The sequence below is a fragment of the Pseudopipra pipra genome, chromosome 3 (assembly GCF_036250125.1).
Source record: "Pseudopipra pipra isolate bDixPip1 chromosome 3, bDixPip1.hap1, whole genome shotgun sequence".
Lineage (NCBI taxonomy): Eukaryota > Metazoa > Chordata > Aves > Passeriformes > Pipridae > Pseudopipra > Pseudopipra pipra.
Window position 1 is genome coordinate 52,101,576 of NC_087551.1, and position 1,115,762 is coordinate 53,217,337.

Here is a 1,115,762-nt window from a genome sequence, read left to right on the forward strand (position 1 = left end):
ATGAGGCACCGGCCTCGGCCCCGAGCCTTGGCACCCCCGAAGTGCGCCCTGGCGAGTAGCCGAAATACTACTGAGAACGAGTGTATTGAGTTGTCGCTGCTAATTACTATTACCGGTAATATTACTATTATTATTGCTGCAATATATAGCGTGCTGTAGGGGCATTACCTTTGGTGTAGGCTCCAGAGCATCATCGCGCATAAGGCAGGGAGCTGCACAAGCAAACTGGGGCACCAGCTCTTACATAACAGCAGCAGGACAGAAATATTCGAAGGATCTAGCAAGACGGTCTGCCACTTTTGAGCTCAAACTACACTAGCCGTGCAACAGTGTTTATGCCACTAGTATAAAATGTGATTCTGCCTCTTCCAAAGACATTGCACAAACCCTATGACCTAATTGGGCTTTTTCCCTCCTTCATTTTGATTGTTACCATTAAGGCTAGCTTCATGCAGGAGATAGAAAGATATTTTTCTGCTTACGGGATGGATCATCTCTAATCTGTGTCATTGGGAAAGAAAAACACTCATTTTGTTGGGAGAAGCAGTGCCAATGAACCTCTTAGTTTTCATCTTTTCTGGCAGTGCTGCAGTGATTCTACAACATTAGCATGCAGGGTGTTTACTGAGTGGACGGATGGAATCTGATTTAGGCAGCAGAGATTACTCGGCATGATCCCATCCTTTAGCACTAGTCATGCTAACATTGGTGCTACCCTTGTGATATGAACACTTATACTTAAGGCACCTATCCTGACACTACGCAGTTGTGGATTACACACTTGGAGCCAGGATCCTGTATGGAAGAAGCAGACATACCAGGAGCTACAGCAAAGATTTGTGTGAAACTGGGATGTGCATATCTAGGTCACCTCCAGCCATCCACAAAAATTACCTCTTCCTGACAATGAGTGTAGCCAGGCATACTGGGCCTGAAATTTTCCTGCTTTTGAAGGGTTGAGGGGTTTTTAGTTTGTTCTGTTGGGGGTTTTTTGTGCAGGAGGGGAACTGCTTTTTCATCCATTTTCTTTCTTACCTCTTTGTCCTGCTTCTTTGCTCTACCCAACGCCAGTTGTAGCATCAAAGATGGCAAAGGAAGTGGATGCTGACATGCTTGAGTTTCCCCTTTCTACATATATCTTTTTGCTGAATAAATTCCTCACTTTGCTTTTTTATTTTATTTTTCTAGGTTAAGAGTATGAGTATTAACATGAGAGAGAGCATTTTCACTGCAAAAGCTTAGACTTCATGTAATAATACTACTATTGTTTGAAGCAGTTCAGCAAAGTCCTTGGTAGTGTAAGCTTCCTTAATTCTCTAAATTTCAGCACTATATGTTGCACTGTATGTTTTAAAAGCTCAACTAAAATCATTGACATATGTTCTGCCTATCAGTTGTAGCAGGAAAAATACAGAATCCTTACTGGTTTTCTGTGTAATTATTTTTCCTTTAATATGCAGAAAAGAAGATGTGGCTTATTTAAATATCTTCCTCTTCATAATTACGTAAGAATGTAATGACACTCCAGTTCATCCTATTTGTTCTTATACAAAATAATCAACTCCACCTGTGAGCAGAGCTGGTGTCTACCTTTTACTACAAAGTTCCTCCAAACTAAGATGGCAGCCATTGTAAGCTCCACGGCACTTTTCCAGATTCTTTTTTGTTAGGAATAAAAAATTGTCTTCGCTATCCTAGGGACAAGGCATTGCAGTTTATCATTAATACTTTTCTTATTTTGCTTTTAATTGTTAAAAAATCATGATCTGAAACTGCTGCCTCTAGGGTGTTTGCAAATAGCTCTTCTGGAAAGAAAGGGGATAGATTGGCTAATATATAGTGGTTCTACCAATGGGTTCCCTCACTTTCTGTGCATCCTCTGTCAACATGACTGGGAATTTTCAGAAAGCAAAAACAAGAAACATATTCAGTTATTTTTTATTCATTTAAAATGAATTAATTCCTTAGTGCAAAAGTGTACTTTCACTTTTATTTTAAGCATGCTTCATTTTAAATAGTCATAATAAATGAGGATTCTTTACTAGATGTTGGCATTGGTTAATTTGAAATGTAAATATTGCTTCCACCATAGAGACAAGAAAGAAAAGAAAAAGTAGTATAGTAACACAGGTCATTAAAGGGCTCTTGCCGTGATCAAAGCAAATTATTTAGTGCACAGCACACTTCCAAAAGCGCTCTGGTAAGATGGCCTCAGCTCAGGACAAGTGTCAGCCAGATGAACTGCCCTGGTGGCCAAGCACTGAAGGAAAGTGTCCCTCTTCTAAAAAACACATCTTCTGACTACTCACGTAGAACATTGCACACCACAAGGAAATACAGCAAATATCACCAACAATGGCTCTGTGCCAAGGGCAGCAGCACCCCTGAGGGCTGCTGCTTGTAGCTGAGACATGAATGAGGTCTTTGGCACTGAAGAATTTGAGACCCTCTTCCTCAAAAGAGAAATACTCCCTATAAAAGAGATACAGTGATGTTTCAGTTTGCCTCACTGTTGTATCACTCTCTACCTGATCCACTTTTGGTTGCTAGACTTAAAAAAAGATCTGCATCAGGTAGAGACAATCCAGAGGGCAGCTGTGGGAATTGTGGAAGGTCTAGAATGCTCAATCCAAAAGAAAAGACTGAAATAGCTGTTTAATCTAGGGATTAGAAAGTGGTGGGATATATAAAAGCGTTCAAAACCATAAATGAGCACTACAAAAGGAAGGAAATAATCACTTCTCAGTATCCACAGTGCGTAGAACAAGAAGTAATGTGCCTACCTTGCAGTAGGTGATACTGTCATATCAGAACCAAAATGTTTTGGAGGAAATAAAGCTTTGCACCACATACCACATAAGGAGGAAGTGAAATTTGAATCTTAAATGTGCATTTTAAAGCACAGTCTAGACAAGTGTCTTCCTGGAAGGCATTTTTAATTTTTGATTCTTTGTCAGGATGCAGAACAGGATATGTCTTTAAGTATCTTGGTCTCTTTTGAGTCCATTTGCTGCAACTGTGAATGGTGAGACTGGTCTGAGCAACAGAACATCCCCCTTCTTTCTGCAGGTTTTGCAGCAAGCAGTAGTTGCCACTTCCTTCCTGTCAAAAACTGCCACACAGTATCTGTGTGCAACCTTGAAGCATTGCCACACATCTCCTGAGAGATGTGTGCAGTTCTACATCTACTTCGCGTGTACTGTATCAAGCATAAATGTATAAACATTGTATAAACATAGAATCAAAGAATCATTTGGTCTGGACAAAGACTTGTAAAATCATCACGTCCAACTGTTAACCCAGCACTGCCAAGTCCACCACTACACTATGTCCCTAAGCATCACATCTACATGTCTTTTAAATACCTCCAGGGATGGGGACTCAACCACTTAGATGGGCAGTCAGTTCCAGGGCATGACAACCATTCCCATGAAGAAATTTTTCCTAATGTCCAATCTAAATATCCCCTGGAGCAACTTGAGGCCATTTGCTCTTGTACAATCACTTATTACTAGGCAGAAGAGACAGACCCTGCCTTGCTACAGCCTGCTTTCAGGCAGCTGTAGAGAGAAATAAGGTCTCCCCTGATCCTCCTTTTCTTCAAACTAAACAACCCCAGCTCCCTCAGCCGCTCCTCATAAGACCTATGCTCCAGACCCTTCATTAGCTGTGTTGGACACACTCCAGCACCTCAATGTCTTTCTTGTAGTCAGACACCCAAAACAGGATTCAAGGTATGTGCTCGCCAGTGCCAAGTACAGGGGGACAGTCACTGCCCTAATCCCACTGGCCACATTATTTCTGATAGAGGCCAAGATGCCACTGGCCTTCTTGGCCACCTGGGCACACTGCTGGCTCAAGTTCAGTGGCTGTGGACCAACACCTCCAGGTCCTTTTCCACTGGGCACTTTTCTAGCCACTCTGGCCCAAGCCTGTAGTGCTGCATGGGGTTGTAGTAACCCGAGTGCGGGACCTGACACTTTGCCTTGTTGAACCTCATACAATTGGCCTTGGGCCATCAATCCAACCTGTTCAGATCCCTCTTCAGAGCCTTCTTACCCTCCAGCAAATCAACACTCCTGCCCAACCAGGGCAAACTGTCTGAGGGTGCACTTGATCCCCTCATCCAGATCAGTGATAAAGATATTAAATAAAGAACTGGCCCCAGTACTGAGCCCTGGGGAACACCACCTGTGGAACACCACTTTTTTTTTCCCCAGGTTCAAGCCAAAGATCTCCGTTCGGCCAGGCCAGCCTTTCCTGCTAGCTCGTCTTTCTGCGCATGGGGACAGCCTGCTCCTGTGCATTTAAGATTTCCTTCCTGAAGAACATCCAGCCTTCCTGGACTCCTTTGCCCTCCAGGACTACCTCCCAAGGGACTCTGTCAACCAGTCTCCTAAACAGGCTGAAGTCTGCCCTCCAGAATTCCAAGGTAGTTGAAATATCTCCTTATTTCTCCAAGAATCAATAAGCTGTAAAACTGCACGATATTTTTCTGCATAAAGGTTTTATATGTTGTATGAAAACAGGTTTATATGTGTTCATGTTTTATATTTAATGTAAATCTGGGTGAGTAAACTTTGACAATAAATTAAAGATACAATTAGAAGCCAGAAATATATTCCCTCTAACATGAATTACACTGAATTACATGAAGTATATACAACAGACCATTTAACTTCCCTTGCATTGTGATGAAATAAATTAATATAATAACATGAGATTACACGAACTGATGTTTGTGGGAGTAGAAAAAAAAATCAGGAAAAAAATTATCTCCTAAACTAGTATATGATACCATGGTATATATGTTCTTGTAAGTGAAGTTATCAAAATTATAAAATCTTAGAGATGCCTAATTAGGATTTATATGTACTGAAAGAGCTCAGTCTAGCAGTTTAAAAATTCAGTCAAACATGATAAAAGTAACTTCATCATCTACCAGTAGTAAAAAGCAATCATGATCAGATTGTGCCACCATGTGGACTGTATCAAAATGATCTTTGCTTTGATGTTGGGCTAAAAAGATGCTGCAGGAACAGGCCAAGAAACTTTCAGGCATAAAACAAGTTATTTTGAATTTCCTTACATTCTATTAGAGACAAGATGTCTTTGTAAACTGTGCCTTTGAAGAGCATTGGGCAGATTTTCATTTGGCACCAATCTCAAACAAACATATATCAGGAAAAGTCATAAAACCTTGGTGAATTGTCTTCCTGTTATGTAACACTAGGCAGAATAATTGTATCTCTTTGCTTGCTTGGGGTTACATGTGTGAACAGAAAAACAATCAAGAAATCAAAATAATTACTTCTCTTAAATACAATAATACAGGCAAACAACAAATCTTTGTGGTAAAAACAATAAACAAGATTGAAACCGCAGAGTATGTCAGTGGCCACAGTAAAATGATGATCCGGAGACTAAAGTAGAAGACTAACCTGGTAGGAAGAGAGGGAAAGTTGGGGTTATTAGAAAATGTGGAACTGTCTTTTAAGGTCCAATCTGAAAGGGCACCTAAGCAGAAGTGGAGAACAATTCGTTTAGTAAGGGCTGAGAAGCTAGGTGTGTCACCCGAAGCAGCTACAGCACCTGACAGGAGCAAATCTGGTGTTGCCAAAATATGAGAAGGCAGATAAGATCACTCAGTGCTCCTTGAAAAAGGATTATTTTTCTAAGAAGAAATGGTTTTTGAACCTCTTTGCCTTACTTCATTTGTTCTAAGCAGCATATGAGTCTCGTGTGAAGCTTATCTCCCTGATCATACAATATAGTCCCATGATTTTTTATTACCTGTAGTCAACACATTTAGGATTCTTATCCATCACTGTCATTACTTGACTATTGACTGACTGACACTCAGTGGCTATTCTCCATCACTGTCATTATGCTTGAAGTTCCAAAGCTATGTTTCTGACTTCTATAGTGGTCTGGATACAACATATGAAAAAAACCCCAACCTATTAAAATTAAATATTTTAAATATGTTTAATATGTTAAATATTTTAAATGATAAAGCATGTATCTGAGCCACTGTACACTATGTGTGAGTGAAAGAATTTATACAAAGTCTTTCCTGACTTCATTTTGAGTATGTCTTAAGCTCATTAGGTAAGAGAAACTTGGTATTAATGAGAACTTCCATGGGCAGAAATCTGTCATCTCTGTGAAATAAATTTATCAGATATTATTTTGTACCTTTTGATGTTGACAGGTAGCACCAGAAATTCTTCCGAACAGCATCAGGATTCTTCTATGAGACATCCATGCTTTTTAGCATGTTCATTTTCATTCAGGAGTGAGAAGCTCTATGTCTTGTCAAATAGCATAAAATGAGTAGGCAGCATGTTGTTTGCTATGAAAACAGTTGGTGTTATTTAAAACAGTATTAAAACTTCTGTAAAAAATGCTGATTTTTTAGAATAAAAGTTGTAAGAGGAGTATAACATAATAAAGAGACAATGAAAAATGATGGTACACAAACCTCTCACATATAGAAAAAGGCAAGGATCTTACTAAGAACAAACACTTTTTGAACTGATAGATCAAACATAAGAATGAAATTATAAGATTTCTAATTGGCCAGTAGAAAGGCCAAACAATGTCGAGAGAATAAATTATCATGACTACAAAATGTTGGGGTTTTTTTTCCAAAATTACATGCTGTCCATCTCTTAGCTTTAACTGTGTCCACTGTTTCAGTGCTGTGCTTTATCCTGAAGGTGGCTACATTTCATGTGAGTCATTAATTCCTACAATGTCTGAATATTTTTTTCACTGGAAGTTTCCCATGTTCATCTGTGACTTCAAGTAAGTTAGGTAGTTTCAAGGCTACAGCTCTTCTGCATTGCAGTGTTTATTTCAGAAAAATACTGTGCCACAATATATATATGCCACAAAAATACAGAAAGTAGTATAAATTCATCCCAATAATTATTCAGTAAATATGCTCTTCCACTGACCCGGAAAGTCTCCAAGGGAACTCTTTCTTGCTACGTTACTGCATTGGGTGAATATATTTTCCTGTCTAGACCAAATCATTGCGAAATTATGTTCTTGGGAGGAAAAACAAGCTTTTGGAAGAGTTTGTCTCTTGTAAAAAATCTCTCCTAACTGTCTCTCTTTGACATCTAAAAATTAATTTTTATAGCTAAAAGAGAAGCTCAGACAGCACACTGGTGATTTATATCCTTACAGGGTTTTCCTTTAAATTGTCAGTATCACCTTTCCTCAAGCTGGTCCTCCGTGTTATGGGGACCACTATGCACTTTGATTTTGGTAGTGCTGTTTGCAGATGCTTGTTAGAGTCAGAGTAAAATTTGTGGTATTAAAGCGCAGCTTATTCTAGCTCCTCAGTGCTTATTTCTGGAGATTTCATAAATTTCTCTCCAGAGAGTGTTTTTGTTGTTGTTACAGACTTTTTATAAAATATTGTGTGAACAGAAAGGCCTAATTTTGTATTCATGTTGCATTGACGGATGTCACAGAATCATAGAATGTACCAAGCTGAAGGGACCCACAAGGATCACTGAGTCCAACTCCTGGCCCTGCACAGGCCCATTCCCAAGAGTCACACCCTGTGCCTGAGTATCATCCAAATGCTTCTTGAATTCTGTCAGGCTTGGTGCTGTGAACACTTCCCTGGGGAGCCTGTTCCAGTGCCCAACCACCCTCTGGGTGAAGAACCCTTTTCTAATATCCAACCTAAACCTCCCCTGACACAACTTCAGTCATTTCCCTTGGGTCCTGTCACTGGTCACCACAGAGAAGAGACCAGTGCCTGCCCCTCCTCTTCCCCTCATGAGGAAGTTGTAGACTGTGATGACATCTCCCCTCAGTCTCCTCTTCTCCAGGCTGAACAGATCAAGTGACCTCAGCCGCTCCTCACACGGCTTCCACTCAAGGCCCTTCACCATCTTCGTTGCCCTCCTTTGGATGTTCTCTAAGAGCTTAATATCTTATATTGTGGTGCCCAAACCCGCACACAGTATTCCAGGTGAGGCCGCACCAGTGCAGAGCAGAGCAGGAAAATCCCCTCCCTCGACCGGCTGGCAATGCTTTATCTGATACCCCCCATGACATGGTTGGCCCTCCTGGCTGCCAGGGCACTGCTGGCTGATATTCCACTTGTCATTGACCAGGACCCGGGGGTCTCTTTCCACTGCACTGCTTTTCAGCATCTCATTCCCTAGTCTGTACGAACAGCTAGGGTTGCCCCATCTCAGGTACAGAATATGACAGTTTCCCTTGTTGAACTTCATATGGTTTGTCAAGGTCTCTCTGCAGGGCCTCCATGCCTTTGAGGGAACCAACAGCCCCTCTGAGTTTTGTGTCATGACTATACTAGACGCTGTTTTGATTAGCACCTCTGACTTTGAAGTGCAGCACCCTAGAAATAAAAGGGCAACCTGCCACAGAGTTACCTAGACCACCAACACTCTGCAGAACAGACTTGCTAAGACTCATATCCTCTGGACAGGGAAAAGAGCAATACAGTCATTAGCAGCTTAATGGTGGAAGAATAAGGGTTATGTAGAGTTGACCATATCTGCCTTTTTCATTGAATTCTTTTGGGTTATTTTGTTTCTACCCAAGCTTTGGCAACTCAGGGCCACTCTGTGATTTTCCATTCTTCAATGTTTCAATATTATAAGCCACAAAGTTCCAGATATAATGTTTAAGAACCAAATGACATTGAGACATTTCTAATTAATTTTTATTATTTTGATTCAGGAGCTCTCCTTGCCTAGTTCCAAAATGGAATTTTTGGAGATATTATGAACAGTTTCTGGCAGAACATATTTAAGTACAAGGCTCTGAAACTATGTTACACTTTTAACCACAAATCAGATAATGTGCCCAGTGGTCCAATGATCTTGGATCCTCTGTAAGACCATAGATACCTCTGTTGATCCAGCTGAATCAGAACTGCCAGTCTTCAAAGAAAGGCAGAGCCTACCAAGTTCTTCTGTCTTCCAATCTATGCCCTAACTAGCAGCTTTAGAGATGAGCCACCTGATAATTTTCTGAGTAGACTAGGGAAAACACAGCATTGATTCCCTCTAGATCCTTGGGATTGTTTTTTTGTTTTCTGTTGTCTTCTGATGAAAACCGTATTAGATGCTTCCTGTTCTACTTCTCTTTTCTCATCTCAGAAGTCTCAGTCCAACTCCAGCCAGTTCAACACATCCCAAGAAAAATCCAAACAGACTTCTTTCTATTGCTGAGGAGTAGGTAGGTAAAGTCAGCCTGCTCATTTTATTGACTGTTCTTAAAAATAAGGAAGTAGCAAGAGATTAATCAGTCAATCAGAGGGTATTTTCTCTGATTTTATCTGAAGATCAGATGGAAGTTGTCATCACCATACAAAAATCTTTCAAATTATATTCCTGAGAGCTGGAAATACTTGTTATTTCAAAAGACGTGTGACTTATCTTTGTCTTCAAAATTGGAAAGTGGAAGCATTCTTGCTGACATTAATTCCCCTATTTCTGCTTCTCCTTACCATTTCTGATGGTTGTCTAGTTAAAGAAATCTCCACAGTATTGTCTATTTTTAAAATCAAATCCATGCCTGGTCAGCACAGTCTTACTTATGCCTTAGGACTGTTCCCTGATCAGTCCAGAGCTCTTTGGCTTAGATCAGGTGATCTTAACTGAAAGGGTTTGCAGTTATTTCTGGTGTATGCCCTTTAATTCCACATTTTAGTCTACTGTGCTTTCTTTCTTAAGTAGTCATTTTGCTGAATGCTTTGCTTTTGTGAGCTGTCTGTTTTCTAACATTTTCATCATCTCTCATTATTTTATTTCCTGGTCTTTTTAATTATTCATATCAAGATTGTAAGTCCATGTAATTCAATTTACTGATGCAGATTTCTGTATGCTGAAAGTCTGCTTCAGAATTCCTACATCTTGGATATGCTTGTCCCTCAAGTCTTTTGCAGAATAAATCAGGACTTATTCTAATGAAAGTTTCATCAGTGTAAAACTGAAAAGCATGCATGAAAGTGTACATACATTCTTTCAAGGAATACCAAGCTCTTTGTACTTACTGGTAAATGATTTTCTATATCTGGAGTTTCTGCAGTCACTCCACGCTTGGATGGCTGTGTCCACTACTCCTAGCCCTTACAGCACAAGACTTATTAAGCTTACTCTCCCTAGCAGCAAGCCATCTGAGAGCAGTAAAAATTAATGACCTGCAATAGAAAATGGTTAAATTAATTATTCACCAGTTTCCAAAGGACCATAATTGCATTTCCATTCTCTGTGGAGCTCTCCGATTAGCTTGCAGAGGGACTCGGGTGCTCAGCTGCGTGGAGGTTACAAGTACAGAAGTTTGTGTGGGTGCTCAGGAGAGAGGGAGTAGCAGGGATTGTTGGGTGGCTAGGATGGCTATATGGGTGAGGTTGGGGGCAAAGATTTTTATGTTTTATGGCTCTGGAGAGTGCTGGGATGACTGGATTTGCTGAAATAAGAAGGAAAAGGTATGTGGAAGGAATGATTACAGCAGTCTTCCATCAGAGCAAGATACTATAGTTAGTTTGGGACAGAAATTCTCTGGAACTCATGGGTATGCTGAAGGAAGCACAGCTTTCATGACATGACTTTTATCTTTTGCCCACCAAAATGTGATCAGGTGCCTAGTTTTGCTTTTGATTACTTCTCTACTTAAGGTGAGGTGAGACAGACAAACAGCTTGCTGCCACAATCTTCTCATTACAGCAGTAAGTAATGGGCCTGCTCTAATAAACTACATCTCAAGAAGCAAGGCAAAGATGACAGATCTGGCAAATATGCATCCTGTGAAATTAATCCTCAAATACTGCTCTCAGGGGAAGGTCAAAGAAAATCGTCAAAAGAAAAAATAACCATGACTGGAAGCTTGAACTTTTGCTTTTCAACATGATATTTTCCTGCAGAGTACAGGAGAAGATCATTTCCACAAAAAAGAAGAAATGCAGATCACCTAGTCTCACTGTAAGTTATTTGCATAGTGCTAAAGCACAGCAGAGTTGGGGTTGCCATACAGGCTGTCTCGGGGAAAATAAGAATAATTAATAATAAAAATGAGCAAGCTAAGTTGGCATACAAGGCATTGTCCATGGACTTTATAGTCCTCAAAGCCTTCACTTACAGTGTTATAAGATATTGTGACACTCTGTACTTTTCCAGATGGATAATCTCAGCTTTATATACTTAAGAACATTTTGACTTCATGTAAATTTGAATTTTCCTTTGGCAAATCAAAAGTACTGGAACAGAGGAATACAAGTCCACCTAAATTCCTCATGAGTTGCATTAGAAGTTTTTTGGATTTATATGAATAAATGGATACTCCATAATTATGGTATGATCCTATCAACCAGAGGAAGGGAACATTAAATATTCACGACTACTGAAAGGCAATTTCCTTCAATTGTTCATCATGCCTCCATTCTTAACCTTCCCCATAGGATTTCCTTTTGCTCTAAACTTCAGAAAAGGTTTTTTTCACTAGATTTTAATTGTACTAGTAAACTGATGAAGGGGGCCATAATTGTCAAATATTGCTTGTTTTATTGCTTCAGTTACACATATACCTATGGTGGGACTCAGAAAGCAGACTTTTACTGCAATAAGCCACTTGCCTAGAAAAATGAAAAAAGAATTTTTAATCTGTTCATCTATCGAACAAATGCAGTCATGAAAATTAAGCAGTATGCTCAGAGTAAACCTAACTAAATCAAACCAAAATGGTATCTGTGCTGGCATATAATTCCTCAAAGACTGTTTTTATATTACTAGCCCTGTAGACCAGATATAGATCTGGAGAAAAATAATTAAGTAATCATAGAATCATAGAATCAACTCACTTGGAAAAGACCTCTGAGATCATCAAGTCCAACCCTTGATCCAACACCACTGTGGTTACTAGACATGGCACTAAGTGCCACATCCAGTCTCACCTTAAAAACCTTCAGGGACGGTGAATCCACCACCTCCCTGGGCAGCCCATTCCAATGTCAGATTACTCTCGCTGTAAAAAATTTCTTGCTAAAATGCAATAATAGAGTTTTCAATACTCAGGGATGCAAAGAGGACCATCAAGAGCTGGCAATTTTGAGACATCTGCCAGCTGCTTATAGAATAATTCATCATCCTCATCATCCTAATTGGGTGGTCTATAACAGACTCTCACCAGGATGTTGGCCTTCCCCCTGATTCTGATCCACAGGCACTCAACCTTATCATTACTGACTTCAAGTTCTACAGAGCCAAGAGACTCTCTAACATACAGACCCGCCCCTCCATCTCCAGGCATAATACCTTAGAGTGGGAAAAATCCACTTATAAAGTGGCTCTGAATTATTTTATTTCTTTTTAGCTTTTTAGAAGCTTTGGAAACAGCCTTAAATAGAAACATATGGAGAGTAAAGATTTTGTTCTTACCATCATTCTATTCTCATTTTTGGAAAATATTTCAGATGTTCAGGAGATATAAACACCCTCTAAATTCTTATCTGCTCATTCCACAACTATTATGATATCTTATTATGTTTAGGGATATCTTCATCATAAAAATGTGTTTGGATTAGGCTCTTATCTAACACATATAATAGCTGCTGGGAACCGTTTTTCACTAGAATATATATAAAAATGGGTCTCAGAAACATACCTTGAATCCAGTGTGAAATATTTCTTGGTTAGACTAACTGTGTGAAAAAATGAAGACCGTGTCAAATGTAAGTCCTAGTTTACATCTCAGCAAAAGGATTACAGATGACAGTCTCTTCCCACCCACAGGCAGCAACACTGCAGAGACAGTGAACATCCACACAGGTTCACTGATACAAATGATAGTACACAGGAATATTTTTTCGTTTAATAAGGGAATGCTGCATGATAAGTCAAGTCCATTAAATTCTATGTGACAACTTGGGACAAATACAATTCTGCTTCTAAACAGTTCATGTGTTGTTCACATATACATGCTGCTCACACCAGCAAACTCATGTCTGTGAAAGAGAAGTGTCTCTCAGTGTGAACAAATACAGCTACATCTGTGAACATTATTTTTCAATGAAATTTTAAGTTTCAGACCATCCTAGGGAGTGAAAAAATGGATTACATTTCCTCGCACCTTTTTAACAGCAGATAGGATGGAATACAACAGCATGAGATGATTTTTTTATCCAATACTGGTAGCTGGATGAAAAATTTGCAGCTCATCTGTAGAACTCTATCAGCTACTACAAAAGTGTTAAAATACAATTTTGTTGTTGTGCTGAATTGTGTTTGGGTGTTGCTTCTTTCTGTCCCCTTACTTGGTCCCTTTCTTAGTGTAGAAAAAATAGGATGGTAATCTGAATTAAAGTCATGAGTTTACTAAATGTCATGCTTCAGCACTGCAGATCTCAGAATTTTCAGGAGAGCAGAAGTGGATAGAAAGATTCTGAGGTCTTGCTCAGAAGGTGGAAGGCAAGGAAATATTGTACCCTAAGAACATTATGGCAAACGACTTTCCTAGATTGTAAATTTGTATAATACTGGCAAATTTGTCCTTTGGATAAACATTTTCCACACTTTGGAAAACATATTGCTGGATTTCATTTTCATCTGCTGAATGGGAAGTGGTTCACAGGATGCATTTGTAGAACAGAGAAAGAAGAGGGATTTTTTGATTTGCTGACTCCAGTTCTCTGCCCCTCTGAGAAATCATGTCACATAATCTTCTTTAGTAATTTATCTATATTTATTCCTTCATTTTATCCAATTAATTCCATGTGAGAAAAGAAAACTTAGATAATGAGAGTACCTTGTTTTCTTCTCTTCTGGGGTGGTTACTCACAATTGAGTTTCCTGATAAAATACAAGTTCAAGTTTGGGGTTTTCAGCTTAGAGTCCAAATTGCTAGTATCATGTAGGCTGCTGCAAAATATCAAGCAATCTGCTAGATACAAAACAGTGAGAGAGGAAGTTTTTAACTCCCTGTTAGGCTCAAAAAGCTCATCTTTTTCCCTTCCCTCTTTCACCTCCTTGTGTCCCCAGAAATGATACCCATTACTGTGTTGTGCACCCCCACAAGATCCATCATGCCAACTCTCAGCACCATACTCCCTAACTATCTTTTGGCTGTGGGAATACAGTACCAAGATGCTAAAACTGTCTTTTCCCCACATGACTCACCACTAATTCTTCCAGCAGGACCCACTGCCCTGGACTGATTTTGAGATATATATTATTTGAGATATATAAACCTGGATCAAAAATACTTTTTTTTCCTGTTTGACTTTAACTAATGCAGAAATGCAGTAACATAAAATATATTTTCCTGTGTAGCCTCTCTTAATTCAGTCCCTCTTGCTTTTCCACACACACATAAATACACACAGTCTTCAATATCACAAATACCACATAAAAGATCAGAGTTCTGAGTTGAATATTGGATCTAGAAACATTGTATATGTTCCAGTAAACACAATGTATATTCAAATACTGCACAATGAACTGTCTTCTAAATCAGGTAATGGTACATAATTAACAATGAGAGATCTTCTTTTTATGTAATGTCCTTAGGATTTCTCATCTCCCAAAAATATCAAATCTCTGAAATTCTTATGTAATTCCTACCCATGATTCTTTCTCTGAAAAATCTGGAGAAAAATTATTAACAACTAATACACTCCTGGAAACTAATATCTTTTCTAAGATGTTGATGTTACTGCAACCATGCTTCTTTTCATTCATAGCAGGTATATCATATTGGAAGTTGTATTCTGATAGAGCCAGCATGTGTCAGTAGGCTATTTAACCTGTAGCAGGTAAACTGAAGAAATTTGCAGTCTGAACTTGACGTGAGTCATTAAAGGCAGCAAATTCAAGCTACAGTTTTTCTGTGTTCTGTCTCATTATGAGTAGCATATAACATTGATAGTTTGAGGGTAGACAGGAACATTTTTCATCACTGGTCAAAGAAAATGTATTCCTGAGTTTTTCTTCATGCATCCGGAGAGCTGTAAAACTAACCACAGACAAATATGAAGCTGCTGAAATATGAAACAATTAAAGGAAATCCCAGTCTAAATCATAATCTCCAGATGGAAAATGTAAGGAAAAAAAAAAAAGAAAAGGTTTCACTGGATGCTCAGTATAGTCTTTTTAATTTTCTATTTTTTTCAGTGAACTCTGCTTACATTTGAAATAAAAAGATTTTGTGGGTTCATGGATGAGAATTCAGCATATATACCTATGTTTCCTCAGGAACTGCAGTAACAGTAAGCAACAGAGTTTTCAGCAAGTTGTTATAAAATTCTGACATGGTGTTCCTTCTTCATTCCAATTACAGTGGTATGGCCCTTCTCTCTGGCAGTGATTGACAATAGTAAGGATCTGAATTCAATTTGTAGGACTTAGTGATCAGGCTCAAGCATCATTCCTTTGAGCCCTGGCCATCTGAAAAAATGTTTTCAACTAAATCAATCTCTATGCACTCAGTAAATTAACTCTATGGATCACTCCACTCTAAGTATTTTGTTAAACAGAAAATATTTAGCCAATCAGGGCTCTACTGGGAGGGCAAAGAAAAATAGAAGAATCCTAATATGTCAATAGAGAGAGCATAAATGCCTCAGAGAAAGCAGCTGCCCCCCTCAGAGCAGGCTGGCAATGGTGCTAATTCCTTCCTCCACAGCTACACATGTCCAAGGAAGCAGGTGACTATTCACATGCCAGCACTATTTTGTGTACCTACTGTTTGGTTGCCCATGTTTTTTCGAATACATGATGGTACCCATCACATTTATTTTCCAAGAAAGTTCTTCCTTTTCTTCAGGGTTAGGGCTAGTGCTGCTGTAAATTTAAAACACCTCCCCTAGTTAAATCAGCACATTAAAACCTTTAAGGAAAGAATCTAATTCCTCTTTTCAGGAAGTAAAAGACTGCTCACTTCATTGGAATTGGACTCACATCAGCAACATATTTGACAACTCATCATCTACATACCCCTATCTCCCATCAGTCAGAAGTGACAGTGGGTTATACTTGCCAGTACAGTAAATGATGATGAGCATTTTTACCATGAGGGTATCTTGAATTATGATGATTTTATTTTCAGGAAAAGATGCTTCTCAGTAGAGAAAAATGGAAGAACTAATGGGGTTACCAAGAAAATATATTCCTACAATACTCAGAAATAAAGTGAACAGAAACAAAATTAGTCTAATACTTAAAATAATAAATTAATAAGAGTTTATTATTTATCAACCTGCTTTAGCTTTTTGATGAAGAAGGTTCCACAGGTTGCCCAGAGAAGCTGTGATGCCCCAGCCCTGGAAGTGTTCCAGGCCTGGTTGGATGTGACTTTGAGCAATCTGATCTAGTGGAAGGTTCCAACCCTGCTGTGGCAGAGGGATTGGAACTAGATGATCTTTACATTCCCTTCAAGCCCAAACCATTCTATGATCCTATCTCAGGATGCTGTACCCATTTTACTTAAGTTCTGTTGCACAGACTTGCAATTCTTCCTTTTTCTTACAAGAGTAAACGGGAGAGTTTGAAACAGATCTGAGAAGCCTTCTTAGCAAGTCATTGTAAACCCACATTATCTTGATTCACTTAAACTATTTGCTGCAACTTGCTGATAGGCATTACAGGTGTATGGCCCAGGTAAGACTTCTGGTGGTCCAGCTTCTCTGATCTGCTGCTGAGAGTTGCCCATATAATCTGTTTGTTTCTGAGGAAAATGAGAGAACTCCCACCTTGGAATACCCTGTCCAGATAGGAACTGTCATATTTCTCACTGCTGCTGAACAGCTCTTCCTCACAGAGCATTAAAGTTCATATTTCATACACTTGATTATATGTAAGATGCAATTATCTGCACAAGTGTTCGTGTCTGAGCTCAGATGTTTTTCAACTAGATTAAGGTCAGTTTTTAATCCTTTTTACAATGTTCATCTCAATAGATGCATTCAGTAAATTAAAATCAATTAATTTCCTCATTTTAGAGTTTACAATAATTCAGTTTTATTGTATTTTCATATAGTCTTAGACCACAAATCTAACCCTAGTAATATAATAATTTAATTTGCATATTTTTATTATCTACTCTGGTGTCTATGTCCCAGCCAAACTAAATAATCCCATCATTTCTTATCAAGTTGTATCTTGTTCACAGACATCTGAAAATCAGGTCTTTTTCATTTAAGTTTTTAACTCAGTATTTCGATATGTAATTTTTAAGCAACAGCTTTGAAAGCCATCAGTCTTATATCAACCATCAGAGTATCTTTATTCAGTATTTTTTTTAAGTCTGTTTCATGCAAAAAAGTCCCAAACAAAACAAAACAAAACAAAATTCAGCATTAAAATTATGCCACATCCAAATCTTAAGTTTGAAATATTTCTAAATTTAGGGAATTCTAGATATTCACTGTGAAAAATAAGTGTAGCCAATTCCATTTTGTAGGGGTTTTTAACAAAGGGCAAGAAAACCCTCATACAATTCTTCAGAGAACAGGAGTACATTCACAGCAGAATGTTTATGGATATATATTATCTGAAATATATTTAAGAGGAAAATAGTTAAAACTCAGTTCTACAGAATTTATCACATGAATACAAAATTTTATATTTTGTTGATCCCCATACATTCTCCATTAATTCTGTCTCTGTGTCATTAAATATCTTGGCTATTTTCTTTTGTAGGGGTGCTACTATTGCTATATGTTAATAGCAGCAGTACCTGTAATTCCATCAGGGAATTAACACTGCATTATATTAAACCTGTCCAAACAAGAAGCTCAAAGCTGTTTGTGTTCCAGGGAATTCATATTTTAGAATGGGGTGTGGAAAGGAAAAAAAATTACAGTTATGCTGTCGGGCCCAGCTAGTTCCTCTAACCAGCTGAGGAAAAATGGCAAATACTTAACAATCCCCACACCCTAAATTAATATCCTAATGAATTGGTGTTTATTAAAAGCCTCTTGATACATTTCTTTCTTATTGAAAATTCCTACCAAATACAAGTGCTTTTGGATGTTTAAGGAAAGTCTTCAACATAGAATATTCTAAAAGGAAAGAGAAAGGAATTTTCATCTCTCTATCTCTGGGTTGAAAAAGTTTGAGAGAAGGAGGTGATTTGGTATTGTTCTGAGTCAGTTTGCTCTGGCCGAGGAAATGACGAGAAGGAAACTACTTCCCCATCTCAGGAACCATGTGGTGTTCCAAGATAAGGCAAGCACTTACTAATTCGAGTCCACAAGCAGGAAATGTGATACATCCATTTCCTTTCAGGCAAACAACACTGTTCCGTGGCAGCACAAAAGCTTTACTTCTAGTGCAAAATCTCAAACCTTCAGAAAACTATTGCTCCTCTGTGGACATACCATTCTATATTTGCTATTTGGATGTTATGGATAGAAACAGCACAAACCCTCCAAATGATAGCACATTGCCATCAAAATTTTGGGGTAAGGATTTTTTTCTAGAATATTGTTAAAGTACATATTGATATTTTTTGGTGATTGCCTTAAAAATACCTCTAGATACTTTCAAGCCTCATACTGGATGTAAAAATAATGAATAGATTTTGTATGTCTTGCAGTGAAAAGATTGTTTTTCAAACGTTTCTTCGACAAAGTTTTATCATGTCTTTAAACTAATCAAGACAGCAGGAGGTGCCAGGGCAGAATTGATTGTTTCATAAAGTTCATTACTGAAGTCAGTTGAAAAGGTGTCTATTGACTTCAGTATGTTTCAGATCAGGTTGACATTCTCAACCGCTTAATGGATGTACCTACACAGCAGACATGATCTGTTTCATCTTCTAATGAAAAAGAGATAACAAAAACTAAACATGTTGCAACCTTTGGAATAAAGCCTTATTCCTCCAAAACAAAAAGTTATTTGTAGTTTGTTGTGGTGCCTCACGATAGGGTTTTCCTTATTTTTTCCTCAATGTATATTTTGATTAGTATCTCTTACGACTGTTTTCTTTCATCCAAATCTGGGAATGGTTCATTAACTGAACTATATAGTGTGAGGTGGAAGCATATGTTATATCGACATTCATTCAAGGTAATTAGATTAATTGATTTGATCCTAAAGGATTCTCTGCATCTGCTCTGGAAAATCTTTCCCTCCAAAAAGCTCTATTGCTTGCTATGTTTGACATTAACATGTATTAGCAGTTAAGCATTAGAGTGAATCATATGATCTGGTTTTATCTATTATATTATTGCTATTGGCGATGATCCCTCCAAGAATCTGAACACTATTTAAAACCAAAAATAATATGCATTATCAAAATAGGACTTTGGTTGCATAGAAGTGCCTCAGGAAAAGATTGGGAAAAAAAGACAAGAGGATGGAAAGAGGTTCTTTTTTTTTTTTCTTAGCATAAGGAACAAGAATCTGCTGAATGCCATCTATGCTTCCTGCAGTGACACATGTATTTTCCTGCTGAGAGACCATGAGTAACCCACTTAATTTTTGTGTCTTGGGCTAAAGATTAGGGCAATGACACTTGACATCTTTGATAAATACTTACAGATTAACTGAAGAAAAATTACAGTTATTACTGTTTCAGAACCTCTTCTTGTCTAGAGGTTGTCTGCTGGACTCTGAAGAACAACAATCAATTTTATAAAGTGAAGACAGATGTAATTCTAAAATGGCTCTTTCAGAACAAAAATTTGCTGCATTTCACAACACCGAGCAGGACACAGAGGAGCTGTCTTATTGCTGAAAGGGCCAGCAGCTCCTTTCATTATCATTGCCCATCTGGCTTGCCAGGGACTGACATTGTACCCAGCCCTGATCACATCATGTTTGCTTTGACAGTAGATGAACCTCAGAGCTTGGATTTTTGTGAGGAGCTTGCATGATCCTTTGAAGGGAAGATGCCTCTTAGATTTTTCTTATTTTTCTGATAGATTTTAGAAGAGTGAATAGTGTTTTCTCTTCCTTTCCTGTAGGTATATGGTACATGGTAGACTAGGAAGGGTCACTGTATAGCCTCTGTCAGAGGACAATGGAGACAAAAGCTCACTGTGTGGAGACTTCACTTAATATTATAGAAGTGTATTTTCTGACATCCTGGAAATACATGAATTGAGTTAAAATAAAACTACACATAATAGATATAAATAAAATTTGGCTCTTTATTAAATGAGAATGCAGTACTTGAAACGTTGATTTTTTAGGACTTGGCTTACAGGCTATTTTCTAAGACACCCACCATGTAGTGCTGTGAGTGTTACTACCTTACCAAGATGCAGATATGTGACTTCTCAGCGTCTTCCATGGACTCAGCCGAAGCGTAAACTCCAACATGTGTGCAAAAGTTTGATGCGAGGGATTTGTAAGAAAAAATATCAGTGCTGTAAAAAAAGAAAAAGCACCTATTCATAATTACATTGAATTTCTTACACTTTTATAAATCATCTATTGTCCAACATCTAATTCCCTGTGCTGGAAAATAAACAGGCATCCTGTTTTCTAAAGCTGTCTAATTTCCAGTGGTATCTTCACACAATAGCATCTTAAAAGTGACTAAGAATTTCAGAACAATGAACAAACTAAACTGTCCTCTGCTTATTTATGTGTTACCACACATAAATCTTTTTACAATTGTTCCAGGCTAGTGGAAGTGTACGTGAATAAAGCTATGTAGATAAAACCGAGATATAAACACCTCTATATAAGTCATTTTGTGTGAGTTGTCTAAGTAGTATAGACCCTCTCTCTATACCCATGCAGAGACCTTAACAAATAATAATATTAAAAAATAATTAGTACATTTTTTTTTGCAAGCTCTGTATGCTATCAGTGACAGAGTGGAGAGCTGTAGATCTTGCAGGAATTAGCTGTAGATCTTGCAGGAATTCTTCTTTGAATTCATACATCACCATCATCAATCTTTAGTATTTTTGAAATGCTAAATTATGCAGCGAAGGAAAACAGAAGAAGCAAAAGAATAGTTTTCCTGGCCTATAATCAATTCTGCTTGGAAAAAAAATTAAAAAAGAATATTAAACTCCTTTTCTGGTTTAAATTCATGAGTTTTATGATAGAAGTCCTGGCCCTGTCAGCAAATATCCTCTGTGTAACATGTCATAAGCACAAAATCGGAATCCTGATTCTCATTTTGCTAGAGCTGTTCCCTACTACAGATGTTGTGTGAAATCTTTGTAGATATACATGCCTGTTTCAGATAAGTTGTCTGAGCTACTGCAAGGTTGCAGGAGTTCATTTCTTTCAGGTGTCAGCTTTTGTGAAGCTATTTAAGGAGAGTGCTGGTCACTCTCCTTTCAGTATGTACTTCCATAGTATGGTACTTTGGGAGATGTAAGAAGAGAAGCATTTAAAGCCAGTCTCTTCTGAACTTCATCACTGTTGATATCACATGGAACTGTAGACAGAGAGTCTGGATTATAATTTTTATTGCTAGTTTCAAAACAAGGTTTAACAATAACTGAGTGAGAAATTAAGATTTGATACCCATTCATCAAATAATAATCTCACTTTTTACTGTTTTAATATAGTCTTTATTGAGTTCTTCTTGATTTATAAGGTAACAGTAGGAGCAAAGATGTTTCCATTTAAACCAGGAGTGCATTTCTTGTAGTTCCTAAAAGCATTTTCAGTTGCACGCAAGTGAATACAGTAAATGTCTTCAAGACAATCCTGTTTCTTCAGTGCAAATAGTAATATAATTTTAGATCAAGAAATTCATATTAAATGGTAAATTTGATCAATATGAAAGCAGCAGAGAGAAAAAGTGTAAGCAGATTTTAATCAACACAAATTTAGATCCCCAGATAACATCTAAGGAGTCTTTCTGCTGTGCCTTTTGCAATCACATATGTCTGTCTCGTATTGGCCTCATTAGCCACCAGCGCGCTTGTAACAAATGTGGATAGAGCCTTCCTAAATCTTTGTTCACAAAGCCTAGCCATGAGATCCCCAGACTATCCTTCAGCCTAGTTTTACTCAAGTGCCTATTTAAAAATGCAATATTAGAATTTAATACCTTAAAAACATTGAGAACAATTTTTCTTTTCTTGAATCAGAATCCAGGGTGTTATTTGTTTGGTGTGCAGAAATAATGCCATATATCAGCTGCCTTCCAGCATTTTAAGATTGCAAACTGGTTGGCACATACTATAAGCATTATCATTTGAATTTATAAGCTACAAAGGCACCCATGTTTTTAAATATGTCAAATTTTGCCTTGTCCCTCCCTCAACACACTGGTTTTCTCCTCATTAAAATGTGTCTGTTTGTTTGAAAGAAGTCAGACTGCATAGTCTGCTGGAAATGATAGTCATTATGGATGAGCATATTCTAATGTCTGATGTCATGTTTAGCATGTTACTGGTGTAGCAATAATCATGGTTAAGGACTTTGTGTCATTGTCTATATGAACTGGAATAATACTTGTGAACGGCAGCACTGATTCAACCAGTAACACAGCTGTGAGAGACTGCAAAGCCCAACCTAGACAGCCATGGGACCAGATTTCTGGGATCCTTTGTGGGTGGTGGTCATGGAAGAGTAGAAGCACAAGCAACAGATCCAGTCTGGTTCTTTGCAAGTGACAAAAGTAGCATTTGTGCTGGCCTGTGTGGTGACCAGGTTAAGCATGTTGGCTTACACTCTGATGTCTGTGTCAGCACATTTCCATCATACCCACTGCATGGTCTGTCCTCATTCCCTTTGCTTCTGTTCATACACTTTGTACCCTTATTATTCAAACTTTAGCAGCAATAAATAAAGACTCTAGGAGCTGCCTCAGCTGTCCTGCTGGAAATGAGGACACAGAAAGACTACAATTTGGAGCCAGCTGTGGAGCGCTTGACAGCAGATGTGGCAGTGGTAGTTTCTACCAGGCCACTTCTCTTCGTAGAAGTTTGATGACTGGAAAAGACCAGTGTCTTCATACCTGAGTTCCCCAGAGGGCCTTTAACCTGGTAGACTTGGCATTGCTAATAGCTCAGAGGACTTCATTAAGCTGAAGGTGCAATTCCTTTGCTGGCAGAAAGGAGGAAGTGAAGGTGTGACATTAAACAGTTATAGTTGCTTTACACCACTGGAGATTTTTTCTGAGTAGAGAAAACCTTCAGGGTTGAAGTGGAAAAAAGAGAGAGGAAAACACAACAAAATTAGAGTTTTGGATTGAGGTGATCTATCAATCCCATGGATGTATTTTCTGAATTGCTATTTTTCTTCTCTTCCATTACATTTTCTCCCTTTTCAAATTTTCACTCTAGTGTGCGTTTACTTCCTGGTGTTTTAATTCATGACAATGAGACAAAAAAATAGAATAAGGTGATTGCAGACACTGCATCAACTGGACTTTTTACTTGCAGTTGGCCATTTTTTTGTCAATTCTCTGTTATCTGGAAAACCCCAGTGATTTTAAAAGTGAAATACTTGGCAGCATATCACACATCATGAGGAGCTTATAGCACAAGGAATAAATGTCTTTGCCTTTCTGCAGAGTCTTTAGGTTAGATCACTGACGCCTGCAAAAGTTTGGAAATGGGATGTGAACAAGTGAGCTTCTTGCTTTTGAAATTGTTCTGCTAGAGTCAGACAACTTCAGACTTTACAAGCTCCTGTTGTTGGAAGCAGCCCCAGTGGGAGAGCAGAGAGGGGGAAGAGTCAAAATTCTTTCTTCCGACCTCATAATGCAGTACTGTCCTGGTGTTTTAGAGAATAATTCCTTCCAGTCCTTATCCAAAATAATGGGACACTCCAAAATAATAGGTATTCTTCAGAAAACAGAGACCTAAAATGATGATAGAGCCTTTTAGAATGCAAATATGAGTATTGCCATAACAGAAAACACCACACTGTATTTTTTATGACTAACTAAGCAGTTCTCCATTCATACAGACTACTGGGGATAATTAGTGAATATTGCATTTCAGTGATAACTGACATTTCCAGTTTTTAATTTCTTTAACCTAATTGTCTTTTAGCATTTAGTTAAAACATTATACAAAGAACAGATAAAATTACCCAATAAAAATAAAAACTAAAGGAAGCCAAATTCATCAATATGTGGTGAACGAGAGGGAAAGGACCAGAATGGTCTAAGCAAATGTTATCAGAGGAAGGAATGATCCATATTGATTTGGTGAAGTCAAACATATCTGAAAGAATGTATCTGAGTTCTTTGGTCAGGAGCCTGTACTAAGACCTTTCCCATGTCACAGATAGCCATATATATATGTAAAATGCAGTCTTCACACTGAATCTGCAGCTCCCTATGGGGCATACACTGACAATATTTACAGCAACAACTTTCCTGATCACATTTCCCAGTGTGCTTTATCATGCAGTACCTTACAAGGCTGCTTAACAATTGAATTTCAGAGTCTGGCTTCTTTCTCATCAGGGACAGATCCACAGCTAAAGACTTACTTGCAACTCAGAGGTTTACCTCGTGGTCTATGATACTAAATGCCTCAAATCATTGAGCAGACATTGAGCAGTCCCCATCATAATGGAGTTCATAAGAGAGCCAATTGTGTGTGAACAAACCTTGCTTCCAACTCCTCACTTATCTTTTCCAAGTGACTACATGGCTCATACTTCCAAATTTGTTATTATAAATTTTCTAGATTCCTGCTAGTTCGTTACTGCTTACCTAATCTTCCATCTTCTGACTAATATTTTCTCCTTTACTCATTCACGCTGGAGCCTTTAAAAAAGGTAAAATTTGTATATCACCAGAGCTACCTTTCCGTACCCTTAAGACTTCTAATAAGAAAGAGCAGCTTGTCTTTCATTCCTATTTCACAGCCAGGTATATCTACTCATGGAAGAAAAAACCTTGTTTTGAAATGTTTATGATACAAATGCCCTCACTGATTTGTTCTAGTACCTGTCAGTGGCATGTGAACTTGGGAAACCCCATATAAAAGTAACCTAACATATAAAAAATATATAGGAAGGAGAGATGCATTTCCTAGTTTAGTCAGACAGCTCTCAGAATTCGCACCATGAAATGGCCAGGAAAAATGATTGAAAAATATAGCCTTGGAGTCTTTTCCCTTGGTCCTTAGACCAGAAGATATTGATCAAAGCAACTAATTAGAGCATTCTTCCTCTAAAATATGTGCAAAATGCTGTCTGTACTAGACAATTTGTGTGAATGGCGTGAGTGCATATTATATGGTATGGTGCAGAAAGAAGTAGAGAACTCCTAAGCCTCTTTGTGTCAGTCTGGTATGGACAGACTTGGGGCTGCAGATTTCCCCAATTCTGTCAAATAACGTATTTGCAAGCATACCTGGCTTAGTGGATGTGTAGCCATATTGACTACAGGCAGTGGCGAAATAAAGCCTCCTCACACTCTTGTAAGAAACCTGCTAACAATGTGCACAATTTTGTCAACTTCAGAATGTGTTCAGACTCCTGAGGCAGGGTTTCTAACATGGAGTAAAACACCTTGAGTTTTCCCAAATTCACTGAGAAACTAGAATTGTCTTATTTTCCCATGGTCAACTTGAACTTAGAGCCAGCTGGATTCCCTCAAAAATGTTTGTGGATATTAGCATACTAGAAGGCAGATTTTTAGCTGTGTTTCCAGAAGAGAAGGTAGACAGTTCCTCCGCATTTCAGGTCCCTATTTGAAAACCAGAGTGAACTTCCCTGTGCTGTTTCATAGGAATGTTCTCAAGAGAAAGATGATGAGGCAAAATGTGACATGCAATCAGATAGCAAGATATTTCTGGCTTTGCAAATGCTTCCTGTAAACACATCGAGTTTTTCAAATATCTCTGTCTGAGAAGCAGATGTACAACACAGATATAAACTATGATACATTTAAACAACACTGTGAGAGACAATGAGATCTTTATGGTGATGTTACATCCTTGAAATGTTTCCCTTCTTATTACCAGTGTAATAAGAATCTAGTGTACCTACACTAGATTCTAGTGTACCTACATGTTCTTTAAATCTAGTGTACCTACATGTTCTCCCTCTTGCTCCTCAGTGAAATATTACATAATAGTGAAACCGTATTTCCAGATTACTTAACAAAATACTTAACCTGAGTAACCTTGTTCATATGGATGACTAAAAATTGCAATGTATCTGCATGGTGAATTTTCAGGACTATGAAAATTCTGTACAGCTCAGCAGAGTTTTTAGGACAGGGGCCAGTTTTTTTTGTTACAAATACTACACATTGGGACCTTAGACCCTGAGAACACAGTACACAGGTAAAACCAAATAATGTCCACATCAGTAAAACTCAGCTTCACCTATATAAGAACTGAGACAGACTTTTTTTTCTTCACATATTAGAGAGGGCTGTAGGATTGTGCATCCTCACAGGCCCAGCAGCATCAGAGTAATTTTGCTGCATGGCTTCCAGAGTAATAGAGATTTCCTCTAACTAATGGCAATTGCTTTTTTTTCCACTTTAGGTGGAGACATAAAAAATGTCATATATAATATAAAAAACTATGTAACTTCTCAAGTGAACAAGTAGACAGAAGCTGATTTAAGTATTCCACATAATTTGGACAATGATCATGGTAGTCAGAAGACTGCTGAGGCAAGTGAGACCCACATATGCCACCTTTCCTCTGCCTGAACTTGTTAAGATCTCTGCAAGGAAGACATAACTGTCCTATCTATCAGGTCAAGGTCACTAAAAGATCTTCCACTTTCCACTTGCCTTGCACTGACTTGGGATGTGTCACAAGGCAGCAGCAGAACAGCCTGGGCCAGTGACTCAAACAGGACACAGCTGTCATACAAGTAGTGGTAATCAAGAGAGCAATGGCAACAAGGGTGTAGGTTTAACTGAAGGAAAATAAAAGATAGCATGTGATGGTGAGGCATTAGTAATGACAGCAAATGTGTTTGAACATCAGCCCTTCAGTGGGACTGATCTTCCCCCTCTCAGCTTCAGAAGAATCAGAACCATGTTTCTGTTCCCCCTCAGCTGTGTTTGAGAAGAGCTGATTTGTATGCAGCTCTTCAGCTGGACTTCTTATGCACGTCACAGTACTGTTTACTGAAGCTGTTTGCTGGAGCTGTTTGCTGTGTCCCTGTGCTTGATTACCTTCTGGTATCGCTACAGAGAGCCCGAAGCAGTCAGGCAAGAGATGCTCACTGCACATTCTAGTGCTACTTATGCTGGTACCAAACTATTGTAGGAAGCCAGCACTTCCTCAGTGGTCCATCAAGGACAGGAGTCAAGGTCATGTGTCAAATCCAAACATACTCTGCCCATGCTAATTTCTTCAGGAGACAGAATGGTGCCTTAGCCTTACACCGTGTTTTATTTTTCAGCTAGATTTTGCAGATACCATTTTGTATCAACTACTAGACTACCATTATTTAGTATAAATCCTACATAAAAGTTTATCAGATAAATCATATACTGTCTTCTGAAGGGCCAGAATTATCAAAATATCCCAAATTTAATATGACTATGCTTATTTTTCTATCAGTTAAGTAAAAGATTTGATGAGCACATTAAAGTTTTCACTTCCATTACTGAAGCAGAGAGGATTATGTCAATAGTCAGACCCTACATTTAGGAAGTTAATATGTAAATAGATTCCAAGATCTTATTGCAGGCCTGTCAGAGAGATAAAAGTGATATTAATGATGAACTTTTTTTCATTGCCTTTATTCTGGCAAGCCAAAAGAAAAGAATATTACTGTGGTTGGATGAAAGCAACAAACTATGTCATGAAGAGATCAGTCTTATTTTTCCACTCTGCCTATCAGAGCATGATTTCTTCCTTGTATATAAGTTATTCTTTTAAAGTGAGTCTCTCATCCTCAGGTTGTGTTTTGTTGCATCCTAATTAATGCTTTCCCACTTTCCCCACCCCCCCCATACAACCATTGATTGTCAAATACTTTACCATCTTTTGCAGGAAGGACACAAATCTGAGTTAGTACAAGGAAGAGGCAAAGTTTCTTCAGAGTATTATTTAAATATTAATCAACCATACAGCATACACACATTTTAACAATTACTACTACTGTAGTGACTGATTATATGGTTCTGCTTGTTGTCACATGAGCTACCAGAAGCATCGTTCTTTATCTACCAAATACAGAAATCTGGTCCTTAGGAAACAAAATATATTTCTTCTTCCAAGCACCACACCAGTGAATGTGTTGGCATGTGAAAGTGTCACATAGTAAAAGCATCTTTGTGCTGTGCTTTGTCCCCAAGACCAGCGCCCTGTAGCTGCAGGCTCAACTGCTGGAGCCTAACAGCGTTCATATTCACATCTGCTAATCTCAGCATATTGTGGGTGCAATGGTTCTGACTTAGTTCTTCTTGTAGACCTTGTTGAAGGAGACTGCTACATATTTATACACAATGTCCCATTTTACCATTGTAATTTGTTTATCCAGAAGTTAAATGAGTTTGTAATATTTGTTAAAATCTTAGTGAGCCAAATGAGTGTCTGGGAGTGGTACCATCTCCCTTATACAGAAGATGGAATGAGATGTCCAAAATCAAAAAAGAAGAGCACGAAGTCAAATCAAGACTCAAGACTGAACATTTTTTATTAGTAAGATTATCTTCATTTCATAACCCTATCCTTTTTCCTGGGGAAAAAAAATTAAAAAGAAAATCAGAAGAAAATACTATCAATAACAGTTATTACAGACAATGTAATTTTCCCCTGCTTTTCAAGGTAGAATCTTCACTTCCTATAGAAGCTTTAACCACATTTACTTATTCATATTTTGAAACCTATTGTATTGTACTCAAGTTTACACCAAGCAGTCCTAAATAAAATAATTTATTCCCTTCTACTTGAAGAGTTAGAAAAGAGACTAATGTGAACTTGATTTTCATATGTTGAAATTTGGACAATAGTAATTTAAGATTTATCTGTTAAATTACCCCAACCAAAAGTCCATCAACAATACAAAAATATACAACATTGTAATAAAATAACATCTAGGAAATTTTCAGTAAAATAAATGGGAGAGAAAAAAATAGTCAGTTCAGTGTAATGCGTAAACTCCTCTGGGCTCTAACAAATGTTTGCTGAGGAAAACAGCCATGGCAATTTCTGCTTTTCACCAGAGGGCTCTGCCTTGTCTCTCTGGCATCTTATATGCATAGGACAATTAATTGTTTTAGACATTTGAATTCACAATCCAGCATCTTAACACACACGTTTGACGTTTGACCATTTAACTGACATCTGTTAATTTTAAACCTTTCACTTTTAAAAAACTGTGTTATATTGATACCATCTCTCTGTCATCCAGGGTAATGGAAGAATGAATCAACCAAGCAGACATGTGGCTTCTGTGGAAAGTGCATGACTTATGCAGGCAGAGTATAAATAAAGAAGGAAGCCATCGATGGCTCTGTTACTTGAGAATTGTAGGAATCTCTGGGCAAGCAGAACCTGGCCCAGCCTGGTGCAAATATAGCCTCTCTGACAACACTGGCTCATGTGGGAAAAGCATCAATAGCCCACTTCATACTGAGTCTCCAGCCTGGATCATCTGTCCTGTGTCAACAAGAGTTGACTAATACCCCAGATCAGTGATTATTTCACTTAGAAATTATGCCAGCATTTATCAGCTCATGGTTGCACAGATTCTTATGACTACTACTTAATTGGGTCTCCTAACCCACACCAAAATAGATATTAATAGACATATTTGGTACAAGAGAAATCTCCTGAACATCAAACTGATTGATCGTCACCCAGGAAGTACTGGGACAATGAAAGATAAATTTCTGAACTTTAGGTAACTAATTGAATAGTACAGTACTACCACATATGAGCATACTTCTGTATTCTCAAAATACTCACTACTATACCCATTCCCAGAGGAAGACAAATATAACAGGAGATTTTTTTGCATTACTAGATGTAGCTCAGATATTACTGCAGTGACAAAAACACAGATCACTCTTCCTACTCCTTGAATACTTGTTTATGGGATACTTTAGAACAGTTTTCAGCAAAGTTCACAAACAACTTTCCATTCTTCAACTTCTTACAGCTTTTTAAATTTCCACCTGAAGATGTGTCTGGGTCAGGCACAGACAACAGAATTACTGTGGAGGGACTGAGGATGATTTCAATATATTCCTACCCCACAGTCTTCCCGGTAACCTCAAATTCTTGTGCTTTTTTCTAACTCTGGATGACTCCTGTTTTCTCAAATGTATCATATGTACTTTGGTATTTCTTCCTTAATTTTAGGAATTTTAGGAAATCCTGCTTAATTTTAAGATTTCACTCCAGTCACTCATGCTCTGTTCATACATGAAATTATTTATTCTCAGGTGTAAAATATTTTTATCAATAAAGTAATAACTATAATGTCATATTGCACTGTGGTAAACTGTGATTTAGTGTTTGATTTACGTTCATGCAGAGGCCATATAGCTTAGTTCTGGGTTTGTGAGGTAGGTAAGAATGCCTTGCCAGAGGATATTTTGCTGCACTTGGGGAAAAAATCAGAATTCTTTTACTACCCTTGTAATGCATTAGGATTCATAATGAAACAATATGGTAACAGAGTTTCTTTCTCTGTCTGCCTCAAGAAATCTTTGCTTTTTGCCATATAGTTTTGCCAAAGGTATTAAATTAAACATGCTGACATGTCTATCTTAGATTTTTCCTTCTGGTTGTTACAATTACTCCTTATTTATCATTCCAGTAAAAACCAACTGCCAGTAATATCAAGGAAACATCATTAACTCTGAGTTGATTTTTGGGATATTGAGATGGTATATTCCATTCTTCTGGCTTTTTATCACAATGAATTATGGTATTAGTAAACAAAGCAAATGTACTCTGCTGCAGGGAGATCATTCTGGACATTGCTGTGGATGGCAGAAAATATGACTTTAAAAACAGACTTAGCCTCGTGCCTTCATGAGCACAGAAAGCCACAAACTATTACTTTCTGCCACTTTGCAGAAACCCTCAAAACTACAGGCTTTACTTCTCTAAGCTTCTGAACACTTTTTCTGTGCCTCAGTCTACCTTACTTTCAAAACCTCAGCAAAATGCTAGTCTTAAGTGTTTATAGCAATCCACTTCAGAATTTTTCTTATTTTTGAGGCGCTATGAACGTCTCTGCAATCTTACATTGGGATGTTTTTTGCTGGCTTTTTCTGACACCCTATTTTACTAGAATGAAGGTGGTTTCTACATTGTTTAAATTTCCAGCATCAATTTCCAGCAGAGGGCAATCTTGTTCCTAGGTAGGTTGCTTGTTCGTGACATTAACCCTCTGATTAACAGCCGGCCCCTCCGCATTTAAAACATACAGTTAATCCAAAAGCGTGGACTGCATTTTTTTTTTAACTTGTCATTTAATTAATAATCTTTCAAATTTTTCAGATTTGAAGCCTATTAGCTTACCCAATCAATAAAAGTATTAGAAACTGCACGAAACGACGTTAGTATGGACCTTGAGCTGTCATCTGCTCTACCTTCTTTTTTCAAGACAGGATTGACTATATTTCAACTCTTGACTGATGTTGCTTTTTGAAATCTTTTATGGGGGTAGATGCACTACATACCTGGACTATCTATTCTAGTTCTTACCCATCCTTATATATAAAAACTTATTTTTTTTAATTTCCTTTGCTCTGTTTTAAACCCAGTATTTATTTTATTATCTGCTTTGGACACAAAACCCAACAGTTTAAGTATTAGCTGAAGTGGGAGAATTGCTCTCTGTTGCTGCAGAAAAGAATCTTGCAGTAGCACGGGCTGAATAAAACATCTCTTTAGCAAGCTGTGTCTGAATGCAGAGCTCTGATATTTCTGGCAGCACAACTGTCTCACTTATTTTGTTTATTAGTTCTCATGTCCTGCACAGTCTGCTTTTCTTTCAGCTATTTTTCCCCAACAGATTCTGTTTTCCAGATGCCCCCATCCCCACTGGTTCATTTTCTGGACATCACAACTTCCTGAACCACCTTGTGCCGTAGCCTGTCACTCTAAGTTGTCTCTCAAAAGTCATGTGTGAAGTTTCTTGAACTTTTGTCATGACTAACATCACAGCTGGTTGATATTATGCAGCAACTGATTCACCCACCAAACTGAATCATTGACTGCCTACAAATGATTAATGAAAGGCTGTTTTTCTAACACAATTAGTGACAATTGGGAAGATAGTAATGTCAACGCTTTTCATATAGTAAGAAATTGCTTTTTGAACTCAGCATGACAACATCAGTTGGCTACTCATACTAGCCCCAACTTTAAACCATTTTTTTGGAGTTCATAGAAATGGCATAAAATTTCAAGTAGTTCAAATCACTTCAAACCTTCTGTGGAGGGGAAAGTGGTGTCTCTTTTGGGTAGGGTATATTTCCTTTCCAAACTTGCTGCCTGGGATGCATGAGGAGCAATAGCAGCAGCCTGTAAAGCTTAGAGATGTGCATTTACTATTTTTGGGGAATACATGCAGTGCAGGTAGCTCGGTGCGCAGTTGCAGATCGAGCTGGATGTTGAGCTCTGGGGGGCAGGAGCCTGAGCCCAAGGCGAGAGGCCGTGAAATGCCGACTCTTTGCATAACAAAGAACCTGGGCCCATGTGGCCCAGCCAGGTGACAGGACACCCAGAGGCACAGCAGGAGCCGACGACCCCCAGACTTTCCTACCCTGAGACTGTAAGGGTATAAAAGCCTAGGGGTTCCTTTGTTTAGGGTCCCTCCTTGGAGACACACAGCTCGAGCTGTTATTTTGTTATTTTATTATTTAGTTATTGTGCCATGATTAAATTATTTTAAGGATCTAGATGTCTGAGACTCTTCTATGGGAAAGCAGGTGTCGAACCGGTAAGGAAATTGTGTGGGTGGGGTGTGTAGCTGCAAAGGGGCCTCGGTCCCAGCTCAGGTGGTACGAGTGTGACTGCCAGAATGGCTGCATGGTCAGACAGGGAAGTTTCCTTAGCACTATAGCTGTTAGGAAGAGTTTGTTGAAACTTTGATGGACCCTGGCTGCTCCTATCTTATTTTGCACAAAACAGACTGTGTTATTAACATCCCCTGATGTCTTACCTGAACCTCACTTGAAACCTGAGACACTGAGATTCCTGTAGTGTCTGAACCATTATTACTATCAGGTTAGTAGATTTGTCATTGTAAATGCAGTTCATGCTTTAATACACTAGCTGGTGCTCTATGCTAAGTTGTGCAGTGTTCAGGTATGAATTTCCATACTTGTTTGTATGGGTTTTATACCTGCTTTTGTCACTGAGCTTTCATGTTTGGAAAAATTCATTTTGGGAAAAAGCAGCTGAGATGATTTTTTCATGTTTGAGATGAAACCCTCTACTAGTTGTCAAGTTGTAAGAAGGAAAGAAATAAAATGGAAATAAATTTACGATCCTAAAATTTTGATTGAAAATATAAAAATTGCTCTTTTCCACTATATATAATGGTGATATGTTCTGATACTTCACATTGTTAACACAGATGAAATCAGTGAGCTTATATGTTCTACATAGAAGCTTGCTGGAGTCTCCATGGAATAAAGTTTTCATGTCAGATACACAATGTCTTGTTCTAGTTTTGGGCTGGTGGAAAAAAAGAAAAGTAGGAAAATTACTCTCAGATGTTCAAGTAAATGAACAGAACCTTGCCATAATATAATATGACTAAAACATCTCTATAGCAAGCTGTGTTAGAATGCTTAACAATGCCATTCTTGACTGACAAGCTACCTTACCACTTCTAATAATTTTAAAATAAAACTACTGTGGTTTTAGGGATGCCACTCCCCAGTTTAATGTCCCACGTCTCCCTGAGACTCTCCCAAATCAGATGCTGCTTGCTTGCTCCCCCTCCTTTTCTTTCTCCTTCCTACTCCAGGGATGGAGCTGAGAATTGGAGGCACAAAAACAAAAGAATTATGGGTTGAGATAAGAACAATTTACTGGAAACAGCAATGAGATAAGAGAACGAAGAGTAACAGTGAGAGTCCCTTCCTTCCACTACACCTGCTCCCCAGCAATTTATTAATGGTATAGAATAACAACCTAGACATAACCACGTGGCTCCAGGCTCCACCCCCTCACAGCTACTGCAGAAAAATTAGCTCTGTTCTGAATGAAACCAGGACAACTAGTTAATTATTTTCTTTGAATAAAACAATAACAACAAAAACTTGCATCTCCAAAATATAAAGAAGACTGCAATATTTGAAAGTCAGGTGCTAGAAATCAAATCAGATGTGTAGGTATCATATCACCCTATGGGTGTTTTCTGACATCTTGTGCTTAGCAATAGCATGAGCAGAATGGATGCTTGGAAAGCTGACTGGTTCTTTATTAGCTTTATTAGCTAATATTGGCAAAATTGCTGTTCAAATTTGTCATATGTGCACAGCCTGACAAAAAATGCTTTTCCATTTCCCTTTCCTTTGCATTCGGTACTTTGTCCTCTGTTCCTCTGCCCCATCCTGGTTGTTTCTCTGAGATGCTCTCATTGAAGCTGCTACTTACATGGTTTTGAAAGGTAGTACTATCCCTTCATATACTTGGCCAGCTGTAAAGTTTTCAAATGTATATATTTGTAAGCATGGAAGAAGGAAGACCCTATGCCCACCTTAACTTTACACCTTGGGAAACTTATCATAAAGGGATAGGAAACAGGCAAGTCAAAAGGATTTCCTGAGTTCAAGGAATAAAATGCTATTCCAGTTCATTGTAGCCAGAGCTGAGGGCAAGAGGAGATTCCTTAGGAAAATGAATCCCCAGTGCAAATGTATTTTGAAATCAAAGCGGTGGCTTGCTATCTGATGTGGTTCATACACCTGAAAGGAAAATGAAACTTTCACAGAAGTAAGAGATTGACGTAGTATGTCTGCAAGCAACCTGAAACCCTACATGATAGAAGCAAGATACTCCATCACAGAAAACAAATAAAGATTTTGGGTATTTCAGGAACTGAAAGTCTAGGTAGGGACTGTGTTGCTGTATTTTGGTGAGGTATACCCCAAAGTGAGGAATAATATAACATAACCCACTTCTGAGACTTAAAGATTAGTATGGGCCCTCTTCAGCTGGTCTTGCTTCAGATGTCCAGGCTAGATGGGAAGAACTTGCTTCATGCCAAGTGCTGGGAAAAACATCTTATCAGCCAGTCTATGATCTTTACTAATAACATGTCTAAATTCCTCCTGTGTGGGTTCTATAGAGTATTAAACACTTGCTAGAGGTTATTAATTCGATAGCATACAAGCTATCACTTCAAACATATAATTCATGGAAAGTTATGAAATCTTTAAAGAAAGCTGCAACAACCAAGGAAAAGCTTTGTACAAACCTGTAGCACTGCATTTGTTTAGCGCTGCATGCAAAAATGAGAGAGGAGGGAACAGAGAGTCTTTAGAAGGAATTGCCTAATATGGATAGATATTGGGCTGACAAACTTGCTGACTTGATGTTCTGGGGGTAACATTCAGATATTATTGGTGTTACTGTGGGTTCTGAATTTCAACTTTTTTTGCAGTCACATTAGGAGCACTGTAGACAGAAAGGTAAGGTAGCTAAGGTATCCAGTTTCTTTCTTTCCTTATCCTTTCATTTCTGGCTTTGTACCCAAATTTGATAAAAGCCTTTGTCCTTCACCTGAGCTGATGTTAGAGGTGAGAGTGGAGAATTGACTGAGGTAGAGTACCAAATCTTTTCAGTTATGACATAATCAAATAAAGCAGGCAGTGTGAGTAGCCTGAGAAACATACAGATCAAAACATATTTAGAGGACTAGCACCCGGGTAGTTTTGGTATTGACAGCATCCCTACCTTATCCCCAAATCTTTTTTTTTATTCTTTTCCTTAAAAGCAGAGCACAGAATGACATGCAGAGCTCCCAAGAAACTGTAAGATATTAATGGCCTCTTGGGGGACACTATGTGTCAGTATCATGCTGACTCTCCTGAAAGGCTGTTTCTGCTCCAGCCCTGCCCAGATTAAGAAAGAGAAAAACAACTCAGGGCTCCCGTCAAAATCCCAGGTGCAGCAAGTCCCACTCTGCATTTGATCTTTTTCTCTGTTTGATAGTATTTTCTCCAATGTACCTCAGGGCTGTGATTGCTGGACATTTTAAAGAGTAAATCAATGGGCACAGATTTACAACTCTTCAATGCAAGTTTTTAGAACTGAACTACATTTCAGTAAAATTCATCCTCTACAGGGAGTGAGCAAAGAGCAAGTTTGGCCTATTAGTGTGACCCATGGTTCCAATTGAAGTCAGTGAGATTTTGGAAAGAGAAAAAAATTAAATGTCTGTAACCATTGGGTCTAGTGATATTTCTATAATAAGAGTCAAAAGGATTAAATGTAGGTCCAAATGGAAAAGCAAGCATTTGGTGTCCTATATGGCAACCACAATAGTCAGTGTAAACTCAGCTGAGTTTCACGAGGAAATAATTTTATCCTCTATTGTGACATTCATATATAGAGATAGAAAAATAAAAGAACTAGAGAAGTAAAAGAAAATGAAGCCATTATCCAAAGGGATAATTGTCTGTTCTGTACCTTCAGCACAGGAGAACAGCACGTGGGCAGGACTGAAGAGCTGCACTCAATACATTTGTCAATTCCCTCATCTGCTTTTAACAGTGTGAAACTCTGGTTTGATTGTGCAGGTGGTGAAAATTATGGCTAGAGGGATGCAGGGACAAATCCTCACCATGGTGCATGGCAACCCCAGAGCCAGGTACACTTTTGTGTCTTGCTGTGCTTCCGCTTATGCTTGAGGCTGCTGAGCCCTGCGGAGATCCCCTTCACCAGCTGAGAGTCCAAAGAGTTGCAGGGATATCGGTGGCAGCACAGAGACCTGTGTCTGGGGGATTCCTTGGCAGCCTTGAATATAATAACCTAACTAGCATTCGAGCTGAAGTGCAAAAGAAATCAGCACAAGAAAGGATTAGTTCTTGCTCCACTTTCCCATAGCCACACAGGGGGAGCAGTAGGGGTGCTCAGACTGCAGCTCTAGTGCATGGGAAACACTGTCTTCAGGAATCCTGGGATTTATTCAGCTAGAGGTCACCAAGTCCTGGCTCTCCCTTCTCACCTTTGGGAATATGAGTAGGAACTTGCAGTAACAGAATGTATTAAATCCATTAAAATGTCATAATAAGCTATTCCTGACCAAAAGGGGCACAGTAAGTCCTGCTGTGTCTCTTAAGACATTTTATAAAGGGCAGAATCACACTGAGTTTGGGAGAGGAAGGCTACTCATGGTGATGGAGCTCTGATCTGCAGCCAAGAGTTGCACTGCAGGAGGCTGCCTGTGGGTTCTTGCAAAAAGCAGACGGGGCAATGACCCTTTGCCTTTAGTGTACCCAGTAAAGAGTTTCATAGTTATAAAATTGAGGGCTTAAAGCAAAATTGTATTTTTGGATCAAGTCTTATCCATGTCTGAATGAAAGCACAACAAAGTGTTCCTGAGAGGGAGAAGTTCTCTGCAACAATATCCAATGCATTATCCTTGCCAGTATTTATTTGAAAAGGATAACAGTTATAAGCCTATCTGAAAGAAGAGTTTACAAGCAAGGAACAGTAGGATTGTATAGCCTTCCAAGTATGAATCACATCACTAGCAATTTTTCACTGAAGGAAGAAAAGTAGGAAGGTAGATAAGGAAGATGGTAATGACTACTTCTTAAAGTACAGTTAACCAATAATCATTCACATCTCCCCTGTTATGAGCAAAGGAAATATTTCTTTCCCTGCTCCTGCAGTGACATGCCCTAAGTTTAAGGCTAACTTAAACAAAGGAATATGTTCCCAGGTGCCAGTACTGGGGTGCCTCTGTCTGCAAGTCAGTCCTGCTGGCCCTGCCCAGCACCTGTCCTCCTCTCTGCAGTGTGCTGACTGCTCTTCATAGACATCCCTCAGGCCACTAACTCTCTTCACCTCTTCGGCATCTGCTTTGGCCATGTCCCACAACTCAGATTCACTGTCATTATTTTCAGTATTGGGAATGACTATTTGCACATTACTATAAATTCAGGGGAAATTTTAACAGCTGCTACCTTGCAAGAAAATTCTGAACCTAGTCTCATCTTGCCTTGTTTGGGCTCTAATGCCTGCATTCCAGTCCTGGAGTTACTACCTTCTCTTATGGTGATCAACCAGGCACAGTGTCATCTGGCCTGTGCTTGGATGTGCTGAAGGAGTTACGCACCTTTCTCTATCCAATGAATATATTTTCCTTTTTAGCAGAAGTGCTTCACAAACATGATAGTACAGCATGGACAGAACAAACATGTTTCAAGTTGTCCCATGAATCATTTTTTGCTTATTCCATCTTTGCTCCACCAGTTGTCAACACAGTGTTCCTTCTTGTTTGAGATCCAAGCCCTTCTTGAATTTTAAGGGGATCTATAAAGGTTTTGCATTCATTCTAGGCCTTATCCAGGATTACAAATATATATCTGAACTTTTTAGACTAGCAATAAAACTGGTGTTCAGTTGCAAACTAAGTGAAGTTTTCTGAAGTAACTGTTGTCTTCTTAGAAAAATACAAGGAAAAATCATCCTGGGATGGTTTTCCATCCTGGGAAACCACATGGGAGAGAAAAAAATCCTAGCCATGGGGGTTTTATTGTTGCTGTTGTTGTTGTTTTTGTTTTCAGATCCCTTAATCCTTGAAAACATTTCTAAAAGAGCTAGAAATTTACTTTTCTGAATGGCAGATTAATACATCTTTAAATTGGGCATTGCAGGTAGGAAATATTCAAGAGACTTAGTATTACAAATGGTTATCTCTGACCATAATAATTTAGGATATAATCATTTACATTAATTATTATGAGGATTTAAACTATTCGTTACTCAGCAGTAAAAGACTAGGAAGTGTTCTCATTTTCTAATAAATACAGGGCTTACTCCACTAAGAACATGGCAGAAGGCACATCACTGTTTTAATAGGTGAATTTGTGAACATGTATACATAGAACATAAACATCTATAAACAGAAGGATAAGTCTGCATAAATCCACACCTCCTATTGCCCATAGGAGCAAATACTTGGCAGTTTTATAACACACTTTGGAGCTGGTGGGTGGCTGATTCTGGGAAAGGCTAAAGACTTTCCTTTCCTTGGTACAGAAACTGATATTAAATGTAGTGTTATTTTATGGGTGTTTTTGAATTATGCAAATGAAACAAGCAAGCAGACAAACCAAAAACCACACACACAGAACCCCACAAAACACCAAAATACTGTATAGTAAGAGCACTCTGAACTGCTGTGTTTGTGTTGTGAGGTTCATGCATTACACACAGAGGTCTAAGGGCTTGTTCATCTTTTAAGCAGGCTGTCATTTTCGATTCATTTTCTTGCAGGAATATCCTTCAGAGTTTATGAAGTAACTTTGATGTTCATTTTTGCTGTATTTCAGATGAGATAGTAATAGCCTTCACAGTGTCCATGGTGATTGGACTGGTGATTGGAGGGATCATCTGGGCATTGTTCACTTGCTTGTCCCGTCGCAGAGCTAGTGCCCACATTTCCCAGGGGAGCCCCTCAGCTTTCAGCCGTCGGTCCAGACCCTCCTCCCATGGCCACACTACCGGCAGGACTGGATTTTACCGCAATAGCAGCTGTGAACGTCGGAGCAACCTGAGCCTGGCCAGCCTCACCTTCCAGCGGCAAGCCTCCTTGGAGCAGGCCAACTCTTTCCCCAGGAAGTCAAGCTTTCGTGCGTCCACCTTCCACCCTTTTCTGCAGTGTCCTCCTCTCCCTGTGGAGACGAACAGTCAGCTGATCACCCTCACTCCCACAAATACCACCACAACACTTGTAGGAAGCACCACAAACAGCTTAAGTCGACCTGAATTCCACTGGTCTAACAACAGCCTCCGCATCTGCCACTCCACACAAACCCCACCTCCTGCCTATGAAACCATCATAAAAGCTTTCCCAGAATCCTGAGCTACGTCCTTGTTGCAAACACACCCGTGCATTTTAGGAGGAACCTCAACTATCTCAAGAATTTTTTGTGCATGATGAAGATCTCTGAGAAGTCTCCAGCTGCAGTTGCAGATGGGACGGACCTGTCAAGAGGGGGGTAGCAGTGATTTCTTGGAGCACAACATCCCACTGTCTGAGAGACCACTTGTCTTTGCACTGCTGGCTTTAATTTACTGCTCTGCTGTACGCTTGCATATTTATAGTGTTGTATCATCTTTAATTGCAGCCATTGTCTCTTTATTTTAGAGGGGAAAATGCTGCTGCATAAAAGCTAGATCATTTCTTGAAGAAACAGATAATGTTAGGTATTACTGATGCACAGTATATCAGTGCAAATTTCACTATTCCTTTTTTTTTTAAGAAGTTCTAGTTTCATGTTTTCCCAAGGATGTTACATTTTCAGAGAACACCGCCCATTACCCACCTTCTTCCTATAACCCCAGAAAAGCTTCTGTCTGAGGAACCTTAGATCCTGACTGTGATTATAGGCATCCTGTTCTGATGATTCTAAGTGAGCTGAAAAGACTCCATGTTAGAGCTGCTTCTGTAAAATTCCCCACACTGTGGGAAAAATTAGTGAAGTATATGAAGCTTCACATAGAAAGAAGTTTTGAACAACATATTAAATGCATGATAACAAAGAATTTTCTGCCTGCAGCCAGCAGAACAGGTAGTCCCATTTTAATACCCAATGAGGCTGTATGGGCAGAACTGCTCATGTTTCATTTTTCTAGTTCTGGTTATCCAGATAAGTGGCATGAATGACAACTATTTTTTAATTAAGTTTCCTGACTTGCTATGGGATTACTCATTTCCTTATTTCAAATTGTTTTTCTCAAATTGTACCAATGTTTAATTGTTTCTGACAAATTATTCACTGAAATCTCGTCTTTCACTAAAGCAAGATTTCAGACATCTGTGGTTGAATACTGGGATTATATAATGAATTGGAATATGAAGATAAAGATGAGGTATTTAGTTGAGGGTTGCATATATTCTTGACTTTTATATGTGTATCATGTCAAGCTAACCCCTGGCTTAGTAGAGACTAATTGCATTGATGTGACAGAACATTCAGGATTTGAAAATAGCACAGAAAAATGGGACCTGAAGTAGGTCTTATTGTATCAGTTTCCTGTTAAATATTTCATGTTCAAATAAAGAGTAAAGAATTTCCGCAAGTAGAGGAACAGTCCTACTTGTCACTTACAGATAAGCCAGTTGTTTCTAAAAGGCCTGGGCAACTACCATCCACAGGACTTCTGATTCTGAGGGGGCTTTTGTAGAAAGAACAAGTTCTCATCTGTCTTCTGGGAGGGACAAAGATTCATCAGCTTTTAAGAATGGGCAAAATGCATTAAATCTTACTTTTCAGGCTTTTGGAGACTGGCAGTGTGTATCCCTTTGCTGAGCTCAGCATCCCTAAGGAAGCACTGGAATCAATTTCTGAAACGCAGTATTCCAGCCCAATATCAAATCATTTGCAAATAATGCTAGAAACATTGAGCTTACAAGCAATATTTACCATAAAAAATATTCCTCATTGTAAAGGCTAATTATTTTGCATGTATTTACTGACTAGCTTTCATTGTTTTATTTTTAGTGTGCAACATTTTCCCTTCTGGAGAGATATATGTCATTGCTAGAGGAAGAATCATTTACAGAGTTTACAGAGCATTTCACTGCAGACACTGTGGGTTCTAGCACACCAAGTGATCAGACTGTAAAACTGCATTTGGCTGATGAGAGGCTACAGACTTAAAATAATAGTCATCTAGAGAAAAAAGATTGTGTTACTTCATTCTTTTTTTTTTTCATTTAGAGGTTTTCTGAGTCTGGTGAACTTCATTGCATGCACAAGTGTGTTCATCGTGTCCTTGCTACAGAATAGGTGATGCTGCCTATTCTGACCTGCCTATGAAAAGTAGAATTCCAGCCTGCTTCCTTTGCTTATTGGGTTTGATGGACTATGGAAGATACAACTTGGCCTACCAGGTGTGTACCCGGTGTGTACCCAGCTGGCCAAAACTGCTTGTTCCTTGAGAGTGAAATAATTTTAGATGAGTAAATTCTTACTTCTGAATTGTAAGTGCACATTTCATGACAGTAGAACTTTCCACAGTATAGTATTACTCGTATTACACTGTATTTAGTAAACAATGTAGAAAGGGAAGCTTAAATGTACTGTATTTCTTTTCCTCCTGAAATCTGTACCCAATATCAAAGCATTTTTGTGCTCCCTGAATTAGGGAGTTTAAAAACACAGATTCTTTGGTGCATAATCAGTCTGATTGTCAGATGCCTAAAACTTGTTTTCACAACATCTGAAATGAATGTTTTACAAGCATTCTGGAAGCTCCAGAATGTGAAATAAAGTTAGATGCTATAACCTCAAGCTCATGTTTTTTTCTTAAATATGTTGACTTGCATAAAATATCCTTTAAAAGGGAGAGTATTATTTTTAATTATGCCAGCTGATACAGTTAGAAGTGTGAATGAGGACTTGGTCCTTCCTCTGTTTCTGTGGGGAAACACTCCAAAACTGAAGATGTTATTTGAAGTCAGACTTGGAATTTGCCATATGAGAACACCTTCAAAGGATTACAAGTGAGAATGTCTCTCACAAATAAAAGTGCTTACAGGTATTAAATCCACTGGTTTATAAGTACTTAGGTTTCAATTCGCTGCGTGCTTGAGCAAATGCTTGCTTTAAGTGAAAGGGCAATCACTATAAGGTTCATGCTTAAATAGACTCATGCACATTTTATTGCATAGGACCAACGCACACTTCACAGGATCAACCTCCAAATCAAACTGCAGGACTCAGCAATCATTGGGTGTTTGATATGCAAAAAGATTATACTTGCTTAATGAAATCATCTTTTATTTAAATTTAAAATCCTGGAAAGAAGAGCTGAATTTAAAAAAAATGTATTACTGCAGATTTCAAGATGTCTAAGCATTCACAAGCATGAATTAAACTTCACAACAATTTTGCATGTAATACATTTTCACAGTGAGAAGCAGTGATAAAAACGGTGCTCCCAGAATCACACAGAGACTGATAGGCAGTGCTTTGGTCATCATCCACATATCCTGACCCCTTGTCCTGAATACACAGTGCTACTCCTTCTCTCCATTATCCTATTGTTGTCCTATTATATCACAATTGTCCTATTGTATCACTATCCCTTTATTGTCCAGGTCCACAAAAACAGTCACTCCAGTTATGGGTTCATATAGAAAGTGAAACTTGACAGATCTTTGTCTGAGAATAGTTATGTTCTATCATTTTTACGAAAGTAGCTCATGGTATATTCCTTGACCTTTCCCTACTGAAGAGCTGCTGATCACCTCTTCAGCTATTGAGTACCATACTGTAACACACAGAACATGCAGTATCTTTGCCAAATCACATTTTTAAATTTCACTTGTAATTTATAATTTATCATGAAGTTTTTGAGTCATCTCAACATCCATTCTTAAGTATAAACTACATTTACTGGAAAGATCCTCTCAGAGGTGAAATGATACGTGCCAGATCCCTGACCTATAGGCATTTGATAAAATTAGGTGATGTCTATGACGCAGTACAGCTTCTGGAAAAACAAAACAAAACAAAACAAAAACCCAAAAAACTCCAACCCAACCCAAAAAACCCACAACAACTAAAAAAAAAAAAGAAAATGGTAATTAGAAATTTCCCTCTGCCAAACCTGGAGCAGATAAACAAAAACAAAGTTGATATAACTTCAGAACACAGAGAATAGACTTTTAGAAACCGACCTTACAAAGTCCTAAAACTCTGGGAAAACACCTTATTCTTCATTTGGGTCTCTTAATTAAAGTGAGTTTTCAAAGGCCTCGAGTGTTCAGAGTTCCTGTATGACTTTATGAGGATATTTATCTTTTTGAATGCTAAAAAGGATGACAAGATCCTAATCCCTTTTTCAGTGTAATATTAATATAGACTACAATTGACTCGATGTTTTTCATCCAGCTGGGGTAGACAGTTTTGAGAAAACTATTGCAGTACTTAGGAGGTGAATTACTGCTGCCAGCAGCACACAGGGCAACAAAAAGGAGACTTTTCCATTTACATTTTCTGCCTCACAGTGTAGCAGAAGCAGCAGCAGTGACTCCACTGAGGATCAGCAGCTTCACTGTGCCAGGTGGGAGCTGTGCATTATTCCATGCTTTTGCCTTCGAATAGTTTGCAGGTTCAGGGAGCAACTTAAAAGATAAGTCTAGTTTTCAGGTCTTGTTTCTGCTTTCAACTTCTATGAAAGCTTTTGGCTTCCATCAGATTTGTGACGACACTACTGCACGAGTGTGGCAATGCCTGATGGGCGTGGACTGGATTGAGAAGCTATTTCAGTGAACGTTTCCTGTCTGCTTTCCCGGAGACATTCTGCATCAGAGACATATTTTCATCTATTTAGCAGCAGAATTAAGCAATTGTGTGCTGAAGGCTGTGAAGGACCAGTTGCCCTATTTTAGAGCAAGGACTTCTTTTAAACAAGAGTAGCTTAATCATGAAAGGGATTACGCATAGTGATGGAATTGAGATAGAAGGAAATTGGATTTACCGATTTAGGACATAACTGTCTGATGTTACCATGACTATTAAAAATATAGATAGGTACTGGAATGCAAAATTATTTCTATCTAGTTCACAGCAGACCTGTATCCATATCAATCCACTTTATTCAATAGCAGCATGTTGATGACTACAAAGGAAAGGTGATGCTGCTCGAGAAGAGCACAGATCACAGATGACAGTAATATGCATTTCTTTGGACATTTACAGAGAAGTTGCTGATGATTAGCTGTGCACTGAAATGGGATGAATCCCCTAAACTGACCAGTCTAGGGCTTGAGTTGAAGCACATTGGAGAGGAAGGAAGAGTTCCATTCTCTGTCCATGCTTTGTTCCTGTGCTGTATATCCTGGTGATCTTTTAAAGTTATTTTTTTACAGGAGGGAAGAATTTTCTTTAAACCTTTTCTAGACAGATTGTAGATTTATATTTTTGTCCTTTAGTTTATCTCTATTTAGTTCCGTAGTAAATTCCATCTCTCTCTGGGGATAAGTATGATTACAAAAATACACAAACCTTCACTCTATCCTATTCTTTTGTTGTTCTGCCAGAACTTTCTTACCCAGAAAATCACTTTGAGGAATTGATTGGGTTGTGTGTGATAAGCTCTCCAGCACTAGTTTGCCAGCATCAAAGCACTGATCTTTTTTTTCTTTCTCTAATCCCTTGGGCAAACGTCACAGAAAGATACAGACACCTTTTTGTCAGTACTAAATGGCAGACATCATTTAGCAAAATTGTGAATTGCCTTGCAAAAATCTCCTACCTCCACAATGCACTAATTCATGATGTAGATATTTTGGATCATTTTGGGTAACATAAAACTGACTCCACTAAAAATTCCTGCACTCACAAGAACATATTTTTGGGTGCTTGTATATACACTAAATCAAATCTTTCAAAACATCTAAATGCTTCTAGGCATTGAATCACTTCTGACAAGGAAATTGAACGTTAAATATGTTCCTACGTCATGTAATCCTGTTTGAAATGTATTAGCCTAAAAAGAAATTAAACTCTCTCTGAGACACCAAAGTTAAGCATTTTCAGATTTTTATCTCTTTCACCAGCCCAGGGAACCTGCTTAAGGCCAAAGATACTCCCAGTAAAACCAAAAATACATAGGAGAGAAACAGGAACTGTGAAAGCTCAGTGTAGGTTGACAGGATTCAAGTAATCCAAATAAATTGGAGAATGGCAGATTTACTATGACTTTGCAAACTAACTGAAGTGTAACAGCATTTAAAGTCCTGGCAGTGTTCCTGAAAGATGCTTGAAATGGTCTTTACTGATTAGGTCACCCCTAATCCATAATAACAAAGCATATGCATCTGCATGCCTTTTCACAGACATTTTACAGATACTGAAGGCTAGATGTCATCACATACCTTAAGTGCATTTACTCAATTCCCAGAAGAATAAATAGATGTACCCACTTCATTCAAAACCCCTGTAAGACATTAAATGGTTAGGTGATCTAAAAGCTGCTTCTGGTGCTAGGCATCACAAAGATTTAAAAATAAACCAAGAATGTTTCAGACAATCTTGTCACACTTGATGCTGTACTCAAAATCTGAGTCGTTAGTGATCAAAAACTGTCAAGGCTAACTGTTTCCTTATCAGTACAACAGAACAGTCATACTGGTTTTGCCTGTAGTAGAGTTAATTTTCTTTACAGTGGCTAATATGGGGCTGTTTTGGATTTGTGCTGAACGCAGGGTTGATAAGATAGAGATATTTTTATTATTGCTGAGCAAGGTTTACACAAAGCCAAGGCCTTTTCTGCTTTTCATACTGCCACACTGGTGACAATACTGGGGGTGTAAGGGAAACTGGGAGGAAACACCAGGACTGCAGACCTAAACTGACCAAAGGGATATTACACCATATGACATCATGCTCAATATATAAGGTGAGGGGAAGGAGGAAAGGCCAGATGTTTGGAGTGATGGCCTTTGTCTTCCCAAGTCACTGTTGCCTGAGATGGGGCCCGGCTCTCCTGCTCACCTGCCTGGCCATGGGAAGCAGTGAATGAATTCCTTGTTTTGCTTTCCTTGTGCGCATGGCTTTTACTTTCCCTATTAAACTGCTTTTATCTCAACCTATGAGTTTTCTTCTTTATGCCCTTCCAATTCTCTCCCTGATGTTGCTGGTAGGGTAGTGAGTGAGCAGCTATGTGGGGCTTGATTGCAGGCTGGGTGAAACCACAACAGTGAATGAAAAGAAAGTAAGAAATATACTGTATTATATATTGCTGTTCTTCAGGGGTAGATTTGCAAATGGGGTATGCTAGACACACAACTGAGGCTCTTGCTACATAAACCCAATCCAGCAAAACAGCTTGTTCACAATCTACCCTTAACCCTCCAAATGCTCTGGTTGACCACTGGTAGTTTTATCTATATTGCTTTATTATTGACTGCAGTGAGATTACTCATATCTTTAATAATTCTGTTGAATCAGAATATAATTTTATAAAGCACACCATTCTCATTTAAGAACTAGTTTAATACTAATTTAATAACAGAATTTGTATCTGTCAAATGATTTCTGTTTGTTGAAAGTTTCTTCTCTGTGAAAACACAGGACTCCTCTGCTTATCTCACCTGCCCAGTCTTTGAGCATGTTAAAAGATCTGTGAGGATATAAGGGTAATCCTTACATCCCTGTACATGAGGGGCTGACAACTGAGGTCATGGGGAATCAGTGCTTGACAATTCCTTTTTACTGTTTAACTTGAGAGAAGGTTTAGGAACTCCTGAATTACAGCTTTGTTTGAGTCTTGGCAGTTCTGTTGTTCGACAGAGGCTTTTTTGCATCATCTCTCCTCTCTGGATGATGTGCCTATGAAATAGGATAACAGTAGGAAAGACTAAAGAGAAGTTTTTGTAGTCTCACTCTGGTAAAGATCACTTCTGGGCACCATTTGGAGGGACATTTTAGATCTGGGTTTGAAAAGCAGAGCAGAGCAAAGAGTGCTAGTGCCAGATAGCCAGTCTCTCCTCTGGCTTTTGAGGCCAACATTACAGCAATCCTGCTTGTAATCATGACTATCTGAAGACAAACTGTCCCCAGCAGGACAGTCTCTCACAGACTTGTGAAAAGATTGTCTGTAATCTCTACTCCCTCTAGACAGCATGAGGAATTGTCAAAATGTGTTATTCTGATAGATCCTGAGAGATGTCACTTTGGGTTCAGCTTCCTCTGGAAGTGTCTGGAGGACAAGGAAAAAAGGGGTTTGGAATTCTTTTAGTAGCTCCAGTTTCTGGCTCATTTTCATGTTCTTAAATTAGTACATGATATGCATTTCTGAGTGACCCTTTAACCTTCTAACTATTAGGACACTTATATTTGGGTATCTTTTACTGTGTGCAAAAATTCAGCAAGAACAATTGTATGCAATCTTACTAGTACACACCGTTATTTAATGGGTAGTGTACATAGTAGGTAGCCAGAGTAAAATACGACTACACTGAATATTAATATGCTCTTCTTACAATAAGTAAGTTTTTCACAGTTAGCCAGTGGTAGTCAAGTTGGGAGATGCAGCCCTTGTTGCCGCTTGGGAGACGTTGATACTTGACCTTGCTCAGTCACAGACACCAGGACCACAGGCTGTGCTGAGGATGAGCTTTCTGAGTCATAAAACTCTAGATGGAGCATTGTACGTAAGGGAATATAGGCCAAGACAGGGCTATGGATTCATCTTCAGTTTATGCTACCCACTGCCTCAAAAAGCATAGCTATACTACTCAACACATTTCTTTCAAGATCTGAGAGAAGGGTAAACCCTCCTGAGCCAATTGTTGTTACCTTTTGACTCCAAAGCTCTTTGAACCCAAAATTACAGCACTCATTGAGTAATGTCAGTAGACAAGTCACGTTTGGATAATCTTCTAATCATTATGGAATATTCCCCCCCAAACGGATGCCACTGGAAGTAACTTGAGAGCATCTCCGAAAATAAGATCCAGGAAGAATACCTGCAACAAATGAACTTTGCTGCCCTTTCCACAGACAGTGTTGTGTGATATAATTTTCTGTTGTGACATTGTGTGATTACACATCTACGGAAATTTTTTCTTTTAAACCAGAAAATATTTCAAGTAAGAAGAAAAATTACCTGTGACTTGGACAGTTAGAAGTGTACTTAGAGCTTGCACAGAATAATTACCTACTACATGAAATACTATTTGAAAATCCTGTAGTTACATGCTGGAAAAGGGTTACAGTTATTTTTACTGTGCAGCTATTGATGTAACCACATGGTTGACACAGAGTCACCAGGAGCAAGATTTAAATCTAGATCAATAATTTATGAATTCATGCTTTGGTACAAGTTGAGCAGAAAGTTTAGCAAATTTCAAGGTGCTAAGGTCGGTAGCTTAGGTTCAACAGCAACATTTTAATATTGACATTCAGTAGTGCTGATGCTGGTGCTGAATGTTTCACTTGTTTCTGCAGAAAGCACTTTAATGAGTCTGTCAAATATACATATATGATGACAGCATATATGATGGCTATCAAAAGTATTGCTGCGCCTACTAATGTCTTTTATCTTTGTGATAATCTTCACTTCCCAAAATCTCTTCAAAACCTTATTAGTATTGGATCTATTCATGTGTACTTAATAAAGGGGAATATATTGACTATGGTGCCATGCTCATTGGAACATTCTTAATGCTTCGCGTAAGATGAAAAGGCTAATGAGCTATTGATGTATTACCCAAGAAGTCAAACAAAATGCAGGAGTTATCATTTGTTCTGTTTACCTGTGGAGTTAAACTAAATGATCAACTAGGTTGGAACTGTATCCCTTTCATCCATGAACGCTACAGAAATTATTTTGTGACTAATATTGAAAGCAGTAAAGTCTAAATAATATAATTTATTAAGGATGGTAAACTAACAGCTTGATACTTTCTGCTGTATTGTTTCTTCATGGCAACTAAATGTGGATGTAGATTTCCACAGCCATAATAATGTACATTAGGCTTAGAGTAGTGCTAAGAGACAGCACGTTACACTATGCCCTTTATACACATGGACAGTTTTAGAAAACCTCTCTCAGCTCTTTTTCCATGAAGACAATAGTGGTAATTGCCTGAGACTGAAGCATTTTTAGCTTGTTTCTGCTGTAGCTTTTAGATGGCTTCCTTTTTCAGCTTGGTAAATTAAGAACTTGTGATGATTAGGTCAGTTCAAGGGATAAAGTTATCCTGGCATAATTAGCATCTTAAGATGAGCCTTCCAGCCCAACTGACATGGTTTTTTTTTAATATCCTGAGATGATACGTCTGTTCTCACAAGCTTCCAGACAGTGCAATAGTAGCAGTATTCACTGGGGAACACAAAAAGAGTTTGGCCACACAGTCTAGAACCAGCATCTTGTACTATACACAGGGAAAAGGATCTGTGCAAAATTGGAGAAGTATACCAGTCCTTTCAGCACAGATGTTACAATTACAACCCATGAAAGATTCCTATCATACAGTTACAAATGTGTAAATGGACTAAATCCTCTGATACTTCATGGGATTTTCTGAAGTCGGGATAGGAAGTAAGTAGGTAAGGAGGCAAAGGGACTTTTAACAGCCCTCTTGCATCTGGAGATGTGCTCCTGGCCTTTAGCACCGTTGGTTTCCCAAGGAATCTTGGATTGCCCAAGCTTCCAATAAACTTGCAATCAAACTTCATAAGGTGTGTGTCAACAGTGAATCAGAGTGAGATAAGCTACCCGAGACAGGTTTGCTCTCAGACTTCCAAATTTTGAACTCCACTGTGGCACTGTTACTGGGTTTTAATTTTAACAGGCAATCTGAATGGACTCTAGAGGTTATTTCTATTCTGTATTCCTTTTGTGCAGGTAGAAGCAAAAGGACTCTTATAAGGTATCATATTGTACAGGTGACAGGCCTGAAAGCCTGGGGAAAATGTAGGGACATGGGTTTGAAAGATTGTTCTTAGTATCTGTTTAGATAATTAGATATTAGCTTAGAGAAACTTACACATGTCAGAATATAATGAAAAATAGTGATTTTTCACAGGTTCACCAGAGAAAATCCGGTTTTGTATACATAAAACCATGAAGCAAAGAGCTGGCTGAAAATGGGTGGGAAGTTCAGTCTGAAAGCTATGTCTTCTAAAAGACTTGACCTATACGAAAGTTGTTTCAGATTTGCAGAGAAGAATGTGAGCTCTTCTCAGAGAAGGGTTAGGTGAGCTGCAGGAGGAGAAACAAGTTTCTGGTGATGAAAGAAAGTATCATCTGATCCTTTGCTGAAGTTTGAACATTATAACTGTGGTGGTAGAAATAGGACACATTTCAGATAGCTTGTTAAAAACAAAGCTATTTGTAAAAACAAATAGCTTGACCAAACCAGAAACTACTCTGCTTCCCGATAAACTTTGGATTACTGTGTGATTTTCTGGGATTTAAGGTAAATGAAATTCTTTAAGCAATTTAGGTGGAACATTAGAAGGAAATTGCTCTAAAAGAAAACCAGAAATATTAAAGCTTCTATTTAAGATTGCGTAGTCACGGACCTTCCTGAGGTGTGACTGCAGAATACATGTGTCTGATATTTAAAGGGGGATGGCAAAAACATCACATCCATGCTAAAGAATGAGAAGAAATTTGGACCAACACTTCCAGGACACCTGCATACCATGAACCAGATGGACATGAAACAGTAGTTCATACACATACCGAAGAGCATAAACACCTGGAGAACAAAATGTCTACCCCAAACTGCTTTGGAGTCTTGGAAAGAAGCTGATTGCATTTTCGGGTGAGGGAGCAGGAGTGTGAAAACAGAACTAAACTACAAGCAATAGGAGTTTTCCCAGATAACAGCCCAGGCAAGGTGAAAAGATCCTTGGAAGTATCACCAGAGTCAACACCTCTCCTGCATGCCTTTTTCTTATCACTATATCCACTGGCCAAATCTTCGTTCGCGAAGCCTAGCCATGATGATGATATCCATTGGGAAGTTTCAAAAAATCAAGCACGTCTGTGTTGATGACATGCTAGGACATACTACTGCAAGAGATGGAAGAGTCGTTGGGAGGCATAGGCATAATCCAAATGTTCCAGTGATTTTGAAAACTGATTTTGAAAACTGTTAATCCACACAGAGTCATAATGCAAAACTACCACCTGCAATAGGACAGAATTGTTCAAGTGGTGTCCGTAGTATCATGTTTATTAAAATAATTTACATGCTGCAGGAGTTTACTTCAGTTAATGACTCTGCTGTGAGGATCCACACTTGTGACCTGAAAGCAGGGTTCAAAAAGTGTGAGAGAGAAAACAAAGGCTCCCCTGTTACACCTGTGCAACGCCCCCCACAGCCTGGGAAATTAAGAGACAAGCAATCTTCTGCTGAATTTTCTGCTGCAGAAGGCAAGTCATGTGTTTTCAACTGCAAAATATTTGTCTGTGTTTTATTCTGCTTGCCATCACGCTTCTGAGTCTGCAGAGCTGACTCAGGCTAAAGGTGTAGTAGAATGTGGACTGTGCTTTTGAAATATAACTTACCCAAAAGAACAAACTGATGGTTTTCTCCTTATTTCTTCTGAGAAGCATTCAGAGATAGGTGCAAAGAAAGTGAGGCTGTAACAAGTTTCATAATTTTCATTTCAGCATTCCATCCATTTTCTCAAACCAGGTGATATTGAGGAATATGGATGTTTATGTGAGAGTGGGACTCAGCCGTGCAACAGGGTGCTGAGAGCAGATATTGGAGATTATATGATTATACTAATCATGTCATTAAAGAGAGAAGGACAGGTTAGTTATCACTTTTTAGTTGTATTTTTTACTCTTCATATACCATTTCTTGACCTTTTGTCTCTTATCTTTTTTGTGGAAGTTGAAAAAGCTCTTCTGTTAGCTGCTGAATAGTAGTGCTCCATCAATCTGCTCTATAAGCTCTAAAAACTCATGGATCAATGTGATACGGCTATGGGATCAAAGGCAGAGTTTCTGAACTCATCTACAGGAAAATGAGCTGTAATGCACAAGGGACATTCTGCTAACCCGATGATTAGTAAGAGAGAGCTCATGAGTCAGTAGAAGTTTTGTTTTCCTGATATAATACACAAGTCCTAAAACAACTCAATATTTTTATCCTTTTTTTCTCCAAAACAATATTTCTATTTCTGATATAACTCTTTTCTTAAAATACAGTTACATGATAGATCTGGTAAATATTAAGCAGGTCCTTCATGGAACTAAGCAGATTTCTCTCATCTAAGGATTTGGCTTTAGGAGATTTTTAGCCCATCAATTTCAGAAAAGTTTTACATGCTAAAATTAGTAAACAAGTTTAACTAAAAAAACTAACAATTCCCAAATATCTTACCCCAGATGATGTAACTATTTTAGGTAATACTAGATTTATATATACATCACACAAGTTTGTATACAAGTGGTGAGAGAAACTTTCAGACAACTTCTGCTCTTTGCTCAATCTTTATGATTATAACCTTGTTGTTGTTAAGTGGAACAGTAAAGAATATAAAACAAAAGTGAAGGTAGCCAAAAGATATTTGATAATACATAGAACAAAGATAAAAGGTTCAGTAGGTGGTGAGCTGCTAAGCATAAGGATTCCTGCAACAATCACTGCAAAAAAATTAACTTCCATGGAGTTGCCTGTGTCTAATTATTATCCTGGAGAAGCTCTCAAGCACTTTTTTTTCCCAAGTGGCACTTTCCTGAAAGGGCAGAATTTCTGTCAGTAGAAGACAGTAGGAGTTACCTTCTAGAAAGAGTTTATCTGCCCAGATCCTTAGGACTCCTAGGGAGAAGGGTCTTTTCTCCATCTGAATGCTTACATAGTATTATTTTCCTTTCAATGCCTTGCTCTTATCAAAACATTTTTTGGATGTGGAAATAACAGTGTATTTAAGCTTGAGGGGGAAAAAATGGAAAAGATACAATTTGGATTGCCATCCCAAACCTTTCTCAGTCACCCCAAACAAACCTCAGTCACAAAAAATCCTCTTGAGAAATGTGAGGAATAAGGAGAAAGGGAGAGATGGCATTTCTTCTTCAGTTTCTTTTGATTCAAGAGGAGAAGATGGTGGGTTGCAAGAAGGTGTGGAAGGGAAATGCAGACAATTGTTATTGTGACTGCAGAGTGCTTGGGACATTTGGGGTCACTTCAAAGCTCCACTGGGGATTTCCTGAGTAAGCAAGGGGAACCCACTTGATCTCCCTATGACTCAGTCTCTTATGTATAGAATAGGGAAAATAAATGGTATTGTAAGATTAGATACACTACAAATTTCTCAGATCGTTAAGGGGGCTATAGAGTTTTCTTATCAATAGTCTTCTCTAGAGAGGTTCTGAGGGCATTTTAGCCAGACTTACAGCATATTGTGCAATCTAGTGTACTACCTGTGAAAAGGGGAACGAAGTTACAGCAAACCAGATTTACCAGATGTGGTATGGAACGGTGCAGTACAGTACATCACAGCATGGTATGGTACAGTATGGTAAGAAAGCACTGATTTGTCAGTGATTGTCAAATTTTTAGGCAGTCTATGTATGTCTCCTCACAATTTGCGGCCACCCATATTGTACATACATAGCAACTGACAGCAGACTTGTTTTTCACATATTCCTTAGACTGAATTGGATAATCCCCTCCTCCCTCCCAGGGACCGCAGACCGCAGGACTCCTGCGAGATCCCGCTCTTCAGGCTGCGCTAACTCAGGCGTTCTAGCGCTAGAAGGAAACTTCTTTCTTCTCCGCTTCCTGCTGCCAGCAGCGTTTGGGCTTTTCCCGCAGCGGCGCCCTCGGCGGGAGCGGGACTCAGAAGGAAGGGAGGGGCTGAGGAGCGGGCAGCCGCAGCGCTGCGGTACCCCCGAGCCCGGCCCTGGCCGCGGGGTGCCCCCGCCCTCCGTCCCGAGAGCCACCTCCCCTCCTCGCTCGCCGCTCCAGGCCAGGAGCCTGGGAACCCGAAGATTTCTCGGCGCCCCGGCGATGGAGATGGGTTTCTCCTCTTTCAAGCAGCTGGGTGAAGTCCACTGCACTTCCCCAAGTCGTGCATACAGCACAACGCCTATGCGCCCTAGCTGGGATATTTCTGAGGGGTGAGAGGAATACGGTGCCATTGATGCTCATCTCACCATTCCAGAGCAGAATAGCATCTTCGACCTCCAGTTATGTAGTAACAAGGGGAAATTTTCCTGAAATTAGACTACTGCAGGAACTCTGGTTTTAGTCACAGCTGTCATCCGAGAACCAAATTTCCAGGCATTTTTAATCTAATTCACTTATTCTTTATGTAACTGAATTAGAAAATACGATTAAGCATCGCAGAATCTTCGGCATTGAGCCTGCCTAACCTTTAGTGAAACATGGAACAGAGAAACTTAATAGAGGTAAGAAAAAATGGTGAAATCATCTGTATAGATTTGGTACAATCGTTACTGACTGAGTAGGAGGATTAGAGCACAAAAGCTCAAGAAAAAAAATTAAGAAAAAAGAAAAGAGGATAATGATCTTTTCAGCTGAAATTCTTCCGGGACTGTTTGGCAAATATGCCAGGGCAGGCACGGCGCGACACTGAAGAGGTGCTGCCGGCCTGCACGCGGGTCCCACGCCCACTTCCCCCGTGTTTCTTTCCCTGCTGCTCACAGATCTCTCCGAGGTAGGGAAAATTCGAAGGAGAAAATCAAAGACTTGAAACTGTCTGATTCTCCCTTACTCTGGCAGTGACTCCAGCCCCGAGGTTTGGGCTTAAGAACCCTAGAAAGAAGAACTGATTCCCCTCCTGCTCACGGGGGTTTAACACACTCTCCAGCCGCGCTCCCTGCGCGCCCATGCAGCATGTGCCGGCGCTGGGATCCGCGGAACGGTCACAAGCACCTGCGGTGCTTGGCTGCACCAAGCAGCGCTTGGATGTGGGGTTTAATCCGTTTTACACGAACACACACACAGTTTAAACGAAAAATCAAAGACTGGCAAACCCCCCGACATCTGCTAAAATCAAGCTAAAACCCGGAGAAAAAATTTAAGACCAGCTCTCTGCGCATCTCGGGCGGGAACCCCTGTCAAGGACGGGCATGTGCCAGGGACGGAGAGGGACCAGCCCAGCATGAAAACACCGGAGAAGAGTTAGGGAAAGAAGTAACCTCTAGAGAAGGGGACTGCGTAGGGAAGTACGGGGGCTATAGGGGTGGGGAGGGAGCGGAGGGCTCCGGGGAGTGCCGCCACCTCCCCTCCGGCTATACCGGGTGCGGGCAGGGGTGAGCGGTACGACGTGCCCACCGCAGCCCCCGACGGCCGCCTGGTCTCCTGCCTGGCGAGGAGGAATCACCCCGCCGACGGGGCTCCGCTTCCTGCAGAACTATGTCATTAATATAAATCAAATAAGGGCCGGGGGGGGCGAGGGGGAGGGAGAAGGTGGGGGAAGAGGTAGGGTGCGCTACTGCTCATGAGTTAAATATAAGTCTCTGACTGTCCTGAACAAAGCGACCGTCCCCTTGGGAAGGGTGACGTCTCTCCAGTAACGTGATTGCTTCTTTGGAAGCAGAAACGTGTAAACGCTATAAAACGCGGCGGCGCGGCGGGCAGCTCAGAGCGTGCGGCGAGACGGAGCTCTCCTCTTCATCCTCCTCCTCCTCACCCTCTGCCACCGCTCCGGCAGCCGCGCAGCCGGGCAGGGCGCACTCCTCCAGCACCGCCTCGCTCCGCGCCCGCACAGCCAGACCCACCGACGGACTCGCGGCTCCGTGAGTAACTTTCCCTCCGCCGCAGCGGCAACTTCCCAGCAGATGAGGAGAGTATCCCCGTCCCACACCCACGCTTCCCTTCTCCCCTCCCGGACCCGCAGGGAAGACGTCTCGGCCGTCGGGGGACTAGGGAGCGGTTCTGATGGCCCCGGGCAGCCGTGGAGGGACCCTTCCTTTTTGCCGCCTAAGTCGCTAAGCCCCGTGGGCCGCTGCCCCTCACAGCTGGCCGAGGGTCGCCTTCGGGGGTGCCAGCTCTCCCTGCCGGCAGCAGGGTCGCGGTGGCGGGGGAGCTGCCAGCGGCGTCTCTCGGGACCGGGACCGCGGTTGGGACGGGGCCGGGTGCCGGGGCAGTTGCGCGGCGGCTCAAGGCGAAGCCCCGGTACCTGGGCGCGGGGCCCGTCGCTGCGGGCGGGCCGGGTCGGTGCGTGACGGCTGCGCTCTTCCCTCCGCAGGTGGCGGCCATGGAGCACCGCGGCACCTCCCCGCTCCTCCTCGCCCTCGCCCTCCTCAGCGCGCTCTGCTGGCGGGCGCGGGCGCTGCCCCCGAGAGGCGCCGCCTTCCCTCCCGTGCCGCGGTAAGGGCCGCGCTCCGCGCCGCGCCCCGCCGGCCCGCACGGCCTGCCCGGCCCCGCCGGGAGCCGAGAGGGGCTGTGAAAGAGACAGTCCTCCGTTGCGCCCTTCTAACAAGCGCGCAGTGTCCTTCCAACAAACGTGCAGTGCGGCGCCTCCCGTCGGGGCGTCCGTCCGGGGACGGGAGGGTGCGCGGGGTCTTCAAGGCGAGGCTCCGGTCCCGGCCGATGCCCGCTGATCTCACCTGTAAAAGCCCCCGGGACATGGACTCACCTCCCGCGGCGGCTGCCCCACGGTCTGGGAAGCGGTGACCGCGGTATGTGCGGGAGGCGGAGGGGATGTAGGTTACGGTGTGCCCTGGGACGTGAGCGTGTCGGTCGGAACAGACCGGTGTGTAGGTTTTGTACCGCTAAGTGCTTTGGCTGGTTGAAGTTCCTATTAGTTGTTCAGCTAAGTTAAATCAGATGGTAGAAAGGTACTGTTTACATTTAGGTAAGAGGAATATAATGTGTATAAATACCAATGGTAAACAGAACGGCAAACCAGCACGGCGACTGACTTACAAAAGGTGTGACTTGAACTGGTTTATCTTATGCAGCAACTTAGCACGATTTTTTTACCAGACAGAAGTCTTACATGACTCAGATACATAAGCAGTGCCAATAGTGACCACAAAATTACAAGAGTGATAGCCTATCCTACTTTTAATGTGTGATTTCTGCACATCATCACATGCAGGAGGTTCCTACAGTGATGGGAGCCTATTGTCTGCCAGAGAACATAAGAGTAGCCAGAAGGAATGTCTGATATCATATCACTGCTATGCAGTCACACTGCCCTTGATAAAATAAGACACGTCATAGGAAACAGCAGTATATGAAAATGTGAAATAACTGTAAATCAGTTTATACAAAGCAATTGATGTGATAAACATTTTAAGAGATTAAATGTGAATATTTATGAGAGAATAAAAACACATAGAGATACATGACTGAACTTCATATATTTAATTTAAAGTTCTTGATGTATTTGTTTTCTTTGGAGAAGGCCTAAGAATTGTTTCATTATGCATTTCAGTGCATATCTTAAATCATAACTGGGAGGTTAGTACATCACAGGAACTGTTTTCACTTTGCAAGTGTAGTGGCTGTTAATTCCATCCGTCATTTATACAAAATATAGTTGTTAGAAAAAGTTTCGTGGTTGTCACTTGTGCTGTAATCACCACATATTATGCACTGTTCACTGAAATAAACTGCGTGCCATGACAACACATATCTAGAAAATATACATTTGAGAGAAGGATCTGTTAAGTCAATTAATCTACCATTCAGCATTGATTCTACCTGAAAGTGACTTTTATTTTATCTAGACTTATTTAAAATGCCTTACAGATTAAAGTAGGTAGATGTGCATTTTTGACACAAACCAAAATGTAAGCTACATTGAAGTGTTGCATGTCCTCAGCTAGCTGTACTTTATATGGTTTCTTTCTCCAACAGATTGGGAAACAGAATGCCATTTGATGGAGCCAGTGAACCTGACCATGCCCGTGGGTCATTAAAATCAGAATCAGACATTTTGCAGAACACACTACCTGAAAATGAGAAATTCTATTTTGATCTGTCCAGAATTATTGATACGTGAGTTTCTTCATTATCATAAATACAAATGATGATGGACTACTTGATTTATGCCATTCACATTTTCAAATTGAGAAACAGGAAAGGAAGATTCAATTACAGAAGAAAAACACACAGCCGCTGGTTGAGTACTGGTAGCAGTAGGGATGTTGGCAGAAATGTTGATTGCATTGCCATTCTGGCATGATGAATGCGTTCACTTTCCAGGAAGGGCTAAAAATTATATTGTGAAAATCTGGAAGCTGTTTTATGAAATTAGTTTAATTTAATATGTACAACAGATAAATTAAGGAAAGCAGTATGATTACAAAATGAACGTTATCAAAATGATATGAACCCAGGCTGTATTGTAGAGTTTATTTATTGTCCATTTCAGAAATGCAAGGCATGCTGATGGAATTTTCACCAGTGTCTACAGCCATCTTTTGGCTAAACTTGCTGTGAAGAGATATCTGCATTCGCTTATTAGAAAACGAGTTAGGTGAGGTGACACTTACATTAGGTAGATTTTTTTCCTAGCTGACTTCACTGGCATCTTTTCTCCCTTCTGTACCTAAGTTCTCCTTTTTGTGATTTAGAGATAATGAAAAAGAAGATGCTATAATTATGGAGGAGCTGAAAATCCTATATAAGTATTTAGTGATATTACTAAATGATTATGTTACTATTTATTCCTGATACAGTTGTGAGAGGTAGAGCAATAGACACTGTACAAAGCACGGAAAATATATTATAATGATTAGCATGGAAAATATATTATAATGATTAGCATGGTAATTTACTAATTCTTACATAACAACAAGGAATGCTCAATGAAATTAAGAAAAAGTTGGTTTATAGTGAAAATATAAAGGAGTTGTTTTTTCCAACTGTAGAACATATTGCCAGATGTTTGTGAGATCCATATTGCAGCAGGATTCAAAAAAGAAAGAGCAAAATTCATAGACAAGGGGTCTGGATGCAACTTCCAGACTGGGACATTCATAAACTAATGGTTGTGGGGTGCTGGGAAGGATCACTGTATACTTTTCTTGTTTTCATATCCCTAAGCAGCAGCTACTGGTTACTTTTGGGAATGTATTAGTAGAACGCTTTGGACTGATCCACTATGACAGTTCCATTGAGAGGCTACTCCATATGCTCAAAAGCTGAGTAAAAATTAGGTCCTCCATTTGTGTCAATGCTGCCTTTGTTCCAGAACATATAATTCCAGTTTCTCATATGTTATAAACTAACATAGATAATTTAAAACAGAACACACTGAGGCTTCCAAAGGTTGTGAATGAAAAATAGGCCTCCAGGTTTGGATTTCACAAGGTGTGTTTTTTTCTTCTGAAACCTTAGAACAAGTAATTAGAGCTACTTATGGGATGCTACACTTTTACTTTCCTCCGTGGCTGGCTCCGTCTTCACAGCATTCAATATGAACAGTGATGGGGTCCTTTAAGACTTACTGTGACTTAAACCAAGCTGCACCTTGGCATTGTACTAAAATTTTACACAGTTTGTACTAATATTTATAAAAATTACAGACATCAGAATAAAATCTGTTTATTTAAAATAGTAATCTGGGCTATGAGAACAGACAGGAGGGAGTAATGAATTCCACACTCAACCACTTGATCTTGCAGAATTCCTGAGACAAGTGATCTAGAAATCATTGAGTATGGATCCTAATTGCATGGGCCATGGCAAAGTTGAGTAGGAGAAAAAAATCAGTGGAAGGTGTGCCCAAAAAGACTGAATACTAATCTTTGGAATTTGATCCTTGTTATTAAAATACACAGTAAGCAATAAAAGCTGTGGCTTCTTTTCAACAGAAGAAAGATCCAAAGTGATAGTTGGAAATGAAAGCTGAAATGAAAATTTAATTTTATTTAGATAATCAGTATTGTAAAGTTTGTTTCACTCATTTAAAGGTGTCTACTTTTAACCAGATATTATCTATTAATTTTTTCTTCATAATTGTGTATTGCCAGCTCTCAGGACAGTCCTGTCAAACGCCATTCCGATGCTGTCTTCACTGACAACTACAGCCGCTTTCGAAAGCAGATGGCTGTGAAGAAATACTTAAACTCAGTTTTAACTGGAAAAAGAAGGTACTACAAGAAAGCAAATATATATTGTTTCCATACTTTTGTGGTATTAAGACAGAAAAGGTTTATATCCGTTTATGTATACAGAGAGGGCAAACAAGAGGCAATGAACATTAATGACTTGATAGCATAGTTTATAACATGGTTTTCAAATACAGACAACATTTTCTTCCTGACTGGAACAGACACTACAATCAAATTAGAATAAAAGAATAAAGAGGAGACTGCTTCTGGCAATTTTAAAAAGCTTCTGACAGATTCAAAAATGTTTTTATTTATGAAAAATCTTCTTAAGGAAAGAATCCACAGAGCTATGGAACATGAGAAACAATTTTATAAAGAAATTTATTGAAAATTTTCCTCTAAATAAACACATGAAATGAAAATTTAGAAGTCCATAGAGGGCCATATGTCCTAATCAGTATAGGTGAGAAGTGCGAGCATACATTTTTGTAGACCCTGTATTCTGTCTATGTATTCGCTCATTTAGACATCCGCTTTTAAATGGCTCTTCATCCATTAAACATACTATTTCACATTTTATAACACTTTGGTTTAAATGTAATAAAATGTGCAGAAGCTACAGTTAGAAGGCGGCTTTGCTTTCTTGTTTCCTTTTTCTTCTGAGAGCAATAAAACTTGTTTCTGATCCACAACAGCCAGGAAGAGCTAAACCCTGCTAAACTTCGAGATGAAGCAGAACTTCTTGAACCTTCCTTCTCAGAAAACTATGATTCTGTAGATGAGCTGTTGAGCCACCTCCCTCTGGTATGCCCAGATTTTCTTTCCTCTTGTTGTCTGTTACTTGACTCGACCCATAAAATGAGATTAATTGTATATGAAGTGTGATCTATTAGCAAATCAGAATCATCTAGGAAAGGGAGTCATGTTCCATTAAATGCTTATGTTATAGAGATTGTGTCTGAATAAAATAATAATTTTAATAATAAGATTTAAGGTATCCCATGAATGCTTTTATTGAAAATTCATAATTAAATGCCACTGTTAATAATGCACCTAACTCACTGGGGTGTTTCAACCAGTGTGCACTGTAGAATAAAACCAGAACTGACTCATTTTTAATTACAAAGACTATTATTTCTTCAGAAAACAAACTCAAGGATCTTTCTTTTAATTAAAAAAAAATGCTGCAGATTTTGTTTAACATCTATTTCATCAGAAAGGAGTTGCCCCCAGAACTAAGAGGATCACCAACATGAACTTTATGCATAAAGAAAGCACTTGACCCCTACCTAAGGGAGGATCATCTGACATGCAAATATTACAGTTGCTGTTTTCTATTTAGCTAACACTATTTTTTTTTCTAAAATCATTCACAAATGCGTTTCGTTGGTTTACTGAAATGGAAACCTTTCTCATCAACACTTACAGGAATATAACATTGAAAAGGTAACATAGAAACATAAAAGTTAATTGAGTTTGGTATTTTTAGAAGTGCATTATCAAACTGATGGTAGTATGGTTTTTGGCATTCAGCTATGTCTCAAATACAAGCAAGAAAAAAGATTAAAAGACTACTCTTGAGGATAACTTTTTTTGGGGGGAGGAGCTGGGGATGATACAAGAAAAGACATTTCTCCAAACTTTGTTTCCTTACTAGACTTAAAAAAAAAGAGAAAATATTCTTTTCCTTTCCAGTTCTTCTTAAGTTCCCAAATATTAGAAAGGACATAAACTGCTTATGCTTTGAGGATTGAAATAATTTGTAAGTGATGTGGTTCTGGAAAGAAATGTTCTTTCTAGATAGGTTTATCATGAAACATATCTGCTCCTGGATTTTGCACCTTCTAAAACTTCTGGCATTGACTAAATGAGAAAGAGTAGTAGTGCAGCACTTTTAAAGCATATTTCTCCTTTGCTTTTCAGGACCTCTGAAGGACACCTGGTAAAGTCTATGACAAGAACAAGCTATTTTTGAGTTCCACATAGTATTTCAAAGAGATGACTTTAGTCATCAAACCAGAACAAATATGTTGTGAAGTGACAGTTGTGATATATTTGTTTCTTATGTAATAAAAGTTGATATTTACATTGTAAATATTACTCTAGAGTTCTCTACTGAAAGCTGTACATATGGATGCCAGTTTAACTTATGAGAAGTCTGTGAGTCCATATGCTGTAAATCCTTTCCTTCAATAAATTCATTTGAAAATGAGTGTGCAGCTGAAAAGAGCCCATCTTGACTAATTAATTGGCTTATTTTAGATGTGGTACAACTTCAGACAAACATGTAGGATAATAGGAATACATCTCCAGATAGCTCCATAACCAGCATGTAAAAACATGAGGAGAAGAATGTGCAAACTGTGTAAAACTGCTTTACAAAGATCTCTGAAGGTTATTGCCAAGAAAAAGGCAAAGCTTTTCTAGCAGCTTACCAAGCAATTAGAGAAAATAAAAAAGCATTACAAATTTGACGTCCAGAAACATCTTCCCTTCCTGTTTGCATTTTTAATATTTCACAACATACAAATTATATTAAGACCAAAAATGTATCCTTTATTTTCAATTGTGTTTTGTATGTGGTGGAGCTGACAAAGCACTGAAAGAATGCAATCCCTTGATTCGTTTGATGCCTAAAGTCATCAGTTATTCTACACTTAATCATAGCTTTGATGATGAAATTATTGCTTATATATAAAATAGATCTGAAGACAGTTTACTATTTTTTTAGGATGAATGTAATTTACAGACATGCAGACAATAAATAATTTTATTATCATGGCAAACAATTGCTGGTTTGAATCAGTGCTATGGGTAACTGGAACAGTAGAGGTCCCAACAAGTCCTGTCTCTACTATAATAGTAGAGGAAGATAATATTTTTAACTGATTTATGCTATGTTATATTAGAAAGATGAGCCAATGAGCCTCCAGTTCCCATTTCTGTAGTTTCCTATCACTGTAGATGACTGTGGAACTAGAAATTTGCAGCTGTTTGATTCACAGCACTGTTGCTGTGAATCAAAATCTGGATGTATTTTATTAAGTTCGTGGATTTAATCAATTAGATCATTTTCTAAAGAATCATTTATTGTTGTAAGACTAATAGTTCCACTGCAATGAGGACAGTGCATGGTACTGCGTGCACAACATATGAAATCCATATTCTTGAGTGATACCAGCCATAATAATCTCGTGACTCCCCTTTTACCACCTAGAAAAAGATGAAATTTGAAGTAGGAAAACTTATCAGACCTACTTACAAGCTCAGTTTGGAATTTCATAGTTATAAATCATACATATGCACACATAGACAGTGATAAAACTGATTTGCAAGTTTCACTGACAAGTTTACTTTTCCCATTTAGAATGAAACTTCTAACATGATAAAATTTGAGATTTATGAAGACTAGTTCTCATAAATATGTAGCCTTCTGATTTGCAATTTTTTTGAATATTGGCAACTGCATGTAGAAAGAAAATCAGCTTGCACGGATCAGATGCTAATATTGCTATTTCTATCTAGCCTTGACAGAATCTATTTTAGTCTAAGCCAATGACTGGTCCACAGAAGTTAGATGCAATTTTGAAGTCTTCTCTTGAAAAGTGGTTTTCCACCCCCAATTCCTATCGTATTATGAACATTTCAGTGTAAAAACATCTTTGTAAATACTTGAAGGATACTAATGGACTAACGCTATAGTATTTAATTAGAATTTTTCTTCATTGTAGTTTGAACTATATTGGTATTTCTGGGATAAGTAGTCTTTGAAAAAAAGAAGTGAAAAAACCCAACTAGAAGCAAAGCTGCATGTGGTCTTTATACACAGAATTTTTTGTTTAAATATATGTGATCTTCATTCACTCAGTTTAAAGTAACAAAAATTGGAATGATCAAACTTTTGATTCTGCAATTCCAGAAATATTTTTTCTAAATGTTCCTTTTTTAATTTTTTTTTTCTGCTTACCAATAAGACATCTGATGGAAGAACTTGTCTTCCATGTCTAATATATTATCTCCCTGATATTTTGTTCTCCATAGAAAACCACAGAGCCTTGGAACATGCATTTTCTGTGTTACAATGAAGATGGAGTTGTTAGAAAGAAAAAAATGGACACGTATTAGAAATCATATATATATATATCTGTGTGTATATATATGTATTTTTTAAAATAAAAAACTAATAATTTTATTGTAATAATACCATGGTAGGTTCCTCTGAGAGTTAGCAAATAGAGACAGCCTAAAAGGCATGCTAAATTTTATGTACATTTTAGCAAAACCTAGCACTGACAGGAGAGATTTTAACCTCCAGAATACAATACCTGACTTGATATTTGTGTTAAAGGATGGGCTTTTAACTTGTCATAGCAACTTTTGGCATTCTATAGGAGATTTAAAGCCCAATTAATACACTGAGAGGAATTAATTGTGGAAGACGTAACACTGTTCACCTTAACTCCATAGGCAAGTGGTCATGATAAGGTTAAATGATAAAAATGAAGAGAAATTGCAGCATTTCGCTAAATGAGACAAATTTTCAGCCTGTCAATGAGCCTTGACACATGTCACCAATCTTACAGCCCACTTGCAAAATGTCATAAGTGTGGAATCAAAGCATTGCATTAATTAGGAGAATGGAAGGGGCAGCCGCAAAGGGAGTGTCAGGAGTACTGCTAGGAGGAAACAAATACCCAGGAGATTTTGAAGAGCGTCACTGACAGAGAATGCAATCACTAGAGAGGAAGGAATAAAAGAGTGAAGCGTTATTGGGGTATATGATAAAGAAACATCTCACCATGTTTTACCAGAATTTCACTTCTAATACATGTGATCTTACAGGATAGAACTAATTTGTTTTTGTTTTATTGAATGGGGTTTGCTTTTTAAAGCTACTGCTTGGAACTCTTTAAGAAAGGGAGAGAATCACCTTGGTACATCTTCACCAGGACTAGAAGAGCACATTTTCTGGTCGTAAAACTATGGAGAGGATTTGCATGCTTGGGTGCATCTGTACATTCATCACCCACTCAAGAACAACTCTCAGGATTGTGAATAAAATCATGAGAGTTGCAAATACTGACAAAACAATTTAAAATTACAGCCAGTAAAAGCACATTAAAAATGAACAAAACTCTAACAGCCCCTCTGATAATCTAAATGAGTTTGAGGGGCTATGAGTGTTTGTTCCACCTGAAAGTCTGAGAAAAAAAAATATGCTTAAAAATATGAAAATCGGTAACTTGGATCCAAAGCATAGGTGTAACTTCATGTATGGACATATTGAATTCTCCCCAGAGATGGACCTTTTTGGAAGAGATGTATGTATACAGGAATAATTTTTTTCCTTGCAAAGTATTCAGGGAAGGGAGATGGAAAAGACTGTCAACTGTCTCTTGTGCTTTCCACTACCTCTTTACTTTCCCTTGTTTTCTCTCTCCCTCCTTCACTTACCACAAGCTTTCCAGTCTTTAATAATTGCACCATTGCACTGCAAAGCTAGTATATACCTATGCTTTTGAGAGGAACACTTACAGGAGACCTTAAATTTATGGTGCAGCAATCTAACAACTGCCGGTCCTGGTTGATGGAGATGAGTATTGCAGAGAACCTGGCAAACCAGATTTGCAAGAGCAACTTGGGTTCTGCTCACCAACTACCCCTGACTTCTTATGAGAGATTTCCCACTTGCTATATGACTGGCACGGAAGTTTGACCTTTCCTTGGATACATCAAACAGAACTTATGTCCTCCTGGGGCTTGCACTGGCTCAGGCAACTACAATATTTTCAGTTTTTCTCATTTCTGCTCTAGATCAGTCACAGACAAATCACTTGCCAAGTTGCCAAGCTGGTTTGGAACTGGAGGTAGGAAACTAGACACTCAGCTTTTACATCAGTCTTTAAAAAAGTCCAAAGAATAATTTGATGTATCTTTTGCTTCTAAAATAAACAAACAGAAAAAGTGCTATTTCAGTTTTGTACGGATATGTATGCAGATCACTTAGTAGGGAGGGGAAAAAACAACTTTTCCTTGTGAGGATAAGTATTTTCAATAACTTAATTGATCAACTTTTGTAAATGAAAATATGACTGATTATTCAAAGATTAAACTCAACGTGACATAAATCATAATGATACAGTAAAAAAGATGAATATCTAAATATCAACATTACCATGGTGAGAACAGTATTTTCAGTACAGCTTTCTTTTGAGAAAGAATGGGGACTGTTTCTATAATGAGTTGAAAAAAGGAGAAAAAGAAACTTGTTGTTCCCCACTGAGTGAATTATTTAGTATTAGATGGAGTTTTGCATAGGATAATATGCTTAAAAGAGTGTACATGAGGATGGTGCATAAGACACATTTTCTGGATCTTTTTCTGGAACTGGTCTGGATGTTTAGAACCCCTATTTCACATTTCAAAGAGACCACAGCTTCTAAGAGCCTAACTTATTTCTAAATGTCATATATAAATGCTTTTAGTATGTAAATACAATTACTTAATAATAATTTGCTCTTATCTGACACATATCCTGGTTTTGGAATGGAGGGAAAGCAGAAACTAAAAAGAGTCTCTGTTGTTACATGGGATGTATCAGTGAAGACCTTTCTACTTAGGAAATGTACTCAGAGCAACAGTTTTTGTCAGTAGTTTATGAAATAGCCAAGCTATTAACTGGGAGGTGACACATCAGCTTTTTGATAGAGGAGAATTCATTTATATGGACCCTGGGAGGCTCCTAGTTGTTTACTTATTTTATATACTATTGAACTGCTTTTCACAGAAAGTGGTCACAAGTATATTTGACAGATGTCCTATCACCATTTGTTTCTATTCTAACACAGTTCTTCGTCTTTGTCTTTCAGAGAGTCCCTCTTCCCATAATCACAGCCAAAACATCTGCATATCTTTTAGTCAAGCAATTTTGCTTCTTATTAGGGAGTATAGAAAGCAAACTACTACGTTCTAGAAAGATTCTTCATGAAAAGGATAAATAATATATGCAGAAAGAGTGAGTCTTGGTTAAAAAGTAAGAAAAGTTTGAAAAATTCTAGACTTGGTGCTGATAGTTTCCCATCTGATGATTCCTTTCAGAGCAGTGCATGGTACTTAGTGTTCCAAAGCTGGTGTCAGAACTCTGGTCTTGAGAAGTGAAGTATGTAGTAAGAAAGAAGAAACTGGTAAATGTTGAGGTAGATGAAGACTGTGTCTTCAAAAAAGTACTTGGTGTTAAACATAATTTGTATATGGCCTTTTGTTCCCTGTAGATTTAAGACTCTTGCTTTGAGAAGAAATAGTCATCTCTTGCTGTCTGAGGGCCTCACATCATGGAAGTTCATTCATTAACTTAACAAGTTCCCTCAGGAGCACAGCTGAGTTGTTTGTCCCCTAATTCTGCTGCTGCACAGATCTAGTGGCTGTACTTGTTGGGAACCTTCTTTTTACTGGCAGTCATGTCACGTATATTAAAATATTATGCTAAAGTGTAGTACCGGTGACAATGAGGGGCTGAGGGTCTCCTTTCATCGAGAGCTGAAGGATTACAACAGGGATTACCTTCTGTATTATTAGTCCACTGCTGTGCAAGAATAAAGAAATCCAGCTGAGTGGACTACTTGGGTCACTGCTCTTTGATTTATGATTCATTCTTTGTTCAGTACAGGTGAGAATACAAGTGCTTAATGTACCCTACTTTCATAGAGAAGGGGGTTGATTCTGTAAAGACCAAACTTAATTGGTATTGTATTAATTAATTCTGTAGCTTTCAGGCCCCATTTAAATGTGTTTTCCCGAAGAATGGCTAATTCAAAATTTCATTTTCATGGTCTCAGCCCTCTTGAATAGCTTTTTCACATTTACAGCATTCTGAAGGGTTCTGGAATCGTATATGAGAGAATTAGCTTGCTTTTGGGTGTTGGAACAAACAGAACTTCACCTGGTAAAGTCAGAATAACCTTTCAGTGGGACTTTTCCTTGGCTATTCTTTATAAATGGATTTGCAGAATCTGATTAATAAGTAAGTGCATGGCCAGAAGACAATTTATCTCTGTAAAAAAGACTAATCCATATAAATGGTCTATGTTATATTTCTAATTGCTTACCTCTTAACAATTCCCTGAGAGATATTTATCAGAAATTCTGTTTCAAAGATGTACTGAGTTTTATACTAATTTTATGTTTGTTGAATGATAAACTTCTGTGTAAAACCAGCGTGCTACATGTTTATAATGCATACAGACTATTAAATTATTTTCTGGTAAAAAGTGAAGAAATCAATGAAGGAGAACCTCTCCTGCCCAGCTTTACTCTGTAACTGCAACAGCAGACCACAGTGAAAAAGATTATGGTTTCAAGGACTTCTACACTGGCTCTGGCAATATTTAAAGCAGATTTCAAGCTATTGTAATCTAGGCTGTTTGATTACATTTTGTAAGAGCTGTGCATCAATAGAGGAGCTCTGGCAGGCTCAGGAACTACAGTTCCAAATTCAGCCCATGACATAGGTACAGCATAAAGGGTGTTCTTTTCAGCTAACTCTGAACTGCCTGAGGACTTCTTTCTACTGTGGATTTCCCTGAGTACCCACTATTATTTTAGGCTTCTTTGTATTACTGGATATAAATAAAGGAGTTTGAAAGAGCATCTCATTGTGACTTATTTGCAGTACAAGAGACAACTTCGTGGAGTATTTTCCATTGTGGGAGAATCTGCTCTGGAAAAGAATAAGAACAATCCAAGTCCTCAGTAATTAATAAAATTTGAAACTTAATTTGAGAATTGTTATATTTTTTTCTAATTTCTACATTATCATCATCAGAAACAAAGACTTGGTCAGATCTAATTTTCTGAGATTTTCAACTCAAATGTTGCAAAAAACTTCCATTTTTTAAAGCTTAGATGCACTAGATACACTCAACCTCTTAGAGTAATTAGCCAGATCCAATAAACTAAGAGAAAAAACTAACTCATATTTTTAATTTTCTTTTTTGATCTATTTCTACTATTGCAGCTTTTCAGAAATGTATTGATTAAAGATCTTCATGGAGACAGTAATTTTAAGTAAATTATACAAATAAGTTACCAATGACATCTTGTCCTGCTGTCATTTTTCCTTTGCATTCTGCAGCTTTGATACAAGCTTAAACTAGTACATACTGATAATGTTTTGCACAAGGAAACTAAATAAAACCAAATAAAAGTAAATTAGAAAAGATCTTATGTTCTGTCTGTACTTCGTAGTGGTAGAAAGTTTTAAGCTGAACCATTCAAACACATACAAAAATTTATTTAGACTTCTTAAAGATGGTTGCACTGTAACCCAGGCAAATCAATGTTTTCAATCTTGTTTTTCTTTTACTAGTATTGACTGCCAGTGAACAATAATTCCAAGAGATTGGATTTTGAAGTGTATCTCAAATGACTTAATTTGCTTAGGAGACAATTTAATTAATGAACTGCTCATCTCCAGTTTAGAAAACATTTGGACAATGTGTGAAAGCAAAGTACTCTTCAGATACACCATTATCTTTCTATTTTGATGAGGAATCCTGCATAAATACATAGGAGAAAGAAAGCTATTTAAACAAAAAAGATAATACTTATGGGAAACAAGTTTTTGTAAATTAGCAAAGAATAAATTTAGGTGAGAAATGAGATTAAGTTTCTTGCTATCATAGAACTGAAATTATGGAAGCATGTTCCAGGCTCAATTTTAAGCTGATGCTTCATAAATTTAGCTCATTTATGAATCTGGTAATTTGATATGGTTCTCCTCTGATAATAAGGACTAGATCTTGAACATCCAAGGGATCTCAGTGTTATATTCCAAATAAACATACCAGTAAATAGTAAAGCTTTTCACTATGGTTTTCTGGTTTTTGGCAGGCTAATGGAGTTTCACATTGGCTGTTTTGTTGTATAGGTTTACAGATACAGAGAAACTGAGATGTTGGCAATATTGCAGATGCATTGATTTTGCTTTTTTAAAACTATCAGTGGATACAGACGTGTAAAGAATAATCAGTGTTTTGGGTCACAAAATACTTCCAGAGAAAGTAAAATCTCATACATATTAAAATATCACTCAAAACTAAGGAAGTCTACATTTTTAGGTAGAAAAATGTAACACATATTATTATTATTTTCAATGTTGCATTATAAATAAAATATCATTGCGAAAATATGTTTTGCTGCAAGTTTATTAATTCACTCAATGTACATAAAAATGAGCACATGCATATTCTTACACACACTTACATGTATAGTTGTTTTTCTAATTCTTGACAGGTCTTGAACTGTCTGGTGTAAATGACAATCAGAAGAAAACCCTGCAGCATAAAGCATAAATATGGTTGATATAAACTTTGTTTCCCATTACCTTCAGGTTCATTGTATCATTGAAGTGAATCACTTTATCTTTGAAGTTCAGCTTTCATCTCTCTTCAGAAAATTTCTTATAAAAAAATGTACTTTTTTTCCTGATTTTTTGGTTTTTTTTGTGTTCCACAGGAAGGGATGCAACAGTTGAGGCCTGGATTCTCTGTAGACTTAATAAGTCCTTGCAAAGTCACAGTTGCTTGTTGTTAAACAAAGAATATATGACTGTCTCTGCAGATCTACAAAAAACAAAGACATATCCTAATCACATATGATATTGTTCGTGTGCACCCAAAAACCTTCTGACACTTAGGAACTGGATATAGATACAGAGAGGGACTATACCACTGTTTTTACGGGTAAGACAAAGAAAGACCCATATAGGGAGAAAACCTGAACTGAATCTCATTCAAGACAATGAAAAATACTGTGGATTAGGAACCAAATGTGACATTTTGATATGCTGAGAGTCTTCTGTATAGTGCTACTCAAGTAATTTCCTGAACTAAGGTATTGAATTAGTATATTAAAGAGATACCAGTTTTAGTCACATGTTCGGCTTCTAATTGTATTTCTTTTTGCATATCACAACTTTGTCACAATCACAGGCATAAATAATGCATTGTGCCAAGTAACATCTTTCTCGAAACTCACATCATAATATGACATGGTACAAGAAAAATATTCAAATTGTATTTAATCATAGAAGTCAAGGTGTTATGATTATTGAAGTCCATTTTTAGAGCTCTCAGTTTAAATACATTTAATAGGAAAGAAAAGAATGATCAGGTAAGACAGTCATCTCAAATTATTTCTCATTTATAATGGTTTAAGATGTAGGACATGCTAATTAGTTTAGAATGAAAATTCCTGCCTAAGAGCTAGTTGTTAACACAGCCTCTGGCTGAACTGAAGTTCACAATAAATCCCTACCACAAGCTGAGAAATTATTCTGTATCTAAAACGGCCTCTTGACCTAGAGAAAGATCCCAACCACGTGTTTCTGGGATGATTCACATGCATAATTCAGAGGTGATTAGTTGTACTGGTTTCCATACTCCTCAAGGAATAGGAAAGAAATGGAGAAATTAAGAGAGGAAATGTAATTAATGAACAATGAGGACTGTTAGAAAGGTAGGTCTGATTGCAGCAAGCAACTGAGAAATCTATTAAGATCACAATTAAGTTATTATTTCATCCGATATGGAAGAGTTCAACTTGTTATAATGGCATTCCTGGACAAGAAATTATTTTGCGGGTGGTTTTATTACTTTAAATGTCAAGTTAAGCCCCTACACTAAAGTGAAAAAAGACCCAAATGCCCTTTCCTCAGGTGTTTTTTTTTTCAGATTCAATTCCTCCTTAATCTAAATCTTTTCAGAGCCCGAGAATATCTGCTAGCGTAAAAATGCCGCTCAACCACGCATACAGATGCTTCCTTTCCTGCTTGACAGGGATTTTCTTAGCAGGCAGGCAAAGCTAAATATCACCATGGCATTCCCTTAGGAACACTGCATTAGTGTGCATTACAAGATTTTAATGGAGACTGACTTGGATCAGAAGGGCTGCTCGCTTGCTCCGAGATCATAAAGTATAAGAGTTGTACTCTTTGAAGGTATAGAAGAAATTGCTACAACTCAGTTTTCACATAGAACATTACCTACTCCATGATAATTCTTTGCAGAAACAGCTTTTATTGAATAAACTCATCAACTAAAATTGCAGTGCAAGAAGGAGAAACCTTAAAAAAGAATCTGAAATATGGAACATGAAAAAAGAAAATAATGGAGCAGCATGTAATAGATTCAGCTTTTGCATTTTTCAACCTGCTCTATATTGCTTACATGTAAGATAGTGTTCAGGAAAAAAAATAGAAAGTTGACTTTTGCTACCTCTATTGAGCTGTTAGCTTTCCATCTGAGGTCTTCCCATCAGACTCAAAGTACAGGTCAATGATTTTTGCAATTTGCAAAGACAGATTGAAGAACACACTTCACTTCTATTGAAAATATACCTACTTTTACTTCACCCAGCCTAATAACAAGGGGAATTGACAAAGCAAAGTAGATACACCCATTTTCCCTTCCAATTTATAGCATGTAGTTTGAAGGAACATTATAGTATTCTCAGTGAAACTCTTTGTTTAAAGGTTTAAAATATTTGATGATACTAAAATACACTGATGATATTTCCTCTGATAATTGAATCCATTAACCATTCTTGCTACCTATAGTAACTTATTCAGATTTCACTGGCATTTTGTATGTAATACAAATGTGTTCTTACCTGCGCCAACATACTGGAGAGGACAGACAGAAAAAGTTTCAATCAATTGAAAAATAGAAAAAAATCCTTCCAAGCCTTCCACTTAACATCTGGCTCAGCACTGTGATGGAAATAAACATGTATTATAGACATTTGGCTAAATAAAGCCACACTACAGCTGTTATAAAAACTCTGTGGAAAAGATGTCATTGAAAATTGTCAGATCTCTGTGGCCAGAATCCAGGAATTTTGTATTCTCACAAAATGAGATTACAAGATGCCAAAAGTTTCTTAACTATTTCTGGTTCTTACTTTAAGAAAATCTTGAGTCTGAATACTTTTCCATATAAAGTGCAACAGCTGATCTATTAAATGGTATTGTTTCTCCTCACAAACCTGGCTTCTTTTACTTCCCTAGTCTGTTTTGGTTGTAACAGCCCTGTTACCAAGATACTACAGATGAGTTAACCAATGTGGCATGAGAAATCAAAATTTAAAATTAAATATTTTGAAAGATGCCTGTGAGATAAACCTGAGATATTTACTTACTGGAACTTCTGTAAAAAAGGACCAAGGATATTTGGAATGAAATACAGAGTTTATGGTTTGTTAAGCTGGGCAGCTATGGAAAGTCTACAGATTAACATTTCCCTTTCAGGTATCACAAAGCTGTAATTCAAAATGTATTTTATAATAGTGACTTCACTCGGTCACGTTCCTAGAAGGAGTATGACACTTCTGAATACTGTTCTACTATTAGAATATATTTTTAGCTCAGCAGCTGCTAAAAATGCAGGTTGTTGATGCACAGTGTTAATTGGTAAGTACTGGTGAAGAATACAGATCAAAAAATAAGCTTGCATGAGCTAATAAAGCTGTGTTTGTGTCTTGAAGTGAGGGGGGTTAAATAAGCAATTGCAGTAATGAAGGTGTCAGATGACTTAGAGAGAAATCATGACTTTTACTGTTTACAGTCTATCAAAACTGACTGTTTCCGACTGTGTCTGATTAGTTTTCTTACCAACAGTCGCTTTGCTGCAGGAGGCCTTCTAGCACTTATTCCTATCTTTTTCCTCCACCCTGTCTCAATACATTATTGCAATTAAAACTTTGGTACTCCAGTTTTATGCTTGTTTAACACCAGTGGTTTCACAGGAATTATACCTGTGTGAAACAGTGTTTGTGCTCCATTAAGCTAAGCATACCATAGGAACATTTTGAACTTATAGTATATGCATATCATAACAAGGAGTAAAGGGTTAGACCCTTGGCATGTCTTCCACAACTTCAGGATTTTTGATCTAATCAATCTCTTAAAAAGCTTGAAATAAACTTTATTAGTCTTAATTTAAAAGTTGCAGGTATCAAGAGGATGATGGAAAATTTCAGTCTTATACTGTTTTACTGTTTGTTTGTATTTTTGATTTTTTTTTTTTTTTGGTTTTGTTTGTTTTTCTTTCCAGGGCAAGGCAACATAATACAGTGAAAAGAATACAATTTGAAAGGACACAAACTACCATATATATAGTTGAAATGATGATCACAGTTTATGTCTTTCTGATATCCCAAATTTCAAATAGAGTTGTATACATATGATGGGATTCAGCTTTTTAATGCGTAGTCATCTGGGGAAGAAACCATGACACTTTTTACCTCTGCAACATCTGTCCCATAGTTTGGAATAATTATGGTAAAAAGCATGATTACTTTATTCATAACTAATTGGTTTTATACATTCAGCATGCTAGTGGTGTTTACACTGTAAGTGGAAGGTGTATTAAAAAGTCAAAGAACAAATAGGACTAGCACTATCGATAGCTGAACTCTGATGTTTAATTTGATATGGGAAATCTGTGTCAGTTTCAACTGGGGAAAAGGAATATATTTTAATACATTGAAACGTATTTCTTCTCTCTCAGTTTCATTAGAACTGAGATAAAGTTAGATGTATAAATGCCTCCTGAAATTTATATTTGATATAAGTTTTTTGTGTATATGATTTAGGTGGGTGGAGTATTTGTGTTTTAATATAAAGATGTTTACCACCTTAGTACAAAAATAACCTTCTATTCATAGAATCATAGAATTATAGAATAGTTTGGGTTGGAAGAGACCTTTAAAGTTCATCTTGTTCAACTCCCCTGCCTATTTAATCCTAGAAGAAAAGGTTTCGTAAGGTCATTCTTTTGCTTATATGTAAAATGAAGAATTGTTTGAATACGGTTGGTGTCTATACCACAGTGGAACCCTGAGGAGATGTTAATGTACCATCTTACATTAATTGTAAGTTATGCAAAAATATTTTGGTCTGAGTCATGGTGAGTTGTAACAAAAAAAATTGCCTGTTGCAATCCTATTTCACACCTTCAGAACTCCATTTTGCAACTGTACATCCTCTAGCATCTTCTCTGTCATGAGCTGTGTTTGTACAAAAAAGCTAGAGCTATTTGCATGGAAATAAGATTTGTCTCCAAGCGAGTGTTACCTGCTAACCACTAATAGTATGGAAGTGAATCTTATTAAACTTTACACAAGAGGTATTGTTAATTCCAGTTGCCAAAAATTTCTCAAAGCATGAGAGATTTTTCTTGTAAGAAACCTATTTCTCAGAATGTTGGCTGAGCACATCATATATATAGGCACACAAACAAGGAAATGAATGATGATATATAATATATCTTAATCACAAACCAGAGAGCCTTATTTCATGGAAGAAAAAACTGCAATTTTATTCCTTCAAAAGAGAAGAAATCTCAATCAAACCCTATTGTTTGTGGTGACTGGTGACAATTACTACAAAAGATTAGTGAGCTTGATGTAAACTGGTTCTTAGACTGATCACACATTGCAAGGAGATGTGCTCATGGCCAAGGGAATGTCAGTGATGGGGACATGGCCACTTTTATGGATCCTGCCAGGGCTGAATGTCTACAGCATTTATACTGTCCTACCCTCAGCAGCACAGGATCTCAGCAATCTAATGCTGGTGAGGATTACACACAATATGTGTTTGACAGGGTGTACTTCCATTATTTTCTACAGATATATGCATATGCTTTTGGAAAACAGAGAAGTGTGGTAGAGTGACAAAATCAAGATACAAAGGCAGCGTGTGTCAGCCTTACAATCCTTGGTCCTTCTCTTACACCTTCATGATAGATGCACCTCACCATCAACTATACAGCATGAAAAAATGTCGTGTCATAATAGTAACAAAAATCACTGAGTTGACTTTATAATGTTCAGTTACATTAGCTGAAAAGATTATAGATAATAATACTCTTAGATTCTCAATAAAAATAATTTTCTATTAAAAAGACTGACATCTGTTTCAGGAGAGGTCAGAGTAAGTCTCATAACTCATCTGCAGATCATGAACAACGAGAACCTGAGTCCTGCACTCTGGTTTATCGCAGAAAAGAAGCATTGCTGAGGGAACTGCAGGGCCACTGAGTCCTTCCCTGGTGGATGATGAAGGGATTTATTTGGAGCAGATATAGAGGTTCACTTGGAGCCAGGGAAACATGGAGAATGCTGCTGTCTCCACAAGGATGTTGGAGTTACATTTTTTTCCACCTTCTGAGGTCGGTGTTGTAAGCTCTGTGACTCTGAAGTGGTTTGTGATGTCAGGAGAGGTGATCACCATGCTCCATTTTCCCAGCAAAGCACTCCTTTTGCCAAACAAAGCCAACTGTTGTGTACCATTTTATTGTAGTACATAAATTGCCGGCTGGACTTTTTTCTGCCAGAGTGTCATATGCTGAATGACATAATATTAACTAAAAACAAACAATTAAATTATCAATAGGCACTGAAAGTCTGATGTGAAATTAATGCTTTTGCTGAAAGCAAGCTAAAATAAATAATGTCTTATGTTTTTCATTGTAACAGGGAAAAACAAGTGTAATGGGTTTAACCTGTGGCCAGGTTTTGGAGCAGAGGGGGGCTATAGGGTGACTTCTGTTGGAAGCTGCTAGAAGCTTTCACTGTCCTATGAGAAGCCAATGGCAGCCAGTTCCAGGAGGGATTTCCCATTGCTGGCCAAGGCTGAGCCAGTGAGAGGCGCTTCTATGATAACATATTTAAGAAGCAGAGGAAGAGAAGGTTGTTGCGCAGAAGAAATTCCAGTCCGGGAGAACAAGCAGTCATCAAGATCAGTGCAGCCGGAGGGGGAAGGGGAGGTCCTTCCCCCCCCCCTCCCAAAGCAGGGCAAAGACTTAGAGCTGAAGCCCCTGCAGCCCATAAAGAACCATTGGAGTGCAGGAAAATACATGAAGGAGGCTGTGACCCCTGTGGGAGGCCCAAAATCGAGCAAAGTCCTGCTGGAGACCTGTGGTCTGTGAAGAGGGAAGCCCATGCCGGAGCAGTTGTTTTCCAGGTAGGACTTTGTGGCTCCCCCCTGGGAGACCCACATCAATACAGTTCAACCCATGAAGGACTGCACCCCCTTGGGGCAGTCATCCTCGGGGTGACAGGCTGAAAAGAACTGTTGCCCAAGAGGTGGATGGACTCACGCTGGAGAGGTTCATCAAGGACTGTCTCCTGTCGGAGGGACCCCACGGAAGCAGGGTAAGGACTCGCACTTGTAGAGATCTCCCCTGTAGCCCGTGGTGAAGACCACAGTAACGCAGGTATCCCCCTATATAAGTCATTTAAAAAAACAAACAAAAGAGAGACATTAAAGAACCATTTCCACTCTTACCCAAAACTGAAGAAACCTTAAGACAAGGAGAGTAATCAAATCTTTATATTTTCTTGCATGTCTTAGGTTCTGATGCTGGAAGAGTCCCAAAGCCCCTCAGGTTGCAACAGATTTGATGCTCACATCTCATAAATATCCACAGGGTAGATGTGCTACTGCCTACCACATCTGGGTGTGTTGAGCTGCAGCTGTTGTCTGAACTCACCTACACATCCACATCCCAGTTTTAGTCCTGCATCCCCAATGAATGGTAAAATTCCTCCGTTGGCAACAACCTGGCAGTGTGAACACATAGAGGTCCTCAGATACTGACAGAGCAGGTTCAAGCTCAACTTTCTAGTAAATTGTAATAACCAGAGGGATTATGCATTTAGGCAATGGGCAGGGAAAATGAATGTTCTTGAGTCCTTCTGTTGAAAATACTTCATTATAAATGGGCTAATACCCCCTTCATGATGCCAGAGAAACAGCAAAACTGAATGAGGCTGGGAGAAGTGTAGACTCTTGCAAAATCTTTGTATTTATTTCATGGGTTTTGAGTTAAGGTACAGACTATAAGTTTTGTAAGAAAGGGAATAGTACAGGCATCTATATTCTGGAATATACAAAAAATAAACAAAATAAATCCTGATAGTGTTCAAAAAAGTGTCCTATCCCTTGAGATATCCTGCTGAATCAGGATGGCCTACATTAGGAACAGCACATTCAGGGTTTGCAGATACTCTGTTGAGAGTCCTACTGTGTACAGGGAGCACTGGCACTGATTGTCAGCAGTTTTTGGACAGCCAATTCCATATAATGTTGCTGAAAGCCTTGATTTTTCAGTCAAAGAGCAATGGTGAAGGCAGAAGACTTTCAGTACCCATCCAGTGGTGTGTCTACCACGGTAGGCATTAATTCAAAGCATGACAACACTGCTTTTCTTTCTGCGACTGTTTGTAACTCTAGCACTTCTGAAAGAGTATTAAGAAGGAGGACTTAACACAAGTGTGACAAGTAATTTTCTGAATTCTGAAGTTCAAGTTCATGGCAATCAAAACACCCTCAGCACTGCACTAGATGGCTGTTAGATGACAATGACTTTTGGCCAATCTGGATGTAACTTAGTCTCAAAGTGCGAATCCAAGGGAAGCTGCACAATCAGTTCCATTTTAAATCTGGAAGCAGTGAAAACTATACTAAGCAGACTTGCCTGAGTAAGTACTAAGAAGGCCTCAAGTGACATGAAGTTTTGTGAGAAGTATGAAATTCACTTTTCCTGTGTTGGAGTTGAACTTTTTTTTTGGTCAACACCACAGTGATGTTGCTTATTAAAAAGTGAATCTCTGATGACTAATGAGATCTCTGAAAGGAACAGACACTTTTTATCAGAACTGGTTTAGATAAGTACATAAAAATAAAGAGGAAAAAATCTTCAGTCAAAACCTCTTTTCTTCTAAGCAGGTACCAGTATAAAACTGTATTATCTGACATATAAGCTGCTAACAGATGACAAAAAATTCAATACACCATTAATCTTGTTGTTATTAACCTCTGGGATAGTCATTGTTTCTCAAGTCTAATCATATTTCACATTGATATTACAGTGCATAGGTAAGGAGCTCAGAACACTTTTAAGATATTAATTAAAGCTCACCAAGAACACTCCTGGGAAGCAGAGCTAGAATCATTAAAATCATCTGATAGAAGAGGAGAAACTAAGATGTAGAGAATATAAGCAACATATTTAATATCCCACAAGGCCAGAAATTAAATCCAATATACTCAGCTGTCAATTTGTTGTTGTAGTTCCTTGGTACGAACCTTTTACATCTAAAGCATATTAAAAGATGAACAATGTCCCCTGAAAAATCCAGCTCCCTTACTGCTTAAACTAGAATTACAAGTGGACTGAGCACTGCCTGGTGTCAATACATTGCTGAGCAGTGCCTGGTGTCTGGAGATGCATCCTGTGACCCAGCTCCACTCCTCTAGCAGGAACAAAAGATGAAAATAAGCCATAAAATGCCCATTCCTCAGAGTCAATGGGTGCAGCATGACTAGAAATGCTGGGCACCTTCCACTTACTAAAATACTGAATTTAGCCACCAACACATAAGGAAGGTTCACTTAGTGCTCACATGCTCAATGTATATTAAGGGAGCATGGATCATTTTCCATGTCTAAAGATGACTTAAAACTGCTACAGAAAAATCTTGACATTGATAAACTTTCTGAGTGGAAAGGATTGTGCAGTCATCTAATCAAAGCCTAATGGAATAATATATGAATCTTACATGATATTTAGAATGAAAAATTAAGTTCCCCAACATTACATTTTGGATAGTTCAATTAAGTAAAACCTGTACTTATTGTTGCTTATGTTTTCTGTTCAGGACTACACTTTTAATAAACTAAATTCAAATATCTGCAACTAGAAGTGATTAAAAGTCTACCAAAAATATATTTTGAAATCTGTAAGCCAGATTTACACCATTTCAGACTGGTATTCTGAATATAATCTTTATTTTGGTTTGTTTAAATGTTGCATTTTAAATGAGAATGTTTTTCCAGTAAACCACACAAAGAGAGCTACATAGCATTTCAGTATTTTAAAGCTCATTTTTATCACACATTTTTCATAATCACATAAATCATATCTGTATAATGCTATTAAAAATGTTTTTTCAAGTTAAAATATTTTTGATATTTTTTCTCCTGAAAATATTTCAAAAGTAATTTTTATCCTCAGTTAGGAATTTTTACTATCGCTTCGGTAAACGCAAGAGCTGACTGAATTCAGTCAGTTCTAACAGGAACCATCCTTACAAGTGTAAGTATTGTTTGAAGCAATTTGTAACAGAGATATTTAAAGTTTCCTTGGCTTTTATCTTTGTCTTTGTTGTTTTCACTGGAAACTGCTTTTTGGTGTAATGGTTTTGTGGAAAAGGGACCTCCTGTGCAGACTTTTTCAGTTTGCTGGCCATTGTTAAATTTAAACTAAGTGCTTATACATTACAGGCCAGACTTTCGACTGCCAATGTATTTTGTTTTATATTTTTTTTTTAGTATTCAGAAGATCATTTATGAATAGAAATGTTTTAATAATTATTTCTGTGCTGCCATTTTGTGGTCAAAAATGTAACTGAATCTAAACATCTGATGAACCTTGACTTTTCATTAACCAAAGAAAACCACTACAACTTTCTTCTGCAAAGTTGTTTGCAGCAGGTTATAAGGTGTCATAGGTGAAGGAGCAGAAATACTAAAATATTATGAATAATATTGAAAATAGAACATATATTTGTGAGCTATACACAAAGCACACCTGCCCGACTTAAAGAAAAGGGCACAACACTGTGTCTGTGCATGCTCACATAAAGACATCAATAGATGCTGTGTTTCCCAGTTTCTTTCTGTATATCAATGTAGTCCCCCCTGCTGAATGCATGGGGCAGTACACCAACTGATGTTATCTGGAAAATCATAGACTTCTTTTTAACTCTCTCCTCCTAGCTGTTCTCCATGGTTTTGTTTTATAAAGAATGTAGTAATATCCTGCATAGGATGGGCCAACTGAGCAAAGTTAGAATAGGCTGAAGAAGACAGCAAATGTTATTTAACTGATCACTCAAGACAGCTAAAATGATATGAAAAAACTACATCTGAAATCAGCATAATAGAATATCAGTGGATTATCTTCTGTCATACTTCTACAGCAAATAACTCATATATGTTTCATTGAAGTATAAGATACTGAGAAAACAACTTCAAGAGTAACAAACACCTGAGACTGTGCAAAGTGCAAATTATTTGGGAAAACACTGCAGTGATGATTTCAGATCAATGCTTACTGTTATGTCATTCCTTCATCTATGTATAACCCACCTCACTGAGTTTCATTACAGAGTCTTTCCTCTATATCTCAGTGAGACAATAAATAAATATAGAAATCATCATATAAATAAATTTCAACGTAATGGCCACCCTGATTTGGTTCTTGAATCTCTGTTCTTTTGAATCCTATATTTATATTATGCTTTCTTAGATCTTAAGAGCTGGAAATCTCTATATCTTACTACGTCTTGCTAAGTTAAAAAAAAAATCCGGGATGCAATTTATCTGTATCTGCTTCTATGTGAACTTTTATCAGCTCTAATTGCCTCTCTGCTTTGATGTACTTATAAAGTCTTTCAACGCTTCCATTCCCTTCCCTCCCACTTGGGAAAATATCCCAATCCTCAGAATCTGACCTTTGGCTTATTTCATGAAGACGAAAGCAGAGAATTTATTCAGGCTCAGAGCAATACTAACGTCATTAACTTACTTCCCACTTTCTGTATATCCCTCAGTGGCTTCACAGAATACTTGATTGGCTTTTTGCTTGTGTATTTAAATGACATAAGACCAGATTTTTGCTACAGAAGTATCTATTTCCTTTGATTATTTAATTGCATTTGTAGCTTTACCTTTTGCTGACATTTTTTAAATTATACATTTTTAAATACTCTTTTTTATTATCTGGCACTCTGCTTTCCAGACCAGCGTTGGCCATTTCCAAATCTTCTGAAGGTTTTCCCTCTGAAGTTAGTGCAAGATTTGGCTGCTGAAATTAACAGCACCAGGAAGGTGCTTTATGTAGCCTTGAGAAGGCCTTTACACTGATTTTTTTGTTTTGTTTTGTTACTATGAATTGGACAAATTACTTACTTCCGGGCAGTCCAGGGAGTTGCTATGCCATAGGACAGTAGGGGAAGGGTCCTGAGACATCAGCCACCATTCTGACTGAAGGAGGAGTTGTTTACATCAGTACTGTCCCTGACTGATGTTTGACTAACCAATGCCTTAAAATTTCCACTGATAGGAATTTCACAGCTTCCCTGGGAAGCATCTGCTGGTAGTCAACTATCCTAATTGATTGTTTCCCTGATAGCCAACCTCACCACAGTTTGCTGAAACTGAGGTATACTTTGTCTTACTCTCCTCAGTAGATGTGGGGAACAACTTACTGCATTTGAATTTTTCACAATCAGCATCTAAATATCGTAGATCATATTTCATAGATAGTATGTCACGCTTCGGTTTTCTCCATTCTTTCTGGTTTTCTGTGTCATTTATATTTTCAATATTCCTGATCACTCTTTTTGCTCTGGATTTTGTTTTGTGGAGATTACACATTCGATGCATCTTTCTTGACATATGGTAAAAATAATCCAAGTGGATTTTGGTAGATTTAAAAGACTACTTCACACATTTTTCATGCTGTATATTTTTACAGTTAAAATTCACTCCCTCTTATACATCACAATGTCATATGCTTTTTAAATTAAATCATCGTAATATCCAGAGCTTGTTCCTCTTAAATTACATACTCTTGATTTCAAACGTTTCCTCTAATCTGCCAAATTCATTTTTCATTCTTTTTTTTCCTTCCAAAGTACATGCAGCTCCTTTGCCTCTAATCCTATTTGAAATTAATAAGATTTTCTATCCCCTCCTTTCAGCCATTAAAGAGAACACCCCACACAATGTGTTTCTCCAATTAATGGGGCCATAGTGGTGATTCTACATCAGATACAGTTTTCTCCATGTACATGGAGCTTTCCTACTCCCAGTGTTTTTGTCCAAACTTGTATTTCCATAGTTTGTTTACAAAACTGTCATTGGGCGACAATGTCAAAGTCTTAACAAAGTCAACAGGTAGTGCTTTCCATATACCTCTTCCAGTTTGGTCTGTCATCGATAACTTTCTGTCCCTCAGAGCAGATGAACATGTCTGTAAGCAATATTTTTCTTTCCCCTCCCTTCATAGTTCCTTCCCATTCATGTTGTCTATGTAATAAAGGTTTGTAAGCAAATATTCCAGTATTTAATCACAATATTCTCTGTTACATCATTTAATATATAACTCTTATTTTGATCTAAAAGATTAGAGTCCTCTTTTGCACTCCATTATTTTTTCTCTCTATTCTTTCTTTGATCCTAATATGAATAATTGTGTCCCCTCCCCAATTGTACTACATCTTTCTTATATCCATATTGCTTATAGCCATCCTGATTTTTCTACCTTGAACATAAGGATTTCAAAATCTAACATTTGGATGCCTATACCACTGTTCAAGAATATCTCGTCAACTGGGGTACCAAATCCTGCTGCCCTGTGCATGGTATGTCCAACATGGAAATTCTCAGTATGTCTTGAAAATGTGGAAAGTAGTCTAACCTGTGACATAGGAAATATGTGAGACAATATGTTTTGGAGACAAGGCATAATCATCTGACACAATAGTTTTCAAACTGTTCTCTCCTCACATTTTTAGAGTATCTAGTAAACACAGAAGAAGATTGCATTTCCCACAGTGGTGTTTTTTCTACATTAACTTTTAATGACTCTGTAATGATTGTGTGGAATTACTGTCCTGCAGGTGGTTTAAAGGTAATTTCTCTATATCATTTTAATGGTTCAGAACAGATGTGCTTGCTAATCTTCTTGCCAGCTAGATGCTATTATGATGTCTGTACACTACAGTACTTTTGACCATGGTCTACTCTCCATTTCCAATTAACTCTGTGGGAACTCTTTACTTAAGCATGAGCAGGATCAGGCTCTTTGTTGTTGAAGAGGCTCTAGAGAAATGTGAATATCTTTTCACTGACAAAATCAAGAGAAGAATAAGTTCTATCCCACCAATGGAATCATTAGGAGGTTTCCTTAATTTGGCAAGATAAGAGCTTCTAGCTTTTAAGTGAGGGGTAGTGTTGCTATTGCAAGGCAGAGATAATGTATGGTTACTCCTTTAATAGTTTTAAAAAATTGAAGTTAAAAACACCAGTGGCAGAAATGTGGCATAATAAGAACAATTTCATGTAAGTTGTTTATATGGTTTATGTGTTACTTGGTTCAAACAGGGAGAGGGATTTTCGATGAACTTTCTGCTCTCTGTGTTTTCCTACATGTTGGGGTTCAGCAACTCCCTAATTATGCCTAAGGGCAGCCTGTGGCATTTTCCAGACCACTAGAACTTGGCAAGGGGGATGGAAATGGAGACGAAGTTATTACAGTGAGAAAAATAGGAAGCTGAACACTACATTTGATTTCCTGAGGGATAGAAAACCAAAAAATCAGTTTAAAAGACTAGACTATCTAAACTTATTAATTACAATTTTAATTATTTGGTATAAACAGTAAAGGTGTTTTTTGTGAAAAGTCGAAGTTCTGAGATTGGAGTTTTTGCGGAAGATTGGTGCTACAGTGGCATGCTCATCAGAGACAGCAGAGCAGAGGGCTAAAGTCTGTTCTTTACAGCAGCAGTTCAGTCCAGCCCAGGTCACCCTCAAAGTCTTGTTTTGGGGAAGAACAGTTCTGGAGGCAGTTACTCTCCTTCTGTATTCCACTCCTGGCAAAATTGTGGGGCTCAAATGTTTGATCTTCATAAAAACAAACAGAAAAGCACAATGCTTTACAGGATTCACATTAATATTTAAATTTGGAAGACCAAAGAAAATTTTAAAATATTTTCAGAATTTAAAAGGTAGGTTTTAATTAATGGTAATGTTTATGCTAGGTTCATAGTTAAACAACATACTGTATACTCAAGTCTAAATTGAAAAGTGTTTCAGATAATAATGTTGATTCATGTACTGAAGTCAATACTGCAGATACATCAGCCTTCTTCCAGTACTTTTTAATAAACAGTCATTTCCAAACAATTAAATAAATGACAAATGCTATCTTATTTAATTTCTGTGATTCACTTCAAAAGGAAGTGAGCAGACAGCTACTGTCAAGTCTTCATCACTTCCTAATACCATAATAATGCTGTTTTTAACTCAAACCAGCCACAGATATTCCAGAAGACTCAAAGCAGAAGATGAATTAGACTTGAAAGACTGAAAAATTCAAGTTAATGTGATGTTACTTCATCACTTCCTAATACCATAAGAACAATGTTTTTAACTTAAACCAGCCACAGATATTCCAGAAGACTCAGAGAAGATGAATTAGACCTGAAAGACCGAAAAATTCGTATGAATGTGATGTTAAAATCAAATGTATGGTCTGCGGCCAGATTACTATTGTTACTTCTGCTACTGAGAAGGTGCTCCGTGCACTCTAGCACATCCATTAAAACAGTGCTCTCCAAAGTGTGTGTGGGGTTGCATACTCCCTGGGGAGTGTGCAGGATAATCCTTTGGGGTGCACGAGGAAAATATTTTTTGTGACATTAATAAGTAAGATAGAATATTTTAAAAATTAAAAATAGTGTTTATTTAATCTTTATGTCATCCTTTCTTAAATTTCTATTCTTGTGTATGATTTAGAATGTGCATCATATGTAGTACAGTGTACATGCACATAATTCACAAATGAATAAATGTAGATATATTGGGAATGTGTACTCAAAAGATTTCCCTTGATCAAAAAACTTTGGAAACCACTGTACTAAAGGACTACTATGAATTCCAACCACAGGAATCTAAAAAACATTCAGTGCTATATTCATTCAACAAAAGAGATACATTTACTGGCTCCTGCAGCAGGAAATGTGCTTTTTTTAGTCTTTCTAATTCAGTGCTTGCCTCTATGGAGGGAATAAGAAAAGTGAACTAGAGGCACATGCAAAGGAGTAGTTAAGCTTTGCTCAGAGTGGCTTATTAGCCCAATCATTACATTTTAAATGTTTATTCTGCCTCAAAACCACCACTTAGACATGTAAAGCCTGGCCCAGCCCTTCTCCTTCAGTGGGGAAGACTTCAAAATGGGAAATATGGTTTGCCAATAAATATCAAGTCTTAAAGAGCTGTTTCAGCCTAATGTAATGGCACATTGGTTCTCTTCCTTCCTCCGCTGATGAGTGTTGTCCTGGGAACTGGCTCGGGCACAGGCAGCCTTTGCTCAGAGTGAGGGGTAGAGCTGTCTAGAAGACATTTGCATGGACCTGGGCTATCAGAAAGCAATCTTCACGGTGCCAAGCAGCCACTGGTAATAAAGGTGATAATTGAATTGTAACTGCCCTTTATTGTGCTGTGTTTTTTATAATAAAACACAATATACTAAAAGAGAATAGGATGAGAGAAAATCCTGGGCTAACTTAAATGGGTAGAAAAGTGTAGGGCAGAGTAAGTGTTAAGAAATGTTGATAGAAGAAAAAAAGCTGAACTTATCTGTTACTCAGCACTTTGTTGATGTTTAAACTCTGTTTTCAATATGCAACGTACATGGAATATATGAAGATTTGTGTTCCCTTGTCTGCAAGATCCAGATTTTTTTCTCCGTTTCCTTGCTTGCACTGCTCATCCATTTTCAACTTCCTTCGCTATCATATTAGGAACAAGCACTATAGCTGCAGGTTCTGACCTTGATGACTACACCAAGATATGCAGGAAAAGAATTGTTAAGATTAGGAGCCTTTTTTGATCTCAGGCTTCAATGATTTAAAGATGACAGCTAATCTCATTCCTGTCATATGAGGACTCTGGGGGTTTCTGAATGGGCACAGACACCCAGATTTGTCATTCACATGAGCTTAGGCTGTATTATGCAGCTTTTTTGACCACCATCTATTTGCTAAGTCCTTTAGAGATCCACTAAAACTACAGAAATTCAATGTCCTCTTTAAATTATTGACATCAGAAAACTGAAGGACCAGCATTAAAATTTGACATCTACTTGACTATTGCCAGTGTTTTGTTTTCTTTCAAGAGAAAGAAAAATGTATTTGATGGAAAATTATTATTCTAGCTATTGCTTTTGGTAAAGGACCTTCAAAAGAGGGTAACATTTAAACAAACTTAATGAACTCTTAAGGTTCTGGTTTGTTTCAGGGATTATGCATGAGAAATTGTGCATCTACCATATGATGCAAGACAATATCCCTTATCAATTAGCCTGAAAAAAAATATTTTTTACAGAATAAAAGTAGAAAAAACATCTTATAGTTCTAGACTCAGCACTGTGAAATTCAGGGACAAAACTTTTGCGGTGACCTTAAGCAGAGGAAAGGTGTTTAATGAAGTGCGATGTAAGAGTGGGAGGGGATTATTGTAAATTCAGCATTTGTCTTAAGCTAAAGAAGTTGGATTTGAAGATTGGGGTTTTTCAGAACTTTATATGAAAGAATTCCTATCACAGATTTATATTCATAGTAGATGAATTAGTTTGATTTAAATTCTCTGCCTGGAAATGTCACTGAAAAGTAGGTTAACCTAACACTACGATGTAGTGCTAACAATATGATCAAGAAGAAGGATGCAAGAAATTGTTAATCATTCAGGAAAGAAAGGCAGGAAAAGACCTCTGAGTTCACTGAGTCTAGCCATTAACCAAACACTGTCAAGTCCACCACTAAGACATGTCCCTAAGCACTACATCTTCACATTTTCTAAATACCTGTAGGGATATTGGTTCAACCACTTCACTGGGCAGCCTGTTCCAGTGGTTGACAACTCATTCAGTGAAGAAGTCTCTTAATATCCAGTCTAAACCTCCCCATGTGCAACTTGAGGCCATTTCCTCTTATTCTATCACTTTTCGTGTGGGAGAAAAGACTGATGACCCCCACCTTGCTACAATGTCCTTTCAGGTATTGTAGAGAACAATAAGATCTCTCATGAACTTCATTTTCCCCAGCCTAAACATCCTCAGCTCCCTCAGCCTCTCCTGAAGACTTGTGCTCCAGACCCTTCACCAGCTCCATTGCTCTTCTCTGGACGTGCTCCAACCCCTCAATGTCCTTCTTGCAGTGAGGGGCCCAGAATTGGACACAGGACTTGTGTGGCCTCACCAGTGCCAAGTACAGAGGGACAATCACTGCCCTCGTCCTGCTGACCACAACATTTTGATAGAGGCCAGGATGCCATTGGCCTTCCTGGCCACCTGGGCCCACTGCTGGCTCATGTTCAGTGGCTGTTGACCAGCACATCCAGTTCCTTTTCTGCCAGGTAGCTTTCCAGACACTTCTTCCGCAGCCAGTAGTGCTGCAGGGTTTGTTGAGACCCAAGCACATGACCCAGCACTTCAGCTTGTTAAACCTCATACAACTGGCCTTGGCCCATCAATCCAGCCTATTCAGATCCCTTGGCAGAACCTTCTTACCCTCCTCTGCAGAACCTTTCTACCCTCCAAGAGATCAACACGCCTGCACAACTTGGTGTCTTCTGGACACCGACTGAGGTTACATTTGTCCGGATCATTGATAAAGATATTAGACAGGACTGGCCCCGAGGGTGACCTGTTTGTTTCTCTGTAGGAGAAATAAGAGAAATAAAAAGAAGCAGGAAAGAGACAAAAGAGAATTGTGAGGATGCAGACAGAAACAGGAAAAAAGGAGAATAGAAACATCACAAAGTGTGGGGGGGGAGTGTGAACATAAACAAAAAATTAAAAGAAAAGATATCAGATTAAATACCAGGGAGACAGAGAAGACATCAAAGGGAATTGTCTGTGCTAGAAAAAGATATAGTTGGATAACAAGCAGAAGGCATCCAATAATATGGACAGTCATATGAGGTGGAAAAGTCATAAGCCTAACCAAATATTTGTATGAGAATGTTATTAGAGGTACTCTGGTTTGAAAAAGATGAATATGGTTGGCAGATAGACCAGGCACAAGTGGTTTGCACAGTCTGGTACAATAGAAAATGTCCCTGACGTGCACCTTGCTGAAAGGAGGAGTTGGCTGGCATGGTGCTCGTGAGCTGAACCTTCTAAGACATCTGCTCAGTCCCCAGGGCTTGCAGCAACCACCTGGCAATTCCATCAGGAGTAGCAAGTTTTTTTCTAATTTCAGAGTGAAGATTGAGACTCTCCTTGGTTAGGAATGAGACTTGTGACTACACCACCTCCAGGTTTGATTATTACAGTTGCCTCTGAGGTACATCCTAGACATCCCCTGCTGCTGAACAGCACAGCTGCTGACAACTGAGCTATGTTTCCTGATTGGCAAAAAATTTTTATGGATTATTAGCTGGGCTACACTTGGTCCTTTGGTTCCTCTGACAGTAAAAAGCAGCCAAGGAGATGGAGAACAATGGAGCTTTCCATTGCAAACACAATTTTGAAAGATAAGGCTTTCTGAGGATGAAATTGTCATTTTATGAAACAAATATGTTCTTTTTCATCTCTTATCATGCTGTGATAGCCTACGTGTCTCCTCTAGAGAACAGAATGGGTCTTGTTTTGAGTTAGAACAGCTGAGCTTACTGCACCCCATCTGAGGTTGCTGATTGACTTCTTGTGTGGGACTGAAAAAGGTAAAGCACAAGCACAGTGGGTTTTTTGTGGTTCTAAACTGGAAAAGACACTCTAAAATGTTTGCATTAGATTTACCATACTTACCAGATGTATAATAGGTAAACAGGAACAGAGCTGGTGCTACAACTCCTGCATCTCTGTCCAGAGGAGAATGCCACATATAATGTGACAAATTAGATAACGGTCATGTCTCTTCAGTAGAGAATTAAACTGACCTATGTTATTCCCTTATTTCCTTTGGAGCTTTTCTACAACTTAACCTCAATCTCAGTGCTCAACTACTGTTGCATTTATATCTGCACTTCTTCTTACTCAGGTTTTAGCAGCATATTAAAACTAATTTATACAACTTAAGGTTTACTTTCTGCTTTGTGATGATACTCTTCAATCACTCTGGGAAAGACTACTGTAAGATTATAAAGGATTGAAGGGTAAAAAAAGATTGCTCCAGAAAATATTTTTTGAGATAAATTTTGCCCCCCAAAACAACCTCTATTTCTACCTTATAGCTTTCTTCATGAACCACAAGGTAAGTGGTTAGAAAATGCAATGTATTTTCCATGATGTAGATGAAAATAGATGCAATATTGGTAAAAAGTCAACCGAAAACAGCAAGATCTTTAAAATCACAGCCACACTTGACTGAACAGTTACAAACATCCTTTTAGTCACCCTAAAGCTTCTTATTTCAAAGTTGCAAAAGAGATGTATTGACAGTTGCACAGAAATGAACTTTAAAGATACACAAAGGCAGCAGAGGTCAACCAAACTCTGAATAAATGTTAAAGTGCCAGAGGCTCATGAGGAAGTGCAAGAAATTCAGATGCTGCTGCTATCCCTGAGACCAAGAGAAAGAATTAACAGTATTCCTCATGCAGTACCCTTAAGTCAGAGCAAAGGGATTCCAAGCATTTTCTTGTCCCAGGAAAGGAAGAAAAGAAGTCAGTGCTACCCAGCTTCACCATTACTGCCCCAAGGGGACAGTCTGCCAAATCTTAGCTAGAAAGGGAAAGTCTACAAAACTTTTTCAAATCCCACCAGCCACCATCTTTTTCCAAAAGAGGGAAGGACTCTATTTTTATCCTTTTTCTTCATCTGTCTTTGTAATTATTTGCACCCTTATATGAATTTAATAAATGTATGTATATGTAAACAAAATATATGTATGAATCTTGGACACTACTTTTGCCTTTCAAGCTTTCTGAAACACACAAACCAAGCTGAGAGTTTCATCCTTCGTTTCTGCTGATGTCCTCTTACAGACATTTTCAGGAACAGAATTCAGGACTGTACTGATTATTTATCTATTGCCAAAATATTACCTTAGAATTCAATACCAGATAGGCTTCAGAGCATAACATTTTTGTTTCAGTTCAGAGCAATTTGCAGGAAGCTGAGTTGCACTATTAGAGCACAGTTTTCCCCCACCTCTTATTCTCTCCAACAGCAAAGACAGCCCTGTGTTTCGCAGTGCCCTCTCAGGACAGAGAGGCTGCTCTGCCAGCTGACCATGGAGCGGCTGCACAGCACATCTGCACACCTCATTTTCTGACATACACAGACATGCTCAGTGCCTGGCACCTGGGACTGCATGGACCACCATTTGACTTGGCAGCTACAATCCTGAGTGACATTTAGTTGTGGAAGGGATCTGCCAAGTAAGAGTGGCAGACTGTTTCCACAGCCTAATGCACATAATGTTTTATTTTCACTTGTTCTGAAGTTGCCCATATGTTTCCCAGATAGAGCTACAAAGGCAGATGGTGCCAATAAAATACGTAACGAGACTGTCTGTTCTTGTGAGAAGAGCCCATATCCTGCCATTAGGAATTGCTAACTATAAGTAGACATAGAGAAAGAGATAGGTGCCTGAAGGGATTAAGTTCAGTGCAACATCTGAAGCAGGGAGTTTCTACCCAGCCCCTTGGCATGTGGAACAGTCTCACTGAGCATGCTGAATGCCAGTATTAAGATACGTTTGCTGTGAAATTGTGAGGTTTGATTGCAATAATGCATATGGCTTATCATAAGAGCATGTCTTCACTGCAGCTGTAGGCTTGACTGCAGCACAAGAAGAGCACTGCCACATTAACCACACAGGTAACAGCGGTGCAAACTGGATGGGTTTGGAGAACTAGCGTCTGCATACTTCTTGCTATCTTCCACTGAAGCCTGTGATTCAGGGCACTGTTGTATTTCATACACATACTAACTAGACTGAAAATGGCTAATATGCTTTCTTATGCTGCACTCACACATTCCAGTTGCACAATGCACATATCTTAACATAACCATTAATTATCCTCAGTTGCGTGTCCTTCCTTCAGTTTTGACTATAGCGCTTCTGACAAAATACTAGCTCTGCACTTTCCACTTTTTATTTAATATGATTTAAAATTTGTAACTTAAATAAAATTTGTAACTTAAATAAAATTTGTAATTTAAATAAAATTTAAAATTTGTTGTTTTTAGGCATCATTACTTACAAAGAAACTCAGTTTAACAAAGACTAGTTTGACAGGGCAAGAAGGAGGACCTGGGAAACTACTGGCCAGTCATCCTCACCTCCCTCCCTGGAAAGGTGATGGAACAGGTCATTCTGGAGCTCATCACCAAACATGCAGAAGAAAGGGTCATCAGGAGTAGTCAGCATGGATTTATGAAGGGGAAATCATAATTGACTGGTGTAATAGCCTTCTATGATGACATGACTGGAGGGATCAATGAGGGCTGAGCAGTGGATGTTATCTACTTCGACTTCAGCAAGGCTTTTGACACTGTCTCCCATTCAGTGGGACCTTGGTAGGGTGGAGAACTGGGTGGAAACCTAATGAGGTTCAACGAGGGTAAGTGTAGGGTACTGCAACTGGGGAGGAATAACCTCAAGTATCAGTACAGGTTGAGGGTTGACTTACTAGAGAGCAGTTCTGCTGAGAAGGACCTGAGAGTCTTGGTGGATGACAAATTGACTATGAGCTGGCAGTGTGCCCTTGCAGCCAGGAGGGCCAATAGTACCCCGGGGTACATCAGGAATAGTGTGGCCAGCAGGTTGAGGGATGTGATCCTCCCCCTCTACTCAGCCCTATTAAGGCCACATTTGGAGTACTGTGTCCAGTTCCGGGCTCCTCAGTACAAGAAATACAAGGAGCTGTTGGAGAGGGTCCAGATGAGAGCCACAAAGATGATTTGGGGTCTGGAGCCTTTCTCTTATGAGGAGAGACTGTGGGAACTGGATCTGTTTAGCTTAGAGAAGACTGAGAGGGTATCTCATCAATACATATAAATATCTCAAAGGCAGGTGTCAAGAGGATGGTGACCAGCAACAGGATCAGTAGTAATGGCCGTAAACTAAAACATAAGAAGTTTCACCTCAACATGAGGAAAAACTTCTTTATATTGAGGGGTGAAGAGCACTGGAACAGGCTGCCCAGGGAGGTCATGGATTCTTCCTCTGTGGAGGAGAGAACCCACCTGGATGAGTTCCTGTGTAACCTATTCCAGGTGACTCTGCCTTGGCAGGAGGGTTGGACGAGAAGATCTCCAGAGGTCTCTTCCAACCCTAACAACTCTGTGGTTCTGTGATATGTGAAGTTTCAAAACCTAAGAATAGTTGCTAAAACTAATAATCATTATTATAAATTATTTGTTCTGTTTCTTTACCTTCTATGTTACTCATCAAACTTCTGATAAATTGAACTGGTACATTGCAAAATCTTGGGCTTAAGGGTAGGTTTGTGTGTTACAGAGATACATATGAAGCAAAAGAAATGGAATGTCTTTGGCAACCTCTCCACTTTGGAATGTGCAGGCTACAGCAGTTTAAGTTATATCACAGGGATTTCTCACAGGTAAAATGCTTTTAGAAATCGCTAGCTTCTACATTTTATTTCACTGTCTGTTCCCAGCTGTGCTAGTGAGTCTTCAGCCTATGTACCTGTGTTTAATATCAATTGCCATTAAGTCATTGCAGTTCATCTTACATTCCTACAGCACTCCAGAAATTTATGGAAGTGTTCATTTAGATTTGAAAATTCCATAATTTCTCACTCAGAACCCTTTTGAGAGGAAACAGTCTTTAATTTCTCGATAAGTTGGTTGTCCATGATTTGATTACAGATGTCTTGCAATTACCAACATCTGGACAAGAGCAGACAAGTAGTTCTTCCGGTGTTGTCAGTATGAGCACAGTGGATGAAGGGTGGCTGGAATGCTAATTGAAAACCATTCTTTTCTTGTGAGTCAGTTTTTTGTTATGTAGTTACACTTGTTCTTCACTCTTCAATATCAATCTTCTAGCACTTCAATACCAGAGTTCTAGCACTCTTCATCTGACTGGCCTATGGGGATCAGCTGTTCTATGGGCATTTGATAGGATGCTAACAGTTTGATATAGAAACAAATTTAGGAAATTTCTTAATTTAAGCATACTCTGAATAGTTGTTACATCATAGTGATGTGAAGAGCTGGCTCTGAGCCGTACAAGTAACCTTGCCCTCAGAACAAACTTGTTATATGTAATTTTTACACTGAGCAGATCTGAAAGAGGCTCCTACAACCACTGGGATGAGCAGACCTCAGTCGTGTAGAAATGATGTCTTGGGTCATCGTTTCCTGATCATTCGGGTGATGTCACAGGAGGATGTGAATGCTTTAGGAGGCAGGAAGGTCCACTTCCGTAATGTAAAATTAAACAGTTTTGTTTGAATTATTCTTACAAATGAGATAGCATTTTTGTAAATGAAATAACATAATTGAACAGAACAATCCAAGAATCCAAGATTATTCTTCAGACTAAGAATTTAGGGAAAGTTGTGCAAATGTCAGCAATTGCAAGAGAACTGAAGTCAAACCATTGGCAGCTAACTTGATGTTAGGAGAGGTGGAAAGACACTTTCTGTTAAAAATGCTTTGTCTGGGAATTATGTCATATTCAAATAAAAATGAAGAATTCATTTGGAATTATAAGATCAATAAAGTTTTTTCCTAGTTAACATGTCTGAGGCTTGCAGAGTTTCTTCATCCCTCAGTGCTCTCCAGCGATACTCCTTCTTAAGGTTATCTTGATTGGAAGACGGAGTCTAAAACTCTTTGTTAATCATACTGTTTACACTTCTTGCATTTTACACTCTAGTGACACATCTTTTCCTCAAATCATAATATCCAGCTGTGTATACTTGAACTACAAGATGTTATGGAATATTTTTAGGAGCTTCTGATTTCACACACAGAATAACCATTTGAGATGGGTTACACATTCAGAGTTTCTATCCTTGTTGCTAGTGCTCATTTAGTGGGACAGATATCAAGTTTAGTATCATTTCTGCTTTTGACCAACACTTGAGGAATAGTGCCCTAGTGTTCACCTTTTGTTTATGCAGACTGAGGAAAGGAAAGCAGAATTCAGTGTGAAGGATGGACCACTGACTTACTCTAAGTATCTTTATTAAAACACAAGAATCTCAGTTATAATTCTTTCCTAGTGAAGAAAAATATAAAAATTCAGTTTATTTATACAATAAATTAAACTAGTAATAAACAGAAATAGCTCCCAGCTATCTAGGTCCTAAGACAACATTCCTTTAAGTATTTCAATGGATCACAAGAGACATATTCTCATGCAACTAATGCTCTGATGACACATTATTTGGAATGCTATAAACATCTACAGAGAGCTCACAGAAAAAAAGATGTAGCTTTGAAGATATATAGAAACACAAAAGCTACAAAACTAAGCTTTTCTTGGAATATTAAGACATTTTTTCATAGTTAATATAAGGTTGTAAATACTTCCTGATGTCTCTGACAAGTTAAGTAAATTTGATAAATTTGTAAATAGATAAAACTTGAGACTACTGAGATATTCCAGTAACATGAGCAGAAAGGTCATCAGCGTGCACCAGGTAAAGTGTTTGAGAGATCACCAAAAAGTGGCAGTGCAATATGAACATTTATAGAGAATTATAAGTATGGTTAACACAGCCTCAGAATGTAATGGGCTGTACCATGGGGATATAGCTGGATTGTATCAGTACCAGTGCTTTGTAGGCTAAATTCTGTTGGAGCTTTTGAGTGTTTTCTGAATTAATGTAAGCTTTTACCCTCTGCAATACTTGGTATTAGAAGAATAAATTGTAGCATTGTAGCATTATGTATTTAATGTAAAATAACATTAGAAATTATTTCTCCTTCACATATCATTGAAAGTTACAAAGATCCTATCAAATGGGAAAAGCATCATATATAGGTAATTATGATATAATAGTTCTCGTGATATGTATTTTTTCCAGTATATATTTTAGGCATGCCAGGTAACCGGGAAATCAGCCTTATTCAGAATAGACTGGACAACCTCAACAGTCAAATGAAAGCAGAATTCACATTCAAGAGCATCAAAAAGAACTATGGTTGTGCGCCAGTGTTCAGAACAAAACTCAGTCGTGTCAATTATTTTATTTCCATACTATGTTTGAAAAGTACTTACTCAATTCTATGAAACTGTACTAGTAGCAATATATTATTGTTATCACTATGTTAACTAAATTTAACAACATATTTTTTCTAAATTTTATTTGAAGTGCTTCAATTTCTTTTCCCACTCTCCTTGTACATTGAAAGCACTTTTTTTTACAAGATTTCTTCCTGCGGTGGTTTAATCCCAGATGGCAACTAAGTACCATACAGCCACTTGCTCACTCCCCTCCACACCCCACCCCACTGGTATGAGTAGGAGAACTGTAAAAAGATGAAACACGTGAGTTGAGACGAGAAGAGTTTAATAATTGAAATAAAATGAGATGAAATAGTAATAATGACTAATAAAAGAAGAGAGAAAAGAATAAAACCCAAGAGAAATAAGTGATGCACAACAGAATTGCTCACCATCTGCTGATTGATGTCTAGCCTGTCACTAAGTAGTGATTGGCTCCTCCCAGTCAATAACCCACAGTTCACCTGCTGAACATGTTACTCTATGGTATGGAATATCCTTTTGGAAAGTCTGAATCAGCTGTCCTGGCCATGATCCCTCCTGGCTTTTTGTGCACCTCCTCACTGGCAGAGCATAGGAAACTAAAAAACGTCCTTGACTTAAGGTATGTACTGCTCAGGAACATCCAAAACATCACTGTGTTATTAACCTTATTATCATACTGAATCTAAACACACCATACTGTATCAGCTACAAGGAGGAAAAAATAACTTTATGCCAGTAAAAACCAGGACAGCGTCCACCTATTTTTCTACACCATTTAAGTCATGCCCAGGTCCCACAGTTTCTAATACATCCCAGTTTACCACCATTGCCTTTCCTGTCTTCTGATATATATGCACAGTTATCACTTCCTTAGTCTATGGGCCATCCCTATAAAATGTCCATTGAGTTTTTAATCCATCATTTTGGACACCATTGTTCTTAAAAGTTTTTCAGAGCAGGAAAAATGGTGTGTGGTGTTGGATTGTTGCATGCTGAAGCCCGTTCTGATTCCACCACCTCTGAGGTTGTGCGGTTCCATCAAAGTTAATTTTTCATTAATCTGAGTGACTTTTACTGTACTCTTGATAGTGCTATTGAAAGGGTTCAGATCCCCGTATTCAAAGTGGAGAAAGGCACCATGAGGGCTCCAAGTGCAATGACGGGCATACAGCCACCATATAAGTGATGATATACAGTGTTACATAAAAATTAATGTAATACATTTTCATTTGTTGGCTATTCTTACACAAAATCAAATCCCTTTGAGGCACACATCGAAGTTAACCATCCTCTTGTATTACCCACCAAGTACACCCAGGTTCCTAAGCAAAAGCAATCCCATGGATGAGGTTGCCTTTTCCTGAGGCAGGAATAACCCAGAGTTTTTTCCCTGGTGTATTTTTAATGTGCACTACAGAAACTTTACTCCCTTCTACAGTACATGAATGTTTTGATTGAGGAGGGCCAGTCTGACTGGCAGATCCTCTGGTGTTCACTAACCAGGTGGCTTTTGCTAACTTGGTATCCACATGTTTGAAGGTCCCACCACCTGTTGCTCTCAGTGTAGTCTTTAACAGTCCATTTGGATAATTCAATCTTTTCAGAGGCTGGTGCATGACAGAGGAAGTGATATTACTCTTCAGTGCCATGCTCTTTGGCCCAGGTATCTATAAGGTTGTTTTGGAAATGAGTCCTGTCGTATAATTCAATTATTTCTAGGTTGCCATGTTGCTGCAAGACTTGCTTTTCAAGGCCCGTATTAATGTTCTGCGCAGTGGCATGAGACACGGGATATGTTTTCAGCCATCCGGTGGTTGCTTCCACCATTGTAAGCACATAGTACTTACCTTGGCAGGTTTGTGGGACTGTAATAGAGTCAATCTGCCTACATTTATATTTCAGTCATTTTCCTCCACACCATATAAGCTTCAACTGCTTGGCTTGCTTAATTGCAGTGCAAGTTTCACATTTACATCAAGTCCATCCCTCAGCCATGAGCGTATCTGTATGTTGCACCTCTTCCTTGATCCATCAGTAAACAAGGCATATTGCTTCTCACTTTCTACTAATTTATTATTCACTGGGGCCTCTTCAGCATGCATCACCTGCACTGAACTATCTTCTGTCTGATTTGTTCAAAGGCTTGTCATTGCTCAGGGCCCCATTTGAAATCATTCTTCTTCCGGGTCACTTGATACAGAGGGTTGGCAATCAGACTGTCATTTGGAACTTGCAGTCTCCAAAAACCCGCACTGCTTAAGAAACCCTGTGTTTCCTTTTCACTAGTTGGTGAACATACAGCTTTATTTTGTTGATCATGTCCATTTGATGATGTCCATCTTGCCACTTTATTTCTGAAAATTAGATCTTCTGTTGGCCTTTTTTTTTTTTTTTCTTTTAATGTACAAAAGAGGTTTCATATGAATTTGGACTATTTGCTTCCTCCTTTCAAAAAAGTCTTCTGAATTCCCCCCCACAATGATATCATCAATGTATTGCAAGTGTTCTGGCGCTTCACCCTGAACCAGTTCAGTCTGGATCAGTCCACGGCAGACACTAGGACTGTGTTTCTATCCCTGGGGAAGTCATCTCCAGGTGTACTTTGTGCCATCCAAGTAAAAGCAAACTTCATTCAGCACTATATCGCCAAAGGGATTGAGAAAAATGCATTAGCAGTATCAATTGTGGCACCACTGCCTTTGACTCCAGCTCATATGGAAGTTGTAGCATGTACAGCACAGCAGCACTCAGCGGTACCACAATAATCTACTGCTAGTCTCCATTCTCCATTAGAATTTTTCACTGGCCATATGGGAATATCAGGAGTGAGTGAGTCCTGCTGAGCTCTCCTTGGCTCTCCAGTCAACACATCAGCTGAGGGATAGGAACGGGGGAGTTTTGGTTAGTGCGATATTGCCGCTGGTGCACCATTGTGGCAGTGATTATTAGCTGTTATTCCTCAACCCTCAGCAATCCCACATTAGAAGGTTCCTCTGGGAGATTGGATAAGGTAGACAGCTGCTTAATCTCCTCCACCTCCAAAGCAGCTACACTGAAAGCTCATTGGTACCCTTTTGGGTCCTTGAGATACCCTTTCCTGAGATAGCCTATGGAAACAAGACCCTGCAGAGATACCTCCACAAAATAGAGAGATGAGCAATCACCAACCATACGAACAAGGGCAAGCGTCAAATTCTGCACCTGACACATGGAAATTCTGATTATTTGTATGGACTAAGGAAAAAGAGGCTGGAGAGCAGAAAGGGACCTGGGGGTCCTGGTCAATGGCAAGTTGAATATGAGTCAGCAGTGCCCTGGCAGCCAGGAGGGTCAATTGTGTCCTGGAGAGAATCGGGTAAAGCATCACCAGCCAGCTAAGGGAGGGGATTGTCCAGCTCTGCTCTGCACTGGTGTGGCCTCACCTTGAATATTGTGTGCAGTTTTGGGGACCAAAATATAAAAAAAAAACATTAAGCTCTTAGAAAGCACCCAAAGGATGGCAATAAGAATGGTGAAAGGTGTGGAGGAGTGGCTGAGGTCACTTGGTCTGTTCAGCCTGGAGAAGAGGAGACTGAGGGGAGACCTCATGGCCATCTTCAACATCCTCACAAGGGGAAGCAGAGGGACAGAAACTGATCTCTTCTCTGACGTGACCAGTGATAGAAGTCAAGAAAACAGCATAAAGCTGAGTTGGGGGGGTTTAGATTAGATATCAGGAAAAGGTTTTTCACGGAGAGGATGGTTGGGCAGTGGAACATGCTCTCCAGGGAAGTGGTCACAGCACCAAGCCTAACAGAGATGAAGAAGCATTTGGACGATGCTCTCAGGTACATGGCATGATTCATGGGGTGTCCTGTGCAGGGTCAGAAGTCGGACTCAATGATCCCCGTGGGTCCCTTCCAACTCAGCATATTCTATGATTCTATGATTCTATGACTCTATGAACGGTGCACAGAGCCTCTTGGCCAGTCATCTGGGGGTTTTTTGCCCCTTATTCCCAGCCAGACTGATTTCAGCCTTCAATACCGTCAGCTGTTGGGTTCCCCTTGTCACTCCAGAGATACAAATGGGTTCTTCCTCTATATGATTTGATGGTATTAGGGTACACTGTGCACTGCTGTCTACTAGAGCCTTAGGCTCATGTGCGTCCAATGTGACAGGCTGTCTGATCCACATAGTTTAGTAAAACTTTTTCTTCCTCTCCTCCACCTGGCTGGAAGCAGGGCCCTTCTAGTCCTGGTCACAGGATTCTCCACTTAGTTCTTGTAAAATTGGATTAAAATTCAAATATCTCTCTCCAAAATATTTCTTCTAGAAATCCAAACCAGATAACTGTCTTTCACATTTTCTCATAAATTGTTTGATAAATTTATAATGAAAATAATGTAAAAATTCCAGAGTTTTCCTGGGAGTAAATTCATATTTTTGTATGGTTCTGTGGTGAAGAACAGAGAGCAAAACTGGAAGAATTGCAAGTATTCCACAGAAACACAAATAGATCATATTTACTTTGTGAATAGGTTTGCTACCTGCAAAAGTTAATGAAATTTTTTATTTAGGAATTATATCTGAGCATAGTTGTTGAAAGTACTAGATTAGTCCATTTAAGCCTTCTTAACGTATATATTTCCCTCTACCATTTCAGTATACTAAAATCTAGCATGAAATTAAAATTAAAGCAATAGTGTAAGAATGTTAAATTTTAAAACAAGTACATAAATTTACGGTCAGTCCAGTTAGGGAAAGGAATGTTTTCCAGAAGAAATGATAAGTCCTATCTCACTAAACCCCATACAAATCCAATCCAGACACTAATACTCTTCTTGGTTACAACTTTGTTTGATGAATTTGGCCAGTTGGGCTACATCTAGGTGGAAAGAATCTACCTGCATAAATCCAATTGTGAGACTCAGGTCTTTGTTATAATAGAAATCATCAAAAAGCATTGCATTTCAAAGGAAAAGAGAGTAAATCTGAGGCCAAAAAATTGATTTATGAGGAATTACTGAGCACATTAGATATCAGGTTAGAGATGATGGGCCACTGCGCTTGTCTTCAGACGAGAGGGCACTAAGTTTTCAGGCAGATGTATTCTTTTCTTCCTAGTCCACTGTGGATAAAATTAGTTTAGTTTTGCTTTTGAAGAGATCCATGCAATTCTAGTACATCGTGTTGTCATGATTACATTGTGTCATGTCTTTCCACAGTCATAGTTTAGTCATAGACCATTCAAGTAAGACTTGGACTCAATGATCCTTGCGGACAAAATATTCTGTGAACTAGTCTCCACTGCCTTTTTTACAAAGCTATCCTGGGGTCTTTTATCTGCAATCTGTATAAAGACATTATAAATGCCTGGACAGAGTGAAAACAATAGAAATTCAAATAATATATTTCTTACAAATGGCAAGTAAATTCATTTTTTAAAGCTGAAATTAAATAAAGGAATCAGTATAAATGTCCTTTATCTTTGAGAAAAGAGTATGAGAAGTAATAGTTAAGGAAAAAGAGCAAACATAAGTGATGAGATTTTCTCTTCCACCCTTTCAACATCAATGAATATTTTATTGTATTTTGGAAGGCATAAGGGAACATTTTTTTTTTATTCTAAGGAAGGGAATTTTCAATGGGATTTATATATTTATTCTAGAAGTAGAATTTATTACAACTGCTTTATTTTCTAGTAAAATTTGTTAAAGGCTACAAAACCAGATCCTTTTTTACGTTATAAAATGAAGGTGACTATTCTGTTCAGTGTCTCACTGTTGAGATACCTGCTCTGAAAGGGACACACCTTTGCCAGTATAACCATATTTTGCTAGCATTAGTTCCACTGAAATCAAAAGAAGGCATTGGGTAGCTCTAACTGATGACTAGATGAAGAGTTGTTTAGATTCTCATGCAGGACTCATGAAGACAGCAGAATTCAGATCTTGACATTACATCCTCTAAACTGTTGTGATTTTAAAGAATGAAAAAGAGTGACAACCGTGCTGAGAGCACACCTTTTTTTTAAATTATTTAAAGCTTGTACTTTTGATCATGCCATTTATTTCCTTGAAACAACCATTTGTTCTTGCACTAAATTCAACAAGGGCTCATGAGTCACTAAGTTTGAAATTGATTTGGCTTTCTGGAGCAAGTCCCTATGTATTTCTTCATTTGCTGAAAGGACACAGGCTCACAATATTTTCAGTGCTCCTGGTAGCCCAGGGGAGAGCTCTTTAATTGGTGAGTGTATTAAAAAAATAATAATTCCCTTGTAAGAAAAATCTCCTCTACAGATGCTAAGCTTTATTCTTTTATCTGGGTTGAGCCTGTAAGCTACAGAGTACCTCTAATTCCCTATTGAAAACTGTGGGGGCTGAATGTTCTTCACCATCAACTCATTTCAGAAGAAATTTGTGTAACTTGGAACTTCAGAGGGCCGAGCCCTTGTTGAACTGGTCAGCTGAGGTTCAGAGCAGAAGGTCCTTACTAGGGGAGATGCTGTCATAGCTGACCTTCCTCTGAGGAGAATGTTGGACTCTAGACCTCCTGAGATCCCTTCCATATTGAATTTTCCTGTCGTCCTAAAACGACTCTTGGTTTTAGAGAACAACATTGGAGTTCACCATCTGCTGGGTAGAATCCAGTCTATATCTAAAATTCTGGGATGGGTGAAACAAAATGAGTTTAATAGCCTTAGCTAAATATTAGAACTCCAAGTCATATTATTCTTTTGGGTTTTGTTTTAAATTTGTCCTCAGAATATTTTTTATCTCAGGAGGGAAAAGAAGAAAGGGCACATTAATGACCTTTATGTTTTGAAAGAGGTGAGAAAAAAGTTATTAAACTGCAGTCAGGTAAAGCTCTTTGCACAGCCAGATGGAGAAATATTTGCAGAGACTTCAGGGTGGGCTTTGGACAGGAAATGGTTTGGATTCATGAAAGTGGAAAAGCATTTAGCTAAATATTTACCTTGTATGTAGCTTGAAGTGGTCAAGTGAAAACAGAAGGTCATATATGACATTTGCAGATATCTCCAGATAATACTAAATATAGGCAGGAGTTTGCCTTTGGTGAAAGGGGCCTTTACACTGACATAATGTTAGTTTCACAATTTACTTCTGACTTCCACAACATACCTAATACAAGTGCTTTTTGTTGAAAGAATATAATCATGAGACAGCTATGGAAACATTGTAATTTGTATTTTGAAATAGCACCATGACAGTTAATGAGAATTTCTGAAATTACCAGGAAATATATTAACTCTTGAACTGGTGGATGGCACTAAAATGAGCAAAAAGCAGTTTTGCTGCAGTAATAATATCAGACTTGTGGAACACTAGGGTTCCTTTCTTGTCTTTTTTTTTTTTTTTTTCCGTTAGAACTATAAGAAGATTGAAAGTGTACTCTGACAATCTGAGTTTCTAAAGGAAATGAATTTGCATTCAGTCAATAATTATGATAATTATAAAACATTTAATATGGCTAACTTCACAATCTTTGATGCATTTATCCACAAAAAAAATCGTGTAGTGAAAAACATACAGTTATGTCTCGTCACATAAGTTGAAGACTTAATTTTGAATAGCATATAGTAGAATTTTAAAATTTTGAAGTGGTTTTGTGGGATTAAAATTAAGCCAAATCCACTCAAATATTTTATGCCACTAAGTAGCTTTATAAAATGGGTCAAACACTGAATACCTATGGCAATCCATAGATAATGCTGACATGCTAAAGTCAACATTTTAACTTAGCATTACAACCTAAGCTTTTACTTCCTACTGGAATTACCTTGCAGTACTGGAATTACCTTCCAGTACTGGAATTACTCTGACTGCTCAAAACTTAGAATGAATTAAATGTCTTCTCAAAGTCCTGAACAGGCTGACTAGACAAAAGTTGACTATTGCTGACTAGGAAACAGCTCAGGGCAGCCTCATGGAGGAGGATGCAAAATATCAAAAGATTTTACTTCATCACACTCTTCCTGTTCACTGTTGAGATCACTGATGAGATGGGGAAGCACCTTGTCTGTGGGGCCCACACTTGCTTCCTATAGATTCCCACGAGCTTTGAACCTTCTCACAGACTCAATCACTGCTTACATGTGTGTCTCCTGCTGCCTGCTCATCATTAGGCGTGGGATACTTCACAGTTCAGTTGATCATGCAGAGACGTCTAGAGCCACATGCCACCTAAGGCACTCACCTGGGCTGTCAGCTCCAGAGTAGGAGCTGTAGGCTACTTCAGAAATGGATCCTCTTCAAATTGAGAAATAATGCTGATGCTCTGAAGTGAAATTTTCAGCATGAACACTTCTCTGGAAGGGCCTCGTTTTCCCTGCTGACTTTAGGAGGAACATGGTTATTTCATACAGGTTCTAACAGTGGGATTCAGTTCAAAAAAACTAATTTATCTGACTTCATTTATGTGCCAAAAGGCCAGCTGGAGACCAGCTCTTCTGTCCATGTATAGACTTCCTTGCTATCATTTGAAATGTCTGTGGCACCCTATGCATCTGCACAGGACTGACAAATAAGTGCAGCAGGACCTAGGCGAGATATACACCTTTCGGAGCAGCGGACCGGGGCCAGGACTTACACATCAGAGTGCCTGTCATGCCACAAGGGTCTGGGGGATTGGCAGCTAAGCCAAGTCCATTGACTGGAAAGGGAGCAAGGACATCTAACACTCACTTAGACTCCTGCCAAATTTTTGTCACACCTTAACTTCAAACTGGATTCCAGCTCATACAAGAGTATAATATGAGAAGGTCATATGGCTGACATGACAAGAGAGGTTGGATTCAGTCGCCTAAAGAAAGGATTGGGCACCATTTTAGGCACTATGAGTTGTCTTATGTAGCTTCTATCCATCACTGATGAACCAATTCAAATGATACCAGTGCATCTCAAATCACAAGAAGATCCCTATGTTAATTGAATCCCATCTAAGATGTCATCCAAGTTCTATATCTAGAAAACATTCAATGTTTCAAAAGCAGTAGGGATAGAACCAGAATATTTTGTACCTTTTTTGCTAAAAGCAAAATGTCTTGGGAATCTGGAGAGATTTCAGCTGACTGGAAGCTGGCAAATGTCTCAATTTTCAAGAAGGGCAAGATGGACAACCCCAAAAACTACTGGCCTGTCAGTCTCACTTCAATGCCTGGTAAAATTATGGAGAAGATTATTCTGAGAGTTATTGAAAAACACCTGAAATACAACGAAGTCATTGGTCACAGCCAGCACAGCTTCATGAGAAGAAAGTCCTGCTTACCGAAACTGATTTCCGCCTATGACAAGGTAACCCACCTAGTTGATCAAGGGAAGCCAGTTGATGTAATCTTTTTGGATTTAAGTAAAGCTTTCGATACTGTCTCTCACAGGATCCTTCTGGACAAAATGTCCAGCACACAGCTGGATAAACACATCATGTGGTGGCTGAGCAATTGGCTCACGGGTCAAGCACAGAGGGTAATTGTAAATGGGGTAACATCAGACTGGTGACGTTACTAGTGGGGTTCCACAGGGCTCCATCTTAGGCCCTGTGCTCTTCAACATCTTCATAAATGACCTGGATGCAGGACTGGAAGGGATACTGAGCAAGTTTGCAGATGATACAAAACTCAGATGAGCTTTTGACTCCCTCAAAGGCAGGGAGGCCCTGCAGAGACCTCGAAAAATTAGAGAAATGAGCAATCACTAACTAGATGAACTTTATAAAGAGAAAATACTGGATTCTTCACCTGGGATAAGGCAATCCTGGGTGGATGTACAGACTGGGGAAAGAGATACTGAAAAGCAGTGCTCCAGAAAAAGGACCTGGGGGTCCTGGTCAACGGCAAGTTGAATGTGAGCCAGCAGTGCCCTGGCAGCCAGGAGGGCCAACCGTGTCCTGGGGGGCATCAGGCAAAGCATCTGCATCTGGTCAAGGGAGGGGATTGTTCTGCTCTGCTCTGCACTGGTGCGGCCTCATCTTGAGTTCTGTGTGCGGTTTTGGTCACCACAATGTAATAAAGATATAAAGCCATTAGAGAGAGTCTAAAGGAGGGCAACGAAGATGGTGAAAGGCTTTGAGTGGAAGCCGTGTGAGGAGTGGCTGAGGTCACTTGATTTGTTCAGCCTGGAGGAGATTGAGGGGAGACCTCATCGCAGTCTACAACTTCCTCACGAGGGGAAGAGGAGGGGCAGGCACTGATTTATTCTCTGTGGTGACCAGTGACAGGACCTGAGGGAATGGCCTGAAGCTGTGTCAGCAGAGGTTTAGGTTGGATATTAGAATAAGATTCTTCACTTAGAGGGTGGCTGGGTACTGGAAAAGGGTCCCCAGGGAAGTGGCCACAGCACTAAGCCTGACAGAATTCAAGAAGTGTTTGGATGATTCTCTCGGGCACGTGATGTGACTGCTGGGGATGGTCCTGTGCAGAGCTAAGGGTTGGACTCAATGATCCTTGTGGATCCCTTCCAAGTCAGCATATTCTATAGTTCTGTGAGGCTGTGAAAGCTGAGAGGAATGAGGGTGGAGAAGGAAAAGGGATGAAAAGAAGGAATGAAATCCCAAACCTTTTTTGTAATCTATGAGTATGCCTTCAAGATTTCAATGTTTATTTGCAGCAAATGTCCAAAGCTACTTAGCCAGATCTTGAAATTCCTATTGTGGGCAATCTTATTTTCCACTTCAACCTTCACAATGACTCTTAACTACTAGATAGATCTAATAGTGTCAACAGAGTGCTGTTACTACACTTGAAGTTATCAGTTGTAGAGATTTGCTGACCAGAAAGACTGCCTATACTCAAAGTTTTAGAAAAGAATAATTTTTTATTTACTTATGTAGTGATTGCTATTGATAATAATATAGCAATGTTGGTAGCAATCAAAAGACAGAGGAATAAAATAAATCCTTTTTAATATAAAAATGTTTAACAATTTATACTTTGAGATCGGTCTTTTTTATCCCTCTTCCTAATATTTCTTTGTGGATGTGCTGTATCTGCAGTAGTTCATTAATTGTCAGTAAATCTAATTATGCAATATTTACAATGTCTAATTTACCTTTACTTTCAGCTAATTGGCCAATTAGCCTGATCTGGGGAATAATCAGTTTACAGTGCTGAGCACATAAATGGAATTTTGAAAGGGAGAACAAAAGAACTGAGCAAATGGTAGCATACAGTTTTATTCCTAACCCTTCCTCTGAAGAAATGTAGTAGCACTCTCCCCACCCCTTGCCACCTTCCTTTCCATATATTACCTAGATTATGGAACACTGCTATAGGTCAAGTTAAATTTGGTAAGTATGCCAAGTTATGTCACGTTTTCATTCTTGGAACAGTCTGAAGCAATGTGGAGTTTGCCTATTGTGGTGACCAGTGACGGAACCTGAGGGAATGGCCTGAAGTTGTGTCAGGGGAGGTTTAAGTTGGGTATTAGAAAAAAGATTCTTTACCCAGAGGGTGGCTGGGCACTGAAACAGGCTCCCCAGGGCAATGACCACAGCACCAAGCCTGACAGAGTTCAAGAAGCATTTGGATGATACTCTTGGGCACATGGTGTGACTGCTGGGGATGGTCCTGTGCAGGGCCAGGAGCTGGACTTTGATGATCCAAGTAGGTCCCTTCCAAATCAGGATATTCTGTGATATTGTTTTTATACCAAAAACCAAAGGTGGAATACCTGAAAGCATCTGAATTTTCAGTGACTACAAGACGTTTAAGAGAAAGTAATTATCCAATTTATTTGATTCCACACTATACATATTCAGAGTTCCTACAAAGAAGTGCTATTAGACAAGCTCCTATTAAGACCATCAGCAAGAACTCAATTTTCTGCATTTTGAAAAATTTAGCTCTGTTTAAATCCAGGACAACTGAGTACTTTTCCTCTCTCTGTGTGATGCAGTTTTCCTCTCCCACACTCCTTGCAGAAAGAGAAACTGCAATTTGTTTGGGAAAATACTCTTGCAGGTTGCTGAAAGAGCTTCTCACTCTCTGAAAAAGTTTAATCAATGAATATTTTTATGATTGATTATACTTTTATTGACACCCCACTTCAATGACTGACTAGTTATTGTATAGATCATTATTATACTTAATAATTTAAGAAGTCAGTCATTTCACCACTGACTTTGCAAACAGTTTTTGCACAAACTGGTTTTTTTCATGATCTAGCTGCTGGTTAATAACCTTGTAGAACCGAAATTCTGTCTTAAGAGGGAAATTTTGTATTAAGGGAAATATTTTAAGAGATCCTGACATTAATGCTCTGGACACTTCAAGCCAATTTCTGGTGCTGCCTTAAGTTGATGACCAGTTTCAGGAAATAGATCAAATAAACCCCTTTTTCCTCCTCTGAAAAGGAATTCATGTAATCCAGAATTATTTTTCAATTCAGACCAGAAGCACCACCTAGCAGTGGAAGCAGTCTGTCTTCCCCTAATTGTATATATTATATGTCATCATTAGTGGCTGGATGGATAAACTGCTCTGTTTGGGCAGCTCCAGAGTTCCTACAGCCAGGCTGGCTAAAGTAAAGTAGTCTGTCCTGTTTTATGTTAGAAATCCACAGCATTTTAGAGACGGTGTTTGGACAGAGAAGTGACAGAAGTATATAGTTGCTGTTCTGTTTCAATCATATCAGTAATATGAGATAATTATACCATGAGCTGTGCATCATTAATTGTGTTATCTGCTGCAATAAAACTTGACTAAAAAATTGCCCTCAGATTACCAGTTTTGCTTCAGGTTTTCTCCTGTTTACTTAACTGCTGCCTTTTTTTTTTTTTTTTAATATTGGAATTGTTTGAAAATTCATTCTAATAAGAAACCGCTTCAACTTCAAAAGCCTGCCTCCCTAATGGCTTGAATGAATCCTTTTTAAGTAGGTGAGAGTCTTTCTAATCCTTTCAGTTGGAATTGGACTGTATCAGATGGTAGGGTATATGGTTTATTGCCCTCTCATTAATATGTTAATATTCTTTTAAAAAATGTATATGTCCAGTATTAACTCATCTGAATTCAGCACTAAAAAGTAATTTTCATACAAGTAATTTTATGTAGGATAAAGGGCATTGTTTTCGTCAGTTTATTCCTGAAGAGCGACTACTGTTCTCCTTTGAAGGACTTTTTCACTTGACAGAAATAATTGCAAGTTTTTCTTTCCATAATAATCAAAAATGAAAAAAGAAAACTGTCCTTCATCAGCCTTTTCAAAGCAAACATTATTACCACCACTTCTTTTATTTGTACATACAATCAAGTCATGACTGTAGATATCCATTGTGTCTAATCAAAATTCCCATCTTTTTGTTACAGATGATCATAATATTGCTGTTCTTTACAGAATGATATATTGTTAGTCTTTACATTTTATAAGACTGTTCTGCTAAGTGGTGACCGTCATCATACTAGGTGTTGTTCAGAAGTATATAGGATAAAAAGACACTCCTCAAACCCAGACAACACAGGTAATTTGATAAGCTAGTCAGCAAGGCTAATGGAAACACATATTGTGTGTTATAAATATTTGGTCTAAGGAAAGTAGAAAAGTCTAGCATGAAAGAACATTCCTTCTCAAACTCTCCATATTGTATATATAAACTATAACTGGACTGCTCCTGCTGTCCAAAATTTTTTGCTAAGGTAAGCCCCAAAAATATCTTTATTCTACAGCGGTCAACTTTCTGAGTAGTGAAGGGTCTGCTAGAACTTTGTATTTCTTCCACAAGAAATAAGGAATGGAAATGAACTGTAGGAAAACTCATTAAATGAATTCAAAACAAACTTCAGCTTATGGTTCTTCAAAAATAAAGGTGAGAATTCACAGCTGAAATGGGTTTGTATTCTAACCAAATTCTTCTGTTTTTCTATCTCCACATGTCATAAAATATCATTTTATGATATTGCATTTTTACATAATATGTGGAATCCTCAAAGATGAGATTAATTAAATGAAATGATTAATTAAATGAAAATTCTTTATCACCTGACTGAATTAATCTCATTCAAAGTACAGGAAAGTGTTTCAGGTTTCCTGTCTCCAGAATGGCTACACATTCATGCAAAGTTTTTTTAGCTACAGTAAGAATTAGACGACCCTGCTGTGAAGCTACTAGCAGAAAATACGTTCTACATTCTCCACTCATTTGTCAGCAGTGCAATGCATCTGAAGTATGGCCACCTTCCAAAGAAACAACAAAAATGGATTAAAGAGTCCAAATTTTATGAAATTGTACTGTGTCATTAGTACATCATTGCTGTAACAAATACTGGACAGAATGATCTTGCAATTATTAGAGCCATATTTTTAGTGAACATATGCAGATGTTCCAGTTTGAAACCTGCTAGCACAGCTTTGACTCATGGCTATAATTTCTGCTTTCCTTTACTATTCTGTGTGAGACAAGCACACAGAAATTTGACCATTCAATGCCATAAACTACAAAGTATAGTTTCCTTTATGAAAAGGTGTATCAGTTCAAATTATATTACTTGAAAAATAGCTTAGGTGTGCATATGTAAATCCTCTATGGATACATGCATTTAAATTTCAGGTTTTTTTACATCAATTAATTTTAAATAAAGAACTGAGCTAATGGACCTTCATATCTGTCATGTTTTGACTAGATTAAAAATATAGCAAAGAGCAGTATCATGTATGAAGTCATGGCATAAAGTAAAGCCTCTAGTTTGATTCTCTTAACTCTGACTAGAGATGTGGAGTTAAATTATGCGTTAGTAGTTTTTCTATATCTCTGGCACATTTTCCCACTTCTTGCATACCTAACATTAACTACATATTCTGAAGAAGTACCAGATTTTGTTTAACAGTGTTAAATGAAAACCAGGTTTTTTATTAGATTAAAAATAATGGGTCAGGTTGTTAAGACTGAGTGGAACGTGATGCCTAGCTCCTACCAGAAACAAACTGCACCCAGCAGGTACAGAGAGTAAAGAAAGAGATGTGACATGCTTTGAAGACCACAAAGCAATTTGCCACATCCTTGCACATGGTCACATTCTTTTTATGTGGTTCCAGGCTTGTGTTCATTGAGCTGGGGAGGCTGACCAGACTTTTCTCGAGGCGCTTAAGTTGTTCTGTTCTATTGTTTTCCCTTTCCCTACACCAAGTGCTAAAGTTGGTCTCCTGTCCAGAAGCCTGGTCCCTTTCTATGAGTTCCTCTGTGAGTGATGAGAATTGCTAGAAAAAAGCATTCAGAGTCTGCCTATTTCAAAGGAAAGATATGCACATTTGCTATTTCATTAGAAGTATTTGAAAAAAGAATCAATAAGAGCTGTTTGTTTTCTCCCTTACAGAGATATTTTTTCTAAGAAGATAATGATCTGTCTTACTTTAGGTATTTATCCAGAAGATCAAAGTTTGAGAAAACCACCTTTGAGTTAAAAACAAGTCACTCATTAGATAATTTGCTGTAAGCCAATTGGTTGCAGTTAAAATAAGTTTTCCATTACTTCATCACCCATTTCCAGAGCTACTTGTTAATCTAATTGACAACAGTATAATGACTACAATAATCACATTTCACTCACCACATTTCAACAGTTCAATTTTTATCTCGTGGTTCCCTTTCCTTTTTTCCCCTTGGGCTTATCTATTTTTTGACATGGGAAGATGTGCAGTCTTCTATTTTTCTTGAAGAGACAATCTTCAATATTCATTGAGGTAAAACAATATGTCATATCTTTCAATCCAGCAATATCATTCCTTGTTCTGGCTGCTCAAAATAAACTCTTTAATGATCCTGTTCTTACTGGCTCACAATATATAGTCAGTCATTTCAGAAAAGTGATGATCTTTTCACCAAGCTTTAAGTAGCTTGGCACAGACATCTTTTAGTGCATATACTCTAAAATGCCATGAAAAAAATAATCAGGTATACTCTTTACAGATGGAATTCTTGGCTATCTAAAATGTAATAAGTAATGCATTGGGAATAATTTTTAAGGGAGTTCAGCACCTTAAAGTGTCAGGCTATATGTTGGCAAATTTTTGTTATATAATGTTGTGATTAGGTAATATCATGAAAATAAAAACGGAGGTAATATTGAAAGAACCATAAGAAGATATAGGTTGTGCCTATTATAGATTAGTTAGCTCTTCTGTTTTCATTCCAGTCAATAAGCCTGACAAACAAAGAAAATGTTACTGGGCTTTTTGTAACTGTAATCAACAGGATCAATTAATAAGCTGCAAATGTAAAGATGAAATTCCTGTTAAAACTCAAATTTCTTTTCCTCAATTTCCATGAGGTTTAGGAGCAAAGTCTCCTAGTCTGATGCAGTAGCATTATATTTTTAGTTTAGCTTTCTTTTCCCATGTAAAACATCAGACTACAAGGAAAAGATAAGATCACTGCAATTTTTCAGACAAGGATGTCAATTATGTGCATTGCCTCCATCTTCCTCACTATCTGGTATTGAAAATGAGTCTGTCATAGCAGGTTTCTTTGCAGATAATAAGGGAAGTTAAAAATTAGCTGGTGCTCCTGGATTCACAGAGTCCAACCTTTGTCAAGCAGCAGTTTCCTCCATATTAATAGATTTGAAATTATTCAGGAAATTACTTGAAAATGACAGAGTCACTGAACATTATTTTAATGTCAAATGACTCAAATGATTCTGTTGGAGTCATACAGAACACAAAGGTCAATGCTGCACTGCAGCATGGCAGCTGGTCTACCTCAGGAGCTGAGGACAGTCAACTCCATCTTGAAAAAATTTATAACTGTCAAAGATAAAATGGACCACAGGAAGAAAATCTTCTCTTAAAAAGCTACAGTAATATCATGCTAGCATATTTTAAATGGCAATTCATATTCTGACCAGGTTCAAGTGTGGTAAAGCAGGGATAGATAGGTTTTCTGTCCTACAAAAAGAAAAAAAAAAAAGAAAAGAAAATAGAGGGAGAAAAAAAGGATGATTAGCCATCAAAATAAATTATTCAGTGATAATAATAATAATAATAATAATAATAATAATAACAACAAAATTTCTTGGCACAACACAGTTATATAAAATGCAGCTTTATATTTCAAATTTACTGATTCATAGTACCTTGGGCACCAGTTTGTCAACTTCAATATTAGTTTTAATTCTGCTATATGAATTGACCAGTAATTAACGCCAAAGAAGTAGGAAATGTAACAGCCTAATTTACCAACATATGGATTTCATCTTCTGAAAAACTTAATCCACTGTGACTGTTTTGCAATAAAGAATAACATAAATAGGAACTCAAAAAATGAATTCATAGATGGACCCGAGACTGTATGAATAGTATCACCCGTATTTCAAATCACTTTTCCTAAACTGGAAGAAAAATAATAAGCTTGTGTGGAATAAGAACCACATGCTTGTTGAGTTATATTTGATGAGGTAAAAATTATTTTATTTTCATTCTTACATTATTATATCTATCTTTCAAATTTTTTTACTTTACATAGATGATATCAGAGAAATCTTTTTATACAGCATATGTTTTCTGAGAAACCTGGCCATATAATTTGGGTAGTGTGCATAGCTCAGCCTCCATCATTTAAATCTAATAGCTAAATCATCAATATCTTGAAATTTTTTATCATTTCAGCAGATCACTTTAAACAGTAGAGTGGCAGCTGGATAATTGTTACAAAGATATCAGCATCAGAATGAAAATACATAGAATCCCATAGGCTTCTGTCACAGGAAGTAATTTACTTGTGGAAGTGAGCAGTCTCCCTAAACATGAGAGATAGATAGTAAATCCTGGAAATGTAGAGGAAATGGTATGATTTTTGACCACACTCAACTCATTGCTTTGTTCACAAGTGGAAGAGTTTCTTTTACTCTAATGTCTTTTACTAGCCTTGAGTTTGCCTTCAGAATAGGAAGTAAGTGAGGATGCAGTAGCCTCCTCTATGAAACATTGAAGCATTATTTGGCTTTGTCTAAAATTCTGCCTAGCTTTGGACACTCATTTTCAGTAGTCTGTAATTAAATAAAAAGTGTTTCTTGCAATGTATTATAACTGTATGATACCATGGTACATTTACATACCATTGTTTTACATATTATTTATAACGTACTCTGGTAATCAATTTGAATTCTTCATCTTCCTTTGCTCTCCTCCCAGTTGCTTTGCATGTTTAAAAATAAGCAGAGTGTGTACGTCTCAAGACAGCTGCTGAACTTAGGAAGACCAGGGCTACTACAATTGTCACATTCCAAGCAGATTCTGTATGCAGAGTGGAAGGAAAACAGAATGGGTTACTGGAATATATGAAAAATATCTATTACACACAGCACAGTATAAAAAAAATACCCTCACTTAGATTTGCAGCCTGTAAAAACTGGCATAAGATGAGGATTAGTCTGTCTTGTAGAATTTTTTTGTAGCATGATTTTGGATATTCAGTATGCTTGGTTTTTAAGCAACTGTTTTAAATATCACTTTTTTTTTTTTAAATACCAATTGCTGCTCACAGACTTGGATGATCCTAACAGGACTCAAGCAACATGCCTAAAAGCCGAAAGGATCCTTAGGGCAGGGACAACCTTACCAGTAACTCACCACTGGATACCTTGGTCAAGCTGCTTGTGATCAAGTTTACCCAGGTGGAAGACTGAGAACAAGAGAAAGGATAAGGACCTCAATTAACTTCTGTGTTGGAACTGAGCAATCAGTCTATAAAGCATAAATATTTGAATTTTTTCTATTTCTTTTGACTCGAAATAGAACTAAATGCAATCTATTTAAGTTGTTTTATTTGTGAATGGGCTTTATTGTCAGTTTGCCCTAACATGTTCTTTCTCCTTCCCCCACCACCTTTTTCAGTCAGAAGAATATGGAAGAAAACTGCATATACATAGCAATCACAGGAAAAATATTGCTGCTTCAGTTTCTTCAGAGTTGTGATGTTCCTTTAAGTCACTGAAACATTCACAAGGCAGAATTTACATGAGAAACAGGGTTTGATCTTTCAAAGTCAAGATAAAAATATACATTATATAAAAACAGCACCCTAAAATAGGTCTTGTATAAAAGACTGTAATTACTGGCCTGGGACAATATACTTGAAGATGCAATGTGGGCCAGGCTAAGACTTATTAAAAGTTAATACTGGCACTTCATGGTCAGAATTCACATGCCTATGCCACATTTCAGATGTGTAAACTTTGTGCCTTTTGTATCAATGGGAAATATCAAACAAAGCAGAAAGTAATAAACCCCCTCAAGATATGATTATCCATCTTCATACACTGTATTCTTGTATTTTAAGTAGTATTTGAGAAGGTATGATTTCTGTATTTATGCTTTAACACTGCCTATAAGGCCTAATCCAGAGTAAAGACTAATGTAAAACACTGGTAACTATGTGTTGCCATAACGAAGAAGGAGAAAAAAAAAGGCAGGGTGAAAAAAATCCTCAAGCTAAGCATTTTTACTTTTTAAGGCAAAAAAAGACCCAATTAAGTAAGCAGTCTGCTCCAAAAAACTAAACATTCATTACATTTTACCAAGGCTACATCAGATCAAGATTTTCCTCTGGTTATTCTCAGAAAACACACCATCCCTCCTGTTCACTGTTCATGTTCTCACAAAATGACAGATTCCTCTCCCAACACTGCATGTCTAGCAAAGCACACTGATACTGCTTGTATAGAAACAAATCCTAGTACCCCAGGGACTCTGGAAGAGATCTGAACAGAGCTCCTTCAATAGGAGATTGCATTGAGGATCTGAGACCTACTGATTTTCCTTCCCTAGGAGAACTTCCTCTCTTTCTCAGTTATAATATATGCTCATTTATGTCTAGTATTTTCCCCTTTACATGGTCCTTATTTTTAAATTCTTTCTACTGAGGCCTTCCACTAACATTAAGAAGTCAAATAAAGTCCAATTCATGTATAAAAGTCTGTAACACAAATCTGTCCTAGAGGTTTCTTACACTGAAGGTTTTCTTTCATTTTAAATTCTCTTGACATCTAATAGGAAACTCCAAGAGATGTCCTGATACTGCAGCAACAAGAATTTTACAGAAACATTAAAACTGCCACAGTTCCAGGTCAGAGTATATTATTTGTGCTTGCTTTAGTACAGATCAAGTCAATCACATTTTATATGAAACACAATCTATACTCTCAGTTTCAAGCATATCAGTAACTATGTAACCTTACACAGTTGAATGCCATATAGCAATGTGGCTACATTCAGCTTGCTGTTCAAATATTTTTAAAAACATCTGCTTCTTGGAGCAGGAGGAGAAAATTATCATGAGCTTAACAGCAAACATACACAGTATGTTAGATATAAGAAGCCAAGATACACAGCCTGAGTTTAACAGACACTGGAAACAGCCAGTGAAAGACAAAGAAAACCATCTTTCTTTTTTGGCAGCAACTGACTACATTATGTACATCTTCAAATACTTACAGATATTATTACTGAGTGATGTCACTGGTAACAGTTGATAGAGACAAAGGTCTGAAAAGCAGGTGACAACTTGCATTACATAGTTCACTGTATTCTATTTTTTCCATAAAAATTTGTATTTTCTACAATAAAATAATCTATTTACAACACTGGACAACCAAACTTCTATGATTGTCAGTATCTCTGCAACCAAAATCTCATTTTAGTCCTTTTACATATATGAAAGATTATGTTTTTGAGGAAAAAAAAAGTAAAAAAATATCAGAATCATAAACTCCAGAGAATGTACTTGTTGGCTCTTTCCACAAGTGAGCTGAAAGAGTTTTCTAAGCCAAAATACAGTGATTCTTTGAAGCCATCTATCAGGTCCTTTGTAAGGTACAGGTTGTGCCTGTATATTGCTAAACAAAATAGAGTCAGAGAAAGCATTTACGCATCCGACCTCTGTTTGTCCATATGGCTTGCTTCTTAATTTTTTTCTTCAGTATTTTATTTGTCTGTGTGCTTGTGTATCAAAAAATTCAAACACAGTCTGCCTTCATGGTAAGAAACAGCTGGAAAAGCTCTGAAAGCCATATTCTTGGTCTGAAAGCGCTGTGTAAACTTTTCAAGTTTGGCAGTGCAGCCTCCCAAATGCTAGACTCAAGAAAAACCACATGAGCTCGCTGGTGTTAAACCAGAGTGTTCCAACCTCATGGGCCTCTGTGTGCGTGTGACCCCATAGAGATATATACAGTACTGTGTGCTGACTGCTTAAAAGCTGAGGTTAAAAATCTGGGGGGTAGCAAGGAACAACTGAAAAATCAAACAAATTTATAAGTAAAGATAATGCATTTCAGGAAATGTATTTCTGTATATTTATTTAATTTTTTCATTGTTATATCACCTTGACCTCGGTATAAGTATGCATGAATATATAGATTCTGAATAATAATCTTAGCTACTCTTCAGAACCCTTTAAATCCAAGGCATACTTTTCCTAGTGATTGCATTGATATATTAACTTAAAAGAAATGTTATCAATGCGTTTGAAGAATATTACATGCTAAAACACTTTTCATTTATGAATAAATTGTAATGTCAAGCTAGGTTACAAAAAGAACAGCCGGACATAAAAAAAAATGTTTAAAGTGCTTTGTATTTTTGTATTTCAAACATTTCATATCAGTATTACTTTCCTCTGGTGTTTGTCTGCAATATAACTTTTCTGCACGAGAATGAGAATCTAGGAGAATTTTGTGGCTCTATTTCTAGTTCACTTTCTGTTCCGTCCCAAACAATGTTTGAATACTTTACAAGTTGGAGAAAAAGGAGAAAAAAAATATCAACATCTCCTAAACTTGTATCTTATCTTTCCTCCATTGTAACAGTAAAAGATTTTGATCTTTGGTTATTGAAATGAGCATCAAAATGAGATGAACTTCAGAGGTAGTCTGGTGGTAGTCTTTGCGGAAGTAAATTTTGTCATGGATCATGTATTTGGCTGCTCTGGCTGCTGCAGATGTGGGTCTTGGGATATCCCCAAACCAGGACCCAGGCTGTCATTAGCATGTTACAGATAGGATACTTAGCGGTTGTGCTTCAGTTTAGGAATTACCAAAGAACACTCACCAGACCTGTGTTTTAAAGTGCTTTGTTGTAAACAAGGCCAAGAAGTCTTCATGAGTTAGAAGTGACGGCCTTGGCAGGTTATAGATAACAAAAAAACCCCACTTCTCACCCCTTTTCCTCCCAGATCCTTAGAGAGCAAAATCCAAGACTTTTACCTTTGTCCAATAAAGGGTAGATGGAGAGCTTTTCACATGATTACCAGAGCTGAGATCTCTTTTCCAGTACGTGGAGTCACAGAGGGAATGAGTGAGCCCTTTGTTTGTTCTCTTGTACAGAGCTTCTCATGATACAATCCAATCTTCAAAGAAGATGGTAGGAAAATGTACAGATATAATAAAACCAATTACAAAGAAAAATGCAAGTATGATTTTAGCATATATTATTGTTCTCAACTCAGCAACTTTTCATGCAGAAAATATTATCAGTTTTGAAGAAAACGTTTGAGTGGAGAGGATCACAAATTGGTTTTAAATGGTTGCAAGAACAAAAGCTTCTGGGTGGCTGGCTCTTTTTTTTTTTTTTACTTACTGTGAATCACACAAGATCTAAAAATAAGAAAGATCTAGCTAAATGCAAAACACATAGTGTGTTCATGAGATGAATCTCAAAATGAAATACAATAAAATTATCAGCTTGTAATGAAATAAAGAAAAGAAATATAGATCTGTGCCTGCTGTTCATAACTCGAGAAATTGAATCATGACTGAGCTAAGTGAAACAAATATATCAAATTCCTTCAGAGGACACTATGTATAAACAGTTAAAGGAATGACATGTGCAGTGTTCTACTACACATTTTGCTAGATGAAAGTAGCACAGTATATATGTACTGTAATGCTATAGTACTGAGCGCAATTTGTGAACTAGCTCAGTATTTCTGATTTTGGACACAGCTAGCATAAAGTTTTGGCTTGCAAGTGAAAGAGTAAGAAACAGAAGAAGCATTTAACAATTTAAGGCCTTCGAGTGGTTCAAAATTCACTAGAACATATTCATGATAATAACACATTATTACCAACACACTGGCAAGTTTAAAACAGCACACTTCAGGAACCAAGGTTCCCCTGGGCTTTTGTTGAACTGCAGAATTTACTTTTGTCAAAGGCCTGATGAAGTGCTGAACATCTATAATTGGTACCAAAAAAGGGTATTGCTACCTGAGAAAATCCAGGACTGGAATTCTGCCACTCCTTCACTGAAGGGTTATACGGGGAAGTGTCACAGTCACAGATATATGGGGGTTTTATGCCTTTTGTTTATCTCAAGAGCACAGCAAGATAGGTGTAACCTCGATATCCTTGTTGTAGGTAACACTGCCTGATCACAGCAGAAAGGAGCTCCATGCAGCCAGTTCTGTTTCCTGCACCATAATGCAACAAAAACATGTGGCAATGACAAATACATCCAATAAACCAAATAGCATTTGATTTCAGAGTCTCAAAATCAGTTTCTGAAAAGCAAAAGTGTCGTTTATTATGCCCATCTATGTCTGGAGTGCATAAAGCAAAATTATTAAAATATCAATGGGCTTCATACTCAACCTGAAATCCAATATTTCCTGGCCAGTATCTCTAAGCTTTGTCCACCCAGTTACTTGCTTCCCTGCCTTTGTGAATCTGGTTGTAAACTGCTGCAGCCTTTCCCTTGCTCACAGTGTCTGTCAGCAAGTTTAAAACCTGCTCACTCTTACTTACACTTACCTCATCATCTGTAAGGTTTTAAAATTGGTTTTGATTCTAATTTCAGGGATGATGAGGCTGCAGACCACTAGCTTGTTTAGACACAGGCTGGTCTGCTTCTGATCCCTACAGTTCTCCAGTGCTACTCGAGGATAAATAGCAGCTCATCTTTGTTCTTTGAAGGACCTGGTGTTTGCAGTGGTTTTGTTTCCTTTCATTGACAGCTTCATCTAATTTTGCTCTGTGCATTCATGTTGGATAATAGTGCAACAATCTGAAGTCCGCATATTTATAGTAGGCAAAGCAGATATCTTCTTTATTCTGCAGAATATATAATAAACCAAATAAGTAATAGATGCCTAATTGCTTCTTGCATTTAAAACCTTTGGCAAGGCTTACTCAGATTTTTATCCAAGTAGGAGGAAAACGCTAAATGAAGTTTCATTTTGAAAATGGAGTTCATTCAGCTTATATGGGTCTGTGTTTTTCTGACCTGGTCATTTTCTTCAGAAAGCACATTTTCTATATCACTCACTAAGCAAATAAAATAAAGACTCTTGACCCCACACTCTTCTTCAGATGCCAGAAGGAAATGAAATCACACCTCCTCAGGTTTATGACTGGATTCTTCCCCTGAGAAAAGGACCTAGGTACTCTGATATCTCCTACTAATGTTACACATAAAAGAAAGGATGTTTTCATTACATCCGAGTCAGCATCCATAGAATTGTGTAGCTTGTTTTCTTTTTAGAAATTTTTTTGTATTTCTTTTAGTGATTAAATATCCCATTTTTTCAACAATCCTAGTAAGGGGGAACCAGGAAATGAAATGAAATAAAATAAAATAGTTTACTTATTACTACTAGCAAGGAGAGGATCATGGCTCAGATTGCTGCCACTATTTTTCTAGGTAAGCAAACAATGAATCATCAATAAAAAGATCAAATGAAAATGTGCTAAAAACTTAACTGAGAAACAGCATCCAAGTCAGAGAGAGCCTTGGCATTAATTGTAACAGAAACAAGTTCGAAGATGGTGAATTTCTATTGTGCCTTTCTTATAGGCTTCCTCCCCAATTGCCTTCATGACTGATCTAGGGCAAGACACTGAGGAAATGATAAAGACCTTAAAGCAAAGACCAAACCCTAGAATACTAGCACAATTTTCTGTTGTAGATGTCAAATCTTGGATGCTGAGACTGTAGAAAAATTACATGTATGCATAAACATCTCCGTGTTATTTTGTCTTTTAGAATGTGAAATAAGATATTGAAGGATGAGTTTTCTTGGGTTGTAGGGTTTCTAATTAGTCATCAAGAAGGCAAGCTGAACAAGGCAAACATCCCAGGTATGGTAAGGATTATAAGTCACTCAGTCACAAATGAAGATTTTTGAAGTTGCCTAAATTACAGTAACAAGATACAATGTGATGTTCAATCACCCAAATATGAACTTGACATCTACCCTAGGAAAGTGCTGATCAGGACGTTCCCATATTTGTATTTCTTGTCTAGATCTCAGACCTACTATTTTACCTTAAACTTTGCCTTGGCAAATGGACTCTTTTCTTTCTTCAGGTTAAGAGTATTATAGCAGTATCTCACAGAGACATAAACTGTGAACTGAATGGTATGGGATCCTTGTCGGTTCCTTCCAACTCATCATATTCTTTGATTCTATGACTTCCCATATACTTCTGTGTACCCACAGAGACTTTCATTCCCATATCACCTTTCTTTCCCAGCATGGCAAGACCTAGCTGGTAAGTTGACAAGGAAGGTAGCAAGAAAGAGAAAACCTACCATAAAACTTTTCAGGAAGAGCTTACGAAATTCAGAACTAGTTGTGAAAGGCAATACTAAATTTTGGATAGATAGATTTATGCTTGCTCTTGTGATGCTTTAGGGATTAGGCAAGTGGCGTGTTCTGTCCTGGGGTACTCATCTGTCCTCTCCATCTTTTAGAAATGAATAGAAGCAAAAACAAAAGGTAGCTTATTTGGGATGGACTTCTTAAAAAAAAAAAAAAAGAGAGAAATAACTTTTAAAGCTCCAAAACTGAGCCCTAGTTTTGAAGGTACTCTGTTTCTTATCACATTATACTACCCAGTATATTAATTAATTTGTCATCTCTGATGAGCATAGAGGATATGAACTCAGAAAAGATGCTGAAAAGTAATTGCTTGCAAATATGTTGTCTGTACTGAAGAGCGCAGATATCACAGCTGCTTCCCTCACTCTCCTTTTGTGCAGTGTCACAATGAGCTGACTACAGGACATGAGGTAAATGTAGAATATAAACTGCAACTCATTTTGGTGAAATATGGGGAACTACAATTTAATAAGAAATAGCTGGTAAGGGAGACCAGCTGCTGGTGAAGAATGATCATCCAAGCTCTAACTACCATTTGCCTCACTAAGTGACTCAACAACTACAAATATTAAGTACTAGTTGACCTATTATAGTGAATACCTTTAACAACAGTAGGGTTTCTATCTAAAAATAAAGCATCAGTTTCTCAGCTTTTCTAAAGTGTGTTTTACTATCCATCCAATTCTACACAGGAGGAAATAAATTGTTTGAAATAAGACCAGAATCTTGAAATATATGCCGAAAATCTGTTAGTGTCCAGTTGATAACAGTCACAGTTCATAATAAGATCCGTTCCCATTTTCTACTGTCTACAGTTAGATGAAAGGGGTCTGTTATGAGGCAGAAAAGGTGGAGGACTGAGAAAAGCTGGAGGTTGAGAAAATCCATATATTCATTGAACTTGCATTTTTATTTGTCATGAATTTCTAAATTGGGATTTCCCAAACATACTTTGTTCAGGTGCCTTAGAGAGAATGAGGACAGTAGCAGCCCCTCTGAGCTCTGTGATTAGCTGCCTGCACGGGCAGGAGAAGATGTATCTTGTGGCTGCTCTCCTGACTGGCTTTATTCTGCATAGCTCTCTAGGATAGCTTTTGCTGTACTGAGTCTCAAATTTGCTGCACAATGAAGCAGTTTGCAGAACTAAGCTTATTCTTTCTTCTCAATATCTTGATTCCTCTTGAATCCTCTGGGCATGTTATTGCCTCCACTTACCAGTGGAGGCAATAATCAGTGTTTACAGTTCAGTATATTGTAATTTCCCATGATGTTTGAAAGCCAGTTTTTGCTTTTTTCAAGCAATTAATGATGCTTTATCACCAGGATAAACTGATGCATTATAAGTAACTATAACTGAACTTCCCCAGGTAAAGATGGATATAGACACGACTTTGAATACTTTAGGGAATCAGGGATAACATGCCTATGAATGTTTATTTTAAAAATTAAATGAAAAAATAAATATAACTAGTTCAATGTCTGGGAACTGTGATTACAACAGTGGTTATTTAATTGCCAGAGGTTATCTAAACAGACTTTAAAAGGTCATCCTCCAAATCTTAGTGAATTTGGCAGCACATGGTTTCATTTCATAATTATGTATGGGTTTTGAGGAAGAGTTTTTCTTGAAAGATATAAAAATATATTTCATCTGTAAAAGCATGCTGGCTTGCTGAGCTTGTCTCTAGAGAAAATTTAAGATCTTCATGGTGAATTCTTCATGAAAACAACAGAGCATTTTTACATTACTTTCCCTTTACCTATTCTCCCTGCTGTCTTACTGGCTTGACACTATTAGGTCTTAATAAAAAACTGAGTTTAAGTTTCCACAGCTGAAAGTGACAAAGATATCAAGCTCAATCATACAAATTTAATTTATTTAATTATTTTTTGCCTTATATTAACATTTGTAGTATGCAGTAACTATACAGTATTATTACTGGGGTAGTTTTCAAATTAATTCTCTAATAGAGGTTGCCAGGTAAGTGTGTTGCACCAGTTTGACATATGGAAAGAGTTAAAAGAACCAGCCTGGATTAAAGGCCAAGTCTGGAAAGGAATGATCTTTACAAGGGTTTATGTTCATTTTCTTTTGATGTTGGTAGGCCGACATTGGCAAGTCGAATATATACTGGTCAAAAAATCCTTTCCAACCAGTCTTTCTGCTGATCTTAATATGTACTCATAACCTTTCTGCTACATGACATCAGCAGCAAAGGCCACAGTTAATTAGTGAGAGTTTACTTCTAAAGACTGAGAAACACTGACGGGTTCCTTGCATGGTTTCAATAAAAACGCCTTCTCACCTGCCAATATTGAGATGCTGTACTACACTTTTTCAGTGATCGGGTGAACCAAACCTGTATAGAGACAAACAATATATTGTATAAGAGAAATTTAGACCTCAGGAGCACCTCTACTCCAGACCTGTGCACTGAAGCAGCATCATATCTTCACAGAGGTTATAACAGAGTCTGTCAACTTTGGCAGAAGCCACTGATTCAATGTGTGCAACCAATAAGTGTCCACACATACCTTGCTGTCCATGGCAGGACTTCCACCAAATCTTTAGAAGACATGGACTGGAACCCATATCTGAGAAGGACCTTTTGTGTCTTGCCAGAGACTTGTCCCTTTTATACCCACAAGAGTTTTAGGTTTCCAGTTAAATTCATTCAGCTTTGCCACTGTGGCAAAGTGGATGCTTGAGGAACTGCCTGACAGCACAGGGTACTGCAGGAAATGGGGTCAACCATCAGCAAGACCCTTAGGCAGAAACTTAGAGTCTGAAAAATTTCAAATAAGTTTATTTTTTGCATGCACAATAAAAGTCAGCTTACCCACTTTCTTCATCTTACATCACTCCTCTGCTTTCCAACCCAATCCTCAAGTTTCACTTGATCAATCATTTCTTTGCAGTCAGTTTCCAAGAATGTAGCAATTATTTTGCCTGATGGATATAATGGTAGAACACTGGACTGTGTGAAATGGGCTGTCAGCAAGGCACTGCTCTAAAACACTAGAGACAAAAATATCAAGGAAACATATATACTCACACAGTAGATATGATTTAGAAATTAAATGAATACAATTAGCAACTGGAAGGAATAATCAAAATCAATATTACAGTCGACCTTATTTTTTTTGGTCAAAGGTTTAAGCTTTCTTTATCAAACTCAAAATTTGTAACATAAAAAATCACAGATTTGTGACTTCAAATACTTGTAGGCTTTAAATTACCAGTGTTTCCACAAGCGTACCTTCCCTAATATTTCAGGAAACAACAGTAAAGTAGAAGGGAAAAAAATGGAACCATTTTAATTTTTAAAAATGAAGAAAAAAGAACACCTGTGATTCCAGTAGGTTCAAGAATGTGTCCTAAGAAAGGAGTATATGGGCAGCAGAGTATAAGACAGTGTGCTTGTGCAGCCTGTGTCCTCTATGACTCAGAGAAATTGTAGACATTGATGCTCACAGAGAGGGGGCTTTTGTTTGTGTGGAGCTGCACTTGATACAACTGATACACAATTTCAGCAACTGGCCACCACCTCCTACCCTGCACAGCACACTGCATCTGGGAACCAGCTCTCTTTCCTTTGTGCAGCTCTGCATAATCAGTTCCAATATGCTATCGGGGAGTTAAAGTAAATGATTTGAAGCCTGTGAGAGTTCAGATTAGGGTGGATATGCAACCCTGACTGAAAAAAACATAACACAATAAAAGAAAAAGAGGAGAAGAAATAAAATAATTTCTTACTTTTAAGAAAAATTCATCTCTACCCAGCTTTGACAAACATCCATTTACATTTCTGTTACAATACCTATTTTAACTTGCTGCTCCAAATAAATAACACTGTATAAGGAAAACTGGCATACAACCAATCCACAAAAAGTTCCTCTCTTTTCCAACTTCATTGCAGTATTTTTCCTCACACATCTGTTTCACCAAAGATATTCCTTTTTTCTAAATATCTGAGTTCACTGACTGTAATTTAAATATCTCCAATCCTCATTAATTTGCAGATAGGAAATTAGGCCAGATCTGTATTTCTACTAATGTAAAAAAATTGCCTTCAGGAAAATCAAAAGAATTTTAATGACATGTCTTTACGTAAATAAAACAGTCATACAGTTCTTTTTTCCTGTTCTATTTTCATTGTGCTGTTGAAGGAGTGGGAATATACCCTTATAATCAAGTATGTTTTATATAATATGCTAATTCATAAGTGGTGGCTCATCATCCACAATGTGAACTTTGAGAACTCTGCAAAGAGTGCAATGAGGACAGGTTTTTCTCGTGGGTTTCCAGCACACTCCACAAAGAACTGTGTTTCACAAGTATTTGCAGAGACAATGTGTTGCCTCAGACACGCAAGGCTGGCTTTCTTGCCTATACTGACAGCAGTAGGTCTTATAATTTTATGGAATTTTTTTAAGTTCACATTTATAGTTCCAAGACCTATGGATATTTGGTCACAGTATTTTCATAATACCTCTTTTTCTGGTACAAAAGCAGTAGAAAAAAAAAAATTCATTTGTTGAGGAAAAAGAATACTTTAAACCCAAACAGAATATAGCAGGGAAGGACAGTTTTGTGCTGAGGACTGAGCAATTTAAGCTCAGTACTAAACAGCCTGATGCCTCCACTCTTTGTTTGTCAAAATGTAGAGGTGTCATTGCAAGAGAGTATAAAACAGGAAACAACTTTTAGGCAAATATATTCTGCCCCAGTCATGCAGTTCAAAGGAACATGGGGAGCATCTCACATTAAGTTGCACACCTGATGGCCAGCTGGATTGCTTTCTGTGCTCCACCAGTCATAGCCTGGTTCTGCATTGACTGCAGTGGGAAGTTGGGTACATATAGACATCATCTGGTAGAAACTTGGACTGCTGTGCCTTAATTCTGAGATTTTTCAAACCTTTTTGATGTGTTAAAGTGAGGCAACCTGGATCCCTCTGCTTTATTTTCCTTATCTATGAATGAAGACACCAAGGACTACTGTAAAGCAGTAGTTCAATTAATATTTGAAAGTCTAGTTCAATTAATATTTGAACTTCTCTCTGCAATAAATAATTTGGGTAAAACTGATGTTCTTCTCTGCAAAACCAGTCTCCCTTGGAGAAATTCCCTCAGTCTCCTACTGTGTAAATTAGTGTCTTGGTTGATGAGGAAAAGATGAGTTTCCCTTTTGGAGGATTAGGCTTACTGTCTTCTCCATGCTGTACACAGCTCTTTATACAAAGATTTTAAACTTAGCCAAACATCTTTTTCTATCCAGATTTTGAGTATTTTTATCACTGTAGTGAGAATTATTTTCTCATACTTCAATTTCCATTCTCGTTTTTGTTTTAAAATGCTTTAAAATTCTTTCCTGTTTAAGTGCAGCTATAATAATGAGAACGTTTTTGTCTTCACATTGCTTAGTAATAGAAAGAAAAGTTTTGTGGTTGTATCCAATGTCCTAAAAAGAAATATGACCAAAGAGTTATGACCAAGACAGAAAAACATAATGCTATGTTCCCTGTGTTGGTATCTTGCTAGAAAATTAATACACCACAGTTGAAATAATTACAGAATCTGTGTGTGATCTATCAAGACACAGTGATTTACAGGGTTTGTGATTGGAAAATTCCCATTTTCTTATTGCTTCTTCAATTTGTTTCCTAGTAGAAAGCTAAATAATTTACACAATTCAAAATTACCTTTTTTTTAGCTTTCTTTTCAGTAATGTACCATGTCAAGTGAGATGATTGGTACTCATCCCTCCAGATTAATCAAATTTCAGTGATCTCCAGGATGCTAAGATTTCATTTTCTTTGACTGGTAGATTCCAACTATCAAGAGATTCATCACTGCAAATTATGCAGTTGCAAATGAAACAAAACAAAACAGGATGAAAACCATTAATGATTTAAGATATCTCTGTCCCAAACAGATGTTCAAAAAACTAACAGCTTCATTCCCCACCCCTTTGTAATGCTGCCCACAGCTTTTATAGCATGTGTCTGACATGTTGGCTTCCTGTAACATGCTTTTTTAATGTATACTTGCTCTGGATGAAGCACAGAAGTTTGGCTCTGCCAAGGCAAAATACACAGGTAAACACAATGCTTCAGCAGACTCTAAAACCTTATGCTGGCCACACAAACCTCTCTTGTCTTGCTAAAGGTAGGCCATCGTGTCAGAGAGAGTTCAACATTATGGTGTTAAAAAGATGGGATAATCTCTACTGTTCACATGCATTAATAAGGGTGCCTGAATGTTTTTGGAGGCCTACAAGTCAAATTTTGGGAGCTTGTTTTTCCCCCTTTCTTGCTTCTGTTTACTCTCTGCTCTGAAGCTAAAATCTTAGAAGTTATAATGTTTCCCAGAGCAGCCAATACTTGCAATCGCTTTAAACTGAGCAGAAAAAAACTACAAAATTCTCACGTGTCAGTGAGTGCCATATTCTCACTCTCAAGTGTAATGAGAAAAATCTTGCTCTATGTGCATACAGTTTTAATGTTTCATCAGCTTAATTTTTGTCCCTCACGCTCAGCTTTATATTCCAAGCTGACACTATGAAGATACCAGTTTATCAAAATTTAGTTCAGATATTGCATTACAGTTTTTGATTGATGATAAATGGACAAATCCTCTTTCTCCATGTGGCTCATGCACATAGACATACACAGACAAGTGGAGGACGTTAAACTTTTAAAACAAGTTCCCACCTAAACTAACACAAAGCGTTGAAAATTTCTGCCCCTAAGGAATGTGATACAGTTATAGGCAAACAGGAGGAAAAGAACTGCATTGCAAAAGCAGAAATAGGCATCTCGCTTTAACCTGCAACACTCACTATGCTTGTCACTGCAGAGATCTCAAATGGAGTAAAGTAACAGGCCATTATATCTTAATCCTTACACATGCAAGTGTGTAAGGATTATAGAGTTCTGCTTACCATATTATGAAAAGTATCCTTCCTCCTCTAGATCTGTACTGCATTCAATGCTCTTGGGGAGTGTCAGGCAATTTGTAATTCCCAGATGTACTAGGCATAAGGTAGGTGCTGCAGTGCTCAAATTCAGAAAGATGGCAATGCTTCTAGGCAAAAAGAACAGCAGACTTTTCAGCATTTACGCATACTGATAAATTAAAACTTAGGCACTACAGCACGCCCAAGTGTGTTAGGCAGAAACTTGCAGTTCTATTAGTTCTGTTCTTGGCAGCCCTATATATCTTAAAATTTGCTTAAACCATTATTGTTTATCTCTTTAAAACTGACATGTTATGTATTATAAGCATCATGGAAGAATTTGTTAACACAAAATTGCATCTGATACTTAAGGCAAAAATCTGGCAACTACAGAAGCATAGGAAATTCCCCCATATTCTCCACCCCTTTAAAAACAACTAATACATTGAAATCCTTTATCCTCAAAGTAGTCAGCCACATACCATTGTCCATAGAGTTTTTCAGAGTACACAAAGCAATGTGTTTAAAAGGCATTACAGGTAAAGCAAACTCAGTGGGATGGTGTCTGTGCATTCTAAAAAATACAAGGATGTATGTACTGCACATACCTATGTGTATGTTGAGAGGCATTATCAGGCAGACTTGATCAACAGCTGAAGAGCTTGTCCAATGCAATGGCTGAAGTTCTTGTATTTGCAATTCAGCCTGGTCAGATGAGGAGACTATTCTTTTCCCAGAAGGGGTTTCCAACTTTAACCAAAATCCACTAAACTACTAAATTAGTTTTGTGAAACACAGGAAGACTGATGATTTTACAAGTTACAGGATCTACCCTAGAGGCCAGGAAGAGTTTTCAACACTGAGCACACCTTAGAATCAAGGAATCATGAAATCATTAAGGCTGAAAAAGACCTTTAAGATCATCAAGTCCAACTTTCAACCTAGCGACATCACCATGTTCACCATTAAACCTTCTTCACTTTCATACAAGACCTTCAAGACAAAAAACAGAGGAAAAAAGCTCAAAGAAAAAAATTCTTTCCTGTCCCCAAATACATGATTCAGGACCAAAAAAAATAGATATAGATGATGTAGATATAGATATAGATTAGATATGGATATAGATCTCAAGAGGGCCTCTTCAGTGAGTGGACATCAAAGTCAGATTTTGTATATGGAAAAAAATAGAATTTGTCTGAGGCAACCCAAGGTGCCATTATGAACAATTCCCTTTGTGTCAGCTCACTGGAAAGTATCCTGTGAACAAAGTTGCTTACTGAGCTGAAGAATAATATATGCACTCACTGTTACTTTTCACTGTAAAAAATTATGTGTGTTTTGGGTGTGTTTTCACCCAAAAACTTTTCCAGCGTAAAACCTCTGAAGTACTTATTATGCAAGTTTTGGCCAGATGCCTCATTTATCAATAAATATGAAAAATATAGAAAATTAAGGAGTGTATTTCCTAGAAGCAAGTTTTATAGATAAAAAAGAAGACAGAGTGTGGAACCTACAATTTATAGGAGGTGCAAACCCGTTATTTTATGATGAATCTTGATGTCAATGAAAAGAAATAGCCACATGATGGCAGCAGAATACATGACAAAAGGAAGAGACTGGTGCCCCTTTTCATGACCAAATAGGAGAATTTGAGGGAGCCAGCTTCAACCAGTTCATAAGGAGCATTCTCTAGTTGCCTAGTTTGAAACAGGAGTCACACCAAGAGGAAAGCTGTAACCATGAAGTCAGGAAACTACATTGTTTGATGTAGTAGTACACCAAGGATGCAGTTGTAGTTCATCAAGGACCAACAGATGTGAAAACTGGAGTGTCTGCAGGCAAGGAGTAGCATCTCCTGAACACTTTAGTGTGCATTTGGTTGTAAAGGAGTATTCTAATTAACCAAATGCTGTCCAGTTGTGAAACACATCAGAGCTTCCACTTCATGTTTCCAGATCCCTATTGGTACATCAAACAACAAATTCATATTATGTACTCTTGCATAATTAGGGTTACGTGGGTTACTAGTACATACACAGACTGCTTAAAAATGGGACTGAAAAGGTAGATTTATTAAATAAGGGACCAAAGAGACCCTCAGATTTCTACCCCTTTCTGTATGGGCATATGGGACAAAATATCTCAAATGTTATCATAAATGGATACACCTTATTCTATCATTGTTCTCATATTTTTTTCTTTTTCTTCTTCTTTTTATCTATGCTCAATAGCCTTAACTTTACTCCTTGTCCAGCTCCCCCATCTTGTTTCTTCTGAACCCTTACTCAAAAGGTTTGATTGCTTCAGTCTTTCACTTCTGCAGGCCTATCCTTCTAAGTGATAATGAACTTCGATTGCATCATGCATACATGTTATCTTCATAACAAGAAGTGCCAACGGACCAACAGACACTTGGACATTACCAAACTGCTGGATTGCAATAAGTTCAGTGATATGTGAGGTATCTGAAGTACTTTTGCCCTCTCTCCTTGTCAGTTTTCTCACCCTGTGCCCTCTGCACCCCCTTCACCTCTACTTCATCTGGTATTTCTGGGGGTCCAGGAGCTTTTCATTAGTAACTTCAGCTATTGATGGAGGTTCTCACACAAAGTGGCACTAGGGCTCTCTTGTCTTCCCCCTTTGTTGAGCAACTCTGCCATCTAATAATCTTATCTGGTATCACCTGCCACTGCAAATCGCAGCACTATTTCACATTATTCACCAGTCTTTTTTGCAGCTGCCCCGAAGTGCTGCACAAGTGCTACATTGCCAATTATCATGAATTTGCAAGACAGCTTTGGGAATGACAATTCCAAGCAGTAAGAAAGAGAGAATTTGTTACGTGATGTTCAAGTAAGGTGTCAAACTCTTTCCCATTGGATGCTTTGGAGGCTAAAATCTTACAGTAGGTTGAATATGTGAATGGCCAAATTAATGGAATAAATCTATCAGGACTATGAAATGCAAAAGTATCACCTGAGCTACTGGTTTCTGGAGAATAATCACTGTACAGTTACCCTGGTCTTAAAATTTATGAAGTCCTTAATAGCCAGTGTCAGAGAAAAGATAACAGGCTAGGTGGACCTGTGGTCTAACTCTGTTTTGTCATTCTTATTTATTTTCTTTCAGTTATATAAAATATTTGGTTTTTCTTTCCTCAGAAACCCAACTTTTGAAATTTCTGGGTTTGTTTTTTTTTATTGTAAGTTGTGATGATTGAAAAAAAAATACTTTAAAAGTGCTTGGAAACCTTGAGGCTACAAAAAAAAAGGAATTTAGGGGGTTTTGTTCCCCAATTTTCTGGTAAAGCTCATAACTGACACTGATGTTTTGTAACAAGAATCAGTGGTGTTAAACAGTGGCTTAGATGAGCAACCATGAACAAAGAATTAAAAGTAGTCTTCAATTCATTAACTAAAAATGCTTGCTGTGTTTAAAAATATCCGAATCAACATACCAACATAAATCTCTCTTATTTGCAAAAATAATATGTGCCCCCAATTTTCTCTCATACACATCTTACTTTCTTATGCAGGCTGATGTGATTTAAAGGTAGAAGCCTGGCTCACCAGCTTCGACCTCTTCTTCCCTATCAAAATGTATTTTAAGGATTATCTTTGAAGAAGAGATTTCAGAAAAAGAAAGTAATTTGTGTTTGGGGAGCAGGGGCCAGTGGTTAAAGAATCAGATATGACAATCTGAAAAACAATGGTTGACAGAATATTTTCTGCACTGAGTGTGTATTACGATATTTCCCAAGAGAGTGTGTGTGTTGAGGCAGTTCAGTCCCACCCAGCTGCACACTCACTCTTCTCCAGTTGGACCTGGGAGACAAGTGGAAGGGTAAAAGTGAGGAAACTTGGGTTGAGATGAAGACAATTTAATAGGTAACTCAAAAACCACATGCACAGGGAGCTCATTCACTGTTTGCCATTGGCAGGCAGATGTTCAGCCACCTCCCAGAAAGCAGGGCTCCATCATGAGTAGTGATGACGTGGGAAAACAGAAGGCATAACTTTGAAATTCCGCTTTCCCTTCCTCCTTCTTCCCCCAGCTTCTATTGCTGAGCACAATGTCATGTAATATGGGATATCCCTTGTGTCAGCTGGGGACAGCTGTCCCAGCTGTGTTCCCTCCCAACTCCTTATTCACCCACAGCCTGATCACTGATGGCACAGAGTGAGAAACAGAAAAAGCCTTGGCACTGTGCAAGCACTGCTCAGCAATAGCTAGAACAGCCCTACATTATCAACACTGGTTTGTCAGAAATCCAAAACATGGCACCATATGGGCTGCTATGAAGAAATTTAACCCTATCCCAGACAAACCCACTACAGAGCGACACTATTGTTCAATAGCATTGTTTTGATTTCTCATTTTTATTCTATGGACACAAGTTTACAGTAGGTGATTTTTTTTTTTCCTGGGCTGGAGCCATAATAGAGATGGTTTTCGCTTCCCCCCCCCCCCCCCCCCCCAGTAAATACATGGGTGTTTCAGAAGTTTTATTAATGAACTTCAGCAATTCCAGTGGAGTGAAAGCACCATGAATTTAAATGTTTATTGAGCCTGTTAAATTGCACTATATGTCTCCCAAAATACTGTATAAAATCTGCAAGTTATAGAGATGACTTATTGATGTAGCATACCTAATTAAATGTCTAAGAACCCATCTAAGGTGAAAAAAAAACAGATTAAGATCTATTTTGCTATAGATATGAAATGTTATATAGATGATATAAATGTTGCTGCTAGTTAGAGCAGTCAATTCATTTCTCCATGAAAGACAAGTTTGCAACATCAATATATGCAAGCAACACACACATAGATTTCCATTAGAAAAATAAGTTAGCTATTAAGTTCAGCTCTAGGCTCTTTATGAATACAGCGGATATTGTCTCAATACCTAAATATTTTCTTTTAATGAGGGACATTTTAGTTAAGAGGAAGGTTTTGAGTATATCCAATACAGAAGGGTTCAGATTGCTAATGCTTATAGTTTTCAAATGGTCTGTTCATATGTCTAAGTAGATAATTAATAAAAGATGAATAGCACAATATCAAAAGACATCTGTGTTAGCTGCAGAAATATAATGAAGGCAATTTAGTAAGTTTCAGAACAAAACCCGCAAATATTTTCTCAGTTCAAAAACCCAACTGAATCTTCAATAGGAATCTTAAGTCACTGCAGTGGTTTGTACATATGGTACTTTCTACTCACAAACTTCTTAAAATGCTCCGTAGGGACATAGATTGTACTACAGGTGTATTTTTAAATGTCGTCATAAAAACTAGGATAAACAGCTCATCAGTCAGCCAGAACAGTGAACAAAAGGGTCTTTAGTTCATAAAATGATCTAATCTCTAAGTGTTCTATTTGGCAAGAGGTTGTAGGACTCTATCTTTGGTTGTGAAAACACGTGAGTCCTTTATAAAATCAAGAAAAAGTGAGTAGTGACAGAGGTTGCCTGTGGTCATGATGTTGCAAAGCAGTAATGACAAGGGGCCCATCGTGGCATCTGTAAAACTTAGTGAAATCAAAATCCTTTGCTTACTCTTACAACGATCTGGATCAAGCCTAGTGTTTGACTAGAGGTCCATTGATTTTGGATTTTTTCTTAACAGTCTCTGATTTTTATCTGGCTTTCCAGCACTTTAAAGTCTTGCAGCAACTTGTCTGCACAGAATAACCTACCCATTGTTTTGTGACTTTTGTCTCCAAGTAGGTTCAGAAAAATAAAAAGGAGAGGGAAATGTTGAAACAAATTTAATTTAGGAAGTAATCAGCACTTGGAGACAATATTAATTAACATAAAATATTTGTGTAAAAGTATAAGAAACTGTATGTTATAAAGAATATCTTTCGGGAATTATTGTTCATCCTGAACCATAACACAAAAACAGAGAATTACACCATGAAATTAAGAAATAACACAATCAAAACCAATAAAAGTGAATACTTTTTAAAGATACCTATAATTGGTCTCCATGACTTATTGCCCAAGGAAGCAGAGAAGAAAAAAAAATAATAGTGAGAGATAGAAAGAAATTGCACATTTACACAGAGAGCAAAAATTCTGGAGTTATAAATGTTATTGCTAAAAATACATTCTGGAAGAAATATTAAAATATGCTTTGGGGCTCAAACCAATATCTCACAAGAAGATAAAGAACATGATGAAACTTAATGTGTGGAAGCTGATTATTCTTCTGAAATATCTAGAATATTCCTCTGTTATAAAAAATATAGAATAAAAGGACTTTAAGTTTTACTAAGGATGACAGTTGTCAAATAATCAAATGTAAGAACTGTTTGGAAACCAGGTCATTGCTTCGTAGTGACAGTTTTCCACAGGTGATATTTTGATATATATTTCTCCTAGCTACAAAGAAAGGAAAGAAGAATGAAATGTAACAATCTGTGGGAAATAGTCCAAGGTTAATCCAACTATAGTGTTACTTATTCATACCTTTAGGGATATGGGTCTTAGGACTGCGTGGGTGCCCTTTATAGAAATAGTCAGAGCTGCTGATTCACACTGTTGTTATGAGTCACAATATCATTGGCAAGGACTACTAATTAGTTAACTACATAAATTTTACACAAAGGCAATAAAAACATAATAAAATATATTCACGAAAATAGCATAAGCATACAAGTAGTGCTTTAATGCAAATGTGTTACCCTATACAATCAAATAGCATAAGATGATTTTAAAAAATTTGGCTTAGGCTGTTGTTCGCAGTGAATACAATCTGCTTGTTTGGTCTCAGTTTGGACTTTTTTAAGTTGGCAAATTTCCTTCTGGATGTAAGAGGGGTTTTTTTTGCAAATACTTCTGAAATAAAAATGGTTTGTTTTGGACATTTTGGACATTTTAAAGTACTTTTTGTTGTTGTTTTGCTGTTTGGTTGGTTTCTTTTTTTCTTTTTTTAATTTAAAAATTAACCTAAAAATGTAACCATTTTCCTTTATTTTTTGAATAACTAAGAGAACTAGATACAGCAGGGAGTCCAGTGTAAGTTTTAATAAGATGTAACATGATAAATGCATTTTCATTAGCTGGAGGTGAATTTAGAAACTCCTTAAAGAACATACGGTTACTAAAGAGAAAGCATCTGCAGTACCAGCAAATCATTCCTGCATAATCAGAGAAAGTTGGAATCATACTCAACCCACCTACTCTCAGTATTCAGAACTACTAAAATGGCATCAAAATCCCCAGCTCCCTAAGCTTATAATTTACTTTCTCATAAGTTTGTAGCTCAGTGGTCTTTAAAATTGTGGTTAGAACCTGATATTTAAACAAGGTTTATTACATGAATATAAATATATATTATAGACAGAAAGCTGGAACAATCTCAGATTCAGATTCATGTTTTACTGACTATTAAAGAGCAAATAATATGAATTTAATCTTATTTCATGCTAGTTATATTTCAGTCTCATGGAAGTACTATTAAAATCAGATTTGGATTTTAGTAGTCAGTGGAATATCTAAATATTGCCAAAAAAATAAACATTAATTGTGCAGTTAGGGCTTGAAAAGTGATTGGGGAGAAACTTAGAATGGTGATTGAGGCAATTCTGAAGTAAATGAGAAAATAGCAAAGGTAATACATTTAATTTATTTTCAAATCTAACTATAAAAGGAAGTATTGCCAAACAGAATTTCTTAATTAGACTCATATTGGCCCTCCAGACCAAAATACTTGAAACTGGAGGCAAGCTGAAAAGACATCTGACTAGATGGCTTCTGTGACCTCAGGTCAAAATGTTTGGCTTTGATTTATCTATTTATTTAAAAGAAAAAGTTAATCTTACTTCACCTGAGAAGAATAAGAAAAATAAAAAAGTAACATAATAAAAATATTTAAAGCATTTCTTTCTTTCAAAATGCAAACTCTTCTATCATCATCTATGCAATTAAATTCTCAAAATTGCTTTCTTTACTCCATTTCTGCAGTTTTGAGTCTTTGAGATTTCCTGTGTTTCATATGACTGCAGGGACATCAAAATATAATCCACAAAAGAGATCCTTACTGGTTCTAAACTTCAAGTTAGCTGTTTGGGGGATTTCAGCAGCTGGCTATTATGGCTGGCCAGATGACTGGTCCATCCTTTAGACTCTACATTAGGACATGCCATGAAACAGCATGCTATGCACACACCCCAAGGAGTTACTAGCATATAGACAAAATCAACTATCTGGGGAAAGGAAGGGGTAGTAATGCAAGGGAAGGCAAAGGAAATCAGCTGAAATTTGGTTTTTTGGGAAAAATGCATCAAAATTTTTAAAAGCTTGCAGAATATGGATAGTATTTCACCTTGTTTGAACCAATTAATAAGATTGTAGTATTATAATATGATTATTTGAATTAGAAATATGCAAACCCAGAACTCTGTCATGAGTACAAATTTGTATCATGACTGCATTATGAATATCAGTGTTATCACTTGATTTGCAGAAGTTCAGACAGGTTTCCTGCACAAGACTGTACTCTGGCACTTGCATGTGAGAACACATGCAGGTAAAGTGCTCCATCTTCAGCTTTTTTTTTTCTTTGATTATATTTTCTGTCATCAGAAGAGGAAGTAGAAATCATAACATATCCTGGGGTTAAGGAAAGAAGGAACTATAGACAAATTAAAATGAACATCTGTAGAGATAGTAATGTAGGAAATTACAGTCATATCTGTTTTTCTGCATTTCAGACAACAAAGACAAGTCAGCAAATAACTTGTTCATAAAAAGAATTTTCAAGACAATAGCCTCAGCAAATTACTGACAACAACTGAAAGTTGATGATCTGAAAAACCTGGAGAAGGGGATCTCGATATTGTTTGTGCAGCATATTAGGTGCATAATACAGCCATATTCTGAAGGAAAGCGATTTGTGTGAGGGAAAAACACCATCATGTGGCAAGAGAAATTTTTAATAGAGATAGCACAAGACAAATGGTTGCTTAGCCAAAGCCCTGATCCAACTTCCAGAAAAATGCTGGTCAGATAAATAAATAATTAAGCTGTTTTGCATTCATGTGGCAATTTCTGCCATGAAGAGATTGCTCTCTGTGCTGAGAGGGCTGTGTGGAGGTGATGTTGGATGCCATTCAACGTGACTTTAGACCACTGTGTTCTGGTATCCAGATTGGTGAGATATGGACTGAAGACATGGAAAACAAAGTGGGTGGAAAGTCGGCTGGTTTTCAAGGCAGTGATCAGTGGCACAAAGCCAGCTGACCACTGATTACTGAGGACATCCCTCAGGGAGCAAATACCCATCAATATTTTTAATTAATGGGCTTGCTGATGAGACGAACAGCACTTACAGCAAATTTCAGGATTTCAACCAAGCTGAAAGCAGTTAGGTCTCTATTCCTGCCTCTGGCCCCACATCCTGGATGGGTTTTAGTCTCATGCCACAGGTAATGGGTCTCCTGGAAGAGCCCCTTGGACATGTGCTGAGACCTGCCCTTGTCTGCTGCCCTTTCTCTGGCACCGTTCCCAGAACTGAAGTTCCTGGCTGGGCACAGACGCCCGTTCATTTTCTTGCTTGTCTGGGGCTGTCAAAGGACTTTTTATCTCAGCTTTTCTCCTTGTGTTTTGGATCTGCAATATAGTGCCCATGGGTGAGGTGACTGTTTGCCCACCTTTTGGCTCACCTGCCTGCTGAGAGCTGCTAGCCCTCCTTGTACCCTAACATGGAAAAAGGAAACCACCAGAAAGCAAATTCAAAAAGAAGGTAGCAGCAATTCAAACAAAGACCCACCTTTCTTTAGACAGTCTCTGAATAAACTATATGGTGATTTTTTTTAGGAACTCCATGAATCATGGTTCCTCAATGATGCATTAGCTCCTTGCACAGCTCTGGAAGAGGAGCAGGGTACATTTTGGAGCTCCCATTGTTGTATTTCCTACTGCTAGATTCAAATGAATTTCTCACAGTACAGACAATGTTTCATACAGGTAACCTGATAAGCAGAATGTCACCAAGTTGCAGCCATTAATAGCAAGCAGGAGAATGGGAGACAACTTAGAGCAACTTGGAAAATAAGTATGGGGAAAGCAATGGCTTTTTATCTCTTCTCACAAGTCGTGAACTTTGTAACATGTATGACAATATCCTAAACTGTCACATTTATGTTATTCCAGTTATAAGGGAGGAGAAAGAATAGACTAAAATTACCTCTAACGTTAATGATGTTTGAGTGAGAAAATTAAAATCAAAATTAGTTTAAAATTAAGGTTAATGTTCTTAATGTAATTTATCAAAACATATGCCTCTTGGAGAACAAAAATTATTTGAAAATCCTGGATTGAAATTAGGAAAGTTTGGATATTAAAAAAAAATATATCACATTTTTGCATAAATAGACATTGATGAATGCAGTAAATAAATAAAATAAATATTAATTTAGTATGTTTCCTTTTCAAAGATGAACAAGTTTAATAAATAAAGCAGGATCAAATAACAGAATATTTAATTTTAGAAATAATGAAGTCCCTGTTGTGTGCTGTTTGGTGGAGGGGTTGCTGAAAAAACCCCCCACAAATTAATAGTTGTTGATTTTTTTGTTTCTGTAGTAAATCAAAAGCAAAATTTCATAACTATCTATACAGTTCAGAAAAGGTGTTTCTATGATTAAATACAGCCTGTGAAGGCTCTTAAGTTACCCTTTTGAGTGTTTGATTAACTCTTCACAGTCCTCAATCAAGTTTATGACATTAATGCAAAATTAAGAAGACCCCTCTCTGTCGCAAATAAAACTGCAGAAACTGGAGAAATTAAAAGGAACATAACAAATAGTAAGAAGAAAAATAGTTTGGTACTTTGATTTATTATGTTACTTGTGGTTCCAAGTGACCAAAGAATTCTTAAAATTGATAAATTGAAATAAGTATTTTGCTGGCCAGAACTCAATGAGTGTTTTATTTTCAGTGTGAAAGGGAATGTGCCAACAGAACTGAAGGAAAGCAACATGAGTACAGGTTAATTTGGGAGTGATATGCTCAGATGGCTACAGGAGCTAAATTTGTTACTTCTTCTGACAGAATATAGAAAACAATCCAATCTTCACTTCCAGGCTGTTATAAGAGCAAAAGAAAACTCGTGATTTTTCAGTTTAGGAGACATTCTGAGCTATAGAAAGTGACACAAATTTTCATAACTAAAGATAAAAATCACTTTTACTGGATTTTGCAAAGTACCTTCTCAGAGCTGTTTCAAATCTTTTATGCTACAGTAAACAAAAATGGGTGTTCATTTTTTTGTAAGCTGCAGGACCAATAAAACCATTAACCTAGGGACCTAGATGACTCCTCTAGTCCTTGTTTTCTTCCACCAATATACTAAAGTGTGTAATTGTGCCCCATATCTTCCACTGGAGTAAGTGTATTAGCTTTAAGTCTCAACAGTGTTCTTGAAATGTCTCTACCTGTTCAAGTTGTAGCCTTAGTTTTTTTTACCAGCACATTCAATTTTCTCTGTAAGCTAACATTTTTCAGTTGCAGCCTTCTCTGAAACTTTTCCCCTTTCAGCCATGGCTCTCTCAAACCACCCACGCCCTCCTGGGTTTTCTATCCATACTTGATCTGTCAGAAGGGCATCAGCAGAGCTTCCTGTGGTGGGGGTTGACTGGTTGTCTCATATGAGTTACTGTCTGGCATTAGAGCCTCCTTTTCTCTGCAGCTAAGTCAGACAGAAGGGTTAGAACTGAGTTACAGTTATTTACTTTCACAGAAGTCAAAGGAATTGAATAGCTTTGAGATATCCATGCACTGTCAAATATATCTGAAAATGACCAAAAATTTATTTAAAAGTTACCAGGGAAAGAGGCGGGCAATATCTGACAACCTGAATTTAGTATATTCAACCACTAATTCAGAGTATGGAAAGAGAGTTGAAGTGTTACTGATCCCAGAGCTACAGACTTGCTGCCTTTAGCAAGCAATTAGAACAGCTACCAGGAAGAGTAAAACTTGCATGCTCAGACATGAAACAGAGATTTGCTGGAAATTGATTAATGTCATATCCTTCTAGTATTAAAGATAGATTACAAGCTTCTGGCTGCACTGCTTAAAATCCTGCCAAAGACAATGTTTGTTGTCCACAGAGCCACTACGCTTTGTGCAGAATAAAACAAAGAAAAAAACCCCTTCACATCTGACCAACAGGCCAATACGAGAGAAGCCTGCAAAATCATTCATATTATCTGTTCATGGTATTACAGAATGTATGTTGTTTTGTCTCTTTCTTGGGGCACAGCAGCGCTGTGATGCAGAGCTTCTTTGCTCTTCTCAGTTGAAGGCGGGAGCACTGTTCACTCGCAGAGCTCTGCCCAGCATCTCATTGAGCACCCAACGTGGTATCTTACGTAATTCATAGCGGAAAAAGACAAGTATGCAAGGGTTGCTAAGTGAATGAGGTAGGAAAAAAAAAAACAACAAAGGCAAGAGAGAAAATGATAAGTTGAGAGAAAACTCAGTTTATTATTTCCTGTAACATTTAATCTGATGTCTCAGACGTAGTAGTTTAGTAATCCACTGTGAGCAAAGAAAGCATGACATGGAAATGTGGCTATTCAAAGTTAATAAGCTGGATTTTTCAGTGAAATAGCTAGTCCATAACTATATGACTACATCTTTATATTGAAAAGTATGTCCAAGTTACAATAGATCTTAGATAGAAATACTTCTTTAAAAGTATGTCAAAAAGGAGTGAGCAGCTCAGGGATGAAGAATGGATTAGCCAGGCCACTGCTGCAGCTCCTCAGTCCCAGCTTACAAAGGTGGAGAAGTTTTTCAGTGTACAGCAGCATGCACTATGCATTGCTATGTAAAACTAATGCACTGAGAAATCAGAATTAGAAGTTCAAATAAGCACTTCATATGCTGAACTATCACTTATGGTAGCAGCTGATTTTATGTAGTCTCATTGTAAAATTATTTCCACTCAGTTGCCAACAGCCACAAGTCTCAAAGAAGGTGACGCATTTTAGCAAGAATCATAAAACATTTTCTATAAACTAAACTATGTTGGGATATAGCTAGCTATAATAAAATATTAGCTTTCATTATGTCCCTTTACAAAAAATGCAAATATATCTCAATATTGCTTTTTTTAATGTGAGAACAGCATGTATTTTCATATTTAGACCGAAAGTATTAAAAAATCCATACCATCATGCTGGCAACAAGAGCACTATAAAGGCAGTATGGTCATGCAGTCTAACAGGGGTTATATATTTATGGTCATTCTGAAAGTTCTGGTGATAAAAAATTAGGCTATTTCTTAATGCAGTAGTGATTAACAAAGATGAAAGGTCCACATCTTATCTACAGCTTTTGGCTTGGGAAGCAGACTCCAAAGGTTTTGTCATATTTTATGCAGGGCTATGTCATGGAGGAACTCTTCCAACTATATAAGCACCAGAGCGGTTTTACCCCAACAATAAAACATCATCCATTAATGGTCCTAATTTTAGAATAAACATCTGTTCCTTTATCCAACAGCAATATTTTAGGACCCTTGAAAAACCATATTCTGATGCTAAGGACAATTTTCCAAAGTCCAAAACATGTGGTTAACTGCTGGACACTTACAATTGTCTTATTTTATGACATATTCAAACAAAAGCGAGGGCTTTATATACCTTAATCAGCAAGATACTTGATCCCACAGAGAAACAGGTCTAATTTTAACTTAGCCATTGGTTGTCCAAGTTCATGTTCTTACTTAAATATGATTCTTTCCCCAGAAAAACTGGCTTTCTGTATATGCCTCTGTTTAATGATAGGAGATATACTGTGTATTCAGCTAATAAAATTAAGTATCATGCAAATTAACATCAAGGAAGTCCTCAAGTGAATTAGAGGGTGGACTGCATAATGAGGATCTGAGATCAAGGGCCTGAGCTGTAATGGTTTTCTTCTGAGGGCATATTTATGCTGTATCTGTGCAAAACAGTAGAGAATGTTATGCTAGAATAGATGGCTGTGATGTGGAAGAGGATCCTCACTGAGGAATCAGAGTACATTTTACTTATAATACAGAGATCTAAGGTTGCATGAAGTAATGTTCCACAGGGAGATGGAGAAATAAGGCTGGAGGTGCACGAGAAGATGAGAGTTGCACATAGAAACTGGGCATTCAGACTTCTTGGAATGGAATGTATTAGATAACGATTCGATATAAAGAAGGTTTTTAAAGAACAGCTATGAAAGAACTCTGCAGAGACTGCTATATGCATTCCTTTTCTGAAGCATTTGCATTTGTGTATGAAGAACAAAGCAGACTGGTACTGATTTTATTTCCTTTCAGTGTGTCAGGATAGAACATGGGTAGACTAAGAGCTTGCTTATGTTCCATTCTGAGATTTTGCCACAAGTGTAATATTTTTCATGGTCTAGACAGCTCTCCTCGGATAACAATGCAGCAACCATTTGGAGGTGGGACCAGTGAAGATTTATTTACCTTTACAGGTAGTTCAAGTATTTCACATGCTCTTTTACTAGTGATGTCTTTTCTTTAGTTTTTGTGACCTCAAATCTGAGCACTAACTTAGCTGTCCAGGTGTTCATGCCAATCCAGTTTTGGCATTGAACTCATTGTATAAAATACTTTCCCTTTTCCTTCTGGAAAACAATTCTGATTTTTATTTGGTCTTGTGGGCATAAAAAGTCAAACTTAGAATAGAACAGCTTGATATTAGAAAAATGAAAAATATTCTTTGAGCTGGAAAGACATCTTTCAAGAAGTATTCAGCTGGCAATTTATATACATATTTTTAAAGAGTTTTTATAATTTGCAAAGATCATTTGCCAAAACTGTGACACCTCTCCTTACTAAGGTCAGCAAAATCCATGTTTCCAATACTTAACCATGCTCTGAAACTTTAACAAACTATTTCCAAGAAACTATGAGAGAGCGAGAGTCAGCAGGTGAAAACTCACTCCAGAGAGGAAACAAGTCCATCAAGAAACAAGCCTGAGCAGAAGGACAATAGCAGTACTTGTCCATGGGCTGAGGGAGTAGAGCAGGCACCAGAGCTGCAACTGGAGGATACAGAAGAAACATCTGAGGTGACAAGGGACCCTGTCCCAGGAGATGTTATGACATGAGGAAGAGGGAGGACAAAAGGAACAAACCAGTCACACAGCAGCAGGCTGAGATTTGCTTAGGCTATGGTAGGGCACAAGGAAGCTTGCCTCTCTGCTTATTGCTGGTCTCATTACACCCCTGAGATGTATATTTACCCACATCCACATCTATCAGTTCATGGACATCCTTGTGCTTTCTAATTCATAACAAAAGTGTCACATAATGCTTACGAAACAGGGACTCTCATTGTTTACAGACCTTGAGTACAGAGATCATTGCATGCAGAAAAATATTTATTCCTATCACCTTCCTCAACAAGAAACAGACACTGAATCATTCTCATCCAAATGTCACTGAACTTCTCCTGATTTAGGCTGCTGGCAGTTCAGCTCTCAGAGCAGTGTCCAGGGACACACAAGTCTAATAAATTTGATGGAAATAACACTGCCACTTGATTGACGCAATGACAGCAGATATCAGACTTATGGTCCATAAGACTGCTTAGTGCAAGCTCAAATCCTCAAAAGCTAAATACTAACAGATTAAAGAAAGAAATCCTGTGCTTTTTACTGCTTTTACTGTTCATTTTGGTTAAGTCTGTGTCTTCTTTTTTAAAACAATTTATTGCTGGGACCAAATAATATATGCAATCTCCTTCTGACAGATTCTATCTTTCTAACTCCTCTGATATTGTGGAAAAAAACATGGAAGGCGTGGGCATTTCAGTTGTAGCTGTAACACATTACCAGTTTTCTTCTGGATAATACAATGAAGACTTAAACTTTTTTGAGCAACAAGCTGTCCCTGGGGCTTCTAGGTACTACACAATACTATGAGCCCTAGGACTCCATATAAAGATTTCTCTGAGCTGCAAAAAATTCCTTTGACAGTGTGTTAAAAACAAAATCTGCCTTTTGGGATTCAGAAGTGGTTGTCACATTCTTCCCACAAAGCCCATTAGAAAAGAGCTGAAACATTTTCAATCAACCCAAATCAACCGGGTTGCATGTCATATGTAGCTGAAGAATTTCAGTGCTTTTTCTGTTATTCTGGATTTTATACTTTTGGGTTTGTCAGTTTGCAAACACATGGTTCTTTATAAGCCATTGAAAGTGACCCCAAAATCCTAACACTACCCAGGAAGATCATTCATATCTTTCAGGAGATAAAAACACCTGTTTAGATGTCAAACACCTGGTTAGTATTTGTGGACAACATACGAAAATCTGTCTTTAGCATGGAGCTATCACTAGCTCGTTTGTTATAATAGTCCATTGGGTTTTGGAGGAGGGCAACTGAAATGATTCCACGGATCAGAACCAAAACTGAACACGTTTTGAACAAAATCTGATCTGTGCCTGTTTGAGCAGCCAGAATTCTTGCTGCTTATGACAGTATTTGGACAGGCTTTTAAGGAATTTTGTCAAAGCTAGTAACCAGGATGGACACTTGTGTGATTCTAAGGATCTGCTATCACAGTGATTTCTAGACAGCCAACCACAAGGTCTAGATGGGAGAACTATGAAGTGTTTTGGTAAATTGAGCCGGACTTCAGACCTGTAGCACCAACACTGCAATGTTTGACTTGTTGTTTTGACCTATAATGCTTTGGATGTCTGCAGTTCAAATATTTTTTCCTAGATTGTAAGGTTTGGGGGATATGATTTTGGTGGGCAGTAGGCAAAGAGGAGCTAACTAATGAATGATAAGAACCAGTGGTTCTCCCTCCTTATGCCTGGTAAATCTACATATAGAACTTCCTATTCTGTAACTGACTTTGAATCCTTTATAGTTGCTTCAAATAAAGAGGATTTTTCTCATTTGGTTTAAGAGAAATCTATCTATCTGACATTTAATATGTTTTTGTCTATCTACAGCTTGGACATCTATATCTGAGCTTCTGTCCTGGGATTCTTTAACTGGAGACATATATACATTTCCAAGGTATCTTAAGCAGATTTTTGAAACAAGTCAGTTTCCTTGAAAAGGTTTTTTCTTTCCAATGATTATGAAGAGAAAATAAAATTAATACATCAGACATGAATGTCTGGAACATTTTGGCTATCTAATGTTAAGGAAAAAGTCCACTCAGTCTGCCTCATATTCTTATCTGCAAAATTGCTGCTTCACATATTATGACTTATCTTGAAATGCTTGATCATTTAAGCTTAGTGGTCTGCATTTCTCTTTACTGAATTGCATCCAATTTATTTAAATGATTTCCCTAATTTGTCAAGATCTTTTTAAGTCTGTCCTCATGTATGTTTACAGACCCTCACAGCTTGATGTCATTGGAAATTTAATAAGCACACTACACTATTTAATCATTGACTACCTACTCAATGACTCAAGTCACTAATGAGAACATTGAGAAGAACCGGGCACAAGACTGATCTCTGCAGAACACTACTCAGTGCGTAATGCTAAACAACAAAAAAACATTAATAACTACTAAACATGGTTTTCTAACCATTTGGGTATCTGCCTGATAGTAATTTTGTGAAGATCTTACGTCTCCATTTAGTGTATGAAAATGTCACACAAAACAATTAAAAGACAGTAGTGAGGTCAAGATATACAATGTATACCATCCTACATACTCAGTACTTCCTATCAACAGAGAAGGAAATTCAGAGGGTATGATACTGAATATTTTTGACAAATTTATACTCATTCTCTCTCTATTTTTTGTGTGTTTACAAAAGTATTTGCTTTCATATTTCTATTATTGCATAAATTGAAGTTAACTAGTCATTAGTTTCCAATCTCTCCCCTCCCTCTTAAAAAGATAAACTTTATATTTGCCCTCTTTCCCTCAAGAACTTGCTCTAGATTAAGCAGCATTCTCTCTCTGAGTAGCCTTTATAGGCTCTTTTTCGTGGAAACAGACCCTGAGGAGAAAATAGAAATGAAACTTTTTGTTTATCTCCAAATCTAGCCCTGATGCAGAGATATGCAGCATGAAAATAAAGAGCAGTAATGTCAGTCTTGTGTAAAGATTACTATATGAGCCCTATCAGTAATGATTGGAAGAAAATTTTTATATCTCCAGAAAATTTTAAAAAGTTTAATTTGATTCAGTAGTCCCTACCCAGTTATTTTCTTTCATTCTCTGAGTTCTTGCCCCTTTATGAAAGGTCTCAGTTTTGCTTCATAAAACCACATATGGGTTATCCAAAGAAAGGGTTTTCATTTTGTAATGCCTATTAAGGTGCTGGTCATTAATCATTGTACAGAAATATGTTTATATATACAATGAGATTGATTTTAATTAATCCTGGGAAGGTAATGTAAACTCAGTGAAAATTCACACTAAATTCACTCTATATTAAGATATATAAGGCTCATGATGACTCTTTCTCAATTAAAATATGTTTAGCTCCATCCATTCTTTTCATAAATGAAACAAGTTTTATCATTTAGGGTATTTATAATATGATTATCTCTTTACTACTCATGGAATGGTGGTATCTTAACAATTGCAATGAAAAAATTTCTACTTGATGTATGAAAAATCCTTTATAGCACAGAATGTTATTCACAATGACTCTGTATGTGATAAATATCTCTAAAGTAATCTGAAATAGCTGCTAATAGAATATTTTCAAAAAGTTTTCCAGCGCCATTCAGATGCCATGAGGCTATGGGCATGATCAGGCCCTGGAACAGGTTGCCCAGTGAAGCCATGGATTCTCTGTCCTTGGATAAGCTCAGAATGTGCTAGGAGCTGCTCAGACCGGACACAGCTGAGCAGAGCCCTGAGCAACTTGCTTTCACTGGACCTGCTTTGAGCTTATCAAAGTCAAAGGAGAAATAAAGAACATTTTTTACAAAGTGAGGTTTACTAGCCAAACTTAGATTTGTTTCCAACTCTTCATGTCTGAATACTATTGCAAAGGTATGATTTTGTCAACAAATGACTGATCTGAACAAACAAAATTTAATAATATTCTAGGTTTGTACTTAACATCAAGGTGAGCTCTTGGTTTATTTCACAGAAAATTATTTTTCATTATTCTCAATTTGCTGCTGAAGCAGACATAGCACTGTATTCTGAAAGAATTGGTTTATACTTTTGATCTTGTGTTTTGTCTAATCAGTTGAAAGTATTTTTCATTTACACTTCTGTTGATTTTTCGAAGTGAATTGCTACTTACAGATATTAATATTGAACATTATAATTTCTAGAAGTATACGGTTACTTCCATTTACAAGAAACATTGCAGAAATGTTGAATCTGAATCATATTTCCTGAACATAATGAAAAAACAAGATATCATTTAAGTAATATTACATTTGAAGGAGAGAGGAAATAATACAGGAATAACAGGAAATTCTGCACTGCCGTTTCTAAAACACAAAATAATTTCCCGTACCAGTTGGAATCTACCTTTTAATAAATGAAGTCACTTTTTAGTATTTATCATGAAAAATTCTATAGAACTACTTCTTTTGTTGTTTTGCTTTGGGGTTTTTTGTTTTTTTTCTTCTTTTTTTTTTTTTTTTTTTTTTACCCTTTGGTATCACTCTTTGTACTCCTGGGAAAAATAATTTGACATTTATTTCAAAAACTGAATATGGAACAATCCGACAGATTTCTCTGGGAAGATCAGAGAAGATTCATTACATGAAGAAAACAGATAAAAAGCAGAGGTACTGAGTGAAGGGAAAGAAAATACAGGTGCCAATTACTCTGCAATTGCTTACATGACATTTTGTATCTAAAAAGTAAAGCTACGTACTGATCCACCCAATTTGTTGTCAGGTGTTTTTCTGAGATTCAATTACTTTAATAAATATGTACTTTTGATCACAGCTCCATCTACCTAATAAAGGGCAAGAAGATGATTAATTATCTACTAGTCTAGAGCAGCACTTCATGTGAAGTGAAAAAATTCTCTGATCTTTTACCTTTTGAGTAGGAGACATGTGAAGGATGATTTGCCTGTTCAGATCAGCTCACAGGATTCTCCTTAACTAATTGCTGTTTCAACCTTGTTGGCTGACCAATTTCCTTCTTTTTTTATGTGCTTGTGCCCATTAAATTCTGAAAGCAGCTATTGCCTCACCTTGTACAAGCAGGATCTTAATCAGAGAAAATAGTTCCAAAAAGTTTGGGGAAATCGGTTGTTAACCTTTATTGAGTCACAAAGCTGCACAGGAAGCAAGTGGGGTTTTGTGTTAATTTATTCACATTGCAGATTTTATAGTCGTTTATGACATCCCATCCAGACTATGGAATATAGTGAAGACACTTAAAAACCTGAAGACAGGATACCTGGAAACCATAAAAATAAGTGTCAGAATGGGTGCTGAGGACATTCAGTAGCTGGAAAATCTGACTGAAATGAACTGTTCAAAAAGGCCATTTTTGTTCTTGGGTTTTGAGAGGCAGACAGATCCCATATAGGAGAGTTTCCAAGAGAACAGCATAGAGGTACCTGCACAGCAGATGTGACTCAACGTGTCTGTTGCCAGAGAGGTGCCATTTAGCTCTGATTATGAAATCAATTCCTTATATTAGCAGCCTTACCAGAAAGCTGGCTGCACTCTCTTGAAGATAAATGCTCTCATCAGCTCAGCAGTCCCTGTAAGCAGCAAGGAAAGACCATGTACATGGGGGTTTCAAGGAAAACATAAGCAACATTGTATGGTCCAGTTTCAGTGTGATCAATGTTGACTTGGTTATGGCCAAATAAACACAAGGAAAGAGAGAGCTGGGTGTAACCTGTCCGTCTTGCCAGAGACAGTTCCCAAATGCACATTTGCAAACAAAGATTTATGTAACTTTTACCAGTTTTTTCCAAAACACTGCTAACCAAGATGAGTGTCTGTAAAGGGGAAAATATATATCACTTTTAATTTTTTCCTCTTTCTCTGTTTGTAACTTTTCATAACTTCTTTACCTTAGTGAAAGTTAGAAAGGAAAAAAGACCTTTACCACCATCTCTAATTTTCATCAAATCCCTCTAAAGACACTCTGCATACGTATGAAGAGAATTTCATCAAAACAAAGAATTTATAATTTAAAAAAACCCAACAAAACACAAAGAAAAAGTATGCAAGGTGAATGTCTTAGTTAAGAGTATAAATATCTAACTAAAATAAGTCAGTGTTATTCATCACAGCATAATAAAATCAGTCATTCTCAAATGAAGCATTACTCATATGATACAATGTATGATAAATTTTAAATATATACATAGTTTCTTTACCACTTTATAACTAAATGTTAGCGATTAAAGAACTCAACAGACAATTTCATAGCTATCAGTGTGAGTAAAACAAACTGAGACAAGTTTATTTGAAACATTAACAGTGACCTCTGTAACCAGTCCAAAGGTTGGTTGGTTAACTTTTGGAGAGCTAGGTTATGCTACTTCACATATTCTGGAGAAACATTTTAGAGCTTCAATTTCATAAATTAGGCAAACTTAGGTTTTGAGAAATAAACTATTATATGAGGGAGTTATTGGATTTCTCTAAAGGTTAATAATAAAACCCTGAAGTCTTGTCCTTCAGCTGCATGAAAAATAGCAGAGAGATTAAGAAGATGAGGCCCTACAAAGCAGGGAAAAGAAAAAGTGTCTCAAAAATAATTTAAATTGTAAAATAGTCAGGGAGATCCTCCAGTGTTCCAGATGACGGGCAGAACTTTAAAGTGGGCTTCTTTTCCCTAATTTTAGACACATAAAATTTAAGTACTAAGGCAAGTCATTCTGACTACTTCTATTCTCAGTGAAGAGACACATGCATATTGCAAAGCAGATTTATCAAATGGCTTTGATTCCATTATGGGGTGAATTTGATCCTTAAGCAATCTAACTTTTTTGTTAAAGAGAGTTGGCTAGATATATAGCTTTAACAAAATTAACAGCTCAAATGAGCAATCTAACTTTTAAATAAAGTCAGTTGAAAGATGCTCTGCTCACAGCTGAAACAACAGAACAAAATAAAGTGAGATAGTTTTCCTAAGCAAATGATTAAAAAATCAAAATAAGCAAACAACCAAAACCAAAATACTGCATTGTGCTGATCAGTTTGTCCTGATCACTAACATCTGTGTTAATAAGCAAATATTCCTTTTAATATATGTATATATGAAAGGAATGTAAATATCAGGTCTTTGTAAATTTAATATTGTCTTTCAAAATTGGTCATTAACAGAAGTATTAACTGAATAATCAAGGTCACTAACATATTTAGGGGCTTTTTATCATATAGATGCCTTTATAGTAAAAAGATTAAACATATAATGAAATCAATACAACTGAATTAAATTTGCAGATTTGTCTCAGAGAATGGGTTCTGAAAAAAATAGAACAGGCATTTAATATTTAGTTCCTTCAGATAGACCACATATATACACAGAGAAAATATTTTTATCATACCACGTTAGACATCATTGCTTGCTGAATATTCAGTCTCTAAGATTGACCCAGGACAGACAACTGATATGGATGACTAATTTCTCAATTCAAATTAAGTGTGAGATCTGAGCATGGAAATAAGAATCAATTCAACAAATCTGCACAAGGGTACAACCCTGTTTTATTCCCTTTTGCAATAGAAATCCTTATAGAGTCCTATAATGCTGAGCAAAGGACATTTTATGTAGATTTACAGCCTGGACTTGGAATCATAGAATCACAGAATATTCAGAGTTGGAAGGTACCCATCAGGATCATTGAGTCGAACTCCTGGCCGTGCACAGGACACCCCAAGAATCACTCCACGTGCCTGAAAATGTTGTCCAAACTGTCAGGCTTGATGCTGTGACCACTTCCCTGGGGAGTCTGTTCCAGTGCTCATCCACCCTTTGGGTGAAAAATATTTTCCTGAGATCTAACCTAAACCTCCCATGACTCAACTTCATGCTGTTTCCTCAAGTCCTGTCAGCTGTCACCACAGAGAAGAGATCAGTGCCTGCCTTTTCTCTTCCCCTCAAGAGGAAGTTGTAGACTTCTCCAGGCTGAACAAATCAAGTGACCTTAGCTGCTCCTCATATGGCTTCCCTTCCAGACCCCTCACCATCCTTGTGGTCCTCCTTTGGATAATCTGTACTACATTGTGGTGCCCCAAACTGCACACAATATTCCAGGTGAGGCTGCCCAAGTGCAGAGCAGAGCAGGACAATCCCCTCCCTCGACTGGCTGGTGATGTTTTGCCTGATTCACCCCAGGACATGTTTGGCCCTCCTGGCTGCCAGGGCACTGCTGACTCATATTCAATTTGCCACTGACCAGGACCCCCTGGTCCCTGTGGTACTGCTTTACAGCATCTCATTCCCCAGTCTGTACGTACATCCAGGGTTGCCCCATTCCAGGTGCAGAATCTGGCATATAATTACCCATCTCTCCAATTTTTGAGGGTCTCTCTGCAGGGCCTCTGCCCTCAAGGGAGTCAACAGCTCCTCCCAATTTAGTGTCATCAGCAAACTTATTATTCCTTCAAGTCCTGCATCCAAGTCATTAACAACTTGTCCAGGTTCTGTTCTAAATAGGACCTTATATCATACTCAACATTATCTAAATGTCTCACACACCTTTTAATTCACATTTGCAGCATTCAGGTGATATTAACGATTGCTTTTTTTCATGTGGAATTTCATCAATAATATGATTAATATTTACCTCAATTTTTCTGTCATACATTTGGAAAAGCTTGGTAGTGTTAATAAAAGAATTGTGTTATAGAAATCAAATATGAAGAGAGACATTAAACATAAACCTTAAGGAATTTAAGGTTCATGTTCAGTACCAGGCTTTGAAATTGAGATTTATAGAGACACACTAGCAGATTATTGACTATGGAAAACAAAGCAGAAATGACTGTTGAGAGGTTTCCTCCACTGTTTCCCGTTTCAGGAAAGGATAAACAGCAACTAAAGCAGGTATTTATTTCCTGTGGTACCCCAAGAGAAAGAAAAAAAGAAACAACTACAACAACAGCCAAAAAAACTTTGCCCTAACTAAACACTGTAATTAGTAAAAATTTAGTTAATAAAGCCCAGTTTTAAATATACAATTTCCCACCATTCAAGTATGGTTCTGCTGGTGGCCTGCAGATTGGATCCAGTCTGTGAAATTGTCTTCAGCAAACTCAGGAAACCTAACCTATGCTTTTGAACAATACAAGACGCTCTTGCCACCACCTCCTTTTAGAAAGCAGAAAATGAACCTGCAAATAACATAGTGTCAGCACAGCAATGGCCAACATGGAGTACAATCTGTCAACAAAACGTGATCAGACTCTAGAGGTTACAGAAGTTGAACTGTTTGGAGGTATAAGACCACTGTGTGAGGCACTGTTCAGAAAGATGGATCAGATCCAGGCTTTATTTTTTATTTCAACAGTCAGCACAATTGATGTGAAATCAACAGCTGTGTTTGGTGAAATCATTCTCTAAGTTTTTAGATACAAAATATGAAAGAGGAGTATCCACAAGTACTAATTGTTGCAATTTCTGATTCTTAACCTATCATCTTTGATATCGGTGAAAGAGTTCTACACTTGCCCAGGGCATATAATATCTGTAAAGTCTTTAGCAGCAATGTCTATACTTGCTTGGTACAGGAATATGTTTGCATACATACTTGCAGTTTTGTGTTAATGTTCAAGATCTCCGCTTTACTAATGTTGACTTAATCACAGCTACACATGGAATAAATGCCCGAGAATGTGAAGTTCTACACAGATATTATTGGAAAGTGGGGACTGTGGAATCAGTTGACAAAGACAGTTTGCCATACACTTTCCCCTGTGAAAAAAACGCCAGGGCAAATGCAGCAATTTTTCACTTGACAAGTTTTAAATCCAATTGTACTCTAAACTCTTAAATAGTCAGGAATCTTCTAATGTGTCCCTACAAACCTCAATTTCAGAGCCTGGTGCTGTACATGAATCTTAAATTCTTCACCATTTTATGTTTAGTGACTGTCTTCATATTTGATTTCTATAACAATGAAAAGCCTGAAGGACTTAAAAAATTACAGAGACAATGTTAAAACATAAACCAGAAACAGGGCATAACAATCAACCTTAACCAGAGAGTTCCAGTGAACTTTCAGGACATGTTAGTTCTAAACACAATTCCTTAAGAACTTCTATGGCTTGTGATTTGAATATTCTTTCAACGTCAGTATTGAACCTGTCAAAAGAAGAAAGGTAAAAACATTGAATCTAGTCAATTAAGTTTAAAAAATCCCCCAACAAACCATAACAAGGCATACAGAAACATTTTTGAGAAGCACGTAACGGAGAAAATAAAAATTAATAGTTAGGCTGGGTAGGAACATGAGAAGCAGTGTGCTAATCAGAGTTAGTGATCGAAATGCAAAAGATGAGCTCAAGAGAGATAACAGAAGGAAAGTCACAAAGATCTTTGCAAAGATATTCCTTATAGAGAGGAAATGCTTTCTACATCATAGGACTTCCATAAAGAATTGTCCCAATTTATATGTGAATACAAAAGATTTCAAAACAAAGTAATTTTTAAAATGTTCCTATGAACTGGAAAAATATGCTTTTTCAGAATTTGACACATTCACCTTTAAGTATTTTGAGTGGGGTCAGAAATAACTGGTTGGTTGTTCGTTTGTTATTTTCCACTGAATTCAATTGGACAATATATGAGAGATTTTTATTACTACATATACACTTGCACAAATAAAAAAAATTGCAGTTATGCAAAGGGAAATAACCATAAGAACAAGCCATGGTTCATGCCCTAATAGGAGGAAGTGTCTTTGCTTTAATGGTTAATGGAATAAATATACACTTGATGGAAAAATTAGAAAATAGAGGAGTGACTCAAAGCCTGGTAGAAATTAGAGAGCAAGTAATCTTAGAGCCCAGGGCTTCTAATCTCCTAGTCTAATTCCTAGTCACTCTTCCATCAAAAATCACTGTTCTCATTTCAGAGAGATTTAGGTAAGTGTCTATCTGTCCCCAGGATTGGAAAAAAAGTAGTTTCAAGAACCTCATATACACAATGGAAGTAAATTTGAAGAGGAAAAAGAAGATTGTATAATTTGAGGGTTAACTCCAGAACAAAGGTAAAAACAAAACAAAAAGCAGTATTAATGGTCTATCTCAGAGTAATATCTGCTGTTCTGGAAAGTATTATGCAGGGAAGTTACAGAGAATTCCAAGGAAGTGATTGATTGAGCATGTCTACAGACTGAGAGAACTGAAGTGTTTTCTTTTCATGCACAATCTATAACTGCTGTATACTGCAATTCCTGTTTTCCCTCGAGTTGCTATTGGCGTATACAAAAATTTACCAGCCCGGTCCCATATCTGTAGGTATAGAAACATTCCCATAATGTTTAGCTTCTAATCAGCAAAGTTTTATTACTCAAAATCACCCCTAACCCTGAAGAATGCATTCTTTGTTGCTTTAAAGGACAACTTGTGAACTCAAGCTCCCCTAGTCTCCATGACTGCCCATTGCTTTGTTACCTACTATATTAGCAAATTCCTTGCAAGCAATCTGTGAAGCCCAGGCTATGACCGGGGTTTTAACTCACTGGCAGATGTGATCACAGAAGGATATTATTATTATTTAGGACATCATGGTATTTTGAATAGGTATATTGAGAAAAGAGTACGTGATAATACACATATGTATCAGATCTCATAATTACTCAAAAGTAGCCAAAATTCAGTTTCTGATTTAATCCACTGTTAAGCATATTCATTACGTTTCTTTTTACTCAGCAATTCAGCTTCTCCAAAACATGAAGAAAAGTGGTACTATAGCAAGAACAAAATAAATCACAGCATTTGTAACTTCTGATCCTTTCTTCATTAGACAACTTGCCTTTAACCTGCTTACATTTTAGGCCGTATTTCTTCACCATTTGACCAGCTACAATAGTTGGAAAAACTGTATTTTTTGCACATAAATGGAATACAAGCATATTTTTTTGTCTAACCGTGTCTCTGACAGACCACAGGCACACTGGCTTATTTGTTTAAACTTCTCCAAGAAAATCTGTCCTAGTGCCAGATATAAGTGTTACGATTTCAGTCTTTCTCCATGAAGGTATAAAAAACACCTATTAAATATTCTTGAAGAAAGACATAGCAGAGGCTGCTGGTGTGGTTTTCTATTTCTCTTTATAAATCTCTGCTCTCTAATGACACCAACATCACTAGAGAGCTGGTGTGTGTTCCAGAACCTCTTCATCCCATTCTGGGGGAGTAAATAGAGGGCTGCACCGAGTGCAGACCCGCTCCTCCCTGCTGAGTCACATCCCAGTACAAACACTGTTGTACTAGAATTCCTCTGAATTCACACACTGCACCTCTGCTCCAGCACTTCCCGAAGAAGAAGGGATAGGCCTCACTTTTAAAAAGAGTGGAGGCAAAATGACACCACTTACATCCCTCTCTGTGATGTCCAGAGAGGTTGTGGAGTCTCCATCATTAGAAATATTTGAACTCTGGTTGCACATAACCCTTAATGACCTGGTGAAGGTGACCCTGCTTGAGCTGGGGATTGTACTGGACAATCTGCAGAGGTCCCTTCCCACCTCAGTTATTCTGCGAATTCTTTATGAAAGAAGACGCTTAATAAGTACAGCCTATTAGCAAGAAAATTATTGTCAAAATTTATTTTGATCTCTGGTTATCTAACCATTTACTTTAATGAGACAGCAGTAATGTTTTATCAAATTGTCAGAGGAAAGATGAAAGGTTAGTGTGTAGAAGTCACAAGGCTCAACTGATAGCTAAAGTCCCTGGTTGCAGCCAGGCTGTAGTACCCTAGATAGCAAATTTATACATGTGTACAAAAAGCATATAACTGCAAACCATATTGTGTTTAACACTTGGTGCATAATTCAACCTACCAGGTTGTTCAGAGACAGGGAGAAAGGAAAAATTAGGGTATCTCACATCTCATGTGCTCAAAAATCAAATTCAAACAGTGAGTGCTTCTTCACGTGAGTGTGTTAAGACACTACTTCATGCTTTTGCTACAGGCATGTGATGGTGACTTTTTGGCATTTTCTTTCAGCAAAGGCAACACCACCACACAGCAGGACCCAGAGTTCAAAGAAAAAAAAAAGAATCCATTATGAGGCAGTCTCTGCTGCAAAACCTTCAACCATTTTCCCTCCTTCCTGTCTGGTGATTCTGCAAAGACCATCTTTAGAGACACTTAAGACATTGAGGTGTTGAAGACCAGTGATTATCTGATAGCAATCAAGACTTATCTGATAGCAATCAAGACTCAGCAGAAATTCAGTTCCACAGTCACCAAATACACCACATTCTCCATTTTAGAAACCCAGATCTTCCAGCCTGCTCCTTGTCTGAAGAAACTACCATTTGCTGACAGCAGTGACTGATGTGCCTGTGTGGGCTGGGGAAACTTCTTCCTGCCAAGAAGTTAATAGTAGGTGGAAGACAAAACCAGAAACAAGCTACATCTATTCATGACTCTTAACACAGGAACTTAAAAAATAGGCTTCTATATTTACCGACTTGATCTTTTACATAGAGTTTTCCTTTTTAGAAAAGAAATATACTTGCTTTAATACTTTAATCCTGGCCTGAGATCTTGAAATATTCCATCCTTCTCTCTCCTACATATTGTCACTGTTAAAATAGTCATTACCACTGGCCAAATGTTAACAGCTCTGCAGTCCAGAAGTAGCATTTACATTGATTGTGTTGTATCGCAAATATACCTGTTAGTTATTTTCTTCACTTGGGTAGATAAACTGTTAGTTACATTGCAATTCAAATAAAACACAAGCTGGAGCTGACTTCCATGCTTGTTCAATTTGATGTGCTGCCTCTGAAGGTTATATAGGTGTGAAGAGCAGTTAAATTTATTCCATTTTCTGAGGATAGATAGTATGACGTAACTATGTTAGCAAGATGATGATTGAAAAAAAATAGTACCGCAGCATATTAGTTCTTATACAGCTGTTCTTCCCAGCAGATCTCAAGCAGTTTGAAATGACTGATCTGAAATGACTGCTCACTATGGTAGGGGGTTTTAAACAAGATGATCTTTAAGATCCCCTCCAACGCAAATCATTCTGTGATTCCATGATTTCCTTTTTACAGAAACTAAACTGAAGCATGTAGAAAGACAATGGCTTGTTTAAGGATACTGCAAAGTGGGTGGTAGGGGAGGCGTAAGAATCCAAATATTATGCATCCCAGATTGCTGTTGTTTCAAAAAGTAAACATTTTTTAAGTTCATAGGTACAAATATAACTTTACAAATCCAACAGAATAGAGTAACAGAGCTGTTTCTTACTAGATTCATCTTCAGTTTGATAAAAAGTATGTTTTAGTCTTTCCACAATTAATATGTACCTTTCCTGATTAGCAAATCCTCTGTATTCTTAGCATAATGTTCTATCTTTCTGTGTCTGTAATAGAACTTATCAACAGAAGGGAAGCCAGTTAAAGACTTTGTGCATACAACATAAGCAATGTACTGTAAATTACCATAATGCTGAATGCTATTGTAATGTTTTGATTTCATGTAGAATGACAATGTAGAAAAATGATGAAATGCAGAGATCAAGATTTGATTTTTATATTACAGAGAGAATTAGGTGTCACTGGTCAAACAGAAAATAGCGCTCTTGTCTGGATAAAAAGGTGGGGTTTGAGGACACATGGGGAGTAATTTGCAAACCCCTAGTTACACACAGTAGAGGCTAACTGAGAAAAAGAAGAAAATGAAAGAAAGTCAGTATTTCCTGAAATTTCAGCAATGTAGAGAACAGAAAGAAATGCTGACAGATGAAGTTCTTGGGGGAGGATTCCCGGGACAGAAATGGGCACAAAGACAGTGAAAGGACAGTGGGGACAAATGGGTGTCTAGCAACACAATTGAGAACAATTGTGTAAAGCTTGTCTTGGAGAGCTTTCATATAAAACCCATTGCCTTTCTGCCCACTACAGTAGCATCTGGCTCAGACTCAAGGCCAGACAGCTATCAATGGGCACATTCTACAGAAACCTAGAGGTTGAAGAGAAGCCTGGGTTTGATGGATTCTGGTACCACAAAGAAAGAAAAACACAGCGGATGGATACTAGACAAAGCCATAAGGGGACTATACAGTGAGTGGTGACAAAGTTTATGTAGAGGCTTGCAGCTTCTCAGCTCTTTGGAGCTGGAGCCTTAGAGCCAAGACGAAACAGAGGAAATGGAACAAAGACTAAGTGTATTTGAATTACTTTAACACAAATGGAAGATTAAAAGAGAAGAAGAATTAAACAAATGAGAAAAAACACCATTATTTTAATGTAACTAATTCTTTATATGAAACAGGAGGTAAAATATTAATTATTCATAAGAATCATGTCCATTACCTTACTAATACTAATACTAAATTAAATACTAAAGAATATGACATTAACACATTTAAAATGTTTATTTAATGAAAATGAAGCATGTGATGCATTAAGGAATGATTATTTAAAAATAGCAGCACTTTACGATGCAGTAAAAAGGCGGAATCTTAATAGCTGCTTTCATTTATATTTTATGGGCTAAACCCCAGCATAAAAACATTATAAGAGCCTGACTGTAACTTAAAGTTATTCAAAGTAATGATGGCTTCTTATTTTTTTAAAAAAATTACTCTCTTATGCTATGAAAGTAATAGCTGCAGGTGAGATCACTACACTGCAAATTTAAACATGGCTGATCTGTCACTTTATCACAGATTCACTCCTCAGCATAATGAGAGATTTTATGGTAACTTCACCTTAGCTTCTGTTGACTATTAGCAGAACCATGTGAGTTGATGTCCTGTGAAAACACAAATTTCTAACCTGGTATTTGTCTAAATACAGAGCTTCTGCTCTCCCTGTGACTCACGGACGGACACAGGCGGAGGACTTTACAGTTTAACCTTTGACAGTGCCTAACAGGAAGCTACGCAGAGAACAGTCAGGTGAGTCAAAGCATTGCCATGCCTGTGTCTTGCCTTAGCAAGGGCTTTCTAAAAAAAAAAAGTATGATGAAGGTTAGTCTGTAACTTCTTCAGCCAGATCTGACAGCATTATTGGAACTCTTTTCACTCTCAATGCTCCACCCAGAGAAAACTGCTCTACTGCATGAAAAGATTCCTATTCTGATACCAAGCTAAATAATAATTATAACAGAAAGTCAGAAAAAATGGGCCCTCTCCCCTAGTTTTGTCCATCTCTAATGCCATGAATTATTCTCTCTATGTGTTTTTATGCAATACATTTGTTGGTAATTAAGTGCCAGTGAAACAGATGAAGAAGGAGAGGTCACTATACTGTGCCTGCTCATGCATTTAGACTGCGATGTCTTGGTGATGCAGGGATTATCTTCTTTGTATGGCACATTGTAAGTTAATATGAACACTTAGAATGTTTAGAACAGAATAATGAACTGCATTACTTTCACTGTTAGGTGATGACATTTTTCTAAATTAACTAATACTCACAGAAATATCTTCTCCCTATTTTGAGTGAAACATGTTTAAATGAAGAGAAATAGCACAGAAGATCAGACATACACCCTGCAAATTAAAAAGGCATAAGTGTCACCCCACACACACACCGTATGCAACACAACAACATACACGAGCTTTTCTATTTGTTGGTGCTTATGACAAAGAAGAAGACCTGAACCTATGTCCTGTGTGCTCAATAGGCTGCATTATCTATGGATCACATTTAAAGTGGAACTAATATTTTTGAAGTAACTGTCATAACGGTGTGCACGTCAAATCCAGTGACATGCACCCAGGGATGTGATTTGCAAGAAGCACCAAAGACGCCAATAGTTCATGGTTCAAAAATAGCTGGTCTTAGACCTTCAATGGCTAAAAAACCTGACACTACTGAGTGAAATAGAAACAAGATAAGGAAACAGCTACATATGGAACTAACATTTATGCTTGACTAGAGGCAGTGGGGACATAATATAACTGGTTAGTTGACGAGAGACCCTACAGGAATTTTTCACAAAAACAGGCAAACAGCATTAAACTGACATTTACTCAGCAAGCCACCAACCAGAAGTGCTTGGGGGATCCCCTACACTGAAGCAAAATGCCAGAGCTGTATAATGATTAGACTTTGATAGATCCCACTGATGTCCCAAAGGCTGCTCTGTTTCTATTTTTTATTTCTTTCATCTGATCTTCATCCATAATTTGACAAACTATTTTTAAATGTCTATTTTCCTTGTAATTTATATATTCCAGGCTCCCCAAATTAATTCAATATTTCATCTGATCACTGACTACACTTATCTCTTGTTTAGCTGTTAAAGTGACGCTGTATTCTGAAACCCATCCTGTCAGAATTAATATCAAAATCTGATCACTTTAAAAATAGTGACAAACATATCCCTGTAGCCAAGATCCCCCCAGTTTGTGTGCTCCTAAAGTCACATTCTACCACTCTCATCTTCTGTTCTCTACATTAAACTCCAGTGACTGAAATAGGAAGAAACTCAGGGGGGGCAGGGGGGTGAAGTAACTTTGAAAGGTTTGTGTAGAATTCTTCAGAATGGTTTTCTGGGTTCTGGCCATGGAACAACAGGCAGTTGGCTGGTCTAAATGGTGTGTGTCCCCTCAGCCAGGGAAGCTAAGAGAGTGACCCAGACTCTGTCCAGATGATGTTTTGTAAATTACTGAGACTCACACATGCAAAAGCTCTTGTGTCTGCCTCCGGATAACAAGAAGAAGAATTCTCTGACAAAATGCCTTAATATTTGACTTCCAAGCTCCTCTGCTGCCTTTCACTTCTGTGGATGGTACACTGATAGTCCTTTATTTAATTGGAAGGGTATTTTTATTCAATTTGTAATTTATTTGTTGTCCAAGAGCATTATAGGCAAGTTACCAAGAGTATAGGCAAGTTTAGTTAACTTCTATGTACACTGAAGAGAGTCAAGTTAAACCTAAAATTGTTGGTGACCTACTTAGCATTCAAAAAGGTCTTGTGCTTTAGTCTGCTGCGCCCTCACCGCACTACGACTTCGAGCACCTCCAGAAGCAACAGTTTCGAACAAAATATCATCTAGTCCTAGCTGAATCACAGGCAAGGCATAAATTTGAAAACTCAGACTGCACCATTACTACCTGAGGAGAAAGATGGCCTCCCAAACAACCCAGGCCCAGGTCACTAGAAATTATTGCTGTGAAAAGTTTGAAGGTATCTCAGAATTTAATGTCAGTGAATGTTCCTCAATAGCAAAGGCAGAGAAAGAGCATGCTCCTCAAATGTAGATGATATCTGATTCAATGCTCACCAACACCATCATAAAGATCTTTCTTTAGTGGGATAGGACACCAGAGGAGAAAAGCTTTTGTGCAGTGCGTGTGCTGCATTGAAAGATGCGACCAGATGAAGAGAATAAAACATCTGGAAGTTGCCATTGATGAGGAAAGATTTTTGAGTATTTAGACCATTGGTTCAAAGAAGAAATGAATAAATGTTTTGGGGTTTCTATTTTTTTTAATCTTTTTTTTAATTTCTCTGAATAGCATAAGTAATGATTTAAATTGTAGCGGGAGAGAATTAGCTTTTTAATAGAATAGATAGTCTGTCGGTACTGCATCATCTCCATAATTTAAAGAATTAGAACAAATGTCCATCAGGAACAGTTTAAGTGCAGGTGAGTCTGCTTTGGGGACATGGAAACAAACCAGCTGAATTTCTGTTACTGTTAGTTTTTAATTCCATACTGCAAAAAGTAATTGTCAAAAATCATCTGAATGCTCAGAAACAAAATTAGTTTGTGGGAATCCTAAGTTAACACTGAGGTATAATCAGTGAGATACACATTTTTTTCTTCCATTAAAGAACAGTTTGAATTAATGAGTAGATTTTATCTGTCTGCACATGCAGTTGAGGCAGGATCCCACTATTCAGACATAGTAATTTAGTGCCTTTTCAACTACTCCACAATACTTCACGTGCTCTCTAGCTGCTTCTTCAGAATGGCACATATTTCCCATGGATCTGCCAACTCCATGCACACCTGAAATACTGATGATGTCTTAGAGAGAACCCCCTGCAGAAAGTAAGCCAAGAGCCAGCACAGCTTTATATAGTTACCCCCAGAGAGGCACTAGTACCCTTTGGCATGGCCTTATACATCCTCACGTCCCTTCAACAGCTGTGTGAGAAGGACATGGGTCTCCTCAAGGCCCTGAGTGAGATATCCTAGAATCTCACAAGTGGAACTAACACTTGTGTCCAGGCAAATGAATTGAGTTCCTGAAGTTTAATGCAAGTCTGGAGCTAAAAAATGCTGCCTGATACCTCTTGCTATATGTATGATGTATCTTGAAATCATGCTATTGTGACCACCTCTGAAAACTATGCAATAAGTTCTACTTCAAACAGTGACCAGGTCTGTTTTATAACAATTTGGATATGATTTTCCCAATTTCTGTGCCACTGCCATCATAGATTTTAATGGCTTTAATTTCCTTTCTGATAGACTTCAGTTGGCACAATAGACTATTAGGAAATATTTAGGATTATAAAATAAGTGGTAAATTTTTAAAGCTTAATAGAGATATGCTAGAGCAAACATACAACATGCAAAGAAAATAAGAAAAAATACGTTTGTAGGAAATTTCTGGAAGAAAACATATACTTTATGGGTTGCTATACCTATCAGTATTCAGAATCCTATTTTGTCTGCTAACCAGAGGAGAGGTGAGGAAAGATGAGAGGGGCATAGTACAAGACAAATACTAAAAAATTTTCCTTATTCTTTGTTATGATCACATTTGAACTTACAGGTCACTCCCTACTAAGGTTAACACAGATTTAACCCACTAAAATGGGGTCTCTTGCATTTTAGATAAAAATTTAAAAATCTATTCATTTCCAGACACTAGCCAGAAAGTTTATAAACCATTCTCTTTAATAAAACCATTTTTATTAACAGGGAAATCTTGAACATGATAGCTTTTTTATTCCTGTAACTTTCAGAATAAGAGCAGCAATAGTTCTCACTTAGCTCTCATTGGCTTCTTTTTAAACTGTTTATGATGATACTACTGATTAACCACAGGAAAAGCAAAACTATGTCAGTGTGTTGTTCTTTTTTTCATAATTACCAGATCCTGGCTGAAAAAAACTCCCGCACTAAACAAATAAAAATTTAAATATTCCACAAGTGAATATCTGAAAAGGTCTGAAAATCTGAAGGTCTGTATCTCTACATATTTGTACTTTTTATCAATCAGAATAAAGAGCTTCTAAATCTGAAGTGATAGTTTGAAAATATTAAGTAAAAAAAGAAGTTGCATCTCATAGATCTAATTTTTCATATGTCCTTTTTCAAATGTTTTCCAGTATTTTCTGAAAGTCTCAGGAATTTAAAATTTAACAATGAGCTGATCCTGAGATTATATAATCAAAACTATTCCCATAGTATAACAGAAATTTATTGTATCTCTTGAAGTTGAAAATACAATGAAATCTCATACAGCAGGGGTGTGCAGGCTGGCCACAGAGTCATGTACATTAGAAGGGAGCTCAGTTACTCCAATTTCTTACCCAAGGCAGGTCAGTGGAAGCAGATTTAATCCCATATGTCTGTATAAAAGGCAGCTATTTGAAAATATTCAAGCCTTGCAGTCATTCTACAAAAATATACCTCTTTAAAATAAAGTGTTTATGAATAGCAAAGCAAGAATATATTTTAACTAGAAAATAAAAGGTGATTTATCTTGTTCTAGAGGTTAATTTCATGCAGGAATAATCCTATGTACTATGCAGAAGGAACATGAAGGCAACAAGCACAGGAAGTAATAACTGAAGATTACAGCTTTTGTTACATTGGGCAGGTTAGAATGCACTTGTGCAGGTTCCAGTAATATAATTATAATTGCACTACACAAAGGTGTGAGAGCTGAAGTACCATTATGTAGTACTCTTTTGAGATGATGGATAATAGGCAACTAGCCTGTTTTAGCATCCTGTTTGAAGATTAAAGCTTGGATAATAGGAAATAATTCTTGTTTTCTCCCTATCTTACACTGGTGAAACACAATAAAGCTTTAATTATCAGAGAAATGTTCAGAAACCATGGTGATGATCATGGTACAAAGTGACTAATAAACTAGACAATCTGGTAAATTTCAGCTTCCAAACATCAGCAAAACTGTGGACACAAAGGGACAAAGAGGAATTTTCTGAGAGAAGTTCACATTATCAATTTACCTTCTAGTTGGGGAATAACTTCAAGGTTCCATTAAGGAAGCCATGCATCCATCAGTGAACTGAATTTATACCCTACCACTAGACCAGGTTGATCAATGCTCCATCCAACATGGCCTTGAACACTGCCAGGAATGGGGTACCGAGAACTTCTCTGGGCAATCTGTTCAAGTGCCTCACCACCCTCTCAATAAGGAATTTCTCCCACATATCTTACCTAAATTTCTCCTCTTTCAGTTTGAACTCATGGCTCCTTGTCCTATCACTACAGTTCATGATGAAGAGTCCCTCTCCACCTTCCTTGTAGGCCCACTTCAGATACTGGAAGGCTGCTATGAGGTCTCCACGCAACCTTCTCTTCTCCAAGAGAGTCAATGATGACTTCTACTGCCACGGCTCGGTGGGGAAGGGAATAGGGACGCGACACTGCACAGAAGGATCTGACAAGGTGGAAGGTCAGGGTGCAATGGCCAATTTATTAAGAGGAACGAGGACTTATATAGGGTTCAGGTGAGGGAGGTCTGATAACCAGGGCAGAGCATGGGACGGACATCTCAGGGTGCAAGAGGACTGGGGAGTAGGGAGAAGGAAGGAGGAACTTGGGAGGAATCAGGTGCTTGGGACCTATGGGAGCTCACTTCGCACTGTAGCATTTTTCAACCAATTGGTGTGGGATGAGCAGGAAAGCAGGGGAGAGTAAGGGAGTAAACAACTTTTGGCGGGAAATAACTGGGGACAAGTTCAGGCATGTCTGGAGCAATACAAATCAAGGGGATTAATACAAAGATGTATGTATGGGTACATTAAACTGTGTTCCAAACTGGGGTAAAAACAACAACATAAGTTGCTGTTTTCTTCAAGCACCATACAGGTCTCTGCAAGCTTGGAAACGCTGCCATTCTGATTCTTGATCCTCCACATTCTACAACAGAAGGAAAGATGATCACGTGGGCTTGTCCTGCCTGTTTTACGAGATTCCATTGCTTAGATGTGATTGTAGACATGGGATTTTCTTTACAGAAAGGGTAATCAGGCATTGGAATGGGCTGCCCAGGGAAGTGGTGGATTCTCTGTCCCTGGAGGTTTTTAAGATGAGACTGGATGTGGCACTTAGTCCCATGGTCTAGTAACCATTGCAGTAGTGGATCAAGGGTTGGACTTGATGATCTCTGAGGTCCCTTCCAACCCAGTTGATTCTATGATTCTATGATATTCCAATGTAGTAGTCCGCTATTACCCAGGAAGTGCTAGCACACAATTTTAAAGAAATCACAGAACAAAAAAAATATCTCCATTGAGAAGTGCACTGCTCAGGGCTAGGAGCTGAACTCGATACTAATGCGTTCCTTCCAACCCAACATATATGTGATTTGTTGATTCTAATATTAAAACCTTTTTTTTTTAATATATTAACTGCCCCGCAGATTTTGTTCTGAGGAAGATAACAGAAAGAGAAAAATTTGCTTTACTAATTAAAGAATACAAGACCGGCTCACTGAAGTTGTATTTCTGCTTCTCCAAGCACTGTAATAGGCTTTTGCTCCCTATAGAGAATTAAAAAAAAAAAAAAAAACAAAAACCCAAAAACATGGTCTTCACTTGAAAAGTCCTTTGAGAAAATCAGCTCTATGCAGACTCTACAATCAGGGGGAGGTTTTCTTCCTGAGTAACATATACATGGTTTATAAACAAATTGGAATTTAGCACAGACTGAAGACTTATTGAGGCAACAGGACAAGGGCAAGGTCCTTCCCCTGGGAAGGAAGACTGCCCTGCAATAGTGTCAGCTGGGCTTGTTGAGGAGAGCAGCTTTGTTGGAAAGATTCTGGGGTATCTTTTGGCAAACAGGAAGTGAACATGATCCAGCAGTGTGCCCTGGCAGCAAAGAGGAACAACAACATCCTGGGCTGTGTGACTAGAAAAGATGGAGCAAAGTAATCAATTCCTTTTACACAGCATTCCTTAGATTGCTTCTACATTATTGCACTCAATTTTGTGCTTTCCAATACAGGAAAGACATCAATAGAGTGGAGTCAGTGAAGTGCCACCATGATAGCACTCACTTCATGAGGGTAAACTGAGAAACCAAGGCTGGTTCAACCTGTAGCAGAGATTTTTTTTGTGTACCTTTCAGCAGCTCCCCAGCATCTCTGGGAAGATAAGTGAGAAGATGGACTCAGGCTCTTCACAGCAGAGCACACCAGGAAGATGATATCTAATGGCCGGAGAAAAGCCTGAGCAACCTGGTTTGAGCACATAAAAGACCCTGTCTTGAGCAAGAGGTTGTACTAGACACCCACACCTCAATGTCCCTTCCCACCTGATTCATCTCGTGATCCTATATGTTCCCAGAAAAGAACCTGAAGAGTAGAAAAGATCACAGCTAACATGAGTTACCAATGTTTTGCTGTTACCATAGCAGCAAAATCATCCTGGGATGAATAAAGTGGAGCAGACTTGCAAGACTCTTACAAAAAAATTAGTCTGCTCTTTGCTTCAGTCATGAGTAGGAATAACCTTAAATTGTAGCAAGAGATTCTACTGCCATGTGTTCCTCCTTTCAAATGATACTGCTTAGCCATTCACTCTTCTGGAGTATATATGAAGCCTCATTTATAGCTTTCTGTTTCTGTGTTATCTTTCTAGTATTTTCTGTCCTCATTACTGCTCCATACATTTGAGCTAATAACAATAAAGGTTTTTATTTTACTCTAAAACATTGGAGATGTGATAAACAGCAGATGAAGAAAAAAAGGGAGACTGAAATAGAGAATTCAAGCTTTGATTTTCCTTGGTGAGGAAAACTGTGGAGCTATTGTACCTTGGTACTGACAGAATATGCTTTAAATAATTTCAAAATTGCCTATAAAATTAATTACATCAAGATAGACACTTTGGTTATATTTAACATAATAACAGAAAATGAGGAGGAAGAAAATTATCGGTGGATCATCAAAAGAACTGTTTTTTCTTGCAAAATCAAGCATAAGCATTGCAGCTTCTAGGTTCAGGATCACAGTCATTGAATAAAGTCATAGCCATCAACAGGTTTAATCTCAGAGATGCTGATTTTGTCACTTGCACCTGAAGTCAATCTTTACTGGATTCTACCAGACTAGAGACGTTTAATAGGTGCTATGACTATTCTAGTCAACTTTCAAGATCATTCTCAGGCCAAATTTGTATTTCTGGAAAACAGAAGAACTAGCCATAATGCCTGTAGAGAAAAACCTGCTCTTGATAAATGGTCACTCTATGGAAATGAGGAAGATTTTTACTTATGATCTAATCTTACTTATCCTTTACTTCACGTGAAATCTCAGTGAACACCACTTTCAGACATACATGTTCTTGGCAAAGTTCTTAAAGGGTTTATCAACTGCTTTGCAACCTTTAGTTAAAGTTAGAAGGTGCATGAAGCCCAAAATTGAAATTGGCCAATGTCTTTTTTCAGTCATCTCAAAGAAAAAAGAAAAAGCTGCTCTTTGGGGATTTTTCTTTCACCATCCAGATCTGTCAACTCCCACCACACTGCCTGCACCAGGAAGGGGATGTGATTCTGCTCAGGATTGAAGAAAACTGCTCCCAGTCCCTTTCTGACTCTTTTGAGTTTCCCAAACTTTACCAGTCAATAACACAACCCTGAAAACCAGACCACCTGCTGTCCTAAAGAAAATCTGAGGGCAGAGCTGGTGCACAAAGGAAAGGTGTCTCTGAGGACCCAGCTAGGTGTACTACTGATAAGTCAAAGCTGGAAAAAGAAACCTCTGTTTCACCACTGAAATTCTAGAGGAAGGGAACTTTCTCCTGCAGAGAGGCAGATGTCATGCTGCAGAGGAAGCTCTCCTGCTGCAGGGAGAGTCCTTCCATTATTCTTTTCTATTTTCTACTAGATACTTAAGAAACAGTCAACCATCATCTGACAAATGCTCACACAGGTATCTTTAACAGTTAATTTCTGTGCATTTCTGACTTTAGAACTTGCTTTGCAATCACTTCTGCATATAAAATACCATTGTTTGCATGTTTGCTGCTGTCAGCATGAAGAAAGCAAAGATCCTTGCCAGGTTTGTGTATCTATATTACTGTAGATAAATCTGAAACTCTAAAAAAGGTTGGGTTTTGCTCCTTAACACTGGGCTTTTATTGAGTTTCTGTCTAATATTGAGCCAGACAAATTAGAGTGTATATAATTTAAAAGTGTTAAAGAAGAATGTCACCATATATACCATGAACTGTTATTTTAAAAATAAATTATGATGAAAACAACTACAAAAAAAGACACAGTGTTGCTTTGCAATATAAGTCCTAAATTCCCATTCACTTCTTCATAAGGAATGAGAGAAAAACGGGATTTCTGATTTTTTTTTCTAATTGACCTAAGTTGCGGTGTATAAAAATTGCACAACTGCATGTTTTCTTTAATTCTAATTTGCAATGAATCCCTTTATGCTTCCTACGTTGTCATCTGTCTCAACAACATTAAATTCCAATTTGTTGACATCTGGTCCAGTCCAAATCAAATCAAAGACATTTGACATTACAGAGCTGTGTTCAGCAAGCTTTCAGACAAACAGCAGAGGTCAGACAGAATTTTTCAAACACTACAGCAGATCTACCTCCCCCTCAGTATACACTGAAAACCAGTGTGAGAATCAAGTATCAGAAATGAAAGAATGAAGAACTAGAAAGGGATGTCTTGTTCTTTCCACATTTAGGTAACTGTAAACTAGAATAATTTCACTGAAGTCAGCAGAATTGTACCCTGAAAAAAACACAGAGAAATTACATTTTCTCACTTTGGACAAAAGCTGGTTGATTTTAAATAATTGTATGAGTATTCTGTAATATTCACAAATACGGCATTCTAGTCCCTTGTAATAAACTTCATCTCCCTCCACACAAAACATATCTACCTGAAATTTTGGCTTAAGTAATGAATAAAACTTTTCTCAGGAAATTTGATGCAATGTCAGTAAAACAACTCATAAAGTAGGAAATTATCTCATCTCTTGCAGATTTCCTTGGTTTCTTCTTTCTTACTAAAAATCTAAAATATATTGACTGGGTAATTTTTAAGCCCACAAGTCATTAAAATGACTGAAACTTTTGCTAGAGTTAGCGGGCATAGAGATGAACTATTTTCCACAATCAGAAGTTATTTTGTTAATTGCATCTTGATTCAAGCTTTGTACATAAACCTTTGGTGCCTTGATAACAGTGTTTTAGTCTCCAGCAAGGAGCAATTAAAATAAAGGGAATACAGCTGTATAATGAATGACCAAGATGAGGGTAGGAGTCAAGCATTCCTGCATTATAATCCTGTCTCTGGAAACAGTTAAAAGTGAGCTGTTGGCTAACTACAAATTCTTGACTGTCTCTCTTTATTTGTTAAATGCAAATAGATCATAAGTCTGTGAGAGTTAATATGATTATAATGTGCTTTAAAACTCCTGAACTTAATATTAATTCAGTATGTACCCATAAAAGAAATGTAGCAAGAACGATAATTGTACATGCAAGGCCTAGGAAGTGAAGGATTTAGCTGGCATCAATTATTTCATTCCTTCCAGTGCAGAGCTCATGAGGTAAAACATTTGTTATTATTTCAGTAATGCAACTGTCCCCTCTTGACTCTGCAGCCCCTCTTAGGTTATCCATGCCCGCGTCAACCACAGCACCACCTGGAATGATGCTGGTCCATTCTGGTTCCTTGCTTTATCCCCTGGGTTAGGTCTTGCAAGGGAATCAAGCACTGTAAGCTTTTCCAAGACAATTACAGAGGTTTAATAGGCAGCATCCAACGACTGTAGTGAGAGACATTTTCTTGTATTGTCGTTACACAATTTCACATGTAGTTTGAACTCATTTGTCATCATACGCAAACTAGTGACTGCAGCACTTCACCTTGAAAGATCCTTTTTGGTATATGAGTTTACATTAGTCCACGATACCAAAAATGTTTTGTTTGGGGTCATTTGGAATTTTATTCGTTGAAGATTTCTGTGTTAAATAATTAGCTTAGTAAATGTAAAGACTTCCCTGAAATGAAACAATGATAATAAAAATTTCAGCCTAGTGCTAAATACTGTCAACAGGAAAACTTGTGTCCTCACAAAAGCCAGCACCATTTATCAGTGTGTTGTGACAAAGTATGAGCACACCCTCCTCAGTCAGATATGGCTTAGTAATTGAAACCCAACTACCTCTCCTTTAAGAAATGTATCAGTTTTACCATCAAAAACAACTCCCAGGAGGATGTTAATGTTTTTCCCCAGCATCCCAAAGTGTGCTGAGTACTTCATAAAGAGAAAATGAACAGCACCTGCAGCAGTGGCAGCAGCAGCGAAGCACAGGGTCTACTAGGGAGGGAGGATGAAGATGGAATGAGATGATGAGCACCTACAGCTGCCAGTTAGTAATGTTAGGTATAATGTTAAGTTGGCATATAATTATTTTTACAAAAATTAAATATGAAGGGTAGAAAATGCAACCATATCAAAGAGGTTTGTGAAGAAGAGTGGGAAAGAGCACTGCCATAGAGACTCTGAGATTCAGAGGTACCACACACTGAAGCTATGGAACAGCCCTGTGTACCCCAGGCTTGTTAAAGTGCAGGTGCTATTCACTGGCCTCAGTTTCTAAACCTGAAATAAATAAAAAACCATAACACAATAATACCTAGCAAGAAGCACTTCACAGGAGTGTACTAATGGAAGGAAGCCATGTGAGACAGTTTCATGGTCTCTGAACAGCCACGGGCATCTGCTGGCTGAAGGCCTTTGTCAAGAGCAGAGCCTCTCTTCAGTCTGTTTTTCATTACAAAGAAGTGTAGGTATGATTCAGTGTCATACATCTCCCCACTCCCCCTCTCTACCTGTTGAAGAAAGTAGCTCATTCTATACTCCTCCACCTTCCTTGCCACCTCCAGCTGTTTTGAAAGAGCTGCCTGTCATATTTTGAAGCAGACCCCACCTATGGTGAATAAGAGCATTTATTAAAATTCTGGAGCACCAAATGTTACAGCTTGCCCTGAACCCCTGAGGCTACTGACACTCCTTCAGCTTGCCTGTGGTGGAAGGGTGAGTGACTTGGCCAAGCCAGCAGCTCCTGTGTCACAGGTGAGGGATGGGTGGCTACAGGTGAGCTTCAGGTGAGATCCTGATACCAAAGGTGGTCTTCTGTGGAAATATCACAGCTACCTTGGCTCCTTCAGTCACTGGAGGGAGTTACTGCTATGAGGAGAAAAGAGGAGTACAATAAGGAGGCAGTCCTGACAGCCTGCTTTTCTTCCCCAGCCTCCACGCTCCTAGTTTGGGCAGAACGGGCAAACCTGCTGCTTCTCCAGTTGCATGGTTCCCCAAAGCAGTGGGGAAGAGGACAGCTGGAAGCACAGCAGACTGCTGCAGCCTTCTGGAGTCACCTCTGAGTCACCACACCATCACAGTTTATCATTATCACAACTTAACATGCACGATGACCAATGCCTTCCACAAATGGCTAATGAATGTCTACTACTTCTATTTTAGCCTTTCGCTCTTCTTTTTATTGGATGTGACTTCTCATGCCAGCACTTCACAAACATCTTGGAAAACAACATTCAAAGTGTCTTCTCACAGGCTCTCAGTTATACATACTAAAGATGATTACATTTCAGACAGTAGCCCAAAATCCATCAGCACCAGGGCCATACCCCAAACGAGAGATGTGTCTCTGGGCTGGCTTGCTCCATAAACAAGTCTAAAATGTGGAGCACATGGAGGTGCAATACAGCACCTGCCTCATTTCCCACCTGCTCTCCCACAGTGACACAGTGACACACTTCCCCTCTTGTCTTGCTTAGCTGGGGGTCTTCTGGGTATATTGCTAGGACTACCCATGTTACTCGAATAACCACTCCTTTGAATCATAGAATCAGCTGGGTTGGAAGGGACCTTCGAGATCATCAAGTCCAACCCTTGATCCACTACCACTGCAGTTACCAGACCATGGCACTAAGTGCCACATCCAATCTCTTTTTGAAAATCTCCAGGGACGGAGAATCCACTACTTCCCTGGGCAGCCCATTCCAATGTCTGACCACCCTCTCTGTAAAGAAATTCTTTCTAAATTAAGAGACCATGGAGACTCAGGCAGGAGTATCCTGGAGTCTAGATACATTTTACATGGATTTAGCTGTAAATATTCAAATGAACTGTGCTACTCTAGAAAAGTTTTCTCCTTGTACAGACAGAAACACTAGCTGTTAACAGTACAACAGTTAAAAAAAGTACTCTGCAGGGAACACCATTTCCTAGCACTGTTGTTAAGGAAACATGTAATAAAAATCTTTCACAGATCTGATGACAACTCTTTGCTAAATTTTTCAAAACTATAACCTCTCAGCACATTTTCAAAAATATTGCACATGTTTACCTGCTTTTATTTTCTACTTTAAAAAAAGGCTTGTTGCTTTTAATATTCTCAATATTTTAACATCATCAATTAAATTGAATAAACGGTGTTTTTCTCTGGAAGAGTACTGAAAAGAAAGAATCAACTAAATTTATTGTGATTTAACCACAAATTTATTATATATTTAACACTATGACATGCTCAATTTAACATGATTATCATGGACATAAATATATGCCTTTTGAGTTTTGAACTTGACAATGACAGCAAGAAATGAAACATGACTTGGCATTTATGTCTTTGCAATAGACGTATTGGAGCTAATTCACTTCTCATTCAATGAAAAAATACTTTTATGTTCACTGCAGTTATTCCAAAATTATGCTTACAGAATTTTCAAAAAAACAGGGCCCAGAATCCTTCCCGTATAACAGAAATTATCTATACACAATTTGGACTGGAGCCTCATATGCTGTGAATCATGTAGGTGTTTTGATTTACAACAGCTGAAAAATCTGTCTCACCAAACATAAATTACAGGCTTCATCTGAGGAATAAATCCCTGGGAAGCTTCAGCTGACATGAAATCTATGTGCTGTTTTCCCATGCAGAGTCTGTGTACTATCGAACAAAATCTTTACTTGCTGAATATTGCAAGTCATACTCAGGCATAGGTAGTACAAGAAGTTCAGTAAGTCGAGCCATACTTTCAGCTCTCAGCCATCTCTTCTTCCTAAACTGTAGCAGAGATTTCAGAAAAGGGGCTTTCTTTCCACTTTCTTGATATTACTCAGGATTGGAAGCCTTTTCCACCTGCCCTCCCACTATGGTATACTACCTTCCTTTTCTCTCTGTTTCCGTCTTCCAGGACAGGATGAAGTTCTTTCTTTCCATGTGCCTGGGGCAAAGCAGAACAGAGTCCCTTTAATTTAGCTCTGTTATCTGAGAATGTGTATCATTACAGTGCTTTTCCTCCATGGCATTGACGGGGATCTACATCTTTCCTGAGGAGGGAGATTGATCTATTCATACACAGTAATTTATTCACTATAGTTGTTTATTAAGTTCCTGCAGTCCATCTATCTATCTGTCTGTCTCTCTCTGTCTCTCTTTCTCTCTCTCTCTCTCAATCAATCAATCAAATAAGTATACTATCCCTTGGAAAACTACAGAAATTGTGCACATTGCTTACAACATTAGGAATGTGCATTAAGCATTTTTACTTCTCTCTCAAACAGGATTCAGTCACTGGAAACAGAAATAAAATGAGGCAGTTTGCCACTCACTACCGGGAGATGTCTTGACATCCCAATCTGGCATTCTTTCCGTTGTCCTGCTTAGGTTCCAGGGATTTCCCTTAACTTTACCCCTTTGGTTAAAGATCTGAATGTGAGCCAATCGTTATCCAGCAAATTCTCTCTCTGCCATAAATGTAATTAAGAGCGTGGGTCAAAATTCAATCATCTTTAAAATCTCATAGATTCATTAAAAAATCATTCTGTATTCTAAAAACTCAACTGACAGTGTTATAGAAGTTTAGCTGGTCCACTGAGGCTGGCTCTATGCAAGCATATTATAAGTTACCTCAGAAGTTACCTGGGCATTGGAATACTCTGCCTTGTAGTGTTAGAGTTGTGCATTTAGTCTGTACCAACTAACTTTTTTCCAAATAATTGTTGGGTATGTTCAAAAGTTAACAGTACCACTGAATGGACATTTTCACAAAGAGGTCACATGCACACAGCCAACCTCTTTTGGAGGAGCAGAGGATTCATTAGCATAGATATAGACTGTTCTGTACTAGTTAGCCTCAGTTACTATAAACATTTCTGGACACTTTTTTTTTGCCAGCTTAAACAAGGGTTATAGCTGCATGTATGCCCTTAGCCCACTCACATAGCAAAGCAGAAAGAGATACTCTAAACACTACTGGATGACCTTTCAACCAAGGTGCACCATGAAAACCAGGACTAAGATTGAGTCCTGGGACTGTTACCAAACTCAGCAGATACCCAGTATTTTCTTAAGCCTCTGTAACATGCTCATACATTTGATGCCTAAAATATACCCTATGTTATGAATGTCTTTCAGTGTAATATATATTGCTGTTATGGTAACTACTATTCCATGACAAATTAAGAACATACTCTAATTAGAAAACCTAAGCTCTGAGAGTTACAACTAAAAACACGGCTCTGTTACATAACGCTTGAAAAGTATCTCCTTTTGAAGTAAAGGGATGAGTATGCATATGCAGTTTGTGTCTGCAATTAATAATATAGCAGTGCAGTCACGGACAATGGGATCAACAGATTAAAGCACCCCCAACCTCATTATAATTCAACACTGTAAGAGGAAAAAGTCATGACTATATTCAAGGGTTAAAATTAAGAGGAAAATTCATTAATTTTGAATCCAGCTCATCATGCCTGGAGGTCTGTATACTGGGCAATAGCTTTATATTCTTATCAAGACAGGAAGCACTAGAAGCTGAAAGACTTGAAAATAACTCCAGTAAAATTATATTTAAAAATAAACAGTATTGGCTGTAAACCAAAGTAGTAATCCAAAAAAATATTTGTGTTCTAAAAAGCACTCATGAATGCATCAACAAACAATAATAATTCAATTATAATAATAATTTCAATTATAATAATTTCAATTATAATAATAATTATTCAATTATATTATCTTATGTTAAACTGATATTTTTCTGAAATTACTTTTGGAAGTTAATGATAATCAACAATGTAGGAACACTGTGCTGAAATTTATGCCAATATAAGAATCAAAAACATTATGGGTAACAAATATCTAATGAAAGGTAAAAATCTCTGGTAGTCACTTTATTTTGTAACCTTTTGTTTGCCTTCCTCCTCTTTAGTAGAGAACCTTTACTTGAGATGTATGCATGGGTACTGGCATGTCTGCTGGCATCATGGAAAGATTAACATAATAGCAAACTTGAAATCAGGGCCAAGTTTAGTACCAAGGATGTAGGATGGCACCGATGACATGAGCTCTAATGCTTTTTACAGCAAACCTTGTAGCAGGAAAAAAAAGTACCACTGAGTTACTGTAATGATATCTGTAAGTTTGTATCAGTGAGAGCTTCCTTAGGAAGGACTATACAGGCATCATCTGAAATCACAGAGTACAAACTCTGCCCTGGACAAAGATCAAGAATTGTATGTGCATGTGCTTTCACCTGCTTGTTTTAAATCCCTTCAGAAAGCAGGTAAGAAGATGGCTCTGTCTTCTCTGCTCTGATGTTAAAGCACTAACTGGGCCTTAAAAAAAAAAAAAAAAGTGGAAAAGCTTATATCTACATTAGTATTTTAATCTAAAAAAGTGTATTTTCCAGCTGCTTCAGAAGATGGGGTGGATTCCATGGTTCCACTGGTGTGAATGTGGGTGGTTGCATTTCCTGTACTGCCAAGCAGAAAGTGGCCCGAGCAGGGAAGCACTGCTGAGGGAATGTTTATACCATGTTGCCCATAACGGCAATGGAAAACAGCACTGTTCCCTGCCAGCCTGCTCTCATCTGCCTTGGGCTGGCCAGAAATGGAGGAGTGCAAAAGTATTTACTATTTTCTTTAAAAACTCAACTCTTGCTTGCTCTGAACATGATTTGGTCTAAGAGGGGAACCAAGTCTTCCATCACTCGATGAGGCTAAAAATAAGGGATTTTCAGTGTTCCTGCTGCGAACTTTGTGTGGTAGAGTGATGTAAGCTGAGAGCAGGAGACTTACGTATGCAGTACCTGTATGTGTGAACAATGGGACAGGAGTGAAACACGGGGTGCACATGATACACGGGTCCATGGGCATCACTGTGGTCATACTAGTAAAGAGCTAAACCAAGCGGCAATTCTGAACTCAGCAGCATGAACTCAGGCTGGGGCTAACACAGTTGCATGCTGGGTTTTGGATAGGATCTGTCATGATACCTGCTGGTTCAGAGCACAGGCAGAGAAATTACAAGTTTCTCTGGAAAAATCAAAAGAGAAAAGCTCTACAAGCATATCCTCATTACATACGCATGCTGAAGGCAAAAGAGATATCTGAGGACTAGTTTTACATGCAAAAGAATCTCTTGGACAAGCACTTACTAGTTAAGGAGCCATCAGATCCTGACTCAGGCCTCCTTCAAGCTAGACAGTGTTTAATATCACGAGCATCTGTGATGTGGACATTACACTGACTGACACACAGTAGCAAATACCAAACTTCTCAATTGTAGCTTTCATTCCATTTCAGCATTTCTGCATTCTCTGGGGTGCAGAAAGGTTTACTAAATTTTTTCTCTGCTGTTGGAAATAAGTTTTTTCCTTTTGAGTTTTTCCCCAGTGGTTATTGTGTAAGAGGATCTTGTGAGAGGTTGAGTCTGCTGACTCAAGAGTCTTAGCTTGAAAGATAGTGAAATATTCTTGAAAGTATATAAATTTGTCATCATCATTGCAGGAGTAAGGTGATGGAAATCAAGAAATATTAAGCAGAAAACTATATTACAAATGCACAATGTTTTAAATCAACACATTTAAAATTACATAGTGCACATAAGGAAAACAAAAAAGCCTCAGTAAGGATATGTTCTCCACTGTCTGGACTAATATCTATGATTTCTGAGATTTACCAAATGATGTATTCTGTGTTCCTTTCATGTTGTTTCAATTTTAGCATGAATAAAACAACTGCATGCTACTACTACTCTGAATTCAAAATCAAGTGATGCTAACTGAGGTTTAATCCAAAAATGATTACAATTCTTTTTCATTCTCCTCAGAGTTAATGCTTATCACGGGCAAAACACATCCAGACTAGAATGACAGTGGAAATACGTTCAGTAGGGTTTTTTGTGGCAATTTTTGCAGCAGCTTCTAAGACAATACAGCAGCATGTCCAAACCAAATTAATACAGAGGACATATAGTTCCTATGAGTGTTCTGAGTTCACAAGCAGATGAAATCCATTTTTCAGTAACACAAATACTGGTTTAATTTACAAAGATTTATGGATCAATTTCTTGCCACCAGGCTGTGTATCACAGTCCCGCATTGAGCTCCTTTCTTACCCTTAAGGGCAAGCTTAAGTAGAAGCCTTTTAGATCACGTTTCCTGACATGTTAATTTTAAAAACCATGTGCTTTCTTTCTGTCTTTGAACAAGACTTAGAAATGGTAACCAAAAAAAATGCTTACTTCTTTTAATTTGTAATCCTTCAAACTTTTCCTAGCAGGTATATAACTTGCTACTAGCAAACTGTGATATTCATTGTGGCCTAAAACAGAACACTTTACTTTCACTTACACATCAGTTTCAAAATACCATTTTTTAAAGAAAATACCTTTTATCATACTGGATTAACACTTTCTCAAATATTTTAAGTTGCATAATAAATAATAACTACGTCTTTACTCTGTAGCATTAGGAGCTTGGATTACAAACTGAAAGCCAAATCACATTATTTCTAATTTGTATGTTTTTTTATTAGAAACAAAGACATGGCATATATATTTTATTTTTCATTCTTTCATTATTTGCTGTTCACAAGTTTATACAACAGACATTTTTTTGGCATAACGCCCACAGAAATGTCAGTTAAATTCTAATAAAAGTAGAGGACATATTGAACACAGAGCTGGCACATTTCCCTCTCCCTTTGAAAGGGTCTGAGGTAAAAGAAAAGTAAAAAAGGAGGCTAAACGCACATTCAAAAATGAAACTAATCAGATATATATATGCCTGCAGTCATCGTTCATGTTTTTAATATATTTTAATAAGGCTATAAATTAAAAATATGCTTTAATAAAATACACTTTAAATTATGAAAAAGGGAGCAAAAATATAAGTTTAAAAGTCTACGGAGACGTAGTTTCTATGTGTTACGTGTTTTGAAATTAACTAAATTTTCTGTGGATAATTACTGTAGTTAAGTGTACAGATAACTCTAAAATAGGGGAATTCTTTAACCTTATTCCCTGAATAAAAATTTAGTCAGTATATAAGAAAGAATTTCTGTTCTTATGGCAGTTAAAACATTCAGAAATATTTTTAACTTTACAATTTTATTTAATGATTTCTTTGAAAAAAACCTACTAATTTAAGATCAAAGGAACAGAAATAAATAGTAATATAGCTGATGGCTTTTTCTTTTTAGCTTATAATCCTTGTAAGCCTATAATAAATTATATATTTATTTTATTCAGGAAAGATAGAAAAGGAAAAGCTATATTTACTCCCTATATCTATTTACTCTCTACCATCCTCTCCACAATTAACACCGTTTAAACTTTGGAAGCCTAATCCGCTGGTCAAGTCACAGGTATTTCACTTGAGGGACAATGATTTCAGGTTTGTTGGCAGTGATAAATGTTTATCCTGGTTCTATACAGGAGCATAAATTTCTGGTTTTATCAGCTGTACAAGCAATGAATATCTGATGTAGACTTAGGACGGATGTACAAGCATACATCACTTATCTGCAGTAAGAAGTTGCTTCAAAAGGTAAATTCCAGCTCAGAAAGAAAAAGAAAGGTATTTGTTACCTCTGATCTTCACTTGGTCTTAAAAGTGTTTGAGGCATGAGCTCGGTCTGGTTTTATCATTTCACACAATCTCTTTTGCATATCTATATCTGTATCTGTATCTCTCTCTCTCTATTATTTCATGAATATGAGTAACCCATTTTCAAATGTTACCAAATTAAACCACTGATCTTTCTTAGGTAGACAACCCTTCACATTCCTAAAAGTTTCGTTGCTTGCTTGAGCACCAAGTATCACAAAATACAGATCTTGATTTACCTCTTCAATTACTATGGAAAACAGTATGGAGAGAAGAAGATGTAGTCCCAGCATCTTGGGATAGAAAGTCCAGGCTGTATTTATAACTAAACCACTGCATGATCATGGATAAAGCAATTCATATTCGTATTCATATTCACATTCATCTCTCTTTGCAAGTTACAGATAAGAAAATGACATGTGATTTAGGTATTGTTAATCATTCTCAGAATTATTTTTGAAAAATATTGTGTTGGTAATGCATTTGTTTTGCTTAGTATGAAGGCTCAGGAGGAAAATATTTCGTGAAGATCCAGGTTTACCGTCAAGGAAAGATCATGGAGTCCCTGAATATTGTTTTTTCCATGTCATGCATTGGCAAAAAATTGAAAAAATAAAAAACATTAAAACAAATCTTGCAGGTCAAAGAGCTACATCTCCTGGAAATCAAGATTGCCATTAGCTGTCTCTAATGTCAGAGTTTTTCAATAATATTAGTATTACTTAGTATATTGTAATACTTTCTTTGAGATTTCCAGAGAAAGGGCCACATATGCAATAAATTCTTAAAAGATGCACAACCAGTACCTTTGATTTTTGTCACCAGAACTTAAGATATTGATATGGAAAAAACAAATACAGGCATTTAATTTGCTTCAGTGTTGATATGTATGGATAGGGAATCTGAAAGCACTTTAATCGTATTCAAAAATGTCACGTAAATATAAAGCAGTATGATGAACTACCATCTACACCAGAAACTTTGTGAAAACCTTGCTATAGCGAGGATAAAGGTGTTCTTTGTGAACAGTGAAAACCTTGTTCTTGATTGAAACTCCAGGGAAAGAGAACATGTCTCCTGTTCTGATATGTAAAACAAAAGATGTGTTATCTTCATCTTGTTGAGAAAGTCAGCCTTTGGGGTACAACCTATTTACACGAGTGCTGAGAAGAATGAAGAATATTATGAGTACTGACAAGAGAATAACTACTATGAGTATTAACATGCTGAGAGTATAAACAGAAATACTAAAAATTGTCCTTGTTGCCTACTACATGGTTAATTCATAGTAGAACGGTGGGGCTGTGGTAGTGGTGTAGGACATTAAGACATTTAATGTATTTTACATTTGTATATAGTGTACAAATACTGAGAACATAATTGCTATTTAATAAAGGTGAGGAGGCTAGAACACATATGAACAGTTTACTTCTCCAAAACTATTTCTAAAATGTATACAGTGAGACTGGAAGTCCTGTGGTACTCCCACTGATTTACTTACCTTTAATATATGACAGCTTACATGGTTTTTTACCCTGCTAGAGAGGGTTCTTCCTACAGTTTAGCATCACATTTTGTTACACAGCCACAATGTGCCATAAAGAAAGAAAGGGACATGAAGGAAATCAATCTTTTTGGTTTCATACTGGCACCTAGATTTTTTTATCTATGAGTACATAAGTAAATGCATTGCAGAAAATAACTGTACTGTTATGGTACCTGTTGCAAGCATTTTTAAGGTAACACAGAGCTTTTTAATTTAAAAACATTATGTGTATTTTTACAAGCAGCTGGTGCTTAAAGTATGTTTGTAAGCAAATTGCAACTGATGTCTTCTCTACTAATTTGGTACCCGGGGGCAATCTTGAAAATTAGATCTACATATGACTAACTGAAATTTGTTGTACAATGTAATTAACGGAGTCGAGGTAGACCCTCATAAAATGACACTAAACATAAGAAGTGAGTCTCAGCGCTCTTGTGTCATCACTTTTGCATTATGATTCATGCATGAGCCAGCTCCAGTGGAGCCTCTGGAAGCAGCCTTCACCCCTGCTTAGCAGGAGCACTGCGCTCTCTGGTGGGCGCACAGCTGCCACAGGCAGAAAGCAAAGAGGAATTCTGGGAGGTAGCGGCCAGCACAGCTGTACCCATCCCAAGCCTCTGATGTGAAGCTGCAGCTTGTGTTAGCCCTGGAAGAGCCACACCTCCTCCTGAAACATGCAGGGGTATCTTCTGAGTCCAGTCCTTCTTCCCAGTGGTTGAGGGCTGCCTAAGCTTTATATGCCCACAGCAAATACTTTAGGTTGGAGACACCCACCCGTGACCCCTGTCATGCTCTCAGTATGGGTGTGACACTGTGGGCTGAGGAAGCCAGAGAGGCCTTTTAACCCAACACCAGCATTTACCATTACTATATTGGTCTGGCTGCAAGTTAATGTCAAAAGCCCATAGGCCTTTGGTTTTCAGCAAGCACACACACAAGAGACATGCTATGTTAGCTGTTGAAAAGCCATAGTCCTGGACAGAGACTGCCCCCTCATCCGAGGACTTACAGCCTTCTCAGCTGACATCCCCAACCTTTCCTCTATCCTGTACCGTGCCCCCGAGCAAACCCTGCTCCATCCAGTACCAGCCCTCCTGCTCCCCTGGCCAGGTACAGCTGTACCAACCAAGGGCAACAGTACTACTGCCACATCCCAAAAGCTAGCCTAGCACTTAGGAGATGGAAAATAGAGCAGTGGAGGGGCAGGGGTCCCTCCCTCTCTCCAGCCATGCACATTCTTGGCCAGAGGGCATCCTCAGTCTTTCATTGGGCTGTGGGCAGGCCCTGATACTGCAGCTGGCTGAGGACTGCAGTTCCCACAGAATTTAATCAAAACCTACAGACTAGTTAGTAAACTGCGTTGGTTTTGCATCTTTATTTCTCAGTATACCTCTCAGGCCCTTGGCTTGTTTGAGTGCAGGACTGAGGTACCATGAGGGCAGTTCTGAATGCAAAGGGTAGAGCAATATTAAACCTTAAAGGACAAACCCTCAGATGCTGATGAGACATCTCAGTGGCAACTACGAGAATGTTTCTTTGTTTGAACCTTGCAAGTATTTCTGCATGTGCCAGCAGAGTCAAAAAGACCCTAGCTGCTTTTATTTTGTGCTGGGAATATCAGAACCATGCTTTGCCTTGTATCCTTATGTTCCTCCTACTTCAGAGGAGAAACCATTGTGACAAGGTTATATAAAAATTGAGCAGACCTGGAAATTTGTACATCCTTAGGCAAAGAGCCACAATCCAGCAGTTGTCCATCTCTGTAACTCCTTATCCTCTAGTTCAAATTTCAAATATATTAGAAGGTGAATCTTTTCTATCATGGCAAGTGGCTTCCAAAATCAAGTATCTATCACAGTAATTGCCTGGTCCATCCTTGCATTCAGGTAATAGCATTTCAGTTCAAGACACCAACTCCTCCTAACTGCAATGTAGGCACTCTACAAGAAGTGACACATGAATGCTATACCTTTAGACATTTTGCAAGTCAGTACCATTAGCTTCTGTCACAAGGCATGTCAAGGTGACACCACAGCTGTTGTGCAGCTGAGGTGTTCACCAAACCTTTGTCAATCAGGAACACAATGTCCAACCCCAGGCAAAACTCTGTTCACTGCTTGCTCCAGACCTGCACCAGGGGCTTGATGGACAGCTTGCACCAACTGCTTTGGAGTGGTGACTTTGCTCTCCAGTTAAAAATACAGGTGCACAAGGTGGAGAAAATATAGGTCATGTTTAGAGCAGCCAATCACTCCTTAAAGGAGTCATATGCACTTAGCATCATGATAAAGCTTTTATGAAGGGCACCTGTACATTCTTAAGTTTAGCAAATACATACATATCCTACACAAATATGTTTGAAACAAATGTTAAAATCAGTATTTGAAGTCAAGGTTTGTGTTTTTATCTTTCAGTTGCAGATTTAATCTCATTCCCCATGGCCACAGTAACGATGTATAGCTACAGTCAGTGGAGGTGGAGGGAGTACACTCTCCATGAACACAGCAAAAGGAACTAAATGAATCTGGCTTCATACACTGAATGGGTCAAGAGCACCATCTCGTGGTTTTCCCTTTCCACAACAGATTTCGTTTAAAAAAATCTATGATACAGAATAAATTCCTCAAAGGGGTTGTCAGCCTTTGGCTTTGGGAGCTGGGGAGGAAACCTTGTCACAATCTTAATCTAGAATCCTTTTTTTTAAACTCTCCGAGTCAGTGCAGACCTTATCTTTTTAGGGCTAAATATTCAGAGCTTTTTTGAGAGTGGCCATTGACAGAGTTTTATTTATGTTTTACCTTTTTTTTTCTTTTTTAGTCAAACAAAATATTCAACATGCTAAAATGTTACCTCCTTGCAGTGAGACCCTTGGCTAGTGACAGCATATCTGACACATGCTGCAGTTTTGCCACATGCTAGAAATCAGGCTCTGCGAGGACAAGCTGTGCTAAGGTGCCAGCACTTACAGAGTTGAAGTAAGAGAGCTGTTTTTTCTTGTTTTGGTTCTGACATGTTCCATAGTCCTCAGAGCACAAAGGCTTTTGCTGGAGGATAAATTAAAATGCATACAAACTTGCCCTTGTTTGTGCAAGTGACTATATCATCACTATCTGGCACTTCTCTTCAGCTTCTCTGCTTGCTGTGGTGAGACTGCTGAAATAGCCTTTGATGACTTGCAGGAAAGTGTAAGCATCTTGAACAGCTCCTTGGATTTTTCAAGATAGTATCATAAGTGCAAGAAAGAGAAGCTGCAAAGCTCAATATTGATTTAAAAAATTCCTAAAAACCTGCTTCTGTCTGTCTCCCAGCTAGGGTCAGGATGAAGTTAAGGAAAAATCTGTTTCCATAGTTGTTCAAGCTGGGAGAAACAGCTGCTAGCCACAGCAATTTACAGAGCAGAGAAATGTCCCACCCTTCCTCATCATGGAGAGCCATTCCTAGAGATAAGTAACTGGAAGAAATCTGTACTTGCACCAGTCAGGCAGGAGACTCTGGCAGCCTGCAGGTATTTCTCACCTTCTGGAGATCTGAAAAGCATGTGCAATGTGGGTAAGAAGCTTTCACATTCCTGCAAAGTCACTGGGGCTGTTAAAGGTTGAGTTTGAGAGTAGTTTTTGACAACAGCTGTAGTACCTGGAGAGGACTCATCTCCATATGGCAAGTGTTATACTCTTGCCCTAGGTATGACTCTCACATTGATTACATATCAAAGGCAGGTCCAAGATAGGCTCAGCACAGACATTAACAACAATCTATTCCTACCTTTGGCACATAAATCACTCTCCTTAGCACCAGTTGGGGCACCCACTGATACTAATATCCAACACCCTCACTCTCTGAGGAACTGTTTTCTCTCTCAGCAGCAGATGCCAGCATGCCTGGGTGGGGACTGATTGTCCACATCTTTGAAGAGACCAACCATCACGTGGCTTTCAATCAGATGCACAGTTTTTATACAGGCCCAGTGCTCAGTGTTGTTGGGCAAGGTTTCAACTGCCAGGCCAGGTTACCATAAAGGAGGAAATAGCTGCATGGCCACCACAAATCCCCATGCTTTAGAAATTTTGCATAGGAAAATTGCAAGATCAAGGTCCTTAAGGAGCTGTCACCCACCTGATGAAGGCTGTAATCCTAAATGTCTATTTTAATTGTTAAAACTAAGCTGGTAGGAAAGGATCTAAGTATCATATAAAACAGTTGGGCGAGAGGAAAGAAACAGCCACAATGGTTTGCAGCAGATTCATCACAGCTTAGCTAAAGCCCCATTAAAAGTCAAATAATTTGACCTTTCCAACAAGGTTTCAGGTAGAAGGTAGGTGTCTCTTAGCACTCACAAATTGGTAAACAATGTCCGTTTCTTCATATTGTTCATCCCCAATTGTGACCACTGAAGCCATGTAGTCGAACTCTTCCCTCTTATCTAGAGGTAACACAGAATTTTTCTCAAAATTCTGCGTGAGCAGATAAATTTCTACAGCTAATGAAAAATGAAAAAAGAAAAAAAGAGTAGCTGTTCTCCACTTTCTCTGTGTACAAATTGTTAGGCCTACTAGAGAGTGCATTCCCCTTAGTAAGCTCAAAATCTGAAAAGGTAAACCTGTTAAGTTTGTAACAGCCACATTCAGCTCCTAAACAGACACACAAGTTTTAATTCAAAATGTATCATACGCTGCAACACCAGTTTAAGAGTGAATGTGTATCGGGACGAAGTTGGGATGTTATTTTTTGGTCTGTGTTTGGCCCTAGCCACCTGCAGTTAGTTTATGCTTTCTCCTGCCAAGTCTTCTGATAAAGCAGTTAACTTGGCCTTGGAGGGAGAGCTTCTGTGTGAACTGTTTTAATTGGTCTGTTGTGATTGGTCAATTGCTCGTCAGGGGCAGTTGGAGGACAAAGCGATGATGATAATGATGAAGTAAGCCCACGGACTCATTTGGGAAGACCCCCCCCCAAATCACCGCGCCTGCGTGGGGGACTTTCCAAGGTGCTCACGCACGCGCGGGAGGGGTGCACTTACATAGCAGAACGGGTGGGATTCAGAGCCCTGACGGGGCGGTGCTGGCCACACCTCTCCGGGGCAGGTGCTCTCAAAAAACTTTATAAAAAAGCAGAGACGCCTCTTGGGGGGGCCGGCTCTTCACAATGGACCAAGTTGCTTTCAGCGGGGACGCCTGCTTGAAGTGGGAGCCTGCCACCCCCCATGAACCCGCAGCTGCTGCAGAGAGACTTCATTATTGGTTAGGATGGGTAAGACTTGTTTACAGGTGATACCTTTGGTGAGTATGGGGGGGAAGCCTTCTTCCTAGGGTCTTTATGCACTTTTTCCTCCGCCCCAATCCTTTTCCCACAGGCGCCTGTATTGTTTTCTCCCTTTTTCCTTGTTTGCCACCTTTTCCTAATAAATAGCTATTATTGTTGCCAACTAGCAACGGTGTTTGGTTTATTCACGTACCAGAATCTCTCGAACCTGTGTTTTCCCCTTGGCTTAGTCCCTTCCCTGTTACAGAATGCCTGTGCCACATTTCTTTAAATCGTTGTAGGAAATAGCAGTTCTGTTCAGATCACATTATCTGTGTTCTTCAGGACAGAGGAATTTCAGTAGACACAGATGTAAATTTTATAACAAACTTTTGCTTATAATATTTCTTATTTATCAATGCCTAACAGACTCACTGTGGTTACATGCATATCAAGACGGTGCAGTCTAATTACCAGAATGAGGTATAATAGGATCACAGAATCACAGAATGGCGTGGGTTGGAAGGGACCTTAATGATCTAGTTAAAACTCCACTTCTAGGGAAAGGATAGGGAGTCCGCTTCTGTGGGCAATCTGTTCCAGTGCACAGTCACCACACTCACAGTAAAGAATTTTTTCCTAATACCCAATCTAAACCTACTATCTGTAAATTTGAAGCCATTCCTCCTTGTCCTGTCACTACATGCTCTTGTAAAAAGTCCGTCTCCATCTTTCTTGTAGGCTCTCTGTACGTACTGGAAGGCTGCAAGTAGGTCACCCTGAAGTCTTTTCTCCTCCAGGCTGAACAAACTCAACTCTCAAGCTTTTCCTCATAGGAGAGGTGCTCCAGCCCCCTAATCAACTTGGCAGCCTTCTACCCTTCATTCTTCAGTCTTCAGCATATGTTAAGTGGACTTGAATAGACAAAATATTTATGGAATCAAGCTGCAGAACACAGCATGAGAATGGATTCAGTACATTTTACACAAACCCAGAAGACTTGCACTTTGTCAAATCAATGTCTTTAAGAAGCACATACTAGAAACTTGAGAAAAGAGAAGTAATCTTCTAGGACGATAGATAGAAGTCCAACAAAGCCAATGAAGTCAAGATCAGCAATTTATTTTCACATTTACAAGACAAACATGAATAGTATTCACAAATATATACAAATACTAAAAGCAATATTATATTTTCAAAAAAAAAGAACATGTACTTTTTAGCAGTATAGCCAACATACAGTACTGTTTTTTTTTTAAGTTGGAAAAGGTATCACCTCAGTTCAAGGAAAACCTGAGCTTTCTGAATGAAGAAATGAAGGAAGAACAATTTAAGATTCACATGAGAGAAACCATCAGAAAAAATGGTATTATGAATGTTTGCATTTAAAAATCAAAGACAAAGCTTTGAAAAATCATAAAATCTAGACTCCGCCATAATTTGAAGTTAAAAAGGGCTTCACTCACCTCACTGGACAGCACTAGAAATGCTTTTAAAAGCCTTCTGAACAAGACTATTAAAGAGTACAGAGGAATAATAGAATGAACTTCTTTATTAATATAGAATAGCAGAAAACATTTTCTTTGTAGATGAATAAAAAAAAATTTATGGCACATCTGACAATTTGTATTGGGAGGGATGGATCACAATCTCTTTAGATTCTGTTTGCTTTTCTTAGTCCCAGGAAGTGGCCCTGGCATAGAGGTGGGTTTCACTGGTTTGCCGCTCATACAGTCACTGGAGCTGTGGTAGCTGCACATGCACTTTGTGCAAAAGTCAAAGCCACAACTTTCACGATTGCACACTGCTCTTTGAAGATAGGAGTCATACTTTGCAGGTGAACCACAGCGATGGCAGGCTTTAAAGCTTTCAGTGTTTTTCAAGGTCTTGGCAGCCTATTGGAAAAAGCATACACAGAAAATCAGGAGCAGAGGATAAGTAAACTCTCTAAAAATTTCCTAATGTTATCTAAGTGCCACAAAACGTATTATAATTTCTCTTACTCTAGAGAGATAAATTAAAAATTTAGCCTAATTTTTGTATCAAATTCTAGTGGAGACCAAAAAGTAATAATCAGACTATAACTTTCTATATACTTTTTTTGTATACTTTATACTGGAGTAGAGGTAGCCAATTTCAAATTCTTTAAATTTAAAATTTGACGGATAGGCTAAATCAAAGGCAGTAAGTAAAACAGCCCTCCTGAATCTTCCAAATCCCATCCAAGGATGGTGTTTTAACTTAATTTTTAAAAAGAAAAGAAAATAAATATTAATTCTATTTAAATCATTGACATTTTTGAAAACTGAGGAATGTGTTCAGAAATCTCAGCTGTGGAGCACTTAGCTTGAGATACAAAATGGAAGCAATCCCTTTTTCTTTCCAATTAATTAATTTTTGACACAAAAACGTCTGCTTTCAAAATGATTTAGCATTAGAAAATTATAGACCTGTATAACACCTTGTATCATTCAATTGTTAAAAGCAAAATGTTTATATAATCTGAATGTGTTGCGTATAGACATAAATGTCTTTTAGGAATGAAATTTTAGACAGCTTCTGAACAGAGTACTTTTACATTCCTAATGCTACAATGTCCTATATAGTAGTACTAGAGCATCCAGATCATACTTTCCAATGCCATTATGTCTTCTCTTATTGCACTAATTTGCAGGATAAGACTTTTGATCTTGAGCATAAAACCTTTTTCTAGTTAGGAAAATCTACTGCTTCTTAATAAACAACAACTTTCAATAAACATTTTTAAAAGTCTTATGAAGTACTTGCAACATAGACCTGCACCTATACGTGGGGGAAAAAAACAGCTTAAGAAAAATACAAGGTGAAGGGAAACAGGCTGTTTGCAGTTGTTGACAACTATAAATTTGTAGCTAAAAAAGTCATTTTAATGCCAGATAATTAGCTGGAAAAAAATCCAACAGAGAATGAACAGAAAAAGTATGCGTTGCTTATTTTTTTAAAAAATAGGAACTTTTTAGTCCTTGGTCCCCCCTTTTTTTCCTTTAAATTGTCCATCAGTTCTGAAGCAAAATTGACAGGTTTTGTGGGATTTAAAATAGTCATACTAAGCAAAAACTGGCAGCCATACTAATAAGAACTACAAGCACTTGAAACAGGAGATACTGCTTTCAGAAATATGCTTTACAAGCTGATCGTGTGCCAGACAACATGTGAGAAACTAAAGATGAATGGAAATCATCAGTTACCTCAGAAAACTCCACGAGCCTGCTGTGATTCTTAGATGCATTGGATCTGGTGGTTTTTTTGTTCAAGATTTTTGGTGGGGTTGCTTTCTGAATGGAAGCTAAAGACACTCTGTAGAGAACATACTCCCTTGTTGCAGCATGCTCTGGTGCCTTCGTGCTATTCTGATGAAAAGAAAAACAAGATTTAAATCAAGATTTAAATTTGAAAAGAGACTCACCTGATACTGGTTTTTTTGTTTAATAGAAGTCAACAACTACTTTTTGATCCTTCCTCCTGGTTTCCAATTAATAAAGCATCACACCAAGGAGTATGTTACCGATTTTACCTCAACTTTCTCAGTCACTTCTGTTATAAATGCATAGAACAGCTCTAGTTCAGACCATCAAAACAACAATCTATTATGTCATCCTACTTTCATATTAACTCAGTAAATATTTAGGCAGAGCACGTAACCTATTCATCACAATGTTTTATAGCACAAAACAGTATTTATAATTCTTTATGGTGAATAGGAATGCTTGAAGCTTTCATTGTGAGAAGTCAACTCCTCCCACCAATTTTCCAGGTTAAACAAAAAAAGCATACAATGGCAGGGAGGAAATCAAATTCTATGGGTTGAATGTTCAGTGGTGTCCAAATGTTTCACCCCAACAGGCTAGCACTGTAAAATACTACATAAAAACTCAAACTGGTTGACCACCTTATCCTGTGACAGATCTTAAGCCTTGTTTCATTGTCTCTCCATCTCATAAGAAAGACACTCATAGTGTTTTAAGAATCCTGACTTGATAAAGTGCAATGCCGTGTGGTTGGATCTAGTATGTTTTATTTCATAGGGCAAAGAGGCATTAGGAATAGCTCACAGTATAAAACACTTCTTAGTTTTCTGTAGCCAGCACATTGGAATTTGGAGACTGGTGCAAGAAAGTACGGAGACCCTGAGTTGCACAGTCAGCTGAGTGGTTTATTTCAGTCTCTTTCCCTTCTGGATCAGTGAGGATGATGAAGCAAGCAAGCTTTTACTGAGTCTCCAGGGCTATGCTGGAAGTGACCCTTTCCTTCCTGCCCTTCACTGTAACACAGGACATGTGGAAGCTCCTAAGAACATCTGCGTCTCTCCTTGGGTCACCTTCTCAGTCAGCCTTCCTTGGGGTCCCCAAAGACACTGATGTGACTAGCAACACTTGAGACAGGGCATCCTGACAGGACAAGCTCAGACACTCCAGTGACAGTTTTCAACCTAAGAAACTCTTCTGTGATCTCTTAAGACTAAGTCCTGAAATAGCAGAAAGATACTGGTGGTTCAGGCATAAATTATCTAAGAGATGCAGCAACTTACAGAGGGGTTTTTCACAGCTTTACTATACATTCGGAAAATCCATTTATCTTCTTGTAGAATCTTCCGCCATGTTGTGCTGACTTTGGCAAAACTGCAACGACAATACAAATATATCAGTTACCTCCTGGGAAAGGATTTATTTAATAGCAAGAATAACTGTAATCTTTTTCCTTCATGTAAATATAGAACATGTTCACAGTTGTAGTCTTTGCCTTCTTGGGAAAAGATATTCTCCACAGCTTACATTGTCAGTTCATGTTTTAACATACTAACACATAATACTAAACACTCAGTAAGTGTCACAAGCCCCATACTTAAATCATTAAGCCATATGACTAGGCTGTTTCCTTTCCCAATGAAATACAATGAAATCAATATACTTACTTGATTAAATCCACCTCGCCGAGATGCCTTAAAATGTTTGCTAATATATGCTTCAGGTTCTTTTGGAAGAGCTCGGCAAAAATGTCTATTTTATCTAGCCCCATTTTCTTTCCAATTAAGTTACAAAGTTCAACTTTTCCCCTAAAAACAATTCTGTCTATAGCAGCCCAAGACTTGAGACTTCTTTTACCATTTTTTTTCAAAGTTGAGCAAATCATGTCTTCATAATGGCTTACTGGCAGTAAAGTCTTCTTTGAAAACTGTTCTTGGTTTTGGTTCTTCCTGAGACAATGTTTTGGTGTGACAGAGAGATTCCCAGCCAAAGGTATACTATCCTCATGTTCTATTGTATCAGCATACTGAGTATTTAACATAGAGGAATAACCACTGTCCTCATTAAGTTTACTGTTTTCCAGTTCCTCCATTTCATAGATAACTTCATCAAGTCTCTGGGTTACTTGTTTGTTTTCTTTGTTATATATCGGTCTTTCTCCATCTTCAAGTTCTAGATTTCTGGTGGCTGCATGATGTGAGTCACTAGGGAATATTTTCTGATGCTCTTCTGCACAGCTTTTACAAAAGCCTTCCTTGTAATTCAAGGGGCAGGATTTTTCCAGTCTTGTTTTCTCCACAGCAGATTTCAGTGGTGCAAACCCAGCATGAAGAGAGGCACAGTCAAAATCATGTTTCATTTTGCAAGAGCGGTTAAGGTTTGATTTCATTTTGTTGTTTGTATCCTGCAAGAAACAACAAGGACAGTATTACAACACAGTGTAAACTACATCACAAATTATTCTTCTTATAAAGAATTGACCATGCCTTCCTTCTGCATTATGACTTTTATACTGTTATCTAACTCACTCTCTAGTGTCTGAAATACAACTAGTGGAACTATGGATTTGAAGAGCCACTATGTAATTCAATCTATGTAAGATCATCTCAAAACTAGAGTTTTATGCTGCATATAACTAGGGCTAGGAAACTGACTGGCTGATTTACTTTGTCACCATTCCACCAGAATAATTTACTTTTAGACACACCAATGCCTCCACTCGCTACCCTAAATGTAGCGACACGGGCAGGACACTTGCGGTCCCTGCAAGGGACACCAGTGGCAGAGGGTCCACGAGTGACAATCCAGACCAGAGAAGCCTAAAGTTTGCATCCAAGACCAGAGGCAATGCTGCTGCTGCAGACAGGTATCTGGCATTTTTAAAAAGGGAAGAGGATGGATGGCACACGAAAAACTCAAGTGCTCACATGGATGTGTAAATTACAAAGAAAAGAAGCCACCCCTAAACAATGGCCAGGGGGAAATAAAGGTTACTTACAAGCATGATTTTAAGAGAGTGAGAGGTCAATAGATATCATAGGGAAATTGAGCTTTCCTTGCCCTATTTCTTTCCCCTCCCCCCCAAAATACGGTGCTATTTATATTAACAATTGCAGGGGGATGGGCGAGGGCTGAAGGAAGCCATCGCTGCTCTGTTAAATCTAAAGGGGAAATAATTTTCAACATGCTTTGTAATCCATAGGAAATATAAGCTCCCCCATTTGAGCAAGAATTTTAAAGGATTTAAGCACTTTCAGCAATTTTGGAAAGAAGCATTAGAAAAATGTTTCATGAACGATTCAGAGAAAAAGTCTCTTCTTTGTACCTACGTTTAGTGAAAGAAAGGAGCAAATACGCTTATGGCTTTGAGTAGTGTGAGTTAGGTGAGAGATGTAAGCCTCGCTAAGCTTCCTCCTTCCCTTCCCCCCTTCCTTGGGAGCGAGTAGAGGAACTTTTGGGCTGAACTCCTAATGAATTGGAAAATGCCCCCCCATCAAGGCCGGCCCTGACCCTCCGGAGGAGCGGGCTCAGCCGCGGGCCCCCGCGGCGCTGTCAGGCTTCTCCCGCCCAGAGCTCAAGATGGCCCGAATCGGCGGCAGGTAGATCGGGTCCCGGCTCTACCGTGCCCCACGGCCCCGGGACCCTCACCCTACGCCTTCGGGGGTCTCCCCTTTCCCCAGCACTACAGGATTCCCCCTAAAATGCCGGTGGCGGGGCGAGCAGGAGCGCGCCGGGTGGATGCCCCCTCCGGCGGCGTGGCCCGGCGGGCGGGAGACAGTGCGGCGCGTCCCCGCCCGCGCTGCCCGCCGGCGGGAGCCGACCTGCGCTCCCCACCCCGGCTCGGACCCGGGCCCGGCCCCGCCGGTGCGCCGAGCAGCCCAGAGCACCCCACATGCGGCTCGTTGGCGGGATCGGGGCGCTCCGTGGCCGCCCGTGTGCCGCCGTCCCGTCCCGTCCCATCCTGTCCCGCCGGCGGGACAGCTGCGGGGCTAGGCTGCGGAGGGCAGCCGGACTGGGCCGCCGCCGGGGATCCCCCTCCCCAGCCCATCATGACAAGCCATGCATTCCCAGTCCCGTCGCTGCGTACGCCGGCAGCCCCCGCCACCCCGGTCACGGAGCCCTGACGGCGGAGCCCCGCTGGCCCGAGCCGGTCCAGCCGCGGAGCCCTGAGCGCGGAGCCCCACGGCCGCGGACCGGCTGGTGGACGGATGGCTCACCCTGGCGCGGCACTCACCTCTGATGCGGCGCCAGCGGGCAATGCGTGGTCCGCGCTCGCCGGGCGCTTTTTAAAAACTTTGAATTTGGTATCCAAAACCGCGCCGGCCAATCGCGCCGCGCCCTCGGGCGGGACGCGGCCAATGGGAGGCGGGCAGAAGGCGGGGGCCAATGCGGGGCGCGGGGGGCGGTGCCGGCCCGGCCCGGCGTTTTCCCTCCCTGGCGGCTCTAAGGGAGGCGGGCGGCGCGGCCGCGGCTCCCGCGCGGTGGCGGCTCCCGCCCGGCCGCGGGTCCCGCCCGCCCCTTCCTCCCGCCCTCCGGCACCCGCACGGCCTCGCGGCGCTCTCCCCAAAGAACTGCGGCCTTCCCCGCCCCGGGAGTGACGCGCCTACGCTCAGCCTGGCGCCCAGCTACATCTCCGTTTTTTTTTTAAATGGACGAGCCTGGGATTCTCCCATCATCCTGACACGCTCCCAATGTGCAAAGCTCCTCTGTCGGGGAAGGATTCTCTCCTTCACTGGAGATATTCAAGAACCGTCTGGACGCGATCCTGTGCCATGTGCTCTAGGATCATAGAATCATAGAATCACAGAATCACAGAATCAGCCGGGTTAGAAAGGACCTCTGAGATCATCAAGTCCAACAATCCTTGGTCCATTACCGCCGTGGTTACTAGACCACGGCACTAAGTGCCACATCCAGTCTCAAGGATCTCTCACGACCCTGCCTAAGCAGGGAGGTTGGATCAGATGACCCACTGTGGCTCCTTCCAACCTTAACCATTCTGTGGTTCTGTGATTTAAGTCTGGTGGTGGATCTTGCATCTGGGCTCCTTCCCATAAAAGAATTGTATTTATTTTAAAGCATGACCAATGCTATTAGCAGCTGAAGTGTGTGTGAGGAGAAGCACCACTGGAAGCTAGGCTGACTGGACACCAATGCAAGGATCCCTGCTGCTGCTGCTGCTGGAAATGCAATCTGCTCACAGCTCAGGGAAGTTGCATTTTCAGAGACAACATCCCTTGTGTTAAAATTAATATAGAGTAAGGCTGGCCATGATGAGCCAAGGACAGCAAAGTCCTGTCAGATGCCAGTTTTAGGATACCTCAGTCAGGCTCCTGCTAGAACCACATCATGTCTGGTTTTTCTCACACAGGTCAGAGGCTGGTCACTTGCAAGGCAACACCACCTCTAGTGTCTGTTGAAGAGCTACATGAGAACAGGGAGGGTGTGAGCCAGGCAGGATTTGGCCAGACAGGCTACAAGTTTATCTAAGTTTTTCATGCAGTAAGCCAGTGCTCAGACCCAGTTGATGTCTCTTATTTGTTTGGATGAATACGGAGCTGAAGTTAGAAAGAAATGCAAACTCCATCCATCACTGGATGTAAGAAAGCCTGGCTTTAAGTCAAGTCAGTAAGACTCTCGCAAGTGCTCTGTAGTCTTCCATTTGCAGTACTGATCTGGTAGGAACAAAGACTTCAGTCCTAGCTTCTGTGCCAATCGATACCTAATGAGTCAATGTTTCTTTTTACTTTTTTATGTGCCAATTGGGAGTTGTAAAACTATTAGTAAATGCAGACCTAGGTCTCATGTTTACCAACAGGATATATGTATGCCTTACCTTATGCATATAGATATTCCTACATCTGAAGTTAATGTGCGTGTCTTTAGTTAAAAGATTTGGAACTTAATCGTAGTTACCATGCAGTGTTTACTAAAAAACAAAGCTGATAAAGGTATGGAATGCCTTACAATGCTTTTAAATAGAAAGACAAAAACACTAAGATGTCTGTCACACCATGTAACTTTTAGAAAATCAATAAATTGGAGGGTCAATTAAAAGCATGAAGCAGAAACTAAAGGGAAGCCAAGTGGAGACTAAAGTATCAGCTGAACAATACTGTAACAATTCACTTTGGACACAAGAACAGAAACATTCTTTCAAAAATCAACTCATATGATTTGTCACTTGGCTTCCACAGCTTTTTTTTTTCTGGAAAAAGGGACATTCCTAGACTTCTGTTCTGAAGGGCATGAAAACATGATGAAGATACACTTAGACTCCCTCTCATGACATTTTAATTGATTAACAGATATGCATATAGGTAGAATCACTCAAAGAAATTAAGTTTTTTCTTGTTCTCTCAAGTAAGCTATTTGACACTGTACTGACGTTTAAGCTATTGTTTAAACGAAAACTGGAACTACAAATAGCTAATTTTTTAACGTGCGCATACCTTTCAAAAGTGGTGTATCAGTATCTTCTCAGTGGAGAAAACTAAAAACCGCAGCTCCTTCTGGCGCAGTCAAATTTACTTTTCAAATGGACTGCTGCAGCAATAATGTATCTCATATGAAGATAATAAAGTCTTTTACTCAGCAAGTAAGAAAACTGTTTATTAGTCATGAGGAAAGAAGTTGTGGTGTTTTTCATGACATGAAAAGCAGTTCCATTTTCTGGGTGGTATTCCAAGAAGCTTCCTCGCAGACCTTACAACATCTGTTCTAATGGGCTGATAAAGAGTAATGTTCAGGAGGAATTTTTTTTTTCATTTTCTGAAATAATTTCCATTAAAGATTCAAAATCAGCATATTCTCTCAGAGTTTGTATCATTTCATCTAGCATTTCTTCTCCTAGCATGAAAGATTCAACATGATGCACTGATCTGCTTATTCTGTGGTCTGTAATCCGGTCCTGTGGAAAGTTGTATGTTCTGATCTTCTCTGATCTTCCTTTAGTCCCAATCTATTGAACAAGAAGAATGAGTTTATCATCATCTTTTTATAAAAATTATGAAATATTGATTAAGCATCTAAAGTGAAAGGTTTCTTTTCCTCTCATGATTATCCAAAATTTGTTACAGTTACATATGACTCAGATCACTTCAGTGGCTGCAGTAATTGTTCTCAAACATATAAAAGAACAATTTTAATCCATCTTTTTCTAATACTATTCTGGTTCTTCATGCTGCAATCGAACATGCAGTTTGTTTCACTGGATCTCTAGAATTTATGTACCAGTGAATTTTTAAGTCTGGTTAATATACAACCTCTACTGCTGAAGTAAAATGTAATTTTGTTGTCCAGAGAAGCTGTGGACTCCACAACTTCTTGTTTTTCAGGGAAGTCTAGTGGAAGGTGTTCCTGTCCATCGCAGAGGGGCTGGAGCTAGGTGACCTTTAAAATCCCTCCCAACCCAAACCATTCTATGATTCTATGATTTTTTTTTTTCCTCATCTAAGTCCCTCCTGGGCTCCGGTTCCCCTGTATTTCCATTTACTATTTGCAGTTCAACACAGAAGTTACCCTAAGAACACATGCTTGTACAGAATGATATTGTTACTAAACAAAACTTACCTGAATCTTTCTAACACTGTTTCTCTTTTTAGTTTCTTCTTCTAGTTTGGCATTGTATAGTTTAGCACATAGCATTTGCATAGCTTTCTCTTTGTTTCTAATTTGAGATCTTTCTTGCTGACATTCAGACACGATCCCTGTCAAAAATATCATGACATTTAGCACTTAAGAGTAACACATACTAAAATAGTTTTGCAGTTTCTAGAAGTCTTCTATTATGTAACATTAAACTGTTTCTTTCTTCCATATTTATTTTGGACTGGGAATGTAGAAGTCCAGACTTACTAATGTCTAATAATACATTTTGGGAAAGAAGTGCAGGCTGAGTTGTACAGGTGTTTTAAGCCATATGACAAGAAATTTAATTCCACATGTTGGACAACAGGTGGATAATGAAATAAAAGATATGTAATGTGATCTGACTTACAGAAGACACCTTGAATACTTGTAATTTTTGGCCACAGTTCCAGGAAATGTAAGATTTAAGGAGCAGTAAAATACATGAGATAACGAGTGTATTGAATATGATCAGAATATAAAAAAGTGGGCACTATTTTATGAACAACAACAACAAAAAGTGTGTTTTCTCATCCCAAAACATATAATTCAAGACAAGAAATGAACAGCCCAAGAAAAGAGTAAAGAGAAAGAAATACAGGAAGAAAACAGCACAAGCTAAATTGTTATTTGGATCTATTTTAAGTAACTCTGGTAATATTAAAGTATGTTTTATAAGACTACATAGTATTACTTTATGAAGACTTATTTATAAACAACCTGCTGGATTGCAGTGAAGATTTAAACAATATTTAGGATGAGAGAAATAGAAGTAACAGGACAATTGTAAGGGAAGTGAGATCAGAGAAATGAAGAAGAGAATGGTGGAACAGGAAAAAGTGAAGAGATAAGGTGATATATAAATCCTCCTATTAGCCATATATAACCATGAAAATATTTGCAATACACTTTAACATTTCTATAATATACCCTAATATCTACATTCAGCAAAAACTAAGATCAACTGCTGGTTTTAGTTTGTTGTGTTTTTATCCAAACACGCAGGCAATTCAAAACTTTTTCAATCTGGAGTATCTTTTGTCACGACATAGTGATATATAGAATTTTATCCTCTCTACTGTTTATCTTCTACTTTATTAAGGTGATGCAACAAGTGCAGAATGGATCAATGTCTTAAACAAATACAAAGAGATCAGCGGCAAAAATCTGGATACGTGAAGATAAAGAGCACTTGGGATTACCCTGAGGCTGTAAAGCCTGAGTAATGTTTGTAGTAGAGAAGAGAAAAAGTTAAAATGCCATGAAAGTCAAGGCAGCTGTTGAAGATTGCTCAAAGGGAAGTAAAAGGGTTAGGAACGGCATAAAAAAAATATAGGATAGCTAAAATCAGGTAGCATTTGAGGGTGTACCATATCCCTCCTATGTTTCCTAACCTGAGCCAGAGGGATGGGCCTCCTAATTATCTGTGTCATCTATAGGAAAGGAGCCAGCAGACAAATGGAAGCTAGCATCCTGAATAGACTCTGCAATTAAAAGCAACATTTTCATATGGAAATAGAGCAATCTCTCTTTTGGAGACTAGTCAAGAAATGGCAAATCATCAGATTTCAACCTACTCCATTTTTCAGTATCATTTTCATTATTTGAAAGCTTAAATATAACTTTTTAACAGAAATTGATCTAGGTGCTTGTAGAGTGTCATGTTTAGTGGCAAATGGATGGCTTACCTACTGAAGCCAGTAGTCCTTACTATTAAAAATTGGAGTGGGCATAGGATGATGCATTTAGAGTACTATGAACAGACATGAAAACTATATGAAAACTCCGCTCTGCTGTTGTCCAGGTTTGAAAATACAACTATAGTTTCAAAAGAAATTCTGACAACAGTTTGGTAATGTAGATCTTGTAGTAAGGAAAAAATGAAGCACCTGTTGGAATATGAACTATCCTTACAGCACTATCTGTGGTATTGACATGCTGGCCTCCAGCTCCACTAGCTCGCTTTGTTTCTATCCGTAGATCTTTCGGATTAATTTGCAGCCTCATCTGTCATGAGATACCAAAAAAAAGAAAAACAAACAAAGAACGTATTTATATTGTTTCTTTCCATACAGGTATCAAATATGCACAGTCAGTTTATTTTATAAGGCACATTCATGCAAGATCAAACCTTTTAAAGATTATGAGTGGTAGCTCACATCTACGTGTAAACATATTAACAAATCCTCGTAGTCTGGACTGGACTTCCAACACAATGGAACCCAGGAAATCAGACAAATAGTAGCTTAACACATAACTATCCCTTAGCACTCATTTTCCCCTCTTCTGAAAGCCCTGCACCCTCTTCTTCCAGCAGAGTTAACCAATACTTGAACTTGATACCAGATGGTTTTTAGTTAAAATGGAAGATATTCCCTTTTCTGGTTCTGGAATGGAGCAGTAGGCTCTGTGAGAAAGGAGCGAGATAACTTCAAGAGAGTACAGGAAGGAGTAACATCTTTGACAATCTGCTAGTTCAACATGAAACAAAGATCAAAACAAAGCTTTATTTCTTAGCCAGTTTCTTTTAACCAAGCAAATATAGTGAGACTTGACATATACACTCTGGAAGGGGCAAGTGAGGACAGTACAAAAATGGAAAAGAGGAAGTGCTAAAAGAAGTATCTATGAGCCCTGTAAAATAAGTCAGTCTTAGGTTACTTTGTAGAAAATGTAGTTTTCCACAAAACATGCAAGACAGAGTAACAGTGAATTTTCGAGTTACAGTTAAGTGAACTGTCAGTGACTTTCTTGAGATCAGGATTACAAGGAAAGACGGAAATTCTTTATTTCACCCCTATTACAAAAAATAAAAATAAACAAATAAATATTACTTAGTTTAAAATTAAGAAGAAAAAAAAGTCATTAAATGAGAATAAAAAGAGAGACAAAACCACTCGGGTATCAAACATTGCTTGTGGTAAAGTCTGTTATACTAAAATATAAATATTACCTTAGTGGGTTGGGGTAATATTGCAACAGTCATTGTGCTGGTATGAATGCGTCCTTGTTTTTCTGTCTTTGGTACCCGCTGAACACGATGCACTCCTCCTTCAAATTTCATGTATTTGTAAGCCTCGAGACCTGCTATACTGGCTACTGCATGTCTTAGGCCACCTTAAATACAGAAAAAACACAACTGTAGACCCATAAGAATTGCTGGTGCTATGCTGTTATACTTCAAACAGTGTCTTTAGACATCACTGTCATTTGTTTCTTAAAATTATGAATTTACCATTTAAACACTTAGGCAGTATTACACCTGCAAGAGAAATCTTAAAGCCACACATGCATACTCACACACTATCGCAAGTAAAGGACTGTCAGATTCTTTTTATAGAGTCCAATTTAATTTTTTTATATACATAAAAAGAGTGCCTAAGATCAATGTACATACATGTATACATACAATCATAAAACACAATAGAACTCTAATACCAGTAGCAAGTTTACATAAAGATCAAATTTTGAAAGCTGCTTTCAGAAACATCGATTTTTTTATTGTTAGTTCAGAATCTATCATTCAATGGGAAAAAAAGAACCAGCCCCTTATGACTAAATGATGAGTATTATTCATACTCTTCTCATTATCCATTCTCCTCTATGCATCCTACCCATGTATCTTCACTTTTTTATTTCATTTTAATCTTTTGCTTCCTTGGAGTGAGTGGAACACCAACTCCTGCACCTCTTACCAATACCTCCAGTAAAATTTGACATCAGTGTCCTACAAGCACCGAACAGCTTGGAACTTGGAAGTAAAGCCTAATGCAATCATGGTTTCATGACAGAAAGAGTTTATTGCTCTACTAGTTTATGATATTCTTGCTTTTGCTTGTTTGCTTATGTGCAGTATAACTGAAGGATCAGAGAAGTGATGGCACTATAAATGGCACAGAGAAGTGATGGCACTACAATTTTTCACTCATTTTGGTTTCTAATGCAGCTCGATTTCCAAATCCCATTCTCAGCACAGTGGATGGTGTGCCAAGGGAATGACTGAAGAAGAGATAGGTGGCCTTGAAAGAATATTGCTGTTTAAGTCTTGCAACGTGAAACCAGAGCTGAGAAGTGGCACATACTTTGCAGAAATACAGTTTTAGGCCATCTTTCAGAGTGAGGAACTCAATCACAGGGACAAGATAGAAGCTTTTTAAAAAAGGAAAATAAAGACAACATAGAATCTGAAAATGCCCTGCAGAACAGCAAAAAGTCAGCAGCCAGAACACAGGCCAGTTCTTTCATCTCCATGGACAAGGTTTGCAAATGTTTTTACTCTAGAGAAATTTAACATTCCCTCTCAACTTTACTAAAATAAATTTCCTTTTACAGACATGTTTGTTGAAAATAGCCTAAACTGCCTCTTCCTTTCTATTCCATGTAATTTTTGTCCTTCTGACTTTTAAAATTTTTCTCCTACTTGTATAAAACTGTACCACCTTGATTCAAATACACTGTTCAACATACCTAGTGCTTCAGTGATGTAATTTATAGCCATTATCTACTATCAATTCTGTAAGATGAGTCTGTCATGTTTAGAATAAATCTGATAATAGAGAATGTTAACTGATGACAGAGCATGTAGTTTAACAAATATGATCTTTCAAAATCTTTAGTTTAGATCAGGAAGTTTAATTTCAACAAGTAGTGTGAAATCTTCCTACTTCTATGCAAACACTATTTGAATAAATGAAAGATCTCTTCTTTACTCTAAGAGAATCTTATGTAACCTAAAATAATGAATGTAGTTAAGTAATAAATCTTACTTACTCCTTTATATATGAAAGCAAGTACTAAAAAGATCATATGACACCTCTAGATTTGAGGAAGAAGCCAGGTTATGTCAGGAGTAAAAATAATGTGACTGTCCACAAGGTTACAGCACTGCTGACAAGTATTAATTATGTGATAAACAGTTCATTGCAAAAGCTAACTTACTGTCTTTTCTCTCTCACTTCTTCTGGCATTAATATTCATACCATGGGTATAGTCAGTCTGTCTGAGCTGCACCCATGTCTGTGACATATTCAGGAGAGTTTTAGTTTGTAGTAGTAACAGTGTGCCTGTGGCACTGTAGTGCTTAGCATAAGATGACCAAGAAACTGGTTCAAATGACAGGTATTTAGGTCATACTGCTTTGAATCAACCATTACCAACATGGGTTTAATACAAAACGCAGCCAAATCTAATAAAATTTCAACAAACCCTTTACCCTGGCAGACATGTTGTAGGCCTGTCAAATACAGTTAGGTCTTGCTAACTGTGTGCTAGCCCCTTTCATATTAAATGTCCCACTCTATCCTGAAATCTGATCTGCACAGAACAAGGGTGTTTGTACTCATTTTTTAATGGGGCATCTTATACCCAGATTGAGACAAAGTCCCACATCTGTGTCTCTGCCTTCCACTACAGAGTGAGAGGCACTGGATAAATAATGACGTGGGTTTGTTCTTTAATGTGTGCACTAAATTTTCAATGTGCTATTTTTGCACAGTGGCATCCCTTGGAGTATATCGATAAAGTAACTTAAGAGTAGACTGAAACCAACTTTTAACTGCAGCTTTATTTAGCATTCACCTCATTCACACATGCTCACATTCAGATTTCAGTCAAATTCAGGAGCTCTCAGAAATGAGGGAATTAGACATTTTAAGTGTAGGACCTTGCTCTTCCTAATGCAATTGATAAAAATGGAGCGAGGACAGGGTGCAACAGCCTAGTGCCACCAGCATCCTTAGCTCCACTCAGCACAGTGTAGACAATTTGAAACTGAGGGTTCAAACTTGCCTTTCATTGGCAGTGCCATGCATAGTGCCTCTACTTCCCAATTTCTTTCTAGCATCTGTTTTGATAATATATGGTCATGCAAGACCAAAAAATACACAAGAGGCTGATAAAAGCTAGGGCTGTCTTTATTTTTCCCAAAATTTACATCCTACTTTCCTAGACATTAATTTCAGTGCACAGGTAAGCTCTCAGCAAAACAGCAGATTTTTAAATAAATATATAGCCATTAAAAACCTAGCCCTTTAAAAGAGAAAATACAGGTAAATATATACTAGGTTAATATATCACTTCAATTTCCTATTTAAGGCATTAATGAGAATGCTTATGAGGTTATGGGCTCTTTGTCCAAGGACTTCATCAAAAGGGTAGCCAAACCCAACTCCCTTTCTCTTCCAACCATAGAACTCTGCAAGCTGAGTCCTGACTTAAAAACTATCCCATAACAGGGCTTTTAAGCCGAATCAGTGAACTGATCCAATTAGCACTGGGGCCTCAAAATTGCTAGAGCTGAGAGAGAAGAAAACATACAGCTGGCTAGAAGGTGAGACAGCCCTTGCTTAAGCTGACTGTGAAACTGTGCTCTGAAGGTGAAGCCTATGTGACTGCTGGGCTTTACCTGATCCAAGTCTTGCCTCAGTGAAAAGGGCAACACTCCTCTCGCCTTTATACATGATAAAAAGAAGACCCAGACCTTTCCCTCTTTCTATTTACACTGTTATAGATTAGGAAATCAGGGGAATTTTTCTTCCCCTGCCCCACTCCAAGGGAAAAAAACCGGAGTGAGCGGGGGAAGGGAGGTTATTAGCGTTACAAAAGATGTAGCCTGCCTAGGTTAATGGCCCATTTGGAGAGAGGAGAGAGGGAGGCGGGGACTGGTTCTGTTCGGGGAGGTGAGGGGCAGACTGCTCCCTGGGTGCAGACAGGCATTTTGGGGAGGGGGACCGGAGGTCTAGTTTTTCTTTTGGCTGTTCGTCCTGGTGAGCTCGACTTCTCATCCTGCTTCATCGGAGAGTTTGCTTGCCCACGGGAGAGGAGGAGGAGTTTTTGAGACACCACCACCTGAGACTGCGGTGAGTCCTCGCCACTTGAGATAGCGGTGAGTTCCCGTGGGAGTGTACTGCCTGCCTTCCTTTTTCGTCCCCACGGAGGGAAGGACCTCCCCATCTCCTTCTCAGCTTCCTCACGAGGTCCAAGACCGCTCTCTCCAGATGGGTGCGACAACACCCATCTCAGCTGTACAATGTTTATTCCGTTTACTTTCAAAAAAGAAAGTAAACAGATTCCTGTTGACTTTGAAGGCTGAACTGGCTCAGCTCCTGGCAAAGCACTTGCCTGGTCATAAATGGGGATGAATGTGACTTTGCTCTTTCAGCAACAAGATGTACTGTAATATGAAGCTTCTTGTCCCTACCTCCACTTGCACTGAGCAAACAGTTTACTTGGCAAATGACTTCCTGACAATACAAAAAGTTTATTAATAGTAACAAAGATAGATAATAGACAATACTGAATTCAAGTGTATTATTTGTGTGAAAAAAGTGTATTATTTGAATTGTCAGCAGTCACTCTAAAAGGGGATGCTGATACTGTGAAAACCTGAGTTCATGTTCATCAACTTGAAATAAGATACCTCCTAAGAACTCTAAAGAAAGTTATTCGGACATTTTACAGACATAACATTTTTTAAAATCAATTCAAATAAAGATTTTAAGAAACCAGAAGTGTAAGTGAAATCCACAGTATACAGACATAGGTATAGAAAAGGGCTTCCCTTTTTATGAAATGTGAATACAGACAACAAATCAATCCTAAACCCAGATTTTCAAGTTGTCAGTTTGTGACATCCAACTGCATTTCTTCCATGGAGCCCAATTTTTGATCCTTCTTTAGGGTACAGAAGGACCTTCATTAGAAGGGGAAAGTAGCTCACTGACATCAGAAGCTCAACTGGGAGAGTTGTGAATATTTATTTGCTGTGAATTTCTACACTGTTGAAACAGAAAGGTTCAAGATACTTGAAAATATCACTGAGTCCAAAATACGGTGTAAGTAAACAGAAGAAGTGTTAAAGGATGCTTCACATTTCTCAAAGCTTGCTAAAAACCTCTCTGCAATTATATTAAGTGTTGACTGAAAAAATATTAGAGTTTTTCTGACAGATTGCATATCCTAACATCCTAGCTTTTCTCATTTCTCAAAGTTTCACAAAAAAAAAATGATGAAAGTATGACTAGAGGTGAAGTTTCACAACCAATTTGAGCCAGGAGCAGTAAGCTGCACAAGTGCCCACCTACTGATCCACACCCACTAGGACATATGCATTACCTCCACAGCAATACCCAAATAAGCAAATTTGCTAGCTTTACTAATGACACCATGGATAACTAAGGCTGTAGATCTGTTAACACAGAGAGACTTAACAAATCTATCCTACTGAGAAATATGGCTAGCAATCTGTTAATCAAAACCCAAAAGCCCTGCCATGGCTGGCCATGTTTTGGATTGCAGTTTCATGGTGGGCTTTAGCTTGCTGAACCTCTTGCTGCTGGAAGACGGTCCTGTTTTCTCACTGCCACCACCAGGAGCCACACCCTTTGCCTCCAGCACCTCTGTGAACATTTCTCCTCTTCTCTTGTGCCAATTATCTGAAAACCAATTGATTTTTTTGTGTGTGTGCAATTTTTCAGGTGGACTGACTTGGTGATGAGACTCTACAAAGACGCACAATCACAAGTGTCAATGCAAAGCAGTCAGCAACAATGCAGAGACAGCAAGATGATCTTTGTGAAACAACTTTACACACTATTTGGATTAAGCTAAAATTAACTATTGTGCCACTGCCTCAGTCTGTTGTGTAAAACTACCAATCCCATTGTCTTCAAAGGCATTGCTCCTAAACCAAATTCACAGCTCATCAACACCAGAAGATCCAGTTTTTCCACCTCCTTGCATTCAGTCCCATGTTGCTGCTTATCCTAAGTTAGCTCCCAGGCTCATGAGAACTGGCTTAACACATTGACAAAGCAAAAAAAAAATAACCCAGTCATAAAAAGAAAAGTCTTTGCCAGTTTAAGTGAAAGGACATCAAAACAGACAGAAAAAAAATAGGTGGGACTGCTCAGACAGGCAGAGATGCAATAAGGAAAAAGGTAGAAAGGAGGAACATCTTTTACTGGCATCAAGCTGTAAGCTGATTACCTGTGACATTTTAGTTGAAGACTTTAAAAAATAATTAGATCTCTTATCTCTCCTCTCAAAGCCTCAACAATTCTCCCACTTTGCTCAGCCATTAGCTGTATTTAACATCAGATCATATTTCAAATAAATTCATGATGTTTTAGATGAAACTTTAAAAATTGTTTTAATAAAACTGATTCCCCTTTGCCAATCCATAATAATAAACAGACTTTCAAACTGCCACCAAACTGACCTATAAGCACTAAAACATTAACTAAGTAGAAGAGTGTATCCAAATAAAAAGTATATACAATCTGTATTTCTAAAAAATAAAAAAAATAAAGCTAAAACAACGTCATCACTTTCTGATTTTCCTTCTGCCAAGAACCTGTCTTTCAGTATTCTCAAAATGTAGAAATGAAACTACTGAAAGACAAGTTTTCTTTTTGGCACTTTAGTATTTTAATAGTACTTCTGAAATGGAATTTCATTCTCAAATACAGAAACTGAGGAAAATTGTACACAGACATTCAAACAATCTTCCACCTCTAAAATTAAGATAGTGCAAATTAGCTTCCTGTAGTTAGGAAATTAAAATGTCATATGAATGACTGTTTCAACTTCTATTAGGAAGTTACAGTATTTTCATTACTGACCTATTTCACTGGGAAAGTATTCTAATACTTCAAATTTCCATTTTTTATAGGCAGCATATCGTTGATACATATCAAATATCTCCGAAGTGAACAGCATGGCTTCCTGCCCTCCAACTCCAGCAGTTACTTCCATGACCAGATCACTTTCATCTGTTTCTTCTGAAGGAATCAAAAGCAACACTATCTGTAAATACAAAAACACCCAGCTAAGACTCCTCTCTGACACTATCCACAACTGAGACAGTACAAAACACCAAGACAAGTCTGTAACTGACCTAGGCTGTGTTCTCTGTACCTACCCCTGGGTTGCCCTGAGGATGGGCTTCTCATGCCTCCTGTAGTGAGGAAGCAGCAGCCAGCAAGAGGTGAGTGGGGGTGATGCTGCATTGCAGGAATGCTCCCCGTGTCTGTTCACAGTTACAGGAGCTACACTGGTCTCTCTCAAGACCCACAAGTTTCCACCCATTAGGAAAACTTCGAGGACATTTGTACACTGCAGGATTCACGCCACTTCTTGCAAGACAACTGAACATCTCCCCTCCCATCAGATTTCCTTTTAATCCCATCTCAACTGCAGAGCTAAGAAGGTATGGATGTTCAGAAGATAGTTCTTCAACAACAACTCAAATGTATTATTCATTTATTTATTTAAAAAGGAAGAGCCTGATCTGCAGCAGAAAGATACAACAGAAGTTAAAAAACTGTATCACAATTTTGCATGCTGGATCAAAACTCTGGCTGATTTGCAAATTCCTTTCAATCATCTTCCTGTACTAGCAATAGGTGATGTTTCTTTCTACAGATAATTATTTCTTTTGGCAAAATCATAAATATTTACAAAAATATTTATAAAGTGATTGTTGTATTGCTGTCAGAGGAATAAAGAATGTGACCACACCAGCTTCAACTTCACCACTAACATTAAGTTAAATAGATTTTTATTGTAAAGATCATGATCTTTTTTTTTCAAATAACACAGATACTCTGTAAAACCTGCATAAGGTAGCAACTAAAGTAGTTACATAGTATTAAAATATTTTTTTCCAAAACCACTAGTATGCCTGATACTATGTAAGTTTTGTTTCCAAGGGATAAAGTATTGGACATCCATAATCGTATATGGAGATAAGACAAACTATAGCACCAGCTTAAAAAGATACACTGATTAAAACATTTTCAGGTACAAATAGGCACTCGCTTACAGCCTGTCTCTGTAGCATCTCCTTTTTCCATTTCATTAGATAACAGACACTACTTGAGTATAAATAGCAAGGTGGGGAGGAAAAGAGTTTATCATATTCATACTGATGAGAATCATAGAACGGTTTGGGTTGGAAGAGACCTTAAATATCACCTAGTTCCAATGCTCCTAAGAAGACAATTTGGCCTTGTTAATTTAAGAATGACAAAGAAACAAGAGGCTTTATAAGGGGATCTCACCTGTTGTTTCAGTTCAGCTATCTCTTCTTCACAGGAGGCAATTTCCATTTCTGCAAGCTTCCGTAAATCTTCGCTCTCATCTGGAATATTTGAGTATGGTTAAACCTCAGACTTATATCAGTGCCAGTTTGAGAAAACCTTCTGAAAAATAACCATATGAAGAACTTACTCTAAAAAAAAACTCCCAAACCCAAAACCAACCTACCACAAAACTTGCCCCTCTCCCCCAACACACTAAACCTGCCAGAAAATCAAATTAATACTATGATCTGTAATGAAGGTACACAGTAGATATTAAGTGTGTTCTAATCCTGTGCAGGTATAAGACAAGGGAAAAATCTGAAACTCTAAAAACCAAAACAAACAAAATCCAACCTAACCAAAAAAAAAAAAAAAAAAAAAAAAAAGAAAATTTGCTGTGCCAGTGGTCAAACAGTGGCATAGGTTGCCCAGATTGGTTCTAAGTTTTCATCCTTGAAGATACTCAAATCCCAATTAGGTGAAACCCTGAGCAACCTGCTGTGGGTGATCCTGCTGAGCAGAAGGGTAGACTGGATGATCTCCAAAGGTCCCTTCTCACCTCAGCCATTCTGTGACTCTATGAAATTACTTTCTGTTTTTCAGTATGACAGGAACTTTAAGGATTTAAAGAGCACAGCAGCCCCACAATTGGCACTCTTTGTTAAAAGGACTATTATCCCTATAATTGTATGCAAAAATCTGACAACTGCAGTAGTAATTTCAAGTATTTTATATCTCTCAATTTATTCCAGAATAGCTGCAAAACTTCTAAAACACCACTAAAAACAAAGTTATGGGAGAACTCTTGCATAATAAGAGGAACTTGTAATTTTGAAGCATCACTTGATTGGTCAACACTAATGCTTTTCAATTAAGGCTTCTTTTTCTGTACTACAGTTTCAATATGTTAAAGTGTTTCTTTTTTTTTTTTTTGTCAATATCAAACTTCAAACAAAGGGATGAAATAATAATAATAAAAAAAAAATCAACATTTTAAGCAGCCTCTGATTGCCCAAAAAGGGAGAAAACGGTACATACAATGAAAAATGGGGAGCTGGGGCTAGACTTTTTTCTGTGTACAGCAAACTTTTAAATGTGCTCAGGAGCAGTCTTGCACTAGAGCCACACTTTTTCAGCACTGTGACTGCAAATAGTCACTAGCTCAACTATAAATGAAACTTTTTTTTACTTTATATTTTAGGTTTAATATTGGTGAATTAACTCCTCCATCACTTCTGTAAGAAGGAAATTAAGAAGACAATAATGCATAAACTGATTTAAACAACAAGCATGCTTTATCTACAGCTGGCTAAGAGAATGCATGGCTGACTATCTGACTAACTGTCACTCTTTGAACATGGAAACTTGATTATCTCCATCTACATTTCTTTACCATAACTGATCAAGAGCCAGTCATTAAGGCCAACAGAAGGAAGGATAAGAATTAAGGAATTAAAAATCTGTTAAGAGTCAAACCAGTTGTTGGTAACACAATTAAAAAATAATCTACCAATTAATAGTACTTGCATACTTTAAGATGCAGATGTAATACAGGCTTTAAAATCAGTTTAAAATAATACAAACAAATATTTGCAATTATTAATTGCAGAAGCGCTCAAAATTACTGACTAAGCCTTTGTGATCTCTTCACTTTGCTGAAATTCTAAGCCTGGCTTTGACAACACTAGCTTTTTCAGCAGGTTCTGAAAGGAGAAAAAAAAATCTTCCATTCCATTTCATTAAGTTAGTTTGGGTCAATTATTAGTTTGTTCAAAGGAAACATTTCTCTTTTTTCAAACTGAGGTGTAAGAGAATGAATAGTAAAAATACCAAAAAAACCCTATTGTTTTTGGACAGTGTTTGCCACCTTCATTAGTCAGAACAGCCACCTACAGTTAGCACTTTTTATTAATCAGTATTTAGTAGCAAGTATTAAATGATCTAGGGAATATTTCACAATCTAATGACTGTTTACTGACCTTAAAAGTACTCCTTTTCTGCATTTTTGTTTTCTAACTGCTATCAAAAGGAAGTTTGATTCTGGGTAAAATATATTATTTGGCAGCACTAAAAGTGCACAGTTACTGACACAATACAAAGTCAAATCACGTGTGGAGACAGCACAAACAGATGCTGATGTCTACGACTGTAAATGGAGATAGGAAGGCAGGCTGGGCTGTCTCGGCAGCAAAAGAAAAATGGATTAAAAAAACCTTCAGAAGTTTTCTATCCCCGATTAATTATCTTTATTTTAATTGGCCAGAGCACGGTGCTAGTAACACCAAGGTTGTGGGTTTGATCCCTGTACTGAACATTCACTTAAGAGCTGGACTCGATGATCCCCGTGGGTCCCTTCCAACTCAGAATATTCTGTGATTCTATGAGAGACAGCTGTCACCACGCTGCTCCCCCTTCCAGTATCAGCAGCTCCTACGCCGGTGGATGTGCTTTCCCCAGTCGCCCATACCCTTGATCTCTGCCCAGATGGTTTCACTACTTCCGGAAGGCCCGAGGAGACCTCCCCGGCCCCCCAGTGACAGATGTGTCACACCCTCTCTTCCCCCCCCCCCCCCGAGGTGACACGAGTGGCGCGTCCCCCGCGCGCGCAGCCCCCGCCGCGCCAGGTGCGCGGCGCCGCCCCCTCGGGGCTGCTCCGCCAATGGCGCCCGCACACGCACATGTCCCCGCGGCCCGCACCTTGCCGCGCCAGCTCGCGCGTGTCGCGCAGCTCGCGCTCCTTGTCGCGCAGCCGCCGCACCCTCGCCGCCAGCTGCGGCGCCGCCCCGCCCGCGCCCTGCGCCCGCGCCTCCAGCAGCCGGCGCAAGGACGGGGCGGCGAACAGCTCGTCCAGGCCGGGCCGGGCGCTCAGCCTGCGGCACGGCTGGGGCGGACATCTCCCCGCTGCGCTGCTCCCGGCCGGCGCTGCCCGGAAGCTCCGAGGGGGCAGCGCGGCGGCCCGGCAGCCCTGCGCCGCGCGGAGAGCTCGCGAGAGCAGCCGCATGTCCGGCTGAGGCGGGACCACGAGCACCCCCCTTCCCCGGGGCGTCACTGCCGTGCCGGAGACACCCGAACGCGCTCGGCCACCTCCCTTCCGGGTTTCCGGAAGCTGCCGAAGGAGCTCGGCTCTGGCTTCGGGCGTGGTCGGGGATTATCGGGGCTGCGCTGGCGGAAACGGACGAAGGCGTTCGGCTCCCTGCGGCGCGCGGGGCTCCGCCCTGGGCTGAGAGCGCCCTGATTGGCCAACGCTGTCAGGGCGGGGCGGGGGCGGTCCTGAGCGCCCCCTGCGGGCCCCGGAGGGGACGCCGGGGTGGGTTTTTGGGCCCTGACAGAAGCGGGGCTCCTGGGCGAGAGCCGCGAGGGGGTTCAGCGTTTTACTGCGGCGCTTTAGTGCAACCTGCAAGGCCGCATAGGTGAAAGGGGGAGGTTGGAGCTGTGGCTTTGGATATCCGGGTTACTCTTACAGACCTTCTCCTATCCCTTCAGGAGAAGTTTTCAGAATTAAAGTACCCTGAGGAGGAACATGCAAATACTTGTGGAAGGATGCCTCCACGGTGAAAGCACGTGCAAAATTAAGCACTTAGAGGAATTTTTAGAGGAAGAAAAAAAGGCAATTCAAAGTGCCTTCGCATCAGAAATTAGTGATGAGACTAAAAGACAACCTGTTCACAAAATAGAGATCTGGGCATAGTCTCATATGTCAAAGTTTTAAATGGGAAGGCAGTGAGGATGTAGTCATTTAGTAACTCTGATGTAATGGATGCTGTGGGATGATCTGGACAAATTCCTTCTGATATGCAGATTGAGTGGCATAGTAACCTTGTTTCAGATAACATCATTAATGAGATTCCTGGCTAAACTCAAAATAGTTTGGAGAATATACTTTATTATAAAAATGTGCAACTATCCATAGAACTTTATTAGGCAGTATTTTATATTACAATCATTAGAGGAGTCAGAGTTGTGTCCTTGCCTTTCTTCTGTCCTTGTTCATGTCTTAATAGAACTAGGTAATCATACCTTACAACTAAATTACACTGATGGAATAACTGTAACTTCCATATGATACATAGTAAATTGTTATTCTCATGAATGTAATATCAAAAGCAAGAGTAATGCTTGCACACGTAAGTAGTTTTGGTAGTCAGACATGAAAACTTGGAAGTTTTTGTTCCATGATGGAAATCCAAGGGCAGTACAGCCAACATGAGAATTTGTTATTCAGAATATTAAACATTTAAATGAATGGTTGGATAAAAGTATTTTCCTATGATTGTAAATGCACCATTTTGGACAAGGTTTATTGGCAAAATACACTGTAACAATAGTTTATAAGTAAAAATCACAGTCGGAGACCTTTGTGGAGAATGCAGTCTGTGTGACTAGTCTGGTGCTGATAAACAGCATTGCTTATGAAATCTCACCAACTGAAAGATTCCCTTGCACCCACTGCTGCCTGACCATGAAGCTCCTTGAAGCCTTTTTACAGAAGGGTAAAGGAAAAATGACCAAATTTGTGCATTTAATAAATGAAATATTTTAGTGTTCTGCGATAGTGAATCATAGAATAGAATCATAGAATCAACCACGTTGGAAAAGACCTCGAGATCTTCAAGTCCAACCCTCGATCCAACACCACTGTGGTTACTAGACCATGGCACTAAGCGCCAGATCCAGTCTCATCTTAAAAACCTCCAGGGACAGCAAATCCACCACCTCCCTGGGCAGCCCATTCCAAGGTCAGATTAGTCTCTCTGTAAAACATTTCTTCCTGATATCCAACCTAAGCCTCCCCTGGCATAGTTTAACACCATGCCCTCTTGTCCTACTGCTGGTTGCCTGGGAGAAGAGACCGACACCTACCTGGCTACAACCTCCTTTCAGGTAGTTGTAGAGAGCAATGAGGTCTCCCCTGAGCCTCCTCTTCTCCAGGCTAAACAACCCCAGCTCCCTCAGCCTCTCCTTACAGGACTTGTGCTCGAGTCCCTTTACCAGCCTTGTTGCTCTTCTCTGGACCTGCTCCAGCACCTCAATATCCTTCCTGAACTGAGGGGCCCAGAACTGGACACAGCACTCCAGGTGTGGCCTCACTGGTGCTGAGTACAGGGGAAGAATCACTTCCCTGGACCAGTTGGCCACACTGTTCCTGATCCAGGCCAGGATGCCATTGGCCTTCTTGTTCACCTGGACACATTGCTGAGGCATGTTCAGCTTCCTGTCAATCCAAACTTCCAGGTCCCTTTCTTCCTGGCTGCTCTCCAACCACTCTGTGCCCAGCCTGTAGTGCTGCAGGAGGTTGTTGTGGCCAAAGTGCAGGACCTGGCACTTGGCCTTTTTGAACCTCATCCTGTTGGAATCAGACCATCTCTCCAGCTTGTCCAGGTCTCTCTGAAGAACTGTTCTGCCTTCCAAGCAGATCAACACTCCCCCCAGATGACAGTTTTACTATTGTGTGAACCCAGCTTGTGAAGAGAAGTATGGAAAACTCAGGAAATTTAGAGTAAGGGGGGATTTAATGTAAAGCTTTTGAAAAGGAAAAAAAAGTCAATCACTGATGGTCAGCCTTTGAACTGTATCCCTGTTTTAAACTGGAAGGATGGATTTCCACAGTGTGAGTTCACGGACAAAGGAAGGGGCAAAATCTGGGTTTTGGTGTAATGTTAAATAATATGCAGACAATGTTTCTTTTAGGTTTTTGTCAGATGATTTTGGCACCATTATTGTTTTGTTCTTTCATCCCACAAACATCACTTCTACTGATGGTAGAAGTATTCAGGACATACATGAACAGGGCTGATGTTCTGTCATGGCAAATGTACTCAGGGTATTGGTGAGCAGGACTGCACCTTTGTCACTGCATCCAAGTCTCCGAATGTACTACCATGCTACCCTTCTCAAAAAACAACAGCATTATGGGCCGAGAACAAAACCTATTTTGAAGTTGGTAGTTAGACAAGGGTCAAGTTAACTTGGAGCAGACGTTGCAGCTGCCGATGTGCAACCTTAATTTTTTGCTTTGTTGGATTTGATAAGGACTGTTAAGGCTCTGTTGGCTGGGTTAATGATGCCAGGAGCAGGCTCACAGACATTGTGGAGGTGGGAGGTTTGCTCCTGGTGGTATAGGAAGTTGCTAAAGTTAGAGATTTTCTTGAATCAGCTTTGATTGCTTTTGAATTGGTATTGTGGAATGCTTATATTAAATGGCTTTCACAAGCACTTACTGCATACAGAAGATGCAGGTTCTTGAGCAGGCTCAGGCCGTGATCAGTCCAGCAAGCTGCACTTATTGAAAAAGCTCCCCACCTATTTTTAGATACTGGTTCCACAGACAAATGCTCCTTGTGATCAAATTTGCTGCCTAGGAAAGCAAATTTGGCATCGGGTGACAGCTTAAACCCTGGCTGTTTAAAGTAGAGTGTAGTTGTCCTTTAGTTGCTTGGTTTAGATCACAGACACTTTAGCATGCCTTTACCTTAAAACAGAGCTATTACTAGCTTAAATCTGGTTTGTGTCCACTCTCTGTTGTCCTGTGAATGGACCATGTGGACTCCACAGGTACTCAAGTGAGTTGTGGACAGGCTGTGGACCTGGAAGCACTATGGCCACACTTCCATGCTACTGAGCAGTCTGGAACTCGGTTAACCTGCAGCCCAGCCACCTGTGTCACTGGCCTGTCTTTTCTCCATCATACCTTTAGTCTCCTTAATACCATATGTGCCTTCAGTCTATTTGAATACTCATGATACTATCCGTGGGTTTTGCTTTATCCTGGGTATCCCAAACTACTTTCAGCTCAGTGAAAGCTCAGTTACGTAAACAGCTAGGTTGAACACATGCGTAACACAATATAGATTCATTTTTTTTTGAAACCTAAAGGTCAGGTGCTCTGCTTATTTGTGGCTATTTGGCATTAGGCTCTATTTGACAGAAATATTAAACACTGGGCAAAAGTGACAAAAACATAACTCACTTTCTGTAGTGCACTTGCTATATACATTCTCATGAAAAACTGAAATACAAGTTAAATACATACTTATTTTATTCCAGGCTATAGAATAAGTATATTTAGGCAGTTTTTCAAAGTGTATTGTACGCTGCATGCACAATAAATCAGTTTAATAGCTTGACTGTTTTACAATTTGTGTTCAAAGAACTGTATGATAGGCAATGAAATCATGTTACAGCATGAATTACTGTCCATTTGGACTACATCCATTTTGTTATAAAGAAATTTTGGGAAATCCAAACGGATAAATGAAATATATATTAAACATTTTAATATCAGCATTTGCTCCAAGAAAGAAACTTCACATACTATATTCAATTTTTAAATCCCTCCAAATAGAGGATTTTAGACAATAAATTTTGAACGTGATTTCATTGCAGTATTACACTGAAAATTGGTGTAATATTTTTCAAAATGATGTCACAGTTTCCAAATACAGATTTTGGAATTTTATGCTAGAAATCAAGATAATATTTCAGGGCCTGCACATCTAGCTTTAAAACTGTCTTGAAAGGATAACTTGTTCATGTTGACAAGAACTTCTACCTGTGTGAAATATCTTATAAAGATAGCTAATGACTAGCAGGTCACCATCAAATAGTAACATTGAGAATATTCAAGTCTACATTTGTAAAGACTTATGCATGCAGTTTTGTCTCTTACACATTGTTTAGATGTGTGGACTAAATGTATTGTGCCTCAAACACCAACAACTCAAAATTACACTATGTAAATATATACATATATGATGCTGTATATGTTTAGTACCACAGTAAATATAACTGTAATCAAATGATACTAGACATATGTAGGACCATAGTTAAATTCTAAGTAAGAAAAAAGTCAGAGAAATTCAGTATTTCACAGTAGAAGGAGGCAGTGCTTTCTCACTGAATTTTCCCCCCTCAGGACTTGTAAACATCATAGCTCTTATTCTATCAGTATAATAATTGAATATTTTATTCATAATGGTAAATAGCTAACCAACATGAATAAAGTTGTCAAAACACAGTAACACTTTCAGACAAAACAGGTATTTATTAAAAGAAACATTTATAAATATTTTGTCTTGCATTTTAAACTACATTTTCATAAATAACAATATTTAAAAGTGCTGAATATGGTAGGATAGTCAGCAACGCCACTGTAAACAGATTTGTTTTCCACTTTGCAGATTTTTTTTTCTAGATCCCATTTTGTCAAACACTACAACAGTTAAAATATTTGCATAGGGAATAGAGAATAGCCCTTTTAATCATCTCCTGAATTCTTTATAAATTACAAAACCAAATGAGTTTAAGAAACAGTTTGTTAAATTGTTCGTATATATATCCAAAAAAAGCACACAGGTTTCAAGTAAAAAGAATGACTAAAAAATTCCCCAAACTTGCTATTTGAAGCATGTTCAATAAATTAAGAAAATGAGAGGTAGTAAAACAAAGGGAAAAAAAGAAGCCCCAGAAGACAAACTAAGACCTGCATCCTCCCAGTTACTGTATCACTGCCTTGGCAGCAGCGGTTCCCGCCAAAGAGGGCATCAGAGGCTGCCCGAGGGGACTAACTGGGTGGTTGGAGCCAACTGTGCTTGGGCTAGATTCCACTCAAGGACACAACTGCCACATCTGCCAGTCCAATCAAAAGCAACAGGCTTATGCCATGTTTAGTCCTACGTAAGTGAGAAGAACCTTGCCTCTTAAGTCTTAGTATAGTATTAAATATATATATGTGTGTATATATATATATATACACACACATATGTACATATATGTATTTAGCAAGTATTCAAAGACATTTCTTGCTATATCTTTAGCAGTTTATGAGAGATGCTAATGCTCATTTTGCTTGTGTATGGTAGGTATGAGGATAGGTTTTTTGAAGTTCCAAGTCACTGTCTCTTTAAACATCAAAATGTGTCCTGAAATGGGACATTTTTTTGATAAAAAGGCCAAGCAAACACCTATTAAAAACACCATGGCAGCCAAGTGATGGGAGTACTATGGTGCCTTACCTCTGATTAAGGGCTCAGTACAGGATTCTTTACCCAGGAAAAACACCCATTGCATTTCCATAGGCATTTTGCTTGGGTAAGATCTGTAGGTTTAGGAGCCCTTGAAGTTTGGTTTAGTATTACTCTCCAAACCCCTTGTTTTCAAGGAGTTATTCAAAATCAATGAGGCTAGAAGCTAAGTCTTCTTTAACCCGCCACCTTGTAAAACATTACTTTGTTTAAAAACATTTTTTACCAGATTTAGCTTTCAAAAAAAAATCTTACAGGACAGATGCAATTCATCAAAAGGTTCTAAAATGCTCTAAAATGCTACATGTAGGCAATCTTTTATTAAATTTCTTTATTCAAAAAACTAAATTATCAAGCTCTTTGTGTTGTTTTTTTGTTTTGTTTTGTTTTTTGCTGAAGTACATACATTATACAACAGTGTTAGAACTGGATAGCCAGTCTTTAATAAATCAATTACAGTATCTGACATCTGAAATGTACATTGAAAATCTTTGTTCTTTTAACAATTTAACAATATCAGCGCATAGATTTTGTCACCCAGATATGGATCCCTTTAAGTAATTTGTGCTTTTTTTTCTTTTCTTTTTTTTTTTTTTTGACATTGCAAACTCTGTAATGAAAATGCCACAGTTTTGGCAGTGAACAAACAGAGAAATCCTCCACTTAATTTATTTTAAATAAACAGTGATAAATAGCTCTTTTTCTCTGTACAGAAATATTGGCTTCAAAAAGTCAGCGTATTGTACTCAGTAGAGGATGTTGAGTAATGCTACACCTTAAAAATTGGCTTTTTTCAGTTAGTGATGTTAAAAAATGCAAGCCTCTTTCTGGTTTGCTGCAATTGTATCTATGTACCATAGGACTGTATTGCACAAAAAAAGTCCTTAAATACAGATATAATTTATGTTATTGGATTAAATATTGCAACAACTAAGTGGTAAGTGAAGCAGTTTTACCTTGCACATGCAATGTGAGGATACACAAGGAGACTGTTCATAAAACTACAAATACATCATTGCAATCTTGACTGCAGTAGGGTGAAAGGAGTGTGAAACAAATGTATTTTGGCAAATCCATTCTTCCCCTCCCACGCCATCTTGAGCAAGGAGGACCTTGGTAAAAATGTAGACAGAGATCATAATATGTATTTGTTTTCTTCACAGTAGCCTGAGTAGTGCTAAACTGTAGTTCTCCAGGAACCCAGCTCCAGATGTTATTAAACTACTTTTCTTCCATCCCACCCACCCAAAAAAAATCAAGTTATTTTGTTTGAAAATTAAAACTAAGTTTCAGAAGTAGAGCCTGTAATACTTTCAACAAGAGACTTATAAATCTGAGAGTTCAAAAACCTTGGAAAAGAGTCTCTGTGCATTAGGGTGTATATCTGGAGCTGGGCATCTTCATACATGTGAGGGCTGGGATCCAACAAGTTTCTGTTGATCACTTCTCTCACCCGGGAATCAAGACTAACCTGAAGAAGATAAGAACAGAATAATATTAAACAACAATATTGGAAAAGCTGTAATATGTATCTTTTTTCCTCATGGCTCCGTTGAACATGCTGACTTTATCAGTTTATTTACGTGATGCTCTGTGCTTCTTTCAGAGCCATCACACAATTACTGTGTAATGCACTGAGACCATCAACCCTATTTCAGTTTTGACTTGATCTTAGCATCCATCTTAAAATCTGTGCAATGAAACACAGTTGTATAACAGATTAAATGCAGTGCAACTGAGCTCTGCAGTAACCTGAATTTTCCAAAATATGCTATTTTACCCTAAAAAAATAATTTTTATGTACTTAAAATTATTTCTCTGAAATTAATGTTGAATTACCCTCGTTCAGAGGGCTGAAATGCTTTTTTGTGGTTTTGTTTTTTTTCTTTTTTTTCCCTGAGCATTTGTGGTTAAGCTTTTAGAAGCTTTCTATCCATCATTCTCACCTGGCTGCCTACAGTTTTTTGCCATTTTTTTCAGGCACTACTCTTGTTCCTCACAAATTACTCAGAGTTTTTATAATTTTTAGTGTTAGTCTTCCCATTAATATTAACTATTTCAGGTTTATTTTCTTTTCAAGACTATTTAATATCTGGTAATTTATACTTTCAGGATATCATATGTCCATATTGAAGTTGTTAGCAAATTTCAGTTTTAGCTTCTCATTTACTTACAATTTGTAATGAACTGCTGTGTCTAGGCAAAAAAGGACATATTATGCTTGGGATGAATGCACAGATGATTTTAGCATAACATTTAGAAATTTGAGTGAATGTACAGCTTATCCACAAAATGCTCTAAAACCCAGCAAATTAATGCCTTCTGGATTAAATAAAATGACAGTAGCAGGAAAGCCCACTGGGACCAGCAAGGTTTACTCAGCTAAGAAGAAAAAGGCTAAAATACTGAGCAGAGAAAGGCCAAGCAGAGATCAGTTAAGCTATTGTGATTTACACCAAATTGCAATCTGGCCCTGCTACTCTGCAGCCATACAAAAAGACATTCATAGTGCCTGAAGGATTGAATTCAACCATGGAAAGCTCCATGTACTAAGATACCTTGACATATGAAGGACAGTAGCTAGGATGAAAACTGAGAACATGTTTGCAGGTGTGAGTTTGTGTGCTTTTATATGTGGTGAAGCAAAGTCTTTGAAACACACTGCTGTGGTGTGATATGGTATGGTACAGTATGGCACTGAGAAGTAAATATACATTTTCAGTATATCTTCAGTATCAACTGTAGAATCTGGCATTGTTGGTTTGTTGGCATATTGGAAGATGTTACTGACACAGCAGACAAGCTCTTTCTCTTCCAATATTTGCTGTTACTTGGTTATCAGTCACAAAGTACAACTATGATGCAAATGAACTGCAAGTAAGCTGTTACCTATTCATGCTAGGAAACTGTACCTATTACTCAAGTACACTATCTCTGCAGAACATTCATTACACCTGCCCTACACACGCTCTCCAAGCACTCATTGCTGCACCTGCAAGCAGCACCCCAGGATGCAGCAAGCGTCCCTCCTGTCCAGCTCTCAGATGGATGGGCAGCGAGCGGTGCTCTGTCAGTGGCTATGAACCTCTTCGCTTTCCCACCCTGCTGCTTCCACTCCTGGTTCTGGCACAGCAGCCCTACAGCTACATGAATTAAGGAATCTGAAAGTGGCATTTCTTTTTCGGGCTGTTTTCTGATTGAATTCACTGTTTAACTAAGGTATCTGTGCAAGCAGACTGGGCGGCACAGCAGGAACAAATGGACCAGTGGAATTGCTCAGCCAGTGACTGTGTGCAGGGATGTAGTGCTAAGGTAGTTTCAAGTGGCAGTGTTGCATCCATGCATCTTCAGAATTTATTTGAATAGATTTCAATCTCAGATCATTGCATTTCTGCAGCACAGAAATGACACACTAAGATTTAAGCAATTCTCCCCCACGCACAGGCACATGTATTTATATAAAAAAAAAGTTTGTGCAGGTAACTAAATGGCTATTCAATATCATATATAACAGTTTGGATTAAAAAAAAACAAACAAAACCTCAAATTTGACAGGTTGGTGGGGTTTGGGGCCATTGAGCATAGTAAAAGTTAATAGGACTTATAGAATGAAAAAAAAATAATTATGGAACATTAATTTGCATTGTATTTCTTCAGTGACTCACTAAAGCCAGATGGCAAAACTAGTTGGAGTTACTAAAGGTATTTTCTTGATAAACAGATGAATACAAGGTTGTCTGTTTAGACCACAAAGACCTTCTGCCTCAATAACTTCATCACTGAACGAGTGATGCTAAATATTTCAGCTCTTATGCCGAAAGGTAACATCTGGAATGGGATGCCTGGATGCAAAGAACTTTTCAGCTCCCATGCTGTTCTGAAGCATTGCAAACAGTTCTTGTTTGCCTCCTAAGATTTCCAGTATGGGCAGGAGAAACTGCATTGATGAGATCTGCACACACACAGAGTGCACCAAGTTAGTGCACCCTTAGTTAGTATTTGACTTTTAACTGCTGGTTGATCTTAGCTTAAAAAGACAGCTGAGCATTCATCACATGTATATGTAGTAAAGATATTGTATTAGAAGAAAGACTCATTATTAGCTTGCTGTATTGATAGTAGTATTTCGCTCAAGGCAAAAGTAGACACTATGGCACAACAGAAGATAATGGAGCTATAAATTGCTGTTGGCTTCATTCATATGAAGTTGCAAAGTATTCTTGAATGCAGTGCCAAAGTAAAATGTAGAAAGCAAGGTCCACAGTGAGCATAAATTAGCCATTGAGTAGGAAGTCAAATGCAATGCACAGAGACAAGGCAAATGTGATAAAGGTACATTATATGGCCTAAGAAAGACTCTTCCATAGTGCTTTTATATTTATGTATCTCTGTATTCCAAAACATTGTTTAATAGGGCATGCTTTTTCTTTACTCTGGGTGAAGATAATTTCAAAATGTCTATTTCAATTAAAGGGTTGAAGAAAATCTAATATAATTTCCTAGATATTATATGTTTCATTGGAGAAAGTATGTGGTCTTCATTTTTGGACTTTCACGTAGGAATAACAAGAGCAAATTTGGATTTTCTCCCAAACAGCTGTTGCAGCACATAACTCTATAAGGATTCTGATTTAAATTCCTTAATTTTGGTGCCTTTTCTCCAGAAATCCATTTGTATTACTTACCTCCTCTCTCTGGCAGATATGTGGCATTACTGAAGATGCATACCTATTTCTCAGCCTTCTCTTACTGGAGTTTCTTGAGTTTCTTCTTATAGAGAACTTAAATGTGTTGTGGTCAGTGATACTAAATGACCCAGCACCTGTGTCTCTACTTTTTCTGTCCCTTCCTTTCCTGATTTAATGTCCATACTAGGACTTTCATCTGACAGATCAGGCAGGCTTTCAGACTCCCATCCTGACAATTCAGGGTATAACATTTCTGCTCTGTAATAACAGAAAATACAAATGTAACATTTACAGATTTACCTCTTTTGGTGATAGTATAGAAATGTAATCTTCATATATAAGTCTTGCTTTTTCTTCAATAACTTTCTTGTTCTGTTCCTTCTTTAGATCTTCACATGCAAGCCAGAAAAGCAGGTTCTCCTCACTATACTCTGTTCTAAGAAACTCTCTGAAAAGGTTCCTCCCAGCTGGTGTTTTCATCATCTTGTCAAAATTCTGAGCCCAAGACAAAATTTCATCTGCAGTAGGGTTTTGGCTGCAAAAGCAAATATCATTACAAATATGCTTCTATTTTTGTAACAGTGTTTTCATACATTTGTCCAAAAATTCTCCTTTCAACTGCACTTTAGTCTAAAGTGAAAACTGGAAGCAACAAGGCTTCATCAGTGACGGGGGAATTTTGTTCACCCTTTACTTGTGCATTCATTATCTCAAAAGCCCACTAAACATGTTTTATGTTACGAGACATGCACTTGGCTTTCTACAAGTTTTCTGCTAGTGTTCTTAGCCATGCGACCCAAAGACAAAATCCCACAGCAGCACTGAATTCCTATCTCTGCAGATAAAGAAGATGTGATTGCAGGAAGATGGAAATAGACTCTCTTTCATGAGGGTTTTAGATGACACCTGATGTTCCTGCCTGCTTCTGACGGTGACTGGCCAAAATTTGGCTGCCACACAATTTGGTTTAGGAAGAAAAAGAAAAATAAAAGCCTCTTGGCAACCAAAAGCATACTAATGAGCCCCAACAAAATAGTAATTCAGAGAGCTTTTAAATTAGCATATTTCTCTGTGCTTGTGCCTAAGGGTTGCTAAGCTTCACTCTGTTTGGTGCTATTGACCTGAATGATGATCTATTGGCATGAGATGTGATGGATGTTGCTGGCACACTGGAAAGAGAAGAAATGGGAAAAAGTCCTTATTCCCATTTCCTGAAGGAAACTATTTGTGGCTTTTAACAGTGGATGCAGTGGATAAGTGATCAGAAGACTAACTTGCGTCACTAATCCATTAATGTACCACTGAATAGCTTGAGAAGGTAATAATCTGAATTACTTAACAATTAAATACAGTTTCAAACTTAATTCTGAGTGCCCACCCTTCCCTTCCTAATCCAACACAAGAGCTTTGTTAGCTGTTGTTAATAGTTTCTGTGTAATCATAATGCACAATAAGTGACATTTGTCTATATAATTTCTCTTCAAGTCCATTTATCAAGTCCTACTCTGCATGCAAGGCAGACTGGATGATGGGAAGTTATTTGTGATAAATGATAAATCAGAGAGAGTTTAACATTTAAACTATCCAGCAAAATAATTGTAACCTGAATGAAAAAGTTTAAACACAGATGTGAAGGTGAAAAATCTTCTCTCTGAGGAGAGTGCAAACAATCTGTCCAGGTGGATGTTGCTGACAAGCAACCTGTACTCCCTTACTGTCTGTTGGGAAGCTCTCTTCACTACAGTATTTTTTGGAAATTTATGACATTCTCCTCTCATAAAATACCATGATTAGCAATGAAGACAACGAGTTGTTTGGGTTGCTTTTACCATCAGATATGTCCTCTAAAGTTTTAATTTGCTTTTCCTGGGATTAGAGAACTCAGAGCCTCTGACAGTGTGTGTTCCACACACAACAAATATTGGCCCAAGCTTTAGACAGAAATAGAAGCTCAGACTTCCAGTGTGTTTAATCCAATTTTCAAGGTATGTGCCTTTTAGTTTATTTGAGTGAAACCATTGTCCAAGCTGTTTTATGAATGGCAGCCATGTTGAAAATCTGATTGTGAAGTGCACTTGCCCGTTAGTTTTTCTTCTTGTTTGGATAAACAGAAGAAAATGATCTGACAGGTAGCAGAGGCTTTTTATAGAGATCCACATATGGAACCATCCATGCACCTCCCATTCTTCCCCACAGTTCCTCCCCACAAATAAGAAACCATAAATAAACCTGACTTATGAATCAATGTCTCTGTTGCCATTTCATTGTCAGGACAGATTTTGCTTCTTTTTGCATAGATATTTTTGGAGGAAAAGCAATTAAAAGGACTTTCCCAAAGCACAAAACCCAAAGCAATTCTTGAAATTAGTTAAAGACAAATTAAAACATTTACTAGACGGCAGTTCGACCAACTTACCATTCTTCTATGACTTGGATACTCTCCAGTTTGGTCGTATGCGTTGGCCTTCCTGCATTGTCTCCTCTGTCTTCATTCCTAACAGTGAGGCTGCAATGTAGTACAACACTTTATTTTGTCTAGAGAAAGTTAATTTAAAACAATGACTATAGTAATGACAACTTTTAAAAGATATAAACCTATATAAAGTATCATTTTTCACTCTTGCCTCTAAACTTTTGGACAAAATTTTTTTATAATGACTTTTCTGCTGTGTTCTGATGAATATTAATTAACAGTTGCTATCAGCATGTGCATTTTTTTAGAAGCTCACAGTTTATCCGCTGAAAGGGAAAAACTTAGAGGTCACTTTTGGAGTGATTTCACTTAGTAAACTGAGAATATTAGTGACAATAAGGGTAGAGGGGGATAAGAATATCTGAATTGGACATTGATGGGGTTTTGGTGCCCCACCAGTTCTGGGTAGTTTTTCATTCTTCATGAACATTCCCTTTTTTGTCTCCAGGATATGGTAACAGTAGATGGCTCAGATACAGAACGTAGTATGCGGCAGCTCCTTATGATTTCCTCCTCTGACCTAAATTTGTTTTCCATTCCAAAAAGTAAAACTTACAAGCCTCTGAACAGAAAGGGATCCATTATCGTCATATTACCACAAGCAAGGAAAAGAAAGACTTCCTTTACTTGAGGACATTTTTAATGTTTTTTCTTCTTTTTCAAAGCTGCTAACTAGCATCACTTATTTTTCTGCAGATACCTTTTTAATCAGATTTGCTTAGTGGTAGCGGTATCCTCTGTGTGTGTTCTCTGTGAATGTTCTGGAACGTAGTATTGCCAGCACAACCACAATTCCTGATAACTATTGAAATAAAGTATGTTTTAAGTGGCATAGTTATTCATACAGGAAACCTGGTTCCAATAATTAAGCTTAAGAAGCAGAATGTAGTAAGGAGATGGAAATTTCCCCTTATCAGGTTTTCCCTATGTATCCAATTGAGAGAAAACAAGCAACCAAGCAAAAAATCCCCCTCCCAATCCCAAGAGAGCTCATCTTTTGAATATTGAGTATTCACCATACAATGATGCTCTCAGTCATCCTTGAGTGTTGCTACACAAAAATATGTTGGTAGCATAAAGCTTCTCCCTCTCCCACTAATCTGAAAAACTCAACACTCAGCTCTAAAAAGAAATCCGAGCTCTGAGACATTTTTAGTACAAAGAACCTTTCTTTCTAGACCCTCTGTATTTATGAGTCTCTTCAACACTTTTTTCAAGCATTTGGCAGACTTAATAGGTAATCTCAAACACTCTTCTGAAAACTGGAAGTTTAGGCTTCCAGGTAAAGCAGAGCACATATTAAGACTTAAACATTACAAAGACGTACACTTTCAAACGAAGCTCTTTGATACTGGTTGCTCCTTCACTTACCTGCCAAGACCTTAGTTCAGGCCCTTGGTCCTACTTCCCCTGTTACAGCGTAGGAATGCAGCTCCAGTGCTGCTAAGGTGTTAGGGTGTCATCAACTGCTGCAGGAGAAACAACACATCCTGAACTCTGGGGTTGGCAGGTAAAAAGCCTTTCTATCTCCTCTGACCTGTTCGTCAGTCTAAAGAGGGAGCACCCAGGAAAGACAACAGGAGTTCCGTATACAGGAGGAGAAAAAAAAAGGGACCATCCACTTTCTTCTGTCTTGTAATCTTTAAGTCCCCACATGTAACTGCTTAGGGTCACCTTGCATCTGGCCAGAGTACAAAGTTGGGGTGAGGGAGAAGCAGGGAAGGCACAAAGCTGCTCTCTCTCCCTGCCTCCTTCCCTCCTTTGCAGTCCACAGGTAGAGCAGCATTTATCTTCTCTGCTGGGTGCAGAGAACTGAATGTCCTTTAGTTCCATGGAAGAATAACACCACGGAAGGAGGAAACAGCTTGTGTACATTGCAAATGTAACAGGGTGTTCACCTAAGTCTGTCTAAAAGAGAATGAAGCTACTTGTTTTCCTTCACCACATGAGCAGCAGCTAAACTGTACTGATATAATTTACTTGTCAGGCAGTAGATGTCCAAGGATGTGGAGTCTTACTGGAAGTAGAAAGTGACTCATCTGAGAGCAGTCAGTCTACACTGGTAATTTAATTTATTGTCTGAGATCAAGTACTGTTTGTTTTGCTCACACAAAACCTTTGCTAGACTTAGGGAAACTATCATGAGTTGATGAAGGGGAAACAGTGAAGTAGTGAGTGGTGAGGAAAACGGACAAGAAAGCCATGTTAACTTCACTGCACTTTTTTTTTTTTTTTTTAATCAACAGGGTAACAGATAGGCATTATGCATTTTGATTTTCTACAGAACTACGTCTCAATAAAAAGTTCAGATGGTGGGTCTGGAACATAGTGTATCACTTTTCTGGTATCTAAACCAGAGTGACAATATAAGATACACGCTTGGCACTGATTCCTTCATCTCAGCATTCATATGTGGAGTTTAATGGCTGAATTTAGTCAGAGTTGCAAAATAGGGAAGACTACAGACAGAAGTGTTATACTGGGTTGGAACACTTTCTCACGTTTGGGTATTGCATTAAAAACTGTGCTAAATTTATAATGCATCTTGGCCTAAATTCTGCATTATGTTTCCAGTGACAACCACTAGCACTACATTTCAACTTTTATTTATCTACATCTGTCAAGGCAGATCCATTCCACTAAATACATTACTTTTGATATGTTTTTCCTGTGAATGAAACCATCATTTTTATACAGAAGTACATTCAATTCAGACATGTTCTGTTTTCACTCAAGGAACTGGTTCATATTCTCTGAGAAAAAAAAATTAAATATTTACACATTTGTGACTGCAAAGCTAACTTGAATGCAGGCTTTAAATAACTGATCACAATAACAGACTGCTACCTTTTAACTCAAAATGACTACACTGCACTGCTCTTTCCTGTGTTGCTATCTTTAGCTAGAAATACACTGTCTGTTCACATTTCTCTGTGGAATTTAAGCAGTCCACAGCAGAAAAGGCATCCTGCATACCTGATGTCCCTGATGCCTTAATCCATCATTGAAGCTAGCTGATTATGTCAGAAGAATTATGCTGTATAGTGTAAAACTAAACAGACTAAAAGTAACAGGCTAAAGATTAACAAAATGATCTTACTTAGTTAAGGCTTTAAGAAGAGGAAGTTGCTGATATACCTTATCAAAAATAGTTAGATGAAATGGAAGTGTTCTAGAGAGACATGTGATGTAAATTAACATCTATGATGCTACTATTATTTATTAGTTGGAATACACTCAGCAGATATCTTTAAAATTTAGAGATGCAAATCGATAGCACACATGATAAAAGCACAACAAAACTACTAATGCCTTAAAAAGAGAGAGTTTGGGATGCCTAATGACAGAGTTTAAATGGCAAGCATAGCACGTGTTTGTTTTCTGTTCCTGTGGAAGGTTTGTTCTGCCCACTTGTATGCTGATTTTATTGCTCTGGAGAGTACAGTTAAAAGTACTTCAGTGGCCTGAGCTTGATGTACCTTTCAAATATATCTTGGGTTCCTGACTGCTACAAAACCAATAAGTTTCTTTAACTACTGCAACAGTATTGTTATGAGAAATTTCTGTTTGGAGTCAGTGTATTTCCATTTTGCAACTTCACACACTTTATAAGTAAAAATTTTAATGATCAGGGACTACTTGAAGAAGTATACAAATTGAATAAACGAACACAAATAAGGTTAAACTGGTCCAGGTTCCTAGTTGATGTGTTTTTGGAGGAAATACTGGGATGCAGAAAACCAATCTTTATTTATTTAGCCACTATTATTTGGCTGTTAATATTCACGTTCAGCAATTAAATAATTGTTCTGTTGTGTAATTACTTAGCTAAATCAGTATTGCTGCACCCTGGTGCATGAGAAGGTAAAAAAGCCAAGCTAATTGGAAAAATCATCAGGAGAGTTGAACTAATTTAAGAGCAAACGTCTCACTGACTCTTCCTCCAGGTGTTTCCATCTGGTGGTTTTAGCTTTTTTGTAAGTCGCATCCCTACTGCTGCACTTGTCTTCTACTGCCATAAAGAAACTGAAAGTAAATTAGAACTTGGACCTGATCTTTCATTCTCTGTATATCCAGTAAACAAATGGTATTTAATTGCTTCTCAAGGGCCAGGTTCTTATGTACCATTAGCCTAAATCTGGTGAACCAGTGAAACAACTGTTACCAGTATGGCAAGAAAACCATGCCATTGTGACAGGTGCCAAGGTTAATCTGCTCATGCATGGCTGACACCAGTTACTACTCACTCAGGTATTTTCTCAGTTATGTGTATCATATGCAGTATATCACCACAGTATTTTGCAATTTTGTCTGGCATTGAAGACAATGTGACTATTAAAACCTCTTGCCTTAGTGGTGGTTTTTATTGCTGTCATGAAAATAAGGAGTAGAAATAAAACTGGGACACTGTGCACTAGTTTGGTAGGCTATTGGGTGGCCATTCAGGAGATCTGCACTCAGTTTCTACCTCTTGGCTGAAGTTTGTAGATGCTAGCCTCTGCTGGGTAGTGACTGCATTTGAGGCTGAATCTGTGTATGTCACTTAGTAGGGCCATGAGCCTTCAAGCCACCACTGTAACACAAAACCCATCCTTATTCCAGCAAAAAGGCCACATTAAGTCAATTGCACATACAATCTAAAGGCAGAATTTAGTTTTCAGATGAAAATCAATATTCAGTTAAGATTCTCTGGGTAACAGATGTTCTCACATGTTTCCTTCACTGATCTACCCTTTGAAAGAATATATCTCACTGGCACCACACTTCACCCTATCCTACTCCTAGGAATTTTTATAATCATCAGATCAAGAGACACAATATTTTTAGTTTTCTTAAAAAAAAAAAAAAACACAACTCTCCCCACCAAAAAATCCCAAGATGTAATTGTGATTTTAAAATTCCACTGAGTAGATGATATAAAATGACCATTCCCCAAAAGTGTTGACAAACACAAGTCAAATTTAGCAAACAGATTCAGATAGGAAATAATTTTTCATGACTGTTTGGAGGAGGAATATCTTTTAAACAAACATTATTGCACATGAAAACAAGAACATATGATTAGTGCATTTTCCTGAAGTATGGGGAAGGTGTTTTTGAAAACTCCAAGACAAAGATGGGCAACAACTCTTCATCTTTCACCAGCTGGGTAAATACCTTCACTCTTCCATTCAAAGTGACGGTGCTCTTGCTGATCTCCACGCTCTCTGATTCCTTTACTTTTATTACAAGTGACTGGCTTAAAACATGATATATGAACAGAAACTTATTTTTTCTGGGTCAAATTCAGATGCAGAAAAAGTGCACGCTAGTATCTTTTTCATTTTTGATTGTGGGCCAATCTGACCAGATTGTTTTTAATACTGTGGTTCAACAGTCAGTCATTGAAAAATCAATTGTTTGCACAGTTCTATTCAGAAGCTCACTCCTACATGCTGAAGCATGCTCTGGTAGATGTCAGAGATAGATGTGGTCCCCATATCCCATATGACAATGCAAAATACAACTATACTGGCACTGTTTAATTTCTTTTATGAAAACTTATTTATTTTACGACTCCAAGTTATTTTCTGACACCTTTTTTTTTTCTGACAGATGAAATATTTAAGCCCGGTGTCAATGAATACTAGTTAGGGCTGTGCTTGTTTGTTTGTTAACAGAGGAGAATGATGATTTTCCTATACTGTGCAAAGGAATAATATTGAAAAATAACTACAATATTATTTTGATCCATTCATAAAGAACAATACAGCTATGGTAATCTCAAATCACTTTGAGTCTAGTCAGTAATGCTGTCTTCTATCTCCCTTTTAATGTCACAAAAATAGGTATCCATGAGAATGAAATGTTACATGAACAATATTATCTAAGGATAACGTTTTGGGTTTTTTTCTAACCTGAGTAGAGGGTAAAAGACCTGCTTCTATCAAAGTTAGGAAAAGAATTAAATTTTTTTGTTACAGATATAATAATATCCAGAATAAAAATAAATAATATCCAGAATAATTATTATGAGAAAAACTAGAGCTAGAATCATTATTTTTATGAAGAAGCGATGCCTTGTACTAGACATTTTCATAGGCTCAGGAAAAACTTGCACTATATTTTTCAGGGCCCTGGCTGTATCAGAGGGAAAGAGGATGCATCTCTTATCTGACCTCAGAGAATTCATGTCCTTGTAAGAATAACAGGACAGACTAAAGCTCTACAACTGTTGTAATAATATCAGTATATGCAAAATACAGAAATGCAGAGCAAATCTGTGGTATTACATGAATTCTAGAGTGGAGACTTGGGTAGACTCCTGGCTGTCTGCAAGACAAACATAAGTGATGTGCAGGTCATCCACAGAAAGACGTAAAACAGTAAGAATTGCAAACTTGGTATTCTCATATGTCTGAACTGGTAGTCTGTGAGAGACTTTGGAGGGAAAAGGTGGTCAAGAGCCTTTGAAATCACTTGCTTGATTGGCAGTGGATTGGAATCTGGTTAACTCAGTTAGTAGAACATAATAATTTTTGTTACAAAGAAGAAACAAAGATCAAAAAAATGTGAAGGATTTTTTGTTGTTGTTAGTCTCCATTCTAGTTTTTTAAGAAGATATGATTTTCAGATCTTTACTGGATTCAGTAAAGAAATGTAGGATGCAAAATTTTATACTGAAAATGAGTTAGAATTTTAATGAAAAATAGCAACATCCTACTCTGAGTAAAAAATTGTCTTGTGCTTAAAACTAAATGATGGAGATTGTGTTTAGCAGACTGACATAGGAAAGCAGTCTGTTGAGGGAAAGCCAACAATTACCATAAGGTTATAATCAGCCTACTTGGCAGTGTCTACTGAAACTATAAACTCCTTTCAAAAAGTCCAGGTACCTGTGGTGCTAAGTCTCCTGCGTGCCAGAGTTACATTTGCCTTAGGTGATAAGATGGTGCAAGAGGCATGTATAATCCAAACTGTTTTTAAGAGAAAAAAACAAACAAACCTGGACTCAGTTGTTTTAGAGTGAAAAAAATTGTTTGCAAGGAGAATTTATAAACTTGACATCTGATTCTGCAAGTCTTACCTCATGTAACTAAAAACCTCAAACAATTTTTATTTTTAATAATGCAAGTATTTGCAAGTTTACCATCCTGGAGGTTTTGTATTACAACTAAAACCTCTCCAATATTTCAAAGCTTCAAGTGAGGGAAGGAATGCAGAGTCACAAACCTCCTAGCTTTTCATTCAGCTTACACTGTGGTCTCATTACTTTGACCTGTAACTATAGAGGCTGCCATGATAAGTGGCCTTTTTTTTCTCACAGGTCACAAAAAGTAAAATAAAATGGAATAAATGATAAAAACAGATGCTTTGTATCTTCCAATGGCTGGAAAACATACAATTTCTTCCTTTCCAATTTTTTTTGGTGGTATTTTCCCCTTTGATTCAGTTTGCTGTGTTGTAGTGTGGTGTAGTTCATATTTTTTCCCTTTTTTCCATCTCTTTGTTTGAAGAGCATACAGCTGAGAAACAGTCTGTAAGAGATAGTTCAGCACTTGTATGTGCTGTGAACACAATGGAAAAGCTTAGTGTCTGCTCAGGATCCAGTAACAGTAAATGCAGGCAGACTTCTGGCTCCCATGTGCACATTTCTGCACACCATAACTTCTGTGAGCAAAGAAGGAGCTCAAGATGTAAATTTTCTGGTCTGATTTTTGCTACCCATGATGGATGCAGAAGCTGTTTCACAGCCACTTCCACTGGGGTTTTATGGAGAATATTGCTGACTGGAACTGAATTTCTGTTTTGCACAGATTTGACAGTTAAAATTAATTTACTTCTAAATTGGATTTCTAACAAAACAGCATTTGTGGAAAAGTTTAATGAAATTAATTAAATTTCATAATTGGTTTTGATGGTTTTAAAAATAATTACCATTACATTTTAAAATTAAATAATCAATTGTCTTGGTTTTATTCATTGTTAGTTACCATTATTCTAACTAGTCTTTTGTGAGTAATTCTAGTTAGGGTAATAAAACAATAGCTTTAAATGAAATATTGTGCTGAGCTTCTTAAAGTTAAAATACATTTTTTCATAGGAGATGTTTTTTTTCCAGTAGGCTTTCTAATTAGAAGGAAAGAGATTTTCTGTTAAGAAAACAGCTCACTGGAAAATCCAGCAACTATAATTCTTAACTTCATGATATGTATTTATTAGAGCCTCATCTCTCAGAGTCCTGCAAACACCACCTCCACCTTTCACTCATAATGAGATTTATACTAAGAACTGTGGAGAGAAGCATGAAAAGCAATGCTTTACACATAAAAATCCTAAAGCACAGTAAAAACTGCATTTGTTTTTTGTATTTGAAGTATACTCACTTCCCTAAAACAGTCTTGAGATTTCTAGAAGAGTAGCATTGATGGTATGGCTGTGGAGTATGTGGACACTGGAATAAAGGGATGCAGTCAAACTTCTTGTGCCTATACACGAGTATCTTGGCCTGTTCACTGCTGTATTTCTGACACCGATGCTGTAGCAGCAACCCAGGAGTGACTGAAAGAATCACTGCCAATTCTCCTGTCTTTGTGCTATAGTGCTCCTCTTGCAGTGCTATTTAGACTTTTCTGTTGAAGGAGTAGCTTTTAGCCCTGTGAGATATTTAAGTGTTCAGAAGGAAATACACTTAAAAATATTATGGATTAATGGGGACCTTCCTTTCTTCTTTGTGAAAACCTGGACTAAGTTCTGTGAGTACTTTTTTTTAAAGGCTTATGATAAGGCCAGCTCATCCATGTTCAGAGTTGTGAACTCCCCCATGAAAAATAAGGAACTACTCAGTTCACGAGAGATTGTATCTTTCTGCCATACTTTGAAGGTGGGGGAGAGTGGCTTCAATTTCCTTCTGCTTTTCTATTGTAGTGCTTTCTTACTACTGTGTTGGATTCAGCGTAATTGGTCAGTCATTACAGATTCAACTATAAGCCATAAAAGAAAAAGGAGATTGGTGGAAATCAGGTTTATGATATCTGGAGCACCTCAGACTATTAAGGTCTAGTCAGTTAAGATGTTTAGCTCTGTCCCGATAGTCTTATGTTGTGCTAGTCCTCAGCTTGAGAATTAAACCCAAGTGATCTACTGCTTAAAAGTATAATCATCTCTCTGTTAATGGGAAGTCTTGGCCAAGATTTTGGAGTTTATGTAAGATCATTATGTAAGGTTATTAAATTGCATCCCACATGCCACCGTGAAGGTAGATCATCCTTACTGAAATATGAATGCTAAACTAAAGTAAGTCATAGAGGGATGTGCTTGGTAAAGCATGTACTTAAAAAGGTTTTAGCGAATCTGCAGTGTTTCACTCTCTTCCCTTTCCTGTGTATTTAATGATTTAAAATGGAATAGATCTAAAATCTGGTAACCTTTCTCTTCATAAGGGACAATCAGATTAACAGTCTCTTTCTAAAGCCATGAAGTTATATTCTCCTGCTGTATTTTCCATAGAAGTTGAATTCAGCATACGTTTGGCTGACAAGTTGTCAAATTTGTCCAAACACTACATTTTCCTTTGGGACATCATGAATAATTAGAAAGCAAAGCCTTGTCGAATCAGAAATCCACAAGTCAATACATCTTCCATCATAGATTGCTACTTGCAATGTGATCTTTGATGTATATTTTATACTGATTCTTTCTTCTTTTAGAACATGTTTAGAAGCGTATTCGTAGTGGAAAAGCTAACCTGCTGGAAAGCCCTTGAGAAAAGCAACATTCTTCTAAGATGCCCACAGATATATCCAGAACTGTTTTGCAAACATTTAAGATCTGAATTCAGTCTTTGCCAAGCTGAACACAGAATCACACAAATACAGAATCACAGAATGGCTGAGGCTGGAAGGGACAGAGGAGGTCATTTTGTCCACACTGCGCCCACATGCCCCTGTCCCACTCAAGGCAGAGCCACCTGGAGAAGGCTGCCTGGGATTGTGTCCAGACGGCTTTTGAATATCTCCAAGGATGGAGAGTCCACAGCCTCTCTGGGCAACCTGTGATGGTACTCACTAACCTTCTATGCTGGTTTCTGGGCAGGATAGATTTGAATTTTCCATAGTAGCTGTGAGGGGGTCCAGCCTGGAGCTGGAGGGGCATATCTAGGTTGTTATTCTATACCGCTCACAACATCTCCAGGGGGCGGAAGTAAGAACTCTCGCATCTGGGAAGAAGGTGGGTGTGGCTGCCAGTCCTGGGCAAGGGTGGTGGGTGTAGAGTCCATCTGCCACTGTTCATTTTCTTGGCTTAGTGAGCATTTTGCATGTAAATCATCCTCTCTTTAGTACACTGTTGTTATTAGTGTTTTTGCTGTTACTGTTTGTTTTCTTTCCTCACTGCTGTTTCCAGTAAATTGTTCTTATATCAACCCATAATCTCTGCCTTTGGTATCTCCCATGGGAGTGGGGAGGGGAGTGGTTTGTGGTTTTCTTTCTAGTGGAAGTACTAAACTGAGGAATACCACTCCTAAGCCAGGACATCTTCACACTTACAAAAGTGTTTCCTGATATTCAGAGGGAACCTCCTGTGTTACAGCTTGTGCCCCTTGCCCCTGGTCCTGTCACTGGGCACCACTGAAAAGAGCCTGGCTCCATCTTCTTTGCTCACTCCCTTCTGGTGTTTATACATATTGATAAGACCCCCCGAGCCTTCTTTTCTCCAGGTGGAACAGTGTCAGCTCTCTCAGCCTTTCCTCAGAGGACAGGTGCTCCAGTCCCCCAATCATTTTAGGGGCCCTTTGCTGTACTCTTCCAGCATATCCAGGACTCTTGCAATGAAGAGTGCAGAACTGGACATAGTGCTCCAGGGGCCACTAGTACCACAAACACCACATTTACTGCAATCATATTTAAAAAGAGACTGCAATTGAGGAATATTTGGGGGAGGCTACTTAAAAAATGCAATTATATTTACATTAAAGGATGACTCAAGGGTGAAGGAGAGAACTGTGGTCTCAAGGTCAACGCAGGCTAAACGTTATGTGAAAGGAGACTTAATGGGCAGCTTTGCTGAACTTGTTTTCTTCCTCTGTTCTTGTGCAACTGATTTCAACTACCTAGCTACAGATATTGCAGCTCAGCAGGCGTTCAGAGGCAGATGGAAATTACCAGTGTGTACTGTACTTGAACTTCTGAAATAAAGGACAGCATCTCCCTCAAACTTAGACTACCACTGAGCAAAAGTTGTAACTGTTCAAGAGTGGAAGGAACTAGTGATTTAAAGCAATCTGGCTTTCCTAAGCTCTTTCTTGCCTGTATCTTGTCTTTCTGAAAATCTGTAAGAAAATACACTTTCTGCTGGATTCTACTTTAAAGAGATTATACTGCTTTTACATAATGATAGCCACAACAGAAGCAATTACAACTTTTAGAAACTTTTAATCCTTTCTAGGCTATTTTTTTTGAGATTTTTGTTCTAAGATATGGAATGTAATTTCTGTATAGGTAAGAAATTCATGGGTTGCCAAAGTTTGCTTGCCAATGATTTCTAGGTACTCTAGCTTTGTTTCATTACTATATCATTGGTTTCTGCTTTAGGCAATATGCAACTCAAGGATTAATTTCTCTTGTCAGGTCACCCAACAGATCACTAGTCTGGCTGCCATCTTCATTCCTTCATTTAGAATAATATTACCATTCATATTCCATCTTGTATGATGAATACATTTAATTACTAGACACTCTGCAGTGTCCTTACTCCTGGCTACAGCTATTTCGCAAGCAATTCCTTCACATATTTGAGACAATTAAAAGTGGCAGTTCTGTAGTGTTCAAAGAAATGTAAATTGTATTCCTTGAAAGGGTAGCTAGATGAATAAAAGCCCTCCAAATCACTAGCAAGCAAGTCTAATGGTATCAATTAATTCTCATAAATGAGCCTAGTCTTAGTTTCTGTAGTGGCTTTTTTTATTATTCTTACTTTTCAGAAATCAAAAGAGCAGCAACAGTAAAGAAGTGAGCCTGCATAGAGTCATTCCTTTGATTCCACAGAATTGGATGTAGTTTCCAAATGGGAAGAGATGCCTGGAAACATTCATACTAAATTCACATTTTTCTTTTTCATAAGGTGTTCTGAAGTTCTCCAGTTAAAGAGTGTTTTAGGAATTTGTAAAGGATAATTCCTACCATGATGTTTATGAACACTATATTTCGTGAAATTAGCCTGGAGCAAACTAGTTTATGTTTACCCACATCACAGTCAAGTAAGATGGGGGATCTTCCACTTAACATTTGTCCAGATGACAAACAGGTTTGAGAACCTCTGTGCCAGTCTGTGTATATTACAGATATCTGTTTTGTTGGTGCTCGTTTCTAGACTCTCTGTCAGACAAGGCCCTCAGCTGGGAAGCACTTTCAACATGCGTGGCAACAAGAACTGAAGATATACATTCCTTCATAATGGGTGCTCAGCATCTGCCAGTATCAGGCCTTCAATCAGGCACTTCAGAAGAACCAGTTGACATCTAGACAAATATAAGTGCTATGGAATTACTAAGGGTGACTAGACAAGATTTGTGTGTCCTTTGCCTTTCTTCCTCGCATAACGAATATCTGACCCACTTTTCTAGTGAGAGGATCTCCACCTTGTAAGTGTTACCTACTAGGGGTCCAGGCTCATTTCCATGAAGCATTCTCTCATTTTTTTCTCTTATAAGCAGCAGACATTTATTCCTCTTTTAACTGACATTTTAAACCGATTTGGAATTATACATGGTTAAAAAATAAACCAAAGTAAAATGGAAATTCTGCTGCTAACAGACTTTAGTAGCCTAATTTTTTTCCCATTTGTTTTGGAACTACAAACTGCATTTATTCTTGCAGATAAAATGGTCTGGGAGAATTTTCTGGTCCTGAGGTTGACTGGCACCATGTAGCCAGTCCATGAAAGCCCATACCCCAAATCCAGGCTTTCTGCACCTGCAAGAGGCCATTGCCTGAGACTGTGCACTTTGGCAATGGCCTAATTTCTGCCAGGGAGTTAACATTTCCTAACAATTTAACTGTACAGGCTGACTGCAGACCATATTAGACCCTTGCCATGCTTAATTTACTGGTATAGACACAGCCAGTGTGCTTAATTTGGATAAGGGTATTTTGTTGTTGTTTTTGCATATGAAATATTTAAGTTTTTATTATTCCACAATGAATAAAGTTCAGAGGCTTTTCCAGGCCACCTTGGCACCTTTAAAATGTTGCCATCTATCAACATGCCTAACTTCAGCTTATATTTTGATCTCAGACCCATTTTGACCTTTCACATACTTCTCCATTTCTGCAGTTTTCCATGGACTCCTGAGTTAATGCATCTTTGTGTAAATATCTAATTGCAAATTTGTAATAAGAAAACACAAAAACAGCCTAAACTCTATCAGGGGAGATTTCAAGGGCTCCAAACTCCTAATATCTGAAAATCACAGCATAAGCTGGGCACAGGCATTCTCAGCACTCCTGATTTTTTTTTTTTCTTTTTTTCCACAGCAACAGTCAAGCTGTGTGCTGGTGACAGATAACCTGTCATGACATTATGAATCTTCCTTCAGCCACTGTTCCACAGACACCAAGTTGAATAGCATTTTGGCATAGGCAGGTGGGATATTGGTATGAGGGGTGAGGGAGAGCCAAGATGCTGATGCTCTGAAGCAATCCATCTCTTAAAGAGCCTCAGAGGAGGCACCAAGCTGCTTTTACCCAGTGGAAGTGATTCTGCCACTGCTTTCTCTCCCTCTAGTCTCCGCAAGAGCAGCTGTCCCTGAATACACTCTTGTGTGCTGTGCCAGGACAGAATCAAGATCCTTTTCTGAAGTTAACTAGATTTAGCCTGCTATCTCCTTCTAAGGAGCTACTGTCAGTATCTTTTGCAGCACTGAGTTAGAATAAGCCTTGTGTAATCCCAAATCCCCTCTGAGCATGTATTTATTCTTCAATTTAGAAGGATTGCAGTTCTGGATATTTTTTTTCACTGTAATTTTCTTTACAGAATTGTTTGCTTGAAATAGGACTATTTTCTGCAGTTAGACTGATGAGGTTTTTGTATCTTAGTAGTATTACACACAAAAGAATCTATGCATTTCATTTGTAAATCTTCAGAAACATTTATTTAAAATTTGCTAATCTATTATGTTTACAATCTACTCATCCTCTAACCTGCCTGTGTTATCACAGATGGGTAAAAATGTCAGTAAACACATGAGCCTCCATCTGTTCCTCAAAATGAAATGAACTTTCAAAGTTTAAATTATTAAGAATAAAATCCTGATACTAGGAAAGCTTGGCCCAGAAAGCCCAGGCCTGGTTTTGATGTTAATGGGGATTCTACCACTGCTTTGTGATCACTGTTAACAGACCAGCTGCATACGAAACTGTTGCTCTGCTCTTTGCCTTAGCCTTCTATTTTTATTATTTTATTATGGGGAGAAACAAGTTTACCTCATACCTTTGAAAATAGAAACATTTATGAGTTTACATGGAGTTAGACTCAGTTTATGGTGTTAAGGTTTTTCAGACCAGGGTTCTTGGTTGGAAATTAATTAAAAGTTAATTATATATGCTGAACATCTGTGTAGTGTCTTGTGCATCTCTGTGCTTTCACCATGAATTCACAGCAAACCAGCAGCGCCTTAGTGACTAGCCCTTTGCATCACTAGCCAAAATAAATGCAGTGTGTAGCTTACAGCTTCCTCCTAGAGATTTTGATTTACTTTACATGTCCTGCAAAGCAATGGCCTGCACCAAAGCTGGTTCTGCACAACAAATGGCCTGTGGAAACCCCTTGCTGCTGTGGGAGCTGGTGGCTCACAGTTCTTGCCCCTGCTCCAAGGCTGTGCAAGAGCTTGTGCTTCCATAGGAATTTGGAGGTAGGTAGCAGGAGGCTGAGAAGAAGAAAGGAGGAAGATATAAGGTGGTTCATGAGCTTGGATATAGGGATTTCTTGGCTGCTTTTTGATAAGGGGAGGTGAGATATATTTGATTAATTTAGAACAGTGACCAAGGAAGGCTCTCATGAGATTTAACAGGTTAACTTAGAGCTTCCTTCAGTTGTTTTTACATTAAATTTTGTTTTCTATAAATTTTATTTCAAAAGTCCTTTTGGTTTGCCAGGAACATTGTTTTCCTGCATTCATATCTTACTCCTTGGAAGCAGATGAAGGAAAATTATTAATTAGCAGCAGTTAGTATACCTGTGAGCTCATCTAGCATACCTTTACACCTTGTGTCATCATTTATGTAGAAGATATGTGCTTCCCCTCTTTTGAAAGGTAGTGTTTCACATCTGCTTCACAGGGAGGTGCAGGAAGTGGTCAAAGGTGCCTTTACTCACCACTTCTGGAGCTCTGGGATAAGCTGCATGTTGAATCATATACGAGGTATATTTGTGTTCTGGCTCAAGGAGAGAAGATTTCCAGGAATTTTTAGGCTAACACTGACAATCTGACCCAGTGTCACAGAAGGGCACAAGCCCGGAGGTTGGCAGGTCAGCCTGTGATGCCCTTGAAGAGTTGTGTAAACAAGCATGCACAGAGCCACCTGTCCCCAGCCTGCCCTGAGAACCTAAACTTCCATGAATTCCCAACAAAATCACTTGCCCTGTCTTAATTGTAAAGAAGAATGAGCCTATTAAATATCATACACATTAGGAAGACATGCTTCTCTGCTAGGATTTCTTTTTCACTTTATAGGTCATCCTTTTCTTTTGCTTGAAAGGGAAAAGAAATGCTTTATTTGGGTATTATTTAATAAGTACTATTAACTTACAGAAGAATGAAAAAAATACTGGAGAACCTATTTAATTTTAGAGTGTCTTCTGCTTATTTTTCCAAATGCTGAGAATTTCAATTTTTTATTTTAAGTAGTCCAGGGAACATTGAGATGTCCATTTCTGAGGACTAGGTATTTAGATCCTTAGCCCATACTTCACTCCATGGTGTATTCCAGTGACAAGAAGAATGTCTGCCAGCTTTCTCTCATGGACTCATCACTGAGGATATGTGGACTTAAAGACAAGGTGATTTAAGACTGATTTTCAGGAATATCACATTCAGTAGCTTGTGTGACAGGTCAGATAACAGATTTTATCCAGCTTTAAATACTACCAATTGGATGAACTGGTGCTCCTTTCCTAAGAAAGCACCAGTGCTGCCTATCACACTGTGATGATGGAGATGATACTGTCCCATAGACACACAAAGCATGAGTTCCTGTGCTAGCTAAGCCTACTATACCTCAGAATAAATTATTCTCCAGGAAGGAGTGGGAGTGTTTTCATCTTTGACCTCTGGAACAGCAAATGATAAAAATATAAAGATGTCTTGTGAATTTTTAAAGTATAAAAAGGCTCAGAATGGAACATCTTTTCCTGTTAAATATTTTTAAAAATATCACCGATTTCAATAAAATAGAGTACGGTACCCTGTAGTTCGGTATTCTGCACTAGAGTACATTAATTCTTGATGCACTTTCCACACTTGATTTTTCTCAGGTGTGATGTTTTGAAAAAGTAAAACACAGAGAATTGAGTACCTCTGTTTCAAATGTGTTGTCCTATGTGTTCAGGGAGGAAAAGAAGAATTAAAAATAAAACTAAAACCCCAAATATATTTTTCAAAATCAGCACTTTTGTTCCAAAGATAAGGATTTTATTTTCTTGTTAAAAGCTTAAACAAAATCCATATCCTTCTTCCCATGCCTGTCTGCAGCAGAACCTTTAGACTAGAAGCAGACTAGAGGTGGGCTGGTACAAAAAAGTCAGCCAGGTTCCAGCATTTTGTTATTCACATATTTCAGAATATGTGGCTATAATTCATCGCATTAAATTGTTTTTTTTTCCCATAATTTCTTTGCCTCCCTCTTCCCCAGACTTTCTACCATAGTTAAATAAGATAAAGCAGCCATGACTATGGCCCCTAGAGATTATCTTGTGTAGACTCATGCAAAGCTTAGACACAATTTTTCAATAGCAAACTAACATTGAATATGCCAGGAAAAATTTATTCCTCTCAAAGTACTAGAGTGGTGGGAAGTGCAAAAATAAAAAGTGGGGGGTTTTTTTGTTTTTTTTTTTCATTGTGCATTCCATGCACACTCTGTTTGTTATCAGTAAGATAACGTTGTAGAGAAAAGAATTAATGTAATTTAAACCTTTCCTTAGAACTGTTTCTGTCATCTCATATTCATGGCACCAGTGACAGAAACATCTTCTAGTAGGCCCAAGTAAATTGCTAAACCCATGCAAGGAAAATGTTCCTGTTAATAAAGAAAAAATATTTGTGTAAGGAGGTCATCAGGAAGAAGTTTCAGACATAAACTCACAGCAGTCATAGACAAGTTATAAGAACTGGAGGAGAGAGGTTTCTTGCCAAGAGTAACTCTTGTTCATTGCCAAGATGGCACATACCTTATCTTCCCTGGCATCTCTTGTATATGTTAAACTCTCTTCCACAAGTCTTAAGCAGTTGTTTTAATGGTTCCCTTTCAGGTAAAGGTTCGCTCATTTAAATCAAGCTACAAGGAAAGTTAAGCGATCATCTTCACTTATCCCCTGGAAGCCTTTTCATGTCCCCCAGACTGCCATACTGCTAAGGTCTCTTGCAGGGTAGATGTTAGATCCCTTGTGAGCCTTCTGTGTATAGTAAAAGCAGAGGGATTATTTGGCATCAGTGTCCCACCGTTTTCAGATTCACTGAGCACCTTATGAAAGGAAGAAAGGATAAAAAGATATGTCTCCTGCTTTGGGTGGGAGACAAAGGAGGAAGCAATATAAATTTGGCAGAAAAGTCAACCTCCTTGTGCTAGCATCTGGAGAGTTTTTTGAAGAATGTGATTTACAATTGTTTGCAAGAGAACAACTGGCTTCATGTCTGCTCAGGAAGCTGGAGTAATGGATTGCTAAATAAGGTTGGGGAGGTGAAATAGCAGGCTTACTACTCTTACCTTGCTAAGCTGAGCTCAAAACTATAAAGTCACAGTTCTAAATACACTGGAGCAACTCTCTGGAGAAAGTATAATTGAGGAAATTATAAACTGTCACGTTAGGAGTCTTACTGCAAATTTTGCAACTCTTAGGCTACTCAAGTCTTTGAAACTATACCTAGTAAGGAAGCACTCTCTTCTGTCCTCCATTGGAATGGAGTTTTGCAGAAAATTAAGACACAGGATTAGATTCAGTCCAGGACCTTGGCTACTTGACTGGTACTTAACTGTTAGCTTCTTTAATAAGGCAGTCTTCCTGAAGTGAGTGCCTAAGGTCTATATTTGGTCACTGAAGAGAGGAAGGTCCTATAGAAGATCTTCACAAGGATATATTATCTGCTTCTGGTGTAAGTGGACAAGTTTTTCCTGCTGGGAACTTCCAAAGCACTTTATTTTCTCCACTGAGGAGGACTGCTTCCTTCACTACTGATGCTCAGAAATAAGTTCAGAACTTAAGCTAGCTGGGCAATGTCCTGAGCATACCTATTAAAATAAAATGGCCATCTTAATAATCCTGTTTATCTCCATCTTTTCCAGTCTGAGCAAACCTTGGTAATCAGTATTGCTTTGTCCTTGTAAATTGAGCAATTTGCTGTCCTAACAATTATCAGTGCCAATAGATGTACCGGGTCTGGCTGGGATGGAGTTAATTTCCTTCATAGCAATCCATATGATGCTATGTTTAGGATTTGTGACCAAAACAGTTGGTAACACATCAATGTTTTAGCAGCTACTGGGCTGTGTTTGCACAGCGCTAAGGTTTTCTCAGTTTCTCATATTGCCTTGACAGCGAGCGGGCTGGGGGTGCACGAGAAGCTGGGAGGGGATGGAGCTGGGACAGCTGACTGCAACTGACCAAAGGGATATTCCACACCATGTGACATTGTGCTCAGCAATGAAATGACATGTAATTACATGCTTTCTCTAGTTCCAGAGGTCTTAGTATTTGAGTAACATGAATTTCTCAAGAGATACCTGTCTGGAACTGTTGCTGGATTGATTAGTGATCAAGACAATGCTTTAACTGTCAAAAATATTTTTAGAACTCTAATGATTTGTGTGGATATATGAACTATTGAACTAACTCTTCAAACAGGAAAAAGTGAAAATTTCTTACTAAAACCTGCACATTTCTATGAATGGTGAGGAAGTTGAGGCAATAAGGGGTTAGTGATGTAAGAGCCATCCTCAGTCACACACACAGCTGGAAAAGCAGAAGAAAATTCTTCTAATCTTCATATTGACAGTTAAAGCACTGTCTTCATCACTAATCATGTAATTACATTAGGTCCAGAGAACTTGTTACAATTGTTGATTAGGATTTCCTATTACAGAGAACTAACCTAGAGAATTAACTAGCTAGAATCCTCTATATATGAGAGAATAATAAAGTTTGCTACATTTTTTTTAATTCATTTTGTAGTTTTTAGAGTACACAACTGAGGCAAGAACAGTAATCTGTACTCTACCTGCACAGTTCAAATTTACTAAATGAATTTGGCACTACAACTAATGACTTCATCTCAAGTGAGATTATAAAGCATGTCATACAGCTTTTTTCAAAGTTTTGTCCCATCTCTCCTCTAATGGAGTTTACACTGCCAAATCATAGAAGATACAGCTGAAAAAGTTGTATTACCTTTTCTAGCTTTTTGATTTTTTGCAAGTGATGTAACTATCCCCTTTGACCAGTTCTTTGACTTAATTCCAGAAACTAGCTTAAATTGACAGGATTTTTTCCATGCTCAGTTTAATCTACTTTACAAAAAAAAAAAAAAACTTAAACCCTGAAAAACCTGAAAGACAGCAAAAACAATTACTAAAGCAGATGAAGATATATGTCATGTTTTAAACCAGCAATTGCTCTAATTTAGATTTATTATGCATAAGCTGTTCTCCATTCTAAGGAGTGGAGGCACTCCATGTATCACAAAGCTCATAAAACTTCAAAATATAGTTGTTAAATAAGATTTCTCGAGCTACAGCATGCTTACAAAATAAAACCAGTTGTCTTTAGGTTTTAGAAATTTGACTGATACTTTCATGGCTATTCATATTCTAGTATGCAAGGCAAAAGCCAACCCTAGCTATACATGCACAATGATGAGCTTTATTTCCATTCAGGAAGGAGATGTAGTCAGGGTGGAAAGTTCTATGAAAACATCTTTGGGGTTGTTAAAAAGCAAGCAGAGTGCTAGGAATTAGTAATAAAAGTCAAAAGCAAACACAAAACATGGTGCATCCATGTCTTGACTACTGCAAGATCTAGTCACAGACTTCAGACAGGAGATAGGGGAATAGGAGAGATACAGAGAGACATGAGGTAGGTGGGTATATAGGACAGATAATGATAAATCATGGTCTGGGTCAGTTTCTGTATCACAGAGATTAAAATAGAGAAGACTATGAAAGAAAAAAACAGCTGATGGGAGATATGAGAGAGCTCTATAAAATCTTGACCATCCTGGGAACAATTAGTCACTGTTGTTCACAATCATAAGAACAAGGAGGCATCAAATGAAAGTAGTATCTAGTAGAGTAAAACAAATAAAAGGGAGTAATACTTCATGGAGTGCACAGGCCTGTTGTAGAATTTATTGCTACAGGAAATCCTAGGTGCCAAAAGTTTAGATGAGGTCAAGAAGTTACTTCTGAAAATGGTTTGACAAATTAATGGAAGTTCAATCAAGGGCTATAAACCACACTGGTTAGAAATGGACTCTGGGCCAGAAATTCCCTAAGCTGCAGAGTACCAGAAGTTGTGAGGAGTTTTGCTGTGGGTAGGTTGAAGACGTGCATGTCTACTTGTTTTATCCTTTCTTTGTGGCATCCAATAAAGGTCACTTCCTGAAATAGGATACTGAGCTAAATGAACCTCTGGCCTGTTAAAGTATCACTAATCTTACATTGTGCCCTTGTCCCACAGCAGAGTAATGGCAAAACATTCTCTACTTCCTATTTAATACACTTCCACCTCTTTTGCAATATGGATTGAACATATTGCAAAGTAACTTAGTGAAAGCATGAGCTCTTTCTCATCCTTGCTCCAAATATCCTCTGCCTCTGGATGAAACTGGAAGTAACAGCCAAGGCAGGAACACCCTGCTACTGCTTCCAGGATGTGGCGTCCTGGAAAAAAGCTGCCCCATTTTGTACCTTGTGCATAAATGCTGGTATGTATTTTAAAATATTCTGGGGCAAATAGCCTCAGATTTTAGACTGGGGCCAGATGGCTGATTCAAGTGAAAATAACACAGATACACAGAAGAATGAGCAGTCCAGAAAAACTGAACTGTCTAGGCAATAGGATGCACAGGCTCTGAACAGTACTGCATGTCTGTAACTTTGCATTTCAATATTGTGTTCATAAAAGTAAGAAATAAAGACCTGATGCATCTCAAGAGACTGAGAATTTAAAGCTATTTTTGAAACTGACTTTAAATTTTTGACATTTCAAGTGAACTCTTTGTTTAAGAAGGGACAAGCAGCCACAATCTTTGAGCCTATTTTTTCTTCCACTAAAATTATGCTACACCATTTTAAAGTGGAATTTAAGGCTTGTATTTTCAGATTTATGGAAAATGTATTATTCAATAACTAAGTAGTATAACAGGATACCACATATTCACATTTATGACCATCTCCTTTTTATCCTTCTGAATGCAGAGAACTGCAATATCAAAAGTACAAGCAGAAAAAAAATATTTTGATGCAAACTATAAAATATTCAGTATCAAGTCTCTCATTCACACATAGGAATTTTACAACTGAAATTTCCTCATTCACTTATGGCTTAAGTAGGGTAAACATAGCTTGAACTTACTATTCTTTCCTTTTCCCCCTCAGAAGATGTCCAACCAAATTTGGGAATTTTTAAATCAAATTTTTAAGTAAAAAGTTAAATTGTGCCTCCTCTCCCACAAGTTTGCATGTTCCCAGTGCTTCACAGTTTCCATTCTCATTGTTTACCTGTGGTGGATATGAAACCAAATATACTACAGGACATACCATGAACAGCTGCAGCAACAGCACCAACAAAAGCAACATGTGTTGTTGGGCCTTTGGTTTCCAGGTGCTTGAGACACAGCTGATGTTCCTTCATTTTGTGACTGCTGCCTCTTTCTCATTTCAGCTACTTCAGTGCCCAAGTGGCTATAAGAACACAGACATAAGAGATGTACAGAATTACTACAGACCGTCATAAACGACATTCACATTTCTACAGCAATCTCTGATTCAGCTGATTTTTACAGCTCATGGCAACAAAAGCACATGACCATCAACTGAGCTGGCCAAGTAATAGTTCTACTGTGCTAAAGGCAGCTTCCAAAAGACCACATTTTAGTGAACACACTACTGTGTTGTTGAATCACGCCTATTCTTAACGCTTTGGCTGGGCTCAAAGGGCTGTTTATTATCACTGTTTTGAACAGCAAGGCACACAGCTTGTGTAGCACTTGGGAAAGACCGAGTTGTTCCTTACCATAAGACTATCACAGCTCTTTCCATTCTACTAAAAATACAGTGGGATGACTTTAAACATGAGCTGGAAACTGATCTTTTTTACTTTTTTACTTCTTTAGTCAGTGCTGGACCAAAGAAATTAATGTAAGTGATATTATATAGGCACTAATAGCTGTCTGTTAAGAGCCAAGATTGTTATAAGTGTCATAACTGAGAGGCTTGCTACTTCTTTGTAAATAAAATGAATGATAAATATGTATGTCTAAAATGCTTCTCCAACTTTGAGACAATTTTCTTGTCACAGATTTTCTCTTGCTCACTGCCAGTTTTTTCTATGTTTTATTAGGCCAAGATATTTTTCTTTCCGGTGACTGGAAGTAGTATACCATGCATTATCTAATTTTCAAAAGAAGTTAAAGATTTATTGCTAAGTTATGTTATTTAGGGAGGTTTAGATATCAGGATCCTTCTAATGGTTCACATATTTGTACAACAACTATAAGTTTCCCAGAGTAATGGCTAGTACAAACACATAAATTAGAACAAATTTAGTACTTTTGCCTTTGAAAAAGGAGAGGAGCCTGGTTTAAAACAGAAGTGGGTAGAAAACGGTCTGGTGTGAGCAGCATGCTCTGTGCTCCACACCTCCAGGGCATCCTGCTACAGCCGGGAGTGCTGGGGAAAGGCAAACTTGGTTGATTTGCCACCTGGGTACACCATGCACAGACAAACAAGGGATGTGCCACTCCACCTACATGCATTCAGGCAGCAGCTGTGAGAGTTTGCATTTACATGGTTGCTAAAACTCCTCAAGATTTTATTCTGTAATAGTGTCCTTCTAGACAGCTTTCACACAGCACGTAGCAAGGATACTAAGCCCCAGAACTCGAACTCATGCTTCAAAACTCAAGGTTGGTGGTTATTTCAGCTTAGTGCTGAAATTACTACTTTTCCCATTTACACTGTCATTGAGCAGAATCAAGTAATTTTTGGAGTGTTTGGTCAAATCAAACAATGAAGAACCATTTAACTATCCATGGTGGGTGCACCTGCTTATGCTATTGATACTACTTATGGTTTATAGCTGCTCTTACAGATTAAAATGACACACAAAAAACCCCCCACACCTTTTTTTCTTATCAGATGTAAACCTGTGTTGTTAACAAGGGATACTCTGACATAATTGGAAAACTGCCCATATTTTTACAACAGATTGGAAATAAGGAAAATGTGTTGCAGCATAATATGTAGCTCAGAGAGTGAGTGACAGTATGGAGTCACTTTCTCCAAATTACAGTACTGAACTTCTGCTGACTGTGCATGATGCAGTTAAATTATTTCATAGATAGCTGTGTCATGCCTGTGAATGATATTTGCTTCAGCAAGTGCAATGACTGCAAAGAAACAAAAGAACATTTGTTTCTTTTAATCAAGAAAGAGATTCTAGAAATATCTGTATAACCAAAAAAACACAATGAAATTTATTAGTTTCAGAAATGAGTCAAATTACCCATATTTAGGTATTTGTTGGGCTGTAAGCCCATTCATTCCACCCACATACCTGAAGTGAAGCGTTTTTTACACAGTTTTAGCTATATATTACAAATATACTATGGCTAGAATCTGTTGCACTATAAATAAAGGGGCCAGGATGAAAGTTATCCATTCAGACATGATGATGACAGTTGCTGACTTTGCTGTAGTTTCACAATAAGTTTAACACACCACAAGATGCTCCTGCCTCTGAAATACATACCTCTCTCCCTTTTCTCCTGCCCAGCTCACAGTCATTCATTCCCTCACCTGAGCTGTCCCCTTCTCTATGTTTGCAGTAGCGTTTGAGGAAGTACTTGGTGAATTGAATAAAAGAATAGGCATGATTTAAATTTAATCCAGAGGAGAAAGGAAAAAAAAAAATTAACTTGCTTCAAGTCCCTGTCTCGTTCACCTTGGGAAGATGTGACCACTTGGACTACAGCAAGGGAAGAAACAGTACATCAGGCAGGTAAGGAGAGTATGGGGACCACTTTCTTCCATTCTTGCTCATGCCATCAGCACATGATAGTGAAACAGATGGGAGTTGTGCAGCTGCAGAAAGGTAAAATCTGCAAATGCAATTCCCAACACACAGCACACGACAGAGGGGGTCAGAGTCAGAAGTGGCTTTTCACAGGAATGGTTCACATCCTCAATCTTGCCCAGCAACTCAACCACTGAAAATTCTCCAGCATTCATCTTGTGGACTGCCACGGCCAACTGTTTCAGAGGTTTTTAAGTCTGGCAGGACAGAGTTGTGAGGAAACATGACTCTTCATTGTAGAGCATTTCAGGAGAAATGGTTTCCTCCAAGGCTGCTCAGAGCACACAGGTTAGCCAGTCTTTAGAGTGGGACTGCTTGTTTTGCAATGCTGACTGCTCTGGAGTATGGGAAGGGACAGAATCCATCCCCTTTCTGACCATGCATTATTTAGAAAAGGAAGAGAGAAGTCCTTGATTGCATGTACAGTTATACTTATCTCTTTAAGTTGTATTTGAAAAAGAAAGAAAGATAGAAAAGAATCAGAGAATCAGAGAATGGCCTGGGTTGGAAGGGATCTTAAACATCATCTCGTTCCAATCCCCCTGACATGGACAGGAACACCTTTCACTAGACCAGGTTGCTCAATGCCCATTCAACTTAGTCTTGAACAACATCAGCGATAGGTCATCCAGAACTTCTCTGGGCAACCTGTTCCAGTGCCTCACTACCCTCACAGTACAGAATTTTTTCCCTAAGATTTGAGCAACTCCCCCAAATCCTGTATATACATCCAAGGAGAGTTTGCATTCTACCTCTAGTATAGTATCTATGATAAAGCATTAATTACAATGCCAGCAAAGTGCTGCAGTGGAGTATATTTTGAAACTAGTTGTAAACATGGATACTGTATACTAGGACTATCCTTAGCTTCCAAGCATAATGAGGAAAGATCTTACTGGCACAGTGGGAATAAGTTGTATTTACTCCATTTCAGGTTCTGTCCTTTCCACAGTTGACGTTGGTGTTCCCCCTAAACCTTGCTGTATCTCACAATGCAAATGTTGATTTCACTTGGCATGACTGATGCACTGATCAATAAAAGCATGAGGCTGAAAATCCAAGCAATGGGACAGCGTTCTCAGTGAATGCACATGTTCACTCCACTGGCTTAACCACTCGCTGAAGTCAAAGTTATCAGCACTGTTCTTCTGTTTGCTTTACATTCTCTCAGACAGCTTCTAAGCTGAAGTCTATAAGAAATGTGAAAAATCCACCCTGTGATGCAAAGCTATAATACGTTTACTGAGGATGAAGTAGGATGGCTGGAAACTTCAGTCTCATGCTTATTTTGGTTAGATTTCATGTTTCATGTTTTATTTGCAAATACCAGGTGTCATCTATGCAAAACAGTAATTGATTCCATTAGATTGTTTAGGTTGCAGAAGCAGGAATATCTTAATGCTTGGCTATACTTAGAGCATGAACTGTAGACACAGGGTTTATATTTGGTGCCTTGGTTCCAGGCACGAAAAAGAAATTTAGAATCTTTAATTCAGCAAGTAAATGATGAGATGAATTATTTTTCTGTACTTGAGTGTAAAAGTTAGTACATAATTGTGAAGGAGTAGAATGTTGTGAACTGATATTGAGTAGACCATCTAGGATACTACAAATAGTATGTACTGTCTCCAAGATTTCAGTTTGCCTTTTAGCTTTTTCATCATTTTCATTCTTCCTGACACCCTCTAGCTTGGCAAAAATGCTGGGTGGTGAAGGTGGGCCTTTGTCAAAAGGAACAGTTTTTCTCCTTGGTTCTCTATATATGGTCTTTCAGACTGTCACATCACAGGTATCAGTTCCTTCTGTCAGTTTTGCATCTAGTTCTTTGCCTCCATTTGGCATGGTTTACTAACAGTTTTATGATATCCATTTGTGCTGATGGGAAATAGGAATAGTATTCCAGCTTGCTTGTCTGACTCTTTCTCTTGGGGGTGGGTAGATATTATGGCCCTTTGAGCAATCCCATAATCACGAAGGACTTCATTTCACAGAACATCTGCTGTCCCTTCTCTGCAGCTGAGGAAAGGAACCCAGGAGTACCACAACTGTTTATTTTACCAGTTATGAGACAGGTAGCTCTTATAAGCCGCAGGGCAAGAAAGTCTGTGCAATCCTGTGTTTATCTTCAATCTTGTAGTGCTAGAAGAATATGATAACTAAAAACTCCTCTATTTCAAGTAAGGCTTCCTGTCAGTTTTGGAAATGATGGCACAAGGATCTATTTCTTTGTTCAGACAATCACCATTTATTCCCCTGGGTTCTTGGGGATAATTATTACAGAATCCCCTTGGGTACAGAGCACTGTCTTGGGAAGAGAGCTCAAAAGAAGTAACTCACAGAAGAATCATTTGGTTTATTACCTGGGCAGCCCTATTGAATACAGACTTCAGTCCTTTCAAATTCCATACAGTATCTCTACAAGATGAAAAGAAGGTAATTTCTGAAGGGTTGCACCTCCCTGCCTCTCCATCTCCTGCAGGACTTGTGCTAGGTTTTATCTAGGGTTTAGAGTGTTTTCCCTAGAAATTCCCAAGGAGCTGGACATAGCAAAAAACTGCTGCATCATTTCAATCATTTCATTTGATGTCTATCTTCTGATAAAGCAAGAGTAAGCTTTTTTTTTTCCCCCTTCTTTTTTTCCCCCCTAGCCTCAAAAGCCTGTTATTACAGTACTGCAAGTTATCAGAACTTTTGGCACTGTCCCATCCAGCTCTCGCTGCTCATTTTGGAGCTTCTCCTTGCACATGACCCTCCTGTAGGCATTTTTGTTCCCCTGTCAGGATTGTGAAGGCGTTCTCTGAAGAAGCTCATGCACTATGAAGTCAGCAAAACATCCTGAAACTACACTGGGGATTGAGAATTTTTTTATCATATCTTCTGGAACCATTATCTAATGGCTGTTTTGAAACAGAGATTATATAAGGGTGCAGATAAACACACACCATTCTATACAGCAAGGAAGTGGCATTTTGTCTTTTGTTGGAGATAGGACAAATAATGGCTTAGATTTCAGGACAGAAGTGGTGCAGAATCAGCTAGAGCAATCCATCTTTTTTTGAACTTCTGAAATAGGCAAGAAAGTTCACCTTGCATCAGAAAGGTGCAGTCAATGACTTAAGGATATAGAGGGTCATTTACTCTACAGGCAAGAAACTTAGCACTTAAAATATTTTTTTTTTTTTTTTTTGGTGATCTATCACATCAGTTCTTCCACATTACTTCTTTTGACTTTGACAATAAAGGACCAAAACCTTACATAAATTCATACCTTATACCAGCTTATTTCAGCCCTGGATGTGACTCTATAAATCTCTTAACCATACTTGATGTTTTCACTGTCTTAACTGGCATACATTTGGCACATGGATTTCTAACAAGAATTGTTTTTAAGTTTGGGGATTTTGAAAGCCTTCAAGCCCTAAGTACTAAGGTAGACACTATTCATTTAAGATCCCATCCAGGCTTCACTGTAAGAACCAAAATGCACACTGTGGAAAGCTTTGTATATTGTGGATTCCAGACTTTCAACTACCATTTTGGATTTCCCACATATTTGGAAAATGTCAACATTCATAAGAACAGTTACATTGGCACTTCCTTTAATTTTTTTAATGAGTTGTGTGGGCATAACTGGAGTGATCTTTACAAGAATTTGATTGGTTGCTTGGGTTTTAGTTTCCTAAAACAGTCAATGGGAGAGTGACAGAGACAACTCTGAAATACTGTTAGGTTATTTTTTCAGTCGGGTGCCTTATTGAATTTTTAATATACAAACCTCTTTTTAGCTTGAAATACTAAGCAGAAACCCTCAGAGAATGTGACTATGAGATGTTTAATGATCTGTGATATGCTATCTGTTTTAAATCTACAGTGTGATATGCTGTATGTCATAAATCCATAGTTTTTTAAAGAACAGACACACTAGATTAACAGAAGCATGCAACACAGTCTGGATGCAGCTGCCAGTTAAAGAATCTCACAGATGCATGTGCTGCACTTGCAATGCAAAGATAGCCCTAACACAACATTGATTTTTTATTTGTGCTGTCTTCATTCATCTGGAGGAGTGTTTAAAAGGTACCACAAGCTAAATGAAGATGGACCACAAGATATCTCTGAGCTAAAAAGATTTCCATACACTCCTTACAACGCTGAGTGAGTAGTGAAATCAAAACAGCAGAACCATGGGCACCCTTTTAAGTGCTGCTGACTGCTTATACAGCCATCATAGAGCAATGGCACTCATACTAGTCACTCTGCACGAGAGAAAGCACGACATGGGCACATTCCTTTTTGCCACAGAGTCCTGAAAGCCACTCAGTACTTCACAAATAAATTTGTATACAGTAATAGAGAAGAAGAAGTCTACCAAAAGAGGTGTAATTCTGTTACCCTGGGCTCCATTTACTTATTTAAATGTAACTGTAGTCTATCACAGAACAATCAGAAGCTATTGCCAACAATGAAACCTTACCTGTACCTTAATTGATTTAAATATAGTCTACATGGAAAATTGCAATTAATTGAAGCAGTATGGGAAGTTTGAAATGTTTGCATTTTAAGAATTTGTGTTTTGGAAGGCAAGATCAATACACAAGGCACTTTCTAAAAACTATTCTGGTTAACAGTAGTCATGTCAGAAGGTGAATTATAACTCAAATTTTAACAGATTTGCTTTTCTGGGTTCTTCAAAAACTTTACTTTGCACCATGTCTAGGTTAAAAAAAATTGTGAGGAGTAAGAAGGTCTGAATCAAGACAGAAGTTGACACACGTATTTGTAACTAGAACTTCATATCGCATACCCCATGCTGATGTGCCATATAGGCCAGTACACAGATTCTGTGTCTTACATGCTAAATTCAGCCCAGAAAAGGCATGCATATATTATAGTTTTTAATTTTAAAAGCTTAGCTGCTACATCAAGCTGTATGAACTGTTGATTTTAACTCTGATGGTCCCATACTGATTACCAAGGCAGAACCATGGAGCAAATGTCTTTCTCTTCGGTAGCTTGCAGTGTCCAAGACACCGCACAGCCCCCTTGCTGTCATTCTTCTTGTATTAATGGCAGGCCATCTTCAGATAGTAACTCTTGAAATTGTAAGTTTCGTATACTTGTTGGCTCAGAGAACAGGTTATTGCACCTACTGAATTTTGCTTTCAGAGAACTGAAGACTTGAGCATCTACAGTAAAACATCTTGCTCTTCTATTAGTTACTGCAACTCAGCAAAAAATCTGAAGACGTGCAGCACTGCTACATTACAGACATCTTTATCTTGTCAGGTCTTTTGATCTGGAGATGCCTGACTCTTTCTAAAGTCTTCCAAAACAAGCTCTGAGAAGGTCATAAAGTGGACATTTTATCCATTATAGAATTGAAATAAAAAGAAATTTTGTGGACTACTAGCAGAAAATATTTGGACATTAAGTGTTTTATTTAGGGTAGAACACTGCTATGCAAATATTCATTTAAATTGAAATTGTGCAATTTGGCTGAACACTATAAAATCCTTGTCTTTTTTACAGTAATATTCTTTTTATGACTTTACCAGACAGCTTCTGTACTCATAAAGGATGTCTGAGATTTCTTTTTATTATTTTATGGTGAACTTGGTATCCTGAGGAAACCTTGCTTAAATCTTTGCATCATCAAATAGATAGGAATTTGTACTTATGAATCAGACATTACTGCTCAGTAACAAAACGTTAAGCCTGACAGTAATGCATTATTGAAAAGATGGCTGCATGTGGTTTTTAAGAAGCTGCACTAAAATTATGATTAGGAGCACTTTACTGTCTTCAGGAACATTTTATAAAAAAGCACAATGTAAAACTCCTCAGGAAACCTTTTATCTTTTTTTAAGCATATTGTTTTTATTGGTAAGTGTTTGAAAAACACCTGAGAATGCTGTTTTACACTACATCTATATACCTATTCATTGCGGCCAGGATGGCTTCCACTGACTTAAGACACATGAAGCCACTACAGTTTAGAAAGCTGAAAAGATACTTTCCTCACAGTGGGGAAACACAGATGTTGACATATTGCTGGAAAGAAGTGTTTAGTCTCTGAGGAAAGTCTCTGACATTCCTCATAAAGAGGACACTAAGAAGACACTTGAGAACACAGAGAGCTTTACTGCTGGCATTAGCACTGTAATGTCTGAACAAATTTTTCTGTACTCAAAGCCATTTCTCTGTGTAAAATGCCAGATGTCATTTGGGGATCATGTGATCTGCACAGATTCTGTACAAATTTAAGCAGAAATTTAAGAAAAAATCCTAGGCCTAGCACAAAAACTTGTAGCTAACAGAGGGCAAACAGATTTGCAAGTGCAATCAAAGTATCAAACAAGCTTTAATGTTTTTTAACTACTTTTTCAGTAGATAAGACTCTTCTGGAAAATTTTCATCTGCAGAAATGGCAGCAGTTAATGAAATAAGTGTACACAACCTTTGTTTATAGTGCACATGCTACTATGGGCTGGAAGACAAAGGAAGGCATTAAGAAAATTATTTAAGTGTGAGAAGAGCTTTTCTGAAACCACATTGGACATGGTTCTAGTCTCTGAAATGACGGAATCTACAATTTCACTGTAAAATGAAGACCTGCATCCTCTTCTTCCAAAGCTCTTTATTTTTATTCAAATTCCTTCTTGAAATGGGAGTCTCAAATTTTAACAGAAGTAGCTTCAGAAAGGTTTCCTTAATATAGGCTTTTTGAAATAACTGGATATTTGGTAGTCATGTTGATTTTAGCTACACTGACTGACTTCTGAGGTATCCTCTGACATGATCTCTGTGTGTTTCAGCCCTCCTTTCCTCAGCCATCTTCACAAATAATAATAATAAAAAAAGTCTAATAAACAAAATCAAGAGATTAGTATGGTGGGGAGAAGGTATTTGGTTAACATGGTATAACTGAGAGAGAGAGGAGCAGAAGGTGGCATGAGGTAGAAACAGCCTTAAGGTCTTTCTGGATGGCTTGGAATAGTGAGAGAAGGTGAATCTAAGCAGTACATGCAGACAGGATTTTCCAGTATGAATTGGGGATTGCCCAGGTGGCCTTGTTGTGCTCACATTACAGAACATTCACATTCACATTATGAATTTCACGACCATAGAACTAAAGGAATATTTGCCCTTGGCAGAGACTTTCATGAGACCATCCACCTCCTCCTGATCTGAGCCAGTGTCCTAGCTCAGTTCCTTTTCCATTGCCTCTTTTCCTTCCCTCCCCTGAGGTCACTGTCTTTGCCTGGCTAAGATGTCTGTCAGCTCTGCTGTGAAACTGATAACCTGCAGAGCAATATTGCAGGGAGATATGTGTCTAATGCTGCTGCAGAAAGATTCACAACTTATCTCTCAATATCACTAGGCAGCACAGGAAACAAAGAGATTTGTGGAGAAAAAGAGAAATCTGACTTCCAGATTAAATCCCCTTGCCATTACAAGAGCTTTCTAGAACGTATTGTCTTTTCAGTGAGAGAAAGCAAGTTTCCTTTCCCCTGTCCTGGTTTTATCCCTTTCCTGGCTGGAATGATTCCCATGTAGAAAACTGTGTACCTCCTTCGTGTATCTCATCACTTAAGAATCTACTTCAGCTGCCTGAATTCCCACAGGTGTCTTGTTTGTTAGCTTGCCTGGAAGAATGGGTTTCTCCAGAGCTAATCACAGGTCACTTTCCAACTACCACAAATTTATGTGTCTGTTGGTACTTTATAACATCAGGTAGTGGACACCTGATGTCTCTCTCTCCTAAAGAGAGAGGTGTAATGCAAGTATGAAGCAAAAGAAAGCCATAAATGTCTAAATTATACAGAAAATGCCTGACAGTGAAAGTGGTATCTCTCAATCCATACAGACTCCCTAGGCAGAGGGCTTGAGGTGTTCTGAAACTAGAGTGAGAAGTCTCCAAAACTAGTTAGCATGTTGTGCATTGGAAGGGATGTATGAAGGTTCAAAGAAATAAAACAAAAACTACTACGATTTCTTCTCCTCTCTTTTCTCTTCCCATCGTCATTTTTTAATGTGTTGTCCTAGTTAGGACAGCTGAGACCAGTTCATCACTGGATGGGTGTAACCCAAAACTGTGTATTCTATAGCCTTCCATGCCATTTCCCAGAAACTGTTTTCAATGGACCATTTACACCATCTGCCCAGAGCAGCCTGACTCCTCAGGCTATAAACTGGGTGTTAAGAGGCCTGCGAGATAGGAGGATGCTCCTGTCCTCATACCCACTGTAGAACTCCCCACCCTGAGGAAGGTACTGGGCATTCCTGCCTGAACTGGAAGATATATAATCTTGGAGTCTTGGGACTTTTTTTAACCACTCGTGGGATCCAGAGGAAGACTGCAGACCACCACTCTCGACCAGAGTGCAATCACCACTCTTGACCGGACTGCAACAGCACTCTCACCAACAGGTTTTTTCCCCTCTCCTTTTACTTTGGACTCATGGGGCCCAATGAACACCACTCTGTTCATGCCTCAGGGTGCTGGGTTATACATTTGGGTTTTGTGGGTTAAAATCAACTGTTTGTCTGTATAATTGTATTTATTGTATTATTTTATTAAATTGTTATTCTGACTTATAATTTCTCCTTTGAGTTGAGTTCATTTCCCCTGCTGGTTTACCTTTAAACCAGCACATGTGTCAATTTTAAAAATAAAAATTTCCAACCATCCCAGTAAACAATTTTTTATAGCAAGCTGTGCATGTATTTTCATATTCACCAACAGAAAATAATAAATTATGTCTTCCTGCAGAATCTGACAGTTATTGCTGCATGGAAAACTTACATATTAAAAAACAATATACCAGTTTTTCTTCCTTTGTTTTTTATCTTTTAAATTCTATCAAGCATGTGAGTGAACTCTTCTAAAATGTCTACAAATGCTAAATAAAAATTTGCATAGAAAGAATCCAGCATTTTTCCTCCTTGGAAAGGACATTTTGCTTTGGAGGACAGACAATAATATTCCAGAAGTTAATTTGTTCCTCATTGTCTTTGTATGATGGTATACTTGAACCAATATGTGCTTAGGGAAGGCTGTGGTGCTACCGCATTTTTTCAAAGCTTAAGAAAGAAAAAAGAATTGTGAATTATTTGTTGCCCAGAAAAGAGCAAAATACATCCAAACCTCTTCAAGACCACTTATAAGTGAACTACAAAACAGACTTACATAAAAGGTCTACTTTTAACACTTCATTTTTTTAAAGTTTAAAGGATGGAACTTAAAACTACTTTCCCATAATATGAAGTTCACAATTTTTCTTAATCTATTTATGTACCAACATAAAAAAAAATCTGCTAAAACACAAGGGACTGAAAACATGTTGTGAAAACTTAAAACCTTTGAAATCTCTGAAAACATGCAAATTTTGGTATGAAAGTGTCATGCCTAGTCATATCCGTACATTTACAAGCTCTCTACTCTTACACTGACCATTAGCACAGGTTTGCAATCACCAACTATGTTACTGTAAAGTAGCTTTTCCACTTGAGTATGCAATGGGATAGGGTAAACCAACCTTATTTAGATAAATAGATCCCTGAAGATCAGCAGACAAGACCTCTTGAAACACCGCTGTGACATCACCGAGTGAAGCTTGATGTGAATGTCTGGTATAGCACCCCGTTCCAATATAAGCTGTGCTCACTGGCAGTACAGCCTGCTGTCCTCGTTTACTGCCACACAGATGACTGACTCCACAGAGGAGGTCCATAGGCATCCTTTTGTCCAGTATTTCATAATGTTAAAAAAAACTACAGAGCTTTGCAGAAAGATACATATATATCCTCCAGCAAGTAAAACAGGTAGGGGGGTTTTGCTGAATTTTAGAAACATTATGTCTATAATAATAAGAGGACAAGGTAATGTTTTGATTTAAAAGAACTGTGCAATAACTCTGGACAGCTTGTTGACTGTATGTTTAATGACAGCAAAAGTGGATTAAAACTCCACCTTCCCCACGATTTGCCCTTTCTGAGACATTCAGCTGTACCATGACTTGGACATTGAATCCTGTTCCAAACTGCCTTTGAAAGCAGGACCTTGCTGTGAGATCTGTAAGAGGATGGGGAACACAGGAAGCTTGGGAAGAAGCTTGAGTACAGCCTGGTTGTACTGCGAACTCACACACCAATTCCTTCCGAGGACCTTCTCAGTCACAGCAACTCTTGCAGCAGCTTGGGTTTATACCAACTCTGTTGGCCAGTAAAGCTTAAGCTTGCAGATCAAATATGAACAGGATGGGCCTGTTCAGCCTCAAGAAGAGACAACTGAGAGGGGACCTTGTCAATGTTTGTAAGTATCTGAAAGGACGGTGTCAAGAAGATGAAGCCAGGCTGTTCTTGGTGGTGCTGAGCAATAGGACAAGAGGCAATGGGCAGAAACAGATGCACAGAAAGTTCCACCTCAATATGGGGAATAACTTCTTTACTGTGTGGGTGACCACGCACTTGCACAGATTGCCCAGAGAGGTTGTGGAGTCTCCCTCACTGAAGGTGTTCAAGAACCATCTGGACGCAATCCTGTGCCACGTGCTCTGGGATGACCCTGTTTGAGCAGGGAGGCTGGACCAGATAACCCACTCTTGTGCCTTCCAATCTTACCCATTCTGTGACAATTCTATGATTCTGTGATTCTCTCCACAAGAGCTTTAGAAGGACCTCTCTCCTTCACTTGGCTGTTGGATTTTTTCCCAGGCACTTGGGTTAATTTTCTGCCTTTGAAATTTTCTTTGAAAGTTTGACCTGTCATTTGGTTGAAATTGAATGACATACATGAAGTTAGTGGAGAGAGGGTGACAGGAAGACACAGCAAGGTCTCATATGTATCATCAGCTTAGGAAACCAAAAGGAAAAGTCAGAAACCAGATGAATGTGAAGTATGGCCTGGCTGGAAAGCCAACCACTGAACAATAAATTCCTGTTTTTCCAGCCACAACTGTGAGCTACCTTCAGTCACTGAGGCAAAGGAGGAAGGGTGTTGCTGGGAAAGGATGTTGAAGAACAGTAGTGCTTGCTTTCTAGCCCCAGTATATTGAGTCTAGCAGAGCTAGACCCCTCTGTGGTTCTATTTTTTTTTTTTTTTTTAATGTCAGGAGTATTTAGGCTAGATTAAGTCCTGCCAACTGTGCAGCTTCATCACATGCTTTGGGGAGGAAAAACAAGTTATGCAATTAAACTAGAAAATATGGTTGAAGCTACCAAGCTTTGCATCAGGCTAAGGAGGAGGTTTAGTATCAGTGACTACTTCAGTCTGTTTTTAAAAAAGGCAACAATTAGAAACAAGGTTTCTTTAGAGGTGGTTTATGTTTTTTTTTACTCCCCTAAAACATAAAAATTCAAAATATTCCAGCTGAAGGGCCTTATCTAGCCCTCATTTCAGGTCAAAATTCTTATGTCCCATTTTTATTTGCCTCAGCTGATTCTATTGAGGCATAAGGTAGAGTACGTTATTCTATAATATTTATACATAATATGGAATCAGTTGCTTTAAAATCTCTATCCTACCTATTTCTAGTATCTTTTCTTCCAAACCCCTTTACAATAAAAGAATAATGAAGCCTTTTTTTTGAATGAGTGAACTGGAAATTAGGGCACAATACTACTAGCAAGCCATGATTTTATGGACTAAGGTCTGTCTTTCCTCTTATGGAAAGTACATGTTCTGTATGATGGGACTTTCAAAAACATCTGGTCATTATAATATGCTTTGTTCACTGAACCAACTCTTAAAAGTTTCTCCAATTTGAGGCAAAGTGAAGATGAGGCTCTCATTCTGAAGAAGCTGAAAAACTCTGAATATCCTCTTAAACCCCTTAGGTTTAAGAAATTTTGGAGACAGAATCTTTTAAAAAATGCATGTTACAGAAAACTGCATGGAAATATTTTTATTTACTGCAAAGATATCTATGCTTTAAGCATTAGGCATAAGGTTGTTTCATACTGTTGGTTTCCAAGGTTTCACGATGTGGATCAGAGATTCCTCTGACATTCTAGCTCTTTCATGAAGCAAAACCCATTACATTTACTACAGTTAAACAAATCTTTATCCTTTGAGGAAAAAGATTAATATTTTAACACAACTCTGCGGAGTCAGAGACCTACTTTATGTCTTTCCTTGTTGATACCTGAATGGTGTGCAACTAAAGGCAATGGTAAGTAGTAACAGAGGCTTTACAGAGGGACATTAAACACAGTGTTTAATATTTCTCAATATTTCAATAAAGAGATCAATGTTTTGTTTCAAGAGCTCTCAAACTACATGATGTTCTCATGTTATGTTTTATATTTGACACATGCATCTTGCAAAGTTTTGGCACATTCAGTGAACACACAACTGAAAAAAAACCTTAGCATTTCTTCCCAGCACACTCGATACGAGTCAGCATGCCTAATGTTAGTCTTACAGTCCTTGCTAGTTCTAATGCACATCTCTTGGAGTGGCTTCATTCCACATTACAGACAAGGAGAACAAAAAAAATCCCAGTAGAGTTACTCAGTTATGCTTGGAGACAACTGATGAAGAATTGCCCTGTGCTGCACAGAGGAGCTCATGGATGTAGAACAAATGAGGCTGATACAGCAGGCACACGTGCCACTCACAGAGCATGTGGAGGCAGAGGTCTTCAGACCACCATTCCACTGCAGGCCACCTGAAGCCTCTTCTGAAAGGAAAACAGCTTATAGACAAAAAAAGAAATATACAACAGATATTAGCCCTAATAGGAATACTTTCCCCAGCAGTACTGCAGGTGTTAGTTACCTTCTCGGTTTGTGGGGCAAAAGTCACCCAGAAACCTCTGTTTCTGTTACTTGTTAGTATCTGTAGCTGAGATACAGTCAGCACTTCCAGCACTGTACTAACTGTGCATTGGCATTCAACACTGGATAACTGAGCATTCCATATATTTGCAATTAATAATTCATTCCAGGGCTGTCTTGGACTGTATGGAAACATTCTTCTGTTCATTGAATTTCCCAAAATTTGCTAAGTCTTCCTAAGGGCAAATTCCAACACAATTCCTTTGTTTTTTCCACACTAGGCAGCCATGCTTATGTTGTTTGTAGGGTGTATGGTGAACTTTGAGTTCTGAATGCTGTTCTACTTCACGTCTGTTTCTAAGCGTGTTTTACGTTTGTCTTCATTTCCCACACTATTGATAAGAGTTAATTATGGATCTTTCAGTAGGCCAAGGGCTTTGCCTCAAATTGCAGTCCTCGTGTGGTTTTGTATCTAAATTCACCTTCCCAAAATTACCTTTGAAATGTAGACCAGTCGTTAACTCCATTTTTATTTGCATGTAATATCTTGCTAGAAAACATATTGTTTCTGGGGCTCATTTTTGTACATTGCTCCTAGTTCCAACATAGCATAGGTTGTTAAGCACCTCTTCTCGAGTTATCAAAAATAACAAAACCCAATGGATTCTTCAGTACCATCTACTTTCAGAAACATGAATGCTCCTGCCCACCTTCCTTTTCAAATAGCACTGACTACTGCCAAAATGAAAGAATGTCTGAAACTTCTCTATTAGCCTTTCCAATTTCCAGACTTCCAGCTCTTAGTGGAGGATGATCTGCTCTTTTCTTCCCCTAAAGCTGGGGTAACAGTTTCCATTACTACTTTTGTCATCTCTGGACTGGTGCCTGCCTGTGGTTGGTATCCCTTGCAAGGCCCTTGAATGTCCTCCCTCCCCCAAACCCAACATGTGGCTCTAGCCCTGTTTTCAGCCCACCTAAGGATGCTCTTCTGTGGAGGGAACTGCAGGAATAAGGTCCTCCAGTATGGGCTGAGACAACTCCATGAGCAATTCTTACTGAAGGAGGAAGGAACATGGCAACATGAGGGAGATTTTTTTCCCCTATTTTTATGTAAATATATCTGTCACCCTTCACTCCCATGACAAGGCAATGCTTTCAACCACAAGCAGGAAGTGGTTAAAGGCATGTTGCCAGGCAATTCTTTTCAAGTTAATTAATCATTACAGATAATTTGAATACAGTTAATGAAACTGATGAGAACCAAGAAGTTGTGTACTCCATGTGCTCTGACAGGAAAGCTAATTCAGTTGAACCAAAAAATGGCTTATGAAAAATTATGCAGATGATATTGCTTAACACTCCTGCTCAGGTTCTTGTGAAATCACCAGGTATCTTACTTTTGATTTATTTATCCATAAAAAAAACTTCCAAATTACTCAAAAATATTCACAACTATGACTGTACTTTTTTCCCAGAAAAAGACTCAAATTATAAGCTGCTGCTCATACCAGGTATTAGACAAGCCTTTCTAGTGATATTTCAAAGTTAGAGTTTTAAAAAATACAAAATATTCTGCAAAATCCAACAATTGTGTCTTGCTATAAATTACTGAACAACATTTAATGTGGTTCTGCCAAGGACTAATCAAAGTTTCCCTGTGACTGCTGGAAAACAGCATTTTTGCAACATTACAGGTTTCCAGGGGTGTGGTAGTGGTGGAAAGATTTTGTTGGTTATGTTTTAAGTTTCTTTTCGGGGGAAATCTCCCCTCTCCCTGTCTCCTTTCAAATTTGTTCAGTTCAGCATTAGATTGTTTCTGCCACTGATGCCATGATTCATCAATTTCCCTAATGCTGGGAGCACTCACTAGATTTATCTCCTCTGATGCACTGTTTTGCCTCATTGCCTAAAGCCCACCATGCATCACTGAAGTTGCATTACTGGAAGTGCAGCACAGGAAACAGTGGGTAGAGAACATCTTGATTCAATGGAAGGTGCTATTCTGCATGTAATGCCTGAAATACTTAGATGGAGTTGTTTTAATGATGCTTTGGTATTTCTAAATCAAAGTTCAGAAGCTTTGCAGAGTTATTTCAATCATTCGAAATGAACACAAATATTTAAGTAAGGCAGATTTCCATTGGATTGATAATCTCATTTTTGCCCAAGTTAATTGGCACTTCTATCAGCTCTGTGATCTTTTCAAATTCAAATTAATTCAGAAGAACAATTTTACCGGAGTGGGTCGTTTCCTATTCACATCACTCATCATTTTAATTGCCTGTATTGAAATTATCATTTGTATTAATGAATTGACACTTTAGTGACAAAAGGCCAAATTCTGATCTTCCTGTTTAGTGGTAAATGAGGCTACTCTGTTGACTCTATTGTAGGTGTTTCTTCCTTTGCAGAGGTGTGGTGAGCCTGAGTCTTCTTGCAGTAATCAGGAATGCCAGCCACTTCAGCATTTCTAATGATTCCTTCTCTGTCCCTGCCTACTTCTCAGTCAGCAGTTCAAGACCGTAGACTTCATTTCAGTTAGCCTTTTGGTAGGCTGAATTAAATCAAACTGGAGCTCAGTGAAGTAATTTAGTGTCACTACAACCCCTTCTTTCTTCCTCTGCCTTCCCATTCCTACTGGCACATACACACAGTCACAGAATCACCGAATGGTTGGGGTTGGAAGGGACTTCTGCAGTTCATCTAGTCCAACACCCTTGCTCAAGCAGGTTCACCTACAGCAGGCTGTAACAAGTATTTCCAGAGAAGACTCCACAACCTCTCTGGGCAGTCTGTTTCTGTGCTTGGTCACTCTCACAATAAAGAAGTTCTTCCTCATGTTCAGGTCACAGGAACTTCCTGTGTTTCAGCTTGTGCCTCTTGCTCCTTATCCTGTCACTGGGCACCAATGAAAAGACCCTGGACCCATCCTCTGGACACCTTCCCTTAAGATATTTGTTTACATAAGATGAGGCAAATTAAAAATGTAATCAATTTATGGGTGTTACAAGGGACTCCTGACATTCATGTCCTCTTCCACTCCTCAAGGCCTCAGAAAAGGAGAGTCATAAACCCCAGTATTCTCATTTACCTACTGAGGCTGAGAAAGTGATCTATTATCCTCTTGGTACATCCAAGGCTTTAATGTCAGCAAGGCCTATGGAAACAAGATTTTTTTTGTTGTTATGGTTGAAAGAACAAAACCTCTGCCATTACACTAAAAACCTGAGTATCTTCTATGTTTTTGTTTTATTGTTCCCTAAAATTCACACTGAAGAGTAGCTGCTACAGTGAACTAGTTATCTAGGTATCTCTGTCCATTTTGTCAGTTCTGCTCCAGAATTATACATAATGCATACCCTCTCAAGGAGAGTTTGTTTTTTTCTGAATGGAGAATTATTCACCACAGCTTCCAAGCATAATTTATTCAAACTCTCTTGAAATGTATCGATTAGGATGTTCAAAGTAAGTGATTTGTGGCAGTGAATAAATTCCCCCTGGGGAACAAAGGTGTCTGCTGAAGATGAGACTTGGAGAGTATCCCAAGGCATTCTCAAGCGCACAAGAAAAAGATTAATTATATCTGCCCCTAAAATGGCTGTGGCTAGAAGGACGGAATTGCACAAGGAGAGTGTAATCACTATTCTCCTGCTGTGCTTTAGCAAGGGGAAAAAAAAAAAAAAAAAGAGGATTTGATTTGGAGGAATAAAAAGGTTTTGAAATCTCTCCAGCATCTCATTTCCTCTCCCTAGGAGTGCAGAAATTCCAACTCATCCTACAGGTATGCAACTCTTTTGATACTGCTCTTATCATTGCACTTTTTCCACCTCCACAGGTATAGTTTCTGATGCAAGTACCACTGCTGTCTGTCTCAATGCACCTTACCACTGCCTGTGCTACAGAGGCAGCTGTGGTAGTAGCAGCAGCAATAAATATGGTGGGAGGTGCAACAGCAGCAAAGAATAACCACTTTTTTTTTCTTTAAAATTCAGCCTAAAAATGGGGAGATGCTTTACAAGCAGGTTTAATTCGTAATTGGCAAGGTAATTATTCTGTTAATGTATTTCAAGAGGAACATGAAGCTTTGCAACTGCGTGCATGTATATAGTTCTCTGTCACCCTGCAATTAGCAGAACATAAGCTTTCCACTGGGCATCAGTGTCAAAAAGGCTATTTCGTGGAGTAAAGAGAAATCTAGATTTTAATCTTTTTTTCACCAAAATGTGATATTGATGACACCCATTTCCTGTGAAATTTAATTTTTTAACCAGCACTATGAATGTTGATATAATGCTGCCATGTCCTGCAGAGAACATATTGATAATATACGGATGCTTTCCAGGGCAGGAAAACAGTCAGGGCATTAAGCAATCCCAGTTTGGCCATGCTAGTTCCCCTTGCCATCACAGCAAACAAAATCAGTAATGCTTTCTGCTCACTATGAGATTTTTCTGGGAAAGAACTTACCTTATATAGCATCACCTTAACTTTTATGCCCTCACTCCCCAGCTTGCTTTTCTTCTTTTGGCTACACAAATGTATTTCTTTTCAACAGTGTCCAGCTACTAGCCAACTCCCATGTCAATCTAGAATAGGCATGGTAAGGAATTTCTCAATTAAGCATTCTTTAGAAAAGTCTATGTTTGTCAAAACTGAGTGCTGAAATAATTGGTTTTGACAGATGTTCTCTTGCAAAAAATCTTTTATAGCAAGTTTGGAAGTTGCCAAAGTATCTCACTGAAGTGGTTTAGTTTTGCTTTTTTCTGTTTTGGTTTCATTTGGATCAATGGAGCCAGTTTTTCATTTAAAGAAGTCTTTGGGTTTAAATTAATCAATTTATATTGGGAATTGAAATAAAGGAATACCCAAACCCTTCTGTTTTAATTAATTCATCCTAATTTTCACATTTTCCTATGAATGAAGGATGGTTATGCTTAAAAGACTTTTTTCACTATTCAGGGGAGGAACAGTTTTGAAAATGCTAAAGAGCCTCCTGGGATAGGCCAAATCTTTCTGGCTCTAGAATTGTTCAGGATTCTGTGTCAACTCATTCCTAGAGATGCCAGCAAGTTAAAAGCAGAATACAATACTTCCACGATAATATCAATTTTCTACTTGCTTATAAACCACTAATTTTCTAGATTTAAAAGTTGCATTCTCCTCTGGAATCCAGTTTATCTTGTTTTCAAGCAGTTGTGCTGAAAAAACCCTGAGTGCTTCCTCATGAATAGTGAAAACTGCTGTGATCTGACTAAAAATAGAAAAACAATTCAGAGGAGAAATCAGACCTCAAGTTATAGAATTAATAAATAGTTGGTTAGGAAAAAAACCCCAAACCAATACTTAGCAAACACATTGAGAATTCTTCTTGTACCCAAATCATGTTTGCTTGTTTCTTAGGATGTGAACAAACACCTTAAATTTGGCTCTCATTAACTGATTGCTACTGATTCAGTTAAGGTTATTTTACAGCAGAAAACAGTGTTCCCTCATAGCGAGTTATGTATTTAACAAAGAGTAAATACTAACAAAAGCTTTTCAGGTTAACAAAGCTTTTCTACTTAATAAAACAATTATACTTGAATACGAATACAAAGCCAAATACATTGGCAGCAAGAAGTAACTTGGTTATTCTAAGTGTCTCGCAATAAGAAAAAAACCCAGAATATTTAGATTTTTTTGACAATTTAATCTCTTTTGTTACAGACATCTAGGCTACCTCTGCTAATTAGCTCAATCCCTTTTGAGTACACCAGTAGACAAGTAATGATTGAACTGAAGGAATGGGACTCTTTGGGAATAATGGAGAAGAAAAGATAGAACTTCACTCAGTCAAGTAGTGTCAATATTATAATAATATCTGATATCTTATAATAATTATCTGCTGTTTACTGTAAACTTGTGCAAAAAGAAATCTTATATGTGAGAACAATAATTACTCCTGTCCATGCATAAAGCGATCGAGTGACCACAATCAAGTTACTGTATATTATGACAAGGTCTCTAGTCCTGATTGCACCCCAGCACATGAACTGTGTGGAAGGTATCCTGTCAGGACAACTGAATGGATCAGGGATGCAAAACTGAGTGATATGCAGCGACTGCTGCCTGAAAAGTTCTGCTTCAAAGATTAAGAAATTACCCTGGTACTTCTTTCACAAGATGAGTATCTATTATTTGCATAGCTGCTTTCTAGAGTTGCTGAATCATAAATACATCTAGGAATTATTACTCACCATTTACCATCTCTTTACTCTTAAACTGGAAAAGCTATATAAACTGATATTTTAAAATGAGAAAGTGAATAGTGAACAAAAGCTTTACATGAGCTGTTGGAGAAGAGACATAATTTAAAGCGCAGCTGTAGTGTACATCAAGGAATAACCGTTTTATCCAGTGACCCAATAAATCTGCCTGGATATATTTCTGGCTTAACTCCATCTTAGCTATTGCAAAGACACAGTTTGGTAAGAAAGCAGCTTTATGCACTAGTATATAATTTTCATCAGATTCCAAACACCTGAGATATGCATCAGTTTCCGAAATAACTCTAGAAGGAAGAGGAGTTTTGGTTTTCTATAACAAACCATATGAACATAAAAGCAAGTGTATAAGGGATATTTTGCAGAGTTAGGCAAGAAATCATGAAGTAAGGATTTAGAACACAATGTTTTCTTGAATGCCCCAAATGTCGCCAGATAGAATTGAACATATTTCATTTTGGATACAGTTAAAGTTTTGGGTTTGTTTTTTTTTTCCTCTTTTCTTTTTAGGACCAGAGGAATGAGAGACAAAGTTCTTAACACAGAATGGATAGCCCTTGCACTTTTTATTCCTATGAAGAAAGAGGGAATAATATAGGACAGAGATTTTTGATTTATTTGCTTGACAGTAAAGAAGCTTGACACCGAGAACTGAGATGTCAAATTTTTATAGAACAAGCAGAAGCAAAATTACTATTTCTATCTAAACCCAAGTAATAGCTTGGATACACTGTGTCTCCTAAATGAGTCAGGATTACTCCTGGGCAAACGCAGAGGACAGTTTCCACTCCTTGCTCAAGAGGGTGACATAGGCCATGATGCAGGAGTTTGTAGATGTTCACCTTGTTCTCCTTTACTAAAGCAGTTCTGCCAGCTGTCAGCTTTTTCAGGTCCCTTTCTCTGTTCTTTGTCCTCCCTTGTTATCAGGGAGTGCTTATGCTTCAGCTGCAGAAATATCTACTGTAAAGCTCTTGTGACAGTTTATAGCCATTTGGCAAAAAGCAAGATGTTTCACGGTTTACAGTTTATCTTGTCAGGAAACTGTGATTTGAGTCAGTGAGGTTCAGCAGCCATGTAGTTGTAACAGACTGACCTCAGATTTCAGGAATAATCTCAGTCTAGTTGCCTGCTGTAGTATGCCTTTCTGGTAGCTTAGCTCTCAAAGTCCATTAGTTCAAGTGAGTTTATGGAGGATAAGCTGCAGTCAAGACAATACTACTTTGGTCTTTAGCATCATGTCATATTCAGTCACCAGAATGATATGAAAGAGATTCAGAGTTTTCTAGTCCATGCTAAATGGTATACAGTGTTCCTCACTCAAATTTTTCTTCAGTGAAAATTGCAATTTAATTGCCCACTTGCAGTTTACATGGGTTACTTTGGTATGCTTCCTTTGGAAAAGGTAGAAAAAAACCCCCAAGCCCCAATCCAGCAACACACCTCATATAGCATAGTTTCTTGAAAAGATGAATTTCTTTAAATTTGGAGTCACTAATCTATAACCTCCTAACTACCACTAACCCAGATGCAACCTAAACCCTAGCCTCCTTCAGATACAGAGGGTATTTTTTATCAAATGGGGGCAATGAATTACTTTTTTGATGTGATGCTGAAGACAGATGAAAGGAAATCAGAAACTGTAATAGATGGAGAAATTGAAGTAATATATAAACAATTACTCATTCTTTAGACATGCTTGGCAAATTTTCCTGGTAAGAATCACTTTGGAAGATAATTTAATAGACAGAGAGTACAGGAAAACCAGTTTGCTTCTAATGGCATTGCTACGGTGTAATGGGGCTGAGATGGCCATATTCAAGACAGATCCATTATTTGTTCTAGTTTTACCATAAGTGACACTATGATATTTCCAAAATCAAGCCTGAAAGCCCATTAAAAACATTTTGTTGGCTTGACTCATAATAAAATGTAAGAATTGGTTTTTTGAGTCCTGCTGAATGGAGAAGCTTTCAGAACACTCAGACCAATGACCCCTAGCTTTTACAGCAAAGTACAAGGCAAACTTAGTGGTCTAGTGATATGCTTTTATCGCCCTTTTTCTTTTAATGACGTGTCCTTTTCCATCTAAGTTATTGCAACAATGGATAGAAATGTTGCTTCCCCATTTACTCATTTATTCCCATTTCTGTGCATTTGTGTCACTTCCATGAGAGGCTTTAAAAATTTGGTCAGTCTGTTTGTTAGTCTTATACAAAGATACTTGCATGCTTTTTAACTGATGAAATAAGTTCTGAGCTACAGGTGAAATCCTGATAATTAAAGTTTAATTTAGCATAAAAACCCCTTTCTCTTACTGCACTTTGGTTATAACAGTGTTCCCTGCTGTTGTATTCCCCTAACAGACCACATATATTCTTTATTTGATTTGTCTTTCAGTGTTCATTTTCACTCATATCCTAAAATTTGACAATATATAAGCAAGATATTCCTTTCAAGAAAAAATACAAAAACAAACAACAGTACAGAGTTAATCTTTACATTAACTCATTAGAAAATCTAGCAATGGAGATGCAGACACTCTCTCAGTGTGTCCAACTTTACATAGAAGGCAGTGGAAAAATCTGCTATGATTCGCATTTGGCACTCTCTCTGTGACAGTTCACCACAACTGTAATAAATAGCTAACAAAGGAATTCCACTTGTGCCCAAGTCAGGCACCATATCAAACTGATCAGAGACAGTCAACAAACTGGAGAGGAAAGATGATCCAGTAGCTGAGGACTATCCTAAAAGTCTTTTACCTTTCAGTAGGAGTTGAAGACTAGAGGTTGTGAAATTATGTATTTCAGGTATTCATGTAAAACATAATTTTTCCATTTCATGAAACATTTATATGACTTTAAAATCTTTCCACGTTTGATCTGACTCCAGACTTCTCACTTGTGCACAGGTGCACAGGTTGCATCAAGAGGAATGTAACTGTTAGCAGATAAAAAGCTAACATGTAAGTACCTTTTCTGCTCATCATGAACTTAAACTTTGCTTTCTAAATCCAGGTGGAAGAATGAGTGAATGACTACTGGATGAGGAGAAAGGAATCTTTTCCTTTTGATTAGACAGTCAAAAAGTCAAGCTCAGACTTGAGAAGAAGATTTTTAAGCATTAAGATTTTTAAGCATTAATTGTCTGGAATTACCAAAACTGCTTTACATTTGCTTCAGTCCTATAATCACTTTTAAAAAACAGCTTCTATCATATATGACTCCTGTCATACTAATAATTTCATGGACTAGGGGAACAGTCTCTTAACTCTTCCATGGGTCTCTGGAACAGGGACTAACAGATAATTCAGAAATGTTAAGCGGAGTTTCCTAAATCCATCCACATTCTGCTTGCATCAGCATAGGTCCTGACCCCAGGAAGCTATTTCCTTACAGTCTTGTTTGATGTTGCTGTAGCATTTGAAAGATTAAAAACAAATGGTCTCTTTACAGAAGGCAACAATTTCAAAATTGTCTGACACAACTCCCAGAAGAGCTCATTTGTGCCCTGACCAAAAGCCGTGTCAGATGAAATGGTTAGAAAAGGTCTGCCTTCAGTGGGCCCTGAATCCAGGTTTGGTATCTTCACCTGGGTGAAGTTAAAGGAGACTTGATTATAGTATAACTTAGAAAACATAAAAGAGAAAGAAGTTTGGGATAATGGTTAAGGATAAACACAGAGCTACAGAAGTTCTACGCAAGGATAAATACCTTTTAGGATGTCCGGTTCTTTGAAGGGAACTTGGCAGGTGTTTGTTCTATGTAAGTTTGTTTACTGTAGGTTTAGTCTTTGCCTCAGGTAGGTATCTAGACTGTGTTGGTTTTAATGTGCTTCTAATGACATTTTTCTATTTGTTTGAACAACAGTTGGTAAGTTGAATCACCTTTTTTAGCTTTTGATTCAGTTATTTGTTAAATGTTAGTCCTATTGCATATGATCATATGTTTTGTAAGATAACAAAATACTAAACAAAAACATAACTGCAAGTTAAAAGTGGAGCCCAATAAAAACAGAACACCAGAAGAAAAAAAATCACAGTTCACATGGGCAGTATTACCAAAATGAGGAAATGAGAAAGCCAGCCTGATGCTCCTTCTGCTTCTACTGTGCACTGTAGGGACCACCGGGTTTCCCAAAGCTGTGCCTGCTCAGACCAGACACCTCTGGGTGCAGAGGCTATGAACCATTTGTTTTTAGGTTTTTTTGTGGGGTTTGGGGGCGGGTGGGTGGGTGTATTTTGTAGGGTTTTTGTTGGGTTTGTTTTTATTTTCCTTCTTCTAGGAAGAGAACAGCCTTGCGTGAAGGACCTGGGCATCTGCAATACCTTGACAACATGAGACATCTCAGAATGAATTCCCAAAAGTAGTATCCCAAGTATTAGGCTCCTTGGCAACTTTAGTCAGATTCAGTTCAAGGCATCAGTTCTTCGACTCCTGCTTCCTGGTTGATGTGTTTCTACCGTGTGGTAACACAAATCAAGTATGTTTTGTAGCAGAACACTAACTCCATAGAAACAAATGATTAGCTGTCAGGTGGATTAACTCTCTGAACTGATTCACTGTGGTCACTTAGGCAGGGAGAGAAGGGCAGGCAGTTCTGGCTTAGACTGGCATAAGACGCTGCACAAGTAGGAGAGAAGAACTGGTGACCAAGAGGGTGCTTTGCCCCTTCCCTTTCTGGGATTAAGAAATCTAGTCTGAACTGCAGAATGACTGAGATTTGCAGCCATGGCCCTCTCCTAGATTTAGGACCTTGAGTCATCCCTTTAAAAACACACATTAAGGACTAGAATATGCTTGAAAAATGAGACAGTGGATGTGCTTTCTTGCTTTTATTCAATTTTGCAAAGATTAAATAATGTGGCTCCCATAGTCTTTAGTGCTTAGAACAGGGCAGAAATCAAGGTGTTCCTATTATTCCAAGGTGAACATTGTAATGGTGGGTACTTTGCTCTCACTCTGGCTAATTGCTCTTTAATTGTTTGATGGGACTTTGGGTAGGTTCTTTTGCAAAGCAGCATAGTGTGAATGGGAATAGTGGAGACTGTTTCTCCCCTTGAATATCTTCAGGACACAAAACTGGTGATTTGGGAAGACTTTTTGTGATGCGGAAGAGAAGGTCTTAATTCCCTCATCTTCACATGGGATGAATCCAGGTGTATCACATCTTGGCTGAAGCTGTCCCTCCTGCTTTATGTTATGAAAGAAAAATTTAGAAAATGGCAACAGTTTTGGTGAGGGCAGGAGGGATGAAAAAACCACGAAGCTGACTTCTGACCAGCCTCCTTCTCTGGCTGTGTTCTGGAATGACAGTTCATTTGTGTCTTGTGTTTTGTGATGAGCTCAGCCTTTTTAGAAAATGAGAAGCGCACACTCAGCATGTCTTCTGGATCGAGCTCCTCTGGGATCTCTGGCAGACAACATGTCCTGTTGAGAGCTGGTTGTGACCTAGTTAGCCAGAAGCAGTTCCAAGCATGAGTAATAGGCACTCAGTGCACTTGACTGGGAAAATTTGGGTACCTAAAGGTGTGAGGGGAATGGGATATTGTGTACTCTTAGATACTCTTAGAGCACTGAAAGCCAGTTAAGTCCTGGGTCAAGGTACATACAGCAACTACTGTCATACCAGCTTGAGGAAAGAAGATAAACTCCTCCTTGCCTATCTCTATGCTAAGCCAGTTCTACCTATGCACGAATACCTAATCCTGGAAGGCTGCAGATAGGAAATGCATAAATTAAGTGAAATATTTTAACCACATTTTCTGTTTCTCTTCTAAAAACTATGTTTTCCTCAAGATGACAATTAGTCATCCCCCAAATTACAGAGTTCTTAGATTTGATCCCTGAATGTATATTCAGGCATTACTGAAATGGCCATTTTCTCTTTACCAGAGGGCTGAAACCCAGGACACCAGTGGTGCCAATAAGTATGCTACTCTAATATTTACAAATCTTCCATAAACAGAATTGATGAAAATAATATTAGGGAATATTAAGGAATAATATTAGGGAAATCTTGGATAGAAGAAAATTATTTTAAAAAACCCAAAACAATGACACTAAATTAGTTTTTAAATGCTAAGGGTACTGATCAGGATACAATGAGTTTTCAAATTATCTCCAACAGCAATAAAATCTTTGGGAGACTTGGAGTTCACTCAACAGCACCTACCTCGTTAGGACCTCGGTCTTGTAATAGAAAGCATGCCGTGGATAAGAAAGGCCTCCAGTAGATTTGCCACATAAAGTAAATAGCATGAACTTTCATTGCTATCAGAAGTTGTCTGTCTTCTTTCTCTTCATGTGCAGATCTCCACACACAATGAAAGCACAGCTTTGGGAAAGCTGATCTTTTTTCTTTCCAAGATTGTTTGCTCTTCCTTTGCCAGAGGTGTTTTGCTTGTTTTGACCATGGTGTAGGATCAGAAAGGAATAGCAGGAACAGAAGCATTATCTAAGTTTTAGTTCTTATCTCCGTTACCTCCAGATCATGGAAATTTTGTTGCATGGCAAATAGTTTTGAGTGTTTCAGGAGGAAATTCTAGTTGCAGATAGGAAAAGAAAACAACCTTGGTTTAGTGTGGTTTTGTTGTTGTTGTTCTAGTGTTGCCCATATACCATTATTTATTGCACACAGAATTATTATTTTATTTCTTAACACTTTTTTTTTTAAAGCAGGACTTGTGTAATATCTCAATAATCAAGCTGAACAAACTTCTTGTAAGATTGAATTCCTCAAATGCTACAAACATCCTCTAATAATCAAAGGCTATTAGAAATCAGCTTTTATTTTAAAAAGCAACTATAATACATTTCTTCTGTTCTTCTCAGTCCCTCCTATAAAGTTCTTCAGGATCTCCTGCTCTGTTTTCTAGCTCTTTAATGGTGGATTCCTTTTTCCCATAACACATTCCCCTACTGCTTAACTCTACACTGGCGCTCATGTCATCATTACTGTTGCTGGAATCTTCCTCTTTCCAGCCTCTCACTCATCAGTGAATGGCTTTCTTCTCCTTGATGATGCACTGAAAATTTATATTCATTGGATAGAGAAAAAACATCTTTATCTCCTTTCCAAATTTTCCTCTCTGTTGTGTACCATAATGTTTAAAATCAGGTGCCAAGCTGTTAAACTCAACATTTACCATCAACTCCCCTCTTCTTCATTTATCATCTCAACTGTTATGAAATACTGTTCATTTTTCTAAAATCCCTCTTTTCTCTCCATTTTAGTAGCAAAAACCCTCTCTCTGCCTCTGACCTTTACTTTTTCAGTGTCCTGCTCTCCTATTCCATACTTCCAAGACTTTATCACTGTAGCCATTTAATCCACCTGTTCTTTACTAACTTCCTTTTTTCTTCACCAACTAGCATCCAGACTCATCACTCAGTACCCTTCATTGCTATCTACCATTACAATCTCACTGTCTATTATGCCTGTTTCTTGCCCTTTCACACTTTAAAGGTCCCCTTTAACATCTCTGTGTTCTCTCAGTCTGTGCTGGTTATTACTTCTGCTCTTGAGATTTGTTCCTTTACCTGGAAGATCTGGATAACCAATTCTGCAGTGTACACACTCTCTAAAACTGTCTATTAGACCATCCCTGTCAATAATTTAGTCTTCTTGCTCCCCAAGTTCAGCAGTTCTTGCCTGAGGATGTAAGCAAGGAAACAGCTGGTGAGCCAGGGGCAAAAAGCCCACAATGAAAAAAAATGTGGCATAAAAAGTTCTTTATATCTTATGGAAAGGATGTATGGAAGGCAATGAAACAACACTTAGCATCTCAATAGAAGATTCATGCCACTTTGTGAATAGCATAAACTTCTGTTCTCTGTGGAGCTGACTCAAGCACTTCTTCCTTCGGGATTTTTTTTTTTTAGTTTTGTGGAAAGAACTAGTGAGAATTAAATTGAACCACCTGCATATCTGGTCACAAAGTAAGATTTTGCACATTTTTCTGCTAGGGTGAATGCCTGTGTTCATGTTTATCATTTCACTGTGGGGAAATGTAGGAAGGAGTTCTGCCTTGCAATTACTGATTTGGACTAACACGTTTCCTCACTGGGACAGACCTGTAGGCAAGTATTATGATACTTTCATGTAGAATATTTTTTATTACATCTTTTAGGAAGAAGTAGCACCAAGCAGTCTAAGAAAGTATATGTCTGCTCTTACTGACAGAAACCATCCCTAGCCACAGAGCCTCTATACCATTGTGGATCTATTTCTAACCTTCCTATTCTCATTAATATTCTGGAAAAAGTTATACATGCTTCTCAAAGACAATCTAATCATCTCAAAACTTCTGGAATTTTTTTATTGTGGCTTCACTTTAACTTATAGCTTTATTGCTATAATTGTGTCATGACCCATGACTTCTGGAGAAAGACTGATAAAGGTTAGAAATTCTTGCTAACAGTATTTCATCTAAAGCCACACCTGAAATTTTCATTTTGGGGAGTTGCAGGTTAGAATCCTAACAAGAATAAGCATATGCTGTAGAAACCTTCTGTCTATCTTTGAGAAGCTTTGCTTACAAGTGGAAAAAACCCAGAAGTCCCTGCCAGCTGTAAGCATGGCAAGTTCCCATGGCCAGTTCCCATCACTCTCCTGTGAACAAGATGACAAGATATCTTGTGCCTGTGTGGTGTAACAACAGCAGCAGAGGCAGGGAGGCTCAGGCACTCATATCTGGGTGGGATGTGCAGCGCCTGATGGAGGACCATCCACCGGACACTCAAAAGGTAAGTGCTTATCACTTCGGCAGCCAGGCCAACTCAGTGTTGTCCCCACATTTGTTGAGGCATCTGAGCTCCAGACTGGCCTTTAACAAATGGTGTGTGCATACCTTCCACTTTGGGGTAGTGGCTGCTTCTGATCAGGGGACAGGGGTTTGAGCACAGCCAAATTTTGTTTCCTAGTGATGTCCCTGTCCTGAGATAGTGCTATTTTTCATAGTGTATAGTAACATGTAGGATGATAACAAGTGGAATAAAGGATATGGCATGGTTATTGTCAGTTCAAACCTCTTCTTGGGTCTATAGACAACTTTTTATATGTGAATGCAAACCTCTCCTAAAGTAGGTTAAGTGACCTGAAGACATTCAAGTCTGCAAGTGGGTCAACACAACAGAACTAATAACAATCATCAACAATCACCAATTCATCCTAGTGGCCCGGACTCTTCATTTCCTTGACAAATGTTTAATTTTCACTTGTGATTTGACTTTTCTTTAGAAGGTGAGTCATGCAACAACAAATCAAAATTATGACATTTTTGTTTGCCCTGTGCAATCTCATGTAGGTGAACCAATGCATTTGCAACATAGTTATTATTGCAGAAGCCCTTCTCTTCTAGACTACTATATGTCTAGATTAATATTTTACATGTTTATTTAGTCCTACAAGATACCAAGATTGAGAAGCACTTATAAATAACATATAGAAGAGTTTCCTGAGAGTCATTTTGTCTGAAAAGAGAAATTATACTCATACTGAAGCTTTCCTGTATCCAAATCAACATGGAAATGTATTTTGATGATGGAGAACAACAACAAAAAAAAAGATCCTTTAGGCTCCCTCAAAGTTTATGGTGAATCATTTCTTACACATACAATCTCATGTGTTTTGCTGCCACTGTGCACGGCGAGGATTGTACTGCATCACAGCACTGAAATTCAAAGAGCACATTTCGAAGATTTCTTCAGGTATTAGCTGCTCCTTGAATACTCCTTAGCAAGGGATCCCCTTTAGGTAAACAGGAGTGAGAGAATGCTCATGGAGTAATCACACAGCCTACTGCATTCATACTCCAGGGAGCTCCACAGATGAAGGGAAAAGGCTGGAGGAGGGATTCTGTGGTTGGGAGTAGTGCTGTTGTCATGACATTTGAGCCACCTTGTTTCACAAGATACAGATTTTGCATTCTGAGTGTTCTCTTCATCTTCTGATGTCCATTTGATCTAAAGAGCATTTCTGAGGCAAATATTTAAAGGGGAGAGAGATGAGTATGCCAGGTGGACAAATGAAAGGGAGGGAGAACAATTTAATATGGATGATTGCACAAGAGCAAATGGAGAATAAGCTGTCTTTGAATGAATGTGGCTGGAAATGAGAAAAGGGTTTTCAGGAGCTCTGGAACAGCCTCTGGGTAAGAACTAATGTAAAAGAAACCCCAAAACAAAAAAATACCCAAAACAAAAATCAAACCAACTAACCAATCAACCAAACCAAAACATAAAAAAAAACCAAAACAAAAGAACTTCCTGCTTTTAATATCAACTTGATCCAAAGAAGGAAGTAAAGGTAAGAATTGGTTGATGGAAATAGACAGAGTTTGGGATTCAATTAACCAGGGTGTTCCCCCCAGCCTATGTTCCTATTTTCCAATGTTCCTAAAACTGCTACTAAGGTACCTGCTGGAATTGGCCATACTAATGAATAGCAGTTTAATCCAGAGCACTGCTGAGCACACACTGCCTGCCTGGTTCAATAGCGTTGATTTGCTTGGCACTCTGGATACACTCTGTACGTTAGAGGACAGGACTGTAGCACAATTTAAAACAGTCTCTCACCTAAATAGCTCAGGGTTTAATGCAGAAACAAACAAATAAAAAAGGCAGTCTGCTGTATGAAAGGTACCCAACTTGGGTAAAACATAAAATACTGTTTTAGATGATTTAGTACCCCACGGAATACAGTATAGTCAAAATCAAGGTGTCTTTGGCATTCAGTCCTTTGTTGCCTGTGATCTCACTGGCCAGCAGAACAGTTTCTACTTAGCAGAGCCTAAATAGAGCCTTGCAATCACATTTGAAATGTGACTGATGGCTAGCATTGCGTGTAAGAATAGCTGCTGTCGTAGAAGTCCATTCAATTTAATGGAAAAATGTCTGACACATTAATAGCAATTCAATTATTTGGAGTCTTAAAACCCCTATGAACCTTAAACCAACTGTCTCCCATCTGCAGCTGGATCTGCAATAAATTACACTTTCAGATAAATTTAGTCTTCTTACATTAAAGCTGCTTTGGACCATATTTTCTTGAATTCAAGGAGACCTTTCCTCCATCTTTTAAGGGACACACAGTAACTTCTTTTCATTACGAAATAAACTACATTGCATTTACTTGGGCCATCAGCATACTTCACAGTGAATTTACTGGAGGAGCTGGCTGGTGGCAACTTATGCCACAACCCACATATATCTTCTCTCACTGTGGTTTTAAAGAACTGATGAGCTGAATGTCAGGAGATATATGCAGAAGGTATCACGCTACTTGCTATATGCTTCCATTCTCTCCTTCTAATTTTTTTTTTAAATGTAGGGCTACAGTGCTCAACAATCAAATCTTCATGTTTTTGTAGACTTTTGCTTACTGAGGATTTTTTTTTTCTAACATGGCCCTAACTAATATTTTTATATTGATATTCAGGTTACATATTCAAAGGAGCAGTGTAATTACATTGGAGAGGTTTTACTCAGGTAATATTCAAATGAGTAAGAATATTTGATCAAAAAGATTGACTTCTGACTAAACTCCAAATTCCCTTTTTTGCCCTGGAGATTTTTTGCATCTGGAGATTTTCTGGATCTTATGCTCTCTCTGATGTTTTATATTGAGCATTACTTTGGTAAAAGGGAAGCTATCACTTGGAATAGGAGACAAGAATATTAATTTTGAGCCTTGAAATCAACAAGAAATTTTCCCTGCATATTTAATTTCTGCATCTCCCACTATTTTACTGTGGGATCTTGTAATAATTTAATTGATATGTATCTGTATTTCTTTTCTGTGAAACAGCAGTGCTGTTTTCTCAACATGCAAAGGTGATGTGGTTGTTTGAAAAGTGAGCTTGTAGAAAAGACAGCATGCTGGGACAATTATCTCAAAGCCCTTACTAGGTCTAAATGCCAAAAATCTGGAAGGACTGGAACAGCCTTTTCATAATGTGTTATTTATTTGTTCTCAGTGCTTACTAAATTGTTAGATTCTCAGGATGATAATAATAATATGAAGAGTAGTCCCCTCCTTTATTATTGTTTTGAACAATTGTATTCTCTACTTGCTTAAAAGTTCCTGCAATGTCACATTGCATAAAACCAGGTCAGAGTGTTTGTCACAGCATTATACGCCTGACCAAGAAAAATGCTCAGCAGAAGTCATACAAGGTTTACAATTTTCCTGTTACCTCGTGCACATTCAGATATAAGCCACTCACCTTTCCTAAACTTTACACTTTCTTTATGAATATGCTTGAACAATTCTCTCTCCTGTTCTGTATGAAAGAAATAAATGTTGAACATAAATCATAACCACCTCAACCCAGAGATTTGACAGAATATTATTAGTAAGAAACATATGGAGGACTTGAATGAACTTGATATAATTAAAGCCATTTGATATGAGTTACACTAAATATAATTTTTACAACTATATATTTTTGAGATCAGTATCAGAATGTTAAATTAATATTTTATATAAGATTGCCAATTTGATAGTATTGTCAATATAAATATGTTGACTTCTGTTAGTACACAAAACATTGGGCTTGTAGAATAAACATGATAACAATCAACATGATAAATATTAAATGTATTAAAAGCTGATAAATCTTGGTCTGAAATTAAAAATGAGAAATAATTATTAAGCAGGTGTGTTACTAGATCCTTCAGGAAAATGTTTATTTATACAACATGACAACCTTCCTCTCTGCTGTGAACAAAAGAGAAGCAACCATAAAAATTAATAGTGTTATTATTTGTGGTAGGTGAATATCAAAGGAACAACACGAGCTAACACAGACTTAAGATGATCTGGACCCATTGTTAAGTAAATCACCAGCAAATAGGAATTTACTTTGGCTAATATCATATGCCTAAGAAGAATGAATGCAGGCCAAAGGCAAAAGCCTTCCTGAAGAGATGTGATGTGCCTGTACTGGAAAGCTAAACAATTCCAGGGCTTGTTCTCTGGCCCTGAGGCTAAATAACCAATTTAGTTACATTCATACAATTAGATTGACCTGCTTTGGGTAACAGAACAGTCTCGTATCAGCGTTTTATTGGTAATGATCCCCAGAATGTGATAACTTTCCAGTCAGCTTTGGGACCATTCTAACAATTCAGTACACAAACGATCAAATTCTGGTGCAAAAACTCAGGCTTCTGTTAGTTTGCAGAGACATAACATGCGACTTTTAACAAAAACTGAGAGTCATTGCAACTAGAAGAAATACTCAGTGCAATCCTGTACCCACAAGAGTTGTGCTACCTTGCCTACATAAAGCCGAAATCTTAGACAGGTGAAAGCCATGTTACTTCTGTATTTTTCATTGACTGCTAGTAAAACAACAGTTGTGATGTCCTCAGATGAAGATGGTTATTCATCAATTAAAGAAGGTTTACAAAGAGCTAAGAGAGTGGTTGAAACAGTATGGGACACATTTCATGGTAAATGCCCTCAGGAGCTATTTATATTAAAAATAGAAAAAAATTCAGGAGTGTATTTCTCAGTTTCAGAGTAGTCTATAATGCAAGATGACACACAGACAGTAGAGGTAAAATATTGTAATTCTCTTGTACAGGGCTCAGTGCTGCTTTAACTAGATTTTTCAAGTGTTCAGCCTTTGTCAGATATCTCTATCCTAGATTGCAATTGGCAGTGGAGGCATCGGCTTTGAGACTAATAGTGCATACGGGATGGTCCTCTGGAAGGAGAGCTCAGGACAAATCCAATAAATAGTCATATTTCTGTATACTGAATCACTGACCAATGCACAGTGCTACAGGAGCTATCAGCTCAAAGCTGCCACATTCATAACTTCACAATTTATGAAGTAGCTGCATTCACTGGGTAGAGGTATTCCCTCTATCCTTTTCAAGATTCTCACCACACAAGTACTTAATTTTTTTGCGGTTGCTCTATGACTTAATTTTACATATCAAATAATCAAAGAATTTGAAAACATCCTTGTCTATTCTGGTCAGCACAGTGCTTATCATACCACTGAGACTTGAATTATTAATACCATCTGAGTTTTTTACATTGTGAGGGTCACTAATTACTTAAAAAAATATTTGGACAAATATAATGCCTATAATAGCGAAAAAAATGCTACACATTAGACTCCAGTTACTAGATTATCAGATATATCAAACTGTATCAATTAGATTACCAGACCTTTATATGACAACTGCATTACAAAAAACTAGATATATTTTTAAACCATTCTATGTGAATGATAAAAAAATAACTTCTACATCTCACTCCTCTCTTCCCAAACCCATCTTAAAAGCTAGGAAGTATCTGATTAATATTTTAGAACTTTGTAGTTTCTGAGGATAATAAGACTTGGAAATAAAAGTACCTTTTGGACACTGAGTAATTAGGATGACCCTTCCAACCTACATTCATTAAAACAAGGCTACTTGTGAAGTTCTTATATAGGAAGTTATTACTCGCTGTTCCCTATTTTCATATTATGCAAATCATTGACAGAGCAGCATCTACACCACCCAAAGGTCTGGTGCAATGTGAGTATCCGAAAGCATGTGCTGTCTGCAGTGCTGTCAGAGTAAGATTTGGTAAGAAATTCCTTATTTCAGAAGGTTGCTTTCATCACATAAATGATAAACAGTAACGATGGTACTAAAAATTTCCTATACGTTTCTTCACTATGAGGCTAGTGAGGCACCAAAATGAGTTACCAGAGAAAGTGGGGATGCCCCATCCCTGGAAGTGTTCAAGGTCAGGTTGGATGGGGCTTTGAGCAACCTGGTCTAGTGGAATGTGTCCCCATCTGTGGCGGGGGGTTGCAACTAAATTATATGTAGGGTCCCTTCTAGCCCAAACCATTCTATGATTTCCCTCTAATTTAAGCTCCTATGAGACCAGCACATATACAGTGACACTAAGCAGCCAGTGGTACTGTAAGAAATCTAAGGCATTCCATCCTTGCCATGGCTGAGATGTGCCTAGGAACATTGCCTCTTGCGGTGCTCAGTGTTTCGAGATCTCTCTCTTGAAAGCTGTTTGGACTACAGTATCAGAGAATCACAGAATCATGGAACAGTTTGGGTTGGAATGGACCTATCATCTAGTTCAAACCCGCCTGCCAGGTTGCTCAAAGCCCCATCCAACCTGGTGTTGGGAGCAGCATAAAAGTGCTGTGCTAAGGATACTACGACAGCCTTCACCCATGCTTCCTGGGGTTTAACTGCTTTCTCTAATAGGATTATTTTACTGTAACTGACATGAGCTGCTGATAAATTAAGACATTGTTACAGTATACCACAGCACAGCAAAACTGCCCAAATCATATTCAGCCTTCCTAAAACAAAATAAGACCAAGTCTTGCTTAGACTTGCACTTAGCTAAAATTACAGAGCAAGGTGGCATAATCAATTGACTTTACATCAGGGAGCTGAGACAGTGTGGCTGTCTCCTTTTAAAGACAGCCTTACTCTGATATACTTTCTACTAGTCCGTATGTACAGAGTTAGGCTATATAGTGGTCTAGCTTGTAATGTCTCCCATATTTCATCAAGCACAGAGCTGGCATTACTGGAGAGAGCGGCCAAACTGATTTAAATGAAACTGCTTCGGTAGCAGAAGGTACATAGCTGTGTTAATGCATCACTCTCTAATTTACCCCTTTCTTACTGAAGAACCTAGAATATATATCACTTGCTATTTTAGTATGGAGAAAGATTATGCAGCGCAGGTGTAGTGTTTAAGATGTGTGAGTGTCTTTAATGCTCGGCTGTAGGATTTAAGATTTTATTAAGTTTTCTTTCTGTTCTATCTCCCTACCTGTAATTCTCCACATACATTCTATCTAGAAATTTTCTGATTTCTTAGAACTTACAGGCATCTGCTTATAAAGTAAATAATGTATGAAAATTTTGGTTCTATGAAACGTAAGAAGCACTTAGTTTATATTTTATAAACAAGGAACTTAAAGACAAAGTTATCATTCAAAATTTTTATGAAGATATGATAGAATCAATATGAAATTGAATACAATACTTTTATTTAAGCACAGATTCACTAATATACCAGAACAGCACAAATTATTAAAAGCACAGAAGTCATTTAAATTGAGTTTACATCTATTTTGCATCACTGGAGCAGTGCAAAGCAGATAAAGCACACCAGGGAATCAAGCCCTTACTTTGGTTTGGTTGAGGCACAGGTTACACGGTGGCTGAGCAGATGCCAAGTTCATCTGTTTGTGTGCTTTAAGCATTCCCCCAGGTTCCTGCCACAGTTACACTGCTTGGCTGCTTCCTTTGTGCACGCTAGAGACAGCAGCAATGCCAAGGGACAGCTTTTGAGAACAAACACCCAACTTCAACTTGAGACACAGAATATTTGCAGAAAAGATTTCTCTGAAATGGTTAACTTTCTGGATAATTGAAGTGAGATGTGCATGCAGCTCCCTGTGTCAGACCCACTGTAACCAAGATGTGCAGAGGTGCCAAGCAGAAGGGCTGGGCTCCTTTGGAGGGTGCAGTAGACTCCCAGGAGTCAGCAGCAAAGCTATTCACACAGTTCTATTTACAGCCTGTATAGCCACAGCCATTAGCTTTAACCATGAATAGATAAACTTAATTACAACTTAATCTATTAATTTGTTTTTACACCCTATGCGCAAGCTTTTAATTAATTAACAGTATGAAAAGTTTGATTACATTATTTCATTATTAAGACTACTTAGAACAAAAAGTATGTCAACAGAAATGCTGAATTTCTTAAAGGATTTAATTTTTAACTCATTTTAGCTCAAGCCAATTAGCTCATGAATTTTATGTTCTTAGAAACCTCATCCTGTATTCACAGAATAAGCACTACAAGTATGGTAGGGAAATATTTTTCATTAAAAAAGCTGAAACCTAGGTGCAAATGCAAAACATATCCCTGACATCATGAAGACATGATCAGGAGGGTGCTAACGGAACTGTGATAAACATCTCTGTGAGAGCTAATATCATTTCACTTAGAACACTTCTGGCGTATTCATAAGAATCTCCATATGTTTCATACTTAAAGGCATGCATATAAAGCATATAAGTAAGAAAGTGCTATTTAAAGGTACTAGGATTGTAAAATTTATTTAAGATAATGTATTTTTAGTGAAGAAAAATGTATATACCATATATACCATATATATATATATATACCTAGTTCGCCATATATATATTCACACACACATATATACCACTTAAAAAGTGGAAAATCATTCTCACATTTAGTTTGAGACCGGCTAAAGTCCGAAATTGGCTGACATTCCTCCTACCCTGTTCCCATAACAGTACCACTCAGCTTCTTCTTTTAGTCTTTCAGGAGATGAGGATTAATGCATCTGAGGTTTCCAGCCTTTTATTTTTTGTGAAGAATTTCACAACTTGTGGGTTTCTACCCTTCTCCACTTAATCATGTTCTGCTGTGGACTGTATTGCTCCAGGTTGTGTCTGCTGCTGATTTCAAACTGTGAGAACTTCTGGATCTTTGTGTTCGGGTTATGCTTTTGTAGTTCTCTGGTCTGTTATTCCTCTTTTATTCTTGTGAGGAAACCAAAGTGGGGCTACCAGTAAGATCAGGGAAGTTTTCTGCAATGTTGGTCTGATTAATACCTCTTCAAGCAGGATTGGAATTCAGGAGTACTCGTGGGGAGAAGATCTTGCGTCACAGCTCCTTACAAATCAGTTAGATTTTATGGGACATTTAAACTTTACTTTTGAAACTATACATGTTGTTCAATATGCACATCCTTACAATGAACATTACACAAAAAAATTAGAAGTGATGCTAATTCAAATGTACAGAGTTCACAGCTATATGTCCCTTGACTTATAGCTTGCATGTGGTATACTTATTAAAAAAGAAGAATTGCAGTTAAGAATAAAACATTTCATCTTTTTTTCAAGGTAGGTAGAAAACTTGATTGGAATAGGGAATTTTTCACCAAGCTGTCAGTCAGATTTCAATTCAAATCAATAGTGCAGGGAGTTATTTTTCAGCAGACAGCTTTTCAGTAGCCTTCTCGAAATGAGTTCATGGGTTCAGGGCAATTCTTTGTGCATAAGTGTCCATGTTGCATAACAAGAAAAAGAATGACTATTCTTATCTGTAGATTTCAACATAAGGACCCAGGGCTGAATATAGGTTTACATCCCTAGGCAGACCTCTCAACTTGGTGTTAGGTAAAATGAAGGGACTTGATCTGTCAGTGCTGTGCCTGCTCTGGTGTGAGAGGACACTCCTAGCACCTTATACAGACAGAGTACGTACTGCTTGTCACATACAAAAGCTAAGGCAGCAGGTTCTTGAAAAGAATATCCGAAAGAGTATACCAGGAAAAGATCATTGTATGCAAATCCTGCTTCTTACGTTTTTCTCCCTTCAGCAACTGCTAATGACTGTAGTCAGAGCCAGGATATTGGACTAGATGTTCAACTCACTATAGCAATTTATTTGATCGCATGCTTTTAATCAAATTATGTTCTTATTTTGGCTACTTAAAAGGATCTGAGGACCTGATGGAGAAAGGCATTTAAATGCTTTAATGCTCACATTATTTCAGGGAGGCAAGTACTTGTGTGTATCACAGCATTCACGTCTCAGGCCATAAACTTACTGGGGTGGGGCTCATGTATCTTTTATTAGGACTTCACTTTTTCTGGGTATGAACTCAAATAAAAATACGTATTTGATAACAGTGATAACAGTGTGCAACACTGTTTCTCTACAAAGGTTAAATAGTTTGTTTGGCTAAATGGCTTGTGCTACAGGAAAATTCTCCAGTAATTTATGTAAGAATGATGAGACTAACGTTCACTGATGTGATAAAGAATCAACTTCTATTATAGAACTCCCCACAATTGCAATGCACAAATATTACATTTGTAGAAAGCTATTTTTCACCTGTTACCAGGATTGCCAGACAATATGTAACTTACATTTACCTAGCAGGGTATTTCAGATTTCATCCATTTTGCAAAACCATCTGTCCGCAAACCTATGACACACGTTGGTGAAAATCCAGACGCAGAAACGAAGAAGCCAAATACTGACAACCATACATTTTACCTCTGCCCTGTCGGTTCTAAGCCCTGACAGCGCGAGTAAGGTTTCCTTCTAAACCAACGAGAGGAGGTAGCGATGAATTGGTTGACAGCCGAGTAAGCGAGACAACCTCGGCTTTCTTAATTGCGGGCGGTTTCACCCCGAGGAGAGGCGCAGACCCGCAGGAGCAGCACAAGGCGGGTCTCGGGCGCTGGGCAGTGGTACCGCATCTCCCGCCGCACCGGGAGCCGCGGTAGCGGGTGTTTCCCCGGGCAGCGCAGGGAAGCCCCGCGCCGCTCGGGGCCGTGTGGCCGCACCCGCACTGTCCCGCGCTGCTCGGCGCCGGGGTACCGGGAGCATTCCCTGCCCCGCCGGCCGCGCCCGGCCACCTGCTCCTCCTGGGGCCCCCCGCCCGCCTCCCGCGACATATGCAAGGGAGGGGCGGGAAGGAGGCCAGGGCAGAGGGATGGCGGTGCCGCAGGGTTCGGCGGGCGGGGGAGGCTGGGTGCCGCCCGGCGCCGCGCAGGGCGGCGCGGCCGATGCCCGCGGGGGCCCCCCGGCCCCCGTCCGGCCCGGCCCGGGGGAGCAGCCGAGAAAGGGGGCCGGCGGAAGGAGGGATGGGAAAGCAACTCCTGATCTTAAAGCAACGACTCGCTTGTTCACTCTCACCTTCCGCCGGTTCCTCGGATTGAAATACAACAACGACGATAATAATAATAATTACACCGCCTCCCTCCGTGCCAAGCCGACCCACGTTATAAGGAGGGGAAGGTCAAGAGGAAAGGCAGCAGGAGCGCTGCCTCGCCTCCGAGCTGGCGGCTGTCACACCGCCCGCCCGTGCCCCCGGCTTCCCCGGGGGCGGCCCAGTCCCTCCCCCTCCCCGGGGTGGGCAGCATCGCCCGGCGCGGCGGATGCCCCGCGGCATCGCCCGGCAGAGCCGCGGCACCCCCAACGCAAACCGTGGCGCGACGGAGATAGGAGGCGCGGGCAGAGCCCAGCGGTACCTCTCCCCACCCCTTTGTGCATCGCGGGCAGGACACACACACTCACACCCCACCTTGCAGTCTCGGCGCCGCAACCGCCCCTTGTTACACACGCATGCTGACACGAAGCCAGTCCCCCTGCTAAATGCATTTTCTGTTGAACTCCACCGTCATCCATCCATCCATCCATCCATCCGTCCATCCGTCCATCCATCCATCCATCCATCCATCCTCTCGCCTACCCCCTTTCTCTTCCCCTCCCCCTCCACCCCCGGTCGATATAGTTTTTTCCCCACATACACACCCTTAGCATCACTATAAAGCAGACATTTTGATGCCGTTTATCACGGTACAGGCTGAAATAAGCGCGGAGCGCCTTACCCACCCCCGCCTGGCTGCGTGCAGTTGGCGCTGAGCGATCCCGGGAAGGACTAGTGCGGCTCGTCCCTAGCGCAGCTGGTTCGCTGCCATCCGCCCAACTTCAGCACCCAGCCGGCGGGGAGAGGGAGGGAGGCGGCGGCAGGCAGGCGGGGAGGCAGCAGGCAGGGAGGGAGGAAGGGAGGGAGGGAGGGAGAGGGAAGGCGGGAGGGTGCGAGGAGCGGCGCGGAGGCAGGAGCAGGAGCCCCCGCACATGCGCCCTGCCAGCGGCGGCGGAGCCCGGCGGCGGCGGGAGTTCCCCCGCTCGGCCCCGGCGGGGGAGTCACGGCCCGCCCCGGCTCGGCACCGGCGCTCGCTCGCTCGCCTGCCCGCCCCGAGGATGCTCGGCCGGGCTTTACCGCAGTTCGCAGCGAATAGCAATAGCGAGCGAGACTTCCCCGGCAGTCATGGGCGGGGGGGTCTCCGGAGGCGGTGGGGCCGGGGCGCGCCGGCCGGCGGAGAGGCAGCATCCGCGCTCCTGGGCTGGGAGTTTGAGACGGCGGGAGCCATACGCCGAGGTGGTAAGAAGTGAAAGGCTAGCGGTGCTGGGCTCCTGCCTTGTTTTAATTCTGGTCCCCACATCGATATATCCAAATGGATTAAAAAAAAAAAAAAAGAAAGTGTATGAACCAGTATCCAACTCTTCATTCTCCTCGTGCAGCCGAGGGAGAGGCAGAGATTTAGTGGCCAAGTAACTTTTTAATGTTGGGCACTTGAAGCACGATGCCTAGATGAAGAACCAGGGTGCATCTGCACAGATCTGTTGGTGACTACTGTGAAAATCAAGATCAGGATGCTCTGAAAATCTGGCTCTGAATCCTGAATCCCTCCAGGTCTTGCCAGTTAGGTTTTCCCATCTTTTCAGACTCCAGTTGCCAAATTTTGGCTCAATAGCGAACGTTATTTAGCTTCCCTACTGCAACTTAAAAATCTGGAGCCTGATATGCCTCAAGGCAACAGCATTGGAAAAATACGTATTTGGCATCTGGATCCTGTCAAATCATGCCATGAATCCAGAAATGTTAATGTCTCAAGAGAGAACACATTACTGCATTTACCACTCCACTAAAACAGACTGGCAAGATGGTACAAAAAGGCACAAGGTTGAATTAAGGTGGTCCTGTGGCTTGCCAACAATCGGTATTCTCTTTGAAGAAGTGGTAAACACAACTGTGTATCCCACCTAGAGCCCAACGTGGAGTGTTACAAAAACTAAAGCCAGAATCACACATATGGCTTGGGCTGAAATTAAAATGATTGAAAGCAGCCTAGAAGGGCTATCTTGCATGAGAGCTGTAAGAGCATAGGCACATCAAAACAATCCCAGCTCCTGGGAGTTTTTATTCAAAATTTAATTCAACAGCACAGCAGTAACAGCCATGATTGTGTGGCTTTTTGTCTTCTGGGATAGAAGCTTCCAATTCTGAATCACAAGGACCAAAGTCAGTGTTACCTCCCTGAAAGTCTCTCCTCATAAAACCATGACTTTTCTTTTCTTCTTATCTTGATCCTCCTGGAGAGTCTGAGAACTGAAAGACACAATTCTACTTGATACCAAAGGTTATTGGCATGGCAATTTGGAAGTCTTTGTGGAAATCTAGCTTACATTTCCAATTCTTAGAAATAGTACTCAAAGGAGTATGATAAAAGATAAAATGTGTCTGTGAAGCGTTAACAGTGTTTTTATTTGTTAATTGCAATGCTTCAAATATTACTTGGGTATTTTTCTACTGCTTTAAAGAGCACCAGTTCTATCCTAAGGCCCCAGTTAGGAAAAGCCTCCATACTTAGGAAATAATCTTAAGACTTGTTTAACTTTAAGCTCATATGTTGAAGTATATTGACTTCATATTGAAGACAGTGAGCCTTCGTACCTGCTTAATATGAAGACAGTTTTAGTCTGACAAAAGCTATGAAACAAATAAAAGCAAAGGTCTTCTACAGATTGAGTAGCTACACAGAGAGTATATGCAGATGTTCAACCTAAAAGGGAGACTAAGTAATGGGTAGGATTGAAAGAAAATAATTTTATCCATATATCAGAAAAACCCCCAAATTTTATAAGTTTGAAAAAGCTATGCTTAAAATGCTTACATTAATAAAATTCTTCATCTTTTTCTGACTTCGTTAATATTTCTCACAGCTCTGAGCAAGCCCAGCCATTCCTATTTACCATAGTTTCCTGCACTGAAGTCATTACTTGTTGTTGCTTGAACTCCTGTTTATAAATCCACTTCCTTTCAATAGCTGTTCAGCTGCTCTGTTCTGGCTGCTGCCTAATCCTTGTGCCTATTTTAGAGCCCTGCAAGTGCTTTCAATGGCTTTTTCTTCCAGGCCTTTCTATCCTCTTTCCCAGGTTTATGTGTCTTGTTCCATGCTTCTTTGCATTTCTTAACCCAAATGGTTTCCTTATTACCATGCATTAATTGTTTATTTTTTATTAAAGCCTGTTGTCATTGTTTTTCCAATGAATTGTCACTGTCTATTGATAAAAGATGTATTATAAAAAGGCTTGTGAAAGTCTAGAACACCATGTACGTGAGAAGGTACAAAGAGTCCATATAAATCTAATGAAATCATTTTACTTCAATATTGTGATCTTAAATGTCTGGATTCCTATTGAATTTAATGGACATGGAATTAGGTTCCTTATTTTCCAGTATTAAGTCTGCATAATTGTTGGTCGACTGTATAATTTCAGTCAACTTCATATTCTGCCTATAGAAATCAAGGCCTTTAAAACTTGTCATGGTCATGAACTCTTCAACATTACAGTTGGTTAATAGTATTCTCTGCCTATCTTCAACATAAGTCAAAGGCTATATATAAAAGAATTCAGTAGCTAAAGATGTAACATTGATCAGAAACTCATGATCTTTTGTGGCACAAGCATGGCTTCAATGTTATACAAAATGAAACATTTAAAATGTGTTTGAAACACAGATCACATACATATATTTTCTCTGTAAGCAGCAATATTGTAACACTTTAAAGACACTTGCATTTGTAGTGTCAACTAGGATATGGTCATAAAAATGTGCCACAGTTACAGAGATGACTGTATATTGAAAGTCTACTTCGTGCAAAATACTGATTTGAATCTTTCTTAGCTATATCTGTGCAATACCATGGTTCTTTTCTTTTACAGTCGTGACCTTTTATAACTACTAGAGTGTCTAATGTTATTTGACACTATTAAGAAGGATTTAAAGAATTAAATAGACTTTTCTATGCTGCTATACAGAAAACCATGAAAATTTAAAAAGCCTTGAACAACCACCAACCCCACAACTCTTTTTCTTTGTCCCAGAACAAATGAGTTGAAGAAGCAATCATCTTCAGTTGGCTGTTTGGATGAAAAGCTGTCTTGCAAAATATGAATAGAGCTACAGCATCTCCGTGTTAGAGACATTCGGTTTTGCAGTAGCAGCAAATCAAACAAACACAGAGTTTATTTCTGAGAGTCCATTTTCAGATTTCCCCAAGTGACATTTATAATTTGGCTTGTTTACATGCAGAAACAAAGGCTTCAGAAGTCCCCTTATTAAAGAACTGCTCTTTACAGATGGCAGTGCTCTTGTAGCTTACTCAGAGCAAGACCCAGAGATAATGACATCTTGTTTTGCAGCTGTTTCTGTTAACTTTGGCTGAGCAATCAGTGTTTCAAAGGCTACAGCCACCAAAACCCAAACGTCTGTTGACTCAGAAGAAAAATGTCACTGCCACTAAACTGGCAAAACCACACTGAACTATAGCTCTTGTGCTTGAGATAGCTTCCCATGGGCTTGAGCTGCCCTGATGGTCTCTTGATCCTAGCTCAGTAGGAAATTATCATTTTACCATTTCAACAAATATGTTCTTCTATCACAAGCTAGGCAAAGATTCCTAGCACTATTTCTAGAGCTAAATATATTTCACTCCCTTTCTTTAGCAGCTAGTGAATAGATTTTAAAATGATTCATTGAACAGAAGCAAAAGATGGAGATTTGCTTCAGTAACCAGGTGATCTGAGCACTCTGCAACAAAACATTTCTGGTCCTTAAGTTGAATGGAACTGAAAGGACCAATAGATGGTAAGTAAGTTTTCAAGACCAGTAGTCATAAAACTACTTATATCTCCCAAGAAATGACATTTGGGTGACAAGAAGTATTTGGAACACGTCTGTTTCTAGTGATTGATAATCCCAAGGTTATGAATCCTGATAAATTCATAATAAATTATCAAGATTAAGGTTCAAAAATGAAATACTAATTTTTACTTATCTTGCCGATCCAGAAACTCTTTAATGTTTCTTTCCAATGATGACATCCCTGATATCATCCCTACCCTCAAATGTCATGGGATATATCATAATGGCCTTTCCCTAAAACTTTGTTCTGTCTCAGTAAATAATTAGTAAAGTTTTAAGACTTTAAACACTTGCTTGTTCTCAGTACATGAGAATTATATATAGATTTCATAATAATACCATCCTTAAGAAGTTGTATAAGAATAGCACATACTTGATTACTTTCTCAAGTAGAAGTTTGTAATTTTTATTCTGTTTTACTTAGTTTATAATCTCATATAGTTTGCTGAAGTTAAAATGAAATCACAAAGACTTGTGTTTTATATATTGTTTCTACTTAGTTTGTCTACTTCATGTTTCCATGAAGATCTTAATTAAGCTGAAGCTCAAGGTCAGAGTGCAAATGATAGCAGGTAAAAAAGCCCCAAACCTCCTCCACCTCATAACACAGCAGTAGCTATAGGAGTTTACATTGTTGAAATTCAGAATGGTATGATTTGACTTAAAACCTCCAAGCATTTGAAACAAGAGAATGTAGGTGAATACCACCTTTTAAAATAGGCAAATATTTCAGGTGGAGAATTTTAAGTAAATATAGAACAAGGTAGATGTGTTGCAATACAACTGGGTATTTTATTTCATGGAAGAGTCTGGGTAGTATCTGTTCTCTATTGTCAGTACAAGCAATGTGTTCAGTATAATGTGAAGAAATGAATTAAATGAGCCCATTTCTTTTAATTGTTATTTTTGAAATGTATGTAAGTCCTCTGCCAGAGTTGGTAGTGGCAACAAGATTTGGGATTGAAAGCACATATAGGTGACCACCTGAAGTTTCTGAAAGAACAAACAAGAACTTTTTTCAAGGGAAAAAACCCCATGAAAAACCATAACAGTGATTTGTGTTATAGAAATAAAGGGTAGTGGTATATCTTTAGTAGTGGTTTAACATGTAGCTTTTGAAATTCATGTGGCTTTAATCCTGTATATTTCTACCTATGCTATGCAACTGGCGATAAGGTGGTGAGGGTCTGATTTGTGGCTGAGACCTTCCCTTTCCTCAGAACCCTGTAAGGGAGGTTTTACAGCTCTCAGCCTCAGAGATTTTATTATACAGCTGATGGAGCAGGGTGAGCAGCTTCCTGTGCTATGGGTGGTGTGTCGCCCTCTCATTCATTCCTCTAGGTTTGGCACGAGTTTATTAACTCAGCCTGGAGCCTACCAGCATCAGAGAGGCAACTTTCCTGCCTGGGTCTGGTGCCAGTCACAGGCTGGTTCCAGAGGTTTGTGTGTTCCCACCATCTCCAGACACATGGGGTAGCCTCAGTTCCAGGCAGCTAGGAAGTGTTCTGTGCCTGTAATCTGTAGCTGCACCCCTTAGCACCGCAAAAACGATTCAGCTCTGGTCCTTCTGCTGCCAGCCTTGTTAGCTTCAGCAGTAAATGCCATATCTCACTGCAAAGGCATTTTGCACTGCAGAGGCAATTTCTCTGTCCTTGATTGCCTCTTTGTCACTGCATATTGAAGAATCCTGTCAAAGTCATATGGGTTTTAATGGCTAGAAATCAGCATCTGATAGTAATTTGAAAAGATTCCTTACAGCAAACTAGACACCTTCTTCTTCTCTTCTTGAATCGACACCACAACCTCTAGTTGCGATTATGGTGGGTCCCATGACTAGTGGTTGGGAAAACCCTGGAAGACAGGCTTACATGAATGAATCTCTACCCATGCTCCCCTGTCTGTCACAGCACAGCTGTCCTCCCCATTGAAGCATCTGTTCATCTGGCTTTTGGATCAATGAGGATTCCAGATGAAAAAGTCTTTTCTGGCTGCCCTTCCTCTCATTCACCGAGAGATGGAGGCAGAGCTCTCCCTCTCCGGTGCCAGGCCACTGTGCTCTACCTGCCTATTGAAGAATCCTATCAAGGTCATCTGGGGCCCTTCATGTAGGGGGAAATAATTTAATTATATGATTCAACACAATAGATTACTCAGTATTTACGAAGACACTTCCCTTTAGAATATGCCTGGTCTTTCTAACGATATTTTTATTTGCACATAGACGACCATGTAGACACTGTTCTCTGGTTGGTTCTTGCTTTTTCCTCTTTGTGATGTAAAGCTGAAACTTTTTGAGGTATAGTGGTACACAGCCACGGAGAGTCCACGCAAGGCAACTTAGGTAAGTAATGCTAGCAGATGTAACCAAGAGAATATGCAAATGTCACTGAATTGTCCTTGTGAATGATGACTCAAGTATTCTGTAACATATTCTTTTGTGGTATCCCCTCTTCAAGCCAATAATAAATGGTAATATGAACTTAATTCTCTGTCTGGTAAGCAATTCTACAAATACTTTCAGATAATTTAGTGTGTTTAAAGAACTTGTCAATAAAGAGTGACAAAAGTGATTTGAGCGTTTTTACAAAATCAGAACAAGTGGCCGCAAAACGTACTGTAAGGGCTTAATTAGTCTGCCCACTATAAGAAAATTTGAAGCTGTTCTTGTATAATTTTCTTAACTAATTGCTTTTGGCTGTATCTGATCACTTGTCTGAATATTTGAAAAATAGTGTCATGTCAACATTTGTGTGTGATGCAAGAACAATGAACTGGATACTGTCCTGGTCAGAAAACCTTAGATTTGCATAATAAAAAAGTAATGTAATGCTTTCTATTTGAAAATAACCTTCTAATAAATGTTATGAAAACAAACTCCATCAGAACTTACAGACCAATGACTTCATCACCTTTAGATACAACTCACAAGTTAGCAAGCCAACAACAGGCTTTGTAAAAAGACACAGATTTGACCTTATGAGAGGTCACAGATAGAACAGAAATATGTTTTCTACCTATTTGAGAGAGAATATTTCAATAAATTTAATCCCTCTCCCCCGAAGGAATATACCATGTGCAAACACTGTGGCTTTTAAAAGCAGTTGTCTGCCAAAAAAAATCTTGGACCTGTATTTTTTCGATTGTTGTTCCTCCTTACTCACTTTTTACTTCTTTTTGCTTTGACTGAGAATAACTGGCAGTAAAGCCAATACAAAACAGTTTTTGTCAAACCTCCACTAAAATAACAGGGGGGTTGGAGGTTTTTTGTCTTTGTTTGTTTGTTTGTTTTTATTTGGGGTTTTTGTTTTGTTTGTTGTTGTTGTTGTTTAAATTAAAGTCTTCTGCAGGGTACTGGAAATTTAGTGGCAATTTCCTAACTTCTGAAATATTCTCCTGAAAATCAAGCGACAGTTTCCCTGATGGATTTTCCTGCATGATAAATTTAGCCTTTAGTCTCCAAATGGTTTATCCAAATGCTGAGAAATCAGGACATCTTTTACCTCAATGTCCTTCTCACAGAATAATAGAATGGTGTTGACCTGTGAGAGATATATAGAGAGAATAGTGATCAGAGGATGGTGGTTCTCAATCTTTACTATTAGACACCATCTAGAATCTTTTGAAAACATCCCTGTTCAGTGTTGCTACACTCAGCTCAAAATCAGCATAAATTCTGAATACTCTTATATAGCCTGCTTTTCCCCAATTTAGCTTCTTTTCTCGATTGCAGATGTTAGGATATGTAGGATGTGTTCCCTTTCCTTTTCCCTTAGAGTCATTTTCTGTGACAACCCCAAGCTGAGAAGCAGACTTATAGCAAGCTTTCCTCTCCCAGCATCACTGCTGTAAGATACCTGACGTTTAGACCAACAGCATCACTGATGCTTTTAGAGATTTGCAGCAGATGAAAAATAGCAAATGGGTGTAAATCCAGTGATTTGTAAAGCAGTAATTTGAAAATATGCTGGTTTGTACAAAATGGCTCTTTTATAGCTCCATTTGGACTTGTTTCGCTTTTTGTTTCTGTTATTACCCTTGCAATCTTACTGACCTCTGGCTTTATGACTCAATTTGGAAGACTGGGAACTGCACTTTCACTAACAAGAGGAGGTGGTGGTCCATTATTTCAGCTATGTATCATATTTAATGTATCCAAAGTCCTGAAGTGAAGACATAACAGCCACATTCAGCGACTTCTGCTAAGCAGTGACAACTGTAACAAGAGCAGCATTGAGATTGGCTCCTATGCTTTTAGACTTTTTTTTTTTTAAGACTATTTCATGCCCCAAACTTATAGTTCATTTAGAGGGTAAAGGAGAAAGGTAGTTACCTTACTTGCACAACTGAAAGCATTTACATTTGAGCATGCTGTAATTACATCAATCCAAATTAGAAGAAGACCCCTAAATTTGTCACTCAACTAGGCATCATGTTTTAATGAGCTGAACACCTGACTGGAAGCTAACAGGCTGCATATGGTTACTTTCATATATGGGTATTATGTACCTGTCAAAACTCACTTCCCTAAGTAGACTCCTGGATTAGAGTTTATTTATTTAAAGACTTTTAGACTAGTATATATTTATCTGAACATGATAAAGCAATTCCAAAGTTATACCCAGACAACCACATCAGCACATTATTTCATTTTTAGCCCCCCTCCCTCAAAAAATTTCCTGTATTTATCATCTTCTTCTGTCAGTCTTGTTTTGAATTCACGTGTCATTTCTCTCAAGTAAGACTTCATCTTTATTTTCTAACATATATGCCTTCAACTCATTAAAAAAGGGGGAAAGAGCTTGCTATTTTGTCAGTTGTTTAGTATTGTGCAGTTTGATGAATCTAATTCAGAAACATGACCCAATAATATTGTACAGAGAAATGTGAACTTACACTCTTTTTTTTTTTCCCAACAAGAATCACTGTGAATTCCTAAAATGAAATCAGCCAAAACCTTCTCTCCTTTTTGAAATTGTTGACTTGAACCTAATCTAGGCCATATTGCTGTAAATACTGAGAAACTCTATTTCATTTACCACATTCTAGAAAGATAGTGTGATAAATTAGATTTCACTATGTCTTCTATAATAAGATAATTGATAATCACTGAGAAATTTGTATTTCTATGAAACCAAAATCTGCTCACCAAGTTTCTTTTTCCTCCTCCCGATGAAACGCATCATCTTTTCAAATCTAGTTTGACTCAAAACTTAGAAGACAGAACTATAAACACGCTAGATAACACCACTGTTTGCAGTGAAAAATCAAGCTTTTTTGGATCAATCACTTGTTTGCTAGATCTCTCTGAATCTAATAACTCAAAAAATGTCATGTAGCTGATATTGCCCAGTAAAATACTTTGGACACAAGAAACAAGAGGAAACAGAGCCTTTTTGAGAATGATATAATTTTTTTTTGAGAGCACTTCAATTCTTGTCACCATCCAGAAGTCAACAGACTAGAACCTGAACAGCAAATTTAGCCTGAAAAATGAATGTTTAAAATTGGCACCTTCTAACGAAAAAGGCTTGTTCCCAAGATATAATCAGAGCTATAGTGGAGGGAAAGCATCTGGAAATTTAGTCATGCTGAGGAACACTACAAAGAATTCCTAACCACCACTTTATGAATCAAATCAAAGGACATAAAATGAAATAACATCAAAGCACGTTGAACTGTAGGTTCTCTTTTATACTGACCAACTGTTACTTATAAGATCCAGGTATTTCTCATGGCTGATGTGTTGTCAGAGGCAGATAGATAAAGTTGCCAACTTTATAATCAAATTTCAGAAATTATTTATTATTTTGGCTCAAAAACCAGAGACATCCCAAAGCCTCTCATTTTTAGAGAAAAGGCAGGGAAAAGGAGTGGTCTTCTCATGAGTTTCTTTAATGCTGAGCTGCTAGAAACATCTTAAACTAACCTAATTCACTTACCATTTCATAAAAATCATGGTCCCAGTTTGAGCTCAATTCTAAGGCTATAAATTAAAAAGACAACTTCTCCAAATTTAAGAGAATTAATTGAACAGTAGTGCTATGTTAGTTTAGATCAGCATGAAATTCACAGGACATTTAGATCCTGTAGTCAGTAATATGAAAACATTTCTTTTTCGTATAAATCCCTAATGGATAATCCAAGAGAGGTGCCTTGGATATACGACCTTAAAAAAAAAACCCAAAAAAATAAAACAATAATATAATCTTTTTTCTCTTAATAGTGAATTTGTGATATTGCCAATAGTAAGAAGAGAGGACTATGAGCATTGCCTATGTATTTTAAAAATTATTTTTGCTCTGTTTGTTGCAGTGTTACATGCAGTAGCAGCCTTTAAGAGGCACACATAATCACTGACTATAGGAGAAAATAATACAAATGGTATTGCATGTGCATGCACAGACACACAATCCCTTTGATGCTCTGGGCTTTCTATGAAAATATTTTAATTAAAAAAATTACTCAAGCAACCATTCTTTTAATAGCCCTTTATAAATTTAGGTCTTGGATAAAGTTGTCCTTTCAGTTACACAAGCTCACTCTGGAAGTCAGTCACCAAATTCAGTTCTGCTTCACAACTGAGTAGATGAAGATGTTCAGTTCCTTGGGATTGGGCAAACTGATTTATTGGTCTGCTTTTGTGTCTGAGATCTCCTCATATGGGAAACTGCGCCTTCCAGACCTCATCTGTTTAGTGACAAACCCCATATCGCCAGCTCTGACCAGGCTGGGAAGTGATTTCTTCAATAGCATCTCTTAGAGGCTGTTAGACCATATCCTATTGTGAAACTTAGTATAAGGAAAGGTGTCTGACTTTTCTGGTGATGCTGACAGCTATACTATCATTTGTAAGACTCTCTGCATCACCAGGTAACCTGCTTGTGCATACAGAAAGTGGCAAGGAAGTTAATTTAATTACCAAAGCACTTAAGCCCTGGCCCATCTATCAGTTTGCTGTGAGTCAAATCATAGAATCATGAGCTATAAGGGACCCTAAAGATCACGTAGTTCCAACTCCTACCATGGGCAGAGACAACTTCCAGTAGACTAGGTTGCTCAGAGCCCCACCCAATCTGACCTTGAGTTCCAGGAATGAAGTCTAAATATAGGAGAATATCAGAAAATCCTGACAGTTAAACCAATTACATATTGGATGTGATTCCTTTAAAAATTATGTGTGGAAAGTAAAGTAAATCTGGTATTTCATTCCTTACCCACTGGGAGTTCCCTTGGGTTTTGCCATAGAACTATTGTGTTGTAATTGGAAATGAAGTTTGTGTTTCAAAGTAAATAAAAAGGCAAGGGTTGAGAACATCCAATTTAAGAGAATAACAACATGATCAACACACAAGAAATGCAATTTTTGGGAGTGGGAAAATTTTGCTGATGAGAAGGAAAAAAAGGAGACGAAAAAAGGTGAGGGCCCAAGTTTGTTGATGGCAGAGAGCTTAACATTTCTGTGTAAAGGAGCTGCCAGCACAGACCATCAGGACAGACAGTTGTGCATGTCCATGTTTATCTTATGCAGAAAGAGCTGTAATTACTGAAGTCAGGATATCCAGCACTTATGAGTTCAGTGGTTAGCATTATCACCAAAACCAGGCCGAGTGCAGAGTGCATACCTGGAGAAAAGGCTGTTTTATTTCACTCTAGGAACTTTGTAACATCGCTGCTTTCTGACTAGGAAAGACAATGCCATTTCAGTAGTAATCAGATGTTAACCTGTGTTAAGTGTTCCAGCATTCTCCATGTTTAGTGCAGCAGTAAGATTATGTATGTCTGATGTGGTACTGTGCATTGGCCTGGAGTATGTCCTTCTGGTCTCTGCATTGTCTTCTCCTTATTGTGGGATGTTGGCCCTTCTACCCAAAAAATTTTTGCCTACAAACCAAACTCTGTGCAAGCACCGTATCAGTCAATAGATTCATAGAGACATTGAAATCACAGGATTAGTTAACACAGGATTAATAAACATCAGCAGAAGTTTTGGACCTGAAGATATATAAATCTAAGAATTGGGATGGATGGCTTGAATTGCAACAGATGGGATTTGTATCTGCATTGATATTGGTGGCCCTCAACATGAGCTGATGTTCCAGAGTTTCCCTGTCCTATGGATTACTGATTATCTTTTGTAATTTACTGGAAAAAATACAAACACCATCACCGTAAATTTCAAATTGTTAGATGTTCTTCACATTTATTTTTTTCTCTTCAGTGTATAATAATGACACTTTCCACTGTTAAGTCCACACTGTTAACCTTCCAGTCTTGACCCCAGTGTTCATTACTGAAAGCTTATAGTGAAGGAAAAATGGGTCTGAGATTTGAAAATCTGTTTCAAAAAACAGTATGTCAACAAACTAGAAGCCTTTCCAATTCTATTATAAAGCTCATTTATGTAAGCTTTTCTTTTCCAACAGGCAGTAAATAAGCATGTCTGGGTTTTTTTCCTTTTTTTATAGTATGCATTTACCTTTTTGTTTATGTAAATATCACAGCATCCCTCCTACAAAGCATTCACAAACCTTTTCTCTGTGGGGCAGGAATGGAGAGAAAATTTCACATGACAGACATTAGTCTTCTTTGTTTAGTCTTAATTTGGGAAAGTGCTCAGATGCTGTGATGAATGGCACAGCATGAGTAGGAAAGGACAACAGAGTAATTCTGCTTCTCATGCCACCCTCTTACACCCACAGAAGTCCATTGGACCTAACTGAGGGCAAAACTTGTCTGACAGTTCCTAAAATGAACTTCGATCTTTCTCATACTAGACTTCATTGGAGTAGGACTGTGACCTTCATTCTTTGTAGGATGTGTTGTAAGGAAATGAGGGTTGTTTCTGTTTTAAAAACATTAAGGTAAACGTTTAACCAAGAGTGCAGAGGTAACACTGCTCAAGTAAAGAACAGTAAGTGTGCTGAATCTTTTAAACAACAATATTTACAGTTTTTCTTCAATTCCACTATTAATTTAGAGTAGATTTCAATTTGTTTGTGAAATCCTGAGCTCCCAGGTATACCTGGAGTACACATTTTGCTAGATTTTAGCCACACTAACTTTAGGAAAAAAATACTAGATTCAACAGCTTGTTCCTTCAGTTTGGGTTTTATATCCTCCTCCTCCTCCTGTATACAGAGAAAAATGCCAGTGTGCTCTGACATGCTTTGCCCTTGAAAATCGTGTGTTGAGCTATACAACCTCTGCCAACTTTATGATAAAAATTGTAAAAACAAACTTTTTGATTATATAGAGCACACTGGGCAGTCTAAATCAAAATGGTTTATAACTTATTTAGGTTTGGTGTTGGTGTCAGATTTGCCATCTGCACCTTAGTCTTCTTGGACCATGAAAGTGAATACATGGGAGTCCCTTCAGTTTTGCTAATAGTGGTGTTCTTACAATATTTGCTGAAAGGCAATTGACATTTAATAGCTTCATCCTGCAAGGCACCAAGTGCCTCCTCCAGAGTCCTAAACTCCTTAAGCCCCTGCAGTAATTAGAGGGAATAAGGAGAGAAGCTGGGAAATAAACAGTTTCTTGGTTATTAAAGCTGACTTCTCCTAAGTATTATATAGTGGATGCTGCATTTGATGTAGTCCTTGCAGTGCTTCTAGAGTTTGTTGGAGCTAGTAAATTGCTGAAGCTCTAATATGATGAATTAGCAAAAAGTGAGGTGGGAGAAAAATGCACTCCCTATTAAAGCTTTGTCCCTGAAAGAGCCCCAGTACCTTCAGAAATCAAGCCAAAAAGCGACTGAGAAAAATGAGTGAAAGCAGCAGGAATTTAAAAAGCAAATGCTACATCAAAGGGACAGGAAGGAACTGCTATAACACTGCTGTGATTGCAACTGGGCACCGTCCCAGGAGGTTGGGGAACAAGCACCTCCAGCAAACAGAGCTGTTTCTGTACCAAGTAATACGAAGGCTTGGCGAAATATGAAAATATGCTCAGTAAAGGTGATGAGCATGCTGGTATTTCGCCTTCACAAGCATTTACTTATCAATCATCAGCAAATACAAAGCCCAATAAGGACACATCTTGCTACCAGCATATGAAGTCTCTGTGAACCCTAGTAAAAAGGATGCCCCCTGAAATCATCCTCTGAGAGCTAACCAGACAAAGGCATTCAGATGTGCCAAAAGGCCCTGTGTAAGAGCTCAGGGCTTTGAAATGGATTAGGGGGTAAAAAAATAAAAAAAGCACCAGGCTTTTTTGAACTTTATTTTAGTTTAATTCCTCCCAACTGAATGAAATAGCAAATCCAAGGGTAGTCACAGTGACCGTACAACACCAAGGCAAATTACTAATTAGCTATTCATTCTCTGCTGAGTACTCCAAGCAAAAGAGAGTATTTAATTCTGAGAGTCACTATCCAATCCTGCCTTGCACCCTGATGACCACAATACAAATAACCACTGTGACTTGGCATAAGTTACTTGTCCCACTGTAAGAGTTTCCAAACCTCAATCTGAGAAACAGAAGCACAGGAAGAAGTGCCTGCATTTCTCTTTTACTGTATAGGTATGTGCCTTGGCATGTAGACCACTCCTAAAAAGCATGGAAGAGAAATGTCTGATGGCTCTTTGGACGTCCACTTATATGGCTGCCCATCAGAAGCTATGGGCAGCCCTCTTTGGATTTATGATGTGCACACTGAAACCATGATTCTGCAAACAACTAGGCATCTGCTTTCTTTTATGCAAGTAGGTTATTTCATATAGTTAATTTTACATATATGAGTGGACCATCTGTGCCAATAAATTTTAAAATGTACAAAAGAGAAAGAAAGCACAGGATATCTGAGAAAGAAAGCATAGCAGATCCCAGAGGGTCACAATCAGTGACAACAAACAGTTGAAGGCTTGTCACCAGAAGTTCAGTACTGGGCCCAGTATTGCTTAACTTATTCATCAATGATTTGGATGAAGGGACAGAGTGCCTCCTCAGCAAGTTCACTCATGACACAAAACTGGCAAGGGGTGGCCAGTACCACAGAGGACTTTCCAGCCCTTCAGAAGGACCTCAGCAGGCTGGGGAGATGGGCAGAGAAGAACTGTCTGAAGTTCAACAAAGGCCAGTGCAGGGTCCTGCACCTGGGCAAGAATAACCCCCCACACCAGTACAGGCTGGGGACTGACCTGTTGGAAAGCAGCTCTGCGGAGAAGGACCTGGGGGTCCTGGTGGACGACAAGCTGTCCATGAGACAGCAGCGTGTCCTTGGGGCCAAGAAGGCCAATGATATCCTGGAGTGCACTAGGAAGAGCATTGACAGCAGACCTAGTGAGGCCACTTCTGCTGTGCTATGTCCAATTCTGGACTTGTCAGTACAAGAGACACATGGAGGTCCTGGAGGGGGTCCAGTGGGGGGCAGTGAAGATGATTAGGGAAGTGGAGCATCTCTCTTACAAAGATAGGCTGAGGCAGCTGGGCCTGTTCAGCCTGGAGAAGAGACAACTGAGAGGGCACCTCATCCCTGTCTATAAGTATCTGAAGGGAGGGTGTCAAGAGGATGGATCCAGACTCTTCTTGGTGATGCCAAGCAACAGGACCAGAGGCAGTGGCCAGAAACTGATGCATAGGAAGTTCCACCTAAATATGAGGAAGAACTGCTTTACTGTACAGATGACCGTGCACTGGAACAGGTTGCCCAGAGAGGTTGTGGAGTCTCCCTCACATTCAAGAACTGTTTGGATGCAGTGCAGTTCCATGTGCTCTAGGATGACCCTGTTGGAGCAAGGGAGTTGGACCAGATCTGTCCACTGTGATTCCTTTCAACCTTACCCATTCTGTGATTCTGTAATTGTGTTACAGCTTTCCCTATAGTCATAGAGAAACTAGGGCATCTCTTGAAAGGCATCGTTTGTATTTTAGCCACCAATTTTAGGACTGAATGATTGCCTTGCAGGGCATAGCATATCTTGTAGAGAGAATAAGGCAAAACAAGTTCAGTGTTGATTTTAAGCTTTAGCTACTCAAGTTTCCCATCTGTGAAGGAGATGGCAGAACTTTTTTGTCTCGCCAGAGGGAGCATGATAATCGAATACATATATAAGCACCATGGTAATGGAAGCAATATATAAGTATTTAACGGGCTGGAAAATGAGGTTGTGTGACCTAAAGCAAAGTGATGGTTTTAGGTATTCCTTGTATGGATACATATTTTTATGCCTCTTCAGCTGTTTTTTGATCAAATTAGAAAACAGTCAATGAAAGGTTTGTGTGGTAGCTTTTTGAATAGCCAATAGATAAAACTGATAAGAAACAGAAAATGCTTTTTCCCTTAGCAGCTCTTTGAGGCAGCCCTTTCAGAACCCTTGTTAGCCAAAGACATAAAGGAGTAATATAGTACCGCACAAGACTACTGACAAGTCAAAAAATAACATTCTCCTCTTTGATCTGTGCTCCAGATTTTTTATGTGCCATTTGGATATCAATCTACAGCACACCCTTCACTTATTTGCTGCAGAATATGCAATGTACTGGATTTGTGATGTTGATCAAAGGAATGACCTGATTGGGATGATTGAAGTAGGAAAGCAGACCCATGTGTTTCTCTTTTTCACAAGTATATCCAAGGGACAGAAATTAATCGGAACTATGTTAGGAGCTGAGGAAGCCACGTATCACCTACCCCCTTTGGTCTTCAGGACTGACTGTGAGCACAAAAAAGGCTCAGGAAAGAGCATGTATGTCTTAAACCATTCAGTTCTATTATCAGATGCAGTAAAAGACTTGCTATATGGCTCATGTTGAAGGCAAATACCTCCAGGTAGAAATCTTGTTTTGAGTTCCTTTGATGACGAGGTGTGTGACAAATCACAGCATCTTCCAGGAAGCTAGAATTACTGCAGAAATCTTTAGCTTTACACATCTCCTAATGTGTTTGTTCTATAGTTCTTCCTGAGAGATTTGATCTTCAGGACATTCTGCAAATTTTCCTCGGTCTCCTAAAGCTCTGGGAGCTCCTTGACATTTTAATCTCTGTTGTTTTTCACAGCAGCTAATAAGGTTTTTGGAAGCTGAAAGTGACCTTCCCCATCACTGAGCTCACTCCCGAAAGAGCAAAATCTACGGGAAGAACTGTATGTGGGCATCTCATATCCTAGTTCCTTACAATAATTTCTTGAAAATCAATTTCAGCTTTTTGTTTTTGTTGTTTGTTTGTTTGTTTGAAATGAAAATGTGCAACTAATTCAATTCAGTGGTGGAAACAACAGCCATAGCGAGAGCTACCAGTACTCAGCTTTGGTTTGCTTTCAGAGAGTACAACTTAAGTATTCTAGGCTTGCGCATGGTAAGATTTTTCTAAGACGAAGCTAGTCCGACAGGCACTTGTATAACTTATAGATGGTCTCTGCAATTCATATTAGGGGCAGAAAGACTGAAAGAAATACTGCTGGTCAGAGCAACTAACACTGATTTCATTGGTTGACTGAAAATGGAGCAAGCGTACTGGGGCTTTTAGCCACAGCATTATTAGAGTAATCCTGATTCTTCTCAATCACCAACATAGAGAAAAAAAAACCAGTTCCTCTCCGTGGATGGGCAAATGGGCTGCGTTTAGATGTAATTTTCAAGATGTTCTGCAATGGCTCCTGTCACTAGCATGTATTCATATTTGTTTTGCATGGAAATGAAGATATGTGAGTATGGGTGGGACTTAATGATGCCCAGATCAGGCTCCAATACAGGATGATAACAAGAAATGTGTCTGGATGTGGGAAATGGGAGGCAATTCTGGATACAGTAAGGCAAATGGGACTATATAGATCTAGAAATTCATGATATCTAGCTGGACTGCAGTTTAGGAGCACAGGAACATGTATGTAAAGCAAAGTCACACTCAATAAAAGGCTTCAATCTTTTACACATTTCTATCACTTTTGATAGAAGATCTCCAAATTCTTTAAGTAACTACGGAAGAGTTAAATTAACAGGAAAAATTAGGAAATGTTAGAACAAATTTGGAAGTCAATATTTTTTGCACACATAAAACGTTTCATTGCACGAGGTATTTCACAAGGCATTTCTGTAGTTTTCTTTTTCTGATGAAAAAAAAACCACAAGCTTTTCACAGTTGCATAAATCGTATTTTAAAGATGTACGATAGAAAGCATAGACATAAATGAATTTGTTTCATCATCTAGATTAAAATTGTGCAATTGTTTCTAATAATATACTATAGATCTCATTTTCCCCGTTGGATCATAGATTATTAATTTTCAAGTATTTTAGAAAAAAATCTAAAATTACTTTTTGAGATTTTTCTAGTTAAGTACTGTTGTTAGTAGATTATAAACTTAACAAACCCAAATGTATAAATCAGACACTTACCTAGTACATTAGATAAAAGCCCCCTAAGAATAAACAGGTCATAATTTGCAAGTTCTGCTTAACAACATGACATGACTTTGAATAACAGGTATATATTTTAAAGTGTTGTGTGCGAATTTATCTGACACGCAGAAAACTTTGCTAATTTGTTTAACTAATAGCATGTATTAATCAACAGGAATTTTCAGCTGTGTTTTGATCTTGTGAATATGTTGAATTTTTTTCCTAAAACTTATGGGATGTTTTTTCAGTGAAATGTGAATCTTTAATAGTGAATTTTAAGAAGAACATGGTATTCAGAGAGTTCTAAACCTCTTAAATCATAAGCAAAACAAGACAAAGAGTGTAATCCTTATTCTATCTACTGCACAAATGGAAAACTGTGTTACTGTATAAATTTAGGATTTAATACATTCTGATTGCAGTTTTCTTCTCTAATCCCATCGTTTAATGGAACAATCTTTCAGAAATTCAGCAGAGACAATATTATACAGCATGAGGCACCCACTTTTAAAATCAGATGGCTTGGAAAGCTCACTCATCCAAGCATGCTAATTGGTTGAACGCTCTTGAGTGCTTTATCACATTATTTTCAAGGACTGCCCTAAATACTAGGAAGCAACCCACGGTTCTGGCAATTAGTGCCAGAAAGCTGAATGTTAATTATTTCTGGGCTACTTTAGTATGGTGACTGATTATCTGTAACTAATTTCAGAAATAGACTATTGAAAGAACTAATTAAAATCTAATTATTTTTATTATGAATTTCTGATCAATTCAGCACAAAGGTTGATCACACATTCTTTTATAGTTATTCAGAAGAGCATGGAAAATTGTCAATTTACTAATAAGATTTTACCAATGGAATAGAAAATATTGTGATAATGACACTATATAGGACGGAAAAAAGAAATAAAAGACGTTAGTTTTATTTCTGTGGGAGAAGAAATTTCAGAACAAATTTTCTTCTCACTTGCCGAAAGATTAAGCTTCTTTGAAGGTTGACTTCACCTGATAAAAGCAATCTAAATATATTTCCAAATGTCTTCCTTTTAATTTGATTTTTACCTCTTTACAAAATAATTACTGCAAATTACTATATATATATATTGCCATATCTTTTCAACAATCTGCGACTAAATGTTAATTTTGAAAATGTATATGCCCTAAGATTGATTATCCACTAATATTATAATTACTATTATTCTTATAATTTACTTTATTTTATTTTATTGCAATTCTTAAACTGCTCGTTTCAATCCAACTTTTTTTTTTTTTTTTGATTCTTCCCATCCCACCTAGGGGAAATGTGAATGAGCAACTGCATGGCTCTTAATTGCCATTTGGGATTAAATCACGACACCAGAAACCTAGAAACCAGAAACTTTCAATAAAAGCAGGCTATTTTTAAGGAAGCAGATGGGGAAGAAGAAAGACATGGCAAATCTAATGGCTCTAGTGAAGTGTTTTCAGGTGAATATCTTCAAATAGAGTTTGAGAGATCCCATTTGAGGTTTTTACCTCTGAGCATTTTGAAAATTAATTGTAAGAGTCTTGAATGCTGTTGGTAGTCCAAAAAGAGAGATGTATTTGATACAGTTTTACCTATGAAGTCATTACAAACATAATCTGAGAGCCAAATTCCATATGTGGTCTTACATTTCAGCTAATTACAATCATAATTTCAGCTAATTACAGACATCTCTAGGGCTCTGTGCTATTGGACTATTGCTGAATTCTTCAAGTGAACAGGCAAAAAATTTTCAGAAAATTTTATTTTTTCATAAAATATTATTCCACCAAAACCAAAATCTCTTTAGAGATACTGGTTTTGGTAACATATTCAATGGAAAACTTCTTTGCAGTTCAGCATATAATCTCTAATCTGTTCCCAGGGGAAAGAAGAAAACTTGCATGAAAAAAGGAGCCTTTTGATCATAGACTCATAACTATGGTTCCTTTTTTTTATTAGTTTGTAAAATATCTGAAGGCTTTTCTTTCATGCTGATATAGTATGAACAAAACTTCTGAAGCCTCAAAAATTTTGCAGTAAGGGAGCTGTCAGTCTCAGACCACCATTAACCATTTCAAAAGAACATTAGTGGACTGAATGGCCTCCCCACAAACTCTGAATTCAAAGACCTGAATGGAAGTTCATGGAATCAAGGGCAGAAGCACTGACATGTTAACTGAGTGTGCTGAGCTTCTCCTTGCATTGGAGCTATGCACAATTTTACATGAATAACAATTTACTTTCTCTGTTTTCTGGATAGTTGCTTTATGAGAGAAGCACTGTGGCGAAGGGTTATGGGTGACCCATACGCCCTCTGTAAGGTGATGGTAACAGCATGCACCCACAAGATTTAAAATCAGCAGTGAAACTGCTTCTCTTAAGGCAATGTTATTCTCTCTCTGAGAGTACTTCTAATAATGATAGTAATCCAATTGACAATACCAGCACTTTTTTATTTGTTCCTTTATTTTTCTACAAGTTAATTAATGTGTCTTTTAATGCTAGCTCTAATGAGGTTATCAATGACAAGGACTCTCCTATGGTCCTCAGGCACTTTTTTCTGCAGTGCTATCAAGCATACTCAAAATGCAAATCTAATGAATAAGAACTTAGAGGGTGACCTTTGGTGTTTGTTATTCAGAAGCAGGACTGAGAAGACCAACAAGTTACTTAGAAGTGGGTTTAACTCCTACATGGAAGAAACAGGAATATTACACTGCACATCTGTCCAATAGGAGATTTGATAATTATGGACACTAGTTTCTTAGAGATAAGTAAAAAAATATGGTTCTTCATTAGATTGCACAAACATTTCTTTGTAGTATTGACCTGGATCATATCTTTGAGTTTTAGTAAACAAAGTTCATAAGCTTTATAGAATTCTAAACTTTTCTATAGTTTGACAAATAATTTAATGACAAGCTACTCTTACTGGAGAATCAGGCAATGCATATGTAAACATTGGTTGTTATTATTTGAGAAACAGAGTTTAGTATCACAGTTTCTATATACTTGATGTTGCCTGAGTTATTCAGATGGTTTAGTCATATTTTCAACAGTGATGTACGGTACTTCATTTACTAACTAGTAATAAGTACAGCATTATATCCCTGTCATATTAATGACTCTTGGAGACTTAAATTCCTTTGAAGATTAGAGTGTAAAGGACTTTGAAAATAGGATTTAGCCTTCTAAATGGATGGCACCTGCAATGATAAGAATAATGCCCAAATAAATTTAAAATAAAGATATATTTATTTATACATTTATAAAGATGATATTAATTGGTGAATTGCTCTATATGGTTTCAGCATAGGGATGACTATTGTGAAAAAGGGTGGTTTATCAATAAAATCAATCTGTTGTGCCAAAGGTGTCATTCAATAGATTAGACTGAATAGTCACCTACTACCTTCAGAGGAGTGTTTAGTGGGTCTAAATGGGGCCAATATTAGTGCTTTCATGTTAATTACTGTGCAAGCCTAAAGCAATATCAAACAATTGAAGATTTGAAGACAGAAGTTAGGATACAAATGTGTAGTATATAAATAGAAAGTGAAATACCTTTTATTTGGTTCCATCCTTCCTTTGTAATATAGTTTACTTTCTGAATAGACCTTAACCAGTTCTAGTTGAGATACTTTGGAAATTTTGTTGACTTAGTTGATAATACTAGTATAATGCCACCTTTCATAAGATGAAATTCAATGTCTATACTGTAACTAATATATTTTGAACTAGAACACATATCTTTTAGGGATAAATCACCTCTATTTGAATAATTTCAGTGACAACAGAATACAACTCCTCAGAAATTTTTTGATACCTTTCTGATTTTGCACATTTGTGAATTTCTCTATCTGCTTCTTCACCCAGTTACCAAGTTTTGCTATATCTCATTCTGCTGTTACAAATATCTATTGCCAAAATTATTTTAAGACGTTATTATCAGATGCCTATAGGTAATTTTACTCTGAGATAATATTGCATGTTCTAATTCAGTCTTTTCCTTATCCTTGATGAGAAAGCTTGTTTCCCAGTCCTTTAACCATCCTTGTGGATCTTCTATGTAGCAATATTCTCTCCTTGCACTGCAACTGCCAAAAAATGAGCACAGCAACTGTATTTCAACCACATCACCGCTAAATACAGAGATATTATAACCTCTCTAGTTCTATCCCCTTTTATTGGAAATTAACCAAAAAGTAGTATCTTTAGTGTACTATGGGCTGCTCATGAAAAGCACAGTTTCAGAAAATGCCCTTGGCTTTTCTTGGAAATGAACAAATCCACAGAAAAAGAGGAAAGTTTAGCAAGGAGAGAACAATGCATCTTTTGTCCATGCAATGCCAGAGGTCAATTGGCTGGTTTTGGCAGCTGTTTTTCTGGTCCTGGCTCACCCTGTAGGCTATTATGTTGGTGGGCCCCTGTCTTGCTGGGTGGAGGCTCCCAAAAGAACCCACCTCATCCTGGCGGGACCAGAAGGGTCACCTGAGCTCCTCAACACTGGGGAAGGGGAAGGAGGTGGCTGAAATGTGTTCCATGAATGTTGGTGTCGGGGTTCTTGCTGATCCATGGGTGATGTGAATTATGATCCAGTTTCTCTTTTTTTTTTTTTTTTTTAGTAGGATAAGTCCAATCTATCCATCTTCTTTCCACATTCCTTTTTTTCCATTTTTTTATTGCTAGAGGCTGTCCTAATATCAGCTGAGCTGTTTCTCATGTCTGCACTCAAAGAAAGGGTGAGCTTATAGACCCAAGATTCTGTAACATGGAGTGTTAGCCCTCCTGGTGACAGAGCTATTCTGAAGGCTCCTATTTATTTGATTTTTCTCCCTAAATCCCCAATCATTCCTTAAAAGTGCCACATCTGAATGTATGGATTATTTGCTCTATTGTCAGATAGGTCAATTCTCATTTGGCCCCATTAAATGTGTATTTTAAGTTTGCTTGAAGCCTTTGGAGACCATCTAGCTCACTCTTAGTTGAAGCTTCCCTAGACCATTAAGTTCACTTGCACAATTTTTTAGTAATGGTTCCATGTTTTCAACCAATTTACAGATAAAGATGTTAATTTCATTAATACCAAGATCTGGTCTCTGTAAAATATTGCTGGAAACACAAACTTCGAGACATAATTATCTATTGACATATTTCAAAATGTAACAGTTAAGTCAATCAAGTTTAATGAATTTAATGAATGCACGGTTTATTTTGTAGTCTACCTTAGTTTTATAAAATTAATAGAATGTCTTCCAGAAAATGAAATATATTCCATTGCCATCTACCAGTGTAATAAAAACTTGTAATTTTCCTTTTCTTTTTCTTTCTTTTTTTTTTGGATGAGCCTTGTGATTATTCTGCTGACCTTTTTTAATAACTGAGTCCAGCTTAAACAGTCCCATTATATTTTCATGAACAAAATCAGTCACTAGGTGGATAATTTCTATTTATACTTTCTAATTATTGACACAGCATTGTTTTTCTTCAAGATCCTTGGAACTTGCTTTTTTTCTAAGACCTACCAAAAAATCAGCATGTGTAATTATCAAGGTTCTGGGCCAGCTCTTTGAAAACTTCTAAAGACTACCATTCCAAAACTATTATAAAAGTAACTACATGCTAAGAGGGAAAATGTCTCTTTCCAGAGTTTCAGGCCATTTTCCTTGAGAATTATAAACCATTTTTTTTCTCATGTGACTCATATTGACTTAATTGCTGTCATCAGACAAGCAGAGAAATTCTTGCAATAAGTTTATTTTACAATTTTAGAAAAATAATTGTTTAGAGGAAAGTCATCTCTTTCAAGCTGCTTTTTGAAATTAATTGTCACAAAATGTGATGTTAATGTCACCAAACTTATGAAAATGACAGCATATTTCAATACATGAAACATTTATTCACAGAAATTAGTGGAAATTTATCTGTTAAAAAGCAAAACATCAGATTTTATGTGGGAAAAAATAATAAAAACTAAGACATTTACTCAGGTATTTAACAAAACTCCCATACAACGTAATACTAAACTGTGTAACACAACATATTCACAGACATTAACAATTGCCACAAAAACATAAGAATTCCTAATTTATCATCATTGAAAATGAAAATATTTGACTAAACCTACCATTTCTTAGCCAAAGTTGATACCGATAGGATCATCACATTTTTAACAAAAAAAGTGGTTGAATTAGAAAATATCTCTTAGAAACTACAACATGATCGTTTCTAACTGAATATGTTTCTTTAATTGAATGCGTAAATTAAAACTATTTCATGGAGCGTTTATAATTTGTAATGCTCCGCAAGCCAGTTAGCTATAAACAAAATGAAGACACTCTTGAAATCCAGCCTGGGTTACCCTACAGTAGTGCATCAAGATTGCTAAGTGCTCTTTATGTGGTCTCTTTCTGTTACTCTTAAATATCTGAAAAGTCTTTTAATGGGTCACAGAGAAGAACCTCTTAGATGTTAAGACCATAAAAATTAGCTTAATTCAGCAAGTGCAAGATGCTTGCTTGGCTCCTGAGTCAGTAGTTGTAATGACCAGAACTTACAAAGGTCTTCTTTTCCATAAGATGAAAAACTACTGTGGGAACTTAGAACTGTGGTTACCTGAGTATAATTGTCATTTATAGAAATATATACATGTGGCAAAGATTTCCTGGTATTCCACAATTAAATCTTCTAAGGATCATGACTAATGTAGTAACCTGATTTCCTAAAAATCAGCAATAGTTGCTTAGGAATTTTTAAATACTAAGTTAGAAGGCAGAAGATAGTAGGAGGATCCAGATTAGATAACTAATAAAAGTAACTAATGATTCAAGCTGAGCATTCGATGCTTATATTCTGCCCTTTTGAAAGAAAGTTCTTCAACTTAGGAAAATTCAGCTACTATGTGGGTTCACACATAGTATCTCAATATGAAAATACACTAGATGAAATGTCACTGTGCTAGTGCTGGAGCTCTCTCGAAATGGAGCTGCTATATAAAATCTGTATTATGTTATATACATATAATTATATATATTATGTATAGGTACATAATACTATATATTATGTAATGCCTCAAAGTGAATTCAATGACTGAGGAGGATGTGACCTTAAAGGAGTGATTAATCTCCATTTAATTGGAGATTAAATTAAACTTAAATTTAATCTAATTTGATTCTTCTTGGAAGAATTCCATGGGAGTAGGTCCTGCAGGGAAGAGGAGTGCAAGAGACCTGGTTGATATCCAAGGATCACTTTCTTTAGACTCAAGAATGTTGCATCCTGATGAGTAAGGAACACACAGGAGATGGAAGCAGGGTCAGGCCACTTGGAATGAATATGCAGAGGTTGTCAGAGTAAGAAATAAGACAAGGTAGGCCAAGGCCCATCTGGAATTAAATCTGGCCAAGGATGTCAAGGACAAATTGGACAGAAAACTTGAAAACTTGTATTTTTCAAATTCATCAAAAACGAAAGAAAAACAAAGGATAATGCGGGCCCATTACTAAATGTAGGGGGGACCCTACAGAGGATGCAGGGAAGGCAGAGTTATGGAATGCCTTCTTTGCATTGCTCTTCACTGATAAGAACAGCTCTCAGGAATCTCTAACCCAGGTACAAGGGTAAAGGAGTGTTTTAAGGAAGACTTTCCCTTGGTCAAGGAGGACTGAGTTAGAGAATACCTAGCCAAACTTGACATCCACAAGTCTATGGGCCCTGATGCATAGGAAGTTCCACCTAAACATGAGGAAGAACTTCTTTACTGTACAGGTGACCATGCACTGGAACAGGTTGCCCAGAGAGGTTGTGGAGTCTCCCTCACTGGAGATATTCAAGAACTGTTTGGATGCAGTGCAGTTCCATGTGCTCTAGGATGACCCTGTTTGAGTAAGGGAGTTGGACCAGATCTGTCCTCTGTGATTCCTTTCAACCTTACCCATTCTGTGATTCTGTGATTCTGTAATTGCTTTACAGCTTTCCCTATAGTCATAGAGAAACTAGGACATCTCTTGAAAGGCATCGTTTGTATTTTAGCCACCAATTTTAGGACTGAATAAGCACCTCTGCCTACCTCCTTCCATTGACTAGTGGACAACCAGTGGACAACAATTCAGACTAGGTTTCTGCATATATATGCCTAAAGTTAGGGGATATTAACTGCCTTGAACAGCCTGAACAGTGAAAGGTCAGCACACAAATAATTAAGCTTTTCATGTACGAAGAACACCAATTTCTGCAATAGAGACCCCCCAGACACCGGAGCAGGCTGCCCAGAGAAGCTGTGGATGCCCTATCCATGAAAGTCTTCCAGGTCAGGCTGCGTGGGGCTTTGGACATGGTCTAGTGGAGGGTGTCCCTGTCCATGGGAAGCAGGTTGGAACTTTAAGATCCCTTCAAACCCAAACCATTACATGATTCTATGATTCAATGGTAAACAAAGAAAAAAAGTGCAAAGACACTACTGCTACTCCCGTCCCAGGTTCCTCTAAACCTCGTATTCTATTCTCTTGGTGGAGGAATGCTCTGGATAGGTGAAACATAAATATTTCATACATAATTTTGTTGCAGGATGTCACAGAACGATGTTCTTCAGAAATATAGCTGATGATTACCATATACTTTGCTTTATGAAGGCAGACACAGGTAACTATTGCAGTGTTATCTATACCAGACTAAGCTGAAAAATTTATCTTTTTTACAGAATACTGTTTTCTACCATGCACAGTTTTCCAATAGAATAGCCTACAGCAATTATTTCCATGCGTGAGTTGTATTCCATGGAGATACATTTCTGTAAACCGTTTTTTCCTTCCTCTTTAGGAAAAATCAATTTTTCTTCCAAGGACAGATTAATAAACTATACCTGTTATAATGAATCCCTTTTACTGTTTCCCTCAGGGGCTTAAACACCTTCTAGAATGGTGTGAATTAAAGAGAGCCCAGATACTTTCCTGCTCTTTCCATCTACTGCTGTTTTCTTTATCTTTGTTTTCCCTTTGCTTTCTCCTATCCACTTGTTCAGCTTCTCTTACTCTGAACCTAAAGTCTCCTCCTGTTTTGCCACTGTGTCTGCATTTTTTGCCTCTGAATATCAACAATCAAAAAAGAACACAAGATAGAAGAATGGACTCTACCCAGGTGTAAAATATATTCTACATCTATTCTTTTGAATTCTGCTGTAGGAGTGTAGACTTGCTTTATGATTAAAGTATAGCATATATAGTTTTGTATCTCTTTTGATTACCATTTCACCTCACAGTTTTGGCTTTGGATGTTTCATTGTGACGCTTCCAGAAGATCTTTAAGAGCAACTCATTCTTCACAGTGCAAGCTTTTTTTTCAGATGTGCAAAATGCTACACCTGGATCCAAGCAATCTCAGGGATAAATACAGATTGGGCAGAGAAGTGATTGAGCATAGTCCTGGGAAGAAGGACTTGGGATGACGGTTGACAAAAATCTCAACATGAACCAGCAGTGTGCGCTTGCAGACTATAAAGCCAACTGTATTCTGGGCTGCATCAAAAGCAGTGTGGCAAGCAGGTCAATGGAGATGACTCTGCCCCTCTACTCTTCTGTCTTGAGATCCCTTCTGGTATCCAGATCCAGTTCTGGTGTCCCTAACATAACTATGACGTGAAACTGCTGGAGCGAGTCCAGAGAAGGGCCACAAAGTTGCTAAGAGGACTGGAGCACCTCCCCTGTGAAAACAGACTAAGTTGGGGCTATTCAGCCTGGAGAAGAGAAGGTTGCATGGAGACCTCACAGCAGCCTTCCAGTACCTGAGCAGGGCCTGCAGGGAAGATGGAGAGGGACTTTTCATTAGGAACTGTAGTGATAGGACAAGGAGGAATGGCATTATGCTGAATGAGAGTAGGTTTAGATTAGATGTGAGGAAGAGATTCTTTACTGTGAAGATGGTGAAGCACTGGAGCAGGTTGCCCAGAGAAGCTGTGGATGCCCTATCCCTGGAAGTGTTCCAGGCCAGGTTGGAGGGGCCTTGAGCAATGTGGTTTAGTGGGAAGTGTCCTTGCCTGTGGCAGGGGGAATGGAACTAGATGTTCTTTAAGGTCTCTTCCAACCCAGGTCATTCTATGATTCTATGATTAATCTGCTACTTGACATTATTGTGAATGACTGTATTATATTATTTCCCCTTTTTTTACCAGTTTATTATTCCTTAAGATGTGTACATTCTCATTCCTTCAGAGATTTAATTAGGTTTGGGATATGTTGAGGAAAGACTGACTTATACCTTTGTGTCAGCAGAGAGAATTATAATATGGAATAGTAACTGTCGTACTACTGTTCTGAAGGTAGTTTATTATATATTTATAGTAGCTAACTCAAAAACTTCTAGGAGATAGCAGTGCCCCACACATTATTCTGAATGCTATATTCACAGTGGCTTTTTTGAAAGAAAGAATAATAATAAGAGATTCTCTTCCTTCTCTCCTTTTAAAAATTTTTATTAAAAAGTCAGGCATAATTTGAACTTTGCAGAGAAAGGATTGAACCAGAATAAGACATTTAATTAAAGTAATTTTATATATCTCCGAGTTCTATGCTTTTCTGTTTTCTTTAGGGATCATTTCTTGATTGCCACATGTAACCATAAACCTACATCTGACCCTACTGACCTAAGTGTGCACATAGATCCAAAGCCATTTCTGAAACTGGTACTATATTTCACCTGTATAGGGATGTTTCTATAATGTAATATTTATACAGTTACTAAGTAACAGCATTCCTCTTCCAAAACCAGGAGTAGAGGTTATTTTGGTTATTTTGATAAAGATCCCACAGTCAGGAAATCTACTTTTATGCTGAATTGTCCTAGCAATTAGAGGACTTTTTCTTATGCCTAAGAATGACTTACTTTGCTCTAATTTCCACCCATTGCTTATTGTTCTAACTCCAGTGCACAGGAGGAACAGTGCACACCCTTCTTCTCCACAGACTGCCTGTTTCTCTCATAGAAGGGAGAACATTATTTGTTCTTTCAAAGTAATTAGCAAGTCAAATATGATGTTGGAAATCTTTGGCTTTTGAGCACATACTTATATTGCCCTCTGCTGGGTTGGAATATGCGATTTAACAGAGCACTCACTTATACCTAGGTCTGTATATAAATATATATATATATATACACAAGCTACTGATGACATATCTAAGAATGATCTTGGTCAATACTAAACAACAGAAGACACGTTATTTCTCTTCTGAATTTTTCTATGATTTTGTATAAAAATGCATCTGAAATTATAACTGCTTAATTTATCTTTGTGTTACTCTGAAAGTACTCTAAATATGTGTTGAGAACCAAAACTACAAATGAACTTCTTCCATTGAAACTTGTTAATACCGTGATTGTTTTAGGCCAGTTTTTTAAACCACTTGTTATCATAGTGGGAAACAGAACTGAAGAAATTGCTAAGAATACTGGTAGTGAAATGCATTGCCAGTAACTATGCCTTTATTTGGAGCAAGAAGAGAATTATTCTGTAAGAAACTGACTTTCCTCTTTCCATTTTACTGCAGAATAAAATAACTTGCTCCAAACTAACATTAGCTGATGTTGTGACCTGCAGAAAGTTGGCTCCGGGCTGAAGCATATTTCTTCATTTGGACAAAGGCACTCCCACAGTAATGACATTTTTTTTTCACACAGTGACCCAAATGGATTGGGAATTTCTTTGTTGTTGTTGTTGTTGTTGTTCCAAAGAGGCCTTAATGGATTAACTTGCTGGAGGCCTAGGAAAACTAGTGGCAGAATACTCTTGATGAAATAAGTGCAGCCTTTAAAAGCAGTTTCTTCATAAACATCTGAAATACGTCCTAAACTGGTAGAGAATTTAATAGTAATTAGATTTGGGAATGTGTATTAAGTCTTTTATGTCTATCCTCTGTGAATAAATTACTATCTCCTATGCAGGAAAATTTCAAGATATTTAATTTAGAGTCATTTTTGGTGGCTCTATAAAAATGGTTTCATTTTATTACACAAAACTGCAGTTCATTCCCTTTACTGATTTTAATGAAAAGATAAATGTTTTCTTGGCTAACTGAAATAATTTTTAAAAGGCCCCCAAACCCCTGACATTGTGTTTTTGCTTTTTAACTTCCTGTGCTCCTGGAAGGCTGTATGGAGGGAGGTTGCACTGTAGGACCCATTCAGTCTCATGGCTCAGCAGAAGAAATATTTCCAGCGCCTCCATCAACTGCACCTGTGCAAAGCCACAGAGGGGACATAATCTGAATGGTATAATCTTTATTGCTGGTGACAATGTGTAAAGTGGAAATAATCCAGCCTATACCTTAGCTCTCATGTTGAGTGTTCAGGGCTGACAGCTATCATCTTACTTGAGAATATAGGCCTATGAAATAATTGAGTCACAGTAATCTTCAACGTGTCAGTGTTACCAAGCTACTTTTCAAAATGCCACTGCACTCAAAATGATTCAAGAGCTGAGATTTCCTCTGGGATTTTCTTTGAACAAGTCTCAAAGATTAACAGACCATGCATTTGATCAATGTCTCCAGATGTCATATATATATTCTTTTCTATAATATCAGTCCATTATATTTTCCATTGTATTTCATGCAGTATGCAGCGCACTTACACTTCAGAAATATATGTTATCTTATCATCACTGTTTTTCCCTGCAACATATTTCAGAAGAAAATAGAAAATTCCATAATAAGAAAGACAGGAAGAAAAGTACTTTTGTAGGCTCTAAACAATTCTCAGTGACACTGTTGATGTGCAGCCTGAAAATTTCAAAATAAGTTACTAAAAGAATGAATTTTGTAATCTTACTTACCTTCCAGTTCTTAAGCCTTTTGAGCATATGCTTGAGTGAAATTTGACTGGATATTGCAACCCAGAAGGTAGGGATTTGAGGGAGTGATTGCTCTCATATTGCAAAGTAAGCATGAGTCTATAAAATTTTACCTTCTGTGCATTTCCAAGTTATCTAGACAGGTAAAAAGAAGATGAAGATAGAAGAACTTCACCCTTGTGTCCCTGCTCTGGGAGCAGGGAACTAGGTTGGGAGTTGTCATGGTTATACCTGAAGGAGAGGATGAAGTGCTGCATCCTGAGCCTACTGAGAGAGAGGGTGCTGTCCTTTTCATTTAGGAGCAATGCGATGTCATTGTACATTCAGCTCAGCTCCCCTTTTCTTAGTCCTTCTAACTCACTTTCAACTTCCTCCCCTCTCATGATTATATGGGTATGAGGTTTGCCTAAATTCTATTCATAAACATCACTGACCTGAATAGCCAGCTCACAACAAAGGGGGACTTTTCCATGTGACTGGATACAAGTCTGAGCAAGATACTTGTGGGGTCTGAGGGACTGACAGCAATTCTCATAGCTTCACACTATTCCAGGCATCACTTTTTTTCAGCTCAGACTATTTTAATATAAAAGTGGTTTGTTTGGGTTTTTTGAGCCACAGCTATTACAGTGGCTGCTGTCTGTGTTAAAATGCTTAAGGAAAAAATCTTTCTCTCTGAGAAATTTTAGTTTGCTATTGGGCATTGTTAGCAAAGAGCTGAAAAAATGCAGCAGGAGTTTACTCCTTTATTATGTTTGAGCAGGTTGAAATTCATCTCGAGGTTTCACTTACTTGCACTTCTAGGTATCAGCACAAGAAGGCACTAAAACACTACAGTTCTTCATCCATCAGTCTAACAGGCATGTTTGTAACCAATGTCTCTCTTGACAGACACACTGGACAAGTTAACACCAGCGAACAATAAACTGTTGTTTAAGCTATTATTCAGTGCATCATGCTTTTAGTTCTCATTTACATTTTTGCATGCATCCCTCATGTGCTGCTGTGTTTGGGAGTACAGGTTTTCCGTGTAGATTGATGGATTGATGAAAAAAGTCCAGCTGCAGGCAGCTGGTCCTGGATTTCCTTCCCTGATGGAGTAGAAAAGTAGTTGGATAATCTGATCAAAAAGGAAAACATCTGCTGCCATGAAAATTGAAGCAACGATATGGGGTCTCGAAAAGAACATAACAGAGTGATTCTTTTCTTGTGTATTATAAAGAAGTTTTAGAATTAAATACATGGAAGAGAGTGAGTCAAAAAGAAGTGGTGCATTTCAATATTACTTACATTCACAGGATCATTTCGGATTTCTATTTAGATAAAAAGTATGCAAATATGATCTTGAGATATTAATTTACCCATCAAACACATCTTTCATCAAAGTCTTATGTCATTATGCTCCCCATAAATCAAGAGAGGGTAAAGCAAGATGAGGCAAAGGAATGTATCTGCATGAGTTTAAGGGGATGATACTAATGATTTCATATTTAATGAAACCAGTGATAGCATTTGATTTCATGTTTCACTTGCTTTACTCTGATGCATAAGTGGTACAGGACACTGGAGAAAGAGTGGCTCTGTGTTGTATTGATGGCCACAATTTCTAAGTGCTAGCACTTTAAAGAGCAGCAGTCGCTAATGAGATCCCATCAAAGCAACCTCATTTACACAGACCAGCCTGCAGAGAGCACCTCAAATATACGGGTAGCGGGCAAGCACAGGCTAATCCACTCAGAAGGAAAATGAGATGTCAATGAAAGTCTGGCTTGGCCTTGCTACCAAGCTGGTGCTCAAGGGATGTGGGGGTGGAATCAATCTCCTCCTCTATCTAGTGCACTCAGTCCCAAGTGGCAAAAAACTTGGAAGAAACTTGCTCAAAGAGTTCTAAGAGTTTGGAGACAAATGAAATATTCTGAACATGTTTGGATGTATTTCAGACCCATGTTCTTTCTGCATAGTCATTTCAAGAAAAGGTGACACACCACAGGGACTCGAGAGAGGAAATGGTTCAAAGAGACAGGAGCTCTCAGTAGTACTTAGTTCAACATCTCTCCAGATAGAGAGATGTAACGGCACAAATTCTGCCAGAATAACTTATATGAGTAAGGAATTGGACCAGATGGAATTCAGAGGTCCCTTCAATCATAAATTGGCCTATGAATTTCAAAAGTTACACTAGATTCAGAAATTAATTTTGTCCAGTCCTCTACAAAATCAGATAAAAATCAGATGTTTTCTGTCTGGTTTACAAAACTGATTGTTCAACACAGGGTATTGAATGGGAGTAAGGACAAGAGATCCAAGACTGGGAGATGGAGGGGAAGAACAGGCCCTTCTTAAGTTGCCAAGTCAATTTATTGTGTAAATTGCACTATCAGAGACCAAGCTGGAATTCCAAGACTGGATCAGAAACTATGATCATCCTTGTCTGCCCTATCCTTGAACTTTTTCTGAAGGTTTCCAGTATGTGGTGTATCAGGAGACGGAAGACAATATGTTCCTCCTTTTCCTTATGGCAAAATTTGTTCCCTGGGCATTTTTTTTTCTAACTTCTGACAATGATAGACTGATGGCAATTATAAAGTACTGACCTGTGATATTGGCGTGAAATATCAGGGGTTTCTTTCTCAAACTATATTTTGTTTATGTGGAGGTTTTTTTTGTTTGGGTTAGTTTCTTTTCTTTTCTTTTCTTTTTTAATACGGATAATTTCAGACTTCCTAGATAACTTCTTTCTCTTTCAAGGACTATTTTAAAAGTTTTTAGAATTTGTTCTTTCTTAATCAATTGCCTTTGGATTTTTAGCAAAACCAGGCTTGCAACTCTTTGGCTATTGAACACTGAATTGCTGTAGCAAATTGCTCAATCTACTGTGTCTTTTAGATACCTCTATGTACATGTATATTCTCTGGATGATGTGTGCCTTTCATATCTGCTCCCCCTCTCCCTTCTATTGAGTGGTAGCATCATGTTAATGAAGACCCATAGTAATGTCTACAAAAACAGACTTGTGATAACTTTATTTCTCTGACTAAAAAGAAGACTTTAAGAATATCCATAGATATACAAGATTATCATGGACAGTCACCAAAATTATCAAGAATATATATATTTGTAATTTCAATTCAGAGATTCTCTGAAAATCAGTGGTGCCATCAGTGATGCAATAATGATATAATGCAAGTGATAGACTTTATTAGCCAGTCCTAGAAGAAATATATATTTCACACCAAACACATTTAAAACCCATGTTTACTGATATCCAGCAAATTACTTGATGCTTAGCTGTAAGTACTAAAATTCACATACTGAAAATTTAAAAAAACCCCTCTGTAAATGCAATTATTGTATTTGTTTGTTTATTTGTTTTTAAAGTAACCTGAAAAGATGACACAAAATAGTCACAGAGAAAATGTCTAAATTAAAAGTGTAGAACAACTTTGAGCAGTCACAAAAATTGCAGCTTCATTAGGAAGAAAATATGTGGCCCTAGTAACTTGCGTGTTGATGCCCACCATACCTGACCCACATAAATTTACAGGAATAAATGAACAAAATTCCTCTTAATGATGTAGCAGTGCTTTTTCTTTCTGCAGATTTCATAGCTTATATAGAATGCATACCTACACACACACAGATATATATCTAAACTTAGGTTTGAATCCTGTGGACCCTGTCAGTACTAGAAACTGGTTACTCTATGCCTTAAAAGAATCTGAGAGTTAGCCATTTTCAGTCACGCTAAGTCATAAATTACCTGATTTTAAGCCAAAATTGAACCAGGTCTAAAATTTAATGTATTTTATCCTCCATTCTTGGAGGTTTATCACCCTGTCCACTACCTGAATTACACCTCAATATAGCAGCTGAAGCAAAAAGATACATAAACTATAAATCTTTGCAGCCATCACAGTCACTATAGATTGCAAAAGAAAAAGAAAACAGCCAACAACCCTGTGACTAACATGACTGGTCACACTTAGCCAGAGACTCCTAGTAGAGGAGCTCCAGCAATCATTTTCTGTTTAAATTTTCACTGATTTTCCATGTGTCTGAGGGACCAGAAAAATAAAGCAAATTTTACTGCTATGTGAAAAATTATAAGGTACTGCTGAAACTTTGATATTTGGAGAAGAGTTTCAATTGGATATTCAGGGAATGCCTCAGTTTGGCCTTTGCCATTCAGCAGGTGAAGGAACTCCTGATCTCGAGTTGTAGGACTTGCTGACTGATTATGTGGCATCATGATTCAAGTAGAGACGTAGCAGTGGATGGTAACTGTGTCTGCATCCAGACAAAAAAGAACAAATTACGCTGCTGATTTTGCCTCGCTTCTGACTGCAGGTACTTAGCTTTGCCAACAGCCAAGCAACAGGTTCATGAGCTACTAGTTTCTATGCTTATGGTACTGTATGCTGTGATTAAGGAATACTTTTTGCTTCGGTAGTGAGCGAGTCAAATTTACCTCTTAATTCTGAAAATAGCATTAAAGTCAAGACTAGATTAATGAATTCAGGTTACTTGGATGACAGAGCAGTGAACTCAGAAGTGCTGATTTCAGGTCTTGACTTTGTTGACTTAGGCAACATCATTTCACTTCTCTTGTCACTTTTGCCACCGATAAACAGGAATGATACTGTTCTCTGTAATAACCTGATAAAAAGTCATGGAGGAAATTACTAGTTTTACCCTATCTATATCTATTCAAATTACTTCCTTAGCGTAGGTAAGTAATTTTGCTTTGCCATCTGGGATCTTTGACTTTTAACAGTTATCATCTGTAAGACACAAATAAATACTCAACTGTTGAAAAATAGTGTGCGGCACCCATCAAACAGACAGAATCACTAATTTTAAAAATCAAATACTTTCTGGTTTTATGTTTACTTTCCTGACATTGGAGTGATCCCAGATGCTTGACTGATTGAAAACACAATCTCTTCATGATGCTGATAATGACATAATAGAATTTCAATTACTTTTTTTTGACAAATGTCTGTGATTAATTAATTCTCTATTCAGTATAATCACGTTGATAATCCTTTTGAAACAAATGTCATCATCAGTTTCATACAATTGTTCATAGAAACAGTTATAGATGAGATAAAATATCAAACTGCATGTTCAATCATCCTGTTTCATCCTGAGGCCCCTTTCTCTCAGGGGCCTGTTTATTGTGAGTGGACAGATGCAGGGCGTCTGTGCTTAAGCCTGTAAAATCGAGGCTTAATGCTTTGCATTTCAGAAGCCATAGGTGGCCTTTCTCTCACTGGGGATGTGATACTGAACAGCTTTCTGACCTGCATCAACAACATGGTGAAAGTGTGACCACCCTATCCTATGCTGCTGGATGCGACTGGAGGGGGTCTAGGCTCCCTCAGTGAAATGGACTGTCCTGCTTCACCACTCTGTCCCTGCCAAAGCAATCCAGGGACATAGTCCTGCAGGAAATCCAAAAAGCTTCAGGAAGGGGATATTAAATGAACCGGCAGCTATCCTGAGGAGCAGGGGTGAATACCAGTCCTATTCAACCTTAGATGTACATGCACTCTTCAGACCACTTGTAGGCCTGAACCCGTTCATTCAAAAAAAACAAAATCCAGAATACATGAAGGACAGGGACAGTCCTTCTGTTTTCATGCATAGGGGAAGAGAATAGGAGTCCCCCTTCATTCCTTTCTCAGACAGTCGGATTCTGGGGTTCACTTCACTCAGCTACCCTTGAAGCCTGACTAAGCCCCATCTCCCATGAAAATGCCAGAAGTACTGGTCTATGGATTATTCCAAACTGGGGCAAATGCCAATCGCACACCTCAAACCTCTGTCACGTGAAACTTCTTGGGACTGCAACAGTCAAATATTTTATTTAGTGACGGTCTGATATATGTTGTATATTAGAAGAAATATTTGGAAGGAAGAATTTCTCGCTCCACAGACTCAGATAAATGCACCATTAAGCTATCTCCTTGGCAGTGAGAGTCACCTTGAAACTGAGAATGGGGTTGGATGCCAATCTTCCTTATGGCCTTCCTGTCAGTCTGTGAAGTGCTGCAATGAAAGAAAGATGCTGCTGTATATTGTACTTGCCTCATGAGATGTTATTCAAGAGTGCTGTCTTCAACATGACCCCTAGGGAAATATTGTGAAGAACACCTCCATTCTTGGTGGAACCAAGGGACTGAAAAAGTGCCAAGGTGTCTGCACTTCTGATGCAAAATGGGACAGATCTAGGAGTGCCTGGGAACTTTAGCTATGGTGGTGTCACAGAGTAGTGAAACAGATATACGAGGGTTTTGAGCACTGCAAATTCAAATTTAGTGTTAAGATTCTATCTAAACAAAATGTACATGTACAAATTTGGACCTGGAGCTTTGTCACCTCCTGAAGAGGTGGGAGCAGAACTTCTGACCTACAAGTACACTATTCTCTTTCAGGTTTATTTTAGATGTCCAGTTGACAGCTTGACAGCATTTTCTGAAATAGCCATTCAAAAGCCAGTAGTAATGCCTTTCATTTTAGAAAGCTATATCCGTTGTATGGAGTGATACCAAAAACTTTATACTCACTGACTCACTCTACCAGAGACTGGGATTGTTTAAGCTTCTTTCACATTCTATTTTTCAGTGTGTAACAAGGTGGGTGGAAAAAACTCATTAGTCTTCCCTATTTGAAAAATCCGGTATATTGAACCAAGGCAGCCCACAACTTTCTGGGTCATAGTTCTTTATACATCATGTAAAGTATTATAAGAAAGATAAGGAGATGTAAAGTGATATTAGGGTCAAGCAGAAAGCATGAGTCATTGTAATCTTGATATGAAAACAAAATAGAAATAGTAATGGTGGTTATGCAAAGCTTGAAAGGTAGGTAGCTTTTCTTTGTCTCCTCTCTTTCTTTCAGAAAACCAAACAGTAAGTCCATTTAAAGAGAGAGTACTGCTTCAGGAGCAATTATTTTTCATGCTCATACAGAGAGAACAGGGAGAATGAAGTAAATCGGTGCTTTCTCTTCCCTGTCAAAATCAGAGTAAGAATGTATCTTTTGACTGACTCACCTTTAGATTATTTTGTGCTATTATTATGATTAATTGTGTAGCCTGGATATATTTCAGTTGCACAATTATTTGATACTCTGAAACATGGAGTTATCAGCACTTTCATTAAGACATGCATAAATGTTTGCAAGCTTTGGATGACATGTTTGGAATTGAATCAACCAGCTACAATTCTAAATCTGCTTTTTACAGAAAGATTCTTTTGTGTTATCAGGCAATGGGTACGGCTTTCATGTTGTTTTAGAGGCCTTAGATAAATGCAAAGGTTATAGAGACCATCTTACTCTTGGAGTTCAAATGATTTGGTGTGTGTGCTTAAATGTATCACCTACAAGGCTCTTACTTGTTTAGGATCTGACATTAGAACACATCCTTACACCCAAAAATAATCAATGTCCAAAGCAAAATCATGCAGCCAAGGCTGAGGAAAGTCCAGCTTTGGAAAGCTCATTACATAGTCAAAGTCTTAGCTTCTGTTTCGATACTGCTCCTCTGTCTAGAGGAGTGTGCATCGTCCTTTAATTGCCTGTAGCCTGACATCATCTCACTTATCTCTGCAATGGAAATTGTGCCCATGGAGAGAGAACTAAATCTGTTACGAAGAGGTTTGTGATCAACTACAGCACCCAAAATATGAAATGAAAATAAATGAATTATTTATCAGCATGGGAAGATTTCAAGCCTGAGGCAGTAAAAAATCATTAGGCGTGAACTGGTATGAAACATCAAGGCACAAAGGCTGCACATGCTGATGTTTAAAGGTAATCTGAAAGGGTATGAAACAATGCTAATCTAGCTCCTGCCAGAGTGTGAATGCTGTTTGTATAGCAGAATGGGGCAGAAAACTGAAAGGTGGTATCTTTAATGAAGCTTTAAAAATGTGAAAGAAGATTAAAATAATTTTTCTGTGACTTATTTCTAAAAAAACTTTTTGTTTTGTTTTGTTTTCCTGTTTGTTTGTTTGTTTAACAAAACAAAATAAAAACATGTTTTGGATATTCCATGGATGACTGCACTGAACTAAAACTGGAATTCATCAGTGGTGAAATAAGATAGTTATTAGTTAAGGGAGATAAATCAGACTCTTGAGAAAAATGGGCTCAAGCACTGCTCAGGAATAACAAAAACAATCCCTGTATTATCCATACTATATTATAGTGTTATATAGTGTTATATAATTTATAATGTTATATTATAACTGTCTATTCCAACCAAAGCCAACACAGCATCTTTGGATACTCAAGATATCAGCACAGAGCTGTCAGATATGACCAGAAGAAAATTAGGCTCTTTTGGGGTCACACTGTGGGCCTGGCATGGTATCCCAGAAGGCACTAAAAGTCAGTAGATAGAAAATTGATATCCACCCTTTATTTTCATATTTAGACATTACTATTGCAAACATTTATACACATGGATGTGTATATATGTTAACAGAATTTTTTATTATCCTAAGAAGTCTCATTGATGTTAGGAAGAAAAAAGACTAAAATCTTAGACCTGGTTTTTAGGGCTGCTGAACTTTCCATCAGCAACAAAAAGAAAAAAAATTCAACAGCTGATGTCAATAAACTCAGAAAATTTAAAAAAGAGAATAGATGTTTGAATGAAAACACCATATATTTATCAGGCTGGACACAAGCTCTTGGTGAGTTTGTGAATCTGTTGGCCATGGTGGTTGCCAGCCCAGTGGATTAAGATACATGCATCAAAACTGGGATAAGCATAGAAAGTGAAACTGGGGACTCACCTGCTTTTGCCACAATTTGCCATCCATTTCCTTGCCTCTCATGCTCTCATGCAGTGTCATATGTTCCTCAAAGAGACACCATTGCTCTTGAGCATCACTTCGTGTCTTTTTATCCACTCATCCTTCATTTTTGTGGGAATGGAACTGACAAAAATAATCTGTTCTCTCCTGCCCATCATTAATATCCAATAGTCATTTTTTGAATACCAATGTAGAAACTCTGGTATACTTAGGAACACACGACAACACTGTTCTATTGCCCCAGTGCAGAAGTCCCTTCTTACCTTATATCCTACAAATGCCCTTGTAGAAGTCCTGAATTTCAAATCTTTACACTAGTTTTGGGCTGTTTCCTTGCACCCTCATGCTAGTCCAGTTCTTTGACAGGGAAGGTGCCTTACTTTGCCCTTCTTCATTGAGACTCCAGACCCTATTGAAGAGGCTGATGAAATGTTAAGAACAAAGAATTAAACTTAGAATGTTTTTTTTCTCTTCTGATTCCTTACTCCTGAAAATAGGACCTTTCTGTCTTCCTTTTCACTAACCTGGTTTTGGATTGCTCAAAGACTCCAAAGACAGGACACAACTTCAATTCACGATGAGTCTGTAACAATCAATGGCAATGGAGATTGCTCAGCCTCTGAGAGTTATTGGAGATGCTTTGGCAGATTAAAAAGTAGGCACAGTCAGTGCTGAGATAATTCATTAAAGTATGAATGCTGCCAGGTTGGTGTGGTACCAGCCGTCCTCAAGGTGTTTTATAAAATTTAACACTATTGAATATAAAGCCCAGTGAATTTATGTACATTTTTCACCTCCAGTATAAATAATGACCTTTCCCTTCACATTTTCATGCAACTGCAGCAGACCCTGAACAGCTGTTCAAGACAGACCATGCGATAAGTAAAAAAACACACAAAGAGTTTTAAATGCCATGATGTATAAAGAGGAACCATTGCAAAAGTGAAGCCTGTGATAAAAATATCTAAGTAGTCAGCACAGAAAGGATTTTGTTGTGGAGGTGTGTATGGGGCAAAAGGCATTTGAATCACAATATGGTACAGAGTCTCTATGACCCGTGTTAATTTGACAAGATTGTAAAAAGGCAAAAAAATGTGAAAGGTCTACTCTTTTAGTAAAAGAAACTCAACACAAAAAACTCCCCACAAAACACCAACAACAAAATGGTTGAAAGCAAGGTAGAAACCATAAAGATTTGCCATTAACAACTGACACGGAAAGCCAGTGAGTGTGCAGTTATTAATCCTGAGAAACAATCATTTAAGATCGATATTGCAAGAAGTGCTAAAAACCTGTAACAAAGGACTAGTTAATTTTTTAAAAAAATTTGGTTTAATATGAATTTAAAGATAAATCAACTGTATTTAGATTTGATATTAAGAATTAGTATATTTTTGAAACTTTCTCAACTGTGAAGCATAGAGAAAAAATGGTTTGTAATTATGACCCAAGGGTAGATCACAATGGCTGCACTCAAGAAATACATTCTATACAATAAGACACAAAAATATATACTGTGCCAACTGATCAAATTGTGTGGTGGTTGCTGAGTTACAGCTGATCTCACATTTGTGAGATATCATTCAGAAGTCAATAATAAGCTACTGCTGACTTATGCCAGGCAAGATACAGACTGGCATTCAGAAATGTCTGGAGTTAATTCCTTGGGAAAGCTGTCACTCATTTACAATTTCATGACAATACATTGAACACCCAAACCTTTTTTCTCCCTGACTGATCCTTTAACACCAGGAGATTTTTGATTCTCAAGTGTAGAGGCTACGATAAGTACCTATGGCTTTGTCTGATTCTCCTTTATTACTAATCTTGAATTTAGAATGGGAAAACAAAGCTGATCTTAAATTATTTTTTAATTCCTTGTATTCTGTAGAGAGAAGGCTGCTAAGCCTTGGGAGTGCATGAATAAGAACATTGCAATGAATATTCCAGTGTTTTCTCTTTACGTTTTCCATGAAGTAGGAAATCACCAGAGTGTACAGCATATCTGTCATGCCACTGAACTATGTCTTGTGCTCTGAGTTTTCCTCATGGCTCTTACAGATTTTTACTGTGGCCAGGGTACAGAAGAATACGCAGAGAATTATTTCTGGTCATTTTGCTAGCAGTGATGCACACCTTATTGCAAGAGAAGAGCAAACCAGTTGTACTTTTGAGAGTTTCCACAAAATACCTTCTTTTCACTTAAAATGCAGAATTAATCACAGAAGGGAAGTGCAACTAATCTTATCAAATTATTTGAATTTTCCTTCTCTACTCAGTCTCTTTCTCTTACTATGTTCTTTTATTTTGCAAAGACAGAATATCTGGACATCTTCATTTTGAATTGACAATATTCTAGAAATGAGATGTCTGACTTGCATTGCTTGGGTTAGGACATATGGCCATTTGTGTAAGGGATATATTAAATCACCAACTAGGAAAAACATGATTGCTAGCTCTGTTAATTCAGTGACACAGCCAAGCATTGTTCATGAGGGATTCAGATTACCCAGTTATAGGCTTCCGAAGTACTTCAGATGGTATCTCAAAACCCCACCGCCCAAACACCTCTTGTACATCTGATTACATTTTAAACAGATAACATTAAATTATATCTATACCTATACAGATATACAATACCATTCTATTTTTTCCTCAGAAAGTTTTCAGATGATATCGAGTTTGGTGGTGCAGTTGACACACCTGAAGGACAAGATGCCATCCATAGGCACCTGGACAGGCCCAAGAAGTGGGCCCATGGACACCTTAGGAGGTTTAAAAAGGTCAAGTGCAAGGTGCAAGGTTGGGGCAACTCCTGGTATCAAAGCAGGTTGAGAGATGAACAGATTAAGAGCGGCCCTGGGGAGAAGGACTTGGGGATGTTGGCGATGAGGTGCTGGACATGATCTGGCAATGTGTGCCTGCAGCCCAGAAAGCCAATCATGTAATAGGCTGCATTAAATGAAGTGCATCCTGCATGTAAAGGGAGGTGATTCTGCCCCTCTACTCCACTTTTGTGGGAACCAACCTGGAGTACTGTGTCCTTCTCTGAGGTCCTCAACATAAGAAGGACATGGACCTGTTTGTTGGACCAAGTCTAGAGGAATACCAGCAAGTTGATTAGAGGGATGGAGCACCTCTCCTGCAAGGAAACGCTGAGAGAGGTGGTGTTGTTCTGCCTGGAGAGGAGAAGGCTCTGACATGACCTTATTGTATCCTTTGAGCACCTGAAGGGGGCCTGCAGGAAAGCTGGAGATGGACTTTTTACAAGAGCATGCTGTGATAGGACAAGAGAGGATGGCTTCAAACTGAGAGTAGGTTCAGATTAGATATTAAGAAGAAATTCTTTACTATGACAATGGTGAGGCACTAGAGCAGGTTGCCCAGAGAAGTGGTGGATGCCCCACTCCTGGAAGTGTTCAAGGCCAAGTTGGATGGAGCTTTGAGCAACCTGGTTTAGTGGAAGGTGTCCCTGACCTTGTTGGTGAGGTTGGAACTAGATGATTTTTAAGGTCTGCTCCAATCCAAACCATTCTATGATTCTGTGATATAAATGTATAGAATAGCAAGTCTCAGTTCCCTGGGACAATACCAGCTAAACTTGAAATTCACAGCTTCTACTCATCATTTGCTTTTGCAAATTGTGTATAAATATTCTGATGATTTCCCCACTTTCTCTTCCTTTCTTCCTTTCTCTCTTTCTTCTCTCTTTCTTCCTTTCTTCCTTTCTTTCTGCCTTTCTTCCTTCCTTCCCGCCTTCCTTCCCTCCTTCCTTCCCTCCTTCCTTCCTGGCAAAGCAGCTCAATCTCAGTATTGCAAATATATACTGAACAGAATTCCAAAATCTTCATTTGCGAAGCCTAGCCATAGTCAGAATTACTTAATATAAAATAGATTTGAGATAAAGTGTGAGAATAGCTTAATCCAGGAAGAGAGGAAAAATGAACTTATTTAAATAAGCTATCTAACTGTAAATGCTGTCTGTAACCTGTTAAAACCAGAAAGGCACTAATGAATGATGTTGATGCAAATATGGAAGATACCATCAGTACATGACAATCAAAATTCTTTATAAAGGGAGCATTGGATGGCTATTAGAATTGGAGTAAAATAAACCTAATTCATTCAGTAATACAGTCTACAAGCTTTTGTGATGAACAAGAACATCTGTTGTAAAATGGAAATTTATCAACTGTTACGTGTTAGTCAAACACAGGTCAAATGTGGGCCACCAAGACAGCCCTAAAAGAGTCAAAGTACTATACATGCCAAAAGACATTTGGCACTGTATTAAGTGAATTTGGTATGAGTTATGCAATAAAAGGGTGAGAATAGGTACTGTCCTGCTAAGACATGGTAGTACATAAATCAATACTGCAGTAGAAGCACCTGAGGTCTACAACAATGAAGAAGAGAACAGAATAGCTGTTAATAAGAGCAGTTTTAAAGAGATCATATTGTTTTTCCTAGGGAAATGAAAACCGAGGTTCAGTTGTGATTACTGTTTCAGGGTCTTTTTCAAGGAGAGCAATTGCAGGTGAAGACGAAAGGAAGGGAAACACAACAGCAGGAAAGCCATATTTAATCCAAAGGACAGTGCTGAAATAAGAGATTCATAGATTACTATGAATTAGTTCATGGTGAGACTTAGAACATTAGAAAAAGGTTCTAGCAAAGTAATCAAAGTAATATAACCTGAAATAATTTTTTTTCAGTTAAAAACCCAATATGCCTTAAAATACGTTAGTGGAGGTGAACTCTTTCACAAAGAAGCCACTCACTGTGGGGTTGGGGTTTATAAGGCTTTTAGGAGGGTCATAGGGGGCCAATCACAAGTTCAGGGTCACACAGAAAAAAACATCAGGTAAAGGGTCAACAGCCAATAGGAAGGGGTTAACAAAGGACCAGTGAGAAACATCTCAGGACACCTTCCCAGGACATCTTGTGTGGGAGACAATAGCTTCACAGGGGGTGTCTGGAAGAGGGAGACAGTGACACTGCAGAAAATACACAAACATGTTGAAACATGTTTAAACTACAGTAAAAACTTCTGTTTCCTTAAGGTTAGAGCTGTTTTCCTCACCAGTCCATCTCTGACAGGACTTTTTCCATCCTGCATATGGCAAATCCATTGCCACAACTCACCAAACCTTATGCAACATAAGTTTCCCAAATCTTCAGCACCTTCTGGAAATTTATCTAGAAAGGCTTTGTGAGTAGTTGCTGATTTTTAGTTTGGCAATGAACTTTATTTTCAACTTTACTGAGGTAGTTTAACATTTCCTGATTCATCTTTCTTCATTGCACAGCTAGGCTCCTTTTGAAGCAAGGGACAACAGCTAAGGTGTTTGCTGAGACCAGGAGTACAGTAGTTCACTGTTAAAGGGCCTGTGACCTGGAAAATTATTATTATTTCCTTCTTTTTGTACTCATTTACTTTAGTTTGCAAGGACTCAAATGTAGAAATTTTGCGGATTTGTATTAGTCTAGTTAAAATACTTATCTTGGCAATATATAGATTGGGAACACGTAACTGCAATTGTGATATTATAAGTGCTAGGTCTTTTCTAAAACAACAGTTCTCCAAGGCAACATGCTTAGTCATAGGGGCCATCTGAGCCCTAGCATCAGGGAAGAAGTTTGATGGAACTGTTATAAACTTTTTTAGGCTACAGAGTGATGCAAGTCTCAATTAGCTGCTGATAATTGATTAACACAGAGGGTTGCATAGAAACGCAGGGGATGGATCTATCTATTGATGCAATTTCTTGTCTTAATGTCTTCATAAGTGGGAGTTAAATGGTCCCTTTTTTCCATGGTTCATTGTTGTTAGTAAAGGAGTTACAATTGCTTTCTGAAGAACATTCTGATTTCTCAGTTGATAAATTTATTTGTTTTTCTCACAGAACATTTTTTTTCTAAGGAACTGTTTGCATACAATTATTTCACTGAGTTACTTTGCTTTTGCTGCTGATTCTGAAATCTAGTTGTTGAACAAACCAGAGTAACTCAATTTTCTGTGTGTCATAGCTGTGGTAATTTTTAATGAAGTCTTTTACGTTTCATGGCAAGAAGATCACTAAAAGTTCAAGAACAACCAGGAAGCTCTGCATTTCACTGACATTTAAGTCCTTCCTAATTTTACACAGCTGTTGATTTCAAATGACTATTATTCTTCCTGATGAGAGGAAATCACATAGGGCTTTTTCCTGTGAGTCGCCACACATACAGTTCTTGGCACAGTGTTGTAGCATTTTGGCATTGCTAATTCTGATTGGATACTTTGCAAGCAAAATGAGACTCATTTGAATTCCTTCATTACGAGAAGAAAGCAGGGAACAAAGGGCTTTTTTGGCCCTTCAGGATCCAGGACCACTTCCGAAGTTCCATAGCCAAGGTCCCATGGTACTGTGGGCACCACACAAGCAAAACACGCAGGCAGGGCTGCGCTCTCTTCCTTCATTCTGCTTCTCAAAAACAAACAGTGGGTGCACAGCCTTTTAAGGAGACAGCAGGCCTCCCAGTAGGTCAAGCCTGGATGTGGCTTCTGGGGTCTACTACACGCCAGTAGCCTGGTAAATTAGTTTAAACCAGAATGTCTCAAAGACCTGGTCAGCTTTAAGGTGAGGGATGGGGCCCTTGGAAAGTGAAAAATAAGTTAGAGGCTTATTGTTATGCCTAAGAGTCATAACTAGGCAAGTCACTGAACAAGGTGCACCACAGAAACAGAGAAACTGAAGTGTGGACCACTTTTGTATCATGCGTTGACTTCAAATATTTCTTCAAATATTCTTTAGCAACAGCTTTGGCAAAGTAGATAAGACATTTTCTTCCTAAATGAAAGAGACAGAAAAAGAGTGATCAAGCATTTTAAGAAATATATTATTACTTCAGCAATTTAGTTTAAGGGAAGGAAAGGGAGAAGAGTACAGAGGTAGTGGTATGATTCTCTTTGATTGCAGTGATAGTGGCTATTCCCCAGATTCATTTAATGTCCTTTTGGAAAGGACAAATATATATGTCCTCTGTTATGGGACCTGATCACCTAAGGTGTGACACATCTTCCAAGACAGCTCTGGGTTCACTTGATTTTAGTTGCAATAAGGTACTTAGCAGACTTCCAAAATCAGAGTCCATTTCACTCTGTAGCTGCTTTTATTTCAAAATAAAACCTTGCATATATGCAGGTGTTACTAGAGGCAACATTATGACCATTTAATGAAGCTGTTCTGGTGTTGTGTTAAGTGATGGCAGGAGGTCATGTGCACAAGGTCAGCTGTTTGCTTTTGCTATGGTCATCTACTTTGGCATGTAATTTTAATGGTTTAGAGCCTGGAGCATGGCCAGCTTGGATATCAGATGTGCATATACTGAAGGAGCTCTAGGAAGATGCCTGTAATATTATAACAACGATAACATTGTTACTTTCAACAGGCCAGCAACATTCCAGCTTTTTCAGGTTTGTTGGTATCTCTCAAAAAATCAGATGTCATATGTGCATTTAACACTGAATAGCAATCCTATATAGGGCTTTCATCAAAGAAGGAGAACAGAATACACAGTGATAAATACACTCTGTATTTATTCTGCTAATTGAACAAAAGTAGCACTATATAAATTTGAATCCCTTTGTTCACAATTAAACTTCTGTCACCTCTTCACTGAATCATGTCATAGAATCATACTATGCAACTAGCTAAGATGAAAAATAACAAAGCTTTATTCGTGGAAGTTTTTGGAGAATTTAGATAGCTGGAACGTAGTTACCCAGTTTTTTTTCTTTCCAGGATGTCAGAGCCAGTAGATCTGTTATTGAATATTGTTTTGGCTAATTCTAATTGCCCATGGTCAAAAGCAGCATGGTGCAGTGGCCAAAGGGCCCTGGAGCACATTGTCCATCCAGCCTTCCTGTGTGAATACTACCTTCTACACTGTAAGTGTGGAATAGCTCACCTGATTCCACCAGGCATTTGGCTCCACATCAGCACATTTGTTTTACTCACAAGAGACAAAGCTTTCCTGCTGATACATAGTGTGTCTGAGACAAGGTGGACAGATTGGTCCAACGGCAACCGGGTTGCGCAGCCATGGGCTCTGCATCCCAGAGGGAGCCACTCTCACGAGGAGAAATTTTGTTCTTAATATGGAGGATTGTGTTTCACAGATGAGCCTTGCCTTAAAAAATACCAAGTAATGCTACGTTCTGTGCCAAAGTTAAGCCCATGCTATCATTTGTTAGTTTTCTGAGGAGGATTTGGCTGTATAAATCTCTGGTAAACACTACAGTTAATTAGATGCCTGCATCTGCACATTTAGTCAAATATGCAGGCAGATATTGATTCCAGCCACAAGACTCTTGTAAACAAAGTCATTGAAGATATGTGAAGTGTTTGGGTGAAAATCCTTATTTGAAAAGATTACACATCTAAAAACTCCAAAATTCTAAATTATCAAGAAAATCAACAGCAAGAAGTAAATTCCACCTAGACACCCATGACAAGCCAAAATGGTTATTACAAAATAAGAGCTTCACCCATTTTCCATCACTACCTATGCAAACACAGCACAAGTTCCTTTATTATTATGAAATATAAACTGTGTTTTCATGATCATTGTATGAATTGGTAATGACATCATACCACTAAAGCTAGTTACTGAAACACTTTTCAAAGTAGAATTTTACTGTTTATAATTGTGAGCAAAGGACAAAACAGCCTTTTTTCCCCCTAGAGTTTCTGTCCTGCTGTTATAGAATAATAACAAATTAATTGCTAAACTTAGCATTATGGCTTGGCATGCCTGCAGTTTTGAACATATCTAACTTCTGTCCTCACAGAATTTCAGGGGTGTACAGGCTTGTGTGTATGTGTGTAGGTACAGAGATCCTGTTGTACCCACATATGTTGCTATAGTCACAGCTGTGTTATCTTTTCAAATACTGACTCTTCTAGGACATGCAAAGAGGACAGAGGCAGTAAATCATTGTAGTGGGTTGGCTTTGGTTTTTTTGGCCTTCCTCACCAATAACACAGAATTGTAGCAATTTGGCTCACTCCAAGCCTGGACATTGTGGACTGCATTCTTTAAACCTCATCAGAATATTTGCCCGAGCATTAGTTGGAACGTTTCAAAACATGTTACTTTTGACAATTTATAGCAAAATGTAACAACCATGTTTTTACTAGAAAAATTTTTTTATCACAGTTTTAAAGATGAAAAAGGACAAAAATAATTAAATAATAATGATAATAATTAAAAAAAGGCAAATCTAATCTGATAACAGACTAACATTCTAATGACTACATTCCTGTATGTTACTTTTTTTTTCCCAGCATTTTTGGTGGATTAAGGAATCTCAAAATTATGTCACAATGAAAGGTATTAAACAGTACTGTCATGGATCAAAAGTGGCTTTTCAATGGACTGCAGGGAATTTTCCTCATCTTACATTCAATTCCATTGATGTTCTCAATCTGGCACAATGGCTTCTCAGAAATGACTTGCCTAGGACCAGTCAATTGCTAAGACACACTTAATGTATGATATCAGGCATTTAAGACAGAATCTGCCAAGATTGTTGGTGAGAATATTGCTAGCTTTGTCCCACACATCAGTCAAATCTGAAATATCAGAATAGGGCAAAGGTGTCATCAGGCTGGATAATATTTTTGTGCCCTAAAATCAGACAGATAAGAGACTCTGATGATTAAGAAGTGGATCACAGAGAGTCAAAGCCTGTTTATGACAAATATGAGCCATTACATTTGTTTGTATGACAGGTTAATGGGCTTATTGTAATACTGTTGTTTGGATGCATCAGGAGAAGGAATTTTCATTCTTCTCCATGTTGACTTACATGTTTATTTGTCTTCCTGAATTATTTGACCTTATATGTTTGAACAAGTCTTATCAAGTTCTGCAAGTGCATTGGCGCAGCTCAAAACAGCCATACTCATCCTTTTGGCCTGCAGTTATTTGCAAACATTTTTCTCACTTCAGTTGCTGAGAGGGGGTAAGAAGACACGGTGAAGAAGTTCTTTCTGTGATAACTACACACTTGAAGCTAGGTTTAGCTTGACATCAAACAACATTCACTTACCTAGAAAGAAACTGACTCATATTGGGAGGGAAAAAATGGTGATAAAAATAATAAAGTTTATCTCTTGGTCCAAGTATAGCATTTGTGCCGGTGGATGCTGGGATAGTTGCAGCTCTGTCATCTTATTAAGTCAGTGTCAGAAATTCATACTTCAATAGTTTGCTCAAATAGTTTGTCATAGGTTTGTTCAAATAGGTGGTCCATACATTTAAACAGTGGCTGCTTTTATTCTGTATTTTGATTTGTTTGCACCATGAAGTAGAAGAAAAAACTAGAACCATGTTGAAGTATTTCATAGCTGTAGCTAAAACTGAAATCAACTGTTTTAAGCATAAGAGACAAAGACAAGTGGTGCTCAGTGCCCCTTGAAAACTTGGCGTTCTTCAGGATTTCTGCTCTCTTGCCGCCAACAGGAGAGACCAGAGACGGAAGTGAAAAAGGAACCAGATGAGCAGCAGATCTATATGGTAGAAACTCCAAATCCCCATCACCAAATTTCCTAAAGCATCACCATGTTTTCTGACACACAGATTTTTCATGCCCTAGAACTTAATTTACTCTAAATTATCAGTTATACAGATCTCAGTCACCTGTTCATCAGAGGAAAACAAAAAGCTTTGGCAGCTGAACAGAGAGAGAATGCACTCCCAAAGTGTCTAGAAAGTAAGAAGAAAAGCTTAAATTACTCAGAGCTTCTTACATCAAACCAGATGAGAGATTAAACAGCTGGCTAATAGCACAGATAATTTTAGTATTTGTGAAGCTCTTCAAGAGGGCTGGGGAGATATGATGAAGGAAAGGGTGAAAACAGAGACCACTGATTTATCCTTTATTAAAGGAAGGGTCAAAATGGCAAAGTTCATTTGTGCAAGGATGGCTAAGAAGCTTGCAGAGGTAAAGCAAGAAGGAACAGAAGAAAACTCAGTGGTGCCAGGCATGTTGACAATGAACTCTATTTTTTCTCTTAGAAGTGAAAAAGTCCTTTGGTCCAATTCATACACAGAAGATTTCAAAAAAATGCACAGCCGCATTGAAGAGATTTCATATTGTATAACAGCATAGGAAAAGGTCTGGAAAGTTCCCAAAAGCACCAATATGTTGGTTGAATAAAGTCAGAGAAATTTCTGATGATTTTTTACATTCCACTGGAAAAGGTTCACTTGTTGATAAGGAACTTATTTAAAAGAATGTATAATTCTGGTGAGACTTTTGGTGGCAGAGCTTTCACTGCTTCAAGATACTAGAATGGCACATGTTTTTGAGACTGGGAGCACTCAGATGGGAAATAAAAGACTTGCATTTGCTTTCAAACTTTCCCACAGCCTGGGCGGGATCCAGTGCTCTCTCTTCTGGAGTCAGTCCTCTGTCTTTTACAGAAAATAGTTCTGAGAGTTAATGGCTTCCCCATGACTCCAAATGAAAATATTCGTTGTCTTGATTCTGAAAGATATATTTGGAGAAAGGAGATATCTATTCAGGTCTCTATGACCACTAGAGAAGACAGACAAAAAGCCAGCTCTTCAAGCTGAAAATCTGATGGACTGTCAGAAGCAAGAACTAATAGCATTTTAGAAAGAAGAGAGGGTGAGTACCATTTTACATAAGAATGTCTGACACTCACGAGTAGTTTTGAAAGTCATAGTGTTTCTATTTGTCTTTATATGCTGTAATACATATTCCAGGTAAAAACAATAAACTAAAAAAGAGATAAAACAGAAAAGCTATTAGCTGAGGCTAATACATTGTACAGACTGAGAAAAATGACGAGTAATAATCAAACTACACTTTCCTGTGTTGCCTGTATGGGCTTATTTTTAACTCTTTCTAACTGATAGCAAGCAACAATGATCACCTTTTGCTTGCTTAAAGCTCATCTTTCTGAACAGATCTGAAGTTAAATGAATTTCTATTTCTGTCACTGTCCTGGATCAGCTGCTAACAAAAGGAAGATGCAGGTGTGCTGAATAATAGCCCAAGTCTTTCATTGTTCACTCCCATTTCTGAACACTTATCATCAAACCTATTGTTCAGGGTAGCACAGCCCACTTTTAAACTGCCTAAAGAAGCATCAATACTCACTTCACAGAAAGAAAAGCAAGTGGAATACAGAGATATTTGTATTCTTGTGGTAGAAAATATTAGTGATAAAACAGAGTGGAAATCCTGAGATTGCTTGAACATGTTTTCAAGGCTGTTGTACCACAGATCGTGTGCCAGCTAATGGAAATGTCCCTTTCTAACAGTACAAAGTGAATGTATAATGTAGCCATAAAGTATTCATAGTTTAACTTTTTTTCAGGTTTCTCCATGCTTTGCTAGCTTTGCATACCAAGCTTAAGTATTGCTCAGTATTTTTCAGCCTGACTCTAGTGTTAATAGCACATGGATGTTGTCAAGGGACATTTTATTCTAATGCCTCCTTTTGTTTTATTCAGTAGGAAATTACTGCCCTGATATTGTCAGTTACAGTAATTCAGAAAAAATAACTGCAGCAAATGCTGTTCTGTGGTATACAAAGCACATCAAGACAGACATATGAATACAAGAACTTTAGCTGGGTGGTCCTGATTTCAGTATTCTCAATAGTCTTTCACTTTCCTGCAGAAGTAAGATGTTTCTGCCATAGTCAGTTTTGATGTGTGTTTTATTCCCCTAGGACACTGCATTTGACCTGAAACTCCTAGTTCAGAAAGGTGGGGTTTTTTTTCTCTTATTCCCATGATGAGACAAAGTACTTTCACCTGACATTTTCCTGTTTCAGGAAGTTTATTTTTCCAGATTTTTTTTTTATTTTCTGTGCCTCTGTATTCCTATTTTCCAGCTGCAGGTACTTCTGGCTCCTGCTCCAAGGTAGACCATCCTATTGAGCACACATCCAGATATTCTGCTGCTCCGACCGTATATAGCTTTTTTTGTCTTTCCCTATTTACAGAAGGAAGGGGAGAAGGATGAACGGAGGGAGAAATAATGGAGAGGAAGGAAATTAAGCCTGTCTTTGCCCATGGGTTGTCGTGGAGGTCAGACCTAGAAACTTTTGTGTACTAAGAACTGCTACCCAAGCTCCCCTGGCATGGCCACTTTGCTTCACCCATCCCACAGCAGCCTCTTCCTCCGCTCCACCTCTAGGTCACTCTGTGGCTGGAAACACAGTAGACAGACCATAACTGTGTTTTCACAGGTACAAATTGCCTCTCTAACAATCTACATCTTCAAATAACCTACACAAAAACAGAGGCATAAAGAAGAAAAGGAGGCAGAAAAGGAATGTAAAGGGAGGGACAGAAGACATACTGGAGTAGAGGGAGCAGGCTGAGATGGATCAGAGGCTGTTTACTAGCAGAAAAAAAGACCCATAAATTAGAGATACCACACACACACATAACTTCTAATGATGTTTGATTATGGCTTATTCTTACTGTAAGCTTGGGTTTGGTTATGGACATCAAAATACTGCAGTGCTTTCTGAATATCTAACCTTTCTTTTGGAGGATGTACCTATCTCTTGTTTCTTCCAGGTATTTCCTGCTTCATTCCCAGTTTCTGGACCTGCCCCCAGCTGATAACTTGTTTTTCCTAGAGGAGCCCTCCATTTTCTTTACACCAGCAAAAGTCAGCAGCTCTGGGTAACACACCCCCGAGCTTCTGTCCGTGCTCTGTTCCTCTGCAGTTCTGTCCCGGTGACAGATCAGGCCCTTCTTCACCATCACAGGGGCAGTGTCTGTGCCTCTTGTTGAGTATCCATATGGTTTTACTGGCTATGGACAATGTATAATATGGAAGTAATTCTGGATTGTGTTTAAATTAAAAGCTGAGTTAATCAAAAGTTTTTTTATTTAACTGTGAATATAAAAATGCTTATGTCTAAATTAGCTTTAGGTATCTGCAAGGCAAATATTTAAATAACATTTTCTTCCAGTTCTGAAGTCCAGTTCAAATTCCCACTAACCTGCATGGGAATTGTGTAAGGCCATTGAGGAGGACAGTGAAGAGAAGAACAAAATACTAAGCCATATGCTGACTATAAAAGATTCTATTATCTGTTTGAAACTGTGGGAAATAGATCACATTGATTATGATAAATAGCAACAAAAAAAGGCCAGTGAGAGAAAAATAATCTACCAAAATCTACCAAAAATCTACCTTAGGCAAAATCTACCAAAAATACCTTTTTCCTTTTGGTCCAGAGGCAATAAAGTTACCAAAAAGATCAAATCATGATGGTAAAACACGAAAGCAGGTCCTGTATCACATATGTAAAGGATCCCATAAGCATGAAATTTCACCCACTAATACAAAATTAGATGTGGCAGAACTGTAGTACTATTGTGTATGAGAGTATAGGCTACTTCTGTTTGACTGAAAATGTTTTACACACAAGCAGACAACCATCTCTTCCTTGAAAGCATTTTTCAATCACCTGATGTGATTATATCCCACCTCATGACCTGAGACCTTTGAGCGCTTCCAAAAGTTATTATTATTTTCTTCTGTGGAGGAAAATAATGTGAGTTATTCAGTGACACACCTCAAGAGAGATCAAGAAATTAGGAGCAGAAAAGAACTCTAGTCCCTTTCTCCTATACAGGAGGCAACATTGCCTGAATCTGAATGCAGTGGCAGTGACACTGAAAGGTGCTTGTCCTGTTCTGAATTGTAATAGCTAAAAAGAAGACAGCACAATAATAAGAACAAATAGTTCACTTTTACAACAGTTGTGCTTTATTTTTCTTTTCTGAGAATTCCTTGTTCTTTTCCTGTATCTGGGCTATTAGTCCACTCACACAGAATTTTAGGCATAGACAAAAAATAACTCAGTAAAAAGGACTACTAACGTTACGAATGAAGAGTTGCCCTCAAAAGAAAGTTAAAACAGCTAGTTCAGTGCTGCCTCTATTGTGGGCAGGTTGGGTAATTTTCACTCTGTTTTCATTAGGCTGATTTGTGGATCTTTAATTGTTAAGAAAAGAGGGAAATTAAAAGGATAAAATACTGTAGTCATAAGAAACAAAGTAGTTAATATGTTTTAGAGGTGAGCTATTCTTCATCAGTGCAAGAGCAATCCACTGGAATAATATTCACTCTCAATTGACACACTTAATAAATCAATTTTAACTGTATTAAAGGTAATTTTGTGCTACAGAAAATTTGTCATCTGTTTCTCAAATAAGAAGTGATTTACACCTTGCATATTCATCGGGAAATGGGAACAGTGTGAGCTGGATGCATTAGTAGTTCTTAACTCTACCTCAGGGCACCAACTTCCCTTACAGTGCACTGGTTTCGGGGAGTAAGAAATTCTTGTGCATGTGGGCTGCAGGGGGGTCACAGTGGAATCATGGAATATGTTATGAAGCAAAACTACTCTTCAGTGTAGTTACAGGCTTAGACTCCATCTTTTCTAGTTAGGAGAGTAATGCACCATCTAGTAGACATTGTGGAGAGAAATACAGTTTTTATTAGAATGATTTTATTAAAGACATTATGTTTCATTTAGAAGCACCTGCCATTATTTATATTACTAGTTGTTTCTCCCACATGTAGAACAAAACACAGATTTTTCAGGCAGAATGGAATTTTTTGGCTTGTGAAGAATGACAACAGTGGAGCAAGTGTGGCCTCCCTGAAGCAGATGGCATTATGCTCTTTGTGAGCCATCAATACTGCCCATCCCCAGTGGTCAGGCAGCGTGACACATTTCTTTCGAAGGTACAAAACATTGCAATTTCTCCCCTGGCCCTCATAAGATTTAAGTAGCTGCAGATATGCTTTCCTAGACTTATAAGCGGACACTGTCAGAGCCCTGAGGGCATTCCCTCCTCTCCACAGGCTTTGACTGCCTGGGCTCAAGGCCAACTTTAATAAAGAAGCTGTCAAGCCATGAGAAGCTCGGCAGACGCCTGTCCTGCCTTTGCTCAGGAGTTGCTTTTAAACTGAGGTTCCTGGGCTTAGTATTTGCCCGAGTTATGTGGCAGGTATGCCTGTCCCTGCTCCTGTGCCTCCCTGAACCCCATCCTCTGACCTGGCTTTCCAGCTTGAGCTGGGACCTGCCTTGTCCCAGCAGACTTGTCTGGTAGCCTGGGCTCTCAGCAGAGCAAGATCATCTGCATCCTCCCAGCTCTGCTTGCCTCCCTGTGGACTCTACTTTCTTGGCATGGTGCTGCTCTGCTGTTCCTGCTGCTCCCTTGGCAGGCTACCGGAAAGAGAAGCAGTGGCAAAGTCTCACAGAGTCATTTTCCTAAGATGGATATCAGTCCATTACAAGCTCAGCCTAGATACATGGTCCAAGAGGTCTGAGTCTTTGGTCCTCATGTTCAACATAGTTTAAATCCACTCCATGTTTTTCTGCAAAATACTGTCCTTCCTCTCTTTTCTTGGATGCCTCAAAGTTGCTATGGAGAAAAGTTGCTATGTTGTTTAGGAAAGCCACAGGTGCATTAGCTTTATTTCTCTGTTCCACAGGCAGAGCTATGAGAGCATTATTGGCATAGGCAGATGGATAGCTATTATGATCCTTGCCATCCTTGAATGGCTGCTCTTATCTGTAACCCAGGCTTGCTGAGTTTCTATGTGAAAAACACTTAAAGGAAGAGGATAGATAGAAAATATGTGTTCAAGGTAAGGGTAAGGAATTTTGGAATATACTGTTGCTTCAATAAATAATAAAGTTTACCGGAAAATATGCAGCTTCCTGAATGGACAAAAGAGAATCTTTTCTTCAAGTGTTTTTGAATTTTTGCTAGTAGGAACTTATGCTTGAAAATTAGAGAAATTGTAAAACTGAGCTTGAGCTATCCCTTTTTACTCACTGTTGAGTTTAAGAGCATAATTATAACCCCTGTAAATTTAAATACTACAGCAAATTCCTACCTCTCTGTTCTAGGAGGAAACTAGTCAGTTCTATTTCGTTGGAGTAGAAATAAAACTTTATATTGTAGGATGCATTATTTTATCACAAGAAAATTCTTCCAAAAGGCTTTTTCAATAAACACTTAATTACGACAAGTGGAAAGATAAAAGAGAATAGCATGAGGCCAGATCTTACTTTTATGTACTGGTGGGATGTAACGGAGTAATGCGCTTGGATACAACAGAGACTGAAAACCACTTCCAGGTTCATAGCATACTTCCAGGAATATCTAAAATTTGCCATTAAAATAAGAAAAAGGATTATCAAAAGCATCGTAACTCTGTGAAAGATACCTAATAGTTTGGTTTAGTTCTTCACTTTATTAAAAACAAGCTTGTTACAGATATATCCTATATACATTATAAGAAGTGCTGATATAAAAAATTAAACATAGGAGGGAATTTATTCTTTTGCCGAGCAGTTTCCTCCCAAAACACTAGATTATTCTACTACCTAAAATGGCTACAGAGAGTTCTTCTAGAAGGCAGGATTTAATCATTTTACTGTGTAGTCAAGCTCAGGTCTCTATCACTCAGAACAAATCTGGTGTATGAACTGCAGGGTGCAATTAGAGGGATTGCCTTTTCCACTCAAGTGATTGAAACAATTGTTTTTACTTGAATGGAAAACAATTGGACAAAGGAGTTCCTCACGCTGAATAATGGGGTCTGTGAGGCAATAAAATATCTATTAAAAACCCAGAAGTAAAAACCCAGCAGTGATTCTCAGTTTTTCATCTTTTAGGAGAGAGGTAAGGGAAAGAGAACTGAAATGAAGTAGAAGAATTGATTACTTTAGACTTCATGACTCTAAATGAAAGATTTGTTTGGGATATTGGCAAACTGATCAGCAGTACTTGTTTTTGTGATTATCAAGTAACCATGGAGATGAAGAGTTGTAGGCAAATACTGCTGCATAATAGATATGTTTTGGATACCTACATCTGGAAGAAGATTTAAGGAGTGAATTGGTGATTGAAAGCACTTTACCGAGAGATGCTGTCACAGCATGTACTTCAACTACCAGTATCTTTTCTCAGGAGGAAAATAACACTTTTTTGCTAGCTGGGTGAACAGAGGAGAGGGGTTTGCAGGAGAAAATGGGGTAGGAACTAACCATTTGCTCTATTGCTAAACTTGTGGGAAACAAGTGCCAGGGTGTGGCTGGTTGGATTTTTAAATGCCATCAGATTTACCTCACTTGTTTTGAGGTACAGTGCTGTGTCACCCTTCTATGATGGGCCCTCCTCTGAGAGGGGCTGCACAGTTATGGCTCCCACAGCACCCAGAGCTAATACTTGCAGCCACAGAAGAGAGCTCATTAGCTCTGGCTGGGCACCATGATACCAGCAGTCATGACACATCAGTTCGTGTGGAGCCAAGCTGCAACACATCTACTGCTGTCCACAAGACAGACTCTTACAGGGGATGGGAAGGAAAACCTTGCACTTGGACAAATGCAGGCTCAGAGCAAATGGTGTGGGGGAGTGAGAAGAGAGCTCTTCCTCTCCCCCATCTTTTAACAGGAGACATAGCAGAAAAGGGTGCTGGGTGGTTGAATTAGGCAAGGTACACCCTCACTACCACTGCTTCTCTGGCATGTCTGCTGTCTTGTGATGGCTCCATCAGCCAGACCTAACATGTGAACTGAAAGAGCTAGAAAGAAAATGCATCCACTGCTGATAGTGCGGTAGAGAAACTGCAGCTAATGGGAGGATGGAGACCAGTTATTCCCTTTTGTCACCACACTCCAACCCATCCAGTTCTGTGGCTGGCTTGGGCAGTGTCCTGCAGCTTGCATTTTTCTGTGGAATTGAATGCTCATTAATAATACATTTGACATATGTGGTTTAAGAACTGCTCTAGTGAAATGTATTCTTTGCAGGACAAAAACTGCCAGCTCTGCTGTGCACTTTGCTTACCCATTTGTAATTGTCATGCATGCTTTATCATGTTGCACTCTTTATCTCAAGAGGTGTGGACAGTTCTAGGGAAGCGAACTAAATTTCATATAATTAAGACAACAATGTTTGCTGCTAACCATGAAGGGTCATTGTGTACTTGTAAAGGCTCTTATTAAAATACAGTGGATGGACTCCAAAAGAAAATAATTGCTTTAGGCTTTGCTGCTGGCCTTGTTTTTTTCCCCCTTGTATATATTTGGATAGTGTTACCTTAGAACATTGTTTATGCTAAGTCTAATTAGTTCTCTTCTTCAAGGAGTGCAAAATGATTCTGTCAAAAAAAATTACCTTATTTTGCTGTAGCTGGAAGTATCTTGCTGGTGAATTGTTATGATTTGTACTCCTGAGCTTTGTGATTTGTTGTCGATGACCACAAAGACCCATTCCAGGCTAACATGAAATAGCAGATCTGTTCTTTTTGAGGATAGATTGAAGTTGTAAAATCTTTTTATAATCAAGATTTTGTTTTTGTCTTGCTCCATTTCACAAGAGTTTGTCCATTGATTTTCCTGTTCCAGTCTAATGAGGAACCAAGGGACATTATGATATATTAGTTCTTTTGAAGGCTATTTTTACTGATCTGACCACTGCCACATGGATTCCAAAACTTTGCAATTTCCCTTCTTCTGATCCAGAACACTTTGAAGAAGCTGTGATATTACAAAGGACAGCTTCCTGCCCAAGAGTTGAATTAATGCAGAAACCAAATCAGCCAGCAAGGCTGGAGTTTAGTATTGTGTAACTGTTTCATTATAATTTTAACGACACTAACAATTGGACAAAATATTATCCATGTTGAACTCTTCAAGGTTTCATTACTTAACATTTGTCTTGGACTTTGAACTTAAAAACTCAGTGGTGCAGGGGTGTTAGCAGACACAGAACTTCTTAACTGAATCTTTATGTTCTTCAGAATTATTTAATTTGTGTAGGTTTTGTATGAAGAGGTAAATGAGATCTAAAGACTGAAATACAAGGGGCTCACCCATTAAAATAACAGCATGCAACTTCCCTGGCTTAAGAGTAAGTTTTCATTCAGGTTACAGTATTAGTATGACTGCCATCTCAGCTGTCATGTAGCAGTTCCTTATGCCAACAGTTCATAATTTTCTATATTCCTGTAACAACGCATTTGTCACTTTTATTTTAACATAACAGAGAAGCCGTGGCATCTCAGGAGGGTCATTAAACACAAGTCTGTGAAACTATGGACTTTATTTGAGTGGTTTGAAACCAGACATCCTGCTCAGTTTCAAACAAAACAAACGCAGCGTAGGAGTTGGGTTTTAGGAAGGCTCCTGGATGAGGCATCCTGGGAAATGAAGTCCCGAGTACTCCAGCGGACATGGGCAGTGAGATACCCATGGTGATTGGTTGTTAAGGTCACATGGTGTGACGTGTCACTATGGAACCCCTATATAAGCTATTGTCTCATTTGAATAAAGAGGATTTGGCAGTGGACCCCTTGACCAGGTAGTGGGGTTTGTGTGGCTTATTTACTTATTATATTAATAAGTTATAGTGCAGTGTTTCTTGCTTTATGGCAACATTTTGGAGAGTTTGATTTATTTAGAAGAAACCTAATGTGCCAAGAAGGAGTGCAGAGTGGGGATGTATACCACCAAAGCACATTTTCATTCACCTCTCTGATCTGTTGTTGGAGGTGGGCAGAGTTCAACCTTGAACCCGTGTATTGTTTTTGGCTGGGATAAATTTTATTTTCTTCTTAGTAGGTGGTACAGTGCTCTGTTTTGGATTCAGTGTGAGAATAATGTTGATGACGGACTGATGTTTTGATTGTTGCTGAGTAGCGCGTACCATTAGCCAAGGACTTTCCAGTTTCCGATGCTCTGCCAATGTGCAGGTGCACAAGAAGCTGGGAGGGAACGTGGCCAGCACAGCTGACCCGAACTGGCCGAAGGGATATTCCATGCCATAGAGTGTCATGTTCATATATAATCTGGGGAGTGTTACCCAGAACAGGGGTTGATTGTGGCTTAGGGCCAAGCTTGGTATCTGTCAGCATGTGGTGAGCAATTGTATTGTGCATTACTTTTTTGTGTGTGTTTTATCGCTATCTCTCCCCTTCTCCTTTTTACTATAATTGGTTTTGTTTATTATTATTGTTGCTATTATTACTATTATTCTCAGTTTGCTTCAATTATTAAACTCATAAGTTGGCTCATAAGTTTGGGTTCTTTTTTCCTTGATTCTCCTCCCTGTCTCACCTGGGGAGGAGGGGGAGTGAGCAGCTGCATGGTGCTTAGTTGCCAGCTGGGGTTAAACCACGACACACTGGCAATTGAAATTCCATGAGCTGTCCTTGCAAAGCTTTCTTCTAGGGGCAGGGCAGGGATCTTCAGAAACAATGTCATGGCTATCCCCAAATTGTCTGCCTGTCTGCAGTAGATTCAGAGCTTTTTGAATCCTCTGGACATTTTAGCTAAGTTTTCCTTTGATTATTTCCCTGAACACTGTATCTCTTGGCTGAGACCACTGCAGAAGCACATACACTTTGGTCTAATGGTTTTATTGTTTAAGCTTCCACCTTCTATCTGACTACCTGAACTGCATTATTCAGACCTCGACAAGTTGGCAACAGAAAGCAGATAAATACTTCCCAGAAAAGCTTAGACACATACCATCTTTTACCAGTGTTTTAGAGCAGGCTATATGAGCTAGCACCTCTTGTGCTAGCAAAAGTGAGCCCTGGTTGTGTGACTACCTAAGAGTGGATAGAAAAAAGTGAACTTTGTGTTTCTTGGATTTGTCAAATATAATGGAGTTCTTCAGAGAAGCTTTGTCTTGTTCTTTTCCTCTTGAAAACTTTCCTTCTTCAACCTGCACTGAAAATGAAAAGGTGAAGAAAGAAAACAGCTTTGCTTAGGCACTGTTAATGGCATTGTCTTGTTTTGCCTTGTTTGCTAGATGACTTTCTGCCTTCTCATACAACTTGGCCTTGAAAAGTAGATTTTTTTTATTCAGTGAGACTATTTGCATAAAGTAAATCCATGAAGGAGTAAATACAATAAAAATACCTAAATTCCATCTGATAGCCTGGGTTCATCTCACTCTGAGACTTGGACACCCACAGTAAACCGTTGGGTACCTGGGTAGTAGGTGAGACACCCTGAGGAAGTGGTGATATGTAATCTCACCCCGACTGCGGTGCTTTAGCAAAATTTCCTGGCACTGAAGCTGGTTCCTGCTGCAGCCAGTCAGAGTCCCTATAGGTTTCATCTGAGTTTTGAGAAAGACTGATTTCTGCTTAGCTTCCCAGCATGCTTTCCGATTTATTACCAGAATCTTAATAAAGGGTCTTGCAGCATATGAGTTAATTAATTTCTCTCCTGGTTCTCAGTCATGGAAGGTCAGACTGTCCTAAGAGAAGGAACACTTGCAGGGGATATAACTGACTATTGTGTACAAACATGCTGACCTTAACTAAGCAAAGATCACAATCATATAAGGAAAGGTAGATAATAAAGAAAAAAGTCAAGACATGAAGGTTTTGTAATCAGCCATTTGAGGCTACAACACAAATAAATAACTGAAGGAATAAATGCATGTATTTTGATGTATTAAGGTAGTTACTTTGCATGTATGTAAAGACACTCCACGCAAAGCATGCCTTAACAAACCTTTTGATACACTAACTTCATACAAGAACTACATTTTGAAGAAAATGGTGATTATAAAAAATATTAAGTTAAAACATCTATATGTTACACACACACATATAAGCATATAAGACAGCATGCTTTTCTTTTGAATGTATTAGGCTATCGATGTAACTGGTGATTGACAAGAAATGAAATTGTCCTTTTTTGATTTTTCCTCCTACCAGCCAGCTTGAAAATACTTTAATCTCCTATATGGACTCAAAAGAGAACCTTTAATGCTTTGAAATTTACAGTTTAAGGCACTGAGTTTAAAAAAAGGTGGAACATATTAAAAGAGAGTTCTTTTTTTGGTGGAAGGCTCTAGGAGATTGTGATCTGTGTCAGTATGTGTCAGTTTTAAAGATGGAGACTTAACAAAGGAAAAAGACACGAGCATCTGTTGTCTTTGCCATGTCATGATCATGACATTGCAAAATATTATCACTATTTCTTACAATTGTGTCTATCCAGGAAAATTGTGAAAGCTTGGAGAGATTGTGAAGTTACAACATATTAATGAATTTTAGTTGTCTGGGGGAGATTTTCACAAAACCAGAAACTACCAATCAGTCAGGCTATTGTCAATGCCTGTAAAAGCCTCACTTCTGTGCCTGTAAGATCATGGATCAGATTCCCTTGGAAGCTATGTCAAGGCATGTGGATAACAGGGAGGTGACTAAAGGCAGCTAACATAGTTTTATAAAGGGGAAAATTGTGCCTGGCTAATCTGGAGACCTATGGTAGAGCGAGTGGATTGATGAATAAGGGAAAATCAACTGATGTCATCTACTGTGACTTCTTTACAGCCTTTGAAACAGTACCACAGAACATGTTCGTTGCTAAATTGTAGAGGACGATTTAATGGATGGAGTATTTGATGGCTAAGGAATTGAATGAATGGCAGCATCCAAAGGGTTGTAGTCAATGGCTCAGTGTCCAAAGGAGATTAGTAACAAGTGGTGCCCCTCAGGGATTCCATATGGAACTGGTTTAATATCTTTAATAATGAGCTAAGCAGTGGGATTGAGTACACCCTCGGCAAGTTTACAGAGGACATCAAGCCAAGTGGTTGATACTCTTAAGGGAAGGGATGCTATCCAGAGAGATCCTGAGAGCCTTGAAAAGTGGATCAATGGAAATCTCTTGAAGTGCAACAACACTAAGCACAAGGTGCTGCACCTGTATTGGTGAAATCAGCAGAATCAGTAGAGACTGAGTGATGAATGGATTGAGCATCCCTGCAGAGAAGGATTTTGAGATATTGGTGGATGAGAAATTGGATGTGACCTGCCAATGTGTGCTGCCAACCCAGAAAGACAGTTGTGTCCTGAACTACATAAAAAGAAGTGTGGCCAGCATTTCAAGATATATGATTCTTTCCTCCTACGGTGCTCCTGCAAGACTCTAGCTGCGTCCATGTCTGGGCTCCCAAGCAGAAGAAGGATGTGGACCTGCTGGAATGAACCCAGAGGACAGCTAGAATAATGATCAGAAGGTATCAGAGAGACCTTATTGAGGCCTTCCAATACTTAAAGGGGATTTTAAGAAAGATGGAGAGTGACTTTTTACGAGGCCCTGTAATAGGACAAGGGGTATTGTCTTTAAACCAAAAGAATGTAGATTTACACTAGATATAAATAAGAAATTCTTTACTATGAGGGTGGTGAGGCACTGGTGAGAACTAGTGGATCCCCCATCTCTGGAGGTATTCAAGACCAGGCTGGATGGGGCTTCACTGTCCTGGTAGGAAGATGTCCCTGCCCAGTTGGAACTAGATGATCTTTAAAGTCCCTTTCAACCCAAACCATTCTATGATTCTGTGAAAACTGTTTCACAGGGTTCTGTTAATACTTATTAAAATACTGGGATAGAAACTCATTGCTAAAATTTGTTATCAACAATCCTATTTCTTCAATCAAAGGGTGACAGACAGAGTTTGACCACTCTTCAAAGTTCTGATTGAAAAAGTAAGGTGACAGCATGGCTAGTATTTTAGATGAGGAGAAATTTCACGTTTCAAACCAGTACACCATCAAGTAGATGCAAAACGTCAAATTAGTTCCTTCAAAAATACAGTGATTAATTAAAATAGACAATGTACCTTTTCTACATGGTTCTTGGTAAAGTTGCTTGTTGGTGATTACTTTCTGCTTATTCTCCTAGCTTCAAGCAAATGCCAGCTCTGCTAGACCTGATTTACCTACAAATGCAGTTCATAAATTTCCAGTGACTACTTCATGATTCTTTTAAGATATGTGGCATTTCAGAACTGCAAAGGAACTGAAAATTTTAAACTTAAAAAGGGCATAGAGTCACATTATTTATTTATTTATATTTTCTTGTACTTTTTATAAGGAAACTTTGATACAAGTATAGTATTTTTCAGCAAAGTGCGATTAGAGCTCAGATATGTATTATCTGTACTTTCAAATAACTGAAACATTTTAGGTATTCTAGCATTCTTTCTGGTGCTCGAGATTCAAGAGGAGCAGTTATGTTTCTGCAAACTCCAACAGGTTTTGACTATAAATTGATGACTCTTGTCTGCCCGTTCTTGCTCCCATTAATATTTCATAAAGTTATGAAATTACTTTTATGCAGTTCCACACTGAACATATGCAAGGGGTAAATGTAATAAATCATTCAGTGGCTCTCAGCTAGAGTAAAGGCAATGGAGAGAATTCCTGAAATACTAGTAGCCTGTTAGGCACAGACAGCACAGCTCTCGTTGAACTCAAAATATTTCAGAGAATATCCCTTGTGCATGTATACTTGTGAATATTGGGATTTGTACATCTCATCTCACTCATCTCATGGCTAGGCTTCACGAACAAAGATTTGGGAAGGGCTCTACCCACGTTTATTACAAGTGCATTGGTGGCTAAAAAGGCCAATACAAGATAGGCACGTCCAGTTGCAAAAGGTACAGCAGAAAGACTCCTTAGGTGGTATATTCTGCAAGGCACGATTCTTTCTGTGTTGTCTTTTCTCCTCAAGAGTGATCCTGTGTGCTTTCTCAAAGGAAGCAGCAGCTTAGTTATAGATGGTGTGTCTCCAGACCTCCTGATTGGAGGCCAGAGTAGACCAGTTATGTTGATCAATATGGCCAAGGCTGATATGTTGTTTCAGGGGGTCCTTGTATCTTCTCTTCGGGGCTCCTCTCTTGCGGCAGCCGGTGGCAAGTTCACCATAAAGCAAGATCTTAGGGAGGCGGTGGTCCTTCATCCTTGAGACGTGCCCTGCCCAACGCAGCTGTGTTCTCAGCAACATGGCCTCAATACTCATAACTGCTGCTTGTTTTAGAACAGATGTATTGGTCACATAATGTGACCAGTGGATGTTTAGGATTGTACGGAGGCAATGTTGAAGGAAGTGTTCTAGAAGTCGCAGGTGGTGGCAGTAGATGACCCATGATTCAGATCCGTATAAGAGAGTAGACAGCACTATGGCTCTGTAAACACTGATCTTTGTACTTTTCTTCAGCTGTTTATTCTGCCAAACTCTTTTATGAAGCTTTCCAAAGGCACTGTATGCCTTTGCTAACCTGTTGTCTATCTCTCCGTCAATCTTACCGTCCGAGGAGATGAGGCTACCTAGGTAATTAAACTGCTGGACTGATTTGAGCTCTGATTCGCCAATGGTGATATGGGGATGATGGAAGACTTCCTGAGGTGCAGGTTGATAGAAAACTTAAGTCTTCTTCAAGCTGACTTCCAGCTGAAAAAGCTCAGCAGCCTCAGCAAAGCAGGATGTTAAATGCTGCAGAGGAGAGCTGCTTCTGTGTGGGCAACGAGGGCAGTGTCATCAGCATAAAGCAGCTCCTGGACAAGATGGTTTATGGTCTTAGTGTGGGCCTTCAGTCGCCTTAGGTTGAATAGGCTTCCATCAGTACGATATCGAATGTAGATACCGTCCTGATCATCGAGGTCTGCTGTGGCCCTTTGGAGCATCATGCTGAAAAAGACTGTGAATAGGGTTGCTGCAAGAACACAGCCTTGTTTCACACCATTCTTTATTAGAAAGGGCTCAGAAAGTGCATCGTCATATCTGACTTGGCCCTGCTGATTGTCAGGGAGTGAGATGATCATTTTAAGGAACCTGGGGGGACATCCTAAACATTCCAAAATCTGCCATAGACCTTTTCTGCTCACAGTATTGAAAGCCTTGGTGAGGTCAACAAAGGTTACATAGAGACCTTCGTTCTGTTCTCTGCACTTCTCTTGCAGTTGTCTGAGAACAAACACCATGTCTGTGGCACTCCTGTTGGCTCTGAAACCACACTGACTTTCAGGTAGAATTCCTTCTGCTATAGCGGATATTAGTCTGTTCAAGAGTATTCTTGCCAGGATTTTGCCAGCAACGGAGAGCAGAGTAATACCACAGTAATTTGAGCAGTCTGATTTAATTCCTTCAATTGTACATAGGCAGACTGTAAAATACTGCTGACATAGCAGTGACTCTGAAGTTCAATGTCTTTTTTTTTTTCCCAATTTTTAGCAGGCTTTCAAAGCCCCTTAGTTAAGATGCTGTACAGTGAAGTCTTGTGCCAGAAATAAACTGTGTGCAAACCTTTGAGACTGTAGTTTAAAGAACAAAACCTCTAATGATCACCCTGGGCAACGGCTAGCAGAACACACATACAAATTAAAAGTTGTTCATGATAGCAAAAACTTTGCTCTTTAGAGAGTATGAGTTGTAAGGAATAAGAAAAAAATTTTTTTTTTTGAGAGTCTTCATTACATTTAAATCATTTTTCTTTGGAAACTCATTACCCTTGCAGGCTCGTTTTCAAAAGCAATATTGCAATGATCTAAGTTGCCATAGTAAGTATTTCAGTTCATGTTCGAAAAAGTGACACATTCGAAAACCCTCTACAGAAGCTAATATTTTATGTAGAAAGATAGAGTGGTGTATATTAAAAAAACCAAACTGGTTTTTTATGATTTTTTTTTTAAATCTACAAAGTATTTTCATTTCAAGACTTGTAAATGTTCACAGTAGTCATGAATAGCACATGCAGACACTCTAGACTGTATGAGAGGCTGCATTTTAGGAAAATGTCTGATTATATGCACCTCTAACTTTATTTCACATTTGTTTTTCTGTATGATTTTGCATAAAACACTTCAGCTCCTTCTGACTTCAAGCTCTACAGAATTTACCTAATCAAATAAATAATCTGATCTGACAGTTTCTCTGGCCTATTGAAACAGCCTTCTTTTGGATCTTTTGTTGAACTCTTCACTGTTCTCCCTGCTAAAAGGCTTCTCTCAGTTAAAGAGGCTATTTAACTTTAACATGTGGCATAAGAGCTATTGGAGTTAAATATTCAGTTGGTGTAGTACCAGGTAATAAGATGAGATTTTCATAATTATCTGATTGAGTTGAACATCACTACTTTCAAGATTTCTGAGGTGATATAAATGCTTCTGATTATGTAATTTTACAATAAAACCCTTAAAAGTAAAAAGCCAAGATCTCCTTTTTCGAAAGTAGATGTAAATTATGTGAACAAAGATTTTCTACCTATTTTCACTATTAGAAATAGTGCTTATTTAGAAAGCAGCTCTGTACATTAGCACAGCTGCCTGGCTGTGTGTTTTCAGGCCTTTCCTGGCATTCACCAATATTGTCCTAATCAATCTATTTGTACTAAACCATAGGAAACAGGACAGGCCTTATCATACATTTACAGATAGGAGAAAGACTAAGCAGTTGTCTTGCTTAGGATCTCTTAGGAAATCTGTGGCAAAAGTTATACATGCGCACATCCCTGATACTGCAGAACAGTTCCATAGCCATAAACTGATATTTTCCCTCTGTCACCTTTCTAGAGAAGAATACCTCTTTTAATCAACTCTTCAAAACAATTTTGAATATAAAGCATTTCTTAGGAATTATTAACTAGCTTTTTAGATCCACCGTTGCCCATCAATGAAGAAGGAGAATTTAAAGGAATTTTACAGTGACAGATTATATGTAGTTCAGTTCCTAGCAAAATGCCAATTTTTTGTTGTTCCTCTCTTGGGTTTTCATTGGATTTGAAACCTTGAAAAACAGTCTAAAAAAACACATTGGCTAGGGGAAAAAACCCCTCAGCTGGAGATAGAAACTCGGTGAGAACTTAATTGAAATCAATAGAGAATTAAATGAAGGAAAAGATTATGGTAAAAAGAAAATATTTCAGTCTGACCAAAACCAAGAAAGAAGTTCAGTCTTTCACATTGGAATTCATTCTTCTTGTACTTAAGATAGCTGTAAACCCTGAATCTAAGATGTTTTCTCTAAGGATTTTATGGGTTTTTTTTTAGCTATAGCAGAACATTCTAAGTGACATCTTTTTGCTTATGTAAGTAGATGGGGGCAACCTCCATATAGACTTGCTATTCAGCTTTCAACCTTGCTTTCTGTTTTTTTTTAAGAACTTGAATCTTGTGTCTAAGCCATCCCAGGTTAGGCTTATTTCCATAGAAGGTGTTTTCCTGGCTAGTAATTATTGTATACCTACTGGGCATATGCAGACCTGTACTGAAACCGGGACAAAGAATACAAAACTTCCATGACTACAGTGTTCTGGTGGGTCCTTAACCAACCCTCACAATTACTTCTAAGTAATTTCCTCAAAGTGTGTCCACCATTCATATCCCTTGTTATAACTAGAATATTATATTTCATATTTGCTTCTCAAAGATTTCAGATGCTATACTGATAGTGGAAAAGATAATTTAAACTGTTTCCCTGCTGTTCTTCCAGGAGTTTATAAGGACAGCTTATAAGGACTCCATGTTGCTATTGTTGCTCTGTGTTGCATATGGCATGGTAATAACAATGGATAAGAAACTCCTATTCATGGACATGCTTGTGGAGAGGTTTGGAATTGAAGAACATTTCCATGTTTAAATTTACTTTTGGATAGGTAAGAAGAAAAGTGTCTTGAAAGAGGTTTAAAGCTAGGTATATGTAGACTGAAATGAGTAGAAAATTTTGGAAAAGTTGTTGAAATAAAACTAGTCACTTGGATAATTTCTAGTGTCAGGAAATGCAGCCTGTGATCTGTTCTATGCATTTTTATCAACTCTAGAATCCCTATTCTTCCCTTTCACAGTCACCTATGTAGCAGCATACCTGGTTTCATGAACACATTGAATCACAAACACTCTGATAGTTTCGTGCCCTAAAACATGGACTGCATGTGAGGGAAGGCAGGGTATGATGGCTTACAGGCAGTCACAGAGCTTGGCACCGCACACAGAAAGCAGCAGGATGAGCAGACACAGTGGCTTTAGCTGGTACACTTGAGCAGAGCACAAGCGTGAAGGATATAGCACTTAAAAGTGCTTACTCTGTCTGGCCACACCACAGTGATGTGGACAGTCAGGGCTGTCTTGAGCAATGGCCTGGTATTCCTGAGCTCAAGCTGTGTAAGAATTTCCAGTGGTTACAGATGAGGGCAGAGGAAACTAAAACACATTTTAGCTGCCCAGTCTGACTAGACCAGAAGTTTCAGTAGTTTCTAGTGACAAATTTAGGTTTTAGCAGCTGCTCGTGGTAGGCAAGATACAGAGGTTGCTCTCTGTAACCTGAACTCCTGTAACTTGTTTTTGCATGATGACACAAGCTGGAGGGAGGGCTGCTCTTACAGGCGTGCACTGCAGGCTACAGCACCCCCCGCATTTCTGCTGGTGGCATTGTCTGCCAGTGCAAAACTTGTGGGGAGGGAATCAGTCAGGACAATCAGAGCAAAGGGAAATTCATATTAACTGTAAAATATCTCTTTGAAATAAAGAGGATCAGTGCTCTGAGAGGAAGCTGAGGTATAAGATTATATGACTTCACCTTGAATACCATGGTTTATATTTAAAAGATTACTGTGGAAAGACAAGTGACTTATGCCAGTGGGTGGGTCTAAAGGGACTCTTAACAAAACATTTCAGTCATTCAGAATGAATCTGTAGACTGGGAAACTGTACTGCTTACTAAAAAGTTGTTTGATATGACAGGGAGAAAAGACAGAGAAAAGCAAGGCACTCAAACTGAACAGTGATGTGCATGCTGGCCCACAGGACAGAATCATTAGGAACTCACAAAACCCTATTTCTCATATAAAACTTATATTTCTTTTCAACTGTTTGTCTCCTGTGGTTGCACTTAGTTAGGTCATCAAGCCTCTAGATCAGTGAAGACTTCCATTAACTTCAATAGACTCAGGGAAATTCTGTATGTATGGAAGTTCTCAGTATGTATGGGCCAAGAAAATATTTAGAAGCAGTGTTACCTTATTTAGGAAATCTCCTTACTACGGAAAACTTACTTCCATATTTAGAAATCCCATCTGCTGTTCTGAGACCTGAAGTTACAGGTTCTTGGTTTACTGCATGCTTTAGGCTTATGGGTTTTACATAGTTCTAGATGATGTTAATAGAAATATTTGAAAAGAAACCTTAAGAGGTTTTTAAAATTTTCTGTGTTACAGATTTACATTTGCAACACCAGTTAGTGGTTTAGAGTAAAGTTCTGGAGATCTGCTTTGGAGGAGATTCCTGGAGATGCTAATGAATGTAGACATGCTTTCTGTGAAGAAATTAATATAATGTTAACATTGGAAATAGCTTTTTCAATATACAAAGACAAGCATAACTTCAGTGAAACAAACATAAAAAGCATCAAGTCCTTTAAAGAAGGCTGGTTAATAGTCCTCAGAAGTCAAAGTTAATAGAATTAAGAGCCAGAAAATCACCACTACCCAAATTAGGCCTCCTTGGTATGCATATTGCTTTTGTGAATGATTATGATTAAATATTTATTAAGTAACATAAGGAAAGCTTGTTCTCTCTGCGTTTTGGAAAATGAGTCATTCCAACAGACTAATACTGCCTGGTCCAAGTTTTTAAAGCATAAGAAGCAACCTTATAGTAAAATAGTACGCATTAAAACAGAAAAAGATGTGCTGTTGATAAAAAATGAAGCATTGACAATGCTTCCAGTGAAACACTTGAGCTACAAGACAAATTAAGGCATTGGTACTATGGAGACATACCTACACATAGGTCATATACTGAGGTCAGAATGTCAGTATTCTTTGCTGGAAAACATGTGGGCTTGTTTGCATGCACAGTGACACTAATTATCCTTTATTTGAGTAGAGACAATTTTCCCTGAATATTTTTCCCCTGTGGATGCAAAAAAAAAAAAAAAGCTTTAAAATAGTTGAATCAGGCAGAGCCTGACAGTTCATATCAGGCAGAGCCCATTAACAGGTGAAATCAAGACAGACAAGAAAGGAGAACACATTTCTTTTAACATTCATGTTTCCTCTAAACACACAGAATTTTGGATATCATCACATCATATTATTTTATTCTTATTTGAGCACTTTCACTGCTTAAATAGGCAAGATAAATTAAGAGGAGTTAATTTGAGTATATTTTTTAAATGTTACTGAAATAAATCAGGAAAGAGAAAACCTTCTGTCTCATGACTTGTTTAAATTTCCAAAAGGGACAGTTGTTTTATCCTATATGCTGTGAAAAATGACCCATGTTCCTACACATTTTAGTTACCTAAAAGTTACTTTCTGTGAAGATGTGGAATTTTATTCTAACCTTATTTTCTTCATTGGGTGTTTAGCTGAGATGTCCTCTAAATATTACCATATAAATTTATTTCAAGTCATTTATCTATGTCTCTGCTGGGAAATAGGAAAAGATTAACTTTTACTCATCTTGTAAAAAAATAGTGGGCAGATATGTGTCATATTTCATTTATTTTTAAACTTTGAAGCATTATATCATATTTGAAAAACATTGCATCAAACAAATATTTTAAAATATGTGCTTGGTTACTTGACTGAGCTCATAAATAAAAGAGAAGTTTGACATTTTCACAGAAATGAAAAGAGGTATAAACAGATGTGATGTTGAGAGTTCATTCATCTCATTCAGTTTGTGCAAAGCCAAAGTCAGGTATACCTGTGCATCCAGCAAAGATGTTTTTCCAACCTATTCTTAACAAGTTCTGAAGAGAGACCTTCAAAATAACTCCTTATTACACTGTTGTAGAATTTGGATATCCTTATTATTTGAAAATATTCTGGTGTCTTTTTAATCTGCATATTTCCTGTTTTTCTTCCTGAAAATTGAAATGCATGTTTCAGCTGGTGGTCATTCCCATGAAAAGAACTCCCGTAATGGTGCTGTCCTTCTGCTTAAATGTGGACAAGGTATTTTTTCAAGTTTCAACTAACATTTCACTACCTCTTATAAAAGCATCATGTCAGTTACACTTCTGTGTCATTACAGCAGTGCAAGGTCCTGACTTCCTGTCCTTTAATCATCCATATACCAGAATGCCTTTGTCTTATTTAGAGGCTATGCAAGGGAAATGTTTCAAAACCAGAGTTTAAAATATTCCTAGTGTGATGGTTTAACAGGATAGAGACATTTAATAAAATATCCAAATGGTATATAAAGAATATTCTTGCACTGTTTTATGTTAAAATGCTGAAACTAAAACCAAAACTGACCAATAGATACTTCTGCGAAACAAGATAATGGCTTTTTGGATGGAAAAAAAATTTGTTACTATATGGCATTTTATTAAAAGAAATGGAAATAAAGGCCTCTTTGTGACTATATCCCACTGCAGATTTAAATACAAAGATATTTTGGGGTATTCGTAAAAGAGACGTTATGAAGATCTGATCTTGTGTAACATGCCACAATAAAAAACATTGTCTAGTGTTAAAACATAATTGGAACTGGCAGTAATGTGTTTACTTTCTATTGAAGGGCTTACTCCTGCAGAATTTTGCATGAATCTCTTTGTAACCACTAAATCTCAAATGGAATCAGTCAGCCTCTCTGCTGTCCCTGAGACAAGTCTTATCAAATGTATCAAAAGCTGGAGTTGCATAAACGATTGAATAAATGAATGAAATTTGCATTCACACAGCAATTTTCATCTGCACAGAACAGAAAGTTAGAAAGATAAAAAGAAATTCTTTTCAAATAAAAAATAGTATTTTTCCTTAGCAGTGAGTGGTGACTAATATTGTTCCATGAGGGGAAGATTAGAACTCAGGTGAAAGAATCTGACTCAGAGAACATCCAGTCAAAGAGTGGGGTTTATTATTTGTCATTCTGGAATGGAAAACAGCCTCTTAGCTCTGAAGTAGTTGTCGGTACTGCCAGCTAGCTTATATAGCCAATACAAATGGAACATTTCCTCAGGTCACCTTTTGACTTGCTGTGGTTATTAGTCATCTCATTTTAAAATTACTTTTTCTTAAATTTTGAAAAGTGAGTCTCAGAAGGCTTAGGAGGAAAAATTACTTCAGCCCCCCATAGAAAGTTTTGCAGATTTGGGGTTCAAGTCATCTGTCTTATCAGTATGCTGGAGTGCTTTTGATGAGTTAGTCAAGGCTTGTTTGAATATGGCTCCAGAAAGAGCACACATTTGGGAGCAGATTTGGGGCTGTTCTCTGGTCTGGGCTCTGTCTAACCTGGGTACATTGCAGAGCTCCTTGAATGAAGAAGAAGGGAAGCTCCAGAGAGGCTGCCAGATCTTTTAAACATGGCTTATTTCTTTGTTAAAGCTTGTTCAAAAACGTCCTTTTCCAAATTTTCTCCAAGTATATGAGGGTTTCTCTCTCAGCATCAGAAAATAGTGGATATAGACCACTCTCAAGGGGTATCTTTTCTCAGCAGGGCTCAGATGTCCAAAAACTTAATCCATCCACTTGTTCAATGAGATAGAGAAATTGTTTAATAGAAGAATCATATTACAGGTTATTCAGATTAGTTTCATTGACTATCATAGATAAGAACTGTTGCTCACTAGTGCATAGTTGTTTGTAACAACTCTTATGCCCTTTCTTTGAATGAAAGGGCATAAGATTCAATTAGAGGCCAAAAAAAATGATAAATATAGAAAAAATATTAGTCATGTGTACAACAAAGCAACAAAAAATTCTTAAGAGGTATCACTGGAAAAATGTACATCCTGAAATTTTTTTTTCTTTTATATACCAGGAATACCTGAAATCTTAACCCTTTCACTGATGTACTAGAAAACATAGACTTCTAAAGAATATATATTTATTTTCTCTGTTGAAAACTCTGTCCTCTTCTGGAAAGCAGAAGGGTTATATACTTGTCTGTAAAGATGATATATGGATACTTTTCAGCATTAATTATATACCAGCATATCACTAACTGCATGTTATATAAACCAGCAATTATTAAATATTTCTAAATGTACAGTGTCAAAGACATTGTGCATAACAGTACTGTAAGAATTGGAAAAGTTTTCTCTATCATAAGGCTTGATTTTGAAACATATCTATACATCGCAGAGACATGAGAGCTCTGAAAAAAACCCCAGTATCATGCAAATAAGGTAATGTCAGACTATTTGTTCGTACACTGATCCTGTGAAAGATCGGGAAAGGATTTGTATTCAGTAAGAAGAGAATTCAAAAATAAGGACAATTAGTGTCCTATTATAATTAGGAGCAAGCAGCCTTTATGATTTTGTGAAGTATTTAAAAGTTTGTTGAACAATTCCTGTATTGTCTGGGATCATGAATTTAGCTGATAAAAATGACTGTGGTGATATGTAGACACAGGGTTCTGAAGCTCACTAATCTTAATAACCTCCAGGTATACTCAGATAGCTTAAGTTTTTTTTAAATGCTTTGTTCCAGTCTGAAATAAAGCTAAATTTGGAAATTCCATTTGTGGAATGGAATTGTAAGTTTCTGCAGAGTTTTAGAATTTCACACCTTGCCGCCAAGTAATAAGAAAAAAAGGGAAAGTTCTTATTGTGAAAAAATGAACAGAATACTTTATTTCAAAATCTTCAGTTGATAACGATTTTTCTGTCACTAGTACTGAAAACTTGCATGAGTACCTTCACCTAAGATTTGTTTAGGGGGAGTTTTGAGTGCATTTTAATTTCTGGATGAATTAGGATTTCTCCAAAGATTAGACTGTATTTCTATATTTGTTCAGTTTCTTGTTTTATGAAATGAAAAATCACACTGAAATGTATAACTCTATTTCTATAATGAGTTTCTACGCAATCAGGGAGGGAAGAATCAAGCCTTGAATGTTGCAGATGAATGGTAATTCCCTATATCTAAAAGTTAAAAAAGTTTGACATTCTCTACTTACTTAGATCATCTAGATATATTGGATTTCGTTATTGTACTATATCAGATTCATTCCCATTAAAAAGGTCCATATTTGCAAGACTGACAGAAAGAAGTCTAGAAAGGAAAAAAAAAATACATTATTTGGATGATACTCTTCTGCATGGAAAATACCAGGGCATGAAATGAGAAAGTATCACAACCCGCATTTCCTGTAGATCAAAATATAATGATCTAGCTGATTGTATTAAAAAGTCCCTACGAGCATTTGTGTTGAATTTCAACTCCTCTGAGTCAGTGAAGTGTAACACTGCATTCCCTCAGCTGAAGTGCAGACAGCTTTAGCCAAAAAATCTCAGCAGAAGCTCTATTGCTTCTGTATCTTACTTCAAAGTGTCAGTGCTATGGATCTGAGACATTTGACTGCTATAAAGCTTTGTCTCTATTTGAAGGTCATCTGATTTTTCTTCATGGGACAATCTGACATATCCACATACTTTTAAGCACATGATTTCTTTTGTTCTCACTTTTCTCAGTGCCAGGATGACACTGTCTTTTGAAAAAATGATCAGCTTTGTCACTGTAAAAATCAGTATCTGGGCACCTAAAACATATTATCCACTGGAAAAACAATGTTTATTTCCATGTAGATCACAGCATGCCACCAAGATGAAATTACTAGTGTACTCTACCAAGTCCTCAGTTCAAGGGTAAGACATCACTAAAAACAGAGTCAAAACCTTACTGTTTCAGGCTTTGCACAGGTGGTCACTTTTGTACTGCAAAGTTACTGAAGAATAGGGTTGTGGTCCAGCTGTACTATCATGTCCTGGAGTTAATTTCCAGTTAGCAGTCACTGTGGTTCTTCCTCCCTGTCTTTCTGAGGCTTTATATCTTAATCCTGGCTTATTACATTGGTTTTGTCAGTAGAACACTCACTTTTCCCTCGTGCCTGAATAATCTTTTGTTTGCTCATATGGTTGGTTATAGCTCAGTGTGTTGTTAAAGTTATTTCAGGGCTTGATGATGGCTACTTAGCTGTTTCTTTTGTCCTTATGGGAGCTTTTATTGGTTTATTCATTTTTAATTACTTCATGTGACTTGTTAGCAGCAGTGAAACTTGTGTAAGTTAGGAATAGAATGAAGACAGAAAGCAGAGGACAGATAACATGGAAGCACATAATATTTAAAAAGCTTAGCACTTAAACACAAGTCAAAGGACCCATAAGAAAGCATTTTGCTCTGATAATAAGGGCAAGATGTGTATATACATGACGTCTGAATCTGCAAATTAAAAGAACAGCTGTTGATGCTTAAACAATTGTAAATAAAAATAAATTAAATTAATTCTAGCCTCCAAGTGCATGTTTATTGAAGTTACAGTTGGTAATACCCCTATTTGTTTAGTCTTTTACATTTGGTGGTCATGCTTACCTATATGCATTAGAAAAATCTTAAAAATATCTCCATTTGAAATATTATAATCAGAAATTATTTGGAATCATCTGAAAACCATTATTTCTACTTTTAAAGTAGGCCTTGAATAATGCTACTGCAATTAATACAGTAAGTTTTCCATTTCCATGGGTGTAAACTCCCAGGATGCTAACTGGATTTCCTGTGGCAGCAGGAATTTTTCAATAAAGAGTTAGCTAAACTTCAGAACAGCTACTAAGCCAAACTACAGTTCATTAAAGTTTCTGTAGAAACAATATTGCCGAAAGTATAAAAGAGGTCTCAGAAAAAGTAGAAGAGTAGAAGAGGCTGATGACTTGCACTAATTTTCCCCAGTAGCCATTGCAGCAGTTAAGGCACTCACCCAGATAATTTTAAAGAATATTCACTACAATCTGTATTAAAAAAAAAAAAAAAAGTTAATGGAGAACATCATACTAGGTGGTGCAATGACAGGTTTGAAGATTTGGGGTTTATATCTGCTCGAACAACCAAGCCTCCTCTTGAAGTTCAAAAGATCCTGTAAAGATGCTTGCATTCACAACTGTCCCTGGAACTTAGGATTTCTGTCCCAGAATTTGGATTTTTGCCTTTTTGCAAAATCAGGCCAGTGCTTGAAACCTGAGACTTGACGCTCAATATGTGCAGTATAAAAAGACAGAAAAGAATATCCAAGCAGAAGCTTCTCCTCTAGGTCTTGTGTCCATGTGAAAGTAGGTGCTGGAGAGGCCTCTTTTCTTTTGCATGTCAGTGTCTCTATCACATCCGCATTCATTTCTCTTCCCTACACATGCAGAAGGATTTCTCTCCTCCAACCATGGAAGATCTTCACAACTCTGCTGATTCTGTTCAATTGACTCATCTTTAGGGTAGCGACTATGACAATTATTTTCCCTTACTGTACCTACTGTAACTGAAAAAATGTCAGGTTCCAAAATCTCTCTGTTTGTGGACACTTGAGATCTTATTTTACCAGCATGCAAAGCTAATGCAGGCCTCTGGGAAAATGTTAGGCTTGCTGCTATCACAAACTACTGGGCATTAGTATACACTTCTTCCTTGTCTTGGACTTCCCTGAGCTTTCAAATCCATTTATACTTTTCACACCCAAACCAGCCTGGGAAAATGAACTCTACTGTGGGATTATGCATATCATAAAAAATACCTTTTTCCAGTCATTTTTAAATCTCTCACCTTATATTACTGTCTGATTCCCTCAGTTCTTTGAGGTCAATAGTAATTTCTTATTTCCCTTCTTCATCTGAATTACAGTTTTCCATGCTGTTATCTTATGCCCCCTCAACTATTTAATTTCTTAGATGAAGAACCTGTTCAATCTTGTCATGCAGAGAAGTCATTTTACACCTCTGATTATCCTTACTGAGCTTTCTGTACTTTTCTCTTTCCACTGGTACTTTTTGAAATTGAGATGACCAGAACTTTTGACAATATTCAGCTACAGATTTAATCCTATTTCATGTATTTCACAACAATTATTGTCTCATTTAGCTTGTGTGAACACTTTAAATTGAAAAGTTGGCATTTGATGACTAACTGTTCCATTAGCAATTTACTTGTATCAGCTCTCAGCATGCAGAGGCATTAATATTAACAAGGTAATGCCATGGATAGATGTATTACTAATGGAAATCAAGTGAATTGTGATCTGCTGAAGGATCTGTATTGGTGTATAGGTTTTATTTCCTTAGAGAACAAATGCATCAAATTCACAGCACTTAGGAGAGCATGTGTGCACAGCCAGCAGCCTGTGGCATTTGGATGGAACTGATCAAATTCCAAAATCAATAATTTTTGTGCTAATAGATTTTCAATTGTTTCTCTTAGCTAACTGATAAGCTTCACACAAAGCTATGTTATTGTTATCCAGGAGGATAACAATGACTTGTAAGAAGAAATGAAGAACAAAGTAAAAAACCTAAGTCAACAATACAGCAAAAGAGTATACAGGAAAATCAATGCCTAATCTCTTTTCAAATATATTCACAGTGCTTTGGTGCATCAAATATTTAATTTTACTGCAAGTAGCATCTCTCACTGGACCTCTCTGAGAGACAAAATGAGACTTTTTCCTAATGGCTGAGAGGAAGCATAAGTGACATAGAAAACAATATTATGTAAGCATAGTGTATAATAACACTGAAATATTTCTGGCTTAAATGTATAGCAGGATTTAAGTAGTTTAGAGAAACGAGTAGACTGTAAGAATATGAGAGTTTAGGTCACTGATGTTGGCCTGTTTTTTCACAGGAACTTGTTTCAGATAAACAGTCATTTGCAGACATAGTTGGTCCAAAAAATCTGGAACCTAACTTAAGAAGCAAATACTCAAATTTTGAAAAGATGAAAGTATAAATGAAACAGATGACAAGATCATGGATGAAAAAACTAAAGGTGAGACACTGTGGAAATGGAAAGAGATGGCATCAAGTGAAAACCCCACCTACTCTATATACTCTTACTTCATAATATACATTTTCATGATATCAATGCTCAACAGAAATGCAGTGCTTCCTTTTTAATGCTCTTGCCAAATATAAGTCTACAAATCTCTGATGAAATACAGATGTTCACTGCATTTATCTGCCTATTTTTTACTTCATTTTATAATGTGAATTGGATGTTTAGCACTCTTTAAATATAAATTAGTTATCTTGACCGAGTAAATGTCATGTTACAGCATGCAACAGACAACTACTGTACAAGGGAATTTTTACAGTAGTTTTACAGTAGTTTTTACAGTACATTTTACAGTATGTTGTGAATATAACTACTCTGTGATAAAGATATTCATATCTCTAATTGAAGGAGGAGAACTTGTGCTTCATTAAAAAAAAAAAACGTTAATAGGAAAAATAACAAAACTGCCCAAACTCGCAGGTATAAAACCGAAATGCAAGACTGAATAGACACAAAATAAATATGCAAGGCAATGTTATTGTTTGCTTGCAATGAACAAAAGAGTATATTTCTGAGGGGGAAAAAAAGCATGCATTACTGCATGACATTCAATTCAGAATGTATATAAATGGGTATTACACTGTCAGAAACAGAGCTGTTCATAAGTTGCTCAGCATTTTCAAAGGGTACTGGAATTCAGAATGTGGCTTATATCTATGCTGGTGTAAGCAGTTTGATTTGTTTTTTCTGTTTCTGGAGAATGTGTTTACTTCTATGTCAAACATTAAAAATTATCAACATGAATGAAAACCCACAAAGAGCTTCATATTGATGAATCTCCTTTTTTTTTTTTTTTTTACTGACAAGATTGACAAAGAAAAAAAATCCTAACTCCTCATATAATCCTAACGCCATAATATAAATCCTAACTCCACTCCTTATAATTTCTTTTTTGTTTTTTCATGCCAGCTCTAAGCTGATGTTTTGGGGAAACTAGGAGCAAAGCACTGTTTTTCAGAATAGAAATTCTAGAGGTAGAAAAGAAGGAATAAACTGCTTTTATTTATTTTTAATTTTTGCAGCTATTTTACTGTGACACCCTGAGGGCTAAAACTTTGCTGTCAATTTGGTAGATGTTGTTGGTTTCTACTAAACTTTGCTTAATTTGCCTTCTGCTAGGGTGATGTACAGTCCCTGACATGATTTCTCCTGTCAGATACACTATGAAGGTGAATGTAGGTACTGAACTGGGAGATTTACGTCTCCTGCTATTGTTCTTTCTTTCTACTTTCCAGTTTCTTCTCTGTTGGCCAGATAGAGCACAAAGATCTCAAATTGCAGAGGGACAGTCTGGAAGAAACCAGGAAATCCCTATGATATAATCTCTCATAGCAACTGATCTCTGGTTTTGAGCCTCAATATTACTTTGTCATCAGTAAACAGAAGGCAACCTATAGGCAAAAGTTCACTGTATCTTCTGGAAGTGGAGTTTCATAGAAATGGCAGTCTCCTGTTTGCTAGCAGCTATTTTGTTAACTGAGGCCTGATCACAAAATTTTTGATAAATTCTTTGAAAGAAGTAGTTTTTTGTCTTTTGTCTCTTTTGTGAATTTCTACTAAAGTTCAGTTTATGTTTGTCTGCTCTTTCCTATGTTTTTAGCAGTAGCACATGCAAAGTCAAACTTTCAAGCCTTAGAGAAAGCTAGCATGCCAATTCCCAAGGATGCATGAAGTGAGTGCTTAGACAACTGACCAGTGCTTTATAGCCAAAAGCACTGTTATCTAGTGAACCTCTGCCTCGACAGATGCAGAAAACAAAGGAGTGGTTATCAAGGAGATAGAGGGTTTTGGATTTATCTTAATTTTGACAGCTAAATTCTATGCTTCAAACTGTAATCTGTTGGTGATATTGAACAAATAATGTAAATGATACTATTGAATGGTAGTCTTGACAGGTTACTAGTATATTTCTAATTTGCAGAATATGTGAAAGCCTATAGATACAGTCGATGAGATCTGCAATTACAGCATATAAAATAAAATGCTTCCTGAAAAGCCAGTGCTGCAAGCATCTCAAATTGGTAATTTTAAATTAATGTGTACTTGTGATATTAGTGTCATTTTCTATAGCCCCCTCTTTGGAGAACATGTCATACAAAAATCACATCCCAGAAAGGTTAAATTCATTTTTGAAGAGGAAATGCTGCATGGATGAGCTGCAAAGAAAAGCGAATGAATACATTCATAATTCAGTATTCACAGCAGTATTTAAGTAGCATGCAGCAAACAAGCAGTAGGGAAAACAATGAAAAAGTATTCAAACTACACTGAATGAGCCAGGGTACCTGTAGAAAGCAAATATGGCCTCAAAACAATGATGTTTAGTACAAAGTGGGCAAGTTATGACTGCACAGATAAATCTAGGAAATACAAGCTTGAAGTTGGAGTACATAACCTTTTAGCGTCCTAATGTTTTTAATTAAATTTTATTACATGTAATTAAATATCTTTTAACAGCAAGATCTAGAAATTGTGGCAAATTGAGGTGGCAGAAGTTGCACTTCCATTGGTAGAGTACGGTAATAAATTATGAAGTCAGAAATTTACCACAAATATCATGTTTAAAATAGTTTAGGGGTCATTTAATAATCAGCACATTAATTTTTAGATCTTTCTGCACTGACTCATGCACAAAGCTCCAATACAGTGTAATGTGATATATTAACTTACAATAATATGTAGTTAGTTACACTATGATAAGGAATTTAAAGATTGTGTACAACTTTGGAATGGCCTGGCCTCAGTCGTTCATTAGGAAAAACATTAGGCCAAAGAAGAAAACTCAAGCATAAATTTCAGTTTTTAAAAGGTTTTCTTTTCAGTCTAACAGCTCGAAATTCTATGTGACTGTGTAAAATTTTGCACCTGAGATTCATTCAAAAATCCTGGTCTTTTTCAGCAACTCTAGGGGAACCTATTTTTTTCGAAGAAACAAGCAAACCAAGGACACTTCAGTATATCTATTTAGAACTTAGTCCTTGGCTTGTATATTCAGGTTTCACCACCTGTCTTACAACTTTAAGAACATTAAAATAAAATTGGGAACTTTAGAGTCACAAAAAAATGACATCATACAAAGCGTTGTTCACTGCAATTGTAATTACTGCTCATTTTAATCCTTCAACAATTCCTTTGTCTTGCATTCCTTTCCCCTTTGGAACTTTTGCTGAGTTTGCAAGCAAATAATTTAAATAAATCTTTCTAATAATGTCTGTTGAACTGATATTGCAAGTTTCATTACTCTTGACGAGAAATAGATCCTTTTGTTGATCACATTCCCACTCAGGCTACTAGTGCACAGGTTCTATATTTCTCTTGTGGCCAGTACAAAAGAGTTAGTGATGAACAATTCTTGTTTGATTAGCTGACACAATCAGGTAGGAAGTGAGATTGTCCTTTTTTATAAACACAAAGTGTTCTTTTTGCTTTTTCAGATTTGGAAATGAGAAAATATAGAATATTGAAAAGTGGTATAGAATATGAAGTGGAATAAAATAAATCAAATTTTTAGAATATTTTTAGTTTAAAATATATAAAAGAGACTCCTTTTCATTGAGCACTCAAAACAATAGGTGGAGGTAATAATTAGTAGGAGATTTGTTGACTATTAGTGACATTACTAGCCAGAAAATACGATTTTCACATAAGTTTATTAAATTTTTCATCCATCTTTCTCAACCTTTCAATTACTTGTTGCACAACCCCAGATTAACCTAATTCTGCTCAGAAAACAGTTACAAGGATATTTCTCATGCACATTGCAACAGTTAAGAAGGGATGGTCCTGCCTGCACTCACAATTTCGTGCATAATCCTGTATGCAGAGATATCATTGGTGCGTTTCACTGACTTCTATGGACTTTCGTTACTTTCCTCAAGGTCGTAGGAAAAGAAGTAAAACCAGATAATCTATTGACACCTTGAATGGGATTTAGACTGTTAAAATTAGGTCTTTATGGCTGCTCCTGCTTACTGTAAATGTCCTGGAGTTCCTGTGATCGCATCTGCCACTGTGGAATTCTTTCTAGAAGAATAGTATCTTCACAGAAGGCAGTTGAAAACTTTCTGCTGGAAATATTTGAAGACTGGCACTTCTGATGATCCTGATAAGACAGACACAGAGAAGACAATTTTTAATGTTCCTGTTTTACTTAGTATTCTTTCTGTCTGAACTTCTCAGCAAATAAGAAAAATGTGCTCACATCTCCCAGCCATGAAACATTAGGGTTGTAAAATTTTTCTAGGCCAAGGTAATAGCTACCTGCTCTTAAAAGAATTACTAGTCTGTTAGACTTTATTTGGAATTCACTGGCTTATTTTAAAATAATGTTCAAGTATTACAGATGAAAAGTTGCTCCAGAAACTTAAACTAAAGAATATATAAGTCATTCTTTACAGAAACTATTCTGAGGCAATTCAGCAAAGATTACAGGCAAAGGGTTTTCACATTTGAATCTCTTTGGAAGATCTGTTTTGACAAATTATGTTTTAATGCAAATTGTAAAATTATGCCTCTTCCACACAAAATATAGATCAATATTTATCTGTATTGGTCAGACATGTGAAAGATTTAGAACTTGTTTAGAGCTAAAGAACTACAACACATAATCTGTCTTTATTCAAAAGGCGCATAAAGCTCCACATTTCACCTTTCAGGAGTGTTTACATTGAATATACAGTAGCACAATGTAATTTTGGTGCTATAGTCAAAGATGCTAGATGACTTTAATGCATGTATTCTTGATTTGTAACTTTTAATAATCCATCTGAGTTTAAATTCTGCGCTTGATCATTGCAATTCTAATAAAAGTCAAACACTGAGAAAATTTTCTTGAAAAAGATGTATTGAAGAAAGATTCATTTTTACATTAAGTTCCTCACTACTGCAGCTGCCACACAGATGGTGAAATAACCAAGGGACCATATGGAAAAGAGATTGTGTTTTTTAAAATTTTCCTTATTAGCAAGAAGTAGCAAATTAAATAGCTGAGATGGGAGTCTGCATAGCAAATGTATTCTCTGACAACTGGTAGAGGGAGAATTCCTTTTCTTCTTTTATATCTTGTAGCTATCTAAGAGATGCCTATAGAAATGTCTGCTTTAAAACTAACCAAGGTCCTTCTAGCCAATTATAATAATTTCATTCTGTATGGGGGAAAAAAAATTGTCCTAAGAAGTATATTTTCCACAGGAGTGCTTGGCTTGCATTAGGAGGCTATATGACCAGTGATTCAGATTTGGAGTCATGTTGCAAAGGCTCCTGAGATAAAAGCTCCAAAAAGGGCAGCCCTCTTTGTTAGTGATAGGCACTATCGGTGATTTGTTGCAGTCATCTGGAGTATAAGACCTCCTACTGCTGAATCCTGGTTTTCTCTGGTTAGATATATTGAGAGCAAGTGGTAGTTTGCATTAAAGAAGGCAGATATTTTATGATGTTGGCCCTTATCCTGCCATGATGTATGTGCACATTGAAAAATTGCCATTGAATACATCCAGACTTGTTGCTGGTTAATATTGCCCACAAGTGGGCCCTGAAGGGGCTTGATATATGTCCAAGAATACTGAATGCTTAGTATCAAAAGAGCAGCAATTTTAGAGCACATTTCAAGATAAAGGATATCCAGAAGCATTGATCATGATTAGGAGTAGTTTTTGCCCCTTCTCATTGTCAGAATTAACGGAGCTTTTCAATGGCTTCACAATGGCTACAAGTGTTGTCAGAATCACTAATTTCAAAACAGGACTCTAAAAATAAAGAAATAACTGTACATTAATTTTGTATAGTTGATGTTGAGACATTTTCCTTGTTAAGTTTCAGGGAGCTATTTTTAATGAAAAATCAGAGCAAGTATTACTGTAGTGCATGATCCACTGGGGATGTTTGCCTGCCTTGGACAGACTCTAGTTATTTGCTCTTCTGTTTTTAAAGAAAGTTTGAAGGACCGCTTTTTTTTTCACTGTCTGAAGGACAAATTATTCCTGCTACAAATGATGGATATTCTATCCATTAATTTCTTTAGACTTGTTAATTGTAAAGCACAGTCAGAATTTTCTCCAGGGACAATTACTAGAGAATCCCTTGGCTGGGGCATTTCTATTCCCTTCTTTCTTGTCTGCCTCTAGCAAAATTAAGAATAAAAGGAAAATGTAAGCTTTCAGATAAGGAATATGTTTCTGGAAGCTTTTTTTTTCCCCCTCAAGCGGTAGAAGTCATAGCTCCTTTCAAATGCAGAAGCACTTCTTGTCACCTAAGGAGAGATGGAAACTTCATCAAGATGAGGGAGATAGAAGCCTTCCCTGGAAAGTTTCATCTGCAATCAGTAGTATTCAGTGGATAAAAGGTAAGGTGAAAATGTCATGCCTGGAGGAAACTGAATGCTGTTGTGAAAAATGTATAATTAAGGAATAAGCAAAAATATTTCATCTGGAGCTATGTAGTAGTATATGACCTAAATATGCCTGAGACAGATGGGCCAAATCCAATGGTATGAGGTTCAACCCGACCAAATGCTGGGTCCTGCACTTTGGCCACAACAACCCATGCAGCACTACAGGTTGGGGACAGAGTGGCTGGACAGAGGCCAGACAGAAAGGGACCTGGAGGTACTGATTGACTGCTGGCTGAACATAAACAGCAGTGCCCAGGTGGCCAAGAAAGCCAATGGCATCCTGGCCTGTATCAGGAACAGTGTGGCCAGCAGGACCAGGTAAGTAATTCTTCCCCTGTATTTGGCACTGGCTTGGTCACACCTTGAGTACTGTGTCCAGTTTTGGGCCCCTCAGTTTAGGAAGGACATTGAAGTGCTGGAGCATGACCGGAGAAGGGCAGTGAGACTGATGAAGGGTCTGGAGCTCAAGTTCTACGAGGAGCAGCTGAGGGAGCTGGGGTTAATTAGCCTGGAGAGGAGGAGGCTCTCTATAACTACTTGAAAGGAGATTGTAATCAGATGGGTATCAGTCTCTTCTCCCAGGCAACCGACAATAGGACGAGAGGACAGAGTCTTAAGCTGTGCAGGGAAGTTTTAAGTTGGACATTAGGAAGAAGTTTTTCACAGAAAACTGGGCATTGGAATGGGCTGCCCAGGGAGGTGGTGGAGTCACCATCCCTGGAGGTGTTTAAGAGAAGGCTAGATGTGGCACTTAGTGCCATGGTCTAGTTGACAAGGTGGTGTTGGGTCATAGGTTGGACTCAATAATCTCAGAGGTCTTTTCCAACATAACTGATTCTGTGATTCTGTGAAGTAATGAAGCACTAATGCAGAAAAGATGTCATTCCAGAACACAGAAAACACCAAGAGAATATCTAAGGCGTAAACTGTAGTTATTGTCCTCTGTCAGTAATTGTGTAGCCAACAATAAAATTGTCATATGCCTTATTTAAGTAAAAGCAAGAACTGCTTTATGTAATTAGAAAGGATAGGCTGACGTGGATTTAATTATCCATGCTGATAGACACTTGTTGGGCAGATCCTCAGAAGGCAGGATAAAATGCAATTAACTTAAAGCAACAGAGATTTAGTTTACATATTAGGGAAAGTATTTTAACTATAAAGAAGATTAAGCAGTGACAAAAAACCGTCCAGAAAAGTCTGTGATTCTGGTCACTAGCAGTCTTTATGCCTTTATGGACAAGCTTTGTCACTATCTGGGGAGGACCTAAATGTGCTTCATCTCACAAAGCAAAGGATTCACTAAATTCTTTTCAAGTTATCTTTTCCTTAGCCATTCTTCTATTTCCTTGTATTTATATAAATAATGTATAATAAAATCTCTATTAATTTCTAAATTTATTGGGGGAGCATAGTCCTTCAGGTTATATTCATTATTCTAACCCATATTTTAGAGTTTAATTCCGAGGAAGATGCACCTTCCAGGCCTGTGTAGGTCAAAAGCATATATTTATATTTCAGCTGTTCTTTGTGTGGATTCACATTACTTCCAGTAGAACATTCTAGCAATATATGTGTGAGAGAAGGATTTGGGGAGTCATAAGACAACTCTCTCTTCTGTGACACAGCTTGCTAGGGAAATATAAACTGCACATTTTAAGTGCAAAAAATTCCCTGTTTTGTGTTGAATTGACAGATATATTCAACTCAGGCCTCCCTATCCAGTACAGGAGTTTGTTCTTCTCAGAAGAAACCAAATGGCTTCTGTAATTCACATTTTCCTAGAAGTCATGCTTCTAGAAGTCCAATATTACAAGATGAATATGAGTTAGGAGAGTGTATCAAAGCCCAGTGTAAATACAGGTCAGCAAAATTATGAAGTAGAGAACAAATAGACACCTTGTTCTTTGGTGAAGATTGTCTCTAGGTGTGACAGCTTCCATGGGAGCTGCTTTCTAGCCAGCAGCACTACACAAAGAGCCTGGTGACTGGCTGTTCCCCTGTCTGGTTGTCCCTTGGAGGACTCAGAACAGAGAATTTGTATCCTGGCTGACCCGCAGCAATCCTACCTTCCCAGGATTCCTAGTCCTTCATGTTTCATATTGTACTGGAGACAATGGATTGCAGACTCTTGCTATGACTAGCCAATTCTTGAGAGCACAGATACAATAGTACTGTAGGTTTCCTGCATTGCTTCTTTCCTCTGCTGTTGAGAGGTTTGACTTCCCTACCCTTTGTCCTTCATTCCGCCAGTTCATTATCTTATTAAGTGATTTATTTGCAATATCTTATGTGTGTAGTGATACAAGACTAAAGAGATGTACTTAGCTGAAATCATTCTGTTTGATTTATTCTCTAGAATAGGAAGACTAAGTGTAATGCATGTAGTAAAGCAGGAAAAAGATTCCTCAGCAGGGTGTGAGGATATCAGTGCCAGCTCCTGGTGCCCCTTGTCTCAGTTAAATGTTTTAAGAGCTAAACATCTAATGTCTGATTACAAAATGTATAGAACTGCAGAGGGAAATTTTACTGTGTCTGTCTGCTCTTGCTGGAGATTGTTAGGCATTAAAATAACTCTTCAAATATTTGTTGCCATATTCTTACCACCTTTGGTAGGTAACAAGATGTTCACCTGAACTACAAAAACTATATTCACATTGGTAGTGATGTTAAATCAAAAAACAAACAAAAAACAAGAACAACTTCCCCCCCCACAGCAACATACAACTCTCATAAGAAACTGTCTGTCTATTTGAACTGCTCAAAAATATATTTTTAAAATTCAATTTCTGTGTGGAAAGCAGCATGTCTTTAATTTGACACTAGGTGTAAAGCAAGTCCTTAGCCTTTTTAGCAATCCTAAAAGCTGTTGTATCCCATCATCTTTTCTGTCATTTCTAGAGCATCCTGCATCATTTTTCAACATATGCCACATTCTAAAATGAGAACTGTAAGAAGCCAAAGTTGAGACAATGAGTACAAGTATAAAAAGACAAATCCCCCCTCTCCCAGTTTTATATCACATTACATCATTGCCCATTAGTGCTATTTCCAGTATGGTACCTCTTGCATATATCTCAAAGTTTTAGAGTGCCATAATGTCAATCTAATTATTAAAGTCAAAACAAAAACATACATATTCTTAAAACCAAGCACAGACCCTCATCTTTGCATTCTGTCACGTCTTTGTTAACCAGTTTCTGTGCCCTGCCGTATGCCACACTCTCCACCATTAACTCTAAAACTAATACATACAGAATTCTGAGTTTTAACCCAAGCTCATAGATGCATAGCCAGCCCTATACAGAAAACAGACTGGTGGTCTCTCTCACCTCTTTTACCCAGTTTCTTCCAACTTTTGATAGCTTGACATTTCTAGCTTAATCAAATGTCACTTTTCTGAAGCCTCTGACCTGAACCCACTGCTGGATGTCTCTCTGAAGACTCCCATTGGTTTTAATGAGATGGAAACCCACTTCTTACACATAACAAACATGGACAACTTCATGTCAGTGCCAAACTACTCATTATAGTCTCACAGTAGCTTCCATTTGTTACAGACCAAAGAAGGATGCTGTTTAACTGAGAAACTGAGAGCAGAATTAGAATTGATACTGTGAAAAATCTTAGATATATTACAGAGTAACTACATCCAACTCTTATTTTTATGCCATCTGTTTTGAGTCTTAGGGTAAATGTAAAATTTAAGCTGACAGTCACACAGGGATTAAAAAACCAAAGTTTTGAGTATTTGAATCTTTTGACAGAGGTTTACTCAGTTTGTAGACTAAGAGAAAACTACTTCAGCAGGCAAATGTATCAACACAGGAATTCAAAGTTGTTGAAGTTGTTCAAAACCTTGACCTTGAGCATGGTCTTGAGTGCCCTGCTTTAGCTGACCTAGCTGACCTCAACCATCCTGTGAAAGTTTTCACCCACTGCCATGGCCGTGTCTTGTTGCTATGTGGCTGCAGGGAAAAGCAAGGGAAGCAGCTTTACAGAGAGCTCTCTGTCCCAAGCCAGGTCTTACTTCTATTTTGAGCAGAGAATACAGGCAGGTTTTGCATATTGAGTTAGGTTGCCAAAATTTATTCTATATTCTTAGACCTATTTATTTCAGGAAGATATCTCTATTTTTTTTTTTTTTAAACAGCATATGGACAGGGAACTTTACTAGAGGGATGTAGAAGCCAGGTGCTTCTGCCTCTTACTTTTTCTCTAGTAGATGACTAAACCTAGAATCAGCAAGGAGTTTACCATTGTCTTTCAAAGATGCAGACATGATGAAGAGAGCTCTTTCCCCAGAAGCTAAACTCTGTGCTGCTAAAACTGCAATTTCACTGCTATATCAAGAAGTTAAAAAGTTAATGTTATTACTGCCTTATGAATGGGTCATGTTCAGCAGCTCAAGACACAAGTGTAGCATTGCTGCAAAGATTTTACATTCTGATTGAGGACATTATTTTTCTCCATAGGAACTAAGGACAGAATATTTTTTCCCTTCTCTGTCTCTAATTCTCTCCTACTTTTATTCTGATTTATCATTTTGTTTTCACTCTAGTTTTTTGCCTTTCAGTGCTGCAGTGGGAATTGGACTAACAGATGTGTTGTGGCAGTAGATGATGCACCTCAGATATGCATTCAGTTTACCTGTATATAGGTGGGTTGCAAAAATGTAATGTAGCATATTTTCTCCTGAGGAATGCAGATCATATTACTCAGAGATAAGAAATAGTCATTATGGAAGATTAGTTTTCTCTCTTTGGGTTGTATCCCTACTCCTTTACAAGAAGCAAGACACTCTTTTTTTTCCTTATTAAAAACAAAAACCAATGCACAGTATTTGCAAGAATATGGTACAAACGGTTAAAGGATTAAAACCAACCATCAAACCAAATAAAAATAAAAATAATAAACACCCCCCAAACAAACACCACTCCCCTCCCCCACAACAAACCCATAAAACCTCCTCCAGAAAAAAAACTCCTAAAAGCCAATCCCACATCCTTTTCTGGGACTATGTGGTTCTCAGTCTCCCTTTTGCTTTCTAAATATTTGTCAATGAATACTCTCTAGATACAAGGTTAGCAGCAATGCATCCATGCCGTTTCTCCATATGGGATAACAGGTATTACTGCATGAGTGGGAGCTGAGATTTCAGAAACGCTCCCCGTCTGTGATTTCTTGCACTCAGATTCACAGAGTGCATAACAGTGCTGCCTGTAAGTCATATGTTTTACCTGTGCAATGGTAGTATGAAGAGCTGCTTTAAAAATTTGTGTTGTTACCGGATTTGTGTCCCAGATCATGAGATTTAGAGAGTTACAAATTTGATACCCTTTTATCTTTAAAGCATAATCTATTCCAGTAATTGAAATGAAAGCATTCTTGAGAGTGTCAGCAAAAAGGAGAATCCAAGAGATATGTGTGTTTGCCCAGGTACTGTCATGTGCGACAGGTGAAATATTTAGTTTCTAGGATCTGAATTTTTAGAGATCATCTTTTCTACCATTCTTCACATTCATGTGGCGTATAATACTTTTTTTGATGGGGAATCTAAACAAAGAGTGAGAATTTCACACAAATCTATTTTTCAAAATTATGCAAATACAGGCACTGGAACCCTTAGCAGAAAATCAAGTTATATTGGAATGCAGGAGAAAAATGGCAAGCAAAATCAGAAATTAGTTCTAAAGGATCTCCAAACCCACATCACCTTTAAAATTGAAGCCTTCCAGTTAGTCTAGACTCAAAAGAGTCAAATAACTGCACTTCATTCTGACATATGCAAGTTCTACATTTCCTAGCTCATTACGTCTAGTAAGGGAGCTACAGCAATACAGGATGGACCAGGTGCTGAAGGAAGCAGGGATGACCCAGGAAGCTGCATAGTATCCAACACTGTGTCCTTGCTGAGATCTTTGCAACTCTGACTCCACGGTAAATAACTCACCACACCTCCTGGAGCCCCTAAGCCAAGCTCAAATTGGCAGGGACAGTGAGAACACTGCCCCTCACCCTGACCTGGAACCCTCAGAGTGGCTAGTGGGTCGGAGACCCTGCCTGGAGGGGTTGGCCAGAGGGACCAGAGCAGATAAAACCAAGGGCATGTCATGGCACTGCCACTTGGGCTTGTGAGAGCTGGTCTTCTACAAGGCCTCAGTGGTAGCTATATGATCTGTCTCTCCCTCTTTCTCCTTCTCTCTCCTTGATCCCTCTGCTTCTCTTTCTTTCTTTGCTCCTTTCTTGGTGCTTGGGGTGATTTGGAGCTGGAGGGACTGGATCTTGATTTAAGTGTTGTGAAATTGTTTGGATTTTGCCTTTAGTGTTGTGGATTAATAGTATATGCTGAGTCAGTATTGTGGTGGAACATTTTTATCTAGCTTGGGTGGTGTCCTTTTGAGCTTCGGCCAAGTCCCCTTACTTGCTCCCTAAATTATTAAAGAAATTCCTTGGGAACAAGCCCACGGCTTATTCTCTTGATGCTATCCCAAGGTATTAAAAAACCCCGTATCTATATATTAAAGTAAATAGCCAGTCCCGTGAGCCAGCAGCTTCTGGGGCCAGAGTTTTACTCTTATGCAAGACCTGAACTAAAGCTGGTTAAGCCTGGAATTCTGATCAGCAGAAAATGTTAATATTTCACAATGTACTTGTCTATTACATTTAAAATACTCCATCAAACACGTTTTATGTGAGGTCACAAAAGAGGGAAGTATCAATATGCAGACCTAGCAAGTTTTCATGCCTGAAAGCCGTAGTAACTCTTGAAATCAGAAAGAAATGCAGCAAAACTGCAGCCATAAAAATTCTGGGGTCTCCAGTATTTAGCAAGGACTTTGCCAGTGACATGGATGGTGAGACTGAGTGCACCCTCAGCAAGTTTGCCAATGACACCAAACTCTGTGGTGCAGTCAGCATGCTGGAGGGAAGGGGTGGCATCCAGGGGCACCTGGACAGGCTTGAGAAAGGGGCTTGCGTGAACCTCATCAAGTTCAACAAGGTGAAGTGCAAGGTCCAGCACCTGGGTCAGGGCAATATGAAGCACAAATACTGTCTGGGTGGGAGTGGATTGAGGGCAGCCCTGGGGAGAAGGACCTGGGGGGTGTTTGTTGGTTAGAAGATCAATATGACTCAGCAATGTACACCTGCAGCTCACAGAGCCAGCTGTACCTTGGGCTGCTTCAAAAGAAGCAGGTTAGGGAGGTGATTCTGCCCCTTCACTCTGCTCTCATGGATGGGGCTTTAAGCAGCCTGGTCTAGTGGAAGGTGTTCTATCCCGTGGCCGGTGGGTTGGAACTAGATGATCTTTTAAGGTCCCTTCCAACCCCAATCATTCTATGATTCTATAAAATCAGATTCCTGAGGGTTCCTTGAGACACCTGCCCTTGTTTCAGTGATGTTTAGCTGGACCATATAAAACTCTTAAATGATATTTTCTGATGAAACTCAAGTAAGAGCAAGTGAAGAATGTGCATTTCATGTATAATATTGAAGCACTCAGAGCAGTGGTGCAAGGTGCTTCTTGGACAGCAGGATCTGGTTTCCAAAAAAAATGGTGAAAATCAGGAAGTATTAATCTATTTTACCATTTGAAAAACAACCTTAATGTTTAGCTGAAAAACATTCTATCCAGTGTAAGTTCTACTCCAGATGATAGCACTCAAATGGAGTTAAAACAACTGCTGTAGGAAAGGAGACATATAACCATAACTGGATGAGGAAAACTGAACAACAGCTACAGAAAAGAGGAAACTAAATTTCACACTCCAGAAGAATAGGAAGACAAATTGATGGTCAGTCAGGTTTGTGAAGAAAACAAAACTATTTATTTTATAAAAGGATGTCATATGACCCTAACTAGTATCTGAGGAAAAGCAATAGTAATGCCAAGTCAATAAATCAACTAGACTGGACAGACTTAGCAAAAGGGAACTGAGAGGGTGGGTGTCTAAAACTACTGGTATAGTTGGCTGCCAAAAATGTACTTGGGAAGGAATTCAAGAACACAGACTGACCAGCTGATTGACTTACAGAGAACAAGTGTAAGTTATTAAAGCATCACAAAACAATTACCAGAGGAATGTCTGTGGAAAACAGAAGGTAAGGCTAAATAAAGCTATTTCTAAGGAAACTATACATGCTCCTTGATACTACAGAAAAAGGCTACGGTGATTCAGAAATATGAAGCAAGTCCTTTATGAAACAAACCTGTTAAGAATAATCAAACTCCAATAACTGACAAATCCAAAATACTCAGGAACACTCTTGATGACAAAATGGTTCCAGTTTTCCACATAGCACTTGTGAAATAATTCTCACTGTTTGATAATGCTGTCCAAACCAAAGCAGGGCTCAGGAGGTTTGCTTTGTATTTCAAGGTTTTCAGCAGATTTCTGGTATGATATGACTGAGAAATTTAGTTTCTCTTAGTGTCGTTTAACCTGCTATTCCCATTTCTCTTCTGACTGAATGCTGTTCTGAAGTGCTTAATTTCATGTTGGAAGATGATATTGGGAATTTAACTGCCAGAGATACTTCTAGCCACTTCGTTTGAAAGAGAATCTCAATTGTACTACATTTCTGCATGTTATAAACTGATGTCTGGTAAGGTACATACATCTTTTTTTTACCAAAACTAGAGTTTTCAGGAAAAATGCTGATGTTTCAATTTTTGTAGAAGTCCTTTTGTTCAGGAGAGTGCATGGACTATCTGATGTAATTTATTTAATTAAGATTATTCCAATAATTCTATGAAATTTTACTTGTTCAAAAATCAGTTAATATGAAATTAATAGTGATGAAACAAAAAACTGAGAAAAATCATAATGTGTCAGGTTTTGGTATTTTATGACATTTACCGTTACCAAACTTTGCAGAGTAAGGACAACAGCTCCTTGCTGCAAAATAGTAAATTCAAAACAAGACAGTAAACACGCTAAATTGCATTAGTTCCAGCAGAAGAAAAAAAAAAAGGTCATTTATCTATTTCAGCAAACAATTAAAGTTTACTCAATTGAGACATGAATGGAATATTTAAAAAAATCTCTAACTGAATAGCCATTTTATAGAAAAAGAGATGGAAACAGCTGAGAGGAAACATTCGCTCTATAATTAAACTTTAAAAATTTTGCATTGATAACAACAGACTAATTTAAGGCAGTAAAGGTATTGTCCCATTTATTTCTTTCAGAATAATCTTTTTTAAAAACACAAAATAATATATCGATAGGGTGCTTTTTTCAAAGAGTTCTTTTCTGTGCTCCAGTTTATAAGTTGACAATACTGAACACTAGAATGGATCATTTTCACAGTACACATTTCTCATTCATTTTGAAGCATATGTGTTTGCATGTTTGTGTATCCATGACATTCAGATTATAGTATTTTAAATCACAATTTCATTATTTCATTCAGTTCAGGGGACATCCTTAAAGATGACAAAAAGTACAATACTCTTGTTAGAGAAGTGTAACATGAAAAGCCATATTTAATGATTTTAAGTTATGATGCAGGAGTTTCTGGCTGAAAGAAAATTCAGAATTTCAAATACTGGGGGAAGAATTAGCTGAGATAATTATAGTTTGGATAATTGGTTGAGTAATAGAAGGTTTATTTACCTTTTAAGAATCATTTGTGCAAAACCGACATCTTACAAGAAATTGAGTGAGGACTACACACTGTGATAAAGTCACAGCAGAGATTACTAATTAATTTTTGCAAGAACAGCGAAATCACTTCTTTAAAACAGTGTTAAAGGCTTCTAAGGCCCAAAGTGAGGTGCACACATGTAGACACTTGCACACACACACACACACAAAAGGAAAAGTCCTTCAATGAGGGACACGAATCTTTCACAGAAGAAATATAGAAGCATTGAGTTTTAACTCAGTAATTGGAAATTCCCTCGTAATCTTTTTTTTATCATACTTTGTTGAAAACTATGATTCAGAAATACTAAAATAATCAGCAAACAAATCTGTCACTCAAACACATTATGGTTTTTGCGACTGGCTAAGACCTTGGGTGTGGGAAGACATGTTCCCTAGTCACTCACTTTGTAAACATTAAGCTGTCAGAGTTCCTTGTCCCAGAATAACTACTTTTTGACATTTTCTATTTCAGTGGTAGGCATGGTAATATTCAGAAAGAGATTTTAAACTTGATGATACTAATTTTAAGACACTCAGGAAGTTAATAAGAAATAATCTAGTCAATTTAGCCAGAATACTTAATGCCTAATGATGGCTTATCTAAAGAAAAGAGTCCCTTTCTTTATGACAGCAAAGTCATAAAGAAAAGTGCTGCAAGCACTGGAAGAAGAAGATGTGGAAGGCACATGTTTGAAACACGATTGACTGGGACAGTGACTTGGACTCTGTTACAAAGAAATATTCCATTTGGTGTAGAATTTTTGCTTTTAGTACTATGAGTAAAATATGCAACAGAGCTCCAGGTGGACCTTTCATCAGACAGGTAGCTGTGACAGATGGATGAAAGACACGTATATATGAAGTGCAGTAGACACAGGCTTTTCTATTTTCTTGAAGGGCTACTCAAATTATAAAATGTATAGAACTGAGTAGCTTTAGGTAATTGTCCTTATCACATGACACTTCTCTAAATCCTACCTCTCAAGCCCTGGGAATCAAACACAGATTCCTCTTTCATTTACATCTGCATAAATCTGAGAGACTTGAAATGCAGATGAGTAGACTGCTGTCTTCACTACACTCTATCATTGTGTTTTATTGTACAGCACTGCAAAACACCTAGCAAAAATTTTTTCACTATGTCTACAAACAGAGATAATTCTACTATATATAGTGACATGCCATTTATTACAATTTAGTTGGTTTCGTCTAAAAGTTTGTTTTCAGACTGCTTACATGCTTTGGATTGTAGAAAACAAAATTATTTCAAAATTTAAGTTGTCTAACTAGGTAAGATAAAGAATAGAATTTGCTAAAGAAGCATTCACACAAATGCTAGACAAAGGTGGAGGGTTCATGACTGAATTGTGGATCCCTTTGTCTTATTTTTATTTTTTAAAATATTTCAGCGTACACTTTTTATGCTAATATGTCTGACAGGCACAAAGTTTATCATAATGCATCTCAAACAGAGTAGGGATCTTTCACAACTCATTTTTTTCTCAAGCACATGTGATACAGGTATGTTTTTTCACAATTCTTCATCATGGATTGTTTAATACCGCGACCACAGTTATGTACAATACTTGGGTTTCCACTGAGTTTCCACAGCTCTTGACCCATTGAAGCAACTGGCAAGTCAGCAGCTTCCTTTATCCCTTCTTAATATTTCACGTATCTTTTTTCATTTTTGCTCACTAACAACTCCTTTCTATCTTCTTTTCCTCAACAAAATATTGTAGCTTCTTAACTCTGTATTTTCCTAATCAAGTCCCTTTTCCCTAACAGAGCTTCAGATTCTCCTTTCTGTGATGCTTATGCAGGGTGTTAACTCAGTGAGTGCTGGCCTCTACCTCCATTTGGAGCTAGTCAGAAAAAAGACAGCACTTCTCAACCAACAAATCAAACACTTTATTGTCATTTAAGCACCTAAAAATTAGGGAGTTATTTTTATTCATTTTACTTTAGAGTTTTAGAGTATCCATTACTCAAAGGTTTCTTTGCTTCTATCCTTCATGAAACAAATCTTAGAGAGATGCCATAGATTAATGTAATAAAGTGTTTATTCAGTTCCCAGAAGAGCACTGACTGAGGATGAGACATATTCTGTCCTAGTGAAAAGAATAAGGTAAATTAAACTTTTATGTTTTACAAGCACCAAAGCTGATCGGTGGCAAATTCAGCTTCCTGGTACAAGGATCATGACATTATGGGATAGAAAGTTTCTCTCCTGGACAAACCAGAGAGCAACAAAATTTTGTAAAACATAAGATGTGGCACAGGGCTATTTTAATACATGTGGGAGAGTGAACTGTATGTCTGAGCCATATTTCACGTTTGTGATTGTGGCATCTCAAACCCACCAGTGGGCACTTGTCCTGTTGTGGAGCAGGACCCAACGAAGAATAAAAGTATTACTGGAGAAGGACAAGGGTATATTTTTTTACTGTAATTTTAAAGAAATTGCATCCATTTCAGAGAATCAGTTTAGATTATAGTCTCATTTAGACTCTTTCCAGAGGGGAAAGACTGGGGGTTTGGATGGGATTTTTTTTTTTTTTATTTGTTGTTTGTTTGGTTTGGTTTTTTTTATTGCAGTTGCCTATTACATAGCTTTATCCCAAGTATGGCAACACCTGCATTACTTCTCTTGGAAGGTTGTTTCTGGGAATAATCTACCTTTGTAAAATCATGGTGCAAACAGGAATCTTCTCTTAGTTGCATTGACATGAATAAAGGAAACCTCATTACACTAGCACAGTCAGACTGAGAGAGATTATAATATCAGAGTCATGGCAGGCTGATGAGGATTTACTTCTCCTCTAGACCCTATGGGCCAGATGCTTGATTAGCATTCATTTGCTTCTGAAATGCCACCTTGTTTAATGCAGAAAATACAATATATGCTCAACCTCTCTCTTTTTCTTAAATTTCTTCTCTTTGGAGTATTTTACTCAAAATTTGTCTCAATTATTTGATGCCACGACCTGAGCTAGTGCCTAGTTTCAGATCATTGGTTCACTTACAATTGTACAAGGCTTTCTGTCCTTTTTAAAAATAGCTGTGAATAAAAAAAGAAAACCCTGCATTATTTTGATATTCATTATCTTTTAAAAAAAGGATGACTGAGCTTATTCTCTCAAGACTGAAACACAATCTACTTTTCTGGTAGATGTGAAATACATATGCTTAATCATTTTGTTTATAAAAGAACTTTCTTAGATTATTTTAATCTTTATTCACAGTTGCTCAATGCTAGGCTGGAGAGTTGCCAACACTGCTGAAAATAATTCAATAATTTGATTTTTTTATCCTTAAGAAGCATTTTAAAAAGTAGCAAAAATTAAAAAAAAAAAAAAAAAACAAAACACCAACAGCCTGCATTAGAAAAAAAAGGACCCACCTGGAGTGCTGCATCCAGCTCTGGGGTCCTCAGCACAGGAAGGACATCAACCTGTTGGAGAGAGTTCGGAGGAGGGCCACCAAGATGGATGAAGCCTCTCTCCTATGAGGAAAGGCTGAGAGAATTGGGATTGTTCAGCCTGGAGAAGTAAACAGAACACAGTGAAGAACTGGGTGACCGTGTACCCTTTGTGCTCTGAAGATGGTGATGGTGATGAAGAGGTGGTCGCAAAAGCCCCCGACCCAATTCCCAGGGGGTGGGCCAGGGAGCGGACCAGAGCAAAGGCTACAGGGTGGAAACACTTAGGATTGGACAGATAGTATTATAAAATGTAACATTTCAGGCACAGCCTGTGGGTGCATCCTGTAACATCTATGCCTTGGCACAAATTAAACCCTTTCCTTATCTGACCCTCAATTAACTGCTCCTGAGTTTTTTCTTTAGCATCAGCTACAGGCATCACATTCTATGGAGTTTTAGTGCTCTCTGCATGAAGTTAAAAAATATATGAAAATGAACTGTATGAACTTTTGGTGCATAATGTAATTAAACTTAGATTAAGATCCAGGTTTGTTATTTCAGATTAAGGTCTTTGTATTCTCAGAAACATAAAAGCAGTTTCTGTTGTCATCAGGGATGGCTTTTGAAAACATTTTCCAGAAATGGACTCCAAATTAGGATCTCAAGAAACTAATAGATAATGATTATTGCTGGGTCCCAGCAAGTTCTCAATCTGCAGCTGGCACACACTGCTGGCACCCATGCACAGAAGGCCACACCTGCTCAGGAGACATCGGAAGTCAGTTTTCTCTGACCACACTGACCTTTTTCCTGCGCATAATACTGACAAAGATGAGATTTCTGTACCTTTTAAGAGTACAAAGCTAACCTCTTTCTTTTGATGTGTACCTCTCATAGAGAAAATTGTTAAAGGGATTATTTTTGGTTGGTTTTATCCCCATATTGGTAATTTTCAAGCTTTTTTTTAAATGGTTTTTCTTTTGCTAGGCTATGTTTTATCATGAGACTCAGACCACATATCTTGTTTTGAACATCATGGAAAAAGTTAATTTACTGTATAAAGCGAAGGCTATCTTCTTCTGCTCCTACACAAATATCTGTCCAAAGCCTTACATGAAAGAAATTAATAAAGTATGCAAATTTTTTTGCTTAAATGATCTAATGACTTTAAAAGAGCACTGATGATTCCAGCTTCAGAAATATATTCTTTTCAGTCTCTCAGCATATAGCCAGCACTGTGGGAAAGTTAGAATGTGAGCAGGAAGGCTTTCCAGGAACAGGGCAGATGCAGGTCCCCAGAGAAGGTCTGTTACTTGCTGTTATAACTCCAGACTTCTGCTCTAAAATGTGGATGTTTGAAGCAAGATCCAGGAACTTATGATGAAAACAACCTCAAGTGCTGGATATAGGATAAGCAGGTATTGGAGATTTGTAATTCAGGACTCAGAAATAGAAGTTCCAGTTATGTACCATGACTTTAAAAACATAACCCTTCCAAAGCTGGTCTCTGGTGTTCAAGTCTAATAGACGAGTCAGTTGGCTTACTGCTCAAATGGGTTCTGAGGTTGTTTAGAATGTCAGTGTCAAGGTTTCCAGAAGATAGTTCTATCACAGGTGATCAGTGCTGCTATCTTCAACAACACACTTTAGCTGAAAGAAGATGTTTCATACAGATACACAGGTCTGCTTACATGTAATTTATGGAAAAATATTTACTGAATATTTCAAACCATCATGTCCATAAATGGTTCACCAGTATTTTAAAAAGTGCTGTGATTGTTGTTGTGATTGCAGCTAAAACCAATGGTAGCTGAGGAGCTTGAGAAAGTTTTATTCTGTGAGGCATTTCAAAACAGAGTGGGAAGCTGGTATTTCCTGTGGAATAGCTTTTCTGAAAAATCTTCATATTGGTCTTTCAGAGTGTGTCACTTTATATGTAAATGCGACATATTTATGTGAACATGTAAAACAAGGAAATTAAAAATGGAATGTTTTATATTTTTCCTATTAAGTGCCTTGAAAGCATCAGTCTCTGTTGTAAGTTTTGATCTCACTATAAAACCTGTCAGTAAAGATTTAGTGTGTCCTATCAGCTGTTTAAGCTTTAGTCATTGTCATGGCAATAAATTAAGCATTAGTTAAAATATTTAAATAGTTCTTTTTTTGTGTATAGGATTTATCACAACTAACAAGAAAAAAAAAGGCATATGGACAAATATTAATGATTTCCCAGAGGTTTATTTTCCTGTGATTTATGAGTGCTCTCATCCTATGTTTTGTATATCGAGCCTTCTGGTTTTCTGCAGCTGAAGTTGGAATGCACTTTATATGTGAATAATCTTGGCTGTTGTATGAGGTTGGTATTTGGCACTGAGATGAGTGTAATCAACTTAGTATAAATGTTTTATTAATCTGTCACAAAGAATCACTTTTAATTCTAGACAAGAATACACAATACTCCAGAGCATGAACTTTGTTTAAGGGGTCACTTTGGGCTTTGTTTAAAGGGTCAGTGAACTGAGCTCAGTACAGGCTAAATCTCATGTCTTCTGGAAAGCTGGCAGGGACATGGCTGGAAAGGGCCCTGTGTTTTCAGGTAGGGGCAGGAAGGGACTCTGCGCTCAATTGCTCCAAAGCAACTGGAAGTGAATAAACATAGCTGCCAGGTTCATCCTTGGGGAAGATCAAGTTGTCCCCATCATTTTTTCTAGCATTGGAAACTGCAGTAGCTCCTGTTCACTTCTCAGCGGATCTACCAAGATGTTTGAGCAATTGGAGCAGCTGCTTCTCCAACTAGGAGGGATTCAAGGGAGCTTAAAACTATTTCTTTGGAACTTCAGCTCTGATTGCCTGAGGTGTTTGTGGATGACTAAACCACTGATAATTACTATGGACATTACTACTTGTCTCGGTTTTAGCTGCAGTTGAAAGAGAGCAATTATTTTTCCAGAATGTTTACCCTGGAGGGCCCAAATACATCTAGTTGTTGCATTTTTTTTTCCATCTGACTCAGAGAAACTGAGTTTGTAATAAAGTTATTTCCATATTTCTTAATTACCTTATCATTATTGCATAAACCCACTCCACATTTTATGTAAAAAGACTGAGTGTGCAGATCAGACATCTAATAGTTTTTTCATTATTTCAAATCAAGTAACCCAAGAAACAAAGGATGCTATTTACCTTTATAATCAGGAGGTTAATGAACATTAGAATGATTAATGGACAGTAGAATCTGCCTTCCAGTTAACTTCCATAGATCTCCTGAGAGATAAAGACAGACTGCAATTTGGTTGTTCAGGACAAGAAGACAATCCCGGACCTGAGTATACCTTCCCAACACCTTCAGACATGGGATATTCTTCTATAAAATGAATTTTGATTGAAGATGATATTCCCAACAGATATATGTTTTTTATCCCTTATTGGTCCCCTGATGTTGGGGAAAAGAGTCCTCCTGACAGCTGGAGAAACAAATTAAAATGTCTGCCCCCTTAAGAGTGAAAAAACAGAATTTTAAGAGGGGAATGTGCTCAGGAAGTAAGGAGACTGCTTAACATTGGTGCATAACACATATAGGGGAACTAAACCTTTGAAGCAGTAATGATTAGGTCTTTACTTGAGTGATGTAACTGAGGGAACTGCCCACCCACAGGGACTGTGCTGGTGTCCTATGTAAACCCAAGCAGGTGCAGAGTTACAATGTCTTTACACAATGACATTAATGTGCTCCTAAACATATTTCAGTGAGACATCCCGGGAGTACATTTCTTTCTGATGGCTGTTCAAAACATCCAGATTTTTCTACTTATCTAACTCCAGCAAGCGAGACCAGAACTTGCAATGTTATTAGAACTTATAGCCATGATTTTATACATTGTACAGTTACATTTTGTATCACTTTTTCCCTCTAGCTCCAAAGTCAACTAACTCTTAAAATATCAGACTGAAGTCCTGTATGTTGATTATGCCTCATATTCCCTTCTCTAGTCTAAGCTACTCCTATAGGTAGTAGCCTCGCTTTGGGGTTTTTTTGCTGTCATTTATCAAGATGCTCCAGAGTTAGGTCATCAGTCTATATCTTTGTTGATAGATTTGAAGATGACTTCTTGCTTTGGACAAGGTCCAGGGGCTTTCCTTCAGCCCTTTGATCATCATTTTCTGGGCTGCAAGTTTACCCCTTCTTCAGTACTTTTATATTCCTCATGGTCACTAATCGCCCACTAGACATCATGGTGGTAAACTCCGTAACCTGCTTAGAGGAGATGTTTGTAGATGAAGCCAAATACGGAAGTTTTAAAATGTGTGACCTTAGAAGAAAAGTCAAAAGACGTGGTTAGTCCAGGAAAGGGAGTATAATATTTTTTCAATATCTAAAAGTTTGCTATAGAGAAAACAGAGGGTAGCTATTTATGTATAACAATGTGAGGACTCTAAAAGGCTTTCCATAAATAAGAGGTTTAGATCTGAGATTAGGAGTGTTTCTAAGTCACTAACTATAATCGATGTTTCAAGGTTACCTCTGGGTGATTATGGTCACCTAGTCCCATGCCCTGTTGGATAGGTGCTATTAAAAATTTCTGATTAATACTCTGAGGTAGAGGTTATATAGTTAACCTAACTTCTAGAGCTCCGTTCTGCTTGTATCTCACATGGAATTACATTAATTTCTTGTTACTCAACTCAACAAGCTAGTCTTCTTTTCTCTATTGCAATTTCTTTATGGAAAACTCAGGAAAAATAAATATTCTTTTAATTAGGATTATAACTCTATCTTCTGTACAGAGGCTTTTGTCCTTCAGAAATTGATGTGTGGAAAGAAGATAGCTCTACTATGGGCTTAGAGATACCTATGAGGTTATAGTTGGAGAAAGCTGTTCCTAAATCCCAAATAACTCATAAATTTCCACTGCTCACTATTTATGGGATGTTAATGGCTTTAAAACCATTTTTTGTTGAGCATACAGTCTGGCATCTTCATTTAGCAGTAATGATCCTCAGTGGCAAAATGTGTTACTCTTTCGATGAAGTTTGGAAAGGTAATGTAACTAAATATCTCAAAGGCAGGTGTCAGGAGATGGTGCCAGACTCTTTTCAGTGGTGACCAGTGACAGAACAAGGAGCAGTGGCCATAAACTAAAACACAAGAAGTTCAACGTCAACATGAGGAAAAACTTCTTTACACTGAGAGTGGCAGAGCACTGGAACAGGCTGCCCAGGGAGGTCGTGGAGTCTCCCTCTCTGGAGACATTCAAAACACACCTGGACATGTTCCTGTGTAATCTGCTCTGGGTGACCCTGCCTTGACAGGAGGGTGTGACTAGATGCTCTCCCTGAGGTCCCTTCCAACCTTAACAACTCTGTGATTCTCTGAAAGATTTATTATTCAACAAGGCTCCTGCTTTGCCTTTGGAGTTAGAATCAGGTTTGATTCTCATTTTGTTCTTGCCTTTCTCACTTAAGCCAGAATTTGACAAAGATTTCAGCTACACTGCCAGTCTATCCAGGCCTGCTACCTTCTTCCTATTTTCTGTAATTGATTTTCATCCACTTCTGGGGGAAGAAAAAATAAAAAAAGAGGAAATCATGGTTTCTGAAGATAATTTTTATTTCTTGAAATGCCTTTTAATATGTACATTGTCTGTCAATAAGTCATTCATTCCTGCCTGTGGTCTGTCCCTAATTGCTAGTCTGTAGCTTGAAAATATGGTGGAATTGTAAGTAGATTGAGATTTTCAATTTTCTGCCTTTTACAAATGTCAAATTGTACAAAACTGAAATAAACTGTTTTAAAGTGAAAAAATCCTGTTACTTTCCAGGTTTTTTTCTGTTTAAATAAACCTTTGTGTTTTACTCTAGAGAAATATGTATATGTAAAATGTGTCTCTGTGAATGTATGTATATGACAGAGTGGGTACAGGCAATCTGTTGGAAAATTAAAGTCGTGTTTTGATATACAGAGTCTTTTGACGTACAGACAATTACTGTAGCCGATAACAAGGTTCTGGTAACCACATAGTTTTCAAAGCTCAGTTTTCCCCATGGTGTTTCATCTAGCACTCTTGCTTTTCATCAAGCCCACTTTTTAGACTATAATTACTGCCATACATCTACTGCCTCATTGCTTAAAACAAGTAGGAGGAGCAGTGTCCAAACCAGCCATGCTAAGGACTGGAGATGGTTGCTGTGGATGTTCAGATAGTTGTGACCGAGAGGATGATAAGTATCTTGGTACTAACTTTGAGGGTACTTTATTCGTTGCTTCTGTTTTAGTAATCTCAAAGAATTCATAGTGGATGGTATACATGCTGAGTTCTGTCTCCCTCCCATCTGTGCCATAATCTCAGTTGTTGTATCTATAACACAACTTATTTTTATGCATATCTATTTTATAATCAGAGTCCAACAGCAAGAGAGATCATTTTGCTTAGCAACTTACCTGTAGATACTGTGACCTATTTATTAAGGTAATAAACTTAATAAATATTGTAAATTTAAATGTTCATTAAAATATAAAATAACTGAAGGTAGCATCTGAAGATATGTCGAATGCAACATCCAGTTAAATGCAGGAAAACCAAGCTGTGTAAGTGATAACATATTTTCCTATCCATGGCTTGATGTTCCCGGCATTTAATAGAAGTGGAAAACAAAAATAAGCATGCAGTTCCTCATCCTTTTGAATCTCAAAAATGTTTCTTCAGCAGATTTATCTTTTTAGCAGCAACTACATAATAAGGCTGTAAGTCAACTGAGAGCTTGTTTGAGATGATAAAAGGAACTTGGCATGTTTTCATAGATGAGATGTTGTGAAGGTGTAGTTCAGATAGCAGATCAAAATATATACTTCATTTACATGAAGAGAAGGACATATTACCATTAAGGTTAAGTAAACAGGATTAAATGCTGCTATCTTAATGAAGTTAGAGCAACCGAGAGGCTACAGCAGCTTGAGGTTACTGTGAGTGATGCATTTGATATGCTGTATACATGTAGTTAGCAATGAATATGCATATTAGTGAGATGACTTTTCACAGCCATTCCCAAAAATGACATTATATCAATTCCAGTATTCCTCTTTTTCCCAGCTTATTAAAATCTGATTTTCTGAGTGCTAACTTTGAGTAATTAATAAATTTAGTGAGTTTGGGAGTTGTTTGGTTTATTCAAATATATTTTCCTGTAATAACTATAACTCATTTTTTTCCCTGTTCAGGGAACACTCTTACCTAAAGAAATTACTTAAGCTTGATTAAATTGTTGAATATCGAGTACTCATAATATGAAGAATAAATCGCAGGCAGTAGTCTTCCAAATCTGACAGCAGTCACGCTATCTAATACTAGAAGAACATCCTACAGTGCAGTTTTCTGAGAAGGATAATGCTCAAAAGAAGACAAATTTCATAAATGCCTGTGGACCCTTGTTTTTTTACAGCTTAAAATAGCATGGGAAATTACGGAAGAGAAGTCAATTCTGAGGAGGAATATCCACACCAGAACTTTAGAAAAAGCCTATAAATGTAAACAAGCAAATGAAAGATATACTGGAGTTAAACCTTCAACAACCATAAAAATATACATGAATTTGTTCCTAAATGATTTCTTTCTGAAGCTTCTTATAATTAGGAAGAATGTGAGAAAAAAATATTTCTGTCTCAAAGTCTCTAGAAAAGTTCTTGCAGGTACTTAGAGACATGAATTGTCTAAGAAGGAAATGAAATTTCATAAACCAAACCGTAATAAACAAGTAGTAACGCATATTATAAGCCTGTTGAATCCAAATCTGATTTATGTATCCAAATTTCTCATCAGAATGTACAATTTAAAAAGAACTTCACCAGATTTTTTAGTGTTCCAAGTCTTTCTTCCAACAGACATTTCAAGGTATGTCACTTATGCAACTTCAATGGACAAAAATTTAGGAGAATAAACAGAGACAAAAGAAATAATGCAGCATAGATAAAAATTTTACAGTTTTAAATGCTCAATTATCTTCTTAACATGTTAGGGTTGTTTCATAGGTCTTATTTACATGCACAATACTTCCAAAGTCTGAAAAAACTCCCTCAAAGGGCTATTCTACAAAGACAGTGATAGCATTTAAACAGTGTCTATTAAGTATGGAAGTCTAATACGTCTTACTAGCAATGTAAGTGTTAGCTCACTGGGGTAAGTAGATACAGTAGTTTTAAAGATTTTTAAACAAGGAATTTACTGGGTAAGTAACTGAACAAAGGTCATGAAAAATGTCAGAAGCAAGAAGGTGTTTTAAGAGAATCAGATCCATGGCTGTTAGGGCTAGACAATGGACAGACCTTTAAAAGTAAAAGAAGAGGTGAAGTAAAGGAAAATAAACACAGATAAGTACCTAAATAGATATTAATAATATGTGTTGGCTGGCACATGCCAAGTTCTATGATTAGATCAGGTTAGTATTTCAGCATTGTGAGGAACCAAAAAGGGACCCTTTTCAATGCTTTGATAAAATATTTGGGTAGATCAGAGATCTTAGATGCTGTCACAGGAGTTAATATGATTTTTATTTCTAATCTTGTCTTTTATTTTAATTTAAGTCATACTAGAAAGAAATAAGACACATAAAATTCATCATGAAAATAAGAAGCAGTATACAGCATAATGATGCTGAACAAGACACCATATATTGAGAAGTATATATTTTTTTGCTCTCCTGGAAGTATGTGTTCAAAAATTTAATCTGAATTAAACAGGTCAAAATGGAATGACAGAAGCTTGACTAGACGTTTGAATAGATAATTTTCTGACACTATGAAATATGTTGAATTTGCCATGAGTTCTCAAAAGCAGGCTGTGTCAAAATGTCTCTCTCGAGATCAAAAGAAGCACTTAGGGTAAAGTGCACACCATGTACTTTCTTTCAATTAGAGCCCTGTGCTGAAAAGCCAGCTTTCGGTCCTTGCTCTCTCTGCTCCAAAGTCCAGGTTGTCACCTCAACCTTTTCTGAGCCAAGGATGGGCAGGAGACTAAAACCATTTTTTACGTGCAGAAGTAGGAGGATCATACTAAGTGAGCATCTGAGAAAACGTGTTTCACCACACCTAGTGCAGAGAAGTGCTGACACAATGCTTTTTGGGAGAACAGCCCCCACCACTGCCAGCATCACTTTTGTGCTGGCACATTTGGTGTAAGCTGTTAGCTTCTTTTTGGAAGAACATCTCTCCACTGAAGCTCTCCAGTGAAGCTTTAAGGCAAATACAGATTTCCATTATCCTTTCTCCTATGAAGAAAGAAAAGTCCTCTGATTCTTTTTCACGTCAGGCCACCAGAATTGGTTCATTTTGTATCCACATAAATATCATATAAACAAAAATGCCTGAACTGGTTTTCACCACAGAAGTGTCACTACCTTAAGCCCACAGAGCATCAATGGAGAAAATTGCTGGCCCAGATTGACTGCAAACATTATGATTATATAGGAATATTTTAAATGACTGAAAATGACAATGAGTGGCATCACCTACTCCAGTGGTGTATAGAGATCATGACACTTTCCAGTATCTGGATCCACCAGAGGACCTTGGGGTCAGGTTTATTCTAGTGCTTATTCATGTTGTTTTATTTGGATTATTTGTTACCCGCAAGGGAGAGAGGACTCTAAATAGGTTCTTTTCAAATCGCCTTCCCTCCAAAACTAGACAGAAAAAACTTTCCATAAAATTACATTCTAGTTTTTGGACTATAAGTATTAATACAGAGTCAGGAAAACTGGAGATACAAACCTAAACTATGCTGAGCACCACCTTTCCTTCTTAATAGTTTTATTAATTATTCCATAGAATCCCCTTTTCTCTCTAAAATTTAGATCAAGCATGCACAGAGTCCTGCTTTCCATATCCACAATGAAAGGTACTTCTCTTAAGTCCAAGCTTCCAAGAGGCATCAGCCTGGCATCTTCCTTTCCTTTATTGCAAGCAGTAGTTTCGAGGCCTAGAAATTCAAACAATCTACATCCTGTAATATTTGCTATTATGACTTTTGTCTTTGATCTCAGCTTCCATCAAGAGGTGTTTCACTCTGCAGGCCTCCCCTCTTCTTCCTATTTGTACTTCTCTGATAGCATAAATCATTTTAAGCCTACTTTCCTCTCTTTGCAATTTGCACACTTAAAATCTACCCAGTGGCATTCTTTCTTTCCACCACATAATGCAGAAAATGAGTTCAACTGAACCTGATAGAGCCTGCCATTTTTGGATGTCTTCGTTTGCTCTTATCCTCCTTTGCTCTGTTTTCAGTGGGTTAAGCCCTCCTCTGAGGGCAAAACTTATCTGTTTTGTCAAGGTAGGTTGTGAAGTAACAAGTTCATCACATGATCTGGCAGATTTTTTTGGGTTTGGTGAAGATTTCTAATATAAACATTCGTTCCATGGAAGTGATGTATGCAGTTTGAAAAATATCAAGATGAGGTGTAGATAAACTGTCTGTGAACATTAATACACTGGAACCTTCTGAAAGGATTCAGAATCCAGGTGCTGATGATTAGTATTAAGACAGTTTTCTGCTAGGAAAAAAAAAAAAGATCCTTTAAAATCAATTGCATATACTTAAATATTTCTGGCTTCATCAAAGTGTCTGTTTCTAGGTGTAATAGTTATAAGGCAAAACATTTTTCTCAAGGCTAAACTGAAGTAACTCCACCCACATCAGCTCTGCTTAATATATTCCAAATAATATGATTTATGATTTTAAAATCTGTACAAAAATGTTAGTCTAAAATGTGTGTACAGTCACGCTTTAAGCGTAGAATGGTTATTCTCATGGGCTTGAGATCTACAAAGGCAACTGTATGGGTATACCTTTAAAGGATCAGACTTCGATTTTTAAATGCCCTATACATTCCACAAATGCATGCAAGAGACATGCAAGGCACCAAATACAGCAGCTGGATCTCAGGGTATCATATGGAGCAGTTTTCAAACCCCTAAGTAGCAGATGTATTTCAGATCTTCACTGAGTGTATTATTTACAGTGTATAGAAGTAAAATCATTGTGTTCCTGGCAAGACTAATGAGAACTGAACTTTTTTTTTATTCTGATAAAAAATGAAATACAGCCTGTAATTCTGGAGCTTGGCTCATTACAGCTCTTTAACTCCTGTTCTTCACAGAGTGAAGTGAAATAGCAGGAAGTGCTGTTGCAAAATGTAAGGCTGCTATGTCATTCAATTATTGTCTTTTAAAGCAATAGTCTAGGGCAACCAATGTCTGTTGTATTCTGCTATCTGGAAAACATCAGATAGTTTTCTTGCCAAAGAAGTTTTGCAGTCACAAGGAATGAGATTGACTTTTTACTGTAGTCTTTTCCATATAACCAGCTGGCATCATTAAATCCTGGCCCTTATGATAGCAATCTTCTTACAGTTGAAGACTGTTATGTTGAACAATGAAAATGTCTACACAACCTGTAATATTGTCATGCTATACTCTAAAAATCCTTAGTTTTTTAATGTTTACACTGTTACTGTAATCAAATCAATAAAGCATTTTAAGAAATTCTTGACTTCTTAGTGCAATGTAATAAAGACAATAATTGATTTCTTTACATTATTGACACATTATGAAATAATTATTTTTCATTTATGAAATATTGATTATTAGACATGATTAATTTCCCCAGTTCCATTGACATTACAAGCAGCTTATTAAAGCTTTTGGTGCTACATGTTGACAAGTAAAATTTTTGCAGCTGAAATGATGCTGTGTTAATGAATACAATTAACAGAACTTTTTATACTTGAAGGGACCCTTCCAGTAAAAATTATGCGGAAAATAATTAAGATGGTGGAATTTATTTGATGAAAAATTCATCACTTCATCCAGCATACACTGGAAAGCAACTTGAAATAAATTAATTGGGATTTTCAATTTATTCTTATCCTATTTTTGATGAGGAAAGTTAACCAGTGTTAAAACCTGTTGCATTAAAATTTCTCAACAATATCTAATAAAGTATATAAAAATTAGTCCTACAGAGCACTCCTTCAGCTCATTTTCCTCCAAGAGAGCCACTATCAGAATCAAGATGCCCCATAGTTCATAATGAACTGTACTTCAGGTGGTTTGCAGGGGTGCTGGTGCAGAAGTGTTATGTGGTTGGGGGGGCTGGTAAATCCCTCCGCCTGCTGAAGCCTGTGCAGCACTGAGTTTCCATGCTGAGCCCCAGGAGTTAAGTGATGAATTTCGTGACACCAAGGAAAAAAAGAAATCAAGTAGTGTAAAACCAGCAAAGTTCAGATGTGGGGCTTATTGACCCAGTAAGAAAATCTTGATTTCAAACTCAACACTAAATGGAGTCTTTTACTTGAGTGGACATTAGGTTTCTTCAAGAACAAATTTTGGTTTAGCAGTTAGAATTCTATCTTTGATCTTTCCCTGAATAACCCCCACCTAGAAAAGGCAAGGAACCTGAACACCTTGAGTCAGTCAGGACCTTTGAAGTATATGAGTTTTCGCTGTTCTATCCTAAAAGTCCAAAATCCATAAGGCATGCTCTAAACTGGAGAATGAAACTGTTCATGGCAAAGAGGCTGAATGCAGGGGAAGTTCTGAAGCCTGCCAACATCCATAGTGAACAGATAAACCCCTAAAATCAAAATGGGGATTATCTTTTATCTAGTCATTCCAGTTTGCAGAAGGGAAAGTGTCTTTGTCAGGGGGGTGACTAGTTGTAAAGCACAAAACATGCAATACATGGCACTAAAAGATTTCCACACTGTTCTATCAGTGAACAACTAATGACGAAGAAATATTGGTAGAAATGGTTAGATGTCAAAAGCCATGACCTTCCCTTTGTCTGAATGAGAGAACCTCCTCAAAATTAGTATGACAGGAGAGTAAATTTAAAGCTGCTTGAACATGATGGCTTGCCCTGCTAAACTACTTCACTTTGTCCAATTAAAAAAGAACAAACAGATGGCAAAGTGAGGTTGTGGTTCACAGATTGATGGGCTTCATTCAGGTCAGAAAAGCAAACCATGTCAAGAAAAGTCTTCCAGTGCAGGAACTCCATTTCTTGCACAGAAAAATTGCTGAAATAGTCCATGCTATCACTTCAACTTATTTCAACTGGCATTTTTCTGTGGAAATTGAAACTGCATGAGGCCAATCCATAAAGAAGACTGCCTGAAGTTAAGCTGTTTTGAAGGGCTTCTTGGATTAAGTCATAGGGACTCAGTACATACTTCAACCTCAGTGACCAAGAGGGACATTGCTGGGCATGCTCATTAGTATAGATACCTCTAACAGACAATTCCCTGATTACTGCTGCCAAAAGTTTACCTTAGAAATCAGAGAGAGTATTTGAGGCTGCAATTTTAGATATTTGTGAACTCTTTTCTTTCTTTAAAAAGAACAGTAACATTCTTCAGTGTTTGAAACATGAACAGAGAGAACAACATTTTGGAATAACAATTGTAAAATTTCTGCTAGGTAGCCATCTATTAAAAAATGCAATAAGAATTATATATAAATAGTAGAGTGTGATGATGATCCTTCAGTAATGATACAATGATGCTTTTGGGACCTGCAAAATTAGTTTCTTAGTCTTAGTCACTTTGTTAGTTTTCACATTGAAATTTTGTAGGCTTTTCTAGTGTAATCAGATGACTAAAAGTTTTTCTTCCTCTCATCAATAACAGTTATCCTGCAGTCCTTTGCCCAGGAACATGTCTTTAGGTAAGGAACATTCTTGTAAATTTGAACCAGAGGCTTTTTTCTATCATCAAGAATTTAACAGTAAGACTTTCTCATTAAATTCCTGGTTAATTTGCTTTTTTGTATAGTGTGGATGTCTTTCAATTTCAAAGAATATTCTCATTCCTAAAAAATTCATAATTCATTAGTGGTTGAGTGATGACAGATGTTTTTACTGATTATCATATTTCTTTACTTTCAGAAGATCAGCTCTTCATAGATACTGAACTGTGCTGTTATTCATAAGAGCTTGTTTTCTTCAAAGAGTTTATTAATTCAGTAGTCACTTTATGATCAAGAAAAATGTCTATAATTACTGAAATAAAAAAAATAATTGCAAGAGGTTACAACTTGCTAACTGCTGTTTTTTAAAAGATACCTAAGGCAATTTATTCAGGCTGAATCTCCAACCAAGTGCAAAATTTTGGTCATTTAGAGATATTATCTACTATTTTGTTGCAAGCTCCTCCTTCTCTTCATCCCTGGCCACTACTTCAACCATCATCCCCTGTAAGACCATTGCTGCTGTTGTCTTCAGTGTTGTTTTTACTAGGTTTACATAACAGAAGAGCAGTATAAGGAGTTTGTGGTTTGTGTAAGGATGAAGGGGTGCTGATGAAGAAATCAGGGAAAGCACCGATCACCACTCAGGCATATGTAGATTATGCACAGAGGCTGCCTTGTACCTAAAAGCCTCAGGCAAATATCAGAGAGACTTGCCTGAGTATTTACCCTGAGATTGGTGCACATCTGCCAGCAGTGTACAGAGACTGAAAACCTTCTGCTAGGGGTCCTGCTGTGTAGCAAGACAAATAGGCCTGAGGCAGGTGGAGCACTGAGTGTTGTGCCTGCTGGCTCCGAATTGGAGGAAAACCACTTTGAAAATCTGAATGGGGTGAGAGCCAACACACTCTTGGTGACGTGCTGAAGGCTCCTGGAATAGGTGCTACTCATTAATTACTGTATACAAGAAAGAAATGAGCTAGATTAAGGGCAGAAGTATAACAGCATGTGTTTTTGTGTTGCACGGTGATTTTGAGGAAGCTAAGGCTGTGCTTCTTTTTAGAGAGCAAGGTGATAAGACACCCCCATTTCACTTGCACTCTTTCCTCCCATGCAATGCATATGATGGATATGGGATTTTAAGGAAGAATTTAGATGTATTATATCCCGTAAACTCATACATAGGCTATCAAAAATGTTCCAGTAATTTACATGGTTGATTTAAGAAAAGACAGCCTGTACAAACTTTATCCGGACTAGAAGTTTATTGTGTTCTTGGCAGTTCCACTGGACTTGGTTTTATTTCTCCTTGATTAACCACTCCTATTTCTCAGGCTTTCTAAAACAAGAAGGATCTTACACTTTTCCAGGGATGAGAAGCAATTTACATGACGTAGCTTTTTTTTCTACTGGGTATGAACCACTTATTTTTTTTCTTGATAATGTTAAAGAATGTACTAAGGATGAAACTATTCCTGGAATTTTTTTCTGGATTAGAAATTGCATGGCCTTTCTTTAAGGTGAAATGTCTTTACTGAGTTTAACAGGCAAATTACTGAGGGGTTTTTATTGCGCTTAAGGAGAAAATAGGCCAAACACAGGACTTCCAAATACTTGAAGGGTTTGTTTCTAATTTATTACATTTGACTTTATAACATGAGTTATTCTATTGCGTTGCTATGGCAATGTTAACTGGGTTGCCTATAAAGTTGTATTCTCTGATAGAGCAGTGGGATGAACTTATCACATTGGATATACTGAGAAATTTCTATATACATGCCTACTCTAATAATTTTTGCTCTTAATTTGAATAGCATTTGATTTGCAGTGCCAGAAATTTGCATCAAAAGAAAGATATACTCTGTTTATACTACTGGTTTCTGTAATCTTTATGCAGGCACATTTTCCTGTAAAATAATTTTCCTTAGGATAGAATTGTACATAGCATATGTCTATTCATCTATTTCATCTGAGAGAAAGTTTTGAATGAGGAAAATTAAACATATTAGGATTCTGCCCTATATTTAATCACTATGACTTGCAAGGAATATATTCAAGTAATGATTTTTTTTGTTTTAAATCAAGAGCCAGGATTAGAGAATACAGGGAGTGTTGGTGTATAAAAGCCAAATAAGCATACTTTTTGATGTTTCATAAAGGGTTTGATCAAAAGGTCACTACTTTGAAAACATGAACATCTTTGTCCTTATGACAGCTGTGTATATAAATCACATAGGATTTGCCAATTGTTATAATATTAACTGTACAGTAAAGCTAATTTGCTGGGAATGTGTAGTGTTTCTAGCAAAACATTTCATCCAAGTATTTTTCCACTGACATGAATCTTAAAATACATTTCTATTAAGGTTTTTCTATTACGAAAACATTCTGTTCTAAATATTTGTATAACTATTTTAAGTTTCTGTTCTTAAACAAGCAAATATTTAAATCTCACACTTCACTGTTAGGTGGAAAAAAAATAAGCCAGAAAATACTGGCAAGTACTGTAAATTATATCTGTTTCCCAGCCAGGGCATCTGGTCTTTTGGCAGACATCCTTGGCAGATCTTTTATATCAGAGGCTTTGAGTTCCTTTCCCTGAGAATTTTGTTTGGTTTATTTTGCAAAGTGGGAAATGGACACTGATGTTCCTACTATGTATGATATTTGGAAATCCAATTTTGCCTGAGACCTTGAAGGGAAGGTTCTGTAAGTATGGCCAATTAAAAGATTACATCATATTGTTTCTTGGGAAATTAGTTTGACTGGAGCATTGCATGTAGAAAGTATCTGCCTTCTAAAGATTTTCCAAATTATACTTAAACAAAATACAAAGCAGAACAAGCCATACGCAGAATTTCTGTTTTGGAGGAATAATTTTTAAAAGAAAAAGCTAAAAAATATCTAGAATGAAGGCCAACACCATATACTGATTAGCCTTATTTATAAAAGCTGTTCTATAACTGAATACTGTTGGTTGGGTACATTGCAGCCTGGCTGGGAGCAAATAATGTATTTGACCTGTAGATTGTTCAGGTTGTTCTAATCATAGTCTGTTCATCTACTCAAAAAACATGACCACACCAATACTGTGATTTGTATTAGTCATGTCTTACCCCTCAAACTGCCCTTAGGAGGACTTATCATAAAGTCAAATGCAGAACTGTTGACTACAATCCCTCTGACAATTATTTGTTCATAAATTTCCCAGTGAATAGCTTTCACAAATTAATTTAATACAAATTTATAGAACAAGTTCATGAGTATTTGATATTCAGGATGCATTATTTAGTGTTTTTAGTGTGTAGTCAGTTCATTAGGTATGTATTTTGGTGAAGTTATGAGCAGTTCCTGCAAGATAGGCTTTGTTTTAGTCCAAGAAGTGTGAAATTTTTAGAAGTACATCATAAAACATGGTAATGTTATCTCTTTTTCCCTATTTTACAATAAAACTTAGAAGCATAACTTTTCAGAAGCTGCTGAGTTGAGTACCCAGACTCAAAGGCAAATCTCAGAATTAGCTTCAGCTTCTTCTGGAAACTGAACCCCTTTACAGGCACTGCAAGAGAAGAATCAAAAAGCACAGGAACATGAAAGTCAATAGACCACATGAAGATCCCAACTATTATTTTTCTGTCCTTAATATTTATCTAGAATATTACAGCTAAGTATAGCTACATTCCCCTCAGCTAATGGTAATAGAAGGATCGATGGTTGTTTACTCTTGTATTAATTTTTATTAAATAACTGTAATATGTCAACTTCACTTCTGAATATTTTCGGTGGCTTTCTAATTCCTTTCAGTATTTTATAGGGTTTTGAATACAACTGCCTCTATGTTACTTTACAACCCTTTTTCGAAAAACAAGCACTCATCAGAAGGTTCACAGAACTGTAAATGGAGATGCTAAGGAATTGACAGTCTTGTTCTCTAAGCAACTTCACAGATGAGGTTTTCATGATTCACCCAATTCTAGCAATATTTGCCATCAGTTATGCTGCTCTCCAACTGTCAAAGTGGGAAATGCTGAAGGATAGAGAAGTTGTTACCCTGACAGTCTGTCTTTGAGTATGAAGATTATTTTGTCTACAGAAAGGGCTCTAAAAATAACCTGCCCCACAGAAGACTAAATTTTCTTGTCCCATTTTGTGAGTTCATTGTAGAACTAGATATCAAAATGTCTGCACTGTCTCTGACCACAGGTCTGTCTTGCATGATTTCCTGTCTGGTACTAGCTTGTTTCTAGGAAATGCTGAAGGATTGAATATATGCAAGGTATGCATGCGCTATTATTTTATCTGTTATCCTTTCCTAGCTTCTGACAATCCATCCACTGGAAGTCAGAATTTGCAGTACTAATAACTCTTTTTCTTTCATTAATTTACTAGCTCCTTTTTAATCCCATCTATTATTTTGACATCCACGATTCCTAATGACCTCTGTTAATGCGTTATGCAAAGAAATACTCATCTTGTTTAAACTTTTCAAATGCTTTCCCTTAATAGACATTACTCACTTTCAGGACTTCATACAGCAGTACCATATCCCACAATTGTTACTTTTCCAGAAACCTCAGAGATCTCTTCTTTTGTAGAAAACAAGTTATGTTTTGCTCATTTTTTGATGCCTTCTCTGCTCTTACAAAATCTTCTTATAAGAAGAAAGGAAGGAGAGAAAAGCCTGATCAGAACTATATTTCTTTCAGTTGCTTCAGATAGTTTCTCTTATTCTTTGTAAACCTTGTTTTCTTTAAAGTTTTTGGTAAATGATTTTGGTAGTTGAAGTGTCTTGTGTTGGATGAATCATGCTTTCCTACATATCTGTAAGTTTCACAAAATATTAAAATAGATTTGTGAAAAAAAAATAAAAATGAGAAAACCCTCTTCCCCTGCTATACTGTCATGCTTTCATTCATTAATTATCTTCTTTCCTATAGTTCAATGTCTACTGGTCTGTAAATCAAACTTATTGAAGTGTAGTTTCTTATGGCGCCCTTTACTGAAAATGCCATTATATTTTCTGGCTATTACTATTCACATGCTGATACACATATATATATATATATGACAAAGAGGTTACATAGCACAAATCATAAGACTACTAGTAATTTTATATGAATTTCTTTGGAACTTTTAGGCAAATATGATTTTCTCTTGGCAGTTTGCTGCTATTCTCTTTGCCAGTGTGTTCTAAAGCCTTCTCTAATGACACTTACATTTGAGATGGTGCCTCTGACTCATCCTGATTAAGAAATGGCTTGGGTCTGGAAAGATCCTTTTGTTCCTCAATAGGGAATACTAATTCAAATAGTTCATTTTGTTTTTCTGCTTTCTGTTTATCACAACTGAATTTGACTCTTTATGTCACAATTAAAATTTTTTCTGTCTCACTTAAGGACAGGCTTCCAGCAACATAGGTATTTAAAAATATGTTATTAGTACTTCTTATGAGTTTAGAAAATTGATAATTGTAATCTCCTTCTGCCTGTTTTACTATAATTATGGAAATAACCTGAAAATATTCTTAATCCTCCTCTATTTCCCTTACATGGACACGGTCTGTACTTTCTGAAAAATATCTTTTGTTGTTTTAGTAACTGCCTTTGGCCCATTGTATAGACCTTTTCATATATTGTACATGTTCACTCTGAGTGTCTAGACATTGCCTTTGCTACCTGTAAGCATTTTACTCTTATGCTGCTCATTATTAATTCATTAATTAATTTTTAAAAATATTTCTCATTTTTAAAAATTTAATACTACTTACAGGAATTATGTTACCCATTTCATCTTTTATTCAGTAAAATTATACTTCTAGTTACGCGCAGTTTATTTTAATATAATTCAAATAAGTAATATCAAAATAACATGCTCGTATTGCTGCCACTGTGAACCAACAGAACAATTTTCATATGGGCATTCAACCACTATGATTTGCATCTTTTCAGTCATCTCAGGTAAGAAAGGTTACCCATAGCTTTTCAAGTACGTTTCAAGCAGGATTATCAGGGTGACAGAACTCTCCAAAACCTAATGGTTAGTCTCAGCCTCTCTCAAAAACCTGCTTCCATTGAGGTGTAAGACAGAACTACCTGCTGAGTTTCAGCATCACATGTGTGGGTTAGATGAGCTGACAGTGAGGTGGATTGAGAACTGTCTGAATGGCAGAGCTCACGGTTGTGATCAGCAGTGCAGAATCTAGTTGGAGGCCTAGCATCATTCCACAGGGATCAGTACTGGATTATTCATGAATGAGCTGGATGAATGCACAGAGTGTACCACAAGTTTGCTGATGATACAAGACTGGGAGGAGTGGCTAATACAACAGAAGGCTCTGCTGCCATTTGGTGAGACCTGGACAGGCTGGAAAGTTGGCTGGAGAGGAACCTAATGAAGTTCAACAAAAGCAAGGGTAGGGTCCCACAGCTAGGTGGAATAACCCCTGACACCAGTAGAGTTTAGAGGTTTACCTACTGGAAATCAGTCCTGTGGAGAAGGACCTGGGGGTCCTAGTGGACAACAAGCTGTCCATGAATCAGCAGTGTAGCCAAGAAGGCCAGTGGGGCGCATTAGGAAGAGCACTGCCAGCAGGTAGAGGGAGATGATTCTGCCTCTTCACTCAGCCCTAGTGAGGCTGCATCTGGAGTGCTGTGGCTGCTTCTGGGCTCCTCAGTACAAGAGAGACATGGAGCTCCTGGACTGGGTACAGCAGAGGGGAATGAAGATGATTAGGGATCTGGAGCATCTCTCTTCTTGGGAATGGCTAAGGAAGCTGGGTCTGTTTAGTCTGGAGAAGGGACAACTGAGAATGATCTTAGCAATGCATACGAATATCTTAAGGGCAGGTGTCAAGAGGATAGAATCAGACATTTTGAGTGGTGCCCAGTCACAGGACAAGGGGCAACAGACACAAACACAAACACAAAAGTTCTGTCTGAATATGAGGTAAAGCTTTTCGACTTTGAGGGTGACAGAGCACTGGAACAGGCTGCCCAGAGACATTGTGGACTCTCCTCTGGAGATGTTCAAAACCCGTCTTAACCTGTGCAACCTCCTGTAGGAGGTTGGGCAGGGAGGTTGGACTAAATGAACTCCAGAGGTGCCTTCCAAACCCAACCATTCTGTGATTCTTCTGCAAGAAAATTACTAAAAACTTAGGCTCACTGAATGGCTAATTGTCTGAAAAAGGTATGCATTGTCTATTTTGGCACAAATGGGGATCATCTCTTCCAGTGTGAATAGCCTCTCTGCATGCATCTGTTAACTAGGCAGGAAAGGCACCTGAGATACAGGTAGCTGTGTTTGTGTGGTGTATTTGCTACACCCAGGGGCAGTAATATGAAATTCAGTAGCAGCTAGTGGTCCTGCAGTGAAGACAAGTAGCAGGAAAAATCCTCTGAACTCTACTACCTTTCTCCTCTTTCACCACAGATTGACTGGTTTAGTAGGTGTAATTGTGGGAGGCAAAAATCACTCCTTGCAAGGGAAGCTGCAGTTGTGGTTAGGTGCTTGAATTGAGTGGGGTAAGATGAATAAGGGTCCCAGGGCTGTGGAGGATCTTCTATCAGGAAAGCAACAGAGTTAGGACAGATCCAAAGAGGAGTTTAGCATCAGGAGTAGGGGTTCAAACTATTTCCACCCCTAACCTGTTTGAAGACACCCAGCTTCATCCCACAGCCAGAACCTTATTCCAAAACATGTCTAATTCTTTACAAGCCTTTTAAACTCCAGAAATGATCACTAACCTTCTTCTCCCCTTCCTACAGATCTGCAATTGCTTCTGCTGCAGTTTCAATTTTGTTTTCGCAGTCATCTTGGGTGTAGTAACACTCACCTTTACTCATGCAGGCAAACAGCAATGTGTTGTGGGATCATGCAGTTTAGGAACACATCCCTCTTCTATTATCTTGGTGAGCAGTTCCACAAATGGTGAATTACAACCACTCATGAGTACTTGCTGTACATTCAACTGAACGCAGACCTAGCAAATGTTGAACTCACTAAATCATAAATTTAAAGAAAAAAATCCAGACAGTTAAAAAGACTACTTGAATAATTACTCACATTCAATATTCTTAGTTAACATTCTTAATTGTCAGATAAACCCTCTCCTAGTTTTTGATGCTGGTTGCTCAGATTGGAAGAGGTTGTGCCATATAGCAACTGCCAGTAAAACAGGTTTAAGAGGTGACTTTCTATATGTCATTTGCATAGTTTCCTCCTTTTGATTTTCCTGTTATCGTCTGCCTTTATAGGAGGGGCATTATTTACCACAGGAACAATTTCAAATTGAATTTGCCTCATTTAAACAGCTTTTTGGTCTGTATTTTCATACTGAGTTTTAGGGGTGAAGTAGTCTTCTACAAAAAAGAAAATGGAGTTATTTGGCCTTACACTGAATCACAATGTGCCAGACAGTTTATATGAGAAACGTAGCGTGGCCATGTCCAGAGACTGAGGAAAAATAGGGTTCAGAAAAACACCCTTGTTTTTAGAACATTTGCAACATGGAAATAACTACAGTAGCAGGATGCATGATCAAACTCTTCTTAAAAGAAAATAAAAAAGATACTTAATCTAGGATAAGCCTGTATGGACAATAGTTTTCTTATGCCTTTGCTAAAATGAGAAATGCCTGGAATTGGAAAGGGATATCCACTGCAGAGTAGTGTACATATATTTAATAGCAGCCAATTCAGGTACCAACAATATAGAGGTGCAATAGGGCTTAGAGAATCCTGCAGTCTTCTCTGGGACTGCAGAATTTTCTGAACAGCAGAATGACTATGGTGGAAAATTTGTTCAGTCTGGTCCGTACTACAGGACCAACATGTGACTGGCCCCAACATAGGAGAGCAGTTTCAGATCCATAGGAGTAGCACTGCAGTTAAAGCAGTACTGGGATTTTTCTGTATTTAGGTCAACAGTTTCTTGATTGTTCTTGGTGCTTGGGAAACAATCTCCTTGGTAGGTTGGCAGCATGAGTTCTGTTGAGAAAAGCATGACATTGGCATGATAGAAGCTCTATGTAAACTTCCTAGGTAGAAATGACCTACGAAATCAAAGGGAGCTGATAAGTCAAAGTGTAAGATTATTGCATTGATCCAGGAGTTTACTCCTATTGCCCAGCTGGATCAGCTAATCGGCTGCTGGTTTACAGACAATCTGTTTGTGAAAGAGAAGCTCTTACTTGTCTTGAACTTTGTCAGATATTAATCCCTGTTTAGGATAACTTTGCAACTCCTTTTCAGGAATTTATGTGATGCATTAGAGCTTGTGTAGCCCATTTCTCTCTCTGTCAATACAAAATCTTGGATTAATTTACTTATTCCCACTAAATATAATTAAAATGATAACGTCTTCCCAGAGAATATAACAACTTAATTTACTAGCTATTCACTTGGAAGTAGAGAAATTATTGATCTTATCCAATGACATGCTGGAACTTCCTAAGCAGGTAGCCCTGAGAATTTTTAGAGGAGCTGGAAGATAATAGTGTTTTTACTTCCTCTAAAGGAAGCAAAAGGCTTGCACATCAGGAAAGCACCTGCTGCATTCAACACCATGTGGTCTATGTCCCAGCTGAAGTAACCAGTTTGTCAGATAAAACTGAGTTGCATAAAGTGAATTGAAATGGACAGGAGATATGCAGTAGAGAATTGTCTTGCTATTTGGAAACCAGTCTATGGCTTGCAGAGCTGAGATACCAACCATTAATTTGTCAGTGCTGGACACTGTCAGAGGCAAGATCATGAGAGAAGTTCAGAGAAGTCTCTGCTATACCTGAGCTATCACCAATAGCAGCATTCAGGGTAAAGCCTCACAGACCTAATCTTTGTGATATCAGAGAATCAGAATCAGATTAAATGTCTTAATTTACTAATTTATGAGAGGTATTTTGTAGCACTTGTCTGGCACGAACACAGCTTGCACACGTTTGTGCTGTAACTGAATTAAGTTTATTACAAAGAAATCAGGTTAAATACAATGTTCAAACTGTGATGTTTCAACCAATGGCATTAGAGCACGTCAACGCGCATGTGTGAGAGTCCTAGAGAACTACAAGTCCCAGAATGCCTTTCAGGATTCTTCCTGTAATAAGAACTGCTACAGTATTTAACGTCTTGAAAATTGAGGTAGTTTAATCCACATTCGTCTTTAAAACATCTGTTTTAATATTTTGGGCAAATGAAGACTAAATATTTTCTTTTCAATGCATTTAATAGAGTTCTAGGCTTTTTATTTGATCCACTTGCTTGGAGGAGTCACTGATTGTTCTTATGATTATTCTACTTTATTCCTGTTTGAGAAGGACTAAGAATTAAAAAAAAAAAAAGAAAATTAAATAGGAAGAAAACCCTCTGAAATATCTCTTTTTTCAAAGTTATGACTCCTTACATGTAGCTGCTGATAACAGATCCAGCTATCTCAGCTTAGAGGTAGCTTTTGATATGACAGCTCTAAGAAAATAAAGTGTTTTGCTTAATCATAAATCGTATGTTCTTTTGATTCCAAGTATTTTCAAAGGAACAAAGCAAAATGAAATCTGTAAGCAAATTTCAAAATGACAACTCAATTAGCTTTTATTGAAAAACACTCAAAAGCAAATAAATGTTTCTTGTTGTTGTTGTTCTTTTTTTCTGGCACCCAATCATGCATATTTTTAAGAAAACAAAATGAATTTAGAAACTTCTTGGTTTCTCTCATTCTATATCAGTTCTGTTCTTCCTGTTCAAGTCATGCCCTGAACAGTGAGATACTGAAATTTCACAAAAAACTGTTACAAAGTTTTCATTTACACTCTGTGATGCAGCTAAAATTCTGGGTCTTCTCAGCTTTTCCACCTGATCATATATTAGATATGAGATTTTATTTTAATGTAGAACAGTCTCTTATAAATCATTCTGTGAAATTTCAGCCCAGATTCCATATTAAAAACTATGTCTGTGTTCTTTTACTCTGCTTATTGCTGTGGAACATCAAACTTCAGCAGTGTTGGGTGCCTTGAAAAGCATTTCTGAGGTCAATGTACCAAGATGTTCCTTTTTGCTGTTTTTCCATGTGTAGAGGTTACTAAGTACAGATCTCCACATTGTCGGTAGCTTGCCTTAAAACCCGATCTTAAACATCAGCATTATTACAAATGAGCCACTGTGCTTTGGGCACCACAGTCACAGGACTATGCTCTTAGTATTTTTAAGATTGCTACATTTTGAAATTTTAGGACATTCTTAAATGAGTCTTTATATCATTTAATGACCCCACAGTTGCTGTTTAATGAGACAAGAATAACTGTATGAAAGAATTTGTGCTTAATTAAGTCTACATACCCTCAAAATAAATCCCTTCCAGATGACTTCAGACACTTGGTAACTTTATGATAAACCTGTAGCCCTGTTTCAAAATAATGAGAAAGCATGCTCTACATAAGCTGCTGATAATGAGATACCGAAACCATTACATTCACTCAGGAACATGTTCGAGAAACAGGATCCTGGTTAAAATAGTAACCATTGCCTATTTCAATTAGTGTTTTCTTCTTAGTGTGGTTATGCTGATCACTGCATTACAAAAGAGGGATCACCAAACCGTGCTGGAATTTATCAGAGTACACAATTTACTAATTGTGTACTAATAATTTACTAATAGAATTCAAGCTCTGGAAGGAAGAGTGCACAGCTCTGAAATGAAATTAAATTAGCTTGGATTTGCTATTGTAGCCAGATTGCTTCTGCTGCTCAGGTCTATTTGCCTCTCACTAGTTTAGACATGCCTATGTTGTGTTTTTGACAGCAGAAATGAAAAACATAAACATGTCTCAGTACTAAAGTAAATTTCATGATTAAACAGGAAGGCTAAGCAGCTACTTGTATTTGGGTAGAAGCCTGAAAGTACATTTTGTTGTCCTCATCTGTATCTCAGAAACAAAAGAATGTGGCTCTAATTCACTGTACTCTGTGATGCAATAAGGCTTTATCAGCACTTAACTTCTACAATTTACTCTGGAAAAAATCTGAGTTGTTAAAATTGCTTTCACTGTTGTTAAGTCTCACTGTCTCAGATGAACTGAAATTAGACTCAGATTGTTAGAAAGCAATACCTTTACTCTGAAACATACCTGAAAAATTAAGTTAAAATTCAGTCCTAAGCAAACCATTTTATTACATTTACTTTTTCCTCTGTTTTTCAACTCTCCACAAAATATCATTCTAGAAACCAAAGCAGTTTTTCAGATATTTTGAAACCTTGGCGCTTGTTTTTTTTTCATATCTCCTAAACCTGTGGAATGACCCCGAGATTAGTTCAGTTGTTTGGAGCATGGTGCTAATAACACCGAGGTTGTGGGTTTAATCCCCACGCGGGTCATTCATTTAAGGACTCGATGATCCTTGTGGGTCTCTTCCAACTCAGAATATTCTGTGATTCTGTGAACTGAAGTGGACTAGAACCTTATTGGTAACAAAAAGTCCAAAATTTTCTGTCTTTTAAGAAAATGTGTGACTCAGTCCATCAGCATTCAGTTAATCTTGCACTAGTTCAAAAAATCAGGATGTGATCATTTCACTGAATTTCATGAAATTAATGTAACTAGAAAACTTACTGCACTAATAAAGAAGTACATTTTTACATTTTCCATTTCCCAGAGAAGTCTTTTAATTACCTGACAAATCGTGTATTTTTTAAGTAACTTTTCACTTGAATCAAACAAAAAATTATCAAAAGCACAGGATGTCAAGAAAAGGGGAGAAACAGCCAAATAAAATTTCAAAACATTAGTTTTTATTAATTTTCTTATTATACACATTGGATATCAAAGCCTAACATTATTATCTGAAATGAAAAAAAAAATTCTTGTAACATCACACTTTTTTTGTGGATCTGTGATAATTTGTATCTTTTTTTTGCCTTGCTTATATTTTGCCTAATTTCTTTTTGATAGATAAGTGAACTCCAGGTAATTGCATTTTTTTTTATTCCTACCACAAATGCTATGTCCACCATTTTATAAACCAGTTGTTTCATGTTCAAAGAGAAAAAAAAAAAAAAAGCACAAACCAAAACAAGGAAAATTTTGATTCAAATGAAAGTGTACTTCATGCCACATTAGAATGATCACAAATCTAATTTTCTAAATGTGGACCAAAAGAGAGCAGTGAAGATTAAGACTTCCAGAAAAGTGAATCTTATTGGAGGATGCAGTCCTCAGACCTAGATATTTAATACTTATCATAATGTGGAATGAGAGTACCATCTAACTGCTTGGCTATACTAGTTAGTTTGTAATAGGATTAGATTATAGATTTTTAGTGAGATACCAAACCTCTGTGATTCCCCAGTTAAAATTCTGTACTGCTCATGAACCTCACCCAAAGAGTTCTACAAAAATCGATAGAGTTGTTTTTTTTGGTTTACATTTTGTTTTGGAATGTTTTTGAGGGGGTTTAGAGGATACATTTTCCTTTCTAATGCATACAAGCTATATTTTGTTTCATTCCTTGCATTCATGCTTTGCATTTTGTTGTTTCACATTAAATTTATATGATTATTAATATTTATCACATATTTATGGACATTTTAGCTGTCTTAGATGTTCCATTGAGCCACATAATTTGCAATCTTACTTATCTCTTCTTTAGTTTTATTTTACAGCTGTTTTAGAGAAATTAGATCATAAATCTATGTGAAATCCTGTTAGACATTCAGCAACAGATTACTGCTTCTCCATGTATAATAAACACATTTAATATTTACATCCATTTTACATACTACTCCTATTAGAGTATGAGTTAGTTCTAAGTCAGAGTCTAGCAAATGTCTATCAGGTTTATATATTATGTGTATTTTTGCCAGCCCAGTTTATACTATTAACTTTTAAAAGGATTTATTGATCTAAAATGATCTTGATTGGCAATATGTACTGCTTGCCTCCCACATAATCTTTTTTATTATATGGTATCAATGTCAGTCTAATAGGATTCTACACAACTGGAATGTGGAAAAGGGATGATCCTACATTTTCACAGCTGAAAGATAGTAAGTCTGACTTTTTTCCATGGCAAACACACTCTGAGGTCCTGCATTTATCAATTACTTGATACAAACAGGAAAGACCGGTAAAATAGCTTGGAATTACCTTTAATTTTCTTCATTCTAAACTAGTTTGTCATCAGTGACACTGACAACAATTGAAGTTAAAATAAGCACAGATTTAATAATTCATTGAACATACACAAAACTATGCTTTCTTTGAAAAAGAAGGGGCTACTATTGTAACTTAATACTGAACAACTAAAATACATATCAGCAGTTGAAACCAGTGACTGAGATTTGCAATAGAGTGTATATATGCATTACCAAGGCACTGAATCTCTATTTAGTGATAAAGAGTGACATAGACTCATTCACACACATTGATTAAATGCTCCTGTGTTTAATTTTCCTCATTATTTAGGAATTTGTTTCTTGGTTTCCGTGGTAGTTGATATACAAACCCAGGGCGTCTGTGTATTTGCTTGTACACTGTCCTCTGACTTCTTCCTCATATCTTTCCTGCCAGGGATACTAGTCTGTGTTGGGCAATTCAGTGTTGAGATGAGTCAGCCTCAAATAATTTACACAGGTGGATGCTGAAGATGAAAATTTATGGGTCTGCACCTTATTACTGGTAAGTATACCAGTATTGAGGAGCCAGGTTATGTTAAATCCCAGGCAGAGCTCTTTTTCCCCAGTACAATCCTGTATAGTGATTACTGAAAAGTATGTGATATTTTTCTTCATGATTCCGAAGGCTTAAGTAATTTCTTACTTCTCACCAACTTTTAGAGTGTTTGCATGGGGAGAAAAGTGCATACAGCTTATTATTATCTATGGCATGAATATCTAGAATAACTCCTAGGCAGAAAAGCAGAGATTGAAGTAAACCCATAGAGCTGTATCAGTGCACAAAAGTGTAAAAAGCCAGAATGATGGCAGCTTCTCTTCATGTTTATAAATTTTAGCAATTCCATCATTTACTAATCTTTCTGAAAGTCTTTTCTTATTTAATAAATGCTTTGATATTTTGTCTCCTAGCAGTCAAATGGATGATATGGAGAATGCAAAGGATTTGTGCATTTACTTATAGATGAGAAAGGCAACATTTCTAAATGGGAATGGTTTCAGCAAAACATTTTTTTTTTCAAGTAGAAATAACATTTTCCAGGAGATAGAATAGTGGAATGTGCCACTGGCAAATCAGGGGATACTAGCACATTTTAAAAAGTGTGAAACTTCTGGTAAATTTGTGTAATGTCAGACTGTGTTTATTCTTTGCCTCTCAAAAACTTGTAAAAGTATTTTGCTTTGTTTCTCATAAGATCAAAGATTTTATAAAGAAGTGGGAAGTGCACAGATTTTGTCCTGTCCACTCCCAATGGACAGTGAGATAACTGAGAAAAAAAGGGAGGAAAAGGCAGGGAAGACAGAACTCTATAATCTTCTGAATCCTTTGCCTTGGGAGACAGCAAAAGAAAGAGCTTTCTCCACCCGCTTTATGGATGACATGTCTCTTGATGCACAGAGGGCAGTGGTAAGATAGGCCTTTCAGATGTGCTCTCTTCCATATGTCTCCAGAGACATACACCAAGACGAACCCTGCATTAAGCTTTCTGTTAGGTCTCAGAAGATTTCTAGAATATGGGGAGTCATGTTTGGGGACCTAGAAATATTCCTCCACACATTTGAGTTTGCTAGGAGCCTGAGTGTTTGAGAAATGCTGCTGAGGTTGTAAACACAGCTCTGTTCTAACTAGTCCTAAGCAGATTCGATGTGGCATTAAACAATTAGAAGGAATCATATTTAATAAGGAAATGGTTAACCAGTGCATGGAAACATTTTCCCAAGTATTTTTTTTTTTAAATAAATACTAGAAGGTTTGGGGGTTGTCTGAACTTGTTTTATCTGTTTCTTTGGCAATTCAGAGGGTGACTCTTTTAGGCATGTGGGGGTATATTTCAGGTGTGATGACAAAAAGGGACCTCACTATCATTTTAGATTAGTCCGAAAATCAAATTTGCGTTTTGTAACTTTATCTCCCTGACTTTCAGTTAGACAACTTCCTTTAAGAAAGAAATTTATATAATGAGGGTGGAGAGATGCTGGAGTAAGTTGCCCAGAGAAGCTGGATGCCTGACTCCTGGAAGAGTTCAAGGTCCAGCTATAGGAGCTTTGAGCAGCCTGGTCTAGTGAGAGATGTCCTTGTCCACGACAAGTGATATGGAACTAGAAGATCATTTGAAGTTCTCTTCTATCACATATGATTCTGTGATGCTATGATAACCTCTATATGTGGGAACAAGCTGAGCCAGCCTGCACTTGCGGATTCAGTTAATTAGAATCAAAAAGGAGTGTTTTGACCTTGACCATGTTTTGAAAAAGGGAGTGCTGTGTTCTCAGAGTGGAAAACCGTTTAATGGTCTGTATGATAGCATGCATAGTTTATACCGTGATTGAAAACAATCACATAATGATAGTGTGTGAATCAAAATCAAAACATCAGGTCACCGAAGTCTTGGGAATTCTAGTTAACTGAATGGCAACACCAGATGCTGTTTACCTGAAGAGGTTAATAAAAGGGGAATGCAGAGAGAGATCTGTGGAGAATCCCGAAAATGGAACTGTGTGTGTGTGCAGTCCCATTCCTTAATCGCCGATATCTATACTGCAGAGCACCCACCCTGGCAACATTTGAGCATTGATTTATTCACTGTTACCATTACATGAATCAGAGAGACTGAGGCATGAGTTGGCAACTAAGACAATCCCAACCCAGATGTTTGTTTAGGAGTCCCATAATCTCAGTGATGGGCCAGGTTTTTAGCAAATGAATGCAGAAGTTCGGCAAGTCTGCTGGCACTGCAGCCCTTTACCGGAGTACAGTTTATTGCTTCTTGACTTTTAACAGACTGAGAGAAAACTAATAGTCTGAACAATTTAGAGCTGCAGTTTGTTCGCTCTTCAAGGCTGCAGGAGCTCATTGAGAGACAGACAATCTCTGCAAAGCGTGGGCACTTGACAGGGAAAAACAACACTGTGATGACTGCCTGAATAAGTGGAAGGGACTTCTGGAGGTCTTTCATCTCATTACTGTACAATTAATAGCTAGACATAATCTAGACATTAATGAGGGATGCAAATGGAACTTCAAAGAAGTAACATAATTAGTCCCTGAATTTAATAATTCACAAAATTACATGGAAATGCTGTAGTCTCTTATTTTAAATAAGTCTAATTAGTTGTTTTTTTCCTAACTCAGCTTTTTTAATAGACTCTAAGTTTTACCATGTGGAAGGTGTACCTTAGAAAATTCCATCCCTGCCTCTCACATGTTCATAGAATTATTAGAATCACAGAATATCCTGACTTGGAAGTGACCTGCTTGGATCATCAAAGTCCAACTCCTGGCCCTGGACAGAACCATCCCCAAGAGTCACACCATATGCCTCAGAGTGCTTCCAAACTCTCCTTAACCTCTGTCAGGCTTGGTGCTGGAACCACTGCCCTGGAGAGCCTGTTCCAGTGCCCAACTACCCTCTGGGTGATGAACCTTTTTCTAATACCTAACCTAAACTTCCCCTGACAAAGCTTCAAGCCATTCCCTTGGGTCCTATCACTGGTCAGCAGAGAGAAGAGATCAGTGCCTTCCCCTCCTCTTCTCCTCACAAGGAAGTTGTAGACTGCAATGAGGTCTTCCCTCAGTTTCCTCTTCTCCAGGATGAACAGACCAAGTGACCTCAGCCACTCCTGAGGCCTTCCAGGTGTCCATTAGATTTAACAGTCACTCTGTACTGTAATATGATTTCTTAAAACCTGTTGCTTCCTTTCATTATAGATTTCTCTGGACTTTAAGTTCTATATGATGAAATTGCTGAAGATGGATGGTACCTTTAAAAAACATGGCACCTCAGATTGTGTACCAAAATTTCATCTGTTAACATTTTGTTAATACCATTTAGTTAGTTGGTTTATAAATGTCTGCTTATAACTGTGTGATTAAAAATTTTGTCTGAAAATATTTCAGTAACTTTTATCCTCACAAAATGGTGTTATTTTACCTCTATAATGCACAGTTTACCACACTATCAAAATAGAATAATGAGGCTCTTTCTATTCAGAGTAAGCACGCAAAGACTAATGACTACAAAATCTTTATCATCTGAAACGGGCAAACAAAAGTTGACAATCCATTCTACTCCTCATGTATTATATTTCCCATTTTCTTGTGCGGCAGTAATTATTTTTATGTGTGCAAATAAATTCTATTTAGTGTAATTCACTTGTTTGGGTGTCTCAAAATTCCACTTTAGGAAATAATTGTCATAATAATTAAATGTTCTTTTCACTAGAAGCATCAGCTTATGACAGAGAACCCTATTAAAGAAACCAGTACAATTGTGGTATATGAGATGGGCAATATCTCTTTAAGCCAGGCCCTTTCAGAGAGGCAGACTGATGGGCTTATAACAACCTCAATGCAGCAAACCTTTAGACTTGAGAACATGAATGGATGGCAACCAACCTTACTTTCTAACCAACAAAACTAAAATAAACTGAAGGAAAAATAAGTCCAAAAACTTAAAAATAACTAAATGTCTGAAAATGTTTACAAGATAAAGTGATTTAACAAGAAGATATGTCTTTATCTTAAATAGAACACCTTCAGCTCAAACAGGCTCTTACTTTGTTAATTCTGTTATGCATGCAGTTATTCATCCCGAAAATAAAAAAGTTGTTGATAGTGTCTCTAATTTTCTTACAAAGATTTAATGGATTTTCAGGTATAAAAGCTAAAGTAATGAAGCAAAGCTGAAGCCTTCTAACCTGGAAATATTTGTTTCTTGAAAAGCAATTTTTTTCCTTAATGTGCTTCTCATGTACATTCTCTGTTAAAATAGTTGATTAAAAATGAATTTTGAAAATGAATCATTCTGTAACATCTGATAGTTGTATTAATAGCAGAATATCATATATCATTAAAATAATATTTATTATGTCAAGACTTTGAAGACAGAAATAATACCAGATTGTAATTTTTAAGCTTGTACCAGAGCATTTATTCCTGTCTGAAAGAAAATGGCTTATTTTTACCATGCCAAACAAGTAGAAAAATAAAACTGAAGTGTTGAAAATAAAAGCTGAGTAGGAACTTTTCAAACTCATTGTTTTCATTTTGAAAAACTTCTCTGCAGTTTTTAATTTAATTTATCTTAATTTTAAAAGAACTTTAGCATTATGCTAAACAAGTAATTAAAATGGAGATTTTAACAAAAGTATTCAGAAACCAGTAGAAAGATTTTAAAACTCGTCTGAATGAAATATTTTGATTTACCTTATCTAAATGTTTATCATTATGATGGGGAGAGGGATATTAATTAATTTAAACAAAAAAGAAGCACTTTTTGCAAGTTTCATAACAAGTCTCAGCCTCTATTCTAAGAAGGTTATTTGGAATTATATGGAATTTTATTGTTATTGCTGCAAGGCTATTAAAATTTGAACTAGTCAATTACACTTTTTGGACTTCATGGTGAATCCTGGTCCCAGAGGGATGCAAGGGAACTAAAGCCTTTATTGATTTGCTTCATTTCAAAAGTAAGAGGAATGAAGCCTGCTACCACAATTCTTCCAAATCATTAGAGTCCAGAGTGCACAAAGGGAGACAGATTTAAACAGACGTGACATCTCTCATATTTTAGGCACATGCTCCCAGCAGTTGATCAGGCTTAGTATGTGCAGGTTGCAGGTATAGACCAGAACGTACAATGAGACAGGAAGCCACTGTTCTGCCAGATAGATTCCAGTTAATTCATCTCAGCAATGTGTTTGCTCAGAGACAATAAAATTCAAATCAGTTTGAATTTACTTACCACACTGGCAACTTTGCTACCAGCTCCCAGTATATTAAGAAGCCAGATGGCCTGAAATTACCCTAATAATACATGGAGTTAATGGTGAAATGGATTCCTGGTGATTTGTGATTTAGGAGTGATAATCAGCACAGTGTGGGTTGATAGGCGCTCAGCTTGAGGATAGGATAGATAGGAAAAAAACATAGCATTAACAGGGACAGGCAGGCACTGCTTCTGTCCCTAGGCTGCTGAAACCAAGCTCAGCAGCAGCAGAAGGTGGCACGTTGGCAGAGGTCCCACTAACACCACCTTGGACACAGCTGGCTGGATTGTGAGTTTGGAAGGAAGACTGTGGAGTGGTAGCCACAGGTTTTCTGATGCTCTGACCTACTGCTTTCCCTTCAGGAGTGTCCAGCACCATGACTGAGTCCAGAGTGGTGGCTGGACAGAGCTGAGAAGTGGTTCAGGTGGTTTCACAGGAAAATGGTCTATGAAATAAGAGGCTTGTAAAGGACACCTCTGCCCCAGCTGCTTTTATGTTACATTTTGGAAGGTTCACAAGAACTGGGCTGAGAATTTGCCTGTGTGGAGATGGAATGGTTTGATCCCACCAATGAAGATGTCAAAAATTAGCAGATAAGAGAATGCAAGTCCTGCGTTTCTGAATACTGTGGAAGTACAGCACTTTACCTGTGAGTTATTATAAATCAATGCCACTTTTTTGCTTCTTTACAAAACTGTGATTTTACAGAACGGAATTATTGACACTCATGCATTGGGAAACAAAATGCACAGAATAGTTCATCTAAAAATCCACAGAATAATGGATGAGCTTTCTTCTATAAAAAATACCACTTTAAATACTACATATAGTAGAAAGGAAGATCCTATTTACCATGAAAGGATTTTCCAGACTGCATGACAGTCCTAAAAGTTGGTGAAATGGGTACCTTGACTGGAGCATATATTTTTACTATTGCTTTTAAAAATTACTTGAATATTTGAAGAAAAAAACCTGCATTCTTTAATGCACAAACTGATAGGCACAAAAATTCTGTGAGCAGTGCTGGAGAGAAATTCTCCTTTCGTTAACTATACAGTTGGGGATGGGATAAAAAAAATACCACACGAATTTTGTCACTGTAGTTAAGGAAAACACTTAAGATACTTTTAGCACATTGAGTTACAACCCTTCCTTTTACAGTCATAGCAGTACAACAATTGAATTACTCTATCCTGCAGCATGGATTGGCTAGTATTTCACAGTATTTCAGAGTTTCTTGCTGCTAATAATTTGCTTTCTTCAGGCTGTACACATAAATAGTGATGATGTTTATACAGATATATCACTGGATGACTGAGATCAATACCTTGGAATTATCAACCATTGTGAATTTTTGTTCAGCCTTCGTGTTTATTAAATCTTAAACCCACTCAGAGAGCCCAAAATATGCTTCTGTGAATAATCCATTTTTCATCCCTTTCTAACTCATGCATAAATCTCTGTCAGGTGTCCAGAATTCAGGTGGAGAATTTTCTGGATGCATCTTCCTGCTGAATGCGACTTCATTGGTAGTTTATTCTTTGCCTTTGATGATTCTAGGGTTTAGAGAGTGCAAGTAGGGTGGAAATGGAAGATATTTTCCCACAGTTAATTTATCGCCCATGAGAAAAAACTGACAGTAGCTATTGAACTGTCTGATTTTCACATGAATAAAGACAATCAAGAGATACTACTAGTCATGTCTTGAGCACTACCTGAATTTTACTTTCACATGACTCTTAGGGGGTGCCAGGGCTCTGGTGTTAGGTTCTGACCTACAATTTCCTGAGCAGAACTCGTAACTTAGGTTATGAGACTTTTACCTCTTAGGTTATGAGACTTTTACCTCAGAAGAAAATACTGGAATAAATTTGGTAGTCTTATAGGTTGAATAGAATACTTTGGATGTCTGGGGGCAATTTGATCACACGGAGGACTAATTGCAAGGTTAAGGTAATTTTCAAGGTGTGAAAAAATGTCTACTTGAGTTTCCGTTGTTGAAACTTTTGTCCAATGCCTCTCATACTTTTGCTGGTCATGTCCAAAAGGTTTTTCTGAAACTTGTCTGTAGCCCAACAAGTAACATAAAATAGTAAGAAGATCCTCTCTTAGGCTTCTCTTAAAATTGAAAATACACCTTGCTATTTTGTCCCCCGTTTCAAAGCTGCTCTGACTTACAGAAGAAGTTTTCTCTGCTTGCTTGCTGCAAGAACTCCAATTGGCTTCTCTTCTGCAGAAAAAGAAAAATGGAAGACCACATCTTTAAAGAGACATAGAAGGCAAGGAACACAAATTCTGGAAAACATCAGATGAACCCAGACAACCTTGTAACTTATAATAAATTAACAAGATGTGCCTACGTCTGTAGACTGAGTAATTATACTTAGAGATTTTTGCTACATACCAGGTCTCATGCTGAAAGTTCGAATTTTTCTTCTCTTTTTTCTTTTTTTTTTTTTTTTTTTTTTGCATTTTACATGCTTTAGAATTGGATGTTATTTTATTAAGTGGTCTGATTGCTGGAATATAGGACTTGATGCAAAGATTACATCTTAGGAACATTGATATTGCTTTTTTTTGGTCTGATCTCCCTGAAACCTGACGTCTTGCTGTCAATGCTGTAGTTGTAGGAGAGACAGGGGTTTGTTGCTACTCCCCAATAATTGTTTGCTTCCTGTAACCAGAAAGACTATAGTAGAGGAAATATTCCCTTTACTGCTTCAGTTATTTGCATTCAGGAACACAGGCAGGTCAGAGGAGAGCATATTTGAATCTATGACTCCATGATTAGAACTACTGTGTCTGAATCACTCTTATCAGGAGAGTAGAACAGTTAAAAAATCAGAATTCAACAGGTCCAACAGTGTGAAAAGACAGCATCTGTTAATATTTTATGTTCTTCTTACAGCATTCTGAAGAGGCATTGCTAAGGCTTACTCTGAGAGGCATCTCAGGATGCTTGCTGACATCAGATACCATCATTCAGGACCCCAGTTTTCATGGCCCATAGGAAAACATATGCCTTAGATTTGGAGGAATACATAGTTCATGTGTTTGCTAAGGAAGCCCACTGAGCAAATGTCACTCCCCCAAGCATGAATTCCTCTGAGTTTGTCAAGTAATTCAGAGACATTATCACTAGGCAAGATTTTAAAATAAGAGAAGACATCTGTTTTATTCCATATATGTATTGGAAGCTAATCCACCAAAACATTGCCAAAAGATGCGGTTCCTTTGTGCCAAAATGTGACACTCGAGTCTAAAGGTGGGTATTTCCCTGTCAAATAGCAGAACTGAAGGGAGCCATGTCTTCTGCTTTCTCAGTTTCGTCTTTCATAAAATACAAATAGAATATAAAGGGGAAATATAGTGGGTTTCAGCCCACTTCCTATGCCATTCTACATTTATTTTGTTATATCTGTAAATAGTAGATTCTTTTTTTGTCCAAATGCTTGATTCAGTTGCTGATCTAAAAGGTATATTTCTTCAGAACCAGGGTCTATTTTCAATTTTAAAATCTATCAGCACTGAACACAAAGTAATGAGATGTCTGGAAAAAAAGGAATTGTCTCACAGTAAGCCGAAGACTTAAAAAGAATAAAAAGAGAAAGACAAAGGAAGAATTTTTCAAGGAAATTGGCTCCCCAATTGCTTCAGTACTTTTTTACCTTTTACTCCATTGCATGTGGTTCATTTTGTGTGGTGAGCCAGCAGAAAAGGTACATGTGTCTGGAAATAGTGTAGCAGTTGCAGTTGTGTGAGTGTAATCAGAACTATCACGCTAACAATGAGCCATGCCAAATGCCTCTGCAATAAGATTTAACAGCTGTGTATCTAGATGGCTGACCACACTGATGACTAGAACAAATATATCATTATGAAGTGGAGGGATATATTCTTTCAGTGAACCCCTGAACCATCAAGTACTTTTTACTACTCTCTCATCCCCAAGTCTTTCCTTTAGTTGCTTCAACAGTACTCTCCTACTTTTAATCTCCCTTTTGGTAATAACTACAGTTTTAATAAGCTCAGTTAGAATTGAATGCAGGAACTTCAATCCAACCCCCCACTGTATTTACCAGGATGAGCACTGTCTTGATCTTGTTTTCATTAAACATTGTTTTTTCTCTGATCTTTCAGCAGCTGTTTTTTCCTGTGATTCACAATTCCCCACTGTAGAGGAGTTAAGAGTGGAAATAAGGACATGAGAAAAAAATGAAGATTAACCTAGAAGACATAAAGAGTGCCAAGAAAGTGTTGTGTTCTTGGATTATAAAGAATAATTATACTAGCAGGATAAAGAGAAGAATTTATAAGAAATTCCTGCAGAAATGTCACTATTGACAATGTGACATGAAATTACCAGAACATGAATAGTGATTATGATGAGTCAGTTACACAGATCATTTTACATAAAAATGTGCCCACTTGAAGGCTGTAACTGGTTTAGTTCCACAAAATGGAAAGTTATGCATTTAGGAACAAGAAATATAAATCATAACGATGAAAGAAAAGAAAGAAAAGAAAAACTGGAAAACAGTGATTTTGATGAGGACTCTGGGTTCATAGAAGACAAGCCACTTAAGCTTCAGATGAAAGAGAAAAATATGATTTTTCTTTGTACAAAAAGGAAAGTTTTGATCAAAAGCATGCATGGCTTGTGTTTATTGTGTTGATGAGATTAATTCTGCAATGGTGCATTCAGCATGGGTGTCCACATTCTTAAAAAGAAATTGAAAAGAAGAAGAAAAGAAATAAATTAAAAATTTGTTACATAAAATATTAATGAGTTTTGTATAATTTAGATTATCAAAGAGAAGACTGATGAGACACAATTACAGCTTACTCCTTTCTTCACAGGGAGAAATTATAAAGTCCTCAAAGTCAGTTAATTCTGGCAGGGACCAATAGTTGGAATTTGAAGCCAAATGAATTTGAATAGAAATAAAAGTTTATGTTCCAAAAGATGGATTCTCCATCTTCATGGATAGCTGTCTGTGAAGCAAAACATTTCTGTAATATGCCCTTTCTATTTTATTATCAATTTCGACCTCTTTTTCCAGAGCAATAGATAGTACTCCTAGCACAGCATCAACATACTTTTTTCTTTTAATGTATTTGTGTATTTTTAAAGGAGGAATTCTTAGCCTTAGATCTATGAAGTCCAGAATGCAGCAATTGGATGGTTACTGAATGGAGATATGTACACTGTCCTTTATCTTTAAATATTTCGTGAAACACTGGAGGGTGAAAGGTTGTATGAGTTTACTGGGTGAACGATTGTGTGAGTATATTGATCCCTTTCATTTCTATTTTCTAAAGGAGCCTGGAACAGGGTTTTAAATCATGTTTAGAAGATGGCTTTAGATTGGACCTCGACTGTGCCTTTTCCCATGATGAACTTTCCTATTCCAAATTGATTAGTCATTGACTGTCAGGAACTGGGAGTTGAAAGGACTTACAGGGCAATACACAGGCTCTTGCACAAACTTTTCCAGTTTGACCCAACAGGAGTATGTAACTAACCCATGACAGATGGTCTTGTTCATTTTATTCAACATCTGAAAGACTTTCTTATACTGCTGGCTCCCTCATTGTTGAGGCGAAGTGGTCCCAGCAATCTGACATCATGTCACTGAACAGGATCTCTAGCTGACCAAGGCTGAAAGTCACATAACAAGGACTTGAAGACAATCCTTGACTATACTAACTTTCTCAGACAGAAGTATATCCAGAAGGGCTGTATTCAGTTCACTAGAGACATGTCATCCTACAGTTGCTGATGTAGACATAGAATGAAGTCCACAATTTCTTTATGCTCTACAGTGCCCTTGTTAGTCAAGAGGATTTCCAGGCAGCCGGCTACATGGCTCCCATAGAAATAAGCAAGATTGGAAACAATGTGTATATGTGAAGCCCTAAATGAAGGTTTGTCTATGTCAGTGACACACCCTAGTCGTGTGTGAAAGCAAAGAGCTTCCCTGAAATGTTCATATATTTGCACATGGATACACACAGTATGTATGAACTGTGGCACAGAACCCTAATTTTTTAGAATTAGAGATTAATAATAAATCAAATTTTCTTTGTGTTCCTGAGTGATCTTAGTGCCAGATTCCAGTAGCACACTAGTAAGTGGTTTTCTACTCTGAGAACACAATGCTCTCTTTGGCAAAACATCGGTCAAGGCCGACACTCCTTTTTGGTCCTAATTAACTGAACTGCAGGTGCAGCAGGCTCAGCTTGTTCCCGCATCAGCTTCCCTGATAACAGTGTAAGACTAAACCACCCTCATTGCTAGGCCCTCCATGTCAGGAAAATCATAGAATCATTTGGGTTGGAAGAGATTTTAATTATCATCTGGTTCCAACCCCCTTGCCATAGCCAGGGAACCTTCCACCATACCAGGTTGCTCAAAGCCCCATCCAGCCTCACCTTGAAAATCACCAGGGGTGGGGCATCTACATCTTCTCAGAGTAACCTGTTTCAGTGCTTCAGCATCCCTACCATAAAGAATTCCTTCTGCACATCTAATTAAAATCTACCTTTTTTCAGTGTAAAGCCATTTCTCTTTGTCATATCACAATATACCCTTGTAAAAAATCTGTAAAAAGTTCCTCTCCAGCTTTTTTGGAGGCCCCTTTAGGTACTGGAAGGTTACTATAAGATCTCACCAGAGCCTTCTCTTTTCTAGAGTGAACAAGCCCAACCCTCTCAGCTTGTCTTCGTAGAAGATATGCTCCAGCCCTCTGATCATCTTTGTGGCCTCCTCTGCGCTCACTCCATCAGGCACAAATGTACAAGCTCATAAGTTTAGTGCTGCCACAGTGATCCTGCATTTGGTAACTGAGGCATCCTTGTCATATTGCAATGGCATAAGGTTTACTGGAGAAAGTAATACCTTCTGTTTGGTGAAGTAAAATAAATTGGAAAAAAAGATAAGCTTTTGGGAACCTAAGACTGTATCTCTTCAGGATTTGTCTGCTTTTGATTTTATTTAGTCAATAAACTGTAGCAGACTGATATCCTTGACTCATTGGTAGTGCAATGCTCTGCACTGTAAATTGCCTGGAAACACAGGCCTGAGGTAACTGAATCCAGTTCTTCTATTGTTCTCTAAGTAGAATTAAAATGGGAAACCACATTCCCCAAACATTTGCTTCTAATTTCTGCTGTGAAACTGAAATGAAATATAAAGAGCACTTGGGTGAATTTGTGCTATGACTTGATTTTTTCTTAGTCTAGTGGGTGGATAAGTAATTTTCTTCATTATTAATTTTTAATTCTAAAATGCTGTGACTGAACATGCTATCTTCAAAAGGAAAACATGTTTTAATGCTTATTTTGAAACTAATAATTTGTTTTATAGAAGACTTTCATTCTGTAGATACCATCATGTAATACCAGACTTGGGGCTATCGTCTGTGGCTGTACTAGCTTAAGGACTGTATCTTAAAATGATTGGAAATATTGAAATATTATTTCTATTTTAATGTTTAGACCTGTATCAGAATGGATTTGAATTCTACCCGTTTCTGAGAACCCTTATGTTGCTCTGAGCATTTAGTAACAGTGCTAAAACTACTTTTAGGTAGTAGGAAGCATGGTCAGTTCTAGAGATTGCTAAAATGGACAGCTTCCAAGGGAATCTCATTATTGTATTACAGCAAATAGCTACCAACCTCTGTGTACTTCATCTATAGCAGAACCAGCAAGCCTCTTTGGCTACCACACTGGGAAGAGGAGCTGTTCATGAGAAGTGCAGTGGTTGTTCAGGGAGGGTTATCTCTGTCTGGCAGCTCAAGTCTGCCTGTGGTGGTAGAGAAAACCCACCCCTCCATACATCTGAGCTCCATTGCTTTCCATGCTCTACTGTCACTCTGGGATCAACCCTGCGGCCATGACCCAACCCTGCCCATGCAGCCTTAGGGCAGGGGTTTGCCTGCACAGTTAAGAAACTCTGAGCTAGATTTACTGGGAGAGTAGCCACTTTGGGTGCCAACTGGGATATCAGAGTTCAGAAATTATAAAAGTAGTTACTGAAGTTAAAGGAAGAGAGAAAACTAAATATAGATATTACCTGATAAAAGTAATAGCTGAAGAATACAACTGCAGAAGAGAATATGCAAGAACATCTGATTTCCTGGGTACAAAACCAAAAGGTGTAAATGTTCTTTAGAAACAGCCAGGAGGGAAACACAACACTAGACATATAATGTTTGTGTCTAGAGACACTATTCTGACAAACACGAACTTTTGAGAGGAAAATATTTTTTTCCTGCACTTCCTTTTGCAAAATGCATAAGGTGGCATTAATGTCAAATTACTCAATTATATTCATAATAGCAACTATATTTACTATTTTTTCTATAAAGTTATAGCTGAAGACAACAAAAACCTTGAGGATTTTTTGTCTTTGATTTCAGTTTAATTTTTTCTCCTCTTGCTAGCATGTCCACTGATCACTGTACCTGGAAGAATACTGGGCATCTGCAAAGACATTCAGGTACAATCCTTATTTCCCCTGTAGCTATACATCTTTTCTGTGTTGATGCTATTTTGAGGATTCAGAATGATTAATTCTACCTGTTTTGCATAGAAATGAAACATTCCCAGAAAACTATAGTTTGAAATTGCATGTCTTTTTTTAATGGAAATATATTTTATGCTCATCCAAAAAAATAAAAACAAATATACCACCTGATATACGACTTTCACTGAAATTAAACTTTTTTTGAAGTTCAAACACGTGCAGTAAACTCCTGACGTGTCTGTAGAAATAGGACTATGGACTAAACTTAAGACTTAATAGTAAATGAAGAGATTTGAATTAACATTTTCTGAGCACTCAGCTGAATTCAACATTTTCTGAGGACTAAACTGATTTCTATGTCTATGGATTGGTTTGGGCTCTCAAACATTTAATACTTCTCTTTAAAATGTATTAAAATTCAGATATAATCAGTGAAATAACTTTCATCTGTGCCTCACAGCAAGAGAATGTATACTCCACTTTCCTTGAATGGCTTCTTAGAAAAATAACTACCATCATTAATTGAACTTTCAACATTTTTTCAGCAGTGTCCTAGTTTTTAAGAGGCATTTTATATTCCTTCCTCTCTTTTGATCCTGCCTTTGACAGATATGGTCCAAATATTCATAGTAAAATGCTGTTTTACATGAAATAAAAGCTTACTAGTAGTTTCCGTGTTGTCAGAGAAAGTGAAAATTAAAATAACAGTTTTTTGAATATTTAAGTGAGTGAGGAGAGGATTGATTAAGCAAGAGCAGATTTAGATAAAAAAGATACAGATATAGCTTATTGATTTATTTTCATTTTAAAAATTTTTGCTCTTTCCAGCATGTATGATGTTATGGGAACTACAGTTATAAGAAACTATACAAAAATAGAAAATTATGAAGAAATCAAAATGCCAACTATTTCTCGTTTCTTACCTTGAAAGAGTTCTTACACCTGCATAAATGTATTTCAATTACACCTAATAACTTCCTGGAAAATGCTGACTCCCAGGGAGAGAATCTTGTAAAGGTAGCCTGATTTTCCAGAAGTTGCATGGATCCTCAAACTGAATTATGAAGAGTTCTGCTTTCCTGAATGGGCTATTCTGTTCACTCCCTCTCTTTCTTAGTTCTTCAGTCTTGGTTTCATACAATCCAGTTGTAATCACTTAAATAAAGCATTAAAGAGAGACAAATAGCTCATGAAAGGTGTGGGTTGCCCTTCCTGGTGACCCTGCTCTCAAATGTTTCTCTGTTGTCTTATAGAACTCATGTTAGTGCCTTAAGCTGGTAGGCTAGCATCCAACTTTTACCCCTTTTTATTCCCTAGTTGTTTTGTTTTTTTCTCTCAGTAAATAATTTTCAATGTTAAGTATATATGTAAGATTAGGAGTGTAAAATATAACCTTTTATGTAGTTAACACCTTGAAGAGTAGTAGTATTGGCCTGTAAAGTGTTATTTTATATAACACTTTTTATAAACATTTTATATAACACTTTATATAACTGATTGTGTTTTCAATAATATATCATATTTGAATGGCAACTATGAAAGTAGTGTATTGATCTTGTATATTGTCAAGGAAATATGATTTTTTCCCCCAAGGTTTTTCTTTAAATTAAAGTTTAAACCAGTTTATTATTCTTGAAAGGTAGTCTGGAGAATAAACTCCCATTTTAATTAGAACACTAATGAAAAACAAAACTGTCTTTCTTTTAGAAGAAAAAATCAATAATACTGTAGTTTAAGCAGAAAGTGATAGTTTGAGGCCTCCTGAACTTTAAAAAAATATTTACATCCTTTTGACAATATGTCCAAATGCTATTTTAAACTACTGCATCTTGAAATTTAACCAGGATTCATTCATTACCATTTATGATAAAGAAATTCATCTACTGAAAACAATTTAGAATGGTCATGTACCGAGCAAAATATATTTCCTTCTGATGGTAAGAGAACTGAATCTTAATATTTCAAGGAATCATTAAGTAATATTATATTCCATTCCATTTTACTACACTTATTCATAATAAATTTTATTAGCTACATTAACGTAATGAGTAATACATTATATCAACTACAGCAAAACTGATAATGTACCTGTCCAATGTAATTTTTTAAACACTAAAGTATCTCACCTGTTTCTCAGATGGCTCTAGACATCTGCTTGGGTGGCTGATTTGGAGACAGGCATTTTAGTTTAGAAACATGTACACCCGACCTCATAATTCCATTATTTCAAGCCAAAATAATGCGATGATTCTGCATTTGGTGACATAGACACACCTTTCATAATGATGATCACTTCAGTGACTTGATATGGTTCTAAAAAAATCCCAAGTCCTACTCTTTGAAGATCCTGCACATGCAGCAATGCTATACACTAAACAAGGTGAGGAATGGAACTTCACTAGTCAAATACCCCTATAATATTTCTTTCTTGTGTTAGGATACTGTAAGGGTGTCCTTGCTCTTGCTCATGCAACTAAAGAAAGGTAAGAAAGAGAGTCAAGAAAAAAGTGTGGTCTAAGCTTTATGAAAACCAGAGGAATACTCTCCTTCCTCTACAGAAATAGAAGAAATTAGAATTTAAGAGCATGCCTGAAATAGTTTTGAGCTATGAAAGAATAGCTTCAAAATGCTCATTTTTTTCAAGATCTAAAAGAAGAAAAGAAACCTTCTTACAGGCAACCAGTTTTCTTATTCAATCACTATTTCTCAAGGCAATTAGGATACAATTGTTACAAAATCACAAGAATTCCTACTGTTTTCTTGGGGTTTTTTTTGGTTCCTTATGTTTTCCTAATATAAATATAATTGTGAATGGATTTCCTCTTAAAATCATTTCATCAGTGCACAGCATAGGAATGTGGTTTCCAGAGCATGACTTCCTATCAGATCTCTGAACATCTTCTGTGAATAGGTTTTTACCACTGCTGTCTTTCTTTGTGAAGAAGAAAAATTCATGTCTATTAGGTCTGCCAGAATGAACTGTCAGGGCACTGTCAAGGCCAGTGGCTCCCCAAGGGGAGTCCCGAGGGGAAGGGCAGGGACAATCAAGGCTGTTGGTGCCCCCATAGTCTTAACACCTGTCCTTGTCATAGTGGTCATTCAAATGCCTTTTAAGAACAACATTGATTTTCAAAGACTTACACTTTTAGACATTAAAAAAAAAAAGAAAACAAAAAAAAAAAACCAAAAAAACCAACCTGCAGGAACATCTTCTGTCAATAAAGCTGTCTTTGCTTTCTTCATTTTCTGCCATACACAATAACAGCCTACCTTGACAGGTGAAAAAGTCAGGTATCTGCAATTCTGTTCACGGGAAAATTAATTCAGTCTGAATAAGTAATAAAGTCTGACAGGTTATTTCAATTTATTCTGGGACTGAATATGCTTGTCTAAGGACCTGTAAGACTTAATGTGCTGAAAAAGATTTAGGGATGCCTGTACATAAAATATTAGGCTAGTCAGAGTTAACATTACTTTTATGTTTGAACTACAAAGGACAAATAAGTTACTATCAGCTTAATTCTTTGTAGTTTCTCTTCAGAGGAATTGAATCTCACACTGAAGGCTCTTGCTATGCAGACGGCTTACCTGAGCTGTAAATTCTATACATCGATTTTGAAGAAGAGCACTGGTTCCTTTTAAATCAATCTGTGTTGGTCTTGCATCACCCTCTTAGCTGTAGTATCCTATTGCCTTTCTGTGTCACATTAAATGAAGTAATCAGCACCTTTAACATCACATATACTTCACTGCAATGGAAGAGATTTTTCTTCTCCATATTCACATAGAAAGTTCCTGACTCTTCCCAGTTCCCAGCAATCTTGGACTGAATATGTTTAACTTATGACAAGCAGAGTCCTAAGTAATATTTATGGATATTATATTAAATTGTTGTTGGAATATTGTAATCCCAAGGACCTAAACACTTGTAGGCAAATTTTTGTTCTGTTAACCAAAACCTTTGGATGCTTTTGCAGCTTGATGTTGTTTATAAAATGTTACCTAAATCAGTCCAACCACCTAGTTGCACTGCTTTCTTGCCATATTTCCATTTTTTCCCTAAAAATTTCTTTCTTTCATTATAGTGGTTTAAGCCCAGCTGCCAGGCTAAGCACCATGCAGCTGCTCATTCACCTCCCCAGCCCCAGGTGGAATGGGGAGGAGAATAAAAAGTCAAACTTGTCAATTGAGGTAAGAACAGTTTAATAACTGAAACAAATTAAAATGCCATAATCATAGTAAACAATAAAAATTATAATAATAATAAAGAACCCCAAGGAAAATAACAACTGGTGCACAATGCAATTGCTCACCGCCCACTGTCTGATGGCAGACCCTGTCCCCAGGCCCTAATTGGCCCCTCTTGTGGGTAACTCCCCCATTTTATATGTTGGACATGACGTTCTTTGGTGTGGAATATCCCTTTGGCCAGTTCAGATCATCTGTCTTGGCTATGACCCCTCCCATCTTTTTTGTGCACCTCCTCACTGGCAGAGCATGAGGCAAAAAGGTCCTTGATTGAGGATAAACACTGTTTAGCAACAACCAAAACATCAGTGTGTTATCAACATTATTTTTGTACTGAATCTAAAACACAACAATGTACCACCTACTCAGAAGAAATTATCTCAGCTGAAACCAGGACGCACATTTATTGCATTTTTGCCTTGATATCTTTTCTTGCCAAATCTTGAGCTTATGGAAATTCAGCTTCACTCAGACTGTTCATCCTAGCATGTGTATACAGGATCCGTTCCACTGTCAACGTGGGCATTTTTGACGTAGAGTCTTCTTTCCCTGGATTAAAATAAAGAAATGTCCACTTATAGAGAAATTTATTGGTTGTACACTGATTGAGTGTTAAATCTATGCACTATTTATCAACACAACTTTTCTGCTGAGTGATAAAGATGGATGTGAAGTGGAGCTACACTGAAAGTAAAGCAGGCAACACTGTCATGAAAAGGGCATACTTTCTTTTGCAAGTTGTTGTGCAGTTTGCAAGTGTGTTTGCAAGTGTGTGTCTGCAGTCATCAATCCACACACCCACAGAAAAAAGGAAAAGCAAAAATATGTCTGTAGTAATCAGAAAGAGGTGCTTCAGACTACTTCCACAGCAGCGTTGATTGCGTTTCACTTTCCTAAATGTGCCTATCAAAGGGTTTGAAGTACTTTCAGCTGATTGCTTAGGCTGGATTCTATAGACTAAGACTCAAAATAATTTTATAACGCTCACCCCATTTCCATTGCAGTGTAATTCTGATTATGGAAGAAAAGAAAAAGTTTTGTCACCATTTCAGATATAAGATATACTGCCTCTCAATCTCTTTTTACAATGATTAGCATGCATATTAACATGTATCATTCACATTATATTGGTCGAAATATATGTTCCAGGTAAGGCAGCTATCATCTATAAATTTCAGTAAATTTTTTAGAGAACTTCTTTTTAAGAGTTTAGGTAATAATTTCCTGCAATTGACATGATGTTGTTGACTGTTTCATTGTTATTCTTTAATTCCTTAGTAACTGGCTAAATATTCCATAGCACTGAAAATAAATATTATGCTGCTGCTTTTAGCAGTAGCAGTAGCATAAAATATAAAAACATTGTGGTATTTATCCAGTATTGACAAACTAAACTGCATGTATAATATTGCTGAGAAATGGCCTTACAGCTTTTCTTTTATCAGAAGAAGCAAATCAGCAAGCAGATTTGTTTTTATAAAACAGATGTTTCCTTAAGGAACATAAAAAAATATGCAACAGATACACAAATGTTTTGTTTACATCCTAAGGGGTTTTCAATTAGTACAGAGAACTCAGTCAAAGTGACTAAGGCCTTTACAAACAGATAAACAGTGATATTTTCAGATATATTTATTTGAGGAGGGTAGAATAGCAGCCCTGAGTTTACCATTGGACAGGTATCCTCAGCTGAGACGGGGAAGAAGAGGGAATGGAATACCAGCGACACCACTTTCCCTAAATACAAAATGAATTGTAACCCTTCCCTCAGATCTGAACACATTTATGTGTGAGTTTCTCATGTATCTGCTATTCATACCCCACCTTTTTGCAGTACATTCTGTGAGACTACATTGCAGAGGAATTCTGTGAATGCTTTTTGTTGTACACGGGCTGTACCTATAACATAGATAAAGTAAACATGTCTTCAGGTCTCCACTGAAGAGCTTTCCCGAGATATTTCAAAAAATCACCTTTCCTGCTCTCTCAGGTTTTTTACATTAGTTTCTGATCTCATCTAGGCTGATGGCTGTTCCATGCTAGACCACTTATCATTCTGTTAGTCACCTCTGCCTCTGATATGTCAGTGTACTTCAGATACCATAATGACAAACAGCGTAGAAAAAGCTGATCTGCAAGAACATGTGGAAATTAATTACTTTCACCTTTCTCTTTGCTGTCACTGTAGTTCATAGTTAATTCACAAGTATTCACACACACGGTCTGAAAATTATCTTGTTCATAATCCTGCAAGATTTCTCATTATGCAAAATAGCTTTTTACCTGGACTTCTCAAACCGCCTTTGAGTGCGCTGTTAATGCCAAAATCTGTCACTTGAAATAATGAACCCATCAGGGAAAAACATATGATAATGTTTACTGTCAAAGAACTTAAATAGGTTGAGCCTATTTCTTACCACAAATCGCAAATATGAAGTGATGACATGTTGCTTAGGAAATACTTCTTTCCATCAGCTAGTTGCAGCTATAATCAAACATTTATAAATCATGTCAACAAGGTACAAATCCAGTATTCAGATTTACATATGGGCATGTAGATAAATCTCTATTTTAGCATGAAACAACATAGATCTATCTGTAAGTATTACAAAGCAAGTGAAGAAACCACTCTTGCTAACCACAGTTTCACCCACAAATCATTCTAATTCTGATTCACTCTTTCATCCATAATGGCAGCAGACAATTTCTTCAGGAATATTCTAATACTACACATAGTATCTTGTTTTATACAAGTAAATGCTGCTAAGTTGTTCAGTGTTCCTCTCTGCTTCAAATTCTCTATATCTCAAGCTATATGCCTATATGAGCTATGTCTCAAAATCTGACTCCAAGATTTATCACAAAATATTAGAATGCTTCAAGTTGGAAGGAATCTCTGGGAATCACAAAGTCCAATCCCCAAGTCAAGGCAGGGCCAGCTTAAAAATTAGAATTAATTCCAAAGTTTGATCAGATTGCTCAGGTTCACGTGAAGTTGAGTTGACTGTCTCCAATGTAGGTGACTCCACAATCTCTCTGAGAAAAAAGTTTCAATGTTTGAAACTAGTACCTAACCTGAACTTGTCATGCTGCAATTTGTGTTCATAGCCTCTTGGCTTTTGACCATTCATTCAATTCCAAGAAAAGTCTTCTCTCCATTACTTAAAGTGACAATCCATTATTGGGCAGCTTTATATAGCATTAGCATCTCTCCTCAGTCTTTTGTGCTTTGGGCTGACAAGGACCAGAGAGCAACCTTCCAATAACATTGACGAGCTTTAGCTTAGATGCATTAGGTTCCATGCCCATTACTGCAGTGTTCTCTAATTGATCCTCCTTCATTATGGGTAGTTAGTATTCACTGTGGGTAGTTCAGCATGTAAAGTTCTCCATACACACTCTTCTTTGTCCAGACCTGAGTGTTCACGTACTTCAGCAGAGATATCTTTGTGTCAGATATCAAAGATATCCCCAATACAATGATAAACATCTGCTCAGAGAAGCAGAATGGAGTGTGGAATGAAGTAGAGACTACATGTCCCCCTCTCCATTCTAATCCCAGCAGAATGGGAGAACGTTGTGGTACTGAGACCGTACATTACCCGTCTGACAAGGGAGAATCAAGATGTTCTGCTGCTGAAGCCAACAAGCCTGTTGAATCCCCTCCTCAGGTGCCAAGCCATGACCACCACCACCCTCCCATTAGGTACACCAATCGGAATTAAAAGGTATTTATGACTAGAGCCACTCAAACTCCACCCAAACATAAAGAGAATAAAAGTAAGTTGGGGACAGAGGGAAACTGGGAGAAGATCTCCACTGAAACTGCTGGAGTCAGTCAACAGGCTGTGCATATCTTCTCCCTTCCCCCAGAAGGATGTCTTGGGTGAGAAATATGCTCTACATGCATTAAATGTGGTTTTAGAACTAGAGCTTTTGCTTGTGCTTACCCTATACCTATACCATATTAGTAGATTGCTTCATAGCAGAGCTTGTGCTTGCTTAATATATGTATCAGTAGATTGCTTTAATCATATTTTTGCAGTAGACACAATCACCCACAACCTTTGAACCTTATTAATCTCTCACAATTTATATTAATAAAAAGTGTTATTCCGTAAACTGTTAAAGTGAGTCCTTGCAGTTGCTGGCAGCAGATAACACCTTGGCAGGATCTGTTGAGTCCCCCCTAACAAGGGTGGTTGAGGGGTTGACCTTGTGAATCTGTTGGTGAAGGGTCTCATTACGAGACACTGACAGACTGTTGGACACCAGGGTTTCAACTTTTCTGAGGGTACTGTCAGGCAAAAACCTAAACTCCCACATTTCATGTGACAGTAGTTATGGCCAATATTCTATTTTGAAAACAGAAGAACCAAGACCAGATTTGTAATTGATAACATTTTGTAATTTGGAGTTAAATATAAAGTTGCTAAATGAATTGAAGACAATTTGCACTGTTTTGCACAATTTGTAGTGATTATTAGAGACGTTCTCTCTAAGTTAATACCTTACAAATTTAAGAATCTGATATTTAAATGATGCATATTTGAAAACTTTGATCACAAGCTAATTCCCAGATGAAGATGTTCACAGCACTGGGCTGAACTCAGTAGCCACTTTTATTGGTACACAAAAGGCAGCTTACAGCAACAAACAGTAGCTTGTTGCTACTGATATTCCAGGTGGGGTTTTTTGTGCTTCCACGTCTTTAATCAGAATTAATTTCATTTATCATATGTAGAACTATAATGTTCATTATGTGTAGGATTATATTAGAATCTGTAAGATGATTCTGTTAATTTGTGATGTGTGCTTTAACTTTATCCTCAGCTAGAATAAATTGTCTTTTTTGTCTGTGGAATAAAGATTTGAGGTGGAAATATTAAAAATATATTTCCCTAGAGCAAAACCAAACTTATGATTTCCTTCTTGAAATGGATTTAATTGCACAATAGAAAGAGGTGCTTCATGGTTATTTTGAATTTGTTTTATAGTACAGAAAAGTTCTATGAAAGTTTTCTCTTTCTTCTTCAATTCCTTAAAGGGCAGAAAGAGTTCAGAGAAGCTATAAAGAAATAAGTTCTGAACATTTGCGCTTTTGTCCCTTGCTATTTTATTGAGACCTCAAAGGCAACAAGGGAGTAGACAAAATCCTTTAGTTTTTAGTTGTATATAGATTTCCTATTTAATCATAACATGCAATTACTGTCATTTTATATTTCGAGTTATTTCTACTGTAACAGCAAAACATAAACTTTATAAATATCACACGTTTTCTTACATATTCTACAGTTTAGATAGGCTGTTTCTTATTTTTTTGTGCAAGAGCGTGAAATAGATACCTAAGTTCATATTGAAAGTCTGCAGTTTTACTGAAAAGATAAAGCATAAGTAATTGTCTACACAGAGAAATAAGCTGTAGAAGTAATTTTGTCCCTATGGCACAGCAAAATTCCTGAATAAGTGACTTCTGAAACAGAGTAACTAAGTTGAAACAAAGAATCGATACCGAAAATTATGATTTTATAGTTGCATCATTTTATTTTTAGAACCTACAAGCCAGTTTCTCTGTGCAATGAATGCCTTTATTTTTGAACCCCTATTAAAAATGTGTTTCAAAGAAAAATGTGACTGCATAGAACACAACCCTTCTTATATCTATCCTGAGATCTGTTGCACTGAACAAAATAGTATGCACTGCAATTTCATGCTGTGTTTGGAGAATAAAGGGATAAGAGAATCTATATTTTAAACATAATTCAAAAGTCAGGTTTGAAGTGTACGTTTTTCAATCCTCACTTTTTCCATGTAATTACACTTAATTACTGTTTGCAAGAGTAAGCAAAAGTGAGAGGCTTATTGAATTCTGGCTCCTAAATGCACAGCTTGTCAGTAATGGTTTGAATCAAAGTTTTAGCCTGCAAAATTCAAATCTGGAGTTTAAAGATGAGTTTCACTGATGTAGCTTCACCATGTAGATTTGTAAGTTTCCATCAAAATATTTCTTTCTCTTTTTACCAGGAGTAAAGAAAGACACAACACACAGGAAAAAAAAGTCATATACAATGTATGGATATATGATGTGGATAATCATATAGATAGCTGTTATGACCTAAGACTATGGGTGTGCAGAGAGTGCCACACTGGGCTCATAGGATTTCTTAATACACAAAGACATGGAAGCTTTTATCCTCTAAATTTCTCTACTTTATTGCAGATTATCACAAATCCACAGAAATCACCACTAGAAAGTATACCTTAGATCAATAAAGCAAATATATATAAATATATCAAGCTATTACAAATTACTATCAGCAATCAATGATTAATCAATGTCAATCAATAACACGACAGTAATCAACTACAGCAACGAGCAATCCTATGGTAACAACCAATATAATAACAGCAACCAAGTAGGTACATTACAGGTTATAATGAACTTATTAGTGAAGAAAATTATCAACAATATTAAAGCAGATATGCTTATGATAGGTTATGGATAGGTTTAGTTTTATGGATATATATAGAAGGGGTATCAAGTGAAGTATATTTCAGAAAGGGTGAAACCATCCCAAGGGGAGCATAAATCAGTCCCAAAGTTGGATCCAACCATCCCAAAGATGTGAGGACAAACGAAACTGACCCCAAGGTGGGACCAAAGTGGACACAATGAGAGACAGAGTCACTTCAAAGAGGGTCCATGTTGCAGAGTCCGGAGTCATCTGGGCACTCTTAGTGAGCGTCCAAAATCTTGTAGAAAAAGTTCATGTGAAATTCAACCTTTTCAGGAAAGGAAAATTAATTATAGAATGAGAAGTTCTCAGAGAAAGAAACTCCATTTTAGATAAAAATGAAGCTCTTTTTATAGCCTAAAGATATAAGAAGGAGTAGGACTACACCACTTCAAGCAGTCAATAATGTTGTTAATTTTGATTTTTCCTCTGTAACAGCCAATAATTAAATAATTAAATTATGCTTTCAGTTCTTCAAGACTAATTTTATTTTCCCTGGCTATTTCTGCTTTTTCAGATGATAAATTGTCATTAGAGCTTCTTGGTTTTGTTCTTACTGATGGTATCTCAGGATGTCTAGAGATTCTTGATATCCCAGCTGTCCTCCAAAGTTACCAGATGCATTTTTTAAGGACATTTCTGGTTCAGAGGCCTAGTTCTGAGACTTCCAGCTCCCGCTTTGGCAGGCAATTTCTCTCTCAATATTTTCCAGGAGCCATTTTCTTCTGTTCAGTAATTTTCTCTTTTTAACCAGGTGTGGTGGGTTGACCTAGGCTGGACACCAGATGCCCACCCAGCTGCTCTATCACTCCCCTTCCCAACCATACAGGGAAGAGAGTAAGGCGGAAAAACAACTTGTGGGTTGGGATAAGGCAGTTTATTTAAAGTGAAAGCAAAGTGGAAGCTTGCACGCGCAAAAGCGAAGCAAAGTGAAAGATTGCGTGGTTTATTCCCATCAGCAGCGATGGTCAGCCACTCCCGAGAAGCAGGGCTTCAGCACGTGTAATGGTTTCTCAGCAGGCAGCCATTGGAGACAATGAATGCCCACCTTCCTGCTCCTTGCCTTAGCTTTTATATCTGAGCTGACACGATATGGTCTGAAATATTCCCTTGGTCAGTTTGGGTCAGCTGGCCTACTTGGGTCCCCTCCCAGGATCTTGCCCTCAATTGAGGAAGGAATGTTACAGTCCTGATGCTGTGCTCAGCAGTAGCCAAAACACTGGTGTGTTATCAACACCCTTCTAGCTACCAATGCAAAGCACAGCACTGTGAGGGCTGCTATGGAGAAAGGAACTCCAGCTCAGCCAGACCCAGCACACCAGACCACCTTTATGACTGCTCAAATTAATACTGTAGTGAAAAACACTTACCATCATGTAAGTTGTTGGGCAAATATTATCAAAAATACAATACAAGTATGCTGGTGCCTAGTTTCTGAAAAGTTATACTGGTAGAAATGAGGCAGAACGGTTACATTAGACACAGTCTAAGTTGGATGCAGGGGACAAAGTACTCCCTGCCTTCAGAAGAATGCTGTTAAGCCAGCAGAGAACATTTCTGTCAACAACTTGTAATGGGCATGGAAATAATGTGTGTGTATTAAAGAGAAACACCTCAGAAAATCTGAGGATAAGCACTTGAAGTGTTATTATGCTGCATTTGTAATGCTTGATATTATCAACTCTGCCCTTGTGTCCCTCCATCTGATTTAGAAAAAGGTTGGTTCAGAATAGTTAATATTACAGTGTTTGTTGGTAAGCTGATTCAGCATCTACCAAGGTAATTGCAATTTATTTGTTGTTCAAATACCCGTGATTAAACTGGGAAATTTTCACCTGAATTGTTTTGTTTGCCTTAAGAACTTTCTGAACCATAATTTAAATGGGTGTAGGCTGAAGGTACTGATTAAAAGTTGTTTCTTGTTTGGTTTTATTTTAAGTAGAAAGAAAATTTTCTGATAGTATAACAGCACAATTTTGAAGAAGAATGTCTCTCTGTCGTGTATAGAACATATGCAGGATTGTTCTTCTTTTCCATCTCTTGCTCCCCTGTTCCTCCTACTACTTAAATAAAGTTTTAACTAAAGTACTTTCTGTTCTCTTCTTCCATATTATGTTCAGCTTAAGATCACCTCTCTCCCCGGTTTCAATCCCAAGTCCTGTCAAGCTGCAACTGCAAATACATTTAAGCCCTGTAAAATGAGCCCAAGTAAATACTAGTATAGGTGAGAACAGTCTCACACTGCTCCTTTGTACTTAACCTTTCTCTTTTTCTACACTAAATCCTACTGTACCACGCAGAGTTTGAGGAATCTATATAGCCTTTTATTGAGAATTAGACCAGATAAGCCAAAGTTAAAAAACTCACACAGATTGCTTTCTTGGGCCACCTACATAGATAAATAAATGACACAGCATCTATTTCTTTTCAAGAATGCAAAAAGGAAGCAGCACCTGCCTGTTCCATGCAGACAGCGTAATTTTTTTTCTGTCTGTGAAGGTAGCATTCAGCTAATTTTTGTTCACTAATTTTTGTTCACTTGTATCATTGGGCTAATGGCAAAATTTGATTAGATAAAGCAGAGTAAAGAATGTGACTACAGGAGATCAGGGTAAATTTCTAATACAAGACTGATTTTTCACTAACATCATGTTCTGACCTTAGCAGGTTAAAAATTATGAACTTCCTCTGTATCTTCTTCTTCTGCATTTCCTGAAATTTTGACAGCTTCTTTGGCACACTTTTTTCTGGTTATATAGCATTGGTTATATGGTATGGAGAGGTGAACCTCAATCTGGTCAACAAATCTCCAAAACGTTTTGTATTATAGTGTACTGAGCTTGAATAGCCCAAGCTTACTGCTCCTGAAAGTAGCACATCCTGTTATTTAGGGGCATCCTTCAACTCTGGACAACCACATGACCTCTTATCTCTGCCTTTCTAATATAACTTAGCCAGAATTCAGGTGAGCTTTGTACTATACAAAGCCTGACAAAGAGAGATAAATAGAAAAACAAGAACTTAGGAAACAGGTTGTTTTCTTTTCCACTTAAGCAATTTATTTTGTTGCCCCTTTTCTGTTTCTGCAGCCTCGTCTGTGGATTTCTTTCATTAAGCCTGTCTAAATGACAAAAACATTGTTTTCCAGGAAAAGGAGAAAATAGAAGAGCTAATGGGAAAAAAGAGATGCAGTTTGAAGCAGTAAAAAAAGATCAAGAGTTAATCTAAATGTTATTTATTGGGTTTTTTACATCCTGTTTAGTCTAACTTTTCTCCCTTTTGATAGGTGATTTATACTTGAACAAAGCTAGCTGCTTTTAAGCAATGATTCTCTTCAACTTGGTCAACACCAAGACTGGCCAGAGAGATGCCCATAAGGCAATGTTTTATCCTCTGGTGCCTGGAATCAGAGCATTTCCACAGAATTTGCAGTTCAGAAAATCACAGAGTAGCTGAGGTGAGAAGGCCTTTCAGGAGATCCCCTAATCTAACCCCTCTGGACAAAGTAGAGTCACCTACATAAGTTTGCACAAAATCTGCATCCAGTCAGATTTTTAGTATCTCGAAGGTCTGAGACTCCACAACCTCTCTTGGTAACTCGTGATTGTGTTTCATTACCCATATAGTAGGAAAGTGATTTCTTACATTTAACTGAAAGCATTTAATGAAATATATGTTCAGAGAAAATTTGCTTCGTCAAGGCAGATTGAAGTTCACTAGACTAATAAACTAAAAATTGTATTCTTACATGAAGTTAGTTACGTGACATGGAAGAACTTACATCAAGTTAGTTACTTTGGCATTTTTTTATACCAATGTTCATTTTAGCTCAGAAAAACCAACAAGTACAACTTCTTATGCCTCAGGAAACTTTGACTCATCTTTTTCTCCTGGAATTTCTCGGTAAAACAGAACACCAGCATATTAGATTGATGAAAAGAGATAGCTGAAAAACCAAAGCAGTGGATTTTTTCAATTCTTTACAGGCTTTTAAAGAAACCAAAGTTCATCCTGAGAGGGACAATTAAAATTAATGAAGGAGCTCTCAAGTGGACTTAGCATAAACACAGCACACAGTAAACCAGTAATATTTATGCTGACTATATAATCTTTCACTCAAGACAATAAAACAGTTTCCCCAGAAGAGAAAACACATAGGAAATTAATGAATGTGAAAAGGGCAAAAACGCAACAGGGTGCAAGAAGAAAATAGTGTCTGTAGAATTGTTAGGCTCTGTGGTCAGGGAAACAGCAGACAGAGAATAGTGGTTACCATGGTATTTCAGTGCTAATTTAGTGCGTATAATTTTTGGTAGCATAGTTGGTATATCGGTCACAGACTGAAATGACATTAGTAAATGAAAGGCTACTATGGCACATGGTGTAATTTGCTTTGTAAAGATGCAGTGTTTAAAGATTCAGATATGGATACTTCTGTTATTATAGGGGCATGCTAAAGTTTTTTCTCTGGTAAATATACCAGGATTAGTCTAGCAGCTGAAGAGAGAGGGATTTGAAGTAGAAGAGCAGCCACACTGATCTGTCCATTATCCAACACAAAAGGTTGATGTCGTGTCCCTGGACCTTCAAGCTTTCAAGGTATCTGTTAACTGTTTCCCCAGTTAATGAGTTCCCACTTTGAAATACATTTTTTCTCTCTTCATCAGTTCAAGTATTTGGTTGAAGTGAAAGGATAGATTAGAATGGTTCAATTTTAGTGTATCCTATAGGACCAAGGAGAGCTGGAGTCTATAATAATTCTCAGTAGGGCATTTACAATTTCAAGACCAACAAGAGATGCAGGATCTTTTACTTTATTCTGCTTCATTCCACTACTTTTTTCCTTTTATTTTTTTAATAAAAGCAAACCTTGTTCAAACAATACTGGTTATTGATTATATGAGCTTTTGGACAAAATTCAAGTTCAGAATGATAATATAAAACTGAAGAGAATGTCATTCTTTAGATCTTGAACAGGTTAGTCTACAGGACTTAGGACAAATAATAGAGTCATATATGAAGAAAGAACACACTGAAAGGACTGAATATGAAAGCAGGAAACAAGACTGAAAAGGTAGCATCATCTTTCATCTTCTTGATTGCAGTGGGTTGATTTTCTAAATTATCATACCAACATGTTCCACAACCATAAAATGGCACCTCAACAGTCACAAGTAACTCTGCACTAGAGGCAATGAGATACAAAACAATTGTGAACATGTGATGGTGGCCTAAATGATGCTCTCAGACTGCAGGTTGGCAGGTAAAAGATTTTATTATAAACAAACTTGTTCTTTTTATCTGCTTTTCCTCTGTCCACGCGCTAATATAATATATGTCTTTGGTTAAGTAGTGTTGTTCACGTGTCTGTATCTCATGGCTAATTGGTCTCTACCTTCTGTGCACGCACCCCATCCTGTCTCCTGACAGGTCATCGGCATGTCTTCTCATGTCCAAACACATTCCTCTATCTGCAGCTTTTTTTCTTCTCTTCTCACGCTTCCTTCCTTAATGATGTTTTACTTGTTCCTTTGCCAGGCCACAGCTGTAGCTCAAGGTCAAAGCTGCCTTACTACAAACATGTGACTGCACTGGTGTATATTAAAGCACACAAATCAAAATTTACAATGGTTTTATATGTCAGTAGAAAGACATATGAAACCTGATCTGATGCAGATTCCTTGTTGTGGACAGATGTTACCCAACATTTTAAAAAGCCTGATCTTATGAACTGATCTGCTGGCGCTTGAGTGACTTTGAACCAGCACCAGCTGTTGTGATTGCAACATATTTGATACGACAGAAAGAGTCCCAGAAACTGCTTTGTTGCACTGCCAAACTGTGTCATTTTTACTGAATGTCAAATGAGCAAATATTCTATAGTTTTGTCTCTTAGAACTGCTTGAAACCATGTCTTAACACCACTTCAGCACAATATATAACCTGCACTCATTTTTGCACATTGGTTCTGAATCATTCTATGAACATTTTAGTTTAGACATAGTTTTATTTTGGCTGGTTAACCATTCCTCCTCATGTAGACAGATTTACTATGAATTCAATTATATTGCATTTGGAACAGAGAAGGGGGACCAAACAAAAGCACTTAAAAGTTAGTGATATGAGTCTGTGCAATTTAGTGTTCTAATAATGAAAGACTATAGGCTCTCTGGTTTTTTTAATTGAACTCTTTTTCAGTGCATCAGTATTAAAATACTGCAAAGAGGTCAATCTTCTTCATGCTATATACTATCTCCTATAATTTGAAGATTTAAAAAATTCCTTAAACAATAATCAGAACCATATATTAAACACAAAGGGAAAGATATTAAGATAGCTGAAGGATAGCTGAATTGCTATCCTTCTGAGATCTCCATTCAAGTCCAACTTAGAAACTAAAGTAATAGAAATCTTAAATGACAGCAAGATAATGGTCTTCGATATTTGTTACTTATTAATCTTAAATTCAATGATAGCAAAATAATGCTATTTGAGATTTATATGCTTAATTATATAAGCAGTTCTTCAAAGCCCTAAACCCATATTTTTCATTCTTTGAGTTTAGTGGTGGTGTGTAATAAATAAGAACTCCATTATTTTCCTAAAATACTTTTGGATTATCTTACCAGTATTTTATTTTCCCCTAAAAAGCATTTTGATTATACATATGGACAGCTGCCATTGTAGCTTCCACTTTCCAAGTAAGGCTAATTCTACTTTTGGCAGTGGCTCTTCACAGTAAATAGTCTGGAAGGTAATAAAGGAGAGAAAGTGTATTTCCAGACACAGGTCTTTCCTAGACAATACAGTATAACATAGGAATAGAAAGGCATGGAGTCTGTAAACTTTTTCAGTTCTGATCTTCTTGAGTATCATACTTGCTTAATTTTTATTCTAAGTATTCACCTGAATCAATAACATAAAAGTTATTGATTAGGAAGTAAATCCATTTAATAAATATTTTGAAAATCTGAAATAACTTCGATCTCAAGGGCTTTAATTAAAATTTTTTAGGGGTTGTCTTCCCCAGCCTGACCTACCTCTGATCTGCGTTTTCTAATCACTTGCCTTTATTATTCCATTGGTGCATTTTGTAGCTTCTACCTTCCTTTGGCATTTTCTGTAAGAAGGAATGTAGGCTGCTTGTCATCAGTTCTGCAGTATTGCCAACCAGAAAATGTCCTCCAACCTACTCCAAATCCTTTGACAGATACTTAATTCTGGGACTGAGAACCCAAAGACCAAGGAAATTATATCTTCTGTTTCATTTCTGATTTACTACAGCCTGCTCTATCTAATGGCTGTAGCTCCTACCGCATTAAAACAGGATGAACAGTCAATGTTTAAATAACATCACTCACCTCTTAATCACAGGACATGCTCAGACCATCACAAGGCCCTAACTTACCATACAATCATCCCTGCCTTGGATCATGATGACTGAAGCATTACTGCACATCCTCAGTATTCTACAAAATCCAGATGTTATGTACTCGTATGAAATGACTACAGAAAACCCTTTAGTTCAGTAGATGTCCTCTGAATGTCCAGATAGGATTAGTTGTTGTCTAATCAAAGTTTTATAATCATGAAGATGATGTGATGATGTTTATTCTGTGTGAATAATATAACAGTAAATTGTTCTGAGACATTTTCAGGTTTTGTTTTAGGAAAGGAAAATTTACTTAGCTGAACTTGCCAATGAATGATTTCTTTACCATTAAAATGAGACTAATTGAATTCCAAGTAAATGAAAGGTAAGAATGAGAGCACACAACAAAGATGGACAGTGCATAAGTTAATTACTGATAAGGTAATAGCAATTGTATTGACATTCAGAGGGTGACAGTGCAGTATGTACAGCAAAAACTATTTGGGCTAAATTTATTTTTTAGTCTTTTCTGGAGCTTATCTGTACAGCACAGCTTACAGCATAGTCACAGAAAATATTAGCCCATGTCTGTTAGATTAATTTTATCTGTTTTAAATAGGGAATAAACCCCAAGCAATTCAGCTGCATTACCAAAAGTAAACCATCCTAACATTTGTGATGTTTCAGGCTATTTGAAGGTGTTTGATGGATTCCCCAGAGAGATTCTGTGTTTTTTCAGGACCAATTCAGCAGAAAACCTTTATGAAGGTCTGTAATAGATTTTCTCTTTAAAAAAATTCAGTGTCACCTTGAAAGTAAATAGCAACAAAGAAAGCAAACACAGGAAGGTTTTAAGAAATGTTTGTAAAATTAAACCAAGAAAGCAGTAACACTACTTTTAAATTAAAGCGGAAATCCAATCAAAGAGTACTAACTTTGACCAAAATTATTAAAATTAGTCATTCTTGGAGGTTATGAGATGTTGAGTAAACTGCTGTGCTTCTTCAAATTCATTGCAGTAACAAAGGATACAAAAACTAACCCAATATATCTCTATTTGCGCATGATATAAGCATGTCACCTATTAACTGATGTTTTAGGAGACAGGAACACTTGACCGTTTACTTATATAATACAAAATTTTAGAATTAGTAAAGTTGTAGTAGTATTAATAGAATAATTCAACAGTTTTTCACACCAGTTAAATGAGAAAACATATAAAAAAATGATCCCTTATCATGTTGGTACAATCATCACTAATATTATTATCACTACTCCCATTAAAATTATTATGTAGTTTTCCTTCACTATTCCTTTTTTAATTTTGATTGTTTCTTGACTGATCTTCTTAAAAACCAAATTCAATTGATGCCTAAAATATTGCTAAGAAAAAACTCCAAAGCAGTTAATTGAGGGTGAGATAAGGAAAGGGTTTAATTTCTGCCTAGGCATAGATGTTACAGGATGCGTGCTCAGGCTGAGCTTGAGATGTTACATTTTATAGTACTACTTGACCAATCCAAATTTTGTACATCCGATAGCTTTTGCCCTGGTCCACCCCCGGCCCACCCTCTGGGAATTGGGTCTGGGGGCTTTGGGACCACCTCTTCATCATTTTCATCATCTTCAGAGTACAGAGGGTACACGGTCACCCAGTTCTTGACTGTGTTCTGTTGTTCAGGCCAGGATATGAGTGTTCTCTAAACAGCCTAGGCCTTGCCTTGACAAAAGACTAAACATTTTCTACTGAATTCAGGGATAGAATTGCTATGGGGAGCATGGAATGGGGTAAGAGGGTTGAGGAATGTGTAAACTAAAGGGTGCTAAAGGGTGAGGAATAAGGACTGCTGCTTCTAAAATCTACTTCTACTTCTTATAAAACTTAGAAATTGGGAAAATAAGAAAAAACCAGGTGGACCTTATGGCATCAAATGATAGAGCAGACTAATTATCCACCTTCTGTAATACCAAAATAATTTTAAATTGAAGTATTAAACCCTAGAAAGATAAGTATTAAACACAGAATTATATTTGCTGTTGATACAAAATATAATTCTGAATCTTTCTGTATTCTCTGGTCTCAAGGTCTTTTTCACTGTTTAAGTAGAATAATTAATTCTGAGATTCACGTCTCTAATGAATGGATGAAAATGCTGTTATTAGAACATGTTATGTACTGTATGCTGAAAAGACTCTAATTTGTCTTGATATGAATTATGCCTTTCATAATTTATGTCTTAAAGATCAGATATTGCTTTGAACTGACCTACATAGCATTAAGTAAATGTCAATGCTGGGCAAAAGCATTGGTGACCTGAACAGAGGCGTTGTGCCAACAGTACATCAGGTTTAACAAAGAGATATTCAGTGATTGCATGCAGATAATTTTTTATTAGCATTATTTTTCATCAATATTAATTGCTCTCAGTTTGCTTTATAATATCCTGCAAAAACTATGTGGAATATCCTATGGAAAACACCATGTGCTCAATATACAGCACCTGCTTTAAACGAAAGAAATTCTTCTCATGATAAATTCTGTTTTTATTGACACCTATGAAGGGTGATTGAATTGTTACTCCTCTCTGTTGAAGATATGGTTTCAGGAACACAAAAGTAATTTTCATCAGGAGGAGAAAGTATCCTTAAATATAGGATGTAAATCCATATGTATGGCATGGTTTATAAGAAGACAAAATAAGGAGTTTTAGTCAATAATAAGAAAAAGTATTTATTACATTAATAGGAGATTCACTGTAAGCCTGTGAAAGATGATATGCTATATTGAGGAAGAACATACCACGTGGTAAAAACCAGGAGAAAGCTGTTGCCAGTGTAACCGATGGCCATAAATCCATTCTGACTGTAGGTGCCTGGGGTTCTCTATGTAGGTCAACACAATTTAGACCTTCAGCACTTTATTTTTCTTTCTTAACAGACTCTGGTATAATAATTGAGTAACTCATTAAATACCACAGACTAAGCAAGATCAAGTTGCACTCATGCTCACAGAGAAGTCCTTAATGAAAAATTCTTAATGATATCATATATTGTTGTAATAATTCAGCAACAGAGGCAATTTCCTGTGGTGTAGTTTTTAGAATTTGAATCATTATCTACTGCACACTTGCACTGTATCTACTCTTTCATTATTAGCCTTGATTTTTTCTTCTTCCAAACTCTTGCACATCTCTGGATGCTGAGGAGCAGTTTGGCGTGTCAGCCCCTGAGTACCTCCACAACCACCCTGTAAGGCAGGGCATAGGAGCACATCTGGGGAGCCTGTTCTGCCCTGCCCAGCCTCCGGCACAGTGAGGCTGCAGTGGGGCTGCTGAGACAGGAACCAGGCCTAAAAGAGTTAACTGAGATATCTTGACCTGCTAAGAAACCCCAATACCTGTTTTGCTGGAAGAACATTTTAGGAGCACTGGTTAATATCATGTTCTGTTCTCCTCAGTGGACCAAAGGCCTTATTATAGAAAGAATAGGAGTAGTACACACACAGTAATAAATTAGGTAAACTAGACGTTTGAATAAGACCTAGAAGGGCCAGAACCAGGATTTTGCAAGCTTGAAGAATTCAGGTCACCTAATTGAAGAGGTCAAATTGAGGAAGACGTCCATGGCAACCACCAGAGGGATGAAGGCTTGAGGAGAAGACCTCCACAATAGAAGATTACGCATGTCTGGAAAGACTCCGTCCAGAGACCAGCCTGCTTATTAATATGGATGTTAGATGATGTAACCATGTATCTGAAGTGTATAAAATAGCTTGCTTTTGCACTTTCAAGTCGAGCAAGTTTGTCCAGCGCGAGCTGGCTTGCTCCCAACGTTGAATAAACCTTGCTGCTCAAAGATCCAAAAGTCTATGAGCAGTTCTTTATACCGGATTTTTTTTGGATTCACTACTAAAGGAACAGTTGCTTCTCTCTCTGACATGTCTCTCTGAAAAACTGTTTAGTGACTGGATTTTGACCATAATGACCGCTTTATCCTCAGGAAATTTCTTTAAAGGAAAATAGCAATCTTTGGCTCTGGACATGTGTCACCTTACATTTGTGAAGAGGTGTCCATGTGGAGAGCTTGAATGATACTCTACAAAGACCAGTGTAGGTACATTTTTTACCAGTTACAAAAGATTGTTTAAGTTGTGGCTTTTTAGACTCCTTAAGAAAAATATGAACATACTTTTCTGTAGAGTCAATTCTTTCAAACACTTCAAAGGACAAACCCTCCTGAAGGTGACCAACAGAATGGAGAAAGAACCATCCAGCCTCTATTTCAGTACTTGTTAAATTGTATACAGCACTTCCATATTTGGAATATTTATGCCAAAGCGTGAGAATCCTGGCATAGAATTGTTTCTTTCTCTTTCAATATGACCTTTTAATAGCCTGAAACTATGAATGACAAGTAGAATCATGTTTCCCTGTCACCTATTTTGTTTGTGTATACCAAAATGCAACTCGCTGTTTCACAAAAAGTGGCACAACAAGGTGTTCATTTTCCAGTGGCCAGAAGTAGAACAAGAATGACTTAATTTCTTTTACTTTTCCAAGTTCTTTCCTCTGTACTTTTTTTTTTAAATATTATTCTTAAAATACAGTCCATCAATTTCTATCTGTTTCCAGAGATGGTAAATTTTGTCTCTTTGCACTCATTTCTGCAAGTACTTGTTTCCTATAGGTGCTGTTTTTTCACTTTGTTTCATTCTCATATTGGAGTTAATTACATTTAAACAAAGAGTAGTGCTCAGGTTGCCATTGGTAATCTTAATAACAATTAGCAATTACAATAGTATACTGTATAATGATTGCTCATTGTTATTAAGATTACCAATGATTAAGGATTTTCCTATGGGGAAATTGGGTTGGCTTTGGTGTGACAGTAAGCCTACCTTCTGTGAAAGCAGCATTGATTAAGTGGCTCTTGTGATTCCTCATATTCTACCAAGAGGACATTCTGTGTACTTCAGTTACATTTTGTTACTTCACGTCTTTCCTGAAAAGCTAATGCTTTTAAATGTAATATTACAGGGGAAATAATCCTTGTTATCATACTTTTAAACTGAGAAGAAAGTCTGGATATTTGCTGTGCAGAACCTGTAGGAAGTCCGGGACAAAATCAATACTTCGATCACTACTTCACTTCTTGATCTGGGTCATTTTTACACCTATAGCTAATGACCTTTTGAAAAAAAATGTACAGTACCTAGTCTAGGTATAAATATGAAACTTTATTCTCCAGAGTTGTTAGTCTGATACTTCTTAATAACTCATAAGTTCACTATGCATTAACTATGTAGGATGTTTGACATTTATAATTCTAGACCAGAAGACAGGCATTGGAGAGCTGAAGCACCAGCTCTGTCCTTACCTTACCCTGTGGCCTTAGGAAGCCTCTTCAACTTTTCAGTTTCTCCATCTGAAAAATAGAGATAACATTTTCCTATCTAGGTAGCAGGAGTCCTTTGAACTAATTCATGTCTTATCAATTTTATGCAAAAGCAATAGGAGTCAGTCAGTTCTGCAAAAACGATTTAGCAAAATGGGTTTTAGTCTGTTGAGAGACCATTTAAAGACCATTGGGAATTAGTATTTTCAAGTCATGATCAGTTTAACACACTTTGGAGGAATCTTCACCAGTCATGGAAGAATAAGCACCTTAGTTTTTTTGGTTTACAAAGGAAAACCCTGAAGAGATATATGATAACAGATTTACAGACCCATGAAAGTATTGTATAAGATGACAGTGGTACTGTTACTCACCATTTCTCACAGTTCTGGAACTTGGGGACAATTGGTAAAACTGATAGATAGTAATTCCAAAAGACATATAAGTATGGTTTTATACAGCAGGTCATGAATATCTGAAGCTTCCTGCCACAGGAGTTCATGGAAAGAGGAAGTATTTTGAGGTTCAAAAAGGAGCTGAGCAGATTTATGGAATTTAAGCAAAGAATCTAGTAGTTTAATAATTTGCTCTTCTGATCTTCTTTGCTTTTTGTTTTAATGAAGATGTGAACTGATATTTATGGAGAACTGTTGGACTTTTTTCTAAAGAAAAATGAAAGGAAAATGTTTGAGAAGGTCTTGAGTTCAAAGCTTTAAAAACACTTGCCATGAAGAAATCTTGCTATCTTAATCATTACAGACTTATACAAGTTTCTTCATGCTTCCCATTTTCTTGGGAAATCCACTGGCAAAAATGTTTAAAAAGTTATATTATAGGCTTTTGACACATTTTTTGTCTAACAGTTTTATAAATTCTGACTTAATACATTTATTTGAATAAAATAACCCTACCAAACTAAATCAAGCAGCTTTTAACTTATTCTCTATATTAACTGTATTTAATTCAAAGGTTTTAAACTTCAGCAACTGCCAGTGCTTAGAGTTAAAATCTCTGCCTGCAAAGTTCACAAAAAGAAAGATATTTCCCCTCTCTCTGAAAGAAGAATTCTTCAATAAATCAGAAAGGACTGGGAATCTCTGAAAAAATAAAAATTCCCTTTTTTTGTAAGATGAACCTGAACCAAATTGTAGAGAATAAAATGTCAAAACATCTTTATATCTACAATCAAAATATGAAGTTGTTGAGCTTATATTTATACAAAGAATGTTTATGCAGTGCAAAACCCATTAAATTATCATTAGACAGTTAAAATACTTATTTCTGTTTTGTAATTTTTGAATGACTAAGGGGGATGGAGGTTTTATGAAGTGTTGATTTACTATTTGAGAAATGTCACTTTTTGTAACAAAAGAAAGGCTGATTTTCTATTCATACCAACTATTTACATTTACTCAAGTAAAAGTACTTGAGGATTCATGACAGGTTTTTTTTCCTTTTCTATACAAAGATTTTTTCAAAATAAAATGAAAGGCAATTTATACTTCCTCATCTCTATCAGTTCCTTCTTTCCAAAAAAAATGTCATCTGTTAGTGCATTACTTTTAAAGTATTTTTCTTCAAATCTCTTTATCAATTTGTGCTCCTCCTAGTTTTCAGACCACGGAAGTTCTTATGACCTTTTAGTGATATTTAATATTTTTCTCTAGCTAATCACGAAGGAGTTTCAATGCTGTCAAAAAAAACCCAAAAACCAAACAAACCAAAACCCTATTTGCTTTTAATCTTTTTATTTTTCAGAGAAGATAAATGTCAAGCTTTGTTCTTTGAATACAGCTACTCCCTTATTACAGCTTAGAGCAGTGCAGATACATAACTGTCTGTCTCCAGACACCTTCACAAAAAGAGTTGTTAATCAGAGAGCATTCTGCCATGCATGGATTTTCTTGAGTTGTGGTGAATATGGTAGTAACCTTCTCACAAGTTGGATATTCTGCATTTTTATTTACTAGGACATTGTCTTGTCAGGAAAACACTTCATCATGTGCTTACTGATAGACTTCTTTCAACTTTCTTTTAGCAGCACATTGAAAATATTGATCCTCCTTTATCTCTGGCCTATTTAAATCCATTCCATTTGCTATTCATCTTCTGCTCTCTGTTTTCTTCTATTTTCTACCTTATAATGCTGAATCTGCCTTGCCCATTCTCCCACTCCCCAGTATTTTTTTGTTTTCTATTTATTTTTTTCTTATAAACCCTGCTTACCACACCTGACAAAGCAGGAATTACCTGGTGGTTCAGGCACTGACCAGCTTCCCAAACCTCACCATAGATCATATAGATAATTTGCACACTAAATGAGAATGACTGTGCAAATATCCACATAAGAAAATTATTTTCTGTTCAATTTATTCCAAAAACCTAATTGTCAGATCATAGATGAAGGGAGAGACACATTATTCAAGATTATTTTGACTAACAAAGCGAATTTTATTTTTTTGCATTTTTTCTTCTGAGCTTTTTAGTTGTTTATTTAATATCTAGTGCAGAGTAGAATGGCCAATGGTGACTGTAATTTCAGTTGCTCTGAGAACTATTATTGCATATAGCAGTATTTTTTACATACATAATCCTTAAATCAAGGTAAAGAGTACAGATGGTGGGATGCTCGACTGCATGATATTCAGAGGTCCATTTAAAAACTATAATGACCTCTAAAAATTTATAAAGTTTTGAGTGCTAAAGAAACATACCTTAAACTGATAAAGTCCATTCATCATTTTAACTGCAAGCTGGAAACCCAGAGTGATTGAAGTGGGAGGAGACCTCTGAAGATCATCTAATACAACCTCCTGCACAAACCAGGGTCATCACCTACAGCAGGTTGCTCGCAGCTATGTCCCTCTGGATTTTGAATATAACCAAATGTGAAGACCCAACAATATTTTTGGATAACCTTTGCTAGTGTTTGATCACCCTCAAAGTAAAAAGTATTTTCTTAACACTTAATTGGAAATTTTTTCTATGTTTCAGCTTGTGCCCATTACCTCTTGTCCTGTCACCGGCTATCACTGAGAAGAATCATGTATGTTTAATCAAATGTACATTAAATAATTTTTCTGACAATACTAAACTGGGAGGAGCTGTGGACTCCCTTGAAGGTAGAGAGACCTTATGGAGATATCTGAATAAACTAGGGAGCTGGGCAATCACCAAGCGTATGAAATTTGACAAGATCAAATTCTGGATTCTTCCCCTGGAATGGGGCAATTCTGGTTATAGGTACAAATTGGTGGACAAGAAGCTGAAGAGCAGCCCCATGGAAAGAGAAATGCAGGTCCAGTTCAGTGTCACATTGAACATGAATCAACACTATGCCTTGATATTCAAAAGGGCCAATCATGTCTTGAGGTGCATCAGGCACAGCATCACCATCTGGTTGAGGAAGGTAATTGTTTCACCTTGCTCTGCACTGTGCTGGTGCAGCCCTACCTCGAGTGCTGGGTGCAGTTTTGGGCACCTCAATACAAGAGGGATATCAAAATATTAGAACATGTCCAAAAGAGAAGGACCGAGATGGTAAAAGGTCTCAAGGACAAGAATTATGAGGAATGACTGAGATCACTTGGCTTGTTTAGCTTGGAGAAAAGAAGGTTGAGGTGTAACATCATCACAGTCTACAACTTTCTCAAGAGGGACAGCAGAGGAAGAGGGTGCTGGTCTCCTCTCTCTGATGACCAGCAATAGCATACAAGGAAATGGAATAAAGCTACTTAAGGGGAAAAGGAAAAAGTTTTTCGCTGAGGGGGCGGTTGGCCACTGGAACAGGATCTCCAGAGAAGTGGTCATAGTACCAAGCCTGTCAGAGTTCAAGGAGCATCTGGATAATGCTCATAGTCATATGGTTTAGTTTTAGGTAGTCATTGCAATAAGTGGGTAATTGGACTCAATCATCCTTATAGTCCCTTCCAACTTGAGATGTTCAATGATTCTGTTTCTCTCCTCTTTACTCCCCCTGATCAAATATTTATAAACATTAATAAGATCACTCCTCTCCAGGCTGAACAGTTCCAGCTTGTTCAGTCTCTCCTCTTAAGGCATTTACTCCAGTTGCTTATTTATCTTTGTAGCCTTTCACTGGACTCACTCCAACACATTCACTGCTGCCTTGAAATGAGGATCTCAGTGAGCTCAGCACTCTTCTGAAAAAATGAAAATTTTTTCAGGAACCCATTTCACTGATGTGTATCAGTGGAGCTGGGTGAAGGGAAGAATTATCTCCCTTGACCTGTTGGCAGCACTTCTCCTGTTGCAGCCCAGTAGGTTGTTGTCATTTTTAGCCATGAGGGCACATTGCTGGCTTTGATTCTGCTTGGTGCCCACCAGCACCACCATAAACTTCTCTGCCGAACTGCTCTACAACCAGTCTCAGCCTGTACTGATAACTGGAGTTATTTGTCCCTAAGGCTAGAACTCAGCATTTCTACTTGCTGAAATTCATGAGACTTCTGTCAGTCCATTTCTCCATCTTTTCAAGGTCATTCCCAATAGCTGCACAACAGTCTGGTTTAACAACTACTCCTCCTACTTTTGCAACATCACTTGTATGATTCAGGTTAAACAGCGAACAATGTTAATAATTGTTATATATATTTCTTATCTTTTAAAAGACAAAAAACCCCAAAAATTGTTCTTGCATTTACCAGCAAGTGTTCATATATAGATCAATTAGTTCTTGTATATGCCCAGGTTAACAAATGTGGCTAATCTAGGAAACAAAATGCCCAGTAATATTTAGTATGCAGACAAAATATAAATTCAATGCCTGAAGATTGCATATTTTTGAATGCTACAATAAATTGTAATAAACAGAATAAGATTATATGTATTTTTATTTTTGCCTGAAAATCCAGTCTCTAAATCATACTTTTTGTAATGTAAAATTGTATTTGTAAATGTGTGATACAACATGATTTATCTTCAGGCAAGACAGCTTACTTTGGAAGTCTTTATGTTTTCATTGGCAAAAGACGTTTTAGAGAATGCAGATGTTTTATATTAAAAGCACAGCAGCTGAAACCAGTATTTATTGATCAACAGCAAAAAAATTTTGATATACAGGCAAGCTATCAAAATATAATTATCAGAGTTTTAGTACCAGTTTGACAATACTAATATAGTACATACATATGCAAAGTATTTGTTTCATCCCTGAACTTGGCAGAGAAATGCAGTGAGGAAGGTTTTGTTTTCACACCCCCTGTGATGGTGTGTATCCCCCCTGCCCCTTTTCTGCTTAGGCAGTAGACACCAGTGATGGTCCTGATTGCTCCATCTGGCTTCAACTGGTCTCTGGGAAGACAGATAACACACAATAGCTAAGGGCGATAAATCTTGCTGAGTTCTAGTTGAGCATGCGCCAACCAAAATACGGCTGGTATGCAAATGTGACTAGAAGTCAATCACATTAGTCCATAAATTATGGACACCCTAGGGTCCATTGAGTTATCCTTCACAGCAGCATGCTGCATGCCAGAATCTCTTGATTATATTAAATATTGTATGAACAATATTTACCATATGAAGAACAGCTATGTTATCTTAGGGAGTTTAAGGAAATTAAAAAGCTCTAGATTTCTAGAAATTATTTCATGCTGGTTTTGACAGTCTATAAAAATTCTTCCAAGTGTTTGTCACGTTTAACTATATAGAATTGCTTAATTACTTGAATAGAAAATAATGAAAGTTAGACTTTCCCATTTACCACTGTTTTATTTGCAGAATGAATCATACAAATATTTACACAACTGGAAAATCTTCTTTCAGTGATTTGGATTTAGCTTATTACCAAAGTACTAAAAAGCAATTAAAAGTTTTGGAGAGTAATTTGTCAGAGTCTCTTTTTAAATACAGATTGTCACAATAATTGCTTATGTCATATGTCACTTTCAGTAGAGATGCCAGGAGTGGCTGGAAAAAACTTTTTTATATGCTTTATGGAAGTGAATTTAATTTGATGCCAAAACTGAGCATGAAACTCCCCTTTCCCAATAACATGGGTCTTTTAAGCTAGTCGTGTGTAGGCTGTTTAGTCTTCATTTCAGCAACTGCACATAGTGGTTTCTTTCCACATCAGAGCTTTTTTTCCTCACAATCAGATAAAATATCTTTTAAACTTAAATTATGTGCTGCCATTTCAGCTTTGGGGCTAATGAACAAAACTGAACTCCTTGCACTGAAGTCTTGACAGTTCAAGGAGGTCTGAATGTTTGCAATTTAGGTACCATGTAGTCAGCTGATCAACTTTTCAGTAAGTATACCTCTTTCATAACTGTGAAATCACCAATGTTCTCCATAATGTGAGACTTGCCAAAAGCTTAGCTAAATATACTGACTAAATCTCATTTTGTGTATGTGAAAATAAATAGTTTTCTTCAATCAGTTACTTTGTTTTCACATTGAAGCTTGAAGCCTAATGACCCTTTCTCAACCTGTCATAATGGGATTTCTACATTGCTTCAACTTGCTATTCTTATTTTTATACAGCAATATTAAGTATTTCTTTTTTATGGAAATTGAACTGGCCAGAGTTACTTGTGTGAGGCCAGAGTTATTCATGTGATCTAAGTCTTTTAATCCCAGATATTTTGTACATCCTCTACATGTTCAGGACCATTGCATCACACATCAGACTAATTAGTTCTGCATCTGCCTGTGTTTACAAGATTTTTCAAAAGTAATTTCCTAAAATTTGCTGAAAGGTATTTTAACGGATGTGTGGGATGGAAAGAAAATTCACTCTTCCTCAATTCTTTGGTTTTTTTTGTTTTCGTTTTTGTGTTTTTAAATTAAAAATAAACACAAAATAATTCCCCTTAAGGTTTCACAATCAAATTTAATTGAATTATTCTATGCTGATATAATGATTTAATCATCTAAATGTAGTAATTTAATTAAAAATATGAGATTAACATGAACTTTCCACTGATCATTTTTTTTTGGTTCTTAATATGATGCAGTACATTTTCTCAGTGTATTTGTTTTTCTTCTTGTCTCATTACTTTCTTAAATTGACTAAGATGGTCGACAGGCTTATTCTGTCCGATTAAAAAATTTGACATTAGCTGAAATAAAAAAGAAAAAAACGACAGTATAAGCTAAGAAGTTTTCAAGCCACTAGTGGTTCTTTTTGTTTAGTAGGCAAACTCTTCATATACTTCATTAGTTGAGGATTGGGTAAAAATAAATTAACAGGAAAACATAGAGAGAGAAACTGCTATACTGAATCTTCAGCATTTTAGTAGAGTTTTACTGAGCTTTACTGGGAAATATACATGTATTAACCTCTATGGGCTGTGCTGTACTGCAGAACAGAATAATTGTAGATTTAAATTTCTATATTAAAGAATCTGGGACCAGATCTGACACCAAAGCTGTATACACATTTTTAGAATCTCCATACTGTTCTACTGGCTTCCCTTTTCTCCTTTCGTATAGATACTAAGCTTTATCTTTGACTTTAATTTATTGTGAACACTTCTGTCTTGGATTCTCTTCTCTTTTATCTAGTAGCGATTTATTTTCAAGAATCTATTTTGTAAGTGGTAAACACCATATGATGATATATATTCTAAAGACAGTGCATACCCTCATGTGGCTCAGATGAGCTAATATCAATTGTTTTCTTCATATGTTTTCCTGGATGGGCAGCAGATGCACGTGCTTCTGAGTATCTTGTGGATTAAGAGCCTACACTTCTAATGTGTGCCTTTCTGTTTTGTTTTGGAATTACAAGAAACCCGTTTAAAGATAGAGTATTAAGGACTGAATGTAATTTTGAAATTGACTTTGCATGTATATGTATGTAATAACAGAAAGTATGATTAATTGCTTATCTATGCATTTGATATTTGAGCATAACTTGGCTAGAAGAAACTGAAAACATTTTATTGGATGTAGCAGTTACTCTGAAGTGAAAAAGATATTTCTGTGAGAAACTAAACCCATTGGCAAGACAGTGCAATGGTTTTCAAGGCAGGACAGAACCATTTTATGGAATTTAACGGGTCTCTCTAGTTCAAGGATTAGGGTCTACAGCTCAATGCGAAATTGCTCCAAAGTAGAATTTGTGTGATGCTTATAAGTGAAGTCATCTAAATGATAGTAGGAAAATTATAGAAGAGTATAACTTTGCTTCATCAGTGTCTCAACATATTATACTGTTGAAGGTGCTCTAAATTAAATAACTCATTTGACTAGATGGTGATAAATAGCACACTGGTTGCTGTCACAGCTACATTTTGCTAAATGATCCTTTTCCTACTCCCAGGTGCTCTGTTTTCGCTAAAACATCAATTGTTTGTCACAGGAGAACATCTGCCATCTATATTAACATTTAAAAAAAACGAAAACCAAAAACCACAGAAGTCAAATGACCAAAAACAACAAAAAAAGAAACACGCAAAAATCCCAGGACTTTACAGGGCTCTTCACATTCCAAGAAAGCCAGATCTGTGGGCTTCACATTTGAGATTGATGCAAAAGACATTAAATGAGGAGTAAACACTGCACGTGCACCAACATGTAAAACCTACGGTAGTACAACCAGAAGTAACTGCACTAGTTTCCAAGCATAATGGAAAAATATTACTATCTGAATAATATGCCTCTGATATGTTAATTTCATAATCTTAATATCAGCAGTGGTAACTTTCAATGTCTGCTACAAAACAACTATACTGTCAGCTTCAAGTTTTGCAATAATATACTTTCTGAGATGAAAAATATTTGCTAAGGGATCACCTCTGAAATGTCCGTAAGGTGATGCTGATGACTATTATATTACTGGCAGCAATTTAGTGCTGACAATTAAAAAGGAACCATGATCATGTGGTTAGACTAAACTTAATTCCATATTTTAGATCTGAATAGAAGACAGAGTTTTTAAATTATATATCTTCCCAAGTGCCACAAGAGCTGTCTGTCTTTACTGCAGGTGTTCAGGACACTTCTTTACAGAGGAATTACACTGAAATAATCTGATCTAGCCTAGTCTAGACTGGTCTTCTAGACAGTGTTTGTGACAGCCCCATCATCTAATTATACATCTCCCTGATGGACTCTGCATATAGCTTTTATTATATATTTAATGGAATAAGGATTATCTCCTCTTCTAGCTCTTTTCTTCAAAGGAGTTTTTAAAAAGTTTTTTCCTCATCTTTCTCTCAAATTCAGAATCCAAGAACTGTTTTGTATCACAGTAAGACACTTCATTGATGTGCTGAATGTGCCCTGACATATGAAAAAAACCAGAAAAAGTAATAGGAAATAGGTATTTAAATGAATGATTGTTTGTTTATTTTTCTTATCTGCTTTAAAAGTAGCTGGAAGAATAGTGCATTTCTGTGACTTCAAAGATGTTAGGAAGCAAGTCTGAAATGGTTTCACGCCTTTTCGAGTTTAGTTGATTATATCTTAGAAAACAAACATTTTTCACTTTCTCATAATATTGACTCTAATGCAGCAACAACAGAAATGACAATATTTAATAAACTATGAATTATCAAAATTATGAATTAGTCTTCACTTTGCTCCAGTTTGCATATTAGGGACTTCAGACTGTGAGTGATTAAATGGCTTTACACTGTTCTGCTTTATACTTGGTCATTAGCTTATGTTCCTATGCCTTATTTACTACAGCAATTTCAAACTCTCTTTTTGTTCATATTTTCTTTCTGTCTCCATCTATATTTTTGCAATATGTAAAACCACTCCACTGCAAACATCTAAGTATGAAATATCAAATTCTTAGAGAATCACAGACATGGATTTAAGATGAGTTGCTAAAAACTATTCTGGTCCCAAAATCTGCAATTGTGTAATGGTTATACAGCTATACAAGCTATATAATCTAGGGCAGTATTGAATTATTTCATCCTGAGATCACTCTTCATCTTCCTAAAAAAATTCTTTCCTTTCCTAAATAATTTTCTGCTATCAGTATCGTAGGTGAGGATGTCACAGCAACAGCTTTCCTGCAGATAAGGCAGCTCATCTGCAGGTGTGCTCTGCCACATTCCTGTGGGAAGTCAGCTTATCAACCTGTTGGTACTGAACTGCTTATCTGAGATGTGTACAAAGGCTTAAACTACACATTTTACAGGCATCACTTGTCATTTGACATCTTACATTTCACAATCTTAATTCTCTTTCAAAGAGCTACTTGTTTGAAATTTAGTGTAATATTTTAATGTGATACAACATGTTTGATACAACAACATTTGGTTATTCAGTATAAAGGTCAGCTTAATGACGTTATACTCCTTTCTGCAAAGTCAGTTAACCAAAGCACCATTATTTTTATTAAGTCCCCAAATATAATTAATGCTCAAATTTGACAAGAAATATATATAGGTGTGTTGTTGTTTTTTTCTTTCTGTTTTTTTTTTTTTCACAACTCAGGTACTGGTGAAATCACCTGAATCTATTTTATTACCGGATGTACTATGATCTTATTCCCTCTAAGTAGAAACAATCTCTGTTAAATCAATGTTATACCACAGCAAATCTCTGCATTTAAAGATTTGAAAAGTATATAAGGAAATAATAACTCTTATTCCTTGTACTTTACAGTTCTGAAAGCAAACCTTTCTCAAGAAGAGTGCTGCACTTATAGTGGTCCTATCCTTTATGCATCATTTGGATTGAGTCTTTTTATGCTCCAGACAACCTTCAGTTTTCAAAACGCAAGACAAAGGAAAAGGTCTTTCTGAAGTTTCCAGTCGAGAATCTTATTTGGTAGTACAAATAAGTACTTTTGGCCTAGTAAATTGGAAAGCTTATCTATGAGGCTTCATTCAGCATTTGTTAGAAAGAATTTCTTGACTGAAGTGTCATGATGAAGTGCTAGGGCCTGAGATAGGCCACAATTGACTTACAGATGAATCCTGTACTGTCCCTACTTGATATAGGAAAATGGGCAAACCTCATATATAACTTAGTTAGATTGCTTGTACTAAGTATGAACCTTATACATAGATTAGCTGAACTGCTTAGCATTAATATGTCAAACCATATATTTGAGACATCTTTTTCTAAATCTTGTCTGTTAAACTGGATGCTTAAGAAATTTTGGTATACTCGCGTGACTGTCTGCAGGATATTTTAGGGACCTTAGGAGTCTCACCCAGGAACCTCCCCCAACCTAGACCTGGGCTCTGGCCAAACCCTGGTCTCAGGTGGTCGAGAAGACTGTCACCAGATGTTTTTGCATGACAAAATATGCAAGTCATTCTGACTTAACAATTTGGCCCTATAAAAGCTGGACCCCCTCACAGGAAAGATGGAGACCACACCTGTGAGTGGACACACTGAGTGGGATTTCCCAGTTACCGAGATTGGTTCTCCAACCCTTCTCTGTGACCTGGGCTCCCCAGCGAATGAAGCAGTCTGGGTGATGATAATGTATTAGCAGGGTAACTGGGGATGTATCTTTCTTAATCACTATTTTTGCTTGTATAGTAATGATTAGGTACACTACCTTGCTTAGTTTGTTTGTTGCCAAAACAGTGCATGTGCTAAGCTTATTGCCATATTCAATGCATTCTTTTGGTTTTGTGTTGCCTTAATCTTGCTAGTAAAGTGAGACCATTCCCTCCATTGGTGTCTGTGTCCTCTCTGTCACCTGTCAATTGGCAAAACACATGAGCACACTGCAATTGCTACTAACCTTCATGGTCTTGTGTTTTAAACAAATATTTCTAAAAATTAGTGTAGCAGATCAACTGCACTTCCTCAACAAGCACACCAAGTATAGGAAAAGACCATGACATAATGAGTATGCATAAAGATTTTAAAAGCTTAAGATAGTAAAACTGTTTTCTGAAAGCAAAGAAACCGACAAAGGATTTACAAAAATCTTCAGTTTTAGAAGCAGATGATGATAAAGTGGGCAGCAAAACCCACTCTGCACCTTCCCTACCCAGCAGCATAGTCAGGCCAAAGCTATAGTCAGAGCCATATCTGCAACATCATGGGGAAGATTTCAAAAAGAAAGTTTAGTGAAAACGAAGACACAACTTTTTATGTGCCCTTCTTTATTAGGTTGCCTTGGCACTGAGAGTGGGAACAAAACTGAGAAGCATCTTCTGTCTTACAGTGATTCACCTGTTCTTATGACAACTCTGACTATAATTGGCATTTTCTAGGGCTTTTGTAGAAGACCACAGATACATTGCCTGACATCCCTGAGCACAGTGGTAAAAAGAAGCTTTGCGAATAGGGTTATTTATCCAAATTGAGTTATTGATTGCTCCTGCTTAAATGATGACTTTCTGTGGATTAAGCTTTGCTGCAGGACATCTAGAGCTTCAGCAAAAGTATCTTTTTAGCTTCAAATCAATGGCCTCCTTACCTGAAGGAAAAGGCAAACTGTTAAAACCTGCTAGTAATTTATGTAACATAACTTAGGTGGATCATTCTCTTCAATTTGGCTTCAAAAATAAACATAGAAAATAGGACTACTCTGGATAGATTGATAGAGCCTAAATGATCAAATAAATACATTGATTTTTCTCAGAACATCTAGTGTAAAATGGGTGTCTCAGTTTCAAAAATACACTGTAATTGTTGTATAGACAGACTCTACTTGGGCTTCACAGTAGAATTATTTTACTATTTTCAAGAAGTAATAAGTAAAAGGAAAGCTTTTTTTAACTAAGCAAAATCCTTAGAGCAACATTTTGAATGTAGCAGTAGTTTTTGTACGGAGGTAAGTCTAGACTATATTGGAATGACTCTACTCAGCACTGGTGAGGCCACACTTGGACTGCCGTGTCCAGTTCTTGTGTCCACAGCTGTACTGGGTTTGTGTGGAGAGAAGCTACATGAGTGACTTCTGTGAGAAGCTGCCAGAAGCTTCCCCTATGTCTGATGGAGTCAATGTCAGATGGCTCCAAGATGGACCCACCACGGGTCTGAGCTCATCAGCGATGGTGGTAGTGTCTCTGGGATATTATATTTAAGCAGGGAGAAACTTACCGTGCAGGAGCAATTGCAGAAGAAGAAGAGAGGAGTGAGAATATGTGAGAGAACCAACTCTGCAGACACCCAGGACAGTGAAGGAGGGGAAGGAAGTGCCACAGGTGCCAGAGCAGAGATTCTCCTGCACCCCATGGTGAAGACTATGGTGAGACAGTGCAAAGGCTATTAGGTTCCTAATGGTTCCTCTTAATTCCTAATAGTTTTGATATAAACTTAGCGCTGTAGGTGGCTGATTGATTACTGGTATGTCTCACTGTGTTTAACAGTGCACTTTTCAGGATAAATAATTTCAAAAAATGGCTTTCAATTGGCATTAAAATCCACCTGGCACATTTTGAACAACAGACTGGCAAAAGGCTGACAAAAGAAATGAATGTCGTCAGTGAGATGAATAGTAGGAAGAACATACATCTCCAGTTGGGGTTTTCAAAAATTATGTAATCTCCCATTATTATAGATACTGGCACAAATATTGCTCAAAGGAGAGGGGTAAAAATAGAACACCATTTTCTGAAAAACATATTTAAGAGAAAAAAAGGTAAAACACTGCATTTTTTTTTATATCTGGCCTCCATTAAGTTCTTCTGAACACTCATCAGTTCCGATGGCAATAGCCTTGAAACACACAAAACATGCCTTCTGCCTGGGTGCCTAAAAAACTTTTGACAACAGATAAACAGTGTTCTCTGCACACCAAACTGTGTGAGCAATAATTTAACTGCCTCAGTTATTCATCTGCTGTTGTATGTCTCGTGACTGGACGACAAACTTTCTGGAGTGGGGCTAATTTATATGTTGTACCTCGATTTAATGCTAACAATTTCTGATGCTGGCCTAGACCTAATGTCTCTAGTTTACTGCACTAACATAAATAATGGTTGTCTAATTAATAATTACCTAGAGGAAAATCTTCCTTTTTCCTATGCCAGTAGGAGAAATGCATCTCAATAAAAGTTAAAAACAGAATAAGTCAGGAGCAGAGTCACAGAGAAGTAGCAACTCAAACATGCAGTGTTAAAAAAGCAATAAAACCCAAAATTGAAAGGACAAGCCTGTTTTTAAATACCAAGTATTTCAAACTCAAGTATATAACGAAGTTACTGAATATACCTCTTCCTTTCCCTCCCTCAGTCACTCTGTCCCCATTCCCAATTAAAGGGAAAAAGCAAAGGAAGTAATCATGTAATTAACATTAAATCCCTATCTTTAATTCCTATCTTTAATTAACATTAAATCGCTAAATTTCCATCTCCAGAAAAATGTGCATTTTAAAGTCAGAACTTTAAATAAACAAGCTCACGTTTTGTTCAGAATTATTCTTTAACCTCACTTTGGGGAGGTATTCTTCTGCCTGCATCCAAAAACACAAGAACTGAGTCATCCTGTTTCCTTTTTCATCTCCTAAGTCCAAATAGAGCAGGGTAGATTTCATTGCCCTCAGCATGCCCTCACAACACTTTGGCTTTGCATCAGGACTGTGATTATAATCAGATCTCATTCTTCAGGGCTTCAGCTGATCAGCTGTAAGAGTCTGGGCCATAATTTGACTTGTAAATTCTCCTCTTCCTTTACACATGCATCTTTTCTTCTGAAGGGCTTGCAATTGACTGCAGGTGGCTGCTAAGTGAGGGGTACCCATACTTAGGGTGGTACAGTGTTTGAAGGTGCTTAACTTATGTGTCTGATTAGGCACTCAAAGTCATTCTGATAACACATTTTAGGATCAGGAAGGAACTATTAAAAAAAAAATCAAAACCAACACAAAATGTTCATGAGGTTATTTATTTGAATAGATCTTTTTTGGCAGATTAAACTTTTACTAGATGGATGCTTACACAACTGATACAATGCCATAGCATTTGTGGAAAACATTGATTTGGAGTTTTCTGGTTTATCTTTGCTCTTCTCATGAAATGTTTGGTTTTTTATGTTAAGTAACATTGAAATAGGCAGCATCTGAACTGTATACTTTGGTACCCAGGTTTCCCTCACACTGTGTGATTAGATTACCTATTGTGGTTTATGAAATGTGCTCATACTTCAGACTGATGAGGTACTCTGCTATGCTTCTCTGTTGGTGTTCTGAAATGCTGAAACTATTCTGGGGCTGGTGTTAAGGTGTCTCTTTTTAACAGTAGATATATTTCTGAGTCAGGGACACAATGATCACATAAATGAAGTATTTTTTAGTAATCTAATATATGATGCTGAGTGAGCAGTAATGGACATTTAGCATGTTTTGTCACACGTTTTCAATGCTGTGATTTCAGAAGCAAGTACGCAGCAACTCTTCCAAGTTTTCTGAGAACGCAGCTGATGATAACAGCTCCTCCACCTAGTTGCTCTATTTAGCTGCACTATTATCTTTGGTGAAGAAATCTTTTTCATCTCTATGTCCAACTAGAATTCCCAAGGAGGTGCTCCTGTTCTGAAAGCACCAAACATCATTCCTTCCTATTTGCTTCCATTAACACTCTACCAAAGTTCACCAGAAAACCTACACAACTGGTTACTTCTTTCAGTGAAAGAAAGAAAAAACGGGAGAAAAATAAGAATTTACTATATTTGTTAGGTTTCCACAAGTGTAAATATCTAGAAAAGAAATGTTAAAAAGAGATTCCAAAACCACAAACTTTTGCTGTGAGTTTTTGCCTGTTTATTTACTTAGATTACTAGTCCAAATCTTTGTCTGTGTGACTGAAAACTAAGAGGAAGAGAAGGCAGTTGTCCTTAATGGAGGAACTGGATTTGAAAAAGAAAAAAGCTTCTGAGCTTGCTAAAGGTAAATTGAGAACTTACAGGAAGGGCAGTGAGTGTTTTGGACCCTGTTGGTAATTAGAAAGTCACAAATAGATGCTCAAACTAGAGCAGCATTTGAAGCTAAAATGAAGTCAGGTCATAGGAAAAGACAAGTTCTATTGAAATTCCTGGAGACAGCATATAAAGAGGTACCATGGAGCTCCACAAATAGCTGAAAACTAGAAATGGAGATAGGACTGGTCAATGAACTGCTAAAATGATCCTGTATATTTTAATCTTGGTGAGGTGTCTAGATCTCTTTGAAGACATGGTTGCCTGTCAGCCTTATCTCATAGATGATATACAAAAGGAGAAGGTATTCTCAACTAAATTAGAGCAAAACAAAATAAAAATCCTTCAGCAACAGAAATGGTAACATCTTCATCAAATATGACATTTGACAGAACGCGCTTTTCTTGCCACCAAATAAAAAACTCTATTGGAATCCACAAAGGCAAAGGATTTCCCAGATAAAAAAACACAGAAACATAGAAAATTACTCCAAATAATTAGGTTAAAAGAGCATTGTTGTTGATCCATGAGAATATCAGTAGAAATCAAACTAAATAAGTCTTTTCCACCTTAAGAAAGCCCCTCTACTGAGTAGAATATTCAGGTAAGTTTATAATAATATTGGCAGTTAATGAAGTATAAAAACACTGGGAATTTTAAATGGGATAAATAAAACTTAACGTGATTTCTAACAAAAGGGGCTTATTAGGGCTCTTAACCAATTTATGTGGGGGGATTTATGTTATTTTTTTTTACTGATGCAAACAGTGTTCTCAGAGCAGTTTTATTATAACAACTATATCTGATGTAAATTTCATAATTTTAAAATAGCTTTTCTATTCTATTCTTCTATTACAATGTGTCCTCTAATCTATAGTTATGCTCTTTTATAGAAACAATTGCACCTGTTTAGCTACCTAAAAGCTGTCACATTGATTTTTTCATTTTTTTTCTTACCTTTAATATCTGATTCCTAAATTTTCAGTTTAGGTGAACCCCAAGTCTCAAAACTGCTCACACACATGGCAGGAAATTCCCTTGAGACTCTCCACTGAGAACTCTGCAGTGCCTGCACCCATCACCTGAGATCTCAAGACCCACTGCCTATGTCCCATTGTACTGATTTAATAAGATTGCAGAATGATTCCAAAGCTTTGCAAGCTTGTCCTTCATATTGGTTACCTATGTGGGGTATATGTTACATTTGCTTTTATAAATTCCTGTCAGATTCTGATTCTTCTGCTGTAATGTGTAAACTGGGGACAATGTCTTAAAATTTTCTGGGGTAAAGGTTAAATTAACAAAATATCCCATGTTTGGCACTGGCTTTCCCAAGTGAAGTCTGTGAAGAGTGGTATTTAGGAAAGCTTCTTTGAATTCACTGCATGGTGCACTATTTTCACAAATAGATAACCTGCAGTGAAGAATGTGTATGAGTTTTGAGGTATGAACCAGACCTTTATGTCCACACTCCAGAGAACTGCAGACTGTTCCCCTGCTGTTTTTTCCAAGCTTGTTTTTATCTTAAAACAGCAGACTTGTTTCTTGTCATCACAGAATCCATTACAGTTTATAAAGTGAGATGACTTTCCTTATGGGTTCTCTTACTAATTTGGCAAAGAATATATTCAGGTGAATTAATGAAATTCTGGGGTTTCAATTTTTCCTCTTGTATACTCCCTATCAGTGCTCAGTGGGTGAGTGCATCTGTCTGCTGGAGCTATGAATGTTTCCATCTCTATGACTGTACTCTCGCTACAGCTTTTACCTTTCTACTGCTCTTTTGCAACCCAGGTTACTGTGTCAGACCTGGCCATCAGATCCATCCTTGGAGAGGAGGGAAGAAATTTATAACAGGAGTTTATAACAGGAGTTAAAGACAAAGAGTGTTACAGATTGGAGAGCAGCTGAGATATGCCAGGGCACTCACAGGGTACAAGATACATTGCAGGAGCAATTGATTCAAATGCAGAGTGTTCCTCTATAAAGCTAAAATACTTTCAGAATATCTGGGAAAAAATGAAGCAAGTCTTCAGCTTTTCTCCTCAAGCATAAAATCCTTCTCTTTCTTTCTCCATTAAAAAAAAAAAACCAAACAAAAAAAACCCCAAAAAAACCCTCTCACCAAATACATGTATTTCTAATAAATTTCTATGTAATTTGTAGCAGATGTTAACTTCTTTTTCTGACACTACACATCTTAGATGAACTAGTCAGTTTTTTTCCAAGTTTATTAACTAAATTCCCATGATTCACTAAATTGCCTGTTTATCTCTTTTTTCCTAACTCAAAAAGTAGTAGAAAAATAGAATCAACCAGGTTGAAAAAGACCTCTGAGATCATAAAGTCCAACCTTTGATCCAACACTGCCGTGGTTACTAGACCATGGCACTAAGTACCACATCCAGTCTCATCTTAAAAACTTCCAGGAACAGTAAATCCACCACCTCCCTGGGCAGCCCATTCCAAGGTCAGATTACTCTCCCTGCAAAAAATTTCTTCCTAATACCCAACCTAAACCTCCCTTGGCACAGCTCAAGACCATGCCCTCTTGTCTTACTGCTGGTTGCCTGGAAGGAGAGGCAGACACCCACTTGACTACAACCTCCTTTCAGGTAGTTGTAGAGAGTGATGAGGTCTCCCCTGAGCCTCCTCTTCCCCAGGCTGAACAACCCCAGCCCCCTCATTCTCTCCTCACAGGACTTGTGCTCGAGTCCCTTCACCAGCCTTATTGCTCTTCTCTGGACCTGCTCCAGCACCTCAATATCCTTCCTGAACTGAGGGGCCCAGAACTGGACACAGTACTCCAGGTATGGCCTCACCAGCACTGAGTACAGGGGAAGAATCACTTCCCTGGACCAGTTGGCCACACTGTTCCTGATCCAGGAAGGGCACACTGATCCACCTGGGCACTGATCCACCTGGGCACACTGCTGGCTCATGTTCAGCTTCCTGTCAATCCAAACTCCCAGGTCCCTTTCAGCCTGGCTGCTCTCCAGCCACTCTGTCCCCAGACTGCAGGGGGTTGTTGTGGCCAAAGTACAGGACTCGGCACTTGGCCTTTTTGAACCTCATCCCATTGGAATCAGACCATCTCTTCAGCTTGTCCAGGTCCCTCTGCAGAGCCCTCCTGCCTTCCAGCAGATCAACACTCACCCCCAGCTTGGTGTCATCTGCAAATTTACTAACAGTACACTCAATCCCTTCCCCAGATCATCAATAAAGATATTAAACAGGACTGGGCCCAACACTGATCCCTGGGGGACACAACAAGTGACTGACCACCAACTGGATGCAGCACCGTTCACCACCACTCTCTGGGCCCAGCCCTCCAGCCAGTTCCTAACCCAGCACAGAGTGCCCCTGTCCAAGCCGTGGGCTGCCAGCTTTTTCAGGAGAATGATATGGGAGACGGTGTCAAAGGCTTTGCTGAATCCAGGTAGATCGCATCCACAGCCTTCCCCTCATCCACCAGGCAGGTCACCTGATCATAAAAGGAGATCAGGTTGGTCAGACAGGACCTGCCCTTCCTAAACTCATGTTGATTGAATCTGATCTCTTGTCCATCCTGTAGCTGTGTGATTCCATTTAGGATGATCTGCTCCATAACCTTGCCAGGCACTGAGGTCAGGCTGACAGGCTTGCAGTTTCCCGGGTCCTCCTTGCAGCCCTTTTTGTGGATGGGCGTGACATTTGGCAACTTCCAATCATCTGGGACCTCTCCAGTGAGCCAGGACTGTTGGTAGGTGATGGAGAGTGGCTTGGTGAGCTCTTCTGCCAACTCCCTCTAGTTTAATATCTAGTTGCTGAGAGGACCAAAGAGATCTTGTCATTGCATTTCACAAGTCCTGTCAAAACTGATCATCAGAATGATGAGTGGTGTTTATACCACAAGCTACTAACAGAATTTGCAAGCTATCTCAAAGAATTTTTATTCCTGAAGTCAGTTTTATGTTTATTTTTCTGAAGAAGTGTGAATAATGGCTATTGTGTTTAGCATGCATATCCATGAAATGCCATTTCCTTTGGACTAATCCCTGAGTAACTAATTGCAGGCACAAATAGTCTCAATCTCATAATGCACTCAGGATCACATTGCCCTGAAGGTACTGGAAATCCCTGCATCTCCTCTGCATGGAAAGAATGTAAGTGGTACTACTGTCTTTATTGGTGCTTACAAAATACTATAGGTACTATAGGTACCCAGAAAAAATGTATCTGATAACACACACATAATTATTATATTTTGTTACTACAAGGTTGATGTCCTTATTACCATTAAAATCCAGCTAGTTCGAGTGACCTTTATATCATGTTCTGTATAAAATGCTTAGCAGTAATGATAAGCCAAATATAAGCCTTTTGAATAAATATAACCGATATGGTATTGCTCAGGAAGTCGATAGCAGTGGAATATTTCCATTTGTTCAGCAGATGTGCTACTGCATCACCTAATGGTCACAAACAAGAGTAAACAACAGTGAGAAGTGCAAATTTTGCTATACATCTTACTCATCTTCAGCTGGGAAATGGCCAAATGGAAACTTTCATATATTTTCCCATTGGCTGAACATCTGGTTATGCTAATTCTGACCTCAATACTTCAGATACAGCCTAGGAACTATTAGTTTTAAATATTGTTTTTATAATCCCATGGACTCTGTAAAAATATCCTTAAAATTAGTGTAAGCTTATCTATATGACTTCAGCTTCAGTGGTTTCCCAAGAATTGCCTGAGACACTGTATTACCTGATCAATCCCAGGATCCCACACTGCCTACATGCTCTTCTGATCTTGGCTTTTCTGAAATGCCACAGTTGCCTTGGCCAGCAGCATAGATGCCATGGCACTGGACCAGCTCAGGATGACTTGAACCCAATCCTCAAAAATGTTTCAGGATGCTGTGAGAACCCCTAAGCCCACTCCCTTGCTCTTTCCTGCATTCCCATCTCCAGCAGTGAGCAGCCTCAGTCACTGCCTGTGCCAGCTTGGACATCAGCAAAAAAAAAGCCTCCTGTATCAGTGGGATCTCAGCAGGCACTATGCCTGCTCAGAAGGGGCTCCACAAGATATCTTTCTCTCATCTAAATTCTTTGAACAATCCTCTTTTTTGTGAGAAGCTCCTTTGGACATCTCTAAGGTGCAGAGCACCCCTCACACTGGCAACTTGGGCCAGGGGAGACTTCTCTAGCCAGACTCAAGAAGGAAGGGGTCTTCCTGGCCAAAAAAGAAAAAAACCTTTTACAGTCTGCTGAACCCTTTCCCTCTTATCCATTGGACTACCACAGCTTCATGGATTTTTCCTATTGCCCAGGAGCAGGCTTGTTACTAAAACTGGATAGCATATAGAAACAGGACAACACATCTTGAAAGATGGCCCTTCCTCACAGCTCACAAGCATGTAGCAAGTCCTGTCTGACCTCAGCCTGTGAGGTATATACCTGTACTGTTTTTATGGCAATCTGACTCCAGACAGTCAAGAAATTTGCTGTACAGAAAAAGCAGCTGAGCCCTAATTTTGCATTCACTACTGAAAAGTGTTAGGACATGTGCTTCCTCATAAATAACATTTTGGGGCAAAAATCATGCACAGATGTTTCATAGATAGCAAGATATCGACTTGCATGAAAATTCATAACAATAGCTGGCTTCCCAAATGTATGTCATATGAATTCCTCTTTAAATTATGCTGAAATCCTTACATTATGCAATATTTCTGATAACTAAACCAAACTGAGATTAGACAGGCTTGTCCCCACCATCTGCCACTAGGTCTTCAGCTCCTTTGTGCTCTGAAGTCAGTTATGATATTTTAACCAGCATGAATGCTGATCCTGTGGAAGTAAGCATTAATTTCAGCCACAATTATGTAGAACTGCCATTGAAGAAAAAAACATGAAGAATCTTGGACTCTCAGTCAATTGTTGCTTCACAGAAAAACCAAGACAGCACCACTGGGACATGGTTGTATAAAATGACAGAGGCAAAGAAACCGATAAGTATGCCCAGGGAGGGGTGCAGGAAGTTAATAATTTGCATTTCCCTGTGAAACACTGAATAATTCAAATTAGCAAATAACTTCCACTCCTCTGGTCCTGAGCTGGGGAGAAACTGATCACATTTAGCTATAGGAAATGAGGAGTGCAAGAAAAGTCTTTTGTAAAACCTCAGGGGTTTATAATTAGCAGGTCTTCTAAGTTCTTTAAATTCCTTACCACTGCTCTTAGGATGATAAAAAGCTGTTTTCCTAATTTTTTAAAATCATTTTTCTGCTCTAGATTGGACTCAGAGTTAGCAAAAGAGGCCTGGTAGCATAACAGACTAGGGAAATCAATTGTCCACTATTACCCCTCATGCCATTTGCCTTCTGATAGCAACTCAGTATGTGGAAATAAGTACTAAAAAAATGCTGTCAAAGTGTTCATGTTTTGGAAGTAAGTTTTTTTTTTTTCTCAATTTCTTAATCTTTACATTTCAAATCTTACTTTTTATAGCAAAAATAACAAATCATACATTTTTTTATAAAGATCATGGTATAATTACAACTGCTCCTACAAAGGATCTGGTTGGAAGGAAGGTGTTATCTGTCATGCCAAAAGTCCAATAGTAGGCAGTAAACCTGAACACCTATGGAATTACTTCAAATTAAAGCAGTAGAGCAATTTCTGTCCTTGATCTTTCTTCCTAACTCAAACATTTTCCTCAAAAGAGTACCTACAGTAAAGCTATTTCAACCCAAATTCTTTCTTAACCCCTTTTTGTTGGAGGAAGCCACTTCAACATGGTCTGAGAAACATTACAACATAGCATTGCAATACAGCAACAGAATATCAAGTTTATGTAATTTACCTCAGTAAAGGGAATCCATTTTTCTAGACTTCTTTAAGTTGTAATAGCCTTGATCATATTATTGGCAGGGCTGCTAGCAGTGCCTAGTCTCATTACTCACTCATTACTTGAAAAAGATCCTGTTTTCAATGGAATGGGTCTTTTCTAAAATTGAATCATTTGTGCTGAAATATTCTATGCCAGAAGACTGCCTCAGCATGAATTGGCAATTATCATAAAGTAGTGCTGATGACAGTAATTTCAACCAATATTCTTCAGAAGATGGAAAGAGTGTATCTCCTTTTTAAAACCTCTACTGAATTTTTTGTTTCTTTCTTTGTTTCCTTCCTTTCTTTCTTTTCTTTCTTTCTTTGTTTCCTTCCTTTTTTTTCTTTTCTTTCTTTCTTTTTTTCTTTCTTTCTTTCTTTCTTTCTTTCTTCCTTCCTTTCTTTCTTTCTTTCTTTCTTTCTTTCTTTCTTTCTTTCTTTCTTTCTTTCTTTCTTCCTTCCTTTCTTTCTTTCTTTCTCTCTTTCTTTCTTTCTTTCTTTCTTTCTTTCTTTCTTTCTTTCTTTCTTTCTTTCTTTCTTTCTTTCTTTCTTTCTTTCTTTCTTTCTTTCTTTCTTTCTTTCTTTCTTTCTTTCTTTCTTTCTTTCTTTCTTTCTTTCTCTTTCTTTCTTTCTTTCTTTCTTTCTTTCTTTCTTTCTTTCTTTCTTTCTTTCTTTCTTTCTTTCTTTCTTTCTTTCTTTCTTTCTTTCTTTCTTTCTTTCTTTCTTTCTTTCTTTCTTTCTTTCTTTCTTTCTTTCTTTCTTTCTTTCTCTTTCTTTCTTTCTTTCTTTCTTTCTTTCTTTCTTTCTTTCTTTCTTTCTTTCTTTCTTTCTTTCTTTCTTTCTTTCTCTTTCTTTCTTTCTTTCTTTCTTTCTTTCTTTCTTTCTTTCTTTCTTTCTTTCTTTCTTTCTTTCTTTCTTTCTTTCTTTCTTTCTTTCTTTCTTTCTTTCTTTCTTTCTTTCTTTCTTTCTTTCTTTCTTTCTTTCTTCTTTCTTCTTCTTTCTTTCTTTCTTTCTTTCTTTCTTTCTTTCTTTTCTTTCTTTCTTTCTTTTCTTTTCTTTCTTTTCTTTTCTTTCTTTCTTTCTTCTTTCTTTCTTTCTTTCTTTCTTTCTTTCTTTCTTTCTTTCTTCTTTCTTTCTTTCTTTCTTTCTTTCTTCTTTCTTTCTTTCTTTCTTTCTATTGAAAAGCCCTATCTTTGAAGCAGGAACTGAAATTAGAGAGAAAAACTCTGCAATTATATGACTTGTGCAGACTTAATAGAAATTAGCCTATATTTGGGCAAACCTAAGCCCCCTAATGAACTGCAGGTTTTTTTAGTAGCAATGAACTTTCTGTGTTGCTATACTGAATGAAAAAGCAAAAGCTTTCCAAATAAGGACTTCTGGCTATGTATAAATGAAGAACTCAGGAGTGCAGGAGTGCTTCTGGCACTGGACACATGAGCTGTACTCCAGGGCAAGAACTCTGCTCACATTGGTACACCAGGCATCTCTTCCAGGTGTGCAGTGGGAAAGCGCAACACTGAAGATCATGATGTCCTCATGAACAGCCATCAAAGTCATATAAATACCCTTTGAAAACAGAGCCACACATTCATTAGAGAAAAAAAATACCTATTGGATCAGTGATCTCATGGTGTGCCCTGCAGGAGGTATGGCTATCTGTTTACCAAGCTTAAATTTATCTTTCTTTGTTATGTGGTGACATTTAGAAGTTATGCTGTAGGGTTTTTTTGTTTTGGTTGGGTTTTGCATTGTGTTTTTTATTTTTGTTAGTTGTTGCTTGGCTTTGATTTTAGTTTGATTTTTGGGGGTTTTCGAGGTTTTTTTGGGGGGTTTATTTAGTTGGTGGGTTGGTTTGTTTGGGCTTTTGTTTTGGTTTTGTTTTGTTTTTAATAAAAATAACCTCAGTCCTACAGCTGCTTATTTCTCATAGCAATATTTAGGTATCTGTCTGCTACCAACTGTGGAAATATATCTGCTCTATCTGTTCTGTTGCTCTTTTTCTCTATCGGTTTACTCAACATTGGCTTATGTCAAAAAATTTTGCAATTTTCCTGAAGACTTTAAAACTCATTTATGGACGTTCAGTGTTTGAAATTCATAAAGGTTTTTCATAATTTCAAAACAAACTTTGCAAAGAAAGATAATTAGTTTAGCCAGAAAATACCGTCTTGTGTGTGTTTTCTACTTAAATGTAAAAGTGCAAAGAAACCCTCCCAATTGGCGAAGCCTGTAAGTGAATATTTCAAGTTATTTTGATTTATTTTGCCTCTTTTTTACAAATGTAAGCCATGAAGTACACATAAAAGAACTATGCTATGATATAATTGCTCTCAAAAAAATTAACACTGCTATAGATAGATATAAGAAGCACATCATGTCTTTCACGCAATGGAGTTTAAAAAAACCTAGTGTGCTTTTAAAAGGAAAGAACATGTGGGAGGAAATTCAAACTGGAGAAAAATACATCTACCTATGCATTTCTTTTTGATTTGAAACATCAGTTGAGAGCTTTCATAGGATTTGAGGAACTATTATCCCAAAAATTGCTGTCACAAATTTATACTTAAATTCGTTTATCATTTGCCATCTGTGGAACTCAGTCTTTTTAAGACAGTAGTGAAGCACACCTTCCATGCAAAACTTTATTTGTAAAAATTGTTACATCTATGTTTCAGATGATGAAATGGAGTATAGATATACCCAAAGTGATATGTGTACTGCATTGGACACTTGAGGCTCTTTCCTTCTAGCAAATCCTTTCACAGTCAAAGCCAAACAAAATAGACTGAAGAGGAGACATCATGGAGCAGTGGAAGGGAGCATTTGCCTTGTGTGCTTGTTTGGGAGATGACCACAATAACTACTTAGAATCATAAATCATAGAATGGTTTGAGTTTAAGGATTGGGGCGACCTTAAAGATCATCTAGTTCCAACCTCACTGCATTGGGCAGGGTCTCCTTCCACTAGGCCAGGTTTACCAGAGCCTCATCCATCCTTGTTTGGAGCACTTCCAGGGATGGGGCACCCTCTGCTTCTCTGGACAGTCTGTTCCAGTACCTCACCACCCTCACAGTAAAGGATTTTTTCCTAGTATCTATTTTAAACCTGCATTCTTTCAGCAAAAGACCATTCTCCCTTGTCCTATCACTACATGCCCTTGTAAAAAGTCCATCTCCAGCTTTCTTGTAGGCCCTCTTCAGGTATTGGGGGGCTGCTATAAGGTCTTCCTATAACCTTCTCTTTTCCAGGCTGAACAGCCCTAAGTCTCTCAGTTTGTCACCACAGGAGAGGTGCTTCAGCCTTCTGATCAACTTAGTGGCCTTACTCTGCCCTCACTCCAACAGGTTCATGTCTTTCTTGTGTTGGGACCCCAGAGCTGGACGCAGTACTCCATGTGGGGTCTCACAGGAGCAGATTATAGGGGCAGAATCACCTCCCTTGACCTGCTGGCCATGCTGCTTTTAATGCAGACCAGAATACAGTTGGCCTTCTGGTCTGCAAGTGCACATTGCTGAATCATATTAAGCTTTTTGTCCACAAACAGCCCCAAATCTTTCTCCCAAGGCTAGTCTTGGTCCATTCTCTGACCAGCCTGTACTTGTGCTTGGGATTGCCCCGACTCAGGTGCAGGACCTTGCATTTGGCCTTGTTGAACTTCATGAGGTTTGCACGGCCCCACCTCTCAAGTCTGTCAAAGTCCCTCTGGATGATATTACTTCCCTCCAGTGTGTTGACTGCACTGCACAGCTGGGTGTCCTTGGCAAACTGAGAGTGCACTTGATCCAACCATCCGTATTGCCAACAAAGATGTTAAAAGGTGCTGGTCCCAATAATGATCCCTGAGGAATGCCACTTGTCACTGGTCTTTACTTGGACATCAAGCTGTTGACCACAACACTTCGAGTGCAAACATCCATCCAATTCTTCATCCATTCAGTAGCCCATTCGATGGCTCTCTAGAGACAACATGTTGTCTGGGACTGTGTCAAATGCTTTGCACAAATCCAGGTAGATAACAACTATTGCCCTTTTCCTGTCCACCACTGTTGTAACCCCATTACAGTTTTACATACTGAGATTTGCACACACTCATAGTATTTTGAATGAACAGGAGTACCTTTATATGTATAGAGATCAGCTCCAAAACATGAAGCTGTTCCAATTCTTGAATAGACTTTGAAAGGTCTTGAGAAATATACAATAAGAGTCTTCTAGAAAATCCCTCCATTGTTTTTATATAATTAGGGCATACCTTTGGAAATTGAAAGTTTGAAGTTATAAATGGCAGACAGGATTGATAAGGCCTGTCTGTGTAATTATATTATAGATACTTGTTAGCATAATTATATATTATATCTGTTTAGTATAATGCTATAGGTAACAATAGTTTTAATTTATTTTTTTATTCTCATCTATTCCACTGGAGGCCTCAGAGGTTTTTCAATAATTCAATTACTTTAATAAAAAGAAAGTGAGTTAATAAACATTTAATAACAGCACTTGGATTAACACATTTTGAAACTAAGTATATTTATGTAAGAAAATGGCATTGCAATAAATTTAATTAACAAGTCTATTCAAGTTCTATATTATTATTAAAAATAAGGCCCTGTAGCCATATGCTATGAAAGAGAAGTCTTAACTGTGCAAAAACTATGCTGTGAAAACATTTCCATGGAAAACTTTTCTCAGGTCTGAAAATATCCATTGGGCAATTCTACACATTGTTGACTGCTGGAACTGCAGGGTAAAAATGTTGAAAACAGATGTCAAGATCATTTGCAATGGAATATTTTATGTCTGTGGCTGTCCCAAAATAAACAAACAATACATCTACCCTTCAGAAGAAGGGTCTAAGCAATGAACAGTGGAGCTTTTTCCTGTTATTATGTTTCAACTGATATTTTTATCATACTTTGGTAGAGAAAAAAACTTGACCTGAAAAATTAACTCAAGTTTTAATTTTCAATTCAGAACCTGAAGTCAAACTTTTCCCGTTTTTTCTCATTATATGTGCATTTTAACAACGACAGACTCTACTAGGCTTCGTGTTAGTTGGCCTGTTTCATCTTAAGACATACTGCGCTTTCGCTCACCTTGGTTCTACCACAGCCTGACAGTGTCACCTGATGAGTCAAGGGGAATGTCATGCCACTTCAGACAGACATACACAGCTTGCGGTATTTCAACGTCATGACAGCTAGACTGTTGTGTGTGTTTCAATGCCTCTCTTCTTCAGCTCCCTTGAGGGGTATGGGTAAGAGCATTTCAGCACTCTCTCAAACTGCTTTATTTCTGCAAGGTGACTGAAAAATAAGTTAGAGAATGGAAGGCTGAGCTGTCCCCAGAGTACCAGAGAAACTGGAAGATGCAGTCACTTTATTTCTGATCTACATCTTTTCCTATCAGTAGGGTTTATGCAAAACCGACAGTTCATGTCCAAAGAAGCACTTGAGGGTGAGGAAGTCAAAACGAAATGTTTAATTTTCCCCCAGAAATTAGTTTAAGCACTATGTCATCAACAAGAGATATGTAAAAACTTTTAAGCTAACAGGAAATATCATTGCCTTCTAAACTCAGAGCATGCTGTGATATTGTGGGTGTATTTTGACTTAGCCCCTGAAGGGGCTTCAGCTTCCCATGTCATGCCTTCTTGGTGTTTCGCTATTAGAAATAGGAAGGTAACATCTTCTAACATCTTCTGATGGCTGTGCAGCTAATTGTGACAGCACTTATCACACTCTGAAGTGTCTCTAAGTCATGGGTGAACACTTTTCACTGCTGCATTGCTTCTGCCTCGTGCTACACATTCTACTGTATGAAAAAGAGATGATACACTTGTACCTGCCTAGTTCTGATACACCAGCATGCTCTGCAAAGATCTACCAGTGAATATAAGATTTTGTCAAACAAACCTCACAAATGATAGTCCTTCACTGGGCTTGATTTCTTCTTTTCCTTCAGCAGTGAGATGAACCCTACTGTAGAATATTCTGGCTGAATAACAGATCATTCAGAGCTCAGGTACATTCCTTACTCAGGACAGTTCCAGGAAAGTAAACCACCAGGTTTTTCTGTTGCATTCAAATGCACAGACACATAGATCACTTTATAGATTTTTGCATTTTGAGTTATAGCTTTATCTGTGGCCTCCATATGGTTTTCATTTTTTTCTTTGTAAGTTTGCATTTCTATGAAAAAAACAACATATAGCCTTGTCCTAAAGGTTCTACCAATTTACACAAATTGAGGGCACAGATGTGGAAATTATGACAGCATTGTAGAAAAGTGTCACAGGGACCCACTCCCCATATCCTTCAATCACATAATCCTACTGACTTCAGCAAATACTGGCTTAAGTTAAGCAACAATGCCTCGATTATGTTCTTCCACTCAGAGCAAGAAAATGACTCACAGCAATTAGCTTGACAAACAAAATCATGTTTTCAAGTCACGAATGATTAATGATTAAGCTTTGATGACACATTTGTTTATCATCTGTGATTCAAGGTATGGTTTGTGCCTGTAGATCTTAGCCTGGGATTTGTTCCTGTTGTACCTCTCACATATATCACTTTGTAAATGTGTACGTAGTAATTTGCTATTTATGCTACGTGGTACTTAATTTATGTTGTGTTATTTCTGCTCTCTGTTGGAATACTCATTTTATTTGGAAAGGATTAAGTCTAGAAACACAAATACCAATGCAAACTGAGGGTGGATGAAATATTTCTGACATTTTCTCTTACAATAGATAGTCTTCTGATCAAAAATCATGATTTATGTTGTGTGAATAAATTTAGTCATAAAGAACACTAGAAAAAAGCTTGTTTTGCTCAAACAGATGTTCACAAGCAGTGTCTTCCTATTCTCTCTCAACTGATTCATAGCTAAAAAACTACTCTGTGAAAGTGAAAACATTTGATTTTTTACAGAGCATGTGACTTGTGCTTAAAGACAATTTCAAGAGCTAAATGTAAATGTTCTTCTTTTTAATAATTTTCTTCATAGAGTCCAATCTCTTCCACTTCTTACTCCTCACTATTTTCGGGATGTGCAATTGAAATTTGAATATTTATGTATTGTCACTTGAAATTAGCTCTTCTCAGCTATTACTTCACAGTCATAATGAGGTGATAATGTGTCTTTGTATAATTCAAGAGCCAGCTGGATGATTCTTGTCCTTCCTGCAGTAGCCTGATGTTAATTCAGCCAATGTGTTTGAGGAGAGCTGTATTTGATGTTTACTAATTTATTCTATGTGACTTGTCTATTATGCCATAGTGAGTTTGGATGACTGCTACTTCAAAATGAATGTAGTGCACTCTCATATCACTTGCTCCATCTAAATTAAGTCTTACTAAATCCCGTTTAAGTGATCATAGTGATTTCTCTTCCATTAGACTATATATTAACTGTGTGTTTTCTCTCAAACTATTAAAGACAGAACCCGAGAAGGTATTCAAACAAGGTTTTTAAAAACTGTAACTGTGATTAAAGGAAATAATGAAGTGTACCAATGATATAAGATTTAAAATACAAGGGGAAAGGAGAAAAATAATGCTTCCTGACATCAGGGTAATTAAGCATATAGTAGCCTAAAGAGATGAAGACTGGAGGTAATAACATACCGTGGCTGTTCCTTCAGCTTTATGTTTTTTCTAACAGCCTCATTTTACTTTCTTGCCTCATAGTCAGTGAAGTTTTAATATGCTGATAATTCAATGTATTACTGATGATGTCTCTGAAATGAAGAAGTTTTGAAAAAGACAAAAGGTCTTCTCTTATTCTTGTCTGATTTATGTGCTTGATTTGGGTTTAGAGATGGGATTTCTGAAATCTTTGCTCTGTTACTGAGTAGGCTTTTTTTTCAGCCTGTGGTCTGAATGATGCTGTGAATTGGTCAAAAGAAGGAAATAAAAGGACATGTCTCCCATGGGTTCTACATGTCATCCATCTAGGTCCCATTTACTGTCAGTTTTTTGAGGACATTTTTGTCAATTCAGAGTTTCTGATGTGATAGAGTAGCTTGTCATGGTTTCTAACATAAACCTGGAAGCATATGTTTCATGCCTTGGTTTTTGGCATGTAGATGAATCTGGGTATAAGTGGGCATAAAATTTAATGTTGGATGAGTGTGGAAAGAGTCTCTTTGGGTTATGTCTTGGTAGAGGATACCTATATAGGGTATTTGCTCTGGCTCAAGTCCATGCACCAAGACATAGATAATTACATGGTCCAAAACTGTTGCGTAGCCTGTAAGATGGTCTGAGATCTTCCTCCCAAGATCTGTGTGAAGGTACTGGGGTAAAAGTTTGACATGACTTGTAGCACAAAACATGGTGCTAAATGCCTTACTGATCTACAGGACAGCCCCAGGAGGATGTTTTTCACTTAAAAATCCACTTTCCCATCTTCTGGGCCTGCTCAGCTTTCATCACTACATATGGCTGTACCTAAAACTACAGATGGCTTGGAGGCAATACTGTGTATCTCAGACACTGAGCTCTCAGGTACTGTGTTTCATTTGCAGGGACTGTTTGCTGGGCACTGTCTATACATGGAATTTGAACCTTTGCTCATTTGATACTGAACACTTTCTGAATTGCTTTAAGTAAAGAGCTGTGGACTCGTTAATGGAAAATAAACATTTTTTTTTCTTGTAGTTTAAATTAGTTTTAATATCTTTTGCTAATTTCCTTTTGAATTTAAAACAACGAAAAATTTTTTTATTTGCTTTAAATTCTTTTGGTGTTTATTACAAGCATATTTCAGCTCTGCCCAATGTGTTTTTTACCTAGCAGATTATGTTTTTCCCCAAATTACCAACCAGCATGTGCCTCTGAGATGCATTTTTTTCATTAAAAGGGTTTTATTCCCTTAGCATAGCAATTACGTTGATTATTTCTAAGTGTAGACAGATACAGTCATGCTAATAGAGGTAATTACTTCTGTTGCATTACAGTGGTTTGGAGGGATTTGCCTAGGCACTAGCCATGCCATTTGTCGCAGCTGTCTGTGGGTTGGGAAGTGCTGGACAGTCTGATTAGGATGATAATTAATGTCTAGAGGAACCCTGTCAGGTACACAAAATCATTTGTATCTTGAGATGTTTAGAGAGAATTACACATTCTGACATTGTCTTTTAGAAAGCAATTGTCTCTGCGATATCTTGAAAATCCAGGTGCACACTCAGCAGGGGATCTCCCAGTCTGTTTGTGAGAAGCTTAGAGTGGCCAAGCATATAAAGAAACTGCAGAATGTACTAGACTAAATAATTCTTTGACCCACTTATTTACCCATTTGGGTAAATAAGAGATCTAGAGAAAAATTGAGAAGTTCTACAAAAACAATAGAGATAAACACAAAGATTGTTTTGGGGACTGATGATCTTGATGGCAGCAAGACTGATGTGGTAACATGAAACTGAATGATAACGGAGGCTGAGAATCTGTTGGAAAGAGGTTATTGGAAATTCTACTGCTTCTGACTTTTGTTGCTTGAGTTCCTGATAATGTTTGTTTGGAATTTATAGCTGTTCTTTTCTGAGGTAAATCTTTCCAGGAGGAGGCAGTTCCAAATCCAGCGTAACCCATTGTGAAACCCTAGAGGGGACCTGCTCTAAACTACCCTTGGGAAAAAAATGTCGAGAAAGCTGATAGAAACCATCTCAAATGGTTGAAGACACCAAAAAATTAAAACTGGCTTAAAATAGTTCAGAAAAAAACCCTTCTTTTTTGAGTTAACACCACCATTATTCAAATAAGAATTCAGGCAGATAATATGAAAGAGAATATTTGGGACAAATAATTGATTTAGTGGAGAAAAAAACTGGGAGAAAAAAAGCCGTCTTTGAAGGTGGCTTATTTATATTTGTGAAGTTTGCAGTTTTCAAGAGAGAGAGTTCACACACAAGGGTACACATAGTATACTGAAAAGGACATTATTTGAAAACTTATCTTGGGTGGCTCATGAAATATCAAAATATCAGTCTTATGTCTTCCTTGCAACATTTAAATATATTAGAGTTGACTCATCCCATTTCTGAGCACTGACATCAAAAACAAAAAACAAAAAAAACCAGAAAATCCAGTTATTATGGATGTCAGGTAGAACCACAATGGTCTAGGAGAATGCCATAAATAAGCCGACAATCTAGGAACAGAACAAGAGGTACAGCATAAGAATGAAAATCTACAGCAGTCACTAGACTAGAAATGCGTACCGTAGTGAGATGCTATGGCTTTCTTCTTCATGTCCTCTATTTATCAGAGAAGGAAGTTTAATGTTTCTACTCGAGATGATTAACTGCCAAAAGAAGCACATCAGCACCAGTGACATGCACCTGAACTTATTGAAAGCTACCACCAGACCTTAGAAATTCTTATTTGCTCCAGCAACAGCACTATTGTTTAAATCACTGTCATATAGGAATATGAAGGAATATAACATGAATAGTTTTAAAGCCAAGAGAATAGACGAAAAGGACTTTTCAGGCTGAAGAAAGGCCTTTAAAGCCATTCAAGATTCTCCAACAAAATGAGGCAGAGATAAAAAGGGACTTTTACCACATCTGCATTGGGCTACATTTCCAAAGAGAAGTTGCAGAGATAAGAACTTTAATGTGTTGGCCTCTACCTTCACTATACTACCCGGAAAACTGGAAGGAAAATACATGATGTGGTTTATCAGAAGACAAGTTGTTCAGCACAAACAAATCAAAACTCCCTTTATCCATTTCCATTTGGAACAAACTAATTGCCATTATCTTAACAGTTTTCCCTTTAAGCACTTTATAATTTCAATAGCTGTAAATAAAATTATAACAGCCTAATGTAACATTGTCTTCTGACTTCTATTAGGATATTTCTTAAATTATGTATTACAATTATTTCCTTTGGCTTTTTGTCAATTCCTTAAATTACTCTTAGGAAATATCATATATAGATCATTCAGGTGTAACGTAGAGATATAGATCAAACAAGAAAGAAAAAAGTGTGGTAGTAAGCACATAAAAATTAATCTGGGAATATCCTATACCGAGGAAAAAACCTATCACAGTTAACACTACATTCCTCTCAGAAAAGGACTCCAGGTGCTGGCAACTTACCATGAGTGTGCATAAAAATTCTAATTGTACTGTTATTTTTTCTCTAATATTCAGATCTGGACTAATAATTACTAGACTCTAAAGATTTCCACCATAGCAGTGTTACTATAGTAACAGTAAATTATGGTCACATATGTGTATTTCTGCTTTGCCCATAAACAAGACTTTGAGTGCAATACATGCTCACATGAGCAACAAAAGCACTGATTTCAGTGGGGTTCAGGACTTCACACAGTAGACCAATTTTATTCTACCTCAACCTCCAAATCCTATTAAGTTATTGTGGTGGAGGGAAACAGTTTTTCCCCCTGAAGTTATAAAATGGTAAAACCCCAGGGGGTGGTGACCCTGGAAGTTTTGAAGTTTTAACCAATGAGCGCTTCTGCGAAATATAAACATACCATAAGCAAACGGAAGAGAAGGTTAGTTGTAGTTTGGTGGTAGAAGTGGTAGCCATGTTCTGAGGCCACGAGGAAAGGGACTTGGAGCCCCTTGGGGCCTCTGGGGCCCCCCAGCCCCTGGCTGGGGGGGGCTGCGGGGACTTGGAACAGCGTAATGCTTGGCTAAGTACCTGTGGCTCAAAGCTAAAAAAGTTTTCTCCACCGTGAGTGAGCAGAGACAGAGCAGCAGCAGAAGTAGCGGCAGAACAACGCTGGCCGGAGCGGTGGCAGAGAGCCAGGAGAGATAAGACTGAGAAGCGACAACAACATGCAGTTGAGTAAGGAAGACACAGAGATGTCTAATGAAAAGAGAGAGAGAGCAGGACTGAGCTCTACACAGAGTTTTGGGGGTAAGAACTGAACCAGACTCCCCAAACCCCTTTTGAGACCCCTCTTAAGTTGGGGTGGTGGACTCCTACTGGATGAAAGTCCTAAAATGCAACACGCAGCATCAGAGAGAGAAGAGCTGAAAAGCTCAAAGCATCCTGGAAAGCTAGACCGTGACGGAGAAGGAATGCAGAGGGGGGTGACCTTGGCTTTTCCCCCCACCTCGCTGCTGCTGCCAAGCCTAGCAGCCTGAGACAGAGCACAGGAGCTCTGGTAGAACTCTTGAGGCAAAGGCTTTCAACTGAAAGCTGCGCAAGATGTTCTGACTCAGGGGTGAACCCCCTGAGGAAGGGACTTTCATGAAGATGCCCCTGTACTTCGTGATATGACCGTGGTGAAGTGAGTTTTGTCCCTGCTATGCAGCCCACAGAGGAAGACCCTTGTTGGAAGACAGGTGGCCGAGGGGCTTGAATACCCCTCTTGTGTGCTGGCAGAGATCCAGCTGCTGCATGAGAAAAAGAGCGAAACAGATAAACCTGCTGCCTTAGAGACATTGCTGCTCTGAAGAAGGGATCTTTCCTTCTTCCCTCCTGGACTTTTATTTGGAGGGGAGAAGAGATTTGATCCATTGTAAATACTTATGTCATGGTGGAGATAGCTAAGATTATGTATATGATGTATTATAATATTTATTTGTACAGTCATTGTAATATATTCTCTTTCCCCCATTTAAGTCTCGTGTGGTTGTCTGGAAAACCCATCTCACATTGGGTTGAGATGTGAGAGGGGGCTTAGACTAGGGAATTGGATTTTTGGGGCTCTCAAACCATGACAGTTATGCATCAATGCACTTCATCTCAAACTTTCTCTCAATGTTGTCTAAAACCTGGAAGGCCTTCTCTCCTGTGGCAGTACTTCTGTGGCAGCTTTTAGCTGCTTCTGCCCCTAAGGCCAGTCCCTATTCTCTTGGGAACCAATGGCATTTGCCTGCTAACATGGCACACCTCAAAGCATGTGTGCAGCACACTGAGCTCAAACCTTGACAACTTGGCAGAAGTCCTGTGTGTTTCTGGAATGGCACAGATGCTCCCAGGTGTCCAGTAGAAAATTGTGGGCTGATGTCTTGTGCACAAATAAAACTGAATCTTTGTTGGTATTTGGCATGGACAGAAAGTTTCATATTAGTTTTTTTACATGGTAAATATCAGTTTGTACTTCTGTAGTTTATATTATTTCAACTTTACCACTTTCTATAATATATTTTTGGTTTATGTTAAGATTTCAGAGAGTGGCTATTTTAACATTGCCGTTAACCTTAACTTTACTGAGAAGACAAAAGAAGCCTAATCTTTGAGCTACATTTCAAATCTGATTGTTTACAAATTTCTGTTTGATTAAAATTGGAGGCCCAGAGAATGACAACACAAAATCTAATATTTCTTTTCTCTCTTATTTCCCTAGTGAAAGGAATATGTTTTTTCCGCTGCAATTAGTTTTCAGTTTCCCTTCTGCAATCAAGATATTTCATGCTGGCCAAAGTATTAGTGACAACTGAATGACATATGAAGAGTTGTATCTAAAATGCCATTTAACAAACTGATTGAGTCCTAAACAGAGAAGTCTGACTTTAATGTACAGTTCTACTTCCTTTCTGGTCTTATGGGAAATTCCACTATTTTTTAATCCACTATTGACAGGATATTTTAAACTCTATTTTTTTCTGGCTTCTGAACACCTTCCATAGCTGATTGTTCCATTACCTATTATCATACTTCCTCTAACACACAGTAAGTCAGTAAAAGTTTCAGTTCTCATCAGCCAGCCCTGAGCAGTTTCCTAGTTAGTGAGCCCACATCTCTGGGTTACATTGCAATAGAAATGTTTACTCTATTTTAGGTATAAACTCTCTGGGTAGCTATCGTGATGGTTCTTGCAAGAGTTTGTCCAGAGTACATGACAACTCAATGTTAAGATAAGAACAGTACAGGTCAGATAATGGAGTTGCAATCTCAAATAATTTCTTAAATATTAACTTATGTGCTAATTGATGGAGAGTGAGCTTTACATTCCTATTTGTGAGACTTTTTAGCTAGAAAAACTTATTGGTTAAGATGCATCCTATAATAACACAGAATCATAGAATCATTTAGTTTGGAAAAGACCTCTGAGATCATCAAGTCTAACGATTGACTAAACACCACCATGCCAACTAGACCATAGCACTAAGTACCACATCCTGTCATTTCTTGAACACTTCCAGGGATGGTGACTCTACCACCTCCCTGGGCAGTCTGTTCCAATGTTTAACAAAACTTTTCTCGAAGAAATTCCTCCTATTGTCCAGCCTGAATCTCCCCTGGTAAGCTTGAGGCCATTTCCTCTTGTCTTGTCACTAGTTCTCTGGCAGAAGAGTCTGACCCCCACCTTGCTACAACCTCCTTTCAGGTAGTTGTAGAGACCAACAAGGTTTCTCCTGAGCCTCCTTTTTTCCAGGTTAAACAACCCCAGCTCCCTCAGCCGCTTCCCATAAGACTGACTCTCTAGACCCTTCCCCAGCTCTTCTCTGGACACACTCCAGCACCTTAATGCCCTTCTTGTAGTGAGGGGCCCAGAACTGGATGCAAAAATTGAGGTGCAGCTTCACCAATGCAGAGTACAGGGGAAGAATCAGTTCCCCGATCCTTCTGGCCACAGTGTTTTTGCTGCAGGCCAGGGTGCCATTGGCCTTCTTGGCCACCTGGGCACACTGCTGGCTCATGTTCAGCCACTGTTGACCAGCACCCCCAGGTCCTTTTCTGCTTGGCTGCTTTCCAGTCATTCTGCCCCAGCCTGTAATGCTGCGTGGGGTGTCATGGCTGAAGTGTAAGACCTGGCACTTGATCTTGTTGAACCTCATATTGCTGCTCTTGGCCCACCTCTCTAGCCTGTCCAGATCCCTCTATAGACCCTTCCTACCCTCTAAAGGATCAACACTCCCACCTAACTTGATGTTGTCTGGAAATTTACTAAGGGTACCCTCGAACCCCTCATCCAGATCGATAAATATATTGAAGAGGACTAGGACACACAGCTCAGCCTTGTTGGACAATGGAACATAACAGTAAGTTATAATGAAATAAAGGCAATTGTTCAGCAGAAATATATTCATTCAGTAATTCAGACCACACATTTTCATGTGGCAGTATGAAGTATTTGCAGTGAAGATAAAGAAAGCTTTTATTGAAATCAGTTTTGCAGTGTGAAATACTATTTCATATCCTGTTCTTGCTGGCACTACTGGGCAGCTATATCAGTCTGTGATGTGTCCTTTCACACCTAATAAGTGTCTGTGCCCTTGCTAATCTACAGAGCAGCAAAGTAACAGCAAACTATTATACATTTAAAACATGATTGGAATTTTTGCTGCCTTTTATGATAGTATGCAGAAGTAGAAAATTCCCCATAAGAAGTCAGTCATAGACTGTATTTTCTCATTTGCAACAGCAAAGTGGATGCCTGTAGAAAGTATAAGATTGAAGACCAGTAGGAAGAAAAACTTTCTGCTGTGGAAACTGTATCCAGATCACTGCATGGAAATACAGACATATTATCCTCCTTGAAATGGCCTAATTATTCTTTGGAAGTCTTTATACATTGGTCTACCAAAACATCCTAAAGTAAAAGGTATGTCAAGAGCTAATGTAAGCTATGTGTAACAGTATTTCCTGCCATTCCCTGTAAGTCTCTCACTTCTAGCATTTTGAGACTGTGCAGAAGAATTCCTGTCACCTCCTCAGTGTCCTCTTCTTCCTTTAAGGATTCCTGTCATTTCTAGCTTGAGATGTAGGGTCTTTTACCAGTCTGAAGAGTTCTTAATAAAGGTAGTATCCTCATAAGTTTAGAAGTTATTTGCTTGCTGGCCTACTGTGTGGCTTATCTGCTTTGCCACAGCCTCATTTAGAGAAAGAAAATGAAGCATATTTAGTTGAATCACAGACACTCCCAGTTGCACAGTGATGTTTTGACTTTATTTTCTAGTCTCTTTCTAATAGCATATATTACTCTATTTGCTGTTTCCTTAGCATTAACTGAGGGTTCTCTTGACATTCTCACAGAACTATCTGCCATGACCAGTCCTTCCTTGGTAGAACAGTTGTTTTAATGTCATTATTGTTTATGTTTAGTTAGCTTTATCCCATTTACAGTATTTCCAGTGTACTACACAGTGTCTATCATTTTATTGTCAGATCACTCAGCATGGTCTTCACTCCTTGAAAGGCAGATTTAGTTGTAATATTCTTAAATAATAACAGTAAGTTGTGTCCTTTTAGATCAGTTACATATACATTTGTGGTGGTTTGAGACCACCAAAAAATCGAAAATCCAATTTCCGGGCTTCCCCTACCCCTTCCCACAATTTTATCTCAACACCACAGAGAAACTTGCAGGCAAGAAGCTTCTATAGGGGAAGGGGGGAAGTATACACATTTATTTTACACAAATAAATATACTGTACAAGCTAAAAGCCACTATATATATAATATTACACACTTCTATCAGTCCCTTTAAGCTTCTCCCTCAATTCAGTCCAGGAGAAGCCCTTCAGGCTGATAGGTAAACAGTCTTTCTCTCATGGGAGTGGTCAGGGAATCTGACTCACTCCCCCCACCAACCTTCAGCTGTTTACTGAAGTCTCTTCTTCCTTACGAAGTCCAAGAAAATAGTTTGAGTCCATACTCCCTTGGTTCCGTGTCAGCCTCTGCTATGTGATTCTCTCTCCCCTCGGTTCCGTAACTGCTGTAGTTCAGTTCAGCTTATTACACGTATGTGTCTTCGAATTTTCATTCCTCCTCTGAGTTTTCGTCTGTCCTCCGTTTAAATCACTGCAAGGACATCCTCCAGGCCTTTCTCTGGTCTGTCTCCAATTTTGCCTGGGGTTATCTCCCTGGCGCCAGGCTGCGTTCAGCCCGTCCACTTTGGCTCCGCTCCAATGCTGAGCCTCCCCTCCACCTTACAGTGAGAGGGAAAAGAAGCCCCCTCCGCAGCCCAGCTGGAAAGGAGCGGGGGTGGGAGAGGGCCTGGCTCCTCTTTCCCGCTTACCTTCAGGCATTGTGAGTCTCTTCCCTCAAAACACACTCTCACTCCAATGCTGCCTCCAACCCCGGCTTAGGCCAGAGCTGTGGGCCGCAGCCCCCCCCTTCCATGGAGGGGAAAAAAGGGGGCCCTGCCACCCCTGGGCCTTCTACACCCACACATCCCCACACAGCAGCAGACACAGCAGCAGCCAGACAGACCGATTGCCAACAGCTTCCGGCGTTTGTGTATATATGATTTTTCACAGGAGTGAACAAGACAAGCGGTGATTAGCTCTTCAGAGGAGACTGCCCTGGAATCCAATCACCTCACTTATAGACACCCTGGCTCCCAGGAGGGGCAATTTTCAAACCATGACAGGATTGAAAAGCACAGATCTCTCTGAATCTCTATTGATAAACCTCTCTTTATTGATAAACTTGATCTTTTGCTCTTCCTTTCCCATCCTTTCAAAAATAATGAATCCGCAAAAATTATCTCATTCTCCTATAGCATCTTGATTTGTTCAATAGTCTTTGCTGAGGGAAGCTGCCAGAAACATATTTAGAACTCTAAATAACATGTATCTGCTGAAACGTCTTTACAAGAAAGGTGACGTTATCCATCCTAAGCTGTTTTTCTTCATCAGGTAAGGATCTCCTTGGCTACATATCAATACTGACAATATTCTTAGTTTAATAATTACTCATCTAGCATTCAGCTGGAAATTACTTCAGGAAAGGCTTTCAGTCCGCATTATAAAGCAGATAAAATGCAAAAATCACAGTGAGTCCTTGTGCAGTGGCAGCTTTTGAATTAAGAGAAGTGATATGTGTGATAAAGAAGGGAGTTACTCTATGTTTATAAGGCAGGTCATTTATACATCCAGAGTGAATCCAAAGTCATCATGAAACTCAATCTTAACAATTCTTACGGATGCAATGATATTTCCAAGAGTTCGGTCAAAAGCTGAGCCTCTCATTTTCTTATTTACTGCATGTGAATGGAAAAGGGGAGGGTTTCTTCAGTTGTGTTCATTATTCTAAGTGATGAAGTTGTATAATCCAGACATTTTTCCCTCTTTTATTCTTGAGTAATCAGTGAAACATGAAAAATTAATTTACTGTGATAAAACTAGATTTCTGTTCAATATAAAATTTTTGCTTTTTTTATTCTTTATTATGCACTGTAAATGGCAGCGGTGGTTGCTGCATGAAAAATCTAAATTTTTTTGCACAGAGCACTTCCTTTAACCCAATATTTCATAGACAGGAAAGTCACTCAAGGACACAGTAAATGGGGGAAAAAAATTGACTGGGATAAAAACAGCCAGAGAAAGAATTTTAATTCGGTGGAGGTCAGTTGAGATGACAGGACATGCATTATACTAACAGTGTTATTGTCTTCTATTTTTTTAAAGAATGTTGCTAAGATGCTAAAAGCTTTGCATTTCCCGTCTGTACAACAAACAGCAGATTGCATGTGGTCCAGAGCAGGTAAAGACTGGGACCCTAGAATTTTTCAAAGTGCAGTCCCATACCAGAGAGCAAACCTATTCATGCAACTAATTGCTGGAAGTAATTTCCTTGGAAAATACAGAGGGAATATTCAGATGAGGGAGTGAGATTTAGACTGTGGATTTAGTACAGATACAAATGGAGGATTAGAGACAGGTGAGAATTATCTGAATGTAAACTGGAACGTAGACCAGTAAGATTTTAACTTAGTTTCATTAGTTACATACCATATAGTTGGAAATTAAGAGAATGCTTCCAAGCCCTATTCTGCAATCTCTTTGCTATATTTTATTTTCTGAAAAGCTGAGGTACACACTCATTATTTTTAGAAGTGTTGTGTGGTGTAGGGTTTTTTTTATTGGCCTTGAGTTGGAGAAAATGTATATTCTCTGTGTACGCACATGCACATGCATAGTAGACACACACACAAACACACACATCCATGGTATCATAGAAGATCACTTTTTGTTTTTTTGCCCAACTGCAAACTGAAAGGCTTCCTCTCTTAACCTTTCTCAAGTGATTTGTCTGAAGATTTCCTTTGATGAACAAGGTCCTGTAAGAACAGGACAAAACACAATATGGTTGATCAAAGAGTATGCTGGTGAATATCTAACTTTTTTCAATGTAAAGAGAAGTTGATTTCTAAGCCATATATCCTTCTAAATACTTAAATGAGGCCTTCCTTAAAAGCAAATACTGCCTATATTTCTCTTCTGCTGCCTCTTACACTGACAGTAAATAAGAAAGGATCTAACATGATATTAAACCCTTTTGGAAACACTTTGAGTAATTTTAGTAACATCTCATACCCTATTCAGACCTTCCACATCCACCTCACAAAGACACTAGACAGAAGTTTGTTTTATTTTTCATTATGTGGTAAATAGATTTCTTGGGAAAGGAAGAGATTCCTCAGTTCCATAGAATCATTCAGCTGCTCTTTGGTCCTCACTGCCCAGAACCTTGTTTCAGAGGAAAATCGAATCAGAGATGATAAGGAGTAAGTAGATTACTGAGCTGACTTTATGATGTTTACTGAGGATTATAAAAAGATTATATAAGGCATATTCTGATTTTCTTCAATTTTGTCGTGACCCAGTGAATCATTTCATGTGCAGTTGCCTTGGATTCTCACCAAAGAGAAACTACGTTTAAACAGATATTTTTATTTCATACTTCACATAGGCATCTTCCTTTGAGAATGAGAAAGGACTCTCATAACAGTACACTTACTTACAAAGAAAAAAGCAGCTAGCATTTCATTCTGATTCCTTACATAATCATCATTTTCAATATAGCATTACATTCATTATTCTTTGGAGACTATTCTGCAAATGCTTATGCTAATTCATTGAATATAACTTTTAGCTATTTATCATAACAGTTATTCTAAATCAAAACCAAATTAAATGAAAGGGAAAATATGTCAAAATGAAATTTTTCAGGCAATATTAAACCATTGTTTCGATTTTTATTTTTAAAGATTTCCATTACAATTAAATATGAATAAAGCATAATTCATTTACACTTAAATAAAATATCCTGACTTGAAATACAAGACAGATGTGTTAGAAAGATGAAGCCCTGCAAAAATATTGATGTTAAAAGTATGCTAATTTTTTTTCCTCATTACAGGTACTGGTTTTCATAAAGTGATATTTTCTGGTGAAATGAATGTTTTCCCCTGAAAAGTTCCTGCTAGGTCTAATTTCTTCTGAGATTACTTCTGCTTTATAAATCTGTGGTCCAACTGGAATTAAATTATCTTTTTATTGTCTCTCACAAACCGGGAGACAGATGATATTATTATCATCTCTGTGGAGACAAGTTTCAAACATTTCAGTGACTTTTTAAAAAACAGTAGTTAATTTCTTCACAAAATTTTTCAAGATCCACTTAAGTAATTATTACTCTGAGCTATAAAATAAAAAGATGTGTACAAATGTAATTTAAATACAAAAATATTGACTTTTATCTATTTACTTCATAAGCTTGAAGAGAAAGCTGATACATTGATATGCTGTTAGATATAATCAAGTGCCATAAAAATGATATAATGTCAGTGAAGCACAGAAAAGGTTCATGGGATAAAACACCAGGAAAATGAAAGGTCAGAAGTATCCAAATCGACTTCTTGTGTTAAAGTCAAGCAGCAAAAGCTTTTGAACACAGACCTTAATTTCATCTTTTTACAAATAACAAGCAATTAGGGCATGTTTAAAACATTATAAATATAACTGAATATTAAAAATGTAGTTGTAATGTTTGTGGGGAAAATCTGTATTCTGTTCCACGCTGAATGTACTTTTGGACTTGGATTTATCTTGAATCTGTCAGAAGTCTTGGGAAGAATTTATTACCATTATGAAAGCAGCAGTTGTCCTTTGTGCTTTGCTGCAGAGCAGCTACCACAAGAGAAACCCCTGCAACTCTGAATAGCAGTCATCTCTCCTTCTTATGCCAGAAGTTAGACAGCCCAGTTGATGGGGATAATGGCTATTATGATTGCCATGTGTATGCTTCCTGCTAAATAATGGATCCAGATGTGCTGAAAATCAACTGCAAACAGCTTTTAGCTATGCACAAACTCCACAAATCTGTTATCAGCAGGTATTATTCTTATGTAGCCGTCACCCATTCCCCATCTCCCCAGAAACTTGAAGATTGATGTTTCTCCTCTCTCTAGCCTTGGTTTAATAACTGTGTTGGAGTCATATAACTCCCACTTTCATTTCTTATTTAACAGAAGGGGAAAAAGAAACTCTGGCAAGAGCAATGCAGGTTTACACTGTTATCATGTGGATAACAAAAGCTTCAAGAAGAAAATGCAGAAGGTAAACAAGGAAAAAACTGTCTGACAGCTCAATTCAGGCAGGTTGACATGTTCAGTGTGCTCAGCAACCCACAAAGGTTCTGGGAGGGGTTAGAAGATGCCTCTGTTGGCAGAAATTTGGGGCTTGATGAAACAAAGTCTCAGATTTTCTTTCTTGTAGCAAAACGGCCTGCTCCTTTTCTTGACCAACCAGCCATGGGAGGCATGACAGACCCCCACCACCTACACATCTGAGTCTAATTCTCTTGCCCAGCATACTGACAGTTTCCCGTCTTCCACATGGCTTTGGGGACTGCAGCCCCAGGAGTTATCTGACAATGACTGAACATTCATTTTCATTCTCTAATAAATTTGTGGATGACGGGAGTAGCAGGACACATTAAGGGACCTCTTCATTCTTTACGTCTTTGGGATTACAACAATTTAAGGCATGTTTGCTTAATGCTTGGCAACAGCAACATTATAGTCAGTTCATACTTTGTGTTTGTTTGTGGTTTTTTTCATGTCACAGTGGTGGCTCTGTATCTTTATTGACCAAAAGGCATATTTTCAAGGAGCAGCTGACAATCTGGATAAGGAGACAGCAGGGGCTTATGCACAGATATGGGGGAGTGGACACAACCTGTGACAGGTCTCAAGCACCACCTCACACTTTATCATGTAGCTATTTCATCACACAAACATAGGATGAATGTCACTGACTCCAAAAAACCATCACCATGAAACTGTGTGAAGGATCTTGCTCTGCTGACCCCACATCCAGATGCTGAAGGTCTTACTTGTCTAGATGCAGGTTATTATTACACTCTGAAAGATGCCCTTACATCTTACTAGTGCCCTGGGAGTTATTGGTGGTAAAGCAACTGTTGGTGCTGTGGAGTTTAGCTATTTGGTAAGCAGCTACTCTCTGGCACAGAAATTATAGCTCAGTATGAACGAATGGGCTTCCAGCACACTGTGGGGTGTCTTGCTAGTTCAGGTCTTTAGAATCCTGCTACCTTGAGCTGCCTGTAAATATTTATTTTAGACAAAAGTATTTATGTTGATGACTTGCAGACCTTGATTCAGTTTCATTTGCGTTAGCAAGGATCATTTTCCTTCTTTGTAAAATAGCAATGTCTAAACTGCAGGGAGCTATAAAGTATCAAATGCCTTAAGAGTGCTGGTGCCATTCAAATGTAGCTCAGTTATCTGTCCCAGTCATTGAACCACTCTTTTATGGTCTGTTTCCCCATGATTTCTTCTCACAGAAATTATAGATCCATGATATGCTTTAGGTTGGAAGGAACCTTAAAGATCATCAGTTTCAACCCCCACTGCACTGGGCAGGGACACCTTCTACTAGAACCAGATGTCTCAAAGCCCCATCCAGCCTGGCCTGGAACACTTCCAGGGATGAGGCATCCCCTGCCTTTCTGGGCAGCCTGTTCCTCACCACCCTCAAAGTAAAGACTTTCTTACCAATACCTAATCTAAACCTACCTTCTTTCAGTTTAAAACCATCATTCCTTGTTCTATCACCAGAAGTACCTCTCTGGGTTTATTGTAGGCCTGTCTAGCTACTGGAAGGTGTTATAAGACCTCCCTGGAGTCCAGGCTAAACAACCCTAACTCTCTCAGTCTGTCTTCATAAGAGAGGTGCTCCAGACCTATGACCATCTTCGTGGCCCTCCTCTGGACCTACAACTCTTTGAGTGTGACCGTCCAGTCAATTCCTTATCAACTGAGTGGTCCATTCATCAAATCCATGTCTCTCTAGAGACAAGGATGTTGTGTGGGACAGCATCACTGTAAGTGACCTGTTTACCATGAAGTTCAAATGGACTTCCATAAACAGTGGTTTAGGGAAATTTTGCATTTGATGATGAAATATAAATAAGCCCAAAACCAAACTTTTCACTGGGTATAAAGTTGCGGTATGTTACACAAATGTTATTCCTGCTGAAGGTTCAGCCACTTAACGTGGCAGTTCATCAAAAATATTATTATTGAAGTGAGGGAATATTGCTAAGCATCAGTTTCAGGCTACCTTTAAGAACATCATGTCTCTAACAGATGCTGGTTGTTGATTCTCCTGGGAAATGCACAAAAAACATTCAACACACCAAATGGCCCTTGACACTTCTGGAAAACAACATTGGAAATTTTCTGATTGAGAATTTTAATTTGTTTTGTCAACTAGAGCTGATGCTTATGCCTCACTTAAAAAAATAGTGTTTTCATGCAAGATTTAGATATGATAAACAAAAACATCTTTTCTTTTTTTTTTTTTTTTTAGTTGCTAAAACAGTCAGTTCTAAAACTGATGGAAAATGCAGAGAAGGGCAGAGGAGATAAGAGATTATTTAGAAAAATAATACTGGAAGACTGGAAAAAACACTGGAAGACTATAGTTTGTGTTATTACCCCGTAATATCTCCCAGAAGACCTGACAGTGATCCAATGAGTGTGGAATGATATGAGGCATGTACAATGTATTCTTCTCATGATGTGTGATTTATAAAAGATACTAGCAGTCTTAGAAATTAAAGATCAGAAACTAGATGATCAGACTTTCTGCCCAAGCTTTACAGGAAGAAAAAATGAAGGAATAAAAGTGTCAATTTGAGTATCTCTGAAGGACACATTGTACTCATTATTATGAGTACAATTATTATTATTTCTCGTTATTTTCCCGTGAGCCCAAATGCACAAAAGGGAGGAGGTTTAAAAGCAGAGTCCTCAAACACTAGTTACAAACCAACACATCCTGAATAAATGAAAGGAGGGGGATGTGAGGATGACTGACAAAGCAGTGAGATGCAACACTAAACAAGAGGAAGAAAGAAAACAGTAGTGAAAGGATGTGGCTTTAAAGCATCAGCAAAGATGAGTCCCATGTGTGAGAGAGGCAGCTCCCCAGGGTGGTGATGCAGCTGCAGGTTGGAACCACAGTGATGCTGAACAGGACTCTTGTCAACGCAGCAACCAACAGGCACAACGGAAAGCCTGAACAAGAGATTAATTCAGCCCATGTTATCTGTCTGATTTTGAGATATTCATTTTGATATGCGGTTTTCACTTCTGTGGTTGAAGGATTGTCTTCTACATTACCAAGCCCCTGGATTTCCAGGCTCTCTGGTGCTATTGTGACTGCAAAAAACCACATGTCCATGAAGACCCTGGCTCCCATCTGCTCTAGTGGTCTCTGCTAGGCTATCCTGGGAAGATGGGGCTGCTCTTACTGAAGCTGGCTGAGGGCAGGCAGGCTGCATGCTCTGGCAAGGCTTAGGGAGCCTTGAGCATTTGCTGTTCTTCCTTGGTCTGTAAAGCAGCCCTTCAGTGTTACCCATCAAATCAATTCCAATACAAACACAATTGATAACTTTAGTTTTTCCACTGTTGCTTCTTTTCAAGTTTTGATTGAAAGTAATTACTAAATTTTTTTGAAGTCTGAAAATATTTACACCTCTAAAAGTGTTTTACTGTCCAACTCTCTTACTATTTCCACACAGGTGAGCACCCCAAAAATCTTGCCTCACAAGACTCAGAATGATTTTGAGATCTGAAAACCACTGAAGCATAAAACCTGTGTAGGTTTCTTAATTAAAGGTTATGCTATACACTCAACTTCAACATTTCAAAACATTTATTTTGTAATACTGTTTACAAATTTTCTTCTTTTCTAATCTTTCCAAAGTTAGTTTCCCTTACATTAGTTCTTACATTGCAACTTATTTCCTTCAGTCTTTTACACACATTGTGTGGTTTTAGAGAGGAAGAAATATTTTTACATTTATATATGTTTATAGAAAGTGAATTATACATTAATAAAAACCTGTTTTTGGTATTATTTCTTTATGTTACTCATCTCTTGTTTCCTTGATTTTGCATCAGTCCTATTTTTCTCTCTTTTTACTGTGATTTCTTCCCTCTGTTTCACCTCCAGTACCTCTTTCTTCTTCCCTGTCTTCTTTATTTCCAGTCTTTCATATTTTTCCTGCCTAACTGCACAAAACTCAAACTATTTCACTAATGAAGTAAATGGTTGGACTCTTTTGAGGATCATTAGGATAACAGATATGAGAAGCTTCATAGTCTGCTTATATGAATTTATGGACTTTAGATTTAATCTAGTTAAAAATCAGATATTTGTTTTTCCATTTCTGCAGAGACTGGGAGACATCCTCTTCTCTGTACAAGATTGTGTCATTTTCACAATATGCCAACCCCATCTCCCGTTCACATACAAACAATGGTCTGCTTGCATATCAAAGTAAATGATGTTTCTGCACACCAGTGCTATGAGCATTCAGTCCTGGGGATGAAGTGCAGAGAAATCATCCGCTCAGTCACAGCCTTTACTGGGACAGAAAATCTTCACCCAGATTTTGTACTTTTGCTTTCGTCTGCTTACCTTCCAGCACTTATCCCCACAGAAAAATTATGTTCCTTCTCAAAAAGAGATGAATTCAGGACAAACTGTAGCACGTGCAGCAGGAGCTAGTTAAACATAATAAGCCATTTAATCAGGCAGTATATCATTTGTGAAATGCATTAGAGTTGAACACCACCCTTCATCGTTTTTTCAGTTCTGTATCTGGCAAGAGAATGGTGAAGTGACTCATTTTAAAACAATTAGGTGATAAGTGTTTTGGGCTGATTAATCATGAAAAATAGCCCTGGCAAATACAAACAAAGCTAATGATTTTCCACAGTGATTTTGCTATTTCAATCTGGTATTTTTTTGAGCAACCAATCCAGTGAAATAAGAAGCAAGGCTGATAGCCTTGTTTACAGTTATGGTTATTATAGTCCCCTTTTGGCCTTCTGCCATTCTTGCCTAAAAAGCTAAATGAGAAAAAACCCACCCAAATCATAAATATTTTGGGGCAAAAATGCTTTTAACAGCAAGCAGTGAAGAGACGGTAAGCCTGGACCAAGAATTTGTATTAAACAAGCAGGATTTCTGTCTGGCCTTCAGTTCTCCACCCTTCTATCTGAAGTTGAAATGTGAACACATATATGTAAAGGTGCATAAATAATGCATGGCATGTCTATACTTGCTATATTTCAATGAACTAGGGATTATCAAATGAAAATAATAGGAATTTCTCTATTAATGAAGTTAGTAGGAACTCTGTGGTAACCAGTGATAGGACCAGAGGGAATGGCCTGAAGTTGTGTCAGGGGTGGTTTAGGTTGGATGTTAGAAAAAGGTTCTTCACCCAGAGAGTGGTTGGGCACTGGATTAGGGTCCCTGGGGAAGCAGTCACAGCACCAAGCCTGACAGAGTTGAAGAACATTTGAACAATGCTCTTAGGCACATGGTATGATTCTTGCAGATGGTCCTGTGCAGGGCCAAGAGTTGGACTTCAATGATCCTTGTAGGTCCCTTCCAACTCAACATATTCTATGATTCATTGAGGTTCAAAATAAACATGGAGATTTTAGTGAAACATCGTATTCTAAAACTCCACTTATGTTTAGAAAAGTACTAAGAGTAATAATCTTTCTCTTTTCCATTTGCTTTGTTTCTTAGACCAATGAGAGAGTAACATATAGAGACTATTTTAGAGCGTGGTGACTACTTCAGAAGGTCTGAAGAAAATTCCTTTTTCAGTCCTTTACAAACCATCTCTTCAGATCTGGCATCTCAAAATTATTTGTTCAATGAAACCATAAAACAGATGCTCATAAGATACTTCAAGAGATAGAGGCGTCTGCTCCCTAGCTCAGAAACAAGATCAACTTTTAAGATCTCCTGTAGAAACTATATAGTTATAAACCCCGTAAAAACGCAATATATACCTTAGTTTTTTTCTACTGCAAAATACAAACCCAACTCCAAACACGTTATTTACATTACTAAGCAGGATATTTCTGAAAACTTCTCTGAATTGCATTTGACTAGACATTGCCCTCTACATTCAATTGCATTTTTAAATGGACTAACTTAATGCTTCAGTCGCACACAAAAAAATTCTGTCACCAAGCTTTTATTGGGATAATCTTACATGCACAGAGAACCAAATGTTTGGAAGTACACAGAAATTTAAACTTAAAAGGTAACTGCAATGTTGACCAAATATTTTAATGAAGATTTTGATTCAAATTAATATTAAACAAAACCCAGGCACTCAATATTTGATCTGTGAAAGTTTAGAAAATTTGGAGTTTGAGGAAGCAATACTGATAAATTTGGACATTTAAAACCAAAAGAAGCTGTTTAATAGTGAAAATGATGACTGGAGCTTCTAATAAAACAGGGAATTGCCTCAGCTATGAAAGGATGGCTTTCGCCCTTTGGATCTGACAAGGCAACCACTGCAAGGCTGTTGATTTTATAATTATGGGGAAGACAGGAAAACTCTCATAAAGTGATATAGAATGCTATAAATTATATGGATTATTACATTTCTTATCTGTTCAGCCACAGCAGTACTGAGTTAAGAATGACAGTTATTTACTCTGAGTTACAAAAAAAGTCAATTATATGAGCAGCCTTTGCTTGAAGGATAGGATAAGAGGGTACACGCGTAAAGCAGCAGGCTGTGGACAATGACCTGCACACCAGCCAGTGCCTGGTGAGAAGACACAGGCTCTTCCAGACTGAATATCACACTCAGTTTCTAGCATCATTGCTCATTACTGTGGTTGTTGCAGCTGAGGGAAGGGTTGAGCTGTGTAGGACCTACTCTACAGAGAGGAAAGAAGTGAATCCTCTCTGCAGAAGTTGATTGGTCCACTTGTGTTACCATTCTTTGACTCACTTCATGAAGTGAGTCATAGAGTGCATGAAGTGGATTTCTTTTGGGTAAGATGGGAAGATGCGCTCCAAGAGCACTACTAATGTTCTCCAGCTGCTAATGGATAGTTAGTCCATGGAATGTGACTATAATTAAAATAGGGGATGAAAGCCCAAGTATAGAAAAAAAATCCAACATAAAATCAGAGTTGTGACTCAGCTCTCATCACGAAGTGTTTTGCTTTACATTCTCCCTTGCACTATAATACCTCCCAATGCAGACATAGCCATAGACCAAAAAATGTCAGATTGAAATTGACTCAGATCTCTGAACTTGCTATTTAGTTTCCCCACCAGCCATTCTTTCAAACTCTTTTGGGTGATTAATAATGAGCTTTCTCCTCATAGTCTGCTAGGAGAAATTGGGATGCAGTGATTATTTAATTTGATTCATATAACAAAGGTGTCTATTTTGTAACAGGAACAGCTTTCTGCACACTATACCAAAGTTAGGAAGTTCTAGCTTGGAAGAAAGACAAAAAGATCAGTACCTTGCTTTTGATCCTTCCTTCGATATGACAAAGGTGTGATCTCTTAATCATGGCACTTTCACTTGTTCTTATTGTGATGCGTCAATGAAAAAAATATGCTTCAGATGACAAAAGTATTGGTTCCAAGGGTTTTGTTTGCATCTCTAAAAGTGAGGAATGGATGACTCATCTCACTGGGGATCAAAAGAATACAGGAATGCTATGCTTATTTTACCTCCTCTAAGAGGTAAAGCAGTCAGCTCTGTTGGGTTTTTTTAATGTTGACATGCTGCACATCTTCAGGCTTCCTATACATACAAGAAAGGGTTTGTTTGAAGTGTAACAACTGCAGAAGTCTGAAAAAGTAATCTTATGGCTGTCTCTTCTTTGAGGCACCTTGCTCTTTGAGCACCTCCGTTTCTGTAGCAACTGACATGCTCCCCAAGCTACTGAAAGGTCTCTCTTTTAAACCAGCAAAAAACACAGCTCAGGATTTGCAGCATCCTTTCACAAAGGTGAAAGTCATCCAATTGTGACCATTGAGATTCTCATTTGCCTCACTTTTGGTATCTCTAGCTGCTGCCTTGCACAGGCTTTCCTTGCTTTGTCCTGTGTTTGGAATAGAGACGTTTTACAAAAGTTATCTTCACTGATTATCCACTGTCCTTTCTGTTGCCTGCTTAGACCTCCTTGGTTGTTACTCTTTTCTACTTTTAAGAAAAATCTTTAAAAAAAGGCTAAAATGAATTTACCTGAACTGATTTCCATTAGAAGCCTCTGTCTTCATGCTGAAGCAATTTTCTCAGTCCATCAACGAACAGCTATGTCCATCTGTTATTAATAGTGACAAGCTAATATATCTTAGCTGAGGGATTTTTTTTTATCTTTCATAGGTATTTTATATGGGAAATACAAAGCATCTATGAAAGCTAACCTCAGACTTACTTCATTAACAAACTTAAAAATCACTGAAAATCTTTAGGGTTTCCCAGAAAACATGATTTTTTTTTCCTATTAGTATTTTTTCCTCTATTCTTTTATAATTTTTCAATAACAAGATGAGACTTTGCATATGTAGAATACCAAAATAACACCTTATTTTAGAACAGTTAAAATTAAATAAATGTTACAACTTGAAAAATCAAAAATGTTTGAGGTAGCCTTCAATTAGAGCAACTTCCCATGCTATGTCAGTCTAATTCTGAAATCTAGTACATTTTGGATGATTTTATATTTTACTTCTTCTACCTATTTCTTTTGAAAAGAACACATATTTAAAATTCAATTAAAAATGTTCAATGTAAATCTGTGTTCATAAACATGTTTTATCAGAAAAGAATAACTGGTCTTTTTCAAGAAAAAGGGAATTTCCTAGGAAATTTACATACCATACAACACAATGTAGCAAAACGAAATAGTCATTTCCTGAGTAAAATCAAGATAGTAAGCTTCCTAAATGCTTTCTAAACAATTTATGATGAATATTTAAAAGCTAGTACTGTGGCGATGCTGACCTGGAAACCATCACACATCGAAAAGTTAGCGATCAGCAAAAAAGTTGATCTGAGGAGACTCAGTCCTGTGCTGTGCTGTGCTGCACATCCAGCATGGCCTTCAAGCTTGTGTTGGGCTGCATAAAACCCTTGGTTGTAGGATCACATCAGCTGGCTTATTGTCACAAGGAAGCATACAGGCTCTTCCCACTGGGTACCAGCAATGGCAGAGCCTTTCTGTTCTTTTCTCTATCCAAAAGTGCAGCAAAAAGTTCTTCTGTGAGCATCCTTTTTGTTTGACAGCAGAAATAATGAACAGAGTTATTCTCATTCAAGAAATTCCTATAGTAAATTGGCACTCTTCCCATGGACAAGGTCTGCACAGTCTGTACAGAGCGTGTATCAGAGATCTATTCAAAGCTGCACAACTCAGGATTCCCAGCATTTAAAGGGATGTAAGATTATCTGTACTCTTCTTTCTTTCTTTACAGTGTTAGCTCTAATACATATCATTTTATAGGATACTTTACAGAGCCTGAGTGACTTTTTTATGGGGATCATAACAGGCCAGTATCTCCTAGTGCAAAATGACTACTTAAAATGACTATTTGAAAACACCAGGACTATGTAGACTGCAAATGGAAATCTGAGTTTCTCATAACAGCCTAATTTCTATTTTCCTTTTCTGTATTTATTGAAAGTGCAAGTGCCACTATTTGAGTAAAGGGTTGATGCCCAGCATGTGTGAAGCTACTGCTGAACTTCTGATTGGCTGTGAAATACATTTTCCCTGTTCTCTTCCCAGGAACACTTTCAAGAGGTATCGAGAAAATTATTTTAGACAACCTGCTCTTTCCAGTTTTCAGAACTATTTCTGACGTAGTCAAATCCATGTAAATGACATACAAAAATATTCTTTTCGAATCTTAAACATTCTAGACATTTAGTCCAAAATGCCTCCGTAGGAATTACATATAGCCATTATGGGATGTAATTCTGTCCTTAGGGCCCTTCAGTGCTAGCCCTAAAGCTCAAACTGACAATACCAACAGCAAAATTCTTCAGCTACTTGATTAAGAGACCATAAGACAAGCAAAAGTCAGAACCCGTATTGGTTTTTTATTTTGGCTGTTGCCTATATGCATACTCATTATTAGAAATGCTCAAATAATTGTGTGTTTGCTTCAGAGAAAATATATCCAGCCTGTTACTGCAGAGTCAGTAATATGCTGCAAATTAATACACTCCTCACAATTTTGCATCATCTGCAAATTTGCTGTGAACACTATCTGTCCCCTCCCCCAGGACATCAACAAAGATGTTAATCAGTATTTGTCCCTGTATCAAGACTTGGGGCACACCAGTTCCTTGTCTCCAGCTGGACTTTGTGTCACTTATCACAACCATCTGAGTGCAGCCCCACTTTTCAATCCACCTCATTCTCCACTTAGTTAGTCAATGCTTCATTAGGTTGTCTATGAGGATGCTGTGGGAGACAGTGTTGAAAGCCTTGTTGAAGTCAATATAAACAGTACCCACTGCTCGCCTCTCATCCAAGACAGTCATGTCATCACAGAAGGTTTTCAGGTTTGTTTTTTTCCTCTTCATCAATCTATGCTGACTGCTCCCATTCACTTTCCTAATTTTCATGTATTTACAAATGTTTCCCAGGTTTAGTTGCTTCCTAACCTTTCTGGGGATCAAGGTGAAACTGACTTCCTGGTCGTTTCCCACATCTTTCTTTCCCTTTGTGAAGATATTTGCTTTTTTCCAGTTCTCGGGTATCTTCCCTGGTCACCATGATTTTTCAAGCATAATCAAGACTAGCCTGACAGTGACACCAGCAAGCTCCCTCAGCACTCATGAATGTATCCCATCAGGGCCCATGGACTTGTGTTTGCCCAGGTTGTTTTAATATTCCCTAACCTGATCCTCCTCCACCAAGGAGGGAGCCTTTCTCCCGGCTTTTCCCAAGGGTCTCAAGGTGCTGAGATTGCTGAAAGCAAATCTTAAAGGTCAAAGTAAAGAAGACACTGGGTATCTCCCTCTTCTCCATGTCTTTTGTCAACAGGTCTTTTATCTCAATCCCCATATTTCCCCTAATCTTTTTTTTGCTGTCAATTTACCTGTAGAAGCCCTTCCTGTTGCTCACCACATCCCCTGACAGGCTTTCCTAACCCCATCTCTGCACACTTTTCTTTCTCTGTTCCTCCCAGGTCACCTGTCCCTTTCACATCTTCTAGGCTTCCCATTTACATTTGAGTTTTGTCAGGAGGGACTTGCTCATCCATGCAGGCATCCTACCACTTTTACTCATATCCGGATGGACAATTTTTTCAACCTGCAGGATGCAATCCTTAAAAATCAACCATTTGTCATCTCCCATGCAATTCTTTGAGAAGCTCCCTGAACAGGAGCTTAATTTATAGTCACTGCAGCCAACAATGCCACAGCATTCATATCCCTAGACAATTCTTCTTGTTTGTAAGTGCGAGGTCCTACACAGTATCATCCTTCATTGGCTTCTTGATCATCTTTGTCAGGAAGTTATCATACATGCACTCCAGAAACATCCTGCTCATACTGTGTCATGTTGCTTTTCCAACAGATATTGGAATGGTTGAAGTATTTCTTGAAGACCAAGGATGGAAAGATGAAGATTCTTATAGTTGCTTGTGGAAGGGTTCATTTGCTTCTTCTTCCTTATCATGCAGTCTGTAGCAGACACTCACCATGTTCATCTGCCTGCTAACTCTGATCCATAAGCCCTCAACTTGTTATCCATATGTCCCAAGGTACTGTTCCATGCATTGTCACTGCTCTCTCACAAGCCAGATTACTCCTCTCTTCACCATCTCAGATAGCCCTTTCAGAAGAATCAACACCCAGTCACTTCAATGTTCCAACTGTGTGAGCTATCCCATCATGGCTCTATGATCACAGTGAGATCATAGCCCTGTAACTGCACACAGATCTCTTAATTCCTTCTGGTTTCCCCCTATGCTGTATGCATTAATGTACAGACACTTCAGAGAGGCACACAGTTGTGTCAATTTCCCAGAAAGTAATCATACGAAAATATCTCATTTGTCTCATCTAGAGAAGAGAACACTTGCAATTATATTCCACTACTGAGAAATGACCTGATAGCTCTTCCTGACAATCACATCAGGTTAATTACGCTGAAGGTGACAGAATCTATTCAATATCATGTGTTAAATAGTGGACATGACTCAACACTCAGGTTTTGAAAAGAATATGCAGCTTTATTGCACTTGCTTTGTTATGTTATTAAAAAAGCCAACCAAACAAACAAAACCTGACAGACAAAAAAACACAAACAAAAACTCCCTAACCCCCCTAAAAAACCCAAACTCAACCAACAAAACAGGAAAAAACCCGCAACAGAAACAAATAAACAAACAAACAAACAAACAAAAATCCCCAAACCAAAACCCCCCGCAACAGTCAGGATAAAACACATCAAAATTCATTACATTGGTTCAGCATTCCAGAGAGAAAAACAATATACAGCAATAGAGCATGTGGTAATGCTGGCTGAAAGGGAATGATGAAGGTCAAGTCAGCCTAGGTTTTGTTTAGACAAATCTCAAAATTTTTAAAGGATGGAGGATACACAACTTCGCAAGCTGCAATTTATGGCCCATGTTCCTTGTTACATCATTTGGCACAATGAGCCATCCATTAGGATGAATTTGGATCCATCATCTTTGTAATCTAGTAGTCGTAGGTTATTAGATCTCCCTCCCCTGCATGAGAGGAAGTTCAAATTGGACATTTGTAAAAGGTTCTTCACTGAGAGAGTGGTTGGGCATTGTAACAGGCTCCCCAGGGAAGTGGTCATAGTAATAAGGAGGACAATGAAGATGGTGAAGGGCCTTGGGGGGAAGCCATATGAGGAGCAGCTGAGGTCACTTGGTCTGTTCAGCCTGGAGGAGACTGAGGGGAGACCTTATTGCAGTCTACAACTTCCTTGTGAGGAGAGGCTGACACTGATCTCTTCTCTGTGGTGACCAGTGACAGGACTCGAGGGAATGGCCTGAAGTTGTGTCAGGGGAGGTTTAGGTTGGATATTAGAAAAAGGTTCTTCACCAAGAGGGTGGCTGGGTACTGGAATCGGCTCCCCAGGGAAGTGGTCACAGCCTGCCAGAGTTCAAGAAGCATTTGGACAATACTCTCAGGCACATGGTGTGATTCTTGGGGATGGTCTGTGCAGGGCCAGGTGTTGGACTCAATGATCCTTGTGGGTTCCTTCCAATTTGGTATATTCTGTGATTCTGTGATTAAGTCTCTCAGATTTTAAGGGGCATTTGGACAACACTTTTAGTCATATGGCTTAGTTTTAGGTACTCCTGCAAGGAATAGGGCATTGGACTTGATCCAGATAGGTTCCAACTTGAGTTACTCTCTATGATTCTGTGATCTCTTAGCCCCTTCTCTGGAGGAACAAATAGGTCTCCACCCTTATGTACTCCTCAGAAATTCATACCTGACCATATGCAGAACCTTCTTCAATTCCTCAATACCTTTCTTGAACTGTAGAGCCTATAACTGTACCAGGATCCAGATATGGCCTCTCCAACACAGAACAGAGTGAAATAATAGCTTCCCTCAATCTGTTGGCCATACATCTCCTATTGTAGTCCAATGTGCAGTTTGTTTTTTTCATGATGAAAGCTCAGTGTTGGATCATTAGTACCCACTGTAAACACCAGGTCCTTTTGCAACCTCATAACCTGCACTGATGTGTGGGGTCACTCTGTTCCCAAGTGCAGAGATTTGCAGTTCTTGAACTTAATGTGACTTATGCTGGCCAAGTTGTCCAGTAATTAAGCTGTATCTGGAATGACTGTAGTATTACTTTCTGTTACTCTTTATGTCACTCACAAGTTACTTCTTCTGCTACAAGGCTTTGGCCTTCCTGATATCAGTCACAAGTGTCTAAACAGTATCGTTATACTTCTCCATCATTTCCTCTTCTTGTTTCTATGACTTTTTTGCAGCCTTCTTGCACTTTAGTTGAGCAGTGAGCATATTGTTTAGTCATGTAGGGGGTTGGCCAAAATGTTGAATTATTCAAGAGATGTAAGCTTAAGATGATGTTGAATGACTGGACATAATTATAAGTTCAAGTTATCTTCATAGATAAACAAAGGCACATGAACTTTCAGCCTCTTGTTACAATAAAACTTTGGAAGTCCTGTTGATTGAGAGTGGACATCTTGAGCAACTGGAGAAGTTGTTCTTTAAGCATCAGCAAAGAATAATAACGTAATATGGTCAAATATCAGCGGAACGGATCTTAGCAGCAAACCTGAAAGAGAATGAGAGGACCTGAATATGAGAAAATGGTTTTGAGGATTACAGTTTGCAAATATATAATTGCAGTGCTTTTCATGAAGAAAAAAGCTCTGCAACAACAGTCTAATATAAATGGATATAGGAGCATCACTGGTTATCACCGATGCAGAAAACAAGGCCAAAAGAAGTTGGAAGGGGCAAGTCTGAGTTTGCTGCAGAAAAATCTGTACAATAATTGCCTCTTCACTGATGCACTGAAGACAGGCTGTTGGCCCTCCACAGCTATATTTGATTAGCTTGACAAGATTTTCCTAGCAGGTCTCCAGGGGTGATTTCTCTGAGGAACTGCTAGAAGCTTCTCCTATGGGAACTCCGATGGAGCCCATACCAGCTGTCTCCAAGACAGACTCACCATCAAGAATTGTGTGTTTCAAGTTACCAGTGCTAAGGCACTTTGCTGGAAGAGCTAGAAGTCCTTGGTTCCAAGCCTTCTTTGACAAATTTTACCAATTACATATTTTATCAAGTTATCTATGATTACTATCACTGAGATGACCCCCTTAGCCTCGAAAGTCATGCTCATTTGGTTATTGCTTCTTTCTCTTACTCAGTGATCTTCAGAAATCTTCTTGCCCACATAACCATTTCAACAGAAAGGACAGATTGTTCTATCACTTTGTTTTTTTGAGGGAGTTGTTTTGTTTCTGAAAAAGATGTCTCTAATTTCATCTGAACATAATTTTTAAATTTTTTTTAGGTGAAATTTAAATAGATGCTGAGTTATCAGAGGCTCTCCAGGACCCATAGTTCTTGGAGAGTTCCTAAGAAAGTTCTTAGCCTACAAAACCCCCCGAACATTATGTCAATGCTGTTGCAATTTACAAACCTGAGGGAAAAGTGGAGGATGACAATGATTAATGTCCCTTCTCTCCAGTCATATCACTGGAAACTGGAAGAGATAATAAATAAGGAAATACTCTATATGGATGACACCACCCGCTTTCAGTCTGAGGGACAGGATTTGCAATTTTCTCTGTACTCAAGTGTTCTAAGTTTTGGAGGAAAGCCTTCACAGGAAGGGAAGAAATTAAGACCTGCACAAGGGGGCAGAAAATTGCTATTAACAGAATCAGCTATTTATACTGCCTGACTTTATAAAATCTGTAAATCCTTGGTTCCAGAAGCTGCAAATTCAATCCCTATTGAGATGATGGGGGACAAAGTTATTTATGTTGACTACAGCTGCTGCCATTTCCATAACAGTAACAGTTAGAGAGGCACAGTTATCTCCATGAAGGTAGTCACTGTCTTGAAGAACCAGAACTCTGAATGATTCAATTGCCTAAACATAGGCATTTATTGTTATTTCAGATGACCTGAAAGACAGCTGTGAGGGCAGATACTTAGGGAGAGGCTGCTAGAGGCCAGGTAGGGTATGCTTGGGTTTCTAAAATAGTATCTGATACTTATGTTTAGGTGGCTGACCTACCCATTTTCAATTTTTCCTTAAAGCTGCTACCTCTGGAAAATGTATTCCATATCTTAACTGAGACTATATTTTTAGTCCAGCTATCAAAGATGATGAGATTCATAGAATCATAGTTTTCATGGGGTTTTATATGCAAACATATTTTTCTGTCTATCCACATTTTCTATTTAATAATTTTTGAACAATTCCAGCCAATTTGACAGATGGGAACTGGCTTCAAAGGCATTAACAACCTCCAAGTGTCATGAAAACAGGCTGGATGAACAACCCTATTAGTGCCCTGACAAGAAAAAGAGCATGGTATGAATTTTATCATAGACACATAGTACGAGCACTCCAGCAGCATGAAAACTTCATGTGGCATTAGCAGCTCCATAAACAGCAATAAGTCCAACTACAGGAAGTCAGGCTTCGTCAGTTCCACTGCTCACAGAGCAATTACACTTGTTATCACACCACAACCTTCACCATTACCACTACCCAACCGACAAGGAAGTTCAGCATGGTATAAGAAACAAGACAGAGAAAATTTTAAAAGAGGCAAAGGCTCTAAACAAAATGCAAAACCAAAGATCTGCAGGGCCAGAGAAAGACTCAAGGTTTTATTCTTATATATTCAAAGAAGAAAACTGAAATAAAAATAAAGAAAAATAAGAAGTGTGTAGTAGCACATTTGTATCTGAACTAAAAGAAATTTTCACAAGTACTCATAAATATCCAATGAATATTGTATTAAATGTGTTAGTAGTTGGCACTTGTAAAGTCTTGTGGAAATAATTCTACTACGTCTAACTGGTTGTCCCACACTTGTTTTTATGGCTATTGTAAATCTCTTCCTTGCTTGACAGAGGAAGCCCTTGGCACTCTAACTTAGTTTTACAAGTAAATTCCATGTAAATGAAAATTAATTGTTCCCCTAATCTTTCTGCTTGGGCTTTTAATTTTTGGGGTTTTTTTGCCTGTGTTATACCTATAAAAGGCAGCCATGTCCTTGTCTACTTTAGGAAGTACTTGCATGTTGTCTTTGTTCTGCATAGGAAAGAGATGATTGCTTGCAGATCTGGGGGAATAAACATAAAAACATCTGTTTAGAGATTAATTGCTAACAGAATCACAAAAGTTAGAAAATGACAGAATTATACCATCTGTGAAATTTTCCTTTTTCTCTCCGTACATTATGGTGCCATGTTTAATGGAATGCTTTAATACATCATTTTATTCCAATGGAAACCATTTTGCCCACTAACTACTGTTGACTTTGTTTCAGATAGCTTGGTGACTATAGTTTCTTTTGCATCAGCACAGAGATTTTATCACAGCTGCTTAGACTGGCTGATTAGCAATTTAATGGGATTTAGCTGACCAGAAATGAGAGGACAGACAGCTCTAATGCCTAAAAGGCTGTTAGATTTATATAAGCCTCCTTACTAAATGGGTTGCCTCAAGTATTACAGCGACCATTTCCTGAATTTTGAGCTCAAATGGATACATACTTCTGCTTATACTGGAATTTAGGAAGTGACAGACAGAAGGCTTTAATTGGATTAGTCTACTGGTCTACAATGTAAATTTAGTATAACAGTAAGTAATAGTATCCAATATAAATATTTCCTTAGGTTTGGGGACCTGGAACTGTCCTACAGGCAACAATTCTGATTTAAGTGCAGTGGTGTGGATATAATTAAGGGAACACACCGACTTAGTATGGATAAACGACTTATATAACCTTGCACACCCTAATTGAGAACAAGCTTTTACAAAGTGTAACAACAGGATGATGCATAGAGGAAAAGGAATACAGCGAGCAGAAGTAATGATGTGATCTAAAGCACATGTAAAGATTTTCATTACAAAGCATTGCTCACATTTTTTCTTTTATCTCCATATACTGGAATATTACATTTGATCTTTTCTCCATTTTGCCACTCGATTTGACGGTGTGGAGAAAAAGACATGTTGAAAAACTCAGTTGTTTCTGATGTGTTGTCTGATTAGTCATCCATGTACTGGTTTCTTACTAATAGAGATTCCTCAAAGTAATTCAGAAGAAACTTTGAATAGTTTGAAGCCCAAAGGTATCCTGTATGGATTTATTCATTCTTGGGATGAATGGGATGAACTTAAATCTCTTGAGGCCCCAAAAAACCCCATAAAAATACAACTCTGTTTCTATAAATTTATTATTTTAAGCTGATAGAGATTTCATCTGAATGCTTACTCATGTATAAAGAAATAGTCTGCAGCAAAAATTGCCTACTCCTTACCATTAAATTACCTGTACACTGAACCAAAGGACATCATTCTTCACCATTCCTACTGTCAATATATAGCATAGTACATGTAAAAATAAAGGATAAACCACTGATATCTTGAGGACTGTCCTCATCAAAGCTTTTACACAGATGTGAATGATTTTAAAGTGTGCTAGGCATGAAGCCTGATTACTTCCTTACCCTTAGCAACGTGACCAGAGGAGCCCAAAGTAACCTGGACAACAGGTATCCTTGGGTTATCTGGTGAAAATCTCAGCTAAAAAAGATTCAGAAGTAGACAGTCATGGTGAGTTTTCTTCAGGAAGGGCCAAGCCCTCCTGACATTTGTTTAAAAGTCTTTCTATACCATTGCTGAATCAGTCAGAGAGAATAGGGAAATTATTATCTCCAACTGAAGTATCAGGCATTATCTGTTGCCACAAGCATGATTGGAGATTTTATTGTTCTATTCTGGCATGGCAAAATCTGCAGTGAATTCTTGCCATTGGTCTGACTGATGCTGTAAGCATAGCTTGCCTACTCTGTTAGTCATCTCTTAAAAAGAAATTGCTGTGTCTCCTGCAGTTACCTTGACAATTCACAAGGCAAGCTATTTTTTAATGCAAGTTTACCAAGAAAGTGCATGCTGTACATTGCAGTCAAATGGATCCAATACTCCACTAGCATAAATTACATTGTCACTCAGGTAGAGTAGGCTGTACATATGCAAAACACTATGGAAATGTTTTTACCATTCAGCAAAATGATTTGTAGAAGTTATATGGATATGCACGCATTTCTTTCATGGTTTTAGAGTCCTGCTGTCTATGTGTCCTCATTTGCAACAATAACCAGTCTACAACAAACCTCACATAATTAAACTGAACAGAATGGCACTTTCTTTACCAAGGGTAATTGTTCATACGCTGCCTCTGTGTAATGAGTCACCATAAACTAAAGGACATGTTAATAAGTATCCACAGCTGGCACTTTGGGCTGGATTCTGCCTAAATAAGGACCGCTTAGCAAAACATTCCAAGCATCATGATCTTTCAAGCCACAAAATAGCCTCAATTAGGAAGAAGATTTTACACTGCAGTGTTTATCTCCCCTTGCATTTTCATCATGAGCAGCTGAGATTTTAAACACCCGGAAGTTTCTCTACTGCTGGAATGTGAAACATGTTCACCTTCACAAATTTTTAATAAAACCATACCTTCACCTAGTATTTTTAAAAATTACTCTGAGTACTCCCCCACTTATATGTGCTGGCTGGGCTCTTCTAAAATATAACACACTTCATGCACTTACCTAATTGGCAGATGGATTTTAGTCAGGTTTATTGACCTCAGAAAGAAATTAATAACTGCTTTGGTCTCGCTCATGCAATTACTCAAATAATATTTTCAATTCTATATAGAAAGTTACAAAAATGTAACAGGAATGAAAAAAATAAAGGACTTGTAGTATGGAGACCTTAGAATGATTATGAAAATCAGGGTTGCAAACCCCTTGTGTATCGGCAAAATGATATTTGGAGGACAGAGGGAAATAAACACAGTAAAACATTAGTAGGATATTTAGGAGGATATTTTCTGAAGTTTAGACTATATGAACCGATAACCTTCATTTCCTACTTGAAAAATTACATCTTGAACTGTAACATGGGCATCAGAGGGCAAAAAACTACAGACAGGGGTTGAAGAAGCTCTAGTTTTCAGGAAGTTATTCTGCTTAGTAAGTGCCATGAAGCACATTCCCAGATGAGTGTCATGGTGGACAGAGTTCAGCTGGAAGTGTACTATTGGGATTTCATAGACCATATTTATTTGGAGTTCACTACTGTCTTCTAGAAAAAGCCCTGATTAAAGGCTACTTTAAAGAATTACTTTAGAATGTGTTTCAGTCATGACCTGTTTGCAATTAGTGAAATAACTCATCAGCACCCATAACGTGCAACTCAGCAACTGAAATGTTGTTCAGCAAAAGCGAGTAACTTTTGATTGTGCAGTCACTAAGTAAAAATTTGTAGCAGTGTGTATAGGTGCAAATAATGTTATGCGGAGATAAAAATTATCAGAAAAAGGTGTGACACAAGGTAACATCATTTGCCGTAACAGTTTTCCAGTGCAGAATGGGAGATGATGGATATAAAATGCAACTAGCTGCCTCCAATGGCACTGCCACTGAGTCGTGAGGTTGTTACTCCCAGTCAGAAGAATGAGGCTAAGCTTCAATTTAATTCAGAAAAGGAGCAGAAAAAGAAGGAAATAGATAGTCAATACCCAGGTTCTGAAATGGAATATACTGCAGATAATAAATGGCTCACATATAGCTGCAGGATGAACCAAGCATCATACAGAAGCAGAAAGAAAGGTAGAAAAGACTAGACTGATGGGGAATGGGCTGTTTCCATAATCTGAGTGTTACTGATTATTCATGTGCTGAAGAAAAATACATCCAGAAATGCAATGCTGCAAGCAAACATTTTGAAATAATCTTGGTGAAATATTTTAGACAGCTAGTCATATCTGTGATCAGCAACCAGAGAGGAGAACAGAGTCTTTCCTGCTGCATCATAAGCTCTCTCCTCTAATATCTGTTAAATTACCCACTTCCCTATGAAATACCAGTTTGTGCCAAGTGTTCTGTGACACTGACCTCTCGTTAAGTGTCAGCAAAATACAGTATGAAGATTTATTGACTGGAATGGTAAGCAGCAAGTCAGGATGCCTTGATGTGGAAGCAATATAAGGCAGCTAGCAGTCAGGCATGTTGCCTATTTCTGCACTGACCACGTCTCCCTGACATTCTTCTGCCAAAAAGCATACATCATCTTAGTGACCCTGAACCCATATCTGACTCACATCGAAGTAAAATTGAAAACAAAGCACCAGGGCAGGAAAGTTCATCAAAGCACATTCTTCATGGGGACTTAGGCAAGATGAGCTCAGACACCTAACTCATACATTGCTTACTGTGCCCACAGTGTGGCTTATAAGGGACTCTTTATTTACATTAACCTTACCTTTAAAAATACATAGAATCATAGAATCATAGAATCATAGAATCAGCTGGGTTGGAAGGGACCTCTGAGATCATCAAGTCCAACCCTTGATCCACTACTGCCGTGGTTACTAGACCATGGCACTAAGTGCCACATCCAGTCTCATCTTAAAAACCTCCAGGGATGGACAATCCACCACTTCCCTGGGCAGCCCATTCCAATGCCTGATTACCCTTTCTGTAAAGAATTTCTTCCTAATATCCAATCTAAACCTCCCTTGGCATAGCTTAAGACCATGCCCGCTTGTCCTACTGCTGGTTGCCTGGGAGAAGAGACCAACCTCCACCTGGCTACAACCTCCTTTCAGGTAGTTGTAGAGAGTGATGAGGTCCCCCCTGAGCCTCCTCTTCTCCAGGCTAAACAACCCCAGCTCCCTCAGCCTCTCCTCTCAGGACTTGTGCTCAAGTCCCTTCACCAGCTTTGTTGCCCTTCTCTGCACCTGCTCCAGCACCTGAACTGAGGGGCCCAGAACTGGACACAGTACTCCAGGTGTGGCCTCACCAGCACTGAGTAAGGGGAAGAATCACTTCCCTGGTCCTGCTGGCCACACTGTTCCTGATCCAGGCCAGGATGCCATTGGCCTTCTTGGCCACCTGGGCACACTGCTGGCTCATGTTCAGCTTCCTGTCAATCCAAACTCCCAGGTCCCTTTCTGCCTGGCTGCTCTCCAGCCACTCTGTCCCCAGCCTGTAGCGCTGCAGGGGACTGTTGTGGCCAAAGTGCAGGACCCGGCACTTGGCCTTGTTGAACCTCATCCCGTTGGAGGATGTTTCAGAAGAGGAAGGAGGTGTAATATTTTTTCTCCTTCTGCCTATGTTGACAGGTACCCTATCGTCAAGACAGTGGGTATAATTTGAAGCAGGACCTTTAGGACTTTTTTATATCAGTTTATCTGAGAAAGGATGTCATAACCATCTGGAAAGTGGCTATTTTAAACCATAGCAGCCATTCAGCTACGGAGGTGGTGGCCACCAGACCTACAAGCCTGTCTGAGAGCCAACAAGGTAATGGCTTCAGAAGATGTGGGATCTGCCTTCCAGCTGCACAAACATATATAGTTATGTAAGATGAAAAAGTTACATGCTTTTAATATTTAAGACCTAGAACAGTGCACTGTCTCCTGTCATTGTAATCTTGAGACATGTGTACAGCCACAAGGCCTGTGGGCTAAGGATTTTGAGGCAGGACATGATGTGACCACGTGAAGGTATCAAGAGTATCAGTACATATCCAGTGCTGACTCAATCTTGCAACCATTCCAAAACCAGCAAGTACTACTCAGTTGATTCAGTCAGACCTCATGTCTTGGCACTTGAAATCACACTACAGCTGTCTCAATACCATATGTATCAAGGCTTTCTTGTGGTGTCCTCAGTCCATACCTGTGGTGGTTTCACCCTAGGCCTTCCTGGAGACCAGCTTGTAACCAGGAAGGAACTAGAAAAGTGATCACGGAAGTATTCCATGCTATTCCTTTACGTAACTTGAGGTATAAATAAAGCCAGCAGGAGGGATCTCGCTCTCTTCTTTCCGGCGAGGTTCGAGAACAGTGGGTCCCTGTCTCGGTCCGGCTTATCAGGAGCCAAGGCCTACAGTGACTGCTGTTATCTGCCACGCGTGAGGGGGGAGCCCTGGGCCGTGTCCAGCCATCCTGCCTGTTCGAAGGGAAGTGGTGAGATTTTTGCTAGTTTGCCTTCAGTTGGCTGGTTGACTTGCTCGGTCCTTGCCCCTTTTTGTCCTTCTCCCTTCTCCCTCCCCCTCTTCCCTGGAAGTGCTCCTGGTGTGTGGTATTCTCGTTTTGTGTATCTGTCTCATATGTAAAATATATATATATATTTTTGCTATAGCTTTGGCTGCTTGGTTTTTTTTCCTTTCTCTTCCCTCTCTGGGGTGCGGGTCCTTGTTGTCGGGTTTCGGGGGCTTGGCGGGAAGCCAGCTCGAAACTTGCACAATACCAGATCAGCACCTACATCACTCATGTAGGTGTTGGAGTTTGAAACTTACTCTACCAGCCAAACCTAATTGAGGAAATGTGGCCAAGCTGATGGCAGTCAATGCTGAAACAGCCCTAGGAAAATTCTCAACACCATTTATTGATATGTCACTATATTTTTTCCCTGTCTCTACTATGTCTCTACTAGATCCCACATCCAGATTTTAGGGAATGTGAAAACATTTACTGTTTCTTGGTACATTTTTCAACACATTTTCTCCTTCCCTGTATTTCAGCAGGCCTGCATGGCAGCTTGCATATTGTATGGGATCTGAGCTGGAGTTCATTTCCCCACAGCAGCCCTCACAGTGCTATGCTTTCCCTTGGTACCTAGAAGGATGTTGATAACACACTGGTGTTTTGGCTACTGCTGAGCACAGCGTCAGCACTGTAACATTCCTTCCTCAATCAAGGGCAGGATCCTGGGAAGGGACCCAAGTAGGCCAGCTGACCCAAACTGACCAAAGGGATATTCCAGACCGCATAACGTCAGCTCAGATATAAAAGCTAAGGCAAGGAGCAGGAAGGTGGGCATTCATTGTCTGCAAAAGTTGCCTACTGAGAAACCATCATGTGCTGAAGCCCTGCTTCTTGGGAGTGGCCGAGACCGACCATCGCTGCTGATGGGAACTAGAGAATAAACCCTGCTGTCTTTAGCTTCGCTTTTGTGCGCACAAGCTTTTGCTTTGCTTTTGCTTTAAATTGTGTTATCCCAACCCACGAGTTGCTTTCCATCTTACTCTCTCCCCTGTCTGGCTGGGAGGGGGAATGATAGAGCAGCTGGGTGGGCACCTGGTGTCCAGCCAAGGTCAACCCATCACAAATGTCACCCAAAAGTCTTCACAGGATTGTGCTTTGGATCTACTTCTCCTCCTTCCAGATGTTCCCTGTGATTGAGGTGTGTTCCTTCCCCTATGGCAGAGACAGGTTGCTACCTGTTGGAATGTTGCAAGTCTGAAGTGTGTAGAAGAAGGAAGGAAGACAAAATGAAACTATCCTGCATGGAAATGACCGGAGATTTTTTGCACCATTCGGCAAATCTTTTATGATCTGATGTTGGAGAGACACAAGGCAATGAGCTGAGGAACAGGGTGGGAATCAGGTGGCTACATTTGTAAAGCGTGTAATAAAGAATGTTATAAATCTTATTCCACCTCTTTTGAGCCCAGAATCTATCTGCTCAAATGGCTAGAGAGCAATTTTTTTTCTTTTCATAACAACATTTTGAAAGAAACCCCTGTAACTGGGGAATTGTGTCTTACTGTAAGCACAGGCCTTATGGATTTCCACACATTTCTACAGCACTGAGTGCTTTTCTGTTGAGTCTCTCTGTAAACTATATCAACTTTTTACTTGAAGATGAACATAGGCATGTATTTTCAACACTTGATACAAATGTCCATATAAGACACAGACAACCAGATGGACTGGACATATTACAAGTTATATTTGTTATATATGTGTGTGTTTGTATCTATTGTATGTGTATATGATGCTATTTGTGCATATAACACCCTTTCTTACAATATACAGATAACTAAATACATGAGCAATTCTTCATACAACTCTTTTTTCTCATAATTTTTAAGAGGATATGTTTTTGAGCTTATGCTGAACGAGAAAGACATGGATACACAAATATTTGTGGAAAAGATCATAGTGTTGCAGTACATTGAAGTAAGTCCTTCTTACATCCTCATTCTATAGAGAATAGACAGCACAATCTTCTAAAACAAATACTGAAATGTAGGAGACATGGGTTTATAAAACACACACAGAACTGGTAAGTGATGAAAATGTATACAGGAAGTTCAGCTCATTATCAAACTCATTTTCCTTCTCCAGCAAACTCATAATCTTTTCTATTTTAGAAGTTTGAATTATGCCTAATTTAGCTGTGTGGTACCTCTGATCAAACCGAGGATGACATTATTTCATCATCAAACTTAAATCTAATAATTTAGATGTCTTTCTCAGTTCACTTAGTGCAGATCCTTGACTGATGCTGTAGAAATGCCTGCTGGCTATGGGTTCTGGTAACAGAACAGCATACTTACGTTTATTCATCACGTTTAGGACATGTTTAATATATCTCAAAATTCATTTGCACAGCCAGTCTTATGCAATGCTCATTGTGGATCTCACCAACATCCTTCATTCTATCTCTTAGATGTCATGCAGTAGCGTCTAGGGCATTAGTAATAACAGTAATCTGATTAGCATGATTATGAACTGGTATTATGTGCCTTTTTTGTGTGTTTCTTTAATTATAACATCATCTGCATTTGCTCTGGACAGGACATCTCCCTACCAAGGTCATTTTCTTGTGTAAATAAAGCATGGACACAATCACAACTTACTTTCTCTGGTTATGATGACCTTTTCTTTTTTTTACTTTCTCATTTCTACTTTTCTATATTGCATATACATTGCCATGTCCTTTTACATACTGCTACTTCCTCAGATTGTTATAATTCAGACTTGTAAAATAGTGTACTGCAATGTCAATGAAGCCCATTATAATTTCTGACTAATGTAGCTCATGGCACAAGAAATCAGTGGTCAAGTTGATCTCTTTCTCTTTAAAGACACTATGATTGTCCCAGCTGAAACAGAGCTAACTCATGTTCCCTTTTTTCAGCTGGACACTTTATTCAGATTTATTTCAGCATTTCCCCTGAAAGAGCCAGGCATTCACTTGTGATAGCTGGAAGCATTCCTGGAGAATGGAATCAATCACCATCATTCGAGCCAAAAAGGCACTGATATACTAAAATAGTTCTTATCTTTTGACATAAAATGTCACCTCTTGAGGTGCACATTAATCATAGCATTCAGGATTATCAGAGGTATTGCTGGCCATGGTCTAACATTGATTCACCACAGAGATTTGCAGCGAGATTTTTTTGCTTCCTAGCACCTAATTGGATTGAAACCATTCCTTTGATAGTCTATATCTGTGATCATCTTAAATCAAAATTTCATTCAGGCCTGTAATTGATTTTTTTTTTATATTAATAATTTTCTGAATTCCTGAGATTGAAAAAGCAAACGAGCTTACAGTTTTTCACCCTCTCTGCCGGGCACTACTGGTTCTGTAAATCTCTTACACTGGTGCTCTGACTTACCCAGTTCATTTCCAGCACCTACCTGTTAATAGGTGCTTAACCAGCAAGTATTATTGCAGACCCTAGTAAAAATTAAAACATAGAATCATAGAAAGAGATTATTTTCAGTCCTGCAAACAAAATATTTTTATGAATAAGGAAAATATTTTGAAAAGCTGCTATCTACTTACCCCTCCTCTTTGTATCTCTAGAATTCTTTTCTCTTTTTATCTTGTGGTTCCTCTTTGAGTGTCACTGATTTTTTAAAGGAATAGCACAGCACAGCACATGGTGCATTTAGAGGATTAATGAAGAGGGTTCCCACAATACGAAGAAAGTGCAACAGACTAAGAACAAATGAGAGGCTGAGACCAAAAAATGTCAAGCTTTGGTAGAATATTAGGGGAAAACTAGGGAAATATGATACAAATTATTGAAGTGGCATAAAAGCTATTATAAAAATCTTCTTGCGTTATTAACACACAATTAGATAGAAAACAGGGATTTATTCTATACTGACAGATAGGAGGATTAATCAGCAAAATATAATTTTATGACATCTAATAGCAAACTGTCAAGTTCTAGTTTATTAGACTGAAGATTCTGTCTTATGTGCTCTGACAGAAGCAGAAGGAGAGATTTCATCCAAAATACAAATAATTCAGATACATTTACTTGTCAACAGAGTAAACTTTATCATGCATTGTAAAACAAATGCAGCAAAAATGTGTATGTCAAGAGCAGCAGGGAATGTATGTCAGAGCTGCACCAAGTTCCTGATACTCGGTTTTCCATCTTATACGTCTAGACATTGTGGAGAGCAGATTGCACCTGTGTGGCTGCAACAACTGGGTCTTATTCAGAGCAAAGGGTGTAACCATTTATTTGACTTTAAAAACACAGTGTGACAAGATGCCTTACATAGCATAGACCTTCTCTAATTTGAGAAGCATATTCAGTAGTTTCCTTGAAAATAGTGTGACCCAAATTAGACAGCAGAGCAGTAGCCAACCAGTTGAAACCAAACTTCAGTTTCAGTTTACTCAGGTTCTGCTAAATAAACAGCCCAGCGTCAGTTGGCCTGAGTTGAGATAGTATTCAAACCTGGAGACTTTAACAGCTTTGCCTTCAAGAGAATGAAGCAGAGAGGAGAAAACCAGCTGATCTTTGTTAATTTTCATCTAAATCAAATACTTCTGTCTGTTCTAATAGTGTAGAGCAAGAGAAGAAATGTAATATTCGGAGTCCTGAAAGTTTACAGAAAGTATCAATGTAAAGAGCTTTATATGTTATATGCATATACATCATATCACTTCTTCTTAGCAGTGAATTAGACAGCATCAGTTTTATTCTGCCTGTAAGGCCAAGAAAAACAAAGCCCAACCATTTTTGCCAAAATAAATAATGTTGGTCTTGCCCCACAAGCAAAATAAAATGTTGGGTTTAGTTGTTTGGTTTTTTTGCTTTTTTATAGTTAAATATAATCAGTTTCTGAAAGGATTGTGTTATATGGAAAGCTGTTATTGATTTAAAAAATCAGAACAATTTGATATTTTTCCTAATAGCCACAATACTAGCACAGAATACTGATTATAGTGAAAGTAAAATTGGGATCTCATGCTGTGGATGTAACGTGTGTGTATATTCACAGACAGATAGATAAACCAGTACAGAATGTGTTCCATCATCTTTGCATTTTTTATCATTGGACTTCATCTGCCATTTTGTCAAACGGTGATGTAAGAAACATGCTTTTCTTCATTATGTGCTTTAGATGGACTATATGAAAAAATTTTATATTATCTACAAATGAGATTATTCCACCCTTCTTTTGCTTCTCCACAATTTGAAAATATATTTAGAAATAGATTTAATACCAGTTTTAGGGGCTCCAGCTGGTAACCTCCTACCACTGTGAAAACTGTCTGTAATGAACAGATAGAAAACAGTCTGATGTTCACTTCAATCTGTACCTTAGTTCCAAAGGCTTTAAAGATATTTTTGCACAATCATAAAAAAACCCAGGATGTGTCATGAGCATGAACATGTACACAAAGGAGGCCCTCGCTAAGCAAAGGTGTCCCCTGAGGGCCCGTTTTGCCATCCTTAAGGTAGTCTAGCTGGTACAAAGGATGTGCAACATGAGGACAGTAGGGTTCAGTGGTATAACAGGTACATGACCTATGAAAGTTTCCATAATTTTAATAACAAAATCTGCAAGTGAAAAAGATTACAGACAGATGTGATACTTCCCTTCGTCCTGCACTTTTGTCAGGCTTTTTTCTTACGGAACTCAGTGCAAGAGAAAGAAGACACAAATTTCAATGCTCTACCATTTTGAAGAGATAAGAAAAATCATTAACATGGGAGAGGAAAAGAAAAGAGAAAATCTAAAAATAAATGTGCAGAGACTATAAGGGAAAAGTGGTAGAGGATGAAGCTGAGTACTGTCAAGCTGATTGATGGAAACTAGACTACTTCATAGAGCTGCTGAACTTTATCATGACACACACTTGATCCCAGAGGCACTTAAATCAAAACTCTGCTAAGCCTAGAGGAGATTTTATCCTTGAAAGCAAACAACTTGAATACTTCAATACAGTAATAAAACATCTAATGGTGGACATTTGTGATTATTGCCACATGCTTCATTGCATTTTATTGGTCTGTCCAACATAACAACTGCCCCAGGTATCTAGTAATATACATGTCAGAGTGACCGACTTGTAGAAAAGTAGGATTAGGAGACATAAATTTATAACACATGTAATACCCATCATGTTGGGTGATGTGAAATATCATCCTTTTCCACAAAAGTACAGGAGAGGTTAAGCAGATGCTATCTCTGGAACTTTTCCACACTCTTAAAAAGATAGACCTGGATCTGATCCACACCAGTGCAGAAGCTTCACCTGATTTAAAAATTATTTAAAACCTGAATTGAGAAAATAATATAACACATTTTCAAAACCCATGTAGCTAGTTTCCTCTGGCTAAGAACATAGATGGACTTCAGAGAAGCCTTCTCATAGTAAATTTTGCTATTCTTCAATTAGTTTTGTCTTTTTGTGAAATGAATTGTAACACTGCTTATAGCAGAAACTTCCCTCTCTCTTCCACTTCTTTACTGATAGGACAGCAGAGCAGCTATTAAAAGGACACTTATTAACCCTGACAAGTTTGTCCTCATTTGTTTGAAGAGTAATGTAAAAGCCTAATGTAAACATTTCAAAGGTAACTTTTTCTTCCATAGCTATCATTCTTCATTCCTTCTTTTTGCTACCTGTTCTCAAGCCTGTCAAAACAGGAGACATTTTGTACATGTCCTGTACAGATGTCCTGAACTAAGTGACCTTCATGCACAGAATGATGAATGGGCCTTGAGATTATGCATCTTCTCTAATAAAAGCAAATACATTTAATTAGAAAGTATTCTTAAGATCCTTATTCCTCATTAAGTCTATGCAAAGCTGTCAAAAAAAGGGATTCATAAGCTCCTGTGAATGAAGCAATTTTCTGCCCAATACAGAACGCAATTCACTGCCCCCCTTCATATCCCTTCTCCATCCACAGCACCTTTTTTTTAAAAAAAGGACTCTAATCTTCTTCCTGAACCACAGTTCTTTCTGATTAACCTCTACACTCCAAAAAAAGCGCATGTAGGCACTGCAATTCTGTCTCTATATCTTTATTTATAGGTTTTGTGTTCTTTTTAAATTACATATATTTTCTTTCGCTCAGAAATGAGTTTCTATTGCCAACTCATCTCTTGTAAATAGAAAAGTAGCCATATATAGAAAAGACTTAATTACTAGAGGTCCCAACAGAGTGCTTGATCTATAGAAAAAAAGCATTCTTTCAGTTACTGTCTCATTTAATTGCAAATAAAATTACTATGCGTTGCCTCTTGAAACATTTGATTTACTTAAACAAGCACAGTTTCAATAACCAAAAGTTAAAGTAATTTTTATAGTCTTTTGCTCTCTTTATTCATTACTTTTTCTGTTACAGATGGAACAGCTTCTCCTGAGCCAACATGAGTTTTATCTGGTAGCCACTTGTCAAGCACTGGCACTGTTATTACCCAAGAGGCTCTCACACAGTAGCAGATAGCGCTTGGATGATTAGTCAGTGGCACAAAGATGAGAGTAAAACTAAGAAACAATAAGTACAACATTAACATTATAAGGCTTAGAGAGAAAGAAAAAAAAATATTACAGAAGCTTCTGGAAACAAATGACATTGTTCTTAATCAAACTGGCCATTATAAAACTAATTAGTTTTAATTCACAATGAGCAAAGGTATTTTGTGATCAAGGGCTTTTTAAAAGATGCTTCTTCTGTGATTACTTCCCAGGAAATAAATTCTGGCCTTTGTTTTACTTAAAATTGCTAAGAAGTTAAGATGACTGGTGCTTATTATCCTGCCCATTGGCCTCTTGAAATTCCAGGCTGATTATATATTTAAATGGTTCAGGTCCATGCCTGACCCACAAGAAGATAGAAAACTAAGTTTGGAGACTTCACCCTAAATCAAGTTCATTTTTAGAAAAGTGTATCTCATAAAGTTATGCAATGACTTTCATATCAGAGTATCACAGCAATTTCCTTACACTGACCAGGCTAACAAGCCTGAATTCTGAACCAGCATGCCACATTTCACGGAGTTATTATCACTGTTGATGTGAATCTAGCACAAATTACTAAAAGTAGGAGTAAAATTTTAGATTATTTGTAAAAGTTTCATAGCAGAATCAAATGAGTAGTGTGTAGATCTGCCAAAGATCTTATAAATTTGTAGACATACAGAAATAAATAGCAGGTGAATGAGGGGGACTAGATAGACCAGAAAATATATTCTGAAAATTATATCTGATTGGCATAGCAGCAACTTCATGAGATTACTGACACATTGTAACATAAAAGATCATGAAATCTCCATAGCATATGAAGAGGTCGATAAGAGAGGAAATACATAACAAGAAAAGGTCCCACTCGGCTACAGAGAGCAGGAACTGTAACAGTAATGAGAATGCATGAGAAAGGCATAAGTGCTGCCTTGAGTACAAGATTATATGAATGGGAGTTTGTATGAATGACCAGAAAAATCACCCTACAAAGAGGACATGACGATGAGAGAGAACTTTAAGTTGTACTTGTAAGGTAGGCAGAACCAGATATAGTGTGTCACTCAAGGTCCTAAGAGATGAAGAAAGCAAGTGGATGGGAGACTTCCAGGCTGAAGCTTCTCCACAAATTACAGTATTTTAGGACAAGTGACCAAAAAATGGTGGAACTCCAAGTCCTTACAGATAAAGAGAATAGAATATTTATTGGAAAATAAATGTCAATAACTCAAGGAGTTAGGCAAGTCTAATGATAAAGGCATTAAGGAAACCGGGCTATTCCTCATAGGAACAAACCAGGAATGAACTGCTACACCAGGAATAAATTGGAATGTGTTGTCAGAATCAGATCTTGTTCCATGATTTCAACCTCAAGAAAGCATACAGAAAGTGGAAAGTAGAGTAGACTACATAAAAACTATAGATAAATTCCCTGTGCATACAGAGACAAATCAAACAGGGCAAGGGACAAACTGATGCACATCACACAGGTGATATCTAGGATATCAAGAGGTAGTTATATAAACTCAGGAAAAGATTACCCAACATAGAAGGAAATCTATAAAAAAAAGTGTTGTGCAAAATAGAATCTTTAAAATAATTTTTAGACAGTTCCTTAAAAAGAATTCTTGGCTTAGGGTAAATAAACATATGTTGGAGAGTTCAGATGGAGGCAAAATGTTTCAGACTGGCTGGGTGCAATATTAGGAAAATTAAAGGAGGAGTGAATAAATCTCAGTGAATAAACTGTTCAAATTTACCCTCAAAATAAAGGAAGAAAGGTGAGGTAACAAGCAGCTAACAAAGGGGGCTTTGCAATTGCAAAAAAAAAATAAATTAAAAAATCAAATGTTAGGACAAAAGAAAATTAAGAACTACAAATCAATCAATTTACTTCAACTGATAGAAAGATACCAATAATGAAAGAGAATGACTGTCACTAAAATAAAACTGGAGGACTAAAAATCAAGACAGATGTCAAAAAAATATTGCTTCAGATAAACCTGATCTTTTTTTCATCAACAGGAAAAGGGTGGTTGGTTGCAGGCTCCCTAAGAAAGTGGTCACAGCACCAAGCCTGATAGAGTTCAAGTGTTTGTACAATACTCTCAGGCACATGGTGTGACTCTCAGGGATGATCCTGTTGGACTTGATGATCCTTGTGGGTTCCTTCCAACTCAGCATATTCAGTGATTTTGTGCAAACTGCCTTTGTGGAAGGACTAACAGGAATATTGTATATTTTGCCTTTGGTAAAATTTTTATTATTCCAATATCAATCTAGGATGATATGCACTAGCTCCTGTAACTATTGAAAGGATACAAAACAGCTTTTATAATTATGTTGAAAAAAGTGCCATACATCATTCTTTAGCAAATTTGAAGGACAGGTAATTGAGTGTGTACAGCAGCTCTGTTCACTCCAGCATCTTCAAGATTTTCATTAACATCCTAAAGAATAAATGTTATGCTTAATTATTTAGCAGATTACATGATTCTGGAAAACATGAGAGGTATATTAGAAGATAATTTGCTCACAAGAAAATGAAAAAATAACCTAAGTACTAAGGTATTTGATAGGTGCAAGTAAAGTATTTTTGCAGGTATAGTCAGCTATACAAATAAAAGATGAACAATAAATATGGAAGCAAACCTTTCAAAGGCAATTGGTAATTTCAGACCACAAGTTAAACACATCAATAACAACCTAGCAAAAAAGGCAAATGTCATTTCAGAGTGCAAACAGAAGTATAATTTACAATTACATGAAGCAATAGCCCTTCACTTGGTTCAGTATTGGTAAAGTCTCAGTTTGAGAACCATGTTCTGCACTTTAAAAGCATTCACCATTTGGAGACTTTCTAGGAGAGAGCAAGAATGATCAGGAGCTTCTAAAAATGACCTATGGAGAAAGACTGACTGAGGCAAGGAGCAGGTAAATCTAAAAAAGAGAAGAAGACTCCTTGAGTGAATACAAAATGCCAGTAAAGATAAAAATCTGCTGCAAACAGGAAGAAAATTATCTATTTTCACAGTGCAGTGTGAATGTAGCCTGAATAAGCTATGGGTCATGTGAAGTCATAAGCTCTGTAAATCTTTAAAAGCAGGTTAGGCAAACAGCTCTCAGAAATAAAACGTAATGTTACTTCTGTCTTGCAACTAGAGAAAAAGAGTAGTTGAAACTCTGAAGTTTCTTTTCTAACAAATGTTCTATGATGTCATTAATACATGTCATATGGAAAACTTAAGTTACAAGGAGGAAAATGAACTCTTTCATATTGGTTTGTATGACATATTAGCCATTTCAGACACTGAAATAAGTTTTGTTAGCCTTTTTTTACTTCTCTTGACCTATTCAATATATCAAAAAGCTGTGAGTTTACAACTAAAAGAACTTATATTTTTTCATTTTGCTACCAAGCGTAATATAAGCCTTAACAACTATGATGTTGTCTCAGACTTAAACGTGTATTCAAGCCAGAAAAAGTTTTCACTTTCTTGTGTCGCCATATGTTACACATACAGCTATAAATTTCTTTCTGTGCTCACTCAAACATGTAAGATTCAAACCATTTTTCACCAACTGAAGTAAACTGTGCCACAGGATGTGGCAGTAACATTATTCAGCAAAGACAGACTATAACTGTGATTAAGTGGAACATTTTGATACCTGAACTAAATTACTGATGAAAAATGGACTTGTAGTGTCCATTGTATCATGAGGTGTTAGAAGGATCTAAGAGGAGTGAGTGGAAGTTTTAATCAGGCTGCAAAAGCTATGCTAGGAGTAGCTCTTGCAGGCATAAATAACTAACACATTTGCTGAGCTCCTAGAGACACAAGTCAAGGTTTGTGCTATCTTACACTCACTTTGAAGACAAAATAGGTTATGTGATTTCAACAACTCCATGAGACGGAATAAAGCTTTCTGAAAATATTGCAAATACACTAGGAGTTTAAAACATGACCAGGGAATCTGGGCTAGCAGAACAGAAAGGGATTAAATGAGCAGGCTGATCTGGGGGAAGACAAACTAAAGAGAGGTCTGTTAAAACAGAAATTTGATAGGAAACAGTCACGGACAACATGGGTGATGTATACAGCACAGGAAGAAAAAGAAAGGATCTGGATTAAAATCAGTGCTGGTATAAAAGCAGGCACTGGAAGGGGAAGAGGATGTTACAATATTGTCAAACATGAGTCTTCCTCTGTGTGAGTTTGTATGTGTGTTCAGAGGTGGAAAGTGTCACATTTGGAAAACTCTGTACTAAAATATTACTCAACCTAAGGGACCAAGACTGAGAGGAGTTCTTACAAAGATTTGTCAGTGCTGCTCAGCTCTTCTTTCCTTCACCTGTCAGTATGTACCAAAATACATCAGAACTGCTGGAAAAATAAAGTACCTATTCCAACTTAACCTAGTTAAAAACATAGAGAAAAAACAAATATAAATTATATTAACTTTTATATTTATATTTCTTGCTGAGATGGTACTCCTTACTAGGGAAAGAGGAAAATATTTTTTCTTTCCATGAGATTTAGTGAAATTTTTATTCCACACTAAAAAAACTATCAAATTTGCAATCAGATTTTTCAGCAATCTTGAACCAATATTCTCAAAGATTTGCTGATGTTTTTGTTCTACCAGAAATATAATTTGTCCCCTTAACTTTACCTCTTTGTTACCTTATGGGTGGAGGGGTACGGAACAGAGTGCTCACAGGTCAATTTGGTCGGCAAAATATCTGTTTATTAAAAGAAGAATGCTCATTATATACTGCTGCTACCCCAGACACGTGACTTCTTGTTCTACAGTATTGGGTACATAAGGAAAACATACTTTGTTGTCCGGTGTTAATTGGAGCATAGCAGGTGTCCATAAGAGATGAAAAAACTTGTTTACCTGCCAAAACTCCTTGTTGACCTTGGCAGGGAGCCTTCTTTGTTCTAGCTTGAGAGCCTGTAGCCAGGTTAGCTACGCAGTTGTTTTTGTTGTCTGCACCCAGCCATGCTAAGGCCCTCAAAATGCAGGATAAATTGCTCACCCAATTTTGCCCTGTCTACATTACCTCCCCTTAGTGAAGATTAGGAAAAAAAGTTTCTCTATTTTGCCTTTGTAATATGCATTGCACCAGGAAGACCTCTTGGTCTTGAATGTCTGTTCTTGTGTCATCCTTGTTCAGTGCAGCATTAGACACAACAGCACTGAAAACATTATAAAATGAAAATAATAGAAATTAGAGGGTTTTTTTTTTGTTTCTTGCAAATTTGACATCAACAGAGGAAAAAGTTGAAATTCTTCATAGAAATACTTAACTCTTCTACAACATACAAAATGCACTGTGTACACAAATGTGTTTATGCCACTGTTATTTGTAAATATTCTGTACTGAAGAGGAAATCCTGCTTGCAGCTTATACTCTTTTTGGTAAAACACATGCTGGGAAACTTCATGTGGCCATTCACTGAAAATTTCTCAAAATATGCCAACAGGTTGTATTTTTGTTTGTTTTGATGATTTAAATTTAATTTTAAAGGTTTTTGAACACACAGAATCACAGATTATTCTGAGTTTGAAGGGACCCACATGGATCATCAAGTCCAGCTCTTAAGTGAATGGCTCATATGGGGATCGAACCACCACCTGGGCACTATTAGCACCATACTTTAACCAGCTGAGCTCATCTCAGGATCATAAAAGTATATAATCCAAAATTTCCTGTTTGTGACACTACTACTGAAAATATGGACTGCCACTGGGTCCCATGAAGAAGGTAGATATAAAAACGTGGCTTCTAAGTAAAATGTGTTCTGCAAACTAATAGGATGTCATTCTTGTTAGTCTGAACAGCAGTTAAATGTATGCCACAGTGTGGAAGACAGACTTGACAACGTCAGTATTTCTGTTCAGCACACAGTACCAATTTTTCTTACACTGGTCGTTACCTTTTCTGATGTTAGAAGTTCCCTTACAAATGAAGGCAATACATTGTGTATTCAGCAATTTGATATGATACATCAAACAGCGACCCAGACCTTCCCAGGGAAATGATATGAAAGTTACTGCAGGGAAATCAATAATCTGAGACCATATCTTAGTTTCTCAGCCATCATGTTCCAAGGATGATAAAATTATGACCTATTAAACTGGCAAACTGATATATAGATGAAGATGTTTACTAACATGTTCAATCTTATTTCAAGGATTCAGATTCAAGCTAGAAAATGATAAATACGTTCTTTGAGTTCCTTCAATACTTCAAATGCAAAAAATTCAGTGGATGATAACAGATTCTTCCCATCATGTGTGGAAAGACATCATCCTCTGAAGTGCTTCCAAATATAGACCAGTTCTTTGTTCCCTCCTGTCACTTCGTGCAGTAGTTCTGAAGAAGTCATCCAGTCCTGTATGAGCACCAAGTCCTTATCAATTCTCCAGCCACCACTCCGTTCATATTGACTAATTAACACTGGGGACAAAGTGAGGAAGAATGTTTGCTGTAAAGCATTTGCAATACAGTTTCAGCTATTGGCCCATACAGTGGCTCTCTGAAAGGACGGCACTGAGAATTCTCAATAGAAATCATTCAAAAACATGGACAAATAGTGCATATTGCATTTTTCACAGTTATAAAGCCTCCACATGCATGGATACTACTGAATTTTAGTTCTGTATTATGTAGCACAATATGTCAGTCTCTTTGTAGCAAAACTAAAAAAAGAAAAAAAAATAGAAAAAAGAGAACTTTGAGTTTTGGGGATCATTTTCTTTGGTTTCTTTACTTTCACTGAATCAGTGCCGAATTCCTAACTGTGCTCCAGGCTGTACAATAAACAGCTTGGCTAAAGCTTTGTGGTTTTTTACATAAACAAGCATTCTATTCCATTGCAGCATCTTTTTCTTACATTGGACTTAATAAGTAACACTGTAAGACTGTAAGTTTGAAAAAAGTTGTTTCATTTTGTGTAACTGCCATCCCATGGAGACAAAAGTTCGCAAAATCAAACAACTATGTTGATCTCCAGCTCTGGTTAAACTTCTTGACTTACAAGATTTCATGAATTTGGAAGTTGTATAAAAATATATTCTTAATCTACATTGTCCACATGTTGTTACGGAAATTAATTTTTATTTCTGAACAAATATTTTGGTTTTATTGTTGTTTCCAAATTGGCAAAGATTTTCAGTGGTTTAGTTGCCATCTTAACAGGTCAGCTCAAAATTGTAAGGTACATATACATTTGATTGGGCTGATGGTTTAAAGATACAGCATATAGGTATGATTACAGAAAGCAGTGACCACCCAGCAGTAACCAGAGAGAAAGACCGGTACAGGAGTGCACGTACATGCTATTGAGTCAAGCACTTCACCAGAGGTGTTGTGTGCACACAAGCTTCTGGTCAATGTAGGTGAACATGCTGTGGCCTGGCATAGAAATGGTTAGACAGAAATTGTTGCAGCTTTGGTAAAAACAGGTCACTGTGTGCAGGCTATGAAACACACTGTTTCTCTAATAGAAGGAGCCGACAGAGAAACTTTGGAAAATAAAATGAATAATTTAAAACAGAGAGGCCTCAGAATAGCACATGACTGAAACAAGGCTGCAATCCCTCTTTATTCAGCCGGATGGCTGTCTGTCTGATTAACTCTAAGCACATGCTTGACTCCTCCTGAAGTAAACAGAACATGAACATAAGCCAAAGTATGTTACTGAAGAGGAATCTAGTGGTAAACTGAACCAGAACAAATAGCTTGAGTATGGGAGGTACTTCAGGAAGAGAGATGGGACATCTGTGTGCAGTTCAGTGATAAGCAAAAGTTTCTGTAATGATATCTAGGGAAAAGCATTGAGAAAAACCCAAGATTAAAGCAAATCACCATGTCAGTTCAAGTGGACTCATCACCTTGGGCTACCTTTCCAAGACAACAAAGAGAAGTCAATCTGTGGAAACAGAAAAAGCCTAACAGCAATAGCAAATCCTGAATATAATAGCAGTAGAATTTCCTCCCTTATGAAGTTATCTTCATGCCTGCAATCCTGCAATTCCCCTACGTTATGTATAATTATATCTTATGGCATCTGGCGGATTGGATTGGTTCAATATGTCACTCAAGAACACTAATTTATTTGCCAAAGATCTTAGCTATCTGTGTAGCACTGCAAGGAGTATGGGGAATAAACAAGCAGAAGAAAATTCTGATTTAATTGGTATAACACAAACTTGATGGGCTATGTAGCAGTTTATGGAATATTAATACATGGTCCAAGAAGGGCTGGCTAGGGAATGAATAAGGGATGTAGCATTTTCTCACATATTAAAGATGCAAACACTTTATGAGAGATGAAAGCTAAACCTGCTGCGTGGTGAAAAATGAGGAAAGCACACTGTTCAAATGGAGCTATATACAGACCAGTTTCCCAGAAGCATCATTTGAAGGTGAGTTTTTTCTGGTGGATGAGTTGGTGTTTTTTCCTGAATACCTCAAGGAATCATCTAAAGCAATGGACTGGGCATTAAAAAAAAACATATAAAAAAGGTAAATGACAGACCCAGAATGTCTGCCTAATTTTTGGGATGCACTCACAAACTTTGTTAGAAAAATGGAGAAAGCAGCTAGGAGGGCCCTTTCTGTGTGTTTGAGTCTTATCAGCAGGGGGAAAAGTCAGGGCAGAATGCAGCTTCGGAAAGGGTAACCATGAACTGAAACAGTGCCTAAGAGAAAGGGAATGAAGGAGAACACAGAAACATAACCAATTTTGTTTTTAAGACTGAATTCCAAAATTTCTTATGTAAGATCTCACAAGAGAAGAGTCTTAGAGGAAAAAGTCTTAGAGAAAGGGTAACATTTCCTCAAGGAAATAAATGACACAGTAGGTACAAGCTGTCCCAGTGCAGAGAAAAGCAGGCAAACCATGGCAGAACTTCAGCTATAGAAAGGGAAGGATACGAAAGTGGAAATTAGGTTAGATTATAAGACTTGTACAAAAAAGTAGATTTTATAGACAGTAAGCCACAAATGCTAAAATATGACCTACAAGAGAAAATAAAGAACATGAGAAGTAGAGTGTGTTAACAGTTAAAAAAAAGTCCATTAGGGGTGTTAGTACAACAGGGACGGAAAACTAACTACAGATGATGGTGCACCAAAGCATTAAGGAGATTTTTCCATTTCTCTTTAATAGATCAGTTACAATTTAGTGAAGCAGTACAATCTATTGTCAGTGTCAAAGGCATAAAGCCTCATTGTACAATTGGAAAAGAACATATCAGGGAGAATTTGAAAGAAATACATATTTTAGTAAATTGTTTCATCTTGATAAATTTATTTCTAAGTAGTTTGAAAATTATCCAAATTATTCTTAGGGCCATTATGTATGTGTGAACTCATAAAGGAAATAGAGGTACTAGAGGACAGAAGGGGATAAGATGGTGACCATATTTTAAATGAAGAAAAAAGAGAATATTGAAGAAAAAAAAAACAGTGGCAATTAGTATGGATCTCTGAAAAACATTGTCTTCAAAATAGTTTCGTTCTATCACAGAGTAGCATAACTTGTGAAAAGAAACAGTAACTGTCACATAATTTGACTTTTAATTTGACACATAATTTGACAGCTGGAGATGACACTCTCACAACCAGTTTAATGAAATATGGCACATATGAAAGGTGAGTGACAAAGCAGCTGAATAGTTGTACCAAAACAAATATTAATCAATGGCTCTCTTTCAAGCAGAATGATGCTGAATGAGGCTCTGCAGAGTCCATTCTGGATACAGTTTTGTTTAGCACTTTGATTTAAATCAGGACATAGGAATAGAGTATATGTATATATATATATATATATATATATATATATATACATGTATATATATGCATAGACATATTATTTGTTGACTACATGGAGATGAAGAGTACAATAAGCTTCCTGGGAAACTTAATTAAAATTCAAATAGGAAAAAAATACATGGAAGAATTTTCAATTCAATAAGCACAAGGAGAAAGTTATCGTAGAAGATTTCATTTGAGCAGGAAGGAATAAACTATGAAAATAGGGAGTGGGTTAATTGAGAGTACGTAATAAAACATATAAAAATCTGATAATTTAGGTGAATTGTAAACTGTACAGAATTGAAAAATATACCATTGCAAAAAAGGCAAAACTGATTCAAGGAAATTAAGAGAGTTGTTGAAACAAAACAAATGAAATAATTGGGAAGCACTGGGAAGTCTCATCTGCAATTTCACAGCTGAGTTACTGAATTCTTTAGGAAAATATAGCAAAACTATAAAAGTGAAGTGGAGAGTAGTGGGAACATAGATGCACATGAAGAGTGTTTGGATCAGTGTAGGTCATTTAGTCTAAAGAAGAAAACTCTAGGGGGGAAACACGACACAGTACCAATATTGTAAAACATAAAATGTTGATAGAAAGGAGGAGGGAATAATCTGCTCTCCTTAAGATAATGAGCATGAATTGCAGTCAGGCAATAAAGTTTTGTGAAGCATAAGAATAGTTCATGTGAATGGCTGTGAAGGTTCCATCACTGCATGCCGCTAAGTCTAGATTAGAGAAACTACCCTTAAGATTGAAATATATATCACTTGATTAGCTACCTCTACATCTTCAATTTAAAGTTATTTGAAAACATGCTACCCAGCAGCAGCACTTTCCAGCTTAGCTGTTGTAGGTAATGACACAGTTCGAATCCTGGAGAAAGCAATTGTGATATTTAGAGGTCCACAGATACTTATGCAACTCTGCCAGATAGTGCAATAAATGTCCTCATGGACCATCCAGACATCCTTATTAACAGATTTGTCCCTCTGATGTCCTTTCAGTGATCCATTGGTGCCTGAGGACACATGTATTCAAAGCAGCTACATCATGACAATCCCTATCAGCGATTTCTTAATGCCTTTCATGTGTCTCAAATGCGTGCTGGCAGCCTTACTGCTTAGACCATGTCAAACAAACCTCAGGTAACTTCCTTCTCCTTTTTTTATCGTTTCCTTTGACTTTTTTTATATCCCACATTCTCTCCATCTTTGATTGCTTTACCTACTCCACTCGTTTCACCTACTCTCTTTCTATTTACTATCATGGCTAGGCTTCACGAACAAAGATTTGGGAAGGCACTACCCACACTTGTTGCAAGCGCGTTGGTGGCTAAAAAGGCCAATACGAGATAGACATGCTCGGTTGCAAAAGGCACAGCAGAAAGACTCTCCAGGGGGTACACTCTGCAAGGCACGATTCTTTCTGCGCTGTCTTTTCTCCTCAAGAGTGATCCTGCGTGCTTTCTCAAAAGCATCAGCAGCGTTATAGATATTTAGTATATTTAGTATATGCAAAAGAAAAAAGCAATTTCATCTTTTGTCCATACTTTTGACATTTCCCATGGTTCTTATAACACTCAGATGCTGAATGAATAAGAAACCAGTAATAATCAAATACCAGATACAGATAGAAATTAACATGTAACCTTTAGCTTCACCTCATCATACTGGTTCACAGCTGGCTGAAGAAATCAGAGACCCCATCTGGAGGGATTGGCCAGAGGGACCAGAGCAGATAAAACAAAGGGAATGTAGCGGCCCTGCCTCTTGGACTTGTGAGAGCTGGTCTTCTACAAGGCTTCAGTGATAGCTATGTGATCTGTCTCTCCCTTTTTCTCCCTCTCTCTTTTTGATCCCTCTGCTTTGCTTTCTCTGCTCCTTTCTTGATGTTTAGGGTGGTTTTGAGCTGGAGGGACTGGATCTTGATTTAAGTGTTGTGGAATTGGTTGGATTTTGCCTTAAGTGTTGTTGGTTTACTGGATTTTGCCTTAAGTATTGTGGATTAATAGTATATGCTGAGTCTGTATTGTGGAACATTTTGTCTAGCTTGAGTGGTGTCCTTTTGAATTTTGGCTGAGTCCCCTTATTCACTCCCCTAAATTAATAAAAAAATTCCTTGGGAACAAGCCCGTGGCTTATTTTCTTGATGCTATCTTGTGGTATCAAAGAACTCTATATATTAAAGTAAAATTCATAGCCAATCTCCATAAGCCAGCAGCTCCAAGTGCTGGAATTTTACAATATTAGAAAAAGGTTCTTCACCCAGAGGGTAGTTGGGTGCTGGAACAGGCTCCCCAGGGAAGTGGTCACAGCACCAAGCCTGACTGAGTTCAAGAACCATTTGGATGATACTAAGGCACATGGTGTGGCTCTTGGGGATGGTCCTGTGCAGGGCTAAGAGTTGGACGAAATTATCCTTGTGAGCCCCTTCCAACTCGGCATATTCTGAGATTTTGTGAATTTCACTTTGCAACTTCCATATTTTAGTTCCATTAACAACTACAACACATTCCAAATTTCAGTCTTTCCTCTCTGGAAATCTCTTTAGACTAAATTTAATCTGGCCTCCTGGGCCAAATATCTCCTTTATATATGCAGCTCTGATTTTCCTGAAGGAGGAAAATATATCACCCTGGAGGTTGATTCAGCCCATACACTGCTCTGAAACCTAATGTGGAATACTTGTGCTTTGGGACATGGCTAGAAGTTGGGCTCCCTCTGGAATGGGTCAGGCTGGTTTACAAGGGAGAGAACCTCTGCTGAATCCCTACATTAGATGAGATCACAACCATCATAATATAGTAGGAAGAAGTTTTTGTTGGTTGCAAATATGCTGAAATTCAGAGCTTGTAGGATAAAATCTAGCTAAAAATGAATGATCTGGGATTAATTATGACTAACCAAAGCATTACTTCCTGAGTAGGGATGCATGAAAATTCTGCCTACAGGTGAGTCATTGTCATTTTACTTCTTTTAAGAGAACTTCTGCATTTATTGTGAAGTTCCTACATTATGGCATTTTTGCTTTTGGAAATGGGAGAAATCCTAAGGATACTTCAGGCAGAGAAAGTTCATACAGCGAAACAATTATAACTTAAAAATACATTGCCTTTCTCCACACTCAAGCTTTCCTTTTTCACCCTGCTCTGTCTACTCTTTCATACCAAGCACAGGACTGCAAGAGATGTAGGTGGGCCAGCTGGTCTTTTGAGTTTGCTTTCTGTCTTTTAGTTTAGGAAGTCCTCCACTGAGAACCAAATTTCACAGATTCTGAAATGAAAAATGAAGTTGAAAATATTGCACCATTATATACCACAAAGTGTGCAGAGGAACATGTCAATGCACAGTACAGGTACAGGGTGACCCAGAAGCACTCTTAACTAACCATACTGAATCCTGCTGGCATAATTTTGGAGGGGGACTCAAGGAATGCTCATAAGTAACTTCATTAATAGGATACTCCTTTTCTTGGGGATTAGGAAAATTTTATTTTCAGAAATTTCTGCAGTCACTGTGAATATCTCACTTTGCCCACTTTCTGTATTCTGCTTTTAAGAGGTAGGAGATGGCAAAACCTTGCCTTCACTTGAGACACAAGAAGTATGTGAGAACTGAAGCAGTGATAAAAGTAAGGAATGGTCCCAGAGTGGACACCTTCCACTTTCAACAATGCAATCTTACATGAAATACAAGAAAAAATACTCCTTAAGAAAAGAGGAAATGAAAGGTAGAAGAAAGAGAGAACAGTGTAAGAAGAGAGAGTTAGCATACGGCGATGCTAGCTGCTGTGGTAACTTTGACATCTGCATTTTCTAGTCCAGGTGTTAATGATATATTGAGTTATTTCAGAGGAGTTGTCTTATCCACCCTAATTCCCTGCTTCTTGCCTCCTTACAAAGCTCACATACATATTTCAGTACCAAAGTAGGGCTCTTCCACAAGGACACAGAGATAACCGAATCTATTTTGCTTTATATTTTAAACCCAAACTCAGAATCGAAAAGCAAGATTACACTTACGTCCAGGAATTACACTAATGATCAGTTCCTAAAGATACTCAGGTACGTGTAAAAGACAGGGTTTGAGCAAGAGGCTCTGACAAAAATCTGAGACATCACCTTCCCCCTTCCAGTGATATATCTTACCCTTGTGGGTTATAACAAGAAGACAGTTTTTTGAGGGGCAAACTCCCAAGGACATCAGTCAGAAGTGTTCAAAGTAATAACAAGTCCAAAGGACTTCCATATGAAACAGTCAGAATTATTATAGAAATTGTACTACTTAAATTATAGTTCTTTCTTCCGCTCAGTAGTAACAAGTGGACAGGGAGCACTTCAGCAAATTAACCAAATGGTAAATGGTTGTGGTGGTTATTTTCCTTGAGCCAATAGTGGGGATACATCCCACTAACGCCTAATCAATCCTTACTTCACAGCCAGTGGCTTTTCACTTTGGTATTCCTTCATTTGCTTTTGTTAAGAATTATAATCAAAAAGATGAGTGCCATTTGACGATATGAAAGCCAAGTCAAAGCTGGCTGCTGAAAAGCTCTTTTGAAAGCACTGTGCTGGACCTCCATGAGCATCACATTTTGTGGGGACAGGTCTGGCCTTCTCTAACTGCTCAAAGGTTGGGTCTTCCTCATCATCATGTCTGATGGTCTAAATTCCTAGTGTGTGGTTATAAGAAACAATGCAATCAATGCTGGATGGTTTAGGAAAAAAATCACTAACAGTTTTTGACAAAAACAGGAGGTTGAGTCATTCCAGAATGGTTTGTAAGGTTTTTGTCTAAATTTATTCCATCTTTAAGTCCTGACCTTTTCTCTCTACTATACATGCAGGCACTGTTAAGTATCAATATTCTAAATTTTATTTTTCTTCCAGCTGTGGCTGAAATTTTCATGCTTAGAAAAAAGAAATCAGTGATCTTTTCTAACATTTCCTAAGTCACTATTATAACAATGGGAAACCTCTATTTCCTAGATCATTGCTTCCACATAAAAGCATTCTCTGCTTGAAAGGTCATGCTCTCTAAATAATATATACATAAAAATTAAGTTTCTATCCTTGAATTTAAACTGTTGTAAACTTAAAGACAATGGGATAATCTGCCACCTTGATTTCAATTTAGCTCAGTCAGTGTTACAATATTGGCTATTATTCTCTGTAAAACCATCTGTAGATCAGCATGATACAGCTTCTTAAAAAGGCAGTGATCTAGTCCATGAAATCACCTGCTGCTCCAAGTCTCATTTTAACATCTACTTCTTCATCTGAGCATCAGCAGTTTGCTCTTCTGTCCCTGGAGAAACTTGGAAGTCCCCCCAAGAAACAAGTTAGAAAAAATGGACTATGAGGTTTTTTAGTCAGGGTTACTGCCTTTAAATAATTGCCTACCACCTCTAGCATGGTAACACAACTTTTTTTCTCCCAAGAGAATGAAGCTCAAGCCTTTTTTTAGAGCAGTTGACAACAGCCTTTTAATACCTGCAGAGATATTTTCATACAAACAGTTGCATAAATGAAATGCAATAATACTATCCATACTATGCTTCATACAATCAAATAAAATCTCTATTCACTTCCAAAAGTAAGTAAACAATTTTTGTGTTTATTTATCAAATGCATAACTTGTCTGATACCTCTCGGAAGATTCTCTTAATTTTTGAAACTTTTATTTTCTGAATTTTCCATCGAGTTTTACAGCTGTATGATTGCAAAGAGTGAGGATTTGTCTGAGAGAGAAGTGCCATCATAGCTACCCTCAAAAATGAACTTTTCCAACATGGGTCAAGGAAGCTTTTCATATTACAAAGTTGGAAGCGCATTTCTAGAAGGTGGAAAGAAAGGGAATGTATTTGAGACAACAGTGTAGTTCCTTTTTGAAATACTTTAGCAAAGATCAAATTAGTATCAAACCAATTTTCATACAGCAAAAGCCCAGCCTCATTAGAAGCAGGAAGGTGAGCTGCTGAGAAAATACAACCACAAGAGAAGACTGTGTGCATAAACTTTGTAAGAAACAATTATTTCCCATTTTACAAATGTTTATATTATATCTTTACCTACAATTTACCCTCTATAAACTTTTTTTTCCTTTGTAAATGATGTGTCAGGCTTTAATATAGCAGGGTTGGGAAAGAGATTAAAGGCTTTATTTGCAGTATGCCATGGAATTTTGCAGACATTCTCATAGCAACAGCAAGTAAAATACATTCCTTAATAGAATACCTTAATTTAAAAGCTTTGCAGTTGCTTTCATTCACCTAATTTTGATCCAGGAAAATAACTGAAGTTGTCATTATCCCTTGGATGTGTAAGAATGCAGAATAATAATGTTAGGTCTGGAGAGCACTGCATTCATGCTGTGCCCAAATGCTTTGTTGCTGGAAGAGGAAACATTCACTTTGCCAACTTCTAGCACACAGCTACTGAAGTGGAATTATCATGCTGTTTTGACTTTGATAACCATATAAAAAGATTATATATACTATTTCTCATATTCTTGATTCAATAGCCACAAATGAATATTCAATGTCAAGAATGTCGAATATATTCATGGGCTTAGGAGTTGCTAAGTCTTGACAGCAACACAGCATGATCAGGACCCTCAGTTAGATGCATTTTCGAATATCAAAGCCATTTTAACTACAAACTCTTGCTTTTTCTTTTTTAAGATGTACCCATTCTAAAAAGGCAAGATATCAATCATCCTTAATTTCTGATGCTCAAAAATCTATATGACAATATAAAAACAGAAGTTGCATACTTTATGTATCACTCGAATAATCAAAGAGCAGAGAGGTATTTTTCAGCTTAAAGACAGCTCTAATTACTTGCAACAAAAAGTAATTTGGCTTTGTCACTGATTTTCAATTTTCTTGTTCTGAGGGTCTCTTGTTTGTCCCAGTGTTTTTCTTCCTCAAAGTGTACGGGCAGTCCTGTAGGTAGCTACTTCCTCTGGCTTGTATAAAACTTACACACTATTATTTGCTTTGATTTTTACTTGAATTATATTTTCTTTTTCTATTTGTCATGTGCTTCTCATGAAGGTGTCACACTGTGAAGGCCAGAACCGGACTAAGTACTCAAGGTGTGGCCTCACCAGTGCTGAGCAGAGGGGATATGTCACCTCCCTCATCCTGGTAGCAATTCTCCTAGTGCAGCCCAGGATTGCATTGGCCTTCTTTGCCACATGGGCTCATTGCCCTGCAGAAGCCAACAGGACGTTGCTTCCTCCAGAGAGAACTGAGAGTTAATTGCTCTCAGAACAAGGAGAAACCACAGTGACCATATAACTTTCAAAACTAGCTATTTAATTTCAGTGCTGACCTAGTCCTGACATCCCAGAATATAGCAAAGGCAGAAAGGAGAACTGACAAACTGAGAAGGAAGCGGAAACTATGAGTGTCAGCTGGAGGCTGACAGAAAAGTAGGAAACTGATTTGGATTGCCACTGCTGTGGACATAGATGTATTTGGTATTGCAAAAAACTGAAAAGACTTTGTCCCAGAGCCTCTGAAACAATAAGGAACAGGATTCCTGACCATTCACACAAGCTATTGAAACCTCAGATGTTTTATATGACAATTTCGTTTTTCGCAAAAATCTAAATATTCATTAACAGAAACAGGCACTGCCTTACTGTATTGGTAAGCTGACAGGCACATTCAGCTTACTTCTGCTCTAGTATTCATGTTACAATACTATTATTGAACCATTTTAAAGTCTAGAAATCTGTCAGGATGTATTTTGGATTTATTATTTAACCATCACATTAAAAAAGTCATAGGAGCTACTTTTTGTGTTCCTAAAATGATGTCAGTACAAGTACTGTGGTCAGCAAATAAGTCCTATGGATGTTGTAGATTAAGGTCTCTGTTATTTCTGGGACTGATTATTTCAACTATTTATTTTGAAGTTTCATTCATTGCACTATTCAAACGCTGCAGTCTATGACAGATGCTACAAGTCAGATCACATGCAGAATTTTGAGCAATGTGAAAAAATAACCCTATATATTTAACTCATTATACATTTCCTCAGCACTTTTAAATGATTGTTTCATGTTTGAAGGATCCTAAGTAGTAGTAAGTTATATGATTGAGCTGAAAGTAGCTGGAAACAAGAACTGAACTTCTCAGTAGCCAGTCCTGCAAAAAACGCTTCAGGATTTTCTTTGCTTATCTGTGTGTTCATAAATGTTAGTGGGAGTAGGAACAAAAGTATTTATTGACAATAGAGAAATTACTCCCCTAAACTACAGTCTTGTGCACAAAACCACCCATAATTTAAGCTGTGTTTCTTCTGCAGTACATTTTCTCCTCACTTTGGTTCATCACTGTTGATGAAACCCTTCAAACTGTTGTGTTTGGCCCACCAACATGAAGCAAGATTACAGACTGGGAAATCTCTTCTAAAAAGACTCAAGAGACAGAGAGACTTTGTAAAGTCACCCTGACTTTTCATCTCATGAAGAAAGACTCCCAAATAACCCAGAAAAGGCATAAGTCTATTTTTATATAAAGCCTTCCCTTGGCACAAATTGATACTAGGGAAGAGAAACCAAATAATCTTTGTTTATAAAAAGCTATCTTCAAGTTGCTTTTGGGTTTGCTTGATAGATCTTGCCCACAATTCACCTCTGACAGTCTTTTCTCTCCTAATTATGAACAAAAATTCATTGAAAGTGACCTTAAATTCTGGCAAGAAGAAAGAAGAATTCTGGAGATTTACTGTGAGGGAGTAGGTGGAGAGAAACCACAGGTTGTAGGGGTAAAACACAGAATATATCTGGAGATTTAATTGCTTTACTTTCGTTATTAAAATTCCTGCCAAAATATCCCTCTGAGCTAACACTCTGCTTTGGTCCTGGCTCACATTAAGTTCCCATCAACAATAATATTACATCCATAATGACAGAAACATCTACATTCTGTGGCACGCAGAGCCTGTGAGGCTCCAGAGGAAGCTGTGAATTTCACTACCTTTTTTCAGGCACAGAAAACACGAGAGCTGACTGTGTTTTGCATCTGTTACAAATGTACCATATATTTTAAGACACTTCAGATTTTTTGTTTTACATTTTCAAAATAAACTTAAGACAAAGGTAGCATATTACAATGGAAAAAGGAATAATACCTATATACTGTAATTGTGCTTTTTCTCTGCAAAATATTCAGAAGGATTGTGGAGGAACTGAACCAGCAAACAGCTTCTAACATACCATATTACTTTCTCTTAATTTTCATTTAATTTTCCTACCCTATTCTTAAAAAGCCATTATAATTTAAACCTTAGTATTTTGCAAGAGCCCATATGCATAGCATGTGGACCTGCAATGTTGTTTCAAAAAAGGGGGGGATTATTAGGCAGACAATTCAAAATGACAAAAGTAATAGAAACAGAATTTTGTAAAAATAAATGCTTAGCTTCTTCCAATTCAACTACTGCAGGACCACAAGAAAGACTGCAGATTGTTTCAGCTAGGTCCTACCTAGTATAACAGAACTATCAATAAATAAGCAGAACAGCTATATAAAGAGCTTTAAAATTGAAATAAAAAATGTTTGAGAGTATTGGGGTTTGGGGTTTTTTTTGGTTGTTGGTTTTTTGTTTGGTTGGTTGGTTTTTTGTTTTTGTTTTTTGTTGGTTTGGTTTGGGTTGGGTTTTGGTTTCTTTGTGTTCACCTCCCATGAACATTTACAGACTTCACTTGTCGAAAGACCAGTGTTTAAGACTCTGGGACTGCCAATGAGAGAGATGGAAAGGGAAGATATTCTGACATGTCTGTGTTCGATGAAGAAAAAAGCCTCTTGCACAATACAAGTGTAACAGCTAACACCCACTCACAAGAGCATGCACTTTGACAATGAATATACCACAGTGCTAGTGAAGGTGAGCTTTGAGCAAAGCTGCCATTTGCAGGGTGGTGTGCTGTGGGGAATCACAGAATCAACCAGGTTGGAAAGGACTTACGAGACCATAAAGTCTAACCCTTCATCCAACACCGCCTTAGTTACTAGATCATGGCACTAAGAGCCACATCCAGTCTTATCCTAAAAACCTCCAGGGGTGGTGAATCTGCCACCTGGGCATCCCATTCCAATATCTGACTACTCTCTCTGTAAAAATTTCTTCCTAATATCCAACCTAAACCTCCCTTGGCACAGCTCAAGACCATGCCCTCTTGTCTTACTGCTAGTTGCCTGGGAGAAGAGACCGACGCCTACCTGATTACAACCTCCTTTCAGGTAGTTGTAGAGAGTGATGAGGTCTCCCCTGAGCCTCCTCTTCTCCAGGCTGAACAACCCCAGCTCCCTCAGCCTCTCCTCTCAGGACTTGTGTTCGAGTCCCTTCCCCAGCCTTGTTGTCCTTCTCTGGACCTGCTCCAGCACCTCAATATCCTTCCTGAACTGAGGGGCCCAGAACTGGACACAGCACTGCAGGTGTGGCCTCACCAGCACTGAGTAAGGGGAAGAATCACTTCCCTGGTCCTGCTGGCCACACTGTTCCTGATCCAGGCCAGGATGCCATTGGCCTTCTTGGCCACCTGGGCACACTGCTGGCTCACGTTCAGCTTCCTTTCAATCCAAACTCCCAGGTCCCTTTCTGCCTGGCTGCTCTCCAGCCCCTCTGTCCCCAGCCTGTAGCACTGCAGGGGATTGTTGTGGCCAAAGTGCAGGACCCAGCACTTGGCCTTGTTGAACCTCATCCCATTGGAATCAGACCATCTCTCCAGTTTGTTCAGGTTCCTCTGAAGAGCTGTTCTGCCTTCCAGCAGGAGAAGATCCAGCCCATGGGGTCACCTGGACCAGAATGTTGGGGACAGCATTCTGTCAAGCTAGAGACCTAATGCTACGACTCCTTATGTCTGCTTGTTCTACAAAGGAGGCAGTTATGGAAAATAGAGACAACCTTTTCACTGTCCCAGCTACTTCTACTGCCTCAGAAATACAGAAATATGAGGTGGGTTTTTTTCTCATAGAAAAGTAATATTATGAACACAGGACTGCCACACAGAGATGCCAATAACATTTAATCAGTTGGAAATGGATGTAACTGTATTTACATGCTGATGTCTTTCAATATCTAAAAGGTATTAGATTTATGTATTAGGTATTAGATTTATGTACTTGATTTTTGAATTTGAAATATTTCTTCCTGGGCCTTGTTCAGCTTCCAAGTAAGGAAAGATCATTAAAATAAAGCATTAGGTAATTTTTCATTGACTTGAAAGCAGAAAACTGAATTTTTATTAATCAGTAGTAGCACACATTCTATAAACATCACACAGTAATATCCAGGTGGTACCATACCTACAGATACTACTACTACTATGGAAAAACAAATCTTTCCCATTGAGTGTTTTCAAGCCCATTTCCAGCAGTGCTAGAATAAAGACCTGGTGTAAACTAATACTTGTACCCACTCAAATTGGTAAAATCCTCAGTGAGCTACTGTCTCCTTAGTAGTCCTGTCCCCGGAAAGTGTGATGGATGTTCAGGAAGATGTTAGAAATTATGATAAACAGAGCAACCAAACCATTCTGCTAGGATCTTCTGATGTTAGCTCATGAGAAACTGATGGCTGATCCTTTGGGAAGGTTGGTCACTGCACTGGCTCTGTAGAGATGTCCTGAATCTGTCAGTCTTTTCTCTGGTTTGTGTGGAGGGAACCAAGCTCAGGTAATCTCAGAACCCCTAATGCAGGTCATTATGGAGCTAGCTGACCGGACAAATAAAAAAAGAACACCAAATAATCAAGAGATAGCAATACTTATGGTTTCTGGTAAAATTGCACTACATGTTAATCAGAAGCATCTTTAAAATGCCAGTTCTTCTAGTAGTTGATATAATTGAGATCTTCCCCCATATTACAATCCTTAGAGATCTTTATCTTTAGAAGTCACACAGAGAAAGACGTTGCCTTCTAGATATTAAAAACCTGAGATAGTAAAAGACTGAGAGGACAGCATGACCAAGCACTATGAGTACGATTAATCCCTTTTAAAGAATGATAAACACCACTGTGATCAAGTTTCCTACATGCTTGCCCATGCCTTTAAAGTTCCAGAGAAATCAATAGTTTTTCACTGAATGAGCTACTAAAACGGCCAACTGCAGTGTTATGCTAGATCTAATCAGGAGCAAAAAGAGGAAGACAAAGACAAAAGGCACAGTGCTCTACAGCAGGAAGCTGCAAATATTGGAAAGAGACTGATGTTCTAAGGAGTTCACCCAACAAAGCTTCAGACAGCCCATGTTAAACACATACGTTAGCTTACTATAAGAAAACCAGAAATGTTCAGGCAGCGCTAAAGTACAAGCACTATTGCAGCTTCTGTCAAGGAGTCACAAGACATATTCAATAGTTTATAAGGACAACTAGCCTGGACATAGATATGCAAAGCAAATTAATCAAATTAATAAATTTATTCTACAAGAGCAACAAAGTGTTTGAAGCAGCTGTGAAAGACAGCAAAGTAGGACTCTCAATCCAAAGGGCAAAAAAAATAAAAATCAAAACACTCTGAATTTGACACATATAAAAAATTTGGATATTTGTTCCTATCTTTCATTATAAACCCATGCCTCAACAAGGAACTGTTAAATTTAAAATCCCTCTGCATTTGTATCCAGAAAGAGCTAGGTGCATTATTTGCTCATATGAATCATGTAACTGGTGATACAGTTATGAGATCAGATAGTTTGCTGATTATATATAATATGTAGATCTCCAAACAATAACAAAACCCACAAACAAACACATAAAAATTAAATGTGAAGAAGAGTGGAGAAATTGTTAGTTTGGACAAGAAGAATGAGAAATATCCTGGAGGAATACCCCTGGAGGTATCCTGGGGTGCAGAACAAAGAGCTCAATTTATTGGGAAAACAATCACAGAAGTCACACATCTTTAACTTTCAAAGATAAAAGTCTTCCAGGGGAAGAGACACTAATGGCATAGACTGAACAGATGATCTCAGTCACTCACCCTAGGCTCTGTTTAAAGAGAAGGGAGATTCAGAGAGAAGCAGGCAGATTCAGAAGGGAATCCCAGAGGTTGTACTTATGAATGAAGCATGAACTGATGGCTCATTTACCATTTGTAACTTGTCTGTATACTCATGTACATATAACCACTTCAGATTCACTACCTCGGAAATTAATAACATAAAAGCACTAGAACTGTTATACTGTTTTCTCTCTTTATGAAAATAAACAGCATATGCATGAACAGTTGTTAATGTAAACAATTTTAAACAATTCTGAACTGTGTTGTCAATTATAGTTTCAATAACTGCTTCACTGTGACATTTGTTGCAATAAATATGAAATATTATCTTGAATTTCAGAATACCAGTAATAACGCATAGTGAAAATGTGTGGAATGCTTTCCTTCTATCTGCAGACTTCAAAACCCAATTTTTAAACAACTTTGTGATGAGCCAAAACCAGTTTGTGATTTAACTATACTACCTCAGTGCCTAATTAAAACAGGATGAATCAGTTGGTTTGACAGGAATTGAACAAATACTTAGCTGGTGACTAAATTTGTGCTTTTACTGTCCCTTTGGCTTCTCAGCATGAATTTTATACTCTGGGATTTTTTATAGTAAAAATAAGTTATTAACTCACAGCAAGCTATATATTAATTTAACATCACCTAACCTCTGTTCTGACACGCTACTTGGATATATAACATTTTCTTCCAAGAAATTTTTGTTTCTTGAAGTGGTGCGGGGCTCTTCTGTGATTTTAATACCTGGCTGAAAAGCTGAATCCAGCATCTCTGCAGCCATTTGCATTTCGCAAATGGGTTTACCCTTCCGTAGAAAAGTATCTCATAAATATTTTAGGATAGATAGCCATAATTTGATATTTGAATTCAGGCTGTGCTGGTTAATTAGGATTGATTGCATAAGTTGCAGAATATTGAAAGACTGAAAAAAAGCTTTGCAAAAGAAGAGGTTCAAAGAAGCTGTAAGACTTTGATTTTTGAGGGACAGTTAACAAATGAGAAACAAAGTAGCACTTTCCTGGGGAAGAGTATACCTTAACTGAGGCAGAGTTGTTGAAAAGATGAGGCTATGAAGATTATTTTTTACCTTGGTGTGCCCTTCAACTGTTATTGTTTTACTCAGTCAGCAGACTGCTGTATGAAGCCAGGAATAAATGAGCACATTTGCATTCCATTTTTCAGTAGGAGGTGGTGTAACCACAGATAATCTGTGATGTACTAGTCTGGATGGATGCAAGTTGGCTGGGTTTTTTGTTATCCGAACTTTGGTGCTGTTATCACGAGTGAAAGCTGAAATCAAAATTGCCACACTCACAAAAAAATCTTTCTGCAATTCAAAGCAGTGAATGAAGCCCATTTTAGTGAAGTAAATTCTTATCACTTCTAATCAGGCCAATTTTAGCCATATCAAATAAACTAAAAGATCAAAAGCACATTTTCTGGAGAATGACCCTGTACCTACCAAAGCACACATTCAATCCATTATTTTCAAAAGTGCGTGCACACAGTCATAGTGCTATTTAAGTAATATTTTTTTATGCAAACATTCAAGATATTTGTGCTGGTTTAAAGGTAAACTGGCAGGAGAAACGAACTCAACTCCAAAGAGATTATAAATCAGAGTTACAATTTAATAAAAATAATGCCATAAATACAATTATATGGACAAACAATTGGTTTAACCCACAAAACCCAGACGTATAACCCTGGGGCACGAACAGAGTGGTGTTCATTGGCCCCCATGCTGAGCCCCACGTGGTCCCCTGAGTTCAGAGTAAAAGGAGAGGGAAAACCTGTTGGTGAGAGTGCTGGTTGCAGTCTGGTCTAGGGTGGTTATCGCAGTCTGGTTGAAAGTGGTGGTCACAGTCCAGTCGAGAGTGGTGGTTGCAGTCCAGTCGAGATTCTGGTCCTCCTCTGGATGCAACGAATGGTACCAGAAGTTCCAAGACCCCAAAATTATGTACTCAGGTTCAGGTGGGAATGCCCAGTACCTCCCCCAGGGCAGAGAGTTCCACAATGGGTGGTTGTGAATCCTGAGATATTTTTGGAGTCCTTGGTGGCCGGTTAGCAGACATGACCCCTCAGGCTGGGTGTGGAGGTGCTAATGACTCCCTGGAGGGGAGTTAACATCACCCATAACTATAGCCTGAGGGGTCAGGTGTGCTCTGGGCAGCTGCTGCAAATGGTCTATTGTTAACAGTTCTGGGAAATGGCTTGGAAGGTGTAGAATACACAGTTTGGGTTACACCCACACAGTGATGAACTGGTCCCAGTTGTTCTAACTAGGACAATATTTAAAAATTTCTGTAAAGCTTCAAAAGAAATTCCAGAAGACATCTCAGAAATTACTGAACGTTGTTTCTTGGAAATGTTTATCTAATGACAAAAATAACTTGATAATAGTGCTCATTGACATAAAGATTACAAAGGCAATGTCCACTGTGCTATTTCTCACAGCCCACCACAGATCCAGAGGTCAGCAAGACTGTAAATAACAGAATGTAGCTCATTGTTTGAATTGATTTGACTGTTATGATACTGTAAGGTACACACTACATCTGAAGTCTGCCACTGCTCTGCATCCTTCCAATGTAAATGATTAAGTTTTTTTCCATTAAAGACTATGAACTCAAAGAAGGTCTGAGTCATTGAAAACAGAAGGGAAAGAAATATGTGACAGGAGCTCATGAAATCACAGCTTGAAGTAAATAGAAAATGACTGTTCACTATCAAAGGAAAGAAATTAGGGCTAATTCAATGATCAAGAAAGAGATGAAAAGAATCAAAAGGAAAGAGAGCTTTCCACACCATGGGATGATAAATTCTATAACACGTTGCCATAAGCTGCATAGATGCCAAAAGTGCACAGTTTAAAAGTGATGAGGGTATCACAGAAAAATGTAGAGACAAATAAAGGTACAGATACCAGCTCTAGCTAAAACCCACCGAAACAAAGCAAACCACTAGTTATAGAATGGTTTCAAGACCATCTATTTCCAACCCCCCTGCCATGGGCAGTGACACCACCTACTAGATCAGGTTGCCCAGCATCCCAAAAACACACCTTTAAACTGCAGATCTCTTCAAGCTGGAAGTTCATGTCTGGAAAACTTAGTGAAATGTTTGTCCTGCTCTTTTACTCCTTCCTGAAAACATTCTGTGGGCCACTAACACAGCATATGGAGCTAGAAAAGCCTTGATCTGGAGAAATCTAACTATTCCAATATTCCCGTGAATGTCAGGTCAAAGTACCCAGTGACCAGGATAAAACAATAATAAAACTTTAAATGAAATAAAATAAAAAATTTAAATAAAAGAAAAATAAAGGAAGGAAAAAAAAGGAAAGAAAAGCCCGTGTGAATTTCAGTAAAATTCATAATCCCTGGTTCCTTGAAACTTACATTAATGGCCTATATATGTTAATGTATCCAATGTAGAAATAATAACCCCTTTCAGGAAGCAAATCTTTCTTACTGCTTCTCAGAAGCAATGATTACACCATGTGTCATCAATTTAATGGCAAGAGTACATTTGGCAGAAATATATTTAGGAGAAAAATGTGAGCAAAATTCATGTACAGGTATTAAGCAGATTTGACAGTAGGGTGCTAAAGGAGCATAAAATTAAGTTATGCTAAGAGGTGGTGTTTAAAATGACTGATTTCCACCAGAGCATTACAGTATTCATGTCAAATATTTTGTGCTCTCAAATGCATAACAAAGAGCATACAAGGCTCCAGAGGCAGCAGAAAATATTAATAAAGTGGAATTGCTGAAAATGGGGAGGTGAATACAATTCTGATTAAAAGACCAACCAGTTTGATAAGGTCAGATCATGTAACTCCTTAATACATAAAATAAAGTGACCCTTAGTGCTAAGAGTAACAGATTGAAATTTGATCTTTGACTTGGGAAGCAGCCAGAGAGCTTGCAGCAACACCACAACATGATGACATTTAAAATTTCTTAGCCAAGTTAAAGATGATCTCCAAGATTTTAATTCTGAACATACTGTCTTCCACTCCCCTATACTATGGGGCTTTCTGCTACAATTGACATTGAGTCGTGTCAGCATCTCACAGGAGAAAGAAGAATTTGGATTAACTGGCAAAGTTGGACAAGAGAGATCACTTCCTGGTTTCCAGGGTCTTAGGACAATTCAGGCCGGAAGGAAGGTCACGGGCTCAGACAGAACAACCTCTGCTGAAATATTCCACAGATTCTAACACGTTCCCCGTGTCATTGCTACATTTCCCCACGCTCCTTTCCCATGCCCAAACTACCATTTCCTTAATGTTTTTCCTGCAAAGTAGCCATGACCAATTGTCTCATATAATAGTGTATTTTTTAAATTATTAACCACTTGCATTTTGCCTGCATCCTCAAGTCACATCTGCTGTGCTGGCTCCTGGCATCAGCTCCAACAGCAGGCTGACTTCATGCCAGTAGTGCTGCAGTGTCACACTTCTGTTGAAAGGGGTCCAAAAGCGGGCACATAAGCAGTTTCTACTCTGGAGGAAAACCAGGGGCCACATCCCACAAGAGCTGTGTCAGCACTGGTACTATCCAACACATCCAAAAGTGATTCAGAAGAGAATAGTGAGCTGGCAAAGCTTATCAATAATATCAAAACTATTCAGAGTACTGAAAATGAAACCTGACTGCCAAGATTCATCAAAGGATCTTCTGATTGTCATTGCAATGACAATAAATTCATCATCAATAACTGAAAGAAACACAATGTTGGAAAACCAACATTCTGTAAATGTAAGAAGTGGTGATCTCCAAATTAGCTGTTACATGCAGAAAGAAATGCTGCATAATGGGGGCTGTTCTCTGAAAGTGTTGGTGTTGTGCCACATAACACTAGGCAAATAAAAAAAGAAGCTAGAATTTAGTAGGAAAGGAAAAGAGGAAAACTGAATTTTGCTACTGTATAGATTATAACGTATCATTTCATGCATCTCAGAAAAAACAACAAACAAACAAACAAAAAAACCCCATAATAATAATAAAAAAAAACCCCCACACAACCCAGAGAAACTGTTCAGATGACCAGAGATTCAAGACAACCTCTACAGCCTATGGAAGAGAAAAATTGGTGCAGCATGACAGAAGGCTATAAAAACTTGAATTACATGGGGATGAAATGATGAAACATAAATAAGCTATAGTTATTCACTATTTTTCATGCCATGAAGCATAAAAGACATTCAATAAAATTAACAGACAGTAACTTTAAGTAATTAAAAAAACCTTTTTTTTTCATCACACATATAATTGAAATCCAGAATTGTTTACCTCAAGACTTTTGGTTGCTTTTTTTGGTATCTGCCTCTCCAAATGGCCAGTGACCATGTATTTCCATGGTATAGGAGCAATAGGGACTGTCATTCTAGGTGCACTGCTCATTTAATGTAGCCATTATGTTTCAGTCTCTTTTTAATCCTCTCTCTCCAAAAACATACTTGGCTTTGTCCAACCCCACAACACGATTCAGCAATGAATTTGTTAAATCTACCATTGTATAATTTAATTTTATATTTCTTTTACAAAAATACATCACTATTTTATACTGTTAAGATAATAGTCAATTATATTTATATGGGGTTTTGTTCATAATTTATTTCCACTGGAATAATTTCTAGAATAAATGAACTGCACAAAACATACTTCATCTATATTCACTCAATGTTTTAATTGGTCCATAGATTTGATTTTGTGACACACCAGGCAAACGCTTTCTGAACAAAGCAAATTAAGGTGTCAGTGCTCAATTCTGCACAAAGTCAAGAGGATTTCACCAAAACAGGAGAGCAGCCAGAAAAAAATGCTTTACATTACCATGTCTATCTTTACAAGCAAGTAAAGATATACTCACTCTATTTCAGTCATTGGCAGCAGCTCTGAAGAGAATAGGCAATGATGAAACAGGTTCTGATTTTTTTTCACCATAGTACTGTCTCAATATTTAGCTACATTATCCCTAGTACAGTGAAAATTATATAGGGAGCAAGAAGTTTCTCCTATCAATGGAAAATAAATCTAAATACAATGTAACTGAGACAAAGAATTATATTAGATATTGTAGTACTTCGGTGCCTAAATTCATTATATTGAAATAATCTTAAGCATGAATGAGTGATTTCAGTCTCCAGTACAGTTACTACACTGAACCTGGCTTATCTCAAATTCCCACTTTTCTAGGAAATATTTAATTTGTAGTTTTTATATGGTCTAAAAATAATGCCATTTTTGTTGTTTTCCTTTTACTGCTGTTTGCAGATGGCAGAAAAATAAAATGAATGAACATAAATGTGTCACAAAGATGGGCACAAATGTAGAACACAGAGCAAGAAATGTACTGAGCTAAAAGACCTACCACAGCACAATGCAATGCCCTGTAGCAACACTGGCACCCATCTGGAAGCGCATTATATTCATGAGCTATAAAAAGTCTCACCCAGGGATGCTCCTGGTTATCTCAGTGAGGAGAGACATAGAAACCACTAACAGCCTCCTGATTTCCCTGCAGAGATTAGACATGCCTGTGAATTATTTACTCTGAAGAGGTAGGGCTGAACTAAGATGCTCTCATTCAGTTTAGATTCTGTGCATCTTCTCTGGGTTCGAGTGAGGCCTCTCAGCTCAAACATGGGTAATCTATGTTGATCTTTCAGACTGTTGTAGGAAAGGAGCTGCTTTGCCTTTACAAAGACTTGTTGAGCAGCAGCTGCTGAACCTCCACACACCAATCAGGAAATCTGTGGTCCTAGTGGAAGTAAATTAAAAGTTTTCTCATCTTTCCATACTATTTTCTCATTGCCATTTAATTTACCTCTCCTTTACTGCAATACCTTGTGAGTGGCACATAAATCTGCACTTGGTCTCAGAGCAGTCATGAGATGAATGCTATACAGAACCACCATGATGTAAACCCAGAGTGATTACATTTGGACATATGAATGCATAAAACCTGTAATTCAGTTATAATAGACCCTTCCAAGCCTTTTCATGCACACTGGCATGTGTTTTCCACATAAGCCTTTTCTTTGTAATGTTGTTTCAATTCACAATACTAAAACTGACATTACAGAAAAAAAGAGAAATTTCAAAAGTTCTAGAATAGACTGCTTTATGGTATAACTGACATTTCCTTAACCATGGAGCTCTCAGCACTACATAATTAGGAGGGAAGGCAGTCCAGAAGATGCTTCAGTGCTTTCAACCATGGTAGAAATTAGTATGGGTTTTTCTAAACAGGATTAACAACATATATTTCATCATGAGCTAGGCCCAGAACACTAAGGAGAGAATGACAGCAAGTATATGAACAAATTCTGTTACAACCACAACAAATTTTAGCCATAATTATCCCACAGAAGTAAATTTTTGTAATGTTGTATAGTCCTTTGCATTTGCAAATTCTCAGCCAATTTTTGGATAGTAATTAGTCTCACAACTCCCCTTATTTTCCACATATTACTACCACTAGTTTAGAGAGAGACTTTTCTCATGAAACAGAGCAATTTGTGAAGGGACATACAATCCAATAATAAAATTCAAAAGCTAACCTCCTTGCCTCTGTTCAAATTAATTTATCATTTTCCACTTTCAGTCTGTAAACAAGGCTACAGACTGAACTAAATGGATTGTCCCCTGAGGGAATATTCTGCAAAATAAAAAAGTAGTAGAAGTCTTTCAAAATAATAAATGCCATTCTTCACCAATTATGCCACATAGATGAGAAACACAAAAGCAATAAGGAAAGAAAACAAAGTAATATCAAAAGATTCTTTCAATGCAAATACAAAGACAATAAGAAGCATGTCAAACTAGCCTTCAACAAAGATGGATTAAATAACATAGCACAAGCCCCACTCAAAAAGGTGGTAACCAAACGGGAATTCATGCATTTCAATATTCAATACAGTGATAAAATTGGATATCCAACTCCATAAATCAAATTCACAAGGCTGCAATAAATGGTTAAACTCTCTGCCCATTGAAAGATAGCGAGCTGGAAGCGATTTTGATTTCCAGCCAGCTAAATTGTGAGATGCCTCTATTAGTCAATAGAAAATGATGAAGGGAAGTGCCTGAAATTCACCCCCGCAATCCCTTGTGCATTTAGCTGTCTGTATGCAAACATCTATGAGAAATCAGTATTCAAAACCATTCTTTTATACACTGATATGTTTTTTGTTCAAACAACTGGTCCCTTTCTCTTTTTCGAAAAGCAGTTACTGATTCCCTTCTTCCCATGATAGCCCAATAGTTGGGAAGCACTACAGATGGCCAGACAGCTTGGGTCCTAAGCCTTCTACAACCATACATATTTAAAACCATAGCTTATGCATCCCAAGAATAGGCCTATAATCAATCAATAAGCCCAGGAATAAGCTACTGAATAGCTGGAGGAGAATATTGCTCAGTCTCATAAAAAAGAAACATTTAATTACTCTGTAAACATGTCCAGGTACAAACCAGACAGGAAAAAAAGTGGTTCAAAATAGCAATCAACACCACTGCAAATGTGTATTTAGGACATTGGCAGCTGAAAAACTGACCATAACTAATTTCCACCTTGCAATTAAAAGGATAACTTTTCAAACATTTTGTAACAGCTTCCTAATAGAATGAATAAGAACAAGAAAACCTATCCAGGCTCTAGGATACAGCCTGAAAATTTTCTAGAGGTATTTTAGGAGGTGCTGGCAGGTGACTTGAGCTACTGATGCAGAGTTCCTTCCCATCCTCCATTTCTATGCTGCTTCTGCACAGCAGGCTACCAGCTATGTGGCCCCTGGCTTTTTAAGCGATTGGAAGAGCTATTGAGAATGTACATGTTAGAGCTGGGCGAGTAGATACCGACTAATTCACAGTAAAGCATTTTAATAGACACTGAAAAATCATGCCTTGATCCCAACCTATTTGACAGAAAGTGATGAGAACAAACAAACACACAATTATTGCCATGAATCTAGGAGAGTGTCTGCAGGATGAACCTGCTAGTCCTAGGGGTCTACACTTCCAAGCTAAAAGAGAAACGAGCCTCAGCCAAGGCTTAAAGGAGTGAAGGCAAACATTTAAAAAACAGGGAGCTAAATTTAAACTCCTGCAATCATGTTTAGGCACCATATGGTCATATTTTCAAAAACACAATGGATGACCGCAGAGCAAAAGCCCTGCTAAAAGCCAGGGGGTCGTGGACACTTTAGAAACTGTTACCCAGTTGAGGGTGCATATCTTTGAGAATTGGGGTTTATATAACTTCACAAAATCATAGTTCTGCCAAATAACAAATACTCTCTAAACAGCTCTTGACATTCTCAAAAGCTGTATTTTAACTCCTGCCGAATGGCACCACAAGGCAAAAGTGACTCATTGTTTTTGTTGTATGCCTGACTGGTAGCAGCTAACTTGCTAAAAATGTACCCTTCTGTGTTGAATGCAGATTGGTATATCACCTGTACTTTACTTTTAAAATATGATTGACCTGCAGGGTAGGCATAACCAACCACTGGTCCACCATCAGCTACCAGCAGGTAGTAAAGGCAGTCCTTCATTGGCTATAAAAGTTCTGCAGAAGCACATACTGAGATACTTCAAAAAAATGACAGTTCTGAGGTTTAGATTAGAAATTCCCATTATTTTGCATAAGAATTAAGCCCACACATGATTCAGGTGACTCAGGACCTCTAAGGTAAATTGTCCTCACCTGTGCTTTTCTGTTCATTTAGTATTAACTCCAGTCTCATTGCACCTAGATCCAACCATTTCACCCAAACTTAACTGGTTTCCTGATTTCAAAATAAACAGCAAAACTAAAAAAGCCCCAAACAAATATTGGGAGCTACATGCCAGTTTTGTTTTTCTGAGAAATCTTCAAGGTATCTGTTAATTAGTAGCCACTATAAATTGTTTAGTCAATAAATTCAGCAACTGAAATTAAAAGGTTTTAAAATTCAACTTACAAAATGCTTTATTAGGCATAAGAAAATATAATCAAGGCAATAAATAATTTCTTAAAAACATAATTATTCTGGCCTTAAGTATTTCTATAGTAATTCTTCATGAGTGATTGAAATGACACTCACAAAATTATACTCTCACCCTGTCTAATAAATGCGTTTAATCAAACAAAAAAATTTATGAGCCCATTAAAATTCACAGTGGAAGAGAACAAGGAATACAAACAGAGCATTCTACTTAATTCAATCACCAATTAATTTGATTTTTTTATGTAATCTTATAAAATCCTCACAAAGCAGTTATATGGACTTAGAGAACTTTCCTTCGTATTGCTTTCATGCTTGTAATCAGCTGGGTAAGTAAGAACGATAAATTACTAATGCTAGTAAAATTAAATTTGTGCAAAGCCTTTTTAAGCCATATCAGAACCATGCTTTCCATACATTTTGCAGTATACATGAAAATCAAGGATTATCCAGAATTTGCTGAGGCACCTTGTATATTATTGACTTATGCAATGAAAAGTTTTTAATTTAGATTCAGTTTTGCATCTCACTTGTAGGCAATATAGAAGCAATACAGAAGAATTTTTTAATTCTATACGATTCAGTGAACATTTCAGCCTTTATGGCAGAATTCACACTTTTTGCACAGCTACTTTATTCACTAGTATCTGCCAAACTGTGTTTGTTAAGCTCTTTTCCTAAATATTCATCCAAGTCCCTCTCTAAAATCCACCTTCAAGGATGAGATGTGTTTAATTAAAGAAGTGTGCCTCTGTCCTTACGCCAGGTACCCTTTGAGGCAGGCACTTTTTGTCTCAACACTGAGTTTGTGACAACATATAAACAAATAACTTTACCAAGCTACTATTCTCATAGTGTATTGTGTTTATTATCACAGACCTTAACCAGTGCTCACCAAGTTCATTTGCATCCTACCTCCCCAGCTCCACAGCTTTTTCAGAAAGCCTTTTCAACATACCTGTTGTATTGATTACATTGTGAATAGGAGACAGTAAGACTTAAATCTAATCATCACTGGGACTTAAATCTCAGCTCAAAAGTCCTTCCTTTTCCTTTGGGCGTTTTAGACAGTGCTTGCATTTTCAATGGCATAGACAATGTAGAGCATTAATATATGAGAAAATTAGAAAAAACTGATTTAAGCAAGCTGGAGTGCTAGTACAGAAAACACTACAGTAAAAACCAGGAAACTTAAGCCCTCTTTTCACCTGCCATACACTTCTCCAGGGATACTTAATCTCACAGGTTTTCATTTTTTATGGCTATAGAAGATGGATACTCCCACCTGTTTAAAAGAAAAGTAATCAGAAATTTAATTTCTGTAAATATTGGAAGAACCTGAAAAATAATTCCATACAAGTCAATATAGGAGTTTCTTTTCTGCTTCTTGTTGAGAGGGATAAAATAGCAAACTGGAAAGTTCAAAATACTTTCTAGCTTTACAAGACAAAATAAGTAATTGTTGATGTTCTCTAAATGAATGCAGATGATGTATTTAACATGTTGAAATAGGTACAGGATGCTTTCCTATTTGAAACAGTAGGCAGCATGTTATATCTAGAAGTCAAACTGCTCTGTCATTATACCGAGAATGAGGAACAGTATAACCAATGCAAAATATTGAGTTCAGCAGTCAAATTGCATATGGGCATTTTGGTTAATGTAGCGTTTGGACAGTGATTACTCAAACTAAAAAAGAAAAAAAAAAAGTGAAAATTCAACAGACAGAGCCAGCCAGTTTCTGCTGGCTGGGTACTGGAGTGGCCACAGGGTGAGCAACAGGCTGGTACACCTGGTGGGAGCAGCAGACAGAGCTGTATGCCCTTCATGAGGGATGCTTGCAGGGTCCACTGCCCCAGGAAGAGCTGGAGATCTGCACATATGCTAGGCCCTGGAGCACCTCCTGCCCCACTGCCATCTCCCTGGCAAGAGAAAGCCTCACCCAGCTGCAGCCTTGTCTCTTTCCCCACTCTCCTCCCTGAGCAGTAGATGCTGCAAAAAGCTACAATGAGCTTCTCATGGGGGGTAAGGACAGAAAGGTACCACAGGAGGGTAATGTCAAGGAAAAGCAGCAATTATAAGAAAACTAGCACACAACTTGTTGAAGTTTCTGTGAAAACAGCGTAGTGACTCCATATTTCCATACCCTTAGCCCTTGTCTCCTTCCTCACCTTCATAAATCACCACCGACCACCCCATCTACCTTTTGATGTGATCTCTTGGCCTCACTGTCTTCTCCAAGGTGTCTCACCTCCACTGGGATATCTTCCAATGTTTCTAGGAGGATAGACCAAATATTTTCCACTAAAAATAGAGGATGAGATATTCAATCAGAAAAAAATCTTTGAAGATTGTTATTCTAGTAAGAAGATAATTTTTTCTGACTGAAACAGGAAGTACTTTAAGATTTCTACTATGTCAACAACATAATAATTATTCTTAGAGCTGTTCTATGCACATTATTACAATTGTCTTTCATGTGCTACAGGGTCCTTTCTTCTTTCTCTAGACAAATGCCTAGGCTTTTCACTGTGACTGTACAAAACTTTTAACCTAAAATTAAATAACATGTATCAATGGAATATTGTGTTTACTACAAATAGCACTATTATTCCGCTACAGAGGGACATTTAGATATACCTTTCAGCTTTTTAAGTAATTCCAAGAGCACCACTGCTCGCTGTCTTGGAGATGTATAATCAGATATTTTTAATGCCTCATGAATCATTACTAGAATGAGGTTTTGTTCTTTCTTTTCATAAGGAAAAAATATGAAGTTTGAATGTATTGAAAAGATAAAATCAAATTTTCCCTCCTTCCTTCATGGTAACTTCCTTTTTCCATTTATTTCCAATAACAAGATTTTTTGCCCCACTCTCACTCCTTTTCTTCTTGTTGGCATTCACTCAACATCCTGAGCACCTGTGTGTCCCACCAGCAGGCTCCCATATTCATCAGCTCCCTGCTACTTCCTCCAGGATTTGGCTGTGAAATGGCAAATAGCTTCTCCTGAAAATGATGATGAGTTGGCTGTTTGAAGCTTTCCTACAGTCTTTCTTGTGAAGGTGAGCGCCTCAAGATAACAAAACAGCCTCAATAGAAAAGACACACAGTAGCTGTATGCAGTTAATAAATTTTCAAGAACTCATATTTAAGCAGAGCAGTGCCTATCGCACTATGGCATCTTTTTCTTTTATTTCCAAGCATCCAATTTTCATCAGATTGAATTATTCTTTCTCATGTTATTTTTATGCTTTATTCATTAAGTTAAAAGAGGTGAGGCCTAATAATTTCAAGCATATGTCTTTGACTCCAACAAGATACCTCTGCAAGACATATGAATTCCCTTTATTCTTTAGAAAATATGCATATCTTTTTCTGGAAGATAATAAAATAAGATATTATAGTAAATCATAGTCAGTTGCTAACGAGAAAATGAGGATGAAGACATGATATTTTTGTTTAATGCATCTGTTTTTCTGACTTGACTTGTATTTCACTGAAATAACTCAGAAGCATTCTCATCACAGATACACTGTGGAGTCCACTTCAGGAAGAATATTAATCAGAATGTTTATCAATAAGAAGGTCTCAGTTCAGTGATTCCAACAAGTGTTTGAACATACATGCAGGCTGGGATTTACACCAAATTCAAATCATTATACTGCATTACCTACAGAGGGTGGAAGAGAACAAGTTATTAAATTTCTGTCCTATGTTTGAATTAGTCAGGCACTCCGTAGGACAATATTCTCATATTGGCTTAAGACACACAGAAAAATATAGAAAAATTTGCAGTTTATAGTTTCAAGAAAAAATCAAAGGTGAACACTCAATTTGCCCTCTTCTGACTTTTCACTTTTTTCCCAGCAATGTGATTCTTAATGCTTTATCTTTTAACAAAATGATGGAAGTCAACTCCAGACTAGAAGTGACATCTGAATTTTTGTATTTTAGCATATTCAACATCTTTATATCACAGAATACGGCAAGTTTGAAGGGACCCACAAAGATCATCTAGTCCAACCCTTAGCACCGCACAGGACCATTCCCAAGAGTCACACCATGTGTCTGAGAGTATCATCTAAACACTTCTTGAAATCTGTCAGGCTTGGTGCTGTGACTACTTCCCTGGGGAGTCTGTTCCAGTACCCAACTACCCTCTGGGTGAAGACTATTTTTCTAGTATCCATCCTAAACCTCCCCTGACATAACTTCAGGCCATTCCCTCAGATTCTGTCACTGGTCACCATAGAGAAGAGATCACTGTCTGTCCTTCCTCTTCCCCTCACGAGGAAGTTGTAGATTGCAGTGAGGTCTCCCCGTCTCCTCTTTTCCAGGCTGAGCAGACCAACTGACCTCAGCCACTCCTCATACAGCTTCCCCTCAAGGCCCTTCACCATCTTTGTTGCCTTCCTTTGGGCACTCTCTAATAGCTTAATATCTTTCTTGTGGTGCCCAAAACTGCACACAATATTCAAGGTGAGGCCACACCAGTGCAACGAGGCTGGTGAAGGGACTCGAGCACAAGTCCTATGAGGAGAGGCTGAGGGAGCTGGGGTCGTTCAGCCTGGAGAAGAGGAGGCTCAGGGGAGACCTCATCACTCTCTACAACTACCTGAAAGGAGGTTGTAATCAGGTGGGCGTCAGTCTCTTCTCCCAGGCAACCAGCAGTAAGACAAGAGGACGCGGTCTTAAGCTGTGCCACGGGAGGTTTAGGTTGAATATTAGGAAAAAATTTTTTACAGAGAGAGTAGTCAGATATTGGAATGGGCTGCCTGGGGAGGTGGTGGATTCACCATCCCTGGAGGTTTTCAAGATGAGACCAGATGTGGCACTTAGTGCCATGGTCTAGTAACCACAGCGGTGTTGGATGAAGGGTTGGACTTTATGATCTCGGAAGTCTTTTCCAACCTGGTCGATTCTGTGATTCTGTGATTCCAGTCCTGTGTCCAAATCATTTATGAAGATAAAAGGGCCTAAGATGGAGTCCTGTGACAGGTATCCAATCTGATGTTATCCCATTCAGTATTACCCTCTGTGCTCAACCGTGAGCCAATTGCTCACCCACCACATGATGTGTTTATCCAGCTGTGTGCTGGACATTTTGTTCAGAAGGCTCCTGTGAGAAACAGTATTGAGAGCTGTACTGAAATGCAAAAAGATGACATCAAGTGGCTTCCCTTGATCAACTAGGTGGGTTATCTTGTCATAAAAGGAAATTGGGTTTGATAAGCAGGACTTTCCTCTCATGAAGCTGTGCTGGCTGTGACTGATGACAGCGTTGTCTTTCAGGTGCTTTTCAATACCTTCCAAAATAATCTTCTCCATAACTTTACCTGGCACTGAAGTGAGACTGACAGGTGTGTAATTTCTGGAGTCCTCCTTCTTTCCCTTCTTGAAAATAGGGACAACATTTGCCAGCTTCCAGTCAGCTGGGACTTCTCCGGACTCCCAATACTGCTCAAAAATCATCGAGAGAGGTTTTGTGATGACAGCAGCTAGATCTTTGAGGATTCTGGGATGAATCCCATCAGGTCTCATAGATCTGTAAGGTTCTAGCTAGAGCAGCAGATCCTGCACAGTTTCAGGGTCTACTGGGAGCTGATCATTCTTGCAGTCATGGTCCTCCAGCTCAGGGCAGGCCAGACCATGGTTGAGACCGAGCTGTGCCATAGCAGGTCACTGGCCAACATACACGTTTCTGAGCTAGCTTTTGTTCTGAAATAGACACCAAGACCTTGAAAAATGCCTGAAGATATTTCACCACTACTAGGGCATCAACCTCCTTTCTCCTTTCATTTTTAAAAAGTTGATCAGATAGCCTGTCAGTACCTGCCAGTACCAGCTCTTCTCTGCTAATGAAGGAACTTGCAGGCTACTGCAAATTGCTCTGCATGCTATATTGCAGTAACATTGTAATATCCTCTGTCCTATCATGGGCATCTAGCGTTGGCCATCACTTTCTTAAAAGTTCAACTATGCTTGCATTCAGGGACCCGAAACTTTATCATGGGGAAGACAAACTGTATTGCACAAGCCTATGTGCCCAGTGATGGTCCTCATGATAGGCACATTTCTGTAGCATTTGGGACCCTGACCCACAGAACTCTACACAGCTTTTCTACACATTCTTCAAATTATAAATCACTTTTTTAATGTGGAGATTTCTGATTTATTACAGAATTCTTTCATAATTAGGATTTCTGCTGTGTTTGTACTTGATAAAACAGTTCAGAGCTTTTCTGATTGTGGAGAAATTAAAATAAAATGGAGAACAAAAGTTATTTTTCTCAGTGCATGCACAAAATCACCTTTAATAGCCATTTGTCCCTGTTAACACTGTACTACAAACATTTAAGTCATCCTAAATTCCCTCTGAGGAATCAATTGTGATTCAGTACTACACATTTCCTGTGAATTGGGAAATGAGCACAAAGCTAGTGCCTGAGTCTGCTTGCATAGCCTGCCCTGTGAAAGGATAAACACTTGGTAAATTGTGTGCAAACCTCATAAATCAACATGGTTGGGCTGCTGTAAAAGATATCACTTCTGGATCTTTAGATACACTTTAGAGGAGACCATCACCATTTTGTCTTCACCACTCAAGCAGAACGTTTCTAAACTGATAATGTCCTGTGTATTTTACTTTTTTTTTAATTTTGGTACTCTGAAAAAACTCCATCACACAGACATCAGCAAATTGACTCTGTCCTGGAAAATAAACAGTGACCCTGGAGACCTCACAAAATCTAAATTGTACCTGAATAAGGCCTTAAAAAATGTTCTCCCATATCAGATCAGGAGCAAGTAAATTCCACGTTGTATATTAATTACTTGCTAAAGATATTCTCTTACCTCTCCTATAATCTAAACTACCTAAGGGCTGAGTAAAAGGGATGTGACTGGAGGAAAGGCACAGAGTGCTGCCAGAATTGGACCCCAAAGCTGGAGGAAAACCTTCTCTTCTTTCAGTCACAAGACTTTCATGAAAGTAACAAGGGCAATTATTAAAGAGTTTTAAAAAGTGCTAAGTGTGAAAAATGAGGGAGACATCTATCCGTGAAAGAGCTCACAATTGAAATAGCTAGCAAAAATAGGCAGTTATCCGATGATGGTTAGAGGATGTGATACATCAAAGACTAGTGTTCGAGCCAAGATTAGCATGCACCATATTAGTTCCAAAATTTTGTATTCATCTATCATCTGAGTTCTTCAATTTCGGAGATTAGAGCTTTAGAAACAGAGGTTGCTGGGAGAACAGCTGTTCAGATATTTTCCAGTGAAAGAAAATTTCATTCCAGACATCACCAGCTTGGTAACCCTTTGATGAATGCAAATAGGATTTCATGAAAACCCTGCCCAGACTCTTAGTAGACGGAATAGCTGGATACCTTGAAGTCTTGAAAACACTGGTTGGAAAGAGGACTCCAAGAACAGCTTGGCTTTGTGTGAGGAAAAGAGGGTGCAGAGCTTTGAATTTACAGGGTTTGTGTCCCTAGAAGTTTTCATATGAAATGGTAGTCCAGATGGCACCTACCTTGAGAATGCAGTTACAGATGCTAAGGATCTTATCTATCCGCTTTCCATAAAAATATTTCCTGTCAGCTGGTGTCTCGCTCTGTGGTTAGGAGTTATTTAACCAAGCAATTAAAAAATTCCCATCTCTGCAGCGATGTTAGGACCTGGTTGCAGGCTCAATCTTGCAGATAGTACTTGCTGAGAGAATTACTTCTGTGATAAAACACTGGCATCCATTCAGCTGAAGAAAACTTATATCAGCAGTTGCTTTTATTTTTGCAATGTCTGTAATTCCAGCTTCAAAAATTAAGGAAGATAAAGAAATTACTATGTATTAGAGGCAATGCCAAGTCATTTCACATTTAACTGAATAGCTAGAGAAATTATATTTCCTTTGCTCTAAAGACCATCACAGTTTTTTTGCTCAATGACAAAAAAAAAAAAACAAACCAAACAAACAATCCAGATTTCACCATTATCTGCCAAAGGACATGCTTTTAATCATGTGTCCAATCCTGAAAAATAAAAATCATGATCTACAGAGAAATGCGCACAATTTATATGTGCTCTACTGTTACAGAATTAATTATATTTTGATTAAAGGAAAAAAACATTCAGAAACATCCTGTTCATTTCAGGAGTCATAGTGCTTCACATTTTAGCTTATTGAAGTATAAGCAGTAATGCTTATCAAAAGCTGCAATGGATCACAGATTTGGCATGCCCTTTGCTTACAAAACTCATTAGTATGAGTTTTGTATAGCTAGTTGCATTCATCACACAGGGATAGAAAGAGAAAAATCTAAACTGGAGTCTCAGCCCTTAAGTAGGGCTGCTACAAAAGAACCATGTTTAGAAAAATTGTCTTTGCTGTAACAAATAAAAGAGATGGTACTGGAGTGAGGTTAAGAGATTTAAGATTTAGCTGAGATATAAACCTCACCCATTGCACGAGTAGTGGGATCTACAAGTTAAGGCACAACACAGCCATAACACAGGAGGAGGAAAGGAGAGAGGGAGAAAGCTGTACCAAAAGGAGGAGAAGAAAAGGGAGAAAAGGCAGATCAAAGGAGATGGAAAGGAGACAAACATTTTGATGGAGATATTAGAAATGTTAGAAAGGTATCTTACTTGGAAGTATAACGTAAAGCTTTGTTCACTTTTGATTTCATTTTTTTTCAAATCTATGAATTAAATTCTTACTCTGATTCCTTAATTCATGATAAACAATCATTTGTTTAGTTTACAGGGAAGTCTGGTGCTGTAGAGCAAAGATCACCACTGTGAAACCAGCACATGAAGTATTCAATAGTTCCTCAGAGATGGTAGGTTGTACTAACGCAGAGGAACTCTCACAACGAAATAAGTTTAGGAGGGTCATGGGCTGGGGAATACCTCCTGCCAGGCTTCAAAAAATAAATATAAATGTATTGGCAGTTCCTGACTTCTAGGAATTCAGTCTACTCAAATCAGTCTTTTTTTTTTGTTGAGTAGACATCAATAACACCCCACAGCTCCAGTCACCATCTTTCTCAAGACATCACACACATATAAGGATATTTGTATTTATATAAATATGGATATTTATATGAAGAATAGAACAACTTAGCCTGGAACAAAGATGGCTGATAAGCAAGATAGAACAGAGATCTGAAAAACCACACATGCTGTGGGAAAGGTAAATAGTTCCCCAAAGGAAAGTAGTACCAAAACTGGATGCCATTTACTGAAATTTCAGAAACTGTGTCCGAAACAGCCAAAGAGAGGTGATTATTCACATAATGTGCAATAACCCGTAAATTTCTCACCCTATGAAACTGTGAATGCTAAAGTTTTACATAAATTCAGAAAGTGACTGAACACACGTAAGAAAAAAACCTTTTAAGACAACATTTCTGCATCAAGTGATAATACTCTTGCAGCCTCCTGCAGGCACTTGTCCTCATATTCTTGTTATTTACTACTTTCAGTATGGCAGTGCAGAGCTACACAGACATTTTGTCAGTCATTACAAAGACTCTCAGATTCTTTAACTAGAAAAACAAATGTTTTAATTACTCTTCACTGTCACAGGGAACTGTCACTATAATAAAATTAATGACTTGCTATTTACAAAGGAAAGCTTTAATACAATAATAAACAGGACATTTTTCAGTTGTTATGGAATATTTAAACAAGCAGTTCCATCACTTGATTCAGGTAAATTACTGTAACTTTCTCATACTTAATTATTTATTAGCAATTACAGAACTATGCATATTGTCAGGGAACCTCCTTTACTTATTCAGCACAATCTCCTGCTTATAGTGGGTCTAATAAAAGCAGGTTGCACAAGATATTCTACAGCTGCATTTTGGAAAGACTTGAGGATGGAGCATGTCACTCTTGGGAGGGGTGGGGAGATGAAAAATCCTATGTCCCAGGTTGTATCCACTGCCTCTTGCCCTTCGAACACAAACCTCCAAGAGTCTGGCTTTGTCTTCATTGCTGGCAACCCAGAAGACAGATATCTATTACTGAAAAAGAGAAGGCATTCCCCATAGGCCCTGTGATTGCTGCCAACTTGAATAGAAGGTGAAGCTGATCATTAAATACAGGAGAAAAGCAGTTCCTCTTGGATTGCAACTATGATCAAAATCTTCATCTGGTTTTCAATTTTCTTTTTTTTTTGAGATCCAGACCTAACTGAAATCTCTTTAGAAGAGAACATATAGTACCTGAAGCCTACAGTCTTTATTTTAAGTCTGATTAATTTTTAAAGAATCCAGATGAAGCAGCTATGAAAAGTATAGGAAATTAATCCATACACGTTGTATTGCTTGTCAGATAGGAACCTTGTCTTCTTTACAACTGCATGAGTATCCTACCTCATCATTTCAGTTAAAAGACAAGACTCCAAATATAAGTACGTGTAAATTTATGTCAGTCCTTACACTTGTTGAAGTGTCTTATTTACAGAAATCAATATCATGCACACATTTTCTTTTTTTCTCTCCTTTATAAGTAGTTAAGAGGCACCAGAAATTCACAGTCCCAATGCTATTATTAATAAGTAGTACTTAAGAGGAGGAAACATTAAAAGGATGGGTTTCGCAGTGAATCTAGATTAGATGTCTTAAAATGCCACCCTTTCTTCCTCTCTGAAAAGACCTGTGATCTTTTAAATGTCCTCTGTCATCAGTATTGATATGCACCATTTCCATGAGCTCTTTTCTCACTTGGCTCAGAAGCCAAATTATAAACACCCTTCATTCCTTCTCTTTGTTACTGCAGTACGCCTGCTTGCTTGCTTAATGCCCCTTGATATTTTAATTCTTCTTGGTGCAGAATTACACATTACAAGCATCCATCTCCCTTGGACACTTGGAGACCTTTGTGAGAATGCTCTGTTTATTTATCTTTGAGTTTGCATTTCTTTGATTTATCTTGTTTGTGGAAGCAGACTTTTCTTTTGGGTGGTGCAACATCCCCATGTACTCAGGCATTTTCAGATCAATATGATGAAGTGTTATATATTGCTTGCTTGTTCATATTTCAGTTTTATTCCCATGCAATATAGAAGTGCAAAAGAGCGTTTTTCTTTCTTTCCAAATATGTGAGATTTTCATGGAATTGATTTTTAAACAGTTATTTATAATTGTGATTACAGTTGTAACTCAAGACAGGCTAGACTGCTCTTTCTCTAAGACTCAAAAAGCTTGACAGCATGAGTGGATCTTGGAAACAAACCCGTTCTACATTTCCTTTCACCTTTTTCCGATAAACTTTTGCTCATGACATAATGAAAGCAGACTTTACAGCTCAGTTTGATTTTACTTTTGTTTACCAGTTATCCTTCTCCCAAACCTGTGTCCAATGCGCAGTTTGTATGTGTATCCTTACAAATAAAGTGCAAAGTGATGTGGTGTGAATGACAGTAAATATTCTGGGCCACTGGGGGTAACAGAGCACAAGGACTAAGCTGCAGTTGTTTAAGTTTCCATTTCTCACAGGAACAGAGAGGGATGACAGTAAGTCACCAAGCACAAGCTTTACAGTGAGCAGACAAGCCTACATATGTACTAGTATTTTGTGGAAAGAGAAGTTAAAACTGAATCTATTTTGCACATCCACAAAGAAAACATGGCTTTCCAGTAACCTGGAAACATGCACAGCTCCTTTTAACAGGGTAAACAGGCTTCCAGGTTTACTACTGTTATCATGAACCTGGAAATATTTGTCACTCGAAGATGACAGAAAGTGGCAAAATTCACCAGACCAATATTTGCCAGTCATACAAAAATATTATCAGCTGCAGGACTCTTGAGGCCTTTTATTCAACAGAACCTCAGGTTCAACTTTTGAACTTGCCACTGTCCTGTTGTAATGGGAGAGAAAAATGGGAGAGTGACAACACTACTGACTGCGAGACAAGCATATTGAAAGTCCTAGCAGAGAGGGTTTCCACTGCCTGCTCAATTTGTCTCCTTCTTTACAGCACAGCTTATAAAAAGGAAATTCACAGGGAGCTTAACATCACAGGCATACACAGATTTGAACTCCTACTTGAAAGTAGAGACAGGACCACTGGGTCAGGGCAGTCCAGAACAAGCTGTATTCTCTCCGAACAACTGTCATTAATGATGAGAAGCTGAGTGCTAAAATGTGTTGGGATTTACATTCTACTAAAAACCAAGATCTCTTCAACTGAATGCAGCATGTCACAGCTGTAGCCCTCTATTCTCCTCTTTCATTTATATCTGTGACCATTGAGTGCACCCAGCTTCAAGGGCCTGGATGCACGCCCCAAACTCCCTCTCATCCCATGCTTGGGCAAAATCCCACCACATTCTCCCTCCTGTACCCTCATTGCCACAGAAAGCGGGCCAGAAGAAAACTTCCTGTGGTCCCACAGATCTACAATCTGCATATAGAGGACTGCAGCCAAGGGTATCCTATAAAGCACATGCAAGCCTCAGGCTAACTATTGTTGCTCAAAACTGTCTTCTGCCTTTGTTGTACATGAGCTGAATCCTGCATCTCTCCTGCCTAGTCTGCTTGCTAGGTTATGGTAACCACTGTGTCAAAAGCACTCTCTGACTGGATTCAAGTAATTGGGTGCTGTGGACAATACACTGGAGGATGATTGAATATTCCTATGTAGCTAGGCATAACAGTAAAAGGAAAAGCATAAACAAAAGTCAATGCTTTTAATCATCAAAAGCTAGGGAAAGGGAATTTCTCATCTCAATCAATGAATAAAAAGACAGAAATTTTGGTAAGAGCAGGGACTAACACGTAGAAATCTCCTCTCCAAAAGGAGTATGTAATGCAGGCAGTCTTCCTATACCCTGTTCCTTCTGTACTGAACAACAACATATTCCCAGAAGATTTTCAAAGGAAAGCAGATTCTGTCCTCATCCATGCCAACAGACATGCTGCTTTCCTGAATAAAAAAGAAATGGGGTTTGACTTTTCCAGAGAAAGGTATTTTACCTTCACCTTCTGCTTCCTAGGAGATGACACTCTGAAGGAAATGGGCACCATTTCTCTTTTGAAAGGAAAGCTGCCTATGGAGGGAGGCTTGTACAGACTGTGGATCCCATGCAGGTGGAGACCTATGAAGATGCCACAGTCATCAAATGTACATGCAAGAGAACACTTCCATGCACACTCAAAGCAAGCAGACATGTTGTCTGTGAACACACAGCTGTTCTGTATCTTTACAACAACAAGCCTGAAGAATATGCCAGTGTGCACACTTGCGATGCAGAGGCAGAAAAGGGACTCAGAACATTGCCCTGTGTTATAAAGTACGAGTGCTACCTTTCTCTATACCTGAATGTTTCCCGTGCAGCTGAAACAAACAGCATCAAACAAACCCTAAGCCTAATGTTTCCTGATTCCACTGCCATGCTTCACATAACATACTGCACCATACAGGCTCTATGTAACATAGTTGTAAAAAGCCTTAGCTGAAGTAAGATTGAAGTCAAAGAAATATTGGGGTAAAGAAATTTGTCAATGAGTCAAAGTTTACCTCATTGAGGTAAACCAGGAAGCTGGGAGTCATTAGTGCATTCCTTTAAAGTTATTCAAGAAATTTCAAAAAAATAGAAAAATAAATATCTAGGTAGATAGTAAAAGAGGTTCTGATTGTTTGGTTAAAGAACTGACCACTGAAATCATCAGCTAAAAAAGGGGAAGTAAGGGAAGTAAGGCAGAAATGCTGAAGAAACAGCACACACACAAAAAAAAATCAGTCATAAAGAAAAGGAAATGGACTTTGGAGATAAATGAACAATGCAAAGCAAGAAATATCTTCAAGTCAATGACAGGATGATGAGGTAATTCATAGTAAGACAGAAGAAGCTTTGCAGAGGGAAAATAAAATTATTTTGAATAATGCCTGCGATGAGCAAAGATAAAAACCTGCTAACACCATTTAGTCCCTAAAGACTGAAAAAGATAGGTCTGCAAAATGGCATTCCATAAAACAAATATTTCATACAAATAAGGAGATCAGGTCTTCTGATTACACAGTAATCTTTGCTGTCATTTAATCATATTGTCTTGTTCTTTATGGCAATCTTCTGTTGTGATACACGCTTCAACATCCCTTGTAAGGAAACAAAGTCTTACAGGTTAAAAGCTAAGAAATGTGTATAGATCCCAGAACCCATTATGAACAGGTATTTAATGCTTATAGCTTACCTGCTTTCTAAGAGTAAAGTGGAACATCTGTCACATAATATTGCACTTTTTTTTCCCATATATTTCTGTAGTGCATATATTGCACAGACATTGAACATAAATTGTAACATCGGCTTTGATTAAGACTTCTCACACTAGGACAGCCTTCCAGAGTAAACACTCTGATCTGACTGTCCTCTGAACCCATCATTTATGGATACATCATTTTTTTACCCAAAATATTTTCATAATTTCTTATTATATTTGAAGGCTGGCTTTTATTTCCCAGACAAGCAGATGGTGTTGGAATTTACGGAATAGAGACATTTTCTTCACTGTCAAACACAGAGTCTTTGAAACAGCTGATCATTACCCTTGAGTTACCAGAACTAAAAGTTAGTTATCCTTCAGGTCCTTGAGGTAAAAGAAGTATCTTAAGGCTTTGAAGTTTAGCTGAGCTGGGAACAGACTTAATCTTTTGAAACAAAAAAGATTAAGTAAAGTCTGAGCACTTGGATGTAACATTAGGGTGTTATAGTCATTTGTGCATAAAAATTGAGATGCTGAATACCACAGCCCTACTGACTTCAATGAGATCTGCCCCTCATTTGTACTAACCAGCTGTGACTTCTGCTGTCAGATATGGAGTTACAGCCTCATGCACAAACATATTTTAGGTTAAAAAAGGAGCAGAACTATAAAAATCTTACATTGTCTTCTGTGTTTTTATCAGGGACTTTAGAAAAAAAAATTAGAGAAGTGCAGAATTCTGAGCCCATAGGCAATACTAATAGGCCTGTTCCTTTAGCAGCTTTGGTAAAGTACCTTCCCAGTTATCTCTTGGAGGTCACTGGGCACATGTTCATGTCTTCATCAGCACATAGCCTGTACTTTTCTTGTACAAACCAATACTTCCAGGGCAGAGAGAAATGTTTAAGAGGAAATTCTGACCAAATAAATGGACTGTGCTTGGCAGTCCTGCCCTCCTCTCCCCTTTCGACCATGGGCCAACATAGTTCTTCAAAAGAAATAAAGACAGAGCAGAACAATGGACAAAGCCATAAACACTACAGCCTAATAGGTAAGAAAACAGATATTTTGGGGAGATAAAGAATGGTTTTGAAATGGATTTGCAAAAAGAGAAGTCACATGCAAAAAGCAAAGTTTTGATCAGCAAGCAGAAAGAACAAGATGGCTAGTGACTGACAAAAACTCCCATGCAAAGGAAAGCAAAGAAAAGTTAATGAAAAGTATATTTGTAATAACAAGACTATATTTCAGTCCTGAGATCCCTCAACTTTTGCCCCGTGCCTCTGCTCAAAAATGCAACTTATTTTTCCTTGTGTGGCAGTCAAGAAGGTAATCATATAATAAAGCTAGAAAAGGTACTGACCCCAGAACACGTGATCCAGATTCAAAACAGTGACTGCTTAAGCAAATTACACAAACATGGAAGTAATACAGGATATGGATAATGGTCAGCTCCTGCAAAATTGTAACATTTTCAAGATGTAGAACTTAATCTTCAATTAACTACTTATCAGGAATCCTGCACTCTGGGGGCAAGAGGGCTTATTTTTAAGCATACATTTCGAAGTTTACTCAACTCCTCCATGTAATTGTGTGAACTGGGAAATGGTTGTTTCTGTACTAAATGTCAGATCTGCACAGTTCTGAATAAGTACATGCTGATTAACAGGACAGCTGCTGCTGTATTTTTGGCTTTGCTCTTTCAAGGCTGCTGTGTTTCTGATATGCTTTCAGCACAGTGTTTATTTGGGGATAGTCACAAATGCTATTCTCTTAGTGATCGAAGCTAAACTTTAATATTGCTCTAAGTGATGTTAATATAAAGAGGAATCTGGGCTAAAACAATTCAGTTTCCACAAAGGGATTTAAACTGCTGCAACCACCCTCATTTCAGGGAAACTCCTCCTGTTTTCCAGCTGAAAGAGGCCTTATATTTATAGTCAGCTGACTGTGAGAAAGGGAGCCAAAACCAAGCACTCTTTCCAATTAGAAAGCAAATGCATTTTCACAATGAAGTCAAACGAGTCTAAATCCCAATGAAGAGATCCTTTTTGATCCTCCTTAGCTAATGAGACAGGAGACATTGTTGGGAGTTAAACCATAGGAAAGGAGTAGTTGAAATTTTTATTTTTTTAATTAGAGAAGTCAGACCTTATGGAAGTGTCTAAGTTTGCACAGGTGAGGTATTCTTCCTGCCTGAGCTCCAAATCTCTGTGATTAAGGTCCAGAATTGATACTTGGGAATCCATCGCATGAATTGCAAGGGACTGCAGGTCCACAAGTTACCTCCTCAGAGACACGTGGGAGGTAAAGCACATCACACAAATATGTGATCCCTCTGCAGAGGGATCTGGATAGACTGGAGAGATGGGCTGACTCCAATGGAATGAAGTTCAACAAGGCCAAGTGCCAGGTCCTGCACTTTGGCCACAACAACCCCCTGCAGCGCTACAGGCTGGGGAGTAGCGCTCCCCAGTGAGTGGGAGAGTGGCTGGAGAGCAGCCAGGTAGAAAGGGACCTGGGGGTGCTGATCGACAGGAGGCTGAACATGAGCCAGCAGTGTGCCCAGGTGGCCAAGAAGGCCAATGGCATCCTGGCCTGCATCAGGAACAGTGTGGCCAGCAGGAGCAGGGAAGTAATCCTTCCCCTGTACTCTACATTGGTGAGGCCACACCTTGAGTATTGTGTTCAGCTCTGGGCCCCTCAGTTCAGGAAGGACTATTGAGGTGCTGGAGTAGGTCCAGAGAAGAGCAACAAGGCTGGTGAAGGGACTTGAGCACAAGTCCTATGAGGAGAGGCTGAGGGAGCTGGGGTTGTTTAGTCTGGAGAAGAGAAGGCTTAGAGGTGACCTCATCACTCTCTTCAACTACCTGAAGGGAGGTTATAGCCAGGTGGGGGTTGGTCTCTTCTCCCAGGCAACCAATAATAGGACAAGGGGACATGGGCTCAAGCTCTGCCAGGGGAGGTTTAGGTTGGATGTTAGGAAGAAATTCTTTACAGAGAGGGTTATCAGGCATTGGAACGGCCTACCCAGAGAGGTGGTGGATTCACCATCCCTGGAGGTTTTTAAAAAGAGATTGGACGTGGCCCTTAGTGCCATGATATAGTAATTGGAGTTGGATCAGGGGTTGGACTTGATGATCTTGGAGGTCTTTTCCAACCCAACCTATTCTATGATTCTATGATTCTATGTTTTGCATAGAATTTCTGAAAAGCTATTCTTTCTTTAAGAGGGACAGTAAAGAGTAAATAGTGAAACAGAAGCTAAAACACACCTCTGACTATTCTGCCTTTCTCTTTTCCACCCACTCTAAAGACACTTCACAAGGTAAAAGTTAACTGCACCCTCTACACGAGCTCCACTTCTTTTTTCTCTCACTGTTCCAGATATTGGGTTTACTAAAGGAGGAGGCTCTTTTATAACCTTGTCAGATTATTGCCTAATCAGCTTCATCTGGTGATCAAGGCCTTCTCATCAAGTGATAGATTGCTGAGCTTTTGGCAGCAAGACCTTGACTGACTGCTTTGCCCCGGCCAACAGCTATCATTGTTTAAGGATGTTCTGCTTATTTATCAAAGCTGGATGACCTACAGTGTCATCCTATCTATTCTGTCAGCATTTTAATGTCCATGAGTACTTGGTGTGGTGTACATTTATAAGTTATTTGCTGCATATCCATTCAGGGATGAAACTTGCCTACTATATTCTATCGATCTCACTTTGCAGACAAACCTGTCAAGAAACAGTAGTAAACTGGCACCAGTGTTTCTGGTTCTGGGACAACCGAGACCTCACTTTGTGTAGGTGAAAATTGCTTACACAGACATGAAGGTCTGCTTGGTCTATCTCAGCCTGTCACTGAACAGTTGTTCTGGATTTTGATGGAGATGAAGCCTATCTCATGTCTCCTGTTGAGTGGACATTCATCTGCACGTACAATTACTTTCTGTAATTGCCTGTCAGATTCACTAGTGAGAACATTACTCTGTAGATAAGCAATATCAAGTCTCAGGAATCTTAAATTTATAATCTACTTTTTTATTGGTTTTGTAGGTTTTTTTTTTCAAAACCACAAATAAAATTAATAGAAAATTAATAGAAGCACGAGTAAATTTTCTCTGTAAAATGATAGTTTAGAATATTAACAGACTCTGATGCTCACGTTGGAAAGAAAAAGAAGAAAACCTCAAGGTTTCTCATGCATCTCACAGCAGAAATTAAGAATCACTCCGGGTTTGCCTTGGTGTGGGAGACTGGACTGTTAATGGTTAATGACTCAAAACATTTGCCTATTTGTGAAGGTGACAGAATGCTTTGTTGAAGCTGGGCTTTGAGGCTGACAATAAGCAGACCCTGCAAGAGGGGATGGTGCTGTTTATCACGGTAATTGTCCTCTGCTCAGTTGTAAAATTACCCCTCCCCCTGCCCTGTGGTGAAGCTCTAAAGACTGGCTCAACTGTGTTGACATGACAGGCAGCCGTCATGTCTTAGAAGGTCTCATAAACCATCAAATAACCCCGAAGCACCCCCAGCCTGATCTCTGAGGCCTTCCACCAGAGGAATGAAAGCTCCACCCCCACAGGGAAGTACCAGGGCATTCTCATCTGAACCTAAGCACATCTTAACCCATCAGACTTTGTGTTTCATGGGCTTCTTCCTCCACAGCCAATGGATCAAGACCATCACTTTGGCCAACAGACAACAATCAAGTCTCGTTGTGAGATCTACGGGTGGCGATATGTTTTTACTCTTATCCTTTCGCTCTCTTTCTTTTTCTTTATACATCTCCTTAGGTAATATTTTTATGCTTTCATATTGCTATATTACTATTGATAATAATAACCAAAATGGCTACATACCTGCTTTCCATTACAACCAAGTCGTTCTACAATAAACCCTACATATATATATTTACAAACACAAATCATTCCGTGTTGTCTCACGCTAATCTACCCCAAGGGATCTATTAATAAGAACCTGGGTTACCCTCGCCATCTAGGTGGGTCGTTACTTGCTTATGCCAGTAGGAGTATGTCTCTATCCCGCCGAGTGCAAATGAGCGCTGCACTGCAAGTGACTTGCCTTCAACTCTTCTTGTAGCCAGAAGTAACTCACACAGCAAATTTTCCCTCCTGTAGGTGGGGAGCAATCTGGTAGTAACAAGCAGAGTGCAGCTTATCACACTTGCCCCTACCCTTCCCTTGCTAGCCTCAAAACATCTTTTTCACCAAGTCTGGCACCACACTGTTTTAAAGGGAGGGTAAACAAAAATAGCTCCTATATTCACCTGGGGACCACACATACCCAAGACCATTGTCATGCAAGCCCAAGAACCTTTGTTCACTTCTTATGGCATGGTACTTCTGTTAGTGAGGTTCCCATGCCAAAGTTCCTTATTCCTTCTTCTTATTCTGTCTTGAAAATTGCCCCATGATTTTGCTGTGCAAAAGGATGTTTAATTCATAGTTTTGTTTTCGTGGGCATTGGGTTTTCTGCTGTTCAGCTCACAACATGAGCAATTTCCCATCCTTACTTTCCTATGAAATGCAGCTGAAAGATGATCTCTAGTTCTATAAAGGGAATACATGACAAGGGAGTTATAAAAATAATCTTGCCACCAAAAAGAATACACTTCTTTGCAGCAAAAACATAATTAAGTGAAGGATTTATTTCAGCATGAAGAAAAAGGATAGGGGTGGTGATCAGGATGTGAACATATGCAGACTTTACAAGATAACAGTTTGCTTAACCTACTTAACTGGGAATTAAAATTAGAACTATTGAAGTCTCATAGCTGTAGTGAATTCACACACAGACAAAAAAGCTGAAATGACAAACTCTAAGTCAAACAAAGCTAAAGATAACAAAGAAATATTTATATTTGAGAGAAAGACATTCAGTCGATGTTAATGGCTACAGAAATAGAAATTGTAAAACTGGCAGTTGAAGGAAAGACACAAGTATTTGACACAAATACTAGAAGACAAAGACAGTAATTTAATAGTAACTCAGTAGGACGCAAAAGCCATGATGACTAAGAATGGGCACAAGAGCCCATATAAGGAGCTTTGAAGTGGCAGCCAGTGAGCTTTCTCAGCCAGGAACAGGGACTTTCAGTAGATTTTGAACCTTCTGGAGAACCCACAACACCAGAGATATGTGACAATTGAGGCCTCCATTTTAGAGGCTAGCTAGGCTGAGGGGAATAATTTTATGTCTTTCAAATTGATATTAGACAATTCTGACCAAAATAAATGGAATGGGTGAAACCGGACCAGCTGAATACATTGAAGGAAAGTTCTGTTTTAAGATTTGCAGGTGCTCATGGGAAAAGGAAGAAAATTATGGTTAAACTAATTTGACTAATCAATTCTAAAATGTAAAGTTTATTGACAAAGAGAATAGTGTCAATGCCATAGAACACTTGAATAAAAAGCCATCTAATTCAGGGATAAAATCTGGATGCCATACAGCTAGGACAACCATTGCTACTTCAAAGTTAATATCTAGATAAGGGACTGGGAAGGCAGCTTTGTATACAGGTACACATGGAACTGAACATGAACTGCCTCTCCCTCAACTTGCTTGTTCAAGAGCTACATTTCCCACAAGCTTATAACCCAAATCCTAGAGACCCAGTGCTGTCTTCAGCAGCATTTGGGCTACGCCTAAATCCTTTATTCAAAGATTAGTGCTGTCTTTAGGTGTGTAAGCTGGGAGATGTTTATTAAAAAACCCAAGGGACTGTCATCTGTGCCTGCTACCAGACAACTATGTCCATTTGAAGAAGGGTATTAACAAACAGGCAGGAAGAAAGCAAAGATAAGAAGGAAGTAATGAAATAGGTCTTAAAACATGCATTATAAGAAGACCCAGAAAACCTGAACCATTTGTCTTATCATAGAAATTACTTCATCTAAGCCTAAGTACCTCATAAGGACAGAAATTTGACAGGGCTCTTTGTTCTGCTTTTCCTGGACTTTCTGATTTTGTTTCATTGACTCTACTTGGACCACTTTTTCTTTCTCTCTTATTAAGGAATCTGATCTTGTTTTTCTTCACCTCTTTCTTTTTTTCATCTTTAGTTTCCCTTCTCCCCTTCTTAGTTTGTGGTCCCTTCAATCCCTCCTTTGCCTTTCCTTCACATTTTCAGTCTTTGCCTTCTGTCACTTTTTTGTCCTGTTCATTTTTCCAATCAAATTATTTAATATGATCACATATGGAATAAGTCTTTCAGGGAACACAAATATAAGTCACTAACAACTCTCAAATAATACACAAAATGTATCTATTAGTCTAGGAAGAAGATAAAAAAATGGCTCACAGTATTAACATCAAAGCACACAGAGTTGATTTATGAACATGCTGAATTGCAGCATCTTAGCTAATTGCTTCTGATTCTGACTTTGACAGCTTTGCTCATGGTGAATTTTTTAAAATAAAAAGGCATAAATGTTGAAATCACTCTAAAGAGTCAGCAGAATGCATACATATACCTTTATCCACAAAGAGTAAGTCACAGCCAGGGGCAATCTTACTGTTCTGGAAATTCTGACAGGTGTGTCTGAAAGGCATTATTTTCTTAAGGACTCCTATCATCCTTTCTGAGATAAGCTGATGCATTCAATTACATTCCTGGTGTGCTGCCCTAGAGTCTTGCAATTATTTATTCTCTCACAGATGCAGCAGGCTTTCAAGCCCTTCTGTCTGTTCCCTACAGGACACTATAGTCCAAATTGGTGAAACTAACTTTTATCTAGTCACTGAAACTAATCACTGGAGCAAAATGCTGCAATTTAGCTTCCAGGCAGAAAATAATTTATTTTTTTTTTATATCTGACTGAGAGATTTACACAGAAGTCTGACATACTTTACTTAGTTCATTTGACCCCCACATCTTTCAGTGTATTCGTGGAACACTCCTACATTTCTCTGTGAATATATGGAATCTGGGTTTAATGGTCAAGCATGAAAAAATTCTCATCGCAGGCAAGTTCCTCCTGAACACATCCAGATCACTTTTTTTTCACTTAGTCATGACTCATGTATTTTTCATTTTTATGCCATGCTATTTCTGTGAATAAATTCATTCACCAAGGCTGATGTGTATACAGGGTTCACCTTTTTCTTAAAGGCAATAGATATTCTTGTTAGTTGTTAACTTTCCATTTCAGACATTGTTGTTCCATCAAAGGCAATCTATTTAAATTTATTTGCCATGAAATGTACACATTACTGCTCCTGGGGAGCCAGAATTTGGCTTTTGAATACCTGAGAAGGAGCCCAGCTGTTCAAAAGTTAAATATTCTACAAGTAAGACTTAAGGCTTTGTTCACATTGCGGTGTTCAGTTCAAAAGTACAACAGTACCTCAAGGATAATAAGGAATTTGTATGAGAAACTGAAACAAATTAAAAAAAAGTTATAGATAATTATAATGAGATTGTTCCAGGAAAATATTGTAGATAGAGAATATAGCCCAGGTGCCTCAGCAGAGGCTTGCTTCTTCTTTCTTTTTCTTAATAAATGAATTAATTTATTTGTATGTTTAACGTTAGCAGTTTTCTCCAAAATAAATGAGGAGAGGTAAGGAAGACACAACAGACAGAAAATTAAGCAGATAACTGTTTGAAAGGTAGGATTAGAGACCTCAGTAGGGCAGTAAGAAAGTCACAGATCACTGACTCCCCTGCACAGAGTGGAAGGTAAAAGTGAGTCAGGAGTGAAGATGGACAGAAGTTAACTTAATAAGGTGGCAAGGAATCCATAAATGCTAATGGTTCTAATGGGTCTTGGCAAGAAGAAAACTTCCTCTGTGTTAGAGGTAGCTGAACCTGGTGGGCAGTGGGAGCCAGGGCATCTCCTCCCATCTCGGCCCCATGTATGTGAGGCTGCTGCAGTTCCTTCTCCCTGGGTGCAGGCAGAAGAGAGGCTGAGCATCCACTCCTGACAGCTGCAGATGTGCACTCACATTACCTACCCAGCCAGACACACAGATCAACACAGAGAAAGCACTGCCTTACACGTCAGGTGAACATGAAGAGCACAGATGGCCCAGTCCTGTTCCTTCTCTAGTGCTTGTCAAGACTGGAGTCTGTCTGCTAGTGCAATATAGCACACATGATATATGGACCACTGCTGCTGTTAGCCTTCTCAGTCTCTCTAGGAGCAGCCCCTGGTGCCCCTGCCATGCTCCAGTTGTTGGCATGAGCCCATGAGGTTCATGGCTCACTCTAGCTGCTATGCACCGATCTCTCATGTTCATCAGCTAGTGTGGGCTAAGGTTTGTTGGTGTTCACACATACTCATGTAGACCAGAGAGCACAGCCAGAGGCAGGCAGTCAAATTTAAGTAGAATAGAGGACAGACTGTGCTCATCAAACACAAGGCTCTGTCAGACCACCTGCTGATCTTTACACTTAGTTAACCCTTTCTTACCCTTTTCCTTCTTTTTTTCCATTTTTGTTCCTCCTCAGCCCACCTTGCCCTCTCTCTTTCTCCAGTTTTTGTCCTTTCCCCAGCTTTTTCCTTTCCCACCAACTCATCTTGACCAATTTCACTCCAGGGTCAATCTTTCTCCTGTCCCTTGGATGGTCTTAGAGAGCAGCCGAGTTGTCCATTTCCACTGCTTAGATTATTGGGGTTCCTTTGCCTGTCATTGTTCCTCCAGTCTTCACTGGGTTTTTGAGTTTCATATGATTAGTCTTTAATCATTTTACTGAGGAGCCTTCTGCAAAGAATAACCATGCCATGAATAACAGAATAACAAAAAGAATAAACACCAGTAGAGTTATTCATCTGGGGTCAATGAAAGAAACACTTATAAAATAAGAATAATCAGTCTTAAATAAATAGGTATCATGACAGAATTGTCACATAAGATCAGCTAAGACAGTAAAAGAAGTATAGGAAAAGGTGAACAGTCTAAACCAGAGGCATAAAGAGGAAGCACAACATCTCAGGCTACCTCATCAATGAGGAATGACATACACTCCCAAGTCACACTGCATCCGGAAGGCCTCTGGCTGCACGCTCATCAAAGTACATACTAATCACCTCGCTGTTCTCCCCACAGATAAATCATCACTCTTTATGAAAGTTTCAAATGGAGTTGTGGAGAAATGTGTGTCCTATCATACACGGGCCAGTGCAGTTGAGATCAGAGGTAAGAGGACATTAACATGGGTATTTCTGACATGCTGGAGGGCTAGGTGGGCTGCATTTAAAATGATCATTTGACTGCATGTATCCTTGAGCCAGTACTTCATTTTCAGCTGTGCAAAACAGGACATACACTTTTAGTGCACATAAAATAAAGCAACATCTCTGTCATCCCTGCTGTCTGGAGTCATACAAGTGCAATTCACAAGAAGATTTGAAAAGCACTTGCATATGAGTTTCCATCTAAAAGCAAAGGTACTACCATCTACCACCAGTTGTGTCAATATAATGACAAACACACCTAAGAGAGAGGAAGGCACTTGGCCATATGTGCTTTGGGGCAGATCCACGTGTCCTGCACCAAAACCAGCACCTGAGTTTGTGACAGACAATACTCCAGGGTGATGGAACTGCATCCTCCCTGCTCTTCACAGAATCACAGAATATGCTAAGTTGGAAGGGACTCACAAGGATCGTCGAGTCCAACCCTTAGCCTTGTACAAGACCATCCCCAAGAGTCACACCATGTGCCTGAGACTATCATCGAAATGCTTCTTGAACTCTCTCAGGCTTGGTGATGTGAACACTGCCCTGGGGAGCCTGTTCCAGTGCCCAGCCACCCACAGAGTGAAGAACCATTTTTTAATATCCAATCTAAACCTCCCCTGACACAATTTCAAGCCATTCCCTCGAGTTCTGTCACTGGTCGCCACAGAGAGACCAGTGCCTGCCCCTCCTCTTCCCCTCAGAAGAAACTTGTAGACTGCAATGAGGTCTCCCCTCAGACTCCTCTTCTCCAGGCTGAACAGACCAAGTGACCTCAGCTGCTTCTCCTACAGCTTCCCCTCTAGGCCCTTCGCCATCTTCATTACCCTCCTTTGGACACTCTCTAAGAGCTTAATATCTTATATTGCAGTGCCCAAAACTGCACACAATATTCAAGGTGAGGCCATACCAGTGCAGAGTAGAGTGGGTGTTAAATTGGTACTCTCTTACATGTTTTTAGCTATAGCTTAATTTCAGCTTTAGCTAAATAATACTTACCCACGTGATTCCTAGACCTGTTTGGGGCATAAACACTGGTCAAGGTCAACTTCCCAAATAACATTGATGTCTCCTCTGTGGTGACCAGTGACAGGACCTGAGGGAATGGCCTGAAGTTGTGACAGAGGAGGTTTAGGTTGGATATTAGAAAAAGGTTCATCCAGCAGGTGATTGGGCACTGGAACAGGCTTCCCAGGGCAGTGGGCACCAAGCCTGAGAGAGTTCAAGAAGCATTTAGATGACACTCTCAGGCACATGGTGTGACTCTTGGGGATGGTCTTGTACAAGGCTAAGGGTTGGACTTGATGATCCTTGTGGGTCTCTTCCAACTCATCATATTCTGTGATTTTGTGACTCTGTGACATTTTGATGTGATCACCCAGTTTGGGAGATAACAGTTTAGAGGACATGGACAAGGGCCATTTACCACCATTTGCCTTCACACTGAGAACAGTCATTTAATATACTGCTTTAAATCTACACAGGGCTACTGTGGATGGCCATTGATCCAGTGTGGGATACAGGTGCTATACCAAACTGCTATTCTTGAAAATCCAACTGAGTTACTAGGAATTGTACTATTTCTGCAGCATTCCTGATGAGATAAGGAGCTACACTGCTTATAAAGAAATACTTGGAGAAACTGAGACTAAAGCAAATATTTCACAACCCAATTTTTTATTATGTTCTTTTCTGAGCATAAAGAGAGGTCAGCAAAAACTAGGATCAAAAGTAATGTACATTAAAGAAGAACACTTGTGATTCACAGCATCTTTCAGCACCTTTTCAAGGGACATGTAGCCTAAAATAATAGGTATTCAGAGTAGGATTTCCACAACACTGCTTTGGAGACAATGCACATTATCTTTTCAAGTGACTTTGAACTCATGAACATACTCACTAAACTTCCAAATATAACAAATATAGCAAAATGTTTCATCTTTTCCTCTAATTTAATCCGTTGGCATTTTAAAGTGCAGCTACAGTGGTATTTATGATTATCTCAAAGAAAGAATTGGATTTTCATGATACCTAATGCCATACAAAATAGCTGCAGAAATCATACAATTTCCACTACAGAGACTATGATTAAGGAACAAAATGTCTGGTTTTAATCAAAGAGCAGAAAGAACAAAATAGATGCATTCAGCATTTTCTTTTTTTTTTTTTTATTTCAGTGTTTACTTTAAACATGAACATTTAAGGCTCTGGGGGCACCTTATTGCATCTCACAATATATAAATGGATGTTAAAAGAAAGACCGAGAGAGACTTTTTGCCAGAGCATAAGACAAGGGATAACGCTTTTAAACTCAAAGAGGGTAGATTTAGATCAGATATAAGGATCATTTATAGTGAGGGTGGTGAGGCACTGGATGTTACCCAGAGCATCTGGTGATGCTCCATCCCTGGAATTGTGTCAGGACAGGTTGGATGGAGCTTTGAGCAACCTGGTCTAGTAGAAGGCCTCCTTGACTATGGTTAGGGGCTTGGAACTAGGTGATCTTTAAGGTCCCTTCCAACACAAACCATTCTATGATTCCCTAACAAGTGATTGCTGAAGCTGTAATGGTATCATGGATTATCTACCATCTTATGGAAAAACAGTAAAACATATATCCAATTCTGTTTTCCCCCTAGAAGTGACTTCTTGGAATTTATAACTACATAAACACATGCTGAGGTTAACTCTGACCCTTCTGAGCTTTAAAGTTTCAACATTTCCCCTCAAACACTGCAAAATGTCAACAGCATATAGACAGCACATGATTATTTCAGCCCTCAGGCGCTGACTAAAGAAAATAGTTGGGTGAGAGTGCTTGTATGTTACCAAAATACAATAGCAGTTTTTCACTTCAGCTCTTCACTGGGTCTGGATAAAAATAATTTCTGGATATTCAAGATAAAACATATGCTGTCAAAATACTATCTTCAATTAATTAGATTCTTCTGGATATAATTTCAAATGTGTGTTGTAGTTTGCTACATTGGAACCCATGGCACTGCCTTGGCAGCATAGGAATTTTCTTTGGACAAAATATCTTTCCAGGTTATGTTTTAACCTAGGGGAGAAGGGGGCAGCTAGGTAATATTTTCTGCTATTGTTGGGGTTTTTTGTTTCTTTCCATTTTTAGCAAAATTATTATTTTTCCTTCTTCATTAAGACTCCTAGTAATTTTTACCTTGCCTATATTGAAGGGAGGATTAATCTCATTAGAGGTCTCACCTCCTGAATATATTGTCATTAAACCAAGACAGTGTGACCCTGTGTTCATCTAAATTCCACTTTAGGAACAAAATACCCTATAAAATCATGCTGAGAGGCATCCTGTCCCTTGCAGTTTGTACAGAATTATTTTGTGGAGAGCTTTCACAGTGAAATTCTTCATTAAGTTTTCTCTGAACAGCCTCTTAGAACGAGACAGTAATCTCTTAAAAATAATCACACTTACTTGAGATATGGCACTCTTACCTGCCTTGTCTTTTTCTTTAGAACATCACCTAGACAACCTGATAGTGCATTTCTGAGACACTGGCATATGCATATGTTTAAGAGTATCACATTTCAAACTCCAGCCTGATATTACTGTACTTCCTTTTCAAGTCTTTCAGCTTTTCCTCCAACTTCTTTTGAAGTGCATTTGAAAGGCGCTATACAGTACTTATTTACATAATAATACTGTATAATGATACTTGTATTGTACTGCATTTGGTGTCTACTACTGCAGTGACCCACGGCTTTCATTAAGGTGATATAATGGTAGCCATTAGACTTCCAATAGATGAATCTTGAAAGTATCACGATGAGGCACAGTTGATAAATGCTAAGTGGTCTTCTAATGAAGTATTTTGTGAGATAGGAGAAAACCTTCTCAAAGACTGATGACTCTTAAGGAATAATATGAGCTCTCGAGCACTTTATCATCTTAAGGAGTAATTGTGCAGCTTACTTTATAAGAGTTAATTTCAAAAGCAATAATGAGAATATTCAGAGATGTTTTCTACATGCTGCATAATAAATAGACACATCGGCAGTGATTAAGTGGCTTTCTTCCATTCCATAAGTTGTTGACATCAAGGACCCAAGTTCTTTGCTGCAAACTAAGAAAAGCACTGGCTAAGTTTTATTCCTTGTCATCTTGCTGAAAGAAGACCAGTTGCTATTCTACTGTGTAAGATTTGCAAGCCACTTCACAAACAGGTTATTTTTTTTATAAATCCATAGTTTGTTAATGAATGTTATATACTGATGTCTATCTGCATACTAATCAGTATTTCTGGGAAATTTTTTCCCCTATTCGAGAGAAAAAACAAAAACAAAGAACAATTTCTCTTGTTCAGAATCTAGTGAGTGCATGAAACTTTATAAAAGTTGCTTATAGAAGCATATAAGTATGCCTATAAGTATGCTTATAGAATAATTGTCACAGGTCTGGCCAACAGGGCAGCAACAGGGCAGCAATGGATTGCAACAGCTTGGAGAGACATCTAACAGTATATTCTTAGTACTGTGCACTCTGTAGTGTATTTTACATGCTGCCTGCCAGAAAGTTAATTACATTTCTTAGAAAACTCAGCCCACAGTTATCCACACTTGATCTTCAGCACTAAGATTTCAGAGCGTGCTTGGAACAAAACCTGCTGTTAGTGAAGTCAGTGCCAATGGGGAGGATGGTCAGTAGTGTGTGGAGGTGCTCTCTCCTACCTTTGTCCACAGAACATGTGAGCACTTCCCCTGTAAAATCACTTTAGCCCCGGGAACTTAAAGGGTAGTTTCTTCACTTTATGCAGCCTGTACTGGAAACATTTGAGGTGCTTGCAGGACAAAAATAATGAATAAGAGTAGCTACATCTTTTCCACTCATGAGCACCTGAACAACTTTTAATTTGGTCCAAGTTATTGCTTTGTATAAAACTACCAGAGGGGAAAGTAATAACTGATTTATTGTTAACTGCCACATAGATCTAGCTAAAACTCTGACCTGCAGCAGTTTTCCAGCTACTTAACCTTCTTTCATCATTGTTAAATGAGCTTCTGTTATTAACAAACTGACTCCCATATGAAGGAAGCATAGAAAAAGTTACTACTTAAATGATAACTTTTTTTTCTCTTCAGTTCTGTAAAGTTCAGATTGATGTCCCACAAGGCAAAAACACTTTGCCCCACATTGCTCATAATGATATCTGGTTGATTAAGACTCTAGAGTGACTAAATTATAATGACCAATAAATCAGTTTGCAGCAAAGGACAATATTTCCATAAGCAGCTTGAAGTCTAAGAATTCTATATTTCAAATTTGATATGATCTAGGAAGCACATATCCTAAATTTCTCTACAATCATTTTCCTTCTACTTATCTTAATTATTGTGCTTAAAGTTGTTGTCCAGAAGTCTATAAGCTTTCCTTAGGAAATGTATTGTATACCAACATGTCTTTAGGATTCCCCTTGATCATTTTCTTTACCTGCTGAAAGTTGCACAATCAAAAACGGATTTTTCATTCTGCTCAAGTTCTGCTCTGGCTTTCTCAGGTTGTAGACTCCAGACATGAGTTTACAGTGTGCCTTTGTATGTCATAGTAAGTAGCCTTTAGGTCCTCATATCTTCTTTTAGTGAAAATATTTACACACCCCAAAGAAGAGTCACAGTTCACTGCCTTTAGCACACTGAGAATTCTCTACTATCAGGGCTGTCAGAGGCATTTCCCCTGGATCTCAGAAATACATAGCCTTTTTTTTAGGTATTATTCTGCCTTCCCTCCAAATTTTCCAAGTCCTTTTTCAGTGATGACGGTAGAGTTATACTCAGTATTCCACTCTCAATATTGGTCTATGCTAACATAAAAATCACCTCACTGCTCACCTATCTAGACATCCTAGGATAATGTCAACATTTTAATTACAGACTGCATTGACTGCTTATATAAGTTGCTAGTATTTTCAAGGTCTAAGTAGTTTTCAGAGGTAGGATTTTCTGTATCTGAGCCCTTAAAATTAGATTATGACCTGTTTTTATTAAGGGATCCCTCTAGATGAAGGTGGGGGACTAAGATAGAGAAATTCTGAGGGGTTAGAGCAGGCCTCGAATTATGATTACATTGGGATGCAACACCATACCTCTCAAAACGTAACTTAATCTAGAAAAGTTTATAGCAACAGTTTTTCTCTGTTTTCCTTATTTTTTCCTGCATCCTTTTTGTCCTTACATATGTAATATATATAATTTGACACTCAGCATTTCCCTGTACAATTTACAATTAAAATATCTCTTTTGTACTTCCATTTAATAAGAGGCCATTCAATCCTTCTAATTAGTCACATTCCTTTCATTCTTTTTTTTAATTCTGAAAGTCTTTCTTCTGATTTCATGTTCAAGAATTGCTAAAAGGAAAATTTTAAAAGATTGCAGTATGCTACACTGCAGAGTGATATTGCAGATACAGACATAGTAAACAACAGAATATGGGGGCTACTGTTTGCCTTTGTCTATAAACTGGACAAATGTTGAGTTTGCCTGTGCCTATGTGGCTTAAGTTGGTTTTTTTGTTAATTTTACAGATAAACATTTGTTAGGAAAATCACTGACTTGCCAATTAGTGACTATGAAGGAAATATTACAGAGTATTAAATGAAAGCAAGCTCTGAGATGTTAACGTTAGCCTTGTCTTTGAACAAGGCAAGTAATGAAAATAAATTTTATGACTCTAATAACATAACTTGAGCAGCACAGCTTAGATGATGAATGTCAAGGATCAAAATAGATTCTTTGGGAATGACAAAAATTTAGAAAATAATTCTATTTTAATAATCTGCAGAGAAGGTATTGAATTTGGGAAATAATTCACCTAATCAGACTTCTAAAAATGTTTTGGCCCTTCAGATCCATCAAAATAAGTGTTAACTTAGTTAAGCAACTTAGCTCGAGAGGCATTACTTTAGTTGTGTGGTTCTATTTTCATTAGTGCATTAGAGGTTAGATCAAGCTTTACATATGGAGAATAGCTACGATGGTCCTTTATTTATATACTGCCTCTTGGCCCAACAGATCCATAAATGATTTGCATGCTAAGTTCTATGCCTGTCCTGTGAGCACAGCTTCCAGTCAAGTCCATAAACAAAATAGCCAGTGAATCAGACTCCAAATAATCCCAAGCTCTCTTCCTTAATCAGAGAAAGACCACAAGCACAACCTTTCTACCCATACAACTTACTGATATTATGCAATGGATATAGCATGCGAGGAAAAGCGTAAGACTTTAGCCATGCAATCAAGAACTCTGAAATTTGGAGTGGACACTGGAAACAGCATTCTGTTCTTTCTTGCAAAAAAATCCCAGGGCTTCTGTAACTGCAAGTGGTTATGGCCTTCCTTTTAATAGCCATACTTAGAGCATAAATCTCCTCCCCAACAAGCAAATCCACTTGACATGAATAGCAATTCATATGGTGCTGTCGCATGCTTTTGTACAGCCTTGCCATTCTCTCCTAGTAACTGGGCAGCAGAGATAGAAGCTTGCCACTCCCTTCTGCTGAGCAGCAGATGCTTCAGTGTTCTAATGGTGTTTGCAGAAAGCTTTCATCAGCAGGTATGCAACATATATTTATTATATTCTACAAATTTCAGCTTATAGTTTGCAGCAGACTGTCTACCTCAGAGTCACATAAAGCCAAAGAAGAAAAGTATGAAATCACAACACCTGAAAGCTTAATAAAACCAGGGTTGCCATGCTCTGGAAGCACTCATATAATAGGGTCTCTAGACATATGTTTGAGACCCGTTTATTTTCTTTAAAGAAAACCATTGATTTGCTGAGAGAGAATGGGCCTACCTGTAATCATTTTAGGGACAGAATTGCAGAAAATCTCAAAGATAATATTACTCTGAATCCTAATGTGTTCTTCTGCAATAGAATACTCTATCAACACTAGGAATTTTTGTGAAATTTTACTATTATGAGCTGACCTTCTCCTGGGTATGTTCATTTTTAAGGGTTTAAGACAAGACAACTTATACTTCCAGAAACTGAGTGCCTGTTGAAAGTTCATATGAAAGTAGGTAGAGCAATCTTAATAGCCACTTGTGATTCAGAGCCCCTCTGCTCCTCCTTTTGGGGCTCTCATGCATAAGTGATGATGTAGAATTACTCCTAATAATTATTTCCTAACCTGAGTGATATATTCAGATTTTCATGTTAATTAAATTCATATAACAAACCATAGTGATTCTTCTGAAACTGAAGTCTTGAAAATATTTCACATAATATGAGAGTTCATTCATTTTCCTAGTAATGTAAAACTGTGATTTACTTACATATGCAATTTTCTTCTGCCTGCAGCAACCTCTGTACTGCATGGTACAGAAAGACTCCTAGAAACTGGGCTTATACACGCAAACTGCATCAAGATTCTCTTTACATCTGATGCCTGGTAATCCCACTTCTCCTCCACCATCCCTAAGCACAGACTCACTGTAGGACAGGTTAGTCCATTAAATCATTAGGATTTCTCCTTTCATTGTGCCAAAGAAATGCATACGACCCACATGGGCAAGTCAAAAGTCTAACAAAACATGGTGGTTTAAGAATCTCCCATTCTTCCCCACTTTCAGGACATAAGAGATATCATACCACTTATCCAAGAGCCTTAATAGAGCTCTGAGTTATCCCCTTTGCCATCTTCCAGACCACAGCCCTACAGCAATGAGTGTTCCAGTAAATCACTGCTTGCCCTGTCCAGCCTTCAGCACTACTTTTTTAATGTTTGCCACAGCCGACTCCTTCCTAAACGAGCTACACCATAAGGGACTCTTTAAGGAACACCACTTGGAGAAGCAATTAACTAGATATAGCTACAGCTGATCCCTGAAATGTTATCCTGCACTGTGATAATGTGGCATCCATAAGTGAATCAACTATAGGCACCTACTAATGGTATTCCCCGCCCCCTCTCATTTTCTTAATTTTTTCCCTCTGATTTTTTTTCACTTGTTTGCAATATTACCAGGAACTCTGTCTTATACCAGCTTGACAAGCCCTCATTCCTCCCTCTACAGTTTCTCTCAGCCTTCCTTAGGCACAGGAGGACACCATCTGAATTCATGTAAGACTGACACAGGCAAAATGTTTCCAAGTTGCCATAATGGATATAGAAAGTTCATCTATCTCTCACAGCAGTGAAAAGCACCTCAAATTACCTGATACAGTTTATATAAATAACACTTGTTCTTCCATTCAAAATTGGGGTTTGGTGACTATGTTGACCAATGCTGTAAAGGAGTAGCCTCCAGACTGGCTAGCTGATCCCACTGCCTTTTCTGGCAGCACCTTTCCCACGGCACCAAAATGCCTTACGATGGGTTTTGACTAATTCACTGCCTGCCTGGGGTGTTTGGGCACCTCAATATCTGTGTGATGCTTGCTTTGTCTTTTTCAGGTCCTTCTGCTTTGGCACTCACAGTAGATGGATCTGTTTTTGAGAGCACTTCTTAAAGCAGTTATCAAAATATAAAATTACAAAATTCAAATATAATTGATAAGGCTACATTTCAATTTTGTCTTCTTTGTTCACCTAAATTACTAATTACTTCACTACACAGTGCACGATCAGAGCTAAAAATTACCATCTGTTTTGTCATTTGTTTCACTTTTTCTTTTTAAAAGAAAGGTAGAACAATACATCATATGTCAAAAAAAATAGTCTTTAGGCAAGTTACATTACTAAAATAGCTTTACTGAGAACATAGCAGAGATTCTTAGTGTACAGTACAAATAGATTAGTTTGGGGAAAAGCAACAAAAATCAGTGCTGAAAACTCCTTGACAGGCAACAGATTTCTTTGAAGCTGGAGAAGTGTGTTTTGTTGGATTTTTCATATGTTTTTTCTTCTAAAACCAAAAAAGTTTCTTTAATTTCATCACGGTTATTCATAGCTCTGATAGAAACTCTGGATTTGAAGCTGTGAGGTGTTTCGCATGCTGCTACTTCCCTTCCTGCTATACCACATAGGACTAATCCCTATTAGCCCAACTTTTAATTTCATTTACTCTCTTAAACTGTAACTAGCTGCATTTTGAAAATGGGAATGAAAGTTAGACAAGAAAGTGAAATATTGGTGTGTTTCCATAGAAACTGCAGCTAGAGATCCTGTACCTTTCCCAGCTACATCTTCACCTAAAGAGGCAGGAATCCATGCAGCTTGATTCACACAGGTAAGTGTGAAGTGTGAATAAGCTCCAAGCAACGGAGTCCATGGGGTGTATTTGTGCCCTGCAAATTCAGGTGCACTTGCTGGTAGGACAGCTCCAAGGGAAGTTCCCTTCTCCTGGGAGGTTTCATATGAGACAGGTTTCATATGCAAGACATCGCATTCTCCAGGAGTGGCACCACCACTTGCATGGGGTCCAAGTGGTTTCAAGCTCAGGTGATGTTAGAGGCACTCCAATCAGCTGAAAAGAGAATACCATAACCCAGATAAGAAATGGCTCTTGAGAAATAGAATTTAACTGGGTTTAATTACAGTGCTAACGTATGAGGCTTAAAATTTACTGTAGAGCTTAGACAATGCGTATCCTTGCTCATCTTGCCCTCCTTATTCTAAAAATCAGATTGGACCCATCACAAATCCAGGCTTTCTTTGTGAAGATTCCATTTTCAAAAAGCTGGGCATTCTAATAATCAGTGTATTTCTCCAAGTGGGAAAAGGAAAGAGTTCAGATTAGTTTTGAATATTAGACCAGGAAAGAGTTGGGTCTATTATACAGAGCAACAAAGAAAGATAAATTTAATTTAAAAAAAAATAAATAAAGTGCAACAAAGTTTGTGAAAAGAGATAACATCTTTTCTTCTACCAGCTGTTATTGTCGGAAAAAAAGAAACTGTCAAAAACAGAAGTTCTATTTCAGAAATGCATTAGAAGAAGAGAACTCAAAATATAAATACAAGTTAAGAAGAGATTTTCAATATTTACCATGATAATTTTAAATTATGTAAAATCTTGCACCAAATGTGACTTATATTTTAAGAGTAGAAGAGGGTGCTGAGAAGGGAGAGGTGATAAAGTCACCAGCTCTAATGGAAAATAGAGAAACAGACAGTTATTATCTAGTTCATCTGTAATGACTCAGCCTTTCCTTGCATTTCTTGTTTTAATCTTTTCACTTCAGAATATAACATAAGAGAGTTCAGTGTGTTTTCAGGGAATTGGCTTGTGGGCAGAATATAACAATATGGGTTTTTCTAATTTATTTCTTATTTTATAACTACATTTTAATTCCACTCATGAACAAATTTTTTAAAAATATATAAATGCAAAATGTACTTTTTCTTTCAGCTGCTGTGTGGCCAAACAGTTTTTAAAACATCATGCTGCTTTGCACAAAATGTTATTATTTCCCCTCCAGACTGAAACATTGTTTTCCAAACATTTTTGTTCAAAGGGACAGCTTATGAAAAAGCTGTGAAAAAAAAATCTCATTGAGGCAAATATCCTTCAAGGCATGCAAGGAATTATTACTGTTTTGTTTTGGAGGCAGAATATTCATCCATACCTGTGGAGGTCAATATTGCTTTAAATTCAGGTCCCAAGATTGCATAATAAAGGAGTTCAATAATATTTTTATTATATACAGCTACCTAAATAGGTTTAAGCAAACAAAATTTAAAGCAAAAGCATCAATTTAAATTATGTCTAAACTAGTTTTCATTAAAAAATAAGAACTTCATTTTTGTCCACATAACACTGAATGCATCCGTTTTCTCTGGAAATGACCGAATTCAGATCTATTACAGGTGCCCTCAGGCCCACACAGAGCAAGTGTCCTATGGTAAATAAGAGTCTGAAATTACAGCATGACTACTCGAGGTTACCTGCTCATGTGTGTGGTCTGGCACGGGTGTTACTGTTAGCTCTCCTCTTAGCTGCAGCTGGTTAGCAAAAGTTGTGAGTGTGAACATGGGCAGTTACTCATCACAGTTGATAACACTGTGCATTGGCACCCTGGGTTGCTACTTTAAACGTCTTCCCATAAACTTGCAGTTCCTTTATGGCATGTAGGTCTTAATCACCCCCAGTAATATGAGTTGAAACTGTACTGGCTTCCACTGTCAAATAAAGGAAAAGACACAAAAATGCCTCTGAAACATTTTGTCCTGTGCACTTAAATCCTGGACACTTTTCCTAGTAATACAAAACTGGATAGCCTTGTGCATCTGCATTTAATCTGTAGTCAGCATGACAATATTTTATCCTCCCACATGCCTTTTGCTGCCCTTTTGAAAAATCTGTGTGAACAGGACTCCTGTAGATACATAATGGGCTCGTACAATTAAGGGCATGTCAAGGTTCTGCCAGCACTCCGTAGACCACACAGAGGGAAAGAAATGCTATGGCCAATCACGAACCCTAGTTGGTGCCTTCCAACAAATTGGTTTAATTTACCTTGCACCAAAACAGGCTAGAAGTGAGCATATAAGAAAATCCACAATCGAAATACACTTTGGTCATGAAGGAGGTCAGTGGTGCCAGCTGAGCCCAAGATTCAGTCTAGGAATCTAATTCATGTGCTTTCCCTCCCATATGCAAATTTAGTCAAGGTAAAAGGATATGTTTTCAGATGAAAAAAAACTAGGAAAGTTAAGAAGGCTGATCACAGCTATACAGAAAGTGTCCCAAGTGTCAGAGATCATATTCTGCGCTGACAAAAGGCCAGAGACACAATCAACAGGATAAGCAATGGAGAAAACACACATCAGAGAAGACTTGACAAGTGACAAGCCATCAACAAACAAGTAGAAGGTCGGCCCATCAGCTCAGCACAAAAATTTCAGTACAGAAATGAAACTTCTACAAAGCTTCAGAGAGACAGGTGATACAGTACGTGGTCTGTAGTGTGTTCCAACATCTTTGAGACATTGAAAACAGTGAATTTATGGGGGACACCTACTCCAGAATTTCTCAGAGAAGGTTTGTAATTCATACTCTAAGACAGATAGAAGGTCTTTCTAGCTATTATTTGAATGCAGTGGAGCACCAAATATATTAATTCATAGTAATTTTCCCTCCATATCCTAATCTGTCTCACACATGTCAAAATAGCATCAGTGATTCATGCATAATTTATCCAGTGCCCAGTACTATGCCTGTCAAGGAATACAGACTTGGATTTAAAAGGTGTCTAGATTTATCTAGCAAAGTAGGAAATTATTTGGATTAGTTATTAGCATCAAAGAGCCTTCCATGTTGTGCCCACAAAACATGACCCTCCAGCTCATAATTACCCTCTACTAACTTGTTATTTGTGTGTTCATGGTGTGCAGGACAGAATACAGAACAGAAAGAGCGTGATCAAATCAGGCACTTCATTGTCATGTTGTTCTACTCATCTGCCCAATTACGATTCATTTTACTAGGTCGAGTAAAAGGTTCAGGACTGAAATACATACTGATCTCTGTTACCTCTGTATCTTCTAGACACTGTGAGCAGATCCAATATTTCCTCATTTAAGGTCCTCCTCATGGGGGATCTTTGACTTATAATAGGTCTTATTTTTCTTCAGTTTCTATATTTTTAAAAAGTAATGTGCATGGGCAAGGGGTTGGTGAAAAAAATGCTCCATTTTAATGGTGTGCAAAGCTTTAAAATTGTCACTTTCCTGAAAGCAACATAAATGTGGAATAGACTTTCCCTCACTCAAAATATTCATGGGTAGAAAGTGTAGGAACTAGTTTCAGTTCCACCATATGAAACCCACCTTATTAATTAGGAAAATGATTCTCAAAGATTTTCACTGATAAACTAAAAGGTTATTAATGTTTTTTCCACTTTTGTATTGCTGATTTTTACTAACCTGGTTATGAATATTGGCCAATTCTTCACCAGAAGTTAAGAAGCTAGATAATCTGAGGATATTTTTTTCCTCCATTTTCCATCTTTTCTTTTTGCTTGCTCCTGCAGTAAACTCAGGACCATGCACTAATGACAGTACCATCTGCTCACTGAGTTCACAGCATATTGTACCACTTAAGATTTCCTGAATCAATGCTTCTGTCTCCTATTCCCAAGGACACATACAAAAATATCAGGTTTCAAATATCCCCAGATACCAATATATATCCCCAACATATACCAAAACAAATACTGTTCAGTTGGAACAATCCCTAAAAAGCGTTGTTAGTATGGGAGAGAAGCCTCTGTTACTACATCAGCTGTTGACAGCTGAGGTCAACACAGTTGCTACTGATGTGGCCACCATCTCTACAGCCCATGACCTCCTAAGAAATCCTACTCCTAGATGCCCATCCCATTGTGCGATGGCTTCCATAAATAGCAGAAAACTGCCCACACTCTTCAAGTTAAAATATCCTGCAGGTGAGAGTGAGAAAAAATTGCCTTGATTTCTGACTGAAACAATCACCAGTGTCTCCTGACAGTCCTGGTTGACTCTGTAACTCAACAGCAGACCAGATCCTTTGGTTAGGGAAAACCACCCTCATGGTCCAAGAGCCAAAGTATTGGATGTACCTGAACACTTGACGCAGAGTATTCTTGAACAAGGCCAGCATCCCAAGCCACAGGATGGTTGGAGATGGGAAGGGATGAACTTTGATGTTATACTGGAAGAGAACAAAACAACACAAATCTGGAAAGCTCTGCCCTGACAGAGATCCTTCTCTCTGTAAGAAAAGAAAGCTAAACTCAGGAAGAAAGCATGACTCCAAACTTTTAGACATAAATCTAGAAGCATAATTAACAATTTTTAATAAATAAAATTATTAGTCTGTAGTCTGGTAAAAAAGGTCAAAAGGAATTGATACTTTAGTAAGGGCATGACAGACATGAAAAAAGTGTGAGTTTGTGGAAAGGAATTGGGCTGCAACAGCCTTGTAAGTTATGCTTAGGAAATATCTACACCACGGGACTGAGCAGCAAGCCAAGGCTGTCAGGACTAAACTCAAACACACAGCCTTCTCCCTGTGCACTGGTTTCCATGGCAAGTTGACTTTTGTACAGGCCAGGAGGCATCTTGGTCCACTCAGACTAATTCCTCGTCTGGACAGACAGTGGACTAGGACATAAGGTTGCTCCAGGTTTTTATGCCAGTCCCTGCAGGAAGGACACCCTCGAGCCATCCAGAGGCACCAGTGAATTAATCAGTGGGAACAAGACCTTCTTGATTGATTGGAATACCCTCCAGCTGCCCCCAGCATGCCCACATTACTAATGAATGAGATGAACATCATAGGTCCAGCACAAGAAAGGCCTGATCCAACTGCTAGCAGCAGCAAAAACAGAATAAAAACTTTGAAAAAAACAGGTTGTGAACAGGAATTTTCAACCGGTTTTGTTTGTTCTTTGTATTGACATTGTGGTGATACTTACATAAATCAGAAAAATTACTATTAGAGAAAAAAGAGTCAGAGACAAGAAAAGACCAGTACACATGGCAAAGCAGGATCCAGCCTCATCTCAGAAAGTCTTAGAGGCCCTTATCCAGTAAACCCTGCCACTGATTACAACAGGGTTGGTTTTGGATAAGAATTCATAACAAAGGAAATGGTTGCAGTGCTTGAACTTCACTTATGGTGCAACTCTTCATGTGCTCTAAGTGCCTCACTACTGCACATACTAGAACAAAAGACAGAGATGAAAAGAGAGAAGAATTAAGAAAAGACAGTAAGAAATTAGTTGCAACCCACAGGTTCTGTTAGTAAATCGAGCTTATTTGCACTTCCACCACCTATCTGACAAGGCTAGATGAATTCACCTCCAGAAGATTACCTTTATTTCACCGAGCAATAAAATATCAGCAAATACATGCATGCACACTAAATTTTCTTCCCTGTGTTCTTTCAAATCATTTTCTCATTTTCTAAAATCATTTCATTTGCTGCTGTGTGGCTAAGTATTACAAGTGGGGTGCTTTTCTCTAATTTTAAATTCAAAGTCTTAACTCATGGCAGCTGAGTGTAGCTATGATTAATGTCCCAAATCACTTCTGTTCAAGTTCCTACTGCATTTCACTCTGCTATACCTGAGCACTCAGCACCATCTCTGGCCAACTGTGTTAAGTACAAGCTAAAATTCAAATAAACAGAAATCCCCAGTACCAAATTCACAGGATTCAGGAGAGATTAAGTTGTCATGAAGATTTTTTAGACAAAAGGACCTTTGCTCATCTGGAACAAAATGTGCCCCTGGAAGTGAAAAAAAAAGGTATGAAATTGGATTTACTTCTTTCTAAAATACTCTATAAAATTTTTATAAATTTCTCTATTATGCACTATGCTTTCCAGTTTTTGGTTTTGTTCTTCTTTATCTAAGAAGCATTTAGACCCCATGCTTCCTTTTGCAGAATGGCAATGTCTTCTGCCTTAAATTAATCTCACTAATTAATAGCTGCAGAATGATGGACAAGATATGGAGAAGCTGTGAGGAAGAAATCTCTGTTGAGATGGGAATCCGTATTTCCTACTTGGTCCCTTACCACAAAAAAACCAAAAGAGAGATCAAAAGACTCATTATTACAAAAAAAAATATCAAGTTTGAGCTTACATATGTGAACCAAGAAAAATGCCCTTCCCAACCTTACCGTATGTTGAAGCCTGCATCTTTCCTTCATAAACTAAAGCATACATATACTTGAAGGATAAAGACGATATGTGGAATCTAATTTGCACATCACTTTTGCTTTCAAATCTTGGGGAAAAAAACAAGTTTAATGTATTTAGTTGCATTAATCCTTTTTCAGAATTGGAAGTTGAACAATATATGGAAAATATGAAATTACCATAGTTGAAAAAGTATTTCCCCAAGTTACATAAGCTGTAACTGGCCTACACCCTCCCTTACCCAAACATACAAACATTCAGGGATGGAAAAACTACAGTTTTCAGTCCGTGTGGGTTAGATCAAGCCTTAATCTCTGCAAGTGGTTTTGTTCACATTTGCTTTTGTTCCCATGGTCTCAAATGCATACTTAGCAAAGCCCAAGAGGAAAACAAGTTCTTCAACTGCATTTGCATGCACATAGGACAAGGACAGTGACTTGCTTTAACAGTCTATGTAAAGTGCAAGAGTATATTACAGCTACATGTTAAATTCTGATCCCTGACCCAAAATGACTCAGAAATTCACATTGAAGTAAACTTAATGCAAGTCCCCCTTTCCATTTTCATTCTGTGGTCTCACATTCTACAACATTTGAATGTTCTTCTTCCCATTACATACTGATAATCACCTCATTGATTTAAACTGTTTATCAAAAAGAGGATTGACACATATGAGAAATTTCAGGCTTCAATTCTACAAAAGCCTAAATGCAACTTAAAATAAAAATATTAGGATAGCCCATCATAGAAAATGCTGCATCAGAAAATCTATTTTCCATCTATTTAAATTTAAATATATACCATTGGTATGCTAAGTAGCTAGGCATGAAATACCAGTGAATCAATCTATTGCACTTTCTCAGGTGTCTCAAAGACATTAAAAAATAAATGAATTTTCTCTCTATTTTTTAATTAGTCCCTGACAAGCATGAAAAAGGCTTTACTCAAGAACCACAAGCAGAATGTCTATTCACCAGGCATAAAAATGTCTACTCACTGAGCATTTGCTTGGATTTTTATACTGATTAACCTCCTGCGTTTTCTTATTCCTTGCATGTTCTCTTCCTGTTAAGGTAAAAAGCAAGTGACTTTCAACAGCATAATGTCGTTGTAGAAAAGAAATTTAGACACACATCTTTGAATACTTGAGGTAAGCGGATTTAAAACTCAGTGTTCAAAAGAACTACTTGGAAATTTGATTATAATCAGTTAGCTTTCATGCCATACTGTAACCTCAGTAGCCAGATGTCATTTAGGTCCCAGTCCTAGAAGATCATACTCTTTGCAGCTTCTGAAAGTTCAGTAAATGTTACATGAGCAGGGGCTCATTGATTTCCTTCATTTTATTCCCTCAGCTCCCTGTGTGCCATCCGTCCCCCTTCTACCTCATGCAAGGAGTTCCCCTCTTCACCCTGTTCCATGACAGCTCATCTTCAACTCTGTGGTCCGACGTTTCCATTTGCCATATTGCCATGTAAAAGGTCTCCCCATTCCTCTTTGGCACTGTCCTCTTTTCTGATGCCAGGACTTCTGTGTAACCATTCCTTCACATGCCCCAATCTTCTTCTATCTTCTTGCTAGGCAAAAGGTTTCTCCATATACTTGAACCTTTCTGTTGCCTCTTCCTTTCATCTCACAATTCCTCTGAAGTTGCTCACAGACCTAACGCACTTTCCCTGGAAGAAGCCTGTATCAGAGTGAATTTACGCTGATACTTTTGGTCTGTATTTGGTCCAGATACCTGTAAAAGTTTTGTTCTTTCCCTGCCAAGTTTTGAGAAAACAAGTTCTGATAAACGGGTACCTCGTCCTTGGAGAGAGAGCTTCTTGTATAAACTGTTTTAATTGGTGTTCTGTGATTGGCTAATTGTCCTCCAAGGTCGCCTGAAGGAGAAAGTGAAGACTACAATGATGAAGTAGCGCCCCCAGACTCATTTGGAAAAGACCTCCCGAGTGCAGTACGCAGGCACAGGGAAAGCCACACGTGAGCAGAAGAGATGCACTTACATAACGAAGGGGGTGAGACGGAGAGCCTCTGGCTGGGCAGTGCTGACCACTCCTGCCCAGGTTGAGGTCACTCAATTAATTGTATAAAAAGCAGATAGCTCTTTCTTGGAGGAGAGCTAGCTTCACAACAAGGACAACGTTGCCTTTTGGCAGGGATGCCTGCCAGTTTGTGAACTTACTGACTCTCCAAGGATGCAGCTTCTGCTATTGGTAATTATAGGCATTCTAGGTCGGTAAGATAACTTATGGGCAACAGCTGGGTAACTGGGGAGGTTGTGCTGAGGGCTTATTTCTCTCCTCCTTCCTCCCTTTTGGGTTTGTTCATTTTGTTGGCCACCTCTCGGTAACAAATATTGGGTTTTGTTAAGCTTTAAACAATGTCATGGTTTCAAGATTCAGTATGTTCAAACCCCTCCCTAACACAGAAGCCTTACTTGGCTGCGGTGATAATATCAGGGAAAGAGGGAAAGCTAGGAAAGCCCTGTATTGCTTCATGGATGTAATTGTCACTTTTGCTCCTTGTATAAAACAAACAATAAGAAAAAAAACAACGGGAAATAAAATTTTCTTCAGTTTCTCTCCATACCTCTTCTTTTTCCTTCTTTTGTCTCAAGAACCTAGTCTGTAATTTTCTTTCATGAGGTGCAATTTTCAAAACTTTATGTTCCAGAGAAATGGTCCAATGCACTATGAAGTACGCTACAATCTTTGTTGACTCAATCAAGCAAGTCCTGATTTCAGTGGTGGGCCCTAGCCCAAAACTAAATATTCTCCAGTTAGCACAGCTAAGAAAATTGCCATTTTTGAAAGGGTACTCCAAAGAGAAAAAGAACCTTGTTAAAATAACCTGTCATTAATAGTTATTTTCCCAGCTTGAATAAAAAGAAAACAAACATGAAAGAGTTCAACTTGAGGGAGGGAGAAACTGCTGATAGAGTGTGTTGCATGTCTTCATTCAGTTGGGGTTCTGTGCATCTTTATTGTAGATATGATCTTAAGCCCCCACAGGACTGAGGTAGCTACAGTACCTTTCTGAAGTGTGGTTTCAAATTGTATGCTAGAAAGAAGTTAGAAAGAATTAGAAAAGAAAGCAGCAATTCAGTGGTCAACCTGAATTGCAAGCCTATATTAGGGAAAAAAGGCATGGTTATGAATGGAGAAATCTCAGATTAGTCTCTTAGTCTGCTTGCTTCTAAAAAGTTCAGCAGCACCTTCAAGGATGACAAACAAGCAGGATCCTGAAGTTTGTGCCTTATCTGTGCTTTGTATATGACAATTCTTCAAAGTAATACAATGTCTCCTAACAACATAGTGGAGATCTGGTTCAGTAATAACTTTATGGCAAATATGACACCCAAATCATCAGCATCACTTACGGATGGTATATCATTCCCCTAGAGTATTTCTCAATTACAAGTAATGTAGCACCTCAAGAAAATGGCATGGTACGTGGTGTCCTTCTCATCAGCTTCTCAGTACAACTTAAATAAAACAGTGCCATATATTATTTAAGAGACCAGTTAGTAAATTCTTACAGTTGGGATTCAGTGTAAGCTACTTAGCTGTTATTTATTGTCATAAGTATCATGACAGTTTGTCCTGTATCCCCTTACAGCTGGGTTCTTTTAATTAGCTTTAGATGTTTTGCAACAGTGAGCTTTCATCTTAGAAACACATCTTTGAACATGGAAGTGATTGTTGACGATGGGACAAACTCTACTTTCATTAACAAATTTGTACAAGCCCAGACTAAATTTTACTTTGTATTTCAGACAGGTACAAATGACTGCAGGTGAAATTGGTTCATGGCTGTTACACAAAAAATAACCAAAATAAACAGCAATGTTACCTCTTATATTGCAAAAATTCAGAATTACTTTTTGGCATTCCCAGGTTTTATCTCTTCTTCCCAGTTGTTTGATACATATCAGAGTAAGTTCCAGAAAAACAGAATCAAAATACTTAGACTAATCCCAAAGTCGTGTGTGATCCCTACTAAAGCCTCTTTACTCTGTCACAGAGGATAGAGACTCCACTGGTGTCTGACAGAGAGGACTGTGTGCCAAGAGTGAAATCTTAGTGAGATTGACCAGCTCTGCAGTTGTATAAATCATTAAAGCTCCAGTGGATTTCATACCTTTCTAACTGAACAAAGATGGTTTACAGCTTCAGAGAGGAGACAATCTGCAGCTGTTCTTCATGAAATATTTGTATAAAATCTTAACCTTAAATCATGAAACAATGGCAAGACACTAACTATAAGGCAGCAGAAGGAAGATTTGAAAGGATGGCGTGACAAAGCAGAGACACATATGAACAACAGATATAAGTGTTTCAGAGCTAAAAAGCAAATGCTACCCCCTTGACATTTCTTTTCTGTCAAAATATAATAAAAGAACAGCAAAAAATGTTTCAGTAATGCATGTAATTATGTCTCCAGCTGAAGACATATTTGCTTGAAGTGATAAAAATAAAGACATTCCCAGATGCTAATGGTGACTAATCAATCTTCCATTAACAGGCAACACACCTTCAACTGAAAGAAAGGAAAAGGACATTTTCCCAAATCAGTCAGTGCATCAGTCAAGAAGTCATTCAAGAGAAATCAGGAGGTCAGAAGCATTAGATATGTATCACAGGCCCTGAAGTGCTGTGAATTATTAGAATTAAAAAATTATTTCTATCCAAAAAGTTAATATTCCCCCAGGTCCTGCAAGAAATGTAATACTGTCATCACATTTCTTGAAAAGCCTGATTTGAACTTCTGCATATCATTTTTCAGTAAAGAGGGAAAAATAATGAAATTTGACATGCAGAACTGTTTCCTGGTTCTTCTTTGGAGAGAGAGAAGCAAAATTTGCATCTGTTTCCTGTCTGCCTGCTCCTTTCCAAAAACACATATCTTTTCAAAACTCTAAAGACTCCAAATGGCTCAGTGGAGGGAAAATGTATTTTCATCTAAGCTGCCTGATGACATGCTGTCATCCAGATTCACATACACACATGTACACCTGCCCTTATTCTTGACAGGCCTTTACCATGGCCTGTAACTCTAAGAGGAATTCATCCAAGAACAGGTAATGGGAAAAAGAATTTCAAATACATGAATGAGTAAGTAAAAATCATGACAGACCCTGGTCCACCATTCACAGTGCATGTTGCTTTGCAAGCACTGAGGAAATGGCAAAGGCTCCACTACAGTTCTTTAGGGCAATCCCCACATCTACACCTTCCACCTTTCTCAAACTTGGAGCTGACATGATAGCTAGGGGCCCCAGAGAGACCATGCAAAAGTCAGTGCCAATTAAGAAGAGCCTGGCAAGTCTAGTGCCTGCTCCCAGGATTACTTCTGAATAATGGCTTACTACTGGGAAGCAAGTAGTAAGCTGATCAGAGTTCTCCACCTTGCAATTCACATAAATCCTGCTCTGGAAATGCAGCAACACCACAGAGTTGGCACTGAAGGGACCTTCAGGTCAGAATAGAAGGCATTAAGTTAGCCAAAGTGCTGTTTGCATTAGGGTGAAAATAGTGACCAAAATAGATGATACTAAAGTTCATCTAAGTCCTGCTTTAATTATCATAATCCTTTTCTAGATGATTTCTCTCTCTCTCTCTAGAAATCCTGCACCTAAGCAGCAGACATGAAAATCTCCAGTTATATTGCTGGCATTATTGTATTCTTCCTCTCCTTTACACATTTCTAACTGCTCTTCCAATGGCTCCCCAGCACTAGTTTCCCCATCTGTTGCAAACCCAGTGCAATGGTAGTATCAAAACATCAACCTGGCTTGTTGATCACTCAAGCAGTCCTTTTGTCCAAGGGAAAAAATACTGCTGAAGGAAAAACAGTGCATAAAATGTAAATTTTTTTTTTGTTATCAAAAAAGATAGGTCAATAAGCAGGGTTTATAAACTCTGTAAACATCACTAATTTCTCTTGGGATATTTCATTAATTCCATTTTTAATTCATGTACAGGTAAAGGGTCACATTTGTGAAAACTAGTTTTTATTAGCTGCAGAACTACTATGATTCACTGATCTTCTCACCATAAATGTAATGTTCATGGAGTCCTTTAATGGATGCAGTTCAGCAAAGCTCTTAAACAAATGTTTACACTCCAGCGATGCTATTCATAAAGCAACATCATATATTTCTTGATTTTCCAAAATAGTTATTGGAATACTTACTTTGATAGAAAACTTTCCAACAACTGTACACCCACCACACACACGCAAAAAAAAGAAAAAAAATTAATAAAGGAATGTTGGATTTTTTTCTTAACAGTGAATAATCACACTGGTAAACAAACTATTAAATTCTGCTTCACAACTGGAACTCCACAATGTTATTGTACATAATAGTCATAGTTGTAGCACTAGGTCTGATGAGAAACTTGTTTGAACATGTCTTAGGATGGCTCTTTGTGGTCTCTTTGTAAACACGTGTTTCTTCTTCCCAACACCCCCCACAGCAACTGTTATCTCCCATGCAGGAATGTCCTGAGAAAGGTGTCCTGAGGTGTCCCATTGGTCCTTGTTAACCCTTTCCTGTGATTGGGTGTTCCTGTAAGCCCCTTGAGACTTCTAATTGGTTAACCTGTGATTCTCCCTAACCCTATAAATGTGACATCCCCAACAATAAACACTCTCTTGCCTCCTCTCCACGCCCGGTGTGCTGTCTCTGTGCCTGCCATGGAGCCACGTGGGTGCTGGGGGGAGGGGGGAGCACCTCTCCCCTCCAGGCTCGGGGCCTGAAAAACCCTGTCGCTGGAGTCCCCTTTCCCCGTCCTTTCAAGACGTCGGAATGGTTCTTCAGATGGAGAAGGAACCACAACTGGGCTCCCCCACGTCGAGGGTGGGGAAAGGGATCCAGACATAGTGATAGTACAAACAACAGTCTGATCCTTGCTCTCAAAGATATGTCCTTTCACTCACAGCGACTGCTGTGGTACCCTGTCTTCACCAGGGTGAAGCTTCTTGTACGACTGTACATCAGGAAGATGAAGGAAATGCACTTCCTCAGCAAATGCACCCGAGTGCTGCTCTGCCCACCCTAAAAAAAGATTTTCAGTACTTCCCAGCACATGCACTCCCTGGGCATCACAAGGAATGTAGACTGTACCATAACCAATTCCACCCTGCATCACACCAAGTGACATCTTAGTTATTTTAGCTGTAGCAAATGTTCTGGAAAGTACAGAGATGGACAGAAAAGAGTGATTTGACCTTCTACATGTTTTCAGTTAATCAAAAACATCTTGCTACATTTCTAAAAGAAAAAAAAAACAGTTTAATGCCTTTGTGTTTCTTCACTGCCTTTTTTTTTTTTTTGCCAGATAGCCAACTACAATAATTCAACTGTATCAATTTTTCTTAGCAAGTAATGTTTCAACATAAAAGCACAAGCAGATACAAAAAATTGTTCATCAGAGATTTTTATGTTAAACCACTCTACACTCTTGGAAAAGGTAAAGAAATAGAAGGTAAAGAAATAGAAATACAGAATAGCGTGTTTTCTCATGAAGTCAAAAGGCATCAGCTCTTGTCTTTCCATGTCATCTTGCTATCAATATGCTGTTGCTAGGATGTGAACGTTTCCATGGCAATGTGTGAACTCTTAGTTTTACTAACAGCACTGTTCTCCACACACACACCCTTTCGTTTTCTGAGACTATTTATCTTTTCATATTTCAGGAACAAATATGGAAATGAAAACAGAACAAGACAGCCAAATCCTGCATCAGACTAAAACCTGCAAAGACCAGAAGACTTCTGTGTGACTCCAGGTAATGTCACTGAGACAAGGTCGTGGCTTTTGCCATAGTTTATGGGTGGTTTCTTTTCCTTCAGATTTCTGACATGTAGCAGAGCACGGTAGCAGGCTCAGGAAATTATCTGACACCAAAAAGGCAGCAGCTTGTGCAGAGGAAACTGCATTTTAAGGACCGGCTTTGCTGGGTGTGGAGAATTTCGGTCCCCTGTGCAAGTGCTCGGTGGAGGCGGGGGAGCGGAGCCGGGCAGCGATTGCCACCTGTTGGGGCTGGAATGGCAACTGCAGGGCCGGGAGCCCCCTTCCCGGGACCAGCTCTGTCCGAGCCTCCCGAGCTCGCCGCCGCAGCCCGGCCGCGCCCTGCCTCCTTCCCTGCGGAGGGAACCATCGGGACCTCCACCTCCTCAGCGCTCAGAGGCACTTATGCTTCAGCTTGGTTCTCAGGTGCCTGTTTTTGCTTGACAAATTGTTCAAGTAAGCAACGTTAAACCGGTATTTACAAATCAGGTGAGAAAAACAAGCAGTGCCCTTACTTTCAGCCTGCTCCTCTCTGATTTTTACAGGAGGAAAAACACCTTGAAATGAAATTTGTTGGCTGAAAGTCTCCCTCCTTAGGCAAAGGAGACAACAGGGATAAGGCCATACCTCTCACCACTGTTGCTCCTTTTGTGCTTTCTCCTTCTAGCAAAACAAAAGGAGCCAGGGAAATAAATGGCAAAGGAGGAAACTGAAGTGCCCCTTCTCAGCTTGCTGCTCCATGTCCAAAACACTCTGGGAGCATACCCAGGAGCTGGGTCTAAACCCTGACATCACACTCCTACTGCTAAGAAATTCTTGGCTGGCTTGCCCTGCTACTCCTTTCAGGAGATTTGTTCATCCCATTACCATGAGCCTGTCAGACTGGTCACCTTGGGTTCAGTTTGGATATTTTTTAAGCTAGAGGACAAAGCCAGAAGGAAAAAGAAGGTAGTAAGCGACAGAAAAATCATACAAAAAAGGTAGGAATCTGAAAGAAATTCTGATTCAGCATGCAGGAAGTTGTAGATAAGGCAATAAAAGAAATCCTGATCTGTAGTTGCTTCTTTGCCTTCATTCATCAGATGACTTTCTAGAAAACAATGTGTGACAGTAAATCCAAACAAGTATAGTCCTTGAAGTGGTGGAGTTTGAGGGCAATGGAGATAACCATGGTAGAAATGAGACCCAGAAACTTATAAAATACAAAGATCTTTGCTTTAGGGTGGACCAGATTAACCAAAAATGAGAGGCCCATTTATTTTGTTCTTAATTGACAGGGAAATAAAATTTCAGAGCCCAATTTATGAGCTCTTTAATCCTATCCCTTCTGTCTCACCAAACTTGTGCTAGACTCTCAAATACACTCAGTATTACTTTTTTTTTCTCCTTAGGAATAATACATAAATATCTCTGGCCTTAATTACCTTGTCTCTTTGTTTGCCAAGTGGTTTTGACAGCTCTCCTTGACCATGGGACAACATTTTTCTTTAAACTGCTCCATTTTCTAGACCACCTTAAGCATAGGCGGTTTCCTACAGCAAAAAGAATATTTATGGAAGTTCATTATTAAACATTAATGATCTGTTACTGCTTTTCATCATCTGGCTGCTCCCCCATTTTCTGCAGTCAGCTCCTCTGCTCAGCTCAGACAACCCCATCCAGTCAGAGTCTTACCAGATTCACATAGTCTGAGAGGTAGTCAGGATCTTCAGTACCAATGAATTTATCTCCTGGCAACCACTGCCTTCCCTCACTTTGATAAATCTGCCTTTTCACTGAACATTTTTTCCAGTGGCACATTGAAAGTTAAAGTGTTTTTCAGTATTTTCTTTTGAGAGGCCAATTAATCAAAAGTAGATCAGCCTCTGACCCGTATACCTATTTGCAGCATTTATAACCCTAAAAATATTGTTCTTCAAGTTGCAATGTAGGGCCTGTAACCTCTAACTAGCAATACTGATCTTACTGGTTCACTTGACAAAATTAATTGACTTATCATAGCTACTACCTTAATAGTTACCAAAAAGATGCCTGAAGATGCTGAGTTGTGACAACTTGGGGTCTAATACTACAAACTTTGTAGCTCACAAGCAGTTGTGGGAGGAGTAAGTAATATCATGCACATGTTTGGCTTAGTCATGTTGCTAAAAAGCTGGATGGTAGTACTATTACTGGCCCAAACAACCCATGGGGACACATGATAAAAGCACAACACTTTCAAAATTGTGATCAGCTGTGCTAAATTAATTGGGAATGTTAAATGCATTCAGATTCTTTATACTAATTTAAAAATTGTTGTTATTTTTCCACTCTCAAAAAATTTATTTTGACTGAAAAGTGGGTCAGCTTGAGACATGGCATAACTTATGCTCATATTTGACCATTTCTAGTGCAGTTTAAGGTAACTTATGTGGTAGAATATGGTCCCAAACCCATATGAACCAGTGGGAATCCTGCAATGGACTTCAGTGGGCTTTGAGATTCCCTTTACAATGGAATGAGAAGTACTGAAGGTAGAAAGAAGCACTGACAAAAGATAACACTTTTCGAAAGGCATAAAGCAAAGGCCTACATTAAGTTCCTAAGCACCATTTCCACAGGAAACTCAAAAGGAAAAACACTAGCATGTCTGCCAGCAATCCTTTCTGCCACATAAATGATTTTCAATGGGGTATTAGGTATTTTTGCACTGCAAGACAACAATGAGAAAGCCTCTCTGAATTCTGAGCCAACTTCAGATCCTGGTGTAGGAATGCTGCTGGGAAGATGGTTGGGAGAACCCAAAGCTGTCTTCCCAGGCCAGAGGTAACAAGGGAATAGCACAGTAGTTGCCCTGAACTGCTCCCATGGCTGAAGTGCTCCTATACCCAAGCTAGCTTGTTTAAAGCAAACATGATGGAGTCCTCTCCACTGGCACCCCACCTCAGGGCATAAACACATTTTGGCTTTCTATTGCAGCTGACAGTTCTCATCCTTTCTGCCTTGAACGCAGAGCTAAAACCTCTCTTTGCAAACCGGGAGAATGAGTTCACAAACTAAGTTGTGGGTACAACTTACCCACCATCTGCCCCAGATCCTTACCAACATTTCTTGCCTTAATATTATCTTATAAAAAGACCATCAAGCAGTGATGAGATAAAACAGTATGAGATTTTAAAAATAGTGTAGTGTAAATTAATGTAGATCAAAAAACATTAAAGTTACTCAAATGCAGACTTGTAGATTTTGCACAATGTCTCTATGAGGAAAGTAAAGGTTTCTTCCAAAGGAGGTCATTTCAGTGATGAATGAAGAAAAAGTGAAGGCCATGTCTAAACTACTGAGTGAACAGAATGGTGGCCTTTAAACCAGGTGAGAATTTGGAAAGGTTCTGAAAGGGAATGTTACAGTTCCTAGCTCACCCAAACACATATTTTTACACATTATAATGTCTAGATTCACCTATCTAATAATGTATTCTCTTATTTTTTTGGACAGATTAATTACAACAGACTGTAAATCAACTTAAACTGTTGAGATATGTTTCCAACTTGAACTCTACTTAAATTAAGTTTTTGCCTGTGTATGCATCAAAAGAGCTTGAACCTATTCAAAGTACTCTTACTTGGTGACAGAATTTGATGCAAACTGAGATAGGCATTTGTAAAAAAAAAATAAAATTGAATAATACAAAGTAAATCTACACAAAATACTTATTATACTACATGATTCTCAGTATTTACCAGTCTTTCTTTATTATTTACTTTCTTCAGTCATGCTAGTTTACACACAATAAAATCAATGTTCTTAATACGAAGCAACCTGATGAGCAGTTATTTGTTTTCTCTATGCTTATCGCTTATCTGTTTAATTTTCTTGATCTAGGGCTGTCATTGCATAAAAACTGTCCTTTTATCTGCATTCGCTGAGTTTTATGTCTTCCGTACACTCAAGAAAGCTTGCTTTTCAATTTTGTTACTGCTAATAAAATTCACATTCTTTGACAGTTTTATTCTGAAAATATCTTTATTTCACCTCTGAGAAATGTAAGACAATATCTAATTTGGAGATGTGGCATATCAGGAAATCTGGATTGCAGTTTAAGTTGAACAAGAACCGGAATGTACTATGATTCAACATCTGCTAAAAGGAACAGATTTCAGCCCTGTCAGAGGTCTTCCTCACATTTGAAAGTCACATTATCAGGGATGATGGGGATCAAAGCAGGGGGGATAATTTCTAGGAGATTCAATCTAATATTATTTTGGTGGCACTTGAGAGGTGGTCATATGCCATCAGGTCTTGGTATGGCCCATGGGAAAAGGAAAAAGTCATGAGAGGCTTGCTTGTGGCACCAAGCATCACAAGTTTTCCCTGGGCCAGCCAGGTGGGCATATTACTTACAAGCAGGAAGGGACAGCTCATCAGATGTGATGTAAGGAATTCCCTAAAGCAACAGGGCAGCAATGTATGGTCATAGCCTGGATACCTTTACCTGCGCCAGAGTCCTGGAAAGTCGGGCTGGCTTTTGATGAGGGAGAGGGACAGAGTTATTGGGGGTTAAGAAAGGTGGATTCACACTCATGCTTTTATTCAATTCCCTATGCAAGAAGTTTGTCTGTCCCAGACAGTGCCTCCATCCCTTCCTGTCTCTCTTCTTGTCTGTGTTTCTCTGTGTTTTCCTCCTTATATCTCTGTCTAAGGGCAGGAGCAGCTAAGACTGAGCTCAGGTGTGTTCCCTGCTGATTTGAACTGTAACATCTTGCTTAAACCTACTCTGCAAACAAATTTACAGTTACCTAGAGTTTTGGTCTGCATGGCGCAGAATCAAATGAAATATTACTTCTGACAGAATACTCAGCTCCTCCTAAGAATATAGAGCAGATATAGACTTTTTCTAGAGATCAGTTCCAGTCTCCTATTAGCACCAGCAGTTATACCACAGATCCCTTTCACAAACTGATCGTGCTCCAATCCTGACACTAGTTAACATTTTAATCCCTTTACTGCTCTCAGAAAATGTTTCAAGAGCTCTGTTGTTTGGAGCAGAAATCTCCTTCCAGTATTGAAGGAATAGACAAACATTTGCCAGAAGTGTGTTTTGCATATTTAGTTCTGTCTTAGGACTTGAGAAGAACTTAATATGTTCCCAAGGTTTTTTCCAGCCTTATGATTCCGTGAGGTAAATTTACTTCCCTATGTATTCAACTCTCACTTTTCACAGATCCTTATCAGTCTATTCACCTATGGCTTTCAACAGTCAGCAACTATTGCTCACTTTATGTTGGTATACTGTCTTAAATGTAGACCTTTATGATGTTTTTAGACCAAAAGTTAAGAGAAAGCACTTCCAACAGTATTAATGTATTTTCTGCAGTTAACATACAGTTAATCTAGAGTAAGATTAGTAAATATGTTTTTCATAGACTACAGTACAATACTGTATATAATAATATATCATTTCAGAGAGGCTGAAGTTTTGATTCCTTTTGATGTATCACAGGTATCAGCTTGCCTACAGTTACTTGGATAGTAATTATTTTCCTCTCATAACACCTCAATAAAATAACTCATTGTATGGTGTAATTTCTCACTTTGAAAGTGATCTTATCTAGATAGTATTGGCAAGTCTGGGTATATTTTATTGTTTGTTCTGTTATTATTCTTGGAGGCAGCTCTTGCCTTTTTATCTGATTTGCTGTTGTTTACAGATTGCTTAGTGAATGTAACCTCTAGGAAAAGAATATTAACAATTAATTGGCAGCCAAAATAGAATATTAGCAAATATGGCTTCATATTTTAGTAGTTTGAGCACTCAGATTAAAGTGAGGAGTCTCAGATTCCCACCCTGGTTTACAGACCATTTGTGTATTCCAGTCAAAAGCTGCTTGATATAAGTGATCGTTGAAACAGGAGTCCCAAGCCATTTATATCCCAGGTGATCAGTCTAAACATGTACCTAAAGATCAGACCTTTTTCTTTATACTTTATTTCACAGCTATCTTCAATTCCTATGACCAACGCCACAACTGTAAAAGGAAAAAAAAAAGGCACAATCTTTGCAGAAGGAAAATATGGATTCCTTTTTCCAGGGGAAAATGGAAAGTGGTGGCTGGAGATGCAGAACTCTGCATACACGTTGTAATCAGGGAGCTCTTGCTTAGCAAGGGGACACCTTCTTGAAAAGAAAGCAATGGACCCTGCAGCGTCACCTGCACCTGGGCAGTGTGCTCTGTAATTGCTCACAAGATCAAACTCCTCAATCTAGACAGGTGGAGTAGCACCTTCAATGAGATCTCACATGGATTCCTTTATATTACAGTAAAATGGAAATGCCACACTGTCTGATACGGTGCCTCAGCTGACAGAAAAGCTGCTAACAGCTCACAGATGGCAACTGGATGCTAATTGTCTCAGGTAGCTGTCAGTGGAGATAGCTGAAATGAACTTTAAGTCAGTGCCAAAATCCAACATTAAATCTGAATTCAGATGCCTACATTCCTTTCAAAGATCTTGCCATGACCTAGCACTTCTATAATACATATACCTCCATACAATATTATCTCTCAGTCATGCATGGCAGCTAGCTATAGCAGTAGGGAAGTCTTACCTCATAGACAAAATCAGTAGTTATCAAATTTAGGAGAAAGAAGAGTTAATGTAATTACAGTCTTCAAAAGAATCTCTTTGCTACAGTTGTTTCTAGCTACTTGATGATGCATTGGATAGCATTTAAAATGCACATCATTGGTGGTTATGTGGTGGAAAAAATAAGTATTAAAAGTCAGAAGTTGGAGTCAGATTTAAAACTAACCCATTAAGGTACAATCTATATCACAGAATCATATCATAGAATGGCCTGGGTTGGAAGTGACCTCAAAGATCATCTAGTTCCAATCCCCTCTGCCATGGGCAGGGACACTTTTCACTAGACCGAGTTGCTCAGAGCTCCATCCAACCTTCCAGGGATGGAGCATTCACAACTTCTCTAGACAACCTGTTTCAATGTCCCATCATCCTCGCAGTAGAGAATTTTTTCCTAATATCTAATCTAAAACTACACTCTTTCAGTTTGAAACCATTCCCCATTGTCCTGCCACTACATGCTCTTGTCAAAAGTTCCTCTCCATCTTTCTTATAGGCTCCCTTCAGGTACTGGAAGGTCACAATTAGGTGTCCCCAAAGCCTTCTCCTTTCCAGGCTGAACAACCCCAATTCTCTCAGCCTTTCCTCAGAGGAGAGGTGCTCCATCCCTCTAACCCACTTGGTGGCCTCCTCTAAACTCACTCCAACAGGTTGAGTTGATGTTCTTGCTCTGCTGCGGATATGAAGTTTAGTAAGTGCAAGTGCTGCATTCTGCACCTGGGTTGGGGCAACCCCAGATGCATATACAGGTTGAGGAACAAGAAGCTGGAGAGCAGCGTCACAGAAAGAGTTATGGGGTTTCTGGTCAATGGCAAGTTGAATATGAGCCAGCAGTGCCATGGCAGACAGGAGGGCCAATCATGTCCTGGGGTGCATTGGGCATAGAATTGTCAGCTGATCAAAGGAGGTGACTGTCCCACTCTACTCTGGGCTGATGTGGCCTCACCTCAAGTCCTGTGTGCAGTTTTGGGTGCCACAATATAAATAGGAAGGCTATAAAGCTATTAGAAAGAGTCCAACAGAGGGCCAAGAAGATGGTGAAAGGTGTAGAGGGGAAGCCTTACAGGGAGCAGCTGAGGTCACTTGGTCTGTTCAGCCTGGAGAAGAGGCTGAGCAGAGACCTCATCTCAGTCTACAACTTCCTTGTGAGAGGAAGCAGAGGGGTAGGTGCTGATCTCTTCTCTCTGATGTCCAGTGATAGCACCTCAGGGAATGGCCTGAAGCTGTATCAGGGAAGGTTTAAATTGGATATTAGGAAAGAGGTTCTTCACTCAGAGAGTGGTCAGGCATAGGAACAGGCTCCCCCGGGAGGTGGTCACAGCACCAAGCCTGATAGAGTTCAAGAAGTGTTTGGACAACATTCTCAGTCACATGGTGTGATTCTTGGGATTGTCCTGTGCAGGGCCAGGAGCTGGGCCTCAAAAATCCATGTGGATCCTTTCCAACTCAGGATATTCTATCATTCTATGAAAAGTTTGCTTAGGATCAGAAGAAAGTTTCAAGGTTTTTGGAGCATGGGGGAAACAGCATTTATATGAATTCAGTGCCAGAGGAGCACTACCTTGGCAAGGGACTATTCTTTTATTATCTTAATCACTAATATAAAATGATCTGAATGTATATAAAGTAATTGGATATCATTTTAGCAAAATAAGGTACAATATATGTACATTGCATCCTTTGTGGTCAAGCTAGTTCTATTGTCTTTCTTGACAATGGAAATCCCTAGCTCACCTCTTTTTCTCATGTCAGTTTTCCAATCATCTGATTTTCAACAAAACTAAAGCTATGCTGACACAAACCACTTGAAACAGTTACTCATGAATGCTGGAGTGCTACTTACATATTATTCTGTCCCCAGTGGTTATCATGTGTTATTTCCTATATAATCTGACAGTAACTGACACAGTTAGGCCATCTAGAAAAACTGGTTTAAATTCATGGAGAATACAGCTACAGAAGAATTGCATATTTTGGGTTTTTTGAGATCTAGCCCTTATGTAATTAACCTAAAACATATAATTTAAATAGGAAGTGAATGCGTGAATACCTCTGTGGCTGAATTGCAAATCAGGAATTCGTAAACTAAGGTCACAGCTTGCTTAAAATTCATAACCATGCTCACAGATTTGATTTTTTTTTCTCCAAAGCAGGGAGCAATTCAAAGAACACCAAAAATTAATCCATCACTGGGTTTTTGCTCATGCAGTAAACAGTACTCTCTTCCTGAGGAGAAACCAAATTAGGTAAGACTAGCAGTCCTAAGCCAGTTTTCGTTAAGCTGTGAGGTAGGAACAAAGAAAAAGGAAAAGGAAAGAAATGCAGTGATTATTTTTCTTCCTAAAAAAAAAAAAAAAATACTTCTTCCAGCCTCTGTAGGTCAATCTAAGCACTTTTAAGGTCCAAACAGTGCAAGCAAATACATAATCTTTGCATCTGCAGTACTGCTCCGGTATACACAGAGGTTCACAAATTCATAATTGGCACCAAATCAGTGAATAGGGAAAGATTCTTCCCTGTTTCATTCATTACAAGAAGAATGCCCTGTAGTGCCCTGTAGTACTGAAAAAAAGCTTTTCTCAGTTGCTAGAGACAGCAAAGGATGATGTTAGTCTCGTGCAAACAAGGGACAAATGTCAAATGCTGGCAAATGCTAGCATTGCTCCAGCAACAACTATGTAAGTTCAGAATTGAGTGTCATGACATCAAATTAATCAGAAAACAAATTAGAGATCAACAAGTCACTGTTAAGAATGCATACTTAGTGGATGGCAAACAGTGGCCAAAAAAAGCAGACTATCATACAAGAAGAAATATGACCTGTTGTAGAAAATATCTGCATACCTAACATTATAGTACTATATCTTTGGAAACCACTGAACTCCATCCTTAACTGTATTGCCTACTGGCAGTCATGATGCATGGGTAGAGAAAGAGACACTGACATTTGAAAATATTACACTAAGTACACATGGATGTTAATTCTTTCAGACAAGACAGGGCTAAATACAAAATTTCTACAGTTCAATTTTGTTGTTGTTTACAGCTGACAGTAGATTTTTGATGATGTGTAAGGATAAAGATAGGTGTAGGTGGTTCTCAGACAGCAGAAAATAGCATTAGCACATACCATACTTACTTGTCTATGAAAAAAGGCAAAGTTACAAATAGGAGCAAGGGAAAGCTCACTGGCAGTTCCTTATGGATATAGCTCATTATTACAGTATTTATAGAAAAGTTCTTCCATGTAGGGAAATAGAAAAGGAAAAGGAGGGCAGGGCAGGGCAGGGCAGGGCAGGGCAGGGCAGGGCAGGGCAGGGCAGGGCAGGGCAGGGCAGGGAAGGGAAGGGAAGGGAAGGGAAGGGAAGGGAAGGGAAGGGAAGGGAAGGGAAGGGAAGGGAAGGGAAGGGAAGGGAAGGGAAGGGAAGGGGAAAATGATTGAGGAATTAGAAATCTAAGCACTCATAACTGACATTGCAACAGTGACTGAAGAGTGATTCATCACAATTTCTTTTTGGAACATCTCAGTAGAAATGTAGCAAGTACCTGGTTCAAAATGAACAAAAGGACATATTTCTAACATAATGAATTGTTAAATCATGCACTAATGAATGCCATGGATGGTAAGAAGTTGCATAGGCTCAAAAGTTATTGGATGAATTCCAAGAAAAAAAAGTAAATCATGTCATAGCAAATGCAAAGATATCCTCCCTGTTTTGAGAAGTCCCCAAGAGAAAACCTATGGAAACCAGAAGAAAATCTGAGGAAGCACTGCTCATGCTTGTCCTCCTACTATTCTGTTACCAACAGCACCTGCTATTGATCAGTAACAAGGTCAGGATTCAGGCTGACATCTTTATATTCTCACTCAGTATGTGGGGTTGTGAAACATAAATGGTATTCTGGCTTTTCCAAATAAACAAACACAGCCTTAGTCTTTCAGTGGTCTGAGTTCTGCAGAAACACGTCACCAGGTGGTATCTTAATTTCAGCATCTGTTAATACTGAGTTCAATAAAACTGCTGATACGATTCACTTTAAACAAACAAACCCTAAGGACAGGATTCTTGTATTATCTAAGGACACTACATGGCTGTAATGACACAAGACTTTCTGAAGACACAACAGGAGACTGGATGAACACCTTATAGGATATCTTTAATGGCAATAGATGTCTGTGTTCAAGGAACTGAACTTCACCCTATCTGGATTAGCCACTGAGAAAGCCCCCAGGATTGATCCCTCTAATTCAAGTTCAGCAGCTCACATTTCACAAAGCCTTTTTTTTTTTTCCGTTAACTGTTAATGAACACTTAAATATTTTGCTGCCTTAGGACACAGAGAAGGTACTAATGTCTAAAAGCCAGAGGATAAGGTATGCTCTGGGACCTGCACTGGAGAGCTAGAAGATCATTCGATGCACAGAATGGAAGGGAGTGATACAGACAAAAGGTCTTGGTATCTGAGCTGGAGATTCTGGGACTGCTAAAACCTTTCACAGAGTGATGTTCCTGTGCTGAAAACTAATTTTGATTCAACATTTCATTTTAAAATTACAATTAGAGCAGATGAGACTAATAAAAATAAATCACAGATGAAAAAATAATGCTTTGAAAGTAAAACTTTGTGTGAAATGGTTTTTTCTGCAAATTCCTTCTTGGCAAATTTTAAAATGTCAGGTTTCACATATAGCTGAAATTAAAGTAATTTTTTAAAACTGTAAACTTCTCTGTGAGAATGAATTTCTACTCTGTGTGTCTCAGAGAGAGATTCTGTGTGGGCTTCAGAAATTTAGGCAGGAACAAATAATTTCTGAAGGCAACAGAAAAAGATACAAGTGAAAGCAAATTATTGAATTTTTCACTATCAAGCAATTTAAAACTGAATTGCCCTTTAGCTGCTGGACTTTTAAATTACATATAGACCTTGCTTGGACATAAGGAGAAGGTATTCTAAATTCAAGTAGCATTATGGTTGGCCAGACTGAAAAGGCAGCTTGTGCTCTCCATTTGTGGGGTCGTTTGAGACAAAAGATTAGTTATATCAGAATGGGTCACTTATTTTTTTGATGCCTCCAATTTCAATCTGGAATATAGACTTCTGACTCCAGAGGGAGGCAAAGGTGTTGATCTTTTCTTTTATCTGCAGGACCATACAAAGGAAGACACATGCTGTATACATAATATGTCTCTCCACAGGTAGGCCACCTTCTCTTTTCCTCTCGCTTCTTTCACCTTTCTTCTACTCTTAAAGCTCAAATCAATAGTTAAAAATAAAAAGATATTTATAGTGAGAAGACACATCATCCACTAATACCTGGCAACAGATATAGTGGTTAATATACTTTGGTTTATTTGCTAGTGTTGCTTACAGAAAACCACAACAAAATAATGAGGAAAATGTAGACCAATATGTACCAAGTGAGGAATCAGCCCTGGCACTTCCTAAGTGTACCTGTCAAAAAGAGGCAGGTGCTTTAGTGGAAACCCAATGCAGTGAAGGCGCGGTTGGGATTTGAATGTATGTTGACAGATACACAAGCAAGGAGCTGCCTGGAAAGGAACCAGACAGGGAATGTGCCCAGCCCCAGTTCAGAATTCAATACCTATGTGCATGCTGTAGTCTGGAATCAGAAGTCAGGATAGCAAACAATTCCTTTGATAAACAAGTTTCAACAGTTCAACTGATCACTTCTTCCCCTACTCCTTTCTCAGATCCACATAGATTATAAGACCCAAACCACTCCTGCTCAGTTGTTGCAGCTCACCTGCATCCCCTTCCCCTCTCTCTCCAGGACTGGGACCTCAACCACCAGAGTCTATCTCAAAGGAACAACTTGATACTTTATTATACCACAACCTTACAAGGAAAACTAACCAGAATTAATTCAGGAGAATACAGTATCAGCTGTCTTGGAAAAGGCACAAATCCACAAGTCCTGCACGCCTACCTCAATTTACACCCAATAGAGCAAAAAAAGCTGTTCCTTCCTGTTACAATGCCATGGAAGAAAAGAAACAGATACTGATAAACTTAAGTCAAACTTCTTTTGCCCTAGTCTGAAAAACTCCATGACTTTAGTCAAGAAAAATAATTTCTACTTATCCCAGGGTAATATAGGTTATGACATGTTCTCATGGACAAGTTATCTCATGAGAATTAAAGTCTAGATTCATTTTCATTATATTTAGGAACTTAACAGAGGCATCTGTGTTAGGGATTTTGAGGTCCAACATGGACACAGGAAACAGAAAGACGGAAGCTTCCTCAGGAAAGAGAAATCCCTCTTGCACATGATTCAATTCACTTCCCACTCTGCCACTAACTATTACTTCTGCCACTATTACTTCTCCCCACTGTAGCTTTGTTCTCTGTCCCTCCTCTACATCCTACACAGCTGGGAGTCTTTTCATCAGTTCCTGGTAGGAAGGAAATTTCATTATGGATGGGCTGGAATAATGGCAGGTGTCAAAAGAAAAGTGATACTGGAAGTTGTTACACTCTTGTAATACTCAAAAACAAAGGAAAATTTTCCTGACAGGACTTGGAAGGGAAGAAAAAACCCACTGGCTTGCTGAGTTATTTATTAGAGACATATTCTCAGCTGCAATTACCCGTTCTGTATTACAGCTGAAGGACTATATGCATTTGCTTACATTTTAGTTTGTGCTTATGCCCTAACCCCACATAGCATTTAATGGTACGATGCTCTCCTGGACACTTGCATTTAGACAGCTCCATCAGAAGGGCTACCTGACTGATCAAGTGGGCTATTGGAAAACATGAATCATGGGGTGCTCTGAAACCAGCTTAACCACACTTGTATATAAAAAGCCTTTATTCATTCAAAGAGGGCAGACTGACTTCAGCCTTTCTTCTGTGCAAATGATTCATTCCAGGACTAATGAAACGTCAAGGTTTTGGCAACCCATCCTCCCACAATCTGCCATATCAAAGGGCAAACTTACAATGACAATCTGAACTCTAAACTAATGTTCTGATTACTATGCTAACTCGACCTTAGAAGCGGTGCAGGGACTGCAAAGATAATCATGCATGGCAGGTGAAATACACACAATGGCAGGACCATGGTTCCTGCCTCCTAGACTTCCTTTCCTTTGTTCTTATTTTCACATTGACTTCATAGGTTCTTACAAGATGTGGGACTGAGAATTTTATATAAATGAGGTCTTGAACAATGATTTGTCACTCTCCCCACAGTTGTGAGTGATTTCAACAAGCAGTCAAATCTCACACCTCCTAATGCTATATTTGGTCAGCACCACTGCACAAGTTCAAGTGGCCTGGCCTTCTAACCAAGAAAAGAACACTTAGGTAACTTGATGAAAGATAGATACACAGGAAAAATTATGCATTCAATGGATAATAACCATTTTGTGTGCTTCTACTGTACATGTCATCTGAGGATTTCAGAACACTTCTCGAATGTTAATTGAACTTTGCAATACCCTTCTGAGACACATAAAAGATGTAATGAATGCTTCAGCTCCTCAGTAAACTGTACGAACTTCCAAGAGAGAACCAAGAAATTATCTGATACTATATAAACATTTCAGCAGGAAGTGAGAAATATCATCATATTACTTTGAAATAAAGCAAAGGGAATTCAGTAGCAGTTTATTCCACAAGCCTAAAACTTCCTTTTGCTTTGGATTCATTGAAACATTAATGAAAATACAAATCAGGAAATTATTTTTCTCTCCTATTAGCACATTTATTGTGTATTGTACGTATTTAGTAATACAGGCGCCCCAAGCTCCTTCTGAAGTTCTGCTGCAGTAACAGTTCTTCCAAAAAGCAACATCCATTGCTTCTCTCCTCCACCTCCGGCATCATTTGCTATCCCCATATGGCAACAACTATATCAACTCTGGCTTTTGAACAATCTCCCAAACTTGTGGATCTGACATGGCTGCAGCATGAAGCGGTGTGGCCCCAGGAACCACCAGGTAGGTGAAGGGCTTCCTGTTGCTCTTTCCTTTCTCTTTGGCAAGCCAACTCTGTAAGACCAAGGTTCTAGAATCATAGAATCTAGAATGGTTAGTGTTGGAAGGCACATTAAAGGTCATCTAGTTCCAACCTCCCCAACATGGGCAGGGACACCTTTCAGTAGGCCAGGTTACACAAAGTCCCATCCAGCCTAATCTTGAACACCTCCAGGGATGGGGCATCCCCAGCTTCTCTGAGCAACCTGTTCCAGTGCCTCACCACCCTCACAGTAAAGAATTTCTTCCTACTATCTAACTCAAACCAACCCTCCTTCAGCTTAAGGCCATTCCCCTTTGTCCTGTTGCAACATGCTGTTGTAAAAAGTCCCTCTCCAGCTCTCTTGCAGTCCCCTTTAGGTACTGGAAGGCTGCTATAAGGTCTCTCTCCCTGGGGTCTTCTCTTCTCCAGGCTCGACAAACCCAACACTCTCAGCATGTCTTCATAGGAGAGATGCTCCAGCCTTCTGACTATCTTCATGGATCTTCTATGGACTCATTCCAACAGGTCAATGTTTTTCTTGTGTTGGGAGCCACAGAGCTGGATGCAGTACTCCAGGTGGGCTCTCACAAGCACAGAGTGAGGGAAGAATCACCTCCCTTGACCTGCTGGCCATGCTGCTTTTGATGTCCATGCAGCGCAGGACATAGTTGGCTTTCTGGGTTGCATGTGCACATTTCTGAATTATATTGAGCTTTTCATTCACAAACACCCCCAAGTCCTTCTCCCCAGCACTAGTCTTGATCCATTCTGTGCCCAGTGTCTTGCACTTGGGATTGTCCTGACCTATGTCCTGACCTATGTGCAAGACCTTGCCCTTCACCTTGTTGAGCTTCATAAGGTTTGCATAGGCCCACCTGTCAAGCCTGTCAAAGTCCCTCCAGATGCCATCCCTTCCCTCCAGCCTGTCAACTGCACCTCACAGTTGTGTGTCATTGGCAAACTTTCTGAGGGTGTGCTCAATCCTACTGTCCATGTTGTCGACAAAGATGTTAAAAAGTGCTGATCCCAATACCAACCCCCGAGGGACACCACTTGTCTCTGCTTTCCACTTGGATGTTGAGACACTGACTGCAACTCTTTGGCTGTGATCATCCAGCCAATATTTTATCCACCAAGTGGTCCATCCATCAAATCCATGTCTCTGCAGTTAGAGACAAGGATGTCATGGGACAGTGTCAAATGCTTTGCACGTGTCCAGGCAGGTGATGTCAGTTGCCCTTCCCTCATCTACCACTGCTGTAACCCTATTGTAGAGGGCTGCCAAATTTGTCAGGCGTGATTTGCCTTTAGTGAAGCCATGTTGGCTGTCACAAATCACCTCCTTATTTTCCATGTGACCTCCTTTGCCATGACTCTTTGTCCTGGTGCTATACACATTTATTTATAGCACATTTATTTATTACCCCCTCCCAGAACTTGCAGTCTAAGTAAATCAATATACCAGAAAGATTCTCTTCCCCTGGCTAACAGTAATCAATAAGTCTTTCCTCAAGTTCCTATTGCCCTGTGAAGCTCCACTAATTTCAGCATGATTGTACCTTACTTACTCCAGTAATATCAAAGCCAAATTAGTCTTATAGTTTTCTTTATGATTAAATTATTTATGGTACAAAATGATAATGGTATCCACAAAAGAAAAAGTTTTGAATGTCATGCTAAGGGTGGCATACACAAACCAGGAAAGAATAACGCTCACACATATACTACTATTCCACAATTTCAAGCATTTAAAATACATGAAAACATTAAAAAAAAATAACTGTGCAATTACAATATCCATGTATTTAGTCACCCATCAGGCAACGTTCCATTTCATTCCCTATATGTGCTCTCATTTACCTCAGGCAAGAAACACACATGCCTCTTCACTCTGTTAATTCTTGCAGGCAAAGACAACATCAAAGTCACACTTCAGAGGTTACAAGAGATCTTAACCTAATAGACTACAGATATAAAGAGAGAAAAGATATTCTAAACTAGTTGAAATTATAGAAATTTCAATAAACAATTGTTTCTACAATCTAAAGGGTGGGAAGAGAAAGGACTATTTTTTCTGTCACTTCAAATGTCAGTGTACCCCAACAGAATACCTTTTATTGCCAGTGGCTTCTAGCATTCAGAATCTTAGCAACAAATTAAAGGTCATCTTCCTATATGTCATATCCTGCTACAAATTAGCTTTTGCAATCACTAATTGATGAGAAATTTCAAGTGCTTATTATACAGATAAGTGTGAAAGCTTCACTTGAAGTTGATTTCTTTTTACTATTGTAGTTATTTGGAAATGAATCATCTCCTATGCTCTCTTTATAGTAACTGCAGAATACTTATAACTAAACAGAAAATAGAAAAGGAAGGGAGAACATAAATGAGAAAAATCAGGGAAAACATTTTCTTTCAAATTTTAGCTTTTATGTTGCTTAAAAATACATCAGTAAATACAGGACACACTTATGAACTTTTATCCCGTTATATTCCTAGACAAATGTAAAAACTATGACTCAGACATCTCACTTGTGTAGCTTGCTGATCCTATTATGCATTTGATAAAGAGGCTTAGTAACTCACTGAGCAGAGTCTATGTATGCTCACATATATTCACAACACAACTACTGCACTCTGAATACAATAATACACCGCCATGTTCCAGTGAAATCCTATACCACATGGCACCAAAAAGGATTACTACCCGTTTGTATGTTGCCTCTTGTACTTGCTGCAAAGAAATAAGTGGAGAAGGAAATAAGTGGAGCAAGAAAAATTTGCCACGAAAACTCTTTGCCCTCCTTTCACCAGGTTCATTGCTCAAAATGGATTAATGTGGGAGCAAGGATACCACAGTTCACCCTTTTCTCAGCCCATGAACTGTCAAGCCACAGGTGAAAGAAGGATCATCCTAAGATAGTTCTGCTTTCTGAGCATCAGGGTTTAACTCCAGCTGGCCACAAAGTACCACGCAGCTGATTGCTCACTCCCTACCCTGGTGGAATGGGGAGAAGAATTGGAAAAAGGTAAAAACTCATGGGTTGAGGTAAGAACAGTTTAATAATTGAAACAAACTTAACAATCATCATCATCATCATCATCACTGTAATGAAATGGAGAGAGAGAGGAATATAATGCAAGAAAATGAAGTTATGCACAATGCAACTGCTCACCACCCACTGATCAATGCTCAACCCACCCCCAAGCAGCGATCATCCCCTCCCAGCCAAATCCCCCTAGTTCATATACAGAACACGATGTTCTGTGGTATGGAATATCCCTTTAGCCCATTTGGGTCAGCTGTGCTGGCTATGCTCTCAGCAGGATGGGGAAGAGAATTGTAAGGGTAAAAGCTAGAAAGCTCATGGGTTGAGATACAGACAGTTTAATAGGGAAAGCAAAAGCCGCACACACAGGCGAAGAAAAACAAAGAATTCATTCATTGCTTCCCATGGGCAGGCTGGCCAGCCATGCATAATGGTTACTTGGGAAGACAAAAGACATCACTCCAAATGTCCCCCCCCCCCTTCCTCCTACTTCCCTCCACTTTATATGATGATGTCATATGGTTTGGAATATCTCTTTGGTCAGTTCAGGTCACCTGTCTTGTCTGTGTCTCCTCCCAGCTTCCCATGCACCCCCTGCCTCCTTGCCAGTGTGGCAGTAAAAGCAGAAAAGGCCTTGGCTCTGGGTAAGCCCTGCTCAGCAATAACAAAAACATCTCTATATTATCAGCCTTGTGTTCAGCACAAATCCAAAACATAGCCCCATACCAGCCACTGTGAAGAACATTACCCCAGCCAAAATCAGCACACTTAGCCAGAGCAAATGGACAATGATAATTCCCAGTTCAGCAATTAAGGAGATTTACTTCCTGAGGTGAACCTTAATACCAGTCCCTATTCCAGTGAACACCATAAATACAAAATATTTAGCATCTAGTAATAAGCAGAAGCCAAATAGAAATATAGAACTTTAAATTTTTGAAAGAGGCTGTGATTTAGTGAGTGAATATCTAAACCTTTTGGTCCAGTTGACCCTTTATGGCTAAACTGATGACTTGACCTTGACAAACTCAAGTTGAACTGTGTTGCATCCTACTACTCAATGAGGCAAAACAAGGTTCAGCCTCCTTCACTATTTGCAGGGATTTGTAGGACTGCACCTGGTGTTCTGAGAAACCAGAGTATGACATCAGACTCTTTATGGAATTCAAGTTTTTCCAGTGTGCCTTTTCCTTTCCTGTTGTTTGTCTTAGCCTTTAGCCCTATTTCTGCCTTCTGGTCTTCACCTGTTATGTGCAAGCTCTAAAGTGTAGTGCTTGGTTACAAAAACAGGCAGCCTTACAGACCTGTTTTGAAAGAAGAAAGGCACGCTGCACACAGTGAGAATGCACACAAATGCTTCAAGGAATATTTTGAGTATTAATTGTCACAGCAGACAAATCAAGCAGGAAGCAACAATTTTTATCACAAGCTGGAAAACAGGGGATCTTATTTTACGCTAATTGATACTTACTGGGATGAAAAAGAGAGATTAATTCACTTTACAGTATCACTTACTGAGGAAAGGTTTGAAGAAAAAAGCCCATGGCATGCCTGTAGGTAATTGCTCCCAGTCAGATATGTTACCAGTGTCTTTTGCAAGCAATGTTGTGAGGACATTGCTTTCATGACTTATACGAGCCTCTAAAATTTTCTCCCTACAAATTACTGCAGATATGGTGTTAAAGTGTGCTTCCTCCGCATGAGGAAGAATAGAGAAATAAAGGCTGTGAGGAGGTGTGCTGAATTTTTATTTTGGCTCATTCCAGTGGTGCCTCAACTATGCTTATTCTTTCATGAGGGACAAACAGGATATTTGAAGGGCACATCAACAGTTTTTTCTCTTTATTCCAATTTAATATATTTTATTCAACTTAGCCTGGGGAAAAAAAAAAAAGAAAATAATAGAAAAAAAATCCTAAAATATAACATTTATTCTTTGTCAAAAAACATCATATTTCTTAGAAAATGTTTTTCTAGTAATTAATCTCGATAAGCTGAACTAAGAAATTCTTAGAAATTCTCTTCTCTGCTTCTCTTCATACTAATTCACAGTCTACCTAATATAATTTTTATTAGCCCTTTGAAATCTTCTGCCAACTTCATACAGTATGCACAGTTCCCCAGTGGAACACTATGAAATGCGGTTATTGCTTTAGATTTTCTGAATGGCAGAAGCTTCTTCAAGGAAGTTTATTTTAACATTTTACATTAATGTCAAATTTTTATTTCTGTTGATATCAAAATAGAACGTTGGTGTATGTGAACAAGTATATGTAAAATCATTTGGTATCACCACTGACCTCTTACATTAGAAGCTATCTAATGTAAGCTATAAAGCTATTAGAAGTGCAAATTATCATTGAAGACTTTAAAAGTCAATAATTACCTGAAAAATACAAGTAACAACTCCTCACAAAACTCAGGAAAACATGTTAATTTTTCCAGTGATGCTAAGAAAAAGTGATCATAAACCCTTGATTAAGACATAAATTTAAAATACTGTCTTCAGGACTTATTTGATTTCAAAAAGACTCTTTTAGAGTCAAGACTCCCCCACACAGTCAATTTTAAAACACTGACTTAACTATTACAGCATTGACCGCTGTGTCCTTAGCTAACCACCTGGTCCAGCTTTCGAATAGAAAACCCAGAGTTCAGGGGTTCTTCTTTTCTTGTGCACCAAACAAGGATATTTAGGCACTTCTAAATGAGACACACAAAATCTGCCTGTCAAGGATGTGACCCACTGTGTTAGACAATACAAAATGGTAAGAATAAATGTGTGACATCCTGCCCTTCTCAGTGACTCAGAGATGATGATATAAACAGGATAACATCCTCTACTTCATCCTTCTCCCAGCCAGCCTAGGAAAGGACAGCTTTGCCTTCAAAAATAAAGCTGAAAGAGACTGATTTTAGACAACAATTAGTTAGCAATTCATCACAATCATCAGCCACAGCCAGCACAGCTTCATGAGGGAGAAGTCCTGCTTGTCGAACCTGATTTTGTTCTATGACAGGGTAACCCACCTACTTGATCAAGCAAAGCCAGTAGATGTAATCTATTTGGACTTCAGCACAGTTTTTGATACCATCTCTCTCAGAATCCTTCTGGACAAAATGTCCGGCACACAGCTGAATAACCATGTTACATGATGGGTGAGCAACTGGCTCACATGCTGGGCACAAAGAGTAATAGTGAATGGGGTGACATCAGGCTGGTGTCCAGTTCTGAGCGGGGTTCCACAGGGCTCCATCTTAGGCCTTGTTCTCTTCAACATCTTCATAAATGACTTGGACGTAGGACTCAAAGGAATACTGAGTAAGTTTGCCAACAACACTAAACTGGGAGGAACTGTCAACTCCCTCAAAGGCAGGAAGACCCCGCAGAGAGACCTCAAAAAATTAGGGAGGTGGGCAATCACCAACTGTACGAAGTTGCACAAGGGCAAGTGCCAGATTCTGCACCTGGGATGGGGCTGTCAGAGACTGGAACAATTAATGATTTATGCACTCTAAGAGACTTCTGCAGGCTTTTGACTTTCTGATGGGCAACTGGGCCCATCCCCAGTGCAGAAGATGTCAAGCCCCAAAAAGGTGGGAAGAGACCATGAACTCTGCGCCAAAAAGGGAGACACCACCCTATGAAAACAACTCCCCGCCTCCGGGGAGGTGCAAAGGATATAGATACTGACTGGTGACTTTGGGGGTTTTGGCAGGGTTTTTCTTCTTCTTCTCCCCCCACCGCCTGTGGATCAAGACGTCACTGGATCCAGTGGGCGGTGATTATACCACTTTCATCTTTCCTTTTTTTTCTCTTGCTCTCCCTTACTCTTTCTCTCCCCTATGCATTTTTTTTTCCTCCTCCCCCAAAAGGTTATGACAGCACCCAAAATGTTAACATACCTATTGATACAAAATTGTTAAAATAAATCTTGTCAATATATGTTTTCAGACACCGATTATTTAGTGTCGTTTCGCTAAAATCCACCCCAAAGGAATTATTGATAAAACCTGGGTTACCCCCCCCTCTTTTCCTGGGGCGGATCGTAACAGGGGCAACATCAGTTGTGTTTATAGACTAGGGAACGAGAGGCTGAAGAAGAAAGCTCACCAAAGGCATTTGGAGGTCTTTCTAGAATATAGGAAACTACAGTCTTGTTGAATTCTCATAAAAACCAACATATCCCTTTGTGGCAGACATTACCAGGATGATCCATAAGGATGCTGAATGCCTAATATTTAAATTTAACTAACCCTTACAGTATATCGCAGCTGCAAATTAACTCCGAACAAGGAAAAGTGTACATCTCTCTGATCCAGGCAAGTCATTACGCTGTGCTGTCATCTGTCAGCTTCAGCTGCATGGTTTTTTTCAGCCCTTTCATCTTGTCTCAGTGGATTCATCTCTTGTAAGCAAACAGCAGCAAAAAGGCAATAAAGTAGAAACATAATAACACAAAGATGCAGCAATCCTTTTTTGTGCACTATGAATTTCACAATACATATAACATCAGGATATCACTATCAAAAAGGGAAAGAAAATATACCAAAGCCTTGCCAGTCATTAGATTTTAAGTTCTCTTCTTGAAACGTAGCAAAATATTGCTCTTCAGGGGGAAACAGTTCTTCCCATCAAAAAACAAAAATACCTTTGATATCCAGATAAAAATATCTTTGATATGGAAGTTGAAGATATAATTTTAACATGATACTTTTGGCTCATGAGGTTAAGCTGTTTTCCTTAGGGGGCTTTCTAAAGTAACTCAGCATATATTTTTTTCTTCAATTGCATAAATTTAGGAATGGAATAACAGCTACTCTAATCTTGAACAGCACAGGAAAGAGTACTTTCCCAAGTCAGACCCATTCTGAGAAGTGAGACATTGAAAATTCTCTATGAAATGGTGTGAATGACTGTGACTAAACATACTGCTGCTTACTCCTTTTTGGACTATCCTCCATGATCCTTTAGATAAAAAAACCAACTTCACTGTTGCCTGTTAAAAGACAAGGCTGAGAATCTGGCTAATCTCACTAAGAGAGGTGTCAACAAAGATAAATATGCATAATGGTATAGGGAACCTTTACAAGGGGTAAGATAATTAGCTGTTTAAATCAAATCCTATCTCCTCCTCCCTGTCCATCTTTCTATTGTCCAGGAAACAATTTCAGTTTTCCAGCCTTAAGAGTTTACAACTGGCTTTCCTGAGGGCTGAAGAGCATGACTTTGCCTTGAAAGCAAGCTGCCATATGTGCTCTACCTAAACTTCAAAAAATTGATATTCATATCCCAATACCAAGATTATCACTAGGGAAGAGAATTATTCAGACTTGGCATTCTCTTTTTCTGTGTCTAAGCTATAAAATTTTAGAAAGTCAGGAAGATGTAGCTCATATTATATTTTTATTAGCTCTCCACAGTTTTGTTTTCAGCACCACAGCAACCAGGGGAGACCTGGAACACATCAGATATGAGAGTCTTTATGGCTCTAGGGATGATACCAACATGGGACCCACTTTGAGGACCAAAAATTGCTAAGAAGAGGGACTGGAGCATTTGACACACAAAGAACAACTGAGATTGCTGGGACTGTTCAGCCTGGAGAAAAGGCAGCTCAGGAGGATCTTATCAATGTGTGTTCCTGAAGGGCAGTGTAAAGAGGATGAAGCCAGTAATGGGCACAAACTGAAATTCTATTTAAACATAAAAAAGCTTCATTACTCTGTGTGTAGTTGAAAATTGGAAGAGGCTGTCTAGAGAGGTTTTGGAGTCTCCATCTATTCAAAACCTAATAGGAGAGCCCTGAGCACTCTGCTGTAGGTGTCCCTGGTCTGAGTGGGCTATTGGACTAGATGATCTCCAGAGTGGCCTCCTCACTTCAGCCATTCTGTGATGTCTACAATCCAGGACACTGGCACCATCCTAAGCATTTGCACAAGTACTGAGAGACAGGTCAGTTTTTTTCTTTGCAGTTGACCCCTATCTTCTCCCTTGTAAGGCAGCTGAAGAACAGAATTGATGAAGACACAGAGAACCAGGTGAACATGCACACTATGACTGATGATACATTCAGGTCTGAACCACTGGTGCAACAGGTGGCTGTATGAGAACCACCCTATAAACATACAATGTGAAGATCAAACTGTGCTTGGACAGCCGCTGTTGACCAAGATATGCGCTATCTTTGACATTTTAAAATTTTTATATGTAAGAATAATTAGAATTAAAATATCCATTTATTTAAAACTTCCAATTATTCCAACTTAAGGCTAGTCATATGGGAACATGAATGATGGTAATTATATCACTACAGTTACAAAGGACAGATTTCCCTACTGTAGATGAAAATGTATATCTTATCACTTATAAGGGCTGCAGAGGAAATAAGAAACAAGGAAGTATTTGAAAGAACAGGACATGAGTTTGAAGGATGGAGTAAATAATGCAGTCCTAAAAAACATTCATAAAAGATGCCTAGGAAAAAGGTTTGGAAATGTAAGCAGGTAGAGGCAATGGAATGTTACATTTGATAAACGTGTCAGACAACAATATCCCCCAGTTAGGTTTATGGAAAGAATCATAAGCTCACACTTCACACAGGAGCAAATGGAGGCTATTTCCTCATTTGAAAATAAGTAGAGCTCATTTTCAGTTACAGATTTTAAATTCTGTAACTTTTAACTATTTCTAAAATTAACCAAAACACACATTGTAAAATTCTCAAAAACCTAATCAACATTTTCCCTCATTTTCCCTCTCCTTTTGATTTTGAAATTAATTTATTTCTCAAAATAAAAGCATGAAGAAATCAAAAAGCCAGACATCACCATGTCACTCTGCAGAGGTTTCACTAGTGTTCTTCCACTCCAAGAATCAATCTCTTTATTTTGCCACATTGCATTATTTAATTTCATTAAACAATATGGAATGCTGGGGAGGAATATCTTGGGATTGCACAAAAATGTATCATGAGATGCTAAAGTGAGGAATCGCAGGTAGGAAAAGGGAGGGATCCAGGCCAGCTACTGGGTACACTGGGTCTATGGATGATTCCAAGGGAGCCTTGGTGTGTCCCCCTGTGTGTGTGTTGGTGTGGTGCTGTGGCTTCAGGGCTTCTGTGTTCAGGTGCAAACAGCTGGGATGCAGGGAGCAACTACTGGGTAGACTGTCTGATCCCAGATGCTCGCTGAAGAGAACCATATGGTGTATATGTTCCAACTAGCAGACTCTCATCCTGAACATCTAGAAGGGAACAGGATAAGGCTGTTGGTGCTGTTTGTGTTTCTGTTAGTGCTGAGTATCTGCCTGTGCTGATCTATGTGGCCAGCTGTGTGTATAAGTTTATATGTGGGTTCTATACAGGTGTTTGCAGGCATGACTATTGGGAATACAAGCTCAGTCTTGTTCCTAGTTGGACCTGAGGACACAGAGCTGCAGCAGTCTCCCCTCTGTTGAACTACTGGATTTGGAAAGCCTAACCAATGACCAAGAATTAAACTTGCAGAGTCAAAATATCCAAGAGTTAGAAAACATAAGATTGTATGAACTGAAGTGTTTCCCTTACCATAATGTTTAATTATATCACATGCTAACTTCCTCTAGACTCTTAGGTCATTCAGTACGCTGGTAGTTTTTTAGAACACCTTTCATTCTTCTCATTCAATATGTAGCTCCCACTCAGCAAATCCGAAATTATTGCTTTCTCAAGGATAGTTTTGTTAATAAAGTCCTTAACAAAACCTAATGAACCTGCCTTGTGGCCTTGCCATATTAGGAAGTCAGTCTATATCACGGAATCATCAAGGTTGGAAGACACCTTCATCTAGTCCACCCATCAGCCTAGTCCCACTGATGCCCTTCAAACTTGTTATGCAAACACAAAAGCTATCATTCATAGCTACATTTATTAAACTTTGAAGATACATTTTATTTTTCACAAGCACAGAAGAACTCAGAGATGCTGAAGCCTGAAGTGCTAATTTTCAACTAAAGGATTTAATATTTGCCACTCTGCAGACTACCCTTACCTGCAGAATCACTGCCAAAATTTAGCAGGAGACACAGGTGACCTGGGTCACTAATACAGAAGTAATGCGAATTACTGAGACTTCTTTTCTGTGAAGAAGGAAAAAGCTGAATACAGAAACTTATACTTTCCACAAAGATAGTTGACTGAAGACCAGCCTCACACATGATTTATCAATACGTTATTATTATTGTTATTATTGTTGTTGTTCTGTAATTATTATTATCCATATGCTAGAAAATGAGGCAAAAAAAGTTAATATCAAATTTGTTAAAGCATTCAATTAATTTTAGGGACCCATACTGTAGCAAGCATATCACATATTCCTAGCATCCCAGAATTCATAGCAGCCTTCCAGGCCATTCAGGCTGTTGGTGTCCCTCACTTCCAAACTCAGTTCTTACATGTCTACTATAGAGAAGAAAGATGTTAACTCTAAACATACCACTTTAAATGATGTGCACACAGATTTCATGCCAGAAGTCAGGATAACTCTCATTTCCCCAAGTCAGCACCTGATTCCCTCACAGCTAAACACTTCTAAGAGTGAAGGAAAAGCCCTGCTATGCTAGACCAGTGACCTGCCTCAAATGTAACCTCTCTGACACTGACTCATACTAGACACCTAAACTGAGTTGGTTTTCCTTTGACTCCATTAGCATCTGTCCATCTCCCCTTTACTAAGGCACACCACAGTCCTACCCAAGCCTCTCAAATCCTAGAAAACACTTGTGTGGATTTTGGCAGAAGGAGCCCAAGAGCTAGCCAGGCAAATAAGAGATTAGGGTAAATGGTGGTAGCTAATGAGAAGAAATGCAGAGGCCAATGTACGGAGTGGATATACTAGCAGCCTTGATTTTTGTACCCCATCTTCCCCCTCCTTTTCACAGCCAGGTCCAGTTATATTCAAAGGGCTAAATACTAATTGTGTCCAGGCTTACATTAAACTCTTCTTATGGCTTTGGTGCAACAAAGGGCAAGCACAGAGAGAGGCTCCTGCACACTGTGCACATACCCAGAGATGAAAGTCTTTGAGAATGGTCTAGTTTTAAAACCTTGTTCCTCCCACTCTGTGTAGGATTAAAAATGCTATACTTCAGGTGGGGATAAAGAGACAGTGACTTTGACCATGTGAAATCTCTTGTGAGTTCTTGCTTTCATTTCCCCTTGTCCACAGTTTTTTCCAGAGACAAAATAACTCCTTTTCTAAAGCTCTTCTAAATGTGATGCTAAATGGCTCTCTCCTACCAATAAAGGATGCTGAAAATGCGCTCTCTGGCCATAAAGCAATGCATGCTATCTACTAAATGTGCCCATTAACAGCTTAGTCAATCTTCTCCTTCCATTCCACTATGGAATGAAAACGGGAATACAAATACAAATTCCCCAGATCTGTGTCCCTCTCGAAGTCCAGTGGCACCCCTTTCCCATTCCCTCTTCTTCCTCCCCACAAATGATCAGATATACATTGAAAGAGTGTGTGGTCAGCTCTGCTACTGTTACCTGCCCTGATCAGAACTGGTTCCCATTGCTTATGGCACAGGAGGACAAGAAGTGTTTAGACTAAAATGCCTGGGATTCTGCATCTTTCTGTTAGGTTGCAACTTGTTTCTTCTCCACTTCTTTCATTACCACTCTTGAAGTAGCAGGGGGTGCTCTGCAAAGGCTGAGCAGATACAGTAAGTGTGCGTCCATGATGAGGCAGCAGGAGCAATCACTGCCACTCTTATCTCCTTCCTGTTCACTAGGAGGTATTTTTCCTGTGTTACTAAGGTTCTCTTCTGATTTCATTAGTGAAAATAACTAGGAGCTAAGTTCTAGTAACTAATGATCAGCAGGAAAACCTGGAGTTGCACCTCTGTACTCACCTGGAACAAACTGATCACAGAAAGGTGCAGGTGCAAACAAGCAGTGTGCGAGTCAAGCACCCAGTACAATGCATGTGCAGTTGAAGTGAACGATGCTGATGTTTTCCTTATCTGTGTAATCGCACCCTATTACAATCACAGTAACATCTATGGGAGAGCATCCTTGCAGCTCTGGCACAGAAAGTTCTCTGAAAATCCTGAGGATCTGTGAGATCCGAGTCACTTCCAAAAGACAATTCTATTCACAATCACCCCTCGTGTTCATCACATTTTATTATACGCTCAGTTATCTCTATAATCACTGAGGACATCGTTTTGTCCCTGGATCACTACGTTGATCAGTAGCGTAGTGATCTCCTCCCTGCACCAGCCTTTATCCCGCCAAGCCAATCTTCCCCGGGACTTTCTCTCCGGTGTTTGCCTCCGATGCCCGCGGCGCTCTTGTAGGGATCATTTTAAGCGCTTTGCCTTCAAGTGCCACCCGCAGGGAAGGGGAAGCCTGCTGGCGCGCCGCCCGCTGCCCTACGCCTGCTCCGCACCAGGTGCGCCCCGGGGTGGGGGCTCCGCTCGGGCGGGGCGGGGGAGCGGCCGCTACCGTTCCCCGCCGGCCTGGGAGGAGCGGCGACGGGCGGCGGGCAGGCGGCCCCACCGCTCCTGCCTCCACAGGCCCCTCCTTCCGACCCGCCCCGACCCGCCCGCCGCACACATGTGCCCGCGCCCAGCGGCGGGCGCTCCGTCGGGGCTGGCGAGTGCTGCCACCTCCCCGACACCGCGCCAGCAGCTCCGCGCCGGCACCGCGTCCCTCGGGCGCGGGGAGCAGGTGGCCGCGCCATGGCTGCCGCTTACCTGCTGGGCAACGGGTCCGCGCCGCTCCTCGCCGGCGCCCTGGAGGTCCCGTTCGCCGCCAACGCCTCCGCCTGCCGCCCTCCCGGGCCGCCCTGCACAGCCGCGCCGCCGGGCGCCTGGGGCAACACCTCGGCGGCGGCGCTGGGCTGGAACCGCTCCGAGCCCTGCGGTGGCGGCAATGGCAGCGCGGGCGGCGGCGGGCCCTGCGCCCCCGCGGGCGGTGGCCCCTCCGTGTTCACGGCCATCGCCATCATGGCCCTCTACTCCGTGGTCTGCGTCGTGGGGCTCTTCGGCAACTTCTTGGTCATGTATGTCATCGTCAGGTGAGTGCCGCCCTGCCCCGCCCCGCAGTCCACGGGCCGGAGCCCCGCCGCGGGGGATGCTGCGGTCCCCCTCCGGCAGGCAGCGCGTAAGGGGCCGCATTGGGGGTGCGAAGGCTCACCTTCCCCCTGCGGGGAAGGGAAAGGAGCCAGACCGGGTGATCAGGGAGGAGAAACTTGTGGGGCCGTGAGGGACGGCCGGTCCGTCAGAAACCGCTGCGGGTCCGGGGATGTCCTACGGACCCTCCGTGCTGCAGCACCTCTGCGAGCTGCCCTGGCGAACGAGGCCAGAATCCCGCACCTGTCCCCTGAGGAGGGAGGATTTAAAGGGGCGCCTGTGAGCGTATACGGGTACAGTGTGGCACACGGACAGCCGACACGCATCGTCGCGGTTTTCCACCCACCTCTCCCAAATGCACGAGCAAAATGTAAATGGCACCGCGGCTAAACGCATCTCTGTGCCCGTGTTTAGAAATGCCCGTGCACCTCTATGCCCATCTTTAGAGATCCTTCGCCTCATGTATATTGATATACATGTATATATACATACATGGGTATACACGTGTATAATAAGTACGTATGCCATGATCGCGTAGTTCCGGCGGTGCTGCGGCACTTCGCAACTTTCTCTCCCGCAAGCCCACCTGGCCTTCTACCGATCAGATCACGCGCGATAAATCCGTTTTCCGTAAATCGGTGGAAAACGGATGAGAGGGAGTTTAAAGGGCTTCCTTTGCCGGTTTGGGAGCGGAGCGGGCCGAGTGGCTTGTGTGGGGGAACACTGCCACCTCCCGGGAACGACAGGGCGGGAGCGAGGTGGCAGGGAGCGACAGGACGGAGCTGACTGAACTGCTCTGCCTTGTTGCTGCTCGTCGTTTCCAAACCAAGCATCCGCTGAGCCCTGAAAAGCTAAGCAGGGGAATGGGAGTGGCCCAGGGGCGCGCTCCCTGTGGGGGCAGCTCCAGCACTTCCACTTTCCCCAGGTATAGAGCGTCCTTTCTCCGTTTGAACGGTGCCTTCCCCGAGGAGTCGGGGCCGCAGCCGTCGGGCATAAGTGCCGTGGCCGCAGGAACAGAGGCTGTGTCTCGGCATCGCTTGCAGACCAGCGGCACCAGGTGGCTTTGTGGTGCGTGGGTGCAGCGCTGACGGCGCCAGCTGTAGAAAGCCGGGGGTAAAGGTGGCGGCCAAGGTTGAGTGCTGCGGCAGGGCGGAGGATGCTTCCTTCGGCACATATTGGAGATGTCACTGCAAAGCCTGTGCATCTCATAGACCTAGTGGGAACACAAGTAATATCTATCAGTGGTTCAGACTAGAGCAGTTCAGAAACCTTGTGGTTTTAACTACAGAGGCTGCATGCACAGAGCTGGGGAGATTCTCTTCTGTCCTGTGATTTTGGTCAGTCTGAGACTCAAGCTGTCCATGTGAAGATAGAGCTGCAGAAAGGCTTCTGAACGGGGGCATGACTGCAATCATTGGAGCAGTGTTGAATGCATTCCTCTGGGAGAAAAAGCAGATGCACAGTGTAACAGAGCCAGGAAAGCTGTCAGCAGAGAAATATGCCACAGGTTGTCCCTGGAATTATGTATTTATTATACTGGGCATAATCCATAATAGGTTCATATTTCTTACAGTAATTAATTGAATTACACTTGCACCACAAAGCCAAATCGAATGAGGCACTTGTATTTAGATTTCTATCTAAAGAGAGCATCTTTCCCTGAGATGACAGCTTAAAAACAAAAACCAGAAGCAATAGAAGACAGCAAAAATATATTTTCATTTTACAGAGGAAAACACAAATTAAATGGCTTGTCCAAAACCATCCAGGAATTCAGTAGCAAAGGCAGGACTGAACCGAGATCTCCTGTGCATGAACAGCTTTTGATATGACAGAATTCCTTCCCAATTACTATCACATATCACACAGCTGTTTAGCAATTTGGGATGAAAAAAGAGTTTACACATTAATGATTGAATAGGATCTGTGGTTTGAGCAACATAAAAATACATTTCCTTTCTGTGCCTCTCTGTAGGTATAGTATATCTGGACAGCAATAGGGAACTTAGTGATTTATTTTCAGTTGCAAGCTATACCAAAATGACAGTGTTTCAAATCATACAATATGTATATGCGAAATGGTGACTATATGTGCTCACATTCTTGCACCCTTGCATTCAACTACACATAGGAGGCCAGCGTTTCACTGGATTGAATTTGGCATCATATAAAACTCCCCTTCTTTATCTACCTTCCCACCTTACCTGCTAAGGAAGAACAAAACATTGAACTTCATATTAATTTTGAGAAGAATTGAGACTACTAAAAATTAAGATGTTTAAGTGATATTAGTACCTAGTTTTCTTGAAAATACTAGGAGCTGGGAGGTAGGTGCTTAGATATTTGAAAGTCTGTCCTGCTTACCTTTCAGAGTCCAGCCCTAGTGAAAGCAACGGTAACTTCACAGTCACTGTGCTGCATTCTAATATCTCATGCTTGGTTTCTTTAGAAATATTTTTTAAATAATTATATTATTCTTATAAACATTATTATTCTTCAAACTTTTCTGCATGAAGCAGATCCAAGGATTTGGAGCCAGAGCTGTGCAGGTGCTGGCCTGATGAGGAACTATGACGATCACTCCACTGTGCCACTCTGTTATCCCTGCTGGGGCAAACAGAGGTCAGAAAGCAGACTTGTCCAAGAAGGAGTTAGGAATGTATTGTGATTATCGATATGAAAAGGCTCTTCATGCAAAGCAGGTCCATGGATTTCCAATATATACACGTTACTCTATAATTAATGCTTTCTCATCCACCCTCCTCATTCTCCCAGATGGTTCTTGTTCAGCTGAATGCTTTCATCCTTGAATTAATATTTACACGTTTTATATGTAGTATGTGAGGCTGAACCTCATGTTACTAACACTGAGCTGTGTCTTTTGTCAAGTACCAAAAAATGTCTCTGAGTGACAGCAGTAATAGTTTAATGTTTTACTGACAGCCATGAATTTCCTGTAATCTGAAAAATCTGTTGATAATTTTTATTATCTATTTTCCTTATGTTCTTTGTGTAAGTGTGTATTACTAATATGAACACAGTGTTGTTATGGCTATATCAGTAGCAAATGCTCAGCCTCTGCAGTAGCTGCTGCAGAGTACAACAAGACAGTGTACAATTAGAACCATATGGCATTGCACAGTAATCTATAGGCTTTTCCAGCTTTCTCATCAAGTCGGTGGGATACTAGTCACACAATTAGAGTGGAAAGAAGAATATGCCCTGCGATTAAGGCAATATGCTAGAAAGCTGTAATAGATCCTAGGTAAAAATCTTGAGCATCACAGGTCTGGAAGAGAGGAATAGCTCACAGAGGCCCTAGTCCTCCATGATGCCAAATGCCCTGAGAGAACTGTAATTCCACCGACAGCCACTGAAGTTACTCCAGTTCAGAGTCATTCCTTATTTGATTTGCTATTAATTTTGTCACATATCATAAACAAAGGGGTCTCAGGTTCTCTGTGATCCTTTGCAAGGGAAGGAAATATCTTGTTTCATTAGAGTAAATGATTATACTGCTTTAAAAAAAAAGCCAAAAAAACCCCAAAAACAACAACAACAACAACAAAAAAAAACACAAAAAAAAAAAAAAACCACAGAGAGGAAAGAAGCCCTCTCTGAAATTAAGAGAAATCTTTCTACTTTTCTCAAAACAGCATCTTAATAGTGCTTTTTAAAAAAGAGCTGGGACTGAAACATCATCTAATCTGGAAAGACTATGGAGCACTGAAAGGTCTGATTACTTCAGCTCACTGACACTGCAGGAAAACTGTTTTACCAAGTAGAACAGAATTTGGGTTGAAATTTCAATTGTAGAAAGAATTGATATGACCAGAGGAATAAATATTCTTACGTGTTCACAGAAGTGGAGAGTCTGTTTAGAGAAAAATCCTGAAAATCATCACAAGCTTGAAAGTGGCTGAAGCAAAGCAAGTTTTTCTAAAAAACAGGGGTTCTTCTTTGCAAGATGACATAGTGTTATGCAGTATGTAAGAAGACCTGTGGCATCTTTTATAGCAGCATAGCTCAGGGAACTTAGAAACCAAGAAATGCATGAAATTCCTTCTTTTCTTTCCTGTCCACAGATGCATGAACTCTGCATTTCGGTGGCATTGCTTTTGCAAGTGTGTGTCCTGCCTGTTCCACTGACTGCAAAGAAAAGGTTCCATCCCAGTGCTAAGAGCTGTTCTCTAAAGCCACAGCCAGCCTTATCCAGTAATGTCAATTATGAATTGATACAGCTCACAGCACCAGTGGGGACAGAACTAAGGGAGTCAGATTGGGTAGAAACAGCACAGGAGCTGAATCCAGTCAGCAGCATAGCAAGGGGGTGACCCTCAGCATCTTTCCTTACAGAAAGGCAGGTGTCCCTGTTTGCACACTGTTTGTGACAGAGTTTACCAACCTTTGCTAGTGGGTAAATGTTTGACTAGCAAGCAGCTCCCCTCCCTCCACCAAGATCAAGGGAAGCAGACAGATAAAACGGAATGTGTACCTCTGTATTCTCTTTTTTTTTTTTAATTATATTGTTACAGACATGGTCAAAATTTGACCAAAAATACATTGGTCTGAAACCTGGGGATAACCCCCATCTCAGTGAGGGAGCAGAGGCCCCTGAGGGTGAGTGAGAGCTCTGCAGCCCCACACTCATCTCCAGACCTGGTCCCAGTGAGCTCTTGCAGCAGAAGAGCGTGCCAGGCCCAGGTGAACAGACCTGCTGGCTCTCCTAGTGGCTACCACCAGGCACTTCTGAGCAGAAAGCAACCTTTATTGACTCAATTTCTCTTGAAAAAACTGTTTGATCCCACTGTACTTTTCCTAGAGTGTAATTATGTTAATAGTGTTAAATATTTCCTGATTTTTTTAAATTTCTTTATAAAAATAAATCAAATGTTACCACCTTTTCATGACTTCAGTAAAAGTAGAAAATACTGTAAGCAGACTGTTTATATTATGTAATTATTAGCAAGCTAATGGCTAACGAGCTATTTAGCTAACATAATCCCAAAATACTGCTTTATTTTGTTTTAATTTACAGTATATTTCCAAATCATCAAGAATAGCTTTTGCTGAACACACTCAATAAGTTTTTATAACTTTTCTAGATCAAAAGGTGACATATTTTCAAAAATCTCAAACCTAATATGATCCAAGCCCAAATGTCTCAAAATCATAGTTAAGCTTACTAGCCCGTTTTCCAGCCATAGCCAGCAGCTGGTGTTTAGCCAAAGAGTGGAAGAAAAAGAGACTACACTGTGTGACTGTCCTCCTAACAGTCTGTTAGACTGCAGAGAGACTTTCTGAGCTGCAGTTTGCATCAGCATTTATTCAGTGGCTTTTTGTGGACATTTCTAACATGGAGCAGTCCCAAAAGAAATCAGAATCAAAACTAAGATTGGAAATAATAAGTCACAAAATTTACCACTTCTAAACCAAGCTGCTTTGAAACAAATATTTGAAGCATTTTTGAAGATTTTAAGTTGGTTATTATTATTACTATTAGTTATTAATTATTATTACTATTAGTTATTATTAGGAGTTCTAAGATGGATGTTGTAGAGATCTTCATTAGCAGATATTTTCAAAATATGGTTTATTTTCATGATGATTCCGAGTAAAAACAAGTTTTCTGTACCTGATGATTCTCTTCAAAATACTAATCCACTTATTATAACTATATTTTTAAAAAATCCAAAAGCAACTATTTTCTGAATTGCTATGGTTAGGCCGATCTCAAATGAAATTCTTTTTAAAGCCATCTGTGCCTTTTTTGGTTTATACTGTGAAGTTTGAGTTTACGGTATTGAAAAGGGGAATATGATAAGTATCTTTCAAAGCCCCCTGCTCCCTTTTGGGCTTTTAATGGTATTAACTAGCAAGGAGTTCCACAGCTTAGCCCAGCTGTGATAAGATGCATTCTCATTCATCTGTTTAAAGTCAAACACTTCTAAATTTTATTTATATTTCCCTTTGAGTTTACATGATGAAAAAAGGTAGGGATGACAGACCACAGCTAGTCAAATAACTGTGAAAGATGTGAAATAGATTTTTTTCCACCTTCTTACTGAGAAATGTTCAATTATCAGCTATAAGATCTTGTATCTCAGATCAGGAGTAAAACTTCAGAACAAATATGTCTGTGTAAAATGGAGCATCTCCTCCTCATTGTGTTGTGTGGAGCAGTTCCAACTGACTGAAGTCTCTTTCTTAAGGGGGAACAGGGAACAGCAGTGAGTACAGTGTGAATTTTCAGCCCTAGGATGTACTGCCTGTATAGAAAAATAATCTAATGAGCCAGTTACCCAAATCCTTCTCATAAGGTGATGGTCTCAGTACCTCCATCAGAGCCCCAGTTTCAGACACAATCTCATCCTCGTCATGTAGAGATCCCAGTACTTTTGATTTGGTTTTCTCACATAACATATGACTGTGCTCCTTCTTTCTGTTATGCCAGCCTCCACCATCTCCTGCTTTCCCCTTTTCTCCCTTCACAGGCAAGCCTTCCTCTGCATTTATCTCTCCCTAGTCCCTATCTCTCCCACTTCTATCGCTCCTTTCCAGATCACACTCAACAGCCTCACTAGAAGATCCCAATCTCTTGTACACAGGAGACCATACCTTGTATACTTAGCATTACTTGGATCTGTACAGTCTATGTGTGGCCTGAGCAGATGTTTCAAGTACAGTCCTTTTCTCAGGTGATCAATCTACAAATCAGGAGGAGGGTACCAGCACCTGGAAACCAGACAAAATAGGTGCTAACTTGTCCCCTCTAGAAAAATGTCACCACAGTTATCAAAGATGTAGTCAGTGGTTTTACTCTCAATCACACTTCCCCGAAGGCAGAGGGAAGAAAGTTAAATTGAAGGTACTAACAGTTTTCCTTTATGTGTCTTCCTAGCAAAGCAAAAACTTCAACAATAAGCACCTGCTGCTGGATAATGGCAATATATTGAAGTTAGCCTTTTTAGCACCATTGATTTATTTCAGGGAGATGTGTTACAAATAACCACGAAAGCAGCAACCTTTATTAGAGACCCATATATACCTCAGCACCAGGCAAACAAAGACTCGGATAAAAGTGGTTTAACAAACAGGACAGATTAAGTTCTGAAATAACTGGCAAGTAGTTTTCTCCCCATTTACCTAGACTGGAAGGGAAATAAGTGTACCAGCAGATGACTGTTTGGGCACTGGATCTTCCATATTACTGTCATTTGGTTTTTATCATTAAGGAGCTTTTTATGATGTCTGGGAAAAGAGAAGGAAATTAGGGTAATAGGAGTTACAAGACACTGCAACATCTTAAATATTTGTGTGGCAAGGGATATACCTATAAAAACCTGTTCTTGACTCGTTTTTCTCCCGTTTTTGGGAAAAACAAAGAATGCATCACATCAGCTTTATTTTGTATGGGTTTCTGCCAGGAAAATACATTGCATGTATTTTGTACATACGTGTAAAGTAAAAGGCGCAAAACTAATAAGAGAGAAATACTAAAATAATTGCCTGTTATGACTACTATGGAGTTTGTGTCTTCTGTCTGAAGTAATCTCCTTGCTTGTTAATTCTCTCAGTCAGACATCAAAGCAAAAGAGCAGCCTTCCTCCTGAAAATAGCTTTTTTTCCCGAGAGAAAGAATCTTGGTTTTTTCCTCCAGGTAGGGACTAAACTCACTGGTTCAAACTAAATAGCAGAAAGAGGACCTCTATATACTGCCTTGCAGTAGCAAAAGAAAAAAAAAGGCAAAACATAAAGACAGCAGCAAGTAATTTTTAGTCCAAAGCCCAACACAGGGAAACAGGATGAGTCAGATGTCCTCACAACTCTCTTGGACACATTACTTCCAGAAAGACTGACACTGGAGTTTAAAGTTGACACTGCCTAAAAGGCTTTCGTTTTAGCTCACCCTCTCCCAAAGCTGAGGTCTGAGAGAAGTTGCTGATGGGTTGAGTACAGGAGAAACAGCCTTGAGCTGGTGCTGCTCCCCAAGAAGCAACGTTCCCTGCTTACTTCTATATCCTGTAACCAAATACTGCTGGATCTGCACATGCCTTGGCCCTGTCCCAGCATAAGGAAAGGACAAGCTGGGAAGTCAAAGGTGCTAGCAAGATAACATGAAGTGACATTGCTGATATTCTGACTGAATTTCATTTGTGCTATGGAGGAGAATAAAGTGAAAAAGGAACTTGGTAGTGGGAAAACAAATTATTAGGGAGAAAAGAGGTAGCAACTACAGTCCAGCAGTTAGCTGCCCTGTGTTCAGATCCGCATTCACCAAATACATTCAAACTCCTTCGAGAAATGGGCATCCCCTTCCCAGTAAGTGAAGAGGGGAGGGGAAGGCTCCTCCAGCATAATGTATGTGAAGTATTTCTGAGTATGTCAAATAACTAAGCCCTTTGCTTTTAGATCTGCTGCACTTCTGTACTATGTCATGCCTTGAGACCTGAAGTGATACTTGATATTCATGTTTTTCTTCTCTCTAAACCACCATCACAGGTCACAGCAGTGACCAGGTAGCAATGTGTTGGGAGTCAGGATCCAAGACTTTAACAGAAGGGAACAGCCACTGCATCTGTCTTTCCTAAAGACAGTGAAAGCATCCTCGCTCGCCCATTTCAGCCTTACCCTCGAACTCAGGGTTGGTGGAGGAAGTAAGTGAATGTGATGGAAATTGCACAATTTCATTGCAACCAAGTGTGAATGCTTTCTGCTCTTATGTTGTAGCTGCTCAAGAGGTGTTTTTTTTTTCAATTTGTTTTTGGCTTGATTTCACTCAGGCCCTATTATTTTAAAATTACAGCCTTGTATATGATCTCTTCAGAAGAACATAAATAAAAGGATGAGTAAGTTTTTAACCACAGGATGGCACCTCCAATCTGGGTGGCTTTACTGCCTAATAACCTATAAGGGTTGTACCCAAATTTATGGTGCTTGTACCCAGAGCTGGAATTTAATGACTTAAGGCATAAGCATTCTAAAGTACCCATGAATAGAAAAATCAAAGACTAATTTTTCAGGCTGATTAAATCATGTGCTCCCAGACAGGAAGGCTAGACTTCTCCAGAATATATATGGCTTCAAAACTTTAAGAGGTTACAGTCTACCACAGCACACATCACAACTGTGGCTAAGATACAATACATGTCCTTAACTCTATAGAGACCCATTACCATGAGAAGAAAGAAAAAGGACAGTAAGATAGGATGGCCATCCATCAAGTCCATTGTATGAGACCCTTTAGCTCAAAGGTACTTTCCAGAATATGGCCTATCTAAGAGACTTCATTTCAGTGTCAAATATACTAGTTGGATTGGCAGACAGAATAAATTTTTGAGGGTTTTTCCGGACCATATGACATGACCTTTGTCAAAGCTTTGAGTGCTCAACAAAAATTGAAAGTACCTGTTATCTTAGGAAAATACACCAAAAAAAAATCCCCTTTCCTACTGATTTTGAGTTGCATGTACAAGATGCACCAGAACAGCCTTGGAAAAAAGTTCATTTAAATTGATTCAACTAGCTGTACTTCACTTGTTTTAATCTTCCCACTCAAGGTGACCTCAACTAATCTAATGTATGCACATAATGATTCTTCATTTGTGTAACAAGACATTTATGCAAGAAGAACATAAATTTGAAACACTAATCTAATCTCCTCCAGAATCAATAAGGGTTACATCAAGTTGTATGCAAGACCTAACTGCTGGCTGCTTTTTCTTTCAGCAGCCAAACCATTTTCAAGAATGACTGCTTTCTGCAATGAATCTCTATGATAAGCCAGTTTTTCATGTATTTTGTGCTGAACTTAAACACAGATCTTGAAGTCGTCTTTGTCTCCAAATTAGCATTCTGTAGGCAAAACTTTGAATGCCTTTGTGTTGCTGAAAGTAGTTATTACCAGTCTGTCATTGACCAGCCCATTTCCTAAGTGCAAAAGACCCTTTCTGCTTTCTTCTTAATTGACGTTACTCAGATAGGAAATTTTTTCAAATTAATTTGTAATGGTATGTATTACCCTATTCATTGAGCTAAACATGGACCACCTCTCTAGCTTCTTTGCACCAGCTCACTGGTACAAGGATGCTGTAAAACTGATCTGGTCCAGAAGGGCCAAAAGGTCTGGAGGAGGGGATACCTCAACAATCCACATGGATGTAAACCACTTGACCAAGGAGCAGTATGGACATGACTCTGATAGCATACAAGCTCTGTCTGTTAGGCTTAGATAAAGTGTTATGCAAACTAAAAAGTTCATTAAATTTCAAGAAAATAGATGCTCTTCATGTTAGTTGGTCTCTACTCTTGAGTCGTGGAAACCTAAAAGAAGTGACTCTTCAAAAGTTTTTAAAGGTGATAAGGTGGAATAAACTATTGGAGTGGACAGGCCAGAAACAGAGCTGTGGCATGTCTCTTGCAGAAAGAGAGAGAATCACGTCTCCTGTTCCATGTCTGAGAGGTGGAAGGGAAGGTGCTTGTGGCTGCTGTTCAAGGTGCTGTTACACTTTGTGCAATGGAACGGGGGGGTCTTTCTAAGGTTAATCTGGTGAACCTTCTATTCAGTTTGCAAATTACAAGCAGCCCATGGGCAGACAATTGAAGAGTCCTTTCAAGACTTTCTATTAATCCTGGAATGCTAGGAACTTGATGACTATCTGAGCAGGATTCTCATTCTTTTCTCTATTGCTTTTTCTTATTCCGAGCAAATCCCAGTTGAGTGGATCTCTGCAGCTTAGATTTTCAGACTTGAAGTGTATTTTAAAGCTTTGTTGGACTGAAGATTAAAGGGAAGGCTGAGTTTTCCCTAAAATATTAGACAGACATAAAATGTATTCTTACTGTAGTAAATCTGATCTATCATCTACTATTACCAACAAAACAACACTTCATAAACATAAATATTTTATGATACAAAACGTGCACCGAGGAGTTAGAAAGGGCATACTAGTGAGTGTGCCCACTAGTGTATAATGAGCACAATTAATTTGAGTATGTATCAAGAGCAGTATTTTGCTAAATATTCACCAAAAAAATTGAATCAGCATGTTCTATTACTCTTTTCATTACAGAGTTGTAAAATAGAAGTAATGTCACCCAAAGTGAACATCCCTCTTCATTTACAACCTTGCTCATTGTAATGCAAAATTTAATATACTTGGTGTTTTAGATGCTGAAATTTTAATGTAATCTAAATACCAGTATCCAGATTTTCATGGGTTTGCATTTAAGATTCTTTTTTTACATATCTGTTAATTTTTAGATTCTCTAGTGGCTTTGAATGAAAATGTGAAAGCAGTATCTTTTAAAACATTGTATTTATAAACACAATAGTTTGGGTATTATGAAGTCCCTCTGAAGTATAGAAATCTCATCACGTATACATCTGTGTCTGGATGATGGAGATATTTGTGCTGCTTGTTTAAATAGGTAGACTGATACCTCAGCAAAAGGTATAATAATAGCTTAGGTCAAGACTTTGAAAAGCTCCATTTTGATGGACTGTTATTTTTCATGCTGTTAAAATTACATTAATCAATTGCTTCAGTATTTATTTGTTCATGCCAAAAGGAATTCTGGGGACACTGCTAATCTACTTATTTAGAAAAATAGATATTTTACAAAATGTACCTTTCAGAAATAAGCCCTTTATAAAATCTTGAAATATTCAGTACAGAGAAACGCCCAAATCCCATAGAATTCACTGAAAAGAATATTGTAAATTTCAGGAGGCTTTTGTTGATTAGGCAATTGTGGAGGTAAATACTTTCTATCACCACAAAAGCTATGCTTTTGTTCATTGTAAGAACAGCATGATTAGAAGTACAAAGATTACAGAGTACATCAAGCAAAACCCTTCATTAAGTCTGTAGTGGTCATTAAACAAAGTAAGTCCAAGAACCTTTAAAGTTAAACTGTCAATGAAAAGAAGATAGCAAAAGGGAAAAATATGTAGCATTTAAGTGGGATAAGGCCCATTCCTAGTAAAGAAACTTTATTCCATTTATTCAGACCTTTTTTCTGTCTGTCCTCTAACATGCTCACCTGAGAGTCACGTGTTGGTTGGTGTATTTAATTTTTTGTGCTGTATCAAGCATTCCCTTTAAATCATAAGAATGGCTTTAATTACTGATACGATTATCATCTGATGTGCTCTCCAGACAGAACTGTGCCAGAATCATATGTGATGGCAGCAGCACTGAGCAGTGTTCCCAGGTGTGCTTTCTTGTCCAGCCATAAAAATAAGACAATTATCTAGGATGGGCATCTGAGCAGGGATCAGCAGCCTGGGTGAGGGCACAGAATCCTTACCACCTTTCCCTGTTTGTGCAGAGCTGAGAGCCACTGCCTCTCTGTTGCTGTTCCTGCCTGAGCAGATCAGACGGGAGCAAGCTGGATGTGTCTGCTCAGAACACAATCAAACCTCCAGGTTAGCTCTCTGGATACACCTGAATATGTCCTCAGACCTATGGAAAAGACACTCGTTTTGATAAACCACAGGGCTTAGTACAACCTTTACATTCTGGGTAGCAGTAAAAGCAACATAAAAATGTTGCTGCTTTCCTTCTCCTCTGCAAAATTCCCAGGAAATACTTTCTCCTTCCTCCAGACAGTTTTTAGAGCTTCAGCTTACTGTGTATCTCTCCCACACTGCAATCCTGCACATTTTTCCTGTAAATTTTTCCAGTTTCCAGGAGAGAGAGTCATGAATGCTTGCAGCAACTACCTCCTCTTATGTTAGTATTACAATCTTGTTAGATAAATGCAGTAAGAAAAGTGTTTAGAGGACTTTCAGAATATGGGTTTTATTTAAAACTAGGAACTATCATACTCAGATCATACTTTCTCAAGACAGCAGTCAAGAAAGAGCTTGGATCTACTTGAAAATATGTTTTTAAAAACCACCCTAATTTGAAATTAGGGTTGCTAGTGGCTCCTTGTGCATAGTGCTAGAAAATGAGAGAACAAATCCAGTACCAATGCTTTCAAATGTTCATCATAAAGAGCTATGTAGGTCCATTCAGCATGAAGGTCCCAAGTGTGTGTTCCCTACACAGCCCCGTCATTGGGATTTTTTTGCAACTGGCTCATGTTCTGAAGAGATCTAAGAGCAATAAAAACCATGAAAGACTGTATTTTACACTTTGTCTTCCCCAGCAGGTTCCCTGAGAGATCTTTTCAAATGGGCTATTCTTCTTGCAGATCATTCTATAAATTGTTGAATGTTTGATCAAATACCCTGCTTGTTAGTTTTGCAGAAACAGAAGGAAGTTTTATCAAAAGAGCAAGCTATTTGATGCACCAAAAGCCAGGCAGCCACAGTGCCCAGCAATCTCAGCAACAACGAGAGCAGCGTGGCCAGGAACATTACTTAAAGTGAAACATTCATTGTACCACTGCAAATCTATAGCATCCACATAAAAAGTGGATCTCAAGTGCTGCTCAGCTGACACAATGGACTTGCAAATGTTCTTCAAAAATTTGATTAAACTAAGGAGGAATCTGGACTCTATCTTTAGCAAATACAAATTAAAATATAAAATGCTCTCCCTTCTCAGCTGTGATTTGAGTGACATATTCAAAATTCAGGAAGTATAGTTTGGGTTGTTATAACAGCACAGACTCAGAGAGAAGAGAGTGCAATGAAGGTTGAAGACCCTCCTGCCAAAACAGTCTCTGCAGAGCAGAGCAGAGAGAGCATTCCTACCTCAAACAGCAGGGCTGCAGCATCCACCTGGCATGCTGGTTCTATTGATACATTCAGTGCATATGATGTTTTCTTGTTTGATTGAAGGAACATCTGTCAAACTTATATTGGACATTGAGATTAGTAGAGCACTTATTTTAGAATTCTGTGATTATAAACTAATGAGAAAGTCTAAAAGCCTGAATTTTTAGACACATGGACTTGATAATTATGCTAATCTCTTATGTACTTATTCCTTGAGGAATTACATCATTACTACTCCACAACCTACAAATGATTCTCTATTTCTACAGACCATGGTTATGATATTTGGCATGACATCAGCAGGTACAGAAAATCTATCCATGTAGTACAGTGTCTGATATGTAGAAGTACAGGGTTTTTTCAGCTTCTCAGTTCTTTAGCATCTATCATATTGTTTCTTCTGTGTTTCTTCTGTGTATATCCTTTCCCTCAGCACGAGTTAAATTAATCTTTTCTTCCTTACATCCTTTAGCTAATGTCTCACTGAACTATCAACATTATATAGGTAAGTCATAGCAAGGTCATTTGGTTAAAAGCAGAAAAATACGATCTTTGACAGTATCTAGCACGTTATTTTACAGAAGTTTCTTATAGATGATGCACTGGACTCAATTTTATTTAACAGTGTCAGCTATGGTCATTCATGCGTTGCTGATTTTTTTTTCTAGGTACACGAAAATGAAGACTGCCACCAATATCTATATTTTCAATCTTGCCTTGGCAGATGCCCTAGCAACAAGTACTCTGCCATTCCAGAGTGTGAATTACTTGATGGGAACGTGGCCATTTGGTACCATCCTCTGTAAGATTGTTATATCCATAGACTACTACAATATGTTCACCAGTATCTTTACACTCTGCACCATGAGTGTAGATCGCTACGTAGCTGTTTGCCACCCAGTTAAGGCCCTTGATTTCCGTACCCCCAGAAATGCCAAAATTGTCAATGTCTGCAACTGGATTCTCTCTTCTGCCATTGGCCTGCCAGTTATGTTCATGGCAACTACTAAATACAGGCATGGTAAGTCTGGCTTTCATTCCAACATTTAAACTCCTTTCTGCATTGTTTTAGTGTAGAGGCATTGAATTAGCTTCTGCCCTCCAACCTGTATAAAGCACGTATCAGTGCAAATGGGCCCCTTCAACAATTTTGCAGCTGGCTGTAGTTGACTGGACAAGCACTACACGTCATCTGTGTTTTACAACAGGCAGCTCCAGCTCCTTCTGTGGTCCATGCAAGTCTTGCTGCCCCACGTGGTTACTGTAGTGTTTGGAAAAGCATCTGGGCCTGCCTGCCTTCTGCTGTGGGGCAGTTATACATTATCTTACAGCACAGAAGCCTGCACTTTATCCAGGATATTCCCACTGGGGCTGGCAGTCATGGATATGTTGCATGTAGTCTGGCAGGATGTGATACAGAGCAGAAAGCACAATTCTGGATCACTGGTGCTCAAAGACCTTCCATAAAGGAACAGCGACAGCACGTCAACATAAATCCAAACCCACCATGGTGCATAGTTGCCAGGTGACGTCGTTTTCTTCCCCGTTACCCTGAAATGCCCAAACTCTTAGCACATATGGTAGCTAAGCCATCTTTCTTTTCACTAGGTTTTGAAAGTGAAAATGAGGCAAGGTTTGAGCATTTGTGACAATTCAGCTCTCTTTCTTTTCCAATATACATTTAATTCCAAGCAATAGAATGAAAAAGAGGACACGTTAATTTGGTTTTGTTTTTCTAACTCCATACATGTTTTGCAGCACTCTGACCTATCAATGTTTGTGTAAATGACAGCTCACAGATTGCTTCATTTTACATGTTTACTTAGTAAATCTTCACATATTTGCCTATGATATTTAATTTTAAAAAGTTTAAAGAAAAAGCAAATGAAAAACTGACCCCCTTGTTCTTCTCTGATATTTTCCTTTTTCCCCAGGCTCGATTGACTGCACACTTGCATTCTCCCACCCTGCATGGTACTGGGAGAACCTCCTGAAAATCTGTGTGTTCATCTTTGCCTTCATCATGCCAGTCCTGATAATTACTGTGTGTTATGGGCTGATGATTTTACGCCTGAAGAGTGTTCGCATGTTATCCGGCTCCAAAGAGAAGGATAGGAACCTGCGGAGAATCACAAGGATGGTTCTTGTAGTGGTGGCAGTGTTTATTGTCTGCTGGACTCCCATCCACATTTATGTCATCATTAAAGCCCTGGTCAACATCCCAGAAACTACTTTCCAGACTGTCTCCTGGCACTTCTGTATTGCTCTAGGGTATACAAATAGCTGCCTTAATCCAGTCCTTTATGCATTTCTAGATGAGAATTTCAAAAGGTGTTTCAGAGAGTTCTGCGTCCCCACTTCCTCAACCATTGAGCAGCAAAACTCCACCCGAATCCGACAAAACACTCGTGACCATGCTTCCACTGCCAACACTGTGGATAGGACTAACCATCAGGTATGACTAGCAGTGGAGATGTCATCTCTGGATCCAGGCCACCTGCCTGGAGATGACATGTATTCTGAAGTTACTGTCTATACTGATTTGTAGCTATCTGAAGGTCTGAACACCTTTGAGGTTATATTTGAAACTTCTGTATGCATACACAGAGACCCCAGTCCTGCATGGTGCTAGTTGTTCTCTACCCTACTTGATGTTCAGAAGTCAAGGGTTTTCAAGGTTACCTTGCCTGACTGGGTCCCACATGCATGCATGTACAAAGCACACAAAACAGCATTTCATTTGCAGGATGTTTACCACAGGTGACTGAAGGTTAATCACAGATTTCTCTGTTCATACTCCTGGTCTTCTGATAGAGACAGGAGTGCGACAAAATACAAATCTCTCTTCTTCTCCCATTGCAGCAGTGAATAAAAAGATAAAAAACTGTGTGTGTTCACTTTTGACTGATGTACAAAGAAGGCCTACCTGGCCTTGTTTTTCCTGAAAGACATGCAAGAAGTAGACAAAAGCTTGTCTACATGCAGTTCTTATATCAGATATGTGTTGACTAAGGTGGGTTTTGATATAGATAGATAGACAGATAGATACAAATATATACATACATATTAAGGACTATTGTGCCATTTTGCCATTTTAGCTATACTAAGATACCTTTTCCATGTAGAAAAAGCCTTTAAGAAGCAGACATTTTATGACACATCAGATACCAAGAGAAATAGATTTATTTTTTTTTAATTCAGCCTTTGGTTGCTTACTTTTTGCAAAGAAGCTCTTTTGTAAATGTTCAGTGTCCATGGTCCTGTAATTAGTCCAGAGAATTTCTAGTCCCCATCCTTAAGTGAACATCAAACAAAACATGAAAGCAAATCTTAACATTCATGAAAGTCATTCAAGCACATCACAAGCACTAGAAGTTTGAGTTGTCTCTGTAGTTCCTTAAAAAGAAGAACTAAAGGCATAAGCCTGGTTCATTCCTTGCCATATCACCTTTCAGCAATATACTTAAGGTTGCTCACACACCAGTTTCTCACTGCTGCCACTTTAGCCACAAGCTGGCTGTTTCCTTGAGGTGCAGAACTCAGTGGCTTCTTGTGAAAGCAGCTGCAGACCTGCCGCTCAGCTGCTGCCAGAAAGCATAAATCTGAACGTTACCATCTCCAAACAGACTAAACAGTAATTGCACCAGAAAAGAGGAGGGACCAGTCTAAAGGGAGAAGGGCTAAAGTGAGCTTTATTAAGCATCAGCAGTTGGTATTTTTATTCACCACTGTCTGATTCATACATGCCAAACCATGGCCTGTGAAATCAGCACCTGCTCAGTCTTACACACACTTTGGTGGTGGAGCAGAACTGCCAAACTTGGCACAGGCACATACATATATGTATGTATGTATATACATGTAGCATTCACTAGGTGTAGCAAATTATTAGAGAGACTCATCTGTTAATAATCTATTTGTAACCCTCGGTGGAGTCAATTTTGTGCATGTGTCCGACAACAGGATTGCGTCTCTTATGTAGTACAATTCCAACTTTCTAAAGTGTGGTGTGTATGTACCCATTTTCTAAATTTACTTATGGATCTTTATATTACTTTTAGGAGAGCTGTACACTTCTACCCATAGCAGAGATTAATGTGGCACTGGCCAGAGGCTGGTGAAATAAAGTCTATTTCCTTGAGCACTGAGCAAACACAGAATAGAATGTTTTGCACGAAGATCTTTCAACCTACACCAACAAGGGAGACAGTCTGCAGAGGCAGGGATGAACCAAGCAGTGAAGTGAGCTTGAGAGTGACAATAAGAAGGAAGCTAGTCTCATAGTTGCATTCTTTGTTGATTAGGGATTTTTTTTTCCGTTCAGGGAATAGTGATGAAGTTAGTTAAGAAGAAATAAAGTATATGTAAAGAGAAGGGAAAGGGAAGACACTGAAGGAAAAGGAAAGTGAGAGGAAGAGTGCTGGGAAGAAAGGGGAATGTCAGTAATGAGATCCAAGTGAGGCAGTAAGGATGGAAACTGAAGCAAAGAGACAATCTGCATGGAACAAAGGTGTATACAGAGCTATAAGAAGTTCCTTGACTGGTAGCTCTTCCTAGCAACTAAGTTATCAGTTTTCCCCAGAGCCAAGGAGAAGAAGACCACACTTGGAATCTCAGGTCCTCATAGATGGGCAGATAGGTCTCTTTGCGTGGTCAGGTATTTGAAAGAATTTGGAGTGGATAGTTTCGCTTCCCTCACCACCATCCCTGCAGTCCCTGCTTGAGCAGCTGCTGCTGTTGCCATTGGTTTACTTCTGCCAGATGTGCTCACTGAGTGATGACCTGGGCCTTCTCCCAGGACTACAGTTCAGCAGTTGTTTGGTGCAGTCTTTCTCACTCTCCACAATGTCTATAGAATACATTCACAGCAAGCCATGTTCAAAGCTTAATATTAAACTTAATTTATCTTTTTTCTCCAGCAAACATTTCTGTAAGAGGTAGTTTTGTTGTTGCTTTTATCAGAATGACAGATAAGATTGTAGAACTAATCTACACTAAAATGGTTCTCTGGAGTAGTACTTAAAAGAGTAACATGTAATATTTTTATATTATTATTTTAAACAGAGAAAGCCCTAGAGCAAATGCAGCTTTTGCTCTCAAAAAAGAAAAAAGAAAGAAAATAAATCCCCAGACAAAACAATGTTTGCTTAGACAGTCAGATTTTGTCAATTCTATTGACAGGGTATTCTTTTCACAGGTAAGTGAACAAGAAAGCCTTCTGTACAAGAAAGTCTAGCTCGTATATCTGTATTGATCGAAGTATACTGACAAGCTCTTTCTTGTAAAGACGAGGCCTTGGAGAGCATTTGGTATGAATTCTACTGGCAGGGCTGTATAGTACTAGGCACACTTCACATAATTTTCTAAGAAACAGATGTTCTACAAGTTCCTTTTTTGCCAAGTGAGAATTCTTTTCTCCTGCTAAAGTTAATGAGAAATGCAAGGCTCAATCACATAAGGCCTAACACTTAAAGCACTTAAAAATAAGCATTGACTGGTGGAAGGAACAACTGTATTTTCTATCAGTTCAAAACTCCTACAGAAAAGCAGCATCTTGCAAATGCACAGAGCAACATCTGATCCGTAACACTGATGGTGTGAGCATTTATAGAAATTGTATATGCCCAGTAGACAAACACAGCTCTGAGGGATAAAAGACAGTGGCTAATCAGGCATGCAAAAAACTGGAAGTGTTGTAAGATAGGTGTTTCACATCTGTGGGGGGATGTATGCTGTGTTACACTCAACTAACTCCTGCAGTAAAATGCGTAGGGTACATCTGTTCTGAAGTGAGCATAAAGGCTCAGCTCACTTTAGTTCAGGGAGGCATATGCAGTCTTATAAGTGTATTTGCATGGAGAAGGAGCGATGGAATCCTGAAAAAAACGCTCAAAATGCAAAACTGCTTACTTTGAACTTTTTTCTGTATGACCCAGTGTTGCTAGGGTAAGGTAATAAGGACCAAAGACTAGCTTTTGCAAATGGTTGAGAGTTTTTGATGTCATTGGCATTAACCTGATTCGTATAAAAGACCTTGGCAATTATTTTGAAATAGCTCTTAATTCAGATGCTCAGAGACTATTTGCATTACTTTATCTCTGAGATTAAAAGAAGCTTTATTTTTTTTTAATTTAAAATTGATAATTACTTTTCCTGAAAACTATGTTTTCCAAATATATTAAATTTTTGCTATGTGTTAATACCAAAAAATAGAAATAATTAGGAAACTCAATTATTAATAATTATTGAAATCCAAGAAATTTGTTTCTGTGAATTAGTTTCTTTGTGACGTGTTTTTATGGCTGTTTTTATAGCTGTTTCACCTGAATGTATCGAAGCAACTAAGCAAATTATGTATAGGCACATCTTCAGGACTATTTAGTCATCCTATGTAACTATATTTTGCAATTTTAGCTTCTGATGCTTTCTCCTTAACTACTGAAGCGTCTAAATGCTCTACTGGAAGCTGCAAATCCTCCTCATATGCTGAAAATGAGGCCTCAGATGTGTTCAGTAAACAAAGGCTCAGCCCTGAAAACTTTGCCCTTGTTGCTTGGATTGGCAGCCACATGTAGAAATAAAAAGGATATTGGATTCAAGAAACGCTATTTTTAAGTTGAAACAAGGAAAAATTGAAAGCTAGTTTCACTTTGATTAAATAAATGAAGAAAGTGATTTCTTACTTTTCAGTTTTCTCAGTGCTATATGAGAGATTGCAAACAAATATGGGAAATGGTGGTGAGTCCTATTGCGGAAATATGAAAAAGCTGGGCAGTTTCTGTAACTCCAAACCTTGGCAGATTCACATCTACCTGTATTAATAGAGAATGACCTTTCTGTGTATTTTTAGAAAATTGATGTATCTCCTTTGTAAATTATACTTTGTTTCAATAATAATTTAAAGGTATTGATTTGTTAAGAAGCCCATTTCTGGTAAGATAGTGACATCAATGAAACACTTGTTGAAGTTCAATAGACCCTTAAAATCAAACTTTCTTTTGTAGCTGATTCGTACTGTCATGGGCTCTTTGTGAATCTTCAGGTTTCATCTGTGATTCTTCTGTCCATGCCATAAACCCTTGATTTGCAGTGTCTCCTACCCTGTTTTCAACAAGTTCTAGTACAGCATTTACTGGGCAGCAAAAAGGGATTCTGGACTTTCAGGACATGCTGTGCAGTAAGCAGGTTTTCTTGATGAAAACATCTGTAGTGCTGTTGTGCCTGCATGCAAATTAAACCTAACATGGATACTGTGGACACCCAGGGCTGAAAGGTTGTTGGATTTGTTTGCTGATGTAAGTCTGTGTCACACAGCATTTAAACTGGACTTTAACTGAAAATCCAAAAGTCAGACAATATCCTGAAACATAGAATGTATCAGCTAAAATACCAGCTCTTCTTTGACTGCTACAGAAAGCATACAGGGAGGGAGTGATATCTTTCCATACTCGTGAAATTCTATCTTAGAGAGTTCCACTCTAGAAAGAGAACAACTGGCTTGATACAAAGTATTCTAATTCTAAGTCAATTTTCTGACCTACTAATGTTTTTTTGTCTTTGAAGGCCAGACATGAAACTTTTCTGTGTTCTGTTACTTCATGGCAAAGGCATGGTCTTTATGCCTTACTCCCTATGTGTTCAGCTTTATACAGCAGGACAGTAGATGCAAATGAGAAATAAATTCCTCTTAAAAGAAACCTGCACACATGTAGACACACACACAGACTTGTGGGTGGGAAGATACTAAGCAACTGTTCATTGTATTTGCAATTTCTTTCCTTTCAGTTGGAACTTCAAGAAGCTGAAACTACTCCACTGCCGTGACAGGGTCTCCTGCTGCATGGCTCTCAAAGCAGTTGCACACCAGTGCCACAGTGTGTCTGGGCAGTATGCTATGGGAACGTGTAGGATATACTTTCCCTCAAAAAAATACCACAGAGGAAAGCATCTGCTTTTCCAGTCTGTCACAAATTGCTTCTGCAGCACATCTACTTTGCACAGAATAGAAGCATGAAATATAACAGCAAGCAGAGCCAAGAGATACGGGGGCTTGCCAGGCTCCAGTGTTCGAAACAGTCATGTTTACCAGGAATACGTACATGAGTCTAAAACACAGCTATTGTACCTGTAGCAATCTGACATGCTCTTGATAAGTTTACAGTGGTGTTAAAACAGGTTGGAAACAAAAATTCAAAGGCTGGACAACTTACTTTGAAAAATGAAAGTGAGCTTTTAATGATGGGAAATAATGTGATATGAAGTTTTAATACTGTTGGGTACACTCTATTTATTCTTAAAATTTGTAGAAGTGTTTCCTGTGCAGGTTATTTGCGTGCTGAAGCCTAACAAGGTCATCTAGAACAACACATTTGCAGTTCAAGAGGTCTTCTCTTACAGGATTGCAATTTCAAAGGAAAAATATTTCTTTCAGTGATTACTTAAAAAAATCCCCAGAACTTCAAGCTTCACCTTCTGCTTCTGTTTCTCATGTAAGAAAAGAGTAAAATCAAAACAACAAGCTATCATATTTTCTAAAAGAGATGAGTAAATGAAAGTATTCCATGTTATTGATTGTCAAATTATCCCCAAAACACTACATTTCCATAAATTCCTTTGTGAATAGAAATGTAGCTATAAGCCTGTCAAAGCTTGCACAGGCTGATGATGTCTTCTCTTTCAAGTAGTTTCTCAAATTTCAGTTGCTCTATCAGCAACATTTTCAATTTGTTAGTCATCAACAGCCCCTATGTGAAGTGCTTGGAGCAGTTAATGCATTAGTCCTTTTTTAAAAAACAAAAACAAAAAAACCCCCAGACAAACAAACAAAAAGGTTACATTTTGCTAGATATCTATTTTTTCTTAACCAAACCCGTAATATCTTTGCTTTTCTAACTAGTGTAATACAGTCTGCATCCGCATTTTGTATTAGCTGCTAAAACACATTAAGATTTCAGGAGAGAACATTGTACTGCAGTAAATGCCTCCTTAGCTGTTTTCTAGTATGAGAAATAGAAATATCCATGTAGATAATTTGTGGTGCGATGGTATTTTCTAGACATTGTTTGTTACTTGGTTTGTAAATAAATCATCAGTAGTTAACCAGGGGAAAATGTACTTTGATGAATTTAAGTGTATTCTAAAATACAACTCTATGGAACAGGGAGGTTTTTTTGTCTTTTTCTTTCTGCAGCCAAAATGTATTTCTTATTTTAATTGTTAAAATCTATGTAACAATAAGCGTTTAATGTGAAATTGTTTCTGCCATAGACTGCATAATAAATATTGAAGGCCAAATACTTGCAAGTTGTAAAGTAAAGGATTATTTGAGTTTCATCACTGTGTTCCAGCTAAATGTGTAGTCTAGATATCAGAATATGAAACTAAATGTAAGGGAAGTGCCTTATTTTTTTTTTCCCTTTCTGTTGAAAATTCCAGTTTGTTGTCACATGGATTTAATGTTTAATTTTGTATTAGTTTAGCTGTATCATCTCATAGTCATCATTAAAGTTTAAAACAGAGTCATTGCCATTCTAAGAGGTTTTGCATCTAATTTTTAAACAGCATAAGACAGGCACTTGGAAGAAATTAACATATTGTTTTACACCACACAGGAGTATGACTTAAATAACAAAAACAATATAAAATACACCAGAGATGTAAATAGATTAACATCATATGACACCATTACTGTCTGATGTGTTTGGAGCAATTTGACATGCTCACATACAACCACCTTACAAAATTTAAAAATATTGAATGACTTTTTGAAAAGTCTGATGGATCAAAAAAATGTTTGAGTAAACTTAAAATCATAGATTTAAGACTAGTCAAAAGTTCATCAGCTTTAACAAAATTTACATAATTAATTGAAATCAGTATTTTTTCTCTACTTAGAATGGAATGAAGTACACAGGCAAAATATTGTGGCTTGCCAACAGACAGTCAAATATTTTTAAAGATTTTCTGATTCTGTTGTCCAACAATTAATTGAGCAAGCTGACTGTAATTATTTCTGGCAGTATTAATGTTTTAGCCTTGATGGTTTAAGGATATGAGGAAACAAATTTTATTAACAGAGCATTAGCAAAAAATAAGAAAAAGTCGTTGTTTTTTTTTATTTTTCCCAGAAGGCTTGAATGTTCATTGGTAGTGCTTTACAGTAAGTAGGATATTATTACATAATTTCTGTGTCTGCATTGCAAAGCTTTAATAAAAGTGTGTGTGTTTCTTTTATATTTGCAACATACTGTATTGAACTATATGCTGATTAACATGTTATGCCATATATTAGTAGTTTAGCTTTAAAAAATGCCGTGTGATCAACCAATATGAACACAACTACCTTGGAGGTTCTCAGGTTAATTACCCACCTGCCTTAAAGAATATGTGGTAGTTTTCATTTAAAAGAGGGGAAATCCCAATAGTTCAGTATTTTAAAAATATTTTCAAAAGATTCCGGGTAGTATTTGGGTTTGTCCCTCCTGTGCTGAGAACTCGCTGTAGATACTCAGCTCCAGGAGAAGGCCAGCACGGGAGCCTATCTCTGTTAAGAGAAAGACTGGGTGAGCAGAGGAAGACTTTCCCTTTTCAGCTTCTGGCAGATGGAGGCTTCTCAGGCTCTTACCTATTAAACAGCATGGGCACATTCCCAGGCACTGAGACAAGCTTGCCTGTACTTCTAATCCCAGCGGCAGGGTACAGCCTGGCATTATTGCCTGGCTCCCTGCTGACCTGTATGCTCCTAGACAATTTTGGAGGCAAAAAGGAATTTACTAGCTTAAAGGCAAGCTGTTTTGTCCCAGTGGGTTTCAGAGTCTTGACAGCGTAACCAGGCACATTTTCTCTATTGTTCCAGAAGTATTCATAATTTAAAAAGACTTGGTTGAATTTTTCTTTATGGGGTGACTGAAAGAATTCCTGAATCTATAAACTGATAGAAGTTGTTACCTAAAACATGCTCTAGCAAGGAGTCCCATGGTTGTGCTGAAATATTCCTGTTTTGTTTCTTCTAAAAGTTCTGCCAGATATTTTAGTTGGGCATAATTATTTCTTATATTTGGGGGGGGTAGGGGGATGGTAAAGAGGGGAAGTGAATAATGGTCATTTAGTATGACATTTTAACAAGATGATATCAATAGGACTATTCAGTAAAGAATAATCCTGACTATTTTTCTTCTCTTCTTCATACCAGTCATGTTTTTACAGATTTTATTGTATAACTCCTCAGTTTTTTATTTCCTAGCATGCTAATTGGTATTTTGAACATTCTTGAGCATGCATGTTTTAAAGGGATTACCCACAATGACTCTTAAGATCTTTTGCCTGATCAATAACATCTCATTTATTACCCATGTGGTACATATGTGGTTGGGATTTTTTTTCTCCACAGGCACACATTTTTTTGTATATGTATCAACTTGGCATGCCATCTGTCACTTGATTGACCAGTCACTTAGGAGTTCTTTGTGATATATGGCCTAGCTTTTACTATATTAAATAACTATGTGTTTTTATAAGCATTGTTATTTCACTGCATACCCGTCTTAACATGGGACAGCAACTTTCTGGAAAATCACTGGAAACTTCCCTTCCACTTATTATTTATTCCTACTGTTCATTTCTGACCTTTCATTCAGTTATTAATTAATGAAGGATTTGTTTTCTTTTATGTCATTATAGATTAGTTTCTTTAAAAGGCTTTGGTGAGGTACAGCGTCCAGCAGATTTTTCACAACTGGTGCACACCGTGTCTCAGCTGGTTCACTTTTTCCACATTCTCACCTGCTCCTCCAATGACCTCTGAAATTCTTAGTCAGTTCTTCATTCTGTCATACTTGCCACCTGTCTATCCATTCTGCTCTTCCACCTACCTGGCTTACTGAAAAATCAGTCTCTTCTTTTTTTAGAAAGGCTGCCACTAATTTTGATTTGGGGTTGGGTGGCATTCTCAGATTAGGTGACAACTAACACTTGGACTAGAGTTAGCCCATGTGATGACCTTTGCTGTTTAGTCTCTGCCCACCCTAGATATTAGTGCCCTAATAGACGTTTTTGTCCGTAATAGCCTTAATTTGGTGTTTCTTTCTAGATCCAGCACTACTGCAGGGTCATCAGCCCTTAGTTACATGAGTTAGTCCTAAGTAGACAGAGACTGAATGCTTCTTCAAAGACCATAAATATTCCTCTAAGCTTTTATTGCAGTTCCAGTGTTTTACCACCCTCATTGTAAAAAATTACTTCCATATATCCAGTCCAAACTAAAACCAGTCTACCATCTCTTAGTTTAAATCCATTATCCCTTGTCTTATCACAGTAGGCCCTGCTAAAAAGATTGTCCTGTCTTTCTTATAGGCCTCCTTCAAGTACTGGATAGCTGCTATAATCCAGGCTAAACAGCTCCAGCTCTCTCAACCTGTCTTCCTAGGAGTGGCGCTCCAGCCCTCTGATCATTGTCATGGCTTCCTCTGGACTCTCTCCAACAGGTCAATATCTTTTCTATTCTGATGATCCCAGATCTGGATGCAGTGTTCCAGGTGGGGTCTCACAAGAGCAGAGTAGAGGGGCGGAATCATCTCCCTCGACCTCTGGCCACACTGCTTTTGATGCAGCCCAGTTGGCTCATGTCCAGCTTTTCAGCCACCAGCACCTCAAGTCTTTTTCAGCAGGGCTGCTCTCAATCCATTCATCCCCCAGTCTGATGGGTTGCCCCAACACATGTGCAGGATGTTGCACTTGGCCTTGTCGAACTTCATGAAATTCCTAGGGTCCCATGTCCCACTTCAAACTTGTCCAGGTCTTTCTGGATGGCATCCCGTCCTTCAGGTTGTCAATGTACCACTCAGCTCTGTGTCCTCCACAAGCTTGCTGTGGGTGCACTCAGTCCCACTGTCCATGCGTGTGATGAAAACATTAAATAGCACAGATTCCAGTACGGACCGCTGAAGGAAACCATTTGTCACTGATGTCAGCTGGACATGAAGCCTTAGACCACTAGTCTTTGGATGTGACTGTCCAACCAATTTCTCATCTACTGAGCTGTCCACCCGTCAAATCTATATCTGCCCAATGTAGAGAGAAAGATATTGTGAGGGACCATGTCAAAGGCCTTACAGAAGTCCAGATAGATGACATTTGAGGCCCTTCTCTGGTCTTGGCAACTACATCAGCCAATTTCCTACTTTCAGGAGGCTATGTGTAAGGGAAGAGGGAAGTTGAAGAGGTTTCCTGCTTAAATGTCCTCTCTGACAAGAGGTGTTTCATCCCAGAGTTGAAAATTTTCCACTGCAGATACAGATCCCATGAACTCAATTCTCCTTGTGTGATTTTGTCTCTCCTGAAGTGAGAATACAGCTGAGTGCAACTGCAGATGCCTTAGCAGAAGAAATACACAGCTGAGCTGGCTTTGAGCTGGCTTATGCCGGTTCACTCAGCTAACAAAAGGAGGAGTGAGCTCAACAGCTGAACTCTCTGTCTTTTTGGCTTTATTGTTATTCAAGACAAGGCAGCATGAGTAGGCTTACCTGTGCTACAGGCATATGACTCTCCTTTTGAATAATGGAAGGTTACTGTAAAAATCTACATCAGGCCTTTCCACATCTCCAAATTAACAAAAAAGTAGGGCACTAATGGCACTAATTAACACAAAGTTTTCATAAGGATTGAGGTAATCAGGAAAAACTCTGGAGATCAACTATGTGCCATCTGCAGTGGTGAAAATATTACTTTGGTGGCCTCAGGGGGGTCCTTGCCCCAGCATGGGTTGCCTGCAGACACAGTCCCTTGGTGTCTCTGTCCTTCTTGCTACTTATTTTTTACTGGTTTTGGTGGTGGTTTTTTTTTTTTTTTTTTTTTTTTTTACTAAAAACGGTTTCTATATAGGGTCAGTCTTTTGCCAAATTTACACAAAAAAAATTAGCTGTGATTTTTCCAAAGACCATTCAGTAATTTTCTCCAGTGACTTACTTCTGAGATACTTAATTTTCTCAAAACTATGTTTTTTAAGATCACGTTCTCTTGAAGGCCTTTTCCTACAAACAAACTGAAAGGCCTTCTTTCAGTTTTTGCTTTCTATCAAACATTTTCTTTATCATGTAGGATCAAAGTGATAACTTTTGTTGCAGGACTGTTAGCTGATCAGAAAATATATCATCTAGGAGTTACCAGTACTGAAATCTCCAAACTAAGTGATAAAAGCAACACTTTACCTTCTACTGGTATCCAATTTCTTATTTGACCAGCTGCTGTTTCTCTTGATCTTTTTAAAATTCTCTACTGATTACTGCTTCCATGTATTACATTTTAGCAAATAAAGTGAAGGCACAAGGCACAAGTGTTTGTACTTTCAGATATTTTTGGCTGATTTTTTTACCAGACAAAGGATCACATCCTTTATTCCTTCCCTCCCCCCCCCCCTCTATTTCTAACAAGTAGTATTTTCTTTTGAGTTTTTCGAAGACGCAATATATTTATGAATAAGGTGCAATTTAGTTCAGGATAATCTGAATTCTCTCTCACTGCTTAACAAGTCTGTGAATGTATATATTCAACCTCTAATATTAAATGTTTGCATGGTTTACTGAATAATACAGAGATGATACAGGCTGTTCAAATTTAATTACTTTTTTTAATTACTTCATTGGAATATTTTCTTGTATCTGATGTTCCAGAGAACAGAAGACAAAAGAACAGGGAACAGGCAGGCTCAAGGCATACACCATTCATATGTAAATGATGCATCACTTCGGTGTTTCTGCATATCAGTTTACTGTCAGAGCCTCCTTCTATAAATACCTATTTTATTTTTCTCCTGTAATGCTGTCAGTATGCAGCATCAGAATTCTTTCTTCCCAATGCATTGAGTCAGAGGGATAAATACAGCCTAGTGGATCCAAATGTGATAGCGGGTCTGGTAATGAAGGCAAGAGTCTAATAATTTCTTGCTCTGAAAGATTTACAAATCAAGATTGGTTCCATGTATCATAATGCAATTAGATAAAAAGAGAGAATGGTAGCATCATAACGCTGACTAACATAAAAGTGATCATACAATGTTCATGAGATATTTTTTTTTCAAGAGAAGATCAGATCATATTGAAGCATCCGCTTGTGATGGATCAGAAGTTCATACTTTGACATTAATTCTTGGTAATGGAGAAGATGAGTATCATCACCAGATGAACTCTGAACAGGAGGCCTCCCATCAGTGTTGCTAATAATTATAACCTCCCTCTGTGCTGATGGTCTCTGGCTTAATGCAGTTCATTACAGAGCAACAGAAAACTTATTTTTTTAAGCATTTGATAGAGCATTTATGTTGCCTTTTATACTACCATCATTATCTCTGTAATTTGGATTTTGAATATGAGATAATTGTAAGAAAGTTTTCTTCGCTCCTAAGAAAATCATGGATTAAAGGTGGCAGAGAAACCCCATGTCAATCATATGAAAGCAGGAGAAATAGCAGCAGAATTACTTGTGGACAGTCACACCACCTGTATTTCTATCTGTTGGTTGAGCTGAAGTAGAATCACAGAATTCTGGAATCATTTAGGTTGGAAGAGACCATTAAGATCTTGAATCCAACCATTAACCCAGCACTGCCAAGTCCATCACTAAACCATGTCTCTAAGCATCATACCTACATGTCTTTTAAATACCTCCAGGGATTGGGACTCAATCCCTGGGTGGCCTGTTCCAATGCTTGGCAACCCTTTCCATGAAGAAATTTTTCCTAATATCCAATCTAAACCTCTCCAGGCGCAACTTGAGGTCATTTCCTCTCATCCCATCACTTGTTACCTGGGAAAAGAGACCAACTCTCACGTGGTTATAGCCTCCTTTCAAGTAGTTGTAGAGAGCAATAAGGTCTTCTCTGAGCCTCCTTTTCTCCAGGCTCCTCATAAGACCTGTGCTCCAGTTCCTTCACCAGCTAAAAGTTTTAGTCCCTCTAATAGCAGGGAGTCTTGAAACAGAAAAAGAATTGCAGTCAGCAGGAAGTGAAGCAATGTCCAATTCAGGTAGCTCCCTTGTGAAAATATATGTAGGAGAGACATGTTTTAGACAGAAGTATAGTGAAGGTATATAATGGGATTTCAGATTATTGAATCAAGAATACCTTCCCCTTTTCTTAAAACAAAACATCATACGTTGGGATCATATAGATTTGTAAAAGACTAGCAGAATGCTTTTGTAGAAAGTCTTAACAGAAAGCTTTATCATTTGGTTTTGGCTTTCAGATCTCTGGATTGGTGAATTTGCCTGTAAGGGACGAGCAAAAGACCATCTGAAGAAACCCTTGTGGTGTTTTGGTTTAAAAGTAATAATACGGGTCACTAGTAGCAGTAGATTTTAGGTAACCATGGCAAAACTTCAACAAATTTATTACAGGCCCTAAACAAATATACCTCAATAATAAAATACAGTTTAGAAGTGAGTTAGAAGAAGAAAACAAACAGTATAAGTAAATTTATTGTGCAGGAAAATTCAGTGAGATCAGGATTACCTATATTGGAGTAAAATTTAGGGCAAATTTTGAATACCATGTAGGTGGATATTTCCACAAGCTGTTTTACTAAGGTTTCCCCTTCCCATGCACCCACCCCTTTCCCTTTAACATGCTGCCTCTGCCTTGTAGTTGTTTTACCTTCTGTCTGGTGTAAGTTCAGCAGAACTACTGCTGCTTCTTCTCCAACACAGCAGCAATCTTCTTTCCTGTCCTATTCTTTTCTAGAAATGATTGTTCCTTTTAAGTGCATAGTTTCTAATAATGTATTTGATGGCTGCTACTGGGCTTTTCACAGAGATATCAATAAGAGTGTGAAGAGGACCATCACTTTTTTCGTCTAAGTTTATGATGAAAAGAACAGTGAAATAAAACGTTATATAAAAAGTGTTACAAGGAACAAAATATTGTGTGTGTTCAATAATTTACAGGCTTTAGCACACCTTTCTTCAAGCTCAAGATGTTTTGTTGCAACCAATATCAGCACCTTAGTCTGTGAATCTGTGGGTATAAGCAAATTTATGTGTACTCCAGAAAAGACTGCTGGATTAGAAGTGATTAATTGGAGCAATACACAATAAATGTCTGTCTTTCATCTTTAGCCATACTACTTTCCTATTCCTCACTAATGTAGCACTTAGGAATTTAGCCTGATATTGCAACTACAAATTACTCCAAAACTTTCACTGAACCAACAGAGAAAAAATATATTCTGTTTCTTCAGCTAATGCAAAAGGTGAGTTTGGTGCCATGGAATTGATATGATGCAACATTAAAAACTGAATATGAGTTTGTGTATAGTTACTGTGCTGATCCTTGCTATAAAATTTGACAGAGAAAGCAGGAGTAAGAAATGGTTGCAAAGATCCTTGATCAAAGAAAGCCCTATGTCCTGCCCTTAACCCAATGAATCATTTTACTGTGGGACTTTGGAAGGCTGCAGATGACATGATGTCTCAGAGATAGCGATGTTTTGCTAGTTGGCTGTGCGGTGTCCCTGCAGCTTCCCTTGAATCATAAACAGAATTTATCACTGTTTCCTATCCAGGAGGTAGGTAGTACATCAGGGAAGGTGTAAATCTGTATGGTAGGGTTTCATCTCTTTGAAACCAGCAAAATCATTGGAAGATAGAAGGCAGTAGAAACTGAATTGTGAACATTGCCAAAAGTAGCATCATGGTTCAGGCCACGCTCCAAAGTTCAGGCCCAGAGTGCCAACCTGTTGCAGCTGCCTACTACATACAAACACGTCTTTGGGAACTGAACCTACTGTGGTTTCTCTCATGTTACCTTCCCATCCTTTCTTGACACCAAGACATGTTTTACTATGTCTAGATGCTCTGCTTCCCTTGTCAGATGGTGTCTATGAAACACATGGAACTTGGGAACTGAGGCAGTTTTGCATCACCTTTTTTCGCTCTGTGGGATCCTCTTGCCTTGTGTCATTAAGCTAGTTCCAGGTGTCAGCTGATGTGCTGCCCAGTCCTGCCTGGGCTATGGCCCAACCAGCTTGCCATGCAATTCTCCAGAGCAGTCGTGCTCCTACACCACTAAATACCTTACTGCATCTGAACTTTATTTCCAGGGGTTACTTCACATGCCAATTTTTGTATGAACAGTGCTGTCACACAAACTGCCTTCATCATTCCTCTGATTCCTCATGGGACAGGCTTCCTTCCTCTCTTTAATGAGTGAAATTCCCACATCCTCTTTTCAAGACATAATTTGTGTCACTGTCTCCAAAGTGCTGAGCTTTGTGTGCTGTCTCAGTCCTAAGACTCTCATCTGCTTCTTCCAAATAATATTAGCACCATAAGTCATTATTTTTCTGGTGTTAGAAAATACATTTCAGAAAAACAGTCACCCAAATTGCCTCAACTTGTCATCAGCAAGATGAATAGAATAAATTATTTCCCAGAAAACAAATTATGCTCATGATGAAATATCACATCTATCTGGAAAGGTAGTGTATGTGTTCTACAACAGTATGAAATCTTATTTAGGACTCCTCCTGGCATTTGTAGAGCAAAATTTCCAAATTTCACAGGAAAGGACATCGCTGTCAGGATCATCTTCATTGCTACTGTAATTTATGAATTTAAGTGCTAGTCAACATGAACTGAATTTACTGTCTGTAATAAAAATAAGACTTAGTAAAACACACCTTGGAAACATACCTTCTATTTCAATGACAGGAATCCAAGAGCACAGGTAGGCCTGTCAGTTACCAAGACATGGCTGCCATTGCAAGGGCTGAGGACATTGGAGGTGCCTCTGACTTTTCAGATCTTTTCCTGCAGCACACCATGATGGTGGCTTTGGGGTTTTACCAGACTTGAGCAGAACATTTCACAAGTGACAGAAACACACTATGGTCCTAAAATGCAGCATGGGGGCATTTTCCACAAAACAATCTATGACCTTTCAGCCCTTATCTTTTAGGGTGCTCTGCAAAACAGCTTTCATAAGTTGCTGGATGAGATTTCTGGAAGTTAAATAACCAACTACTAAAAATCATCCCCTCTGAGACTTCTCTTGTATGGCTGATTGTAGGTTTACACTGATCTCATGCCACTCATTTTCCCATAGGCAATAATTACCCCTTACCCACTCTCACCCCCCCTCCCAAACCCTCTCTGATTTATCATCTCTCCTCTCTTTGTGCCTGCCTTCCCTTGCTCTTCCTCACAGAGCATCTTTATCCCCAGACTGAGCTTGGTTTCATGTTACTGCTTCTGTTTCAGGTCTGGAGCGGGGTTGGTGTGCCAGACAGCATCTCCATTTTTCCACCTGCAGCAAATGCTGTCACCTCACTGCAAAACATGTTCAAATATGGACTGAGACCATCACACCCACAGCAGTAACACTATTACTTCCCCTCTCACATACAAACCTGTGATTTTCCTTGCTTGCTGTCTCACCAGCAGCCAGTAGGCTGTGCTGAGGGATCAGTTTTCTCCATCAGAAACATACTGAGACATTTGCAGAAGCTGTGTTTTCCCATCGGCAGTACACGAACTTGTTTGTCTGCCCAAGACAGTCACCACTCTGCAAGAAGTGGAAAGAGGAGAGATACGTTTCACCATTAAAAATAACAGAGCAGTTTGTCACCATACACAGTATTCCATGTACTGCCACGGTTTCTGTCAGACAATTTTAAATATCCCCTACTGACAACTAGGATATTTCTTGAACACAGGAAGATAGTACAGGAACTTTCTTACTGAGAGTAGGTACTTTCCTCCAGCAATAAGAAACAAGACACAGTAATATAAGAAGAATGACGACTGAGCCATTCCAAAATATGCAGTGATGAGATAGGGTCACATGCCAGGAATCATGCCTTTGTCCTCTGTGTTGCCAGTGAACATGCTGACCCCAAGCTCATAAGGGAATGTCAGGAAGCCCAGTGAAGCTCAGCAGTTTTTTTAAGCAGACAAAAGTCAAATGTCCAAATCATGATGAACAACTCATTTCTATTCTTATAAAACTTTGGAATCATTTATGTGTTGTACCACCACAAGAGGGTGTAAAACAAGAGTCAGCCCAACCCAAGGTGCAGTGTCATGGTGGACGTATGGTGCCCCGGCCCCCACCACTGCCTCTCTCCGGTCAGCATTCCGGCAGCAAGTGTGCCAGGAAGGATCCTAAGGAAACATATCATTGGGAAGTTTGTACAGAGTTTGGCTTTCAGGCCCAGAAACAAAATGTTTGGCCATGCATTAGGCACAGAAAGCAAGAGCACAGGCTGAGATCACATGAAAACTGCTGTCTCAGGTTGTCTTCACAATTCCCTGTGTTGCAGGGGGAAAAAGGGGAAATCACTGCTTGGTGAAAGGAAAGGTAAAACTTTGTGGGAAATTGAGTCAGGGAAAAAGGAAAAAGTCACCCTCTTCCCTCCCACTTACTCAGCTCTTCTTCCTTCTGCTTCTGCCTACACAATCCAGCTGCCTTCCTTGTGAGGACTCTGTCAGGCATTGAACCTCTCCATAAGGCAATTTTATTCATCATCACCGCAGATGAGTATCCAGCTTGCTGTGTCTGTTCCCTGCTGCGTGACTCAGCTGAGCTGACAGAGGTGCCAAATGACAAGCAGATTAGCCCTAGGCAAGCAGTGGGAGCATGTAAGAGATTCATAGAATCATAGATTGAGGGAACAGAGAGGACAGGGACATTCTTCCTTCAGAGAAGAAAGAGCAGCTGAGCTCTTAGGACAAGCTCATTTCCTAGGAAACACATCTTCATGGTACTGCTACCTGGCTGGCCTATCCAGCTACACTGAAAACCTTGGGAGGTCCCAAATCTCTTTTAATTGAGCTAAATTCTCTGTGAGCTAAAAATAATTCAGGAACATCCCTTCCAGTCAGAGGAGACCAACTTTTCTTAAGGGTGATTACAATAACCAATTAAAGAGAGTTAACTAATTTAACAGCAGTTTCAAAAATTGCATTGCCAACTAGTGGAAGGCATTCCTCAGTCAAACGATTCACTGTCTCTTCCTGGTTCCAGATTATACAATTTAATAGTAATATTATTTTTTTTAAGAACCAGCAAAACCTTATTTTATTATATAGCAGTAAACTCAAAAATCTGCAGTGAAAAGAAAAAAAAAGGCTGAGGAAAATATTCTCTCATTTCAGTGTTTAATTGACAAGTGCAAACATAAGGCTCTCATTCTGCAAGATGTGTGTGTTATTCCATGAAAATCAATTCGCATGTGTGGGCAACAAGCAGTAAAAAGGCAGCGCTGAGTGCAAACATTGTGCTGTGAATTTTAAACCAGTGAAGAAAAAAAATAGCAGGTAAAATACCGAATTGGGATTCCATATACCTTCATGGTGCTGCGGGTGCTGCCCCTGCCTAACAGATATCCTTGCAAATATTCCTCTGTGGATGGCTTTTCCTCTCTACATGGAGGGTAATGGAATAGGCACACTCATACTTCCTTTCGGCCAATTCTCATCACTGAAAGCTTTGCACAAGAGCACTGCTATTAGTATGCCATTTCACCAGGTGAGTAATTTTCCTAAACAGTCATAAATAAGGTGACTTACCTGAATCTTTGCTAGAGCAGTGCTAGTTTCTTTTCACATGAGAGCAAGAGATGTGTTTTCATATCCTTTTTTATTTTTGTGTGGGAGAAGGTAAAACTGCCATAAGCGGCTTCAACTGTCAGAATAATTTGGGTAAGTCCTAAGGCATCTAGGACACAGGGATTGGTTACTAAGCTATGGTATGATGACACAAGCTGTTTCCTTGTAGAAATGCTGTATACCTGCATCCTCAAAATGAACCAGATGGGGTGCATAAGCCTCAGACACTGGTAGCTACAATGCTTTCCCAAAGAAATGGATTTTCTGTGTTATAGGCTGAGTCATCTAAAATCAATCATTTTGAGATCATACATCAAGGCTGCTGAACTATCAATGAATTACATGCATATGTCATTTTTAACTTACTGCCAGCTTATAAACCATTCCCTTTGCATTTTTACCAAGAGGAAATAAATTAGAAAAATATTTTTTTTCCAGAGCAGACAGGTGTTGGAACTTCTCCCATGGCAAATTTCAAGGAATGTGGTACTCTCTTCAACACCTTACCATCTTTTGTCAGTGTTGAAATGCTCAGCTTTTGGCAAGCTTAGCTCCTATTACCCATATGCAGAGACGAGAATTTCAGCCTGATCTTAGCTCAGAGCTTTTCTATGCTACTTTTCCTTTTTTCACATCAATTTTTGTTTCAGTTCATAATGAAGCCAGTTTTTAAAAAATGCAAGAGTACTGCAACTTGAAGCAAAACAAAATGGTATAAATCTTCAAGTGTCAAGGAAATGCTAACTAACATCTTAAAATGTCTGCTGCTTTGTAATGCCACACACAAAACAGGAAATTCCACTTTGGCTCTACTACTGTAAGAAAACCACTCTGGCTTCCTGTTAACAGAAAGACATGTTTCATATAAATGAAGTAAGCCCAGGCCCTCGTTACAGTTGGTTACTTTTGTATGACTGAACAAGCAAAAGACCAAAAAAAAAGCCCAAACCCCAAACCCCAACCACAAAACAAGGAGTTCCTCACATAGAATTATGCTTACATGGACTCCTTTGCTACTTGAAGAGTTAAAAAACCCCAAATTTTCATATTAAATCTGTAATAGACCTGTAAGCTTACAGGTTGACACAATAGGCGCAGCATGCCTATAGTTTTTCCAAGATAGAAATAATTTTAAATGCTGAATATCTAGAGAGTTTTAAATCAAATACTACACTTTTTCTTCTCCTCCCTCTTTTGCTGTCTCAAAACAGCCCTTTCTCTCCATTCAAGGGCTTCCTCCAAAATTAAGATTATTTGCAAAAAAAAGAAAAGTAGCATATTATTTATTCCTATTTATTCCTGTACCAGGTAAAACTCCAGTATTGATTAAATCATCAGAACTAGATGCAGAAATGATTCATAATTCCTACATGAAATCTCTCCCATCATAAGAGAAAAGGAAAGGAAATATGTATGATCCCACTTCATTCTGGTAGCTCCTGAGATCTACACCACCAAAAGAGAGAGATTCAATTTCCAAAAAAGCTACCAGAGATAGGCTGCAGAAACAGTTGCAATTAGATATTCTTATCAGTAATTCAAAACATTGCATTGCACCAATACCAAAAGGCTTTACTGACAGAGAAATGATTGTGCATGTGTACACATCCACACACACATACTTTCTCCTGGAAAAGTACAAAAAACAAGTCCTGTGAGGCAGATGGTTAAAGAATTCTGGACATTCACATACTAGGGATGCACAGCTCCCTACACTATGAGTCAATAGTGCAGGTCTTCCAAATCCAGCCTGACAAATACCAATTACTCCAAGCATCACTGAGCAGAGCATGGAGTAGTCCAAATTTCTCTTGCTGAGGTGGGGCCCCGCTGCTTCCACTGGCTGTAGCTGTCAGTTTGTGCACGTTTCTATCTCTGATTGTGCCTTTCACGCTGTTGCGCAGCCCCTTGTGATGAACCCAACAATAGGTGAAAACTGTCATAATAATTAGCAATGCTAGAAAATTAATCCTGTTTTACTGCAATTTTCACTTCACGTTTTCCATGCTTTCCATTTGTTTTGGGTCTAAATAGTAGTTGGAGAGAATGGAGTTAAGCTTCCAGCACTGTACTTGCATAAAACTCATACATTCTTTTTCTTGAACACAGGAATTTGTTAAAAATAATAACTGGATTAAAGTAAGCCCATTCAAGACTTTTCTGTTCTTTTCTAAGAGGGAGATACAGCACATTCTCAGCAGTTCTCCACAACCTTGATAGTTCAACAATAAGTATCTACTGACCATCTGAAAGACAGTAATTTAAAAGCTATTTTAGGCTACGTGATCTGTCAGAACCAATAGTAGAGTTTGGGCAGTCCAAGGACATTTGTCTATCTCTGTATTTGGAAAGCTGTTTTGTATATGCTTATACAAGCACAGTGTGAAAAGAGCCAACACGACATGTACAGGCCACAGAGTGTTTTTCCTTTGTATACTGCAAATCTACTTCAGCAAATCGAGTTGACTAGGACTTTGCTCAGAACTGCAAGGCACTGACTTGTCTGGCCCACCTCAACAAGCCACTTAAGCATGTGCTTGTTTTCTAGACCTAAGTGAAGATGCTTTGAAGAAAAATAGTGTTTACATGTTTCGTTTCATGAGAAACTCGCACGCATGATAGAAAATGTACATGTAATTTGACCTCCAATATTTATCAGTTACTCAGTACCAGGTAGTTACAAGTGAGATGGACCAAGCAGATTAATCCCTACACTCCTAATTTTCAGTGTGCTCTCAGCAGTTAATTGACATCATGTCAATATGAATGGTGAAAGATTAAAACAAACAAACAAACAAAAATTAACAAAAAAACCCCCAACTTTAAAATGGGCACAGTATTTAAGATGCAATTACTCTAAACCAAATTGCACCGGGTATTAAGCTTGCTTAATGTCTGTCAACTTCTAGTTAGAATTAGTGAAGTGAGGAAATCACCACTCATATGACGATTTCCTGAAAACAATAGTTTTTTAACCATACAGGGTTTTGTATCTTCTTCCCATTTTAGTAATTGTCACCTACTTCCAGGTCTCAGCTAACATTTGTTCCCCACTAGCAGACCAATCCCAATTATTATGTCCTGACCCAATATCAGTCCTTAGCCTCAAACTCCAAAACCCCTTTATACCTGAGGCAGGGATGCTATACCAAACATAGGCCTGCTTCTACATTCAACCCATTTCCCTGATCCTCTTCCACTAAACCCACTATCAAAGGAGTCTACAACCTTCCCTCAGTTTCCCCTTTCTTATAGTTTGCAGTCTGCTCCTCAGTTTTCACACTCAACATAGCCTTAGCTGCCATTTTTTTATGCACTGAGACATAATTCCATGTCTCTATTTTAATAGAAAAGCTAGTGAGTATTAAAAATGCAGTATCAACAATTGAACTAATCACTACATAGATGGAAAAGATTTCACATGTTCTCACTAGCACTATTAATTTTTGTTTTCTCAGTCAAGCTGTGATAAAACATACAATGTATAAAGACAGGTGACAATGGCTGCATCTCTATAGTGTACTTTGTTTTAAAAGATAAATTGTATTGAAAGCTAATGACAAAGAATATCTTTATAAAATAGCCAACAGAAGATTGTCACAGTTCCTGTAGTGGCATTTGAGAATGGTGGGCTGTAGCAGGTTGACCCTGGCCAGATGCCAAGTACCCACTAAAGCCACTCTCTCTCTGCAACTGGACAGAGGAGAGAGAAAAAAAAACAGCTAAGGATTCATGAGTTAACAGCTGAGAGAGGTCAGTTACTGATTACCTTCATGGGCAAAACAGACTCAAAATGGGGGTAGTACTTAAATTTATTACTAACAGGATAAGAGCCTAAGAGTGAGAAATAAAACAATCTTAAAAACTCCTTCCCCCCATCCCTCTTCCTTCCATGTTCTCCCTCCTCCCCTCCCAGTGGTGCAGGGGGACGGGGAATGGGGATAGCAGTCAGTTGTTGTTTCTGCCACTGCTCAGAGAGAGGAGTCCTTCCCCTGCTCCCATGGGGTCCCTCTCACGAGAGACAGTTCTTGATGGACCTCTCCAGCGTGAGTCCATCCCACAGCCAACAGTTCTTCCCAAACTGCTGTCCCGTCGGTCACTCCTCCGTGGGGTGCAGTCCTTCACAAATGAGCTGTACCAATGTGGGTCCCCAACAGGGGCCATAAGTCCTATCCGGGAAAAACCTGCTCCAGTGTGGGCTTCCCTCTCCACGGGCTGCAGGTCTCCTGCAGGACCCCGCTCCATCCTGGGCCTTCCACGAGGTCACAGCCTCCTTCATGCATCCGCCTGCTCCAGCACGGGCTCCTCCATGGGCTGCAGGTGGGTCTCTGCACCCCGATGGTCCTCCATGGGCTGCAGGGGCACAGCTGCTCCACCATGATCTGCACCACAGGCTGCAGGGGCCACAGCTCCAGCACCCGGAGAACCTCCTGCTCCTTGTTCTGCACTGACCTCGGTGTCTACCTTGGTGTTCTCATGTTCTCACTCTGCTTTTCCTGGCTGGAACTCTTTCTGCTCATTACTTTTCTGTTCTTAAATATGTTATCACAGAGGCATTACTATTACTCCTGATTGGCTTGGCCTTGGCCAGCAGCAGGAAGCCTGTCCTCGAGCTGGCTGGCATTGGCTCTGCCAGATAGGGGAAGCTTCTGGCAGCTTCTAACAGAAGCCATCCCTGTAGCACCCCCCCTCCCCTCCCCGGCTACCAAAATCCAGCCACAGAAACCCACTACATGGGCTAATTCTAGCTTTTCAAAATTCAGCACTCTGCAAAATTCCTCATACTTGCACACCTGCAGAAGGTGGGAAGAATAAAAACCTAAACCTTATACTGAGGACAATGAAGCCAAAAAAATGTGATCCTGCAGCAAAACCTCTAATTTTTGTTTCCCCAAAGAGAAATCCTGAAACTTTCTAGAAAACTTCTTTTCTGGCCATAAGTTGCACATATTTTCTTCATCTAAAACTCAAAGTCAGAAAATCAGAAGAAAAAGTTAAATCAGATGTCTCAAGGTAGTCTCAGTTGTAGAACCATTACTGTGATTTATAATGGAACAAAAAACAAAGAGGCATTTGAAGTCAACCTATACACACTTGCATGTGGGTGGGTTTGGTCCATGCGTGCCTATTTATATTAGGAAATTAAGTATATATAAATATATAAATAAAACATATATATAGTACAGTCACATTCACATAAGCCATAAAATTACATATATTTACAAAAATATTTGCAGCTTTGTTTTATACATTCAGGTCCACATTAGGAATTTAGTTATTTAGCTTCTGCCTCGTGAACTTGATCACCTTCCCAAGTAAGACTCTGGGATAAACTTGTACCTTATATATTCCCAATTGTCAAAAATAAGAAAGAGGAAAAGAATCTTCCAAGGAATTCTGTCAAGTTCATAAGAAAAGTTGAAACTTGTCTCACTGAAGAGTAAGTTACCCGTTAGCAAAAATTAAGAGACCTTTTCTTCATGTAGAAAGACAGTGCCTTGGCCTGGACCACAAATAAGTTTGAAACTCAAAGAACATCAGTCAAGGCCCAAACTGGGTGCCTGGTGGCTGTCTGTTGTATAAACTCATGCGTAATTACTATTCTATTTGTCTCAGTTTAAACTGGTATGTTGATGAAAGTGAATGAATGAAGATACGAAAATGCATATATCAGGTCACCTTAGAGGGTAAAAAGGCAGAGCAGACTACATCCTGTTGGTATTGGTTTAGCTTCATTTAAAGGTAAGTCACATGGTTAAAGCAATCCCAAGGATCTCACATTTATATGGGACATATTACACAGTTCTGTGATTTCCGGGAACTGGACATCCATAATTTTCTTCTCCAAAGACTGAAAAACATTTCTTCACTGCTTCATTAGTCTTCTTAGATATGCAGCCCAGATGATTCAGGCATGCATTTTTGGGGCATTTGCTCTTTTGGAATGAAATGAGTTTTGCAAGAGAAATCGAAAATCTGGAGAAGGGGTTGTTTTTCTTCTGAAGAACACTTGCAAAAAACAAACCTTAAGATACAGCAGATTAAAGTCCCTGTACATGAAGACCCATGGAGAAAGATTTTGCCATGAACCATTGATCATATTGCACTTTCAGTGATTAGCTGTGGAGTCATCTCTTGCTCCTCACCATTCTCTGTGGACACATTCAGGATCTCCTGTTGCTGATAAATATCTTGGACCAACATGATGTTTGTGCTCCTCCATTCTCTGTACTTCAGTGCTGTCAACTTCGGGTCCTCTAGCAACTGGTTAATTGTGGCCAAGTCATGTTCCTTACACTAGGAAGAAAACAAGTGGTTATTTCCCACAGAAACTGTCAAGCTCATTGTCCATAACAAAAACAGTCTGGGAACATTAAAGAACCATGTCACAAAGAGATGGCAAATTATCCATCCTCCTGGAAGCTTGTTCTCATTTTTAAAAGCATAGGTCATCAAAGTTAAGTCTGCTGGAAAAAATCCATCCCAGTTGAAAGCAAGTTATGATTTCATCTAGATTTTTTTATAGGATTCTTAGCAAAACTTCACGAGGGAAGATTCATGTGAAAATTACACATTGTTATGCTGTCTCACAAGTTAGTACTCGCTAAAACTAGACACAACAACATTTATTTCTGTAAGTCAAACCAATTCTCACTTTCTCAAAAAATACTTACTCCATAGCCACACTATAAATGTCTTTTCTCTGGGAGCTAGACTGAATATAATTTTGGATATGATTTGTGCACTGGCAGTAGAGTGGCTAGAGCACGTGTGGCTGCCATCTCCCACCAGCTAATAAATCTACCACCACTAATAAATCTGGTGTGTACTTTTAAGCAAGAACAGCTCAGACCACACCTCAGAACCAGGCACCCTGGTTCTCTTGCAAGACATAAGCAGTCACTGATATAGGGATACTGAGACACTGTATGTCACAGAATTACAAAATGGTTGAGCTTGGAATGAACCTCTGGAACTCATTTCGTCTAACCCCCTTCCTCAAGCAGCACCACCTACAGCAGGTTGCCTAGGACCATGTCCAGATGACTTTTGAATACTCCAGATGACTTTTGAATACATCCAAAGATGGAGACTCAACAGCCTCTCTGGACAGCCTGTGTCAGTGCTTGGTCAGCCTCACAGAAAACAGGGTTTCTTGATACCCAGAGGAAACCTCCTGTGCTTCAGTTTGAACCCATCATTTCTGGTACTGCCACTGGGCACCACTGAAAATAGCCTGGCTATGTCTTCATTACACCCCCTCTTCACATATTGATGTTCATTGGTGTCATCACATGCTGTGACATTATGAACCACTTTGCTTTTCCAGCCCTTTCGGCCTATCCATGCAGGACAGAGAAGCCCACAGGATAGAGAAACCCTAGTTAGCAGCTATAATTTCTTCATGAAGGCACCATGCTGCAATAACAAACCTTAACTGCTTTTTCCTGGCTCCATCCCTCCAGTCTGTGTGTGAAAGCAATGGAATAGTTCTAACCATCTTCTGCTGCCACCAGTTCATCACACCTGGGGACACTCTGTGCTGGTGGCTGCCTTGAAAACAACCTGAAAATACTCCCACACATTTATTTCACTTCCTAGTAGTAGAAATCAGCTGTTTATACATCCATATTGCACTATTGCTGTCATGAACTTTCAACTGCTCTAATCTCTGTGATGGCTTAGCTGCTTTATAAACACAAAAGCTTGTTCAGCTGTTCAGTGCCAGCCCTTATAAGAGGACTGCTGGCATTGATGCAGAGGAATGTGCAGTTAGCCTAAGAGAAGAAGAGTGGAGATAAGGAAGGAGAAGGGAGAGAAGAGTATTTACACTGGACAAACTTGGTGGCAATAAGTCATACCATGGAATTTTTCCTGTAGCACTAAATCTATTTCCCACATTCACTATGACTGTGATGCATTTGCACATAGCTTCCCTCTCTTCCAAAGTATCCAAAGCATGTTTTGTTAATGATATATTGTGGCAGCAACATTAATCTGTTGTTAAAGATGTGGAGTCAAAGGTCAAAAATTAAAATTGCAGAGAAACTTGCGTAAGTCACTTTTCAAACTAATAGGGTTTTAATTTAAGCAGAGTACATATGGAACAGAAGCAAAAAAATGCTGATTTTAAATTTCCAGTAGATCATTTCCAATTATCTTATGTCTCTACTATATGTTAAGAAAATAGACTTTAAAAGCACATAATTCCACTGATGTAAAGAATATGGCATTCTCCCACAGCAGGCATTTGCCTTTCAGACAGGCTAACTTACACACTGCTGTGTACAGAACTCTGTTCGTGTCTGTGCTACATTTCTCTGGTCAATACTCCAGTTTCTTAGTTTGAAGAAAGCAAAAAAAAAAAAAAAAAATCGACACATTTTATAGATTATGACCACTTCAAAAAGGATTTTTGAATCTAACTTGTGTCTAACACAAGTGTTAGACAAGACTCACTTTATAAGCACTATTAATCACAACTTATACATACTCCCATGCTAAATCAATGCACGGTTGTCCTCCTTGCTCATGTCTGGCAGTAAGGCTTCCATTTAACTCCATGCTGATGAAAGTGATTGTCTCACAAAATACAACTCCATTTTTTACTAACTGGTTCTTAGATTTATTAGTGAAGCTCCCATCAGGGAAAATTTTGCAGAATGTTTCTGTATTTAGCTTCCTATGATATAAAATAGGCATATTTTTTAACTCTCAGTTATGTGATGGGCTCACTTCATTTCTGATGCAAATGAATACTGCTGTAGTCACTGCCATACCACTGAAGACTCTCTGATACTGAGGAGAGACTTCATCAGGTCTCATATGGAACCAGGGAAATGCCTAAATTCCCAATTGTCTTTTCAATTGTGTCTTTCAGAAATTTCAACACATGTCAAGGTGCCAAAGCCAAGCCTCCCATTGCAAGTACTAGTGAAATCAATGATTGTGCTGCTAGGATAAGTTTTTAGAATCACAGAATCATAGGACCATTAAGGTTGGAAAAGACCTTTAAGATCATCAAGACCAACCATTTTATGTGCATTTCTCCAGCTTACAATGCTTGAAGTCAAATACATGCATGTGAAACACGATACTCAATTCCTGCTTCTAATGCATACAAAAAGAAACAAGTAAAGCATTGGGTTTGCGTTCATTCTTTCCTCTCCTTACCATATAAATGCTATGGTTAAGATTTCTGTTTCCCTCAGTACCATTCAGAAGCAGGCTTTGAAATCCCGTGACGCTTGATGCTGGCGAGTAAACAGCATCATAAATCCCCATATTCCAGACAGATTTACTAGCCCTTTTATGGAACGTCTCCTGAACCCCTACACCCCTCCAGTTTGAGATATATTTCCAAATTAAAAGCAGGATGCTTTTGTTATGAAAAATATTTTAGTTACAGGAGGTCCTTTACAATAACTTTGGCATATCCTGTACATTCTCTAATAATCACATAAGGAAAACTTTTTTTGGCTCAGGGTCATTTTCATGTCCTTTATCATCAACATACTTTGTCTGCTTTTCCTTTTTTAAGGCTCCCCTGTTTAGTGCGTTCAGCTGAGCTTGCAAGTTTTCCAGCTAGCTAAGAGAAGCTTTCTCTATTAAATTTTCCAAATAGGCTGGAAATTCTGCAAGAGTCCCTTCTGAACTATTGCCTCTGCTTCCAGTTCAAATTGAACAACAAAACACAGATCAGTAATCAAAATGAAGCAGAAAAAAAAAAAAATCAAAACCCAAATTCTCCGGGGCTTTCAGTAAATATGTAATTAGAGTTTGGCTGAAATCTATGCAGCTTCTTTTTTCAGCCAAACTGTTTCTTTCTCTTAAGCTTGTCCTTGACCAGCTCTGCAAACTCACCTTTAATGTGCTGTTCAGCATTCGAATTTTGTGGAGTTTCTCATTAATGGAGGGGTTTTTGCTGCGTTTGATAAATGACTTCCTAAGTTCCTTCTTCGTTGACAGACGACGATCACCAATGGGAGACAGGCTTGCTTGCTCTAATGACTTGTAAAGTCTCTCCATCTCATCATCATCATATTTTTCCTGGTCTGCAAAGAAAATAATCAATTGGGTATGAGAACATGAGTGCAGCAGCAGATAGCAGAAATGTTGTATTCAGCCACCAGGAAGGCTCCTAGCCAAGTCAAAAAGTAATGGTACCAGAGTTAAAATCAAGGGCAATTTTAGGGTAATTTCTAGGGTAATAACGCATATCAGAAAGACATACTTCCAAACTCAAATGTTTTTAAGAATCAGGAAATGATCCAAACAGATATGAGCCTGTATCTCCACTAATAGAGCGCTGCTTTAATGCTCTGAATATATCACAGACTTTGTACAACTGCCAGTAATTCTGTGTTTGAATGAAACCAATTTTGATAGCATCTACACCCATTTGCCCCTCCCTACATGTTACAGACAGTGCATCACATTTCTGCCTAGTGACTCACAAGCCAAATTCTATTTGGTGTGACAATTCATTGCCAGGTTTTGGTAATTACTGAAAATAGAGTTTAAAAAAAATTGAGTGATTAAATGAAATATAGGAACATTTCAGGGGCCCCAAGAGAAGGTCCTTAGGAAACAGATTAAAGCAAGAATGCTTAAGGCATTTAATGCCTAGCCCCTGAGTTGCACAGATTGCAGCAGAGAATTTGCTTGTAGTGCCTCACAACAAAACCTTGATTATCTCCACCTCAATTATTCTGATGGCTCCCAAGCTGCAGGACCATCTTCCATGACAGTGAGGACATGAAAGGAAAAGCAAGTAAAGAGCTGAGAATAAAATAAGCATAAAATAAGATGAAAATTGAAGTGAAGACATTTCTCAGAATAAGACAACTTAAAAATGAACGGACAGAGGCCAAAAATGTACCAGGCATATGTAGGGGCATTTTAATAGAAGGCCATTTTCAGCAACAGACTGCACAACTCACTTCTTGTCCTTCAGTCCACACTGCAAGCTTTTCTACTTCAGTGATTGCTAAAGGAAATCTTAAAGTTATCGCTGTTTTCAGGGTGCTAATGAATCCATCAAAATCCACTGGAATAACATTTGTTTTTATTTCACTGAGGGTAGTAGTGCTAGTTCTTCCCAACTGCACTTCTCCACATGCCCATTGAACTGGCTGGGCACTTTTTTCTTTTAACAAAATGTTAAACGTTTACTTTTCTAAATCATCTTCAGTCAGCAAATATTTTCTGAACAAAAGGAAGAAGTCTTTTTGCTCACTCATGCTGCAGACAAAAAGACTTCTCTAACACGTCAGCACACTTAGAAGGCTGCTTCTTATCTTTTCCATGTTTTATAAAGTACATCATCCTTCTACACCCCTATTCTTTCTAAACATTTAGGTTACAAAAAAGGTTTATGATAGGCTACAAATATTTGCCTTCACTGTGTTGCTGGCCTATTCTTCACTACTGTGTGGTTATAAAAAGCCTACTGTAACTTCACAAGAACTAAATATAACTTCCAACACTATTACATTGCTGAGGGAGGAAAAGGAGAACTGTTGTATATTTAACAAGCTGCAGGAAACAAAAAAAAATGGAAGTGTAAGGCATAATACACAGCAGTAGTATTTCCTGAAAACAGTCGGCTCATACCATGAGGCTCATAATTATAACTAGTTTCCTGCCTACTTTCTTGAGATGAAGAAGCTGTTTGTTTCCTTAGCCAGCTCCTGAACAGGACTGGCTGAACTCTACTGTAGACATCACCCATCAGGACTGCACACACTAACATTTTGAGAGATAAATTGACCTTTATCAGCTATCCAAGAAAAAGTGTATAAGAGGAAAAAAAAATTGCTTCAGTCCTGTCCAGCAACTTCTAAATATAGTCAATCCATGGGGGACATAAGGTTCCTTCTCCTTTTTGAGGTTAACTCACAACATTCCTCAGTGTCCTAAAAGGGTTACAAAGCAGCAAGCATGAGAAAACACCCTCAATGAGCACTCTTCTGCCATGCTAAGTACTCTGATATCTTTATACACTTGTGGGTGACTGTAAGGAGGACAGCAACACTAAGCACAGAAAAAAAAATGGAGCCAAAATCAGAAAAGCCCAGCAAAAGGCTCCCAGATGATGGACTTGACCAGCAATGTGCACTCATCTCCTGCAGTCTTTCAACACTTTGAACTTATTTCTTATTCTTCCACCATTCTCATCCCCCAAAGGATTAATTAGAATCATATAATTTCAGGAGGAAAGGAATATACCAGATTCTTCAGATCAGGTGGATAAAAGGAAGTGACAGTAAAGCAACTACACAGAATTTCAGCAAACTGTTGCACAATGAGGGTGAGTGAAACCTAGAGGTTGTGCAGAGCCAAGTATGAGTTATACAGTACTTTTGTCTCCATCTTTGATGAACTTCAACCACAGTTAAAAAGCAACAAATGAATACTTTAATATTGTGCTTTTGCATAGAAGCAGATACTGTTGCTGTTGACAGAGTATGTCTGCCAATAAATGTCTATAAGTTGAGGCCAGACTGTCTGCTACCTATCTGAAATTTTACCTTCAGTGTCCTGAGTTCCCCCGAGCCAAGCTCAGGAAGCAAAAGCCCACATTTTGCAGACTTGAAGCTGCCACTGAATGCATTAGATTAATGCTGTAAATCTGAGAGGGGGAGAGGTAATGGAGGAAGGGCAAAGGCTTTATGTTTAGTGTTCAATCAACAAACCCAATAAAATGACTTGTGATAAGAAAATATATTTCTTCTCACTCACACAATGGTGTGTTACAGTATTTCACAAGCCTCTTAACACCACAAAAGTAAACTAAGAAAGCACTGCCTGTAGTTTGCTTGCTTGCTTTTCCCATGAGAGAAAATTAATGTTGGATAACAGAAATAAAGCAACATGACTCAGGGATTAAGCACAGACTGGAGTTTTTCTCTAGATTCAAGTATTCCCTGCACATTTGCCCAGAACTTGGTATTGCTTGCACCTGGAGTCAGAGCACTGACCTGCGGAGGAGCAAGTCTCTAACAGAGGCACAGGCATTCACCAATTATGTATTTTTAGGCTGCAGTGACTTGGATTCTTCCTATGAAAGAAACCTGTGGTGTCTAGACCATACTACTGGATTGTTACAAAATATTTGCTGTCCATCAGAAATTAAAAATATATGCAAAAAGCACACAGTGATACAAAGTCACAGCCCTGGTGTAAAAATGAACAGATTGTCTGTGTCAGCCTAACAAAGACAAATGTACCACCCCTACTCTGAGGTTTTTTAAACTTCTGAAGGTTTATAATGATGGATCTATTCCACTGGCAAAAAAATCTTAATATTATGGACAGGTTGGGCCCCACTAGTATTGCTCTGGAATGAGTCTTTCCAGCGAGGTCATGCAGCTAACAACAGACACTTTAAAATAACTTCAGAATAAAATACTGCAAGGTATCTCTCCCACCAGCCACTCTTCAAGCTAAGCACTTTCTGTCTCAGTCATGCAAGTTAGGAAACTGAAATGCTACTACAGCACTTCTTTATCTCATCCTATTTTAAAGATAAAATACATTCATTTTTCTCTCAGGACCGACCGAAGGATTAGTGGTGAGGAACAAATGTCCACATTGGAAGAATATTACATATTGTGAGTGCTTATGATTGTGTACATGCAATCGGGGGAACACACAAACTGTGGACTTTTCCCTTGCCTTGGGCAGTACTAACTATAAGTAATTCTGTTGACCAATGCCACTGGAAGGATCCGTCTTCCTGGGATCCTGCACCATGCCCTTCACTCAAGCCTCACAGCCTGCTAAATCTTCAGAGCACTTCTGGAAAAAATTCTGCAGAACTGTATATCTCTTTTAGCTTTGTCAGATTCCACAACAAGGAAAGTGGAAAAGAAAACCTGTCAACAATAAAACAGGTTGTCCTCAGGATAACTGGGCTCCTGAGCTGGTAGGCAGGGATGGGGAGCAGAATAGCACCCTTGTAATCCAGGAGGAAACAGTTAGCGGCCCTCTGAGCCACTTAGATGCCCACAAGTCTATGGAACCAGATGGGATCCATCCTAGAGTGATGAGGGAGCTGGCAGAAGAGCTCGTCAAGCCGCTCTCCATCATTTACCAACATTCCTGGCTCACTGAGGAGGTCCCAGATGATTGGAAGCTGGCCAGTGTGACACTCATCCATAATAACGGCCAGAAGGAAGATCTGGAAAACTACAGACCTGTCAGCCTGACCTCAGTTTCTGGAAAGGTTATGGAGCAGATCATCTTGAGTGTGATCACACAGCACCTACGGGACAGCCAGGGGATCAGATCCAGCCAGCATGGATTTAGGAGGGGCAGGTCCTCCCTGACCAACCTGATCACCTTCTACGACCAGAGGACCCCCTTGCTGGATGAGGGGAAGGATGTGGGTGTAGTTTGCCTGAACTTCAGCAAAGCCTTTGATATCATCTCCCATAGCATACTCCTGGAAAAGCTGGCAGCCCATGGCTTGGACAGGGGCATTATCTGCTGGTTAAGAACTGGCTGGATGGCTGGGCCCAGAGAGTGGTGGTGAATGGTGCTGCATCCAGTTGGCAGCCAGTCACTAGTGCTGTCTCCCAGGGATCAGTGTTGGGCCCAGTCCTGTGTAATATCTTTACTGATGATCTGGATGAGGGGATCAAGTCCACCCTTAGTAAACGGGTGGACTTAGTAAATTTGGGGGAAGTGTTGATCTGCTGGAAGGCAGGAGCGCTCTGCTGAGGGACCTGGACAGGCTGGATAGATGGGCCGAATCCAGTGGGATAAGGTTCAACAAGGCCAAGTGCCGAGTCCTGCACTTTGGCCACAACAACCCCCTGCAGCGCTACAGGCTGGGGACAGAGTGGCTGGAGAGCAGCCAGGCAGAAAGGGACCTGGGAGTTTGGATTGACAGGAAGCTGAACATGAGCCAGCAGTGTGGCCAAGAAGGCCAGTGGCATCCTGGCTTGTATCAGGAATAGTATGGCCAGGAGGACCAGGAAAGTGGTTCTTCCCTTGAACTCAGCACTGGTGAGGCCGCGCCTTGAGTGCTGTGTCCAGTTTTGGGCCCCTCAGTTTAGAAAGTATGCTGACGTGCTGAAGCATGTCCAGAGAAGGGCAACGAGGCTGATGAAGGGTCTGGAGCACAAGTCCTATGAGGATTGACTAAGGGAGCTGGCATTGTTTGGCCTGGTCTCCCAAGGGAGACCTTATGACACCCTACAACTACCAGAAAGGAGGCTGTAGCCAGGTGGGGGTCAGCCTCTTCTCCCAGGTGACCAGTGATAGGATAAGAGGACATAGTCTTAAGCTGCACCAGGGAGTTTTAGGTTGGACATTAGGAAGAAGTTCTACTCAGAAAGAGTGATTGGGCATTGGAATGGGCTGCTCAGGGAGGTGGTGGAGTCACCGTCCCTAGAGGTGTTTAAGCAAAGACTGGATGTGGCACCTAGTGTCATGGTCTAGTTGACAAGGTGGTGTTAGGTATAGGTTGGACTCGATGATCTCAGAGGCCTTTTCCAACCTGGTTGATTCTGTGATTCTATAACTGGTCCTGACCTGAGTAAAAGGGAAATTCTGCACTGAAATAGTTTCACATTCAAGAGAAAGAGGCCTTCTATGTTGGGGTAGTAGTAGTATTTCGGGCAAGGCACAACTCCTGACAAATTCCGTTTCAGGGGAAGTAAAACATAATGTTGTGGCTTGATGCCACTTATCTGGAATTTCCATCTAAATAACAGGAGATATCACAGACAAGAACAACCTGCCAGAGGTTCAGCATGCCTGCTCTTCAGCTCCTCAATTTTCAGCTTCCATCCTCCTGTTGGCCAACTTGCTACAGGTTGGAGACATTAAGGTATTAAGACTCCCCACCTTGGAGCAGCAATACAGAAGCCTCTCTGAAATATCAACTTTAATGCTCTTTAAGCCTACAGAAGTGAAACTATCCAGAACTTTTCGAAAAGCAGCTGTGAAATATAAAGCTTACTGTTTCCCAGTGGTAAAGATACAGAAATTGGAAATGTTTGGCAGAAAGAGCATTTTTCATTGAAAACCACCTCTGAGGGAACATATCTTACTAAATCCAGGCTGAAATGTAAATATTTTTCTCCTGTTCTGTAACTGAGATCTCACAGATCCCCAGTTGTGTATTAATCCCAGGGAAAAAAAAAAATCTGCTTCTTCCTCCTGTCCTTGCTACTCTTATGAGTTTCTTGTAGCTCTGCCAGCACCTCTATTTCTGATTCTGTCAATTTTTTTTATGCCAATGGAACAACACACAACTCAGCTGAGGAGAGCAGAGGAAAAAAATCATAAACCTCTTTTGCTCTTACCTACCTACCCACCCACCCCCTTTTGAATAGGAATATGATGTCACCTCAGGAAATCACATTTCCCACGTAACTATGAAACAGAAAATACAGGAAAAATTTTAATTAGGTGAGCATAGATTAGGCAAACTCCTCACTGGCAAATGCAGAACTAAAGATAGGAGAGACTGGAAGAAAATAACAGGAAAAGTATGTTACCACCAACAGTTAGCTGCTCTTGTCTATAACAGTATAGTGGACTCAGAAGTGAGGTATAGAATTTTAATAAATGGACTGAACTGGAAACAAAACAAATAAGTATCTCTTTTTCAGAGAGTTCAGAAAACTATAGCACAACAGTTTTCACTGTTATTTCTAAACCTTTTTTGATGAGAAACAAAATAATTATTCAAACACAATTGTTTCTCTACTCATTTGTTCTCACCATAGGCATATCACTTGACTAGTCTCAGCCACGATCTAGCCATTTTCTCTAACTTTTGCAGAAGGAAAAAGGGGCTAGAGCACACCAGAGGGTCTGTTCTGGCTATTATTGGCACAGGCAGACTCCAGAGGGAAAGAGGATGTCAGTTCTGAGAACAGAAGGAATTGAATGCATCCAGCTCCTATTTAACCCACTCCTTCCCACAAAACCAATCCAGACAAAATTCAAGTGGTATTTGTAAAGTTGTCCAGGTTTCTGAAAATATCAGCACACACTAGATCTTCTATCAGCTGCTGTGAGCTAAGGTAAAATAAACCAGAAGTGGTAAAATAAGAATTCCTTACCAAGATGTATGAACTCGATATGATCATAAAACCCACATAAAATGCAAGGAAGAAGAGTTCTTAATGCTATAGTAGTAGATTCACTAATAAATACAAACCAACCTTCCTATTATCTTACAGTAACCTTCTGGTTCCTGTGGCTTCCTTTCATTATGACATTTTTTGATGATAATGGTGGCAGCTCTTAGATACTTTTCGTTCTGGTGACTGCCAGAAGAAATACAAAGGATAACCTAGCAATCCCAGAGGGAGCAAGGCAGCTTTCGGATACAGAGCCCATACACAGTCAGATAGTTGTTTGTATTCTCAACTCTTTCTTATTTATCTTTCAGTTTCTTTGTGTCATTGGCAACTTAGAATCCTTTGTCACTGCGCATGTAGCAAGCCTCAACACCAAAATATTAAATATTCCCAAAAAGTAAGTAGAACCATAATGCTGATCACCTTTCAAAAGAGAAAACCTATCAACTCCCCTTCTTTGTACCTGTATATTACTCTCTAGTATGAAAAGTCTCCCCAGTAATTGATGCTGAGAGTTAAGCCTGAGAATGTTCATAACACCACTGAGAGTGGCTGGAAAGTTTGTTAAAAATATCATATGTTACAGTTCCTTGCACCAGACACCCACAGTTGCTTAGCAGAGTTCATAAAATAATTTTCGTTGAAAAAATAATCCATTATCATTTAGTTGAATCTGAGGCTTCTCTTACAGAGTTTCATCTATCTATCTCTGAAAACCTTTTCATTGTGTAACTCATCACTAAAGTTTCTTCACCATTTTTGTGCTTTTTCATGGTAAGCTCTACCCATAAAACCACGGCTACTCTTTCTTCCATCTAGGTACCAATTTTTCTTACGTTGGACTCCTTTTCTGACTTCGGCCAACAAAAGTGCTCTTCAGTTCTTGAAAACTTGCCCTTCAGCTCTAAGTTCTCATCAGCTACAACCAAAAACTCCTCATGGTGTTTTACCTTGTAGAATGTGGCCAGAAAGCAGAGTGTGTGACAGATTATTTTAATCTTCACAAGGAGGAGAGAGTATGGACACACCTCTAGGTTCTGTGGGGAGTGGGATTAAGGACCACACAGCTTTTTCAATGACAGCAGGGCCATCTTTACACACAGGGAACCAGTAATTTCTGGACAAATGCTGCCAGAAAACAGACTTGTCTCCTCCTGAATGCTGTCTCATTATTCTGAAACATGTCAGAAATGCACTATTCAGACGGTCTGTAAAGCAAATAGTATGGACTGCACTGATAACAGATAACAAGGGTGTTCTCACCAGTTTTTGTAAATCATGAGATTTTGCAGCTACATTTTACACCACAACTTGAATTCATCTCACAGTATTTGTGCACATCCTTATCAACTAGCTGGAGTTTGGGGGATAAGCCTTAGAACCAGAATTGTATCATTTTTGATAACAATCATTTGGAACTGAATTGCTATTTTACATTAATCCTTTTTATTCTACCTCATTCTCAAAGAGAAGTAGCTTAACCTCCTTGCAAATTCTTTCCTAAATTTTTTCAGTGGCCATTGCAGGGGAGGGCTCCACGCACCAACAGTCTCCATACCCTCCCCATAATATGCAGACTGATAAAGGAAAGAAAAACCTGTGTATGGTGTACATATTACTTGCTCAACAATGGGTTATGATGCAGACAATAACTAGTGAGATTATTCAGTTTCCATAGTGACTGTCTCAGTGAAATTATCTATTTCTGGAATTCTGCCAGCAATCACCAGGGTGGTTAGGATAGTTCTGTGTTCTGCCATCAGGGTTGCCCATCAGCTAAGCAGTGAGCAACAGAAGAATGTGTTTCCACAGGAAAAATCTTAGGAAAATTAAACCACCTTGCCAACTGCAGAAATATTCCAAAATGTATACTGATTTACATTTAATCCCATTTTTATTGGGTAGAATAATTAAGCCTATTAAACTATACTTCAAATTATTATGAATGTGCCATACTAATTCTATGACCATCCATAAAAGTACCTCACAATTACCTGGAAAAAGTTACCCTTACAGTTATGATGGAAAACATTAACCTACACATTGTTGTAGGATTGCTGACAATACCAGAGTAGCATATGCTAAACAAAAGTTTAGATTTCTGGAGGGCAACCACTGAATCTTGCTCAACAGGATCTAAAGCCACTATGCCACATGTGACCTACATTACAACAATCTACATGAATGTCCCTAATAATGTTTTCCAAGGCATTACTTTCTCAAATTTAACCCAGAAGGTTAAAAAAAAAAAAAAAAATGTATTTACTATGTCTTTGTGACATTTTCATTAGGGAACCCTTTTCTGCTAGCCCCAGCCTTTTCACAACTTGCAAAGCCAGAGGGGAATTGGATTCCCCAATAACTCTCCCAGAGCATAGTACTCTTTTCCACCACAGAGAAATAGGACATATGCTCATTCTGGGTTTTAATTCCTGCTGATATTCACTGCTACTGAATTTTCTAGCAGAGCACCCTAGAAGGCAGTTAATGAAGCTGAGCACAAAACACTGAGTTAATTTTCATTTTTGTTAAAAGCTATACTTTGCTCAATTTCTTTTTTGTAAAATCAGAAAAACAAATGACAAAATGAAGGAGTTCTAGCTGTTGATATATATAAAACAATAGGGAGACTGACAACACAACTAATGTGGCCTATACTATCATTTTTCAAACAGCGTTATGTTCACCTACAGGGAAATACCCTGAGTTCCCAACGACTCCAGTGCTGTTTCTTTCCACCTTTGCATTACCTTCAGCCTAAGCTTTTAGATACATCTTTGTTTTGCTTTATGCTGAGGCAACCCTGCTCTTTCAGCAACAAAGTACTCATCTGAAGTCCTTACAAGGATTTGGAATCATGGGAAGAGATGATGCACAAGAATGTTGTTTCTTCCTTATGTATTACCTCTATAAGCAGACTAATTGTATACCATGAACACTGCTTAGGCTTCAACTGCTTTTAATGCAGAATGAAGAAGCTTTGCTCAAAAGGCAGGAGATTGCCTTGCTACACAGGAGAGTTATGAACAGTAATAATGACAACATTCTGGAACTATGCCAACTTTTTCATTTCGTTTCAGTAGGAGGATACCTGTGCAGAAACCTATTTGCTTAGACAAAATCCAGTCTAATGGACTTTCTGATTCAATATTGCAGTTGTTTTCTCTTGATTACAATGAAGCTTAATGAAACGAATAGGAGTATGTACTTCAAGTAAATACAACTGCTTTTATTTTTAAAATTAGATTGACCTAACCACATGCTCCATTTTGCTTAGAGTGTCTGTTCTGTGACACACTTTCTTAACATTTTGATTCAATCCTAATGAATAAAAGACATCTGCATTGAAATAAAGACAGTTAATAAAACCATATCTCTGTTAGATTTATATACAGAAGCTATAATCTAACATACAGGTAAAATTTGAGAAAAGTTGTAAAAATACCTATCAACTAGATACTAGGTTATATATTTAATGTGCAACTAAGTAAATGTTTGTTTAAAATGATGTGCCACTGGAAAACTCTTCAGTGAAGAACATAAAGGAAAGAAGGGAAAAGGAAGTTGAGGAAACCCCTGAACTCTCATATTGTTTGACTGCAGCAAAAACCACATCTCTCATTAGCTCACCTTTGGCTAGTGATCTCTGTCCTATTGCATCTGGCACTGCTAGACAATGTGCATCTGCACTTAAGTTACAGTTTTGGAATCCATTCTTGGGTTGGGAAAGCTGGACTTCCTGGCTTTCTGCTGCTTCTCCACAGACTACTTCTGGCGGCTCATCAGAATGAATCTGTACGCAGAAAGTTAAAGGCTGATCACCCTCTTCTGTGGCAGAGCTGTTAACTAGGTCAAGCCAGGACTGCCTCTCAGAATAAACCACTTTGGATGCCAAGGAAGATGATGACTCTTGTGAGTTGAAAGTGCTTTCAGGAGAGGAGAGAGAACAAGATGCTTCACTTGACAGAGTTGAGGTGAAAGATGACTTCTGCTGATCCTGCTTTCCAGAAAAAAAAAGCAGAGGGGAAAGAAAAAAGAAAAATTATTTACAAGTCATTCTTTTCCTTAGGTTCTACATGTTATAGGTATACAGCTGAAATGCTAAATGACAAAAAATTGATGTAATCTGATTAATTATCCATTCAAACAAGCCTGAGCTATGGCAGCCAATCTCCTACAGGGCAGTAGGAGTAATTAGTAGCTTCAGCCACTAAGCCTCAAGAAGGTCAGAGGCAAAAGAGATACAAACCTGACAATGTCTAGAAATGAAAGACCAAGGAAAAATCTTGTGTTGAATGTAGCCTTCCATGCTAGTCTCACACTCTCCTTCACTCTTTAATTTGTGTTCACTTTACTGGTCTAACCAAGAGTGCAGAAGTGAAATTCCAAATTAGCCGTTGAACGTGAAGTTTTCTTGAAGCATTCAACAATTCCACCAATGCAACAAGCATAGATTATTGGTACCAAGCACTGAAGTACACTGAAGTACAGTAAAAATGTATTTTACCTGGTCCGTTCAAGGGATAATCATTCACCAAGGCAAGAAGGCTGATAGGTAATATGATGGCAAATTAATGATGGAAAGAAAAAACAGATAGTTATGGGACAAAAGGTAGGAAATGGGGAATTGTACAAGATTTGTGTTTGCTTGTTCACCTGCTAAGATTCACCCTTCAGCACATGATCTGGAAAAGGATCCAAACTTCACAAGAAACACATCAGAAATCATTAAGACATCCTAAGGCCCTCAATACTCAATAGGCCCCTACTTCTTACCCTGCCTTAACAGAAACACATACAGCCAGAGAGGTCTCAGAGACATCTAACAGTCATCATTGTTAGTTAGGAGTTGAAATTCCATTTAAAGGAAGGTTGAGACAAAGAACAAAGTTTTGAGAAGTATTTAGCTTCCCAGTCAAGTGATTAGGCACCCAGGTCTTTTCCTACACTAGAAGTTTACATTGATTGATTTGTACTATTATCTGGTCACCAAAACCAACTCACACAGGAAGAGCTATCACTAGGCTACTTCTCCCCCACCAAACAATATACAAGTAATACATATAAAACCCACAAATATACACACAAATACCCAGAACAGAATCAATTGACAGTGATAAATAAAGTAATGGAAGAGGAGGAAAGACAAAGCCTTATAGTGAAGCTCTTAGCAGAAACTATCAGAAATTGTGCTGAGATCATCATGATATGAAAGCCAGAATACCAGACTTGATAGACCACAATTCTGGCAAGTTTATGTTCTCAATATATATGTAGAATAGATCTGTGCAAGGAGGAAAACAGACGATAACTAGACAAAGTATTGGAAATCACTGAGAAGGTGTTGCTAGGGAAACCTGGACAAGTTGCAAACACAATAAAGGGAGCAGTCAGGAATACCTATTTATGACCTGGTAAACCAAAATTAAGATTTATTCAAATAAACCAAACCAAGAGTGACAATTTTTTTGATCATGATATATAAAGTTCTGCAATTCAGTGTTGTATAGCGTAATGTATACTTCCTTTTTACATTAAAAACAACAAAGTAGATTTGCCTTCCTGTGTTTCTAATACAGCTGTATCATATAACTACTACTCAATTCAGAAGATGAGGAAGACCAGTATCAGATTGCGGGTACCATTTGTTTATAACAGTTTCTTCACTTTTGTAAATTTTCAAGGCCATTCATAGTATAATAGAATCATCAAGGTTGAAGGAGACCTTTAAGATCTTCCAGTCCAACTACCAACCCAGCACTACCACTGCAATCCCTAAACCACATAACCCAGTGCCAGATCCAGGTGCCTCTTGCACTTCCAGGGATTGTGACTCCACACCTCCCTGGGCAACCTATTCCAATGCCTGACCACTCTAACAGTGAAAAAAAATTTTCTAGCATTTAATCTGAATTCTCCCCTGTCTCACTTTAAGGCCATTTCATCTAGTCCTCTCACTGCAGGTGCTGTAGAAGAAACAGGGCCCCATCTCAGTATAACCTCCTTTCACGTAGTTGTAGAGAGCGATGAGGTTCCCCCTGAGCCTTCTTCAGGCTAAACAACCCCAGCCTTCAGCTGTTCCGCAGAAGTCTTAAGTTCTCTAATTCTTTCACAATTCCTCCAAGACTTTCCCAAACATGGCAGGACTCAGACATTTACGTTCCTCTTATGAGAAGTACAACATTGTGCTTCTGGTGCATTTTTGTTTTTAAAATGGAAACCTTAGCATATGCATCCTAAAGCAAAGGACAGACAGAAGCCATCACTAACTATACGGGTGAGTGCTAAAAACAACCACAGGGAACACAGGTGACGTTAAGCATTTCATCTAAGAGCACCTATCACAAAGACAAATTTTTTGAAGTATTTGTAAAGTCAAGTAGATCAACTGAACGGTAAAGGCTCTTGCTTATATGGTGTGAATGGTCTAATTTCAACTGTTCAAAGCCAGAAAAGGAAGATGTTAGATATCACCTCTATTTTTCTGGCATTTTTCCATGCAAAAAAAAAGGCTATTGAAATTAAAACTGTGCTACACTGAACGGAATATATTTTTGTTTTCATTTTCATTGTGTGTTAAATAAAAAATGTGGGTGAAAATAAATGACTGCCAGAAGGTGTTTCTTTTTCTCTACATATGTGTTGTGTTTTGTTTTTTTCTTTGGCATGACAAATGTTTACTTAACTTATTGGAGTGGTTCCTTTGGAATTTTTGCAATCATTCATATAAAAATAAATATCCATTTGGGGATATTTTAAAAAGCAGATCATAAGCATTCCACTGGAGATCAGTGAGTCTCTAGACATTTTTTAGAGAAAAATTATGACTTAAACAACTCAACTGCTTTTTGGGGATTGCTGCAATCTATTGTCTCAACATATCTGCTGATTTTTGAACTGTAAATCCATTCACACATGGACAAATTAATGCACGTGGTCAGTTTAACTTTTGTCCTACAGATGTTAAAATTTACTTGTTCCTCACTTGCTTTTTTCTTCCACAGTACACAAAAGTATGGATGAACATGGAAAGCTCATGATCACTACTTTTTTCAAGTTTCAAAATGGTTTGAGTCAGCAGAGAATAGAACAGCCAGTATAAACTGTATGCTAGAAGTACAACAAAATGTTTGCTGCTCTAAAATGTAACAGAGCCTCCTCCTGAGTGTCTATTAGTTTCCAGATTAATAATTTTCAGTTTGGAGTTGATTTCAAGAAGTTTGGAGGCCTTTCTGTGTAAGACAACATTTGTTTGATTTTCCAAAATGTCCAGGCCTCCTAATTCCTATTTTGCAAAATGGCTTTGCACTCAGGAGGAAGAGGTGCAATTAAAAACATAATAATAAAAATAAATTAACTTTAGTCAATGCCTCTGGCATTCTTGATGCTGGGCTGAGTTTCACTTCCAGTTGCAATTTGAGAAGATTAAACCAGGCCAACCAAAAGTTGTACAGAGTACAACTGTACTGTACCCACAGAGTATCAACCCAAATCCAGCACATTACCATGTCTGGGACCTCACAGCTTGGTTCAAGAACTCTACAACAAATAAACATGCAACAAGCAATATTTAACCAGCCTTCACTGAGGTAATCATGGGCCCCACTTCTGGAACTGACTTCCTCATAGAAGCTGTGCCTTCCCAATCCTCCCAATGGTTACCTTGCTCCAGCACTTGTCCAGAAGCGAAAGGGACATTAGATCGGGCATTTAAAAGAAGACTCTGGCTTGCAGTCAAACACAACTGCATTGGTACCCAGCTGTTCCTACTCACTCTGTAAGCAAGCTGAGCGCACGGCAGACCCACAGCAACTGGAGCTTGTTCCAGTGGCCAGTTCTGGGGTGAAAAGATGACAACTTTGCTCAGGAGACACTAACCTTTGTCCACAGGGAAAGGGATTTTAAGCTGGGATAAGAAGGGACATCAGCTGGGAAAGGTAAAGGCTTGAGAGAAGATAATCTTTAAGGGAAAGCTTGAGAAAACATGACCCCTCAGCACTTGCACAATTGCCTGCACAATTTGCCTGTCCCCTGCTAAAATGTGGAGGCCAGCACTCAAGAGGAGCATATGGGAAGGAGACAACCAGAGATCACCCCTTCAGCAACAGACCAACAAGGAACAGGAAGCCAGAAAAATGGAAAACTAAAAAACAACACCTGTTTAAAACTCATCATCTGGAAAAATGCGAGCATTCACTCAGAGGGGAGCAGACGGAAAAAACATCTACAGTCTCTTAAAAGCAAAACACTGAGGTATAAAATTCAAAATGCTTTATTATTGACCCTTGGCCCAGAATAACTGTTGGAGATATAATACCAGAGTTCTTATTTTCTCTGATATTTATAGCCACTCAGCCACATTTAACGTCTAGTTAATACAGGCCATAAAGAATCACGTTCTACACAGTAGTGAACACCCTGCACCCCACAAGTGCTAGACAGGTTGTTTTACAGTGATAAACATTACACAACTGTTTCAAGAGAGGAAGTGAAGACTGACTTATCTGACTGAAACAGAGGGGGGTAAGTGGGTGACAGTGTGACATACATTCCCAGCTTTATGTGAGCTAATTATTGTCAGACAGGCAACCCTGTGTATGACATCTCCTTTTATTAATGCCTATCATCACACAAGTTTCTCTAGCTCATCTGTCTATTTCAGATTTGCTACTGCTTCATTGCCTCTGTGCCATATAGGAACCTGTACCATACCAGTGAGGCAGCAGACACTTCCCTTCCTTGAGATGCAAGGAGACTATTTAGTATATTACTGCACACCTCTCGATGTTAACTTTCAGCTAGTGAAGGAAAAGGCTTGAACTCAGGATTCCTTATTTGGGCTGCATTACCACCCCAAACCAGATTTCTAGACAAAGAATTAAGTAAATCTCCCATTTTAAAGCACATATAAGAGAGCTGAGATCACTGGGAAAAGCGATGATATAGAAACGATGAATAGGACAATATGTGGCTAATAATTAGGTGAGTCAATTTGGTTAGACACGAGGCTGCATAGTACTTTTTCTAATTTATGAAATTAAGTGAGACAGGAAGGAATATTCTGGGCAAATATGCTATACTTAGAAAGAAAAAATGCATAGATTTTGGAAGGATGCCTATTTTCTTTTTTCATAGTCTATTTTTCAGAGGTAGAGGAAAAGAACAGATTTTATCGCTGTTAGAAGAGGCCTCTTTCCCTTCACTTCTCTTCACTGCCACAGAAGCAGCTTCAAATTCAGCAGTCTTAGAAAGAGCTCACTCAAATAAATAAATACAAAGCTGTTGGATGATGCTACCAGGGGCACAAAAAGAAAGAAATTTCAGGGTGGATTTAAAAAAAAAAAAAAGAGAATATTATGAAAAAGTAGCTTATAGCAGTGTGTTGAAAATCTGGTAAAGAAAATATAAAGTGTGTGTATGAGGTAGACACCTTCCTTTCTCCAGCGAGACAAATATGCCTGCATTGGAAGGAGCTGATCTCTTACGGTGTGAAGCTCCCTGCAGTGCAGGATGTGATAACTGTGTGCTCTGCCATAGGACAGGGGCAGTCAGTGCATCCACATTTCACAGGCACACAGGGTGAACATTTCCAGACACTGTTGTAGGTTATTCTTAAAAGTGCACCACCTCAAGAGAATTTTGTTTCAACTGGCTTGCAACAAGAAACAGGCTAATTACTGGAACACTTACCAAGGGAGGAGGTGAGGGCTGGACTGTGTAGGGGGGAGGTGGCGTGTCCGTTATTTCTGGATCATCGTGTTCGCTTTCGCTGTAACATTCTGAGGCAGACATGGAAAATGAGCAAAAGAGTTAGATCAAAACATTTATTCCTCACAATGCTGTGGTAACCAAAGATCACCAAGCAGGATATTCTGGACTGAGAACCACACTTTAACAAGCCAGTGCCTCCTAACCCACTTGTGGTAACGCTTCATTACTTAATGGCAATACATTTTTAAAAAATTTTTTTAATTAAAAAAAAAGTGTTAATTTGCTATGACAGGAAACACTGCTCTAGATAGCTTCACAAGTAGGTTTGGGGTGGGGTTTTTTTCCTCTCTTTGCAGTGTTTAAAGTAAGAGTTTCATTTATAGTAGAAGTTAGGGAGAGCTGTAGCAAGTAGCAGAGGCAGTTCCTTAATCTTTGTAACCAGTAAGTTTTCCTGGAGCTAGCAACAGGTATTAGGGTTTTGGATGCAATTTTGTAGTAAACAGACTGCTCCCATCATGCTTTGGAAACCACAGAGCAGCCTTGTCTTTTGTCATCACACAGTAACCCACATAGGCATGACATACGACATGGCAGTACATGTGCAGAGGTAAAAACAAAATACTGCAGGGCTATACAACCCGTTTATCTTTTTTTATCTTCCTTTTTTTGTTTTGTTTTTCTTTTTTCAACAAAAAACAAACTGAAACTCAGTATATCTCTTGATATGTAGCAGAGGCAGTCATGCTGTTATTTCTTTCACCTATCTGTGTAGCAGGTGAAAACATTTTCTCCATTTTTTTTTTTAAAGTGGATTAAATGAAGTGATAATCATTGATAAGACACAGAAAAATGGAGGCAATATGTTGGTGGTTCCTATTCCCAGGACCTGCCTGTAAACTTTGGGCAAGATCATAGAATCATAGAATAGTTTGAGTTGGGAGGAACTTTTAAAGATCCTATAGTCCAACCGCCTTGCAATGAGCAGGGATATCTTCAACTAGATCAAGTTGCTTAGAGCCCCATCCAGCCTGACCTTAAATGTTTCCAAGAATTGGGCATCTACCATCTCTCTGGGCAACCTGTCTCAGCTTTTTGCCACTGTGAAAAATTACTTGTTTATATCTAGGCTAAATTGACCCCTTTTTAGTTTAAAACCATTACCCCTGTCCTGTTGCGAAAGGCCCCACCAAAAAGTTTGTCCCCATCTTTCTTACAGGCTCCCTTTAAGTACTGAAAGGCCGCAAAGGTGGGTTTCCTTTGATAAATCTCCCAGCACGTGTGCAACCTTTACAGGAGCAAGTGCTGACACCACATGCACAGAGTGACTGCACCCATCCCCACCTCACTGAGCTGGGGACACCAGAGTTTGCGAAGACAAAGCCAGAGCTTAATGAGGACAACATGAGTGAGCGCCGAGGGTCACCAGAACAGAGACTGCCCTTGTGGTCTCCCCAGGATCCAGCACTCTGCACTGCCGCTCCCTCCCTTTGCCGGCAGCAGCTTCAGCTGTCCAGGAGCAGCTAACAGCAACCGTCCAGCTCTTTGCCCCAGGGGGCAGGGGTTGCTTATGTTCTGGGAGTATTTTGTCAGAGCTGTGCTTCGGGGGTTCACACTACTAGAAGGAAGTGTATTAGCACGATCTCTGGGCAATCACCTGTGATGAGCTCATCTTGTAGTTAAATTAATACCCACTCACTTTATTTTTATGAATATCATTTAGGGGTTTTAATAAGCACAAAGTGAGGGGAATAAAGTTGTAAGAGAGAAGAATTTTATACATGAGAGAGAACTTTCTAACATTGATAGCAAAGAGACTGATTACCTTTTCTCCCTATACTGTTTGCAGAACTATAGGGATTTTGAATAGCATAGCTGCTATTCTGTTTACTGGAAATATGTGCTGGCACATCTAAGCATAAAGAACTGAGACTGGCTGCAGTAAGGGCTATATCAAATTCTAAGACTCTATTAATGCCTTTTTGAGTAACTCCTAGTAAAAAGCTTACTGTTTCTACGTCTCCCCTTTTAGGCACATAGAAGACCCCAAAAAGAATCAACAGCTGTTTCTGATACTCTAAATAAGCAAATGAGGTTGGAGTGGTGGTGTTAAAATGCATAAAAAGTACATGAATACACAAGAAATGTCATAACAAGCGACAAGACTTCTGAAGAATTATGGGGTGTGATACAGAGGGAAAAACCGGATCAGCAGGAACAGAAGTGACTGTGGGTACTGACAGTGTTTTTCTGAAGCACAGCAATGCCTCTGCAAGGGCACATCTACCCAGGCACATCAGTGGGTGCTGCACCCACACTCAAGACAGCTGCTTGATCACCTGTGACAAAACATGCATGAAAAGATAAGGAGGTGTTTGACACCAGAATCAGAAGGCCTTTTTCTGAAGGGGAGATGGGCCACTAGCTTTAAAACCTCAAGAATTCTCAGCTATGTTATGTTACTGAAGGGTAATCAGACAACTAGCTGCAGAGGTTATTGAGTGGATTATTTTGTATCTTTTGGTCATATTTTTTTTAATTAAGATTAGTGAAGTGACTAATTTTGTATTGTTTTATAATTCTCAATTCAGCCAATACAACAAATACTACAATTTTTGAAGCTTAAAAAAATTGTTCTCATGTATAAAATTTTGGCCATCCTCATTTTCCATCAATCCCTTCCTTTGTGAAAACATGGACAACATATTTGCACACTTCCTCACTGAGTACAATTACCTTGCAGTTCTTGCTACACAGCCTAATACTGAATATAGCCCTTTATCCTAAACTGATTTGATACAAAACTGGGCTCAAAGAGGACACAGGCATTTAGGAGGAACTAGACAGTGTAGGAATTAACAAGTTTCCTGACAAAAAACAACCGTGAACTGAAAAAAAATAAATTGATGAGACATGCTGAGTCAGTGGTATCTGTGTTTACCAGCCCCAAAGCTCCTTTAATGCTACAGTATAAATGGAGCCAGAGTATAAACAAAGTCAGATCAAACTAATCAATAATGGAATTACATGTCCCAAGCATGGGCATAAAACACAATCTTGAATTCTGGGAAAAAGCAGAAGGGACGTAAAGAGGAACATTTCAGTGCTTAGACAAAACAGGCTGCATCACCTAAGTGTTCATACTACTGCAAAAAACAGCTTTTTCTTCATAATGACAGGTCCTTCACAACCTGAACAGTTCTAAAAAGGGCATTGAGTACCAATACTCTAAAAACAGAGGGTCAAAAGCCCAAATGATGGTACATATTCCTCATGTTAGAGTCCATCCCTGGTTTGGTATTATGTTACCCAAAACACTTCTGTTTCTAAATCCGCTCCCAGCACATGTGTCCCCATGAGCAGCTTTTCCAACTGCCCTGACAGGTGACTTGCTTTGTCCTCTGCCCAGATTTGTGATTTGAACACAGGTATACTCCCATCAAAGAGTTCTATTAGGCCAATGTGCAAATTCAAACAGTAAATAAATTTCTTGGGAACTTTTAAAGTTACTTATTTCCTGATGAACTCCTGGGCCTGGCTCTGAAGGAAATTGTAGGCTTCAGAATAGTGCTACCAGCCCCTTGTTCCCCTACATTGATCTTGTTGAAACGTCCAGGAATGGACGAGACATTAGGGATGAGTCTACAGTGCACAAGTTGTTCCCAAGCCTGTAAGCTCCTATGCTGTTGCACAGCTCCTGTAATATAAGTCACCAGCTCAAAACCCAGAGCAGCACAGCTGTTTCTCTTCACACTTGGTAGGCTTAGCAAGACAGCAAACTGCCAGAAAGTAGTTATACACTTCTCACAAGATCACAGTGTCTCCCTCAGTCACACTGTTTCTCACCATTTTTTCTTTTTCTGTGATTACTTTGTGCCAGGTCACTGTGGTTTCTCTGAGCTCAGACAGCAGACAGACTCAAGATGACAGTTTAAAAGAAAGAAAATAGCTGACAAAAATTTGGTCAAACAAAAACTGTGAAGAACACAATGTAGTTACACACTGAAAACAGTTAGCAGCATACCTTCCTCATTCTTCCCGTTTGGTGCCTGAGGGTCTACAGCCATCCCCAGCTTACTTAGCCACCTGTGTTTGAAACAGAGGGAAAATAGTCAGGGGTACTTGCATGCTCCTCAGACAGACAGAGTTTTGCTCCTTTCAGTTGTGTTCTACATCACCACATCTATTTTCATTAGTCTGAAGACTAAATGTCAAATTTTCTATTTCTTAGATACTCTTCTAGAAAGACACCAGTTACCTGAATACTAATATTCCCTGTGGTGAGCAGGATTAATTGCCTTGGACATCTTCTTTACCTGATCCTGGAAAAAAAGCTCTACTGATGACCAAGAAGTTGCATTTGTGGAAGCTAAAGGAAAAGTATTTGTGCTATATCACCATGTCAGTGATTTAGTCCAGCAATTGAGGTGTCACCTTTCACCTCAGATGAAGCAAAGGCATGGGAGCCGTAGAAGATGATGTCAGATGGCCTGGCCAAAACTATTGCAGCACCATCTGAGAATCTGAGTCATTTAAAACCAGACTTTTTGACCATAATATTCTGTTCTTCAACTTCCTATGTCCTTTCAGGTTTAGTAAGTCTTACTTCCTGTGTTGCTTTAAGCTACTAGTAATGTTTTTTTTAATTTCTCTTTTTAGGTGGCTGCATTTTTCTAGAGCTAGAAACATCCCTTAGATATACTTTTTGTGTATTGTGTTTGTCTGTATATCATTCAGATCTATCCATGTTTTAAGAAACTAACGGCTGAAAAAGCTCAAGCCTTTCAGATTAAAACTCAAGCCTGAATAGGGAATGTATGAGGGACAGGAATTAAAATTCATTACTGGGTGGGGGGGAAACCCAAACCCATTTTGTTTTATCTTGGTTCTAATAAAGCTATAGAAAATTTGCTAGCAAGATCAAAGTAACTACAGTTTTAGAGTGCAGTATGAACAATAGAGCCACCTAACAATTCAGAAAAAGTCATTTCTGTAAGAGTGGTTTATTGACTCTTTTCTGACAGTTAATCATAACAGAATGATTTTTTAAATGAAAACCCACCTTAACGGAAGAAAAGATTTGCTAAAAAAATTCTAGGACTTCATTAATGACAACGGAAGAAAAGTCACTAATAACTATGTACAGCTGGCCAGCTAAATGCATGCAGCTAGTCAGCATGCCTTTACTTTTCATGTGTGCATGACAATAGCAAGTATATGCTAAATTAATGAAGCAAATGATTGTATTAATAAATCCACTGTTGATTTAATAGATATACATGTAGGCATATGCATATATAGATACATGCATGAAGAGTTACAAAAGGTCATGATCCATCAAGCACTGACACATGCCAGTAACTCAACACACACGAATGCTCCAGTGAGTTCAGTGGAGCCACTCACATATGTATTTGCAGGACTGGAGCCAAGAGAACAGACGTCTTTTAGTCTGTTTTGACATATGCGTGAGCATGTGTGTACTTTATGTATTAAATGCATGTATTTTATACTTTGCAAAGGAAAACATCATCAGCTGCAACAGTGAGAAATTAGTGCAGCATAGTGCAAGCTGCTTTAACACTAGGTGAAATAGTTCTAAGCCAAAATGAAATTTACACAAAAAGTGGAGTTTGAAGAAAATCATTCTGGGGGCATAAGAGCTGGGACATCTGCGTAGGTTTCAATCACTGACTCCCATGAGACTAAACATGTCTCACATGAGAATTTCCAGCTGGGCTACAAACTGGCTGTTAACACTCACTAATGTCCTCCATTAGCTCTAATTTTCCTTCTCCAAACATCCTTCCATCTCTTAGCTCTCAACCAGGGTTACTCTCTCTATAGAAAGACTCCTGTCCAGCAGTCCCTCATTCTCAGTCATCCTCACCCTATCTGCCTCAAGAACTGTCACTCCATTCAGGAGTTCTGGTGGGAAATGCAGGAATATGGAAATGGATGGTTATCTCCCCACCAGAATACTCCATGCTTCTCCAAGTTTCAAAGGGCAATGCATTCTTTCCTTCTATATTAACCTGCATACATCTATAGAGTACAGATTTATTTATATCTATGCACATACACTACTGTAGTATTGTACATTTCTGAATCTATAGGCCTTTCAGGAGGTCACACTCATTCCCTCAAACTCTATCCTTTTCTATTGTAGTAAATATGCATGAGGTCTCCTATTTATAGAGGGAAAGAATAGTCAATGACCTATGAAGAATCTCACAAAGATCACCAGCAGAGCTATGATTAAAATCCTGAGCTGACTACCATAGGATCTCCCTTCCTATTTAAATTGTACCACTTTGTGTCCAGTATTTGGCCATTTAATGCAATAGCATTGTGAATAGACTGCAATCTGAAGTAAAAAAGACAAAGAAGATATGAGATATATCTGAATCAGTCAAAATTGGACCAGTATAAAATCATATCTTTCTGATAGCTCTGTGACTTCCAAAATGGCAGTATTCATATCCATTTTTACTTCTTGCATTAATAGAATAACTATCTGGTTGTTCTTCTGCTGGGCATTTGTGGAAAGCAAATTTCTGATCTGTCACGAGGATTGTTCAACTGCAACAGTTTCGCACTACTCTGAAAGCAGATGCTGTTATATTCTAGTCCTGGTTCACTTCTGGGACAAAACTATATTAAGCCCTCACTTCTCCCAAGGTGATGAACTTACTATCAAATCTTAGCACCTCTCTATTGAAAGGAATTTTACCAGCAAATGTTGGGAAGATTAGTATCAAAATTGGGTTAATTATATGATTCTGATTTCAAGTATCATTAGGGAACAAATTTCTTCAGTTTCCTTCCATTCAGCGATCAGAAAACAAACTAGACTCAGTAATTCCCCAAATAGCTTTGTCAATAACCACTTGACAGTGAAAGAATGAACTTTCAAAGGGTGTTCTCATGCATAAGACAGGATGAAACATGACCAGTCACTCCTACTTACGTGTTCATTTCCAGAACATTTTCTGCCGCAAAATAAAATGTCTTGATCTGTGGGTGGCTGATCTTAATAGCACTTTAGGAAAAGAAAAATATAAGAGACAAAAAGAAAATTAGTTTATATAAGAAAGAAAAAATAATAGCTGAATGAATTATTTAAAATATATATTCAATCCACTGTATTAGTCCAGATTAACTTGTCCATCCATATAGCTCTTCCCTTAAAACTCTAATCTATTTTTAGCTCACTTCCTTGGCCACACATTATTCAGAGAGTATAAACCACAGGAACTAAAAAGGAAGGAATAAAGAATTAAAAAAAAGACTTCCATTGTTTCATTACATAATTCTGTTGCATTCCCAAACCTCAAATACTGTGTGCAGTTTTGCTTCCTCCAGCTCTAAAATTAAAGCAAGCCTGAAAAAGTTCAGAGGAAATACCAGCAGTGACCCAAGGCATTGAACAGCTTCCATGAGTGATTAATCAGGCTAAGACCCCACAGCATGGAAAACTGATGGCTGTGGGAAGGGACATGTGACACAGTAAAGTCACAAGTGGCACACAGTTGGCAAACAGTGACTGACTCTTCAATGACTTTTCCAAGACAAGTTTTAGGGGGGACCAAAGAGGCAAATAGATGGCAGGTGTGAAACAAACAAAATGGAGTTAAGTCCCCTGGCTACCTCCAATAGTTAATCTGTCAGTCTCAGCCCCAAACTATGCTTTAGTTGAATATCCACCACTAAGAGTTTTCAGTGCCTTTTTTTACTTAAAACATAGTGTCCAAGCCTGAGACTGTGTATCTTCACTCTTCTGTACCTCATTAGGTGACTGTCCAATGGAAGCACACACACATAGTTGGCTGGGCCCTAGCTGACCCAGCAGTACTGGTTTTCCTAACTTATCCAAACAAGTGATGAGAACATTTCCCTCCCAGCCAACAGCCACTGAAGTGAAAGACATTTTCTCATGGTTCTGTACTATGTGACTCAACTTCTTCTCTGAGAAAACAAAATGGAGTGCCCCATATTCAAAATAGCTGCCCCCTTTCCTTGGAGGAGTCCAGCCCACAGTTAACCTCAAGAACACCTACAGCAATTGCAGCATGAGACCCGAACAGAAGAATGAAGGCTTTCTTTTGAGGGAGACACAATAAAAATCATGCTGAGCTTTATAACTTCGAACAACAGCAACACCCCTCCAAACCTTTGAAGTGTGATCAGAAGCAGCTGGAAGTCAGTGCTGCATAGAGAGTTTGGAAACAATATTTTCAAATATGCACCCTGCTAAACAAAGGTTTTATTCCCTGCACAACCAAAGGCTTCAAGTACAGCCCAAGCTCAGTTGCACCACAGAAGCCTAAAGAACAGTCTCAGCTTGGAGGGAAGTGGCACTACTTGCACCACTGCTGACCTCCTCAACTAAGAGGAGCTATCTGAGACAGACTACAAGCTTACTCATAATCGCTGTACGAAAAGAAGGAGGAAAAAAAATCATTTGGCACACTGATCTATTTTTTTTATTTGTAGTTCTAGCAAAGCACATCTGGCAGAGATTTTTAAAAAATATTTTTGCAATATGGTTTCCTTTCAGTAGCTCAATTAATATCTCATTATTTATACAACACAAAAGAACTCCCCACATCTTTGTCGTCAAAGACTACTGAGATTCATTCCTTGCAATGTTGTAAAAATCATGCAAAACTGGGAACAAGAGATAAACTTACTGCTTTTTTTTGCATTCAATTGCTCGATCCACACTGAAGTCTGGAAGTCTGATAAATCCTTCTGCTTTTTCAGCCTTAAAAAAAAAAATTAAATATCACCACATCAACCAATTAGCAAGCTAGCAAACTCCAATGCTGAATAATATTTAGCATGCAAGTTCTTGTTTTTGACAGCTTTTTATACTGTAAAAATACATGCTCATCACCATGGGGACAGATCAACACCAAAGAAATATTCCTCTGTGATCTATATTTGTGCAAACCCTGGATGCTAGAAAGCCACCACTCTTGTTGGTGCAAGTGGCAGAGTGTGAGCATAGGTTTTGTTGATTAATAAGGATGAATAAGGGTTATATCATCCTTTCAGGTCTTGATGTTACATACAATCATAAAGGAGTGTTTGTTCCATGATGAAGCATGTATTTGTGTTACACAGATGTGTAACAGCACCACATATAATGATCCACATATAGCTGAAAAATACAATTCAAAAGTGACCCAAAATGATTCTAAGCAGAAACAGAGGAGAGTGTCCCCTGCATAATTGTAGCATGGACCATTTTGCAGGATCACCTACATATGTCTGTACATGAGCAAAGCAAAGGCAATACAGGTTACTCCCACCCCACAAGGTGAAATGGTGCAAGGGGATGATCCCACACAGCTGAGCTCTGTCGTTAAACACTGTAAACCAGCCTCAGGTGGCTTTGGCCACCCAGCTATCACTCCCCCCCCGAAATTTTCCCGCATGGTACAAGAGGTAACAAAAGCCAGGCAGACATTTACAGTACACTGTTTATATCCAGTCAGTCCTTTCTGAATGCAAGAAGGTTTACTGAGCAGTGACATCTCTGTTCTAGGTGACCAGGACCCTCTGTTAGAGAGTCGCTCCAGCAAAACTGAGGTGACCAGTAAGCCTCAAATTCTTGTTCTTGCTGCCTGAAACTGAAACATCTGAAGTGGAAACATCTTCCTTTACGTCATCTGTCTACATACACCTAGTCATCTGCAATGAGACTAGGACTCTTCCTAAGATGAGCAATATATAATATAGACAAAAGTCTCTAGCATGTAATGTCAGGAAAAAAAGTACTTTCCAAGACATAGAAAATGTTCATTCCTAAATCCCATTTTTGCTGCACCCAGCCACTATCCCTAGGCACATTAACATTCTGAAAATGAACACTGAGCTAAAGCAGGTAAAATATACACAATTACAAAGGCAGAGGGTAAATGAAGATGACTGACAGTATCTCAAGTCTCATTATGCATGAATATGATGTGACTATAAAAAGATGTTCATCAAGACAAGTCTTTGAGCTTTAATTCTTGGAAGTATGAACCTCCAAGAATGGAAATACAGATACAGAATGGATATTTCAGTGGGTGGCTTCCCCGCAGCTCTGCATATCTGTTCTTTGGTATACAATAAACCATGGCATAACCATCATTCCTGTCATTTACATGTATTAAACATTCAGAGGAGAGGTTTATATTTTTTGCATCATTGAGAGTTGCTGCTCCACGACACACACACATATACACATAGAAAAAAAAGCAGCAGTGGAAGGGCTTTTTGTTATTTTCTTTAGGTATAGGAGAAACAATGATGTTTTTCCACATCTGGGCTGAAAATATCTTGATTTTGCAGTGTTTGTATAAAAAAGTACTTATTTGCTATTGTGGGCTTTTAACTCTCTCTGATTGTATTTGTATCTGTAAAAATCAGTTCGAGGCTGGCTTGAGGAGCTTTTGTTTACATTCCACAGGTTGGCATTTCATGAGACTAAACTTATTGAGATAAAATAACAAAAAAATAATTGACAAGATTTTGTTAAAGTCTTTCTTTTTTTTTTTTCCATAATGTGTATGTCAATCACTTAGACCTTAAGCAAGTATTACCATTCCAGATCCATAGTCTACTAAGTATATAGGGATCAGCCAATGAGTAGGAGTGAGTAAAGAAGGAGCTCTATTCATGGGCTGCATTGTACTAAAGATAGAGAAGGTATTACCTGCATTTCTGTACCAGAAAGAGTGGTCACTTACTGGATTGGGTCAGCAAGAAAACTGAAAATCCTGTTTCATTCCCAAGACTACTCTAAGAACACCAGAGACCAATCTCAAAAAAGCAGTCCCTGAGGTATCAAAGTCACTATTGCATGCATTGCTGGATGAAAAATTTATACAATGCCAGTTGTTTCTCTGCAGTATGAATCAATAAACTCAGTTTAAGAGCAAGACCCTGTGTGAAGGAATACACTCTCACACACACAGCAGTAAATCAGTGGCCTGAGCTGGATAAGCCATCAGATGGGTGAGTGAGTGACTTGGGTCTGGGGCAGGTTGGCCTTTCTTACATGTTATAAATGAAGAGGATAATGGTGTGAACTTTTTAATGCAGTACTTGTACACATCTGAAACGTGCCATCTATGTAACAGAAAAGAGGAATCTGATGGGTATGTAGTTCCATAATTATCAGGGAAAAAAAAGGAAGGAAAAAAAGGAAGTCACAACAGTAAAACCTTATGAGTGTTATTATAGTCAGCAAATAGAATTCCAAATAAACCGTAGGAACAGAACATGTGGAAGTCATCTTTTTGGTCATTCTTGGGGGAAAAAATAATTTTAAAACATTAAAAGTGTATAGAAATCATAAATGCTTTCTTTCTTCAAAATGTTATCTTTAACATGACTTTAGCATGCTGTTGTTTGACTCACACATTTCACTCAAGCATCCTCGAGATTTTGATGCAAAGCTGTAAAATAGCCCTAAAAAACTCAGATAAAAAGAACCTCGACCTGTTTTCTACTTGATCAAGTTGTTTAAAAGAATAAGCTTTTATCTCTTGTGGTTTTTATGAAGGCTAGCCTAACACAAAAATCTGTACTTTTGCTACACTAAGTTGTAGAAAAATAATTTCAGTAATAACAACAGTCTCTGCAAATGCTTGGGGCAAAAAAAAGTGACCATTTTTTCACAGAAAAAGCTTTGCACTCCAAAAAGAATTTGTTTATGAAACATAATGCATGAATCCAATGAAAGAAGCTAATGTCTTTTTCAGCTTTCCTCAATATGTTATCTAAATGTTGTGGCTCTAGGAGATTTAGTAAGTCATTTAAAGTGAGTGTAATGTTACAGAAAGATTTTTAAAAATAGTGCCGTAACATGAAATATCTTGTTATTGTGGAACAGCTCCGGTCTGCAAATCAGGGTACTCCTCATGGCTTCATCAGTGTTTCAGCACTGCCCACAGAATACCTTGTGGATGTTGGAGGATCACTTCAGTCCTCAAACCTTTTCAGTCTTTTTTCTCTCTGCCAAGTACATGAATGAGGCAACCCATAGAACTGTGAATAATTTGTGTAAGATACTGGACCAGAGGTCCCCAAAGCTCTCAGCACAATCAGCCGACATCAATGACTTTTTCTCGCCCATGTGAGCGGCAACTACAACTCAAAGGTAAAAGATTTTTGTTTTAAAAGATTGTAATTATACAGCTTCCAGAAAAGCTGCTGGAGTGAGGACCAATTTAAATGCAGTAAATCGGAAAAACCCCATAACCAAACACAAAGATAAACAGTGACAGTAGATCACAGCCTGCAACCCTTTAATTTTATATCTTTTTTTTTTTCAACGTAGTCCCCATGACAACCATCTTTTACACATTGTGCAAAACTCTATTTCAGCTGTACTTGGAAAACCAGTCAAGCTATCCTAATGACCCACCAGAAGGAGGGATTTAGTCTTTTGTCCCATTCCAGCCAATACTATCCAACACAGTCAAAACAAGCACAAAGAGCTGGGAACCTGGGTTTATATGTGATGATTCTCACCCTCCCCACCCCCCTCTTCCTATAGGAGTACTGATTCCCTCTGGGGTTTCAGTACAAGAACTAAAGTATTGCTAAAGTATTAGACAGGATCTCACACTGTCCTCTTTAAACGCTTGTCTTCAAGGCAGCTGCCTACAGACAGCTGTGCTCAAAAAAGGGATCAAACGCTAATGAAAAGCAGTTGTCCAAGGAGTCTGGTGTTCCTGTACGCACCCAGAAAGTCTGACTGCTCAGATCCATTTTCTGACATTTTCTGTGTTACCATTGCAAAGCCAACCCTTCTGTTTCCTCTTAGTTCAAACAGCTTCCCTCCCGAGATTATGAGTGCATCCATGCTGCAAACAGAAATTTACCTGCCTCATATTTTATAAAGAGGAAGGGTGTTGAGGAGAGATTCCAGGGCAGCCTACCCAAGCCTAACTAGACCACTGGGCCCTAACTTCACTGCTTGCAGTACCTCAGATAGTTCATCAAAGGCTTATACGGATTTGCGTGTATTCTCTAGTTTGCTTTCAATGAAGAAGCTTGACTCTCAGGGTGTCTGATCTGCTATTGCTGATCTGTCTCAGAATTTTATTATTTTTTCTCTTTCGAGCTGTGGCATTCACAAAGTATCTTATGTTAAATTGAAGAAAATATCATGCAAATGTCACAAGTGTCCTATATCGCGTCCCCCTATCTGTCTCACATGAAAGACCCAGAACCAGAGTAGCTTAAAGGCAAATTAAACCAGAGTAACAGAAACATCCAGAGCTTCAGAGGCACCTGAAGACAGACTTCACAAAGAACATAACGTCAGCTGAGGTTATCTATCCAAATCCAGGATGATGCACGTTCCTGTACAAATTCCACCCACTCCCTATTTTCCTCTTCTCCATTAGAAAAATAGGTCCAGCACCCTGTTGCTATGCTACAGTTACCAGTGATTGGTTTTCACACATCCACAAACAAAACACACTCGTTTCTCACAAGAACAAAACTGGTCAGGCAGAGCTACAGGCAAACAGTGTGCCATGGTTCCTTTAACCTCAGCCCCACTCTTTCACCACCACCTTTTGCTTCAGCCTCTGTAAGAGGGCCAATAACAGGAAGCCTCAGACACGTGGTAAGCAGGACTCCTCTTTCAACAGAACTCCAAACTTTAGATTGCCATCTTGTATGATCCACTGAAACTGAGGATTAACTTTACTGAACACAGTGTCAGAGAGGTAGTACTATTGCCAGGCCAGAGACTTAAAAGAAATATCAAGAAAGCAAGTGAATATGTCACTGCTATTTCTCCTTCACCAGTCTAGAGGTGAAAACATTTGTGAAAATGCATCAGGTCTAATTGATCTCAGATCTCTGAGCATGTCTCTGGTCTCACAAATTTAAGAAAGCAGGTCTTAGCAAAGGACACCTTCTGTCCTTTCTAAACCCTGTAGTTACTGACATTCTGCAAACATTTCCTTAATCTAGTTACATAGAGGCTGCACTGTAAGTTGTCCAAAGAAACCTGGAGTTTTCAATACAAAATAGCATGTGAGAGTTGGCAGAAGTTGAAACCAAAGAGACACTACCAGCTAGCATGTTAAAGGAACAGCTGTGATAGGTGAGAACTCAGGACTGACACAAGCCAACAGTATTTTGCAGCTATATGAGCTCTTTGGAGCAAATAAAATAAATTGGAATGAGGCTGACACTTGTTCATTTGGGGGCAGTCAGTGACAGTCAGAAAGGCATGGGCTGCAGGATGAGTGCTGTCTAGAGCACTGGGACCATCATGATCATGGTTTCTCTGGATCCCAAGAGCAGTATTTAGCCAGGCCACAACAACCAAAGGAAGTGGAGGGCTTTGCACCTCTCCCCCACCACCCTTCTCTTCCCAGAAGGCAAACTTTGCCTGGTTGTGCTTTTTTATATTTCCTCCCAGCTTGATTACTCCTCAGAATTACTCCTTTCTGATACTTCCCATGTCTAAAGGACACATCAGCCAGCCAGCTCACCTTTCTCAAAACTGCTTGCCCAGAAGTACACAGATTTCTAACAGCTGATTTTGATAAGTGTTTGCAAGGTATTAATGCTACTGGGGAGTATATCTACCAGGCCATATCTTTCAAGCAAAGATATTGTAAGTATTGGAGGGGAAAACGGCTTTTAAATATTTTTTTCTTTCCTAATTTTCCTATTCTTTTCCTTTCTCTCATGCACGTATCTGATTTAGTCTTGAAGGAAGTCTATATCAGATTACCACAACATCATAAAAAAACAACAGCCCAAGACCAGCTTTCACTTGTCCCCAGAAAGGAATAGCTAATACCATCTTTAAGTACCAGTCAAAATTTTTATTCTGATTTAAAATAAACAAACAAAAAATTAAATAAATCAATCAATCAAACAAAAAAACACCCTAAAAAAACCCACAAAAAACAATAACACTATACCCACAACTAAAGGGAGAATGTGGAATACTCTGCACAGGAGTTAAGCTTTTTTTTAGGGTATGGGAATTTTTTTAATGGCTTAAACTATTTTATTTGTTCCCTGAAGCAGTTAGCAAGATTTTTAATGGGGATTACTGCAACAGAAATAAACAAGTGGAAACAATCCAGATAGCCTTTGATTTTTTTTAAATGCTCTAAGAATTAATAAGGGTTTCTTTAAACCTTCATCTTTTGCTGGGCCTGGGAAATGCTGATTTTCAAAGAAGCTCATTTCTATTTAAGGAACCTGATGTCCATCCACAATTCCACACTGAAGCTGCTGAGTTTCAACCTATGTTTTTGCTGGCATCCCCTAATCCTCTGCATACCCTAATTCTGGACTCTGCCACTTCATCATTTGATTGTGATAGGAGCTTTTTAGAGGTAGTGATGCAAGAGAGCAAAGAGAAGGGAATAATTCTGTCTGAATCTTCCTAGAATGGGCAAGACATCCTCTCTGCCCAATCGAACCAGTCTGAAGTAAAGCCAGCTATTCTCTAGCACTTGAAATGAAAAAAGAAAAAAAAAAAAAAGAAGAAAGAAAAAAAATTAAGAAAGGAAAAGAGAAAAAAAAAAGAAGAAAAAAGAGAAACCAATCAGACAAATAAACAGAATATTCTCCATGTGGAAGGGGATGGAGAGAAAAACAGGAGAGACACTTCTGAAAATTACATTTATCAGAAGTGAAGAAGAATTCTTGTTTTGAGTCTTGATAGCAAGTGTCCGCAAACTGCTCAACCCAGGAAAATCTTTTCCAAATTCAAAGACCACTAGTGACTTCAAAGAACAGCTTTTTACAGGGCAGAACAGACAGCAAGTTAACATTTCACAAGTACTTGCTGAACTAGAAAAAGCAGTTTTCTGCATATGTCACATTCACATATACACTTCCCAGATCACAGGAAATGTCAGGACTGAGAACTGAACCCCATTATTTGTACTCCTTCAGGGTGCATCTATACTGTAACCACAGCCACCCTTGTCTCAGTCCCAGCAGATGCTGTTTGTCTGGCACCCGGAGCTGGATGTGCACTGTACTCACCAGCTGACTGCTGTACCAATACAGTGATGACTCCTTTAGCACACACCAGAACTTTTTCCATTTGTTGCCAATGAAAGCTCCTTTTTCCTTCTTTTTGTAGAGCCATCCTTGGCAATCGGCCTGTCCCAGCTCTTTGCACGATATCCTCCGTCGGCTCATTATAAAGAATCCTGTGCCATTAAAAATACAGTGTTCTGCTTTCTTAAAAGTGCATTACCAGGAAAGAGGTTGCTGCCAATTAAAGCTGTCAACCTTACTTAGCAATCTCAGAAAATCATCCAAGCATATCTTAAAATATACTTAGAAGTCGTTCAGTTTTATAATGGCTGTGACAGTAACACACATTCTTTTGAAAGGCATGCTGATGTTCAGAAACAAAATAGTAAGCTATAGATAATGCAGACACTAATTAATTGTAAGATACACAAGATGTAGTAAATTAAAAATACATCCTTTGATCCTTTTAAGAGAAGCATGCATATATTTTCCTTCACACAGCTGCACTGAAAAGAATACATCTATTTAAGTCAGCTAGAGAAAACTATTATGCCAAGTACATGAAAACCGCTAGTGTGTATCTCTATGCAGGCAGCTGATTCTAGCTCACTGATTACCAGCTTTGATTCAATTAACATACCACAAGGATTTAGTCCAAAGGAACAGCCCGTTGTCATTTTTCTCAGAATCAGTTCAAGAATCAGTGGAGTTAAAAAGCAGCCTTCCACCAGCTGAGTAGCAGTACAAAATCCTCACCCTCTCAAGAATAAGACACACTAAGAAAATAACAGAGGAATCCGTGAGAGAAAAGAAAAAACAATCTCTCATTACCTTGACTTTTCTTTTTTGCCTTCTGACGCAAAGGAACCTGTAAGAAATGCAGGAAGGAAAGAAAAGAGGAAATTTCAGATTGTGTTGCAACATTTGTGTAGAAAGGGGAGGGGGAAGATAGAGAAGGACGTGGTGGTGATGCTGGTGGTATATGCAGGATGGAAACACATAACCCACTCACTGCTGAAGGGACGTTAGTAGCTGAAGCATAAAATATGTTAATTAAAATTGATGTACATCTAGTTGAGCAAGAGCAAACATAATTCTATTACATGTGTCTGTCTACTAGTGCTTCCTGTTCTGCACCCACAGGCAGCTTCTATTTTGCTGTGTTTGCCTGAATTGTATTCTGCATTTTGAAGTTAAAACTCCAGCATTTTAATGCTTCATTATGCTCCATAAGCCAGATTTACAAACATGGAAACACTGAAATACGTGCCAGGTGACTGATAGTCATTTAGCTCATTCTAAGAAATCCTGAAAAAGAAAAAAATTTTTTTTCCTTTTTTCTTTTTTTTTTATTTTAGTGTAAAGCGTGTGTTTTTTCCTCTGTAAGAGTTTCATAATATTTCTTAACAAAAAAAAAAAAACACACAACATATATGGAAGTTTAAAAATAACAAAATTGAATCATATTTACTCATTTGCAGTCTGTATATTTCATCCTGCATAAACACATGGAAAATGAAACTAAAACAGAAGACCACAGACCAAAAAAGGAGGTCATTGAAAATGGAAGGTCTGGTTTTTGGAGTAAATTCTCCCTAGACAGGCTGGTTAGTTGTGTGATTGTGGACAAAGCACTTGACTCCTCCTTGCCTCAACCTTTCCATCTCTAGTGTGGCAACTACATCATTCACCTTTTTCTATTTTTAGGAAAGTTTTGAAGCCTCTGGATGACAAATGCTGGATAAAATGACATATGATTTAATATGCTGGCCACAACGTTGCTATGCAAAGCTGGTAGCTACCTGATCTGCTGCAGAGCTACGCTATGAACATCCCTAATGTAGCTCCTTTGCCTTTCCAGCTTCTCAGGAAAACAAAACCCGATTTCATATCATTCTTGAAAAATTTGATGGCTCTTCTCATAGGCAAATTAAAGGTGAGTAAAGCTAGACTGTCTGCAAATAGTAATAGAAGAGATCCCTGCCGCCAGTGTTTACAAGAGCTACAACTTTCCCTAAGCAGTGATCTTTGCAGCATGTATCACACAGTGCAGAATGTATATTGCCATGGTGTGCTTATTTGGTGCCTATTTGAGACAACCTGAACAACCTGCTTGTGGGAAGCTTCATCAGGAATGAATAATCCCAGACTCCTGCTTAATCATTGCATATTCTTTTTTCCTTTTTTTCCTTTTTTTTTTTTAATTCTACCACTGCCTTTTTCTCTCTCAGACTATTCTCCATGACAACACACAAAGAAAAGCAGTAAGAAAACACATCAGCTCTGTAAGAGTCTCTGTCATTTCCCCATCCTGTGCAGGCCACCCTTTGTGCCATTCCAAAGACAGTAATGCCCTGGTGAGGACACATGGAAATAATATATGGCCTCAGGGAATCAGTGGGTCACACAGACAAACTAATTACTTTCCTTTAGAGAAACCCAAAATGATATTAAGAAAATTAAATCTAAATCAGCTCTCCTTGCACAAAAACTAAGTAGTAAAGGCAACATCACATCTTTGCCATGATACTGTAGTGAGGTCATTTCATCTTTAACCAACATAAAGTTGTAAAAGACCCGAGACAGGATGTGGCTCTCTCTACACAAGTGAGGAAAAAGCAATCTTTCCACTAACCTTGTTGATGATCTAAAGCAAAATAACATGGTCTATAGGTCACCCGTCAAGAAAGAGTTAAATACCCATATTATGCAAATCATCTGTTAGAGCCCCATTTATATCAGATTGAGGAAAAAACTGATTACCTAGTAAGAACTTGGGCTTGGTAAAAGAATTTACAAATTTGCATTTATTATTCAGTGGCAATGATGATATCCTGCTACAAGTGGATACGGGTGATGAACCCACTTTTCTTCATATTTTATGGGAAGATTTGGGAAATTAATGGTGGAAGAAAGGGAATTTTCTTCAGCCAGCACTGTATTTAGTTTGTCTTAATAAAATTAGTAATAAATCTGTAACAAAATCACTATTGAATGAAAATTTTTGAATTAAGATACATTTCCAGTTGTCTTTCCCAATATTCCTGAAAAGTGAAGTAAATATTCAACAAATTAATACTAAACCTGGAATTTGGCAACTTTTAAATGTGTCTTAGTGTTGTTCAGAAACCCAGCTTCATCCTATAAAAAATAGCTGTTTTGCTCTGCACAAGAGAAAGCTTTTATCCCCAACTGCAGTAATAAAATCTGGCACGATTCACAAAATTGCCTTCCCAAATATTGTTGATTTATAAACAAATAAAAACAACCTCTTTCTCCAAAGCACAGTGTTTGGAGTCAGATAGATATTTTATGAAATAAACAAACAGTTTTAACTGTTTAACTATTTTCATCTCAAACCAATAGGAAACCTGCATTTAAATGAATTTACCACAAAATTCATAAAATGCCTCACCAGCAGAGTTTGGATTCAATTTTTCACAAGAATACAACACATTAGCAAGTCTCCAGTGGCAAACCTTTCCTCAAGAAGTAAATTAAAGTTTTCCTCCTCTGAAAACTGGTTTATAAAAGTTAATAATCTTTTGTTTCAGTGAACTCGGGTTGAATATTGATTAAGAGATACTTTTAAGTTTCACTCTTATAGACATTCTTACCAGTGCAGAACAGAGAGAAAACTGTTTATGGCAGAGTTGCTACCAATAAAACCAGTGGTACCAGGGGCACAACAGCTGTTTTAGATATGAATGTACTCTAAGTGGCAGACATAGTCACTGGAACAATCTGAAACTAATGGTTTTGCTTCTGACAGTGGTAGATGTTTTTCTATAAAGCTCAAAATGGGAAATTATTTATTTCATTATCACAGGTTCAACTGAAAACAAACCAAGAACAACAGATCTATTTCTATCTTTTCTAGTTACCAGGGGAAATCTAAGAGCAATAATTCTCAGAAAGCTCTTGAATAATTGAAAAACATACATTTTTGTGCAAGACTGGCAGTAGAGAACAGGTTTAACCTTTTTTGGTAGGTTTGGGTTTACTGAGGGCTGAACAGGATGGGATAGTGATCCTGCAGAACAAGAGAGACTTCAAGCTTGCTATCCATTACTCCTCCACTTTGCAAATACACCCGTGAGCCAATTACAAAGGACTACACATTATTCACAGCCACTTCTGTGCCAGGCAGGCTCCAGTGATGAGCAAAAGCATGAGAAAAGATGACAACTTCAGCAAAGACTTCTGTCAGTTTAGAGGTCCTATTTTTCCACAGAATCACAGTATGACTGAGCTTGAATGGACTTCAGGAGGTCATCTAAGTTCACCCCACACCTACAACTGGTTTTCCAGGACCATGTCCAGACAGCTTTTGTATATCACCAAAGGCGGAGACTCCACAGTCTCTCTTGACAACCTGTGACAGTGCTCAATCATCCTCACAGTAAACAACTGTTCAGAGGAGACCTCCTGTGTTTCAGTTTGTGCCCATCACTTCTAGTCCTGTCACTGGGCACCACTGAAAAGAATGATAGAATTCTTAAGGTTGGAAAAGACATTTCAGATCATCAAGTCCAACTGTCAACCTGGCATTACCACCATGTCCTTTTCTTCGCACTCTCCCTTCAAGTATTTACACATTGATAAGATCCCCCTGAGCCTGTTCTCCAAGATAACAGTCCCAGCTCACTCAGTCTTCCCTTGTACTGTAGATGCTACAGTCCCTTAATTGTCCTTGGGCCTCACTGGTACATCCATGTCTCTCTTGAACTGAGAAGTCCAGAAATGGACACAGCATTCCAGGGGCAGCCTCACCAGCACAAAATAAATTATCACCTCCCTTCACCTCCTGGCAATACTTTGTCTAATGCAGCCGAAGATACCATTTGCCTTCATTGCAGCATGGGCACGTTTCTGGCTCATATTCAACATGATGTTCACCAAGACTCCCTGGTCCTTTTCTGCAAAGCTACTTTTCAGCTCTATGGCCCCCAGCATGTACTAGTTTCCACTCGCAGTATTGTTTGTGCTCAAATGGAATAACAATATGGGATAGAGGGCTGGATGGGCTTTGTCAGTCTCTCCACAAGATCCTGGATCCTGGCCCCCACCAGGCAGCAAACCTCTCCAGATGGCTGGTCAGGGCCTACAGAGGGATGTCTCTGTCTCTAACAGCAGGGACTCCCCCACTGCAGTGTCTCACCATTTCTTCTTGGTAGCCTTGCATGGTTTACAGTTAGGTAAACTAGGTCCTTTGCTAGTAGGCACATCTGGCTTCACTTCAGTTATGAGGGTAGTCAACATATTTTGCAGTTGCAAGTTCTTAGGAGAGGTAGGAGCCTTTGTCTTGATACAAGAAATAACCAACTTCCATCCTTCCCCTTCTGCAGAAGTTTTGCTTACATTGACAGTGGGGGTAGACAGTGCCTACTTCTCAATTGCAGGTGGGGACTGATGGTCATCAAGCTATTTTGTCTCAGAGAAGACCCTATCTCTCTCCATTTCATTTACTGTGATGCTGCACAGTCTGCACACTTCTTCCTTTGTCTCCTTCACTTGCCAGCACAGCTCCTCCAAGATGGCACAGCTCCCGCAAGACAGAGGGTCATCTCTCCTGGCCTCAAGGAGAGGTCCTGACACCTCCTGCAATCTGGGACTTGGAGGGCGTCAAACCCCCTCAAAAAAAAAACAGTCTGTGTGGAAGCCTTTGCCCCAGGAGGGGCAGCTGTTCCTACATCTACCGGGGGAAGCTGCCCTGTTACCAGCATGCCTGAATGCAACACAGTTTCAATTGAGCCCCCCTTATTTCGCTCCTTCTTCATGCTCTGCTGCACAGACTGGTGGGTCTGTTGGCTGCACTCAGGGTAGGTTCCTCCCTACCACCAGTTAAAGGGTAATTGACCCTTCCTAATCATGGGGAGCTGTGTCAAAGGCTGTAGGTGTCTTGGATCTGGGGCAGCTGCCAGGAACAGCCAAGGATCACATCAAGGGATGCTTCTACCTTGGGACTGAAGGGCTTGCAACATGCAAAGTCCCCAGGAGAAAAAAAAATAGGGTGAAATAGGTGAACGAAGCTGTTTCAGAGGAAACAAAAAAAGTTGGTTCTACAAGGAAAAGCAGGGGCATTGGGCTAACAGTGAACACCATGTCACATGAAATTCAACTCACAGTACATGAATCTGAGAAGGCACCAAAGGCAGCTAGGATCTACAGTTATATTCTACAGAGCTATACTTTTCTTGAGCTTCCTAGGGGCTAGATAGATGTGTGGCTAAGAAAATCCTTTGCTAAGCTCGCATCTTATGTTACTGTTTTCTCATCCACTGAAGGGTAGGACTTGGAAGTGAGGGCATCCCTGGCATCAGGCACATGCAGTAGATTTAATTTCATCCTTAGAGCAGAACTGGGGTAACCTCACCACTTGGCCTGGCCTAGAAGCAAGATCTTGTTTGGATATTGATGCTGTTCACGTATGCTATTCTGTTATGCTGCTCATAGTCCTCTGTGATTACAAGGATACAATCCCCAGATATGACCTCTTCAGCTGATCAATAACTCTGACATAACTTCAATTATACTTACGAGAACATTGCCATCAGCTTCCATGAATGGCTTCAAAGCTTAATGGAAAAGCTGTAAAAAGAGAAAGTTTTGTGTACTTCAGCTTTGTGTTATATTTTCATACAACGTAAATCTTGGTAGTAGAGTAAAAAAAAATATTTTAATACATTTTGTTCTGCCAACTCTATCCTCCAACCCCCAAAAAAACACTTTTCCAAAGATAATGCTATGTTATGTGAACTGATTTTGCTGATTTAGAAGTCAACAAATGGTAAGTAACACTAACTCAAAACTATCCAATGTCTTCTATGAAATAAATAGAATAAACTCATGGGTGTGGCTGGGGGGTTGCTTTTTGCTTGGTTGCAATGGTTTTTGGAGTTGGGTGGGGTTGGGTTTTTTAGGGTAAATGCAGAGAGAATAAATAATATTGGGGATTAATTATTTTTGTTCATTTTGGTTTTTAATCTTAAAGAAATCTATAGGATTTTGATTGCTGTTTTGGTTGAGTTATTCCCAGTGTTTTCTGGGAATGCAAATTAGGAAACCTTCTGGTTCTCCTGAATGGGATGAGACCTCATAATGGATTGTAATTTTTTTATTCCTGTAGACCAAAATCTGTGTAGTCCAACAGTAGACACTAGAGTTTATTTTCCAAAGACATACCAAGTTAGTGGTTATCCATTTAGGTGAGAGATCAGGTGACTTAATTTTGTTAACAAAAGCACTAGTCAACTCTCTACATGATTTTCCTTTGGTTGGTAGAATGGACAGATGATGAATTGGTGCAGTGTACAAGATGAAGGAAAACATACCAATGTTTTGGTGCCAGCAAAGTTCCTATAAAACTCACCCCTCTGCATGTGAAAGAATCATTGAGGGAAATGGAAGAGGATACAAGACTCTGCTGAAGCAAACAAGAAAGGATTTCCAGAAATAGAGCCACACTTCAGAAGAATTTCTAACAAGAACTTTTTCCTTTTGCTAGAACAGATTATTTATGTGCCACTCCTCATACATAATATTTGGTTTAGTTTGAAAATAAAATCTTCCTACATAAAATAAAAACCCACCTACTGGCTTCCAGCAATTTCAAACCAAAAATAGAAAGGCAAACAAATACATATTTTTCTGGCTCTCTGTCATTTCTGCTCAAAAATAGAAAGAAGTACTTTCCATAAGTGGCTCAAGTTGAAGTAATATCATTATGAGGAGAGATGTTATGGCCAATAATTTCAAGGATGTTTAGAAATCATACCTAGTATAAACAAGCAGAGGAAACACCTTTCGTTATACAAGCACATTAACAGTGAATCTCAAACACAGAGCCAGAAAGCAAAGGAATAACAGATCATATTATTGTAATTGTTGAGACATGTGGCCTTTTCCCTGTCATTTCTTCATTTCATGTGTGCCTTGGGTTTGGGGAGGAATTGCACAGCTTTGAATCAGACACGGTACTAGGAGCAAGAGGAGAAGCACTAGTTAACTGGCAAGGAAACATTTCCGCCTGTGTGCTTTGTGCCAGAGGACCTGAAATGGATTTCAGCAATCTCTTCTCAGTGACTTTAACTCAAACTTTTGTTTAGTTTCCAGAAACTGGACAAGCAGTCTTTGAGCCAGAATCCAGTTTTCAAAGGAAGCACTGACTTCTGTCTCATTATAGAGGAGTATAATTTATTATTCCCTGTATAATGAAAGATATTGTAAAAATTACATGTTCAGTACAGAAATAAGTCTGAATTTATTTCTCCTAAATAAACCCAACCTGAGTGAGACCAGTTACACTATGTAATGGCCTTAGGATTTTTATATTCACTCAACTATACTCAACTGTTGCAAAACTAACATTTCAGAAGGGCATAACCTGTTTATCTTCACACTACATTAAAACAAGTCATCCCTTTCAATTTTATGCAGGTGCACAGTGGAAAAACTATATATCCTTTCTAAACAGTCAGGTAAATTAGGAGAAGGAGCTGGATAAATGTGGCCACTCAAATAGAGCTAGTTGATACCTGCCTTACTGGATGGTCCATCATGAAACTGTAGGGGCTGTCTCTATGAACCATAATCCCCCACCCCCAGTAATCTCCTCACACAGGCTGCAGTTGGCATCCCCTGATGAGCAGTGCATCTCACTTTCCCTCTGCACAGCAGTAGGTGGTCACACTGTGTCAGCCCAGAAGCATGCTCAGGGTTGGCAGTTTTGCCAATAGAAAGGTTTCCCACTCCACAAAAGCTACACCTGAGCTCAAGACCTTTGCAAGCCAGTGAGAGGTTGGTAAGCGACAACACTTGAATTCATACCATCAGGAGGGTGTCCTAACTGGAGTAGCTGCAGCAGGAGAAGACTTGGGTCAGATCACCACATTTCACAGAACTCATAGTGCTGTATTACAGACTGGAGACACACGTGTGTATCCTTGTCTTGACTCAGGTGGACACTGAAATTGAAGTGGGGTATTACCCCCAGAGGTGAGTGTGAGATTCTAGCTGTCTTCTAAACCCCTTCATTTGCAACAAGATAAATTCTAGGAACAGAAGGAAAGGAAAACCCTCCAGCCTATAGATTAAGGCACCCACATGGAAAACATGCAACAGGATTGCAGTCTGCTGTAATGAATGTTCAATTTGCTAAAACTGAGAAGTGGAACAAAACAAAGAGAGAAAATAAAACAAGGCACAGTAAAACCTCTCCCACTTCAAAGGACTTCATAAACAATAAACCAGACTTGAATTTCTCACTTTCTGGAAGACAAAACACAATGGATGTACTGGATAAAAGCAAAGGGGATGAATTTACATTATCAGCTTGTAAACCATACCTATATTCCTTTGGCTTTTCTTACAGGTGCCTAATATAACTCATTCAATTTCCATCTAAATTGAATACATTATGTCAAATGTGGTTTCAGCTAAAAGATTTCTAAATCAAGTTTTTGAGTGCTTTTTTGTTTTGATTTAACAACTGAATAAATTATCACTGTGCATAGCTTTATTAGTCTCACTTCTCTCCTGCTCTTCCAAGAAGAGTAGTAAACAAGTAGGTACATGAGTAATGGCTGACGCAACAAATGTGGAAACAGAGCAAGTGTCTTACCAGAAATATCTTGCAATCATAGATAGTCAAATTGACTTCATCATCTCTTCGGAAATATATAGAAATATCTCTGTAAAGATCAAAGGTAATTTGAAAGGGTGGAAAAAAGGAAAGAGATAAAAAAAGAAAACAGCGAGGTTCCAATGATTCTAGTTGCAAAAATCTATCTTACTTCATTAGTAATATTCCTCTTGGGGAAGTCAAAATCCACAAGGCCTGATGCTGTCTCTTACCAATTACAAGCTACAGCGAGTACATCAATATGCAATGATAGTGGTATAAGCCTGCCAGATATGCCTTCCAGGCATCCAACAGATGACATCCAGAGTGGACATACACCTTCGTGTTTCTGATCAAAATATTTGAGACACGCAACCTGACTCAAACTATTTGTGTTGCTGAAGCACCTTAGTTGTGTGTAGCTAAGCTCCTATTCTGATGGCATTGACATAGACTACTCAAAAAGAAAATTTCTGCTTTACCAAGCCCCAAGCCAGGGCTGTAGATAACCTGGAAAAAGAGCTTTAAACCTTCTGTTTAAATTTCTCACACTGGTCACCAGCTTTAACCTCTATGCTTTTCTGTTTATTTGGCTGCCTGCAAAAATCTGCACTTCAATGGGCAATGAATTGACAGGCAATATGAAACTAATGACAGCATTACAGAAGTTTCCCCCAAAAAATCAATTATTACTTAATCACATATCTCACCAGACATTAGGAATTGCATTGCCCCAATTTATAGCAGCGCTTGAAGCACTGTCCTGTGGCAAGGAGACAGCCTTACATAATAGTCCTAAATTATCGCATTACCTCTAACTGGGGTTCTTGTAACAATGCAGGGGGAAAATAATCAGAGTGATTGCAAGCTCATAATTGTCCTTTGGCTTACTAGAGATCAATTTAATCTGACAGAACCTTACCATTAACCACTAATTAGTCAGATCTAGTCAATTACTTAACCGGTTAATCAGCTGTCTAAATCAGCTGCCTAAATCAACTATCTAACTTGTACCAGGAGTTTCTAATCTGCAGATTTTCTCTCTCTTACTGGCTCACCAGGGAAGATGGATATTAAGCTTTGTGCTTTGCCTCAGGGCAGTGACAAATAGACGTTAAGGCACTTTTCACAAAAGTTCATGGACCATCCCATCCTGGATAATGTATCCCATCCACCCTGGTCCACATGACTCTGTGTTTCCAAATTGCGGATGAAACTACAGATTCACCATTAGCATCAGAAAGAGCAAGTCCATTAAAGATTAGTCATAAGACATAATTGTCAAAGTATACCTTCATCTTTGGCCACAATGGATAAATTCAAGCTTATTGAACAAATGTTACACTTGGAAAAGACAAAAGGGTTCTTTCACAGGCTTAACAGCAAGAAACTGCATTTTTCATATCTAATGCCATTATATTTTAGAATACCATTGGTTATAACCTTATTTTCAAATGCATTTCCTCAACTGCAAACAATTCAAAAAGATAACTTCTGACTCTATTTGGGAGAAGGCCAGGAAAAACTGGAACAAAAATCACTGCTCCTGTGTTGGAGACAAGGAAGGGTCTGGAGATATCACCCTGCTTGGATCATAGCCAGATCCTGTCAGTCCAGCTGGGAAGCCCAAGAGCAGCAAGTTACACATGCTGACACCTCTGAACAAGCAGTTGCAGGAGTCAAACCTCACTGCCTTCTGGAGGAGAGGGGCTGGAGAGAATGAAGAGGTTCAACAGAAGATATGTGCTCCAGCTGCCTCAGTGGCCTCATAGACCAAAATGAGAAATCAAAATGACATGCTTAACAAAGTGTGTCTGTCCCAAACTCCTTGAAGTGTTGAACTGTTTCCTACTGCTGCTATGTTTGAAGGCCAAGGAAGAGTTTGCAGAAACACTGAGTGCAACACTGCAATTCTTACTGTCTTCTAGTTGTCTTTGTGTGTGTGTGTGTGTGTGTGTGTGTGGTACGCAATAAAAGCAGGTAAAGTTAAGTTGGCTGCAGAAATGGATGAAGAGTTAGTGCAGTTAAGGTGTAAGTAAACATTTCAGGACTAGAGAAGCACTTCCCTGGTGTTCTGCTCTCTTCCAAAAAAATGCACAGATTTCTGCTGCCTCAGAAGATGAAACACAGAAGGGAGGCAGGAAAAAAGAGCACAATGCCTATAGCCCCTCCTGAGACAACCATCTAAGGGGTTTCTCGAAGCAAATCCCTTGCAAAAAGATACAGATGAGGAGAGAAGGACTGTCATTCCCTCCTCTGTTTTTTCAGAACAGTTTTTCAGCAAAGACAATTTTGAGGGAACACTGCAATGCCCACCATGTAAAGAAAGAACAAGGGCATGTTTAGCTGCAGCACAAAGGTACAGAACTGCTGCACTACTTGCAAACATGGATTTTTGCAGTGACAAGCACCTGGGACATACTCACTGGAAGGCAGTTCTGACAAATGTTTGCTGTCATGGCATTGCTGAAGGTTTATGAATCCAATGGAAGTTAAAAATTGAAAAAATTGTGAGTTTGGAGGACAAGGTTCAGAAGAAAAAAAGAAAGAGAAAAGATATTGTTATCAAAATGAATCAGATTTCCTAAAATAAGACTAATAAAAAAAAATTCTGCCAGATAGAGCTGACATAGGTAGGTTGCCTGGCACACCCCAGATTTCAGCTCTGCCCTGTGCCATTTCAAGAATACACTGACTTTAGGGTCCTTTGCCCAGCAGAACACAATGGCATTTTCCTTTTGGAGAATTTTTACTTTTTCCCATCCAGTAGTCATTGCAATGAAAACCCTCCTGGGAGGCAGGACTCCTCAAGGTGGGGAATGGCCTCCCTACAGCCTCACAGCACTACCAGGCTGCCCCAGGAGGGGATCAGTCCCCACCTACACATTGCCAAAGGCATCTTCTGAGTGGGGATAATTTGATTTCAGGCAACGAAGCTAAGGCTAGAGCAGAAGCTTTAGCTCTTCCTGCATTTACAGGTGTTCTCCAGGGCACTGTGGATGGTGGTTTCTCCTCTGTCCAAAAAACCCGGTTACCTGAGCAATATTTCCTGAGCTGCCACCCTGTTGAGTGATGTAACAAGGAAATCCAGTCCCTTTACAACTGACACAACTGCACTGTAATACATCAGTATAACAGGAGCATGCTTTTGACTTCTGCATTTGAGACCAAAAGGCCAGCAAAAATTGCTACTGTTTGCGCTCTCTGAAGCTTAGAGAAGAGTCTTCTTTCTCCCACTCAGGCACAGTTAATTTTACCAACAGCACTATACAAAAGGCCAGCATTCACACTTCCAGGGAAGTGCCAAGAAAACAAGTTTTAAAAATAAAGCAAAATCATTGTGTTGATGATTATGAGGATGAAATGGAAAAGAAATAGCTGGGGTACTTGCTGCTTCTTCCATCAAAGGCTTCCCCTCCACATTCACAAAGTTCTCAAGAAACTGAAGTCTTCAGAGTTGTGTTTGGTTCCTTATCAAAAGGTCAGGAGCATTGAAGAGTTTGTCTTCTTCCCACCCACCGCAGCACACAAAGTACATGCACTCAAACATCACCTCTGCAAGACAGCAATCTCAGTGGGGAGAGATATAGCAACGACAAACTGCCCTGGCACGTTTCACCAGAGGAGGGCAGAACTGCTTCTGCACTACGATGCAGTCTGGTCAGCCATACAGATTTGCATGTGGTCTTCTTTTCCCCACAGCTGAAAGGCATTTCCCCAGGAACAAGAGAATGGAGAAAACTTGACTGCTGACATCATAGCTTCTCCAGAGAAATTTAGCCAGCGCCCATTCCTCAATTCAACATCCAGGTCCACATGATCTTATATAATACAGAATTTCTCCAAGGTCCAGGCCAGGCAGGCCACCAAGCTGGACAGACGACTGAGAGCCCAGTGCTGTTCTCATATGTCTGAGTCAGAGCAGATATGGACTCATGAGAGGCCAAAAAAAAACCCAAACATCTAGGATGAAAGCTCAGTGATATGATGAAAAGTTGTTCTTAGAAGTACGTTGCCCTGGAATCCAGTTTAATTATCAGTGGCTTGCTTTCTTCTAGACTATTTCAGCAGTAGATATGGTTTCCTTTTAAGCAGATTAATTCTCATTTTAAATTGCTACCAGCCATATTTACTTTGACTTATGTCTGCAATAAGCAAGAGAAGAAAGCCTGCTTCACCACACAAAAAGAGCATAGTAAGAAATACCTGCTAGAAGGTATTTCCCCTCATCAGTGTGAAAAGGGGGTCTTGTCCAAGGTGGGTAACATAACAAGCTGGTTGGCCCTGAGAGCTGCAATAAAACTTAAAAAAACCCCAATGACTGGTTGCAAATGATTGCTGCAGTACTTATCTTCAGTCTTCAATGCCTCTAGGCGTTCAAGATTTACTATAATTCTTGCTTCTTAAACCCTATAGCCTTTGCCAGAACATCTGCACAAAGAAATAAAACATTAGAGATGACTATTTGTTATTTCTGCAAAGGCAGATCTGACTACATCAGACACTAGTTTCTTGAATCTTATAGAAATGAACACTTCTGTACTTCTTTTTCTATGGTGTTGCCCTCACTGTAGTTAAATCTGAAACGAAAACAGTGAGCCTTTTCTGAAAGGAAAAATCAATATGGCAAAGCTATTTACATAGAACTAAAATTGTTCTTTCACAGGAACAATTTCCACAATTTCCCAGATGATCTGGATTTTTTTATGTCATAGGCTGTATTTCATCAAACTTTTGCCCTTAAATTCCACCATATTATGGTTGTCACAGCACTCTACACAAAGTTAATCTGTGTGTGTCTTTCATTTTTCTTCTGAGGAGAGACTTCCTCTCTTCTGTTTTTCTTCTAAAATGTTCCCAGCTGTTTATTTCCTTTTATATTTATATAAGTGTATTCCAACATAGAGCATCTCCATTTTTTGAAGTAATTGTTATATGCATATCTTTCCAGTTTTATATAAGGGAAGCAAATAGTCAAAATAAAGTTTAGGCTTCTCAGTGATAAAAAAATAGTAATCAATACAAATTAAGTTTAGTATTATCACCTATTTAATGGCAATGTATATCTTACAGTAACTGCAGCCTCAGCAGTTACTTTCACTTTTATGATCCTCTTTAAATAAATTATTTTAACTTGTTAGTTCAGTTTGCCCTCTCATGCCATCTGCAATTTGGCAACAGAACCCCCACAGCAGTAAAAATAATTAATGAGAGGTAAATGCTTGGAGAAAATCAACCCCACACTTGGTATTTTAGAGCACACTTGGTATAAATTAGAGCAGAGCTCTAATTTATACCAGTTAAAGAGTCTGAGGCTACCAGAACGATTGGAAATGTCTGTAATTTAAATTGTCCTGGTTTAAATCAACTCACTTGAAGGCACAACTTTCAAGACTTTTTCTGACACTGGAAGAAATGCTGTATTTGTCTTCCCAGCTGATCTCTCAGGCTTTACTCAAATAAGCGCCAAAATGCATCCTGTTTCTGTTGTTCTCGTGCCTTCTGACCAGATATTATAAATTAGCACATCTCTTTTGCAACAATTCTCAAGCACAATAAGGTTATAATACTCCTGTCTTATTAATGTCTTAGAAAAGATTGGAAAGATTGAAAGAGCATTGACAAATTTGGATACAACTCCTCTAGGCACATCACTGGCAGAACACAACTGAATTTCCACCTCATGCTGGGTGGTGGTGCCTTTTAGACATGCAGACATGACCAAAAACATCTCAGTGAGAACACAGAGGTCCAAGGGGACCATCTGAATACAGAAGTCCCACTCAATACCAGTAAGCATTTCGCTTTTCTGGGAAAGAGCTATTACTGCCACCCTCATTGTTTTTTTCAGGGATGAATAAAAAACTTGAGGTAAGTCTAAATGTGAACAAGATAAGCATCATGCTTAGATGCCTTTAACATGCCAGTATGACAACCTTATATCCCATCACCTAATGTGAGATACATTACACTAAGTTGTTAACATCATAACCACGACCACAGATTTCTCATCTTCAGGTTATCATTAGTTCTACTTTGTACTTGTCTTCCGTGGAAAATCTCAGACAAACCAATTTTTTCATTAAAAAAAATTGCTTTCCACAGAGATTTTATAATAGAATATATAACGAAATTTTTTAGAAACTATGAAGTTTTGAAATCTTGTTTCCTTACCATGAAAGAAAATCAAACAGTTTTTAAAATGAAAATGTAAATTAGATAAACTGTCTAACAGCTAAATGTTTATTTAGATAAAAATACTTCTTCCTGTTTTATTTCTTTACAATATTAATTCCTTCCTTGCATTAATATTTATTTTTGCTGAAACCTATAGCCCAACATAGGATGACAAAAACATAAAATGGAATCAAGCCACAATATCATCTGGCTTGACAGAAAGTTTAATATCATGGTATGACATAAAGTTTATTATGTCCTGATTTTAAATATTTATTTTTCAAATCATATTACAGTCCTTAAATTTCAATTTTATAACTTAAATTCAATTAAGCAGTAATATAAAATTCACCCAACTTCATAAGAAGGTTGGCACAAGAAACCCACTTCTCATGAAGTGGACAGACTTTTGACCATCAATTTGTGATTTATTGAGATAAATGAGGAAGAAAAAAATCCATGCTATTCCAAACCACACCAGAATACTCACTCTCAATATGCTTGTGTTGTTGGTTTTTATTAAATGTCTGCCAATCCAGTGTTTAAGCCCCAGTTCTTAGTAGAAGAAAGTGAGCTGACCGCAGTAATAGGATAAAAGTATGCTGAAATGTTGAATTCAAGGTAGCCAAGGCTGAAACTCCACAGAGCTTTAGAAGTCAGGCCAGAAGGTTGAACAGCTGTTCAACTGGTTGTCAATCAAGTTTTCAGCATATTTCATAATGTGTTGCATGTGCAACAAGTATGTTCCTACTGTGACACATCATTAAAAGTGGAAGCAGGGGAAGCAGCAGCAGAGGAAAGGTATGGCCTCTAACTGAGCACCCAGTGTCCTTGCACATCTACAGGCAGCAATATAGGACCCAAATATAATATCATGTGATATAGTATGAAGTTATATTATGGCCCAAAAATAGGAGCAAAATAGCTCAACATGCTAAGTAGCTGTCTCTAAAACTGTACTAAGGCTTCCATCAGGACACAAACAGGCTAGAATACAACCACCATCTGAAAGTGTATCTCATCAGAAATCATCAAAGTGGAGGAACTGGAAAAAGCCCTAAGGACTCAGCAATTAACCAGTACAAGACCAAGATGTCTGTTCTGTGGTTTCAGGAACCCAAGACCAGAGCTGAATAGGTGTGATTCACCATATTTCTAAGATTTTATCTTCACAATGCATCTTTGCTGGAAATGCAGTTTATGCTGGGTGCAGACAACACATTCAGAAGACAGAAAACTGCTGGAGGATCTTGCTTACTCCTGCAGTGGCATGTACTACACAGCAATTCAGAATACAGATTCAATCTTCATCTCAACAGGAAGAAAAGTGCTCTAAGTGTTCTGGTAGTACACTTGGGCACAACCCACAAGACTCCAGATAGAGAAAACACACAGAAATCACAGCTGAAAAGAACCATTCCATGTCGGGGTTGACAGCAAGCCTGTCAGCAGCCTGGCATTTATCGATGGAGCAGTGGACATAAACCGGATTACAGTATACCCCTGAAAGGAGGAGAACACAGCATGCAGAAGAATGTGGGCAACTTTCAGACAGGAAGAAGATGGAAGACAGAAATGGACTTCCTGTACTTTTTACAAGTCAGGATGACTTGACAAAGACTGTGTTTACTATTTTGCAACCAATCCTGGTGTGTGTATACATAAAAGTGCCAATGGCAGGTTGACATGTGGATGACCTGATGGCCTGATCTATGTGTACCAATAGCAGGATGACATGTGTATGGTCTGATATATGTTTACATGAAAGGCAACAATAGAAAGTTGACATGTGTGATATGTGAAAAGTATAAATGTTTGCAACCTGTTACAATAAAGTGATTACAGCCTTCTTGTAATCCTGTCCCTGCTTTGGAAGAAGATCCTATGTCGCATTGTCCATCCTCGAAATTAACAGTGACAATTCCAGTGCACTAAATTCTAGTAAACAAATAAAGAAATAAAGATAATTTTTGTTTCTCCGTTCCAGCCCCCTTCCCTTCCCTCCCAATTTCCTATTTTGCTCTTATATAAAGGGATGTTAAACAACCAATGTGGGAAATGCTGCTTCTTACTAAGTACAAACATCTTCACACTGTTGCTTTCTAAGAAAATTTGACTATTTGACACCATCTCCTTTCCCCTTGCACTTAGTAAGATCCACACAAATCATTTAAAGACTGTATTAGGGAGCTACAGAAAACTCAAACACATAAGCAAATTACTGAGTGTCAGCTGAAACACATTAACTACAAAAGACCTGTAAGATGGACTGAATTGCCTAGCAATTGCTTTTGCTTTAGATTAAGAGAAAATAAGCACAGTTAATATGACTCAGTTGGTACGATATTTTGATGGTGCTTGTACCCAGAAGCTGCTCCTGGAAGAAATTTATAGACTTAAATGCACCACAAAATAAGAGCATGAGTTCTCTTGAGACTTTGCAAGGAATAAGGATAACAAAGAGCTACAGAATGTAGCAAAGCAAGGAAATATGCAAAGTGATTTACAGCATTACCACTCAGATATTGTTGAAGAAACTTTTCTGAAGTATTAGCAACAGGGATTGCAGTGTGCTTATTTCCATTATAATGGGCCGTGTGACAGGTACTGTAGTAACAGGGAAGAAAAGATAACTGGTCCTGGCAGATTCCAATATAAGACAGGATACAACAGTAGGATGTAGACAGGAAGCAGACAGACTCCAGGATAACAATGAGACAACAACCATCAGGATCATATATTGGGTCTTAGCATGCTTGAGGACAGACACTGCCAAGGTTTGCATTAGTCCCATAGCAAATGGCTTTGAAAAATAATGAAAGAGAATACATTCAAATGCTTGTACAACTAAGAGAGGGATGTCAGGGAGGGAAGGATCTCAGAGAGTTGAAAATGAGAATTAAGGCTTAATGTGTTTAAAGCTACTCAGAAATGTAAATAAATAAGATGGGAGATTCATCAAAGAACAAAAGCAAGAAAATTAATCTTGCAGCAAGTTTCCGAATTGATATGAGGTGGTAGAATTTCTTTTGTTAATGCCAGAGAATAGGAGATTTCAGTAAAAGATGAGATAATGACAACTTGGATAACAGTATATTTCTGTGTATGGAGAGTGAAGATATTTGAAAGTTTGTTCAAAATTTAAACAATAGTTTGCAAATGAGGACACAGAACTGCTCAGACCGCGATGTCATTGTCAGTAATGAGCAAGTATGACTTAGGAAAGGCTGATGTTGATCATGCTGGCTGGGTCCAATTAAAGGCTGAACCATGACATATCAGAGAGACAGGCCAAACTCTACATTTGGTTAAAAAAATGTGTTTAGGAGTAGATCTGTCCTTCATAGGAGGATGAGCCATGCTGGTGTTTGTGAATAAAATTACTTGGATAAAAGGTGCAGAAAAGAAATGGATCAGAGGACAGTATCATTTATTAGACCATAAAAAGTATTTTGAGGTATATCACAACCTTCTGAAAGGCATTTTGTAAGTGTTCTGGGAAAACAGGTGGAGAACCATCGGCAGACAGAATTATAGAGAGTAAGGTTTGGAGAGGAGATTTTCAGAAAAACTGAAGGTAAGTGCCAGAATAAAATTATGGCAGACCAGAGAGGGTTTTGTCCACTGATTGTATTTAACAGAAGAAATAAAAACACGCTAGCTGAGAAAGAGAGAAAAACTGAAGGAGGTTCTGGAGAAAAGCAAGGTAGGCAAGTCAAAGGAAGATGAGCTCTATCCAGATGAGGAAGCCATACCTACAGGAGGAGCATTTAAAGAAGTATTAGGTGAGACAAAGCTATGTTATTATGCTGATTAGTTTTTTTTCTTCCCTCTTGGAAGCGATCCACAAGACCTGTTTGGAGAGAAAGGTGACAAGAACATGGAGAAAACTGAAAGCATATGCACACAGAAAGCGTGACTCAGCTAAGCCAGAGGCAGGGTACAGAGTTAGAAGAGGACAGACACAGTCTATTAACAGGACTTATGCCATAGATGCCCCATAGCAAATGTAAAAGAAACAGACACTGGAGGACAGCCAGACTGTAACTTGATGATAGGAAAGAGAAGTGAGCAATTAAAGAGTAGAGGAGGCTGCAAAAGGGAAATATTTTTAAAAATATATGTCACTAAAGCATAAACACAGTGCACATGCTTTGATGAGCTATGTCTTTAGTTTCATGTACTGTTTTTCAGAGAAATTCTTAAGGGAAAAAATGTGGCTTTGCTCCATTTGAGAAGGAAACTGCAATACAGAAAGGGGTAATAGGTATAGTTTCACATGCAACATTACCTCAGTGCCCATCTCCCTGTCTAGCGATTGTGTAACACGCAGCATGATTTTATCAGCATTAAGTGACGCATCAGGAAGGACATTTTCTGCTTCATCTTTATCCAAACTGGTCCTCATCTTACTAACCCACAACCACATCACTATTAGTTTAGGTAGATCATGAGGGAGTGTGTAAGTGATGGATCTGGGGGACAAACGGAAACATCTAGAATTAACAAGGACAAAACAGAGCGTCTTAAAAAATGAGGAAGCCCTTCAACCTGTGTTGGCTCAATGCCTTCCACGGTCACCTTTCAGGGACTACACAGAGCTGGTGGAGAGGATGCCATGCTGAGCATTCAGCCCCCAGCTACCTATTCAAGGAAACACACTCAAAGAAGTGAGATGCAAATGTTGCGTTCTGGCTACCAGACAGCTCTGCAAGAAATCACGTCTCCCAGTATGCATGGGAACAAGTAGCAAAAAACTTGTACCAAAATTGAACATGAACATTAATAGCCTGGCATCAATGGCTCTTGCCATTTGTGAAGTGAAACAGAGCTTTCCATCACCCTGAGATAGAAAAGAGGCAGCAGTGAGACAGCATGCTGGGCAAATGCATCAAGGCAATGCAGCATCTGAAAGCAGAGAGCTTCAGCATCCCTGACCCGCGGCACACAGCCTCCTCATCCCACAGGACTTCTACCTGGTCACATTGCATGCAGCTCTGTCACTGTGGGAATCTCCTTCCCAGAGAGGCAGTTTTTGCCCCCAGACAGTTTTATCACAGGGGAGAGTACAGAAAGGCCATTCTGTAAGAAATTACAAAATAGTTTCTCTCTCCCTTTTTGAGTTATTGAATGTTGGCATAACTGGCAGACAGGAAAATCTTGCCAAACTGAACTGAAGTTCCCGTGCATAGATAATAAACCTTCTAAGATATCCAATTCATACAACTAAGCTCAGTAAAGAAAGATATCACCCTACGCTCCAAAAAGAACTTGCTGAAAGTAAGTAGGTAAGTGAATGATTATACAAGCTGCTAATCTCTGTTTTCCCTAAAGGCACATTTTGTTGAGGAAAACTTGAATCCAGAGCTAAAAAGCCAGGGGTCTGGGTTTCCTGTTTCAGTGCAGAGGACAGGAAATTTTAATTCCAGCTGTCCTTCTGTTCACAGTATTTGTAAGCTCATTCACATAGTACTTTTACCACGTGTTTACTCATTCAATTTCATGTGCATGAGAGAAACATTAAAATTAATGTATTCTAAAATTCTTTTTACATTAAAACCAGAAATAATTCTGCTCAGTGCTGTCACCACATCACATTACAGTCTATTCCCATATTGCACCTTAAATTCTCATTACATGACACTAATTTTCACTTTTTTTTCTAGAAACCTAAAATCAATAAAGGAATTGCTTCAATTTCCATATTAAATGTTTGTCTTCACAAATATCTGATTTATACAAAACAGTCATGACTAGACTGTCACCATGTCCTTTGATGGATCTTAAAACATAACTATATTGAACTTGTCCAGAAAAGAATCATTCATATACATGTTGTCCTTTGTCCTCACTCAACAAACAAACTTCATTATTTCTAATTATTTCATTATTTTTTAGTGATCCATTTGCATTTTTTAGCCAATGTGGAAGGCAGGGAGAGGGGGAAACGTGAGATCTTTTACACAGGCCTTTAAAAACAGGCAATTACTTGCCAGAGTTATACTAAGTGAGCCTTGTTTCTCATCAGCTAAAATTATATTGTCTTTTTAAAGAAAAAGAAAATAGATTTGACTAGACAGAAATAACTAACACCCATCACTCAAGCAAAAAGAAAGAAGCCACAGCCTTACCAGCAAGGAATTCTGATGAACAGCTGCACTTGTTCCGTCAGCTCCATATACCTTGACAAGCAGAGAGGAAACACAGAAAGCAGTTGCAATGCTGAAATTGCCCAAGAGGAAACTGATGCCTCTTTTACAAACTATGACTACACAAACCACAAGCTAGGCTTCAAAGCAGGTGCTAAAAGGCATGCCTGCCAGAACTCCTAATGCTAGAACCAAGCCATATAGAAATGGGGTAGAGGATGGTAATAAAATATTAGAAATATTCCCAGATAGCTTGTTTTAATATTTTTTTATGTTTGCTTCACAAATGAAAAAGTGGTTTAAAAAACGTTCCTGAGAAGAGGCTGACAGTGCATTGTGGGAGACAGAAGAAAGCATACTATAGGTACCCTATAACAAATGGCACTCTCCAAGTCTCAGTGAAGCCTCTGTTGCTAGCACATTCCTCAGAGCACCCCTCCAGTCACAGTCTCCTGGGAGCCCCCAGAGTTCAATCCTGGACCCCAAGGTGTGGGAGAACTCATGTTGCCTGAACCCAGTAACACCAAGGCCAGAGAGCCCTTTGGACAAAAGAAAGGACAGGGCATTAAGTGCTGCCAGTTTGGTTTTTTCTTGGTCACCTGCAAGGTATGTCCCAGGAAACCCCATCCAAGCATGGATGACAGCAAAATTTGCAGACAAGCACCTGGGTCTAATGGCTTCAAATGAACCATCTTTAGTTCCCACATTTCCTTTTTGACTAACTGATGCAGTGGTAAGCCAAAATTAATAACCCTATTAAAAACATGAGACAGATGCTTCTGTAAGTCACATTTTTGCTAGGCTTGGGGACCAAACAAAATTAAAAGTCATGGCCTTGCAGTTTTGGGTACTTTTCTGGCTTGTGTATTCAACAGCTTCAGCCACAGGTATGTGGACTTCAAGAAGGAATAAATATCTAACTATAGCACAAACATCTAAATAACTTTTCATGGCTTTGTCCACACAGCTCTTTACTTATTTTACATATCACATTAGTCTATAAAGACAGAGCAGGTACTCTATTAAATTTCATCCTTCTTCAAAGTGATAGGCATTGCTAAAAATAAGGCAGGTCTCTGCATGCTTTGAAGTGAGTTTTTCCTTTTTGACTCACTGGAATATTATAGACTAGTTCCCTCAAAGGAGGATGGAGAGATTCTGCTGCCTAGGGATTCTCCTGCATTTCTTCAGATCTGTCTCCCAGCAAAATTCCAGGATACAAAGTCGGGTAAAGGAGACATCCAGAGATCTCAATGCTTTACTATTCATGATACTGAAATTAGAGTGCCACCTGTAGGACACCCAGAAAAAAATTCAGTTTGGGCCTTGGTGGTGCCACGAATGCCAGTTGTTATAATTATAGGGCTTTCTAGTTGTCTTGGCAGAAGTGTAGGAACATAAAAGCCAGATGACTCATGTCAGACTCCAGGGAGTAACTTGAAAACTTTGTTTTAAACATGCATTGTTTTAAGTACCTCAGGACATCCAGAAGTGGATGTTTTGCTACAAAGATGAATCTTCTGTGGAAAGAGGATGTGCCAGTAGAATGCATTCATAGTCCATCCACCTCAGAGCTTGTGCCAATGTAGGCAAGAGAGATTTGCCACATCCTCAAACACTTCCAGCTAAGACAGACATCACCCTTGAACAGCTGAATCTAAGGAAAGTTTTCATTGTAGCTGCACAATTTCTTTTTTTTTTTTTTTAGCTTTTCTATTCTCAATTTAATGTTTAGCTATGGATCATGTATAATCCATATATGGCACATCATTGACTGGTATTTGCATTGCGTGCATATGGTACTTTGCACCAACGCTGGGAAGCACTCTTGTATCCTTCAGAATATACTAATAAGCTTATTTTATGTTGCTTTATCTTTTGTTTTCCTTTTTACCAAGAGAGTAATTTTCCACTTTTCTAAGTGGAAAATAGCAAAGGCAATATCTGTAAAGATTTCTCTCCAGTGTATCATTTCAAGATGCACAGTAAAACAAAAGTAAGTATATGCACCTTAGTTGCTAAATTTCCATTAATAACATTTAAAGTGGAAAGTACCCAACTGATTTACTTAATAACTCTGTTGCTGCAAATGAACTTAAAAAGAGGAGGTGCACAACATGTGCAAAGGCAGCTTCTGCTTAATGTTCAGCTGTGGTCAAAAACAGAACAAAATGTTCAGACAAACAAGGAAAGGAATAGTGAATAATATAATGGATTTAAGAATCCTTTTGTTTAGATCAATGGCAGTTTTGTGTGGGATATTATGTAACAAAACCATCACCAACAAACAATAGAAAGAATCTGGAAGACTAAAGAGCAAAGAGTGAAAAGAATGGTCAAGAATTGCCAGGGGAAAAAAGCTCTTGTAGGAAGATGGATTTTAATACAAACATGGATTTTAATACAAACAGTGCTTTGTAGTGTGGCATAACTGATAAGGGATTCAACATAAATATTTTAGATTATGATTTATATAGGGAAAACACAACTCTTTCTCAGTCATGTAAAACAAAAAGGGAAGGAACAAACAATGAAAGATAGTAAAATTAAGAGAAGGAAGTGGGTTCAAGTACACTATTTGGAACTCACTGCTTCAGTGAACTGAGAGTGGAAGTTGGTGCAGAATTGAAAATATTACTCTGTCAAACAGGGCAAATACTATATGCAGAAAGCAGTAAATGAGGTACTTTCCAATAACATTAGGTTGAAACATTCATGGCAAATTTCACAGCATAAGAAAATTATTCTCTTAGCTTTACTAGTTTCTTATGGCCACAGCAGTGGCAAAGAGTAAGAGACCTTCACTAACTTTTGAGGTAGATGCTGCACAGCACAGGAATAAAAATTGCAATAAGATAAATGATGCAGACAGTTAAAAAATTTATTTATATAATTGTGCAAATACAGGTTGCAGAAATCACTAGGCTTCCACCCAGAGAGGTGTGGGAGGCTGGAGCAGAAGAGAGATATCTGAAGGGACTTCCTGCCAACATGGCTACAAGGACGCGAGAAAACTTGGGGGGGGAAGGCAGTGGTGGGGAGGAACCAAAAACATTTATGAATTTCCAATTCCCATTTATCTGGTAAGGTCTCTGTGAGGAAGTAAAGGATTGTTGAAAGCAAAATAACCAGAATCATAGGTACCAGGAACAGGAGGGCAGCTCACAGAGATGAGTGAGATTTGGTGAAAGCAGGCAGGTTAGACTATTTCCCATTGTGTTCCCACAGAAGATTTCAAATCCATTGAAGCTGGGAATTGCACAGCAGAAAACATATCTGTCTGGTTAAAACTTCAAGATATAGCATTGAATTTTCTCCTTGAGCTGAACAGCAGTTGTTACAAAAAAGAAAAAAAAAAAAAAACACACAAAAAAAACCCCAACAAAAATCAACCAGTTCACAGTTTATTTACAATAAAATCCGATTAGACAGTCTTTTTTATTCAGAAATGGTCTGTGAGTGCTTGTTTCTTACCAGACAGGGAAGTAAGGTATCATCTGAACTTTCATTTGCCTACTCAGCCAACTAAATAACCGATGAATGTACCAAAAGGTATGGGAAAGCCACTGAAAGCAGATAACATATCACTTACCAACAAACCCTATTGGTTGCATGACTCCTGCCACAGGCTATAGAGACCACAAGTAGGATGAGATGAGTCTCTGTCAACTAGTATGATTCATACTTGCCAAACCCATCTGTTACATGCAAACCAGTTGTTGCTGGCACTTAATATTTATGATTGAAAGTTACTTCCACTACCATAAAGTTTTCCTTCTAAGCAGTAAAGATGTTCCAGCTTCCTCTGTGAAGTTTCTTTTCTATTTTAACTTGTTTCTCTTAATGAAGTGTATTTGAAACTGAGAGCTTTAACCAGTCCTTGAGCACTCTGAGGGAACAGTGGGGTTTTATACACAGCACTTCAGTTTTGTATTTCTCTCTCCTCAGATCAAGTCAACCTTGTGGGAGCATTATAGGTAAGGGGAGAAAATCAGCTGTATATTTACCTCTACCACTTGGCTAAATCTGAGTGTAAGACTTTGAGAATAAAATGCTGATGGACAAAGTAGGACTGGCAGCCTTTGAGCAGGGAATGAGTATTCAGAGGCTCCAGCTCTGACTCTGGCACTAACTTACCACTTGACTTTGAACCCACCTCTTCCACAGCTTTACCTCTGTACTTTCAAAAAGAGGTATACAGCGATTACCAACACTGTAGGAATTTTATGAATATTTAATAATTAATTCCTCCAAAGTGTTCAGAATTTCTGAGATTAACTGCTCCACAGGAGGGACACATATGAGCTACCCTTATAAGAACAGAATTATCAGAAAAGAAAAACACCTTTAAAGTGGCCAGAAAATTGTTTAAACATCTTGAAAACAAACAGTTGCCAAAGGTAAGCATTAGAAACTAGTTTTATTGCAGCACTATATAATCAAGGACTTTAAATCTGTACAGAATCCTAAATCCCACCCTTTGCTCCAAAGTAATTTACTGCACAGCCTTATGCCACTGCTTTCCTTTCATGTTTGATAAAAAGCCTTCAGCAGTTCCTGTCACATTAACACTACTGCTCCTTGTTGGGGCTGTATATGTTTAAAATGATTGCCAGAGAGTCTACAACAGCTTCCCATTGTAAATGTTGACATGGACAATTTCATCAGTAACCCAGTGACAGAAACTGGGTGTTCCACATGCACTGGGAGTGTGGTTGGCTTGCAAGATGGCCAGCAGGCTATATAGACAGAAGCACTGCCAGGAGATCAAGGGACACGACTTCATTCATATATTTCATTTATTGTGTCAAGTCATCCAAACCAAAAGTTTTTAAAATATATTTTTTCACACACAGAAAAAGGGATAAGGCCTTTATCCAACTATTTGATGTTTAAAAAATTATTCAAGAAAAGAGGAGAGTTTCTGGATGTAACACTTTCCTTCAGAAGAAAAAATTTAAGCAGGAAAAATAAACCAACAGCATGCCCATGTTTTGCATTCTCACTCAACCATTTCTGTTTCAAATGTAGAGTCATTTAGGCTAAGCAAAAATTACAAAGGAAAAAAACTATTATATTTCTTGAAAATGAAAATATCTTAAAGTGCTTGGAAGTCTTTAAAAAAAAAAAACATTCTTGTCACATATCTCAAGTTTATTTTTTCAAATATTTCTGGAGTTGTGCTCTAAAATTGCTAAGGCTAGCCCATCTACTTGCTTATAAAGAACCCAAAAGATGGATGCCCCATTCCAGCTGTAAGATAAATAGATAAAAAGCCAATGCAGCCATTGACTTACATTATCAGATTGAACAATCCATCAGCAATTCATTATAAACTTTAAGCACTTTGTATATAAGTCACTGAGAGTGGATGAATTCAATTATGCTTCAGGGTCACATGAGTTCCATTTAAATTCAAACACTGTCATGATACAGCTGTCTGAAATGCAGAGCCTTCAGAAATGTGTAACTTGCAAAAGATCAATTTTTTAAACATTGGTAAGAAAAGCCTGGCATACTATGTTTCAGTTGTTTGGGGTTTTTTGCCGTTTGCACATCTATTTGTCAAAAAATGGCTTTTCAAATTATACTATCATTAGGTATATGCACATAAGCTGTATTCATTTGGATTAATTGAATTTGCCCAAACAAGTTCTCTCTCAGCTTATTTCCTTTGTGGGCAACTTTGGGCTGAGGGGAGCTGACTGCTGAGCTCTCACACCTCCAAGGGCCAAAGGAGGTCATGAAGTAACGCCAATACGTTCACAAGGAAGAGCACCAACGTCAGCTGCCAGTTCTCATCAGCATTTTCTGCTGAGATTGCAAAGCATCCATGATTGCTACTTCCTCTTTCTCTCTCTTCCTCCCCCGCAGCATTTGTCCCAGGCACAGCAACAAACCTATCAGGGTGAGGAGGTTGAAGGCTGCTCTCCAGTCATCCTTTCTGCTCAGCTATGATTTTTACCCTTATTCCACTTCCCTGGCTTATTTGCATTTTTCATCCTTGGCAATCAGTCATAATAAGGTGAGACAAGGGAATAAAAGCATTTTGTGATACATCTCAGTAAATGTTTGAGTCACTGTGGTCTAGTGGTTAAAATCTCTCTCTTTGTTTTGAGTAGGCTCTTATGTTAGTACCTAAGCACCAGGCTTCAAGAAATGCATTTGGGACTCTCTGTTCCTTTTGCACCAAGTCATTTTTTTTCTAGGTTCACATATGCCTCAACAGCGCACTTCGCCTCAATAAAAACTTAAGTTGGGAAATCTCCAAACATCATAAGGAAGACAGCTCAGTCTTAAGCTCATTGTATACATGAGGAACATGAAAATGTTATGACAAGATTGCACTCTGACTAAACGAAACCATACGAACCCCTAAGAACTTGTGTGACACATCTACCAACACTTCTACATTGTTAGTGACAGCATTTCTGTGTAAAAGGTGCTGAAACTTCTCCTGCAGGCACACTGAGGATATCCCACAGGGTTCCTCTTTGTAGGAAAGAGCGATTGCTTAACCAGCTCTCAGGGAGCATTCCAAATAATCCTTGGTTAAAAAGACAATGTTATCAACTCTATTGTCAATTCTAACTTTCAGGCTCATCATCACAAGCAGAAATTTATTTTCCTTGTATACCAGAGCTGAACAATCTTTGGTCAAGCGCCTCTGCAAGCACCCTGGCTGAACAGGGCTCAGGGTAAAAAAGAGAGTTTATGACCTTCGGAAGAAGGGGCAGACAATCCAGAAAGAGTACAGGGATGTCTTTAGGTCATGTAGAGAGAAAATCAGAAAGGCAAAAGGTCAGCTAGAACTCAATCTGACCACTGCTGTGAAAGATAATAAAAAGGGTTTTTATAAATATATTAACAACAGAAGGAGGCCAAAGAAAATATCCATCCTTTATTGGACACAGAAGGAAACATTGTCACCAAGGATGATGAAAAGGCTGAGATACTTACTGTCTTCTTTTCTTCAGCCTTTAACAGAAAGACCAGTTATCCTCAGGACAACCAGATCTCCTAAGCTGGTAGACAGGAATGGGGAGCAGAAAAAACAGCCTGAAGTCCAGAAGGAAGTAGTTAGTGACCTGTTGAGCCACTTAGACACAAGTGTATGGAGCCAGAGGGGATTCACCCAAGGGTACTGAGGGAGTTGGTAGAAGGAGTCATCAAGCCACTCTCCATCATTTATCATCAGTCATGGTTAACCAGGTCCCACATGACTGGAGGTTAACAAATGTGATGCCTGTCTACAAGAAGGGTTGGAAGGAGGATCCAGGGAACTACAGGCTTGTCAGCCCAATCTTGGTACCAGGGCAGGTCATAGAGCAGATCATCTTGAGTACAAAAACAAGACACGTACAGGACAACCAGGGGATCAGGCCCAGCCAGCACAGGTTTAGTGAAAGGCAGGTCCTGCTTGACCAACCTGATCTTTTATAGCCAGGTGAATCAAGTAGTGCATGAGGGAAAGGCTCTTAACTTCAGTAAAGCCTTTGATACTGTCTCCCAGAGTATTCTCCTGGAGAAACTGGCAGCCCATGGCTTGGATAGGTGCAGTGTTTACTGGGTTAAAAACTATCTGGATGGCAGGGCCCAGAGACTGGTAGTGAATGGAGTTACATCCAGCTGCAGCTGGTCACAGGTGGGATTCCCCAAGGCCCAGTCCTGTTTAATATCTTTACTGACAATCTAGATGAGGGGATCAAGTGTACCCTCAGTCAGTTCACGGGCTACACTAAGTAGGGCAGGAGTGTTGACCTTTTGGAGGGTAAGAAGGCTCTGCAGAGGGTTTTGGACAAGCCAGATCAATGAGCTGAGGGCAACACGATGGGGTTCAATAAGGTGCAGTGCTGGGTCTTGCACTTGGGTCACAGCAACCCCATGCAGTACAACAGGCCTGGGGAAGGGTGGCAGCCTAGTGGAAAAGGATCTGGGAGTGCTGGTCAACTGGCTGAACATGAATCAGCAGTGTGCCCAGGTGGCCAAGAAGACCAATGGCATCCTGGCTTGTATCAAAAACACTGTGGCCAGCAGGACTAGGGAAATCCCTCTGCACTCAGCACTGGTGAGGCCACATCTCGAGTACTGTGTTCAGTTTTGGCCTCTTCAAGAAAGACAAGGTGCTAGAGCGTGTCCAGAGAAGAGCAATGGAGCTGGTTAAGGGTCTGGAGCATGAGTCTTGTGACGAGCAGCTGACGGACCTGGGGTTGTTTAGCCTGGAGAGAAGGAGGCTCGGGGAGATCTTATCACTCTCTAAAACTACCTGAAAGGAGGTTGTAGCAAGGTGCAGGTTGGCCTTTTCTCCTAGGGAACTAGAAACAGGACAAGACAAAATGGCCTCAACCTCTGCCAGGGGAGGGTCAGGTTGGACATCAGGAAGAATTTCTTTACTGAAGGGTAGTTAAGCTTTGGAACAGACTGCCTAGGGATACTGTGGAGTCACTGTCCCTGAAGATGTTCAAGAAGGAACTGGACATGGCACTTAGTGCTTTGGTTTAGTTGACATGATGATGTTTGCTCAAAAGTTGGATTCAATGACCTTGGAGGTCTTTTTCTACTTAAATGACTTTATCATTTTATTCTATGAAAGCATCAAGGTTCAAGCTGTTGGAAACAAAGCAGATGAGAACCTCTTCCACTCTCCTCCACCCTTGTGGCCAGCATGACTCAGTAATATTATCACACACATCCTTTGACACTTCAAGCAGGGCTCTGAGCTCTCCAATCCCACTGCTACTCCTACGCATTTGTTCCACCACTATAAACACCTGCTGAAACCCAAGCAACTTGTTATGTAAGGCTTTGGACTTCGTAGCACTGCAACAATTTCTTCACATTCATGTATTGTAAGTTCCAACAGTGCCCACTATAGAGGAATTCCTTGTCTGTTCAAAAAAGAGATGGAGGGGAACAAAGGCAAACAGTTACAGGAAGAGTGAAAAAGGGGAAGTGAGAAGGCAAGAGAGAAGATGTGATTAGACAAGCCAGTGGTACAGATTCGTGCTTTGCTACACACGTTTTCTTCAAAAGCCTGCATCAGTTCTGTACTGCAAAGTTCAAAGGACCTTTGAAACTTAGAAGAGCACCATATATTTTAGTGAGCCCTCCACAGTTTCTTGAGTAGTCTCTGCTTACCAGGACACCCATCCACCTGGTCTTACAATTTCAGCTCTCTAAGGATCTCTACATGTTTTCTCCAGAGTCACCAGTTTAAAGAAGTTCCCTTTCCACGCTACAGCCTACTACACCATCTGTAACCACAGCTGTAACACCCCTGGTGCTTCCCACAGTCAGAAACTATGAAGGTACCCTTTGGGTGTTCTTGCTTGTCTTACTCCTTGGAACAGTACCCCTCCACCTGCCCTGTGCCACTTCCCCGCTACCACTGAGCTTTGTGCTAAATACCCAGGTCAACATTGTTCCTAAGGCTGACACAGACACACTATGAGTAAGTCACTTCCCACAGCTGAAAACTACAGTAAGAGTCTGCAAGCAAGGTTGCAGGTGGTGCACAAGGCTGAGAGGCCCTGTGCAAACCTTCACAGCACCAGTAGGATCTCCAGAATTAAAGCAAGCTCTCTTGCATATTGCAAGACAATGCAACATTTTTAGAGAATAACACGTGTGCCAATTTCATCCCTGACACTTTCTAGAGAGCTCAACACAAGGCTGCTACGTAACAAGAAATATGAATAATTTGAGTGTTCCAAGGGGATTTAGAGATGAAGTACCTGTATCTTCAATAACCAGCTGGAGAAAATTAATCTCATGAATTATTAGTTTTTCCTAATAACTTAATTACATGCCAGATTTTGAAAGAAAATAAAAGTGGTGTTTTTATTCAGTGCTCCAAACTATGTCAGAGTAAAGGTAAAGTGGCCAACAGCAAATACTGAAACAAAGCACAGGAACAGAGACAATGTGAAGTGAGGCCTCCATAAGGAATTCTGCTATTCCAGAGTCTGGACAACTCCTGAAGGAAAATTAGCAGAGCTTCATTGTAGACAATATTTCTCAACAACCAGTCCTTCCACAAACTTTTCTCTTTACTTTTTGATCCCATTTATACATTCAGCAAAATGAAACCCACACTAACTCACAGAATTTAATTGTGCAGTATGTAAAAAAGTACTTCCTTTTAGTTTAAATTTACTGTCATTTTTGCTGGGGGTTTTTTTGGGTTTTTTTTGGGCTTTGGTTTTTGGTTGGGTTTTTTTTTGTTTTAACAAATGATACATACTAGTATTCCTGTGGGCAAAATAGGCATTCCGTGTCATCTTGTAACCATCTCTGTGCCAGTCATAACTTTTCCATTACATCTCAATCCTCTTTTTTGCACTGAAACTCTAGTTCCCCTTTTCTATATCTTGTTTCTGACCTCCACTTCCCATCATTTAATTAGCTGTTAACCCACAAAAGAGCTGTAGCTGCCTAGCTGTCACAAGCCTTTAGAAATAGCCCTGTCTAAAATTTTCTGGAAATCCAAGTTCACTGCACTGATACAGACATGGGCAAGCAGTGCAGTAAGCTCACAACAACAAATTTGTAGAGCAAAATGTGCAGTGCCAAGGATCTGACACGCACGCAAGTATTGGAAATGAGTATAGGTAGTCCAGTCTCATGGACTGATTAGCAGTCCACTTCTGGAACACACTTGGTTAAATTGATTCAAAGGACTCATTTTGTGTAAGAGTCATGGCAAGATCAGTCTGCCATGTGAACTACAGCAAGATAAGTGGGGATAATGTTGAAATTTGCTTCAGAAGCGCACTCCTTACTTGAATTAACACACCCATGGGACAACATCCCCTATCAACTGGATGTACCTTCAGATCAGGGGAACTCATAAATCCAAAGAATGCTGGGTTTCTGAAGTGTCATCTTTACCCCCCAAAAACCAAAGTCAGTATTAGTCTCTCTTAATACCTGTGAATTCACTTGGTTATTAATTTGTCTCTTATTCCTTTGGTACCCTATGACTAATTCAGCTAATAAATTAGATGCCATAGTATCTACTTTAGCATTTCCTTTTCCCAGTTGCTTCAGAATTCTCCACGAACATTGTCAGGTGCTGATGATCTACAAGCTTTTTTTTTACTTGTCTTAAAATACATTCTTGTAGTAGTTCACTTTGAGACAGTTCTTTAGATGTCTTCCACCAAAAAAAAGGCTCTCATCTAGAAACATTTAGTCCAAGGGCTCATTTAATACTGTTTCTTACGGTCTTGTCATTTTTTCCCTTCTTTTACAACTCAAACAGTATCAAAATCTTTCTCTGGTTTCTGTTTCTAGTGATCTGAAAGGATTTTGGTGTGACCCCCTCCCCAGTCCACTTTTTATGATTTCGGCAATCAAATGAAAAAGACAAGCTATTTATCAGAACTTGCAATATTTTCCATATTATTCTATTTTATGACTTCCATTTTTTGACAAGCATCATCTTATTTCTAATAGACTGTTGTAATTTGATGTTTACATATATCGTCTTTTTCATTGTATTTCTGGTACTTTTTAAATCTTCCTTGACAGGTGATAAACATTTATTCTTAGTTTCTACTAATGGCAGAATTAAACAGCCTTAATGCCATTTCAAATAGCTTATCTTTTTAGCTGCTCCTCTTATTTTCCTCTCAACACACATTCTCACATCATTTAAGTCCACTTTTTAAAGTTGCTATATTTGATTTCTTAACTACTACATTGATGCTGAATTTCACAGAATATACCAAATTGGAAGGAACCCACAAGGATCATCCAGTCCAACCCTTTGCCCTGCACCATCTCCAAGAGTCACACCATGTGCCTGAGAGTATGATCCAAACACTTCTTGAATTCTCTCAGGCTTGATGCTGTGACCACTTCCCCAGAGAGCCGGTTCCAGTACCCAACTACCCTCTGGGTGAAGAACGTTTTTCTAATATTCAACCTAAAACTCCTCTGACACAGTTTCAGGCCATTCCCTCGAGTTCTGTCACTGGTCACCATAGAGAAGAGATCAGTGCCTGCCCCTGCTCTTCCCCTCATGAGGAAGTTGTAGACTGCAATGAGGTCTCCCCTCAGTCTCCTCCAGCTGAACAGACCAAGTGACCTCAGCTGCTCCTCATCTGGCTTCCCCTCAAGGCCCTTCACCATCTTTGTTGTCCTCCTTTGGACACTCTCTAACAGCTTAATATCTTTCTCATATTGTGGTGCCCAAAACTGCACACAATATTAGAGGTGAGGCCGCACCAGGGCAGACTAGAGAGGGAAATTTGAAGTCACTGTAGTTTCCTATACTTATTTAATTTAATCAAAATGAAGGATACAATGCTTTCTTTGTTGTTCTCCCTAACCTCTGACAGATGGAATGAAAATTGTATCCAGGATGTTTTCTTTTTGACAAATACTTCCTACTAAACAATCTTTGTAACTGAAAAGCTTTTCTCCATCCTCAGAAGGAAAAGTCCTAGAGATTAAGTAACTATGACATTAGCTTTCACAGAAATCCTGAGCTGAAAGATTAACAGTAATAAGAAAAGTAACAATAACAATTTCACCCCAAAGCCAGGGCAGGGGCCAGGGAAGCTGCAGGGAGTAACAGGACACTGCTGTCCCATGCTCTGGGGCTGGTGACACCTGGCAGGAGAGGACAGGGGTCAAACTGCTGGGAGAGGACAGGGGTCAAACTGCTGGGAGCAGCACTATGTCCTAAACATATACAGAACAGCTGCTTGTCTCTCCTGCCAAAAAAACCCACTTGCTTAATAAATACTAGGTATGCATGCACACGTTAAACATACAGCAGCGAATTTACAAAAGCCTTTCTTTCCCACCCCTTGGGCTGTCTGCCAGAAACACTCAACTGTAGCAGTCCGAGGTTTCCCTATAGACCAACTCCACATAAAAGAATCTGAACTAGAGTGTGACCCAGCCTCCACAGGTCACAGAGTGTTTAACTGTTAACTACTCATTGAACCACAGCAGATTTTTATTAGCAGCACTCTTCCTTGTCCAGCCACTGTGCTAGGGTTAGATGAAGTGCTGGTTTAAGGAGCAGAACATGACAGCTGGAGTGCCCTCCTCCAGCAGAGGTAAGCAGGGATCTAGGCTTGCATGCGGGACTCAGGTTTCAGTGAGAGGCTCCCTTGGACTTCTTATCCTCTGAGACAAGAAAAGGAGAGTCGAATAAGACATCTAGTTTCTGTGCGTGACTCCATGAGCTCTATCTAACCAAATCACAGTAAAAGTTGGTTATGCTGGAACAGAATTCACTTGAGTAAAATGTTAGAGATTACAGTTCTACAAGGTATTCAAAAAAGCACTAGTTATAACAAATTTTTACTCCCACAAATAGTAGTCAAATAAATATTTAAGTATCCTTTACCAATCCTGACTTATCACATGTTTCTCTCCTTTTGGAGAAATCCAAAAGGAACATATAGCTAAAAAGCTTTTGGGAACTATGAAGGAAGATATTTTAGAAGAACTACCACATATAAATCTGACTCTACCAAAACCTGTAGGAGATGACAGCTTAATTTCAATGACCACACTCACCAGAGGCTCCTCCTCCTGCAGCTATCTGCTCAGTCTTCTGCTGCAGGAGACAACAGTACAGGTATCTTGTCCCCAAAGAAACCATGCTTTGTATGCACACAATGGAGCGGGCAGTGGAAACACCCCAAAACACAAACCCTAAGCCTCTCTTTACACAGCTTTCCCATATCACAGCTCAAACCATTTCCTTCCCCCTTCTCTAGTGAAGAAAACTGCACATATTAATTCAGAAGAATTCAACAAATAAGATTTAGACACTGACCATTTCTGGTACCGTGAAAAGAAAGTGGAATCACTCCAAACAGATCAGAGTCATGATTAAAAATCTTAAAAAGAAAATTTAAACTCATTCTGATCAGAGAAATATCCAACTGGATGTTTTTCTCAGGGCTAGTTTGCAGACAATTTTTTCATGTTCTTCACTAAATACAGTTCAGATGAGTCTGTTGCAGGCACAGAAACCCCATCAAGTAGAGGTCATTTCAAAGACTGAATAACTGGTAGCGACCACTGCCATGTACTACAGAGCTATCTACAGACACTGAATAGTTAGGAGATTAACAGCAGGAAAAATAGACCAGCTGCAGAAGAGCACTTGCTTACAATTCAAGGGCTTTCCATTCCCCTATTTGCTTAGCAGTGCTGAGCAAGCTTGGTTTACCTCTATCTTCATTCCTTATATCACCCAAGGAAAGCAATGGCTGTCCTCTCCTGTAGATGGAAGTGTTGTGAAGAGCAGATGTAAATTCACAAAACACTAGGGAATATCGCTCCCCAGATGTCAGGACTGTTGAACCCAGGTATCCAAAATCAGTAGTGGTTATTAAATGCCAATCAAGATCAATCCATCCCATTAACAGCAGTAGTTGGCCTTTCAACCAGAGAAAATAAAAGTATGTGAACACTGCAAATTTCTGACCAAACTCTCATAATTTTAAGTTAACGGAGCTGATGACAATGCCATAGCTACAATGACACAAAAGTCAGCTCTTGGAGCAAAAACAGGAAATACTCTCCCACAGAAACACCTCTGGTCCAAGTGCTACCAATTCTCCAACATTAGTGCCAATGTATTCTTGACAGTCATTTTCCTTAGGATTATATGAAGCATCTGCTTATGTTTTGACAGCAGAGCCTAAGGATAGAACTAAACTTTGTAAACCTACCCATCTCGGTCCCATAGAAAGAGAGTTCCCTACACCAAGCCTCCATTACAGAATAACTTCCTCATATTTTTCTTTGCAGAGAAACCAGGTGACAGAGCTGAACCTGTGTGTTCAATTCTAGTTTCACAACATGCAGTCTCAAGCAAACTCTTCCTTTTATCCCTGCTATGTAAAAGTTTCAGACATCGATAGATAGTAAGGAAGTTTCCTCAACTTACATAATGCTTTCCCTTCTCCTCTTCTTCCCTTACATCCTCCAAGTTGACCAAGCACAGGACATGGGCAGAGCTCCAAGAAGTCTGCATTAGGAAGAGCAGCAATTCTTGCTACATTCTCACCAGTTGTGCTACAGACCTCCCAGACTTGAGTAGTTGAAGTGAGTGCCAGACTTTCTCTACCACGTGGGATGCTCCACATGACAGCCAATTACACCTCTACTCAGTGAGTCTCTTCAGAGAGACAGAAAGGACAACTCCAGACAAACATATACAGTCTCTTTGCTTTCTCTCTTCAGACCTAGTGACACCCTCTTTTCTTACTATGCAGTTCCAAGGATCGCATTTTACCTGCTATGCTTACTCCAGTTCCAGGAACGTCTGGGGCTGAGAAGCAGCCAATCATTCAGGGTAGCTACTTTTTCCAAGCCTCCATTAGCCCAGCTGCAGCAGTCTGAGTTGTAAGTGTGACAACTGAGTGGGGAGAGAAGCTCTGGGAGCTTGCTGTGGCGTAGGCTAAGGGTGGGAGGACTGGAAGAGGAGTGACGTAACAATGCCTGTATAAGGCCTTGTGACAACTAGCAGTTGTCTCAGTGGTTTTACAAGTATCAGTTGTATTTACTCAAGCTGAAGTGTTGCTGTCTGAAATAGAAATTCAGGTTTCCTATGGCTGCTTCTCAATTCAACATTCATGAAACAGCCAACACCCTTGGTCAGGATCAAGGGCTCATCATGGTAGATACTAGGTAGATAAAGAATATGACATCATCCCGTCCCAAAGACTTGGCAGAGATAAAGAGGGAGTAAGATGATGACAATGTACTTGGAAAGGGAAAAAACAAATCCAACCATGCCCCCTCTTGGCCTCTATCAAAATAATGATTATGTGTAAAGCCGTGATTGTATGCATGCACGTAAATAAAATTCAAGACTCATACTCAGCACCAGGAAGTTGTTTAGCTGAAGTCTGCAAGCTCCTGCCTGTAATAACCTTCCTGCCTTCTGATTAGAGCCAAGAAAAGGGTTTAGTTTGGTTCCTCTTCTCTAATCTAATATTATTTGTAAATGTGTTTTTCCTGTCTCCTATCTTTCCAGTTGGTTTTACTTATGTAGACATGCCAATGTGGTAAATTTCAGGCCTATAATTTGTGGCTTCCTGACTTAGGGATGATTCTGAAGTAGTTCTTATGTGGCTGTTCCTCCAGCTAAATATTTACACACATATGCACCATGCATGGCTTTTACTTATGTGCATGAGCAAGGGCTCTGCAGGCATCACATAACTTTTCAGGGTCTACATGTGTTTCTGATCATGACAACACTCTGAAAATATGCGCCTACAAAACACATTTTAAATGTATTTATACAAAACCGTATGTGCTTACCCTTGAGGTGTTTTCTATATATAGAAAAGCTGACGATTAGGCTTCCTGTTCTCATTTTTTCTCTTCAAGTTCTTCCCTTGTTATTCATTGTATCCAGGTTTCCTTCACAACTCAGCTATACATTATTTTTCACTGGCATGGAATCAATCAAACCTGAATTTTGATAATACACAAGCGCATGATAAAGCATGAGACTATCGCCTAAGGAGATAATTGGACTTTCACATTTCAGTCAGTTCAACAACAACGATGGCGTAAGAATGAGCATCATGCTCCTGCTCAGTGTCTGCTGAGAGACCACAGCTTACAAGCCTTCAAGGTATAAAAGAGGAGTATAGTTATAAAACATTATCAGTGCTCCTTGTCATCATATTGAACATATGAATGCTTTAAGTCTCTTTTCTTAAAAAAAAAAAAAAGGCAGTAAATTAATAAAATCAATCTTTTCTACCAGAATGGTTTTTAACAGTGATTTAGTTGCAAAAACCTTTTTATTTGGTTGTTCTAGCTTGTGAATGAGGCCAAACAAGCCATTCTAAGTTTTATTCCTGATGGCAAACTCAAAGGCGTTTATAAGAAATTTTGCACTCAAACCTTGCCATAAGCTACATCCAGTATAAAAAGTCAGTCACCCTGTGGACCCGAAAAAGGAAACACAAAGAGCCACAGCTGGTTCTTCATTGCCTCACACTTCTGAAAGTATTCACTCTTACAAGACTTTACAATATTAAACATTACTTTCTGCATCATGACCTTCCTTTTCCTAAGGCCGAGATGCAAGAAGGCAGGCAGGCTGCAGCAGCTGGGACCTGCACTCACAATTTGCCAGTTCCCAGTTACTCACCTCTGGGATGGCCTTCCCCTGCCTAGGAAATACAAAATACATATGACCACAGCCTGAAAATGGTTACATATTAAACTAGATGAGATTTCACAAAATGACTCCGTGTGCTCCATAGTCTTTGGACTAATCTTATAAACTTGAGCAGTCCTAAAAGTCAACAGTGCTACATAAATGTATTCACACACTGAAAAATGCTTGCAGGACCAGGGTCTAAATTAAATAGATTCTACAGATCTCACTATTGTCTGGATTTACAGCAAATGATCCATTTGACTTATGTATGTTCTTTTTTCATCATCATTATCTTGAAGTATTTTTATTTACATGCATGACTGGACAATCTGTGTTTTGTATGAATACTGGCATTCACCTACAGAGGACAATAAAACATCTTTTTCCCCACTGCAAAAGCTTGTCAGGGAGCAGACACACACGCAGCTCAGCCAGGCAGTCAAATATCATTAAAAAAAACAAATAGGAAACCATGGAAGCAAATATTTTTTAAAGGACTTGTATGCCAGGCTGTTATACATTATCTGCTTGTTGCAGTGTTACAAACAAGTCAATTTATACCATTTGGAATATTTTTGCAATCTATCTGAGATAAGAAAAAAGAGGGGGTGGAGCAGACTAGAAAATCCAACCAGCGTTAGTCATCACTGACAACACCTCAGCAGCCCAGCTAGCTGAGTAGTTACTGTGGTGTCCTCCTACACAGAGTCATAGAGACAAAAGCCTGATAACCCCACCAGTCAGACTGCAAGCGCCAGCTGCTTACACAACACTGGAAAAAAAGGTTAAATAATACAGCAACACAACATTGTTAGAAATTCCAGATGAGGGCTAGCCTTTTGCATGGATCCATTTGAAATAAATCTAGAGAACATGAAACGAGAATATGCTACATAAATAATACATATTTTGGTAGTTGCCATCTGCATGCTCACACAGAAGTACCCATCTTGGCCAAAACCAACAGAGACTGATGTAGGATCTGTCAGGGTTTCCAGTAGGAGATGCTGCAGTCTGCAGAAAAGCACCAGACCTCTCCAGCTGTACCTCTCACATCCCCATATGCTCTGTGGAGGGGAAAGGGTAAGGAGGCTCTATCAGGCACATACCAAGCAGTATTGCATCCAAGAGAAAGACCTTTCCCATACAGACCTTCTGACCAGTGCCACAGATGAAAATGCCGCCGGGCACCAACGCTGGGAATTCACTTGGTACCAATCTTGGAGAAGGGAGGTTCAGTGGTGGTACCACACTGTGCCTGCTTTCACCTCACGCGACGATAGTGCTGTGTGGATGGACCCTGCAGACATCAAACTTTCTCTGGTTCAGGCTATCTTTCGCTTTCCTGTGAACTACAATTCTCTGGTATTACAAATTCAATTCAGAAAAATCCACTTTTTCTGTTCATTCTGATGATAGTTTCTCAGGAGAATAAATGGATCCTTATTAGAAAAGGAATTGAAATAAAACATTTTTTAAGAAGGTTAAGTGGCATCTGATAGTCTACAATCTGTCAAGTTAAGCAAACAAAGAGAGGGGGAGACCCTATCTTGTAAATAAGGCAATTACAAATCTAGTTTCTACACTCTGGAATGAGGCCAGGATCTAAGTGTGAAGGATTGAGAAGAAAATCTGTTGTAAATTCCTTCAAGTGAAAGTCTCTAAAAGGCAGAGAATACCAGTTTTAGAAAGGTCATGAAATCACAGCAGTTTTTTTCAAAGCACTCTAAATGTTAATTTGACCTCTTTCTAGAAAGGCAGATACAGACACAGCCGAACTCAGAGTGCAGCTTACACTACAACAGAACAGCAATGATCAACGATAGGTTTTGCACTGAACTTTGTGTAGACAGACATGAAAAGAATTAAATACTTACTCAATAGGCATCATAACTTCAATGACTGTGAAAATTTATTGTTGTATATTCTCAGTTTAAGGAAAAAAAACCAAAAGAAATATATGTCTTATATAAGCATAAAGTGACAAGTTACACACAAGCTGCATCACTAAAGCTTTCACTTGTGCCTGGTTTTATCCGCTCAGTAAGGGGACTTGCTGTGTGGACAGGGAAATATGGCAACAGCAGACTCGTGTGCCTTGACTAGAGTTTTTAAGTCTAATCTCTTTGAGAAAGTTTTCAGCAAAGGTAAAAGATTGACTCTGAAAGACAGAGCTGACAAGCTGTGTCATTACATCTCTGATAAATATTATATGAGTAGTTTAAACAGAATTTAATACATGGGTATATGCATATACTCAGACATATACACATGTAAATACTTACATACTTTTATAAAGCTCAGGCAAATTCTACTGAAACTAGGAAATCAGACTGGAAAATCCAGTTACATTACAACTTTGCATTTTATTCATCAATTAAAAAGACTGTGGGTGTTGTGACTAACTGGCAGATAGTAAGGTTTACCATGGGGTAAACTGTTGCTTCTCCTGATTTTTAATTGGAGGTAAACTTTGGCACACTCCACTATAAACAAGTCCTGGCACTAAAAACAAAGAGACAAGGAATTGTTTCATGGATGTATTCCCATAGTCCATTCACCACTTACATCACCCAAATATATTGTCAAGTTGATAAACACACATATCAATAACAATAGTCTGATATTCTGCTCCTCATCACAGAGGCACCCAATCCTGCTTTCCAAGGTAAGCAACAGTGTAGTGTGCAACTGCATTCAAAAACACAAAAGATCTGGCTATAATTCTCAAAAGCCTTCCTAAACAAATATAGCATAACACTGTACCTTAATCCTGGCCTCCATTTCAATTCACCTTACACATAATGGCACATACATACAAAAGTGACTATGAAGTAGACACAGAATGACCTGGCAACACTTCACACACCTCCTACAAGACACCAGAAGGCCTCATGGCCTTACTGCAAGAAGGAAGGGTCCTGGCAGAACACTGATGACAAATTCTACAGCAAAGCTACTATAGTCCCATAGGATATGCAGGTAGACTATAAAAGTGACCAACTGGAAAGGCTGCCACATTTCAGGCAGTACATATTTAAGCATCTCCAGCTTACTCAAAATTATACTGTGGTTCAAGCAGACGTGAAGAGACACAAACATCTCATTTGTAGCTTTATGCATACTTTGAAAAACATAGCTTATTAGTGATTGTTTTTTAGCTTATCAGGCTGCTACTCTCTTGCATTAGTACTTTGCTTTTTATGTATATTATTCTCCCCAAAAAAATTAAAACACAACGCCCTTAATCATAGGTTGTTCTCACTAATAAATTACCTATTTAATGTTTATATAGGTTCTTCTCCACAGTACGAGTCATGTTGAAAATGCCCTAATTAAAATATTTCCATTTATTTGCATGACTAATCAGTACTTATCAGTAACGTGGCACTTTATATCTTCAAAGCACTGTAACTGCATATAAATGGATTATCTGAAAACTTGCCAAGAATATATTTTGAAATCTGATGCTATTGCTTCCTAAAATAACTACTGGCTTTACATGTGCACTGAATTGTAGTGAGGGCAATAGTGACAGATCCAAAGAAGCATATGTGTTACTTATGGAAAGAATAAATAGTCCACAGAAGAGATAAGACAGCAGACCAGACACTGTTTCGTGATGACATGGAAAAGCAGATGGCTCAGTCCTTTGAGTGGTAGAAGAGATACAGTCTATCCCACTTCCCACCCTGTTTTTTGTTGAAGAGAGCTGTCGCACTCATGTGCAAATGAAGTCCCATATCCCCAAAACTGCTCGCAAGAGACTTGCCACCATTCTTTCACTTCCTCCTCTTTGGAGATTTCAACAGACTTGAATGCCAAAATATTCAGGGCATCTGGTGCTGCTTTCTGGAGACTGGCCACTGACAAATCGCACTGTGTGAGAAATTAATTTCTCGGTATAATTCACTCTGTGTGCCTTTCCAAAGTTCATATCCCTGGGACACCCACTGACTGAAAGAAGATGAAGGTGGGTTATCTTTTGCTTCACAGTTTAACAGGGAACTTATGTACACAAACAAGATACTTCCAAAAGCACAGAACTAACCTGTCTGTCCGCAAGTTACTTTCCTTTTTAAAAATTAAGGATTATATTAGAAATGGCAAGGGTATGGGAATGTGTCTTTCAACTCTATCATCTCAAAGGAAGCAGTATAAAAGAGCAGATTTTATAAATCTGTTGTTTTCATTTTCAAAGGCTAAACTATCTTTTACATCTATCAAAGTGCTTTCCCTTAAAATTCAGAAGTGTAGTAGCATCCCTAACACTTTCCTTTTATTAAGCGAAAAAAACCCATAGTTCTTCAAAATAAATAGCTATGCTTTTCCAGTGTTCTGCAAGTACCTCAGCTGAAGGAATGACAACCATAATTGAAGAAGATGATGATTTTATTCTAGATAACTACAAAACCGCAAAATTAATAATTCTGTATGTTACTGCTCCCTATCCTTTTTTCCTGTGTGGTGTCACTGAACTGAATCTTTTCATGCATTCATTTGATTGCTTCAATCTCCTTTAAACATCAAAACTTCACTACAGTTATGGTGAAGCATGTATGGTGACTTTTATCCAGAAGGGCCTGAAAGTTCTTGATGAACTCTACCAGGATGCACTTACATACAGCCTACTCACATCTCTGCAAATTCATGAGGTTGTAGAGACATCAAGAGATCACTAAGTCTGCTCCTCCCAGCAGGATCAATTATACTCAGGCTATTCTTGACAGAGGCTGCTTAACCTGTTCTTAAAGACATCAAATAATGGAGGTCCCACAGCTCCCTTCAGTATCTTAAACCAGCGCTTAACTCTCCTTGACATTAGTTTTTTTGACCAAATTCAAGCTCTCTGCTGTAATTTAAGCCTATTGTCTCTTGTCCTATAAAAACTGGTCCAATAAATTTCTTACATAAATCTTTAATGTTTGTTCTTAAGACACCAATGCAGTCACCTTTTCTTAAGACTATGCAACATAATTTGATTTAATATTTCCTCAAAGGTCAATGTTTTCTAAGCAAGGGGGCTGTTTCCCCCTAATTAGAACTACCTGTACTTCAGGTTATTGCAGGCATTGCCAGTCCTAAAGCGACACTCATCAAAAGGAATGGAAGTGCCCCCCTAGTAGAGTCAATTAGAAGCTCTCTTGAAGAATCTGCTGAGAACAAGAGCCCTGACCCTTTTTTTTTTTCTCTGTTCTGTGTTGGTTAGAAATACAAGTAATTTGCCATCAGTTCCCAGGCAGTTCATTTCTCTTTCAATCACAGAGTTTGGTATAGATTCAAAAGAAGATTTGAATGCCTGCTGGTTGTGTTCCTCTTCAGCTTTAGGGAAAAAAAAAAAAGAAAACAACCACAAAGAAAGGAAAGTCAGGTTAACGAGATCTGAGTAAAGCCTCTCTGCATTGCTTTTTCCATTCTGCTGCTCCTTAGACCCTTCAAACTGTACTATTAAATACAATAGAGGCCAATTAAGTCCCTGACCCAGCATGCTCAGGAAGTTACAACTGCAAGATGTGGCTTTCTACAAAAAAATTTTTCTTACAATCTAAATAGGTAAGACAGACTGTTATGAAGGGATAGATCATAAAAACCCCACTTCTTCACCAGTGTCAACATAAAGAAAATATCCCATAGAAAAATAAATACATCCTATATGTGGAAAACTAAAGATGTAGCTGCAGGGATTATGTGTGGGGGTGTCTGCAAAATTATTGTTCCCCCCCAGCTCTGTCACCTGTCTGTCTCAGACAGACTCCCAACTCATTAGCTGGGGGTTTTTCCAGCATTAAACAGCCCTTCACTACCATTGAGCTTCAGTAGGTAAACATGTAAATTGGGTATTAAAAAGTTTACAACAGGGGCAGCACGAGAGATAAATTGAGTTACCATTTTTTGGCTGCTGACTGAGGCACCAAATCTCACAGCTCACCTCCTGATTTCAAGAGGGGAGCAGAAGGCAAAGAAGCCATCCAGTCTGAACGATCCCCAGCTCTAGCACAACTCCCATATCTTCCCCATGAAGCACTGCTTCAAATATAACAAGCAAATCATGCTTAAAAAAAATGTATAAAGCATTATTACTTTAAAATAAAACACTTTATAACACAATTGCAACATATATTGCCTCTTCATTTCTCTAAATATAGTTTTAACTTACCACAAATTTAGAGATCTCTCAGGAAAATCATAAAGTTTGCACATATGAACCAATAGGTCTCCCCCCCACAGAGACTCCTGTCTTCCTTTTCCTCCCCCACCCAAGCCCCAAATACAGGAAGAGAGATCACCAGCTGCCTGCTGAAGAAAACAACTACTGAATAGTGTGCATCATTCAGATGGCTTGGATGATTCAGCTTTTCCACGTGAACTTTACTAAGTGGCACACAAATAGCACTTTGTGCATTTCTGAAACAAATGTGTATTTAATAGTCCAAGTACATAACCCAATTTCTATTCAAAGAACAACTTTTCATCTTAAATAAAGCAGTGTATCTGTTACCTTACAATGGCTCCAGTTCTCAAACCTGTAGATAGTTACATCTCCCAGTGCTTATGTACTGCAGCATCTGCAGCCTTTAAAAATCCATTTTATATTGTTCTCAAAAGTTGCACCAAACAGGACAATGAAAAGAGGATCTAGTGACAAGCTCATAATTTTGAAAGTCACCTGACTTGATGTGCACTGGTTTTAGAGTGGGAGGGCTGGGAAGGAACAGAAAAGCCAGATGTTGCAAGAAGTCTGCTCTTCCAGAATACAACAGCACAATAAGGAGCAGCTTGATCATAAGTTTCCCACAGTTACCTGCAGCTCATTGTCTGGAAACTTGTAGGAGAATAATCTTAAGAGTTTCCAGAGAGTAGGCTGAGATAAAAAACTCACACAAATGCAAAACACATACACATTTACTCGGTGTATTTTATGTTTAACACTGCTCAAAAATAAAGAATTAGTGCCTGGTTTTACTTCTCTAATTTCCTTGGCCTTTCCTCATTTGTTCAAATGTTCACTTGAGTCCTCTTCATCAACAAGATTCATTTCACCCCTTCAGTCATAAATCAGAAACAGCTCTTAGTAAACTAACCAGATTTGACACAAAAAGTAGAAAGAAAGATCAGACTTAGTGCTGCAGACTTCTTCTGCTAAGCCCTGTTAACTTACCAGAAGAAATGTTTATTTATTCTCAAGTATAAAAGCAGCACAAAGCACGTTGAACACAACATTGCCTTCTGCACGCACACAAGTGTGACAATGCAGAAACTGCTCTAAGGTGCTCAGCAAGGGCACCTTGAGCAAAAGGAAAAGGTGGCAACAGACTGAATGGACTGGTCATCACTGGAAGTCACTCAAGACACATAGGAAAAGTAACAGAAACATTGCTTGGCCTGGTGCTTTGAACAACAAAGGGGGTCACCTAGTGTGCCACTTTTCATTAGGGCACCACCTGGGACTTTGTCTTAGAGGTGCAAGCTAGGCAAGAATACTGGAAAGCAACAGAAAACCATGTTTTGGCAGCATCTCTTCTTCCACTAATGGTTTTTGTACGTTTTTTGTGATTTTATAACTGACTTGCACTTCCTGTTAAGATGTAGATCTGTTACACACATCCAACCTGAAAAGCTTGTATCAAACTAATCCGCTTGATGCATCTCTCACCTCACAGCTCCTGCCCTGAGTCAACACTACCAGAGTTGGCCACCCTTGCCAAGATGTCTCCTCTCACAGCCAGCTATGTGAGCAGTAAACAGTGAGACCAGAGGGTACCCGAAATCTTCTACATTTTGAAAACATCAAATATTTCATTGTAAACTAGACCAAAAATTCCCATTTGCAGGAGTGACCCATAGGAGATGTCATGTGCTTTGGCTACCGTGGGTGGTCCAGGCTTTCTGAACTTCAAATTTCTGGTGATATATGTTTTCAATCCCTGCCATTTCTTAATAGCAACAAGAGTACATCTCACGACAGCTCCCCATCACGCCCCCTGCTCTTTGGTCAACCACTGGGAAAATGAGTCATGATACCAAAACCTGAGCCTTTTCTACATTCTGCTAGAGAAGTTATTTCCTACATAGAAACCACATCCATTCCAAGGACAGCAGCCAGCCCCAGGCAGTAGCATGTCAAACACATTTCTTGTGGCCAGATTCACCAGGGAGTGAGCACCTTGGGGTGTCTGCCTCACTGCCTGTCTCCAATAGGCCCAGCTTACTGGTCCACTTCACCTTAATAAAAGCCTCTCAGTGCAGCACCAGGTGAAACGTGCCTGTGCCATACCTGGAGCTTATGTGCTGCCAAGCCTTTTTGGTTTTTAAACGGCTCCCTCACATTACCTCTGCGGTAACACTGTGCAACACATTCATCCTTCTACAATGTTCCCACACTTCCAGAAGAAAACAAACTTTGCAAATCAAAGAACAACTCATGTATCTTGTCACATTAGCCTTTTATTCTGGTGGGGTTCTTTTTGTTTGGTTTTTTTTTTTTTTTAGTTTTCCAGTCCCAGATTCATCTGCTATTCAAGTATACCCTTAAACTAGTTCTGACCTACAACTCATTGGGACCACAGCCACAGCAATCAAGTACAGTTTATCGACCACAAGAAATGAGAACCAGGTGTATGAGCCAACACACCACACCAGCCTCTCCTCTCTCCCTACTAATGGGAAGAGAGTCTCACCTGGCTCCCAGTTCACAAAAAAAGCCACACGGGGAGAGGAAGGAAATCCCATACTTAACTACAAGGCAGCAGAAAGCTGTCAGTAAAAATCCAGCCCATCCCTGACAGAAAGCTACAGAGCTGCCCGAGTGACAGCAGGAGAGGGCGCCATGGAGCCTGCTGCGTCAAGGGTTAATGGCCAGCCCCACGCAGCAGCATCCCGAGGGAAACAATTACGTCCACTTGATCCTAAACATTCGTATTTCCTGTCTTTATTACTTCTAAAAACATACCTGAACAATTACTCATCTCCTCTGTAACCAAAACCAAAACCTTTCTAAACATGTTTTGAGAGGTGAATCAGAGGCCTGCCACTCATCTCCTAAGCAGGAAGAAGGGAAGAGAGGGGCTGCTACTTTAGCTTCTGGATTCCTCCTTGCCTTCTTGTCCCTCCATCCCACCTAGCCACTACACAGACAGCAGGAGAGGGCAGGCAGGGAAAGACAGAAGACCTCTGTGGTAGGTTGGCATCCATCTCTCCAATGTGACCTGCAAATCCAGAGTTAAAAAACTCCAAGCAAGGAAAAAACACAGACCTTTCTTCCCGTCCAGCAATAAGCCAATGTGTTTGGACCTAAAAGGCCAAGGACTGCTTGGGGTGGTCTAAGCAGCTTCAAAGTAGAATATAAGCCAACAGTTTACTAAGCAGAGAGGAATTCTTAAAAGAATCAAGAGCTTGGAAATACTGTCTTGGGGGCCGTGCTATTTTTACTGGAAAGCTCTGGCCAAAACTATCTCAGACATCAAAACAAACTAGATTATGCTATAAATATTAAAAGGATTTATAGCTCTTTGTTTGTGCAATAAATTCCTGGAAAGTCCCTTGGCCTTAGTGTAAGGAGGAGAATGTCAAAGAGGAAGAAGGACATACAGAAAGGGAAATAATTAATTTTGGACATCATGTATTTTCTTCTCATCCTGCTCACTTATAGCAACTTATATCAACTTCTCACCAGAAACAAATGGTCAAGAACTATGTCAGATGATATTAAGACTTCTGCATATTCAATGGGACATTCAGTGGGCTTAGGGAAGACAGTCTTATGAGAAGCTGCATTACACCTAAGAAAGCCTTTGGTCAGGTTCTGTGGAGACACATTTAAACACCTTGCTCTGCAAGAATCTACAATACCTGAACTACAGGCCTCACTTCCTACTGTCATGTAATAAAATCAAACAAATCACGCAAGATGCAGCCACTAAAGTCTGGCTGATCTTTCACCTGAGTAAAAATCCTTAGTTTCATTATTATTCATAAAGTTGTTATTCACAAGGTAGAAAAAGTGTTTCTTCTTGTGTTTTGGTTTTGAAGTTTTGTTTGTTTGGTTTGGTTTTTTGTTGTTGTTTTTGTTTTTTACAGTTTAAAATATTATGGTCCATTTGTGACTACTTGGAATTATTAACATTTACACTGGAAATATGGGAGGATTTCCTGAGAAACATTTGTACTGAAAACAGCTAATGGGGGATGGAAGAGGAAAACCCATTATTAGGTAACATTGAGATACATGATTACTTTGGGAAAGAACATTAAATACATATATCAGTTTAGACTGTGGCATTTTCTACACCTCTCAGTAAATATTGCCTGAACAAAAAAGTCCCTAAGCAAAAGTCACAAGGTCTGAGGCTCATTACCTGCAAAGGCATTCCCAGAGCACATCTAAACACATGGCAGCTTGGCCTCATCAGCAAGCACAGCCCACTGCTTCATCAGGATCTTGTTGTGTTTGCTCCACAGGTACATCTCAACAGTTCCTACTTTGGCCCATTTTTACTGAAGGAGGGCTACACTTATGGAGACAGGGAAGGGAGACAAGCAACCAACCAAAAAATCAAAACCAAAGAAGCCCAAACAACTAACCCACTTTGCTGAAGATGGCACAGTAAATTGGACTGGGCTGTTCTCTGATTCCTTGGCTGCTGCCTAGCTGCCAAACTGTAACCCTGCATAGATGCATAGTGAACCGTTCATCCTCACCAGAGCCCAGGGAACAAACAGGAACCACAGTCTTAAACTGATCCCAAGGATTCTCCCAATAAATCAGTACTCTCCAGCACTAGTTTTATGCTTAATTCCTCTGTCTCCATACCCAGTTAATCAATCATGTATTTGTCTAAGAAAAGATATCTTTGTCCTCTCCCAAAAAAATATATTGGGCTAACTCTATAACCACTTAAGGGAGAAAGTCAGTGGCTTACATTATCCTGAACAACTGAGGTGGCCACACAGAGAGGTTTAAAAAGAAATGTTTACATCTATTCTATGTCATGCTAAAACAAACACATTTCTCACACTGGCAAGAACTGGAGGACACCCAAAGATCTGGAGTTTTTACCTCCACTGAATATGTAATCCTTATTTTTCCTCCTTCTGGCAAAGTACATGCAACAGACAGCTCCTCCCTGTTTCATATTTAGTATGTATAAAAAAGAAATCCCAACTCAAAGTAATACTGTTTCAGTAATACTGTTTTTAAATTTGACCTTCTACTTTTGGACTAAGTCCAGAAAAACCCAAACTAAGCTTTCGGATCACTGCATGAGGCCCCATGGGAATGACACAATCTCATCACTATCACAAAAGAAGACAAAACTGATGTTTAGGGACTTGCCAGAGAGCTGGGTCTGCATTGTGCAGGCAACAGGATAAAGAGGGCATACTATTTTAAACCGATGTAGCAGCAGTGTGGGCAGCAGAATTTGGTGAAATTACATATTGACAGCAGCTCTTGACTGCTTTTGTTATACATATTACAGCTCAAGTAGAACTATATATAACTATATATAGTGTGGAACTATATATATATATATAACTATATATATATATAACTATATATAGTGTGGAACTATATATAACTACTTTGAATGACTGTTTCATATTCTAGCATCATACAAATGCAGCAGAAGTACATGTGTGCTGCACTTGTGTGAGTTGCTTTCTTTGAGAGTTACTGCCATGCAGCTGAAACAGCGTTCAACACAACACAGACCAATATATGTAGCTTAGCCTGGCCCCTCTTTCTTCATTCTACAAGCTGAGTCCTTTTGGAATGCTCTTTCTGTATTTTAGTGTAAGTCAATGGCTTTCTTGAGAGCTCTTCTCCATTATAAAAACCTTACATTCTGCAAGGTGACAAAAGCATTCATATGTGATTGCCTCAAAAAGCACATGCTCCATCACCACAGCATGTGCAAAGAAAAACTCGGGCTACAGAGAAAAAAGAAGCTACAGCTGTACAGCAGGACAAAGTCAGAGTACTCCAAAGGACCTAACACTTGTTTCCAGTTGTACACAAGTATTTCTAACTCACACTCTGAGGTGGTGCACTAGGACGTAGAGTGGAAGCTAGGAGAAGTAGCACTTATTTAAGCGCAGAAAACACAAGCAACACAAACAACAAACACCTTCCTTCAAGATACCAATCCTGCTGGCAAAGGCATTTCTGCATATGCATGCACAGAAGAGCCCTGCTGTCCATCATGTGTAAGATATTCCCAAAATTGACTGATGAATGCAGAAAAACTCCTAGGGAAGCAAAACCTCCCAGGGAAGTAAAAAAAGGTTTGAGCTTTTTTTGAAGTTGAAGCCTGATGAGGGGTTTAACTCGGTTTATTCAGGATGTGGCTACAGGTATAGAGCAGTTTGTGAAGGCTGTGTGCTGGCAACATAATAAAATAGGACATAAGATTTGGACAAAAAAATATGCAAGAAGAAAATTCTTTATCCTCTCCAACTATAAAACTAGTCTTCATCATCTGTTTCCTCGTTTGGCTAAGTTTTAGATTTTTATTTTTTCCTCTCTGTTCAATGAGCACACACCTTATGAAATATGTTGTTTTTAAAACAAGCCCTGCTTATGAGGAAGAAAAGGTTATCAGTTAATTGATTAGCATAAAATTAGTATAATACAGTAGTCTGTTCACCTCTTTTGGCCATCCAGAATTCAAACACTGATTAATTTAATTATCCATAATAATAGAGGAAACACATTGCTTGAAGAATTGCCCTGAACTCTGTCTCTACAAGCCATTAGTATTCGTATTTATGTCTTATTTCCTCTTGCACATTACTATCTAAAATAGTATTTTCTTGCAACAGTTATGTAAGGGAACATTCAAGGTACTGCCTTGCAAATACTCTACAGACTAAAATAGAAGCCTGCTCTCTATTTCTGAAGTATACCTTCTTCACTATACATATATGCAGGAGTACTAAATATTCTTTTTCATTTTCATGGGATTTATGATCTTTTCCATTTAACTGTGTTGTTTCGCTGCTGTGACAGAGTATTCAGAGTAGTGTGGACTGCTGTACCACGACAGGATATCTGGATATGTATGTTGTACTAATTAGGGAAGTCAGCTTAGGCATAGTTTTTGATAGAACAGATACATGTACCTTTGATACCAAGAGATAAGCCAGGTTTCTGCATAATAGCAGTTTCTAACTTGTTACCTACATTTTTCTCAGGTTATGCCAGAAAGATATTGACTGTGATTTATTCCTAGATCTGTGGGACTTTTTTTTTACCCCTAAACTATAGAGCACTCTTAAACTGTGGAAAACAGGACACTGGAGATGAGCAAAATTTCCATTTTAAAAGTCTTGTTTAGACAACATCTTTGATCTAGTAACTGTGATTTACTTTAAAACAGTTCAGTCAATTTGAGGTTGGACTATACTACATCACAGTGCCCACAACATGGCAGTTTCAGCCTTCTTCTTGGAGGCAGAACCAAACCGTTCTAGGGTTCAACTGCATTGCAGCAGTGTTTGGTCACATCTCTAGCACAGATTGCCATCTCGGGCAGTGGAGAAGAGTGCCACAAGATGGACATATTATAATCTGCTTTGATTAGAAAGGTCCAAACCAGCCCCCACCTAAATCACCACTCACAATCAAACATAATTAATTGACAACTGAAACACCCTGTCTCTCTCTGCGGGGCTGTAGCACAACTTCATAAGCTTGTTGCAACAGAATGGTCACATGTTCACAGCCAGATTATAGTGTTTTTAACGCTCATGTTATCGCATGTGATTCCTGCCCCAGTCCAAAGTGAAAACTAGTACTTAATTCCCCTCTTTACCCACCAATTATTAAATACAAATCCTTCTTTTCAGTAAGACCAAAGGAGTAAAGGCTGTTGGCAATGTATCATCTACAAAAATAGTTAGTCTCATAATTAGCAGGGAACACAAAAACTTTTCATTTGACTAAGCTGTGCCCAGTGCTGCAATACAGGAAGGTACAAACAGTATCAGCTTAAGTGTAAAAAATATATACAACTATATTTAACACTTAAATTACTTTAAACTTTTTTTAAGTTTGCATACTAGCAGTCCTATGTACATTCTGTTTTGAACAATACCTCTTTAATATCATCCTCTTTTGTTAAACAAGTTTTATTTTTCTCCCAAAATACCCAATGCTATTTCAAAGTTCTGGAGGTGTAAAGATTTGAGCTATATAGGAAATAGCAGATGTCTTACAATTGTAGTGTATGATAGCACATATTTTTCATAAAAACAACACATCATTCAAAAATTGAACCATTGTAAAAGTTCTCATAAGTCCAACAGGACTGTCTTTAAAAGGTTACTTTGGTTAACAGCAAATCATTCTTAAACAATTAAGGAAAAAAATATATATTCTTTTACCACCTCTACAGATGCATTTCCTTGGCATGTTGTAGCAATCCATATACCTTTACAGACAAGCACTGCAGTTGTTCAGTGCTCTTTATTTCTACTGTGATTTCAATAAAATAGTTTATATATCAGGTTGGATTGATTTATAATTAAATTAGTCCAATTTCCTAAAATCTCTGAATGAGAGAACTCTCTTCCTAAGCCTTCATAGAATTTCTGGTATCAGAGAAAGAACAGCAACACTGTTACTGCTTCCTCACAAGGTTGATCTCACGCAGTATTTGCAACAGCATCAGTAAGCTGCACAAAACCACTGTTTCTCTGCTTATCTTTCCTGGTCAGGAGAGTAACGCAACGCAACTTGTGCTGAGCTCTGCATACTCTGACACCCAGCCAGTCACACCAGTCTCTGAGCATTCAGACAACTAAAGTGCCACTGGACTCCACGGTAAAACAATTCTTTCTTCTGAGTCACTACGCACATTCCAGGTCATGTGTGGCCTTTATCTCACTGAATTCTACTTATTTCCATGGGAATAAATGCCTTCAGCTTTTGGCCAGGAAGAGGAACTTGATCTTTATCTTTTTTCCCCTCCTTGCACTATGACACCCTCTGATCTGTCAAAAGTCACAAAAAGGCAAAAATGTAAGGTTCTCCAGGAAAAGAATACCGCATTAGTCACTATGCGTCAGTTAAGCCGAAAAGTAGAGAAGTCTGATCGATGAGCAAAGGCACTTGGTAACAGCGCTGTGGACAATAGTCAGTGAGTCAACAATTTCAGTCTTGTGATCCAACTGACCAGCAGTGAGGGTTCTGCAGAGGAGTGTTTTGTGGATGATGTAACCGACGATTTTTTAGCACCTTCCTCTTGAAAAGGAATCGTTGCACTGTTGTGGAGGTCTGTATTCATAAAACACCTGCTGCCTCGAATATAATCCGTTCCCTTCACTAACTGCTTGTCAGACACTGGCCTGGAGAGGGGGTACTGCGTGGAGGGGCTTTCTTCAATGATTGGGGGTATCCTTTCATTACTGAAGTACCTGCAGAGGACATCTTCACCTGTACAAACAGGAGGAGGAAAAACAATTATTAATGACTTCAAACCCCTCCATTAACACTTTCTATTTTTATAAAAAATATTCTGGTTACACTTGAAATTCCCTAGATTTTGGTTATTTTTCATAACCCACCTCAACATAAGCAGCTATCAATAGATTCATAGCTGTTTGCTTCTTTAATATTTTTTTAAGTAACAGAAATAACAAGAAAATAAATCCATACACAGAGAAGATACCATTTGACTGTTAAATTCCAGATTCACACACACCAAAAATGCTAGTTCAGACTACCATCATGCAAATCACTATCATGGGTGAGACCTAGTAAACTGTCTTGTAACATGTTATTCAAAATGCTGAAGAGACCAGAGTTGAATCCATATTTTTCTCAATGTAACTCATGAGTAACTTAAAAGATACAAATATTACTCTGGACAAAAGAAATTAATTTTGATAATTGGTTTTGACCAGTGATTTGTGATGCTTTCTCTGTTTTTACTCTTCTTTAGACAGCTGATCGTGGCAGTTGTTGCTAGAGGCATCCTACTGGACTAGGCAGGCCTTTGGATGTGATTCAGTACAGCTTACATACAAGCCTTCAGCACTTAGGTACATTTCAAGTATTAAAAAAAGTCAACAAAAAAACAAAAGCAAAACTAAACAAAAAAACATATGCACAAAAAACAGCCCTGCCACCTGGTGATTACTCTGTTAGACTTGTTACTTAGCTTGTTTCTAATATCCCTTCAGGTTTATACTGCTTATGGACTCCTATTTTTGCATTACAATAATAGAATTCAGCATCTATTTTACGCAGAATTACGCATTAGCTTTCATAAGTCATTTCAAGAAGAAACTACTCATCTTTATTTCCCACTCTAATAGTACCCACCCCTAAATCACCACTCTTCAGATGCAAAAGGGGATGGGAAAAGAAGGACAGTGTAGCAAGTAAAAAAAGCCACCCAACCTAACACCCAATGTTATGAGCTTCTGTCTCTCCCATTCAGAGATGTCTGCAGAATATGTTGTTTTCTAACAGGAGTCACAGTAAAAAGCAACTTCTAAAAGGCCCTACATTTTACATTTAGAGAACAAGCTTGCTTGTACAACAGCCTCCACGGTGAGCTAAAGAAACAGAAAGACTTATTAAAAAAGTAGTTTTACAATCAATATTAAATTCAGAAGAAAGGGAAAGAGATTTGCGTAAGAACAATACTTGCCTATAAAGAGACAAGTACAGATCTGCCCTAGTCATTCTTGCTTACTTTTAACGCTCACAAGAATTCCAAGACAGGAAAAAGTTTGAGTCCCAGCACTGAATAGCCTCACAAATTTCACAACTACCATCTGGCATTCCTGCTAAAACCAACAACTGTCACCTTGGATCAGCTCAGCAATATGCAAACCATAGTCCTCCGTTCCTAATTTAAACACTTTCATGCAGTTCACCCCAAGGAAATTTTGGAGAGTAAGGGAAGAGAAGGAGGGATGACACCTAAAACCTTGCCTTTTCTCCCTAATCCTCGTGGCCTAGAGAAGCGTTCTGCAGCTCCTATCCAACTTCCATCAGCAGGCATTGACAATGGACGAGGTTTTCCTAGAGGCAACATAGAAGGTTATGAGGAATTACAAAAGGTTAAGGAAAACAATTTTTAAATTGATACTTTTCACAATTAAACAAAGGGAGAGATACAGCAATAAGGAGTCCAAATTGCAGAAAAAAAAATATTTGAAGATACTTCCACTGGTGGTATCAATAATAAGAGATCAGTGTGCTGAGATTGAACAGCTTTGATTGAACACACTTGTTCATTTACAGCAGTGGACATAATGTTATAACCAAAACACACATGGAAATGGCCATCTGTAGCAGCAGAGCCCAGCTGAACGACACTCATTACAGAAATAACGGCATTTAAGTGAAATTATTTCAGATGTGTAATTTCAATTACAATTTGCAGAGAAGGCCCACCCATCAAGTCTAATGAACAGTTTTCTAACACAAATCACTTTGAACTGACCAAAGCACTTATCATAACACTGATAATGAGAGAGGAATAAACTCACCATAGGACTGTGTTTTTTCCCTCATCTTGGCTGGTAGGATATTTACTTCCAGAGGATACCCAGGCAACTGATCTGAATCAGCAATAGTAAACCTTCGTCTTCGACTCTCCTGATCCAGAAAAGAATTGGGAGACTCGGCCCCCTTGGACCCAGTTAATGGTTGACTGTGTTTGTTGCCTCCTCCATACACAAAGCTCCCCTTTTCATCTCTGAAAGGACATGTCACCTCAGTTAGTAACTTAAGAGTTTAACACTACAGACATGACTAGGTTTGAAACACACTTCTAGCACCCAGTCATGCTTATGACAACTGGCACTGTGCTGTAAACAAGCTGGGGAAAAAAAAAAAAAAACAAACCAAGTCAGAAGAGAAAGCTACCTTCCTTATGCCATATTCACCGGTAACGAGCCAGGAATTTAACACACAGAGAAGTTTAGAGGTTCCACTCATGCAAAAGATTTTGATAAATGAGATCTTTCTGACCTGAGGGCATCAAAGCCCCTGATTCGCTGCCTGCTCAGTATGCAGCTGTGAATCAGGAGTGCTACACAAATTTATCCATCTCTGTGTCATGGCAACACCTCTGAGGGACTATGGTTTTCAGTCACTGTAGGAGACCAATAACTGTCACTGAATATTTACCACTTTCTCTCTCCCTCCTTGAGAGTTCCAATAATAGATTCATAGTGTGTATATATATATATATACACATATATACATACGTATGTGTATATATATATACCTACACACATACACAGATATATATGCATATATGATTTTGATTAAATTCTGCAGGAACTCCCTTCCCAGAGCAATCTCTCATTCCCAAGGCCAGGAACAGCAATTTTTAGAACATGTCCCTGCAAGTACTTTTGCAAGAGAAGCTACCCTCCAACTTAAGATTTGCCTGTTTGGTTTTTTTTCCTTTCCCTGTACATGCTACAATCCTATTGCTTGAAGCAACCATTAGCCCAGTCAGGCATCAAAGTACACAGCTGGCTGCCTAAGCACATATATACCCCAGTATTCACAGCAGCCCCCAGTCAGCACATACCACTTTTCCAGCCCTCCACTAATGGGAAGGAGCTATTTATGGAAATTCAGAGACTGCAAATTGGACTCAAATGTTACATCACAACTGTATGTCTATGGAGAGCTCTCCTACACCACCACCACGTGGAGACTGTGCCATAGGGAGGGAAACCAAACACTGCTCTCTGCCTCCCAGCGTGGACCAGAGAAGATCCACACCAGGAAGGGAAGGGAACAGGATGATGGTGAGGGGAGGAGAGGGGGAAAGCAACCACCACAGAAATGCACCACCGTTTCAAGAAAAAAATCAAAACATGCAGAGGTCAAAATAAAAAGCCAAACAGAAAGCAAAAGAACTGCCCTTTCTCCTCTTCCTGCCTGCCACAACTTCCCACATTTGCTTTCTTTAAAAGTCAAAGTTAAGCCCCCTTTCCATGCATCATCCAGGATAAGTTTTACAGCTCGCACTATTATTTCCTTCCTTGTCAACAGAGATTCAGCTCTAAAGGCATCTGAAGCTCAATATAATTTTGTGCCTCTTTAGGAAAGATAAACACATGCATGTAACTAACCAATGTGCTTGAAATTTAACGAAAAGACTAAGACATTCATCTGCTAAATCTATATGCTTGTTATTATGCCAAAAGATTTGAGGTTTTGGGTTTTTTTAAAAGAACTGAGGGCATACAACCAGGGAGAGAGCATGTCAAGGTGCATCCCACTTCATTAGAGACCCTACCTTGGAGAAACTCTTCTCCCAGTCCTGCCCCAAAGACTGCAGTAATAGAACCTCTGTCTCTGTCACAGCCCTTATGTGACAGGAGGCAAGTGCCCTCCCACAAGTCCTGCAGCAAAAGGTCAGAGTTCCTGTGCTGGGCTGTCTACATGTAACCTAAAGTGTTGGCGCAGGCCAGAAAGCATGCCTGCCTTTCATGTCTTGCCTGAAAACTTTTTTTCCATCACCTTCCAAGATCAGCTGGCAGGGTTCTGGCATGAGTCAACATGGACTTGAGAACAAACAACAGTTAGCCTTACCATACACACCACCCCCCGCCTGCTGGGTACACAGGTCTGCAGTTTTATAGCTTACACCACAGCATAAAAAAAATAAAAGTTGATGTATTGACTCTCTCTTCCCTTCAGTGGGAACATTCCTGTTTTTAACAACTTGCAAGTTTAACAATTTAATGTTATACGCATCTTAATGTGACATTCTTTTCTGTCCTAACTCCCACAACAGTTACTTAACCTGCTAGAAAAAAAAATTCAACAGTGAAAAAAGTTACAGATAAAATTTACTTCTTGCTGCGGTGGATTTAAACAGAACCTGAGATGACATCTGTTCGTGTTTTGGGAACAACTCTGATCTATGTGGCACACAATAATCTTCTAGCAATAAAACCTATTACAATCCTGGTAGTGTATGCATTTAAGCATAAGTTTAAGCAATACAATTCATTCAGGCAACTAGAAGAAAGTCTGAGATTTACAGTTTCCACAAGCTAATCTGCACAGAGTTGTAATAGCAAGCCAGCTCAGAAACAAGTGTAATGAAGGAGTTTTTTGTTCAGTAGTGCATGTTTATTTGCATACCGAGGAGAATATGGAACAGCTGGTGGAGGGGGTATGTACAGATCCAAAATGGCTGGCTTCTCTTTCTTCAGTGAGGTATCCACGGTGCTTTCTGGTGACTGAGTTGAAGTTGGTGGAGGACTGGTCTGAAATGTTAGACAGCTATCAGACATCTGAGCATTTATTTATCATTCACAAAAAGATAATTTAATAATCAATAGTACCATTTTCATCCCCTAGTGAACTATTATCTCCATGCTGTATGAACACATTAAAAACTCCTAGAAGTTACATTTTCCTTCACCCCCCAGTTTTGGATAGCTTTGCAGTCCCTCCTGCAGAAGTCCTATCATGGGTAATCCACTGCTCAAGAATATTTTGCTGTTTCCAGTTATATTTTTCCTGTAAATTCCAAAAAAAAGCAACTGAGACAAAAACCCTTCTTCTATTTTTAAATGCATTAAAAGAACATAATTTATTTTAAAAAATATGTGATTGGCAAACCTTGCAAAGCCAGCCCACGCTACCTTTATCCCATACAGTCCAAAGCCTGAGGCATAAACAGGAATATGGTAAAGTTCACCATAAATTGGATCAACAGATATAACTACAGTCAGGGAAGCAAAGAAAAAATAGATTTGGCATTGCTCATCTTTGTGGCTCACTTCTATATTCTCAGTATCTCCTGTCTGTCTCCAGGAGAGAAAAGGCTTCAAAGACCCTTTCACCTTTGTCAGGCAAGAGAACTGCACTCTCCCTTTTTTGTAAGGACGTGTCCAGGCTTTCACTCTGTCCACTTAGTTAACAGCACCCCTGCACAAGCACCCGCCTTTTACTGGTCAGTGTGCAGAACTCCAGAAGGGTCAACAGGCTTCTCCAATCTCTCATTCCCCTAAGGAAACACCGCTTGGTATAGCCTATATGCCAGCCCACCTCAGCTCTTCACGCTGGTAGCACATGTCAGGCATGATGCCACAAAAACAAGACACAGGCATTGGTGAAAGGAAGGATGAGAAAAGTAGTCAAGTACGCATCTTCTACTCAGTTTGAGAGAAATCTGCCTTCATCAAGACTTGTCATAGCCACTGGTATTTCATAGGTTGATAAATTACCCTCACAGCTGTAGGGAGACCTGTATCTCAATAGAAGTAGGAATGGGAACTCTCCCTGATTTTATTCATTTCACGTAATCACTTTAAATTCAGTTCGGTTGTTTCCTTCTATAAGCATTAAACCTTAAGTTTCCTAATGCAACAAGCCATTCCTCAACATGGTCATTTAATAATTATTAACACACTTTCTTTGTCTGCTCAGTAGCCAATCTGGGAATCTCCCAACGACCTAATCTTATTTAAACACGTAGTTTAAATGACTTCTTGAAAAACACTCCCATCTAAAAAGAGGACAAATATATGGAATAATCTAAGTTATTTCAGCAAAAACTTATTACTGTGCTAAATAGAGAAAGTCTTTATTGCTCCATGCTGATGAATTCCATACATATCAGCAGTTTCAGCAGTTTCTCCTCAGATAAGTTCTCCCAGTGACACGTAGACTGATTAAAATGTTCAGCACACCTAGTCCGTTTGTGTACCAAGAGGGCATTATCTGTTTTTAAGGAAAAGAGAGGAAAAATAAAAAAGCAAAAGGTAAGAACATTTTCCTTTTATCTAGGAATCAGAAAAGGACAGCCATTTCACCTAACCTTCCTTGATCTGTAGTTAAACTTGAGTACCTGAGAGCATTTCTGGGATTTCTCTTTTTTGAGCTGCAACCAAGGCATTCCCATCCTGAGATCAGAGTGGAGCTGGCAGCCTCTCACCTGCACCAAGGGTGGTTTCCAGCGCAGGTTCTTTAATGGAGCAGGAGTAAAATGGAAAGAGCCAGTAGGACGTTTTTTAAGCAGCAGCCTAACTCCAGCAGGATTTTCTCTCAACTTTGCCACCAGATTTTTTAGCTGCCATCCAACCTGGAAGACAATAAAGACATCTTTTATTTGGTATTTCTTTTCTGAAAGCAAACAAACAAGAAAAAACCCAAATCTCCCAAGCCAAACTGTTTTAATATGAACCTAGAAGAGATACAAGAGATCAAAAAAAAAGGAAAGCTTCTTTTTTGCACAGTTCTTCATTTTTGTTTCCAAGAAAGTTCTCTACTTAAGCTGTAAACTAAACTGAGGTATCAAGCAATGCTCTTTATACCTCAGTTCTGGTCCTAGAAGGATGCATGGATGTGCTCAAATTGACTAACACAGGGATTCACAGTGAACTATTTTTGCCGTATTTCTTTCTCCCATTGAAAGGCATTGCTTACCTGTGCGAAGCAAAAATGTAATCATTATATCCAAGTTCCCAGATGCAAACGATTTGACAATCATTTGCAAATGACTGGGAGTTTTTTTAGCTAGTTTTATCTGCATTTCAGTGGACTCTAAGGAAGATTTTAAAACTGGTCTTAAATACAACACGAAGGATTTTAATATGATGCGTACAGCATTTAAACATGAAATATTGCATATTTACTTTATCAAAATATTCCAAAGAATAAAATCTGTCTGGAAAACAAAACATTAAAAAGCCTCAGATATTTCATAAGGAAAACACCAGAACCGCCTCCTGATCCCATCCCCTCAGCACCTGTGGGGAGCAAGCCTTGCAGAGCAAGGATATGAGAAGGTTGGTAACATTGTTAGTTACTAACCACAGTTTGCCGATTAACCTGGATCACTTCATCACCAGCATGAATCTTCTGAGAGCGATCAGCAGGGGACTACAAAGAGAAAAACAAGAGTCATGTGCTTCAGCGCTTTTCATCCCTCCCATAACAACCCCCACCATGCTAAGTCAAAGGTTGCATTAGCAATGCTCTTCAGTATAGATAATTTTCACATCTGCTGATGACTTCAGAAATGCAAATTAATTCATCAAATTATTTATTTAAGAAAGAAGGCATAGTAGCCTACATCTGTTACAGGCCAAATGGTACTTAAGTCATGGGACAGTCTCTACTGTCCTTTTGCCTCCAGTTTGTACCTTAGTTTTAGACAGTAGTGGGAGAGGACTGAAGAGGGTTTCTGCCCTAACACAGCAACTATCCTAAACAGCTTTCAAATAAATGTACACTGATCTAAAAAAAAATACATTAAGACTTTGAATGTACAGAACAAAGGACCAAAACCCATCCAATCCACAAGACAGATCCATTGCACTTTTCCTTTCTGTTTCCTAATGTAAATAAAAGCTTCCAACTTTAATGTCAAACTGCCTGCCTGCATCAAGGTCAACAGATAAAAATACATGTTTGCACACATCCAGTGTGCATAGACAAGTATTTTTCAAATACCTATCTAATAATAATACACCTTAAAATACAAGTTTCCTGGAACAAAACCTAAGCTCTGGGGAACCATCAGCAAGGAAGAGATAAATGTGTCAATATTTACATTTATCAAGAGCTGGTGCAATGCACCAGCTATTGCTGCAGTTATTAAAAACAGTCTCACTGCTATAACACACCAACTCTGATCAGCCTTGACAACACCCAAAGCACAAAGGGCACCAAAGCACAAACCTTGGTATGTACTGCACCCCCGTCACAGGACAAATCCTCCACCCATTTCCCCCACCCCATGACTAACCACCTGTCAGCAGTCCAGCTCTTCCTAGTGACTCTAGCACTAAGCACTGGGATTAAGGACTTATCACACCTTTAGAGCTCCAATAACTTTCTTATGAGAAAGAACTAAGAATAAACAGTGCAACAAGGGAAGAAAACGTGTGGGAATTTATGGGAGGCTCCGGCTATCATGAGTATCCCCATTTCTTAATTGTCTTCTTGCTTCCTCTGAAAGGAAACGCCTCTGTGGAAAGCTGCATATATACGAGTCAACCAAGATCATGAAAAAATGATGGGCCAAAATCAAGTTTAGGAAAAAATAAAGCTCATTTCAAGTTGTCCTTTGGGTGACCAACAGCTCATCTGAGGGAGGGTGGGGGACCCTTGAACAGAGAGCTCTTACAAGTGGCAGGTCACAGCACAGACACTTGGATCACATGTGAAAACAGAGGAAAGAACAAAGTTCAGATCTAGGTCAATGTGATGCAGGAAGTCACACGTAAGATGGCACAACTCAGGAATAATCTTGGCTGACTGGTACCAAACAGACTTCCCCAGTCCTTCCACTGTTCAGTACTGTCAGTTTAGGGATGCAATTCCACTGCATTCCCATACACCAGCTTCTGGGAATAGCTACTAAGATACCATTCCAAACCTATGAAGAAAACTGAGCTAAGACCCAGCCTGGGTCATCTAAACAACACCATGCCACCATAAAGACATCAGTTGTTTGCAGATCTCAGTCACTTCAAGTTCTGTTGCTCCAAAGGAAGAATCAGTGTTGATAGAAAAAGCAGACATTTAAGTCAACACTCAAAGCTACAGAAGAAATACAACCCCCAAAATAAGATCCACATGCAGAGGCAGCTTGTCAGCAGTCAACATGACATTCTTTCACATTCATTGGATTGATGAATTTGAAATTGCTGTCAAAGTGGGCCTGGTCTTTGTGGCAGATTCTATACAGAGTTATGTCATGACAGTAGCATAAAAACTATAAAAGCTTTCACTCTGCACTCTGAACTGCAAGCACAGATTTCCACGCTCTCCTCCTGGTCCCTGGACTTGGCAGGGGTAACAACTAGAACCACTGGTTCTTTCCTATTCACAAAAAAAGGCATTGCTGCAAAAAGCCAAGTTTCTCTGCTCTTCTTTCTTTCAGTTGCTGCTCCCGTACAGCAGCATATTTGACTGATGCTGTGATCCACAACATCACTTGCCAGCCTCAGCTTCTGGCTAGAGGTCCACTCCGTCCATGGTTACCCAGAAGCCTTCAATGAATTCTCTGCTACAAAGGACTCAGTGTACAAACAGAAGAAAAAAAACCTAATTGCCTACCCTACCAACTATTTCCTTCCAGCTGACCACTCTTAAAAGTCTTACTTGTTCATAGTCTTTCTACTCTGCAAGGTAATGTTGTCCTGGGACAGCTCATTAATTTCATTACTTATTACTGAATTTAGCACACTACCATCTAAATGTTCCCATTAGGGGAGATTGTCTTTGCCAGCAGAGAGCAAACACATCCAAGACTGTTAAGCAAGATACCATAAGGGCTCAGAACAGCAGATACAATATCTTATGAAAATAATTATTTTAATGCCAAGCATTTGAACTAACTCATGTAACTTGCAGAAACTGGTTTAATTTGACTAACACTGAAACATGCAGACACAAAATATTTACAAATTATGGATAAACAAACAATGCATCACACAGTATTAGAAGCGGTAATACCATACAAGTCATATGTAAAACAACAAAAACTAAGTCAAACTAACTCAGCAAAGCTACTGCCTGAGTTAATCTACATTTACTTCACTTACATTTTCTGTAGTTCCAGTAATTACATGCAATCCATCATAAGTTGATTTTATGTACATTCCCTAAATATAAAGAAAAAATGAAAAACAAGTTTAAAGGCAACATAAACCACATAACTTATCTGATTAAACAACTCCTGGCAATAGACTCAAAACATTATTAAAATCAGTTAACAATTCATATATTTTCCCTAGAAAAGTGTGTGGTCTAATTTTACATTAAACTTCTTCACAGATCACTTTTACTATAATTAATTATAATATTTATTATAAATTAAAACACCAAATATATGGAATGTGACTTAGAAACACTGTTTGGTTGGTAATACCAAACACTGCTTGTTTGCTGCCTTGTCAGTCTTTGGCCTCAAAAAAACCTTTATTTCCTTACTACCCAGTCTGCACTAGAGAATTACAGGTTTTACTAGGTAGCCACTAGTTCTCCCCATACAAACCTCACTTACACAGATGGGCTACAAATATTGCAGACATATTCTTTTCCAGCTTCTCTTGGCAAGTCAATACACAGATTTCCCCATAACCACAATGCTGACATAAGCAATAAAAGCTCCAGCAGAGTGTCTGTGGCTCGGTGTGTTAACACTAAGTGTGAATACAAGAACAAACTCAGATGAAGTGGGTGTTGACCATAAGAACACCAAATTAAAAATCACAAGCCAGCTATTAACTAATAATTACATAGATTTCCCCACAAGAGGTAACCAGTACATTGGTTCCATCATTTATGAACAAATACATATCTACTTTTCCTATCTACATCTGTTGTTAGAAGCACTCATGCTGAGCAGTATAGAACTGGATGTTATTCTGGAGCTGAAAGCAGCTTAGCTTAAAAGTACAAGGAAAAATAGAAGATTTTTTGATCCTTCCTATCCAGCCAATTCCTTCCCTGTTTGCCTGTCAGTTTCCAATTGTGTGCACCTACCTCTTCCTTTCTTACTTAGTCCAAGCTAGACTGACTTCGCTTTGTTGTAGCTTGCACATTAACAGAGGTCCTCATAATTTCAAGAATGCATGACTAATTCAGTCAAATCCATTGGTGTAGGTAAAACTATATAGCATAGTAAGACTGTGCAGCTTTCTCTTTAAGTGTTCATCTCTTCTGCCTTCAGGGCCAGGGGGTGAATACAAATGCACTTAAGAATTTAAATTCCCTCCAACTCATTCTAACACATCTGTTTGCTAGACAGAAAAGCCACTAAGATTTCAAACTAAGTTTCTCATAACCAGCACTCAGCTAAGCAGAATCCACTGAATGAACAAGAGTCAGTCACTGAACATTTAAAAAGTTCTCATATTCCTGCTAAATGCAAACCTCAAAAATTCTCATTTTCTTCTCAGTCTTGCTATAAAAACAAATAAAACCGCATCTTTCAAAACACAAACATCATTTCTCATTACCTTCTCCCTCCCCCTAGAAAAATAACTAGATAGAGTAACCTGCAAAAATAAAACTACTAATTTCACAAGCATTTGTAAATTCTCCAATATCCTCATTAAGACAAAAATCTTCAACAACTTACCATTAAAAATTATATTTGGGATCAAACCTATTAACATGCATACCTGCCTCTGGCAGCCACTCCAGCACACCACCTGACCATTAACCTTTAGAGTTCCTCCCCATGCCTCTTTCTTTTCTCCATAGGTTATTATTGGTCTTGAAATAACTTACTATACATAAACACTTGCATTGGCTCACAAGACTACCTTATAAAACACTGGGGACATCAGGAGACTCCAGTTCTTACCAGGCCTTCCCCAGGTTTAATGTTGGTTAAGTGAACCTCCTCCAGACAGGCACACTGGCTCATCAATGGATCTGTAGTTGATCGAATGGCTTTATCACAAATGCCATTTAAAGTCTTGGCCTACAATGAGAACACACAAAAAACAGTTAGGAAAATTCTCCCCTGGCTTCTTCCTCTTCCAGTTCTCAAAAGATGTAAAGGAAATGAGTTTTAAAACCATCGAAATAGCAGATTCATTTGTACAAATCTATTTTACAGTATGTTTATATTCTTACTGTGACATAGTAAAAACAACTTGTTTCCATTAGTGCCCCCTCCCCATCACTAAACAATAAACACCAAAAATACAGCAAAAAATTGCGTAGGGGCTTATTTGCTTTAACCAAAATACAACCCACTAAAATACTGAAACATTTTGATGATTCTTTGTGGGAACAACTGACAGTTTTTCATGTTGTTCTTTATTTCTGCTATGAGAATAAAATTGGCCATGTGCTACAAAAAGTGATGTGCTGGCCACTGACTTAACTGCACAAAGCTTTACAGTATAAGGTAGGACACCTAGAACTTAAGTGTTTCAGGAGTACTTCTTTCCACTGTGCCTCTGAACTGACCTCTTCTGGAATGCTTACGCAGGCAAGGTTCACATTTCCTTTTGACTGAAACATAACTGATCCTAAGCCAACATTATAACTAAAGGCTAATTCTGACCTTGGCGTGTGTGTCAGTATAGTTAGAGGTAGAATGGTTTTGCCTTGTAGAACATTTAACTATTAGAAGGACTAATTAAACATGAGGGGGGGAAAAAAGTCAAAAAATCTGTGCCCTCTCTACACTCACAAATTTCATTACTTCCCACAGTGTGTTTTCCATCTTGACATTAACTGAAGGAATGCTGAAACTCAAAGTCAGTTGCAAAAGCTAAAAGGGGAAGGGAGAGAGGATTAGTACAGTATAGTAATAAGTTATAAACAGTTTGGGAACCAGCAAGTCACCTTTCACAAGGGGTTTGAATCCTCCAGTCAAAGTAGACATATGTAATTACAGGATGAGGGGAGCTGTGTCATAGGAAGACAGTGGTTTTGATTACAATGGTCCCTGGAAACAATAGTTCCAATGTTTTCTGTTTTGTTTTACGTCAGATTTATAGAGCAGCAATAAAATAAATCAAAACAATGTTTAAGTGTGAATGCGAGGAACTGCTCAAACAAGGGGATTCCAAACAACAATACCTACTTCCAGAGTGGGTGTGCAGAAATGGAAAAAGAAAGATGCAGAAAACTCCCTTTTACGTGGTCTCAGTATTTATGGACAAAATTATTTTTAGTTATTTTGCTGCTAAATTCCTAAGCATCTACGAGCTACCGGAAGGCCTTATCAAAGAGCACAGCCTGGTTCATGTCAAAAGCAGGAAGCGATGATTAACTGTTACAAAATATAAAAAGCATTCCATTACACTCCGCGTTTGGTCACAAGGCTGCTTCGAACAACCCTGAAAACTCAAGCTCAAGTACAAACAGAAACAGAACTTCAGCTCTGTGGCAGGGCAGTTCTTCAACATGAAGAAGTGTAATAAGGCATAGTGTCTGCTTATTAAGGTACTAACTGCACTTCACAGGCATAATTGGTTTATTTAGCCTATGAACATTCTACAGTACTACTGCTCCCTTGAAAATCTGAGGTCTAAATCCTCTTGGAAAAATAGCTGTGGAATGAAATTTCAAGGAATACTTGACTCCATGCTATTACACACACCACCCATCTGTTCCAATTTCATTGATTTCCTTTACAGTGAAGAATATTCACAAAACAACCCACAGTAATGTTTACTGGCATGATATGCTTGTACATTTGGGACTGAAAAGCTGTTGTCAGTACAGTCAGAATAGGAGCAACTGAAATAAATGTGAAATGCAAACAGCTGAGTTTCAACAGAAACATAAACTTACCACAGTCTGGACTTTATCTTCCATGTCAGCCACAGTGCAATCCTAAAAACAAAACAAGAACAAAAGCCCTGCATTAACCAATAAACATATAAACAAGTCATCTCTGAAAATGCTGCAAAACTGCCATTTTTACCTTGAATAGAAATAGTTATTCATGCTGCAGGGATTAATCAGATTAGTTTCACCCAGTAGGGCTCAAATAGTTGTTAAGCAACTATTTTCTGGCCCCGGTAGAAAGCAATAATAAACCTTGAAAACTAAGAGAATGTGGGATTCGATTACAGCAGCTGACTTTTCCAGAGAAGCAGAACCATGCAAAATAAAGTATTCTCACAAGGCCAGGCAGATGAGTTTGCCTTGCACTGGTAAGGCACTCCTCTGTCCCAGGCATCAAAATGTATATAAAACATATTGTTGAAAACAGAATGGAAAGTGATTTTTTTTAAATATGCTATTGATTACATTCCTGAAGAGCAGAGGACTGCACACAAGGCATTGTTTACACAGCCCAGGTACAAAAGTCTTTGAACTGAAACAAGTTCATGTAAGAAACCACAGAAGTTATCACTGTTTTCTGCAGGAAGAGCTGAACTGGAGAATAATATTGTGTTCAGATTAAAAAGTTAATACAGCAGATAAATAATGAAACAAGGTTTATAGGATCTATAAGGAGAAAACTCCCAAACCCCAAGCATTTTAACAAGGTTAAATTCCAGGATATTTGCCTTTGACATTTGTATTGGGTTTGCATGTCAAGATTTTGATAACAGGGATGCAATACGTGTGGCTTCTAAAGGAGCTACTAGAAGCTTCCCCTGTGAAGCTTCCCCATGAAGCCAGTGCCAACAACCTCCAAGATGGACCTGTCACTAGCCAAGGCTGACCCCGTCAGCGACAGTGGCAGCACCTCTGGCATAACAGATTTAAGAAGTGGGGGAAAAAAGCCCTGTGTAACTGCAGCCAGAGAGAGGGGTGAGAATACGCAAGAGAAACAACTCTCCAAATACCAAGGTTATTGAAGGAGGAGGGGCAGGAGGTGCTCCAGGCACCAGTGCAGAGATTCCCCTGCAGCCCATGGTGAGGCAGGGTGTCCCCCTGCAACCAATGGAGGTCTGCAGTGGAGCAGAGATCCACCTGCAGCCTGTGGAAGACCCCATACTGGAGCAGGTGGATGCCCAAAGGAGGCTGTGACACCATGGGAAGCCCATGCTGGAGCAGGTTTGCTGGCACAACTTGTGACCCCATGGGGGACCCATCCTGAAGCAGTTTGTTCCTGAAGGACTGCACCCTGTGGGAGGGACCCAGGTTGGTGCAGTTTGCAAAGAAGTGCAGCTCGTGGGAAGGAGTCTTGTTGAAGAAGTTCGTGGAGGACTGTCTCCTGCCTTTCTTGGCTAAATACATCTGCATGACTCAAGAGGAAATGTCACCTATCCTGCAGATCAGTTTCTCAATATTGCAAAGTCCTACTGCTCCTACTCATTCAACCTTAAAGTTTGCCACAGAACTTTAAGTGGAGTAAGTTCTGGTCCTTGAGTCTTTATAGCTATCATTAAAATCAACTAGAATCTCCTTGCATTCCTGCCTTGCTTCATTATTCACCCACTTTTATACATCATTTATGATTATGCAGAGCACCATTGGTTTCATGAGAGCCATCCTGGTCTCTTCTCCACTATTAGAACTGACCATTTGTTCCTATAGTTTATACTCCAATAAGAAATACTTTTGAAATCTAAAAGCCCTCCTAAAAATTTTTCGATTGTGTCTCTCTTTTTCACATCAGTGGACTCCTTGAGACCATTCTAACATATCTGCAGTGTCCCAGTCCAAAACAGAGTTGGTTCTTCCCCCATTAATGCTTTTCCTTGCCTGTACCAATCCCATTCTTTATTATAGCTCCTATCAAATTGGCAGAGAAGTAGTTTGATGCCTTTTAAAAGGCTAAGGTGTAGTATTCACCAACTTCCATTCCTCTGCCATCAAAGGCTGACTTAACCGAAAGATTAGACACCATTTTTAGCAGTTTTATTAATATATTCAGCAATCACATATTTCAGTTCCTGTAGCACTTTTGGGTGAACACCATCTGCTGCTAGAAACACTTATTGTTCTACTGCACAATCTGCAAATCTGTAGCTGTAAATCACTGATTTTGTGCATTTGCACACACAGTGCCCAAGCATGAAGGGCATCAAGTAGCAAGACAAACCTATGTACCTTAGAATTTAAAGTACCCAGACACTATCCTTTGAAATGATACAACTGACATAATTGGGTGTCATCATAGCTTGACAACTCATAGGATGTTTCTGTCCTTTGACACCATCCCTTCAACATGGGGAGAGAATCACACATGTCACAGGACATGGTCCTTCAGAGTTTGAAGAATATATGGCCATGGAGTAATGGTTATGAGCAAGTTCGGCAGTAACTGAACTGTGCACACAGTGCTTCACGGCCAAAGCAGTGGTATGCTCTCAGAACAGTTTTGAAGACAGGCAGTATTATTCAGAGAGCAAAAAAAACGTCATTTGCCAAGATGCTACGTATTGCTGCATGTCCTTTCAGCTATTATCTGTACAAGTACTCCTCACACAGCTGATAAATTAAAGTTTTGAAAAATACTGGCAGAAGCAGCCTGGCTAGTGCAATTTGTATTGTAAAGGTGGCAACTCCTTCCATTACATGCAGCATTTCCCATCTGATGGCTAAACCACTCTGTTATGGGACCAGACCTATGAAGCCTGCAAGTACAGATGTAAAAATCAATGGAGCCATATTTTTGTTTAGAGTTAGCACTGATAACTGTTTATGAACATGTTGTTTGGAATGTGAAGATCTTCAAATGCAGATCAACTATTTCAAAAACTAACCCTCTTTCTCATAAAGCTCAAGGAAATATAAGTAGCCTTTAAACTGCAGTCACTTCAGATATAACCAGCAATGAAACTGGGGTAGGAACAACAAAAAACTCCCACCACTCAGAAAAACAAACAACTGAAACTGACCTTCATGTACCTTCGAAGTTTAAGTAAGCTCTCATTCCCAGATCTGCCTTTCATGAGCACTCAGCACACAGCAAGCACATTACTTCCCCAAACACCCCCTTTCCCTCCCTTTTGGAAAGCAAAAAGAAATAAGCTGACCTTCTGAACAGTAGTAGTGAGATCCAAGCAGAGCTGAATGATTCTGTTCTTCATTGATGAAAAGTCAGCAATACCTGTAAATGGGGTCCTGCAACAAGAGAAAATTCCCCTTAGATCAAAGGGACCAGCCTTTTCCAATCCTATCCTATCAGTGACCAAGAGCATATGAAAGTACACCCTGAAACTCTGACATTCACATGGGTATGAGGATACAGTTTTACAACATAAGAATTCCCGACTGCACCAAAACTGGAAAATGTCTATCCCTGTGGTAAACAAGTTCAGAGAACAGAACCAGAAGAAATGGTCAGTTTTCCAAACTACAGTTCTCTCTACTTGCAAGCTCAAGTCACGCTGTGTTGTTAAAATCATACACTTGGCTTTGCCAGTGAGTAGACCTCTAATTTTCTGACTGGACAAAGAAAAAAAAATTCTCTAAAAAAAGAAAAATGGATTTTCACATTTTACACACAGAGACTTAAGAAGAATCATTACAGGTAGGGCAGCTTTACAGCCTGTGGAGTACTACCTCAGATCCTCCAGACAGCTGCAAAAGCTAGAAGAGGGGTTGAGAAGTAACAACAGTGGGTTTGGAAATGGACAAGCCAGCAATTTTCCTGATGGTGATTTACAGAAAAAATCTAGGGTGAGCTGCCAGCAACATAGTGAAAGAAGAGGACCAGGTGACAGGTACAAGCTGTTAACGTCACTGCCTGGACACAGACCAATTCCTTGCTTGAGAGCAGGAATACTGAAGGATAAAAGTGCTTCTTGCTGTCAGCTCCTGTGCAGTTCTCCTCCTTCTCAGGAAAGTTAGCAAGGGGTTTGAGAATTTATGTTCATCTGTTATCATGGACTGCATCCCTCCCAGTACTTGACCTGCTATAGCTGTCACAAAATAACTCTGGCTCTTTCCAGACAAAAAAAAGAATTAAATAAGTCAAAAAAAAAAAAAAAAGAAGAAAAAAAAAAAAAAAAAAAAACAAAAAAAAAACAACAAACAACAACCAGAAAACAAAACAGGCATAAGGAGAATCTCTCCCACTGCTCAGTTTTCATATAACATAGCTAAGGCCGTGATTTTAGCAGAACATTAAAAATTCTTTTAGATAGGGACTTGCCAATGGCAAGTAATTTATAAGGTGGAAGGGGAAAAGAGAAGAAGTCACATGCATGAGAAATGACCTAAAAGGGAAGACTCCTACTTTTATAAATACCAGTTTGTGTGCAATATAATAGTTTTGCTGGTTTTAGCAAGAGTGGAAGTGCAAGAGTAGATTACCCCAGATTAAATTTGTTCGCTAGAGGCCTTCTGGCAACATGAAAAAAAGAGTGACTGAGATCGAGATCTTTACCCAGGCATCTAGGAACTGCCCTACAAGGAGAAGCAATTCATTAGAGTAGCAAACTAAAACATAATGATTTTATTCTTACCTGTCCAACCATGCAAGCAAGGCTTTAGCAGCACCAATAAGCTCTACCACAGAAGTAAGGAATTCATTGGGGGGCTTGCGAGAGGTATTTCCATCATAATTTGAGCTTTTCCTACGGCTGCTGATGTAATTTTGCAGGTTGTTGGATGACGCTCGCAGCTTGAGAACCAGATTCTTCATGTTGTCTGTTTCAAGGCCATAGTTCTGCAAGCAGTATTATTAAGCATCATAAATAAGCCAACTGAGTTCTCCTGATTATTTATACAATAAGTTGCAAGCTCGTATGGGACGAAAAGTCTGAAGATTCACACAGTTTTCTTCTGTTTTTTTGGCAAAAGTACCTTCTAAGATTTGTTCTACACTATAGCCACTAAAGAATACTTTTGCCAATACCACCCCCAGTTTCTGACATTGAGATTTGCGGACACAATCAGAATGAAGTCCCACTGTCCTAACACATGTCATTTACTTGTTAATAACAGGATTGTGTTGTTTTTATTTTTGTTAAAGGAAAGCCAACACTGTTTTTTTCTTAAGATGTTTTCTATACTGTTTTCTATACATAAACACTGAACTAACATTTCATTCACAACTAAAGGTAAGTTAAATCTGGTGGGAGATAAAAACATCAACAGGAAGCAAATGTAATTTTGCAATCAAAATCTTAAGTAAATATTTGGATCACAAGTTTTCAGGAACTGTGCTCTTTTACTACAACAGTGCAATTATTTGCAAGTTTGAAGACTGTATTAAGACTACATACACTAATTAAAACCATTTTTAGACATTTTTCATTCAACAGCATCTTTACAAAAATTCACAAAACCTAAAAAATTCTCTAAGTCTTGCCTATAACTTCAACTTTATAAATTCAAATACAACTAAGCCACATTCCATAGCACTAAACCCCAATTGTTTTAAGTAACACATTGATCATCTCATTCCAAACATGTCAGAAATGCTTCTCTCTTCTGAAGGCAACTCAGTTTTGTAATCAAGAATTTCTTTTCTCTGTTAGTGTGCAAAGGTATGAATTATGTAGCAATATGTATTTATCTGTGCTTCTGTGTTATTCCACCTTGTAAAACTTCTGTGTAGGTCTCAGGCAAGGCTTAGCTCTTTTAGAATGAAAATTCTTTCTTTTCTTGAGAAAAGGCAGGGGAAAAAAACCTAAACAAACAAACAAAAAAAACCAACAACACAAAAGCAAAAAGACACTCCTACCAGAACAAAACAAACACCCAAAAATACAAAAAAGTCCCACCTTTCTCTGTTCTTTTGCTGCTGCAGATTCTTGCAAACAACCTCCAAGTTCCATAGTTTAGTCAGCTGTACTATCTACTCTTTTTCCCTTCCCACTCAAAAACATAAAACAACTAAAGAAAATTTTAATTCCATTCAATACCTAGTTTTCAGGGGTTCCCAATACGCAGGCTGAAGGGGAGCTCTGGAGGTTTCAGACCAACCTCTTGCTCACAGCAGGCTCAGCTGCGAGTTCAGAGCAGCTTGTTCAGGATTTCATCCGGTCAGGTCTTGAAAACCTCCAAGGACAAAGACTGTACAACCTTTTTGGACAACTTGATTGACCGTCTGACTGTCCTGAGAGTAAGCAAATGTTCCCTTATATCCAGCCTGAACCTCATTTCAACTTCTGCCCAAAGTCTCTCATCTTCCTGCCATGCAAGCCCAGATCTGTCATCCTGCCAGCTGTGTTTCATACCACGGTAGGTGCTGGGGATCTGCTGTTGGGCCTCCCTGGAACTGTCTCTTCCTCAGGCTGAAGAAGTCCCAGTCCCTCAGCCTCTCCTCATGGGCAAGTACTCCAGCCCTGACCAACCTGACAGCCCTCCACTGAGCTTGCTCTGGTTTCTCTATATCTTTCCTGTACTTAGGGGGCAGGGGGCATATTCAGACTAATGAATGACTAGTACAGGGTGATAATCACTTCCCTCCCTCTCCCGTTTACCGTTAATGCAGAGCAGGATGCTGCTAATACACGCTGCTGGCGTGAGGCTCCATTCCCTCCACAGTCAAGCATCCATAAAAGAGTCTGGAATATTTTAGATTTAAGTAATTTACAAAAGAGGAGACTGAATCTTTGACCCAAAGAAACACACCAGTGTATGGAGAGGTTTCAGCTACACGACTACCTTTAAAATGCCTGCTATGGATAAGATCCTAGTGGGTGTAAGTTACACAAGTGCCTCCCTCCTCCACCTCAGGGCTCTTGGCAAGGAAGTACCCTAAAGTGCAGCCAGGAGTAGGGGTTGAAAGGATATGTCCAATTCAAAAAAATACCACTGTTGCAACAGCAAAGGATATCCTTAAATTTTCCAGGATCACAGAAAGGGAAATATCCATATTACTGAACAACATTAAAGTACTTGCACACTGTCATGTGTGAACTTATCACCTTTTAACTTTAACAACAACAGCAAAAGAAGAAAACACCACAAGAGCATCATTCTAATGCATTTCTTGTAGTCAGTTTTCTCCTCCTCACAGAACATCACATATTAGTCTATCATTGAAGAAATACTTTTTCACAAACAGGCCTGGATGTGGGGCAACTTCCTATGACCACAAGAAAGTAGTCACACATCAGGAAATCCCCTCTTAAATTAGGGATTTGGAGGACACTGATCCCCTCCTTCCTTAAAGGGACAGAAAATACAAAATACCTTTTCTGTGCAGAGGTATAATCACCTAATAACTCTGATCAGAACTTGAGTCTTCATATAATTATCTCCAGGTCTTTCTGTCATTCAGATGCAGAAATTGTGCCAACCATCTCTAGGTATTTGAGATTAGAGACGGCACCACCATTTAAGACGACACATATTGATATACCAGGTAAGATTTTGGTTTTGGCCCTAAAACATTCACATACTCCTTATCACACCTCTTATTCAAATTCCTTATTTACACAGCATTTGAGTCTGGTGTAACTTTTCCAGATTAGGTAGTTCTTAAATAAATCTCTCTACCTCAGTTTTGAGGTAGACTTCATCAACACAAGTGTTGCCCCTAGAGATGCAGGGGCTGCAGCTCATAATTGCAACTGGTCTGCCCAGTATACTATCAAGAGCACATCACAGCCAAGCTCTAACAGTCACCCCTCTAAGTTCTTCTACAACTTCCCCCAAAGAGTCTACAGAGCACACTAGAGATATGTAAAACAGCAGCTTGTGCTCTAGGAAAGGTCCTGAGTAAGCACTATGCCTATCCAGCACAAAGGGGAGCGTGCAGCTCTTCAGTATCAGGAAACCAAATTATCCAACTATTGATCAGCCCTGATGGATGAACTCCCCCAGAACAATGCATCATCACAAACCAAGCCACCTCTGCTCCAGGGGCAAGGCAGTCTCCTCACTTATCTGCTCTAATAAACAGAAAGCATTCTGCCTCTTCATCATATAGCAATGCTTCTATCCAAGCTGACACTGTCTTGAACACCTCACATATCACCAACTATTTCTGTTCTTTTTTTGCTCCTTCACTTGCAGTGTCCAGTCTGTTGGGAGGGCTGGTCTGGAGTTCTAAACCATTCAAAGGAATCTAATCCCTTTTTACCTTCTTACTGGTTTAGCTTCCTGAAGTAGCACACTTCAGGGTCAGGTGAGTGCAAGCACAGATCACTAATCAGAGGACAGGAGGTGGTGGAGGCAGCAGGTGATTTGGATTAATTTTTCATGGAACTGTAGCCTCGACTCAGGACAGATAGGAATGTTGATATCGTGGCAGCACACCAAACAGCCTTCACAGTGACACACAGTCAAAGCGCAAAGCTCAGCAGGCTTTTCTTGAAATATTTCTACAGGACTGAGGCTACAATAGTTAACAAACTATTATTTAAGCAACTAAAAGGTTTTAGATGTTGCTCATGAACGAAAGAAACAGGTTACATTTTCCTATCACTCCTGATTTAAAACATCAAAGTTTCTTTAATCAAAACACAGGCTGAAGCCAGCAGTCAAGAGCACCCAATGTCAAACATTCCCAGGTTATTACTCATTAACCTGGGGAGCCACATGCAGGGCTGGAGCGAGAGGCAGCACCCACACGTGCACCAGAGAGCACATGCACACAAGAGCATGCTCTAAGTTCCACCACATTTAATGAGAAAAAGTAATCTGATCAAATAATTGCCCAAGGTCAGGCAGCCAGCATAAAGTAAATAAAAAAATGTAGCTAACTGAAGTCAAAAGAGCACAGCAGTTGTGTCAGAGCTGATCTGGGCTGATACAGAGCCCTGCCACTGCCCAGGGACAGCATCTCCTGCCCTTTTACAGCCATGTTCATATTCCACAATGTGATGAGCTGGATCTGCTGGTTGATCCAACTGAAAGCCTGTTCTGGGAAAAAGATGAATAAAACCAGACTGAATGCCTGCTCAGAAGCTGATCCAAGTCACTTCATGCCTATATAAACACTAGAGTTAATGCAAGGTAATGTCACAGTCACTCATTCTTGCTCCTTTCCTTTTAACAACAATGCATCCTAAAGAATCCTTTGGAGTAAAAAATCCCCTAATAAACAGCACTCAGTTTGAAACCTCTAGAAAATTGAAATCTCATGAGGCAGTGCACAGATATCCTTTAACAAGGATAAGTCATCATGTATGCATGTTTTATGTTGTGATGTTATATTTTGTTACAGTGCAAATATGCTGGCAGAACATTACTATGAGTGAAATTATCAAAGGCAGAACTATGTTCTTTTTTGTTTATGAGGTTTCTAATGGGTTTTTTTAATTGTATAAAACTAGTATCTCTTAATTCTAACCTCAAGAAAAATTCACTGCTTTTTTGCTTTGAAACTCTCACATCACACAGTGTAGGTAAAGATTCAAAAATCAAATCCAAAGAACACATTAAAAGTGAAAATATTTGCATAGTTTCCTGTTAACAAATATAAAATAATGCAAGCATTAAGCCCCAAAAAGTTTGTTTTCTGGATTGCCCTCCCTGTTTTTGTGGTTTGAAAAGCACAGTTATGTATGTTTGTTCCTCCCTTCCCCAAATACTTCGGAGTCAACTCAGAAATGTCTTTCTTCCATCCCTTGACCCCCCCAAGCAAATACTGTTGACAAAAAGACAGAGGCACTCAAGTTGATGGGTTTTTTCTCCCTCTGGAGAATTCAGATCCTTTGATACATCCTCTAAATTCCTCAAATATGTCTTCAATACCTGTTCAGAAAACTCTGTCAAACCAGCTGGAGAGCAACAGAAATGTGTGCTCAGAAGAAACCTTCACTTTTTAATCCTAGTCCACACTCTCCTGCCACCTCTTCAGGATGTTGTGTATATGGCCACTGCTATGAGGAGATGAGGGAACGCTGTTTCATCACCAAAGCAGCAGAGAAAGATGAATTAATTTCTCTTTCACACCATAACTTCCAGACACATGTTCACCTTAGCATTGACAAATAATATTCAAACCCCATAAAAACTAAATAAAAAAACAGGCGTATTTGGTGTCCTTCCTCAAGGAAAGGACTACCTTCATACTTCATGTATTTTTGTGACTGATCTACTGAGGCTGAAACAGAGGTCTGTAAGGTGAATGCTTCGAAAGAATTCAACAGGAGAAAGATGTTCCAAATAAGCTGGTAGCTTTAGAGCCACGTGTTCTTGTGGTGTGAGGGAACCAAAGCACTGATCTGAAGGAAATTCATTTGGAAAACTGCCAAGGCAAAACTAGATAAAAAGGGAAATTCTTCTTGAGAACGCCAGGTCTGGGGAACTACCAAAACCCCCCCCTCAGCCCTTCTCTGCCAAGAACAACAACTTTGAAAGCGTGACCTCAGACTGGCTCAGCCAATGCCACGTTTCCAGAGTGTGAGCTAATACCACAGTAGAGATGCTGGGGGACAAAAAGGAAAAAGAAAAAAAGATAAAATCCAAAAATATTTCCTTTACTTTCAAGACCCCAAAACTCACGGAAATATCACAATATGTACTCACACGTACACTAAATGACACACATTCCCACTTTCAAAGAATTAACACAGGTGGAATCCAGAAACCTTTCTTCGCACACAAAACCAAGAGAGAACAAAATAAAAAACTGGCTGCCACTAGAATTTAGCATCCCCTTGGAAAGAAAATCAACAGTGATTTTATACAATTCCAAAAATTCAAGGGAAGGGACATCAATAAGATGGCAAAGGGCATACCTAAAACATGGGAATTCTTTCTCCACCTCTGAAAAAGGGAACAAGGATGTTTCAGCTGTAATATGCAATAGCTGTCTAATGTATTAACTTGAGTTGCATTTCACAAAGGATTTCCAGAAATGGGTCTGAGGTCAAAACTTTTGTCTACAAAGGAAATTAGAAGGAAATTGTAGGAGATAAAACACAGCTTTAAATTCTGGCAGTTGTCCAGCTTTGTTCACTTTATTCTAATTTTTTAAAAGAAAAAAGTGCCTTCAGGAACTGCCACATAGATTACTTCAGTCAGGACTGTATGCAACCCACAGTACATTTATTAACTCACCGGACCCCTTCACTTGCCCAACAGACTATCCCTTCCCACACCATAAACTGCATTTCAGCCTAATTATGTTCTTCTATTAGATTTTCAAGTAGATGTTAATTTTTGACAGATCAAATATGTAAAGGAAATAAAATGTTTTTCAAATATAAGAGCAACTCTTTGCAAAACATGCAGATTGTATGAAGAGATCTCATTAAATATACTTCTTTCAGTACAGGCTATCCAATTTGTTCCTGGTCACAGAGTAGGAATGATCCTTATGGCACCTCTCTGCAGCAAATAAAGTATATCACAGGTAATAAAGACTCTCCATTTTAAGAAGAGTATGCTCAGTGCAGCAAGCCTTGCCTAACAAAGTGAAAACGAGCCAGTGCTGGCCAAGGAATTATTGGGTAGGCCTTCCCACCCTTCTCCTTGATGTAATTATATATATACCTCTGGTGCTCACTGACAGCATCACATCAAATATGCCTTCAAGAATGTGTCGAAACTATGGCTTTTAAATAAAGCCTGAACTAGCGAGACAATCCAAAATATATTTATCCTCTACAGAGTGTTTGTTTTAAAAGTATCTGCAGTGATAGATCAGGAGTAAGACAAAGGAACAGTTTAAGTTCTGAATCCAATGAGTGTTCAACTAGACTGTAACTGAGGTAGCAAAACATCCCTCATTTCAAGAATTAATTTTTCTTCACTTCATATGTTTTCTACAGAATTGCCCTAAACCTATTTCAACTGATGTGAGGAACTTCTGGCTTCTGTCATTTCAACAATATGCCTTCAATCTTCTAAGACAAACTCACTCTAGCAATTTTAATCACTCTGTTCACTAACAGGAGCCACAAGATCTAACAATGCCACTTGGACAACTTCATTTGCTGGAAGTGCAACCAAATGAATTAAAGTTGCCTCTTATTAGAAAAAAGTTAAACAGCTATTAATACAAAACTTGCAAGAATTAAACAAACTCTTACTGCTTCCTTTTATTGTGATCTGTAACAGAAAGCAGGGAACAAAGGTATTCTGGTTTTATCAGTCTCGCCTTGGTTATTCACCCAAAAAAGCACTGGAAGAAATACTTTACATGTCAGTTCACCACTTAACTAACCAGTGCACACAGGAGATCCACAGCCTCTAGAACCAGTTCCTGATGTCCAATCCGTGAGATACCCAACTCTTCAAGGTCCTGGTGAGAAATCTGTAGGAGTTGTTCACCATTAATCTTTTCTCGTTCAAATTTATGGACATATTGCTGCAGGCAATCATCCAGGCCTACCAAAACACAAAAGAGAGAGAAAGGGACATCAAAACCAACCAACCAAACAAAACAAAAAGAGAGAAAAAAAAAACCCCACCACCCTATAAAAGGCAGAATCGCAAGTTCATACAATATACAATGCGAAATTATGAAAGAATCTTGCACTGCATCTAAGGTTGTTGCATAGAAGGGGCATAGAAACTGAGCATATAAGTGATGTGGAACTTTGGGTCACCTAAGTCAATGCACAACCTTCCTGCTCCTTGTGGATCAAACTCAGCAGTTAAGAATATGCCTCTGGTGTCTGCACAGGCAAAGTGACCAAAGGACATACATAGAGTCAGCTACCAGGGTAACCCAAAACCCTGAAGGGTATCCAAAGCAACAACAACAAAAAATAACAATTGACCAAAAAAAAAAATCCAAGTCAAGGCAAGAACAAAGATCTTATCCAAAGCCTAGTTAAACAAGCAAAGCAACAAAAGCACAAAATGATGAGAAAGAAAATGAAAAAAATCAAAGGCAAAGCAATCAAAATGATGTTTGGCTCAAATCTCATTATTCCCTTGATTCATGAGACCCTGCAGCTTCCTGAAGCAGCCATTCCTTCCCCTTGCTAAGGATCAACAACACGTACAAACAAGAAATCTAATTCATTTTTCTATCTAGAAGTATTTTTAAAACAGCTTAGAGTATTTTGTCCCAGCAACATCCCCCAAATCCCCACTTTAAAATGTGATTCTATAATCCTGTTCTCCACAGTAGGTTTTCCCCAGTGATTACAGAGAGGGTTTCTGGTTTTCATCTTATTTAACTAAACTTCATGTGTTAATTCTGTTTTCGTGGGTATTCTGCTCATTTCCTCTGTTGTTAAAGATCCTGTGAGCAGCAACAGTCTGGGAGGAAAATCTGGATGGATGTGTTATTTTAAAGATGATGCAGTGCTCTTGATGCTCTGTTCCCTTTCAATATATTGGCTAGAGCAAAAGGAACAGACCCAAATAGATCTGTTTTAAAGAAATACACCATGTTCATTGAAAACAGTTGACTTGAGCAAAAATTCAGATAACGCGTTTGACATCTACTTTGTATCATCCACAATAGCTACATTGTTTCACCATTCCATTAAAAAAAAAAGGCACAACATTTAGCTGTATAAAGGATGTTTATCCATTATGCTTGTTCAAAAGGAAACCACTGAGATGGACAGGATATCGAACACAGCAGATGAGAAACACAAACAGCATCCTGAACTACAAAGAAATGAGAGCCAAAAGAGAAGCACTCAGTTCCACTCATGAAGTTGCAGTGGCAGTCTGGAAAACAAGTACTCCCAGCACACTCTACCACCAAAAAAACATTTGACGCAGATCACAGGGGGGATTCAGAGCCACATGAAATATATTCACTTCATAACAGCAGCACGAGCAGTCACTGCCACCTTGCAGTGCCTGGTCACAGCAGATCCGCAGACGATGGACTCCAAAAGGCGTGGGCTGACTTAACGTACATCACTTGCCTTTCAAACGCTCACCCAGAAGTTAATAAGGACAGATGCCTCTTTACACATCCTGGGCAAGCTTAATTATCACAGTAAATCAACATCTGGCTTGGTGAGCTTGACTCTTTGCCATGCAGAGCTACCAGTGCACACAGCTTGATTTTTAAGCATAATTATGAATGGGAAAACCCGCATGCAAGATAAGCAGGGTCTCCCAGGGCTACAGTTGTTTGGGGACACTCTTGTTTCTTCCCGTCTGTCTTGGCAAAGCCGCATAAATTTTGAAAATTGAGTCCACTGTTCTCTTTCCCACAGGCACCAAATTCTGCCTTAGTCTATACAAACTCTTTTCCCAGGACAAATAATAAAAAATATCTGGCCTTCATTGTTTAACAATTTATTTTTTCAAAACAAATTCTCAACCGAGGCTACACACAGTTCACATATTTGGCATTCCCAATTTTTATTGCTGCCTTGCAGACCACTGTTTCCCATCATTTGCCCTTGTAAGCCCATGGTTTCCATCACAAATTACACAAACACCTAAAATAAAACACTTCATTCAGCATTCAGTGTAGTTTTTATTTTTTAAGTTTTTTTGATGCCTACTATCCTTTGTGTGTTGACTCAACTTTCTAGAACCTCATTCTCTGCCAAAACATTAGACTGAAATGTATGTATCCTCCTGCAGAAATACAGCTATAGCTTTCAGCTTGCCTGTGCTTTTTTAATGCATGCTTGCCTATGCCTGAAGGTCTATTAAGACTTGAAGAGCTACCTCTAAATTTTTTTTTTTAAATAAGAGTCCTTAAAAACAAGACTGACACTATAGGACTATATTTCGCAATATAAAATATTACAAAATTGCACAAATGTTGACTCAAAACAGCCAACATAGTGGCACAGCTGCTCAGCTAGACATTTTTTTAAGTGACTAAAACTATGCAAAGCAGTAAGTGAAGACAGACCCACAAACTCATGTTCACTGATGGTTTAAGATGAGCTTACTAACATTAGCGCTATTATGTTTACTAAGGAACATATGGTAAAATATTAAACATTTTAATTGAGATTGCAAGCACGTTTATAGCCTACTGTTTAATTTTCCATCATATGAATGAAATGTTTAAATATCATATGCAAACAAAACTTCAAAAAGGGAAGGGAGGAGGGCAGGAAAAAGGACTCATAACCCAGTTCAAGAAATTTTAATAATATTTAAATAAAGTTTTAAAAGTCAGCATTCAAATGTCACTATAATCTAAATGAATTGCTCATTTTTTCCTTCTTCCAAACATCTATGTTCTTTCCATGTATTTTCTTCATGAACTTTGGAACCTCATGGAAATTTGGTATTGCCCATTAGCACTGTCTGGATATTTTTGAGAAACTTAGATGAATTAAAGACTATAAAAAGCAAGTCTACATTACTTAGAGAGACACTTTCTTACATGACAGATCATTTTCGACAGTGCAATATTAGCAGGTTCAAGCAAGAAAGTAGTTTTCTCTATTTCCAAAAAAAAATACAATTAAGACTGACATTGGAAAAGGTATCTATATTTATCTCCTTTACTCACTGACGAGCCCTTCTGAAAGCTAAACTATTCATTTTATGCTCAAAGTGTGTTTAAAAAGCACTTGGCTTAACTGCATGTGCAAACTCTTTATATTATTTCTTGCACATACATCAAAACCATGCATGAAAGAAGGTCCTTCCTACCTATGTAATTGCTAGAGAATGAGGAAAGGTGGAAACAGAAATAGCAATTGCTGAATGTTACTCAGGTTTTACAACACTAGTAGGCAGTGATTTTTTGGGGAGGCAGAGCAAGTGAGAGAGAGATTAGTCTAGTTAGTGTTATTCATACTGTGAAAATCCTTCCAAGGAACCACAGTGTAACTTGAACAAAACTCCCTCCCGAATTTTGGCAAGTGTAGAGATGTCCAATAGATCCTAAGAACTGTCTAGACTTTTCTGTCTAAAATAACCATCATGCAAAGCCCCCCAGAAGACATTCAATACCTTGCATTCATGCAAAAACATTAGGACAGAGCTTACACTTACAGATCTGTACTGATACCAATCTCAGTCTGTTTCCAAGATTAAGAAAGTTATTTTGTGTAAGAATTGAGAGCAACTTTGAGGGAGTTAAGGGGGAAGTTTGGGTCTAAGCCGTAACTATAAGTTTACTATTCAGAGGGAATTAGCATTTCTATTGTTGAGAGATGTCAGCCATTCAGCAACGACATATCTTGCACCCTAAGAACTAGTAGACTTGTTAAGCAGTTTCACACCTTTTGCTCTACTTGTGTTGGACACTACCAAAGAATTTACCTACCATAAAGCAACAGTTAACTAATGTCTTACAGTCACAGGTCAAAAACCAGCTGACTCACCATTTCTTTTTCACTCCCACCATCCCACTCTTCCTCATTTTTTTCTCTTGTGATACCAGAGAGTCTACACAGAGTCTATATACTCCAACATGGTGGGGGCAGAGGAGGCAGAGAGCAAGGAAGATAGATAGGGCAAGAAACTGAGGAAGGACTGACTAGGGGAAACTAGAATGGCACAGGGTTACTTTCTATTTGTTCAGGAACTTGAACAGATTCTCAGGATAGCTCATAAAATGTCAGAAGCTGACACGAGGGAAGCAGGAGCACAAGACACTTGAAGAGAGGAAGAACTCATAAGTACAAGACCTTTTCCTTCACGTAGCACTATCATAGGAATCATTGCTCAGTGTCAAAGATAACAAAGCCTTATTATTATGATCATGTACCCTCCTCTCTGTTGGGCAATTCTAACAGACAGCACCTGGCATCTCAGTGTAAAACTGAGGTTCAGCTACAGCTCTCATCCCACTGAGGGGCTCCTTTGGACCTTGGACAGCTGGTTAAGTAGGACCGCCAAAGCCTTTTTTGCCTCATCACCTTAAAACTGGCCTTCCCACCTAAGTTCACTCTTATCCTGGTCTCCTCTTCAGGGTCTATTCAGTTGCCACTTTTAGTATTCCAGGGTTCCTTGCACACATCAGCTTCAATCCATCCTTCCCAAGCTTCGAAAGATCATCAGTTCTATGAGAATCTTTGACACACCCCACTGTACGTGCCATTATGCTATCATTTATATTCAACATCATTTTATAACGGTTATTGTAATAGCTTCCTCCCATCATTTTCTCTATTTCCAGGAGTGAAAAAAATTAATCAAAGAAAAAGCAGAAGGGAGTCAAGGCAGCAAATGAACACTAGCTAGAGAAAATAGCTACTCCATAAGCAGATGAATCAACCCCTGAGAAGGCAAATGAAAGTTCGGAGAAAGGGTCTGCAAGGCAGCTCTGAAAAGCTGAAGTAGCTCAGCTCAGGACAGCTACAGGGTGAAAGGAAATATATTAAAAAATTCAAGAAGAAAACAAATATAACTTTATTTAATATAGAATGCAGTGGGAAGGTCATTACACTGTAACATCATAGATGCCATTCTCCTCCTGCAATATTACAAACAGAACCAGAGATGACTTTAACAAAGGAATTCAAAGGTTCTTTAAAAGGATGGTAAAAAAAATAACTCTAGAGCAGTCAGTGGAAACTTATTTCAGTAATAATTTGAGCCTAAGTAAGAACTGACTTTCTAGGATCCACATGCCTGATTGTTTCTTACCTATCATGCTTCTTAGTAATTATCTGTCCAAAAGTTTCCAAAACAAAAGTTTAGTTATCAATTGGTGTGAGCCACTTTTAGGGGGCAGAAGACAGTTCAAAGGTCTTAAGCTTGCGAAGCAAACAAAAGCCTTCAAGAGAACTTTGCATTATCATCTAGTACAAAGGTAAAAAAATCTTCCTCATTCCATTTTTTTACTCCTGAGTAATTTCACAGATGCTCATAACACTGCCACCACGTGAAGTATCAATTACTGTCAAAAAAAAAAAAAAAAAAAGAATTCAAGAGCAAGAGCTGCTTCTTATCAGCATCAAAAAATGTCTCCTATATGAACCAGATTGTTTATAAAGTAAGTTCTTACGTCAGCTGTAAGCAAGTCCTCTACCTTTTTGTCTAAGCATCTGCACCCTAATTAAGTAGGCACAACCTGTTGCCTCACCAGGCATTAAGTACAGCTTTGCTAAGCACTGGCATTGCCTAGAATAGCCAGAATAGTAGTGAAGTTTCTTATCTGTCTCCCACATCACACTGGGATGGTACCAGACAAATTGCTGGGCTCTGCCTGCCAGCAGGGATGCAAAGGGCAGCTCTCATTAAGGTCACAGCAGGACAGAGGGAAATGGTGAAGCCTTCAACCTTGATAATGAGTGCTTTACTGTCCCCTCTGTAATCCCTCTGACTGACAGTTGCACAGAAAGGCTTTTGCAACATGTTTCTATTTTCAGTATTTCCAACTAATATATTTAGCCTGGAAAAACAGACTACATACACATGCATTCACGTTACCTCAAAATAAATCCATTCATTCCATTCAAATCCATCCATAAATCCCTTAGCTTTTTTTTTTGAACACAAAACTGAAAGCTTTGCCTTGTAATAAAAGAACTCACAGGTGAATCTGTGTTGTAAACTATCCTGACCAGAAGGGCTACAAAGACTGTGTTTAACCTTTAGTCGCTCAGTATAGATACAATCTCAGACTGACAGGCCTTGTGTTATGCTACACTTTTTATCAGTCCTCCCTACAAAGCCACTGATTGAGACCATTCTGGCAGTACTCATTATCATGGTCCAGACAGTAAATCTGAGAACAACTGTAAACTTTAGCACTTTACAATCATGAAGTATGATCAGGAAGAGTCAAAATAGCTTGCCGAATCCTTCCAATACTCCAAAAGTTTTATAAAGCAAGACCTCTCTCTACAAAAGCCAGAAAAACCTACTCATATTTTTCCTCACAAAATATTTTCAGGAAACGTAGCAGACACGGGGTACATATAAGAGAAGAAAATATTTTGTGGAGAAGGACATGATAAAGGCCTATAAAGTCAGAAGTGGCATAGAAAAAAACAGAAAGAATACTGTATATTGTCTCTTGCAATACAGGAATTAGGGAGAGCCAATGAAGCGAGTATGTAACAGGTCCAAACAAGCAATAAAGGAGTGATTCTTCACCCAGCAGTATGCAATGAATGCTCAGCGTCCATACAGGTTCAGGGAAAGGTGAACAGGTTCATGAAAGGAAGTGCCACCAAAGTCATGTCTAACACTGAAAGACTCAAACAAAAATGTCTGAAGGCTTGAGGAAGCCTACAGAAGGAAACACAATGTGTCATCTTTCCTGTGAGACTGCTTACCTTACCCCTTATTGCAAACATTCAGGATGGAACACTTAGCTAGTTGGCACAGAACAAAGAACTTCTACAGCTGTGCCACACATAGCACCATAATGTACATGGCAGCTTCCCTTTTAGTTACTTTTAGAATCATAAAATGGTTTCAGTTGGAAGGGACCTTAGAGGTCATCTATTTCCACAGCCTTCCTTGTCCCCTCACTGCCATCGGCACAGACCCCTTCCACTAAATCAGGCAGCCTGAAGCCCCACAAGCTGGCCAAACATTTCCTGGAACAGGGCATCCACAGCTTCTCTGGGCAGCCTGTTCCAGTGCCTCATCACTCTCACAGTAAGGGTGAGATCTTATCCTAGGACTTAAGAAAACTGTTATCTCTTTGCTAGTGAAAGCTGCTATCGGTTTTACTGTAATTACTGTTTATTTACTGCAATAGTGACACAAGATTTAAAAAAAAAAAAAATACAAAACCCTGTATAGGGTAATTAGAGTTGGAGGGGTAGTAGGAAAGAAGAAAAAGCTATACACTGATATTGAACTGTGGTATCAATTTCAGCCAAAGACACAACCAAAGCTTTTGCAGACTGGTTAAAAAAATACAGCAAAAAATAGACGCTAGTAATACTAGGAAATAAATCACAGTGAATCACACAGCTGCTCCCATGAGTTTAGTAATCCAGCCTGAGATATTAACATCAAATGGAAAAATTGCAAGAGTAAATTAACTTAGAAATTGTACCTTCAGCTGATAATGAGTGAACTTGCATCAGAACTCCAAAAATACATTTGACAAAAAATGAATAGTAGCATACAATAAACTGGGATAAAAGCTATTCTGTAATAGCTGAAAAGTTAATGGTATTTAATTTGAAATTTTCAGCTAAAACTCAAATTTGAAATTTCTTTCTTTTTAATAGATCTTTTTCTAGGAATTCATGAAAAAATTGGAGTGGGGAAGAGAAACCCATTTCTACCATTTTCCATAGGAGGGCTCTTAATATGACATAGCTTTAATGCTTCAAATTAAAGGCAAAATTAAAATGTAATGATAAAGAAAAGCAAGCCGTGATGGCATCTCATGTATCTAGGGAAAGAAAAAGGAAAAAATAATCAGGACACAGCATAATAACATACACGTTTAACCAGAAAAATCTCCCCTTATAAAGGAAACACAAGCATGAAGACAGTAAATCAAAATCACTTCACTACACTGAAAAATAGACCACTGTGCCAGAACCAAACAGAAAGAAATGAAAGCCTTGTCCAATTGTACAGGGCATTCCCCCTAGACATGAAAAGTAAAGTATACCAGGAAACAAAAAAACCTATTTCATTATATTCCCGATTTTTAGGCAGGTGTCAGAACACAAATGCAGTCGTGTTTTTCACGAGCAGAACTGGACTGGACATCTGTGTAAAGCTATGGGGCCCTGCTGCACTCCCTAGGCCATAATCCCATGTGGCTTTGCTGCCACACCCACTTCCCTGAGAGAACACAACAGACTCCTCTTGGGAATATTCAGACTATTAAGTATCATTTGGCTTCTAAGGTTGAAATTTTGACTCACCTAGGAAAAAGAGGGAAGACATGAGACATCCCCTTGTTCAGCAGTTACCACTCAGCCCCAGCAGCCAGACTCCACAGTGGTACCCCAAATACTCACTAGGAGAAAAAATGGGTTTCCAAGAAGGAAGAATTGGAACCACAAACAGAGGCTCATATTCAAGGCCTCAAACACCCGGCAGCATGATATCTTGCTGGCAGAATTTCAGCTATAACTCTTTGCTAATCCCAGCTACCACCATAACAAGACTGCTGACTGCAGAAAGATTAAGGATGAAAAAAGAAGAAAACTGATGCACATCATTTTCTCCTGCTGGCTTTGGTGTACATTCTCTGTATGCATCAAGGATTAAGTTCCATGTGACGAAGTAGCTTCACACAATGCAACACTCAGGCTTTGGTTTTCTCTTTTAAGAATCAGCTCAATTGACCAGCTATGCTTTGCGAAACCAATCTTTCCATGTTTTAACAGATTTTGTTTGGCAAACTAAATGAATGAGATGGAAGTAAAGCATATCCATATGTTCTGTGCAGACGGACCTGGCACTCTTAAATTTCAACAGAATATGCGATGAAAGTCAACATTCAGCAAATGCGTGCAAACACATTTATTAAAATAGAGAACACACCTGCTGTAGGCAGACAAACCCAAATAGCTTCCTAGCCAATACCACAGGATGTCTTCAGGGATGCTTCTGACAACATCCTCCCCGACTTCACAGTAAAAACAATATCCTACTTGTGGCAAGGTGCAACTTGTGTTTCTCTGCTGGGTGCTGAATAAGCAAGGAAATATGAACCAAATAAAATGGCAGTATGTTGTAGCTGTAATGAGGCACTTTTGTTTAGTCAACACTTATTGCTCCAGTGTCACTTAAGAACTACTATAAACTCCAAACTGAAACAAAAAAACATCTCTTTGCCCAATACACTAATATGTGCAAAGGTGTGCTTATTTATGTGTCAGTTGCATTTAAAATACTGGTAATTAAATGGGTTTAGAATGGCTCTCAACTGAGACAGCAGCGCTTCAGCAAGCAAGCATGACCCAGATCTTATTATTCTTTCTCGCCCTAATTTTTTACTATTAAATCTAGCAATCAACTTATCCCACCAAAAAAATTATTTTAAACCCACAGAGCTTGGCACAGCATATTGTAGTAAACTACTGCATTGGCAGTAAAAAAAATGCACATTTTTTTAATAATTTTTTTAAAATAAAGATTGTTCTTGAACTAATTCATGCAAATTCTTTTGACAGTCATCATGTCCAGTGAACATAGCCTAATGTTTGTCACAACCTAATAAAATCATTTTGGTAGTGAAGACATAACTGACAGGGTCAGCAAATACAGAGCTTTTAGCATAGTAATAATCACTCAGTGTGACTTTAAAGTCACATATATGCATTATGGGAGGCAAGAAAGACAACTAAATGGTTGTGCTGAGAGACAGATGCAACAGGACTTAAAAGGTCTAGAAGCACTGCCAGCTTCTTCCTACACCCTAAAAAATTGTCTTCTTTAGTGACTTGCAACTGATAACATGACTAATCCAAAGATGTTGTTTAAACAGGGCGTCAACAAAAGTTAGTTACTTTAGTACACCAGCGTAGAGTGGCTTCATTAATTCCACCCAAGCAATGAGTACACAATGGTTCCACATCCATCAGGATATATTAACTTATCCTACAGGCTATTAGCAACATAATGCATCATCCTCATGTACTGTGTCAAAATTCTGACAATGAAACTTTCACCAAAGTTTCAACGTGGGGAATCTGTTCCACTCTGGCCTTGAAAACCACACTCCTCTTGGATGCTCACACGTTGTTTCCCAACAGCTCGAAGAACCACGAAATCTTTCTCCAGCAGAAAATAAAAGCAAGTGGTAAAATCAAAACCAAAAAGTGGAGAAAACCAGATGAGTCCAGTATTCGTTTTCTTTACACTAAGTACACTTTAAGACCTCCTGGCCAATACATTTTAAATTGTACTCAAACAGGAATTAGCAACTTCTGAGTCACAATAGGTCTGCTCACTGAAAAATTGTTTGTTTCATTAATGTAAATAACAGCTTTGCCTAGGCACAGTAGGGTTTTGGCAGGAATGAAAGCACAGTGGTATTCAGCTACTGAAAGTTGCAGTTGAGAAGAATCTACACACTAGACCTTTGTCCCTCCCTCCATACAGTGCTAGGCTTTGTAGGGAATCCATCCACTTCACATGCTCTCTCCAGCACAGAGCACATGGGAGGACTACTTCAGAACAAACCACCAAATGCATACCACAGCATTTGTCTCTTCGGCAGCTAGGTGGCAACAGGAACTGAGGTGGGAGAACAATCACCATTTCATCTTCAGGCTGATCCAGCAGCCTGACTCACTGTGTTAGTAAACATGCCACATGTAAGAGGACAACATAACCTCAAAACATTCACTTCATTGGATCCCAGATGGCACAAGGAGATGCATAGTTGGTTACTGGAAACTTACTTTTTTTACCCAAAACTGAGGTAGAGTTAGCCCACACGAGAGAGAAATTTGTTCCAGCCACCTCATATCAACATCTTTACAGCAGAAGGCAAGCCACACAGGTGCCCCTGTGCCTCCACCACTGCAATAGAACCTTTAGAAGCTCAACTTCAGCAGCAGCTTCAGCTAGTAAAATGGGCTGTAAATTGCGAAAATATGTAAGAGGACACAAACCAGTCTGCCATCTCTGTTGTGGAATTACTGCAGACAGAAGACAAGGGCAGAAAGATGCAGGGGAATGGGGGATAAACAGCAGAAAATCACATAACTATGGCCAGGAGAGCTCCTCTGTCTGAGACCTGACTTGTACCTTGTGAGACCCCACACAGAGTTCTTAGTTTGGCTGCAGATCCCACTTGGAGACATGTATTTCCTCACATTCATTAATAGCTCCAAAGAAAAGCCCAAAACAAATCTTATTGCTGCTACCAACAGATACAGATGTTTTCCCTACACTAATGCAACCGCAGAGGAAATGCATTTCCCAGAATTTTCCAACTCACACAACCATGCTGAATTTGTCGTGTGGTTTCTTTTTTTATACAACTATTCTAACACACACATTTCACAGGAAAACTTTTACTCAAAACAAGCCTTTAAAACACTTTACCATTTTTCTTTCAGAAGTATAAATAGCACTGAACATAAAATAGTCCCAATGCTAGCTGTGGAGTCATTCACAAGATTACAAGAGCCAGATTTTTTTTTTTAAGGGAAACAATTTGTTTTATTGTTCAAGTGAAATACATAATGTAGCTTAATCCATAGCAGGACTATGAAATTGTTTCAGTCCCCAGAGGCAAAAACTCTGGAAGCTGTGGAAATTATGGAATTTGGACAATCTGTAAATCATGACGTATAGCTGAAGACCACCTCTTTAGTCTCACTCTTCCCACTATCCACTTCACTTTTCTCTCCTGACCCTTATCTCCTTCTTACCTCAGAATCACAGAATGGGTAAGGTTGAGAGGGACCACAGCAAGGTCTTCTAGTCCAACCTACCTGCACCTTGCCAGAAAACATTCCAGGTCCTCAACAAAAGTGGTGACAAAGCAAAAGAGAGCAAAACTATGGGTGGAGAGGGAGCCCCATCATGTGCTCTGGCTGTGTCTGAGCATATTCTGGGAGGCATGTCAGTGCACCAGAGAAACACTGCAATTAGCAGGCTGGACAAGCTCCATATTGTGGGCCAACCATACACCTTCCTTGGCACACTTGTGTACCCCATGGCATCAAATGACAGCCTGCAAGGCACAGGTTTGTGCATAGGTTTTGGGATATGTATCAGAGATGCTCTATAGGAGGAACCAGTCAAAGGGCTATATTTGGCACCAGGGACTTCATGAATATAAGAGAGCACTTTAATGACTGATGGGACATTGGTCAAAAGACAACATATAGAGGACAGAGAGGAATACAGTGTGGTGTGGGACAGAGGGTTGCACAGATAGCATGTTAATATATGGCCCTACATGCACAGGTTAGCTAAACAATCCCATTTGACCCTCTAAATATTTGTTTGGAAGGGACGACACACAATGTAGATGAAGAAAGTCTCTGCAGTGTCAATACTTGACATTAACAATAAAGTCCTTCCTGCATAACACTGCACTTGCCATTTCCCCTGATACAAAATATTCAAGACATCAAGTGCATTTACTGCTTGAGTGTTCAAAACTGGCTATGCTGTGCCACCTCAGTATCCCAGGTTGCTGGTCAGATTGGTCTTCTGGGACCCAGATGTTATTACCATCATTTTGGATAATATGTGACATAATATGTATAAAGTGTGAAAAAAACATTTCACTTCTTATCAAGGGCTATGTCCTTCAGCATGTTCCACCCCAACCCTCACATCTCCTTGCTCCAGTTTTCTAAGTAGCAGACATATGAAGTTAAACTTTCCAAGAGGCAGCTCCCTACCACTGTACTTTTCCATTTTCCTAACTTCATTATTACTATACTTTAAAGTAATTCACAACCAAATTTAAACAATTTTCACAACAGCACTAGACATGGGAGCACTCATGGACAATTTAATGAGCCATTTCACTTATAGAGTCTTGGTATTTCAATTGTAATTTTACTGCATTCACAGTAACACACAGTTTATACCAGCATCATCACAAGATGAAATTTCAAGGTGTCAAAAATTCAAAGTTGTCTGAAGAGGAAGTGTTTCTGTTTCTCAGAGAGTTAACCTGAGTAGAGTAGTCACCTCTATTTCCACCTATGTTATCTTGCCTACTGACACTTCAAAGCAATGCTTCTTCAGCTCGTTATTTTCATGCATTTAACTATTCTCTTTGTCTACATGGCATCACTGATTTCTTAGGAATAATCAATTTTTCCTTGTTCTGAGATTTTTCTATGCCACTATACAGTTGGGTGGGGTTTTTTTGTTTGGTTGGTATGAATTTTTATGGTTTTTTGTTGTTTTGGTTTTTTTTTCTTTTAAGAAAAATGTTACTTTTAAAGCTTGTTTTAGCAAAATATCTTATTTTCTCTATGTTGATTTTTTTATTAGGGTTGGCTTTCATACCAAACAAATTGATCAATTAAAAAAAAAACCAAGCCACCATTCCCATCCTTGTCTCAGTTAACACAAATTCAATAGCTGAAAGGATGAGAGCTGGTAGATAAAGGAAACCCTTAGATACCTTCTAAAACCCGACAAGTTGTTCATGCAGAAAAAGTGTTAAACCAACAGTTAATCCATCTTGTAAGCACTATATTTCTCCTGCATCTCAAAAACTACTTTAATTCTCTGTTTCAGTTTGTCAAACTTCACACCAGTCAACCAACAGCTGTACAGTAACCACAGGGAAAGAGTCTCTAAATTGGATTTTAAGTAAGACTAAATGGAAAACTTTTGTGAAAGTGGTACATAAGCATTTAACAGTCCCAATTCTAAGAGAGTACTAAGTGAACTATCTCCTCTTAAGGCTTTGAGTTCTGTATTTGCAAAACAGATGCACGAAGGGACAAAAATCCCATAAATGGTTTGCATTCTTAATGGCTGACACAATTTAGTCCTTTGGGAGCACATTACATGTGTACGTGCGTGTGGGAGACTGCATGCAATTTTTTACAATAAGGCCCTGAACCGTAACATTACTTTAAACACCAAAATTAACCTACTGTCCTGCTGTTGCATTAAAAGCAGTGACCAAAATGTCACTTATTAACTTTTGCATCACTCATAGCGTCCTAGCAAATCCAGTTGTTCTTCCTCACTCTTCTTAGTTGCTTTCTTTATAAATAAATAAATAAATAAACAAACCCCACATATACTTCTTGTACACTTATGTTGATGCTTCAGACCATATCAAAGTTTCCTGAATGTAGAACCTGCTCTAGCTTCCCCAAGAACTTAATCACAAGGATATTTCTATTTAGTTGAACATCAGCAACAGAAGATAACTCTTCAATGCAATGTCCCTTGTCTAGGTTATGAAGGCATATGAGAGAAAGTGCAAGAGCGGGGAAGGTATGTCAGAAGTCTCTGAAACATGTGAAAAACAGGCTAGAAACAGATGGATGCAAATGCTGTCCTAAAAACAATGGGTGCAATAATTTTTACACCCATTTTTTAAACCTAATATGCTCCACTTCCCAATTTCTATTTCTACGGTCACCTAGAAATTAATTTCTTATTTTTCTTCTACTTGCTGCTCCACTACTTACATTTCAAATAGCACTAAGTTTAAAAAAAAAAACAAACCTCAGATATCCTCTTAGTGCTCAGATTTTTTTTTTTTTTTGCAAATCAGTACCAAGACTATAAGTAATGAGAAGCAGTAAATACAAGGTTTTGTGTGAAACTGTGTGCCTTATATATCTTTGTGACTAACATTATACTTGAAGAATGGGTTAGAAAGAATTAAGTTATACTTCATCAGCATTGTAAAATTTTCAAAGCCTTGCCTGTCCTTGAAATACTGAATATTGGAAGAAACCTAGCCTCTTTATCCTAATATTTGCATTATTTTTTAAAAATGTCATCTGATGGGCATAAAGGCTGTTTGAAACTGAAGGGCATGGAAGCTTAGAAGCAATAGATTGCCCACTAATAAAAAGATATTACATCCAAAGAAGAAATATCATCAGTTGTATTTAAATGCAGTTATTTGTTTGTTTTGACCAACCTAAAGTTGCCTGAGCACCCTCTCTCCTGGATGAATACTGTATCTCAGGTATTACTGTGCCTTATTTCCAAGCTACCTAAAGAGATCAAATAACTTCTTTGAGTCCACAGCTTGGACTTCTGCAAGTTGATCTGCCTCATGATTAGTACTGTGAAGCAAACTCCAGTCAATGATCAAATTTTCAAACTTCCAAACCATAAGAAATTGTTCACTGTGCCCAAAGTATGTATTTGGAAACAAATTCAGAAGTAATACATTAGCGTGATACTTTGGAAGGGAAGAGAGAACATGCAACCAGGTTGATCCTCTTTAACCTCTGAGACTATCCCTATTTGTTAACTGTCCAGAGATGGACTTTTAAGGTGGTGATTTATGGAAGCTTATTTGATCACTCTTCATCTTTATTCTTCTCTTACAGGCACTGTAGTGATCTTATTTATACCCAAGTTAATCATTAGGTCTTACAGAGGGTAGGGAATGGTGAGTGAAGGGAAGGGGTGGGGAGGAGAAAGAGAGAAGGTTTCTTTTCTAAATTAAAGGCATTAGTGATACTTAGAACTTACTGAAAAAGCAAAGAAAGTGTCTCAGACAGATAATCTCTCTTTACCCAGAACTGGCTTCAAAACCTTAAACAGAGACCACTACTGAGAGAATAACACCTTCCCCATGTTCTCTCCGCTAAAACTTCCTGAAAATGCACCAACTCTAGCAGTGCTCTCTGCACAAGTAATGGAGAGTCATAAGAAGAAAACTGTGAAATAACAACTTACTTATCAGCCTGCAGAAGAGGAGGCTCAGAGGAGACCTCATCACTCTCTACAACCACCTGAAAGGAGGTTGTAGCCAGGTGGGGGTTGGTCTCTTCTCCGAGGCGGCTATCAGTAAGACAAGAGGGCATGGTCTTAAGCTCTGCCAGGGGAGGTTTAGGTTAGACATTAGGAAGAAATTCTTTACAGAGAGGGTAATCAGGCATTGGAATGGGCTGCCCAGGGAAGTGGTGGATTCACTGTCCCTGGAGGTTTTTAAGATGAGACTGGATGTGGCATTTAGTGCCATGGTCTAGTAACCACGGCGGTGTTGGATCAAGGGTTGGACTTGATGATCTCGGAGGTCCCTTCCAACCCAGCTGATTCTATGATTCTATTTGCTTACTGTCACCACAAAAGCCACCAGGCACTCCTGTCTTCTGTTTACCATTAGCTGGAAAAGAATGAGGGCTCCCCACACAAGGGCTAATGCCATTAAAAAAAAAATAAAAAAAAAAAAATTAAAAAAGTTTAAAAAATTTTAATTTTTTTTTTTAAAAATTAAAAAAAAAAAAAACTTGCTGCTCTTTGTCACTTCTATAAGCATGTTCTTCTTCACTGAGGGAAAAAAGTCCAAAACTCTCTGAAAACTTATAAAACAGCCATGAGACAGTGAGACTACTCCTACCTACCAGTGTGACAGAATACCACCTGGCAAAGATCACATTAACAGGAAAATACCAGGAATAAAGGGAAATGCAGCCACAAGAGGAAAGACTATGAGATAATACTATTGAAAGTTTTCACTGGAGACATTCACCCAACAGAGACCATTTAACTGACCTTTAAATAGTCATGCTGCTTCAACTGCAGTAAGCAGAAAATTTTTTTTGCATTATTCTCCTCTCTTACCGTTTATTTCAAATTGACAGAAGTAGCAGTATCTCAAAAGCAACCAATCCACAGAAGGGCATTATGAGTATATAATAAACAGGGCAACATAGAAGTCGTCTTATTCCAAAGGTACTTTCTCTAGACATCCCATCCCATTTCACTCGTGAAATACGACAACATTTATTTTACTCCCAATGTTTTCAATTCAGACAAATATAAAACTGTCATCAACCTCTTGGTCTGCAGACACTAAACTTCAACTACTGTTTCCCTCTCTCAAGCACACACACTAATCCTGCTGAAAAGATGCTGGAATGAGAGCCACAGATACCAAAACCATGTATTTACTTGCAGACCAGAGCTGACAGCAATAGCTCAATCCCTCTTCCTGGAGGGGGAAACTGGTCAGGCCTGGAGAGCTTACGGACAGAGGGGTCAGCCAGATCCCCACCCACCTCGATGCCGAAACCTCCAGCAGGGGAAGCCTTTAGAGATGACTGCACAGCAAAACTTCCTGACAAAGCAAAACTCAAAAAACAATCAACCCATCCCAATTGGAGACAAAAAGTAAACCTTCAACCCATTTTATTTAGAGCTGGATCTTCCATTAGTCCATACATCTCATTACCAAGCCTCTGCCCATCTGCTTTACTGTTGAGAAGAACTTCACAGCAGCATAGATAATTACTCTTCCAGACGAATAAAATGGAAGTAAGTATGAGCACAAAATTTATCACATGCAATATTAATACTATTATTAATCACAGTATTCACACAATGACTACAGGCAACACAAAAGCACTGTCCCCTTCAATACATGCCTCCTAAGGTGACTGCCTCCATGGCTTGTCAACTGTAATAGGTTATGGTTCTTTCAGGAGGAATATAGGTCAGCATTTTTGCAGCAAGAGTAATTTTTATACTCATTATCAGCCTTTGCTGGCCCTGAAACAAATACCATCCTTCAACAGGTCAAGCACAAAGTTACTTAATTTTCCAAAAGCAGTAACAGTACACTCTATATTACTTGTGTGTCTAGCACATGAAGCCTGTGTGCCTGATAACTTTATGTGCTTAATACAAAGTAACAACCCCTTGCCCAAGGCCAACATGTAATTAAGAGCTTGCCTTTTAAAAGTTAAAAGGTTTTTGTGGTTGAAGGAGTAGTTCATTAGTCACAAGAACTTCTTTTCTTGAACTCCAGCAATTAACACTCTGTTGCCTGTTCCCACAGTAGAAGAAGAAGAAACATTGCAAAACTGCCTGCCTCTTGGCTCCCAAGGAGAAATGGGGTGATACCTTTAATCTGGTTTGGCTGCCTTCTCGCACCACCATGTGGAACTGTTTTGGCTGATTGCAGCAAGGTCCATTACTCACAGCTGCCTCTCCTTTGTGTATGCACCCTTGCAAACTCTGTGACTACTGCTACACCCATGAGCTAGTCAGGGAAGAGTCTGCTGTAGCGCAACAGCTGATGTAGTTGCCAGATAGCCAACCATTTGGATGACAACCTCCTACACTGTTATGAAACAAGGATGTCTAACATTTTACAATCCAACAGTCATCAGGGAGGAATACATAGAGGCACATGAGAATTGCCAGCCATCAGCACCTGCTAATGACATTAATATGTCACAGCAAGCTGAATGACATTAACAGAAAAATGCTGATGGTGCGTACATCTTTCTCTCATGGACAGAGTCACTACTGGATTCTCCTAGGAGACACTACTGGATTCTCCTAGGAGACACTGCCATTACTTGGAGAATACATTACTTCACATTAGAAAGCCCCACAACATTTGCATCAGGAATTTTTATATAGCAATGAAAGTCCTTTCCAATGTGCCAGGATGTATAAGGATCCTCAAGACCAAATAACAGAAATCCCAACTCTTGTCCAAAAGGAGCTCAAAACAAAGAGAGACAAACATAAGACAAATAATGACACTCAAACCCATTGGACAGGCAACCATTTCACTGCACCAGCCATTGCCCTTCACCTGCAAAGGTCTATAGAGACTGATGCCACCACAGCTGACAGCTCTGGAGAGCTTCACAGCAACATGAAAAGGATTAAGCTTAAAGGTGTTCCATTAAAGTAGCCCTTGGGTTCCCAATAACAGGTGAGGAAAGATGTGCCCGGCAAGGCTAGGAGAAGGCCTAGTCACAAAGATCTCTGAGAGCAAAAGCAGCCAGCACACATTTGAGGCAATCAAGGTGGCAGCAGAGAGGGGGGAAGAAAACACTGATAAGATTAACATACCTAGCTAGGAAAACAAAACACACTGATAATGTTGTCCCAGCGACAGGAGAGACCTGCCTTGAGGCACCCAATACAACAGGCATTTTAAAGCACATCACGACTGAGACAAAAAACAAGGTTTGTCAACTAAGCAGTCAAGCGCCAAATCTTTCAACTTCTCCATAATTTTATTATCACTTTAAACATCTAAAGCAATTGCTTCAAACAATTACCTGCCTGACGCATTTTCATTATTCCACGTTGCTTTTCAGCCCTAGTCATGAATCTACTTCCTAAAATAGCAGAGATCAAGTGCAACACCCCAACCATAATAAAGGCATCTTAAGATCATCAGAGGCAAAGCTGACCAAGGGCTCTGTCTGAATCACACAGAAGTCCAAAATACCATCGACCTGACCAGGAGCCCTACCTTCTTCCTAGACATAAAGAAGAACAGAGGAGGGCAGAGAAGAGCCCTATACGAACTCCAGCCACTCCATCTGACAGCTTCATATTTTGTGATGGTGAAAAGGCAAGAGTGTAAGCAGACAATCTGCCCTCCTAATAGGGTGGCATCAAGATATTTCTGACCCTCTGCTAAGCTCCAAGCAAGTCTCCCTGATACTTTTAAGCCACAGCAAAGCACCATCAGATATTTGTAGGGAAGTCAATCAGTTTGACTGATGGATATTTGATGCTTTCTCACAGCTAAACTGGGTTTGGTTTTGGCCTTTTTTTCTTTTTTTTTCCAAGATCTGTTACAGAATACATTTTTTTGGTGCAGCTTCCAGACAGTGCATAATTTCTAGGTGCCAGAAGCATTCCTAGGTGCTATGCATACATGGTTAACAAAGCTGCCAGGGGGATGCTGCAGGCAGAACAAAAATAGTTTAAATAGTTTAAATCTTAACAGAAAACTAGTTTTCAGAAGTTAACATATTTTTGAGAAAACCCAATGACAGGAAGGAATATTAAAAAGCAAAATATATTTCAGTAAAGCCACAAGAGAGAATTAACTAAGTTTCCAGATATTATTTCAACACTCTCTTAACCCTTGGAAAACTAAGGATGATATTGGACAATAAAATTATATGCATTATGCTCAATTATACATATTCTAGAAACCACACAGTCCATTCAGTATTCTGCAGCAACCAAGACATATTAATTTGAGCAAACCTGTAAGTGTACATACAACTTGACAATCTTGGAAATTATTATTTCTGTGAATGACAGCTCAACAAAAGTCTCCAGGCATGCCTAGCATAGGACTGCCTCTACTGAGAGCTGGAATTCCTCTCCAAATATATCACCTTGAGAACACAGTACTAATCTTACATTAAAAGCTGACACAATGTTGCCAGTGGTACACATTTGCCACATCCCATTGCCCAATCGTCAATTGCCTTGTTTGAAGAGAGAATTTCATACAAAGATGCTAACTAGCTTGGAACCTAGACACCATGATGTGGTCTAAGAAGGCAAAATATTAAACAGCTTCCCAAAATATACAAGACTAGTTACTTCACCAAAGGTTTGCAGCAATATCAATGGAAAACATAATTTTCTGTTTCATTTTCCACCATGAGTAGCACTCTAAGATAGGGGGGTTTCTGCTGTAAAAAGATCCAAAGTAGCCCCAGAAGACTGCACCAAGTGTTTATAAATATACCACAAAGATCTAAAAAGTATCAGCTACCCCCAATTCTACTATGATTGTTAGATGCCTCCTTTTCATGCAGTAACATGTGTTGCTGCTCATCCTTCTATGCAGCATTACAAGGTGGCCCACTGATTGAAGACAATGCACTGGAGCTATACAAACTACAAAGGCCAGAAGTCATCAGTTACTATCACACTGGCATCTGCTATAACTCTCATGCAATTTTTTAAGAACTATGTGTTAAAATATACCAAATTTTTCATCAGATGATGAACAGCACAAGATGTAATTACAGCTCTGCAACATACAGATTACACTGATTACATTCAACAACTCTCCTATATCAGATGCTTGTTGACTAATAGTATTCCAACAACGTTAAATGCAGCAATACTCTTTTTTTCCTCAAGCAAGCATACACATAATTTTTAATGAACCCTTGCACCCCAGCATTTCTCAGGTGACTGTTGGAGAAAGGAGAATCCAGTCAATACAACACTGAACCAGGATCCGCAGGTTTTCTTCCTCTGCTGCAGATGTCATGGGATGGACCCAGTTGGCAACTGACATGCTTGAAGTCCCAGGATACTCAATAGAGACCTACTCAGCACTCACTGGAGCCCAGAGCATGATTCAACTCACCCTGAAACAGACACTGAATACAAGATCTGCTGAGCCATTCTCTACGCTCCAGTGACTGTAACAGGAGCACAGACATCTAAATTAATCATGTCTTAATCCCCATTTGAATGTCATCCACTGTATGACCAGTGGCAAATCACTTTCTTTCACCACAAGCCCCACAATGCAGAGCCATAAGTGGACTCTTGAAATAGCCCAAACAGACGTTTTGGGACTTTATAAGCAACGCAAGTGCATTAGGAGCCAAAAACAGCCAAGACAATCACACTGATACAGTTTCTACTACACAGATAACCAACTTCAGGTTAGTTGGGCCTGTGCTATGTAAGGTAGGTACATCCCAAATTTCTCACAAATCTTTATTTTTAAAATAACAGCAAATTCCTACTGAGAGATGTGCTGAAAGAATAAAGACTAACACCAGGGACTCTGTGATGATGCGTTAAGTTTAAATCAAGACAAGAATTACATAAGGCGCCAAAAGAACATTTCATCAACTTCCAGAAGCTTTGTTTCTCAAGGCTCTGCTCCAGTCATCTTGTCCTGATATTTTAAAACCTGAATACAAGTACAACTAATCAGAATCCTACCAGTCAGCATCACTCTGGTACACATAGTCTCATAAAGCAATAAGGAACAAAATATTTAATAAGCATGAAACTATCATAAGAGCAAGCACAAAAACAGATCCCCCCACTACTCAGAGTACCTACTGCCAGCAAGTACCTGCCAAGTAAGCACAGCATCCATCTCAGTCCATTTTAATGATCCAGCTTTGGCACTGCATCATCAAACCCACACCTACCTTTACAAATAAACAATGAAAACTCACTCCCAGTCAAATACCAATATCACATGTTCCTCCAAGATTATCTTTAAATTATAAACATAATAGAGGGCAAAATATGTTCTTAACTTGTTTTAATGTGGTGATGCCTAACATTATGATGGGGTAAAACATAAACCAGCAAGAAATAAAAATGTTATTGGCAGGTTTGATTTCCAAGTTCTTCTTTCAATCACACATAGATTTGTTTATCTAGTGTTGTTGCCTAAAATAGCGTGAGTTGAGAGAAAAGATGAAGGATTCTTTCGAAATACAAAGAAAGATGACAATATTTTTATGTTGACACAGGGATTATATTTCACAAGAGGTGAAATATACACCCTCTGGTAAATACAGCCCAAGTCCAAATACTACATGAAATACTACAAACTTTGAAGAAAAAAATACAAACACACAGAATTTATAGCATAGTTATCTTTGGTCTCTTCTTTCTTCCACAGCTTGCCTGAGGAATGCCAACAATTTACTAAAATCTAATGTTTTGCCATAATACTTCTAAAATTCTGTTTGGTGAAACTAACAGAATATAAACAGAATCCTACACTTTGCAAAGGATGGGTGAGTGAAGCATATCATGACTAGAATACATATCATGACTAGAATAATCGGGGGAGGAAAACAAAAATAAAATAAAAATTTCACTAGGTTCCCACCTTTCCTCTGCAATACTTTCTGGGCACAACTCCATCCCCTGGTCCCTACACGTTTTCAGGACACAATCTTCAGGCATGTCTGAACTTGTTTTTAAGAGCCCTCCTTACTCAGGGCAAGTCCTACATACTAGGGCTGGGGAGAGGAAAAAAAGTCTTCATCCCTTATTTTTCCCTTCCCCTCCCCATGGCCAAGCACACATCTTCTCAGCAGTGCAGTGCTAAGATACCTGTCCAGGTACAGCGTTCTGCCTCCTGCAGCAGTGGGATAGCAGCCAACTCTAAATTAAATTTTCAAGGCACTGAAGTTATGATACTGGTGTCCCAATGAAACGAACTGATAGATTTTCATTCTTTTATTTACATGTGTACTTGTCACCAAAGGGTTGTCTTTTGGCCATCACAGCAAGGACAGAGCTCTTCCACAATGCTAGTTCAGGAGGAAGAAAAAAGTACTGCCAAGACTCACAGCTCAGAACAAAACATCTTTGGCACAGGCAATAGCAGTAATATCACAACAGAAGGCAGAAATACTCTCTTATTAGGTAGGGTCTTTTACAAGCTACAGAAGCTAGAAAGCCCAACAGAAGCCCTTAAACCAGTCTGCCTCACTGGCCCACTAGACTTGTAATATATCCAAAGGAATCAAAACCTTGAGCCCTGTCTTTCTCTTCTGGCTTGGAAATCACCTGTATCAGATGAGGTATCTTTCATTTAATGACAAAATGGGCATATTGCAGACCTTTTCATAAAGCATTCACCCAACGAACTTCATTTCAAATGAACAAGACTCTGTGAGATAAAGAAAGATAATGATAAAAGGATGGCAACCTAAGCAACATTCATTTTGCACACACAAGACAGAGGCATCAGGATGATTAGCCTAGAAGCATGTACCAACACTTGCTTTAGCAGAAGCCTTAGCCCTTAATGAGCACTAATTAAGTTCTTCCCTTTGATCAAAGAGCAAGATAAGATCACACTTATGCCACAGAGCTTTGATTGCAACAGCACACCATACACCTTGCTTACCTACACCTAACTACTAGTATAAGAACTAAACAGTCAAAAAAAGATTGTCATTACAGTGATAAAAAACATTCTTCATATAAAAGGGTATTTCAGAGAAACACATGTAAGAAACTACTTTAACACAACGCGGATGCAGCATTATAACAGAATTCAGCCAGATGCTGAATGCATGACTTTAGACCAAAGTTGAAGGTCAGTGACTTGATCTCACCAAATTAAAAACAGATGCTTGGTTTTGTCTGGTGTGTGTGATATTTATGGTATTATGAAATGCAGCTAATTTTCATCCAATATCTACTTTAATAGGTAGTGAATGTTTAAAGCCAATGAAACAGATCAGGCTGATTCAAAGTACCTCCCGCAGATCCTCCAAGCTGTAAAATGTTATTGCTTGTACTCTGAAAAGTTGGAGGCAGGCATATGGAAACCTACAGGCAATTTCCTCATGCAGAGGAAGCATGGTCCAGGGATCTGAATGAAAGGCTAAGACTCCAAAGCCATCTCAATCATGTAATGAGAGCTCAAATGACAGAAGGACTGTATACCATGCCTAACGTCAGTCAGAGATACACGGTCAAACAGCATTTTTATTTTAATCTCCTATCTCTTACTGATTTTAGTGTGTGCTGGGTGCTGAAGAACTACCATAAATATGTGAGAAGTTGCTGTAGAGGCCCCAGTTCTATTAACTCCTCAACTGTACCTTGCAATCATCAGTGCTCCACTAACTCCTCCTTTTGACAGCACTTACATATTTAAGGTATGTGGAAGACAAGGCAAGACCTGTGTGACACCGTTAGGAAAACCACTATCATCACTTCTATGGAAAAAAATACAACTATAATCAACTTTTTCAACTTAATTCACAGAGGCACTGTTTAGACTTATTCATTAACACACCTTCTGTGTGAAGCTTCCCTATCAGTGAAAATGTTGTTCTAAGTTGATACAGCAAACCGAAGACTGAGCAGTTTTGCCACCTCTTCTGCAATTTCCTGTCACTAGTCATCATCTGTTTGACATCCATAGAAGTAGCTCTATTACTTAAATCAAGCAATCCAAAAATTTAGATTTAAGAAATCAAAAGGAACAAACAAACACTACCCAAAAAACCCCACATACTTCTGAATACTTGAAAACAGGCTATAGACATACATCACTCATAATTGCAAATCATCGAGTACCACGTGTTGGGTAACAGCTTTTTGCTTAGGTCTTTTACTTAAGAAAACAAAACATCATTACAAATTTCAACATACTTTTCATCCAGTGTCCTGCACTTTGTCTTTCCTTAGCTCTTGCAGTGTGCTAAACAGCATAAAAATAGGGGAAGGCACGATTTGCTTTCAAGAAGATTTACATGCTGAAAACATGGGGTCCCAGGTGGAAGTACAAGGAAAGAACACATAACAAGAGTTCTGAAAATCTGGAGCAATATTTCATCAAACATGAGGCTTTTTCTACAGAAATCTCCAACAACAGATACAAATTACTTCCTGTCCCTCTAGGAAAGGCTTTAAAGAAAGTAGGAAAAAAGCAACCTACCCACTGACCAATCTCTGCACCTTTGGATAAGCAGTTAGAAGAAATGTCTCTTCATGAGCATACCACTTTACAGCTTTTTTTTGTTGGTTAATCCTGAGCAGGCATCTCTGCTCTGAACACTGCATACCTAAAATTTATTATCAGTTTCACTACATTCTTCTATAAAGTTGCAATCAATTTTCCACTACTGCCCATTGTGATTTTAGCATTTAAAGTGTTGCTTTTCCAGATATTATCCTGACATCATTCAACTTTTAGACTTTCTGATGTTTAGTTAAAGTAGTTTGAACAGCAACTTAATGGCAAATAAACAGAGCTGACTGTGAACATGAAAAGATCAAGGGGGGGGAAAAAAAATCACAACCCACAAGCAGCTCAAGAAAGTGCAACACAGCAAAAACCACGAAATCATGATCTAAACACGTGAACACAGCGGCCAACTTTGATTTATTTTTTCATATGCATTCACTGATCTTAACGACAACGCATGAATAATTTTAAGACTGCAGTAATACAAGCTTGTTGTGCAAGTTTTTACTTTGTTTCAGCCCACAAATAAATATAAACAGATGTATGTAGTATATTCACCTTCTGCTAGTAGAACACTATGGGCCAGCTAGATTTAGAATTTCAGCTCAGACCTGCAAAGAGTGGTTATTCAATACCACTTTCTGTTCTATTTAACAAACACTCATTTAGAGTATTTTTTGAGTAACCAAGAAAACAGATGAAAGGGATTCTTCTGTTGCCCCAGTTATGGGCAGCTCTCCCTGCTGTTCCCCACTGAAAGGAAAATACTCCTGTATTAAAAAATAACCAGGAAGTTTCTTAGTGTTAGATTTTCCCATATAATTTTAACCCCATAGCATTAATTTGAGAGTGCCTAAAAAAAAAAAAAGGAAGGCTAAAAAAATAACTCCAATCCTAAGCATCACCCATAGCTGTTTCTAAAATCCACCTATGGTTTGCAGCTGCCAGCCCACGCAGTTAACACAACTGACCTTGCTGAAATCTCCCTGGATAAGCAAGATAGCTCTAAAAAAAGAACACCAGACCCTCACGATTAATTGCTAACTATTAATAAATTAGCATATTTTTCCCTCTTCTCCCAGTATAGGCATACCTATAACTGTAGTTGTCCAACAGCTTTACCAGGAATGGAAATCTGAGTATTTCATGACATAACAGATGCAGGAATAAGTAGTGTTCCTGAACTACTAAGAAAGGGAATAACTGAACCTGGAGTGCAATAAGGAGGCCAAAGCAGACGCGTGATCCCCAGCCAGCCGACTCTACAGCTACAGCGACAAAGGCCAGACTGTAATGGAGCCTCACAACAACAGAAGTTTCTAAACCACAAGCGCGTCAAACTGTTCTTACCGTGTAAAATTTGGCTTGAAGTTACAACTCACATAAGTATGTGAGGCCTGAGAGTAGGGGGAAGAGACAGATCAGGCTGCAGCAAACAAAGAGGAGGCACAGTGATGTTCCCTAGCAAGAGTGATATTTCTCACACAGGAGGCTCTATGCCAAATGCAGCTTTCGTCTTCCTCACATCTTTTGAGGAATGATCGTAGCTGAGGGGTTTCCAGCAGCCAGGGGACTCTGAGACCTGAAAAAGTTTCTCCGCATCATCAGATCCCTCTGTCTCCTTCAAATTGTTGCTGCACCAGTAAAACTAAGTCACTTTTGTGCAGTGTACTACAGATGTCCTACAACTTCCATGGCCACTCACCTGCTCCACAACCACCTGAATAACTCCTGGAATACCTCTAGAGGAGCTCTGGAGGAATTCAGGCTTGTGGGCACTCAAGGGAGTGCTGCAAGATACAGGTGAGGGCTTTGAGCCCCCAGACATCTTAGACTGCACAGAAGCAAGACCACAGGTCAACTGCAACACCATCCAGATGTTAGCTTATACCTCAACAAGAACCACCAACTCAAAAAAAAAAAAAAAATCAAGACCCAAACACATCTTCTCAGTATAGTCAGGAAAACAGTGCAGACAATATTGTTTAAAGAGCATAAATCCAGCCAGACGTAAATCATCACAGCATCCTAGCCAAATACGTACCTTTTCAAGGCCAAATATGACCTCTAAATACTATCTGAATTTGTTGCACTGGAAGAGAAACCTAAAACTACGTCATCACTTCTTCCAGACAGAAATTGAGGTGGTGCTTAAGAAAAAAAAAAATCAGGTACAGTTTTCAAACATTGATGCTGTAGCTAAAAAGTTATCACATCCTTGGTCAAAGTTTGATAAATGCTTCATGTACAAAGAAAATTGCTAGCAATAAAAGTACAACTCTTCCTCTGCAGCTTCAATTTAACTAGACCAGTTGCACAGCCCACTAGTGACAATACAGTGCACTGTGCCAGAAAAAACACCCTTGTTCACAAAAAATAGCAGCACTCTAGTCTGAGTTAGCAAGAGAAAACAAGCAACTGTGTTTTGTATCAGTTCTTGTTGGTAACAATGAACAGAGCACTTTTTATTTTGAACCTGACTACAAATATATATTTATGTTCTGCTTACTAACTTTTGATAGGTTCTATTTTAAATTCTACATAAATGCTATTTACAGTATTTACCAAGGAGTGAACAGCTCAAAATCACAGAGCAAAACTCATCAGAATAAGAATTACCTTGTTAAAAAAAAGTTAGTTCCAAATGACTATATAAAAGAAAAAAAAAAAAGGTAAGTTGACCAAAAGCAAATAAGCTGTCCAGAAGTAGTTATACAGCCTACTTTAGGATTTTACTTTCAGGGATTTGTTTCATGAACAGGGGGAAAGTTCCATACTTTTTCTGGTTTGGAAAAGTTATTAAAAAATAATTTATCAAAGTTTGACTGTAAAAAGATTTGGAAGGGAGGGAAAAAACAGGTCCTAGACAAATATTCTCAGTTTCACAATGAACATTAAAACAGATTGAGACCACTAATTTTCACCACTCTCTATATTTCTCCAAGATATTTTTATCATTGTACGATAAGCAAGAAGCATTATCTGCAAAACCAATCTCCCTACTGAGAGCTGGCATATCCCACCACAGTTATTTACGTCATGCCCCTAAAAAAGATCTCCATGGTACCACAGCACTAACTACTGGTAGTGGATATCAACAGCCAAATACCTTACCCTAGAGTTTGACCAGTTCAGTGAAGATCACGGTATTACTCTTCAGAGATGATATGTGCAAGAAAGCAAATGGCATAAGCTCCCCTCCAACCACTTGTTTTATAAAACCAACCTTCAGAATTAAATGTAGTATTCATAAGGTAAAATACAGAATATTGGTCTTGGTCAAGCATGAAATCCAGTGGTTGTGAACTACATAATAAAAAGCTATTTCAGATTAAAAACAAACTATGAAACATTGTGCTAATAAGGCTGTTAGCTAACTATTAAAGTGTCTATTTTAATGTGCAGAGATGAAAGCAAAACCATAAAGAAAAACTTTCCACATCTCATTTCTTTATTACAGTCTTGTCATGCAGGGAGTGACATAAAATGACTCTGTGCACCAAAGAGGTTGAAACCTTACCCAGAAACTGAAAAACAACAGCACAAACAAAAGTCATCAGCAGTCTTCAATTTATTTCTTTACATTTCAAAGGACACGTGTTTCCATTAGTCAGAAGACCCACCTCCCAACTACGGCCAGCCCTCAAATCATTCTCCATAACACTAATTTAAGGTCCAGCTAAAGAGTTACCTGTTCAAGGAACCTGCGAGTAAAATAAATTATGCAAGAAAGGAAGCCAAGCATGCTTAAGTATAATAAAGGCTTTTAAAATGATTAGCAGGTTTACTCTTTGATCTGGCAAGCTAACCAACTTTCAGCACCCAAGAGAAAAAAATACAATGAGGGAAAAGCTTTATATAAATATTGCACATACCAAAGCAAAAGGCTTATTACATTGGAACAATGCACTCCTGTTTAAACCAATACCAAGCATAAAGGAAAAAGGAGAGAGATCTTTCTCTGGAAGTTATTTATATGTTAATGCATAACTTCACAGCACGTTTGTGTGGAATTCTCTCCTCACAAAGGCTACTTGGAAGGTCCCTCCCTGGCACCGGCTCCTTCACGCACATGTTCACGTTCTCAGGAGGGCTGGGAGTATCCATCTCTCCCTGTCTGAAGACATGAGTCTGCTTTCCAAATTTGCCTCAGTTTTGAGCCGCACTACTGCCAAGTGCTGACCACAGGCATGCACTCCAATCAGCATTATGGTCCTGAGACAGAGCAGTAATGGCTGCTGTAAGTAAATGCCGCTCTTATACAAGGAAACTTTCACCTCTGAAAACATTCCTAACTTCTCATCAACTTCAACTCCAGCAACGCCTGTGAAAATACTTTGTGTAACATAAGAGGATCATGCTAAATCTAGTCCTACAAGAAAAGGAGACGTACACTTCAGAAGTCATAAATCCCTCGCCTAATTCATTGCTTTATTTCCCTTTTAGTTCATTCCCAGTAGAGCGGGAACTGCAACAGCAATACCCCAATCGTCATTCGGAAAGCACTAGCAGTGTCCAACCAGAACTGACAGCAGGAGGATTAATCTGCCTTTAAAGAGAGACCCGATAACACCCAACGCTGCCAAAATCCCCACGGCAGGAGCGAGGACTCCTGGCCCCGCCGCCTCCGTCCCACCAGAGACCCCGGGGCCCGGGCGCAGGGGCGGGCAGGCTCCACACATCGGTCTCGCTGAGGCTTTCGCAGCTACGTCAACACTGTGAACAAACCTCGAAGCAGAGGAGGAAGTTTTAGTAGGCGGGGGAGGGAGAGACACAGGCATACTTGCGAGAGATGAGGGGTGGGAAGGATGGACGGGCGGACAAACGGACGAAGGGGCCGCTATTTAACTCTCCGAGCGAGAGTCTAGCGTTTCAATCCCATCACCGTTAAACAGTACTGAGTCCTTGCTTCCTTGAGCTACTTTATAAACTTTTAGCTTAACTTGCAAACCTGAAGTTTTTTCGAACCGTGAATGGGTTTTGCTTGAGAAGCTGAAAGCTGACTTTCGTGGGGCTTTTCAGACCTAAACGCCTCTAAGATTCCGCGATTTTACCTGCCTGAAGGAGCACAGTTACCCCCTGTCTATGCAAGCAGGCTGGCCAGCATAAGCACAGGAGAAGGGGACCGAGCCATGAGTTAGGACCCCAGTGTATATACGCGTACCTCGAGTCAGCCATCCTCCTTGCAAAACTCGCTTCAAAACCTTCCCCTTTTCCCATGTAAAAAACAAAACCAAAACTAAACAACAACAAAACCACAAGGCGAAGCAGGCACAAGCGCACGAACAGGTAGGGAGCCAAGGCAGGAGGGCGCGGAAAGCCGCCGACTCCCGAGCGCCACGCCGGGCAGTCCCGGGGCTCAGCCGGGGGCGCGGCCGCGCAGCCGGGGCCGGGGCTGGCGCTGGGGCTAGTGCTGGCCAAGGCCCCGCTGGCCCCGCCGGGCAGAGCAGCCGCGGCGGCACCGGGGCACCCCCGAGCCCACCGCCGGAAAGTTCCCCCGGGGTCCAGGGCCGGCGCCCTCTTACCCTTAGTCCAGTCCACCACTTGCTTCGGGCTCCACCTGGTCACCGGCTCCATGGCGGGCTCAGCCCCTCCAGCAGCAGCCCCCACGACCGACCCGCAGCCAGGCTCCTCCGGTCGCGAACTCGCCCCCCGCCACTCTCCCATCCCGGCGGCGCCGCTCCGGGCCGCCCCCTCCCCGGTCCGGCTCCTCCCGCCGGCCAGGGCCGGGCCCGCCCCGCTGCCGCTCCGCCCCCAAGTGCTGTGACCCGCCCGCCCCGAGCCGGCTCTTTGCTTGGGAAAGTGCCGAGGAGAAACTTCCTGGGCTTCCCGCTCCAACAGGTCCGGAGGAGCGGCGGTTCGGGAGTCTCCCAGCATCCTGCCCCGGGAGCGGCGGCCGACCCGTGTGGTGGAGCGGCGGCCGGGCGCTTCACCCCGCCTCAGTGGTGGCTCTGAGTCACAGCCTTGTGGCAAGCTTAGCAGCAACTGAGGACTGCCTTCAACCACGCTTGTCCCAGTGTTGGCATTTGGGATTGGCAGAGGGATTTCTGAATCCCTCTCTTAAAAGCGTCTTTGGGTGTGGAGGCCGTTTCACCGTAAGAGGTTACTTCTGTCATGCTGCTCTTGGCTGGGAGCTGTATTAAGCCATCAGCTGTATCTCAGGCTCACTTTCCTCAAGGGAAATGTGTCACTGTGTCCTGTCTGCCTCCTGAAGCCCATGTAAGCCTCCACTGAATGCTAGCCCCTGCTCAGAGATTAAAGGGCTGACTTCCAAATTGTGTGCCCAGCACACCAACCTCCACCGTTCTGTACCACTGAGCATGTAACTCTGCCTACAACCACTTTTCCATTAACAAAGCAGCGAGAGGAGACGTGGAGAAACCAGTTTTTATTGGGTCTATCACAATACTATCTGGTTCAGCAGCAAATTCCAGCCTGAAGCCCTTTTGTAACATGCACGAAGGTCTTACTGCTCCTCTTCCTCAGTGGAAAAAAACAGAGTAAACTCTGCTGTGACAATAAGACCGTGAAATTTTAACTTGGCAATATTAGAGACCGAGGAAGCAGCTGGGATTTCAGCCTTTCCAGTATCCCATTGTTTTCATCATTTCTCATCTCTATCCATCTGTTATCCCTAGTCATGTACTTGAAATGTAAGCTCTTTGGGACAGCGGCTGTCAGTTTTGTGCATGGCTGTGCAGCACCCAGAGGTGCAGCGCCCAGCTTTCCCACCGTGGCACAAACAGCTGCCTTCTGGCACACACTGCTTCAGGCTCCTGCATGGAATCAGGAAGAGTTTTAATTTTAGTTCTAGTTTGGGGAATCAGTAGTTTTAAAAAAATTATCTCTTTGCATGTATATCTAAAAAATAATAATTTGTTCATTCTTTTTGTTACATAGTGATTGAAAGTGTAATTTTAGTTCTTTATTATAAGGTCAACTCATTTTAGCTGATTTATTTATTTACTTTTTAGTTTGTGAAGTATAAAGCCTATCAGCTAACCTCTCTGCCTATTTGAAAATTAAAATGCAATTCCTCACAGCTTTAATATTGGTGCAACAATCAGAAGTTTCCTAATTCCTCACTGAATTGTGTGCCATTCATGCTTAAAGAACACCCGAAAAGCAACTCTCCCCCCTCTTAGAGGCCTGAGTAAACAGATGGGCCTTGCTATGTGCCCTGCTAATGGTTTCACAAGGGTTAAGGTAACAACGCTTCAGTCTTAACTACACATGAAGCTTCCCAACATTACGGGCTGGAAAGCAAATGTCTCTCCCTGTTGGTGTTTGGAGCAGTCATCTGCTGTCATCCTTCTCTGTCACACATCTTGGGCCAGTCCCTCTGCCTGATTTGGATCAGATAAGTACCATATTTAGTGAGTAAGGCATGCTGAGATGGTCACTTGCTAGCAAATTGCCAATCCAACAATTCCATTATTAATTCTTAATATTTTTTGTAATTTTCTAAATGACAAATACATTTATTTTTTTTAAGCAAGACAACATTGCAGTGACTCTCTGTTCTTTTATTACATGATATCCTCCCATACCAACTGCTTTACAGCCTGCTCTGGACACATAAAATGGGACTGACAGGGGAAGGCAGTGTGTCAATGGTTACTCAAAGGGATTTGTAGCCATATTGCTTACCTGTGCTACTTTTTCCAAACCTAGATTGCAACTGCCTTTCAGTTGATTTTTCTCGTGATTTCTTCATCTCAAACTTGTCTTTATTTGAGATGAGATTAACTAGTAGTCAATTGGAATAATGCAATTAGAAGTTCTGTTTATAGAATAAGACATTTTTGTTAAAAAAAATACTCATTGACAAAAGCAATAATAATAAAAAAAAAAAAACTCTGTCTGATTTCTAGCAATGCCAAATCAAAAAATAACACTGCTCCTTTGCAAGTCTTTAGATGCTCTGTGAGTTAGTTTATGAGTTCTGAGCCAGTATCAACTATTAGGAAAGATGTCCATTCCCTTTCCCTGTTTGCAGCCTCATGTGGAGTTCATTGCTGTACCAAAGACCAGACTACAAGCTCGCCAGAAGTGCATAGTTTTTCTTTTGTTACAATTTTATAGTGATAAAAGTGATTTGATTTGAGAAGGAGATTCAGACCAATTGTTTGTTGATTCCCTATTCTGTTTTTTTTTCCTTCTCTTTATTTCCTCTTTCAGGCCAGGTTTTCAAAGGGCTATCAGGCTAGCTTGCACGGGCAGCCTGACAACACAGAGCTCACCATGGATCAGGATCATGGTTTCAGAGTCATAGATGCAGCACCCTGAACTCTGCCATCACCCAGCAGAATGACAAAGTGTTCATAAATCCACAGCCATACCCTGTCAGGCTGGTAGAGGAAGTTACACAGTGTTTGTCACCTTCAGGTTTCTATCCTGGCAGCTAATTAACAAAAGGAGGTCAGGTGATTCCTTATAACAGAAAGTCTGCTGGCATAAATTATCCTTTCAAGAAAAAAAATTTAAAAAGTGTATTTGAATAATTGGAAAGGCTTAGATTCATTTCGGCAGCTGGATTGACTCTAGTCTGGCTTAACACTGCATTTACCATTTTATCTAAACACAGTCTTGTTGACCCCTTTTCTTAGGCCTTAGTTTTCAATACCACCAGCTCATCACATAGATCCAAATTTTGCTTGATAGATAGATGGTCACATTCTTGACAAAGTAGCCAAAGTGGACAACAAGGATGGTATTCAAATTTTAAACTAGCATGAGGATGAGAGACTATGGTTGATCTAGCACAAAGACCTGCTGATACAGAGCGAACACACCAAAATTCCTTGAACAGTTTAGAGTTTAGTGAGTTTGGACTGGATTATCTCTTCACATCCGTAGATACATGTGTCTCCTGGCTACTGCATTGCAGTCTGCCTGTTGCCAGACTTACTACCACCCACCAGAGCTATGGCCCAGGTCCCATGGCATTGTACATATTTGCACAGGCAGCAGCAGCACTGCACAGCTGCAGAGCTCCCTGCCTGCATGAATGCAGGTTTGAGTCTTAAGCCTCTTTCTCTGGGAGGTAACTGCTGTTACTCATCTCTAGAGGGATGAATAAACAAGTGTTTAGCCAAAGGTCACATACCAAGTTCAAAAAGTATGGTTTCTGTTCAGGGCCACAAAAAGTTATTTTTATTACTGAATCAATTTTTTTAGAGGGGTCAGTATATTGCAGTTCATACTTTTGAGTGGAAGGGATGATTATGCTGTTTGGCAAAGCATGGTCTAAGAAAGTTTTACATTACATTACATTACATTTTCATTACATCATTCATGAAAGGCTTAGGATTTATTATTTAATATTAGCAGATGAAAGCTGTAAAAATTGACAAATTTAAAGTATTGGGAACAAAAGCCAGTATATGCTTGAAAATCCACCGTTTAACTCTACTGACAATCCACAGATGAGCAGTTAGGCCATCATCCCTGACCTTTTGTAACTAGTAATTCTTCAGAGTCCATCAGTACTACTTTCATTACAAAAGAATTTAAGATTTACATATGACTTTCCAAGCATTACCTTAATCACACACACAGGGCACAGAAATCAATAGGACGTTTTAGACAATAGCAAGAGAATTTTACCCTACATAACTAACTGAAAGCTTCCCGGTAAGGTCAGTGAGTATTAAAGTTCTTTTGGAAATTGCAACAGGTAACTTAACTGAGTCAGAGTGAGTCAGGTTCAGAACAGGGTTTGGTTCTATCAGCATGTAATTAAAAAATTCACACTAATGGAAAACTTTTGTTGCACAAGAATCAACACCCTACTTCTCTCCTTGATACTGATATTGTTAGTGATGGATCTCTTCTGTATATGACAGCGTGGGAGATCTCGATGTAACCTGATGAGAGAAATAGGTCTGCCTAGTCCTATTTTGAATACAATGTATTCAAAGGGAGTATTTTTCAGTGGATTGGGTAAGGAGAATAGCTGAGGGGGGTCTTCCTGGCTTGAGCACTTACTTTGGAAAAACAGTGTACTGGCCATGGCTTCCAACTGTGTGCTAGAGAGAATAGACTGACCAAAGTGTAGTGTCATTTGATGTAATACTCTAATGAATTCAGGATGATTTTGATAAAACAATTAAATTTCCCCCTCAGTAAAACAAAAATAGTAATTTCAGATCGGACTAAGTATATAAAAAGTCTTGCCCTAGATGAAATACTGGTTGCCAAGAAAAGGAAACAGGAGAAAGGTATAAATTCAGGCCCCAGTGTTTGTGCTAGTTCCCTTGGTGACCTGGATCAAATATTTTAATCTCTCTATTTTCATCTCTTCACCAGACAAAGCTTAATAATCTTAGATTGGTGACAAATACCCTGTTTTTATTTACCCAATATATCTATCCTTTTAAAATAACTGAAATAGCTATAGCAATAAAAATAAATTGCCAGCTCAAGTTACTGAAAATACTTCTAAGCCCTGGAATATTTTTAGGTAGAAAGGAGTAAGAAAAAAATAGATGAAGAGACAGATGCAAAGAGTCAGATGCAAAGTGGTTCTAATGACTTAGCTAAATTCATTTAACTTTATGTGTATCTACAGCTGGTCATAATACAACATATATTGAATAAAGAGGGCTATGGTTATGGCTGGTTTATCAGTAACCAAAGCTATGTTAAGAAGACCTGCATATATTACTCTATTTATAGTATCTCTATCAGATTTATTGTATATTTATTATTTTTCCCCATAATAAGGTTCCTGCACTACTTATTTCCTAAGAATAGAGCTGTATTGAATCCTGTACTTGAATTATCCCCGTTTTCTTCCATTCAGCTTTAAAACAACCTACAAAAAGTTCCTAGTTGGGTGAAAGTTGCCACTGCCTGCTGCTATTAGTGTGCATATATATATGTGTCTACATATATGTTTGTATATATGTACATTGATCACACTTTGCTAAACTGAGATAGGCCATAAGGAGAAAGGTCTTCTCCTGAAGTTTTTCCTCAAAGCAAAATCCTATAAACTTTAAGGAGTATATTTTCTTCCTTTAAGTGAATCTCAAATCACTGCACAGAAATCATTTCCTCTACTGCACCTTGTGCTAAGGTAGCATGTTTTAGAAGAGGATTGCAAACCATTTGTGAAATATAAATGAATTAAAAATGTATTTTATAATTAATAGAAATTAGGTTATAAATTGATTTTTACCTGCCTCAGGTCCCTTTACCTGGCTAGGAAACTATCTGACTCTAAGGTAAGCAAAGCACAGAAGTGATTTGTGTAAAATTACAAAACTCACCACTATCAATGTATAAAGTGAAACTTAAACTCAAATGACAATATCTGGGTATAGAGAAATAGAGAAACGATTTTACCTGGTCCTAATTTCGCTGTCCAAATGACACACAAGAGGAAAGATTTATCTTGAACAGTTTGGTCAGATACAGAAGATTTACACTCCCAAACAACTGCTGTGAGTTTAGCACTAGCAAGGAGAAGTTTATGCTAGTAGAGCAGGGAAAGCACTTTGCAAAATTCGCAGAAGCAGCATCTGCCCCACCAGCTGCGGATGTTTGTCCAGCTGTCATTTATCACAGGCACACATAGTCTGGTTCACCCTGCCTCTTGGGCCATAGTTCATAGTTTTCAGTACCAAATCTGTGTGACACCAGCTCACCAGTTTAGATCCAAATTTTGCTTGATAGATAGATGGTCACATTCTTGACAAAGTAACCAAAGTGGACAACAAGGATGGTATTCAAATTTTAAACTAGCATGAGGGTGAGAGACTATGGTTGATCTGCTGATGCAGTGAGAGCACACCAAAATTCCTTGAACAGTTTAGAGTTTAGTGACTTTGGACTGAGTTCTGTCTTCACATCAGTTACTGCTTGTGTCCTGTGGCTGCTGAATCGCAATCTGCCTGTTGCCAGACTTACTACCACCCACCAGAGCTGTGTCCCAGATCACAGAAGGACACAGAAACAGAATCAGACCCATTGTTGCCTGATACCTAGAAAGGTGGAGAGAGAGAGATGTGGTGCAGTGCAGGTGAAGTAGACATGGCAGAGCCAAGTTCCTGGTTCAGGAGTAGAGGAAGAGGCTGAAGCACCATTCAAGCACCACACTACTCCAGGCTGAGGAAGAGTGAGGAGAGAAGCTGCGGCAGCAGGTGGTACAGGAGGAGAAGGGGCACCAGAGCAGACGGGATGTCCCTACCATTCCTGAAGTCACACAAGGATAGTGGAAACCTCCTCCTCCTCCTCCTGCTGAAGGGCTACATGTGGGCCAAGGCAGGCAAGACTGTCTCTCATATGTCAGTAGTGGCGTCCTCACAGCCTATTCCACATTCACCTGGAAACTTACTCAAAATAAGATCTAAGAGCTATGAATTTACAGAAGGAAAACCAGAGTTATTCCTACACAGAGCATGCTGATACTTCTTTGAATATCCTGTTTAAAGACCCCGATTCAAGAAGCCTGTGTTCTACCTAAATCACACTAACTCTTCCTCACCCTCTTACTTTAATCTTGAGACCTGAGGAAGCAATAGTGTGCTGGTTTAAAGGTAAACCAGCAGGGGAAATGAACTCAACTCAAAAGAGAGATTATAAGTCAGAATGATAATTTAATAAAGTAATACAATAAGTACGATTATACAGACAAACAATTGGTTTTAACCCACAAAACCCAAATATATAACCCAGCACCCTGGGGCATGAACGGAGTGGTGTTCTTTGGGCCCCCTGAGTCCAAAGGAAAAGGAGAGGGGAAAACCTGTTGGTGAGAGTGCTGTTGCAGTCTGGTCAAGAGTGGTGATTGCAGTCCGGTCGAGAGTGATGGTTGCAGTCTGGTTGAAAAGTGGTGGTTGCAGTCCAGTCGAGAGTGGTGTCTGCAGTTTGGTTGAGAGAGGTGGTCTGCAGTCTTCCTCTGGATCCCACGAGTGGTTAAAAAAGTTCCAAGACTCCAAGATTATATATTCTCCAGTTCAGGTAGGAATGTCCAGCACTTCCCTCAGGGTGGAGAGCTCCACAAAGGGTGTGAGGACAAGAGCATCCTCCTATCTCACAGGCCTCTTAATGCCTAGTTTATAGCCTGAGGAGTCAGGCTCTATGTGAAGATGGTGTAAATGGTTCATTGATAACAGTTTCTGGGAAATGGCATGGAAGGCTATAGAATACACAGTTTTGGGTTACACCCATCCAGTGATGAACTGGTCCCAGCTGTCCTAACTAGGACAAATAGCCAAAGGGATTTAAAGCCAGGCTGTCTGAATGTGCACATGCAGCAGTGGAATCACGAACTAGAAACATTTTTCTTTAAAAGCTATGTGGCCTTAACAAGAAGATAGAATTTCTTGCTCCCTTTTGCAGTCTTCCTCTTGCTTCTTCTTTTTCAAGGATGCTAGGTACACAAATATTTGAATCTGACCTTTTTTCTTAATAGCCTAAATTTGTCTGCAGACTCTGAAATGTAAGAAAGGTGTAATAGCTCTATTTGCTAGAGCTCTACTTGCAAATAGAAACTATTTTTTGGAAGACAAAAAGAGTAATAGGAAATAAACAATTAATTTGAATATTTGCTTAGCTTTAAATATAATACCTGAAATCTGAACAGAAGGCTTGATTTTTGTTTATTTTTTTTTTTTAGGTATCATGTATTTAAAACTTTTAAGTAGAATTGGCAGCAGTATCACAGTTGGTTACTGTAGTTAAGAAAATCCATCTAATCAGGAATGGAAGACCCCAGTAACTTGAGCAACAGTTTCTCTAGAAAGCTGAAAAGCAAGCTACTGTTGTAGTATCTTTCATAGAATTCTCAAATCTTCAGATCTTAAAACACACTGCAAACATTAGTAAGCAGTCTCACAAAATACCTGTGGTCTTGTGGTTAAGACAGCACAACACAATTTCAAAAGAAAGAGGTTCAAAGCCTTGCTCTGTCATAGCCCAGCTCATGCAAGACTAAGAAAGACTCTGATCCTGAAGTGCTTTATGATTAGGCATGAGACTAATTCTGATAAATTTAGCAGAAGACATGCTTAAACGTTTTCAGATTAAGGGGATTTAAGGGTACCTTTGGGTTCAAAGTCCAAACAACCCTCCTGCAGCTGCTAATAGCCTCATCCCCAACTGTCCATTGGAGCATCTGAGAAGCTTCCAAAAATAATTCCACATACTTCCTTGCAGAGGGAGGATCTGTGGCAGAGGATCTGCTGGAAGAAACAGAACAGGGGTAGGAGGGAGAGCAATAATATCATAAAGCATGACTGTTTAACTACTGCCACAGCTGTCTTGTCACACATCTGCCCAGGCCCTCCGTCCAGGCTTGGCTAAGCTCTACAGAGTAATGACTGTCTTTTGACCAAGAGCTTTTCTGAGTTCAGGTGCTAACTTTGTTCACTTCCCTGTGGCACGTGGGGATTCTGAATTAATAGGCATATTCAGAGTAGGTCTGATCAAACCAGTTAGGTGAAAACATTGGGGCTTCATCCACCAACTGGGTGAGCCGCAACCTCACCCAGGCTGTGGGGCATCTCAGTTCAGCTCCCTGCTTTGCCCCACAGGATTTCGATTTGCTTCCAGGGCCCGTTTATAGTTATAGGTTTCACCTCCCCAGTCTAGCCCTAGAAATATCTCTTAAAAGACTGGCTCAGCTAGTTCTCCCAAAGCTTTCTAGATTTCGTGGCTTATAGCCTGTATGTGGCCAGCTTCCCTCACGTGTTGTCTGTGCAATCTGAGAAGAAAGCACATGCCTCTGTGGCCCTCGCCCTTTCAGCAAGTGCTGTTGGTACTGGCAAAGTACCACTATTTTAAATCACAGATTGAAAATGAAATGGTAAATCACACTCAACTATTTGCTTTGAAAATTACAGCTTTTTTATCATCATTGCTGAGAAGTGTATACCTGTCATTCCTTCATCAAGGAGCAGCATTGAAATATTTCCTGTACATTCACCACAAGCTTATTCCTTTAATAAATTACTCCATTATGTATAATGCTTCCTTAGACTGTATATTACTCTTGCTTCTGTAAAGAGTTGACTCATTGGTTGTGTTGAGCCTGGGGTGCACAATGAAGCCTCAGGAAAGAGAAGCAATGAGGAATGGAGAGGAAAAAGAGGTCATTTATCCCCTGAAAATACGGCTTTCAGAGACCAAATAGTAGGTCTGTCCTTTGAATTAGTGACTACTCTGAAAGCAATAAAAGTCACAAACAAATGTTGGTACCACAAGTGTTGGAAGACCTTATAAATCGTATGAGAAAGGTTAAAGCAACTATATGACAATAGTCCTTCTTGAAACATGCTGATTTTCAAAAAAAAGTTTACAGCCTCCCTTCTGGACAGTAATCTTCATAGCAGAAGTCTAACAAAAACTTTTGGAAACTGCATTCTGTAAGTATTCTTTGTCTCCACTCCAAGGATAATTATGTTTCCTTTCCCTTGCTTTCAGAATTTTTTCCTCAAAATTTGATAATTTAATTAGAAAGTGTAGCTACAAGCAAGGAGTTCACCAGACTGGAATTGCAAGTTTCTGCGAGAATCATGCCTATAGTCATCTTTTACTAAAAGAGAACTTTGTTCACCTCTTCTTCAGTAACGGCATCCTATACATGAAGCTGGAAGACTTGAGAAAGGTATAACAAAAGACACCAGGGCATATGAAAATTTGAACATAACAAAAAAAAAAACAAAAGTCACGGAAGCAACTTTAAAACAGCAGATTCAGTGGACAGAAATTAGGCCAATACATCAAATATACATTGTTTGTTGTTTATGCCTGAGGCCACAAAATTATTTGGAGTATTTGGCTTTCTGTGTGTACAAGATGATGTCAGAAACCAGAAAATAGGCTGATGTCTGTTCTTCAAACCCAGACACTAGATGAGTGGGGTTGTTGTTTTTAGGTATTTAGTGTTTTGTTGGAAGTCTGGCACCTCTCATATGCTCCTTGAAAGAGAAACAGCACTACAAGAATCCGAATTTGTCTCTCAGTTTTTCATCCCTCACACACAGACAGAGCTATTTGCAACATACTAGTTAGGAGCCTACTTTTTTATTGTGATCTGGGTTTAGATTATGAAACTATATATTTTTCATGGTCATGGGAAGATGTAGAGACCAAAAGCCCTAACCGAGTGAAGCACGGAAAGATATGGTATGATGAGCACAGTGGGAGCCTTTGTCACAGGTTCACGTCAAAGCTGTTTTCCTTACACAGCCTTGCCAAAGCACAACAGCCCTGCAAGGTACAGACAATTATTTGTAAAGGCCTCTGCTTATGTTTTTCCCAAAATGACATACCATTTCAAGGAAGCAGAGGGGAATTGATCCAGCCACTGGGAGATGCTCATTTTATTACCAAATCTTATGTGAACATCTGAACATCAGTATTCAAAAGAAGTCCAAGAGAAAGACTGATCTCACCTATGGTCAGCCTTTCTTCATGGCTCCCCTCTCTGAAGTCAAGGGGAGAGATCACCAGCTTGCAAAAGTGTTGTTTGAAAGGGAGTGGAATGAATTCCTCCTCCACTGGTTTATATGCATAGTTCCTGTCAACAATTAGCAAAATTTGTTCACTTAAGACCTTCCAGTGTTCTTGAAATACTTCTCTTTAATTTACAGCTCAATTTGGGACATTTTCTGATGGTTTCAAGGGAGAACTAAAGAGATTTTGATAAAAATTTGTGTAAGAAGAAAGTGAAGCTGATGTTCCTCTATGTTGTTTATTCTGTCCTCCACGACTGCGAATGGAAAGAGTGAACAGATATCTCAAAGGTGAACAGCTTCAGTTCCCCTGGGACCAAATCAGAGGTAATTTTAACCATGATCAAAAAGATACTACCAGATTTAAGCACTAGAAGTGGAAAGAGCATATTTCCTTGCAGGATTCCCATTAGTTTTCCAGGGTCAGTTCTGGATATGGAGGCCAGGAGCAGCTTCTCCAGTCACTGACCCTTTGCGTGATTAGGATTTGCCCTATAAAGGCCTAATAGACACTAACATGAATAGATTCTTAATTCACTGCCTACAGCAGGTTTGTATGAAGCCTGCCTCCTCTGGAACCCTGGCAATTCCCTCCGCAGTGGGTGCGTCGAAACACAAACCTCTTCTTAAAAAGGTGAACATAGATACTGCACATGAAGGCAATCAACAGAAACCTTTTTCCCTGAAAAAGCAGAAGAGACGCAGGCTGCACTGTTCATCCTTTGTTTATGTTCTGAAAGGAGCCAAATTCAATGGACAAATAAAACACATATCCCAAAGGCTTCGTGACTCCCTTTTTATTCAGTGTCACTGTACTGAAAAATTCTTTTATATAGCAAAATTTTACTATTTTTTGATAAAATTCTAGCTTTATTGTGATCGATTGCTCTGGTTTTATTGCACTATTATATGTTTGGTATCTCAATCTGTAGTTAAGGCTGCTTAATGTTTTTGAACAAAATAGGTTTAGAAATGGACCACTTGACTGGTGAGGCTTGAGGTTTTTTCTATCTCTTTAATTATCTACTAATAGACAGAGTTTCACAGTACCGTATATTTGGCTGTTTATGACTAAGCCCTCTGTTTCCTGTCAGTTGAATCATGGAGTTTTCCCACTAATTTTCTTGTTTTGAAGACCTATGCTTTAAAAAAAAAAAAGAAAACTAAATGTGATCCAGAGCAACACAAGTCTGCTAATTTTGCTGAAGCTGCTGATTCAACAAGGTCTCTCAGCATTTGTAAATTTGGGGGCGTGACAGATGGAGCTATTTTTGAAACAGCATCACTAGTCATACCTTTAAAGTTACACTTGTGTGTAAATATTTTGGGAAACCAAACCTAAATCTGTGGATTAAACTGAGATGACTCATTTAAGGGAAAACATCATATATGTGAAAAATATTCCCACTTCCTGATAAGTCATCAAATAGTAGCTTTTATTAAAATTCCAAAGATGAACTTCTCTTAGTTGACCATACAGTTGTAAGTCAGGAAGCACAAACCTCAGTAATATCATTAATACAAGGTGTAAGAGGATTCAACCCCATAAGCAGAATTAAAACATGACCAATGTAAATTAGAGATATCTTATTAACTTCTCAAGGGAAGTCTCTCTCATGGCTGATTAATGAATTTATCTAACTTCAGGTGAACAAACAATTCTGGAAATGTAAGTTCATGGCTTTAAGTAACGCAGAAGGCCAAGCAGAAAGTATTGATGCCAGATAATTTGCCCTTAAGTCCATGAATTCTGTAAACATAGTGTAGTGTTGGGTGCTAGGTGCTAAACATCCTGAAACCTTCATCAGCAGTTCGTCCATTGGCAGGTAAATTTTTCAGATGGTCTTTAGATGTTCTATTATGTTACTCCTAATTGCAAGTTCCTCCTCTATATCTTGTCTTCTCTGCTGCTTCAGTGTGAAGAAAAGTAAAGTCTTTAACCATCTTATCTATTAAGCAGCTGGTACAACTTGTGTAAACAATTCTTAGCACTGCATTTGAGAATGTTTACGAAATTGATAAGGCTCCAGCGGGCATTTTACTCTTAGTATTTATTTTTCTATACAAATATTTCAGAAACAAAAACAGGTAATGCATTCCCAGCTCTTTCTGACTGCATGTTTTTTCCATGAATGCCATTTACAACAGGTAGCTCTTCCTAACATTGTAGCTGCAGGAACAAAAAATGCAGATGAACAACAGCAACAATAACCACAAAATGGAACAAAAAAAAAAACCAAAACAAACCAAAGAGAAAGCTGCCTGTTTAAGTAATACTGTCTTCTTCTGCCAAGTAAACCAAAGTATCTAATGGCTGTAATTTGGGGCTATTTTTCACAAACCTCTCTAAAAAAACCCAAAAGTACAGGAATGTGTCCGTGGAGCTAGTGGGATTTTGAGTTTAATTTATCCTTTCTTTTTATGGCAGCAGAGCAACAGCATTTTATTTCTTTTTTCTTTTTTTTCCCTACCCTCTTCAATTCTTTACTTATTTTTTTTATTACCTTCTAAAATTCTACTTCAGAAGATTTGTTTATAAGTGAACCTATGGAGTCTTTAAGATATTTGGAACTTTTGAGTGACTTCTTGTTGATGCATTTAACTGATCGATCTAACAGAAATAAGACGAAATCTGCTGAAACTCAGATGACTCTTCCCCAAATATATACCACTACATTAAATTTTCCCATAGTCCATTTAAACATTCAGTGTTCTTGTGCTTGTACAGGCAGTTTTGAAATATCATATGTGGTTTATGGCAACTTCTATGTGGAGTCCTTGGGGTATCTGGATCCCTGTTAAGACTATCCTGGGTATACAGACCTTTGTTAAAATACTAAGCAACTACTATTTCTGAAGATCAATGGCCTTATTTGGATCCCTTTAAATTAACTAAGCCACATTTGGTGCTAATCTCAGATATCCCATGTTGGTCTTGGTATTTGCCAAAATCCTCTGAAACTTAGTCAAAGTTGTAAGTAGTGATTGTGACATTTGCTGTCACAATTTGGGATAGTGCATACATCAGTATTTCAAATGCTGAAGTAAGGATATTTCATAGTAGTCTCTGATGATACAAAAGAGTGTTTTGTATAGAAAATCAGTGAATGATCTCTCACTGATTTCAAAATAAATAAAATTAAATTGAGCAATTTGGACTTCAAAAGGTAGTTATAGCCAAATAACCAAGTTATTAAGAGTTTATATTGTGAACTAAATGGAGCCTCTGAATATTTTGGGAATCTTTAGCTATCATTGGTTAATTATCTTTATGGATTTCCCACCTATTTATCTTCCCCATTTAACTCTTTAGTCTTCTGATAGCTGGCCAATAACTGATATTAAAACCTTCCAAATCTATTGAGATTTTGATTTCACTTTGCCTGTGATGTATTGCTTTTGTGGTTTTAACTGTGGTACAGAGTTTGCTTCTATTCACAATCTTTTTCAGCAGGATGCTCCAAAGGGCCATGGCAAACCTCGATGATCAGGACGGTATCTACATTCGTACTGATGGAAGCCTTTTCAACCTAAGGCGACTGAAGGCCCACACTGAGACCTTAAATCATCTTGTCCAAGAGCCGCTTTATGCTGATGACGCCGCCCTTGTCGCCCACACAGAAGCAGCTCTGCAGCGTTTAACATCCTGCTTTGCAGACACTGCTGAGCTCTTTGGGCTGAAGTCAGCTTAAAGAAGACAGGAGTTCTCTATCAACCTGCACCTCAGGAAGTCTTCCATCATCCCCATATCATCATTGGCCAATCAGAGCTCAAATCAGTCCAACAGTTTAATTACCTCGGTAGCCTCATCTCCTCAGATGGTAAGACTGACGGAGAGATAGACAACAGGTTAGCAAAGGCATAGAGTGCTTTTGGAAAACTCCATAAAAGAGTATGGTGTAATAAACACTGGAAGAAAAGCACAAAGATCAGTGTTTACAGAGCCATTGTGCTGTCTACTCTTTTATATGGTTTTGAATCATGGGTCATCTACCACCACCACCTGCAACTCTTAGAACGCTTCCATCAACGCTGCCTCCGTACAATCCTAAACATCCACTGGTCAGATTATGTGACCAATACATCTGTTCTAGAACAAGCAGCAGTCACAAGTATTGAGGCCATGTTGCTGAGAACACAGCTGCGCTGGGCAGGGCACGTCTCAAGGATGAAGGACCACCGCCTCCCTAAGATCCTGCTTTATGGTGAACTTGCCACCAGCTGCCGCAAGAGAGGAGCCCCAAAGAGAAGATACAAGGACCCCCTGAAACAACATCTCAGCCTTGGCCATATTGATCAACATAACTGGTCTACTCTGGCCTCAAACTGGGAGGCCTGGAGACACACCATCTATAACGCTGCTGCTTCCTTTGAGAAAGCACGCAGGATCACTCTTGAGGAGAAAAGACAACACAGAAAGAATCGTGCCTTGCAGAATATACCACCTAGGGAGTCTTTCTGCTGTGCCTTTTGCAATCGGACATGTCTATCTCATGTTGGCCTTATTAGCCACCAGCGTGCCTGTAACAAATGTGGATAGAGCCTTTCTCAAATCTTCGTTCACGAAGCCTAGCCGTGACAGAGTTTGCTTAAAACAGGAGGTGGCAATAATTACCTCAGTCTTCTTGGTGGCTTCAGCAGGGACATGGCAGATCTTTTTCAGGAGTTATATATAAGTGACAGCATCTCTAGCCAGGCGGTTCCTGTGCAGTCCTGATATGTTCTTCTTATCTGGAAGTCTGTAAAGGATTGATCTGTTTTTATTTGTCTAAATATCTGGCTATTCACACACTTCAGAGAAAGAAAAAGAAAGAACTTGAGGCAGCCAAAGTATTTCAATGAGTCAGTCAGGGCAAGCAATGTATATGCAATCTGTACTCAGCTTTGAGGAGCTGGATGAATTTATATTCATTTTTTATATATTTTCTCCATACATGTTAAAAATCAGTTCAACTTGACTTATTCCTCTTCCTTCAATATGACTCACAATTCCTTAAGCACTTTACTTCTGCAACCTGCAGCTTGAAAAGATTGTAACACCATAATAGTTCCTGATTTTTGTGGGCTGGTGTTACTTTTGTTACATGGTGCTATGTACCAGTGGTGTATTTGGGCTGATACAAATAGCCTAAGGTTACCCTGTGCCTCAAGGTATTCTTCTAACCAGACCAAGATAACAACCAAACTGCAAGAACTTGCCTAGCATTGCAGTAGAGAAGTCATGTTTTCCTGAGGGTGGAGGTGTCCAAAGAAGAAGGCAGGATTTTTCAGTTTAGGTTAGTACACTGGAGCTGGTACTGGTACCTGGTAACATTTGTGTGTTTTAGAGAAGGAAATGAAGGCTCATGGGGTTGGTGATCACTGTAAAAGGGTGTTCTGGCTGCCAGGGACAGCAGGAGAGAGGAATGGAGAAACTCTAGGAAAAAGAGCAGCAGGGTCAATGCATTAAAGAGTGTAAATAAAAAGCATGTAAATAAAATCACAAATACTGCAGAGTAAATTAATAACACCTATAATAGGGCACCTGGGCCCTGCAATGCTTGCTTTTTGACAACTTAAATTTCCATGTCTCCCAATAGCTACCCTTTGTCCTCCAAATCTCAAGCAAAGATAATGGAAAAGTCTCCAGAAAGCTCCCACTCATGTATATGACTCATGAGTATGAGGAGTGAGCAAGTTAGCCATTTGGATTACATCTCATAATTCTGAAAATGTGTGAAAAAAAAAATCTACAGAGAAAGAAAGGAAAAAAACCACAGGGAGAATTTGCTTTTTAATAAAGTAGATAATAGAATAATGTTTGTCATTATCCTTGAGCATTTATCTGTATTCAGTTTTTTCTCAAAGGTAATTTTGTCATATTGGGCTCAGCAATCCTGTGAAATATAATTAGCTTTGTCATTTGATGCAAGACAGAATGTGGTCCAAGGTTAAATAAGACAATGGCTTTTATCCACTTTTTTTTCTCTCAAAATGCATCAGCAGTGTTGACACAGACCAAAATCTGTATTGCCAAATAAATACATGGAATTCCTTATGCTAGTGGAAACTGAGCAGGCAAATTCTTATGCAACAAGTTGAGATGGACATCTGTATCACATGTATATCAGCAGAGAAGAAAGAAGATTCATATAATCACAATGTCACATATATTTTAGTAAGAAGAAAGAGGGCTTTGGTTCATCTGTTTTATTCTGACATTACAAACATGAAGATCATCTGCTGAAATCAATCCTTTTAGCAGAACATCAACTTTATTATTTTTATTGCTAAAAGATATTTCAAAAGCATTATTGCAAAAAGCACTTTGAGGTCTCACTGACATTAGCAAAAGTTTGGTTTCCAAAGGAAAGAAAAAATACAATGATGATCTTGTGAGGCAAAGGTAAGCTGAAAGAATATGTCCTTTTCACTGAATTATATCACCATACTGTATTTTGATTTGTCCTTGCATAGACTTTCACCTGAGGAGCTCAAGGAAGTTCACGAATAACCGAGTGGCAGAAGGAATCACTTTCAGTTCCTTTCACTGAATTACGTCATGATACTGTATTTTGATCTGTTTGTCCTTGCGTAGAGTTTCATCCAAGGAATTGAAGGAAGTTCACAAATAACTAAATGAGTCTCAGAGAGTAGAGAGAGTGATAAACATTGACTGATTCATGCACAACCGTTCAAAAATCAATAGCAGAGAAAGGCACAGAGCTCACATTTTCTGGCTGCAGCAACAACCATGTTGCTGATTCACGAACACACTGGAGATTATGTCTGGTTTCAGTGTGAAAGTTTGTTTTGAACATCAGGTGCTCAAAGTAGAGAAAATACCTAAGCACATTTCTGAATCGTGATCTAACTTAATTTGCTAGGGAACTTCATGAACCTTGCACCGCAACAGACTTCTGCACCCATTCAGTCAGCAAAAAAAAAGCTTCAGGCTCCGGCCTCATCCAAACACAGTCATGACTTCAAGAGACCAAAGAAGACAAATCATCTTTATTTCATGAGAGTGGCCACCATCTGCTGATAACTATAGGTAATGGTTTAAATTAGGACATTGAAGTGCATCTCAGCCCTAGTTCAAGCCTTGTTCACTCTGGAACAGCCCAGGCACAAGCACTCAGGAGGCATGGCAACTTTGCAGCAGATTAGATAAGCTCTAGAAAGGTGCAGTGGATGGCTGATGGGGGGACACAGAAGGGGAAACAGGTTTATTCAGTGCAAGGCATCTGTCAGAGCCTTAAGTGAAGACTGGAAACATGGAAACTGATGATAGTGTCAGTCCCAGAAGTGCCTCACAGGGTGCTCTATAGGTTTCATACAGCTAAAAAAAAAAATGAAAAATGGGCTAAATAGTGTTCTAGATTCCTAGCATCCCGTACAACTGTCTTGTTTTAAGCTGCAGTCTAAACTTTCCACTTGTGTTCTGTTTTTATCAAAATAAAATTTCTACAGTGATATATGCAACACAGTTCATTTAAATCAGAGATTAGTTGGTAGAAGGAGCTGTGAAGATCAGTTTCCTTTGTCTGTGTATGACATGTGATTTATTTCCTCTGTAACCAGTGTCTGATCAGAGCAGTTCTGAATTTCCATCATCTGTCTCCCATGTGGCATTTTCTGGTGGCTGGTATTACAGTTGAGCTCATTTATAGAAACTACCCTTAATAGGGGTGCAAATTTTCCTCTGCTGTACCAAATAACTTCAAAGAGACTTTGCACGTAGATGAGAACTTTATAATAGAGACTTGCATTTTCAAAAGTACTTACCTGTCTTGGTCAATATTTTATTTTCAATCATCTGCCAAAAAATCAGTTTGAGGGTTTTTTGTAGCAACATCTGGAGTAAATTCAAGCAACTCTCTGATGCTATGACCTTACAACACTACATTATAATACTAAATACTAAAATTCTTTGTATTCTCCTAAGTACTGCCTATTTACAAGAACAAGCTAATTTTGTGAAGACAAAACAGGTCTTTGCATGTCATAGAAGACTTATTTTAAAATTTACTCAGTTACATGGATCAGTTTGCACCCATTTCCATCAAAAAATAATTGAAAAATATCATCAGACAATTTGCTCCAGATTTGTAAGCCCTAGGGAACTAGATTTCAAGGGGAAAAAAGGGATAATGAAAGTAAGTAATATTACAGATTACACTGAGCCAAATCTGTTTACACTCTGTTTCCAGATTTGCAAGTGGAGGGGGAAGAGTTCCCTTATTTAATAATTAGTTAAGTCCTAATTAATTTCAGGAGCCTAAGGAAGGGAGTAAACTAAAATCCTAGATAGAGAGGAATTTATGTAGACATTTTCAGTAAGGTTACTAACAAACATGAGTAAGCATTGCAGGAAAAGATTAATTTGTGTGATGTAGGTAGAGGACCTACTTCCAAAGCCCTTCCAAAGCTTCCAAAGCACTTGGGAAAGTACCCTCTCATATCTGCAACTATCATAGCTCTAGTAATATATTGTTGCTGCTCCTGTACTAACAAACTGCATTGGCAATACTCTCTATTATGCTTTGAAAAGACAGTTATTATGCTTACCTGTAAAAGATCCACCTGTATCCTACAGAAAGTCAGAACCTACACTGACACGCTGTATAGCATCAAGACAAAAGAAAAAAGACATCAGATTCCATTTTTTAACTAATCTGAAGACGGCGACAACAAAATATGTGCCAGTCTGCCTTGGAGTCCACTACATTCATACAAAGGACACATTGACCAGGCTGGCATAAGAAATTAGAAGAGTAGTTCTATCTTCACGACAGCTGGAAAGGAAAAGGCCAGGCTGACATGGTGGTTTAGTGAATTAAAATTTTATCCCATTAGACCCCAGTGGTATAGCTAGGTCAGCACTATTTTTGCTGTCAAGTCAAGTCATGCCCACATAACTTCTGTTTCTGGGAAGGAAAAAATATTTGCATCTATTTAGCTTTGCATCAAGAAGCAAAAATTCCCATGAAAACCATGAATGACTTGTTGACTGACTTTAGCAGCAAGAATGCCTAACTGTGAAGTCAAATGTGTTGCACAAATTTGTTTATTTCTCCAGGTTCACCCTGATTCCATTTTGCATTATTCCCTGAGGTGGACAAAACTCTAAAGTTTGAAAGTAAAATTAGGGTCAGAGTAGTATATACAGTCATTTGCATATGGATCCAAGTTTCACAGCATGGAAATCCCAGCTGGTTTGAAAACAAGAAAGAAATACTATGAGAACAGATTATTTTTTGACTATTGGGTGTGTTTGTTTTATCTCCCTGGGGAGAATGTGGGTTCCCTAAACCACACTCTGAATTTGGATTCTCTACCGAGAAACCCTAGAGAGGAAATTCTAAATTATAGCTTTCTGCTAGCTGTATTTGGCAGCTGCATCTAGGAAACCTGCAATGTCTGGGGCTCTCCCTGAAGCCAACAGGATTTCCGCAATGGATTGAAGGGATTTCCCACCAGGGCTCAACGAAGATGTTACCAGTATAAGTTATGATGGACAACTCTTATTCTAAACATTCTCCTGTGCTTCTGTCTTACAAACAGGGAAAAGCCACCTATCTCATTTCAGGAAGAACAAGCACAATGGCACTGATACAGGTTCATGTATACCTGATTAGACCAGGTGTAGAGATGAAAGGCTTTAGATAGATACTATGATTTCTCTCAGTGATTGTGCATCCTTTCTTTATGTTCTTCACTAAATACAATAAAAGTTGGGAATATTTTAACTTGACACCTTCCCTTCAGCAGTTTTAAAGAAACAAATACTATTTTATTTCTGGTTTTAAAGGGACTTTGGGTAAATCAAACACAAAATTCCAATTAATTCAGAAGTGCTCGACACATCTCAGCTTTCAACTTGTTGAAAGAGAAGCCTCGATGTTCACTGGCTACCTCAAAAAACTATTGTCCTGTAGACTATTTTGTCATTTGATTTGATAGCTGATAACTCATATTTTTAGGCAGCATATTTACCTACTCTTCTTCATAAGATGTGTATATCAAGAGAATCATAGAATCAGCTGGGTTGGAAGGGACCTCTGAGATCAAGTCCAACCCTTGATCCACTACCGCTGCGGTTACTAGGCCATGGCACTAAGTGCCACATCCAGTCTCTTTTTAAAAATCTCCAGGGATGGTGAATCCACTACTTCCCTGGGCAGCCCATTCCAATGTCTGATTACCCTCTCTGTAAAGAATTTCTTCCTAATATCTAACCTAAACCTCCCCTGGCACAACTTAAGACCATGCTCACTCGTCTTGCTGATAGTTGCCTGGGAGAAGAGACCAACCCCCACCTGGCTACAACCTCCCTTCAGGTAGTTGTAGAGAGTGATGAGCATCCTCTTCTCCAGGCTGAACAGCCCCAGCTCCCTCAGCCTCTCCTCATAGGACTTGTGCTTTAGTCCCTTCACCAGCCTAGTTGCCCTCCTCTGGACCTGTTCCAGGACCTCAATATCCTTCCTGAGGAGAGACCCTGCCTTTCCTCTAAGATTGTGTGATTTTTTGAATTACTTATAAGAAAACAGGAGCATGACTGTGAGTCATCTGCTGGAGAATAATGAATGATAATTACATACATCAATATAATCATCAAGTAACATCACCTATTTTAAAGGTAAGCCAAACTCAGTCACAGCTAGAGATGAGAGATGAAAGGCAGAAATCAGAGGTAAGTAAGAAGATTTCAGGACATAAATTTGCTTCACCTGAGCTCATTTCTCTCCACTATGCAAGCTGAAGGTTACCATTGGGAGGGGGGCTGTCGTTCTGGACATCTTTGGTATTCCTCTGAAACATCTGGACCTCTGCAGTGTGACCTGCCACAGTTGAACACCCTGCAGAGCCACAGGAGTTCTCCTGCAGATCACCACACAGTACATGCATCCTCAGTGAGGTGTAGGCTGAAGTTTTACCTGAGAGCTGTTGCTATGTGATAATCTCTATTTCTTCTTCTGGGAAAGAAAGGTCTGTGGGTCCTATTTTGTGGCAGAAGTCTCATTTATTTGAGCACAGATGAAAAGCTGAATGAAACTAAACTGTGTTTAGCAGCATTAATATAACATGAAAATCAATCAATGAAAACATACAGGAGTCAACTTTTACTTAGGCTAGTTTGAAGTTAGTGAATAGATCAAAGCTGTTAAAACAAAAATTATGACTTACAAAGACTAATGATAGAGAATAAGAACCTGTACAAAAACAAATAAAACACCTGCCTGAACTTGAGGGTGGCAAGGGAATTACCCACAATGAAACATATTTCCTGAAACATGTTTACATGAAAATTGCTTGGGGGTTGGGAGCACAAAGTAATTAGCTGAAAATTAACTAGCTGGGTGAGGTCAGGAGATCTGTTTGTCTAGTCAATGTTTTAGGTCCAATGCAATGGGAGCAGAGGAAGGGAAATGAGGGCACTGCAGGTAAAAAAAAAAAAAATAAAAAAGGAGCAAAGGACATATTTTCTTACTTTCCAGAATCAGTAATACCCCAATCAAGGATCTCTCACTGTACATTGTACTCTCAATACATTTCCAACAGAAAATGCAGTTCCCATAAAGTTGTTGCTTTCCAGAGGAAAACTATATTTAAATATAATTTTGGGGGAAAATAGTATTTTGAGTTGTTGAACTGACTTGAGATGTTTCATTTAAAGTCAGTTAGCTAAACTGTTTTTCCTTCCTATAGAAAATTGCCTCATATGAACTCTAGACCAAGAACCTTGCTGTCTTAGGTCTGTGCTGGATGCTGAGGTTTTACATCTTCAGTGATGCAAAAAAGCCATTACCTGACTGTATGACATGGTGCTTCATAGAATTCACTTGTACAGAGTTTGTCCTGAGAGGTATAACTTAATTAGAAAGTGTGGCCCTTCAAAATGGAATGAATGTTAACTATCATGAGGCAAACACAAGGTTCAGCTGCACCAAACCATGTTGGTTACATACCATACTGAGTGTTTATGGGCTGGAGTATTACAGGAATTATGATCAGAGCTCCTGCAACACTCAGAAAAAACAACCATAAAGTTTCTGAGATTCAAACACAGACTGTCACATATGACAATAATGGTCACATGAGTCTGCCCTTTCAAGGCTGAGTTGAAGCTTTTCCCTTGTGAGTTTTTCTAACAAACAACTTTATACAAGAATATGTTATCCTAAAAAGGTAGCCCTGATAAAGGCATTGATGGCATTTTAAGAAACATCAGTTGCAACCTTTTGCATCCCAGGTAGATGTTACATCATTTTCTATGCAATGCTGCTGTATACACCCCAGTCTTGTGGAGTGTTGTAAGCTTGCAGACACTTGAGCAATTTCAGGCAATGTCACAAGAGGATAAATGACATAGAAGTGTGTGATACAGGTAGCATTTACCATCTTCTAGATACTGCTTTTAAGGCCCAGCTATTCTTTTACTGACACAGAATGAAACTTTTCTTTGCATACTGTTCCCTGCCTACAACTAATCTAGTCTTTATTATAGGAACACATTAACTATTCTTATAGTCTTTACTATACAGCACCTATGCTCTTACACTGAAGTATGTGTTTGGCAAAACATCATGAGGGGACAGCAAGTCTTCTTCATCCTTTGGTGACCACACTGTCAGCATTTTTCCAAGCAACCACACTGGAAATAGGTCTCTTCCCCTCTGTTTTTGGCCATTTCCAAATGTCTGCTTGGAAACCCAGTGACTCCGGGTGCAAGAGCTAATCTCAGTGAAAACTAGTTGCGTTTTCTTTCTGAAGACTAGACAGCAATGCTATGGCTTAGGTAGAAGGAATGAAACTTAGCAAAGTCCCACTTCAGAAAACAACCATATGCTTAAACTCCACTGACTTAAATTTAAAGCCTTCATACTGTCCTTGAAGGGAAACCTTTCCTGAGCAGGGGTTTGATACTTTAACTAACTTACAATGTTGAGCTGGTTTAATAGGCTGCATAGAGTCCCTGCAGATGACTATAGGCTGTGAGTTTAACATCCTTTCACCATAACAGAGGTCTTCTTAGAAACTGACCCCCTTCATCACTATTTGTGGCTATTCTCTCCCATTATCATAATGCCATGATTGGAGAGTGCACAGTTAAAGAAAAACAAACAAATGAAATTGCCAACTGATGGCAAAAATCCAGCCCCATGTCACCATCTGCCAACCCCACCCACTGATAAAATAAAGTCCTGGCATTTTGCCAGGAATGCTGGCATAAGAAGTGTGAAATTAAGTATTTCTGGCTGTGCATACTGAAAGTCAAAAAATCTGGACCCTAATGGCAAAAAAGAGGAAATGAGTTAACACCCCAGGGACTTTCCACTAAGAACCTTCTGTTGCAGCACCTGGCATTGAAACCTGAGGAGTAAGGCTAGAATCATCCCAAGAAATATTATGGGCTAGCCCAGGTCGTATGAAAGGAGGGACGCTCCGAGTCCCTGAGACTGACACCAAAAAGGTTGAAACACCTTCCCTGAGTTCCTGGAGGAAATCAGTTAGATGCAGGGGCAATCAGTAGTTTACGTCAGTGAGGGCACCTGGGGGTTAAGGCTGTGGGAATTTGTGGTGGACAAGGTCATCCTCTTCTCCTTTCACTTTTGGTGTAGAGTCTATCCACAGACAGAGCAGATACCAAGTCTGTCTCAATCTGCAAGGACAACAGCTGTGTCAAAGGGCAGACAGGACTTGTAACTCCACTGTGACAGTCTGCAGGGACAATGGTAGCAGCCTTTCACAGCAAGTCTCACAACACCAACTAGGTCAAGGCAAATGCCATTAGTGCAATGTCCTGTGGTGTCAGCTCCGGCTCCTTCAGAGGGGAAAGCTGTGAATGACTTTGTGCATTGCTTTTCCTTCCAAGCAGACTTTCCACAAGCAGGGACAGGGATCATTCAGAGCCCACAAAGGCACAAGCAATCCCTGTTTCTGCATCACTTTCTTCTTTTGATAGCCAAGCATCAAACATGAGTAGAACCCCAGAATATTTTTTCTATCCATCTTTCACTCTGCTGTTTTACATCACTGTAAGAAAAAGAGCAATCAGACCTCCCATTTCTATTCTATGTATGACAATTATCATCTAAACAGAAAATGTATTTGATACATAAAGGGTTCAGCTATCAACTTTATTTTGTACTAAGAAGAGCCGCTTTTAGTTGTTACCAGGAATGTGTGTCAAAGGGGAAGGAACCAAAAATAGCTCTGGATGCAAAAAAAAAAAAAAGAAAAAAGAAAGGCAGCACTATAGTTGCTATTCTAGCAGCACATGTATGTCTGTGAACCTTAAGGACTTGCCAACAGTAAGGGCACGTTTTAACTAGCTATAAAATGAATATGCCTATGGGCCAGATTTTTATCTTAGTTATAAGTATGTAAAACAGAAATAAACTTCTTTGAAGTTGTTGGATTTATTTTGGATTTAAAGTACACTGAGATCAAAATCAGAACTGTGTTTTAAATTGAGATGAGCAGAACAATGAAAGAGGCATAAGATTCAGAGGGCAATGAATACAACAAGATCTCTAGCATAAAGCTCAATTTTTCTGTGCACAGTGTAATGAAGCAGGGGAACATGGCTGGCTAGATGGTTAGTATTACTACGTAATGTAGTCAGTATATAAATTATTCTATGCAGACACATACACTCTTATATGCTATTTCCTTGGCTTGCATCTTCATGAGTTTCTTTGTTCTGGAAAACAAGTAATAAACCAAATATAAAAGTGAATAATATGTATCCAAATACATACATATTAAATATATTTGGAGGCATAATGATTATTTTTTAAATCTGTTTTCCTTATTAGGTTCATCATAGACTACAGAAGACAAACAAATACATATCTTTCCCTTCTTCTGAAAAAAAAGAAATTCCAAAGCCTCTCTATTCCAAGAACCCTAGAAATATGTAAAATATGTAAAATATGTAAAATGCCAGTATATGTAAAGGGAATGCCTTCAGCCAGCGTTTTAGAACATCATAGTACCAACATGGTGTATGCCTTTTGCTCTTTCCCATAAGAAAAGAAAATTAATTAATAATAGGAAAGTACTGATGATCAGTGAAGCATCCCATGTAATACACTGACTTTGTCAATGTTTTGAGATAAATACAGAAGCTAAGACAAACACATAGGTAAAGACCATAATTAACGATAGGTGAAATGAATTTTAACATTCTTTTATATAATAATGATATATAAAAGCACCCAAACAAAAATTGTTTGTTAAAAAATATACCTCTTTGACTGAAATTGACACCTCTAGTTATTTTGCTCTTTTAGAAAGAAATAACTGAGAAGCTGAATATTTCTAGTTCATTTAATGGCATCTGAATATACGTGGTCCTTCAAAGTCAAGCTTACTCTGTTAAGGAACTATGGACTCAGAAAAGCATCTTTTCCCCAGATAAATGAACCTGACTCCTAGAAAAGTAACTTTTCACTCAGCTTCCCAAAGAAGAAGCCTGTGGCATACAGAAATAAAGACACCAGAAATGCAGTGATGTTCTGTACCTAATGCACATAAAGGATCCTTTTCTGCATGTTATTTGTCAATTCCCAGTGTCAATTTGGATAGTTTAAAAAAAAATCTGTTGAGGAGATACAAAACCATCCCAGCAACAAGGTGGGTTGTTTTTCATTCAAACAGCTGCCGTACCCTTATGTTCTGCCAGGAAACTTCTATTGGTGGGTACACTATTTTGGAGAAACTCAACCACAAAATGCGTATTGTTTTGAAAAGTTCATATTTCTGCTGTTTGCAGGCAACTGGCCACGGCACACACTGTTCATAAGGAAACATCTGTCTATGGGTTTTCACAGTTGCAAGCATTTTAAAGCATAATAATGATTCTAAGAGCAGATAATGTTGAAACAGTTATATGCAGGCAGGTTTTAATGATCAGATAGAAGTCACATGGAAAATTCATGTCATCAGTGAAATGTCAACATGCTGATGCACAGGAAGACAGGGAAGAACATCCAGCCCAGTAACTGCTTTGTGCTTAAAGGCCAGAAAGGTACTTCTGTGCAGCGGATACTTTAAGCAATTGCAAGGATCAACAATAGTTAGACTAATGCACCCTTGCACAGATAAGCACTGGCTTTCACCAGAAGATCAACACAGGATGTAGAAATAGAAGCCCAGTGTCTCAGTGTTCTCACTTACACAAGGGCACTGTACAGACACATCACCCATTGTATCAGCTGTGGCTTCTCTGAAGCATTCTCATACAATTCCTACTGAAAAAAAAATGTTATCCATGTCACCACTAAGATTAAAATTGATTTTTCTATTCCTCATCTTTACATTTATACGTTTTGTTTGTGAAATTAAATGGATTAGGAATCAGCCACATTTTATATATTTGTGACATAGGGAGCCGGATGCTGTTCTCAACTCTGTGACTTAACTTTGAGCAACTCTTGTAGTCTCTGTCCTGGTTCTTGCAGACATCACATGATGACAACAGCTACTTCCCTGACAAGAAAGTTGTGAAATACTTTTCATTAATGTTTATAAGGTTTTAGAATTTCATGCAGAAGCTTTTCATACAGACCTTTTACAGGTCAGTATTATCACAGCATCGAAGTCCTTCTCCTTTGCAGAACCTGTCTCATTAAAGAGGCAGAAAATTACATCCAGATGTTAACAGTTGCATTGGAGGGGTCAGAGAGGATGATTCAAGTAATAAGATTTTTGCCCTTACGCTTTCAAATGATGATTTTACAACACTTTATTGTCTCAATCACCAAGGGGAGAGCCTGCCTATGGAAGCAGATGAAGCAATAAGAAACAGTGAATTCCTTCCTTGGCTCTATGTTTGAGAACAATTGAATGTCCTCTCATTATGTGGTGATAACTGTTCACCCCATGGACTCAAGAAGAACCCTGGAAAATTTAGGTTAAAAAAGTAACAATTGTCTGTGAGATCTTCTTCTTTCCCCACTTGCAAACAGTGGCTGAACCACATATCTCTTCATGGGAGGAGCAGGGAGGCTCTAGTTATTCCCAGTATAACTTTCTGTGTTGCTACTTGAGTTCACTTCATGACAAAGGTTTTTTTGTGTTGAGAAGGTCACAAGTTCTTCACGTGCTTGATCTATGGCCAAGCCAAGTCTTTGGGTTCACTGACTGCAGAGGACTATAACCCTTTCAAAGCAATGAGACACTTCCACATAAAAAAGGCACTTGGAAGTGCTATGCTTGAGTCCAAGGTTTGCACACTCTGCAGTTTGCTATCCCACTCCCTGCGTTCTGCTGCAGGAAACAGGCATGAAACAAATAGGTTCATTCACAGCCTGGCAAGTTGAGGTCTGTGTCCTGAGCTCTACTCAAAATCCTCAGCTGAAAATAAATACTAGGATGTGTCTCTTAGTGTATTTTTTTTTCTTGTCTTTTAACCCCACAAGTATCACAGGACAATTGGAAGGATGACTGAAAATGCCATTATGGGCTTGTTTTGAAATGCAATTTCCATCTGTCTCTCTCTATTTTTTAAAGGCATTTGTAAACCATATCATCTGTCAATTACAATGGGCCAGTAGAAAAGCTAGGAACTGAGATTTGGGTGATCATGGTTTTCCTCATCCGAACTGCCAACCATGGGGTGTGCCTAACTCAGCAGTGCCCTTCAGCTCCTTGTCTTTCTGTCTGATTTGGCTCTTCAGATGACAGGTTCCTTGGAGATACTGGACGTGTGAACACTGTTGAACACAATATGGTCTTCATTAGCGTCCTCAGGAAATACCATATAATGTATATTAACTATTTTGCTAGCAGTTCCCAAACACCACTTAAAGAAACAGACTGAAGACTCTCTATTGGATATGAGTGTTTATCATTTCAGTGAGGAGTATCTGAGTGAATATGCTTTTTGCTTTCCTTTGGTAGATGCCCAGCAAGGGAAAAAAAGAGAGTTATTAGATAGTTGGAGGGTGAGCATAAATGAAACCCCTTTTCTTCCTTAAAGAAATACAGTATCAAGCATAGCACCCCTGAATCCTGTCTTCCATCCTCTGTCAATCAAAGAGGTATTTAGAGCCCCACAAGCCATTGCCATTGGATGGGAAGTAAATCTGAGCCTCCCACAACGGACCTGATGTTATAAAAATATAAAGAGGCTACATCAGCTTGTTCATGTTCTGTCCCCCTGAGCTGCATTAATTAAGAAAATCAAGTCAATAAAATTGACTAGATTCTCAGAGGTGAAAAAAGAATAAACTGGCAACTTCATTGCACTCAATTCCCTTCTCATCTGTCAGTGAAAGGATGGGATGTTTCCAATGCCTATAAATAACATGACTAAGTGTGCAAATGCAGGCTTTACAGACTGCAAATAGGAAAAAAGGACCTGCAACAGCCGAGATAAAAACGAGCCACAGGATGAATCATATCAGTGGCTGTGGGAATGGATTTCAGGATTTTTATGAAGCTATGTGACCTGGCAAGAGCCCAGGTGGGGTGAGGGAAGAGCTGAGACAAAGAAGATTTGATTGAGGAAGACATCAGTGACATGTCTAGTATTATACATGAAAGTGGGAGAGGTTGGAAATAGATTTTTAGTGTCATTGTCACAAAGGTGGCAGCTAAATCTATGGGAATAACTAAAGTAATCTTACTTATTCATTTATCTACCCACACACGTACACATCCTTGCTGACTTCCTACTTGATGTTGTGGCCAGGGAAGAAACACTGAATTCAAAGAGAGGCTATTTGTATTTTATTTCTAATCCAGCTGTACCCAAGAAGTGCCAGGAATCTTGTGAGAAAGGCTCCTTTCAAAAAGAAATTGAACTGTAATTCAGTGTGAATCATGGTCCTCTGAAACTTCCAGTCATTCAAAAAGTACTTTTTTTGCTAGCTCAGGCAGCATGGTAACTTAGCCTGATAATGTGCTACACTATCAGATAGAGCAATTTTTTAATAATTCCTGCACTGTAATATTTTTGAACACCAAAAAGTAAGGATTTCATTAAGAGAAAATGGCTGAATCACATTTTTTCTTTCTAAATTTGCATTTTTCCAAGACAATTTTTTACAGCTTAGCCTTTCTGTTACCATTTAACTTACCCACCATCTCAAAAACCATGCTCTGTCTCTAATAGGTATAGAGGGGCAGTAGTATCATGTCTGGTCTGAGCTGTCTCTGTGCTGGCCTGCCAGCTGCTACCCACATCACTATTAGTCAATGGACACGCTTATGTTCCTTTTCCTCAACAGGGACACCCCTCTCAGTCTTATTCCACTCTCCAAACACTGGCTTTCCTTAAATGTGTAGAAGTTTCATACCTCAGAGATCTTTATGCCTTTTTAGAATGTAATTAAAAAATGCACAAAAGAAAAAAAGGAAAAGGTAATAGTTTTGTTGAAATTGGAAGTCTTGAGTTTAAATGTCCCACCTGGTTCATGCCCTCACCTTAAAAAATATATTAACATGTAGTTCTTAAGAAAAACAAAATGCAGTTACGTCATTTTTTAACTGAAATATAGTTCATGATTGTCAGGTACCCCAGGCAGCTACACCATAAGACAGTGCCTATGCCTTGCCTTCAGGGTACATAAGGAAGCAAGTACTTCTGTTTGATTTCAATATTAGTTTAGCTTACATAGTCTATTTTTTTTCCTGTGGTAAAGAAAAGGTAAGTATGCATCTTAGATTAAGAAATAGGCCACTCTTTAGTGGGTGCAGTCACAGGTCCTTCTTGCCTAATAATTAGCATTTATCAGTCTCTTGTCAGATCTGTATGATCTGCTTTACATGAAGTTAAGTCCTCTTCTGCCCTGCTAATGCCAGCTCTATAGTGGTGTGTGTAAGCAAGGGAGTACTCGTTCATCATTGACAACTGATCATCATTGACAACTGATCCAAAATGACCAGCACAAGCATTTCATTCCCTCAAGAACTAATAAAGGTAATTCAATAAAATTCCAGGGTTTATTTTCATACCTTCTCAAGCACTCTGTTTTATTTAAAAGATTTCCATAGTTAGCACTAGAGGATAATTGGAAGTGTCTGATACAACATAGTTGTTGCCACTGACAAGGGAACAGTTGTTAGGCTACAAATAATGGAGATGGCTGTCTAGCTTGCATGGGACTGGAAGCGCAATAGTTTTTCATCTCTCTTGGACATTTCTGGTATCTTGTGATAAGTTATTTTTTTGTTCCTTTCTTTCATAATAAGTGTAGCACTACTCCAGCACCAAGGGGTTTCACAGGAGCTGGGTGTCCAGAACCTTGGCAGCTCCCCATAGGGGAGGCCATGCAGGACTCAGCAGTCAGGAGCCATCCCATTGCCCCAGCCAGGAGCAAGCATCCAGAGGCACCAGGGCAGCTCCAGACTCGGGCACTGGATATCCCCCTGGGAAGAAGAATGGGCTGCGACTGGTTGGGACAGCAGGTTCCGTAAGCAACTTGGTAGAATTCAACTGCAATATCAGTTACTAAATTGCTTCATCTATGAATTGTATTCTATAGTATTATTCTGGATATTATAGTGCTATTCTGGATATTACACCTTGTAAACAGTGGATGAAGATGTACAGAAATTAATTTTTCTGGTTTTACAAGTTCGCTGTATTTGTTTATTTACAAATGCAATTTCCTGTAGCATTCTTTGCATAAAACTCCAGCTTCTCAACACAGAGACTGTTTTCCTAAGAGGTTTCTCTTCAAGACATTATTCATGTTTGATTAACCAGAGTCCTTACTGAGCTTACAGCAGCTAGCATGTTGCCATTATTTTCTCCAGAAGATTCCTCCAAATTGGAGGAAGAAGAACCTAACTAAAAGCAAGCTTTGCCAAATTGTTCAGCTGGACATTTTGACCCACATTAGTCACTATGTATTTGCATATATTTTAAGGTATCAGAATGTAGAGGGAAAAAAAATCTAAAATGTTTCTGCCTCAGTAAACTCTTCTGTTGAGTACAGAAATAGAAAAAGTAGATTACTTCATTAATTGTTCCTGACTTAACAGGATTAACATAGCCTGTGTCAATATATTCTGATCCAAAGATACTATTCTTGTTATTAGATGTCCTGCAGCTGCTTTTGTTAAAAATCTCAATATTTATGCTCTGGGAGGTGCCGAAGTGAAGTCTTGCTGAAGTGCAGTAATGTAAACAACATTATACCTCCCTTCAGCAGGAACTATTCACACACCTGTCCTTTTTGGAAGAGTTTCAGTTCGCCGTTTTTATTCCCCAATGCTTGTGAACCCAGTAGGTTAAGGACGGGGGGGGGGGGTTGTGTTTTGGTTTGGTTTTTCAGGATTTTTTTGTTTTTTGTTTTTTTTTTCCTTTTTGATACATGTGCCAGCTACACCTTTCCTTTAATCCTTACTTGATCTGAGGGTAGGCGTATCTAATCACAAGAGCGTTCAAGGACCTCAGGGTATAGTGAATATTTTGCATGCTCAACCTATTTCCACTGTGCTAGCTGCTGTTATCTTAGGCATAACTATTACCTCAGACTTGCCAAGTATTAGGTATGTGACATGATGCATATTTTCCCACAATGTCTTGCTCTTCCTCACAGATGTTAATATCTCACTCAACCGTGGGAAATCCTTCTTTATGCACTGGCATATTGAGGATAGGAGTGAATATTGTAAAATTGGCAATTCCAATTGCCTGGAGTCTCCACGTTTCACTATAGCACAAGTCTGACTCATTGCATTTTGCTTTGTCCTTCTAGGATTTGCAGATGTCCCCACTGTACTCTCCAATATGTCTTTGCAGGTGAAGGTATAGAACAAATTGCAGGGTGGGGCTGGTGGTCCATTCCACCATCCTTGAGTTGGCACTTTTTTCAATGGTAAACCAAAGAGTCACAAATTACAATAGATTTTATTTTAAAAAATGCTTTCAGCAATGAAATTTCCCCTGACAGCACAGTTAACTCCATCTATCAGATCAAATCCAGACTCCTGCCTTCTGGGGGACAGCTTGGAGCCACTCAAATGCTGTGAGTACTCTGTGACCTCTCAGGTTTTTGACACTTCTCACCATCACTTGACAAGTACAGGCTGGCACAGGGACATTATTGCTAGTGCAATAATAATACACTTGAGTATTTTGTAAAGGTTGTGACATGTCTTTTGTAATATATTTTCAAGCTTCCATAAAGACAGCAAAGCATAAACATGCATTGTCATTACTGTTGAACCCTAGAAACAAAAAGTTTACAGTACAAACTGTACTGCAGCACATGGTTAAATCCCACCAATTCATATCTGTTGACAGAAACATTGGGGCATATCAGTTCCCTGGAAATGGAAATATTTTCTCTGTGTTGTGAGAGATACCTGAAGACCAGGACAAACCTATGTGCCTTAGAGCTGGAACTGTAGCAAGGTGATTTCCTCAGAGATAACCTAGCCACCCTCTTTGCCCTGCAAATGCTTCCCTACATTTTTGGTAGTTACCTAATCTTATGGTAAACGGATTATTGCGGTAAATATGCAGTAATCTTATTATTCTAAATTTAAGAACACTACATGATCAGCTTTAAGTCTTATATATTGCAAAGTTTGTAGTATGTCCCTAATTCTTCCCTTGCCAGTCAAGATCCCTACGTTAGCAAGTGACATAAGCAGGCCTTTGGAGACCACGCATATGACAGATGCACAGGCGAGGCACTAACTGAAGATGCAAAATGTCACAGTTTTCTAACCAGGTTGGATCAATATCTAAAACGCTCTGAATTCTGTCACTGAAAATGTCATAGCAAAGCATAACCAGGCTTAGATCATTACAACATGGATATGATACTCTCAGACACACGGTGTGGCTCTTGGGGATGGTACTGTGCAAGGCTACGGGTTGGACTCAGTGATCCAACTTGGCATATTCTATGATTCTGTGATGCTTACAATTCTGTTACTTAACAGTCATGAAAGAAGAATTATTTACAAGTGATGAGCTGCCCATCTAGACAACATATTGGCAATGTTTTAAGTTAAGCACTGGAAACCATCTGAACTTGGTTTGTGTTACTGCCACCAGTGCTAACACCACTGGAATATTAGCTGGATTTGAGGCAGAGGAATTTTTCTCGGGGAAAAAAGAGTTATTGTTGGCATAATTCTTACATTAGGAGTGAATGTAAATTGCTAGAAAAATATTTCTCATATCCCTCGTGAGACAATGAACAGCAGCTCTTACATGCCAGTTCTGACACCTTTACTGAAAGACCAGTAAACCCAGTTTTCTGTAACTTTATCACATAAAATAACTAATTTCTGAAGATTGATCTTCTGATTACTATTATGATTTACAAATAATAATGCATAATTAAAATTGGTTTACCTCTAAAGTGATAAGGGGAAAAAAAGCATTTTCTTTAAATTATCTTTCTGCAAACCAGAATTCACTGTATTTTTTTCTGTATAGAGAAAGCAAGTAAATAAATAATCCAACCAAAAAATGAAATATCACTGAGATGTTGTCCCAGTGGTATCTTCTAGAAGGAGAGTTTGAAATTGGCAAACAGAAAACTTTCATAAGAAACATCTGCTAAGATCAACCGTTAGGTCTACTACTGCAAACATGATATTTTGCTTACACTCTATTTCAGAAATGGTATTTAAAATTATTGACAGAGAAGTTTTCTGACACAAGGAGGGAAGGAAACCTTTTTAAAACTGTAACTGTCTGACAAAAAAGTTAATATTAAATGATTAAGTATAGAATTTAGCTATCAGGCCACTACCATAACAAATTTAATCCACTGCAGACTGTAAAGGACAACTGTAAGGAATGGGAGAATGGCATCTTCCTCCAATTACCAATAATGGTTTCAGAGTATCAATAAATTCTGAAAGAAAAATTCTGTACTGTACTGATTTGGGACTACACATTATAGCAAAGTGAGAAATATTTAATATATAAATAATATCTAATGTGTACATATATACAAACTCATGAACATACGAGCACATCCACATGAACACAAACTGAGTAACACTCAGCACTGAAATCTATGAAGAATATTTGAAAAGAGATTGATTTGCTGCTGCATGTTTCCCATCTTATGCCCCTTGTTGTTCTCTTGTCTAAGCATGGGACTCCTATGCTAGAGTGGAATTTATAGGAGTCTAGATATCTCAAATGCTTAAATCTCAACAGCTTTGCTACAGGTTTGTAGTTAATGTTTGGGCAATCAGGAAGCCTAAATGATTGTGCAGTTGCTCGGAAACAGGGAAGCAGAAAACGGAGATCAGGACATCTCAGCTCTTAATGAAATGTATTCCTGATTTCACTTTTAGATGTTTTTAAGATGTAGCAAGTCTCTTAACTTACCTTCATCTTATCTACATGCTGAGAATAACGCGTGCTGTACACTGACCTACACAGGGAAGCTGTCCAGACATGAAATGTGTGCATCACAAGATACTGAGGAAGGGCGTCTTCTTTCTCTGTCAAAAAGATAAACTAAATTTTGATCATTTGAAGATAAAATTTTAGTTAAGGCATTTAAACAATTCTTATTCTGCTTCAAGTTTTTTTTTAGTTTTTTGAGGGTGGGGTCATTTAAGAATCAGCCTTTGCTGATCACCATATCACACTTTCAATTTTGTGTTCAATTTCTAGGAAAGCTATTTCTTACGAACTATAAAATAAATAATTGTTTCATTTGTTATTTCTGTCTTTACTTTCTTCTTTTTTGAAAAATCAACATGAAAATAAAGTCCATACATTAAAATTACAATTTTCCAGGAGCAGCACTTCCCATGTCACATTTCAGGTAAGAATTATTTTCTTCTCAGACAAATTACATCACCTCATAAGTGATTTAAAATGCCAGCAGAGTCCGGAGGTAATTTCCTTAGAACCAGAGGGCAATCAGGAGCTAATATTCAACAGTGCTCCCTTAGGGTACAAGTTTTAGTTACATTTTAGTAGGAAAGCAAACTGTAAAAAAATAGATTAAAACATTTTTTTCCAAAACATATAGCCTTCAGTTACAAGCTAATTACTTAAAGCCTTGTTTCAGAGACTAAAGCTGAAATTAGCCCAAGATCCTGCAACATGCTTCATTCCCCCATAAGCAAATACTGCTCTGAGGTTCCAAACAAGCATAGTAAACTTGGTATAGAGCAATTGCTGTCTACAAGTCAAGGTATGCAATCTCCTTCACAGTCAAAAATTAATATTCCACTGTGGTTTTTTCTTCTTAAACTTATCTATTCTTAGAGTGTTATCATATCCCCAGTGGGTTTTAGTTGCCACTGGGGCTCCAGAAAATTCTGAGCATCCCCTAATACCTCCATAAAGTAGGGGTTTTTAGACTTTCAAGGGACCAAGGGTGGAAGCGTTACCAAAAAAAATCATGACTCAAGCATTCCTAGTGTCACAATTTCAGGGAAGTAGTATGTGAATGTCACAAATACTAATTTTTTTTAATAGTGGGCATACAGAATTATACTCTGTCTATATAACAACTGTATCAGGAACGCTAAAATGCCTTAGATACTCAACTAAATGTTTTCATATATTCTGTGCCCAAAACCAAATAATGAAAAAAACAATAATGAAAAGGAAGAAAATAAACTGCATTTTTTAAACTACTGGAATATAAAAAGAATATTTGCTTTCGTAGTCTGGCCTTAATGCTTAAAAAGTGTAAGCAATGAAAATATGCCAAGACCAATAAATGAATGAAAAGGCAAATGCTGAAAAAAAAAATGAACCCTGCTTTTCCTTTTAATAATTGAAATAAGGTTTTTAATATGATGAAGCATTCTCTCAAAAAAAATTATGAGCCAAGTATCCAAGGAAACTAGGTAAAAGAAGGACAAAGAGAACAGTTTCTTAACGACTTATTAATTCATTAACATGCATCAATTATCTGTAAAGCTAAATAGTTTTGGGACCTCAAATGTGTTATCACCAGTAAGTTGCTACATACCTGTAGTGTTTCTTTCTCAGTCACCTGAAGGATTTTGGTTTAACTGTTGTCTCTGTTTCTACTTCCTTCACACATCATGTTTGGTTATCATACTGAATAAACAGAGCAGAAAACACAAGTCTTACCTTTCCTTTTATAAATTCAGAAATATTTCTAAAGTTTGGTCCTACAGATTTCTGTCCCAAACCTTCACAGGTCTAGATAGGCATTGCAAGAAGAACTTAGTGAACCTGCTTTTTTTTTTTTAAGCCACAGCCTCTGACCTGCTTACTTCACAATGTGTGGAAGTAACAATTGTCAAAGCAGTTTCAACAGTACCTGTATGACTTTTCAGACCTAATTTCTCCATGTGGAGGAAATGGTATGTTTTCTTTTAGCAACTGCATTTTTTGTACTATGATTAGTTTTATTTGTACAGCGATTAGGAATGGCACCCTAACTTCCTAATTAATAGGGGATGTTACTTTTCAGTTTCTATGCTTATCAGTGATAGCCACAAGTGTGGCAGTCAAATATGGAGAATTAGAGACTGTGGCCATCACTAACGTGAAAGTCTTTTAGAGAAACCTTAAATACACAAGGGTGATTTTTATCTTGTAAATACCTGTGAGTAAGTTCACGCTCCTGGGTGACTTTGATTTAGTCATAACTCTTCTTGCTGTGGTTCCATGAGTGTCAATGCTGTGTGAGTGGAAATGCTACTTACTGGGGATTTCCCAGGACCAGCTATGTTAGTAAACTTGTACAGACCTTTAACAGATCTAAAGGACGGTACAAAGAGAGAGTTCATCTGGCTCCATGGTATTTACAGGAATATAAGTATAAAGAGGTTCAGTTTCAAGAGTTTTTGTTGTTTACATGGTGTTTTTTACATCTTTCCACCTATCTTAAAAGTAAGAAAGAGAGGCATTGCCTTTTTTTCTTACATGGCTGGGTTGAATAAGAAAGATATGTACATTTTGCATGTATCATGTAGGTCTTATTTTGTCTGAAGTATCTTATTCTTGCTCTGCACCAGAAACTAAAATGCAATTAAGCTGTTAATAAGTGAGTAAGAAAGAAGGTGCAATGTGAGTACCTCTGAAGAAAAGAGGTCTACTCCAGGCTTACTCCTTTCAGGCAGAGAGCACTGGTGCTTCTTCAGGCCAAGAGCTGAGGTCAAAGTGGGTTTTACACATTAAAGATGCTGACTAGGCAAGAAGGAGGGATGAGCTGCCACTAACAGTGACCAGAGAGGAGCTCTCGGCAATCAGGCAGTGTAGCAGGTATCAGGCTTCCCTACCAAGCTGGGGCAGAGCCAGACCTACAAGCAGGTCAAGCTAAGCTATGGCTCTTTGTTGCTTAGGCCACTTCTTTGGGTACTCTTTTGGCAAATAAACATGACTTTGTTTTGGAGAAGCTGTTTTCTGAGTCACTTCAATTAACTACTGTCACAACAGAAATAAAGGGTGTGTATGTGCCAAATCCAGTTAGGCCTGTTGAGTTAACCCTGCTGGTAAGCAGGAAAGTTGAGATGTAATCTGAAACTGGGAGCACATAGGGTTCCCCCGAGAGGGACGAGGTCTCCCAAAGGGAGCATTAATGGGAGACAAAAAGAGGTCACCTTTCTGGATGTCCACAACTGCACTAGGGAAAAGAGAGATCTCTTGCTGTAGCCTTTAGGCAGGAGAAGAAAAAAAATGTTTCCTCTTCTTAAAGGGTGAGAAGTTCAGGAGAAGACTATGTCTTCTCCTACCAGTTGGAAAAGGAAGGCATGAAGAGGTGTTTCTATTCGTCTGTCAATCGGTTATTAAAATGACAATCCATTGTGATTACATCATGGATTATTGTCCTAGAAAAGAAGCTTTCGCAGGTGTCAGCAACATAGTGGGTGTGAAGAGGAATCAGCATGGTGTGAACCAACACACTACGCAGTGAGGGTGAGGACAGGTCTGACTCCACTGCTGCCACCTTTTAGAATTAGTTGGGTTTGTCTTGAAATAAAAAAAAAAGTTTTCCAAAGATGAAGTCAAGACTAACTACTCCAGAGAGCTGACCACAGTTCCATGTACTACCACAGGAACAAGTACAGTTATTTCTCTCTTTGTCTTTTCCTGGTACATTCCTCTGTCCTGTTAGTGACATGTACTTGGATTTTCCCAAGACCTGAGACTCTGTGCATGGTGGTTGGACCATTGGAGCCATTTGAAATATATGCAGATTATTTCTACCAAACAGTTGTACAAGAACTGCCAAGACCTTTGCCATCTCCATGGAGATCAGCAACACTCATGAATACTTGACATTTCTCCCATGGAAGTTGATGTCCCTGCTTTGATGTTTTCATTTACAGAAAGGAGGGTGCCGGTTTTCAGACAGCTCTGTGCCTCCTAAATTCTATGAGTGCCTCCCAGCTCAACCTCACAAAAAGTTAGTCCCCTTGTCTGGGACAGAAACTGCATGAAGCTTTTCAGTTGTGTAGGTAAACACGAATTTTGCAACCTCTAGTGGGAGGGACTAAAGCTACTTCTATGGAAAGAGAAGAGATATGGGGAAAGGCACAGAAAACGTAGGGAAACTACAGTGAAGTCAGGAAAAGGCAACAAGAGGAGAACATCTGAAAGCCAAGATTGCTGCTTCTCTTGTCACAGAGGGTGTGGAGGAGCTGAAGGTGTCAAAAGGTGTAACCCTTTTGACATTACTGCTTCCCTAGATCCCCTGATATTTTGCCTGGACAGCAGCAGTGCTAGCCTGGCTTTCAGGTCTCTATGCCAGGCACACCACCCCATCAATCTGCAAATGCAGCAGCCTCATTTGCCTTTGCCTCAAACCAGTCTGACTCTCTTTTTACCTCAGCACCTGCCAGCACGTGCTCCTTGCTACTGATTTTTCTTCTCTCTTTTTTTTTTTTTAAATATGATTCTCCCATAACTGGATTTCAGAAACTGGGGCTGTTACAAGAGGCTGATAGTATGACACTCACAACAAAGCCTAGTGGGTTGGCAATTATGCTTAGACTATAGACTTAATCCTATGTAGATGTCTTCTAGTGGGCCCAACAACTGATTTTCTTAGATATGGCTTTTGGGAAGGGTTAAAACTTTTTTGTTTCAAAATGACATTAATTATAAATGATTAGTGCTGTTAATTGTCACTGAACTGCCATATGTAACTTTGCCAAAGCATCAGTCTCTAATTGTTCAAGCCTATGCTTCTGCAAATTTGTGTTGTTTTGCTAATTGAGCTTTGTCTTTATTTGGCTGAAACTTGTTGTGACATGAATGGTTATTCTGGGACTGTACAGAAGCCAAAATATGGAGGCTTGATTCCAGCTGGGAACTATAATTGTTATTATTATCTGCAATGCAAATAACTATAACTCAGTGTACTTCCTCTTTAGTAGGTTTTCCTTGGCAGGATGATTTGACCCTTACTGCTGAATTATTCATTTTCACCCCACTTAAAATATGCAGCCCATTTCTTTATTCCACTAACATGGCAGTCTATTCAAAAGCTTAGCCAAATAAGGCCCAATTCATGTATATTTTGAACCTGTATAAAGCATCTCTCCTCCTCATTGGGACCTGCATTGTACAAAAAAATTACTGTCAAATTTTGTAAACAGATAGCAGATTATGTATTAACAAATCAGTTAATCATATGAAGATCACAAATTTGGTACTATTTGCCAGTAAACCTACTGTAATCTGAATGCAAACAAACTACAAGTGAAGTATGAACAAGTAATAAATCTGCTTGCTAGGGATAAACAATCTTGAGGTGAACAGACTACAAATTAGGCAAAATAGAGGAGCACACACGGGTTACAGACTGAGGACTACAGGAAGACAATATGCTCACCTATGCATTCATGAGAGCATTCGCCTCAGCAGCACCTCCACCACCGCAAGCAGAGCTCAGAAACTGGGTTGCAGATTGCTCCTGTAGGGTTAGCTTCATTCCTCCTGGTACAGAGAGATAGTATTGCCACTTCTGTACGGAGACGGGCTCTCACTATTTGGGAAGGCAAATGTTCTCAAGGAAAATGACAATTGCTAATGCTACAAAACTTTCTTCTCTGAGCAATACTGGCTTCATCAAAACTGGTAAAATTTGCTGAAAACTAACCAAGTTTTATATTTATTGACATTATTGCCTTACGTTGTGTCACTGGGTAATAGCTGGTCTCTTCACAGAGTAGGAGGTGACCTCAATACAGTGTTGCAAATGCCTGTAAAGCAGACTTTCTCCTTCCATGGGCTCAGTTTTATCTGTGGGAATCTGTCTGAATATAGGGCATCTGCCTGCAATTTTATTTCCAGTGAAATAGAGATTAACTTCTATAATTTTCTTAGTCTGCTTATAGACAGTTTGGGGAAGGAGAAAGAGGGTTCCTGTTCCAATAAGTGAGGGATATTTTGCTGTCTCTTTTTGTTTCCAGTTGCTAAATCATCTGGTTAAACTACATTTATATTATAGTACATACTATATACATACTAAAATGTATCTCTAACTTTTTAAAGGGAAGCCAGCACTCTTCTAGCCATAGGGGTGTTGCATGATAGAAAACTGATTGGACTGCCACACTATTGAAAGTAGGAAACATTCAGGGGGGTGGTGTCCTGCAGTAGTGCAGAGAGACCTCAACAAATCAGAGGACTGGGCAATCACTGTTTCAACAAGGGAAAGTGCTGGATTCTGCACCTGGGACAGGGCAACCCTGGATGTACATACAGACTGGGGAATGAGATGCTGGACAGCAATGCCACGGAAAGGGACCTGGGGGTCCTAGCCAACAGCAAGTTGAATATGAGTCAGCAGTGCCCTGGCAGCCAGGAGGGCCAACCGTGTCCTGGGGGGGCATCAGGCAAAGCATCGCCAGCCAGTCGAGGGAGGGGATTGTCCCTCTCTGCTCTGCACTGGTGTGGCCTCACCCGGAACATTGTCTGCAGGTTTGGGCACCACAATGTAAGAAAGACATTAAGCTGCTAGAGAGTGTCCAAAGGAGGGTAATGAAGATGGTGAAGGGCCTTGAGGGGAAGCTGCATGAGGAGTAGCTGAGGTCACTTGGTCTGTTCAGCCTGGAGAAGAGGAGACTGAAGGAAGGCCTCATTGCAGTCTCCAACTTCCTCATGAGGGAAGGAGGACGGGTAGGCACTGATCTCCTCTGTGGTGACTGGTGACAGGACCCGAGGGAATGGCCTGAAGTTGTGTCAGGGGAGGTTTAGGTTGGATATTAGAAAAAGGTTCTTCACCCAGAGGGTGGTTGGGTACTGGAACAGGCTCCCCAGGGAAGTGGTCACAGCACCAAGCTTGACAGAGTTCTAGAAGCATTTGGATGATACTGTCAGGCACATGGTGTGACTCTCAGTGATGGTCCCGTGCAGGGTTAAGAGTTGGACTTGATGATCCTTGTGGGTCACTTCCAAATCAGCATACTCTATGATTCCGTGAACTGAGAGAACACACAAAGAGCACTTCAGTGGATATCCCTACCATCAACAAGAGCAGACATTGAAGGGAAATTTGGCAGGATATCCTTGGTCCTCTCCTTCACTGCAAGCCCCTTACGTTCCAGAGAGGCTGGTTGCAATGCCCTGTCTCATAGACTCCATCTCCAGCTTTTCATGTCCCAGTGACCAAGAGATCAAATATCACCATTGCTCTTTCTTCTTCAGAACCTCCCAGTATTTCCTAAACTGAATATTCAGGCTTGCATTCCTTTTTTTTTCAATGCTCCTCCCATATACAATCTCATCATCTCTGAAAATCCCTTCTCCAACCCACCCAGGCCTAAGTTTACTATGGACCCCATACATGCTATTTCATTCTCCTTGCTGCCCTAATGCACTTCCACTTTTCAGCTCCCCAACTCCTGCTTCATTTCTGCTTTTTTTCTGACCTGCTCTCCTTGATCCTACCTCAAAGCACCTCTCATTCACAACCCCTTCTCCCGTCACAACTTTGGGCATTCCTATTTCTCTCAATTCCCAGTCCTTCTCTTCTGTTGTAAGGCTCCCAGATGGAGCTTCTACATTTGCAGTATGTGCATGAGGTGTTCATCTTCAACCTGCTCTATGACCCCTAGCCATCGGTGCTTCCTCCTATCTCCTATCTATCTGACAACAGCCTGGCATTCACAAACTTGCTTTGCCTGAGTAAGACTGTCAAGAAATAACAAAAAAATAGCAGGCAGGGACTCAAATATTAATTGTTATCCACATTGGGATATAAAGGATAGAAAAGGAGGTTCTGCCTGAGAAAAAGGGGGCTATGTGGTAGCCACAGGAATGTGGAGACAGTGGCTCATTTCATCATGAATTCTGCCTGTTGAAGCAAAATAGGGCCCCTGAGGTGTATGCTTCAGGGAAAGAAAACAGCTGAGGAAAATAGCTCCTGGTTACATACCAGTATGTATTAGTTTCTAGAACACCAGCAAGTCAGAAGCTACACTCAGGTTTCTTTGCGCAATGCCAGCTCTGAAAGGAGCAAGGGTTTGGTTTGCTTCTGCATTTCTTTTCTTGTTGCACTAAGACATCATTGCCTATGAAAGCCTGCTCCTGTGGTGGACAACAGGAAATATATGCAAAATAAGAAAGGGAAAGACTGAGGACTTTCCTCTCTCTGCCATTCATGTCGTAAGGGCTGTGCCTTCCTTGAATCTTTCTACTTTCACAGGAGAGGCCAAAGAATTAATGCTCAAGTTGCCCTTTTGGTGGCTTGCTTTGAGGCTTCCATTTGCAGGTTTCCCTCTTTTCTTGGCCAGAACAGTTTTCCTCATTCCTTTTTCTTCATGACCTGCCCTGCCAGGTGCTGGACATTTGTGTGCAATGAAAGTTGAGGACCCTGTCAACAGCACACCCAGAATATCTTCCTGACAGATTTGCTAAGGGAAAGATGTTGCTGGCATTACTGAGCTGGCGGTAAACATCACCTACGCATACCAAAAATTTCTAGTCAAGCTGGAGCTTTTACAATCAAAACTACAAAGAAAGAAAAGCCATTAGCTTTGCAGAGTGCTTTTAGTGCCACATGCTAAGACAAACAAGTGCACACCCTGTTAGGTTTTAAGTCTTATTGGATCATTAAGTCCAGATATTAGAGCATCTGAAGCTATATTAGAATATACTTCTCCTGTGAACAACCAGCTGGATCTCCTCCTCTGCAGCAGTCTGAGATCAGGCCTGCAACAGTGCTAGAAAGCAATAGGTGAGCATTTCAGCAGTTTGCAGGTGAGATCAAGGTTCAGGGGGTCTTCATGGGATGCATAGAGAAAGCGAATAAATGTTCATCCGCAATTTCCATGTCTAAATTCTGTCACGTGAAATACCATAACTCTCCCATGGATCCATCATCACTCCTGACAATCTTTAGTTAATAAATTTGTTAAGATTAATCTTCTGTAACTAATCATTTCAATGAGTGATGAAGTAACTGTACTACTGAGAAATACCAAGGCACCTGGAACTGGCAGAATGTTTTGAAGCAGATTTTTAAACTTTACTAGAGTCTGTTGGACAGAAAGAAACAGTCAAAAGACAAAACACCTTAGAGAAACCCAACACATATATCCACTGGGAATGTTATGCTCCATCCCAGTCTCATTTCATCTTACTCATGAAGGAATGTTTTCAGAATGGGAAACAGGCATTAAAAGTTTAGGGGTGGTTTGAGATAAGAGAACAGTAACAGACACTGGGATGGAATAGCACTTTTGAGTACAAGTGCTATGCTTCCCTCATAATAATCTCGCTCAGTCTGTGTTTGAGCACATTAGACCATGAGGGTCTCATATCCTGCAAGCCCATAGTAATCTGCATTAACTACCTATGAGTAAATTTCATCCCAATTGTACATAAACGCTAAATAAAAATGCACAGGGAAGCACTTCAAGCAAATTGAAAAATAGTTTGGGGTAGGAATTGCCTAACCCGCAGGAATGAGAGCCAGGAGCAAGAAACACTTTCTTCTACAAAGGCTTTAGCTGAAAAGGCAGAAACAGAGAGCATTCTTCCTCTAGTAATCATTTCAGCTCTAGTCTTACAAGCTTGACCTCAAAAGAGAGGGTAACAAAAGAAAAACTAACCCAATCTATTTCTCCATTGGTAAATGACTTACTCGTTAATGTTATAGTGGAAATAACTGAGATTGTTTACAAAGAACCAGAACCACAGATTACAGTTTTTTTAAAAAAACAGATTCCATTTTCTAAAACAAGCACAGTTTTGTGGCATTTGGCCAGCATTTTCAAGATCAGGTGCCTGATGGTAAGCACTTAATACCAGGGGCCTGGTTTTCGGAGTTGTTGATTGTTTAACGAATCTCATCTATGTCTGTAGTTTGCCATGCTTCTTGCCATTCCTGGAAATCAGACTGCTTATCTGTATACTCAACACTGAATATGGGTCTCTGACCCAAGGTCCTTAAGTTTGAAGGGGTTTTTTTCATGACTTCACACCTGAAAAATCCAAGGATGGGAACCAGGTGTACCTTTCTCCTATACAAGTATGTTCATTCCCTACCTTGCTAGTTTGCTTCCAAAGGTTATTGAAAATGTACCTGCAGTTCTGCAGTTAGTGAAATGCAAGAAGGTGCCACAAACCTTCCAAGGGCTCCAGCCATCCAAATCACATGCCACGTGACTGCTTGTATATTCAGAGCTGCTTTGCTGAAGCAAATAGTAGTACAATGTAATTAACAACAGCAGATATTAGCTACCACTTTCAGATTTGTACAGCTCCTGAACTCCATCGTCATTTAAATGAGCACAGAAACATTTCCTTTACAGCTGCTGTACATAGAACTCCAGACTTTCAGTATATACATGCAACAACTGTGATCTCCTGTATCTGCAGTATAATTTTTGTTCTTGGACCATTTGTGCACCTGCTCACAAAGTCTTCATTTGATTCATAATTTTCATATTTTCCTTTTGACTTAATCCTGTTTTTCTTGAGTATTCATAGCATATATTTATGATAACATCTGTCTCTTTCTGCATTTTTTCAGCCTCTTCACCTAATAATCAGCGCTGCTTCAGATTATTTCCTTCCTCCCTTTCATATGCTCTTCACAGCCTATCTTACCACAGTGGCTCAAGGGAGTCAGTATCTCCCAGCCAGGCCATGCAGACAAGTGGGTTTAGGGGAATCTCTCAGTACAAATTCTGAAACTGAATGCAGCTAGTAGTTTCATAATGAAATGATGATTAACACGTGGCTTCTTGTCTCTCAAAACAAGCACAGCAATGCCTGCAGGCACTATGATCTATGTTCACTCCATTCTCATACCGAAAAGCAGGGCTTGGGTGCTCAGAAACATCCATTGTAATACACTCTCGAGACATCATGCCACAGAAAGTGTCACTAAACTGATATGAAATAAAATGGCAGAGAGTTAAAAAAATACATAAAGTATATTTATCACTCAAATAAATATTTCCTTAACTGAGCAGTTAACTAATGCAGTCATAAGAAAGCCTTCATGAGACAGCTATCCCATAAAGACTTTTTCTCCTTCTTGGGATTCCAGTCTTTTTCAATACTGAATACCTACAAGATTATATTAAGACTTCTATAACTGGTTAGAACTTGTGCAGGGTGCTGTGTCTTATTTATGTACTAGTGAGGGGGTTTTGTGAAGAAACAGTTCCAGTTGAGGGAAGTTCAATGCTGTTACTCTGGCATAAGAGACTAGTCCAAAATCATAAACACTTTGAAAGGATAAAATTATGCAAGTACAAAGCACTCTGTAAACATCTTTTAATTCCTCAAATGTTTCTGTGCCAGTTTCCCCTCCCTGCTTCATAAACCAGTCTGTTCAAGGCCACACAACAAGTCAATAGCTGAGCCAAAACAGACTTCAGATGCTTGAATTCCAGTTCTGAAGCCCCAACATTTCTCTGCTTTTTTATACTTCACCTCTCTTTCTACACTGTAACTGCTACTCAAATCCCTCTTTTTACTGAAAAATATGAAAAGAAAGGTTATTGGTACCTTTTGATACCTATGCCTCACAAGTCCAGTCCTGGGCTGCCCAGAAGCTTTGCAGAACCCAGTGCTTAACGGTTTTGCAGTCCCCGCAAAGTAACCCCATCAGATATTAGATGTTAGTTTCTATTGTCATAGCCCATACCGGCATGTGAATTCATATAAATTCCAGCCCCTTAGCAACAATTTTGTCTGTGGACTTGCTGGGAGATGAGCAATCTTAGGAAGAACAGACTCCCAAGAACACAAGTAAGCAGTAAAACTAACAAAGCTGCCAAAAAGGCAAATATAGCATTTCCCAAGTTGGAGAGATGTCTAGGTTCACAGTCATGCTGCTATCTTCAAAGACGAAGTCACTTGACTGTTTCTATTCCTTCATCAGGAGTAGGAAGCAACAGCTTCCTTTCCTCCCAGTCCAGCAGTGACATCTCCGTGTCCATTCCACTGCTGAGGAATTCTGCTTTCCTAATTGATCCCCAGCCAAGACTGCTCAGTTGCAAGTGAGGTTGATTCAAACCTTTGGATAAACAGTCTTCAGTTCCTGCATTCCTGAATCTGAGTTAGATTCCTCCAGTAGCATTGCTCACTAGGGCTAGCTACCATCTCTAGATCCCAAATAGTATTTGAACTAAGCTCTCTTGAAAGGATGTCAGTGTTGAGATATGCCATTAGTCCAAATAGTGGTGAACAATTTCCAGCTTTGATTCTTTAGTAACAAGTAAGGCTGTATATTTCTTGTCTGTATTTATAATACAGAATTTTTCTTTAATATCCTTCGTTCTATTTCATTCATCAATGACGCATATTTTGATAAATGAAAAGCATTAATGTGTTGCCTTTTGATGAAGTAGCTGGTATATCTAGTTTCAGTTTAGCCTGACTCCTTTAATTCTGACCACAGATGCACAGAAATAAAGAGGATGATTGGTTTTTTACATTTGGAAGGCCCACATGCTCTATCATTCCCTAGCATATTTGCTGCATTTTCTTCCTCCACTGTTCTTCCACCTTTTTCCTCAAAGTGTCTATCTAAAGTACACTTATTGCACATCTCAGGTAGCCCAGGGGAAATCTGTTTGCATTCCTTCTATGGTCTCAAGCTAGAAAGAACTTTTCAACATGTGCCTATCCCATAGGCATGAGTAGGACGTTTTCTTAGCGGAAACTTTTTACAGAGCAGAGAACCTACTGTGCTTGATGTGTTAGAAAGGCATGTGGATGAGGCACTTGGGGATATGGTTTAGTAGTGAACGAGCTGGGATAATGGTTGGACTCAATGATCTTAGAGGTCTTATCCAACCATAATGATTCCATGATTTTATGAAAATAGTGTAGCCAATGCTGGAGGTTAGAAGTGGGCATTCAGTCAGAGATGGATTTGTCCAAAGCTTTCTGAAAGACTTACAAGGGAAAGAAAATGCAAGGCAAGTGTGCTGGCAGGAGCTTCTTCAATAGCATTTACACTAGTAGGTTAGAGATTTTAGTTTCTGTTTCAAAAGAGACTGTTCGGAGCAGGGAGTTTCAAAGGCCATTGGAGCTGGTTGTCAGAGGTCAGTAAAATGAAGCCTTGGTGTTATCATCAAAGGTGTTCTCCTGAAGATTTTTTAACCTCATTTTAAAAATTCATGACCTTTGTGGCACTGTATTGTGGCAGTTGACTGAGTGGGCTATGAGAATAATGTCTGTGAGTCTGTTCAAATACATACAGATTGTGAGGTTTTTCAAAAATTCTTTGTGCTTCTTTTCTCCCTGCTTCCATTTGCCTGTGAGTAAAGTACTTGATGATTAGCAACTGCAGAATACATTTATCTGAAGGAAAAAAGTTAGTCTTTGAAAGATATGGTGGTGATGCACCCTACAGAAACACAAACTGGACTTAGACATGTGTATCTATCTCATATGGAAAACTTATGCACCTACATCACTGCTATAGCTTTATCAATTCCTGGAACTAAAGAAAAGCAAGCCTTTTGAACAAGATGAGATTTAAATTTTTTTTAGAAAAATGTATTTATTCCGAAATAATGTTTTTTATTATGTATTCGAGATAATTTAGTTCAAATTAAAAAGCTCTTCAAGAGTAGCATGAGACAGGAGTCACATCCAGTGTTAATGCTGAAAGAGCATGGGCAACCAGAAGTCCATTTAATAAGAAAAATGGAAACTTCACACAGTTTAAATACCTTCTTATCGTCTGTTATTGAATGACTGACAAAAGCAAGGGAAGTTTCTCACTATCATTGAAACTGGAGGATTCATACATGTGTTAATACTTTGTTCAGGTATGAGAAGTGTTTAGGTATAAATTATTCAGGAAAGGTTGTTTCCTGACAAAGAACTTGGCTTTTTGTGTTCAAAATGTCATAACCAATCATAACAGATACCACCTGTATGCAGAAGAAGGATACATTGCTGAAAATTTAATTTGTTGCTATCAATCTACTGGAGAAGGTTGTTCAAAATTATAGTTCTGAAAGTGAAAGAAAATGTAAAATCCCAGCAGTTTTGGTGCCTTGGCCGTGCATAAGTACAGGTGACTGTGAGGACCTAAAAAATGTTACCAGCATTTCTTCCAGCAGATATATCTCAGTCTACGTCAAAATCATTCACACTCTTCTTGAAATAATACAGGACATAACATCTAAGTTTTATTTCAACTTTAACATAGTCTTTTACTGCACTTGCATGAAAGGCTGGGTTTACACTGAAGTCAACTGAAATGTAAGACGTCATGAGCATTTTCAGAAGTGCAGCACAGGCACTCAAGCTGTGCAAAAGGCACTGGTGGCCAAAACAAGCATACGAGACACAGTTCACAAACTACCACAAGTGCTCACGTGCCCAGGGCCCCTCCTGCCCTGGAGAAACCATGTCAATGTTCTACCAGCCCAGTTGAAAGCCATCCTGGGACCACGGATTAAAGAGCTTCCATCAGTTGTTGGGAAAGCAGGATTCAGTGGAATTCACCTTAGAATTTTAAAGGGGTAGAAAGTGATTAACATTAGAAAGTGATTAATCTTAGCATAAGCTCCTAACATACTCAGGCACCAGCTGGATGCAGCCATCTGCATGGAGGCTGGCAACAGCTGCTCCTACAGCCTGTCAGAGGTCTGTCAGAGCCCGCAGAGGAGCCTGTGAAAATCAGGAGTATATGCTGAAGTGCTTCTTTCCTTTGCTATGTCTCTACAAGGAGAAAGAAACTTATTGTACCTTGTAAGGGAAGGAGGGATGCTAAGTATCTCACACTCTAAGCCTCGATGAGCAGTTAAAAAAAACAAACCAAGGGTACTTTAAAAAACAGCTTGAGCTGTAACAGAGGAAGGAATGAATTTGATATCCCATGGGTAACTCCTGAAATGAGTTACCATAGGCTCACATCCATCTTCCAAAAAACTCAGACTACTGACCATGAACTGGAAGACCTTTTTTGTTGTTCTTCTTCTGTTAAATTTATTCTTTAAGTCATCTTCTCGAAAATTACATATATCAGGGTGCTATAAGGATTCTGGATAACTCTTTGGAATGTCATCATTGTTCCCTGTCTCTGAGGAAATTACAATGTCTGATTTTGCTTTTGGTTTCCAAGTGGACTTATTTAAATGAATCATTGAACATAGAGTCTTATATCCCTCACATCATATCCATCCAGGTACCTCAGCAGGCTCCATGGACTTTGGTCTCAATGGTATGTTTGTTTAATATGGATGAGAGTGAGTTTTATTCCTTGTCTCCAATAAGAGCCATTCTTCAACAATGTGTCCAAAAATTCACACTCTAGACATGTTCTTTGCCCTCACATATTTAACTTTCACAGTAATATTACCCATGTAAATAAGTTACGTTTCCAAGTACATGGCATAGATATTCCAATGAGAACAGTCTAATATGATTTCCAAATGACCTTCACCATTTTTAGAGGCTACAAAACCTTCTTGTGTTTTAGGGATTTAAAATAAAAAAGGTCATCATCTCCATTGCCTTGTCTCTCTGCAGATAAAGACTACTGGTACATACTTGTACAATGGGTGCATGTTTGCTATAAGAAGTGTGGTAGAAATTCCTTAATTTCCTCTCAAGGAAGGTGTCAGAGGCCCAGCACAGGCACCCAGAGCACCTGTGCAATCTTCACACAGAAGGTGTCAAAGACTCAGCCAGACTCACTGAGGTGTAATGGCATGACCTACTCTTTGTATGAGAGATTGAACTAGGGAGTATCAGAGATGTCTCCCGAGTCTTTAAGATTTGGTGGTTTTTCAGTATTAATTGCAGCTTTTTCTCAAGCATGTCCTTTACAGCTATGAAAGGTGCCCATCATAATGACAGCCTCATGCAACAATAATATTTAGAGATGGGGAAAAACTCATTCTCACAGTCTAAAGACAGAAAGGCAAGACATTAAATGAACTCTTCCCTTCTTTCTAATTTCTGCTTTTAAAATGGATTTGTTTCCCTAAAGGAGAAGAAAAATCTGCAAGTGAGACGTGGCCAAATTCTTCCTAGACTCCTTCTGCCCTAACTGCCTGAGTAACTTTCTGAGAAGAAAAACAGTGAAATGCTTCCTTACTTGGCAAGCTCTTCTCATCATTTTCCTTAAGCAGTACACATACCCACAGTGCCTCCTCCTCCTTTCAACTGGAAATCTCAAATATTCTAGATTATTATGTGACAGAAAATAAGGCAGGAAATCATGATATCTGACAAGTAACCTGGACTACTCTTTGTCTTCAAATGCTTCTCTGTCCTTGTTCGGAAGAGATGTGGCTGAGCAGACCCCACACGGCAAGCACCCCCAGGCCCTGCAAGGAGACTCTGCTCTCAAACAAGAGGGATCATCTGTTTTAAACAGCAGTTATATTTTTTAATTCTCCTCTGCAGTACTGTTTTAATCAAGCTATTTTCAAAAGGCTTCTTTTACTTTCTTTGACAGTCAACAAATTTCTTCAAATGAGCAAACCACCTCATAGAGGCAATGTTTTTCAACTGGATTAACCCAAATTAAGCATTTAACTCACAAAGAGGCATTGAAGAAAATCACCCTGTTTTCTGAAGAGCTCTGAGGAACTTAACCCATATAGGACAAAAGAAATTCATGAAACAAAGCTTTTTATTTAAGTGCTCCATTTTCAGAATTTGAGTGCTTAAGTTTGGGCTTGTATTTTTCCTTACATTAAAAGCAATCTAAAGTGTCAAGAGATGTTGCACACTGGCTAATGTAAAGCCATCCAGATCAATTTGTCCTGCTGTACCATATGACGACACATTTTAGCAATCTTGTGGGTTTTGTTTGTTAAAAGTTGTTTATAATTATATCTAAAATAACAAAATTAATCCTCAAAGCTCTTTGCTTTAAAAAAATACTACAAATCATTATCCTGTATTAGTACAAACCAAATTTTGCTGCCCATAGTAGAAGTTCTGGGTTGCATAAAGAGTTGCTGTCCCCATGAGCACTATGAGTACAGCTGACCTAGTGGGAAGCTGCAGCAGTTAGAAACAGTGAGCCCTGCAGGTGCTCTGGCCACTGCATTGTCTCATCATCCAACAGAAAGGTAATTTAAGCCCTCTGTTTTATTCCTGCCTTTCTATAGAGGAACCCTTAACTCTAGATTCATCTGTCAGACAGAAGCTTCACTGATTGACATGCAACTCTGAAAAGGTGGGCTTCGCTCACTTCCAGCTGACTAAGTTCTCTGCTAAGATCTAGCTGATGCAAAGCTGTTTCCTTGAGGAATACAATTCAATTTGGCCAAAGAGCATTCAAAAGTGTTGGGCATCCTTGAAGGGCCAGTAGCCTAGCTCAGTAAAGCACTTAAGTACAGGTTTGGGAAGCACATGCCACAATGCATACCCCACCATCTGCTCAGTGTCTGCGGGCTGGTGGCAGAGCAAGCAGGTGGGATTTACACAGTAACGCAGCTGCTCCCACTCACTTCCCAGGAAGTGAGCTCAGAGCCTTACTCAGAAATTATTTAAGGTTCAACTTCAGCCCCTTCCAACACAGCCATCAGCAGGTATGGAAACACCAGCTCCCTTGATGAATCTCTGTGGGAGGCAGCCCTCAGCAGAGGGAAGACCGGCAGCAAAAGACAGCACGTGTCTGAGCAAGCTACTCTTACCAGAGTCCATCAGTGGTGAAGCCAACTGCTGACATTACTGAAACAGGTCTTGTGCTGCACGTAAGACTCTCAATTGCTGAACTGCATCACAAAAGGAAAACAGGGGTCCCAAGGAACTAAGCGCTAAAAATCCACATAAGCAACCAATTAATTATTTTTTTTTTAATTTTGTGGGTTTTTTTTGTTTTTAGGACATGAAAAGAAAATACTATGGCTTATTAATTTTAGAGGTGAATCTAAATTTAAACGTCACATTAAAGGAACAGATCTGTGAGGACATACTGACCTGCCACACATTATTGCATTTAATAAATCCATATGCATAAATCCATATGCACAACCATCTCTGGTTGTTACTTCAGGCTGGGATCTGCCTTTGCAGCTAAGATAGTACCTCTAACTCTTTTCTCCCTGGAAATTACCTCATATTAAAAACATTTGAAAAGTTAAAAGTGCAATCAGCAGAGTTGTATCAAAAAAAGCATAAGCAAAAGGAAAAAAAGAAATGAAATGCTCTTTTTTTGGTATGAAGGAAGTCCTCCAGGATTTTTCTCATTGAAGAAAAGGGAGGGAGATCAGCAGTAGAGAAGGATGCTGATATCGAATACAATATGGACCAGTGTCACAGTGTGTTGTTGTCCTCCTCATCCTCCTCCCTCCAGCCTGACTCAACAAGGGCAGCTGCTAATCATTCCATTTTTAGAACAATGCAAACCTTTCTCTGTTTACTAATCCATCACATCAGCAGTATCAGCTGATGTGTGGCCCTTTCTCCTACAACTGCAAACCCCATCAGTCTCTGCCAGCATGCCTGATCCTGTATACATCTCCTGCCCAAAATTCAGTGCCTTGAAAGGTTTGTGGGGTAAGCAAAACACTGCCCCTTGAACAGTGCCTCATGAGAACTTAGGCAGCCTGAATTTTAGTTTGTTTTCTTTAAAAGGCAGTTTAGTAGAATAGAACTCAGATTTACAGGACAAAGGGATAGAAAAAACCGTACTAACACTGTCATTAATCTCACTGCTGTGGTGGAAAGAAATTCCATTTGTGTTCCTAGGGAGGGTCTTTGCTTTATGGTCCAGCAAATGCTGCGTGCTACAAGGCTGTTTGAACTTGTGCCAAATTCAATAGAGACCCACAGCAGTGGAAAACAAAGTCATTTAATTCTACAATTAACTAAACTTCTACTACAAATTGTAGGTATACACACTACAATTAAATCCACAGCTTTGGCACTTAGACGCTGTATAAATTTGAATCCACCTAAATATTTTATATTCGGTAACATGCACAGAAGGAAGAGCTGTAGAGTCCAGCAAAAATAGTTTTTCTTTGGTCTTCATTCATCTTAAGACTCTTTTGCACCATTTTGGTAATATAAAGGGCTGAGTACTGATATAAATATGCAATAAAGGACAACCTAATGAAACTGAAGAAGGTACACTTAACACAAGCTGCATGCAACAGTATAATATGAAAAGGGCAGATCCAGTACTGGTTTAAAAAAACCAGCCAAACAAAACAAAAAGCAAACAAACAAAAAACCCCAAACCCTCAAACAACACTACAACACTCTCTACCTGACAAAAGGAGATCTATATACAAGGCCTCACATCCATTTGTTTGGTCCTGAGAAATTGTGGGACACCCTGAATTAGCTCTTATATAATGCATAGCATAAAACACAGCACATAATTCACTCACACAACACCTTAAAAGCATTTGAATTTTTAAATCCTGTGTCATATCAATAACATAAGAGGCATTTAACCTTTACAAAGAATGAAATGTACATTTTAAATTAAATTTACTTTTATTCAGATATAATAGCCTCTTTCCTATGTCCAGAATATGGATTGTTCCTCCCTCATCCATCTCATTCACTTACCCCCAAGGAGAAGATGACTGACTCTCCAGGCAGCAAATGTCTCCTCTTGTGCTTCCTAATAGCTTGCTCAGAAGCTGAACTAATGCTCCTGCTGTACACATGCAAGGACATGGGCTGTAGACACATGCCTGCACATACATAGGGTACTGCAAAGCAGTTGGAAGCTGCTTCTGCATCTTTTGCAAACCCTAGAGGAGATCGTCTTGAAAGTTGGATATGGCCTTTGCTACTGATGGGGATGATTACTCAGCTAATTTAGGGATAGCATACTGCATATTGCTGCAAGTTGACTTGCACCATGGTGTGTACCAAAGGGGTTTTAGTATTGCTATAAACAAAAGCAACCCAACCAGGAATATGTGGGAAAGTGTTTGAGAGTTGAATTATATCAGCTCTGAGGTGGGACACAGTAGCAGTAGTTAGAAACAAAACAATCTCAGGAGTCAGCTTAATAATGTAATCGGCTTCTGCTTTAGATCAGAGTTGCTACTAACCTCACCAATCTGTGAAGCAGAGACAGATTTTCTATTTGAGTTCAGCTTTACCCAGTAAGCCAAAGGAAAGAGGAGTACAGAGGATGTAGACATAAAAAATTCTGGCACCTGCTTTGGAAGAAAGCAAGCAAAATTATGTTATCTGAGAAACTTCCTACAGCATGATTTTTGCAAGATAGTCATATTCAGCTATTGGCAATACAGAGTACTACCCCATTACCTTAGAACAAAAATACTGCTGACACAATTGCACCTTTACAGTTCAAATTGCTGTGCTAACAAGTGAAAAATAAGAAATAATGCATTGAAAAAGTGGCATAAAAGGTCATAACCATAATGTAGAGAGTGATGCAGTACAGAAGGTGTTTGCAAATGTGGCATTGTATGTACAAACACGGTACTACCTACTGAGGAGTTCACACAGTAGAGTTTACCCCAATATCCTTAAGGTATGTAGAAACTGTGCAATGCAGGACCTATCCCCTTGTCAGGTCAGGCTGCATGTACGACAGAAAATACTGTGCTGTCCCCCAGTCTGCAGCATGAGGGAGGAGGAAGGAGGGAGGCTACACACCCAGCCTTGCCCTACAACTGCAGGGAAAGGTGTCTAGCACACACAACCAGACTCAGAAGCTCAGGGGCAGGCACGAGGCTCACAGGCTGAGAATCAGATTAAAATCTGTTTGCTAAAAGCCTCTTCAGATAATCTTGCACAGAGCCTGGTACCCATGGGGAGTAAGGAGGGAACTCCTCAGTGACCATAGGAGCACATCCATTCCTGGCATGGGGAAGTGATCTCAATACTATATTTGTTATGCAGAGAAAGTGAAGACAGCCCTGGACAGTCACACTAAATACAAAATGTCTTTCTCGAGTCTCCTTTTAAAAAAGTTTCATTGTTCTTTAAGGAGGGGGGGGGAAAAAAAAGAAAAAATAAAAAAAAACTTTGCGGACTGGTGTAGGGCATTCTGCAGCTGAAAAGTCTCCTTCATTACTGGCAAATACACATTATACCTCCACAAATAGAGGCATTTTCCCAAAACCCAAAGGCAAGAAAAGTCTGCCTCTTCTAGCCAACAAGGAGATGAAGTATGCATGGGTTTAGGATTTACAACTGATCAGCATTTTTTAAAGGAAACAGAAGCATTTAACATGAGCTTCATTTAAACAAGAAACAAAAGCAAGATTAAAACTGAAATTAAATTCAGTGACACAAAAGGACTGAGTCTGGGCTGTGATACACAAGTATAAACAACGTGATTCTTAACAATGCACAATTCATGTTTCCTTTCTGGAAAAAAATCTTTGTTTTCTTTTTTAAAATCAGTATTTGTAGGAACATATTGTCTCAGTAAAGAACATTTGTTACTTTTCTCTTTCCCCCACTCCCTTCCCACCCAGTTACGTGCTTATAAAGAGAAAGTGATTACAGCAAATTCAGTGCCCGGACACTTGAGAAGATGTTGCAGTGAACACAGACCACCCACTGACTTCATCTGCTTTGTTTTTGTAGTCCGGAATTTTTACAAATTTTCCAAGCCATAAGCCTTTTCTTTTCTTTTTTAATTGTTAAATATGAAAAGGCAAAATGCAAGGGCAGGTCAAGGACAATTTCTTAGACGCCAAAAAATCCAAGACATCACGCCACACATTGCCTTTCCCCTCAATTGGTGTGTCATCAGTCATAGCATCCTTCTTTCTTTTCCTCTCACACTGTAGCTCCAAGATCCAAACTGGCTTCCCACTTAGTTTGCTATCACAAGGCTGCTAGACATGCACCACTGCAGTTTGCCTTTCTCAAATGGAGCTTACCTATATTAAAAGTAAACTACAAAGGTAAAACAGAAGTTTAATTAGCCCAGAAACAGATCCATTTTAATGTGATTCCATGGGTCAAAGCCTTTATAGAGCTTTCTCTCCATGGTCCACAAATTCTCTAATATTTCCTGATTTGGCACAACAGCTTGCAAAGCATAGTTTGATGTGGGTGCTATCACACAGAGCTATGTTCTTGGATAGGTAGGCAAATGGAAGCTTACTTGTGACAGGAACGACAGAAAGAGACAGCTTAAACTATATTTCACTGTTGAAAAAAAATCTAGCTAGACATGCTTGCTAGTTGTCATACTAGCTTTGCTGTTTGCTTCCAAAGGTCACTTTCTTCCCATTGTAGAGCCTTCTGACACATATCTGTCCGGTCTAGCTTTTTTTTTGCCAGATAGTTTTTGTCAGATTAGTTTAATTATTAACCCAAATCACAAAAACAACCCCACCACAAAATCCTTTTCTTTTACTTGCTAACTGGGTACATTACCTACAAATGCTGAACAAGCTTAATCTACCATAAACAGCAGTCATGTGTTACATTTACATAGCTTTTGTCAGCCATGCTTCAGGAAAACACACACAAATAGGGATCACTTCATCCTTCACTAAACTTAATCAATTTGGAATTCTTAAATGTTATACAGAGATGGTCTGTACAGCAAAGGGCAGAGCAGAATTTCACTGAAGTACACATGGAAAAAATATTTTAAGAAGGTCAGGCTTCAACACAAACTGAAATACATCCCAAACCAGAGAAGAGGCCCCTTATAAACAGGGCCATGTAAGTTTTACTGACTGCAAATAGTCAGGAGCTTTGATTTTCTGCTTCACTGCAGAGGGTCCACCAGCACATCTTATTTCACCAGTAGATAAATATCCACCTCAGGATAAAGCTCAGTACCACAGCTGAAGCCTGACAGCTTGAATGCTAAATATCCAGACTTACTTGAACTGTGTGGATATCTTTACATGATTGTCTGTAAAAGATACTATGAATTTCAGTCTTAAACCAGTTGTCTAATTTTCTTCACTTGACTTACTACTGAATTGCCTACTGCAATTCTGAAGCTTTCAGTGGAAAAGGGTTGATTTCTCATGGAGAAACACAAGCTAAATAACTGAAAAAAAACCACAAACCACCATCAAATCCCCACCAGCATAGAGAATATATCCTCAGCTAAAATTTCCAAAGCAGGCATTCTGAATATTGCATTGCTGGGACCACTTGCAACAGCAATTAGGTTTAAGAAGCAGAGCTGGATGAGCAATTTTTACTTCTGTACTAACATTGGGTTTGTCTTTTTTTAGAAGTTCAGGGAGTTTGGGAATTTTATTTCATTGATTTTTTTTTCTAATAAAAAGTTTATTTTTCTTGATGCATTCCTCAAAAGTTTAATGAAGGCAACATTTGGTTTAGCCATTGTCAACAGCATCAGGTAAAGATGAATCTGGCAGGTTTCAGTGAAACACCAGCAGTCTAAACACTCTCTCAGGGTGTATTTGCACACACGGAAGCTCACGCAGTGCTTGTTCCTGTTCTTGAGGCAACAGGGGCTGCCTCAAGTGTCTGATACAGTAAGCATTAGGAAAATACCTAGAAGACACTTGAGAATAGATACCAAACTATAATTTAACAAGACAAGAGAATATTCGGGACTCCTGGCAAGAAGATACTTTCTCATAGTAGGTGACAGCTCAGTTAACACCACTAACTCCAAGGCCTTGCTCAGCTACAAAATCCAGCTAACTAGGGTTTAAATTAGCTTTCTTACATCTCCTGGATAAACTCTGTCAGCACCCCTGCCAAAACACACTACTCTTCTCCTCTGTAATCCCAAACAATCCCTCACCATAGGTATTTCCCCTGCACTTCCTCACAGTGCTATGCACGTAGTTGTATTGCACAGCCACACCAAATGATTGGAGGAAAAATGAAATGCATAAAAGTGTTGGCTGTGTATCCTGGGAATTTGGAGAAAGCTGTTAGCCCTGTCTCAGCACTTCTCCTCCTAGCTCCTCTCCCCCTTGATCCAAAAACTAGACCAAAAAGGAAGAAATATTTCCAGGGTCAAAATTGAGCTTCTGCCACCACTGCCTGATGGGTCTCAGCCCAGTCAGCCCCTAATCACAGTAGTTATTCACACTCATATCAGGGACATGCTGCAATGCCTGGAGCGCTATTCGTCCACAGGGAGGGCAAACCAAAGCTGCTGTGGGAATTTGGCAGCTGTCTGGAGGACAGATAACAACAGGATGTCATTTATCCTCAGCAGCAGGGTTGGAGGTCTTGCTGAAGCAGTTAGAGGTCAAAATTAGTTACCAGGCAATGGCTGCTTAGTGATTCATGCAAAATTAGTTGTGACCTCAGCCAAAGTGACTGTGGAGAAGTGTTCATGTAGCATTAAGGCACTAATTAGCACTGCCACTGGATGGCTCCATGCAGGTCACAGCCAGGTCTGGATCATACGGTGAATTACCCCATCCCACTAATGACGCCACTGTTAATGAAGTGAAAGTTTGCTCTCCTGGAAAGGTTAAGTCAGAAATTACTGCCATATCTGATACAAATACAACAGGGAATGAAGGCTCTGCCCACTTCATTAGTGTCAGCCAGTACCTCTACAAAGAGGGAAGGCAGGAACCCCAGCCCAGAAGCTGGACCCCTTTCTCCCTGGGCCCCTATCCCAATTGCTTTTAAAATTAGTCCTTCCTGTCATGTTTCTTAATCCCAAAAAGGCATGATTTTTATCCTAGAGTATGGGAGCAAGCAGATAACAAGCAATGTATGAGATTAGTAGTGAGTGCATAGCAAAGATATAAGATTTGGTACCACAATCAAAAAACACCCATACTGAGTTTCCTCACTTGCTTACCACAGTGTAGCTGTGTGCAGATGTGAGCAAAGACTGGATCTGCTTTTCATCACACTATAAGGGCTCCAGAAAAAGTTTCTCTTTTGACAATGCAATTTCCTTGAAAAAAAAATTAAGTTCTTGAGTTGGATGTATACAAACACATCAAGGAAAAAACCCACACCACTGCTTCCATTCAACATTAAACTTAACCACAATGGCATTTATAGATCTTTAAAAATTTAGGCTTACTTCATTTCTAAAGAAATCAAATTCTCCACCCACTCTCAATTATTTAAAACATTAAAGAATCACAGAGTATGCAAGTTGGAAGGGACCCACAAGGATCATGGAGTTTAACTTCTGGTCCTGCACAGGACCATCCCCAAGAATCATGTCATATGCCCGAGATTATTGTCCAAATGCTTCTTGAACTCTGTCAGGCTTAGTGCTGTGACCACTTCCCTGGGGAGCTTATTCCAGTACCCAGCCACCCTCTGGGTGAAGAACCTTTTTCTAGTACCAACCTAAACCTCTCCTGACACAACTTCAGGCCATTCCCTTGGGTCCTGTCACAGGTCACATTAAAGCTCATGAGTAGCCAAGGAGACACATAGTAGTGGGTTGGATATTCTTATTTGATGGTCTGGAGAGAAGACAGAACAGAAGAGAAACTCTCGAGGACATCCCAGTTTTGGAGAAAGTGTAAACCTAGAGCAGCTAGGCAAGTACCCAGAGCAGCTGAAGTGTAAGTCTAGACTAAGCAGCAGGGAATGACAGCTGTGACAGTACCATGGGATGCAGCAGAACTCCTGCTGGAGGTCAGGCAGTATGCTAACAAATCCTGGCCAGAAGACTGTACACCCTGCTGCAGAGGCCCATGTCCATTTCATTTCAGTAGAAGACTTCACTTTCTTCAGACTTTATTTTTTTATTTATTAAACTTCTTAAGATTTTATTTGGCAGAGGGAGAAAGGGTCTACAGCAATTCCCAGCAGGGTAACTTCAAGCCAGCCAGTGAAACTTGATATGTGTTTTTAATCTTGTGTTGACATCACAAGCTGCGAAAGTGGAGCCAATGATCAGGGGAGCTGAAGTTTGGATTACACGAAGTACTCTCTTTTTGTTTTTCTTCCTAAGCTGTCACTGCTTTTAGTGCAAAAGTAAAGAATTAAAAGAATTTTTAAGGGACTGGGGAGTTGCATCTCTAAATAACAACAGCATCCAAAGGTCTGGATTTAAAGTCAGTCCAAAAGCAAAGGCAGAATTAAGAAGGAAGCCAGAGATACAGAGCTGGACTAGGAAGAGGCTGCAAGCCTCCTATAAAAGAGGACGGCCAAATAAAAGGGATGAGATCCTGCAAGGGTTAAGGCAGCCTAAGCAAAGACATTCTTTCTCCCTGACTTCAAAGGAACAGGTAATACACAAGTTGGGTAGAATTGCACTGTTTGTCAGCAAAGTGCTCATACAGTGTGACACTACTGCCCATGATGTCACCAGCTCTAGTAGTGCAGCAGCCTGGATGGTGACAACCTCGATTCTCATCCTGCATGCTCTGGAGTGCCCCAGGCTTCCCAGCTCCATTCAAGGAGATGGTCTGGAGGTGACCTCCCCCTCCTGGGCTAGGCCCTGGCTGCTGCCCTGGAGAGGAATACATTCCCCTGGACTGCAGTTTTGGGGATTAGCCACTGCCTAAGCCTTGGCTCTGGGACTCCAGGTACCTGGCTGAGGCAAGGGATCCCCAAGCCTGTTGACTTTTTGGATTTATTTTAGTTAGACACATCTTTTAAAAAGCTGAGGAGCTGACTGTGCACTGTGAGCAAAAAAACAGAGCACTGGTAGTCCAATCCTGCTCTTAGTGATGTCAAATAAGGGCTTTATTGTTTACTACAATGGGGTCAGGATGGCATACTCAGAGCTGAGCAGAGGAAATAAGACAAAAAAGGTAAAGCTTTTGATCCTATATAAAACAGCAGATGTTGAATTACATCTTTCTAAGCAAAAGATACTGAAATCAAGGGTTTAAAATGCTAATTTCCAATTTTGAATGCAGTTCTCTCCAACAGCCTATTTGGATACATCAACTTACAGTGAGGTTATAGGACTCTCAATCCTTTTACATAGATTGGGGCAAGTTAGAACCTTCACATTACTTGTTCTTAGACATAAGACACAGAGGAGGAGGGGAAGGGGATAACTTAACAGCAGGAATAGCCTTCCATCTTATTCACATTGTTTACCACCAACGTTAAACACACAGAAGTTATGTGTCCTGGAAGTTCTTACAGCAAAAACATGATGCCGTAGCATGAAACACACCTTCTGCTCCCAGGCCCAGCACATTCTGCTCATTCACAGAAACAGATGTCCTCACTGCCTTTCCAGGCTTGACAGAGACATATACAGAGCCTGGAAATCAGTAAATGACACAAAAAAACCCAAAGCTCAGTTTTATAGGCCTGATTTCAATTTATTGACACGTAACAATGTCTCTCTTGAAAGTGTTCATCAAATATTTTAAAGAGAGCACAAATTTCTTTCATTACTTCTACAGAATAAAACCCACAGAATAAAACCTTATCAGAGTGGCAGAGGGCAGGCCTGTGCCAGTAAAAGTTTAGACTCTGCTAAATGCCCCACTCTTGCTATGTTTGGCTTTTATTTAGTCAAGTGAGTGACTCCAGACAGTACTGTATGCAAACCTTAATCAAGGGGTAAAACAACCGTATCTAATCACAGGTAACTGAATACTTTTCCTGACCACTCAAGTAAAACTCTGGGCTGAAGCCTATTATGGTTTTCTCAGTGCTGGGAAGACAGACAAACATAAAAAAGAAAACAAACCCCCCCAAGACTGTTAACACCTGCTGAGAAAATGTTTGTCCTACTACAGAACTGATCAAACTCACTTTTTCCTCACTGCTAAGGCTGAAAACTATTCATTCACCTTTTATGCTATAAGTGGGGTCAAATGGAGGTAGAAGGCTGAAAAGCCAGAGCTAATGTTAGCAATGTATATTTTTAGGACCTTTGATGTGTTTACAGAATACAGAACTTGTTGTCTAGAAGACTTTCTCTCCCTGCTGAAGGGGGAGGGAGCTGGGGAAGAGGATTATGAACAATTCTCTGCTGGTGCATGAACACCAGAACCAGCACTCCAGCAATTGAGGATTATTTACCCCCACCCCACACTTCACCCCAAACTAATTTAAGAGCAGACAAGAATTGTTAAATACACACCAGCATGTGACTGGGAAAGCAATATTACTTTGACAAAAAAGGCAAAAAAAGCAATTCTTCGTCTTTTGCTTAAATTTTGAACACAGTTTTGGAGCCCACACAATTCTATCATTTCTTATTCTGGACAACTAAATACAAGATAAAACAGTACAAATAGTAGTGCTTCTGCTGCAGCAGCCCAGTTTTATACTTGTTCTTTCTTCCTCATACAGGAAATGTTCCTACAGAAGAGCTATTCCTATTCCTTGGCTGTAGATATTCCTCATCACTTCATTTTCATCAGCCATATCCAACACTAACTAAATGAGGAAATGTTGCTTTAACAAGCTCTTTGGCACTCTAAATGAGCTGTGCTTCTTAGTGTTGTTTAGAAGGAGCCTTTCTTGAGCTGAAGATCAGAGTTATTACTCTGGTTGCTTTCTGGCCAAGTTAATCCAGAAGAGGGGGACAGAATATATTTAGGTTGTGCTACTACCTCACCAATTGCAAAGGCTACTGTAGGGAAGATTCTGGATGCAAAGGTCTGAGCATTTAGACCAACAACAACCAGAGCATTTGATATTAATGCAAAATACCACAACCCTCCACAGCTGAATCTTTAGCACAGACCATGAGCCAGCAGTTTTGCCATTCTGACATCTAATTCCTACATGCCTTGGTTTTAGCAGCGTCCTGGCTTGCCAGACCTGTGGTTGTATCATTTTTGGAAAAGGCTGCTTGTCATGGGAGTAGAAACAGACAAAGGGGTCTGAGACCTAAAGAGAAGCCAGATTGACAAAATCAGTTCACATTTCATTGTTATTTGAACTGCAGCAAATCCAGCCCTAAGAACAAGGGAAATCTGGATGAAATCCAGTAGATTCTTTGGCCTGATTAAACAGTGCTGTACTGGAAGCTGAGACAGAGAGAAAAGGCTTGAAACAATGCCTGCATCCTCTCCCTCCTCAGACTGACCCAGCACAGTGATAGGTGTTGGACCTTTTGGCCAGCTCAAAAACCTGTTTTCACAGAGCCATTAAAGTACTCTTATCATGACACTGCACATTATGTCCATATGCAGCCTAGTGACTGCAGGGAGTGTTTCAGCATTGGACCTGAGGAGTGTGTGAATCAAAACATTGAGTTTACAAAAAATCCTGGGAATTCTAGTTAACTGAATAACAACAGCAAGTGCTGTTTACCAAGAGAACCCTAATAAAGGGGAAATGCATAGAGAGCTCAGTGGAGAATCCTGAAAACCAAATCATGGTGTGTGCAGCCTCATTTCTTCATTGTCTATATTTGGTGACCCCGATGTGATAAGTGTTATGGGAGTTTTCGATGACCACGACCCGACAGGGAAAACAGAATTAGTTCTGCCTGGAAAAAGACTGTCTTCAGTTGAATTCATTCACTGCAGACCTCCAGCCCTTCTTCTGTGCCACTCAGGCTCAATGTGTTAGTGCACCTACACACAAAGTAAGCCTCTGAGCACCCTCCCCCTCTGAGTGGGAATGTCAAAGTCCTCCTCACTGTCATCTGCCAGGCATACCCCCCCACCCCTACCCTGCCCCACTCCCACTCCCTTCTTTGCAGTGTTTCCTCTCACCTCTAGCCTTCAATCCCTCTTCCTACGTCAAATCTGGTTTAAAACCTTCCTTCCTAAGTTAAAAACTCTGTTTGCAGTATTTTGATTGAATTAAGACTAAGATTTTAAGCATTTTGTATGTACACTAATTAATTAACACCAAGTATGCTTTCATTTACACTGGTTTATACTTTAAAAAAGTCACATTCAAGCTGCTATCAGACAGGTCATTCAGCCAACCCTCATATACACCCCCCTTAACTGTGTCTTTAAGAACTTAGAGAATTTTTTCCTATGCAGCAGTTGTTGTTCAAAGACATTTATAAATTAAAGGATTTTATTAGAGCTGAATCATTGGAAAAACCAAAGGTTTGTGACTTTTTTTAAAACTCAAAACCCAAACCAGGCATTGAAAAAGAAATGGACTAACATAAATTTTCCAACTACACTTTTATTGTCAAAATAAAGGCTAAGAGGAAATATAACACTGAAATTGTAAAGAACAAATTATTCTTAAAATGACCAGAACAGCCATCTTTTTTACATTCTTAAATAATAATGTATTGCAAACAAACCAGAAAACTCGTATGATCACCAGAAATAACTATAATAGATAGCTCAGTTTGGCTGGAAAAGCAGCACATACCTTTCCAACTAGTAACTCACAAGTGTTACCATGTATTTCCAGTGTGCAAGACCACAGGGCAGCCCTTCTCCCCTTCCCTGTCACTAAGGCATACCAGTAGACTTCCTAGTTGCCTGAGCACAACCAGTCAATCAGCTATGTTCCAACCTGAGTACATTTGAAAAATATTTGTCATTAGTCTTGCCAGTGTTGCACATGGGCTGTAACAGCATAGATAAGACCTGTCACACAAGGAAGTCTTGCCTTCAGTGTTTCATATGCATCTTTGGGCATCATCTTGCAATATCATGGAATACTGGAGAGTTTCCACTTACCATGTCTTTTTTATGACATGACTCATCACAGGAAAGGACTGGAAGCCCCTAATATAACAAAGGATACCTCCCATCATCAGCAATGAGAAGGAAATAAAATTAGAGTTTTTCTTTCACATACTCTCTCAGTGAATAGGCATTGTGTGTTCTTCAAGGTTACAGTTATTAATCAGTTGACTGTTGAATCCTACAGGGACTGGCATATTTTTTCACTTTCTGAATGATCATGCAACAGAAGTACTATTATTTTATAGCAGTCCCAGAGCAGCCTTCAAGTCGGTGCTTCTTTGGAGGTGCACTTCTTTCTCAAAAGAAGTAATATAAGTATCTTTGCAGACCCTTATTATGGTGGTCAGGTTGCCTATACCAAAGCCTACAGACAGCCAGAAATTCCATTAGCTGAAAGCTGGCTGTCTACTCCTGCAACAGTGTGGGGATCACTGGATGCTCAGAGCAAGCACCTCATGATGTACGTGACTGCTCTGTGTAGACAAAAAGCGTGGCCCAAGCTAACACAAGTATGAAGTGTCCTAGGGAATGACAGCTCCCCTGAAAATTCCTTGCAGGGCTAAAAGAAGGATAGGCTAGTGGTCCTGGAGAATACTCCACACCGAGTCACAAGGGGAGAAGGACAAGAAAAGTGGGATGCATCAGCACCATAATGACAACCACCCTTGCTGTGATCTATTGGCACAAGATCAGAGAAGCAGATGATGGAAGAAGAGAGATTTCTGTTATCAGTCTGAAAGAGCAAGTCTGTTTTCTGATGTCCAAAGTAGGAGGTTTGATGTTTTGTAAAAAGCAGTTTCGACATCACAAGGCAGTTTCCTTGGCTTGTAGGTTCAAAGGAAAAATGTGACTGGTCAGGATCAAAAGCATTATTCAGTCATGGCTGATAAAGATGTGCTTTATGGCACCTGCCCTGTAAATACAGTTCTTCACCTTTCAGAGCACACTGTGGCTGAAGGACCACTTACAGCAGGGAGACATGGGACAGGCCATCTTCCTGTTTACTATGGAAATAAAAAATAATGAGGAGCTGGAACTGCAGGTACCTATGAAATGTACTTTAGCCTGAGCTTTGCATTCTTTCAATAGGCCAAGGAAGCCTTACAGGTTAGTTCTATTAAGGTTACAAACCCCTAGAACAGCTTGGTTACAGCAACACAATAAGAGAATTTTCACTTCTTTACTAATATTTCCTTCTTCCCTTCCCTTAACTTTTCATCTTCTGGTCCTTCTTTTCCCCAGTATGAGTAACAAACAAGAGGAGCTGGAAGCCATCGTGCAGCAGGAAAGCTATGATGTAGTCACCATCATGGAAAAGAGGTGGGATGACACTCATTACTGGAGTGCTGCCATGGAAGACTACAGACTCTTCAGAAGGGATAGGCAAGGTAGGAGAGGTGAAGTGGTGGCTCTATAAGTTAAGGAGTCTCTTGACTCTGTAGAACTCGAAGTCAGTAACGATAAGGTTGAGTGTCTGTGGATCAGAATCAAGGGGAAGGCCAACAAGGCTGATATCCTGGTGGGAGACTGTTATAGACCACCAAATCAGGATGATGAGGGTAATGTATTATTCTACAAGCAGCTGGCAGATGTCTCAATATCACCAGCCCTTGTCCTTGTGGACGACTTTAACCTGCCGAATGTCTGCTGGGAACTCAACACAGCAGAGAAGAGGCAGCCTAGGAGATTCTTATAGAAGATAATTTCCTGCTTCAGCTGCTACATGAGCCCACCAGGGGTGGGGCCCCACTAGACCTGCTGTTCACAAACAGAGAGGGGCTGGTGGGAGATGTAGTGGTTGGAGGCTGGCTGGGGCACAGTGACCATGAAATAATAAGAGTTTTCAGTACTCAGAGACACAAAGAAGGCCATCAATAAAACTCCTATCTTGGGCTCCCACAGGGCAGATTTCAGCCTACTCAAAAGACTGGTTCAGAGGGTACCTTGAGAAACAGCACCATAATGACATAATGAAAAACAAAGGGGTCCAGGAGGGATGGACATGCTTCAAGAAGCAAGTCTTGAATGCACAGGAGCAGGCTGTCCCAGTATGCTGAAAGGCAAGCCAGCAGGGAAGATGGCCAGCCTGGCTGAACAGGGAGATTTTAGAGGAAATTAGGGGGGAAAAAAGAGCTTACCTCCTATGGAAAAAAGGGCTGGCTACTCATGAAGAGTTGAGGAATATAGTTAGGTCATATAGAAAGAAAATTAGAGAGACAAAGGCACACTTTGAACTCAATCTAGCTACTTCTGTTAGGGATAACAAAAAATGGTTCTACAAATACATCAATAGCAAAAGAAGGGGCAAGGAAAACCTACATTCTTTGTTGGGCATGGGGGGGGAACATAGTCACCAAAGATGAGGAAAAGGCTGAGGTACTTAACACCTTCTTTGCCTCAGTTTTCAACAGTAAGACAGATTGTCCTCAGGACAACTGGCCTCTGGAGCTGGTAGACAGAGACAGGAAGCCGAATAGCCCTCCTGTAATTCAGGAGGGAACAGTTAGCGACCTGCTGAGCCACTTAGATCCTCACAAGTCTATGGGACCAGACAGGATCCACCCAAGGGTGATGAGGGAGCTGACAGAAGAGCTCACCAAGCTGCTCTCCATCATCTACCAACAGTCCTGGCTCACTGGGGAGGTCCCAGATGATTGGAAGTTGGTGAATGTCACACCAATCCACAAAAAGGGCTACAAGGAGGACCTGGGAAACTACAGGCCCGTCAGCCTGACCTCATGCCTGGCAAGGTTATGGAGCAGATCATCCTAAGTGCAATCACACAACAGCTACAGGATGGACAAGAGATCAGACCCAGCTAGCATGGATTTAGGAGGGGCAGGTCCTGTCTGACCAACCTGATCTCCTTTTATGATCAGGTGACCCACCTGGTGGATGACTGGAAGGCTGTGGATGTGGATTATCTGGATTTCAGGAAAGCCTTTGACACTGTCTCCCATAGCATTCTCCTGAAAAAGCTGGCAGCCCACGGCTTGGACACGGGCACTCTGTGCTGGGTTAGGAACTGGTTGGATGGCTGGGCCCAGAGAGTGGTGGTGAACAGGGCTGCATCCAGTTGGCAGCCAGTCACTAGTGGTGTCCCCCAGGGATGAGTGTTGGGCCCAGTTCTGTTTAATATCTTTATTGATGATCTGGATGAGGGGACTGAGTGTACCATTAGTAAATTTGCAGATGACACCAAGTTGTGGGGGAGTGTCGATCAGCTGAAAAGCAGGGGGGTTCTTCAGAGGGACCTGGACAAGCTGGAGAGATGGTCTGATTCCAACAGGATGAGGTTCAACAAGGCCAAGTGCTGGGTCCTGCCCTTTGGTCACAACAACCCCATGCAGTGCTACAGGCTGGGGACAGAGTGGCTGGACAGCAGCCAGGAAGAAAGGGACCTGGAAGTTTGGATTGACAGGAAGCTGAACATGAGCCAGCAGTGTGCCCAGGTGGCCAAGAAGGCCTATGGCATCCTGGCCTGGATCAGGAACAGTGTGGCCAACAGGTCCAGGGAAGTGATTCTTCCTCTGTACTCAGTGCTGGTGAGGCCACACCTCAAGTGCTGTGTCCAGTTCTGGGCCCCTCAGTTCAGGAAGGATATTGAGGTGCTGGAGCAGGTCCAGAAAAGAGCAATGAGGCTGGTGAAGGGACTTGAGCACAAGTCCTGTGAGGAGAGACTGAGGGAGCTGGGGTTGTTTAGCCTGGAGAAGAGGAGGCTCAGGGGAGACCTCATCACTCTCTACAACTACCTGAAAGGAGGCTGTAGCCAGGTCTCTTCTCCCAGGTGACCAGCAGTAGGACAAGAAAGCACAATCTTAAGCTCTGCCAGGGAAGGTTTAGGTTGGATATTAGCAAGAAATTTTTTATGGAGAGAGTAATCAGACATTGGAATGGGCTGCCAAGGGAGTGGTGGATTCACTGTCCCTGGAGGTTTTTAAGATGAGACTGGATGTGGCACTTAGTGACATGGTCTGGTAACCATGGCGGTGTTTGATCAAGGGTTGGACTTGATGATCTCGGAGGTCTTTTCCAACCCAGTTGATTCTATGGATCTATGATTCTATTATTCCTCCATTACATAGAATTATTTTTTGGTAAAATGTTTAAGTTATTTACATTTCCAAAAGTGCAGATTATTGCATTTTTTCCAGCTAGTTGGAGCTACATTAGAGCTAAAATGCCTCTTACACAATGCTTGACCTCCTCATTCCCAAGAAAATCCTTCCAGTTTTAATGAAGGAGAACCATTGTGCACAAAGCAGATGACAAGTACTGAGAATACTTGATTGTTTTCCAACTTCTGCCATGTGCTTCTGGGATGTTTTCCAGGGATTCATTTTACTTTGCTGTGCCTCAGTTCCCCACATAAGAAATGGAAATAACATTATCCAACAGCATGATATAGGAAACAGGTATTATCATTATTGCTAAACCAAAGAAAACATTCACCACTTGAATTTGTGGGTTTAATACCCGAAAAAAAATAAGGAGAGGAGTGAGAGACATGGTATTAATCACAATGTAAGAAATACGCATAGAAAGGGCTTGATCACAGCGATCTTAGCATCATGAGCAATCGTTACATACACAAAAGAAGTCCATAAGCAATCACTATGCTTTAGTAGCTCAAGGGATCTGCTTCCCCTCTAGAGAAAGAAAGCATTAACAGTAACTAAGAGAAAATTATTATTTCCCTGGATGCCATATACAGTTCTATAGAATCATCTACTACTGCTTACTATCCTCTTGTCCCAGGGCAGCTAAAAGGTTCATGTTAGGAGCAGCATTCAATAAATATTTAGTTTTTTTTAGAATGGACTTTCAGTGATCAAAAATTTCCTTTATATGGGATGCATCTTCAGTCACATTGCCTAATACTTCACATAATCAGAGAACAGACATAAGTTTCAAGTTACTACGAATTAATGGAAATAATAGCAGCATATGGGGGAAAAATAATGTTTCCATGAGAAAGCATAACATGCAGCTTCCTGTAATAGGACCACTATTTCACATGCAGTGGAAGATAATGGATCTCTTCAGCACTTACTAGGCTGCCCGAAATGTAAAGATGAAGCAGGCAGAAGCATAAAACTAACCACTGTCTTATTACATATTTCCCATAGAAAACTGGACATAGGCAATGCTTTTGCAAACTGGGACAAGCAGACTGACACCGCGGCTTTTCCTTTTCTGTGGTGCCTGTGCGGTCCACACACTCCAGTCCTTCTAGGGAGCCTGGGGGACCGGACTGCTGTGCCTCCACGGGTCCCGTGATCTTCTGGCAGAGACAACACTCTGCAAAAATGGGCTGTGAAGACGCTTTGGCTCACAATTGCTCATAGCCCAGGCCAGAGCTTGCAAGCTCCCTCTCCTCCACTATCAGGTTAGAGCGCGTGAGGAAAACAGGATTTCGCATTTAAAATAAAATAGGGGGCGAAGCATCTGTCCAGGGCTGCCTTTGCCTGCGCTTTAGATGCAGGAAGCCGCTCGGCGCAGTGTCAGCACTCAAACCTCACGAGTTTTTCCAGCAGGAAATGTTCCAGCTGGGCAGCTGCGGGACAGCGCTGCCCCCCAGCGCCGGGCGCCCGCCTGCGCACAGGCCCGTCCGTCCGTCTGTCCGTCCGTCCGTCCGCCTCGGCCGAAGGGCAGCTCCGAGGTCGTACCACGGCTTTCCTGGGATCATATCTATAGGTAAGGCTATGTGGAGATGTATATGCTCACAGATCTAGATATATTATATTAGTATGTCTATAGATATAGTCATAGAACTAGATACATTCTATGAATACATCCACAGAAATATGTATTTTTATTTTTATATTTCTATACATGTGTGTGTGAATATATCTATATATTCCACTGTGCAAGTAAATATTTACACTTATTCCACACAAAAGCACATTTCCATCCACACAGTCCATTGGTATTTTGTCCTCGTTTGTAGATATCAGCATAGCAGACAAACAATAAAGCAATAAATGCATGAGGGTAAAGTGCTAGGCTTGATGAAGAAATACTGATAATTCAAAGAATTCTCATATCTATGATAAATGAAGGTCCCTACACAATGAAGATGGTGGTTTACATCCCCATTTCACTTTCACAACTGAATTCCAGATCAACAAGGAACATCCTGCTTTATAAATGTGTGCTCTCTCCCTCTTCCCTCCCACCTCTGGTGCTCTTCTCCTAAGGTTTTATGATTATTTTTATTCCCAGCTTTCCATAAGGTAATGACCTTTTATACACATCAAGAAAGCCATAATTAAAGCTTGACACTCCCTTCAGCTACCAGCTTGTGTTCCTGAGTCACATTTTCCTCCATAAAACACTTGTAGGACTTCTGAAACACTCCAGCAACACTTCTCAACAAATAATGTGACTCCTACTGGGAACAGCAAAAGTGCACCATTAGGAAATGCCTCCTGAATTCTGGGTCCATAGCCACACTCCAGAAAAATTGCATTGATGATCTCAACTGGATGTCACGCTGCTGAAAACACAATCACTTTGCAGTGACCACATGGGCCCAGTTTTCACTTGTAAGTTAACAGTTTAAGACTGTATTCTGTATTGACTCTGACAAAATTTGCAGAGACTGACACCTTGTTCAGGCCGTGGAGGAAAGTGTTTTGTCTTCTACCTTCCCCCAGGCCACCCCCATCCTAATGTGCAGAGTCCTACAGTCGTGAGTGAATAGCTTGTTTTCCAAAGATATGACCTAAAGTAGGTCTAACTTTCATTATTTTAAATATAATCATTTTATATTCTACCCAGACAGGACTGACCTGAGATTTCCCAGGCCTTAGCTGGGCTCCAGTGCGTCTGACACAAAACTGCACCCTCAACACCTCTGCAGGAGGAGTTATTATACCAAGATTTTACCCCAGCCTTCAGAAAGATCTCACACCAGATCCTAAGGATGACTCAGCGAACAATCCTTATCTCCCCTACACCCCCTCGCAGAAAGGAAACTAATCCAGAGGCCTAAATTAAGAAGACAAAAACCTCAGAAACCATTCAGCAATATAGCAATACAGAAAATAAAGACACATGGAAAAAATAGAAGATCTGGAAGAGAAGGAGCAGTGCAAGGAGTTAGGGCAAAGAACACAACTTCAGGGATACCTCAGACTTGTTGCTTTAATTAGGAGATGAAATGACAAAGTATATGGACCTCTGCTTTGATTTCATATAGTAAATGTAGGTTCCTATACCATGAACTGCATTAAAACAAGGACACATAACCTTTATGGTGTGTGACATACTTTAAAATAAACATATCAGGATTAGACAGCTGTTACTATTTATGAGCTTTCTAACATATTTATTAATTTTGACTGTGTTTCAATATCTGGACCACATCACTTAATGTTTTAAGTTCATCCAGATAAGTAAAAAATGTGCTGGTGTATATGTTTTCCAAATACAGCAAAAGAATCTTCCCGGTCAAGCTAAATATGCTGGCATACACTATACTCTCACAAGAAACATGGGTCAACAAAAAAAGTGGCTTTATTGCTTTCTTTTAAAAATAAAATAATTTCCTAATATTTTCTTAGCTGTTTAGGTACATTGAGTTCTGTAAGACAAAGCAAAAGCATTTTAAACTTTGAATGGTGCCTCTTTGTTAAAGTAACTAACTAAAACCAACTTATCTAAAGCAGGATTTGGGATTTTGCTGTTAAAGGGCTGGAGCCAAGTCACCCTACAGACATAATGGCCTGCCGCAGATCAATAAGACAATACCTTTATCCCCTGGACCTTCTTAAGCTAATTTTGGAAATCACCCTGCCATTCATAATGAAGCCCTTTGTCTTCACATACCCATTTTCTGCTGCAGCTAGCAGAATTTAGTACTTTTTGACACTCCATCACCCTAACAGTTGTTTTACTTTGGTTTTGATACTGCCTGTGGAAAATGTGACATTTTAAAGTAGCAAGAAAGAAAGAAGAAAAAAGAGAGGAAACAAGTGCTGAACAATGAAAGACTTTGCATTCATGTGAAGGCAGCTCCACTGGCATGGAAATAGACGGACTAGCAGATGTGAAATCAAGGGAGGCTTTCCGGTGATTGCTGAATCATTTCTTCCTTTGTTATCGCTACAGGGCTTCCTGTCAGCAAGTCAACAGTGCATTCAGAATACTGCTAAAAGGCCAGATCCTATTCACTGAGGAGCCCCAATTAGCCATGTGATGTCAAGGGACCTTTTCACATCTAACACAGTAACATTGTACTGAAATAAAGGTTATCCACTTCCAAAGATGAAGGAGTGAAAGCAAACTAGAGCACACCCATGCACCACTTTTGGGGGCTATAACAGATTTTTACCATGTGCATATCAAGATTCATTCTGTTCTTGCCTTTTCCTCCATCAGATAAGCACTAGTCAGCAGGATTTTATTGGTTTTATTTTAAGGAACAGAATGTAAGTTACATGCAGGCCCTTTGAGGGAATAAATACACAAGTTTTACTGAGAATAATGGACTGAATTCACAAGTGTAAAAGCCACCCTGTCTTTGGGGTCATTGGATGAGGACCTCCAGACTGAAACCCCATTCTGACCTACGCTGTGTAAGCTGCTTGAATTCACCCCCAGCAGCACACACAGAAAAATAGATGGGTAGGTGCTATGACTCAAGGGCTACAGTAAAAAATAAGACAGGCATTAGATGCAGTTTTCACTGACAGCTGGACTTTGGCAAAAAGACTCAGTTATTTAGGGCTAACTGATCAGAGCAGCCATCTCTGCCTCTTTCCTGAGCACTGGTCCCTACCCCAGGGCAGCCTGAAGCTTATGACAGCAGAGGTCTGACACCTGCACCCAACACTGTCCTAGGGGCTGCCTGGTCCTCGTCAGAAAGAGCTACACAGCAAAGGAAAAGTGCATTGTGACTAAATGTCCAATCCTAGTGCTCCTTAGTGACAGCTTACTCTCCATGAGAAAAGGAAACCAGCTCTCAAGATGACAAACCTGCATACATAAAATCTGCAGTGAAAAGGAAGTAACTGCTTTTGCAAATCTCTGTATACAAAGCTCAAACTCTACAAGGAGTTTGTCCATGTAATTAATAGTATAGTTGCAGCTGTGTTCCAAAAGGAGGTAACTGAAAAAAGGACTATATAAGCTTCTTTTTTTATTACCAAGATTACATTTCATAACTGAATTATAACTTTATTTTAACAGAAATCGGGTTTTGCTTGAATTAAGCTAGTTTCTCTATACTTCTCCTATGTTGTAATGAACTCAATTCCCTATAAAAATATTATTTCCTACATCAGACTTTCAGTATTTTCACTGAGATTTCAAAGAAAAAGGAAAAAATAATCAAATACTCCTAGCAAGTATTATCTCACAGGTAATGGAATTCAGGAATACTCAGGTTGAAGACAATATTGCCTTTGAAGATAGGTCAATAAAAAATTCCATGTGAGATGCTCTATTTTACATCAGGGAGGAATAGTTTTTTTCAGTTAACTTTTACTCCTCTTAACACATAGGTTATCATAAATTTCAGGGTTTAAAGTTTCATTACTTAAAACTTCAGACAGTCCCATCTCAGCTTTTAGAGATAATGGAACATGACAAATAGAGAGCGCACACAGACAGCTTAAGCAATGCAAACTAATAAAAAAAACCCTGAACCTTACAATAAAAGTCTGTCTACCATATCAAGTGCCTATAGACAACTAAAGTGAAAGTCCCAACCAGATTTTTTTAGTTGCCACACAAACTACATACTGATTAAACTACACAAAAGATGGCTAACTAAATAGCACAAGGGTTTCTGTTATTTTTGTACCTCGAATAAAAATTCTTTCCCTAGACAATCTTAATACTTCCCTTTCCTTGTTCGTTTTTCTTGCATAGCTCAATTTTTATAAGCCCCCTCATTCATTTATGTGAGCCTTTGAGAGAGACCATCCATCTTGTTCAGTGACAAGCAAAACGGCTACCTAGCAGCACAGCATGGAAGACTGCCAATAATACATTAGCTGCAAGCATTACTGTCTTATTTTTTTCTGTATAAGACTTACAGACTAACATATTCTTAAATACAGTCACAGTATGTTTTCCTCTGCCCTCTGAACTAACTACACCTTTCTAGTAGAAGTAGACAAACTACATCTTTTATTAAGAGGAGTATACATATCAAAACCCCTCAGCTGCAGAACTTCAGAATCAGGCTTTTGATTTTTAGCAAAAGAGAAAAATTACAGAGAAACAAATCAACCCACTCCCACGCTACAATAAACAAGCACTTCTAACCTCCCTACATGAGGTAACAAACCTTTTCCTTACCCTTTAAAATAAGTAACCATGTAATCTCAACGAACTAAGTAGGTTTCTGTCACCTGTCTCTTTTTTTCTCATCAAGCAGATTAAGTTAGCTATTTAAGATGGTTTTTTCCTATTACCACTTAGAAGACAAGTAGTAAATCAAGGTAGTTTATGTACCTAATATACTGTTTTGATCCCTCTATACTAAATGGGTAACGTACATTAGAATAAATCTGTAAAACGTTTGGTATGTATTTTGATTGGGATGAAAAATGAGTTGCTATTTTAATTACTGTAATATGCCTATATAAATATGCTAATGGTTTAAAGTGCTTCAACTTTAAAGAACTTTCAAAGCACTGGTACTTTTATTATGAGCTCTACTGCTGTTACAGAATTCATAATGCACTCTTCTGGTTTACCATCCAATACAGATGTACAAACTCAAAAAAACAAATGGAACTGAAATGGAAAACCAATTTAATTCTGCTCTTTGCCCTTTTCTAGTGGTTGCAGCCCTCTGGCAGGAAAAGCTGAACTTTGTGTAAAGCCAGGCTCCAAGAGCTATGGCTTACAATCTGCCATACTAAGGTCAAGCAGCATTTAATATGCAGTGTTACAAACTATTAGGCCAAAAGATGCTTATTTGTGACTCAGTAGTACTTTCCCCAAGGCTGGGACAAATAATCAGGATGGAATTATTTCTGCTGAGTTAAGTCTGCCCATGCTTATGAGTCAATGAGGTGTCTGACTGACATCACTGAAGTGATTAAAGTACCTCAAGTCCTTTGGGCGAAGCAGGTGCTGTTAGTAATCCATCTGTCTGAGGTAAAAAAAAGCACTGCATCTGCTCAGAGTGTCAAGGTAGTGATCTAAGTGGGTTTTTTGGGGGGGTTCTCTCCTGAGAAATAGCAGGACATAAATATTTGTCTTCTGTAGATGCTGCTATAAACATAAATTATGTAGAGTGAAAAAAATACAGGATTTTTTTTCTCATGGAAACTCAGGTAGAGTGCAAGCTCCTCTCTTGTGGCTAGGGAAGCTGTGACTCACTTCTTTTTCTTTTTCTACATTCTACTAAGGAAGCCTTTGTACTATTGTGATAGACTGGAAGAAGAAAAATGTAGCCGATGCTGTATTCAAAAGGATAGGGATAAAAAAAAGGCCCTGACTAGAGGTATCATAACCAAAGCTTTCAAATACAAAAACAGTTCTGGGAAAGTTTTTCTACATGTTATTTTTCTTTTTAATGTAAAGTGTATTTATGATTATGAAGCTATATGGCAATTTTTCAAGTGTCTACCTCTCTAGAACTAGGGCACTACAGTTCCTCTGTTCTGGATCAACCAGAACACCCTCTCCTGGTTTCCCATACTTCGTGGTAAATACTGCTGTATTTGTGACAGAGGGAAATGCTGCGTGACAGAATAAATCCTGCTCTTCATAGAGTGGTGTTTATCTGCTAGTATAGGGCATTAATTTTCTTACTTAGGAGAGGCTTTTTTTCAGGTAAGCGCTCAACCTTTTTAGGGAACTGCTCGAAAGAGAATAGGAAAAAGGATAAACACCTAGCAGGAACACAGTGATTATCCTGTAGTGTGTTCTTAACATCTTAGGTGTAGCTTTTGATTATGGCTTTTGTTAAAACAATGCTTTTTTTCTTTAAGCAGTATTTACTGTGTATACCTTAACTTTGCCTGGCTTTTTGCTTAGGAGGAAGAGCTCTTCCTTACATTCCTTACATATGAACAGATTAAATCTATCTCTTTCCTTTCCCCATGAAATTATCATATGTGCCTCTATGGAAAAACTGATGTTGTATTTTTCTTCTCCACAAAACCTAGCATTAACAGTATAGTTTGAAGTGCAATTAGGACTTTTGCTAGCCTGGAAATGTAGGATGTTTCGTTGTGGTTTTGGGAGTTGAGTTTTTGGAGAGGAACTGTAAGGCTATTAATGATGCTTAAAAAAAAACGTTGCAGGACTCTTTCAAGAAAATTTAATTTAGCCGTGTTAATAATAACTGTAAAATGCATGCAAGCCATTTTTATTCCCTTACTTGGTGCTGTGAAGTTTGCATAGAAGTGGTCTCTGGAGGGAAACAATACAGAATTAGTGATCTGCATACCATGATTTTTTTTATTGGTTTGGTTGGTATTTAACTACAGTCTAACCAGTATTAACCTGCTTTCTGAAGTTGTTCTTCTACTGTAGGATTTTATTCTTTTCACATTTCTTCAGCTCTCCCTCAAATCTGAAAGTCTACATCCAGTTCAGGTACTACAGAACGAACAACATGTAGTAAGTCACAGTAGATAAAAACTCAGTCCTAATTTCTTGGTAGGTAACCTCTGTGTGAAGGATTGCACTGGCAACTTACCAAAATTTTAAGGACTACATTTAAGTTTTGATAAAGAAACTGTATACAATAGCATTTATTGTACCTTCCTTATTAGAGGAACAGTTGTTGCTTGTTTTAGTCTCGCCAGCAACAGAAGCATGAAATTTAGCTTTGCCCATGACTGATTCCTTGTGTTCCAGGTCCAACCAATCTTTTCTCAAATAGAATTGAAGTCCTGGGGAATTGTCAACATCAGTTACAGTCCTGCAGAGTCTGATCCTATAATTGGATGCAACTTTGTTCCTTTCTGTAAAACATCAGAGGATTGCTCAGGTCCACAGACTCAAACAGACGATTAATGTTAGATTTAAGAAGAATTACTGTACTGACTTATTAGGACCAAATTTTTGTTTTAAATGCTTTTTCTTTTTGTTTTCCCCCCCTTTCTTTGTCCAGAGAGCATTCTAGTATAAGACAAGCATGTTGAGTTAGAGATATATTGTATTTCCTTTTCTCTTTCAAAAGTTTATTTCACTAAGGATTCAGAAATCAGGTAATTATCACTTACAGGTATTCAGCATGCCTAGAAGATTCAAATGCAATATATTATCATTTTACTAATTTATGAACTAGAATATGTGACTCAATTATTTTTGGACAGCAACATAGGCTTGTTTCCTTTTTATGGTTGCCTACATAGGACTTGTTACTAGCAATTCTTCTTTTGTTATTTTTATTACTGCTGGCAGTTTTCCAGCATCGATTAAAACTTGTTGGGTTTTGAACATATACAGAACTTGAGTTTTGCTTTTTTGTTGTACTCAGGTCATCATTTGCCACACTGCCATGAGATGCCACCAGGCAGAAATGATAGTGCCTGGATTCCTTTCATTAGAATTAGTATTTTAATTACAGGATTTTCAGACTTATTAAGTAAATACAGGTGCTACACTGACAGACTGTATGCCTGTGGTTTACAAAGCATTTATTAATGTACAGCCTCAGCTTTGTTATTACAAGTTCAGCCCTTCATGATGCTACATCAAGGAGTTGAGTTGTATAAAGAAGCCTGAAAATTCTCTGGTACTCACAACTAGAAGCTTTGAGAGGTCAAAAGCAAGACTGGAGTCCTGTCTCTGTGTGCTGTGTGAGAGGCAGTCATTTCCCTAGTTTTTAGGTAGCTTGTGACTGAACCAGGGAGCTCAGAATGTGAGAAAAAAATTAAAGAAGAGGAAACTTAAGCATTAAAATTAAGAAAGAATGAGTTTCTAAAAGCAGGTTTGAACTGTTAAGTTCTCATTTTGTATCTACTTATACTTTGTATAATTTCTTCATAAATGACTAGGAGCAGATAATGCAGGATATATCCAGCAAAGGTGGTTCGCCACTTGCATTCATTTCAGCAGAACTCTGTATGAACACAGTGATTAATGGACAAAAGCTGAGTGCACAAGTTATAGTCCTCAGCATGCAGGGCACACTGGCTACGAATACCTAAATGGAATAAAAATCAGTCAAAACTGTAGCTGAAGTGCAAATCTCTTGCTAATAATCAGGCTTGATTTTGATGTGGCACATATAATTAACATAACACAGCAGCATAAAAGTAAAGACAATCTTTTATTAATATAGATTGTCAGCAAAATAGTGGGTTTTTTCTTAATTAATCCCTTCCACCAGTGGTAAATGGTATGGGGAGATAGCAGGGCTTTCTGAAATAAAACACACTTAGCTAGCCTGCTAATGTTGAATCAACCACCTCTTTTCAGCTGCATTGTTAAAACCATGCTATTGGAGAGGATGCATAGATTTTTGGGAGGGTCGAGAGTGAAGGATGGTCAGCACCTGTGGGTGAGCAGGGAGTCCCAGTCTCCCAGGTTTGTATTGCAAAGCGCTTTGAGCCATCGCAGCGGAGAGCTGCTGATTCCTGCCTGCGGGCAAGACTGCCCTCGGTGGTACGCGTGGGGCTGGTGGGAGGAGGGGGGTTGGGCACGGAAAGAAGGAATGTCGGGGGCAGGGTAGGGAACCGCATTTTGCTCCAGAAGAACAGAGAGGTGCGAAGACACCCCCGGCTGCCCGAGGGAACGCGCCTTCCCTCGCCGAGCCGGCGCTGCCCGGGCCGCTCCCGGCCCGCCAGGCGGACACCAGGTGGCGCCATTGTGCCGCAGCCGGGCCGGGCGGCGCCGCCGGGAGCGGGATGTGCTCCCGCCCGGGGAAGGCATGGGAAAAGGCAGCAGCGTCTCCGAGGCTTGGGCACACGGCCGTAGGCACCGTCCGGAACGACGAGCAACGGGGCGGCCCGACGTGTGCCGCTGTTGGAGACGCCAAGCGCTGAGGTCGCAGCCGGGGGTTGCAGCGCTTGCCTCCACGGGTAACTGGGGCTGGCTTACAGGCTCTCTGAGGAGGGGAGGGGGGAGAAGCCTTCAGGACTGTAACTGCAAAAAATAATGTTTTACCAGCATCTTTACCACTTTTAGAACCGCCCTCAGCGTTATTCAGTTGTCGGTCGCGGATGGAGGTCCAGGGCTGGGCGCGGGCTGAGAGATCTGCACTGATGGCTCAGGACATCTTTATCCACAGAATTGTTTCTTCTTCATGAGGCTTTTGAACAAAAATTTTGATGGTAAGGAAGCATGACACAAAGTTGAGAAGAGGCTACAGACTATGTTCCCAAAAAGTCAGGAGCCAGGAGTCAGTAGGGGATTTTCAGATATTTAACCCATGAAGTGACAATTGCTGGTGCAAATTTTCCTTTGGGGATGCAGTTGTAAAGCATTCAGTGAACATTGTCAGCATACCAGGAAAGCTGTGGCTCAGGGAAAGAAAGCAAGCTTTTCATCAAAAGCAACTCTCTTATCTGAAGGACACAAGAATAAATCTTAGTACATATCTGTATGTGGATTTTAATACAACAAAACCAAGACAAGATTGCATTTGAAAACTTTTTTAAAATTTGGGCAAAAGTTAATATATTAAGCTTTTTTAATTTTTTATACTGTTTGTCAACTTCTTGCATTTCACTTATCTCTGTACCATCACCAGAGTGGTTTTAGATTGGACATTCAAGAGTGATATTTTTCCCAATTGTAGGTTAGCTTCTTGTCAGCTTAATTATACCTGAATAGGTGCATATGAAGCTGAATACTCAATTTGGTCAAGGTTTTTTTGCTACTTGGGCACATACCATATTTCTGGTTGCATGAGAGTTTTTAAATTATATAATCTCATTCTGTGAACTTCACAAAGTAAACATAAGATTGAGAAGACTCACCTGGGTCATAACAGTGGCTGGGCTCTAGTCTGGAGAGATAATCTTTACTTGTTACATCTTGTTCTGGGGCGATTTGGGTGAGGTGTGCTTTAAAGATTTGTAACATCACTGCTGTTGAGCTGGAAAGTTGCATGAGTACATCCAAAGCTTTCCTCTGTTGTGCCCTACTGTGCTTCTGAATGTCTCATTTAGCAAGTTGTGAGTGATTTGGACTTAATCGGAGCAATTTTTTGACTCATGCATTCACATCAAGAACAGATCAGATGGTACAAAATGTTCTTGAATGTTCATGTTCCTGTAGTAATACTATTACCTAGGCAAAACAATCTTTCAGTTAAAATAGAGTATACCAGTTTTACTTTCCTAAGGCTTGCCCTTAAAGAGAGTGAACACAGTAACACACATCAGACTCAACAAGATGATTTCTGCCAGACAAGATGATTTCCTCTGAGAGTTAACAGTCCAAATCTTACAGCTACAGAGTCTTAAAAAAGCTGACAAAGAGATTTTGAATACCTTGTTCTATAAGTTCTGACCAATGTAAGATCTACCTGTTATTACTTGGTAAAAAAAAAATAAAATATTTGCTTACACTAAGAATGAATCTTATTATAAGTGCATACGAAGTTTCTCAGTGTTTCCATTCTTATAACAGTAATTTTTCATTGGTATATCTGTAGTTTTATACGGAATTGAAAGGCTATATAGGCCATATGCCTCTCATTATTTACATTTAGGCTATAAATGCCCTTAAGAAGTCCAAGTTTTTAAAAGCCTGAGAGTTGAGGGTGGAGTGTATGTAGGGATATCAAGCATGGCAAAGCATACCTTGTTAGCAAAAGGTATTTACTTAAAAAGGCTAGGTGGATTACAAGTTGTCCTGTGTCAAAGCTAAAGCAAACAGAGTGGTTTGGACTGTACTGTGAAGTCCACATCAGTGTTCCTACAGAGGCAGTAATGAACTTTTGCTCTCTATCCCCAGCAATTCCACCAGTTCAGGCACCAACAGCCAATGTGCTGTTCCAAATATTATTTTATGCATTCCTGGGTTTAATGCTCCCAAGCAGGTGACTGTCAGGGTTAACCAGATGGGTGTTTTCTATACAGCTTCTGTTTGGGCAAGCACAGTCTTGGACTGGGAGACTGTGGATTCAAGAGTGTTAAAATTAAGTATACTCAAGTGGCAAGAATTTCCCTGCCTGGATGGAGTTTACAAATAATTTTTCTACATTACTGTTTTGTGCTAGTTATTGACCCTGCTGAGAAAGATAACTTTTACACTGACCTATGCCGCCTTACCCAAAAGGTTCCTGCAGATGATAAGATCATTATCCTTGGTGATTTCAACGCCAGAGTAGGAAAGAATTTTGAAGCCTGGAAAGGAGTATTAGGCAAGCATGGTGTTGGAAACTGCAACGATAATGGTCACCTTCTGCTAGAATCCTATGCGGAGCAACAGCTCACCATCACTATCTTCCAGCAGAAAAACAGTCTGAAGACAACCTGGATGGATCCCAGATCTAAGCATTGGCACCTCATTGATTATGTCCTGGTGTGACGGAGAGATGTCCGCGATGTCCACCACACCCGCGTGATGCCCAGTGCAGAATGCCAAACAGACCATCGACTGGTGCGCTGTAAACTTAACTTCAATCTTAAATTCAAACCTAAAAGGGGTGGTATCCCAAGGAGGAGACTCCAAGTTAACAATCTTCAATCAGCCACAGTGAAAGACAGATTCCAGGCAAATCTTCAAACTAGGCTCGAAAATCATTCTATAGATTCTATAGATCCCTCTCCTGAAACACTTTGGCACCATATTAAAAACAGCATCCTGCAGTCATCTGAAGAATCCTCGAGGTTCTCCTTCAAGAAGAACAAGGACTGGTTTAATGAAAACAATCAAGAGATCCAGGAATTGTTGAGGAAGAAGAGAACCACCCACCAAGCACACCTTGCACTGCCATCCTGTCACGTAAGAAAAGCAGCCTTTCGCCTTGCATGCAGCAAGCTCCAACAGAAACTCCGTGACATCCAGAACAAGTGGTGGATCGATCTAGCTGAAAAAACTCAATTATGCGCAGACACGGGTGATCACAGAGGATTCTATAAGGCCTTGAAAACAGCGTATGGGCCTACATACCAGGTCCAAAGCCCTCTACTCAGTGCAGATGGTCAAATGCTTCTGACAGATAAAACCTCCATTCTGAATCAATGGTCTGAACACTTTCAGACTCTTTTCAGTACTAGCTGTGTAGTGCAAGACAGCAATTCAGTCCATCTCACAACAACCGGTGAAGAATGAATTGGATATTGCCCCCACTTTGGGAGAAACTCTTAAGGCCATACAACAGGTGAAAATTGGCAAGGCAGCTGGGGTTGATGGAATTCCACCTGAAGTCTGGAAACATGGGGGCCAAGCACTCCATGCTAAATTTCACGAGTTTATGGTGCGCTGTTGGGAACTAGGTGAGCTACCATCTGACCTTTGTGATGCAGTCATCATCACTTTGTATAGAAGAAAGGAGCTAAATCAGACTGTTCAAATTACCGTGGTATCACTCTGCTCTCCGTTGCTGGCAAAATCCTGGCAAGAATACTTTTGAACAGACTAATACCCGCTATAGCAGAAGGAATTCTATCTGAAAGCCAATGTGGTTTCAGAGCCAACAGGAGCACCACAGACATGGTATTTGTTCTCAGACAACTGCAAGAGAAGTGTAGGGAACAGAACAAAGGTCTCTATGTAACCTTTGTTGACCTCACCAAGGCTTTTGATACTGTGAGCAGAAAAGGTCTATGGCAGATTTTGGAATGTTTAGGATGTCCCCCTAAGTTCCTTAAAATGATCATCTCACTTCATGAGGATCAGTGCAGCCAAGTCAGATATGGCAACACACTTTCTGAGCCCTTTCTAATGACCAGTGGTGTGAAACAAGGCTGCATTCTTGCACCAACCCTATTCACAATCTTTTTCAGCATGATGCTCCAAAGGGCCACTGCAGACCTCGATGATCAGGACAGTATCTACATTTGATATTGTACCGATGGAAGCCTATTCAACTTGAGGCAACTGAAGGCCCACACTGAGACCTTAAATCACCTTGTCTGGGAGCTGCTTTATGCTGACGACGCTGCCCTTGTCGCCCACACAGAAGCAGCTCTGCAGCGTTTAACATCCTGCTTTGCAGACGCTGCTGAGCTCTTTGGGCTGAAGTCAGTTTAAAGAAGACAGAAGTTCTCTATCAACCTGCACCTCAGGAAGTCTTCCATCATCCCCATATCACCATTGGCCAATCAGAGCTCAAACCAGTCCAGCAGTTTAATTACCTAGGTAGCCTCATCTCCTCGGATGGTAAGATTGATGGAGAGATAGACAACAGGTTAGTAAAGGCATATAGTGCCTTCGAAAAGCTTCATAAAAGAGTTTGGTGAAATAAACACTTGAAGAAAAGTACAAAGGTCAGTGTTTACAGAGCCATTGTGCTGTCTACTCTTCTATATGGATCTGAATCATGGGTCATCTACCGCCACCACCTGCTACTCTTAGAACGCTTCCATCAACGCTGTCTCCTAAACATCCACTGGTCAGATTATGTGACTAACACGTCTGTTCTAGAACAAGCAGCAGTCACAAGTATTGAGGCCATGTTGCTGAGAACACAGCTGTGCTGGGCAGGACACGTCTCCAGGATGAAGGACCACCGCCTCCCTAAGATCTTGCTTTATGGTGAACTTGCCACCGGCTGCCACAAGAGAGGAGCCCCAAAGAAAAGATACAAGGACTCCCCGAAACATCTCAGCCTTGGCCATATTGATCAACTGGTCTACTCTGGCCTCCAATCAGGAGGTCTGGAGACACACCATCTATAACGCTGCTGCTGCTTCTTTTGAGAAAGCACACAGGATCACTCTTGAGGAGAAAAGACAACGCAGAAGGAATCGTGTCTTGCAGAATATACCACCCAAGGAGTCCTTCTGCTGTGCCAATGTGATTGTCTAAATCTAATTTGTTAAGACTGAAGCAAATAAAAAAGCTTGAACCAAAACTACTCATTTTCTATGTTATTTGCTTGAGATAGTAAAGAGAAACTATGGAAATGACTCTTAGTGTATTGTGCTCACTTTTATTATGGTCTGTAATGAGTTAGCAGAGTGGGAGAAATAACTTTGCTTTTGCAGCCTTATTGTTGGAAGTTGGAAATTTGGTATGTATGGGCAGGAGACAGAAAGTAACATACTGTGAAGGAATGATCCAAATTGCTGATTAAGGTCTGCCCTTAATGCTGTCAGCCTGCATGTAAAAAGCATCAGGTAAAAATCTTTTCCTTGTTTTTCCTTTCTTTTTTTTTTTTTATTAAGATAATGTTCTCAGTTCGTCATCTCAATTGTTCTTACTGCAATCCTTTTGACCTTGTTGCTCTACAAACAGCACTACCCCAAATAAGCAGTCTTCTACTGTTTATAATGTCTGACATTTATTAATGAATCATCCTTGAATTTTCCTTGAAATACTTAAGTATATTTTAGAAAGTTTTATTTTTTAGTGCTGGAATTGAATTCTTCAAGGTGATTTCAGTACATATATGTATGTATAGATATATCTACTGAAAAATTATTTATGACTTTGTTTTAGTTTGAGCTTCCCTCAAAAGAAAAAATGGATATGTTTGTAGTTGGGATTGACTATAAAACATTTTTTAAGTCTTTTACATTATTTGCAAGCTGAAATCATAGATTGTTCTATCCTTGTAGTTCTGCTGTTACATTTAAAATGATGCAAGCATGGTATAATTGTTACTGCAAATGCATTGTCTGACCTTTATTTTAAAAGAATTGTCTTGTTAGGAGCAGAACTAAACATGACTATGCAGCTGTAGGAAACAATGATCACTCTACCTTGTAATTGTACACTACAATCAGAAACAGGATGGCACAATCTTCAGGACTAGAACCCCACACAGAATAAGAAAGCATTAATAAATGCTTTCTGGCTAAGCGTATCTTAGCAATGTTGTAAATGCCACAGTAGGTGTGACTCCAGCACATTTTTGCATCAGGTTATCCAAACCTTCTACAGGCAAATCTGACAAATGTTACTTAAAGGTAATTTCCAAGACTTTGCTCTCCTTTCCTGATTAAAGCAGTTTACTTTGAAATCAACACAGATTTATAGTGTGTGCCTCTGAGAGCCGTAGCTGGCCTGCAAATTAAACCTTCAATTGCTTTTGAACATGCTTTTTTCAATAAAGTAGTCTTGAGGTGGTTTCCGTGGTGGTGTGCTGAGTCTGACAATATTATGCCACGACAAGTGCAAGGTATTCATGGTCAGTCAAGCTTGACAAGCAGGAACTGTGTAGTAAACTAACTGGGGTTCCAAATTATCAAGCTGTCATGAGTAATGTGTGGTTACAAATGGTTCAAAAATTCTCTTGCAACCTCTGAAATTTTTAAGTACTTGAGAAAGAGCTCTTTATGTGAACCTATGTCTGTAAGAAACTCAGAAGTTCAACAGAAAATTTATTTTTCTACTTTTAGTTACAGTTTAAGCTTTCACAATGGTTATAGTGAAGGAGGACTGAAAATGCAAATGAAAGAGGAAGATGAGGTAGAGTTAGTGAAGAAGGACAGAGGGGAGAAATGTGCTAAAGCTCAGTAAAAAAGTAAGCAACTTTTTGAAAATGCACTGAAAAATTAAGTAGAGATAGGCAGTGTGCATGGAGGATAACTTGTAGCTGTGCATTCAAAAAAATTGTGGAGAGAGTTATTGTGAAGAAAACTGAGCGACATCCTCTTACCTGAAGCTACAAGGGACGAATAACAGATCTACTTTCCTGTGTTCTCTGCCTACTGGAACACCAGTTCTCCCTCCTGACAGTTGCATGTGGTTTTGAATCTAACACTTGCATGTAGTTTCCTCTGCTAAGAGGAAACAAAAGGGTATTGCTCACTTGGATGACGGATTTCTTAAGAGCATTTGCCAGTTTGATCTCGTTTGATGTATTGAGTCTATATTTGGACTTGTCCTTGTAAGAAGTAAGAAAAAGGCAGGCATACCTATTTCACCTTCTCTTATGGGGAAAAAAATGCACTAAACAGCAGATTAAAGACCTATTCAGTCCTACTTTTCTCTCTAATTGCAAAGCTAGGTGTTTGCATACACACAGGAAGCGTGCGCCATCATTGCAAATTCCACACTGATGTGTTGGAAAGCAACTGGGATCTTCATTTGCAAAACTAAAGCTTCTGGTAAGAGTTTCAGCAGTAGTGCCAAGTACTGGAACTGCAGAAAGCTTGTGCTGCACAGCAAGTTGACACTTACTCTGCTGTGCAGCACAATGAGAAATCTCCTGGCTTTGGTATGTTAGCAGTGATAGTGCAAGTCACTAAACTAGAAGCCTTGTGGGGCAAGGTGGCCTTGCCCCAGAATAAGCCAGTGTTTCTGCACTAATACTGTTTTCATATGACTTCATTTGTATGCTTGCTTAACTTAGAACATGTAAGTACAATCGGAGATGTATTACAGTATCCATTCTGTTACCTATTTCTCATTCTTGGATGACAGCCAGCTCCTTATGAGATCAGAGAAGTACTGTACTCCCATTCTCCTTTCTACTGATGGAATTAAATAGGGGTGTTAAAAGGCTTTGCAAACTCTTTAAGTGGTAAAAATATTTGTTTAAACGTCTGTTACAGACCTACAGCAAGTAGGTTGAATATGGGGGGAGGGAAATCACTTAGTTTCAAATTCAGACTCTGCTTTTGAGGCCAAGGCTTTGTGCATGTACCTCTAAGTGTAAATCCTACCCCTCCTTCTCTGGTTTCTCCTTTATTGGAATAACTTTTATGCTTCTGGAAAAAATTTTCTGGAAAAGCAATTGTGTGGTAGTTTTGTGATCACTTTGAAGCCAATTTCAAAACTTTTTCTGGAAAGTTTTTACAGCATGGTATTCTATCCATTTTAATAAGGAAAATTAGGCTTGCTTCAATTTCATCTAAAAGGAAAGCTACCAGATGCTGGAGGATTGTTTGTAACTTCAGTATTTCAGTAAGTTTTCCAAAGGAGTACAAAGTAAATAGTTTTAGCAGTTATTCTTGTAATACAATTAGTATAATGTAAAGCCTTCACAATAATTTGAACAGAATCACCTCTTCGTATTTTATTTACTCTTAATTCCCACGGGAAGAAAAAAAAAAAGAACAAAAGAGGAACAAGAGGAACAGAGGCTTTGTCCCTTCTGGTAAGCATAGTGTGCTGCTCTTAAATCATCTGTGAAAAGGGTTTACCAGACGGTTGCACTGAGCTATGCAGTTCATACAGTATCAGTGCTACTCAGATTGGAAGGGACCTGGGGAGCTCTCTGGTCCAACCTCTGGCTCAAAGCAAGGTCAGTTGTGAGCTCTGAGTAGCTTGCTGAGGTCTTTATCCCATGGGACCTTGGAAAGAGATAGAGACTGCACAGCTTTTCTGGAAAACCTACTTCACTGCTTGGCCATCTTCACAATGGAAAAGGCTTTCCTTCAGTTGAGAGGTCAGAACCTCTCCTGCTTTAAGTGAAGACCAGTGCCTCTTGACCTCCTGCTATGTAGGAGGTCTGCAAAAAGCCTTAGTCAATTGCTTACAAATGATCAAAAATGTTAATGAGCATTATTCAGTTATTTTGTTTTGCAGGTATTGGCTGCTAGTGGGTGCCCTCCCTACCTCATGGCCATCTTTCTTTTCAATCTGAATAGACCCTGTCCTCTCATTCTCTCATAACAGGGCAGTTGCTCTTGCCTCCTGGCCCTCTTGGTGGCTTGAGACTGCAACAGCAGTGGTTGTTAGAGGTAGGCTTTTTCCCTAAGTAAGCTGGTTGGGGGTAACGGTGGAGGAACTTCCAATTCTGTTCGTAAAAAGACTTAATAATTTCTCTTGTGTTTGTATAAGAATGGAGCTGTAGGATTCCAGGTCTGCCTCAGATGCTGGGCTTATCTTAATTTATAACTTACCTTGTTTTTGAGTAAAACTCACTTCAGTTTGTAAGGCTGTGGCTCAGGCCTGAAGTGGGATCTTCACTGTACATGAAGAGCCCTTATGGCTCTGGTCTGAGGGGTACTTGTGGCTCAGGCCTGAAGTGGGATCTTCACTGTCCATGAAGAGCCCTTATGGCTCTGGTCTGGGGGGTACTTGTGAGAGCAGGAAGGCACAGTCTATCCAGAGCCTGGCTTAGGGTTGTCACTGGAAAATAATGAAACACAATTCAAACGGGAGTCTAATTCATGCTGTCATATGTCTGCTGTGTCAGTAGAGTTGAAAGAACATAACCAAGCAAGGGGAAACAGCAGCTAAAGACAAACCTAAGGTTTCATCCTCAGTGGTTCTGAGCTCCTTCAGGCTCTCCCTTATTTAGGTGAGTCATGTGGCAGCTTTGTGTTTGAGGGAACAGACACCTATGCCCTGGATGCAAGTCTTCCTGATAGAGCTGTTGCTGCTGGGATTTCTGAGCTGAGCAAGGTGTTTGTTCTTCAGGGGGAGGCAGGCGCTCTGCTGGACTGGCATGGTGGTGCAGGTATGGGTGCCACTGCTTTTCATGGAACTGCACCCTGTCCACAACTTAACCTGGGAACACACCCTGGGTTGTCAAACAGAAATGCCTTAATGCCTAGGGATGAACTTGGAAACCTTTTGGTGTTGGATTGTTAAGTCATAATATTCATGTATTAAGTGCACTGGGTCTCGTGATCGATTTGCATTACGATTTTGTGGGTTTTCTTCTTTCCTCTCGATAAATAATATTGATTACTAATGGGCTTATTTAATTGTCGGGGGTTATTTGCCCTCCTACGTCTCGCTGATTCTCTCTCCCGCTGCTTTTCTTCAAGCCTGCGTGCCGTTCCCGGTTTCCCCGGCGGGCCTTGATGGGAGGAAGGTAACGCGAACCGTCCGGGCATCCGGAAACGCGAAAACGGCGTCCCAAGAACTCCTGGACTTGCCTCCGGTGACGACACAGAGAGGCGTTTAACACCGCGCTCCCGTAACCCTTCCCTCGTCGCCCGCTCTCGGAGGAGGAGGAGCACGGAATCACAGGAGGAGGAGGAGGGGATCGGGCGGGGCGGACGCGCCGCCATCCCGGCAGCGCCCGTGGCGCGGGCGGTGTGCGGGTGCCGCCCGGCAGGGGGCGCTGTGGCCGCTCTGCGCCGCTCCGGGTGCTGCGCTGCGAGGAGCCCCCGCGTGTCCGCCATATTGGCGCCCGCGCCGCAGCCGCTGCGCGTTGTTCGCCCATCTCCTGCCGGCGTGGCCGCCCGGAGCACAGCGCGCCAGGGAGGGAGGACGGGAGGGAGGGAGGGAGGGGAGGGAGCGGAGCGCCGGCGCGGCCGGGCGGGAAGCGGGGCGAGGAGGAGACGGAAACGAGCGGGGCCCCCCGTCTCCTCGCGCCCGCCCCCTGCGCCAGCCGCCATGGAGAGGAGGCCCGGCGGCCCCTGAGCGAGGAGCGCACGCACGCACCGACCGAGACTTGCCCCCGCCCGGCCCGGCCCGGCCGCCATCCGCCATCCGCGGAGAGAAGCCGCCCGGCCCCCGCCTCCGCCGCGACATGGAGGCCGTGAAAGCCTTTAACAGCGAGGTGTGTAGCCCTTTCTCCACGGCTCTCCCTCCTCGGGGCCGGGGAGCGGGCGGGGCCCCAGGGCCCGGCGCCTTCCCTGCCCCCTCCTTCCCGCGGGGAGGGTGCGAGAGCCGGGGAGGCCCGGGGGTGCGGGAGCGCTCCCGCAGGCCGGCCCGGGGCTCCCCCCCGCGTCGGGCGGGAAAGGGCCCTTGTCGCCGTCCCTGGGAAGCGGGCGGGTTGAGAGGGTAATGGAGACGCCCCCCCTTCCACCCAACTCCTTCCGCCGTGAGGCTGGGGGCGGCTGGAGGGGAAGAATGGATCTGGCGGCGGACTGGGGAGAGAGGAGGGTGCGGGAGGAAGAGGAGGAGGCCTCTCTCCTGCGCCTGGCCTGCAGTGGGGCGGGTGATGCCCGGACAACTTCACGCAGCGGCCAGAGGAGGCTGCGCGGGGCGGCGTGGGGGGCTCCAGGACCGCCAGGCAGGGGGACCGTGCCCTTCCCCGCCTTTCCTCTCCTCTCCTGCCACCCTCTTCCTCCTCGCTGCTTACATGTGTGCCCGCACCCCGCCAGCGCGCATTTTTAACACCTCGTGGAGCTGTGTTTTAAATCTGGGGATGGGAATACAAAGGCCTTGAAGGCTTGTCTCCGGGTTTGTGAGCGTAGTATATTCGCAGTGGTCGAGATGGAAGCAGACATTCCCTACGTGCTGCACAGAGCTCAAATCCTGCACCGAAGTACTGTGCAGAGAGCGGGCACTCAAGAACACATGCTTACAGGCTGAGGTATTGATACGGCACCTGGCTTCTCTTTTGTGCCCAAAGTTAATGTTTATTTTATTGCAAGATGGTTCTTGTGGCAACTCTTTGTTCCTTTCATTGTCAGTTTGTAGTGTTTATATTTTGAAGTTAATGTAAAAGCAAGGAAAATGAATACGTATTTTTCTTCTTACAGAGTCATCCGTGTCACAAAGTAGATTTTTACTTATATTGACCTTAGAAAGTATCATCTCTGATTACAATATATACTTCTACAGACCGTTCACATACTGGAACTCCGAGTTGCTCTCTCACCCACCCCTGCGAGGATGTAGTATGATTTTAATGATTTTAAGTAATATGGTTCCATTTGAGCTGTGGTGGAACACGTTGTTTCTAGAAGCTACAGTAAGATAGGTTTTAAAATAAGCAGGTACTCTCCAATAACTCAGGAGCAGTTATGCAGCCCTAACTGATGTGCAATTCTAGGTGTTGCACTTCATGCAATTTGAATTCTTAAGTAGAAGAAAACACATTGTGGCTGCTAGAAGAAAAATAAACTATTTTTCCAATTTTTTTATTTGATTGGCGTATATGGGAAAAGGAAGAATTTGGTCACAAGAACAGAAGAACATAGGGTATTTAGACTGTTTTCCTCATATACCTACTAGTATGAGCAGAAGTCTTCATTTTCATATTGAAAAACAACTTATAACTGGCTTGCTGAGTGCTCAGGTATAAGTACTGTAAAAATAATTAAGTCTGAAACTTAAGGTGACAACTGTACTGAAGAGGAGAGCTTTACAATATGCTTTACATTTTCTAAATACTTGAAAAACAGTACCCTTTGTGTTGTTGGAAAAGAAAATGCAGAATATCAGACAGACATTTTAACCAACTTATCTCTTTTATAATACTATTATAGTATTAATAGACAGCATCTGTAGTTTAAGCTGTATCTCTGTATTTGGATGCTGGGCTACACTGATTGGAAATTTTTAGAGATATCATGACTAAACCCCTGATCCTGGAAGTAAATGGTACAAGACTTGCTGTGTTTAGGGAATCCCAAGTGTCATTGCTAGCCACTCTTAACACTTCTGTACCCAGTGCAGAACATGACTTTAATTTAACTTTCCATCATTGTCTCTGGTCAAACTTACCTATACATATTTTGCATTTTAGAACTGAAATGATTACTAAATATTTAAAGTAGCTGAAATGTATGAGTCAGTAGATTGCTGTACCCAAATAGTTTTGATTAACTTAGAAAATATTTGCACTTCACTTGTAAAAATCCTTTACTTTGTTTATGTTATGTTTTAAGGTCATGTTATGCTCCAGAAATCGTGTCTGACTGCTGTTCTGGAGTTTTTTGTCTTAAAATAGATATACATTCAATTTCCTAGCAGATGGGGTAGTCTAAATCATATCAAAACTTTTACCATACTTTCTCTTATGCAGTTTGCATTTGGTTAATAATTTTATAGCAGTTTATGTAACTTACTGGTGAAAACAAGGTGATGCTTAAGAAAAAGCATTCCAATACATTTAAACACTTAAGTCTGTAGGTTGAGTACTTCTGGACTTGATTTGTTTGTTTGGGTTTTTTTTTAAAGAAGGAGTTGTGTTTGTATTCTGTAATGAAGCTAAAATGAAGGCAGCTGTCCTTCTAGGTAGTATAGCTTACTCCAGGCTTGTGTGTGAGCTGAGTAGTGTCTTGTTTTATGGCTATCCTATATAGCAGTCAGGATTGAAGGGATTAATGTAGACTTGTCATTAATTTGACTAGGAGGAAATATTTCACGTTTATTTGAACACTGACTACTGGAAATAACGCTGGCTATTGCAGAAAGCTGTTCAGCGTCTAGTGATGATACGTGGCATTGTCAGTGCTGTACCTAATAGTACATACAAATTAACCCTAACATTTAAAGTCTTGGAAAAGGTATATTTAAAGCTGAGAAATAATCATACTCCTAAATAAAACATGCTCAGTGTTGTTTTCCTGTAATGGTTGACATTTTGCTTTTGATTAAAACTGCTTGGCAAATGAAAATTAGGGTAATATACAACTGACTTAGTATACTGTTGAGGTAATTGGCAATGTTTTATACCATACAGTTTATCATTTGCTAAGCTGGCATCATGAAGGCTAACGATTGCAGAATCCTTTTCCTCCAGGTCGCAGTTCAGGCCCTGAGTTTTTTCTGAAAAGCACAAAATCAGAGTCAAGAACAGGTTCTTGACAGAAGAAAATTACTGAAATGTTTCAAATTCTTTATATGCTCTATAAAAAGAAATTGAAATGGACTAGAGGCAAATGCGTATCCTCATAGTTCCAGCACTCCGATGATAATGATTTAATTGCAGATGTATAATTAACACTCAGTATTTGTTACATAGTCAGTTCAGTGTTACAGGTCTTGCTGTCAGCTTCAAATCTAGCCATTGTCACAAAGATTTCAAGTACTGTACTTGAAGTTGGTTTTGGGTGCTACACTCTCCAGAGTTTCCTTGCAATACTTGTCTTTTTTGCAGTGGCAAGCTTTGTATTTCCAAATTATTTTTCACTTTATAATGTGAAGATTGTGTTCAGACAAGTTTGAAAAAAAGGGACCGATGGATGCTTTAATTCTGAAACACATTTAATTTTAAATTTCTTTCTATATAAATATGTAGAATAATAGTATATAGTTTTACAGGCATGTAAATAGTCATAGGACTGTAATTTATTTTAGGGAAATGGAGATCGCAACTTCATTTTTAAGTACAACACAGACTAGATATTTGAAGTTTTACTTTGTTTAGCCATATTAATTGTACCTGTAAGAATGAAATAATAGGAATCTCGAAAGAACATTTATTTAAAATGTAAAGGGCAAATTCAACTTAGATACTAATTTAAAAACTGCTGTAGTAATTCACTGATCCAGTTCAATGAAACATAGCATTTCTAATAATTACAAGTTTATCAATGTCTAATCACACACAGGCACACATCTCTTCATATAAGAGCTTCATTGTCTTGCTGTCCATGATATGATACTTTTTTTTTTTTTTGCATTCTCTTTATTAAAAACAAAGCAAAACCATCTCATGTATAAGCTACGCACACTTCGGTCAAATCACTGAAAATTACTTTCACTTTGAATTGCCGAGGCTGGCACTTACAACTTTGGTCTACAGCCATTTAGAAGGTTAGAGTGGTCAAACCTACTCAGGGCAGTTTGATGCATACCTGGTTTTGGAATTTACATTGTTGAATCCAATGCACAGTAGTTGTTAGCCTCCAATGTTACAGCTTTGAGCTGTTTTTGTGTTTGTCAGGCACGGTGTATTATGACATTGGAAAGGCGATTGAGAAAAGGGCAATCGTTCATTTGAGCATATTTTGTATAAAAAGCTTAATTCCTCTTGTCTGTAGAGTTGGGTGCTGATCTTTTCATATGAAAGTGGCTGTCCTTGCGTAGTTCATCAGAAAGTGGAGTCCCTGAGCTTTTGGTGTGCATAATGGTCTTGAGAGTCCTGTAGGATGATAAAAAGTACATGAACATTACTACTTTTGGGTTCACTTGTTATTCTGGAATTGTCAGTGGTAAGGATATAGCAGACATTAGACCATTTATTAGTAATGCTGTTGTCTGTATACTCTATTTGCATTTCATGATATGTTGGTCACCCGTATGACATTTCTTTAGAAGATATGTTTTAAATGTCAGTGAGGAACAGTTCAGTGGACTACAATTTCAGAAATGTGACCCTTGGAAATGACCCACATTTTAAATACTGAGCATTGAAGTACAGGTGCATAAAAGTACAGAGGGCTAATATTCTAATTCTAAAATATTCTGTTTTAGACTACTTTATTTAAATGGCATATTGCAAGTCAATGAGGTGGCTTTTTCATGAAAGAATGCCAGTTGAAGCTAAAAAAAGCTAAATGGTATGCCTCATGAAAATACTAAATAGAGATTAATGCTGAATAGCTGGGGAAGGTAGAAAAAAAGGGATGCTTTTTGAAATGAGGAGCCAGGGCTTTGATTAGTGCAAGTAGATGCTAGCAGTTAAGTATGAGGAATGGTGAAGAGACTGTAAGCTACTCCCTTTGATTCTGCTGCATGTTTCATGTTGGCTGAAGCACCTGAAACGTCTGCAGAGCTTTTTTCCCCCTAGCTGCTGAGACAATGAGAAAACCTCTGTTCCTCTTCTCTGCCACTATGTTTTACTACTCATAAAAAAAGTGTGATCTTCTTTCATATCCTCTGCTGTTTGAAGGACTCGGCAACTATGATAAGTTTAAAGCTTTCTTCTTTTTTGTTTATCTGGTATCACATTTATGATCTGATATTTGTAAATTTTATTGTAGCAAATTGGGATATAAGCTTTTGGTTTACTTATACTTGTGAGTTAACTCAGTGATCCTTAGATCTGCATGTGGACATTCACACAACTGAGAAGTTGTTTCTCTTTTTCGTTCTTAACCTCTGGAGTGAATGGGAAAAATGTCTTCCCTTTTATTTCACCGTATAATCGTGTAGTGCTTTTCAGAAAAAAACACTGAATCTTTATATGAATTCCCTTAAGATACAACAAAATATGTTAGCTTCCTGTTTGCTGTCAGAAGCATTAAGAGCAGTATCAGTGAAATGTATTTCACTGTTGTTTTTCAGCAAGAGTTGAACTTTGCTGGCTCGCAACACTTTTTTTCCTTTTTTTTTTTTAGGGTGTAGGGAGAGAAAGCCCTTTTCTCTTCAAGATACAGTAAATATTAAATTGGTGTTGACCTGATTAAATGTGTCTTCATGTATACTGAATAAATATTTACACTTTTAATATCACATTTTCAAAGACTTGTCTGACCTCAGACTTTCACCAGCCACAGGATCTTGACTTCAGGCCTTGTAAAGACATGATCACACAAGGCTATGTTAAAGGCCCAAAATGTTAGGGCTTGTTTTTATTGTTTTTGGTGCATATCTTGCTCAAGAACCTCATTCCTTTAGTAAAGTAGTATAGGGCAGACATTGATTAGTTTTCTGTCTTAGATACATACACTTTGAGTTTCTTCTTAAACTGTGGTCAGGATTAGATTCCTGTGAGTCTGGAGAGGTTGTGTAGATCTCTAGATTCTGCTGTGTCTCTTTTGTTGTAACTGGTTAGTTATAAGCATTGACCTTACTTGCTACTCATTTAGGCAGCAGTGAACTGTTTTGTAGTTTAAAACAAATGCACTTCTGAACTCTCATAACTTCAGGTCCTTTCATTTTCAACTGCTTACTAAGATCATGCCTGGGGCTATAATCTTTGACAGTGTGCTTGAAATTATCCTAACAAGTCTTATTTGAGTTTGCCGTCATTTGAGTTATGCCCCATCCCCTGAGGTGTTGCAGGTCAGATTGGATGAGGCTCTGAGCAACCTGATCCAGTGGAACATTTCCCTGCCCATGGCAGCAGGGTTGGAACTAGATGGTCTTTAAATTCCCTTCCAACCCAAACCATTCTATGATTCTATGATCAACAGTTTGCTTTCCTATGGCAGTTGTAAAAGTGGAGTCTAGTAATCCAAATGTCTTTCTTACAGGAAAAAACCTGCAACATTCAGAACGAAAGTATTTGATAAAGCATATTTCTTGTAATAGCCTCCTGCTTGTACTGTTAGGCTTTTGGCAACTGAGCTACCATTTGTACAAAAATGACTACTGTGGATATACAATTTATCATTATGTTTCCACTTTTTTTTTTTCCAAGAGTTTGCCTGCATAACTTAGGTGGTTTTACTAGATATAGTTTTTGATTGCATGAGGTTGTGGGAGTTCTTTTCTCCTATCTTTGTGGTTATATGAGCAGGTAGCTGATGGGTATTTTTCTGACGCTTTGACATTCAGAAATATAATGCATGTTTTAATATAATAAACTACATATGTGGAAGGTGAGGCTTATCAGCTTTGTTACTGTGTTTGCTGTTGATCGTTTTGAGGGCTGGTAGAGTGTTCCCATTTGAAGTGAAGGCACAAAAGAAGATGTGCCCCAAAGTGGAGTGGCAGATCTGATATCCAGGACTGGTGGTTTGGGTGGATGGTGGCTGAGCAGTAAAACAGTGTAGGGTAACAGCAGCTGAGAGGTTGAAGACACCTGTTTTGGTAGCCTCGAGCTTGTTTATTGTTACATTCTGTCTATAATATTAGTGTTGAAAGATTGGAGTAAATATTTTATAAAAACTTATGAGACTTGAACAAGGCGTACGTTTTTATGCAAGGAAGTAAACAGGTGTCTTACATATTTGAATTGGAACTTATTATTGAAATAGCATGCATTTCTGGAAAAGGTATTTTAGAAGATCTATCATCTCGCATGGTTTGGTTTAGGTTTCCTTATTTTTTTTCCTCTGGTTTTGGTACTTATTAGTTATTTTCAAAAGCTAAAGTAGAATTAATTATGTGCATTCTTTGCTTTCCACTCCTGTTATTCCATAGCTTGTTTCTTCTCAAAAGTACAGAGTACTATATATTCCACTCACTAGAAAACTGATGGTTTAAAAATTTTGGCACCATGGCATGACTTTATGGGGCTCTCAGTGCATAATTTAGAAATTAGTATGATAGATAGAAATACAATTCTAATATTTTGATATTGATGTGATTGCAGTTTTAAAAAGATAAATAGTCGTACATTGAAACATTTTTGGCTTTTCCAGAGGATAAGTCCAAAGAGCTTAGAATGTATTAACCAGATTGTTGTGAGCCAGTGGAAAGACCTGATCAGACTGAAGTCTTTCAGAATACTCAATCTCCTGTACATATTAACAAAACAAAACTGGTTCATGTGAAAAGGAATAGTTTCAGATAACATGTTGATCTTCATGACTTGGTTATCAGATATTCGGTAATAATTCGGTAATAACCACCTTAATTTTCAGAAGAGCGAAGTGGCCTACTTAACTGGAAAGGAAGAACATTTATATAACCAATATATGGCTTGGAAAAATGCCATCCAGTATAAACTGTGATTTATTTTTTTCAATTGTTTTTTGAAAATTTTAAATCATAAAGTTTCATTGTGAATACAGGGAGTTGTAAGCCATACCCAGGGAAAAAATGTTTTTAAATCAACATGACAAAAACGGCTTTTGTCGTGAGTTCTACAAACAGTTGGCTGAGAAAATGTGTGAGTCTGATTTTCAAAATGTTTAAGATCTGTTCCTATATTTCATGTCTCAGAATTGTAAAGATGTGATTGTAGTTAGACTTCTCTAATGCTTTTAACACTCAAAGTGTTTTGCCACACTTTCCCAAACTAGTTACAACAAAGGGTGTTTCTTCAGTGTGGGCAGCCCCCAAGCTCACATATGGAAATCCATGGAGACTGACATTGTATCAGAAGCTGATCCATTTTCCTCTTGGTGATCTAGAATTAGCTATAAAATAATGATAAAATGTTAATGATGGAAGTAAACCATACGGCAGGAAAGATGAGAAAATGGCGTAAAGTGAAATATCCCTGTTATGTTCCTGGTTTTTGTGTCTATTACTCCTTTATCTGGATCTTTTGATCTGTCTTTCCATTCTTTGAAGCTTGGACATCAGTAAAGCGCTCACTCTTACCTAGCTATTTCATATGATCCATTTAGGTTTCTCTAAGGTTTTTCTAACCTTTTTGTTTCCAAGTTGTAAACATCTTGAGTTACTATGAAGAGAAAAAATGGAGTTGTATTTTATGGCTTATAAATGGCCAGGAGCAAATGGAGTATGTTCTAGAGACTATCTGAAGTAAGCATGTTTCACAGTTCTTTCAGGAGACTGGAGTTGAATCTAGGGAATTTCTTTAAATTCCAATTTTACGTTCGTAGTCTATTTGTACAAAACAGACTGTACCAACAGAACTTAAAAACTCTCTTTGAGAGTAGTAATTACAAGGGTTTTAAGAGAATTGTAAATAGGCTGTTGGCTCAAATAAATGAAAACCAAAATGGAATTCTGTTTTTTCATCTCAAATTGTTCAGTAAATTTGAAAGTCATAGTTTTGTTTTCTCAAAAGAGGTAGGAGAAGGACTGTGCAAAGGCAGTGGTGGTAACACCTGACTTCTCTATGGGCTGAAATGTGATGGGCTGGAGAGACTGCTGTATTACCTTTGCATATTATTTCACTGAGTTGCTAATACATTAGTTGGGATGAATATTTAGATCTCCTCTTTAAACGTAAACATTGGTGTAAAATGTGACTGACATGCAGGAGCTGAGCTTTTCATGTGAGTGTTCGTGGTTGCTTTTCAATTTTTTTTTAATGAATCAATGAAATACAACAGTTAAAAGGAACACATGCACTTGGGTATCAAGCTTATTGACTATTATTTTATATTTGTTCATTAAGACCACGTCATGCCCTTTAAGTGGTTGAGAACAGTTGTATTAATGTAGTTGCTGTTGAGTTGTAACCTTTTCATTCTACATTTTTTTAATGTTGAATTTTGGCAACTTATATTGTCTTGGTTAGTTACTGGAAGAAAAGAACTTTTCTTTTTTTTTTCCCTCCAAATTGAAATATGCTGAATGGAGCATCTACCATTCTTAGTCATCCTACGTGCATATATATTTTAACACTTCTGTGCAACACAAAGAGCAACAAGGTGCTGACTGGGTTTAAATAACAGTTCTCACAAGTGAGTCCTAGTCAGCATCAAGGAAAAATCCTACTCACTGAGAGATGGGAGTATGTAATTTAAATAAATTTTCCTAGAGATGAAATTTCAGGAGAGCATGTAAAATGTAACATTATAGAAATTTGTTGATAGTGTCCTTTTTTAAAGCAATAACTAACAGTACTCTTTCCTTGTTCTTTGCAGTGTGGTGATATTAATATTTGGTAAGCAATTCAGTGATTATTTCTGTATATACAGTTGGATTTGATTTATTTTAATGCTGTTGAAATACGAAAGAAATTAACCTGATTTGTTAAGCTAATATGTATTTGGCTTGACTAAGTATTTATTTCATATTTTTTGCACTGAGATTGTAGATACTTGCTATTATACATGTCTCGTTAGTGTGATGTCATTATTTGATGTCTTTTTAGTGTTGTGTCCTGATAGCATACAGAGAAAGCTTTAAAAATATTTCAGTAGAGAGATGTGTAACTGATATTCCCAATGCTGGTCAAAATCTCATACTTAAGAGATTGGCTGAGTCCTGGAGTGTCAGTATCATGATGTTTATTCCCTTAGCTGCTGTTTCAGTGTTACAGGTATTTGTTTATGTAAATATCTGTTCCTTTGGATCACATGAGACTGGAGTTTTTTGTAGCTTTCAAGTCTTCTAGTGGCAAAATTACATGAAAAATTATTTCCTAGCCTTTCTTCTCTTGTGTTTATAAGATTTGGCAGAGGTATGAAAAAAGACATATTACTTATGAAGCTATATTTTAATAAAGTTACTATTTTGTTATGTTTTTTATTAAGAATTTTTGTAGGGGAACAGCTGTCTGGCTCTTTTGCCTGTTGAATGAGAATGCTGAAAGATCTTGAAATTAAGTGCTGTGCTTTGTGGAAGTGTAGTGAGCCATTGCCTTCCATGGAGATGTGTCATAACTTGCTTTGTAAGCAGCTGACCATCCTCAGAGGATGTAAATTCATGTGCATGGTGCCTGCTCTTCACTTGAGAAGCTTCAGACTGTAGCTTAGCATCACGTAGTGTACTGCCTTGTACATTACAGCTATTTGCAATAGAGTTTGCTTTTTGCAGGTATTTACAATGGATTTAACTTTAGGTACTTTTTGAATTACTGTTGTAATGATAAAACTGTGGTTTGCATTACTGAATGATGAAAATTTGAAATATGCTGATAAATTCCTTGACTTTCAGTAAGCCCTCTCTTGAAGACCACTTTTCTTAACAGAATTGAAAAAAAATACAGGTCAGAAATTCACTGCATTACATATAGCATCAACCTGATCTTTGCATTTTCCCCCAATCCCAGTGTATGATTTTTATAGCTTATTAAATCTTTGAGCAAGCCCGTTATTTTTTTCCCCAAAGTTTGGAAATAGTACTTACTTAAAATTATATTGGGGAAAAAGAGTATTAACGATACTGTTAACTTTTGTGTACACTGGAATATTGCATTTTGTGCAGTTTCTTATCAGTATTATTACTTTTTGATGTACAAATCGTTATTTTTTAAATCAGATACAGGAAAATACAGAATTGTGAATATAATTGGCTTTATTTGCTAACCTTGTCTTTTCTTTGGTATGTTACATAAATGTACATTTATGTAGTAAATCTGTGTAGCTTGTTGCACGTGAAGCAGTTAATTCTGAAGGAGGTATGTAAGAAATGCTTGTTTTAGGATATGGTATTAAAAACTGAGTCTTAGAGCTTCTTTTGTTTTTTTCCCCAATGTAAGAACGTACAAGATACCTCAATTGAAGGTGATGAGGAATTTGAATTTGTTTAAAACAGCTGAATATGTTAAAATAAGGAAGAATTGCTGTGACTTTTATGTGAGACAATAATGTCATGTAATAATGTGTGTATGAGAGTTCTTTGAGAAAATTAGAAGCACGTGGACAGGGAAGAACCAGGTGTTTTTACTTGGATTTCCAAAAAGTAACTGAGAAGATCAATTCTCAAAAGTTTGAAAAGAAATTGAATTGCTATGGAGAGTGCATCCTTAATTGATAGATGTCTGCTAAAAGGAGTGACAGGGGAAAAGTTCATGTGCAGAAATGATCTGTTTTTTCATGATGGAATGTTATATGGGTTTGTTCTGAGAGTCCATGTATTTCAATTTATTTGTCAATGCTGTGAAAGAGTGATAGAATGAGGCTAAGAAGTTTGTTGGCAGTATTAAGTTATTCAGGGCCTTAGTGCTGAAGGGCTGGCCGTGAAGGATTGCAAAAGGGCATTGCTGTACTGACTATGAGATGACAGCTTACTGTTTCATAAAGTTAAATGTGGTAGTGCAGGTAGGGGAGAGAGTATGAAAAGGGCAACCCTGGCTTTATGTACACAGTGATAGGCATTGAAATGATACAATTTCTTAATTGATAAAACCTTGCAATTGAAATGGAAATGTCTGTTCGAAGTTCAGTAGTCATAACAGGAATTAAGAGTCTTGGAAATTATTAGGAAAGAAACAGAGACCATTTCATCTTATTCCTTGTGCGGTCTGGTTTGTCCCTCATAAGGCTGTGTTGGCAGAACTGGGTTTCTCCTTTGCACCGATTTTGATTAAACTATGCACTTTTACTGAAAGATGTTGGATATGCTAAAGATTTACATGAATTCCCTATATGGTGGGAATTCAGAGGGTTTTATGAAAAAGATCAGTTGCTTCTGTCTCGGGAATCACTGAGCTATAGGTTGCAGGTAGCTAAAATAGTATTCAGAGGATATATCTCTAAAAGGGCAACTGTATGTTACCTTTCATAAACATCATCTATCAAATGCTGTTTTTGTTAGTTTTCTCTAAACTAGTAGCATTCATCAGTAAGTAACACATTTTTCTACCATACCCTAGCACAAAGAGAAGGAGGAGCAGTAAGGAGAGGAAAAAAACCCCAACAAACCTCCCTCCAAAACAACAACCAAGCAAACAAGAATTAAAAAAATGAAAAGGTGAATGTAAATTATTACGAGAAGGTAGAAAGGGTCAGAAAAAAAGTGGTCTTGATAGTAACCATCCCTTTTTGGTGCTGTCCAAGTAGGAGTGACTGCTGTGTCTCAGCTCAGAGACATGATTAGACAGGGAGCTTGGAACAGTTGCCAAATCTCTGTTGTCAGACTTCCTGCTGTTCCATACACTTGAAATAGCCAAGCTGACTAGGGCTGGGTGAAGTTTGAGAAGAACCAAGCAAGACTTTGGTGAGGCTTTGGATGTGGAAGGTAAATAAAAAGGGGCCTCTATATGCAATTTCAGGACATTTTGGAGAATATGGAAGAGGAATGTGGAGTATTTAATATCTGTATAGTGAGAAGGTCTTCCACCATTCCCAGGTAATGGCCATGAGTCAGGATCAACAAGCAAACCTGAGCCTCTGTGTCTCAGGTCCTCCACTGAGAATTTTCCAACACTACATTTCTGTTGAGCAATAGACTTGGTTAACAGTATAAGCTCCTACACTGCGTTTTTCACTTTCCTGTCTCAGTAAGTCACGCTATGGACTGTTTTGCTGTGACACGGGGCTGAGATGGAAGAGTGAAGTACAGTTGAATAGGGGACTTCACCTTTTTAGATGTGACTTCAAGGTGGATTGAGTAGGTGTTATACACCCTACTAAATAGACGTGGGGAGGAATTACTGGGAGTATTGGAGATCTGATACAAGTTTGACCATCTGTGTCTTGCTGTTACATTTCTGTACAGTTGAGTTAGCATACAAACTTATTGCAACATTTATTTTTACAATTCAGACAGTAACAAAACAGGTTGAAAGACAGTCTGAGAATCAACTGTTAACACTGCTACTTTGATCATGTTTAAGACTTTCAATGCTATATGGTATTAAGCTGTTACATGCTTTACTTGGACATTTGGCCAGCATCTGATTCTTACTTTGGAAGATCATGGCTCTGGGAATTGCTATGATTGAGACAGATTAGGATTTGTAGTAACTGTATCTTTGTGGATTCATTTTGTCCCTGAAGTGCCATTCAGATTCTGGCCTTCCCTTTTAGGTTTTCCTGTGATTTATATTCAGCATTTAATCAAACATGCACACTTCTATCAAAGGTTTACTGATTGTCTAATTATTAAAATGCCAGTGTGTGTAGCACATGACTGGATGGAATCCTCATACAGGAAAGTAGTTAAACAACTTTCCCACACACAAATTTACTGTAAATTTGTTCTGTGTTTTCTTTAGCTATAAGTGGTTTGAGAAGATTAATGTTAATTTGTATTTTGTAGTTTCCCATATCATTGGCAATATGTTTGGAGTTGAGTATGTTCAGTTATCTAGAATACTTGAGATAGGCAGTAGAGAGTCTTGCCCACAGATTTCTAGAATAAACTGTTCATTGACATTGAAATCAAATGTATGCTACTATTAAGTGTGCTGACTTGAAAAAAACACTGGCACTTTTTACAGTAACTTGAAAGTATTCTCTTTACTTTGGCTATGCTTTTTCTCACAGAGGAAAATAAAACTAATCCCAAAAGGTCGCACGGGAATCATGCATTAATGCTCTTTCTAATTTAATTATTTAACACTTGTTTTTTGAAAACCTGAACTAACAGTTTGAAAATGGTTTCCCTTACCAGTACAGTCACGCTCCTTGTGACTTGTCACTGACTGTGTTACACTTGCCTCATTGCCCGCTGCCCTCCCCACACCCCCATTCTCTAGAAGTTTAGTCTTTGTTCCTTCCTTATCCTTGTGTGATAATGTCTCACCTTTACTTTTCAGAGTAATGTGCCATAATTCAAGAATGGACACTACAAAACAAAGCTTTGTATATTTTTTTAATGGATATTTACAGTTTTGGGGTTTTTTTAATTAGGGTTTAACTTTTCAGTTTATTCCAAGTCACTCCGTCTTCCTGAAGCATTCTCCCAAATGTTTTATTTGTGTTGTGGTGACTGCTCAGGAGAGCTCTTGTGTCAGAATGACTCCTGGGTGAATACACAGCTCTCTCTGCATTAGTGCTCTTTTCCAGGCAAATATCAGGAGACCCTTTCTCCCCCTTAGATACTAGGATAGATGGGAGGTAAATTTTGATTTTATTTAGATTAGCATATTCTTTTTTCTGGTGCGAAATCAGTTACTAAATGAATAGGAAAAATAAATTAGTCCATCAGTGTATAAGGTGGTTTTTAAATTAAATTTTGATATGTAATCCAAATATGTATATCATCAACTGGTGATAGCTGTGTAGTGTTTGGGGAGAAATTCTTAGTGTACCTTTTAAAAAGAGCCTCCACAAACTGTACTGCTTTACACAGCAGTGCCTCAGATTTCAACAGGAAATTTCTGTACTTACTGATTTTTCACAAAAGAAATGATGCAAACTACTGCCACTGTGCAAATCCTTCCAACAGGGAACTTAGGAAGATAACTGGAAAAAATAGGTTTAGTTGGTGGTCAAATACCTTTTGATAATAATCAGACATTTAAAGAAATACTGATCAGTTTTTGTCCTTTTGAGCAAGTGTTTCATATGAGTTGATGTTTATCCAGAAAAGTAGGTAAATAGCTAGTGAATGGCAAATTTTCTTTATAATCACAGAATCCTATGGTAACTCAACTCTAAAGCATGGTTTTTTTGAGTTTTCATAAGGGTTTCTATGTCTGCTCTCTTGCTTTGTTCTTCCAGGTTGCATTGTAAATGGGACTAGCGTGCTTCAAAACCTCTGAAATTTTTCCTGGTTTTTATCTGCCACTTAAAGATTACAGTGTTTCACTTTCGACCCTCTAAAATGAACTGTATTTCTGCTGAGGAAAAAATACAGCTGCCTGATGTGATAAAGCTTAAACTTCATTTGAATAAGGTCTTTCAAATGGAGAGCTACATTTTACATGAACATACAGATAGCTGACTGTGTTTTATACAGTTATTTAAAAGAGTGGGTGTGTTTCATTATGGTATCAGGGTACAGAGTAAGTTGGTGATAACAGTTCCAGGGGTGAGTCAGTTCCCTCTGAGGCACACCAGAGCTACCCTTCCAGGCTAAGGACAACCACACTGGACAGTCTGAAGCCACATCCACCAGCCTGTCTCTTGCTCACTCCCTGTTCATCTCATGTGGTGTGCTCCTCCAGTCCCATCCTTCCCAGTTAATCTTCACGACTCAGATTGTAATGACATGTGCCATCTCCTTAGTAATCCTGTTTGCAGGCTGAAGAGTCCAAACCATCTTTGTTCTTCACTTTAAAGCTTTTCCATAATTTTGGTTATCCCTAATGATTTCATGCCAGCTTTGAGATTAGAGGGTGAGGCCAGAAATTCCGGAAGTTAGTAAGAGGCTGAGAGTGCCCTGCAGGTTATTACAGTCACCTGAATAATGTGATTCTAGAAGTCCGTTTGCTGCATTTACTACTGAGAGTTTTCTGGCTTACTCTTGAGTTCATATGTTCAACAGAATGCCTCATGTATCAGCAGATCCCTGTCCTGAACGGCAATAGCCAGCTTCAAAGCCAGCATCCACTACTTCATGTGCACTAATTGGTGTTTAATTTGTCTGCCTTTTTATTACTGAGGAGAGTCACCGATGTTCCTCTGCAGCTTTTGATAGTCTGACTTTGTCTTAACCAGAATATAGGTGGCAGCACAGGCTCAAGTGGGGCTCTGTTGTGAATTCTCTTTACCACACATTAAATTGTTTGCTGGCTGTATTTAAGGAGTAATTGGTTGGGTCATACAAGGGCCTGCTTAGGACAGCTTAGTTTCTTTGGAGCCTTTTGTGAGAAATCTTTGGTAAATGTGTTTTGGTAGTCCAGGTGGTCTTATATCAGTGATTTCTCAGTGTGCTCATTGAGTCTTTCAGAGAAGGACAGTGAGATGTGGCTTTTCCTTACAACAGCTGCATGGAATTATCTGTGTGCTCACTAACTCTTTTATTTTGAGTAATTTATACAGTTTTTTTCTGGTAGAAACATTTAACCAAACTGATCCATTTTTTACTAATTTTCACCTTGAACTCTAGTCAGAAATTCATGTTGCTTTTCCTGTCTCTTAGAGCTACAAATTGAGACTGTTTTAGATGAAAATTAATGAATCATAGCTACTAAGTCCTTCATTCTTGAGTTCTGTTCTAGTACTTCATTATTTTTTACGTTGTGAGCTTGTTGTTTACCTTCTTGTAAACACACTAGAGGAGAATTCTGCTGTGGGAAGACTCCGAAGTTTTTCCTTAGTGTGTAGATCTAAAAAGAGAAGGGGAGGGTTCTTCTTCTGTAGGGCTTTATCACTTATGAATCCTTCTGTATGTGCTGGTTGTCCTGGAGAAGCACTTTAATGGATCTGCTATTCCTTCTCTATTCTGAAAAGTGCTGTTTGTTTCTCAAACTTGATTGCATTGTCTTTTACATGTACGTTACCAGCCAAAAAGAACTTCTCCCCATCCCCTTTGAATACTACTACTGATTTTCTCAAGCGTATCATTTTACTTCAGATAGTTTCCCTGACTTCACTTTTTAGCTGTGTTGCCTTTTTTCCTGGTTTGTTTAAAGGCTTCTTCTATGTGAAGGCAAGCAGTTGTCTTCTGCCAATGAGAATGAAAACCTTACAAAACTAAGATCAAGAAATAATGAGAGCAAACTGTTCTAGCTAAACATCTGTACAAAAGGGCATACAGGAAAAATGAGCTAGAATATAAGCATAGGTTTTAAAAATAATATATGTATCTTTAAGTCCCTATTTTTCAAATGCCCAGTGTTTTAAAAAATGATCTATGCTAGATGAAAAATTGAAATTTTCATTACTAGAGAGGCAACCAAGTCTTGCTTCTCTAGTCAGCCTAGCAGTAGAGAAAATGGGTTTGATGCATGGGCTGTTGGTGAATGTGGAGCTGGCTGGATGTCAGCATCTGAAGAGTTGCAGTTAATGGCTCAGTGTCCAAAGTGTGATCCCAGTACATCTGTGTGAGTCAATGGTTCTGCCTCCTGATAGCTGTGTATGTCATAGTGAAGGAACTACTGTGCCGATCTTTTCTGGGACTGTTTTCAGATTGGCAAGGTGGCTTCTGGAATCCAGACTCATTTCATGTTCGCTCACATATCTGTGAATTGCTTTTACTAACTAGTGTTTTGGGCTTTGAGAGTGCTGAGGGAATACCCAAACTGATTCTGCTAAGAGACAGAATGTAAGCAAAATGTTTCTGTAGTTGCATATCATTTGGCCAAACAGTAGCCAGGATGAGTGACCCACAGTCTGGTAGTCAGCTGTGAGTAACTGAAAGCTGAACAGTGAGTTATGAGTATAAAACAGAGAAGAAGCTGATTGGAGAATTTGATTTTCTGCCTCTTCTTTTCCCTTTCCCCAGTGGTGATGAAGAGCACTTACATGTCTGCACTCTAGAAGTATATTGCTTTTTGTTGTATAAGCAGCACATAAGTAAATCAGAAAATTTTGCAACAGCAATTAGCATTAGTGAAAAGTAGTAAAAGTTGTTTTAAAAGTAGATGTCTAGCTGTGAACTGGTTATAATTTCACAGTTTTAATGGAAATCCTTTCAATCTGAGAAGACAGACACATACTTGGACAAACCAGTTTTTTTTCAGTTTGTCTTTTGACAGCTCTAGGAGGTTTTAGTTAAAACTGGTTTTGACAGGAAAGGATGGGAAAAAAGCATCTCGTGTTTGCAGAGAGAAGAAATCCTTGTCTCTTGGAAATTCAAATATGATGGAAGAATATCTACTTCTTATCTTCAGAGTGATAAATTATTATAGGCAACTGGGGGAGTGTGACCTATATTTAAGATTGTCTAATCCTTTCCTCTGATTGATCCTGTTTACTGTTGCATTTTACTTTATTCGGTGTAAAAGATTCTGAACTACATTTTCTGATCTAGCAGTTTGCCACAAATTGAGCAAATGCTAGGAGGTTAAAGATATTGTTACTATCTGTGTGGATATTAATCTGGTTCAATATATTGCATTTTCAGGCTGTGTAGGAGGAGAGGAGAGGGAACTTTTGGCTTTGTTTCTGTTTCAATGACCGTTTTACGGAAGAACTCTAATTCTTCCTGATTTTAGTAAGAAAATAAAAAATTTCTGTATGGATGATCATTCCTATTATCATGACTCTATTTTTGAACTTCTAAACGTTCTAACGAACTTCTGAACATGCTTCTAAACGTGTGTTGTAAACAAAAATACAATGTAAGTCAAGAATATCCTTAAGTCTCTTTTGGTGTTTTGTGTCTGGTCTTTTTATGTATGAAAGTAGCAAATACTAGCCAGTCCTTTCTCTGCTAACACTTAGGGCTGAAGGAGAAAAGAGTGGCATTTTGTTCAAAATTATATATTGTGAATAATCGGAGGTTTTCAAAGCAAGTAAATAGCCTTGGATGAGGGAGTCCGGATTCAGTGTGCAGGAACGAGTTGTTTCCAATTACCACCTATTAGTCTTAGCTATGAATTTAGTTCATGTAAAGTTTCACTGTGTAGCAAATTTCTGATGAATACCTGTCATTCTGGATTGCTCCTGCTAGGAGATGTATGTACTAGTAAAAACAGAGTTAGTAGTCTAGGGAGAACAGTGTTTCAGAACTCCACTACCTGTGCGCTGTGGTCATTTTGGTGGTTAGATATTAATGAAGTCATGAAGCTGTGTTTAAAATTGAGAACCCAGCTTGATTTTTGCTTAAGCGTTTGTAATATTTCTGATACATTACTTTTCTGAGTTAATGCAGGGAATGAAGTCTATACTTTTTGCAATTTGTTTGAAGTGGCAAAATTGCTACATTCTCATTCTTACTGAGCTTGATTTTTTTTTCCTAATGGAAAATAAAAAGATTTGATTCAGCAGGTATATGATGATGAATATACTGAGTTAAACTTCTGTTATGCTTCCATAAAGGTACTCAAGTATATTAATGTCTTCTCCCTAGAAAGCTACCTTCTTTGTGTGTTGTAACTTCATCCTGCAATGCCTGCAGTGTTTAGTGCTAGTAAAGCTAGGTATATATAGGAACCATTGCAAAGAAAAACCTCCTCTCTTTTAGGCTTTTTGGATCTTATATTTTATTGTATTGAGCTTTTTTATTCTTTCTTAAGTGGAAATGTCCTTTCTTGCGTAATAAATAAAATCCAATTAAATTTAAAAATGATATTTTCTTGTGGAAAAATAATGCATAATTATACTACTTACAACTTCAAAATGTATTTATGGTGACTCTTTTTCTTTTTTTTGTTGGCAGTTGTACTCGCTAAATGATTATAAGCCACCCATTTCTAAAGCTAAAATGACACAGATCACCAAGGCAGCAATCAAGGCTATAAAGGTAAGAAATCTTTTGACCTCTTTTATGCTTCTCATATATGTCCAAATAATTTCTTTTGAATAGTGTAAAGAATTTCCTTCTAAACTTTCCCTCCACCCTTGTTGTGTGTACAATTTCCAAGTTATGATCAAATTTGATAGCAAGGGGATTTTCAGGAGTGCAACAGAAGGCTTAATTTGTGGTGTGACTTTCATTTGCTGGTTGTCATATGTGAGAAAGAATTATACCAACTTGACTCTTTATCAGATCCGAAAGACAGGGCTTTTTCCTCAGTTTAAAAAGGAAACACTGACATGCCTGGGAACAGATGAACAAATAGAAAACTACAATTCACTCTTGCCTCTCCTCTTCCCGCCCCCCTGTAATATATGCATGCCTTTGGATCAATACAGCTCTTCATCTTTTCTAAATGCCTGGCATAATCTTTTCATGGATATTGTTCATAGATTTCAGTTTTCTTGTTGCTTGGGTACAAATAGTTTTTAAATTTTAGCATTAGTACACTCATTAAAGATTATTCCCATCACAAAAGGTAATTGCCAAGCAGCAATGGAGCAGGAGAAAATGTCACTGAAAAATGATGAAGGAAAGAAACATGCCACTAGTGTTAAGTGTTAAAACAAATGGAAACTCTGTGAAAGCTGGAGAAGTGAAAAAGAGGTTAATATAAAAGAAAAAAGACTGAACTTTTGCTCTTCCTATCTACGTTCCTTTGCTGAGAATGGAGATAAATTTTCAGATAATGAAATCCATATTGGTGTTTTGTGTAATTGGGAGAGAGCAATTTGATGTCAGAAGAGTGAAATTCACGGGTTTCTTTTAAATATGTCTATGTAAGTTAAAGCCTGTGTGTCGCATTATAATGAAAATGCTAAAAATTTGTACTGAACATAAACAAGTAGTAAATGATAGTAGATGGTTCTATTAATTAAGCATTTAAATTATACCAAAATATTTTACCATGAACTCAACTCGGAAATCCTGTTTCCGCTCTTACCATTTCAGTAACAACGTTTCATTGTGTAGAGTAGTTATTGAGATGATCCAGAGCCATTGTGATTATATGTGAGATTTTAAAAAAACCTGCACAAATCACAAGCCAACTTTAAAGAAAAAGTACTCAGTATATGTTACAGTCCTCCTACAGTCCTGTTTTTAGGTTATTAAAGTGAACATTTGGAAATTAAATGAAATGCAGAGAAATTATATGTTTAGTAACATTAAGCTAACATCTTCAGTCATGTACAGTGAAATAACCATATGTTTTTGAAGGAACAATTATATTATTCTCCTAGTTCTCACTAAATAAAGGCATATCATTGAAAAAATCCAGTGTAAAAAATATTCAGAAGGCAAGAAAAAGTGATATTAACTCTTTTATATGTTGTTCTAAGGAAGACTGCATACTGAGCTGTAGGTATTGGATTGCTGTTTAATAATCCAAAGTTTCCTCTTCTGATTTTGCCATCAAGATATCAATATTCTTGAACAAGTAATTGCATCTTCAAATAACAAGTAATGCATCTTCAGATTTTCTCCTCTGTTGAAGTACTGTTTTATTTTTCAGTTCTACAAGCATGTTGTACAGAGTGTTGAGAAATTCATTCAAAAGGTGAGTCAGTCATGGCTGTTTTGTGTTAACAAAGAAAATGTCCTCATTTTGGATTAGAAAGTATTGGACACAGTTGGGTTTTAGATATCCATATGGATTAATATTTCTAGCACATACTGGTTTATTTCTGGTTTTAGTCACATTCAGGTTCTGCTAGTGATCAGCAACTGATCCTAACCCACGATGCAGAAAGGCAATTACTTTGTTCTCAGTTTGTTCTTTGATCTGAATCACTGTGAGTACTGTTTTAAGACTACTGTATGTATTCATTTAATGTTAAAAGAGTCTGTCAGTGTAGCCCACGTGAACAGCTAACAGCAAAACAATTGATAGTGGTTTGGCTGGTGACAGTTGCTTTTGATTTTCTGCCAGGTTTTTCCATTGATTTTAAAGCTGAAAGGAAGATGACCGTTTACCCTCATCCTTTTTTATAGCAGAAGATGTAGCCTTTCAGTTGGTGGTTCCTGCTAGTAAATTAAAATAAAAAATATTTATATGGCTAGACTAGAATTACTTTTTGGGAAGATGGTAGTATTAATGTAAAGGTTCTGAATAACAGAGAATTTTATAGCACTTTCTTTTCTTGCAGCAGTTAATTATTCTTGGGTAAAACTGCATTTTGTTTCCAGTTGGAAATGCATGGATTCCAATTTGTGAGCCTTCCCTGCTTGTCTTCATTGTACCTGGTTGTTCAGTTGGTCATTTTGGTACTAAATTTGTTCTCTTTTTGCAAATAGGTGTAAATTATTATCAAATTGCCTCTTTGTTTTGACAAACAAACTAGAGAAGTTAGGCTGTTAGTGCTGCAACGTTGGATGCAATTTTCCTTCTGTTATCCTTTTTATAAAGCAGTCTTGATTACTGTGTGTCAATAACCTGTCTTCCTCATTAACTTTTATTCCTTGGTTCCCAGTTAATTCTGCAGTGCCCTTGGGCAGTGGCTGGACAGTGTAAACAGGTTTCTGCTTCAGCCTGGTGTTTTTAACTGTCTCAGAACCATTCATGAGTGAATTACTTAGGTACTAGTGCATCAGTCCTATGTGGAAAAGGTGTCATATGTATGTTTCAAGGCAATAGTAAAGACTAGTAGTATACCAACACTGCTGCTTTTTTGTCAAGCACTTGTCTTTTGTGCCATTGCTTCTGACTTCTTCCACCTCTGAGAAAAGGGATCAATATCCTCTGATCCCTGTTTAATGCTACAGATGAACACATAAGGGGGAGAGCAGGTATACATCTTATCCATCTCTGATCAGGGGCACTTTGCAGTTTCACATTCTAAAATTAGTTCAGAATTGTCTGAATTCCAGATACTGCTTTTTAGCTGTGGTGGCTCTGATTGGCAATTCAATATTCAAAGGCATGAGGGAAGTTTTATCCTCTGAATGAAAGAATGGCACTTTGTCAGGAATGGGACTAGTTTTTTGTGACCATTCCATGAGCTACTAAGAGTATGAGTTATCTTTACACATTTCCCTTCAGTGTCCAGTACTACTCAGTGAGGGAGTTCTGCACTATTTATTGGTGGTTAGAGAAGGCAAATAAATATATGTTCTTATTGATTACCTTGTTAATGATCACTCTGGATTAGATGATTCTCTTTGGTGGTCTTGATGAGGGTTTTTTCAGTATTTTATGAACAATTTAGTGAAACGTGGAACTTACTAGTAACATTAAATAATAACTTCTTACTTAAGTAGAATGAGAGATGAACATATGAAAGCCGATTTGATATGTAAGGACTTAAATTGTGTGTCTGGAAGATAATAGCATTATTTTTTTTGAAAGCGGTCACTTCAAGTTAAAGCTCAACAAGACTGAATTATCCATTCAGATCTTCCATAGACCTGTCCAGAGTGATGTCAGTGCCAATTATTTTACTGTTGATTCTTTACAGCTCCAATATTTTCTTTCCTCAGAATTAATCTCATGAGGTTACTGAAATTTCATTTGAAATAATGCGCATGACTTTCTTCATTTTGTGACACTTAACTCACTCGTCTATTGAGTTATATTTAAAAAGGGTGTATGGTTTGTGTGTTCAACTTTTTAATAGCTAGATTTTAAAAAGTTAAATTTTTTAGTGGTAGGAAATTGATTTTACACCATTTACATATCTGCATATTGATGTGATAATTTGAACATTAAAGACTAGATATTTTTGAGAGTTTTGTTTTCCAGGACAATTTATTAAGTAGAGAACATTTCAGTAATAATTAGACCCATTTAAAAATTAGAGAGGATTGTTCATATTTTCTCTACCATTAATGGATTCTGTTATTTTTCATATATGTTTATTTTACATTATCATTCTTTGTAGTGCAAACCAGAATACAAGGTACCTGGTCTGTATGTCATTGACTCCATTGTGAGACAGTCCCGGCATCAGTTTGGACAAGAAAAGGATGTATTCGCTCCAAGATTCAGCAATAACATCATCAGCACTTTCCAGAACTTGTACCGGTGTCCTGGTGATGACAAGGTAAACCACTTACAGATTTTTCTAATTAGAACAATCTTTAGTGTGTTACCTATAAAGATTTTGATCTCACTTTCCGCTTGCTGGAGGGGACCTAATTAGAGACATACACATGTAAATGTATTTCTTAATTTTGCTTATCTGAGTGTAGGAATTGGGGGAGACACGTCCAGTGAGATTAATTAGACTTTTGGAAAGGTGATGTCCTTTGATTCTGTGATTGACCAACAACTAAATAAGGTGTAACTTGAATAGTTTGACCCAATAATTCAGCTGTTCCCGATCACAGTAGTCAAGATAGCTACCAAACTCTGTTTCTAAAAGATTGGCTAGGGGTGGCACAGTGCAGGCAGTTTAACTTACTTCATATTTGTCACTCATCTTACACTAGCTAGTGTTTCTTCTTACTGAATAACTGCAAAAAGATGGGGACTGCTGAGGGCATTGTCTTCAGAGAAATTTGTGTAATAGAGTCATTAAGTGAAGTCGAAAGTGAGGCAGGATGCTACAGGAAGAGAAAGGTTATTTTTTGAATAGTTGCATGAATTCATGCTGTATTTTTCAAAAAAAGATCTGAAAACCCAAAGTATCCGGGCAAGGTGATTAAGGAAAATTCAGCCATTGTGGTGTCTTAGTATTCCTGCCTTTCTAGCGTAGTTAGGACCTCTGCAGGAAAATGTGTTGGGATCTGCAAATTTTGCTTGACTGATAAAGCTCTGCTAAGGATGTCTGTCTTCTGCAGCTGAGTTCTGAGGTGTTACTGAAAAGGTTATTTAAGTTGAATGGCATTTTCCTAGTCTAGTTTTAGGTTATCTGTGTGATTAATTCATGCTGCTTCAATTTCATGGTTTTATATATATATAGGCATGACAGTTAACATATTTTTATTCATTTAGTTGTCTTTCTTGAACAGTATTAGTGTGTTTTGTATAATCATTTAGCTTGCTACTTTGGGAGATATGCTAGTACAGAAATAGCCTGACTTATTGAAGAAGGAGAGATTGGAACAAGGGTGGGCGCAAGTACTCAGTCTGTGTCTGGTTTTAAAAAATATATAGTAAATTTATTGTAGGGTAAGAAATAGCACCACGTATCCTGTGATATTTCAATGCATGACAATTAATGTATTGTATTAGAGGTGTTTCATGTGAAGAGGGATAGTAAAACATGGTCTGTTTACGGTCCACAAAAGTCCTGTCAAGTTCATTTCTAGGATATTTTTCACCTCAGTTAAGGGAAAATGTGTTTTGCAATCTGAAGTCTTGCTGCTGTGCTACATGTGGATTCAGTATTACAGGAAGTTCTTTCTCCTGAGAAAGCAGTTACCCTGTATGTTGCCCAGCAAAATGTGCTGTCAGAGACCAAGATATATACCTGGTTTATATGGACGTTTATACCTGGTGTATATATATATATACATCTGGTGATTTTGATGTTTAATCTGATTAAAAGACATAATGGAGAAACACAACAGCTCTCTTTATATGAGCAAATGTGGAATTTGTTTTTAAATGAAGCAGAAGTGCAGTAATATTTCATTTAAAGTAGCAACAAAACCACCCCACTGATTCCTTTGTCTGGCCCAGAGAAAGTGCAAGGGGGAGATAGATATGGAGGCACAGAAAGATTTTTATACTTCTGTTCTGGATAGAAGATGTAAGTTAGAGCCCCTGATGGACTTGTCAAGGACTGCTTATGAAACAAACTTTCAAAGAAGGAAGGCTCACATACGGTAATACTGAGTGGAAGCCTTCAGAGATTTGTTTAAGGGAAATCTAAGTTACATCTTCCATGTAGTGAAAATTCAGCACTTCTCTATTACAGTTAGGTATCCTCCTGGAGTTTGGGGCAAACAGACTTTCTTCTTTGGTTCAAACACTGTGGTTAAGTACTCTATGTTCATGTTTTATGGAACTCAGGTAATTAAACTATCTTTCTGACAGCAAACACCAGATCTTATGAAGAATTTCCTGCTCTTTATAATACAACTGACTATTTCTCCTCAAAATAAAGCAAAATCTTGCCTTTGATAGGAGTGAAACTTAAAAAAGAGAACGTTTGTAAGCAGATCAAAACAGTGATCTGTTTATGATGTAATAGAATGCATCTATTGTTATATAATAGAAAGAAATAGAAATCCAAGCTGAACAATGACTTATAGCTAGCGGAATTGTATGAAGTCTTAATTTTGATTTATTTTTTTCCTTCCCCGTGATCCACATTTTTAACTACTACTGTGTATTTTCAGCAGGCAAGAAATTGTGTTCCAGTTTGAACTTTTAAATTCCTCACTTCATCAAGGGACCTTGCAAAATATTAGTCTGCTTTTCTAATAAAAATATTTAGCAATCGTACTAGTATATGCCCATTTTTCAGTGGATATAAATGATTTGGGTTCACAGGTAGATCAGAATTGCATTCATATATGTTAACTATAAAAATTTAGGAGACTAATAATTCACTATTTTAATTATTTGTAATGCTTTAAAATGCTTTCTTAAAATCATTTTCCTTCCATATCGACTAACAAGAGTAAAGGTACAAAAGAGCCAGATACCATTGTTTTCGTTTAAGAGATTTCATTTTCGGTTGAGAGGATGTTGTCACTATGTGTGTACTGGGTCTTCACAGTTGCCTAGGGTCAGCCTCCAGTTCGTAGTTGAGACATCTTTGGTGTGACCCAGACTAAGTGTTCTTACAGTTCTTAGTGTTTGCAAACCTAAAGGTGCTTCAATCTAGACAGGCTGACATTGCCAGTTAAGAATTCCAGAATCTATAACAAGACAAAAGATAAACATGATTCAGGTCTCTTGTTATCTTTTCTTCATTTTAGAGTAAAATTGTTAGAGTGCTAAATTTATGGCAGAAGAATAATGTGTTCAAGAGTGAAATTATTCAGCCTCTCTTGGATATGGCAGCAGGAATTCCTCCTCCCGTTGTGACCCCTGTCTTGCCCAGCACTACAGCTGCTATGAGCAACAATACACCAGGTAAACAAAAACAGATTGAAGTCATACTTTGAATCCAAACACTTCTGTCAGCTTTGGTATGTTGACTGTTAATGTGCTGAATTATCTCACTGATTTCCTTTAGATAAATCAAATGAATGCTAGAAAGAAGTCTGCTACAGCCACCATCAGGGAAATGGGGAAACATTATTATAAATGCAGACTTGGATCATTTTGTGCTCCAAGCACCTTTCTTACTTATGTATGTAGATGGCAGGGAAATGGATTTTCAACTTTTTCACTTTGTGGAGATTTTTTCATTAAAGGTTGGGATGTACGGGAAATTGTCCATATAGGAATTGAGTTTTGGCACCTGCTCTTGACCTGCTTTGTAACCCACCTTTTGCTGATCCCATGCTGAAGAGCAGTGAGGTGGACAAATCCAACTTAGTTTTCATGGGGAAAGTAAATATGTGAAAGTTTCAACTATTGGATTGCCTTGCTGCATCTTCTAGCTCAGTATTTTTTATTTTGATTAGTTTGACTACATTAAATTGTTGAAATCGTAGGAATACTGTAATGTTTCCTTAAATTCTGATGCAAATTGACTTTTAAAACAGTAATCTAGTCATATTTAGCATTCATCAGCATATCTCTACTTTTGAGCTAGAAGCGCAAAAGTATTTGCAGGGATGGAGGATTCTTCTGCATTATGGCATGAAACTAATTATCAGATTGCTGATTTTGTCTCAGTGTTTCTCTTGAGAAAAAAGAATAAAATGAGCAATCCTCATGAATCTATCCAGCTGTTGCAGGTTGAAATTCTTAGTAGAATCCTTAAGGCTCCCCCTGTGGTTAAAGTGTGATTCCAGTAAGATTCGGACTAGCAGACAAGTAGGTTGCTAACAATTACCTTTTGGTATATAAAATTTCCACTAAACATTCTGGAATAGTGTGTGAAACATTTTTACTTGGCCTTCATCGGTGTTTTTGTTAGTAGTCCCAATAGGTCAGTAGTGGAAAGAGCTGTGAACTACACTAACACAGACTAATTCTGCTACTCGAGGAATGTTGATGTGAGTTATTTTCGTGAGCTCTATATGTATGTGAGAAAAATAGTTTCAATTGATGTTTTTCTTCTCTAACACTATTTTTAAGTCTGTATGTAAAAATATTTTGACATACTGGATTTTCTTTTTTTTTAGGAACACCTGTGACTCCGGTTACTCCAGCCAACGTGGCGCAGAGTTTACCTGATCCTTGGGTATCTCAGATTGCTAACACAGATACCCTTGCCGCAGTTGCACAAATTTTACAGAGTCCTCAAGGCCAACAGGTAACTGTTTTGTAGACAGTTACACTATAGACTCTGTGATAACTTGTGTCTTTAAAGTACACTTAAAGTACACTCCTGAAATGCTTTCAGGAGTATCTCTTAGTTTTGTGTCCAGTATTCATATGAACTATACCGTGAGGTTGTTCATCACAAAAAAGTTCCTGGTCAACTAAAACTTTTTGTTACCTTTGGTAACCAACCCTGTTTATTCCTTAAAAGTATCACAGAAGATGACTTTTGCTAAGATGGTCTGTAATACACACTTGTCTATATAGTATTGCAGATGGCTAAATCAAGAGCAACATTAAGATTTCATGGATATAGGTATAAAATGGAATGTAAGTTAAATGCTGAATGCTCCAAGAAGAGCTAAACGTACAAAATTATATAATGGAAATTAATTCATTCAGGAAATGTATGCTTTGTTGATTCATTTTTTGTCTTTCTATCAGCTAAACATTTTTTTAACTGCAAAACAGTTTTTGTTTTGCAGCATTCAAAGATAAGGTCTTGGAATTTACTGTGTTTCTCAGTTTTTAAATGCTGAACTCCAAAAAATTGTCTTGATGTCCAGCATCACAAGGACTGCTTGTCCTCTTAACCCACAGTTATATAAGTTTAGCACACACAATTGACTTTCTGTAAAAATGTAGACCATAATTTTTCAGTCTATGCTAGAGCTATGGTACTCACATAACTTGACCATTATGATTTTTATGTGGACTGAGCAATGGGTTGTTTTACCTGCTGGGTTACCAAACAAAAATCCCATGCATACGAAGGAGAAGCAGTCACCAGTGAACTGGTGCTGATAATAACAACTTAATGAACATATTTTATAGTATTCAGCTAAGCAGAGTTGTCTGTAATTGTTCATAAGTCAGTTGTTCATAAGTCAAGTGGAGGGAGTATTTTCACCTGATTGCACTGAAAGAAATTGATGAGTCATTGAAAAGCAGAGCAAAATGAGTTTTTGGGATAATCTGTGAAATGTGGAGGAAATATAGTGGAATAGCTCGTAAACAAGGAAGGGATGTGAAATGAGAATGGGAAATACCTGGAAAGTCAGTAAAGTAATTTTAAAGATTATACCCTAGAGAATATTCATAAAAAAGAGAAGACTATGAAGCAAGATAAAAAAATGAAGATGAGAAGGGAATTAGGGTTTTAAAGACAGCAGTTCACAAAGAAATGACATTTGGATATTTATCTTAAAGTGGTCTTAAGCAGAAATGTGGAGACAGACTGGGTACACAATAAATATGTACATGAAGAAGTCTAGGATTAGTAGAGGAACTATGACATTTGCTTCCATCCTGACCATCTCTTTTCTTCCTGTTCTCTAAGACACTCTGTCTGCCACAGCCTCCCCCTGCTCCCCAGCTTCAAAGACTTTCATTTAATCTTACTATTGTGTTTTATGGGTGAGGATGCATGCAGGTAAATTGAGAGTCTAGACATAGGAGAGGGCAGACTAAGAAAGATGTGACCAACGAGAATGTGAAAACAGCAAGAATGGTGACCACCCAGGATTTTTCCACTCTAGGGCTTCCATTTCTCCTTCTTCAGTTTGATTCCTTCGTACTTGGAGCAATGCACAAGGTGAACCAGCTGTATTTGCTCATCTTGTGGATCAGCCAAGATGGGAGGGGGAACTCTTCAGCTTTGCCTATTGCAGTAATCAATGAAAGCTCTTGCTGAGGTAGAACAACAATTGAAGCATTTTCAGAGGCTCTGCTGTATAAGGGATCTGTATAACTGTTTTTAAAAGAATAGGAAGAATTGCTTCACGTTATCAGAAGGTAACTCTAAAACAACCTTGAAAGAGGGTCACATATTTTTGAAGCATTATGGAAAAGAAGTTCAACCTAATCAGTTTATGCAGTTTCTAGTGAGGCCTAGTAAGAAGGGAGGGATTGAACCCTGCAAGAGTTCAGTGGAGAACCCTATAAGGAGTTGCAATATGAATGTAAGGGTTATTAGGGACTAATGTCAGCATAGTTTGAACTAGCTGGATTTGTTCAACCTTTTTTCCACAAATAACTTAAGATAAGGCTTCAGGGATTTACTGCACGGAACATCAAAGGACTGCTTCCTGTAGTTCCACAGTGCTTTAGGAGAACTTTTTTCCATAGAGTTTGTATTTTTTTCTTAAGGTAAATGTGTACATTTTTATGGAAGCATCCCTATTCAACAGATAAATTGATCTGCACATGAAAAAGCCTTTATTTCCTCATTGGGATAGCTTCTCCAAAAGATTAGATACAGATAGGAATTTGTAGTAAGAAAATGAAGATACACCAGGTAATTGGATTGTACATTTGCTTTTTATGTTTTGTTAACATAGCAAGGAAATTGCATCCTATGAGCCCAGATCTGAGTTTCAGCATGAGATTTCACTTGTGACTAATCCAGAGATACCAGTGCAAGTTCTTCCTGTAGGCAGGTTACATCAGCTTAAAGTGGAGCTTGGCACAGTGCAGTTATTTTTTCTATACAAATGTCGTTACAACGTACAGAGTTTCCTAATATAGGTGGGCCCTTAGGAAGCTGGAGTAGGCTAACAGATATTTTTCAGGTCAGAAGGAATCAAACTGGAGAAACAGAAGAGGGGGAACCCTAGAAAGCAGGAAATCCTGAGTGGTGACTGGTCATCATGCAACCTGTCAGAGCAAGTTAGGAGGAAGACGCATCTGCATGTCTTATCAACCCCAGAAAACAAATTAGCCAGTAAGTGGGAAAAAATTTGCTGTAAAAGAAAACAAATTAGACTAAATAATGGCCATAGGTTAGATGCTACTGCATTCCTGAGGTTTGTTTTACTAATTGGAAGGGGAAAAGTCTATTGTTTCTTTCTCTGCTTAAAAAAAAAATCTTGTTCAGTGTGTTTGTTATCTTTTCTCTTTTAGCTTCAGCAGTTGATACAGACACTGCAGATACAGCAGCAGAAACCTCAGCCATCGCTACTTCAAGCCCTGGATGCTGGTCTTGTCGTCCAGTTACAGGCCCTCACAGCACAACTTACAGCTGCAGCTGCTGCTGCTAACACACTTAATCCACTGGATCAGAGTGTCTCTTTTAATAAGGTAGAAGTAGAATAGTAGAAATTTCAAGAAGTATTTATTAATAAAATATACGTAAGTGAAAAGTTCTTTTGGATTTTATTGTTTGACTTTGGGGATTTTAAAAATACATTATATACTATGAAGTTATAAAACAGTATTTTAAAAATACAAAACATGTCTATACAGAGTAGTGTAAATTAAAATATTTTTATATGAGTTTAGGGCTAAATGCACTTCACAGAATATCTGGAGTTGAAAGGGACCCATAAGAGTCATCGAATATGGTAATGGATTTGATTTAGCAAAATTAAACTGTTGTTACATACTTTTTCTCAGCCTTTGTCACACAGCAGTGAGAATTGTTTCTTACAAGGTAATAAAAGGGTAATATGCAGAAATTAATATACACTGTTTTCTCAGAAGAGTAAAGTAATTGGATTTGTAATTTTCTAACATTGTAAATTAAATGCCAAGAAAACTTCTATCTTAGCCACAAAGTGATGTAAGTGAATAAATAAGTCCATGACTGTAGTTAAGACTAGTCTTGCGACACTTTTTAAAGGATGTCAGAACATAAAACAAACCCAAACAAAGCAAGCCTGTAGGTAAAGAAACTTTGTGTTGCAAAAAACTCAAAAACAACAACAAAACCCCAAGACAAACTACATCCAATCCGCAAAAACAGGATGCTGGAATTTAAGAAAACTAATATAACTGAATGCCACATAGCAATTAACCATGCAGGCAATTGCAGTCATAGTAATTACAAATACAGTCAGCAAAATAAAAAAGGAAGAAATTCTACTCAAAGATTAATAAATAAATAAACCTGGTTCTATTATTTTGGAAGAAGCAGTTTGCAAGATAAACCTACAGATAATCTTGGTAGGATTGTCCTGGAATGAATAAATGGTAAAAATAAGGAAGTTGGAAAAGCAAAGAACCTTTTTTTTTCTTAACTCAGATAGTCTCCTTTTCAGGAAATTAGCCGCTCAGACTGACAAGTACTCAGTTTAAAGATTTAGGACAATTTATCTTATGTTTAAGAGTTTCATTGCTAATGAAAGTAATGCAGCTGTAAAAATAAGTCAGGAAGAAAATGGCCTGTACTCATCCTCTATAACAGCTGTAACCATCAAGTAGGGTATAATCCCAGGGAATTTAATGCATCAGTTAATAGGGACTGCCATATAAAAAGTAATTAAGAATGTGGTATTATTCCTCAGACTTCAATTCCAGCATTTACATGAATAGGTATACTTGTGCATGTGTCTATCTTGAATATTGGACAGCTTAACTGAAGCAAATTGAAAGAATTCACATTCTGATGAGATGTTTATATACAGCCATAAAAAAGCACCTTTTATGAGAAATAGAGTAAATATTTAAATCCAGAGGAAATTGTGAAGCATAGTTTTCATTCCGTGATATAATGTTGGTGAATTGGATAACAAGTATAAATAGCACAGGAGGATACTTCTGATGACTGCGTAAGTATCCATCTTTTTAAAAGAAATCCCTATTTTTAATACATTTGGCAGTCCTTTCAATCCTTTGTTTTGAAGCTCTTTAGTCTATAGCATCTTGTGGTAATAAGTTGTGCACATTAATATGTGTTGTGTGAAAAATCCTTTTGGCAACATCAGAAGTGCCTGTTTTCTGAACTTGCTGCATAACCATATCCTTGCGTTATGGGAAAGAAAGATTTTCAATCAACATTTCCTATGCATTTGTGCTGTTCCTTTTATTTTTAATTTCCAAAGAGAATATCCTGATTCTTAAGAAGAATTTTGTTTCTTTTTGAACAAGAACCTTTTTCCATGTCTTTAATAATTTTTATAGCTTTTTCTGAATATACTTTCCTCTTAGCTAATTAAAGAAACATTCATTAAGTTTTGTACCACACGTGTGTGGTACATTAAACTTGGATCCAATATTTAATTTGATTTAATTACCATTACTTTATTTTAGAGAGTATTCATTTACGAACCATGTAAAAATTAAGGTTTTTCAGTTCAGATTTTTCTTTTCTATATGTTACTTAAACACAAGCAAAAGTCATGGTGCACGTTTACATGTCTTGGCTGGAAGTTCTTTGGTTTTCTCTGGCCTCAGTTAATCCGAATGCTTCTTTTGCATATCATGAACTATTGACTACTTTCCATTTTTCTCAGATGTATAAATAGTACATATTCTAGTTTTTTCCTTTTTACTTTGTCATGATGGAAGATACATGATGATTAATAATATTTAAAGTTCAAGACTGATTGTTTTTCTAAAACACGTTTTTTTTTACAGCAGCATTTTGTAGGTGCTTCACTGGAAAATATTCCAACTATACAAACAAGGCAGTCACTTTGTTTTAAATGGATTAGATATATATGGTGAAAGTTGTTCTGGATTTTTAGCATCCCATCTCACATAAGCTTGATGGTCTGTGTTTCTGCTGTGTTTTCTCAGAGGCATATTCAGTCCTGCTTTCATAAACACTAGATTATTACATTGGGAAAAGTAGTTTTAAAAACTCTTGATTGATCAGTCTTCAAGTTAGGTTATGCTCTGCTCTTCTTGCTGGGCTCCATTACTTGAGAGTGAGTAGAGCATCTTGAGAAAGGAAATGGTCTATGGGATCATCATGGCTTGTTGCTGAAGCCGTTTTTTGCCTTGGTATTTCAAAGTAACTGTCCTATGATCTCATCCTATTGTTTTTTTCTTCTGAGATTAAGGTTTGAGAAGAAGTCATGGTGGTTTGTAGTATTGTATTAGCTCTGCTTTTCAGAAAACTTCCAGGGACATGGCTTTAATAGCACAGCTATATCAAGTAATAATTGCTGAAAAAAAGGCAATCTTGCTGACAGATAACATTTGTGGTATTTCTTCATGCATGTTCCTTAGTTTTGTCTTCAAGAAGGTAAACATTACTAAAATGCTAGTTCTAGGCTTTTTAAAATTATTAGACAAACTTTTTTAGTTCAGCAGAACTCCAATGTAGACATCTTTGTGGATAAAACAGGAAGTTTATCCACATTTTTCTCTGTCAGATACCTTTCTTTATATTCCTCAGAAGGCTTTTTCCTCTTACATGGTAACTGTTTGCTTTGATTTTTTTGCAGACTGTGTGAAAAGTTATTTTCAAAGAGCAGTGTATTTGAAGGAATTCAGGTTGTCTAAATGACGTGTGTGAAAATACAGTAATTCTTTGTGAAATAATCAAGCTGTGTGGGTCTTCTATTGATATGAGCAGAGCAGTTTGCTGATTGCCAAAAGATCAAATAGTTGGCCTCTTTGTATAATTTCTTCTAATTAAAGGTACTGTTACATGAAATTAATCTTTATTTAAGCTTTACTCCAAAGTAGCTGTTAATTACTATGGAAAGAACATGTGGTTGTATTTGTAGAAGCAGAGCTCAATAAAGCCAGGGACAAAATTTTATATTTCATGCGTTCAAGAGTTTTGTAGCAATAGCAATATGACATTTAATTTCCTATTCAGGTTATTTGCCAAACTTTTTTTTTTTCTCTTAAGTTGAAAGTAAGAGAATTTTTCTTTTGAAAAGTAAACATGCATAAAGGGACATATAAGAAATATTCAGTAATGTTTATTTTGCTTTCTCCTAGAAGCTGATGGACAGGTTTGACTTTGGGGAAGAATCTGAACAGAATGAAGAGCCTAAAAAGGAAACTCCCACTTCCCAGCTGTAAGACCAAGCTATGTTTCTTATGGAAAATGCTAAAATTTGCCTGACGCTAGTTGAACATCAGGATTAAATAAGGAAAATGTTTATTCAGAGCATAAGTACACTGAAACAGTAGAAAGGGGAAAGACAGTTTACTAAATTAAACACATACATTTTACTGTAAGTCTCTGTGACAGAACTTTTCATGACTTTATCTTAAAGTTAGCACATTCTTTGCTTTGTTAGTTGTAGAGTTAATGTGATAATGATGATAACAGAAGGTGGAACTAGTTACATTGTCCTCATTATTTTACATTTTAAACTTGAAACTCCGTTGTGAAGATCTATTTGTTAACTGTTTAAACCAAGAGAAAAACTGTAGTGTTGGGTTTTTAAAAATTTATTTGAATTATTTCATTATAGGCCTTTAGTACCAGAATCTGTGAACAACTCACTTTTTCACCAACTAGCTGAACAGCTACAGCAACAAAATTTAGAACATCTCAGACAGCAGCTTTTGGAGCAGCAGCAGCAGCCTCAAAAGGTAAGAACGCCATCTTGTGGCTGTTGTAATAGTTATGTTCTCCACTGATAAAAAAATCATACTCCAGGACAAAAAAATTGTCTTGTTACCGACACTTCGCTTATAATGAAAGCCTTTGTCTCTAGATGACCATCTAACAGAGTCTTGTGGAATAAGTGGAAAAGAGTGCTAAAAGCAGAAAAAAAACCACAATGAAATGTGTAGTGTGTACATTTTGCTTCTTTTAGGAAAGAGTACTCTTTAGCTCTGAGTGATTGAGCTTTGGCTGTTCAGTTCTTTATATGGGGAAAAAAAGCTTTTCCCCTGCTTTCAGAAAGAATTAGGTGACCACTGAAGTGATTGTGCTCCTGTCTCTTAAAGGGAAGACAGAATAAAGATTGTGGATAACTTTATTTTCCTCCCCAGGTTTTATGTCTTGACTAATAACTGTCTCATTGTGTCAAAGAATCTGACTCTTCTTCAGAGTCACATATTTCCTTAGAAATTATTCATTAAGAGCTGATTCTTGAGACAACCCAAGGTTCTTTCTTAACTGTGTGAGTTGTGTCATCTCTATTCTACACTGAAATAACTTGATTTATTTCTACTGAGGTTAGTCCTCAGTATTCAGCTGTTCTTTTCCCCTCCTGATCCCATTAGAAAAAAATCCAAAAGTATTCTGTCTTGAAAGTGGGCTTTCTGTGAAGTATTTGGGTCTGGTTTCATAGTAAAATAGAAAAGCCAAGTGACCACAAACTTCACAAACACCTGTTGGAGATTTTGGGTTAAGATGTGCAGAGGTGCAGTCATAGAAGCATCAAGGTTGGAAGAGACCTTTAAGATCATTCAAGTCCAACCATCAACCTAGCACTACCACTGTAACCCCTGGATCACTAAACCACATCACCCAGCACAGATCCCGATGCCTCTTAAACTTTTCTTCAGAGATGGCAATTGCACCACCTCCCTGGTCAACCTGTTCCAGTGCCTGAGCCAGTCACTCAGCTTACAATCAAGAATGTAATTTGAGTTTTGAATTTGTGACTTTAATAGTTTATTTTTTACCTTAATCTACTGCTTTATATTACTGGTTTATTTTCATTTCTCATTTAAATGTGGTAAATGAGGGAATGTACAACATAGCTACAGGCTTAATAGTTTTGCATGTTGGTGGGTATCTAGCAATTTGTCTTTAAACACTGAAAAATGTTGTAAAGTAAAACTTTGAAGAGTGCATCTGTTTGAGGAGCTTTTGATGTGACATATCTAAAAGTAACTGTCTAATTTGAAAATAAAAATGTTGAATACCTAACTTACTGTAAAATAAACAAAATCAGAGTTGAAATGAATTTCATCTATGAAATTAAGTTACAATACATTTATGGGTAGAATATTTACTTGACTCACCCCCTACTATTTGATTTTCTATTCCAAGTCCTGAGGTTTTTTTCCTTTCAGATCCACTCAGCTTTTTGTCTAGTCAGTATGGAGAGAAAGTTTTATTTTCATCTTGACAGCTGCTAAAAGATACAAACTTCTGCTGGAACTACTTTGTAATGACTGCATCGTGTTATGAGGAATATTTTCTTTAATCTGTGTGCAAGTTTCATTGAGAAAGATTAAGGGAAAGAGAAGGAAAGATAAAGCGTAAAACAAAATTATTAAGCATTGATGAGGAGCAGAGGGAGAGGATAGAAGGAGCAACAACAAATGTAGGAGTTGATAACAAGAAACAGATTGTTGAAGAATAATTAAATATAAGGAAAATGAGACAAAACATACTGAATTATGGTGGAATTTTTTTTTACTAACTCCTTATAAGCAGTTTAAAAAATATGAAGATTAAATAAAATTTTTACAACTCATTCTGCTAACTTTCTGTCAGTCTCTTGGCAGATAGAACACCTAGCATTTGTTTAATTAAAAGCTTAGTTATAATGTGGATCAGTGAAATATTTACCTGCAATATTGGATTATAGATTTAAAATTACTTTTCAAAATTATCCTGGTAGCATTTCTGAGTATTTTAATTTCATTTATTCTAGTTCTTGAATTTATTTCATGTCTTAGAGATATTTGTTCCAAATCTCTACTTTCAGGCATTGTACAGGCCATTATAGTTTTTTTCTCTAGCAAATCAACAATGCATGTGGTATTCTACATTTTTTTTAACTTTGGTGGTTTTTCAGAACTGCTTGTTTTGTTAGATGTCTTGTAATTGACATATTGACATAAATATCTTTTAGTAAGTATTTGTCTTAAATCATGCGCTGTAAGAAAGTTTGGACTAGTGAATTTTTTTTAACTAATTCAATTGGTGTTGCAAATATTTTTATGATATTAGGATCAAAATAAAATTTATTAATGCATGTACATGGGTGACAGGTGGGTATCTTTCAAGGTCACTGTACATACAGCTACATTTGGTCTGTGAATATTTGCTTTGAAATCAGCTGAATTAAGCAACAAATTGAATCATGTACTTTGTACTGCATTTTGATTCAGCAAATAGATACTAATCTTTTTTATAATCAGGAATATTAGTGATTTGAAGGTTTTGTATTTAAGGAGGATACAATAAAAGTAATGGAGTGACATCCAGCTCAGCTTTCATATTAATGGGAAGTGGGAAAATAAGACAAACTTGATAAATAGTTTTTCAGAGTAGCAGTAGTATTACAGTAGTAATATTTCCATGTAGTATTACATTTTGACACAGGAAGTATTTTTAAATATGAGGAGTTTTATGGTATATTATCTGTTATGTAGGCAAGCCCTGAGGAGAATCAAGAAGGAAATTTTGGTTCAGAGCACTCTGCATCACCATCACAAGGGAGTAGTCAACAACAGTTTTTAGAAGTGGAACCAAATGTAGATGATTCAATGGATATCCAACAACAGGTAAAACTGTTTAAAATTTGATTACAGAAGTTGAAAGGAAGACACATATTAACATGATTTCAAGTCATATATGTTGTGAGTATATTTATTATGTGTTAGTGAACATCTTTTATGTCTGACCTCAGGACATGGATATAGATGAAGCTCAAGATATTGCTGAAGAAGAGATATTTGAACAAGAAGAAAAGAAATCAGCTGTTCGTTCAAGATCAAGAACTCGTTCAAGATCTCGTTCAAGGTTTCATAATTAACTTGAATTAAGTAAACAAATGTTTTCTGAAAATAAGTTCCAATTTCTGATTGTCAGTCTCAATTACATATCTTCCAAAATGGTCATGAGCAGTTTTTGGCAATGAAAAGAAGTGTTCTTTTAATATTTGTGTGCTAGATGCAGATTTTCTGTATGACAGTTCATTTGCTGTATCTGTGCTTTACCTGAAATTTTTTAAGACTTGTTCAGGTAACAGAAATAATGAACACTAGCCACCTGGACAGGCTTCCTGTGCCAGTGAAATAGAACATTTTGAATGTGTTTTGTTTGGTTTGGTTTTTTTTAAGGGTGTATATTCTATTTTTCACCTGAATGGCATTCAGTTTATCTCCTGAAGCAGTTTGAGTGTCTGGAAATTATTGAGTGAGTGGAAATGTCTGCATAGTGCTTAAAGTTTGTAGTTAAAAGACAACTCAGTTAGAATATTTTTTTTTTAACTCAACATACTAAAATTAAGTATCTTGTAGGTCACCAAGAAAACGAAGGTCTAGATCACGATCTGGTTCTCGTAAGCGTAAACACAGAAAACGTTCACGCTCAAGATCAAGGGAAAGGAAGAGAAAGTCATCTCGGTCATACTCCAGTGAAAGAAGGGCTAGGGAAAGGGAAAAAGAACGTCAGAAAAAGGGATTGCCTCCTATACGGTCAAAAACACTAAGTGGTAAGTGGCAGCTGCTTAGTGTTTTAATAATGTAGAATTAAAGGGAAAAAAGGCTTTGTTTTCACTGAAAGAACAAGATTTATCCTAAGTATTGTCACAAAATACAGTAACCATATTCTTATTTGTAAGTTTCATTTCTGATGTTTCATGCAACTTAGACAGGTACATCATGTCATCTCAGAGGAAAGCAAGTATCATACTGTTCTACTGATGTTTTTACTCACACTGTTGCACTAATGATTTTATTTCTAAACAGGGTGCAGCAGGGGCTGTCCCCAGTTTACAATCTACTTTCTCTTTAATGCTGTCTTTAATGGAGCATTTGAAGATGTTCAGCACTTCATCTGAAAATTGTTACACTGATAAGATATTAAAATTTGTGGTACACACTTTGAACACTTTGATGGATATCTTAGAGGCCCATGCTTTAAAATTTTTACAGTGCTTTATAAAGTCCTTTCTAAGGAATGTAGAGCCAAAGCAGGTAGAATTTGGTATCAGAAAACAGACCATCATGATTGTATCTTAAGAAAGTATTAAAAAATCAAATGGATTTCAGCCTCTGCAGAGTGTTGCTGTGCACTGCTATCATTTCTACAGAGAATTTACATACTAAAAAAAAGGAAGGTAGTAAGGAGAAAAAGAACTTATCTGCATAGTTACTTAAAGAAAATGTATTTTGAGAATTTGTTTAGATAGGTTATACACAGTTTCTGATGTAGTTTTGCATCTATCTTGTGTCTTAAACCTATATTGTTTATCTGACAAGATAAGCAGCTCAAAACTCATTTTTGCAAAGGAAAGAGTGTTCTGTTCTGTTCACAGTAATATTTTACGTCATTCCAAGCTGACTTTAAACTCGGGACTGTGCTACAGTTTAGATGCTTTTTTTTTCCTTCTCCGACATGTGAAAAAAGACAAATCGGTTTTATGGTGTATATTTTTCCCAGTAGTCCACAAAGCAGGGAGATGAGAGACAGAGATGTTAAGTAACCTGGTGAACAGTAGCAGCATTTGACATCCTGTAAAGTGTAAAGGAGATATTAAGAAGGCTAAGAGAAGTGTGGAAAACTTTGGAGGGAGGTAAATGAATAGATAAGTAGGTAATTCACCCAACAAGCATTCTACTTAATGAATTTTTTTCAGTGACAGCCACTATCATCACTTGCTGAGATCTGAAGAATTGTTTCATAGAGCTTAACACCATGAGATACAAAAGGGCCATCTACAAGCCCATGAGGAACAAGAGAATCTTAACATTCTCAGTACTGCAGAGTACTGATGTCAATTGAAAATGATAGTTGACAGAGGAATGCACAACTCTGCTTTCCAGTTTATTTCACCAGAATTGGTACAGGAAGGCTTGCTCACATAAGTAGGTTAATATTTGGGAGACAAAGGAATTGGTATCATGTATATATGGGAGAAGGAAGTTTTAGCTCACATGTCAGTAAGTGTTTGTTTGGCAGTGAGGACAGGTAGGCATTTGGAAGGCAGTTGCGGGGATCTGGGCTTGTGATGGAATTGACAAGAATCAGATGTATTGTGGACGTCTTCAGCTCAGTGGGCCTTAGCTAAGTTTTCTTTCTGGGATGTTCCCCAAGGTAAATTAGTAGTATAGTTTTTATTTCATTCAGGTGAAAATGTAGTGCATAATCTTGCAGTATTAAGTTCCTTCTGTAATACACTTCAAGCCAGTTAGAACTTAGTCTTACTTCGTTAATTTGACTTTAAATCCTAGAGGCATGTTTTTTTAATGGAAAATAGAATAGAAATGTGTTTTTTTTTTCCCGGAAGTAATTTATAATGCAGTGATAATCCACAGAATTTTAGTTTTTCATTTCTTTTGAAACAACTGTTTCCCTTAAAAGAAAATGAAACAAGAAGAGTGAACACTTGTAGTGAGTATGTTTGATGTTTAACCCTTAAACATTTTTGTAGTAAGTAACAGATTCACTTTCTTGCTTTTTTGATCAGTGGTTTCTGTGTAATTATAAAGCCTTTTGTATTCGTGCTGTAGAGGATTTAAGCTAACATTCTGGTATTTTGATTGATGTGAATGTGTCTCTTGACAGTTTGCAGTACTACTCTTTGGGTAGGTCAAGTAGACAAGAAGGCCACACAGCAAGATTTAACCAACTTGTTTGAAGAATTTGGACAAATAGAGTCAATTAATGTAAGTAAGCACGTTGTTTCTCATTTTCAGGAATTACAGACTCGCAACTTAGGCATGCTTACACTTCTGAATTCCTTTTAGCCACTTAAGCTTATATTTAGGAGATTTTATCACAGTTTAAAAACTGCAGCTATGATATTGCCTCTTGATTTCCATCTACTCTATTTTGAAGCACTAAAGACGGTACACTTCATTCTAAAAAGGCTTTTCCTAAGCTCTAACAATTTATACATTTTTTAAACCAAGGTCTTAACACAAAAGTTGTCTCTTTTTGTGATGTGGCATGGAGCAGGTATCATTTTTCCTTGGGCTAATGGACATAAACTGATGTGTATCCACATTGTTCTTGGTTACATTCCAACACAGGGTTACTTAAGTTTTATTCTGAATAAAACATTTAGAAGAAAAGAAATTGTACTGTAAACAAATGTTTGTTTTAAAATGTGACAGTTAAAAAGATGCTTATGTTCGGGAGATACAAATCTCATTATTTAATTTGGATTTAGGTGTTTAGAGCAGTACTTCAGTGTTGCCTATAATTCAGCTTTAAGAGAAAGTATTTTTCTCCTAAAATAACGTATCTACATGAGAGAAAATTGGGGGTTTCCTCTTGCTTCAACAATTTTAAAATGCATCTAATACAGTTTCATTCATTTCAGATAATATTTTTATTATTTTCCTGCCATGTTAATATATTCAAATATGTAATTAAGAAGGAATACTTTTTGTGGCATTACAGAATCTTTTAAAAAGCTTCACAAGTCAAAAAAATCAACCCCATAGCCAGACATTTAAGCCTCATTTTGATTTGCAGGGACAAGCAATTAAGAAAGCTAAAAGGAAAGTAATGTAACAACCATAAATGTCCCAGTGCCTGTTATATTTCAAAGACAAACCACACTGTAAATAGCTCATAATAAATAGCAAAGATTACATGCCATGTCATGCAATAAATTAAACATGGTAATGGAAATCACATTTCAGGAATGAGGACTCTGCCCTTAAAAACTGCAAGATACTTTTAATCACTAGTTTGCACCTTTGTGAAAGGTGGTTGCTCAGCTCAGAGAATTTGGAGCTTAAGAAGAGGTAGCAACCTCTGCTTTTCTGAAGTTGTCATAATATAGGTCCCAGGTTTTGCCTGTTTCTTATTGTTCAGATCTTTTATGTCATTTTTAGTACCCATTCTTCAGCTTGCTCCTGCTTCTTGTAAATGTTAAAACTGAAGTACCCAGCCAGTATCACTCATAAGTTTTTCTGATGCTCAAAATTCTTAATATTGCTGATTGAGGTAACAGCTGGTTACAGTGTAAGCCTTGCCTTTTATAATATTAGTATTCGCTTACTGTAGTTGTGTAATCCAAAGTATTGATTTTCCCACTTTTTAAGACCACTGCTGTTTTTCCATAGATGATTCCCCCAAGAGGTTGTGCTTATGTCTGTATGGTACATAGACAAGATGCGTATCGTGCTCTTCAGAAACTTAGTTCTGGGTCTTATAAAATTGGATCTAAAATTATTAAGGTAAGTTGATTTTAATCAAAGGATGCTGTCCATTTCAAGTACAGTACAGTTTTAATATGATGATTTGTCATTTAACAGCTGTTTGTTCAAATGTAGAATATGGAGAAGAAGAAGGAAGCAGTAAACTGTAAATTGCTGTCTTTCTGTGTAAAATGCAGCTTTTAACAGGTGATACGAAACAGTAAAATGACATTATGACTGGATACTTGGGAAATAAATAGACGTTGAAGATTGATCTGCAGTGACAGAAATTGAAGGAAATAATCTGAAATATTCCATTCCCAGATTATATGATTAAATACATTGTCTGGTTTGGGTTTATTTTCAGATTGCCTGGGCTTTGAATAAAGGTGTGAAGACAGAATACAAGCAATTCTGGGATGTGGACCTGGGAGTTTCCTATATCCCGTGGGAGAAAGTAAAATTGGATGATTTAGAGGGCTTTGCTGAAGGTGGCATGATTGACCAGGAAACAGTAAATACCGGTACAGACATTCTGACAATTCTGATAGCTAGAAAATGTGTTTATTTTTGTAATTGCAAATCCTCAGATAATATATTGTTTGGGAAATACATACTCTTGTTTAATTTCCATAAATTTTTCTGACTATCTGTTTGCAGTATAAATGGCACTGTAATCTGATTGTCTTTTTAGATTAGTAACTAGTTGATTGTCATGACAGTGAGGAACTGATGACAAAGGTGAATTAATTTAGGCAAGTTAATAAAGGTTAGCGTTTTTTGAGAGTTACAAATTTGTTGTGCACTCATTTCCAGGTATATAAAATATTAATTTGTGTAGAAATTATGATCTGCTTGTGCTTCTGAAAAGTCTTATATATTCAGGTATAAGACTGGAGTTGGAGTTAGAACTTGTTCAGATAGACACAGCTTCCGGTATTTCTTCAATAAAGTCAGAGAGACAGGAAAACAAGTAAAGTTAGACCTATTCTGAAACCAGTTGAGAGGTTTGTTAGGTTTGTGGAAGATTTACTTGTACTGTATTTTCTTGAAACAGATCTAGCATCAAATGATTGGACTATACTGAAGTAAACACTAGATTAATACTGTTTTGTAGCAGCAACAGTAGTTCTTCAGGTCAAAATACAGTCTTGCTTTGAGTAAAAATTGAGTGTAAATGACAGAAAAATTAAAACATGGAACATTACTGAAATATATTCACTATGTTACACTTGAAATACTAAACTTTTTGAGGAAGCAGCAGAAGTAAGGAATGGGTGTTGGTGTGAGGTTTGTTTTTACATGAGGATTCTTTCTTATTGTATGGTAGCCAGCTGATAGCACAGACATATTGGCAACAGCAGTTTCAGAAAACTGGAGCATACTCTGTATTAGGAACAGAATGATTGGCGAAAAAAAGTTGACAAGTTTTGAAAAATCAGTTTGTATACAGGCATATAATTAAAGAGCATTGCAGGTAGTTAAAGATACTTTATGTTGTTTAAAATACATAATAATAAATAATTGCACTTGGTTCTTTTTGTAATAAGTTTGAAGCTTATTTCTAATGAATCTATGTAGATGCCAGATAAAATTTATTGTTTAAGAAGGAAGAGGATTTTTTAGTATTTAAAGAAAAGTAACACATTAATTATCTTTTTATATTAAAATGCATCCTTTTTAAAGAATGGGAAACAGCCAGAAGCTCAGAAGCTGCTAAAGAAAATACTCAAACTACGCAAAGTGCTGCAGTTGATAAGAGTACTGTTATTACAACACAGACAGAAGCTTACACACAACCAGTCACTATGCTGCAGGTTGGTATTGGTCTGAGGCTGCAAAAGGCCCACAAAACTGGAGGACAAACCTTTTATTCAATTCCAGTAAACTTTAAGCTGAGTTGAAGTGTTTAAATGTTTTTGATTTAAGTCCTGCATCCATTATCTCTGAAATATTTTAGAGTAGAATTGGTTGCTGTGGTTGAGCATAATCTTTAGTTTTCTGCAGTTGTTTATTACAGAAAGTTTGTATTTATACTATTTCTGTTTCATCTTTCCTAATGCATATAGACATTTTCAGTGCTTGAACTAACATAAAATTATTTGAATGTTAATATATTTGCATGTACTTGTGTTGAATTTTGAGCTCTTTAGTTTTCAAAATAATTGTCTTCTTATTTCAACTGTCTCCTAATCTGTAATCTGTATATATTTAAATATACATGTATATATTGCATTTATTCTGCTGTTAATTACTTGTAAATATACTGCACTATAACAAACACATAGCTGAAACAGATGTTTGAGAAATATTAAGTAATTTTCAGAATTTTATTAGCCTTATAATTACATACACTAAATTCAATTTTCTAATACTGTTCTAACATACGTAAATTTTTCTAATGACACTTGAATCACTGTTTTAGCGAGACTAGAATCACTGTTTTCTAAGTGCTCTCAAATTGCCACACTGTCTGCATTTTCCTTTTCTCTCTCTGCATTTCTGCATTCACTCATCTCCCATAGGTAAATTTTTATCCTTGAATAGGTGCAGTGTTTAACTGCGTATTTTTCTGGACATCTGAGAATAAAGATAATATAAGATTCATCCAGTGTCCTTGTTTGCCTGTAGTGTAGGTACCATTTCAGAATGCACTCTAATTCTTCAGGGTGTTCGGAATATATACAAAGCCTTTGATATGTTTAATGCTTAGTGTGAATTGCAGCTGAATCAGTTTATCCCTTTTTTAATGTCCTTGAATACTGTTAAGTATTGAAGCTTCTTGTTTTTTCTTTCCATGAAAAAAGATTCCAGTAGCTCCAGCTGTGCCTGCTGTTAGCTTGGTTCCACCTGCCTTTCCTGTCACAATGTCTGTCCCTCCTCCTGGTTATAGCCCAATTCCTCCTCCACCCTTCTTGAGAGCGAGTTTCAACCCTTCACAGCCACCTCCAGGTAAGTTAGTAAAAATGAAACTGAGTATGTAATGAGTATATGCAGTTTGTGTGCCTCTGTGTACATCATAGTTTTCCATCAGCTACTAGTTACTGTTTGAGTTGACCTTTGAATCTTAAATTTCATATTAGATTAAAATTATTTATATCTGTCTTGGTATTATTTTTACCAGAGTGTTGTGTTAAGAGTAGGAATCACAGTAGATTTTTTTTTTTAACTTTGCTAAAAATTTAAATTTAAAAGTACTTAAAATCAATCTTCTAGGGTTTTAAAATTTTGAAACTCCTAATATTCTTCTTTGGATTTTATTGGCAGAAATCACTTTTAAAGATGCACATGCAGATCATCTGTAGTTAATGTGGGGTTGATTTTGAAAACAATAACCACAGTTGCCTCTTCCCATTAATTTGTTTGCTAGTCTTCAGTGGTGCAACTTTTCAGTATACATAATGTTGGCAATCTTTTACTGCATAAATCTATTTGATTTCCATGTAATTATTTGTCATGTTTTTCCACATAGGTTATATGCCTCCCCCAGTTCCACCTGTGGTTCCGCCACCTGTTGTCCCGCCACCTGTTGTCCCACCAGTTGTTCCAACACGTAAGTTTGAATCTTCTAATATTTTGTGTACCGTGAGAAGTTTAATTGTTTGATATACTCGTTATTTAATCAAAAGCACTTTATTCCTGGGTAATGGAAAATAGCAACACAGAAGTTATTGTTCAGCTGGTTTAAGCAGGCATTGAGAAAAAGATTTACAGAGTTTATAAAGTTGACTGAAAAATTATATTTAACGTGGTGTTACTGAAACAATTATGGCCAATTGTTTATCATTTATATGCATAGTTCAGTATTTGAACCTCTCTAACAAGTGTATCTGTCACTGGAGCTATTTGATGTAAGTCACTGAATAATCTGTAATACTTAGCGCTCTGACTGTCTGCATTTAACATTTAAAAATATGTTGCACTACTGATTGCTTAGGTTGCCACAGCTTATGATCTCTACAAAAACCCCTAAATATGGTTGAGGATAAGAAATTATTAGCAAAAAATGTAACACTAAGGGAATTAATTTCACTTCTTTGATTTATCAGCCTGACTTCTACCAAATTAATCTTGAAGGCTTGAATATATGATCACTCTGATACACTTCTGTTATTTCTCTACAGCTTTAGTACAGCCTCCATTACCAATTGCACAAGAGACAATGAAGGATGTTCCTTTTACTAGCCTTGTTCTGCCAGTTGGCACAGTTACCAGCAATCTAGCTACTCCAACACTGTCAGCTGGAAATGTTTTTAATCCTCTGCCAATCAACAAACCAGAACCAGATGAAAAAGGATCACATCTTACAGACCTTCAGATTTCTTCCAGTGAAAACAATAGATCTGGTAAGAAATATCTTTGTTGTCTGATACAGTTACATACAGGATGCATCATACTTTTGAGAGTTTTTGCAAATCTTAGTCCATTGCAATAATAACTACAGAATAGGAAGTTTTGGGCTGAGTAGGGTATCATTCTGAATTTAATTTGGAGAAGTGGTGGGAACCATCTTTGTCATCATCTAATCATTGATTTCTAGTAGTTTATGCTCAAGAATGTTTTTCTTCATAGTCTCGAAGGAAAGCTGAAACTGGGAACCCGTTAGACAACTTCTTAAAAGTGCATTTTTATTACACAAGTGGCAATGGAAAGGAGCAGGTGAGGGTAGGATAGTATAATATTTATAGAATTATGTCAAAGATTTTAATATTTTCATTGCACATATTGGGTGATGGTTGTGGGGGTTTTCAATTTTAAGCTGCTGTACATACTTTACTGTGTAGAGACATTCATTTCTGTGGCATAATGTCTGTGTATCACCAATGTGATTAAAATAATATGGTCATTATAGAAACTGAGACAGACCTTGTCAGCAATATCATCACTGCATGCATTAGCCGAACATGGATTAAGCTGCATTTTGTTTTGAATGCTCTGTGTTACACTGGTACTTTCTGTTAACTGTTCCTTCTTGTTGCTGCATTTTAGTGCAAGGTGATGTCTCGAGTAGCTCTGGACTTGTTGGAGGAGTGCAGCCACCCAGTGCCTCAAGCAATTCTGGGCTTACTGGAGAAGGGCAACCACCCGCTGTCTCAAGTAGCTCTGGACTTGCAGGGGGAGTACAGCCACCGAATGTTTCAAGCAGCTCTGGACTTGTAGGAGGAGTGCAACCACCGACTGTTTCTAGCAGTTCTGGTCTTGCAGGAGGAGTGCAGCTACCTGCTGTCTCCAGTAGCGCTTCTCTTGCTGGCGGGGTTCAGCCAACTAACGTCTCAAATAGCTCTGGACTTATGGCTGGAGTGCAACCACCAAATGTCTCAAGTAGCTCAGGGCTTCTAGCTGGAGTGCATCCACCCAGTGTCTCAAGCAGCCCTGGCCTTCTAACAGGAATGCAGCCACCCAGTGTCTCAAGCAGCTCAGGAGTTCTGGCAGGAGTACAGCCACCGAGTGTTTCAAGCAACTCTGGGCTTCTCATAATGCCACCACCCAATGTTTCAAGTAGTTCTGGACTTATGGGAGTGCCACCACCAAATATTTCAAGTAGTTCTGGACTTCTGGCAATGCAGCATCCAGCTGCAGTGCAAAACATGCCTCATTTAAATATTAGTAGTCAAAGGATGCCAGGAATGCCTCTTATAGATATCCGTCCAGGCCTGATGCCCCATTCTCCTGGACCAAGGTTTCCATTAATGCAACCAGGAATGCCACCACAGCGTACTATTCCTCCTCCTGCAATCCTTGATCCATCTCTTCACCCACCACCTCGAGGTCCTTTTCCTCCAGGAGATATTTTTAGTCAAACAGAAAGACCTTTTGCAACACCAGGAAGACAAAATATCGATAACATTTCTAATGCAGAGAAAAGACTACCACTTGGAGGCGATAACATTCAACAGGAGGGAGACAGAGATTATCGCTTCCCTCCAGTAGAAAACCGAGATAATCTTAACAGACCATCTCCAGTGGATGTCAGAGATTCTGTTGGACGACCACCAGTTGATCCAAGAGAGGGTATAGGAAGGCCTCCAGTAGATGGAAGAGAACACTTTCCAAGACCACATATAGACATGAGAGAAAATTTTGGAAGACCGGGTATGGATAACCTTGGCCGAAGAGAGCATTTTGGTTTCAATTCAGACAAGCACTGGGGACAGAGAGGAGATTATGATGAAAGAGAGCACCATGCCTTCCCTATTTATGGTGGCCCTAAAGGCTTCCATGAAGACAGAGAGAGGTTTCGGCATGTAAACTACAGGTTTGATAGTAGAAGTGGTCCCAGTTGGAATAGAGGATTTGAACAAGATGCTCACAGAGATTTTGATGACCGCAGAAGACCCTGGGAAAGACAGAGGGATAGGGATGACAGAGATTTTAATTTTTGCAGAGAAATTAATGGGAACAGGTTTGGAAGAGACAGAGTGTCAAACAACTGGATCCCCCCTCCACATCCACGGGTTTTTGAATATTTTGACGGGGCCACTTCTCAACGCAAAGCTGATAATATGCCCCAGGTAAATGGTGAAAATACAGAGACAGAAAGTCAGCCACCAACTGCACAGGTGCAGGATGATCCAGAACTTTATGAAAAACTGACATCTTCCGTCGAGATAAAAAAAGAGAAGAGTGACACAGAAGCTGATATAGAGAGTGAACCAGTGGTAGAAAGCACAGAAACTGAGGGGACATAATCATCACTCAGTAGGTAAAAGATACCTTTTGTAAAGTTGTCATCTCTCTGTAATAGATAAATGGCTGACTGGACCGTAGCAGTTCACTTTTGTCTGCCAGAATTAAGTTAATCCGATGTTCATGTTCATCTTTCACTTAAATAACTGTACAACTGACTTGTATAGAACACTGTTCTTAATTTGAACATGGTAGGTAAATGGTTTTTTTGGTTTTGTTTTTGTTTTTTTTTTTTTTTTTTTAATTTTATTTTATTTCTCTGGTAAAGCATAAACTTGCCCCCACTTGCTTTTAATTTCACAAAGGTAATTAACAGCTTGTCAAACAAAGACTTCCTATGGAAGAAAATGGAATTTTTTAGATACTACCCTTAGGTTGGCTGTCGAAATTGTTATACTTGAAAACAGGTGCTGGTGTATCTTGTCTGTGTTTTTAGGCTGCTGCAGAATTTTAAAGTATAGACAAAGCTGTGATATTTTATGTTCCTACAATTCGGCAGAAAAAGAAATGGCCCATGTTATTTCAGGAGCATAACACAGAGATTAAAAGTGATTTTGTAAAATCTACACTATAGTCTCTGTTTTCTCTAAATTAAGTGTTTGTGATTTGTTCCTCGTACTGCAGTGGGTTTAAAAAATGAAATAAGTACATTTTAATGTTGGGTGCATTTTGTTTTTAGATGCCAATAAAGCATATTTGTTTGATAACAGTGTTCTAGGTATTGTATTTTTTTAAAAATCTGCAAGCTCTAAAAACTTGGAATCAGCTATGATATGTGCTTAGCTAGTTGTTGCAAAAGGTTTATATTACCTTTGTAAAACCAATGCAACAGTTATATGTGCAAGAAGCATATGGTTTTTACATCAGAAATCATGCAGTCATATTAGTTTATGTAAATATGTATGTAAATATCTGTGTAAACTGTTTGTAGATACCACTTTTTCTGTGCGTGCCTGTGTATGTGCAAGCACTCACAGAATGTTGTAGGCAATTCAATAAAATTGAAATGAAACTAGGTTGTGAAAATTTTCCTTTCACCTTCTTTAGGTAGTAAGATAAAACTTATCTCACTGCAGTAATGTCAAGCTTGTATTTACCTGCTCATGCTCATTGTTACAATGTTCTTACTACTTCTAGAAGGTGGAACATTATATACTGTAAGAATATACAGTAGGATTTTAGCTTTTTAAAATGCAGATATGCATGAAGCCAAAACTTAAGCAAATATTTGCATTGTCTTATTTTGTAATGTATTTGGTGTTCTGGATAGATAGTGGTAGTGTTCGAGTACTTTGTGGTTATTTGTTTTTAGTGACTCAAAGTCCAGAAATGTTGCACAAAAAGTAAAAAGCTGTTGTTGGTCTAAAAACCCTACATGTTTCTAATAGAAATAAGGAGGGCTTTGTGTTTTGATGAAATAACATTGAAGTTGAACCTCTTTTTAAATTGCTGAGATGAATTGGTTCCTCAGGTAAATTAGTAGTGCTATTCTCTCCTGTTTCACCTACTTTGCTGCTTGTATATCCTTTTTCAATTGGTGGTGAAAGATTTGACTGTGGGATGATGTCAGATTTTCAATTTATTCCATTCAAGTGCATTTCACCAACTTCTTTCAACGTAACTTGTTACAATTCTGTGTCTGAAAGCATCCTTTCACTCAGTTTTAAGAAAGTTGTTTTTCTCTTGCATAATAAGATCCAGGGGTAGATTCTGTTACATAAATGCCCCTTTGGTAGTAGAAACATTTTTAGCTGAGATTTGAATTTTGATTTTTAACATTAAAGCATTAACATGCAAGTTTTAATTCCCCTTCTGCTTCCCTCAAAGGGATGAAAGTATGAAAACATCATGTGAGTGTAAAGCATTAGCACATGCCTTTGAACCTAGAAGCAAGTTACACATGTGTGCGTTGTCCTCTTCCTCTGGGAGGTGGGGTATTTTTCATGCTGTCATGGTTCAGTTTTTCAATTACAGAGACTTTTATTCAGCCAGCTTAATGAAGGTAGCCCTTTAAAAGAGTAGACTTGAATGAATAATTATCTATTGTGCAAGTAGTAGTCATTAGGTATGCATTAAATAACTATTGCTTTGTAATGAACCTTGCTGATGTGTTTATTACCAGAACGTGTCTCGGGAGTTGAGATGAACAATGTTTAAGGTAAATGTACCTTCATGGGCAGACTCTGGCTCAAAGACCTTGACCAATGTTGCTGCACCACCTGCTAGTAGTATTCTGGTCAGGCAGATATGATTGTGTCAGAGTCCAAAAGCTTAAAATAGCTCTAAGGATATTTTATGAACTTAAGGGATTTTATTTCATTTTAATGTGTGCAGTTTGAAAAGGCTTCAGTCATAGACCACAGAGGTAAATACTCAAAATCAAACACATATTGGCAGTAGCTTTACTTTTTAAACAATTTGCTAAATACCTCTGTAAAACTAAAAGTTAATCTGTTGTTGTTCTTCTGAACTGGGACTGGCAGTATGCCAAGTTGCTCATAGTATGATTTAGGTAAATTACCAGGTAAGAGATGCTGAGCAATTTGGTTGGTAGTGGTATAGAACAATGTATTTAATGAATCTATGATTTCTGTTAATATCTTTCAAACATTAATAAATTGGCTACTGTAAATATGTGTTACACCATCAATTTTTAACAACTTTTTTTTTTTAGAATAAAAGTTTGTTGTACAGTTTTCGGTTGCATCATGTTCACAGCTAGAACTGTTCTATTCTTATTAATGTAGCATGCAAACAAATATTATCAAAGCCAGCCATATTTAGAAACTCTGAAGGGACTTTTTATTAGCAGAACAGTATAGTCTCTTTATCTTGCCAGTAGGAAGTTTTTTAAATCTGTCAGAGCTGGAGTGAAGACTTTCATTTTTCACTGTAGATTTAAGCCATTGTAAGCCAACACATGCACTGAAAGGAACTGTCCTGAGGTCCAGACCAATTCTTTGATGTCATTCATGGGAGTAACATGTAATTTCTGCTGATGCAAAGGAAAGAGTGAGAATGGGACAGAAAGAAGATGAGGGCAGCAGTTCTGGCTTATACCTGGTAAAAGCTACCTTGTATTGATGAAAGGTTTCTTATTCTAGCAAATGAAGAATTTCATTTATGATTCACATAAGTAACAAACATAATTAAAAATATTTCAGGTAGCTTTGCAGGCAGCACAGTGTATTATTTAGGCTTGCACATTTTCTTGAAAACCTTATGCATCAGTAAGTTGTTTGAAACAGGCTGTGATCCTGATTTAAAACATTTACCATTTAAAACAGGCTGTGATCCTGATCTTTCATTGTGCTGCATTTGAGTAGAATGCTACGTCTGTAAAGATGAAACTTAGCCTTCATTTGCTATAAGGACATCACTTCTTTACTGAAGCCTTTTTCTGTAAAATATCGGTACACTTTCTTTTTTATGTGTAGTGCTTCCTTTTATTACAGACTTGAGGCAATAGATTCTGTTAGATTCCTTTGCTTCAGTAGAGCACTATACCATACTTAGAGCTAGTTCAGTGATTTAATCTTAGCCTGAATAAGTCAAGATGGGAGTACTGTAATCAAGCCTGAAGTGTAGCATGCGCAGACGTAACTTAAGCACATTTGGAAAATTATCAAATAAACTACCTATAGAAGGTATTTATGAGATGAGCCAATTTATTGCAGAAGTCTCTCAAAATATGGTTTCAGCGGTTTTGAACATGTGCAAGGATATGTTATGTTGGTCAACACTGGAAGCACTCAGTTTCTTGAGTCGTATTCTCTGAATTCAAATCTTTGGGTAATTGATTTGAAACTGATATAAATGGTTCCTAAATTTCATTCTCTTTCTTTTCATGTGTTTGAAAATAATATCATAATAATAAGGATGACTTTTTCATCACTTGATAGTGGGAGCTGAACAGACAGAGTCATAGAATGGTTTGAGTTGGAAGGGACCTTAAAGATCGTGTAGTTCCAACCCCCCTTCCATCTTCCACTAGACCAGGTTGTTCAAAACCCCATCCAACCTGGCCATGAACACTTCTAGTGATGTGGCATCCACAACTTCTTTGAGCAGCTTGTTCCAGGGCTTCATCACCCTCACAGTCTAGAATTTCTTCCTGCTATCTAATCTAAACCTGCTTTCTTTTAAAACCCATTGCCCCTTGTCCTGTCATTACATGCCCTTGTAAAATGTCATACTCCAACTTTATAATTTTAAAACCTATTCAGAGTATCAGGAGTCATCAAGAGTAACCATGACAATATTTTGTTATTGTTAATTCACATTATTAAAAAACCTTTCTTTCCCTTTTTTGTTATTGTTGATTCAGGTAATGAAATGATCTTTCTTTCCCCGTTGTGACATCTGCTGATTCATTTGAATTTTGTAGTAGGCACATTTTCCTAAGTATTGAGCTTTCTCAAGTAAGCATGTGCTGTGAAGCCATGTACTGATACAGTTAAGATACTGATTTAAAAGGTATAAAAACAGGATGTTCTTTTTTTAATTTGAAGCTGCTTATTTGAACAAGGATGACAAAAGCATCTTCCCACCATTTTGCTTTACTAGTAATTTTGCATCAGCAGAAACTTTGCAGTGGCAAAAAGACTGTTGTATTGCAAGACTTTCTTAATTGTAACTAGTCTTATATTTTCCCTTGAAGGCTTTTCTTAGTGATGTTGTTTGCTCCACTTAGTCTGTACAAGTTCTTTGGATATGCAATAAACATAATTTTATTAATGTATCTACATGATATTTCATAGTCAAGAAAAGTCAAGTAGAGCTACTGAAAGCAAAATGCATGACATCTCTTTAATAACTTCCGTATAGGATATGAAAAGTGATTCTTTTCAATAATGAAAGTCTGTTAATAGAGTTTTTGTCGAAGTTGGTAAGCTGTAAAATTGTATTTGCCATAATTTTTGTAGTCCCTTCTATCTTGCACAAACTCAAAGGGTAGTCTCATTGAATATCCTACTCTCAGTATCTTTTAGATGTTCTGCTACCAAAGGTTACAGGGAGGATGGGGCTAGTGGTCTGAGCACTCTTAAAATCAAAATCTTGTGCAGTTGAAGATGAACGTGTCTGGTCTCTTGAAGAGTTTAAAATGCACATCAGCACTTGCATAGTAACAGTGATAGCAGTGGTGTCACTGGTTTACTAATCTTAGTCTGTACTTTGTCATTTTTCTTTTAAAGTTAGCTCACTAGTGCTAATTTTAAATTTTCTCTTCTTGTCCGATAAAATCATACTAATGCCCTCAGACAAGGAACTGTTTTGTGCTTTGCAAAAAAAATAATCTGGTCAGAGAGTATTTTAACTTGTAAATAGGTTAGTTGAACATTTTTTCCTCCCTAATTTAATACTTTAATGCTGCAATTTTCTTCTTGAAAGATATTCTGTATATGTATCTGTGTCATAATGGATACATGTTCGCATTAGTATGTACCAGGCTTTCTGTTGAAATGCATGGAAATTGTGAGATTCTTTAACGTAGATGACTTGACGTGTTTCTAAAACTAGTGTAAACTTCATAACCATATTGATTTGTGTACTAGAACATTATAATTGTGCTGAAGCATTATAATTGTCTGCAAGCCAGTGCAAAATATCCTTAATAGGTGAAGAGTATTAAATGGATACAGAATTGCTAACTCGGATGTAGATTGGTAGGATTCACGTAAGCCATAGTTGCAGGGACTTCGGATCTGAATGTCACTTCCACACTAAAGGAGAGATCATATTATAAATAATATAGCTTTTTCTTGACAACAGCAGGAATTAAGTAGAAATAATCTCATTGTGTAAAGTCCTTTCTAAAAATGCATCCACCTTTGTCTAGTTAAAGGAAGCTCTATTGTTGTCACTTCAGTTGATCAAGGAAAAAATATGGCTCGTACGTTAATTAAAAATGAATACACAAGCCCCCCCAAACAACGACAACAAAAAAGCACTCAACAAAACTCAGGAAGACGTAAATATTTGTGAGATTATAAGGTTCTTGAAGAACAGTCTAAATCAGTGTGTGATACCTGGCCTCACTTGTTTACCAGTGGGACATAGCTGTTTCATTAGATCCAGCATTTCAAACTCTTTGTCTTGGGTGTCTCAGTTTCTTTTTCAGCGGCCTTTAGAAGAGCAGGAGGCAGAAGATTATCTGGTTCTAGTTTCTTTGATTTTTCAGCTGCTTTTAAGGCCAAAGCCTTTTAGGGGATAACTTTTTTCCTTTCAAATTCTGTTCCTCTGTATAAGTATTTATGAGCAAGCAGCCCTAATAAGGATTGTATTGGGATTCTAAGAGTACGGTGAAATAGGTGGTATGAAATGTCTGAAAAAAAATGCAGCATTATACTTGTTTAGTCCTGTGCTAGGAAATTCATGGAGTGAAAGAAGGCAAGCAAATTAAAACTAGTTAAATGCATTGGTCTTACCTTCTGGCTCTCCCAAAATGATTGTACTCTCTAAGTAGATCTTTTCACTGCAGCACTTCAGAGCAGCCCCTTAATATACAGTCACTGTTTTTTGTTCAGAATCCATGATGTCCTCTAGTTTACTTTTGTTCATCTGCATACTGCTTTTTTGAAAGGGTATGTTTTATTTAAATAGCACTTTTTTCTTAAAAGGATTTAAAGAAAAATTAATGCACTAGGTTAATAAAGTTTTCTTACTTCATTTTAGAATGTGCTGCCTAACTCTCCTCAATATATTTTCTTCTCAAACCAAAAGTTCTTATATTTCTGTATTAACCAGAATAGAAATAATGGATAACATGTAAAAAAAAAAGGAAATAAAATTTTTATTCAAAGTCATATATATCTGTCATGATACTCTGGTTCTAGCATGTTCAAGAATGTGACTGAAACAACAGTTTTCACACCTAGCAGTTTATACTCTCTAATGTGAAACTTGAAAAGTTATGCACAAGCTAGAGCAGCCTCAGGAGCTGTCCCATGCAATGCTTACATGCAGTAATGAATGACAAGGTCTTGCATATTTCTTCTCCATTCCTCACCCTGTCACCACATACTCTAATTTTTCTTATTCAGAATGAAGAAATTTAACCAAAAACTTGTCTGAAAGTTATGAAGAATTTCACTTTTCCCAACTTAGAGAATTTGTTCTAAATGTCTCTCATCTTGATACATTAAAGAAAACAAACTTAAATCCAAGAGGAACAATATGTGAAAGCAACTTCCTAAGTATTTTTAGCATTTTAAGGGTAGGAAGTCTGCTAAAGAACTGGAAAGGTTTTAATTCATGGGTTGTTTTACCATCTGATTGGCTTTTTTAAAAAAAATGTCTATTTGACAATTACATTTTTTAGAGGCCCTTCTCAAGAAATTTTGTTGTTCTTTTGTCTCGCTAATTTTTTTCTAAACTGGGACCTATTAAGCATCTTCTAGTGCAGCTCTGAAGTTATACATCTTGTCCTACAGTAACGGTCTAGCATTGACTTGAGCTACAAACCACAGGACACACAATACGTTAAAATTTATTGTTGTTGAACTATTAACTTATGTGTATATATACATTTTACAGAAGCTTCTGGAGAGCTTAGCTACAGTATTTACAGTCTAGAGTGTATGAAAGGAAACACAAACTTCAGTAGGAACTTTGCCATACATGTTACACTCACCGGTGTTCCTGCAGCTGACGCATCTTTGGTTTATCTTCCACCCTTGCTGTGTCAAAGGAGTCAAAGTTAGACATGGGGGTGTTCACATATAGATTTAAGTGCACATCATCTTCAGTTGATAAAAATCAGTTTAATATTTAAAAATCTATGAAGTCGGGGTTCTAAATTTAGCTTGCTGTGAAACATTTGGTTGATTGCACCAGATTTTTTTAAACTATTTGGTGGTTAGGATCTTATTTTTTAAAAAGTAAGTGGAACAAAATACTACTTCATATATAGGAAAGGTTCAGACTTGTTGGTGATTGATTTTGTTATATGAGAATATAAGGTTCCCAGTTTTATACTATAGAAAATGATGCGCTGGTGAACTGTGACAGACAAAACCTGAAGTACCCTAGCACTTGGCTGGAAAAACACCTACCTCAACTTTTCATCTCGGGCTATGAAGTAGCACAGAGAGTGCAAATGTGTCCAGGCAAACTGGTGTGCCTTGTCAGTGCAGAGGCCCACCTTGAGGGGAGGGGTTAGTCTTGAGCCATGTAGACACAAGGCTCCTGCTCACCCAGGATCAAGATTGTCTTTTCTACCTGAACCACAATAATGGTATTACTACAGGAGGCAACAGAATAGTCTTTTTATACTGAACTTTGTCACATAGTTGATATGTGACAAATAGAAGAGGTATTTAAAGTTAATAGTTTCTCAAAATAATAATTGCTAGCAAACCAGGTTTGTGAACCAGGTCCTCTACTTGAAGGGAACCCAGTTACAAGCAAGAAAGATGAGAGATGATTAAACCACTGTAGGTACCTTTTTCAATTGTTCCAAAATAGATTTGTGTCTGAAGATAGTATAGACATGTGATGGCTGCTTCAAGGTCTCACTTGCTGGGAAAAGGCCAAGAGTTAAATTCTGAAACTTTTCAGGGTTCTGACCTTCTGAAATACTGTTGGTAGGCTGATACCTCAAATACACCATTCATTGGTATCTGCTTTCCCATTCCTCATGTGGCCTTGACCATGCTTTGTAGTAGCTGGCACAAATGACACATCTTATTGTCATCATGGTTACTAACCAGGATGTTTGTAGGTCTCCTGGAGTGGCCTGTGGAATCCTTCAGATGCCATTGTTCTCCATTTCTAAAGAGTTTGAAATAGGAAATTTGGTTTGGTTTTTTTAGGTACAAAATCGCACTCTACTGGAGTGACAAAATACTTCCCCAGTTTATATTTTCACCCTCATGTCTTTTCTTTGTCAAAAGCTGTTTGCAGTGAGCATTTCAAAGCTGATTACTATATCATGGTTTTCTGTCTTTAGTCTGAAAGTGAAGCATTGGTGGGGTTTGAAGGAACAGTTTCCTTGTACTCTTACTATCCCTTTGTGCTTTTCCCACCTACATAAAGCAGTGGTGTCCAGCCAGCCACTGCAGCCTGCTCTCACCTTATTAAGAGGGAAAAGTCCAGTGTGTTCCCAAAACATACTGATGCTTTCTGCAAAGAGCAGCTTCTCAGTTATGTGCAGCAAGAGGAGCATGCAAAAAGAATGAGCCTGCCTTTCCAGGAGTCCTTATCCAGGTTTTGAACCCTTCTTTGCAGCAAGCTCCAGGATATAGGAAGAGGAGAATAGCAGCTGGCTAGGTTGCTCTCCTTGTTAACTATCATCGGTACTGGGGTGCAGGGACCTTCTATGAACTACAAAGCCAGGATCTGGTTATCCCTTTTGTGAAGTGTGGTGAGTTCTGATGTGTTTTTTCCAAACACTTGAAATACCAAGCAGAGCTCTAAGCCGTCCTAGCACCGGTGCGGTACCCAGATACTGGGCGCTGCCAGGTCTTGTCTGTGACATGTGGGAAATGCTCCCTTTCACATGTGCCTTTTTCTGTTGCTTCTTCAAAAACAAAATACTATTGCTCTTCCACTGTTTAATTCTCTCCTGCATAAAATTGAGCTAGATGAAGTGAAAAGTGGTGAGAGGAGTTCAAAGCCCCTGTGAGGTTCCTGTACTATACATCAGTGCCATTAAATTTGTTGTTTTCAACTGATGAAAAATTTAACAAATTTAACAGATATTTCTTAGATCATGCTATTTCTTTAAATGAACACATATTTTTCTGCCTGTACAGACTGCAGTATAAGAAACTTGAATTAGTTTCTTCTTTTATCTTTGTTCTTTGTATCCTGTGTCCCTGTACATTGGTTCTATGTACAGTGTTCTCCTTGAAAAAAATACATTAGTACTTTGTTAACTTCATTCTCTAAAAAAATGTATTTTCTGTATTTATTTCCATCTGAGTGTATCACAACCTAATGGACTTAGAGGAGGATGCAAAAATGAGCAGCCAAGCAACAGCAGAATAGCACAAGAACTGGGAAATCAGTTCTGGCGGGACTGAGGAGTGAATTGTATACAAGAACAGGAGAGATCTTTGAAGCTCAGTCACCTTACATGTGGTTATCCATGTAGTATTTTATTCTGTACTTTAAAATCATGAACACTTTTGTAACCAAATCCATAAGCAGTAGCAAGTTGTCAGGTAGCAGAGTTTCATGGGATTTTTCTTTCAAGATATTCTCTTTTTGTGAAAACTAAAATTAAATGGTACAGGAGCTCACAAAGGTGCAAAATGTTGCATGTTGTGAAAAATTTTCTAAGCACTTTCTGATTTTGTTACTGATGCAACAAACCTTTGATTTTTTTTTTCGGTGATTTGATATTTCTTTCATTAGTGTTTAGGTATTAGTGACCAAAGGGAGGTTACTGTAGTTTTGAAGAATTGTGAAATTGAAGGATTTGTGAGAGATACTAAGTGAATTTACTGGGGTTTATATGTGTGTTCACTTGGTTATAATGTACGATTGATGCCAAAGTAACTGGATCCTGTTGAGGGTTAATACTGTTATACTTTGGCATTTTGTTTTGATTTTGGTTTTGATAATTTCAAACATGCAGGAGTTTTAGTTATGTCACCATTGCAAACCATGGAGCTTCACATGTAATCCTGTCAACAGTCATGAGGGGTCTTGTAAACTAAGAAGAAATTGTTATTGTTAGCCATGATATTTATGAAAGTTACCTTAAAGGGAAAAAAGTGATTCTGAAAACAAGAAATGCTGAATGCTATGTTTATGAGAATAGCGTCTTTCTTAGTTGATAGAAACTGTAACAAGAAACAGCTGAAATAGCTGGTAGGAAAATATTTGGCTTACTTTTTAAAGAAAAAAAAAGTATTCGCTGACTTCAGTTCCTTTGCTAAGATCTCTGAGTTTAGTCTATGCGACTTGTCCTCTTGAAAAAGAACAGAAGACTGAAATCTAACAAATGCTGATTTTAAAGTCTTTTTGAAAACTGCAGGCAGACCTAAGCAACTGTTAAGAAACTTCTATAGAAACATAGGGCCTGTAATTTGCAACCTGCAATGAATACCTTTGAGCAAGGGTCACTATAAGTAATTAATTTTCTTTTTGCAGTTTCAAATTTAAAAGGTTTCGCAGGTATTCATTTCTTTTAGTTTTTGAAAGTAATTTCGACATTTCCTTTTACTATTGCTTGTAGTTAAGATGGCTGTCCTTTCCTGGATTTTGCTTTTACTTCATTAAATTTATTTCCCAAGCCCTGTGGCTTGCTGCTGTGAAACCAGTAGAGGGTGCACAGGATATGTGTAGTCGTGGCTGTTTCTTCACAGCCCACTGTGGTGTGGCTCTGCGGAAACCAGAGAGCTGCTGCTTTAAGCCCTGTTCAGGTGAAGTACTGTGTATCTGGAATTGGATTCTCAGGATAATTCACTCTTGTCCTTCAGTGCACTGTTCCATTCAGTTCATGTGCGTACATGCTCACTAGGGGTAGTTTTCCCCCTCTGTTGGATGGGAGGCTTGGGTTAATATACAACTTCCTACACTTTAAACACTTGCTATAATTAACAGGGATTACACAGTCGTCGTTTTTACAGACTGAAGCCTGCTCTAAGAAATGTTTGTGAGTCCTAGTTGTTTATTACCGTGATATTTTATGAGAAAGGTCAAAGAAAGTGGATGCTTATATACTTCTGTGCATTTTTGACTGATAGTAACAAAAACACTCCTGACACTAACCTGTGTTAATATGCAGGCCCTGCTAATGGCTGCCACCCTCCCTTCCCTCTCTCACCAGCAAGTGTTGCCTCCTAACCCCCAGTTCTGTCTTATCTGGCCAATTACAAAATAGTTCAAAGACTTAGATAACTTTTGAGTGTTTGTTCCTTTTTAGAAGTCCTGGGCTCTTTTTTGCAAGAGTGCTTCTGCTCTGCTTAATCCTGAAGCACTTTCTATTGTATTCATCAGAGAATGGTTAAGAAAGGTAGCTGAGGGAATCTGCGTTGCATTATAGAAAATTATAGGATCTTCAAATATTCAGAGCTGGAAGGGACCCACAAGGATTATAGAGTCCAACTCCTGGATTATCTTTAGAATATATTTTTTTTCACATGAAGAAATCCAAATCCTGTCTCTCTCACAGGGATTCTCCTTCCCCTGGCTGCCATCTCCTGCCTCTTGGCAGGGCTGCAGATGTCTCACTTTTCCTTGACAGTTGTTGCAACGCTTCTTTATGCATCCCATTTATGTGTTGGTTTTGATGTCCATCTGCATATCCTACCAGTTGCAACCATTCAGAAATGGGAAAATAGCTTTAATCCTACATTTTCAAAGACAAACCAGTCTCTAACTAATCAGTCCTGTGAGAAATACTATGAATGTTTTAAACTTTTTCATAGTATGTAGTTATTTATATGATGGAATGTAATGAATAAGACAGTGCTTTGGCTTTAATCACTTATGCATTTGCTCAAAATGGGTAGTATTTATTTTGCTACACTCATCTGAGAGATTTCTTAATGAAATCATTGTCTTTATATACTATTTTGACAATAAATTCATTGTGATAGTAAATATGTCATAAAACATGAAATTATTTATATATGTATTAGTATTTAATAATAGCATTCAGTACTTGGAGTATATTGAAAACATGAGTCCATTTTATATATAGTTTCATTAGCTTAAGGTAAAATACGTCGCAGGTACTATTTTCTACGACATAAAAGGCATCTTTGTAAGTTTAACATGTAGGCTCATACAACTTTGGCTCCCAACCGGCCCTAATTTAATTTCTGTAAAATTATCTTAAGGAAAGGAGGGAAAAAACAATCTGTAGTTTAGTTTCACAATGTAAATGTTAATATGTTAATGTAAATGTATCATCAGTGTGATACAGTTGCATAATACCACTTTGAAGGATTTTTTGGTCCCACAGTGAAGCAGTTCTGTGCTTAATTTTACATTTGTGGCTGGGTTGCTGAGTTTCTAATGCTGGATTGGCATAAGTGCCTAATTCGGTGAACTAGCCTTCCCTAAATCACTGAAATACACTAATTAGCTCTGTTTCCTGTTAACATGTTTCTGCTTTGTAATTTACTTCTGTTTGTTCCTCTTTTCAAAAACATCTTGTTTTTCCGGCATCTTCTTGGAATCACGATCATTATATCAAATACAACTTGATTTTTGCTTATTTCTAGCAAATTGAGTTCATTTCTGGCTGAGGTACACTGTAATGAAATGTCTTATGTTGGATCTCAAAGCTTTAAAAAAAATGTCTTTGTATTATTGCTTGTAAGAACAAACTTTCATCATTCCAATTGAGTCTTATTTTTGTACTTTTTATGTGAAAACAGAAACACAAAACTGCAGTTGCCCTGAAAACCTTTTGTTATATATATATATATATGCTCTTCCTCTCACCTCCCAGGTTATTGTTCTTGTAGAGGTAGGAAAATGTCAAACCAGTCCTAGAAAAAACATTTAGATTTAGGTAACTGGTGTAGACTCAAATTCTGAAGCTTCTTCAGCGTACTGAGATCCCTCAAAATGTTTTAAAGCTTATAGGTCACATTAATGTTAAGAGTTCACCTCCTTGTGTTGGAGTTTGCTTTTCTTAGGTACTTCTTTCATCACTCTAAACCATAGTCCATTGGCATCTTGGAACACAGTCTGGAAAACAATTACTTAAGCACCTTATTATGTGTATGATTCCAGCAGTTCTTTCTTTTCCAGATAAACACAGCTGCTGCCTCAAGGAATGCTCAGATGCCAGTGAGGTAGCTAAAGCCTGTGATGTCTCTGACTCTGGGGATTGTTTTTATAGAACCATGTGTTTTCTGTGGGGAAATGCAACATCTGGTTGCTCATACAATAGGTTTGAAATGTAACATTATTTGTACCCACTTACCGTCAGTCTCATTTATGCTGGCTTCCAGTGACTGAAGGTGATGAAAGAAGACTTGCATCGAAAGAACCACATGATTTGAGCTCTGCTTTGCTTTCCTAAAATGTTTAATCTCATTTTTAATAATTTTAGTTTGAGTACAGTTTGGGTCAGATGAGGTTTGCCTTCATGAGGGCATTGAATCTACATTGGTTTCCTTAGTCCAAATACAAAATCCAGCTACTATTCCAATGTATCTTAGTTTTTTCACATTGATTTGTACTCGGTACATTAAGAGCAAACCATGAGTTTACTCTTAAAATGTTGAAATGTGAAAGAAAATGCCAGAAAACTAGAGATTTTCATGTAACAACCTTCTTTGTGAGTGACTAAGTTTTTATTAATTTCTTTATTAAGATCTTTCAGAAGTTTTAATTTCTGCTTTCCCCCCTCCCATACTATAGTGAATATCTCTTCACTGTGTTCAAGAACAGTGTGATTATAGCATTCCCTACAGCTACAGAATATGGATTACATTATGTTCTTTACGGTGAATTAGAGGAAAGACATAAAGGAGAATTTTGTTTTATACCTCTTTGGGCTTTTATAGTATAAATACACTTTCAGTTTTTACATAGACATGACGTTTCATCAAACACAAGTTCAATAAATTGTTTCTTAAAGCTGTTGTTAAAAAAAAAAGCCAAGCTAGTAGATTTTCTTCATTTTGTCTGTTAAGAGAAAACCTAATTTGTCCCAAGTAGTAGGAAAGAGGCATTTTTGCAGTTCTTATCATGGCAGGTGAAGGAATATTTGTGGGCACACCAAAGAAAATTGTGTTGCCTGTGTAAAGCAAAAGACAAACTTAATTGCTTAAGTGACTACAAAGCAAAAAAATTGATTAGGTCTTCAGATATTGTTTACAAATAATGACTACATAAAGATTCAAAGGGTGAGAATTGAAGATAACTGAAAATTATCACCTTGAAAATAAGATACATAATATCTATAATTCTTTTATAAGAAATCAAGATCTCAATATGTATTAAACTATATCATTGCTAAACAAATATGATATACTATATCCTCTCAGCAAAAAGTGTAATGGTTCTATTTAATTCATTTTAGTAAGAGTAAACCTAGCTGCAGGAAAAAAACCAAACCAAACAAACAACAAAAATTGCAAATTAAAAACTAGATTAAATATATTATCCAAATACTCTCTTTTTTTCAAATTTAAACAACAAAAACCTTTAACAAAAAATGATTTCAATTTAAAAGTCTTTCTAAAGGTAATTTTATGTTTGCATCTTTTACACTGCCACTGTAAATGCTCAGCTTGAGGTTCCATGTGCCCATGCTGTGGATATGGCTGCTCAGCAGGTCTGTCACCCTTGTTTGGTACATGGGCTGTCCTGGGAAAATTCAAGTTGCTGTAGTGTTGGGGTGGGAAGGAACAAGAAGTTGTCTATCCACCTCTTTGCTGGCCAAGTAATTGTGAGTGCAGAAAACTCTCATTCCTGTCAGAGCAAAGGGCAAGCTTTCCTTGGGGTTTTCCAGGGGAGAATACACTGCTGGGTGAATATTCTCAGTTTTGAAAGGTCAGCTTTCTTAAAGATACTTCAAGTATCAAGAAAATACCCTTTTTCACATGCTCATGTCATTCGGTTTTGGGCCACCCACCTTATTGTTGCTCGTCCACCAGTGGACATGCCTGCAACAAGGCAAGGTGATGTCTCCCAAAGGAGTTGCTTGAAACAAAATCTCAGACTCATCCTGCTGAGAAACAGCTCTTTGGGCAACTTGACAAACCTTGAAAAAACTGCTTCTTCTCATTTTATTTTACAGCCCTCCTTGCTTTCTTTTACGATGCTCATAAAAATCTTGAGAGGCCCAGGAGAAATCATAGTATCATTTGGAAGAAGTCAACAAAATTACTCATTGTAGTATCCAATTCTCAACCTCCAACGTTGCAAACTTTTTACTGCCTAGAAATGGGAAAAGATTTTGAGAGCAGGAGCTGTGCATGTCTTCTGTAAAATGTTCCTAATTTGCACTGTTATTCTGAAAATTTGAGCTTTGGTGTATGGAAAGAATGGACACAGAAAAAGGTCTGCACTACTGAGGTTTTTGTGGTTATCAAGGCATCACGGTTCCCCATCATTGATCCAGGCATGTTCCATATCCCTAAAAAAGAATTTGTTATTCTAAAACTTATTGAAATATTTAATGCTGACACAACTAGAGACACTAACTTACATTAAGTCAGAGACCACTGTGAAGAGGAAGGCTTAGTTACGATAAAAGTTGTCCCTGGACTGGCAAGATGTCTACCTCACCTGTTTCCCAAATTCCTGCTTGATGTCAAATGAAGCAGTTGGTAATTTAGTGTGACACATGGGACCGTCAGTTCTGGTGTCAGGAGCAGATGCTCATCGTGTTCAGCCAGCTCCCTGAGAGGGTGAGGAAGGCACCCCTCAAACTGACCAGAGAGCTGAGTCCAAGCAGTCAGCTCTGACTCATAATCAGTACCCATCCATATTTGTTTCAAAAGAGTATGAAGTTAGTTTTAATAATAAAAAAATACGCTGCCCAAGTATATAAACACATAGATAGGAAAATAATCTTATGGTAGAATTTAGTCCAAATTAAGTATTTACAGTTAGATTAGATTCTCCCCTAGTAAAGATGGTTTCAAAAGTATTAGACAGTTCCTTGTCAGGGGGCAGGTCGACCTAAGAAAATTTATGACCAATTCCTGACAGTTCAATTTATGCTACTATTACAGAGCAGAGAGCATGTTTTTTCCTAGTGCCTTCTGTGTAAGTGGATAGGATGGATGCTGTTTAGGTAGCCATTGATTGCACATTTGCTTTGTGTATCTAAGGTCTCAGTAGTGACTATCTGAAAGCAATAATTAAACGTTACTTGAATATGATATATAATGTAAAGCTCTCCTGCCTTCTTTTCTACCCTTTTATTTCATCCTTGACAGTCTTCAGGATCAAAACACATTTGACGAGGTTGAAGGGCAACACCTCCAAAAAGATAGCATAAAAATAATCCACTGGAATATATCTGTTAGAAACATAATCAGGCACTTGCTTAGAGCATGGTGCTAATAACGCCAAGGTAGTAGGTTTGATCCCCGTACAGGCAATTCACTTAAGAGTTGGATTTGGTGATCCTTATGGGTTCCTTCGAACTCAGAATATTCTGTGATAATCTCTGTGAAGCTGTGAGAGTACTCATTTAGTCACTCAGCAGTGCTTTAGCTGTTATAATAATAAATGCTTTTGATTTCTGATTAACACTTCGAAAAGGGGATTGAACTGCTTCCTCCCTTGATTTACCACTTCTTTTTATGGATAATATGAAGTTTAAGAATCTAGATACTGATCCAGCAAAGCACATAAAATGTGACTAGTCTGATTAGAACAACTGGATGTGCTTACATTTAAAGCACGTGTGAGTATCATTGCAATAGTGCCTAAAGGAAAAGGAACAAATAAGGCAAATATAAAGAAACAGAAAATAATGTAACAACACTTATGTAAACTTTATCATTTGCTTCCTTAGTTGTAAGCATGATTGATAAAGCAGCGACAGGTTTTAAAGTCTGATATGTTAAAACACACCACTGGTTTGTCCTTTTGCTTAGTTCATGTTTCTAGTTTTCTGAATTCCTAACATTATGGTTCAGCGTAGAATGAGCTTGTGGTGAGATTGTTTTGTTTTTCTAATGAAAACATTTTTTTCTATCCTAGAATGTGAAATGTTATTCAGATACTTTTAAAAACTTTACATTTCTTGAAACTGGGTTGATTTTCTCAAAGTTTCATATTAAAAGTTAGGAAAATGTTATATGGAATCTACCCTCCTAGCAGCAAGCTCTTACTTGATGGAGTTACCTTTGGTGAATTTCAAAATATTTCACATGAAGGAGTTTAATCCTCTGAAATACTCTCTCCAGTATCTTTCACAAATCATTTAATTGAGATTATTCTTCCTCCTATCTGCTTTCAATGGCACTTATATTTTTGATAGAAGCAGAAGGCAGCCTTTCATTAGCACTGTGCATCTTTGGCTTTTAATTAGGTTTTCATGAAGCAAGTTTCCCAGGCTGCAACATTTTAGCTGAGACAGATTTTTAGTTTTATTTCTATATATTAAACAATATTTCAGTACCTACAAATGAGTGTCCTTAAGCCTGGATATGAGTAAATACCTTATCACCAAGATCCTTGAAGTTTTAATTGCAGTCTTCCAGGTATCTGACTGCTTTTGGTCCAGTATGATATTTAGCTTGATTCTTTTAAACAGACTAAAATTTACAGCAGTTTTAAGTGCCTATTGGACAATCAGGATACAGATGTAAATAGCTATGCATCCTTATTTTGTCTCTGTATCTGCTTTTATTTTATATGAACATTGAAACTGTATTATTGAATTACTGCACTGTTTAAACATAAGAAGGCTCAAACAAAGACATATTTTGTATGGAAGTTGCTATACAAAATAAAGCTGTCTTGTAGTTGCATCCAAAAATCAGTGTCATCACGTTAAAAAAGGTTTGCTCTACCTTAGTAGATTGTTTTTGCTTTGTAGGAAATGAAAGTGCCAGTTTATTCTTTGTTCTTGAAAAATCTTTTCAGCAAATGCTTCTAACTTTATTGGATCTTTTTAGCTTATAATTGTATAACTGTGGAAAGTAATCAATTACAAGACACAGCAATCTGGCCTTTGGTACTAAAAGTAAAATAATAATTTCAGTCTCAGAGGTTTCCCATGTCCATAATTCCCTTCCTTTGAGGATCTGTTCACCCTGAGCATGATACAGTGCATAGTATAAAAGCACAAGTTTTCAAAGACACAAATACTGTTCCACAGTAGGTGAGTGTAAATCCCAACAGAATTGCACCTAGGAAGTAAAGCAGATTTTGAATCAGAATGTTTGATAGTTCCTGGTAGTTGTGCTGAAGTCAGCCTACCTAGGATTAGATTAACACCGAATAAGCATTCTGTGGGTACCTGTAAATATGCATTTCCGTAGTCTTTCATGTTGTATTCTCTTGTCTCTTCCAAACAAAGTGTCTATTATGTTCAAGCATCCATTTATTCTAGAACTGCCCAGCTCTTGCTCACCATCACCTTATTTCTCAAGGCACTTAAGCCAGGACTTAACTTTGTGTCCAAAGATTTTTGGACTTGACGTAGATGAAGTACAATGCTAGAAAAGGCTGTATTCTTTTTGAATCATGGTCAGTTACAAAGACATGCTGTTTTATTCTTCAAGATCTTGTGCAAGGATATTTGTAAAATAAAACAGTAAAGTCACAAAATACAGAAATTTATGGTGATGGTTATTGTGCCTGCTGATTTTCTGTAAATTTGTTTTTCCTTCTCCTTCTTTTCCAAAGATCAGAGAAAAGTACAATATTAACTTCCATAAACCTTGATCCCTCATTGCAACTTTATTTTTCTCCTTATTGTATCTAATCACCTGAGCATTTTGACTAACATGCCTGTTTCCATGCTATGCATTCCTCATTTCAGATGTGAAGTGTCCCCGCTTTATTTCTTGTTGGAGAGCATCTGGGGCTCTCATTTAAACACACCAATTATATGATTTCAGAAAAGTCGGGGGAATCAGGAATTCCTACCTGTGTTGACACCCTGTCTTATATAAATCACTAATTCGTAGATATATGATCCATTATATGAATTATAGTTTAATGCAAGTTGGATTGAGTGCTCTGAAGTTAAGATCTCATGTGGCTTACTGTAGGCTTTCAGTGTGATACTGGGCAAACTGCTTTATGTCTCGGAGTCTTGATTTTCCATTTATGATAAAGGACAGAATTTCCTTTTTTTTTTTCCAATTCTTGCTTTTATCCATTTTGAGTGTGATCTCTTAGCTGAGGAACTTTTGTGTTAGGTTTCATAACAGAAGTGCTAGGAACAGACTTGGGCCTTACTGCCCCTACTGGTAACGGAAAGTTTTGTGATACCTTCTCATTTAATAACCTGTATGCTTTCAGGGGGATTTTGTCTAAATTGTTTAAGAAAGACAAGGACACTTTCATGTAATTTAGGAAGTTACAGACAACTCTTCTGTCTTTGGAGACTTATTATTATTCTCTATATCCTCAGTCCCTCGTTAGCATAGTTTCTTCAGTGTTTATGCCACCATAAATATCTGTAATAATTGTTCAACTTGCAGCAATCTAAAGATGACATGATGCTTAGCAGAAAGAGGAATATTTACTACATTCGTAGCACTTACCTAGTGCTGGCATTCGGTGGTGACAGTAAAGTAGATCCCCAATAGGGCAATCTTACAAAATGAAAGAAAGCAAGCATTTTCTGAGAAATTGATGACATCCCACTTAGTTACATCATTTTATAGAGAAGTCTCCTTTAGTCTTATTCTACTTAAGGAGGCATCATTACCCACGCAAATGCTGTCTGCAGAGACTCTGGAGTGACTGTGAAATCAAAGGAGAAAATAATTCTTTTGAGTGTTTTCTTTCTTGGTCCTTTCCATAATTACAGGTGCACCCTCCAGATGCAGTTAAGGGTGAAAACCGCTGTTAATTTTAAATTACTTTCAAAGGGTATTAGGCAATCAAAGAAATAGAGAGTAATCAGGATGTTGCATTACAAACATTTCTGTATAAGTATTGTACTGTTTCTTTTACATTTTTTTTCCTTGCAGGGACCATTAAAAAAATCAAACCTGAATTTATGTAAAGTGTACAGTCTCATTAGTTGTCTACAATTATAAGTAAAAGTTAATGTAATATGCAGTAATTTTGACATCATACCAGGAAAATTGTGTAAATCATCATTATAAATGTTTGAAGTATGATCTTTTTTTTTATTCTAACCTGAGGAAGTTTTTCAGAAAGCTATTAGGCTTAACAGGAAGGTAGAACAACTGAGTTATTGACAGGCACTGTTTAATCCCATTTATCAATGATTTTGATTTTGCCAGGGCAAGAACTATACTATGGTCTGCATTGTCATGCAAGAAGAAAGTTCCAACAGTACATTATCTGGTCTTTACAAGTGATGAAGCATAAGAACAGACCTTTGGCTATGTTTCCCTTGCTCTCCATTTTTTTTTTCAATGGAGAGTAGTTTGTTTTTATAGATAATTTTTTTTAAGGTTAAAACACTGACAAGAGAAGTGGAAATGTTTCGCTCTACACTCTGTGCATGCTGTTTGGAAAATGAGTTTGCTCCACTGGAAGGCTTCAAATGGAGGCAGGGCACCTTATTCCAGGGTTGCTCTAGTCAAGCACAGGGTGTGTGACTGTAGTACAGGGGAAAACCCATGGAGGGGCCTGGAAGCACTGTGCAAGACACATGCACACATACCCCAACAGCACCTGCTGGCCATGCAGTCTCTCCCTCTGTGAATCAATGAGCCCACTTGCCAGTTTACATAATGATATATTTTTTTTAATTCCAGTTAACGTCAGTTCAATTCTATGCTTCTTAACAGAAAAAAAATTATTAGTAGTAAGAGACCTGTTGCAAATCCACCAGTGTACACGGCGAAGGCACTCTGAGGGTCTGCACACTCAGGCTTGCCCTTCTGTGAGAGATTGGACCTTTCACAGTCTCTTTCCCTATCTTTACTCCTGAGACTCTTCTAAATGCAGCAGAACTTGAGGGCCTCACTCAGTGTTCCCACGAGGAAGGCTGTCCTCCCCTTTCCATGTCATACTGGGGTTTCTGATTTGATTTTCTCAACAGTGGGGAACAACAGCCCCACCGGTGGCTAGAATGGGTGGCCCCTGCAGCACACTGGCCTTGCACAGCCAGGGAGCTTGCTCTCGCTGGCAGAGATTTGGCACTGGTGGTTGCCAGCTGTGCCCCCATAGTGGCAATCTCCATGGTGCAAGCTGTTGGCATGTCACCCCTTTTCCTCTATATGCCATTTGCCTTCTCTAGATACAGCCTTCATGACCAGCCTGGTCCCTGCCAGGTATCACTACAGCCTCGGCCCTGCCTATTGCTTTTATAGCCTGTTCAACTCATTCTACGTCATTTACTAACTCATTCCTCCAATGGCCTCTCAGCATTGTGTACTTAAATACTCCGTATCAGTCCCTACACACCACTGAAAAGAGCTGTTGGCAGCAAAAGTGGAGTAAAGGTACGACTGAGCCATGAGCACGTTAAACAAGTAAAAGAGCATGCAGTGATTACTGAGTGGGTGCTCTCTGCTACTTCCAACCAATTGAATTAGTCAGCTAAATGGATTTGGGAGATTCATCCCTTGTCCTGCAGGCTCTGTCCTTCCTGGCAAGGATCTAGAGACAAATGACAGTCGTTTGTATCATAGTATTCAGTCTCTTTGATGGAAGGCTCTGGTCTGTGCTGTGTTTCTGTGGCCAAGCATGAGGCTGGACAGGATCTCACACAGGATCACCTGGGCTGTTCACCTGCTTTCAGGGAGGATCAAGTATACCTCTCCTCATCTTGACAGGTGTTTGTCTCAACTGCTCTCATTGCTTCTTGGGACAGCATTACATGTGATACCTGTAGATAGCCTGCTACCTGGCTGATTGTCCTTGTGTTAGAAAGCTTTTCTCCAAAACTGCATACTATGTTTTGTCTTCTGCATGATAAACATGGAGAACAATTAGTCATCATCCCCTTCTCAGAACAAACTTTTACATATTTTAAATATGTTATCATGTCTTCTCTTAGTCTTCACTTTTTCTAGACTAAACAATCCATTTCTTTCAACCTTCTCTTCTTCTACATCTGTTACCAATTTTTTGTGGCTTTTGCTTGGACTCCCTCCAATCGTCTTCTTCCTTCAACAGCCCAGGAGGCAGAGTTGTATTGCAGTCAGGGCCTTCCCGCTGCTGGTAGGGGAAAATAATTACTTGATTTGCTTACAGTATTGCTCTGACTGTATAGCAGGCTGCCTTTTTCTGCAACTGGATATCATCCTGACTGATGATGTGCTTATAGACTACTATAACTCCCCTGCAGATCTTTCTATGGTAATTTACTCTTCTCTTTGTGGATCTAATGCATTCATTTCAGAACATTTATCCAAGTTACTGCAATTATGGTGAATTCTAATCCAAACTTGTAAGATGCTTGCAACCTCACACAATTTTATATCACATCAAATTTTACAAATCTCTTCCATCACCAAAGTACAAGATCATCAGATACAGAAGGCATCAGAATTAAAACTAGTTTGTTTTGAGAAACGTAATGAAAGGCCTTTGTCTGATTGATAGCAAACAGAAGTTATGTTGTAGGATGTAGTCAAATTTGTCTCTGCCTGTCACTGTGCCAGCGTACAACAACCTGAAATTACTGACATTTTGGCCACCAAAGGCAATGCTCAGATGCTAAATAAGTCTCTGCAGAGCTACAGGTGACGGCAGCAGTATTGTCTCAGGCAGAGTTTATTTTGAACTAGCAAGGTTGTTCAGTGCTGAATTTCTTTTTCTAACACGTTTGCAGGGTTTTTTTCTTGTATTTCACTATCTTTCTTTTCCCTGTATGTTTGCATGGTGAATTCTTTGCAGTTCTCCCAGCAGGTGTACTTAACTTTTAAATTACTCCTCTGGGGCTCTAAGGTAATTAAATATCTCCTGGTATACATACTGTTCGCTTTCTCTGCACTGGGTTAATTTGCTGCTGTGCTTTAGTGCTGACCTTCTGTAAACTTGTCCTCTCATTTAAACTCTTTCCCCCCTTGGACTGCCTTTGCCTGGGGGTGTCCTTGGTTAGTCTCTGGAGCTGGCTGCGGCTTCATTCTCTGTGCTTGCCTAGCACTGGTCTGCTCTTCATTTCCTAGGAATCATGAAATCTCTCATTCTGTAATCACTTTGGTTTGATTTCCTTTTCATCACTAAATTCTTAACAGTTCTTCTACAAAACTAAAGTTAAAACTAGAACACCCTCATATATCTTTTATCACTATATGGCCTGCCAAATTACTTCTTCAGCAAATACTTGAGTATCTTTTCCTCCAGGAGAAATAAAAGAGATGTGTGATACCAAACTTCATCCATATTCTAATTTTAGAAGCCTTTTGAATTTTTGTATGCTTTCATGGAGGAGTTCTTTCATCTGGGAAGCCAAACAGAAGACTGTTTCAAAGGTTGTCTTCACTCCTTGAAGTAGCCAAGGGCATATTTTTATGACCTACTAATCTAATCCTTTCTGCAAAGCAATTGCAACTAAAAAACACAGCTTGCTCTGACCTCAGAAGCCGAATATTGTTTTAAAACAAACTCCAGCTTTTAAAAATACCTCTGGAAGACACTTCCTGAAGAAACTACAAAGGGTTCCTTGTCTCATCAGTATAATGGCAACCGCAAAGAGATGACATATAACCAGCTGTTATATCATATAAATATGATATGCTATATCTTGCCTTACCCTCGTGACAGGTTGTCAACATGCAGCATAATAAATATAATCTTCTCTGAGCAGCGAACAAAACATAGCTAAGACTGACAGAGACTTCTACAACCTATATAAATATAAAAAAAAGAGGTAAACAGTGTAAATCCTCTATTGATACAACACCCAATGAGAGCATTGGTCTCAGAGTGCTTGATCTGTCTCTTATGGGGCAGCTTACAACCCTACATCTGCAGCCCTTTTTTCCTTTAGGAAAGGATGTATGTGGTTCAGCTATTTGAGCATGTTTCTTGTTTTCTTTGTTTAAAAAATATTCCGTAATAGTTAATTCAGACATTTGTAAATGGATGACAAATAGGCACGTTTTGTTAAAACAGAACTTTCGTTATAGCCATTTCTTACCCTGCTATCAGAGCTATTTCAGTAGCTCTGTGGGTAACAACAGCATTTTTCTTTCTTTGGAGGCTCCAAGTATTACAATTATTTTAGGGGAATGGTTTTGGATTCAGTTTGTATTCGTACGGATAGGTTATATGTCATGGGTATTATGTAATGCCTGTAATTTAACACTCCACAACGAAAACAAAGCATTTATTATATTCTGAGACATTTCCAGGGAGTGAATAACTATGATTAACTGAATAGGCCATTAGCTACCACTCTTACTGCTCAAATGCAGCTGAAATAGCATTTATTTAGTGGCAAAAATATTTGGCAGCACTGCACTTGCAAAAAAAACCCCAAAACTTTACAAATTACATTTTTGGAAAGTCCTCTACATTCTTAGGAATCTCCAAAGAAGTTGTATTTAAAGCCACCAGAGTCAATTTTCCTAGGTTGTAACTGTACAAGAAATATAATAAGTATATAATTTAGGCTAATATATTTTAACAATTTTATACTGACATATGTAGGAATTCAATAATTAAAGTAGCTATGGGCATGAAGTTTTCTTTGGATTGATTAAACCTTCTCACTCCATTATCTCCATTTTATTGCACCTTTTTACTTCTGGTCAGATGTGTTTGTTCTCTATACTACATATGTTTTTCCAAGTATTTATATCACTGAAGAAATATGTTCTACAACTAGAGAAAAAAGTTTCCTTGTTCATTTTATAATAGTAGAATTACTAATGATTAGCAAGACTTTTGTTAGTGATCTGAGCCAAAGAGCACAACCTAACAGGTACTAAATTACTTACCGTATTTTACTTATGTTTGGTTTTTTTTAATGCTATCTGGGCATTGAAAAGGATTGCTCTTTTTAGTACATCTTAAACACCTTCTGTTGCAATGCTTGCTGTTACTTACTAAAAGCTTTGCTTATAGTAAAAGAATTTTCCTTTGTGCTGAATTTTTGTTCAAAACAAGAAACAGAATATGTGTTCAAGGTAACTTGAAGGGCTTTCAAGGGTCTTCAGTTTATTTTTTAATTTAATATTCTTGACAGTTGAATCTGATTAAAAACCAAACACCCTCTAAAGTTTCTTTATCTTCCTCTCTCAAATAACTTGTTAATATATTTTCATGCTTTCTATAATGTCAGATCTCTTCAGAAATACTGGTGGTAGTTACAGGAAGAAGATATTAGAGTAATTAGCAAGAATATTTCTCATTTAAATCCCTTGGTGAACAGGAATGATATGAATTTGGCTATGTTGCTCTCTGGAGATCCTCAGCATCCAGAGCAGGCTGCATTCCTCGGCTGACTGAAGCTGATGGATAACTTTTTGTAGATTGTGTGGTCTGTGATAGAGCTGAGGAGCAAAGACTAGCTCTAGTGATTGTCTTTTTTTTAGAAAAAAAAAATGTCTATTCGCAACTGAAGTTGAATTTTACTTTAATTTTCCCATTTCTTAAAAAAAATAGTGTCTGCTGACAGTAGTATGCTTGAAAAAGCTAAGAATTTTGAAGGACCTAATATTGACTGCCTGATAACTATGAAACTTCACAATATTTTAGAAGTAGGCATGTGCAAAAGAGATAATTTTAAGAGCAGTGGTATCCAGGGAATGCAACCACTACTGTTAGAAACAGATCACAGTCTTTGTCAGAGTTAATGGAGAAGAGTATCGGTGATGGAGATGTTTGTTGACATGAAGAGTATCTGGTTGTGTATTTCAGAAAAGAAAGGTGGGATAAGTAGCTGGTAAAATAATAAATTCTATTTTTGCTAATTATAATCGTTTATACAGAGCTATTGCAATTGGTTTTTGTTAACAAGGACATTAAAGATTTATTTTTTTTTAGGAGCTAGATTTAAGCCTGCCAAAATGTCTAAAATGTAATATGAGGGAGTGTAGAAACAAAATCTATTTAACAGTTCATCCAGTTAAACCTCCAGGACTGATTTAATAGTAAATCATTGGGAGACCATAGCTGGCATAATAGCAGCCAGTAGTCTTCAACAGGTGCAAGAGCTTTGAGTGTTCTCTGGAGCTCTGTTGTCCCATAATGATTATCTGATGCAATTTTTACATGTTGTGGTATTTGATTGAATAACTGAAATGGATGAGTGGTTGCAGCAATGTGGATTCAGTCAATGCTTTTAGAATTTGCAGAGGAACAGCTGACTAGAAAATGGAGGTAATGATCTGAAACAAAATGACCTGCAGAAAGATTATCTTCTGCTTATTTAGTGCTGGACTGATCTGCCATCAATACGGAGACATTTATAGAATAACAAGAGCATGGAAGTAAGAGGCATTCTGTTTACATAACTTATAAATTTTAAGTAAAGGTGCCAAAATATTTTTAATGCCAGGCACAATAAGACAGAATCACCACTGGAATTATTGGCTTTCTGATCAATAGCAGCTAAGGTCACAGAGATACCACAAGTAAGATCATAACTTGCACCTAAAATAAAATTATTTAAGGAAATAATAAAGCTAAATATATATAATTGCATTAAAATGTAGACTGATATTTTCAAGCAGTTTTTAGGACCTCTAAGAGAAGCTCCAGGTTGTACGGTTCACCTTTCATGGCTATTCATACACTTCTAATTCACCAGGGACATAATTCCTGCAACTGCAGCTATTGGAAAGAGTATTTCCCCTGCAAAGAGGGAACTATGAAGGGCATGTGGGAAAGAGGCTGATGGTCTTCACTGGATAGCGAAACCTAGAGAGAAGACTATTATTAGACAGCAGAGGGCATGTGGACACAGCAAACACATGCATTCTGCAGATGGATAAAACCCTAACAGGCAACTACAGATGGGTACCTTTCATCCAAAGGAGATGCTGCAAGACTGGGATAAAATTTGGTAGTACAAATATAAAGGCATTCAATGAAATAAACATAATTTCTGCAATTACTTTTTGGAGACAGCAAAATGAAGGAGAAAAATAAGTATTTTTATTAACTGTGAAATATCTCTGAGCCATCAGTGCAATACAACTGTGTAAAAAAAAAAGAAAAGGAAATGCTATCTTAGGACCTATCAAGCAAGGTAACTCCAGCAGAGGTAGTACAGTTATCAGTGTCTTTATCATAGAGTCATAGAATCATTTAGGTTGGAAAAAGACCTTTAACTTAGTCAACACCAACCATTAACCCAACACTGCCAAGTACACCACTAAATCCTATCCCTAAGCACCACATCTAATCCTCTTTTAAATACCTCCAGGGATGGTGACTCTACCACTTCCCCTATGCAACCTGTTCCAGTGCTTGACAACCCTTTTGATGAAGAATATTTTTCCTAAGATCCAATCTAAACCTTCCCTGGTGCAACTTGAGACCATTTCCTCTTGTCCTGTCGCTTGTTACCTGGGAGAAGAGACTGACCCCACCTTGCTACAATGAGGTCCCCCCGACCCTCCTTTCCTACAGTCTAAACAACCTCAGCTCCCTTAACTGCTCCTCACAAGACTTGCACTCCAGACCCTTCACCAGCTCCGTTGCCTTTCTCTGGATACACTCCAGCACCTCAATGTCCTTCTTGTAGTGAGAGGCCCAAAACTGAATGCAGCATTTGAGGTGCAGCCTCACCAGTGCCAAGTACAGGGTGACAATCACTGCCCTGGTCCTGCTGGCCACGCTATTCATGATACAGGCCAGGATGCCATTGGCCTTCTTGGCCACCTGGGCACACTGCTGGCTCACGTTCAAGGAACTGTTGACCAACACCCCCAGGTCCTTTTCTGCCAGGCAGCTTTCCAGACACTCTTCCCCAAGCCTGTAGCACTGCATGGGGTTGTTGTGACCCAAGTGCAGGACCTGGCGCTTTGCCTTGTTGAAGCTCATACAATTGGCCTCACGCACCCTGGATCCAGCCTGTCCAAATCCCTCTGCAGAGCCTTCCTACCCTCCAGCAGATCAACACTCCCACCCAAACTGGTGTCATCTGCAAACTGATGGAAGGAGTGCTCAATTCCATCATCCAGATCATCAATAAAGATATTAAACAAGACTGGTCCCAATACTGACCCCTGGGGAACCCCACTCGTGACCATCCACCAGCTGGATATAACTCCATTCGCCACCACTCTCTGGGCTCAACCATACAGCCAGTTTTTTACCCAGCAAAGAGTGTACCTGTCCAAGCCATGAACAGCCAGTTTCTTGAGGAGAATGCTGTGGGAAATGATGTCAAAGGCTTTATTGAAGTCCAGGTAGATACTATGCACAGACTTTCCCTCATCCACTAAGTGGGTCACCTTGTCACAGAAGGAGATCAAGTCGGTCAAGCAAGACTTGCCTTTCACAAAACCACACTGGCTGGGCCTGATCCCCTGGTTGTCCTGTACATGCCGTGTGATGGCACACAAGATGATCTGCTCTATGACCTGCCCTGGCACTAAGGTCAGGCTAACAGGCCTGTAGGTCCTCAGGTTATAAGCTGATCATGAATAAATGTAAGCTGTGAATTCTAGTCATCAGAGCAATGAACTACTGAAAGAGTAAGCAAAAAGATGTTAAAAATTAAACAGAAAATAAATTATAGGATAGAGCTTGGCCAGTTATTGCAAAGGAATAGAAACCTGCACTCTGTGACCTTTCTGTCTCTTGTTCCTCTACTTTGTACCCCTCCTATTCCACATCTTAAAGGGCTGTGAACTGTTTTGTATGCTCCAGAGTTTGCTTTCAGGAACAGTTGCTCATAGGTATTTAGTGAGGTGAGACACAACACTAAAAACTGAAGAAGAGACTTCAGCTGTGAGAGAGAAGAAAAATCTAGGGTCGTTGGTTGTCTCAGGATTGCCACCAGCCATCGGTGTGATACAGCCCTGACAAATGCTCAGAGAAGTCTAAGAGCTTCAAGTCCATTGCAGAGTAGGGATGCTGATGTGAGTTTCAGCTTGCTTCCTCCATGTTACTGGAAGCCCAGCCATCAGTTACTGCTTTGAGACAGTACAGGGAGCTGCTATGTGCCGCTGGCAAACAATTTCTTAGCCAATTCTAGATGATATTCAGTGTTTGTGCAGTGACTTTTTATTTACTTTGTCCCAGTGTGACCAGTTACAGGAATGCATCAGCCCCACAACTGGGAGGCAGCAACAGCCAACCTACCTCTTGAGTGAGAGAGGTGCTGCTGCTGAGCACTCCCCCTACTTCTGGCTAATGCCAGGGGAAAGCAGTATTTTGGGACAAATTACATTCACTGGGAGCCTGGCAGCAAACAGCTCCCTAAATCAGTCACAGACACCTGTAGGCTGACCCAGTTCCTGCAAGGCATGGAGGTCCTGGTGAGTTTAAGGCCTATTCTGCAGGACTGATGCAGCACAGGAGCAGTCACACTGTCAGCTCCCAGCTCTCCCACAGGATGTGTGGGCGTGGTGGGGATGCTCCTGCTGTGAATACCAGCTCTCAGCACCACCCGACTCTGAGCCTGTCCTCACTGCTTCAGTGCATACCAGAAGGGTTTGCTTGAACTGCCCCTGCTGTGTTTATGGATATGCTTTTGCCTTGAAGCAAACCAGAAGCATTCCCACAGTCAAGCTCAGCTGAGGAGAGATTAAGGCTGCTCTTCATTAACACCTTGAAGTGTTGTTTGCAGTTCCCAGCTCACACTGTCTGCCATACCATAGCCACACCAATGAGCACTGTTTGGCCTGAATGTAGATGAAGTGTTCTAGCTAGTATGTCAAGAGTTGGCTCATGGCCAGGTTTCAGTCACGTCACTGTGTAGACATACCCCCAAACAAATCTTTCTCTCCTTCACGGCAAGGCAGAGCAGGATAACTGCTTCAGCCTGCAAAGCTGGGAGGTAGCAGATTTGGATGTTTCTTGTTTTGCAAATGCCAAACATTCAAGAATTGTGCCTTCAAAAATTATGAGACTGGCTTTAAAGTGTTGAAATCTTAAGATTAAGGCTCTAAAAATCCCTTTTGTTTTGCCTTCTGTTTTTCTCAGACTCTTCTGAGCCTATGAGCACCTAAAAATCACATTTTGCACCTTTTCTGTGTATCTATAAACATAGAAAAATTAACAGAAATACAGAAACTCATATTCTCACATGAACTGCACTTTTCAGAAGAAGCTTTACAGGAAAACATCACATTGTGGAGCTCACGAGAAACTCTCTGGAGCTGGCAACACTGGATTTGATAAAGCCAAGGACTGAATTTGGCCAAAATTTGCACAGCTGCAATAAGGTTATAGTTTGGATTACAGAATTTTTGCTGAGAGAAGATATATATGGAGTAAAAAAAATAGGTATAGATTACCTGAAAGAAGGAGACGAAAGTAAAGAGGTCAGAGGGGCTACAGTTGTTGTCTTGTGCACTGCAGTACAAGCATTTTCAGTGAAACACCAGGAGAACTGCTGCAAGACTGTGAAATTCCCCCTCCAACTCAGAACTCACCCACTCCCATAAAAAGTTATCTAGTCCCAACCTGTATTTTGGAGGACTGGCAACTGTATTATTGCTTGGTACCCTGATCAGATCTTAACTACAGAATGTAGTGTGCCACTGGACTGTTCATTTCTAACTGATATCACATACACCACCATATTCAATGCAGAAAAGCTTTGGAAGTTAATCAGATTTTTAAATCATGTCACATAGGATTTTTTTCTAATAATGTTAAATTGTTTTACATTATAATATACTCTACTTTTTAAAACTATTTCATGTGACTGTTAAACTGGCTGATTCTTGTTTATTTAAAAATATATTTTTAAATAAATCATCTAAAAGTTTAGAGACTTTGTTATCCATTGTAATTAAGTATAATTTGAATTTAGCACATTGTAGCTTCGCTTCAGCCTTGTATCCCTGGTGTCTTTATGATACCAAGACGCAAAGATTGAGGTATTGCGTTTTCAGTAGTCCAGTCTACCCATAAACTTCCAATGAAATTTAAAGTCAGTTAAATTATGTAGGTTTTATGGTGCTTGCTAACATGAGGAAGTTTTGCACTTCCATTACTGTTTATTTCATAACCTTAGTCTTAATTACACTGAGTATTGGTAATCTTCCCCTTGTCAGCCAACACACTAATGTTGCACTGTTTAAATACAGGCTCCTGTTTCTCCTTTTGGAAAAAAGGCGTGGGACTCATCTCACTTTACTCTTGCAATACATTTACACTGCCAAGCTGACTGTTTTGTCTCTATAGTATAGAACGAGTGCTGTATAGTGGAGGAGGGACACCCACACACCTCTCATGTGCTCCTGACACTTGTTATAGGCACTTAGGCGAGCATGGGACAAATTCTGCTGCCATCACTGACTGGCTCCAGATAGTAGTGATTGGGTACCGACATTTATCATGGTTTTGCTTGCCTGAACAGTAGGTGTGTAGTGCCATTAAAGATGTCCTGATGGTTCTCATGCTAGTGAGCCAGGAAACCTTTAGGCCATCTGAAAAGGCACTAGACCCTAACACAGATAACTGATTCTCCTCCTTGGGCACTCAACTCAGGTTATGTGAGTGACCCTCCACCTCATTCCACATGGCTGAAGTGGCTTCCCTAGAAGTTTTCTGAGGCATAAAAAGAGATTTTGTGTGCACTGGAACTGTATCTGTGCGCAACTTCAGCCACTGTGGTGGAAAAGCAGCAGTCATTCCGAAAAAAATGCACTGGATGTTTCTAAAACATGCAGCAGTATTATAAAACAGTTTTGGACAACTGCAGAATTATCTTTATTTTCAGCCTAGGTGGTTTCAGGTCACTGTAATATCAATCCATCCCCCTGGTTTCTTTTTCCCGCAGATGGGGTGCACCTCTGACATCATGTGCCCACCTTTGCCCCATGTGTCTCAGGCTTTGGCTGCACCCAGCCTGGCCAGCCCTTGAGCCTTTGCGACGCATCCCACTGTGGTGGCAGGACCCACCCAGTGCTAACAGGCCAGTACCCATCCTTTCACTCCATTTTCCTCACAGGGATGTAATCAGATCCATGTTTCTTGGTTGGGAAACTCACTCAGGTGACCTCATATAGAATATTCAGTGGCCTTTAAGGAACAAAGCAGTATCCTATGCATGTGTTAGAGCTCTTCAAAGCACATGCAACCCCTTCCTGTATCATAAAGATATCCACACAGAGACGGGACAGGTCAATCACCGAGTGGGACAGTGCAGTCCCCCTTGTGATCACTTCTTTCTCTGACTTTTGACTTTCAGGACTTTTGACTTCCTGTAACAAAGCGAGTTTTTTGTGGGAGCCCCTCTCTGCCTTGGCAGTCCGACATGCAGCGGGCTGCATGTCATGAGCAGTCCTGGGTCAGGCTGGCTCGCCCATCCTTCTTTACCCTATTTCTTTCTTTTCTGCTGGCAAAAGTCAAAAGTGTTTGTGTGTACTCTTTATGCTGCTCTCTGTAACCACATATTTTTCAGAGCAAAGTCGGTTTCACTCTTCACTGGGAATCCAAGGGGATGTACTCTTAAATAGCAAATCAAACCAAATTTTGTATGAAGGTGGTGTTTGTATTGTATTTCATCTTCTACTGGCCTCCATTCTTCCAGTCCAGAAGCAGGTGGGGACTCTGTCTCCATCTCAGGAAGCAAATTATTTCACTTTTGTGAGTAACAGAGGTGGCACAAACAAAATATATCATAGAGTGAAAAGTAGAAAAGGCCTGCCAAATAACCCAAATTAGGTAAGAAGAGTGATCTGTGCTTCCTGTATTTATGGAGTTGGCTTGTGTTTCCATAAAGATTAATGTAAATGGTAATCTTTTCTTTGCAAGGCTCAATATGACCAATCCTGTTTGTGTTAACAGTCCTTGTTTAGTATGTTTCTGATCAAGAACTTATACAAGATAAATAGTAAACAGTAATTTTGCAGCTTGGAGTTTTGTGAAGCTGTGCAACTGATTTGTTTCAAAGGAGATACTGTAGTTGTATATGTTCGTTCCTTTCTCAGGGGAGCTTTTCATTGAACAAAACTCAATTTTAAGAGGCTATAGAAGATTTCCATTAAGTCTAAAGTGAACAATATTTCAGTAGAGGACATATTTCATAAAAGTAGCCATATAGATGTAAAATCCATTTTCAGCAAGACTGTGTTATCACTTTTAATCTTTTCTCCATAATGCTTTCATTTTGAAAGTCTATACAATTCTTAATTTTAAAAGATATTTGTGAGTATTATCTGCTTTTTTTGAACAAGACTGTATGGCAAAATATTTCAGTTGTTATTATTCTTATGTGTAGGGAAACCAGGCTAGAATAAATTATTATTATGTGAGTGCATAAATTATTTGAAAACCGTATGCAGAGGGTAGTTCTCAATGATACACTATTAAGTGTGGTTCTTCAAGTGTTTTTCCTTGTTCTGGTACTATTCAGTATTCTCACTGACAGCTTGGATGAAAGGTTAGAATGTACACTTAATAAATTCATAGAGCAGAACAAGCACATTGGAAGCAAAGAGATTGAAAATGATCTTGACAAAGTAGCAGAGCAGTCTAGGAAACAGTGGGTTTCCAGCAGTTAAATTAGGGCAAATGCAGAATTGTACATAGAGCTCAACATAATCAGCTGCACATAAATATAGATGGGTAACAACTGGCTAAGCAGTTCTGCAGAAAAGATCGGATCTCAAGCTGAAGTGCTACTTCAAACAAGGCCAGGCTACTGGAAGGGGAGTAACAAAGCATCAAATGGGATTGTTTCACTTTAGTCAGCACTGATAAGGCCTCAGTGGAAGAGCTTCACCCACTTGCAGGAACTGTAGCTCAGGTAGGATCCAAGAAAAGAGCAATCTGTGCTCAAAGATCTAAAGCACATATGCCTTCAAGGAAAGATTGAGGGGTTGTTCAGTCATGAGAGGATGAAAGGAAGATGTGGTAGCCACCTTCTTGTAGCAATGAGCGACTCTAAAGAGGAAGGGTTTTAGCTGCCATGTATGCTATCAGTAGAAGAAAGCAGTAATAGGTTAGATTTCAACAATGATGGTTTAGTATCAGCATCGGGAAAAAATTTAAGTGTCAAGGAAAAGTGGAGCCCTGGAATAGGTTGTGTAGGGGGAATTAATGGAATTTTCAACCTTGCAGATATTTAAAAATAGATTAGACAAACATCAGCAGGTATGACATTGGTCAGGGATGGGTGAGGCAATCTCTCAAATCACCTGCTAGCCCTACTCCTTTAGTGATTTCTTTTTATGTGATTATGATAAGGATAATAATTATACATACAAAAACTACTTTGGATGGCTCCACAAAATTCCAGGGTATGTAACAGAAAACTTAGCATTAATTCTGGAATTTATTGCATGGCCTCTATTCACATTAGATTGAAGCAATGATACTTTTTCTAATTTTGCCCATGTCAGTACTGATTAAAATTGCTAGGGTCTGATGGCTTTATGGATGATCTTTGTGGAGTAAAGAGAACACAGTCAGGTGCCTGTGGTAGGATATAAAGCATTCATAGTTGTAAGAAATTTTGGTCTTTATTCTACTTAGAGTCCATGGAAAAAAGATGTACACCGTCTTGAGATTACCTAGGGAATGGGTGAATCACCCTCCCAGAGGTACCTTTGCCTCTCCTTCTACGTATTCTGCAGCAAATATGTATCGGAGGTGTAATCTTGGTCTTTCCTATTCTCAGTCTGAGATACCAAAAGTCTTGATTTTCTGAGAACGAAAATGCCTAGACTTCACAGAGCACTATGTGGGAAAATTATAATTGGCAGAAAATCGGAGTGCATAATGTAGTGTGGTCTGTTCTGAGCCTTGGTTCTGTGAAGCCCATTCAGTATGTCATTTATGAAGGATTTATAGGTGTTATAAATACGTAATGGACATGACTAATATGTATTAGAGATAGTTGTACACCAAGTTTACATAAGCCACTTACTAATATGTTGGATTCTTATTTATTGTTTGTTAGTCCTCTAAATTGTTTACTCTGTATCTTATGTACAGTGTATGTGAGAGACAATATAGCTCTTTAAGCCAGAAAATCTGCTATAAAAAATTACTCTGTACAGGGATAATATTTTAATGAAGATTTTAAAGTACTAAGCTACTGGACACTTATTTTTAAAATAATAGTATGTTTAATCTTGGATAATGTTTTGGGAACCATGCAGTAAAAGACCTTTCTCCCTTATAATCATTGTGTGGCTAACAGAGAAACTGTAAAATTTATCCCAAATCTTTTCTTAATGAAACATTTGCATGACTAAAAAAAAAAACAACCAATAGAAAGGTCTCATTTATAGGGCTTTTTTAAAAATTGGAATTACGCTCCAGCAACGGTGATGACTAGTTATTGTTCCTTTTGTCAACAGGCAAGATGAAGGAAGTTCTGGCAGCTTACCATGTCCTGGGCTCTGCAGAGTTAAGTGAGAAGTGCACCCATGTTCTAGCATGCACCACATCGCTTCTTGGGTCTGGAGTGCCAGAAGGATCCCAGCGCTGCAGACTGAGACGGCTCTGAGCACCTCAGTACCCCGTTTTTGACAGAACCCAGGGACGGCAGTATTACATACCAATATTACCTGTCTGAGGCAGGTTTAATTTTATAAATTAAAACCATAAACTCTATGAGTTTCTAGAGCATATTTGTGCTGTTGAGGATGATCTGCTCAGATGAACAGTTTTGCATCCATCGGAGAGACAGGTTCTTCTGCTGGACCAGAAGATGACTGTGGACTGTATATTGTAACTAATACCATTTATAGCATCTCCTAGTGCAAAAAATTGAAGAACAGGTTGCAAGAATATCCTGTAGGGAATAAGACATGCTTTGTTTTGATCTACAAATTTTTAAAAAAGTTTTGTTTTTTAAAGATAACCACTTTTACATAACACTATGTGTGCAGTCTATGTGCAGCTCTTCACTGTGGCTATCTATATCCCAGAGATGATGAATTCCTTGTAAGGCACCTCAACTTTTTAAAATTTGTGATGAATACTTGAATTATGAGAGTATAATGAAAAACTAGAAGGGAAAAATTCTAGGGCTTTTATCTGACTAGGTGTCTCCAATTACTTCCTGTTATTGTCATAAAAGGAGAAGGAAAGGGCAGGAAGTAGAAATAAAATACAAAAAACCCACATTGTGTTTCTTTTTTTGGCATATGCACCTGTCTAAATGTGTGCTTGATCTAATAGCCAAGGGGAGAGAAACAGCTAAAAGTTAGCTGAGCCATCACCTGAAAGGTCTGTGTTTTCGGGCAGTATTTGCTGATTTTGTCTCTTGAATAGCTATAGAAAAGAAGGAATATGTATATGTCCCATCATATGTGAAAAGGACATACTTGCCATTCCTTTATTTATTTCTGCTCTCACACAAATTAAAGTGTCAGTTATTTGGAATGCTGTCGTCTGTGGTCTCTTTACGTTTGTTTAGTGAGATCTTTTCAGCAAGATCATTCCCATTACAGTGTAACTGCATGGTGACCACAGCTTTGGGCCTGTATAATAAAGATTTAAATTCAAATTTTTTTTTTCTCATCATTTTCTCTACTCTTATGTTGTAGCTACAAGTCTTTAGTTGGAATCCTGCTCATGGCTGAACACTGGTTAGAAGCTTTGGTGAAAAATGTTAGAGAGGAAGGTATTTATATGGTTGGACCTTCTTCTCCTTTGTATTGTTAATTACAACAGGTTAAAGGGCAGAGGGACACAAAATGTTAGCAAATCAATAGTGATGCTTAAATTCAATTTGCACATGAGGTCCCAGGGCAATAAGGAGATCAGGCTCTTCGCATCCCAGATTTAAGGCTGTACTCAAGTATTTGACATCTGGTCCCTATTAATTTCTAATCCTGTAAAGATATTGGAGGAAGAAGCTGAAGAAAAATTGAGTCTAAGCTGGGTTTGATTTGCTATGTGTGATATATATATATATGTGTGTGTGTGTTTGTGTGTTTGTGTGCGCTGAACACAAGCAGTGCTGTATATCAGAGTTCAAAAGCCAGTTAGACTCTTTTTCCTTCTTCCTTCTTATTTTCTTTATCAAAGACAAAATTTTAAACTATAAAAATGTCCTTCATGTAGCAATTAAGTTTGTGTGAGCAAAAACTGCACATTGCATTTCAAAAAAGAATGGGGTCCTGACAAGATTATCCTAGCCATGCTGTGTTATAGGCAGGGGTTTATCTCAGTGTGGTTAGCTCATAGCAAGCAGCTGAACTCATATCAACAAAACATCCCTGACCTTTAAAACCTTTTAGTTGGGTGCCACTGCTGCATAGGGATGACAGAGCTGACAGAGCGTTCACTGCTGTGAAGTCCATACCAGTGCATTTAAATACAAATGGAGTCAGACAACAGGGTATCATTTCAGTTCCCTGGTCAATTTAAGCTAAAATAAGGCTGTGCCCCTGCTCACAAGGGGAAGGCCTATCTTCCCCTTCTGCCCTGCTCACACCTCCCCACCGCCTCCCTCAAGATGCTGCATACCTAAGAGGCTTCTTGGTCTGATTGAAAATGATCACGTGTAATAGTTCAGGTCTTGTGCCATCTCTGACACCAGGGAGAGGATGGGAATGAACACCTTTTTATCAGCAGTTTAATTTTAGGTTGACTTACACTGATAGAGAGACCATATGCCTTCAACTGTCAATTAACTAATTTTATTACCTAAACTTTCTATTTCAACACATTGCTTTCTTATGTCTAAGAGGTGTTCCTTGATTCAGTAACATTGCAAAGAAAATAAAGCACTGGAAATTAACTAAATCCATAGAAAATAATACTAATACCATCTTTATGATTAACTGTGCAGTGACAGTATTTGAGGTACAAGAAAAATACAATGCCATTCAAATTCAAATACAATTGCCATTCAAATTACTCTGAATATCAAAACTTTTTCAGAAAAATAGAAGTGAAAGCTGTGTGCTGGAGCAGTACCAGGCCTGCAGTACTGTAAGCCTGCTGTGCTACAGACCTTTAGCTATTAGTGAGGTTTATGCTTAGTATGTGGCCAGCTGGGCCCACCAGAACTGTACATGCTTGAGCTTGACCATGGCACTGTTTGAATTTGAATGACCTAAGGAATTGCCCCAAGAGCAGGGCTTTATTTTGGAGAAACAGCTTTTTGTCTATGCTGTACCAGAGGCTGCTGGAAGTCTGACCGTCCTGTTGGGTGAACTTTTCTGTGTGACTGCTGCCCATCTGTTGAAGGAGTGATTAAAAAACAAAATACAACAAAACCGGCAAACCTCTTGGCACTTCAGTAAGGGCAAAGGTTGGAGCTTTTTGTTCTTTGGATGAATCCCCCTTTGAGATGCCTCTCCATGCTTTCCCTTGGCATCTGGACAAGCCCGTCTTTGTGAAGGGACATGAATATGGAGAGACCTGCAGTGCACCCATCTCTTTTGTCAGCTTCAAAGGAAAGTTTCAAAAGTCATTAATTTCTGGCGGCTTAAAACATCTGAATGGGGGCAGTGCTGGCTTTACAAACAGTATTAGCTGACTCGGATGACTTGGAGCAATTCAGTATTTGCACAGTTAGAACAAATACTTAATGTGAACTGTGTGGCTTAGCAGGCAAGAGTGTTGGTTTTGCTGACTGAATGTAATATGTGAATATGTACTTCACATTCAAATAAGATGGTCTTGAATAATTTCCTTAGCAGACAATAATCCATTCCAAGAATAAGAACATCTGTTTGGGGCCCAGACCTGATATAAATAGTAGGTTTAGAGACAGGTCTTTTGTCCAGCGTTGTTTGGATACTAGACATCTAAGAAACAGTTGACTCTTTTGGTCACAGCTGATTTTGGTGTCATAAGGATTTTGGTGTCAAAGTATGAGCGTGTCTCTGCTACAGCAAACCACACCAAATCTTACCTGTAACTGCAATTCTGTTCCTGCTGCCAGTCTTCATTGCTGTAATAGCACAGGCTTTTACAAATATCAGCTTGCTGTAAATTGCTTACAGTTACATTCCCTTGGTTTTGAACTATGTGTGTGTGTACATGTTGCTGTTGATTCATCCTACATATACATAGGAAACTTAACAGTAGTCATTTATTTGTTGGTTATTACTCAAAAAGCCCAAGCTTTTTAGAATCCAGACCGTATTTCATAAGCAATTATGTTACTTTTTAAATTCTTTGTTGCAACCTAGAAATCTAGGTTTAGCTTGGATATTAGGAGAAAGTTCTTTACTATGAGGGTGGTGAGGCACTGGAACAGATTGCCCAGAGAAGCTGTGGATGCCCCATCCCTGGAAGTGTTCAAGGCCAGGTTGGATGGAGGTCTGAGCAAACTGGTCTCATGAAAGGTATCCCTGCCTGTGGCAGGGAGTTTGGAACTCTATGATCTTTAAGGTCCCTTCCAACCCAGGCTATTCTATGATTCTATGAAATCTTGTCAAATATTAAGTAAGGAAGTGTAAGATAAACATATGCAGATATTCTTCCCAAGAATGCCAAGGCAGTGGAAGGATTAAAGAAAAGGTTTATTTCAGATGCAAGGACCACTTCTTTACAATGTTGCACGCATCAGGCCTCCAGGAGCAAAAGGCAATTCTCTGCCTCCTCCAAGGCTTTTTGTATCTTCTCTCTCTCCTCCCCCCACCCTGTCTGGCCCAAGGAGGCTTTGTACATGTCTGCCAGCAAGTTATCTCTCTGCATACCAGAGAGAAAGGCTGAGAACTTCTCTTGCTATGCGGGCCAGGAGGGGGGGAAAGCATTGAAACTGCCCTTGAGAAAGAGTTACCATTTAGGCAGAAAGCCTTCCTAGTGAAAACCGAGTTCTAACTTTCTATTACAAATTCTTCTGGAAACTTATCTGTTCCTACAGGAAGTCTCACAGAAGTTTCCAGGCAGCATACCATTTATTCTAATATGTAAGCAGACAAGCAAAGTCACCAGCGAGCTAAGTAACTTCACTGATATTTCACAAGAAGTTGCTGCACTGCAATCAACAGTCAACAAAACTGATGATCATATGAGGAAGACAACATCTTAAGAAGTTATCACCATGATTTTTCTCACTCCCTGTTGTGTTTGACTTCTGTGCGCAGAGCTCCTCTGTCAGCAGCTTCACTTCACCTGAGCTGCTCTGAGAGTTCTGTACCTGTCCCCTCTACATCTTGCAAGAAGCAATTATGTTGTATTACTCTATATGATAACCTTCACTGCCTTCCAGGAGTCACTGGTAAAGGGTCAGATGTTATCACTGTTTTCTTAAAATGCATGTCAGAGCTGGAAGTTCTACTTTTCACCAAGGCTCCCTATTGCCAGCATAGAGCGTTAAAAAATTTTCTACCTTTGTTTTACTACTACTAGGAATAAGCAGAAAAATGTTTGATTAACTTTAAAAGAAAAAAACAGTGTGAAAAAAGTTGCCACCTTCCAGCTCACAGGGAAACAGATGGATTCAGTATTAACTAAAGCAGCTGAATGAAATGTTCCTGAATGTAGGAGGCAGTGGTTGCAGAGGGCAAGAGCACAAGCTGTGCCCTGCCTGACCTTACTACAGGGACCTGCTGCCAGAGCTGCTGTGAGGCAGATAGCACTGCCCAGCCATGGCTCCACAAGGCACATTTCATGGCAGACGAGCTTCAGCAGGAGAGAGAGCGCTTTTCCTAGCTTATTGTTACTCATGGGGACAGCACAGCCATCACAGTGATAGCAGGCACTGACTGGGAACTGAACTGAAGCTGTCTGTAGTGGCAATATGGAGCATTTTTAAAGCAATAATTATTATTCCAGATTCCCAAGGCATGTGGTGGATTCACTGCCAGTGGGAATACTTACGTCAAGCTTTGTAGCCATTCAAAGGGTGGTGATGCCCTGGTGCAGGCAGAAATATTGTGCTTGACATGGGAACTGTTGCTGACATGTTCTGTAGAGGATCAGAAGGACCTCAGCTGCTGATCAGAAGGACCTCGAGCTCTCTGTTATCTAATCCCAGACTCCTTTTACAGACACCACCCTCATTTTACTCCAATATTCACTTTGCTTTCATACTAGAGTTCATGCTCTGTCTCCATGGGGAGCTGGCAGTGCAGGGCTCTAACACTCAGTGGGTGTCAAAAATAGCAATTTCAGATGTACCTTGTAATAGTCAGCCAAACAATGATGTTTTCTTTAAAATCACAACTAGGTTAGTTCAGACTGAAAAAAGTAAAGCCCCTGACTCTGACTTAGGCACAAAGCATCCCAATAAATCCATTTGAAACTGGAAAATTAGCAACTAGGTATTCAAAACTGTATTACTTATTGCTTTCAGTAAAATTCTGGAAGCTAGCCAAAACCAAAAGAGTGTTTACTTTTTTGTGTACGAGAGGTTTTGTTTTGAAAAAACAGACAAAATTATATGTGATATCCAGATCAGATTCCTACCACGTAAGAGCTATAAACTATGTTTGTTAGTCTTGCTTTTGCTGAGACACTGAAGTGTCCTGTGTGATACAGATTTGGACGGTTTCAGGAATTCTTTTCCCCACAGCCTTATTTATAGCAGATTTTGTCAGATTTTGATTTCTTGTCAAAAACATTCACAACACCCAGATTAGGATCTGCTGTTTGGTCTATTTTGTTTTTATTGTTCAGCAACAAAAGAGCTGCAAAATAAAAATCAGAATGTAAAAGTGCGTCCAGGTAAGCTAAGGCAGAGACCTGAATGCTTTCCAGCTGGAAGCCCCTGTCTGATGTCACAGATAACCTCCCACAGCCTAGCAGTGGGTTTATTAAGCAACTGATAAGTGCTGTTCTGAAGTTTCTCTGCCCTGCCTTGCTCAAAATCATGCTTGGTTCTTCATGGCCAATGTGAGGTGCAAAGTACCGTGGCTTTCTTTAGCTTGGGTAACAACTGAAGCACTCGCAGGAGGAATATCTGGAGGAATAGGCTCTCTGAAGAAGTCAAGCCACAAGTTGGGAGAGATGGGATCTGTCATTTTTGTTTCCTGAAGTCGCTCCTTTTTGCAGCAGGGGAAGCAGGAACAGCCCCTAGTGTAAGTAAAACCATCCCTGCAAAGTTTGAACAATTATTCCCTGCAGAGTTTGAACAATTATTGTCATGTCTATCTGGAAGACACTCAGAGAAATCTTTCTTTTTCTTTTTAGAGGGCATATTGTGTTCATCAGCCAGTTCTTTTTCCATGGGCATTCTCACAGCCTCCCTGTGTTTGCCACAGTGACAGAGTAAGAGAAAGATTTGTTAACATAGCTTTGAAATTGTCATAATTTCTTCACTCCTTAATGCATCTTAACTTCACATAACTGATTTCAAGTACTGTTACAATAAGAAAATGGAGTTTACGTAGCTGTTAAGGTAATCTCCAAAGAGAAGGATATTTGTTCCAATTCCAGATCCACTTCTCAGGCAGTTTTACAGTCAACTTCTGCAGGGAATACCAGAGCAGTGATTCATCGTTAAAGGCGGTCCATCCCATCTCAAGGCCAGAACATTGGATTTCCCAAATGTCACAGTTTATAAAATTTAGTCAATTATGAGGTTCCATTTTTTGTGCTGTCAGTACTTTTTGTCTGTTTGTATTTAAGAATTTCCAGCCCAGAGATGATGATTATTTTTTTTCTTTATTCATAGGCATAAATTCAGGTGCTCCAGAAGCACTATAAAACAAATATTAGGTGATAAATCAAAGCAGTCTTGGAAAGCATCACGTGCCATGGCAGAGACAATCAATAGAAGAACCTATACATAGCAAATTAGTTCTGTAATAAATTGCACTCCGGGCCCTAGGCCCTTCTTGTATTTAATCACTTTGTTATCTCTTCCTGTAATAGTACAGAGTACTTGCCTACACTGATTTGTAGGATATATTTGTGCTAAGAATTACAGACTGAATTCCTGTAGTTCAGTTGCCTCTTGAAGTTCATGGCAAAGCTTGTACAAACTTCTGTGGGACCAAGGCTTGGTTCAGGATGATAATTATAGATTAGTTCATAGCAGAGACACAAAATGCTATGCAGAAAGTCACAGTTCTTTGCCACATGCGGAAACTCTTGTCTACATTATGATGACATCCCTGTGTAACTGAACTTGCTGCGAGCCAGTGTGGACATAGAAGTCCAAGGGAGACAAGTGTGCTGGATGATGAAGATATCCATGTCCTATGAGTGTGTACAGTAACCTAGCCAGTTTTTCCCCCACTTAATGGGAATCAATTAATCCTAAATATTCAAAGCTATCGACAATTGAACCCAAAAGACACAAGAAGAAAACACAGAGATACAGAATGACACAATTCGTTTTTTTGTAATAAACATATTTCTAATCTTACCCAAAACAAAAATTCAGTTGCCACCTTAAATGAGTTTCCAGCGGTTCCAGGGACACATTAGGCTTTGAGGCGAAACAAGAGCTCTCTTGTCCCTAAGATTCTTGATCTTCAGTCAAGAACAATGAAAAATACTAAAAATACATAGAGGCCAATTGAAGATGAAGCCTCTTCAGTAGCAGTACCACTTTGAATCATGAATGCTGCCATTCAGGTTTGGAAAAGCAACTTCAAAGTCAGTGACATGTTTACCTGTCTCAGTGCTCTGTTGGTCCTTCCTCCTATCCTTGCTGTGTTTCTGTTTGTGCACAGGAAAGCTAAAACCATGCTCTGAGTCATGGCCATGCAATGGAGTTGAAGTCAATGACCAGTTTTGCTTCATTAAAACTATAATGAGTGTTGCTGGTCCTGGAGATGTTGGGGACTGCTTTGTGGCAAAGCTGTGTACATCCTTTCAGGGCAGCTGGCCACAGCAGAGCCAGCATGAGTGTGTCTTTTGGTCTTTTAATACACACTCCTAGCAAAGCAGCTGCCATGTTCCAGGTAAACCAAGGAGGAACATCTGAGCTCAGAGCTCCAGCAGCACGGCAAAGCATTCTGATGTAGACAGCTACTGACCTGCTGCAGCCTGTGAGTGTGGGTTATATAACTTCCAAATGCAGATGAAAAGAGTCTTGTAATAAAGCTTAACTCCAGTCTTAGGCTTCTCAGATTATTAAACTATACATTTAAAAAAAATCAGATTTTTTGCAGTTCCCTTTGCTACCATATATTCCAGTCAGCTTAACTCTTTTCATCTGTCTTCTTAAAAAGTCTTGGTTGTTAGGAACCATTTGTATCTATTTTGGAATATCTTTTTAAGTGTCACTCATGCTTCAAATGTGCTTATCAATGGCAGTTTTATATTCTCAGAGATGAGGATGGGCACTTAAGTGGGTTTAAGAGCAGTTGTCTGCCACACTTGGCACTTTGTATCCACAAGGTCATGCAACCCCCTGTCAGGGGCACAGTTGTGGAGATTCTCTTCTTTTCCCAGCTCCAACACTTGCCACCTTTCTTACTGCAACCCATGGACTGGGATGACAGGTCCTCCCCGCCGGGCCCAGGAGGGGGTGGTGTGTCCCGATGGGCTTGCCAAGAGATAAAGGGCTGAAGCAGTGCCCGGGAGCTGGGTGGTTGCCACTGCAGACTTCAGGGAGGGATCTTTGTCAGCATTCCTGGGTCTCTGCATAAAGGTGAAGGGAGCCAATTACTAGCTAAATGAAATATATATGCCATTGAAGTTTAGACAAGACAAATTGCATTCATTGGAAGACTTGAATAAAAACACTTCTCAAAAGTAGTCTCACTCCAAAGCAAAGGCTGTTTGCCCTAGTACATTTTTCTTTTGGCCGGTATAAATTTACCACCTTTCTTTTTTCAGGCACTGTTAAATCTTTTCATCCTTTCAGAATCAAAGTGATTTCAGATTTCTTGCTTTCCCTTTACTTTTTTCTGGCTCACTTTTTTTGTTTTGTTTTGGTTTGTTTTTGGTTTTGTTTTGTTTTGTTTAGAGGCGGTTTTTTGTTGGGTTTTTCTGTTTGTTTGCTCGTTTGGTTTGGCTTGGATTTTTGCGTACTGGCCGACGGTGCCCAGCGCCTTTGCCACACCGGTCATTCCCTCGGCCCACAGGCGGGCTCCTGCGCCCCGCCGGCCCTGCCGCGGGTGTCCCGGGCTCCAGCGGGACCGTGCGGGAGAGATCCCGGAGGCTGGCGGCAGTGCTTCCCTCGGCCACCACGGGAGGGCGCCCTTGGCCAGCGCGGTGCCCCCGCCGCCCGGGTAACCAGGGAATGCCCGGGGGGGCTGGGGAAGGAAGGGGCTGTTCTCGGTCATTGCTGTCCGTCCTCCGTCCTGCGCTTTCCCGCTCCAAAGTGTTTCAAAACACTCAAATGAAAGGAAAAAATACAATCGATAGGCGGAGGTGGGAATGGAGAGTGGGTAGGTAAAGAGGGTTTTCCAGCAGCTTTTTCCCTTCCGAGGCAGGCTCAAGCTTTCACGCTCCAGTCCCATCACCCCTTTCCTCTAATTTGATGAAGCCTGTCACTCAGCCACACGGCGGGGAAAAAAATATTGAAAAAATAAACAGAAAAATTTCGTTTTGATTCTAGCTCTATACTTGCAGCCCATTCTGTCATTACTTCCCTTGGAAGTGACATACTCTCCTGCGATGACCATTAGCAATTTTATTGCAGAAATTTTCTGCATTCCTCAGGATTCCACTGCAGCTGAGCGCATCCACAGGCTGCTCAGTGGAAAGCAAACACCCACACAAGTCTCTGTGCACCCAAGCTGGGCCTGAGGATTAACAGCTAAGAGATTCGCTTTTATGTCTGGGCACTGAGGCGCTCACGGCACTTGCTCCTTGAACTGGTCCATGTGGCTGGCCATGGAGGAATGGCACAATGCAGAGGCCAGGACAAAAAGTAGGTAAACTGGCCCCCAGATTTCCACAGCAATACCTTGGAGCCCTGTCAGCTGACTTCAAGCTCTGTCTCTACCCTAGCAGACAAACCTGACATGGGAGCTTCCTAGTGTAAGCAGAGTGACAAAGATGCTTTCTATCAAGATGGCTTAGCCTAAGCACAGCTGTGCTTGAACATGCCTGCCTACTGTTTCTGTTGCCTTTGAGCAGCATGGTCAGAACTGACTTAGTGTCATGCTGTGTGGATGTAGCTTGACAAAAGAGCCTATTTTGACCAGATCTTCATATCTCAAGAAACTGAAATGTAGCTGGCCAATAAAGAGTTGAAGTGACCTTTGAGGCATCTTGTAAAGGAAAACTGAGAAGGAATGTGAAGCCAAATCTTTCACCCATAAGCTCTCTGAGATGCCACAAAGTTCAGCAGTGGTTGCAGAGCACACAAACCTTTAAGGGGCATTTGAGAACAAGTGAAGATGTTTCCTGAAGCAGAGGCTATGGAGGTGTGGAGAGAACTTTTATTATCTGCTTGCTGTCTGTGTGAAGAGTGAGAAGTGGGGAACTGCAAGGGGAGTTACTGTACACAGCTTTTCGCACTGGAAAAAGGAAAAGCAATTTGCCCAAAAGAGAAACCTCATTTCATCTTCTCACAGCCTGAGGACCTTCATGCTTGGAGAAGTGGAAGTCAGTGTGAATATTCAAACTGGGCAATCTGTAATGTGAGCAGTGAAAGAAAGTGCTGCAGTCAGGCAGAGACTGATGTCAGTCCCTGGCACACTGGTTAGTAACTGCTTTCAGGCAAGGTTCAATCCGAAGACAAATTGAACTAACAATTTGATTGTAGCAGGAGATGAGAAAGACACAGAAAAGCAGACAAGGAGGTCTCTTATAACTCAGCCAGAACAGAAGGAAATACTGAGACCTCCTCCATCATGTGGGGTGTTTCAGATAGAAAGCCTCTACCTTTGGCATTAAACCTTAAAGACCCAGAAACATCAAGCTGCTTAAGCCAAAGCAGCTAAGCCTAGGTTAAACAGCTAGCAGAAATGCCCAGTTGGAGCAGAAGTGGCAGCCAGGGTAGTAATACTCATTCGCTTGGACAAATTTGTATTCTTCCATTTAATCAGTGGTTCTGTCTGCTTTGCTGTATGTTCCTCAGCAGCTGTAGCTCTCACTTTCCACACTGGGCAGCCAGGGACAGGCTATGGAGCAAGAAAGACAGTGGTCTCCTTCATGCCTTAGCAAAATCAAGACATTTCCCTGTCTTGTGTTGCTTTGTCTTTGCCCTCTTCAACACACCTATCCTTCTCTTTCCAGCTTCTTGTACCATCTTTTTTTGACATGCTCCTGCTCCTCCATCTTTATATGAAATCCCCACATTTAAGGAATTTTGAATTGAGGTTCACCTTCCTCTCTCTCCGGAAACAGCTTTTCTCTGTTCCTTCGTTTGTGAGTCTATGGGTCAACTCCAAGGAGAACTTAACGAGTATGAACTCTGATTGCTTTACATGGCTCTTGTACAACCAGATAGCTTTCTGTATGCACACATGTTGTGCTTAGTGTAAAGAACCACCTCTTTCACAGTGAAAACACAGCCCCTGTGCCTGGCAGGCCAGCTCTGTGGCTTTTATTGCCTGTCATAGAAGAGAGATGGCTGCAAGCAGATAGGCGGAAGGGCAGGTTGAATGGATTTTCAGCTGTGAAAATATATCAGCTGTCTCCCCCAGACCCAGAAAGATTGAGTGCAGCCACAGAGCAAGTTCTGTTCACAGGGGTAAAACCCCTTGAGCTCCCCAGAGCTCAGCCTGGCAATTGAGGAGCACCCTAGGGGTAGAGATCTTCTTAACCCAGTTCACATCTCCTTTTGCAGTCCCACTGCTGGACTGCATCCAGTGGTGCCAGCATGGCTGTGCTTTACAGAGCCCCACGTGAACTTTCTGGAAGTGTTTCCAGAAGGCGCCTGCAGCCACCCTCCCAGTGAAGTCATTAACAGGCCATGTTTACCCAGAAAAAATAAAACTCCTCAAAGAATGTGACGTATGCACACAGGGAGGCCAGTTGCCTTTTTTAAAAGAGAGTGACACACTTGAAGGCTGCCAGATTCTGCAGCTCTTACATGGTGTGCGTGTGGTGATTTTTTTCATATTATTCCACATTTGCCTGGGTCTGATTTTAATTAAAAACAGATTGAGAAGCTTGGGGGGAGGGGGGAAGAGAATTAGGAATTACAAAAGCCAAACACAAATCCTCTGACGACTGTCGCTGCTTGGAGTTACGACATATGCAGAAGATGGCAAAAGTACTGTCAGTGAATCACCATAGAATGCGTCGATTTGTTTAATTCCTCAGGAGTCGTGACATGACTCATTCCCAACCTGGAAACCAAAGGGAGGTTTTGAAGGAGAAATGTTGGAAAAGCAGGCTCTTAACGAAAGGACGAGGACAGTTTTAATTCTAGCCTTTGATAAAATTTCATTAATGCTCTGCAATGTGATTGCAAAACAAGGCCATCTCTGTTTGGTAACATCAGGCATTCGTGTTAGCAAATTGGCTACACGTGGGCCAGACAACTCTGAGTAGGACTTAATTTCTGTCACTGACAACTGCTTTCTGATGTTTTGATGTGTTTTTTCATATACTTTTTAAAACCCAGTTTTGTAATTGATGTGACCACTCTGCAGGCAGGATCCTAAAGAAGTTAGGTGCTCTAAAAATTCTGCTCAAAAGACACCATCCTTTTTCAGTGGAGATTTGTCAAGCACTGCATCTGATTCACATGGGAAAAGAAATTTTGATCGTATGAGTCACTTCGGTCTTTGGATACTTAACAAAATGTATGGTGTGATCCAATGCATGACTAATGTGTTTGTGTATTTAAGAGTCTGTGGATGCTAATGGAAGTTACAGAGCCGTATCTAGAAAAGAAGACACTTCAGCGCATATCAGTTCATTAACTTTCATCTATCCATAATCAGCTGCTGTTTTATAGATCTAAAAAAGATTCCTTAATGCTTTGTGTGTTTTAGGACTGCACTTCAAAAGTCCTCTACATCAAGTTTTGTTTAAACATCCCACTCATCTGCCATTAACCATCTCATTGTGTTTCATTTCAGCTCATTTGCAAAGCCTGCGCTCTGTCTAATTAACAATAATTTTGTTGCTTGCTGCCCTTCTCCGACCTGTCACTCCCTAGTATGTTCATGAGAAATTTCAGCCTCCTTTTGTTAATTGCATTTGCAAAGTGACCTTTATTCTCTCTGGATACCTTCATTATTCACAGGTAGTTACTAAGTAACCTGTAGGAATGCTGGAGGCATTGTATCTCTTATTAAGAGTTGTGCTCTCTGGCTGTTCAGTGTTGGTGTTGTGCGACTGAGAGCCAAAACCCTCTGGGATTGGCTCTGCCCTCCATTTGAAAAGGATGCTTGTGAACCAAACTTCTTGAAACTTTTTAATTAACCGGGACTTTCTAATGACAAACTGAGCTTGCAATAGCAAGAAAAAATGTAGAGAAAAGTCCTTATATTTGTCATTCTCTTAAACCAACGGTTTGCATGTAACGATTCAAACAAAATAATTAGCTGCATTGTAAATTAATACCATAATGAAAATTAGTGTTAAATAATTTCTATCCACCCTAGTGGTGGATTTCTGTGGTGAGAATTCATACTAAGAACTGCTCATGTCAAACTTAGTGAAACTTTGTGAATAGTTTCATTTATAACTGGCAGAAGTTTGAAACACGTTGCTTTTGAATTTTCTCATTCTTTGAATCCATGTTTGTAATAGAACCATAGAATGGTTTGGGTTGGAAGGAACCTTAAAGATCATCTAGGTCCAACCCCTCTGCCATGGGCTGGGACACCTTTACACTAGACCAGGTTGCTCGAAGCCCCATCCAACCCAGCCTTGAACACTTCCAGGGCTGAATCATCCACAACTTCTCTGAGCAACCTGTTTCTATGCCTTACCACCCTCACACTAAAGAATTTCTTCCTAATATCTAATTTAAACATGCTTTCTTTCAGTTTGAAGCCATTGCCCCCCATCCTGTCACTACATGCCTTTGTAAATAGTCTCTCTCCACCTCTCTTGTAGACTCCCTTCAGGTACAGGAGGGCCACAATTAGGTCATTCTGAACCTTTCTTTTCTCCATGACTATTTTAGACTTTACATGCATACATTTTTCAGCTCTCTCATGTGTATCCTCTTGACTCATTTCCTTCCCTTTCCTGCTTTTGGCTGTGTTTTGCACAGGCAATATACCATGATATTTGAACACCCATCACATTACTTTGGCACCACACTGTAATGAGGTATGTGGGCAGAATGAACCAGAAACCAGTTTTGAGCTCAGAGTCCAAGCCCATCTCAGTTGACATAGGTAACATTATCTTTGTCTCATCCTTCAGCTGTTAGTACTGAGCAGAGTTGTCACAGCATGAAGGAGCCAGGGCAACCGAAAATACCTTCTGAGTCTCTCACAAGTCAAATATAGTGTCATCCCAGTCCTGTGGTGAATTTAAAGCAGTTCCAGTAGTGATGCCAGACAGTAACTCCAGTACCTAATTCTGAACCTAACGGAGAAACGACATAACAGAAGAAGAAAATGAAAGTTTCAACCAGTCTGGCCCAGGCCAGTAGGACCAGAAAGCATTTTCAATGATCCCACCACTAGCTTTAGACAAAAAGAAAGGAATAAGGGCTCTCTGTCAAGTTTGCAGTACTATGTCCCAAGCCTCTTCTCAGTCAGTGATAACCCCTTAAGGTGGTCAGCATTAACCCATTAGCAGGAGGATTTGACAGCCACTAGCACTTGAGCCTGTTAAAACCTTTTTCTTCCCTCCCTGGAAGTGTTCAAGGCCAGGTTGGATGTAGCTTTGAGCAATCAGGTCTAGTGAAAGGTCTCCCTGCCCATAGCAGGGGGGCTGAAAGTAGATGATCTTTAAGATCCCTTCCAACTATGATCCTATGATCTGTCTGCCTTTAAAAAAGAACAAAGGCCAAATGCATGTAGCAAAGAAGATGCTAAGCCCATCCTCTTCTGAAAATACACATGCTATGAACCATGACCTCCCTCTGTGTCAGCCCACAGCACTGTCTTAGCACTAAATTCTCCTTGGTAACATTGCAAAACACCTGTTCCTTTAATATTTTATTTGTCATGCTGTTATAATTGTTGCTTCACAGAGTACCACTAGAACATTGCCCTTCCTTTTCCAGAAACCATACAGATCTGTACCACTGGTGTTGAAACTCCACCAGTCACAAATTGGCTGCTCAGCAGTGTTATAAGTGTGTTGTAGTATTTTTCACCTTTAAGGCAATGCAATCATCAGACACTGATTTGGGATTATTCTGTTTCCCCATGAGAGGTGACACTTGTGCTATTTGCAGGGTTGCGACATTACCTTGGCTTTTGCTGGCATCTGCCTGATGCCTTTCCTTGCAATGCCACCAACTCCTGCAGCAGGCATGGGGGGGCTGACAATGGCTGCAGATCCTGCTGCGATCAGGCTCTGTAACAGTAATATCAAACTGCTGAGCCTAATTTAAGGGGAAGACATCTTGATTTAGAGACAGTGCAGGCAGTGTTGAATTTTTGAGGAGCTCCTAAGTGCTTACTCCATTGGGAGCCAGCTGCAGAGCTGTGGTCTGGATACAGGCCCTGGCATACAGCTGACATTGAACAGGAATAGGTTTACTCCATGGTAATATCTGTTTAACCCTGGTGAAAAGTTCCAGCAGATTTTTGTTTCTTGTTTATTTTGTTGCAAATGTATTTTGGGAAGGTGAATTTATTCATGTGACTGCACTCTGGCTTTATTTGGTAACTTGACTGGCAGTTTTCATTTTGTTTAAGCTGCCCCAACCTGCTGCACTGTTTGAAGTAAATGGACAAAAAAAGGAAGAAGCATGTGTCAGGAAAAGAGGGGAGAAATTGTGGCTCCTTTGATGAGGTGGCAAAGCCTGTCTGAGATGAAGGGAATCTCTTACTGCTGCACCAGTGCTGCTGGAAAGTCGTAATAGCATTTGATATCGAGAAGCCTTGTGTGCAACTTTGAGTTATCAGGCTACAGGCTCCCTGGCAATAAGGGTTTCTTTTTTTCCTCAGAGCAGTCTGGTGTCTGATATCTGCAACCAGCTGTTGTGACAGTACTTTGTCCTGTTTCTGATTTAAAAATATACCACTTGCCACCCACTGGACCAGGAGCAGGAGCTGACTATGCCCACAGCATATCTTGCTATTGGACTGGACAGTCACCCTAGGTTCTAGGGGAGACTTCTGTTTCCATGAACATTAATTTCTTTGGAGTGACCAGGCCTGACAGGTCAGAGGGAATGTTATTGCAATAGTGCATTTGCAGGAGGCATTTCTCTGGGCTGTGCTTCACCTTGGTTAAAAAGAAGGTCAACTTTCTGCCAAAGGATACAACTTCAGTGCACACCAGACATCTGAGTAACTATGGTGGAGTGACACATGGTGGCCAGAGTTAAAGTCCAGACAGGAGATCACAGTGGTGAGCTTTCCATCTTGCAGGAAAACCTCTTTGGGCTTTCCTTTCACCTTAGACTGACCACTTGTCACAACAGCTCTCTGTTTCTAGGGAAGAAGTATTTAAGAAAGTCTTATGTCCTTACTGTGGAGTGATATAGAAGCAGAAGTCCTTTCCTTGCGTGTAATCCTAAAGCACGTCACTATGTGATGCAGAGCCACCCCATTAGCCATTTTGTAAGCAAAATTTTGGACTTTTGGTATATGACTCATACCTCTAAGTCTGTTCTAGCACAGGCAAAGGGTGTGTGAGGGGCTAATGGAAAATTGTCCAGCTTTAAAATGTAGAGTCAAAAGGCGCTGACAATGGTGAAAGACTGTATTTGTGTCATCATGCCAGTATGCTGATCCATCAGTGCTGGTCCATGTAGAATACCTCTGTGACAGCTTTCACAAAGTCATACATCAAATTACAGGCACACGTGAGTGCCTTTGGAAAAATGGCTTTTGCAAAACTCATTTTCCCCTGGCTACACATTCAAAGTCTGTGAATGGGTCACTGTTGATACAAATAGATAAAGAAAATAGGGTGGAGTAGTGTAAAATTGGGTAAAGTGCTTTACAGTGATGGTTTACAGCAAAGCAGGTAGACAGACCTCTCACCAATCTCTTCCTCTCCCATTCACTGTTACAGTGCTGCAGCATGGTGAGAGGCTGTAACAACCAGGTCATTTTGAAAATGAAAGAAGAAGATGAAAATTCAGAAGAATACAGCTGTACTTGTCAAGAAAAGCAAGTCAGTAGAGCAGAATTTTGTCAAAAGCAAATGTTACTGTTTGGGGAAAAATGTATGATTTGGATTTGGATTTGGCTCTAGAGCCTTATGATGCAACAAAAGGCAGTGCTCATTTTTGCTTTCTTCCACCTTCAACCCAAAAGGGTGATGAGGACCATAGATAACTGTGTGTGTGTCCCAGGGCAGACAGCCCGAAGGGATCTCATTAGCTCTTGCTCAGCAGATATAAACAGCCAAGACAAAGTACAGTGTATGAACATCACACCAATGATATCTATGGCAACAGACAATGCCAGAAGGACCCGAGAACATTCTGGCCAGCTTGATGTTTACTGACTTCCAGATTCTGTATTAAATGTTGTTACTGAGAACATGGATTTAAAGTGTGTTCCAAAATCAAGAGAGATAAGCAGTAAAAAAACTGCGTGTAGCAAGTGCAGGGTGAGAAGTCCACTGACTGCATAGTGAAATTGTCTCACCACAAACCCAGTGCTAGCGCCTTGCTAGTTGAGTGTGAAGTGTTTCTCCAGAGGGCCCTGATACAGGTATCTGGACCACCAGGGTTAACCAGGTATGATGCTTTAGCAGTACCAGTTTCTTACATATCATGAGCTACAAAAAATCCTTGACAATGACGGCCTGGAAAGCAGGTAGGTGAGGGTAGACATCTGCTTCTCACAGCATGTAAAATGAGTCTGTGTGAAGCTTAGAAACTATTTTTTTTCTCCTGCCATGAGACTTCGAGAGGTTTGGAGACCCCAGTTCTCATACGTAGTTCAGACACTGTGAATCCTGATTTGGATCTGCTCCTGATAAAAATACAACGAGTACAGAATTAATCATTATTCTCACATCAAAGACTGCAAGGTCAGTGTCTGTGAATGGCTCTAATTTCTTGCATATCCTACAGCAACAACTAGACTGTCCCAGTGATCCAGACTGATGCAGGACGATTAATTTCCACTTCCTGAGGATGCATCCCACCAAACAACAGGAATGGCAATAACTGCAGAATTTTTAGCAATTCAATATATAACAGAAAAAGATAATTGTTTCAGATAATAGATAATTCTTGGTTAAAATAGTTGTATGTCTGGTCTGTAACTGCACTGTATAGACCTTTCCTCATAATTTACGTGTGTTGAAAACTTGAGCTATGGTCTTCAGACTTTACATGATTGTACTTAGTAAAAACTGTATCAGCGAACTGCAGAATCATAACAATTTCTCTTTCTCACATTCCCTTGACTCTACCATTTGCTAATCCATCACTACTCTTTTCATCCTAGCCTTTCTGTTGCTGCAAATGATCCCTGTCTAAAAACATAAGAAGTGGCAAAGATAATGTTTTCCTTTATTTGATTGCTACTCTCCTTAATGTGATTTTTCTCTCCCAGTGGGTGGTTTTGTAGCACCAAATTCATGGTGGTGAAGTGTGCATACACATAACATCCTACCTCATTTATGGTAGAAGGACCCAGAGACCTCAGCAACAGAGGCCTTCCATATCTAGGTCACCAGTGTGCAAATAAGTAGGTCAGTAAGGAGTGGAAGTAGGTTATCCAATTGTTATGTGGGGTGAGGGCTGCTGATCCACTTCTAGGGTACATTTTCAGAGCACAATAAAGCAGCATCACAACTGACATTGACATTGACTGGTGTCCCCCGTGGCGATCTCCACAGAGATGCCATGAAATAAATGGACAAGGAAACAAAACTACCCTGTCACATGGGAGAGGGCACACCCGGGTCTCAGTGCAGGCATATTGGGAGAGCAGCACGTAGCCTGGCTGGTGAAGCTTTTGCTTTCCCATCCATTCCGTGCCTGATTAATGGACAGAAAAAGGACTCCACTTTCCAGGCCTTTATTCTGACACATTTCATCAGCACTATCACTTGAGAGTACATATAAGACAAATAGTTTTATCCTATTATGTCAGAACAAATTGCAGCCTGCAGGCCTGATTCTCTGCACCATTATGCCATTTTTACGCTGGTGCAATTTTACTGAGCACTGATGAGCTCCACCAGACTAAAACCAGTGTGACAGCATGAAGATGCAGGGTCTTCATCTTCCAGAGAATGGAAGAGAAAGCTCCAAGGCCCTGCTGCATTAATAGCAGTGCTCCCAAGTACAACCTTGATGAAAAGTAGAGCCAGACACTGCACTTTGAAGCATGGTTATTTCTACATCAAGGAACAGAAAGACATGGTCATGGTATTGTGCATTAGTTGTGTTATAGCAGGTTCTGGTCTGTCTCTGTCAGGTCTCTATAGAAAGCACAGGTTACAAGACAAACCAATGGCTTGTTCCTACAGGCTGGTGGCAGATACTGGGCTGGTGGCAATTTAGAGCAATGTATCCCCTCATCTCTGGGTCCATTTACCTCTCAGCCAGATACAAGCATTTCACAAAGTGTTTGAAAGAAGGTACTTCTGCAGTGTCCGTTCTGTGGTTTCCTTGTAAAGAAACAGCTGCTCAGAGTGAGAGGGAGAGAAGATGCAAAAGAATGCAAAGCAGATGGTATGTGGTACTTTGTAAGAGCAGAGAATCTTGCAAGCTACTACCAGTTGTTTTTTGTTAGGGTCCTCCAAAGCACCTGAGGATAAGAAATGTCTAGATTTGCAAAGCTGGTCCAGAGTTTGTCCTGGTTTCCTAAATTCCTCCAGGCTGCCCCATGCAGCCACTGAGCTGGAAGAATGAGGAGGAAATGGTCAGATCATTTCCCACCTACCTGGCTTACGTAGTTTCTTTGCTCATCTATCAGTGTGCTACCTTCCTATCCAGGCTGGTTTGGATATAAAACCAATTTGCAATGGGGGCAAGGGAGTGAAGCCATACATTAATCCAAATGAATCAAACAAATTGTATATGTTCCTGATGACAGTTCCCTTTGCCTCTCTCCGACAGTAAAGTTGTGTTCAGATTCCAGCTTTTAACTGAATTATTTTTAAATACAAATGTATTTGAGCTCTAAGCCTTTCAACACCTGCAATGAGTCCCAGCTCATCCCTGAAGTCTTCTGTGACAGTTTGAATACAGGAGTAATTGAGCAACACATGCAAAAGCGGGGATTGGCAGATGCCATGTTAAACAAAGACAAAATATAAATTACTACAGTGATCTCAGCTGTTAAAAAAAATATGCTGACAAAAGACTAGAGGGCTTTTTGGCATTTCTAATAGGAATTTCTTTAATACCCACCCCTGTAATATCTGATTGCTCCATTCAATAGTTTTTTCCTTGCTCTCTCTTACAGGGCCCTTACAAATATCAGGAGAACTATTGTTATCTGCATTTTCCTGGGTGCAGCATAACGTGTGATCTAAGAACATCCTTCCTCTCAACTTCCCATCTCTGTAGATAAAAGCGCTCTGCAGAATTCACTTCTGTTACTCTTCAGTGCTTCCAAAACCCCTGCTTTTTGCTTTGATGGGAGATGGAGACTGCTGATATGTGTAACTTAGTATGATTCCCTTCAATTTTTAAAATTATGTCTAGGCTTTGTTATGCACAGTTCTTGCATGGCAGAAAAAAAAAAAAGAAGAAGTCACCCAAATGTAAGATAAGTGAGTAACTGAGCATGCTGGCCTGGAAATGGTTTGATTTTTATCAGGAAATAAACATTCACACAAAGCTTAGTTAAACAGCAGCATGTGTCAGTCCCTTTAAGGCTTTTACTTAGGAACATCTATTCTATAATATATGTATATGAAATAGATTTGAGAACCAATAGTTGCTCATTATTTCCTTATAGAAAATTTCAGAGCACTTAAATAGATTATGCTCCCAAATTCACTGTAAGGTAGGTAGGAAACATGAATCTCACCACCTTTTTACTCTTCATCTGTGGTATGTATGTTCACTGACTCAGGGAGGCATGGGCTACAGCTATACCAGTAAATTAATGCCCAGGACCACTTCCTGGATGAAGCCAACCATGTCCTTAGTCTCAAATTCTTCTGCCTTCCAAATCAGTGTGGCTGCACCTGAACTGCCTGTGGGGAATGGTACTTGGCCTACCCTACATGTACCCAGAGACTGTTTGGGAGACAAAATTGCACTAGTCATGGTTCAAGAGGTCTAATAAATTCAAGCTTAAGTCCCATCAATCAACTGCAGTTGAGTGTATCCTGCCACTGTTTAACTTAGCCATATAGATACAGCCAGAGAGTTTGTGCCATGGCAGAACACAGCTCCTGAATCCCAATTCTTCTTTCCATGGCCTGAGACTTCAGGTCTACTGTAGATTTTAGAACATCATTGCTGTACACTGCAGATCTTGGTGTCTACTCAGAGCAAGGCAAGCAGACCTTAGGTAAATAAGCCGAACTATGGGGCCATATAACCTAAAAAGATGCATATATGTGGCTTTAGCTTTAGGCTAGATTATTCTTGTACTTAAGCAGCTAAATTCACCATCACTAATGTATAAAAAGGGCATTGTGTTGGCACATTTGCAGAAAAAGTCTAGGGGTGACTGTGAGTCACATTTCACTTGCATTTCACTTGCACCCTTTCATGGTGCTACTGCTACTGCTCTAGGCACAACTTCCTATGATTAGTCATCCAATTCAAACTAATTATTGTGGCAAAAGGAGTTTTCTGAGTGTTTGAAGAGAAGGCAATAATTTTTTGTGGGCTGTTTGCTGTCGTGACATTTCAGGAGAGAGAACAAAACATAGAAAAAAGAAGGAAGGGACAGACCGTAAAGAAACAAAATTAGGGAAATATTTTGGTTGCAGTAAGTTGGCTAGTCAAAGGTTACTTGCCTGTGTACAGTGCTGTTTGTTTTCCAGTTAATTTTGTATATTGAATATTAGATAGCAGGACTATTGTGAAGAAGGCTTCCTAGTGGATGGGACTGTTCTGCTGTTGCAGAATAACCATAAAGAGTGCGTTAAATCTTCAGCAAAGCTAGGCAGAGTTGCATCCTCACATGTATGTATTTCACACACTTATACCCCGTCCTTTTGGATTAAAGGCATTTGTGCATGAGATTTCCTTGTGCTGAAGAAAGACTGTATATCAAGGATGCACCGAGCCAAGGGAAGGGCAGCAATATTGCAAGTCAGCTCAGGGGAAATTCAGTAGGCAAGGGAGAATCATAACTTCCTTTCAACCTATTTAAGGTCAGAATTATGAAAAGTAAAAAGACTTTAGACACTTTATGCAGTTTTACAGAGTGAGAGAATCAGAAACATATCTGGTACACACAAAATCAGGCCTACACATTTCTCTGTCACCATGCAGAAATTCATTGGAAATCCATAGATTATTATTTTTCAATTGTTCTATCCTCATGGGGTCTACAAGTAATGAAAATTGTCAAAAAATAATCATGCTACTGAACCAACATGTGCATACCAGAACAACAGAAAAAAAAAAAATTTAGCTAAGCAAAGAAATTTTTTATTAGTTTTTCATTAAAGTCAGTTTTTTTACATCTTTCTGGTAGGCTTTACAGTATATTTCTTGGACAAATAAAGGAACTGTTTCCAACCCCACAAGGTCAATAATGCTAGATATCAGTTTCTCTTCACACCATTTCTGAGTTAGCTCCATCTCTGTCCCATCATATATAGAAATGATTTTTTTAATATCTGTTATGGAGGTAAATTACACATTTGGGAAGGGCCTTCCTTGTTATTTACATATAAAACCCTTTCTCAGAAATCTACTGTGTGATCACAAATCACACACAAATCTTGGAGGTCTTTAATTGGAGGTAGTCTGGAGCTTAGATAATGCTTTGCCACACCATCTTCTTGAGGCTTGGAAAAATCCCAATCACTTAGGTGGATTGTGTTCCACTAGTAGCTTGTGACAACTGCTTCTCCTAAATCCCTTCAGAGCAAACAAAAGAAAAAGGTGATGACTACCTTTCTATCACTAGCAGCATTAATGTGGCCACTTCTCCATCTCCTTAACAGATTTACACTAAATGTGGGCAGTTTTGAGATATGTTTCACTACATTTGTTTGAAATTGATTAAAAAGTTCAAATGGTGTTGCAAGTAGCAGCACGGATGATAAGGAAAGCTGATGGATGGGTAGATAGATATCAATTCACTTAAGTTTTGTTTCTTTATAAACCAGGCTGAAAGCAATTTAGAAATGTTAAAAAGATAAATCTTGGTTGTACTTTGTGGTTAACAGATCTAGGGTTTATGCTGTTGTTGCTATGGGTTCATTGTTATTATGTACCATAATATAATAGCACCAAAGAGTGTTTAGTGCCAAGAAATAAGACCTAGGTCTATTGTCACATCAACTTCCATGCAGTCCAAGGGATATGATGCCCTGCTCTAATTAATACTGACTTCAAATGCCTCAATCTCAAATTAACATGCTCAGCTGACTTGTGGTTAAGAGAAAGACAAGGAATGTGTGCTGGTCAGCCCTGGCCCACAAGGAACACCAGCACATTTCAGTCCTGCTAAATCCGGAAACTTTTTTACTGGTCTTCATCTTACCACAGCCCATTTTTCCTCTCTGCTTCCAAAAAGAAACAAAAAGGAGGCCAAGTTCTCCTCTCATTCATACTGTCCAGACTCCTCTCTCTGGCCACACACTGTACTTATCTAATGTCCCTCTGTGTGTGTTTGATGTTCACTGAGCCCTGGGTAGCAGCAGTGGCCTTGCCTTCTCACCGGCAAAGCCTCAAAGTAGAGTGAAAAGCTCGCTCAGCCTTGGGGTAGTTCTGCTGGAATGTCAAAGGTGTAGTAGCAATGCTCATTCCTACCACACTAGGAGGACAAGCAAGCTGTGCCTTCATGGCAATGTTGATCTTTTCAGAAAGTGGAGAAAAATTCACTTCTCCCAAAGAAAATTCTTTAAAATCTTTCTCTCTGAGGAGCAATGTTTGCTGTTTGTGAATATGTGAGAAGGGAAAGACCAGGAAAAAAATTTGATCTAGAATACAACACTTAGTCAAGAAGGAAGTAAATACTAACTGATAATGAATGCCTGTAACCTGGTTATTCAAAGGTTTCAGATTGACAGAGGAATGAAGTAATGAGTGATTAGAACAGCAAATGAGACAAAAACCTGGTAAATTAAGCTCAGTGAATGTAAAGGGAAGATAAAAAGCAGTTGCCTATCAAAGACCTTTATCTAATGACCAAGCAGCACCTTCCCTCTTAAATTCTTGGGGACTGCTCTCACACCAACTCCTCCTTGTGGCTCAGACGCTGAAGGTGCAATTAGTGGGTTGTGAGTCATTCCAAGTAAAACTACCCCCTTCACGCAGAGACTAGTGTGCAATAGGCTCACAAGTCACCTAATACAAGTGGTCAGTGCCATGAAGTGTCACCTCTTCCACGTTCACAGGGCCTTCATTGGCGGTCATAAGTACGATCCACCGCTGCTGCTCAGGATGTGCTTTAATTACATCATTGGCTGTGGCTTCCAGCTTGTCCCTAGTTTCCTACCAAACACTCCTCTTTAAACCCTGTGGCAGTCCTTGTCTCCCACCAGCTCATTTCTCTAGGAATTCCTTGTGCTGACAAGGACTCCACCAAACTTTCCACTAGAATTATCCACATGTCCCTCTTTGCCTCTGAAAATCAAAAAGGAAATAGGTACTCAGATTTCATGGTGATGAAAACCCCTACAAAACCCCTAAGAAGGAAGGGAAAGAATTAAACCAGCCAATCTGTCCTTTGCCAGCCCTCAAAAGGACTAAAATGACATCTACAGCGTGAATCCAAAATAGAGGATGAGGAAAATTGGGTGCCTGCCTGAATTCTGGATTGCCTGGTGTAAATCAGTAAAAGTCAGAGCTGTGGGTCACACACAACTAGACCCTTATTGTTGTGCTCCATGATTGTCTGCAAAGAACAGTACAGACTAGCACAATGCTTTTAAAGTCTGTGTTCCTCATCAGGATTTAATTACGAAAAATCTGTCTGCTGCAGAAACTTGTGGTCTGGGATTCAGTGGTACAGGCTCATTACGTAAAAGGTTACCAGCCTGCCTCACAGGCACATAATGCTGACCCCTTTCTCTGCTCAAGCACTCTTCTGGAGCAACTGGTGGCAAACAGAAGAAATAAGTCACCACTGGGCAGCTCTTTGAGTCCAAATGCTACAGTACATAGGAAAGAGCAATAGCATAATTTTCCTATTCCAGGAAGAAGTTCAGTCGTGTGTTGTAGGTTAGGCCAGGACATGCAGCATATCTAGAAGTGCTCTAATATATGCAGTCTTATATCTCACAACTCATGCCTGTATCTGACCAGAGTGTTTTGGATGGTTGGGTTTGGGTTTTTTTACTTTTCTAAGCAACTATTAGATTTTGGATAAGAGGTCTCCAAAGAAACTCTGTGTGTTTGGCAGTTTGGCAGTTTAGGGCTGGACTCCAGATGACATCTTGGTTCAGGACAACACGTAGGCACATGCTTTGGTCTATTAAAATCTGGAACCTAATTAGAACACACCCTTTTTTTGAGCCAGCAGTGAATTAATGTAAAAACCAAGTCACAGCTGCCTGGCTCTGTCGTGGCTGTGACTGTTGGGACAGACAGGAACCAGGGATGAAAACCATGGAAATGAGTGATAGTGTTATGCTTTTCTTACTGTGCCTCAAAGTTCATGCCAAAAATCTTGGTCAGAAAGTGTTGATTGTATGAAGAAGTGAGATGTTGTTCTAGTCAGTTTACAAAGCCGTGTCTATATGAAGAAAGATACATTCAAGAAAGCATGGATTATGCAGTTTAAACTAATATGTTAAGCATGCTTTGGCACGTATTGAGGACTAAAAAGAAAAATTAGTCATATAACATTGCTTATATGCTTTCTTTACAAATAATAAATACAGCTCTGAAATTGCAAGGGAGAAAGCACCTTTACAACGTTCCTTTAAACATGTGTTTGTTTTATAAAGTTAATGTGTAAAAAAAAAATCCTATTTCTGTATAATTAATCAGCCCCTTTCTTCTATCTGGAGTCACGTCTGCTGGTAGAAATGGAGAAAGGGGAGATTATCCTTTTCTTTTTCCTAGCAGTAATGGGCTAATAAATTCACAGGGGAACTGGATTTATATACATCCAATAAAAAAACAGGAATCAATGGAAGGAGAAGAAGAAAAGACCAGAATGAGCACAGAAGCTAAATGCTGACACCTAAATGAAGTGGTGGAGAGCACAGTCCCTTTTTGGAGCTGTCTTAAAGGCTGGCATGTGCTAATACAATAAGTCAAGTGAAGAGTCTGTAAACACCCTGCCCTGAAAGATAAGATATGATGTGACTGTAGTATCTTTTGTACCAGCGATGGTATCAGTGCCAGCTCGTTAAAAGAGAGGAGTTGGGTCAGCAGTCCTGGCAGTTCTGCCATTTCTGACTGGAAAAATGTTAATGTCCAAACATGATAAAAGCTTGAGAAAGACTTTGATATGGACTCTCACCCATCATCTCTCCATCAGTGTTCTGAGAATGTGCTAAAACTCAAAGTTTTGGTATCATAAATTGAAATTGGTATCTCAAAGGGAAATTAGCATCTTGAATGAGCTGACAGACCCAGCTTTGCCTCTCACACAGGGAGCTTTTAAGTAGAGCTATCGAAAACTATGAAATTAGAGATGACCTTGTGTTTTCCAGAGGCTGCCATTTCCTTATCTTCCCTCTCTGATGGTGTCTAACAGGGCAAAGAGGCTTCACCAGAGGATACCCTCACACAACATTTTTGAAAAGGTGTTGCTTTTTGGACTTAAGATGAATGTGACAATTCAATACATAACTGCATTGGCTTTACAGGCTTCAGACAAGGGCTTCTGAGTGTGATTTGTTGCGCTAGAAAAATACTACCATCCCAGATGGGCCTTGGAGCACTCTTTGTTGAAGACTTTGGCCAGGGCATTTTCTGTGCAGACGATGGGATTTTGAGAAGAGAAGGACCTGGCAGGCTTGGTGAGCCTCTCCTACCTGAGGGAGGGCACATGGACTTGGAAGTGGTCATGCAGGGGGGTCCCTGAGAGACTCCACACACACATTGCTATGCACTGCTCCCTGACTGTCTTGGCTGGTGCAATGGCTTAAAGAATAGAGAAAACATTTTTGTTCTTGCATTGTTTGCATGAATTAACAGCAAGGGGCTCTAAAATAATGCCAGACTGGTGGTGAGCTGAGCCGTGTACATGGCAGGGGGAGTGCAGGGGAGGAGACGATGTGCTTGCAGGAGACTTGAAGTTCAGCAGAAATTAGCCCGTGTATTGCTTATTTTAAAGAGCACAAAGTCATTGCTTTCATTTGCATTGTCAATGCAAAGAAGTGGCTTTGTCTTGCAGTTATATGGTTCTGGGTACCTAGTCATGTGCAAAGTATTCCCTGAGAATAATGCCATGGCCATGAGCCTTGTCTGCGGTAAGTCTTGTGTAGGGGTCATGAGCAAGAGGGGTTTAGGGAGCTTGCTCATTTTCCCTTTGAGGCAACTTTTTCTGCTGTTTTTAAAATTATAAAGCTGCAGAACAGCTATCGATTTTTATACGTATTTTTTAAGAAAGATACCTTTAGTTCTTGACTCGTGACATCTTGAATTAAACTGTACTTCAGCTGTTTGAACAATAAATATTTTCTCTTTTAATAATTAATAAAAACTCCTTAGGGAGTGGGACAATCTACTTTTTTCTCTCAAATGTTCCAGCTCAAACTCTTTAGAGCAACTTCTGTTACTCTCTAGGCCTCTCAGCCCCACAGCTAGTTCTGCTCTGGTCCTTTTTCACACCTGAACTGGAACTGGTGAGTCCTCAGGGATTTGGACATGCTTTGAAGAGCTTTGCCTTCCTGCTGAAAGCTTCTGGCTGGAAAAGACCAGTCACACTGATGTCAATGAGACCAGTGCAGGTTTCAGTCCAGGTTTTCCAGATGCTGAGCATGGCTCTAATGGAACAGTTATCTAAGTTTTATGCCTTTGTCTGTTTCCCTCTGTATGTACTTTTGCTTGTATCAAATATTTAATTTTATTTTTCTGGATTTTTTTTATAATTTATTTTTGAAATTACATCTTCCCTTAAAAGTTTCAATGCATAAGCTCAAAATATTGACAAATGTGTATATTTGGATCTATATAGTATGCAGAATGATAAATCATTTTTCGTAATCTGTTTTTAATGGGGAAAAACACAAAAGGAGGAAGTCTTTGCATCAAAAAATTGGAAATTACAAAAAATTAACGCAAGATCCCACCTACGCACATCTGTGTTTTGAAGATGCTCCTTTTCTTAGGCATTTTTGCTCTGCTCTGTCAGCTTTTGACATCTCTTATCCTAACATTTTAAAAATACTTTGAGTCTGAATATATGTTCAGAGCAAATAAGTATGAATTAGTGTTCTGCAGGATTGGTAAAGATTCTTATTCTTTGTAGTAGTTTTATTAGTTGACCAATTTTGCTAAGGTGCCAGCACCATCAATAATTTCAATATAACTTTTTAAAATAACTTTGTTAATACAGGTACATTAAGGCCAGCCAGTAGAGGGGGCACAGAAGCCAAAACACTGTTTTGATGATGTGTTGGAGATGGGCATTTTTCCCCAAGTGTGTTTGTGTGTATTGTGCATGTGTGCACACGCAGAGAGTAGAAGAGAAACATTTTCATATTCCTTAATTTACCTTTACTAATTTACCCTCGGTGAAAATGTGTTCTGTCTTAATTACACTGAGACTGTGTTTCATTAAATATGTTGAAAGAAAGTGCATTTGAACAGGATGTAGAGTATTTGCCACCTGATGGTTTGCATCACGTATATAATTTTCCAATAACAGAGCTAGAACTTGTTTGTGTGATTCCACACTGCATGGACAAGAAGAGTAGAAAGGATAGAAAGATCCCAAATATTTTAAGGGGTCCCAGGCTCCTGACTGGCAGAACATCAGATTTTATGAGTTGAAATTTAGGGAATAGGCAGCTCCAGAGTCTGTACCACTTGTGCTGGGGATATGCTCAGTTCCAGAAGCACTGAGGGTAACAGGCAGAGGCAGACCCAATGATGACCAGCCACTGCAGCCGGATGGAACACGGACGGCTCCTGGAGAGCAGAGAACAAAAGTAAAGCAGATGCCCAGAAGCCAGACATACAGGGAGGTCAGGAGGGGACAGATAAAGGATTTCACTACTTAAAAGGGAGAGAGAGAGACACATCGAGGACAAGCAGGAACACCAACGACTGAGAGGAAATCCATGCAAGCACTGAGTCAGTCAGACACACTGCTCCACAGCAAACCAAAGGGAGGAGGATAAAAGTGGTTAAGATTGAAGAAACTTCTAACACAATGGTTCCTTGAGAGGGAAAACCAACCAATACAGGGCAAAAAGGGGGAACTGAATATTCTTACAAAAATAACACTCTATTGTGTACCTTGGGAAGCTGGTGTGCCTGAGGAGCAATCACAGATGGTGTTCACTAAAGCCTACTTAGCCAGGACACGATGGCTGAAGTCCCATCGGAAGTCCTTCGGTAATCTCACTTGAGAATTAAGCTGTGAACAGCAAACTTTGGATCCACATAAAGAATTCAATTGCCTTGAAAGACCAGAGTATTTCCATCCCTCTTCTGATTTTGGCCCGTCTCCATCTTTTTTTTCTGCCAAATTCCCATTTACTTCAATAGACGTTTTGCTTGAGCGAGTCATGAGGTAAAGGCTGGATCTGAGACCACAAAACATTGTAATATATGAGTCTGCAAGGGACATATTATTTTGTGACGTTCTCAGGAATTTTAATGGTGGCCTTAAGAGTAAATTTACAGTACTGAGAGCATTTGACAGTGATGCTACCTTTAAATATTCATGACAGCAGATGATATTTTCTGGTACAACATTTTCTTGTGTCTTTTTTGATGGGCAAGTGGTTCAGCATTTGTAAACATAAAGATTTTCATCTCTGAAGTACACTACAAACTGCATTTACCACTTATATGAAGTTACTATAAGCATAATCTATTAACCAAAATAAAGGTGTATGGCTCAGAGGGGCAATAGTGCCTCATCACCACTGCTGCAATGCTACCAAGGCCACAGATATCAGTATTTTTAATGATATTCAGTTTGTTTTTTTAAATTCCTAGTTCCAGAGGTTATTTGAATATAAGACCATTCAAGCTTCTATTTCTTTTTAAAAGTAAGTAGTTAGTTCTCAGGCCTGTGAAAAATAAATTGGGAACACAATCCTGGAACAATCCTGAAAGTTCGAGAGGTAGCTGTTGAAGAACAAATAGTTTTTAAGAGCTTCCATATGACTTTTTGTATGGCTTTTTCATATATCATATTAACAGTACTGCCACTGAGTGTTTCCAACAGCTCTCCATGGACTTGTTCTGCTCTGTCTCCTGCTCAGCACATAAATCCAGCACCATGGTCACCAGTTGAAAGTCTGTCCCTAGAGCCTTTTTTGAGGGGTGTTGCACAAAGTCAAAGCGATATTCTAATTGCAGGTGTATAAAGAAGAAAAAACTATCCACAGGGGAGAGAAGGTGATCTGGAACAGGATAAACACCCCAACCCCAAATTAAATGCATCAATTATGCAACAGAGACCTCTGTCCATGAGGACATTGGTTAAACTAAAATATGGTACAGATGGCCCCTCTGCATAACCTTCAACAGACTCTTTCCACCCTGTGTGGAAAGTCTACTTATTTCTGACTGATTACCTTAAACACAATGAAAGAGCCTGATTTTTGATGAATACTTGACTGATACTTCTCTTTTTCACCCTCACATAATAAAAAATTCTCATAATATAATAGTTTTGCAATGTTCCTCTGCTTCCTTTCATCAATAATGACAATGAGGTATATTCCTAGTTCTCTAGACAGTACATCTAGCTTAAATGCTCTCTGTAAGATCAATAGGGGAAACCATACCAGTAGGAGAAGCCACTCATTGTAGTCTTACAACAATTTAGTGCTTTATATTTAAAGAGTTCATAGTCATAGTACAGATTTCTTCATTGAAATGTCATAATCACAATTGGCTAAGTTAGTATGTGGGGCAGGAGTGCCCCACAGGAGGAGTTCCTGAGGAGTTCCAATGAGGAACCCTCATTGACACTCACTTAGGTATCCTACAGTGGGCAAGTAGTGTTTTCTGACAGAAAGCACTTGTTGGCAAGAAAAGTCTCTTCTGATGACTCTGTCTTTCACTAGATCACAGAAAAAAAATTGCAGGCAGGAAGCCAGCAGAAAACTCCAGCATAGTGTGTCGTCTAAGAAGTTGAGTCTACCGTGAATATATGTCCTCTGCTTTCCACTTCAGCCTCCTGTAGATATTGACTTCCACCCAGTTTTGCTACTGTGATGCACTGGGCCTCTCTGAAGATAGGGTGTAGCCTGCCTGGAGAGGAAACTTTAAGGGCTGTCTGTGGCATAGACTAGCTGAGGAACAAAGGCCTACCACAACATTCACTATGCTGCTCTCTATGGCATAGAACTTTTTTGATCTTGTTCTTCTGGAGAGAAACCAAACAAAAATTGTCAGGGGAGGAAAACAGCAACTGGCTAATCCCAACATCAAGCCCTTCTCCCCATGTTCACAATTGCCCTGCGTAGAGTGACAAAGTTACCAACACAAAAAAGGTTAATTATGTAACACGGATCAGAGCTGTGCTTACACATTGCGATAATGGTAATAAGTGCATCAGGAGAATCGAACAGAGCAGACAATTGCAGATGGTGTGTCTGTTTCTCTCTCCCCTCATACCTCCGCTGAGAAGAGGCAGGAGCCTGTCCCAGCTTTCCTAAATATCTGCCGGAGCCGTTCCCTTTGGAGTTCGTTCTGTTGTGTAACCCCTCTTAGAAGAGCTATCCCAGGTGGTTTCCCTTCCTCTAGAAACCTGTGTGTGGGAAAAACCTGAGAGGTGTGAGGTTTCTCCTGAGTTTAATTTCTCCTGCTGTTTTGTTAACCGGCTAGGTAACTCGCAGTTAAGTTTGTAAATAAACGAAGACTAAAAGACAGGAGGGCTTGCTCGGGCGAACAGAGGAGCATGGGGTGGCAACGCCTGCATCCTGCACCCTTCGCTTGCCCTTGCTGGGGCCAGCAGGTATAGGTGAGCACGCCCGGCCCTTCCCAGGGCACCACCGGGGCGGGCACGTCCCCCAGCCCCGCAGCCTGACCGCTGGGCGGGTCGTCCCGCACCGCAGCCCCCACCGCTCGGCCGGGACACGCGGGCGTCCTGCGGTGCCGGCCCGGCCGGGAGAAGCCGCGGGGCGGGGTCGGGCCGCGCTCCGGACCACCGCCCCCATCCTGACGGGAGGGACGGAGGGAGGGAGGAGCGCAGGGAGTGGGCGGGCGAGGAAAGCGTCGCTGTGGCTGCAAGGAGCGGAGTAGGGGTAGAAACTTCTCCGCTGGGAGCTGGGCGCGCCGCGGAGATTAAGTCCTCGTGGTTGCTCCGCACCCGCGGACAGGTAAGGGAGAGGGGATGGGCGGCGGGCTGGCAGCCCCCGGCAGGAGCTACTGCGTGTCTGTCTGTCTGTGGTGAGACCTGTCCTCCGCCGTGCATCTCTGCGGCCGGGAGCGGACGGCTGCGCGGCCGCGGGACGGGGTCCGGCTGCCTCCCGGCTCCGCGGGCTCCTGCCGCCCCGCCGGCGCCCCGGGGCTGAGCCGCGTCCTGCCCGGCTCCGCGGGGCGCGGCCGCTCCGGCCTCTGGCGTCGCCGAACAAAGAGCCGAGAGCCGCGGCCGCGCACGGTCCGCGCCCCGCGCAGGGCTGAGGGGCCCGGCGGGAGCGGCAGCGCGGGGTCTCCGTCCGTGAGTGTCCCCGGCTCCGGGAGCGCTCCCCGCGCCGTGTCCGCGGGCGCTGGCCATCGGTGGCACACGGGGCACTCCGGTGCCCCTGCAGGGAGTCCGGCAGCTGGCACATGCTTGTGCCTATGCCCGGCACTTCAGTGGGCGCTTACGGGGGAACCTCGCTCCCTCAAGGGCTGGCCGCGCAACGCTGCGCGCAGCAGCTTGGGAAAACGCAGGTCAGAATGTTAGCAAAATGAAAAGGTTTGCTGGCGCGGGTCTCGGTTTAAAGATGATTGCGGCGGGCGAGCTTTCGAAGTGAAAGAGGTGAAAAGGGAAACAGTGTAGTGAACAACAACAATTTCAGAAGGTCGGGTTTGTGGAAATGGTTTTGAGCCCGGTGCAAATGGTTTGGTGATTTTTGTACCGAGTTTTAATAATGTGGAGTAAATTTTGCCTTTTTGCGTGTCTGCAAAGCTCTCGTCATTTACCAAGAGAGCTGTGTGTATGAATCTGACGGTACCATGCCGGTTTCGTATGCATCCAGAACTCCCACTGAAATTAATTTGACGTTTTGTTTTAAGTTACCAGTGGGATTAATGGTCATTTTCTTTAATCAGCTTTCAGTAAAGCTATACAAGAAAATCCCACTGGAACCTTTGGGATCTTTGTATATGCAAAGAATGTGAAAGGAAACCAGTACTTTGTATGACCTTTTTTTATCTAACTAAACTTACAATAGTGTGCTTCTATGATTTTGGCGTAAGTGAGACTTAAAATCCTACAAATGGATTTACTTCTGCGGCTGGTCCCTGTGGGAGGCATCTGTTGGTCCTGGAGAGGCTTGCTCTCTGTTGTTGAGAGAAATATAGACATTTTGCTCTGGATGCTCTGCTGTGGACCCATCGGACCCTCTCCTTTATGCCAGTTTATCCAACCCTGTGGAAAGCCAGTTCCAGGAACCAATGTAGCAGAAACCTAATCTAGCCCCAGAGGGGTTTTTTTGCAAGATTTTTTTGTAGCTTTGCCTTCTCAGAGGAGTGTCTGGGAGAGATGCTGAGCCCTAGTGCTGTGGAGAGAGGACAGGAGATGCAGGGAAGAAGGGGAGGACCACCCTTATCGTTCTAATGTTAGTGTCAGATGAGTATAGCAGGGCTGAAACTACAGAGTTGGACTGTGATCGTGCTTTGTGTGGTTTAAACTGCAATAACCTCGGGTTGCCCTGGCAGCCCCTGCCTACCTCTGCCTCTTATCCCCGTTCATAACAGCACAAATGCTTATGCTGCCCTGTGGTGATCTGGATCTAGACACTGAGCAAAAACAAATGTAATTTTAATCTGGATCAATTCCATGATTTGGTTCACTGGGGGGTAAGAGAGAAGGAAAGAGGGTGTGGAGAAGGCAAGGCAGCTTTTTTTAAGTTGGCAAAACTTGTTATTGCAGCCAAAACTTCTTTTAGAGCTGCAGTGTGACTGTAGGTGCTCCCAGGTGCTTTTCCCCCTCCCTGCTTCCCCCCAGGAGCCTGTCTAGTATGTATCCTTGGGAGCTTTTCCTCACTGGGTAAAAATAAGCTTTTGCTAATTAATCCATTAAATGTAATGGAGTAGTTAGCAACAGAAAAATTAAGCAAGTGCCCAAGTGTTTGCATAATTATTGCTTTGGAAAATAATAAACTCTGTAGGTAGCACAGCACAACATGCAGCGTTTCATAAAAAGTGTGTGAGTTTGTAAGCTCTTACTGGATTTTGCTGCTCTTTGCAGTGTCTGTGTAGCATTTGATACACAGGGCGAGCCAGAAGTTTTACAGTCAGTTATGACACTTGTAGTAGTAATTATCACGTGGGCTTGTGACAGGAATAGGTGCTGATCAACTGGATGAAATAAGCTGTGTGTGTGTTTTTTGGTCTTGGAGCTGATAGAAAAGTAGAAACAGGATCCCAGCATAAGACAACAAAGCCTGTGCTGCAGCAGAAGATGGGTAATCTGTCCTTTCTGTTCCTGGTTACACAATTCCCTCATGTCACTTTTGCTGGCTCTACCGGATCAGATCACTGATCAGGCTGAAAGTTAGTGCTCACAACTGGAAAAAAACCGTCAGTATGCTGACTGAACTGCTTTCATTTCAGCACTTGTAATAGCATCATCTGAAGACAGGAGGTGGCCATCAATGGCCAGAGATGATGGGTGCTATGAGACCTCCCCCTTTCAATAGCAGTGTAGTTTTAGATGGTGTTTAGTTGATAGTGCAGTTGCTTCTTCCGTTCCCCCTATTGCAGTCCCTTGAGAAGCTGGCACAAGGTATTCATGTGGTGCTCAGGTCCTGGGGATCACCCTCTGTCACACCTTAGATCCCTACTGATTCTATCTGTAAGTAATAACTGTTGCTGCAGGTGATAATTAGTTGTTACTTTTTACCTAGAGAAGAGAGGTAGGCTGCATGCCCACAGCATGGGGAATGGAACTAGATGACCTTTAAGATCTCTTCCAACCCAAACCATTCTATGATTCTATGTTATATTTGTATGTTGGCCTTGATGGTATTGTTTTATAGGATTTGGACATTATTCTTCTTGGGTCATGGTCCAGCTCATCATGGGGCTGACCAAGAGTTGGTTGAAAGACTGGTGTTTGTTTTTAGTACCAGATGTGCTTCCAAAACCTGCATTTGTTAGCCACATTTGAGCTCTTCCATGCTCAGCTAATGATGTCACCATCAGGAACTGCTGAAGACCTCACTGAATTGCCTTCAGTGAGATACCTACAGAGGTCATGTGAGTGCCCTGCCCCCTAATTGCGCAGGTGAGCTTCTTGCACTGTCTACTCGCATTTGCAGTGACAGATTTAACTCCAGCCTTGTGTTTGATTGTGCATAGGCACAATAATAAGGATCCTTCATGGTGCCATGGAACACCCTTATCGATTGGTAGGGTTGCCGTACCATTTAGAGCCAAAGGTGCCATTCTGATGGTGCCAAAGTGAAGTGCGTTGCTTCTGAAAATTTAATAATATAATCATAATTGATAGAAAAAGTTGGAGCAGTTTCTGTGTATACTCTCAAATTCTCTGTGGGATTTTTTTCCCCTTCTATAAAGTAACTTGCAGTGACACAAAGTAATGCACTGGAAAAGTTTGGACAAATGCTACCAATGAGATTATATAATACAATAGCAAAGGAATTTATTATGAAGTCTGTTCTTGATTCAAAGAAGAAAGATTTTCCCTGGTGGATTGTGGATAGTTTATAACTTCCTCTCCCATCCCAAAAGCGTATGTGTCGTATTGTAAGTATATGCTTGCTTCTCTTCAGCAAATAGTTTGAGAGGGCTTTAATAGCAGTTTCAAGGCTTGTAGTTCATTGCTTGGGATAGCATAGCTGAAAATAGCATTTATTGTTGATAGTAATTAAAATATGAGCACTTTTCTGGACTTTGTTTTTATTTGTTCTGGACCATGATTTAATGCTGGGATGTCTAAATTTAGAAGTGTTCCTACTGTCTATAGGTGTCAAGATAAAAATTTCCTAGATGATCTCACTGCCTCCTTTGTCTCTTTAGAGCTGTGTATTTTTTTTTCTATATTTTAAACTAAATTATTTGAGAATGAGTAATAAAGTAAGATTAATAAATAGGTTGCATGTGTTTGTTTTATCACGTTTGCCACTGAATCAAATATGCTGTGATATGCAGTTGGCAAAGCAAATAGGTGTTATTGAGAAGCCTTAAAAATTTTGATCAAGGGGTAATATGGCAGCAATAGAAGCAATTTTACTTTGCTCTATATGTAATTCTGATCACTAATTTTTAAATTTTCTTTATGGTTTGTTTAGTCGTTTTTTTTCTTTCTTCTTTAGTATAGGGTTTCTTATGTCTAGGATCTGTGTGCTTATATCACAAATATCAGGGAAGTGTGTTTCTCTATAAACAACAGTGATATCAATCTAAGGGATGAGGGATGAGAATAACACCCTCACCTGGTTGAGTAAACAGTGCTTCTTCTGTTGTGGGCACTTGGTGCCTTGCTGTTGGGACTGAGTCTGACTGTGCCTGGGCACAGCACCATGGAATAGCACTCCAGCTCCTCTTTGCTCACCTGTGAGCTCCTTTTCACTGAGTGATGCTGTGGCTGGGTCAGAGCACTGTGGGGTTACGCAGTCACCACTGCCCACATGTCCATAGTCTGTCAAACTCGATGTTGATGAAGAAGCTCTGCTATGACATGCCAGCTTGCCAGTGAGTCAAAGAGAATCTCGATTTTGAAAGTGCCAGAACGCCCCTTGGCTGCCTTGTCGCCTGGTGGTTCTGTGCCATTTGCTAATGTGGTTTCTTTCTTGCTGGCCTGCATCTTAATGGAGTTCTTCAACCACGCTAACTGATTGTAATAACTTTTGCCTGTCTAGACAGGGCCTTACTGTGTCTGATTAGATCCCAGCCTTGTGGCTTGCATCACTGCCTGTTTCTTATAAATGCAATGAAGAAAAAAAAAAAAAAAAGAGGTGCACATTAATAGTGCTCAGTCTGTTTTTTTGCTTTGCAGTGTTAGTATAAAATGTTTATAGATGTTTACTTTTTTGCCTGGAGGAAAATAGTTTTAGTCAAATGTCTCTAGTATGTAATTTAGAAGGGAACTTCTTATCTCCAGTTAGGAAAGAGAAGACAAATGTCTCTTTATATTAATTGGGGCTCCACTGAATTCAGTTGTGGAAGTTTGTTGCTCACTTAAGTCAGCAACTTTCTCATATACGTAAAAAAACAAATTTCTCTGAATCATTAATAAAAATCAAACGCAGGAAAACTGGTCTTGCTGCTTGTTTTCAATTCTTCACTCTTTTTGGAAGCGTAGTAAGTTAAATTCAACTTTGTCACTCTCAATATTTAGATACAATAGAGGAAAGGCTGTAAAAACAGTTTTTTACTGTAATTAAAAAACAGTATTTTTTTTAAATTGGTATCAAGTTTTAGAGAAACCAACCATTACAAAGTTTATGGTTTGAGATAAATTTGGGTTGGTAGTAGTCTGTCCTGTCTTTTTCTTCCATGTTTTCCCAAGAAAGAGAGTGATTCAGATTTTAAAGTCTCTTAATTAAAAAAGAAAAACTGCATTGGCAGAAGAAGTGGACTTCTGGTTTAGATTTGAAAAGTAAATCAGAAAGTAGTAGAAACATGCATACTTTTCAATAGCTCTTATTAGTGTTTTAAACTCTGTGTCATAGTAACAACTGCTCCTGTTTTCCTTGTACTCTTAGGATGGATTTAGACTTAGTGAAGAAAGGAAGGTTGTCAGAAGAATTTAGTGGACCCTTCTGTTGTCTCACAGGAATGGGAAGTAAGACCACATTTCTTGGACCTGGAAAGAGCAGTTGCAGCTTGGCTTGTGTGCTGTGCCTGCTCAGAGGAAATTCCTACTTCATAGTGAGAGAGTGGCCAAGGACTAGAACATATTAATCTAATTAAATCATTTAAATTGCATCACCATAATTCGAAAGGCTCTGTGCATCTTCATTGAGTGTAAAAATGAGAGTTATATATGTGTTCTGCAGGTTCTGCGAAGAGTTTGGATGCTTACATGCCAAAATGTCATCTTCAATTGATGATATTTTGATGTTAGTCACTTGAAAATGCTCCTAAAGACTATATCTCTTCAGATGTAGGAGGCATGTTTATATGCGTTAACCATATGCTGAATTAGTGTCCTTTGTGAACCACCACAATGTTAGTAAAATAGCTTTTAGAAAGAAACATTTAATGCAGCGCTGTAAAAATAAGACATTCACCTCTCATTCTAGTTCAAGAAACCAGCCTATTGTGGAAAGACTGAGTCCATGATCTGGAGCTGATGTTGGCATAGCTGTGCTTCCTCTGCAGAGTGTTCTTTGAGGCCAGATGGTGCAAATCTTGACTGCCCATAGACACAGAGAGCTCACGCTTAAACATGGTAGTGGCACCAATAATTAGTGTATATTTTTTTGTTATTTCTGATAGAAGTATATCACCATTTTAGTGTGAGATATTTGGCAATGTTCATGCTCTATAATTAACTTGTGTGATCATTGTACTTATGACAGCAGAAAGAAGAGAAATTTGAACTACTAAGATACTTTTGTTTGGAATACAAAGCTTGTTAAGCAGTTATCAGCTTTCAAGCTTTACCAACTGACTGCAAGGCATCTTGTTTGAAAAGAGAAATTGTTACCATAATTTACTTTTTTTTTCTAGTTGTGGTTTTAAACCAACAGGTATGTTTTATTTGAACTCAAATACTTTAGTATTTGTGTATATACCACTTTGTCAGATCTCCAGGGGAAAATATTTGCTTAAAGTTGTTCACATTTTCAGATAGGTAACTGACTAAAGCCAGAAACCGATGGTGGAACAGTTACGGGGCTGCAGGTTTGAGGTTCATTTTCACTGACAAAATATATCATTGTCACCTGACAATAGTGATTGCAGTGTAGCTATTAATCTGTGTAACTTTGGTCCCTATTTGGCATACTGTAGCTATAAAATACTTCCTATATGGAAAAATGTTAAATGGTGCTAAGTGTTATTATGCTCTGTCTTTATCACAAGCACAAATAGCACATGAAAAGCTAAGTTATTATAAATAATTAAAAGGACTTTTTTTTTTTTTCAATAGTGTAATTACTCATGCTGACACTTGTGCCCTCATGTTAATGGTCTTGTTATGGATCTTCCCCCTCCCTTGGTATTTTTTATTTAGTGAGAGTATAATTTTTGTTGGTGAAAGTAAAAAATTTTGCCTTAACTAAGGGCACTACATTCATAGAGTTCTGAATTAGGGGACAATTTTTAAGTTGTATCAGAATGTAATACTTAACAACTGTAAAGAGAAATATCTGCACAACACTCACAATACTCTCCCATCCATAAGGTTTATCTGTTTATATAATACCAGTAATGCACTGGGCATTCAATAAAAGAAGATGCTGCTAGAAATATTCCCTAAGGGTAATATAGATTGCAGTGGATAGTAGGGACTGAGCAGGGCATTAGTTTGTCATACCATGGCTGTGATTTTCATTTTTTTTAATTACTCTGTGGGCTTCTGGTTTTCTCTGCATCTGTGATTTACTTGTCTCAAGCCTGGTCAAGGATCAAACATCACTAAGATTATTAAGATTTGTCCTATGACTGGCAAAGTGATAAAACTATTGTTTTTAAATTTGCAATTGAGTTGACATTTCAGGGTCATAAAACAACGTGAGCTTTGATTCTCAACAATTGCAATGTAGGCTACTGATATGTGTTGACACTCCCTTCTTTTAGAGCAGATTTGTTGTAGTTGGCATATTATTGCTAATAGTTCTCAGACTCCTTGCAGTAGTCCTGTCCTCCCTTTTGCTCTTGGTATGAACAACTGGTTCCTAGGTTTGCAGCAGGCAGGAAAATCGTAGGGTAGTGGGCAGCAAACTGTTACATCAGCCGCTTGGAAGTGTGCAGTAGGTAGTGGCAAGGCCTAATTAACAGCTACAGTTGCACCACTGGGAAGTATCTACATGTACAGAGGAGTCTTGCAGTCTGCTCAGGGTCGCCTTGATTGTTTTTTTACTGGGTATTGTGGATACTTGAACCCTGGTCAAAATATTGTCTATCTGATTACTTCTCCAGAATCAATCCCTCAATAGCCATTGCAAATACTTAAATGCTATGTGTCTTCCTGAGGACCAGATCAGATGAGGTTTGAATTCAGATGATGAAATCTGTGTTTCATTTTTTTCTTTCTTTTTCTCTGGTCCAAACATAAGTAGGAAAAAGGGGAGCTGTGCTACTTTTTCCATTATTGAGAGAGAGAGACTTCACCAGAGCACCTGTCTGAAATAAAGTTAGTCCATATTGATTGTTTTCAAAATTCTGATTTGGGAACATCCTTTCATCAGGAGTAAAGACTTTACCTATTTACCTATGCTCCATTATTATGAATAAAATGACCTTGCTCTTGTTGTCTGTGGTACTGACATGAGCTTAAAACTGCAATGAAATGCAAAGAGGAATATAGAACAAAATAGGAAGCTTGGAACCAGTGCTCATGTTCTGTTTCATCTGCTGAGGCGTAGCTCAGGTACCACTTATTTGCAGAGTGTTTGTTTCTTCAGTAATGAAAGGGAGGCTTTCTACCTTTCTAAGGTGATGAAGTCTGTTTCCTCTTGTAAAGTAGTAGAAGTCCCTGAGAAGGAAGTTACTGGATGCATATATAGTTGTTTAATCTTCCTATTGGGATACACAACAGTATTATCATCCGTACTGCCTAATGACAGAAAATATTTGAGTTTGACAGTAGCATAATTGAAGCTCAGCTATAGCATCCTTGAAGTAATTCTTTCCTAAGCATTTTGCTTTTTCATAATGCTACCAAAACTGAGTCTTTGAGAAATGTTTTCCTTCTCCTTTTTTCTCTGTTGGGAGATACTTTCTAGACATCATCTTTCTCCCCTCTATTTCTTTTGGATCTTGACAGCTTCTGCATTTGGTCATGGAAAAGACATTTCCCATAGTAGAGAACTACATTAGAAAAACAAATCACCGAACAGTTGCGGTTCTCTTGTTTGACAGTTTATGGAGCAAATGCTGGCTATGCCCCATTTAGCATTCTCCAAGACAAAGTACCCACACAGTGCTGCCAATTTCATTAGAGAAGTACACCAGCTACTTTTAAAATTTGGTCCTGTTTACATAGGAATTTCAGTTTTACTACCATACCCATCAAAAGGTTATTGTCTGCACACAGAGAGTCACTGTTTTTAGCAAATCTGCCTATAAATCTAAGTAACCAGTAATTAAATGGAAGTCTGAATACCAGGCAAGGAATAAAACTGAGGGTCTCCCAGTGGATTATGAAGTTATGATTAGCATGGGCTGGTTTTAAGCACCAATCAGCCAGAAAATATTGTAATTCATCATTAGGACCTACCTCTCCAAAACCAAAAAGTTAAATTTCAACAAAAGGCAAAAGATTACTCAAGGAAGAAGACAGTCACCATGAAGTGTTGATTTCTCTTTCCACTCAAAGAAAGGTAGCTGGAATTGGTGCTGCTTTCCCAGTTCACAATACAAGTGGGAATAAAAGCTGGGTGTCTGGGGATGGTGTTGGGAAAAGTATGTCCAATAGCTTTGTTGTTTTCTCAGTTACACGACTGGTCCTCCACGTCTGCCTGCTTTCTCCCTTTGCTCCCATTTCCATGGCCCGAGATCCACAACAGGACCTCAGCAGGTTGAGAAGCAGGGTCCAGACTTCACATACTATACACATGAATTATATGTCCACAGTGTATCAATCTCTGCCAGAATCTGTCTACAGCCAAGACATAATGTATAGCAACACTTTTTTAATGAGGAACACGCATCTGTTACACGTTTAGCAGAGGATATTTCTGGAGCAGTGTTAAGAAAATATGCTTTGGTTTTACAGCCTCATACCCCTCTGTCTGTCTGTAGAGATGTCATTTTTGAGTCAAAGACCAGACACAAGGGCTTTCAAAGGCTGTATGTCTTAAAACTGGATAGAACCCTGGCAGCTCTACCCACTGTAAACACTGTGGACGTCTCATCATCCCCCTTCTCTGCTCCCCCACCCAACCCACTAAGACGTGCTCTTCAGAGGGTTTAGGAAGCATTCCAAAGAAACACTTGGAAAAAAAAATGCTTGTTTGCTTAAGAAGCCTCGTGCAAATGTGTAAATTCCTAATTTTCAATAGAAAAGCTGACGTAAACAGTGTAATTCAAAGCTAAAGCCAAGTGTATCAGTTTAGTTAGACTGCCATTGTAACACTTTTCATCACCTTCAGGCAAAAAACTTTGTGTCCATGTCAAAATGTTGACACTTCAGTCAAAAACTGGCCTGAAATGTTTTTTGTTACATTGATAATGCAGGTAATGGGTGTAAATGGCCCCAAGATTGAAGGCTTCAAGGCTTGAAGACAAAGCTGTGAGTGTGGTGGCATTTCCCCTCTCTGTGTTCTGGTAAAGGCAGCCAGGAATGATCTCTGCCTGTGGTTTGAGCCAGCACAAAGCACTGTGAACATTGCCAGCTGTTCTAAGCCCAAGGCAATGGCACAGAGATGTCCCTGCAGCTCAGCAGAGTTTATTAGTTTGGCCCAGAGCCATGGTAAGTGTTTAAAAGACTTTTGGTTATCTCCAAGTGTGGGCAGGGATTCCTTGTGTCTGTTCAGAACAAGTTTGAACCTGTCAGTGTTATAACCTATAGATATATGTATATCTGTGTCTTTGATGAAAGGAAACGGGCATGGTTTGGTATCTTGCCTCCGACTGCCTTTGAGTTTGTTAATGATTTTATTTTTTTTTTTTTAATTTTGTAAAACTTGCCTCACTCTGTAGAAAATTAAAATAGGAAGAAGCAATCACAGAATCATTAAAGTTGGAAAAGACCTCCAAGATCATCCAATCAAACCTTTGACTGAACACCACCTTGTCAAGACCATAGCACTAAGTGTTCATTTCTTGAACACCTCCAGGGATGGTGACTCCATAGTCTTCCTGGGCACCTGGTTCCAATGCTTAATCACCCTTTCAGCGAAGAAATTCTTCCTCATGTCCAATCTAAACCTCCCCTGGTGCAGCTTGAGGCCATGTTGTCTTGTCCTGTTGCTAGTTCCCACCTTGCTACAACCTCCTTTCAGAGAGTTGTAGAGAGCAATAAAATCTCCCCTGAGCCTCCTTTTCTCCAGGCTAAACACTCTCAAATCCCTCAGCCATTCCTTGTAAGACTTGTGCTCCAGACACTTCACCAGCTCCATTGCCCTTCTCTGGACACGCTCCACCACCTCAATGTCTTTCTTGTAGTGAGTGGCCCAGAACTGGACACAGGACTTGTGTGGCCTTGCTAGTGCTGAGTACAGAGGAACAATCACTTCCATAGTCCTGCTGTGTCCCACAGTGTTTTTGATACTGGCCAGGATGCCACTGGCCTTCTTGGCCACCTAAGCCCACTCCTGGCTGAGGCTTGGCCTGTTGTTGACCAGCACTCCCAGTTCCTTTTCTGTGGGGCTGCTTTCCAGGCAGTTCTCGATCTGGTGGCCAGCTAAGTCCAAAGTGCCAAAAGATCTTTTCTGCACTGTGTTTCACATTCTTCGTCAAACCTTCTTTTGAGCTCTGTATCTTTAGATTCAGCAGCCTTCAGTATAAACTTTATTGGAAGAGTGTTTCCTTCCATGTGGAAAGGTTAGCAGAGGTGAAAATTTTGAACTGATTCAATCACTCACTTCCCTGTGCATAACCAAGGGCTCCTTTATTTCCTCTGCTATCTTGGTCTGGCTTGGAAAGAGCGTTTGGAGAAAGATACAATGGTATAAGCATTTTTTTCTGGTGTTCATGTCTGGCCATTTTGTGCTTCAGGCTCTCTGCTTCAGCTGTGCTTGGACAGCATGCTACAGGTTCCTCTGGGAACAGTTGCCAGATGACCTGGGAGAGGAAGAGATGCCAAGGTCTCCTTAGCTGTACACTGGAAAGTTGTGCTGAGGGAGTGCTGGCTTAGAGCAACTTATATACAGAGGTGTCATCCTCATCAGGAGTACCAGTCAAGGGCACTTGAAGCCAAGAATCAGATAATGCAGAATTCACATGTACTCAGGATTTCTGTGGCTCTATCAGATAAACAGCTGCAGAGAAGACCCCTAACAGAGTGGTGGGACTGAAGGTTTTCTCATGAGGCATTCTACTTGCATGACTTGTATAAAGCAGCCCTCTCCATGGTGTCAGGAAGAAAGAGTTTTACTCTTCTTGGTTACCTAGGTTCTTTGTTCAACAGTGTACCTCGGGTTAGGCAGTAGAAGGCATAGTGCTGTACATGGAAAGCATGAGAGGAGATGTGTTATTCCTCTCCCTAAGAGGTGATGAGTGTCTACTCTTGTTCACAGTGTGTATAACAACTTGTACAGATCACTTCTCTGTGGATTTCCCCGTGGTGTCTCAGCTCTGTGGCTACTCTGAGTGCATGTGGGTGGTAGGCAAGTGCTGGCTCCACAGTAAGCAGAAGTAAAGTTAAGATGAACCACTAGTGACTGAAACAAAAGTTTGTTTAAAAATGGGGGGGGAACCCAAACCTCCAAAACATGTAATTTAAATTTGTTTCCAGAAGATGAGCAAGGGAGCAGTGATTAAGTGTAGTTCCTGCTGTCTGCCTGTCACACAGTTAGTGAGAGGAATAGGATGAGGTGTGTGGACAGCTTGTGCCAACAGTGCTAGTGACTTCCATTTGGTCTTGGGGAGTAAAAAGAATCTTGGGGAGAAAACTAAGCTATTTATGTGGGCTGGTGGTGTGTCCGTGTGAGGAATGGGTCATCCTTGTGCCAGCTGCGTTGTGGTGGGGAGATGTAGAGTGTAGATGGCTACTCCTGTGCCTTGCTGGCTAGGAATGCCACCCTGGCAATAGCATCCCCAGGTCTTCCCCATCCAGATGTGTGATTTGGACAGCTTCCCTTGTTGGAGGAGAGAAACTTTGTCCATTAGGAGCTGCAGTGGTCGTCTGGTTTCTTCCCAGACTTTAGGTGTGATTTTGCATGATAGGGCCACAGAGCAGTCCAGCACTGTGTGTGTGTTGCCAAATCTGGAAAGAGCTCTTTGTGCAATGCCTTGTCCTCATTAGTGCTGTTGGGGTGGCCACCAGCCCGAGCTCCTGTCTAGTGCTTGGGTGGCAGGACTGGTTGCCCTTTCCTGGTGCTGCAGTTCACTGTCCAGTATTGAAAGCTTCCCTGATTGCTTCCCTCCTCCTGCAGCTTTCCTGATTCCCAGCCCAGGTGCAGTCATGGATGGCAGTGCCTGTTGGGTATTGTACCCCTCACACCTAGCTGGCACCGGGGGTAATCAAGCTCAAGGTGTTTTCTATTTGATTTCTTTTCTAGCAGCAAAATAAGTCAGTGTAGTCAGGATGCTGTTTCAGAATACCTTACAGTATTTTGCTCTACGAAATATTTTAAGGCTTTTACACTTTGGCCTATGTCAGGATAAAAATAAGTACAGGACTATCAGACTTTCCCCACAGGACAAAAATTCCATTTTCCAACCACCTCTAATTATTTCCATTCTGCTGTCTGGAAAGGATCTGGAGACAATTTAGGAAGCCAATTTAAAATTGACTTGGGAAAAAATTATTTACCCTCCTGAGCCTCCTTAGATGTGCAGCCAGTGGCATGTGATCAATAGGAAATCTCATGCTCAATGATTTTGATGTTTGCAGAAGGACTTTGAGACCATGAAACTCAACCTGGGTCCCTGCCTACCTGTATGTGAGATTTTTGTAGCTGTGGTGGACCAAACTGCCCACTTATTGAGGGGCTTTGTGTGGCAGGGGAAGTGGCAAAGGACCATTAAAAACATACAAAGAGTGGCTGTGCTCTGCAAAATGCCTTGCTGTGAGGTGCGTGACATGCTATGCCCTGCTTCCTTCTCGTGGGAGCTTGGGTGACCTTGCAGCTTCTGGGCTCAGCACTGGTATCTCCAGGCTCTAGTGAGGCATGGTCTAAGCTACTACAGTCCCGAGTGCGTCTGTGAGTATCATCTGGAGCTCCAACAATAGAGGGAGGTATCAGGAGGAGCGTGTGTGCACCTCTGGCACCAAAGTACTGCTGCTCCCAGAGCTTTCTGTCTGATCCCTTCTCTGTGGATGGGTCCAGATTTTTCTTTGGCTTTTCTTACATACCAAGTCTGCATACATCATCCTGCATGTCTCTTTAATCCTATTAGGGCTGTGTTTAACTAGGGTTTGGATTTGTCACTAATGAGTGCTTGAGGATAGTAATTTTCAATTACACTTTTCTAACTCTCAATTAAAAAGGTGGTTGATGTTTTTTATGGAGAATTTAAAAAAACTCTAATTTTTCATTTAGACCGGCTGCAAATTGTAAAATCAGGACTCATGGGTGTACAGAACGAACATTCTTAAAAAATATTGTAAAAACTGTTCTTCATGCTTAACATTTAGAATTTTATTTAAAGATTTTTATGTGCTTTATGCTATGCTGGCAAATTGAAAAAATATTGGATCCTTATACGGAGAACCAACAGTTTCCCACAGCCCTGCTTTTACAGAGCTGAACGCATTTCATTTTGTGTGTGATTTTCCCCATTTGCCAACTGACTACATAATACAGTTTTTTTGGCATATTCTTTCTGTCTTATGACCATCAGCAGATATTTTGAGTAGCATACTATAAAGCCACAGATCCTTTTTGCTGCCTTGGATTTTGCCTGTTACCGCTGGCAATGGAAAAGATTTTATTAATTTTGTGGTGTCAGTAAGCATTTCAGATGAAGCTTCAGCAGAGTCTCTGTGCCTGACCCCAACACCTGGCGCTGGTTGCCCTCCACATTGGCAATGGAGGGACGTGCATGATGGTCTCCAGTGTGTTCTTCAAAAGTAGCACAAGATTGTTCTGGAGAGGGATGAGGAAAAAGATTGATACTTGTAAATGGATCAAGATGCTTTGCAAATCTTTTAGGATGATCTAAGCATGAAGGGAATGAAGCTGAATTTGAGGCAAGCAGCTGAAGTTGAGAATAACTGGAGGAAGGAGAAGATGGGACCAGGTGTAAGTCTGCTAGCAGTCATTATAGAGAAGTATGTTGTAGAGACATGGAATATTCTTGCCTGGCAAACTAGTGTTTTATGGAAACAATGACTGACCATCAGAAACTGACCACCGGAATTTTAGAATTATAGAAATCGGAGAAATCGGGGAGGCGATAGCACTGCTGTGTGCTGCAGTTGTGTAGAGCTACATCTGGATCATTGCCTTCAGGTCTGGGCATTGCAGCAGTTAAAAGGAATATAATATATAGAAACTATCAGGCAGTTCACAGCAGTATGAAAATTTTTGGTGTTTAGGACATTGTGTGTATTTTTAAGAACGTAACAAATGATTGCATACTGAAGACTAGTTCAAGTAGGGTAAACTAAGATGTGAACATGGGATAGCTCAGCTTAATGAGGAGAGGACTAACATGCTAATCAGCATCCCTGAAAGCTATAACCCTTGTGCAGAAGGGGCTGTTACTTAAGGCACTGTGAAGGATTATGAATGGTAAAAATTGGAAGTAGTAAATTTAGTAGGAAGTTTAATCTGAATAAAAAGAAGATAATCTTCACAGTCAGATCTCATAAGTAGTAGAACATTTCTTTGGGGAAGGGATGAGGGCCCTGTCCCTGGAGTTGTTTAAATTTGGGCTAGGCAGGACATCAGAATATGCATTGCTAGGAGGAAGCTCTTCACCGGCAGAATCAGGATTGGCTGCAATATTTGGCTGTCAGCAATGCTCTTATGATGAAATATTTCCTGGAATAATACACAGGGGTTTAGTACCATAAAACAGTTGAGTTTTTGTTGGTATAATGCTAGGGGTGAAAATATCTGTGATGAATTGTCACTGTTGAATCTCTGAGCCAACATGTGTGTTAGAGAACACATCCTTCAAGATCTCCACATGCACAGTTGTCTGTGTGGGAGAGAGTGTCACCCAAGGCCAATACTGATAGGTCATTCACTAAACCCTCTGTTGTAAATGACAGTGTGTACTGAGGACTAAGAACAGGTGAAAAGGGTGGCTTTTATTGCTTCTTTCAAGTTTGCCTTTAGTCAATTACATTTGTTCTCTTGAACATTAAATCCCAGTCGTAAAGGAGGGGAGATATTAACTGCCATTCACTGAATTCAGACGGAGATAGTTCTAAACAGTGGCTACTTCTTATTTATAAAACTGGTGTAGAAAATAAGACCTTTGGCTTGCCAGATGTGAAGAGTAACAAATGGGCCTAAAGCATCAGAAAAAAGTGTCCAGGTTATTTAAAAATCTTGTCTTTACTACTTCTTTTTCCCCCATCACATGATCATAATAAAAGATTTTTTCCAGCTTCTGAGCTGTGATCAACCAATTTTGTTTCTTTTAAAACAATTTATTTCAGTTTGGAACAGTTCTTTTTCCTCTGGTCCACATGCTGACGTTTTTGTTTCTTGCAGTATTTTGCATTTCACAGGGACTTCTGTGTTATAGGGAACACAGTCTGCCAAATAAAACTTGTTTGGTAAATACTTCAAGCAGCTATGTAGAGCTACCTGATTTTGGATCTCAGGATGAGAACTTGATATCAATTTTTTGTTCACTTGTATTCTTTATATCCTCTTGAGACAGGAAGTTCTTATTGTGCAGTTATGCTCCTCAGCCAAAGACCTTTTTATGGGGAACTTTTATGTTTTGCTGTTGTTTTTTTCCTTTCATCTCTATGGATTTCTTTGTAGAATCGTTGTAGTTGAGGTTGTTTGTAGAAACTTAATCCGTAATACATTATTTATCATATTGCACTTAGTATTACAGTACAAAGCATTATTGATAATTATTCATTGTTTTCATTAAGTATTTTCCATTCATTATTGGCATTTTATGATAAGTGTATTTATATATTTTATATATTATTGTATTTATTATTGTATGTATTATTGATATACACGCATTTATTTTATATATATATATATATATATATATATATGTAATTTTGCAGAGAAAGATAGTAATGATTAAATGATGCCCTCCAAAGTTCCTGGAAAGTTTATGGAAAAGCTGTGCCTGTAAAGGTACACTGAAGTTCTCCTTACTGTATCTTATCCTGGTTCCTGCCATGCTTTCTGGACTGGTTTTGGTTCAGGAGCCATAATCTCTGAAGCTTTAAGCACTAAACCCTGAAAAGCTTCAAGTCTGAGGTTTAGCCATGTGAGCTCTTGGTTATCACATGGATAATAGGCATTCCCTGAATAAAAAGCAACTCAACTGGAAGCATGTTTGTACTAAGCCACATCAGAGTTATCCTCTGAATTAAGACTATATTAAGGTCCTGTAAAAGTAAATTTATGCAAAAAGATCTGAATTTTTTGTTGTTAGTACTGAGATAATTTGACAGCTCTAGTGTCATCACTATTAAATTTAGTTTTATTTCATCTGAGTGAATTGGAGTGTGGTTAATTTGTATGCAACTTCATAGACCACTAAAATCTTCCATATGGAATTTAGATGAGATAAGGTTCCAGGAAATGAGGAAGTCTTACATGTGAATGACTGTAAACATGCTTAAAAGAGTAATTCAATAAGAATTAAATAATGTTTAGGGGTAATTCTCCTGATTTTTTTTTTCTGTTGTAGAACACAACTGACAGTGTAATTCAAGTCCTAAAATTCAGATACATATCACTGTGATACTTTGTTGCCCCATGGTGTTTCATGGGCGTTACTACTTTACATGATAATGCAATGGACGATATTCAAAAAGAGTCAACTAAACAGAATCTCCAGTTAATAGAAACCTACGTTTATGGTAGCAATTAATCGATCTATGATGCCTTCTCAGCACATCGTGTTACATTTTCATGCATTGGGAGTATTACAAAATGGCTGAATATGGATAAACTAGGAAGGCTGGCAATCTGAAGCTATCATCTGATATTCCTGAAATTTTTGTGGGTAAAATAATCAAATCAAAGTTTCCCATGTCTTCTCATTAAAGTTCAAGAAAATAATGAACTTTTTTCCCACTGTTCCCACTCACATTTGGTATGGATATGTACAGTGTCTGTGGAAACTTTCTCTCTGTGCCTCTCATACAAGTCACTGACTGCTAGAGTACAAATTCTGTAAAGCAGTTCATGAACTTAGAGGGTTTTTTAAATAACTTAATCATATTAATCCTTCCCCCCCCAATTCATCATTGCCAACAAGATTTTAGGAAGTCTTCTGTCCCTGATAATCCCATCATTTTATCATTTTGAATGGTTTCCAAAAGACCTCTGGGCACTTTTTCTGAATCTCCTTTCTTTTATGCCCTATTGGTCACTGGTACATAATTTCTTAGGGGGAAAAAAAAAAGGACCAGTAAGATAACTAATAATGTGTAAAAAACAGTGAAGGGGGGGTGTGAGAGGCTCTGGGATGTGTGCCTAACTTCAAAACAAAGTGGATTTCATTTCCAGGACTGATGCATCTTTTACAGATGCTCTAACTTGCTTTGAGGGGAAGGAATCGTATAAAGTAGCTTTCCTCCAGGGTTACACCCTGATGTAGAGCTCATTAAAATCAATGGAAGTCTTTTCATCAGTCTCTTAATGAGTGATGCCTGCCATCTTCTTGTAATGCACAACTAGGTAAATGCTGCTTATTTTTCTGTTGCTGTTACATAGAGATTATGGGACCATCAGAGCTGAAATAAAAGTGCTTAGCAGTAGTAGCAGCAGTCCTGTGCCAGTACCCTGGTGCTTCCACCACAGATCAGCCTGGGGACTTGGAGGAGTGTGACTGGTGGTTGTGTTAGGCTCCTGGTCTAACTGAGCCCTCAGCCTCCTCCTCGCCCTCCCCAGGCTGCTCTCCTGGCCTGCCGAGTGCGCTGCCACCGGCGATACTGTTAGTAAAGGGCTGGAGTATGCAGGTTGACTGGGTAATAGTAAAGTATAAAAGGAATTTAGGAATTGAATGGGGATGGAACCTCTCAGATTTATATTAATTTGTGCAGTTTCTGTGATTCAATTTGCCAGTTTCTGCATACCAAGTGTTTAAAAGGAATTAAATAGTTAAGTTCAAAATTCCTTGTGTGCTGAGCATGGTCTAGATGGTTTATAGCTGTAAGCAAGCAAAAGGTTTACTTACAAATTTGATTTATATGTTCATTTATGTTCTTGAATATTGAGAGCAGGGAAGGAATTAGCAGTGTTGCATGAGCAGCACTAGCACATTTTTCACCTTATATGGAGAATTGCCTGCCACTTATCAAGCAGGGTTAGATTCGCTGTTATTGTCACATTCCTTAAAGTTGGAAGAAATCTTGTTTCTCTGACTAAAGAGTCAACTCGTAAGCTTATGGTTTTGTCATTTGAATACTGTTTTTTCATCCAGGAATTGTTGGGATGGGCAGCGCTTCTTTGAGAAAAATAGCAGCATGCAAATTTTCACTGCCGTGTTGTGGAGTTCATTCCTCAGCTCGGGTGCAAGGGAAAATATGTTTTTCTATTTGGAGTCATTTGGAGTTCTTTCTGGTTGGGTCCTCTGGTCCTGAAGAATGCAACACGAGGGAAGGTTGCAGGAAATGAAGGGAAAGACCTGCAAATTGTGTACCTGTGGTATATTCAAGGGGATAGACCTCACTGTTTTGTTTCTTCTTTTTCCCTGCTAGTGGCTGGTGCTTGAAACAGCCTTTTCATGGGCTTGATTAAAGGACGGTGACTGACAGCTGTTGTCTATGAAGTCATTGACCTGCTGGAGATCTGAGTGTGAGGCTAAATAAGTGGAAAATATCGAAGTGGAGATAAATTGCATGCTTAGTCACCGATATCCCAGATTACAGAAGCCAGACAAAAAACTGAATACTTGAAAGATTAAGAAGGTGACAATTATAACATTTCCTTTCATGATAGTGTAAAATGACAGGATGGAAGTGCTTTACTGAAATACTTGCATTTGGAAGGTGGGAGATCAGTATCAGGTCTGTCAGTGCAAGTCTTTCAAATTAAAGAACTGCTTTCTGCTTGAAATATTTCTGGGATTGTGGCATTCAGTAGGGCAGTAAGTCTTGCCTGCTGCTGTTTCTTGGTTTTTTGGGTGCATGGACTATTTTAAGTTTTTAGAGCATTTGCTCTACCACTCTTGCGACTTCAGTTTGTGTTATAATTGTAGAGATTTTTCTATGGTACTGCTTGGAAAATAAAATACTTCAAAAAGGTAGTGATTAGGTGCAATGACTAGAAAACCTGGCTTAAAATTGCTGTTGCTGTTTTCACTTCCATGCAGATCCAGAAGAATTAACTGGAAAATGATACTCAGGTTTTTCTTGCTCCATAAAGGCAGTGTTGGCTGTATTTTTTTTTTTAATAATAATAAGACGTAAAGAAGAATTCATGAGCCTAGTAATATTTGGAGCCAACAGAAACAAAAGGGCAGTTTATATGGCTAAATACTTTGAAAAATCAACATTTGAAATATTTAGCCAAGTGGTTGCATTGAAGTATCTATGCAATTTTGAGGGGGTAGGGCAAAAGATATGGATTTTTCTTTTCTGTTTGCCTGTTTGTGGTTTTACCGTTCTTCCCCTTTTATGGCTCACCAGAAAAGAACCAGATTTCTTATCATGTGTGGATATAAAAACTTAAACTACATATATTTATTTTTAGGACTCCACCCTTGGGCTTTGGATTTTGTGAACAGCTATTTCAGTAAATTTGCATCTATATGTGGAAACTGGCAAATTGAATATTGTGCAAATCCACGTTTTAAAAAAAGCAATTGCTATTATAGAAGGTAAATGATATCATAAGAAAGCCAAGTAAAAAAGATTGCATTTTTGTTTGCTACTAAGGGAATGATCAATTCTTCCTGCTGGCTTTTGCACCCTGCAATTGGAGATTCTGGCATGCAAATGGTTTAAATAATGTTAGGTTTTGTGTCTGGTTGGCGCTGCATAATGCTGGGGCTGGGGTGACTTAAATATACAGATTGTGGGCCAATCCCAAAGTCCTTTTCAGGCAGAACACCCATTGAAATCACATATAAGTGTCGTCAGTGAAAGCTTTGCCAAAGAAACCACTATGGATTTGACCCCAAAGTCATTACTACTAAATTTCATCTGTAAGCCTTTCATTATTGTGTTTTTTAAGAATGGAGTACTCGAATGAATCCTGGAATTCATTATAACTTCAAGTTTTTAACAGGGTATCAGCCTCTTCAAGTACATTTTCATTGCTAAAAGCAGTTTCTTCCTCTTTGGTTTTTTTCTCTTTTTTTTTTTATTGCTCTAAAAGAGGTAGGAGAGATACTCTGAGGCTCAGATTTATTTTACCTCAGACAAGCAATCTACTGAGGTGCCTAAATTAGGAGCTTGGTCTTCCAGACTCGCCATGTGCACAGTAAAGAGGGTTATATTCAGAAGAGATTTTGCTCTATGTCATCTTTTGAATGTGACTGTTAGCCCCAGGGGTGGTGTAGGGTGCACTGATTTAGGAATACAGCGTGATGTGGGGGTCAGCAGAGGACCTCTGTGATTTGTGATATAAGCTGTATGTAAGTTATTTAAAAATTCCTTTTTAGGAGTTAGAAGGTTAATGTTTTTTCTGTTTTTTCTTCATGGATGATGGGGATTTGTTATAGAGCAGTGTCCTTTAGCATAGAAAATCTCATGTTGTGGTGGGACCCTTGTGAGGTCTTCATTCTCTTGTACGGTTCATGCCTCTGGCTTTGGTCCCCTTCTGAAGGCTGCAGGTTTCATGTCAGATCTCACAAATTGTTTTGTGAGTCATGATGTGGACTGATGGATTACGTGGCCCACAGAACCCAAGATGCCTGCAGTACCTGGCTGCTTGTAGCAGGACTGGCTGAACCAGGTGGTCCCTTATCGACCTCAGATCTCAAGAGAGGGGTTTTCAGCACAGAATCTGGATGTCTCATACTTTATATCACTAAAACTGCAGTAATCCTGCCTTCCACTATTTAAAATACTGAAGGAACAATAACAGAAAGGATGGGCCATTGGGGTTTTAAAGCTGTTTTAATATGTCTTTACATTTCCAACTGCATTATACAATATTATATATAAAATATAGTCAGTAGAGGTAGTAGGAGCACCCTTAAGGATGCCTCCCATATTCTAGCATAATATTTTCACCTGTGTTTAGTTCTGGCCAGCCTTCAGTCATTCAGACAAAAATTTCCAGAGTCTTTTTTCTGCTTCAGGCTGAAACCTCTTGGAAAGATTTTCAACAGAACTCCAACTGTTGTTAAAAGAATGCATTACAGAAATATAGAGAGATTTGTCAACTTTATTTAGCCAGTCATTCCTTCAAAGTATTATTATACCTTCAGGGCGTAGAGAGGGGAGTTTGGGTGCTTTTTGCAGCCCCATGGAAATTAACACAGATTTGCCAACCTACCAGACTTGGTGAAAATTATCTGCACGTGCTCACAAGAGCAGGTAAGAGGTTTGCTGATACAATCATAGAATACTCCCACTTTCTAAAATGTGCTTCAACCTCACCGGCCTCTTTCGGTGCCTGGGGTGATGATTATGATGGGTAGTACTGAACAGCCAGCTGGGTAGCTCCATGATTCCCACTGTCTCTGCTTTGTTGGAGGAAAGAGTATCTGGGTGTTTAATAGTCTTCCAAATTCAGTAAAGCTTTATGCCAAGGCGTACTTGAGACAATAATTGGAAAATCACTACTGTTTTACCAGTCACCATTCATGCAGTTAATTCTGATGAAGCTGAGAGTAGAATTTATACTCTAGTCCATATACTGCTCTCAGGAGTGCCTAGGATGAGAGATGTGATGCCCAAAGTTTGGGGACAAGATTCAAAAAATAACTTTTTGTCTTCTACCTTTTTTTTTTCTCCCAGATTGCAGGGAGACTCTAGTACTGCCAGGATATAGGATTTTTCTGATAATTCTTTATTACTTTAAAGTAGCAACTGTTGAGTCAAGTCTTCCATAGAGGGGATGGATCTGTCTGTTTTGTTTAAAAAGTAGCTAAGCATGAAAATACAACCTGGATGTTTTATGAAAGTTTCAATAAAACAGTGAAAACAATAATCCAATACATGGTATCTTTAAGCTTTTGAAGAAATCAGGATAAGAGCGGTTCATGACTTGAGGGTGATGGCAAGACTAAGGTCAGGTCTTTGTCGTTCAGCAGAGTGGGAATGAAATTGCTGCTGATATGTCAGCATTGCTCCAGTCAAGGTCCAAAGGCTTCATGTAGTTGGCGTTCTCTTTTGCCATGTTCTAGTTCTTTCACTTTTATAATGACATTGATAATTCTTGCTTCTCCCTATCTCAAGCCCTTTTAAAATATTCATCTTGCTCAGAAAACACAGAATGCTTCTCCTAGTGAGAAGTGCTTTAGATGCCTTCTCAGTCATGATCCCGGAAGAGACACCAGGAGTTTTTGTGAAATGGGAAATTTATACTTCTGCAGTTGGGGTGGAAAGAGAGAGGGAAGCACTTGCCAGCCTCCAGTACTTGGCCAAATTAGTGGGCTAAGAAGTAGACCAGGATTGTGGCAAATAGGTAATTGCTTGCAGAGTATAAACGACTAGATTATTTTACAATAATTCTGCTAATTTGTTTTGCTAACCATGATGAAGACTGATATTTTGTCACCCTTCAAGCATGCATTCACATTTCACACCCAAAGGTGAATGTTACAATGCATTTCTTAGCAATTGCAGCATTCATGATATGCTGTTTAGCATTTTCAGCCTATTCAAACAATTAGGGTAGTCTGTGAGGATAGTTCCTTAGCACTCTCCATCTCAAAGCATGCTTCCACCAACAAAAATGCCACTAATTAAAAATTATTTGAGTGGAAATGTTATCATTAACATCAACTTTATGCTCTTTATTTTGAAAAAACGTAAGTGTTGCTATAGTTAACTAAAACAATTAAGCAGTTCAGGACCCTGTGTTATAAAATCTTAGATAAGAGTTAATCAATGTGGCAAATTGTAGGTTTGTCTTCTTGCCAGCTGGAGTTAATAGTGGGTGACTTCCCGGGGAGTTCATGTGCTGAGGTGAGGAGGAGAAACTCCAGTGTTTTCCTTAAATGTTTGTCTTGATCTGCTGAATTTTTCAATACATATTTAAGCAAAAGAGACTGAATTTGAGACTATATTTCATGTTAATATTTTGAAGTCATTTTCCTCACCATTTCTGTTGCTTTTAATCAATTATGACTGTCCTGATGTAAATGCAGAATTAAAATACTAGGCTATTTTCTTGTGCATGATGTAAGGTCCTAAAAATTATACCAGATGAATGTTCTGGAGGCGGGAAAATAAAATACTTGAAAAAATGTAAGATAATACAGTATTTTCTGAAGTATATCTTACTGCATGATATCTGTAAAATGTAGATTATCTAAGTGTTAAATTTGGTATCTATCACCAAATGTGAGTAATGACCTGTTGGTAATGCTGCTAGCTTTATAGAAAATCTAAGACTTCCCTTTCTGTGTGCAGCTTTTTGAGTTGCTTTTGTTAGCTTCATGGAAAATTTCAAAGAAATCTCCAACTTTTTTTTTGCCAAAAGTTTTTATTTCTCTGACAGAGTAATAATGCTGTTGCTTTAAGCCCACAGCGTTGCTTTATATAGATCTGACCTGGTTTATAGTGTTGCTTTCCAATACACAATAAGAGAGTTCATCTCCCTTTCAGAAAAGGTTTATGACTGATCTTTGCCTGTCTTGGAATGTTTATTTTCTGAAGCTACTTCACTGCAAAAATATTTTGAAATGGAGAGTCCCAGGCTGGTGATGGGGTCTGTGCATCTATTGCTTGTTCTCTATGCAGATATAATCCCATCAGCAGTAGAAAGTTGTGGTTTTGTGATGGACCTCCCGTAGGTCAGGCTCAATTCTGGTATTTCTGTGTCCCTTCCCTATCGATCATCCCTTTTTAAAAACTGCATAATTGAACTGATCTATGGGTGTTGGCAAAACCATCAGAAGCTTCAGTAAGATTTAGTTACTGCTTCCAGTCCTTTGCAATAACATAGGCTTACTTTCTTTTCTTCACATGTTGTGGATGATGAAATAGCCTTGAAATAAACAATTTTAGAAAAAACCTTTTCACCACAAGGGATAATGGCAATAGAGAAGGGATTTGCAATAGATTGCTTCTGGATGCTCTTAAAAAGGCATGAATCAGCTTTCTTAAAAATGTAAATCTTAGATGTGAATCTGAAAGTGTACCCTCAGCTTTCTTGCTTGACTTTTGCTGAAGCCACATATTGATTATGTGTTAAGTTGACAGAGGCCAGTGGAAAAATCTTTTCTAACCATGTACCAGGAGTCTGTGGAGCTGTGTTGTGTCCTGTATGGTGGCTTGTGCTTTGAAAGTGAATAAATAATGCCAAGTATGGGAAGAAGCATGCACAGCAGAAGACATGATATGAAGTATGCAATTTAGGATGTGGAAGAGAAAGCTCTGCTCCTTCCTCCCTGCCCTGCCTAGCCTGGTTGTCCGGTCTGCCCCATGTCTGCCTTCCTAATGTCATTTTCTGGTGACCAGGAAAAGGATTAGGGCTGCTCCTACATAAAGCTGAGTAACCAACTCTACCTGCCCCTTTGCAGATGACCATCCTAGACAAAGGGAAGCAGAGCAGGAAGGTTATTTGCTTGAAATCATCTGGGGCTTCTATCCCTCAACCTGTGGGAAGGAGATGGTGTCTACTTTGGTCACAGGGCAGTGGGCAAGGCAAAGCTCATGGTATGGGGATGCTTTCTATTCATGTGTGGAGACCAGGAGGGGATTTTCACAGAAAGATGAAAGTTAGCCAGTCCTTGAGGCTGTTCAGAGCATCAGCAAACAGAATCATGACCCTAAGTGCTGGTGAAGCATGAGCAGAGATACAGTCAAGGAAGGCTTACCTGCTTTTCAGGGGTAAAAGACTCATGATCAGGCTGAAGGCCAGATTGTGGCTTGACAAATTTTAATGAGATCTTAAAAATAGAGTGAGGAAACCTTTAAATAAGGTTTTCCCTTTGATTGTCTTCCTAGGTGGGACACTGAAACCACTGGCTGGATGGGAGTATACCTGGTTTCAGTTGTGGTATGTGCTTAATGCTGTGTACATTCCTGCTGAGTATCAGTGTCAACCCTCATTGCTTGCTGGAGCTGACTAATTCATGGCTGCAGGTATTTGGCAGGGCTTTGAAAATATGTATTGAACCTCCAGCCTTGGTTTGTTTGTTTTGTAGAATCACAATAATTCAAAAAAATTAAATAGATGATTATGAAATTCAAGGCAAGAAAATATGAGACTTCCTAAAGAATAAAGTAAAATAAAAAATACCTCAGAAGTTTGAGACTGAAAGTTCGTAGTTGAGTTGTGAGGTTTTGCTACTTCTTTTGAAGTTGAATAAAGAGGAAAGTGGTTTAATGCAGAACTAATTAATACCCATTTCTCTGGGGTGGAGTGATCTGTTTTCAGTCACACCTTCTCCGGGGTAACTCAAGTGGATTAATCAATGATCATCTTTCTAATTAAAGTGCTGAATAGAGAGCTAGAGGATTAGAGGTTGATTATTAGTTTTGTGTAGAATCAGTGAATGAAAGGAAAGTAGTGTTAACAAGATGTTCCTTTTTCTCATAGGATCAGTCAAAAATTAGGAAAAAAGGTCAGGACCTCTGAAATGCAAATTATCAACAAATATCAAACATGCTATTACATGTGAGGTTCAGACTGTTGCCAAATTTCTCCAGGGGAAAAAGGGTGGAAAACCAAGAAAACCATCTGCAACAAACTGATGGACTGTTGCAGAAAGCTACAACAGCTGCCACAGGCTGTTCACTGGTTGTTGGTTGAACACAGATGTCACAGAATCTCTCTCATCTGATGATTGACAGAGTAAGATCTGGATGTATATACTGTAACTATCCTGGAAAGCTGTTTTTAGTGCACTTTATAGGAGGGTATTGTGTACTCAGTTTAGCTACAAGTAACTAACTCTCCCAGGAACCACATGAATAAACATCAACTCTCTGCTTCCTTCTTGTTACCAAACCTGTTGAGGTTTGGTAGCATCTCATACCTCCTTTTCAACACAGGAGGTGTACTACAGCTCAGAGGAATGGACATGTCTGTAGAATTGTGTTCTTGAATTGCTCAGCACCTCGTCACTGTACACTGGCTTTAACCAGGGGCTATAGTTTATAATGAAGATGTCTGGCAACCCAGCAAAAGAAGCCAAGCAACCAACAGTCAGTATTTGCTCGCTGCTCATGCAAATGGCACCTGCCCTGAGTTTGTACAGCCCTTCTCAAATCACAATTGAGGAATTACATCTGTGACTCTAGTGTTGCTATTGAGTGTGTAATGTAATTCACTCTTTGTTTACAGTAGAGCTAGAAAGGCCTATGGTAGCTTTGTACTAAGAACTTTACTTCAGCCTTTTGCTGGTGTTTATTTTTGTGTACCTCACTATTGAGCAGGAAAATGAAAAAGTGAGTACAAGATGAATGACACACTGCAGTTTTTTTACTCAGGAAGAACCTGAGTCTGGGATGTATGAGGTTTATGTGACTGTTATTATAGTACAGCAATTCTTTGTCTTTTAAGTACTACTTTGTCTTTTTCTATAATTTTCTTTTTATTTGTTGTTTTTTTTCTCTCTTTTTTTCCTTTTTTTTTTGCTTGTTTGATTTTTTTTTTTTTTATATGTGACAGATTTTTTTTTTTCAGATTGATTCCTTTGGAAGTGCTTTGCCCTCAGTAGAGGTTTGATGAGAATCATTGGTCTTAAAAGACGTGTTTTGGGCAAGGGGAAAGAGGAGTGTTGTAAGATCACTGATATAAGATACCTGTTTCCTCTTAGCCTACTAGAAAAAGGTACTTGAATGTGTAAAGCTCTGTATGTGTGGAGCAATGTAGATTTTTCTTATGTTAAGCCTTATAATTCAAGATTGTGCAGATCTGGGGAGATGGGTATCACAGATCTGGCAGAGCACTGCTGGGAAGTTTGTATTCACTAGGGCAAACTTCCTTCAACGTTTGATGGACTGCTTGCGGGGGAGCATTGTGACCTCCCTAAGAGGTAGCTTGCTGGGAGTGCTGGAAGCACTTCAAAAAATCTTACCCGGGCCTGGAAGTTTTCTTCAAAAAGAGCAGGATATCATCCTTAATAAGTATCCAAGTAAGACCTGATTGGTAGGGATACTTGTAGTACTTTGCCATAAAATGGTTCTTTTGTATCAAAAGTAGTACACCATCTGCCTGCTATAAAGCATTGTGTTCTTGTTTCTGTCTCTTCTTGTCCCGATTGAAATGTTTTAGCTGTACATTTACAAATCTGGGATGACTGAGTGTTAGTATTGTGAGGTCACCTGGGCTGTAATTAGCTAACAGTTTGCTGCATTCTCCATATAGTTATGGGCCAGCAAAAATCCAGGGGAGTCAGGTTTGCCTATGAGGGCAGATTTTAACTCTACATTGTTGAAATTACATGTGTGTACTGACACAGGTCTTTTATTTAGATCTGTACTAGGTCTCATTCCATGTCTATCAAAGCATTAGTTAAGAAGCTACATCTATGAAGAGCTGGAAATGTGGTTCCAGACGAAAAAAGAAAATGCTCGAACTGCCCTCTGCAGTGAGCTGGAACATGGGAAGAAAAAGGGCGCCTCTCAGTTCAGGGATTTTGCAATCATGTAGGTGAGAGCAAGTTATCACCCAGGTCTTTTGAGTCTTAGTTGCAGGTGCTCAGGAACTGGATATCATGGTGAAGGAAGTGCTGTGTGTCTTTGAGGAGTGGATCCGTGCTGTGCTGTTCTGTAGGGGAAGATACAGGTCGACCACAGTAGCAGCACTGTGAACATTGCAAAAGAAGATATCCATGACACATGGGTCACAGTGGTGTTATCTGAACACCATAGTCATGGCACTTGCAACCCTGTCCTGCAGTGCTTGGCTCTGTGTCTCTTACAGCCACGATTAGGAGGGCTTTGGTGGTCTGTGCTCTAAATGTTCTGTGTAGATAGATACATACCTTTCCCTACCATCAAAGCAAGTCTGTGTTTTGTATTTGGAACTTTACAAGTGTTTTTATGGTAACAACTAAGACAAATATTACTTACATCTTATTACTCAAGTTTCCTCTTGGATGTGACTTGCAGCTTGATACTGCTCTTTACTTTGCTCACCCATTGTTAATTTGTCCATTTTGTATGGGGGTTTTGCAGCTTGTATTCTTTGCTATTTTGTTTGCATTTTATTTTAATAAAACAGCCTTCGTTTTGAGTGAAGTCAGTTTAGGACTTTGCTCCAACTCCACTAGTAATCTTAGAAAAAGGAAGTTTAACAGCTTTAGACAGGAGTAACACCTAGTTTCTATTTTACAGGTTTACATGTAACATTTTAGTTAAGAATCTGTTTAGTTTTGTAGTGACTCCATCACCAGGCTTTTCAGTAAGATCTGCCTTTTTAAGCATGAGCATGATAAAATTCTTAGTGTTAGTTTTAATTCTGTGGTATGTCAGTTTAACTGTTGAAGATATAAGTTTTTTTTCTGACAAGGTGCTGTGTGCCATGAAGAAGCAGTTTAAAATCAACTTTGCCAATTTAAATATCACAGAAAATATAATAGAATGACACTTCGCAGAATGAAAATGACAGACTTGGTAAAGCATGAAGTTCTCCGTGCCAGCTTTTGGGAGTTCAGTTAGGCACTCTTCTTGTTCAGTGCAATACACTGAGGATGGTGTCTATGTCTTCTGTCTTACCATTGTCAGGTGGTGTGGGCAAAAGAGCAGCCCATTGTTCCATATTGGTCTGCTCAAAAGTAGTGACTGGTTTTTCAGAGCTGAGCTTGGCTGGTGCAAGAGAACTTCCACAGGAGTTCTTTGTAACTGATGTGCAGCTATTTTTCGGAGGTCCTGGCTGGGATTTGATAGCAGTTGTAAATAAGAATGTGTGGAAATGGGCAATTCTGCTATGGTACAGGTACCGTTTGTGGTCTCTGCCACCACTGTAGAAAAGGGACTGTGGTGGTGCTGGCCTGTTTCAAGCCGCCTTTCCTGGTTGTGTGTTTCCTAGATGGAAACCTGGACAGCTTAACAAAAGCTCCTCTTGAAGCATATGGTTGTAATGTGTTGCTTTACTGGGTTTCTAATTTCCATTTCTACATAGAAAGAAGTTTTTTAGCTGTTGTGCGTGAGCAGTCTGCACGGAATGTGCAAGTAAGGTACGAATTGAATGGAGATGTTTCTAGCTGCTTTTTTTGCATGAGAATTGTTTTTGCATAGGAGGGGTTAATCATTTAGTTGGCAGTGCTTCAGAACAAACCTTATTTCTAATGTATCTAGAGATACAGGTGTTAACAAAACAATTTTTGTTTTTCAGATTGCCAGCGCTACAAAAATAAAGACTTCCAGCAAATAATTCTTCAGCTTGGAAAGCTGCAAGGACACCCCACCCTCTCTCTGTGCTTTCACTCATGATGCAGAGAGAAAGAAGACATTTGGAGATCAAATAAATTATGCAAGGTTTGTTTGCTTTTATTTTGTTGGTTTGTTTATTTCTGAATGAGTAAATTGTATTATGAAACATTATAGGCCAAGATCCAGATACAACCAGCTTAAAATTTGTTTTAGTCCCTCGGTGTTAATGCTTCAAAGTAAGACTTTAGAGTCAGCCAGTAGTGAACATCAGCACAGGGGGAAATGTAGGCTATGTGAATTGTTTCTCTCAAGGCATTAATCCAAATTTTAAGGCCTCTGGGTTCAAAATAGTTTGTATTTACAAAACAAACAAGCCTTCAAATCTGTAAATAGCATAGGTGCAGTTTTCTATACTTAACTCAGTAGGGAAAGGGAGGGGTTTAGGCTTTTTCCTGCTCAGCTCAGTGTCTTATGATGTGGTAGATTCCCTCTCAAAGGAGAAGGAATGGATGAGCAGTTTCTGGTATGTGCATCATTCAAGAATTAGACAGAAAATCACCAGTGAAGTGATGACCTGCTCCTGATGTCTCACCCAAAGGACAGAGCAGTGTTACAGTTAAACTCTGGTGATCATCAGGTGTCTGTCAGATGTAGTTAGAAACACTGTGAATGGCATATGAGAGAGAGATGTGCTTTGGTTGAGGGTTTGAAAGGCTTGGTGCAACTGAGTTTATGGTAGGGCCAGTTTCCTCCACCCTGTTTCATTTTGTCATCTGAAATAAAGGGGTTGTTTAGAGATTTTTAAAAGACTTAATCACGATGTTTTTTAAAAGGCTTATTGAGAGCATTTATTCAACTTTTGGTTATTTTTGATTGCTTCAGCACTGTGTGCTGTTACTACGTTGTTATCAATACTGTGCTATCTACTACAACTTGTATGCTACTAGTTAACATGAAATCCAGACCCGTTTGGCCTTTGAAGCTGGAGTTCACTGCACAACCCTGACAAAACCACTGTTTAGGAAGTTTAGGCCTATGGGCAGTTTGCACATCACAGGGAAGCATGGTTGGACCTCAACACATCCTGTTCATCCTCATTCCCCAGGAGTGTGTCTGACATGATCACATCCACTAAAAAGGAATGCAGTTTCAGAGGAATTCAGTCTCATTCTGTGCTAGGACAAAACTGCTTTTCTTTCCTGACAAAATACTTTGGGGCAAAATTGTGCTGAATAAATGAGGGAACTCTCCAAGTTGCAGAGAGTTGCAGGTTTTTCTTCCCTGACTCACACATACCAGGCTGGTAACTATTAGAGCTGATTGGTCTATAATATTCAAGGAGCTAAAAAATAATATATAGTTATATGTTCAGTTTATTTTGTAACCTCCTCATCTCTTTTAAAATCAGTATATAATGGAGCATTGCTACATTTTGTAATGACTTCTGAGTTCTACCACTTGAAAGGGACTTAGGGCATTGATGCCACAAAAAGTAGATATGCACAAACGCTTCATTTGCTGTTATTTGGTTACAGCGTATTTGGCCCGTTCTTTCTAAGACAGGCTAATTTTAATACTAGCTTATACATTCAGGGTATATTATAAGATGAAAATGGATTTGCAGGTGTGATCAGTGCTCTGTTGAATGTGATTACAGCAGTCTAGAAGCTCTTCTGAATTTTGGAGTTTCCCTCCTCAGAAAGGTTAAAATAATATAAACAAACAACTCAAAAATAGTGAACTTCTAATTGATGGACGACCATAAAGCTGTGCCATTGTGATTGATACAACTAGACTTACTGTTCCAATGTGTTGTGTCATACTCTATTGCCACAGATTAAAAGTGTCACAGAGATTTTATGGACTGCAGCACTCATAAAAGTCCTAATTTGTTATGTTAGTCAATCTGTTGGGGATTTGTGGGGTTTTTGCTTGTTTTTGCTTGTTTGGTTGATTGTTTGATCTGTTTTGGTAAAAGGAAGTATTGAACCTGATTCTAAAATTTAACAACACTAGTGTCTGTTGGGGCATTTGTACCCACAGCCATCAGAGTCTGCCGGTGCTATTTACCACAGTCGAGTGCTGTGGGAGGGATGCACTATTTATTCCCTTTCTAGTTCTTCAGCTTTTTATCAGTCAGTATATTTTGTTTCATTTTGTTTCATTGTGCCCACCTGCAGTGAAAACCCAGAGGGAGCTTGTCAGCGGCAGAAGGTGAATTTGAGAACCACATGACATGGAGGAGAAAATTATGGCATACAGACTCCTAATGATAAACATACCAAGAGCATACCTAAAATTATAAAACAGTGTGGTGCATTAAACCTCTAATTTGCATTTTGGCTAAAGCATAGCTGCATTTTTGGACTATCCCTTTAATTTTGTTCTTTTAATTACCTACTGACCAGTTCTTGGTGTGGAAGCAGCAGGAGCTGTGCCTGCAGCAGTTTCCTGACATAGTGGTTTCTATCAGATAGAGTAATGGGATTCCTAAGGTTACTTTGAAACTTGGGGTCTCCTGCTGTAAACCAGCAGACTGACATGAACAGGACTCTAATTAAAAAGTCCAAGATATTGAATAAAGCTCACAAATGCCATCTGTTCAGCTTTGCAACCTGAAATTGTTCTGTGAATCACAGTGACAAGTTTGATTGTTTCCTCATTTACATTGTGCTGAATTTTGTTACAGCAGCCACCCATACAGGCAGAGTCGTTCAGGCTGGCTCTGTTAGTGTCAGTGGACTTATATTAAGTATTCCAGCAAAGTATGTTCAGGACATAGAGCTGGCTTAAAACCTAATCTTATGAGGAAGGCAAGGCCCTGCACTGATTTGCAGTTTAGAAAATGCCTGGAAAGGGGCAGCACTCCATCTGTAGACTCTTGCAACGAATTCTTCCCAGGTTAAAGTGATTAAAAGCAAGGCCTGGTTATTTACCTCCTTTGCAAGTAAAAGTCTTACTCATGGGGTTGATTGGATGAGAAAATACCAAACAAAAGTTTGTAAACCAAGGAGGGGAAGAAAACCACCAAGGTTGTGATGGACTGATTGGGAAAGTAATGAAACGTGAGAAGAATACCCACCAGTACCTTCACAAAAACTGTGGAATAGAGTAATCTTAAAAACTGTTTTAGTAATAGATAATGTCAGTACCAACAATGTACATTCAACCTTAATACAAAATGAAGTAGGGACACTGAAGAAAGAAGCTTTGTGGCTATTTGGACAAGGCCCCGTGGCTGATATTCAGGCATATTGTACAAGAAGAAATGTGCAAAAAAGGCTGAGGAAGCAGAAAACATTGGTGTACTGAAGGAAGTTTTGTGGCCTGCTGTTTAAGCTCTGTATCCAGGAAACAATTTCTTATTGGCAGGCAACAGCAGATAAACTCAGTAAAACTGAGTTACTGATTTCCTAAAAGAATCAATCTGGTATATGCATTTTTTGCAGGGTAATCCCATAAGAAATATATAAGGCCCTAAAAGCTTCAAGGTGAGATAATACTCCTGTCTCCAAAGCTGGCTATCTGCAGTTATTGCCTACCCTTATTTTCTTGTTGTGCATTGCTTTCCCTGTTTCCTTGATATTCACTGTCACAGCCTTGTCCACCATGGCCTAACAGCTGATCTACACCGTTAGCAAGGATCACCAGCTTTACTAAAAACAACACCAAAAATTTAGGCATGCCTGACAAAGTTTAGTGATGCTACTCTCCATCCACAGGACAGCTGTCCCCGTTATGTATATCCAGTTTGATGCTTCTGTAAGCTGGCAGTGCTGACAGAATGCTGCAATGAAAGGAGCAAAGTGGCACCTTTCCTCTGTAGAGCTGTTGGGATTGTGGACCGTGGTACAGTGTGAAGGAGAATGCAACTTCCCAGGGGAGCACAGGGTGCTGATCTGTGGCCCCACAGGATAACTATCAATGTGTCCACTCTGACTCTGTGGCCAGCAAGGTGTAGCTCATCCATCATGCTAAAGAGCCCATCCTCCTCCACTGTAACACAGAGTGGGTGGGAGTTGGTGTGCGTAGGTAGTGTAGCTGATACACAGTAAGCATTACCCCAGGTTTTTCCTGGTTTGTAAGACCACGCCTTGAGCAGAAACAGCAGTGCTCTGTGTGTGAGCATGGGAGCAAAAGGAGGATTTGTGTTTATATTTCTCTGAGAGACATTTTGCTAAGGTCTCTGGCAGTCTGGATAGATGATTGTTCTCCCACCTGAGCCTTACCACTGTCATTAACAGGCGGTGGACATCCTTGCTTGAGATTCTGACAGCTGCTGCTTTTTGTCTGCTCAGAGATGTACTCCCCTCCTGAAGGTGAACTCTCATTTGTGCTCCACCATTCCAGTGTCCTGTGAAATCTCACAGTAAGATCTGCTGGTGTATTGTCTTCTACCTTGATATATCAGAGAAGTGGATTTTTTTTATTATTTCTTGAAATTATGTATGTCAAATATTCCTTACAGTCTTCTGCTGAATTTGCATATAGAATTAGTCTCTTAAAAAACATGTTATACTTTCATATTTGAGAATAACATATTTTGAAATAATTGACTGTGTAATACAGGCTAATATTAAATAGGATAGCAAAATGGTCTTAGAAATCAGAGATCAGAATAGAAAATGACACATAGTAAGTATTGAGAATTCTCACTTCAAAACAAAGTCAGTGTTTCTTCTTCACACGCTCATGCCTTGCACAGCTTTGTCTTGTAAAAGCAATGTGGACAATATTAAAAAGAAAGTTTTGGGAGGTTTCATCGGTCTAAAAGACAACATTTAAGAAAGTGTTGCCTCTCTATATTTACTGTTGCAAGCAAACTTGGTGCTTAGTCCAGTGCAAATGTTGCATGCATTTGTGTGAACTGAAATTTTAATTACTTTTCTATCTGCCTGTTGTTGGCACTGAAATAATAATTATTGATGGAACTAAAGAAAACCGGTGAGCTAAATTTGAGATGTTTATAAACATATTTAAAAATACTTAAAAAAAAAAAAGCATATGTATAGTAATTAAGTAGTACTGGAGTTCAATGTACTTCCCGGTAGCAACACTAATCTGGTAGAAGTTCATACAGTGCTGCAGAATTTGTTTTTCAGCAGGCTGAGGCACTAAATGTTGCCTCAACTCATTCATTAAGGCCTCTTGTGAAAGCTTTGCCCTTCATTCACTGATATAGTTGCTGTTTAGGTTCCCCAGAGTGGGTGGTTTGTGTATAAGTAACAGCTGTCATTGGAGTCCAGTTTCTTATGAAAGACATTTAGCCTTTAGGTATATTTCTTCTATTGGACTCATCGAGCCATTTGATTTCCAGAAATGTTCTTCCTTTGAAGTCTCTGCAGTATATCTGAAGAGGTGACCATATAGTTGCAGAACACCCTTTCATTTGGGACTGGAGCCAAATGCTGCCACCCCTTCTCCTGCAAGATCCCTTGCACACTGATCACCGAGGAACTTCCCTCCAAAAACCAACCAAAAAAACCCCAACCAAACCCGAAAAAACCATACAACACCACCAAAACAAAAAAAAAAACAACCCCCCAAAAAACCAACTCTAGTGTTAGGAATTGCAGTGCTCTGGACACAGTCACTGCAAATCTGAGTTTTAATGCTGTGGATCTTTTCCTGCACTGTTAAAATGCAACTGGTGTAAGAGCTGCTGTGTTGTGTTTTGCTAGGCATGAGGCAGTAGGAAGGGCATGGTCCAAATCTCTGTCACAGGGAGTGATAAATCAACTACCCAGGCACTGAACCTTTGGCTTGTTGGCATAGCAGAGGGAGGGACAGAAATTGCATGATCAAAGACATCAGAAGTGGTGTTAAAGCAATCTTATTTATTGTTTTAGTTTTCTATTTCAAAGCCTTTTCTTTACCCTTTTCTGCTTTCTGAGTTGGCACAAATAATCAAATTCTGTTGCTGTCAAAGTTAGCAGAAAGTTTGATGTCAGCTTTAAGGGACCAAAATTTCACCCACAGTGTTTTAAGATGGTTTGGGTGTTAATACAGCATCTGTGTATTTTATGATTCCTTGATTTGTAGGTAATAGTGTAAGTGTTAGAAGTTTTAGATATCCTGTTTTAGTTACCTTTTTACTGTGGGAAGTTTCATGTAATTACAGTAAATTTTGTACTCAGTTGTCTCAAAACTTGCCTTTTTTTTTTTCTTACAGAAAAGGGCATTTTTACTTGCAGACTAACTTTCACTTAAGACAAAAATTAACAGTATCTTTTGAATTTTAAGTTATAGAGTAGTAAAATAAGTATTACTAGGTATTTCACCAGCTACGTGACTTCAATATACTTAATGATAAAATATCACATGAAATCTTTTGAGGAAAGAACTTCTGTCTAAAAAAAAAAGTGTCATGGAATGACATGGATCTTCTTCTGGTTGCAGTCTTGAAACAGCCCTGCTAATTCCTCAAGTGGATAAGGAAAAGAATTACAAGAAATAATTACATATTAAGTGTGTGTCAGTGTAATCTGCTTATGTAAACCTCTGTGTATCCAAATTAGTATAGAATACTTCTGCTCTTTTTTCCATAGAAAATTAAAGTATAGAGATGTCTCATATTGGTTTGTAGCCTAGGACACCAATGTCAGATTGGTTTTTAATATATTGTATAGAGATCTGCATATGTGACTTTCATATATATTATTTTCCATTAAAGAGTTGTATGAAACATGGGTGGGACTAGTAGAATATTAAGCAATAATGAGATAGTATGATGAGATATTTCTTCATTTTCTGGCTATTTTTAACTGGTAAAATTTACTTGGATGAAAAGCAGTTCTCTATACTGTGCATTCAGTTAAACACTCATGAGGTATGTCCTAGCATTCCTTAGTAAAATTAATGTTAAAATGTTATTGAGTTTATCTGGTTTCCTGGATGCAGTCTTTTGTTGCACATTGTCAAACCTGACTAAAGCACAATTATTTCTTTGCATCTGTTGATACCTTGCTGTAACCTGAATTAAGTGCGCTTGAGGACAGGAACTGAATTTCAGTGCTCTCCGTTACCTGACACAGTAGGAGCCTGTGGGAAGGGAACAGATGCTTTTGAGCATTAGAGCAGAATAACACATGGTAACGGGATGTTATGTGAATGATGCTGGAGTTAGTTCATAGAATCATAGAAAGATGGAAATGCTTGGGTTGCAAGGGGCCTTTAAAGGTCACCTGCGATGAGCACAGACATCCTCAACTAGATCAAGTTGCTCAGAGCTCTGTCCAACGTGGCCTTGAATGCTTCCAGGCATGGGACATCTACCGCCTCTGTGAGCAATCCAGTGCTTCAGCACCCTCATCATAAGAAATTTCTTTCTTATATCTAGTCTGAATCTATTGTCCCTTAGGTTAAAACTATTACCCCTTGTCCTATCTCTACAGGACCTGCTAAAAGGTCTATTCTTATGAGACGGGAAAGCTTTGGCGTGAGGCTTACTGCGACTTTTCTTCCATATGACCTTTCCCCCAGCCATCACTTGGGCATTCACCACATATTAATCTTCAGTTTTCTTGTTTTCACAGCCACTGCAGGTCCCCCCACTTTGTCCATAGCCACCGTAGATGAACCATGACAGGACTGAACAGTTAGTACCCAATAAAGAATATTTCCAGGTGGCAAATAACCAGCTATTCCATAGCTTGTTGCCTTGTTCATCCTTTTCTCCTCTTAGGACCCAGAAGCCGTGCTGGGAGAGGGAAGCCTTTTTGGTGCTTTTTCATTCTTTCATCAGAAGCATCTGGGTTGTTTCAGGAGCTCAGCAGATTGCTGTGCTACAGCTTAGGAAATGATTGTAAGATGTCTGTGTTGGTTTATTTCCTGTGTGTCATTTCCTGTGATATTTCTACAGAATAGCCCTTTCTGTTACACAGACATAAATCACCTCTGCTATAATGTTTCCATAGAAAATGGAGCAGTGCCTTACAGACACAATGTGACTGTAGTGCTGTCTACTAATGCTATTAAATATACTTTATAGAGTGGTAGATTTCTGGAAAATCAAGAGTGAATTTCTCTGGGATTAACAAAATAAAAAATTTGTGGATATTTGTGTCTCATTTTGTGATAAGTCTATATGTATTTCTGTCTTTTGAATTCTTTTGGAACAAGTTGAATTTTTAGCTAATGTAAATATTCTCTGGCTTTTCCAGGCTATAATTTCTTTACTGTTGCCTTTGTCCTCGCCAGAATATTTTTAATTTCTTCTTAAAATAATGTGAAATTAGATCAAAGTATTAGCAAATAGCACAGGATTGGCTGTATACCCAGTATCTCAAACTCAGTATTTATCCAGACTATGTATAGCCGATTGATTAAAGTGGTTTCAGGTTTTAAGCAAGTCAAGAAGCTATTTATGTGTGTTGGAATAAAAGCCATAATGTTGAACAAAGTTTTGATTATTCATAGAAGTTGGAAATGAAAAAATATTTGATTTCCAAGACTTTTGTAGGATCAGTAAAGAAAGATTTATAGTAAAATCCAGGAAGTGAAGGTTGGATTTCCTAAATTCTTTGGACTTCATGGGGAAAAACAGAGAGAATGACAATTTTTTTAAAAAATTAATATATTGCAAGGCCAGAAGTGATCATTTTGATCATCTGTTTTGATTTCCTGAATAATACAGATTGTGTGACCAAAATTTTTTTTCTTTCTAAAAAAATGTTTGGTTTTTAAAAAAAGCAAACAGGCTTTAATCTTTAATAGACCACTTCATGATTACTGTATTTCTGTAATTCCCCCAGATCTTGCTTTGCTTCTGCTGCTGATGGTCACTGCTGAAGGCTTGTTCTCCTAAATGGACCAGTGACCTTGACCCACTGTGTCCCCTTCCAAGTTCTTGCAGAATGTGATGAACTAAGCACTATATGGTGCTTTACCAGCTGCTGCTTTTCTGCATGTGTTTTGACAGACTATGCACCATGTGAAATCCTTTCCTGCTGATTAAGTGTGCAGCCTATAGGAGAAGATACAGCAATAGTGCTTGGGATAGCTGAGCCCCATCCACCCCTTGGCCATCATCCTGCCTGGAGAAGCCCTCTTCTCCATGCATCCATCTCTTCTCCCTGTCTTTCCCCCTGCCTTTGACTGGGGATAACGATACCACTTCAGCACAGCACTTATGGGTTTGTAATTGAAACCCTCCATTCCTTATGATAGTATGCCCTGTGTGAGTGATTGAATGTATTTGGCCAGGCAGTAGCAGGTGCCATTCTGCAACAAACAGCCTGGTTTTTTTAACTAGTTATGATAGCAGAAAATTGTAATAATTTTGCTAGACAAAGTCTTGGCATCCCCAAACGCTGTGGGGATTTTACCACCATCAATGGGATCTGGGTCAACACTCACTTACTGCTGTTTTTTCCTTCTTCCTCCTAATGCTGACAACTTTGAGGAAAATTTGCCCTCCTGGGACACAGATGGCAATCTATTTGTGTTGCTGAGTGTTGCCTCCTGCAACAGGCAGTTGGGGATATTAACAGTTCTGGTCAGAAGCACTTCATTAGTTAAAATGTTGTGAAATTTTAATACTGAGGTTATATAACTGAAAGGATTTGGAAACCTTAGTTACAGAGTCACTGCTTCTGTCTAGACTGTGGAAAGAAACGAGTGAGTTACACTGTGAAGTGGTAGCTTAGTTTTTGGCAAGATGTAAAAAAATATTCTGAATGTCGTACAAAAAACTGTCTTTGTCGTGAAGATCAGTTCTTATATAAATGCACAACTGTGTTGTCAGCTTGTGGATTTTCCTTCCAAACACTTCTGCAAGGAGTGTATGGAAAATTTATACTGTGATTTTTCCCAGGATGATGTCTAAATCCAAAAAGGCTACTTTAAAGCAAATACGTTATTAAAAAGTTTCAAAGCCATTAGTTTTAAGCTGCGTGTTATTTATTTGAAATTAATTTTTTTGCCTATTTCATGTAAAAATTAATCCAGCCTGATGACACTTGCAACAATAATTGTTTGTTTCATTTTGGCACATTCAGTTACTGGAGGCTTTTAGCATTACTGTAAGGGATCATAATGTAATGTTCCTCCCATGTTACCTTTTTTGTATATGTAACCTTCCTAAAGTAGCTTGGCCTTAGCTTCCTTCTACTTAGAAAGCTTTCCTTGGCATCTATACAAAGGTTTCCTCACTGAAAATCAAGCTGATTTATTTCTTATGTATTCTTGATGAGGCTGGCCAACAGCTGATCTCAAATCTCTTTATACCAACCTGAAAGAATATTCTACTTTCCATTTTTTGTTCTCTTTTCTAAATAGGTTTGTCTTTCCTTTTTAATTTCCTCAAATTGTCTGTCTTTTTAAAAAAATAACTGAACAAAATAATTCTGTAAAAGTTCCAATTGTATTGATAAAAGAATTATTATGTTTGATTATTTTAACAAATTAATATTTTATTTTTGTTTAAAAATTGCTGATTCATACTGTTTTGTGGCTACATCTTTTTAGTTGTAATGTCATTCCTACTTCCTTCATGCATACCTGAAAAAAATATTCTAAAAGAAAAAAAATAAAACTAACAACACAAAAATGATGATTTGCATGAGGAGAAACAATATAAATGAATTGCCATTTATTTAAGGAAACTGTTTGAACTACTCTCAAAACTCATTACTTTTTTCCATACCTGTTTCCATCATGATGTTTTATTCTGTGACTTATTTGTAGGGCATGCTTTTCAGCCAGATAGAAAAATGTGACTTCATTTTGCTTCACAGTTGTACCACGGTGAAAAATGCAGGATGGAGCTGTTGTTTTTCTGGTAAAGATCAAGAATGTGTCACGCGTTCAGAGGAGTTTTTCACCTAAATTCAGCAACCTAACGTGCAAATGCACAGTAGGAATATTGCTAGCTAAAGTAAGGAAGATGATAGATGGATTCAGTTACAAAACCTTATGTTACTGTTTAGTTGGGTGATGGGGCTTAGTTTTCCATACCCAACTTCTACAAATCAAATCTCCTGCCTTGCACTTTCAGGAAGGAGAACTGGGCTTTCGGACCTTATGCTGCTATAGAGGTTCCACATGAAAACACATTCAGACATTTTTGGTTAAGATAATAGAGCATTTGGAGACAGGCTGTGTGATACCGGGTGTGTCAGGGAGCAGCAGTGGTCCAGGGTGGGGTTCCTGTTGGCAGCTGCAGCTGCTGCCAGGATCTTCCTGGGTCACCAGATAGCAGCCAGGAGCCATTAGAGCATCTGCAGGAAAGGGAGCCCCCCGGTTTGCCCCTCTGATGCTGGCATCCACTGGAGCACCTACTGGAGAGGCTGGTGGGAAGATAACCCTCTCTGGAAGGTGGGGTGCCCAAATACATGATGAATTGTCTTTTGAGTGAGCTGTTCTTAATGTCCTTAGAAAGGGACTTAACTGTGGCCTTCTCCCAAGTTCAAGTCTTTGAAGTGATTGCAGAAGGGTCTGGTGCAAGGGGTGCAGACAGGGCCAGGCAGGCAGCACCTTGCTCTGCTCTCCTGTGTGACACAGTTGCAGGATGGTTTGCATCACCTCTGCAGTCCCTCTGCTCCTCTCAGCTGGTGGTTAGGACATGTTTGTATTTGTCCTCTCTATTTTCAGGGCGACAAAAACCCATCAACTTGAGTGTCACAAGTACATTTAGCCTAGGAGACTTTCTGAATGGCGGAGACAGGTAGCTAAAATAACTTTTTGTTGAAGGGGAAAATTGATATTGATTTATTGTCCGATTTCAGAGCATCAGTGTTGTCTCCATAATAAAGAGTTTATATTCACTGCTGTATTTTGTTTTCTTTAATAAACTGTTACAGTGGAAGAAAAGCTAGCTGTTCGAAGATTGCTCCAGTGTAGTTCTGATGCTGAGGCACAGGTGGAATAAAGAAATGTAACAGAAGTTGATGCTTCTACTAGCAGGGGTGGGCAGAGGAACGTGGAAGTCCAAGTATGTGAGTGGGAGAAAGCCCACATAAACCTGCAGGATGACAGCATGGCCATCTGTCTGTCTCGCAGGCATGGACTTGGACATCCTCAGTTCTTCCTTGTATGAGAAATTGGTAGCAGGCATCTGTAGCAGACAGTGTTACCCATATCCTAAGGGGCCAGGTCGCAAAAGCTGTGTGAGTGATGCAGTGAGATAAGGGTGTGGGGAGAGCTAGGTGGATGCTTTGGCTAGGGCTGTGTGACAGAGAAGCTCCCCTTCACCAGGATCCAACCCTGCTCCCTGCCCATCTTCCTGAGCAGCCAGCTTCAAAACAGTGCCCACAGCAGAAAGCTACTCCAGGTGAACCAAGTGGGGCATGACCTGACCTGCCGTGGTGCCTTGTGGATAACTGGATGGATTTTGAGGACTCATTATTAGGCTGTAGTCAGAGAAGGAACAGGGAGCAGAAGAGCTTACAGGGACTGGGGTAAGCAGCCTTGAGTTGAAGAAGGGATACTTCTGCGTAAGGGGGAATGGGAGTAGAGTTGTTTAGCAGATAAAATTTGTGTTGCTGATGTGAGAATAAGGGAAGATGGGAAGAGGAGAGGTGATGGAGAAGAACAGCTAGAAAAAGAATACAGGAAGCACAGGAAAGAAAATCAATATGTAGTGTAGTTTGTGTTTTTTAATTACTTGGTGAACAAAAAGGCAACTGTGAGATTTGTCTCTTAATGAGAGACAGCTCTTGTATGTAATTTGGACAGCTCGACAGCACCCCCTCGTTGCTCAGGTTGTAACCTACCTACCTGAATTGCTACACCAGGTTATGTCCATGAAGTGTAGAAATTATTTGAATTTTCAATTAGGCTTTTCCTTACAGAGAGGTATCTTTTTTGTAGTAATGCCTGTATGTGCAGATGTTTCTTATCTTCTTGGAAAAGGAAGTAGGAGAGTTATTTCAAGGCAGACAGGATATTCCTAGCTGGTGCTCTTCTTTTTTCAATTACTGCAAGATGTGCAACTGAAGAGTAGGGGCTTATTTCCAGAAAAAGTAGCAGTTGAAAGTGTTAATGAGTATGCTACTGGGATTAAAAAAACCCAACAAACAAAACAACCAAACAAACCAAAAATCCCCCAAAACAAACCTGAAACAACCACATAGAATAGATTTTATTTTGTATTTTCATAGCAAGAGCAAGAGAGGAGGCATGCATATGTACTGTCTGCAAGATTGCTCGGAAGAGAACGTCTAGTATGAGCACCCAGCTATCTCTGAAGCTTATTTAAAATGGAATGAGTTAGTCTCTAAATTGCCTGAGTCATTCCACTAACTGCAGCGTGAACTTGGAGTACTAGCTAATGTACCAAGTTTTCTCTGATTAGAGAAGATGAATCCCACCCCCTCCTTGCTTGTTAGTGGAGGTGCCCAGTGCAGAAGAGCCGTTCAGGAGGCATCCAGGCAGCACTTTGGCAAGGTTTGGGTTGTGTGGCAGAGCTGCTGTCTCTGAGTAGGAGTGAATGCTGGCTCTCATGCACCGTTTCGTTGTTGCACAGATGGAGTTAAAATGGCATCTCAGGCTGACTTCTCCATCGTTGTTTATGGCTTGTGGTGGTTTCAGGAAATACTACAATACTAATGTTGTTGAGATTCTTGGATGGTGCCATTTCCGTCACTTCGGAAGCCATTGTTCTGGTGTGTGAAGGGCTGCAGAGCATTTATCTGACACAGGGACAGCATACAAATGTTTGTTCTAAGATGTACTGGTTTTGTTTTTTTCCTCCTAAAAAAAAAGCTTGAATTTTCTTATGATGTTTTTGCTTTGTGATCTATCACTCTGTGCTTCTCATAGGGGTTAACCAGTAGAGTTTAATGAAAACTTTTGGTTTAACACAGGGTTTTTTTTTCTTTATCCAGTTTGAAAATTTCGAAGGTGTAGTCTTCCAATGAGTTGGTTTTTTTTTGCAGACCACAGCAGCTTGTCGACGTATTAGCTGAAAACCTGTCTGCACATAGTGGCAAGAGCCTGATGATTAGAACTGATCCAGGAGGTTCATGCGTTTGTGGTGGACTCAGAAGGGGAAATCTCTCCCTTTTTCATGTGCAGAAAACTCATCTAGTATTACTATGCACATCCTTCCCGCAAGTTATTCTCAGGAGTAAAACAATTATCAACATTCACAGTGATAGCAAAAACCTTCCTCTAGCATTCTTGTGAAGTTGTGAATCACACTTTTACTGAGATGCCTCTTGATGGACTGCATGAACTATGGTAGTTAGGCATATTTGGGATGAATTGCAGTATGAATGTGAACACAGTGTGCATTATAATATGAATTATCTTTGATTTGCAGAATATGTTATGTCTATTGAGCTAATGCTGCTCTTAGAGAAGGGCTTACCTACTGTGTTCAGAAGAAAGGGTCTTGTCCAGTTATGTGGCTGGCCTTGTTAGAGCTGCTTGTTAATCAAACTGTCTTAACAACCCCTCCCAGATAGATTAAGTAATATTCAGTTCAATTTGCTGTTGGAGAAGCTAAGTGTAATCAGAAGTGCAAAACAGTGGTATTGAATCTGGTGTTTGAGGGCAGGAGCTGCTTCCTGCATAGGCAGGATTTTGAGAAAGTCTTTGTTGTTTCATTTGTGTTTTCCACTTCCATAACTGCGGTTTATCAAATAATTTAAGTCCTTTAAAGTGAAATTAATCTAAACCCAGAATTTAGGTGGTTGTTTTAGGACACTGATGTTTTCTCATTCTCCTGTACAGAAGTGGTTGTGTGCAAGGCAGCCTCCGCTGCCTGCCGCAGCTGCGTATTTGAGCAGGCATGCCAGAACTGGATTATTTGGAAACTGAGGAGGACATCATGAGTCTGAATAAATGCTGTGGCTTTATAGTTTACTTCTGTGAAAGACTGATCAAAGCAATAGCTTTAACTGTTGTAGTATGTGCCTGCCTATCTCCTTGCCTCATAAGATACTAGAGCAGGATTAAATGATATAGTTATGGTGCTCAGAGTCACAATATCTGGTTGGTAGGGGCTGTGAATCTCCTGCTCTTGTTTCTCACAGACTGACTGTTTTCTACTGAAGTTCCCAAGGCATTTTTGTGCAGCGTAGAGGGAAGCCTGGGTCACCCCCAGGGTGCAAAAGTGCTGGAGGGGTAGCGGGGTGTAGAGGAGCGGTTCTGGCCACAGAGTGATCTGACAGGCTTCTCCCTCACATTTTGCCATAGTCAGGAGTTGGACATCTGCTAGTGGCCATGTTGCTTTTCGGCCCAGCCTGGGGAGGTCTGCACTGCAGCACCAGCTTCTGATTTCCTTTCCAAAAGCCAGCTCTCACATTCGAGTATTCATATAAAAGTATCTGTGACTGTACCCAGTGTTTGGCTGGTGACCATCCTTGGCTCAGAGGTTGCTGTCTGCTGTCTGGACATGGCTTGCTTGTGTAGTTCCCTGTTCCTAGAATTGGGCTGGGCTGGCTACTCTTTACTGGGGACCATACTCCTCCTGCTGTGGGGCTGTTCAATTAAACTGCAGAGGAACAGAGAGGAGGAGGGGTGGGGAACAACATGAAACATTTGTTAGAGACATCTAAGTTTTGATGGAAACTGGAATTGAATGTGCTTAATTAAGGGATGGACAAAAAGGTACAGTTTTATTCTTAGTAGTGTATCTTGTGATGATGCTGTCACAGACTCGTTGTGCAAGAAGCGAGCACGTAGCAGGAGGAGTTCAGCTGTGTGGTCCTGTGGGCAGCATGTGAGCACTGTGTCAGTTGTAGGGCATATGCCACCAAGGTCTTGAGGTGCAACTGATTCTGTGTGTCCTTCCCTGCTGGGTCCTTGCAGGCAATGAGCAAGGTGCTGTTTCCCTGCCTTGTACCTACGCAGAAGTCAGCTTCAGGCAGCGTGTTGTTCTAGCCCCACTTACGCGGAAGAACTCTGAGTCATGTTGAACTATTTCTTCTTAATACCCTTGGATTAGGTAATGCCACCACCTTTGCTGCTCAGCACAAGGCTTGACTGGGTGGGCTGCATCCCACACCAGGGAAAATTGCAATTTCCCCCCCAGTGCAGAATGTGCTGTTTTCTTTCATATGTTATTTGCACTTCACAGATATTTCTCCTGCTCCACACCATGCAAAACAATGCTATTTTGTTGTCATGCTTTCTTCTGTCTTGGTCAAATGTTTGTGTTTAAGACTTGATTAGTTAATGCGCTCAGGCAAAATTAACTGAAGTATAGCCTGCCTTTTCCAATGGCAAATCAAGTCATGAGGCAGTTTGAGTGGAACCAGTGTTTATCTTGCTCACAAATGAAGGATCAGATTAATATTCTGGACACTGTTATTGTTTTCTTTTCTTTTAGTGCTCTTGAGTGCACCAAATGCCTTAATATGCAGAAGGCATCATCAAAAGCTAGCCTGACAAACAGCCTGAGATGCTGCTTTCAGCATTTGCTTGTTCTTAATGCCTTTTTAGTAGATCAGTTGAGTAATTTCAGAAACAAGTTTCCAGAAGATTGTGTATCACCCTTAGACACCTGTTGTATATATTTAAGGACTGTTTTCCCTCTGCTTCTCATCTGGCAGCTGGGAATGTGTTTTGCCTCTGATTAACTCTGCAATCTGGCTGTTTAAAGGAAGACATCTAACACTGGTAAGGTTACCTCTGTTATCATGGCTATTCATTAGCTCTCAGCAGCACTAATTGTTCTCTTATAGCATTTTGTGGTGGGTAACATTACCATCAGCCCGATTTGCCTTAAAGCAGAGTGCTTCAGTTGCTTCCCTCCTGAGTACATCAGCGGGATGAGAACCAACACCTCCATGAGGTGGGGAGGAGGGGTATCTGCAGGATAGGCGTGAGCGAATTTTGTCCTTGCAAAGACTGTGACGGGACTTCAGGTGAAGGCTGTGTAGCATTGTGCCTACATGCTCCCCTTCAGACTTCCTGGGATTTTCTCAGCCCATCAGGACAGTCCCCAGGCTCTTGGGTGATCAGAGAAGGCCACGTTACCTCTGATAGGAAATTGGTAGTGTGTGGCATTTAAAATAATAAAATGAGGATTGCAATGGGGCAAATCAATCTGGAAACTGTCCTGGCTGTAGATGTGATCCTAGGTCTCTGTTGCCTACAAAATATACGTTGTCCTTTTCTCTCCCTTTTTTCATGTCAAAGTAACAGACTACATTTTTGTCCCGCCAATTTATTTCAACCTGTGGAAAAATGGAGATCTCTAGCTTTTATTTCTCCATCTAAGAATCCAGCAGAACAGAGGATTTGGTGAGACTGGTCATGAAAGTACTGAATCAAGCTGTGCGTTTACCTGCAAACATCTGCAGAGCTTTCTGGGCTTGGTCCCTGTTGCAGGCTCAATAGTTGTAGTGTCATGGATTATATATAAATAGCCCTGGACTGAGGTTTGATTAGGGGTCTGCTGCCTCAGGTCCCTGCCAGCCCCTGGGGATGCAGCTGACAGTGCTGCTTGGTCTCAGGATGACACAGCTGTGCCCTCTGCCACCAGAGTCTCAGGGCTTTGCTCCTGGGATGAACCCTGAGAAAGGGAGAACCACCTGGGGCTGGTCAGTCAGACCCTTAAAAACTCAGGGGGTGGTCTAGGCTGTAAATTCTACTTAATAAACACTCTGCTTTACTGGTGGAACAACACGCGAGACCTTTAAAAATCTTTATTTGCCATCCCAATTATACTACAAGTCAGAGTCACCTTTTCGCTTTTATTTTCTTCTCTTTCATCCTCAGATTATTCTTGCAAACAAAGAGGAAATAATTCTGACAATCATTTGTTGAAGGTAGCTAATAAAACAATGGAAGGATGTAGGCTGGGGCATAAATGGGATATTGTGACAGATGTAGATGATTATTAACCAGCCAATGTTTCCGCAAAGGATTCTAATCATAAACACAGCATGGAGTGAATCTGGGTGTATTAATAGCAAAGGTTTTATGGAAATTCTGAATGTGGGCTTTTTCTTTAACATTCTATTTCCTGCTTTAATTGATAGAGTGTGAAGCTTTCATAGAAATAATTTAGAAAACATTATTTTGCATCTCTGACATTAAGTACATGGTACAGGCCAGGAACAACATGTTGTGGAAGGATTTCTTGAAAAGGACAATTGCAGTGGTGCTTTTTTAGAGATGTGACTAGTGACAAATGCTAAACTTGGTGATATAAGAAAGCCAAGTGGCTGTGGTAGAGGAGTATCTATTTGTGTCTATATGTGACTTTGTAAGAAAAGAGGAAGATATTATCAGAGAGAGATCATTATGCTGCAAAACTTGTGGACTATGCTTCCAATTTATCCCTGGCTTTCTGTCAAATGTCCTCTTACTCACTTTCAGTCTCATATTGTCCTGTGTTATGTTTTGGGAAATAAAATGCTAAGTTTGTACTGTAATCACTGGATCAGGGTTGAAATACTCTAAATGTGCACCTTTCTTTCTCGGGATCTGCTACAGCTTTGGCCTATCACTCTCCTTTTCTGAATTTCTAAGGGGAAAATAAAAAGGTTAAACAGAAATTATCCAAACAGAGCAATGAAAACTCTATTTAACATCTTATATCTCAGCTCTGCAAATATTGAGTCCTGATACCATTTCCAAGCATCAACAGTTTGTTTGTCTTATAGCAGCTGATGTTTTTGAAGTGTAGTGTGGTTTCTTTCAGTGGGGTAGAAAATGCTGAGGAAAGGAAATATCGTTATAGTGTTATAATACATTAAAAAGACAGTATGATTGTCAATGCATGTGTTGTTTTTATAATAATTTGTATTCTGCCCGTATCAGCCAATATATTTCAGACATTTTGTGACAGGAAGGGACCCACCTTAGAATTTGAAAATAAGGGAAAATAGCAGAAGTTTAATCAAAAGATGTGGACAGGAACCAGTTTCTCCACTGGTCATCCCCAGCACTCCAGGAACATGGTATAAACTGTAAAGTGAAAGGGCACCAGCAGTATCGAACTCACAGCTGTTCCTCTTGCTGCTAAGTTTGTTTTCTGCAGGAACGGTGATGAGTCCACAGCAAAGTATGGTAGTTACTATGTAGGGTCTCTCAGCTTCAGAGCTTGTTTTTAATTTCTTCTTTCCCTCCCCCCCCCCCCAAAGTTGTTGCTCTGCTAAAAAAATTTAAATTAAGCAGTCTGTACCAAGTGAAATCATTCAATTATTGGCACTTTTGGTCTTTCCTTTGAATAAACAGAGCCTTCCTGACAGCAGGGCAGTTCCTCAGGAATTCCTTTATGGTGAATTAGACAGGACAGTGATGAATAACTGGGAGCAAAGGAGAGTCTGAGCAGCGAACCGAATTAATTACCGAAGTCCTCAACTAACTACTTTAGGGAAATTTTGGATGGGACCGATATCCTCTAAGGCATAGGTGGAGACTAATCTCACCCCAGGGACCTGCTCTTGTCAATGTTCTGTCCTGTTATCTGCTATGCCTGTGCGCAGCTTAGGAGGGTCAGAGGTGCGTAATGAATTAAGGGTTTGCAAGAAAGACCAGGAGCTGGTGTCTTTGTACAGTCATGCTCATGGACCCTTGGTGCACGTGGGATGGTGGTGACAGGACATTACTGTGACACACCATGCATCTCCATGTCACCATCCATCTGCCTCTTCACCCTCTCCTTCCATGTGAATGTGCTCCTGCCAGGCAGCTGGTCTTGCTGCTGGTTTGACATGACGGCCTTCCCTCTTGGCACATCTGCGATGGTTCCAGCAGGCTCCAGCTTAGACACACAGCCATTCCCCATCCAGGTGCTCAAGGGGTCCAGGAGCTGGAGACTCCAGTCCAGCCTGCCCATGCCCTCACTTACTCCTGTGCCCCAGCGCAGAGTATGCACCTACCAGAGGAGCACAGCAACACTATTTCACCATCCTGCTCTGCTTTGGCGGGAGGTTAAAGCTGCTGTAAAGAAATGTAGAAAGACCCTTTACCAATATTTTCTGTCTGCAGCAAAATTCTAACCTGGCATATCTTGTTATAGGAGAGAGCAAAGCATCATCGCACGGACTGTTTTTAAGTGCACTTTATTTGGTAACAACCTAAGATGCTCTCTACCATCTTGAGAGACTTGTCATTCTCAGCAGTCCTTTCTTTTATTTTTTCCTTTAACTCATTCTGGCTACTGAGGCTATCACTGTAGCAGCAGAGCATCAAACCAGTCTATGGGAGTGTAGAGCATGATCTTCCCCCAGTGTATCCCATACAAAAACTAGCAGTGCTGTCTGATCACTAACTTGAAAGGCTAAGGTGAATCGAAGGTTGTTTATTACACGTGGGTTTTTTTTCTTCCACTGTCCTTTCATCTCTTCTGAATGATCTTCTCAAGATTCATTTAAAGAATGACCCATTGTTATCCATCTGGTTGTGTTTGAAGAGGCCCTGCATTTAATATTGAGCGCTGCTCCCTGGTGAATACATGAAGATAGAGTGAGGAAATGGGATGTGGGACTCAGAATGAGAGCAGGAGGGCGTGATGATTTCAGCCATTCCTGTTTGCACTGCCAGCTTACTGTGCTGCTAAAAAGCTACTTCAGCACTGTCTGGTGTTTTCAGAGTTAAGTTGATGATGAAATATGCAACTTCTCTTGGAAACTATATAGACTTAGTCTGAAATAAGCTTTGAAATGGATTTGGATGCATCCCCACTGTTGCTTTCCGAAGAGCATAGACTTGGATGGATACATCTTAAGTTTCTCCCTACTAGAGCAGAGCAGCAGTGGAAGTGGCAGTGGTCAGGCTGGGGAGGTTTCCAGGCAGTGGAAGCAGCCCCTTGTTCCTTACCTTTCCTCTGAAAGAAGAAAATTCAAAGGATGCCAAGCTTCGAGGGTAACTTGAGCTCACAAGCTTTAATCAAATCTGCACCTCAGAGGCCCTATATAGTACAGAAATTCAGTGCCTGCTGGTGATTAATTCTGGGTTTTGATTATTTATTTATTTTTCAGATTTTTTATTTTATTTTAAATGGAGTGTTCTGAGGGAAAGAGGAGGAACATCAGGTGGAAGATACATATGACAGCAGTTTCTCTGTTCCTAAGTTCACTGGTAGCAGACTGGCATGCACCATTTGGATTTGCTCTTGCTTTTCAGCTTTTTGCAGTGGCAAGTCTCAGTTTATCCAGCAAATTTCTGAAAGAGTAAATTTTTTCTTGGAGGAAAGAGAAAGGGAAGAGTTGAAAGAAGCTGTATTTTATTATCTTGGATATATTGGACAGAAGTGAGTTGTGACACTGGCCTCTCCTGCTTCTGGGATTAAGTTCTCAGAAATATTCTCTGGGACAATATGCTCCCCTCCAGTAAATATTGAACTAGCTGCATCTTCATCAGAATTAAACGAGGAACTATCCTGCTGTAGATGGCACACACTTATTTTGGAATCTGTGCTTGTTGTTCATTCAGATTGTGCAGAAGTGGTAGATAATGTGTGGAGAGATGGGAAAAGGGGAAAGGCTGAGTGGGAAATAAAGTTCATAGACTGTCCAAATCCATTTTTTTTTCTTGTCATGCAGAAAGTCAGCCTGATGTAGATTTGCAGGTCGCCTGGTACAGAGGTCACGCACGGAATAGTTTGTCACATGCTAAATTTTCTATTCAGTTTTTTGCTTCTTAGCACTATTTGTTGGAGAAGTTTATGGACGGAGCATGGGAAGCTTGGCTGGGCTCTAGCCAAGGAGTTGCAGCTGGTCTCCTAATTAAAGAAAAAGAAGATGATATACAGGCCTGTGGGGATCTGTTAGACACAGATTTATTGGGCAGGATGGAGAGGAACTTAAAGCTATTGCCTCCTCTCAGTCACCCACACCCCATGTGCACGAGCTCTGAGTTTCCTGATACTTTTGCAGCCTTGCAAAAATCATCTGGAGCACCCTTATCATTTCCATTCTCCCTGGTTCCTGCCCAGTTTGCAGCTTGTCCAAGTTCCAGTTAATGGCTGCATAATGCAGAAATAACATGTAAGATAAATTTATGCATATCAAAGTAAGGGATTCTGCAGGCGAGGACTTGTTAAGTGATAGTCCAATTACCTCTGCTGTCTCCTGGTCCTCCTCAGACATCAGTAAGGAAAACCACATCAAGATTACCATTGTTGAGAACAAGAAGAACCTGTGTGTGCTGGCTGCTGCAGCACCAGTTAGTTGGAATAGTTAGAAAGAAAAAAAAAACAACAAAATAACAAAAAACCCACAATCAAATGTTTTTCAAAAGTGAAATTTGTTGATTTATACTGACTTCTGCAATGTTTGGGACATTGCTTGGAGAGGATGAGGAAGAGGGACCAGTTCATTCTGGTAGATTCTGCACTCTTCTCTTGAAGGATTTTCATGCATCTTCCCAACTGGGGGGGAAAAAAAGGGGGGGGGGGGGGGAAGAACCTTACAAACAAAGTTGACAAAATCCTGCTTATCATTACTTTGTGCAGTTCTAGGCTTTAGCTAATGTCCCTTGGACTTCTCATTGCCTTTGCTCTCCCTGCATAATCCAGCCTTTTCACGGGGACTCAGGCAGAGGTACACAGAGAGGGCACAGCTTTTGTACCAGTTACCTAATAATCTTGCAACTCTGGGCACACAGTTTCTCCCAGCCTAATCTGAAGAAAATTCAAAGGCGGAAGTGAAATCCTGGCTTTGCAGGAAGTGACCTCATGCTAATTTTGGTCTAGCTGGGATTTCACCTTTAGGAATATAAAAGAAAATAAAATAAAAAAAATCAAGCACTAGTTCAAGGTACAGGACATCAGTAGGATAAAGATGTGTTAAAAGTTAAACTTGTGCTTGAAATGCTTTTCTGAGATTTTTCACAAATAGAAACCTGAGTGCTCCAGTTGTGTACTCTGGCTGCAGTATTCTGCAGTGTATGCACCACCCTAACACATGTTTTTCAAAGCTGGGAGAACTATTGCACATTGTGTCATTTTTTATTTCATGACACTGTTGATGCAAACCAGGACAGGATGCTGTCTGGGATCACAATATATCACTTATTTCTATTTTTTTTTGTCTCTTTTCCTTGCTTGCTGGAAGGAAAAAAGCATTAAAGCAAAAAAGGAAGAACATACTTTGAAATACAAGTGGATAAATGCTTCCCTTTTGTAAGAAACTGTACACATTTTCTTTAGTCTTCTGTATAATGTAACTCTTGAAGAAAAAAAATCGGAAGTAGTGTTAAAAATTGTTTTATAGCTACTGTTTCCTTTTTGACTTTGCTGCCTGACTGTGATTACAGGAGAAGCTGATCAAGAGATCTCAAGAGTTGCGGCTTCCTGGGATTGTCTGTCAGAGGAATGAAGAGCGAAAGAATAACTTTCCATCGTGAAGTATGTGCCAGTATATTTTCAAGTGTCCTTAAAAGACTTTTCCTTGGACATAATCAAGTGGATTCAAGGACCCAAGAGGGCAGACCAACAAACAGATATCAGTCCTTAAGCAGTCTGTTTTTTTTTTAAATTAAAGTCAGCAGTTGATCTCAGTAACATTTCCTGTGTGAAATACTGGCATGCCTTTTGGTGCTGGTTTGCAATTTGGATTGTTTACATTAGGAAGCAGAGTGACCTTTAGAATTAAGTATTTCTTTGAGGAAACATTGTTCCTTTATGGTGAATATATAAAGTCCTCCCTTCAGCAAGCAGCTGGAATCCAGCAGCAGGAGGCAGTAGGATTGATCTTCTGCTTTTCCTTAACATCCCAATCTGCTTTTCAACTATCACTGTACTGAAACAGCACTGCCTTGATTTATCTCAGGGCCAGGACAAAAGCATTTCCCTCAATGACCTTGAATTTCTTCAGACTCCATCTGCTGGTTTGATGTTTCAGGCTTGATGAGCCTGAAACATTGTCTTCCCAGCAAATGCAGAGCCCAGCTGCTGACTGGCCTTGCTTACAGTCTCTATTTGCAGACCTTGCAGCTCAAATGCTTTGCTCCGAAAGCTATACATGGATGAAGGGCAATTATGCTCAGCAATTTTGGTTAATTTTTACTTGGAATAATAATATTTTTATTTCCTTAGTTCTGGCAGGTTCATTGTTGTGTAAATGCTGGTGTACATGCTTCACTGTAAATGGAATTGGTACCTAGGGTTTTAAGATGGAGTTTTAAGGGGTTTAAATGTTCTTTTCTCTACTGCTGTGGTATCTCATCTGTAGTTGAGTAGTTAGCTTCATTGTGAAAATTTTTTTCATCTAGAAAGTTAATTTGCAAGTAACAGTCCCACAAATTGATTATATCCCTTGCTGTATGAAAAGATATAAAGGGACTGTACCCTGCCCTTGGGGAGTTTGTGTGCAGTCTTTCCTTCTCTTTTCAAAATTGGGTTTATTCTGGTCTGGAACAATGACAAAAATAAGTGTTAGTCTTCTTTTCAGGTGGATACAAGATTGCTCAGAGTTAAATGGCATTGCATAGAACTGCTTTGTGAGAGGAACAGCCTTGGAAAAGGAGAGTTTTGGAGTTGCCTCCTCATGCCATGCCCGTGCAAAGAGGCCCTCATCTGAGTGTGGCTATTGTATGAGCACGAAGCAGTAAATGGCATTTGGTCTGATTCTTATTATGCATTCTCATTACCTTCATGTGTGGCCTGGGAGGGAAGTGGGAAGGGAGGGCAGAGGAAACAAACCCACTTACCTCCCTGGTGGTAAACCAGAGTTTTAAATGTGAACTGATTTAGGATAGGACAAAAACAGACCAGCATCTGGTGTGTCTGACTGCAGGCTTTTTCTGTGTCCAAAATCCTGTACATTTGTGGAAACTGGGCTTCATCAACATGGGAGGGTTTAGAGTGATTTGTGCTGCCATGCTAAGGGTCACTTATGTATGGTAGTAGTGAGTGTGTTAAGCTAAGTTTGTACAGGGTACGAATTATCCTCCTAGAGCTGGGTTGGTTCTCCATGGTTAGTTACCGTGCAAAATTTTGTTTTGCAACTGAGAAGCTGTCATCATAGTTGTCTTTTTTTTTTTTTTTTTGTATATCAGTAAGTTACATTATAAGGAATCATTCCTATTTATACATTTAGCCTAATTTTAGCAAATTGTTAATTTGGCACTTTTGTGTATACATTTACATCTGACGTTTTCATGACTTCCTAATCTGTTAGTTGAGTCAAGTTCTGGTTTTTTGTGGGTTTTTTTTTTTGAGATTTGAGTTATATATAAAATGGATAAACGATATATTCATTTTATTTTGTTGGCCAGAATCCTTTAATGTGGTGGCTGAAAGAGGGGAACAGAGAAAGTTTAAAAAAATTTGTAGTTATTTAACTGAGCTGGCAGAAGTTAGTTCAAAAGATACGTGGAAGTGTGGTTCTGTTACCCTCCTTCCTAGCCCCTTCCACACCACCTAATCAGGCTGCTGCCAGTGGGGAGAGAAGCTAGAAATCTGCAGAGCCCTAGCCTTCCAGTTCCACTATACATAGACACTAGGAGAAGTCCTAGCCTCCAGCCCCTTATGAAAAGAGAAATTATAAGTATGGAGACAACTAAATGATACCTGGAAGCCCCATGATGTTGGCCAAAGAGGAATTTATTGTGGAAGAAAAGGAGCAAGTGATGAGTGATGAATATTTGATGAGTATTTGAGGACAGAGCTGAGTAAAAAGGTTAAAATTTGCTAGGCAGAAGATGTTTTTAAAGTAAATAAAAAGGAGGCACACTAAGATATGTGGTCTGAACACCAGAGGTGTTGTTTTTTGGATTTTTTAGTAATATAATCTTGGCAAAATTGTCTTAAGTGCTCTAGAGTCCCCCTGCCCCACACTCTACAGATGTTTGTTGAAAACTTAATGAACACTGAGCAGTCTATGAATTTTGTCCGGGTCTTGACAACAATTTTATGGACTGATTAATGACCCGTGTTACTGTAGATGCAGGTTTCCTCTTCCATCTGCTGGTGGTGTAAGTAAAACTTGCAGATATGGCTTTTGCAAAACAAACAAATGAACAAACCAAAACAAAAAACAAACTACCCCCAAACCCAGAGATGCCTTCTCTTAAGGAACAGCTTCAGAAGGGAAAGCAAAATGGAGAACTTTCCTCCCAAAAGCTGAAGAAGGAAGAATATGTAAGTTATAGGATCTATATGGTAATGTCTTGTGGCCCTTAAGAGCTACTTTTCTTGAGTGCTTAAAGCAGGAAAAAGCAGAGTAGATGCTTCCCAGTGATCCAGCAGAGGAAGGAGAGCTGTGCTACTTATTTTAACTCTTGGTTAGGCAAATAGGATTAGCTATGGGGGGTTAAAATGATCAGATCTGAATTTTTCTTTAATGTAAGTAGGACCATATGTCTTTGGGGAACCCCATCTGGTTTCAGGCATTTTTAGTGGGAAAATGAGACAATTTCGATACTTTTGTCATCTGTTGTGGGATTTTCTGGGATGAGTTGGGGGTTGCCACAGTTTCAATTTGTTCAGTTCATGAAGATCATGCTGAATTAATATTCTGTGAGTGAAATGTTTTGGTTTTGTTTTCCCACTTGTCAGCTTTACACTGTCTTTTCTAAGGGGACAAGAGTCAGCTTGAAAATAGAATGTTCTAGCAAAGACAAAGGAGACCTTTTAGTCCATCTCTTCACTTAGCCTTCATTGTCTTCAGAAAAATCTGGTGTGACCATCTTTTTGGAAGGAAATAGGTGTGGTGGTGGTAAATAATGTAGTCAACTTACATAAGTCATGAAATCTTCCATGTGTTCTTGAAACACATTTCTCAGCTCCCCTGTGTTCCAGGGTTGCTTCATCTAATATACAGAGAAAGCGGAGAAACAGATGAAACTCTATGAAATAGCTGAATGAAACTCAGCAAAACAGCTTGGTTGTCCTTTTCTCCAGCGTTTCCTTTGCTTCAGAATAATTGCATAGATTTAATTGAAGTTACTCCTGATGTAAAGATGACAATCTGGCATTGTTATAGTTGTCTGTCCTACAGGTGGACTTGTAGATTTTAACAGCCAATTTGCTTTAAAATACAACAAAAGTGATTTTAGTTTTTTTAAGAATAATATAGTATTCATTTAAAATGAAAATCTTACATATGACCTCATGGTTTAGACTTAGCAAACATGAATTCATGAATTTTCCATTTAGTTTTTCTGAGAAGAAGTTTATCTTTTTGCTGTCAGTTCTGCTGTTGACCTGAAGCCTGCAGGATAAAGTTACTGTTTCATCTCTCACCTCATTTGGATCCTAAATGGCTACATCACCTCATAGAGTACAAAATAGCCATATGAAACACAAAAAACAATACTGAGAGAGACTTGTATTATAAGGGAAAGTGAAAGGACCTGGTGCTTCTAGTCCCCAGGGATGGGAGAGGAAAAAGCAATACAATGGCTGAGCAGTACAAGCCAAGCACAGGAAGAAAGTTGCTGTTTATTGGCTTCTGAAGAGTACCTACAGAAAGCTTGGTGTAGTATGAAAAATGCAATAATACAGAAAGAAAGGAAAAATTAATAGTTCTAAATACAAATATGTGCATAGCAGAAAAGCCACACAGTGCTTTTCTCCAGGGAAATTGCATTTCCTGGTTAGTAAATGGTACTTTTGGGGTCACTAGAAATTCTGTTTCACAGAGTAATGACACAGTGTGTGTTTCTTAGTCCATGTTGTACACTTGCCAGAAATGCCATCCTCTGAGTCTGTGCTCTGAACTCAGGTTTTTATTTAACACAGTATTTTCAAAAGACTACTCTCCCTGATGATCATACTTGAGACAAGCTTGGTTATAACTTTTTCTTATTTTCTCAACCAATAAGAATAAATGACAGCGGCATGGCCAGATCTGCTGTTTCCACTCCATTCTTGAACAAAAACTGATTAAAACAGGGAACATCTTTCACGATCCTTTTATCTTGTGCATTCATTTATGCTAATTCGAAGCAGGGGAACAGTGCTACATACTCTGACAGGTTAAATTTGATGCTCAGCCTGCACTTGCAGAATAAGAGATAGTCTTCTGTAGACAGTACTTCAAAGGGAGATGGATTTCTTCAGAGGAAAAAGTTTGATCTGTAATTCTGTCCTTAGCAAATACACATGCATCCATTTGTGTTTGTTCATAACTTCTTGTATTTCAGAGCCAAGGAGAGAAAGATATTTTGCCTATTACTGCCAAAGAATGAGCTACATGTAAATAGAGTAGCTGCTTTCTTTCATCCATCATCTATAATGGCCATACAGAAACCTGTAGAAAGCAGACATGAAAAAGGGCACCAGATGTTGGTAGGGAGCTACATGTACTAGCTTTGGTTCACAGTAACACTGGGCTTTTCTCCATATCAAGGCAGAGGGGCTTTGGCCTGGAGGGGAGCTTTGCAGCACAGCTCTTGGCCAGAAAGCTCTAGTCAGACTCCTGCTGTGGGGCTTGCTGGCATCTCCATTTTCCCATAAGCCTGTGGCTAGCAAATGGTCATAGACATTTGGCTTAAGGGCTTCTCAACCTCTGCTGCCAGAAAGTGTGAAGATGAGTTTCTGGTTCCCTTCCTTTGCTTGCAGGTTTCTGTGAATACTTCTGAACCTCACCTCTTCTGCAGTAACAGTTTTTTTAAGCAATAGTAGCAAACAAACCCACAAAAAACCCCCAACAAAAAAAAACCAAAACACCAGACAAGCAGTCCTCCTGCTTCTCTCTGTCTCTAAACTCTGGTGAGGCCATACCTGGAATACTGTGTCCACATTTAGGCTCCTCAGTACAAAAGAGAGATAGAGGTACTGGGGAGAGACTGGAACACGTCTTGGATGAGGAAAAGCTGAGAGCTGGGATGATTCAGTCTGGAGAAGAGAAGACTTAGGGAGATCTCCTTAATGTGTAGAAATACCTGAAGGGAAGATGCAAAGAAGATGGAGTCAGACTCTTTTCAGTGGTGCCTGGTGTCAGGACCAGAGGCAATGGGCACAAACAGAAGCCACAGGAGGTTCCCTCCGAAAATCCGGAAGCACTTTTTTTTACAGTGAGGTATGACCATTGATTAATTGACTGTTCTCATTTACTAGTAATGTAGTTGCTCATAGTTTAAATCATTTATTTGCGTGCACCTTGGCAAAGTAGCAAGGAACAAACTCAAAAATGTTTGCAATTCTACAAGGGTCACTGCTGAGTTTTCACTTTTGTTCATGTTGAGGTGTTAGCTTTTTTGCTGTAACAGCTACAAACTTTATAACTGAAACTGACCTAGTTTATTAAAAGCACTGTACTGTTGCCACACTATTGTAGTTTTGCTCAGTTCTTCAAATGCTGGTGGCCCTAACAAGTGTCCCCACTAGAGAAGGCTTGTTACCTGTCAGGGACATTGAGCAGTGACAGTTTATCTTAACATTGTAAATACAGACCACCGCATGGAAAATAAGGTGCTCTACATGTGTTTCTCTGTGTGTGTGTTCATTTATCAGTTTCATAGTTACCATCCATAGTAGTTTGTTGTTGAAAAATGGTAAGTTACCAGAAAATGTTGCAGATTTTTATATGGACTTCCCCCCCTCCCCCCCCAAAATCTCACATTTCAAGAAAAGAATTTTATCAAACACATGATTTTTGAAACTTTTTCAACTACCTCCACTCACTAAAAGGAGCAATTTGACCAGATTAAAATATTACACTGGAAGCACTTAGAAAATGTAGAGCTGAAGTGCAAACTACACTGTAGATTTGATTTATTCCAGACTCAAAACCTTGAGATCTAGACATTCCTAGTTTTTGAATATTATTCAAAATCTAAGTCCAGACATGAATCTTGCATTGGAAGGTTGACCAATTTATATACATCTCTGGAGGATATTTAACAAAGTTTGATTGGACCTGGAAGGTAATGACTACTTAATATTTTTGATGAGTAGTGATGAGTAGATGAGGAGTTAAGGATTTCCTGGGGGTGGTCCTGAGGTCATCTTGCATTTCACAAACACAGCCTGCAAGAAGACGTTGCAGAGTGTCTCATATATTGCAAAACTGATAAACTCAGTATGTAGTGAGTGTCTAGGGTGAACAGAGTATTCTTTTCTGTATTTAGCAGAGTTAAACAAAACGATAGTTTGCTTAATGTAAAATTTTCTTGATTTTATTTTTTATTTATTTTTTCTGCAAATTTGAGATAATAAAGATGCAATAATCTGAATTTAAGCTTGTCTTGATATGTTGTCTCAGTGTACCTTGCCAGCCTACCATAAAGTCAAGAATAAAATACCTAAAGTTAGGCACATTCTAAGGACCATTCTGAAATGAAAAGCAGCGACTTCATCCTCTGGGTACTTTCACTGCTTTTGACCTGATCCAAAGCCCCAGAGAATTCAGTAGTTGGCTTGGTTTGGGCTCTGTCTGGGCAATGTGATTATGTCAGCAATAATATTTCAGGGAGCTGAAAAAGCAGCTTGATAAGGAGGGAGAGAGCAGGCAGGACTCAGAAATCACTGCCATAGAGCAGACTGTTCACACAGGCATGAGTGTTGTTTAGGGAGCACTGAGCACTTCAGAAAAACGGATCTGCTGCAGCAAGTTGCTTAGGGATACTGAAATCAAAGAGCATCCAAACATTGTTTTGTGAGTTGCCTTTACTGCAAATAGAGTTAATGTTTCGTTATATTTGGAAAAATGCTATAGAATTCCCTTTTGGACCTCATGGAAAAACTGAACCAACAGGAACATTAGTTGTAACCCCCTTCCCAGATGCCAGGAAAGAGTTCTCTGCCATAACATAACAAGATGTCCTGTTGAGGTCAAGAACATTTTTTACTTCCGTGATCTCTCTACCTCAGACAAGGAGAAAGGAACTTAAATTAATTAGAGAAAATAGAAAACACAAAATGCCGATGCTCTGCTTGTTAATTCACATAAAACTGGGATACACATGGAGAAAGGCTTGTGTCTTTCCTGCAGGCTTCACGGTTGCAGGGAAAAGGCCCCTGCTCTGTGCCTGGAAGATGGATGAAAGTAGGGTGACTGTGCGTGGCTGACTTCACTCTCAGGAATGCAAAAGGGACTGGGCTAGGACCAAGGTATGCAGAATTTTACAATGACCCAGACATTATGAACTTCTGCACATTGGGGTATTAAGGATTACATCCTTAAGTGGCTTAGCTTTGAAGGCAGTAAGTATGGGCAAAGAGGGCCCCAGAAACCCCTGGTCCCTGATTCTCTTTTGTCCCTGAGCTGGGAATTAAGTCCGGCTCTGCTGACCACCATGCAGCTCAGACTGGAAGTGGGAAAGGATGCTCAGTACACAGCAAGGGAAAGAGGAAATCCCTGGCCACATGACTTTGTGCAGATGGTCTTAGGCTTCTCGCATAATCCTATGCTTTTGTTTCTTGGGAGAGACCCCACCTCTCCTTTGCCTGAGCGTAAGCATGTGTAGGAGGCTCAGTGGGGGAATCTTGCTGATTTAATCATTCCTTACATGTTGTTTGCCTGTGTATGGGACAATTGAGCCTGTAACAATCCATCTTGCACGCTCTCAAATAGGAAAATGCTACGTATGATCTAAGCTGCATGCTGAAATGTGGTTATTGGAAATGAATTTTATGGCTGAATAGGCCAGCATCGTGTTGTCTCTTTGCTTTTTTGGGGCTTTTAGTTATTTAATTACAATGTCATGCCAGCAAAATATTTTATGATTTTTCATTTAGCTCGCTGACTTAATCTTCTGCTTCTGGAAACGTTTACACGCAGATGACAAAATAAAGATTTTGTAAGTAAACTGGTGGCTTACTTTTTGATCATGTTAACTGAAAGGCTTATCTTTGTGGCATCTTTTTAAAGAATAAGAAAGAAATTTTCTGAACTCCTGTTATATGCGTTAAGGTAATTAATTTTGCAGTTTCTTATTCATATTGTGGTTGCTGAGAAACAGAAGTAATAATATTAATTTGGAAGTGTTCTCCTTCCAATTGTCCTTCCATCAAATTGGCAGTTCCTGATTGTTGTGTTCCGTATGGTACTCTACCAAATATTTACATGTCTTCCCTTATAGCCTTTGAATGTATTTGTAAATCTCTTGCTTTGCACACATGGTCTGTGTTTTGGTGAAAGAGGTCTATTGAAGGCATTCCTAATTACTGCAGTAGCATTCCTTACAAAATTTACGTGAGAAGCTCTGTTCAGATCTTAGGGTTTTGAAGAGATTCCAGATTTTAGAGGTCACCTAATGCTGTGAAGAAAATAAGACAGTCCTGTTGATTGTAAGATTGCTGCACTTTTTCCCACAATGAGGAAGGCTAGTATTAGGTGAGATAATTACTGCTGCAGAGCATGTTTGGTTGCTGTTAAGTGACTGAGAAATAATCCATCATAAGTAAAGCTGCTGTTACTAGCAGCATTTGCCTTCATTTCTATGTGTATAAGAAATGGGAACATGTTTGAACTATCTGGCTCTTTAGGTATGAGTGTCTTTTGCCTGTAACTTCTGTGCTGTGCTACAGTAGTTTGTTTATACCTGTCATCTATCATATGGCAGATGAGAAGGAAAAAATCAATAAATAGCTATTTTACCTCCCACTAACTTACCATATGTTGAGATGCTTACTGTTGCTCACTTAGCACTCAGGCTTCAAACTGTGTGTTTCAACTTTCTCTTTAATGTAATTTACTTCTCTACTTAGTTTGGTAGGTGTAGTGCTCATCAGCAAGACATATCCTCTTTGTTCAAACTGAGGTCTTTAAAATAATGTGGAGATGGTGTATCGTGGTGCTTATATTTGTGGAACCTGGCGCCCTCCATCTTTTGTTGTATGGTGGGGATAATAGAAACCTCTTGCCTACTTAACTCATGTGATTAAAATGGGACACATTGTGAAGTTCTCCTCAATTAGCATGATCGGCTCCCGGGGAGCTGATTGGGGTGGTTCGCATTTTCCTCTCTAACGAGTAGAAAGAGTCTTTTGAGAATTGCTAAATAATTCAGACCATTAGGAACCTGTCAACTTAAACAATGCCCCTTCTGACCAGAAAAATGGTTGTGAGTGGTTGGACACCCTGGCAGATGTTGAACTTGTTCTCATTGTTCACTCTGCTTCAGGCAAATAGCTTTGCAGCAGCTTGCAGTATTTCTGCATCACTCTGTTCAGGCGGTGCGTGCTGGTGTAAGCAACACATGTTGGACAGACTTCATCTAGCTTTTATACCCCAGTATTTCTTTTAGTTAATTTAATGATACTGTAATAAGCTGCTAATATTGCCATTTACCACTTTTAGTACATTTGCCAGCCAGATCTAATGAAAAGCCACAATCAAGACTTAAAAAAAAAAAAAAAAAGCAAACAACCTCCCCTCCCCAAATTTGACTTTTTTAATATTCCTTTTGTTGTGTTAATTTCTTATTTTGAAGTGCTTCTCTACAAAAAGAATGATTAGAGGTATTGTTAAGCAGAATTTTCTATATACTCATCTAACCCTAGGATCTGAAACTTCTTGGGAAACATTCATGTCTTGAAAAATCCTATAAAATCATATGCATATGCAGGACTACTTTAGTTAAAATTCATTATGCAACAAGAGTTATTTCATATGCCTTTTGCTTCATGCAATTGAAGCAAACAGTGTTTTGACACAATTTTCCTAGAAACCTTGCCATAATTCTCCTTCTGTAACATTTATTTATGTCTGCAGATTTTTCTAATTTCATTGATGAACCAATGATCAGTATTTTAAAGAAAAATTGTTTAATAAGTTGGTTGGAAAACAGCTTCTTAAAGCTTCCTGTCCCCCCCGGTAACTGTTTGCACTTTTGTCTTGAATGGGTGATGGCAAATAGTCGATCTTGCACAAGCAATTAGCTGGTCTGTTGGATCAGTTAATGGAACAAGCAATGGTAGTAATGCAATGAGAAGTAACATGTGTGCTTTGTAAATATTTATGTTGTAAGATCTAGTGTATTGTTGTGACAAATTACTCCGCCTTCAAATATTTTTACATGTTTAATAGGCAAGGTTTTTTTAATGGCATGTGAGAAGGCTTCAGTTCTCATTTTTCAACCTAATGCATTCAAAAAACCTTTCCACTGTTATTTTTATGAGATTTGTCCAGGTTTTGAATTTTTGTTCCTACAAAGTAACAATCCTAAATTGAGAACGTTTTTACATATATCTATTGCAGTAAAAGAGCTTTTAATTATAGCTCAGAAGATACAACTACCTGGTTAACTAAAATTTGTTGCTGTCCACTGTGTATTGAAAAAGTGTATTGCTGAAATAGTGCTTATCAAAAAAAGATGCGTCAGCTCTGCTCTATTGATATTGAAAGTATTTCCCAACTTGATCTTGTGTATCAGTACTTCTCTCTTTGTGTTTCAAAAATGAAGCTTTTACCATAAGTTCTGAAGAAAAAAGACTTAAAAAGTGTGAGTCTCTGAGGCTGTGCAGGATGAGCCTGTCCATCGACGTAGGTGCCACTGCTGCTGAGGGCAGCCTTGTTCTCGGGGGTTAACTGTTGTGAGTGCCTTGTTGGTTTCAGATGTTGCATTGAGAACCCTGGCAAAACAACCTCTCTTTTTTTTTGCTGAGCATGACATTATATGGTATGGGATATCCTTTTTGTCTGTTGGGATCAGCTGCCCCAGCTGTGTCCTCTTGCCCACCCCAGCCTTGTCACTGACGGGACAGAGTGAGAAATACAGAAATCCTTGATGCTGTGAAGGCACTGTTCAGCAGCAGTGAAAACAGTGGTGTGCTATCACCACTATTTTGGTCACAAATCCAAAACACTGCAACACAGGGCCTACTATGAAGAAAATTAGCTCCATCCCAACCAGTCCCAGTACTGGCTTACTGATGGATCATTGCGGGCCAGGCTTCTTGCATCCAGCGTGCAAGTCACTGAAACTGAGGAGATAGATTTGCTGCATAGTTGTTTTTTTTTTTCTCTGCTAACTTCCCATTTTTCAGTAATCCTTATGCCACCTGCCTTGCCATCATGTGATCATGCTTTATCTTTCTTCATTTAATTCTACTGAAATTAATAAGACAGGCGCTATGGGCAGTTTGATTCCCCAACTATTCTCTGTAACACTTGAAAATAGATCATAACCACAAATAGTAAGCCCTTGTTGACAGCAGTGCTAAAGAACCATGCAACATAAAAGTAAAGGAAAAATTTCATCTTGCTTTAAACATTAAATGTGGCTAATTGCATGCCTTAAATGTTAGTGGATTCTCCCTGTTTTGGACACGGGGAAAACCCATTTGAGGGGAGCACAAGGTGTGTGTGGAGAGTGTAGAGCAGTTCCTCTCCCCTGCAGAGCTGGACAAGGGCACAGACTCCACAGGGAGGTGAGACTGGGGAGATCCCTTTGATTTGTTTTGTTACAGCATTTCACAGTGAGAACAGGAGATTCTGCCAGAAAGATAGTAGGCACTAAGGGCATTGTTAGTCTCTGTGACAACTGAGAGTACATGTACATCACATTTTCATTATTTAACATCTATTCTGACCTGTAGCCAGAGCTGTTAGACTTGTGTTGATGCTGCCATTTGGTAAATGAAATGACCTGCTTTCTGGCAAGCAGGAATGGGCTAACACACAGGCTCGTTTACTCTTTTTCCAAACTCCTCTGAATCAGAATTAAGTAATTAATGACTTCTCCTGGTTTTGTCCTTTTGTGTTTGACAAACATTTTGAGAGGAGACTAGGAAGCTGAGTGCATGAGCACTGGTTTGCAGAAAGTTGAGTTCTCAGAAATTGAATTGACATCTTCTAGAGGAATTTAATGGGGTGTAAGGTTTGCCTTCACCACTTGCTCAATGGGAGACCACTGTGTTTCTTGTGCAGTTCCCCTTCAAGGCAAAAATACCAAGAATGGACCTTAAGTACAGTTTAATGAGAATATTTCTTTAGCAGATGTTGCATGATTCAGATGTTTTAGTCACGAGATAAACAAGGCTTCGAAACTCATCCCTGGTTATTATCTTGTTGACAATAACATGCAATTATTTTTTAGCATTAGTTACACTTAGTATAGTGCAGCTTCCCAGCTTTCTTGAGAGCTCCATTAGAGGTTTCTGATTTGAGAAACCAAATTTCTTACTTCAAACTTCTTTAATTCCTACACAGATCCTGTTCCAAAGAGCATGGGAACATGTTTTGGATTTCATGGGAAGACTGTACACATCTGCCAGTCTGGTTAAGCTACTGATATCTTTCCACATGTGCCCATCCAGCACCCATCTGTGGAGCATTAGTCGAGGGACCTTATGGACCAGGGATTTTCACACAGCTCAGCTGTATCAGTGTCAAGTGAGCTAGGCAGGAGAGGGCCAGAGGCAAAACGACGAACTGATCTTTCAGAAATAGACTGAACTGTGTCTAGCAAAACATATTTTATAGGGGTGGCATATGTGTATAAAAGTAGGCTGACTTTAGGGAAGGAGGTGTGTCATTATCTCAGCATGAATACTGGGAATATGTGCATTTTCTATGTTTTTCTTCATGAATCTCCATTGCTTAGGAAACAAAACCATGGTGACAGTGTGATGTCCTAGCACTTTCAAAGTAAAATCTAAGGTTTTTTTAGTGTAAAAGTGGTATAAAAGGTAGGTTAAATAGCTGTCTTTTTGAGAATTCATTTCTCTTAATCTATAAAAATAAGTTAGGGGCTTTAAAACATCTTTTTGGAGGGAGAGAAATGAACTCTGAAAATTAATACACAGAACTTTATTTTTAATTCCATTGAGGACTTCTCTGCACAAACTACAGTTTGTTTTTACTGTAAAACAGATGTTAAGAGCCATTAAACTAGCAGAGGCATACATTAACACAAGCTATGGAGTTTCCTCTTGCTGTATTGAAATACCCTTTAATTTCCTGTGTGACGTAGCAGCTCTCTAGAAAATAAGGATAATGGCACCCTTCTCTTTCCCAGCGATGTTGTGATGATGATACATTTGTGGAAGATTGTGAGGCACACAAATACTTCACAAAGTAATAAGAGATTAATTTATTGTTTTCACCATGGGGCTTGCCTACTCTTTGTTTATCTCCAGAGAATATGTCATCAGGTTGTCCCAAGTTGCTAATGGCAAGGCAATGGGTGAGAAAAGGGGGACAAAGTGGATGTGGAGACTCAGTTTTGGGGATGTAATAAAGAAGGATCCTCATATTGTAACCCACAAGCTAGACTGTACCAAATAAATCAAGTAGAAGTCAGAAAAGTGTGCCTTCAACATGCAATGTCAGTCATCATCATGGCTAGGCTTTGCGAACGAAGATTTGGGAAGGGCTCTACCCACGTTTGTTACAAGCGTGTTGGTGGCTAAAAAGGCCAATATGAGATAGGAACGTCCAGTTGCAAAAGGCACAGTAGAAAGACTCCTTAGATGGTATATTCTGCAAGGCACGATTCTTTCTGTGTTGTCTTTTCTCCTCGAGAGTGATCCTGTGTGCTTTCTCAAAAGCATCAGCAGCGTTATAGATGGTGTGTCTCCAGACCTCCCGGTTGGAGGCCAGAGTAGACCAGTTATGATGATCAATATGGCCAAGGGTGAGATGTTGTTTCAGGGAGTCCTTGTATCTTCTCTTTGGGGCTCCTCTCTTGCGGCAGCCGGTGGCAAGTTCACCATAAAGCAAGATCTTAGGGAGGCGGTGGTCCTATGCAATGTCAGTATGCTAAAAGTAATCAGTTAAGTATGTTAGAGGTGAAATTTTGAAAATAAAATTTATTTGAAGATAAAAGAACTTGGGGGTATCAACTGGAGTCTTGAGACCAAACTTAATGAATGTTGATTGCCTTGTTACAAAAAGTGGGAATGCGTCAATGGAACTGGCTGATAAAAAGTGAAAGACATAGTGAATACACAGGTGGATTAGAAATAATGTAGTAAATAGCTGAATGACCCCCAAGACTGGAATGATCAGATACAGTGAACTTGAAGAAGGATAAAGTACTGGGTTGAGTGCTTTGCACTGGTAGCAAGAATGCCTATTCACATTTGGGAGTAACTCTGAAAATGGAAGTGAAAGGGAATAGACAGCTTTATTACCTGGTACTGGAAGATTGTGAGGCATTAATGTGATTCACCTGGGTCCAAGGTTATGTTGGTCCAGGTATTTTTAATTGAATTGAGGAAGAGTCACTGTCATTGAAAAGGATGCTGGAGAGGCATCTTTGGGAATAGTATTTATACTTCTGAACATTCATCTTTAAGAAAGATAAATTCAACAGAATAGGTGATGATGAACTGGTTGGATACTAATTTTATCTAAGGAATCATTTGAACATGTTTTAATGACCTAAGAGATGAATTTGTGGGTAAAATGCAGTACTCTGTGTGAGAAGGGGGGTAGGACCAGAGGCCAACTGTTGCTCCCCCGAGAGACCTGGTACTTTGACTCATGAGCTGTCATTGCTTCCATGTTAGTCCCAGAACTTGGATCTGGCCTGTTAGTGAAATGATTGGACCACAGCAGTGCTAAGGGAAGAGAATATAACCGTACCGGGAAAATGAAAAAGAAAATAGTCTGCTTTGCACAGGGAGTAAAGTTGTTTCCAGAACAAGCGGATGTGAAGGCCCTGGATGTATTTTCAGTTGTAGAATTAGCAGTATGGGCATAAGTCATGTTCTGCTGTATTAGGTTTTACAAAAACTGGCCTGTGGAACTCGCTTGTGGAAAACTTAATGGAGGTCAGTAAAATTCAAAGGATTTAACCTTTGCTTTGATGTATTCAGTGCTAATATTGTCGACCTGTGGAGTTTGAGAAGAGATCTGAGTTGTTGCTATCCAGTGGAAGAGTTAGGTATAACTGGGCTTTGGAGATGAAATAAAATTTTGTTCTGAATTACTCCAAAGCTGCTGGGTTCTGAAGTTTCCTACGTAATGAGTCAGGATAGTGGACACAGTGGAACAGGGGTCCACTTTTAGGTGGCTGTTCCTCTGTTACTGTGCAAATCATTATTTCACTTTTGTGGACATATATAATGATTTTGGGCTTTTGTGGGTCACTAATGATTTTTATTATAGTGTTCATGTGTTTCTTTTCAACTGAACACGTCATCTGCAGTGTAACTTGGCTGTATTTTCACGCTTGGCACTTGAATGTAACTGTGCAATTTTATTAGAATATTTGAATAAATGCCTTGTTTTTTGGCCGAGTTTGTTCACCAACTGTTGCTGCGATCAATGAAGTGTTGAGCTTTTCTGATAATAAAGCAATTGTGCATGCACCTAACTACAGATTTAACAGCTTAACTCTGCATATTGAACTCGGGGATTCCATTTACAAGTAAAAAGACATTTTATCTGCGGTCAGTTATTAGAAAACAATTCTTTCCACGGGAAAGTATAAATGTCTGACAAAAGAAAGTAGTAAGGAAGAGAGCACCAGAGTTTACGGTTGTATACATGATGCTGTTGTGTAGAGTTGTTGAACACGACTGAGAGCTGCTCTTGAGAGTGGTGTGGTTCCCGCTGTGGTTGGAGGAATTACATTTTTGCCAGGGTGTCTCACTCAAGGATGTTGGGGATACTCACTCCCTCCTAGCAAGCTTGGAGGGAAAGAAAAAAAAAAAAGCCAGGGGGAAAAAAAACCACACACAAAGGAAAAAAAGAAAAAAGAAAAAAAAGGGGAAAAAAAAGAGGAGGAGACCCTGGAGCTACCCTCAGGCAGGCAAACGCTTTGCCACTGAGCAGCCTTCCAAGCAGCTTTTCTGTGGAAGCAGCTTGGAGGCTGAGGAATGTGGGGTCAGACAAGAGCTCAGTCACGGTGTATTCCCCGGCGGCTGCCCGGCATGGTGGCAGACCGGCCCGCGTAATCGTTTCAGACGGAAAACCGTGGAAAACCACTCTCTGGTTAAGTCTGCATCATGCTGTTCCACCAATGGAAAAAATTGAACTGGAGGAGGGTGTGTAGCCTGCAGACAAAAATACATCCAGCCTCGCGCAGGATCTGTTTTTAGTTCCTAACGGCTCAGGGTTTGAAGTGTTAGGCACAGTTTCCTGGCATGCCCAGGGCAGGGACAGTCCGTGTGTCTGCGTGTCCGTGTTCCCGTGGCAAGACTTGGGGCAGCCGGGAGTCAGCGCCCCATTCAGCTGAAGTCAGCGCTCGGGGGAAGGTAAGTAGGAGCGGGAAGTGGAACTGGAGACGGGGAGGGGGATGTTGGGGGAGAACAGTCAGTTCCCTGCTCACCGGCTGCCAGCCAGACTTGGAGCACTGAAAGAAAAGCGGAGAAAGAAAAGCGGAGAAAGACTTGGGAAGCCTCTGAAAACGGAGGGCAGAGTGGGCCGCTGCGATGCCAGGACTTGCAGCCCCTGTGCTGCCTCTGCTATCAGTGGCTGCACTCAAGATGAATGGTTTTCCTCTAGAAAAGAGTTCTTGGTGTTTATCTGTCAAACTCCATTAGCCTGAATTGCTAAATAAACCAGTGCTGGGATTATTTTACAGTTCTGCAATGACAGGGCTGGATTTTTTTTTGAGGCAAAGTATGAGAAAGTATGATAGTACTATGGTTTCTGTAATGTTAAAGTGACCCTTCCAATACAGTATGTTGAATAATCCCTCAGAATCTTTTTTTTTTTTTTTTTTTTTTTTTTTTATTATTCTGTCTATTCTTGGTAATACTTAAAGTGATTTATGACAAATAGTGTAGCCAAGCAAGGGTGTTATGATGGCGTAGTGTTAGAGGAAAAAGTTTCAGTCAACATTACTACCAATACTGAACTGGGATGCTATGGAAAACCAAAGCTTCTGTATCTGGCAGAGGTGGGTCCTGCACAGGTTATCATCTTTCTATGTAGATTTTCAGTACATAACTGTACAACACTTGTGAAAATGCTATGTTCTGTGGCACAGACAAAATAAAAAAGAGGCAAATGCCCAAGAAATGGAGAAGTGTCTTTCACCCCTTCCCCCTTTTGGGTTTGTGGGGGTTTTTTTGTTTTGTTTTCCTTTCTTTGTTTGATTGGTTTTTTTTGTTGTTGTTGTGGTTTTGTTTGTTGTTTGTTTGTTTGTTTTGGGAGATTGTTTGTTTTTGTTTTTTGGGGTTTTTTTGTTGGTTTTTTTTGTTTGGTTGGTTTTTGTTTTGATTTTTGTTTGGTTTTGGTTTTTTTGGTTTGGTTTGGGGAGAGTTTTGTTTGTTTTGTTTTGGTTTGGTTTTTTTTTTTTAACAGGAGTGATTAATTGCTTGTGCAATGCATTCAAAGTTTGCAGCTTTGTTTATCCTTGTTGCTGATGTGGTCACTGAGTTAATTTTGTACACTGGTGACTTCATTCTGGTAATCATACATTTCTTTCCCTTTCGGGTGGATGATTTGATAATGTTATTCAATATATAGCAAGTTACAATTTAGAAGAAAAGGCTGGAATTTTTTTTATCTGATCACCTTCAATGGGAGAAGGGTATCCATGTACCATGGAGGAGAGGACCCTCTGAATAGGGCACTCTGTAGCTCTGAAGCTGCAAAGCAAATTTTTTAGTGGGGAAACATAATCCTCAGTGTACTCTTACTGTTCTTTTAATGTGTGAGTAACATGCTGGTACTACAGGGGTACAGGAAAGGAAGCCTTAAGCTGTGTTACTGCTGTAGAGCTCTTGGCATGCAAAAATCAAGATCTGCTTTCAATTTTCCAAGGAACTGTGTCTCAAGTTTACTTTCGGTGTCTAAATCCTAGATCCTCTGTCCTCTTCAGGAAGTCTCAGAGCCAAAGGTAGGAAAGCATTTACTTTGGAATCGACACCCTTGGGTCTTTATGAATGTGTAAACTGAGAGTAGAAAAGACATCCCAAACATGACACCGTTTCCCTCTCCCACTTGTGGAGTGGACTGTGTAATAGGGGACAGGCAGGAAGTCCAGCCCCTGTCCCTCAGCCTGAAACACACTGTTCTACCAGTTGCTAATGGAAGTTTTTCTCTGGTGTCATGGGTTAAGAGTTGGTCCGATAGACTTGGAATGTGTTATGCCAAAAAGAACCTTTGTGGGCAGAATGTGTTGATGTTCCTGTCTTGGATTGTTCATCCTTTCTGCCATTTGCTTCTTGTTTTGGTAGGGTCTGTGGGGCTACTCAAGATATGGCGTTTTGAGCTGTATCCTAGTCCAAAAATAACCTTTCTCCTACCTTCATCAAAGCTGATGTTTGGGTGGGTATGCGTGAGAGAATATCCCCATAGCTACATGCCAAGTATGGTTGTATTTGATATGATGAGGTGGTTACTACCAGAAAAGACAAGAAAGGAGAAAGGTAGATGTTCTTGGCAGAGCTTTGGGAATCCTGGTTTGACCAGAAAGCCCCAGTCTCCCCTCCTGTTGTTATCATAAGTGAGGAGGGCTGAGGCAGAGACCTCTTCAGGAGTTTGTCTAGGTGAAGACTGCAGATTTGAGCTCAGTCTCCAAAGTGTTGTTACTCCACAGCTCAGGGTGGGCAGTGATGCTGGAGCCCAGTTGTGGCTCCTTTCAGGCGCACTATCCTCCCCATCTGAGGCCTCAGGCCTTGAAATCCCTTGAAAGCACTGTGTTAATCTGCATCAGGACCTGCCAGTATGCTTACAGCTGGAGTAGGTTGAGAAGAAAAGACCTTTCAGATCACTGAGTTCATTTACCCTTCAAGGGTAGGAAATAGACCCTTTGACATATCAACTCTTTAACTACTGCAGCTACTGCATTGAGCAAAGATGTCAGCTGGCACTCCTGGTGTTGTGTGGTTTTTGTTTTTTGTTTTTTTGTTTTTAACAAGCTTAATAGCTTTTATTTAAATGGATGCGCATTTTAGCCATTGTGTATAAATTCAATAACATTTACAAATGGTGAAATTTGTTTTTGCTGCCAAAGAAAAATAAGACCCTAGAGATTTAGATTATATCAGCACTGGTGTAATATGATAAGGATCTTCAGGCTTGACTCAACCTTCCATATTACACTAACTTGAAAGCTATAAGGCTTAATTTAATTAAGCTGCCAGTATCTTGGACCCAGAAGAATTGGGTTGAGTAAAAGAAGGAATCACATCCCAGGTACGGGATGTGTAATTCCGTTGTGATATAACTATGATGCAGTATAGACCTGTTGGAATTAATGTTATTTTAAGAAAAGTAACCAGAAAAGGAGACTGTCCTTTTCTTGCTTCAACTGTGAAATTAGAAGTCCATATGCAATGTACTTATGAGTCACAGCATGAAAAGAATTGTCTGGGGTCATAATGGCTACTTATGTTTAATGAGAAAAACGATTGGCTTTAATTTGATCTGTAAGCTACCAAACAGTTTCTAATACTGGAAGCTAGAACTCTATAGAGACTAATGAGTCAGTGAGGAATTCTGTCTTTAAACTGAATTTTTAAGGCAAAATAGTCCTTTTTTTTTTTTTTTAAATACAGGCATACTTGTGGTGTTTTGGTTTTTCATTCTTTGAATACAGTGATATATAATGCAAAGTATCTTGCCAAGAATACCACAGTATAATTATTATGGTATATTTTTATAATAGGAATGTGATTGAGATTGCAGGAATAAGAAATCTGCTTCTGATTTGTAGAAGCGTGTAACCAAACTGCGTAGTTCTAAAACATACAGTAAATTGTTTCCAGTAAGAAACTCCACATTTAATCCAGCTACAGTGTTGTGCTAACCTGCCCCCCTCATTAATTTCACATATCCGTCCATACACAGTCATGCAGGAAGGGGAGGGCAGGTTCACATTCTAGCATTATGTATTACTTTCAGATTAAAAGCCAGAGTAGATTAAAAGTTAATTAAAGCTTCAAACCTGCAATTCTGAATCCTTATAAGAATTCACAAAGCACAGTGATTCTTTTGAAAATTTATGAACACATTAGTATCTGAAAGTTAGTTATATACAATTTCAAACACTTTGTAACCCATTTAAAATTGACAGTGTTTTAACCATTAGGTGAAAGAGGATGTAAAAGTAGTTTGAGAGAAAGGGTAGGAATTGCTCAGGCAATTAAAACAAACAAAAAAACAACACAAAAGGCTTTTCCTGATGTGAAAACCCACTAGTGTAGTTGATGTACACCTAAACATGCAACATTTCTAACTTGATCTGCCATTAAAATAAAACAGGTTGGTAATTTCATATTAACGAGGGGATTCTCTGTTTCCTTTTTTTTATTACTTTGAAATACTTTCAGATTCTCCACTACCTCAGCTCCTCTAATCCTGATGACAGTCTCTTGTGGTGCGCTTATGAGCCATGCACTCAGGGCAGCTGCGTATGTAAAGACCCTGGCACTGTGTGTTCTCCTCTCCGTGCCTTCCTGCTCCACATGTGCAGTCCAGAGGTGCCATCACAGCCCTGCTCTGTGGTTGGGAGTCTTTACCTGCCCTTGTAGAAATACAATTTTTAAACACAGCAGAAAGCACATGACTCCTCTTGCTTCATCACTGGAGAGTAGTTGATGAGATACACTCTGCCCTTAATATGTAAAGGGCCTTTGGAAAAGTAATTATGTCACTGCAGAGTGAGTTGAAGCTCTGCCTTTCTTTGGCAGATGTTTATACCCATGTGGATGGCTGTGAGGGACTGTGCCCAGTGGCAGGTACTCCTGGTAGGAGTCCTATCCCCTCTTGAAAGGAACTGCACTGGTACAGGTAACAATCCTCTTGTTGGTGAAGAAAGTCTGAAGAGGTTGTGACACGTGGTTGCTGCTTAAGCTACAAGTGAAAAATAAAATACTTGGCTAGTTTCTTTCTTTCTTTCTTTCTTTCTGTCTTTCCTCCCTCAAGAAAAGGCTTTCTTAAAACGTTTAAACTGTGTCCTGGTGTGTCATTGTGAAGAACTGAGAAGGTGGGGGTTGGTCTCTTCTCCCAGGTAACAGAGGAAATGGCCTCAGGTTGTGCCAAGGGAAGTTTAGATTAGATATTGGAAAAAAAATTCTTCATTTGAAAGGTTGGTCAGGCATTGGAATAGGCTGCCCAGGGAAGTGATGGGATCACCATCCCTGGAAGTTCTCAAAAGGCATGTGGGTGTGACATTATGGTTTACTGGTGGACTTGTCAGTGCTGGGTTAACAGTTCAACTCCATGATCTTAGAGAGATTTTCCAACCTTTGTGATTCTATGTGGATCTTATTTTATAGGGACAAGGCAGCTAGCTCTAACTATTACCTATTTTTTTAGCTCTTAATCTAGCTATTCTTTTAAATGCCTTTTCCTTGTTAATGATAGGAAGTTTTAAATTTAACCTCTTCTGCTGTGCATGAAGATTTTTGTTCCTGATAGCACTGGAGACTCTCATGAGTTCCTGCATTTCTTAATGAGCCTTCACTCAGTGGTGCCTGTTTGATGGGATGATGTTATCCTCCTCTAGACCAATCCATTCTGTTCTCTTTTTTTTGTTGTTTTTGTCATTGTTTTTGCCACTTTTGCATGGATGCCATGTTTAGTAAAGTAAGAATCAACTTCCCTGTAAGTCTTCAGTAGTTTTGTGAGGATGTTCAGCAGGGATTAAATGGTTAATCGTAGATCACTTGTTATTCAACTGCCAGTGAAGATTGGTTTTAACCAGCCATCCAGAGGAATTAAAGACATCAAAATACATCAGAGAGAGAGCTTCGGTACATGTGTTTGTCTCATGAGGGTAACTTTTTGATCCAGGCTAAAGTTTAACCTTGCTAGGATTGACCGTTAGTTGAGCTTCTTGAACGTCCTGGATGGTGAGTCTCAGTCAGGGAAATCTGATGAACCTCCCTAGGAAGGGCATAGTCTCTTCTCTTTTAGTAACTGGTATATGGCCACTGTCTGATGCTGACTGTGGTTGTGGAACATTCAGCCTGGGTCTGTGCTTGCTTCCCATCTAGAAGCTTGACATTTTCTGACCTGTAGTTTTAGAAAGTCTCAGCCTGGTTAGTGTGACTGTATGGGAAGCAGATGTCTGACAGTAGCAAAATTGTGTTTGGTATGTGTTCCCGCTGTAGCAGATGAAAGCAGTGCAGGAGCCCATATCCCTTTACTCAGATCTTCCACCAATTCATAATGCAATATTTCCTAGTTATATCTCATATGCAAACGTAGTACTGGGATATTATTGCTCTGATTTACTTTTGCTTGCAATATGGTTAGTGAGTCAAGTTTGTACACCTCTGAGAGATTAAGACTGGAAAGGAAAGCACCCCTGCAACTGCTGAGCACTACTTGTATGTGTGCTTACCTTAATCTTAGAAAGTAATTTTCTCATCTAGCTTTCATAAAGCAACCTAGCTGTGGTGGTAATAATTAGGGAGTATAGGTGGCAGGCGCTTCTCCGGAATGCCTGAGCTCATATGTTTATTTTTGGAAGTAAAAAAAAATCTGGGAGAACTTTACGTGGAGAAGCCCCAAGGTGGGGAAATGCATTTTTAGCTCTAGGATTATGACTGGTGTTAATGGTTGGGTGTGGTGTGGATGGTGGGGTTCCCGGATTAGTATGTTTGCATAGCTGGGTTTTTTTGAATGTGTCAAGGGGAACCAGGGTGAAGACTGAAAACTTCTTTTTTAAGGAATGCGGTTATAATTGAAAGCAAATACACTCTTAATAGTCATCTTCAGGCACAGTGAGCTGCTTTCTAATTATGCTGATTATAATTGCTGAAAATATTCATAGAAACTGGTTTTGCTCACAAGAAGTATTCATCCCTCTGCATAGGAAGCAAGAAAAGCACCTTGTCTTCTGCAGTGATAGGTTGCTGTGAGAAAAATAGTGGAAGCTGAACTCTGTGCCCTGCACTGTAATTTCCGGGGCTTCCACAGATCAATAGTGTAAAACACCATAAGTGTTTGGAGTGAGCACAGTCAGAGTTTGTATGTGACCACCACCCAGACCCTGTGCCACACTGCCTTTGGGGGTAAGCTGGCTTGCTCTGCTCCTGCTTCACCAATTGGAATTAGCAGAAATAAAATTGTTTCACACAAATGTGAAGCAAGCAAAAGGCATGACAGCTGATTTCCGGGGTGATGGTCTTTGTGCAGCTTCATAGATGCCCCAATGGGCTATCGCAGCGTGCGCGGATGTTGAGCCTATCATAACTTTCTGGATGGCCGGAATGCTGAGGAAAATCC

General features: G+C 38.8%; 10 protein-coding genes and 6 long non-coding RNA genes across 39 annotated transcripts; 7 read left to right on the forward strand and 9 right to left on the reverse strand.

The window, feature by feature from the left end:
- Positions 1-18,180: 18,180 nt before the first annotated feature.
- MYCT1 (MYC target 1) lies at positions 18,181-42,354 on the forward strand. Its single transcript, XM_064649178.1, has 2 exons — positions 18,181-18,451; positions 39,388-42,354. Exons 1-2 carry the CDS (start codon positions 18,196-18,198, stop codon positions 39,918-39,920), a joined length of 789 nt encoding a protein of 262 aa, XP_064505248.1. The 5' UTR covers positions 18,181-18,195; the 3' UTR covers positions 39,921-42,354.
- Positions 42,355-56,061: 13,707 nt separating this feature from the next.
- On the forward strand, positions 56,062-62,807 carry VIP (vasoactive intestinal peptide). Of its 2 annotated transcripts, XM_064649179.1 has the most exons (7): positions 56,062-56,308; positions 56,761-56,882; positions 58,380-58,520; positions 58,897-59,001; positions 60,500-60,619; positions 61,276-61,384; positions 62,504-62,807. In XM_064649179.1, exons 2-7 carry the CDS (start codon positions 56,770-56,772, stop codon positions 62,510-62,512), a joined length of 597 nt encoding a protein of 198 aa, XP_064505249.1. In that variant the 5' UTR covers positions 56,062-56,308; positions 56,761-56,769; the 3' UTR covers positions 62,513-62,807. The 2 variants fall into 2 exon arrangements, with proteins under 2 accessions (XP_064505249.1, XP_064505250.1); XM_064649180.1 differs by lacking the exon at positions 58,897-59,001 and having other exon boundaries at positions 56,073-56,308.
- Positions 62,808-100,185: 37,378 nt separating this feature from the next.
- On the reverse strand, positions 100,186-638,784 carry LOC135411521 (uncharacterized). 2 transcript variants are annotated; one of them, XR_010429183.1, is made up of 3 exons: positions 638,702-638,784; positions 511,209-512,571; positions 100,186-100,214 (listed from the first exon to the last, which is right to left on the reverse strand). It is a non-coding gene; the product is annotated as an uncharacterized LOC135411521 (long non-coding RNA). The 2 variants fall into 2 exon arrangements; XR_010429182.1 differs by lacking the exons at positions 100,186-100,214; positions 638,702-638,784 and adding exons at positions 515,018-515,107; positions 563,664-563,759 and having other exon boundaries at positions 510,477-512,571.
- Positions 110,002-115,384, forward strand: LOC135411513 (uncharacterized). Its single transcript, XR_010429176.1, has 2 exons — positions 110,002-110,092; positions 115,109-115,384. It is a non-coding gene; the product is annotated as an uncharacterized LOC135411513 (long non-coding RNA).
- Positions 188,335-197,080, reverse strand: FBXO5 (F-box protein 5). Its single transcript, XM_064649182.1, has 5 exons — positions 196,965-197,080; positions 192,180-192,916; positions 191,796-191,886; positions 190,456-190,617; positions 188,335-189,123 (listed from the first exon to the last, which is right to left on the reverse strand). Exons 2-5 carry the CDS (start codon positions 192,899-192,901, stop codon positions 188,872-188,874), a joined length of 1,227 nt encoding a protein of 408 aa, XP_064505252.1. The 5' UTR covers positions 192,902-192,916; positions 196,965-197,080; the 3' UTR covers positions 188,335-188,871.
- On the reverse strand, positions 197,096-212,341 carry MTRF1L (mitochondrial translation release factor 1 like). Its single transcript, XM_064649183.1, has 7 exons — positions 211,920-212,341; positions 209,202-209,281; positions 207,762-207,945; positions 201,095-201,258; positions 200,031-200,148; positions 198,085-198,221; positions 197,096-197,473 (listed from the first exon to the last, which is right to left on the reverse strand). Exons 1-7 carry the CDS (start codon positions 212,221-212,223, stop codon positions 197,258-197,260), a joined length of 1,203 nt encoding a protein of 400 aa, XP_064505253.1. The 5' UTR covers positions 212,224-212,341; the 3' UTR covers positions 197,096-197,257.
- RGS17 (regulator of G protein signaling 17) lies at positions 216,235-289,665 on the reverse strand. 5 transcript variants are annotated; one of them, XM_064649188.1, is made up of 5 exons: positions 289,428-289,665; positions 247,411-247,554; positions 225,347-225,424; positions 223,231-223,465; positions 216,235-219,713 (listed from the first exon to the last, which is right to left on the reverse strand). In XM_064649188.1, exons 2-5 carry the CDS (start codon positions 247,527-247,529, stop codon positions 219,525-219,527), a joined length of 621 nt encoding a protein of 206 aa, XP_064505258.1. In that variant the 5' UTR covers positions 247,530-247,554; positions 289,428-289,665; the 3' UTR covers positions 216,235-219,524. The 5 variants fall into 5 exon arrangements, with proteins under 5 accessions (XP_064505258.1, XP_064505257.1, XP_064505256.1 ...); XM_064649187.1 differs by having other exon boundaries at positions 289,432-289,662; XM_064649186.1 differs by having other exon boundaries at positions 225,347-225,436; positions 289,428-289,662.
- On the reverse strand, positions 258,927-260,040 carry LOC135411515 (uncharacterized). The gene is made up of 2 exons (XR_010429180.1): positions 259,486-260,040; positions 258,927-259,030 (listed from the first exon to the last, which is right to left on the reverse strand). It is a non-coding gene; the product is annotated as an uncharacterized LOC135411515 (long non-coding RNA).
- LOC135411514 (uncharacterized) lies at positions 259,627-269,640 on the forward strand. Of its 3 annotated transcripts, none has more exons than XR_010429178.1 (4): positions 259,627-259,771; positions 267,282-267,326; positions 268,433-268,567; positions 269,500-269,640. It is a non-coding gene; the product is annotated as an uncharacterized LOC135411514 (long non-coding RNA). The 3 variants fall into 3 exon arrangements; XR_010429177.1 differs by lacking the exon at positions 259,627-259,771 and adding an exon at positions 260,152-260,261; XR_010429179.1 differs by lacking the exons at positions 259,627-259,771; positions 267,282-267,326 and adding an exon at positions 260,158-260,261.
- Positions 324,951-328,656, reverse strand: LOC135412521 (uncharacterized). The gene is made up of 3 exons (XR_010429717.1): positions 327,839-328,656; positions 326,768-326,832; positions 324,951-325,562 (listed from the first exon to the last, which is right to left on the reverse strand). It is a non-coding gene; the product is annotated as an uncharacterized LOC135412521 (long non-coding RNA).
- Positions 610,128-621,639, forward strand: LOC135411519 (uncharacterized). Its single transcript, XR_010429181.1, has 4 exons — positions 610,128-610,289; positions 616,269-616,687; positions 619,066-619,161; positions 620,399-621,639. It is a non-coding gene; the product is annotated as an uncharacterized LOC135411519 (long non-coding RNA).
- OPRM1 (opioid receptor mu 1) lies at positions 638,556-662,339 on the forward strand. Its single transcript, XM_064649190.1, has 4 exons — positions 638,556-639,024; positions 653,480-653,832; positions 654,746-655,266; positions 660,597-662,339. The coding sequence occupies exons 1-4, from the start codon at positions 638,687-638,689 to the stop codon at positions 660,633-660,635; spliced, it is 1,251 nt and encodes a 416-aa protein (XP_064505260.1). The 5' UTR covers positions 638,556-638,686; the 3' UTR covers positions 660,636-662,339.
- Positions 662,340-675,682: 13,343 nt separating this feature from the next.
- On the reverse strand, positions 675,683-723,829 carry IPCEF1 (interaction protein for cytohesin exchange factors 1). Of its 4 annotated transcripts, none has more exons than XM_064649198.1 (10): positions 723,791-723,829; positions 718,082-718,118; positions 717,254-717,423; positions 709,912-709,985; positions 708,189-708,260; positions 705,243-705,304; positions 701,201-701,289; positions 695,141-695,507; positions 684,270-684,460; positions 675,683-680,702 (listed from the first exon to the last, which is right to left on the reverse strand). In XM_064649198.1, the coding sequence occupies exons 1-10, from the start codon at positions 723,812-723,814 to the stop codon at positions 680,502-680,504; spliced, it is 1,287 nt and encodes a 428-aa protein (XP_064505268.1). In that variant the 5' UTR covers positions 723,815-723,829; the 3' UTR covers positions 675,683-680,501. The 4 variants fall into 4 exon arrangements, with proteins under 4 accessions (XP_064505268.1, XP_064505266.1, XP_064505270.1 ...); XM_064649196.1 differs by having other exon boundaries at positions 695,141-695,510; XM_064649200.1 differs by lacking the exon at positions 723,791-723,829 and adding an exon at positions 718,263-718,279 and having other exon boundaries at positions 695,141-695,510.
- A 34,420-nt stretch (positions 723,830-758,249) lies between these two features.
- Positions 758,250-828,980, reverse strand: CNKSR3 (CNKSR family member 3). 5 transcript variants are annotated; one of them, XM_064649194.1, is made up of 14 exons: positions 828,465-828,777; positions 797,813-797,976; positions 796,383-796,526; positions 790,206-790,408; positions 788,772-788,859; positions 785,626-785,667; positions 783,677-783,796; positions 781,908-781,967; positions 779,167-779,235; positions 778,202-778,435; positions 776,488-776,612; positions 773,862-774,070; positions 773,302-773,391; positions 758,250-771,792 (listed from the first exon to the last, which is right to left on the reverse strand). In XM_064649194.1, exons 4-14 carry the CDS (start codon positions 790,382-790,384, stop codon positions 771,494-771,496), a joined length of 1,515 nt encoding a protein of 504 aa, XP_064505264.1. In that variant the 5' UTR covers positions 790,385-790,408; positions 796,383-796,526; positions 797,813-797,976; positions 828,465-828,777; the 3' UTR covers positions 758,250-771,493. The 5 variants fall into 5 exon arrangements, with proteins under 5 accessions (XP_064505264.1, XP_064505261.1, XP_064505262.1 ...); XM_064649191.1 differs by lacking the exons at positions 796,383-796,526; positions 828,465-828,777 and adding an exon at positions 828,826-828,980; XM_064649192.1 differs by lacking the exons at positions 796,383-796,526; positions 828,465-828,777 and adding an exon at positions 828,826-828,977 and having other exon boundaries at positions 778,289-778,435.
- Positions 828,981-909,787: 80,807 nt separating this feature from the next.
- Positions 909,788-920,030, reverse strand: LOC135411537 (uncharacterized). Of its 4 annotated transcripts, XM_064649230.1 has the most exons (4): positions 918,843-920,030; positions 918,602-918,723; positions 918,495-918,530; positions 909,788-910,040 (listed from the first exon to the last, which is right to left on the reverse strand). In XM_064649230.1, exon 1 carries the CDS (start codon positions 920,028-920,030, stop codon positions 919,206-919,208), a length of 825 nt encoding a protein of 274 aa, XP_064505300.1. In that variant the 3' UTR covers positions 909,788-910,040; positions 918,495-918,530; positions 918,602-918,723; positions 918,843-919,205. The 4 variants fall into 4 exon arrangements, with proteins under 4 accessions (XP_064505300.1, XP_064505298.1, XP_064505299.1 ...); XM_064649228.1 differs by having other exon boundaries at positions 918,495-918,723; XM_064649229.1 differs by lacking the exon at positions 909,788-910,040 and having other exon boundaries at positions 916,009-918,530.
- SCAF8 (SR-related CTD associated factor 8) lies at positions 919,983-1,068,933 on the forward strand. Of its 6 annotated transcripts, none has more exons than XR_010429194.1 (21): positions 919,983-920,107; positions 939,697-939,780; positions 941,348-941,392; positions 943,713-943,874; positions 946,705-946,861; positions 948,025-948,155; positions 951,065-951,241; positions 954,839-954,918; positions 955,321-955,441; positions 958,190-958,321; positions 958,447-958,559; positions 959,060-959,253; positions 961,329-961,429; positions 962,840-962,953; positions 963,282-963,438; positions 964,601-964,731; positions 965,722-965,866; positions 966,387-966,467; positions 967,039-967,260; positions 967,487-967,573; positions 967,904-967,992. XR_010429194.1 is itself a non-coding variant. In XM_064649219.1 (21 exons), exons 1-20 carry the CDS (start codon positions 920,078-920,080, stop codon positions 969,601-969,603), a joined length of 4,077 nt encoding a protein of 1,358 aa, XP_064505289.1. In that variant the 5' UTR covers positions 919,983-920,077; the 3' UTR covers positions 969,604-969,617; positions 1,068,848-1,068,933. The 6 variants fall into 6 exon arrangements, 5 of the variants coding, with proteins under 5 accessions (XP_064505289.1, XP_064505288.1, XP_064505287.1 ...); XM_064649219.1 differs by lacking the exon at positions 967,487-967,573 and adding an exon at positions 1,068,848-1,068,933 and having other exon boundaries at positions 967,904-969,617; XM_064649218.1 differs by lacking the exon at positions 967,487-967,573 and adding an exon at positions 1,005,580-1,006,733 and having other exon boundaries at positions 967,904-969,617.
- The last annotated feature ends 46,829 nt before the right edge of the window (positions 1,068,934-1,115,762 follow it).

What these genes read in the sequence shown, in the direction of transcription:
- MYCT1 (XM_064649178.1), top strand. Translation starts at nt 18,196, where the DNA reads ATGTGGTGTTCCAAGATAAGGCAAGCACTTACTAATTCGAGTCCACAA. An exon ending in ATTGCCATCAAAATTTTGGG is followed by an intron (nt 18,452 to 39,387) that starts GTAAGGATTTTT and finishes GCTGTATTTCAG; the next exon opens with ATGAGATAGTAATAGCCTTC.
- VIP (XM_064649179.1), top strand. Translation starts at nt 56,770, where the DNA reads ATGGAGCACCGCGGCACCTCCCCGCTCCTCCTCGCCCTCGCCCTCCTC. An exon ending in GCCTTCCCTCCCGTGCCGCG is followed by an intron (nt 56,883 to 58,379) that starts GTAAGGGCCGCG and finishes TTTCTCCAACAG; the next exon opens with ATTGGGAAACAGAATGCCAT. An exon ending in CTGTCCAGAATTATTGATAC is followed by an intron (nt 58,521 to 58,896) that starts GTGAGTTTCTTC and finishes TGTCCATTTCAG; the next exon opens with AAATGCAAGGCATGCTGATG.
- FBXO5 (XM_064649182.1), bottom strand. Translation starts at nt 192,901, where the DNA reads ATGAAATCAAACCTTAACCGCTCTTGCAAAATGAAACATGATTTTGAC. An exon ending in GGCGAGGTGGATTTAATCAA is followed by an intron (nt 191,887 to 192,179) that starts GTAAGTATATTG and finishes TTGTCGTTGCAG; the next exon opens with TTTTGCCAAAGTCAGCACAA. An exon ending in GGCTCGTGGAGTTTTCTGAG is followed by an intron (nt 189,124 to 190,455) that starts GTAACTGATGAT and finishes TTTTTCCAATAG; the next exon opens with GCTGCCAAGACCTTGAAAAA.
- MTRF1L (XM_064649183.1), bottom strand. Translation starts at nt 212,223, where the DNA reads ATGCGGCTGCTCTCGCGAGCTCTCCGCGCGGCGCAGGGCTGCCGGGCC. An exon ending in TATTACCCCAACCCACTAAG is followed by an intron (nt 200,149 to 201,094) that starts GTAATATTTATA and finishes ATCTCATGACAG; the next exon opens with ATGAGGCTGCAAATTAATCC. An exon ending in GATAGTTCATATTCCAACAG is followed by an intron (nt 198,222 to 200,030) that starts GTGCTTCATTTT and finishes TATTTTTGACAG; the next exon opens with GGATCGTGTCTGAATGTCAG.
- RGS17 (XM_064649186.1), bottom strand. Translation starts at nt 247,529, where the DNA reads ATGAGAAAGAGGCAGCAGTCACAAAATGAAGGAACATCAGCTGTGTCT. An exon ending in TGTTGCTGCAGCTGTTCATG is followed by an intron (nt 225,437 to 247,410) that starts GTATGTCCTGTA and finishes ACTACATTGCAG; the next exon opens with CCTCACTGTTAGGAATGAAG. An exon ending in ATCCAAGTCATAGAAGAATG is followed by an intron (nt 223,466 to 225,346) that starts GTAAGTTGGTCG and finishes TTGCTTTTGCAG; the next exon opens with CCAAAACCCTACTGCAGATG.
- OPRM1 (XM_064649190.1), top strand. Translation starts at nt 638,687, where the DNA reads ATGGCTGCCGCTTACCTGCTGGGCAACGGGTCCGCGCCGCTCCTCGCC. An exon ending in GTCATGTATGTCATCGTCAG is followed by an intron (nt 639,025 to 653,479) that starts GTGAGTGCCGCC and finishes TTTTTTTTCTAG; the next exon opens with GTACACGAAAATGAAGACTG. An exon ending in AACTACTAAATACAGGCATG is followed by an intron (nt 653,833 to 654,745) that starts GTAAGTCTGGCT and finishes CTTTTTCCCCAG; the next exon opens with GCTCGATTGACTGCACACTT.
- IPCEF1 (XM_064649196.1), bottom strand. Translation starts at nt 723,814, where the DNA reads ATGGAAGCTGATGGCAATGTTCTC. An exon ending in AAGCTGATGGCAATGTTCTC is followed by an intron (nt 718,119 to 723,790) that starts GTAAGTATAATT and finishes CATTTCTTACAG; the next exon opens with GTTCCTTTGCGTCAGAAGGC. An exon ending in TGCTGAACAGCACATTAAAG is followed by an intron (nt 680,703 to 684,269) that starts GTGAGTTTGCAG and finishes TTTTCTTCCTAG; the next exon opens with TGTAAGGAACATGACTTGGC.
- CNKSR3 (XM_064649191.1), bottom strand. Translation starts at nt 828,967, where the DNA reads ATGGGAGAGTGGCGGGGGGCGAGTTCGCGACCGGAGGAGCCTGGCTGC. An exon ending in AAGATAAAGTCCAGACTGTG is followed by an intron (nt 783,797 to 785,625) that starts GTAAGTTTATGT and finishes TTCTCATTGTAG; the next exon opens with GCCAAGACTTTAAATGGCAT. An exon ending in TTAAACCTGGGGAAGGCCTG is followed by an intron (nt 781,968 to 783,676) that starts GTAAGAACTGGA and finishes CTTTATATTTAG; the next exon opens with GGAATGTACATAAAATCAAC.
- LOC135411537 (XM_064649230.1), bottom strand. Translation starts at nt 920,030, where the DNA reads ATGGCGGCCGGGCCGGGCCGGGCGGGGGCAAGTCTCGGTCGGTGCGTG.
- SCAF8 (XM_064649219.1), top strand. Translation starts at nt 920,078, where the DNA reads ATGGAGGCCGTGAAAGCCTTTAACAGCGAG. An exon ending in ACGGTCAAAAACACTAAGTG is followed by an intron (nt 959,254 to 961,328) that starts GTAAGTGGCAGC and finishes GTCTCTTGACAG; the next exon opens with TTTGCAGTACTACTCTTTGG. An exon ending in AACCAGTCACTATGCTGCAG is followed by an intron (nt 964,732 to 965,721) that starts GTTGGTATTGGT and finishes CCATGAAAAAAG; the next exon opens with ATTCCAGTAGCTCCAGCTGT.